Source organism: Mycena indigotica, assembly GCF_014461135.1.
Source record: "Mycena indigotica strain 171206Taipei chromosome Unknown Mind.scaff0006, whole genome shotgun sequence".
NCBI lineage: Eukaryota > Fungi > Basidiomycota > Agaricomycetes > Agaricales > Mycenaceae > Mycena > Mycena indigotica.
In genome coordinates, this window is record NW_023503005.1 from 1,356,484 (window position 1) to 2,340,878 (window position 984,395).

Below are 984,395 nucleotides of genomic sequence, written 5' to 3' on the forward strand. Positions count from 1 at the left end.
TTGGACTCGATGCCTGGGAAGACGACGGTTGGCCCCATCTTCTACTCAGACCGGCAGTTGCGACAGCAGGACCCAAAGGTGCCCTCACAAACAGGTGATGTTTCTACGGAAACCATTGACGACAACGTGTCTGCTGGTGACATGGAGAAGGTGTCAATACCGCCAAAGTATGTTCCAAACTTGAGCGTTTCACAAGACTGATCAGTAGTGTCAGGAAAGGCAGTGCCCGTATCAAAGGAAAGGGTAAAGCTGTCAGCTTGCCTGGGTATGTAGCCTAGACAATTGTATTGGTGCGATGTATCTCATTCAAGACATCAGGGCCATGAGTTCAAAGCACTCCGAGTACGTTGGAAACTTGCGTGTTTTATTCAACACTAATGATCTTCAGGAAAAGTCAGATTACAAAGGGAAATAAGAAATCCCGCAACGCTTCTGAGTAAGTGACTTGTACATATAACAATTTATCTCCATTCACGCTGTGTTCATCCCTTGCACAGAATCGATGAGAATATCAATGTCGCAGGACCAAGTGCTAAAGTTGCCCAGTGAGTGTCTTTGCCTTCGAAATAGATCTTATGCTAGAGCTTCCTAGACCGGTTGGAGGGCCTGACAATGACTCGGAGTCAGTTCCTAAAATCAAGCGGAACGAAAGGGCAGCATGGAGGTATTGAGAAGTTGTATGATCACAGTGTCCAAGTGAAAAACTGTCGAAATTTGTACCAAAACAGGCATTTGTGAAGAACAAAATGAAACAGTCGACGTTTGAGCTCTGGTACACTACACTACAACATAGGTACAATCACCGGGGACGCACCGAGCTCTGGTGTAGAATGGTCCTAGTTCGGAAGTGATGTGCACGAGCAGTATCACATTGGTTTGGCCACCCCATTGGTTTGGCTACCTATCTCTTCCGTATTTGGACTTGCGCCAAGCTGTCCGGCAAGCAAGCAGATGCCATATAATGATTCTTCGGCCGTGGTCCGTTGTCGACAAATCGGACATCATAGTTGAGCACGAGATGTGCCAACATTGCTTTAAGCTCGACTGCTGCGAAGAACCGCCCCGGACAAGCATGTCTTCCGTGTCCAAAGGGCAGGTAGTCCAAGCTCGTTGTGATGACTTGGTATTTGGAGGTTCCGGGTTCTTCCGTCGCTTGACGCATCTTAGAGAATCGGAAGCCATCGAAGACGCTTGGGTCAGGGTATATTTCTGCGATAACCCGACGTTGGCGGAGTAGGGCAAACGAAAAGTATCCACTCACCAGGATCATGGTGGATGCTCCACATCGGGGAGTGAATGTAGGTCCCATAGGGAAGAGTGGTGCCATTCGAGAAGGTGAAGCCGTCCTTTTTGACCACCTTACGACCCATAGAAACTAGTCGCATGTCAACAAACAAGTGTAGCATCCCAGATAAAATTGACATACGGGTTCCGATCCCATGGAATCGCTGAGATTCGGCCAGGAAGCTGTCCACCTTGTACATTTTGTTGAGCGCAGCGCGTGTCCACCCCTCATTGGTGACGATGCTGCTGATCTCCTGGCGCAACGGTTCGACGTGTTCTGGGTGGGCTGCGATATCATATACCATATGCGTAAACGTCTGAGAAAAGAGTTAACCCGGACCCACAACAGGCACACTGTAGCCCTACATCGGTAGAGGTTCTTATCGCGGCGAAGTTGACGAACAGAACGCGCTGAACCAGCGCAGGCACAGTCCGCTCGTCTCCCCGAGCCTCGTCCATGAGCCAGGTGATGAGGTCATTCTGCACAGAATAAGAAAGAGGATCGTTGAGCTGATGAGTACGTACGGGTCGGTCGGGATACTTTTCACCCAGTTCCTCCGTCTTCCTGAATCGCTCCTCGACAACGGGTGTCAAGTGTTTACTTGCCCGTTTCAGTATGCGGTTCCGAGGTGACAAGAAGGGTGCAATGTATCTGCGAAAACGTGAGTCCGGTTGAAACCGCTGAAATGCATACTGACGGTCGGAGGAAAGCGCTGGCTAGATATTAGTTCACAAGCTGACTCGCGAAAGGAGACTACATACGGGAGAACATTGATGAATTGGCCAGCAATGATAACGTCCATCGCATATTCCACGTTGAGCTTGGTAAAGTCGGGGTCTCTGCCTGCTTTTCATGAGCTCGTTCTCAGGCGTAAAAGACGAATGACAGACATAACGGCAGCCCAACAAAGAGACGATTGCTTGTTCTACAAACGATCTGCATCATTGTGTCGAACGCGGGAATAGTGAGCCATTCTATTCAGATTCACAGTCTGGTTTTCTCAGCAAGATTGGCGCACCTTTCCCTTGAAAAGGAAGCACGTCGTCGAAGGCGGTCACGATCTCGTCGCGGACTTCAGGGAATAGGACGCTGAGATTGCGCGTAACTGATGTTCGAACAACGCCAGCATGGTACGTGTCCTTGACTATTCCCCAGCCACACGTATAGCCCGTTTGCAAAAACTAAGGCTTTGTCAGATAAAACCTTGTCACCATAAGTATGAGCTCACCTCGTTGATAGACTCGTAAAAAGACAGTTCATTCTCCGGCGCGGTAGCGATCTCCTCCATAAGATCGTGTCCAGTGATCATAACGTTCCAGCGGTCGATAGCAGGGATCTTGAACATGCCGCGAGGGTATTTCTTGTACCCTTCTGTGCACAACCTAGTCACCGCTATTGTCAACGCATATAAAACGAATGGCGAACACACTCTTTCGCTCCGAACAAGTACCGGAAGACCTCTCGGAAGGACAGGATGGCATTGGTCGACCCCAAAGCAGGTATTGCGCTGAGCTAGACCAAGTTGAGTGATGTTGAAGCAGAGGTAGAGTGAGAGAGCGAACGAACATCAGGCCCCGAAAAGGCCTTCAAGAGGGCATAAATACCGACAGCGCCAGCAAAACCGTAGACGATGGCCTTTGGGTCGTCCATAACGGAGACGAGTAAACATTATTGCGGGCCAACTGGTTGATTTAAGGAGTGCAAAGGTGGGGGGTGATTGATGTGCTTGGCGTTGCCGTTGTGTATAGAGAGAGTGCCTGATCTTGCAATCGGCCAACAGTGGAAAGCATATTTCAAATCCACCAGCGAACTTTCCATGCGATGCAAACTGTTCATCAAGCCCACAAGGACCTACAACCGACAGCAGTCACCACCAGGAAGCAATCGGCATTATACATAACAGGTAACCGGTAAGCACTAACGAATAATAATAACGACTAATACACGTCCATTGACCTCTTAAACTGCCGTTTCCTGAACATCACTTGTGCCGTCCGGTTGGGTATACAAATCGCCCCAAACCATGTATGCGGCGGCCTTCCAACCTCCTCATGCTCAAGCTTCACATCATAATTCAGGAGAACGTGTGCCAGCATTGCCTTCAGTTCGGTCGCCGCGAAGAAGCGCCCCGGGCAGGCATGTCGACCATGGCCCCACGAAAGGTAGTCCAAGTTAGTCGCAGAGTATTGGTGCTTCAGAGACCCTTCATCATCCGCCAATCGCCATCTATAGAAGCGGAAGGGATCAAATGATTCGGGATTGGCGTAAACAGCTGCATATGGGTTACAACTAAACCAACTCAAGAGGTGTGTTTGCACTCACCAGGATTATGATGGGTCGGGCCAGTCGCTACATTGACGAAACATCCTGCCGGGACAGTAGTACCATCAGAGAATGTGAAACCTTCGGGCTTGACGACTTTCCGTCCCATCGAGGCTATCAAAAGAGGTCAGTTGCATATCGAGAAAAAGTGTTAGCAACATACTAATGCTATTTCCGTTGTAGCGCTGTGATTCACGGAGGAAACTGTCGATCTTGTGCATCTTTCCGACGGACTCTTTTGACCACCCCTCTTTTGCGATGATCATTTCAGCCTCTTCACGCATCTCCTCGACAGACTCGGGGAACGCAGCCAAGTCAAGTAGTGCATGGCTGAACGTCTGTTCATCATTCAGCGCAGTATTGAAGCAGGCAAAAGAGAATCAGACATTGGCCGAGGTGTGGATGGCTCCAAAATTGATGACGAGAATGCGTTGAACGAGGAAAGGGACAGTTCGTTCTTCGCCTTCGGCAACGTCGAGGAGCCAGCTGATCAAGTCGTTCTACCAATATGATCAGAGTCGAAAAGGCAAGACATACTTTGACGCACAGGCCTACCAGGATAGTCGTTTCCATTTTCAAGCTCCATTTCAACGCGTTCCGTTACGAGTTTCGTCAAGTGCTTCTCGGTGCGCCGGATATAGCGTTTCAGGGGAGACAGGAAAGGACCAAGGATTCTTGTGGACGTCAGTTCGTTCATAAAGACGCGATTTCGCTGCACTAACGGACGAAGGAAGCCAGGCATCATGTTGATCATATGTGCAGCCATAACCACACTGATAGTGAACTCGAAATTAATGTTCAAGTATTCCGGATTACGACCTTGGAATAAGTTGAAGTGGGCAGGCTGGGCGGAGGAACGGAACGCACACAATGGGAGTCCAACGAAGAGTCTGTTGCTGGTTCGGCAGATGACTTGCATTACCGTAGCTTGAACGGGGACGGATTTCCACTCTGCAGACTGATTTAGCTAGAGATCGAGCTCGAATCGCCAATAGTCACCATTGCCTTCCAGCTTCAGATGATCTTCAAAGGTGGTTCGAATTTCATCGCGAACCTCGGCGAATCGCGCATCGAGATTCTTCGTCATACCAACACGAGTGACCGAAATATGGTAAGGGTTGCCGAGGATGTTTGGGCCCATGGTCATGTTGGTTTGTAGGATCTCGCGCAATTATAAGCCAGGGAAGTGTGGTAAAAGAAACGAGATACTTCATTGAATGCCTCTCTAATTGAGAGGTCTTCTTCTTTGGACGCTCGCAACTCCTCAACAAGGTCACTCCCGCAGATGATAACGTCCCAGCGATGCATGAGGGGCACACGAAACACACGATATTTCGAGCAACCTTCCTCAATCATCGCCTTTGCGTTGACGAGGTACCTATACGCGCCAACGTAGGACGAGAACGTTCCGGAGGGCCCAATTGCCGGTATCGAATCAAGCTGTGAGGGTGCAGATCAGAGGTAATTAGTGAGTAGGTTGGTGTCGACATACGTTCGGGGCAAATAGCATCTTCTTCAGAATGTAAGCGCCCATGAGCGTCGCCGAGCCATAGGTAGCCAGACGAAGGTAGTCAACGTCCATGGTGGCTGGGGATTCACCATCGTGCCTGGTTATTTATTTTGACGCTTCATATAATGATGCGCAATTTCCAATCTCGAAAGTTTCAATTGCAGATCCTCATCTCATGGCGAAAGATGCGGGGGAGAGCAAGGAGCGTCAACTAGCGTCAACAACTTACCTGATACCATCTCGAACGCGATCGGCTGGCTCGGGTGAACGTAAAAAGGGAAATCCGGAATCAAATCGCAACTCTCCAAACCCGCGCAATGGGCAACCTCGTTGAGTCGTCGTGTACTTCAGTAAGAGCTTAAAATGAAGGTGGCGGTGGCTGTCCACAAGTCAGTGTCACGTTCCTGTTGCCAACTCTGCTGAGAAACATAAAGCCCTGAAAATCCAAAATCTCTTCGGTTTACACGGCAACGAGAGTCAAGACGTTGTAGACTGCATGCGGGCTCAGCTCACATGAACATTCAATGTTCAATATCCAAACGCGCGAGCGGAAGCTTTTCCAGTGACAATCAAACATGGCGTAGCCGAGGCCACGGCAAGGAAATCGTGCTGACTGAGCCGTTTCACACCACACACAACTTGCCATGTCCCCCACAGACGACTGGTCGCCCGACCCAGAAGTCGTCGACTCACTTGACTCGGACCCGCTTGTGTCCATATTTCCTTCTCGCTCGCGTTCAGTCGCAAATAGAACCGAAGCTCCTGCTCTAGATGAAACTGTCCCCCTTCTCGGTCATCCCAATCCGGTCCGCCACAGGAAACCTTTCTATCGGCCGCGACCATTATGGTGAGGAACGATAGAGCCAGAAGAGTTACCCAGGTGAATACATGGATTAGGCTTGTCCCTTTCGCGATGACGGCCGCTCTGGTGGTAGGTTGCTTAGCTAACCGTGTCTGTCTCGCGGGCTAAACTAGTTCAGCGGGGAATGACCCTCGCTTCACGCGTTGAAATCTTTACTCAAGCCGCTTGTTCCCAAATCCACCACCAAAACACGCTCCTTGACCCGTACTATGTCGATCCCTCCTCAAGCTTTTATGGAAATGATACTCGTCTACCTTCAAACCCCCGGTTGTGCACATCAGATCCAAGAGTCACCGCAGGAGCAGGTATTTGCTTATCGCTAAGCTACTACTAGGCATCTTACACGGTCCGCAGCGAAGATCCAGTTGACATATGCAATCACGATGGGTATTTTAAGCGCCCTTACTACTGGCTGGTACTCCTTCCGCTCTATTCTTAACTTCACTCTGATTTGATAGGTGGGGTCAATTTGGCGACCGATATGGGAGAACCAAGGTGCTCGCAATTTCGACTTTTGGATGGCTGCTCAGGTTTGCCGGTTATAAAACTTGTGGGGCTCGACCAGGACTCGACTCACACGTTCATCAGTGATACATCTTTCATCCTCGCGTCTACCCCTGGTTCACCTCTAATTTCTCATGCACATAAACTCGTTCTTCTTGCTCCCGTTTTCGAAGGATTTTTTGGTGGCTGGTCGACGATCCAATCAAGCACTTCTGCGTATATCTCTGATTGCACGTCCAGCGGCAGTCGTGCCTCTGTCTTCTCGCGATTCACCGGTGTCGAGTTCCTTGGATTCAGTGTGTGTACCAACACTGTCAGTTTGTTCTATCTGGAATGACAGCTTACAGTGCGGTCCCATCCTCGGTGCTTGGCTGATTAGACACCCACTGCCTATCTTCCCTATGGACATTGGGAGTCAAAGTGTCACCACGGTTTTTTGGGCAGCTGCCTTTGGTTCTTTGCTGAACTTTTGTTTCGCTGCCTTCCTGTTACCGGAATCAGTGCCGCGAGACAAACGTGAACGTATAACAAGTCCCCAAGTCGTCCAGATCGTGACTGTTCCTACATCCGGTAAAGACGATGGCATTTTTACTGTTCCTTCGTCCGTCAAGCGCTACTTCAGTCCGTTGCGCGCCTTCTTGCCAGTCATGATACCCATTCCTGGTACAACGACGATGCGGAGGGACTGGAGCTTGACACTGCTCATGTTTGCGATGTTCGGGTATATGCTCTCAGCGGTCAGGCTATCCCGTCGGCCTTACTTGGTCTCACATTTATCAGGGTCTTTATCAAATCAAGTACCTTTATGGGTCTCATGTCTACTCCTGGACACCAGAACAATTGTCCTACTACATATCTTTCATGGGTGGAGGTCGTGCCCTCTTCCTCCTCTTTGCTTTTCCCCGTATGCCTCTTCGCATATTGTGCGTGTGTTAAACATTGAGACTTCCCTAGTCATCATTTCGACCTTCAAGCCCAAGTCGGCTCCCAGCCAAACAACCGTGAACGGCGTCAAAATCAAGCCCAAACCCACGCAAGAGCATCTTGCAAGAGAGATCAAATTCGACCTCCGCCTTGCGAGGCTCTCCCTTTGCGTCGACATCTTTGCCAATGCAGCCATCGTCTTGGCGCCTGCACCGTCGAACACGATGCATATTGACACTAGCTCCAATTCTGATTCCCAGTTCCGCAACTCACAGGCGCTTTTTGTTGCTGCGAGCTGGACGGGCTCGTGGGGTGCTGGGATGATCCCCGCTATTCGCAGCCTGGTCATGAGTATCATGCAAAGCCGAGCATTGCTTACTGCAGGTGACGATGTTGAACCTCAGGGAGTCGACACAGGCAAGCTGTTTGGCTCGGTGGCCATTCTGCAGGCCATCGGACAAATGATTCTGGGGGTAAGCTTAGCCTGTATTCTATTACCTAACTGACATGTATTAGCCACTACTGTTTGGCCTGATATACAGCAGCACAGTTGCGACCTTTCCGAAAGCGGTGTTCTGCACTGCGATGGGCATCGTGTTTACCGCCCTTATTGCGACTCTATTAACGCGCAGCCCGCTCTCCCAAGTCAAAGGCAAGGGAAAAGCACCAGAAGCTCCACGTAGACGACGACGGATGCCGGTACCCGTAGAACAAGAAGAAGAGCGCGGCAGGTCGAGAGTGAGCAAGGACCTTCGACGGCAATCGTCTGGCTATGACAGCGTCATCGCAAGCGGATCTGAAGCCGGGCCTTCTTCATTAGGCTCCAACTAAGGCCAGTGGCAGAAGGCCCGTATAGATTTTCTGTATTTTTAGCGACATATATCTTACCGTAGACTATTTGGGCTAATACTTAAATTTCCTGCTGACAAATCGAGACCAATCCTCCGACCTCCTATTATGATTCAGAATGCCTGCAGCAGCATCTCTTCCCTGTTGATTCATGTCTTCTTCTTTGGGTGCCCCTCATGATTCCCCACTCGCAGGAGACCTCGGTTCTTATGCCAGTGGGTCGTCATTGATCTCCTCTAAGAAATCCAACGAAACCCACAGATTCCTATGATGCTTGCGACTTTTTGCTTGCACTGCGTCCTCAAATGAAAGTAGCAAGCAACTTGCCGTTCAAACAATGGGAACCTCGGAAGAAAACCGAGTACACCGACGAAGCAACATTGGCGTTTCTGGAAGCCCTCCAACTCTACCAACAACCATACATAGGAAGCCTTCATATGATCCTTCACAACTTGGGCGGGTTCCAGGACGATGAAGTCCTCCATAAACGTCTTGTGAACATCTTCAGCCCAATGAACAAGTAAGCAATAGGTGAATTTCCATTCTGACAGGAACTAACTTTTTATATCACAGGTTCCTCGTTAATGCCTCTGGAACTGGGAAAACTCGTCTATGCTACGAAGGACTTTGTGCCAACTGGGGTTTTTATTTTACCTTTTCGGTTGATTCGGGGCGGCTTGGGTCACTCGACCTTGAGCAATTGGAGCACCCTTATCATGACGACAACGGCAATGGCCGCACACCACGCGGACTATCTATACTATTCAGAGCGATTCTTTTGGCCCGCCTTCTTCTCTTCGAGCTGTTCCTCCAAACGAAAGACGTCGTAGTTGCAGAAGAACACAAAAAGCATTGGTTAACCCTTCAACTTCAACCTCAACTAATCAAGAACGAAACTGAAGGCTACGATGATCCGTTTGAAGCACTATCCAAGATCTTACGCAGACAGCATCCCGACGATCTTTCGCAAAGCATAGCGACAACTCTACGCTCCATCCGCACGTTTATCGGTGACCAACCATTGTTCCTCGTGCTCGATGAAGCAAGTGATGCGGTCAAAATGCTCCCCCTCATCGATCTTGGCGGGGCATCCGTTCTCCAAATTGCACTCCAAACGTGGATGGACGTGACAGCCAACAGTTGTCCAATCATCTGCGCAGGAATTGCTATTCCGCCTGAACGATTCATCCATGGGCCAGGCAGCGACTTTTTCTGGACTTCCGATACCGGTGGTTTCGATGACCCCAATAGACAAGAGGAATATATGGCTCAGTTCATGCCACCAACCCTGCGTGACTCCCCACAGGGCAAATTTCTGATAGCAAGAGCATGGCGATGGTTACGCGGAAGGTCAAGCATTTTCCTCTGTCATAGAAGTGGCGACTGTCATCTAAAATGCTGCAGACACCGAGTCACAGCTACTTTTATTGAAACGCTCCTCAGACACGGTCTCGACCAACCTCATAGCCTTTTGGATGCATTCGTCTATAAAGCACTTGGTGTTGAACCAGTCGATGCTCTCGAATATATTGCCGCAGAGCCGAAACTTGAAGGGAGGTACAATTTGGACTTCGTTTCTCTAAGATTCCAAAAGCTGCCTGACGGTATGTTATTTAGTTGGTCAGTATTTTGTGGAACTGAATCATAGTTTGAGACGAGTACCAACTTTTCCTCAAAATACTGTTCTGCTACATGGCTACACATAACTCGTCGTTCTTGGCTTCACAGATAGGTCTTATGTATCGCGGGTTTGCTCGTTTCTCAGACCAAGGTTTGTCGAGAATCTCTTGCCTTACCCAGCAAGCCCATATCCTGGACTGCCCCACGAAACTCCAGCAACCTTCATCCACTGTCTCCGTCTCAATGCACCTCAAACTACTGAAGCCCTTTCCCATTGTCTCGTCTTCTATCTCACTGAAGCCCTTGCGATGGACCTCCCGCTAGCACGTATCTTCACCTTTCGCCATCCAACGCCAATATGGGCCCAGCAAACTTCCGAGCTGGTCCGCTTTCATCATCTTGAATCGGGAGAAGTCGTCTGGACGTCGGTGGCTGCCCATGACTTTGAATCCTTCCGACCTCTTGCGCATCATGCCACTTCCGTCGAAGAAACGCTATTGTGGATGGAGCATTGGATCGGAACCGCATTTTGTCTGCCCTGCCTGCCAAATGTCGACCTCATGTTTATCATTCGCCTGGCTGATGGCACCTTTATTTGGGTGGCCCTCAAAGCAATAGCGACTGAAGAAGCAATGCTAATCCCCCAGCTGCGATCAGCATTCTCAGCATTAGAGGTCGTCGACGTTGTGGGGGTATGTGAATTTATTTAGACCTGGATATTTTTTCTTACTTTTTCCTTTGACGCTGGATCCTGAGATGCAATCACGATTCGCCCACGCCTTGGAGTCGCTTCCGAATCCCGGAAGCTGCAAATTCCTGAAGACAATTTCGACGTTCCCTGGTGATTCCACTCTGCTCGAAGATTATGTACCCAAAGAGACCGATGATTTCGCGCTGGTCAATATTTCTGCCTTACGACACAAGTCATACCAAGTCATGCAACTAGATTTCTTTGACGCCATAGTTGCAGGTGTTCTTGCTGGTCATGCGCGCAAGTCGAGATGGGAATCCAAAGAAGGGACGTTGTATACAAGCCATTTAAGGCTCCCATGGAGTGATTGGCCAGAAGCCTGTTGGGATGAGCAGGTCGAAATTGAGTACGATTCGGAGTGTGACTTAGAAGTTGAGAACGATTCGGATTGCGACTCGGAAGTTGAGAACGAAGGATGTTGAAGACACATATATAACACTCTAGTAATTGCGCTCCTATAGACTATTACTAGCCAGCCTCTATGAGAAATTGTAGCGAACCAGCCGCAACGTTATTAATAGACCAATATGACTAAGTAGCATTACGGAATCACACATCAACTTGGCTTTGAACATGTCCCTCAGCAAGAAAAAGGCAAAGTCGCGGGGCTCGACGCCTGTGTCTTCTCTATTCACTGCTCTGTCGCAGCAATCAGAACGAAACAGCCATGAATTTGCCCCCACCACTACCCCTGCTCTCTCCCTGTCATCCTCCATGACCTCCTCTTCTGAAGACACCGTCCTTCACGAGGACGACGACGACGGACTGGCCATTCCTCCCCGCCCACCCAAGTCTGCAGACAACTTCTCCACGGTTCACACCGAATTCGGACATTGCTCAAATTCGGAATACAGATATGTCTCAAAACACGCTGAGAATGCGAGTATTCTACCCCACGTAGACCAGGTCCGTCATTACTCCACGCAACCCGTCAATTTCTCACAGCATTAGGCAGCGCCATACTACATTCTGTTCTCGACTTACTTCAGTTACCTCATCTTGATCGTCCTTGGCCACATACGCGACTTTCTGGGAAAGAGATTCCACCCAGCGTCATACAGGCATCTCATGCCCAGTAATAATGTGCGCCATACTGGCATTTGGTCGCGTTTCTTCACTGAAAACCCCCCCTAGTATGCGCCATTGAATTCAGATTTCGACTCTTTTTACACACGACGACTGAAAACCAGAATGGACGAATGCTTCTCCCAGCCTGTGACCGGAGTCGCTGGACGCACCATTCAGCTTCTGGACAGGTACTCTTCAGACTACAATCATACCCAAATCTTAACTGGCGGCCAAACTCGGGCACTCAACATCTCGAGTTACAACTATCTTGGATTTGCTCAAGCCTCCGGCGGCTGTGCTGACGCAGTGGAGACCGCAATCCGTGAGCATGGCGTGTCTTCTTGTGGCTCGCGACTAGAGGGTGGCTCGACGGATTTGCATGTCATCGCGGAGTCTCTTGTCGCACGTTTTGTTGGGATGGAGGACGCTTTAATTAGCTCCATGGGTTTTGCAACCAACTCGGCATATATTCCAGCCCTGGTGGGAAAGGGCTGCCTGGTCATCTCCGACGAGCTGAATCATGCTTCCATTCGTTTCGGGGTTCGATTGAGTGGTGCTCACGTGCGTATGTTCAAGCACAACAGCATGAAGAGCCTTGAGAAGTTGCTCCGCGAAGTGGTGTCGCAGGGGCAACCGAAAACGCATCGCCCGTGGAGGAAGATTTTGGTTATCGTGGAAGGCTTATATTCCATGGAGGGGACATTGGTCGATCTCCCGCGCTTGATCCAGCTGAAGAAACGCTACAAGGTGGGCCTCTTTACTAGATCGAATGAGGAACCTTGTTGAAATTCTATATTCAGTTCTCCCTTTGGGTGGATGAAGCTCATAGTATTGTTCGTCTTTGTCCAATTCTGTTGTTCGACGACTTACTTGACTTCCAGGGAGCATTAGGACCTCATGGACGTGGCGTGGCAGACTATTTTGGAGTACCTCCGAAATCAATTGACATTCTTATGGGCACGTTCACCAAGTCTTTTGGTGCAGCTGGAGGTTACATCGCTGGAAACAAAGAATTAATCGATAGGCTACGCATCCGTGGTCATGCTGGTCCTTACGCGGAATCAATGACCCCTCCTGTTCTTACACAAGTCGTAGCCAGCATGGCCAGTATCATGGGAATCTCGTCACCTGTCTTGACGAGCTCCAACAGCACATCCTCGACAAACACAGTGCAAGAGGCCGTGGCTTACGACTATCCCTCGCGTGCTCCGGCTTCTGCACTACCAACCTGGCTAAAACTTCCTCCCGCACTCGCCGACGGTAGCGAGGGCGAAACTCGGTTACGAAGGCTGGCCTTCAACTCTCGATACCTCCACCAAGGTCTCATCAAACTCGGTTTCATTACCTACGGCCATCCAGCATCACCCATTGTGCCGCTGTTATTATTCAACCCCGGGAAGATGAACATGTTCCATCGCCTTATGAAGGATCGAAAGACGCCCATTGTCGTTGTGGTTGTGGCATATCCAGCGACCACGCTTGTCACCAGTCGGGTCAGATTCTGTGTAAGCGCCGCCCATACCAAAGAGGACATCGACACCGTGTTGCAGGCTTGTGATGAAGTGGGGGATGTGCTTGATCTAAAGCATGGCATACCGCGCAGGGAGCGGTGGGCTATAGAGAATATTTGTAAGAACGCGGTAGAGCTGGCTAATTCCTAAAAGTATCATATTGTCGAGTAATTAGAGCGACTTATTTGGCCATGAAAAAGATTTTAACTGCAGTCAATGATCATTACGTAAATACTACACGTCGACTTTCCTCCAAACTTTCTTGGTCTCTCCTTCGTCACGGTTTATTATCGACTAGGATGCGTTTGAATCTCATCCTTACCTCGGCTCTTTCACTGGCTGGCCTAGCGCTCTCAACTCAGGGTCCGTTCTGGTGCCCAACTGGTGTTTACTTCTCTAACTAACATGCTTGCAGTGGTCCTCGACCAGAATGCCCAGACTGAAGCGAAAGCTGCTCCTGAGACTGCCATTCCTACGGACCCGGTTCTGGTGACTGCCTCCTTTCCGGAGACCAACGCCTTCGGCCGTGCGTCATACTTGCTGGCCACCTGCGCACTTTCTAACTTCCCGCCTCAGACATCGTCAACGGCGAGAAGAACACAATCAATCTTGCTGTAGAGAACAAGTCGGGCAAGAATGTGACCCTACTCAGTGTCGGCGGTGCCTTCCTCAACGCACAGACCGAGACGCTTGTCAAAAATGTTGGCATAGTTTTTGGTCTCTGTGGCAGTCAACACTGATACTGTAACAGCTCACGGCTATGACCTTCAAGGTCCCGTTGATAGACTCGGTCCGGCTGCAGGTTCCCTACGTTTTTTACAGCGAGTGCGTCAATGTACCATGATTGTTGATTCAAAGCTAACATAGCTTTCTCTAGGTTCAAGGTGTGTGGATAACGGGTTACGACATCTCTTCTTACGCGCCTTTAGCCTGGCGATATCCGTCTTACCATCTGGCTGGACCACACCCTCGGTGTGCGTATTGCCACGTATTTTAGCCTGATGCTAATTCACGAAACCAGAACGAGACCATCCGGGTGGACGCGTTTGACTCGATTGTCACCGTGGTCGAGCCTGACGTCTCTCTCTTTGATTTCAAAATGTACGCTATCCGCCGCGCAATACGGGTCGATGTCTAACTCTCTCAACAGGATTACCACCTATCTTATGACTGCGGCACTTCTCGGTGGCTTGGGCTACGTTGCCTATCTCTCCTTCGGCCCCAAACCTACCCGCAAGAGCAAGAAACGGAGTGTTCCTGAAGTCAGCGCTCCGGTTGGCACCGTCACGGCTACTGGCGCTGGCGGCTACCAAGAGGAATGGATTCCCGAGCATCACAAGCGCAAGCCCAAAACTGCTCGCAGCAAAAGTGGCACGTTGACCAGCGGCGACGAGTTTTCGGAACTGAGCGCTGGTGAGCTGAGCGAGTCTGCAAAGAAGGTCAAGGGCAAGGGCAGGAAGTAAGTAATATAGGACGGAGGTTACTCGCAAAATATCTACGTGTTATTTCACTGGATAATGATCGTGTACACAAAATGTTAGCTTCTCCGGCGCTGCTTCAGTCCTCCCCAAGCAGTCATCACGTAAGCTCTTTCTTCGCATGTGAGAAAGAGGTCGGCACAGTCACGAAGTACAGCCGTTTGCATAATTACTTGATATAGACCAGGAATTTTGGGCAGGCAAGGCTGGCAAGACCATCACAACTAAAGATGATATTGATATGATTGAGGGTCTAGTAAAGAAACTAAGAGGGAGAAAAAGAGTTGCAGAGGAAGAAGCAGGTCAAAGCAAGGCCAAGATTCTACTGTAACGTACTGGTACTTGAGCTGTATTTCCTAATGTTGATCCAACTGTCCAGAGGCATATTGACCCTGCACACAGTCTAAGTAAGCCTTAGCTGTCCTGTGCTGCAGTCAGTACATATGGTGCAAATGGCATCGCGTCGCCGTCACGGCTCAGGAAAAGAACCAGTGAGGCGGTGCGACGGATCAAACTTCTACTTCTGCGACTGACGTCGCCGTGGACCACGGATCGACAAGGCATATATCTCCCTTCGGGTCTGGTACAGTTGAGTCACATCATTTCATTTGTCTGAAGTCACTACGGCGCCATACGGCGCCGTACTGCCGTAGCACGGTGTGGCCAGCCTTGATTTGTCCAACAAAGAGCTGTATGACCCTTGAGCATCAATGACCTGCTTGGGCCGTACGCGTTATCTGTGTCGCGAGTGAGCCGCGAGCGGCGAGATTTCTTGTCACAAATATCAGTCAATCACCTCGCGTGGTTTTAGACCTTGACCTCGCTTTCTCGCAACTTTTCGCGCCCGCCTGGCCGAGCCATACATTATGATAACTAATACCAGTGACGTTATGGCACTAACTTTTTTTTTTTTTTTTGTGGCACGTTAGGTAGTAGTAGACAATCGCTTTCGCTCCCCAGTAGCCTGCCGTAGTTCTCTCGCGAGATTCCGTCAAGCATCCTAGGCCGACATCTGTCGGTCATCCACCACCCGTGAGTTGTGAGGCGGGGACTTGAAACCCCGCCAGCCGGATCAAAACCACTCGAGGAAATGCGCTGTCGCACTGGGCCCTTAGGCATCTGGTGTGGGGCTGCAGTTTCGACAAGTTCAGGGCGTGCAGGAGGGAATTGGCCCTCCCGATCACCACCCGTCATCACCCATCTCAACCGACACCCACTAAAACCCCGACCTCCCTTGACGTTGGCCAGTCATCTGGGAGTGATTCTTCGTCTTTCAGTGTTCCGTTCCAAGTTTTGTGGACTAATGCCTTGGGAATGGCCTTCTTCCCATATTTGCTTTCATTTGACATCTCTCTGTCAATTTGTAGTCTGTTGTTGATTGTCCAACACCATTTGCGCTTTATCTCGTTCTCTGAGGCGGGGTCTTTCTCGTTGATCACTCTCTCATTTCGGAGTTTCCAAATCAGGTGCGCCGACTCCGAAATCACTATGCGGAACAGTCTCGTTGCGCCGATGTCGGCCTTGTCAATCATTCCACACGCCATGATCTGGCCAGTCGTGGGCTGTGGCAATTCATTCTTCGTTTTCATCTTCCACAGCTCGCTAGCGAGTTCCCAGACCTCTTGCTGGCCTGGCGCCTCGCATTGCGTTAAGATATGCTTCATTGTTTCGTCTACGTCCCCACATCTGGGCTCCTTGCACTTTCCTTTCCACTCGTGTTCTGGTATGTGTTCCCAGTGCTTACCAACCTTATACCCATCGTGTATTAACATCCAGAGGAAGAATCTGATGTTTTTGGAGATGTCCTTGTGCCTTATTGACTTCCATATCTTCTTGTCAGACACTTCTTCCGCGCCCTCATCTGTGGCCGCTCCGCGAACTAGCGGTAGATTCCTCAGGGTTCCAGCACGCGCGAGTTTTTCCTGGTATTTAGGTGCGTTCATCTTGAGCGTTCGGATTATTTTCATCGCTGATGACTGGGTTAGTGTGTTCAGTCTAGCGCCGCTCAACCTCAGGTCCTCAACGTCGTTATCTCTAATTTCGTCTGGTTCGCTCTTCATTGCGCCCTCGCTTGCTAGGAGGTCGGCTGCCTCGTTTCCGTCGACCCCGCTGTGTCCTTTCACCCACTGGAACAGGGTTGGCGCCCTGCGCTGTCGCAGCCTCATCAGGGTTAATTTCGCTAGATCGCCGTTGGCTACCATGATGAATCCATTGTCTTCCCACCTCCGTGAGTTGACCGTCATGCCATCGATTGCATATTTTGAGTCGCTCATAATTTTTAGAGGCTGGTCCAGCGGGCACATCTCAGCTGCTTCTTTTATTGCTGCCAACTCGCCAACTTGGTTGGACGGCTTCCATTTTATTGGTATCCGTAGTGCCCGGTTTCTTGGGTCATCTGTGCCGAAGTAGATTCCAGCCCCAGCTCTCGCCTCCGCTGTTCCATTCCCAATGGCGGATCCATCAGTATACACAACTTGAAGGTCTTCGATTCCGGCTTCGTGTATCGGCTGCCTGTTCGGCGCTCTCGTGGACATGTTCCTCGTTCCGCTTTCGAAGATTCGGAACACATCCGACTTTGTTCCTTGCGTTGTTACACCGGCATCGAATACAACAACGCTTTCGTCGTCGAGGTCAATCTCGTCATTCATCTCTTCCCACACCTGGGGTTGGGCCATGCGGGGGTCCCATTTGTCTTCAAGCTCGTTCATCAAGTCCCTCGCTTTGGCGTAGCATTTGTGCGGGTGGGGGCACTTAACTATTGCCCTGGTTATCTGACATGATGCGCATCTGCAGTCTCTTCTCGCGGTGTGTCTCGCGGTTTGCATTTTCTTAGCAAGCTCTTCCGCGTCGCCTACCGTCCGGATTCTATGTCGGTTTTTTAAGCAGTTGACCACCGTCTTAGGTTTGTTGTATACTTTGACATTCCCCTGCGCGTGTTTATGGTACCATATAGGCATCGCCCTCTGTATCTCGTTCGACACAGCTATAGCTTCTATCCTTACTCCGTATTTCTTTCCTACCTGCACCATCTGGTGTAGGTCAGCACCGATTGACCTCTCTGATGATTTTGGCTCCCAGTCTTGTAGGTACGGGTTCGCCAGCACATCCATTCTGTACTTCTGATTTTTGCGCTTAGCTGCAAATATTTCATCGACCAGGTAGCACCATGTCGGTCTCGACGCGTCGATGTTTAGGTAATGCTTCAACCACATTATCGATATGGCTTCGTTTCGGGCGTATATGTCTAGGAGCTTCCTGCCTCCGACTTCGAATGGGGCGTACACAGTTTCCTGGTTGACGGTGACCCGTTCCTTCTCAGCCCATATGTAGTTCCTTACTCTCTTCTCTAGTCTCTTCTCTACATCTCGTGGCATTCCTTGGACAGTCGTGAGATACTGAGACATTCCGCCAACGATCATGGATATTATTAGGCGTCGGCCCTCCATTGTCGGGTTGCTTTTCTCCCAGAGAGCAAGGGATGTGTCGATCTTCTCAAGTGTCCTCGACCATATTGTGGCCTGTGCGACTCCGTTACCTACCCAGGCACCAAGGGTGCGTATTGGTTCTCCTTGTGCCGCAATTTTAATGTGGTCTGGGATTCTAGTTCCGTCCTCTCCGTTTATTGCGCGGTTCGCTATTACCTTGTCTCGGTATTCCCGTTTACCGATTGGGATCATTTCGGTTTTAGTGACATTGAATTTTGCGCCCGCCGCGATGCACCATTCATCAAGGACTGTCATTAGATCCTCCCAGTCGTCAGTCTTGTCCAAGTATACCATTGTGTCGTCTGCAAAGAGGGACGTTATAATTTTATCTATTTTCCCCTTTGTCTTGAATCCTTTGAGGTTGGATTTCCTTAGTGCTTCTGCAAGGGGTTCTATTGCTAGGTCAAAAAGCAGACAGGAGAGTGGGTCGCCTTGTCTGACGCCCCGTGTCACTTTGAAGGGTTTCTCGCTACGTTCACCGTTCACCATTACATATGTTTGTGCGTCGCGGTACAGCGCTTTGACAGTACTGATAAAGTTGTTTGGTATATTGAATGCTTCTAGTGTTCTCCACAAGTAGTCGTGTTCGACTTTGTCATACGCTTTTTCCTGGTCCAGTGCTACGATAACCCCATCGTGTTCGGTGGCTTCGGCCCATTCGATTATTCGTTTCGTGAGCCACACTTGGTCTCGGATCTGTCTCCCCGGGACAAAGCCGGCTTGGTCTGGGTGTATTAGGGCAGGCGCGACTTGTGCAAGTTTGATGGCCAGGGCTTTTGTCATCACCTTATAATCGGTGTTTAGGAGAGATATTGGCCTATAGTTGGCAATATCTGCCTTGTCGTTCTTCTTATACAGCGGGCACATCCAGCTCTCGGAGAACCCAGAGTTACTGACCATTCCATTCTTCTCGATGTCGTTGAACACAGTTTGCATGGCCCCGACTACGTCAAACGTCGGTTTGTTGTTCTTGGTTAATGTCTTGTGACGTTCATTCAAAGATTTCCATACCTCGTAGGGTATGCCGTCTAGCCCTGGTGCCTTGTAGTTGGCGGATACCTTGAGGGCATATTCAACCTCTTCGCGTGTCATCGGTCCCTCGAGGGTCGGTGCCAGCCCCTCCTCGAGCCTTCTGTCCAGTCTTGAAAGTACATTTTCAATCGCCGCCTCCCGGACGTCAGCAGGAGTATCTGCTCGGTCCGCTTGGAGCTTGTTGTGGTAGTTCCTGGCCATCGTTGCCATCTTGCTGGAGTTGGTCTCGTACCTCGGGTTCTCGTGGTCGCCTCCATTCGTTCGTAGCCTGCGAATGAGGTCTCTCGGTTTCGCTGGCTTGTTCAGCTTTGACCAGTATCGCCCAATGATTTCTCCTTCTAGTCTGTGGCGTACTTTGACGGTCAGTCTCGAGCTCTTATACCTCTTCTTCTGGAGTTCTACCAATTTTGCAGTGATGACGGCTCCCGCTAACATTCTCTCTTCTTCATCCATGGACGAGTCATTGATGATGTTGTCCAACCTGGCCTCCATGTCCATGATCTCCTTCGTCATCCTAGGTATGAGGATTTTTGCTCTCTCTCGCGCTTTGGCGCCGACTTCCTTTTTCAGGTCACGCCAAAGTGTCTGGGCGTTCTCGTTTGGGTTCCATTCGTCTTCGCTGAGTTGTTCTACTTTAGCAAGGAAATATCTGCCCCGTTCTGTAATGAAGTTGAGGAGGATGCGATCCTTGAGTATGTGTGCTGGCCACACCCATCTCCCATGTCCAATGGTGGGTGCTTCCGCTGTTGTCAGTTTCACAGATACCATGTCATGGTCTGTTTCTATTCCTACTGACTCAATTTTCCACTCATAGGTATCTTCAAGCATTTCTCTCTGGACGTATATTCGGTCCAGTCTTGACCTTGCACCGCCTTGCGCGGCGGTCTGCGAGTACGTGTACGCTATTGTTGTCGGGAAGGTGTCCCGCCACCCATCTATTAGTCCTAGGTATGACTTCAGGTCGTCTAGGGCGTCGACAGCATCCGGTTCATCTTCGCGTGCGGGCAGTCTATCAACAGCTGATTCGACAATGTTCATGTCGCCTCCCATTATGTCTGGTCTGCGGATCTCTGGGTGGTCTTCGTAGAATCTCTTGATTGTCTTCCAGAACTCCTCGTTCTCTCGGTCGTCTGTTGGCGCATACACGCCCAGGACGGAGAGGGGTGTGCCATCACCATTCTTCAATTCTAGGATGAGGGCTCTCCCCGGTACTATTTCCCGCCTGGTAATGTTCTCAGTTTCTACAAGAAATTTATTCAAAACTATTGCCACGCCTTGGGCATTTGCTGTTTCAGTGTTCTTCGAAAACTCGAGTCTAATTGACCGACCAAACAGAGCGTCGACTCTTTCTTTCCTTTCGTCATCCATGTGGGCTTCGCCCACAATCAGTACCCCGGTTTTCTTCTCGCGCATTAGCTGCCATATCTCGGGCCACTTGTTCTTCTCATTTCTGACGTTTGCGTGTCCAAACCCTTTCACATTCAGGGCTGACACCTTGATCGCCGACTTAACGTTTTTCTTCCCGGTCCCGCCTGCTTGCGCCGGTCCGGGGTAGAATCTGTCGTTTGCATTATTTTCTATTCGGCCCTGTCTATAACAGTGGTTCTGCTCGTCTTGCTCTCCAGACGGCGTCCCGTTTCCATTTCGGGTTCCGTTTATCACGGTTTCCCCATGATCTGGGGTTGGGCTCCTTCGTTCGGGCCCTTGCACGTACTGTGCATTGTCAACGTTTGCATTAACGTTGCCCGGAGTCTGTATCGCATCCGGGTTGGCGTCCGGCCAGCCATCATCGAAATCCTGTGGGGTTATGTTCCAAGGGAGCAGACCCGTCCAGAATTCCTCCAGCTGGTCATCTGCCCATTCCCCTCCATCGGATTCGCTGTCACTGGAGCTCTGCTGATCGGTGGCGGAACCAGCGTCTCCTCGAGCGTCACCGTCGTTGTCCCAAGCCGTAAGTTCGTCTCCATATGAATCTGCAAAGCAGTTAATAAAGGTGGTTTGAGGTTGAGTAGCAAGATAAGGCCCGCCGGGATTCCCGCTAAGAATGCCGACGGATGTGCCTACCGTTTGGGGTTGGCGGGGTATCGCTTCGTGTCTGCCCGAGCAGACAAAAGCCCTACCCTGCCATGCCAGGACTGCTGGCCGGCGGACCCCGACCTAAAAAGGTCCCGCCGTTGCGGCGCCACTGACCTGGATTCGGCAGAGTTTGAGGCTCTGCTCGTCACCAGGTCAATGACGCGTAACCCTCCCCCGTTTCCTGTCCCGTCTCTACAGATGGTCAGTAAATGTGGCGGGTTCGGGCCGCGTGTGCCTATAGCACACGACTTCTTCCAGTCTCGGGCTTGGGGTTGTTCAAAAGCAGTACTATCGCGTCGAAGAACATGTGTGTGTAGGTAGCATTAGATAGCTCGGGTCAGGTATCGGAACGGGCCTCCACTAGTAGGACGTAGTTAGCTGTCGCGTCATCTATGCCTTTCAAGAGCCTCTCCGCGCTCCATGCTCTGCGCCGGAGTACTCCAACGGCTCCTTGGTTCGATGTCTCTTCGTTGGATATTTGTGGAGGTGGTTGGCCCTCGTTCTGAATTTTGGGGGGTCGGAATCGTGGTTCCATATTCGCAAATGCTTGCGCCGTTGACGACGGCACGTATGGGGTCGGGATCTCCGGTGTGGGGGCGCTACTGGGTGGTCGCGGGTTCGGTTCGTCATTCATCCCTGCTTCCGAGGAATTCTTGTCGGTTTTCTTCGACATCCGCGAGTTTCCTCTGGGGTAGAGTCACTCATCCCTTAGTTCCGGCATTTTCGGGAGGCAGCAGGTAGTGCGCTGAGGGCAATTCGATGGGGGGCTGTCACAGCTAGCCAGCTTGCAGGCCACGTGATAGGAAGTTTTTTTTGGGTGTGAGGGACGGTCCAGCGTCGGAGCCCGGTGTCGGGATGCTTGGCCATCGGTGCTCCGCAAGTGTTGGTCAGGTTTCCACTGGGTCCATTATGACACGTTGGGGGGGAGCTGGCTCTTCTGGGCCGTAGAATTCAGGAAGGGTTCTGTGGTTTGTCGACCTCCCGCGGTGGTCAACGGGGTGGCTCCTCGGGCAGAGCTCGTTGTTCTTAAGGTACACGGTGAAGGTTTACGGGGAGAGGAATCGTATTTTGTCGTGTCGCGCGTCAGGATTGTACGGCAGGAAGGGTAAGATGCCCAATGAATGTGCCCTTCGTTCGGCAAGTTTGGTTTTCGACCCTACAGGCCGCCCCGTCTGTGCAGGGTCCACGACGTGTGGCCAGAGCGCGTATATGCCTCCACACCGCGCACTGCGGTGGGGGGTTCTGTGCGGACTCGTCCCATCACCAAAGAGATGGTGGTGGTTCGTGATCAACACAGCCCCCTATGGCACTAACTTCAAGTGCAGGTGTTCGCAGTTTCCCCCAATTGCGGGCTTTTGAATTGGCGCAGCAAACTATGATCAACAGATATAAAAACCTCAGTCTCCCCATCTTCAACTGTGGGGATCGACCGTTTTTCTTGTTATCTCCCTTCGTGTTATGGCTGCATGGGTCGTCTTTTCGCTATGCGCCGCTTCCCTCTCGCTTGCATTGACGCAAACTTCCTTTCAAGTCCCTCTTCAACCTGAGCAAATCCATCAGAACGACTCCGATTACCACCAGTTCAAGTGGCCCATCCGCAAAGTCGCTGTCATTGGCGCTGGTGTAAGGTTCGGGTTGCAATTTCGTGTCCTGAACTTCGCTTCCAACTGCCTTATAGCGGGCTTGTTGCATACCGCGAACTGGTCGATGCAGGCCTGGACGTCAAAATCTTCGAAAGGGACGAAGTGCCAGGCGGTGTATGGCATTATTCAGATGAAACCCAGGGTCAGCCGCCAATCCCGAATGTGGACCCTCAGGTGGCCGACTTTGTGCCCTCGCTGCCACCTCCAAACGCACCCCTGCCGCATGTGGTCTATCACAATGACCGCAATGACAACACAGGGGTGACTAGCGCCGAACGCTGGAGGGATCATCGCGCCCCACATGGAGTCTGGGCGTCACTGACTTCAAATGTACCTGCTGTGAGCCATCATTGACTTTGGTTTTCCGACACTAACTGATCCTCTAGCCTCTGATGAAGGTAGATTTGTGATGACTCGTATAAAGTTAATGTCATACGCCTTTTACAGTTCAACAGGCACGAGTGGCCCCCAGGGAGTCCTTGGAGTCAGACTCTTCTCCATCGCACTCGTTCTCATCACTAAGCAATCAACAGATATTCCTCACCTTAACCTCCAGCGTTACCTCCGCTCTGTCTATTCCTTCTATGGGATCAATGCCAACGATCGCAGTCCCCACATCTCGTACAATACTCGCGTCGAATTAGTCGAAAAGCGACATGATTCTTTCGGGAATGAACATGGATGGAAGTTGACCGTTAAGAAATTGGAGCGGTTGAGTCCTTCATCGTGCAAAGAAAAATGGTGGACCGAGGTTGGCTCTTTTACTATTCGTGTCTTGTACTAACTGGCGTAGGATTTCGATGCCGTGGTGGTTGCAACGGGCACTTTCAACGGACCAAATATGCCGAACATTCCGGGACTCATTGAATGGCACCGCAGATACCCGGAGTCCATTCTCCACTCCCGCGAATATAGGCGCCCTGAAATGTTTGCCAACCACTCCGTTCTGATTGTTGGAGCCGGGGTACTTACTTATAGCCTTCCATTTTATTCTCGCTCATCTGGTGTTGTAGCCCAGTGCCACAGGCATTGCTGCAGATCTCAACCCGCTCGTGAAGCGTAACGTGCTTTCCTGGAGGCAAAGTGAACGTACGCCGACTTGAATGTTTCCGAAGGAATATATCTAACGCTTCTTCAGGATCAAATACGCCTGTTGTCTTCCTGAATCTACTGCCTCAAGGCATTGAAGTTGTGGTCGGCATCCACCAATTCCATCCAGAGAATCGCACGATTGAACTGTCGGATGGGACAGTAGGCACCATGACAATTTTCTGCGCAGCTTGAATCAATCCCCCGTAGTTTCTTTCTGACATCGACGAAATTATATTATCCACTGGATACCGATACACATTCCCCTTTCTACCTCAATATCACAACTCTTCCATCAAAGGCAACGAAGAAGGGCCGCAAGACCAACCACAGCCGATAGTGACTGACGGCACCCACTTCCGTTCGCTCTGGCGGGACCTATTCTACATCGATGAGCCCACGCTGGCGTTCATCAACCAGGCATGCTATTCTAGGCCATCCTCATTCCTCGCTGACAGAGAGCGAACCAGAACCTCAACGTTGTGACTTTTACCTGGGGCGAAAATTTCGCGATTGCCTTAGCCAAGGTATGGACAGGCACTGCGCGGCTTCCAAGTCGCCAGACGATGTGGAAAGAATATCGGGACTGGGTTGCATCGCAGGGCGGCTATGGCAAGTGGCTGCTGTTCATAAAATGGCAGAAACAAGAAGGTGTGTAACGAAAGTTGACCTTGACTTCGACTCTCAAATGTGATCACATAGAAATCGTGTCGTTCTTTTCGAGCTGGTTGAACACCGCGGCCTACCAATTCGGCGGCAAACAGGCAAGCCGTCCACTACATCTTTCGAATAATATGCTGATTGGCCACAGGCTACTCCCTCGGATCCAAAGTGAGTTCAAGCTGACCATTCTTTTCCTTTCAGAAGTTGATCACGTTCTTGTGTAGCGAGAGGGAGCTCCTGAATGTCTGGGGTCGCGCATTCTTTGCAAATAGCAATCCAGTCAAGTTACCATCAACCGAGCGCAAACAACAGTTCGGTGGGCACCAGCAACAAGTAGATAGTTTAGAATACGCGCACAGTTTACTGGCGTACTTTACCAGTGGATACTAGGGGGAGACGAGACGAGACGGTACATAAAGATGAAGAAGGGCGTTGATAATACACAGACCGACTTTCTTCGTCCCACAGTGTTGCTAGCATAAAAACCAAGCCGTGGTCTCCGTAAACGCGAAAAAAAGAGTGTTCAATTCTAGATATATAATGAGCAAACCCCAAAGGCCAGATGGAAAGCAAAGCTTGCCTCTGGAATCCTCACTATTGTGATTTCCTGAAAGGGCATGATTAGCACTGTGTAAGGCTAGAGAAGGACGCCGACCTGTTGTTTGAAATACCGGCGATTCTCTTCGTCAATGAGGACGAGGTTGAGGTAATACCGCGTGCTGAACTTCTTATTAATATCGCGGAAAGTCGGTGTCAGGTCGAAGCCGCCGAGGAAAAGTCGAATGGGAATAGTCTCGCCGCGGACTGGAGCGCCGTCCATTATCTCAAACTTGGTTATGGTTTCGCTTTCGTTATATTGGTTGGGTGGAGAGCCTGTGGTTTCCCGCCGGATGATAGAGAGCTCCATGTGCTTGATCTTGATTCGGACAAGCAAGAAATAAATCTTGCCGACAATGACGTCCTTGAGGTGGTATCTATATGGTGTATAGGAAAAGAGGCAAAATGAAGCAAGGCTATTGACTCACTTGGATTTGTTGTACTCAAACTCGATATGCAAGCAGTCCTCGATACCGACCTCCATCTTTATGGTGGCGTTCGTGTCTGCTGGGGGACGGAAGGAGTGCACCCAAATGTCGCGCTCTTTGGTGACGTCCGCCATCCGCCGTGATATGCCGACTCGAATAAAGTATCTGTAAACGGAGTTGACGACGCAGAGCCATCTACTGAGAAACCGTACCTTAGCTTGACGTTGATGCCCTGGTAGCTCTCGTATTGCTTCTCCACATTCTTGAAATTGAATTCGAATGTCTGTGCTTGCCGCATCTCACCCGGGGCGGCGAGTTCCTGTGAAAGTGACAAGAATTCATGGTGGTGGCCCCGGTCATAGAATAATTCTGGAAATGTGAGATTGGTACATGCCTCGACGATGATGAACACACCTATACTCCCCACAAACTCGACTTTGATTCCGTCATGCTGCAGTTTCTTCCCGTCTCGGACTCGTATCGCAACCTGGGTTGGCACGTTTAACACAGAGAGCAGTCCAGGAAACCCTCAGCACGAACTTGGCCGCTGACAGAGTCTCCGTCGAAATACACAGGACAAGAGACCGTCTTCTCCTTGTCGGTTTTGGCCTCGACCTGTTTGCGCTGCTCCTCTGAGTCAAGTTTGATGTCGACGTCGATGGGGGACGCAAAGAAGTAAGCAGCCATGATTCAGTGCCACTCAAGACGGTGGAGAAGTAAAGTGGTTGCGCAGTGCAAGTCTGTAATAATCGCTCACGTGTCGAGGCACTTTCCGCTTTACCGTCTAACTTGCGTCTAACATTCGAGTTTGGGCTTTGGAAGCTTTTGCAACGCGCGCAACAACAACGACTAAAAACGCGGCTAGAAAATACCCTGACAGTCCCTAGCACCACTCCATCTATAGTTCCCTTCAACCATGTAATTTGGCGTTCTGATGGGTTTTGGAATGGCCCTACTATGCACCAGTGCATATGTTTTCAACGCAAGGGCTAGATGACCTGAGAGACGCCGGGTTGAAGGCAAGACGTAGAGAAAGAACAAAAAAACCCACCTTCGGTGCCAAACTAGCAATCTTTCCCCACCCTTTCATCCGCAGGTCTGCACTGACAACACCAGCAATACGGGTCCCGAGCATCTCGCGCTTGTTGTTGAGCAAGACGGCAGCGTTGTCGTCGAAGCGGATGAGTCGGCCGTCAGGTCTTCGCACGGCTTTCCGTGTCCTGACAATAACTGCCCTCCGAACGTCCCCTCTTCGCACTTTGACCGCTGTGACAGAGGCTGCAGCTGCAGCAGACACAGGCCGTGCCCGTTGAACAACAACCACAATCTCATCCCCCACCGAACCCCACCCGTTATTGACTTTTTGCTTCAATACGTTGACGCACTCGGCGACCAGGGCGCCGGAATTGTCTATTATCTATTGGCGGGTGAGTAATGTCAATTTGAACGTTGTGGCAGACCGACATTAAGTGTGCCCTTCAGCCCAATCATCGCGTCGAAAGCAAAATATGAGTGTGGTCACGTGATGGAACTTGAGGAAAAGGTGTATGAACGCCTGCGCAGCTCATCGTCGAACTTGTACATGATCTCAACGGTAGGCGTATATTCCAGAAAACCAAGATGACAAAGATTCGATTCACACAAAAGAAGAAAGTTGATTAATCACCAGTCCCCTCCACCATCGTCTCCCCCACCATCGTCTCCGCCCCATCCTCCTCCTATACGACGAATTTAAAACCACTCAAAGCAAAAAATTTCACGACATACCGTCATCGCCTCCGCCATCATCGCCTCCGTCAAACGCTGAAGCAAGCAAAGCACCACCAAGAAGTCCACCGGCACCGAGAGCAAGAGCGCCGCCCATTCCCATACCACTCTTCTTAGGCTGTTCTTGGACATACACCGTCTGAACGGGAGGCGGCTGTTGCTGATGATTCCCGAACATCCCACCGAAAAGACCTGATTTGGCAATCTCAGTCAAATCAGTGGAGATCGGGTAACGATAACACACCTTTGCCACCTTGGTCTTGAGGGGGAGGTCCTTGGTAGCCCTGATTGTAAGGTTGATATTGACCGGGAGGGGGAGATTGCTGGTAGCCTCCGTTGTAACCTCCGTTGTAGCCACCGCCTTGTTGTGGCGGGTAAGGACTCTGCCCGCCATATTGTCCAGGATAAGGACTACTGCTCTGAGAAGGGTAATATCCACTGTTGTTGTTGTTGTTGGGAGGAGGAGGCCCCGATGGCGCTGCATAGCCTTGAGGTTGTGGGGGGCGGCGGTGGGGCACCAAGGGGATGAGTCCAGGTTGTTATAGGCGGAGAAGCAAGCGTATTGACGTAGAACCTTGGGAGAGGAGTTCAGTGGAGTACAATCCAACCAGATTAAGGAAAAGCTAACCAGGCATTATAACTGTGATATTTGTAAGGAATCATTAAGGGGCATGAGTTAATGGACAGACTTGGGGTCGAACTGGGTAATCCATCCACTCGGTAAAGGACGGGCGTCTGGGTTGGTCCGTGGAGGGCCGCCTCCGTAAGGAGGTGGTTGGGACATGGAGATTGAGGAGAAGGACAAAGGTCTTAATAAGCTGAACAGCTTTGCGCGTGACAAGTCCACAACATTCGGACTGGCCGAGAAACAAGTGGCAATAACTGCGCATGATTCAGTCGTCGTAGATGCGGTGCCTGTTATGCTCGGAGAGATTCAACTCATTCATAGTTTGAGTCGGAGACTTCTATGAGTTCTTGACCATCGGGCGAGGAGATGGGTGAACAAACGGCAAATGCGCGCAGAGCACTTCCAAGGCTCTTTGGATCGAATTATTGAGTCTTTTTCGAGAGCGCCTCTGCATCGTGGTTGTTGAAACAATTGAAACTCAAGTTCACGTCCCGTCACACATGACAGTCACACTCTGCTGAACTTGTCGCGCGCCATGACTGAGGACTTGCACGACCCGACTTGCACCCAATCGCAATGTCTTAAAAGCCAAACAGTCGACCGCGGATAGATGCGCTGGCACATGAACAATGCCGAGTGCTTGGCTTCTATAGACTATCGGTACCAACTGCCTCAACTCCAACTCGAAGTTGAAGCTCAACACCACGTTTACACTCCATCTTCTAACCTGAACGCCAGAACAGCGAGAACGTGTCTGATGGTATCCCGTGTTGTTATTCTCCGACAAACCCCAGCCGATTAGGGACCGCAATGGACGTTGAGTTCTCCATCGAGGCACGTCATGACTCGAGTCCTACCCAAGCCCGGCGACGATTCTAAATAGCCCAAACTGTCAAAACGACGCTACTCTGGGAATTTACGGCCAAAACTCCCCACTTCAAGGGCTATTTTTAAACCTAGCCGCCCTTGCCCCGTACCCAGAATGAGGCGCCGCCAACCCGGCCATGCGGATGAAGGCGAGAACCAGTCCAAGGTAAAAAAAATGCTCATGAAAAGAGGCAAAAATACGCTTTCAATGCAAGCACTCGCGATCTCGACGGAGGAATGCCTAAAAATCGGCAATGAGGGATCATCGAAATGTCACCGCTACAGCTCCGGGCATGATTTCTGTCGTTTGTTGAATAACGCCAACATAGTTAGCTCGGCTTAAATACCGGTGGGGCAGCCGCGGCCAATGTAGGTGGCCTTCCTGCCTGTCCGCCCAATGTCACCCTCAGCCTCACTCGTCATCTCCCTCTTGTCTGCCTCAGCAGTCTTCGCCCATTCGTCTCTGGTCTACCCATTGCTATCTCCTCAATCAACGCTGACACTTCATAGAAATACCGCGCAACACCGCAGGTGTATGGTATGTCGGCGCATCTTTTCACAGCGGTGAGCTTGAATGTACTTCAGATGCGTGTATCAAGGCTAATGATGTCGCGTTAACCTTTGTGGGTACTTTTTCATTGCTTTGCGTCTTGGAGCTCATCGAAAGTTTCAGGATGATGGTGCATATACTCGACTTTTCGAGACTTGCTAGCTCAAATGATGCTACAGGACCATATATCTACCTTCGCAGTATCTCGGACCATTTCACAGCTGCTGGTGCGAAGGTGAGCACTTGGAGTCAAACGGTACTGATGCTTTGTTGACTTCAGGCAGGCGACATTTTTCATGAATGGTTAGTGGATCAATTACATCTTGACGTGCCATGGGGTGACAAAAAATATAGGAAATAACTGGGACTGCATCTACAACCCGGACCGAATCTCCGATGTAAAATACGCATACGCCGCTGGCCACATGATCGGGTCGCACACCTGGAGCCATGCCGATTTGCCCACCCTTTCGACGGCTCAAATTCAAGATGGGATGTTCAGAATGGAGGAAGCCTTTTCGAGGTTCGATCTCAAAACTTGGCTTTCTCGGCTCACACTTATGCTCTCCGCCAGAATTCTCGGAATCAAGCCTGCCTTCATGCGTCCTCCCTTCGGCGACTACAACTCGAACATTCAAAGTATTGCCGCTGCACGTGGCCAAAGTCTCGCGTTGTGGGACTGGGACACGGGTGACGCAGATGGCAATACGACCGCACAATCCGAGGCACTATATCAAGATGTCATCAACGCGAAGGTCACCAACGCGTTGATTTTGGAACATGAGACAGAAGGTACATGGTAGTACGTTGTTCGAGTGCGAATGTTGCTCAACACGCTTCTCAGAAACAACATCGACCACTCTCGTTCCGTTCGCCATCAACCTTTTCCAAAGTCATGGTTACAATGTGAGTGGGCCACACCGCGACTTTCTTTCTGTGAGACTGATTATATAATAGCTCGTGACCATGGCTGAATGTCTTGGCGTTGACCCATACCAGGCCATTGGCGTCCCTCAAACTCAGAGCGTGAGCCTTATGGTTATTATTTGGAACTGAGAGCTTAATTTACAGTCATCATGGACTTGCGATGGTACCCCTGATCCTGGAGCAGCATGTGGAGGCTCGATTGCTTGTGAAACGGGCACCCCAGTATTCTCTTCCACTACAACGAGTGGTTCTACAGGCCCGACACCGACACCGACCCCAAATCAGTACTTCCATCCTAGTGCAAGCGCGTCCAAATGCCTGACTGCTGCCTCCAATGCCGACGGTGCTGCGGTCGAAATTGAGGATTGTGTGTCGGGCGGGTCGACGTCACAGAGCTGGACAATCTCCGGCAACTTGTTGCAGATCTTTGGGACGCGTTGTTTGACGGTTCCCCCTGGCTCTTCGGCTGATGGAACTAAGCTCCAGGTGCGAACATGTTTTGTGGGATGGTCGACAGACTTAGCTTGAATCAAGATTTCAACCTGCACAAATGGCAACACGAACCAGCAATGGATTATATCTGGAAACACTCTGCAATGGAGCGGACACAGCTCTTGCTTGGACCTCACCAACGGTGTAGCGACCAATGACAACCCGGCAAGTCTTAAATTTTCAGTGTTTACCCTCCATCTAACGACCAACTGCTAGATGCAAATTTGGACCTGCACTGGCGGTCCTAACCAGGCTTGGACTCATACCACTGGCCCTGGTACATCCGGCGGCGGCGGACAAACCATCCGACCAGGTGCTAGCAGTAACACATGTCTCAGCGCCCCCAGTGCCGCAAACGGTGGCCCAGTCGTCGTCCAACCTTGCAGCTCTGGTTCAGCCAGCCAACAATGGAGCCATGTCGGCAATACACTTGTTGTCTATAACAGCTTCTGCATGGACATAACTGGGGGATCGACAACGGCTGGTACCAAAATCCAGATTTGGTCATGTACCCCAGGGCAGACAGGCGATGCGAACCAACAGTTCACTGTGACTTCTTCCAAAATGATCCAGTGGGTCGGGCAAAACGATTGCATTGACTTAACGAATGGGAACTTGACAGCGGGCAATCAGGTACTCACTCCGTTCATTCCCAACGTTATATTTTAATGTATCTCAAGGTTCAATCCTGGACTTGTACCGCAAACAACTCCAATCAGATTTGGAATTTCGTGTGAATTATCGTTTTAATGAGACAATTTGGACAATCACTGCTGTAATTACAGTCCCAATCTATCTGTTTCTTCTTGCACACGTTTTTCCAATTTTGGCTGCGAGCGTTTATGCTGATGTAATCACATGCAATCTCATTCATTCTGGCTCGTATTACTCGGCAGTCTGAGAGAGCTACGAGGCTGTGAACTGGTTGCTATGCATGGTCCAAAAAGTCTCGACGCCAGCGAATGGCGATTGAGGTTTCGGATGATAGGTTCTGAAGCGTCCAGACGGCATTTCATTTCATCAACCAAGATCAAACCAGAATCCTCGTCGTCGTCGAGCGAGATTTCCAAGCCTTCGTAAACAGGCAACTGGGCGGGGAAACATCCGCTTGCGCTGAGCCATAAGAAGTGAAGAACTAGCGTAGTTCGTGTGCTGCTGTCGATAACACTCATACCACTCCACGGCTTTCAAGGCGAAGTCAGCTAAGAAGCCATAAGTAAAGGTACCGTTGAACACAAAATGCAACGAACGAGGATCGGTAGGCGTTTTGGTGAATCCGAGATGGAGACTGAGACTACGTAACTCTTCGCATCCAAAAGTGTTGCGGGGGAGTAAGCAACCGATAGGAAGAACAGGGACTTTGCGCTTGCAGCAATGTTCTACGGCATCCGAGAAGCCAGCGATGAAACAACGTGCATTGCCATTTAGGCGAGCGTTTTCTGTCAAGTGGGGGTCCTCTATGTCCAACAGAATCTGTTGCAAATGCCACGAGTCAAAGGAGTCCGATTTAACAAGCTTGAAGCCCATATCATGGAATGCTTCAAAGGTACGACCAACGAGTGCGCTTCACAAGTGTCAGCTGACGAGGAGGAAAAGACTGCTTATCCCATACCGGTTTTGCAGAGTGTTATATTTCGTTCGCATTAGACTTTTCCATGAAATTCCGCACCACTGTGTGAGACTGAAGATAACATTGCCTGCCCAGTCTTCAGTCTTCATCAGCCAGAGACCAAAATGAATCGGAGTCAAAACACCAGCAGATGAACTAAGGTCCTGAGAGGAAAACTTAGCATCCTGGAGCAGGCGGCTGTATATTTGATAGTTGTTGGATTCCGGGTCTCGGATTGCCTGCGACGCGTTGAAAATGAAGCGAAGGCAAAAGCGGGTGCCGTCGACAGCAATCCCTTTGGCGTAGTAAATAGTTGCCATATCTTCGAGTCCCCAGATCGGAGCATTGGAAAGGAAAGCACGTTTACGTTCCCCATCTCCTGGCCCATTGGCGTAGAATGCTTTGGCGGGTACGCGCAGAATTTGTGCCACTTCAGGAAGAGCGGAAAAGCGTACACGCTCCGAGTCGCCGGCTATACGGAGTCTTTGAGCGGTGAATGAGGTTGAAGTTTCGTCGAATTTGACTTGGATTGTAAGTCCCATGGAAAGGAGTCGAAGTCACGTGCAAAACGTTGGAGAGCGACTATGTTGATCATATTTCCGACAACACCTTACGTATCATGGATACAACTATTCCGTTCTCATCCTCTGTCCCCACTGTAATCCGGACGCAGCCTGTGCATCCTGGTTCGTTGCCACGAAAACGCACAACGACGCCGTTTTCCTCCGCGAGAAGCTTATAGAGGCGCTGAGCGCGTATGTTGTCCGGGTTTCCGCTGCCATCTTTGTCGAGAATGGGTACCAAAACAAAGTTCGCATCATTACTGCCGAGGGGGGCGCCAACTTCGGAGATAGTTGAGAGGCTTTGAAGTAGTGCTGCTCTAGAGCCAATCAAGGTTGTCATTTTAGACCGCATAAAATTGATGGAAGTCGTAGAAAGTGCGGCGAGAGCGATATGAGACGTAGGCGTAGAGATATTGTACGGCGCTTTGGTGTTGGATAGTACTTGGATGAGTGGCGGCTGGGCGATGGCAACACCTAGCCTGTGGAAGAGTCAGAACTAATTGTGGGGGTAAACGGACTAGGCATACCGCACGCCAGCAAGACCAAAGCTTTTACTCAAAGTTTGCATCACACAGATGTTGCCGTAATCTTTGACCAACGAGACGGCAGACGCTTCTGGTGTCGCAAAATCGATGTAGGCCTCGTCAACGACCACGATGCCTTTGAAGTTGGGGTAGTCGAGCAGCTCTTTGATAACATGAATGGGAATCAAGGTTCCCGTGGGGTTACCAGGAGAGCACAGGAAAACAAGTTTTATCAACGGGTCCGCGTCAATGGCTGCTTTGACCTGCAGGACGATAGAGCAGGAGACATGGTCGCATAAACAGGACCGCGAACCTCCTTCAGCTTGACACTGAACCTGCCGTTCTCCCCGCCCTCTCCATTTGTGCCCGAAAGCTCCAGTGGACATCGTACAACGCCAATATCGTTGATTTGAGCTGAGACAGCATACATTCCATAGGTCGGAGGAGTAGTGAGAATCTTTTCTCTGCCTGGTGTGACGCAAACACGCATCAATAGATCGACCACCTCGTCTGAGCCTACACCGAGGAATATATGGTCGATAGCGCTTTCAGGAAACCCTCGCAGGGCAGCAATGCGTGCCTTTATTTCAGGCTGTGCTGGATCTGGGTAACGGTGAAGGTGGAGGGATGTCAGAGAGTCAGAAGTTGAGTCTATGGAATGGCCCAAAGCATTTTCATTCGCGTCAACCAGGATTCCAGAGGAATAGTCGTCGCGAGCAGCCCGATAAGGGTGAAGTTGTAAGATATTTGGTCGTATCACATTGAGGAGATCAAAGTGAAGAGGCTTCCCAGAGGTCGGTGTCGACTGTGGCAAGCCATGAATCGCCATTCGAGTCAAGAGACGAGAAGGACTTGATTTTGACAGAATGTCACGTGCCCACCACGGCGCTTCCGCCGCCATCCACCTCTCGACGAGGACCAACCCCCGATATTCAAATGGACGACCTTCTCAACCTTGAGTTCTTGTCGCTTGTGAACAAAATCGTGCAGGAGATTGACAACCACACCGGTATCAACGACAAGACACTTGCCGAATTCATCATCTCCATTCATGACCAGTCCAACAAGAGCCTCCCCGCATTCAAGGCAAAGCTCAAGGAGGCTGGTGCTGACTTCCCCGACTCTTTTGTCGAGAATGTAGACCGACTCATTCTCAGCATGCATCCGAAGCACAAGAAAAAGGCCAAGAAAAATGGCAAAGCAAAAGCCGTGCCAGAGGGCGAGCTTTCTGAGCAGGAGAGGAAGAAGCGCATTCTACCTGGTCTTTCAATGAAAAATACGGAGCCTGTTTCCGACGATGTTTTCCTGAAGGAATTGGGGGATCTGGTCGCAGGAAAGAGGCATATGCCAGTCAGCGAAGAGAGGTCGCCGAAACGGCAACGGATGCGGTCGCCATCACCCAGACGTCGCAGTCCAAGTCCCCCTCGTTATGGTCGGAACGGAGGACGACCTACTACAGATGATCGACCTGTGCTGTTCAAAATCTACAATGGGAGGGTGTCAGGTTTGAAGGATTTCGGGGCATTCGTCACACTGGAAGGAGTTGCTGGAAAGGCAGAAGGTGCGTCTCAAACAAGTCAATGCTTTGAAAGGTTATACCAACACTTGGCAGGAATGGTGCACGTTTCCAATATCCAGATAGGCCGTGTCAACTCAGCTTCCGACCTACTCAGCCGTGGGCAGCCTGTCAAAGTCAAGGTCATGAGTGTAGCCGGGAGTAGAATTGGCCTTTCTATGAAGGACGTCGACCAAGTGACAGGTCGCGACCTTTCTCCTCACCTTCGTATTCAATCAGAGGCTGAGATGTTGGAGCAGCGAAATCGGCCGTCGTTTGCGTCGTCTGGCGCCAATGCCGTCCCACTCAGAGGAAGGGACACATCCATGGTCAACAATGCTCCAGTCCGTTCTGCCAAACGCCTGACCTCACCAGAGCGCTGGGAGATCAAACAACTCATCTCGTCAGGCGCTTTGGATGCTTCGGAATATCCTGACCTCGACGAAGATTTCCACAACCCCGTGGCTCGTGCCGAGGTAGAGGAGGACCTGGACATAGAAATCCGAGAAGACGAGCCACCCTTCCTCGCTGGACAGACAAAACGAACTCTTGAATTGAGTCCCGTAAAGATTGTCAAGGCACCAGATGGCTCCTTGAATCGTGCGGCACTAAGTGGAGCATCGCTTGCCAAGGAACGACGAGAGCTGAGGCAACAGGAAGCTAATGACCAGGCTGATTCGCAAACTCGCGACTTCGCACAACCGTGGTTGGACCCCATGTCATCAGACACCGACAAAGTCTTTGCACAGGATATGCGAGGAAACTTCAAAGGACAACAAGCCAGCGAGACGGGCAGGTGGAAAGATGCCAAGGCTGTGTCTTTTGGTCAAGTTACGACTCTCAGTATTCAAGACCAAAGAAAGAGTCTGCCCATATACAAACTTCGCGATCCTCTACTTCAAGCTATCGCGGAACATCAAGTGCTGATTGTCATTGGAGATACTGGTTCTGGTAAAACAACGCAAATGGTCCAATATCTCGCGGAGGCTGGCTATGCGGAAAAGGGTCGTATTGGTTGCACACAACCACGTCGCGTTGCTGCGATGTCTGTTGCCAAACGTGTCTCTGAAGAGGTTGGGTGTCGGTTAGGTCAAGAGGTCGGCTATACGATTCGTTTCGAGGACTGCACAAGTCCAGAAACACGGATTAAATACATGACCGACGGTATGCTTCAGCGGGAGTGTTTAATCGACCCGCTATGCAGCTCGTACTCTGTCATCATGCTTGACGAGGCGCATGAACGGACAATTGCCACCGATGTTCTTTTTGGGTTACTTAAAAGTAAGTCTGCGTTTTCATCATCGCAAACGCAATAACGCCGTTTTCAGAGACTATCAAACGCCGTCCAGACATGAAACTCATCGTGACTTCTGCGACACTGGATGCCGAAAAGTTCTCTAAATACTTCTTTGGATGTCCCATTTTCACCATTCCCGGTCGCACATTCCCCGTTGAAATCTTGTACACCAAGGACCCAGAAACCGACTATCTCGACGCTTCTCTAATCACAGTGATGCAAATTCATCTTTCCGAACCGCCTGGAGACGTTCTTTTATTCCTGACGGGACAAGAAGAGATCGACACAGCTTGTGAAATCTTATTCGAGCGAATGAAGGCGCTGGGACCAAAAGTACCGGAGCTCATCATCCTTCCTATCTACTCCGCCCTCCCCTCCGAAGTCCAATCACGGGTGTTCGAACCTACTCCACCTGGCGCTCGTAAAGTCGTCATCGCCACCAATGTCGCAGAGACTAGTTTGACTATTCCTGGAATCTACTACGTCGTAGACCCTGGCTTCGTCAAGCAGAGCGCATACGACCCAAAGTTGGGCATGGACTCGCTGGTGGTCATGCCCATATCTCAAGCTCAAGCTCGTCAACGGGCCGGGCGTGCCGGACGGACCGGTCCTGGTAAATGCTACCGGTTGTACACCGAGGCTGCCTACCGAAACGAGATGCTTCCCAACTCCATCCCCGAAATACAGCGGACCAACTTGTCGTCCACCATCCTGCAATTGAAGGCCATGGGCATTAACGACCTGCTCAGTTTCGACTTCATGGACCCGCCACCGCCAGAGACAATGTTGACGGCGCTCGAAGCGCTGTATGCTTTGTCCGCGCTGGATGACGAGGGTTTACTCACGCGCCTGGGTCGCAAAATGGCAGACTTCCCTATGGACCCATCTCAAGCGAAGATGTTGATCGCATCAGTCGACCTCGGGTGTTCCGAAGAGATCCTTTCGATTGTAGCCATGCTGTCAGTGCAAACAGTGTTCTATCGGCCCAAAGAGAAGCAGGGACAAGCGGACCAGAAGAAGGCCAAGTTCCATCAGCCAGAGGGCGATCACCTGACGCTGCTGACTGTCTACAACGGCTGGAAGGCCGCAAACTTCTCCAATCCGTGGTGCTACGAGAATTTTATCCAGGCGCGGAGTATGCGGCGCGCGCAAGACGTACGGAAGCAACTGCTCGGTATTATGGACCGGTACAAGCACGAAATTCTCTCTGCTGGACGCGACTACAACATTATTCGGCGGGCAATCTGCTCTGGCTTCTTCCGCAACGCAGCGAAAAAAGACCCTCAAGAAGGATACAAGACTCTTGTGGAGGGCACTCCAGTCTATATCCACCCGTCGTCCGCCTTATTTAATCGGAACCCGGAGTGGGTGGTGTACCACGAACTCGTATTGACGACACGTGAGTACTGCCACAACGTGACCGCTATCGAGCCGAAGTGGCTCGTTGAGGTCGCGCCCCAGTTCTTCAAGGTTGCGGATGCCAATAAGATCAGCAAGCGGAAGAAACAGGAGAAGATCGAGCCGCTGTACAACAAATATGAGAAGCCGGACGAGTGGCGGCTGTCCAAGGCCAGGAGTAGTGCGAGGTCGAGTCAAACGTTTGGATAGAGTGATGTAGGATAATGAACTGTGCCTAATAAGCTGATTTTGTGCATTTAAAACAAAAAGACAGAGCATATGTTTCCTCAACAGCATCTTACGCCTTACGCTTGTTCCAGATAGCGATGAACGTGACAAAATGTAACAGCGTTTGCTGGTTTGTCTGGAGCCTGTCCTTGGAATTCTTCAATTCGAGCACCACCGGATACACCTCTCTTCAAACCGTACCCGTCACATAAGCATAGCATATTTATAGGTTTCTGACTAACTGCTCCTATGCCGCTACCAATTTTCGTCCCTGTGCTGGAGCTCCCCACTGACTTTCTCCAACTACGCGTTCCCTCTTCTTCTGTTCGTCTCTACTCGCCCTATACCCCCAACGAGGATGATGCAACTAACCCCGCAACGAAGCCTCCAGCCGGCGAGTCCATCTGTTTGTTGCATGGGCGGTTGGATGACTTCCTCCATTACGCTCGAGGCGAAGCCTCGGACTGGCTACTGCAGCGAGCCCATGACATCTGCGATCCCTCCCTCAAGCGAGGCTCCCTTGTCGTCTGGAAGCGCCATGAGCAGATTTGGGCCCCGGTTTCGCAGTCAGAGCAGTTGATCGCTTCAACATACGTGTATACCTGGCCGGCGGAAATGCCGACCACGTTGACGAAGATCAGCCACCGCGAGAACAGGTCCGTGACATCCAGAGGCGGGGACGGGCCCGCGATGCGAAATAGTGTCGCAACGCGTGATGGGGGCCGTTGCTGGATTTCGAAAGTCTCCCCCAGTGACAATCGCCACATATGCCCCAAACGCATGGGCGACCATCTCGCGCGGCAGATCTACGAGGATTTCACCGGGCAGACCCCTCCTCCAACTCTCCGCGTAACCGACAGTGCTTTCGGACTGAGTCTATCCCCCGTCCTGGGCCCCTATTTTGACAACTATGAGCTTGGTTTGCATTCCATCGGCAACGTGGGTTTTTTCTGCTCGTCTTGTATATATATATTCATGCTGCTTAGAATCAATACGAGGCTCACAGCTTCACGACCGTGGATGAGCAGTGGGTCAAGACTGTTTATGGCACCTTGCCCAAAGGTCAGGTACAGAACGAGCCGCTTCTCCACGGTCATTTTGTGGTCCCTCAGAATACCAATGCCACGGGCCTCCCCCCTCCCGGCCTCTTCCGCTGGCATTACCTGCAGTGTGTCATCAAGAAGTTCGGCCACGACGACTACAAAAAGATGACCAACATCGCGTACCCTGAACTGCCGATCAAGATAGTCAACGAGGACGACTCTGATGACGAGGAGACCGACAGTGACCTGGAGTGGCCGTCAAAGTGTTGGGATGTTCACAGATTAAAGGCGGCCGAGCAGACTGAAGCTGCAGAGCGCCATCGTGGAATTGCGCAATGGGCTGACTCGGCAGCTGGTTAGGCCTAGGTGTATGTCTTCGCTCGAGTCGCGCATTATTAGGCACAATGCACGCTACTACGTTCGACTCATTAGTACTCTCCATGGTGGGCCTTATTGTTCGTTGCTGCACACCCTCCGTATGTGCAGTTTCCGTTACCAAGATGAGGACGTGCTTGGATTGATTCAAGAACATGTGAAACAGACTCAATTACTATGCTCTTCACTCGAACTACCATTCCCGCCCAAGCTACTTTCATCGGAGTCCGACTTCTTCATTGCTATCGCTGCTGGGCTTGCCGCCATGTATTGCCCCCACAATTTGTACGCGAGATCCTCGCGGGTACAGGCGATCTGGAAATTTTCAGGGTGTATCTTGCCTTGACCGCCATCCCACAAAAGAAGCTCAGAGGTGACGTCATCACGCCTGACTCCACCAACTTCAAGGCCCGGATAAAGAGGGAAGGAGTTGGGAAAGAGCGCGGCGCGTTGCGCAACCAGGGTTGCGGCATTCGTATACTTGGGGTGGGCTTCTCTATAAGCATTGTACCACTGGAGGGCTTCATCAACAGGGGTCTCTAGGCTTTTTATGAGATTGGATGGGGGCTGAGGTAGTCTGAGCGTACCTGGAGGATCGGAAGACTTGAGCGGCTGGAAACCCAACAAGAGGCTCACGTTGACGAGCTCGTGACAGCCAAAAAACTCGAAGGGCCGCCATCTGACGAGGTATTCGCCGAATGGAATCACGGGCAGCCTGCGAGCGCATTCGTGTGTGCTTGCCTCAGAGAAATCGGCGATGTAGCAGCGTGCATGGCCGGCTTGTTGTCGCTTTAGCGTGACTCGCGGGTCGTCGACGTCCAACAGAACGTGGCACAAGTCGACATCGCTGCCCATTCTGCCGTTGACGTTGATGCCCACATCGTGAAGCAGCTCGAATGTGCGAGCAATGAGCAGTCTGTTGGACCAGTAAGTAGCATAGACGTAGCATGAAGGGTAGTACTTGTTAGCCCGCGTATTGACTTTTGTTCTCACTAGCGATTTCCACGGCGTTCCACACCACTGTGTCAGGCTAAACAACACTGTCCCCGCCCAGCCCCCTGTCTTCATCGTCCACATGCCATAATGATGCGGCACAAGCACTCCCGCAACAGCTTGCAGATGCTCGGTGTAGAAGTTGGCATCCGAAACGAGCGCTGATATGAAACGACGATTCGGGTGGCCATGGCGGACGACGCGGTCTGCATTGAAAATGAACCGCAGACAGAAACGTTGTCCGTCTTCTGCAGTCGCTCGCGCAAAAATTGTGCGCGTTTCTTCTCCCAGTCCCCATTTCTTGGCTCTGCTGAAAGGCAGCTGGGCACGGCGATCGTCCAGGTCATTGATGAAGACTGCGTCCGGCGCAACAGTGAGGATGTTTGCAGTGGGTCGAAGGGCAGTGAAGAGGTCCTTTCGGTTTCCGGGAATTGCCCACGGACGCGCAGTGAAGCTCTCGGAGGGGGTGGCTGTGAATCGGACCTCAATGGTTGAGGATAGCATTGTTGGTTGTGACAATATCATGTGCCGTGACCGAACGTGAGTCCCTCAGGTAAAAAAAGCGATTAATAACGATACAGCACTTAAGATAATACAGGAATCATAGCAATACAGATAGATAGATGGCCGTTATTTCCGTTTTCCGCGTGGCTTTGGTGCAGGCTTTGCTTTCTTGACAGCTACCTCTTCATCGTCAGTGGCCTTGCGCTTCGTGCCCTGATTGAACGACGAGTCCCCACTGTCCTCAGAGATGTTAGTCAGCCGACTAGGGCCAGGGCTGGCTCTAGAGCCATGTGACCCATGAGTCGACGCGCGCGAAATGGCAGACGAAGCAGGCGAGGCCCGCCTTCTGTCAAACGGTATGTCACCGCCTCTCAGCCGCGCTCCAATGCCCCCAAGACCACCATCCACCAGACTGGCTGCATCTGGCTCCATCCGCGTTTCACTCCAGTCTCTCTTCAGCACCGATTCCGTCGACAGTCCGTCTTGGAAACTCCGCATGTTGTTCATATGCCGGGTATCCCCGTCAGCATGCTGGAGGATGACATCACCCGTCAGTCGCGCCGCAAACAGCTCCAGCGATACCGACCCCGAGTTCCTGACCGACTGCGGTTTGTCGTCGCCCACAGGATTCGGCTCGCCCAGGTTCTCAATCCACTCCCACGGCCGATTGTGAACAGGCGAATGGGTAAAACCACCGCTCGAGTCCCGCAGCGAAGTTGCGAGTTGCGAAACGAGAGCAGGAGGCGGCAAGTGACGAAGCAGTGCCTGGACCTGATTTCGGTATTCGCGGGGAAAGTCGGCAGGTATATCTGACGGGAGCACATGGGGCGCATGAGCGAATGGGTCGAAAGTTGCAGACGTTCGTGAATTATGCACGAGCTCTTCGGAGCATTGTCAGTCAAATCACGTGCAACATACTCATAACGGCTCACCGTCCAACAGATAGTAAAGAGTATCAATGAGCAAGGAATATGCTCCAAGGTCCAGCATTGTACCGCTACCATGCATCTACACAAATTATTAGTCCAGCCCAAAAACAAAACACAGCCACCCACTATCACTAAACCCAAGATTGTCGACAAAAGACTCGAACTTGACTCCTTGATGCGCGCTGTCCACGAAAAAGGGAAGCCAAGATGGAACTGGAGCAGTCGCGACAGAGAAATGGCTGTGTGTGTCAATTTCTCTTGCAGAATATCATCCGAGGGATGCTCTTTCAATGCCTGGTCGACTTGCACGAATTTTTCGCTCAAGATGCTGAAGAATTCGTCCTGGATGACACTGTCGAGCGATGGGAGTAGTGATCCGGAAGTCCGAAGCGGTTCCGCGACATAAGCAATCACCCTCAACAGTTCCTCTGTGCGTTCAAAGCCATCACCGAGACTCTTCGAGGACGTCATGTCGACACCATGTAGAATCTCGGTCACACGCTTGAGTCCGTTGTTGATAAACTATGAGGCAGGTCAGAGTTGGAGCTTTGTGTTATATATTGTTACCTTTGCTGCAACGACACCCTCAGTTCCTCGTGCCATCTGCGCAACGAAATAAGCCTGTTCTGACGTCATCGAGTGGTGGAAGATCATTAAGATCAGTTTGTCCAGGCTGACTTGAGCGGCGGCGGTGTGGGCACCCTCACAAGACAAGGCGCGACCCATGTGACGAAGAAGGAATTGCAACTCGATGGCCGTGGCCGTCAACTTCCAAGGGCTCAAGAGTGATGTAACGTCGGGCCATGTCGACAGCTCGATGGCAGCATCTGTGAACAAGTTGGATTAGAGGTCAGAATAAGATTATGTCACTCACCTTCTGATGATTCAGAAAGCAGTTCTCGCAACGCGGCGACCATGACCTTGGCCCGATTATCGTCGAGCTCATCTTCGGCGAGAGACTGATTGAAGGTTTCCCGAATTGCATCCAGATTCCCGAACGCTGCTTGACGAAAATTATGGTGCGAAGACAAGGTGAGCCGAAGCGAGGTAAAGGCAGCGCGAATATCTTGTGAAAGGTATCCGTTGCTTTCCAAAGAGACGAGTAATGGGATAGTTGTGATGAGGAGTGAGAAGTGAGGGTCCTCGTAGACAGCCTGGCGCCGCGTTTGCATACGCTGCGATTCGAGTAACGTCATGGTTTCGTTTCCAACATCGTGCTGGAATAGGAGTTGTTCGAATAGACTGTTGATGGCGTGGAGCAAGACTTGACGGGACTGGCCTTCTTGTGAAGAAGAGACGGTTGCACCGAGTTGCCAGGTAGGATAGATGAGCCCTTCAAGAATAGTCGTCGCCTGGAGGGCTCCATTGATAGCCAAATGAAGCAATACGGTGGTGAGCACAGTCCACGCATCTGCCCCCAACCCACCAACTTCATTCTTCCCAGAGCCGAGGAACCATTTCAACACTTGATCGTCTAGGCCTCTAGGTAGATGCTCATTGATGTGCCACAAGAAAACGCCATAGCGAACAGCGCGAGCACGCTGACCATCGGGTTCTGTGTGCATATATGGAATTTGACGAACGCCTGCAACAACATTGTCCCAGACTTTGAGAGCCCAATCAGGCGAGACTCGATATCGGATCCACAAACCACTGGCAAGGTTTGAGGGAGCCTCGTCACGAGGATCTTCAAGAAGTAGCAGAATCTCTGGGAGTACATCAGGTATAGTAGGCTCAGGAAGATTCGGCTGGGGTTGGAGAGCCTGTTTGTCCTTTTAGTGCAATGACTATAGGTCACGTTCATCACTTACAAGAGTGAATGACGTGATATCGGCATCAACCTGGGCTCGAGATATTTCGTCGAGAAATCGGCCGCCATCAAAATCGACGAGGGCATTCAGCAGTGCACGAAACTCGCCCCCTCGTGTCTTCTTCCATCGTTTATGAGCGGCGAAAAGGGCATTGGCAATGGTCCCCATAACATTCATGCAATTCCAGATGCATCCAAAGCGGTAGAGTGTGTCAATGACAGCCGTAAGCAACTCGACCGTCGTGGAACGTTGAAGCGCACAGAGACTCAGCTTCACAACAAAGGTGAGATCCAACAATTGAAGAAGAATGCAAGACTTGCCTCGAGCACAGAATGGAAACATTTAGTATGAACCATGAGCTCCGTGCAGACAGCAAAACAGTTCACCAACTGTGGTGTCGATTCAACCTGCTCTTGATTGGGACTGGAAGCGACCAGATGAGGATAACTTCAAGAAATAGATTGTCTTGCTCACTGCGAGAAATATTTGCGCAACACAGGCATCAGCCAATGACGGAAAATTCTGACTTGTTCGAAACGGGAGGCGGAAGTCAGACTGGGGCACTTGCTAGCGACATCGGGGCTAGGTTTATCAATGGTGCCGTTGAGTTCTTATAGCCATTAGACCCGCAGGAATGTTGAAGTAGACTCCTCACCGTGACTGGAGAGCTGAGGAAGCAATGCACGAATTTCTCCTCGAATCTCGCGTTCATGAAGATCCTCGACTGTTTCCCGAGCACGAATGCCATGTAAAGTCACTTTGCGTTGCGTTGTAAGAGCTGCCGTTGTGTTCCACAATGGTATAGATCGCAGAAAATCACGATGTCGCGAAGTCGAAGTCTGAACATTAAAAACCGTCAGTGGGTTTGTTTACCAGAGAAGAACAGAACAGACATCGGAAAAATGTAATCCTTCCTCACCACGAGCAATGAGGTGCTGAATGTAGCCAGCGTATGAAAAGAGCTCCGCTTTGACCAACTTTCCGTAGAGGATGGAGACAGCACGTAAGTTGTGGGAATCCTCAGCGATCTCCGATGTGTCAAGCCATTCGAATAATTGCTCTTGCAAAAATTCATCTGGACTACAAAAGTCGCGTCGGGTAGCTCGTTCACCTATTTTATCCCTCCAGTTTTGAATCAACGTCACAGCCGCAGCAGGACGATGGTCTCCAAATTGAAGTGGGGTTACAGTCCAAGTCAATAGCATTTGCAGTTTGTCCTTGAAGACGGAAATGTCATCGAACTGAGTGGAGAAGAACGCCACGCTTCCAAGGTCCGTTTTGCTTGAGATGGAGTTGAGCGACTAATGACATGATCAGAATTGGAGTAGTTTGGAGAGAAGAGCTCACTTGAACATCAGATACCACTGTGCGTAGCTTGGCAGAAACATGGGCAGGTAGATTTGTGAATAACATAGCCTCGTTTCTGCGTTTGATGTCTGAAAATGAATCCAACAGGAGCTGCTGAATGTCCTGAGAATTCTGGGCGATATGCGCTTCCATCGAATCATGGGCAAGGCTCTCGTTGAGGGCTTCGCTGACGAGTGCAGCATGTGTTGACCACATTCTAGGGCTGACAAAAGCGTCTGGAAGGGCCAAGCAAACTCTCTAAAAGATTGGTTAGTCATTTAGAAGCAGGGGTGGGAGTTAAGGACCTGAAGTAAAACTCTAAGTACTGTTTGTGTGCTCATCATGAATTCTTGGGTGGGGGTGGAACTGATCTGGCCCAGATGATTTAGCGAAAACTGACCGAAGGGAGACTCGTACCTCCGCAAGCTTGGACAAGCAGGCATCGATGAATGGACGGGCCAAAGAGCGATTTTTCATGATTCCATCGACGTATTCTTCGGCTAAGCGAACAAGGAAACCAACTTGCGCTAGAGTAGAAGACCCCATTTGTTGGACAAGCCAAACCAGAAATGTGCGGCTATCGACTAAACCCTCCGAGTAACAGGGTCGAAGGAGCTCCAGACTATTGCACGTTAGACCATACATATGACAAAAATGAGTGGTTCACATACCTGTAAGAAAAACGCGATATCCACCGCTCGCGAGTGTCGGTATCAGCGAGGACTCCTTTGAAAGTTTGCTTGATGTTGAGGCCTAAACGAGGAGCGCTCGGCAGAGCAATATCGGCCAATTGCTTTTTTAGGTAGTTGGTAACTACATTTGCCCAGTCGACACTATACTGAGTGGGATTGTACGACGGTTTGTTACGCAGACCGGCCTGAAAAGAAATTACACATTTCCCAATATTTATAACTAGAAGTTCACCGTCTCATTTGCGCCGAGGACACGCAAGAACCAGACGGCACGAGGAATCGCGACTTGGTTCGAATGTAAGAGATCGAGGAGGTCATGGCCTTTCGCTCCATGCGGTACACTTTTACCAAGCTTGGCCAACGGAACCTCAGGATTGGCCAAATCCGCAAACCAGGCCTGTCGTTTGGAGTCGTTGAGTGTCACCCGGGTCGGCATGCGAAATGTCGAGGTCCTTTCCTCAGCGTCAGTTGGCAGGCATTCAGTAGTATAATATTGCCACGCACGGAATAAGTGCAACATTGTCTGTACGGCGCGCAAATACATCTTGCACCAGTTTTTCGAGGTTGTGCAAGGCATCCTTGGAACGTATAAGGGCAGAAACTTCCTCTTGGGCACTGAAACGCTCTGCCTGAGAGCTTACTATAAGGGCTGAGAGGACAAAGAAGGAGATGAACGCACTGGAACGACCTGGGGCGGACTAAACCCCTTCCTGATATTGTCTGTGGTCAAAACGTCTTCATCTTGACCGGGACGAGGCGGGTGAAATCCGATGTAGCCAATATCGGCTGAGGAGTGGGTCCGTGGCACCCAAACTGGCGGCCGAGAGTCGTACAGTGGGAGAGGCATCTCATTCATGCGACCTTCATAGTCGTAAGCTGACAGTGTTCGTTGTGACAACTTCATATTCCTCGCTACCCATGTCGCGTCAATCAGTTGCTCCAGGACGTGCTTCCTACGCTGCAGGCTCAAATACAGCCAACTCTGCGGCAGCGATGGCCAAATTTCTCGAGAAGAAGAAGGAATTTGACGCGGTTTCCGCCTTACACAAAGCCTCTACTCTCTATCTTCAACGCATCGAAGGTCTTGCTGAGGACTGTGAAACAATGGCCGATTCAGGCCAAAGTCGGTGCTTATTGCTATCCTCATTGACCCCCACTGATCTCAGCTACCGCAGTCCATGGGGAAGTACTTGAACAATGGCCGAGGATGTTTCAAATTCTCAATCTGTTCTGTTCGCTTTTTTGTCTTCACATCTTCGACGCCAGCTCATCCTATCAGTGGCAGGCAAGGGAGATCCTTCTGAGGACACTGCAGAGTCCCTAGCCAACTCAGATCCCAGCCAACAACGCTTAGTTCGCATCTTCACGGATTCGCTTCTCGCGACCAGTGAGGAAGACCGTGCCACTCGTGCGTATCACACAATGCTCCGACAATGATCCAGCTTGACAAACTTTTAGTCTGACTACCGCGCGCCTTTACTTTGGTGGCGACCCACCGAGTGTTGGTGAGCATGAGAATCCAATTTCATCCTTTTCCGAGGTTATAACTGGGGCTCCGAGCCAATTCGACAAAGAAATAATATCGAATCGCCGACATGCAGACGGTTACTCAGCAGTATGCTGAACTGGAACCGGATTTGGAGTTGTGTGCGGATGTGGTTTGCGAAGGCAAAACGGTTGATGCGAATACTTAGTATGAACTAGGCAGAACTGACTGAAAACAACCATGAGCATGATAATTACCTCCACCGAATAGACATGTACTAGAATCTTACACTGAGAACGACCTTATATGGTAGCGGCCCGGGCGATGGATAGCACTGCAGCTATCAGCCCTTGAACATCGTTGGAATCGGTATACTTGAACACCACTTCGCTGACATCTACGCCCCGCTCTTCGAGTCCAGACACTTGAACGTTGGCTAATTGTCGGGTATTTGGATGATATGTGAGTAGAATGGAGATGGGTTGTTGTTCAACAATGTAGTTCAATTGCAGTTCGTTTTCGGCGCCATGTTCCCAGTCGTGAAGCCCAACAATTGATTTCTGCAGCTTGAGGGACTCGAGATGACTGCAGGGAGCCGTTAGGTTAGAAAAATATGTTGTAGCGTACTGACCTGTGGTATAGTGGCATTAGTTGTGCATCGTCCTCATCTACTCTGGAGGCTTTGACAGCTTTTTCTGTTTCTGCACGATCGACTCTTAACTTTTCCACCTCTTGTGTCGTGTTCTTCAGCGTTCTTTTCATTCCGGCCACTTCTCGCTCTGCGTCCGACTTCTCCTCCTCCAGCACCTGCATCTCCTCGACTTGGTCAGTTAACCTCTGTTCCGCGCCAGCGATAGTAAGGTGTGGTTTTGGATGAGCCTGACGTAGGCGTGCAAGAGCTAGCCGGGCATCGATTATCTTCTGCGTCAAATCAGCGGCTTTCATTGCAGCGTCCTTGAGCCGTTTGTGTTCTGAGGGTGGATGAGGCGCTGCTCCGTCTAAAGAAAGATGGACCCAACCTGCCTCGACTCGGGGAGCTAGTTCGCAGTATTCTTTCCTTCCCTCCGCTAGTTCTTTCTTTGCGAGGCTGAGGTCCTGCTTCTTCTTCGCAGCGAGCGCATCGAGTGCTTTGTTGTCCTCCTCCGTTACGAAGGCAGCGTCGTCGATGTCTGTTACAATGTTCCGGATATACTTTGCCTTGGCGTTCTGTTCCAGTTGTTGGAACTTGAGTTTGCGAAGGTGGGCCTAAGAAGGTCAGTCTGCGAGCCTTCAGGGACACGATCCAAGCTACCGTTTGAGCATTCAGATCTTGGAGGACTACTGCAGGGTCCTTCACATCCAGTTTCTCCAGATTTACTTCCACAGCATTGAATTGTGCGACTCTGCCAGGAAGATCCAGCTGGGCCTGTTGCAAAGCGGTTTGGAGGGTTTCTGACAGTGACATCGTTGTTGGTTGAGTAGTGTGACGAGCATGTGACTGTGACCCAGCGCGTTTATGCTTGACGCCCTCAATCCCGCTCAACGAGCGGCTGTTCTCCACCCGCCAACCACAGCACTGCAAATTCTTGCGGGCCCCGGGAGTGGCAAGACCAAAGTACTCACTTCCCGAATCGCCCATCTTGTTCTTACCCATGGACTTGTCCCATCCACGATTTGCGCCGTCACATTTACGAACAAGGCTGCAAATGAGATGCGTTCGCGGCTCTCTGCCCTGATAGGCAAGCAGAAAACCTCCGAAGTCAGGATGGGCACCTTTCATGCTCTGTGTGCGCTATTTCTGCGGAGATTTGCGCACAAGGTTGGGCTGGATGTCAATTTCACGATCTGTGATGCCGATGAGAGGTGAGCGTGCCATTTCCGAGGCCAACCAACAACTCGCATTATTCGTATAGCAAGAAAATCATTTTGCACCTACTCAAACCACACAAAGATGTCATTGTTGCTAAAGATCTCATGCTCAAGGAGGGAACAGTTCTTTCGCACATATCTCGGGCAAAGGCAAAAGGACTCTCCCCGAAGGAGTACGCCAAGCAAACACCAGAACAATCTTACGAGGCCGAAGTCCACAAAATTGTCGCCGCAGTCTACGTGGAGTATGAAAAACTCCTCAGACGCAACAACAGTCTCGACTTTGACGACCTTCTCCTTTATGGTGTCAAACTATTCACAGAGAATCCGACAACAGCAAACTGGTGCAGGCATGTTCTCGTTGACGAATTGTTTGTGCTTTTCTGTTGGTTCCACCAAGTCCTGACGAGATGACAGTCAGGATACCAACACAACGCAATATGAATTGATGAGCGTGCTTGGCGCAGCCGCTGGTGGATGTGTAACTGTGGTGGGTGACCCTGATCAGTCAATATATGGGCGAGTTTGTCTATTGTTATCGAGGTTCTCGCTGAATCATGAATGCTCCTAGATGGCGTTCTGCCGAAGTGACTAACCTTTCTCGAATGAAAAACGGTGGATTACTTGAGTTATAGTCTAGTTGTGTTTCTAACATCCCCAGACTTTCGTGGAACCACGCAAATTCTCCTAGAAGAAAATTATCGCTCCACTGCTTCGATCCTCAATGCAAGCCTGGCTATTGTGTCGCAAGACAAATCCCGCATCAACAAACGTCTCCTCACTACCCATCCCCGCGGGTGTACTCCCGTACTACGAACACTTTCCACTGAACATGCTGAAGCTGATTTCATTGCCATCGAAATCAAGCGCCTGATTGCATCCATGGGAGGCATTCTGCGTTATGGCGATTTTGCCATTCTCTGTAAGTCGCTGCCAAGGAATCAACTCGTTACGCACGCTCATTTCACTCCTCACAGTGCGCTACAGTGCTCTTTCTCGTGCAATTGAGAGTGCGTTGCAGAAGGAAGCCATCCCAAACGTCCTCCTCGGCGGACACAAATTTTTCGAACGACAAGAGATTAAAGACATCTTATCATACCTTCAACTGGTAGACAACCCTTCTTTTGCACCAGCTGTGACCCGTGCAATTAATGTGCCGAGCCGTCAGATTGGTGAAAAGGTTCTCTCGTTTATCTTATCTTATCGGTTATCTTATCATTGCAGTCAATTGCAGAACTTGCCTCTCGTGCTGCCAAAAGGAATTCGTCCATTATGGATACTGTGGAAAGCATACACGACGCTAAATGTCCTGACATTAAGCCCGCGATTAAACAGAAAACCGCGTCGTTCGTCAAGACGATCAGAATTCTAAGGAAACTTGCGAGTGAGGTGCGCATTGGCACAACTGTTCCAATCTGGGCTCACAAAGTGCAGGGAGCAACACCTTCAGATCTCATCCGACGATTGTTGGATCTTATCAAGTACGAAGGTCACTTGAAGAAAACACAGCCGGATTGGGAGTCGCGTTGGGAGAATGTTCAAGAGCTTATTACCTTCGCTAGCGAGGTACAAACTGAAGCGGAAGATGAACTGGTGGACATTGACTTCGATGAGGAGCCTCAACCTACACAAACCCGGTAGATTTCGTTTGCTGTTAGCTTAACCTTCTCATCCTCGACTTAGCGATACGCCACTTCGTTTGTTCTTGCAAGCATCTATGTTGTCTTCAGAGGGAGATAACCAGAGTGAAGAGGACAGCAAAGAGGTGAGTATCTCATATCTACACGAGTAATTTACCTGATCCTTGTGATAGAAAGTCACCATATCAACATGCCATGCCGCCAAAGGTCTTGAGTGGCCAGTGGTCATCATTCCTGCCGTTGAGAAGGGCACTTTCCCCTTTTATCGGTCAGAGGATGTGTGCGAGGAGAGGTATGGTATCTTGGTTTCTTCTAATTAAAGCTCAACGCGGTATGTTCAAGGCGTCTGCTTTATGTCGCATGCACCAGAGCTCAGAGCATACTCTACCTCACTCATACGTCCAAGCGGAAGATTGGTGGAGTGACTAAACCGAAGGAACTATCTCAGTTCATCGCTTCAGTGGCAAAAACCGAGAAAGCACGTCTTTCGAACAATGTTCTCTCGTATTTGTTGACCCATAATCTAGGATCTTTTCACAAATCAGAGGCCTTCGCTCGAAACGGATGCTTCCGAACGCGATGTCATCTCCCGCGTCTTGGGAAGACCGCTGGCTGCCCAAATTGAAGTGACTCGTCGGATGGAAGATTTGTGCGTCTCCATTTTGGACGATGCTTCCGTCACTAACTAGCTGTCCCTCAGTCGGAGAACAACCCCTTATCTTGAAGAATACGATGCGTTGCCACAACCACAAGCTGCATGGCATCCGGGGCTGGTTACACCGGCCTCGGTGTCCTTTGCTTCCCCGCGAGTCGCGTTTGGCGCGAACTTCTCAACGAACCTGGCTACAAATCCATCCATCAGGCTTTCAGAAGGCACAGCAATCCTCCATCCACTACTGTCAAACCCAGCAATAGTAACAGTGTCGCATCCTAGCTCGCCGGTGAATTCCTCGTCTGGTAAACGCGCTACTGTCAGAGCCGTGCAACCACCTTCGTCCGATCCTGCCCTGGCTCCACCGACATCGGCATACGTCTCTTCCCCGCGAATCGCGTTTGGCCCAAATTTCTCGATGAACGTGGCCATAAAACCATCGATAAGACCCCCAATTCTTAAGGAAGGCATCCCTCATCCGCCATTGTCGAAATCCACAACAGTCTCGCATTCTGATTCGCCGACAGCCCCTTCGCTCCATGCAAGCAATATGCTTGCTGCTACTGCTGTGATCCCACTACCTTTGTCCAACCCTGTCGCCGGCGTCAAGAGACGGCTTGGTATGGGAAGAGGTGGAACGACGGGGTTCCCTAATAAGAAGTTTAAGGTTCCAACGCTGATGCAGCCACCATAATTTCACGTGCTATATTATATAGCTTCACTCTTGCACGGTTCTTACTGTATGATAATAATTGACGAGATTCGCAAAATTTGGGTTTGAATCAGTTTCTAGTCTACAGGAAGATGTTCCAACTCCAATCCAGCTGTTGGCAAAAATCCTAGGCCACATTAAAATTTCCTCTCTTGGAGCATCGGACAGAATTCAACCCAAATAAAGCAGTTTGCAGTGCCAATGCTCCACTGTTGCTCCAGTTAAGCGACCCTCCGAGCTCAGAGCGTGTGTGACGTCAGACGAGTAGAAATTTTGGAGTGGCCTAGGATTTTGCCAACAGCTGTCAAGAACGCGAAGTTCAGCTGTCCTTCAAGCTCGAGCTCCAAGCTCCAACTTATCATGGTTCACTTCGTTGGAAAATACTACGCGATCACGTGTGCTTTGAGCCATCACCCAACTGCGGATACCCGTTCAACGGAAAGGAAACGCTGATACTTATGGGGCCGGACACAGTTCAAGAACTTGTCGGGCACGACGGTCATTGCTGCGGCGCTTTATACATTCAACTTGGTGAGTCCAGCGGTAGGTCCAAACATTTTCGAAACAAGTCTGACGCTTTCCTGATATCTTCGAGTATCAGATTCATTGCAAATATAAGTACATACCTTGTGCTTGCCCTTGCTTGCCTGGACTACACAGGTTAACCGGATCGTCGCTCGGTTGAGCCAAGGTCACGGTGTTCATTGACGGATTCAATTTATGGTTCCTGAGAGAGCTGATTTTGTTCAACTTGAACTTTCAGGTATTTTTTGGCAGCGGTAGTGCCGGTAGTCGGGATCACAAGACCGCATAAGCGGAAGATCGGAAGATGTGCCTGGTATTATCACTTTGATGCACGTCAATCTTCAATAGCTTATGTAAGGTGGGACCTTCCGCACAATACCTCATCCTCAGTCTGCATCATTCCGGCGCTCCAGTGTTCAATGAACAACTATGGAACAGACTTTAACCAGCTGTCTACGTCTAGCATATACTTAGAGGAATGGAGACAGAAGCTGCGGCGGCTATCGGAGAAGCATGACGAGGCTAATTTGTTGGGCTCAGTAACCACGGCCGCCAGAGATCTCCGATATTGCGAAAATTCCCAGCCAAAATTCCGCATCCTGCGACTCTAGAACAACAAAAATAAATTTGCAACGCGTAACACCGCTCATGAAAAGTCTTGTGAAGTTCATACACGACAGGCGTCAACAGCAACTGGCTGTGGGTATTGGGCATGTGCTCGCAACCTACTCGATCAGTCGTCAGCCAGGGTGAAACGGAGATTGCAAACGGGGGCCCGTCCGAAGGTCCAAGCTCAACAACTTGAACCTGAAAGACAAGGAAGAAAAGGGCTCCCGTCTTCTACCCCGCCCCCGGAATCCGCCCCACATTTTTACATTCAACTTCTCCAAGCCGGGTGAGGAGGACTATACCGGAAGATAATCACAAGCAAGGGACCTTCCTGGTTTAGCCAATTAGTGCGAATCTCTTCACCCAGGTGTCATGACAGTGTGTGGAGTTTGATCTACCCCACATATCGGCAATCAGGTGATGACCTGGTCCACATGGTTCGCAACCTCCAAAGAGGAATGAGATTTTTCGGATGATGCAACCTCAAGCCATCTCTTGCTCCCGACCACCATGAGCGGTTACGAGCCTCGCTTTGCTGCTTCGGCGGCCAGCGTTGGGTCAAACACTGGGCTTCGAGGTGCGCCTTGTCATTCTACTCTTGCCTTCGTCTCTTGACGCGTTGTTGCTAGGCCACGCTCAAGCTCCAGCTGGCTCTCATTTTTCCGAAGGTCCTGCTAGCACTGGCAATGCCTCGCCAACACAAGGCGCGTCTGCACCCCCTGCTCAGCCTAAACAACCGTTCTACAAGGTATGTCCACAATCGTATTGCCGATACCTCTGAAGAACTAACGACACACAGACGAGGCGTTTTATAATTTCTCAACTAATTATTGTGCATCCTCTCTCTGTCTCTCTTTCGGACTAATGTCCTCGGTCAGATACCTCTTGGGATCGTGATTCTTTTCGTTCTACTTTTCCCCGTGGTCAAGGCTGTCGCTCAGCTCGTCGTAAATCGGGCTACTCTAGATATTCAGGTAGCAGCAATCACGGCTCCCACCAACAATTCGTGCGTGGAACACGCACTGTTTAGAGGTCATTGCGCTGAACATCTTGATAGTTTTATGCTGGCTATGCAAGGCAATGTCGCCCACACTGGCTTCATACCGGCGTCGATCAATTTCCAAGAGCCAGTCGACGTTACGTGGATCAGAGATGATGGCTCTCAAATTCCAATGGGACAACTTTCGCTCGATTCTCTTCACGCACGCAATAAACGCGCGAATATAAACCAAACAGCGACGCCGTTCACGATAGTCAACGAGACGGCGTTCAGTCTTTTCTCGGCCCATTTAATTACTGATCAAAACTTTACCTGGCGACTGGAGAGTTCCAACCTTCGCGTTCAGGCTGCGAAGTTCCCTGTCTCGAAGGGTTTGTTGGCCCACACAAGACAATGCTCATGCTTACCAAAACTTCAGGCATCAAATTCAAGAAGGACATTACGATGAAAGGTTCCGGTTTCCCGCAGTCCTGGGATCATTCTCACCAGCTTCTCTCGCAGGTTTCAACAGCTTCTCTGGAAACGTCGCCATCCAGGAATTCCAACTTCCCAGCGACAACCCTGCGGGTGGTATCGATTTTGTGGCAGTCACTGCGTTGAGCAATCCGAGGCGAGTGTCGCATTCATTAAATGCTATTCCCTGACTTCGCACACAGTGCATTCAACCTCAACCTTGGCACAACTATTTTTGCGTTGAGCTATAAAAATGTTTCTCTCGGTCTGGGCACAAGCACTAATACCGTAATCGTGCGTCAGACCTGACCCTCTTCTCTGGATCATGGAACGATGATTCTCTGTAGGCTCCTGGGAACAACACGATCACGCTGAGGGGTGTGCTCGAAAAACACACTGACCCAAATGAGATAGCAGTTATCTCGGAGTTGTTCACCAATTACCTCAATAGCAAAGTGACACCTGTCCTTGCAACTGGCGTCTCCACGTTACAAGCAGATGGATCCGCCATCTCGTGGCTCAGTGCGGGTCTCAAAGCACTCAACTTGAATGTCCCTCTCGTCCCGCCAACTCCGATCAACCCCATCAACGCCATCTCGATCGGTAATTTCGACCTTGCCTTCTCCCAAGACAAGCCATGGAGTCCTTCGGCCACGAGCAACACCGTGACCGCTGCGTTGGGTTTGTTATCGTCTAGCATGTTACGATGAAATGGCTTATTCGTTGAATAGGATTGCCCTTCGGTTTCAGCGTTTCGATTGGGCAAATCCAGAATACGTTCGACATCAAGATGATGGATGACCGCACTGTGGCTGGTTTATCTACACCGCTGGGAGCGTCGACCTCGAAGATCGCTGTTTACGGGCCAACCAACATCACTGGCCAGGTCGACATCAGCATCAACAACACAAATTTGAACTCCGCAGACGTCGACCACCCCACGTTCGCGGCTTTCAACAAAGACTTGACGAACAAGGATGTTGCGCCTTTCCGTCTCGTTGGCCATTCCCGTGCCGTTGCTACGCTGGCCCTTGGGACTATCACTTTGGATCCTATCAACGTGAATGTGACAACTTCCCTGAAAGGTCTTCAAGGCCTCAAAGGGATGGTGACCATTGGATCAGTCGACGTACAAGGCGGAACTACTGATGGAATAACCCTTGGAATCCAAGGTTTTTATCTGTCGAATTTATTGATGGGTTTCTTCTTATTCTCTCCTACAGTATCTATCAACAATCCGTCCAACTTAAAGCTCGCCATTGGCGATCTGAGTGCGTCTGCTTATGGTATCTAAACTATTTACTGATTAAAATAGCCCTGAACCTTTTGCGGGACGGTGCCAACATTGGTACAGCTGTTATTCCCAACTTGACTTTGAATATGGGAGTGAACAACGTTACTTCGAAATCAACATTCAAGGTTTGCACCACAACCTGATTGCCCATCCTCCTGTGTAACGAGTTCTAGGCCAATGCGAGCCCCCAAGGCCTTCAAACGCTCAACGATTTCGTCGGCGGCAAGGATGTGCAACTTAGCATTGCCGGATTCGACCAATCCACCAAGGTTGCTTCGTTGGCGGATGCGTTAGGATCAATCGACGTATCTGCTAACCTTCCAGCTCTCAAGACGAAACTGTTGGATACCGCGGCCCTGGAAATTTTGACGAGCACCGGACGCTCGAGTAACATCAGCCATGTTACTGTCTCCCTTGCCAACCCATTCACGACCCCGTTGCAAATTACAAGCATCAAGTCAACCGTCTCTGCATTTGGAATCAACCTCGGCACAATCGATTCCAAAACTGGCTTTGCCAGCCCGGGCAAAGCGACGACAAAATCGCCGCCCTTGGAGCTCAATATGAACGTCGAGCCTTCCACATTGTTCTCGCTCACTCGGCGTCTTGCTCTCGAAGCGGGTTTAAATGTCGACCCTCTGGATCAGATTGTCCAAATTGGCGGTATCTCGTACCTTCCCGCTGCCGCCACAGGCTCGTCCCCAATCCGCCGTCATTTCAGTCGTGACACCAACGTCTTTACGTATGTTCCTTATTACGACCGTTGATTGTTGTTGATATCGTTCAGTGGCTTCAATCTGCCTAATTTCGTCCAAGCGGCCTTCAAGAAACTTCAATCGGATGTTGAGCTGACTGCGGGTGTTAACATTGGAGACTATGCTACCTCGTTGACTTACAGTCAAACGGGACTCCCGACCAACACAGATGATACCCTCAACCTTATCCTTCCGGTTCTCGCGCAGCCTATCGTACAGAAGCTAGTCGGAGGTTCTAAACTTGGGTGAGTAATGACGCAGTTGAAGCGTCTCCTCCTCACCTCTTATCAGTCTCGACACAATCTTGATCAAAAATCCTGCTCAAGAAGCGTTCAGTATGGATCCTACCACTCTTGTGGGTCCCATTGACTAATGTTCTGGTAGCTGCCCAGTTGAAAGGAGCAATCACGAACGCTGGTCCTTGTGCGCGACCCGGTTCATGCATTGACATGGGCTAAATTGTTTTCTAGTTGACGCTTCGATTGCTTTCGCAGGGCAAGGCCTGACCGTCAATTGGAATGGTGGTGCGATTGGTCACATCAAGATGGACCCTCTCAAAGTTGTGGCTGACGCTGGCGCGACCTTGGATACCTCGTCGACCTTCTCTGTCGCAGATGCCGGTCGTCTCACGGACTTCACCAAGGCTTTATTGACACAGGAGAGCTTCGACTGGCAAATTAGTGGTGATAACCTCACAGGTACAACTCACCTCTTCATGCGGTGACATAATATCTCATTTTCATCAGTTTCAGCCCTCGGCATCGACGTGACATCCATTTCTGCTGCCTACAGCGTGTCACTCAAAGGTTCTTTCTTCTCAACGTTGACGATATGCATTCTGAAGTTAGATAGGCTTCAACGGTTTGAAGGGTGGCGTAGTCATCAAGACCTTCGACCTGCCGTCAGACGATCCAGCGGGCGGAATTCATCTTACCCTTGATGCAACTGCAGCCAACCCATCTCAAGTTGGCATAGAGCTCTCCTCTCTCAGCTTCGACACATTCGCCAGCGATACAAAGATTGCCTCTGTCTCGACTGGGTCTGTTACGCTTGCACCGGGAGCTACCTCGCAACTGGCTCTCACTGGTCGCCTCCTCCCACAATCATCTGCCGAAGGACTCGCAGTGGTCTCCGATGTGTTCAACAGATTTGTTCAAGGGCAAAATAGTGATGTCGTTGTTCACGGTGTTGGTGCTGGGTCGAGCAGTGTGAGTGATGTTGAAAGGTTGTCCATTTTTGTTGTCTTATGTTTGCCAGGTCACGTGGCTAAATGACGGTATCAAAGCTCTTCAGGTCGCCACCGTTCTCCCGAACCAAGGCAAATTGACCGTCATCAAGTCGATCTCGCTCAACCAGCTAACGCTCGCCTTCACCGAGAGCACCGCTTACGGACCATTGGCATCAACATCGAATACTGAGGCTGCATTCACGCTTCCCTTCGCCTTCCCAATCGATATCACATCGTTACAACAAACTATTCACGTTGGGTACCAGGGTAACGATATAGCACAGCTGGCTATTCCTCAAGCCCCTGCGAAGACGGATGTGGGTTCCCGAATCATTCACCTCACCTTCGAAGAGTACGTATAACAATCACCTGGCCTCAACTCTACCTAAATTTTCATAGTGTTGCTTTCGCCGCAGCTGATGGGATGCACTCGCAATTTGATGGCTTCGTTGCGGATACCACTGTCGGAAATCAGGTTACCCTCAAGCTGTCTGGCTCTGCTGCCGCAGACGCAAGGACTGCTGTCGGTGTCCTTGCTCTGAAAGGCATCGACTTTTCTGTGGATTCAACAATCGCTGGCCTTCAAGGTCTCAACGCGAGACCCATCACTGTTGCCAATCTTGATGTCAAACACGGCTTCTCAGACTATCTGCTCATTACGGTTGATTCTGCGCTGTTCAACCCTAGGTTCGTTGTTGCTCTTGGTGACCTTCGATCTAATTATTTCTAAGCAACTTAACGATTGGCACTGGCGACGTTTCTTTCAATCTTCAGTTCCAGGATCAAACCATTGGCAGCGCTGACCTTGTCAGTCCTTGCTTCCGGTGCCGCGTTCTCAGCTGATGGTTCTTTGCAGGCCAAACTCGTGATTACACCTGGAAACCGCAGCTACCCTATCGAAGTGCACTACGCTCCCCAAGGGTCGAGCGCTTTGACTGCTGGAAAGGCTCTGCTTCAGAACTATATCCAAGGTGTCAACTCTGATACTGCCATTGGGGGCTCAACCAGCTCGACGCCTATCCAATCACTAAAACAAGCGTTGTCCAAAATCCATCTCTCACCCGTCACCATTCCTGCGCTTCACCAAAACTTGATTCGGTCCGCTTCGATCAAGTTCCCGACTAATATCGTCCAAACCGGCATTGCCCAAGCTACATTCATTTTGGATAATCCATTCACTGCCAGCATTAACTTGCTCAAGGTCAACACCGTAGCAACTTTCCACGGTGTGCCCTTGGGAACTATCGACGCAGATGTGTCCGCCAACCCGATTCATGCGGACGGACACGGGTCTGTGACATCGTCCCCATTACCGCTGAAATTCAACCTAAACCCACTCGCTATCATTGGGTTGCTTACCACGCTTGCGCAAGAAAACAACGTCAATCTCGGACCACTGATCCCTCTCTTCCAATACGTTGTCAGCAACCCTGATATCAAGACAACTGTCACAACAGCCGTCGACCTCACTCCGTCGACCTGCGTCAGCGGACAACAGTTCGATTTCGCTGCGGCCATTCTGACCGACCTGAAGAACTTGAAAGCGGATCTCGCCGTCCAGTCTGGGTTGAAGCTCGACGATTATGCCACCGACCTCTCCTTCTCGCAGAAAACCGTCCCTATCCAGGTTCGTTTCAGCTGGTTTTGAATGAGATTGACGGTGATCAACTAACTCTCTCTTAGACTGACATGACTGCTCTGTTCCTCATCGGTGCGGTAGCTGCCCCAGTCGCCCAGCATTTGGTCGATGGTGCCAATTTGGCGTTCTCACAAGCTAACATCACGTAAGCAATCATGTGCTTTATTTTGAGCATAAATAAACACAACTTTAGCAATATCTCGGACGAAGGGTTCGATTTGTCGCTTCAAGGTTCCATCACCAACATCGGCCCTCTTGACGCCACTATTACCTTTGTGGATCCCTTAACGTGTGTTGCTTTCTGATATCCATTTAGCGATGTTGACCTGTTTGCAGCGTTACTTGGGAAGGTCAAAACATCGCTCAGATCGCCTTACCCCCTGGTATGCTCACATCCGTCTCGATTCAATATTTATTCATCAAATTGTAGTGTGTGTGGCTGCCAACACTGGTCTCCCCAACTATTCCACTAAGGCGCGATTGACTATTACGAACTCCGGTGCATTCACCGAGTTCGCAACCAAGATTCTGCACGATGCAGAATTCACGTGGACGGTCACGACTCCTAAACTCCGTCTTCAGGCTTTGGGAACCATCTTTGATAATGTGCAACTCACCAAAGATCTGAAGTTCAAAGCTTTCAACAACCTTCCTGGCGTTACGATCAGCAACTTCCAGCTGCCTTCTGATGACCCCGCCGGCGGAATCCATATCGAAACTGACTCTTTGATTCCTTCGACAGCTCGTAAGTTCCTTCCATATCCGCCGTTCCACTTGCTGACCGACAACAAAGAACTTGGTCTGGATCTTGGCACCGTCACTTTCTCCAGCTCGTTCCAAGGAGTCGAAATCGGCCGTAAGTCAACAAGGCTTAAAGTGACACAAGTCCTTAACATCTCTGTAGCTCTCGCCGCCAGCAATCTATTCCTTGCCCCCACTGCGACCACCAAGACTCATCTCACTGGCCGTATCACGCCGAAGAGCGGCTCTGACTTGGACACGATTGGCGTTTTATTCAGCAACTACCTTGCTGGCAAGAATCAAACGTTGGCAGTCAGTGGCCAGTCGGTGCAGCCGGTATGAATACTAGTTCTATCGCGTTCGTGTTACTCACAGGATGGGTATAGAGTGGATCCTCTGGCCCCGTAGCATGGTTGAGCGCTGCCTTCAAGACTCTCACTCTCGATGTTACTCTTCCCGGGCAGACCTTCACAGTTATCAACGCTATCACAATCAACCAGATTGCGTTAACTATGGTCAACCAGGACCAGGCCTCCGCAGCATTGTCTTCTTCGGACAATACGTTGGCCAAGTACAAGAATCCATTCGGCTTCTCATTGCAGGTTGTCGAAGCTGGTGAAGAACTTCTCCTGAGTGAACTTGGTCTCGACATCGCGAGGGTAGGCCCACATTGGTTCGACTCTTGCAAGACCTATTGATATATTTGATCTTTAGTTGTCACTCCCCATGGCCCCCGTGGACGCTGGTGTCTCTACTGGCAACGAGGCGGACCTTCACATCACTTTCAAGGACCAACCGTTGACTGCCGCGACCGACAGTGGATACCAACTCCTTTTGGCGGTCGCGCTTTTGACGCCTTCGACGCAATTCGTGATTTCAGGCAATGCAAACGTGTTTGCAAAGACAACAATAGGAAATGTCCCCATTTCGGGCATCCCCTTCAATGTTGATTCCACGATTGTGGGCATCAACTCGTTCAATAACAAAGCAACTTTGGCGGATGTCGCTATTACTGGCAGCGGTGGCGCAGGAGGCTCAGAATTCATTGTCGTGCCTCTCACTACTACACTCCAGAATCCCTCGAACATTTCTCTGAAGACCGTGGACATCTCATTGCCTGTCATTTACCAGGGCGTTAGCATCGGGCGAGCAGCGATAAAGGTAAGAACTTTTGTTTACCTGAGCTACTCACTCACTCTGTCCTCCAGGAGTTGGACCTTGTTCCAGGTGAAAATAAGGTGGCGACCGAGTTCCACTACGGCCCTGCAGATGCCAACAACACTGTCGCGCAAGCCTTCGTTACCAACTTCATCCAGGGCAATGCTGTGATTCCGTTGGCAATCCAAGGTGATCTGCAAAGTACTCCATTCGCGTCGCTTGCGCCAGCGTTATCAAGTTTGGCGCTGTCTACTGGCGTGCCAGGTCTCGGTCAGGCGATCCTCATCACACATATCAATGTGTACATTACCCTGGAGTCGCTGGTGACCAACATCGTCAGCATTGACTTCGATGTGCGTGTTTTCCTTCAGCGATAACCAAGCCTGACCAGCCCGTTAGTTCCAAAATCCTCTCGATACTGAAATAACCATCAAACACATCCAAGTCGACAGTGGTCTGAACGGCATCATCTACGCGTTCGTCACGACCGACATGGACTTCACCATTCCCGCCCATGGCACTGCCAACTCTGGCAACATCGGCAATGTGTTGTTGACGCAAGGAGCGATTGCCTCGCTGGCCATCATTCCCGAGCAGAAGTTGGACCTCTTCGCGGCATCCACGGTTCAAGTTGGTAAGGGCGGTTACACGCTTCCTTGGCTCAAGATTACGGAGTCGAGCGTGCCGACTGCTTACTCCCTCCAACTTGGCTTGGCCGCGATGCAGAAGGCTGCAACAACGATAGCCGCCAGCTCGTCAGCGGCGCTCGCCAGCTCTGCAGCGGTAGTTGTGTCAAGTGCAGTCGAAGTCAAATCTCAAGATAACACTAATACCCAACCAACAAAGGCCCCTGAGGCACAGGAGCCGGCGGAGTCCAAGCCCGCGGTGGTGGCCGCATCCAATCCGGCACCCGTCTCGTCTGCTGCTTCGTAGTTGTTGTCGGCGTCGTCGCGCTCTGTGTTGTACTTTGTTGGACCATTGCACCTTTTCCCCCCACCCTGTATACCTGGCATGCATTAAAGATTACAAGTCACGTCTGTACGACTGGTTAATACGAACAAATAAACGTTCTCAAAATCAAGTTCTTTCGCAGCTACCTATATACCATCACCTCAAACATCAACAGTTGGTAGACCTTGACCTCCAGAAGGCTCGTTCCATGTCCAAGTTCGTCCCAGTTGGCCAACGTTAACAGTGGCATAAATGAAGCTGGCGAGTGTCTTAGCATGAGCGAAGAAGACAAGGGTGATAATATAATCCTTGCGACCACATTTCGGGTCCTCACTTAATAAGCAGTCCTCAGCCACGCCCGCTTTGAAGACAAGTCAGTAAGCGGCGCAATAGACGGGTGGGAACACACTGAGGTATAGGACATAGAGCAGACCCAACAGGAGCGGGCGGTATCGTCGATCTGCGGCAGTCGATGGGAATTTGGCTATAAAAAAGCGCTCTTCCCTGCAGCCGCCCAGGAGACAACCAAGGTGGGGAAAGCAGCCAGGCCAAACAGTAGGATCCAATGTGCGATGATGGCCAGCTTTGAAAGCATTGCTGGTTCATGTCTAACCTCGGAAGTAAGTGTAGACATAGCAATTGTAGACAGGAGCTATGAACAGAGCAGCAAGTATCAAGTCTGATGATGAGGCTTAGAACCTAGGTATTGGGGCATAGTATGAAGCACATGCGTGAATAAATGAGTCTGCGACTAGTCGAACGTGATTTTCTTGCCTTCGGGAGCAGCGATTGCGCCAGTGCGAGCACCGCCACCTCTCCCTCTCCCACGATCACCACCCCTTCCCCTTCCGCCGCCTCGACCGCCCCTGTCAAATCCACCCCGACCCCGTCCACCACCACGATCGCCTCCAAATCCTCCACGGCCACCGCCACGCCCGCCAAATCCACCACGCCCGCCTCTACCACCACGGTCACCGCCAAACCCACCACCGCCAAATCCACCCCGACCACCTCTGCCGCCACCACCATTCGCATCACGTGGTTGCGAATAGTCAAGTCTGATAGGCCGCCCATCGAGCTCCTGCCCACTAGCAGACTCGTACGCCTTCTTAGCGCTCTCCAGGTCCTCGAACTCGACATAGCCAAAGCCTTTTGGCTTGCCCGAGTCACGGTCGGTCGGTAACCGCACGCTCTTGACATTTCCACCGTGTTCGCTGAAGAAGCTCCAGACCATGTCCTCGTCAGCATTGAAGCTAAGGCTGCCAACAAACAAAGTCGTGCTCGGCTCGCTCGCGGTATCGTTGAACGCCTTGGCTCGGTTTTCCCGAGCCTGGGTTTTGTCAGCCGGGCGACCGTAATCGATGTTGACTGGCCGCCCATCGATCTCCGTACCATTCATCTCTATCGCTTTGGCCACAGCTTCGGTGGTCGTGAAGTGCACGTGACCGAATCCACGAGATTTGCCCGTGTTGCGGTCCATCGCAACAACAGCAGAGACGACTTCACCGCAAGAAGCGAATTCTTGGGCCAGGCGGTCGTTGTCGACGTTCCATGATAGTCTGCCAACGAAAATGGATTTTATCTCTTCTTCGCCATCACCGCCAGTGGGAGCGGCAGTCCCATTCGCCAGCTTGACTTTTTTGGTGGGGGCAGCATCACCATCTGGGGCTTTGCGTTTGCCTAGAACAAGTTAGATACGCGTTCTGCAGTGTAGTGAGTACACATACCATTTGTCGTGACGGGAGCAGCGGCCGCGTCAGGCATTTCCTCGTCCGAATCAGAATCATCCGAATCGTCAGAGTCCGAGTCGGAGTCCGACTCTTTTTTGGCCGCAGCCTTGCCATTCGGGGCGGCCTTGCCATTCACTGCGGCAGTTGCCTTTTTAGCCGGGGCCTCGTCTTCTGAATCTGAATCGGAGTCGTCAGAGGAGTCGGCAGCGGCTTTGGGCTTGGAAGCGTCCGCCATTTTGACATCGTCACCGTCATCATCACTCGAGTCGTCTTCAGAGGAAGAGGTATCTGGCTTTGGGGGTGCGGCTTTTGGAGTGGATTTTGTGGGAGCAGATTTTGTTGCAGCAGATTTCGTGGGGGCAGACTTGGTGGGGGCAGATTTTGTCGGTGCAGGTTTAGAGTCACTGTCAGATTCATCTGAAGACTCGGAAGAGTCGGACGAATCGTCTTTTGGTGGAGCGACGACTTTTTTTAGGCGAAGGGGCAGCTTTCTTGGGTGCCTCTTCTTCGCTGTCGCTGTCTGACGAGTCGGAGTCAGCGGCAGCCTTGGCCTTGGTGGCCTTCTTGATTTGGGCAGCCTTGGGCTTTTCCTCCTCGTCAGAGGATTCGTCAGAGGACGACTCTGGCTACGTTTCTTTCAGTTCGTTTCACACATAAAAGTTGCTCGATGAACACAAACCTCCTTCGGTGCGGGCTTCTTGGGCTTCTCCTTCTAGTGACCGGTTGAGATTCCTGGTAGAAAAAAAAAAGCTGAACATACAGGTTTCGCCACAGGCTTGGGTGGGCTCGCAGCAGGCTTTTCAGCCTTCTTTGCCGGCTTGGCAGCCTTCTTGTCCACCTTCTTGTCGGCCTTCTTATCGGCCTTCTTGGACGCCTTGTCGACCTTGGGCGCTGACTTGTCCTTCGCCATGAGTTGAGAGAGCAGAAGAAAAAAATTGCCGAGGGATGTCACAGCCGTGACTATCAAACATTACCCACGCTGATTATGAACGGCGATGAAGGGGTCTTCGATATCGTCGTGGTCGGCACCGGGCTGACCGAGTCTATTACTGCTGCGTGAGCGACGCCAGTGTCCCCGGCAATCGTCTAAACAAAAGCCTCAGCGCACTTGCCAAGGCCGGCTTCAAGGTAGCACATCTTGACGAAAACCCCCATTACGGGGCATCCGAAGCCAGCCTCTCATTTGACGAGCTCGTCACCTGGCAGTCCGCCCCCCGCCCTGGCTTCTCGCACTTCTCGCGCTCTAGCGATACCATACCGCAACCGCGCGCTTATTCCTTGTCGTTGTCGCCGAGCTTGATCCCATCTACTGGCCCACTCATCGACGCCCTTGTCGCATCAGGGGTCTCTAGATATGGCGGGTTTAGACTATTAGAGCGTGTTTGTCTCTACCACCCGTCTGGCATCGCCAAGCCTGTTCCGGGAAGCAAGGAAGATGTCTTCAAGAGCAAAGAGATTTCGCTTGTCGAAAAGCGCCGTCTGATGCGCTTTCTGCAATTCGCGGCGGGAGAATTCGAGGACAAGAAGGATCTGGAGGGACATAAGGACACCCCGTTCCCGGAATATTTGCGCTCGGTGTTTTCGCTCAACGAGGAGATCACGACAGCTATCGTGTATGCTTTGGCCTATTGTCTTACCCCCAAAGGTGCCCACTACTTTCTGAAGTCATCCCTCTCTCCCTAATACTGCTTAGATGCTACGCTTCCTGCTCTTCATCGACTACGGAGATATTTACGCTCATCCGGACGTTATGGCGCCTCCCCATTCCTCATCGGGCACTACGGCAGCTCGGGTGAAATCGCACAAGGCTTCTGTCGCACTGCTGCTGTTAGCGGCGGAGTCTATATTCTCGGTCGACGCATCGAAACTATTGACTCGTCCGACCAAGAAAAACATATCATCCGCCTGGAAGAGTTTCCAGAACCAATTTCCTGTTCGCTCCTCATATCACGATCCGCTCCAGGCATTTCTCCGGTGCCTCCTTCATCCGAACCTTCATCGCCCTTCTCGGTCTCTTCACCAAGTCTTACTGTTGCAAGATGTATCGCAATCGTCGACGCGCCTATTCTGTTCAACCCGCCTGTAGAACAGTCAGAGGATACTGATTCACCTCCCCCGCCTACCCCAAGCGATACTGGCGTAATCGTGTTTCCGCCATCATCCTTGCCCGCCGGAGGGTCCGCAACCGCATCAGCGAATGCATTAATCGTCGGTGAAGGAACAATGTCTTGTCCTCGAGGAAAATGTACCCCGTTCCTTCTCTCTCTGCATCTTCTGTGCTCAAACGTTGTCAGGGCTCATTCACCTCTCTCTACCCCTCGTCGAAGACATCGACGACGCCGACCCCAGAACGTTATTGGAGCCCTACCTCAATGCAACACTAGGCTTGGCTGCGGCCCCGCTAGTGCCGTTATTCGCGACGTACTACCTGCAACATCCAACACCAAGCTCGGAGACAAACAAGACCGAAGGCATGAAACTGGCGCCAACGCCGCTTCCGCCAATCCTGCCTCTGCCGGATGCCGGGGATGCGGCTGCAGTCCATGCGCAGGACCTCTTCTGGGCTGCTGTGAAGGCAATGGGGCAGGAGAGCGAGGTTGCTGCGTTCTGGCCGCCTTCAGAAGGACAAGATGATGGAAATGACGGGGACTAGTAGGTTGCCATTGCCAGATGTATTTGTAATGTCTTGCATGAGGAGTAAATTTCGAGCTCTGATTGCCAAAAAGCGCGTCAGAAAATCGCATTCTTTCCTTTCGGATCAGACAAGGTGCGCGTTTCCGAGAAATGTCACTCTGACTTACGACTGCAGAACTCGCTTATTTCCAAATCAAGGTGAACCGGATAACTTGGGCGCCACCTATCCGCCCAAATAACGACATCTGAGCAAGAAAAGAGACAGACCCCATCCAATAAATTCTGCAGCTGGGCACAGAGAATGACAACCCACAGTTTATCGGTCCATGGCCCCCATCGATGATTCCCAACCCTCTCCCGACCCACCTCCGGCTTACATTCACGACCTGGGGTCCTCTAGCACGACTTCTAGTGACGGAAAAATCATACTGAGCCCGCCCACCGACCCCGAGGCCGCGCAGTCTTCTTCTTCGTATATCCCGCCCTCGGAAACCGATTCGCAGTCTGAAGTAGACTGGCAAGCCAAACTCGACACGCTCGAAAAGCGGATTGAGAAATACAACAAGAAACGGCGGAGGAGCGACGAGAAGGCCATTCTTGCGGCGATGCACGATCTTGCCAGCAGTCACCCCGACCCGCAGGTGAAGGAGTACTGGGCGCGGCGGGCGGACGAGTTTGAGCGGGCACCAGAGGCAGACAAGATGGCGGTGATGAAGGACGTTGCCCGGGCGATTGGCATTCTGGTTGCGGCGCCATTTTCTATTGCAGGAGTGATCCTCGTCGGGACGGGAAGGCTCCTTGAGGTTTCCGGGGAGTGGATCAGCCGTGGAGGGATCCCCAAGAGAAAAGCGAAAGCCACATTTTCGTTTTGACACGAGTTACTCTATTGTACCAGCACGCTTGAAGTCATGACGCACCCCCATTCCGGATGCTTCCAGCCACTCTCAACCATTAGCGACTGCTGAGCGGCCAAACACCTAACGCAGAAGAACTGGGAAGACTACGGTAGGCGAGATCGATTTGGTTCGTTTTCAATTTTGAATTTTGAATTCCGAAGGCAGGGAATGACAGATGGATGGCGGATGTTCAAACCTGAGAGCGGCCACTTATTTAATATTATTTCTCTCAAGTCTTATATGTTAGGAAGTACTAGATTTGTGTGTCTACGGGTTGAGGTGCAAGGGAAATACATGCCAAGTGATACTTTTACTCCATTTCTGGCCACATATCTGGTCCTAGTCTCTCAATCTCTAATGACATCTGTGAGAATACGTCCCAGCTACTTGCTAAGGTGAGGTCGGGCCTCCCAAGTGACTCGTACACCGTTTGTGCAAACTGCTCAAACTCAGGTGACACCCAGCGCAAGTGTTGCTCTCGTGGTCCAACCTCATCTGATAATGCAGCGCGAAGGTCTTCTACTGTTGCGACCGGTACCTTGATGAAGCAATTGATACCTCCAAACAGCTGAGGGTGTTCTGCAGCATCTGAAGGAACGTGGCCTGAAGGCATGATTTTGTCTGCCTGGTAGCGAATCTTGTGTGAATTCCAATAGCTACGAAAGTCATCAAGTTCGGCTTGAACCAGAGAAGGGAAGATCCAGTTAAAGAGATGGCTGTGGAATTCTTAGCCAAAATCATAATGGAAGGAATGAGCGGAACAGACCGATGGTAAACAGTTATCTCGCTGAAGATATGTTCTACCTTACCACGTAGAATATGTTCACGGATGGTAAGTCCTCGCTTTACCTTTAGCCATCGCCAGAACGCTTCAATGACAGTATTGTGGACGCTCTTGACACAAATGTGTGCAGGATAGACGTCAGGATCAATGTTCGGTGCAAAGATCTCACTGGCGACGAATTTTAGCTTAGCTACAAGTCAAATGATGATGATAAATGAACTCACCGTAGACAATCCTGCATTGCTAGCATCCATCCTATCTCTGAACCTTTATCAACGGTCATCTGTAAGCCAGTTCCTAGTGTGTTTATCTGAGTATCTCCATTCAATACAAAGAAAAAATGAAGACATACCACTGGTCTCGGCCACAAAATCAAGATATAGGTGACCAATGGCTGCATTCGTACGGTCATTTGGGACAACATTGATTTTGAGCAGCTTTGCTGTCCACTTGTCCTTGAACGCATAGATTGGTAAGCCTATACCGCCCATCTGTAATGCTTGTGCTCCCAGTTTCTCGTGCCCGTCAGAACAAATCTCATGGAAGGGGCCCAGTGCTGACAACGGTGTTCGATGTATTTGAGTTTTTTTTGCGGCCAGGATAGCGCTGTTCAGCTCCAAGCGGTTGCTCCCGCCGAACAATTGCCCTGATCTCATCGCTGTTGCGACCATTAGAAATGATATGTAAACCCGTTACACACTCTTTTACCTCTCTATGTCACAGTAGTTACTTCTTCCTCCTGTACCCTCAGCATCTCCAGAATATAGCATAGTCTCATTGACTTGGCTGCTGGTCCCCTCAGTGTTTCCCAATTGGCCATTGGGTTTCCATGATATCCCACGAGGAACATGCACGTACCGCGGGACCAATATCAACTTGTTCTGCAACTGCATCTTGACATAGTTTGGTCCATTGTTTTGCGCAAGATCTTTCTCGAGCTCATCTATCACAGCTTGTGCAGCCACTTCTGCTGCTACTCGCCGAGATCCTTTGACAGAAGGAATTCCTAGTCTTCGTTCAAGTTTATTGAGGACGGCAATACTATACCAGACAAGCAAACACATCAGACAACCACTTTTTATTCCAGGCTCCAGGTTCAGCATACCTGATCTTGAGTTGGTGGTCTTCAATCAACCGCTCAAGTTTTTGCTGCTGGGTATGACCCCGCTTCACGTACTTCAGCAGTGTCTCCCGCAACTGGTCGTCTGGTGGATCTAAAGAGTGCTAATGAGGTACAGTATTCCAATGGACATAATAAAAACTCACAAACTTTCACACTTGAGCCATTCACTCCTTTTGGATTCGGCATGAGGGTCAAGTTGAATGTGACAAACGCACATGTCACTATACTAATTCTCGTTCCACTCTCTCTCATGGCGGAGAATAATACAACAGAGTGTGAGGACTGTGGAGTTGTGTTTCTGAACCGTGAAGGTACTGGCAACTGCGCCAAATGCACAAAGCTCGAGGGCCTTGACCGTGACTCCGACAAGTATAAGGATATCTCGGTAATGTTGCCAAGGTAGTGCTTCAAGCTTTTCCAAGAATCACCAGTATTCGAGGGCAGAAAGCCAGCAGGAGCGACATAGTTTGTTGATGGTGGAAGAACATTGCAACTCTTGGGAAGAGGAGACTTGTTTTCTATAGGCACCTTGCCAGATTTGGCCTTACGAGACCCAATATTAGCTTCGTCTTGGGTCCGTTTGCGTTTATTCTATTTTAGCGTTGAATTCACCCCAAATAATAAGTTATAAAATCACCTTAGGCATGGAATCTTTCTATCTGTGTACAGCAAATAGATTTAGAGGACAGACTGGACCAAAAAATTAGCTGGACCATAATTTTTGTACTTGAATAAGGCTTACCGGAGGCCAAAACCAATGTTATTCCTTATTAAAGGAGAAGAAAGACACCTCAGACCAACGGTAACACCCGCTATGTGGTCTGATTCAACCCTAACACGGGCGCCAGTCAGGATTGACTGGAGGGTGGGGGGGGAGGCAAGGAAAATTTTGCGTCATGTCATTACATCAATCATAACATCAATCATCAATTTCCCATCACCAATCCGCCATCCATCTGTCATTCCCTGTCCTCGGCGAATTCAGAATTCAAAATTCCAAATTGAAAACGAACCAAATCGATCTCGCCTACCGTAGGAAGACGGTTTTCTTTTTGAATTGCTGAAGCGGTTGTAGCATAATAGATGATAAGTCGAGGCTTGGGATGAGGACAAAATGCTTTTTTGGGGGTGAAAGTGTACAGGAGAGACGACGGAGAATGTTGTACACGATTTTGATACTGTAAAAATGTCTATGGCTGGCAAGAACACCGACTCGTTGGTCGACCATTTAATTGGGTCTGGAAAGCTCTCCCCACTGCCCTCTGAATCAGGCTCAAATCCTCGAGCTCCGTCAACGACAACAGTAGGCCCCGGGAAGCTCCACCAAAGGGTGGTCCGAAAATTTGGGTATTTGAGGCCCCAAAATGACGATTTCCTTGTCCAAAATATGGGTATTTGAGACCCAAAGTCCGCCAGCCTTGTCCGAAATTTGGGTATTTGTGGGCTTGGAAGGCAACAGTTGCCGCCAAGTTGCCGTTAATTATTGGATTGTGTGTCACTGTCAAGTCACCATTGGCCTTGCTGTGTTTTTTACTGCGAAACTGCCATTGATGACGTTGTTTATGCTCGCTCAAAACGGTCAAACTTGCCTTTTTTGGAACAGTCACGTCCATCAAAATATGTGACATGTCACGACCCTTGTCCAAAACTGGGTATTTTAGGCCGAAGAAAATGGGTATTTGAGGCCCAAATCTAGAATTTTTTCGGACCACCCTTTGGTGAAGCTTCCCGGGGCCTACAACAGTGGCATAACAGTAGCTGACGAGTGTCATATGATGAACGAAGATGACGCTCGTGATGACTTCAAGATAATGCTCCTGGCACCATCCCGGACCCTCTCGCGAGCAGTCCTCGGCAATACCCACTTTGAAGACAATCAATGAGCAGTGAAACTTGGAGAGACGGGGGAGAACTCACCAAGATACAGAACATATAGCAGGATGAGTAAGAGTGGGGAGAACCGTCGACGTCCGTCTGCAGTGATTGACGGAAGTATGGCCAGGTAGAGGAGCACAGCGCTCTTCCCCACAGTTGCCCAAGAGAGGACAAAGTTCGGAAAAGCAGCTAGGCCAAGAAGCAAGAAAAGATGTGCGAGAATGACTTGTCCCAAATTTAATATTCCCTAGATCTACCTGGATCTATGTAGATCTAGCTTGATCAGGCAATCAGCCTGATAGGTTACTTACATTTGACGGAAAGGTCTAATCAGACTCTGACCAGCGACTGATCAGGACCATCAGCCTGATGGACCTGACAAGGCTAGATGGCCTTATTGGGCCTGACCAGGGTCGGCTGAAGAAATATTTAAAACATTATCCTCTTTCTACCTACCCTCTTATAGTGCCATTATACTATGACTTGGAAGTTACTTCAGTATTATCACCCCAAGGGATTGAACAGGCAATTCCAGAAGTCCAAGTCCGAGGTCATCCGGCTGAGCCAAGCATGCATATAATATCAGGGAGTTCAATCGGACTATAGGCCACCTTGCAACTTTTTTTCCCTCAACACCTAGAGGTATGATTCTTTTTATTATGAGGAGTACTACTGCTAGCTTATCTATTGCACCCAAAATTATGTTATTTGTGCATGTCCTCATGATACAATTAACTCTGCATTTTCTATTACTTTAGTATAATTACATAACTTGAGTAATATCAGGAATAGCACTATAGTGTGCAGAAATAATATACACCCCCTCACTGTCCAGTATCTTATGCTTATATATGACTTGAAATATATTATACTTTTCTAGCAGGATCAGGCCTATCAAGCTGCTGCTGCTGGATCAGGCTCTGATCAGTTGCAGATCAGGCTGCAGATCATGCACTGATCTGAGCCTGACTGGTCTTGACCCTGCCTAACATACCTGATATACTACTGATCAGATACTGATCAGGCCCAATCAAGCAGTCAGGCCTGATCAAGAAAAAAATAAATTTGTGACACTGGCTTTGAATGTGGTAATTTAAACATTGTCGGTTCACCGTCCAAGAATTCAAGCGCTTTATAAGACCGGGTCCAGATAGGAGTGGCGATCCATTTTAGGATGCCAGAGAAACGTTTGACGGCCGATCGGAGGTTCTGTCCGAGACTCCGAGGTTGTTGATCACCGTTCTCCTTCAGCGCAAGCTTCAGCCCTCAGTGTTTTCGACCAAGTGCAGATCGTACACTGAACCTGCCGCACGCTCTTACTCATGGGCCACGATATTTACTTCAGACTATGGGAAGAATTTTGGCCCAAACCGGTCCCCAGCCAAGTACAAGAAGGCGAACCCCTTTCAACACAGACGACCCATCCTGAGCCTCCTGCCCTCGCTCGATACATCAAAAGTATGACCCCCGAAGACTGGCTCTTGAAATTTACGAAAATCCATGCGGCTGCCAGTGACGAGAGTAAGAGCGATGAAGGAGCAGTCGGCGAAACGCAGCCCAACACTCCCCAACATGAAGAACTAGACGAGATCGCGGAGAAGAGCATTCGTTATCTTGACCTCACCCCAAACCTTCAATCCATCCTCAAGCCGCTGGACGCTTCACTTTATAGCTTGAAACCGGATGGCCCAGACGCAATTCACCCGGCTTTTATCATCCGTGAAGACTATATACGGTTCTACCAGCATGCGCTCCGGTGCATAGAGAGGCAAGGCCGCGGAACCTTCGTCCTCACCGGCCAGCCAGGCATCGGCAAAACCTACAGCTCCCACTATCTCGTCCTTCTCTTACTCGCCCTCCGCGAACCCTTCTTCCTCATCAGAGACCACAACAACTTCCACTACTTCTCAGACGCCGGTGTCCAGCGATGCAGCATCGACGATATGGATGACCACTTTGAGACATTGACATCCAGTTGGGTCATCATCGATGTGGACGACGCATGGGCGTCAAGGTGGACTCCGCCACCCATATTTGCGCATCATCAGTGTCTTGTATGGACCTCGTCGCCCCGACAATACCGCCAGACCTTCATGCAAAACCAATTTAGAGCTGAACTCTGGTTCATGAGACCGTGGAGTACTTTGGAAATTGTTGCCGCAACGTGGGTCATCCCTTTTGCTGATAAAACTGCAAGTAACAATCCAAGTCATCTTCGCAAAATGGACCCCGCCGCTGTCGCAGCAAGATACGAGTTCGTAGGGCCTATCGCAGGACAGCTATTCCAAGACCGAGAACCCACTCCGCCCCCGCTCGACGCTGCCATTGCCAGCTTTCTGAACGGAGATTTTTTTCCTTCCGAGTTGTTCGACGGAAGTATTCAGCCCAGCCATCCCTTATTCATGATCGCTCCGCAACGGATTTACAATGCGGAGGGCAAGTTCGAACTCGACCGGCGGCATTGTCGAGTGGAGATTCTATGTGCTGATGTTGCGAGGCGTCTCGTAAACGAGGTTCACGACAGCCTCGACTCGGAGAAACTACAACACATGCTAGTGATCACGTTCAATCATTCCCAGATGCGCTCTTTAGTCGCAAATCTGTTCAAAGACCTTCTCCGTCATGCATTAGCACAGGATCGCTAGAGCTTCCCGATGTCTTTGGTGGGGGCGCTATTGCCTCGTTGGGATCGATGCCCGGGTGGTCAGAAGGCTGGTAGGCAAGGCTGTCGACTGTTTGACCAGACTGTGGCGCAAAGCTCCGTATGAAGGGCATTCCAACACAACGTTGAGCCATAAATAAACGACAGCCCTGCGGCGCAGTTTGGCGCAGTATACTTAAAACCTGACGCCGATACTACCCACAACACAACTCCCATGGCCATTGTTGAAGAGAAAGCTCCGTCCGGCCCGCCAAAATACGAATCTGAATCCCCGCCGCCAAGGGTATCTGACGACAAAGTCTCCAGGGATAAAACCCCACCAGTCGTGGTGGTGCCAGCGGAGTCTTCTTCTGCACCCTCTGAAGCAGAATGGCAGGCCAAGCTCGATGTTTTGGAGAAGAGAATCGAGAAGTACAACAAGAAGCGGCGGCGAAGCGACGAGGCAGCCATTCTTGCAGCTATGCACGATCTCGCAGCTGTCCACCCTGATCCGAAAGTCAAGGACTATTGGACACGGCGCGCTGACGAGTTTGAGAAAGCACCAGAAGTGGACAAGTTGGTAATCTTGAAGGACATCATACGGGCAATGCGTCTTCTACTTGCGGCGCCACTAGCCACTGACCATTGCTGCGCTGCTGCTTATTGGAACGGGGACGTTGGTCAAGGTTTCTGGAGAGTGGATCAGTGGCCGTCGCTCTCTATCGAAGAAAAAGTCCAAACCAGGTAAGCACATCCAGACGGTTGGTCGAACATTGGCTTACTTTTATGTGTAGACATATAGTTTCCCCTTCTAATCACAACACTCGATGTCGGTTGAACTATAGACAACTTGTGGGCGAACTCTCTGACCTTGTAGCATCTGTCCTTCTTGTAGCCTTTGTTGATAAAATTGTCATTTCAAACCATACTGGTCCCAATAACTCTTCATTGCTTCCAACTCTTCTGTCATCCCACTTGTCTCCAGCCACGCAATAAGATCGCGCATCTTGAGTATCGATTTGACGCGACCCTTGCCCACCAAGCCCTCGATTTCGGCGACAGTGCTGCTAACGCCATCCTGACCGACTTCTTCGCGGTCAAGACATTGAACTACGCCAATCACCTCGCCTCCGTGTTTGACGACTATGTCGATGGCCCCGCGACAAGCTTTTCCAGAGGTCATCACGTCGTCGAGGATAACCACCTTTTTACCCGCAACGGGGACGCCGACCATCATCCCGCCTTCACCGTGGTCCTTGGCCTCTTTACGGTCATATGCAAGACCGACCCCAAGGTTGTGTTGGGTGTGGAGCACGAGCGCAGTGGTAGCAGCGAAGGGAATGCCTTTATAGGCTGGCCCAAATAAGATATCGAAGGTAGGAAGCGGAGACTCGGCCGAGTTTAGCGCGTCGACGATCGTGCCCGCGTAAGCGGACGAAAGAACAGCAAGGATGGGCCCAGAGCTGAGCAAGCTGGCGTTGAAGAAGTAGGGCGAAATTCTTGACCTCGTTCAAGCGACAAGGTGGCACAAAGATCGCCTGGGCTCACCGACCAGATTTGAGGGTGAAGGAGCCGAATTTGAGGGCGCCGATCTCCATCGCGTGCTGCATTAGTGTGGACTGGTAATCGGCAAGCGCCGCCATGGCGGGAAGAAGAAAGAAGCAACACAATCCATCACCCCCAAAAATTACAACGTCGAATTCACACCGTCTACACACATCTCAGTCTTGGAGTTGCGATATAATTGGAGAGCAGCCCTCAAGTCATGGGGACGCGGGGATTCTTCCTGCCCTGAACCTTTCCTACCGACATCGTTGTGGTAGTTTTCCCTTCCTACTTCCAATCTAATTTTTTCGTGGCACGCAACAATGGTTCGATCTAACCCTCCTTCGCTAAGTACCAGACTGACTTGTGAGGAATATCTGCTATGCTATCATGCAGCTAAACAGAGTGAATTTGTGACGAAGTATTGCACTCAACTTTAACGACTACCTCAGCACAAAAGTGAAGAGTCTCTGTGACTCTTTCACGCTCCATATTGACTTTGGATGTCATTTGTGGTTTCTTTATTGACTTGTCGCGCTGAACTCGGCCTTCACCAAACACGGTCGCATTCACCAGACACGATCGCATTCACCAGACACGGTCGCATTTGTTTTACCAATTCACCGAGCTCGCGACTGAACAAACATCTTCACGGCCTGGGGTCGGTCGGATCAGAAGACGCAGAGCGATTATTGCGACTTTAGAGCCTTTTGAACCATGCTCAAAGACTGTTTGTCCCAAAGCGCCTTCTCCGCTAATGCTGTTCTTGCAGAGTTGATGGAGGGGCCCACGATAGGCCAAGTGGACACCAGCCACTAGACACTCAGACGCGATTTGTATGTAACTTTTCTCTGGTTGAGCCATGTCCACTGAACTTGACAAATCAGATCACTCAACTGCTGAGAGCGCAGACGTAAGCTGGTGTTCACCAAACGGACCCCCATCCCGACTCATTTATACTTCCCGGCGGGCCCGGAGAGCACGAGATTATCCTGATCGACTTTGCATTCGTTCTGCAGCGCTTGGGAGATGAGCGCATCGATGAGCGGCGGATTGGTATTGGTGCTGGTTTTCCACTTGACGATATGGGGAAGCTATAGAGCGCGTTGACAGGCTTTCCGGATGAGGTCTTGGCGGTTGAAAGATGTTTATGAGTATTAATGCAACTTTACTGAGTCAAACGGGTTGAAGTCCAAACCCAAATTTCCAAGCAATAGTTTCCAGTACCGAGCGCCAACGATGTCGAAGTTATGGATTCGATACCAGTACAAGCTGAGAGATCTAAAATACAAGACTGCGGAGTGTTTACCGACCGTACCTAATTTCGAGTTGAGTTCAAGTCAAACCAATCGGGACGATAAACTCACTTTTGCAACTCCCACTCGCGATTGTCAAGCGGACAAACATTCCTAGTCTTGAGCCAGCGGGAAATGCAATGGAAATGGAAGGCGTGCTAAATGCAACTGAGATGGAGGACGACAAAGAGGGAAATATGCCGACATTACAGATTCCCCAAGCGGCATTGCATTCCTCCGAAGTCGCGGACACTTGGTTTGCCTGGCAATCGATGCCTGAGACGATAAGAGTTAGGTTAGGCTGGACTGTAGCGAAGATCTCACAGAGATCCATGATGTGGTTTCTACAGATGGCACAGTTGTCGACGACGATATCTGGCCGACATCAGTACCACTGAATACTCGCGTCGAATTAATCACCCCAAGCCCATAGAGAGACCGCGTTCCACTAGGCATCACGTCAGAATTCGTTCTCCTCAGCGAGCACAAAGGGTACACACACCTTCTTGACCTCAAAGCGAACTTTGCCCTCTTTCTGCTTGCCGTCCTTCTTCACCTCTGGAGTATCAACGTCCATGTCTGCCATCGTAGCGGTTCGTTTGACTTGAGTGGATGAGAGTCAGTGGAAGGCGCGTAACGTGCCGAGTCACGTCACACCACAGCTTTCTGAGCTGGCTGTTTGTTCTTACACGACGTTCGGACGTACAAAGGATGGTCTGACCGCGGTAGAGACGCGGATTTGTTTCTACCCCGTCGTCTTCCATGACATTACGACAAACAACATTTCCAGTTGTCTGCTCACGTCGACCATCATCGAAGCCCTATCCTCAATGAATACTTGATGAAACCCGACGTCTTCATGAGAGGTGATGCAAACTTTCAAGCCAAGCTTGGACCTTTGTTGGTGGAGTCCGACCCCGTTGTTGCCCGCGGCTGCTTTTCTGGTAGGATGAAGCAACTACTGCCTAGCTCCAACCTACTCCAGCCCTTTGGCCAACGACTCGACGCGTCAAATCCATTGTGGACGCACTCAATCATTGACCCTTTTCACTGCCACCCAAGATAGAGACCGAATACACATCTCCGGCAGATGATATCATTCGATCAAGCGCCGCGCCGACTCGTTGACAAGCTAACAAGCTTTGCTTCTTCCCTCCATCTACTTACAAGTACAAGCTCGCACTGGCAGCGAATTTTCTTCAAGCGCCGGCCGCAGCTCTCTTCATTTTCTTTCCTTTTCGTTCGCTCCGATGGTTCTGCGTGCGTTATCCAACATCCCGCTTTTGTGTTCTAACGCGAGTCACGAAATCAGCGCACTCAGGCACCAATATCATCGTCCCCCTCGTCAATGTTTTCCTCACACTGCAGCTCATTGGTGCTTGCGGACTAGTCGCCATCCTGCTTACTGCCATCATATCGAAACGCGTCAAAAGAAATGCGACCTGGTACAACTTTATCGCCACCTGGATCCTCTCCTGTCTCTCGTACACTTTCGTCTTCATCATTGGACAACAGTACACCCCAAATTTTGGACCGTGTCTAGTCCAGGCGGGAGCAATCTATGGAGCACCCGTTGTGTAAGTCTGCGGAAGGGGTCCGTCTCCATGATAACTGACACATTCTTCTTACTTAGGACGAGTTGCGCAACGCTTGCATTCGCTGTTGATGTATGGCGATCAGAAATTTGCCTGTTATAGCAACTGACGAGCCCGCCAAGATGTTCCTTGGAGTGCGCGCGACAGCGATCCAGAAGCCCAGCCAGCGTCGACGTTACCTCACGATATCGGTCCGTTGCTACGTTCAATCTGTTTGCCCCGGCCACAAGCTCACCCATATGCAGCTGGTCGTTCTGCCGTTTGCAATTTGGCTGGGCTTTGTCCTGCCGTTGTGGGTGGTAAGTCCGCCGAATTCTCTTGGTCCAAGTCTGAAAGAGACAACAGTTTGGTGCACAAAACCCCACTGAAGTCCGCATAGGTCGGTCATACATCTGGTAGCCAAGCTCTACTTATATAAGCCTCCAGGCCCGAATGGAACATATTGTGATTTCGAGTCCAATATTCCGTACGTCTGCTCTCTTGCCAATGTCTGATTCCCCCCGCCAACAAGAAGCCTCAGGTCGAAAGTCAGCAGCGCCATTTCTGTTGTGTCGACTTTCTCCCTTCTCCTCATCGAGGGTGTGTTCCACAGACGCGTAACCAGAGACGATCCTGATCCGACCTGCAGGCTACATTGCTACCCGGCTGATCAAAAACCGCAATCTTCTGAAGGACAGACAATTAGTCCGCATGGCCGTGCGGGTTATCCTGTTCAGTCTTCTTGGTGCTTTGAGTCTTGGGTTGGCCTCTTTCCCTCCTTCGGATCACGTTTTCTAATCACCTGATATCAGAATTGGTGTCGCCTATGTCCTGTACTCAATCCCAGGCTCCAGCTTCGACGTGATCATGTCGACCCTTCCCGTCGGTGGCTGCCTTATATTCGGGACGCAGGCCGACCTTCTTCGCGTGTGGATGTTTTGGCGCCATCCTGCAGCGACACCCGCCATCCCGAAGGGCACGGAAAGCACCCAGTCAATGGTCTCCAAACAGTATGGGTCCTGATCGACTGGTGGTTTCTTCTCGTTGTACTTGTCCGCCGTTTCAATATGTATTCGTATTTTATTTTGTCAAGTCCATGTTGACTCAGCCGCTCCGTAGCAGTAGTGCAGGATATGCTATTTCACGACTGCATTTCAGTTGGTCTCGATGTTCTTTGACGCGCAGTGCCACTCGTACGCGTGCCGGCCCTTTATGCTTTGGAGCTTCGACCTTTCCGTTTGTGGCAAATCCCTTGTCGCCTTTGTTGGTGTCAAAAGGCATACTCCATTATAAAAGTCGAACACTCAAGTGCCTCTCTTTCTCTTTCGCCTCGCAAACGGGTTCTCCCCTTGCCACCTACACACCTCCTCCATACGGCTAAACATGGCGCGCTGTCCCTGCGGCAAAAAAGGTGTGGATATTTGGACTTGATCACTGCGAGCTTCTAGTTGAACTCAATCAGCTTCGCGGCAATTCAAGTGCGATGACTGCACGCGACAATCGTACTGCAGCACCGAATGCCGAAGCAAGGTATATTCCGACAGTTTGTCTCAAATCTATTTCGCAACTCACAGTCATCGAGGACTGGCCGGCCCACCACCTCCAATGCTCCAAGTCCAAATCGCCCAAGAAGGGCCCTATAACCTCAGATAATGACGACGACGACACAGAGAATCAGGAAGACACCACGACCGGCGCCAAACGAGCGCGAGGAAGAGCCACACAATCGGAGCCGAAGCTGAAGCGCGTCAGGACCGCTCCAAACACGCCTGAACATCAGCGATTGGCCGATGAGGTGGGTGGCACAGCCACCCAACCGCTAAGCCTGCCCAACACGCCGATCGCAAGCCGGCTTCGCACTCTGTCGCTTGTCAACAGGGTCAACATCACGAGCGTCAGCGGGCTCGCAGAGCCACTCTCCAGATCGCCGCGCGGGTTTTTCGCTCCGGTGTTGGGCTACACCGACGACGGGGGCGGCCACAAACGGGCCTACGGCGACCTTGTTGATGCATTCCGCCTGCTGCGCAACGGGTGGCATGGACTGGAGTCCGCAAAGATTGAGGAGAAAGCGCGAGAAATGGAGTTCCAGGACTGGATTGCGCGGGCGGAAATGGCTGGTATTTTGCCATACTGGTGGACTGACGAGCATCAGGCAACATTGGAGCGGTATACTGAAGAGGATAGGTGGGGGCGCCTAGATCGGCCAGTGACAAGGGAAGACATACAACATCACTTGCCAAACGGAAACCAAGGCAGGATTTTGACATTGGAGCGAATGGTGGCAAAAGTTGTTAGGACTAATAAGCCAACTGTATGAACGAGAAAACATCTGTGCTACCCACGACAACGTGACCGCGAATGGCTGGGAAAATATATGTCAAGGCCCGATCCAAATTGCAAGGAATAGTCAACGCACATCATAGCTTACTGCTCTCTTCGACCACTGGCTTATCGCTCAAGTCCGCTATGAATTCCGCGACTGCCGTCCAATATCCTGGTTGAACACAAGTATCGTCTGTCGTGTTAATAAGCATAGAGTAGAAGCAAAATGCAAATGCTCACTATGTGAACCATGCTCGAATTCCATGAACTTTGCCCGCTCCAATCCGTGCTTGAATTCTACCCCACCTGGTGTCTTTATTTCCCCTCTCCTTGCGACAATCTCGAAAAGAGCGCGCATATGTTCTTTCGGTACTACCTCATCGAGCAGACCGCTCATCATCAATATTGGAGTTGAAGCGGGGATTCGGGGGACTTTGGACGCGGAATCCCATTTCTGGTGGCATAGGAACGAGAAGGGGCCGAGGAGAGGGAGAACTTGGGGTACGAGATTTGGTAGGGAGGTGAACGTGTTTTCAAGAACAAGAGCAGCGATCTGGGTATCGTGTGAATGACAAAAAGTTGAAGGGAGCGAACGGACCTTTGAAGGGTTCCGACTGGCCAAGTCAATCGAGACGGCTCCCCCAATTGACTGCCCATAGAGAATCTGCATACCAACTGAACATTGAGATACTCGAGACGAATAGACGCGTACAATCGGGGTTTGAGAGAGACACGGGTCTGAAAGCACATAGTCTAAACACGTTTGGGCGTCTATTACGATTCCTGTCCGAGTTAAGCTGACGAATGCCTCTTGCAGTGGACGTAACACACCTTTTTCGGATGGCGAGCCCTCAGATAGTCCATACCTGGAACGACAATGAGTAGAGGTCGACAGGTAGAGGGAAATGATTACCCTCTATATGAGACCATCAGCACATTACAGCGCATCTTGAGGTAGAAGACCTTCGCAAGAGGGATGCGGTGGCCATGGTTGCCTCCATTTCCGTGGAACATCATCACTGTAGGGCGACTCGCAATGAACTGTACCCAGTCATTCGTTTATCCGAAATGGAAAAGACAAGTACGCACCTCGTCATCAGACATATCCTCCCCAGGCACATCCGTCGCAGCACTGTTCTTCTCTGACAGTCGGCGGCTCTGTAACAGCAAATAACACCTCAGGGTCACTCCATCCGATGTCTTGAGCTCCAAGTCCTCGTAAGCAAGCCCAAACTGCGAGGGGACGGCAACATCTTCTGTGAAAGTCAGCCTTCTGCTTTGCTTAATCGAAGGGGTTGACCAGGTGGAAGTTGCTAACCCGTTCTAGAGCCTGGGGGGTATGCGGACGGGTAGATGAGATAGTTCTGTCCATAGTAAAGCAGTGATATGCCTGCACGAGTTTGAGTTTGGGGCCAACGTTTAGGTTTGGCGTACTCACCGACGGTGGAGAGTGTAGCGGCAGTTGCGAGCGTGCCCTAAAGCATATTGTTAGTGCGCGCGACACTGGTAGGCAGTTCAAAGCTCACTTTCGCGAAGGTTTCTAGCGATGGAATGAACCTAGACATGGTGGATGTGGAAATGGAAATGGATTTTGATTGCCTATGTTGGTTGATCCGTCGAGCTTCACAGCCACCATTTACCCGCCTTCAACAGTCGACTGACGAAAAAGCAGCATAACCCTGGCTCCCTCAATGCCCTCCTAAAGAACTACGCGGCTTCTGGCTACGGTCTGTGATTCTTACCTCGTCTTGTGTGTGTTAACTCTCTGGCGTTTCACACCACCTCATAACCTCAGGGGCCAACTTCTTTCTGTTTGCAATGCTTTTGGCTGTTCGTCGTTTCACGAAGACTTGTCCAAATTCACCAATGAGACCGAGAGCAGCTCCTCTTCACCAATCAAAGCCAACATTCTCTCTGGATCGGTATGTGGCAATCGGTCTCACTGCGATATGCTAATGAACGACTCAAAGCATGTTTCTTGTCAACTATCCCTCTCTTCAACGTTCGTCCGCGTGCCTTTGGGAAGTTCGCAATGAATACAACGCTCAGATCTTAGAACTTTCATTGGCTGAATTGAGCAACGATTGGGATTAACATCTCTGACGCCAGCTCCAGTACGTCGTCAGTTCACGCCCTCCAGCTCCTCCTCCTCAAATCCTTTTCCAGGGAACCATGTAAGAAACTGTCTTTCTCCTACGGAGTTTATTACACACCCCTTTTAGTTTCGAGCAGCTAATCGCGGTTTGACCTGGTCCTCGATGTCAGCCAACAAGCGATTGATTTCACCTTAGTGCCATGTTCCACCACCAGATGAACGAAGTTCCGGATATGGGGGGGGGCTATCTATCCAAACAGGATACCCATGGACAATAGTTGCCGGTTCCATTTTCTACGCTTTCAGTGCATTGTCTATCCACTGCACTCAGTTTCAACCTCACAAGAAGACGAGTTCTCATGAGTGGCTTGAACATCATCATCTTTAACGGCCATCTCACATGGCCTTCCTTCGGTAAACGGTCCGTGCTCTCTAGCGCTCAATCTTATCGGTCGTTTAGATCGCGTTCCAGTGCCATATGTACTATACTCGGCGTCGCTGTAGTCTTTCCAACTGACAACAGTAATCGTATCTTAGCCAATTATAACTACTCGACAACTTACTTTTCGTTGACTTTTTGTTATGTCTCAGCACTCTCCCAGAGTCTCCCTATGGATTTTGGGATTCCTGTTGTACATTTGCTGCTCTAAGGTCATAAGAAACTCAATTGGGCCACTGAACTGTAAACATTAATGTCTATTTACTTGTGGTCCCTTTTGCCGTTCGTGCACGTCCCTCGAACCTTCCAGCTGTTGGCAAAATCCTAGGCCACATTAAATTTTCCTCTCTTGGAGCGTCGGACAGACTTCAACCCAAATGAAGCAATTTGCAGTGCCAATGCTCCACTGTTGCTCCAGTTAAGCGACCCTCCGAGCACCTCAGAGTGTGCCAGTGGGTGACATCAGACTAGTAGAAAATTTGGAGTGGCCTAGGATTTTGCCAACAGCTGTCACACTTCGTTATTCGGCAAAATCATCGATGTGTGACGCAATCATGTGCGGGCCGTCCTACGGATGTGGTGCCAATACTTCCATCCAAGGCACTAGGTGTGACATGGGAGTGACATGTCACATCTCAATTCCGCTGTCGAAATATCACGATGAGCGAGACTTCACAGCCGGAGCCTCCCATGCAGCCAGAGCCTCCAGAGGGTCCTACAAGCACTAGCTCGACTTCACGGCCCGCTTCTCCACTGATGCCGGCGCTGACAGGTCATCAACTTCTCTTGGCTCTTGGCGTTCCCACTCATTCAGCCCAATCGCAGACAATTTAGACACAATTTCGGTTCAAAGAAGCCACATCATCTGGGTGTTTCTCATCGTCCAGGGCTTGCTTGTGGTATGTTCGTCCCTCCTTCAGCCAAGAAACTCAAGTACCTGTCCTCAGACGCTCGTGGTTACAAGTGCCAATTCTACCTCGCCGGTCATCCTTTTCATCAGTAACGTCTTCTTTGATCTTCAGACTGACACCTCATGGATAACAGCAACGTTGATCACCCTATGGGTTGGCGAGGCAGGTTTTGATTTCACCATCCACGAAGTAAATCGGAAATTTCACACTCCTGCTTCCTGGAATTCCGTCCAGCATGCCGTCATATTCTCACTGTGAGTCCTCCGCAACGGTTGTTCACGCATTATTCATCAGCTTCAAGATGTGAGATTGGATCTCAGGCAATATCTCACTCACCCTTTGACTCCCGTTGTCACTCATTAGAGAACAGGTCGCAAGTCTGCACCAAAAAGAGGTGGCTGTGATGAACTCTGCCAGTAAGTTTCAACTAGCTCACTTGACATACAACTAATATCGTTGTAGCCATCGGAGGTCTAATGGCGAGCCTAAGTTCTGCAGTATTTCCTGCTTAGGTGCATATTCTAAGACCCCTTAGGCTTGGTGTTACCACCCTTGCTGCTATGGTCGTCGAGTGGCGTTTGCGAGCACCTAAGAATGCATCCAATGGCTGGCTTTTCGGGTGGGTTTATGGTTGTTCAATTTGGTACACCAACTGACTGCTTATCCTCCAGGAATGACATTTCTGCATTTATTTCATGGGACGGTTACCCTTTTAATCATTGCAATCATACCTGCACATTTCATCATCTTCCGACTCTATGGCCTGGTGCGCACTATTTTCTCTATGTTTTTATATAGGTTTTCATCTCACTTTGTAGTTTTTGCTGGCAGTACCGTTGAGTGAGCATCCATCTGTTTCTCTCTCTCTCCTCTCAGATGACTCATTTGCTTCAGTATGGATGGCTGCTCAAGCAAAACAGCTTAAAGAAATTGCTCTGGCAGTAGTTCGGTCTCCATTTGACCTAGGCAACATCCTCCGTGTTTTGACGTACACTGTGATCACCTGTTCGAAAGCAGGAGTATGTATTTCCATCTTGACTCGATGAAAGCAGAAGTGAGCTGAATTGCACAGGTTACAACTCTTGTCTCCAGCTATGTCGTTGGGGCCATTCGGGACATTGCTAAGAACAAGATTGCTGAGCTAGAAACGATCACGCTCTTGGCTCCAGCACTACTTCGCTGTCTCGGTATGTTCAACTCGGAAGGTACCACAGTGGATTCTCAATGACAATAGCCCTCCATCTTATACGCCTTCCCTGGCTCTGGAACAAAGACCCGGAAGCAGGGATAGCTATGTTCTACACAGTTTTCAAAACTATTGAGGTCAGTCTGCACCACTTTACTTTTGTTTGGTTAGTCAAATAGTTCAGTGCACAATGATCGTTCTTCCGTCGTAAGTGCAGATCAACCTGAAATGAGACTTGCACGAGCTTGCTCACTAGTCTCGCAGGACAGCGTTCTTGGGAGGACTTTTCTCACACCAGTCGCACATGATGGTCTTCAAAGTGAACATTTGTTTGATTCTTTTTCTCGCAATCGCTCTCTTGGTTATCATTTGTCTTTCGCCCCATCGCCATATCAACCAAGCCGCGGCCGTGTTGTTGTGCAGTATTCCCTTTTTTGTCGACTTCCAAGCTGCAGCTCATTCCCATTTAGTGTTGTATTTTTTTTTCGTCCGAGTTGTGAGAGAGGGATCCGCATGACAGGGAGTAGAATTGTTGTAGAATTGCATTCAGAGGAATCGAATTAAATAAATTGTACCATTATATTCGCTGCTCGAGGATAGGATGTGACCGTGACTGGTGTATCGTTTCGTTTCTCAAGTCCATGGCGCAAACACCAAAAGACACAGATGTATCTCCCAGCGGACCACCTGGATTCAGATCATCCTGCAGGATCATACTAGGGTCGTCTTGTACGTTTATTCAACCTAGTTTCGGCCACATCTCATAGCTACAGGGGCCAATATATTGTTGCTTTCAATCCCTCTCCCCGTTCGTCGCTTTACTATCATCTCGTGGGTCTATTAACGGAGGGAAGTACTTGGTCACCCCGTTTAGCCCGCTCTGGTCGTGTATTGGTCTGTCCTTTTTTCCCGAAGGTGTCCAAGAGTTGAGTCTATCGAAAGCATGTTTCCTCTCGGCTATTCCTCTCCTCAAGGTTAGCGTGTCGCACTCATCATGAACTACAAGCTCAATACTGCGTCCAGATCTTCGATTTGTCGATGGCCAATATCAGCAGCGAATGGAGCCTGACGTCTGTTGGACTATCTTCTGTAAGCTTTCAACCACTAGTACCCCTCGCTCTCTGAATCTCTCCAGGGATCTATGTACGTTAATGTTTCTCTCGCACAACCTTTTGCGTATCATGATGTTGTCGCAGCTTTGAACAATTGATTGCGGTGGGATTTGTGATAATCCTATTCGGAAAGCAACTAATGCCACCCAGTTTCATGCCATCTATTATCGCCAACCAGATGTAGCTCTGCCACTAGGTTCGAAATCTCCTAGTTTCTGCACAAAGTCCTGATCTACAATAGCTCTCGGTTCCTTTCACTGTGGCATTCGTGCGTCACCCACACCACACGACCAAAGTCTCATTTGATAATCTCTCTCTCAAGTCCTGATGACTGGCGTCTATATCTTGGTCTTCGGCAAATACCTCGCGTTGTCCTCGTGTAAACCTGGTACCAATCGCTTTCTTTGCTCTTATTTGTCATGTAGATAAATCTCCGGTGGTTTATCACAACCTCGGCGTCTGCGCCCTCAGCCTAGTGCTCTCAATGTGGACCTATTGGCAAGGCGATTACTTCCAATCGTCTGCGGCCCCTAGCCTTGTGGTGTGTTGTTGGTGTTCCGTTCTCAAGCTTCACTAATACTGTCTAGCTGGCTACATTTGTTCTCCTAGGTGAGTGGCAGAACACTCTCCGACCGCAAACTTTCTGTCTATACAGGCTCCTTATACATCTACGCCGTCCAACTCCATCAGCAAACGAGTGGACCAAGCCCCAGCCATAGTATCCATCCAAAACGACTCGTGGTGGACCCGTCGACAAATATCATCGTGGAATTCAAACCCGAAGGGAAAACTGTCAATTCATGGTCTGCTACGCTGTCGCTGGTCCTATCCTTCGGGGTATGTTCTTCACAAGTCTCAACTCCTGTCGTCATTCTCAAATTTGCCAGATGATGATTCCTATCGCTTCACACCTTTTGGGCAGTACAATGGCTTTAATGCATGATCATATCCCTTTCCATTTCACCAGCACGGTGTTCATCCCACTCGTAATTCGGCTGGCTGGTAAGTTGCAACAGGAAAGCAAATAACAGCATGACAAATGACGACAGTCCTCCTCCCTTCCATACACTCAGTCGTCCTGACCGAGGCTGCATTGCTCAACGAGATCAGACGTGGCATGGTAACACCCTCCCTCCAGTTTTTTGTGTACCCGTGACGAAACTTGTGCAGGATTCCATGACAGTGCATTTCCCGTATGTCTTCCCACCTTCCAGTCCTATACCAACTTACGATTTCGGCCCCAGCATCAGCGTCTTGGCAGCAGCTACGTTCGGCAATCCGGTTTCCGTTCACATGCATCCGGTATCCAGCTGTTTCTTCCTGTTTTCAAGTGAGTCGATATGCTCTTGTTCTATCTCGCACCTGAGCGCGCCCAGTCTTTGCATTTTGGATTCTGCATGCTCAACGAGAAGAACGGATGACGGGGCTCCCTCTCTTGGGTGCGTTCGTTGACACTATCCTATATTTGTTGATCAGATGAACACAGTTTTCTATGTCACGTTTGCGCTCGCGGCGGCGACAGGGGTGCCAGTCTAATATGTTTGGCTCTAAGTATTATCATTATAAGCTTTGTAATATTATATCTACTTCCTCATTCACAGCCACCATCTACCTGGCAATCATGCTTCTAGGTGAACTTATATTTACGGAAAAAACCCCAATGCCTCCCAAAGAACTTCATGGCTTCGGGTTGTCTTGCACTCTGACTCTCTTGTGTTTCACACTACCTTATAATCTCAGGTTAAAGTTATTGTAGCAGCAGTATTGTATAACAATTGGACAACTGTACCCAAACATCAACCTGGCGCCCCTGCTGCGGCCGTGACCGTAAACATAGCATAGAGGGCTGGGTAAATCAGGTGTCCACAGAGTAAGATACAAGTCAATCAACGCACCGATTGGAGGAAAGCCAAACACCCGTTCTTCCTGTTGAGCGTGTTGTTGAGCGTGTAGGATCCAAAATAATAATACTGAGAGGCTGCGTTGAGATACCAAAAATAAAAGAACAAGAGCACTGACTTGCAAATAGCAAGAAAAGGCTGGATGCTGCATGCATAACAACAGCAATTGGATTGCCAAACATGGCTGCAGCCAAGAAGCTGATGCTAGAGACAGTTGGTGGAGAACTCCTCAAAGGCAGAAAGACACACGGGAAATGCACTATCATGGAATTCTGTGAGAGTTTCGTCAGATGGTATATATGTAGAAGGAAACCACAAAAATATTACCATGCCACGCCTGATCTCAGTAAGCAATGCACTCTCGGTCAGAGCAGCAGAGTGTATGGAGGGGAGAAGAACTGTCGCCTCTTGTTATACGGATTCTTTATAGTACATTGCGCTTACCAGCAAATCGAATTACGAGTGGGAGGAACACAGTGATCGCGAAACAGAAAGGAACATGCCCGTGAAGTAATGCCACGGTGCTGTCCAAAAGCCCCGCCGCAGTGGGAATCATCATCTAGTTCGACTAAGAAAAAAAAGCTAACAGATGCAGAACAACATACCCCGAAACATAGCATCAGCGACAGTATAGTCGACGATGAGTTTATCATGCTTTCACGTTTGAATTCCGCCAGGATATCTACCCCCTTTGGATGAATACCATGGTCAAGGCTGGATTGAGTGCTTTGGCGATGAAGCTGAACACCATAGATATAAACGGAGCCTGGGTCACCGGTAAGGTTTTTTATCGGACCATAGACTTGGTTTTTCTGTCCCACTTACCCAGGAGTACCGACGTAGCTAGCTAGATCAACATGAGTAAAGAAATGTGTAAACAAAAGGGCATTACCGTAAGGCTGATAACCAGACTAAGGCCACTGGGAGTTGCAACACGGTCGTCTTGCCAGTAGGTCCACAGTGAGACCATTATGCCGAGGACACCGATGCCGAGGTTGTAATACACCACAGGAGCACGATCTATCTGGCAATCAGAACAGAGTAAAAGTGATTGTCAATTAGCTTACACGAGGACTCGGATGCAAGGTACTTGTTGAAGATTAAAATATAGAAGCCGGTCATTACGACTGGTGAGATTGAGAGCGACTTGACATGTTGGCGGTTTACGCACGAATACCACATAGAGAGGAACCCAGAGCTATTGTGGATTGGATTTTGTGCAAAGACTGTGAGGAATCGAACCTAGTGGCAGGGCTACCTCTGGTTGGTGACGATAGATGGCATGAAACTTGGTTCACATCAGTCGCTTCCCGAGTAAAAGATCCTGGCAAATCCCACCGCAATGAGTTGTTCGAAGCTGCGGCAAAACACATAAAACGTTGCATGGAAGAAGATTCACGAGCGCTTACATAGCTCCCTGGAGACGCTGAGATGAAAGAGGGCCGATACTTGATATGGCTCACCGAAGATAGCCCAACGAACGTCAAGTTCCCGCCACAACTCAAATTCGCCATCGAAAAATCCAGAATCTGAACACGACATTAAACTTGTGGGAGAAGAATGTGCAGGCTGACCTTGAGAAGGGGAATAGTCGAGAGGAAGCATCCTTTCCATCACTTGTGTAGAACACGCTTGAAGAAAAGCAAGTAACACACCTATCCACCACCAGAGAGGATCTGAACCGGTGATCAAGTACTACCCTCTGTCAGTGACGCAATATGGGAGAAAAGCTACAAACGGGCACGGGCATTGCGAGTAAAAAGATGTTGACCCCTGTGGTTATGAGATGTGGCACAAAAACGAAGTCCAATGAGCGCACAAGACGAGGACAGTATCATACGACAGGACGATAGGAATCCATGTGGCCCACCGTCGTCGTCTTTCGATGTCGGGGCCATGGAATTGATTTGAGAAACGATGTTGGGGCTGTTACTAAGGCACGAACTGCGACAGGGGTGCCAATCGAACGTTTGGCTCTAAGTATTATCATTATAAGCTTTGTAATAGTATGTCTACTTCCTTAACACATCCTTCAACGCCGCTGCAACAATCTTGACCGCCTTCTTGACCTCATCGGCCGTCAACTCGCTCGTCAACGCCAATCTGATGCTTGGCCGGGCCTCGACCATTTCCTGGCCTCGCAGTCTCTTGGCCTTGGTGAGCATAACACCCTTCTTGAGTGCTTCATCGACCACAGCTTGCAAGGCCCTTTCCTCGGCATCGGTGTCCCAGTCCCATGTTGCCGCATCACGCGGTAGCACGGAAGCGGGGTTTGACGGCTTGCTCGAGGCGTGGACAGCAACAGCCGAAGATGGGTGGAGCCCATTTGCCGTCGGTTTGGTCCGGGCTTGGATGTGGATGATGGGGGAGGCAGGGTGAGAGGGGATAGAAATGTAGTCGAGGTCGTCCAGGATTGCACGAGCGACGCGAACATTTTGTTGAAGTTTAGTAAGAATAGACGGTGTCGAGCGGAGGATTTCGATGCCTTCGGAAGCGCTGACAGCTAGCAATGCGGGCATGGACGCTGAGAACACAAATGAAGGGCCATTGATGCGCTACAATGGTGTTATTCAACGGAAGAGGCAAGAAGAAATTACGATACCTGATGGTCGACGACATTTCGTGAGCCTGCACAAAAACCACCAGCAGCACACAGTCCGGTTGCCATAGATCCAATAATCATGTCGACTTTCTCAGCGGGTACGTTGTACAACTCGGTGAGCCCACGACCAGTCCGTCCAACGGTACCAAACGAGACACTCTCGTCAAGAATGAGGCGGTATTTGCGCTTGAACTTGATGTCGATGAGCTTGGGCAGGTCTGTCATAGCACCGTCCTTTTCGAAGATGCCCTCAGTAACGATAAACCGGCGAGTAAGTGGGCCACGGCGTTTCTTGCGCTCTTTGTCGATACTGTCAAGCACATCCTCGAGACTCTTGAGGTCGTTGTGGTCATACCAACGCACGGTCGACCGCGAAATTTGCAAGCCTTTCTGGATGGCGAAGTTGACACCGCGATCAGCGACAATGATGTCGCCACGCTTGCAAAAGGCGGGGATGACAGAGGAAATAGTCGAGAACCCTTGCGAGTAAATTATCGCTGCTTCAGCACCAAGGAAGTCCGCGATATCCCGCTCCAGTGTCATGTGCACGTCTGCAGAAAGTCAACAAAATTATGGGAGTAAACGGAGAACAGACCGAGAGTTCCGTAGAAGCCCGGTGGTCCACAACTGCCTAAACCATATTTGCGCAGGGTCTCAATGGCACGCTCCTTGATGACCTCCTTGCCGGCGAGACCCGTGAAGTTGTAGCTGGCAAGGTTGGCGATGATTTTGGTGTTGGGGAGTTGCATGACGGTTGGTTTGGGGCCATTGTGTCCGACGACAATGGGGACTTTTGCTAGGTCTGCTGCCTCATTGGCATCCAAAGGAGCCGCAAGGGGTTCAGGTGTCCACTCGTCGACAAGCTCATCTATTTCCTGGAGGATTGTTGGTGGTTTTGTCAGGAGAAAAGCCAACAAAACGAACCTTGTCCGAGAACTGGATGAAATGTTTCCTATTGCGCTCTGCACGCGTCCGCGATTGAAGGAGGGTGTAAATGGCGAATGCGGCGAGGATTAACTCGAGCACAGTCCTCCCTGGGTCGTTTCGGTGGGAGCTCTTGACGTATCGTACCAATACGGCTGAGCCAGGAATCTTGTTGAAGGCGGTCTGGACATTATGAAGGGCATACAAGAGGAATGCAGAGACGGCGTCGACGTTGGCCGACATGGTGGTTCCAGAACAAACCCAGCCCTTGAAATGATATTCTGGGAAAATGATTGGATGATGGTGACTGTGACACGTGTCACGCGAATATACCTCCAGCCCGTCTCTTTCCGCCCCCCGCTCGTTATGCAGTCGACGTCCCGTATTGCTCTCCGCCCGCTGCTACGCGCTCGTCGCACCCTTGCAACAGCCACTGCTGGTCACGCACCTACTTCCACGCACTCAGAGCCGGCCAAGCATGCTGCTGCCATTCCGCTATCCAACATCGAAGCGCAGTGGGCCCTCCTCTCGCCAGACGAGAAGTCCTCTGTTGCTGAGCAGCTAGAGGTGATCCAGAAACGTGACTGGAAGCTCTTGTCTCAGGACGAGAAGAAAGCTGGTCAGCCAGACATTTATCTCCAAGCCAACGTTTTCGCTAACTCCACATGCAGCGTACTATGTTGCCTTTGGTCCCCATGGCCGACGCAAGCCCATCCACGAAAAGGGCGACGGCTTCAAGATCTTCCTCTCCGTCTCGGCTGCCGTTGCTGTGTCTGGCGTTCTCTTCTACACCATCCGGAGTATTTGTCAGTTTGCCTGTTGTCTTTTTTCTCTGGTCTCCTTCTCATTTGCACTACTACAGCCCCGCCGTTACCCAAGACCATGTCGAAGGAATGGCAAGAGGCCATGAACGAGCGTGCCCTCGAACAAAAAAATGAACCCCATCACCGGTCCGTTATCAGCCTACATTTCCCATCCGATGTTTATTCTCCTCAGGTATCGCTTCCGAAGGATACAAGGGTCCGGGCTTTGTGCAATCCAAATAGAGTACTCCATACCGGATCTTTTTTAATTAAATCGTTCCTCGACGGCTCAACAACAATAATGGCGACATTATTCCTTGTCGGCTCAAAAGTTGCCTTTCTCTCCGCCGAGTGCTTTCTTTAAGACGGAAAACTCTCTGGAATGCCGAATTCAACTGCTTTCGACTAAACTTTGTTATTCTGTCTACTTGGTACGTTTGTAAATTTTCTCCAAAAAGCTTGTGAACACGGCTCTCTTGAGGGTTCCGGGTTGCGGACCCTCTGGAATACCCGCAATTAACGCGTTCAGCTTGCCGTAAACCTCCGCCTCGTATTTCGCATACCGCCCTCGCAAGTCAACAGCTTCAAACACATCTTTGACGCGTTGTTCCGCTGCGGGCTCGTTCTTCTTGCCGTAGTTGGCATCGAGAACAGCGCGTTGCTCTGGCGTGACGACCGCCAAGGCCGTATTGATGCACCAGGAGCACTTGTTGTCGACGATGTCTGTCCCTATTTTGCCTAGGATCTCTGGCGGCGCAGAGAAGTCGAGGAAGTCGTCTTGGATCTGGAAATACTCGCCCAGAGGAATAAGAATGTCCATCGCCACCTTATATGGCTCAATCTTCTTTCCATCAAGCTCGTAGCTGGCGGGAACACGCGACATGTACATCGCTAATGCGACGGGGAGGTAAAAGGAGTAGTAGGCGGTCTTGTAGATGACGATGAGCCTGTGCTTGTCGAGCGAGAACTTGTTCAGGTCGACACTGTCTTCTGGGGCGGTGATGAGGTCGATCAGCTGGCCCAACTCTGTCTGGAATGTGGTTTCATGGAAGATCTCGAGCAGGTCGACGTAGTAGGGTTCGGAGCGGAAGTGTTTCTTGATCAGGTAGTAGATGGCAGATTCGAGCATGAAACCGTCGTTTATCGCAATCATACCAATTCCAGGAGCGCGGTACCAACAGGGTTGGCCTCGACGCGTAATGGAGCTGTCCATGATGTCGTCGGAGACGAGGAAGAATGCTTGTAGCTACACTATACTGAATATCCGCGAGGAAAGTGAAGCAATAGACACACCAACTCGACACCCCAGCCCAGGATCGCGGCCTTGTAATACTCGTCATCGTCGAGTTTCGCGCCTTTGATAATCTCTGCGGTGTCGACAACAGACATTCCCCTGTTGAGTTTACCGCCAGGAACATTGTAATCTAAGCTCTGCAGCAAAAGCGTTAGTAGCAGTCGACTAGTCCAGTTCTGACCTAACCTTGGTGTACCACTCAACTGCCTCCTTGGGCATACCCTCGCCGGCTGCATACCCAACCAGCTCGTCCCGAATGCGCGTCCACGCGTGCTCGAATTTGGCTCGTTTTGCTGCCTTGTCGGACATGGTACGAAAACAAGAAAGAAAGAGGCCGATCGTTCCACTTTTACACCTGTTTCAAATTTATTATACTTAGCGAGCTATCTGATCGCTTTGCTTATTGGTGGAATTGTAGCGGCCGTCGTTTGTCTCACGAATCGATTGCGGAACCTGGGTTAGGGAGGATAGGTCATGTCGCAAGGCGCGATCTGGCTAAGCGGTGACACTATCAAACGTGGTCGCAACCCACTGGTCTATGATGCCAAAATTGTACACACAACATACTGTACAAATGCGTCTCTTTTACCAACTTTTCACAGACGATCTACAGACGGATCAGCCAGTTATAATGAGACAACACCCAAAACAACTCACCAACATTGCCCAAATCTGCACAGGCTTCCTTGACGCGCTCCACAAGAGTCTTTTCTCCTTCTCGCACCCAGACACGCGGGTCGTAGTACTGCAGCACTATAAGCACAGATCAAGTTGACAAAGGAAAAAGGAATACCTTCTTATTGGGCTTGTCTGCGCCTTCAGGATTGCCAACTTGGGTCTGGAGGTAGTCCTTCTTCTTGGTAACAAAGTCCTGACCATCGATTAGCTCGCAAAATATCCGTCAAAGGAGTGCAACTAACCCTGATGCCAACAAGATAGGCAAATTGCGTGTCTGTGTCGACGTTCATCTTAACAACGCCATTTCCGACGGCGGTCTTAATTTCCTCCTTGGTTGAACCGGATCCACCATGGAAAACGAGGTAGCTATCGACGAATTATTAGTTCCTAATCAGATAAAAAGACAGGGAATGGCCGACAGAGGTTGGGCAACCTTCCCACCGAGCTTCTCGCTTCCATACGCCTGATGCTTTCCCAGCAGTTCAGGGTGGAGACGGACATTACCGGGCTTGTAGACGCCATGCACGTTTCCGAACGCAGCGGCGATACTGAAGTTAGGGCCGATCTTGCTGAGAGCCTCGTGGACCTCCCAGACATCCTCTGCCTGCGTGTAGAGGCTTGAATTGTCGACCCCGGTATTGTCGACACCATCCTCCTCGCCGCCAGTAATGCCAATCTCCATCTCGAGCCAAAGGCCTATCGGAGCCATACGCTTGAAGTACTTGGCACAGATCTCGATGTTCTCTTCCTTGGGGTCTTCAGAAAGGTCGAGCATGTGTGACGAGAAAAGCGGCTCTTGGTGTTCTTTGAAGTAAGCCTCGTCCGCTTCAAGCATGCCGTCAAACCAAGGCAGCAGTTTCTTTGCGCAATGATCACTGTGTAGGATGACCGGACTATAAAGTTTGGGGTTAGCGGAATTGGGGAATGAACGGGTAAGACGACTAACACCCCATAGGCTTTGGCGACGGTACGGACATGGTGGGCAGCGGCAATGGCACCAGCGATGGAAGCCTGTTGTTTGTCGTTTGCCAGACCCTTACCCGCAAAGTATGCGCTGCCTCCTTGTGAGCATTGGATGATAATAGGAGCCTTGATGTCGCTGGATCATCGTTTAAAGACTGACGAGACGGGGTGCCATGAAGTTACCGAGCTGCCTCGAGGACTGCGTTGGCCGTGGATGAAGAGGTTACATTCTGTTGAATGAGCAAGGGTGTTTTGGGCGGAAATGAAGGGACCTACTATGGCCTGCCATCGATAATCAAACGCGATCTAGAGGAAAGAGAAACGACATACGGGGATGGCAAACTACTGGGGGTCAACACGATGAGGGAGGGAAGAGGAAACGCGCCACGGACCTTGTTTTCTTTCGCGTAGTCGAAGAGTTTGCGGACGTTATCGCCAGTGAGAACTCCGGCCTACAGATTTAGGGTGAGTAGACACGCTTGGTTAGCTTGTCCAGAGACGTACAGGAACTATATCGAGGACACCCATGGTGGTTGAAGCAGAAGAAAGTTTGCCTTCGGGTCAAATCGATAGTTCGGCTAATAAGTGTGATGTCATGAACGGCCTTCCGTCTTCGAATGACAGGTGTTTTTCTTCCATTTCCCCGCCAATTCAACACTCAAGAATTCTCTTTCCCTCTCCAACTCGGCACTCTCAAGACCAGCTCGACTTTATTGGGTCACATCCGCTAATTGTCATCAAGTCTAAAGTCAGCCTCATCCACCACCTTCCTCGATATTAGAAATCCTGGACATACCCAACGCAGTATTCATCGACTGGCGAACCTTTCTTCAATACCGATTAATGATTAGATTTCTTATGAAAATGCAAGTCGTTTTAATGCCAATCCAACTATTCGCAGCATTACCGACACCAAATGAGGACGATTAGATTATGATAACACTTCTCTCGTCGCCTGCACAATAATCTCCCACTCCACCGAATGCAACCGTGCTGCAAAATCGTCCAGCGACTCTCCCTTTTCGATCGGCACGTTCTTCACCACCAGCGGCTCTCCGCGATCAACATCTTTGACCACCCGATGTACCATAGCACCAGAATGCTCGATTTCACCTCGCTGAAACGCGTCGTAGGCCCGTTCAATAGCGTTAGTGCCATCAAACGCGCCCGGCAACGCTGGATGGAGGTTGATGACGGGTATAGTGCCCATGAGTGAGAGAAAACCGTCGCCAAAGACATGCATCCAGCCCGCGAGAACAACCACGTTCGGGTCGGCTTCCAACACTTGTTTGGCAACTTTTGCGTCGTAATCATCGCGCGTTTTGCCTGGGTTGGCTTTTAAATAAGGCTGCAGTGCCAGATAGCCTGTTGGTATTTGCGCTTGTGATGCCCTTGTAAGACCATACGCGGCTTTGCGATTGGAGAAGACGAGGACTATCTGAGCATTTGGGAGGGCAGGGGTGTTTTGGGCATCGATTAGCGCCTGGAGGTTTGTGCCTGATTTCGCATCACTGAAACTGGTCGACAATCGCTGCAGGTAAGGGTACCTGAGCCTGAGATGAGAACCACGACGCGCTTGTGGACCATAAAGTTGATAACGATGGGAGAGAGATGCTGATTAATTGCCGTGACAATGTGACAGGCCCGAGAACCACGCGACTCAATCTTGATCTGCAAGTCGGACTTGACCTGAACCCGGCCGCTAAATTCTGGGTGCCAATGGTGGTCAAGATTTCTCTGGCTCTGCACTCTTTCCACCATGATCTCGTGGCTGAGTCGGCATCGCCCTCGACGCCGCAAAGAGAGCGCGCCTAAACCCGAGCCGGCTGTGTCAACAACCCATTCACCAGCTGTCTTTCGTAGAAATCCACGAAGGAAAGACACGGATGCGACTCTGGTGGATGATGACTCGTCGGAATGTTCATCTCCCCGCTCGTCGCGGTCCTTTTTCGACAAGCGCTCTGCAAGCCCCACGCTTTTCGACAGTCCGCCACCCAGCCCGTTGAACGATCCCAAAGAGCTCCCCCATTCCGATGACCCTACCACATGGAAGAAACTGGAGCAGCAATCGCGTTTCTTTGGGCCTGTCACTATTGGCAATGAGCCACAAACACCAACTCCCCGTTCCCGACTTGGTAAACTAGCTTCAGCAACAGCCCACTCCATCGGCGCCGTTCTCCAGGCCTCTGTCGTGATTGGAGAAGCATCGAACCTCCCGTACCTCAAGGGTCTGGCCGGAATCATCTTACTCGTCTCCAACACCGTTCAGGTGTGTGTGAAATCCCTCTTCCTTCTTTCCCTTGACGGCTGATCCGTCTCTTCAGGCGACAGAAGACAACAAGGAGGACTGCATCCGACTGTCCAAGATGGTGCTCGACATCGCAACCATCGCAGCTCGCGGACTGGATGCTGAGCAGTACAACCAGGGTCTCCAAAGCGTCGACAGGTGTGTTTCTTTATCACAAAAGTTGTGTTGCTGAGAACGTTTGTCTCAGAGCTTGCGACCGAATACGACAGGCTCTCGATAGGAGCAGCAAGCGATCCTACGCGCGACGATTTCTCGAGTCAATCAACGAGCGTGAACTGCTAGTACAGTGCGAGAAGGAGCTCCAGCACTGTCTCGATGTATTCCAGGTCCGCTTCCACATATCTGCGGCCGCGGCTGTGTCGAGGCGAGAGACGCTCGACGAGAAGTTTCTTAATGATGTCGAAGAAGTTGTTAGGCCAGTCAAGGACGTGCTCAACGAGCAATCGGTGTGGGTAGACGAACCGGAAAGCATCGCAACTGAGGTATAATTAAACAATCACTCTATAAACTCGCTAATGCCATCTAGTTCGCTCACGATAGCGCAGACCACATCCCACCTGCATCTCAAATTTTCTACGGCCGTGATGCGGAATTGGCTACTCTTCTCGACCTCTTCGCGCCGTCTTCCAATAACCCGTTCAAGGCGCCGTCTCTCTCGGCCACAAACGCGTTGCTTGGGCAGCCCGGGTCAGGAAAAACGGCGCTGGCGCTCCAGCTTGTTCATCACCCGCGAATAGTCGAGCGGTTTGCGCAACGACGGGCTTGGGTCGGATGCGAAGGCGCTGCATGTGCCGAGGACATCGTCAAACGTCTGGCAAATCATCTCGGAATCGACTCTCCTTCGAGAACTGCCGTTTTGAATAGCCTGGGCCAGGGCGAGCGACCGTGGCTGGTGGTTTTCGACGATCTCGATGATGCATGGGACACAGATTCTCCAGAACTGAAGCTCTCCGTCGAAGGGCTTATCACGGATATCTCTACATTGCCGCAAGTTTCGGTCGTCTTGACGCTATGCGGGACACAACGGCCACTAGGGCCTGTCTACAGCAAGCCTCCAATACCGCCGCTAGGCTCCATTGACGCTTGTTCGGGCAGGGAGCTATTCTACGAAATATCGGGACTCGACGGCGAGCCCCAAACTGACGAGTTGCTGGCGCTAGTCGGCTGCCATCCATTTGCGACGACATTTCTTGCGCAGCAGGCGCAATTTGAGCCAGTCGACTTCCTACTAGAGCGCTTCCGAGAGACGCCAATTGTCGACGCCCTCGACACCCGCATCCGAAAAACGCTCACCTCATCACGCATTGGAGAGTGTCCAGCAGCTCTGGAAGTGCTCCGATTGCTTGTGCGAACCCAGCTCCAAACGGGGCCCGTGAAAAAAGCTGAGCTCGGAAAAGTTGTCGTTGCCGCCGGCCTGAACTTGCCCACCGCAATGGTCAACAAGTGCCTGAGCGCCTTGCACAAGACGTGTTTGGTCGTCCTCGTCGATGAGAGCACGGTGAAGGTGCCCGAGATTGTGTGCAACCATCTGGAATGGTCTGCGTCCTGAAGAATGACTCTAAAAAGTATGTATTAATGAGCTATGCCACAATTACCTTCATACCGCCATTAATTATTCTTATTATCTGCCCTGGAGGCTTACATGCATCTATGTATATGACAAACCAAAACTCAAGCAAAACAAGAAGTTTTCAAGGATTTTTTTCATGATTCCACCAGAAGGTCGGCAAGAAAATGGCCACCGAGAAAGTCGTACTCGTTTGCCTTCGCAACAGTCCAAAAAGGTGTCGCGTATAGCTTGCGCAGGAGCAAGGAGTTCATTGCTAACCATAGTCCACACAAACTGGGAGCTATCTGCGGAAACTCGGGGGTTTGAACTCCGTATACGTAGGAAACATTCAAGGCTGGTCAGCTCCACATACCAATACCATCCGAGCCAGCTGCCGTTATCGCCCAAGTTGGGCGCCTTCCCCACTGCTACATATAGAACATCCCCCCATTCTAAAAAAAAGTCAACACACGCGATCTATTGACGCCCACAGTTACCCAAACGAGCACCGACGATCTCCGCCGACAAGCGACCACCCGCATCGCCATGGGCCGCGCCAATGTCCCCCCGCTCTGTCCAACTATTTTGGCTATGAACGCGTTACACGAGCACGGGCGTTGTGGCAGACAAGCAGTGGTCTCTGCCACGCGATGCATAGCGAAATAGTGTAGACAGAGAAGGGCTCATGGAAGCACAGATGCCACCGTTGCAGCAGTGGGGCTCGCGGGAGAGAGTGGGAGCAGAAAGAGAAGGAGACAGAGAGAACACAAAACTGAGTTGCCGATGGTGCAGCTTTTAAGCATCTGGGGAATATCGACAAGCAAGATCAAATAAGAAGTCAAGCATTGTTTCTCGACCGATGGGCGACTCGGAATTCGAGTGAAAGACAAGGAGAGGACGCCGGAATATAACGGCCAACGCGCTGTTTTCGTGGCAAAAAAGGGTCCGACCTCCATTAGTAGTTGCCCATCGCTCAACGCTCCAGCTGCCCAAAGGCGTCAAATCGGGGACCAACATCGGTGCACAAAGGAAACTGATTAGATCTCACAACAAATACAACACAGAAACAGATACTACTCGTCCCCGATCTTCGGCGCAAGGTAATACCTCACAAAGCCTTGGCCGAAATCGTAGTTCACCTAGAGAGCAGTCAACTGAGCCCGGTGAATGATCCATCTCGGAACATACCAGCAAGGGAACTTCGTTGCTCATCAACAGCTCGACGGTACTTGTCAACGAGGAGGACTTTGCAAAGTTGACAAGGTACTTGAGGGAGAAGGTGAGGGAAACATGCGAGTTCATCGAGAAGCTGAACGGTCGCTCTTCTTCCTTCTCTTTTTTGCTGGTCTTGGCCTTTTTGGCAGGCTTCGAGGAGCCATTCGTCTAGTCAAAAACGATAAGACAGCGCTCTGGAGAAGATTATAAATCGCTTGCCTTCTTTTTACGCTTTTTGGTCTTCTCCTCCTCTTCATCTTCCTCCTGATCATCATCTTCTTTGTCTGACTCTGCTTTGAATTCCTGGCCCTCGTCGTCGTCCATATCCACATCGTCGTCGTCCTTCTTCTCTTTCTTGACCTTCTTTTCTTGTTTGACACCCTTCTCTTTCTTCACTTTCGGCTCTCCGTCACCTTCTTCATCTTCATCGTCTGACTCTACTGGCAGTCCTTTCGCACGTGCTCTATCGGCCTTGCGCTCTTTGTCAGTGCGAACGCGTCCTGGGTCAGTGCTCGACTTGAGCAAAACACTCCCATTCGCACTTTCGCCGTCACTCGCGAAGCGCACTCCCTCCTTGCTGACCTCGATACGGACGCTCTCGCCAAGTTGGCTGAGGTCGCGCACTATACGCGCAAATTCGGTAGAGGACATGACAACCTCAGCATCGTAGTCTGTATCGGGAATGCCAAGCGTGTCCGAGTCGATATCCATGAGCTTCATGTCATACTCCGCTATTCTGTCTGAGTCTGTAGTTTTTTCTCAGTCTGTGGCTGTGATGCAGGAGGCAGACTAAACGCACTCTTCGCTTCATAGACTAAGTTGAGCACGTCTGCCTCGTCAGCGGCCTTTATCGTGCACTCGTCATCGTCTTTTGCGCATTTTAGCACCTTGGTCAGGCTCGCGAGGTTGACACCCAGCGGCATCGGTCGGTCGCATCGGTAACTCTTGAAGCCGGATTCTTCAAGGTGGACCGCGACGAGCGCGACGTGTGAGTTGTCCATCGCCTGCAGGTTAAGACCTTCTTCGTTGCATTCGAAGTTGGCGTCAGTGACGAGCTCTTTGATCGCTGAAAGGGAAAAACGCGTCAAACCAGGGAGAGAGCAAGTCAAAAGACAAATCCTACCATCGAGCAGCTTTTTCAGAGCCCCGGCTTCTTCAAGCTTGGCTTCGAGCATGGTGTCTTATGGGAACCTCTCCAGGCGTTAAGGTGGGCAAAGAGAAAAGCGTGTCGCTCACCAGTAAGAATGTCTGCTCAACGATGAGAATGAAGCGTATTAGAGAGCAAGAAGACAGACCAAGGAGGCAGTCGAAAGATTTGGGTCCAATGGAGTGGATAGATGGTGGGAGGAGTAAACCAAAAGCGTGTCGTCCTTTCGCGTCGTGTCACAGTGACAGTCACGCGTTTTGATGGGCGCACGGACCACCAAGCACAAAACTTGCGACAACTGCAATCTATTCTACTAGAGATACAATTTAGATTTACTTATGCTATATGTTAACAGGCCCCTTCAAATAAGAGTTTGCGAGGTTTGCTGATATGCGGTGCGATAGAGAACAACGCTGGCATGGATGTCCCACAATTCGCTGCTGGATTGCCCATGATGATGCTTTCTGACACCCCAGCGATACTGTCGTTTTTGCCATAGGCCGAAGCGTCGAAAAGGTGGTCCGTTGTCTTCTCAAAGGAAGCCAGCATCAACACACTGTCCTTCATTTTCGCCACTCCAAATCGGGTGATTCCCAAAACTTCGCCTTTGTAGCTCATGACGTCCCCAAGAAGCATCACGTGTCGGGGGTCGATTATCATGTCGTGCGACTTCATGGTGTACTGAATTTCGTTGATAATAGTTCGGCGAGCTGCCTCGATTCCAAGGACTTTCGCCACTTCGATGACATGGTTTGATGTTGTGTGCTCTCCGACGACACCTATCAACACCATCAACTGGAAAGCAAATTGACAATGTCCAGAAAACAACCTTCTGTTATCATGCACTTCTGCAAACCATAACCTTCCACGAGTAATTCCTTGTCTCCTTTCTTGCCTTTAGAGTCGTCTTTGTCTTTGATGTTGATGACTGCTCGTTGGATGGAGGTGACGCCCTAAATCCTTCCTTTAGTGAAGGTCTCAGATGCAAAAGGTCACAAACTTTCACAACAACATCTGGTAACCCTCGCTTCAGTTCACGCAGTCTGTAATACTTGTCCTGGCCATCGACATATATCCGGAGCCGATCCTTGCGGGGAATCACCGTAATGGCCTAAGGCAATTTAGTTTGGCACTTCAAAGTGCAGTCAGAACTAACCTCTTGCTTGATTTTTAACTTCTTGTGAGCGACAATCGCCCACTTGACATCGTCCAATGTCAGTTCAAGCTGTCAACGACGGTGAGTTGCCTTTCGTTCTTCAGATGTGATCGTCTTACCTGTAGCTTTTGGATAGCATCGGTGTCTAGAATGATCCCAATATATGTGTATTCTGGTGCCCATGCTTCCTCCAAAACACTCGCAATCTATACGGCATCAGCCTCCAAATAGTCTACTCTCAACAACAACACATACGTCACCCAACATGGTTTTTTCGAGCCTTCCTTTGACAATGCGAGCAGACGCTTCACTGTTATTGGTGACCAGTTTGCAGCTGATGATAGGCGTGCTGATGTTTTTGGACGCATTGATGATTTCCTTAATACGAGGGACACCGAGAGTGACGTTCATGGATGCAACACCAGCAAAATGGAAAGTCTTCAGGGTCATTTGCGTTCCTGGTTCTCCGATCGATTGAGCTCCAACAGCTCCGACAGTAGAGCCTACAATTAGAAGTTGAGAAAATGGATGAATGGATGACCATGTTCGAACCTGGCTCAATCCGAGCCTTGACATATTTAACCCAGCAGATGTCCAGAAAGGCCATCAATTGTGCTTCGGTGACCTTGGATTTGTTGTCTACGATGGCCTTCTGCGCCTCTGGTCCGATCATATGAGCAATGTTAAGAAAAAGCAAAGGAAGAGAAATTTACTGTCGGCTCCCAAAGACAAGTCTGTGTACTCATCCCAGCTTGCGTCTTTCTCGAGCGCGTCGTACATCCCCCAGTGTTTACGTATCTCGGCTTGTCGTTGGGCAATTCGATCAGCCGTATAGCCACGGACAGTCGCTAGATATGCAGGCGTGCATTCGTTGGTGAACTTCTTTGTTGCCAATTGACGATCAACAATTTCCGAGATTTCGTAGGGTAAAAGTCCTCGCCCAGCACGCGAGGCCAGAGCCTAATTTTTCTTAAAAAATGAACTGATAACTATCAGTGAATAATGCTCACCGTAGCATGACTCCAAGCGCGATCAAACTCGATAGGCTGAGCATCGCCCTCTAGACAGGCGGGGTCAAGACCGTCATCTCCATAACGGAACTGGACGACGCCTCCAGTGGAATTTCGGACAGATAAGTCGTACTGCGTCGTAAGATCCTCCAAAGCTTTCATTAATCGACGCTGCATGTACCCAGTCTCAGCAGTCTTAACTGCCGTATCAACCAGACCTTCACGACCGGAGATGGCGTGGAACAAAAACTCTGTGGCTCGAAGCCCGGAAAAGAAACTGTTTCGGACAAAACCTTTTGATGGTGGCTCCTTAGACTTTTTGGGGAAGTGGGGTAGAGAACGATCTTGGAAACCATCCGGGACACGATGGCCTGCAATAATTTGCTGACCTACACAGGCCACCATCTGCGAGACGTTGATGACGGAACCTGGGTTGCAAGGTAAATCGAGTTATACTTTTGAAATAAGTTATCCCACCTTTTGATCCACAGGTAGCCATGATCAACGGGGCATTCTGACGACTAAGTTCCTTCATGCAAATTTGTCCGACCTTCTCTCGAACGTCGGACAAGAGTCGAGAGATATGGGCTTCGAGTGTCTGCTCTTGATTACAACCGGGCTTGTTCTCCAGCTTGCCTTTCTTGGCTAACTCGATGGCATCTTGACAATCGTCGTAGGCCTTTTCAACGAGGATGTCCTTCTTCTGAGAAAGTTCAGGACCGGGTATAACGTCGTTGATCCCCAACGAAAACCCATAATTCGCTGGGACACGTGAGTAATACTATGAGGCAAGATGCAAGTAACGCACCCAAGTATCTCGCGCAGAGTTTGGCAAGCCGATTCATCGCAGCAGCAGCCTCGTGAGGACCATAGTCCCGCATAATGACACCAAATATCGACTTCTTCTTCCCGCTTCCGACTGTCGCTTTGTCCATTACTCCACACATAATCTCGCTATTCACAACAACCAGCCACCCATCGTTGGGAGAAAGATCATTGGCGGGCTTGGTGGCCATAAAAGGATAGCTCTCGGCTTTAGCTTCCTCCCACTTATGGCACTTGGACTCGACGTTTACTCGGATTGGTGATGATTTATTTGGACGCATAAGAACGTTGAATATTTGTTTGCCTGTCCACAGACGAACGGGCTTCCAAATGGTCGGAGGAGGGAGGTCGATGTGAAGGTTTGCATCAGCCAAGTAGCAGCAGATTTGAGTAAATTGGCGTCGGTCGAAGAAGGTGTCTTTTCGTGAGAGGAGGAAAGATGCAGTGATGAAATCCTGAATGGCAGCGATGACGGGTTCGCCATTGCGGGGTGTTACCAGGTTGTTCTTCACACTCATCAACTCTAACGCTTCGGTCCTAGCTTCTTCCGTCTGAGGCACATCTAGTCAATTTTATTAGGACAATGTTGGGTCGAGGGAAAAAATTAACTGACGCAGATTCATCTCATCGCCGTCAAAATCCGCGTTATATGGTCCACAAACACATTCATTCAACCTGAACGAGCGCCATGGTCGCACCTTAGCCCGATGGCACATGATGGAGAGCTAAGATTGGTTTGAAAACGAATGCAAAGACGATGAACCGCCCACCTTGTGCAAGCTGGGCTGACGATTAAACAACACGACATCACCATCGATGACATGCCTCTCCACGACGTCCCCAATCGCTAACCCGTCTGCAATCGAGGCCCGGTTACCAAACTTCAAGAATTTCTTGTTTTCCCCACGTGCTACGAAATTGGCCCCGGGATGAACATCCGGCCCATTGCGGACGGCCGTTTTGAGAAGCTCGATGTTATGAGATGTTACGCGCTCAGGGTAGGTTAATACTTTGGCGACGCGCTCAGGCACAGCGACTTCGTCAATGCGAAGATTAGGATCGGGAGAAATGACAGTGCGGCCAGAGAAGTCTACACGCTTTCCGGAGAGATTGCCACGAAAGCGTCCCTGCTTCCCCTTCAGTCGTTGGACGAACCCTCGGATAGGCTTTTGTCCGGGCTGGTTTTGAATTCCGGGAACTTCCGAGTTAATGTAAAGCGCAACACAAAGTTGTAGAAAGTCCCATTGTTCCATGAACTGGGGTGTCGGTGAGCCCTTTTCGATACCTTGCTTAATAATGGCGTTCGTAAAGACAATTTCAGTCAGTTTGACAGTCAGATCGTCTTCGTTCGATGCACCGTCTTGAGCGACCGAAGGACGAATGCAAACAGGCGGGACAGATATATATTGCCAGATAAACTCTTCTGGGCGGCCATATGCTGGACGAAGGCCAAGGAGTTCGCAGTCCTGGCGTGTTAAGTTAACCTGGTGAAGACGGAAAAATTACATTCGCTGACCTCATCAGAAATCCGACGGAAAAGATCCAAGACCTTGAGAGGATGAAGATCCTCGTGTACGGGCTTATTGACATACATACTGAGCTCCTTTTGGAACTCGATGGCGGACTGAAAAGTCTTCCTGAACGCCTCTAACTCTGGTGCCGCCTTTTTTGCGCGATATTTATCGTGGATGATCTTGAGTGGGCCAGCCTTCTTCACAGTGCCATTAATCGAGGCGCAGTAGGGACAGTGGACAATTTTGCGCGCCATCGTGTTGACCGCCTTCGTGATTGATTGTCGCTGCATGTTTTCGAGGTTAGGACGGCGGAATCGCTTGATGAAGACACGTCGATCAGGCTCCTCGAGTAAAACCCGAGCACAAGTCTAATGACGATTAGTGAGTGTGGCAAAGTGAGCTATAAACACGCACTTTACAGATGCATTGGAGGATCGCAATAGTATGCTTGAAAAACCCGATGTGGAAGACCGGCAGATTGAGCTTTATATATGCATAGTGGCCAACACAGTTGACGGAGGATTGCCCGCAGGTCTCACAGAAAGCATTCTTCTCAGATGTCCCCTGGCCAAAGCGATTGTTAATATTAGACAACGAGTAGTCGTGTTTACACACCAAACGACGGTCCAGAACACCGTGCTTCACGGGCAAACGGTCTGGAGAAGTGTAAAGCGCTCTGTCTGTGACCTGGAATTCCGAGATCTTGACCGTCTCTTGAGCATTGAACAAGCTGAACTGCAGTTGCTTGCTATAACAGATTCAGCCATGGCATTGGGATGAATAAGCCAGCTACATGACTTTGGGAGCCTGGTGCGAGACTGGCTCCTTCATCGCAGCCTTACGCGACGAGGCCGGGTCGCGAACTTGTCGAGGTTCAAGTCAAGCCAGATTTGTGACTAGACTTTTCTGTTCAACACCCTGATGTTCGGAAAACGCGCTCTTCAAGCCTGTCGAAGGCCTCAAACAATCTTGCCTCGGCAGATACTATGCAGAAGGACACATAGACCGTATTCGACAAATTCTCAGAGCGCTGTCGGCGTCAGTCATCACCACCCTGCTCAGTTCACCTCAGCAGTGTTAATACTCTTCAGGTCTTCACCCCCAAATCTGCAGCTCTGTTTATAGTTACAGGACTGGGTCTGTTATGGTACTTCCGCCACGAGAAGGCAAAACTCATTGAACAGCAGGGTGCGCATCAAGCTACTTGCAACACGCCCCATTCATTCAACAACTTTAGAGCAGGAACGCGCTAGCAAATCTTATGGGCGGCCAGCTGTCGGTGGTCCATTTTCCCTCAAAACTCATGATGGGAAGACATACACTGAAAAAGATTTGTTGGGCAAATGGTCGTTGGTCTACTTTGGATTCACCAATTGTCCCGACATTTGCCCTGCTGAACTCGATAAGATGGGATTGTTTCTGGATGCTGCAGGTACGCGACTTCATACCAATCACTAAGGAGCTCAACTTGTGGTAGAAAAGGAACACGGGAAAGTGTTCAATCCGGTATTCGTCTCTGTCGATCCAGCAAGAGACAGCCCAGCGCGGATATCAGTCTATTTGAAAGATTTCCGCCCGGGATTCACTGGTTTGGTTGGTTCGTATCAGGAGATCAAGGCTATGTGCAAAGCATATCGCGTCTACTTTTCAACGCCACCAAATACCACTGCGAATGACGACTATTTGGTGGACCACTCGATATTTGTGTACTTGATGGACCCTCAGGGACAGTTTGTCGAGGCATTTGGCCAGACGGTGACTGTGGAGGATATGCTGGTTAAGGTGCGAGAAGCGATGGGTGTTGGGAAGTAAATTAAGATTCAAGCCCATCAAATGTATGATCGAGTTGCTCTTGCCGTTTGACCACAACCATTTGTGACTGCGTCACTTCTGCTCCCTTGTTTCCTCCACTCATAAGCGGCAGTGAAAAGCACACAGATAACCGAAGCAATGGCAGATCAGCAGTCGAAACCCCAGCCAAATAGGCTCCCCTCCCTCGGTCAACTCGCAGCTCGCATAAATAACGCTCATACCAATGGGGCCGCTACACCTCCCGCTCCAGCGAATGCAGCAGCCCGACCACGACTTTCCGCATTCACTCTTCGGACCAACTCGACGACGTCGGTCGCCTCCACCAACGATTCGATTGCAGTCAATGCACCTTCAACTCGATCCGTTTCACCCTCTGCACTCAGCTCTTCCTCCAGATCTGGCACACCCTCAAATGAGACGGCAGTCCCTGGTGGAGATGCTGATTTGACGTCAGAAAAGCTTGAGAAGCTGAACCTAGAAACGGCGCCTGTAGAGAAGAAAGGAACACCACGAGTCGGCTACAAAAATATTCCTAGTCTGGACGCCATCACAGCTCGTCTTGCAAAGACCCGTGCTCTTAGCATCGACGGCACCGCAAAGCCACCCGAACCAGAGATGATAGAGGATCCGAAAACGCCGGGATTTCCGATGAAGGCCCCAGAACATCCTCTCGAGTATCCTTGGTGAGTGGTTTGGCCGTTCGACGAGTGTCGCTTACCCTGTCAAGGACCATCTACCACGACACCAAGGCCAAGGTCCCATTTACCCCTGCCACTGCCCAACCCACCCCCAATCCGACCTCGTCGCCTTCCGCTGGTCAGGAAACTTTCCCCTCGGCACACACAGAGTCGAACGACTATGAAGCAGGGCTGACGGTGGTCGGAGAGTTCTCAACTGTAGAAGAGTTCTGCCGTTACTTCAACTGGCTCAAGCCACCATCACACCTTGAGCGCAATTCAAACTACCATCTTTTCAAGTCAGGCATTAAGCCGATGTGGGAAGACGAGGCCAATGCTAACGGTGGCAAATGGGTTTTGACGATGAAAAACAATCCGCAACTGCTCGATAGATGTTGGAACTGGCTAGCCATGGCGTTGGTCGGAGAAGAACTGGAAGAGGGTCAAGACTTGATTTGTGGCGCTGTTGTTAGCCTGCGTAGCAAGGTGGACCGGATTCAGGTCTGGACAAGAATCAAGGACGATGTAGAGCGCCTGAACGCCATCGGCAAGAAGCTTGTTAAGCTTCTTGACGTCTCTGAAGCAGACGGTATTGGACTGGAGTTCCAGGTGAGCTGCTGAAATTTCCGTCTTATTTTGTTAATGCTTATCTTACCCAGTTCAACACTGACGATCGCCCGCTGCCCAACAAGTTCCTCTCCATCCAATCGATGCCGATGACGTCTTATCGACCCACATTCCAACCGGGGACAGGGCGTATGGGTGGACATGGTCGCACAGAGTCAGTCGGCGCCAATGGCTCGCCATATACCCCCATTGAACCCAGTGTACCTGCGAGCGCTGGCCCTGGTGGCGCTTTTGGCAGCTTTGGTATTGGCATCGGAGGAAACGCAGCCTGGAGGGCAAAGGCACGACAAGGCGCATGAAAAAGCGAATCCAAATGTACCAACAACGAAGAGTGTTTGTGTTTCCTCAATGTAATTTATGCTGGGTAGTCATAAGCAGCTGGGAATTCGTGACTTCGAAGCCGTGGCTAAATTTAGCTTCCCACTCTTCCCAGAGCACTTCGCAAATATGTAGGGTCGTATTGCCGACGCCAAAGCCGTCTGAGCTCATGAGTCTCGCAGGGCAGTTGAGGGCAAGGGATGATTGGTACCTGCCTATCACTACCCACGATCCCGGTCCCGGTGAAAAAAAAGGCTTTCCTTCCCGCTTCATAACATAGGAAATCCAAAAATGACAAAGGAACATCATGGCACTTGAACCCCAACCTCCACCATATCCCAAACGGCCCAAGTTGAATCATTCCAACGACTTGTCGTTTGAGAATCTCGTTTCTCTTGCCATCCACCGCGACAGGCTTGGAGATGCCCGCAAAGTTCTCTGGCGCGACAAGGGGGAGCCTATCATTTATCTCTCAACTCTGCGCCAGTGTCTGGACCATGCTGTAGCCGGTACCGCTCGTATGTTGCGTCTTGTTCTGGCGGGTGGTCTGGTAACTTTTGACGGCTAGGGTCGGCGACATTAGGCTTTACCATTCGAGCCTCTTTCAACCTTCTTCTGGCCCTAATCAAGGCCCGAAGGATCCCCAAGTCCTTATTCGTCGCCTTCATTGTCTTCCAGTCTGATCCACCTTTTAGATCCCAATGGTTTGCGCTCGTTCGACACGCCATATTTGGTCAAGATACCTTCCGGTTCGCAGCGATGCTAGGTGCGTAGCTGCTATAGCCCAATCATGGGATTTAATCGTGTCTAGGAACATTTGCTGGACTCTACAAACTACTAGTCAACTCATTTCCCATCATCTTTCCACCCTCTCCTCGGGACTTGGATTCACCGCTCTCCCCAGAGTCCGGTCTGGCCACGCCTGGTCTTACGCGTCGTGCCCCTCGTCTTTCTCTTAGCACTCAAGCGCGATTGATACTGAGGCAACAACATGGTCGACGTTGGCATGCAGCTGTCGCGGGGGCGATCGCTGGTGGTCTCGCTCTAATGTGGGAGAAACGGAGTAGACGAGTCATGTTTGCTCAACAGCTCTTTGTCCGGTCTGTTGCACTCGGCCTGGTCGGTTAATACTGACTGGTCGACAGCGGACTGCAGGGTATTTACAACGACTACTCTGAGCACTGGGGCATCAGCATCCCCCATGGCGCTTCGATCGTCTTTGCGTTGGCTTGCGGCCAGATTATGTATGCCTTCTTCTTGCGCCCAGACACTCTTCCGCGGTCATATGTGAACTGGTGAGTTTCCCGCGATCCTCTATTGACTGAGTAAATGTGAAGGTAGGATCCAGGAAGCAAGCAAAGCGTCACCAGACTCGTTCAGTTACAACCGGCAAGTCGTCCAAGAAAGCATCTTCGATGTCAACGCGCTGGAAAAAGTTATGGCTCGGGCAGATGTAACTCCGTCCAACCTTGTCACACTCCAGTCCCTCCGCCAGCAGATTCTTTCAGGAGACCACTCGAGCATTCCACGATACCTTCCGTGTGCAGGACTCCATCCCATGTCCGACAGCTGTCTTGCAGTTGGCCTCACGCGCTTTCTCGAAGTCGCGCAATGGATGCTGCCAATATACGCTGCCTTACATTTCGTGCCCACTCTGGCATTGCGATGGAAGTTGTTTCGCAATAACCCTTCCAAGGTGCTTTCTCACGCGACCGTGGGCAGTCTCCGGAGTTCCGCGTTTTTAGGCGCGTTTGTCACGATCTGCCAAGGTCAGCGTTGTTTTCCGTGATAGTTCGCAGTGTTTGACGACGCCCACAGCCGTTTGGTGCATTAAACACAGGCTATATGAACGCATCATGGCTTCCCCTGCACTGCGACGAGTTGTACCGCAGAAGGTTACTGATGCGTTGATCTCGCGGTATACTTGGTGGATCTCGGGTCTATCGTGTGGGCTGGCGCTTTTCTTTGAGGACGAGCGTCGTCGCGGCGAGCTGGCGATGTATACGCTTCCCAAGGGGCTGGAAAGTCTGTGGATTGTTGCTCGAGGAAGGGGGCTCGTCGGTCGAACGGGCAACTGGGGAGAAAGCCTGTTGGCAGCCGTTGGAGCAGGCATGGTGATGGTATGTGTTGATTTCATTCCTTGAGGAGTGAGATTCAATTTCTCGCAGACTATATACCAGAACGATCCAGAGGTGAGTTTTTGTTACAACCGCGTAGCATCAGCTGAGGCGCTTTATGTAGCATCTCTCTGGCCTAGTTCGTAGAATATTATACCAGTTTATTGGACCAAACTAAGTTATGGAATTTCACCATTGTTAAACTTGGTCTGTTAACAACTTATTTACGCAAGTTGCTTGTCAAATGAACTCTATAAAATTGACAATTACTTGTACCCACGGGCCACACGGTCGTATTGAGCTTGTGACTTGTCAAGGTGTATTTGGTGAAACAAAGCTCGTTGAGTACAGGAATTATGATGAGGGCACACATGAGCGTGCAATACAGCGTATTGATCCATAAAATTTTTGTTTGTTGCAACCCCAAGGTTGTAGAAGGTTGTATTCGGCGTGGAATATGGAGCACGAGCGCAGTGGTTGCAGCGAAGGGAATGCCTTTGTAGGCTGGCCAAATAAGATGTCAATAACATAAAAAAAGGTCGGAAGCGGCGACTCGGCCGAGTTTAGCGCGTCGACGATCGTGCCCGCGTAAGCGGACGAAAGAACAGTAAGGATGGGCCCAGAGCTGAGCAAGCTGGCGTTGAAGAAGTAGGGCGAAATCCTTGACTCGTTCATGCGACAAGGTGGCACAAAGATCGCCTGTGCTCACCCTTGCTCACTGACTAGATTTGAGGGTGAAGGAGCCGAGTTTGAGTGCGCCGATCTCCATTGCGTGCTGGATTAGTGTGGACTGGTAATCGGCAAGCGCCGCTATGGCGGGCAGAAGAGAAGGGATCAAAAAAGCAACCTTGTTCTCACAGTCCATCACCACCGGAAAAAAATTATAACGTCGATCTTGGGGGGGCGCCCTCGACACGCATCGATGGGCTTGAGACAGTATGGGGATTGGATTCTGTCTGGGACGAGCAGCCTCGGAGCAACCCTAAAGCTACACGGACGATACGAGTCCCACTTTCGTTACAGTGGCAAGAGCTCATTGTGGTAGTCTTCCCTTTCTTCAGTCGATCCAATCTTTTGTTGGGCACAGACATACAGCTCTGTGGCAAAGGCTAATTTGAGAGGAATAACTCCTCTGCCACGCAAGTGTGTGACAGGGTATTCCATGGCCACTCAACCAAAACCACTTGTTCAGCACGAGAGTGAAGATTCTCCGCGTCCGAGTCTCCCTCATCCTGAATACTTCCTTTGTATGTCGACTTGTGTTTTCCTTGTCGATAGGCCGCGCTAAACTTACCTTCAGGGGCTCCTGTTGCATTCATACCATTGACCGTTTGTCGAAATCTGCCTGTTGCCAGCAGATGATGACTTTTTTCTAGTATCTCTTTTCTAGCAAGCATCCAAATGTCTTCTCCTCCGGTATTCTTGCCACTCCCTCGAGCTGCAGCTGTTGATTACGCATTCACCAGCATGCATTCTCTCATTGGTGCCCCTTTTGAAGGTATTGACTTAAAGGTTGTAGCATACAAGCATAATTTGTCTCCAGATTGTGGATCTTTGCCTTCGGGACATAGCCCGCTCTCACCCGAGACTTGTTGCAGTCTTCTCTGCGGTAAGTTGTTATTGTCTGTTCTATGCTTATGCACTCAACTCAAGGCAGGGCAATATGTGAGATCCAATACCTTCTCTATCCCCCTTTGCTGAACTTGTCTAGACTCCAACAGATGGTTGCGGTGTGTGCTTTGATCTTCAAGCCTGAGTTCAGTCTCTGAAATGTTTTCACACAGATTCATGCCCTGCATCAGTGCCAACTCCAGTTGATACCAATGCTGGGTCAGTGATATCTGCTCTATTTTCTCTTGTCTCAATTCCCTATCCCAGTCGTAGGGTGGATACTGTGTAGTAACCGTGCGTCACAGACACATTTGTACGGCGTGCGTACTTAACTGATGCTTTATAGTTCTATGTTACGGCGGGTACCTCCTAGCCACAGGGAAACCAATCACCCAAGGCCGGCCGTTAGGTGTGAATACCCTCCATCCAGTCCCCGCGCTCTGATGCTGGACAGTTGTTCACCAACTGAGGATTATACTCATGTGGTCTTTCTCTTGCCACTTTATCATTTCACTCTCGACATACCGCCTTTCGGAAGACACCATTTCGCCGCGTCTGAGGACCGATCCCTTGGGGACGAGCAGAGCTGTAAGTTTGTATTGCCAACCCAAGCACTTCGTGTTGACTCTTCGTGATAAGCTCGCTTTGCTCTGTTTAGGTGAGGCGATAAATCAGATTCAAGTCTTGCGGATGACCGATTCAACTAGTATTGGGCCTTTATGTCTGCTTCCGCCCACCAGCAAACGCCAACCCCGACGGAGCTGACCATGACCAGAATTCTAGTGTTGGTTACCCTGCCGAATTGCTTGTGACACACAATGTTTTTCCTGCCTACATTGGGTTTACGTATTCAGCGACATCGGTGGTGCTGGCTGTGGCACTTATTGTGAGTCTATCATTACCGATGCAACCTCATTCGACACTTTTAGGCTATGTATCATGCTTCGCGCCATCTTTTTTCGGCGTCGCTGCATCTTCTATCGTTGAACATGCGCATGGAGGTCATCGGTGGCCTTATTCTGCCACTGACTATGACATGCCTTGGTAAGCCATTTCCACCATGTTCCGCAATCCCTTGACAATTTTCAGTGACACTCGCAAATACCCCAAATTTGACTGTCAACTGGCTGGCTGAGAGTGAACGTGGCGCGGTAGGTCACATATACCCAAATTTTAATCTTCGATGTCTGAACGTCTATAGAGTACATTTCTTTTCCTATTCCCGTTGGTCGCTCTTGCTGTCGTCTGAGCTGGGTCTAATTTTCTCAGGATGATCGTCCTCTTGGGTGTCACCAGCATGAACAAACCTCTGCCAATGATCCTCGAACCCACCTCCAGTTTTGTCTTGTTTTTGGGCGGTTAGTGCTTCCTTGAATGACCGCTTATCTCTCTTCTTATGTTAACAGGCTTTGTTTTCACATCGATCGAGTACCAGGAACCACTGAGATTCGCTCGTCTCTCGGGATGTGCTGTCATTGGTGTGTCCCCCCTTGCTTCCAAATATGTCACCTGATCTGGTTACAGTGGTTTATTGTGGCCTTTTGGCATATCTGTTTCAGGCCGATCCAACTCCTGAAATTCCTGTGTTATCCCTTCCTTGTGTATGAATGTTATATATACTGCATTTTGGCAGACTTCACACTTTAGCTAAGTTCAAATATGCGCGGTGACGAGGCGGCCATTTTTGCGGCTATGTACGATCTGAGCTTCAGGTGGAGACTCGGAATGCGGTCTCATTCTTGCCACGACGAGTCCATGACCAGTCAAGAGTCAAGACATTGTGCCGCTTTCCGCCTGATCATCCAGCGTGAAACAAGTGACCGTCACGATTGCTCCTTCGCTCCGACTTTGCTCTCAAACCAGCCCACCTGCCTAAAACACATCACAATGTTGTCTACATCCTTCGATTTCACCATGGCTTCAAGCCTCCAGATACTGAAATCTAATGCACCGCTGGCGGCCCTTAACTTGCAAGAGCTTAGTCTTCAGTGTCTAAAGCCAAATAACCTGTATGCTTCCGCCGTCCAACCCAACAAACGAACCTGCGATCGCAAAGAAATCAACGAGCGGCCTACCAAGCGCACTAAGCTCACCCGTCCACTGTCTTCTAAGCAAAAGAAATCTAGAATCGTCAAATCGACCTTCCCACCAGCCCCCCTAATCATCAACCTGCCTCAGACAGCAGCATCCTTCATGCGTCCGTGGCCTTGGGTCCTTCCAATCGATCATCACGTGCCATATACAACTACCATAATCGAGATGGCGCCAGAGCCCACCTCCGCCGCAGATGCTACACACCTGTGGAATCTTCATATTGCGTTACAAACCATGAACGAACTCAACGACCTAGACATGGAGCCTCATTGGCTTCGCGAGGATGGCGAAATGGATGCGGAATTCACTGGCCGACCACTGGAGTACATCTGGACTCCACCTGTCCAAGCCGCACAAGGCAAGTGTGAACACTATCTGTTTTTTCCCGTCTAACTTTCCTGTAGCTTCTCCATCTGCTATCACGCATTTCCCATATAATGAACCTGCCCTCCCACATAATGAACGCCAGCACATGCCCTCTCACCAATGCCTAGAAGCGACACCCCCCAATAGCCGACAAGGGGAATGCGGTGTAGCTGCCAGCGCCTCGCCGACCGAGGAAATGGAACTAGAGCATGCCCAAGTCATTCCGCCCCCCGCTCCCAATTCGGTCGTCAGTGTCAGTCTTGAGAATGACATTTGCACCGTCATCACTCCTCCTCCCAACCCGGGTGTCGCCACCGAATCAAATCCCGAAAAACCTGCTGTCGTAGACCGCACAAAGAAGCAAGAAAGTTCGATTCATACAAAAATCGAACAATCAAGCCAGCAAGCCAACCGTGAAAGCGGAAGTGACTACACCAGTTCCAGTAACAAACGAACAGGCTAAAAAGTCAAACGACGACGACCTCGACGACCTCAAGGCGCTCATCGACGAATTCTCTCGTGGAAAACGGGCTAAACAGCCGGCTGCTTCAGTCATTCCAGTGCAGCCCAAAAAGGCAGCTGTAACAGACACTTCTGACCAAGACTTCGACCTCGAGGCTTATATGATGGCCCAAATCGAGGAAGTTACCGGCGTAAAGAACCCAACGGAATCCGACCAAAAAGTAAATAAGTCCGACTCGGCGAAGGTGATTGCTGGCGACAACAAGCGTCCGAAGAGCGCTCTCACTGCACCAAGTCCCGTTGCTGACGGAAAGAAGAAGAATGTGATGTCAAAAGTCGCAACGCCGATCAGCGAACAGATCCCCGATTTCGAGTCGCTCTGGGCCGATGCCGATATCGCCCGCGTTGCTGTTTAATCGTTGGACTGCGGTGTGTGTTTGCGTGGAAAGCCTTAATTCCCTGCTTATCCAGCGCTTTCAGGGACAAAAACATTTCTTTTCCTTTTATCTCCCCAGCAAATACTGATTTCATAGATTTTAAACTCAAGCAGCAAACAAAATCAAGACGATTAGTGGTTTGGAACTTCATCTTTTCTGTTTCTCTCCGCAGGCCGTCTCATGTGTGCAGTTGCCGCCACTTTCCTTCCAAGCACGCTCATTTTACAAGCCCTCTCCCGAGTCTCCCCTCTTTCTTGGCTCTGTGCATAACGGCGAACTTCATGCCATTCATTTGACTGCCTTTCCTTCAATCACACTCGCTCAATTCCTTCTCTTTTTTGCTTGTCTGGTGCCCGGGCTTAAGCCTACAACTGATCATATTTCCAGGTTTTTGCCGTCACAAGTTTTGTTCAAGCCATCTTCTGCCATCTTCTCTGCTCAGTTCCCGCCACGCTCCTTCATACCACGGTCATTTCGGAAGACTCGCTCTTTTACAGGGAACCGAGCGCGCTGCAAGCGGTGTCCAACACGCTCGTTCAACACACTCATTTGCAAACACACTCGTTTCCCGTTCCATTGATTGTAACTGATTGGTAACTGACCACCTGTAGTCAACATCGTACTTGGAGAAATCGACCTGCGGAGCCTCCAAAGCAATACGTTTGAATTTCCTTCTTCTTCTCCTTTGAGGACGCGCCACATTCTTTTGGACTGCCATGATTCCTCGCGCTAGCGAAATCAGCACGCTCTTTTAACCGCCACTCGTTCAACGCTCGCTGTTTTACCATTCGATTATTTTCTGCTTACTCTGTCGAATAGTTGGCTGACGATGTTCACAGAATCATTTAGGTCTACCGACACTCATCAGCCCATACGTTTCACGCACACACTCTCTAGATCTGTTTCGCTCCTTTGACGTCGACCCGCGCGCATCTTGCTGCCCTCACACCCGTTTTGACCACAATCATTCCAAGCAACAGCTGTTTGTCTTTCACTTTGGCAGTCAATTTGCGAGCGAGCGGCCTCGATACTCTCATTTTACAAGTCATTCTCTTGAATTGCCGTTCTTTACTCGTTTCGGACCCCTCTTCTTCGTTTACATACTGATCGAGTTCACAGGTTGTCTACTAGTATTCTGGGCCATTTTATTGAAGTATCACGGTTGGCTTTCTGGTTTCTCTCTTCCGTTTGAGTTTTCCCCTACGTTCAGCGTCGGCCACATTCTTGGTCATTTCCTAAGCCAATGCTTATGTAATCCAATCCTTTTCGACGCTGGACGCACAAGCAACCTCCATACACTCTTTCAACTGACACTCGTTTGACACGCACTCTTTGGCATTTTTTCCTTGTATTATCTTCTGCATTAAGCCCTTGCTGACTACATTTCCAGGTTGCTCATCTGTAGTCTCGTCTCGATTTCCCCGTCGTGTCTTGATGCCGCCACATTCCTTTCAGCGACAGTCATTACTGCAACTCACACTCTTTTCTGGCGCCTACGAATGACCTTAATCCCACTCTCTTTCCTTGTCGCTCATTTGACCGTCCACTCGTTTACACAAGTATCTTCTTTGGCAGACTGACACATTCACAGAAGCGATCCATTTTACACCATGTTGCTTTTGGCGACACCACTTTCGTTTGCAGTTGTGTTGATTGACCGAACCAAACTTGGATAGGTATGTAGCGCATCTTCATCGCGGCGAGAAACTGGCTGATTAAATGCTTCAGCATTGTTGGCTGCGCTGCGTGGAATGAGTGCTGGTCGCTTATAGCCATTGATCCACGTAGTTGATTGGCTACTCGAAAGCACTCCGAGCTTCGTACCGCTGGTTGAGCTCGGAGGATGTTCGAGTTTTGTAGTTACCTGTACTTCGTGTTGGTTGTGTGACATGGTCATAAATTATCCTTCGTCTCTCTCCACCATGCCTACCCAGTCTGTACCTTCCTCGCCTATACCTACCTTCATCGATGTCCACGCCAAAGACCGCCGCCATATCCTAGGAATACTGTCGCGCAAAGTGCTGCAAAATACCATTGCCACCGTCGCCCACTCTCCCAAACTCGTCGCCCAGGCTATCTTCCCCGGCACCGACGAAAACTCGCAAGATGCTGTGTTGAAGGAGAATATTATGCGTCGCATTGTTCGCAAGAGTCGTAACCATTACGCCGCAAAACCACCCAAGGCGAGCTCGATTCCCCCAATTCCCCCGCCAATGCAACGTGTTTTGCGCTCGATTCCTATTGGCGCTGAAGGCTTTGTCGAACCGATCCATGTCCCAGCTATCCCCAAGAATTCCACTCTCAAACCCAGACGCGATGACTACTTCAACCTCCCCCCGCCCCTGACCCCGAGCGAAAACCGTGCGATCATGTGCTTGTCTGCATCCCAGCCCAACAACAGCGACGCTCAAAGCAACGCAATGCTTGTTCTCTCTGACGAGCGCCAGACTTCGCGGCTTCAGATCGACGCGCTGTCCTCCCAAATCACGGCCCTCCGTCGCAACGAGCCGGCTCCCGATTCTGCACTGGCAAGTCAGCAGCAACTCACGGTCGCCAACAGCAGCAGCACCCTTGCGACGCTGAAGCCCAATGCTTCCCAGACCAGCCTTGCTCCGCCTATGCTGACTCATGCCCGCTCCTCAGGCTCCCAGCGCGAAACCTTTCATGTCGTCCGTGAGCTCGGTCCGGACACGGCCGATGAAGCGATTCTCCGAGTTTTCCGTCGCAAGAGCTATCAGGAGCCGTCCACCCAGTTCGAGCATGGCAGCGACCCGACACCGTTGTGGTAGCTTTTCGTCCTTGCCATTCGATCCACTCTTTTTGTCCGGTATATGTCACTGGCTATATGGGCAATGGTTAACGTCTCTCGGGCTGCTGTTATTCGTAAAGTAGAGGAGATTGAACAAGTTTGTGACCCAAACCGCTTGCTCAACACAAGAGGGAAGCTCATCATCCCTTTCTTTCTGAGTGCTTCGCTTTGGTCGACAAGATGGAGCTCTATTTCGAAGTAAAATGGGGACTTCATGATGATATCAAATCACAAATTATATCCATAAATACCGCCCAACAAAAGATAAGTAGTTAACTGAGATCATTCAGACTAGAGCGCAGCGTCCGTGCTCGCTCTTCTAAGGAGTCGAGACTCGCCTGCAAAGCACCTATTTCTTGCTTGATGCTCTCCGTGGTGACAGCACCCGAAATGGGGGGCGACACTGGCGGCCTGTTGTTATTGTCGGTGCGTTTGAGCTCATCTCTCATCGCGGCGACAACGCCAGCAACCCATTCATCCTTGTCTTTGCCCCCCGCCCTAGCCAGCTCGCGTTCCGTCTTCCTACCCTTGTCGACGGCGGAGCCCATTTTCATGTAAGTCCACAAGTTGCTGGCCACAAGCACAACAATGAGCGCGTAGAGAATCGAGCTCGATGTCGAATTCTCCCAAGCATCGTGTATAAGCTCCAATGCGCCCTTTGTGCTCTGCTTCGCAACGGAATAAGCACCGTCGAATGTGTCCCACGCCCATTGGAGACCCCGCTGGCTCCTCTCTTTCTCCCGCTTCTTGTTATCCGTCTCAGTCGCTGTGACTGCGCTGGGCGTGGATGGCGTCGGTTCAACAGGCGGAGCAACAGCCGCTGGGTCAACCCCCGCAGGCATAAACTCGGCCTGATGCTCTTGGATATAAGTCCGCATGGCTTTTTCGAGGTCGGCGTGATAGACTCGCTGTCCGTCGATTGCGGATTTCTCGATAATGCCCTTGATAAAACTCCGGCCAGTCCACTCGACAGTGGTGCTGACGACAACCTTCGTCGAGAATGCCCCAGCCCACATGATACAAGTGCGTGTCTTCACCGAAAAGACACCGCCGCTAGGCACATCGGGGTTGCGGGTGGTGGTCAAGGTTGTGATGTAGTCGTCAAAGTCGACATGGACCGACTCGTCGCGAATTTCGCACTTGGTCTGTTTAGGCCCCAGCGATGCGTTGAGTGGTTTGATGTACGACATATTCCGCGCCAGTAGCTTCGAGCCAGGGCTTATGGGTGTCCAGTCGGAAACTTGGATGTCTGGTTATCGTTTTTTAGTTGTGCCACGTGATGCAAAATGACAACAAATACCCAATAGCTTCTGGTTGACCGACATGAAGTCCTTCATGAACCCACTCGCAAACATCAGGTTGTAAATCCTGTCAGGAGTCCCCGGGAAGACCGTGTTCAACGGCACTTCTGCGAAATGGGAGCCATCTTTCCCACAAGCACATGTAGTCGCCTTTCGCTGGGGCCCAACTGCCGCTCCCCCGCCAGCTGCCCCAATAATCGTGCCTTCTGCGATGGTAAGGTTGCCTGCCTCTGCACCTGCTTCCAACGACCCAGAGCCAATCGAAGCGGCATCACTGGGTCGAACCAGCCTCCAGATGTTATGGATGACGTCAAAGGTCGTGTCGCGCGAGAGGAATGACGCAAAAGTATAGTCGAGTCGTCCCGTCCCCACGCGAATAGCGTTCGGAATAACGAACGCGGTCATTTTCTTCTCCAAAGTCGTAATTTCGTAAATAGGTATCAATAACTGCAAATGGTCAGGCTAGTCGGCGAAATGTTGAACGTTGTTGACATACGTCAGTAACCCAGCCAAAGATATTCGCGTGGAAGCATAAGTGGTTTTCTGACACATAAAGTCGTCCCTGTATGAGAATTTCTCGTTGTAAAGCACATCCATAGTCTTGGGGAAAAATTAGTACCCCAAATCAGGCAATGAAGAGACACACACACCCTCGATAAGATAATCCCCCTCCGGAATCCCTGGGAAAAGTTCGTGGAAGTCAGCGTTGCGTTTATTGCTCGCTACGGCGAATCCTGTAACTGGAATGTCGTCTTCGCCTAGATCCAAGTCCTCCAGCCCGCTACCACCCTCATCGCTCGAGTCGTCCCCACTTCCCTCGTCAGAGCTGTCTAGTCCAGAATAATACCCCCCTTGCTCATCGGGCGAATGCGCCTCCCCATCCCCATGGCTCATTGCTGAACCCGTTGTACGCCGTCGCTGATGGTCTGTCATCTGCCGACCTCCCCTCCCGTTACTCGTCCCGCCACCAGAATGGATCCTGCGATGGTTTGACTCGGGACTCGCTGTGAGCCTCCTCGTTGCCATGGGGTTTTGCATAGGAGATGTTACGAGTGACGAACCGCTGTTCTCGTTGTTGGTGTTCATCACCTGCGGACTGAGTGTGCTTTGCTGTGGAGCTGTCAGAGCGGGGTTGGCCATTGCCAGTCCAGATGCAGCAATAGCGCCAGCAAGCCCCATCGGCTTCTTTGTTGCGCTCCGTTTCCAGGGTCTGCCGGTACCTTTTTTCTGGCCTTGGGAGGTGACAGAGAAGACATCCGTGTCACGCCTCTTGGCTGGGGAGATGGACGAAGGTGGACTGCCGCTCACTCGAGGGAAGATGTCGGTCGGTCGCAGTGCAGTCGGTGATTCGGAAAGAGGGATTGGTTCTGAAGAATCGCCGTCGCCATTCATGAGTGTAGACGGAGGAGATGTGGCTGCTCGCATGTGGGAAATGGGAATGGGCACTGGGAGCGGTTCGGCCCCTTTGGATTTCAGCGACTTGTTGGACGATTGGGGTCGTAGTGAAGGCGGTGCAGGGAGATTGGCTGTCTCAATTTTGGGTGACGATTTGGGAGTGCGCTGCTTCTCCTTGCTCTTGGGGGTTGGTGGTCGGGGAACGGGTTTGGTTGGTATGGGTGGGCGGTCGGTAGGGGGAAGGACGTTATCTGTCGGCTTGTATGTCGGCAAATCTGGAACAGGTTCTTGACTGACAACTGGGGAGGGAGGAATAACTGTGACGCTTGGGTTGGCCGATTTGGAGTAGAGGCTGTTAGAGCGACTCGGTCCGGAGCCGTTACTGCCCACTGTGCGAGAAGAAACCGAGTTGGCAGCAGTTGCATGATCAGCAGAGGAAGACCCCCTGCTATGCGACTCTGAAGGTGGGGAAGGGGAACTCAATGAACGATCCCGACCAGCACTGTTGGCATTGGGTTGTTTGACCAGTTTAGACAGGAAATTGGGGGCCATGTCCACAACAAGTGGTGAGTCCTGTGTGAAACTGTTTGCATTCGAGCATCAGAGAAAAACAGACGATCACTTGCCGACAATTATGGAGGCAAATTCACTGCCAGCGTGGTCAGGTAAACTTCCTCGGAACGAGCAGTTTAGGACGATAAGATCGCTCAGAGCGTGGGCCAGATGTCCGCAGGGGAAGGAGTGGAACGAAGAAACGACTGCACTGGTCGAAAACCCTATCCAAACCAACGAAGGAGAAGGCGGAGGTCAAAAACAACCAATTGACGTCGACTGATCCGTACCAGCTCCCCCGTCTCAGAATCAAACCAAGGTCCAAAAATCCGAACGCTAGTTCATACTAAAACAATCTAGTTTTGCCTGCATGTCATGCCCTGTAAAATGGCGCGAATCCAAGCATGGGATCCTAAATCTATCCTAGTATCCTATCCATGATGACTAGGTGCCGGCTGATCGCCGTCTTCGACCTTGCTTTGATAGTTTTTCAACTTTCTTTCCTCCCTTGAGGTGTGAGTTGTGAGACATGTTGCATAACATAACTTGAACTTTTCACTCAACCACTTAGACTCCAAATGGGAATGCCGGCACTGTGTAAAATTTGGGTATTGTACTATTTTAATCAAGTGTCTGTGTTATATGTTACATTGACTGAAAAACTCATTGTTAAAATCACCTTAAATCAGAAGAAAAATGTTTAGATCCAAAAATTCAAAACACTTGATCAAAATAGTATAATAGTAGGTGTGTTTGATCTGCAAGTCATAGTACACCTTGCAACTATCCAGATCACATCCTAATAGCAAGCCTTGTCTAATTGATCAAAAGCCCATTTTTTTGACATATCTCCTTGATTTTGGCCTTATAAACTATACATTGATAAGAGCTACATACCTATATAAAAATTTTCATCCAAATTCACCTAGGGGCGTTGGAAATCAGCTATTAAGATACCATGCAAAATGGGTTTTTGAGACCCAATTTTGAATATCTTTTTTAAAAAAAAAGTTGGGCATATTTGGGGAACTACTGCAGATTGAGAGACTGTGTTTGTTGGAGGTCTTAAAGGACCCTCTTGCTAGGGATGCTGCCTATTACCATAACGGCAATAGTCATTGACTTTGATGGATTTGTGAAATCCATGCAGAAGCACTAACACAGAATCCAACTCAGCCAAAAGACCACTATAACCAGATGCTGGCTATATGCACTGCTACTATATATCTATATAGCTGGTACACACACATTTTGCATACATGTACCAGGATTTTCTATGGCCACAGCTGTCAGAATCACAGCTGTTGAAAGCTTGCAGGACCAATGGCATAGCAATAGTAACAGGCCTATATTATTCTCGGTCACGTGCTTCCCACATGTGCATTCCTCCTAGGGCACCTGTTCCCCATCGTCACATGCTGCATGTTGTGGACCCTTGGTGGCCCGACACCAGTGCTGGAGCAGACAGGCTGTGTCTTATCCATAACAGTTGTCACACTGTTGTTAAGTGAAAACCTCACAATTGTTAAATTGGACTCTGCTGTTGTTTGGTTATTTTAAGAGTCATTCCCAAAACGGCCATTTGCTGTCAATGACAGTCAGATCAAAACACCTCCCCACAGATATCTCCCTAACTGGCCATTCAGGACTCATGCTAGTTCTTAGATATGCACTGTACCTATGAAACAAACAAAAAATGGTGGTTTTCTATATATGTGTTCCAAAATGCGGCTTATCACTGGGACATTGGGTAAGGAACTAATGAATTATAACTTACTATTAGACCCTGCAGGTTAACCCTGAAAGGGTCCGGGTTTGGCAAGATTTGGAAATTGTTGGACCCTGACCTTGACCCTGATAGACCCTACCCTGAAATGCTGCAAGTCAACCCTGACCCTTGCTCTACCCTAGATTGACAATCACATGGTCAAGTAATCAGCAGATGAGATACCATAAGTATGAGACCAAGTTTAAGTACAGATAGAGGTGGCTTGAGAGTGCTATTATGTAATGAATAGACTTATAATTTTTTTTCCAAGTTTCAAGGGCTGAATGTGGGGTTTGGGATGCTAAGAGTCACAAATCAGTGGCCAGATATAATGGTAATCTACTGATAAGAAGGCTGAGTATCAAACCCTGGGTTCAAGAAATCTTTTTCTTTGCCTTTTAAACCTTTTATTTTGGCCCTGGTTGACAAGGCAAGACAAGAAGGAGATAAGATGGACAATAAGATGGTGATTGGATCATCAGATGTCGATGCAGATGTTGATTGACAGTGTGGAGTTAGACATGAGGCAGACAGCACATGAAGGCATGGCTAAAGTATGATGTTATTGCCTCTCATATTAGGCATGGTAAACACATGGTAGTAGTGTATATAAGTAAAGTAGATTTTGTCTTGTACCCCAGTCTTCGAATTCCATCATCTTTACAATATCTTTTCATAGTGCTTCTTGCTAGCCTTCACTGGCCAACTGGCATCCTTTGATTTGGTGTTGTTTGTGACACTGAGACTGTAAGTACAGTTTTATACATAACTGTCAGGGGAACCTCCCTTTCGGCCCCCCGAAGATGTCTCCGATTCTGGTCCGATTCCAGTTCCGACTCCAGTCCGACCCTCCATCTCGCCTGCACAATTACCGATCCGTCAACGCCCTCCCAACGGTCGCCCTGGGACCTTGCCTGCGACGCCGCCCAAGCCTTCTGTGCCCGACAGCGGCAGCTACAGACAAGCAGTATATAGTCAGCTACCTAGCAGGCGGACCCTTAGAGTTTCTTCTCTTTGGATCCTCCCCTGCTAGGTCAGCTCCATTTGTATTCGCTTACCAATGTTCACACTTTGGATCCTCCCCTGCTAGGACCTTGATCTCAGGCCTCCGGGTTTGCCCTTACAATACTGTAGCATTTTATTCAATTCGGCGGTCACGCGTCACACTGGCCTGAAAATGCCGAATTTTTTTCGGTGGTCACACTCGACAGCCCAGATGCTGAATTCCCTCAGCTGATTTACTATTTTTGGGTGGCGCGGCCCTGCGGGCCGCGCCGTAATCTGCCCAAAATTTTCGGCGGTCACACTTGGAGCCGCCGGACGCCGAAAATTTCATTTCGGCGCCGATGTCACACCAATTTCGAGCGCCGAATTGAATAAAATGCTACAGTAACATTGTAAATGATCATGTGATGTGACAGTCGTGACCAATCACCAGTCAGTGACTGGTCTGTGCACATAGCACTGTACTTGAGTAGTTGGCCATGGGGCTGTTTCCCTGGCTTTGTGAGGGGAAGAGGGTCCAAGTGCCAAGTTGATACCAGGGGAACAGTCCCAGGGCCAACTACTTAAGTACAGGGCTATCTGCACATGGACCAGTCATGTGATCAGTCACAGCTGGCACATCACATGATCCCCTTACAGGCTTTAGTGCACCTAGACCCTCTTCCCCTGGCAGGCTGGTGCTAAGGACTTAAGACAAAAACTAGTCCAGATTCTCAGACCAAAGGCTTTGGTTTATCTTGATATCTGAAGCATATTAGACTAAATATATAAGCTAAACATTCACATTTATGTAAACATACATAATCACACTTAATTTGAAATTTAGAAGATGAATTCTAATTGCCAAACCCTGGGTTTAAGAAACCTATTTTTTTTACCTTTTAAACATTTTATTCTGGCCCTGGTTAATAAGCTAAGACAAGGAGAACATGAGATAGACAATAAGATCATGATTGGATCATCAGATGTCAATGCTAATGATGATTGACAGCATGGAGTTGGACATATAAGGCAAACAGCATATTTGCAATCTGCCACAAAAAAGTCCAGCTTTAGGCTGCTTTTTTTTTTCACCAAAACCCCAATGTGACTGCAGTTTGCCTGGAAATAAGACATAATTTAGATATTTAATAATCCATTAGTCTAAATTAGTTTCTGTATATTAAGATTGAAGGCCATTAAAGAGTAATATGTGGGGATTATTTCATGCTATACCAGCTTTCTAGAATTGTGTCCTACAGTTGGGGACAGTCAAAGGCAGCAAATGCCATTTCTGGCCCAGATACTGTATAGAATGCTTTGAAAATGTGAAATTCAGAATCAGCGACCCCAAAAACCCCTATATAGCATGCTTATGTAATATTCTAACGATAAATTGGGTTTGGCCAAATTTTTGGGAGATTCGATTTATATTATGACTATCTTGGGAGAGTTCAAAAAGTTTAAGATGATGTTGCTACTTGATCTAAGGCAGCTGCAGCTGTTTGTGAGACCCCCCGATGCTGCTTTTGCTTCCACACAGCTCATTCTCACTGGTCGCAATGTCAACGGCGGCCAGCAGATGACAGTCTGATTGACACCCTGTCCGACAGTCTGTACGGCAGACCCAATGGCGGTTCGAACGGGAGCCAGGGGTTTCTTTGTGAGGCTCTTTGTGTGAAATTTTCATTTGGAGTCAATGATATAATAGTGCTGACTTGATTCATCCACCATCTAAGCACGACTGGCACCACACGGTGCATTTGCAGCCACCCTACTAGTGACACGGATCGGTCATGCGAGTGTGTTTCCCACGCTTTCTACCTTGCTTCCCAACCACCACCTCGGATAATGGGCGCACATAGAAGGCGGGAATGTAGGGAGGGATGTTGAGGAGGGTGTAGGAGAGGGCTGGGGAGGGACGGTGAGTGGTGAGAACTACCGAGCTTCAGCCAGCTCACGAAATTTCAGTCAGCTCACTAAATATTGCCCCCACTCTCCTGTGGCTACTTCCTCGCTGTTCCCTTTCATCTTTCGAGGACCATCCGGGACGCCCCTCCCCTTCTCACATCTCGACGACCGAGCCCGTTGAGCGCGCCGCCGTTGCCGCTCGTCGGCTGACACAATTTCTGGAGTGGGGCCAAAATTGCCTTTGCCACCCCAGGGCGCGTATTCCGCTGAATCCAGCCAAACTGCGGCGCTCTACTTGACCATCCGGACGCTTCCATTACCGAGAGAACGGCGGTCATCGGCCCACGCATGCCTGCCCACCGCCATAGGCCATTTCCGACTGCCCCCGCTTCCCCTGCGCCCAATCCTTTGCCGTTCGGCGTCAAACTGCAGCGTTTGGCCTGGCCAAGTCCTTTCTCCAAACGCTGAAACTTTCAGCACGAACGGCGGAGCAGTTATTCCCCCGCCGCTCGCCCGCACCTCCCCCTCTTGCCTTCCTTCCTCATTCTCTCCCCCCTCCCCCTTTATCACCACCCTTATCGTCGAGCTGCGCAATCAGCGCGCAAATGCGCGCACACGGAACGATCTCCACGTCCCTCGCTTCCGCGGGAGATCTGACCAGCTCGATCAGGGCCAGCGCAGAGCCCAGTTTGGTCCAATCTTGGCTGCTTTGGCCCCGGTACGCGTCGGCGATGACTCATGAGACGTACACCATCCGTTTCGGCGCGTCTCGGCGCGCTATGTCGGCCGTCATCGGTGGTCGCCGTTGACCGCGTTGTCCGCGAAATCGGTAAGGACTGGACCTAATTCTTGATCCTTCCGGCTGAAACCTTGGGCGCAGATAGCGCCAATGTGGCGCTTCGAGCTCCTCCCACTCTCGAGGCAAACGGGCCATTGGTTATCCCTATGCTCGCCGACTTCCATTGCGCGAAACTTGAGGCCGACGGGCCAAGTTCTTGCCTGTTCCGCCCGACACTCTCACACCCGTCGGCGCCGTATTTGATGATGGTGACGCTCGAGTCTCGATGTGGAGTGATGCTGCTGGTTTTCTAGTTTTGCTCATGCCGCCTCCGATCTGGACGTGCCAGCGTTGTGTACTGTGTGCTGCCGTCTTTTGCGGCATCCTCGGTGACATGTATACCCTCCGGTGAGGAACGAGGCAAGCGACGCCAAGGCTGTTCGCAATCATGTGGTGAATCGCGATCCAACCGTGAACTTGAAGTTGGCAGTGGGCCTAATCTTGTTGCTCCCGGGTTGCATATGTTCGGCGTGACAGTATTCCTCACGTGGCTTTGTAAATACTTGTCGTAGCGGCATTTGAGTTGTATCTATAATAATATAAGGATTCTGTACATGTTCACATACTTTTGGCATATATGAAATCTTTGTTGTTGATATTTTTGAACAAAGAGTTTAAACAAAGAAACCCTGGCTGCCATTGGAACCCCCGTTGGGTCCGCCATGTGGTCTGCCACATGGGCTGTCAATCAGACTCCCATCTCCAAACCGCCATTGCCATTGCGCCCGGTGTCTGCAGCTGCTCCTATCAGGCCGGCTCAATATGCATCTATCCAGTGAAGAGATCATAAGCACTTTATGGCTGATCCCCTCGATGAATTTCAAATGTCTCTTCGGATTCGGATTCTCCTCGTCAATCCGATTCGAATGGTATATATTACATAATCATTCTATAGGTTTTGGGGGTTGGCCAATGTAATTGATGATCATCATCAATGATCAGATCATTGTGAGCCAACCACTCGTTGGATTAATCTGAAAATATTACAGGGGATTCCTATGGACTATAGCTAGCTTTCCACAAATTCTTATGAAAATCCATAACCCCCACCTTACTTTGCTGCCTTTGAGTGTCCCCAACTGTATACCTTCACAAATACTTATCTGCTTGCAGTACTGTACTATTTCATTCAATTCTGCGGGCCTGTGACCTGTGACACATGTGGCAGAAATGTGCAATTCAGCCAAGGGCTGAATTTGGTGTGACCTCCTGCTATATATGGAAGTTCTGCGCGCCATAGGCGCGGAACCTTTTGGAAATTACCATTTTGGGACGGTTTGGGACCAAAGAAATTCACTGTGACCTGTGACAGGCAGAAAATTTTCGGCCAAAAAAGTCAATGTGACCATGACAGGACTAATTGATTGAAATAGTACAGTATTCTGTGTACTTGAACTAGTACTGTGCTCCACTGCTACTCTCATATTTGCATTGTGCATCAGATATAACTTTGATGTTTTAAGTTCCTTTTAGATTACAATAATACTACTATTTTTTTTGTACTATATACTATTAAATTATTAGGAGAGGATATGCATATACAGACTATGTAGAATAACTGATACATCTATATACATTACCACTGAGTTGCAAAGTTCTCTGACCTGGCTGCAAGTATCCAGGTAAATATTTGTTTACACAACAGATACATATAGTAATTGTAAATCTAGTATAAATTAATGCATATTCAACTTGGCATGTCTACTTATAGGAAAGTAGCTACAGTATATACAGAAGGTTTCTTAACCTAATTCATCTCTCTCTAGTCATAATTACTGTAATGTAAAGATAAGAAGTCTAAGTATGTAAGTTTATCATATTTTCAAGTTTCTGTAAACAGGCATATAAAATCTCTAATAAGTTTGCCAAATATTATCATTAGGGTCCAATGAATCCTTTCTATCCAAACTTGCATTTTTATGAAGACAATACAGCTCTTGCAATGTAATTTTTCGATATAATTCTGATATAACCAGGTAAGGACATAATGGAAAATTTCCAAACTTGGGATATTTAGAGATATCATGAAAATATATCTACACACCAATTTTCATTTGAATCTACCATCATCTTATTGCACAGTAGCAGAATAAAGATTTTATATCATAGTGAAGTTGCAGATCACGAGTGGCTTTAGGTCAAAATTTGGGTCCGAATTTTTGCCAAGGTTCCTGACTCTGATGGCTTACGAGCAGCTAAATTTTACGAACTAATCATTACGTTCCATGACACAACTAGCTGACAAAGTACAGAGAGGCGGTGTATGTTGCTCCGAGGTTTCTACGAAGGTTTTTGGTCAGTGCCTTCGTGTTAGTTTGTCTTTGTTTGTCTGATCTACATTACATCATCATGTACAGTAGTCACCGGGCAGGGACCTTGCCAAAGCAAGGTTATGATGTAATCAAACCAAGTTCATCTACTGTAAGACTCATCTTGCGCTCTCTCAGCCTATGCAACAGCAACAAGTGCAAGACAACGCAGCATGACGTCTCTCTAGCATAGAAACCCTCGGCGGTAGGATCCGATGTATGTCCCTCCTCTGTCGAGTAAGGCAATCCTGCGCGCGTTGAAGTCGCCGAGGAAGTTTGAAGAGAGTTTGTTCAAGTTATCACTAAGTTCCTCATCCGAGTCCGACTGGAAGGCAACGGACATGACCTCTGTAGACCTTTCACAGGTTCCGATTCTCTTTGCGGTCAGTCTGCAAGATTATGTTGCCCTCAAGCTCTCCCAGACTCGGAATATTGGGATTGAACGAGACACCTGGAACCATGCTCATACTTTTTTATCTTTGTTTTTCGATGCTGACTAGTATTAGAAACCGATGGTCCATCAACTCTTGGAATAGAAGGATGGCTTTCCTCTGTGCTCAGGCTTGCTCTGTGCTCATAAAATTTATCTCTGTCCATCGTCTTTATTCTTCTGTCAATCACCTTGCCGGCCACCTCTATGCTATGCGAGCCCTACGAAACTGAAAGGAGGACGTTACGAGTGCCGCCTCCAGCTCTCCAAAGAAAACACTCCTCGTTTCCTGAAAGTCAGACTCTTTCTGTTATATCGCCTTCAAGTTTGCTAATCATTCCATTCTGCCGCATCTCAACACAAGAAATTTCAGCAAATGCAAGCCATGATATTAATAGAGCTGGAGCCAAAATCCATGGCATCGGACCCGGATGGTTCGGAAATTGGAAACCCAGGACCAGAAGAAAGATTTGTTGAGCGGTGAAACATCGTTGGCTTTCCTGGGCTTTGCTCTCCGCCTTACAGTCGGAGTTATGTAGCTGCCCACGATGACTGTAGTACCTATGCAAATTGAAATATAACTTTAAATGTTGGTCGACCAAGCAGATATCTGTGTGACAACGCAACCGTGACATGTTTCTTCAGCCATGTCTGTCGCAGTCATGAGCTCACCCGAGCTCGCAGTCCACAAAAGAAAACGGTATTTGGTCGCAGTGTCTCCCTAGTCAATGACTTACCGTGTGTAGGTCCAACTCACCTGACGACGACCTCCCGCCAGCTAGTCGTAGACGCTCCAAATCACCTCGTTTACTCCCGAAAGTCATTGATATTGACCCTGTACGACGGGCGGAGCGGGAAAGACAGCTGGCGGTAAAGATGGCCGCAGCAGAGCTGGACAAGGGCAAGGAAAAGCCGAATGAGAGGGAGAAGGAGCTGGATGCCCAAGCCGAGTTTGCTAAATTGGTTGGGTCGCGGTCCGGTGGTGTCTATATGCCTCCCGCTCGTCTTCGCGCCCTCCAGGAGGCCGCCGCGTCAGACAAGTCCAGCAAGGAATATCAGCGCTTGTCATGGGACGCTTTGCGCAAGAGCATAACTGGTATTGTCAATCGAGTCAACATCGTCAACATCAAGGCGGTGGTACCAGAACTCTTCGCTGAAAACCTCATTCGTGGGCGCGGCTTGTTTGCTCGGAGCATTATGAAGGCCCAGGCAGCAAGTTTGCCCTTCACCCCCGTTTTCGCGGCTCTCGTGGCTATCATCAACACCAAACTTCCCCAGGTTGGCGAGCTGGTATTGTCGAGGTTAATCAGCCAGTTCAGGAAAGCCTTCAAGCGGAATGACAAGGTTATTTGACTTGATTTATCACTAACAGACGCACACTGACGATGCACAGATCGTATGCCACTCCACGACCACCTTCATTGCCCACCTTGTCAACCAAGCCGTCGCCCATGAACTTGTTGCGCTCCAAATCATCATGCTTCTCATCGAACGCCCCACCGACGACTCCATTGAGATTGCCGTTGGCTTCATGCGTGAAGTCGGCGCATTTCTCGCCGAAAACTCTCCAGTAGCCAATACAATCGTCTTTGAACGCTTCCGTGCCGTCCTTAACGAGAGCGCCATCAGTCAACGAGTGCAGTACATGATCGAGGTGCTGATGCAAGTTCGAAAGGATAAGTACAAGGACAACCCGATTCTGGGAGAGGGCCTTGATTTGGTCGAAGAAGATGAACAAATTACGCACGAGATCGAGCTGGAAGCGGAGCTGCAGGTACAAGAGGGATTGAGTATGGATTATTTTGGCCCTTTATTGAATCAACTGACGCACTAATTGCAGATATATTCAAGTTTGATCCCAATTACCTCGAAAACGAAGAAAAGTACAAGCAGATCAAAAGCGAAATTCTAGGCGACTCTGACGAGGAGTCTGGCTCAGAGGAAGAGTCGAGTGATGACGACGAAGATGGGGGAGGTATGTGCTCAGCCTAAAGTGCCAGCAATCAACTTATTGTCTGCTAGTCGTGGAAAATAAAGAGGGAATCGAGGATCGGACGGAAACAAACCTCGTCAACCTCCGTCGGACGATTTACTTGTCCATTATGAACGCGCTTAATTACGAAGAGGCGGTCCACAAGTTGCTCAAGGTCCAACTACAGGAGGGCCAAGAAATCGAGCTTGTCAACATGATCATCGAGTGTTGCTCGCAGGAACGGTCCTACTCGACTTTCTTTGGCCTTATTGGGGAACGCTTCAGCAAACTCAATCGCGTCTGGACAGAATGTTTTGAGCAGGCGTTCAACACCTACTATACGACCATTCATCGCTACGAGACCAACCGCCTGCGTAACATCGCGCGTCTCTTCGGCCATCTTTTGTCCAGCGATGCGATTTCGTGGCTTGTCTTGGAATGCGTCAAGATCAACGAAGACGACACGACAAGCAGCAGTCGTATTTTCGTGAAAATCATGATGACAGAGCTGATGGAGAGTATGGGGCTCAAAACTGTTGTTGAGCGCTTCAAGGACCCTGAAATCAAACACGCCTGCGCTGGGATGTTCCCTCTCGACGTCCCGAAAAACACTCGATTCGCCATCAATTATTTCACCAGCATCAATCTGGGTGCGCTGACCGAGGAGATGCGCGAGTACCTGAAGAATGCGCCGAAGATGATTATGGAGCAGCGGAGGGCCATGTTGGAGGCAGAGTCATCTTCGTCTTCAGATTCGGATTCAAGTTCCGACTCGGACTCAGATAGCGATTCTGATTCGAGTTCGAGTTCTTCGGCGGCGAGTAGGAGAAATGCACGTGACCGAGACCCTCCTCCAAGAAGAGGTCGGGACGACACCCCTCCCCGGAGCAGAGCGCCGCCTCCAGCTGGCCGAAATATGGATGCATCGCCACCACGTGATAGTTACGGGCGGAGGGAGAGACCTTCTCCTCCGCGTCACCATGCTCGTTCCCGCTCCTACGAAAAATCGCCTCCTCGCCATCGGGATTCGCGCTCTCCGCCCCCGCCAAGGAGGCGATACGACTCGCGGTCGCCACCACCGAGAGAACGTGACCGTGATCGCGGCTACGGCCATGGCTATCGCAGGAGTGTCTCTCCTCCAAGACGGCGCGAGCGGTCACCTGACTCCCCACCAAGACGCAGACAGGACTCACGCGAGAGGGGTTACCCGAGGGACGGCTACGAGCGGCGTCGATGATGATAATTGCCCTGCAGATGGCCTGTATCATTTGTGTTCCTGTTGGGAAAAAAGCCATATCATAGTCCTGCAACAAGAACGAGATTTGAGAAAATTTGTAGCTGATTCAACCAGAAGATTTGTCGCTCGGCGCTTTCTCTGGATTAACCTCGATTATGTGGTACTTGTACTTAGATTGGAATAGTAGTCCTAGTTTAGGGCACGTTCGTGCTCAAAATTCAAGGTAAAAGGACAGAGTGCTCTTCGATGACCACATGGATTGATGGTCATGAACCCCTCATTCCGTCGCATAGCTAATCACGCTGAACACGGAAGGGAGTTCACAGGGAGCTCGGGGGTCCGGTCGGCCAGTATCAGATATACTGCAAGCGCGCAATAGACGGCTGTAACCCAGATGGGCATACTCGACCGTTTAGCAAAACGACGGGACGCACCAATGACAGCACAGCCCCAGAGACGAGGCAATTTAACTTCATTTTGCCACTCGATGGACGAGAAAAGAAGACCTGGCGACGGCGCATTAGGGACGAGGAAATGATGATCCAAGAGAACAACCGACCGCCGACATACAAAATAAAGGCGGAGGCGTGGTCGAGAATCATGGTCAGAGACTTGTTCAGGTAGGCACCGAGGAGGACGGTCATCCTGAAAAAAGTGAAACCCAGTTCAGAGGGCAACGAGGGCAACCAACGGGAACAAGAAACAAAGTGTGCTCTGCGAAAGGTTAGACATCGAGTGAGATTTGCGTATGTGGCCTACCGCGCCGCGCTCACTCTCCGCAAGCCAGTTTGCAGTCAAATGTGGAGCATTTACCAACGTAACTTGAGGACCAAAGGTCAGAAAAAAGAGGAGTAGTTGGAGAATGGCGCACCAAAGAGAGTCATAGTCAATGGCAAGATAAGGCCGCCGATAACCTCTGTACGGAGGCCCAACAGTCGAAGATGCAATGAAGCCGCCAACAGATGATACGAAACATAATTCATGGCCTACGTGTTGTTAGCTGGTGATTACTTGATAGCACACGTACGAAAAGTGTCGCTGCGAGCACAAAAACTGTGGTTGAATGCCCAAAATAGACAGGAAAGACATCTTGTGTAACGTGCAGGTCGACATGATAGCCCGGACTAGATTTCTCAGTTGTGTCGGTGCTTGTTGACAGGCGGAAGCAGATATAAAGGCCCAACACTGAGTAGTGATCAATCGTCGTCTGGTTCGTCTAATAGCAGTCTACTCACCCACACAAAATAAAGCAAGCTGAGGACGAGTCATCAGCACAAGCGCTCGGGGGAAAGGCATCAGCTTACAGCTCTGCTCGTCCCCAGAGGGTCTTTCCTCCAAATAAGGCTAGGATCCATCGACATGTGGGATGGTCGGACCGATATGCGAGAGAGAACAAGAATGAGCGCAGAAAGCAGGCCCCTCAGGAGGTACACAGCTGCCCAGCATCAGAGCCACGGTCGAGTTCGTTCGAACACGCTCGTACCAAAGGGCCGCTGCTCGGTGATTGATCTCCCTGCAACCACAAGGTATCCGCCGTAAGTCAGAACTACAAAGAATCAGCCATGAATACCAGCTCCGGATGGCGCGGCGCACGATTGTTGCACATGATCCACCCCACAACTGAGAAGCCAAGTTCAGAGAGCAAGACAAATAAAAGGGAAACAACTGGGACCGAGTGACTGAATCAGCTGTGGTTCGCACTAACGCAGAGCATGGACCTGAGACCTTTCAGAGGACAGAATCGGGTGCATGGATCGGAGTACATACCGCGATGAGCTGTTGGAGTCTAAACGAGCTTAGCAGGGATAGTTAGAGGAGGTGAGAGACGCCACATGTTTCCCTGCCCTCAGTTTAGTTCGTCGGCAGACGACAATCGGGGCACTCACTGCGGAGAAGATGGCAACAAGCGTCGGTTGAGAGCGGGCGATGTCCCGAAGGCAAAGGTCTACAAGCTGCAGACAAATCAGGCCTGAATTATACCTGAAACCTCGGTATCCTACCTTCAGGAGCGGCACCAACGACAGAATGCATGCTAGTCAGGACATGACGAAACAGCTATAATCGGGAAGTAGCAGGAATACCGCAGGAAAAGACGTTAGGATATTCGCCGGAAAACAAGTACTGTCAAAGAAGTCTGCGTCTGGCGGCGACAAGTGCATTTTTTGACGAACGGCCAATGGTACAAATGCGATAGGAGCCCCTGAAGGTAAGTTCAGCGCGGCCTATCAGCAAGGAAAACACAAGTCGACATCCAAAGGAAGTATTCAGAACGAGAGAGATGCGGAGAAGCTTTACTCTCGTGCTGAACAAGTGATTTCGATTGAGTGGCCATGGAATACCTCAGGCTGTCACAAACTTGCGTGGCATAGGAGTTAATTCCACAGAGCTGTATGTCCGTGCCCAACAAAAGATTGGATCGACTGTAGGCAGGGAAAACCACCACAATGAGCTCCTGTAACGAAAGTGGGACTCGTATCGTCTGTGTAGCTTTTTGCTCCGAGGCTGCTCGTATGAGGGTTCGTTTGTACAAAAAATAATTTGCGCGCGCGCACATGATTTCCGCGCGCACACAGAAATTTGGTCAAAATTTAGTAAGTTACACAAGTACATAACTGCCAGCTAGCTACGGCGAGGCACGAGCCATAGCTAGCGATAGATAAGGTAGCGGAGTGACGCGTGTAGAGTGGGCGAAGTGTTGTTTATTATACCACCTTTATATCATCGTGACTTTCGCGTCACGCTCAGGCTTCGCGCTCTCGACGCGCCAAATTCGACGCGTCTCGCTTCTCCACTCAGCCCGCGTTTCGAGCACACCAGCCATGGTCCAATATTACGCGAACGGCGACCAGCTTCCTAACGCGGGTGTCGTGGCACCATACCAACCGGATTTCGACTTCAGCCAATTCCTAGTGCTGCCCATACCGCGCGAGAACTACAACCTCCCGCTCGAGGCCCGCAACATCCAAAATATCAACATCGAGGCACACAACACGGCATCCTGCAATGCGACCCAGGAGGCTGAGGATGACAAGCAAGGGACACGAGATGTTGGCCCACCGCTGAAGTCCCTCTTCGCCTACACGACCGACGAAATACGCGAATATGCTGAAGACGAAGCCCTCTACAAGACGCTCAAAGAACAGGGCCCTGTTCCACTGATTTTCGCGCGGCTCGTTGCGAATTTCAAACGACACAACTGTCGAACGCAAAAGCTGCAACACCTTCTCTCGAAGGATCTTTTGTCGGCAAGGCAGACGGGCTCCGGACGAAACATGGGACCATTATTCCAGAGTCTATCATTGTGGCTGCGTCCCTTGGCTCCCCACCTCCACTCTTCGCATTGACTCAGCGCTGCCTCGACGAGTTTAGCAAAGCACCCTCTTCCGTCCCAGTTCGTAACGTGCACCACCCAAAACTTGGCAACCGCCTCACCCAAGCTTTTGACTCGGAGACCTTCATGAAGAATATCGGACCGCATACCACCTTCACAACCGTCGAGGCTTTTCCTCTTGGTTTCGGCGACTTATTGGAATGCTTCGAAACATTGAAGATCATCGCAACCTACTTGGCTGGAAAGAACCCCCCACCCACATCCATTGCAACACACGTCCGCGACCACATCGACTGGATCCAAACTGAACTGCCCAACTACGGCGCCCACATCGACAAGTGGCTGCCCTGGTCTTGGTCCAGATTGATGGAGATGTTTTCAGCTAACTACAAACACCAGGAGATAGAATACAACGTATTCCGCGAGCTCTACAAAAACATGATCGCAAACGAGTATTCCCCAGCAGTGCCGCAAACCAAACACCACGCCCCATACCGTGTTTATCCTGAAGAAAGAAGATAACTTTCGACTTTGCATCGCAAGCGGCAGAACCGGTGAGTGTAAAACCATTCCTCCTTCTCCATTCTCCCTTTCCCCTCTCCCTTCTCCCTTTTCTTCTTGACGGGTATCCGGACACAAATGTCGGCTTAGCGCTTAGCGCACGAAGACATCAGCCTAGCTTTTGAGCACGAAGTCGCCGACCTAGCCTTCGAGCACGAAATAATATGTCATTTCGCGTTACACGCACGAAGACAAAAGATTCACACAGAGCTACGGCACGAAGCACCATAGCGTTTATCGCACGAAAACTCACACCTACAACGCTATTAAAACCACGAAGCCAAAATTTCTTACCAGCCCATTACAGCTCGCAAATCTGCCTCCCGGTTCCCGCGCCTACTTGACATTGAGGTTCATTGTACCATTCCTGTTCACCCGCACAAACCTTACCTTACTACATCAACTATGTTAGTGAATGTTCCTCCACATGTTTCTTCATCTACGGGCGGCAGCTGGAGACGGCCATACCGGTGGCGTTATGCCGAGCCTGGGCAGCCAGCCAGTCAGCATTCGCCCAGCCATAACCTCCCAGCAGAGCGTGACAGATGTAGTATAAGCAACTCATTACATCTCTCTCTTTTTTCTTTCTTCCGTTCCGCATTGCTCCGGTAGGGTGACCGACCAGCGTCGTCGGCCGCGCTACTCGCTTTGGAGCAATGCTCCTCTCGGGTGGTCCGACTCCTGCTATGCGATCACCCAGAGTTGCGTCGAGTGGGGCCACCGCTCCTGATCCGGACTTCGGCCCGGGTCCTCCAGTGCATCCCTCGGGCTTCGTCAGCCAAGCACCCGGAGCGGCTCTCGGCCTCACCCAGACACAGTCAATCCGGCGGGTCTCCCGTTCTCACTCAAAGACTCGGACCTGCTTTTCCCGCGGCCACTCTACACGCACAAGCTACCTTATTGCCAGCTAGCTACGGCGAGGCACGAGCCATAGTGTGACAGGTATATGCATAGTACACGGCCAAATGCCATACATCAGTCGATAGATCACTCTGTGACAGTAGCATAGTAACTTGATCTTGTCTTTCATCTCTGTTTGCATCCTCTTCCTCTCCTCGTACCCCTACGACTGCCTGAGTACGCCTTAACTGCTTCCTCCGTCGTAGGCTACGATTACTCTTTGCCTGAGGGATGTCTGGACTCCAGCATCCAGTCTGAGCATACTGCATCTGCTCACCTCCTGCCCCCGTAGGTTAAAACGGGGTTCCTACCGGTTCCATTTCACCACCCAGAGGCCCTCCGGACCCGCGATGCACCGAGGCATCACAATGGAGCCCACCGCGAGGGGCTTCAAGGGTGGTAAAGTGGATATGCTCTATGCATTTTCCGAGAGCTGGTTTGGGGGGCAGCGGAATTCCAGTTGCTTCCCGAACCATCTCTTAGGACCACTACAACCCTCCTCTTCCCTCAGACCAAGCTGAAGAGCGAGGAGTCGGCGCCAGTGAGCCCGACACGATGATGATGTGGCACCATCAATTGCTGCTTGTAGCTGGATTCCAGCTGCAGCAACAAGTCAGCTTGGTCTGGACTCCCCCTCTTTCTCTTACCCTTCTCCAGAGGGGACAGACTGAGGCAATAGGTCCAAGGGGCAGTACTGTCCACTTGGACCATTCCCCCAGCTCTGTTTCTAATTCTTAACTCTTCATTGCTACTTCACTTCTATCGACACATGTGGCTACGCATACCTCACCATCACCTCCTCCATTTCCCCCAGTCAATTCCGAGTCAACGGCAATGAACGGCAATGCCTCCACCTCCACCAGTGACGTGACATGGCCACTTTCCCTTTCGACTACGACAATCCATTCCTCTCAAGCTCAACACGCAGGCACTGCAGCGCTCCCCCATTCCCATTCCGTTTACCCTCTTCCCTTCGATATTGTCTCTCGCCTCATCTGGGAAGCCCTTTAAACAGGAAGGACTTGACAGGCTTGTCAAAGGTGGGGGCAGGAGATAGCCTTTGTACTAGTGTGCAAGCAAGTTGTTGGCAGTGGAGTTCTAGACTGCTGGATTCCCGCAGTGCTACAGCTTCACTGCCTGAACATGCAAGTACTGTCTCCGCCTTCCCAGCCAGCACCCCATTTCTTTTCCCTCTGCTCGCCGTCCTTCATTCCGGAGCTTTCGTCAATTCTATCGATGGTTGTGTGAAGCTCCAGCGCAGTTCCAAAACGCCTACAACGTGTCCTATGACCCCAGGCTAACGACGGAGGCCTCAAATTGCTACTGTCGCTCCCCGCATTCGTCAGCCTGCTATTCGCACAGCGAAAAACAACGGGCAAGGCCGTTTGCTGTGGCCGACACGACGGCGGAGGCAACGCAGTCGATCAAACGGACGAAGCTGAAGCTAGTGCTTTGGCGAGCGGAATGCTAGAGCCTGGCTGGATTCCAGTCGCGCCGACCACAACCCTCGTGTCGTTGGCTATCGATTCCCATCTTCTGCTTCCAACAACTCTACGCCAATCGCTAGCGATGAGCTTTCAAGAAGGACAGGCGACGAGTTGCGCCTTCTTTGGATTCGTAGTTGTGCTGGCAAATTCGCGAATAAGTTGTCGGCGGCGGAGTTTGGCTGGTGTTCGTTTGGATATCGCTTCCTCGAGGACGACTCTCGAAAGCAGTGTTCCGGGTCTTGTCGGTCTACTACGCAATCCTGCTCGCCGGCAAACGGCCAGCAATGAAGACACTCAATTGCAGTCCTCGACACTCTTTGCCCGGGATCTCGAAAAGGAGGTTGCGATGAGCTCGGAGGTTGCGGATAGGCTGCAAGTTGGCGGAAGGAATTGGGACATGGACTTGATTGGCCATACAAGCCAAAATCTCTTCCTTTGCACGTCCTCGACTCGTTTGAGTTCTCCCCGTTCTCCCCCTTTTTCGAGCCATCGCCAATTTCGCTCTTGACAGCACATGTGTCGTGTCTGGCTATTCCGCAACAGCGACGGCGCAAGTCCTTTCTGCTGCTCTTGTGACGCGGCTCTCTTTTTTCTACAATGACGACGCTATAGGGAGGAAGTGTTTCGGGGTTAAGTGAGATGCTGCAGCCGGGCTGGATTCCAGCTGGGCTGGCTTTGGTCATGGAAACAAGGACGACACTCTCATCTTCAATTCATGGGTGTCTGTTCATGCCAACTGCGACGCTCGCGCTGGGGGGCTGAGCACACAGCTTATTACGAATGTCTGTGTGGATACAATGGCTGGATACCAGTTATTATCTGTTAGCACGCTGTCATAACCATAATTCGATGATCAGAGTGAACGAGCAGAGTAGTACACAGTTGGATTCCAGCTGTGTTCTGGGTCCATTTGACCGTCCACCCCATCCAGCCTGCAGGCACGGTCAGCTCGAAGCGGCAGAAGGACTTACGCCGTCGGCACCTACAGTCTCGCCGTGATTGTACTCGACAACTCATCTCATTCCGCTGGTTGGCCTTCCTTTCGAGTCATCGTCAATTTCCGTCGATGACGCTTAACGTGGCTGTCTTCAAAATTTCCGCGACAACGATATCTACTTCAACTTCGGCTGGATCATCGCCCTTGAACCTCCCCTTCGCGCATTCAAACCCACACTCCATTCATCCCCTCTGCCTCGTCTGCTTCGACTCCACAGTTGACGTGTCCCCTTTCGTGGCCCGCAAGCGAATCTGCTGAAGACAGAGGTTGTATCTCTTGCAAGGGGGAGCCAGCTGGGTTGTTCAGGGGAAACGGTGACGAAGTGGAGTATCAGGTTCGACGTTCGAAGTTAGCGATCAGGACACGTTTGGATTCCAGCGGTGTCTGGTCCCCGTTGACCGACAACATGATCCATGACCTCCAATCGCCAGATTCTTCTGATTTGAAACTCTACCTCAGCGACGCGACCATGAAACGGAGCTTACGGAGAAGAGAAGAACTGTTTGTCGAGGGAATGGACTGGCGGAAGGAGGGAAAAGAGATGAGGCTGAACCTGGCTGAATTGTCGCCGGCGACCTCGTTGCGACATCCTCGAAGTAACAACAAGCCGGTTATGGGCCGGGTTATCCCCCATGTTCCGCCACCCCGGAAGCTCTGGTTCTCCAAACCTTGCCGCCGTTGCCGGAAACTGCGGCCTTAACAAAGGTCCAGGGACTGCAACGCTCGCGCTGGGGGGCTGAGCACACGGTATATCCAGCAGTATATTCGAGGAGCGCTCCCCTCGCAGTCATTCGGACGTCCGTTTGGAAGAAGCCTATATATTAATGCAATGACTGGATTCCAGTTATTAGCTATTAGCTCACCGTCATAACCGTAGTTCAATGATCAGAGAGCGGAAGGACTGCAATACGATGAATAATCGATGGATGTTGTTCGAGCGAAAGCGCGAACAGTGGAAACGAGACCGTCCGGAGTAGAGTCGAGGTCGGCAACCAGTACCCAGTTGGACTCCAGCTGTGTTCTGGGTTCAGTGGACCGTCCACACAATCCAGCCTGCCGGCGCGGTTAGCTCGAAGCCAAGCAGTAAAAGGGCTTACCAGGTCGACCTTGAACATTGTGCCAAATCTTGGGTCCCGAACGGGGTTGAGGTCTACGACCAGAACGGAGTCGTGTCCTTGACTTTGTGGGTTGCTTAATCGAATTATGCAAACCTCCACTACTGGGTCGCAGCGCTTGTGAAGCCTGACGTCAGTCCCTGAAAGTTGGATGGGAGAAGAGGATGGCACACAAAGAATCGCGAATCCTCGCGTCGATGTCGAGGGCTTTGCGGACTGCAACCATTCCACGCCCTGTCCAACCGGGTTGATACCGCTCCTGTCTCGATAATGTTCTGGGGTCACGATATTCCCTGTCTCGATAATGTTCTGGGGTCACGATATTCTTCCGCTTCACTGTCTGAATCGTGAATAGTCCCCCTGCATCCTTCCACCCCTGCTCCGTCAACATCAACCGGATACCTTCGCCGGGCTCTTCTACTCCCTTCGAAAAGTCCATTGTCGACAAGTTTCGTCGTTGACTGGGGGCGATCGACAGCTGTCGTAATAAGTACTTGACGATTCTGAGTCGGCTGTCCAGCATTTCGATGTTGTGGCTGCTTTCCTAACCTACGACGATGACGGCTATAAAATGTCGCGAGCTGGGCCAAGGTTTAGAACCAGAACGCTCATTCCTCTCGCGTCGTCCACCGATATCTTCTTTGCTGGCGGCAGAATTTGGCTCGAGGACGGCTCCCGAATTGCGACTCTGTAGAGGAGAAGGAAGTCCCGTGGAATAGCGCAGGTTTCAGGGAATGTGGAAGGGAGAATTTTGTGATTGTCGAATGCCGTGATTCCCGAGCTTGGGTTGAGGTCTCCGGACAGGACAGAGTCGTGCCTTGGGTTGTGTCCCGAGCTTCACTTGCCGCATAATCCAGGTTGATGCTGTTGGATCCCAGCAGCGTCTACTGTCGCCTAATTATGGCCAGCGGCACTCACCGCTAGAAGCCAATGAAGGGAATTCTGACGAGTCGTTCGGTTTGCGCGAGTATCGTGGAAGAAAGTGGAACTTTGGCATGGTTGCCTTTGGGCCAGCCATTCTCGTGAGCCTGCGGAAAGATGGGTGTCGAATATCGAAGTCCCTAAGCGGAGCCGAGGTCTACGATCAGGGAAGGAGTTGTATCTCGGGTTTCGTGAGCCCCCGTAATCCAGCTAGGCGGACCTCAGCCTATGGATCGCGATGTTGACAAAGCCAGATGACGAGCGAGAGCGGAACTGAGTCATATTTGCTGCAACTCAAGCTGGCTAGGAGGACACTCACCAGCCACTATCGTCTCGAGAAGACTCCGTCCTTCCCGTCCGCCATCCTTCAGCATCCACATTCCGAGCCCTCGCCAGTCCTCAGTAGCTCCCTCTGGTCGTATTGTAATTGCTTCGCTGCTTGATCTACAGCAGTTAACTGGGGGGCGAGCGACCGTCGTATAAAGCTTGTTGATTCGGAATGCCAAGTATCTCGGGTCACGTGCATACGACCTGGCCTTCTCTCCCGCATCAATCTTCCCTTCCCTTCCTTTCCTCGGTCTAGACGATCTCGACAACTCACAAGGACTCGAACGAAGGATCAGCAGTGCCGTGAATGCTGGGATGAATGAGCAGAGGCCCCGTTAACTCGCGCTACAAGAGCAGCTTGCGAGCGGGCCATTGGCAGTAGAGCTTTGCATCGTTGGATTCCAGCGGTGGTTCAGCTCTACTGCCTAAATGCTCGTGCCATTCTCCGCTTTCTCTGGGCTCGGAGGCATCCACCGAATGAATATCTGAGACGGAGCGAACGACGCAAAGACTGCCGGTGAGTATTGACAATTGGCCTGTCCCTTCGCATTCCCGTTCACAAGGCCACACGCGAGCATGCCAATACCACATTCTCTTCCCGCTTCCGCTCTCCAAACTCCTTCCCGAACCCCAACTTCTCCATAACGACCACGATATCACTCCTTCTGAATTCTGGCCACGATCTCTCCAACGCAATCCTTATTGCAATGCTAATCGATGCCCCTATCTGAGCTCATTGTCGAGAGCAACAGGGACGAATTAACTTGTTCTGAAGCCGCCAAACTGGAGAGAGCAAAAGCAAGGGTTTGCTAACCCAGCCCTTCTACATTCCCCGCTCACAACATGACGACCACGCCAGCCCCGCGTCCTCCATCTCATTCTTCGTTCCCGGCCATCAAACCCCTTCCTGAACCGCAAGATATCGCGACAAGGCCACAACTAGCTCCAAATCCGACCTCGAATGCTTACGTCGCTGGATTCCGACGACGGTTCGCAATGCCTGTTTCGGGTCTCAGAAGCACCGGGCACGACAGGCTGGGAGCCAGGCGACAACCGCGATGAACTTGGCGGCTGGAGTTCGAGTTAAACTGGGATGAGCTGTGGTTTTGCGATGGGTGTTCACCTTTTATCTCAAGGTGTTTCGCCCTGTTCGTGGCCTCGCTTTCGACTACCTCGACGATTGGCAAAAACTCGAGCACATGCTGCAGGACCTTGCGACATTGATGATGGGACAACGGACTGCCGCATACGTCCGATTGGCCCCAACTCCTTCGGGAACGGGCGCCAACGTGGGGTCAGCAGATTGGAAACCTGTTTAGCAAGTTGGATTTTGCCTCTGACATCACTGAGCAACGCGCGAGCCACCGTTCTCCCGCCGGACCCTCCACAAACCACGAATCCTGGCTAACACGAATGGGTTTCAAGGTCTCTGCAGAGCTGCAACGCTCACGCTGGGGGGCTGGGTATCGGTTTGAGAATATACACGGAGCGCTCCCCTTGTGACTGGACGGGGGACGTTTTGAATCAGGTTTATTTGGAGGTGGACGGATAATAAGCATTATGCTGTGACTGCTGGATTCCAGAAGTTATGTCATAAAAGTGGTACAAGCGGACTGGCTTTATTGGTAATAGGTGAATCACAAGTACGGATTCCGTCTTGTGCTCTGTCGCATCTGCAAGCTGGCTGGAAGAACATCAGTTGCTGGTGGTTGCGACTAGTAGCCTTCTATGCGACTGAAGTCGTGATTCACGAAGCGGCGCCCACACTTCGTCAGCCTTGATATCAAAGAACGAAGGTGTTCCAATGCTGGATGACTTGTTTGTTCACTATGAGGCTGCCTCTTTCTGAGTCATTGTCAATTCTGTCGAGAGCGATATGCACAAGTCAACCTGTGGCTATTCTTCTATTCCGCTCACCCTGACTTGTGCCAACTCGTGTCGATCACAAGCTGCGAACCACGAGTCAGCCTGAAAATTGGAGATAAGGCGGTCCGGAGCGTAGCCGAGGTTGGCTGCCAGAGCATGTTCGGATCCCAGGCATGCTCTGGGTCTTTTCCTACCACTTCAATCACGCGCCACTATCGTCACTCCCCTCTGAGTCCGCTTTCACTCCCTCTAGGCCAATCGGATGTCTTCACCTTCTATACCCTTCCTTCGACAAGTTGTAAGCTTGCCCTCTGCCTTCTTTGGGTTGCATCGCATTACTGCCACCATACCTCTCTCATCTCTCCCTTGTCACCTGCCACTGCCTTTTCTGGTCCATCAGTTAGCTGCCACCATCCCCACTGATTTCCTTATCGAAATTCGATATCTCAGCTCCTCCTTATCACCAACGTCAATGGTGTTGAGCCTTGTAGCCATAATTTTTTTTCCATGACTGGTCAGTCGTCTGGTCAGGGTTGATTGGGTTGTCTGCAGTATAATTTTTCCCCGCACAGTTCCACAGTATATCAGATCCTGTGGTCTGTACGGAGAAAAACTGGGGGGCTATAGGGGGGTATATAGGGAGGAAGCTGTATAAGCAGGAGAACCTTTGGATGCCAGAGGTTCAACTCACACAGTAGACTCTCCCCCCCTCTTGGATGGGCAATAGGGAGGAAGCTGTATAAGCAGGAGAACCTTTGGATGCCAGAGGTTCGACTCACACAGTAGACTCTCCCCCCCTCTTGGATGGGCAAGCTGGGCAGGAGCTAGCCACCATGGAGAAAGCGAAGTGGACAGGAGAACCTTTGGAGGCTAGAGGTTCGATGGAGACTAAGGATTTCCCCTCAAGCTGGGCTAGCTACCCCATGACGATATCCTGGACCAAGGACAGCATATGGGTAGAGGATTATGGATACCCAAGGTCCCTCTGTAGTTGTGCTGCTACAGGGAGTACCCTGAGATCCGACGCAGCCAATATCCAGGGCCGAGGAAGCCAGAGGCCTCTACTATGCTCATGCTGCTACTAGGGGATGCCAACCTGGGGATGTCAAGCCACCACCAGGGTCATGCCAGCACCCTTAAGGTTGGCCCAATTAGAGGGAATTTGGCATATCAAATTTTTTTTCCCGGTCTCTCTCTTGGTGGAGGTTGCTGCGAAGGATTGGGGGGCCATTGTGATGCGTTTTACCCGGGATGTCCGACATTGCCCGTGTGGGGGGGCTCTGTGACAGGTATATGCATAGTACACGGCCAAATGCCATACATCAGTCGATAGATCACTCTGTGACAGTAGCATAGTAACTTGATCTTGTCTTTCATCTCTGTTTGCATCCTCTTCCTCTCCTCGTACCCCTACGACTGCCTGAGTACGCCTTAACTGCTTCCTCCGTCGTAGGCTACGATTACTCTTTGCCTGAGGGATGTCTGGACTCCAGCATCCAGTCTGAGCATACTGCATCTGCTCACCTCCTGCCCCCGTAGGTTAAAACGGGGTTCCTACCGGTTCCATTTCACCACCCAGAGGCCCTCCCGGACCCGCGATGCACCGAGGCATCACACATAGCTAGCGATAGATAAGGTAGCGAGTGACGCGTGTAGAGTGGGCGAAGTGTTGTTTATTATACCACCTTTATATCATCGTGACTTTCGCGTCACGCTCACTTCGCGCTCTCGACGCGCCAAATTCGACGCGTCTCGCTTCTCCACTCAGCCGCGTTTTGACCCACCCGCCTTCCCCTTTCACGCGGCTTTGGGTGGTCCGACTCCTGCTATGCGGTCACCCAGAGTTGCGTCGAGTGGGGCCACCGCTCCTGATCCGGACTTCGGCCCGGGTCCTCCAGTGCGTCCCTCGGGCTTCGTCAGCCAAGCACCCGGAGCGGCTCTCGGCCTCACCCAGACACAGTCAATCCGGCGGGTCTCCCGTTCTCACTCAAAGACTCGGACCTGCTTTTCCCGCGGCCACTCTACATGCACAAGCTACCTTATTCTATAATAAGACTGCCCAGTCCACTGCTGTCCACTGGGAGGCAGCGCAAGAGGGAGGGAGGTGGGTGCCAGTGGTCTAGGATCGGGTGTAAGGTCGTGGTCGTCATGGCTCGTGGCCGTTAGGGCCCAAGCAAACGGCCTCAGCTGCAGCTGCAGGCAGCGTCCGCCGTCGAGTGTGATGTGGCCGGAGGAGAAGGGAGGACCCCTGATTATGCCCCAAGAGGTAGGATACCAAAATCCGGACAGATTTTGGAAAATTTCAACCTAGGTTTGACCAGAATCCGGACAAAAATCAGGTTGGAGCTAAAAAAGTTAGAACCAAAGTCCGGAGGAAATGCTAACCGACCAGCACCATCCGGAGGCGCGCATTCGATCCTCCCAGTGTGTTCCATTTTCCAACTTGTTCCTCAAGTCTGGAAGTCTTGGGGTCTTGGCATCACTGATAGTCCTTCCCACACCATCGTTGCCGTCCTGAGGCTTTTTCGCAAGTGCTTGGTCTCACAGGTCCTCCTGATGGTAAGACTGTGTCATTCTATAGACTCCTGGCCGCCCCTCGTCATAAAGCCTGTGCCAGGGCGGAGCGAACTCTTCTTCCGTCGCTGAGTGATGTACGCATCAACAGCATTGACGCACGACATGCCTTCCTACTCCCAGGCTGTCGGAGACTTGGTGCGTGAAGACCACTGAAGAGGGTCTGGGGGAGTCTTTGCCCCAGCTACTCAGGAGTGCCAGAAACAACTCAAATACGCCTTAGATATTTAATGGCATTTTTACGATTTTTTGTTTGTATTTATCTGTGAAAACACAGTGAATAATACTTGTTTGAGCGAGGCTCGAACGCGCGCCTCCGGATGGTGCTGGTCGGTTAGCATTTCCTAAAGTCCGGACAAGAGATTTTACCCTTAGACAGGTCGCAAGTCCGGACAAATTTTCCTCAGTTGGGTAACTTGGGTCAGTTTGGTGGGCAATTCACATTGAAATAGACCACATTTAAGAAAAAATCAGGTGGCACATAACGGCTATCAGAGCCTGAAAAACTGTTCTTTAGCTATAATTCCACCTTTTCTCGGCTAACTTTCGCTAATTTAGCGCTTTTTGTCAAGGTCAGATGCGAATCCGGACAAATTTTGCACCTTCGGGGTAGGTCGGATCAAAATCCGGACAAAATAATATGTGTTTGGCGTCCAAAAAACGTGGACAAATTTTTCATTTCACCGATTTCAGAATCCTACCTCTTGGGGGATAATCAGGGGTCCTGAGAAGGGCCGATGCTAATGTCACACCCCCCATTAAATATTGATAAATTTAAATGAGACTGCAGATGAGGTTAGCGCTGAGCAGAGAAATATAGACATACTTACTCAGTTCTCTTGCCATCTTTGGAAGCCTAAATCACTTTCTTGTCTGACAGCTAACAACAAAATTGTAGGCCGACCCAAAAAATTCAGACGTTGGAGCAAAAGGCTTATGCGAGACAGCGCCGAGGGACGGCAGAGCCGACTACGCCCACAGCTCCACCCTCAATGCGCTCCAACAGCCACTTGGAGCCACTTGGATGGCATAGACAAGATATCCCGATTTTCTTGGGTCGGCCTACAATTTTGTCGTTAGCTGGAAGGTGGTCCTTTTGCTGAGCGCACTTGAAAGTCGGATCAATTTGGCCCGGCCGATGACGTAGCCGGAGGACTGTCCGACATAGCCGATGGCCGTGCACCATCCATTAAAACTTGGGGGCAAGCTTGGAAACAGCACTAAAACTGCATGCTATGGCCAAAGTAGAGCCCTTTCAACGAGTTAATGGTCAGTTTGGGCTGGTTTTCCAATTGTAGTGCAAAATGGGACAAAAGATGATGTGCACGCGCGGAAATCATGTGCGCGCGCGCAAATTATTTTTTGTACAAGCGAACCCTCATAGCTCGTTCCAGACAGAATCCAATTCCCATACTGTCTCAAGCCCATCGATGCGTGTCGAGGGCGCAATTTTTTTTGGTAGTGATGGAGTGAGAACAAGGTTTCTTCTTTGATCCCTTTGCTTCTATGAGGGTTCGTTTGTACAAAAAATAAATTTGCGCGCACACACATGATTTCCCCGGCGCGCACACAAATTTATTACATAAAGTGCATAAAACAAGTATATAATATCAGATAGTGAGAAACACTGTCGAGTCCACTAGGCAGCGGGCAAGTCCGGTGTGGTCGTGGCCGTTACGGCCCACGCGAAAGGGAACGACCTCTCAGGCAAGCCTCAGGCGGCGACGATCGACATGGCCGGAGGGAAAGGGCCGACGTGACAAGCAAAAAAAAATGTCACAGATGTTGTTGATATTGATGTTTGATCGATTTGATCACTGTAGGAACTTCAAAGGAGGAGGCTAAGCTCTCACTTAGCCCTAAGCGGAGAATAAACATCCTCAATCCCGTAGCATTTGGAAACCCGAACTAGCGCTTGACATTCTCTGAAGGAGGTCTCTTGACAGGAACTCTCTTCGACCCTCGCTAACCCTACTCGAAATCGGATCAATTTGGCCATTGACAAACTGATGACGTATGTCATGGCTTACACTGTAACCGTCGATGGGACTTGTCGGGACCAGAACTTTGCATGTTTGTCCGAGTCGAGTGAACGGCTCAAGATTCAAGAACGGCTGTTTACATGTAATGACAATAAGGTGCAGGCCTGAGGTATCAATGTCTTATGGAGCAAGGACATACAACCTTACCTTACTGGTGGCTGCCTCGGCAGTGCTGCCCATTACTATAATACTATTACCCAGGAGAGGCTGGGACCGCGTGTTTCAGCTAAAAGTAGAGTCCTTTTTGACCTTTTAATGGCTGTTTTGGAATTACAGTAAAAAGTGAAATGGGACCAAAGATGATGTGCGCGCGGGGAAATCATGTGTGCGCGCGCAAATTTATTTTTTGTACAAACGAACCCGCCATGGCGGCGCTTGCCGATTACCAGTCCACGCTAATCCAGCACGCAATGGAGATCGGCGCGCTCAAATTCGGCGCCTTCACGCTCAAATCCGGTCGGTGAGCCCAGGCGATCTTTGTGCCCCCTTGTCGCTTGAACGAGGCCAAGAATTTCGCCCTACTTCTTCAACGCCAGCGTGCTCAGCTCCGGGCCCATCCTTGCTGTTCTTTCGTCCGCTTACGCGGGCACGATCGTCGACGCGCTAAACTCAGCCGAGTCTCCGCTTCCGACCTTCGATATTTTATTTGGGCCAGCCTACAAAGGCATTCCCTTCGCTGCTACCACTGCGCTCGTGCTCCACACCCAACACAACCTTGGGGTCGGGCTTGCATATGACCGTAAGGAGGCAAAGGACCACGGTGAAGGCGGGATGATGGTTGGCGTCCCCGTTGCGGGCAAAAAGGTGGTTATCCTCGACGACGTGATGACCTCTGGAAAAGCTTGTCGCGGGGCCATCGACATAGTCGTCAAACACGGAGGCGAGGTGATTGGCGTAGTTCAATGTCTTGACCGCGAAGAAGTCGGTCAGGATGGCGTCAGCAGCACTGTCGCCGAAATTGAGGGCTTGGTGGGCAAGGGTCGCGTCAAATCGATACTCAAGATGCGCGATCTGATTGCGTGGCTGGAGACAAGTGGGATGACAGGAGAGTTGGAAGCGATGAAAAGCTATTGGGACCAGTATGGTTTGAAATGACAATTTTTATCAACAAAGGCTACAAGAAGACAGATGCTACAAGGTCAGAGAGTTCGCCCACAAGTTGTCTATAGTTCAACCGACATCGAGCTCCGTAGAAGATGAAGTTGTGATTAGAAGGGGAGAAACTATACGTCTACACATAACGAAAAGTAAGCCAATGTTCGACCAACCGTCTGGATGTGCTTACCTGGTTTGGATTTTTTCTTTGATAGAGAGCGACGGCCACTGATCCACTCTCCAGAAACCTTGACCAACGTCCCCGTTCCAATAAGCAGCAACGCGGCAATGGTCAGTGGCGCCGCAAGTAGAAGACGCATTGCCCGTATGATGTCCTTCAAGATCACCAACTTGTCCGCTTCTGGTGCTTTCTCAAACTCGTCAGCGCGCCGTGTCCAATAGTCCTTGACTTTCGGATCAGGGTGGACAGCTGCGAGATCGTGCATAGCTGCAAGAATGGCTGCCTCGTCGCTTCGCCGCCGCTTCTTGTTGTACTTCTCGATTCTCTTCTCCAATACATCGAGCTTGGCCTGCCATTCTGCTTCAGAGGGTGCAGAAGAAGACTCCGCTGGCACCACCACGACTGGTGGGGTTTTGTCCCCGGAGACTTTGTCGTCAGAGACCCTTGGCGGCGCGGATTCACATTCATATTGTGGCGGGTCGGAGGGAGCTTTCTCTTCAATGATGGCCATGAGATTCCAGCAGTGGGAGTTGTGGGTAGTCAGCGTCAGGTTTTAAATGACGGAAACATTTAAATTCCCATACAAATACTGCGCCATACTGCGCCGCAGGGCTGTCATTTATTTATGGCTCAACGTTGTGTTGGAAACATGTTAGTAAAAATCAACGAGGCTCAAATCAGAATTTCGGACCTTTGTTTTAGCTGCGCATTTGAACCATACGAAGGAGGAAACTTGAACAAATTGTGGGGACTTTCCCAGGGTATTTCTGAATCTCGGCTGTGGTGGTCGCGAGCATTGAGAAGTGTTTGTAACCCACAGCTGGCTAACGACTCGCTTTAGTTACAGAGGCACAACTGTGCATTGATACATACGTCATACAAATTCGTGAATATCTACTGTACGACTCGAGCATCACCAAGCTCCAACTCGAAGGAAGAAGCTTAGACTGCTCGAGTAGCCATTCACTCCGTGGATTACTTGATGAGCGACTAGCACTCATTCCACGCAGCCTGGCCGCGATTCAGCGCATTGCACTATGTTCTATGAGAGCTGAATCAGCAAAAGCTCCTCCCGCGATGGAGATGGCCCATACCTCTGAATGAACGAGTGTGTCGTCAAATGAGTGGCGTTGACCTGTGCTTCTCAAACGAAGGTAGCGTGTCATCGGCGGGGGCATCTATGTCCTAGAAAGAGTGTTGCATCAGTCTGCCAAAGACAAGGTGCAAAAGTGGGAAAGAGCAGAATGAAGTCGCTTGTTGATGTAGTGCCGAACACGAATGGGAGGAGCGGAAAGGGTCGTGGACAAAATGACTTTCAAGTCAAGACAAGACTACAAACGAGGGTCAGCAAAAGTTCGGTGCAGAAGATAGGAGGAAGCAGAAAAAAGGGACGAAAGAGCGCGTGTCAAATGAATGTCGTCTGGATGAGTGTAGGGAGGTTTGCGTGTGCAGCGTCGAGAAGGATGTGGCGAAGTGTTAGCTCGCGAAAGACTGTGGTCAAAAGGACGGTGATCGAGTAAGCGAAGCATCGTGAAGGAGCAAAAATTCCATAATCAACCTATCAATTGAGTATCAGCGAGCGAACAAACAACAGGGAAACAAATCGGGAGAATTTATTGTTCCTTCTTGGCTGTCCTGGATTAATATCAGTCGCTGAACCACCGTGCATCGAAAACACTATACCAGATCTCGTGGCCATTGATCTCGTCCCAATTGCGGAATCGCCGCGTCCCTTCCGCAAAGGCGAAAATCTAGTCACTCGTAGGAACCCAGAGAATCAAAACAGTCGAATAACATACTTTAAGCAGGAAGTGATCCACTTCATTGGGAAGTTGCGTGCCATCAAGGTCACCGACCAAGGCCAGCTTGTCGACTTCCGGATGCTAGAGCCAGATCAGATTGAGCATGGTCAATGAAGAAAACTCTTACAGCGCCAGAGAGGAGCCATCGAATAACAATGCCCATCGGGTAGAGGTCTGCGCCATAAGAATATGGTTTTCCAGCAGCAACATCAGGGCTCATATATTGAGGAGACCCAGCAACGACGGAGATGCCCCGATTGCGAGCGGGCCAGAAGGATCGCCCACGGCGCATATCGATCGGATGGACAAAGTTCTGGGCGAGCCCAAAGTCTACCACCATTAAGCGGTCATTGCTGATGAGGATGTTGTCGGGCTTGATGTCACGGTGAACAATGCCCTTCTCATGCATGGTTTGCACTGCTGTAGCCTAAAAAGCTATAAGACAACGAGAACCAGAGGCATGAGTGACATACCAGCTGACGAGCAAACCCAATGCGCTCTTCAAAAGTATATTCCTCGAGAGGAAGGTCGTTTAAGGTCAAGTCACCGAAATCCTGAAAAGGGCTCAGTAATCCATATTCAGACCAAGAAGGGACAGACCATGACAATATAAAAGTTGCGGTTGTCTTTAAACACACCATGAACCGTCGCGAACCCAGGCAGGCCCTGCACCGTTTGCATGCAGATGACCTCCTTTCTTACCATCCGCCTTACCTCACGCGACTTTGCACGCCGCGGGATCATCTTGACCGCGAAATACTCACCAGTAAACGGGCAGTATGCCTTGACAACGCAGCCGAAGCCTCCCTGGCCGAGAGGCCGAGGGTGGAACCAGAGCATATTGGGGTCGATGGAAGGAATTGCCCATCTCGTGGCTCGCCAGATATGCTTGTTGAGCGCTTCTGGGTGGTCGAGATACTCTTCATGTCCTCGATGCATGATGCGCCACACAAGACATTTGAAAGGGGAGCGCGACAAGGGTTGTACGCGATATAAAGCGGTGAGAATTGGTCGGTAGCAGCTCGAAAGCCACTGAATTCCACCTTCGACGACTTCATCCATTTGCCGTGGACCTTCCATCGTGAGAAACACGTCCGCGACCATCTTGGCAATTATCTTGATAGTGTAGCTGAGTTTCTGTGGGTTATTACGGAAGTGGCGGTAGACAAGGTATAGCTGGAAGTCGCAATAATAAGTTACCGATGATTAGAGGGAAAGTAGCACGCACCCAATGTCCCAAAGGCAGGCAGAATCCATTCAATATTGCGACTTTGAACTCGTTAATGGCATTGGTTAACACGGTCCAGTCAGCAAAGACAAGACCAGCAACTACAAGTACCATCAATGTGAAAGCACCTAGGAAACGCGCACCTTGGAGGGCGTCATGACGCGTCAAATGCGTGGATGTCTCTGCGGTAGGCTTATCTGCCCAATCCATAAACGCACAGACAACCAACACAAGGACGACAGTCAGGACGAGAGCATAAACAGGACTGTGTGTGAACTGGAAGCAACCCAGGAGAATCACCACCATGCATAAACCACAGAGTGGCTCAGTGGCGGCGGTGAACTCGAGTGCCTCGGCCACGACGACCTTGATGTCGCCAACGACCTCTAAGATAGTAAGCCATTGCTGGCAGAAGGTTTGAACCACAATTGTGGCGAACATTTGGATGGAAACAATGAATGCTGAGAGCATGGTGGACGTAGCAGAACAACAAGTTGTTGTCACACTGTAACGAACGCGAAGTGAACATCACGTGTGGAGAGTGGAGGCTGGCTACTGTGGGCGGGGCAGCGCATCGTCGTCGGTGCTGTTGTCGGGGAGAGAGCAAAAAGCCTGTGGGAATATGCCCGTCATGGATGGCGGCAATCAATTGCAAGGCCTTGTAACTCCGGCGTCTAGATAGGCGCCTTCGAGATTACATCTTAAACTTCTGCCAAGATTTACAAGTATGAAATCGTCGTTCCTCCCCTTGAAATAGTTTGTACAACCACAGATTCTACAGGTGCGCAATACCATTTAATCGACACAAAACCAAAAACCCGAAAATAAGAATTTACAATACCAGTTTCAAGCTTTTCGGCGCGATAAGTACGCCAAACACGGCTTTTGAGTCCATATATAGCTCAAACCAGCGAAAATTTTCGCGATGTGATACAAAATAGTATATAATTGTCCATATATGAAGCATCAAATTTACGCCAAAGCTCCCATCGGATCGTATGGAGGCAGCACAACAGGGTTACCGTTGTCGTATACCCGCAAGAGGTCCTTCGGCGCGTACCCACGCGGCACAACCACCTGATACACAAACCTAAAACCCACATATTAGTGACCCTGGGCAACACTGGAGGGGAGACGCTCACTCGTCAAACCAAGCCGAACTCATGACAAAGTATCCTTTGTCGCCAACATCGGGACCCCAAGAGTTCTCGACCTTGAACCGGACAGGGCTGCCGTTCGAGTCAAGATGAACTCCGGAAATAACCATTGCATGGGTCATGGCTGGCGAAAAGAGTCAAATAGGATCCACTGAGTGGGACGACACCAACCCGACTCGTTGATTTGAAGGCGCTCGGCTTTTGTCAACCCAAGTGTGATATCGAATGTGCTCTGATAAAGCAATGAGTGGGAGAGGAGACTGGCAAAATGACACAACCTCGTAGTTGTAAACAGTAGGGTCCATGACACCGTCGACACGAGAGGAGAATTTGCCTGCAAAAAAATGTTAGGCAGACGACAACAAAACGATGGAAAGTACTCGCCAACATCACAACCGAAGAACACGGGCACTCCAGCTTTGACCATCTTGACCACGACGGATTTCATGTTCTCCACCTCAGTGTTAACATCTATGGTCCATCTCAGTTCCCAAGTGCGACAACAAGGCATGAAACAGACACAAAACCGGGCGACCGCCAAATACATTGCCGAGTCGGTCCACCGTGAACAGAGTCGAGTAGGCATTGCGTGGATCATTAATCAGGGAGAAGGAGTCGGCCTGGGGCGAAACAAAGGTCTTGTAGAATTGCAATGGAGTGCCCTCCCAACGCCCGACTTTGCCTTGACTCTGGTATTCCCAAACAAATTTGTCATTTGGCCCGGGAGGAACACCAAGGGTGGCGGTCATAATGTTATAGACGTCCTTCATAAGCTAGAAAGGGTTATTTACCGCACAACCGAGCATGACAACACATACTTCTTCTTTCTTCACGCGCAAAGCAGCGATAACAGTCCCTTTGGACAAACCCTGGGTCTGCATAGAAGCATATGCGCGGCGGAGAATGAGCGCATGTTCACGAAGCTTGGTTTTCAACAAGCTGTTGATAGGGCTCGACAGGCTCGAGTGGGTGCTTTCAGGAAAAACCTGCGGATTCGTCAGCAGGTTAAACGAGGTAGGCTGCAGGAAGACACACGGTTTGTGGAACAAGACCGTAATTCTCCACGAGGTTCACAACCATGTCCCACTGGCCCCCGTCACTGATGAGGTCGCTCGACAGGAAGCTCACAACCCGGTCGTCAATCTATCAAGGCGTTTAATTGGGAAGTTGGAAGCGAATAAGGGACGCACAGGCTGGTCGGCCAGCTCAATCATATTCTCGAGGTAGTAGTTCGCCTTGTTCAGCTTGTCATAGAAGAACAGATATGACTGCGTAGGTATTGAGCACCCTCAAGGTCATTGGGGTAATAGGATTACTTGGGACAACTGGAAGTCGTCCAGCTTGAGCTTCCGGGTAATCTCGTACCGCATAACATTGGTGGACGCAAAAAGCCAACACCGTCCAGAGCTCTTCTGGTTGGTGATGGGGCTCGTCTTGGTGTCGAGCTCGACGTTGAAGAGGTGTGAGTTGGAAATTAGTGCAGGGCGGGAGAGCAGCGCGCTTGAAATGTCGGAATGAACGAGAATGCTTCGAGACAGCTTGGTCTTGGAGCTGGACACCGCCCGCTCCCATGACTCGATGTTCTGTGAAGAAAGAGAGCCGTTGGCCGAGACTGGGCTCGTGCTGGCAGTAACCTCGAGGCCAGCGAAGCTCTGCGCTAGTTTCTCGGAAGTTTCGGGCTCAACGGTCGAGTTCGCTGGCTTCGAGGGAGTGGTGCCCATGGTGGTAAAAGGCAGACCTTATCATCGTTGCATGCTGCGATACCTAAATTAGAGAGCTTCGGCATGACCGGGCCGGAGTCGCCGGACCACCCAAGGAAAAAATAGAGCAAGTACATTAGTGCGACTTTACATTAGTACAATGTCCTCGTTTCCTCGGGACCACATCTACTTCAGGCCGCCTTCGTTAAACGTTCAATTTCTTGTATGCCTTCATCGTGCTCCCAAAATCCATTAACCACTTCCTCAGTGCGATCAACTTTTTCGGTGTCATTGGAATCATTTTCCAGACTCGCAAGGTAGACTTCCCTCGCTTTCGTCACGCTGGTCTCGCGAGTTTGGACCTCTGCCCGCTCGCTCCAGAGCAGTTTCTCCAGCACATGTCTGACCACCGCCCGGACAGCGATGTATCCGTGGGAGGCCAGCAGTGCAATGAGCAATGCGTTAAACAGTAGTTCTCTGGCTGCTGCTGAACCATCTGGGGTTGGCGAATCCTTGGACATGGACATAATATGTCGATGTACCCGGTCAATCGGCGATTCGACCGTCGTTTTGCCCGCTGAGTTACACGTATTCCGGGGGCAGAATAGGTAGACGAGTGCCGAGTTGGTTAACGCGCCAAGCCAAGTGAGGAACCCCAAGGTATCAAGCCATGGCCCGATAGTATCAGTTCGGACAGGGAGTGGGCGACGGACGTGAACAGTTAACTTGAATGCGTCAGAGCGGAGTTCGAAGAAGTTGTTAATTAGTGCCATCACTGCGCAAGAAAATGTCAATTCGACCAGCAAGAAAACGATCAAGACTAACCAGGAGCCAATGGCCAGATTGTCGACCACAAAACCACATACCCAAACTGTGTCACCATCTCGTTGTAATCCACAAACTCTTCGTAAACCGGGAGAGCGACCTCCTTCCGAACTTCCTCTAAAAATTCGCGCTCTGCAACACCGCCACGCTCCTGTTCGTCTTCAAACACCACTCGTTTCTTCAAGGTTGGAGGAGTCGAGGCACCGTTGCTTGAAGAAGAGGATGACGAATTGGACGACGTATCATTCTTGTTTCCATTCATCTTAGGGCCTTTCGCCTGTTTCTTGAGGAACTTTGCTTGTAATGTGGCGACCTTGCGAAGAACGAAGGGCAGTCCGATCTCAACGAATGTGTTGACGACCTGGTTCGTCACCGTATAGGCAAACATCTGGTCCCGTAAACGGCCAGCATTGAGCTTCTGGCCTGCGATGGATGTGTCCACGTTCCACAGACTACTAGTCGCATTGAGAGTCTTTTCAGAGGCTGCATTGATTGTCGAGTTTGTCTCGGCAACGGCTGCAGCTGAGGAGGCATGTCGCTGGAAGAGCCAGACTTGGACAGTCTGCATGATGCCTTCCCCAAACGGAACGTAAACGAATGCACTCAGCGCCAATCCCAAGTAAGCCACCAGCGCGCTTAGCGCAAATGTCTTGATGGTAAGGGATGCCGCATGTGAAGACTGATGAGCATGGTTCTCCCATGAGGTGATGCGTCGTGCAATAGCTTGATACAGTGCTAGGAGTTGGGGAACCAAAGCCACGAACAGAACGGTGGGGGAGAATGACTGGAAGATATTGGGTGAGGCAATGACTTCGAAAAGGACGAGGACGTACAATATACTTATGGCCTGGCCCAGTGTAGAGTTGTGTGAGGAACGCCTCGAAAACGAAGATGCTCGTCAAAATCGTGATCAGGATTGCTCCAAAGAGGAGAATGACAGGAAAGCCCACAACCATCCGCAACTCCCGCTTCCACCAAGGAAAGCCCTCCGTATATTGTGCTCGGCGACGTTCCACGCGGAAGGACCCACGTGTTCCCAATCGCAAGGCAAGAACTCTTTCTCCAACGCGCCACCATTCGACGTAGATGATTGACCACAACACCAATAGAATGGAGTATACTGGCGAGTATGGAGTGCCAAAGAAAAAGAAGAAGAGTCCAAGGACAGCCGGAAAAACGAGCCCATGGGTGTAAGAGTGCAGGAAGAAGAAATAGAGTGCGATGCTGTCACCAAAATGTTCTCGCACTCGTTCTTGACGAACAGATAAGATTCCACTGTGTGTCCAGGCGTGGATCCATTGCTTATTGAACTCCTTGTCATGCAGAGCCAATATAGACTCGACTCGGTCCCAAGACGGGGAGTCGGGAGATATACCAAGACCACCGTCAGCAGGGGTGGAGGAAACGAACGCATGGACAAGTCGAAGGCGGTCTGCTGGTGCGAGAGTGGGTGTTTCGTTGCCAACAGACAAGCCTGAGATGAAATCTGAGTGGCTAGAGAGGCATGAAGACGATGATGAGGTCATTGACTGTTAACGCACCGCTCACGACGAGCTAACGTTTGCAGCAGTGTTGGCGGACATGATACAAAGACGAGGATATGCCCCAATGATTCTCCCCTTCGCCCAACAGCCCGCAATCCAGCCGACGTCAGTGTTTGCAGCAATCGCGTGTACTGGTCTTCTGCCTTCTTTGCCTCCTCAAGAACATGGCGTTTCACTACGCTCCGTGCTGCACGAAAGCAGATAAGGAGGTCCACATCTGGCACCATGGCGGGAGAAAGCAAGAAGAGGTCAATGTCGTAGCTATGATGTAGCGCTCGCTTATAGTAGCTTCCAAAAACGTCCTTGCCCCCTGTTCCTCAGAGCCTCTTTCACCTAGTGATGTAGTTTAGGCTAATTACCTCCGCGCGCTACTTTCCCCACAACAAACTCCTGCCGAGAGACCTAACAAGAAATAGTCGCTCCTTCCTCATACTCCTCGTCATCGGCGTCATTGTAATAGCGCTCTCGACCACCTCGCTCTTCATCACTACAAGAAGCACTTTCCAATACCTCAACTACGACCAAACGACCATTCTCCGCCCATTTCTGCTTGTGTTCCAGAAACCAAGGGTATTGGGCGACCTGCGCATTGATTCCGCGAAGAATAAACGTTCTCAAAGATGCACCCCCAGCGTCTGTCATGACCACTGTGTTCCAACGCTTGACAAGCTCGTCGATCGAAGGCAAGAGCGCTCGCAAGCTTTCGTGCTGCTCTAGACTCGGGATTGCGTTTGGGCCCACGTCTGTAGCATTTGCTAAGTGGTCTGGAAGATGCTCCACATGCTCGTAAATGATGGTCTGAAGGCGAATGAAGACGTTTCTGAGTCCAGCGTGTGGTGGACCCGACAAATACAACAGATGTTGTAGCAAAGTCGGACGGAATGGGAGTTTGAGATCAAAGATTTCGAGCTGTCGTAAGCCAGAAAGGCTTTCGAGGAGGAGCCCGATCTTAGAATGGGCTACGTCTCCAATGCAATGCAATGAAAGTGTGGTGATGCTGGTGTAGCGCTCTGAGAGGAGCGGTCCGATGCGGTCCGCCAGAGCGGGATGGACATAAAATCGGAAATATATGCTAAAATGCTCGAGGGAGGGTGGCATCAGATTCGCAAACAGGAATTCCCAGTTCATATCGTTACCATTGACCCTCAAGGACTTGAGCCCAGGCTGGGTGACTGGCGCGTGTTCCCACCGTGGGGAGGTCAAGAAGTCGGTTCGGGTAAGTTTGACTAGCTCGACAACCTCGATACCGCTGGCGCCTGTGGCCGTCAAGTAGCGAAGCAAAACTTCACTTGTGTTGCACGCGAGAAAGCGCACTCGGCTCCAGGCGATATTGTCCCGCATTGATTGAATCGAGTAGGGATTTGCAAGGCGGACGTGGTGTAACGGCGCATTCTGGAGTGCAGCCAGGAACTTGGCATCGTTGGTGAAGGAGCTGCCGACATGGTCGGAGCAGAGGGAGAACAATTCTAAACGGCAAAGGTCGGTAATGCTATTCGTGTACCACGTATTGTCGATATTCATGAGCTCCAGCGAGGTAAAGCGTGAAGCATGCCGGAAAAGGACGCGAAGTAGCTTGCCAAATGGGTTGGGATCAGCGGAATCATGGGCCCAAACAGAGACGTGGAGTGGGTAGCCTTTGGAGAGGCGGAGATGGCGAGGTATGACGATTTGCGCGGTATCTGGTGTCATATACTCGCGTCCCTTGTCCATGTAAAGGGAAATTGTCGTCCAGAGGGCGGCCCTTGATAGAACGATGTCATTCCACGCGCGACAGACTTCTCTCAGGTCATAGTGCGCCGTCATGCTACGTTTGAATAGAGAGCATCGGTCTAAAACATTCAGGTTCCAACTGGTCGATGAACCCGGGCCAGTAGAATATATTTGACACCGCTGAAAGTGGATTTCAAAGATGTCAGCCCAGATTTCAAAGGGAAGGTCCACAGCGGGGCGAGGCTTCGAAGTATCGTTTGCTGCTTCCAGTGTCGGACGCGACATAAGTTGTGGGTAGACGAAACATTTGGTGGGTGCTTACTCGAGATCTGTAACACGACATCTCTTCTGACTTCCTTCACCAACACCTACGAGTTGTCTCAATTTCAGTCACCCTCTTCCCTGTGTGGTTCTCACAGATGTGTTCCTGGTTAGGTGCTGCAAATAAGTAGCATTTTTATCCACTGGGGGTATGTACTATAACATTACGGGCTCAATGCCTTCGTGATTTTATCGTGAATGGTATCGTAGGGCCACACTCGTCATCTTTATGGTTTCGGTTGTGGTTGGGAAATGATCTTGGAGGTGGGCTGGCTCGTTGTAGGGGAAGATGTCTGTTGCTGAGATCAGCCAAAGACTATTCCGTCGATGCAATTCGTTCCGCACCGGACTCTCAAGGAATCGACTGGACGAACGGGATGACGGGGCAGAGGACATATCCTGCATTGGTACGTCGCGATAAACTTCGGACTTGGTTTCGTCCACCATCGGTGTGTTGAGGAGCATGTGGATAGTTTTAGAGAGTGAATTTCGTGCCATGTTAAATTCGTGGAGGGAGTTCGTAGTGTTTATTGGGCAATTTCCCTGTGAATACCGCGTCTTTATAGTTTTCTGTGGAGTCGGCCCCTATTTTGGGAGGAGCACGTCATGATCGATGATATAATCCACTTCTCCTCAGCTAAGACTCAAATGCCGAGCGCGATTATTACTGGGGCCTCTTCAGGCTGGCTAAACCTCTTCTCCCAGACGATTTCCGGCTTGATGCTTTTGAAGGAATCGGCCGCGAGAGCGCAATCGCGCTGGCCAAAGCAGGCTGGCATGTCGCCCTCACTGCACGTCGCAAGGATGCGTTAGAAGAAACCAAACAACTGTGTGGATCGGACGAAGGACGGACTCTCGTTCTCGCTGGCGACGTGACCGACGAGGAGTTTGTCCGTGCATTATTTGAGGAGACAGTGAAGCGATTCGGTGAGCGCTCTTGTTGTATTGAATCGCCAAAAGATAACAACCCCAAGGTCGTTTGGATCTCCTGTTCAACGTGCCTATCACCGTCCGTGCCTTTCTGCCCCTCATTTGTGTCAGAATGCCGGTGTCGGCGCCCCAGCCATCCCGCTCGAAGAGCTATCCTTGGGTATGGAACAAACCTTTTGTTTGCGCAAAAAACCTAAATTTTGAGACAAGAAACCTTTCAACGCGTTATCTCTGTAAATCTTGTGGGGCCATTCCTTTGTGCACGTGAGGCCGTCCGTGTCTTCAAAGCGCAGAAGCCGATGGGTGGTAACTCGGGACCATCTGCTTCCCTTTTCGCATTTCACCTACACTCCAGGTCGGATTGTCAACAATGGTTCGATTTCGGCCCACACCCCTCGCCCATTTTCAGCACCATATACCGCTTCAAAGCATGGCATCACAGGACTGTCCAAATGCATTTCTCTGGATGGACGAGCATTCGACATCACCTGCACGACCCTTGATATTGGTACAGCACTTTCCTCATGTCCTTACTTACTGGTTGACGTTGTCCCTCGCCAGGAAATGCTGCCACGAAGATGACGAAACGTATGGACGACGGTGTACTCCAACCTGATGGCCGCATTATGCCAGAAGCGACTTTCGATGTGGCTCAAGTTGGTGCTGCGCTGGTTTACCTCGGCAGTCTCCCGCCAGACGTAAACGTGCCCCATTTCACTATCATGTGCGAACTCCTTCTTTCACCGTCTTCTTCCGCTGAGATGGAGCAGGGCTAACAAGATGCCATTTGCGGGAAGGGGGTAAGTAATAGTTTACAGCTATAAGCTACATCTACTGGACGTCTACATTCCGCCTATCGAGTTGAAATAGGCATACCAATCGTTTGCGCTGCCCAGTCTCGTTAGCTCAAGCAGAGAACTAAGACAAGTGACATACTCGAGACTGCTGCTGGGTGCCGCCGCCCACATCTCGAACATCTGGCTCACATTGTCCGCATTCGCCCCACTTCCAAAATTGGTGATTGGGTCTGAGTTGTACCACGACGTAGCCGGATCCAAGTGGTGATCGAGGAGGCAATCGAGGGAATTATGGCTGCCACCATCGTGTTCACAATGATGGATCCGTTCAGGTGCTTTCATTCCATCTGAGTCAGCGAAAGTCGAGGTGGAATTGATCGGTCCTGCTGGAATGGGGTCCTGCTGCCCTCTTGTGTCTGACGCGTAGACAGCAGTGCTTGCGGCTGAGGAAGGATCACGGCGAGACCGCTTTTTCGAGTTTGCATGTGAGCCAAAACCTGAACTGGTGGGCACCGTGGGCTGTTGCTGCATTGGCAAATCGCCTATAGAGCCCAGCTCAAATAGGACATCCCTAAAATAGATTAGCTCTGAACTGCTTTAAGAATGCTGCGGTACCAGAATATCCCCGCTGCTAGCCAGCTTACCCAACGTTCAGAAAGCAACGGCCAAAAATCGAACCTGACGCACCGCTTGTCGTGTCCTTTGATGAACTCCATACACATCCTCACTTCATTCATAGAGCTGTTCATATGTGGTGGGAGGCCCGTCCGCTTGCCGTTCCATACATTCAGGACGAAAAACAAGCCAGATAAGAAAGTCGGATACTACGAGACGTGGTTAGTTTTCGCAGTTGGGCAGAGCAAAAGCGCACCAGCACCCTGGGAAATGTCATTCCCTTGTAATGCCGTTCGTTCAGTTTGTTGACGATGTGGGCGCAAGACCGGGCAGCATTGGTGCAGACAGAGAGAGATGGAAGGGTCTTTTTGACAGATCAGAATAACTCAAGATGACGAAAATCTTACGGTCAACAAGTTTTTCGTGAGTTGGGGTACGAATTGTCGGTGAACCATGATTTGGATAAGATGGAAATGGCAGTGAAGTTCTGCGGATTGTTTGAAAAACAGCTCGTTGCGATCAGAGTCGGGTGCTTGCTTGAAGCGGTCCCAACGGACTGAGAAATGAGCTACGAGCCATATAAAGATAGAGGAATGCTCACGATGTTCAGGGACATCTTGAAGCCATTCGTTCAACGCGGAATCGAGCTCTGCAACAATCTGCGCCTCCCAATCGGTGTTGTTGAATGCTAACGGGCGCTTGACTTTCTGGAGCGGATACTATAACGACGTTGGCGTCAACGACCTTTGCAACGTAGTTGGGTTACTCGCCAACAACTCTACAGCAAAGCCTAGGATGATGTCAAGCTTTAGCCGCGTATTGAAATACGCTAGAGACGATATTTCGCCAGGCGGTTGGACAAAGCCGTCTTCCCAATGGACATCGTCGACTTCCAACGGAAGATCAACGTCGAAATCACGCCAAAGAATCATGCTTGGCCGCCCAATGGCTATGCATAGTTGCCGGTCGAGCGTAAAGCAAGCCCAAAAAGCGCGCTTCCATAATTCAGATTCAACCTGCATCGCGTCAGTGAGCTTGAATGGGGTAGGATATATGTTTCACAGAAGTTGGGATAGGTTTTCGTGGCCGCCGATGTGCGCCAACGTCTTGAACCATGCGAATCGCGGCTCCGAGCACAGTCCAACATGACGAGTGGTTGGACTGGTCACAAAAGATGACAATGAGCTTTTGGACGTTAACACAAAGCCGCTAAACATTCGTAACCTTACACAATAAAGCTGAACATGGTGGATTTCTGGGCGGCCAAAGACGTGATCGATGTCAATGGTGACCTGATCGAGGAACTCGTATCCTTGAAGTAACTCGTCACCTCCCGGCACACCGAGCCTTGGGTCGTCTGAGTAACGAGATCCCAAAGCACAAACAAGTTGCACGATACCCCCAAACGTTTTGTCTCGGATGTGGAGACCGTCTGAAAGATGGCGCTCGAATGTCGGTCGATGTAGGAGTGGAATGTAGGCATTATGGTGTTCAAAGTAGAGGTCAACAAGAGAGGCAAGAAGGTCCGGGGGTGTAAAAACATAAGGACCGGTATGCTTGATGCGCCTCGTAGGCTGGGCCCGTTGGATTAGATAAAATTACAGATGATAAGGCAAAGGCACCGGAAAGAACGCCCAATATCGTTCGCGTCTCGCGCTCCAACGAAGCTGCTTCTTTTCATAGTCTTCGCGCAAGTCGATAGCCTTCTTGACGACTATAAGGCTGCTCACTTCACCATGGAAGTGATCGTCGTGGCTGGATGAGAGCATGGACATAGTATGCATACTCTTGATAAGGGCGAGGTTCTCGACGTCATCAGCCAAGGGGGCGGGAACGTTCATTGATCGGATAGACAACGCAGCAAGTTGTACTCCAGGACCACTTTGACCAATCCCGCCACTAGACAGGACGTTTGGAGTTTCAAGGATCGCAGGACCTAACTGAGAATCTGATTAGATAGGATCACGGAAGCCGAAAATACCAACATCTTCTAGCTTTTTCTCTACGTCTTTGACGCGTTCCTCGAGTGCTTCAACATAACTGAGGTTTTTAGATGTTTAAATAAGGCCAGAAAGAGAGACATACGTTCGACGTTTGGCAACTAGTCCCGTGAACTTGCACTCTAACTGCATCTCGGTGCAAAGAGTGCAAGACTTGGGAGGGGTTCTTGACCCATCGCCTGAGCAAATGATAAGCGTACAATCGAGCAAGACAGCACTCATGATCATACATGCTCCTGGACACTATATCAGTTTGGTTTTGCTTCCGAAAGGTGAATCCTCACTCCTGCGTCGTCGACATAGGTCGCAGGCTCGTTGCTCACGCCTCACGCGGTTCGTGTTCAGTTCTGGCCCGTCCGACATTGAGGTTGCTGTCGAACGCGCATGACGGCAAAAGCCAGGTAAGCAGCGGCAACGTTGATGGCAATGTTGCGATCAATTCTCTCGTCCACTTTGTTTCTCTCATCTTGGTTAAGTACTTTCTGTGGTCTACGCTCACTCGCATACAAGACTTCGACCATTGCGCCCGTTGCTCCCCCTTTTCAGGCTTTCTCTCGCCACCCCTGTGTTTGCCATCTTATCCTCACCCATCCACAAGCTTGTGGAGTCCATCTCCACTACTCCAGCTTGCAAATAACTTCAGGAACCGAATAGAACTCAACGGCTGCTGTTTTCAATAAACTCCAGCTACATCATTGGCGTCATCGCCCCCAAATTTTGTCGTCGATATCGCTCCTTGACTCCAACTATGAGCATGCCCAGCGCAAATTGCAACTCCAATGCCTGCTTTCAATGGGGTGACATCACCGTTTTTACAGTACTTAAATAGTCGACAGGGCCATCTGCAATCCCAACATCCTCAGCGACTCATCCCGACTCCAATTTAACATCCACATCTATTATGGATTCCTACGGAAGCAACACCTCTGGCAACCGCCGCGAATTCACCGACCGCACTGACCTTGGTAACAGTATGTGTTTTGTGGGTCAAGTCCAATGTCTAAATGCTTGCTTCAGATCAATTCGACTCTACCACTGGCCGTAGTGGTTACGGCCAAGGCCAAGACCAATTCAGCTCTGGTACCACTGCAGGCGGCTTCGAAAGTGGCCGCCGTGATCGCTTTGACGACACAACCACTGGAATGGGCAACAACTCCTCGCTTGGCTCCAGCGGCAACACTGGCCGCATGGGCATGGGCGACTCCACGACTTATGGCTCTGATTCCCGCACCACTGGTACCCTCGGCAACTCAGGCTACAGCGACCGCTCTGAATTCGACAATGGTATGGGCGGAAAGCCTACTATGGGCGACAAACTCAAGGGTATGTTACTAGTATTTTTGTCTTACAGCATATGAGCTTACTGGTTTCAGGCGGCGTTGAACAGATCGCTGGAAAGGTTATGAACAAGCCTGCCATGGAGACCCGAGGCCAAGAGCGCAAGATGGGAGAGTTTGAGCGCAGCGAGTTCTAGTTGCCGCGCGCACTATATATCCAAAGGACTTCAACATAATGTACCTGTAACTGTAATCCAAACCTGCTCTGGTTTCCTACACTCTGATTAAGGGTATTTGGTATGGTCTACATCGTTTACAATTCCCACCATCCTCGTATTGATCCCCATCTTTGGGAATACCATTTCTGCATCGCCGAGTCCAGCTCGTCTAGGGCAGTCGGATTATAAAGGTCGTCATTGACAGCGAAAAATGTTGTCTTGCTCTTCAGGTCGGGGAATTTTCTGATATCGCCGACACGTCGTATAGCAAGAAATTCCATGGAAGAAGAGCCTGAACAAGCATCAGATAGTCCTTCCGTAGAGGTAATGAGGTCGCTTACCCACAACATAGGAGTATCGCTGGCTGAAAAAGTGGTTGTTTACATCCCAGATAACCTTGTCACAGAACAATAACTCACATTGCGTTCACAGCCCATTCCCGACTCGCCGTACTCGGAAACGCGACGTCTTGCCATCGCGCCGCGAGATCAAAGGTTTGGTTAACCTGCTTAGACGGCCGCTCTCGACTGGGGAGAAAAGCTAGAAGCCCATCACGTCCGCTTTGTCCAATCAGATGCGCGATAAGACAATCACCACACTCCGGCCGTTCAAACGATATGCGATGGTACATTTCCAGTGACGCAACCGGATTGCCCTGACGCGCCACACCGAAGCAACGTGGACCATCAATCCGACACTGGGTGGCTGCGGCTTTGCCCGTGGTTTCTTTGGTCGTCTGAATCAACGGGTACCCATCAGAGGACAGCCAGGTGTACTCTGTCTCCTTGGGCTCCTCGATGCCAGCAGTTCTAAAATTGTGTGCTACGTAATGCGGCGACCCGTTTTCGCGCATGGTGATCGGGACTTGGCCAGAGGCGAGGTCAAGGCCAGCAACGAGGGTTTGTCGCTCATCGGGAGAAATTAGCCCGTCAGCATTTGCATCGACGCGGAGCATTATGAACGAATATAGTCTAAGAATGCAAGTTAGTGTTGATATCGATTATCCAATGGGGGAAACTGATGGGGCATGCACATACAGCAATTCTCGGTGTTTTTCAATGGTATACCACGTTGTTAAGTAGAGTAGGTTAACTTGAGGACCGTGGCCGCGGAAACGTGCCTCTGCAGTCTACCAGACGATGAGCACGAGGCAGGTTATGAGTTCAAAATGTGTACCCGGGCTATTTCATCAGCCCAAACCGCGCCAACTTCTTGCATGATTGGACTGGAAACGACTTTTGCGACATGGTGAAGATAGCGGCGTGGTCGTTTACCAAACCTTTGATCTATTGGTGGATTCAGCGAATGAACAAAAAAGAACAAAAGGCGGAATTTTCACCCAGAAGCCAATTAGCTGCGATTGGGCATATTAGACCAAATTAGGACAAGCTATTGTACCGCTCACTATACTGAAGCCCTGGCCATTCCCCCTCTTTGTCCACACCCATAGGAGGGCTGTCTGGCGGTCGACTCGGGACCTTGAGATCAAACTGAATCCGGAAAACGGGGCCATACAAAGGCGTCTCAAAGTCGGCCATGGAGAGCGGCCGCATGAGAAAACAGTCATCATTCGAGTCTGATTGGCCGGGTCAGTAAATGGCAGTGATTGTGTTGTCCTGAACTAAGCTTGCGCACAGAATATAGTGGGGGCTACATCTTGCAGGTGAACTAGCTGGCTCTCAATCGCAAGACTGTTGAACGAAGGAACATTTCGGTCTCTCCACTTTCGCCCCTGTGGGTCGCTGGCAGGCAGCAGGGACTTGGGAACACGGTAAATGTCTGAGTGATGGACAAGTTGGACGTCGGAAGATAGATTCAGCCAGGTAGGAACTGAACCGAATCGGAGCTCTTCAGTATCGTCTGCAGGAACGTCCCCAGTGACAAGGATATACTATGAACGATATTAGAGGTTTGAGCTGAGCAACGGCCGAAACATACTTTGCGAACCAGTTTAGGCGGAAGGGTTTGGAAAACCGAGCGCATGGAGTTAATCATCTCATCGTGCGTTCTGAAGTGGGTCTTCCGGGAGCCAAGGAAAGCTGGCTGGAAACCAGGTAGCTTCTCCCGGGCCTCTTTAGCAAGTGCAACCTCTTTCTCGCGCGTAGCAGACAGAATCGGTTCGGAACCATTGACCCAAGTCCAAACTGCATCGAGTTGAAGGGGGATGTGGGAGGCAGTACAAGGTCTCCCGTAAGTGATCCATTGCTCAATACAAGGAAATTGTTGTGAGAGTGTGGGCGCCACGGGTTTGAGGGTTGTCGCCAAGAAGTTCTCGGCGGGTTTAAACAAACGCCAGCCTGCTGGCCATGGTATTGACTCGTTTTTTGCGTATTTGGGAGGCACCAGAATGTGAGTTGGGTCGATTTTCTCAGGCGTGTGTTTGTAAACAGAAGCACGGGGTGGAGGGTAACGCTCGGACCGACGTTCTGGCGGAGGCAGGGTCCAATAGAGAAAGCAGAAAACAAGAGCCACGAGGAGCCAGATTGCTGCTGTTCGTTTGCGAATCGTCATGGTTACCGAGAAATGCCTTGCAGTTGCCTTACCCCTCGACCTTCAGGCTACCTCATTGCCAAATGTGCTTGACGCCGGGTTGAAGGAGAGCGTTGGCAGGCCTGTCGATCATTGATGAAACGTGACGCGCGGCGTGGAGTGACCGCATATCAAAGTGACAATTTGCAGGCCCTAAAACTCCTTGTCTCCCTCCACTACCACGACATAGGTCTTTCCTTTCTCCCCCTTCCCTTCATCCGTTTCCACGAGAACCACACCTATCCACACTCTTTGAACTCACCCCCCACCGTTCAACAATGCTTACCCAAGCTGTTGCCATCATCTCTGCGCTCGCCGCCACCACTAGCGTGCTTGCCAACGGCTCTGTAAACCATGCAGCGATTGCCCGCCGCATGTCCGACTCGAGCTTGGAAAAACGCGAATCTTTCTCTGGTCGCACAACATTCGTGAGTTGGGTTGTCCTTGGGTCATTATACTTTCTGATCGCATCATTTAGTATGGACTGGACACTGTGAGCAACGGTTTTTGCCGTTTCTCCTCAGTTCTAACTCCTTGTCTGTAGGGTGCCGATGCATGCACCGGTAGGAACCACGGATATAACGATTGGGTGTTCGCCATGAACATGCCCCAGTTTGGCTCTTGCTGTGGCAAGAAAATCAAGATCCAGTACAAGGGCAAGACTGCTGTCGCTTCCTGTGTTGACGCCTGTGCTTCATGCTACAACACCGGTGAAATCGACTTGACTCCTGGTATGTGGAACACAGTCAAACTTTGTTCAACGCTCAATGTCATTGTGTCATCTAGGTCTATTCTCGTACCTGACCGGTATGTCTTTTTATGACGCTTGATGCTTCTTTTTGACACTGCGTTGAACAGACGGCAACCTGGATCTCGGTCAATTTACCTCCACTTGGTGGTTCGTCGATGGCGATGGCGATGACAACAAGCCCCCTCCCCCACCTCCCCCACCAACCAAGAAGCCCGACCCACCCAAGACCACTAAGCCTGCTCCCCCACCCCCACCGCCAACTGAGAAGCCCAAGCCGGCGACCACAAAGAAGGAAGAGCCGAAGCAGACGGAGAAGAAAGTTGTCTCTAGCTCTGCCAAGCCTTCTTCTGCCAAGCCCTCTTCTTCCGCTTCATCCCGCAAGGCATCATCGTCATCGGCCCCCAAGCCCTCATCTGCCGCACCGGCTCCCAGCACAGCCCCCGGCCCTGTCAACCCTGATCCCGGTGTTGCCAACGTCGGTGGACAAGCAGCTGGTGCTCCAGCGGGAGGCTCGGAAAGCTCCGAAAACACCAAAGGTATTTCTGGCGCTCTTTCCGGCACTTCCGGTGCCACATCTGTCCTGGCCAAGCCCAACACCGTCATCGTTGGCGCTGCCCTCGCACTTTTGGCCTTCCAGGCCCTCTAGACATGATTCACGACTTCACCCCGCCACCCTCCATACCAGTGGTCGTGCATCGATAGCTTACCGGCATTTTTTTATTCATTCAGTATTTGTCAATTCTTATATACTGGTCGTTGGTAGCTGCCACTGGTAGGCATATACCAACAACCGCGGGCTATATACTTGTGTTTCCAGTCGTACTGATCGTACTTAACATTGTCTTTGGCGTTGGGCTAGACCCCTTCACAATATACTCAAGTCAATTGCATTTTCCAGTGATTCACTTGGCTTACTTTTGACCTGAGCATTTGAGCTAGCAGGATATGTTAGTAGGATGATTGGCCGATGAATTGAAGGAAGGTCGAGGATATACTTGTAATCTTGGTAAGGTCAAGATGCAATCTCGAAGGCGCCTATCTAGACGCCGGAGTTACAAGGCCTTGCAATTGATTGCCGCCATCCATGACGGGCATATTCCCACAGGCTTTTTGCTCTCTCCCCGACAACAGCACCGACGACGATGCGCTGCCCCGCCCACAGTAGCCAGCCTCCACTCTCCACACGTGATGTTCACTTCGCGTTCGTTACAGTGTGACAACAACTTGTTGTTCTGCTACGTCCACCATGCTCTCAGCATTCATTGTTTCCATCCAAATGTTCGCCACAATTGTGGTTCAAACCTTCTGCCAGCAATGGCTTACTATCTTAGAGGTCGTTGGCGACATCAAGGTCGTCGTGGCCGAGGCACTCGAGTTCACCGCCGCCACTGAGCCACTCTGTGGTTTATGCATGGTGGTGATTCTCCTGGGTTGCTTCCAGTTCACACACAGTCCTGTTTATGCTCTCGTCCTGACTGTCGTCCTTGTGTTGGTTGTCTGCGCGTTTATGGATTGGGCAGATAAGCCTACCGCAGAGACATCCACGCATTTGACGCGTCATGACGCCCTCCAAGGTGCGCGTTTCTTCGGTGCTTTCACATTGATGGTACTTGTAGTTGCTGGTCTTGTCTTTGCTGACTGGACCGTGTTCACCAACGCCATTAACGAGTTCAAAGTCGCGATATTGAATGGATTCTTCCTGCCTCTGGGACATTGGGTGCGTGCTACTTTCCCTCCAATCATCGGTAACTTATTATTGCGACTTCCAGCTATACCTTGTCTACTGCCACTTCCGTAATAACCCACAGAAACTCAGCTACACTATCAAGATAATTGCCAAGATGGTCGCGGACGTGTTTCTCGCGATGGAAGGACCACGGCAAATGGATGAAGTCGTCGAAGGTGGAATTCAGTGGCTTTCGAGCTGCTACCGACCAATTCTCACCGCTTTATATCGCGTACAACCCTTGTCGCGCTCCCCTTTCAAATGTCTCGTGTGGCGCATGATGCATCGAGGACATGAAGAGTATCTCGACCACCCAGAAGCGCTCAACAAGCATATCTGGCGAGCCACGAGATGGGCAATTCCTTCCATCGACCCCAATATGCTCTGGTTCCACCCTCGGCCTCTCGGCCAGGGAGGCTTCGGCTGCGTTGTCAAGGCATACTGCCCCTTTACTGGTGAGTATTTCGCGGTCAAGATGATCCCGCGGCGTGCAAAGTCGCGTGAGGTAAGGCGGATGGTAAGAAAGGAGGTCATCTGCATGCAAACGGTGCAGGGCCTGCCTGGGTTCGCGACGGTTCATGGTGTGTTTAAAGACAACCGCAACTTTTATATTGTCATGGTCTGTCCCTTCTTGGTCTGAATATGGATTACTGAGCCCTTTTCAGGATTTCGGTGACTTGACCTTAAACGACCTTCCTCTTGAGGAATATACTTTTGAAGAGCGCATTGGGTTTACTCGTCAGCTGGTATGTCACTCATGTCTCTGGTTCTCGTTGTCTTATAGCTTTTCAGGCTACAGCAGTGCAAACCATGCATGAGAAGGGCATTGTTCACCGTGACATCAAGCCCGACAACATCCTCATCAGCAATGACCGCTTAATGGTGGTCGACTTTGGGCTGGCCCAGAACTTTGTCCATCCGATCGATATGCGCCGTGGGCGATCCTTCTGGCCCGCTCGCAATCGGGGCATCTCTGTCGTTGCTGGGTCTCCTCAATATATGAGCCCTGATGTTGCTGCTGGAAAACCATATTCTTATGGCGCAGACCTCTACCCAATGGGCATTGTTATTCGATGGCTCCTCTCTGGCGCTGTAAGAGTTTTGTTTATTGACCCTGCTCAATCTGATCTGGCTCCAGCATCCGGAAGTCGACAAGCTGGCTTTAGTCAGTGACCTTGACGGCACGCAACTTCCCGACGAAGTCGATCACTTCCTCCTCAAAGTACGTCGTTCGACTGTTTTTGATCTCTGGGGTTCTTACGAGTGTCTAGATTTTCGCCTTTGCGGAGGGGACGCGGCGATTCCGCAATTGGGACGAGATCAATGCGCACGGGCTCTGGTATAGTGTTTTCGATGCACGGTGGTTCAGCGACTGATATTAATCCAGGACAGCCAAGAAGGAACAATAAATTCTCCCGATTTGTTTCCCTGTTGTTTGTTCGCTCGCTGATACTCAATTGATAGGTTGATTGCTTATGCGTATGGAATTCCTGCTCCTACACGATGCTTTGCTTCCTTCCATACCTTGACCAAACTTTTCACTGAGTCTCCTTTTGACCACAGTCTTTTCGCGAGCATACAAACTTTCTCGACGCTGCACTTCACTATACTCATTCAGCCGACATTCATTTGAGACGCGCTCTTTCGTCCTTTTTTTATTCTTCTTCCTACTATCTTCTGCACCAAACATTTGCTGACCCTCGTTTGTGGTCCTGTCTTGACTCAAAAAAAGTCATTTGGTCGTGTCTGGTTCTGGTCACATTCCGCTCCACCACAATTTTTTCCGCTCCTCACATTCGTTTCTTGCACCAGATCCACGAGCGACTTTGTTCCGCTCTTGCTTACTGTTGTCGGGCCATCCACTGTTTTACACCTTGTCTTCGGCCGACTGATGCGACATTCATTCTAGGACATAGATGCCCCCGCCCATGGCACGCTACCTTCGTTTGAGCAACACAGGTCAGTGCCACTCATTTAGCGACACACTAGTTCATGTAGAGGCGTAGAGGTATGGAGAATCTCCATCGCGGGAGGAAAGTTTGCTGATTCCGCTCTGATAGAACGTCTCACAATACGCTGAATTGCGGCCAGGCTACGTGGAATGAGTGCTAGTTGCTCATCAAGTAATCCACGTAGTGAATGGCTACTCGAGCAGTCCGAGCTTCTTCCTTCGAGTTGGAGCTTGGTGATGCTCGAGTCGTACAGTAGAGATTCACGAACTTGTATCACGTACTAATGCACAGTTGTACCTTCGTAACTAAAGCGAGTCGTCAGCCAGCTGTAGGTTACAAATACTTGTCGCGACAACCACGATGAGTCAGTCTCCTCCACGCGTATTGCATAGGTACTACGGCAGCTGCTACATGACTCCGATCGTAAGGCGGAGAGCAAATTCAGGAAAGCTAACGATGTTTCACCGCTCAACAAAACTTTCGTCTGGTCCTGGGTTTCCGATTTTCGAGTCATAAGTACTGGCTCGATGCGCTGTATTTTAGCTAGAGCTCTATTGATATCACGACTTCCATTTGCTGACATTTCTTGTGCAGCAGAATCCGAAAAGGGAATGGTTAGCAAACTTGAAGGCGATATAAGTATGTACCATCTCCTCTCCTCCTAGTATCCACTGGTAAAGTACGCCAATAGACTGCGAGCGTATTCTAAACTATCTACTTGTTGCTGGTGCCCACCGAACTGTTGTTTGCGCTCGGTTGGCGGTAACTTGACTGGATTGCTATTTGCAAAGAATGCGCGACTCCAGACCTTCAGAAGCTCCCGCTCGCTACACAAGAACGTGATCAGTTTCCGAAAGAAAGAAAAAGAATGGTGGCTGAGCTTCAAGCCTTCAACTCACTTCGGATCCGAAGGAGTGGCCTGCGGTCAATCAGCATATTATTCGAAAGATGTAGTGGACGGCTTGCCTGTTTGCCGCCGAATTGGTAGGCCGCGCTGTTCAGCCAGCTCGATAAGAACGACATGATTTCTATGGGATCACGTTTGAGAGCCAAGACCAACTTTCGTCACACACACACCTTCTTGTTTCTGCCATTCTATGAGCCACAACCACCTGCCATAGCCGCCCTGCGATGCAACCCAGTCCCGATATTCTTTCCACATCGTCTGGCGACTTGGAAGCCGCGCAGTGCCTGTCCATACCTTGGCTAAAGCAATCGCGAAATTTTCGCCCCAGGTAAAAGTCACAACGTTGGGGTCCTGGTTCGCTCTCTGTCAGCGAGGAATGATGATTGCCTTGAATAGCATGCCTGGTTGATGAACGCCAGTGTGGGATCATCGATGTAGAATAGGTCCCGCCAGAGCGAACGGAAGTGGGTGCCGTCAGTTACTATCGGCTGTGGTTGGTCTTGCGGCCCTTCTTCGTTGCCTTTGATGGAGGAGTTGTGATATTGAGGTAGAAAGGGGAATGTGTATTGGTATCCAGTGGAGAAGATAATTTCGTCGATGTCAGAAAGAAACTACGGGGAATTAATTCAAGCTGGGCAGAAAATTCGAGTCATGCTGCATACCGTCCCATCCAACAGTTCAATCGTGTGATTCTCTGGATGGAATTGCTGGATGCCGACCACAACTTCAACGCCTTGAGGCAGTAGATTCAACAAGACAACAGGCGTATTTGATCCTGAAGAAGTGTTAAATATTCCTTCGGAAACATTCAAGTCGGCGTACGTTCACTTTGCCTCCAGGAAAGCACATTACGCTTCACAAGCGGGTTGAGATCTGCAGCAATGCCTGTGGCACTGGACTAATGTTGAAGTGGAGGATGGCGAACGCGAGCCATCGCCGAGGCGATGACGTCAGCGCCGATGCCGCCATCACCGACGCGCGACGCGTCGGGAATATTCTACCAGTTTCCCTTGACTCATTTCCCCAGAATCTACTAGAAGATTCAGAAACACTATAAATACTGTCTTGTATTCCATAGACTACATTGAATTTGTTTCTATTCTTTCAACAGGTTATGGGCCCCGCTAAGGTAGACGCCATACACGATCCACGGACCCCACGTGATGTGATGGCCGCAGCCGAATATAGTCATTACCTCCAAAATACATCGTTTCTACAGCTTTCAGTGTGAATTGGGCAAATCGGCTGCATGAATTGATGGCTATTGGTCCCCTACTACCATAAATGTACAAAAAATCCGGAATAATAAGAATTGTGATGTAGTTCAGAAATTGCATTCTTTTTGACCTGAATCCTGGCCGCGCAGCAAAGTTTGTCTGGCATGGCTATAGAGTCGCTTTTTCACCAATGCCTCGACAAAAGGCCCACATACAAGCCAGAACAGCAAATCTTCCGAAAGCAAATGCACTTCCCAGTACTCCAAAAAGAAACGGCCTCAGTCTGTTCTTACCCTGCAGACAAGGTCACGTCACTCGAAGAAGACACGCGTCGAACGCGTCGAACGCGTCGAACGCGTCGAGAATGACGAGAATCTGGCCGAGGTGAGTGGCTCTACCTGCCAATGTCAACTTCTCAAAGAATACACTGGCAGGCCAACGAAACGCACTCGGATGATCCTTTCATCTCTAACATGGGAAAATTCAAATGTGCGGGCTTCACACGCGAGCTGCTTACTCGCGCTCCCGAATCGTTTCTGTATAGCGACGAGCCAATCTTCGATGTGGACAGCCTAATGGACAATGAGTGGGAGCCTCATGACGATGAAGAAACAGAACAGACCGAATATGTCCATCCAGAGTTTGATGAACTTCTCGCATCTCCAGCTGGAACATTTCCCTACGATGGTTATCCACGTCCTGCACCCTCAGCAGAATATGTTGCAAAAATGAAAGAGGCTGGTCGACGCCGTGTTGTGTTTTCAGCGCCGGATATCACTTCTGCGCATGATGCTCTTGTCGACTTGCTGTTGCTGATGAAGGGTGAAATCCGAGGACCAAACAGCAAAGGATACAAGAAAACAACTTTTGATACTCATGTCCGTGCTCGACTGGAAGGCATGCGAACTCTTCTCTCGATGTATACAACCCCACGTTCAATGACTTATGAAAACTGGTCGGAGTCGGCTCTCCAGGCGGCGATTGCTGTGGGAAGGGGAAAGAACTGTGCAAGAGTGTTTGCTGAGCTTGCGCGTGCTTTCATCGAGGATCGCCGAGTGCTCCCAATCAATCCATATGGCAAATCTAATGCACCAGTGTTGAACAACGAGGACCTCGATGTAAAAGTTCGTGTGGAGTTACTCGGAAAAGAAATTACGGCGGAAAAAGTGCAAGCAATCGTGAACCGACAAGATATTAGAGAGGAGTTTGGCCTCGGCTCGCCTATCAGCCTCCGTACAGCACAGCGATATCTCAGCAAACTGGGTTTTGTGTGCGTGGTTCCAAAATGACAACATTGCAAGTCAAAGCTCATTGCGTACAGATTTGGATATGCGAAAAAAGGCCAGTACTCTGACGGACATGAGCGGGAGGATGTTGTTGTTTATCGAGAAGAAACATACCTTCCAACTCTCAAAGATTTTGAAGACCGTTCCTATGTCTACCACTCTGATGGAACTATCGACATCCCTCGTTTACCGCCAGGTGTCCGTCCTACGTGCATTTGGTACCACGATGAATCCATCTTCTATGGACATGACAGACGGCGAAAGCTTTGGCAGGATACAGCCGCTGGAGCGAAGCCATATCAGAAGGGCGAGGGAGGGTCATTTATGGTGGCTGACTACTTTTCGGCCAATTTTGGGTGGCTGCGAGGAGTGAATGGCGAGACAGCTCGACGGACTATGCGTCCTGGAAAGAATCGGGATGGTTACTTCAGTGCCGCAGACATTGAAGAGCAAGCGAGTACTGCATGTTCCATCGTTATGGCCCGCTGGCCCGAGTTCGATCATGTTTTCATTTACGACAACGCGACCACTCACTGTGCTCGTACGGCTGGCTCGCTGACAGCCATAGGGATGCCCAAGTTCACTTCTGGGTCAAGAGCTGGAGGGGCAGACGATGAAGGTGGTGGCGAGGGTGAGAAGAGACCGAAGAGGCAAGCTAAAAAGCCGTCAAAGAAGAAGCCGCCTGAAGTCGAGAATGAGACCCGAAAGAAGAAGCGGAAGAAAGCAAAGCCTACCAAAGACCCCAAAGACGCCAACTTTCTCGTTCAAATCAACAAGCTGAATCCCGACCAGACCCCGATGTACGACAAGCATGGTGAACGAGTAAAAGAAGAGATCCAAATGACTGGTGCAATGTTTGCCGACGGAACACCTCAATCACTCTATTTCCCTGCCAATGCTGACAAGTATGCTGGCAAATTCAAGGGTATGGCGGTCATCTTAGAGGAGCGTCGATTGCGTGGGGACCTGGGGTCAGAGATGAAGAAGGAAGAGCTGGCAGGAAAGGTCAGTCAATGCAAAAACTTCAAATGTCCCAAAATTGCCCCAGATAAGCAAGCAACATGCTGCATGCGTCGCATGCTATTCACTCAACCCGATTTCACGAATGTCAAATCATGTCTTGAAGCTGCATGTGGCCCCTTTGATGTCAAAATCCTTTTTCTACCCAAATTCCATCCGGAACTCAACCCGATAGAAATGGTATGGGGATATGCTAAACGTGTCTATCGTCAGTTCCCGGAATCCTCTGGCGAGGAGGCCTTGGAGCGTAACACTCTTGCTGCACTTGATGCAGTGCCTCTAGATTCCATGCGACGGTTTGTTTTGCGCGCACATCGATTTGCAGATGCATACCGAAAGGGATTGGATGGTTCCCAGGCTGCCTGGGCTGTGAAGCGGTATAAGGGACATCGCATGCTGCCTTCAGAGTTCCGTGAAGAGCTTGAAAAGGCAGAGCTGGAAGCAAAAGAGAAGGCCGAGAAGGCACATCGTTGAGTTGATAGTATAATCTAATCTACATCGTCAATTCTTATTATTCCGCGATTTTTTGTACATTTATGGTAGTAGGGGACCAATAGCCATCAATTCATGCAGCCGATTTGCCCAATTCACACTGAAAGCTGTAGAAACGATGTATTTTGGAGGTAATGACTATATTCGGCTGCGGCCATCACATCACGTGGGGTCCGTGGATCGTGTATGGCGTCTACCTTAGCCATAACTAAAGACCACGACATCAACACTCTCCTTGCTGCACCTCCCACATTCCCACTTGACACATCATGTCAGACTCTACGACCTCGACTTCTCGCAACGTCATCAAGGCCCTTGAAGGCCAGGCCGGCTACGCGACTTGGCGCGTGAAGATCCTCGATTTGGCGAATGAGCACGACTTGGATGAGTACCTCATCGGCGATGAGATGGAGCCGCCGAAGGTAGTCAAGGCAGGGGAGCCGACGGAGGCGGAACAGAAAGCAACGGCCATATGGGTGAAGAAGCAGCGGAAGGTCTTGTCACTCCTCCGGCAGCGCGTCAGCGACGGCCCAATGGCTTATATAAACACCATGACCCTCGGCATTGCGGCCTGGAGGAAACTGGAGTCCATTTACCAGCCAAAGGGCGCCATCAGCATCATTCGGCTTCGACGCGTGCTGTATCACACCTCGTGCGCCGAGGGGGAGGATGTGGAAGAACATATCAGAAATTTATCGACTTACCGGACACAGCTTGCGGCATCCGGCAGCTCCATCGACGAGGCTGAGTTTGCCATCATCGTTTTGACCTCGCTACCGACTTCGTGGGACCATTGGGTAAATGGGATTGATTTGACGAAGATCACGGACTCCGAGGATGTTATCGGGAGGGTATTGCAGCAGGCCGGACGACCTCACGCCAAGCCGGACGCCGACACGGACATGACCACGGCGATGCCAGCGCGACGCGGAGAGGGGCAGGGCAACAGGAACGGACAAGGGAATGGGAACGGGTCGGGCCCAGGGAATGGGAACGGGAGCGGGAGCCGCGGAAACCAGAGCTGCTGGAATTGCGGGCGGCCCGGACACCGGAAGCAATGGTGCCCCGACGCCGAGAAAGGAATCACGTACACTGATCAAGAGAAGGACGAGAACTATGCTCGTGCTATGCGATACCAGGCCCAGAATGGCGGGCAGAATGGCCGGCAGGCGGCACATATGGCCCGAGAAGACGAAGAAGACCTTGTGTTCATGGCTTTCGGCCGGGAACGGCTCACGCGGAACTCGTGGCTACTGGACAGCGGTGCCAGCACACACATCACGAACGACAAATCCCTATTTCACACGTACACGGCACTCGACAATCATCGAATCTTTGGCATTGGAGAACTCAGGGCACCGGGAGAGGGAACTGTAAAGCTACAGTTCAAGATGGGTACACAAACCAAGATAGTGACACTACTATGTGTACTGTATGTGCCCGACTCACCCCACAACATCATCTCGATGGGACGAATCCACCGCGCCGGCTACAACATCGATTTCGCGTCATCAGGCGACGTCAAAATCACCAATCAGACGACTGGGCAACGGCTAGCTCATTGTTGCAACGTTGGCAACGTCTTTGCCTTCGGGAATGTCACCCCGGTCTATCCACCCAATGCGGACGACGACGACGGCTATTGGACTGCGCCGAGACTGCAGAGCAAGGGGGAGCAACGGACCGATGAACCGCATCCGGAGATTAAGCCCGGATCGCCGACCCCGCTTACCCCACCGCTTATCGCGCCAAGACCGCCCGTCTCCGCCGCACCGAGCACACTCACGCCCATGTCCTCGCGCCACCCCAGTCCAACACGCGCCTCTCCGCCCCGCATTGCGCCAAAAGCAATTAACTTGGATATCACAACGGACAACATTGTGATTGGCCCGCGAACACGCCGCTACACCAAACCCGGATCAAGTCTCATCGCTCTCGAACGGTCCGAAGCGCTCGGCTCGACTCGGTTCGAGGGGGAGTGTTGAAGTGGAGGATGGCGAACGCGAGCCATCGCCGAGGCGATGACGTCAGCGCCGATGCCGCCATCACCGACGCGCGACGCGTCGGGAATATTCTACCAGTTTCCCTTGACTCATTTCCCCAGAATCTACTAGAAGATTCAGAAACACTATAAATACTGTCTTGTATTCCATAGACTACATTGAATTTGTTTCTATTCTTTCAACAACTAAAACACCAAATGAGCGAGAATAGAATGGAAGACAGGCTATAATGATGTACCCCGGCTCCAACAATCAGAACAGAGTGGTTGGCAAACATTTCAGGCCGCCTATATTCGCGGGAGTGGAGAATGGACTCCGGGTATCTGCGGTGCCATTCAATGAGTCCCGGAATGTTCGGTATATTTGGTCCGTTGAAAGTGCCCGTTGCAACCACCACGGCATCGAAATCCTACGCCAGTTAGTACAAGACACGAATAGTAGAAGAGCCAACCTCGGTCCACCATGTTTCTTTGCACGATGAAGGACCCAACCGCTCCAATTTCTTGACGGTTAACTTCCATCCATGTTCATTCCCGAATGAATCGTGTCGCTTTTCGACTAGTTCGACGCGAGTATTGTACGAGATGTGGGGACTGCGATCGTTGGCATTGATCCCATAGAATGAATAGACAGAGCGGAGGTAACGCTGGAGGCTAAGGTGAGGAATATCTGTTGACAGCTTAGTGATAAGAACGAGTGTGATGAAGAACAGTCTAACTCCAAGGACTCCCCGGGGGCCAGTCATGCCTGTTGAACTGTAAAGGCGTATGACATTGACTTTATACCGGGTCATCAGAAATTTACCTTCATCAGAGGCTGGAGGATCACTCAGTGTCGGAAAACCAAAGTCAAGTATGGCTCACAGCAGGTACATTGGAAGTCAGTGACGCCCAGACTCCATGTGGGGCGCGATGCTCCCTCCAGCGTTCGGCGCTAGTCATCCCTGTTTTGTCATCGCGGTCACTGTGATAGACCACATGCGGCAGTGGTGCGTTTGGAGGTGGCAGCGAGGGCACAAAGTCGGCCACCTGAGGGTCCACATTCGGGATTGGCGGTTGACCCTGGGTCTCATCCGAATAATGCCATACACCGCCTGGCACTTCGTCCCTTTCGAAGATTCTGACCTCCAAGCCTGCATCGACCAGTTCGCGGTATGCAATAAGCCCGCTGTAAGGCAGTTGAAAGTGAAATTCAGGGCACGAAATTACGACTCGAACCTTACACCAGCGCCAATGACAGCGACTTTGCGGATGGGCCACTTGAACTGGTGGTAATCGGAGTCGTTCCGATGCATTTGCTCAGGTTGTAGAGGGACTTGAAAGAAAGTTTGCGTCAATGCGAGCGAGAGGGAAGCGGCGCATAGCAAAAAGACGACCCATGCAGCCATAACACGGAGGGAGATACTCAACAACAATCCCCACAGTTGAAGATGTGGAGACTGAGGTTTTTATATCTGCCAGTGACAATGGCCCAGTGTTGATCATAGTTTGCTGCGCCAATTCAAAAGCCCGCAATTGGGGGAAACTGCGAACACCTGCACTTGGAGTTAGTGCTGATAAGTAACGTCACTGGCTGGGCCAGGCTGGCGAGAGAGTGAGGTCAAAGTCGGGTTTGAGTAATTGAGATTTGTGACAACAAACAGCCATCGATGCGCATGCTCAAGGGTCAGCTCATCAATAAGCACAGGGCTCGGCGCCGTTTGGGCGCCATACCGTGGTACGCGCCGTACCGGCCATCGGTTTGATTGCCGTAGCCGGAGCGCCGGATCCGGCCGTCCTACCCCCTATGCAGTCAGTAAAAACGAAAACATAATCTTGTTACTTACAAAGAGACTGACCGCTCGGAAGAGAATCAAAATCTGTATTTAGTGACACCTTCTTCAAGCTTCCTGAATCCTCGGTGACATTTATAGACGCGACATATTGTTTTTTAAATGCTTACTACTCTTGCCTTCAACTCGCCTTTCCTGACACTACCTTTGTTGAACCAAACCAATCACATGATTCACATCCGTGCCAATATTACTTCTACTCATTCGACACCACAATCCTTCACATCGCAGAGGCGTAGATCTTGAAGTATATCTCCACTGGCAACGTTTAGCTGATTCGACTCTCATATCAAGACGCTGGATTATGGCCGGACTACGTGGACTGAGTGCTCGTCGCTTTTTCAATCCACGTGGTGGCTAGCCACTCCGAGTCGTACCACAGAAAGCAGCCAGATGAATTTCCCAATTCCTCTATGAATCCCAATCTTCTTCCATCACCGGCTGCATTATCCACTCTTCGACATCTTCATCAGGGTCTTCCTCGGCCCACACCAAATCCTCATCCTCCGTGACCACACCATGAAGTTGCCCATGTCGTGGTTTTGTCACAACCACGGTGTCGACATCGACCTCTTGCTCTTCCTCCTTCATCTTCCTCCTGATCATGTCTGCTTCGTCCTCCTGTTGCAATAAATGAGCAATAAACACATGAATTGGCAGGCTTTGTTACGATATCAAACTCGTCCTCGCGCTCTTGGTACTCGACGTTCTCGTCCAGCTCTTCAAACCCGCCCGCAAAGGCACCCCAGCGTTCGGGGTGAGGTCGATGCCAGATCAGTATGTTGCCGTGGTTCGTGGTTGAAGCGATTGCCGACTTGGAAGGATGCCACTGGACAGGTTAGAAGGTGGACACTGATAACAGACAAATCACTCACATGGAGATGCATCAGCGGCTCTCGCCCACCATCCAGCGCGCTAGCAAACTGCCCGTCATTGGAGAGGTCCCAGATATATATTTTGTGATTCGCAGTATCAGCCGCACCCATTGGAATCGTCAAAAAAACAGCAAAATGATTCAGTTGGTTTACCTCCAGCAAGCCATTCGCCATCTGGACTATAGGACATTGCGTGCCAGGCGGTCTTGTTGATCGGGTCGTTGAACCGATGCATCGGCTCGAGCTCCTGGTCGATAAACTGGCTGTCCGGAGCGGGTATTGGGTGGACCGGCACGGTGAATTGCCGCAAAGTGCGGTCTGCGGAGTTGGAGACCAGATAGCGTCCGTTCTGGGTGAACTCTAGGCCTTTGAGGGCACCTGCTCCGGTGATTTTGTACCGCGCAACCATCTGAGAGGATTAGAGCGGAAGGGGGACAACAGCATGATGCTGCTCACCGTCTTGGTACGCGTGTTGAATACTAGTATCTGGCCATTGGTCGTTCCCATATAGACATGTTTCCCCGAAGGATCGAAGCGAGCGATAGTTATGGCTGAACTTGTGTGCCGTTAGTGGGGAAATGGATTGGTTCTGGGGCATACCGAACCCGGGCAGAAGATCCGCCGGCCTCTTCATCACTCTCATCCAGCATTTCGCAGAGTTCGACTCGGGAGCGATGAGCTTTGCGTTGGTCAACGATGAAAGCCTCCCCCGTTGTAAGGAGGGCAAGGATGATTTGGCTAGACACTGTCATTGATGAGCATACTCTCCGTCAATGCATACCTGTTTCGTGGATGAAACGACGCAGACACGACTGGCGCGTCGAACCGGAGCGTGGAATGGCGTTGAGCGGGAATACAGCGATTGGCTAAATCCCAAATGATCACATTCCAGTCTTTTGATGTGGTGAGCACGAATCGCGAGTGTCTTGACCAACTGTGGGGCTCAGGACGCGTCGAATTAGGTAAGCATTGCTTACTCAAGGCTAGAGACTGCTTTAACGTGCCCGTCAAGTATTCGGATGGCTGAGCGCGTTTCGAGGTCCCATATCGCAGCACTCCCGTCGATACGGCCTGTGGCGACATATCGGCCGGAAGGGTCGAAGCGTGCGAAAGAAGCCAGCGCAACCAATGAAGTTTGCACTGTAGTGGGGTGTCCAATGTTGAAGAAAAATGCCGCGTTCATGGAAGTTCCTGCGTGTGACGTCGAAGCGTGACACCCGAGCTTCATTATGGACGACGATCCTTCAGCAGCTCAACTCCCAACGACCACTCCTGGCGAGGTAGAGCACGAGCCAGAGTCTAATGTGGTCCCCCAAATCCCCCAAACTACGCTCACCTTTCTCCTTGTCTCTGGTAGACGACGGAATATGTCATTTGACCCCGAGACGACTGTGGGGCGCGTCAAAGAGCTCGTATGGAATGCTTGGCCCAGCGGTATGTCTCACATTAGCTGGGTTTATCTACCTACCTTCTTTGTGGAAACCAGAATGGCAAGATGAAAGACCTCCTGCACCGTCATTCCTGCGTATTCTTTACCTAGGGAAGATTCTGCAAGATGAAGATACGCTCTCTAGTATGTCGTTGTTGGCTACTTCATCGAGCTATGCACACAACTCGCAGAACTTAACTTGCCGTCCCATACGCCATCCTTAACAGACGAAACCCCGCCTCCTCCTCCCACGATTGTGCATCTAGCAATCAGAATGCATGCCCCTACCGCTGATGATGTGCCCAAGAAGAAGAAATCATCAAGGCGTCGACCAGCGACTACCGGTGAAGGTGCAGATAGTTCAGCAAGTCCTGAGGAAACCGAGCAAGATGGCGGCGGATGTTGTTGTGTCGTGTGCTGATGTTTTTACTTCACATCTCGCACGGCCTTCGTCATTCGCCCAAAATAGCTTTTACCCGGTAGGGATTCTGCTGTCTAGAATTCGTGGCCGGGACTGCTCTCTCTCTCCACCGACTCCGGCTCCACCATCTACCACTCCCTACTTCGTGACGCCGAGACGTATTTCCCACCCAAGCTCAACTTGGAGGCCCAGACACCCGCATGACTAGTTTCGCTCCTTCGCATTCCATTCCTCCTCCATCCTGCATCTTGACGATCCCACGTTGTATTCCTATTCCTACCTCATACCCATTACAGTCTCTTCGGCTTCTTTGCATATAATTGTCCCGCCCTAACTTCAAAATTAGTGCCCTATTCTTAATTTGCGCTGTCCAGTCATTCTTCACTTACGACCCCTTCACGCTTGCTACCTACCATCCTTGCGCGCAGTTTATGGATTACTCACTTGCCACACGCTACAAGAGACAAAAATTCGGACCAATTTCTGGAATCAATGGTGTACATTCCCTTAACCAGGCGGACTGGATTCTTGCTTATTCGTAGAAGCTGCTTCAGTGTCAGGAAGCCTGATCTCATGCCTGTCGCATCCAGAAGTGTTCGATTGCGTGGTTGGACGGGATTCGTCCACGGGTCAAACATGTCTTCTCTTGCTTCCCGTCCAGTACATACTTATTAGTCTGGAGTTGCACAAGGCTCTCAACCTGATGTCTTCTTTGAATGTCGATTGCCTATGCCCGGATCGAAGAGTCAAGACACAGAGGAATGAACGACGCTGGTGGAATACTGAGAACTTGCGAGCTAAACGATACAACTTGAAATGTCAGAGTGTTATCTCCAGTAGGTGCAAACTTGAATACGCCAATAAGTTAGATCCTTGCAAGTGCGTCTGACCATCGGCTATCCAGCAGCTTGGACCTGCCTTTCCCTCGCCCTCGCCGTTCTCAAGGCCGAACGCTTAGTCGGTTGGGGTGCACCTATTCTTCTCCACTTGCGAGTATCTTGAGGTCGGTTGTCGTAGTTCCTATTGATTTTGTTGCTGCCGCGAGTCAACTGAACAAACGTTGCGAATAGTAGCGGGTGAGTTTTTCGATGTGAGTTGTGGTAAGGAGTCCGTGGAGGGGTTCGACATCGTATTGGAAAGATGCCTCTGTGGGGATGACCGATTATGCTCGAGAAGGTCTTCCATGTCCGAGTCGTGCACATGACCTTGTCAGTGAGGTGTTGATTCTCGAGTGCCTGCAAAAGAAATTGCAAGACCACTGTTGCGAGCATCGGCGAAGAGTGAATGGCCGTCGGCACCAGAAAACAGAGGGTATGGTTCCATCCGGGAAAAAGTTGCTGTACGGCGACAAGCGTCTCATTCTTATCTGAACGTAGACATCGCCCCAAGCGAGTCCAAAGAGCGAGTCATGTTTGGTGGTTTGTCCAAAGCGCGGTCCTGTGACCCGTCACATCCCGTCACAAAGTTGGATTTATGCCGCAACGACGGCGTCGACCCACGACCCCACCCTCACCCTGCTCCAATGTCTTCAATCCATTTCCACTTTCAACTTGACGAACAAGAGCGACGCTCTTTTACGGCTTATCGGCTCAGGCTTCCCGAAAATGATGTACCGTTCGAGCGCCTCCCTGTTGCCGTCGACAGTATCTCCCTTTCTTGCAAAGATGGATTCTTCAAGAACCGTTTCGGAGACGGCCGTCGCTTCCGCTCTAATCTGGGGAGCTTCAAAGAATGGGGTCTTGAGGAGGATGAAGTGGAACCGCTCTATGCCAAAGCGTGTGGTCCGGATGGCAGTCGTTTCTACGTGCGACTGATGCCCCATGCACAACATGCCACCCAGGTTTGCTGCTCGTCACTTCCATCTCTTCGATGCTACTGCTTATTTACTTCTCCAGGACGATTCGCTCCAAACCTTTCAGATGTACAAGAAAATCCTTCGTGACGCGCGTTTTCATTCGAACCATCTGCTTGGTGCGGCCGGCCGAATTGTACCGCATCACTATGGCCTTTGGTATATGGAAACGGGAGATTTTGCTGGGACGGTTTTCTTCAGCCTTGCTCAGTGGTGTGGGATCCCCTTCGCAAACATCACCTTCCGAAAACTTGATACCGAAGCACTGAGGCAAGTCTTTTTTCTCCCCATTACATGAAGGCTGTGGACCAATTTATTCTTGCAGAATACTCGTAGGCCGCACATTTGAAGCACTACACGACTACGGCGTCATACATTCTGGCCAGGCTCTAGATTGCCACCTTTTTGACAAGGCGATGATCGACACCGACGATCCAACACTTAGGGGAAACGCGCTCCGTAGTCCCGACCTGCGGTGTTACATCATCGATTTTTCTGAAGCCACACCGAACCACAAATGTGCTCGGAAAGTTCCTGTCCTGCCTTTAGGGTCGCGCATCCGCGCACGCGATACTGGCTGCCTCGAGATAGGCTACATTCTCGTTCTTTTAGGCTTCACGAAGCCGTCCAACGACGTAAACCATGGTATACCCGCCCGTCGTTCCTCGTCAATCTGCATTCTTACTTTGCTATCATCAGAGCCGTCGTTGCAGTCCGCAGTTGAATGGCATACCCGTTATCATAAACGACATCCTGGAGTTGAAAATTCACTCGCGATGATAGCCCAAAGAGAAAAGCTCTATGCCAATTGGCCCAAGCTTTACCCCAGTCGAAGCTATCATGTCATCAATCCAGACGATCAGTATCCCAAGGTTGAACTTGTGGAGCAACCTAGACCTCGAGCGAAGGTGCAAGTGGCGAAAAGGCCAGCAAGGAGACGTCTACGTTCCAGTTCTGAAAATACAAGTGAATAGTCAACGACTTGATTGTAACATATTATGTGCTAAATGGATCATCGATGGCGCTCCAACCACGCAAAGTAGGCATTGAGCTTTCCTTGGGGCGTTGGAGTTTTAGGGAAGAGGGCTGGGTACCCGTTTATGAACGCGTCAAGTTGGGCAGCACGCTCCTCCGCGACCACCTTTCTCCTCGCTTCATGGTCGTCTTCGGTTGCGTTGGTGCGGACCTGTTCCATAAGCTCGAGCTCCCCAATCTCATGGAAGAACTCCCTTTCTCGGAAGCCCTGTGGCGGTCTTTCGAGGACACCGCAAGCCGCAGAAAAGTCGCCAGATTTGGTCTCCACGGCTTGGTCAATGGCGACAGTGAGTTGCTCTAGCGGGAGGGTTGTCGGCGCTGGAAAGAGATCCAGAGGTAGAGGGCTCGATAGCCGCCGCGTTGTCAAGTCACACATGACCTCGAGATGCTCGTGAATGGCGTCTATGGTGACATTTCTTTCGCCGAGCACACGCTGGATTTCGCGTTCAACGGCTTGGGGCCCTTCAACTTCAAGAAATTGAGACGCTACTCGGTCCCCACCCACACGCACTTTGGCCTCCCATGACGAGCGAGGGGAGGAGGCGCCAGCATCAAGGACAGTGCGTCTACGAACCCAAAGCCCGCCCAGAGTAAGGCGTGAATCGTTGCCGTCGTAGTAGACGTCGCGAATAAACTGTATAGTCGCCGGTTTAGTTTGTCGCTTGAGGGCATCCAGGAAAGCTCGTGTCGGGATGAATTTCCTTTCGATCTCAATCTTAGAGAGAAGGACAGACGCAAGTCGCTGAGCGGTCAACATGGTTAAGATCAGCTGAGTGATGCCATCAACGCAACATCTCAAAACAACTCTCATGTTCGACTACTTACTACTCAGTCCATATGCGTGGTATTAAAAAGCCTATGGCCTGTGTCCGTTGTACCCTTCCCAGTGTACTTGTTCTGCGAAATCCGCAACGCCACAACACCAACCTTCCCATCGCTTGCCAGAATATCCCCCATAACACCAGTAGAAAGTGATTCTACTTGGACTACACCCGCAATGACGACAACCCGGACAAGGGGGCTCACAGCGCGAATATGCCGCATGAACTCGTCGATTGACTTTCCGGTGTTGACGACCGAGTCAACGAGCAGCACGGTCTCTCGTCCGTCCAAGTGTTCGCGCTTGATGTCCTCAGGGTTCTTCGCGTGGACACTTAGAATGGTGAGCAGACTTGCAATCAAAGCGAATTCAAACTCACAACATCGCCAGAGGGAGGGCGTTGAAAACTCCAGCCGCCATTGGTTCCCCACCACGCATGAGCGCGACGATGACGATTTTGTCGGCTTTGAAGATACGATGGCCCGTGGTCGGTTTCCCTTGCACGTGTCGGATGGACGTCTCCTCCAAACCAAGTAACTTGGGCAATAAAATCGTCGCTAGATTCTGTCCAACGGCTCGATGCGCCTTTTGCAGCGCTGGACCAGCAACATCGGCATCGCGCATGGGGGTCATGAGCAGCTTTGCCCATTGCTCTTCGGTTGCATGCAATACGCGGCGGAAACTCAGCTCTCGGAGGACCGCGTCGAGGAAGTCGGGTCTGGTTATATCGACAACGGGCAACAAGTTGGTGTCCAAACGAGGACGAACGGTGCCCGGGAGCAAACACTGATGTGCTTGCAGGTCAAAGTTGACTATTGCGTCGCGCAGCCTGGACTCCATTGATTTACTTCGCGTCTTCTCGTCACCAACGACAACTATGGCCGTTGCAGCTTCGCTCATCATCGGGACATCGAGAACGCTATCGCCGAATGCGCAAACAGCCAACCGATGGAAATTTTGGAGTCGAGCGATGATTTTGCGCTTGACTAGAGGCGTCACGATGACTTTGCGCTCGTCTTGGATGCGACCACTTCCAATCACCTTGACCAGGTTGGACAGACCCACCGCTTCGATGATCTTTTCCCAGACGAGGCGTAGTCCGCAAGTGACGACGATCGCCCCAATACCACGCTTAGCTGCCTGGTTCAACAAGGACTGCATTTCTTCGCGAATCCTCGTCTTCGATGCCACCTTCTCGCACACATCACCAAACACCTTTTCGTCGATTCCGCCGTACAAAATGGCTGCTTGAACAAAAGCCTGATGCGAATAGCCCATTGGGCTGCTGAACAACGCCTTCAAGGGGTCAGATCCTGACCCCATCTCCCAGAACTCGGCGCACGAATCGCCTGCGATGAGGGTTTTGTCGCCATCCAACACCAAAATGGCGCTGTTATTGGTATTGGCTCCCTTGAACCCAGCAACAATTTCGTGGAGTAGCCCCTCTGCGTGCGCGAGGTTTTGCGCTTTTGCGGTCTGTCGTATGCCTTGAACGAGAGCACCGACTTGGTTCTCAGAAGCGACAGCGAAGACGATTTGGTTCTGGCGACAAATAGGACGGAGCTGCTCGATTTCAGCTTGTTGCCACTTCTGGATGTGGGTTTCGGAAACGGTGGTACGATTCCGGGAACTGTCGTTTGCTCGGCGCTGCACAACTTGGACAGGAGAGACGTTGAAGTAGATGATATGGGTATAAACAGACGCGTCGCCGTCCGTCCATACGTTTTGTCCAGCAGCATCCCCTTCGTTGTCCCAGAACATCAAGTGTCCAGCAACAACACCAATCTTCCCGCTCGATGTGCACTCGCTTGCTATCTGTGCTATAGCATCCTGGCGACAAATGACTTTTTCGCCATTCGGCAAGCGTTTGAAGGCTTCGAGCCCGCCAGGTACCAGCTTGTCGAGGATGATAGAACCCTCGTAGAAGCCGAAATTTTGGTCCAGCTCGGCCTTGAGTTCGCGCAGCAAATGGGTTTTGCCGCAGCCGGGAACACCGTATATGCCGATGATGGTCGGCCGGGACTGCTCCGTTCTCGCAGACTCAGAGCGAATGGAGGATAAGAACATGGAGGAATTCATAGTAGTAGGTTTTCAACTTTGTCCTTTGCAAGGTGGTAGCAGCTTGGAAAGGGCGGGGGGAGTCATAAAGCTAGTGGCCCTGATGTCTTATAGCGACGATGCCGTGGAATGTGGGCGTCTAATCAAATATAATTAAGACGCCGCTCGAAAGCCGGTCTCGGCATGAGGTACAACAACCCTCGACGACGTTCGAGAAAGCTCTGCAAGACGATCCATAGCGCCGGTTTGCTCGAAAGCGGTGTCGCATTGTGCGTAGCTTCCTCTTGTGTGGCTTAACCTTTCCTAAACGGGCCACTTCTTAGCGCCCACCGAGCGTTCGAGGCTGGTTCGCGAGGGAGTGCAGAGGTGCCAGAAGCTTGTTTTTCACGACCGCGTCTTGGTTAAACACCGTCAGAACCACTCTATCGCAGCTCGTCGAACAAAGAACCAGGTTAATTCGCCAGGCACAAATTGCACGTGATCGTGCCTCCGCCACATCAACTCAATCGTCATCCCCTGGGCCCGTTAAAAAAACTATGTGAATCCAATACGAAAAGGGAGATCCCATTGTCAGCTTTGGCTCGGAGTGTCAAGTACTACAGTTACTCCACAAACCACTCCCGCTCTCGCACAAATTTACAGCTTGGGCTGTGAGCCCAAGTTGAGGGTGATCTTTGCGCTATATGCCGCCGTTGAGCGCTGGTTTCTGGACCGCAAGAGCTGCATTGCACAGTAAACATAAGTGCTAAGTAGACTGATGAGAAGGAGAGGTCCCCAGAGGAAAAAGTGGATCCATTTTCAACGAAGACAGTATTCGGAAGACTGACGCCAGTGCCAGTTAGCGAAGCGTTAGGAGGAGAGCTATGAGTTGAATACAGTATATGATAGTTTGGGCGTGCTCGAGAGGCTTGTTCCAGTGTTGTGCAGCGAGTCCGAGTTCAAGATCAAGCATCTGATGGATGAGTCATTCCACGTGATATCCGCTACCATGGTCGGGCCAACAACTCCAGACAAACGACTCCTCTGGCATCCACAACAGCGAAACAAGTTTGTCGTTGGTGGCGGCTCTCAGATTACGCTCTATGAATGGGCAGCGGAGAGCCAAGAGATTCGACATGTTACTTCCCAGCACGACCTACAGTTTATGAAGGTACCAAACTCCCGCTCCCGACGCGTTTTCTGACGAGCCGAGACTTTTGCCTGGTCTCCCGATCCGGCATTCGATGATTTGGTCGCTGTGGGGCTGAGTACCGGGCGAATTGACCTGCTCAGATTGGAGGCATCTCGGCACACACGCAAGACTTTGGCTGGAAGCAGTGTGTTGTCGGGTGGGCCTATTGTTTCGCTTATGCCGCGAAGCTCAAGAGCATGCAACTCCCTCGACTTCTGCCGTGTTGATCCCAACTTCCTTGCGGTCGGTTTGGATAAGGTTCGCGGAGATTCGAGCTTGGTACGTGTTGTAACTCTGCCGCTTGAGGTTATGGACTCAACATTTGTATGGAGGTGATATACGACATCATAAGCGCCCGCAGCAAACTATCGCTGTCTCTTTCACTTGATGATGACTCCAGTAGCCTTGTTCCGCCAGCCAGACCTGGCCCCACCATTCCCCGATTTGAAATCACTCCTCGAGCAGACCAGCGGACAGTGCAGCATCATGCCCCAACAGAAGTTGTCACCGCCGTCTCTTATGCCTCCAACACAAACCACCTTGTGCTCGCTGGAATGTCGCATCGCTGGCTGCGACTTCTCGACATCAGGACGGCGACTCCAACGGTCACGAGTGTAGCGGCCAGGGTGCAAGGTATTACAAGTGACCCATTCGACACACATCGCATTGCAACGTTTGGAGACGGGATGGTTAGCGTGTGGGATGTTCGCAAGTTGACTGGCGGCCCTTTGCTCGCGTTTACAGACAAAGACGCAAGCGCAGATGGATTTGGACTTCAGCGATCGCCGTTGATGGTATATTCTGGCATTGAATTCAGTCCAACGAGGAGAGGAACGATAGCCACTCTCCATCAAAACTCGTCTTATGTCCGGTTCTGGGATACTCTCGCGACAAATGCGCGCTCCAACTCGAGTGAGGGCGGTGGCGGGGCGTCCGGCTCATCAGATGGGGGTGTAGGAGAGAGTTCTTCGTTATCGAGTCGGCTGACGCGAAAATCATGGACGGGACTGCCCTGGACTGCTGCTGCGCCAACTACACCTATGGGTGGAAGTCAGGCATCAGCTCGAGAATCAACGCCATTGGTCCTCAGTGATACGCGACGCAGTACGTTTATTTCCAGACCTGACCGATTCTCATACTGTGATAGCAAAGCTCTTTCCTAAAAGTTTATCATCGTTCGCCCTTGTTCCCTCTGACCGCGCGTCGTTGACCTCAAATATCATGGTCGTCAATAAAGATGGCGATCTGGAGCTTTATGCATTACACGACACGCCCAAGCAAGCTGTTTGGAGCGGGCGGGGGGACTTTGTAATCAGTGCTGGGAAGACATGCCGTATTTTCTCCGGTGTTATGGAGGGCGAAGCAGAGTTAGAGCAGGAGTTCCTTCAACAACGCGATCAACATTCACAAGCGCAGCAGCCGCAACAACTGGACAGCAACGAGCGTGAACGGTCACGGTCAATGGCAACTGAAACGACAGAATCGGTCCACAGCATGAGTTTCTCGAGAGGGAGGTCGGTCACATCGCCTTTCGGAATGCCACCCCCCTTATTTGGCAGGGGCGACGAAGATGGTTTTCCTGCGTTGGGGACTGTTTTTCCTCCAACCAGGAGTGCAAGAGAATCGCCGGTTTTCAGAACTGGTATATCGGCCACGCGTCCAAATTCTGCTTCAAGGGCTCGGACATACAGCCCTGCTTCAATGCGACGATATCCAATCGAATCAGCAACAACGCTGAAAACAAAGTCAAAATCGCGGTCCAGATCAGGCGCCAGGCTAGCGGGTTTGACCTCCACAACGCAAACAGCAACAGATGAAGCAAAACCGCCAGCGGCACTAGCACCTCCTGCAAGAGCGCGGAAACTGAGTCGCGGCGCTGGGAGAAGCGACAGCAGAAATAGGGATATTGCGCACATTGTCGAGGATGACATTTCGATGGTCATGCGACGGAGGTGTTTGCGTGGGTATGGGATTGGCACAGTAAGTGTTGTTGTTGCTTCTATTCCACCATTTACTTATTTGCTCTATAGCCTTACCACAATGTTGCTGTTACCAGAGACGACGACGCGCCTGTGCCGCGAATGCTCTCTGATTTGTGGCGCTGGATGAATCGTAAACCACCCATTGATGCTTTTGTTTTGCTACGAATCTCAACATACTCTAGATGCACAGGACTTCCTATGCGTACCAACTCCACGGTTACACGGATATGACTTCGCCTACAGCGGAGTCATCGGCATTTGGGAAGGCCTTCTTCCGGTCGGAGAAAATACCACTAGCTCAAGTTTCTCGTTATCTGCGACCAACACACCCACCATAGAGCCCCTATCTTTGCTTTCCGACATCCGGGATCGCAGCCGCTCAAGGCCGCGTCGCAGCCATTCCTTAACAGCAACAGGACGAAATTACTCCCCCGCAGACGACCTTCACGGAAACTTTCACGCTGCGTTGACAGCACTAGCGATGCGATTTGGGGATGGTAATAGTGGCGTAAATAATTTTTCTGGGTTGAGTAGCACTGGGAGGTCTACTGGAATCGCGACAAGTCGACCGCTACAGAGGCAGGTGGCGCTTCATTTATGTGGCTGGAGTTTGAAAGAGGAGGATCTATGGACAAATGTGAAGCGGTGGGTTTATTCATAACATCGAAAAACAGTTAATCACGATTACTAGATGGGAGAAGGAGGGAAGCCATTCAAGAGCAGCTTGTTGGCTTGTTTTTGCTCAACATTACTCCAAGGCATTCGAGGTTCTCATGCGCAGCAATGGTCCGTTTCCGTTGAATCTATTTTCTTCTCGGCTTGATTACTGTCTAGATGAGTCTCATCATATGATGTCTGGCGTTCTTGCTGCTCTGACAGCAAATTCGTCTTCGCGCAATGCAGATCTGCGTGAACACTATGAGCGGCTGATAATTCGTCTTCAAGACCCTTACTTCCGTGTTATGCTGACACATCTTTCCTCTGGAGACTGGTCTGAAGTTCTTGACGAAGAAGTCATCCCGTTCCGCGAACGGCTTGCTATCGCATTCCAATTCCTCGACGACAATACTCTCACATCGTACCTCCGCCGATGTATACGCGATTCAGCGCAACGGGGTGACATAGACGGACTTATGGTCACAGGTCTCACGAAAGCTGGACTGGACATTTTGCAGAGTTACGTCAACCGTAGCGGCGACGTTCAAACAGCAGCAATACTCGCATCCTACGTTTGCCCCCCTAAATTCCGTGACCCGCGGGCAGATCGCTGGATTGAGGCATATCGAGATTTGCTGGATGGGTTCAAACTCCACCATCACCGTGTTTGGTTCGATGTTGAGCGAGGAGGACTGCTTGGTGAAGCTGGGACACCAGTTGCAGTGGATTGGGCTCCGCGGCAGATTGTAATGCGATGCAATTATTGCAACAAGCCAGTGGTCAATCCGAATGCTAGTCCTCGGTCTGTGCCCAAGCATAAGGTTTGTGCCTCTACACTACATTTGATGGTATCATTGATTCATTGATGCTTACAGCCGACTGTCTGTGCGAACTGTAATCGTGCGCTCCCGCGTTGTTCTGTTTGTCTCATGACGCTGAGCATCGTTCCTGATGTCGTTCGTGATGCTGAACTAGTATATTCTCCTGGAAAAGGTGTTGAAATCAGTATTTCGGATGCTCTGATGCTGAGACTTTTTCTAGATACCATCGAAGAGGCGATTCTAATTTGTCAGACTTGCCGACATGGCGGCCACGCATCGCACATCACGGAATGGTTCTTTGGGGAGGGCGGAGAAAGATCGCGGGGTTTGTGTCCAGTCGCTGGGTGTGACTGTCGGTGTACGGATGAATTCTAACTGTATAACTTGAACGACTTACAAAATGCATCTAATCAGAGTCTAGTCCATTGAACTTCCGACTCCCTACATGAACGTGGACACCGTCACGTCGCAAACTCCTGAAGTCTCGCAAATCCTCTGAGTCCAGCGAGTCCAAGAAATTGTCTCGTGACTCCGATACCAACGTAAGCACCTTGATCGCGCAATGTCCCAGCTCTGGAATCCGTCTACTGCGCCAATTCCGTCGGAGAATCGCATCGCCAGCACGTGTGACGGCTTTCCTCAGCAGACGTCCGGCCAGCAGCCAATGGACCTCAAGGCGGGTCAGTTTGGGCAAGAATCCGGCATCGTCCATCTTTAACGAATCAAACAGCTCGGCCACAAAGTCGTATCGCACCTGCCGGACTTCCAGTCGGGTTATTGATAGCTGTGCGATAGGAATCATGTCATGGCCATGCCAAGGCCCATCTAAGACTAGTGTCTGCAGGTTGGCTCCAGAATGACGGAGGAAGTGGGAGAGTTTTTCGGGAGCGATGAGTGCAGAGTCGCTGTCTTCGGTGGTCACGACACTGAGATGGTGGAGGGCAGGAAACTCGAAGAACTCGAGGACGTGTGCTTGGTCTTCACGCCATTCATGTACTTCAAGCTCCTCCAAGCGGGAGTGAACTACACGGTTGAAGGGGCCCGGGCGGAGCACCGGAACCAGTTCGAAATGGGCTTTTCGCAAGTTGGGAGTGAGTGCTAGTGCATCTACGCATTCCTCAAGAGTGTATTCAAGCCCAGTGAACTCGGTCAATCGGTCCCAGTACAGCTTGAACCCCAGTGCTTTCGTTCCATCGAATGTAACGGCGCGCAGGTTTGGCGCCAACGTAAATAACGAGTACGGCGGACTGATGGTGCGCGAGTGACCAGCAAGGTGAGTCGATATTTCTTGTAATTTGGAGAAATAAATTTCGTTTGCAGCTTTGTCAAGTAGAAGTGCCTCCCGAATATCTAGATCAACCGAGAAAGAACAGACCCTTGACGCATGACGGCGCAAAGCAGCAATGAGAGGAGGAAAGTCGATATGTGGAGGTTTGTTGGACCAGAGCTGCGGCGCAGAACATCCAACGGCGATCCGGAGAGGCAAAACTCCCGCTCTTGCGGCACACAAGTCTAGTCTCTTCGCTGCCACTCCGGCTCGCGTGCGCCAATCAGGTTCGCCACATTGATCGATGATGCAGAGGGCAATGTCTGTCCACAATCTGGGAAAGTTCAACGCAAGCTCGCGCCAACGCCGACAGATGGATGATAAGAGCAGTGGAACGGGTATGTCGCGATGAATATTTGCAACTGTGATATACTTTGGAAGGCAGCTGACGAAGATCTCTGCTAAAACTTCTGGTGGGAGAGCCTGAACAGGAAAGATGGCAGTTTCTTCCAGCTCTTGTTCAAGGAGTCGAAGTCGTTTCTTCGCGGCGTCAAGGTCGACAGTTTGTCGTACAATGAGGTCCTGGAGCTTTGAGATTTCACTTCGCAAGCTGGCGGTCGTCATGGTCGAAGGTAAAGACATGACTGCCATCAATATCAGTTCGACTCATTGATGCGAAAGTCTCGCCAGCCACAAGTTGCGCTCAAATGAGTCAAATCGCCCCAGTTATTCAGATGCCCAGATGGTCAGCAACATGAAATCGTAGAGGGATGACGCGTTGGTCCCTATTTCATGCGGCACATATTAAGGGCTGTGGGAATACGAAGCTGAAAATAGTTCGTCATTGCCGCTTAGGGATTCTGAAAGAAAACGAGGAAAGCCATGACCTCAGAGCTTTAGCTGAGCACTGAGATCGGAATGCTTGTTATCTGTTTAAGAGAGAGAGACTGGTAGGATGAAAGGTTTTCAATCATGGGTTCATGACAGACAACGGAATGATGTCTGCATTAGCGGGAATGATGCCTGACTTGCTAGACAGGCACGACAATTATAAGCTTCAGCATGGAAAGAGATAAGTGGTCGCACCTCTAAATCAAGGACCACGAGCCCCAATCCGCCAAGCTTTCTCTCTACCACTTTGCACACGCGTTATACCGACCCAAACAGCTTATATCATATTCTCCCTAGTCGTACTCCTTGATCAGGACTGCATCGCGCGAACAGGCAAAGAGATTTCGAAGAGGATGGAGGCAAAAGACGAAAGGGAAGCAATGTGACGATCTGTGACATGACGTCCTAAATCGAGGAAACACTGAGAACACAGTCAAAGAGACAATCGTCCGAAGACCGCCGGTCATCTCTGCTTTCGCCCTACGCACCTTATAAGCCTGTGCGAATCCTTCTTCTCCACGCGAATTTTTGAATGGTCTGCCTCGCTTTCGTTGGTTCTTCTCGGTCATCTAAAGTATAAAGAGCGGTGGGCCGAGTCTCCGTGGATTGTAAAGGTCAAGTACCAGACTTCTGGGGCATTGGTACAACCTTTTAAAGCCGCGATTGGAAGCATTACCCGATATCACCGACTTCCCGTTACTTTCGGTTCAGTTGCTTTCGAGGTGGGGGCGGACCGGAAGCCAGGGCCGATGAATCTGGGCTGACAGGGTCTGTTTAGGTTCCCTCGAGACGGATTAGACACGTTGAGGGAAAGAGCAGCAAGCAGATGATTTGAAGGGGCTGATTCCAAGCTGATTCAGGGCGGTGGATTGTGTTGATATAAGTAGCACCACGCTCCGAAGTTTCTGTCAGGCGAAAAAGAGAGCGTCCGATCAAGATTGGCAGCCCGTGCGGGCCCAGAGATATCGAGTGCCTTACTTATAAGCCGTTGAGAGTTCTTGTTGCAATCCTTGCCGTGCCCCACCATGTTGGTCTGTTTACGCTTGTTTACCAACGTCCTCCCACCTTCCTCGACCATTGACCATTCCTCCCACCGCTCGTCTCTCCCTCTCTCTGCCCTTTCCATACAGCAGAGACATTACGACTCAACTTTACATTTGGTTTTGGATTGAAGGGAAAACCAGCGGCAGTTGTTAAACGCGAGTTCATCAGTCCACCCAACGACGAGACAAGAACATAACATCTTATCTTACCGACCAGTCCTTTGCCCGTTGTCCATGAGTATATGGCTGCAATGAAGAAAGATTCAAAGAAAAACGCCACGACCAAGAAACAAGCCGACGCGTCTCCCCATGAAGACCGTTCCTCCTCCCTATCACCCGCACCCACTCCCGCCTCACGCCAGTCCACACCACTCAGCGAACTTTCCCCACCACCAGACGACGATGAAGAGGAGGAGCCAAAGACCGAGCCGGTGGAGAAGGAAAAGCCGCAAGACACGACATCGTCCCCTGATCAACATCAACCCAAACCATCCACTTCCCCGATTGCCAACACCACAGCCGAAAGGCCATCACCTACACCGGACCAAAAAGTGGGCAATGCGAAGGTCAAGGTTGTGTTGGAGCTCAACGACGAGCTAATAAAGTGCGTGCATCACATTCGCCAACACCCGTCGATTTTGATGGTTTCTTGTCCCTCCCCAGAGCAGTCCTTGAGCTGCAGACTCGTCGGATTCCGGTCACGGATCGACTTCACCAGGAGTGAGCCTTCTTGTGCCTTGTCAGGCCGACTATAATAACCTTCAACCCAGGTATATCACTCGGTTGGAGTCCAATTTGAACTGGGCTGCTCGTGCGAGCGAAAACAAGCCTTCTATCTTGCCCATCATGGACCCTCCGACAGCAATTGAACTGTACGCTGCCGACCGGATTGAGCGAATACGAGAGCTCTACGCTGAACTTCCGACTGCCTTTGCGAAAGACATTGCTCGCCGGGTCTCCGCTTCGTCGCCGCTTAAGCGCGAGCGGACAGAGGAGCTACCGCTGGATATGGGCATGAACAAGCGGAGAGATACGGGTGAGAACAAAATGATGATGCAGCCTCCTACGGAGAGTGGTCTTGGACTCACAAACGGTTTGGGGGTGCCGTCTTTGCCTGACACGATGGACCCGCAACTTCGTTCAAGGCAGCAGGCCATGATGCAGCAACAACAAGCAATGCGTGCTCAACACCAAGCCAGCCTTAACCCCAGCCGACAAATGTCCCCACCATCGTCAATGATGCCGCAACCTGGCGGTCCAATGCCGATGACCCCAAGCAATAACAATAACGCTGTTGCGGGGCCGTCTGGTATACCTAGTAATCCCACGATGGCCAAGATGTATGAGTTGTTGTCGGGTCCCAATCCGCAACGACACGCGCTGGTGCAATTTGCCCTGAAGCAGAACCCGAACTTCCTATCGATGCCGATAAACTCGCAGCTTCAGTTTATTGCTAAACTTTACGTTCGTTTCCTACCTCTACAGTCCACAACAAAAAAAGTTGACCGTCCTCTAGCAGGCACAACAAATGCAAATGCAGCAGCAGCAGCAACAACAACAGCAGCAGCAGCAACAGCAGCAACAGCAGCAGCAGCAAGCCATGAATCACTCTCCGACACAAATGAGTCCCATGTCGCCGATGGGCCAGGCAACATCCCCACAAAACCTGATGTTCTCTGGTGGGAGCAACAACCACCCGGGGATGGATTTACGGGCGATGAGCTCGACACCTGTCCCGCCTGGTATGGGTCAAGGGCCAGGACCGATGACGCCGCAAGCGCAAAGACAGTTGATGTTGATGGCGCAACAGCGGGCGATGGGAGGTGGTTCTGGCTCAGGGATGGGTAATATGGGCTCGGGTGGTGGTGGTATGCCAGGTGGTGGTATGAGTATGGGTGGGGGTGGAATGGGAGTTGGGCCGGGAATGTCTAGTATGGGCTCGATGGGAGGTAATCCAGGCTTCGGAGGCATGGGCATGGGTGGCGGTATGAACGGAATGGGCGGTGGCGGTGGTGGCCATCAAGACCCACGGATGATGGCTTTCATGCGACAACAGGAAGAACGACGTTTACTCGCCCGCAACGCTGGTTCGTCGTCTGGGATGGGAATGCCTGGCTCGCCAATGATGGGTGGTGGCGGTCAGCCTGATTTGGCCGCATTGCGATCAAATTCGGGTGCGATGCCCGGTATTGCCCGAATAGCAAGATCACCGTCTGATGGCGGCAACGTGCCTCCGGGAATGGGCACGCCTCGAATGGGGGCTACGAGGATGCCGGATGAGTATGGTCAGCAGCGCGGCATGATGGGTATGGGCCAAGGAGGCGGCATGTCGCAAGGAAGCATCAATCCTGCAATGATGACAATGGGAGGTGGTGGCTCGCAAGGTGGTTGGAGTCAGCAGGGTATGATGGGAATGGGCATGGGCATGGGCATGGGTGGTGGTAGTGGGATGCCGAGACCGAACAGTGCTTATGGCGGAGAGCCCTCACCGTCCCCTGGCACTGGCGGTGCGCAAAACTGGGGTGTTGGCGGTGGCGGCGGGCATGCATTTGGACTCGATCCAATGGGTCGTCAAATGGCCGGCACCCCAAATCCTGGAACCATGTTGCCGCAACACAGCGAAGCCGAGTTCGACGCGTTCAATTGGGGATGACACTTGCCTTTTTCTTCCGTATTTTTGTACACCTACCTTATTGTCTGTTCATTCATGCTAACTATACCTGCTCACTCTGTATCTCTTACCGCCGTAGCTACTCGTTTGTCGATATCAAAGCAACTCATGACACTTGTCTGGTGTTTCAACGAAAAGCTGACTATTAAATCAGACGTCCCCAGACGGATCCGTTGCCCTAGCCACCGCGCCTTAGTAGCTAGTGTACTTGTTGCGATATAAATGCAGGTTCTAAAAAAATCAAATCAGACAAAGCTTTTTTTGTTCAATTGTTCCAATCAGCACAAGTTGACATGGGCGCGGCTGAAGGAAAACAAGGACGTCATACCAAGTATTAGTATGAGTATGAAAGGCTTTCATGAAACGAGCGCATCAGGTATAGCCCGCAAACGGGCTCTACTAGTATTCAACTAAGTAATTATGAAGTGTGATTATGTAATCGAGATTAGTTGTGTCATAAGATAACCTATTGCACGGCACACGAGCCACCAGCGACCAAGTAGGCGAGAGATTGGACCTTCTTTACCCGCGATTCAAACTTGGCATTCGTCTTCATGCCCTGCTCGTACAGCCCATTGGTCAAGAAGTTGCCCTTGGGGATGTTCTTGCAGAGAATGTCCTGGTGGCGCTTAGCGAGCTTGAGGTTGTTGGTCGCAGCGGCTTGATTGACGACGGCGTACTGCTGGAAGCTGTCGGTCAGATCGAAATCTACGTGGCTGGTTCAGACAAAGGCCGAAAGCTGTAGGGACTTGAATACGCACCGACGGGGCCGTTCAGAGGACCGGAGATCATCACGTTCTGGTAGATCTGCTGAGCTTTGGCGAAGAAGGGGTGCTTCTTGTTAATTTCGATGCGCGGGTGGTTGTTGTAGTCCTGGAACTGCAAACACCGTGAGTTCGATGCGGTTCAGGGGCTGGAGTCACTGACGTCTTTCCAATCCTGAGTCTCGCCAGGGAAGTTGAACACCTTCTGACGCGTGCCATCCCAGGCGTACTCTTAGTCGATCTGTTAGCCACTACGCAGCGCCAAAAGCAAAGTGGAGTAACACACCAACCACATCGACTTTCGTGGGCTTTGGGCCGGGTCCGGGCTTGCCATAGCAGGCAAATTGCGCTAAGGCATGTCAGAATTTCGAAGGTTTCTGGCGAAGGAAAACTCACCCGCAGCCATAAGACTGTCGCTCAAGTAGAACCCGCCAGGAACCTCGGGCTATGGGGAATTCGGCATCAGATAAAAGCAACTGAGTATCACTAAGTTAGACTCACCCTGTGGTTGAAGTCCCCAAGGGCAACTGTCTTGCTGAGATCAACGCCAGACCTGGCCAGCACCGCGCCGTTGGCCGTAGTGGTCCCATGGAATAGAGTGACTTTTCCTGCCGCATTGAGATGGGTGACCGGACGTTGAGGCGGTGGAGGAGACGGAGCACGCTCTTCGAGTTCGAGTTCGCGGGCTTCGAGTTGCGCAGGAGTGCACGGGGTTGGTTTCGCACCGGCAGCAGCCTGCAGTTGGTGTTAAGCACCGATAATCGACGATCATGAGAGAGAAAATATATAGACCTTGACGGGAGCGGCTTTGACGGGGGCCTAGCGGGATGGAATTCAAGCACGATACGTGGATATGAGTGTCGCAACAAACCTTGGCAGGAGGTGCACGAGCGTCGAGCTAAGACCCAATCAGACGGATACGAAGTAACACTACAGCAAACTCACCACATCAACGACACCGCCCGCCTGAGGAAGGGGAGCTGCAAAGGCACCAGAAAGCATGCTGGCGGCAAGCACCATAGAGTAAAGGACCGAGAAAGATTGGAATTTCATGACGAGCGAGAGTGCGATGACGGAGGTCGGGTACTAGTAGGTTCAACCAACAAACAAAGAATAGCCCAAGACAGAGAAGAGGTGGAAGAAAGAGGGAGCACTGGAAGGGCCGCTGGCCGGAAGGAATGAGCGTAAACTATCCAAGAGATGGCCTTTTATACGGGCAGGGCGAATGAAATTCGAGCGGCCTAGTCCTGAAACCAACGATACGAAGAGAAAAGCAGTACCTGCCGCAGAGCGGAGATCTGAGGCCCAGGGGCGCGTCCATAGGAACTGAGGTTACCCAGTCATTCTTGCGGCTCTTTACTTACATTCAGGGATCCCTCTGTTTTCCGAAGATGGACCAAGATACCAGAACGCAAGCAGAGCGAGTTGGTTCCCTTAAAAATAGTACTTCTTGACTCTTTTCAGCTTCCCGCGTCGCTGCTTAGTAGGCGTCCCGGCTGGATGAACAAAGCCAAGTTTGCAGAGGAGCCCAATGTTTCTCAGTTTCTTCGAATGCCAATTCTCTTCAAAAGCTGATTCTCCGAAAGCCCTGTTCAACAGGGCTTTCGTTCAACAGCCTGTTGAACCTGAACTATCAGGTATCAGAATCTCGATCCGTTGATTGGCGGCGTTCCGCTAATTCTTGTCCGGGAGCTGCGTTGATGCTTTGTGATGGCAAATGAGAGGAATACGGATGCCATTCAGTAGAATGTCATCGATCGATCGACTTGACTAGATATAGCAATCGTAGTTTGCCCAGATAGGCTTGAAATAGCGACCAAGGTTCGCTGTTTGTTTGTATTGAGAAAGAGGGAACGAAAGATTATAACCCAACACACATCAACAACCACGCGTCAGACGACAGCGACCAGCAATTAATATGTTTACGTCCACTGAGGTCAGAGCCAGAACGAACGAGTTAATGGTCACAACGAGATTGCAACTTGCGTCCGTTTATCCAGTCGGGATCAGTCCAATCCATATCTGTTTCAATGTTTGGTCTCTCAGCATGCTTGACGTGAATGAGGATGGCCGCACATGAAACCAAGATGAGTAGATGATCAGCGGGTGAGCGTCCGGGCGCCTCTCAGGGACCATTTTTTCGGCCTCGTCGGCCTGATTTTTCGTCTGCCCAGGATTCTTACCGTCTCCCGGCAGTAGATAAGTTGCACCTAGCTCATAGAGTATAGCGTTCGCCAAGTTGGATCACTAGCCGAGGCCAATTTGAGGGGAATAGGTCCCAATATCGAGTAGCTGGCTGTGGGTGGCAGTGAGGCCCCGGGAAGCTCCTGCCAAGGGTTGTCCGAGAAAGTGTCTTTTTGAGGGCAAAAAATCGCAAAATCCTTGTCCTAGAAGTGTCTTTTTGAGGCCAAATTTCGAAAATCCTTGTCCGAAAAGTGTCTTTTTCAGGTGGTTTGGCGCTCTTGGTTGCTGGACAAGTGCCGGATGTGGACTGGGCAACTCGACATCCCCTTCGGCAGCCAATGGTAATGACTGGATGAGCTTCTGCGTATATTAGCCTGCAGAGTGCTCCATTCAGCAACAAGACATACCATATACAAGAAAAAATTTGGAGAAAATCGACGTCAAAAATTGCCTTTTTAGGTAATATCACGTGCTAAGCCCTGTCCGGAAGTGTCTTTTTGAGGCCCAAAAAAGTGTCTTTTTCAGGGCCAAAAACTGGAAATCCTGGGACAACCCTTGGCAGGAGCTTCCCGGGGCCTTGGCAGTGGCACCAGCTGAAGCACGAAGGCTCACTCGACCATAGATCTGAACGCCGATAGACAGTTGCGTTACTGAGCTAGACGACGCTTGAGACCTTGGAAGGGTTAAACTGCAACAAGTACGAGTTGAGTACGAGCTACCTTCGTCGGCCGTGTCACGTGTCAGGTCGGCGTGTCACGACACTCACATTTCTCTACCATGGTCCGCCTAGCGTCGATGCTGGGAGCCCTTCGAGAGCTACCTATTACCCTTGTCATCACTTCTCTTGCCCTCGCTTCCAATGCTCTGCCGGCCCAGAGTCAATCACCCATGTCGCTTCCTCCGCCGCTCACTCCGGACAACTTCCAGTCTACAATTGCAAAGGGCTTGTGGTTTATCGAGCACTTCTCACCCTGGTGTGGGCACTGTCGCGCCTTCGCACCGACCTGGGAGAAGCTCGTCGAGATGAATAAAGATTCGGAAAGCATACAGTTAGCACAAGTTGACTGCTCGGTCCATGGAGGTGCGTGGCATGGCAATCATCGCTAGCTGACTGAGCGACGTCTCATACTTGCTTAGACCTCTGCACCGCCAATGGCGTCGGGGGATACCCACAGATGAACATTTATCGCGATGGACAGTTCGTCGAGAAGTTCAAAGGCAGCCGCGATCTCGACCTCCTCAACGAATTTTTAAACAAACACAAACCTCGTTCGCCCCCACCACCACCACCACCAACCGTGACCCTTAATAAGAACGGCGAAGTAGCTGTCTTGACTCCAGACTCATTTCAAGGGATGGTAGAACAAGGTCCCGCTTTCATCAAATTCTACGCACCATGGTGTGGTCACTGCAAAAAACTGGCTCCAATATGGAAACAGTTAGGGAAAATTATGCAGTCGAAGGTCACGATTGGGGAGGTGGATTGTGAGGCCAATGAGAAGTTTTGCAAGGCGCAAGGCATCAGCGGTTACCCAACACTCGTTTACTACCCTCCTTCTGGCGAGAAATCCGAGTACTCCGGCGGAAGGAAACTCGAACAGCTAAAGGCTTTTGTGGAGAAAGCAAGCGCATCGTGTGTCGTTTTTTTTTCATTCCTTGCTTACCTTATTTTGACCACCCGAAAGCGCCACTCAACCCATCCAACCTGAAGAAATCGAGGCTTATGTTTCGGATAACGCTGTCATGTATCTCCTCCTACATCCCGAGAACGACAGTTATCTCTTGGTATTTACTCCTTCTACTTTTGTCTGACTTTTCATTCCTTATATGCTTCAGAAAACTATTACTCGATTGGCAGCACCACTACTAGGCTCCCCCATAATTTTCACGTCAGCTTCTCCGTCTCTGTTTGAGCGATATGCTGTCCCAAAAACTGCACCTTGGGCCATCATTGCGTTGAAAGACCACGACCCTCATACCGCTGCAGCCATGTACCTTGGTTCTGCTACTGTTGACAGTGCCTCGTCTGATCTGCCGACCTGGTTACTTGCGAACCGTCTGCCTACGTCGATGGAACTTATGCAAGATACCTTCCAGAGCATCATGAATGCCCCACATGCCCCCCTCGTCGTTATTGCGGCTGTGACCAAAGACACTCGAGACAAAGTTTCAGAGCGCTTCCGAGACATTGCGCTCAAATGGCGTGTCCATACTGCTGGAACAGGAGTATACGGTGGTCGCTCTGTCGTGTTCACGTGGATGGATGCAGACAGATGGGCGGACTGGTTAAAGAGCATGTATGGACTCAAGAAGGGCGGCGGAGAGCTAGAAGATGTCGGCGTTGTTATCGCGGACCACAAGGCTTTGCAATACTACGACACCGAGCAGTCTGGCGGGATCATTAAAATGACTTCGCCCAGTATTTTCTCGGCCCTCGAAGGTGCAGCCAGCGGCTCTATCGCTCCCAAAAACTCTGAAAACTTCGTCGAGAGAATGGCGCGGGTGAGTTTTGAATCCACTATTGTTTGAAATTGTTCTCATTTCTGGTAGTCCATGAACAAGAAGATGCTCGCCTTCGAGCATTTCATCGTTGACCAGCCGCTCTATGCCATATTCCTGATGGGACTGGTGCTCGTCGTGATCTACCTTGCTCTGCGCCGCTGCGTTGGAGATGACCAAGTGAGCGATCGGGATTACGTGTACTCGAGCAAGTCGGGTCGCTTGGATTGATTTATAGAGGGACAGTTCTTGTACTAATATGTAGTCTGCTTTGTGTATTTATCGCTGACACCAAAGAGTTTGGTGGCGGCATCGATGGCAAGTAATGCCGTCACATAGTCTACTCCATGGAAAGCTCAAGCTGAGGAGAGTAGTTGAAATAGAGCGCCTTTGGTGAAAGAAAACTGCCTGGCTGGGAGCCCGGTCGTGATCGGAAATGCCAGAATATGAAAGGCGGTAAACTTTGGTTCCATTTTTGTAGTTAGAGAAAGAGTAGGAAAGAGTTGTACTACTTGTGACCTGCTGTGACCACGATGCCTGCAAGGCTGCCCAACTTCTCTCAGGCAGACTGCTATGTCTGAATATCGATTGCCCACAGCTATCCGACCTACGGCGTATCATCTTACGATATGGACCGACCTAAACACAGCAAGTTTCGGCGGATCCGTCAAAATCATGCGAGTCTATTCTCGATGAATTGACCTTTGTTTCACACCACGCAGATTAGATGTCGTCCAAGACTCCTCTGTAATTGTCCTCAATTGCGCGAGCGACCTTCAGGTGTCGAAGGCGTGGGTGTCGACGAATCTGAACATGTTTTAATTTGTTGACACTTCTATAGCTCCGTCGCAATCATTGGCTCTGGTGCTTCAGCTTCTGAGGCATCCAACTGCACGATCTCCGACAAGAGCCCCGACCGCCTGACTCTCAGCGTGCCTTCCCTGCTCAATGCGGGTTCTAAAGCTGAGGTCACCATCGCGTTCCACGCTCCCCTGCGTGATAGCATGAACGGCTACTACAAATCGGCCTGGAAGAGAGACGGAAAGACGGAGTATTACGCGTTGACCCAGTTCCAGGTCCGTTTCTTGACTGTAGCCAAAAATCTAGTTCCAAACCTGATCATTTCCAGCCTACCGATGCTCGTGCAGCTTTCCCCTGTTGGGACGAGCCGGCGCTGAAAGCCAAGTTTACCGTCACCATGATATCCCGTGCCGACACGGTGAATCTCAGTAACATGCCTGTCGCTTCAGAAACCAGCTATAATCCGAATTCTGGCGACTTTCAGCTGCCTGAAGGCCTGTGGAAAGTGACCACGTTCGACGAAACACCGCCAATGTCCACCTATATTGTAGCCTTTGCCAACGGGCCATTCGAATTCATGGAAGATAAAGTGAAGATGCCTCTGAGCGGACGGACGATTCCTATCAGGATTTACGGTGGGATTCCAGGCTACTACAACAAGTGTCCTTCCTGATTACGTTTATCCAGCCACTCCGGATCTCGTCAGTCAAGCGGGGTTCTGCTTGGAAGTTACTGCAAAAGTCCTCCCAATCTATGAACAAATGTTCGACATAGAGTTTCCTCTTCCGAAGCTGGATACCCTAGCCGTAAGTGTGTTTGCTCTGTCTTGAATTTTCCCTCAACAGCGCACAGGCAAACGATTTCGATATGGGCGCGTGAGCCGCGCTATAACTGCGCTCCGCCTTTTGGTTGATACGACCATTTCTAGCATGGAGAATTGGGGTTTGATCACTGGCCGGACCCGCGCATTCCTAACAGACCCGACAAGAAACGACATCGGAGGGCGCAAAATCATTGCACAGATAACCGCGCATGAACTTGCTCATATGTGGTTTGGCAATATAGCAACCATGGAGGTGTGTAGAGATGTCTCCGTCTACAGTGGTGGATTCTGATAACCACGATCAGTGGTGGGACTGTCTATACCTCAACGAAGGTCAGAAAAATGGCTTGACATTTGGGATTTTTTTCTAATTGTCTATACACAGGTTTCGCTAGTCTGGTAACTCTTCCATGACATCATGGACGGCGTTGACCCACTTGTCTTTACAAAGATGGGAGAAGCAATCGCACTTGGTGCGTCCCTTGACACCACCCACTGCTTAACCAATTTTGCTCCAGATAAAGTTTTCCCCGAATGGGAGGTCAAATCTGCGTTTTTGACGCGCCATACAAGTAGTGCTTTGGCGGTGGACGCCAAACGTTCCAGTCACGCGATTGAAGTTCCCTGTCCTGATGTCGCTTTCCTCAACCAGGTATGCGGTTTGGCTTCCAGAAATCGAATCCACAACCAATTCTTCCTCGTTCAGATTTTCGATGGTCTATCCTACTCTAAAGCCGCTAGCGGTGCGTTGCCCAATTTTTCCCCTGGAGCCTAGGTTATCAACTATCGCATATTAGTCCTCCGTATGCTCTCAAATTTTGTCGGCGAGGACAAGTTCTTGAAGGGAACGTCGATCTACCTCAAAGAACATCTTTATGGCAATACCGTCAGTCGCGACCTATGGGACGGCATATCCGCTGCGACGGGTGAGTCCAATCAGATCGTCGAATGTGAAATGAAATCGGGCTAGGTCATGACATCGTGGCCATGATGGACAATTGGGTTAAACAGGCGCGTGGAAATACCTGTCTCCGACATTGGTCTCGAACAATCTCCAGATGGGATACCCCTTACTTCGAGTAACAGAAACCGCAGAAGGCATCACAGTTCGTCAAGACCGGTTTTTCGACAACGGGCTGCCAACGGAGGAGGAGAACACTACAATATGGTTCGTTGTGCCATAGTTTCAGCCTCTCGAACTGATGGCGTTCAATTACTTAGGACCATTCCACTGTCAATCCGCTTCTTAGACGAAGCTGGCCAAGTCAAGACAGACACTTCTCTCGTCTTGAACCAACGCGAGATGACATTCCCTATCAACACAAGCAAGCCGTTCAAGCTGAACAGCGATGCGATCGGAGTTTACCGTGTTCTCTACTCTCCTGAGAGATTTTCGAAGATCGCCGCAGAAGCCGCCAAATCAGACTCGATATTCACACTTGACGATAGAATGGGTCTGATTTATGACCTTGCGGCGCTATCGAGTGCTGGACTGGTCGGTATCAGCAGTCTTTTGGATGTGCTCGACAAGTGGAGAAACGAAACGACCTGTAAGTTACTACACATTTGATTGAGACTATACCTAACTGAATGATTGAGACATGGTCTGGTCAAGCGCCTGGACGAGTTTGAACAACATTATGCAGACCTTCTGGGAGTACCCCGCGATTATCACGGGGATGAAAACACTTCTCCAAGTCAGTATGCTATTTTGATTTTGTCCAATCCTGAAAGTTCCAGTAGACTCTGTTCGCGCCAATCCTTGACCGTTTGGGCTATGACTTTCCTGATGGCGAATCTGTTCAGTCAATCGAACTACGCAGAATTGCAATTGCAGCATGCGCGAAGGCCGAGACACCCAGGTATCTGCGTCTTTAACTTGCGTTTTCTTTCGGCTATCTGAACACCTTGCCACCAGCGTGATCCAAGAACTCCACCACCGGGTCATCAAATACCTCGAGGGTGACGAGTTGTCCGTCCCACCAGGAATTCAACAAACAGCTTTCGGAGTAGTTCGTCCATTCCCGTCCCATACAACCTGTATGACTAATAGTGAATCTTTAGGCTGCTCAAGTCGGTGGTCGCCTTGAATTTGACGGGTTGCTCAAACTCTGCGAAAATGCGGTCAAACCTGCCGTCAAGACCAACGCAATGTGAGTACATAGCCAACATGCCTTACACCATACGCTGATACAGAAGCAGATTGGGCATTGGAAAGACACAGGACCCCGCATTGCTTGAGGAGCTCTTTGACTACATCGCGACCAAGGCACGGGACCAAGATGTCGCATCGTTCTGTCGTGGCCTTCAAGTCAACCCTGCCGCGCGCCGAATGTTGGCCAAATTTGCGCGGGACAAATACGAAATTGTAGATCGCTCCCCGTGCACGCCAGGCGCCAGAGGCTGACCGTTTGTAGTTTAGCGACCGATTCGGAACTAACTCCATGCTGAAATATTTTGTCGAGGTATGGTGGTTGATTCTTCAAGGTTTGTTGCTCACGCAAACAAGGAATGTTTCTGTACTTTGACTACTCAGCAAGATTACGATGGCATCGAGGCGTTCTTCAAGGTATGTGTTGACCTCGAGTGCACCCGGGTTATGCTAAGCTCTCACAGGATAAGGACACAAGCCGTTATAATATGGCGCTGGCTCAAGTCTTGGAGACCATCCAGTCGCAAATTGTTGCGATTAAGGCAATACCAATCTTGATTGCTCTGATTCGTTGACTGATTCGTCACTAGCGCTCCGAGGGGGAATTATCCGCGTGGTTGACGAAATGGCAGCAGTCCTAGCGAGATTCTGTCTTGTAATCTTCACCTTGTCTCCTTCGTTGTTCGACCTTGAACGCTTTCTCCAAGCCTTGCATAGCTTCCAACCTTTCCCCCTCTAAATCAACGCTGTTTTCGCGTGCCAACCCCTTCCCACCATCTCGCAACTTGAAGTTCATTCTCTGTTTCATCATGCCAACATACCCCACTTCCCCAACACCACGCAGGACCCTATCTCTATGTTTCTGCTTTGGGGTCATTCGCGAAAAGATATGGCCAGGCGGCCGTCCCCGCTGCCTCTCAAGAGTTATCGGCAAGACCTCTCCGGCCCGCTCACGCGCTCTTTCCCGTGTTTTGTTGGCGATTTTTTCGCGCCGAGCAGCCAGGAGTGTTGCTTCTAGTTCAGGCGAGACGGGGGTTTCTGAGCGTCGTATGTCGCGCCGATTGAGAGTGTTCAGCTGGTCTAGGGATTTCTTGATGGGAGCTTGCCATTGGGTGTCGAAGACAGACTCGAAGTTTTCGCCCATGCCGAGCAGACCCTGCTCGAATCGTTGTTCTTCGAAAATGAGGTTGGAGTGGTCGATGAGTTGCTCCCTCAGAGCCCACCGTCGGTCTCGAACGCGCTTCCGGGCCATGATGATTTTTGATATTTGCATGGGCTGAGGTTTCATTCGGGGAAGCGGGGGGTTAAAGTATGTTGCTTTCATCAGCCCCCCGGTAAGTATGGGACGCGATTTGAGACGCTCCTGCCAGGCTACTTCGGCGCGGACAAGGCCCTTCCAATAGTGTTTCTCTGCTTTCGCCGCAAGGAGCCGAGAATACCGCGATAGGATTAGCTGTTGTTTTTCGTCGCCTTCATGGGCTCGTTTGAATGCTGCGAGAAACTGGGAGTGAAATTAGAAAGGAAATAGTACTGAGCTCGAGACACGCACCTTGTATCCTTTCTCCAGCTGCCGTTTGGTCTTCTCTGTCCCAGTTAAATGCTGATTCTTGCGAAAGAGAAATCGCATTCGAGTTTGAATCTGCGCACTACATAAGTTCACGCTATATCTTCAAGCCCAGACTTACATGGTTGTCGGGAGCATAGCGAAGCAGGTTGCGATACAAGGCAAGTGTGGGGAGACGGTGGATGGTCAGTTGGAAGAACGGCACACGTGGACGGACGCGTCGGAGAGGAGATATTAGTTTTGCAAGGTTGGCCCGGAAGGCTAGAGAAGAGGCCGGGATTATAGACGGGCTAGCTGCCATTCGCCATCGAAAGAGTGAAGAAGAAATGTCACCGTGACTCCTTGCTCAATGCCGCCACGAACTTGCGCTCTTTGCTCAACGAGCAGGGCGATGCTGAAGCGCCCAAAGACCGGGCAGCAGATATGCAAAGAGTGCTTCTTTACTGTGTTCGAAACCGAGGTCCACAACACGATCACCCGCGCGAAACTGTTCAAGCCTGGAGACAGAGTAGCAATCGGGGCCTCGGGAGGCAAAGGTGTGCAGAAACAACTGCGGAAGCCATCGCTGGATACTAAGGAATGCAGACTCGACAGTGCTGGCCTACGTGATGAAGACTTTGAACGAGCGATACGATTATGGATTGGAACTCTTCCTTCTGTCGATAGACGAGGGGATAACGGGCTACCGGGACGACTCTCTTGAGGTCTTAACCGTGGCTTGCTGTGTCGCTGAGACTCACACCAAGACAGACCGTCAAACGGAATCAGCAGCAATACTCTATGCCGCTGAAGATCCTCTCCTATGACGAGCTCTATGGCTGGACGATGGACGGAATTGTTGCCCAAGTCGGCAGAAAGAACAACTGCACATTTTGTGGCGTATTCAGACGACAAGCACTCGATCGCGGCGCTTCAATGCTTAGCGTTGACCATATCGTCACAGGCCACAACGCAGACGACATTGCGGAGACTGTTTTGATGAATAGTGGGTATCTAGCCCGAGTTTACACCCGACTCTGACTTGGTCAGTCATGCGGGGAGACATCGCGAGATTGGGACGGTGTACTGCCATCTGCACGCAAGGCGAAGACACAATAAAGCGGTCCAAGCCATTTAAATACGCCTACGAGAAGGAGATCGTAATGTAGGTGCTTCTTTTTTGCAGAGACAAGCTCTAAAGCACCCTATAGGTATGCTTACTTCAAGAAACTCGACTATTTCTCCACCGAATGCATCTACTCGCCTGACGCTTACCGTGGACACGCGCGAGTCTTTCTAAAAGACCTAGAAGCCGCACGACCCAGTGCGATAATCGACATCATCCATTCCGGCGAAGCGTTCGAGGTGAGGGAGGAGGTCAAAGCTACCCAGAAAGCTCAACGTCAGTGAATGAGTGAATCTTTGTTTCAAGTCTGACGATAGGTTAGAAACATGCAAACGTTGCGGGTATATATCCTCCAATGACCTCTGCAAAGCGTGCGTCCTATTAGAGGGGCTTGAGCGAGGAATGGCGACTGCAGGCATCGTATGTGCTCCTTCAACTGTCTTCTCGCTGCTTTAACATTTTAGACTGACCGAGGGCGAAAGAAGTTGGATGCTGAAGGTCCAGCACCAGACAACCTAAGGACTATTCCTTTCTATACCGCTGGCGCCGCTCCTGCTGTGAGTGTCGGCCCTGATTGAACGTATTTCCACCAGTCTGTAGCGCTAGAACATGTAGCCAATGTGAAGAGTATGTAGTTAGTTGCTAAAGTACAGTCGGTCAGTCTATTTTATTCTAATCAGTCTAGCTGCTCTATTACGGCCACCGTAGGCCTTCTTGCTTCGCATCACAAGGTTCCGCGCACCCACAGGGCTTATTACACCAGCTCTTCAACTTCCTCTCCTCTTCCGCCCAGTCATCGTCTACTATTGCGGCCAATCGACCCTCGATGGAGGGTAGTGTCATTCGTTCCGGAACGAATGATTGTATAGGGTTGGCCAGCGCTGCTTTGACAGCGTTGATTAATTCTTCCTTGTCTCTCCGATGTACCTGGGCAAAATCAAAAAAGAGTCGAAGAGAGCGGGAGACAGACATTATATATGTATGGTGGATCGAGGAGACCCGCGATTGAGTGTTGTGTTCTCCATCCAGATCGGTCCTTCGGGTCGCGGGTATCCCAGTGGGTTATGACGTTGATGAAAGGGACGCCTAAGCACAAGGCATTCCATGGCGTAGGAGAACTGTAGAGTAAGATAAGATTGGCGTTTGAAAAAAAGAGAGACCGTGCATTAGAGGGTTGCCGATGCCAAGGAGAACCCTGCTCTGGGCCAGTTCCTTCATAAACACTTCCTGTTTTAACCTTACGTGGTTGACGTAGTGTGTCGGTTCAGGAAGAAATAGCGGTGAGCGCTGTTTGTCCTCTTCCGACATGGCCTGGTCAGACGAATCGTCGGGAAAGCGAACAGCCATGCCGAATTTCACACCCGTTTGGTCTGCGACCGCGTCCATGATCTCCTTCGACCACGCAAAGTCCTTCTTCGGGTCGGAGAAGTAGTTCATTAGCTTAGCGAGGACCCAGGCTTGCGGTGGGTTTGACGGGCGTTCCTTGTTAAACATAAACCTGGTACTGCGACAGGTTTTCTCGATTGAGTATCCGAGGTAAGTGTTGTTGGATTGAATCTCGGCGCGGGTATGCATTGCGAAAGGCTCCGGGGATATGATCCACCGGGGGCCAAGTGGGTGTCGAGGAAATGGCTACAGAGCAATGATTAGCAAGACGAAGTGACTTAGGTACTTTTTTCGGTACCCAGAAATAGAAGGAGATGATCTAGCAAAGTTTTAGAGCTAGCTTAGCACTGGATGATACACCCACTTTGTACCCTGGAATGCCCCAAGGGTTCCGTTCGCTCCTCAAGCATCCCTGTTTATCTTTCCAGCAGTCAAATGTCGTCCAGTCGTTCATGATAACAATTTTGACGAGGTCAGGAAAGTATTGGTAGATCTTAACGAGGTCTTTCGTTGTTTCCGCGTGCAAGACAGTGTAACCCAGATTAGCCATGGCCTCCATCTGACGAGTGTGTTGGTTTGATCGTCAGACGACAGTAAGATGAAGAACGCACTGTGGAAGTGGCCCTGGAAGCAAGATTAGTTGCAATCCAAGACGATGAAGCAGGCAGCGCACCATATCTCTTCCCCTCCAACATCTCCGCGCAAAGCGTTGCGAAAATACATGTTTTGGACCAGTATCACTGCATGAATGTTAGTGTGCGTTGATTTGAAACGCTTCTCCACGAGCCTTTCGCCTGGTTTGGAGTGCAAGAGTTCCTGTCGAGGCAACGCCGCAAACGGACCCAATCCGCCTCGCTTGGGTCCATCCAGTGGCGTTGCTGCCAGTCCCCGACCCCTGGAGGGTACAGGGAGTCCGGAATTCTCGCAAAGGGAGCGACGAGGACCTCGGCATCGTGCTGGGGCTGGCTAGCAGTGGAGTAGTGGGAGGGAAAGTAAGGTAGTTGGGCCAAAACGCGTCGGGTCTCTTCTCTGAACTGGAAGAGGCTAACGACGACAAGGGCAGTGAGGGAGCCAAAGATGATTGCGCGAGTGGTAAAAGAGCGACTTGTGGTCATGGAAGGAGGGAGGGAAAGAAAAGGAGATGTCGAGGAGACGAGAAGAGGAGTGAAGCGAATTACTCCAAAATCACAGCGCCGAGGCACTGGGCGGCAAAGCAACAACTCCACAAAAGACTGATAACTGTTTGTTTCGATATATACCCCCACTCGACGCGTTATTTTACAGTAATTTTACATACGACGCCGGGAACAAGCCAGTCTTCCCTTGGAATTCACCCGTCCACCTACAATTGAAGATCAGTTTAGAACTCTAGGCGGAGGAAAGGGCCTCTGTTTACCAGTCATCTGAAGTCCGTTCTGTAACCCACACATTCTGCTTCGCGCGGATTTGGAGGTCGCCTGGGTCCTGGGCGAGGATGAGCTAATCGTTGGGCAGCCTCAATTACGCACCGTGGAATCATAATCGTACAAAGCCTCGGCCCATTCTCCCTGTGCGATTTCTTCTTCCTCTTCTTCTGGCTCTGGTTCAGGTTGGGGTGGGGTTGGCACTGATGACCTTCCAGGTGGCGGTCCCCATTTATTTTTAGGAGGCGGGAATGCGGCGGGGACTATTGGTGGAGGTGGCGCTGGCGTCTTTCCAGCATGTCTTATCGAGTTGTACATGTTCTTGGTCGATGTTGTGTCAACATCTGACCCAAATTTCTATAATGCCCTCATGGTTAATGTCAAGATCGATAGAGCAGAAGGGGGGACGCACACGGACAGACTTGAGGCTATTAGTAGTTGAGGGAATTGGAGGGGCTTGTGTTTGAGATGATTCAGATGGTGTCCGTCTCGGTAAGACTGGTGGTGTCGGTGAGTTAGAACTCGTTGCCGCGCGTAGATTTGCAGCAAGCGCGCGTTGAGCAGCAGCAACAGAGGACGGAGTCGGAGCTGATATCACAGGCGAATTAGACTCGGGCTCAGAGGATTCGTGTTGTGAGTTGCCAAAGATCTCTGGACGCGATGCGAAGTATCTAGTAAGAGGGTAAAATGGAAAATACCATCTGTAAGGCTAGTCTCACTCGTCGAGCAAAGAGAACAAGGCAGATTTCTCGTGAGTTCCAAGGTTGGCGAAAACCATGGTGGTGTGAGATGAGAACTTGCAATCGAACGTGACTGAACGCGTCTTGCTTTCCTTCAAGTTTACAGTTCTCCGTCGAGCGCTCACTAGGTCTGCGATGGATTCAAGGATGAAGAAAGTGCTTGTGAGCCTCACGACCCATCGCCAATGACTGCCCATGATTAGTCTTCCGAACGAAGCTTGCACTCGTTGCACGCCATGCATTGCAAAGCCAGCTTGAAAGTCGTAAACATGATCCTACTTCCGGCCCTAACCCTCACAGAATATTAGAACTGAAGATTTCTCTCCCACGACATCCTTTATGGATGTCGATTCAGTGCACCGGCGTCAGATCTTATTGCTTTCTCATTAAAAACAGGGGCTTCTGGAGGTTACCAACAACAGCAACATATATAAATTCCGCTTTCTTGGAACTCTGTCAGTGACAACTCAGCGTTGGCTTTTGCGAGGCCTTTTTCGTGGTTGCGTCAATAGTCGATGTGCCAGAATACTGGGAACCACTACGATAGAATACGCACCAGAATGTCAATGTGCATTCGCTGGACAAGGACAATGTGGTGAGTCATTGTTCAATGGTTATTCGTCGACACCGTCGCCGAGTTGAAATCAGAAGAAACGTGGGAACAAAACGGTGATCATTCATTTTTGAATCCAAACCCTCATGTGCCTGATACCAAGGCCTCTTTGCTTCGACCTTCATGTCCGGTCCACAACCCAGCCAACCTGACGAAGTAAATCTCTACCAAACGCCTACACGTTGGGCGCGCTACCCGCTCACTGCATTCGATGGCTCTTTCGAACGGTCAACATTCCTCACTGGCTGGCTCGTCAAAGGTGTAATTGACACCAAGACACTTTCGCATGCGCTCCGTCGATTGACTGAAAAATGGCGCGTACTTGCAGGTCGCCTCGAGTCGGTGGAAGGGACCAAGAACTGGCAAATTGCAGTCCCGCTCAGTGTTCTTCCTGAACGCTACCGCACATTCGTGTTGACGGAAACGACCTCGGATGTCCCGCTCTCAAATTACATCAGCCTCCCGCTCCCGGCAGTCTCTGATTCTCTCCCGCAGTCTCTGTTTCTTCATGCTTCGACTCCGCGGCAAAACTTAGACTGGGTAACACGCGACAATCCGCTCACTTGCTGGCACGTTACCCATTTCCCTTCCCGGAGTGCATCCGAGCCAGCCTATTCCTGTGTAGGCTTTGCCCGTTCTCATGGTGTATTTGACGGTATCGGAGCTGCAACGGTAATGAAGGCCCTTGTCGCGGAGATGCGAGGCAATGAATGGAAAGTCCCGCTGTTACCGCCAGAAGGACACAATCCAAACCCTATCATCGAACTCTTGAACAGAGCCGCTCCGTCAATCGAGGGCGTTGAAGTACCGTATTCGCCGCTTGGGTTGAAGGGCTCATTATGGCTTGTTGGCTGGCATCTCCGAGAGCGTTACTGGCGCGGTGCTACCCATCAGATTTTTGTGATGCCCCAAGAATGCATTTCCCTGGTTGTTGAACCAGTCAAAGGAGATATACGAACCATCAGTCCTGACCTCGTCGTCACGACAGGCGATGTTCTTGTTGCTTGGTTTTTAAAGGTCAGTCACAAGTCAGTCTATTATACGTCAGCTAACTCCTCTGTAGGTCCTATACGCAAGCGGAACAGCCGCAGAAACTGTAGTTCACTGCTCCAACTTTGCCAACTTTCGGGATCTTATTCAACAAGCCGGTGGCAAATCACTGGATGATTACCCACATAACGCATTCCTCCCACTACCCTACCCGACATTGACAGTGCAAACGATCAACTCGACACCCCTTCCAGAGCTGACGCAACAACTTTGTGCGAGTCGTCATTCGCTCTCGCTCAGTCACGTCGCTGCTGCCCATCACATTATGACGACAAGCAAATTGACGATGCCTGTCCACCAAGCGGCACAAGACACGCTTGTCATCTCCAACGTGTCCGCGTCGCGAATATTCGAGACAGACTGGAGCCCCGTCAGCTCTGAGGGGACGATCTGCAGCTACCGCTTTTCGGCAACCCCGAATAACCTTGTGTTTGGGAATGGCGTGTATATTTCCGGTCGATTGTCTGATGGAAGCACCGTGCTCGATGTGAATCTGAACGCAGTCAGGATGGAGAACCTCGCAAGGGCAATTGGAGAGCTTAAGTCGCGGCTGTGGGTTGAAAGTGTTTAGATGAAAATGTACTTGAACCCAGTTTGAGTATGTATTGACGTGAACGTTAGCTTGAGCCCTGATCATAAAGGCTCTCAAATCCCAAGAGTTGGGGGTTAACTGGCCATAATTAGCTTCGCATTGGGAGTCGTCCACTTGACATAGATCGAAGATCTGAAGTGGGTATTTCGTCCTTGACCGTTGGGGAACTGGCAAGAATGTGCTTGTATGGGAGGGAGGCTCGTTCAACAACAGGTCAGTAAGTAAGTACTTAGATGCTGGATGATCCTGCGAATCCTCAGGGCGCCTATCTGCTAATCTAGACGCCGGAGTGTCAAGGCCATGATTGCCGCCCTCAATGACGGGCATATTCCCACAGGCTTTTTGCTCTCTCCCCGACAACAGCACCGACGCCGATGCGCTGCCCCGCCCACAGTAGCCAGCCTCCACTCTCCACACGTGATGTTTACTTCGCGTTCGTTACAGTGTGACAACAACTTGTTGTTCTGCTACGTCCACCATGCTCTCAGCATTCACAGTTTCCATCCAAATGTTCGCCACAATTGTGGTCCAAACCTTCTGCCAGCAATGGCTTATTATCTTAGAGGCCATTGGCGACATCAAGGTCGTCGTGGCCGCGGCACTCGAGTTCACCGCCGCCACTGAGCCACTCTGTGGTTTATGCATGGCGGTGATTCTCCTGGGTTGCTTCCAGTTCACACACAGTCCTGTTTATGCTCTCGTCCTGACTGTCATCCTTGTGTTGGTTGTCTGCGCGTTTATGGATTGGGCAGATAAGCCTACCGCAGAGACATCCACACATTTGACGCGTCATGACGCCCTCCAAGGTGCGCGTTTTCTCGGTGCTTTCACATTGATGGTACTTGTAGTTGCTGGTCTTGTCTTTGCTGACTGGACCGTGTTAACCAACGCCATTAACGAGTTCAAAGTCGCAATATTGAATGGATTCTGCCTGCCTTTGGGACATTGGGTGCGTGCTACTTTCCCTCCAATCATCGGTAACTTATTATTGCGACTTCCAGCTATACCTTGTCTACTGCCACTTCCGTAATAACCCACAGAAACTCAGCTGCACTATCAAGACAATTGCCAAGATGGTCGCGGATGTGTTTCTCGCGATGGAAGGTCCACGGCAAATGGATGAAGTCGTCGAAGGTGGAATTCAGTGGCTTTCGAGCTGCTACCGACCAATTCTCACCGCTTTATATCGCGTACAACCCTTGTCGCGCTCCCCTTTCAAATGTCTCGTGTGGCGCATCATGCATCGAGGACATGAAGAGTATCTCGACCACCCAGAAGCGCTCAACAAGCATATCTGGCGGGCCACAAGATGGGCAATTCCTTCCATCGACCCCAATATGCTCTGGTTCCACCCTCGTCCGCTCGGCCAGGGAGGCTTCGGCTGCGTTGTCAAGGCATATTCCCCATTGACTGGCGAGTATTTTGCGGTCAAGTTGATCCCGCGGCGCGCAAAGTCGCGTGAGGTAAGGCGAATGGTAAGAAATGAGGTCATCTGCATGCAAATGGTCCAAGGTATGCCTGGGTTTGCGACGGTTCATGGCGTGTTCAAAGATGATCGCAACTTTTACATCGTCATGGTCCGTGCCTTCTTAGCCCGAACGACGATTATTGAGCCTTTTTCAGGATTTTGGTGACTTGACCTTGAACGACCTTCCTCTTGAGGAATATACTTTTGAAGAGCGCATTGGGCTTGCTCGTCAGCTGGTATGTCACTCATGTATCTGGTTATCATTGTCTTATATGTGCTTCTTAGGCTACAGCGGTGCAAAACATGCACGAAAGGGGCGTCATTCACCGCGACATCAAACCCGATAACATCCTCATCAACGGCAACCGCCTCATGGTAGTCGACTTCGGTTTAGCTCACCGTATGAAGAAGCCTACGCGCCGCGTGCGATCTTTCTGGCCCGCTCCCAATCGGGGCATCTCCGTCGTTGCTGGGTCTCCTCAATATATGAGCCCTGATGTTGCTGCTGGAAATCCATATTCTTATGGCGCAGACCTCTACCCAATGGGTATCGTTATTCGATGGCTCCTCTCTGGCGTTGTAAGAGTTTTCTTCATTGACCATGCTCAGTCTGATCTAGCTCTAGCATCCGGAAGTCGACAAGCTGGCCTTGGTCGGTGACCTTGACGGCACGCAACTTCCCGAAGAAGTCGACCACTTCCTCCTCAAAGTATATTTTTCCGTTGCTTTCCTCGCCATGGCTTACGGATCTGTAGGTATTCAGTTTTGTTGAGGGCACGCGCCGATTTCACAACTGGGAGGAGATCAACGCTCATGGTATCTGGTAGAGTGCTCGCTTTGCTTCATGGTCTAGCGACTCACATTAATCCAGGACAGCTACGAAAGAACAGTAGATGATACTCTTCCTGATAGTCGATTAATAGGTCAACTGTTCGGTGCTCCTGAAATCCCGGGCCTTCCTGCTATTCGGCGCCTTGTCTCCCTTTATCTCGTACAAAGCCTTGACTGACAATATCTGCAGCAACGCCTTGGTCCACTTTCCTGCCTTCTCGACTGCGCGAAACGCTGCTGACGACATTCCTCAGATCTCCAGCGTCCAGCAAGTATATCATGAAACGGAACAACGTGGTCAAATATTTCCCTTTCCCTGCTTCAATTTTACTCGTGAACTTCTTCTGCCCGCTGAGTCTATTCTTTTGGACCACAATCATTCACTCTTTCGATGCTGCCTGACAAGGCGGACTCGGCACACTTGCTCAATAAACAATAAGCACTTCAAGTTACAACCGCCTCGTGATTTTCTTTTTGCGTTTAGTATCCATGAACTGATTTCGTTTACAGGTCTACTGAAATGACATTTCTGCCGCCTCACCCCAACAAGTTTGTTTGCTGACATACTTCTAGATTGGATGTCTACATTTCCAAGTCGTGTTCGTGTCTGGTTGCCTTTTGGCATCATTGCTGCTATTCACCCTGGGCCGACACATATATGGGTGGGGCACTCTTTTCGCAATCTATACGCTCTCGCGTTTTGGGACACCGATAGGACCTTCGTCCGGCAAACCCAGACTACATACGTTCCTGTCGACTTCACTCGTTCATCGTAGAGGTCTGCATCTTGATTATGGCCCGAAACATAACTGATCAACGTTCAGAGGAGACGACAGATCATATCCGCCTGACTACGTGGAATGAGTGCTAGTCGCTTTTCGATCCACGTAGGGAATGGCCGCCCGAGCATTCTAAGCGTCTTACTTATGGTTTGAGCTTGGTAATGCTTGAGTTGTAGAGTACTTGTACTATGTACTGACACAAATGTACGATTGTTTTTTGTCAACTAAGCTCGATTTCTTATCGGCGGAAAGACTGGCACGGCGATATGAACAGGGCATGTTGTTGTTAGACGCAATGTCGACGGTGTCCTCTGCCCCATCTGTTACGACGAAATATTCCATCCAATTTTGCTAGGTTGCGACCACAACTCCCAATTAAACAAGTCGGACCTATGTGTACTAGCAATGAGTTCGACCCAGTGTAAGATGATATTTCTGGAGTTCGGCAGTACAGGCTTCAAGCTTCAAGTCCGAGGACGTGCAAGGGACGATGAGAGGAAGCATCCGACCTGGGATGGCCACTTCATCGCAAGGGGAGCATCACATAACTGAATTCTGCAAGTTGAAACAAGGTTCAATCTTCGGCGTGGGACAGCGGCGTCAGTTTGCAACCAGGGTCGTTCCGTTCTCAGCGTTAAGAGGCAAGGATGGGAAAAGGATGCAGAGTAGCCGAAGTCTTGGAGGCAGATGGGAATGCTGAGCGATCATATCCACGACGACGGTAAGTGCGATGCGAGCAAGTGCCGGAGGAAACACACGAATGGGATGATAAACGCTAAAGAAGCATCTCTAAAGCCCCACGAACAAAAAAGCCTGAGGATGAGAAACAAAAATAGAGTAAGAGACTTGTTGCAGGTTACTTGGATCACCTCCTACTAAGCAGACGAACGCGGCGAAAAACAGATAATTTTGATGTGCTTTGGAGACAAGTTCAAGTTTCGATATCAAAAGAGACCATCCATTACTATGCTGACTCGACGTTGACATTCACCAATCTCAGGCCCCTCGTGTAAGTGTGGGGCAAAAGAATGAAAAAGGGAATGCTAGGATGTCCGGGGTGTGAACGCAAGTGAGAAGAACGGAAAATAGCTTGCGCCAAGCCCAGAGCCTGTGTAGGTTCACAGACTGCGGCGGCGTGTAAAAAATTTGTTCACTTCACATGTCGAGGAAAAGTCCAAAATGGTCAGTGTAGCGTTTCCAAGCGGGTGTTCACGTCGACGGTTGGTCATCTTCTGAGGCGTTTTCTGTCCCACCATCGACAGTTCCCTTGTATTCAGGGCAGCGCAGTTAGTGGGTGGGACAACAGCCACTGATGTCTGCAGCGAGAGTAAAATCCGAAGAGTTGTGATTTTGAAGGACTGTCAGTGTTAGTACCTGCGGCATTTGTCCTGGACTCGGAGGATAGCATACCACGCTCCAATTTTGTCTCGAATCGCTTGGAACCGGTGTCGATCGGCGGCAATTGGTGCAGACTTGAAGCAAAATTGGCCACGGCGACATCTTGAGGTTGAACAACATTCCATAAGCGTGGCGAAGTTGTACAATGGATCGAAGAAAGAAGACGGAGAAGCTTGCATGACAGGATTCCCAGCAAGCTTTCTTCGATCAGTTCACATAGGCATAGTCTCTTTTACCGGGCACTTACCGGTCCATCTAACACAAGATTTCGCCATCCGGCCATGGGAGTAATGCAATGGAGCTTTGAAATCTCCCAAGAAGTGAGCAAGCGTATAAAACGGGAGAGGATGGTCCTCAAACTTCACTGGCAAACGCTCAGCTCAACCACCAGACTCAGACATGCGCTTCTTCCCTACCTTGCTCCTTTTCTTTGTCACCGCCGTTTTCGCTCGACATGGTGGAGACGATGGCCCGAACGATAACGGCCACCATGGGAATGATGACGCCACTCGCACCGTTACGGTGACCCAGACAGTCGCGGCGCGCAGCGCCAAGTTCACCAACGTCGCTGTAAGATGATTTGGTCTTTGCTAAACGAGTCTTGCGCTGAAAAATAGCTCGCAGCGCAAACACGGTGGAGATGACGGACCCAATGACAATGGCCATCACGCAAAGCGCCGCCATGGTGGCGACGATGGCCCCAATGACAACGGCCACCACGGAAACGACGACGTAACCCGCACCGTGACAGTTACAGCGGCGGGCTCGATTGTTACTGCTGTAAGCTTTGTTCCATGAGAAGCAGGAGATTTAAGTTGAATGTTTAGCGCCGCCACGGAGGGGATGACGGTCCAAACGACAATGGGCACCATGGAGGTGATGATGCAACTCGCACTGTAACCGTTACAGTGGCAAACCCAATCGTGACCGCTGTAAGTCCTTTGGCGAAATAGAGAAACACATCGTGCTGAATATTGCACTCTAGCGCCGACATGGCGGAGACGATGGGCCAAACGACAATGGGCACCATGGAAGTGATGATGCCACTCGCACTGTAACCGTTACAGTGGCGAACCCAATCGTGACCGCCGTAAGTCCTTTGGCAGAATCGAGCAACACATCGTGCTGAATATTGCACTTTAGCGCCGACATGGCGGAGACGATGGGCCAAACGACAATGGCCACCACGGGGGTGATGATGCTACTCGCACAGTCACTGTTACTGCCCGGAGTCCATTGTTGACCCCGGCACCTGTCAAGGTACAGTTCAGCCACAACTTGAGGAGCTTGATTCTGAACCAAGACAATATAGCGCAAGCACGGCGGCGACGACAACGGCCGTCACGGAAACGACGACCACGGCACCCACACCGTCACCGTCACCGTGACTGCTTGAAGCAGTGGCACGAATTCAAGTAAGAGCATTGAGTTGAAAGGTTCGCTCATCTGAACAAGACACAGAAGAGCTTCCCCTCAAGTTGCCCACGGGTCTTCCGAATTGCACGCGCGTCTGCCTCTCTCGCGAACAGGTATTGATAGAGTCGAAGAAATTTGTACTTGTTTAAACTTGATGAAAAGCCAAGTTGCCACATTCTTTGCGAGAGTTAGAGGAGCTTCTGCTGAATTCGAGGAGTCCTGTCCTCATGAGTCATGAGCAGCAACCAAAGAGCCTGGAAGAGCCTCCAGTGGATTGCTGAAGGCAGGTCAAATTGCCATTGACAATGACGAGTAGATTTTGAAGACAGAGTGGTACTACATACTTATGTCGCTGACCACCGGCAATTATCGGGTGCAGATTTGATGCCCAAGGTCGGTGCAGCGCGACTGAGGTGAAATGGCTGCTGAGTGCTAGCGCTAATGGCTGCTGACCGCTGAAATGAGTAAACGTGACCGTCACAGTACCCACGCCACCCCGGCCTAGCGGTCCGGACTTGCAAATTGGACTCTGGACCTTGTCGGTTGGTCCCCGCTCCGCCAGGAGAAGATAAAATGCGTGGGCCATGACAGCGACACCCCTACACCTTCCTGACACTAAACATGCGGACCGCCGTCTTTTTTACTGTTTCTCGTCGGCCTTGCGACTGCGAACTTGAGAGTCGGAGTCGAGACGCCACAGCTTCTCAGAGGATAGCAAAAATGCAGCAAAATATATATTCCTCACCACACTCGATATTTCGACGTGGTTGAATATGACTGGCGGAGTCTTGTTAACCAAGCTAAAGACTGACACGGCGATATGAACAGCGCATGCCGTTGTTTTACCGTGCTGCCCGTGGATCGCCGTCCTCGTGTCGTATAAGTACTTACTTTGCCCTCTTAACCAGTCCTCTACACACATTCGCCTGTCGAAGAGGTGAGTATTCCATTCTCAGACGGCGGCTCTAGTCTGATATCCGAATCGCTGTTTCGTCAACGATGCATTTCGCTGTTTCCACCAAAGCCCTGTTGCTTGTTGTCATCAGCATGGCCAGCACATACGCGCTTGCCGCCCCCATCACGGATCGTCAGGCAAGCCCTCAAGGAAGTTGCTGGGAGAGTGGATGCGGCAGGTCAGGTGGAGCCTGATTGACTCGACGCTCGAGTTCTATCACGACAAATCTTCTTAAAGTACATCCACTGGATAACGCGAACGAGTGTGATTTAAATGAGCGACGATGTGCGAAGTACAGCTATTTAGAGTAGGAAGTCAAGCAAGTCCGAGATATAAATTATGGGGTCACACAGCGAAGGTCATCGCGAGGCCGACGAATGCAAGGATGGTAGCAGGAAGCTGTAAACGAACCGTAACAGCACCGCTATGGTTGTTCGCTTTGGTCGAGTTCGAGTTATCGAGCTTGACACCCGAGGCAGAAGGTGCAGGTGGGCTTCCGCTTGCGCTCTTCGGTGACGAGCTAGCGGAGCCGGACGGCGCGGGCGGGCCGCCATGGGCCGCGGCAACTAAAACAACTTGAGTAAACTATGTAATCAAGGACCAAAGACGCACATTGTGCAAACGACGGCTGTGTGACGCTAGTCTCGGCATACGGGTTCGTCTTGTTGTACGCAACGCCAACAGGGACGATGTACTAGAATTGTCAGCTGAAAACCCGAGAAGAACGCAAAAAAATAGACACACATCGAACGCCTCGACCAGCTTGGGGTAGTTGTCGACTGCTGTTTGCATTGTGTAGTTGCTCAGCTCGTGCGTGAGGAGGATGGCGCCCCTGGAGTTTAGGACCCCGCTTTTTGCGTCATTAATGAGTTTGTTGTAGTTGTTCTGCACGTCAGCCGGGGTGACGCCGTTGGTGCCTTGCTCCCAGTCGAACGAGTCGTATTTCCACATGATCGTGTCGAGTCCGAGCGATTGAGCGATGAACCGCACCCGGTCATCAGCGTCTCCGCGAGGTGGCTGGATCGACTCAGTTAATTAAGGGTCTTTCCAGAAACGACAACTTACCCTCCAGCAAGTGGGAGTGACGCCAGTAACGAGCTTGATAGCTTTGATGGTGTACCAAAGCTCGCCGAAAACTTGCTCGTTCGTGAGCGCGGTCATCGAAGGGTGAGCCCAGGTGTCTGCATCGGGTAAGCTGTCGCAAATATAACATTGGCTCCACTTTACGCACGGACACAAAGCTCATGACCATCCTTAACGGCGCGCTGCGCCTGTAGCGGGCCATCTACCACATTCGAGCCGATGTAGAACATGGCTTCATCGAGTCAGCATACTCAAAATGCAAGAGAAGAAAAAACCCACTAGCTTTCTGTCCCTTGGATGTTAAGAAGTTGTAGAACTCGTTATGCCCACAATATGGCCCGTCATCGAACCCGTACCCCAGTGTCTTGGGCTCTGGGACGTCCGCAATATCAGCCTTGACGCCATCATGCTTGGGAGTCACACATTGCGTGTTTGTCCACCAGCAGTCGGGATCTTTCGCGGCATCATATGCAAGATTTGGTGTTGGGACACCATTGACGCCCTGCCGATGATAAGCTGACCGAGACCTGGATTACAAACACGATAAACCTTCGGCGCGATGTTCGGCACACTGCCGTTAATCGACAAGAATTTTTGGTAGCCCTCTGTGTCGTTCGACACGCCCGCGACGGGCACCCAGATCGGCGGAAACTCGTTCTTCGCAAAGGCGTCGGTGACTGGCTGGTAGCCATACGCTACACACTCGGCCTTGTCGCCTGTCGAAGGACTTTCAGGACACGCAAAGCGCGAAAAGTGGACGAGAAATTTGGACATACCGAGATTTGCGGCCATTTGTTCCTCCGTTGTTGGCTCATCGGCACGTACGGTGGCCCCAAGAATGAGGAGTAAGAGAGTGGTGGCGGTACCAGAAATACCCAGCATGCTCAGCGGAGGGTATGTGTGGTGGTGGAGGAGAGGAGAAGGAAAGATGGCTGACAACCGAGACCATGCAACCTATCTATTAGGCAGAAGCCAACACCGTCGTTTCGATGATGACGAGGGCTATAGCCGTACAGTTCCATGCATCCGTGATCCCCAGAGCACGCGTTGGTCTCCGAACAAAGCAGGTGGCTTGGCAACGAGCGGAAAAATAGCACTGCAAACTGTCCATCGGCGAGATCTTCGAGATCAGGAAGCTATTATTAGTCGCGTTCGTGTCGCCGAATTCATTCCTTTGGAACGGCTTGATAACGGCCAGTCTTGAGTTACGGGATTTGCGGACAGCAATGGCCGTGTTTCGGGCTCATCTCTAGACCGAGAAATTCAACACGCCAGACGAGGTAAGGTAGACGCCATACACGATCCACGGACCCCACGTGATGTGATGGCCGCAGCCGAATATAGTCATTACCTCCAAAATACATCGTTTCTACAGCTTTCAGTGTGAATTGGGCAAATCGGCTGCATGAATTGATGGCTATTGGTCCCCTACTACCATAAATGTACAAAAAATCGCGGAATAATAAGAATTGACGATGTAGTTCAGAAATTGCATTCTTTTTGACCTGAATCCTGGCCGCGCAGCAAAGTTTGTCTGGCATGGCTATAGAGTCGCTTTTTCACCAATGCCTCGACAAAAGGCCCACATACAAGCCAGAACAGCAAATCTTCCGAAAGCAAATGCACTTCCCAGTACTCCAAAAAAGAAACGGCCTCAGTCTGTTCTTACCCCGCAGACAAGGTCACGTCACTCGAAGAAGACACGCGTCGAACGCGTCGAACGCGTCGAACGCGTCGAGAATGACGAGAATCTGGCCGAGGTGAGTGGCTCTACCTGCCAATGTCAACTTCTCAAAGAATACACTGGCAGGCCAACGAAACGCACTCGGATGATCCTTTCATCTCTAACATGGGAAAATTCAAATGTGCGGGCTTCACACGCGAGCTGCTTACTCGCGCTCCCGAATCGTTTCTGTATAGCGACGAGCCAATCTTCGATGTGGACAGCCTAATGGACAATGAGTGGGAGCCTCATGACGATGAAGAAACAGAACAGACCGAATATGTCCATCCAGAGTTTGATGAACTTCTCGCATCTCCAGCTGGAACATTTCCCTACGATGGTTATCCACGTCCTGCACCCTCAGCAGAATATGTTGCAAAAATGAAAGAGGCTGGTCGACGTGTTGTGTTTTCAGCGCCGGATATCACTTCTGCGCATGATGCTCTTGTCGACTTGCTGTTGCTGATGAAGGGTGAAATCCGAGGACCAAACAGCAAAGGATACAAGAAAACAACTTTTGATACTCATGTCCGTGCTCGACTGGAAGGCATGCGAACTCTTCTCTCGATGTATACAACCCCACGCTCAATGACTTATGAAAACTGGTCGGAGTCGGCTCTCCAGGCGGCGATTGCTGTGGGAAGGGGAAAGAACTGTGCAAGAGTGTTTGCTGAGCTTGCGCGTGCTTTCATCGAGGATCGCCGAGTGCTCCCAATCAATCCATATGGCAAATCTAATGCACCAGTGTTGAACAACGAGGACCTCGATGTAAAAGTTCGTGTGGAGTTACTCGGAAAAGAAATTACGGCGGAAAAAGTGCAAGCAATCGTGAACCGACAAGATATTAGAGAGGAGTTTGGCCTCGGCTCGCCTATCAGCCTCCGTACAGCACAGCGATATCTCAGCAAACTGGGTTTTTGTGTGCGTGGTTCCAAAATGACAACATTGCAAGTCAAAGCTCATTGCGTACAGATTTGGATATGCGAAAAAAGGCCAGTACTCTGACGGACATGAGCGGGAGGATGTTGTTGTTTATCGAGAAGAAACATACCTTCCAACTCTCAAAGATTTTGAAGACCGTTCCTATGTCTACCACTCTGATGGAACTATCGACATCCCTCGTTTACCGCCAGGTGTCCGTCCTACGTGCATTTGGTACCATGATGAATCCATCTTCTATGGACATGACAGACGGCGAAAGCTTTGGCAGGATACAGCCGCTGGAGCGAAGCCATATCAGAAGGGCGAGGGAGGGTCATTTATGGTGGCTGACTACTTTTCGGCCAATTTTGGGTGGCTGCGAGGAGTGAATGGCGAGACAGCTCGACGGACTATGCGTCCTGGAAAGAATCGGGATGGTTACTTCAGTGCCGCAGACATTGAAGAGCAAGCGAGTACTGCATGTTCCATCGTTATGGCCCGCTGGCCCGAGTTCGATCATGTTTTCATTTACGACAACGCCGACCACTCACTGTGCTCGTACGGCTGGCTCGCTGACAGCCATAGGGATGCCCAAGTTCACTTCTGGGTCAAGAGCTGGAGGGGCAGACGATGAAGGTGGTGGCGAGGGTGAGAAGAGACCGAAGAGGCAAGCTAAAAAGCCGTCAAAGAAGAAGCCGCCTGAAGTCGAGAATGAGACCCGAAAGAAGAAGCGGAAGAAAGCAAAGCCTACCAAAGACCCCAAAGACGCCAACTTTCTCGTTCAAATCAACAAGCTGAATCCCGACCAGACCCCGATGTACGACAAGCATGGTGAACGAGTAAAAGAAGAGATCCAAATGACTGGTGCAATGTTTGCCGACAGAACACCTCAATCACTCTATTTCCCTGCCAATGCTGACAAGTATGCTGGCAAATTCAAGGGTATGGCGGTCATCTTAGAGGAGCGTCGATTGCGTGGGGACCTGGGGTCAGAGATGAAGAAGGAAGAGCTGGCAGGAAAGGTCAGTCAATGCAAAAACTTCAAATGTCCCAAAATTGCCCCAGATAAGCAAGCAACATGCTGCATGTCGTCGCATGCTATTCACTCAACCCGATTTCACGAATGTCAAATCATGTCTTGAAGCTGCATGTGGCCCCTTTGATGTCAAAATCCTTTTTCTACCCAAATTCCATCCGGAACTCAACCCGATAGAAATGGTATGGGGATATGCTAAACGTGTCTATCGTCAGTTCCCGGAATCCTCTGGCGAGGAGGCCTTGGAGCGTAACACTCTTGCTGCACTTGATGCAGTGCCTCTAGATTCCATGCGACGGTTTGTTTTTTTGCGCACATCGATTTGCAGATGCATACCGAAAGGGATTGGATGGTTCCCAGGCTGCCTGGGCTGTGAAGCGGTATAAGGGACATCGCATGCTGCCTTCAGAGTTCCGTGAAGAGCTTGAAAAGGCAGAGCTGGAAGCAAAAGAGAAGGCCGAGAAGGCACATCGTTGAGTTGATAGTATAATCTAATCTACATCGTCAATTCTTATTATTCGCGATTTTTGTACATTTATGGTAGTAGGGGACCAATAGCCATCAATTCATGCAGCCGATTTGCCCAATTCACACTGAAAGCTGTAGAAACGATGTATTTTGGAGGTAATGACTATATTCGGCTGCGGCCATCACATCACGTGGGGTCCGTGGATCGTGTATGGCGTCTACCTTACGAGCTGGGGCTCCACTTGAACTTGCAATCAATCGTCGCTGCGAAGGTTGTTGTCGGGGACAAAGGCGTATCAGCTTGTAAGCGGGCTTGGCACTGTAGTCGACCCGGAAGCATTGACATCCATGAGTTGTCCACGAGAGAAATACTAAGTATTCGCAGTGAAGCGTTGATCAGTCCACTCTGAGGCTTGGATTTTCACATAGGCCTTTGCAGAGTTATTGTTGCTCAAAAGGTTTTGCAGGCATTATCTATGAAGGCATTTATCGCTGTTTAATCAAATGTTGGGATCAAAGTTGGAAGTCGGAAGTCTGAACTTTTGTGTGACATGCAGGGCAGGTGTAGTTGGTACTCAGAAGTTGAAGGCCATACAAATAGAAGTCTAACTATGATTCATTTTTGTGCTTATATCCAGTTTTGACCATATTTGGACTGATGTCTGGAATTTTGATTATTTTAATTATGTTGGCCGGTGTTATTTGACTCTGAGCTGTATAAGTATCAGTTTAATCAAATGGTTCACATTATACTTGCACCTTAAAAGCCTACTTAACATTGAATAAAGATCACTAAGACCATTTTCAGCAAGAAAATAGTCTTCTCAGCTGTAAAAAAATTCCAACAGTCAATATTTAATGCAAAATATGACTTTTGTTAATTTATAGTCCTGTACTATTTTGTTCAATTTGGCCAGATCACTGGTTTTGATAAACTCAAAAATTGCCAAAAATCCGAGAAATCAAGCAAAAAATATTATCAGTGTTTCCAAAAATTTATCTTAACTGTGACATGTCAAATTGATCAAATAGTACACTATTGCCAAATGAGAAGCTATTAGAGTCTAAGACAAAATAAAAATAAAAATATTATAGAATCCTGTGTCAGAGGAACCTCCCTTTCGGCCCCCCAGACATGATTCCAATTCCAATTCCAGTCCGATTCTGATTCCAGTCCAACCCCCCACTGAATCCCACACCATCATGAATCCGTCACCACCCTCCTGATGGTCACCCTGGGACCTAGCCTGCGACACTGCCCAAGCCTTCTGTGCCCAACAGCGGCAGCTACGGATAAGCAGTATATAGTCAGCTACCTAGCAGGCAGACCCTTATGTCAGGGGAACCCCTGCTTCGGCCTCCTTTGGACCGTCCGAGCGCATCTGAGGCACATCCAACCGGCGCCCCCTCGGATGCTCCGACCCACCCTGACCATCATCCACGGCCTCCTTCGCCCGCACAATCACCGATCCGTCAAGACCCTCCCAACGATCACCTTGGGACAGAGCCTGCAATGCCGCTCAGGCCTTCTGCGCTCTACGTTGGCAGTTATGGACGGCCAGTATATAGTTGGCGCCCTAGCAGGCGGACCCTTAGAGTTTCTTCTCTTTGGATCCTCTCCTGCTAGGACCCTGATTTCGGGCCTCTGGGTTTGCCCTTACACAAATCAGTGCTGCGGATCCGCAAGCCTGTGATATTGTAATTACCAAATAAGGTAATTTTGACATCACGTGCTCCACAATTAGGGCCTTTGATTTATCCGAAATCTAGGCCATTGATTTGGATCCTGATCTCTGCTAAAAAAGTCCAGCTTTGGGTGGCCACTTTGTGCAGCACAAAACCCCGATATGAGTATTAACAGTAGCATATACTCCATAGCCTGTGTCAGGGGAACCCCCGCTTCAGCCTCCTTCGGACCGTCCGAGCACATCTGAGGCACATCCGACCGGTGCCCCTCGGACGCCTCTGACCTACCCCAACCCTTGTCCTCGGCCTTCTTCGCCCACACGATCACCGATCCATCAAGACCCTCCCAATGATCACCTTGGGACAGAGCCTGCGACGCCGCTCAGGCCTTCTGCGCTCTACGTCGGCAGCTACAGACAATGAGTATATAGTTGGCGCCCTAGCAGGCGGACCCTTAGAGTTTCTTCTCTTTGGATCCTCCCCTGCTAGGTCGGTCCCTCCGTGTATTTCCATAGCTCTTATTCATGCTTTGGATCCTCCCCTGCTAGGCTTTCGTCAGAGTCTCCAGGGTTGCCCTTACAAACAAAAATAAAAATAAAAATAACAATAACAATAAAAAATCATGGAATCCTACTTACAGGCACTTGTGACTTAGGTTCAGAGGCTTAATATTTATAATTTTATAGAAAATTCTCAAGACTCTTATACCTGTATATAAGCTATCACAAGATTTAATAAGGAAAGAGGATATTTATCAAGCAACCAGGGCTAGAGCTTATCCTTACTTAATATGACTCAGATTCACGCCAAAAACATATTAGATAATCAGTAGACACATGATCAGTAGTCACATGGTATGTAACAGTAGACGTGACTAAGTCATGTAGCAGCATCTTAACTCTTTACTCCTCTCTCGTCATTCTGTCTCTTCTTGTGGCCCTGTCCCAACTGCCTAAGTATATACACTACTTCTCTCTCCCCACCATAGGCTACAGGTCATTAGTCAGATGAGGCACTGGCCGGCCTTTGAGTACAGATACGGTGTACGGTGCAGTCCGAGATATGGTGGGTAGATCGGTCACATATCACAGCCTTGGGAATGCTAAGCATGCATTTTCGGCCGGATTGACTGTTTCCAGGTGGACACCAGCCACCAATTGCAAATCCATGGCACAGGGAGCTGGAACAGCGGCCCGGTGATCCCATCACCACATCAACCAGCACTTACGGATAAAATACGGACCATATAGTCAAATGTCGGAGCTCCACAGCATGGAGCTTTTGTTCATCCATACATCTGTATGCCATATGGCTATGGATATGGTGCCGAGCCCTATATAGATCCAGAATTTGTAAAGTGTTGTTTGAATGTCTGTGTAAGGATAATCCTGTAGGCCTGAGATCAATATGCTAGCATAGAGGAATCTAAAGAAGTGAATAATAGTTAGGGCAACCCTGGAGGCCTGACATCAAGGTCCTAGCAGGGGAGGATCCAAAGAAAAGGAACTTCAAAGGTTATCAGAGTAGTGGAGAATAGTATTACAGTTCATTGACTTACTGATAATCCAAGTATAATTGATTCTATCTTATGTTTATTTTATTTTATTTTCTCTCTCTATTTTCTTCTGTCAAGGCCTAAATATGTCACAAATGTCAAATTATTTATTGTTTAAATCAGTTTTTGATCAAATGGCCATTTTATAGGTGGCCTATAAGTCAGTACCTACATATCTTTACAATAGCTAATTTATCAAGTTCAGAGTTCAGAGTTCAGAGTTCAGACTTTCCTCATATGGTCACGTGACTGGATTCACACGTCAGAAGTTCACACTTTGGTCCAACTACCGACTTGCCACTTCAGACTTGCCTCCAACTTCTGACTTCGGAGTTTGATGTTACATAAATGATGTGACTTTGACCTTTTGCATTAATTAAACAGCGAAAATACACCTCATAATTATCGTCGCTCAGATGGAGATAGAAGTCGAGTGGGTTACATACAGGTAAGTTGGAAGCTTCCCCTAGCTACTAATAAGCAGTCCCTAAGGCAGTAGCGAGGGTCGACAGAGTAGATTGTGTATGGTTGCCCGAGCGTGGTCGTTCTCAAGTTCAAATTTTGGTGTTGGCAGCAGAAATCAACGTGTTGGTTTCCCAGGCTCGGTCACGAGCATCCATCACGATGTGACGTGATCTAATCCGATCTGGCACGTGTGACTACTCAGCTGTCAAGTCCCGTGACACTCTACTTTTCCCTCAAGCCACTTTCTCAGTGCGTCGTCGTTGTCGTGCCCATTTATCGCTCTGACCAGCTCGTTCTCTAGCTATGGGTCGTGTCATCCGTGCCCAGCGTCGGGCCCACCCCATCTTCAACGCCCATACGCACCACAACAAAAACCCCGCCCGCCTGCGGAATCTCGACTACGCTGAGCGCAACGGCTACATCCGGGGAATCGTGAAGGAGATCATCCATGACGCTGGCCGTGGAGCACCCCTTGCGCGCGTCGTTTTCCGGGACCCCTACCGCTACAAGCTTCGCAAGGAAACCTTTATCGCAACCGAGGGTCTCCACACTGGGGCTTTCGTCTACTGCGGAAAGAAGGCCACCCTCGCTGTTGGAAACACACTCCCCGTTGGCCTCTGCCCTGAGGGTACCATCGTCTGCAACGTCGAGGAGAAGGTCGGTGACCGTGGTGCGCTTGCTCGCACTTCTGGCAACTACGCAACTGTCATTGGCCACACCCCCGACGACAACAAGACCCGAATCCGTCTCCCGAGTGGTGCGAAGAAGACTGTCTCTGGCTCGGCTCGTGCAACCATTGGAATCGTTGCTGGCGGTGGCCGCATCGACAAGCCGTTGCTCAAGGCTGGTCGGGCATACTACAAATTCAAGGCCAAGCGCTACAAGTGCGTATATCTAGTAATAATTTATTTGTACTGATAAACCACGCAGCTGGCCTCGTACTCGTGGTGTGGCGATGAACCCCGTTGACCATCCTCACGGTGGTGGTAACCACCAACATATCGGCAAAGCCTCGACCATTGCGCGCTCGGCTGTTCCCGGTCAGAAAGTCGGTCTCATTGCTGCCCGGCGGACGGGTCTGCTGCGTGGTACAGTCAACGTCAAGGAGGTGTAGGCTATTGTTTGTCGTCCTTATTCCCGCACAAAATCATGTATGCCTCATACGCGATATGCCATGCATTCTCTCAAGCGATTCGATCGACTTCCTAAGAGCCATTGGCGCTTTTAAGAGACAAACTTCACAAAGAGATTTGTTCAGTCTGCCCTTCACGTGACCAAAAAAACCTGGTCCATTTTGGAATGGTTGTTAAGATTCGGTTTTGCGCAGACTGCTTGAAGTGGGCACCAAGCTTGCGAACCAAGAGCACATCACACAAATTTGCACCTTTCTCCGTATCTAAAATCGCTGACACACATTCGACAAACCTCCAATACAAAACGAGCATATATCATCACTCTAGTCCCCCATGGCTACCACTCGCCTAGCCCGAACCAATCTCCTGCGCAGTGGGCGGTGTATCCATTTCACCAGAGGCCCCATAAACACCGCGCTTGCGCTTCTTGTCAGCATCGTTGTTGAATTTGACAGTATGGGTAACGTAGGACTTCAAGATGTTTTGGTCGACGATACGGAGGCCCTCAGGTCGCGTAGGCTTGCTCTTCGAGTCAAGGCGAGAGGCCAAAGTGCGGACCACTCTCTCGAACTCGTCCGTCGTTGCTACCGATTGCAGTTCCGCAAGAACTCGATCTAGATTCGCTTTGCGTTCTGAAAGACGAGCTGGATACTGAGAGATGACGAGCCGAGACCGCAGACTGCTTTCCCGAGCGATGGAGTACGAGCGAGCTTTGGCGTCGTGGAAAGAATCGAGCTTGTCGAATAACGATTTGCGTTCAAAGGCAGCAGCGTCGAGACGAGGTTGAAGCTTCTCTCCTTGCTTGAGGATGGAGTTGACTTCGCGCTGCATATTGCGGGTGTCGTTTCTAGGTGCGCCGAAGAACATATCGAAATAAACAAGGCTATGGGAGAAGGTCAGGCGGTACAGAGCGAGAAATAGGATGGGAGCGCACCTCAGGGAGGAATAGACTGGGCGAGTTGGTAATCGGGTATCGCCAAGCGTTGTGGTGGTGGTGGTTCACAGCAAAGAGCAACAGTGCCTCTTCCCCTGTCTTTTGAGGACTTGATTTCGGTATTAATTTCCTTATTTGGAAGTACCCTCCACTGCAGCTGTATACGAACGGCTTTTCTGTTGCTGGTAGATCAGTTCTCACCCAGCTCTATTCATAATCAAGCTTGGACGCAGAAAACTTGGATTTCTTAAGTATCATCCGCCATGTGTTGTGACGTCGTGACCACTCGCGAGTGTGACATGCCCAAGATCTTTCTTTCTTCCTGCGAAGCGGAAAACTGTCCTTCTTGTCCTTCCTTGACCGTTCTTTCCTTGAATCATGCATCGTCTCATTGCAATGCCCCGACGCGACGTAGAGCCATCAGGTACCCATGGACCTCACCAATCCGCCCGTCCTGTCCGCAACGTTCCTGGCCCAGGATCAAGCCTATTCAGGTTCACTGAGTTGCCTCCTGAGATGTGTCTATTGGTGAATCCTTACTCTGTCAGTATGATTTGCCTTTAAAATCGACGAGATCATCGAAAACTGCAGTCCATACGACCTTGTTCAACTCAACGCGACCTCCAAGGTCATCCGCAGCTTCATAGGCTCTCATCAGTATCTATGGGAGCGCTCCCTGCTAAACCTTAAACGTGGAAACTGTGACGCGGTACCCTCCCCTCCCCGTATTCAAGCAACAGGCAACTACTCAGTCACGGCATACATCGCTTGGATCTTTGGAGGTGGCTCGTGTTCGATTCGCGTATGCCTCCTCCGATAGAACTTGTTTGCATTCGAAATTCATGACAGAACTGTTCTCGTGCTACTCATAATCTGCCTTGGTCCTTCATATTGGGACTGAGAGCGTGCTCGGTGGGTTGATCACTCGTCATAAATTGCATTCTCAGTCAATCTTCTAGAGAAGTTGTCAGGAGATGTTGATGTCGTGGGTTTTGTTTATCTGCTTAAGTCGCGCCCAGGTGGTTAATGCTTCACAGCAAGGACTATATCTTTTTTGATGTCGCCCACATATACGACGACAGTCTGCTGAGTCGCTGGCTGCCTCATCTCGTCATCGAAACCCCCCAAACCCCAATTCCCATTCATGCCTATCTTAGAAAATTACTCACTGCTGCCCGCCACGAACTCCATTGTGCTGAGCGCGTCAACCCAAAACCAAAGAGAAAGAGCTCGGAGAAGCATAACCCTTTTGCTTTGCGTGACCTGTATGAGGTTGGTGTTGACGCCCTACTTGATGAAGCATCGCGTCATTGTTGTCAGGACTATCCCAAGCGACAAGATGCTCGTCTGTTGCTAGAAGAGGTTTTGTAACTTATCTCATTTTATTTCCTTTGTTTAATCCATCTCGAAGAATGCTCGAAGACTCACCGAATGGGTTGGGAACTATCTGAAGGAGAAGGTCATGGTCATCAAGGCCAACACAGACTTGTAAGCCTTGCTCTCGTCACAATAGGTGCCATTTTCATAATTCAGTAGTCTTCGAGCAACTGTTTCTGGGAGCCAAACAGAGCTGAACTTGAACCGCGTCCTTCAAACGCCGACCCTGGGACGGCTGCTCCATGCCTTCAACAGAGACCTTGAGATCCTAACACCAAGTGGTCAGTAATAATTGCATACTACGCGTATTCTGCATTCATCACCGCAAACGCAGTGTGGGAACAGAACCGAGACGCGATAATGACCGAATTGGCGACTACCCCCCACATCAAAGATCTTCATTGCTCAAGCTCAAAGCTCTCTGATTGCACAAGCTCTCATCCGTCCGACCAAGGCAAACGCCGCTGTCCTGATTGCCCGAGATCCTCCCGTCTATACTCTACACACGCTTTGCGCGACCATCGTTCTGCAAAGTAAGTGAAGCACTTCATGTCGCGCCCATTCTGATCTTGTGAAGGCATGCATCGGCGGCCAAGTGTTAGCCAGAAGACGGCAAGTTATCGAGGTGTGTTCATTGTATTTCAGTTCTAGAACAGACTAGCCCGTAGTAATCACCCAAATCGCTGGGCATTTGTACACCACTATTCCTACAATTCTCATGTTTCATTCGAGGAATCCTAGTACTTAGGATCGACGCGTGAGAGTGCCCGTGTCGCGATCACATGTCATTTAGCATCAGTATATCTCGCCACTTGAACTTGAGGTCTTCATATGATCAATGAGCTTTGCTTTTCAAGTTATCATGGTCTCAAAGTAGCTGGATCGGGATACATGCTTGTTCACCCCCTGCTGTAGGCGATTTAATCCACTGATGTATCACGTGGGTCATCTGCCTTCCTTTCCCGAAACACCATGTACGACGAGTGGAACAAAACCAACGAGAAACTCGCGGAGCGATCCCGACAGGTTCTCCAGATGGCGCGCCAGAGCGAGGACATGGAGGCGCAGGCCACCAAGCTCGACAAAGAGGCAGCAGACAAGACGGCCACCTTGACCCAGTATGACGCGGATGTTGGCATGGTGTCTGGTGCGTTCCTGGACCAGTTGCTGCTTGATTCAAGCCCTCAACCATTCCAGCGTATATAAGACAGCTTCGGATGAAGAATGGTGCGGCGAGCGAGAGCAAGCCAGGCAGTGATGGCGAGACCGAAATCGACACGGAGGACGACGTCGATGATTGTGATTCTACATATACGGACGACAGCAAAATGACGTTCGAGTTACAAGGTATGTCATTGGCTATTGCTCGTAAGCTTCAGGTCCCTACCTTGTTTTCCAACAGACGACGAGGACGAACGTCCATCCAAACGTGTTAGAACTGACTCGGATTCGAAAGAGAACCACCCATAAAGCCCAGCATCAACAACGGATATGAGTTTCGTCACGGAGTTCAACTTGAAGGCCTATTTGGTACCTCAGTAATGCATATGTATCCACAGTTTTATTATAATCTTATAACTTACGACTCGACTTGTTCGACTGGAGTTCCGGGTCGCAGCCTCATCGCACTTCAGGACGTTTTGAATCCAAGGCAATACCGGCAAACCGGCCCGGGCCCACTCCAGCGACAATAAGTATCGTCCAAGTTCCAGCTTGATTGGCGTAGCCAAGCATCCGAGTCATTGGACTGGTAGAGATTACATTCATGCCAATCAAGGGCAGGAGACGAACAGAGCACAGGCATCTTGCAACAGGGCAGGATGTTCCTCTTGACAACTAGAAGAAGTGGGTGGGATAAGGTGTGGAGGATGTGTTGATCAGTTAGTGGGCAACATTGGCTTTCGGGTACTTAGAACTAAGAAGACGGGGATAGACGAACCAGACGGCAAGGTGCCATTGGTCATTCGTCACAAGCCACGCCACGCTTCAAGTTCGTCCGTCACTGCTTTGGAAAGATTCGCAAACTATTAGCAAGGGAAAGTCTTGTGATATTGACAAGTGCGGGGAGTATAGAGGTGTATAAGGAGGAGAAGCATGAGAGTTGGCAAGAAAGCTTGTTCTTTGATCATGATGATGAGATCAATTGATCTGGTACAGTACTCGCAAGAATGACGTTTGAATAACATCGAGGGTGCGCATCCCTCAAAGCCCTCCTCACAACACGAATTCTCCCCAGCACCTCTAATCCAACCCTAGATTTCCATCGTTTGGCGGCTAAGGGAAGACGATTAGTTGTGAGCCACAAGCCAAGCGACGACAAATACCGGTAAGTTCAGCAAACAAACTTCTGAATCAGACATGGCCCATCCCCGTCCTACTAGGCTCTGCGCAAGACCCATCTCAACATCTATTCCCTACCAGTTGGGCGGCCGGCCCGGGAGCCTGGGCCTGTGGGAGGTTTTTCGACGCTTGACGCACGGCCGTTCTGCCAGTGATCTCACAACAACCAGCGCGCTCATCCTATGTAGCATCACCATGTGGAAGCAAGCCACTGGCAGGAGCTACGGCCGCCGAAGCTCTCCCAGTTCTGGTGGATTCGAAAGGAAGCGTGCAGACGTGTTCGGTGGGGGGTGCCCGGGGATGCCCAGTCGTCATCATGGTCGAGAGTAGTGACCATGGGGGGTATTTAAGGATTTTGCAGAGACAGTGGCGGTGGAAAATCGTGTTTCGCGAAGCGCGGATGTAGCTCATACCCGCGATCCGCACAGTCGTGTGGGTTTCGGCAGGTTTCGGTGGTGCGGAGCGAGTAAGACCCATTGAAAACCAAGGAGATGGTATCAGCAAAGCGTCAATCACTATATTAGGCAATTTTGTGGCGGTTTACGGAAACGGTTTACGATCCAATGGTTTACGATCCAAGACAGCCAAAATAAGGTGTCCAAAACGATAATTGGACTGAAATCTGATAAAACGAACATATAATTCTCAGTCCACCCGCTACCTTCAACGTGTAGAGCAGCTTCAATGTCCCCGCATGCCCACTAGCTAGAGCCAATATCTTGCGTTCATAGACCTAGAAGCGCTAAGGATGTTCCGCTTCAAGTTGCGTTTCTTCGCGACCTCCTCGTTGGCTGATGAGGATGCTTGCGTGATGAGTCAGATGACGATAAGGTTGGCTGCGTATTAGGTCGCACGTGAGTTCGAGAGGTACTGGCGCACTTGTCGTACTCGAGCTTGGGACGAGTTGCTTTGTGGCTTTCTGTGGTGGAGAAGACAAGAGTGGAAGACATGGACGGGGCCTGTCACGTGATGTGATTGATGGGTTGCGTTCGCCAAGACTTCCGGACGTGAAATTGCACAAGTCGGAAATAGGACCGCAGTGAGATTCGAACGGACGCGTTAGCTGGGCTCACGTGTTTCCGGATGGTCGGTTTGTTTTCTTCCTTCTCGAACACAACCCGGATTGCACAAACCATGACGACAATCTCATCACCAGTCATGATTCTGCAGCGGGTGAATGCGACTTCGCTTCTCCTCAAGTTCGTTGCCATCCACCAGTACCGTTTCTCGCCGGGCGATTCCCTGGGGGGTTTCTGTTCTTGGGGCGTTGACGTTGTGTGAGATTCGACTCTTATGTGTGGTACCTCCATTCTCAGTAGGGCTATGTAGCTCAACCAACCTGCTCCTCTCACCCCCGACACGTTCTTTCCATCCATGTTTGACCTAGGAAATGCGTCAACTGTTTGGACTCTTTCCGCAGAATTCGGAGCTCTCAAATTGTCAAACGACAAGTCCATGATTTCTTTGGTTTTAGTGTGTAAGTTTGTCTTGACTCTATCAACTTTCGTTTACTCTCCCGACGATGTCAAGTACCAGCAGACCGTCCCCTATCTTTAAGTTTCGAGCATGAACCCAGTACATTACCCTCGAGAGATGAAATCCTCCGCCACCTCGAGTCGTCAGCATCATCTGCCAGTCTGTTTTCCTCTTCCTTGGAATTGCAACGCACACAACAGCGCGGCCAACCTCTGGCCATCTACAGCTTTCGCCCCCTGGAGCTCTCTCCCCGCCCCGTCGTCATTTATAATCAAGCTCTTGCTGTTTTCCGGCAGCAGCTCGCGGCTCCGCACGAATCTCTACCACTCACCGCAGACAACTTAGAAGCAGCCCCAAATATCATCAGGGTCTCCCTCGATTCCTACGGCGAAGAACATAAGGCGTTGGCAGCCATCCAACCATTCATGAAAGGCGACGAGGAAAGTGCACGGCCGATTCTAACACGCATCAATGACAATCCGGGCGCCGCAGGTCTTCAAGCTGGAAAAGATTTCCAAAAAACTAATGCTCACTCGTCCCGTCTGTGGAATCGCTTGTCAACCAAATCGCTACTGACTTGAGACAGTATGTTCAATATCGTCGAGTTTCTCCGTGTCCGACCGTTCTCGTGGGTTTGGATGGGCCACAACTTCGTTGTGTCTGTCGCTGTTTTTGTGGACCAATTTCTAGTGGAGCAGCTTGCTCTCGTGCATCTTGGTCCCCAAACCCCTCGAGATGCCAACAGCCGGCTGACGGACATGGAGGAAGGCATCCGGCAAGTGGCCAAAGTTCTTTGGGCACTCAATAGCGTTGCACTGGCGTTGAAAGAGTTCTACGAGCAACTCCCTTCCCCACACTGACTGATACCGACAAGCTTGGTGCTGGACACTTCCCATATCGCACGTCATTCGACAACGCAGCTGGGGAAATCATGTCGCTCCGCTACACAGGTTTGATGATGCCGAACCATGTACAGAAGGCGATATTTTTGGCTGAAATGCAAAGCCCGTCGGAATCAAAGCCTGTGGTGGTCAAGTTTCGCGAAGCGTTACGGTTCAGCTGGGCACAGCATGCTTGCTGCCATGGGGCTCGCGCCACAGCTGCACCACTGTGAATTTGACCCGGACCTGAGGATGTTCATGGTGGTTATGGACCATGTCAAAGGATCTCATTGGCATCGTGACAATGTTTCTGCAAGTCTCGGGAATCAACTGCGGCAGGCGGTGGAGGCCCTGCATCAGGCGGGTCTTGTGTATGGCGATCTGCGTGAGCCGAATGTCATGGTCGATGAATCCGGTCGAGTTCAATTTGTCGATTTCGACTGGTGTGGGCTGGAGGGTGAAGCAACGTATCCCCTGGACATCAGCATGGGCGCGATCGACTGGGCGGCTGATGTCGGCCCGGGGTCGTTGATCACGGCGGCGGCATGACGCATATCGGCTAAGCGGAATGGGACTCTCTGATGCGCAACAGCTTTGATTTTCTCGATGCTGCCCTCTTCGATAAGCACGCGGAATCACGTTAAAAGGTCGAGGACTCAGGCTTTCGTTGATTCTTCTGTTTTTTTTCCCGTTGGCAACTAGAGGTAAGAAGACAGAGCGGTTGTCGAGTCTCACATGTGGACTGGACTGATGAAAAGCAAACAAAGTCCTTTTCTCGGCTGGCAATACATAATTCAAGGGTAAAGTACTTTAAGTAGGTATTAGTATACTGTAAGTACATGTAATGTTGATTCAGTTTTGCGCTCGTAGTATTACTTCTCGGCATCGTCAATCTTCGTCCTGTCCTCCTTCAGCGCGTAGGTGTCGTCAACAGTTGTGTCCATCGCGATTTCCTTCATCAACAGGGAAGAAAGCAGTCCCAGTCCCGCAATCCCCCGTCATGACCTGCCAAATGGTCGCCATGCTCAACGCAAACGCCGCCTGGACCTCCTGCTTCAATGGCTCTTGGAGCTGGCGGATCACAGGTATCGCGATGTAGGCGATCTCGAACCCGGGCGGGAAGCGTGAAACAAACTCGGCTGGAAGTTTTTCGTACGAGTTGGTTCTGGGTTGGTCAGAAAAATGGGAAGGAGAGAGAACTCGCGACATACCTGCAAGACTGTACTTGCGATGGTGATGCCCCATGCCTGGAAGAAGGCACGCGTGAAAGTGAAGAGGGCCAGCGCCGACGCCGGAGCGGTTGTTTGGCAGCGGGGCGAGAATGGGGAAAACTGGCGCAGAGAACTAGGGCAAAAAATGAGTATATTCGTCTGGAAATATATCACTTGAACAAACCAGCATCCCCATCCCAACACCTAGGATGATCTGATAGCCAACCCATTTTCCCGTCGACGAGTTTTCTCGCAGCGTAGAAAGCACGCCGAGGCCAACGATGATGATGGCCCATGAGAGGTAGTTGGTAGGCCGGTACTTCTTTGATATCGTGATGGCCGCACTAGCGGACGAAGGCCATTGGGGCGGTGATGAGTGCAGCGGGGAGGAAATCCACAGCTGAACGGATCGGAGAAGCGCCAAAGCAGGCTTGGAAATAGACTGGCAGGTAGTAGATGACTGCGATGCTGGTGATAGCATGGACCGCAGTTGCCAAAAGACCGGAGAGCGATGTTCGGTTCCCAATCACGTCGAGGGGGATGGTGGGGTGGCCAGGGAACTTGGCTTCGTAGACGCCAAAAACGACCAACAAGCAAAGACCAATGATTAGCGGCGCCAAGACTTGAGCGGATTCCCAAGGATAGCGAATACCACCCCAGGTTAATCCAATTATGGCGAGTGCAGAGCCAACTATGACGAGTGCGTTCCCACTAAAAAAACGTGCTCAGAAAAAAAGGAAGTGATTCAAAAATGAACTCACATCCAATCAACCTGCGCCAGTTTGCTGCGAATAGTGCCTTCCGGTCGTTTGACGGAGAGATAGCATGTAACAAGTAAGAAAGCCAAGCCAGCAAGGGGTAGATTCAGATCTGAAGACATGATAAGAACAACATATTGATGCAGAAAAGCAACATACAGAAAAGCCAGCCGTCATGCGCTGTTGCTTGCGTTGGCCAGAGCACCTCCCTATGAATGGTCATTGATTTGTCATGCAATTGAAGGCAGAACATACGATCAGGGGGCCAATACTCTAAAGCAAAAATTGAGCGATTAGTCCAGTCAAAAAGTATAACGGCACATACCGAAGCGAATGACCAGACAAGGCCCACTAAACCTTGGTATATTCCTCGTTCGGCAAGTGGAACGAGGTCTGCGACAAGAATTTCGGAGAGCGCGAGAATTCCACCACCGCCAATGCCCTGGACGGCCCGCGCTGCAATTATCATATCCTTTGACCAACAGTCAGTAAATTAGAGAATGCGTGGCAGGTTCACTTGCCATATTCTGAGAGGCCCCTGCTAATGCGCTTCCAACAGCGAAAAAGGCAATGCTGATCAGAAGAATTGGTCTTCGTCCGAAAGCATCTGCTAAGCTTCCACTGAGAGGGATGAACGCTGTACTCAACAGCGCATATGCCGACCCAACCCATGTAAAATCACCCTTGGTGTCGTTCAATGCATCCGCAATTGTCGGTAGCGCCGTCCCAACCGCCGTCAAGTCAAGTGCAGAGAGAAAAGTCGTCACGCAGATCGCGAGAAAGCTCATGTAGAATGCACGACTTTTGCCTTTGGAAGGCGTTGGCGGCAGGTACATTGGATCTTCTTGTGCAAGTGTCGCAACTGAATTTCTCTGTGATTGCTCTTTGTCGCTCGTCATTGTCGGATAAAGGAGGGGGTTGAACTGGAACGGTGTAGAATCCATCGATCGTCTTTGGTCTTTAAGACTCTCAATTTGCAGCCAGGACGCGTCAACCTTCGAGGCAACGCAGTGCATTTGTCACCCGATTCACGCGATTATAGGGCGGCAAAATGCTATCTGCCGACGAATGAAGATATCAAAGACAGATTGCAGGGAGGTTCGGTGCCTGATAAGTAGCTTAGTAAGCACGGAAACACGCAAAAACGGGCAAACCCACTGCACGGGTTACCGCGTCCGCAGCGGTCCGCTTGTCCCCAGTTGTTGCCGCCCGCTTCATTTAGTCAATTCGCGACTATGATCGGGATATACCACAGCAGCGACAGGCGAGACGTGCATGAAAACGAGGTCATACTTCGTTCCCAGGATTGTGTCTGCGTATTTAAACTGCTGCCAAGGCTGGAAAAGCTGAATCCATCTGTTGTCTGAAGCGCAAGGCAGCCATTTTTTCCACCAATGGAGTGTTTTTGTTTAACTCGAAAAGACGTAGACGTTGGCCGAGCTCATATGTGGTCTTCAGAGCAACATGACCCCATGCTAACTCAGAGCCGCAGAATGCTTGATTGTATGCGAGTAGAATTGAATTGCAGTGGAAACAGAATCGAGGGGAATATCCTTCAGCGTATAAGAAAAGGGTGATACTACTGCAGACACTGCTGACCTTCACGCTCCTCCTGGAACTGAACACCACTATCATTTAGGGGAAAGGACTTGAAGTTGCGAATGGGGGAATCGGTGCAGAAAGAGTAGCTTGTGGGTTGGGTTCGTCAACGTTGGCGCCAAATTTCTGATGCACACGTGACAATTTCCCCCTCTTGCTCTTCGATTCCGACAACGACCACAAACACAGTGACTGAGATATGGCCAACAATATAACTTGCTCTATCAGATAATCAAGCCTGGTGCTCTCAAGTCGAAGCTCGTCCAGGCATGAAACATTTGACCGCCCACCATCTCAGCATCGCCAACTATTTGCTAGTACGACTGCGACGAATTCATATGACCTGCTAGCAGGACCATTTCTGAGCATGTACAATCCGCGTATTGGGCACACGTCTGGGGACAGCAAGGCGGTAGTCGGTTCGTCAACCATTCGACCAGAAAAGCAGTAGCAGTGGTCTGACCCGTTTCGTGGCCTTTCAGCCAGTTTTTAATAATGCAATGGACAGATATTCGCCATCCTTAAAATCTTGAGGGGCATCCACAGTGTAAATGAGTGTGGGTAGCGTTGTGCTTTTTAAAAAGTTGTTGACAACTCAGCGACCAGTGTAGACCGTGACCGTCGACATTGTGGAGACGATTCGACTCTACGTGTTGCTTGCGCTCAATGCAGGCGAGTGGGACATAGTTGGCTTATGGTCGTCGTAAAGTGAAGGCTCAAGACGCAAACTTGAATTTCATCTGTTTGGGAAATCTACAATGAGTGCTATCGGCTCGTTCAACTCTACTGTCACCGTGACTGTAATGAGTTGGAAGAAATATCCTACGTGTCGTCTTGGTCGGTGCAGGTGTTACTCATTCAATCCACGACATGATTCGTCAGACCGTGGACGAACTTTGCCCACAGTTGGCCGCATTGAAGGATAACGCAATGGGATTTCCCCTCTTGAAATCAAAGGCATGCACTCAGCGCAACGATCTACACGCACAACCAGGAAATGCTGAAAACTTTGTTCAACTGATTTCCAAGAAAGTATAAAAGGTGAGAATCCCTGTCCGTCACGATCTCCCTGACAGAAGCTGTCTTGGTCTTGGTTGCACTTGCGGATCACGGGTTGGGAGCCACATCCGTGTTAATAGCAGGCCGCTTCCGAAACATACTCCAACTCTTCGCCCTTCTGCGAAGGCGTTAAATACTAGATTACTACGATGTTTTTTTTGCTGTGTTCTCTCAACTTGCTCCTTCCCACTTGATGCCGCATCGTCAACACCACCATCACCACTAGTTGCCACAACTGGACACCGCGGTGACGACTGGCCTGCTGACCTTATCCTCCGCCGCGAATATGTGAACAGGGGGGCCGCGGCACCCTTGCAAGTTTGGAGCATTGTCATCTGGCGTCCGGGCAACTGTCTCTCTACTCACGTGTGTTGCTCGGGAGATGAGCAAGGTGACCAGCTTTGATCCTTCACCAGTCGACTGTCAAAACTCAAGACTAAAGGTAAACGGCAAACGTAGGATTAGCGGTGACGACGGCTTGCCTGCTCATCTTCCGAAGCTTAAAATGCGCGAATTGGGCGGAGCTCCGGCACCGTTTAAAAAATGAGCCTTGCCGTCTGGTTGCCCCAGGTAGCCGGGCAAGCGCCATTGTTCACGTATCACGCTCGGGAGATGAACCAGGTGGCCAGCTTTAATCCCTCGCCAGTTGAAGTCGACTCCTTACTTATGTGTTTCTAGCCCATGTTGCGACGTTTCCTATGCGTGAACTGTGTGAAGCACTGGTCGCCCGTCCAAGTGGAGGCCTGGTCGTCTGGCTGCATGTAGCCGGACTAGCGCCGATACTCACGGGTGAGCCAGGTGATCCCTCACCGATTTACTGGGTTGGATAGAGGTGCTGGGGAGCAGTTGTGTTGTGAAGAGGATTTATTTGTCGTGAAGGTCCTGGTGGAGGATGCGCCCCCTTGACGTGGGCACCAGGCTTGAGAACTAAGCGCGCATCTTGTAGTCACTGTCTCATTGTGGTCATGTAGAAGAACGGCTGTAGGCGTCGGAGAGCAGAACACGATTGATCAGGATTGATCACGCGTGAACTGCCATCACATCACTGTCATCACAGAACTGTCAGGAAACAAAACCGAAATGTGCATGTACTTGCACCTCAGTTGCATGTCACCCTCCAATCGCCCTCTCTAATGCTCTCACTTGACCACCCTCCACAAAAAAATCTGTCCACTATGCCTCAACAATGTTGTCCGGGCTCTTTCACCCACATATCCAAAGCCTCAGTTAAAGCTGGATACTCTTTGACCTCAGCATAGCGGCGACAGAATTTTTTCGCCTTTTCTTGCCTGCATGTGGAAGGCCGATTCACGATCAGCGTTAATGGATCTTTCGAGGTTCCGTCATGGATTTTCAGACATACTTTTAGTGACTGAGGGTAGAGCGCACACGTTTGGCAGTCATGCATTTGCTTTTGAAAGAAATGACGTCCAATCTAGGACAAGAATTCAATGCATACACCTAATGTCACGACGTGACCCTTCGCGACACCCTTTTCCTCCTTCCTCGATGTCGATGTCCAGATTCACTACAGCGTGGTCGGTTTTCGGTCTTTGACTCATGTCTTAACCTCGCTCTTACTTATTTCAAGGATCCCGACTCATGGACAACATGTCTTAGCCTCTTTTTTTATTATTCGTGACATCCTTCTCTTCGTGCGTGGACTCGAACTGCCTCCTGCTTACATCTCTAATACCTATGCCAGATATTCGAACATTGCAGTCCATATGATCTCGTGCAGCTTAACGCGACTTGCCGAACCTTTCGTAGCTTAATTCGCGACCAACCGCACCTCTGGGACTACTCTTTCCATAATATGGCGCGAGGAGCCTCTCCTGCTTTGCCTCCGTGTCCTCTCATTCAATCTGCTGGCTACTCGATCCCTGCGTATATCACTTGGATTTTCGGTGGCGGCCCGTGTTCAGTTCAGGTGAGGCAATTCAGCAAACCATATGCGCATTGACACTGACACCGATTTCAGGAATGTGAGAAATTTTCCAAGGCCCTGCCATTTGACTTTGTATGGGGATTTCGTGCTTGTTCGGTGCGTTTCATATCTTAACGAAGCCGACCTTAACTCACTCATTCAGCCGGATTGCGAAGTCAAATTGACGTCGTATGCTTTCATTCGCCTTTGCATGTTCCAGACTGAGCAGCCATCCAGTGAAGAATATCTTCACTATGACTGGAACTGCCAATTTCGCACTCTCGGAATGTTTCGTCATCTGCCTCATGTGAAAGTCGTTTCTCATGGGATGGACGTCGACCTCTATCCGAAGCAAGCCATCGTGACGTCTGGTATGACTCTCACAGGAAATATTCAGATAATGCCACTACAAACCGTAAGACATTACCTCGTTGGGTTTCATTTCTTTGAAGGTGACTTTACATAGCCAATTACTACTCAAGACCGCCAACTACTTGACGATGTATGAATATGCTTCCCGTTCCAGGTGTCAACTGACTATCTCAGAATGCGTCGGAGTTGAAGAGCTGGAAAACGAATTACTTAGTTGAGACAAAGGCGGTGACACGAGCAAATATGGAATTGTACGCTTTGCGATCTATCTGTCGAGCTGGGGTTCAAACTCATATCGTCTTAGTATTCTCAAACGCGCAAATGAAGACCTCGAGAAAGCCAAAAAGCTTCTTCAGTACAAGGCTGTCAGAGCAGCCGTGGCTGTCTTCTCCCGTGATCTTCAGCTTTTGACCGAGTGTGGTTTGTGACCGTCGGTTTCCCTTGAGATGCAATGACAAGTTTCAGTTTGGACGCGGCTAGACATCCCAACTGAGTTGAAGGCTCATTGTCCCATTGGTACGCATGTTATGTTGTATGTACATGAACCCTGAAGCGAGGTCTCATCAGATATCTTAGCGGCACAACCAGACAAGCAGTGTTGTGGTGACTGCCCGAACTCGAAGCGTCTGTTTACTCCGCAATCCCTCGAAAGCCATCAGTTGGCTAAGTGTGTTGAATCATTATTAAACAGCTCAAGCACCGATGACTAACTTGCAGACATCCCCACCTTGTGGTGAAACAGCCTTGTCCTGAGGAGTTTGCGCCGTATGCGTTCAAAGCTCATCGCTTATCTCGGTGCGTCTCTCGTCAATTAAGAGTCTGAGCACCGGCTGACTGAGTTCAGACATCCAGCAATGGCGCAACCATTAGCAAACTTGAAGCGTTGCGTTGACTGTCCGGCCTTGAATCGCCTCTTTACTGAGGATTCCCTTGAACACCACCAGCAAGCCAAGTTTGTCTATCTTCATTCGAGAGTTCGAGCACTCGATGACTGGTTTGCAGACATCCGGACCGTATAGTGATGCAATGTTGTGGTGACTGCCCACAATCTGCTCAGATGTTCACCATGAGCAGACTTCGAGCCCATCGCCTGGCCAAGTATGCCTACTGCCGTTTGAAAACCTGACCACTCGCTAACTCAGTTGCAGGCATCCAGCTTGAGTAAGCCTTCCCTTTGCCAATTCTCCCACGATTACCATACAGTCTACCATATAAACCGAACGCACTTAACTACACTACACTACACTACGATTACGGAACCAAATATCTTCACAGTCGACGAGTAAGACTGAAGGTAGAATAGATCAGCAATGAAATTCGTAGCTTATTTAAAGGCCCGAGAACGAGACCATAAACATGAACAATATGGTTAAGACGATGAGGAGGAGGACCAGACAAGTCGTCCCGGCTCTTTCCACGCAAATGCCGAGTGCGGAGACGCGTCTTCGTAGTTCCCCTCGAGCTTGGCCTCTGTTTCCTCCATCGCCCGCTTGTCTTTCTCGAGCAACTCAGCAAAGTAGACTGAGTTGCGCTTCAGCTGCTCGGCCATCACTGCCGTTTAGTGCAGGCGGAGTGGTCGACGCAACAATCTGCTGATCTAGCAAAGAGTGAGATGGCTTGTTCACTGTCGGTGCGAGAAGCAAATCCTTGTTCTATCATGTGTTTAGCATAAGACCATCTAAACAAGTCAACTTATCGTACAGGACTACGTCCAACTGACGCGCCCCGAAACGAAACTGAGGCGAAAATGCTCGTCCCACGTCAAGCATCGAGATCATTCGGTAGCGAACCGTTGTTAATTTTTTCCAGCTGTGTTTGCGTATAAAAATCGCGCATGGTCTTGCTCAACTCTAGACTGCCCGAGTCACTTAATACCAGGGTGCGTCTTGGAAGGGGATGAACACGAAGGAGTGTCCGCGTGAGTTGTCTGATCAGCTGCAAGGGACCAAAAGAATGTCGTTGGCCTGGCCGGCGTAGCTGCCATTCGCTCAATCCGCTGCACAATTCGTCAAATCGTCGACGAACTTCGCCTATGGTTGGCCGCATTGAAGGATCAGGTAACGTCATTTCCTTGACGAGTGGTTCAAGGAATCGGAGGGATGGACGAATGGAGTGCTACACTTGATTAAGCGCTAACGCTCGATACTCGTAAAACAGGGAAACGTGCCTTTTTCGAATCCTCCGGGGGATAAAGGAAATCTTCCTTCAAGAGATTTCCGAGAAAGTATATGTCGGTGGGGAAAGGGTTGCATGCGAAAAGGGTTTTGTGTTCTGGTGGTGATTTGTCCCCTGCAAGGATTATATCTTCTAAAGGCGGCCCATCGGCCGGGTCATATTTTTTAGAAAGGCCAAAGTCTATCAGATAATAACGCGGCCAGCATTCGGTGCGAGTGATGTGATTTGCACGGTTGCGAGCTTCAGGGTCTTGCCAGGTGTGGATTGGATGGTACCCAACAGGAAACAGCAGGGTTGGGTCTTGGACGATATTGAAATAACAGCAGTCACTGAACAGACGTCATGATCATGGGTTGGCGACAAGGCAAACGACTTACCGGTGAGCAACGAAGTTTTCATGCATAAATTCAATACCCTTGGTTGCATGAGACAGTCACATAGACCAGGGCCAACAGGCGCACCTCGAAGATTTGTCTGAAGCAATCGACCACTTCGCCCACAGTGTCGAACTTGGGAACGGAGAACTCAATGAATCGAGGCATGACAAGGATTTGTTTTTGAGCGTCCTCCGGGTCTTGGAGGACATCTAGAATAGGAATGCAATGGTTCCTTGGGTTTGCAGCCAATGGAGGGGAGGAGAACATGAGGGCAATTTCCACTTCGTCAGGATGGACGCTGCTTCGTACGGTCTTGAACATGACTGGCTTGTTGTCAACAATACGATGCGCGTCCATGATGCTGGACTTCTGCACGGTTATTAGCGGGGCAGTATTGTGGACGAGCCACCAACAAAGTGAACGGCCTCATATTCGCGCAACGCCCACCATCCAGCGTTGGGAATGTACTCTGGATTGAACTTGGGACGGAGACGATAGCCAGCTGTCTCAAGAAAAGCCCGACGCTCGAACCAATATAGTTCGTGTGTCTGGCGATGCAGCGCAAACGCCGACATTGCAGGGATGAAGCCTGCGGGTAAAGTCGTGGCAAGAAGTCGTGAGGCATAGATTCTTTGATCACCGTGGGAATTTGATTCGAGAGGTAACTTTTGACAGAGAACGTTGAACTTCGTCTTACGATTGGCCATCCAAGTTACTGTACTTTTATTAACCTTTGTATGCACACCTCATGGTGCTACATACTTAAGCTTGACAATGACCGTGGGGTCAAGGTGACCTACATCTTACTTCCTCCATGTCCGTCTTCTACCCACCTGCGACAACAGCCAAAAAAACACTGAAAACAATGGACAAAAGTCTCGACGAGCTTGAGCAAACCGGGAAATACTGGACGAAAGAAGACGATCTCCCGGAAGTTGTATCAACTTACTCAAAGGACGTGACTCGGACAATCTCATCGCAGTTCTCATGCTAACAAGTAATCTAGGCAAGCGACTCGACGCGATAAGCTATGTGCCAAGATTAACGAGTTACCTCTTCGTGGTACTTTCAGTGTTGAAACTCGCAAAACCGCGGCGACATTGCATCATGACGCGCAAGTGCTCAAGGATAAGATCGTAGTATGCAGTTTCCATCTCCGCTTTGGATCTTCTCTGACACTCGATGGAAGAAAACATCCAACGAGAAACGGAAACACTTGCCCTCGAGCTCGACTGCCGCTCAGGTCGGAAACCAATATACAGAACCCGAGAGCTCTGAAGTCGATATCGTTATCCCTGAAAGGTTCATCGCTCTTGTCCCCATCAGAATCCAGCTCACATTATTCGGAGGCCACCAAAGAGAGTTGACCCATTGATGTTTGTCCAGTGTTATTGCCACTAATACAAGCCACTGAATCCAGTATCAGTGAGAAATTGGATCTCGTGGTGCGTTGTCTGCCATCGCAATTGCAATCATGTTGCTGTGAACGTGTTCCATTTTGTTAGAAGCAGAAAGAGCATCGTGTGCTCTCACTGGTGAAGCCCCCGGACACAGCAGTCCGTCCATTCTATATGAATGAGACGACTAAGGTGGGTTCCTACCTTCGTGTCTCCGCCTTTATGATTGAACGACCACAAAGAGAAATAATGTTCCGCGCAGAGGTCAACTGAGGGTCCAAAACCCTGATCCCCCAGCTCGGCACCATCAGCGGTAAGCCATGCATATATTCGACACCGGCTTCCTTCACTTTCGCAAAGTCTCAGCCAGGCCACCCACAACGCCGATGAGGGTTCCACAGCCGCTGGTTCTGTACATGAGACGGAGCCGAGTGAAGACGACAACCACACAGACGCTAGTCACTGCGCTGATGACGCCTCTCAGAGAAACATGGACGATGTTGACGATGTTGCGGCGGACATTCTCAGCAGCGCGATGCACTTGTGCCGGCCTGCCGCGCGACGTTGAGAGTTGAATAGTGCATTTGTATAGACTAGGGGGTAGTTAGATTATTGGTACATCTTCGGGTTCCAGCAAGATAACTGAATGCTAGCGCAAGTCCTACTCAGGACTTCATAAAAACAAGCACACTCTCATAAACTGCCCAGCCAATAGCTAAAGAAACCTGTTCTCAGCGATGCGAAGGGGCACGCAAGATAAATACCTGAGCTGAAGATTTTGCGTGATAGGCGTAGCGAGGCTCCATCAAAGAAGCCTAAAATTCCACGTTGCTAAGCATACAAGATTTGAGCCACTATAGCTGCGATCTGTTCACGTCGGCGCACCTGCCATATCGTTCTTGTTGTCCGAAAGAAGCCATCATATCGGTTCTCGTTTCGTACTTGCACTTTGGTCTATCCTCGAGTAAGACCGAGTTCGACGACGTCTAGGTGGGAATCACCTTGATCACATCGAAAGGGTGTGTTGCCATTGTTGCGATGGCTCCAGCTGAGGCGCCGCTTATGGTATGTATAAAGGCAGATTGAGTCTCTGAGTGTGAGGGAAATGCAGAAGCTGTTTTGAAATCAACCCAATGATAACTAGCCCATAGCTGGTCCTCACCAGATTGTTTTTTGATGCCTTCGTAAACAACTACGAAAATTCCTGCGTAGGGCGCGTCTCTTAGCGAAGATGCCAGGAATCCACGAAAGAGTTCAGAGGGGCCCGAACGCGCTATTGAAGCCAGTGCGCTGGACAGACTTGTATATGAGTACATGTTACTCTGATGAACAGTGAGCACGACCGTGGGTATTCACTGAATGACACATACCTCGTATCTCGCTTTCAGCACAGAAAATGGATTGAGTAGGAAGCCAACGGCAACCCTGGCAGTTGCTCCAGCAATGAGGTTCCCCTGGCTGCTGAGTTTCGGGAGAACAGACGTGCTTTGGGTTTCAGACCGTCCAGAGACCGAAAAATAGGCCGAGTTGGCCATGACGGTGCGCAGTTGAGTTAAACTCGTCATATACAGAGATACCCCAGGGACATTTCGCACGAGACTTGCGCCAGTGCCCCGCCATAATCCGGCAATACCTTGTGAAGCGACAATTTGTCGGCTGGTTTGAAGGAGAGACAAAGGATTCCGCACTGTCTGCGCGCCGTCGCCTTGTTGCAGTCGCGTTTTCAGAAGATCAACTTTTGAGTTCGGGGAGTTAGGAGGGGATATTCAGCGGTATTGAACGTTCTGACACGGTTGGAGAAAGATCGTCGACGCGAAACCAGAGAGCGCGCCTGGAGGGACGAGTGTGGGACAAAATAGAAACAAAAAGAAGACGCATTCTGCTGACCGGAGCCCATTTGCTGTTTGATATTGCTCATTCCTCAACAAACGATACGCTTTTCAGAAAAGTTTGCCTCGAAGCAGGATGGAGGAAAGCGGGTCGTGGTGTGACCAGTCGTGACACACAACTTGGCTTAAACGACAATGGAGGGCAGGGCGCCAATTCCAACCGCAACCAAAGGTGCCCGGCAATTGAGAGCATGTCTTCTCTGCTCTATCGTACTTCAGCCTATCGACTTTCGAAGGCAAGGCTGCCCGAACTGCGAGGAGATCCTGCAGGTAACTTCTTCGTTCGTTTTTGCTCAGTTGCTGACTCAAAGTCCAGATGAAAAACTCTGGAGACCGAATCGCATCGTGTACTACGACTTACTTTGACGGAGTTATTGCCGTCATTGATCCAGAGAATAGCTGGGTCGCCAAATGGCAGCGGACTTGTTTGTTTCCAGTTCCATACCGTTCGTTGTTCATTGGCTCAACCTACCACCCTAGCGAAATATGTCATTGGAATGTATGCTGCTCGCGTCAAGGGACGTATTCCCGAAGATGTTGAAGCCGAACTCGAAAGCCGTGGCATCAAATACCGTCCCAGAGACCAAACTGAGATGGACTGACTCGTTTGAAAGGAAAGTGGATTTGTCATGTGTGTCCTATACGTTGTGAGTGCTTTACAATATTGCTCTAATTACAATTATTCTACATTTACCCAAATAGATGTACAGCAAGTTAACTCCGCCCAGAAGGATTTCACAGTAACGAATGCAGGGCTTGGTCGTATTGGTGGGGCATATGAGCGCTGTAGAGAAGGGATCAGAACCGCGACAAGGCTATGCAAGGCATTTGGGTACCTTAGCATGTCGCGAGCAAACACTATCTGCGAAAACACTTTCTCCGGCTCAAGCACCTCAAATAAACGCAATTTGTCTGGTGCACTGTCTGAATTCGATGTCTGTCGATGAGCTGGAGCAAAGTCGTTGTCCCGCATCGCCCATAACACTCGCCCAGGCGGCACCATATTCGCCCAATGCATGTTGGCCTCCAACGTTTTGCGAACGGAAATAAACTGTGGCTTGTCAAGCTCTCTGATCAGACCAAGTCAAGGTTACTTACCCAATGAGGATCATCTTCGGTGCCTGTCCCTGCCCTCCACCGCTTCGCTCGTGAAGTCACCGCAGAATACCCAGCTGCGCTATTTGGCGATATTGTGCTGGCAGGTTCTTCACCATCGCATAGCCACATCGCAGCATTCCCCAGGTCTCGAATTGCGCCCAGATTGAGACGAGAGACGACGTCATGTGAGTAGACAAAAGACGTTATCAGTCGTTCGGAAACTTTGCCCAAAGCAGGGTCAACCAGGGACGGTGGGGCAAAACAGTAGACGGAAACTCGTCGGCCAACTGGTAATCCGCTAGCTGGAATTGTGAGACAGGTCTTTGGATCGGCCCACATCATCCCTAGAAGACCAGCGACTCCAGCCCCAAGACTGTGACCACACAAAACAAGGTCTGACAAATATAAGATAAGATAACAACATCCCGACCAGACACTTACCGTAATCGGGGTTATGATGAAGGGCCTCATGGACAGCCAATTGTACTGGTTTGCCCACCCCACCCATTACTCGAGCCATTCGCAGCATCCCTCCGTGAACATGATATTGTGAAGACGCAGTTGGGGCATGAGCCTCGGCTTGTGGTCTGGGGAATATAAAACGGCCAGGTACACGATGAAGATCATCCTCAGTCATCGCAGGAGTTGTCGCCGGCTCGAACTCATCTTCTTCACAAGTCAGATCTGCCGCTATTTCGTTGAGACTCATTGTTCCTGCTTTAGTTGAGTACAAGCGATAAGCAAGAGAGACCTTGCACCTCGTAAAACTAATACTATTTGGCCTCTGGTGTTTTGTGAGATGGAAAAAGAACGAAATAAGGCTGACTAACCTTGAATGATCCGTTAAAACCCAATAACGAGGCATAAGGTGCTCCGCCCCAATTTTGGCAGTGGATCGCATCTTCTCCTGAACATCTGCGTCCGCCTTATCAACCGAAGTGTTGGCATACCGTTCGAAAATCTCATGATCATGCTTTCCTAACAAAACGTCCCACCACGAATATTGTGCATCGCCTGGTCCAGAAGGGGCGCTGAACTCTGAGAAATCACCTGCGGCTTGAGCTTCAGACGCATCGATCGCATGCGCTAAATTGGCTTCCTCCGCTGCCTTTTGTGATGCAGAATTTGCAGACGCGGGACCATGAGGGGTAGTCAATGATACTCCAAAGAATAACAAACTCGCGCCACCGTAACCTGCAAGTACAAGTTTAGATAGGCGTCGGAGAGTAGTCTTGAGTTGAGCGTTAGTAAGCCTTCGGGGCTCTGGTACGACAGTGGGCCGTTTAGATATAGGTGCAGATGGTTTGCCGCTCATAGTAAAAAAGGATTGGGCTCGGATTGGATTTGCTTCGCCGATGTCGGCAACAATAAGTTGACCACTATGGTTTGGAAATATTATATCAGACGTCACGCGAACCCTTGAGTTTCTGCAGCATGCCCTCAGCATGAAAATTGGCACGAAAGACCAATCTACCCACCGTCTTGCGCGCATAATTGACTCAAAACTCTTCGGCACATCTTTCACTGGTATCTCCCGCATATGTTTGAGCCATCGCGTCTCATCCCATTCCTGAGTTACACCCTGCAGTGCAACCCAAGCAACAATGGCCCTTGCTAGTTGGGTGATGCCAAATTGTCGCTCAGGAAGACTGGCCCCCGCGGGAGGATGTTTCAGCTCGCGTTTGACAAGTGTGATGAACGACGTCAGCGAAAATGCTGCCTCGCTGCTACTGCTGCCAGTAATTGCAGAAAGCAGGTTTATAGAGCTATGGGCCGCTAGAAGACTTGTCGATGTAATATACTCGCTGGCAAAGATGGGCTTTGCCAAATGAGCCGATTGTGGACCAAGCACAAGCACTCACCGCCATAGCAATCGCCTCTGCCACTGATAGAACGGTCGAGACTGCTCCGCTAACTATGGGTCGTGCAACATAGATTCCACCAAATAGTGTGTGGTCGACAACGGAAGCAGTAATTCCAACAGCAGTCGAGGTGACGCCCCGGGTTACAGCGAACCCGAGCCGGGTGGTGGTCTTGACTGCATGAAACCCCCAGCTAGATAGATTCGAAGCTGCGTCGATAGTTGTGCGAGTGTAGGTATCCCAAGTCATGGTAGTTCGGAGCAAAGAATCATTATTGCATCGCGACGCATGTGAAATCACGTTGACTGCCAGTCTTCCAGATTTGGCAATTTGTGAGCAGCTATCGCGCGATGTTTTTTTTGGTGGAGTACAAGTACAAGAGACGGACTACTAGCTAGATAAATATAACACAGCGTCTCCACTAATGAAATCCATGTAGATAGCGTAAGGCAGTAAGATACAATCTAGAGAGCAACACCACGGACAGAAAAGCACAACAAGAGAGAGGAGCCAACACACACCACCATCATGAGCCACCGCCCGTAGCTCGCCGTCGCCGCATAGATCGTTTGGAGGACTGCTCAGTCGCTGGCGCGGGTGGTTCTTTGCGTTTGAGTGATGCAGCAGGAAGTGATGGTGTGCCACCACTGGTACTGGCGGTGGGAGTTGATGCGGAAGCAACTGAGCCTTTCGCGGGGATAGTCTTCAGTTGTTTTTGCGGTGAATTAGCGGCTGATGGCGGCTGATTTTGGGGAGAGCTCATAGAGGAGGTCGGTTGGGGAGGGGGTGGATTCGTGACAGAAGGCGGAGCACTTGAATACAGTGTACCAGGTAGCGAAGAACTACCCTGGAAAAACGAGTTTGGAGGAGCACCGTTCATGATGGCCTGCTGTGGATGTTCTTCTCGCAGTTTGTCCGTAAAAGATTTGAGAGCAGCTAAAAACCATTAGGTGAGGAAACAGATACGAAGCTCAAGACACACAAAGTGGTCCCATATCATGCTCTTTCGCAAAAGTTATCAACTCCTGCATCTGCCCGACGCTTTCCGCAAGCTGAGACATATGAGATCCAAACTGAAGAGAATGATGCGATTGACGTACCTCCAGACACCGCATTGTAGCTTGAGGGATCCCAAAAGCGTTCACAGGTTCTCCAGGTATCGAAGCGTTCTCTAAAACAGCACGTGGCTCCTCCCACTGTTTGTCCTCCTCGACCATCCCATTGGCCGAAGCCGCAGGTGACTCCTCCTCCCTTCTGGTCCCAGCTATCGAATCGAGTGCAATATATTTGTCGTGAGAGTGAGCGTCGAACTCAAAATCGTCGAATTTGATAACGAATTGAGGATTTGTACCAGAAGCAGTCGATCCAGGAGCAGGAGCGCAGAGAACAAGATGTACAATTAACGGACCGCGTAAGGTCACGACATGGCCGTTGTTATATCGGCAAGTCCAAACAGCAGCGACGCATTCGATGATTGCATGTCCTGGGGCATATAACCGCTCGCGCGCGCCGTCAAGTGAGAAAGACATCGATTTGACGCCAGATTGAGTGGTCACAAGAAAAAACCGCGGAAGTATAGGCACACCAATTTCTATGAGAAATGAGGTGGTGAAACCCAGAAGATGGCAAATCGCGTACCAAATGGTTTTGCTTCATTTTTCATGCTATCCCGCCACAAAGTGAGCTTCATGATGGCTTTGGGCGTGAAATACTCCTGAATCATGTTGTGCCAGAATGAAAGGTTTAGTTTTTGTCGCTGAGCTTGTCGTTAGGGATACAAACAAAAGGGTAATACAATAATACCACTCACGAGAATTTGTGGCGTGTCAGAACCTAAGACTCCACTAAACTGCATGACGCGGAAGAGTCCTTGGCCGTGACCCAGCGAAAGAGCCGTCATGTCCGCCGCTGGTGGTCTGGGCACTGTCTGGGTGAGAACAGCATTGGCATCTGGAGGGGAAGCAGAGGCAGATAAAAGGGTGCCATCTGATGCGGGAGGAGGAGGTCCTTGGGTCGGAGGACGTGGGGCAATGGGCTGTGGATGAGAAGAAGAGCCGGAGCTTTCTGGTCGCTGGTTTGATGGCGGTAGAGGTTGTGGCGGTTGAGGAGGCATGCGCACATTCCCTGCAGGGCGAGGTGGTTGAGATGGGCCAGCAGCGCTCGATAGCGGCCTGCCTGGTGGTTGCTGAGGCTGCTGTGGCTGTGATTGTGGACGGGGCATAGGCTCAGGGTGATGTTGTTGTTGGGAAAGTGGGCGAGAGGGGATGAAGAAATTATTATCGTGCGGGTGCTGCATCGACAATTGGGTCGGGGTGGGAAAGCCTCCAGCATTCCGCGGAGCCCCCGGAGGAAACTGCTCTGGTGGTACGGGCGAGCCACCGAAAGGAAATGAGGCCCGAGGCGGGAATTGGTTTTGTGGTGGGAAATCGTTGAACATGGTGTCTGGGTGGACGCGTTGAGGCATGCCTCCTCCCATTACAGGTGTATGAGAACGCGGCGAAGGCGGTGGTGGATTCGCAAAGGCCTGGTTTGGCTGACCCAAACTATTCATAAGTTGTTGGCCAGGTGGCCGTGTAGGCGTTCCAACGAGTCCTCGCATCATTTCAGCTTGGCGAACTTGTTGTTGCTGCATCATCATCCGCTGCATATTCTTGTTGAATAATGCTCGTAAAACTCGAGGAGGAAAAAAAGCAGATACTACGCACCTGTTGTTGCTGCTGCTGTATATGCTGAGGGTTGCCTGTCATGAGACCAGGGTTTGAAGCAACTCTACGGGTACCAACTGGCCCAGGCATCATATTTGGCGGAAAGCCCATTCCTGGATTCATTGCTGGTGGCATTCCTGACATGGCAGGGTTCATCGGCCGACCAGGCCCACCTCTCATCGGCAGTGAACGAGGGTCCATATTGGGAGGAAAACGCCCGCCTTGAAGCATTGCCATGGGAGGATTACCTGGCTGCTGGAAGGCGGGGTTGTTCAGAGCAAAACTCTGGGGGCCCTGGCGCAAAATCGGGTTGTAGTCGTCGTGGAAGGTAGCCATTCATGCGCCCCGACTGTGACGGGGAAGTGTGACATTTAGCGATGGTCAGAAAACTCAAGTACCACGAACAAAAACTCCTCAAGAAAGTCGATTTCTTGAATGTATGCCTTCGTTTGACGCTCTAAGGCTTCTCAGGCATGTTATAGTGGAAACAAGATGCAAATCTACGCGAAATAAAAGTCATGCGGAGGTACCATATCCAAAACCGCGAAGACTACACAAAGTAAACAGTGGCAACTCTTTGCGTACCGCTCTAAGGCCACTCAGATACAACAAGCTATGTGGTTCGCTGCGATCCTTCGCCCACCGAATATCCTTGCTCCCCGCCCAAGATCCATTTCGCGCAAGAATGGAGGCCCAACTTCTCTCCAAACTATACGATATGGGCGTTCTGAACACCATGGCAAAACTCAGCGACGTTGACAACAAGCTTACCGTGTCTGCTTTCTGTCGTCGTCGACTGGCCGTATATATGTGTATGTCCAAAATGGCAGAAACCGTCAGCGCTGTGAGTTTTCCCCTTTCCCTTTCAATATGGTTCAGCTCGCCTTCGATTTTGGTCTGATAACGCGCACTTTGCCGACCACTCCGGGCGAAAGCTGTTGAGTGTTGACCACGATTGTTGTGGGTCTGCATGTATCGCGAAGAGAACCAGAACGAGTCATCTTTTATCAAAACTACCTTCGACGGTTACGATCCTCCGAAAATTCGAATGCTAGCTTACACTTGTCTCAGGCTGCCAAATTCATCGAGCAAGGCCACGTCCGTGTCGGACCCGACACAATAACCGATCCTGCATTCCTAGTAACAAGGTTCGTCCTCTCTTTTACTGCTTCGGGAGATTTGCAGCTTTCATTACACCAGACACATGGAGGACTTTGTTACTTGGGTCGATACGTCCAAACTGAAACGCACAATAATGACCTACAATGATGAGGTGGGTGTCCTACTTAACCCTCGTTTCCCTCACTAAATGTTATCAGCTTGATGATTTCGACTTGCTATAGCATTTGGGTTAAAACGCTTGCCGCGTCTGGTCTATGGGCTTTGTAGCTAGTAGCATTTCTACTAGACATTCGCTGGGCTTGAGCATCTGTGTAATAATCACAAGTCATCCACGCGTCAGAGCGCGCTTGCAATTGATCAGAACATTGTTGTCAAGCAAAGGCTTTCTTTTCTGTTGACCACGACCCTAACTAATTTCTTGGTTTTCTCTCTGGCTCTTCCTCGTAAACACGCTCTCTCTGGACCATGGCGGAGTCGGGCGATGGCAACATCAAGGTCGTAGTTCGATGTCGACCCTTGAACTCGCGTGGTGCGCCCCACTTCTACTGTCTCTCCAAACCGCAAGCAAGCTAAACAGATCATTCGTAGAGCTCGCCCGCGGAGCAAAGCCTTTGATTCGGATGGAGGGCAACCAGACCATGATTGACCCTCCAGAGGTTGGCTCAGCCCAAGATTCAAAACGGGCCACGGAGCGAAAGACGCTGTCGTTTTCGTTCGACAAATCGTACTGGTCGGCGGGCGACCGCGATGAGCCGCGCTATTGCTCGCAGCAGACCCTATATGATGACCTGGGCGTGGAACTACTGGATCATAGTTTCAATGGTTTCAATGCGTGTATTCTCGCTTGTGAGTTGTCTTTTCCCTGACTTGAATGCACTCTAAGCTTATATATAGACGGCCAAACCGGTGAGTTTCGCGCTATGGGGAGAGGGGGGATGCTGATGAATGAAAGGGTCGGGGAAGTCTTACAGTATGATGGGATGTGAGTGTTCCCTTATCTCACTGGGTGGCACTTAACTCGGTCTAGATGGGGCGGACAAGGGAATTATCCCACTCACTTGTTCGGAGTTGTTTGTGCGTGTAGAGGATAAGAAGGCGAAGGATCCTAATGTCAATTTCACGGTCGAGGTTTCCTATATTGAGGTGCGCCAGTCCTCCTCCTTCCTTGCGAAGAATATAATTATTCGTTTTAGATTTACAACGAAAAAGTACGGGATCTACTTAACCCCAAAAACACGGGCAATCTGCGTGTCCGAGAACATCCAAGTCTTGGCCCTTATGTCGAAGATCTCTCGCGTTTGGCTGTAAACAGCTATACTGAAATGATGACGCTCATGGACGAGGGAAACAAAGCACGAACTGTTGCCGCGACTAACATGAACGAGACTTCTTCGCGGTCCCATGCTGTGTTCACCCTCCTCCTGACCATGAAACGACACGATGTAGAAACAAATATGGATACCGAGAAGGTATCTCGGATTAGGTTGGTACCTCTATCTTAGTCTGGGTCGATGCTGATGGCCTGTTTAGTTTGGTCGATTTGGCCGGGTCCGAACGCGCAAATTCCACTGGTGCGACTGGGCAGCGACTTAAAGAAGGTGCCAACATCAACAAGTCGCTCACCACGCTCGGCAAAGTCATATCATCACTCGCTTTAGCCAGCCAGAGTGACGGAAAGAAGGGGAAGAAAGGGAAGGCAGAGGATTTCGTTCCATACCGCGACTCGGTATGTATCATCACCCACCAGTTGCAACTTCCCTTGTGACTCGGCTCAGGTTCTTACTTGGCTGCTAAAAGACAGTCTTGGAGGCAACTCGAAGACAGCAATGATCGCCGCTATCTCGCCTGCAGACTACGAAGAAACACTGAGTACTCTGCGCTACGCCGATCAAGCAAAGAAGATTAAGAATAAGGCGGTCGTCAACGAAGACCCCAATGCGAAGCTGGTGCGAGAACTGAAGGAGGAACTGGAGATGCTTAGAGGCAAGTTTCGACTTGTGGGGTTTGGACACTGAACTGACTAATCTGGTCAGCTCGTGTGTCTGGGTCTGGTGGAGAGGAAGTGTTCGATCCAAAGATTCCACCCGAGCAACAGAAGGTCACCTACCAAGCCAAGGACGGTACAATCAAGACAGTCACGAAGGCTGAGTTGCAAGATCAAATGGAGTCGAGCGAAAAGCTCATGCAGACTCTGAACGAAACGTGGGAGCAGAAGATGCAGAGAACACAAGAGGTTCAGAAAGAGCGGGAGAAGGCGCTCGAGGAGCTCGGGATTACCGTGGAGAAGAATCTTGTCGGTGTACACACGCCAAAACGGGTGAGCCAACTCTTCGCAACCGCAATTATCCTAGGATTCACGAATATTAGATGCCTCACTTGGTCAATCTAGTAAGTCGGCAAATCGGCTTGTTTTCGCCTCTGATCGCATGTAATTGGTACTCTAGAACGAAGGTATGCTTCTTTACCCCGCCTTGTAGTCTAAACATTTTTTTCACAGACCCGTTGATGAGCGAATGCTTAATTTACCAAATTAAACCTGGGAAAACAATGGTATATCCCTCTTGATTCGTTATTGAATTGTAACCCAAGCTCTCGGTCAGGTCGGTCGAATGGACAGCGAGAAGCCCGCTGCGATTCGCCTCAGCGGCGATAACATCCTGGAGGAGCATTGCTACTTTGAGAACATCGATGGCAAGGTTGTGATCCATGCCATGCCTGACAGTGTCACGGTGCGCGCATACTTGTGACCTGCGGACACTCTTGAATCTCATTGCTTCTTTAGTTTCTCAACGGCAAACAAATCACCCCGGGGCAGGTACTGTCTTTGCCATTGATAACATCTTCCTGAGAGTGCTGACCTGCTTCGTTTGATAGCCTCACAAGTTGCGATCGGGCTTTCGTATCATTCTTGGTATGTTTGTCTTCTCTTCCTACCGACCGGCATTCTAAAGGAGAAATTAAAGGCGAGAATCACGTGTTTCGCTTCAACGACCCGGAAGCCGTTCGTAAACAACGGGACCGTGCTACTCTCAGGTCCAACCTTCAACTCAGTGTAACTGCGGCTGATCTCGAGGCTGGAGAAGCATCGACTAGGCCGGACTCTCCAGCTTCTTCTGCTGAAGGGGCGGACGTTGATTGGACATTTGCGAAACGAGAGGCAGCTTTTGCCCGGTTGGGACTCGATCCCACCCTCGACAACCTCCCAGACGATGACCTCAACAAACTCTTCGAAAAAATCACGAAGGTCAAGACGATGCGTGACCATAACATGAAGCCTCCGCGTCCGGAGAGTAGCATGAGCATGAGTCAGAGTCAGACTGACGATGTTTGGAGCGAAACTGGTCGGCCATTTTCGAGCGACGCGACGGATGACACCAGTGTTGATGTTGCCCCTAGCCCTGAGGTGGATGGACCACTCAGAGATGCACAGAACCAGCTCGAGAATCGACTTCAGGCCATTACCGAGTCTTCACCAGAAGCGGAGGATCTGAAAGAGGAGAAAGAGCATATGGAGCACCAATTGCGAATGGTCAGACAACAGATGCGGCGACTCATCGATGCACGGGCACGTGGAGAAACTGATGTTGCGGTGGAGTTTGAGCCCGTCATTTACACCGCAAAACAACTCAGGCTAATACGGAAGGTTCTGGATAGATGGAGGGCACATAGAGCCTTCTCTATGGCAGAGGTTGTTCTTTCGAACGCGGTCATAGTGAAGGAAGCCAATATTATAAGGCAAGTAGATCTTGTCGTTTTTTCGTTTGAGGCAATACTCAAGCGCAATTGAACAGCAAAGAGCTCGGAAAGGAAGTCTCATATAATTTTACTATCTCGGCTGGCGGCTCGCTTGCGGCGCCTGTCTCCGCTGTTGACACGATCGCGGGGTTAGACGAGTTCGGTGACGTGGCTGATCCCGTGCTCGCGTCTTCCACTCAGCCTTGTGTCGCCGTGAAAGTTCTGGACAAGCGTCACAATGCGATCTATACTTGGTCGTTGGACCGAATGCAGCAACAACTCGCCCGCATGCGCAATCTGACCACCTACATCGACCGACCTTCTTACACCCAGCATTTCTCGTCTGACGAATCATTTTATGACACCACCCCATCAGAATATTCATTTATTGGCAATGCCCTCATCTCCCTTGCTCCCCTCTCCCGTCGCCTGTCTTCGACATCTACTGTGCCTATTTTTTGCCGCTATACCGCTGAGGCTATCGGCTCTTGTCGCGTTGACATAAAAATTGTCAATGTGCAGTTAACAGGGAAGCACGCCAATGGTTCTTCAACTTCGACGCGGGCTTCTTCACCAAGTCCAGGAACCGTACCCCCAGGAAGCAAGATTGGCTTCTATCTAACTGTTGACTCGGTCAAAGGACTTTCGTCGCATGACTTTTCTGCAGTCCACCTCCAAGTTAGACTCTCTTCCTTTGTTGGCCCCGCGTTGGCCTCCGAAGAGGTCCTTCCATCGGCAGCCATTGACATTGATGCTTCGACTCTCTCGGAACTTCGCTTCCGTAGACATTTCTCCATTGTGGCGTCATCGAAAGCGTTGGCCCACATGAAGGAGGGTTATGTGCCGATAGAATTCTTTGCGACTGTCCGGCCAATGTATCTCGAGCGATTAGAACGCTGGGATGAAATGCGGGAAGCTCGAGTACGACCCCCTCCGCCAAGGTCTTCTCCGGTGTCGGAAAATGCGCCCACTCTTCCACCCATGCGTCGCTCAGAAACTGATTTTGTGGTTCAACAAACACATGACGTCGTCGCGTGGCTGCAAATATGCGAACTTGCTCCTGATGGTCAATACGCACCCGTGCCCGTCGTCTCCCGAGGCAACTTAGACGCTGGCTGCTTCACGCTACACCAAGGTCTTCAACGCCGCTTGAACATAAGCTTATCTTCAGACTCAGGCCAGCAACTTCCATGGATGGAATTTACTCGAGTTCGCATTGGTAATGTGCGTCTACTAGACACCAATGGCCGGATACACGAATCTACCTCGAAGGCTCTGGTGACCCTTCCGCTATTGAAGGAGCAATTGTTGGAGTTCAGGCCCGATGGCACTGGACATCTAGCTGCGGAAGCGCTATGGGACACCAGTGTTCACGACTCACTGCTGCTCAACAGAGTTACGGAAGGAAACCAGCGTGTCATTCTACAACTTAGTTGGGCAGTTGCCGTCGACTCTTGCAGCGATCCGGTGCAGTTTAGCATGGATATTGGAATCACTATTAGAACCCGCGATGCTCGGGCGCCCTCAAAGCTAATGGCTTTTCTAGGCTCAACCAAAATCCTCTCCAAGACCAGCTCGTTATTCTCCGTCAAACTGTCACCGCCTTTGACTCGCTCGCCCCGAGACCTTTGGAGGTTAGACACATCGGAGAAATATGTACGAGGGGAAGAAGTTCTCGGTACCTGGAAGCCTAGGGGAGTCAGTGTGGTCCAAGACTACGAGCGACTGATATCGACTGAACGACGGGCTGCTGATGTTCAAGCAATACGGGTACTTCTCGCTACAACGCAACCTCGGCCGGTTAACGCCGAGACCTTGGCGTGGAAAGCGGATAGTTTGCTGCAGCGGTCGGTGGAACTCTGGCAAAAGCAGTTTGGCCATCGCGGAGAGGTGGGCTTTGGGCTACTATTTCCTCCGGCGGCGTCGCTAACCCATGCTCAGATCATTCTGAGCCAAGATCCTATTGAATCCGACGAATCGAAGCCGGCAAAGAAGAAAAACGGCCTCGTCCCTGAAGAAACTCTCAAGCTGATCTCCGAGACGAAATTGATTCCGCGAAGGTGATTTTTGACTGTCGATCTATGATTCAATGACGTTTGATGGCTGACGCAATCTCAGTGATGCTAATGGGTCAACGAAGAAGGGCCATTTGCTCATCCTGACTGACGCCAGTCAAAACGTCTGGGAAAAGCGCTGGTTTGTCCTACGAAGGTGAGAGCTACCTGTCGGCACGCGTGCTGTCCGGTAGCTAATGATAATCTTGCAGGCCATATTTGTACATCTACTCTCACTCCAACGAGCTGGAGGAGGTTGGCGTTGTCAGTCTTGATGGCGTCAACGTGGAAAGTGACCCACAAAAAGAAGTGCTTCTTGGAGTAGGTGCTATTTCATTGGAAAGAACTGTTCCTAATGTCTGTCACAGAAGCCGTTCTCGTTCACGCTTTTCACATCCTCCAACTCCCACGCATTGGCCGCTCCCAGTCTGAAGGAGCTCCAGTCTTGGTGCACCAAACTCGATCCGACACGACTCCCCTCATGATCTTTTCCGGCGGTTACATATCTGTTTAGTCTAATCTTCCTAATGCTTTCGACATCCGTACCACCACCACCACCAATCTTTTTTACGACCTCTAGAATGCTCTCTTTCCCTAAATTGAAACACTGGCATGTACTAGGACACACTGTTTGGGTTGTTATTATGCATATTTGCTCTCGGCCACGGTAAAAAGGCTGTTGTATTACCTATAACAACCGCGGCCCCGACTGTTAAGAGTCAAAGGGTAAGGTAAGATGTCGATGCCGGGGTTTGAGCTTTGGTCGAAGCTTTTGGACTTGGATTGTGGGGCAGGGATTGATGGATCGGCAAAACAAAGCTAGACTACAAGGGGTTGCGGCGTCTCAACTACAATCTCCTGATATAGAATATGCGGGAGGCTTCGAGTTGGTCGGGACAACATGAGAGTAACATTGGCTTATCTAAACTCCTAGTTGATTCAATTTGTGTTTTTAAAACAGTACATCTAAGTCGTCATAATGTCCGTAACAGCTAATTCTACGTGCTCTAATGATGTGAGTATTCCTGGAGAGATGATGGGATATAAAGATAGCCATAGAGATACAAGGAGCTGGGGCTACAAGACCAGGGTTGGTATATGACATCAGTCGCATGCTTCCGGTGTGTCGTTCTGATCAAAACCCTTAGCCAAAGGAATACGGAGAGAGAAAAGGGGACAAACTTGGCGGATAAACGTGAGCATGTGGCATGTAATGTAGCCTTTTGCGAACCCAGCGCCGGCGTAGGCGAAAAGGTATTGCCACTTCCGCTTGAAGGCGTCGTAGTCCGAACGGTCTCGCAATGCAGGGTAGTCGCGCGAAACCAGGTCTTGTGTGAGGTTGGCTTCTAACCGGCGGCCCCATTCCCGAAGCGTTCGGGGGTAGTCTGGAAGGGGAGGCCAGGTCAGAAGAGACAACGAGAAGATGGTCAAAAAACGAACGAGCTGCGTGATTCTCGACGCCCTCTAGCGTAAATCGACCCTGCGATCCAGTTTGTGCTGCCGTTATTAGTGCGGTCGCACTCGGCAAGCATGAATTGGGCCACATATACTTCCGCATGAAGTCTTCGGCTCTGTCAACAGATGAGTGGGATGTTGGAGTATGATGTCGAGGCACCCACTGGTAGCCGGTGTATCGCGATTCAGGGAAGGTGGAGGCGCTGATGACGACAGTTCCTCGTGATGATTTTAGGGCAAAGTCCACGAGTTTGAAATAGAGAGAGTAGTATTTAGAGCCAACGTGCTAGCAAAGAGGGTCAGCGATAAGATAAGGGGGAGAGAGGCACTGAAATACCTCGAGCATTTCAATGCTAACGAATGCGTCGAAGGACTTTTCGAACTCGGCGGGGATTTCCCGATAGTCGAGTAAATGAACACGAATGCGGCTCTCAAGACCAGCTTCCTTGATGCGCTCTTCGGCCAGCTTTTTTTGCTCAATCGATAGGGTGAGAGTGTCGACCTCGCAGCCAAAAGAACGCGCAGCCTGAACAATCGATGCAGTCAGTTATTTGTGGAGATTCGGGATAGGCTGTGAGAATAGACACCAACCTCGATAGCAAGCCCTCCCCACCCGCTCCCAAACTCCAAGATGCGATCACCAGGTCTGACGCGAGCTTTTCGAAGCACATGGTGAATTTTGCGTAGTTGGGCCGACTCGAGATCGCCCGGAGTAGGCCCAGACTCGAGATCGCCTCGAACGCCACCCTCTGGCGAGTCCCAAAGGGCACATGAATACATCATCTCCTTGCTCAGGAACGCCTGACCACCAATATCAGTTGAGATGCGTCCCGACGCGAAAATCAACACAAACCTTGAACAATTCGTTGGATTGGTCATAGCTGGCGATAACATTTAGCCGGGCCTGAGACTGGGTTTGGCCGAGGATGCCATTATATAGTCCTGAGACGGCAGAGGAGATTTTGGATACGATGGAGGACAGGGTTGCTTCCATCCCGTTTTGATTTTCGAGCCAGAGCTAAGAACGTAACATTCAATTGGCGTGGAACGGCAATAGACGACAGACATACGTTCATCGCGCCTCTCAGGTCCGCAACTTCGACGTCACCAATCATATAGGCTTCGCTGACTGAGACGATGTTAGTTGGGGGTGGTATGTTGGGGAGATGTTCTCACATCCAAGATCGCCCGATCTACAAAGAAGACACGATAAGCATGAAAGGAGAAGGTAAATCTCGGAGGCAGCCGTACAGCATAATGCGAAGCCAAAAGTTGTCGTTGACGACTTTAAAGTGAACGTTGTTGCCGCCCTTGGAGTACTGGCCATAGTGGTGGGTGCCGTCGTTGTCAGAAATAGTAAGGTGGCCGATGGTGATAGCTTCGTCGAGAACAGTCAGGATGGAGCTGCGGGCTAGACCGAACGCAAGTTGAGAACAACTATGACGCAAGAGACGCGACGCGACGCGTACCAAAGGCACATAGCCAAGCATGGGGTCTGAACGTAAGAGAAAGCAGTGAGGAGGAGGTCGACTGGAGAGCCTTAGACGAAGGCGCGTATTGTGGTGGGACGCAAGACTGGGTAGACATGTCGGGAGGGGGGTCGGTTGAGGAAGCATTGAGAGGCGGGGCCTTTTATGTCTCCGTCGAGGTGTGTGCCAAAATTTGGCGGTATATCGAGATTTGGATCGCGTTGAGAAATTCTTGTAGATGGGTCAGTCATCTCAATCAGGTACTTCGCCTGGCTTCATTTCTAAAAGGTAAATGAATCCCCACTTATTCAGTCAGTCGCGCACCTCCAGGTAAGAAGGGCTTCTTTCACGTGTGCTTCCCCATCCAGATAGGATTTTGGAATCCTAAGATTCTTAGTTGTGGGAAATCACAACCCATTGGGATTTTCGAAGATCCTTAGCGCCACGGCCATCGTCGAGTCATTGACGCGCCGTCGGACAGAGTTGACGCCATGGCGCAAGAAATACCGAGCATTTCGCGCCTTTCGGAAATTTCGGAGAAAAAGGTTCTGGTCAAGGGCAAAGCGCCGACTGTCACACCATCATATCGGTGTCACGTACACCCATCTCACCGCCATGCGCACGATCAAACGTCGGGTGCGGCGCTCTCGTCCAGAGTATCAAAAAAAGATATTTTTTCCCCGAATGCAAGGTCTCCGCTTGCCACATCTGAATTCTGGATTATTTTTACTAGTTCGGCCCTCTCACGCTGTTTGGCTTGTTTCTTTGCTCGACGGGCTTAATCCCGCCGCCGTTTGGCAGAAATACCCTCCTCCGCCCTTTCCGAACTGTCACGGCCATTCCTTCCAAGTACGCGAAAAAGATACGAGTTCCAATGTCGCTTCTACTTCGTCCCAGTGGGTTGATTAGGCTTCAAGTTTATGGTTACAGTTCTTGCTCGATCGAGTTGTGGCACCAACAGACTCGTCGATCTAAAGGATACCCCAATACTTTGTCCTGTCAAAAGAGTATACGCCGCCCTCGTCAATGTGCTGCCAATATCAAACGGAAAACCACCCGAATCTCGCGCTCTGCCGTCGTTGACTGAATTGAATATTTCCATGCAGAAGTAGCAAAGAGAAATATTGCGTCCGAACTGGAGCAACGCTGTAAAAGCAACGGGAACTGGTTATGTAACCTGGCGACACACACACACAGTCAAGTCTGTTTTCTTTTTTTCAATAGAACATCGCTATCAACCACCCTCGTTTGCGGCTGTTCCTCGGCAGTTAAACACAGGTTCTGTTGCTGTTATTGTCGGCGGTATAAACAGAAATCAAGAATTCAAGCATGTCGTTGTAGTCTGCCTGGTCGTGCGTGGGACCGAGAGATTTTCACCAACGAAAGCTGCCAACAAGGGAGTTTCTGTTTTTGATGCGTCAACTGTGCGCATGAAGCTATGGGTATGACATCCTCAAGTGGGCCCTAGGCCTTCTCGACTCGATAGCGAGATCGGGTGATGCTGGACAAAAAGTTCATAATGGCATAGTAAAATTCGACCAACCGATTACATAAGTCCGAAAAATCCAACGGCGCAATGTAGGTATTGCGGTTGTCACTTGTGGCCCCACTAGTTCATCCCTTCTTCATATGCACACGAAATGGGTGAGTATTCGGTGATAGCAGGGGTGGGTCGAGCCTGGGGAGTCGAAATGAACACCAATCGTCCCTCGATTTGATGCACTCTCTTAGCGAACCATGTTTTAATCAAACCACCGCAGGAACAGGCTGAGGAGCTGATGCTATAGCGGAGTAATATAGTCTGCCTGCAACATCTCCAACCACCCAATCAAGTCCTGGGGCCATTTTGATCAGAACTTGGACAGGTAAAGCAAGGGTAGCATGGATCCGACCTTGAACAAGGTTTTCGCCTGTTACAGCGCTACAAGACCAGATTTTACAATGATGAGACTTGATGGACGGGAGGTCGAGCGCCTGGGGAAATCCGTGGCAGCGAACAGAAAACGGGGGGAAGAACCGACCTCACGGATTTCGTTATCTGACATGGCGCCTGGAAGATCTTGCTTGTTGGCAAATACCAAGAGGGATGCTCCTGCCAGTCGCTGTAACATGTCATCAGTCGTGAGCCATACTGGCACTGGCGATAAACTGACATCTTCGAGTAGCAAGCTGTGAAGTTCATGTTTACAGTCTTGCATACGCATGCGGTCTCCGGAATCAACCACCCAAACGAGTGCGTCTGTCTGCTCGAAATAGTTGCGCCAATACGGTCTGAGCGTGCGTTGGCCGCCAACGTCCCCTGTAAGATTGTTTGGCCTAATCAAAGTGACATCTATGAGAGATACCGACAGATATTGAGCGTAAAGCTTAAAACATATGTTGACTGGGCAATGTCAGAGAAAAGTGCGTACTCGCCGTGCCGGAAAGTCTTGATATTGAATCCCAAGGTAGGGCTCACGCTCATGATGTCTTCGTCGTTGAGCTTCTTAAGAATAGTTGTCTTGCCTGCGTTGTCCAGTCCACTGCGGGCAACACCTAGTTGCACAAATACATTTCCAGAGAATCCAAGCTCACACACAGGAACAACAGGCGCATTTCCTTTTCTTTTTGCCGGTTTTTGCGAATGATTGTCAAAAGTCCCATGTTTTATTGGGTGGGGGGGCGAGATAACAGTAAGAAGTATGAGGTCAAGTCCAAGGGAGCTGACATCATTTCGGTGATAATCATCTCTGTACCTTCCTCGAGGACCGCCTGGACAGTGGAAGGAGTTACTTAGAAACAACTTTACGACGAGATGTCGACGCTGGTAGTTGGCACGACTACATACTCCTATCCTAATCGTCAGTCTATGACGTTGACCATTGTCTTGCTCACTGCTGGAGTCGCATTATAGCAACGACACTCGTAACTTTCATCTTCCCTCAGATATATTGGACGACGCGCTCCTGGATTTGGGTCGCCCTGGCCACAATGGAGACTTCTGGGAGTTGGACAGGCCTCTAGCGGATGGCAAATATCAACCACCCAAGATCGGCCACGGTCAACGGTGGATCTACTTCTGGTCAAAATACGCAGCTCCCTTCTTGGCTTCACATGGCCATAACTACTATGTTTATGATGTGGTGCAACCAGTCAACCTCTCTTGCCCAATATTGCGACGTAGCAGGAAAGCTACCCCCCTCAACCGGCGGTTCGTTAAGACATTTGAGAGAGAGATGAACAAGACGGCAAAGTGTTCATAGCGGTTGCTGGTTTAACGCATCCCTGATCCTTTGTCCCAAGCTGGCCGTGTCTGGTATGCGCAAGACGACCAAGGTCGATCAAGTGAGTCGATCCAATACCTTCCAATGTTGGCTCATTCCTCTAGCAGATTTGTTCTGAAATGTAGACGTCGGGAAGAGTTGGATGTATTGGCTTTGAACTCTGTCCACTAGGAGCCTTACAACTTTTCCGTCCCTGTCATCGACTATTTGTGGCTTGGAAATGCTTTTCATGTCTTGCAAAGGTATACAAATGGTTATTTCCTGTTCTTTTTCTCGTTGACCTACTCAACAGGTGGGGTAGTGCAATAATTCCAGATTTTGGGATCGTCGCCGATTTTGTGCATCTTGACCGTGATGCGCTCGAGGTATATCATGCTTCACACCAACTCGAGACCAACCTCATCAGCCTTGAATTGCAACAGGCATCGGCGCTCTTCCACCAACATGGCATCAAGCATACGGATATGTGGGATGGCAACCTTTTGTGTGGTCGTGCCCCACCCAATCAAAGTGGCTGGTCGGATATGCGCTCAGGACTTATCGATTCCGAGACCGCTTGCGTTGATGTGATTGGAGAGGAAGGCGAACAACGCCGTCGATAAGATGTCGCCCGGGCCGATCTGGGTGGTACGCTTGCGACGTATTTGCGGGTGTGTTTCCACACTTTCGACTTCCAATTAATTGCGACCCACTTATTTGCAGTGTTTATGCGTGGAAGTACTTGTTCCCGATCTCAATGGCCTGTTGAACGCAATATACGCGACGAGACCAAGCAAATCAAGCATAGTGCAGCGGCAGGTCTCGAGCGGTACAACGAAATATGTTCTGCATTATCCGAAAGTGATATGCAGACACCAACTTCAGCTGAGCGCTGAGTTTTGGTTCAAAAGTGGGTCTCTTTGATCTGATGTCCGGTGCCGCCTGTTGACGGTGTACGTAGGTAGGCTCAGCGCTCAGCATTGACTCCCAAAAAAGTGAATTTGCGTTACACCAAGATAACTTAGTAGTGAGTTGATGAGGTTTTTGTGTTGGGCCCTGCATTCGTCCGCGTAAAATCCCTATATCGCTTCAGACTATCTAGTGTAAACGGACAGTCATAAGTAGTCAGGCCGGTTCCGGCGTCCGAAGTGCATCATCATTATCATTATCTCCGATTCCGCTTCACCTAACACCACCACCATGCCACCGAAAAACAAGGGCAAGAAGGGGAAGAAACAGGACGACGACGAGTACTGGTTGGTGGTTGGTCCGACTAGGAGTTTTCTAGCGCGTTCAAACTCGGTATAACCTACAGGGACAAGGCGGGCGAATCTGTCGCGGCTCCCGCTTCAACACTTGAAAATGATTCGGCACCGTCGAATTCCAGGTCTGCCTTTGGCGGATTCGCGGCCCTCGACATGACTGCGGAAGATTCGGGTATGCCAGAAGAGGAGGAAGATTATGGCGGGCTCATGGTGCGCAAGCCCGTTCATGCTATCACAACCCGATCTAAGTGTTTCTAGTCCGCAATCAAAGCTTCCTCCAGCAAGGGCAAGAAAGACAAGAAGAAGAAGAAAGGGACGGATCTCGGCGCTCTAGATGATATTCCTGCTGCTGAGGAGGATGGGCCATCTAAGCAAGCTGTGGAAATGACTGCCGAGGAACTCGCGGACGAGGAGTGGGGGGCTGTCAAGGAGAAGAAGAAGGGTAAAAAAGGCAAAGGAAAGAAGGGCAAGGCTCTCGATGAAGATGAAGACAACGATGGGCGTAAGCCAGAAACTCCAAAGCGCAGCTTACGTCGAGATCTGACCATAGACAGCGGAAACGCAACCTGGAGACGAGTCCAAACAACCTCAGGAGGCGGTGGCCGACGAGGAATGGGGTCCAGTCAAGGATAAGAAGAAAGGCAAAAAGAGTAAAGGAACAACGGCTAATGAGGTTGAAGGTGCGAGCAACTCAGACATTTTTTTCCGTTCACTAAAGATCGCAGACGAGGAACCAATAGACACACTCCCAACTGTGCCCCCTGCAGCCGAAGCCGAAAAAGACGATGGCGATGACGGGGGCGAAGATGCTGGACCCAAAGTCTTGTCTAAGAAAGAGAAAGAGAAACTCAAAAAGGAACGCGAAAAGGTCTGTCTGATCCTTTCATATTCACTGCTTAAGTTACAAATAACGGCTAGGCCAAGAAAAAGGCTCAAGCAGCCGCCAAAAAGGCGGCTGCGCCTGAAGATGCGCCGACTGAAGCTCAGCCCGCTGCAGTAGAACCCCCAAAGGCTGCAGACAACGACGATGAAGGGGACGAAGTAGGTACAGCTGCGGCTAAGAAAAAGAAAAAGAAGAAAGGGAAGAAAGAGGACGAACCAGCACCAGCGCCAGCAGCAACAGCACCAGCGAAAAAGGGTGGACGTTTAAATGCTATCCAGCAAATGGTCCAAGAGCGAAAGAGACTTGAAGAAGAGGCAAAACGAAGAGAGGAGGAGGAGAGAAAACGAATAGAAGAGGAGGAGGCTCGTCTGGCAGAAGAAGAAAGGCTGAAAGAGGAAGAAAAACAACGGAAAAAAGATAAAGAGAAAGTCAGCGCAACTCGCAGGCTTCATTATTAGGTGCTAACTATCTGATTACAGGCGAAACGCGAATTGGCCAAGAAGGAGGGCAGATTGCTTACCAAGAAACAACGCGAAGAAAAAGCCATGGCCGAAATAAGAAAGCAGGCTTTACTCTCATCTGGTGTCCAAATCGAAGGTTTACAACAGGCGTCGGGTAGCGGCAGAAGAGTCAATTACGGTGCCCGCAAGAAAAAGCCAACCGTCGCCAAAGATGCATCTCCTGCTCCAGAATCACGACCAAGATCCCCGGAACCCCAGCCGGAGGCGAAAGTAGAAACTTCAACTGCTCCAGTTGATGACTGGGATGCTAGCAGTGCTGACGAGGAGGAAACAAAACCGGCTGCTTCTGGTGTTAAAGACTCATGGGACGCATCCAGTGACGAAGAAGAGGAGGAGCAACCGCCAAAACCCAGCCCTGCCCCGGCGCAAAAACCAGTAGCGTCAAAACCAGCAGCTGCACAACCTCCTAAATCAGCCACCAAGTCCGCGCCTCCTCCAAAAGGTTTGTGATCCGTTATCGAACATCAGTCTCGATGCTAAGATTATCAGCACAAACCAACAGCAAACCAGTACCAACGAAAGCCGCCCCTGCAAAAGGCAAAGCTCCTGTCAAAGAGGAATCTTCCGAGTCAGAGGACGATTCAGACGACTCCGACGACTCTGACGATTCTGAAGAGGACTCAGATGACGACTCTGATTCGGATGACTCGTCTTCTGATGAGGAACTTACTGTCGCTCAGAAAATGGCTGCACAACGTAAAGCCGAAGCCGCTGCCCGACGAGCCAAAGCCCATGAGGAGGCGCTTGCGGCACGGAGCAAAGACGATCTACGGAGTCCTATCTGTTGTATTCTCGGACATGTCGATACTGGGAAAACCAAACTTCTCGACAAGGTTTGTGTCAACGCCAATTATGTTTTCACTTTCATTCACCTCCTTCGCCAGATTCGCCAAACCAATGTGCAAGAAGGCGAAGCTGGTGGTATCACTCAACAAATTGGAGCGACCTACTTCCCAGTGGATGCGATAAAGACCAAGACGGCGGTCATGAACAAGGTTGGTTCACACTGTCCTCCCGTTATTGTTTGGCGCTAACCTAGCTCCAAGGACGGGAAACAAGAATACAAGATCCCAGGGCTGCTCATCATTGATACTCCCGGACACGAGTCTTTCACCAACCTGCGATCGCGTGGAAGTTCCCTTTGCAACATTGCTATTTTGGTGGTTGATATCATGGTGAGCGGACCTGGCTCCCCGAATTGGAACCGAGCTCAGTGCCTTGTAGCACGGACTAGAACCGCAGACATTAGAGTCGCTTCGGCTGCTGAGGGACAGGAAAACACCGTTCATCATCGCTCTCAACAAGGTTAGTCACCTTTGTGAATCCCGGAGAATCCTAGTTTTATCTTATCTTTAGATTGATCGTATGTATGGTTGGGTTGCAACTCCAGATGGCGCTTTCCAGGAATCGCTCGCGAAACAGCCACGATCAGTTCAACGCGAGTTTGAGGACCGGTATAACAAAATCGTCGTCGAAATCGCGGAACAAGGGCTCAACGCTGTCCTGTACTACGAGAACAAGAGCTTTGCGAGGAACGTGTCCGTTGTACCGACAAGTGCAATCACTGGGGAGGGAGTGCCTGATATGATCATGCTACTAGTCAACCTCACACAGCAGCGCATGAGCGACAGGCTCATGTACATTTCTGAACTCGAATGCACCGTTCTCGAGGTCAAGGTCATTGAAGGCTTGGGGACCACAATCGACGTAGTTCTTTCCAACGGCTATCTCCGTGAAGGCGACAAGATTGTGGTCTGTGGTTTGAATGGGCCTATTGTAACTCAGGTCCGAGCGCTCCTAACACCGCAGCCTTTGCGCGAACTGCGTGTCAAGGTACGGGAGGTTTCCCGAACAAAAAGTTTTAGCTGATTCCTTGCTTATCTTATCAGTCCAACTACGTGCACCACAAGGAAGTCAAGGCAGCGTTGGGAGTCAAGATAGTGGCGCCAGATCTCGAGAAAGCTATTGCTGGCTCGCGGCTTTTGGTTTGCGGACCCGACGACGATGAGGATGACCTGCGGGATGAGGTCATGTCTGACCTGACGTCGCTGCTCAACAACATCGACAAATCAGGACGCGGTGTTTGTGTTCAGGCATCAACGCTCGGCTCGCTCGAAGCGTTGCTAGACTTTTTGAAGTCGAGCAAGATTCCAGTGTCCGGTATCAACATTGGGCCTGTCCATAAGAAGGATGTAATGCGGGCGGGCACTATGTTAGAGAAGGCCAAAGAGCTTGCGTGTATCCTTTGCTTCGATGTGCCAGTCGACAAAGACGCAGAAAAGTTGGCAGAGGATATGGGCATCCGGCTATTCAAAGGCAAGTAATTGTTTGTTTCCTAGCCAGGACAATGACATTGACAGTTTATTAGCGGATATTATATACCACCTTTTCGATGCCTTCACTGCATATAACCAGGAAATCGTAGAGGCCAAGCGACGAGACGCTGCCCCACAAGCCGTCTGGCCTTGCCGACTCAAGATTATTGCTGCGTTTTGCAAGCGCGACCCAATCATTCTTGGTGTCGACATTCTCGATGGCACTTTGCGAATCGGCACGCCCATCGCGGTCGTTAAAACGGATCCTGCGACAGGCAAAAAGGATATAATAGAGCTTGGCAAAATGTTACTCTTCAGTTATCTATTTTATCGGCGACAACAACTGATTTTTTTTTTCACAGAACCTCGCTTGAGATTAATCACAAGTCCCAGGAGCTAGTAAAAAAGTCCCAAGCTGGAGGCGGCGTTGCAGTCAAGATTGAACATGCAGTGTACCAATCAGCAAAGATGTTTGGCCGGCATTTTGACGATAAGGACGAACTTTTAAGCCGTATCACGCGTCAAAGTATCGATGTGCTGAAATCGTCTTTCCGCGACGACGTAACCCCGGAGGAGTGGATGCTAATTAAAGGGTTGAAACCGGTAAGTCGTTCTGTGGTTCTTGATAATGGTTCTGATCAGGCACTGCAGCGATTCAATATCTAGTCTGCTTGCTGTATACTATCCGTCCCAATGTCCCCATTTAGCATGCTGTTTGCCGTGTTGTCTATGAAAGCGCGCTGACAACATATTCGACGAGCTTCATCATAACTTGACCCTTCGCTTTGCCGATTTCTAAAACTTCCTCATGGGACACTACCTGTGCTGGAGGGAGCTCAACAGGTTTCCCTGCCAGCTAAGTTGATCGTAAGTCGGCGGAGCGAAGACATTTGCAGACTTACTTCAGTAGCTACTTCTGCTCTAATGTCACGATATGTTTCAGGAATGACCACTGCGTTTGTGACCAGACTCAGGGCCATGACATTCAATCCTTCTTGGCGGGCGGCAAGGACTTCTGGAACGGTGCTCATGCCCACAACGTCTGCTCCAACCAGCCGGAGGAAGCGACCCTCTGCAGGGGATTCATATGTTGGCCCACTAACCCACGCATAAGTGCCTTCAGTCACCTCGTCAGCCGATAACCCAAGATGGTGGGCGCCAAGAAACAGCAGACGTCGGAGAGCAGGTGAGTAAGCGTCGGAAAGAGGGACAAAGCGGGCATGAGACGATGAAGTAAGAGGGCCAAGTAAAGCATTCATGCCAGTCATGTTGGGGAGAGCCAGATGATCGTGTAGTGCCACGACTGTCTATGAGTGCGGAGAATTGAGGGGCGGAAAGAGACCTACTGGTTCCAACTGCCAAGTTGGGATTGAGACCTCCGGCAGCATTGGTTACTGTATGTGCAAGTTGGCTGCCTTTGTTTTCTCAGCGAGAGTAGAACGCACAGATAAGGTTGGTGATTCCGAGACGGGCCATGACTCGAATCGGGTAGACCACAACGCGGAGATCATGCCCTTCATAGGGATGGAACTGCTCTTAAGGTTAGTTTTACGAATGAGCCAGGAGGCAAAACGCACACGACCAAGCATGGCGACGACAGGGACACCCTCCCCGGAACCCATAAGTCCGAAAGCAAGAGAGCTTTTGTGGCCAGGCACTTGGAATCATAGTTAGCTTTATCCAGAAAAATTATTTGCGAAGCACCTGTGCTCTCTGCAAAACCAGGGATCGTGTTGTAAGGGACGAGATGGAGGTCACGAATCGAGTCGACGAGGCCGCTGAGTCCGGAGCCACAAACGATTCCTACACGGGGGGATTGCAGATGAGAAGGGACTGTGGCTTTGATAGCCTCAATTGCTGCATCGAAAGGAAGATCCGGAAAGTCGTGCATGTCCAAAGGCCAAGAACAAGAGTCGAGGCGCCATTTTGAAGAGACGTCGCATCAAAGAGAGTCACATAGATGTCACATGCTTTTTATCTTATCTTCATGACCAACAAAAACTAGAAAATACTTGATAAAACGCTGCTCAGTTGAGCCTCATCCTCGATAGCACTTCTTTTTTTCCTCGAAGGATTGTCTTCGTCTCCCCCTCGTTTCCGTTTTGGTCTTTGTTCCTTCAACTCCATAACCTCTCCTTTCTCCCGCTTCTTCTCCGCCCGCTTCTCTAACACACGCGCTAGCTCGACATTATGCATATACTCGCGTTGCTCAGAACGAGATTGAGAGAGTTCCACGCGGAGTTTGGCGGTATGGACGGCGGCTTCGTGAGCTACTCTGGGATGAGACCATAAAGTGGAATACGCTAAACTTGTACGCACCGATCTGCTCAGTGAGCATGCTCCACTTGAATTTGGGAAGATACTTCATGGTCCAAACATCGTCTCTCCATCGTGTCCCCTTCTTGCCTCCAATCGGTTGTGCATTGAGCATTTCTGCTACGGTTCGCGCAACTTTCTTGTCCTTGAACTCGACCCAGCCTTCCGTGAAATGCGCCTTCTTCGTTGAGGTATACTTCCGACGGAGATACGCACGTTTGGCGTCTTGAATATTCCAATTTAGTCCTCCACAGTGATGGGGAAAAAAAATAACACAGACCTTCTTGCTGCAGATAGACCCTTCCCACCTCACCATGAACACTCATGAGATGCCTCACTTTCGTAGGGCGCATTCCAGGTGGGATTCGTGATATGTAGATCACCCCTGCACGCTTTTGTGCGGCTTGAAAGGCGGCTAAGGCCTCGGGACTTAACGGTTTGATGACTTTGGGGCCGGAAAAGCCCTCTGGATCCATTCCTTCAGGAACATCGACTTGTTCGTCGTCAGAAACAACATCTTCTCGGAGTTGAGTCGAGCTCTCAGCATCGCTGCTCATGGTATAGAGTAAAATATGTCACGCCGCGTTATATTTGGGGCACACCGTGACCGGCGCTTCTCATCGCAAGCCACAACGAGCGAAGCCGCTTTTCCGCCAGCGTCACGCGCATTGTGTCTGCGATCCCAAGAGGTCTGTTATGCTCGACCTCAGTTGCAACTCCAGGCCCTAACCAGCCTTTCTCTTCTTCTGTTCTCGCTCTCTTTTTCCTTTCTTTCTGGCAGACATGTCCTGGAATCAGTATCCACCACCTCAACGTCGGTCAAGGTCACGCTCTCCCGGCAGAGCGCCCTATCCGTCTTATGGTGACCAATACCGCGACTGGGACAATCATTGGAATCCATATGACCGACCGTACGACTATAGACGCGGTCGAAGCAGAAGCCCTTCAGAACGTGCGTTAACAACAATGTCTTGCTCTCTTAGAAAGCGCCCTTAATTTGGTTTAGTTGGACGCAAAAGGCAGCGCTCAACCTCTCCATACGACCGTGACAACCGCTATGACCCACGTCCACGATACGACGACTATGGTTTGACTCTTTTTTCCTTGTATTTTTCACTGACGACTCGTGTCTGCTATGTTTAGATGGGCGCTACGGCTCCCCTCCTCGTCGCGGAATGGCCTCGTCTTCCTCTCGGCGCGGTCCACCAGATCCACACAAATTCGATTACCCCGCGTCATTGAAGCAGTTTGCTGATTGGTTCAGATTCTACTTTCCTCAAGAGTCGGCCGACGAAGATAATGCCGACAAGGTTGCCGAACAGGAAGCAGGCGACGGTTCCAAACCTCGCAATGGTATCAAAACACGCTGGGAGAAATATAAGAAGGACTTTGCCGAAAAACAGGTTCGCTCAGTTGCGCAACTACGTCTCGTCATGGCGCTTAAATTGCGTTTAACAGCTTCAGACTATGTTTGAGCACCACAAAAGGTCGCCCTGGTTTAATGAAAAGTATAATCCCTCCGAAGAGCACCAGAGCCTACGCAAGCGCGTGAGGAAGGAAGGCTGGGATGGCCGTCTCCAAACGTTTTTGTTCGAACTGGAAGAGGGCAAATTCGATCCTGACTCGACCGAGTTAGTTTCCGAATCGAAGGAGAACGGCGCTGCTGGAGATGAACATGCTGAGACGGCGACCGCGAATGGTTTGGGTACCGCTCCATCCATTACGGAAGACGTCAAGGCGGGTATTGGTATTCTGGGCGATGACGATGAAATGCAATTCAATATGGCTATCGAAGAGGACCCGATAGACCCAGACTCAAACCGGGGCGACAGCGGTAAGGGAAAGCGTGGTATAACATCGTCTGATCGCGGGGAGGAGCTTGCGGTCATGCCTGAGGCTAACCAGGTCATGATACGCACCATTCCCCCAGATATCGGTCGTGTTAAGCTCGAGGAGGTACTGTCAAGTCTTCTTAATGGTTTCAACCCACATTTAAATGTTTCATAGGCGTGTTCGAATATTCCTGGTTTTATCTACCTTGCGTTAGGAGATCCATTGCAGAAGCGGAATTATTACCGTGCAGGCTGGCTCAAATTCCGCGAGGATGCCGATATGGGTGCAGCACTCGCTGAGTTGGGAGAGAAAAAGGTTGGTGTTATATGTGGTTCATAGCATTCTTATGTTCATGCTCGCTTCCGTAGATCGAGGGTTTCAAGTTACATGTAACCCATATGGTCAAGCCTTTCGTCAACCGCGTGCGCTATGCACCGGATGTTGCTAGTCGACCAGAACGAATGGAGAAAGATCTGGCTCAAGCAAAACAACTAGCTGCTAGACTCGAAAGTGAGGCGGCAGAGTTGAGAAAACTCAAGTTCGAGAAGAAAAACGCGTCAGACGGAGATACTTCTATGGATGTAGTGTCAACAGAGGCCCAGGACGGTGAAAATAATCCACCACCTGAGCGTGGCTCCGAAGCAGTGGAGGCGAGGATTGAGAAGGTCATGCGTGAGCAGACTGTGGTTGCCGCGAGCGATGATAAGGCCTTTGAGCAATACAAGGCACGTGGTTTGCTCTTCTCTATGTTTGCGAATGCGTATTTATCATTAGCAGACGATGGTGTCGCTTGACCTGTACCTCGCATATCTTCGCGCTGCTTTCCACGCTTGCTATTATTGCGCTGTTGTCACTGATCATCTGGAGGAGCTCCAGCGGAAATGTATTCGTCACGATCGCCGGCCGTTGACGAAAGCTGTCCCTCAAACCGATGAACCAACTGTGGAGGGCGATGAAAAGGTGAAGACCGAGGGCGCTGAAGATGTAACCATGGACGACAAGGAGAAGGAAAAGGAGAAGGAGACTAAGAATAGCAAAGATGGGAGACGAACTGGTGGGTTGATACATCCCCTCTCATTACGCGTTTACTTATGAAGTCTGCCTCTTTTCAAGACGACCGCTGGCTTGATTGGCTCGATAACAAATTGATGCTGCTACTTGATCGCGAGAAGGTTGACCCACGTCTATATAGCGGAAAGGACTACGACCAGTATGTTAGCACGTATTGTGTGCTACAAATTGCTTATGTCCTTGTTCAGAGAGCTCGCCAAGGCTGTGGAACCATTTGTGAAGCAGGAAGATGAGGGCAAGTTCCGCTGCAAAACATGTCAGAAACTCTTCAAAGCAACCTCGTTTGTGGAGAAGCATGTCGCAAATAAACATCCAGAACATGTTCGAGTCCTTGACGAGGTTTGTTGATACGACTATCCCCAAGTCTAATTTCACTAACAGAGAATTTAGTTGCCATTCTTCAACAACTTTGCACTTGATCCACATCGTATTCAACCTTTCGCCCATCCGCCGACCAATTCTGGAAATGGGCAGGCCGCACCGCCACAAGCATTTGGGGTACCACCGCCACAACATGGCGAATACCGACCTTATGGGCCTCCCTTGTCTTACCCACCTCAGAGTTGGGATGGAGGAGGTCGCGATTCTCATTCTTCCAATGGTCGACGTTTAAGTGATAGACTGGGAGGGTTCGCTGAGCTGCCTGCCAAGCCTGCTGGACTTGATACGGCATTATCTAGTGGAAGTGGGAGAGAGCATCACCGAGAGCGAAGAAATCGAGGTAGAGACGGTGGGCCCCCACCCCCACCGCCACCTGATGCAAAAGAAGACCCTCGCGCAGCATCTGGAAGAAGGGTTAGCTACCACGATATGGATTTGGTTGCGGAGGGCGATGTCGAATTAACGTACTAAACTTCTTGTATCAAGTCACGTGTTAAGCACAGACTCGAATGGCGACTGTCGAGGACCGCATAAAGGACCCGTCGTCTTCATTTTCCTTCAAGCGGACGGGGACTGGCAGGCCTGGTACCCCTCCTCCAGCTGAGGAAGTTGAGTCAGACACGATGTCTGAGGCTGAAGACAGAAACGACACGCCTACAAACCGTACCCATCCCCGTTTCTCCCGCGCATTTTCCGTGCCACAGCTAAATCGCTTGACGAACCCACATCGCCCACTAGGCCCCCACAAGGTCAATTCAGACCCAGGCACCTTCAGCGCGGCAACAGCGGACCAACTCTATGAGCTTTCGCTCGAGCTCGCGGACATGGTCCAAATGGCGATCCAAACGCTTCTCCAAATATCGCCCCCTCAAATACTAGAGCCGACAAAGGAGCAATTCTCAGCTTGCACGCTGTCGGTACCAACCCCATCCATGTCAGCCTTGTTTACCGCGATGCGCAACTTAAATTATTTCTCGGCCCATATGTCAGAGTTTGGCAAGGAGCCTAGCGAAGACATGACGCTACCGTCGATGTTCGAGCGCTATACCGAGTTCGACCTGGGGGAGCTGCTGCAAAGTGTTGGTGATGTTATGGGTGGAGCAGCGGCAGAAGCTGGTGTCGACTTGGTGCTTTATCATGGCGACCTCAGTCTTAAATACGCGTGGGTCAGTGGTTCAGAGAGTGGCTTGACTGTTTCCCTTTCGCATGTGCGTGCTCGTTTTCTGTTTCTCTGAGCTCAGACTGACACTATTGCCTAGGTTCTCCGCCAAATAATAGCTGTCGCCCATCCAGGGGATTCCATCGAAGTCGGGCTCTTCATTGGATTTGCTACCACCCATGGCCAGGACATCACCGTACTTCCAGACACCATTGACGCGATTACATCGTCACCGACATCAGAAGACGGTCCGATAGAGTGCACCATCCAAATTGCTCATAAATTTGGCAACGGGGAGTCGCGGCCAAACCCTCATTTCTCCAGCCTCGTCCTGCGCCGCTTACTTCGACAAATCGGTGGCTCGCTCAAGAGCGATCTCCCATCCTCAACAAGTGCTCGAACTTGCGAATTGACACTGACTCTAGATCGCGCCCCGGCAGATGCAGTCAGCCCAACAACTTCCACCGACTTTGCAGAACCTACGACAGAAGAGCTTTCTCTTTTTGCTGATAAACTGAAAGGCGCCAAAGTTGCTTTGTATGCCTCTTCGAAAAGCTCATTTGCGCAACATGTAACGCGGTACCTTGCCGATTGGGGCATGGATGTTAGCCACATGTCCGGAGATGGGGAGGTTGACGAACAGCCACCCGCAGCTCCAGAAGAGCCCCCAGATCCAATTATTCCAGCTATCACATCCGAAGTCCCAACCGCACCCCCTTCTCCCGTCGCAGACCTCAAACCAAACCGGTTGTCCTTCATTTTCATTGACGACGATGTGACAGTCCTTAGAGAGCGCCTCAATGCTCTACGAGTTGACCCGCCATACTCTCTAACCCTCGCTCCGAAACGCCCACCTCTACCCCACCATTCACGCAGGTCAACTAACCAAATTCCCCGTGTTACCTCCCTTGCGCCACAGCCTTCGGTCGTAATTGTTCATTTCACGAGTCTCGCCAGCTTCAAGATCGTTAAAGACGTATTGCAATCAGACCTTTCTTCTTACATCAACTCTACTCTCCCAATGCCCGAGGTCATGATTATTCCAAAACCTGCCGGCCCGCGACGCGTGCTGACCCAGCTTCATATGGCTGTTACCCGAGCGCCTGTAGACCCATCTTTCTCCCCTATTGCAACCTCGCCCGGAACGCCGTCGTCTTCTTCATTTTATGGTTATTCTAACTTTGGTATCGGACGTTCATCGGCTGGCAGCAATCGCCCTTCCAGTGCCAGAAGCAACTCTGATCGCTCGAATCGTTCGGGGACCAAAGATTTTCTCGATAGACCCGCTGCTCCACCGTCACCTCTGAGCATGGCAAATGGTACAGAGTATTTCTCTGATGATGCGGTTCAGCTTGGATCAACGCCGTCCTCTGGCCTGCTAATATCAAGTCCCCCTGGTCAACCCGCTGGAATTTTCTTTAGTCCTCGTGCCAGCAGGACAACAGGCAAAAAGCCCGTGATACCACCAATGGAGAGAGATACAGGGCAACTTCTTCCACCAGGAAGTCGGCGGGCGTCAATCTCAAGGACTGGTTCTGACAACCCAACATTCTCGACGCTTCATGAAATTTCCGGGCGACCACCTTCGCGTACCGTTGCGACACCATTATCCAGTTCCGAACCCTCCTCTTTACCTACCCTCGCAAGTATCAAGACAGATGCACTTCCCACTACCGAAGCTCCTCCCATCCCGCAGTCACCCAGTCCAGGGTCCTCTTCGCCGCAAGTAAATAGTCCATTAAGAAGACCTTTCCGGAGACGAACAGCAACGCCGGACCCAAAAACGCTGGAGAAGCCAGCGGCGACACCCGATATCGACATCGTCCCTCCGATCAGCGTGTTGATTGTGGAAGGTACGGATGGCCTTAAGCACATTCTTTTTTTTTAGTGCTCTAACGCATGTAAAGACAATGTCGTCAACCAAATGCAACTCCGTGGGTTCATGCGGAAGAAGAAAATCAAGTGTCAGGTCGCAAATAACGGAGTTGAGGCGATCGAAAAGTGGAAAACGGGCAACTTTGATCTCATCCTGGTGAGTGGCCATTGTGCGTGTGTTTCTCGGTGGCTTTGTTCTGAGGTTAGTCTAAAGATGGACATACAAATGCCTGTTATGGATGGCATCGAGGCTACGAAGGAGATCAGAAGGCTCGAGAAGGCAAAAGCTACCGAGGGTTATATTTCAAGTGGGGACGGCCTCGATGCCGGTGCCACGAGCAGCTCTTCGCCATACCGCTCATCTGTCATCATCGTCGCACAAACTGCGTCTTCGCTCAACACCGATAGGGTGAAAGCCCTCGCCGCTGGGTGTAACGATTTCCTTACGAAACCAGTCAACCACCATTGGCTCAACAACAAAGTCACTGAATGGGGGTCGATTAAGGCGCTTCAGATGTGGGCCGATGCTCCTCCGCCTAATCGTCAAGTGGCGGAACGACTACACGTACCAGACGCCAGCGGGAAACAGCCTTCTACACCCGCGACCTTTTGGGGTGGAGAAAGTAAACCGGCGGTTGCCGAAGAGCCGACTTCAGCGGGAGGTTAGTCGCTCTTTGTGACGCTCTGAATCGACTGACGGGCGACGGCTTTCATTTCTCAGCACCGGCAGACTCCGAGTCCCACGAAACCACGCGTATGTGGATTTCGATTTTACCTTTGTTACGGTGAACTAAGTTAAGATACAGCCGATGGGATAAGGCCGTGACGGTATTGGGCGACTCTTGGAGGCATTGTGGGATGGTTGGGACGAATAGCAGGAGTGCTGCCATTCCCATCTCTAAGACTCGCCGGGTTACCATTAGTGCGACGATTTATTGGGGCATCTGCTTGAGTACATAAGGTAGAACTACTTAGCATTACGGATGTGGCTTTCATTTAGGGCTCAAACACGCGGACGGCGACGGTCTTGATGGCGGAGTTTTGACGTGGGCGGCCGGATAAGGCCTGGACTGTTTCCACGCTCTGGCTATACCTTGATCACGGAAGCATTTATATTGAAACTTGTCTTTCCTCAACTACCACCACCACCATCCTGTTCAAATGGAACGACGGCCTCGTAGAGAGGGTAGTGTTTCGTCACTACACCACATCCTCAACGACACAACCGATGCCCCCTACCCACCACCTCCACAACGAACAATCCTTCCCCCAATCCAAACCCTTGATTCACCCTCTCCACGTCTTATGCCACCAGCTTCTGCATCGACCTATACTGTGTCTCCCTTTGCCCAGCCCCATAGTCCGTCAATGACCCCACTCGCTCAAGCTAGACGTCACGGCACGTCCAATTCTCTGACAAGAGCCATACTTAATAATTTGTATCACAGACTCCCATGACTGTTCGTAAAGCTGCAGCAAGACATTGCCAGCGCTAATAATTGCGTTCCATAGATGGATCACCTCCCGAGCCTATTCCATACCGACGGCGAGACTCCCCTCAGTTGCCACATGCCCGCAAGTCATCATCTTATCGATTTATTGGCCAACTAAACATGCTACCCTCTTAGAGCTGCAGCTAGGGTCGCGTGCCTCTGTCCGCAACGTGCAGCGCCAAACTGCTTCTCCCGGCCCCTACTTGGGTAACGAAATCCATGACTTGGTCCTCCATCTCACACTCATTCCCGCCTTCAGAGGATCAGCTCACACCAATTAGCATGCCACACAAGCGCCCTGCCGCCGATTTAGAACACGCAGATGAACCTCCTCGGTCGCGACAGAAAACCGGGGAGGAGAAGACCTCTTCAGGTATATATATCACATTTACTTCAATTTCGCTTTCGGTAATCTGATAATGTCAGCTTCAGGCAGGCGGACTGGATATACGGCCAAGAAGCGCGGCGATGCAAACATGGCTTTGCTGGGTGGTGAGGACGCCTTTCCTGACTCGCAGCATGTGAATTTCTGAGCCTTTTACAACAGCGGAAACAATGCCGAGGAATATGTATAGAATGGTTGCTCGTGCCAAAAGCGGCCACAGCGAAGGTACTGACGGAGAGCGCGATTAATTTGATGGAACTGATGACTTCCTTTTTCCAGCTCCGTTCGACATTATTGAAGTTCCCACCACGTCAAATCTTCGACGTGAGATGCAGACAAGCAGGTGTATGTCCACACGCTTCAAGAACAAAGACATTCCTCGTTGCATCTCTTGCACTCGCCGTTGGGCAGGAGACACATGTCGCTTTCAACACGTGCGATCAATATTTTGGGACGATCATGGTCGTGTTCAAGGTTTTGCCTTTACTGAGCAACTTAGTCGCAAGCCAGCTATGGTATTTCCTGAACGCTGGAACAAGCCGCTTGAGATGTCGCATCTCAAAGAAGCCAAGGTATGTTCAAGGTTCCGCTCCCCCCCCCTCAACCTCAGCCGGTTTAGATCACAGCTGCGCAAGGGCTTCTACCCACTCTTCGTGAAGAAATGGTGCATATTAGCCATCCTGGTATCATCTACCGAGTTCGTGAAAGCGAAGTGAGGGCTACTTGCGGTAAGAAATCTAGTAGCCTTTTTTTAATTTTCTGACTTGCCTTAAAGACACATGCTTGACATCTATATTCTCAGGGTCGTGGATGTGTCGGAGCTGTGGCCGCGAAGCTTGCTCTGACTGCTTTACACAAGTCAAGCGCCTGACTAGTGATCAGCCACACGACAAAAAGGAGGCCGATGATATAGACTACCTACATCAACAAAAACAGCATGCCTCACCGTGGTTCCTCAGCTGTGCGGCAAAGTCTGACCATGGGGCGAGAAACTTTTCGCCGGTCACCCGATTCCTGAAGAGCGAGCTCGAAGAAGCAATCCAGCAAATGGAAGACATCCTCCCTTCTGTTACTTGCGAACCCAAGTGGGCCGGAAAGGCTCCGTTGCCCAAAACTTACAACGACGTGCCGCGCCATGGCGGTTATTGTCGTGGCGCCCCTTCACCAACGTCAAACGACTCGGAAGCGACGCTCGTCCCGAATACGGAGCCGATTCCTTCCTATGAAATCCAACGCTTCACCAGCGCCGAGCTCACCGAAGAGCAGTTCCGTAATCTGTGGACTCTGGGGGAGCCCTTACTCGTCAAAGATGTAGGCAAGAACCTGAAACACCCGTGGACGCCCGAGTTTTTGAAGGCCCACTTCGGTTCCCAGCCTTGCGTGACGATCGAATGTCAGACAGAGAAAACACGCAACACGACCGTCGGCGCGTTCTTCGATGGATTTGGGAAATACGATGACAGGCAGGAGGAATGTTGGAAAATCAAGGACTGGCCACCGACAAGCGAGTTCAAGGCTACCTGCCCAGACCTTTACGAAGACTTCTCGCAGGCGGTCCCAATACCGAACTACGTTCGACGAGATGGCGTTCGGAATCTGGGCTCGCATTTCCCGCTCAACACTATCGCACCTGATCTTGGCCCCAAGATGTACAACGCCAATGCGAATCTGGACGACTCTGACGCTGTCAAAGGCTCCACGAGGCTGCACATGGACATGGCGGATGCGCTGAATATAATGACCTATGCATCACGTGATCCTGATGGGAAAGAGGGATGTGCCGCTTGGGATCTTTTCCGGGCTGAGGATAGCGACAAGCTGCGAGAGTTTTTGGGGGCGTCGCTGGGGAAGATCGACCATCTCGGGCCGGACCCGATCCACGGACAGCAGATATATCTCACTGACAGCATGCGACGCAAGTTGCACCAAGACTTTGGGGTCCAGAGTTACCGTGTTTACCAGCGGGCGGGAGAGGCCATATTCATTCCGGCTGGCTGCGCCCACCAAGTTCGCAACTTGAGCGACTGCATCAAGATTGCGATTGACTTTGTTTCGCCGGAGAACATTGCGCGCTGTGAGAAGCTGACGCGGGAGTTCCGGCAGGTCAATACTGCCAAGTGCTGGAAGGAGGATGTGTTGCAACTGCGCACGATGATGTGGTTCGCGTGGTTGTCGTGTAAAAACCAAGAGTCGATGCGGAGGGTTTGAGTTCACTCGTCTTGTATTATTATCAAAAAATTTGTACAATATAGTGAAAGTGGAAGCTTAGAATCTTCACTGCTGACCACTCGCTGACCAGATTTGAGCTCCGCACAAGCCAAGTACCGTGAATAAGTATCCACATTTCCTTCGCGAACAAATACGCATCCGGTGCTCGGGCCGGTGATCCGGATTCTATTGGCTATTTCTGCGGCCTCAACTATGAGATTTCTTCCTAGTAAATGCACCATTCGACCAAGTTACAGCGCTACGACGCATTTATCTGCTCAGGTAAATACTTGGGCTCGCGTGCAAAAACATCAAATTTCCGACCAGATTTGTGCTGTTATCCGCCACACCCCTCATCTGGCCCTGTGAGAAGTCAGCCTATACTCAACTCTAAATCCGAACGACTCACGATTTACGAATGAAAGTCCACTCTACCTGCCTGTCCCCTGGAAAAACCTGACTCCTTCTCCATCCGCCACCGCGATCAGCTGCGCACGCCCCGTCTTCGCTAGAATGCCGATAGTCTTCTTCAACAGGCTTATGGGGATGTTGGATAGAGGGGAGGGGACCGGCGGGTCTGTGATCTCGTAGAATGTCATAATCGTGTTAAGTTGACCCGTGGAGATGGCCTGGCGAGCACTTAGTTGAATAATGCTAGATAAATACGCGTAGCGCACCCAAGTGTGTAAAACTTCAGCCCACTCGTCGGGTAGTCGCCAGTGGAGCACAACAGAGCGTGTTTGCCCCGCGGGCTCAAAGACAGCGAGGTTCTTCGCCACCATCGCGGCGAGGAGCGTGGTAAGATATGACGGGAGGATCTTTCCTGTGCCGGAGTGAGCAGCCAGACGATTTTGTGAGAGAATTGGCCCACGATTTATCCTCTCGTTCCGCAGTACCTCGGCCCAGTCACCGTCGGCAGTCTCAGCGTCTTCCACACGCAGAAGGAATAGCTTGCGATATCTGGCATAGGCAAGTATCAGCGTCGACCATTGCTCTGTCGCTGTCGCATTGGTGCCCGGGTGAGGTTGTTGTCTATTACAATTCAGGACGCGTCTCGAGTTTAAGCGTGAAGCTGACGTGAAAAACGGCGGCGCGGAGTGGATGGACGGGAGCAGGAATCCTGGGTTTGCATTACGGGCGCGATACAAGCGGCAGGGCAAGCTTGCCTGTTGGTGTGGTGAAAGTAGAGAAGGAAGACATTGAATCAATCAGCTTATCGACATCACAACCGCCAAGAACAAACCGATGAAATAGAGCTTATTAGCAGCCTCAGATTTAACAAAAAATAGCATGTAGATCTCAAGGAAATCCAAGTGTTTCATCGCTCCACTAGGAAAATTTGGAAAGAAATTGTGCCGGAGAGTGGCAGGCCGTAGAGCGGTAACGTGATGTTCACAGAGGCCAATGCTCTCCGGTTAATTCCCTCATGCCTCCCATCCGACAGAGTCTCCTATGCCATATGCTTCTGGGGGCAACACATGCTGCTGGGGAGAGACGAAAGCTGTCGAGTGATTCAGCAGCATCACCGGCGTCAGCGCCGGTCCCCCCATATTCGGATGACAGGAGCGGGCCGAGCGGCTGATAGCAGAACTCTCAAGAAAATCCGCTCCACCCCTGAAATTTTTGAAAGGAAAATAGAAGGGAAATAGAAAGGAAAAAAACGTGTTTTTTCCAGCAGCTAATAAGCTCTAATGCCGTGTCATCTTCTTTTTCAACTCTACCACCACCTTGAGGCTTGCACCAAAAGTCTGTCGAACATACCCTGCTTTGAAAATAATGTCCCTCCTGAGCGCATCGGGAGAAACTGGAGTGAATCGTATCACTATCTGAGGCAAGCTCCTCTGCTCTTCCATCCAACTTCCATCCTTTGAACCGCACCCATCAGTCCCAAAGACCAGACCATATATTCAAACTCTTCTTTAGTCGCTATCAACTCCAACACGGCCAGGGGTCGCTTTCACCTCTTTATCGAGAGTCCACTAACGGCGAAGGGTCACGTCGACGAAGGGTCACGTCGTGACCCTTCGCGACACCCTCTCTCTTTCCTTCCTTGATGTCCAGGCTTACTGCGGCGTGGTCAGTTCTCGGTTTTTGGCCCAGCTTCGACTCATCCATTAACCTCGCTCTTACTTATTCCAAGGATTCCAGCTCGTGGACAACATATCTTGGCCTCTGTTTGTATGCTTCCTGACATCTTTCTCTTCGTACGTGGACTCGAACTGTCTCCTGCTTACATCTCTAATACCTATGCCAGATACTTGAGCATTGTAGTCCATATGATCTCGTGCAGCTCAACGCGACTTGCCGAACGTTTCGAGGCTTGATTCGCGACCAACCGCACCTCTGGGACCGTGCTTTTTATAATATGGCGCGAGGAGACTCTCCTGCATTGCCTCCGTGTCCTGTCATTCGATCTGCCGGCTACTCTATCCCTGCCTACATTTCTTGGATCTTCGGTGGCGGCCCGTGTTCAGTTCGGGTGAGGCAATTGAACCAGCCATATACACACGAGCACTGACGCCGATTTCAGGAATGTGAAAATTTCTCCAACTCCCTACCATTTGACTTCGTATGGGGATTTCGTGCTTGTTCTGTACGTTTCATAGTTTAACGAAGCCGACCTCAACTCACTCGCTCAGCCGGATTGCAGAGACAAATTGACATCGTGCGCTTTCATTCGCCTTTACATGTCCCAAGCTGATAAGTCATCCAGAGAAGAATACGTTTACTACGACTGGAATTGCAACTTTCGCTCTCTCGGAATGTTTGCCCACCTACCCCGAATCACGGTCTCTTATGGCGGAAGGTCCATCGACCTCTATCTAAAGAAAGCTATCATGACTTCTGGTGTGACTCCCGCTCACGGCGCTTGGGCGTCGCGAAGACCACCGCAAACGGTAAGGCATTACCTTGTTGGGGGTTTATTTTCATGGATTGACTTGAGTTTGCGTAGCCAGTTACTGGTCAAGATCGTCAGCTACTGGGCCAAGTACGAATATGCTTCCTGCTTCAGATGTCGACTGACTATTCAAGAATGCGTTGGAACTGGAGAACTGGACGGCGAAGTATCTGGTCGAGAAGAAGGCGGTGATGCAAACAAATTTGGACTTGTAAGCTCTGCGATCTATCTGCCCCGCTGAAGGTCAAGTTAACACCGTATTAGTATTCTTAAACAAGCAAAGAGCAACACAGAGAAAGCCAAAGAAATCTGTCGGTGCGAGACTGTCAGAGAAGCCTTGGTCGTTTTCTCTCGGGATCTTCAACTTTTCACTATCTCTGGTTTGTGGCTTGCCCTTGAGATCGCATAATGCCAATTTTCAGTTTGGAGTCTGTTATTGAACGACATTCCGGTCGGGTTAAAGGAATTTATTGGTACGCATGTTGTACTTTCACCTCAAGCGAGCTCTGATTAGATATCTCAGCGGCACGAACAGTCAGGCAGCGTTGTGTTGACTGTCCAGACTTGGAGCACCTGTTTTCTCCAGAAGCACTTGAACGTCATCAGTCAATCATGTGGGTCTAGCTTCCTTTGAGAGCTTAAGCACTCAATGCCTGACTTGCAGACATCCCCATCGTTTAGTGAGACAGCCTTGTGAGGACTGCCCAGATATTTCTCGCGTGTACACCCCGAGGACACTCCAAGTACACCGCTCAAACAAGTACACCGACTATCGTTAACTAAAAACTTGACCGCTCCCTGACTGCATTACAGGCATCCTGACCTCATAGCGATACTGCCTTGTGATGACTGTCCAAGCCCTTCTTCCCTGTTCACTCCGAATGAACTTGAGGCACATCAGTTGCACAAGTGTGTCTATCTTCATTTCACAGTCACTCGATAACCGACTTGCAGACATCCCCACCGTGTCGTGATGCAGCCTTGCGATGACTGCCCAGTGTCCTCTTTTATGTTCACCCCGAGCCAACTTCGAAAACATCGCTTAGCCAAGTAATGCCTATAAGTATCATCATTTGGAAAACTAAGCACTAATTTGCAGGCATCCGGCGTCACTTGGCTCAGGCAAGCAGCGTTGTGCTTATTGTTCCCCAAAAATTCCTCGCGAGTTCACCAAGGAAGGACTTCGAATGCATCAGTTAGCCAGGTATTTATGTTGTCAATTTAGAAGCCCGACTACTCGCTGACTCGGTTACTTACAGGCATCCCCAAAGACTGCATGTGGCTTGAGTGAGCCTGTCCCAAACCGATTCTTCCACACATCTACCATACAGCCAACCCATAGAGACCGAACCACATGTCCCACTAGCACTACTATTACGATTATCATGAGGACCGCGCGCATGTCAATTCTTGTGGATCTAAGCGCCCTTATCTGTTCTTTGATGGTCATCACACCGAAGTCCTTAAGTTCGCCGTTACAACAAGTAAATAGTACAGTTATTCAAGATTCGTAGCCAGGCGGGGCATCTGCAGGCGTCGTGACACTTCCTCCTCCAGATGAAACCGAGCTGCCCTCTGACGGGGAAGTGTACACCGCTACGAGGAATTGTAGTCAGCGAATATCCATTCAGTTGTCCAGACAAAAGCTTACGCAGCCCCTCCTCATTCTCCGCAGCCTGACGCTTCATGTAGATTGCCCTTTCTCTGGTCTTGTCCAGCACGGCGGCAAAAGAGAACATGGGTGTGTTCTTGAAGCGCACTTCAGCGGTTGTACCCTCCGTAAGACCACCGTCTGTGGATGGCTTGATCCCTAGAGAAAGATAGTTGGCGCCAAACGTCGGCTGCTCGAACTTGGACGAAAGGATCGAAGGAAGCGGGACTAGCGGGTGTTATCAGCCGCGGAGAGAGGGCAGCTTGGCACACACTAGAAAGAGACTCGAAGGTGGTGTTGGGGGTAGCACTCGTGAATATGAACTGCAGAGTCGGGTGAGATAATCTAGGCGAGCTGATGACCATACTTACTCTCATGTCTGTGACGGACGCCTTGCCAACCGCCTTGAGTGTGCGCAGACCACCTGATCCGCCAGCAGGCGGGGCGTCGGGAATGTTGAGGGTGACTTCGACCCCGGAGTCGACGCTGGTTATTGTCATCTCGTTCGGCAGCGGGACCGGGGCCCGGGTTTCGGGGGACAGCATTGCCCAGTTGAGAGCCATGGTAGTTGAGCCAAAATTGAGCCCAGAGAAGCGAAGCAGTGGGAGGAGTGGAAGTGGATGATGTGTGTGTCCGTCACTGTGACCCCCCTTCACTCTTAACCGCCATGCCGATCGCCAGCCACGACGAGATCAACCTCAAGCGTCTCGTTCGCAGGCTGGAAAAGTCAGCAGTCGACTCACAATGGCCTCCCACCGCTGGAGACACGACATACATCAAAGTCCAGAGCTCACTGCAGGTAAATTTCGGTCATTCTGTAGCCATTCCTTATGTTGGCCAGAAAGTCAAGTACGCGCGAAAACTATTGGCCAACGTTGAGTCGGAGCGTCCCTTGTGAGTATGGCGCTGTCTCATTTCCTGGCTAACACGTTTCCAATATAGGACGGAGTTGAAAGCAATTCTCGACCGCGTCGATTCATTCCTCACTGCCCTAGCGAGCGTTCGTATCATTTCTTCCAGCCCTGAATCTCCTCAACGCCCCCCACAGAAAACAATACCCGAGTCAACTCGACCCGTGCCAATCCTCCCAACACTCCCGCTTCCGCTTCTGCCCCCAGAACCCGAGCCAGAGCCAGAACCGGTCACAATTGCCGTCTCCCCACCACCAGAATACGAGGCAACACCCGTCTCCCTCCCGCCCGACACCCTCATTCCGCTGACTACAACCCTGCTCCCATCCGAGAAGCCCACCAAATCTACAGCAGTCCAGCAAAACCCCACCCTTCAACACGCGACGCTCCGCCAGCGCGAAATGGCCGACCAGATGGCAGTGATGGCCGAGCAGCTCAAGCGCAACTCGGTCTACTTTGCTGAGCTGCTCGAGAAAGACAAGCGAGCGATGGAGGAGACAGAGGCAAAGCTCGAGGGAAACTACGGTTTCATGCAAAAAACGCGGCTCCGCACTCGGGATTTGCGCGGAAAGACGGGTGGGACGACTTGTCTAGTCCTCCTCATTATCGTCTTCGTAACCGTATTGTTCATGTTTATGGTCTCCCTCATTCGGTTCTCGGGCCGTTAATTAAGCCACGAATTTCATTGCCGATCTCCTCGAGTATTCTACTTTGGATCTTGCTATACGGGTATGCGAAACAATATGAGCTGACAAGAGCGATTAAGGATTGACGAAATCTACTTCAGAGCTCTCGGGTTCTGTGTATTGGTTCCCAATCTGAACGACGACAGTTGAGCTCGAGGGCAAGTGTTGCCGTTAACTGTCGGATGTTCTCTTCCATCGAGATCCGTTTTGAAAAGATACCACGATCTTATCAGCTTTGAGTGTTATCTCAAATCAAATTCCCACGGTGGTCAAAGAACCTATGCCTCACCGCGACTTGCGACTGCCACCACAGGTTTCGTCCTCGCAATGTCGGGGTTTAGACTACATCGTCGGACACACGAAATCTACTGGTTCGAACGTCGGACTTTCCTTGAGGCGGCTGGCTATCGTCTAAGGCCCAAATTCGATCCAGAGTACATTCCCAACGCTGGATGGTGGGCAATGCGTGAATATTCCGCCATTCACTTTGTTGGTGCCTCGTTCGCAATGCTGCCCCGCTAATAACCTTGCAGAAATCCAGCATCATGGACGCGCATCGTATTGTTGACAACAAGCCAGTCATGTTCAAGACTGTGCGAAGCAGCGTCCATCCTGACGAAGTGGAAATTGCCCTCATGTTCTCCTCCCCTCCATTGGCTGCAAACCCAAGGAACCATTGCATTCCTATTCTAGATGTCCTCCAAGACCCGGAGGACGCTCAAAAACAAATCCTTGTCATGCCTCGATTCATTGAGTTCTCCGTTCCCAAGTTCGACACTGTGGGTGAAGTGGTCGATTGCTTCAGACAAATCTTCGAGGTGCGCCTGTTGGCCTTGGTCTATGTGTCTGTCTCATGCAACCAAGGGTATTGGATTTATGCATGAAAACTTCGTTGCTCACCGGTAAGTCGTTTGCCTTGTCGCCAACCCATGATCATGACGTCTGGTCAGTGACTGCTGTTATTTCAACATCGTCCAAGACCCAACCTTACTATTTCCTGCTGGCTACCACCCAATCCACACCTGGCAGGACCCTGAGGCTCGCAACCGTGCAAATCACATCACTCGCACCGAATGCTGGCCGCGTTATTATCTGATAGACTTTGGCCTTTCTAAAAAATATAACCCGGCCGACGGGCCGCCTTTAGAAGATATCATTCTTGCAGGGGACAAATCACCGCCAGAACACAAAACCCATTTTGCATGCAACCCTTTCCCCACCGACATATACTTTCTCGGAAATCTCTTGAAAGAAGATTTCCTTTTCCCCCCGGAGGAGTCGAAAAAGGCATGTTTCCCTAATTTACGAGTATCGAGCGTTAGCGCTCAATCAAGTGTAGCACTCCATTCGTCCATCCCTCCGATTCCTTGAACCACTCGTCAAGGAAATGACGTTACCTGATCCTTCAATGCGGCCAACCATAGGCGAAGTTCGTCGACGATTTGACGAATTATGCAGCGAATTGAGTGAATGGCAGCTGCGCCGGCCAGGCCAACGACATTCTTTTGGACCCTTGCAGCTGATCAGACAACTCACGCGGACACTCCTTCGTGTTCATCCCCTTCCAAGACGCACCCCGGCATTAAGTGACTCGGGCAGTCTAGAGTTGAGCAAGACCATGCGCGATTTTTATACGCAAACACAGCTGGAAAAAATCAACAACGGTTAGCTACCGCATGATCTCGATGCTTGATGTGGGGCGAGCATTTTCGCCTCAGTTTCGCGGCGCGTCGGTTGGACGTAGTCCTGTACGATAAGTTGACTTATTTAGATGGTCTTATGCTAAACACATGATAGAACAAGGATTTGCTTCTCTCGCACCGCCAGTGAACAAGCCATCTCGCTCTTTGCTAGACCAGCAGATTGTCACTCCGCCTGCACCAAACGGCTGATAAGATGGCAGTGATGGCCCAGCAGCTCAAGCGTAACTCGGTCTACTTTGCTGAGCTGTTCGAGAAAGACAAGCGGGCGATGGAGGAGACCAAGGCCAAGCTCGAGGAAAACTACGAAGACGCGCTCGGGATTTGCGTGGAAAGACGGGCGGGACGACTTGTCTGGTCCTCCTCCTCATCGTCTTCATAACCGTGTTATTCATGTTTATGGTCTCCCTCATTTGGTTCTCGGGCCGTTAAGTATTAAGCTATGAATTTCATTGATGATTTCCTCGAGTATCCTACTTTGGATCTTGCTATAGTGTAATAGTTATGTGTGCTTTCGGTTTATATGGGTAGGCTGTATGGTAGTTGTGTGGAAGAATCGGTTGGGGAAAGGCTCAATCAAGCGGGATGCCTGGAAATGAGTGAGCGAGTAGTCAGAGACTTTCAAATGGAAATGGGCTGACTTGGCTTCGCGATGAAGTCGAAGTGCAGACTGGGTGAACCTGCGAGAACTTGCTGGACAGTCATTGCAAAGCTGCTTCACTGCGGGGTGGAAATGTCTGCAAGTCATTTATCGAGTGCTCCGACTCTCGAATGAAGATAGACACACTTGATGGCCTGATGAGCTTCGAGGGCCTCCGGAGTGAACAGGCGCTGGCGATAGGAGGGGCAATCACCACAACGCTGCAGATTTTGGGCCGGCAATTCAAGTTTATTGCCCAAGTAATGTGTTCCGAGTGCAATCGGGGTGAACGTGTAAGAACTTGAAGTACTTGGACAGTCAACACAAGGCTGTTGCACTATACGATGGGGATGTCTGCAAGTCAGGCATTAAGTGCTCAGACTTCTGAATAAATGAAGATAGACCCACCTGCGCAGCTGATGACTTTCAAGTGCTTCCGGAGTAAACAGGCGATCCAAGTCTGGGCAGTCACCACACCGTTGTTTGCTTGGTAGTACCGCTAAGATATATGATTAGAGCTAGCTTGAGAGTTCAGGTGCAATATACGGACCGATGGGACCGGGAGAAGCCTTCAACTCAGCTGGGATGCCTAGCAACGTCCAAACTGCAACTTGTCATTGCGCACATCTCAAAGGAAACCGACGATCACAAACCACATTCGGTCAAGAGCTGAAGATCACGAGAGAAGACGGCCACGGCTGCCCTGACAGCCTTGTACTGAAGCAGCTCTTTCGCTTTCTCGAGGTTTTCATCTGCTTGTTTGAGAATACTGATATGACATTAGTTTGAACTCCAGCTCGGCAGATAGATTGCAAAGCGTACAACTTCATATTTGCTTGCGTCACCGCCTCCTTCTCAACCAAATACTTGACTTTCCAGTTCTTCAGCCCAGACGCATTCTGAAATAGTCAATGAACACCTGAAGCAGCAAGTATATTCATGCCTTGTCAAGTCGCTGACGGTCTTGACCAGTAACTGGCTGTTACAGGGCATAGAATCAGGTTAATAGATTGGAATTAAACTCATCAAGCTTACGGTTTGCAGTGGTCTTCGCGTCGGCCGAGTGCCTCGAGCGAGACTTACACCAGAAGTTATGATAGCTTTCTTCGGATAGAGGTCGATTGTCATCCCATCATAGAAGACCATGGTTCGAGGCAGGTGGGCAAACATTCCGAGAGAGCGAAAGTTGCAATTCCAGTCGTAGTAAAGGTATTCTTCGCTGGATGGCTTCTCAGTCTGGGACATGTTAATGCGAATGAAAGCGCACGATGTCAATTTGTCTCTGCAATCCGGCTGAGCGAGTGAGTTGAGGTCGGCTTCATTAAACTATGAAACGCACCGAACAAGCACGAAATCCCCATACGAAGTCAAATGGTAGGGAGTTGGAGAACTTTTCACATTCCTGAAATCGGCGTCAGTGCTAGTGCGTATATGGCTGGTTCAATTGCCTCACCCGAACTGAACACGGGCCGCCACCGAAGATCCAAGAAATGTAGGCAGGGATAGAGTAGCCGGCAGATCGAATGACAGGACACGGAGGCAATGCAGGAGAGTCTCCTCGCGCCATATTATAAAAAGCACGGTCCCAGAGGTGCGGTTGGTCGCGAATCAAGCCTCGGAACGTTCGGCAAGACGCGTTGAGCTGCACGAGATCATATGGACTACAGTGCTCGAATATCTGACATAGGTATTAGAGATGTAAGCAGGAGGCAGTTGGAGTCCACGCACGAAGAGAAGAATGTCACGAAGCATAAAAAACGAGCCAAAAAGATGTTGTCCACGAGCCGGAATCCTTGAAATAAGTAAGAGCGAGGTTAAGACATGAGTCAAAAGCTGAAAACCGACCGCGCTGCATTGAGTCTTGACATCGTCATCGAGGAAGGAGGAAGAGGGTGTCGCGAAGGGTCACACTGTGACCCTTCGCGTGTGTGGTCTAGATTGAACGTCATTCTTTCCATAAGCGCAAACCACCACCACAAACTTATCCATAACTATCAAACGTGCACGCTCTTGGCCCTCCTTGACCCCAATCGACAACCACACAATGTCTGCGAAACCCATGTCGAAACCTGACGCGGTCCAAGGAGATGTATTCCACTCATTTAGTTTCGAACTTCAAGTTGAATCAGCTTCCCAATGCGCCCCTGCTTGTCTTGGCGAGAAAGTTGTTGAGGCCGAAGAATACTATCATCGCGAACTCCGTCGATTTGCTGAGGTCAAAGAGGAGAAACTTCGAGCTCAAGTCATCCAAAAGAGGTATCCAGTCCTGATTTCGGCTCTAGATATGAAGGTGAAAGAGGCCCTGGTGGTGTTGGAGCTGGTGGCAACCAAAGAAGAGTTTGAAGATGTGGTCTGCTCATTGGGACTGATGGGTGTGGTTCAACGGATGAAAGAGAAGACGAGGCCCATTCGCTGTAGCCGCGGCGATGGTGATGCAATTTACTTTGCTGAAGACGACGCCCTCAAGACAGTAAACGGAGGCACAAGTCGGCGTATATTTGGACAGACGTAGAGTTGGATGGAGGACGACATCAGCGTGGCGGTTTTTGTTTTCCGTTTATTTTCTGAAATTGAGCAGTCACTCTTGGGTTACCTACACAAGTACAGTGGAAGATTTGATGGGTATTACCAAAAAAGGCAAGACATTTGATCTTGCCGCCACTGTAAGCATAATAATACAATGTCCATAGATGCGCGCTTAGTTCTCAAGCCTGGTGCCCACGTCAAGGGGGCGCACCGTCCACCAGGAACTTCACCACAAAAAGCCCTCTTCACAACATAATTTCTCCCCAGCACCTCTATCCAGCCCAGTGATTGGTGAGGGATCACCCGGCTCATCTTCCGTGAAACCCATGTGTGAGTGTTGGTTATGCCCGGCTACCTGCAGCCAAACGACGATGCCTCCACTTGGACGGGCGACTAGCGCCGCAACCAGTTCACACATGGGAAACGTCGCAACATGAGGTGGAACCCGTCGTTTAATCGTGATGCTTGTCTTTGAGAGTACTAGTCTTGACGATGAGCGATGAGAGTCTTGACGATGAAAGTCTTGACAATAAGAGTCTTGACGATAAGAGTCTTGACGATATGGTGATGAAAGAGGATCGGAAGAGCGCAGAAAGCAATAAATATTCTATCAAGGCTGGCGAAGGGTCCAACTTGGTCCCGCATTGCTCATCTCCCGCTACAACACCCGCAATGCTAGTTCCTCTAGCTAATCCGGGCTAGCCAGACTGCATAGACTCACTACCACACGGACGCCCGGAGGCTGCCTCTCAAAATGATTTGAGAGGGCGATACACGCATCGGCGCCGGAAGATCACAGCGTAGGCAAGTCGCAGCGAGACGTCGACCTACGCTGCACCACGACTTGCCCGCGCCGTTGGGTAAGCTCGACGGTGTCCAGTTATCGCCACTAGTGGTGTTGACGATGTTGAATTAAGGAGGGAGAAGTTGAGAGAGCACAGCTAACCATCGTAGCAACTAAGTATTTAAGGCTTTCAAAGAGGGGCGGAGACCCAGGAATTGTTTCGGAAGCGGCCCGCTCCACAGACAAGCCATGATCCGCCAGTGCAACCAAGACCAAGACGCTTCCGAGGAGATAATCGGCCCAACGGACATTGAGAGTTGTTCTCTCGTGTGGGACAACTGAAACTCACCGCCAGAACAAAGCCCTTTAGGGTAGCTTGCAATCCTTTTCGGTGTATACTCTCTCTCGGTAATCAGTTGAACGAAGTTCTCAGAATCGTCAGGAAAGGCGCGTTTGATCAAGCCTCGAAACGTTCGGCAAGATGTGTTGAGCTGGACGAGATCATACAGTCATCTACCCAACATCTACCGGCCAATGGTACACCCCCCCGTTTTGGTACACCTGATTGATGTGCAGCTTTTTGACCCTCAATCACAATCCTGCAGCCCCCAAAAAAATATTTATTATTGGGTAGCATCCTATGAATACACACATGAGTTTTTGTGTCAATATGTGCACTGTGTCCCATGCTAGAAATTAATCTTTTTGACATTGTCCTACCCCGACAAAATCCCCACCCTCCTCTGTGGGCATATTCAGATTCTTTTGGTGTTCAATTGTAAGGGTTGTCAGTATATGCCTAAAACATGCTTTGAACCATACCTAGATGCTGAAACACGCCCAAAAACACGCTTTGCAAGAACATGTCACAAAACAGCAAGTCCACGAGTGGCGTGACAGACCGCGTTTTCTCGCATCAATGGTCGGCCGCGCTGAGTCTCAGTCAAAGAAGGCTTGCCGACAGCGCGAGGAGCACGACCGTTGGATGACACTTGCTGTTCGGCGCTATCATGCGGAGCAGGCCCGTGTCGACATCCCTGAGCACGAAAAAAAGGGCTACCGCAAAATTTGCCAGCAGCTTGAGGCGGAATACGCGCTCAGATACAAGAACAAGATCACAAAAAAGAAGAAGCAAGTCCTCAAACTTGCCTTCAATACTCTGCGCCGCTGGGTGAACGACGGGACTCCGAAATCCAAGTCTAATGCCAGCCGCGGCTGGCTGACAGAGGAGGAGGTCGAAATTATCATCCACTATCTCCTCGAATGCGCCCGTCGTGGATTTCCCTTGACACATGGACGTCTTAAAGAGATTGTTGACCTCACCTGCCGGGCACGACTCGGAGATGCATTTCCTGCAACTGGAGTTGGCAAGAACTGGACGCAGCGCTTCCTTGAGAAGTACTCCGACCGGCTCAAGACCCACTGGGCCATGGACCGCGAAGACAAGCGCAACCGGGCAGTGAACCCAGCAACGCACAAGCTATGGTCGGAGCTATTAGACGACACACTTTCGGGCCGGCGCGACTACGAGTTTGACTTGCCTGTCATAAAACCAGCAGCAAGCACAGACGATGTTGAAGCGGAGGGCTTTTCGGATGACGATGAGGATGACGAGCCTCAGGCGGACATTGAGATGGATGCGGACAGGCTAGAAGAGGAAGGAGATGAAGACAACGAGATGGATCTTGTTATACCAGACGCAGACAGCAACGAAGAGGCCAATGATGATTCACAGATGCCAGGATTGACAGAGGGCGATGAAGAGGATGAGGAGGATGAGGTGGAGAGTGATACAGAGGATGAAGATGATGAAGTTACGGGTGGACCGCCGCAGCAGTCGACAGAGACGCCATCCGACCCCATCCCAATTCTCGCTGAAAACCTGTATGGCGCAGACGAGAGTGGCTTTATGCCTGCCGGTAACACCGCGCAACGTGTTATTGGAGCGGCGAGGACCAAGAGCCAGCACCAGCACAGTGACGGCGGAAGGGAGAACACAACAGTTATCTTGACGATTTCGGCCGATGGACGGTGCAACAAACCTGTCGTGATCTTCAAAGGCAAGGAATTCCGGACAGAGTGGAAGCAAGACGATCCACTCTCGTGCAAGTCAGTGTTTATTGACGATTATTTACTCAGTCTGCTAACGGTGCTGGTTAGCATTACTTATCAGACAAAGGGATGGACAGACACAGAAATCGGACTAGCCTTTATCAAGGACTTTCACGAGCAAACGAAAGAACGCGCCGCAGGACGCGTGCGGGTGCTTCTCGTTGATGGACACAACTCCCATTACGGGCTTGATTTCTTGCTCTTCGCCCGCCAACACCGCATCCACATCTTGTGCTATCCCGCACATTCAACCCATGTCTACCAAGGTCTTGACGTCGTAATATTTGGGCCGCTGAAAGGCTATTGGACGGAGGAAAAGACACGCTTCCGCGCGCAAACTGGGCAAACGATCAAAAAGAGCAATTTCCTCCGCGTCTATGCATGCGCGCATCGACGAGCACTCACCGAGGCAAATATCAAGACAGCATTCCGGAAGACCGGTGTCTGGCCATTTGATCCCTCCGTCATAACCGCAGACATGATGGCACCCAGCATCGAGACGTCCATCCAAGGACATCTTCCCGTTGCGCCGTCTACTCCGATACGCGCTGTTACGACGTACATTGGCAACGTCCATCGGAGCAACAAACGCCGGCGACTTGAAGAAGATTCAGAGCAGGGGTATGAAGCGGGAGGCTCAGCAACACATCCGGCGTACCTTTCGGATATGCTTACAACAATCAGCAACAGCTCGTCCGCATTCCTTGTCTCATCCTCACCCATCCCATCATCTGCCACCCCACCCCGCTTCAATCCAACACTTATATCCCCAAGCAAATCGCGCAAACGACGCTACGCGTCATTGCTTGCAGCCCCACCCGCCACCGAGCGTGAAGAGCAGATGCAAGATGCAATTCAAGAGCTTCTCGGCCAGTTGCGGGAAAGGAAGTCACAGCTTGTGTCGATGCAGTCGAGCCTGGTCCTGAACGGCGTGTATTTGGATCGTCTCCGAATGCAGCTGGCAGCGCAGGAGGAGGCTCGGACGATGGCACAGAGGAAGAAGGGACGCCTCGTGGGTGATGGGCTTCCTCGATTGTTGACATCTGTCGAGTTTGTCAGGCGTGTCCAAGACTTCCACGATGCAGCAAAGCAGAAGGAGGCCGAGGCAGCAGTACGCAAGGCCACGAAGGGGGAGCTGAAGAAGCTGATGGATGAGTGGAAGATGCTGGAGGCAGACCGGAAAGAGCAGAATCGCAAGATCAGAGAACTTGTCAAGGCAGAGCTTGCAGAGTGGAAAGCGGAGAAGAAGCAGCTGGGAAGGGGTAAGAATCCTGATTGGCCGAAGCCCTCAACGAAGGGTCGCCTTCTCGATCCGATCCCGAAACCTCAACTTGACTCCACTGAAAACACAGGCTCCGATAGTGAGGAGGACAGTGAAGAGGGGTCAGAGATTGAGTAGAAGGTCTGTAAGCCATCGTTAGAGCCATTTAATTACTATTCCGGGCTGCAATACACAAACTCTGTGTGATTTGCTGTCAGGGGTGTGTTTCCCAAAACGGAAATTTTGCTCGTTGCTCAACAGACACCTTCCAATGCTTCAAATATTATAAAATTCAAGATATAAGATCTTATTAGGTGTATTACTGCCCATACAAATTTGAACAACGATCCGAGACATAGCAGGCAAGCCATCACAGCTGCTGTACCACTGTACCATTGGCCGGTAGATGACTGTATGGACTATTACAATGCTCGAATATCTGGCATATGTATTAGAGATGTAAGTAGGAGACAGTTCGAGTCTACGGACGAAGAAAAGGATGTCACGAAGAAGAACAAATAAGGCAAAATTTTAAAAGATGTTCTCCACGAGCCGGAATCCTTGAAATAAGTATGAGCAAGGTAAAGATATGAGCCAGAAACTGAAAACTGACCACGCTGCATTGAGTCTTGACATCGACATCGAGGAAGGAGGAGGACTGAGGAAGAGGTGTCGCGAAGGGTCACACTGAACATCTAAGCTCAGCTCACACGAGACCAACACGTGAGTAATGGCGCTAGCCCGACTAACTAGGGTAGCCAGACGACTAGGCCACTATCTTGGACAAATGCCAGCCGCGCCGCCGAACCAAGCATGGGGAAATTTCGCAACCTGAGCTGGCACCAGTCGTCACAAGCGAGAAGTTGAATAAACGGGTGAAGGATTAAACCTGGCCACCTGGCTCATCTTCTGCGATCCCACACTTGTATAATGGTGTAGGTCTGGCCACCTAGGCCACTACTTGGACGGTTGAAACTTGGCGCTCTGCCCAGTTCACGCATTCGAAACGTCGTGGCATGAACCGATATCAATTGTCACCGTTAACCGGTTTCTGGGGACTTTGGTACATTACATCTTGAAGTTTGCTTGATGGTCTTGAGTCTTAGAGTCTTGACGATGGTGCGGCAGACATAGCGGAGAAGTCTGAGGACTCTGAGTGAAATCAAACTGGTGAAGATTTGAACCTGGCCCACCTTGCTTGTTTTCTGCAACGACACGCGAGCAGCCGCAGTTGTGCGAACGTTCGCCTTGAATCTTGAGGTTCACTTGATAATCCGTTGTCACCGAGCATTTAAGACGTTCGTGGAGTCACAAGTTATGTTTCGGAAGAGGCCCGCCCCAGTAACTCCAACCCGTGATCCGCACGAACAACTAAGACCAAGAACCCTCACCGCGCAAGGACACCGATGACCACCAACATCCCCCATTCCACCCACATCACTGGCGCACCCAATGCGACTCCGGAGGAAATGCAAAGACGTATCGACCAACTCGTGACTGCAGGCCAGCACCTTTCAGCAATGGCCGAAGAGGAGGAGGTCGGGTTGCCGCATTTGCTGGACGATGTTGAGACCCTGGATGACGAGAGGCGCCGGAAAGAGTGGCAGCTCGCCTCGCTATTGGGTGTGTACCGGTACCATCGACAGTACATTACGCCTATCTCACTCTCTACCAGAGTGTATCGAAGAGGTGAAGAAGCGGACGAAGGGAGACTTGCAGGTCGGCGGTAAATGTCATTCCAAGTGTTGGCCTGCTCCGCGTTGACTGCCCTGAAAAGAACGATCAAGCGAAACGGCGAGCCAAATGGAAGATTATGATAGCGTCAACGACTCGGAGCGGTTGATCGTCGTCTTCAACGGCGACGGGGAACGACCAGATAGCGCTAGCGAGCTTTATAAAGGATTCAAGATGCACTTGACTAGCGGGAGGGGCCAAGACGAATGGGATCAGGAAAATTATAGTACGCAAATAGATGTACCAATGGAATTCTAGAGGCGAATGTCAGATTAAATTCAAGGAACCAGGAGTCTGGGGCGCATTGCCTGAGTTGTTGACATCAGATTGGACATCGAGAGCTTTGGAATTCAGCGGTGCCAGTGCAGCTCGTCATGCTGACCGCCCGTTGGTCGTTTTGCACAATTGATCTGGACATCGTGAGGTACGAAGCGATAGAAAATCTACTAGAACAGCGTCACTGCTTTTGCAAGGTCAGCAACGAGCAAGGAAACGAAATAGGCATCCAACTCACAGTTCTCAGACACTGTTCACATCCACCGAGGAAAACTAGATACATCTTCAGCTGGTCGTCTATCAGTCCGTTAAGATGTGGAATCGTATTGTTGGAATGGAAGGAAGGCACGGCCAAACAAGCCAAGGTAACTGTAGACCGTTTGTCGGCGCTGGGCAACTCAAACAACTCTAGGCTAGAGTCCACGTAATGACTGAGCAGACGAGACATAGAGCAGCTAACAGAGGCAGAATGAACGGCGGAGCATTTCTTGACACTAAGCAATGGGGTGAACGGGGGAAAAGCTGCATTAGAGAAAAAAGTCGAAAGGAAGATGCTGTGGCCCACGTGATTGATTTGATTCGATCCATTTCTTCCCAGTGTGGCTTTTGGCGCAAGTAATCTCTTTCATTCGCGAAGCTCTCAGGATGGGTTCAACAAATGACTGTAGTTTCTTCCTAGTAGGACCCATCTTACTTGCTACTTGCGTCCAGCTACAACGTAACAACGATGCATCGGCGAATCCCACCAATTCACTTACTACTTATTGACCTGAACAAATTGGATTGTCGCGAGAAAGGATTAATATTGAAGATGCAGACCATTTAATCATCTAAAACCCGTTAAACTCACGAGCTATCGCCCACGACACGGCTTCTTCCACATCCTGCACTTCATGGGTCGGCTGGTGTGAGGGCGTCGTGCCCGCTGCGAAGACACCCGTTCGCACGAGAACGGACTCCCATTTGGCCGCATTGGCACCAGCAATGTCTGCAAAAACAGACTTGGTACTCGGTGGGAAGGAAACAAAGACCACGCTTACCAGAGTCGGGATTATCTCCGATCATATAGCTGTAGTCCAAGGTCAATTAAGGAGCGAGAGGTCGGGAAGACAGTCGTACATGCGCCCCGCATGTCCGTTCATCTTGTGGAGTCGTTCCTGTAACACGTGGGCTGCGAAATCGTAGGTGGCTTTTGTGGGTTTCCCGAACTGGGTGCAACTATGCTGCTCGTCTCAGTCTGAGAAGAGACGGAGGTGGCTTTCTGACTGACGGGTATTGCGAGCCAGTTAGACCCTGCAAGCTGTATTAGTGATGGTAGGAACAGTAGATAGATCACACACCTCGAACACGCCCTGGAAAGCGGCTTTGAACGCTCCTTGCCTGCCCACTATCAGGAACCACACACACAGAAACGAGCCCTCGTTCACCCTAAACGGTTGACCGGAAAGTCCGACTTCCACAAAAGATCAGGGTTGCAAAAGACGAGTTCGACGGGGTTTTTCTGTTGGTGCAAGGGCACATGAGGTCCGCCAATGTATCCAGCGGATTGGATGACGTCGCAGATAATTTGAACTGCGCAACGGATTCAATGGAAAGGCATCAGGCCGATTTTTTTTACTTACTGTCTAAAGCCCAATTACGCGGGTCATGGAAGACGAATATCGCGGGTATTCGGGTTTGAGAGAAGTCAATTGGCTTATGGGGCCGTGAGCAATGGGTGCAAAATCTCGATGGCGCCTACCAGTGTTGAGGCCTGCTCGGACGGGTTTAGCTGGTGGAATGGCCAAACACTGTGTGGGTGAAATTTCAGAGAGAGAGGTCGCGTCTCGGGTTACCTGGGATTCCAGGAAAGCACGTCTAACGGCGTCAGAGCCTTCTGAAAGCCGTAACTAGATGTGTTTTTCAACAATGGGCCCAAGGAAAGAAAGCAACTCACTCAATCGCTACCTGGCGCACCTGATCAAGTTTCCCTCCCAAAACCAGCACCGGGGAGTCGTGATACTTGTGCGACAGGGTCTTGAGGACAGTATGAGCTTGGATGTACTGTTCTGGTTCAATCTAGCCCTCGTCAATAATGCTGAAGACCAATGAAAAAGCCAAAACCAACCTTGAAGCCCAGCTGCCGCGTCAACTTCTCGCTTCGATATCGTTCACTGACACCACCGCCATTCGTGAGCTAGGGGTATGGGTGGTGGGCAGCCAAACACCAAAAGGCGCTCACAAGGATATACGGCAACTTGCTGATCAGCGCGTTCAAGAGCAAGAAAAGGCCTTGATCGAAATGGCCTACACTTTGAATGGATTATCTCCCTCCAAGATGGCGAGCGCGCGTTTTGCGGCAGGAAGCACGCTGGGTCCCCGGATTAAAACGCCATCCTAAAAGCACTTCAATAGCTTGAAGGAGAACTGCTGGACACAAACAATATCAAACACGAAAGCCGGGGGTGGGCGGGCGACTGCTGGTTCAGCAAGTCAGTGGGCACTGAGGTCGCCGCTCCGAATATATTTCGACACACCTTGCAAGCATCGGCGCAAAGATGGACGCATCAGCGGCGTCACGTGTGACTTTTCACAATGAACACACACCATGGCTCGCCATCTGTGCAGATAGAAAAGGGCGCGTTCAGGCTCCGCGCGCACTCGACACCGCCTCCCCGGTTCACTCTTTTACAGGGGTCAAATATGCGGACTCCTCGTGGAGTGCCCTCTAATCTGGCGATTGCGTCTGTGTTGCTGTTGGCGTTGGCATCCATCGCAAGCTTTTCTTTCGCATACTACTTGTTCGCAACAAGGTTGGAATGGCTCTCCCGCTCTAGCTTATTGCTTACGAGTGTCGTCAAGCCGCGTTTGAGTCTCAACGTCGATTCTTTTCCTTGTTGCTGTGGAAATGGCAAGCATTGGAAGCGATAGCTTCGTGTGAGCTCTTCTTACTCCTTGTGAACTACGGCCATATGTTGACCCACTCTTAGCTTTTGAATGTGACTGAGCTTCACACAAACGCAGTTGAAGTTTCGCGTCTGGGTGATGCTTCTGCATGCGTCAAAGAAGATGCAAAGACCAGTCACGGCCGGTACTCTTACCACTATTAGTACTATGCGAGCAGAGGCCTTCAACTCAATATATTGCTTCTTCGTACTTATCTGTCCTAAACGGTCCATTCTGGTCGAAGTCGTAGATGCAGTACAATTACACACACACTTGGATTACAACAACATCTCTAAAATTTTACATATCGACCACATGGCCGCGCCGAATGTCCTTTCTAGCCCTCAACTTAGCCAAACTCAGCGCCCTCGCGCGCATCCATATATCCTCCCACGTACTATGTGACCCCTCTTGTGTTGTTGAGCTTGTCCGCCGATGATGATGATGCCGGCCAAAAGGCAAGTGACCAGACTCAGACGCCGACCCAAGCGACCTTCTTGGAAACGCAACACGTCCCTCGTCATCCGCTTCGTCTCCAGAAAGTAGCCCATCTTCCGTCGACAACTTCCGATCAGCCAGCGACGTATGCCCAGACGAACTCGTATAGCGAGACTGACTCGCCACCGAACCAGACAAGACAGACGAGACGAATGACTCGGACGAATCGCCAGCACCAGCGCAGAATGACGATATTGTCGAGCGCCCAGCCGAAGACCCACACCTGCTATAGGATATTATTGGCTGTGTCATCTCGTCCTCCTGAATGCCTTCCAAGATAGCACCAACGCGTTCAGTTATCGAAGTTCCCCCATGACGGCCCAAGTAGCCCATATTAACTGGTGTCGAAGCAGATATGGGAATCGCTGGTCGTTGAGCTGGCGGAAAAACGGGTTTAGAGTCGGACTGGGAGAGTTTTGATGCCGGCAGTCTTCCTCCTCGCGGTCCCGCAAAGCGATGGAAGAATCCGTTTCCAGAGCCTGCCCGCCAAAATGCAGACTGGGTTGATTCTGACGCGACAAGAGAAGACTGCGACGTCGGTATCCGACTGGGAAACGCTCCAGCGACCGACGCAGAACGTGGTATGATCGGTGCAGTAATAGTCGAGGCTGAAGTTGATTGTGGGATGACTGTCGTTGAAGCCGAACGAGACATCATCGATAAAGGGCTTTTCTTCGCGGGCTCAGGAGACGGAACATGAACTCCAGCGGCAGCAAGGACACGTTCGACTGAAGCATGCCCACGGGGATGCTGCATCCGATGTGCGTATACACAGCGAATACTCCCATTCGCACTAAGGTTTGGCATCAATTCGCGATCACGGGACCAGGCACGAGAATGACAAACCTCAGCTCGAACACGAATTCTCCTCCAAGCAGCCTAATATCGCCACCCTTCGCCCAAACCGGCAGACCAGAGCGAATGGCGCGCATCAGAACCGACCCAATGCCAGAAAACGACCCATGAGTGATGTATGTTTCTGGCGCAGCCTCTGGATCAATGGAATCACCATGGCCAACGCTGTTCTCAAGTGTGTCGTGGCCGCAGCATGTCGAAGAAGAAGAGCTGTCCAATGATGCTGCCAAAGGAGGTGCCCCATCCCAACCCATTCCCAACGCAGCATAAACGCCTTCGGCAGGCATCGGATCCACAAATATACGCACACTAGCAATACCACACGACCCAGAAAACTGGAATGAGTCAAGGTATTTCCCAGCAAGCGTATGGGAGCCTGGAGCAATGACGAGGAGATGAGTTTCGTTGTCTCCGACTTGTTTTGTGGACTCGATTAGCCTTTCGAGAAGGTTTTCTGCAGGACAATTTGCCGAGTATTTATTACAGGTTGCAGCACGGACACCCCCAGCGAGTGCAACCATATAGTCCTGACAAAGAGGGCACCAAAAATGTCGCAAGAAGATGACGACAGTGCGACGAAGCTCTGTGCCCGGCCTGGGTCCCACTCCAACAACACCCAGGTCAAGAGATTCGCGAGACATCCCAAGGAGTTGACCGAATTGCACACGGACTCCATTGGGAGACACGAGAGGCAGACGGACTGCGCGCTCAATAGCATTTTGTGTTGGTGGAGTAAGAGGAAGAAGCGGGCCAGAGCGCTTCGAATTCAAAGAACGGTTACTCGAGGGCGATTTTCTGAGGACAGAAGGGGGTTTTCGTGGGCTCGAATGTCCGTCGAGCGAGGCTGAAGTATATTCAGATGGCGATGCCGAGAGTTTCCCGGAAGAACGGGCTCCAGAAAGCGAAACTGAGTGACCATCGACCGACCTCGAGCGGCCCATAAACTGTTTACGCAAGAAAAGAGTCGCTGTGAATAAGAAACGCTTGAGCATAAGAATACAAAAAGCCAAAAAGCAACGGACTGAAAGAAGGGGCGTCTTCTCCTGGAGATGTCGGAGGGGTGGTCAGATCGGTCTCGCCGGAGGACTGTGAGTTTGTTGAGTACGAAAACTGGGTCGATACTGGCGAGGCGGGAGTTGGGATAATGGGAAGGTCGACCAACACCATTGGACGTGTCGCAGCCTTGTAACGAGCCAGTTCCACGGGCAGCAAGTCTGGTGGAAAATTGACTGGGGTGGGGCCTGAGATGGTAGGTTTTCGTGGAGAGGGAGATGGAGCAGAGTGTAAAAGACGGGCGAGGCGAGTTCGCGTGCTGCTCGATGTGGGTAACGACGGCGAGGCAGAGGACTGTGTTCGACGACGAGAATAGTGTGAGTGGATGTCGCTGTCTGGCGTTATTGGCGGTGGAGTGGAGAGTGGCAAGGAGACAGGTAGCGCAAACGAATGGCGAGTAGGGAGAGAACTGGAGTGGTCATCGTCGATGGTGGCGTTATAGACTGGAGGGGGTTTGCGACGGACTGCGGATGGCATCTGGAATAGATAGTGGTGGTGGTCGCAAGCAAGCTGAGACAAGAGATTGTGTCCAATTTGAAGGCAACGCGGGACCCGCTCGGCTTCCTCAAGGCAAACCAAAAACGTGTTTGGGACTTCTTCGCTTTACCCAACTACGGTCCTATTCGCCGCAATTTACTGTAAAGTGTATTCCTGGACCTCTGCAGCGGGTATCCATTGCACGGCGGCTATTTGACATCATGGCTTTGGCTCGGAGATTATTTGTGATTGTTTGCGTGACTTGTTTCCAAGTTCTTTCTTTCGCCAAAACAGCCTGCATCTTGCCCTTGATTTGCTTAGTTCAACGCCGCTGTCCCTGCTCTACACTTGCGACCCGTCGTCTCCGAAGAAGCGCAATCCGCAAAGCTCCCACTTTATGCAACCTTCATCTAACCGCTTCCGTGTGGTATCTATTTCATTCCCCCAACAACAGCTAGTCTTTTGCACTGTCTCTCCTGTTACGGTGCTTTTGTAATCGCGTCTTCAAGTCTACGAGATCAAATTACCCAAAGATAGAGCCCGAAGGGTGAACGTATGTAAAAGCAACGATCAAACTCGTCGAATCAACGAAGTATTTCAGCGCTCTAGGCCAGTCATGACAACATTTGGCACAATCTTGGTCTTATAGTATCCTTTCAGAAAATTTAATCCCAATCTATTCATCAATGAGCGAGAAAGATACTTGAACTAGAGGCGTACCGGGACTCACTGAATGTTGTAGTCGTTGCTATCATCCCAAGCTGTGAGTGGATAGAGAACAGCCACTATATTATGCTTATGAGAGCTGCCTTGATAGCGGAGCTGCTTTTCTCCAACGGTGCTCTCCCATTGTAAATACCCTGCATGTGCTGAGACCACTGGAAGTCGCTCTTCCAGAGGTCAAAGTCAAAGTATGTGTCCTCGTATTTCTTTTCGAGCTCTTGTTCTTCTTGTTTCTTGTTGGCGTCGCTTGTGAACACTGACACACATGTCAACAGAGGTTATCAAGCTTAGACGCACTCATCGTAATGCGCATAATATCCGCCATGGAGCTCAAGGGCCCTTCGCGCAGCACTTACTACATAAATCCAACGCGACGCAGCACTGAGGTCCGCGATGTCGCGCGGCTCTAGCTAAGTATTGATCAGTGTTGTTGATAAGCTGAGTGAAGCTGAGATCGTACGCAAAAAAATCTGCAAGCGATCTTCTCTGGGTCACCAGCGACTCGTCGGTAGGAAATTTTCAGCGGCGGTGGCTGGGGATTCCAATCATCCTACATCCATTGTGGGGTCACTGTAACCACCGCGACTTGCCGAGGTGGTACATCTATGTATAGGTGGAACACCGCTATTTGGGTTCGCAGATGGGTTGAGTTGAGGTGACATGTCGAAAGAGACTTGGAGAAATCGGCCTTTTTCTTTGACAAGTTCAGAGAGTGCTTCGTGAGAGTACATCTTCATAGGTTGCATATGCTCGTGTTGGTCAATGTTATTGGAGGCCCGACTCTCATAGGGCAATGTCGCTAGCTTGTCCCTTGTCAAACGATAGTGTTTGACTGCATTCGCAGTCTAAAGGCGTGTCCAGGTCAGCGTCAATTACTTCGAAACCACTGCATGACGTTGTCAGGATGATTCGGCGACTGCTCTCAACTGCTGATCGAAATGCTCTTTGCGTTAGGTTCAACTTTAAATCGGAAGACGTAATGGAACTTGTCAGCAGAACCATTGGACATTGCACACTGGAAGAACTCGCAAGTTAAAGTTATTAATATCGTACAACTAGCCACCTTCTTTCGATTCGGGGTCAGCAAATTCCCTCCAACCATCTTGGAGAGTGTTAGCCTCGGGATGCTCAAATCGCTGCAATTAATTATGAGTCCCACTGCCGTTGGCTTGAAAATCTTCTGGTCGAGATTGGAATTGGAATATATTGGATCAAAAGGCAAGACGTGAGCGATGGCCACTCCCTTTCAAGTTCAGATTCAGAATTCGTCCCAGCCTTTAGACTCGTGAATAAGAGGGAAATGGATTACAACGCGACTCACCAGGTGCCCATTGCCAATCACTCGTGAAATCGCCGCCATCGAAATCCACCTGGTAGAGTGGATAGAGGACCGCAACTACATTGCGACTATTGCGACTGGGACCGCTGTAATAGCCGCTGTAGTAGAAGTCGTCGTCTTGCTTCTCCATCCATCTCGAGTATTGTTGCATATGCGTTGACCACTGGAAGTGACTCTTCCATTCTCCATGATCATAAGGAAATCTAGCCTTATATTCGGCTTCGAGTTCCTTCTCCTCACGTTCGCGGCATTGACGGACACTACAAACCGTTTTTTTTATCATTGAATTGTCGAGTTCCACCGCGTACTGGTCATAATGAGCATGAAATCCGCCATGCAGCGTGACGGCCCTTCGTGCGACTGTCTCGACATCAATCCACTGCGACGCAGCTGCAAGATCGTTGATGACGTGTGGTTCAATCTAGGCGGTTTCTCAGTTTTGTCTGACAGATAAAGGTTCAAGCCATACACAATAAAGCCGACAAGCATCCCCAACCGAGACCACATTAGTCACATGGGATGGCTTCCAGCAAATCCTCTCTGGGTCCGGTTTCTCTCCGCTCGTGACCCGCTCATACGTTGGTATCTTGAGAGGTGGCGGCTGCGGGTCCTTCTCGATCCTCAACCACCTCGGCAAGTCGGACAGCTTCACCCGGAGAATCGTCACTGTAGGACGGCCTTCCGCCGCCGGCCCGGGGTCGCCGACATACTCCTCGATACCAATGATAAGAGGAGTACCGATGAACAAGCTTTTCTCCCGCGCAAGGTCGAAGAGAGCTTCGTGAGAGTACAGCTTCATAGGCCGCATAAACTGGTGTTGCTTGATGTTCTTGGAGTCACGACTCTCGTAGGGCAATGTTGCTAGCTCGTCCCTCGTCAGATGATAGTGTTTCACTGCGTTCGTGGCGGTAACGGTCTACAAAGTCGTTTCAGTGGTATGTAGTGTATTGAACACTCCAAGACGTACGCATGTATAAGCAGCATGCTTAAAGGTGCCGTCGATCCTCCGAGGGCCACGACATGCGATGAGCTCTTTCCACTCTTTCTTCCGTTTGTTGATACCAGTATTCTTCGTCTTCTTGTTCTTCGACTCTGGTTTTTGTGGTGAGGCAGAGCTCGGCGACGCGCGCTTTCGTGTCTGGCCTTGTCGTTCTGGGGGCATGACGAGTGGGAATGAAATGCAGGAATCGGAGTTTGAAATTCATCGGAAGCGTATAAGTGATGCCTCAAGACTGACTCCCGCAGTCAGCGAAATGCCTTTCTCCCATTCCTCGTAGTGGTGGACGAGAAAGGCATCTTTTAATGTCGTCGCGGAATGATACGGACCTCTGGAAGCCGTCACTGTCAATCAAAACACATCAAACTTCCGAAAAAAATAAATGTCCTTTCAACGTTGACGACTGAACTGAACTCCCAAATACTTGAAGAAAACAGGCGCCAGCTTCTAACCAAACTCATCTTCGCATTGTCAAGATCAAGCGTATAGTAGTTGCCTCGATATAGGAAGCAGCAACTTGTCCGCACAAGTTTTTCGCTGTCCCCTCGATTGGATCCAATTTCGCCTCGGAGTCCATTGAACATTGACCATGAAAGTTCTGTATAACATGCCATCCTCCTTTACCCCTTATCTCAGTAAATTCCTTCCAACAACGCAACAACGTCCTCGAGAGTGTTTAGCTCGGGCTGCAGCGCACGCTGCGCAACTTTGGGCAAATCCTCCCTTGGCACATTATATTGGCCCAGCGTGCTCTTCAACCCGAGCCTGTCAACCAACCTGAAGTAACATCGAACTTGAGCAACATAGATGTAAGACGGAAAAGCAACCAACCCGGTGATCAGTTCAGATAGCTTCAGAACATCACCTTCGACAGATCCGGTAGTGGGCTCTTCGAGATAAAAGAGGCATCGAGCGAGGGCCTGCTTGTCTGCTGCTGAAGCAGTGCGCGCCTGGAGTGCGACAACGGGAGCGAGGGTGAGGCAAGAGGTGATTCCATGCGGAATGCTATAGGCTGCTCCAAGTTTGTGGCCAAGGGCATGCGAAAGGCCGAGTGCGCTAACATCGTTTAGTCGGCCCAAAGTCAAACCAAAAAACTTCAAACCTGTATCTTTCCCACCTGTTTGCGATTCGACTCAGATTATCGACCGAAAGAGGAGACAACGCACTTGGTCGGCCAGAGACTCATCCATGTCGCCAGTTGAAGTTTGTGCCGAGCCTCAATGTTGGTAGGGTCCGCCTGCGATATAGGAAGGTACTCGAACAAGTCTCGTAAAGCTGCATAGCACAGAATTTTCGCTGGCGGTGAAACGAATGGTCGGTATAAGCTCTCTAATCCACCAATTATTGAGAAGAGAAACGAATACAAATTTGTTGACACCTACCGACGCAGTGATCGACGGCCCGGATTCCGGTGGAAATCCTTACTCTCGGTTAGATAACCACTGGGCGGAGTTGCGAGACTGCATACCAAAGACGTCTGGGCGTCGGGAGGGTCAACTCCGCGTCGAGAATGATCCCTGCAGGCGCAAGTTCTTGGTGAGAAACAGCGACCTTCAACCCATTCTCGTCTGTATAGCCAGCGCCGATCTGTTGTGGATGATTAGTAATTTCTCAATAAATATGCAGATCGCCAAGCTGACCGAGTATTCGGCGGCGCTGAGAGTGGTAGGTATGGCTATCTGAGGAATGGGACTCGTGGCCCCGGTTTTTTCCATGAACCGGTACCGGATTGCTTTCGCACCGTCGACCGGGGAGCCTCCACCCACGGCAACGATGAAGTCCGCTTTGCTTTCTTCTAGGACCTTGATGCAGGCGTTAATTCCAGCGACAGGTGTATGTTCGCCTATATCTGTGAAAGAGCCGGCAAAGGCATCGAGGCTAGTGAGAAGTGCTTCGATCTTGCTGACTACATCAGTCTGGAAAAATGTAAGACTTGGTAGAGTCGCTGGTGCAGAGGACCTTGGTGTAAAGACTGCGCCCAGTAACGATTAAGCCTTTCTTGACATTGAGACGTTGTATGAGCTTTGGTAGAGCGGTAGCAGTCACTCCAGGTCCATAGTGAATACTCTTCAGTGTGTCTGTCCAGCCATACGAGCCCTAAAGAGTTCGGGAGGTCGAATGCTTGCTATTGAGGAGCAAACCTGCAGATGTTCGTAGGAAGCCGACATGGTGGTAGAACTTGAAGATCTAACGCGTGACGTCATGCGTCAGCCTTTTCGATGCGGACACACTGGGTTCTCAAACTCGGAGTCAAAGAGTATAACCCGCTATAACCCGACGCGTGAGTTGGCGTGCCAATGTCCAAGGAGTAGCTTTTCAAGTTGTCCTGTTGTTTGATAACACAATGAATCACTCACAAGACCGTACCGTTCGGGAATAACACTGACCGGCCGTTTGATTCATAGCATGTTCGAGAAGCAACCGAGCTCCGAATGGTCCGAGGCAATTGCTTCATGATGCTGTGGCGTTGCACCTGGGTTTGAAGGGTTGAACTTGTTTCGTGGGTGGCAGAAGATATGAGAGTAGTCCGAGAGTAGTCTTGTACTTACTCTGGACATCACTACCTTTTCATTATGCAGTGGAGCGGAGACAATAACCGACATTAGAAGGAAAGAATTCAAAGATGTGCCTGTCCGAGTCGGCGGAAGTTGTTTGCCCGCACCAAAAGGGGTAATTCGTGGCGATCATCCTTGTTTGCAGCCAACCACCATCTCGCTATGGCTTCAGACGACACTTCTTGGATCCCGCAGGGGACTCACAACGTGGTCATTGGTCCTTCACTCCATAAACACCTCAAAGCTCGGCGAGGAGTACCTGCCCAACCACCAAAACGAGTGGGCCCTCCAGAACGGGACTTTTTCACGTTTCGATGTTGGTTCTACGACTTTCCCCGGGCTTCGCTTACCCTCTTTAGACAACTTTAAGCCAACCTCCGTCGATATAACTAAACCAGGCACCATAGAAGTCAATCGCAACGGCAAGGCAGATGGTGGGTCGGTGAGAGTAGAGCATCCCTCCGCTCAGGTGCGTCGTTCGCGGTCTCGTCAATATAACACGCGTCTGAAAGCACTCATATAGCCTGGGGAGAGCAATGTCTATCTTGGCACCGAAATTCCGTCCAAAGAATTTGACTGCGTCCTGATATACGACGAAGAAACCGGGGTACTGCGGAATGTCTTCCCTTGCTGTTTCGGCTCATTCGCCTTAGGACTACAAGCTTGAGAAACTGGAAGCGTGCATGAACTTGTCCTTCGACAAACGACGACAAACTGAATGTGTGTTTCATTGCCACGGGACTAGATCGGTCTATTAATGCATTCACAATAGCACTACCGGCCTCGTCTGCCTCGACGCCTGCCCCACCTATTTTAGACAATGAACACCCCATGGAACTAGATGCTATAGGCGAGCTAGACGACGACATATCCCAATACCACGCGCTACGCCAAGAAGAAGAGGAAGATGAAGAAGGCGAACTATTACCCATACCACCGGTCCCCGTGCCACCCAAACCGGCAGCACCTAAACCACCACGCAAGATTGCCAAGAAGCCTCCCCCGCCCCCACCGCCATTACCCGCCGAACTAGACGGCGATGCGTATGAAGAAGATTTACAATTTGGCAAACCGACTGTCAAGCGACGCCGAAAAACACCGCCCCCTCCTCCCCCTCCCGTTCCCGTTCCAGTTGTACCTGACTTATCATTACCTGGGTCTTCCTCTGGATGGACCGCTCCGCCCCCTCCAATCGCGGTACCGTCAGACTCAGAAGATCCCGAATCTGATTGGGAGGAAGCCGTGCCGACTGGCGTGGTTGTGCCTATATCAACAGTTGATATCGACATGAACGATCTTGAGGCAGAACTCGAGGCAGAATTATTCGATGCTGGTGATGGTGAAGACGGGTCAGACGACGACTTTCTCGCGAACGCCATGCCGAACACGTTCAACTCGGACCCGCCAATACCGAAAGGCGTGCCCTTGTCGCTTCAACAGTTCGCTGCTTCCCAGGAGGGGAGGTGGTTATAGCGAGGACGAGTATTCTTCGAGCGAGGAGAGCGACGATGATTGACGACACATTTTCACTGGAATTTTGGCGGCACCATTTTTTGCCTTTGCATCGGACGGACTATGACTTGAGTTAAGCTGTTTGATTGCGGCCATTGCTGGATACGTATCATCGCACGGGATTTATTTATGTACCCATAGGCAACCACCGCTGCCTTTTTTAATTGCAATGAGGATCAGGCAACAGCTAGGAGGTATCAGTCGTGTTTCGTTGGAGACACCAGAGTTAAGGCGCCCATTAATGTCTGTCATTTGCCGACTGACAGTTCGCCCTCACACACACACACACGAAATCATTTGTCCCAGCTCGTGGATATCAGTCATTAAACAGTCAGGAAGGCAAAGCAAAATTATGCAGTAGTAGCTCTGGGTGGGGAGGAAAATGCGATATAACTCATCTAGAAAACCTGCCTACAAAAATCATGAATATATGGTATCTGCATTGTCCGGTTTCAAAGCACGGTGAAATGTCCGATGAAATGGTGGTGCGTAAAACTATGCGTTTTCGCAGAAAAGCGCAAGTCTATCACGACGAGGAAGACGGGGCAGCGGCGCTGCCGGTTGCGGAGGCAGCCGGACGCGGGACCTGAGAGAGACCGAGTACGTTGGTGTTGCCGTCAGGTGATTTACCGGTAAAGTCTTTCGGGAGTGGTTGTGAGGCAGCACCATTGGATCCATCGCTGGGCTTGTTGTCTCCGCCGGAAGACGAGCCGGATGACGACGATGAAGAGCCAGATGACGATGAGTCAGACGAGCCAGACGACTTGTTGTTGGACGACGAGTCAGTGGGTTTGCTTGCATTGGCACCAGCAATGATCGACGCAGCCTCATCAGGCGTGATGGTGGTCGTAGTGGTCGTGGTTCCGCCGGTGTTGGTGCCGGATCCACCACGGACGAGCTGGCCAAGGGTCTCTGGCTGGGCGTCGATGAAGGCAATGGCGGGGCCAGCGACCTGCTTGATAGTGTCACGGTCGATAACGTTGTTGGCGAGCGGGTTATCGTCAGAGGTGATCCAGATGGAGACGGGGCCATTGACACCTGGGGGGACGATGCACTTCTCGATGGGGAGGTTGATCGAGAATGGCATGCCTCCAATCATCATGTTGCAGAATTGGCCAGTGCTCTGAACGCCATCACCCTCGAACGTCAGAAGTGTGCCAGCAGAGGGCGTGCCTTTGTTGGTGATCTTGAGCGTCTTGGTGGGTGTGATACCAGTGTTGCAGTCGCCAGTGATGAAGCCAACAGCAAGCGACAAGACCTCCTGAGGAGTGAAAGGGACATCAAATGCTTGGGGAATGGCAGAACCAGTGCCCGAGAGCAAGTTGAGAAGGGTCTGGTGACGAGCCTCGACCGTCAAAATGGAGGCAGCGGCATCGAGGAAAATTGGGTCGTCAATCAAGGTAGCACCACCGAGATATGCCGAGACACCGAGATATTCCACAACACGAGCAGTCGCAGCCATCGTGGCGACATCCGTCAACACACTGTCAAAGTTGAAGCTGCATTTCAACGGCTCGGCACCGTTGTCTTTGAGCGCTTGTTGGATGAATGTCGTGTGCGCTGCCTCGTCCCCTTGGATTGTCGTCAAAGACTGGGTAACAATCGAAGCGGAGGAGAAGCCGGCATTGGAAAAGTCAGATTCGCTGAACTTTTTGATGCCCTGGGCGTAGAACTCGGTCTCCAATTGCTCAAGGACGTTGGCGAACTCTATTAGATGAGTCAGGGTCCGACAAATTATATGTATGACAACGGGACGCACGGAAAACGAGAGCATCATTCGCTGAAGCGGCCCGCGACTTGACTGGGCGAGCAGATACCAAAAGAGGGGAGGCGGCCAGGACGGCGAGGAAAGAAGTTGAATAACGCATTTTTCAGGGAGCTACCGGGAAGAGCCTGCTTAAGGAATGTGGGAAGATATCGCAAGCGATGAGGTGCAACCGGGCAGCCAGGAACACCTGTTTGGACAGTCAGTAAGCAAATCTGAACGGAGAACTAGCAGGACGGACGAGGGGGCACGGGCAAAAAAAGAAAAGGGAGGGAGGAGGGGAAACGAAAGGGTGAAAGATGTGATGGGAGTTAGTCGGTTTTGTACAGCCAGGCGATCCGACACTTTGGATTGCGAGATCATGATTCGGTGACACCGGTAGCCGCACTGGTGACTGGTCACTATGGAAATATGCTCGCACCCAATTGGACCTTTCCGTTGGCTTGAAGTTGAGAGGGTGCGTAGAATAATATCCAGGTCAACGGAAACCAAAGAGAGAGAGAAAACCAAGCTCATTTGGAGAGTTCGACCCTAGCATCTCTTGGCAATATGGACTGACAGACAGCCGGCAGTGGGCGGCAAGTGGGGTGATTTGCAACATCCAGAAATAGACGAGTCTAGGCTCCGCCAAATGAAGGGGGCCAATGAACGCGAGAGATGGCCATAAACGATTCAGTTCCGATCCAAAAACCATCAATCCATCTGATCGGGCCATTCGGCCATGAAGCTAACCATAGATTGCAACATGAAAGAAAGGCGATGTATCGGCGACGAGACACGATAACCAAGTAGCGACGCGTTGTTTCAACGTTGTAACCTACCGATTGACCGCCCGCACGGAATGCATTTTTCAATAAAAACACTCCAGATTTCGGCGGGCGATATCGATAAGGGAATAGTAAAAAGACTGAAGATGTAGATTCAGGGTGTTTTGCTTCTGACCGAGCACCTTGCACTGGCTAGAGTGTTTGTGGTTCCCCAAAAGAATTAAATTCTCCCTAAAAGGGAAGGGAATTGTGAGATTTTGAATTTATTTGGGTTTAATTGAACTGAGAGTCATTCAATAAGAGTATTCTCACTGCTGGAGATTGGCAAGGAATAAATCATGGGTAGCTCATTAGATTTAAGCTCTATAGGTCCAAGTTTGCAACAATTTCTTTCGCAACTTGACCATCGGCGTGACATGTTACATGCGTTGTGACTCGGACAATCGTTCTCATTCTTGACGGTCATTCGCACAAACTCAGATCAGTTTGTGAACTTGACCAACCAGTACTCGGCGCGTCATGGACGAGGCACAAAGCCTTGACGCGCTCAGCGCTGTCCTGACAGGCCTGGAGTCCCAACCATTCGACTCGGGCCTACACGCGAAGCACATCAAGCTTACGCAGTCTCTCCAGCAAGACCCTCAATCCGCTATTGAACTCATGACGTCTTGCATTGCTGCACCGGAGGAAGTTTGGCTTGCACGAATTCGACCCGCCGAAGCCGCTGTGGACGTCGCCTCAGCAGAGAGTGTAGAGGAAGTGCTGTCGTTGTACAAGCTTGCAGAGGATGACTATATGTGTGAGTTTTACTTCTTTTCTGTGTGCAGAACAGCTCACGTCAACTACAGCTCTTACCATACTTAAGAAACACGCGGAATTCGTCGTAGCCTGCTACAACCAGTACAAGGAGACTGAAAAGCCAGCAGAATTCGACGAACAGTTTTCTGCCGCGTGGACGCGAGAGGCGTTGACCGAGATTGTCGACAAAACCTTGCGCCACCCATCTGTGCGTGTCCTGTGATTGAGATTGGGTTGACCAACATCGTCATTCTAGAATAATGAGGTGTGGAACGTGCTTCGCGAATGGGAGCTTGACGAACTAGATGCGGTCCCAGAAGCCGACAAGTGAGTTGACATCGGAAAGTGCTGAATCTTACAACTTACATCCCTCAGATTGGAAGCAGTCACCCGCGTCGAAAAGTTTATCTTGGCTCGTCTAGCGCTGCCACATCCTCGTATGTCTATGCACAAGTTCCTTGCTCCATTTGACTCTCTCGTCAGATTTGGAAGAGGTTGCGCAGGGTTATTCGTCTTTCACCACCAAGCACAAACCAACAGATGCATACGAGTCGTTGCTCGTAGCAGCATCGAAGATTCGTGGCAAGGCAACGAAGGCATACCAAAAGCGTGAGTCTTGGGAGACAACTTTGGTATGACCTTCTCGCTCAGCTTTCGTGATTTCTCATGCAGTTACAAGTCTCAAACACCGACACTCGAAAACTTTGCGCTCCGCATTACTTCTGAACGTCGAGCTAAGAATCCTGACTGGTCCCTGGTGAAAACCTTGTTTGAGCGTGCTATCGCAGAGGCAGCCAAGCGCATGTTTAACGGAGAAGAAGGGGTAGAATCGATACTGAAGACGTTTTGGAATGGGTATTCAGATGCGGCAGTAAGTCTAGCGCGGCTCACTCTGACTTGTGACTAAGCTTCAAACAGCGCATCCTTGGGGTTGGAACAGAGGATGAGCTTGGGATATTTTTGAGGGCTGTGCGAAGTGTTCCTGGATCTGGTGAGACCTGGGCGAGGTATCTGCGCTGTTTGGCAAGTCCATTGCTGCTGGTAGTTCACGATGAGGCTCATTTCTATCAACAGGAACGAGCGGGAGAAGCATCAGTTGCAGGTAAGAGAGGGTATTTTTTATTGAGGATTCGTATCTCAACAATTGACCAGACATATATGATAAGGCATTGAGCTCCAACCTACTGCAATCCAACGTCGAAGAGCTTGTGCCTCTCATTCTCGCACGTGGTTCATACGAGAAACGTTTGTTTGAATCCAGCGAAGGAGGTGTGTGGAGTGTCTGTACAAATCATCTGTTTTCGAACGACACTATTTTCACAGACGAAGACCGCTTCGTTACACTGGTCGCGACCCTCGAGGCAGGCGTGGATCTTGTGCGAAAAGGTAGCAATATTACTTCACCGCAGATTCACCCATTGATCAGATGCATTGTAGCTTCCACCACTGGAGACGCTCGTCTTCGCGTTGAAAAGTTCCTCGTTTCGGTGGTAAGCACTCTTGCTGGGAATATGGCTTAACATCATTGTTTCCTCCAGTATGATGCGGCGAACATGGAAGACAGCGGACTTGAGATTCTGCATGCATCGGCAAAGCACAATAAGACGAGTTATAACGCTTGGATCACATATACAGATGCACTGATGTATGTCCCTATCTTCGCTTGCGCAAATTCGGCTGAAATCTCATGTCAGACGACATGGGCGCCATGACCAGGCACGGAAGACTTTTGTGGATCTACATGCGAAGAATCTTGACTGGCCTGAAGCGCTTTGGGAAGCATGGCTCGCATTTGAGCACCTTCATGGCTCCGTTCAGGAACTTGAAACCTGTGGGGACAAGATTGAGAAGGCACAATATGTCGTGAACACACGCAGAGCCAAGGTCGGATTCCTTATTCTCTTGAATTTCAATTTTTTGACAAACTATAGGATGCAGAGAGGCAAGCTGCTCAGTATGCAGCTCAACAAATGGCTTCTGTGCCCGTCGAACAGGCTCCGGTTCCTCAACTCGACTCCGTAGATGCTGTGCCGATGGAGGTTGATTCGACAGCGCCTGGCCCGCGCGGCAAGAAGCGAGCGGCTGAAGATCCTTCGTTGGACGAAGGAAACAAGAAGCCGAAACTAGGTATGTTTCCATCTTACTCCTCAATAATCGGGTCTTGAACAAAATGAGCAGCTAAAACAGCTCCACTCAAACGGTATGTTGCGTATTTCATTGGTGGATAGTACTCAACATAGTACAGGGATCGTGAGAACTGTACCGTCTTTGTGGCTGACTTGCCCTCCGACGTCACTGAGGACGATTTAGTAGCCTTATTCAAAGATGTGAGTTTGGGTCTGTTATCGTGGGCTCTAATAATATACCTCCCTAGTGCGGGGATGTACGGGAAGTTAAGATTAGACCACTTGCAGGGGCGGTAGTTGCGACTGTTGAGATGGCAGATCGGGTACGATTGCTAGCTCGCGACTGAATCTTTGACTGATTGTGCCATTCAGGAAAACATTCCGGCCGCATTGACGAAAGACAAGAAACGCGTCCGCGGCAAAGAAATTGCTGTCCATCTCGCATGGAAATCGACACTATATGTTGCCAACTACCCCGAAAGCGCCGATGATGCAACCCTGCGGGAATTGTTTGGAAAGGTACTCGATGTGATCCCCCTTTTGACTAAACTAATACCCCCCGTAGTATGGCACCTTGTTTGATGTTCGTTGGCCCAGCAAGAAATTCAAGGAAACGCGTCGCTTTTCTTACGTGCAGTTCACGTCTCCCGTGCGTGATCGCGTCTGATGATGATTGGCACGATGGCCTGACATTGATTAGATGGACGCTGAAAAAGCTCTGGAGTTGCATGGTCGCGAGCTGGAGCCTGGTCTTCCCTTAACGGTCTTGATCTCGAATCCGGAACGCAAGAAAGCAAGAACTGACCAGGACGCCAATGATCGAGAGTTATATGTTGCTGGGCTTAGCAAACATACCTCAAAACAAGATCTGCAAAATCTCTTTAAAGCCGTGAGTATTCATTCGAGATTTGTTTGGTCCTCAATTGAGAATACTGTAGTATGGCATTATCAAAGAGGTTCGTTTGGCAACGGACAATCATAACCAGTGCAAAGGGTTCGCATTTGTCGAGTTTGAAGAACAAGTATATCGCTTTCTGAGTCCCGTTATCCATCCATCTGACTATCTTCACAGTCGTCTGCGCAAGATGCTCTCGAAGCCAACAATCAAGAGCTCAAAGGCCGCCGCATTGCTGTTACACTGGCAGACTCGCGAGCACGGAAAAGTCGGGGCAATGAACCCGATAACGGCCTTGGCAAAAAGGCGGATACTCGTAGTCGCTCTGTCCGTGTACGAAACTTACCGGCGGGCACGCAAGAAGGCTTACTCCAGCAAGTCCTCGAAAAAATTGCGCAAGTCAAGCGGGTGGAAGTGTTCGCCGACACCAACGAGGCAGTCGTGGAATTGGGAAACGCTGCAGAAGCGGGCAAATTATTGCTGCGGACCGAGCCTATCGAGTTTGAGGGCCAAGTGTTGACTCTCTCGGAAGAGAGCAGTGATCAGAAGGCGGCGAAGAAGGAAGGTGTGTTTGTGCCTCGGGCAGCAAAACCAAGGGCAGGTTTGGGGCATAAAAAGACCGGCGCTCCTCGGATATCAGCTCAGATGGCGCCTCCTGCCGATGTACCGCGGCCTGCCAAAGGCACAGACGCAAAAGGGAGAGGTCAAGACGATTTTAGGAAGCTGCTTGGTTGATTATCTCAGCAATCACGATACACCTCGTCAGTGCAGCTTCAGTGTTCGTCAGTGCAATCTGTAAGCTTTGTGGGTGCATGTGACTAAGTTGTCGTCATCGGCTGACTTGAAGCTGGGTGACGAGCACGAGTCGACATTAAAAATTAGCTTTCTTCGCGACACACGCCAAATGGAAATTTCTCATTAAGCTGACTAAGCATCGACTGGTGACATATAAATAAGGCTGAAGCTTTGGTAGGCTCTCCATGCCTCGGGCCGTTAGTACAGCAAAACAAGAGTGGATTGATCTCATCCACAGCCGTAGGCTGTCGGGGATTGAGACTCTCTGCAAGCATTCTCCTCTTACTGTGGTGGGTCACCCAATATATCTGAACGACAGGAACTTAGCTGAAACTATTTCATAGACTGTAGATTCAACGGATGCAAGGAAGACATACCATCTGACGACAGACGAATTGGCGACGCTCCCTTATGAGAGCCGGCCCTCTGCTAATATAGGCCGACATGCGTTTATGCAGCCCATGAAGCTATACAACGCAAAGGCGCTCTACAACCTTGCGCGGGAGAAAAGCAGAGTTCTCAATATCCCTCTTCGTGTTCGTAACCCAGGTTCGACCGCGATGGCCACCACTATATCGCCGAGTATATCGCTGCCGTCCAACTTTCCCAAGTGGCTTAATGACGAGAGGAATGCACAACCGCGACCGTTGCGAATTTCAGCATATCAACGGGTTGCCGATGACCCTGAGATGGAGAAGATTCGATGGAGAGGCTCACTCGTCCCTCATTTGGTGTCTTTGGAGGATGCTTGCTGGCTTTATTGTGTGCGGGGTCCGACACGGTTCATTTTTCCTCCACTGAAAACGCTCTTTAGATCAAGCCGAAGGACATCGCTGACCTGAGGGCTATCTCTCCTTGGCTCGATGCTCAGACTGTTGCACAAAGAGCTGTTACCCTTCATGGCGGGTTCTACGCACATCATGACTAGTGAGTATAATTCTACAATTCCTTGCCATGACCTAACGGTTTGAAGCGTCCACCGACGACGACAGGAAGAGGAAGCAAGTCTCGACGAGAAATATAGGGGTTTGCACATCGTTCAGGATTGGCGCAGCGACTTCACTTGGTCCGCCCATGTCAGCGATTATCTGGACTGGGTCCGAGTCCAAAACAACAGTATAGACGACAGTTCGCGTCTGTACTGGGACCGCCGCACCGGGGAAGAGGAGTACACAGTGGCCGTGCTCTACCCACTGGAATATGGGTGCGACAACGACTATGGCTGTGGATGGCAATGGTACCCTGGTGGGCCCGCCCTTGTTTCATCCGTTATCTTGCCTTATGATTGGATTAGAGTGGGACAGCTTTTGAACTTTTCAAAAAACGGCAACGCACACTTGACTCAGACGGCTCAGGTTGTTTTACTGAAACTAGTAAAATAATCAGGTAGCCTGATAATAAAACTTACCCTTGCTCATTACTGCAATCACGCCAGTTGTTAATTGACTCGTTCACCAGCCCTGCACCAATTATTCACTCAAAGAAAGAAAATGTGATGGTCAACAAATGGTCAAGTAGCTGGGATGAGCCAACTTGAAAGGCCTCAATAAACAAGATTACGTGGTTAGGTACGATACGGTATACTTTATTTAGACACCTGAGTATTCAAGTTATTGCCTCTTTTCAACATCCTCGCTCTTCTTCGCATCGTCGTCCTTCAGCGCATAGGTCTCGTCCACGGTTGTGTCCATCGGGATCTCCTGCATCAACAGGCACGAGAGGAGCCCCAGCCCAGCAATCCCCGTCATAACTTGCCAGATCGTCGACATGCTCAGCGCGAATGCGGTCCGGACTTCCTGCTTCAGCGGTTCCGGGAGCTGGCGGATCACGGGTATGGCTATATAGGCGATCTCGAAGCCGGGCGGGAAGCGTGCGACGAACTCGGCGGGGAGTTTTCGTCTGAGTTCATTCTGTTGTTTTTTGTTCAGACTTGAAAAGCGAGGAAAGGAAGGAGGAATTTAGTTACCTGCAAGACTGTGCTCGAAATCGTGATGCCCCACGCTTGGAAGAAAGCACGGGTGAATGTGAAAAGCGCCAACGCGGAAGCAGAGCGATTGTTGGGAAGCGGGGCAAGGATCGGGAATATTGGCGCAGCGAACTAAAAGGTGAGTCAACTAACAAATACTGCAAAATGCACAACGAGGCTGACCAGCATGCCAATCCCGGCACCAAGCAGGATTTGATAGCCCACCCATTTGGCCGTCGAGGTGTCCGCGCGAAGCATGGTGATGATACCAAGGCTGGCAATCAAGATTGCCCATGAGAGATAGTTGGTCAGTCGGTACTTTTTGAGTACTGTTATGGCGGCACCAGCGACCAACGCCATTGGGGCCGTGACCAGCGCGCCAGGAAGGACATCGACAGCCGAGCGGATTGGCGACGCGCCAAAGCAAGCTTGGAAGTAGACTATGCCCAGTAAGTTATAGTGTCGTAGCAAAGGAAAATGGTCTACCTGGCATGTAGTAGATGACAGAGATACTTGTGATGGCGTGTACTGCAGTTGCGAGAAGACCAGAGAGCGATGTGCGATTCCCAATCACATCAAGAGGAATCGTCGGATGTGTGGGAACCTTGGCTTCATAAACAGCAAAAGCAACCAGCATGCTGAGACCGATGACGAGCGGCGCCAGCGTCTGGACAGAATCCCAGGGGTAGCGAATGCCTCCCCAGGCGAGCCCGATAATCGCCAGTCCGGAACCGGTTATGACCATCGCATTCCCCCTACAAAAGGTCAGAACAACGAATGCACGCTGAAACTGCGCCTACATCCAGTCTACTTGAGCCAATCGGGTTCGAGTAGAACCTTCTGGTCGTCTGACATTGAGATAGACGACAACGAGGATGAAAGCAAAGCCGGACACGGGAAGATTGAGATCTGCGTGTATGTTAGAAAATACGATTCAGACCGAGACGTAAACGCACAGAAGAGCCACCGCCATGCTTTGTGGTCAACGCTGGCTAGAGCACCCCCCTATGTGCCGTTAGCGAAACGCAAGATCATGCCCAGAAGAGCTGCATACAATCGGAGGGCCGATACTCTAAGGCAGATATTTAGTCCGCGGTGAATTTGAAGAACAGGTGCACCTACTGAAGCAAACGACCAAACAAGGCCGACCATCCCTTGATAAATTCCTCGCTCCGCAAGGGGAACCAGATCTGCGACGAGGATTTCTGAGAGTGCGAGAATTCCACCGCCGCCGACGCCCTGGACAGCGCGCGCCGCAATCAGCATTTGCTTGTGAACAAGTCAACGACGAGGATAACGATCGGATAGCTCAACATACCATATTCTGAGCTGCTCCCGCTATGGCACTCCCAACAGCGAAGAACGCGATACTAATGAGGGTGATTGGTCGTCTGGGGTCCAATGAATTATTCGTTCAGACCAAAGACAAAATAACACGACTCACCGTCCGAAAGCATCTGCCAGGCTCCCGCTCAAAGGAATAAATGCGGTACTTGACAACGCGTACGCCGACCCGACCCATGTAAATTCGCCCTGCGTATCGTGCAAGGCATCCGCAATCGTGGGGAGCGCCGTCCCGACTGCGGTCAAGTCCAATGCGGAGAGAAATGTGGTGACGCAGATAGCCAGAAAGCTCATGTAAAATGCGCGACTCTTGCCTTTAGATGCGATTGCGGTGGGCTCCACATGTTCTTCTTCTTGTGTGAGTGTCGGGACAGAGTGAACCTCGGTCTCGTTGTTGGCCATGGCTCAGGGCGGGCAGAGGAGCAGGAGTATGGCCCGAAAGACAGCCCAAGTCCGTGATCTTCCTTCGTTTTAAAATACCGAGCATTCGGCAGGAACGCGTAGGCCATTCCCGCAACCCACCGTGGATTTTGACAGGTTCCAAGCCGAGTTGAACAACTTGTGGGGGCTTTGTCAGCACGGAAAGACGCAAATTGGCACGGGTCCACGCAAAGACGAGGGGGACGATCGATGCAAGCGTGTTAATCTGGTTGATTCGCCGGGATGTTGCGCGTGACAGAAGCGGCATTTCCGTCGCTGTCCGACGGAACGATTTTGCCTCCACTGGATCAATTTGTGTTCCAACGCCAGAGTATAAAGTAGAAGGTCGTGTCGGCCTTACAGTATCATCCGCGTACGTCGAACGCAAAGAAAAAGAAGCATTGGGACAGTTGAGTTGCTGATGAGGCAGGTTGAAAGCTCGACAGTCTCATTAATCATGATGTGACACAGAATACTGTGCAATTTTAATTTTTTTCGTCAGTCACGCATCACACCCAAATTTCGTCATGTCACAAGGTTCCGACGGGATTGATGATGGGATCATGGGCCGGACGGCCCCCACACGCTCCGCACGAAATCCTCAATTCGTCATCAATGTCACTGGAATATGAGAAAAGTACTCGATGTCTCGTAGAGTCGTAGTACTCCTACTGCGATGAAGCACCAACTACTACTAAAAAGTAAACTGTAACTAATTATATACCGAAATAAAAATAAAATCATGATCATCAATGTGGCTCCTGACCGGCCTGACCGCCGACTTGGCTTGAACTCGAATCATGTCGCTGCGACTTGACACTCTTCCTCCCGAACTCCTTCTGAGGCTGCCTTACTTTGTCCACTCGATCGAGGACATTCTGTCGCTTTCCTCCACATGTCGGGTGCTCTATCATACCTGCGCGAATCCCAGTCCCCATGTCATCTCGAAACTGGTGGCTGAATCTGGACGCATCTTCTTTCGCCCTCATCCGCACATGCTCATCGCTGCGACCGCGCGACAGCTTGCGGACTGGGCCATCCAGCATGATGAGCGCCGGTTCCGGCTTGAAGAAGCTATTCGTGGTGGCGTCGACAAACTTCTCGAGTTGGCCATTGATGTAGTTGGGCTGACTATGGACGATATCCGGCGACTGCTGCGATTCAAATATGCGGTACTCAACCCCCTCGACAAGCAACTTGACCTGTCCTCTGGTCCAGGGTCTGGGTATGGAATGACGATATGCAACGACCCGGAAACAACGCTGTTAACATGGGTAATTTATGGCGAACTCTTCCACCATTCAATGGAGCTGGGCTATTTGTCCAGTGATCAGCTTCGCCACCAACCACTTAGCAGCGTAACTCGGTACAAATGGCTCGCATACTGCGTGCCCGACGTTAACTCGTTCAATTACCTCAATTTCAAAAACCAACCAAACTTCTTCAAGGACTATAAACAAGAGGAGAACGATCGTTTCCAACAGCTGAGCCTCCAGACAGCCATGGATTTTCTGTGCCCGCAGCTTTGGGAGGACGCGCTGCAGCCAACAGTCCTTTGGAAGACGATAGATCCAGTAATACGGGAAACTTATGTCAGCTGCGCAATGAATCTGGGCTTCTCTAGCTTGGAGTTACTCGTGCCTGGAGGACCAGAGAGATTGACTGCGCAACTGGAGCTCATCGCTGCCAGTCTATCCAATGCACTCAATGTCGGCCCGGGACTGCAGACGGCTGGACGCCTGATTCAAGCGCGAAACGCAGAGCTCCGTGAACTGATCGAAGACCCCTGGTGGCTCACTGGATTCCCGGACCTCGATGTCGACCTTAGCCTCACTTTGTGGGGGAATTGGTCTGGCGAGAACGGACGCGTGTTGATGAAGGCGATAAGAACACCAGCAGTCACAGTAAATACGGCTTGAACTAATGGTCTACCTAAACAATGAATGTTTTGCTTGTCGATGACAGTCAGCGCACACTTCACGAGCACAGTACATCATAAGCTATCACCGGACCAGTGTCTTGGACACGGGAGACTCGCAAGGATCGAGTCAGTCGCTTCATAAGTATATACCGTAACTTACTTGAGTAGAATTCTTACTGCAGCTTGTGCTCTCCAAGTACCATGCACATCGCTATCATGACTGCGATGGTAGGTAGCTGATGTGTGCCATTTCTTCAGGGCAGAAGCGCTTGAGCGGCTGTGATATACACTCGGCCACGTGCACGTGATCGCTGACATCTGCCATCAGAATTGATGCGTTCGGTCTCTTTGCCTTGCCCCCCATGTCGTCCAAGGGTGCAGTCGACGACCTCTACGGTGGTCAGTCATCAAATGTCTACATACCACTCTTTCTTGACTCTTCATGCAGACATTTACGGAGACGAAGAGTTGGAAATTCTCGACTCCGAAGCCCAGCTCGTCGATGCTCCTGAAGTCGCCCCCATCGCGTCAGTGTCCACGAAGCCTGAGCCCCACCATGCCCTCCCCCCCAAACCTGTTTCTCAAGCTGCAAGTTCCCCAGCGACTTCCAACTCAAATTCCCTGTCGTACTCTGCACAAATAGCCCAGCAGTTCTCCGCCTACAAACAAACCCCAAGCCAGGAACGACAACAAAGACCACCAGAAGCAGCGACCTCTACGCCTATTCCAACGTTCGAAAACCTCGAAACTTCCCCCATACCGACCCACGCCACGCAAACCTATGTCTCGGGTGATACCGTGTTTGGCAAAAAGCCGTCCGAGATGCACGATTCTGGGTGAGCCAATTGTTTATCACTGCCCGCTGACTATGTTGTTGCTTGCATACCCTGCTATGCTAGCTACTCATACCGCACGTCGTGTATCGGACCTCGATATCCGTTACGTTACCTTCTTTTTTTACTTGTCCTTCCTTTTTTCCCCTTGCGCACAATTTAGCCGATACTAATTATTTCGATCTTTTAACCCAACCTACCTTCTGGCCCACCTCCACGATACCTTGTACCTGTTTTCGACGATCTCTGCTTGCTCTCTACGCTCTACCGCTCTACAGCAAAATGTTTATCGGTGGCCTTAACTGGGAAACTACAGATGGTACTTGCTCCTCTCATGCCTCCGTCAACGTCCATAGCTAATCGCACCGTCTTTTCCTCCTCTCCACGTAGAAGGTCTAAGAAACTATTTTTCGCAGTTTGGCAAGGTACCCCGAAAGTTACCATCTTCCTCTTTGACTAATCCCCCTCGAATAAGGTCGACGCATGCACCATCATGCGCGATCCGTCTGGGACATCTCGCGGGTTTGCATTCATGACCTTTGAGGACGCAGCCTCCGTCTCGTTGGTCCTCGGAAAGGAACATGTACTGGATGGCAAAGCGGTATGGGGCTTGCAATGCGTTTACCATGAATGTGACTCGAAACTAGATTGATCCAAAACGCGCGATACCGCGTGAGGAGCACCTCCGCAATACGCGTTACTTTGTGGGTGGGCTGTCCCCAAACACGACATCGGAGTCCATGAAGGCTTTCTTTAGCTCCTGTGCGCTGCTGCTATTCATAGTATTTGTTGTTGACTTTATTCAGATGGCAAGGTGGTCGACGCCACAGTGATGGTCGATCGTGAAACAGGCCGTGGTAAAGGTTTTGGATTCGTCACTTTTGAAGACGCGACGAATGCCGACCAGCTCGTTGGTAAGCTTGGGCTGCAAATCGACGATAAGGAGGTGCGAATGTTTGCTGTTTCTGCAGCGCGATTTATGCTTCGTAGATTGAGGTTAAGATGGCTCAGCCACGAAGCCAACGCGATCGGGAGCGAACTGGCCCTAACAACTCCTCCCAGCAGCAAGTCAGCGCCATTCCGACGTTTAGCAGTCAGACACAACAGCAACCACAGCAGCAGCAGCAACAGCAGGTGCCGATGCCAATACCGATGATGTTTGCGCGTCCGGGGATGATGAATGGCATGGCTGGGATGAACGCGATGGGTATGGGTGGAATGGGAAACATGATGGGGGTCAACCCGATGATGATGGGTATGAACCCAATGAGCATGATGGGAATGGGTATGATGAACGGAATGGGTGCGATGAATAATATGGCGATGAACAACATGGCCCAAATGGGAATGGGTGGGCCGATGCGGATGGGAATGGGTGGACCGATGGCGGCAATGGGCGGGGCGGGGGCGATGGGAATGGGAAACATGACCATGCCTACACTTCGTGGTGGAATGGGCATCAACTTTGGCAGGACACCCGCCATGACGAATGGCTCGGGCGGCCCAGCACGGATAAGCACTCGGGGCCAACACAGCTTCCACCCATATTCCAGGTAGCACAACTAAATCTTCGTTTGCTTTCTTGTTCGCGGGCTTTTCGACTAATTTACTTAACTACTGCTGCCCAAAACTGTTGTAATATTATATCCACGATGACCAGATAGCTCTTTATTTTGCTTGTGGCTCTCGATTACATCCGCTCTCATCTGAGACACCACCTATAAGTGGCTATGGTGGCGCTGCTGCACTGCTCTGTGCTTCTTCCCTCTTCCCCCCATCCGACGCGACATTTGCGAGAGAGTGGCCCCGTCCATTCTCGGTGATGACTGGACGGACTCATGATTGAAGGCTTACCGCTGCTGCAACTCGTTGGCCACTGACCTGGGAGAGCACCGGCAGCCTGTCGCGTAGTGGATCGCTCCCTCTGGCCGTCTTTCGAGATGGCTTTGGGACGTGACCTCACTAAGCAGCAGCGCTGAGCGGCGGCCTCTGACAACCTCCTACGACGTGGCCAACGAGTGATAATGAAGAGGCATAAAAAACGATAACGGGCACGGTAGCGGCAGCCAACGATCCGAGTCTGTCCATGATCTGACCCATCGACAACTACTCCTGGGCTGGATAGAGGTGTTGGGGAGCGGCCGTGCTGGAGACGAGGTCATGCTGGCTGGTGAACGATGCACCAGCCCTAGCGTGGACATCAGGCTTGAGCATTACCAAGTGCGTATCGTATGCTCTTATATTATATGCGGCTCATAGTCATTGTCATGTCTTCATAACCAATGATCCACCTGGCAGTGGGAGGAGTTGGCCGCAGTGGCGCTGGAGGTGTTTGTTAATTGACACGTGATGTCCAGTGTCTCGCACGTGATCGTGACCGACTCGTCCTCTACTTATGTAGCCTTACATTTCTTTCCCAAGTTCGACGAAGTAGAAAACTGCTTTGTACAATTAAATTATTATTTGTGGTTCCAAGTAACTTAGGCTAATGAATGTGTGCGTAAGAATACAGTGGCAGCTACAGCAAGATGCGAAAGGGACTATATGCGATATGGTTCCTCCAAAATGATACGGTAAGATTTGGGAGACGGGAAAAGAGCCATGCGACAAATGGAGATGCAAAGTGGTCCATACCAGCTTAAAATGCAGGTTGGGCTTTTGGGGAGGTGCACGAAATCGAATTGAATGGGAACGAATGTGGGTTGACGAATGACGAAGGGTGCGTAGTGAAAAGAAAATGCGAACTGGAGGTGTGTTAGCTTGTCCCGGAGCTGTAATTAGTGCTTACCTCTACCTCAGCTTCAGCTCGACATCGAGCCACTGATATATGCGCGTGATTTTAGCCCCGGGGTCGCAACTCCGTTTTCCATCCGGGGAGAAGAAGCGAGCACTTGAGCAATGGAAGGCGGTCTGCCGCGTTTCAAGTTGGCGGTATAAGCAGCAGAGGCGGACGAGACAGAGGACACCGATATTCGGTTACTAGTCGACTTACGTCTCTCCTCTTGGGTTCGGCGGGTTTCAGCAGCAAGGATAGCTGCTGCCACAACTGGGTCTTGAACCCGGACTGAAACAGGTGGGGGCGGGAGTTCTATGCGAGAGAGCGGCAAGGTTGTCTCGGGAATAGCTCCCAAAGACGCGACGGTGGTTGCTGGTGTACCCGTGATTGCGGCATTGAGTGAAAGGGAGGAAGTAGACGACGAAGGGGAGTTGGTAGTGCCCATTGACGATGTCGACGAGCGTGGTGATAAATGCGGGATGGCCGTATCTGATGTCGTTGACGAACGCTGTAAGGTGGACATCGGAATATGGTTGCGCTTGACCTTCCGACCAGTGGTGGACGAGGACTCCGCACCAGACGTACCAGAGTCTCTATATGAGTCAGAAGTCGTTTGATGAGACTCTGTTCCAGAATCTTCGCTTGCGAAATGGGTTGCAGGGTCCCGGTTATTGGTGAGTAGCCATTTGAGTCCTTGCAGCTCTTTGTCTCGTCTTGTCGCATCCATCTCTAACCCATCGATCTTCTTTTGCAGGGACCGTTTCTCAGCTACGTGGGAGTCTGTTATGGTCAGTAGATAGCTCGCCAGCTCGTCGTACTGTTGCTGCCGTAGCGAGAGGGCTTTCTGGGTTTCTTCAAGCTGGTGAGTTCGGAGTTTTAATTCCTGCCGCAACTGATCCGGCGAAGCGGTTTCGCTGTCGAAGTTCTCCTTCTCAGACGGCACGTCCGGTAATTTTTTGCTCTCTACGGAGGATTGTGAAGATACCGAATTTGCCGACGACATAGTCGATAATGTCTGGGCTCGTTGACGACGAGGGGGGCTGTCATTCTTTAGAGCGAGCGCGGGCAATGGAATAAGGGGCAACGCAGAGGATGGGGGATTAGACGGTGGTGGAGGTAACGGAAACGCTGGCGGCCTATCCGGCGGTGTTTTCATAATTGACCTCGGTGAAGATTTTTCACTGTACTTGTACGGCATTGTCGTTGCGAGCGTTCTCCGTTTCTCCGCAGTCGGAGTGAGCATAGACACGGACGATTTGGGGGCATCTGACATGACAGCCTCCGAGTCCTCTGAATCGAGAGTCGTGTTCACATGTTTTCGAGAGATCCGAGATGTTGTCGTAGATCGTGCAATACGGCGTTTCATCGTGGGAATATGCGGCACTGAAGAATCAGACGAAGTAGACGGCCTTGGGAATCGCACTGATTCGTTGGTGGGTGTCCGTTGCCCATCCTCGACTTTGGGGAGCGTAAACAGATCCTTGTAGTCTTCGAGACTGTCAGGCGGCACGGACACGGTGATAGTGGGTTGATTTGGTCTGGGGGTCAGAGAGCGGGTGCTCTCTGACACTGTAGAATCGATAGACGGCTCGCGAGAAGGAGGAGTGGGCGGTGACAGGGTGTGAGACGGAGACTGTTCAGTCGTAGACTTTGTTCGTGGTCGGGGTGATATGCTAAGTAGTTTCTGTCGTGAAGGAACGAAATGAGCCAGCTTAGAGCTCAGGGAGGTGGAGGGGAGCTTTGAGGGGGATGATTGTTGTGAGCGTTCGGCGTCAGAAACGAATGGAACATCTGGTCTAGAACATGCTTAGAGGAGGAGAGTAAAATGCTTGCTTGACCACGTACATTACGTCCACTAACTTGGAAGCGCTGCTGTTACGAGCCTCAGCTTCGGATTGGCGACTAGTTGGGCTCGGTGAGGATGTTGACGCGTCTGAATGCGTTGATTTTTTCCTCTGTCTTCCTAGAAAAGGGATTCGGCTGCTACGCTTCCTGACAGGGGACTCTGGTTCAGAAAGGAAGGTAGGAGACGAGGAACCAGGCTCATCAGCGTCGGCAGAACGCGTCTTGCCGGTTTTGAAAAAATCAGAGATGTCCGATGTTTTAGTACGGAGACGAATGCCTGGAGAAGGGGTGGTCATGGCCGGAAAGGGCGTACGACAGCAAAGGCGACGCGTTAGCCAGCGATAGAGAGCGTGGTCGTGGTGGTGGGAGGAGGAGGAAATTTGAGAATATTCTGGACTGCCGTAAAGTAGTGGTTCATGAGAAGCCTATCTAACGTCACAGCTTGTGATTCCCCCAAATTTCCTTTTCCAAAATCTTTCAACCTGCCTCAGCAACTCAACTGTCCCTTCGCCTCCTCTGCGTCTTTCTCCAGGGAACTCGGGATGCCGAATGGCTTGGTTCACCGAGAATTGGCTTCTCATGGCACGGGTAAAGTAAGGCTGCTTCGGAGGCATGGGAGATTTTTTCATTTGCCCAAGGGCTCCTGCTGCGACCGTGTACACCCGCGACTTCCTTTGGCGCCCTGTTATTCTTCTCTTCGATCCACATGCTCTTGAACCTACACCACTAGCTTACTTTTTGCGTCCTCTAGCCGCCAGTTTCATTCTTATCAACCTGTTTCCTGATCTCGAGGTGTTTCGGCTGCGTCACTTCCCCGTCCAATTGATACGCTCGGGAAAAAAAGTTGTGAGCCTTTGTGGGTTCATGCCGACCTCATGCTCACTTGTTTTGCTTGTTTGATCGACACCCTCTCCGTGAATCCGACCCATCCATTCATGCGACCATCGCACCCTACCTAGCTGCACACTTTTTTTTTGTCTCAACTAGGTGGGGTAGGATGGCATTCGTCCTTATTGTTGGGGAACCCATAATGAAACTCACACGTCAGTGAAGTTGATTGTAACCTGGCTGACAGACGTGTGAGGCAGACAACCTCTTCATATCCTCCACATTCCACTGTCCATAGGTCTCGTGCATTCGACTTCGATTCCGCTTGTTGTGCTGCACCCGTTCCAATCTTCATAATCGCTGTTCAGTAGAGCAGGATCTCCGCGTCCAGGTATCGCATCGCTCAACAAGCAGACGATCGCGACCATACGACCCGTACGTATTGTCCTGATTCTTATAGTTTATTTCGTTAATAATGACCGACTTCCCGCCGGCTTAGCTGCCTTAGCACACAACACCATACCATTAATCTTGTCAGCGAGTGCTAGCCAGCCCCCTCGAACCCACTGGAACTCAATGCGCCACAGAAGGGAAAAATTGAAGTATTGTACACATGTAATTGACTTGAACTAATAAGTCTTCATATTTCTCACCAGGGTTAGGGTTAGGGTTAATATCCCAAAAGACAGAAGTCACACAGACCGCCAGCATCTATGTACAGTACCTCGGCATCAAGTCTTCATGTAGCTCCGTCTGCAAAGGTCTATAACCCGGTCAAGTCGAAGTAAGGATCAGCGCTGTTTTCATGTTGCCGAGCCGACCCTGAAGGAACCAAAGTACTGGGTTCAAAGCCCACTCAGCTTCAATGATAGTTTTATCCTATCCCAAGCCTGAGTGGGCTCCTCTAAATTGAATCATCAGAGAAGGTATTTATATATATCTAGGCTTCATGTCAGTTTTCAGCAGTTTTCCCTGTGGTCTTGAGAATTGGCTGCATGGATGCATCAGACGCGACTCGTCACAACATAGGGGCTGTTATGTCACGCAAAATCAGACATGACACTTTGCCTTCTCCCAACTTGAAGAGATAGCTTCACAGGTGCGTAACATCGTCTCAAACTCTCAACGTCCATGCGATCTCATCTTACCGCCTAATCAGAAATGGAGCCTCACGATGCTCAATATCCATCAACAACGCAGCCCGAGACTCCCCACCCAACCTCGATATTTTCACAATTGCGTCAGTTTAATCCGCTCAGCTCCTTCTTCGCTTCATCCACCAGCCCCACGACCCCGCTTTCCTTCCCTTCGACCGCAATGGCTGGAGACTCCTTCTTTATTGGCGAGCAGTTACCCACTCCAACGCCAACACGCCCCTCTACTCCACGACCAGGCCGATTTCCCGTTGTCAAGAGCATTATCACTGGCCTTTCTTCTCGTAGTACCCGCCAACAACCTGTACGCATTGCCGTCGTTCAGACCCAAGTCCAGCGCGAAGAGGAGATGCAGAGCGAGACAACATTGACACCGACCATTGTTTCGGAGTGTACGGCGTTGCATTTTGCCGACGATCTTTCAATCCAGCCCGGATTCTACGAGTCTTCAGATGATACGCCACCACTCACTCCTGAATCGAGCGAGTCAACTGGATCGCTCTCGCCATTGCTGTCGCAGGATGGTTTGCAATTGTTGGACGAGCTGGAGTATTATGAAGACAGCTACTCTGAAGACGATTCTTTCACGCGTCCCTACTCTCAAGAAATCAAGGAAGGCAAGCGGCCGGCCCCTCCCATCGTCAGTTGTTTGCTACTGCTTCCTGACGATGACCTCATACTATTCTGCAGGATTGTGATGACACTCTACTTGACGATATTTCATCTGAGGCTGAAGAAGCGAAAGTTGTTGCACCAGAAGATTCAGAGGAATGGTATGGCTTGGAGTACACTTTGGAATTAAGCACTCGTCAGCGTCGTGCATCCGAGACACCTGAAATATCGACAGGAGAGCATTCAAAGGTGTGTGTTGGCCATGTCTTTCGTTGATCTGCTCATCAAGTATGCAGTCTCGCGAGTCTTGGCTCGCTTTGCATCAAGGATTCGTTCATCCGTATTATCAAGACCAACAGTTCTCTTTGTGGAAAGACTGGCATCGTTACCTTGACCGTCAGGACGAAAGACGGCGCCATCGTCGAAGTCGGGCATTCAGAGCGCATGCAAAGGAGCTCGCTTGGCTCTACGTGGACGAGATGAAAACGCGAGACTACATTTTCTGGCAGGCGGACGAGTATGGGCAAATCGACAAGGAGCTTTTGGAGCGTCTCGAGCTTATTGAAGCCCATCGAGCTGTGTGTTCAAGTTATCTCTCCCTCTTCCTTCCACTCAAAAAACCGTCACAGGACTCATACTATCCGCCCCAAAAGCATAATCGAGCATGGCATCTAAAGCGCTCTCGCTCCGTCGCCACGTTGAATGAGTTGTGTCCGCCTACCTTCCAGATTTTTTCCGGTCCTGTAAGCTACGAAGTGTAGAATGTACTAGTTTAGATATTGTAGATAGAGCCTTCGTGTAGCATTTTGGAACTTGTAAATCAGTATTCATTGTACTTGGCAAAAGTGGCTTGGAGGATACAAGATCATCAATTCTGACTCATCGATCAACCGCGATCACGCGGCTCTCACTCAACCAACCTCAAACTCTCTTCCTCGTTCGGCCCCGCTATGACGGGCAAAAAACGCAAATCTGACGGCGCCATTACCTCAAAACGACCTGCCAAACAACCTCGCCGCACTCTAGACTCATATTTTTCCCCCCAAGTGCTCGCCCCTGCCAGTTCCGTCGACGATGACGACCGCAAGATGGTTTCGCTGAACTATGAGCAGACTGCCATCTTGAGACAGGTGGTAGACGACGGAGAGAATGTCTTTTTCACGGGAAGTGCGGGTACGTGCCACTGCCGGAATGTGTTGGTCCTGTTTGACAAGGGTATTCGTAGGGACGGGGAAATCACTCCTACTACGCGCCATTATCAAAGCCCTCAAGAACAAACATGGAAAGTCAGACGTGGTATCTGTGACCGCGAGCACAGGCATGGCTGCCTCGAATATTGGAGGTGTGCTATCTGTCTCGTTGCATCTTCTGAGCGCTGATGTTGTTCAGGAATGACCATTCATGCATGGGGAGCGGTGGCACCCACTCAAACAGAATTTGAATTCCAAGTCAGCTGCATACGCAAGTGCAGGCCTGCGCTGCAGAGATGGCAGAAGACCAAGGTACTCGTTATTGACGAAGGTGCGTGTGTGTTCGTTCATCGTTTGGAACGCAATGGATGACCCGCGGCAGTGTCTATGGTGGATGGCCCACTCTTTTCTCGTATTTGTCAACTTGCTCAGCATCTACGGAAGAACAATTCGCCTTTTGGGGGCATCCAACTGGTAGTAACCGGCGATTTCTTCCAGTTGCCACCAGTGGCAAAACAAGGCGAAGCGGTATTTGCATTTGAATCTGCGGAGTGGAAACGCTGCATACGGCATACGATATTACTGTCCGAAGTATTCAGGCAAAAAGACAACGGTATGTGGTGAACCGACGCGACTGCATTGGATTTATACTGCGGTCAGAATTTGCTGCTCTTCTCAACGAACTTCGTCTGGGAAATATCCCTCCCACCGCTGTTTCTGTATTTCAGTCTCTAGCACGTCCCCTTCCACCAGATCCGAGTGGTATTTTGCCCACTGAACTATTCCCCATGCGGTATGAGGTCGACAAATCCAACTCGACACGCCTCGCGAAGCTTACAACGCCTGCCCAAACATTCACATCGCGCGACAGCGGCAAGGCTCAACCGGACAAACGCGTCAAGCTACTGGAAACGATGTCGGCACTTCGAGAACTGACGCTCAAAGTCGGTGCCCAAGTCATGCTGATCAAGAATCTAGACGAGCGCTTGGTAAATGGGTCAGTGGGGAAAGTCCTTGGGTTCTATCGCATTGCCGACGTGAGAGGAGGCCCGGGCAATGGTGCTGGTGCAAAGAACGGCACAGCGCCAGTTCGAAATGTTGTTATGGTGGATGGGCGACCAGCGCCCAAGTTGGAGAAACCACCGCTCTCAAGTAGCAATAAGGTCAATGTCTCTTCGGAGGTCAAGCAAGAAGCCAAACCCAAATCCACCAACGACACCAAACCCAAAACAAACACGGTTTCGAAAGATCAGCTGCTGTATCCCTTAGTCGAATTTCCAGCGCTCGATGGCTCAGAAACGGAGGTCGTTTTGTTGGTCCGAGACGAATTCCGTATCGAAGACTCGCAAGGCGAGGTGCTAGCAAAGCGAATGCAGATTCCGTTGATTCTCGCATGGGCTATTTCGATCCACAAAAGCCAGGGGCAAACTATTCATCGAGTCAAGATTGACCTGGGTAAAGTTTTCGAGAAGGGTGCGTTTTTCTTCCCTCTTCTTTCCTATCATGCTCAATGCGGTTGATGGTTTAGGCCAATCTTATGTTGCGCTGTCTCGAGCTGCTTCGATGACTGGGCTTCAAGTCCTGAACTTTAACGCTCACAAGGTAATAACTCAATTCGCCGTTGCAGCCCGGGCTCACATCGCGATAGGTTCAAGCACACCCTAAGGTGGTTGAATGGAGCAAGACATTGCAAACCTATCAACCGTCATGAGGCCTCAACACAACCTAATCATTGCTCCATTTCACAGATCTTAATTGCTCCATTCCCTAAATCTATTTGGCATCTCTTTAGCATCTTTCAGTAGTCAATTGGCATAGGTCAGGCTCATAAGGAGTCGTTTATTGGAGGAGGGAGGGTTAGAATACAGATACAACACGACGAAATAAACAAATCAAACATCCTAGTTGTCCCCATGACATTATGTCAATCTTTAGCCTCTAAAAATGCGTCCAATTCAGCATCCAAATCTTCTCTGGTGACTGTTGGCCGCTCGTTCCGACTGTGACGCTCCCTTTCGCTACCACGGCCATTCCGACGAGTTCCATCTCGCCTAGAGCTACCTCCATTGCGACTGCGAGTACCATTCCTGCGCGAATCGGAGCGTTGTGCGTCCACTTCTTGTCGGAGTCGACCCGAATCATCATCACCGGTTCTGTGGCCTCTATCCTCCAGAGCATCAGCATACATCGTCCCTCTCACTCTACGAGGCAGAGGTGCGGTAAGGCGTGATTCGAGCGAATTCGGTTGGAGGCGAAGGACCGAAGTGCGCTGAAGTAAGGTTCGGCCGTCTGATGCGATAAAATCCGACCGCATTTTTGACACTGGCTCTTGTTCCGGCTCTGGCTCTGGCTCTGGCTCGTCGTCCGCACGAATAAACTCATCAAGTTCGGCGTCTAGAGCGGCTCGTACTTGCTCGCGATCAATCTCGACACTGCTACCACGTCTTCTCCGCTTGGAGGCGGGGTATTCCAAGTTGGTTGGGTCCTGATTAGACTCCTTCCCAGCTCCCCAACCATGTTTCTTGTAGAATTGACTCTGTTGCCGTGCGCCACGCTTCTTGACATCTTCGGGGAGGGCCCAGCGCATGCGTATCACACCCTTCAGTCCTTCTCCCTTGCCGAGACTACGATTTATGCGGTCCTCGGGTGGCCAGATAGCGACAGGAATGGGTTTAGCAGTGACGAACCCATCCGTATCGGGTTCCTCCGTAATGTGCTTTTGCAGAAGTCGGTAAGCAGCCCGAGCAGCGGCTTTCGAGTCGAATACGAAAACGCAATGCTCGTCGTCAACCTGAGTGCATTCAGTGGCCATATTTCCTGGAAGTGGGATACGTACCCATTCCAAGCCTAATGGATGAGAGTCAAAGTGTGTCGCATAGGCGAACAAACCAGCCGTCGGGAGGCTGGCAATGGGCGAGCCACCAAGGAGCAGCGCGTTCCCGCGAGATGTTGTGTCTAATGGAGGTTAACTGATACTCCACCTCAGCAAAAAATAACCGTAATATGCACCTTCTTCCATGTCGACCTCGTCGTCCATAGCAGAATCCTCTTCGTGTTTGCGCTTACCATTGATAGAATTATTAGGGCCCCTCGACGCAGACCTTCGGCGACGAGCGCACCTTGCTGCCCGCCCTCGCAACGCTTTCAGAGAGAAGGTAGACTTTGGTCTGGCCAATCCGTTTCGCCAGCGAGGCCTGTTCTTCAGCGGTAGGAAGTTGCTCCTCATATGCGGTGTCATTGTCGTACGACAGCGCTGCTGGATATAGGTCGTCGGGGGAGGTGTCCATTGCAAGAGAATATAATGAGGGCAGAGAAGAAAGAGAGGTATTGTCCGTGACAGCTGTGACACCCTTTCGAAATGAGCGGCGATGAAGGTGCTGTTGTGAACAAGAACAAGATACATCGGAAGGACAAGCGTTGGTTACAGCCTGCTGTTTCTGGTGCGAATAGCTGACTTTGCATACAGCCTGGGACACGGATGATATTGACCAGTGTGTTTTGCTCTAAAAATGTTTGTCTTGTCAACTAAAACCGACTGGCAGTGTACGCCCGAAGATGCTCGCCTTCGTACAGAGCCTGACGTATCTTAGTGGAAAATCGACGCATTTGCGCGCGAAGATTATATTGCAGCAAAACCTTTCTCCGAAGAGTCCTCGTTTGCGACTCTGTTCCCAAAATACCGTGAAAAATATCTTCGCGAGGTTTGGAGTGCTGTAACCCAGGCACTGGACGCTCATGTGAGTTTTCTCTCCACTCTCAAATACCAGATTTGACGTAAATTCAGCATCTCGCATGCACTCTCGATTTGGTCAGCGGTTCTATGTCTGTACGAACGACACGAAAAACATTCGATCCCTACATCATATTGAAAGGGCGGGATTTACTCAAATTACTTGCTCGAGGCGTCCCTGTTACTCAAGCGGTCAGAATTCTGGAGGATTCTGTTGCCTGCGACATCATTAAAATTGGCAGCCTTGTGCGGAATAAAGAGCGATTTGTGAAGCGAAGACAGCGTATAATTGGGCCAGATGGGAGTACTTTGAAGGTACGAGCATGAAACTTTGCGCGTTCGGAGGTGCTCATGGGTTGCAGGCCATTGAACTGTTGACCCAATGCTATGTCCTCGTCCAAGGCAACACAGTCAGTGCCATGGGTCCGTATAAGTCGCTCAAAGAGGTGCGAAGGATCGTTTTGGATTGCATGAAGAACATTCATCCAATATACCGGATAAAAGTGTGACGTCTTTGCTTCACTATCTAATTGCTCATTTCAAACCAGGAACTTATGATAAAACGGGAGCTTGCGAAGGACCCCAAACTTGCAAACGAGTCCTGGGATCGTTTCTTACCTAAGTTCCGCAAGCGGCATCTCAAAACCTCAGAAAAGACAGCGAAGAAGAACGAGGCATTGGAGGCCAAAAAAGAGGCGCGTGCGGCTGCAGGTTTACCGGAGGCGGGACCTTCCAAGCCAGCCAAGAAGGTATACACACCGTTCCCGCCTGCACAGCTCCCTCGAAAGGTACCTATACGTCTCTCTTCCGATCGAAACCGTCTCAATATTTCGTCCAGATCGACTTGCAACTCGAATCAGGAGAGTATTTCCTCAAATCGCACGAGAAAGAAGCAAAGGAGATCGAACGTCGCAAACAAAAGGTCAGGCACCTGTCTTTCATGCCATTCATTGACTCAATATCATAGCAAACGGAAACAACTGCCAAGAGGCGAGCCGAACGAGCAGAAGCATTTGTGGCGCCTGTAGAGGAGGCGGCGCCAACAGTAGAGGAAAAGCGACATCGAAAACGGAAAGCAGAGACAACTGAAGCAGCAGTGGAATTGGAAGAGGGTGTCGAGCGGATCAAGAAGAAGAAAAAGAAAAAGGCTGTCGAGGACAACGACTACTAGTTGGTAGTAGGCGAATTTCGGCGGAGTTACGTAATCGCTGATATGAATTTTCCAAGATCAGCGCCATGGGCGGAACTATTTCTGTCCGTCAATGCATGTCGCGCCCACAAGAAACCTCTCTTGGCTACCATGTCCACTCCTCCTACAATCCTCTTCAATGCCTCGCCATTACCCTCTCCACGCTTTTCGACATTTGACACCCAGCTCGACAATGATTTCAGGCCTTCACATTCTATTGAGGGTATTTACGACCCATACTCCCCTCGCGAACCTCTAATTCCCAACCGAATATCTCGCACACATATTCCACAACAGCTATCCCTCACCGGGTCGAGATACCATGACTTCGACCCATACCCCACACAGAAGCAGGAACATCTTACGCCGAGTACGAGTTCAGAAACAGACTTTCTGAAAACCCCTTCTTCCGCACTCTTTCCCATGGGCCATCCTAAGCCGCCTAGAAGACATCCTTTTGCAACTGGGTTTGAAGCGCCTGAATGGTGGTCCATTTTGATTCACATTGCTCTGTGTGCACTGGCGTATCCAGTTCTCTACGCATTCGTCGTCATTGCTACCAATCGACCCATTTTCTGGAGTCGTCTTCTTGTTGGTGCTGGTTGTGGGGCGGTTGGTGTGTCCCTAGGTTGGAGCTTGACGCGTCTGGGGCAACGATTCCTTGAAGCGGCTAGTGCGTTGATCATCGCTGATGTTTCCTTGTACTAAAGCCCAACATTGCAGCATGGGCAACACTGATAAACCAATCTCGTGCCTCTCAAGACCCTGGAATCAGCTTGCGAAGCTTCGCCAAAAGCGCAGAATCTTCAACAAGTATCATGTCTGGCGTCCGACTACTTTTTGGCCGTTGCTACAAAAGGCAGAAGTCAGATCAGCAAAGCGCCAGATCGCAGAATGAGTGGGTCTCCTATTGAAACACCACTGACCCTGAAACCTACCCAGTTCTCGCTCGTGGTCGGCATATGTGGTTGTGTTTCTTGTGATTCTTGCCATCGCATCATCGTTACCATTCATCCTTGGACGCGTCGTTGACATACAAGCATCAATCGAGGTATTTTCTCCGGAAATTTTGTGGGTCACTTGCGGAACGCCCTAACGCTTGGACAGCATCAGCACGTTAATTACTTCGAAGTTGCCATTGCGGCAGACTTGAGCGACGAAGATATTAGCCGGGCGGCTGCATTGAACACCAATGCATTCAATGTGACCTCGTGTTTGGAATTGAGGAACAACGCTAATCTCTTACAAGAACTACGCCCTTACTTGGACAATCGCCCCATTCTCGACCCACGGCACCCTCCCCTCCCCTGTCTCCTTCACATGGGAAAACGACACAGTCTACTTCTCCGAAACGATCCTTTCACAGGTTCTTCCTGGTGGGACGGGTTTCGGCACTTTTGATGCCAACACAACAGCCGCTTCAATTGATCTGACCAGCACCAACCAACCAGCGCCGCCAGCTGCCAACAGTATCAACCCCGGTTGGACATTGCGGTCCGTATATCTTAATTTGGTTTTCATCGGGCTGAACCAACCGATAGGTATCCTCGTTGGGGCTTGCGCATCCACTGCGTCAAATCTTCTGACCCCAACACGATGTAAGAGACTCATGCCAACAATTGAAGGGTTTTGACATCATATTTAGCGTTCCCAAGGCTGCCTCCGGTCTCTCCTATGTCTACACTCCTCGAGAAACTCTCCGGTCGCTATTTTCTTCGTTTGGAAAGGAGTTGCCCGCCAATTTAGAGACACCGCTCAACATCACGAAGTTAATGATGGGGAACGATACATTTCCTGCCTCACTCAAGGCTGAGGATATCGCACTCGGAGGTTCGCTCAAATGTTTTGTCGTGTTCAATGCTAAGAGTTAGCCGTTTTCTGGGATAATGGCGTCGCGCATAGCTTTAAGAGTACACCAATCTCCGAAGGTTTGTTTCGTCTTCATTCCACTCATTTCTGACGGGTAGTTAGGCGAAGATGGAGCTGGATTCGCCTCAATCGAAACCTTATTGGTCTGATTTGAAAGTCACCTTGAGTGAGGCTGATTGGTAAATCTAGGTTCGATTGAACACGACCTACGCTCCTCAAGGCACTTTCTTGACCCATAGCGAAGTAGCAGTCCCGGATGTGCATGGTATGATGCTAGAGACTGGCTTGACATATGCTAATTATTTTGTAGGAGCAAACACCTTCATTGGATATGACTCTGCCGTCTGTTTGGAGCTCTACGAGCCCTACGTGCTGGATACCTATAACAGCACGGCAGGCTTTCCTGCGTCTATGCGCATCGTAAACAAGGGCAACGCTGTCGTCGACGTAATTAACAGGGAGAAGAACACCCAACAACCTCTGAGGGACCCGACATTGAAGAGGGAGTTGCTTTCGTCGAATCTCCGCCCAGTGTATGAGGTCGCTCACGAAAACTCGGCAAATCAGATTCTCAAGGTAAGGGCGAAACATGTTTTCGTGCTCTTGACTAATGGTTTTAGGACAATGGTCGAGACGCCTACTATGTTTTATCGCCGACGCTGTTGTCGTTTACCGGTGGGGACGGCCCTCGCGGGTACTTGGAGCTATCAGCGCCGTTCTTCGCTCAGGCGCGGGCACTCGCCGACGCGTCCAACGTGCTCACCTACCTCGTTGGCTCTGGCCAAACCGTCGCACGGTGCTACCCTGACCGCATCACGACCACCGTGAGAATCGCCACCCGGGACGCTGTTGTTGTGTTGGCCACCGTGTTGGTGTTGGGGCTGCTGGCTGGGCTGTTCGTTCCGCGTCTGCCATTCGCGATCCCCCGTCGCGGATTCGGGCTTTATTCGTGGCTCGCGGGCTTCTACAGCAACGAGTTGGTGCTGGGCCGCACTGAAGCACGTCCATCGGAGGGTATTCCGAAGCATTTGGAGTTGGAAGAGATCAAGCGGCATATGGGTGATTTGAAGTTCCGATATGTTGTCTAGACGGAGTTCTTCATCGGACTAGTACTTAGCATGGACGTTTGGACACTGGCATTATCATTATTTGTGGATTTATTCTCGTAGACAGTCACGATGACAAGACAGTATTTATTGGTGAGACTATCACGGGATGTAAGACCGTCTTGCTTCTCGACCCTCTCCATTGCGCGATCACGTGCGAGACACGGCATCACGTGAAAATCAACAAGCTCTCCGACTCCCAAGAGGTGGATGGAAACATGATAATAAGCACCCGCATATGATAGAAGAGCATACGATACGCACTTGGAGCCCAAGCCGGGCGCCCACTTCGAAGAACTTGAAGTGGCACAACTGATCACAACATGACATCGTCTCCAATACGGCCGCTCCCCAACACCTCTATCCAGCCCAGGAGTAGTTGTCGATGGGTCAGATCATGGACACAGACTGAGATCGTTGGCTGCCGCTACTGTGCCCGTTATCGTTTTTTATGCCTCTTCATCTTCACTCGTTGGCCACGTCGTGGGAGGTTGTCAGAGGCCGCCGCTCAGCGCTGCTGCTTAGTGAGGTCACGTCCCAAAGCTATCTCGGAAGACGGCCAGAGGGAGCGATCCACTACGCGACAGGCTGCCGGTGCTCTCCCAGGTCAGTGGCCAACGAGTTGCAGCAGCGGTAAGCCTTCAATCGTGAGTCCGTCCAGTCATCACCGAGAATGGACGGGGCCACTCTCTCGCAAATGTCGCGTCGGATGGGGGGAAGAGGGAAGAAGCACAGAGCAGTGTAGCAGCGCCACCAAGCAACTTATAGGTGGTGTCTCAGATCTCGGAGTCAGAGGAGAGCGGATGTAATCGAGGGCCGCCAATTGTGAACAACTGTCGTCAACGTTGTCCTTGTCGTCGGAAGAGGCACTACACGTATGAAATCAGTAGGTAACGTGCGTCATTGGTTTGCGCGTAGACTTCAGCAAACGAACATCGAGAGCTAAACAGCCGCCTTTTCTCATTCTGTCGGCGCACAAAAATCACATTTCACTTTTGAACTACTTGTCAGGTATATGCAACAACCGCTGAACTTCAGAATGAAGTTGACCTACCGCCTCAACGCTGCTCAGCAGCGGACGTGACGACGGGTCTTTCTCGAATCGTAGTCGGACGTGCGAGGGATCAAAACCCTCTGACGCTGGCAGTCTTGCAAACGCGTTTATTGCGTGCATAATGTTTAAGAAGACCACGGTGGCGCTGATTCATCCATCAATTGGAGGCTGATTTTTGCAGAGAGCAGTCTTACCTAGATCCCGTGGTCGATACCCGTTCAACGGGACCGAAACGCGAGCAATGGCGTGTGAGGTCCGCTGGTTCATGGCCGGGGCCGGTGTAGTGGAAGGTGATACAACGCGATGCTCCGTTTTTAATGCTCTCCGCCAAGTTGGGTGAGAAAGGGTGCGAGTCCGGTTCAAATTGGGGATGTAGTCGCCGACCGTGGAGGTATATGCCACGATATAAAGCGTCCTCAAAGAACGCCAGTGCCGACGCGTGGAGAGTGAAGTGGATATACTGATCAAATCAGATCACGGCTACCGCAGAAAGAGGCAAAAAAACGCACTGCGACGTTGTCTAGTGGTTTATAGCTTATGTTATGCAACGCACCACCGCGAATGCAGTCCGCGAGCTCGATGACTGTCGTGTTTCGCGGGACTCCGCGGAGTGCAACCTTGCAAGAACGATTCTTGAGTGCTTCAGTCCTTGCTAGTGCAGCAGTGACACAGCGATCTCGAACGCGCGATACTTGCGCGCCCAGTTGGCGGAGGTCCTTGAAAGCCTGCGCAGCAATAAGCCAAAAGCGGAAGGGGAATAGAAAACTGTCCACCCAAGAGGCAACCCGAGCGCTCAGAAAACTAATGAACGCTTTGCTTGGATTACCTTTGACAAAGTTGAAGCGGTCGATAGCTCCGAAGGGCGTGAGCTGTTGGGCCAAAGCGTTTTCAGTCATATGAACATTGGCAAATGTAGCTCGAATAGTACGACTGGAGGTCGGATGAAACGGAGCCGGCTTTTGCCCCATTACAGGCGAGAATTCGAGACGCTGGCCGTACAAAAGGACGGGATGGTTGCTGACTTGCTCTAGTAGCTCAGAAGCAGCTGTCGAGTCGTAAAACGTTATACGAACGTTGCGGCTCGGTTGTAGGATGTCTTCGACGTTATATATTGGACCAGCGAGCACTACATCAAGAGTTTCTCCGATAAGAGCATGGGGGGGAACGTTCTGGATGCTGATTGTATGCTGGCCTTTCGCTAATTGTGAAATCGAGCGCTGCAGAGATGGTTTGTTTCGAAGACGCGTCAAGTTTTTCGTGATCATAGTTGAGAGCAGGTCGTGTCAGTTCACAGTCACACAACGGCTATTCTACGTACAAGAAAATTATCTAGTCTCAGCACGGGGGTAAGTAAAGTACAAGCATCGGCTATAAGCTATCCATTGTAGACCAAGGACAAAGTGGATCACTTAGTCTTCATCGTCCTCGTCATCCGAAGCGGCCTTCTTTGCCTTTTTCTTCGCCGGGGCCTTTGCCTTTGCTTTGGACGCAGGTTTCTAAACGACAGTGAGCAAAAGAGACCTCGAGACAGAATAAGGAAGCTATTACTTTGCGCTTTTTACCCGCGTCTTCATCATCATCTGCGTCCTCTGGTTCGTCATCGTCGTCGTCGTCGGCCTGTTGGGAGCATGTAAATATTTTTAAAAAAATTGGACCTATAGATGACCGCACCTTCTTCTTTGTCGCCCGTTTCTTGGGGGCGGCCTTCTTTGCCGGTGCTCTCTTCTTTTTGGGCTTTTCTTCTTCTGGCTCATCGTCAGAGCCACCTTCGACACCCTCCATTTCCTTCGAAAAATCTTCTCCCTCACTGTCGTCGTCCTTCTTCTTCTTCTTGGGTGCTGCACGTTTTTTAGGTGCGGCCTTTTTCGGCTTTGGCTCGTCCTCGTCGTCACTTGCAGCTTTCTGTTGAGCAATAAGAAATAAAAACTTGGTTAAGCAGCCCTCTATACCTTTTTGCGACTACTTTTCTTCTTCGCGGGAGCTGCATCATCACTCCCTTCGCCCTCTGAATCATCTCCACCTTTGCGAGCTGACTCAGGGATGTCTTCCTCTACCACAAACACGGTCAGGAATACTGTTCGCAGAATATCTTGGAAGAGAAACATACTGTTGACATGACCGTTCTCGTACGCGTCCCTCACGCGTTGCTGGTCCTCTTCATTCAGCTCCTCAAAGCCGTCGACGTCCTCGGCTTCGTCATGCTTGCTTTTCATGTTCTGGAGAACCTACAGAGCGTCATCTTATTTGCAGGACTGAGATAAGTACAAACAACATACTTTAGGTGTGACACAGCCCCAATGGCGCCACGAACTGGCAATAACAGTCGGTCATCAGGGATCCAAGCAAGCCGACACGCAAAGGTGGAACATACAAGCTCGTGTTACCACCCATGTCGACTAGGGTCCCAAAACGAAGCTCTCCCTTCTGAATTGCGGTCCCTGAAAGGCAGAAAAGAAGCTTCAGCGGCCAGGCAGGGGGGGGAGCAGTGATATCAACCTTTGCAAGGTTTTCCTCCTGCGTGACCAGTCAGTCTCTGGATATTGGGAGATATACATAAAGAAACCTTTGCATTTTGCACGACCCGACACCGCGTACTCGAGTCGATAGCCTGTCTTTTTTTCAGACATCGTGGTGGGTTGGTTGAATAAACGACGAAACTGTGACTGGTCACCGTAACGGCTTGACGGTGCCTGTGCCCAAACCTCCCACCACCACGCTTCTTGTTTTACCAAGACAACACCTTGAATGCGCGCCAATGGTTTGCTCTTCGTCATCAATGTGCTCGCCAACTTTCAAGTTACCGTTCTGGCGCTGTCTCTTGGAAAGCGGAATCAAGCAAACATGGACGCCGCTTGCCCAGAACTGACGAATCGTTGTGCACCCAAGACAAGCTTGTTGGTATGGCTCGAACAACTGCAGGCGTAAACAAGCCTGCCGCTCAAGATTCGGCACAACAAGCAACAGAGTTGTCAACAAGTCCAGTCCACCCAGTGCTTCAAGTTGCGTCATTGGCAATCAGGCAAATGCGACAGGGTGGATTTCCGGGAAATACACGAGTCCATAGCATTCATTAAAGTTCAGAAAACAGACCCTCTATTCTTTGGTCTGCTCCGAAATCGGGAATGTATTACTTTTGTGAGGCGCGTCTGATCGTGATATAAAAATTGAATAGACTGGAGCGAGCGCGTTGACGCGACCCGAGCGTGACCGCGTCTTTTCTTGTCGACCACGATGATGAAACGGCGGAAGCCCGGACCCACAAATGCTTCTTCCTCGGTGCAAACTTACTCCGTTAAGGATTTTCGTTGACCCCTGCCAAAAGGCTCCACTGCCATTATGTGACGAAATAACTACTTTTCTTCATGCCTCCGCGACGCCCTCCAGGATTGCTCGATATTGGGCCGTCTAACCATCAACGCTTCCAGAGCGAGGCACAGCAGCATGCAACAGGATCGGCTTCCCAAGATGGGCAACTGGCAGTTGTTGTCTCTGCTCCACTTCAATCGACAGACGACTTGCCGTTGCTCTCACCACCATACAAGGTCCGCGTGTTTCTGCGCATGCTAAGCCCTTGCTCATTGCCATAATCTGACAACTCAACACTCCTCAGAGCCACGCCAGCCGAACCAACTTGCTCTCTGGCCGCGACCGCACTCCGTCCCCGAGCCCTAGCTATAGAACGTCATACATGCCATCGCCGTCCGGCGACTCTACTGACGAGAAGGGCAAAGCCAAAGCTACTGTCCATTACCCAGATGACATAGCTGTTCCGCCCCAAATTCACGACCCTGAGGACCACCACTCTCTATTGTCTTCAGCTGCAGGGACTGATGATGAGGATGACGACGATTACAACTGGTCGGATGAGGAGGACCTGGTTGACGAGGAGGCCAAGTTCGAGAATAAGATTGGGACGAAGAAGAAGACAGGCTGGGGACCCAAACGGTGCGTGGGCTTGCCTTTTCATTGACTGTGTCGTAACGCGACTAGGATTATCACACTGTTATTCTCCTCCCTCCTCGGCTCGACATTCCTAGCCGGGGTCCTCGTCGCTCCCGCCCTCATACTGCATTTTTACTGGTATCGTCCACACAAAGATGCATTCCGCCACAAGGTCACCGTCAATGTCGAAGCGTGGCTGTTTTGGGCCGCCGCTAACCTCCTCATATCATGGTATCTGGCCTTCATCATCGACGTCGTCCCCACCTTCATTCGCTTCCTTATCTCGGTCTCATGGGGTCACGTCTCCGAAACAATCAAGTCGCGCATTGAGATGTACAACGCGGTCAAAAACACATTTAAGCCAGTATTCTACGCCGCCAGCTGCTGGGTTTCCTGGGTCATCATTTTTGACCACATCTTCCACATGGTTGGTGAGGGCAGCGCGAACCACCAGCGTTACACGTCCACTGTCCACCGGGTCATTGAATTCTTCTTCTTTCTGACCCTCGTACTCTGCGCTCAGAGGCTGCTTTCTCACCTTATCGCGTTCGCTTTCCACCGAACAGCGTTCAAAGACCGTATCGAAGCCGTTGCAGAAACCTTGGCGGTTGTCGAGAAACTGCGAGATTACCGCCCTAAATCGAAACGTTCTTCCGGGCTTCGGACTCCGCTTTTCGGTCTTGGAACACCGACGCTCGAGAAAGACCACTTCAGCTTTCTTTCAAGTAAACTCAAGTACCACAAGAAGCATCCAGAGCATCGGGACTGGCAAGGCGACGAAGGCAAACATCACGGTAAACATGCGGAGACTCCGGTCAGCGAGGACAGCCCGCACCAGTACCCGCCTTCTCGAGATCATCGTGACAGAGATGCAACGCTGGTTGGAACAGCGGCGAAAATGGTCAAAGACGCGGTGCTGCATGATGCCCGGAATATCAAGGGTGAAGATGCCGCTGGAAATCTTGAGTGGAATGTCAGTTCGTCCTCTGAAGCAAAGGTAAATTCTACGCATCCCGTGTCTTTTAACTCAACTCCTTCTATAGCGGCTTGCTCGTTCGATCTACATGCGTCTGAAATCCCCAACACGCCATTACCTCCTCCCAATCGACTTTCGTCCTCCGTTTGCGGACCAAGAGGCTGCAGATGCCGCTTTCCGTGTCTTTGATAAGGACAACAACGGCGACCTTTCGCGGGCGGAAATAAAAACGACTCTGGTTAAGGTGTACAAGGAGCGTCGCTTCCTTGCCCGCTCCATGCGGGACGTCAATGCCGCACTAAAAACTCTGGACTACATCCTCATCTTCTTCGCCCTCGGCGTCCAATTCTTCATCTCTCTCAGTGTGTTTGGGGTCAACATCACGAGCAGCTTGACCAGTGTTTATTCCCTCATCGTTGCCGCCAGTTTCATCTTCAAGTCTGCTGCGAGCAGCGCATTTGACTCCATTATGTTTCTTTTTGTGACACACCCGTTTGACACTGGTGACCGGTGTTTTATCGACGATGAGGTTATGGTCGTAAAAAAGATGGAGCTCTTTGCGGCATGTCTATCCTTCTTGTGAGAGCACTCGCTAACATTCAGATCTAGACGACATTTACTCGTTGGGACGGGACTGAGTCCTATTATTTCAACAGTCAACTATGCAACAAATTCATGTTTGTCGTCATTTACTATCTCTCTGCTCAAATTAACCGGGAATGCGTAGAATCAACGTCCGAAGAAGCGGAGTAAGGGTTTACACCCAATACTTTCCACCAAATACTGACGTTTGTACCTTAGAAAATGTACGAAAACCTAACAATGCAGGTCGCATGGCGAACCCCACTAGAAAAATTAGACGCACTAGAAGCTGCCATCAACAAATGGCTGTCGACAGAGGAGAACCGGTGGTTTGTGCCGAGCACGGGAATCACTTTCCAACGGATCGAGTTTCAGCGATATTTAGAGTTTACCATGGCCATCGGGCATAATGGGTCAGTTGGCAATCTACTTTTGCGCCATATAATCTAACCCGCGTTTTACTTAGAACCTGGCAAGATTGGAGTTTGGTGAGTTGTAATCAATTCACGTGCGACAACTCCCAAATAATCTTTTCTGTAGCGAAGTGCCCGCAAAACTGCATTCCACGCTGCCGTCCAGTACTATTGCCGCGAACTAGGAATTGAATGCTACAACTCCCCACAACCTATCATCTGGACGGACGCGACTGCTGGCCTCCCACCATACAACAGTCCCAATCCTAGCGGGGTTGACCTTTCTCCAGAAGGGGGCTCGAACGACGACCGCGTGATTGCGCCGATCCGCCGGACGATGGCGACTTCATTGGGCTTCACGCCGCATGCAGAATCGACCCTGTTGCGGGCCCGTACTCATGGGCGGAAGGCTGCGATGCGGGCAGCGGGCGGGGGCGACATGTAGAATCTAGATGGATGAATAGAGAGAATAGAGACAACTGGCTTGCGCCAGCTAAATGTATATAGATTAACTCGTGAGGCTATTCCCTTATTTTTCGAGACTGCAAACTGATAGCCTTGCAAGCAGATGTAGGAAGAGCAAGATCTCTAGTCCTCGACAAGTTTTCTGTAAATGCTTATTGCCAAACAGTCAATGCATATCGTTTATACTATAGGTGCCTCTCTCTTGCTGAAATTCTTAGCATCAAGCGTTCTTGGTGGTCAAAAGTTCCGATGACGTCATGCTCACAAACTACACCACCTTCCGCAAGAGGACATCTACTCCAAGGTCTCCAGCTGCAAGTCTCCATCGCTTAGCGCCCGCTACGTAGCCCCTGACGAATCATGACGTGCGCCCTTCAGAGGCGTATTTAACGGCGCTTCTGGCGCGCCACCTCCCACAGAAAACCCACACACAAACACAAATCATCCCTCACGAACATAACCCTCACGAAATAATGCCTCTTTTTGGATCCACCACGACCCGCACCACCTCAGTCCCCACGCGCAGACGGGGCCTGTTCCAGCGTACCAAGCCTAGTCGTACCACCCGCATCAGTGAGTGTTGTCTGGTTCCTCAAGCGTTGATTGACCACCTATTGCAGAGAATGCGATTGACCCCACGGTGACCACGACTACCCACACCACTCGCGTCCCCTTCATGACCAGAGTCAAGCGGACGCTCGGTATCAGAAGCAAGCCAAAGCGCCGCGGCACTTTTTCACGCTTCCAGCCTCGCACTCGTCGCACCCGCCAAACTACCTTGATCTAATATGTAGTATTGCCGTCTCGCGCACTGCGCCCGGACATCCACTCTTTATACTGTACTTACTATTATACCTGGATGGCGGGAAAGAAAGCTAATAATCGGACGATGTATTTTGTATCAACAATTCTTATTTGCCCACTATTTTGGGTAGATATGTCTCCTCCTATACAGCCCCCCTCGCCTCCTTGATCTCGTTCAACTTAGCCTCCCTTGCTGCTTCATGAATCCTTTGACCTTCCATTAGCTGCTCCGCATGCGTCTTCTTCTTCTCCAACTCCGCATGTAGCTTCACGTCTTGTTGTTGTTTGAGCTATGACCAGGTAAATTGGCTTGATTCATCCCGAGCGGTAAGACAACCAACCTTCACATCTCGCTCCGACGTCTCCAGTTCGTTGACCGCGCGATTATGTTCGTGTGTCGCTTTATTTAGGGCATCCGCCGCGCTGGCTTCGTTACGACCGAGTTTCTCGTTTTGTTTCTCAGCCTTGTTAAATGCCTGGTCGTTGGGATCAGCTAACAGCGGGGAGGCACGAGCAACTGGATCGACCTTCTCCGCTTTGGATGCGGTCTTCTCCGCGTGTGAAACGTCGTGGAGGATGTGCTTCACCTGTTTCGCCTCGTCTTTGGACTCTTTTCGAAGGCTCTTCTCGAGATGTTTGAGCTCGGCCTCGGAACTAGGGATGGTTGGGTTCGACATGTTGAAAGATGCGGTTTCTGGTTGGTGGTAGCCTTGCGCTGTCCTATTTATGTCAGTCAAGCGGCGCATTGATGTCATAGCGGAGCGATTTGAGCCCCTCGACCTCGACATTGAGAATGGATCGAAAAGATACAATACCTAGAATGACCGAAGGAATGACGCCAGCAATAAGACAGGAGACGAGCAGTGCTTGAGACACGAGGCTTGAAGCTTTGGCTGGAGGTTTGACGGAAAAATAATTACATTGTTACTAGTCTATCCCTTGAAGTTACAGAACGAGTGGATGGTGGTCTGGAGGAAGTTATGCAGAGGAATCTTCGGAAAGTCGCGAGTCAGGCGTTGCGGAGCCAGATGCTTTAGGAATGAGACCAGCTTCTTCACGGAGTTCACGAATCTTGGTGTTGCGATCTTCCTGTTTACGGTTGAGCACACTGATTCTAGTCGAAGAGGGAATGAAAGGCGTACGTTATTGGCCAACTGTGCTTTCAGCGCCTCTGCCACACGTGCCTTCTTATTCTCGAGATCCAGAGAGATTCGTTTGTCTTCCTCGCGCTTGAGCTATACAGTTGGTTGGGCAAAGTTAATGAAAGCCGCGACAAGATACCTCAGCATCTCGTTCGGCGTGGCGCAGCTGCGATGACGCTTCTTCGTGTTTGAGAGTAGCTGTGTTGAGAGCTTTGAGCGACGCGGTCTCGATTTTTGCAGCCTTCTCGATAGTCTCTTCCGCCTTGTTGGATGCCTGCGAGAAGCTTCAGAGCTGGCGAGACCGCGATTCCGACCTGCTGAACCTTCTGAACTTTGGACTTGAGTTTTTCGATCGCTATGACTGCTTTCATCGCCTCCTTGAGGTCTGCACTCTCGCGCTTGGCTTCCTTGTTGAACTGCTTCTCGAGCTTTTTGATGGCAGCAGGCGAGTTGGGGGTGCTAGTCGGCATCGTCGTCGCGAAGAAGGATGAAGTGCTGTGACCGGAATGTGACGGGATTATCTAATCAATCCTTCGCGCTTTTGCCTTGCTCAGGCTTACCATGCTCAGCAATGTCGATGCGACTCTGACCTATGCTGCTGCGTAGCATCTACTTGGATCCAAACCATGGTTCCAGAATATTTAGAGCTTGGTCTCCAATGGCAGATAGAGGTGAAACATGTTCGTGTGCTCAATGCTGAAGTCTACGCGCAAACCAATGGCGCAACTTGGTTACTTACTGATTTCATGCAGGTAGAACTCTGGGTGCCTCTTACGACGACAAGGACAACGTCGACGACAGTTGTTCACAATTGGCGGCTCTCGATTACATCCGCTCTTCTCTGACTCCGAGATCTGAGACCCCACCTATAAGTTGCTTGGTGGCGCTGCTACACTGCTCTGTGCTTCTTCCCTCTTCCCTCCATCCGACGCGATATTTGCGAGAGAGAGTGGCACCGTCCATTCTCGGTGATGACTGGACGGACTCACGATTGAAGGCTTACCGCTGCTGCAACTCGTTGGCCACTGACCTGGGAGAGCACCGGCAGCCTGTCGCGTAGTGGATCGCTCCCTCTGGCCGTCTTCCGAGATGGCTTTGGGACGTGACCTCACTAAGCAACAGCGCTGAGCGGCAGCCTCTGACAACCTCCCACGACGTGGCCAACGAGTGAAGATGAAGAGGCATAAAAAACGATAACGGGCACAGTAGCGGCAGCCAACGATCTCGGTCTGTGTCCATGATCTGATCCATCGACAACTACTCCTGGGCTGGATAGAGGTGTTGGGGAGCGGCCGTGCTGGAGACGAGGTCATGCTGGCTGGTGATGTACCAGCCCCAGCGTGGGCACCAAGCCCAAGTTTCAAGTGCGTATACCATGCCATTTCTATACGGGACGCTAACTACCAGCATGATGCTTCGAATTTCTTCGACCTCGTCTCGGGATACTCGGGGGGCTGGGAAGTTGTTGATGTCCACGTGATGTCAGGCCTTGCACGTGATCGCGAAGAGGTGACATAGTTTATGGAGCTTATGCCATATAAAGTTATGCACGCTCGAACGGTTGACACATACACATACAAATTATTCAACATTGCCTTCTTTACCACCTAACGGTCCCATGATGAGTAGGAAGTCGGAGATGCAACGCGTCGGCCACCCTCTGCCAAATCGGGTTACCAGCCCAAGCTTGACTCCACATTTGGGCAACGGATGAAGACAGTAGCCAGCGCTGAACCTCTATTCAGCGAAGCAGAGAGTATAAAAGTGTACCTCATCCAAAGACGGAAATGGTTGCGGCAGATGTACATAGTAGTATGATAGTACTAGTAGTAGGAGAAGACCAATGCGACGACGCCCCCAGAAGTGTAGTAACACTGTAGTTGTAAGGAGAGGTCATTGGGATACATAGTCACGATGTCCCCGCAGAAGGCAGGGATGTTCGCATAGCGCCAGATGCCTAGCGGTCAATGCTTGCCCAAACAGGTGTTGTATCGGCGAAAACGGGGGTAGAAGGACAAATAAACCCATTCGGCGCATCCAGAGTACAAATTCCAGGTATGTTGGAGAGCATCCAATTGTTGACAACCCTTACAACGAAGCAGGTAACCACGACAGCAACGATTTGGACAGCGAACATCGTTCTTGCCAGTGGGGATTTTCATGCATTGACCGAGTTTGACTAGGTCACGGTTTGAGGTCATTTGAGAACGACACTGCTTGCTGGGTCCCTGCTGAAGAAATTGATTCGAAGATTATGCGGACCACTGGTCTTTCGGGCATGATATAAACTCTTCCACGGCAGTTTAACAAGTTGATGGGTCTTGGCTTGAAGGAAAGAGAGCCGGGGGGGGCTAGATAACAACGCCGAGCAGAGCCGCCCAAACGGGAAGACCTCCACGGCCAATAAAGATCCATAGAACTGCAGCCCCGTTGATAACAGTAAACCACCACCGGGGATGGATAGACTTGCATCAGCGTTGAGTGAATATCGCGTTCTGCCTTGAGGAATGTTCCGAGAATATCGCGACCGTACCAAACTACAGAGTTCAACGATTGTACCAAGCGGAGCAGAAGCACATACGACAAGTGTGTGTAAACAAGGCGCCGAAGAATGCGAATGCCACGAAGGACCCAACGCACATAGAGTTCGTCAGGCATACCGGCGAATATCCCGCATAAGCGGTGGAGTTGAAGACACCGTCGACAATCATAGCGCTGACATAGTATGGCGCACCAGTGTTGTCAAAGACAGCGGTAAATACGCTAGGAAGAATGTGTTGGTATCTGGGGCCGATCAGTCTCGCCAACCAGCCAAAAATGTCGAGCTAACAGTAGATCGCGGGAGGGATCAGCCAAAACCAGACGAAGAAGGCAGCGATGACATTCATAGAAAACCACCACTGAGCATAGTTAGAAAGACGGACCACGATGGAAATGGATGAACTTGCGGGAGTAGTTAGAGGACTGCCGATCATATTGACCATTGCCCAATCAAACGTGACAATGCCCATTCTAAGCCGGAAAAGCCGAACATGGCATTGGCGGCCACACTCTGAAACGAGCCAACAACACCATGTAAACATGAAAAGACCAGTAAAAAGGCAGTCCGGAATCCAGTATCCCCCGAAACTAATTATCAAGTGAATCATACGAAAAGGCATGCTGTGACTATTTGGACTAACCTTATGCAAAACAATCGCTTGCGCCTCAAGTATCCTCCGTCGTGTTGGCCATTCGTAGAATGGAGAGTTTTGAACCAGGTCGAGTTGACCAATGCATTAGGACCATGAAGATGGCTATACAACATATTGACGCAAGAATCTGGCCAACGAATTTTTTTTTTTAGTTCCAAGTATCAACAGGATTTGGTGGGCCTGGTGGAAGAATTTGCGCTGAGTGGCAACAATGCTTGTAGCGATGGTATCGTTCAAGCTATCAACACAGACGTGCCCCTGAAAAGACTTAGGCAATGAGCGCGGCCCGTAAATCAAGGCAGACCTTGATGTCACAGCAGCCATTCCAGGAATTTCCCTGCGGCAAACGACAACAGCTGTCCTATAATTCCAGCGATCAATATCGATGGTGCTGTTCGCAGGGCATCAGCAAAGCAGTTAAATCCCGATAAACAAAGATTTGATTGATTCCGCAAGGTATAAGCGTGAAGGCCAGGCTAAGAAACCACCTTTGTTCAAGTGAATTGGGATGCTATGGGTAACGAGCACGTAGACGGACATGCGGAAGGTGTTGACAGACACATTTGGATCGTCCATCGTTGAAACTGCCATTCGCATCTCTGGGCATGGAGACTCACTAAAAGAATATCAGATCGTAATTATTATCAAAGGGTAAGATGGATGAATTTACTTGTTGTCATTGAGATACTTGAGTAAAAAATTTGTCGTCAAGCACGGCAGAACATTTCGGGCGTGGCTGAAAAAGTTGGTTGGGTCAGCGTAAGAGCGCTGGAACTGAAACCGGGGTATTTCATGTAGGACTCCATATTGGATAGAGGGAGAGTACTGGACGCCTGAATCCCATGAGCTTCATTAATACTCAACGTAGAGAAACAATGCGAAGGTTGCAGGTGCTTTCAATTTTGCCCATCGAGGTGTTCATAAAAAAGTGATGTCGGCGAAACACGTGCTGTGCCTATCACAATCTGCTTCACCTCTTCCTCTCTTCCACCATGCCGGTCCTTGGGCGTTAGCGGCTTGGACTTTGTGTTCAAGCCGCTTGCCTTCCTAGAGCTCCTGATAGACTTTTAGACGACATAGACCTTCATAGAAATTTCCTTTATGGCCCCAATTACGCCTTCTTCGCTTCCTCCGCTCCGATCTCTGGCCAAATTCTCCCCGGAAGAGATCTCGCGAGAGATTCAAAAAATATGCGAACTATACTGGCCTTCGACTCCCCCTCTTCTAACCGGCCTCTCAATCACCAAACGAAAACCGCACCGCCCACCATTTGGCGAGTTCACGATTCCCGACTCGGGTTATGCCTCCGCAGTGGTTTCCGACGACGAAAGCGATGAGGAGGACGGTCACTCGGAGTCGTCGGACGTTATAGATGGGCTTCGCGCTGACCCCTTTGAACGCACGTTTGCTGTCCAGTGGTTGACGGGTTTCATCCGGCGCATCGACGATCTTTTTTTGGATGAAGATCCACGTGAGCATTTGCTTGACCAGGCGTCTGCTCTCCTTGCACGGTTCACCCATCAAGATGATGCCGAGGAGCCAGATATTACTCGAGTATTCACCTTTCCTGTCGCCAACGGATCGTCACTCCAAATCGAGCTCAATGACGCAGCGCTTTCGAGCTCAGATCACACTTCAGTAGGCCTCCAAAGCTGGGGTAGTGCAATCGTATTTGCGGAGCGACTATGTGCGGATCCTACCTCATTCGGGCTAATCGACACTGAGCTACGGGTGCTTGAACTCGGTGCGGGTACTGGTTTGCTGAGCATTGCTGCTGCAAAGCTACTTCCTCGAGCACTGGTTGTAGCAACCGACTACCATCCTGCAATCCTTGCCAACCTTGCCAGCAATGTCCGTACCAACTCGGAGCGGATTCGTGTGGCTGCTTTGGACTGGTCAAAACCATCGTATGACCCACCCCTCGACCAAGTCTTCGATGTCATCCTTGCAGCCGACGTCGTCTATCACCCAGATCATGCTCGCTGGCTTCGCGCTTGTGTGACGCGTTTGCTCAGTCCTCAAGGCAGATTCCATCTCATCGTCCCTGTGCGAACTTCTGGGCGACATGAAGGCGTGGATCGCACAATCGATGAAGTTTTTGGAAATAGTCGCGTGCCGGTTGATGTCATCGAATCAGGACATCGACTGGCCATACTGGAGGCGACGGAGGTGGGTAGACAAGGTGGTGGCGTTGGTCGAGCAGACGAATCTGGGTATAGATTGTTCAATATTGGATGGGTCCCTTGTTCGATTTAATAGGCTCTAATAATAACGATTCAAGCTTCCTGTTGCGAGGGCAGTTTCGAGAATTCTGGCAAATCGTTGATCTTGATCACAGACAGAAGATACGATACTACTGTCGATTACCACGAGTCTATCAATCTGGATTATTTATTTACAACAACTTCCACCCTTCGAATTCCGGTCCGACCAAATGAATTTAAACTGCGGCCGCCCGTGGAGAACTATAAAGAGGAACACCCGAGCCACGAGTGGGGAAAAGGAACGAAGGCTCGAGGGAACACCCGTGTGAGCAAGTCCCCAACTCCGTTTGGCAAGTATACGTCCTAGCGCTTGAAGTTGATGAGAGGGAGGAAAAACAAGCCACGGTCGTGCAAGTCGATGGCAGATGGCCTGCTGCGTGCTCGGGGTCCGGGACGACTGACCCGTATTATAACCACCCGGAGTTAAGACTGGACGTCACGAGTTGAATATACTTACTCAACAATCAGTCCCTCTGGCCAAAATCCCGCATAGAAACTGAGAATCAAATACGATAGCGACAAACCTGGGGGGCAGGCAGAGGAGGTTTAAGAAAGAGATCTCAGTAGCATTTGACCCTCCATAGTCAGATGAGGACGTAAGATCGAGGAGAAGGTCGAACTTGGAATCCTACTATTTTCGGCGATGTTACACTGTGACGTGTGATGTCTTGGTGGCTAATTCGGGATGCACCTTAAAGCGTGCTGTGACCCGCGTCGACACCTTTCACCCCCACCACCACCTTGCTGCTCTATGATCACCCGTATACCAAGCTGCTTGTAATGGACGTTGTCCAATAACCCCGGCTTGCTTCGTGCTGGTCGGGTGTGCTCGTCAGCGCACCCCTTCAATAACAATGGTGAGTAACCCACATTTCTCCCTCCGTCTTCGTCGCTCAAGGCATCGCAGGTTCTAATTAGCGACAAGAAATATGCCTGTGAAACATGTATCAAAGGCCACCGCTCGTCGGCCTGCAAACACACCGACCGACCACTCTTCGAAATCAAGAAAAAGGGTCGTCCGGTCACCCAATGCGAGCACTGCAGAGAATTACGAAAAACAAAACAAGTCCACGTCAAATGCATATGTGAAGTGAAAGAACCGCCCTCCCCCACCTCCCTCCCCGGAAAGCCAAAGAAAAAAGGTTTGTTTCTTGTTCGTGGAGCCATGACTCTTATTGACCTGCTTAGGCACTCCCGTTATCCCTGCCGAGGCCGCCTTCCCTCATGGCGTGCCACAAGAACTAGCGTCAGACTCTGAACAAGGGGGTATGCTTATTGCAGCCTGACCTCGTTTGAGTGTGATCGCTAAACATCCCCACAGGCTCAGCGCCCTCTTTATCGGGTTGTAGCTGTAATGCTGGCACTGGAGAGTGTCACTGCTGTACTCCTCGTACTCGCCCCAGCCAACGCAAGCCATCAGCACCCACGAGTACCATTCCCAGTCCCACTCAACCCTCTTCCCCCAACCCCGATTCGCCCAGCAAAGACCATCGCACCCCATCCCATCATATTCTCGCTCGAATTGCGGAACTTCGGCCCGTTCTCCCACGAATGTCCGCTCGTGATGCTGCCCTCCAAGCCCAGACAGGTGGTCAACATGATCTCTTCCACGGCTCAGGCCATCATCATGCCGACCATTTCTCTCCATACGGACGAGCCTATGCCCACGAAGGCGGATTTTATCAACAAGATGCCCGCAGTGTGGAGTCACTTGTCAGCGTCAACTCGATATCTTCCCATCTCAGCAGTCGTAGCCAAGGGAAGAACGTTAAAGCAGGCTCCAAAGGCCAAGCCGAACACGCCCATGGCCCACGTAGCGCGTCCTTTGATGGTCAACCGGGGACATTCTCGGGCTTCTTCGGCGTTAACCAAGTACCACAAGCACAAGCGGAATGGCGTTTACCACCGAGTCTAACACGAGCCTCCGGCGAACCAGCCCCATACCCCCGTTCAGAACCCTCATTCCCCCTTACCGAAGACGTCTCTGGGTTTGAAGGTAATGCCTATCCACGGTCTGAGGGTGGAGCTCAGCAAGAGCGGGTTACTCAAGATATGACCAACATGCGAATGTGCGGTTGCGGAGAGACTTGCGCTTGTCCTGGTTGTGCTTTGCACAATCCAACGAACAGGAGTACGAGCTCAAGCCCTCGCGGTTGTGTCGATGCTGCTTGTGGTGATGCATGTCTTGACTGCACCATGTTGGAGTTATCCGGCTTTACTAGCTTTGGCGATGCCCCGACCAAGAAGGAAGATGATATGTCATCCCCATTCGAGCCCTTCGAGAACGAAATACCGACACAACCACCTGAAGCCCAAGTACGACTGGAAAGCTATGACATCGACGCCGAACGATTTGATATTGATCTTGAACTCGAAAATTACGATCCTGGGGTCCCATATGGGCCGGTCAACGCATTTGAGCAAATCGATGAGTGGATCCAAGCACTACCGCCTCCACCACCTTCGGGAACGGTCCAGTCCCCATTCGAATTCCCCGAAGGAGAACTCGCCTTAGAACATTCACCTGGCGGTTTTGACTTGCAGGGCGCAGCTCCACCGACCTGGGGATCGATTCAAATGTTCGACGTTGACGCTGAACAAATGTCTCTTGCGGGTGGTCCCTCGACTCATCAGCGAAGCGCGAGTAGCGAAAGTCGATTGACTGGACTAAGTGGTACTTCTCCGGACTTGCCCGGTTTGGCATTTTCCCATTCACGCGGGAGTAGTGGCGCATTCCTTACCGTGCCCGGTCCAGACGACCACCGCAGGAGTCGAAGCTCGAGTTCCGCTTCATCCGATGTCTCTTCGGGTATCTTTGGTGGGGCCGCCGCCGCCTTCAGTCCCGGAAGTACACCACTCGAGCACGGGCAACTCCCAGCGACCAAACAATTGCAGCAGCCGCCGCCGATGGAGTTGTCGATGATGGTGATGCAGCACCCAGTCCTGACGATCTTCCCGCCTCCGCCTGTGTCTGGAATTGCGGTCAGCGAGTTTATGGATGACGAACAGATGTCTTTCTACTAGACGTTTTCCCGGGTAGGTTTTTTTTCTCAACTACGCACATATGCAACACCCCCTTAACGCCCGGACACGCGTACATAATCAGCATACCTACCAAGTCCTCGTTTCTTGTTCTTCTTTTTTCTTCTGTTTTTCCTTTTGAACTAATATTCTCTGCCTTTGCTACGAGTCTCTCTTGTTTGTTTGTTTCTTGGCCATGGCATCTGCATCGCATCTCTTGTCGCATTGACCATTCCCCCCTTGTATTTTGTATAAGTACTAGTGAATAGAGTGAAAGAATGTTAGCTTGTATCTATCCTAGACCTTGTTTGTAGCTCTGTATACTAGCTGCACGAATGCCGCTACCACAACAGGGCCTACTTATTTCCGAATGCAACGTGTCACGTCTCATCATCTCAACCACACCAAAGCGCATTGTTGCGGTCTCCGAAATATTTCTGGTGCCGGTGCTATGGATTCCGGATGCGACTAGTTCTCAGGCTTGTAAGCGTTGCACAGCACCAGCATGAATTATCGTCGGTGTCCAACTCCCAACGAGATTCCACGAGTATGGATAGTGCCCAATTCAGCGGCCGGGAAAGTAGGTGATTGAGAGTTCTAAGCCATGATAGGTTTCCTGTCGGCTCCGCCGTTGAAAGCGGAATCCACTGCTAGTATCATTCTCTCTGGCGCCTGCTCGGAAGAAATTGACGGCAGCATACAACAGCAGCGCCGAGGCACCATCTTCCCGCCCATAACTCAATCCTGCTGTTCCGTTCCGCGATCGTCGTGCCGCGCTCTGAGCTCGTATTAATAGCGGACGATTTTCGCTCGTTGTCCTCCAAGCGACTTTTTTTCGCGCTCTCCAGGATGAAGTGGTCCATGATCCTCCTCCTTGCGTATGGTTAGTATGCCACCACAATCGAGCTGAATTTAACGGACTGCAGAGGCCGCTGCCCTTCCCGCGTTCGTCACGGTCTTTGCAGGCCCATTTGCGGACGCGTACGGCGGCACCACACCGACCGCCACAATCCTCGGTGTCGACGACGCAGGGCACACGACCTACGCACTCGACATCGCAGGAACTCTTTTTGTGCCAACGGGCAGCGACTCCCCGGCCTCGCCCGGGCCCTCTCGGGCCGTGGCGACCCTACCTGGTCCGTCTCGTGCCCTATAAGAATGGCAAGTAGCGCTTATTTACCTCGCGAACTACAGGCACGCTGGTTGCGGGTGCGGACTACGTCTCCAGGGCGCTGTCTGGCGTTGTTTCCGTCACAGGCTGGGCGGGCCCGGGCGTTGTTTACGTGAACGGCGGCGGGGCGTGCACGCGCAGTCACGGTGCAGATAACATCATTTGCGACGTCCCGGGCCTACGAGGACTGGCAGATACAACGACGGTGACGATCGCGGCCAGTGCATATCCGCAGGTGTCACAAGTATTGGATGTCGTCGGCGGGAAAAGTAATGCGGCGGCGGCGAAGGCAGGCGTGAGCGCTGTGGCCGTCGGCGCTGTGGTGGTCCTTTTGTCAGCGATACTGTGTTGATAAGATAAGATAATCCACCTCCAGTGTCCTCCACCATTCTTTCAACAACTTCCGATGCGGGAGGAAAATGATCAGCCTTCTTAGCAGCGAGAATGTGAGCTCGAGATGATCCCCAGTCTTTTGCGGTGGTTTCGCAACCAGAACAAAAAATAGATTTTGAAAAAGTACCTAGCTCCTTCCATGTCGTGTCCTGAGAAATGACAAGTCATCGCAACGAGAAGCTGGTGGATGAAAGAGGACGCGGGCAGATGCGTCAAGCTGCGTAAGGCCGCGTCACATCAAACTAGAGTGAATTCCCACTTGCGCGACGATCTTTAAATGCCGTCCTCCGCGACGACCAGCACGGGTGCCGAGCAGTAACCCCCGCTTCGCAACTTGGCCAGTAATTCTGGTGGAGGATAAAAGGCCGGCGCAGGAGTATGTGCCCTCAGTTTCTCCCTCGTTCTTTCTTTCAAGCCTCTTTATTCTTCTCCAGACAATGATGTCGTTGTCCTTCACCCTTCTCCTCTCCGTTCTGGCCTGCAGCCGTGCGCGCTTCTCTCTTCCAGCTTGCTCATATCGCTCACCCGCTGCAGAGGTCTTCGCCGCCCCGATGCCGGCGCTGGTCACCGTCATCGCCCCAATCCCGGGTGCCGGCCAGACCGGGACCGCCACCATCCTCGGCGTGGACCAGGCGGGCCACACGACATTCGCGATCGCAGAACCGGTGGTCGACGGCTCCAGCACGCTTACCGTCCTGACTGGTAAGCCATCTTTCTTTTTCTGCTCGAGGTTTTAAACAAGCGGACGCAGCGACCCTCGTGGCGGGCGCCAACTTCGCCTCGGAGACATTCTCTGCCTCGTTCTCCCAGCCCGGCTTTGCGTTCGACGCCGTCCTGGGCGGAGAGTGCACCATCACCGGGGACATCGCTGTCTGCAACGACGGCACGGAGACGGTGACGACCGACGCGGCGTTCGTCACTGCCAGCCTGACACAGGTTCTGGACGTCGCGGAGCCCACGCCGCTTTGAGTAGTAGCAGCAGGATTAGATTCAGCAGAAATATACTGGGTATACCGAGTCGGAATCTACAGCCGGGCGTTGCTCGGCATCTTCTTCAGTGCCTGCCGCACGCCCAAGTCCGCCATGACATCCTCTGCACCGGCCAGGACTTTATTTGATCAGTGGACGGTCTAGACGGGACGAGGGTCTACTCACTTGCGTCGAACGGAGTCGTTCTCCTGAAGTTCTCGATTACTTTGCCCATCCCCGTGACCGTAATAGCGCGGCCGCCGAATATCTGGGCCGCATCGTTGCCGATTTCGGTGCCGCATCGTCCGACAAATCTAGTAGCGGTAAGCGACAAGAGAAGGCCAATGGTGAGCGACACACTGTTTGCATAGGGCGATCGGGCCCGCAAGGAGCTCCGAGGTCTGCGCATAGGTCATCTGCAACCGCAGGTCAGTATTTCGTGGCTGACAGGTAAGCCCTACGTTGTTCATGTTATGCGTCACACTCTCCAGCCAGTTCTGGCCCGCCTCGACACGCGAGATCATCCCCGCAAGCTTCGCGCGGATGACCGGCTGGGCATGGAGGGGCTTGCCGAAGACGACCCGCTGCGACGCCCACTTGAGGCATTCCTCGACGACGACGCGCTGCGCGGCGAGCGCGGTGCAGGTGACCATCCACCGCTCGTGGTTGAAGTTAGAGCTGGATTGTTTTGATAAGATTGATAAGATAAGATAAGATCACGCACAGGATGACCTTCATCCCGTTCCCGACTTGGCCCAGGGTGTTGCCGACGGGCACGCGCGCGCGGTTGAATGTCACGAAAGCCGTGCCTGCGGTGGGGGAGTAGGAGGTCTTGATGGCTTTGGTGTTGACGCTGTCGGAGCGCTCGACGAGGATTACGGTGAAGCCGGTCTACAAGCAGTTAGAAAAGCAGACAGACACAATGAAACGCACATCGGTCTTGCAAAGTGTCGTGAAGTAGTCCGCAAAATGGCCGTTGGTGATCCACCTAAAATGGAGGTTAGCTTTTAGCAGCAAACAAAACACACTTTTACTTTTTCGTGCCGGTTATGACCCAGTAATCGCCTTCTCGGACCGCGACGGTCTGGATCCCACTCACATCCGACCCCGCAAATGCCTCGGTGATGGCGAGCGCGATGTATTTTTTGCCGCCAAACACCTCCGGCACGATACGCGCCTTCAGCTCTGGCGAGCCGAAGTTCAGGACTGGCGGCAGGCCGATGACTGCGCCGGCGAGGATGCCGTCGATGAAACCGCGTGTCCCGAAACGCGCCAGTTCGGTGTTGATGATGAGCTGCAGAACAGGTAAGCTGACTGTTGTTTTTTGGAAGAATGAATGGGGGGACCTCGTGGAAGTAGTCGAACTCTTCGGGCTCCACTAGACCGTTCAGAAGTTTTCTCCCTTGAAGGTGCTTCCCTGGTCCCAGCCGCATTGCGATGATGTTGACCTCTCTGTTTTATAATGAGATTGTGCAGAAGTGAGATGAAGAAACGTACGCCATCTTGTCGACCACCTCTTGCGGAATTTTCTTGCCAGAGTCCTCGGATTCAATCTACAACCCATTGACTTTTGCTGGCAGTATTGCAATATACGCACGGCAGCAGGCTTAACGACCTCCTCGAAGAACGTCCTTCACGGACATCAGGTTGTGAAAAGTCTATTTCTGGGCAACTTACCTCACACCCGCTTGGAACTTCCTATGCCTCTCGGTGAAATACGGGCTACGGAAGCCTGGGACGAGCCACGACGCCTCTGCGTAGGGTACGCTTGAAATAGCGCCAGGAGGGGGCGGTTTTATCAGCGACTTTTGACCATGGAGGGTGCCGATGACGAGCCGCTTGTATTGTGGCCGTTCGAGGACTTCGAGTCGGTGCAGCCCGAAGAAGGCCTGTAGTGTAAGGTGAGTGTTATGAGCAATGTTATTTTTTGCCACGCTACCTGGGTCGCATCCTTGCCCGCTATTTATGGTGAGCATTGGGTCTGTCGAGCAGGTATTAATATGACGCACCTATTGTGTCAACGAAGAGGACATTCGGACCGCCCGGGTGCATGTCGGCGAAGCGCGACAGGTCATAGACCTTCGAGTCGACGACGATCCACTACCAACATTGCTCAGCGCGGAATGCGGGGTAAATTGAGAGCATACAAGGTCGCCTGGTTGGTTGTGCTTTTCCAAGCGTCAGTTTGGGCGCGCTCGAGCTCGATGCGAGCCGTACCTTGGCCACTTCCTCCTCAGTGAACTGCTTCGACATGGTTGTTACAAACCGAACTGGAAAACGCGGACCGGAGAATCGGACATTTTGGTGAGCAGCGAATTCACATGGGGGCGATCTCATTGGTCGCCCATTGGCTTTCTCACGCAGTCTTCAGATGCCTAAAAATTCGAAAAGCCGAAGTCGTCACCACCACTGTCAAGTAGGCAATAAGTCGTCAGGCTAACAAGTCCTGAGTCTGCACGACGAAGGCTTGAAATAACTGCGACAAAATACATAATTTACATGGTGATAATAGATTATAATAGCCTCCAGTGGATTGGAACCAGCCGACCGGCTTCTATAATTACTTTGGCAGCGACTGAAGATACGTAGCAGCTGGCAAACAGCTACTTCTTGACCGCTCCAAGGCCACTCGTATGTTGCCAGCAAGTGTTTGGGTGATCGACTTTGCGAGGGGCTGTTTTCGTTTTATTCAGGAGTACGGGAAGGCGGGGTAAGTAAGCAATCGTTGCCGATAGAATTAGAGTGTGTGCTTGGAAAGCAAGAGCATCCTTCTCATCCTTGGCAACAGCTGGATTGATAGGTATGTGGAGCTCCTTGATGGTTGCTCAGCGTGGGTGCATTTTCGAGGACTGAGAGGGTGAAAACTTGGTGAAAACGCAGCAAAAAGAGTCGAGTACGACGCCAGCGCGACAAGACCCAGGTTAAGAATACTTCGAGACAGATATAGAGCTAGCACGACTGCGTTGTTATGTTGTCGGGAGGTCGGCTGATGAGGTGGTTTTTGGCAAGATTTGTTCGCACATGTTGTGCATATCAAACTTCAGGCTACCAGTTCTTGTCTTCCTCCTTCACCTCCGATGCAGCGAGTCTGGTCGACGTACCTCGAAAACTCAAACTCCCGGCGGGGTCGGACGGACAGCCCTCATAAACTGGTGCGTAAATCGTTTTGGGGCCACCCCGGCATGACGAAAGGATCTAACAAGGGCCATGTCATATAGAATTCATCGTCAGTTCCATCTCGGTCGCGACTCTCCGTTGACTTACCACCCTTTTTTTGTTTCTCTTTACCAGCAGGGAGTCCTCCATTGCCCCCTCCGTTATTTCGCAGGCGCCGTTGGTCCCCAACGCTCAGATGCCCTCACGACTCGACCCGTCCCATCTTGCTGCTGGCTCCAGCTCCCCCAATCCTTTCGACGGCGGCAGCACGGTCTCACTCACCGTCAACTATCTCCCTTCCAAACTTCCCGTACCCGGCTCTCTCAAACGGAGGAGTGGGAAAGGTGTGGATGGCCTGTTCAGGAAACCAGGCGGCGGTGTCGACGCTTTCCGCAGTGGCGAGGCGCGAATGCCTGACGCCCACGATGAAGACTATGACGGGGTGAATGGGACGATATTTGGTGGTCGTCGCAAGCGGTGGAACAAGTTCAAGTGGATATTGTTTATCGCCAACACCCTCCTCATCTGCTACTCCCTCCTCGCCCTCGTTTTCTGTCTCCTCACATGGTTCAACGTCTGGCAACACGCCGACATCATACGGGTGGCCAACCGCAGCGAGCTCGTGTTATCAACACTGGCTGCATCAGTCGCAATATTCACCTCGTTACTGGGCTTTGCCGGCATCCTCCTCAACAACCGCGGTTTCCTTGCCGTCTACACCTTCTTGCTATGGATATGCTTCGCCCTCATGGTCATTCCTGGTTACTTGACCTACAAGCACAGGCACCTCAACATCGAAGGCAAGGTCAACAACCAATGGTCCCGCGATCTCGGCGCCCTAGGCCGCTTACGCATTCAAAACGAGCTCTCATGTTGTGGCTACTTCTCCCCATACGTGGAGGCTACCGTCAGCAGCACATGTTACTCTCGTAGCATTCTCCCTGGGTGCAAGAAGCCCTACCTCAATTTCGAGAAACTCGTTCTCGAAAGGTGGTACATCGCCGCTTTCGGGCTTGTTCCCGTCCACATTGGCGTCATCTTATCCGGCCTGCTCTGTTCCAATCATGTAACATATCGTTTCGGCAAAGGGATGACCCCCAAGGCATACCGCCTCAGCGCCAAGAGCATGGCGTTGATCATGGACAACTACGCCAAGTGTGTACAGCTATATTTGTCCCCCCTCACAGCTGACATTCTCCACAGCCAATTAGCTGAGCAATATGGCCCAGAGGCCGCCCACGAGATGCTAGCCCGCTCCCGGTCAAACCTCAATCTCTCTGACGACTACTCAAGGCGATAGCCTTCCCGACTGACTGTTGTAAATATCATAACTAACCCCCCTCCACGCCCGCCCGCTCGTTCGATACCCACCCCCACACGCCCACAGGCACGCAACTTACCGTTTACGCCCACCCTCCACAGTGCAAAAACTTTTATAATCGACGATACCTGGCCTGTACTCACCCACTTGTTGCCCTTTTTGGAGTACCTCCGTTTTTTATTACCTTTTGTATTATGGACGCTATGGCGCACCCCTGGCTTGTCAGCCCCACCGGAATACATTCGTTAGATGGAGTGTAATCATGCGTGGTGTGGACTTGGAACAACAGATAAGTACTTGGTTCCGGCGCGTCTATGTGCCTCCTGTTCTTTGATCTCTCACTAACTCACTTTTATCTTGCTGACTCTTGCGGTTATACACGCTAGTTAACACGGTTCAAGATCAATGCGGGGGGCATACCAAATTTCTGCATCAATCGACCTGATGCTACTTCGTATCGATGAAACAAGTCTTGATCCTCTAACTATTACCAGCACTTACTGAAAAGGCAGGTTGTACCGCTCAGTCATTTGTTCCCACATTTTCTGCGAATTTCGACAAGTCAGCCTGAGGGCTCTCCGCGAAAACCATGGGCTCTCACTGCTCAGACCATCACGCAAACGACTCATATCGTTGAGTTGATCAAGGTTCAGGCGGCCGATTGGAGTCGACGATGGTTGAGTCTAACGCAATTATAACGTCTTCGATAGAAAGCAGAGCGATATCACGTAGTTTGTGGACCATGATATGGTGTTATATTATTCGTTGACCCACGTTCAAACTTCCAAGTTGAAAGGTTGGAGCCCACAGGGTTGAATCCGGTTGATCCAGAACACACACCGAGAATTCTGAACGACAAAATAGTATCGACAGCCTCGAGTACCATCAGTCATCCAGAATGAGCGTAGAATGTGCATTGTGCTTCCAGGTTCATATTGCGTGCGCGAAGAAAGTCCAGGATCATCCCCATTTGAAGGCTTTCGGTCCATCGGAGAGTGTCTTGTTGGAAGAGGTCGGCGTTGGTGAAGACTCGGACAGAGCGACCTGTGAGAGTCGTCCTGACGAGGGAGAACTTGAAGCGCTTCAACTGCCAGTGTGGCGGATGGTCAAAGTATCGATTTCCCTCGGGGTTGTTTCTAGAGAGAAGCAGTACTTAAATCAGAGAGATAAGTAACGCTACATGCAAGACTGGCCGCCGGGTGCCAAGGGAGGGATGGTGGTGAAATTCGTGAATGAAGACACACTGGAAAACTCGAACATGAGCGCGGAAAGGCGGTGCCAAGCCCTTGACTCGCATGCATTCCCGTCCAGGTGCCAAAGCTTCGCGGGGTAGTAAGCATCATTGACCACTGTGGAACTTGTGCGTCTGCTTCCAAAGACGCGGACAAACTCCTCCTGTTTCCAACCGGAAGTGGCTCCGATATCTGGACGACCGTGAATTCAAGTTGTGAGGTATCAGCATTGGGGCTCCCGGGATTGGGACGGTTGTGGCCTGTGGGCGACGACGCTAGCCCTGCCAGTGTGTTGCCGATTGAAGATCCGTGGACTGCGTGTTGAATGCGGTTGGGAGCCGGCTACGGGCGACAGCAGCGTCAAGACTTGACTCGCCGGACCTCGAAACAGCTGTCGAAGCAAGTTTTGCAGCCCAGGGCCAGTGGGCCATAGCCCGAACGAACACACACTCCATTATATGAGGTGGCGGTCGAGTCAAAGAGTCGGCAGCCGTGCCACGCAGGACAGCTGCTCAACGTTCAATATGCAGGGTTTAGTCCGAGGTCAAGTTAAGTGAGTTGACGGCATCAACATCATGATCAACACGCATGACGTAGGTATCAAAAACATTTAAACATACACACTGCACTACCACATCCACACCCCAAACAGAACAACACCCACCAGCCCGACCCCCGCCGGCGCCCGGCCCCGGCCCGCCGCGCTCTTCTTGCTCGCGGCCGGCCCCGGCGCCGCGCCCGCGACGTCGAGGACCTGCGTGAACGCGGCGGCGGGCGCGCCCTCGAGGAACAGCACCCCGTCGCCGTCCGCGCAGTCGAGCAGCCCCGCGCTGGCCGTGCACGCCGCGCCGAGCGCCGTCGCGATGCGCACGCCGTCCGCGAACGTGCGCGTCGCGCCGAGCGTCATCGACGCGAAGTCCGCGCCCGCCACGAGCGTCGCTGCGTGTCATCAGCATCATTGATTATTAAGTAAGAAAAGGAAGGGGGGCACCGGTGGCGGTGGCCTCGACGCGGGAGGTGACGGGGCGGCCGAGGGCGTCGGTCGCGAAGATGGGCTCGGCGACGGCGTAGGTGGTGTGCCCCGCCGCGGCGTCGACGCCGAGCACGGCCGCGCTGAGCGGGAGCGGGTTCGGCAGCGGGGCGAGCACGGTGACGAGCGCCGGCGCCGGCGCCGCGGAGATGCATATGGCTGGTGTGTGGGTGAGCTGGGGGAGAGAGGAAGGGAAGGGGCGTACAGTGGAGGCAGAGGGCCAGGGAGAGGACGCGGAGGGAGCGCGACAACGACATCGTTGTGAATGAAGAAAAGAGTTGGGTTTGAAGAGAACTGAGAAAGGAAGGCGGAAAGTGAAAGCGAAGGTGAAGTGCTGAAATCCAGCGCGCACGCGTCCTTTTATACGCTGCCCACCACTCTCACTCCCACCCCATCGTTGCGCGTATCGTGATCGCCAATCCCACGAGTGGTGACTCACCCAGCACGATCGTCGTGCACGCCCACCTCATCTCTCGTCAGAGAAGCCCCGCGTCCATCACCGTGACACGGCTCCAGAGTCCAGACGCGCACAGCGAGAAACGGTCTGCAGCTGGGCCCACGTACACGTACACGTCCGAGTCCGGCGAACCCGGCCCTTGGCGCGCCAGCAGACACCAGACCATTGCACGCCCCAGCCGCACTGGGCCACTGGCAGAGCCGGAATCCCCAGTCCTCTCGCAGACACCCCGGCCGGGCCGGGCCGCCGGCATCACGAACAGCAGAAGCAGATCGGGAGCAGCAGCAGCCCACGCCGCTCGGTTGTCGTCAACGGCGCCGGCGCTGACGCCGGCGCTGACAGTCCCAGTGATGCAGCAGCCAGCGTACGCGTGCCCGCCTGAGTAAGTCCAGCGAGCTGCGGTGTCGCCGTGAGTCGCCCTGGCGCCCGGCCAGGCGCCGGCGGGCGTAGCAACAGCCGCCGCCACCCAGAGCTTGTCACGAGGTGCTGGTATACCCCAGCCAGGGAGGCGTGAAGAAAGCCCCGGGCCGCAGGGTGGTGGTCGTTCGATCCGGCCAGACGAGGAGAACAGGATGGGAAAAAAAAAGAAAACGAACGGTCACGGTCACGCCCATCACTTCTTCTTCTCCGCTACAACTCGTCAACATGCGGCGCGTCCGCTGGGACCCCCGATGTTGCGCGTTCGGTCTGAGAGAACAGGAAGGATCGGAGCGGGCTGGTCGGTCACAGCGGTCACCCACTGGCATCCGCGCGGGTGCAACCGCCACGGATATTATGCGCTCACTGCGCCAGCGAGTTGTCGCCGTCTCGGGGGCGAATTCAGCTTCGAATGCGGACAGCACAACTTGAAGATGTTATTAGGACAAGTACCGTACCCGGGCGGGTGCCAGTGACATGCTGCGGCCTCTACATGAAATAACGTGACGGAACCAAACATCTGCCAGCGCGGCAGTGGTGCCGCCAACACAGCGCTCTCTACACCACCACCAACGACAACAACGCCAGCAACACGCCCGCGGCAGCGCCGGCGACACCGCCCACGCCGCTCGGGGCCGCGGCCGCGCGTTCTTCTTGCTGGGCCCGAGCCCGGGGAAGCCGGCGGGCCCGGGCCCGGGGGCGGGCGGCTGAGTCGGGGCGGGCCGCTGATGTCGAGCACCTGCGACAGGTCGCCGGGCGCGAGCGTCGAGATGTCCACCGTGACCGTCCCGCCGTCGCCGCCGCGCCCGCGCCCGCCGCCGCCGCGGCCACGCTGCACGCGCCGCCGAACACGAACGTGAACCCGGGCTCCGCGCCCGACACCGTCGCGGACGCGTAGTCCGAGCCCGCCACCAGCGTCGCTGCGCCCATCAGCCATCAGTAGCGCTAAGGGGGAGGGAAGACGCACCGGTGAACGTCGCGACCGCGCTGGCGTCCGCGCCGTCGCCGTCGAACACGGGCGCCGCGATCGCGAACGTGGTGTGCCCCGCGCCGTCCGTGCCGCCGACGCGCGCGGTCGGCGGCGTGATCCCGTCGCCGATCGGGTAGAACGGCGCGAACACCGTCGTCAGCTTCGGGGCCGGCGCCGGGGCGGCGGCGGCCCGGCGTGCAAGGAGGGGGAGGAGGAGGTACAGCTTGCAGGAGATCATCGTGGATGGATGTGGATGGAGGGCCCGGTGGGGGCCCTTATGAGGGCTGGCGGAGGCGCCGGCGCGTCGCGGTCGTGGCAGCGGCCCAGGACATGATCATGACGCGGGGCGTCCGGCGCTGTTCGTTCCCGTACCGACCGACGCGTTGTTGGACTGTTAAATGAGAAAAGACGATGCTTTCGCGGGATTCTGCGGCGCCGGGCCGGGGACCGCTGCGCAACCACGGAAATGATGCATGCTCTCGATCCAAGTGGGCGACGTGCGCAGCAGCAGATGCGTGGGGTGCAGGCAGCCACATCTAAGTATAGTGCGCTGGATACTTGTGCGCGCTATCTCGATCTCCACGGCACACGACGTGCATCACACCGTGACTCAACACCGCTTGCCACACTGCGGGTGCGTCGCTGCGCAACTGCGACGGCGTGTCCGACAAGGACGACCGTGAAACACCAGTGGGCAGATGACTTGGAAAGCTATAAATGCTATCCGCGCCGGCGCCGGCGCCAGCCCCGCCCGGGCCGCGCCGCGCCGCTCTTCTTTGCGCCGGGCGTCGGGCGTCGGGCCGCATCTGCAGGCTGCGCTGAGCCCTCATACCCCCCCTGAGCCGGCCAGGACACGAGTCACGGTATTCGCGCAAGCAAGCAAGCCAATTGGACATGTAGCCCTCCGCGTTACCGATGGGAGTCCCGCAACAGCGTATACCTTTCCGCGCCGGGCCGGCGAGTGGGGGCGCAGCGAGGAGGGGACTGATAGTGCTGTACTAGTAGTATCCGCGCCGAGCCATGCACTACTCCAGTCGAGTCACAATCGCGCGAGCCTGAGCCTGAGTCAAAAAAAAAAAAAAAGACATCCGGCCCTGGGGCCCGGGAACGCCCGCGAGCGCGAACAGACAGAAGAAGGATCGGGCGCTGGCAGCTGGTAGCATTAGCCCCACGGTTGTCGGCAGCAGCCCACGGTTGTCGGCGACGGGCCGGCGCTGCTACTAGTAGGGACAGCGATGCGTTGCCAGCGGGCACTGGCACTGGCACTGGCACTGGCAGCTGCGACGGCGCCGTGGGTCGTCTGCGCCAGTACCGGGGGGTGGGGGTGTGGCAACGCGACTGAAGTCTGACCACCCCACTGGCAGAGGGTGGGCTTGCGCGTGCCCCGGCCCCCAGTTGTCGGCACGCCGGCGGTCGCAGGGAGGGAAAGAAGCGTGGTCGGTGGGTTGGTCACAGCGGCTGCACGGCCCGGCGCGCGGCATCGGCGGTTGCTGTTGGGGCTGCTCCAACTCAAGTTGCGAACAGTCGTGCAGCGTGCATCGTGCATCCTGTCGCCTGTCTGTCGCTGTTGACGAGTCGCGGGACGCCGCGGGACGGCGTCATTCCCTGCCACTGCCAGTGCCAGCGCGGGGCCTAAGCAACGAGTGCGGGCCATCAGCAACGCGCAACGAGCAACGCCTAGTGCGCGCGGCCTTATAAGGGCCCGGGGAGGGGCTCCCATAGCATCGACCGTACTTATTCACACTTGGACGTCCAGCTGCGCTGCGATCCTGCCCTTGTTTCTCCCGATGTTGTCCCTCGGCATCCTGCTTCTTCTCCCTGTGCTCCGGGCCGCCCCGGCCCCGGCCCCGGCCCCGGCCCCGGCCCCGGCGCTGACGACCGTGCTCGCGCCGCTCCCGCTCGGCGACAGCGGCGCCCCGCCGCCGACCGCGACGGTGCTCGGCGTCGACGGCGCGGGGCACACGACCTTCGCGTTCGCCGCGCCCGTCGTCGCGGGCGCTGCGGCCGCCGGCGTGGCGCGCACGACCGGCCGGTTCACCGGTGGGCCCTCCATCAAATATATACATATTGGGTGTTGATTTTGTTTGGCAGCGACGCTGGTGGCGGGCGCGGGGTACGCGTCCGAGACGGTGGCGGCGCCCGGCTTTGTGTTCGGCGTCGCGTGCAGCCTCTCGGGGCGGCGCACGGGCACGGGCACGGGCACGCACACGGGCACGCACACGGTGGCGGTGTGCGACGACGGCGACGGGAGCACGACGACGGTGGACATCGCGACGATCCCGCCCGCGGGCCTGTCCCAGGTGCTCGACGTCGTCGGCCCGACGCTGGTGCCGGCGCAGTCTCCGTCTCCGTCCCCATCCCCGTCCCCGTCCCCGTCCCCGTCGCCAACCCTGTCTGCATCCCCGTCGGGCTCGGCCGGCGCGGGGAAGAAGAGCGCGGGCGTGCGCGCAAGGGTGCGCGGCGGGGTGTTTGGTGTTGCCGCGGTCGCGGTGGCGGGGGTGCTGTCGGCGCTGGTGCTGTGATTACTCGACGGATGTGGGATGGCGTTCAAGTTGTTGGTGTATGTAGAGGACATTAATATTCGGTCGGCATAGATGTTTGTGATCCCCGGTTCCTGGACCTGCACCGCCGGCGGCCTCTGAGCTGCCAACGCGAGCGTAAGCACACGGACGGACCGGTGACCGCGGGCGCTAGTCAGCGATGTGACAGCAACGGACGCCGAGTGACCGTGGAGTCTGGACGCGGTTTCTGCCAGCAGTGGTGAACCGCCGGTGCCGTGACTAGTAACTACCAAAGTACTCAACAGAGGGAAGGGGAGGGGCAGATATATTTCGCCGCCCTCCGCCGCCCACCAGCCGCCCACCGCCGCGTCACCTAGCCCTATCGCCGCCCACCTGTGTCACGCTGCCGCGGCAGTCACACCAGTGGGTGGGCGGCGGGTGGGCGGCGAAGTACATGATTACGTCAGATCATGTACTTCGCCGCCCACCGTCATCGAGCAACGTCATGAGGACTCTGAAAGTTGGCGGTGGGTGCCATGGTTAGGTGCTGGATAATATATCTGTGTAAGAAACACTCACACTGAGGGCCAAGGGGGGTTCAAGATCCTTATCAGGCACATGGGGTAGGGGGGAGGGGGGGTGCCCGGGGGGTACAAAAAACTTTTCATATATAAAAGATTTGGGCCTTATATAGGTGTAAAGGCACTGAAAATATAGTGTATACACTCTCATTTCTATAGTTCACAACCCCCATACTTATATCTATATACTTTCAGGCCCATGAGCCTGGATAGTACACCCTATCACAAGCCCATCATCAGGTAATGGATGAGAGGTCAACATATTGAACAGTGATATGGCCTGCCATGTGTATTTAAGGGTTCCAGGTATATAGATACCTACACACATACATGTACAAATATATAATTTTTTTTGAAAAAAAAAGTTTCACAAAGATTAAATTTTTTATGCCAATTTTGATCGCATCAGTGGTCACATGATGCTAATCGTGGGAACATATTACCCTATATGGCAGGAGGGGGGGAGGGGGGGGTCCCCGGAGGGTCGGAAAAAAACTTTCCGACCCTATATCCGTGATTCGGATCTTGAACCCCCCTTGCTGAGGGCTGGCGTCGTCTCCGTTGGCTTCAGGGCCACGGCGGCCATGTCACCGCGCCGCCCAGGGGTGGGCGGCAAAGTACTCAATTTTAAGGTTTTGGGATTTTTGTTGGATTACATAGTCTTGTGTGTTCTATACACTATAGTGAAGACCTCAATGGATAATTTGCAGTTGTTGTGCTGCTATTTACATTCTAAGTAATGATAAATCTTTAGGGATTGTTGAATTCACATGTTACACCATGTTGTAAGGGCAACCCTGGAGACTCCGACGAAAGCCTAGCAGGGGAGGATCCAAAGCGTGAATAAGACTACAGGAAATACACGGAGGGACCGACCTAGCAGGGGAGGATCCAAAGAGAAGAAACTCTAAGGGTCCGCCTGCTAGGGCGCCAACTATATACTGGTCGTCCGTAACTGCCGACGTAGAGCGCAGAAGGCCTGAGCGGCGTCGCAGGCTCTGTCCCAAGGTGATCGTTGGGAGGGTCTTGACGGATTGGTGATTGTGCGGGCGAAGGAGGCCGTGGACGATGGTCGGGGTGGGTCGGAGCGTCCGAGGGGGCGCCGGTCGGATGCGCCTCGGATGCGTTCGGAGGGTCCGAAGGAGGCCGAAGCGGGGGTTCCCCTGACACATGTGGAAAACCCCTCATCTTGTAGAATTGGAGTGTCCAACAACTAGATAGGGCTCCTGGGGGCATGGGACTTGGACATCTAGTAGTTTACAAGCTACTTATGGTATTTAGAAGCCGTCCCCCTCGCATGGCCACCGTAGTGTTGCCCACTGCGCTTTTGTTCCTCACCGGCACGCTTTGAGGAAGAATGTGCAGATGCCAAAGACCTACATCCCCACATCGTCGACCTATCCAACACCTCCAACGGTCAGTCCATGTCACGGATCAGACCCGGCCCGTCCGCTCCGGCGCTGGTGTCGGGCCATTGCGGGCCCGCAACACGCAGCACGTGACGACGGGGAACATGCGCCCCAGTAGGAGGAACGCACACGTGGGAAGCATGTGACCGAGAACGACGCGTCGAGCCGTCGCCGAGCCCAACTCGACACAAGGGGACTGGGGAGGAGTGCTAGGAGGTCAGGAGTAGCGCCTGGCCCGCAAGGGATGTGCGATCGTCCCCTCTGCGGCCAGGAACGGGAGCGAGGAGGAGGAGGAGAGGCCAGGGTGTCCGATCACCCCCTTTGCGGGCCCGCGTATATAAGGCGCGATAGTGTACCCTGTACTCTATCGCTTAGATCGTCTGAAGAACTACCTTACTCCGTGCGAGGAGACGCTATCGACTCGACGATGACGAGCATCTTGAAGACGGCGACCGCATCTTCTACACCTCCTTTCGCCCAGTCGAGGAGATCCGCGCTGGCAGTACAGTGTCCCAGCGCCTTGCAGAGGCCTTCGCCCGTAACTCGGCCCCTCCGTCTTCGGAGATCCCGGACTGGGCCAAGGAGTTCCAAGACGTCTTCGACAAGGAGTCCTTTGACACGTTACCAGAACGAAGGGCTTGGGACCACGCTATCGAACTCGTCCCCGACGCGAAGCCCGCTAACTGCAAGGTGTATCCGATCTCTCCCCTCGAACAGCGCGAACTTGACGAGTTCATCGAGGAAGGACTTGCCACAGGCCGTATTCGCCCTTCGAAATCTCCGATGGCCTCCCCCGTCTTCTTCGTTAAGAAAAAGGACGGAGGGCTTCGGTTTGTCCAGGACTACCGCGCCCTCAACGCAATGACGATTAAGAACCAGTACCCCCTTCCGTTGATTAACGACCTTATCAACAGGCTCAAGGGCGCCCGTTACTTCACCAAACTCGACGTTCGCTGGGGTTTTAATAACGTCCGGATTAAAGAAGGAGACGAGTGAAAGGCGGCCTTTCGGACTAACCGAGGGTTGTTCGAACCTTTGGTGATGTATTTCGGCCTGACAAACTCCCCCGCGACGTTCCAAACGATGATGAATGACATTTTCCAGGATCTCATTCTTTCAGGCGACGTTATGATCTACCTCGATGACATCCTTATCGCACATTCGGACCTCCGCAAGCACCGCGAGATCGTCCGCGAGGTCCTTCGGCGGCTCCGAATACACAAGTTGTACCTTCGCAAGGAAAAGTGCGACTTCGAGAAATCGTCAATCCAGTACTTGGGGGTCATTATCTCGCACAACCACGTCGAAATGGACCCCGTTAAGGTCGCCGGAGTCTCCGCATGGCCTCCGCCCGAAAACAAGAAGGACGTTCAGCAGTTCCTGGGGTTTGCTAATTTGTACCGCAGGTTGATTCGGGATTTCTCGGCCCTAGCGCAACCTCTCTTTGTGCTCACCAAGAAAGACCAGAAATGGACCTGGGGAGACGCCGAAGCCGCCGCCTTTCAAGCCATCAAGGACGCGGTCGTATCAGAACCCGTCTTAGCGATCCCGGACGACTCTTGGCCTTTCCGACTTGAAGCAGACAGCTCAGATTATGCGACGGGGGCGGTTCTTTCACAACAATCCGCCCCGGACGGGAAGTGGCACCCTGTAGCGTTCTATTCCAAAAGCTTAAATGATGTCCAGCGCAACTACGAGATTCACGACAAGGAGATGCTCGCGATCATCCGCGCACTCGAGGAGTATCGGCATTTCCTCGAGGGCGCCGCGCATCCGGTCGAGATCTGGACTGACCATAAGAACTTGGAATACTTCCGAAAGGCGCAACACCTTAATCGTCGGCAAGCCCGATGGTCGTTGTACCTTTCCAGGTTTGACTTTACACTGCACCACGTCCCGGGTCGCCAGATGGGCCGTCCCGATGCTCGCTCCCGCCGGCCTGACCACGGCATCTCCGAAGACAACTCGGATGTCACCCTCTTACGCCCCGAACTGTTCCACGTTCGCGCGCTTGAGGCCGTCACTGTCTCTGGGCCTGGCTCCGAACTTGTCCGCGACATCAAGGAAGCGCTATCCGGTGAGCCTGACCTAGAGGAACCCGTCGCACTTGCGGCTCGGCAACTCTTGAAGGTCCGAGGTCAAGCTCGGGGCCCCCGCTCATCGCGTTCGGACGAGTGGGCCGTCTCAGGCGACCTCCTGTACTTCCGCGGCAAGGTTGTAGTCCCCAAAGACAAAGACCTAAGGAGACGCATTATAGAGCTCTGCCACGACACGCGTGTCGCCGGACATGCCGGGCGGTTCAAGACCCTGGAGTTGGTTTCGCGCAACTACTGGTGGCCACAGATGTCCCGCTATATCGGACGCTACGTCGCGACCTGCGACTTATGCTGTCGTACGAAGGCCCTCCGAAGGCTTCCGCACGGGGAGCTACATCCGACCGAAGTCCCCCCGGAGCGCTGGCATACCGTCACTATGGACTTCATCGTCGAGCTCCCCGAGGCCCATGGGTATGATGCGGTTATGGTAGTGGTTGACGCCCTCGGGAAACGCGCTCACTTCACCGAGTGCCATACGACAATAGATGCGGTCGGAGCTGCCCGCTTGTACTATCGGAACGTCTGGAGGCACCACGGAACCCCCGAGAAGTACATTTCGGACCGCGGTTTGCAGTTCATCGCTGACTTTACGCGCGAACTCTGGCGCTTAATTGGCGTCAAGCCGGCTACCTCTACGGCTTACCACCCGCAGACCGACGGACAAACCGAACGCGTTAACCAGGAGCTCGAGCAGTACATCCGAATCTTCACCAACTACCAACAAGACGACTGGGACGAGCTTATCCCTGCCGCTGAGTTTGCCTATAACAACCTACCTGTTTAGCCCACAAAACACTGTGAGTTATCAGTGGTAACCCGCCGGGGTGCCATTGACAAGGCTCAGTATTTTCAGAACATCCCCTGAGGTGAATAATTGCTGGGGAGAGGGGTGAATAAAGTTGAGCTCTAAGGCAAAATTCGTACTAAGTCCAGTATGTAAGGGGTGAATAAAGGTGAATAATACAATATAGGTCATCCAGACCAAGTCTTCCGGAGTATCACACCCTGTTGATTCCTACCACATACCTATCCTTTTTGATCCGATCATCGCCCTGATGACATCCCCGCTTGTCACTGTTCCTGTCAAATGTCTATGTCCTGTTGCATAGCCTTACTCTGACAGTAGTATGACAAGTGCCATGGTGAAACAGCTACTTACAGTCTAGTTTAGTCTGACACCTGTTGCACTAGTATGTGACGTCACAGGTGCAGACGGTATATAAGTAGCCTGCTAGATCTCCTGTACCCTAGTCCTTTTATTCTCATTGATTACACCAAACACACCTACCTGTTTGGGAGTCTGTCACACTAGTAACAAACTCCTACCATCTTACGAATCCTCCCTTTACTTTGTTCTACGGAGCCATCACTTGATCACTCATTCAGTTGACCCACCATTTGATCAAGCTCTGTTTGTGACACGGAGTCACACTATGTGACAGGTGACATGGCGTCCCAAAAAGGAACTTTAGTCAATAGAGATTGGAGTTGGTAGTTTTAGTGACTATGTCATATGGTTATATACTATAATATAGAGTGATACATATGAGAAATTTCCAAAAAAGGAAATTTCCACAATCATTGCAGAATGTCACAAATTGTCACAAAATGACAGTTCTCTATTTTGACTATACAAACAACTTTCATTATGTGATGTATAGTGGCAGCTGAATAGTAGTATCAGAACTGTCCAATCACTAGATGATGTTCAACTGATGGGCTTCTATTTCTATAACTACTTGATATAAATACATGATTTCAGTACTACCAGGAAGGCCTTTCAGAGTATCATTACTTAAACATGGCATTTAATCACCATCATATGATATAATCACTCTACTGACCATTTATTCACATGAAAGAGGATATGTGGGTGCTTAAAGTGATAAGACTGCTGACTTGAACCTTCAGATACCCTAAGCCAATGTTTGACTATGTCTACTTCCAATCCAAACTGAATTGGGCGCTGAAAATGCAAGGCATTCTCTCATCAGTGGCATTTGATTTCTATCAACTTTGGAAGATAGGCTTAGATCTCCAGCTGGCCTCAGTGGATAAAGCTGGAGAAGAGCTCATTTGAAAGGTATATTATCCTACTCCTATTTAGCCTAATGTTCCATATTATCTGTGACCTATTACCTTGATCTATTTAGTGCCAAGCATGTGTAAACACTAAGTTAAGGAGTATTTTGCTGATATCTTGGGACCCTATGCATGGAATCTCATGATCTAAAGTGATATGATATCACAGGATAGTCCATTATAATTCCACCCATTAGTGATGCTGTAGCATGTGTTAGGGTGAGTCAATTGCTGGAGACCTTAGGTGCCACATAACCCAGGATGGAGATATGCCAAAGAGGCAGGGGCACCACTTTATGGGAGGTGGATCATACCCCTACCATTGAATATACTGAAATTCCTCAGACTTCCACAGGCCATACTATGGTGAACCCATCATTTTGGGAATAGATAACACTAATAATGCTACTGTGAGAGATCCATCATAGCTATGAGGTTGATTCAAGTACTGGACAGGTTCATTTGAAGGTGTATACCATCCTACAATCAAGTCTTGGATCATACTTGAAATTATTTTCTGACTAGTTGTAATAGCGAAGACACTCTCTTCTGCTCTATAGGTACCTACCCTCTCTTTAGCTACCTTCTGTAACACATGCCATAACCCCAACCAATTTCAGTACAGGGTCCTAGTAGATATCCCAATACCCCAATACATGCATCTCAATATCCAATACTCAGTCTATAGACCCCACTATTCATGTAAACTAGTTTTGCATCTAACCTGCAGTTGATTGTCTGCCTCATTTCACCATTCAGGCATGTACAATCATCAGTCAGAGTAGGTAGGTATGTGTATATACCTCATTGACTGAACTTGACTTATTTTGATCCACAATCAACTAGCAGATCATGGCTGTATTGTTAATATCTTGTGACAGAGCAGTAATATATAGAATGGAGAATAACAAGAGATTTCAAGAATAAAACATCATGGGAGGCATAACATCTCTCAGGGCAACCCCTCCTCTACTTCCTACCTTTATCTCATTGGAGATTCCTTACCTCTGAGTGAGTTATTGGGAGATTGAACTAATAGGATATGAGCCATATAGACAGGTATATAGGGTGCCTAAAAATATAAGTGGCTTGTAGGGCTATCAGGGATGTCCATCTAACCATAGCAAAACTGACCCCATGGTTATCCATGCATTTCTCACCCAGATATCAGGTCATCATTATACCTGGTCAAATTTGAGGTAGAAAAACTACAGAAAAGTGATATAACAGTATATTCTAAAGGCATGGGACTATGGTCATATTAGATTATATTAAGACAATATTACCACCTACCTACTAGTGAAATAATAATGTGAATCCATAGAGAACTGCCAGAGATATAGCCAGATCAAAATGTCTGATCGATAATCATGAGGCAGTATGGGTATGCTGATGACATGGTATTGATGGGGATATTGACCCTCCCATTCAAGTATCCTTAGTAATACTTCAATTAGCTTTGTAGCTACTCTAGTTATTGAGATATCATTTCATCAGTTGTAGATCAGCTAGTGATTGGCTTGTGCTGGCACAACTATTCAGCTGCTACTATACATCACTTAATGAAGGTTGTTTGTATAGATAGAGAACTATCATTTTGTGACAATTCTCTGACGATTGGACTATTAAATGGTGAAATTTTCCTTTTTTGGAAATCTAACATACTTGTCACTCTATACGACTGTGAAAAGGCATTGTGCAGCCACTGAAACATCAGTTCCAATGCCTATCAATAAAATTTCCTTCTGGGACCATGTGTCACACATGTCACATAACAGGACTTCTGGGGACTTGGTCATTGTATTATTCACCTTTATTCACCCCTTACATACTGGACTTAGTACGAATTTTGCCTTAGAGCTCAACTTTATTCACCCCTCTCCCCAGCAATTATTCACCTCAGGGGATGTTCTGAAAATACTGAGCCTTGTCAATGGCACCCCGGCGGGTTACCACTGATAACTCACAGTGTTCTGTGGGCTAAACAGGTGTAACAACCACGTTCACTCCTCCACTCAACAGGTACCCTTTATGACGGACACCGGTCGGCTCCCCCGAATGGGTTTTGAGCCGGGCATCCGCTCAGAGTTGGAGTCAGTGAACGAGTTTCACGATCGGATAGCGAACGGCGTCTCCGAGGCGAAGGCCGCGCTCGTCAAAGCCAAAGACGAGTATAAACGGTACTACGATCGGAGACGTTCGGACACTCCGAATATTCAAGTTGGTGATAAGGTTTGGTTAGATGCCTCTGACATCAGAACGACTCAGCCCTCCGAGAAGTTCTCCCACAAGCGCCTCGGACCGTTCAAGGTGCTCGCAGAGGTTAGCAAAGGTGCCTACAAGCTCGACCTCCCCCCGCGTTACTCCAAGCTCCACCCCGTCTTCCCCGTTGTTAAGCTCGAGCTCGCTCAGGACGACCCCTTCAATGGACGACCCGGCTACGACGAACCGCCCCCCCGAACTAGAGGACGGAGTCCCCGAATGGGAAGTTGAGGAAATCTTGGATGCCAGGATAAGGTATAAGCGTCTTAACTACTTCGTCAGGTGGAAAGGCTACGATGCTTTGCACGACTCGTGGGTTCGGTTCGACCGTGTCTTCGCGCCAGACAAAATTGCGGACTTCTATCGGAGGTACCCAGGTAAACCACGGCACATCGCCTCAGCGACCTTCGACTCCTTGCCCTTCCGAACTATGCGTCGGGACGCCGCATTCAAAGGGGGGGGGTGATGTCAGGGGAACCCCCGCTTCGGCCTCCTTCGGACCCTCCGAACGCATCCGAGGCGCATCCGACCGGCGCCCCCTCGGACGCTCTGACCCACCCCGACCATCGTCCACGGCCTCCTTCGCCCGCACAATCACTGATCCGTCAAGACCCTCCCAACGATCACCTTGGGACAGAGCCTGCGACGCCGCTCAAGCCTTCTGCGCTCTACGTCGGCAGTTACGGACGACCAGTATATAGTTGGCGCCCTAGCAGGCGGACCCTTAGAGTTTCTTCTCTTTGGATCCTCCCCTGCTAGGTCGGTCCCTCCGTGTATTTCCTGTAGTCTTATTCACGCTTTGGATCCTCCCCTGTTAGGCTTTCGTCGGAGTCTCCAGGGTTGCCCTTACATCGACCACGAAGCTAGGGTGCAGTTTTTTGATCTGGTTTACAAACCGGTTTATAAACCAGTGTTTATAAACACCAGTTTGGAAATATTTCACTGGGTCCCTGGTTTATAAACCGGACTAGTCATGTGACTTGAGTGATCCGATTACTGCCAGCTGATCCACATTATCAATCCTAAGTCCCATACATTATATATATAGTAAATTATGTCCTGTACCACCCCCAACTGAGAAAAAAGAGCTATGAAAGTAACCCTTTTAGCCATAGTTTAGGGCTAAAAAAATTTATATCATGACATCAAAATGTCACGTGTTTGGTTACCTGGTTTACAAACCAGTTTATAAACACCAGTTTGGGATGCTGAAAATTATAAACTGTTTTTTAATACTCAAATCTTTAAAAACTGCACCCTACACGAAGCCACCGTTCGAGCCGCTCAGTGGCGCGTTCGAAAGGGCTCGTCGGGGGCTATCGAACGCCGGAAGAATGTTGTCATTATGTGAAGTACTTACAAAGATATTGTCTACAGAACTTTCGTGGAGCCGCCCACCAGCCGCCTCCGAGCCGCCCACCCCCAGAAGCGGCGAAATATCTTTGCCCGAAGGGGAGGAAGGGGGTGCAAGTACACAGCGGCGAACGTGCTGTGCTGCTGCGCGAGAGAGCCTCGTGGTTGAACCTTCAAGTTGTTGGGGGGGGGTAGCATGTTCACAAACTGATTTAAGTTTGTGCTCATACACACCAAATCTTACACTGATTGTCACGACCTCCGCATCAACCCATGCCGTGTCACGATTTCCCATGTCAAACGGTGTATTCGGACCGACCCTCTTGATGTAAAAAAAATTACTTTCTGTAGGAAAATATGTTGCAGATTTGGAGATAAAATATCTTATCCATGTCAAAAATTTGAGGTTTTATTTCCGCTGGATTGACCAGCATGTATTTAGGTAAATATACAAAACAGGTATTTATGAGTCTAATCAGTTTGTGCTACGCCGCTGGTCGGCCTACCTTGAATCATTGACGGAGGAAGTCAAGTTGAAGAAGTATCGTGGCGGTGGCGCTGACGTCACAGCTGTGACCTCTCCACGAACCTTTTGTGCACGCGTGGCGGTCAATGCGGCGGGCGTAGGCGCTGTCGGTGCGGTGTTCTTCTTCGTCTGGACCATGTAGATTTTTCGATATGTTAGTTGTAGTGTGTTTAGGCTGATCACGCTGAGGCTGCACTTACTTATTTCGTGGTGTGAGAGAAGGGTGACGCGTGGCGGTGCTGGCGTGACGTGTGCGAATTGACACCACCATGAACGAACGTTTTTGGTTGCGTGCAATATGACACGCGCGCTCCCGGTCTCCGGGTCCTGGACTATAACTAACTGCACCGCATCTGATGCGCTGGAGGCTCGGAGTCGCTGACGCGGGGACGCATCTCGAATCCACTAGACAACTCAAGACTCGGAGTCGTTGTCATGATTGATTTTAACAGATACTACTTCTGGACCCTGGTCGGGACATACACAGCGGTACCTGGTGCCTGTGCGAATCCCCCGCCGTTGACGACGGCCGAACAGCTTCAAGGTGTAAGGTAAGCGCCTCCTGCTGTGCTGTACCGTTCTATCTATGGGCCTGTGGCAAGCGGCTATTTCTGGCACTTAACACGGCTTATTATAGCTGGACTGTTGTATGCGGTCTCCACCCCTCGGGAATACGCGAGAAGGCTTAAACGTCGCGGTCGGGATGGAGCACCTGGACTCGTTTGGCACCAGGTATAGAACGGCTTTAGCGGCAACCGCATTTGCTGGCGCTCGCCGCGTACTGCAAGCTACCTCGACCATGGGCCGACCTAGGTCTTGATATGCCTCATCTTCATTTTGCATGACAGATACCGGCCACACACAGGAAAACTGGACGCGTTCACATCATGATCAAGCCTCAATCAAATTGAAGCTATACTCCTGATAGGGAAGGTGAGGCATGCATTTCTTCCACAGCCTGAGGAGCGAGGACGCTTAGTGCAATTCACGATTCAACACACAACGAAAAATGCTAGGGATGACTCCGAGTCTCCAATGATGCCGGGCCGCTTCCGGGAGAGTGTGCGAGCGTGTGGCGCGCAGGGTACAAAAGCCAGCAGACCAGGGTGTTTGACGATATTCCTCACTTTTGTTTTCCAGCTTTTGCCCGGCGCACTACTAGTTTCATTTTCCTTGAGTCCTTCCTCAAGCTGCTGCTCCTTTATTTGGTTGCTCTATCAAGATGAAGTCGTTATTCTTCCTGGTCTCTTGTGCTAGTTGTGAGTTCGAGCTGCAATTCTTCTCTCTGCCCCTGGGGCGCAACTTGGGCGCTGACACAGGATGCTAGATGTAGCGGCCGCGCCCGCGCTGGTCACGGTACTCAAGCCTATCCCCAACACAGCTATCGACACTGTCACCGGGAGGCGTGCTCGGCTTCGACAATGGGGGGAACACCGTGTACGGGTTCGAAGACCCTCTCATAAAAACAGATGCGAACGGGCGCTGTAGCGACCGTGGGCTTTGAAGCAGGTGTGTGTCCGAGTCTCTCCGTCCTCCCGTGGGCCATCACGTGCACTCGAGCGCTGACCTGCACCGGCAGCAACACTCGTCGTGGGCGCAGACTTCGCGTCCTTCACGGAGCCCGCGGAGCCTGACTTCGGCGTGTTGGCCTTCGGGCGCGTCGTGCACCGTGCAGGCGGACACGTGGGTGTGCGAGGACAGCAACGAGAACACCTTCCGGAACGACCTGAGCGCGACCACTTCGTTTCGCCTCGCCATCGACCTCGGCGACGCCCGGCCCGACGCCGACGCCGGATCAAGGCGCAAGCCCGACACCGAGCCCGGCAGATCAGAAATCGGTCGCACCACCATCTGCTGCGGCGCCGGCCGCGTCATCCAGCTCATCTTCTGCCGCGCCACCCCAGACCACCGCGCCCGCAACAAGCCAAAGCACCGCGGCCCCGGCCCCGGCGCCGAGCAAGGCCGCCGCCGCGCGCGCCGTGGCGGTGAACGCAGCGGGCGTCGGCGCTGTGGGTGCAGCGTTGTTTTTCATTTGGTCGGCGTAAACTTTTATGCTCTTCACTATGATAATGCGTTCAGGCCCTGCCAGTGCAGAGTTCTGCATGGTGAATGTGGCAAACTTAGAATGCAACATTCATCCTGTAAGTTGTTGTCGCGTGAACGATGCGATGCAACTGCTAGTTGATAGGTCCGATAAATGCATCAAGTCGTAAGTGCTGTATGTATCAGGATACTGCTTGATAGGGAGGTGGAGCAGACTCCAAGCAGTGCGATGATGGTCAGGGCTTGGGCCCGGGAGCGTGAGATGACCAGTTAAAGATGTCCTGCCTCAATAACTTCAAGTCGATTTACTTGCAGCGCCTCTGATCTGCACGTTCATTGAAGTTGTGGCCCCGTCGGTTAGCAACTCCCGCGTGTTTATAAACAGCTGCGACCACACTAAGGCTCCAACACTTTCCGTTTGACAAACTTTATAAACGGTTTTAACCCTTTTTTATTTCCGTTTTATTTCAAGTTGTGGGGTTGAGCAAATGGTAAATAAAAGAAAACAAAAGGTTTAAACGGTTACTCAATATTAAATAATAATCATAATAATATGATTAGAAAATATCCAATGTATATGTATAGATATCCTGTGTTTCCTCTTGAATTGTCCCATTTGCTAGTTGTATGCAATAAGTACATACATTAGACTATAACAAAAGTTAATGACTTAGTCATTAGCAATTTACCTGCTCTCTGAATTCAAGAAACTATTCTTAGTTTCAGTAATGATTCACCTGAATATGGTTTCTGGAATAGAGATATCAATGGCACTAGTCAGCATGTCTGACTTAATACTGATGATTGTCTGTTATAAGGAATTTCACAGTGATTTCATGTCTCTAGACCACAGAAATACTATCCTAGAATAATTTATCATCCTGCAGCCATAACAACATAATAATTATATCATATTTCCGTCATTTTCTACATATAAGGAAGACAAAAATATATTAATGATTTTTAAACTGTATTAAAACTATTTAAAATGTTTTAAAACGTTTGTTGAACCCTTTCTGTTTGATTTGTCTCAACCCACAAACGGAAACAAAAAGGTTGGAGCCCTAGACCACACGCTGCATTGACTCAATCCACCTTCGACCCAGCCCTCTTTTCCCAGTATTTCAAACTCTCGAGACCATGATGTCGTTGTCCCTTCCTCTTTTTCTCTTCTCTGCACTCGTCTTCCGGGCCGCCGCCGCCCCAGCCCCCGCGCTGACCACGGTGATCGCGCTGTTCCCGCTTCGGCGAGGGCAGCACACCGCCCACCGCGACGATCCTCGGCGTCGACGCCGCGGGGCACACCACCTTCGTGCTCGCCGAGCCCATAAGCCGCATGGACGGCGCGATCCGCACCATCACCGGTCCGTCCCCCGCGACCGGTCCCCGGATCACCCGCTGATCGCGCATCACTGACCCGCTCCGCAGAGACGCTCGTGGCCGGCGCGGCCTACGCGCGTCGGCGACGCTGGACGTCGGCGTCGGCGTCGGGGACGTGAGCACGTTCGGCGGGGCGTGCACGTTCGGCGCGCTGGGCGGCGGGGCCGTGTGCGTCGGCGCGGGCGGGACGGCGACCTTGGTGGCGGGGCTCTCGCAGGTGTTCAACGTCGCCAGCCCGTCGCCCGCGCCGGGGAAGAAGAATGCGGGGCGGGGGCGCGCGGTCCGGGCCGGCGCGGTGGGGTGTCGGCGTCGTCGGCGCGGCGTGGTTTTTGCTCTGGGCCATGTAGGGCCGGTGACCGCATGATAACATGTTCAAGCCCGAAGTCACCCATCACGTATCTATTTTATTTAAATATTTGCCCCCCGGGCCGAATTGGACAATCTTCTGTGCCTAATCGGGCAATTTGATCATGATGTGGCAGTGGCGGTGTCATCTGTCACCTGTGTTGGGACACAACCACCATGAGCCTTTTCTTTTCATTCAAGTTGCTTACACTCTCCTGCGCACGGTCCCTGGTGAATCTGTGCTGCTGACTCCTGACCTGGACGCGCACTCCACTTCTCCCGCCGCGAGTGGCAAGCACAAGGGGGGCCCAACATTCAAATTATGTACATAGGGCCAAATGTTTTTTTTCTGGGCCTTCAGACCCCCCTCCCCCCCCCTCCTGCCTTATATAGTAATGATCTCCCATGAAAACGTGACTGATGCGATCAAAATCGCATCAAAATGATCGATAGAGGTCTTGAAAATGGAAAATGTGATTAAATTAAATTGTAACTAGGCTATTATAATGTTCCTATGCCTTTAAATGAACTTTCATATAAAGTTGTATTGCTTCTTGCATCATGATGATATGTTGATGCTATCAAAGACTGTGACAAGTTTAGTCACTTCACCAAAAAAACTGGGTTTCACTGCATTCAAAGGTATAAAATGGCATTTAACATGGAAGATCTACATATGAAAGGCCTCCTAAGGCCTCCTAAGTACCTCTTGAAGCATCCCTACACCAAACACAAAAGTTTTTTTTCTAGGCTCTGGACCCCCCCTAGAACAGCGCCGATGACCAACGTGTATAGGATGACTAAGCGCACGTGGGGGCGGGTTGCCACGGGCGACATCGCTTCCTGCGTGCATCATTTCTTGGCCCGCCAGCGCTGTGAGGGATCAGCAACGCCCGCGCGCCACTGTCCCTGACGCGTTGCTCATAAGGGCCATGGCGCACACTGACCCCCATTCTCCTTCTTCTACCCACCCACCCAATTTTCTCTGTTTTCTTTTCACTTCCAGACAATGATGTCGTTGTCCCTTCCTCTTTTTCTCTTTTCTGCACTGGTACTCCGGGCCGCCGCCGCCCCGGCCCCAGCCCCAGCCCCCGCGCTGACGACTGTACTGGCGCCGTTCCCGCTGGACGACAACGGCGCGCCGCTGATGGCGAGCATCCTCGGCGTCGACGGCGCGGGACACACCACGTTCGCGATCGCGGAGCCCGTGCTGCAGGGCAAGTCCAGCACCGTCGGCGTCCTCACCGGTGCGCCCCTTCCACCCTCCATATGATTATATATTCAATATGGGTTATGTAAAATGACAGCAACTCTGGTCGCGGGCTCGGACTACGCCTCCGCGACGCTCCCGGTCGGCGCGCCCGGGTTCGACCTGCAGTTCGGCGGCGCGTGCAGCTTCGGCCCGGGCGGAAAGGCCGCGTGCGACGATGGGAACGGCGGGACGACGACGCTCGACGTGGCCGCGGTGCAGTCGGCAATCGGGAGCCTGTCGCAGGTGCTCGACGTCGTCGGCCCGACGCCGGCGCCGTCGGGCCCGGCCGGGGCGGGAAAGAAGAGCGCGGGCATGCGCGTAAGGAGCGGCGGTGTGTTTGGTGTTGCGGCGGCGATTGGGGTGTTGTCGGCGATGGTGCTGTAAGATGTAAATGTCGTACCATGTAGCAGAGTTGGACGCCGTCACGCATTCGGTGTTTCATTTTTGTAAAAAATTATTTTAACACGCAGCCAAGCCGGCGCCGGCGCGCCTTCCTGGCCGCATGTACGTCATTCGGTCGCCATCGCCGGTACATACCCTCCTGGCCCAACAGTCTTGCCAACAGTCATGCATCATTGACAGTGCATCTCGTGTGCATCCTTTTACAACCCGCTCGCTGTCGCTGCCGCTGTTTGAACGTGAACAGCGCGGGACGCCGCGGGACTGCGTCATTGAGCCTGCCAGTGCGCCACCTTATAAGGGCCCGGGGCCCCCACATCGACCACATCCAGCTGCCAGTGCGCGATCTATCCTGCCAAATAACGATGTCGTTGTCCCTTCCACTTTTTCTCCTCTCTCCACTCCTACTCCGGGCCGCCGCTGCCGCCGCCGCCCCGGCCCCGGCCCCGGCCCCCGCACTGACGACGGTGCCGGCGCCATTCCCGCTGGGCGTCAAGGGCGCCCCCACGCCCACCGCGAGCATCCTCGGCGTGGACGCAGCGGGGCACACCACCTTCGCGATCGCCGAGCCCCTGGTCGAGGGCGACGCCAACGGCGTGTCGAGCACCGTCGGCATGTTCACCGGTGTGTCTCCCGTTGAAATATTACTTAGATAATACTCAATCATTTGTCAGCGACGCTCGTCGCCGGGGCGGACTACGCGTCCGAGACGTTCGCGGCCTCGGCGGACGGGATCGAGCTTGCGTTTGGCATCGCGTGCAGCTTTGCGGGGCGCACGGCGGCGGCGTGTGATGATGGAAGCGGCCCGACGACGGTGGATATATCGACGGTCGCGCCGGGCAACTTCTCCCAGGTGCTTGACGTCGTCGGCCCGACGCCGGCGCGGTCTCCATCTCCATCTCTGTCTCCAGCCCCGGCTCTGTCTCCGCCCCCATCGGGCCCGGCCGGGGCGGGGAAGAAGAGCGCGGGCATGCGCGTAAGGAGCGGCGGTGTGTTTGGTGTTGCGGCGGCGATTGGGGTGTTGTCGGCGATGGTGCTGTAAACGCAAATGTCGTACCAGACCCCGTCACGCGTTGAACATTCGGTGTTCATTTTCATCGTACCTAAGCTTGTCAGTGCTCTCTGTGTACATAAGTACGCAATTCGGAGTGAGGCGACGCGGGCCAATGCAAAGGGCGTGTCCTCTCATCCTGGGCCGGCGCGGGGCGGACATGCATTCTGTGGGTACCAACGACTCCTTTTGACAACGAGGCCACCGTGAACATGCGATACAGAGCTGTAGCGCCTACAACGTGAGGTACAAGCAGTGCCGTGCCAGTGGTTGAATTCAGGTCAATTATGTATACTAGTCGCCGGGAAATGTATGTACCAATAATCACAGCGACCAGATAAAGAAGAAAGCTGCCCCAACAGCGCCGACACCTGCGGCGTTCACCGCCACTCGTGCGCCGCCCGCCTTGCTCGGCGCCGGGGCGGGGGCCGCGCTGGTCGGTGGTGCAGGCGGCGACGACGTCTGCGCCGATGACGTGGCGCTGGTGCTCGCTGAGTCTGACTTTTGATCCAGCGGCGCTGCTGCTTGCCGCGGCCGATTTCTGATCCGGCGTCGGCGCGGGACCGGCGACGTCGAGGACCTGCATGAGTGCGGTGGTGGCTGCGTCATCTGTGGCGTCCGTGCTCCCGGGAGCGCTGCATATCAAGCTGCCGCGGGACACGGTGCATGCCAGGCCGAGGGTCTCGGCGAGCACGACGCCGTCGGCGAACGTCGTGGGCGTCGGGGCCAGGGTGAAGGACGCAAAGTCGGTGCCCGCGACGAGCGTGGCTAGGAAAGAAGGAAAGCAGTCAGTCGCCGGTGGGGCTTGCTTGCTTGCTGTCAGGACAAGAAGGGCGGCACACCGGGAACAGTTGCCTCGATGCCCAGGGGGTTACCAGCGACGATCGGCGCCCCTATGGCATAGGTCGTATGCCCCGCGCTGTCGACGCCGAGCACAGAAGCGCTTAGTGTCTCGGGGACAGGGAGAGGCGCGAAGACAGTGGTCAGAAAAGGCGCCGCGGAAACGTCTGACGGCCTGTCAGTGCACTATTTAGAGAGCAGTATGCGGACGTACGGCCGAGATAACAGGACAGAACAAAGAGCACAAACGGGGACTGCATTTTCGGAACGAAGGGAGAATAAAAGCGGAGAACTTAAAGAGAAGAGGCAGGAAAGTGTACGCCGGGCACTGGCAGAAGCTGAAGAACTGAACTGAGCAAAGTCGGGAACAGGGCGTTGGGCATTTGTACCATGTGCGCCACAAGCGCACAGACTCTCCCGGATGGATACGCTCCCCACCGGCCCGGCATCATTGGATCCCTAGCATTTGTTTGTTTGGTGTTCAAGTTGCCAATGAATGCGCGGACTGTAGCGTCCTCAGGCTCAGGCTGCGGAAGAAAAATACACACCTCACCGTCCCTATCAGGAGTACAGCCGAGCTGCGCTGCGATTCCAGGGCCGCGAGCCAGGAATATCCGTTGCCATAGATAGAACACTAAGAACAGCGCAGCAAACAATCGCACCTTGAAGCTGTTCGGCCGTCGTCAACGCATCGGCACTACCCAGCGCTGTGTATGTCCCATCTCGAAATATCTGCCATCGCACCAGTGAACAGCGCGGCGGATGCGGCAAGAAGGAGTATCCTCTATTTCCTGGAGACCGGGGGGTGGCCCGGGGGCACGTAAAGAAAAAAAATGCATGGTGGTTGAATCCCAGTGAAAACTCAGCAGGATTGAGAGGCATAAACTGCTATAAACTGAGAGTTCCCCATGTAATAGCACCCATTCTCCTGTGATAGCAAAAATTGTCTCAGATTACCGTTAATATTAGACATAATGTGCTATGAATGTGCTCGGATAATTATATGATCTCAAACAATCTCACCGAGTTTCACCGAAGCTTTTTGCAAACTCTAGTATCATATGAGTTCATATGAGATGAGATGTAACCAGGATCCAAACAATAGCACTCACTGGAATGATGCGAAGAGGTCATTCGGAAACAAATGCAATTAAATTTTCAGCTACGAGAATCTCTACTACGTTGCGCTACCAAACAATTGTCTAAGAGAGTCCAAATCAGAGTGTTGCACCACTCGCATCTGCTGCCTGGAGAAGGGCCCCCACACTTTTAACGTTGAATTCAGGTGAGTCACGTCCGTGACCGTGACGTCACTCTCTCACACACCAACCACGATGCTGCGCGCCCGGACCCGGTACACCGCGCTGCCCACCTCTGCCCCGGAAGATGACGACGACGCAGACGCGCAGTACCGCGCTGCAGTGGCGGAGTACGTGCGGTTCTCGCAGTCGCGGCTGCACAACCTGGACGCGGGGCGGCCCAGCGCCGGCCCGACGTTCTTCGCGGACGAGGACGAGGAGGGGATGCTCACGCGCGCGCGCCCGCCGGACCACCCGCCCGACCCCCGCTTCCACCAGCCCGCCCCCCCCGCGTGGCAGCGTGCGGGGCTGATCCTGGCGATTGTGGGGTCTATTTGGTTCACGGTGTGGCTGCAGAGCGGGCATTGGCATATGGGCGTGGTGGTGTAGTGCGGTGAGTGGCTGGCTGGCTTGCATGGGTAGGGAGAGAGGCTGAGAGTTGCAGGAAACAGCGATGACGGCGACCGCCCTTTCTCCGCCAAACAGCAGCCGACAGGAGAGCGGAGAACGGCACATGTGTACAAGCAGGGATGTATATGGATTGGTTATACTCGGCATATGTAGGCCCACTAGAAACATGTCTCTTGCGCGAGCGGAGTGCTTCTACTACCGTTCCCCTCTGCCCTCGCCGCTGAGCTTGGCCAGGGCGTGCATGTCGGCCGCCAGGCTGTGCACGTCGGCCGCGAGGCTGTGCACGTCGTCCGCCAGGCTGTGCACGTCGTCCGCCAAGTTGCGCACGTCGTCCGCCAGCACGCGCATCGCGGCCCGCACCTCGTCGTATACAACCGCCCGCACCTCGTCGTACACAATCGCCCGCAGCGCAGCTCGCAGCGCCTCGATGCTATCACACACCGTGAGCTCGCTGTCACACAGGGGAGAAGGGGGAAAGACGGACTCAAAGCCGGCGCCGGCGGGGTTGGGCGCGGGGGCGGGGGGCGGGGGCTGGGGCTGGGGCAGCGGGGGCAGGTGCGATGGTGAGCGTGGTCTGTGAGAAGCCCATTGTCTGACGGACGACGACGACGAGGAGAAAAAAGCCGAAGCGGCTTACGTATACTCCTCGACGATCCGAAAGCGGCGAACAAGCGGACGCCGGGCGGTGCACGTTGAGGGCCAACCAGGATCGCGTTGCCTCCAGCATCCTATTAGTAACAAGGAAAGAAAACTTGAACGGAGGCTGCCTCCCAGCCCGGGACACAAGATAAGCGGCCCGCGTATAACGTCAACCAACGCATAGATATCGAACTATGTTATGAAACATTACATAATTTCAAGCTTATGTGCTATCGGATTGCTATGCCCGCGCCCTACAGGGGCGCCGTATCCGCGTCCAAAACGACCATCCGAGGCCCACAAAAATAGCGAGCGTCGTCGTCGCCAACGCCAATAAGCGGCCGACTGCCGCCCCTGCGTGTGCTGGTGCTGGTGCTGGTTCAATGGACCGCGCCGGTGCTTGTTCGGCGGAACGCTCCGCGGCCGGCGGGCGGGCCCCGCCGGCGAGGCGGGCGGTGGCGCGGATCTCCGCGCCGAGGGCCGCGGTGCTCGCCGTCAGGCGGTCCACTTTCGCGGTGAGGCGCGCGAGGGCGGCCGCAATCTGCTGGAGGTGCTGTGCATCGCTGCAGTGGGATGTCAGCGGACAGCCACGGCCCGGAGTGGGACGAGTAGGACGCACAGGTCGTCGTGGGTGGAGGAACTGTAGTGGGCGCCTCCCATGGTAGGTTGTTGTTGTTACACGGTAATAAAGTAGGTCGGTAGGTAGGAGGTATGCTGCGAGATAGCGACAGTGACGCTGTGACGACTCCTGAAGTAGAGGCAGGGACAATTTGCTTAGCACACCCATGTATTTAATATTACATACCCCATCTCGAGCCCCATGGCAACTTTGCAGCATATAAACGCACGAGTCCTATCAAGCAGCACCGATACGATAAGATACAAACCGCCATCCCACTCCAAAATAACATCCAGCCACCCCGGGGCCGTACTCCTTACACCTCACGCTCAGCCGATCAGCCCCAGAAACAGCGCCGTCAAGAACCCGCGCGCCACGAACCGGCGCCCGTGGCCCGCGAGCAGCTTGTATCCCGCGTTCGTCGACGGGGCCGGGACGCCCGGGCCGCTGCCGGAGCCGGAGCCCGACGCGGCGGACGAGGGAGAGGGTGCCTGCGAAGCGCTCGATTCAGCGCTCGTGCTCGTACTCGCGGCCGTCGACGACGCCGACGGTGGCAGTGACCGTGACACGGAGCGTGACGCCGACGCCGACGTCGGCGGGCTGCGCGGAGGAGTAGAACTGGGGCCACGTACAGAGTCAGAGCTCGCGCCATTGCCAAAGACGGGCACCGCGGACGCGTCGGCCGGGAGCGCCGTCGCGAGGGTGCGGTTCGGGTCCTGCCCCGGGAGCGTGATCACGGGCAGCGGGAAGCCCTCCGAGGCGCAGGCGGTGTTTGCTCAAAGGGACTGCCATACTTTTCTACTGCGTGATCCGCGCGCAGACCGACACACATTGAAACATTACATAATTTCTTAGGATCGGAAGCGATGTTGCTCGAGCCCTACTAGCCCTACAGGGGAGACCAGCCCTGTGTCTGCGTCCAAAATGAACACCTCAGGCCTACAAAAATGGCGGGCGTCGCCACTGGCAGGCTGCCCGCGAACAGGCGGCCGACTGCAGCCCCTGCTTGTGCTTGTGCGGCGGAACGCTCCGGCTGTCGGGCCAGGCGGGCGGCGGCGCGGATCTCCGCGCCGAGAACCGCTATGCTCGCCGCCAGGCGGTCCACTTTCGCGGTGAGGCGCGCGATGGCGGCCGCCAGCTGCTGGATGTGCTGCGGATCGCTGTCAATGTGATATCAGTGTCGCTGCTGGCGCCGATAACACGGCCATCATGATGACCCGGAAGACGCACAGGTCGTCTTGCGAATCGCGGCAGAAACTGCGGTGGGCACCTCCCATGATACTGTATGATGCGAAGAGAGCGACACCGTGACAGTTACGGGTAGGGTAGCGGTCCGTGACAGCTGTCTTTGCTGCAAATTTCGGGACGTCAGTGAGCGGATGACAAACAAACAGAACTTCATGCATGATTAAAGAGCGTTTTAAATATATCTATCTATCGACGTATCACCTGAACCAATGACTCGAAGAACGATGATTCAGGTTAGGTTATAACAATGACTCAAAGAACGGCGATGGAATTTTGTTGCAATTTGAAAAAAGAGTACACTGGAAGGGCACGGTTCAACTGAGGCTTTAGGAGTCGAGCTCCGAGTTCGACTCTTCGGGGGGGCGGGAGCCGGAATCCTCGCTGGACTCAGCGGAATGGAAATGGGTCGAGGTGGGGGACGAGTTCTGGCTCCAGAAGGAGCGCATAAGGCCGATGGAGATTGCGGGAAACGCGGAAGCCCGGCCACCCAGAGCGAGCGCGACAGTGCGATATATACCCCCTATCTGGACCGCGATCTCTTTCAACTCCTCGGTGATGTCCTTGTGCTGGGTTTGCATCGAGCGTATAGTGCTGTTGACCTTCTTCGTGTCGTCCTGACCCTTCTCGATATCCGCTTGCACCATCTTCATCTCAGCCCTGAGGATCTCGACGGCTGCTTGGAGGTTGTCCACTTTATTTGTAAGGGTGGCAAGGCTGGACGCAATGGTCTCCAAGGAAATGTTACGGTTGCGCTGCGGTGCCCTGTAATCGATGCAAATTAGTAAGTTTTGAGCAGGGACCAGTCATGACAACGCACTTCGACTGGAACATAGTGTTTAGTCAATGACTTTCGGACGGTGGTGGTGGTGGTGGTATAAAGGAAGCCCTCGTTGCAGACGTTCTGTTCTGCGGCTCCCATTAGCACAAGATGCGAAGAGAAGGCAGGCGGTGACACAATTTACATAGCACACCCGACATCATTATGTATTACCCGCTCCCAGGCACGCAGCCAAAGCTGTCTCAAGCCCCACTCGCCAAGTACTGTTTCCGCTTGCGCCGACAGATAGTAGACTGCAGAGTGAGCGACTTTGCACCTTGAATGCACTATCGCCTATCGCAATGATTCGCAAGTGCAGGAGGGTCGCCGTTCAAGTTGGGCTAAGTACGCCGCGGCGAGTCGCCGGCGACGAGCAGTTGGATGCGCTGTCCATAGCTGTAGAGTCAAAGTGTCCTATTAAGCATCACCGATAAGATAAGATGCAAACCGTCCTCCGCCATCCACTTCAGACAAACGGCAAGCAAGCATTTTCATACCATTCCAAAATACTTAACATCCAGACAGCCAGGTTACGCCCGCCGCACTCCTTACGCGCGAGTCCATGCCGCATTGCAATCAGCTTATCAACCCCAGAAACAGCGCCGTCAAGAACCCGCGCGCGACGAACCGGCGCCCGTGGCCCGCGAGCAGCTTGTACCCCGCGTTCGTCGACGGGGCTGGGACTCCCGGGCCGCTGCCGGAGCCGGAGCCCGACGCGGCGGACGAGGGAGAAGGTGCCTGCGAAGCGCTCGATTCAGCGCTCGTTGTACTCGCGGCCGTCGACGCCGACGCCGACGCCGACGACGCCGACGGTGGCAGTGATCGTGACACGGAGCGTGACGACGACGATGACGACATCGGTGTGGACATCGGCCGACTGCGCGGAGTAGTAGAAGGGCCACGTACAGAGTCAGAGCTCGCGCCGAAGACGGGCACCGCGGACGCGTCGGCCGGGAGCGCCGTCGCGAGGGTGCGGTTCGGGTCCTGCCCCGGGAGCGTGATCACCGGGAGCGGGAAGCCCTCCGAGGCGCAGGCGGTGTTCACCACTGAGGCCGAGACTATCAGACAAAGAAAAGGAAAGAAAGGAAGACGGGTGACACATACCGTCGACGTATACCTGGGCCCGCGAAAAGTCCGTCGTGTTCTCGGCGGCGCCGACGCACTGGAAGCAGCTGGCGTACGCGGTCTCGAAGACCTGCGAGCAGCATTCCGTCGCGGGGCATGTCTGCGCGGGTATTAGTAAGCTTCCTGGCTAAACAAGGGCCGCTCACCGCGCCCTGGAGGAACGGCGCAAACGGCGCGCAGACGGTGGCGCAGCCCGTGGGGATCGGCGTCAGCCCGCGGGGAATTCGGAGCCGGGCATTCGATCTGAAGTCGATGCGTGCGGCGATCACGGTGGTGGCGAGGGTACAGAGCGCAAGCGTAAGGGCGGCCATTGCTTGCTTTCGACGGTCACGGTGGGAGGACGGGCCAAGGACTCACGTCCCATACAGATAGCACGGGCGACAGCATCTGGATGGCAGCGGGCCTGGGAGCAGCGCGGAGCTACAGCGGCGGAGAAGCGAAAGAAGGGCCAACCAGAGATGGAGTTGATAGACGCTGGGAAAGGGAAGGCAAGTCGGTCACGCTGACTCACGCACGATATTAGTATCTGGTCTCCCCAATTGGCGTTCTTGAGTCCCAAGCGAGGGTGGAATCGACGAAAAAGTGGGGCGTTGGATTGTCATTGTGGTGGAGATGATCCAAGACACGTGTCACACTGCAAGCTTAAGCAAGACGATGCGCGCTGGAATCCAATCTCTTTGCAGTTCGCTAGCTGCAGTTCACCTCCGTCTGTCCTGGCTTGCAATCCTCCGAGCGCCCAAACCTCTGTTCAATCGCGATGCGTGTCATAGTGCGGGTAACCCGTCCCCGCTGAAGGCACGTCTATAAAAAGCGGACGGGTCCTGCCCGTGCCCGCATTCCAAGTTCCTTCGCCCGCCAGCCGATGAGGTCGTCGTCCTGGCCCCTTTTCCTTTCCCTTTCCCTTGCACTTTCCCTTCTCACCCTCTCCCACGCGGCCCCGGCCCCGGCCCCGGCCCCGGCCCCGCCCCGGCCCGGATCACCGTGCTCGCCCCGCTCCCCGGCGACCCCGCGAGCGCGACGATCCTCGGCGTCGACAGCGCCGGGCACACGACCTACGCCGTCGCGAAGCCCCTCCTCGAGGCGCCCTTCGGCAGCAGCGTCTCCCGCACCGTCGCCGTCTTCACCGGTCCGTTCCCTTTCCTTCTTTTCAAGTTCTTGGGGAAAAAAGCGATGACTAACGCTCCACGGCCACGCTCGTCGCGGGGTCCGACTACGCGAGCCAGACGCTGTCCGCGTCGCTGCCGGACGGGCTCGACGTCGTCCGCGGGCGCGAGTGCACGCTGCTCGGCAGCGGCGGCGGGAGGGCGCTCTGTGGCGATGCCTTCGGAACGGCGACCGCTGATCCGGCGCGCCTGGTGCAGGTGCTCGACGTCGCCGGCCCGGCGCCGACGCGGACGGGGCAGAAGAGCGCGGCGCGGCGGCCCGGGGTCGGCGCAGCTGGGGCAGGCGCGTTGCTGGTGTTGGCGTTGTGGACGGTGTTGGCTGTTGCTTGATTTGGACTGAAGCCTACAACCAGATGCACCAATCGAGTACTGCACCAGCATAGTCAAGTCGGCAACTGAGTGGGTAGCAGCTCTGTAGTCGTAGATGGTCCCCTTGTAACTCAACTACTCGCGACTTCGACTTCTCTAGCTCTTCTTACTCCTTCCTTGCCTTTTTTGTTCATACACCCATTCCTCCCTCCTGGACCTCCGCGCTTCTGGGCTGTCCGTGCCCTTGCGATGCACATTCTTCTCCCACGCACCAGTCGCACCTCTGTCTATGGCCCTCTGCGATGTGGTCGGTCGTAACTCATATTTTTGGGAAGAGTGCTTAGTGCACAACGGAGTCTTCTTTCTTCAAGCGTCACGACTTGAAATTTATTATTTCGCCGGTCACACACACACTAATAGGAGTCATCGACTCATCCTCATGCCACCACGACGACGCCGACCTCCGCGTTCTCGATCCGTGGTCCTTATGTTCAAAGTCCAAGACGTGTGGACGGAACTTCTTTCAATCCCGCTCGCAAAGCTGGAAACGTTCTGCACCCGCCCCGCTGCGCTGGCTGCTGTTCGTCGCGTGCCTTGTGTGGGGCACGAACATCGACGGGGCGCTTTCCCGCGATCCGGACGGTCCAGCAGAGGATATCGACACGACGGACCTCCCCCGGGCCGGCGCCGGACCCATCGTGTTCTTCTTCAGGCCGGCCACCCCCAGTGCGCGCCGGGTAATTGTCTCCTAAGCGCATAGCATCCTGACGCGAGTCCCAGAACCCCTGCGTTTCCCGGATCTGGAGGCGCTGGAGAGAGACTCGGAGGGCGATGTGACCGAGACCGAAAGCGACAGCGTCGACAGCCGCGACTGGGAGCCCACCTTTCGCGCGAGGATACGGGCCCGCGACGTCGATTGTGTGCTGTCCCCGCTGCCAGTGGAGGGGGATGACAAGGATGAAGAAGACATTGGCGAGGATGAAGATGGATACGAAGATGAAGACGAAAACGAAGACGAAATTGACGAAGATGAAGACATTGGCACGGCTGGTAAAGTTTGTGTTGAAGGGATTGACGCTTGCCACGGCATACCATATGCCAAAGGGACCCGAGTGCGTGTACTTCTAAGTTGCCGCCAACTCAGATGGGCTAACCTACGATCTTAGTATCTTCGGGCCCTCAACGCTTACAGGATGGTGCCAGAGGACGAAGCCGTGGACCACATCGAGGACCCCCGCAACGGCCTCTTTCTGTCAAGAGTTATGCATATCGTCTGGTCGCATCTGCGTTTTGGGCTCCTTTCGGTGTGTTTTTGGCTACTAGTTACCGCTGGTTGCCCATCTCCGATTACAGCTCCCCAACCGCTGGCTCTCCTCCGAACACATCCCCCCTTCGTCCTTCTCCTACGTTCCGACGCCTGCACCCGGTGTGAAGCACCTGGTGTTCCAACAGTTCGGCCCGCTCTCCCGTGTTGCCCTGATGCAGGCCCAGAACAACTCCATCGCGCGCTACGAGCAGCCCGACGGCATGGCCCCGTACCTCCTGGACTACCTGTACATCTGCGCGGTGCTCACCGCATACGGCGTCAAGCAGAACTTCCCCCCGATCGCCGCCGACTTCCCGCCGATCCCCGAGCGCAGATGCTCGGACCGCAGCTCGACCGACGGCCCGCGAGCCGACCCCGCGTCGATCCGGGCGAAAATGCAGCAACGGTTGTTGGAATCGAAGGACACCGAAGAAGTTGAAGTGGTTCAACCGTCCACTTACGAGCTTTTCTATGCATGGGGTGTACAAAGGGACCCACGCCTGCGTGCTTGGCGAAAGGATGTTGCTAAGGCATTGCGTAGTTGAGCAAATTGTATAATCACTTATCCACTAATCTATGGCGAAGAACAATGTCATACAAAGCTTCCTATGCCGCCCTTTCGCGGACTGCAATGAACTATAGCGTGTGTTGCTGAGGTGTCATGACCAATTTTGTTCCGCTGACCTCGCCCCTGCGATGCATCTCGAACGCCTTCTCCCACGCACCCAGCCCGCCCCCCAACAGCGTCACGCGGTTGAACCTAATGGCCCCGCTCGCAAGGTGTCCCTCCGCGGCGGCCCACAGCGGCTCGTTCGCGTACCAGCCCTCCAGGCCCATCCCCCACAGAAGCTCGATCTTCTTGGCATCAATCGCCGGCCGGAGCGCGGGATCGGGCGCGAGCATCAGGTTCAGCCTGCCGGCCTCCGCGAGCACCTGCGTCGCGAGGAGCTGCGTCGCCGGCACGCTGATCGCGTCGATGACAAGTCCGAGCGGCCCGCCCGCGCCGGCGAGGATCTGCGCGGCCGCGTCCGGCGCGGAGCGGTCGATCGCAGAAGCGGCGCCGAGGGACGTGACGTAGTCGAAATGGGCCGGCGAGCAGGTCGTGAGGACGGTGAAGCCCGAGAGCACGGCGTACTGGATAGCTGTTGAAGGGGTGATTATCATGATAATTGTATGTTAAGTTGACTCACCGTATGCGCCAACGGACGAGCTGCCGCCCAAAACGAGGAGCTTTTCGCCTTTGTAAGCGCCTTCACCTCCGGGAAGCCAGGGCTCTTTCAGCGCAAAGTGCTTGTAGAGTGAGCCAGCGGCAGTAGTGCTCGCCGCAGACCAAGACGCCGCAGAGGCATAATCAGCCCCCGCCGGTATCTCCGAATAGACTGAGCTCAATGTTAGATAGAATTACTACTGCCGCTCACCTTGACTGCATACCGCTGGTCGGCCAACACGTACTGCTGAAACGCCCCGCGCGCAGTGTGACTTTTGCCGCCATCGTGGGTGGAGCTGGGGAAGCACATAAACGCGATGCGGTCGCCGACCTTGAACCGGGTCACGTTCTCGCCGATCTTGGTCACCTCGCCCGCCGCGTCCCAGCCGAGCACCGCCGGATAGCCCTGCACGAATCCACCCCGGTCGTCGTCGAACATCATCACGTCAGCGGGGTTCACAGCGGCGGCCTCCACCCGCACTTGCATCAACCCCGCGGACGGCTCGTGGATGGGGACCTCCTTGAGCACATGTTGACCGCGCGCTCGAGTAAAGGTCAGAGTCGTGCTGCCATCGATTGGCAGACTGAATACCTTCAAGGACGAGTGCTACTTGGGACATTGAGGAACCGCTGTCCTATTGCGCGCCTTTTATTTTCGAAACTGCTGCTGCGGTTCACTGGGAATGGGCCGCCCAATCGGTAGGGCTTCCGAGTCTTGTCATCCGCATGACCGTGTGCATAGCTGCGGCGGTGTAGAAGCGAAGACAGGCCAACTCTGTGTTGTTTGAATTGTAGATGAACGTTGAGAAAAAAGCAGGTTGATTGCGTGACCGTGACTCAATAGTACTTCGGCCGACACCGACGCCAGCTTATCTTATCAGTCACCTCATCATACCGTCATCAGGAGTATAGGGGCAACCGCTTTCTTCCGCCCTCTTCCACAATGGGCGTCCCGCAGCCAACGTTCAACGACGACGCCGATCTCGAAAATATGTGTGTCAATGGCTTTTCCCTCAGTGCATATGATATGATGCTCATGAATTTCTGGCAGCCACGCTGCCTTGACAGCCTTATTGCACTCGATGACGGCCGAAATAACCGCAATCCAGGAGTCGCTCGCCCAGCAGTCAGGCGAGCTTGGGGAGGTGAAGCGCGAGGTTCAGGGGATGTGGCGGGCCATCTCGGCGCCCGGCAACGCATCCATTCTGGTACTCCTCGCCGTGGACCTCATTCGGGCCTTCTTGTGTCGCATTCTATACGCCTTGGTCTGAAAGAAGGTGCCATAGAACAGATTCAAGCTACTTATGGTGTACCGTTAGTCCGAAAGGTGTATAGCAAAAGACCCCCTTCAATTTTCGTTTCTCGCAACTCTTTTTTTGTTGCTACGACCATTCACCAGTCATTTCCGGTTCAAGCCAACTGACTAATGGCACCACCGACTCACAACATTAACAGCTGAAGCACTCAAACACAACTTACTTATCCACTAATCTATGACGAAGAACGATATTGCATACAAAGCCTCCTTGTCACCTGACTCGTCCACCAACGCTCTTAACTTGCCCCTCGGGTTCTTCAACAGTTCTCTTGGAGCGTCGAATTCGACCTGCCACACAAATCAGCGAAAAGATTCACGACTTTTAGAAGGACTAACAATTCGGCCCTCATCAAGAACCATCTGAAAATAGTTAGCATCGCGATTTCACAATAATAAGGCATCTTACGATTTTATCTGAATCCAGGATGGTCTGCAGTCGGTGCGCGACCGTGATGCACGTAACTCCGGGCTTGAGTTCGTTCCGCAGCGACGCCTGGATGATGGTGTCGGTCTGGTAGTCGATTGCGGAAGTCGCCTCGTCAAGAATGAGAATCTTGCTTTCGCGGACCATCGCGCGAGCTGTAGTGTGTAAGCTTGAAACCCGTGCAAAAAAAGAAAATCTTACCTAACGCCAAGATTTGGCGTTGACCAACGGAGAGGTTGCCGCCTCCGCTGTCTACTGCTGTCCACCTCAACGCTGCATCTCACCCATCAAAGGCTCGCAGCTCGCTAAGGCTCGGGGGGTCTAGTTATATACTTTTTTTGCAGGGTTACGCTATTTACATACAAGATTCTAGTACCCGTCGCGTCCACCTCCCCGATCACCGCGCGTCCCCCTCCCGCTTGCACCGGCTGACCATCGGCTGACCATCCCCGTATGTCCCCCCACTCCCACTCCCTCCTCCAACAAAAATGGCCAAAATCCATCCAGAATTGGCTGAGAACGCCATTGGGAGGAGCAGCGTGGCGGGAGAGAGGCAACAAATCTGTCAAGGATAAGTAAATGAATCAATGGTACTTAAAGGACGCACCAGAATAAGCCATAGCGCCGTCTCGGATTGCCATAGCACGAGACTGAGAAAAAAAGGCAGCGCAACCCGGGACAGGAAGGTAACGACGCGGGTGTCATGTTTGAGTAGAGCTAGTGTTCAACTGGACAGAGATTGGCAACGACGACAGAGCATTGCCGAAAGGTCGATGGGCCACGCGACATGTATCGTTGAGCCAGCGAGCGTGTCACGAGGAGACAGTTGGTGCAGGCGCCGTCTTGGTTCGCGACAGCACAAAACTGAGAAAAAGAACGACACGGTGTTCTTGGGGCAACGGAAATGGGGATGTAGAGTGGTGGGCATGGTTGGGCGGGCAGCGGCGAGGGAACAATTACGGCGGGAAGAGAGCCGTGCTGAGCATCAAGCAATGCTGCTCGCAAACAGGGTCTGAAGAGGATAATCAGTACAAGAATTAAAATCAGGACATTCCAGCTCACCTGCTTGCACCAGGCTTCAAGTTAACATGTTGTGAAATGGAATAACAAGCAAAGAGCCCTGTTGGTTGCCCCTACGATTTGGGAGACGGCAAGGGTCGGTCGGGGCCCGGCGGCCGTTGTCAAATGGTAGCGAGCAACACTTGTCGGCAGCCATCTCCCTCCTCCTCCCGTACCCAAACGGGACGCGAGTCAACCGCGGGAAGGTCGATGACGATCATTGTCAACGCAGGCAATAGTTTAGCAGCGAGGACAAGACGGCGACAGCACGCGCGCACGTAGATTCCAGCGGAGCATAGTGGCAGGAAAGTTGCTGACATGATCACGCTGGCCCAGTTGACTCCGAGTCTGAGCTTCGCTCATGAGGTCAGATAATAGATCATTAATGAAGGCAGACACACACCTGGACCGGCAGCAAATAGCTGCCAACACCAACTTTGAAGCCCAGCCGTTACACAGGCCTCCGGCGGCAAAACCCCGCGAAAAATAAGCCGATTTAACGCGAATTTTGACGCCAAAAGAGCGTCCGGAAAGGATCGGATGATGGCTATCAGTGATCGGATCACGGCCGGCAGCCCGGCATCGGGGCCCGAGTGACGGACCAGCCACGGCATGGCATCTACAAAAGGCAGGTTAGCTTGCTATGGCCAGCAGAAGAGGACATACGCGGTGCCTTGCTGCACACAGCAGCAGCTGAAACTTTGAGCCCAGGCGGCTATTTATCGCCTCCGGCGGCAAAAAGTCTGGAAAAAAAGTGAGTTATTTGCGCACAGAAACACACAAAATGTGCTTACGTAATATCAAATTTGTCGCCAAATTCAGCCTTGGAATTCGCAGATATGCCTTGTAGGGCACTGATAATTACATTTAACAACGGTCCATGCAACGGGAGGATGTTACGCACACAGTGATATCACGTCCATGCGCTGCAGAAATTATGCCAGCGACTGTGTCGAGAGCGGCGCCAATGGTGGCGCATTCGGAAACCGAAAGGATGGGCCAGCGGGCAGTACTTCGGCAGTAACACGCTGCATTAGGTTGAGATTTTAGGCAGAGAGGGAAATAACATGAAACTCACTGAAAAGGTGTCGGAACGGGGTCGAGGACTCGAGGTGAACGACAGGAAGGTCTTTGACACCGAGCAGCAGGAGCAGACCCGTCTTGGTTTTGAGGCGCTAGGCAGGAATAAGCAACAATTATAAGGCAAAACGGCACATAGCTTACCAAACAGCAAGGCCAGTAGAGCGCGCTGCCATGAAAACTCCGTCGAATGGCGCTGGGAGCAGACCACGGCATGTCAACTGTACTGATACTCTGGGCGACATTGAGCAATATGTGGATGGAAAACAGCGGACAACTCACCAAAAGAGCTGGCGCCGCATGAGGACGGCAGCAGGCCTTGGCGACGCATGGCCATACATTGCGCTGCTGCAACTTGAGGTTGCGGGGACGGAGGGTGGTGCCGACTCCCTGCAAAAACATCAGCCAAGTCAGTCAATAGAAAGAATAGAATCAACATACCCATGGGCGCGCGACAAACGCCAAGGCCCCAATCATGCCTGGCGACATTTTGTAAGTAACAAATGAGTGAAAACAAAACTAGACTCACTGAGAAGTTGACGCAAGGTGAAAGAGGGCTGACGTGGTTGAGGCAGTCGCGCGGTGAGTCTTGAAGCCAGTTAGCAACGCGTAAACTTGGGAAAAACATGAGAGCAACATACCAGCAAGATTGAAGCAGGTTGGTGTGAGCGCAGCTGCGGCTCCAATTCTGTGTGAAAGTGAGCGGGAAGTGTATAAAAGCAATGCCAAACTCACCGAAAGGCGCCCCCTGCATGGCTGAGGCAGTCGGGAAGAGAACTAGAGCCAGTCAGCAACGCGCAGGAAGGAGAAGAGCAGCATACTGGTGGGATTCGCAACTTGCAACGCGTCGAGGAAAAGGGTTGTTGACGGTACAGAGGAAGAAGAGTCACTGACCGTGACATTGCCGTGCCGTTGTGATTTCGGTGGAGAAATTACAGCAGAACCTTGGCAGAACCCGACGCCATCGGCCGTGATGTGATATCGACGGAGGGTGACGCCGGCGGTCACTCGCCGACCTGATGACAGCAGTAATTCATTGATTCAGCGTCGGCGGAGGCATAGGCGAGCGGTGGACGGGCGGAGAATGGAGAATTGTATACGCGGAGAAGCGAGGAAGCCCTGGAAACGTTATGTGCTGATGGCCGCTCAGGGTCCAGGCGGGGCAGGGAGCTCGTCTGAGCCTGCCTGGCCAGCCTTCTAAATGTTTCTTAGCTCAGGTTGGTCAGCCTATTGCCTGTTTGCCATTTTGGCCGTTCGACTAGTTTTTGCAACTTATGGTACTTGTCGTTTTTGCTGCCAAAAGCCCTGCAACCACTCATCTATGGTCAAATCCCCTCCCCTGATTTCTGCTCTCTTTTCTCTTGCATACTCTTTTTGCGCGTCCCAACGCGTCGCTGATTCAGCTGACGGCTACTACCGATAAGGCAGGTCTGCGTTTTGTCCCCAAATACCGGCGCGATCAGGTGGGGAGATGCGTGGGAAATAATGTTCGAAGCGATTAAACGTTATCCCGCGCTTCATCGCCCGCGAATTTGTCTTCCAATGGACACAATCCAGAACACGGTCATTTCTACTGATAATGCAACATTAGCACATCGAGTGCAACGATAGGTTTTAAATTTCTCGTGTGACATGTGACATCTTATTCCAAGCCTCCCCCGTGTAAAAATCCATCCACCCAGCATCTCCTAGAGCACTATAGGCGTCATATCTGAAAACACACCAACTCGGTTTTCAACCCTTGAACGCAGCGGAGCTGCCCAAAATTCCGCGTTCGCCTACTCTGACAGGCGCAACTCAACGTGGGAAGTGTTTCATCGGAGCTCGGAAGAGCGCGATGGGTCTGCATCCCTCAAGGTTTGTCTTTGCCATTTTGTGTATTCAACTGAAGGCTGGGTCTATCTGGGCCAGATACAGTGCGACCTACACTCAGAGTACTGAGAAGGTTCAACTCCAACCACCCGATTGCATCACCGACGGCCTCCGGGTTCAATATTCAGAATGTCGCAACCTTAAGCGAAAGTCAGCGAAAGTCAGCTTTCGCCCATTTGTCACCATGGCCTGAATGCCGTTACGCGGCGCGTATAAAAGGCTGGACTTGCTCAACTAAAATCCCATCCCCCTTTCCCTCTTACTCTCACCACAACTCAAGTCCCTCTGCTCGTCGTCGGTATCAACTTGCTCGAATTTCTTGTTACTGACAACGTGTATCTAGCTCTGCCTCCCGCTCACTCCCAACGAGTTTGACGTTGACGACATCGTCGTTGAGGCCGTTGCTGCCGGTGCCGGTGTGTGCTCCATGTTGAGAGGCCTTGCTGATTTGCTTTCCAGTTTTGCTGCATGTCTCCCGACATCGCTCCTCCGAATCGTTGCGCGGACATTGCTGGGTTTGGTATGGACGCGGCAATTAGGACTTGTTGGCTGGGGTGAGTGTCGCATTTCCTGTGTTTGACCCCGACGACTGACCTTACAAAAGACCCTTCCCGACTCGCTTGACATGATGCGCATCTTGCAGTTGCGGGGACATATCAGTGTTTGGTGTTTTGGTGTCTTGGAGGCTGTTGCAGCCATTGTCGGTGTGTGGTCGACATTGGTAGTGGTGGTTTTGACTGACTTGTCTTCCAGTTCCGCGTTGTTGACTCCGCCTGCTCTCCCGACTTGTTGGGCGTTGCTGATGAAGTTGCGCCCGAGGTCTTGCGCGAAACCTTGGGTGTAGCGTTGTCGTTGGCGTCTACAACGAGCGAGGTCAGTTTGGAATTGGTCTCAATGTCCGGCTCGACTTTCCGGCTTTACAGCGCATTCCTTGCTCTTTGCAGCATGTCTCTGCCGAACCGGACTGGTTTGGGAGTCATGGGATCGCCCGACTCGTTTGTCATGTTGTGGTGTCTTGCGCGATACTGGGGAGATGATTGCGTTGTCAGTGGCTGCTATGATGCCAAGGTCAGTTTGTATCCCTTTCAACGTCTGAATCCACTTACAGACCATTCAGGCATGTTCTCGGAGGGTTTGCCTTGGCTGTCGCAAGCTGTCTTGGCTGAACGGGACGAGGAGCGGTAAGCGTGCAGCCGTCTCGTTGCTGGTTCCCACTGACTTGCCGCAGACGGCATTGCCAGGCTCTTTTTCATGGCGCGGCACAAGGGAATGGGCGGGCCGGAGTCGTTGCTGGCCGTTTTGGTACTTCGCTGGTTGTGTTTGCCCGCGTTGGGGTTCGTGCCGGCTGGCTGGCAAGGTATAAGTGTGGGATTGATCTCAATTTCCAGCTCAGCTTACCCGTTACCCCAATAGTGTTCACAAGCGGACTTGCTCTTTGCGGCCTCTGTGACGCCAAAGTCAGTTTCTTTTGTGTCCATTTCAATGTCTGAGTTTACTTACCCAGGGTCGGACGATTTAAGCATATCCTCGCCGTTCTTTGCCTTAGTTGTCGGAATCCGTTCTTGGCCGAACCGGACGGGAGGGGCATACTCGGCATCTTGTCGATGGTGCCCGCTAACTTGCCGCAGACGACATTGCCGGGCTACCCAGAAAGCGGCGTGATCGACACGAGGACGTTGTTCCCCGAGCTGAGGGCGACGGCGTTGGTGCCGGCCTTGGTGCTGTCGTTGTCGAATTCGTTTTTTGTTGCAGAGCCGAGTCGTTGAGCTAAGACAGAGTAAGCCACATGCAGATCGCGGGAATGGTGCTTACTGTGTTGATAGTCAAGCAGGGCAGCGAGCGGAGTCCCCCGCCATTGTGGTTGTTTGCGACAAGAAGCCAAACGGAGGCCGGCCCATCAGGAAACTTTGTTTTGCTTGGAGGCGAGGGGCGCCGCAGAAAGCTAGCGCGGGTCGCGCTGTTGTAGCCAGCTTAGTTTGTCGTTGTTATACGAGCAGCGGCCGTCATCGTGGCCGTTTTTGACAACAAGTCGGTGTGGCTGTGTACCGGCCAACGGCCCATGACGAAACTTCTTTTTTTCTTGAGCAACTCCCATGTCGGGGGTTGGATGTGAGGGACGCGGGGCGCGGACGCTTTTCGTGCGAGAATACGAGTCCGCAACGTCGATTGTGTGCTGATGCATGACGACTCGGAGGACGCAGACGAAGATGATGGCGAAGGCGAAGGCGAAGGCGAAGGCGAAGACGCCCTCCGCGGCCGCCGGGGAGCCAGGGCTCCTTCAGCGCAAAGTGCTTGTAGAGTGAGCCAGCGGCAGTAGTGCTCGCCGCAGACCAAGACGCCGCAGAGGCATAATCAGCCCCCGCCGGTATCTCCGAATAGACTGAGCTCAATGTTCGATAGAATTACTACTGCCGCTCACCTTGACTGCATACCGCTGGTCGGCCAACACGTACTGCTGGAACGCCCGCGCGCCGTGTGACTTTTTTGCCGCCATCGTGGGTGGAACTGGGGAAGCACATAAACGCGATCCGGTCGCCGACCTTGAACCGGGTCACGTTCGCGCCGATCTTGGTCACCTCGCCCGCCGCATCCCAGCCGAGCACTGCCGGATAGCCCTGCACGAATCCCCCCCCCGGTCGTTGTCAAACATCATCACGTCAGCGGGGTTCACAGCGGCGGCCTCCACCCGCACTTGCATCAACCCAGCGGACGGCTCGTGGATGGGGACCTCCTTGAGCACATGTTGACCGCGCGCGCTCGAGTAAAGGTCAGAGTCGTGCTGCCATCGATTGGCAGACTGAATACCTTCAAGGACGAGTGCTACTTGGGACATTGAGGAACCGCTGTCCTATTGCGCGCCTTTTATTTTCGAAACTGCTGCTGCGGTTCACTGGGAATGGGCCGCCCAATCGGTAGGGCTTCCGAGTCTTGTCATCCGCATGACCGTGTGCATGGCTGCGGCGGCGCTGGGCGTGGCTAAATACTGGTGCTGTGGGCAAATACTGCCAGTAATACTGACGGTGTGACGCTGACATCACCAAGTATCCGTTTTGGGACGGGTTTTGATCCTCCGTGATTCTCGGACGCCCGCGTTCAAGTGCGCCGTTGCCCAATACTTTTGTAGACAATAATTGATTCAAATGGTGCTTTGTGCTGGACTTAGCTTACATACTATAGATGTACTATGTACCTTGTCTTGCTCCATGATTTATTTACTGCTGGAACTGCTGCTGGAACAACACAAAGGATGAAATAGACACAATAATATATGTTTAGGAGCAAATAATTTAATATCTGGTCTAGAGAGTAGGGAGTCTGTTACATCTACACTGTTGGACCATGCTCCCAACCACTTACCATCTCCTTAGGCGCGCAGAGCTGCCCGCTGTTATTTGATGGGCTGTGTCACATGACGTGACGGGCCGGACCGTGAAACAGCCGGCCGGAAAAAAACCCGATTTGGATTCAGTATTTGCCATCAACAGGTGCCGCGCGGCAAAAATATTCGAAAACGGAAATTTTTGACAGTATTCTGTGATGCCTCACACGAGATGTGTCACACACCAAACTGCCCGCCGCAGGCGCCGCTCAGAGAAATTTACACTTGAGGAAGGCTCATTTTGCATGTATAAACAGTAGGAATAAAGTACAGAGATCTATTCAAATCCCTCTCTTTTCTTTTCCTTCCTCCTTCCTTTTTGGGAATTTTTATTTTTCTTCTTTCGGCTGCCCACAACACCAGTATTTTGCCCTGGGCGTAGAAGCGAAGACAGGTCAACTCTAGATGAACGTTGAGAAAAAGCAGGTTGATCCGTGACCGTGACTCTTCGGCCGAACACCGACGCCGGCTTATCTTATCAGTCACCTCATCAGGAGTATAGGGGCAACCGCTTTCTTCCGCCCTCTTCCACAATGGGCGTCCCGCAGCCAACGTTCAACGACGACGCCGATCTCGAAAATATGTGTGTCAATGACTTTTCCCTCAGTGCATACTATATGATATGATGCTCATGAATTTCTGGCAGCCACGCTGCCTTGACAGCCTTATTGCACTCGATGACGGCCGAAATAACCGCAATCCAGGAGTCGCTCGCCCAGCAGTCAGGCGAGCTTGGGGAGGTGAAGCGCGAGGTTCAGGGGATGCGGCGGGCCATCTCGGCGCACGGCAACGCATCCATTCTGGTACTCCTCGCCGTGGACCTCATTCGGGCCTTCTTGTGTCGCATTCTATACGCCTTGGTGTGAAAGAGGGTGCCATAGAACAGATTCAAGCTACTTATGGTGTACCGTTAGTCCTAAAGGTGTATAGCAAAAGACCCCCTTTTTCGTTTCTCGCAACTCTTTTTTTGTTGCTACGACCATTCACCAGTCATTTCCGGTTCAAGCCAACTGACTAATGGCACCACCGACTCACAACATTAACAGCTGAAGCACTCAAACACAACTTACTTATCCACTAATCTATGACGAAGAACGATATTGCATACAAAGCCTCCTTGTCACCTGACTCGTCCACCAACGCTCTTAACTTGCCCCTCGGGTTCTTCAACAGTTCTCTTGGAGCGTCGAATTCGACCTGCCACACAAATCAGCGAAAAGATTCACGACTTTTAGAAGGACCAACAATTCGGCCCTCATCAAGAACCATCTGAAAATAGTTAGCATCGCGATTTCGCGTTAATAAGGCGTCTTACGATTTTATCTGAATCCAGGATGGTCTGCAGTCGGTGCGCGACCGTGATGCACGTAACTCCGGGCTTGAGTTCGTTCCGCAGCGACGCCTGGATGATGGTGTCGGTCTGGTAGTCGATTGCGGAAGTCGCCTCGTCAAGAATGAGAATCTTGCTTTCGCGGACCATCGCGCGAGCTGTAGTGTGTAAGCTTGAAACCCGTGCAAAAATAGAAAATCTTACCTAACGCCAAGATTTGGCGTTGACCAACGGAGAGGTTGCCGCCTCCGCTGTCTACTGCTGTCCACCTCAACGCTGCATCTCACCCATCGCAAAGGCTCGCAGCTCGCTAAGGCTCGCGCGGGGGGGTCTAGTTATATACTTTTTTTGCAGGGTTACGCTATTTACATACAAGATTCTAGTACCCGTCGCGTCCACCTCCCCCGATCACCGCGCGTCCCCCTCCCGCTTGCACCGGCTGACCATCGGCTGACCATCCCCGTATGTCCCCCCACTCCCACTCCCTCCTCCAACAAAAATGGCCAAAATCCATCCAGAATTGGCTGAGAACGCCATTGGGAGGAGCAGCGTGGCGGGAGAGAGGCAACAAATCTGTCAAGGATAAGTAAATGAATCAATGGTACTTAAAGGACGCACCAGAATAAGCCATAGCGCCGTCTCGGATTGCCATAGCACGAGACTGAGAAAAAAAGGCAGCGCAACCCGGGACAGGAAGGTAACGACGGGTGTCATGTTTGAGTAGAGCTAGTGTTCAACTGGACAGAGATTGGCAACGACGACAGAGCATTGCCGAAAGGTCGATGGGCCACGCGACATGTATCGTTGAGCCAGCGAGCGTGTCACGAGGAGACAGTTGGTGCAGGCGCCGTCTTGGTTCGCGACAGCACAAAACTGAGAAAAAAGAACGACACGGTGTTCTTGGGGCAACGGAAATGGGGATGTAGAGTGGTGGGCATGGTTGGGCGGGCAGCGGCGAGGGAACAATTACGGCGGGAAGAGAGCCGTGCTGAGCATCAAGCAATGCTGCTCGCAAACAGGGTCTGAAGAGGATAATCAGTACAAGAATTAAAATCAGGACATTCCAGCTCACCTGCTTGCACCAGGCTTCAAGTTAACATGTTGTGAAATGGAATAACAAGCAAAGAGCCCTGTTGGTTGCCCCTACGATTTGGGAGACGGCAAGGGTCGGTCGGGGCCCGGCGGCCGTTGTCAAATGGTAGCGAGCAACACTTGTCGGCAGCCATCTCCCTCCTCCTCCCGTACCCCAAACGGGGACGCGAGTCAACCGCGGGAAGGTCGATGACGATCATTGTCAACGCAGGCAATAGTTTAGCAGCGAGGACAAGACGGCGACAGCACGCGCGCACGTAGATTCCAGCGGAGCATAGTGGCAGGAAAGTTGCTGACATGATCACGCTGGCCCAGTTGACTCGAGTCTGAGCTTCGCTCATGAGGTCAGATAATAGATCATTAATGAAGGCAGACACACACCTGGACCGGCAGCAAATAGCTGCCAACACCAACTTTGAAGCCCAGCCGTTACACAGGCCTCCGGCGGCAAAACCCCCGAAAAATAAGCCGATTTAACGCGAATTTTGCGCCAAAAGAGCGTCCGGAAAGGATCGGATGATGGCTATCAGTGATCGGATCACGGCCGGCAGCCCGGCATCGGGGCCCGAGTGACGGACCAGCCACGGCATGGCATCTACAAAAGGCAGGTTAGCTTGCTATGGCCAGCAGAAGAGGACATACGCGGTGCCTTGCTGCACACAGCAGCAGCTGAAACTTTGAGCCCAGGCCAGCTATTTATCGCCTCCCTGGCAAAAAGTCTGGAAAAAAAGTGAGTTATTTGTGCACAGAAACACACAAAATGTGCTTACGTAATATCAAATTTGTCGCCAAATTCAGCCTTGGAATTCGCAGATATGCCTTGTAGGGCACTGATAATTACATTTAACAACGGTCCATGCAACGGGAGGATGTTACGCACACAGTGATATCACGTCCATGCGCTGCAGAAATTATGCCAGCGACTGTGTCGAGAGCGAGCGCCAATGGTGGCGCATTCGGAAACCGAAAGGATGGGCCAGCGGGCAGTACTTCGGCAGTAACACGCTGCATTAGGTTGAGATTTTAGGCAGAGAGGGAAATAACATGAAACTCACTGAAAAGGTGTCGGAACGGGGTCGAGGACTCGAGGTGAACGACAGGAAGGTCTTTGACACCGAGCAGCAGGAGCAGACCCGTCTTGGTTTTGAGGCGCTAGGCAGGAATAAGCAACAATTATAAGGCAAAACGGCACATAGCTTACCAAACAGCAAGGCCAGTGGAGCGCGCTGCCATGAAAACTCCGTCGAATGGCGCTGGGAGCAGACCACGGCATGTCAACTGTACTGATACTCTGGGCGACATTGAGCAATATGTGGATGGAAAACAGCGGACAACTCACCAAAAGAGCTGGCGCCGCATGAGGACGGCAGCAGGCCTTGGCGACGCATGGCCATACATTGCGCTGCTGCAACTTGAGGTTGCGGGGACGGAGGGTGGTGCCGACTCCCTGCAAAAACATCAGCCAAGTCAGTCAATAGAAAGAATAGAATCAACATACCCATGGGCGCGCGACAAACGCCAAGGCCCCAATCATGCCTGGCGACATTTTGTAAGTAACAAATGAGTGAAAACAAAACTAGACTCACTGAGAAGTTGACGCAAGGTGAAAGAGGGCTGACGTGGTTGAGGCAGTCGCGCGGTGAGTCTTGAAGCCAGTTAGCAACGCGTAAACTTGGGAAAAAAAATGAGAGCAACATACCAGCAAGATTGAAGGATGGCCGCAAGTTTGTGTGAGCGTGTAAGGGCAACCCTGGAGACTCCGACGAAAGCCTAGCAGGGGAGGATCCAAAGCGTGAATAAAAGCTACGGGAAATACACGGAGGGACCGACCTAGCAGGGGAGGATCCAAAGAGAAGAAACTCTAAGGGTCCACCTGCTAGGGCGCCAACTATATACTGGTCGTCCGTAACTGCCGACGTAGAGCGCAGAAGGCCTGAGCGGCGTCGCAGGCTCTGTCCCAAGGTGATCGTTGGGAGGGTCTTGACGGATCGGTGATTGTGCGGGCGAAGGAGGCCGTGGACGGTGGTCGGGGTGGGTCGGAGCGTCCGAGGGGGCGCCGGTCGGATGCGCCTCGGATGCGTTCGGAGGGTCCGAAGGAGGCCGAAGCGGGGGTTCCCCTGACAGAGCGCAGCTGCAGCTCCAATTCTGTGTGAAAGTGAGCGGGAAGTGCATAGAAGCAATGCCAAACTCACCGAAAGGCGCCCCCCTGCATGGCTGAGGCAGTCGTGGAGAGGACTAGAGCCAGTCAGCAATGCGCAGGAAGGAGAAGAGCAGCGGCATACTGGTGGGATTCGCAACTTGAACGACGTCCGCAACGCGTCGAGGACGCGTGTTGCAATGGGTTGTTGACGGTACAGAGGAAGAAGAGTCACTGACCGTGACATTGCCGTGCCGTTGTGATTTCGGTGGAGAAATTACAGCAGAACCCGACGCCATCGGCCGTGATGTGATATCAACGGAGGGTGACGCGCGGCGGTCACTCGCCGACCTGATGACAGCAGGAATTCATTGATTCAGCGTCGGCGGAGGCATAGGCGAGCGGCGGACGGGCGGAGAATGGAGAATTGTATGCGCGGAGAAGCGAGGAAGCCCTGGAAACGTTATGTGCTGATGGCCGCTCAGGGTTCAGGCGGGGTAGCGAGTTTGTGTGGTCCTGCCTGAAAAGCATTTCAAACGATTCTTGGCTTAGGTTGGTCAGCTTCTTGCCTGTTTGCCATTTTGGCTGTTCGACTAGTTTTTGCAACTGATGATCTCTGTGGTTTTTGCTGCTCAAAACTCTGTAACGACTCGTCTATGGCCAGATACCCTCCTTAAAATTTCTGCCAATTTTATTCCTCTCCTGTTCTGCACTCATTTTGCGCGTCCCAACGCGTCGCTGATTCAGCTGACGGCCACTACCGATAAGGCAGGTCAAGGTTGTGTCCCCAAATACCGCCGCGATCTAGTGGGGAGATGCGTGGGAAATAATGTTCGAAGCGAGTAGACGTTATCCCGCGCGTCATCGCCCGCGAATTTGTCTTCCAATGGACACAATCCAGAACACGGTCATTTCTACTGATAATGCAACATTAGCACATCGAGTGCAACGATAGGTTTTAAATTTCTCGTGTGACATGTGACATCTTATTCCAAGCCTCCCCCCGTGTAAAAATCCATCCACCCAGCATCTCCTAGAGCACTATAGGCGTCATATCTGAAAACACACCAACTCGGTTTTCAACCCTTGAACGCGGCGGAGCTGCCCAAAATTCCGCGTTCGCCTACTCTGACAGGCGCAACTCAACGTGGGAAGTGTTTCATCGGAGCTCGGAAGAGCGCGATGGGTCTGCATCCCTCAAGGTTTGTCTTTGCCATTTTGTGTATTCAACTGAAGGCTGGGTCTATCTGGGCCAGATACAGTGCGACCTACACTCAGAGTACTGAGAAGGTTCAACTCCAACCACCCGATTGCATCACCGACGGCCTCCGGGTTCAATATTCAGAATGTCGCAACCTTAAGCGAAAGTCAGCGAAAGTCAGCTTTCGCCCATTTGTCACCATGGCCTGAATGCCGTTACGGCGCGTATAAAAGGCTGGACTTGCTCAACTAAAATCCCATCCCCCTTTCCCTCTTACTCTCACCACAACTCAAGTCCCTCTGCTCGTCGTCGGTATCAACTTGCTCGAATTTCTTGTTACTGACAACGTGTATCTAGCTCTGCCTCCCGCTCACTCCCAACGAGTTTGACGTTGACGACATCGTCGTTGAGGCCGTTGCTGCCGGTGCCGGTGTGTGCTCCATGTTGAGAGGCCTTGCTGATTTGCTTTCCAGTTTTGCTGCATGTCTCCCGACATCGCTCCTCCGAATCGTTGCGCCGGACATTGCTGGGTTTGGTATGGACGCGGCAATTAGGACTTGTTGGCTGGGGTGAGTGTCGCATTTCCTGTGTTTGACCCCGACGACTGACCTTACAAAAGACCCTTCCCGACTCGCTTGACATGATGCGCATCTTGCAGTTGCGGGGACATATCAGTGTTTGGTGTTTTGGTGTCTTGGAGGCTGTTGCAGCCATTGTCGGTGTGTGGTCGACATTGGTAGTGGTGGTTTTGACTGACTTGTCTTCCAGTTCCGCGTTGTTGACTCCGCCTGCTCTCCCGACTTGTTGGGCGTTGCTGATGAAGTTGCGCCCGAGGTCTTGCGCGAAACCTTGGGTGTAGCGTTGTCGTTGGCGTCTACAACGAGCGAGGTCAGTTTGGAATTGGTCTCAATGTCCGGCTCGACTTTCCGGCTTTACAGCGCATTCCTTGCTCTTTGCAGCATGTCTCTGCCGAACCGGACTGGTTTGGGAGTCATGGGATCGCCCGACTCGTTTGTCATGTTGTGGTGTCTTGCGCGATACTGGGGAGATGATTGCGTTGTCAGTGGCTGCTATGATGCCAAGGTCAGTTTGTATCCCTTTCAACGTCTGAATCCACTTACGGACCATTCAGGCATGTTCTCGGAGGGTTTGCCTTGGCTGTCGCAAGCTGTCTTGGCTGAACGGGACGAGGAGCGGTAAGCGTGCAGCCGTCTCGTTGCTGGTTCCCACTGACTTGCCGCAGACGGCATTGCCAGGCTCTTTTTCATGGCGCGGCACAAGGGAATGGGCGGGCCGGAGTCGTTGCTGGCCGTTTTGGTACTTCGCTGGTTGTGTTTGCCCGCGTTGGGGTTCGTGCCGGCTGGCTGGCAAGGTATAAGTGTGGGATTGATCTCAATTTCCAGCTCAGCTTACCCGTTACCCCAATAGTGTTCACAAGCGGACTTGCTCTTTGCGGCCTCTGTGACGCCAAAGTCAGTTTCTTTTGTGTCCATTTCAATGTCTGAGTTTACTTACCCGGGGTCGGACGATTTAGGCATATCCTCGCCGTTCTTTGCCTTAGTTGTCGGAATCCGTTCTTGGCCGAACCGGACGGGAGGGGCATACTCGGCGTCTTGTCGATGGTGCCCGCTAACTTGCCGCAGACGACATTGCCGGGCTGGTGGCATGGCGCGGCACAATGAACTTGGAGGGCCGGAGTTGTTGCTAGCCGTTTCGGGGAGGGGGTGTTGACGCGTGTTTGGGTTCGTGCTGGCTGGAGAAAGTCAGCTTTGCTTTCGGCTGCTGAAATTGCTGCTCGCAAGCTTGTCCCGGGCAGGTGACAAGAACGCGGCTCGCAGGTCCTCATTGTCGGGACGCTGTCCTCGTTTTCATTGTGCGGCATTTGAGACGGCGAGTTTGCCGTTTGGTTTGGTGATCGCTGACTTGGGCTCGGGCCGGGGCGGTTTGGGGGGAGACGGCTTGGGCGTCGAGAAAGATGGGGTTGTCGTTAGTACACTGACAGCTTGTTATTGTTGGTGTTGTCATATAATGTGAGAATATAAGTGCTGTACTTACCGTTCCCGTTTTGTTCCCCTTGATTCTCTCAGACCAGGTCTCTGCCGAACTGAGATAATTCCCATGTGCGACGGACAACCTGCTCGTTGGACCCGACTTCTTACAGCTTGTTGCTGGTGTTACTGAGATCGAGAGAGGTTGTCAGTTTCCCATCGCTTTCAACATTTGAGTCACTTACTCGGTGAGTTTGTAGTCGTGTTGTCGCTGGTGGCCAGTGACTTGCTTCCGACAGCATTGCGGGGCTCGTTTTCATGGCACGGCGCTTGTCCCAGCAGCTACCCAGAAAGCGGCGTGATCGACACGAGGACGTTGTTCCCCGAGCTGAGGGCGACGGCGTTGGTGCCGGCCTTGGTGCTGTCGTTGTCGAATTCGTTTTTTGTTGCAGAGCCGAGTCGTTGAGCTAAGACAGAGTAAGCCACATGCAGATCGCGGGAATGGTGCTTACTGTGTTGATAGTCAAGCAGGGCAGCGAGCGGAGTCCCCCGCCATTGTGGTTGTTTGCGACAAGAAGCCAAACGGAGGCCGGCCCATCAGGAAACTTTGTTTTGCTTGGAGGCGAGGGGCGCCGCAGAAAGCTAGCGCGGGTCGCGCTGTTGTAGCCAGCTTAGTTTGTCGTTGTTATACGAGCAGGCGGCCGTCATCGTGGCCGTTTTTGACAACAAGTCGGTGTGGCTGTGTACCGGCCAACGGCCCATGACGAAACTTCTTTTTTTCTTGAGCAACTCCCATGTCGGGGTTGGATGTGAGGGACGCGGGCGCGGACGCTTTCGTGCGAGAATACGAGTCCGCAACGTCGATTGTGTGCTGATGCATGACGACTCGGAGGACGCAGACGAAGATGATGATGGCGAAGGCGGAAGGCGAAGGCGAAGGCGAAGACCCTCCCTGGCCGCCGGGAAGCCAGGGCTCCTTCAGCGCAAAGTGCTTGTAGAGTGAGCCAGCGGCAGTAGTGCTCGCCGCAGACCAAGACGCCGCAGAGGCATAATCAGCCCCCGCCGGTATCTCCGAATAGACTGAGCTCAATGTTCGATAGAATTACTACTGCCGCTCACCTTGACTGCATACCGCTGGTCGGCCAACACGTACTGCTGGAACGCCCCGCGCGCCGTGTGACTTTTGCCGCCATCGTGGGTGGAACTGGGGAAGCACATAAACGCGATCCGGTCGCCGACCTTGAACCGGGTCACGTTCGCGCCGATCTTGGTCACCTCGCCCGCCGCATCCCAGCCGAGCACTGCCGGATAGCCCTGCACGAATCCCCCCCCCGGTCGTTGTCAAACATCATCACGTCAGCGGGGTTCACAGCGGCGGCCTCCACCCGCACTTGCATCAACCCAGCGGACGGCTCGTGGATGGGGACCTCCTTGAGCACATGTTGACCGCGCGCTCAAGTAAAGGTCAGAGTCGTGCTGCCATCGATTGGCAGACTGAATACCTTCAAGGACGAGTGCTACTTGGGACATTGAGGAACCGCTGTCCTATTGCGCGCCTTTTATTTTCGAAACTGCTGCTGCGGTTCACTGGGAATGGGCCGCCCAATCGGTAGGGCTTCCGAGTCTTGTCATCCGCATGACCGTGTGCATAGCTGCGGCGGTGTAGAAGCGAAGACAGGCCAACTCTGTGTTGTTTGAATTGTAGATGAACGTTGAGAAAAAGCAGGTTGATTGCGTGACCGTGACTCAATAGTACTTCGACGCCAGCTTATCTTATCAGTCACCTCATCATACCGTCATCAGGAGTATAGGGGCAACCGCTTTCTTCCGCCCTCTTCCATAATGGGCGTCCCGCAGCCAACGTTCAACGACGACGCCGATCTCGAAAATATGTGTGTCAATGGCTTTTCCCTCAGTGCATATGATATGATGCTCATGAATTTCTGGCAGCCACGCTGCCTTGACAGCCTTATTGCACTCGATGACGGCCGAAATAACCGCAATCCAGGAGTCGCTCGCCCAGCAGTCAGGCGAGCTTGGGGAGGTGAAGCGCGAGGTTCAGGGGATGCGGCGGGCCATCTCGGCGCACGGCAACGCATCCATTCTGGTACTCCTCGCCGTGGACCTCATTCGGGCCTTCTTGTGTCGCATTCTATACGCCTTGGTGTGAAAGAAGGTGCCATAGAACAGATTCAAGCTACTTATGGTGTACCGTTAGTCCGAAAGGTGTATAGCAAAAGACCCCCTTCAATTTTCGTTTCTCGCAACTCTTTTTTTGTTGCTACGACCATTCACCAGTCATTTCCGGTTCAAGCCAACTGACTAATGGCACCACCGACTCACAACATTAACAGCTGAAGCACTCAAACACAACTTACTTATCCACTAATCTATGACGAAGAACGATGACGGCCCTCCGCCATTGCATACAAAGCCTCCTTGTCACCTGACTCGTCCACCAACGCTCTTAACTTGCCCCTCGGGTTCTTCAACAGTTCTCTTGGAGCGTCGAATTCGACCTGCCACACAAATCAGCGAAAAGATTCACGACTTTTAGAAGGACCAACAATTCGGCCCTCATCAAGAACCATCTGAAAATAGTTAGCATCGCGATTTCGCGTTAATAAGGTGTCTTACGATTTTATCTGAATCCAGGATGGTCTGCAGTCGGTGCGCGACCGTGATGCACGTAACTCCGGGCTTGAGTTCGTTGCGCAGCGACGCCTGGATGATGGTGTCGGTCTGGTAGTCGATTGCGGAAGTCGCCTCGTCAAGAATGAGAATCTTGCTTTCGCGGACCATCGCGCGAGCTGTAGTGTGTAAGCTTGAAACCCGTGCAAAAAAGAAAATCTTACCTAACGCCAAGATTTGGCGTTGACCAACGGAGAGGTTGCCGCCTCCGCTGTCTACTGCTGTCCACCTCAACGCTGCATCTCACCCATCGCAAAGGCTCGCAGCTCGCTAAGGCTCGCGCGGGGGGGTCTAGTTATATACTTTTTTTGCAGGGTTACGCTATTTACATACATGATTCTAGTACCTGTCGCGTCCACCTCCCCGATCACTTCCTCTCCTCCGCGACGTCCCCCTACCGGCTGACCCTCCCCGTATGCCCCTCCAACAAGAAGGCCAAAATCTGTCGACATTTGGCTGAGAACGCCATTTGATAGGGGGTGGAGCAGCGCGGCGGGAGATAGGCAACAAAGCTGTAAAGGATAAGTAAATGAATCAATGGTACTTGAAGGACGCACCAACATAAGTCATAGCGCCGTCTCGGATTGCCATAGCACGAGAGTGAGAAAAAAAGGCACCACAACCCAGGCTCCGTGTCCGAGTAGAGCTGGCGTCCGACTGGACAGAAATTGGCTCTGTCGTCATTGTCAGAGCGTTGCTGAAAGATCGATGGGCCACGCGACATGTATCGTTGAGCCAGCGAGCGTGTCGTTGAAGCACGGGCATCACGAGGAGAAAGTGAGTTGAGCGCAGGCGCCATCTCGGATCGCGACAGCACGAAACTGAGAAAAAAACGACACGGTGTTCTTGGGGCAACGGAAATGGAGAGCGGGCACGAGTCGGTTGGTCCTGTCGCTGCAAACATCCGAAGGGCGAGGAAGGCTGGCGCATGGCCAAGGAGGGTGATGTCAAAAGCGCCCTTGACCAACATGAGCAGGTCGTCGAGTACAATCACTAGCAGAACAGCTGCTAGTGCTGGCCGTGACTTCACTCCCGCCCAGCGTAGCGACAGGCAATGGAGCGCGAGTGTGGTTTGAAGCGGGTGATGATGATGGTCAAGCGGCGGTGTCAGGTAAACGCAAGACTGAGAAGTTCTCGGATCGAAACAACGCAAGACCCCTCCGGCTGGACAGAAGTTGGCCTCGTTGGAGCACGTGCATGACCAGAGCGCGGATTGGAGTTAGGTGAATGGCCTGCAGAGATTGGCCGAGTGAATGAGTGTGTCGTTGTGCCCGTGCTCCTTTTTGAGTCGATGGCGGGGTCTCAACAAGCCGGAAGGGGGAGGTCAACGGCCTGTTCGGTGAGCGCCGAGTGTGTTGCTCGAGGGTGATGGTAATGCTAGTGCCAGAAGGTACTGCGGACAGACTGCGACAATATAGCGCCCGGCGGCGCGCCAAGGCCGCGTTCGCGAAAGATGGCGATGGTGGTGATGGGTTAAAGAGATTCTGGAAAAATAGTCAGTCCGTGAAGTCAGACACAATGTAGCTGAGTGCTTGCCTTGGGTAGAACCCACCACAATAAGCAACGAGCACTGGTGGTCGCTGAAGAGCCCAACAGCACGTTGGATGTGTGCCGAGCATGGCGATGGTAGGAGAGGTTGTGTTGGTGGAAGTAGGCGCCGTCTCGGATCGCGACCCAGGGCAATTTGACCTGGTTTGACATCGTCCCGGCCAACCCAGTCGCCGTCTCGGCACGAGTAACAACGCCGCGAAAGTCGGGTTCGGGTGTTCTCGGGGCTGTTGTCGTGAGAGTGTTGCCGATGGGCAACGTGACATTCATGCAGAAGGACGAATTGGGGGCAGCAGTTTGCGCAGAAGCAAAACAGCAGACTCCTACGCGGGCGAGGGAGGTGACCATGTTGCCAAGGATGGTGATGTCGGGAGCGTGAACAGCACTGGCTTGAATGGCCATCCTGTGGACACAGTGAGTCGATGACGCGCTTGCTCACAGAATGAGCAAGAACTAAAATGGCAAGTGCCTTCAAAATGCTCTAACAGCACTGGGGCTCAACACTTAACAGGCAAGCTCTTAAGAACTCAGAGAACTTGAGGCTTCAGAGAGAGAGAGAGAGAGAGAACAGAGAGGCAGGCAACAGAGGGAGATCAACAGGATGATGATTTGAAACTACTAAAACAGAGGCTTATATAGACTAAAGAACTAGGAGCTAGGAGCTCATATTAAGGAACAAGTCAAGGGAGAAACAGAAAGGAGCAGGAACAGACAAGGGAAATGAAAAACTAAGAGAACTAAGGCGGCTACCGGATATGGCTGCTGACTAAGCGGAGCGGTCACATGACAGGCGTGACGAGCAAGGCTCGTCACCTCCTCCCAACTGAAAAAATGACCGTCCGCGGTCATCAGAGTGGATATGATGGATGGTGGGAAAGTAAAAGTAGTGTGGGAAAGTGGAGGAAGTCGGAATTAATCCGAGTCGGAGTCCAAGTCAAGTTCGATAGGCCACTCGGGGATGTCACCAGCGGACATGTTGTCCCAGTCCAGAGAACGTGGGACATATGTTGGAGAGTTCGCACTAAAGAAGGGTTGGCAGGGTTCGTTGGCGTGGTAAGCACCTGGGCAGAATATGCAGGTGTCCAAAGTTGTATCGCCATCAGCTGGCAAGAGGTCCGGAAGCGAAGCCGTGGATAGTGCAGGGGAAGGAGACCCGTGGGTAGCTGTGATGGAAGCCCGGTTGATGTCCGCTCTGATCGCGAAGTCATCAATGAAGGTGTCGCCAGCAGGAGGCGTTGTGGCACGAGAACGCAAAGCAAGCTTTGCCTTGTGAGCTGCCACAATAGCTGCGGCTTCGTCGGGGTGGGCGTCGTAATACTGGACCATGCGGCTTTGAATAGTGGGGCCGCGGATGTGTTTGGGAAGTAGCGGCCACCCGGGAGCTTGTAGCGGCCGTTGGCATCAAGCTCGACATAGCCGATGTCAAGCTGGACTCGACTGGTGCGGCATTCAGGCTTGCCGTGGCCAGGAAGACCACAGTAGGGGCAGGTCAGAGTTCGGGGCTGTCGGCCGGTGCCAGGTGGTGCGGAATCAGGCACAACTTCGGGCCGGGAGGCGGGCTTGGCGTATCGACTGAAGGCGTTCAAGTTCGGCAGCCACTTGTGCGCACAGGTTCGGGTCTTCCGCAAGCTGTTGCGCAATGGAGCGGCAATCGCGGGAGCGCTGGCGGAAGCGGGCGGTGATGGCAGAAGGTCGTGGGGAATAGAAGCGGGGCATCGTGGCAGCAGCGTGAGTTCGTGTCAGCGTCGTGGCAGCGTCGTGGGTCAGCGTCGTGGGTCGGCAGCAGCAGCAGCAGCGTGGGGATCAGCAGCGTGGGGGTCGTAAAACTGTGTATTACTTTCAGGGTCAGAGTATTTATTGCAACAAGGTATTGGATTATCTGCTGAGGGGTGGTGTCCATCCTATCTTGAGGAACCAGGGCAGGGATCGAGTTCTGGCAGCGGGGGCATCGAGGCTCCTCCCAACTTGCCAATGACATCATCCTGGTTCCACCAGCGCAGGTGGAACTCGCCATCAGGCAGTTGTGGGAAGTCGTGCTAAATTGTGCAAATTTCAAAGGTCTTCATCAGGATCACTCATTGCAGAGTCCTCCAGCTCTCTCAAGCGAGCCGTGGAGATATCCAGGAAGTCCTCAAGGGGTGGAAGAGGGATGGCTGATCTAGGGAAATAAGGAATCACGCGGAAGGCGGCAGTCGGCCTATCAAATACAGCTCCATCCAATTCGGCAAGGATGTAAGCGCCGCCCCGATTACGCGAAATCACGAGCAGCGGGCCCATGTAACGATCACGCATCTTTAGTCCAATCGATTTGTCAATTGCTGAATTTTTCATTAAAACCAGTGAGCCGGGCTTAAAGTCGTAGTTGTGTATTGTGGCAGCGTGATCACGCTCAAATCGTCGCGCATCCTCCAGTCTAGCTTCAAACACGCGGGAGTGCAACTCGGCTAGCTGTTCTCGGCGCTTCTGTAGCGTGATTGCACGCCTTGCGATCAGGGCAGTGGTGGAGAGGGTCGATGTAGGGGGAGGAACAAGGTATGACGCTTCTGTGATGTCGAGGGGCAGTAGGGGATGGGTGCCAGTAACAGCGAAGTACGGTGAGCAACCCATGCGGCGTCGCACTGTGCATCGTTCAGCCCAGAAGACGCTGTAGGCAGACATTGCCCAGCGCTTCTCATCACCATCGGCGGCTTTGAACAGTGCTTCGCGGACATCGAAATGAGCACGTTCAACCAAGCCGTTGGCGCGTGAGTTGTAGCCGGAGATTCGGATGTGTCGTATGTGGTATTTGCTTTCTAGATGTGTCAACGCTTTGACGAAAGGGGTGCCATTATCGGTCACTATCTCTAGGAGCGTGCCCCAGCGGCACAAGATATCTTGAAAAATCCAATCGGCGATCGCAGCAGCTGATTCGCGCCGCAACATGCGGAACTCGGGATAGTTCGTCAGCGCACAGCGCGCCTGAACGATGTAAGCGAAGCCGTTGCTTCGCGGCATGTGCATAGTGTCGATGTGAATGCGGGAGAAGATGGGTGGAGGCGCGGAGACCGTTGGAGGGATAAGAAGTCGCTGTGTTTTGCGGATTTGGCACAAGTGGCATGTCTTTACATACCAATTAATGTCGTTAGCCATATGTGGCCACCAGAAACGCTCGGAGACGAGCGCGCGAGTAGCGTGGAAACCTTTGTGTCCAATGTCGTCGTGTGCGGATCGTAATATATAGAGGCGGCGTTCAGTCGCAACCACCTGCTTGTGGTTTCCGTGACTATCTTTGCGCCACAGGTAGTCGTTTGTGCACAAAGAACTCGACACAGTACTTCATGAAGGTGTTGTATTGGTCGTCGGTGATGTCGCGTGGTCGTTTGAGGGCCTTGTGCCACCAGCGCACCCATTCGAGGCGCGCATCGGCGACACGGGCCGAATCAGAGCGTGGAATTTGGTCGTAGGCCAGCGCAGGCGGCGGATCAGCAGGGTTTGGTACCGCTTCCGCAGCAAACGTTGCAACCAGCTGTTGTGGGCGTTGAGCGTACGGTGAGTCGTTTACCATGTGCATGAAGCCATAAACTTGATCTACCCAGTCGTCGAAGTCGTCTGGGGGTTCCGGTTCGTCGTGGGGCTGCGCGGGGCGTCGGGAGAGGCCATCTGGGCCGTGGTGGTCGCCGGGGACGTGTACGAGGGTGAAATGGAAGGCAAGGATCGAGATGATCCACCGGTTAATGCTTGCGGTTGGTTCCAAGTCGGGGTTCGCAAGCATGCCCTTTATATAGCGGGCGTCGACTTCAACAACAAGATTTCTGAGGCCTACCAGGTATAATTTGCAGGCCCGGAGTGTTCGAAACAAACCATATATCTCCAACTTAGCTTGGGAAAATCGCGCCTCCCGCTCGTTCAGCGTAATCGAGCCGAAGCGCGAGTAAAATCGTCGAGCCAGATTGTCGGGGTCGCACTGAGACAGCAAGAAGCCGATTGCGATGTAGGAACTGTCGACTGAGAGTATGATGGGCGGCGCATCTGGGGGAGTAGTCAAGGGGGGCGGAGAGCAGGGGAGTGAATGAGCGCAAGCTTGAGGTCGTCCTGTGCAGCAAGCTGTGCCGGGCCAAAGGTGAATGGGACGCCCTTTCGAGTCAGTTCAACCAGAGCGTGCGCGCGTTGACTGAAATTCTTGATGAACATTCGGCATACACCTACCGTTCCCAGGAAAGCGCGCACATCCGAGAGATTCTTACAGGGGCCCCAATTCACAATTTTCTCAACACGAGACTTATCGGGAATTCGACCGCGGGGCGTGCAAACGTGGCCAACAACAGTAAATTCTTCGGCGCAAAGTACTAACTTTTTACCAGAGAATGTCCCGCCGGAGTACTTCATTCGTTGCACAATTCGATTGAGGTTGTTCATGTGCTCCCAGACGAAGCGGCGGATGTTGGGGTTACCAGCAATCGTCTCGAAGGAGCCGTCTGCGAGGCGGTACTGGCTGGCTGGGCCGCGAACGGGCACATCGTCGATGAACGGTTGCGTAAAGTCAGGTATTTCGTCTTGGAGGATGTAGGTTACATCGTCGTGGAATATGGGGACAGAGTTAGTCCATCCCATGGGCAGAGTAACGAGGCGGAGGGCGCCGAAAGGCGTTTGGAAAGTCGTGTAGTCGCGGGAAGATGTCGCCAAGAGTCGCTCGTCATAGCCAACATACAGGTCCAGTGTTGCGCCGCATGCACGGCCAGCGAAGCTCTCCGCGAGCTGATCAGTAAACGGCGGGACTCCGGAATGTTGAATCGTGACTGCGTTAAGCGGCTCGAGGGAGTGGACAAGTCGGAGGCTGCTGCCGTCCTTCTTGACCACACAAAACCAGCGGGAGCGGTAGGCAGAATTCGAGGGCTCGTAGACGCCCGCAGCGAGCTTAGTCTTGATGACATCGCAAACCTTCTGGTAGATGCCAGGTGGGATTGGGATATTGCGCTGCACCCAGGGCGTGTGCGGCATCACAGGCATGTCGACGGGCGGGAAGAAGTCGGTGCGGAAGCTGCCGCGTTCCGAATCTTCCCAAGCGAAAGCGCCGTTCTGCAAGCACATGAAGTGGTGCAGCAGGTCCCGTTCAGTCGGCCAAAGGAAGTTGCCTTGGTGCGCGGCGTCGAGCGCGTCGCGTCGTTCGCGGGTATAGCGGCCAGTGGGTTCAAAGGGCGGTGGATGCGGGTCCAGTACCGGCATGTCGGCGAGCGGGTCACCAAGAATGTTCCTCACAATGCGGAATTTATCAGGCAGAGCGTCGAGTACGGGCCGTATTTTCTTTGAGACAGGTTTATATTTTCGATTAGCGAATACATTAGCGAGTGGAGAAAAGGGGGAAGAGAAGCCGGGCCGTCGTGGATCGGTAGCGCGCGACGGCGGCGGGTATCGTGAGTGAGAGGACATAGAGAAAATGGGCCTTAAGCCATCGTCGGAAGCGGCGGCGGGAAGGGAAGCAGGGTATGGCGGCGGCGGGGCGTCGTTCATGATTAGGGTAAAGGCAGGTTGCGCTACATAGTGCGCGCAATGTACAGTGTCGTGGTCGTCGCCTAGGTTCTCGCACGCGGCGAGGTAAGCGAGTTGAACGTGTTCGCGGGTGTCCGATTCGAGTGTCTTGTGTGCCGATATTTGAAACGTGTCCGAGCGAGCGTCATGGTCAATAACCAGCGCTATACTGTCTGCGGAGCTCAGTGCTTCATACGTGAAGACTTGAGCTTGAGAAAACCCTCCTTTGTCACTCGAGATGAGCCACGCGGGATGGTCGGGACAGTCGCGGTTCGGCCGGTGTTGGGGTCGCGGATCGTGATGGTCTGGTCGTTGTTGCTGTAGTTGTGGACCACAGACTGCGTGAGAACATCAAAAGGACGCCCGAGCAGGACGTCGTAGGCCGGGTTTCGGACAATATGGACCTGGAGGTATAACACGATGTCGCGCAAGGTGAACGCGACGTTCCGAGCGACACCAAGCGACGGGGTAATCGCTCCGTTGGCCGACTGCATCTGTAGCACAATCGTTGGGTCGTATTGGAGGGCGAGGCGGTGGCAGAGAGCTTCCGACATCGCACAGATTTGCGAGCCGGGGTCCACGATGGACTCCACATATTCTTGGTTGTCGACTATAGGCAGAATGCAGCGGATGGCGGTGGTTTCGGCGGAAGTGATAAGGCCTTCAGGCAGGCGGCCTTGGTCATACAGTGCCACGAACGGCGTCCGGCACAAAGATGCCATTCGCGGTGTTGTTCGCGGCCGCAGCAGTGACTGTATCGGGTAGCGAGAGTCAAGGATCGCGGCTGCTCGGGCCGCGGCGCGGTCGTCGTCGTGCAGGCCAGAGTCGAGGGTAGCAAAGGCAGGGAGCGGGTCTTCACCGTTGACGAGTTGCTCTCTGCGGGTTTGTCGGCCGGTCGGCGCGGGCGTAAACGATTGGCGGGCCAGAGCCGAGACTTCCGGGCTGGCCAGTAGCTTGCGTGCCTTGACGGTTACGTCGGCGTCTAGTACCGCGTTGAACACGTCTTGCGCGTTCCGCGGGTCGTGAATCGGAGGGCGGACGGGTGGCTTGGGAGCAGCACCAACATTGCGCTCTTTTGGCGGCGCGTAAGCAGCATCACGAGCGGCGGCGTACGGGTGCTCGGGGAAGGGACCAGGAGGTGGTGTGAGGTCAGCGGCGGTTGGCGCGTCCGCGGTCGCGTGGTCGTGTGTCGTGGCAGGGGCTTCGCGAGAGGGGGAGGTGGGAGGAGGAGAATCCGCCTTTGACGTGGCAGCGGAGGCAGATCGCTGATCGGCCTTCGGGCGGTGATCGCTGATCTCCGCCCGAGTCAGGCGTTTCTTTTGCTTCTGCCCCCATCTTCCTCGCCTCAGCCTCCTTCCTCGCCGCCATTCGCGTTCGCAGCATCTGCTGCTCGACGGCGATCGCTTCGAGCCGTTGCTCGTCGCTCAAGACGAAGGAGTCGACTGCGGGAATGGGTTGGGGGGTAGCGGGCTTCTTCAAGTTAATGACATCGACGATGAGCTGGGGTGTCAGTTTCTGGCCGGGGTTCTGCTCGTGCCACGCGAGAATGCGTTCTCGGAGGCACTGGCCGGCAAGAGCACGGGAGGGATACCTTCCATCAGGTAAGACTAGTTTGTTCTCCTCATTTCGTCGAACTAATCCAGCTTTAATATCGTCGATCAACTTCTGGCACTCGCGCATGAAGTGGGTGAGGTCGAGGCAATAGCTGCAGCCGGGGTGGCGCTGTCCGGAGGGGCGGCCGGGGTTCGCGGAGGGGTTGGCGTTGCTGGGTGTCTGGGGTAATTGGCTGGGGGCAGCATTGGTGCGTGCTTGACTGGCGAGCACGGCAACAAGCTGACTTATAGAGGTAAGCACCGCCTTCAGCTCTGGGTCCGTTTTAACCACAGGTTCAGCGGGGCTCGGGGTTGGTGCCGCGTTCAACAGCAGGGACGGCGAGCCGGCAAGGCAGAACTTGGCGGCATCGTACAGGTCGGCGAGCGCATACGGGTCGTCCGCGTGGACGTTCGGGCGGATAATCTGGAGTCGTTGCTTCACCGCCGCTTGGAGCGAGGCGGGCTGGAGAGCACGCAAGAATGCGTGGCTCTGTTCAGTCTCGGAAAGCCGTTTCTTCGAAATGAGAAATTTGGCGATGCGAACAAAGGTTCGGAAGAACGCAGCGAGCTCGTTCTCGGAGTGGATGCCGACGGCGGGCGGTGCTACCGAGGTGAGCATCCCAGTCTTTCAGCGTATACAGATGCTCTTCATCGTTTCCTGCGTAGTGCGAGAGCGCGGCTTTCTTAAACTCATCGTATGTCTTCGTCGCGTCATGGAACTCATCAAGACCTTCAACGAGCTCCTGATCTTGGACCGAAAGGTAACGTGAGCATGCTTTCTTCTTATCCTCAGTCGTAGTGATATTTGCTAGCCCCATCAAGTACTCGACGTCAGCAAAGTAACGACGGAGCTCTTCCGGCTTGGTGGAGTCAAACTTGGGCGCAGTATGGGCGCCGCGAGCGGGCATTGGGATTGGTGTGGGAGGCATATTAACTGGATTGGCGTTGTTGGGTGGGACTATTGAGGCTGGGCGGGAGCGGCTGGGTGTGGGAGAGTCGAGCGGGGTCTGGTCGTCTGAGGTATCTGTTTGTTCGTCGATAGGCGTTGGGGGGTTATCGAATAACCAGGCTAGTGTCGGATCACCGGGGCGATGAGGGGGTAAGGGTGTTGTGTGTTGCGAAGGTGTCAGGAACAACGTGTAGGAGGTCGTCCGGGTCACCGGGAAGGTAAGGAGTTGATGTGTAGGGGTCGTGGATGGCAGCAAGAACTTCTTCGCGCAGTTCGCGATGGGAAGTGCGGGCGGAGTTAGGCCGTAAGCCGTAAGAGCTGTCAGAAGCAATTTTGAAAAGCCCTCGCGGTGGGCTCCAAAATGACGCGCTTGCTCACAGAATGAGCAAGAACTAAAATGGCAAGTGCCTTCAAAATGCTCTAACAGCACTGGGGCTCAACACTTAACAGGCAAGCTCTTAAGAACTCAGAGAACTTGAGGCTTCAGAGAGAGAGAGAGAGAGAGAGAACAGAGAGGCAGGCAACAGAGGGAGATCAACAGGATGATGATTTGAAACTACTAAAACAGAGGCTTATATAGACTAAAGAACTAGGAGCTAGGAGCTCATATTAAGGAACAAGTCAAGGGAGAAACAGAAAGGAGCAGGAACAGACAAGGGAAATGAAAAACTAAGAGAACTAAGGCGGCTACCGGATATGGCTGCTGACTAAGCGGAGCGGTCACATGACAGGCGTGACGAGCAAGGCTCGTCATCGAGAAGGAGAAAGCAATGACAAACACATACAAGGAGGGAAACGGCAGCAAATGGCTGCCAACGTCAACTTTGAAGCCCAGCCGTTACACCAGGCCTCCGGCGGCAAAATCCCGCGAAAAATGAGCCAATTTAACGCGAATTTTGACGCCAAAAGAGTGCCTGGAAAGTATCGGATGATGGCTATCAGTGATCGGATCACGGCCGGCAGCCCGGCATCTGGGGCCCGAGCGACGGACCAGGCCACGGCATGGCATGGCATCTATAAAAGGCAGGTTAGCTTGCGATGGTTAGCGGAAGAGGACATACGCGGTGCTTGCTGCACACAGCAGCAGCCGAAACTTTGAGCCCAGGCGGCTATTTATCGCCTCCGGCGGCAAAAAGTCTGGAAAAAAGTGAGTTATTTGCGCACAGAAAACACACAGAAATGTGCTTACGTAATATCAAATTTGTCGCCAAATTCAGCCTTGGAATTCGCAGATATGCCTTGTAGGGCACTGATAATGACATTCAACAACGGTCCATGCAACGGGAGGATGTTACGCACACAAACATGTCACGTTGATTCCATGCGCTACAGGAATTATGCCAGCGACTGTGTCGAGAGCGAGCGCCGGTGTTGGCGCATTCGGAAGTCGAAAGGATGGGCCAGCGGGCAGTACTTCGGCAGTAACACGCTGCATTAGGTTGAGATTCTAGGCAGAAGTGAGGGAAATAACATGAAACTCACCGAAAAGGTGTCGGAACGAGCTCGAGGTGAACGACAGGAAGGTCTTTGACACCGAGCAGCAGGAGCAGACCCGTGTTGGTTTTGAGGCACTAGGCAAGAATAAGCAACAATTTCAAGGCAAAACGGCACATAGCTTACCAAACAGCAAGGTCAGCACGCTGCCATGAAAGCTCCGTCGAACGTGAAGAAGACTGCGGTAACGACATGATGCCGCGCTGAGCGGACCACAGCATATAGCGGAGTAAACGTGTCGATACTGTGGGCGACATTGAGCAATATGTGGAGGGAAAACAGCGTACAACTCACCAAAAGAGCCGGCGCCGCGTGAGGACAGCAGCAGGCCTGGGCGACGCATAGCCACGCATCGCGCTGCTGCAACTTGAGGTTGCGGGGACGGAGGGTGGTGCCGACTCCCTGCAAAAACATCAGCCAAGTCAGTCAATAGAAAGAATAGAATCAACATACCCATGAGCGCGCGACAAACGCCAAGGCCCCAAACATAGGGCTGACGTGGTTGAGGCAGTCGCGCGGTGAGTCTTGAAGCCAGTTGGCAACGCGTAAACTTGGGGGAAAAAATGAGAGCAACATACCAGCAAGATTGAAGGACGGCCGCAAGTTTGTGTGAAGCGCAGCTGCGGCTCCAATTCTGTGTGAAAGTGAGCGGGAAGTGTATAAAAGCAATGCCAAACTCACCGAAAGGCGCCCCCCTGCATGGCTGAGGCAGTCGGGAAGAGAACTAGAGCCAGTCAGCAACGCGCAGGAAGGAGAAGAGCAGCATACTGGTGGGATTCGCAACTTGCAACGCGTCGAGGACGCGTGTTGCAAAGGGTTGTTGACGGTACAGAGGAAGAAGAGTCACTGACCGTGACATTGCCGTGCCGTTGTGATTTCGGTGGAGAAATTACAGCAGAACCTTGGCAGAACCCGACGCCATCGGCCGTGATGTGATATCGACGGAGGGTGACGCCGGCGGTCACTCGCCGACCTGATGACAGCAGTAATTCATTGATTCAGTGTCGGCGGAGGCATAGGCGAGGCGGTGGACGGGCGGAGAATGGAGAATTGTATGCGCGGAGAAGCGAGGAAGCCCTGGAAACGTTATGTGCTGATGGCCGCTCAGGGTCCAGGCGGGGCAGGGAGCTCGTCTGAGCCTGCCTGGCCAGCCTTCTAAATGTTTCTTAGCTCAGGTTGGTCAGCCTATTGCTTGTTTGCCATTTTTGGCCGTTCGACTAGTTTTTGCAACTTATGGTACTTGTCGTTTTTGCTGCCAAAAGCCCTGCAACCACTCATCTATGGTCAAATCCCTCCCCTGATTTCTGCTCTCTTTTCTCTTGCATACTCTTTTTGCGCGTCCCAACGCGTCGCTGATTCAGCTGACGGCTACTACCGATAAGGCAGGTCTGCGTTTTGTCCCCAAATACCGGCGCGATCAGGTGGGGAGATGCGTGGGAAATAATGTTCGAAGCGATTAAACGTTATCCGCTTCATCGCCCGCGAATTTGTCTTCCAATGGACACAATCCAGAACACGGTCATTTCTACTGATAATGCAACATTAGCACATCGAGTGCAACGATAGGTTTTAAATTTCTCGTGTGACATGTGACATCTTATTCCAAGCCTCCCCCGTGTAAAAATCCATCCACCCAGCATCTCCTAGAGCACTATAGGCGTCATATCTGAAAACACACCAACTCGGTTTTCAACCCTTGAACGCAGCGGAGCTGCCCAAAATTCCGCGTTCGCCTACTCTGACAGGCGCAACTCAACGTGGGAAGTGTTTCATCGGAGCTCGGAAGAGCGCGATGGGTCTGCATCCCTCAAGGTTTGTCTTTGCCATTTTGTGTATTCAACTGAAGGCTGGGTCTATCTGGGCCAGATACAGTGCGACCTACACTCAGAGTACTGAGAAGGTTCAACTCCAACCACCCGATTGCATCACCGACGGCCTCCGGGTTCAATATTCAGAATGTCGCAACCTTAAGCGAAAGTCAGCGAAAGTCAGCTTTCGCCCATTTGTCACCATGGCCTGAATGCCGTTACGGCGGCGCGTATAAAAGGCTGGACTTGCTCAACTAAAATCCCATCCCCCTTTCCCTCTTACTCTCACCACAACTCAAGTCCCTCTGCTCGTCGTCGGTATCAACTTGCTCGAATTTCTTGTTACTGACAACGTGTATCTAGCTCTGCCTCCCGCTCACTCCCAACGAGTTTGACGTTGACGACATCGTCGTTGAGGCCGTTGCTGCCGGTGCCGGTGTGTGCTCCATGTTGAGAGGCCTTGCTGATTTGCTTTCCAGTTTTGCTGCATGTCTCCCGACATCGCTCCTCCGAATCGTTGCGCGGACATTGCTGGGTTTGGTATGGACGCGGCAATTAGGACTTGTTGGCTGGGGTGAGTGTCGCATTTCCTGTGTTTGACCCCGACGACTGACCTTACAAAAGACCCTTCCCGACTCGCTTGACATGATGCGCATCTTGCAGTTGGGGACATATCAGTGTTTGGTGTTTTGGTGTCTTGGAGGCTGTTGCAGCCATTGTCGGTGTGTGGTCGACATTGGTAGTGGTGGTTTTGACTGACTTGTCTTCCAGTTCCGCGTTGTTGACTCCGCCTGCTCTCCCGACTTGTTGGGCGTTGCTGATGAAGTTGCGCCCGAGGTCTTGCGAAACCTTGGGTGTAGCGTTGTCGTTGGCGTCTACAACGAGCGAGGTCAGTTTGGAATTGGTCTCAATGTCCGGCTCGACTTTCCGGCTTTACAGCGCATTCCTTGCTCTTTGCAGCATGTCTCTGCCGAACCGGACTGGTTTGGGAGTCATGGGATCGCCCGACTCGTTTGTCATGTTGTGGTGTCTTGCGCGATACTGGGGAGATGATTGCGTTGTCAGTGGCTGCTATGATGCCAAGGTCAGTTTGTATCCCTTTCAACGTCTGAATCCACTTACGGACCATTCAGGCATGTTCTCGGAGGGTTTGCCTTGGCTGTCGCAAGCTGTCTTGGCTGAACGGGACGAGGAGCGGTAAGCGTGCAGCCGTCTCGTTGCTGGTTCCCACTGACTTGCCGCAGACGGCATTGCCAGGCTCTTTTTCATGGCGCGGCACAAGGGAATGGGCGGGCCGGAGTCGTTGCTGGCCGTTTTGGTACTTCGCTGGTTGTGTTTGCCCGCGTTGGGGTTCGTGCCGGCTGGCTGGCAAGGTATAAGTGTGGGATTGATCTCAATTTCCAGCTCAGCTTACCCGTTACCCCAATAGTGTTCACAAGCGGACTTGCTCTTTGCGGCCTCTGTGACGCCAAAGTCAGTTTCTTTTGTGTCCATTTCAATGTCTGAGTTTACTTACCCAGGGTCGGACGATTTAAGCATATCCTCGCCGTTCTTTGCCTTAGTTGTCGGAATCCGTTCTTGGCCGAACCGGACGGGAGGGGCATACTCGGCATCTTGTCGATGGTGCCCGCTAACTTGCCGCAGACGACATTGCCGGGCTGGTGGCATGGCGCGGCACAATGAACTTGGAGGGCCGGAGTTGTTGCTAGCCGTTTCGGGGAGGGGGTGTTGACGCGTGTTTGGGTTCGTGCTGGCTGGAGAAAGTCAGCTTTGCTTTCGGCTGCTGAAATTGCTGCTCGCAAGCTTGTCCCGGGCAGGTGACAAGAACGCGGCTCGCAGGTCCTCATTGTCGGGACGCTGTCCTCGTTTTCATTGTGCGGCATTTGAGACGGCGAGTTTGCCGTTTGGTTTGGTGATCGCTGACTTGGGCTCGGGCCGGGCGGTTTTGGGGGAGACGGCTTGGGCGTCGAGAAAGATGGGGTTGTCGTTAGTACACTGACAGCTTGTTATTGTTGGTGTTGTCATATAATGTGAGAATATAAGTGCTGTACTTACCGTTCCCGTTTTGTTCCCCTTGATTCTCTCAGACCAGGTCTCTGCCGAACTGAGATAATTCCCATGTGCGACGGACAACCTGCTCGTTGGACCCGACTTCTTACAGCTTGTTGCTGGTGTTACTGAGATCGAGAGAGGTTGTCAGTTTCCCATCGCTTTCAACATTGGAGTCACTTACTCGGTGAGTTTGTAGTCGTGTTGTCGCTGGTGGCCAGTGACTTGCTTCCGACAGCATTGCGGGGCTCGTTTTCATGGCACGGCGCTTGTCCCAGCAGCTACCCAGAAAGCGGCGCGATCGACACGAGGACGTTGTTCCCCGAGCTGAGGGCGACGGCGTTGGTGCCCGGCCTTGGTGCTGTCGTTGTCGGTCGCTTTTTGTTGCAGAGCCGAGTCGTTGAGCTAAGACAGAGTAAGCCACATGCAGATCGCGGGAATGGTGCTTACTGTGTTGATAGTCAAGCAGGGCAGCGAGCGGAGTCCCCCGCCATTGTGGTTGTTTGCGACAAGAAGCCAAACGGAGGCCGGCCCATCAGGAAACTTTGTTTTGCTTGGAGGCGAGGGGCGCCGCAGAAAGCTAGCGCGGGTCGCGCTGTTGTAGCCAGCTTAGTTTGTCGTTGTTATACGAGCAGCGGCCGTCATCGTGGCCGTTTTTGACAACAAGTCGGTGTGGCTGTGTACCGGCCAACGGCCCATGACGAAACTTCTTTTTTTCTTGAGCAACTCCCATGTCGGGGGTTGGATGTGAGGGACGCGGGGGCGCGGACGCTTTTCGTGCGAGAATACGAGTCCGCAACGTCGATTGTGTGCTGATGCATGACGACTCGGAGGACGCAGACGAAGATGATGGCGAAGGCGAAGGCGAAGGCGAAGACGCCCTCCGCGGCCGCCGGGGAGCCAGGGCTCCTTCAGCGCAAAGTGCTTGTAGAGTGAGCCAGCGGCAGTAGTGCTCGCCGCAGACCAAGACGCCGCAGAGGCATAATCAGCCCCCGCCGGTATCTCCGAATAGACTGAGCTCAATGTTCGATAGAATTACTACTGCCGCTCACCTTGACTGCATACCGCTGGTCGGCCAACACGTACTGCTGGAACGCCCCGCGCGCCGTGTGACTTTTGCCGCCATCGTGGGTGGAACTGGGGAAGCACATAAACGCGATCCGGTCGCCGACCTTGAACCGGGTCACGTTCGCGCCGATCTTGGTCACCTCGCCCGCCGCATCCCAGCCGAGCACTGCCGGATAGCCCTGCACGAATCCCCCCCGGTCGTTGTCAAACATCATCACGTCAGCGGGGTTCACAGCGGCGGCCTCCACCCGCACTTGCATCAACCCAGCGGACGGCTCGTGGATGGGGACCTCCTTGAGCACATGTTGACCGCGCGCTCGAGTAAAGGTCAGAGTCGTGCTGCCATCGATTGGCAGACTGAATACCTTCAAGGACGAGTGCTACTTGGGACATTGAGGAACCGCTGTCCTATTCGCGCGCTTTTATTTTCGAAACTGCTGCTGCGGTTCACTGGGAATGGGCCGCCCAATCGGTAGGGCTTCCGAGTCTTGTCATCCGCATGACCGTGTGCATGGCTGCGGCGGCGCTGGGCGTGGCTAAATACTGGTGCTGTGGGCAAATACTGCCAGTAATACTGACGGTGTGACGCTGACATCACCAAGTATCCGTTTTGGGACGGGTTTTGATCCTCCGTGATTCTCGGACGCCCGCGTTCAAGTGCGCCGTTGCCCAATACTTTTGTAGACAATAATTGATTCAAATGGTGCTTTGTGCTGGACTTAGCTTACATACTATAGATGTACTATGTACCTTGTCTTGCTCCATGATTTATTTACTGCTGGAACTGCTGCTGGAACAACACAAAGGATGAAATAGACACAATAATATATGTTTAGGAGCAAATAATTTAATATCTGGTCTAGAGAGTAGGGAGTCTGTTACATCTACACTGTTGGACCATGCTCCCAACCACTTACCATCTCCTTAGGCGCGCAGAGCTGCCCGCTGTTATTTGATGGGCTGTGTCACATGACGTGACGGGCCGGACCGTGAAACAGCCGGCCGGAAAAAACCCGATTTGGATTCAGTATTTGCCATCAACAGGTGCCCGCGGCAAAAATATTCAAACGGAAATTTTTGACAGTATTCTGTGATGCCTCACACGAGATGTGTCACACACCAAACTGCCCGCCGCAGGCGCCGCTCAGAGAAATTTACACTTGAGGAAGGCTCATTTTGCATGTATAAACAGTAGGAATAAAGTACAGAGATCTATTCAAATCCCTCTCTTTTCTTTTCCTTCCTCCTTCCTTTTTGGGAATTTTTATTTTTCTTCTTTCGGCTGCCCACAACACCAGTATTTTGCCCTGGGCGTAGAAGCGAAGACAGGTCAACTCTAGATGAACGTTGAGAAAAAGCAGGTTGATCGCGTGACCGTGACTCTTCGGCCGAACACCGACGCCGGCTTATCTTATCAGTCACCTCATCAGGAGTATAGGGGCAACCGCTTTCTTCCGCCCTCTTCCACAATGGGCGTCCCGCAGCCAACGTTCAACGACGACGCCGATCTCGAAAATATGTGTGTCAATGACTTTTCCCTCAGTGCATACTATATGATATGATGCTCATGAATTTCTGGCAGCCACGCTGCCTTGACAGCCTTATTGCACTCGATGACGGCCGAAATAACCGCAATCCAGGAGTCGCTCGCCCAGCAGTCAGGCGAGCTTGGGGAGGTGAAGCGCGAGGTTCAGGGGATGCGGCGGGCCATCTCGGCGCACGGCAACGCATCCATTCTGGTACTCCTCGCCGTGGACCTCATTCGGGCCTTCTTGTGTCGCATTCTATACGCCTTGGTGTGAAAGAGGGTGCCATAGAACAGATTCAAGCTACTTATGGTGTACCGTTAGTCCTAAAGGTGTATAGCAAAAGACCCCCTTTTTCGTTTCTCGCAACTCTTTTTTTGTTGCTACGACCATTCACCAGTCATTTCCGGTTCAAGCCAACTGACTAATGGCACCACCGACTCACAACATTAACAGCTGAAGCACTCAAACACAACTTACTGATCCACTAATCTATGACGAAGAACGATGGCGGCCCTCCGCCATTGCATACAAAGCCTCCTTGTCACCTGACTCGTCCACCAACGCTCTTAACTTGCCCCTCGGGTTCTTCAACAGTTCTCTTGGAGCGTCGAATTCGACCTGCCACACAAATCAGCGAAAAGATTCACGGCTTTTAGAAGGACTAACAATTCGGCCCTCATCAAGAACCATCTGGAAATAGTTAGCATCGCGATTTCGCGTTAATAAGGCGTCTTACGATTTTATCTGAATCCAGGATGGTCTGCAGTCGATGCGCGACCGTGATGCACGTAACTCCGGGCTTGAGTTCGTTCCGCAGCGACGCCTGGATGATGGTGTCGGTCTGGTAGTCGATTGCGGAAGTCGCCTCGTCAAGAATGAGAATCTTGCTTTCGCGGACCATCGCGCGAGCTGTAGTGTGTAAGCTTGAAACCCGTGCAAGAAAGAAAATCTTACCTAACGCCAAGATTTGGCGTTGACCAACGGAGAGGTTGCCGCCTCCGCTGGAGATAACGCTGTCTAGTGTTAACCTCCCTTCCTCCATATCCTCCTGCAAGGCGAACAAGCCCGCTGCGCGTAGGGCGTTGTTCAAGTCTGCATCGTCGTACTGCTCAAAGGGGTCGAGATTGTGCCTCAACGTGCCCGACAGGAGTTCAGGCTACCCGAACATGAAGCTGCGAGAAACAGTTGTTATAAAAAAGAAACGCACCATTTGCGGAATAATTGTGATATTTGAGCGGAGGACATCAAGGTTGAGGGAAGATGTAGGGACACCATCGTAATAACAAGTCCCTTCTGTGTAAATAGCACGCAAGAGTGCCAGAGTAAGAGATGACTAGCGTAAGGGATCAGTTCACTCAGAAGGTTTTAAAAAAAACACCGACTTTGCCAGAACCGGTTCTGCCCACTTGCAAAAAGTTGTCAGTTCATGAGTTCTGCCAAACATGAAAGACCTACCAATTCCTACACGCTCGCCAGCATTTATCCTGAAAGAGATGTCCTTGAGCACCTTGGGACCGCCCGGCGAATATGACGCGGTAAGCTTTTCCACCACCAGGTTGCCAGAAGTTGGCCAAGCAGCAGCAGGCTTCCCAGCCTCGGAAGGCTTGGGCTCTTGCTCGATGTGGATGTATTGCAGAATACGCTCCAAACTGTTGCCTGAAGCCCGGTCAAGAAATCATAAAACTTCGTTCGACGGATTCCTACCTTGAATTTGGACATCGTTCCAAATACGAACCCAGAAGAGAATCCTCATGGAGAATCCAGCTATGAAGTCACGATTGAGAGATGGTTTGATGCTCAGCAAAACCACATACCCGCCATGTTCAAACTGAAACCGACATTATTGGCTCGAGTCTGTGGTGCTGAATCAACAACGCGGTCTCGGGATCGGGGGATGAAATTCACCTGCTGGACGTAGACAAGATAGAAGGCTAGCAGAGCAGCGAGGCCATTGCCAACCACTGCAAGTCTCACAGCAACCCATCGGTCCAGATTGTTGAGCGTCCTTGCAGCACGAGTGTATTTGTTGATTCGAACAATGGACTCGTTGATGAAAGGATTTTGCGCGCCGTAAGCGCGAATGGATGCTAAGAGGAAGTAGTTAGCGTTAAATAGTTTGTACTTTAGATTTGGCGTACTGAGACCAGCAATTGCTGCACCAAAATGCGCCAACACGGGTGCTTTCGCATTCGAACTCTCGCGCTTGACCGATAATTGAGCCTTGATGAACAACTGGCCGACAACGCCGCCAATAACAGCCGCCAACACTCCAGGGAGGATGAAGAGAGGTGTAAGCAAACAAACGGCACCAAAGGACACGATCATGGACATCGTTACGTAGACAAAGCCGGCGAATACGTTCAGAATCTAGCAAATGTTGAATGCAGGATCAACTGAGTAAGAAATACGGACCGGGCCATCAACTGGAAAATCATGTTCAGTTGGAATCTTAGAGCCACTCAGGAGACATACCAGCAGTGATATCGGCTGTGAACCTAGCAATGACACGAGACGCAGGCGTAACATCGAGCCATCTAAGAGTGGTGCCCAGGATGCTCTTGATCAGGTCCAGGTGAATCGTGCGAGACGCTCGGAGGCAGGCATATGCGAAGACGACGTCCGCAACCGAATGGGTGCATACTTCAAGAACAGCTTGAGCAGAATAGACACCAATATGACTGAACAGTTTGTTTATTTAGCTCCTCTTGCAGAAGGGACGACGCTTACTGGCTAACAGAGACGGAACCGCGCGGGCTCGTCTCGTATAAGGCAGCCCACCACCCAATATAGTATGTTTGATAGACTTGGATCATTTGTGCGACGGTCAGGAAACCCAGGAAGGTGAAGTAGAACCAGAAACCTCCCAAGCCACGGAGATACAGAGCAACCGCGTTCCATTCCACACGTCCAATTTGAAGCTCCTCTTCAAGAATAAGCTTGCCATCTTTGCTGTCGTCTTTCTTGATTTCGGTTGGAAGGGGTTCCGGATCAACAACTTGTTCGAGGACCTCTGCTTCAGCAACCACTTCCTTCGCAAAGGTTGAGTCATGGCGAAGTGCTTCAGCAACAGATCCTTGTGTCTTGATACGACCGTTAGTTCCGAGAGTGACAACGAAGTCGGCAATTGGGGCTGCAAGGGCTACATTATGTGTCTATAACAATGAGCTATCAATAACAATGTGCAAAAGATATACATACGACCAATATGATGGTACGATCTTTGACGAGATCGCCTTTGAAGCAGTGTTCGACAATATGCTTAGAGGTATGGACACTAAATAGTAAAGTTGGTCAATTTGAGTCGGTTGCAGATCAAGATGAGAACGAACTCGAGAGCCGCAAGCACATCATCGAGCAGAATAATCTCAGCTTTGGAGTAAATAGCCCGTGCAAGCGTGCAACGAGCCTTTTGACCACCCGACAATGTTAAGCCTTTCTCTCCTACTTCGCTGCGGTCACCAGCATCAAACAGTTCTAGATCACGCTCAAGAGCACATTGGAAAAGGACCTTGATGATAAAAGGTTAGCTATTTTATTCAATGAAGTGCTAGATGCAAACCTTCTTATACCGTTCTTCATCATATTCAGCACCAAAGAGGATGTTGTCCCGGATGGTCTCGTTAAGGACCCAAGACTCTTGCGCCGCATATGCGACACCATGCACACGTGGAAGATTAAACCATGAACGAGGAGACACAGGAACAAAGTGCATTTCTCCCAACAATGCCATCAAAAGTCTGACGTCATATGAGTCAGCAGATAAGATAAGACGTGGAAGAGCAGACGATGTTTTGCCTGAGCCAGTTGGGCCCAGAACGAGGTTTATTCCTCCACGTTTGAAGAAAAGGTCCTCCGTGATCCGGAGAGTGAACCTCTGCCTTGAGGGTGTGACCGTTCCATCTTGAACCTCATTTGACCAGGTGAATGTCGCGTCACGGAAGCCGATGTCGGTAGGTTGTGCAGATTCGACAGCCAAGAAGTCGGCTGTCTCGTCTTTCTCCGTAAAAGCATCCAGAAGCTCAGTCTGCGGCAAATAAATCGGAGGCACAGGTCAGATTGGAAACAGATTATACGTACGTTGTGTAAGAAGTCATTGATACGGTCGATGGAGACTTTGGCATCGATGAACTGGATGATTCGGTAGTTGGCCATATGTAGTTGGTTGCGAAGCATGTCGAAGACGGGCATAGTGCTTGGAAAACATGAGCGATTGAAGGATTATGATCCACTTTCTCACCTGAACACGATGGAGGGACGTAATTCACGCTTCATAATCACTGTCTTGGGGGAGCTTAGATGACAATTCATATAGAAAAGCACGCGACAAACACTATTCATTCGTCAGTGCATATTTCAATGTGGGAGAAAAAGACGAACAAGGTGACATAGGTGACCAGCATCGTGACTATGGGGATGCAGTTGCTATTTCGCGTAAAAAGTGTCCATGAAACAGCAATCAACTTACTTGACAGTGTTCGCCACCCATTCAAAGATTTCCCGCCGCCAAATCCAGACTAATTCTTCCTCACGTTTGCTATTGACGCGTCCGAGCATTTTCTCTTCCCATCCAAAGAGCTGAGTCTCCGTTCAGCTCTGGCGCAGCTAAAGCGGATGCTACATACCTTGATCATCCGCATAACCCCCATAGTTTCGCTGATGGTTTTTATGCGTGCATCAGCAGCCTTGATACGACCGCGTTGAATTTTCTGCAGGATATTTGCTGCGAAACCCGAGATGGGGAACAGTATTATCATGGCCACCATTCCGACGAACGAACTACAAAGCATCAGCCTATGTATCATTATAATGACACACATATTCACCTCCAGCCCAGGACAGCGTATAGGAACACAACACAGAACACGACGGTGACCGGCATGTAGAATAGCAGTTGAAGGAAATCAGACATATTGGTAACATTCTGGACCGACTCAGTCTCCACATATTTAAATGGAAGCCAAGAAACAAACCCGAAGATCTGTGGTAACCAAATTGCTGATTTTACCAACATCGACGCTGCTGCTCCCTGCGTTCGAAGGAGACTTTGGATCTTTTGAGGTAGTGCTTGGTGCACCATGGGCAGTCTCGCTGCTTGCATCAGACTGAGAGTCAGGATTTAGAGTTTCGTCATCAGAAGCCGTGTCCTTTGTTTCGGAGCTTTCAGTGTCGGCCTTGACTCGCACACGTAGTGCATGTTCGAAGATGAGTTCAGTTATCATTCCTTCCACTTGAACCAGGATTCGCATCTAAGACAGTGAGTTCAAGTCACAAGAGAGTTTCAATACTAACGGAGAGACGATAATACACTTGGATAGCAACTGTGCCGATTAGCGGGCCCAGCGCAAGCCACAGAATCCAGACGAATGGTTTGATTTCCGTTTCTTCAGTGCTATCTTCGAGGTAACTACTCACAGTTAGCCAGCTTGAACAGAGCAATAACGAAACACAAACGCCAGAACGCGCTGTATACCAATAGGCGACGCGAAAGAGCAGGCAACATATATGAGGAGCATCAATACAATCGTGAAGAATTCGTTGCTGTGGAGAAGAGTTAAATGACAATTGCACTTTAGAAAAGTCTCGGTACCTGAAGGTTCTCAGAATTCCGAAGAAAATATGGCGACGCGGGTTAGCGCCGGAAAACGTATCGATGTTCTGGGTCCAAGTTAGAGCCATGAAATTGAGTAAAACTGGCAAGACCTTGAATCCGCGCTTTTTCAGGTAAGCCGCATCGTCAGCGTCAGCGAGAGGCGGAAGTTGGTCGTATGGGAGATGCGGAAGCTTGTGAGCGAGATGGACCACTGGATCGAGGAAGGAGAACGATAATAGCGAGAAGAGCGATGCCGTTTGCTCTGAATTAGGTGTTGGCATTGGATTCTATGGATTATGTGAGCGGGACTGGGTAGAATGAAAAACTGCGAACTCGCCTGGGGATCAACAGGAATATAAGGCTGGGGAGTAAGTAACGGTGAAGCAACCCCTGCGACGAACAACGCTATTAGCTTAATTTTCAACAGTGGACCCTCCACGGCATCTTCCACTGGCCATGTAAAGGTAGCCAATGGGAAGATATCGCGGTAGAAAAAGACTGCGACCGCAACAGCGAGTATCGTGTTCAGATGGGTTTCTGCTCTTGAGCCGTGTTTCTCGAAGACATCGAAGGCAATTGCAGCAAGGACCGAGGAATAGAGCTTGTCAAGAATGAGAAAGAAGCGAAGGCGACAACAAAAACACACACATAAAAGACACAGAGCCCTATTCCAACGGCAAAACCATCTCGGGACTGTTCGACCTTGGCCCCCAACAGGAAGAGCGACGCAACCGACGTCCCAAGGAGGGTCAAGCATGCCAACAGCCTTAGCATATTGAAGCTGAGTATCGCTACGCCCCCATATTTCGCCACATCCTTCCAGCTTTTCTGGGTTGTGTTTGTGTTTGAGCGCTGGTTTCGCCATTGGAGAAGACTTTGAACGGAGAAGACGAGTGCGGAAAGTAAAGCAGCGTAGACAGGGAAGACGAGGGTCTCGGTCCATAATCTGCCATGGATGTTCAGAACAAGTCAGGCAATCAGTCAGGTCACAGACGATTTTTCTAGCGTCGGGAAACGCGCCGCATTGAGCACGACTTGAATGTCGGGCAAAAACAACGGAACCGCGTCCATTACGCGTCTCTCAAGTCAAGGGCAAACTTAAATATAGTTTCAACGATCCCAGCTAAGTGACTCAGCTGATGAGAAGCATGCGGTTGCGCGTTGCTGTAAGATATGAATTCAAAGATTATTTGCCTTTAATTTCAAACATGTATAGCCTAGACTCAGACAAATTGTGTAAATTGTGTCGTTTTTTCGCCTAAACAGTGACTTTTTTGTCGCAACTGTTATCTGGTCAGCTCCCGTTCGTGCCGGACTCCCGGCTGCGCGCAAAATCCACTCAACTGACAAGCGGCTCATTCAATATCGGTGTATTTTGAGCAGTTACAAGGCTAGTTTGTGTATTATATACGTGCGGGTATATGCTCCAAGTAACACAGGTCCAGAAAAGAAGCAGTCGATGCACTGGATAGTAATGTGGGTAGTAGAAGTGTTGTGCGAAGGTAAGCAAGATCAAGAGTGGGTATAACGTCTTCAAACCTGCAACGACGGATCGGCCAAGAGACTACCCCGGCCAGCGCCGGTCAAAGTCGACCGTGAATGACCCGATACCAATCTGCGGAAAGCGCTCTGGCCGTGATAAACGGGGAGCCCATCGGACCGGGATTCACTCAAACCAGCAAACTTGTCTCCCTTTGCAGCACCCCACATACGGCTAAAAAAGCCACTCGTAGGCCCAGAACGATTGACACTCGGCATCGTCGCGCTCACAGAGAGGGAAGACATCTGCTTGTTTAGAGGCAACACAGGTTGAGTGGTCGTTGACTTGCGGCGGAAATTCGACGGCTCGGGAGATGTGCCCGTAACAGTGGCAATCGAAGAAGTGTCAGATGGCTTGCGAGAGCGATTCTGAGTAGGCTTGTAGGCATTGGCTGGACGGAGAATGAAGAGGCGTTTGGATGTTGAATGCATATGGTCGGGAGAGACGAAGGTAGAGTCATTCGGAGCAGGGTTACTCTCTTGACCGTAAATCAGCGCATCAGTCTCGGATTCTGAATCAGAGTCGCTGCTGAGCCATCCAGACGATGATGAGGAAGAGCCAGTATCGTCTGTAAGCGATCCAGCGTCGGAAGAATCGTAGCTATTGAATGGAACATTATGCGGGCGACTGGGCCGAGAAGAAGACAGATGGGTCTGGGATAGGCGCTTCGCAAGTACTCTGACGGTGGATACAAGAGTCGAAGAGTTGCTTGATGATGTTGACAGGTTACTTGTAGACGTGGTCTCCGGCAAGGCTACAGATGCAGCGGCTCTAGGCCTGGGTTGGGAAGCGAATCGCGTTTTGCGACTTCTGACGATTTCGAGAGCTGGGAGCGGTCTCGGGACTCTAACAGTCAGAAGGAATGGGGCGAATGTAGTGCAGGCAGCTTCTTCGTTAAAACGCAGATCGTAGTCCATCAGAAAGAGCAGTTGTGCCTCCATAAGATTGACCTCGCCGACTTGGAAGATGCCGAAAGCGTGTTGCGTCCAATGAACATTCTTTGGCGACGAATCGTTGAGGTATTTTGCAGCGACAATCAGTGTGGCGAGAAAGATACGGTGCCGCGTGCAAGGGAGGCCTTGGCGTTTTGAGACAGTTGAACGTGGATATAGCGAGATGAAAAAGCATACCTGTCGCAACTGGAGGAAGCTTGTCCCGAAGTCGCTCAAGATAAACCAGGGTCGTAAGAAGAGTAGACACTTGCACGTTGCCTGCTTTGACGATACCGTAAATGAACTGCTCGAGTGACATCTGTTGGGACGGTGTGGTCGAATACGAGTCATACGGCTGTTCGTGGAGCTTGAGAAGGATTGCTGCTTGGCGGGCAATGTAAAGTATCATGTCGACCGAAACTGGTTGGGATACAAGGTGGATGAGGGCGGGGTTGTGGGCAGCAACAGGCAAAAGCGAAGCTGGATGGCGAGCTGCTCGCAGGCTTAAACCACGGTGAGACATTATGGAAAGAGAACGGGGTAATAGAGAGAAGTGTAAAAAACGATGCAAAGATGGTGGAAAGGACAAGAGGGAACCGGTGTGACGTTAGCTGAGGTCACATATATATTACTCAACTAAGTATTTACTCTTGCCCAGTTGCAACGTTCCATGTCTTTTTCAACAGCTCAACACTTGGATCCGTCGAGCCCTCGAGCTTTGCAAACGATACAGTCTGGAGTGTCGTTGAGTAGCTGCGAAGATAAGGCGCATACTTGAATGAGGTTAACCATAAGCACCCAGAGAGAGACAGACCAACTTACCAGACGACAAAAATGCCGATACCAGTTCCAGGTCTCCCAGGTATTCCACTCCTCCTTGTCCCACCTTCCGCGATCATTCCAGCCCTCCTCTGTAATGGCCCTTCTTTGGGCTTCTGAGGAAGCAGGTGTTAAGTAGGAAACGAAACCGTCAAGAGTTTTCGATAATGCAGCCTTTTGTTCCCGCGTTAAGCTGGCAAATGCTTTTAGTGCAGTAGTAAGAGCGGGATTTTCTGCTGCAGGGGCTTCTTCTATCGTCGAGAATCAGTCTGGAGAACGAACGATACTTTATACCCACAAACCTGTTTTAATGTCCGCATCAACATCCATTGCCACCCCGTCAGCCAAAGCTCGGGCACGAATATCATCATCCTCTTTTCTGAGAGCCACCACTCTTCTGCGCGCAGTTGTTACTCGTCCGTTTGCCTTATCCAAGGCAGCCTTGATAATCTCCCATTCAAAGGTTCGCAAACTGTTGATGCCCGTCGCAGAGTTGAGCTCTGGAAGCTCAGCCCTACGCACGAATACCCATTGCACGACGTCCGTTGGGTCGACAATTTGGTATTGCATCAGTTTGTCAAACACGATTACCACCATATGTCGATTGTTTTTCCAAAACGTAGCTGCGATGCTTAGGATGTCCGCCTTCGCCTCCGTTATACCAGTACCAACCGCTATGGAGGTTCCGCCACTCGCGATGTTGCGCAACAAGGGCAAATATCGTTCGATAGCGTTCAGCAAATGAGAGAAGGAGCGAGCTCCAACATGAAGCAGCGATTGTACGGTGATGGAGCGAATCAGCGCATCAGTATTGACCACCTCATCAGAGGTTTCTAATGCTGCTTTCAGTCCTTCGATGCGAGAAACAACGTCTTCGGCCTTTGCTCTACCGCGAAACAGGTTGAGAATTGTTTGTGCCACATCGTGATGAGGTTTCGCTGCAATTGCAGGTCAAATTTTAGTGCTAGAATAGCAGAAGCTATCAAACCTGGATCATCGTAGTCAAAATCGGGACCAGGAGCATTTTCGCTGATAGTCTCGCTATCTGGCGCTTGCATTTCGGGGGGAAGAGTTTTGAGTATCCGGTCATGGTAAGAAAGCCGGATTTCTAGTTCGATTGCGCGTTGTATGAAGGCGCGTTTGGGATGGTAGACGGTGAGTGAAAGGTCCGGTATCCTGTGAGATTTATAAGCAATTGAAAAGAATGCGAAAAGCATGGCATACCACTCCTTCCACACCCAACCGAAGTTAAAGTTGCTCATGTGGACGGAAAACCATTCAGAAAAACGTTTTGCGATTTCAACGTCGAAGCCTTCACCAAGCTGGCTATATAATTTCCGGAAGGATTTGCCGACCGCGGGACCACCAGTTGAGGGCGACAACTTGCACAACTCCGTAATCAGAGACATATAGTACACGGATTTGTGTTGGGATTCTGGCAATAAAAACAGCATCCCAAGAATGATCTGCACAACCATTGAACCACAAATTTAGACCAAGGGAAGAAATCAAAAAAACCTCGACGATGGTGCTCTCCAGTTGCCAGTCCTTTCCGGGCACCGGCTCGGGTGCTGGAAGAGGGTTGGCATCGAGAGATGGTTTCGGTTTGAACGTCCCAGGCGGTACCCATCGCGGAAAATCTAATAAGAGACGCGCACAGTCTTTCCGGTTTACTTCGAATATTTGGAGTATGTCCGCGAGGCCAGAACGCACAGCATAACCAGCAGGTGTTTTGGGGTCGGGGGTAACCTGTATACGGTCGATAGCTGCACCAATGGAAATGATAGGCGCACCTCGTTGTCAAACAGTGAGATGTAATACTCTGGCCACTCTTCCTTCTTTATTTGCGTATCCTCACCGGCATCCGTCGAGAGGCTGTCAAGCTCAATGACTTCTGGGGGAACGAGGACGGAGGGCAAGTTGAAAGGAGTGAATGTCAGGGGATCAAGGTCTTCACAAGTTGAATATGGTTGTAAAAACACTGAAGACGTCTCTGCGAAGTCGGCTTCGTCAAAAACACGCAGAGCATGCAGTACAATGTCCAGTTGCTGTCAAATATTAGATAACGAGTCTTTGAGAAGTGCTAACACACACCTCATCGGCAAGCGGGAATTGAGTCGAATCCGTATATACGCGGTTGAGAGGACCAACGATCCATTTCGCGCTTGCAGTCGTGTCGTTGTAAGCCTGAATTGCGCTGATGATTTCTTGGACTTGAATGGGGGAGTCCACTTTGAGAATAGGTCCACCCTGAGCAGATTGAGATAAATTTAAAGGGAAAAAGCTGCCAACCCACGATCATGAGTCCCTCCGCCGCACAAACTGCCGCCTGCTTCGCTCGGCCAAGCGAGACGCCAAACTCCTCAAGAACAGCGGTGAAGGATTGGAGCAGTGTTAGCATGGAGTCTGTTGATATTAATTTAGCGACAGTGAGATGCGCGAAGAATTGAATCTTAAATATGGTTGATTGGTCGTTGAAACGAGACAGTATAACGCGACACGCACGCAAAGTCGCGTCTCCCTCCATGAATGCTGGTCGAGATAAGACTGGAAGCCCTTCCAAAAGTCCTCTAGGATCTGCTGGCCAATAGTTGGATCTTCCGAGGGGCCATTGTCACTGGGGTTGTGCAAATGCCTCAACAAAAGCGCGTAGTACGGAATTTTGAAAGGTTGCTCGGTGACGCTGGATTCAGTTGAGGTCAGACTTTTGGAGATTTGTATAGCAACATACGCTATGCGCAAAGACTCGGAGACAACCGAGACGGGGTGGTTGGTGGCATCGCGGATGAACTTTTCAAGTCGAGGAAGTTCCTCCAATGCATCCTAGGGCGAAAACAGGTCGGAAACGCGAAAAAACACAGAGTAGACCACTAACAACGTCGCCAAACTTGATAATGGTAGCTTTAAATTTGTCGAGGGGAGACTCGTAGGACTCGCGTCGGCGGTCATCATAGTCGTCTGCAGAGATGTTCTAGAACCAGATTCCACCAAAAATTGGCACAGTCGCACCTCTATAACGTCGTCTATACCCTCCGCCACGATGTGGTCGGTCGTAACTCATATTTTTGGAAAAAGTGCTTAGTGCACAACAGAGTCTCGTTCAACACGAAATTTTGCCGGTCACACATCTTGCCAACAACAGCCATCAACCTTGGCTCGACCCGCGCAGGTCCTAGGTAGTATTTCGCGTGGCAGTTCACTCAGAGCAATTAAAACATTTACAGGGTTCATGCTGGCTACATGCTATGGCCAGCACTAGCTAGTCGCGCCTTGTTTCGTCCCTTCCACAACGTCAGAACTTCTGCTGCTCTCCATGCCATTGCCTCCGCTGCTCTCCCTATCGAAAAAGCCATCGATACCGTCGCCGAGTCATCTACAACTCTTTCTGCCCCATTGATCCGTCCCTCCAAAGCCTCATTTGCGGCAGCACAGGCAATTCGAATGTGCATTGCAAATGGTGGATTTTCCGATGGGTTTTTTGTTTTGAACTCAATCCGCTTTGCTTCCTATCGTCAAAAGGTCTCGAATATACCATTCAAGGCACCTGGAATTGCAGAGTCGCAGAGCGAATTCGAAGCAGCTGCCTTGAGCTTTGGACCTGATGTTCCGACGCGTTTATCTGCCCACACCCTTCTCCACTGTCTTGTGCGCCACAATATTGCACAGCCGGCCTTCGAACTCTCCAAACTTATGATGCAGGAGGGAGTCAATCTTCGCAGCGCGACTTTGGAGGCCATCATGAAATCCCTCGTTCCCCCGCCCACCAATCGCACTCTGCTCGACAGAATTATTCCTCGCCAAATGCGCACTATTCCTCTGCAAACTCCATCCGATGCTTTGCTCCTCCATCCTTCCCGTATGTCAGACCCTAGGACGCGTTTTGCATTGGAGTTATTATTCCTTGCAAGGCGACATCGTCAAAGACGAACAGATCACATGTTCAAGCTCATTATGGCCGCTTCTCTGCTTAAGGGCGAGCTGATCATATTCTCGCTGCTTTTTGGCTGGACCTGTCGCGAATGGCAAACGGGCTATTCACTTTCTAGCAACATTGCAGCTCTTCCTGAGGACGACGAACTTCAGTCGTCTCCTCAGGTTGCTTCAGCTAAATTGCGCCTAGAACATCTGCGGAAAGAGGCCATTTTTCCAGATCGAACTTCGTTAGAAAATGCCTTGCAAATAATCAAGGCGATTCTCGCGAGAGACGGTGACGCAACTTACCCGACTCAAGATCGACTTGTCGCTCTTCAGTCATTAGCAAATATTGCTGGTCTCCTAGAGCGGCACCAAATTCCGTTTCCTAAACTATCCGTCCTTATCAGCACCTTATACAAATGTCCTCGCGTCGACGATGAAGTTTGGATAGTCGGGTTGGGGGGATGCCCTGAACGGATAAAGGCCTACGACTATTTTCATCAAGTTCTTTTAAAATTATTACAAACCCTTCCGACCCAACAAATTCTTCTCCAACAACCTATGGTACCTCGAGACGCTATTGTCAAAAGTCGTCGTTATCCCCTGTTGCCACCCTTGGATGTAAGCAGTTGTAACAGTCTTCTGCACTACGCACTTCGTCAACGACTCTCGATCGAATACGCACAGAAAATCCTTTCACATATGGCCTCAAGACCGGACTGTCGCAATTCCCCAGACATAGTGACGGCGAATATATTACTGCGCTCCGGGTCCCTTTTGCGAAGGAACGACATCGTTTCAGGCACCGTCCAGTCAATGGGCCCGCACTTCAGCTACACTCCCGATGTACCTGTCATGCGGTCTGATGGCTCATTCAAGCCAAAAGTTAGCATCTCGACAACTCCAGCCATCTCTAGCCTTGGGCAGGAACAGTTTGGATTTGTGCAGGATGCTCTGGATACCGGAGCCCGGCTTGGGGCTATAGAGTACGGGAATCTGACCATACCCGCGCTTCCATCTGCTGGAGATATACGCACCCTCACATCGTATATCTCCCACCTCACTGCAATCGGCAAACCGGGCGAAGTCACCACTATTCTCTTCACTGTGCTCCCTGAGCTGCAAAGCATCCTCTTTCCGACAAATTCTGAGCGCAAAGAAGATCAGAGTCTCGGTCATGCGGCGTTGTTAGCCTCTCTTCGTCGAGCGATAACCCTTGGTCCTATCTTCTTTGGCGCCGTCCTCGACTCGCTCTCCAAATCTGGTCAATTCGCGCTCGCTGACCGTGTCTGGCAACTGGCCAAGAAGGCTGAATGGTGCAGTTGGACACGGGCTCATGTCCCACAATGCGAGCCTTGGATTTTTGGACCCCATGTTTATACGATCATGATGCGCTGCTATGGCACTCTGGCGCGAAGACGAGAACTGTGGCAGATGAAATTGCATCCCGCCAAACGCATCTCCAAACGAACCTCCAAGCACTCTGTGTGGGCGTCTTTTCTCTACGAGTGCCAACAACTACCTCATCCAATGCCGCCACATCAAGTCTTTTTTCTTCTTCGGCGGGTCATGGCGCATGCGACCTTCGACGTTTTCCAGCGATTTATGAGTATTGCAACTCTGTACCGACGTCTCCCTACCAAATTGCGTTGGCTCAAAGAATCGGAACTGCCGCGCCCGGATGCCCGTTTCTTTAATGCTGCCTTAGATGTCTTCAGACCTCGTGCGAATGGTCCTGGAGCTGGCCCGTGGATCCATGCCCTCAAAGAGGCGCAACAAGCTTTGGCCGAAACTCATCGCATCCCGTCAAACGAGGATTGGAATGTACCTCTTGAAGCTGTGGTAAAAGCGATGGTTAAAGCGGGTTTCCCGTTGCCTGTCAGCCTGCAATCGATCTCTGTTGGCCGGTTGGATGCGGTCATGCAGAAGAAGAAAGGCCACAAGCCAGCTTCTAATTTGGACGTGCCATTCGTATATGCAGACACGAAGCCCGATGGCGGTGTTGTTCGACCGCTTCATCTACCAACACCAAAGCACAAGGCTTTGCCAACTTCCCCTGCATATAACCATTACCGTCGGCTTCGGATGCGACGATGGATTCAGCGACAACAGCGACGCCAGCCTGCTAAATGGCAACGAAGGCTTGCGGGCGATTTATTCCAGAATACCAGTTAATAGAGCATTCAATAATGTAACATTAGACAAGATATACATTTGGTCTAGGGACGGCCGCCTTTAGGGTACTTTTTTTCAGCGCGTTTGGCCGCCATCGGATTCATGGTCGGTGGTTTCTGGTAGCCCCATTTGGAGAGATCTTGGAAATTTCGCGGTCTAATAGGGACGTGGCGGTTGGTAGGGGGCGCAACGACTGGTTCGGCAGTGGTTGAGTCAGTTTCTGGTGGAGGGTCCAGGTCCAATGAAGTTGGCGTTGGTTGGGACACAAGTTTAGAGCCACGCAGAGATATAATCGCCAAATTCTTCCGCCATTCGACCGGTCTCCACTGTGTTGATACTTCCGCCAACCGCTCAATAACATCTGCGACCTTTTGCTGCTGGATTTTGACTGGGGGAGCCACCGTCTTTGGTTTGGTAGAGAACACAACGTCCATGCGTGCTCCGGTCTCGAGGTGTTGTCGCAACCGATTGAGTTTATGCTCCATGTCGCTCTCCTCTGATGTCCAAGTCAACTGGAGCTCTTTCGCCTGGTCCTTCTTGTTTGCTACCCGCTGCTTCTCCTTCACCCGCTTCACCCTCAACATGTCCTGTTTGATATTCACGACCACGACAATGGGCGAGGGCTTCTCGGCAACGAGCTCTATGCGCTCCTGGGTCAGGTCGATTTCTTTGAGGAGCGCCTGCATGGTCGTTGGCGCCAAATTGCCCTCCTTGTCCTTTCTCAATACCGCGTTGTACTTGATTTCGTGGTTTCGTAAACGTCCGAGAGGCTTGGCGGACTTGTGGCGGACGTGTAGAAGTATGTAGGATGGACGAAGAACCGCATTTGCAGCGAAACGGAAGGACGAAAAAGTGTTCATCGCCGATGAGCGCGTTTGTGACCGTGACGTCGGCATGTGACGCGGAACTCAAAGCCACCTCGACTATCGCGTCGACCTCGACTTTCTCGATCCAGCCCCGCTGGAATGGAACAGCAACCGCACTTCTTCCGTAATCCCGCTTATGTTCGCTCAGCTCTTTTCGTTTTACACAACGACTCATTGGTTCGGTTCAGGACCATGCTGTCGCTGGAATTGGTGCAGGCACCGTCGCTGTACTATGTATGAACCCTTTAGACCTGCTCAAAGTCAAGTATCAAGTTGCTACTACAAACCCCACGGGTGGAATTGGCCAGCAAATCTGGCATTCATTACGCGACATTAAGCACCAAGAAGGATGGAGAGGCCTGTACCGTGGCGTCGGCGCCAATATTGCCGGGAATGCATCTAGTTGGGGGCTATACTTCCTCTTGTATGTCCTCCTAATCTCTCATTTTCACTTTTTACAACTTTACCAGCTACAACATCCTAAAAAAGAGGGCAGCGGAGGATAACCCATCGGCACCTCTTTCGTCAGGAAGCATATTGTTATGTTCTGCCCAAGCAAGTCCGTCCTCGGTCCTACAATATGCTTTTTCTGCTCTGACGCGGCCATATTAGGTGCGGTGACTGCAATCATGACGAATCCAATCTGGGTGGTCAAAGTCCGAATGTTCACCACCCCGCGCGGACGCGCCAAACGCTTATCGCAACGTTCTACGTGCGTTCCATGCTCTATTTCCAACACTGTTATGACGCGTTTCGAAGATGGGCTATCGTCGATAATTCAAACAGAAGGGGTGTCTGGTTTATTTCGGGGGACGACGCTAGCTCTCGTTGGAGTGAGCAATGGGGCGATTCAGTTCATGGTCTATGAGCGCATGAAGCGGTGGGGCTTTGATATAAAGAAGAAGCAATTCGCCGTCGCGGGCAAAGCGTGGACGCCAGAGGTGGACAAACTGGTATGTGTCTCTCTCACCATCCCCGCATTTTTGTCAACCACCCCCGAGTCAAACACGGCCTACTCCCTCATGTCAGGCGGAAGCAAGATCGCCGCCCTCGCGTTGACGTATCCATACCAGGTTGTCCGATCTCGTCTCCAGGTGCGCTACAAGTTATCATGTCAAAAATGTTCTGACAAGACAATGCAGAATAATGCTACAACACATATATACCCGGACATTCCTGCGACGATTCGCCGCACATGGGCTGGAGAGGGCCTTCGAGGCTTTTATCGCGGTCTAGGTACTAACCTCGTCCGTGTCCTACCAGGAACTTGTGTCACCTTTGTCGTCTACGAGAACATCACCTGGTTGTTGAAGACAACCGCAGCAAGACGAGATCGGAGGAGAGAGCAAGAAAACGACTTGTTGGACTGATAAACAAAAAACTAGAATTAATTAGCTTCGTATATTGCAGTATAATTCCCCGTCACTAGATATTTCGCGACTAGAAGGATGCCAATGCTTGTCCTCGCCGAGAAATGAAAACCCTCGATCTGCTAAAAGTGCCGCCTCGAACCCCGGTCAAGTTGACCGGCCCGCCGTCTTCCGTGTCGGGGCGATGCCAGCCAGACGTCGGACAAATCTTTCGAAAACAGAACCGAGAAGACAAAGAAAAGGAACAAAACCCCAGGATTCCTGCACATTGTCTGGGATTCCTGTCAATCACAACCAGGATCCCAAGATTCTAGAGATTTTTCCAGAGTTACGGCGGCAGCGACAACGACGTGATGGTGAGATTTCATGAACGACGGCATTTCGAAGTTGTGTGTTCACCCCCATCCCGATCTATAGTTTTCCCCAGGCTGTTCAACTTGTTCTGTTTTGCTTCCGGAACCCGAAGTTTGATGCGCTGTTTTATCGTGGGTCCCGCACCTTGTGATTCCGTGCCCACCAAACATGGTTAGTCTCTTTTTTCCACATTGTGCCCGCTGTTGTATCCCATTGAACATGTCATCCAGCTCGAGGGCCGTGAGGCCGCTGGGAGTCCTCGAAGCGCTGCCACCCGCCAACTGAGTTGAATGCGAGTCGACATCGCCCGAAAATTCCAGCGCGAAATTCCTCCCGAAAATAACAACGCCAGGGCTGCTATTTCTCCCGAAAGCAAGTACAGCAAAAGCCTTCGCCATCTTCGAAGGCCATAAGCACAGTTGCTACTCCACCGTCCCGCTCCCGTGTTGCGATACGGAATCATTTCGCAGACTTGTCGCGTTCTTCAGCCCGCCCAGCCACTTCGCAAATGCTTGGTTTTTCGATACTTGTCCTAGGCGTGATTGACCCCCTCGGTGGATCGACTGAGGAAGTGCTTCTTCCGTGCGCCACCGACGTAGTTAATCGACGGGCTTTCGTCGTCGGTAATTGCGAATTTCCCGCGGCGGTATTTCCACATTTACAGAGGACTGAATTCAGAACTTGATCAACGAATCGCGCGCAGGCCCTCAGGTTATCTTTTTTTCTCGTAGACACGTTCAACGGACCAACCAAAGCTAGGGTCTGCTTTACGAAAGCAGTTCCCCTCATCGTCGAAGCACGACGTGGTTATCGTCCGCCAGTTTAAGCAAATGGTCGGCATGTGGGAGTAACATGATCATCGGCCGCCATATGTTTGGCAGATAACTAGTACTTGTCGGCTTGTCGGCACACCCCACCTAACGGTGATGAGATGCGCAGTGAAATTCTCGACCAAGTCCGTCGGCGGTGTAACAAGGTCTTACTTTCGCGCTGAATTGATAATCGGGGCAGATGACGAGGAGGAGTTGGAAGCACGAGTACAACAAGACCAGAAACGGGTATCGGTTCTGGCGAAGGAGAAGACAGATAGCGGGGATGTCCTCCTCATGGCGGTGATATTTCTGTTTTTAACACACGATTTGCCTTTGACTTGGGTACGGGAGCTGCAGTCGTAAGTTGGGTCCGTTGAATAGAGAGGAAGCTCACCATGCGAGTTCTCCGTAATATAAAACCTGCGGAGAATCATAATTGCTTCCTCACGCATGTAGCCGCCAAATGCTGGATAAGATGGATGGACTGGGTGCGGGACGCTGTAAAAGCAAACAGCATCAGTAATCAGCTGGAGGGAAAGGAATCAACAAATAAACCTGGCATTGACGCTCAGCACGCCGTCGCAGCCGCCAAATCGGTCGTTTGCACAGCCATAGAAGACTTGCTGGATGCCCATCTGGCGCAAAGCGGAAGCACACATAATACATGGCTCGACAGTGACATAGAGCGTTGTCGTCGAAAGTGGGTGCATGTCTTTCGTTGGAGTAAGCTCCGGGTTGGCAAGGATCTCGTCGATAGCTTCGAGCTCAGCGTGACGGGTAGCCTGGTTCCACAGGTCAGCAAAGGGGATGGAGAATGGCTAACAACCAACATTTCGCAGCTCGTTTGTCCGGTTTCGCGCACGTGCAATAACTCGACCTTCACGGACGAAAATACACCCAACAGGTACTTCGCCAGCACCAAAAGCCTCTTCGGCCATTACGAGGGCCTGGGCCATGAACGTATTGTGTTGAACATCCATGATCGAAGTCAGAGTTCAACCAGCAACGCGGTCATTCCTTGAGTTTATTTACGTACGCGACTCACTTGAACCCCAACCACCACCTAGAATGCTTTTTCCCCTTGTTCAGGCTTCTCTTGGTCTTTGTGAGTGCATGCTGACCAAACTCAGACCAGATGCACACGTGCTTGGCCCATTTCATCGACTTGCTTATATATTGCTCGTCCCTGTCGTCATCAATTTCGGTCCTCCTTCCGTTTTTCCACCATGTCTCGCGACACTTCTCACCAGAGCGACATTTCCAAGATGAAGAGTGAGAAAGACGGGACCTTCAATCGTCTCGCATCAGTATTCCGCGATTTCATCGAGCCAGGAGGCAAATTTGCACCAGAGAAAGGTACCTTCGGCTTCACCGGGCAATTCCAACTGACTTTGTCGCAGGTCGATACCACCTCTATGTATCATACGCATGCCGTAGGTTCATTTGGGACATACTGCTCTGATTTATCTAATCCGATCTTCAGCCTGGGCGACCCGGACTTTGATTGTGCGTAAGCTCAAGGGTTTGGAGGATTTCATTCGTGGGTTATCATTGGCTCTCTTTAAAACTCGATTAAGTGTATGCAGCTGTTACTGTTGTCAGTCCTCGCATGGGCAACGATGGCTGGCCTTTTGCAACTGCCGACGCGTACCCTGGCGCTGATGCTGACCCACTCTTCAAATCCGCCCATGTCCGAGACCTTTATCTCCGCGCCGACCCCAACTACGAGCGTCGCTTCACCGTGCCACTCATCTGGGACACCGTCCACAACACGATCGTGAATAACGAGTCGTCCGAGATAATTCGCATGTTCAACACCGCGTTCAACGAGCTGTTGCCGGAAGACAAAGCCAAAATTGACTTGTACCCAGAGGCGAATAAGGCTGAAATCGACGCGGTGAACGAGTGGGTCTACCCAGAGATAAACAGTGCGTTTTGCCTACCCTGAGGGGAAATGTCATCATTTTCGATTCAGATGGCGTATATCGTGCTGGCTTCGCCACTACTCAAGAGGCGTATGAGACAGCCGTGAAAATTGTCTTCGGAGCTCTCGATAAAGCGGAGAAGTTGCTTACTGGGAAAGATTACCTCGTCGGCGGGCAGCTCAGCGAGGCTGACGTGCGTCTATGGGTCACAATTGTACGTTTTCCTCGGCGTTGTTGTGCCATCTCATGCGTTTGTTAGATCCGCTTCGACCCTGTCTACGTTGGCCATTTCAAGTGCAACTTCACCACTATTCGGGACGGCTACCCAGAGATTAACAGGTAGTTTTATCGTCCCCCTTTAAATTCTTTGCTAAAACAAGAACAGATGGATGAAAGCTTTGTACTGGAAGAACTCTGCGTTCAAGGATTCGACGGACTTTGACCACATCAAGACCCACTATTATTGGTCGCATCCCCAGGTGAGTCTCAGAAATGTTTCTTGACATATAGCTTATTGCGTTAGATCAATGGCACTCGCATCGTGCCTTATGGCCCCATTCCGAACATCCAGCCACTGTAGATATCGTGTATTCAAATGAAATAAGTGAACAATGTTAACACAAGCAACCACCCAACATCTTTCTTGACCGCTGCATTTGGTGTTGTGGTGGGTAGAGTCGGACTCTGCGCTGACGGTAGCCCAACACTGGATGGGATATTCGAGATGGTCACTTGTGAGCGTGTTGTGCTGGCGATTGTGCTTGGGAGGACTGACACCGTCAACTGTGACTTGGAATTGGTTGACGATCCGATCGAGGCAGTCGGTATGATGCGACTTGAGTTTTGGCCCGGAAGCGTCAGATCGGGCAGAGGAAAACCGAGGCGGGAGCAAGCGACGACGAGGTCTGGAAAGCAAAGTTACTTTCCATCTCTACTAAGTATCGAGTGACGCACTATCAACCAGGCTTTGCGCCTGTGCAAAATCGGAACTGGTCGCATTATCTGCCTTGCCAACGCAAAGCAAACAGCTGAAGTACCCGCTTTCGAAGAGTGGAGAGCAGCATGTTGTCGGGGGACAGGTCTGGAATCAACGCATCTTTCAGTTCCTCAACGCATTCACGCTCGAAGTACCTACGCCGGTCTCGAGAATCAGGTTGATTGGGTTACAAACAGTGGCGCATTGGGGCGGAACGTCTGGAACGCCACCATTTTGCCGCTCGGAGAGTGCGAGTGCGAGCTCGTTGTTCTGATTCGCGGATAATTTGAGCCTGTCAATCGCCGAGCCGGTTACTGCCGGTAATATGAAGGCAGCCAGTTTCAGGACGCCGATTACGCGTGGGCCCGAAAGACGAAGAGGAGCCATGGAGCTCGTCGCAGTGTGTAGCTTGGAGCAGCCGTGTGGTATTAGGAAGGGCCTTAGGCGGCTATCTGCTGTCTTCCAGGTCCACAATCATGATAGAAGTGAGTGAGCTGTGTGGGAGAGCGAGGTGTCATCGGGGCGTCTATATGCAGATTCGGCATAAGTGTTGAGTAAGAGAGAGCGTGGGAATCCCACACCTTAGTCAGCTGATGGGATCAGCGCTGATGCGCCCCTTATAACACGGAAAGTTCGATGGCCTGCGCGGAGCCGTGGCTGTACGAACTCTTGTCGGCGGGCTGGAACGCGGTTTCTTTTCAGTATTTTTGGGTACCAACTCTAGGAAGGATGGTGCTGGTCGGTTTGTTCTTCCTCCCGCGACACGCTGAGTCGCTGACCAAATTTAAACAGCTACGCCCAAGCCAAGGCCACCTGTGCTGCCGCGCAGGCCGCCCACCCAAGACGGGGCTGATGCAGACGCGTTCAACAGCGTCTTTGGGATCCAGACGGCAGGTCGTTGTTTTCTCTAGTATTGGTTTCTCACAGTTGGTCTGAATCCAGAACTTCCGACCGCAGTATTCCGGCTGTGGATGACCAGGGGAGGGCCATCGCTGGGTCTGCGAATTAGATTGAGGACTGAGGCGGCTATAGTATTTATGTGTCAAAGAAACTGATAAGTATGGGCTACCAAGTACTTACTCAGGCTGTAAGGTCTTTAATCCGGATTCCGTGTGTTGCAATTGCTCTTCCGCTATATTAAGTCTATATGATGACTACTCGTACAATTGTCCGTGTATATATTCAATGCATAACTTATCCAAGTCCTCAGCCCGCAATCTTGACAACAACACTCCCTCCCCTTCGCACACCTACATGCCCGTCAAACACTTCCACTGCCCGCTCAAAAGGGAGCGGCAGCGGGTCCTCAACATGGGGGCGGATTGAATCTGCTTCCATAGCCAGCTGAACGAGCGCAGCCAGCCCATCGCGGATGTCTCCGCCCTCCCAGTCAACATCCTGCGCCGCGTTGGCCCAGGCGTATCCCACCACACACTCCCTCTTGTTTTTCTTTTTCGGACTCTTGCCTTCTCCGCGCATCGACCGCAATCCAGCACGGAAGTTGTCCTTGGCAGTCGGGATCGGCCGGCCCGGCACATCTCCCACCGTCGTCGCGAACATTTTCCTCCTCCCATCACCCCTCTTCAGCAGCCGCTCCCCGGCCTCCCATATCGACTGCCCGCCAAGCGTGTCCACAACCGCATCAAACTCGTCACCGTCCTCGATCAGCCGGTCCACAGCCCGCACCGTCGCAGCCCGGCCCCAGCTTGAGTCACACGGCTCATCCCCAATGGCCCCGCCGTCGTCAAACACGACCTCCTCAACACCCCACCCGCGCGCACGTGTCTGGATCGCGGTCATGTGCTCCCGGTCGCGCTCCTCGTCATCGACGTCAAACTCCGCAAGCGTCCCCGGCGCATGAATGCACACCCGCCACCCTCGGGCGACCAGCAGCCGTGCCGCGAGAGCCCCAGTGCCAGCATGGCCGTTGATAACCAATGCGCGGAGTTTGTGTCGGCTCCTAGAATTCGGGCTGTGCTCTTGTACCTCCAGTTCTCCATCAGGACGGACTGTTTCCGCGCGAGCTAAGTAGGCAGCGCCTTCCAGACCGATTAGGGTCCTTATTGCGCGGTATGCAGCGAGTCCTAACGGGAGCAGTGCTAGTTCTTCAAGTGTCGGGCCAGGAGGTGGTTGTGCAGATGGTGCAGGCGCACTTCTTGTTTTGCGATGTTGTCGCGAAGAAGGCCTTGACGGCGGTGGAGATTCTCCCAGCGCAAACGCAACTGATGAGGGACGGGACGGATAAAGCGAGTCTTGGCCGTCGTGAGAAGAGCGTGAAGAGGACGGCGGTGTGATGCTGCCAGGTTGTGGTACCCGATGAAGTCGATGCCGGTCGACAACGATATATTCCGCAAGCGCTCCGCTCTGTATCTTGTTAATTACGTAAGCTGGAAATAAAGCTTACTACCTTGCGAACATCGAGCGAACCAATCACCCATTCCCCCCTTCTCGCAATTTCATCCCTGACCTCCCAGCCACATTCCATCACCCGCCCAACGAAACTGCGACCGGGGATGAAGCCGACCTGGGCAACGGCCTGCAAACCCTCTTTTGCATCCTTCTCGAAAACCGAGCCCGTTTCGGACAACGTCCGCCGGGATAAATTGATTGACCTCCCGACAAATCGGCCAATGCTCTGGGTCCTCGGGCGGGGTAGTAGCGCTACAGACCTGGGCGCTGTTGATGTGTTTCCCAGAAGCCGGATGTCCACGGCATCGAGGCCCACCGCCCATACTTGGACGAGTATGCCAGACTGTGACACGCCCGGTGGAGTCCGGTAATGCGTGAATCCCAGCCTTGGCGGTTGCTCGAGACTCTTGGCTTTCGCTGATGCAAGGCCAGCGACAACCTCAATAGAAGCCATAGTCCCTTGAGCCAGTCGGGATCGTGAAAGGTCGGCGGTATCGCGTCGAAACGACGCTTTGATGCGTTGAGAGATGGAAGTTGACCGCGTTAATGGCTGTGAGGGGAGCGGGGCTGGAGGAACAACGAGAGAGGTGTACGCTGGGGTGCCATAAGACGGGAGCTCTGGCGGGCCAGACGGTAAAGATGGGGGAGTGTAGTAGACAGACGAGGACGAAGTTGTTGAGCGTGTTCGACGATGGGAAGGCGTGGAAGAGCGCGAATGGGTCAGCGGAGGCGTGCTGCTATCCAGCAAAACGCTGCTTGACGGAGTTGAGAACACTTTTGGGGGCTGCTCAAGCTCGTCTTCTTCCATTAACGCAGTCATGCTCATCATGATGCTGGGGGTCGGCGTCCTCGACTTTCGCGTGGGCACAAGCGGTATTGGCACAATGCGTTTCGGCTTGTTGACGAGGAATTGGAGCTCTTTTGTCCAGTCCTCATCGGTGTACAGCGCGCGAGTGGGGGTGGTTGTTATCGTCATTGACATATCGTCGGCGCCGTTGTCGTCAAAGACAACAGAGGAGCGTGGCGTGTAAAAGACCTCGGTGTCGTCCTCTTGGTTCTGCTTCAAAGTGGGCTTGGTGGGTTGATATGAACCGGTCCAATGACGTACCTCTTCGCATGTGGGTGGAGGCAAAATATGTCTTGGGGCATCATCGATGACTGCCGCGAGAGCTAACAGCCCCGGTTTCGCCGAATAGTAGTTCCGAGGTGAAGGAGGGCTATATTTCTGTGAAGGCTGGTTGAGGACCCGCTGCAAGAGCGTTGGTGGCATCCAAGCCTCATTGTCACTACGTCACAGTTTGGTATCTACTCAAGTCCGAGATAACCGGCTCGTGGAGCGAGCCACATTCGACGTAAGCAGAACTTTCGATGCCCTCGATGCTATAAGCACAAGTATGTAATCGTATTTCTCCCTCCAAGACACCGCTTGTGTGCACTATTGCGCCGAACATTGTAGACGGGGAGCAGGTCACCCACAGTCAGGTATCAGGTTCGGTAGCTCTCGGATGAGGCAGTATTACCGTATTACAAACAAACAAACAAACCAAGACCACCGTCAGGATTGTACCTACGCTATGGTTGTCATCTCTCTAGTGTCCTTTGATATTAATGCTCCAAAATAGGGAACCATTAACTAGAGCAATCCCTTGCAAGGTCAAAAGAGATGAGTATAACACATCTCTGGTAATTGCCTTTGAGATACTACCGTAGGCGATTTCTTAGTTTCAAATACCCATACTCCAGATATGGACGGACGAATCACAGCTCGTCGTGTTCAGAGTCAGAGGCCGTTGTTGTGCTTGAAGGGTCTGAAATAATTGAAGACAGAGTTTCGGAAATGGTTGCAGCTTGGGGTTCACTGAGGCTGCTCGTCGGCTCAGAAAGCGCCGATGACTGCGTTATTGACGTCGAGCTGACCAATGCCGCTATACTTGATGATGCGACAATCGTCTCCGCGACCCCCTTCTCAGCCCTCAGCAATGCCTCGTCCCCGCGGAAGTCTGGTAAAAAGCGCGTCCACCAAAACGCTAGCCGCATACTCCGGTCAAAGATCCGCTGCTTCAGGATGAACAGCACGACAAGCAGGAAAAAAGACAGTGCAGCAAATATCAGGATTCGATCGAGCCAGTCAGCCTTCTCGAGGGCAGTTATGAGTTGCTTGGAGGTATCCATGACGGATGTGAGAGTGTCATGCGTCGAAGATGTAGATTTGAGTGTTGCAGTTGAACTTGCTGCACAAAAGAATTAGCTTGCAGTGAAGCTGGTGAATCCGACCCACAAAGCATTTGAGATGAGAGAACTGAGCGCTCCAGCTCTGCCTGCAACAAGTCCATAGTCCTCTGCATTGCGCCAGTGACTTTGTCCTGCGCCGCCATAACTGCATCTCCATTCTTCTCGTTCTCATCGACGACGCGTTTTTCACCAAGCAATTCGTTCCGCCGGGCCTTTTCGTCTAAGCTATCCATAGCACGCTTCGCTGCCAGCAGTGCGTCACGAGCCTCACGCCGCAGTCTATCATCCTCTGTTGAAAAATCCGCAACAACACAGGTTGCTTAACGCACCGAAGCAGAGTATCATTCAACTCAGCCACCACACCCTCCAGCTCCTCCTGGTCCCGCTTTCGCGTCAGATCACCAACGAGGCCGTCGAGTTCCTCCACTATGCCCTTCACGGTATTGAAATCCCCACGTAGCTCTTCGTCCAGCGCGTCAAGGGTGGACCGAGGCCCACTGCATGCCCGCAATCTGGGTAGTTGATGGGAAGAGATGTCATGTATTCTCCGTTGAGCAGAGGCGATTAAAGAAGAGGCAGAATCTGGGAGAGTGGAGGGTAATGGCGGCATGAGGAAGGGGTGAGGGTGATTTTGATGTGACGTGTTCCAACTTCTTCAACTTTCGAGATTCAGTCAACGATAAGTTCTCCACAGGTCCAGATTAAATGTCTTTCATCTTTCATGTGTGTCTATTATATCTTCTCGCCTCAATTCATCTAAATCGTAGCGTTGTGCGCAGGATGTTGACTGGGAGGGCCATTTTGACACAGAAATAAATACTACAGCCGCCTCAATCTAATTCGCAGATCCAGCAATGACCCTCCCCTGGTCATCCACAGCCTGAACACTGCGGAAGTTCTGGACCAGCAGTGAGAAACTAATACTAGAGAAAACAACGACTTGCCGTCTGGATCCCAAAGACGCTGTTGAACGCGTCTGCATCAGCCCCGGTCTTGGGCGGGGCTGCATTTGCGGCGGCCTGGGCGGCAGCACAGGTGGCCTTGGCCTTGGCGTCTGCCCCACAGCTATTTGTCAGCGTGTCGCAGATGAACTGCGTGATGATCCCGATGGCCTGCGCGGAGCCGTGGTTGTACGAGCTCTTATCTACAGGCTGGAACGATGTTTCCTTCCGCCCGTCGAGGCCCGCGGCAAATTCGATCTGCGGCACACTGCACTTGCCTGCCAAATCGATTAGCCAAGCGAATTTTATCATAATTTAGGAAAATGTACCAAAACTGCCGATTGCGCTGGCGGGTGGGGCCGGAGGGGGGCCCTGGGCCTGCGCTGGAGCGGCGGCAGCGGGCGGGGCCGGAGGTGGAGGCGGAGCGGCAACCGCAACGCCGGCCACAGCAGCTTTGATTTCGTCAGGTGTTGCATCTGTCCCCATCATATAAGCACGAAATTCAAGGCATCAGCAGCATTATTATTATTGACCGTTTACAATGAGCTTCTGGGTGAAAATGCATCCCACCGCGTCGTTCGCATCGTCGCAGGTGTTGCCTTTACCGGTAGAGTCGCCGGCTTTCCCCGGCGCGAACGTGCCGGACTTGAGCGCATCAAGCGGGTTGCCGCCCACCGCGGCAATCTGCTTGGCAAGCGCAAGCGCGATGGCCTTGTTGGTGGCGGCCGCATTCGGCGAGGCGGGGTCCTGGTGCTGGCTGATGGCGGCGATCTCGGGGTTAACAGCTTTGAGACTCTTGCACGCGTTGGACGGCGCGCCGACAGAGCCCGAGTTGCGCTCCAAAGCACGGAAGATGAGCGCATCAACCTGGCCCTGGACGTCGCCCGCCGCTTTGGCATTGGTGAACGCCTGGTCGGCCGTCGCTTGCTGCAGGCAGTCGGGGTCCGTCAGCTTGCCCAGCCCTTTTGCAGCAGCGGCGTTCCCCAGCAGCCCAAAGACGGGGTCCACAATGCCGTTGGGGTTGTTTTTCGCGAGGCTTGCGGTGACAGACGTCAGGATCTGCTGGTGGGAGTGCTCCTGGGGCACTTCGCGTCGGATTGGAAGCGCGAGCGCAGAAGAGACGAGGAAGCCGAAAAGGACAGTCTTGAAGGGCATAATGAAAGAGAAAAAAAAACCTAGGCAAACGGCGATGAACATGAAGCATCAACTGGTCATTATGAGCGAACAAACCACAAGAGCCGGTCTTGGAAGCGAAGAGGAATGGTTAGTTGACAGTATTATGCGTCCCATTTATACTTTTCGCAGTCTTTGGCGCCAACACTACACCACCATGTGCCCCCATCTCTGAGAAAGACTAAGAGAAGTAGATTGCGTCTTCCGGATGCTGCCGATTGTTGCTCTCGCATCAACATACAAAAAAGCGGCCCATCTGATGACCGAGGCTGCCCGGTCTGCGACACCAAGTTGTAGTTGCAGGAAGCGCCAAAGAAGTGGTTGAATTACAGGTAACCGTCAACGTGGGATTTTAGATCCTCCCGCGTTGAGCAACAACCAGAGCCGCAAGGGCGGTGCGTGGCAGAAGAGTAAATCTCTTTGAATTCCCCTCGCAAAGATCTCGTTCTCGAGAAGAGCGAATCTATTGTGTCCTGCAGATGGGCGAGTATATTCATTCCAAGTACTTACTCGTGGAGCACATCCAACTTGAAGTTTGATGGTGGCCCACAAATCAACAGCGAGGAAGTCAAGTGTTGGTTGCTATTGTGTGCCGAGCTAGCGTCCGTGCTCTAGGGAGTAAGTAAGTCGCTTGTAGGCCACATTGTGGGTGAGGGTAAATGTGTGCACGTGACTCAGGGTTATAGCGCAGATGCAAACTAAGTAGTAGATTCATGTAACAGCCACATTCCGGTTACAGTACAAATTCAACGTCATACCCAAAGACACTACACTGTGGACTGGTTCCCCATCTTGGAACGTTCCCAGAACCAGCGCTCCCGCCACCTCTTCACACAAGACGGACGCGCCGCGGCCTCTGCGGCACTCGCTATGCCCTCATCGACCCTCCTCTGAAGCAGCACAAACAACCATTCCCAGTCTATAACACTCGTCTGCCAATCGTTGAAGATGCACCACAGGATAAGGGAAGCAATGGCTGCGAACAGCACCGCGACCAGGCTCCGCGTTTTGAGGTCGGAAGCGTCGAAGCACATGAATGAGAACGCCGCCAGGAACGATACCATTCTGTGGGTTGAAGCAACTTTTTTAAAGACGGGTTACAGCTGGACTTACGACCAAATGAGCAATGCGTACGGCAATGAGTGGAGGATGGCGAGAATTTCAAGACCGAGAGTAGGATGTGTTTGGTTGAACATATAGAACGACTACAGGTTGTTAGTAGTTATATTCAACAAAGCAGGCTGGCTTACAGCGTCAGGTGCGGTTCCGCGATCACGATTCCGATTTTGTTTCAGCAACAGAAGGCCGATGATAATCGCCCCAATGCTGGTCAACATGGACATGTAACTAGAAATCTGGGTAGGGGAGCGGTGCAAAGTGACTTGGTCGTTTGTGTCCACACTCTGGATAGATAAAAAGGCCACATTGGCGTTGAGCACGACCGTAGCCTAGATAATCTGTTCGTTGGACCCGAAACTAAGAGCAAAGGATGTGGCACACATACGTAGAGAATGAATTCCTGCCATTCGCTAGTGAGACGCGTGACGAATTCGGACCACCCGCGATGCCGGACAACCCCGTCGGTATAAATTTTGCGCAACCCTTCCAGATGAAAGTCTGGTGCGTAGAAAAGTATCGGAGTGAGAATTTTGATGAGGAGTGTTCGATGAGACTGGATATCGTAGACGGAATCGTCCACGTTTAGTCGGGCCTCTGGCTCCCCATAAAAATTGCAAACCCGGGCGTGAGCTGTGAGTGCGTGAGTACAGCATGAGGGTTGACACAGCTGTGTAACCGACCAAAATCGAGCATCAACCGTCCTTGAAAATTTTGATTGAGCTAGACAGCGGAAATCCAATATAATACATACCAATGATGAAGCTGATGCCAGCATGATCCTCTTCACCTTTCCCAACGTTTTCTAAAGACTTTGAGTAAAGACCGAATTCTATGGCCAGTTGAAACTCACTCGCCAGACTATTGATAACCTTGATCATCTGGTTGAGTTCGTCCATCTTCCTGTTGACCGTCGATGTTGCAGAAGTGATCAGGTCCGTGATGGAGTGCAGCACCAGCACCCTTAGCTCGTCCACAATTGCGTGTGTCGGATCTAATGAGTGCGGAAAGAGCGCGCAGTGATACCTAGCCTGGTAAGAATGACCTCACGGAACTCAAGCAATGGCGCACCAGTATTGCTCCTCCAGCACATATCCTTAATACCATAAGTCGCACAGAAAACAGAATAATTCGTCCACATACGAATGTGGGATTGCGATTGTATGCCATTTGGTAGCAGCTCCGACTCTGGGGACTGTGTCAGCATTCTCTCTCACTGGCAAGGTTAAGTCCCACCCTCAAATAGCTCCGAGTCCACAGGATCGACCCAGAAAATGCAGCGCGCTTCATGGTTAACGAAGTAGTACTGACAGCCGCTGGTTCCGTCGTCGTAAATCTCCTCGTCCAGAACGAGGTCGGTACCATCATCCAAGAGCACGCTCTGAGCACGAAGAAAGTCGAATATGTCGCTCATTTGTTTGTTTATGAACGCAAGGACAGATTGGTCGAAGAGATTCGCATCTGTGAATGTGCGCTGTGCCTTGTTGGTCACATGAAACTGAAAATTCAGACGAGCTCACATTATTGGCGTGGAAGAAGTACGGGGTGCCTTCTGGATGCAGACAGAGCTGCCAGTCTTGTGAAGGGTTTTTCCTGGGCATGGAATGAGCAAACGCGGTTCTTTTTTGGCAGACTCATTTACGCACGATCTTCCGTCAATAGTCAAAGGTTCAACTCTGAAATAAGTCCTGTTGTTTGAGCTGAACGAAAATAAGCACCAAGTGATTAGGTGAATGCTATAGACCGACACATGTTTCTGGCGCGAGTATCGGCTGAACTTGTCGGGCGCTGCTGGAGCAATCCGTTTGTTGTTCAGCCACTTCGACACCGGCCCAGCGGTATCCCCTGCGGCCAGCAACTGAGGCGCCACGTCTATGCTTGCCCGAGTATGCGAGTCTGAAGCAGTGGAATGGGCGCTAGCATCCGAATAGCGCGACGAAGAGCTCGGTGGTCGCGAAGTTGCGCCATCCTCAATGGTGATCGTGATTTCCGGGCTGGTATGCACCGATAACGAGCGCAGGGAGTACGAGTCCTGGTTGATTGCCGTGGTTGTCGTCGAAACGTCCCGTGAGGAGCTGGGTCCTGCATGCAAATACGGACCAAGTGCGGCTGCTGACGACGGGAGGTAGCTTGCCGCTATTTCGGTGGAGAGAGAGGGTTTCTCAGCGACTTCGTGGCTCTCTGAGGCCGTCGTTGTGGGCAGATGGTCTTGCTTTGGGCCATAGCGGATGGTGATGATGGTTCGGGACAAGAGGCTCAACAGAGAAATGATACCGCTCAGGAATTTTGTTTTCAACAAGCGTCGTAGGAGAGGCAATACACGCCCCAGTATCGCCTCCATGGTGTGGCAGACCCGAAACGATGAGCGACTAAGAGGACTTTCGCCTGCAGTACAGCTCGTCCAAATCAGGCGCTATCTAATCTCAGACGGCTTGCTTCTTTGCTTCTGTTCGGCGCGAGGACAGCCAAGTTACATTATTCTAGTGCAAGAGCAGCTTACAACAAATAAGTAAGTAGAACATTGTGCTATCGATACAGTTGGCGGGTGGCTAGAAATACACCAAAAGTGAGCGTTTATCATACCGCAGTCTCGTCTGAATCGAGAGAGCTTTTCCGACCCGGTATTGAAATAGATGGCCATCGCCATCGCCATGTTCTTGACTTAGATCGAGACGCGACGGATGCGGTCTCCTTCTTTACTTCATCAGTGCTCTTTTCGTCGTCATCATCTTCCTCCGCTTCAGGTTCCTCGTCTTTCGTGCCAAATAGTCGAGAGAGAAATGGCCACTCCCAGTCACCCATGCCTTTCTCCCAGCCGTTTACAGCACACCAAAGAATTAGAGCAGCAACTGCGCCCCATATGACCGCTGAAAGGGCTCGTGTCTTCAGATCAGCATGCAGGAAGCATAGGAAGGAGAAGGCCGCGAGGAATGAAACCATCCTTTCAGACCGTAAGTTTGGAATGGGGCAAAAAATCCAATCAACTCACGACCAGATGAGCATTGCATAAGGTAAAGAATAAAGAATGGCCAGTGTCTCGAGCCCAAGCGTAGGATGCGTTCGATTGGACATATAAGAGGCCTATTACAACGGGGTGAATACAATTTCGAAGAAATGAGAGTTGGCCTACTGCTTCGGGTGCCGGTACGCGATCCCGATTGCGGTTCTGCTTGAGCAAAAGCAACCCAACGATGATGGCGCCAATGCTGGTCAGCATGGACATGTAGCTCGCAATTTGGGTGGGCGTCCTATGGGGCGTTGACTGCCCATCTGTATCAACACTCTGGATGGACAAAAATGCAACATTCGCATTCAAAACCACGGTTGCCTACAAAAGAAATATAAGCAGACACACTCAGCGAATGTCAGATGGCGCATACATAAAGCGTGAATTCCTGCCATTCACCCGTTAAGCGGCTCACAAATTCAGACCATCCACGATGGCGCACGAGCCCATCAGTAAAGATGGTATGCAGACCGTCGAGGTGGAAGTCGGGTGCATAGAATAGAAGCGGGCTGAGAAGTTTGATGAGGAGCGTCCGTCGTCGGGCGACGTCATAGACAGATTGGTCCACATTCAACCTCGCGCCAGGTTCGCCATGGAAGTTGTAGACACGCGCACGCACTGATAAGCGTAAGACGATGCAAGCTCATGAGAAGGAGACCTACCGAACTCCTGCATTAGTCGACCTAAGTAATGGGATTGGAACATGATTAACATTCAATCTTTGCCAGCACTCACCGACCAGACAGCTAGTTCCGCTCAACTTTTTGCCGTGACTTTTCCCAACATTTTCTAACACAATCGGTCAAGCTACCTCAGAAAAAAAAAGACAGTGCTCACTGGTCAAGCCGTCAACTAAACGGCTCATGTCATTTAGTTGATCAATCTTCCAGCTCACAGTGGACGTAGAAGAGGTGATGAGGTCTCCGATTGAGTGTAGCACAATATCACGAAGTTCATCGACAATTGCAGGGGTCACGTTCAGAGACAGTGGGAACAAGTCGCAGTGGTACCTGCCGATATTGGAGTTCAACAAACAAAAGCATCTGGAAGTAAACAAACCAATATTGGGCTTCAAGAATATGCCCTAGTGCAGATGTGAGCCTCAAGAAAGACGCGGCGTTACAACATACGGATATGCGATGCAGAGCTAATGCCGTTGACTTCCTTCGCCACTATTATCCCGTTATTAAGTACCTTTCGGAAAGGAGGTTCATATGCTACCTTCAAACAGTTCCGAATTCACCGAATCCATCCAGAAAATGCACCGAGAGCTGTGATTGACGAAATAGTATTGACAGCCTCTACTGTCGTCTGAATAGAAATATTCATCGAGAACGAGGTCCACATGCTCTTCGGGCGTGATATTGCGTGCACGAAGGAAGTCGAGGATAGTTTTCATCTGACGGTTGATCCATTCGAGAGCCTCTGGGTCAAAGAGGTCTGCATCAGTGAAGACACGCTGGGAAAGCATGGGGGGGAGGAGAACATCGTTTAAGTCGGAGCCTACGTTTTTAGAGTGATGGAAATACGGAGCGCCTTCGGGATGCGAGCAAGTCTGCCACTCTTCGGAGGGATTGTTCCTAAATGAAACGGATGAGCGACTGATGAGAATCCCGAGCTCGTTGACTGACGCCTTGCCGCCAACCGTTAGTGGTGGGATATTAAAATTAGTTTCTTCGTTGCCACTGTCCACAAGTGAGAATCTAACAGTCCCCGACGAAAGCAAACATAACTCACACATATCTCCGCCTAGAGTATCGACTGAAGCTCTCCGGTGTCCCAGGGAAAATTCGCGGGTACGCCTGGTTCAGCCACTCCGCAACGGGCTCCACCGCATCGCCCGTTTCCAAATGCACGAAAGACGGGTTTCGCGACTGTGCGGGCGACTCTGTTTCGACCTGAATCTGAACGTCGAGGCTGGACCGTGCGCTCCCAACAGGTGACGGCGCCAAGTAGCTTGCTGGCCGTGAAGTTGTGGCGTCCTGAACGTTCAATGTCACGGTTCCAGCGAGATTGTGGACCGAAGCCGACAAAGAGTGCAGGGAATAAGAGTCCTGGTTAATGGGAACCGTTGAAATGTCTTGCGATGAACGGGAAGCATTGGGTCCGGGATGCAGATATGGATGGAGAGTTGTGGGGAGGTGGCTTGCAGCTATGTAGTTCGGTGGGGAAGGGTATTCGGGCCTTCGGTGGTATATAATGGCGTCTGAGGTCGTAGTTGTGGGGTGGTGGTCATGCTGGTTTGTTGGTCGCCTTTTCGTTGCTCGTGACAGAAAGGAGAAGAGGGAAAAGATGCCGCGGAGAAATTTTGTCTGAAACAGGCGTCGCAGTAGTGCTACAACCCGTCCAAGTATGGCCTCCATAGATGTAGAGACGCTCTGCGAAAATGGACGTCGAGCGTGAGGTACGGAATAATCAAGCATACAGCTTTCGGTCTGATTTACATAGCTATGTCATTGATTCTCGGTCAAGATCCAGCTCCGATTCTGGAGATGCAATGGCGTGGATAAGTATAAGTAAGTACTGCAAATAAAACAGAAAAGCTATGACAGTGGAGTCCTCTTTCGCAAGAAATGACCGTAGAGCTCGTCACACTGGGAGACTAACGACTCCGCAAGTTTTTGATTTTGCTCCCAGCCCAACACAGGCGTCAGCCCAACTTGAGCCTCTCCCAACCGAGTTGTCTCTGCACCAAAGCGAACAGGCTCGAACTCAGGTTTCTCATTAGGTTTTTGTTGCGAGAACGTGATGAAGGAGAGTGCGACGAGGGACAGGTGGACTGTCGCAATAGCAGCATTGATTGGGGCAATGGAGTGGTGACGCGTATTGAAGAGACGTGCCTGTCAAGGAGTTGAACGCAAATGAGTATATACTACTGAGCACACACCAGATAAAAGAGGACGAGCTTCAACCCATCGATGAAGCCGCCATAGGCTACAAGATTTGTGGAAATCTTGGTATGGGCAACGCCCGGTTGAGAGACAAAATGTCGAACGCGTTTGAGGACTATTTTATTCTGCAATGACTGCAAATCCAAGATAGTCCCCGTCAGGTCGATCTGGTACTTGGTGCTCTCGTATGGGTGATGGTTCTTGATGTGCTGCCAGTCCGCTTGGTCGTAAAACTTTGGGGAAGCTTCTAAAGAGGAGCACCAAATCACGCGCGAGTCCGCAGAGTAGGCAGTATTCTTCAAAAGTGGCTCTAATGTCCTGAACTGTGGAGGATTTACAACAGGAAGTTGTATCCAGGAAGGACGCACCAAAACATAATGCCCGAAGAAGTTACATTGGAAGGTATGGCCCAGACCGTCGCTGGTGAGTTCGCCAAACGTTTGAGCATAGAATACGGGTTTAGTGACAGTCTCGAGAAAGTTGGTGCAGAGTTGGCGGATCGCGGCCGGCCAGATTATATGAGAGAATGGCGCATATCCGGCGTTACAAATGAGATGCGACACATATGGATGTCTATAGACAGTCAAGAAACTGCATTGACAAAGAAAGACCGGAAAGTGCAAACCTTTGAGAAACCCGGGAAGAAAAGTCGAAAACAGTGTCTAGCCTGGCCAAATCGAGATATTCGACTTCTATCGTCAGGTTGTGCCTGAATTCGTCGGCATAGCCGTCATATTCGGGATGTTTTCGCAGTTTTTTTATATGGGCATCGAGTGAATGGTAAAGCTCATCTCTCGCTTCCTCCGCCCGCTTCACGCTTCGGCAAGCCAGAATAAGGACGAGGCCGTTTCCCGTGGGCGGCTCAAGTGCCAGAGCGTTGGCCCTGGTGGCCCAAGGTTGGGGCCAAGAGTCGGGTGGATTGGAACTGCAAAGCTGGTAGAGAAGTCGTTGGCAAACCCCAAACCCGACACCACTAAGGGGCATTTAAGCACATTCATAGCATATGCACCACGAGAACATACGCATTCGCACCGGTAACCACGATGACGGGAAAGCTGGCCATATCGTACGACAGGGGAGAGAAGAAAATGCTTACTCACGTGCCATCCGTCGGCTTGAGGTCGCGACAAGCGCAGTGACTCTAAATCGCTGCCTTTAGCAGACTATCGAGGATGGCCATGACTGCCCATCCTGGGCATTTTTAGCAAGTTCTGGAGCTGATGACATCTCCGTTTCGCCCTCACGTGGCTGTTGGCGCCGCGAACATCCACGCGTTTTTTGTTGGTTTCCCCTCCAGCCAGCATCATAGCCGCTGAGCGCTGGTCTTCGTCGCACACCGCGTCCATCCATTGCCTAGCTCCCGAGGAATCCAATATGGGAACCCACAAATCAAACAGTCAGAATAAAATTTAATTTTTCACAGTGTGACTGTTTGCTTTCGTTCCAGCCAACACCCCAATGGCCCACTTTTTCGTCGAAACCGCCGCTCGTAACAATCTGAATCTGCATGTCTAAGCTCTACACTTCAAGCTCTGCGATGCGGCGCCGATGCCTCGTTAGAATGTCAATGGCGGTGGAGATCTTCAAGGAATCAACTTGAAGTTGACCTCTTGAGATGGGATTGACAGAATTCGAGCCTCCAGCACTGACTTCTTGCATAGATCGGACGCCGGCTTTTCCAAACAACGTGCTAATTCTCAAACGAGGAAAACAAAAAGCATATGGGAAAGGTGGGGATGAAAACAGAAATCAACCAAAAGAACTTTAGAAGAGTTAAAGTGTCAATGAACTTGAATGCAAATTTTTCGGCTGTTTGCTCGTTTTTAGTGCTCTAAAAGTCGTTGTTCTTTCGAGGTCGGGTGTGAAACTCTCAATCCGGCAGAGTCTGCATGTTATGTGCGCGCACGGACCAAGCAAAGTCGCGTAAACGGGGTCACGAACCTCCCTGTGACACGAGCGTGACGCGACGCGGACGCGTTTGTTGGGTTGTTGATGTGACCATTCAGGGCTATAAAAAGGCAGGTTTCGTTTTTGATCGCCCAACCACTCAACTCTTCCACCAACCACCACATCCACCACAAGACAAACACCAAATGGCCCGCACCAAGCAAACCGCTCGTAAGGTCCGCCACCACCTTCTCTTCTCCACTCTCCTCGTTGCTGACGGTCGTTTGTTTATAGTCCACCGGAGGCAAGGCTCCCCGCAAGCAGGCACGTCGTCACTGATCTCGCCCACTATGCCACCCTTTCCTGACCACTCTTCAGCTTGCCTCGAAGAGCTCCGCCGCTCGCAAGACTGCCACTGCCGCCGCTGGTGGTGTCAAGAAGCCCCATCGTTTCCGGCCGGGTACCGTCGCCCTTCGTGAAATTCGTCGCTACCAAAAGTCGACCGAGCTCCTCATCCGCAAGCTCCCCTTCCAGCGTCTGGTTCGTGAAATCGCCCAGGACTTTAAGGTGCGTAACGAGAATCCATTGTCCTTTGCCTGCCACTGACGGGACTGTAGACTGATCTCCGCTTCCAATCGTCCGCCGTCATGGCCCTCCAGGAGGCTGCTGAGGCTTACCTTGTTTCCCTCTTCGAAGACACCAACTTGGCTGCTATCCACGCTAAGCGGGTCACCATCCAGCCCAAGGATTTGGCCCTTGCTCGTCGTCTCCGTGGTGAACGCTCGTGAGCTGGTTATCGTCACCGAGTAGCTCGTAGGGGCACTCGTATTGCACAGCCTATATTGTATAATTCTCTTCGTTCATGTATCTTAGTCCGACGACTGTAAACAAGCTCACGTGCCGAATAAACGCGTTGTGTTTCTGGCAGAATCCTTTGAATGCGGAAGGTGTTTGGACTTGTTTGGATACCGACCAGACTTGACAGAAAGAAGAAATGAGAGAAATAGTATGTGCGATTAACCAGGAAAATGAACAAGCTATGCCTCCGACTTTTTCTTTTTCTTCTTTTTCGGTGAGTCTGACTCCCCCCCCTGCCGCCGCCGCTGCCTTCTTCTCTGCTTTCTTGGCAGCTTTCCTCGCCTTTCGTTCCTCCTCTGTCTCTTCCTGCGAGAAATCCATTAATATCTTTGTAATCTGGAAAAAAAAGGATTTACCGTCTTCATCTCGACTTCTGGTGCCGCCTCGCTTTCTCTCCGTTTCCGTTTCTTCTCTTTCTTTGACTCGCCGTCTACTTCCATAGCGTCGTCATCATCATCGTCGTCGTCCTCTTGGTTTGCTTTCTCCTTCTCCGCCCGTTTCTTCGCCTTCCGCTCCTCCTTGGCCCGTTTCTTCTCCTCCTTGACATCCAAAACTGCCTGCACCGCAATCGCCATCGGGTCCTCTCGCTGAGTCGACACCAGCTCAACAGCATCAGCCTTCGTGTTGTATGTCTTCGTCTCCCCGCCCATCGAGAACCCTGCAGTCTGCTTCCTGCCCGCATCACCAAATCGGCGGACGCCTGACTGGTCGTCTTCATACTCGAGCTTGCGCAGCCGCGACTCGAGTTTGGCCCGGTTTTCCGTCCCTATTGAGGGCGCTGACGGCTCGGATTTGCCGTCGGAGTCGGTCAGTGCATCGACACGTATTGAAAGCGCGGCTTTCGTGGCAACCATACGGGCCATCTACTCAGAATTGAGCTTGATGTGGTATGCACAGATGAGAAATAGTTTAGTCGTCGTACCTTGCCTTTTAATTTTGGTGGCGCTTGGCCAATAAGCGATGCATGGTATATCAGCCCATACTTGGGCGTATCATGTTTGGTCTTCAAGGCGCGGAAAAGAGCCTTCTCCGCACCAAGAATTTGTACCGTGCTCGCTGGGTGTTTCGCCAAGCTGAGCAAGCTGCCCGCATGACTGATGAGTCGTGCGCCTACCAGCTCTCCTACAAGAGCGGTAAGGTTGGGGGCAATGGCCACCATCCGATTTCGCAGATATTCTGCGAGTTGCGCCCGGTATGCTGATATTGAAATGACTTGGTCACAAAGGGAGTGAATGTGGGCAATATCCGAATCAGATATTTCAGTCCCCATCGAAATTTCGGCAGCAGCTTTGATGACTGCCTCGAGGTCCTCTGGAAGGATCGCGGCAAACGACGTTGATGAAGCGTTGGTCCGGAAACCCATTAATCGCACGACTTTGGCGTACGCGAGGTTGTCCACGATGATCTTGGCCATCTCGGGGAAATGCCAGCCATACCATTCCTACACCGATGAGAAAATTATAAGGGGCCGAAAAAGTAAATCTGACCTTCACTCGCATGGCATAGATGTTGATTTCCTTGTCCAGGTCATCGAGCAGAGCGATGGCCTGAACAACCATCGTGTCCACCTTGTCCGGCGAAAATTTGAGCTTGAATCTAAACGCGTGATTGAGTCGTCGCCAGAAGGCCAGAGAAAAGTAAACCCACCGAGAAAGCGAGTGACTCAGACCCAAGCTCATCGTCGCCAAGTCTTTCGGATCCACACCGTTCAGCAGCGCTGTCAGTTGAGACCGTATACCGCGCCATAGGTCATCATTCTTTCCCTCCACTGCGCTGACCTTGATGCTTAGTTTTTTTGCGATAGATTGTGCTGGGTATGTATGAGAAATGGCTATTTCCGGGGTGAACCTTGAACTCACAGAGATGAGGATCTATGACAAGGAGCGACTCCTTATTCTTGCCCTTATTCACAACTTCCTCCGTTAGAAACTCCTTCAACCCTTTCCCCAGCTTGCCCTTTTGCAGCGCGGTCACGTCCTCGACGGCGGTTGCTGTCGAGTGGAACCGATGGATTGCTTTTAGCTTCAGGCTGTGGAGAAGCTATCAGTCTGCCAGGAGAAAAAAACGAAAAGCACGAGTGCGCACAGTTTGCTCGCCTTCTCCGGACTCTCAAACTCCTTCCACAGGTCGTCGCTCTCCAACTTGGCAGCATCTCCCACTTTGAACAGGCAGTAGCCCATCGCCGTCTCGTATAGCACCAACATGGTGGTCGACGCAGATTTTTTCAGAGCACGTGACGTGACAGTGTTACATTATGCGAATAACGTAAGTAGATTAAGCGATTAGATAGATATGGGCTTCTACGATAAACAGGCTGCTTCAACGAGGTCGATCTAGTGTTTATGAGAGGGAGCATTGACTGATAGTAAGATCTGCGGACCTCTTTCGGTGCGACCGAAGAAATGATCTCAGGAACGTCTTTCCCTACTGCAACCTGGTCCTAAAACGGATCAGTTAGAGCGAGATAGCAAAGCTCACAGCTCGCAACTTACTTCGATGCGGATGCCGATATTGTGAAAATGTTTAGGAAACTGGGCGGTCGGGGGGACGTAAATGCCGGGCTCCACAGTGATCACCATCCCACGACGCAGGCTGCGTGCACAAGTCAGATTACCGAAAGGACAAGGAAAATAATCTAGCACCTAGCAAGACGATCGAAGTAAGTCGATTCGTGCAAGTCTAGGCCGATGGGATGCGAGACGTAATGTGGAAAGAGCAGATCGAGGTCGTTGCCAACAACGTCGATACCCACTTGCTTGAGTTCTTGCCGCAAGAGTGTGCAAGTTTTCATATGCAACTGATGCATTCCAATTCCGGAGTCCTCGGTGCATAGTTGTATCAGGTTTTTCTGGGCAGAAAGGACTGCCGCATAGAGATCACGTTGTGCTTCTGTAAACCGACCAGACGCCGGGAATGTCCGCGCTTAAATGAGTCAACGTAAATGACGACTCGCGAGTAGAATATGTACTGATATCAGACGCGTAGCCACTGAGGGTTTCTGTCAAGGCTGGATAGAAATCGCGGAATATTGACCGGGACTTACTGGAGCTCACAACCCGCATCAATCAGAACAAGCTCGTTTTCTTGCACCAAATGATTGTTGGAAGTGTAGTGGATAATGAGGGCATTAGCGCTGGGGTAAGGAAATGAGCCACATTCATCTTTCAGTGATTCAAGATATACCCAGAGGCTACGACTGGAACATAGGCCGGCCGTTGGGATCCACCAAGGGCACATATGTATTCGAAGTGAGCGGCGAGAGCAGCTTCGGACAGTCCCGGCTTCGTGAAACCCATTGTCTGGGAGAGAATTGAGATTATTTGGCCTAGAGCGAAGAGCATAATTACAGCAGCATGCGCACGTCCGCTTATCTGGGCTGCCTTGCGCATTACGTCCAACTCGGCGTCACTTTTTATGGTTCGCAGACGTGCTATCTTGGGGGCCAAAGGTTTGCGTCGAGAACTGGACAGTGCATCGAGGACAGCGTCATTGTCATTCCGCAAGGGAGTAGACGAGAGAAACTGGAAGAGTGATTTAGAACCAGACTTCCTGCGAGGAGTACCAGGAGGAAGGTCGACAAAGACGTTGGAATAACTCGATAATAGAGATCGAAGATGAGGGGCAAATTGATCTATTGACCTTGCATCGTCGGCCTTGAACAGAGAGCGAGCTTCAGGAAAGCCAGTTCTGTCACGACAATGAAGGTTGAGTGTAAGGTTGAAATCGACGAGAAACACACCGTGCACCATCCCACTTCTCTTTCGCAGAGTCTCTGCCGGCGGAAAATAGGGACATCCGGTAGCCGCGGGAGCTTGAATTTTTCTCTGGCCGCATTCATTACATACAACACGATGAAAGCGCGTAGATCTCACCAAGTATAACCGCAGAATCAGGTTCGTCGAAACCAGTTAGATACCAGAAGTCTGATGCTTGGCGGAACTTGTAGCTGTGCAAGGGCGGCGAAACTTAGTAAGGAAATATTCCCGTGAAGAACGCGACGCACAAAATTTGACCGCTCATATACTTGATGGTGCCTGCAGTCGAAACGACAATACTCGAGTCCGGAAGCGACTCCATTAGACGTCTCCTTCGTGTTTCATATTCTTCGGAGCTGAACCCAGGAGTGAGTTCTGTGTTTGCGACTAGCGGGTGTGATTATGAGGAATGTCATCCTGAACTTGACGCCCTACCGAGGTGGGGGTGAGACTGAAACAACGGTTGTCCGTACGACGAGGGTTTCGAAACTGCTGCAGTCGCGTATCCACGGTAACTTGAGCATCGTCTGGGCCATACGCGCCAAAGGACTGTCGACAGGGACATCGTAGTATCTGACAAGGAAATTTTATGTGTGATCAACCGGCATTCTGTTCCGCATCAACCCGTGAAAAACGTGGTAATACCACCAAGCGGATCAGCAGTTCATTGATGCCATTCAGTGGCGGATTTTTGGTGAAGGCACCGGCGTTTATGTATCCCCTCCGCCGACGTACCCCTGGAGTCGCTGTTGATATCTATCTCGTTTGTCTCCCGGTATCAGGGCTGGTTGTCTGATATGTACAACCCCCTAGGCCTTCTTGACACTAGACAGGTGCAGGTCACGGTTCAGACACATTCCATCGACAAATAGGCTTGAGGCGGGAATATTGCTTACTCTCAACATCTGAACCTTGTCAGCGAAAATCTCTGGTGGACGGCTAGATTGTGAGCAGTATTCACAAACGATTTCCTAGCCGAAGCCTCGGGAATTGGCCTCAACATGTGTAAATTCAATCATCGTTGATTTTTCTCCGTTTACCCTCGCGAGGTGCGGGAAGCAAAGTCATAAGCTATTGTTTGTCGGTGTTCGTGGCTCTCTCCGCCGATAATTGACGGTTTTTGCTTGGTCTGGACTAGTTTCATCGTGTTCCGTATCTATCTCAACAGTAAGATTTCAATTATCCAGGGCGCGAGAGACGCCCAAAAGCACCACACACGTGACCCCTTAGTAACTGGGTTTGTACACGGCTGGAGCCATAAGCAACCCCACGCTCCTGACCGGCCTGACCTGGAATCTGTTTCCGCCCACGGTTGAAGCCTTTCAACCAAAAATGGGTTCCATCAATCTCGGCAATCACTCGTTGAATCGAGCTTGACAAGCTTGAACTCGATCGGCCACCATAAACACCTGTGACTGGAAACTCTTTCGTCCAATCCAGATTACTACTGTATTTTTGGTGGTTGCATAAAAAGGGCCCGTCAAAATGCATCTACTACCACCTTCGGACCCCCGTACTCGCTCAGCATGCCTTTTATCCTCCCAAAGACCACTTTCCGCGACCGTCAGGCAGCCAACCCCAACTGGACTGAAAGTGAGTCGACCCTGGCTCTGGAAGTCGGTGCAGATGCTCAACTTGGATGCTACAGCCGAGTTGCTCAACTCGGGCAATGCTCACAGCGAGCCCGCTGCCGAAAACGATGTAACCATCGTCGGTGGTGGTATCCACGGTCTTATGTACGCGATTCACGCGCGAAAAGTCCATCCGGAGGCGAAGTTGAACATCTCGCTCTTCGAAAAAGCTGCTAGGCCCCAATGGAAGGTTAGTTGTTCCCCTTCGCAGTTGATAGCACGTTCAACAATTATAGATCGGCGAATCCACACTTCCTCATTTCGCACAATGGACAAAGTCAGCCGGTATGGCGGCAGATGTAAGTTGATGTTCCTCTCGTTTGATTTGATCCAGTTCTAACTCTGTTATCAGTACCTTCTCCGTTTCTTCGGTTTGCATAGTGGACTGGAATTCTTCTTCTTGGACCGCAACGATCCCGATGCGTATACTGCCTGGTGCAACAATGGGCCTCCACCAGTGCGTAGACCTGCATGTTACTAATGCTAGGGAACTGACGATTCGCACAAGTTCTTGGCCCCGGGCTATCAACTCCAGCGCTCCATGTCAGAGCTTGTCTTCACTGTCTTCGCTCAACGCCTGGGTGTCAATGTCTGGCATGGACACGCAGCGGACATCCAGAACACCGTTCTTTCTCAGGAAGGCGACACTGTACCAATCATTCGTCAATCTGACAAGACCCAAACTGTTGTTGCAAAATCTCCCCTCGTGGTCGATGGCACAGGCCGCTTCCGTCAATACGCAAGCAAGGCAGCCCGTCTCCGCCGGTTCGAGAACTTCAACACGGATGCATTCTTCGCTTACTGGGAGGGCACGAACGAAAATGAAGTTCCTAAGGTTTGCTATAACTCACCCAGTCCATTTGTAGTCTGACTCTGTCTTGTAGGAACTTGAAGGCTTTGAGGGTGGCCATACCAGCCACATTTGCTTCCCTGAGGGATGGATGTACCTAATCCGCATGCTGTCCTGGCACGATTCGCCTATGGCTGGTCTCCTTGACATGATCAACTATATGCTGGATCATGCCGAGCTGGGTACCCCACACGACGAGCTTCCCTCCGTAAGATGGTTTCTACTTCTGTTCGGCATATCTCTGATCGTGGGAATTTCCATAGAGCGCCGAGTTGTGTGAAATGTTTGGCTGCAAGATGAAGTGGATTTGGAGCATCGGTTACGCCTGCCGAGACGATACCGCCTATCCCGCAGACCTGGCCAGCTACGGAAGCGTCGATGCTGAACGGCGATTCAACTTCATCACCAAAAAGTACAAGAAATTGGGAGACGTTATGCGCCACTTTACGCTGCTCCCGGATTACCACGGTATGTTCTTTTGATTTAATTGTGTACGACTTCTCAATCTCACGCCAAAAGGTCCCGGAACGACATGGTACATTCGTAAGCAGCTCACCTACCAGTCTCAGGTCGTTTCGGGCCCGGGTTGGGTAACGATCGGAGATGGAATCGGCTTCACGAACCCGCTCCTCAGCCCTGGCATCAATGCGGGCATGGCCTCTACAACCTTTGCCGCTGAATTGACCGCCGCGGCGCTCAAGACCAAGACAGAAGAAGAGCGCATTGCTGTATGGAAGCAGTACGATGATTACTGTGCGGCTGCTGTTCCATCTCTTAACCAAATGAACCAAGTACGTGGTTTTTCCCTAACCATACCCGGACAAACCTCTTACTCAGCGCCCAGTTCCTTTACCTCACGTTCATGCACCCGTTGCTGGGTCCGCGCATCGGCTTTTTGTGGACCATCATGCTGGGTAAGAGTCTCTGTTTCCACTCTCTCTATTGATACTCAACTCAATCCAGGTCACGCGCTCCCCCGATATGGTCTTCCTCGTACGGCGTTCACCGTCGATCTCAAGAACTTCGCTAGTTACGCGACCAAATGGCTCTGGGGTTCGCAGGTCCGCGGCTATCAAAGATATTGCAAGTTAGCCATCTAATCAATGATAATCTAGGTCCCGGACTGGGTCAAAGTCGCAGAATACTGCACTGCCAAACTTATGCCCCTGGACCTCAACAAGACTGTGCCGCAAGAGGTTGTCGACGACCTGATCGCATTCTCTGAGAAGGTCAAGGACGAGGCTTTGGCTGCTGGGCCAGGGTACATCCTCGGCTTCCCCTTCCGATATGAGGGCGAATACCGTGGCTTCGGGCCGATGCTGGTTAGTCTCCGATTCTCTCGCTCTTGGCACTCTTTTGATCTCCGATGCAGGAATGGGACCCCGTCAAGTATAAGGCTCAGGACCGCTACCAATCTCAATGCCATGCCTGCCTGACCTGGCTCCCCTGCCGAGGCGACTGGCGCAAGTGCAGCGCCTGCGGAGTCATGCGGCCCCTGGAGGACTGCGAGGTTCGTTCCACTGCTTCCTGTCCTTTCTCTTCTGTTTGCTTAACAACACGCAGATCCTCTGGAACGGGCGACCAAGCGACTTTGAACTGAGCAAGTTCGCCATGATCGCGCCGAACTACAAGTCTGTTGGCCAAGTCCTTGTTGACTATGTCAAGGACCGCGAAATGAGCTGCATGTGCGAGAAACCGATGGACGACATGATGGAAAAGCCGATGATGAACGGGAACGGCAAAATGCATATGGAAAATGGGATGATGTAAATTGACGAACCTTGTATTGACTTTGAATGTGCAAAATGATAATTTATTACTGCATGATTTGTGGGCGTCTGGAGCACACGTGACGAAGAGGATCATAGAAATACATACCAACTACAAATACATTTTAAACCTGAATGAGTTCACTTAATCCGAATCCGAGTCGTCGAAATCTGAATGGCTAATGCCCAATTTGTCCAAAATCATCTCCATCACTCGCGGTTCCGCATTTTCTTGCACCGTCCAGTCCCACTCTTCGTCGCTCTCGTCCTCCCGCAGCTGGGCATTGCCAAAATCGATCACGACCGCCTGTGACGGCCGCTCGGCTGATGAGAGGAGGACATTTTCTGGACGCAGATCGTCGTGGATGACACCATGGACCCCGAACGCGCGGATCGTGTCGATGAGCCCCCGGCCAACGTGGGAGGCGACGCGGGCCGCCTGGATGCAGCGGAGATTCGGTCCCGTGATATAGGAGAGAAGGAGGACTGGGGGAGCGACAAGGCGCTGGGAACGCGCAGAATTTACAAGTGTGCCATGGGCATAGCAGATCGGGATGGCCCGTCCCTGCAGCGGCAGCAGGCGGTCGTACGCCTCGAGTTCGTTGCGGAACATTGCCTGCAGGTTGTGGTAGTAGTATTCCTCCCAGCCAGCCGCATCGTTGTCGTCTGGCCACCAGGTCGGGAGGAAAGTGTGTGTCTCAGCGCCGAATTGTCGACGGCGGGCAGCGGTCGTTTCGGCCGCGAGTGTCCACGGATGGGGGGCACTGTTCTTTGTGCCACTTCTATGTTGCACGAAACGGGGATCGAACACCTTAAGGATAAAGCTAGCAGTCGCAGCGGGCAGTATGTCTGGTATCGGCGGGTTCACGTCGACCACAAGGACTTGACTCATTGTAAAGGGTGTCAGGGCCTTCGCCACTGTGACTTCAACATTGTATTCGATTTTGTCGTCGATGCACGACCGGAGGTTGACAGTGAGCTGGGAGCCGGGCTGGTAGTACGGGTGGAGGTACAGCATGGCGTTTGGTTTACCTTTGCGGGAGCAAGGAATTTATAAATCACAGAAAGTCTAAGACTTTTGAAGCGGAAAAGGCGCGGCTGATTGTCATCCGGCTCTTTGTAATTGAGACGTGGTTCTACATTGAGGCTAGAAAATTATTCAGAGGGCGATGGCCGGAAGTTAGATGGTATTCGAAGGAAAGCAGAGAACCGTGACTGCGTCACAAAGTGACATCGATTGACATCCTGCATTCACTAAAAAATCGTTCGTAGTTGGATCTAACGACTACAACCCCACACGAAACCCATGCTTTATGCCTATGCCAAGTACAGATACAGCAAAACGCGTCCCATTCATTGCTCCGACAAATCATGGCTATAATCGCAATGATCGCCATATCGGCATCTAAAAAAGGCAATACACTTTGATCAGCTTCATTTTTTAGCTCATTTGGGCAAATATGCTCGCCTTCCTGCTGCAAAGAAATTGCAAAGTTTTCTTTTGTTGTCACGGTTAGAGTGTCTAAAGTCCTCAGGGCCGCCGCCGCCGCCCATGCCGCCCCGTCCCCGCCCCCGACCCCGGCCACGAGCACCGCCACGACCAGATGGCCACCCGTTACGGTCTCCACCATCGTCGTGGAATGTCTGGCCTTGCGCGTAATCTGCGGTAAACTGGTTAAGCGCCGACCAATCGCCATATGGTGGAGCCAGCGCTGGCGGGGGCGCAGTCTGCATTCCCGACGACAGTTGTGCAAGCAGATGCTGGATCTGCTCTTGTGGGATCACGGCAGCAGCATCGGTCATCAAACCCGCCGCGACCTGATTGAGGTCGTTGCTGTTGCTGGTGCTGGCCAGCTGCCCAACCAGGTCCGCCACCGACGAGGTCACGTCCAGCATCGGTATTGGAGGCGAACTCCAGAACACCTGGTCAACATCCGGCCCCGTTGTCATTTCACGCACGTCCTTGTCGATTTCCTCGTCCGCCAACACGTGTGCAGGCTCCGCGGGTGAGTCCGGGATAGACGCAGTAGACATGTACAACGAGATCAGTGCAGTCTGCTCTCGCAACTCCTGCGTCGCCTTCTCCTGGCTTCCCGACCCCCGTTCCAGATCAGGTAAGGCTGATAGTTCAAGTGCTGTAGGGTGTTATTCGTCAACTGAGATCGCAATTTTGGTCACGTACGTATTGGTTCAGTCCAGTCCAAAACCTCCTCAAACAGGTGCATGTGCATAGTAGAACCCTCCATGCGATCAAGGTCACGAAGACTCGCGTGAAGCATTCCCCCCTAATAACGCAAAAAGAAAGGACATCAAAAACAGTATAGTACGGAAAACGAATGACGCTGACTTCATGATCATTCTCGTCGCCGTATATCGCTCGTTCAATGAGCCGGATCGACTCCAGCTTACCATCAGGCGCCCACGTGACCGTCTTTTTCCGCTTTCCAAGTTTGGTAAACCCTGGTAACGGTGTTGAAGAGGTGCTCGGTTCCGAGCTCGCGGGTGACTGTGCCGATACAGCATTAGGTAGTGGTGATCCCTTCCGCGTCTTCATCGACTTCAGCGCTTCTTGGAATGGATCGATTGCGCTCGGCTGGGCAATGTTGGTGTCGTCTTTCTTAACACTGGGTGGCGGCGCTGGTGGTGCTTTCTTGAAGCTCGGAAGTTTCGGCTTTGGCTTAGGCGCAGAGAAGAACGACGAGTCGGACTTCGCATCCTTTGAAGACGCAGACTTGCTGGAGGATGAAGCAACAAGCTCTTTTTTGACCGCAGGTTTGACATTGCCCACCGCCGTCTTCTTCAGCGGCGGAGCACTACGCGCAGGCAAATCACTAAGCTTCCTCTTTTTCGATTTAGGGTCTAAGGAGGGGAATGAGACACAAGATTAACGAGATCGGCTTGACGATATTACCGTCCGCAGGTGCTTCTGACCCTTGCTCGGTCACAAGCTGTCGCCATCGTCGTTCCACGTTGGATGCCATATCCTTGATGGCTGGTTGACCAAATTCGTTTTTATCGCATTCGTTTTTTTGTTTCGTTTCGCATCGTTTATGGAGGGGAGGGTGGGGAGAGAACATGCAAAAAGACAGTTAGATACATGCGATCCCGACTTTATTACGACTCTCAAGGTGAAGTAAGAGACTAGCAAATCTCGAAACGCGACGACAGGTGTAAGCGGCGACTGAAAGTCAGTCCACGCAATGTCGAAGCAGTATACGCGAGTTGACGGGGGGGAAATGGGGGAAAACTCACCGGGACTAGGGGGGTCCTTGACGAGCCGGACAACCAGTTTACCAAGCTTGGATGACTGCAGAGAGGTCACAGTCATTGGAAGCCGATCGATGATCTACTCCAGTTGAGTGTGGCGCAACCACTGAAAGTCAATTCCACGCACATGTAGGAGAGGCATGATAGTCTCCACCAGTGCCTCATCACCACCCTCCTCTCGGCTTGCCGTGAAAGCCGCCTTGAGCCATTCACGTGTAATGTCGATTGCCGTTTGGTTGTCTACCCAGGCCCGAAAGTAATGGTTGCCCGCATGGTCTCGTATCTTGGTCAGTATCTCCATCCTCGTGGCTGCGTCTACTTCGGCAACACCGTATTCGGCAATCCGGGCAGACAGCGTGGCTACAGCGGGGGCACCGCTGAAGGCTTTAGGCAAGAGGAAGGGACGTATGGCATTTAACAAAGCCGCCTTACGTTCCTGGGGAGAGGAACCTGTTTGTGAAGGCGGTTGCGAAGGCGGTATGAGGGAGTGTGAAACAACAGGAGATGGTTGCAATAATCTGGGTCCTGAGGCTTGCGGTTGGAAGAAGTTTGAGAAATGAGCGGTAGAGGAAGGGGCATGAAGGGCATGAGGAGACAGTGTGCCTTGTTGTTGAGATTGCTGTTGCTGTTGTTGCTGCTGCTGTTGCTGTTGTTGATGATGCTGGTTAAGGTAATAACTGAGAGTTGGAGTAGGGTAATACATTCGTTGCTGAGGATTGGAAGGTGCTTGTGTTGTGTAACTTGCTGGAGGGTAGCTGCCATTAGACCCAGCGGCCGCGGAGCCATTCATAGTTGTCAGGACCGGACTAGATACCAGTCAGAGTTATGCTGCCGACGAAACCGACAACCACTCACTCAATCATCATCGTGCCATTCTGCGGCGGTGCGCTAGATGGAACCGTGCTTGTCGTCGTTGCGCCATTTAGAGTGGAATAACTCGACAGCGGAATGGAATCCGAGGGTTGTGGTGGTTGGGAGGACGGCCACGTTGAGTAGAATGAACCCTGGCTGTGAAACGAGTTCGGATAAAAGCCGTATCCGGATTGGGCCGACGATGGTGATGTGAATGACGGGGTCGATGGGGAAGTACCTGAAAAGACGCGGTTCAGTACGCATCCAAACCAATCTACCGGGCAAAGGCGACTCACTGGCCAAGTCAAAGTCGACAGGCAAGTCGAGAGCGGTACCGTGATGGGGGGTCTGACTGGGGCCTGCTGTTGGAGCAGTTTGCGGTTTCGGCCACTCCTGTGTCGGCGGCGAGCGATGAACGGATTGAGGAAGGTCGTGGGCCAGCCAAGGGCTGTATATGCTCGACTCCATTAATGAGGGCTCTCGACTGCTTTTTTTTCTTATGTAGAGTACGCTCCTGGTGGTAGCAAGCGGGATGCTGGCTAAACAACCTCGATGCACACAGGGAAACGAGCTCGCGGTCAACCGAGAGGACGCTGGCGACAAGCCCTTCTCGCTGTGAGGTTTCAAAGCAACACAATGAGCTTGACTTTGCGTCACGCGTGACCCTTCATCATCAACTTGTCTCAATTTTCGATGAGCGATTCACAACGGGCCCAGGTGCGTCCCTTTATTTCTCAGATATTTCGGTGTTTAATGCTTGCTAGATGGCCAAAGGACTACATAATGCCGCTGCCACTTTCAAGGCTTCACACGATAGTTTTGCTGCTGCCGCGGCTGCAATGCTCGAATGTGCCAAGTATGCTGAACAGTTTGCTGATTTGGTGGGTGGACACGAGGCTGGGACTGTGAAACGGAAATCTGGTGCTGTTGAAGAGGTGGGGGAAGCTACGAATGGCAAGCGCAAAAGGGCAACGAAGAAAAAGGACCCGAACGCCCCAAAGCGACCAGCGTCGTCATATCTCCTCTTCCAAAACGAGATACGCAAGCCGTTGAAGGAAAAGTATCCAGAGCTGAACAATACGGATCTGCTCAATATGATCAAAACGCAATGGTCGGACATGTCAGAGGAAAAAAAGGCGGTTTGTTGACTCCAAACTTTACTTGTTTCGCGTTTGACGCGTGACCAGGTATACACTGTTAAGATGCAGCAGCTTAAAGAAAAGTACCAACAAGAGAAAAACGCGTACGACGCGCGTTCGCCTGAAGAAGTCGCTCGTGCCGATGCCCAAGTGGCTGCGGCGCTTGCCGTACGTGTTTCATTCTAACAGCTTTTTGTTCTTATAGTCCTTTTAGGAAAAGAAGACTCGGCGTCGAAAATCCAAAGTTGACAAGGCAGCAGCACCGGTTTCTGCCCCTGTCATTGAGTCATCAGAGGAAGAGGAAGATGAAGACGAAGACGAAGACGATCATCCTGTTGCAGCACTGGTAACAGCTACAACAGATTCGTCATCATCATCCGAGGAGGAGGAGGAAGAAGAAGAAGAAGACGACGACGAAGAGGAAGAGTCCCCTCCGCCACCTCCAGCCAAAAAACCAAAGGTCGAGAAGGTGGAAAAGATCGTCGAAAAGGACAAGAAAAAGAAGAAATCAGGCAAAGCATGAATAGCTAAGTTATCTTATATAACTACTGTTGCTTTAGTTTACTTTCCTTTCCTTGCCTCTGTACCATCTTGGGCTAATTCCCTGAATTGTATTGTCTTATCCGTTGTCAGATCTCATAGTCTGATTCTATCCCGCCTTGGTTACACTTGAATAAGCGCCTAAACTTGTTATTTAAACTTTCACCATGATGACCCCCATTTTCCCACCAATATGAAGCTTGCTGCCTTCGTAATATCACTTTCTCTAGGACTTGCCAACAGCGAACCATTATCAACCAGCAATTGTCGCGTCCAAGCATGGGTGCGAGCAGAAGATCTTGCCCCTGAGACGACTTCCCATGGTACATAGGTTGAACTCAAGTGTAGTTCATGAACAATCTGAACATGGCTAGGGGAGTTGCGTATCAAGGTCGCTCCTGCGAACTGCGCCAGCAAAGTTGCTTCCGTTGCGCTCCGTCTCAGCCTCGATGAGTTCGCCGAGGTCAAGCATCTCCGTCGTGGCGCACAACTGCCGCAAATCGTCAAAGCTGACAACCAGACGCGACCGGACTCCGCAGACCCCTGGATGTTCCAAACCCGCTCTCAAGACAAGGAGACTGTCTATAACTACACCGCGTATGACCACACAATGAGCGACCCTGCATTCTGGATCGTCAAGGCCGAACAGCGCAAAACATGGACCACTGAGAGGACTTTGTTCGGAGACGATCAAGGTGAGTAGTAAGGAATCATTCAATCGTCAATTTGACCTCATTGCTCTGCAGACTTCACCAAGCCACAAGTCACTCCGTTCGTAGTTGTCTCTCCAGCAGTCAATTTTCCTCCTGCTGTCCCCAATCGTAGGGGTGGGTCAAGCGGTGGGCCGATAAGAGGACATGCAGACTCCGATCTGGGTTATCACTACGTGGCAGTAAGCAATTCTCTAATCAATCGCAAACCGTTGACAACTTCCAGATCGTGACATTTGCAGACGGGAGCATCGTTGAAAAACATGCTGGGCACACAAACTTTGTCCCAAGGTTTGCGAAGTTGAAGCCAACCAAGGAGGCTCGACCGTTCGTCGCTACAGAGCACTTCATAGATAAAACCAACACCCTGCATCAAGAGCTTCCCGCTGTGCAAAAAGATATGGAACGCAGGGAAAGGTGTTTTCCCGCGGCCGAAAGGTCTGTTTATGTTGCGAGCATCAAATTAGACCATGGAAACGTTGTGCAGAAAGGTTTATTTGCTTTCTGTGTGCCTTCAAGTTCGCCGGTTAACGCTAATGCAGGGCAAAAGCTGAAAGGCAGGGTGTTCGTCAGAGGCACAGCAGGTTCTACGACGATGTCGCGCATCTCTGTGCAGCTCCACACCATACGGACCACGGACTGGGCCCAGAGGGAAGCGTTTTCAGGCGGCGACAGGGAATTTGTTGACCCTAACCAACTTTTCCCTTCTGATCAGCGCACAATTTCCGCTGCAAGTGGAGAATATCTCTTCCACGACCACGGCGCAGACGACCCGTACCGCGTCTTCCGGTCAACATTCAAGGTTGTCGACAGTGGGGTGATCAACAACAATAAGCCCTACTTCGACTTTTCCCTCGACATACCAGACGATATCATGCCCACATTCACAACTTACTATGGATCCACCGCTGCCAACCTGACCGTCGCTCTCTCAGCAGTCTATTCACGCGAGATTGCCCGCTGCCTGCGAGATACCATCCCCTCCAACGAAGATAACCTTCTTGACTTGGATGATGCCTCGCGCTGCCTCAAAAGGCGATGATGATGATGCAGCCCGAACTCAAGAGGCCCTCTGGGACACGCATACCAAAGTCGGAAAACCACTTGAGACTTCTTGGGACCAAATCCAGCACCTCCATGCGCATTTCCCAATAACCATCATTGGCGCCGTGACACAAAAACCCCTTCAACATTACCTCTCTCCTGGACTGACCTCACCGGTTCTCCTTGCCTCCATTGCCGACGTTGTATTTCCTGCGATGGAACCCACTGTCGTGGAAGAGCCAGTTAAAAACACCACGAAGAGACTAATGCCAACCGATAGGTCGTCCGATCCATTCAAGTCGAGACAAGCCTTCTTTACTCATGTTTGGTCGCACTACGAGGTGCCTGCAGATCCAGCTATGTACTACAACTCGGGCAATTACGTTGGACTCCTTTGGAAGAAGAAGATGGTCGCAATTGACCGCGGAATTTCGATGTCCGATGGGGTTCAACATCAATTTTCGGTACCTCGATGAATTGACACTACTATACATTTGTGCCTTACGATGCAGCAACAAAAGCGTTGAAGTTATACGACGGAGGATCAGTCCTAAAAGTGAAACCAGACGGCGCGAAGTTGATAAAGACAGAATTGCTGCGGGCGAGAGTGACGACAACATTGCAAGTGCTGACGAGTGGAAGCTGGAACTTGGATAAACCAGCGGGTAAGGTAGTCGACAACCTAGATGAACCGCAAGTAGCCGTGAGCTGCGCTGGAGCAGTCAACATCGCCACACCCCAGAGTATATCCTTCGTCCATTGCCAGTTGTCCGGACGACCGACACGATCCTGCGCGTTTGCGTTTGCGGGGTACAGCCTTGCCCAGAGGAAAACACGATCGCGGGTTATCGGTGGATATTGACCAGTTTTGAACGCGGTGATATAGTAGGTTTGGAGATCAAGCCAGCCTTGGTGGTCGAAGCCATTGACCCATGCTTGTGAATTAGGTTGTGCACCATGAATCGGTCCAACGTAATGCGATTCGCCGTAGTCGTTCCAGCTAATGACTTGTGCGATTGCAGTCAAATTTCGGTTTTGTACTATGAGCTCCCAACGTTGCGCAAAGTGAAAGTCGTCGCATCGATAGATCCAGTTCTTATTCCAACTGTCTGTCCCATAATGCTTTCAAGACAAATTAGACGGAGAACATTAACGAATACACGAGCCAACCGTGAAGAACCAGGGCGACACTGCTGCCATGTAAGTCCGTCCGTTTAGCTGAGATATGTATTGAGTGTCTGGAGTCCAGCTGGTATTATAGTTTCCCATTGGCCAAGCGGCGTTCCACTTCGTTCATTTCTCTCCATCAGCGAGGCATATCAACGAGGATAGATGACTGACATTGAAAGCGCCATCAAGAAACGACATACCCCGAAAGTTTGCAGGATCGACGAAGAACGAGGCAACGAAATGGACAGGAAGGGCTCCATTACTTTTGAGCACATAGTTCCAGGCGTCATTGAGGTTTCCCATGCCGAACCTACACCATTCCCCGGAGAAAGTTGATAACAGCGGTCGCCCATTATAGTTCAGCTGATTGGGATGGTTGCGAAATGGTTCATAGAAGTTGCGCAGTTGGTTTGCATGGTTTGTGGTTGCGCAAGGAATCGATGTCATGTCGAGCGAGATAAAGAGCTTGAAGTTGATGGATGGAGCGAATCTCTTTGCCGCATCGTAGGCCGCAGCCAGCCTCGCAGGTTGCCACGGGTCGCCTCCCACCTACACTGTTTAGCGAGATTTGAACTGGCATAGAATGTTGGGTATTCACATTGAGGGCAAATCCATCTATCCCTCTTGATGCGGCAGCAGCGATGTCTTGAACCCAGTCCGATGTCGTATATGGGTAAGTGTTGCCGACCATGAAGTGTGCGACCACGTATTTGCTGGGTTGCGAACTCGATTGGGGTTGCGGTTGACTGGATTGAGATGGCAATTGATTTGACTGGGATGGCGATTGACTGGACTGAGATTGCAATTGACTGGAGCGAGATGGCGATTGACTGGACTGAAATGCCGGTTGACTGGACTGGGATGGCGACTGACTGGACTGAGATGGCGCTGGTTGGCTCGATCGTGATTGCGATTGATTCGGCGGGGAGTTGCCTAAGAAAGGAGCCTGCTGGGCCCCGACGATGGCAAGGAAAGGGCCGAGAAGGAGAAAGAGCAAGAGGCATTTCATGGTGAAGGTTGAAGCCGAAGGTAAAGCGGTCACCACGGTCACGCGGGCGCTCCAAAGCTCAGTTCTTGGCTCAGTTCTACCCATTGTACTGTTTCGCTGCCATAACGGTTTTGGTGTGTTCGACTCGCCGCACCTCAAAACGATAATTGACGCGTCAGGATGTCACTTTCTGCTGTTTACTCATAACGGCCACTGGCAATGAACTCCATGCTCTCGACACGTTAGACACACCAAATTTCCTGGCCGGAGACCCGGTTCCCGGTGGTATGGTCATCGTAATCGCGCCCTAGTCTGCTCTTCATCGTTGCGTTGCGTGAAGACCTCAACATCCCGGCACATTTGGTTCCTCCAACCCCGACAACTCTAACAAGCGATTCAATTTGCATTACTCAGAGGAGGAAATTGCTGGCAATTTGCTGCATGGATGCAATCATGCCATTGAAAGTAGCCTTCTATATGATTGTGCAAAAACCTGTGGCATTTCCCCAAACGATTCTAACCGCAGGCACCAAGTCGAGTTCTACACGAAGTCAATGAAACTTCGTCCAACGCTTTTACTAGAATCGTTGCATGACAACTGGAGAGCTGTGAATTGACCTAGTTCTCCTCGTCGCTGCGGTCATCTGAAGCCACCTCCCCAGTCGAAAGTACCCGCCACGTTATGCGGCATATCGTCTGGAACCAGAGAAGTTGAATTATCTGCAGAAAGCAACAGTCAATGAAATGTGAAAAATGCTCCGCTCCCGGGGGACACACCTGTAAGGCAGTGAGGCAAATGAGGAATACCCAATGGTATTCTCGGCTCAAAAAATGTCCATTTGCTGGGTCCCATTGCAGCGTTATCAAGTGTGGTGCCTCTGACCAGAGAGACCAGATGACGAGCATGAACAAGACGTGTCGAGTGAAGAACCATGACACAACAAAAATACCAAAGAGACTGTCACAGATGATTTGACGAGCCTCCATATAACGTGCCATCTTCGCAATCTGAGGAGGCTCAGTAAGTCGTTCTTCTAAGGCACCAGTATACTTACCGGTAAGAATACATCGCAAGTGTCCATCAAGACCATTATGAAGGAGCCAACGCGGGTAAAGTTGAAATAGTAGCTGGCGCCCATTAGGAAGACGGTAATGATATGGTGAGCCATCATTTGGTAATGGTCCTTGCGAGGCGCCTCTGCGTTCAAAATTAGGATCTGGTGCGTGTAGAACGCGGTCTGAGTGAGGTAGTAGAACTTGAGCGGTGCGGCAATAGCTGTATGAGGGTAGCCGGCCCACAATGGCGCATATGTAAGGAGTTGGTTGGGGAGATTATAGTTCACATACTGGAGCAGTGGTTAGCAAAATTCGCAGTAAGGAAAAAGAAACATGGCGCACAAGTCCAAAAATGAATTGAATAGGATAATACACAGCCGACCAGCCTTGCTCTGCGAACCGAAGGACACTTCTATGAATGTGCTGCAGGTCTTTCTTCGAAGGACTGTTGTTGTGGCCATTGGTTTTGACAGACTTGCCAGCAGCCAGTCGTTTTTCGTTCAGGTTCTTCATGAGACGCCATTCGGCAAATGGTTCGAAGACGTAGAGGCGAAGGACGTCGCGGATAATGGCCATGAATGCAATACACGTTATAATGAACCATATGTCATGGGGGCCCGTTGTGTAGTATGGCCAGTCGTGAAAAGAGTCGGGACTAGCAGGTGGGTCGATGCGATATGACAGCGTAAAGAACGGAGCCAGGTACGGGGGAGGCCCTTCTCCAATGAGGGTCAGCATAATTGCTGGCAGAGAAAGAGGCTGTGGAAAATGGAGGTGGTAGCTCAAGACAGAGCTGCTGGGCTGGCGGGGAAAAATGAGCTGATTGCGACGCACGTGCTCTGTAATTTCTGTCTCATGTCGACAAGCACACCAGCCAGTCAACCGAACCCCACACTTTATATCAACAATCTAAATGACCAAGTCAACAAGGACGAGCTGAAAACCCAGCTATACGCGCTCTTCACGACCTACGGCAAAATAATCGATGTAGTAGCGTCCAAAAGCAAGCGAATGCGCGGCCAGGCTTTCCTTGTCTTTGCCGACCTTGCTGGCGCGACTACCGCAATGCGTGCTTGTGATGGGATGTTGTTTTACGACAAACCTCTGGTCTGTTTCATTTTGTATCGCGTCAGGATCGTTGCTGACTCTGGTCTTCAGCATATTGCCTATGCAAAATCCAAGTCATATGCGACTTCACGAAAAGAAGACCCATCATTTGTTCCCCCAACCTCTGTGAACGCGAGTGCATTCTTACGCGACAAGAAGCGGCAACGAGAGGAGGCGGCAGAGGAGGAGCGGAATGCTAAACGTGACAAGGCTGATAACGACGATGACGAAGAGATGGAGATCGAGGACGATGAGGATCAACAACAACAAAATGCTGCTGCCTGTATGTCCTCTACCGTCTTTATTTCAGTCGTGTTTCATGGTATCCAGCGGGTGAAGTTCCTGTACCATACCCAACAGCGCGTCTATTATGCACCAACCTTCCGCAAGAAGTCTCAGATGGAGTGCTTTCTGTGCTATTCCAGCAATATCATGGTTTCAAGTCCACAAAAGTCGTGCCTACCGAGGTACCGAATGGTATGACGCCTCTTATCCGGTTATTATTTCTTTTTACCCCGTTCTAGTCAAAAAGGCGCAAGTCTTTTTCGACAGCCCACAACTCGCAGCAGTGGCCAAGGAGGGCTTACACGGCTTTACGTTGAAGAAAGACTGGTTAATGGCCGTTCAATACATCTGAATCCATACCTTTTTCTTGCGAGTCATTAACTGGGGTGAGCAATAGTTTCTACGCATCCTGCTTCAGGCTGAGTCGCCCCAAAGTACGTGTGTCAGTTCATTTCACTATTATCCATGCCTTCTCTTCGAACAAAATTCACTTGGATAGAGCCTCCAGGATCTTCTCGCCAACACCTGCCGCGCTAGCAGGATTCTGCCCAGTAATAAGATTGCCATCGACGACGACTTTGGCCTACGCAGCTTATTCAGCACGGAAACTCCGAAACAGAAAACAGACCCACCCCCCATGGCTCGGCTGCTTTCTCATATTTCCCACCAAGCTCTGTAATCCGCTGTTCAAGCAAGAAGGGTACATCCTATGTCCACTTTTTCAGTGAACTTCCATTCGAATAAACTGGTTCCTGACTTTGACTTTGTCCACCTGCAAACCATCATCATTCCTGTTCCTTTCGACTTGCTTGGGCCCTTACCTGGATCTCTTCTGCGTCGGAAAAGCCAGTCGCCGCTTTTCCTGCGAAGATCGAGTTGCCTTGTGTGTCAGTAACGCCTACTAATGCAGCGGGGCCATGGCAGACAGCACTGGTTATTTTTCCGCTTTGGTAGAACTGGCTAAGGATGAAGCTCCCATCAAAGAATCCCGCGAAACAAGCTCACCTGGGACGCTAGAGCGATATTGACGGGGTCAGAGGCGAGGTCAATGACTGGTCCGTGGCCGCCCACGTAGAAAATGGCGTCGTAGTCCTTCGCGTTTACGTCGGAAAGCTTCTTTGCGGATGCGAGTTTGCTCTTGACCGTCTCGTCCCCCAGGAATTTAGTGCTTTCTGCATCAGACGCAAACATCTATCGGGTGTGACTATGGATTGTCGCTCAATATACCGACTGACCTGGACACTGCCTTCGTCGATGGGAGGATTTGGCCCTGCAGGGCTTGCAAAATCGATGGACGCATGGGGACTGAGGACGTAATACGGGTGGCTCGCCTAAATCAGAGACTTGATGTTGAGATGCGATAAGATGGCCAATAATGCAAGTGTCATGCCTCGGGAAGATACCACCCTGTGGCGGCCCCGGTGAGGGTCTTGTTGCAGGAAGTGAATACGAATAGGACAGAGGGCATGGTTGTGGGAGGCAAGCGCTTGCGAGACTGAGAATGGTCGTCGATGATGCTGTCATTTACTTTCCTTTTTCGGGCGTATTATCTCTTCCCCAGATGTCATCGTTCTTTGGCCTGTAAGCCCTCAAGGGCGTCCAACCTGCCACAACTAACTGAAATATCGTTTAGCGGGAAGACGCGGACGTTCAAGCCACGTAGAGATGTGCCCGAGGGAACGAAACAATACCAGCTTCGCAAATATGCCGAAGCTACGCTGGTTTGTTGACCCACCCACCCAATATTAAACCTGGTGATTTACTTGGACTAGGGCTCGGGCAACTTACGACTGGCGGTCCAGCTCCCCGATGGCGAGGATCTCAACGAATGGCTAGCGGTTCACGGTGTGTTAAGTTCACAACCTGACAACCTCCAATGAACATACTTTTCCCTCCCCAGCGGTGGATTTCTTCAACCACCTCAACATGCTCTATGGAACTATCACAGAGTTCTGCACGAGAGAAGAGGTGCCGTTTCCACCCTCCCCGTTCCCCTGAGCAGCAACTTACGGCCACGGACAGTGCGCGATGATGTCTGCTGGGCCACGGTAAGTCAATCGCGACCAGCTGGATGGCCCAACTCAGTATCCAAGATACGAATACCTCTGGGAAGACGGTGTCAAGTACAAACGGCCGACGAAACTCGCTGCCCCCGACTACGTTGACGCGCTGATGAACTGGGCCCAATCGCTGCTCGACGACGAGGCCGTGTTCCCCAACAGAATCGGTGTCCCCTTCCCCAAGAATTTCAAAGACACAGTCCGCACCATCGTCCGCCGCTTGTTCCGCGTATACGCCCACATCTACAGCAACCACTTTGACCACATCTGTGCCTTGGGTATCGAAGGCATGTCATAACACCCTATCTTGAGCGTTCTCGCTAAAACACTCTCCTATAGCTCACCTCAACACGAGCTACAGACATTTCTTCTTATTCATCAACGAGGTTTGTCCTGGTGTGGCTTTACTGCAAGTCATTGAAGCCTTTGCAGTTTGATCTGGTGGACAAGAAGGAACTGGCACCATTGGACGAGTTGAACGATGCGATCCTCGCCGAAGAAAAGACACGATGACGATGCCTTATTCTTTTCTTTTTCTTTTGCAAGGCAGTACATTCATTGTCTTAATCGTGTATATAGTAAGACAAGACAACGCTACAAGGTTGGATGCCGCCCATCGTGTTTGTGGCGGCCAAACTCAAACTATGCCATGATATGATAGGTGGTGGTGGTGGTAGTACAACAAGGCTGATGCAGAATTCGTGTGTGGTTCAATGCGGGTGGTGTTACAGCATGAAAGCGGACCGACAAGAAATCAGACGTGACAGAAAGCGAATGGGGGCTCCGGTTATATCGTTCGCTAGACACTCAAGATAAGCAGGTCTTATTGACAAAGGAGCCAACGACGCGAACCTTGACTATTGACCATTGCAATATCGTGGATTTAATGCGGTCGTTGAGGGCGGTTTTACAGAGGTCACATATCAGGTGTTCGCTCAGTGGCCTGAGAGCAGACTCCAACGTTTGCGTAGACATGTCTAGTAAGATCAGACACGGGTGCAAATTCAAAACTACCAGTGGCTCACCTGGCCGTACATCCCAGACGAGATACGCAACAGCGAGCGCCCAAGCCCTCCCTAGCCCCTTCTGAGCCGGAAAGTCACATGTATTGGTGGGTGGATGGGGGTGGGGCGGTGTTCCCAAAACGCGCTTGAGCGCTTCGTTGCGTCCGTAGTGCAAGAAGAATAGACTGATACCAGCGGGTTAATGGATAGTGAAGAGGGGGAGTGATATGGAACAGACCGTTTGAGATATTTTGCACCTATTCGCTCCACATCTTGGTCGGTCAAGCGAGATAACGGAAATGCAAGAAGGTGGGCAGAGGTCGGGACAGCTAGGTCCTCGAGTTCATAATGCGCAGCAAGAGAGTAAAGCTGGAGTGGGAAGAGTGGTGCGTGTGATAAGAGCAGGGAAAAGAGCGGCGTCGACGGATGAATCTGAGCCGCAAGGTCAGCCGAAAAACGAGTCTGTGGCGGTCCACACACCTTGGAACCTGGATTCATTCCATAGGTGATCATCGCATCCACCGCCGTCGCCAATGTTTCTAGCAAAAGATATTGCTTCGTGATGACGGGTATCGGTCGAGTTACTCACCAAATGGCGGCTGATAATGAGCAGACGAAATTTCGTAGGCTGCATGGAGGATGACATTAAGGACTACCGAGGGTTCTGGTACGTTTATAATTGGTGGCTCGTCGTCATCTGAAGTTACGACGGCGGGGAGCATTGCTCGAAAATTGTTTTCGCTTGCTTCTGCCAGAATGTCTGAGTGGACATAGAAGTAAACGGCGTCTTTGGATAGCAGAATCAGGTCGGGCGGATGTGGTCGATGTTGTGCAGTAGGAAAGAAGGTGGTAGAGACGCTGACGAGTGTGCTTGGAGCCTCTGGTGTGGGTGAATTGTCATGAGAATGCTGTCGGTCATCATGTTACCGAAGTTGATGGAGCAAAAGCCAGACGTACCGGAGGGGTTGGGAGGTGGTCATAGCTGCCGGTGTCAAAGTCGGTATAATGAGCCACCGCGTTCCAATCTTGCACCTCGTAGTCGTTCATGAATGGCTTCGAAAGTGGGTGTGATGTGACAGGTCGATTTCCGATCACTGACAACGTGCCATCAATAAATCAAAGGTAAACGAGCGATGACGTCATAGTCCTCAGTGCTATGCAAGTATGTACTCTCAGAGTTCTCGCTTCCTTTTCGCCGCGTGAATTGCCTCTCTCTCTCCAAACTTCGAGTCATGTAGCTCCTACGGCGGGTGAGGACGGAACAAACGCGGAAAAGAAATCCTACCATATTGGCCAATCGTTTAGCCGTTGCGACTGCATTCATTTTTTCCAAGACCCGTGCCTCCGGGAGGGTCATCTCTTCAAGCTTGATGCCTATAGATGATCAATGCGAGACTCTACGGAATGGCTTTGTCTCACGGATTCGGTCTTCAATTTTCAGCACCCGCTCTTCATCGCGCTCGGTCACGAAGCTGATGGCCACACCGCCACGCCCAGCACGCGCTGTTCTACCCACCCGATGCGTATACTCTTCTGGTTCGTTGGGGAGGTCCCAATTGATGACGATAGCCACGTCCTCGATATCCAATCCACGAGCAGCGACGTCAGTACAGATCAAGACAGGCACCACAAAAGACCGAAATAGCGACAGCGAATTCAGTCGCTCTCGTTGTGTCAGCCGAGAATGAAGCGCTGTGCTGCGGATAGACAGGGTTTTGAGGAAATTCGTCAAAAAGGCGGCCGTTCTCGCCCGCGCACAAAATATGATCGTTGGTGGCGGTTGCTCTGGTGTCTCATCTTCGTCAGCAGTCGATTTCTTCTTGTCTTTTCTTGTCGACTTTGGTTCAGGTGGTGCTCGTCGTAGATGCAAAGTCGAATCAGGCGGATTGCAAAGTAAATGGAACAAATACATCTCTCGTACGTGTGATGGGACGAGAATATAGAGCTGTTGCAAGGTCTCCACGGTTTCAACTCTGTTAGAAGGTTAAGAGCGGTCCCAAACCTCATTAAGACTACCTACGCATGCGTCATCCGATGTACGAACGGGCGATCTTTGCCTGGTCGAGGTGGAGCTGCTGCAAGTTCCTCGATAGCGGGAGTAAGCGTGGCAGTAAATAGACAGGTCTGTCTATCTTTAGGAAGAGCTCCAAAGATAACGCCAAGTTCCGGAGCGAAGGTAGGATTTAGAAGGCGGTCTGCTTCGTCTAGCACCTTTGTAGATGATTGAAACGATATCAGAGTAAGAATAACACAACGCACTAGAAATTTAACTCTGGCCAAATTCCATTCACCGTTGCTACTTTTTAGATGGTCCACAAGACGGCCTGGTGTAGCCACAACAATATGCGGCCGATTCCCAAGCTCGAGGGCTTGGGTCATCATGTCCATACCACCAACAATAACGGCTGTTCGTGCATTGAGAGGTCCACCCACAACAGCGAGTTGCTCAGCAATCTGAAATGCGAGTTCTCTGTGAGAGTTGAGACGCTGATATTGTAGTAGCAACGATCCAGACCTTGTCGGTGTGAGGATAAGGGCGAATATACCAAAAGGGTCCAGAGAAAGCTTTTGGAGGATCGGAAGAGCGAAAGCTATTGTCTTCCCCGAGCCTGTTTTAGCGTTCCCGATGCAATCTCGCCCTGAAAGCCAGTTAGTTGAGCCTTTTCGATGTACAGTCCGTCCACACACCTCGCAATAACGGGGGAATGCAAGCAGCTTGAACTTCTGTGGGCGTCTTTATAGACATGGCGGATAGTGCAGACTGTAACGAGGGAGATATCCCAAGGGTAGCAAAGGATGTCGGTTTGTGACCAGGAACTTCGTGGTCAGTTCGAGAACGAGGCTTGTGGTTGACGAGACGTGAAAGGTTGGTTTGGAAAGGGACAGGAGTATCGTCTGAGGAGTCATCATCTCCAGAAACAGATTTGGCGCGTTTCGATGGCCGTTCATAGTCCGTGCTCGGAGACCGACGTTTGAGCATCTGGGAAGGCAAAATTTCGTGACAGTGTGACATCCACGTAAACATTTGTAATCTTATCTTTGCTTTTAAACGTTCTCGATGCCATCACAACCCAAATGCACAAGTTTACCTCCTCCCATAACCTCCAACTCATTACTTTCTCAACGGCTCTGTCTTATGAAGAGGTTAGGTCGCGTCTCGACGTAGAAATCGGCAAAGGGTCCCCGAATCTCCACTGGCACCGTGCAGGGTCATTGTCGACTGGCGAATTCGAGGATCGCGTCCGCAGTACGCTGGGACCGAGTGGCTTTAGGTCGATCAGTTCGTTGTCTATTGCGTTTTCTCTCATATCGCTTGATAGACTCTTCAATGAATTTGATCATGGCGAATGGTTTCGAGTCTACTCTCCATCAGGGACCTCCAGCGGGGCTTGTCTTTATGTCATTGGCAACCCACTCATCGCTCGTACTGTTTTGCCCTACGACATGCGGGCCGGCCTCAACGTTCCCGTGCGCCTGCTGGTATTAGCCAATGACAAGACGAAAGGCACCGATGTCATCTACCATCTTCCATCCTCCCTCATTGCACTCAACGACAACCCCAAGCTCACTGCGGCAGCACGGATACTGGACGACAAGCTGGAAAGCCTTGTGAAGCGAATAACACAGGCTTCTGCGCGACTTTGAAAGCGAAGTTGAGATATAGTGCTACAGAATTGATGATTATAGAATACAGTAGTAAAAGAGACAAATCTGGTCCCGGCCTCCTTCTTCTAACCAGGAACCCACGTAGTGGCGCCGCTCTTGTTGGTAATGACGTGAGGGTCAATAAATTGCTGGTCCGGTAGGCCGGGCAGCTTATTGAGATCCCCGAGGTCGAACTCGTCATAGAAAGGAGGGTTTACAAGACTGTCCACCTCGTCATCTAAAGTCAAGCGGATACCAGGGGTGGTTGGCATCGATATTGACCCAAAGCTCTACAGCAAAGAATCAGTTCATGCTCGGCAAGAAGAAGAGACGAACGAATGGTACATCGCGGACAAAACCAGCTGCAGAGGCAGGCCGCTCGAAGCCGATTGAAGTATTAAAGGAAGCGGCTTGCTCATATCGGTTGATGAAGCCAAGTGAAGTGGATGGTCTGCGCGGGGCCTCGATTCGCTGTGCTTCAAGACAAGGAGGGTCGGCCTGTGGAGGTCCAAAGTGTTGGTAGGTGTGTTGTGGAAAGAAGGACGGTAGTGGTGCACTAATGTCATGGTGATCGTAAGATGCAACCACTGGAGGTGGCCCGTCATAGCTGGGTTGTGTCGGCGGGAATGAGGAATAGTAAGAGCCATCTAGCGGTGAGATGGCGGGAGTCGATAAGGGACTTTCATTGGGAGCAAGCTGCGCGGTCGCCCAAGTATAGCATTGCATGTCAACTGTTGGCATGAACGTCGAGGGAGCTGGGGTGGCAGGATCGGTTGGCCCTTGTCGGGTTGGTGCTTCCTTCCCTTTGCGTGAAGGACGTATTGAAGGTCCTTTGAACTGATCTCCAAAGTGAGCTTCACGGAGACTGCGAATATAATCTTCGCTGTTTTCCATGGGGACCCGAGACTTGGCCTTTCGCGAACGCCGAGCGGGCTTGAAAGAGTAGTACGGATATTGCTGACGATGAAGTTCACTTTGTTTCTTTGCTCGGTCTTTCCACTCCTGTTTCTGGTCAGGCGGCAGAAGATTCCACATCTCGCCAGCTAGACGACTGAGAGTTTGCTGGTGGGGAGGACACTTCTTCGTCGCCTCTTTCTTTAGCAGGTCGGAGCGAAATAGAATGAACGCATTCGGAGGACGGGGAATTCTTTGAGACTGTGACAGTTCTCCAAACTGAGGGCAGTCTTGCTTGATATGCTCAAGTCGACCGCGACTGGACCAGCCTTGGATCGTTGGAGGAAGGGTCATTTTCTCTGTATGAACTCAGATGAAAGAAGAGCTGCGACAATGAAACACAGACCGGTTGCATCCATGGCGGGAAGTTTCGAAAGCAGGGCTCGTGCGACACTGTTCAGAGATGACTTAAGTACATTTTCGACGCGTTTTGTCAAAGAATCTTAGCACAGTTTGGAGGCTGAACGAGGCATTTGCATAAAGGGACAAGTTGTGACCAAGAAACTGTTGCCTTTGAGTCTGGGAGCACGAGGCAAAGCGGTGATAAAAGTTGCACAAAGGTATCATATCGTATCAGGCAGTGTTAGGATCGTATGTCCGAGGGAGCTCCACCCCAACACGACGGCCAGTTGCTCTGGAACGAGTCAGTCAGAGGGCACGCAAATATTCTGAGAGACGTTTACTTTATTCGTTCGTCCTCAGTATAGTTGATAGTTGGATTATATCGTTCGAGTAACTCCTGAGACTGCATTAGAGAGAGAGTTGAACGGAAGACCTTTAAACCAACGTTGTAGATGCGTTGAGACCGCATAAAAATGAGCGCGTTTTCGATGTCTACCTCTGCTGCGATGAGGGAGCGGAAACTGGCAATGATAGAGGGGTTCAGCCCTCCGGGACGCAGGGCCTGAAATGTTTTTGATTGGTAGCTCCAACATATGATTAGTAAACTTACTCCTGCCCTGAGCTCACGAAGAACAGTGCGATATCGGAGTGCAAGTGACATTGTGGTCACAGCGTGACGCTCTTTCGCCAACACCCACCGCCAGCGCGCAGTGCATGGAGTAGGCTTGTCTGCCCACTTCCTGTACTACGAACCGACGATGGCCCGTGCCGGTGTTCTCAACGCCAACTCCATTCCCTTTTTCCCTGGTGGACTCCGGTCTGTGGACGATGACGGATTTGCACCCGACTTTCGTTCCCTCAAATCCTCCTCCCCTAGTCCTCCCCAACCTCCATTCGATCGCCCTTCGCCGATTCCCCGTCAAAGCAGCACCCGGCTAGACCCACTCGAGGAGACAGATGACCACAATGAACTCCCTCCAACTTTCTTTCCGCCACCACCCACAAACGGGACCTCTTTCAATCCTCCCGGCGGTCTCACATCGTCCTCTCCCGTGTCCTCACTAGACTCTGGAAGCCAGTTTCTCGTTAGCGATCAAGCCGCTCGTGTTTTCGAGGCACAACTGAGAGCCTCCCCGCTGATTAATGACATTCTCGACCGCGTCACTCGTTGCGAATTCTCTGTCCGAGATATGCAACGCGAGGTAGCCGATGTTCAGCGTAAAGTTGGCGTTCTGGTTGACCGTAGCCTCGGAATGAACGCCCAACCCGAGTTCAAAGACCCATTTGCGAATGGCCAGAGCTTTTCCTCTCCCCCACTCAGTGCCCCCAGACCTTCCATCGGCAATATTGCCCCCAATCAATCCAATCCTGCGCCAGATGACCTTTCTTCTGTCGCTCAGCGCTTGGATTTGTTGACAGCGTCGGTCGGTCAGCTTGCTGCTGCTTCGCACCAGATTCATGCATCAATTGCTGGCAACCCACAAATGGACGTCGCTCCTAACCAGATGATGTCTGGCTCGGGCTTGTCCAACGCTGGTATGCTCGGTCATGGCTTGCCAAACCGACCTGATCTCCGGCCTTCTCCGAGGGCGACAAATACTCCAATGCGCACTTGGTCTGCTGGAACCCTTGATCTCCCAATACGACCTGCCGATCCAGGAAGGCAAGACGCAATGATTCGAGACAAACGTCGCTCTGTCTCTGGTCTCATGCGCCGTGACTCTGCTGGGGTATGTCATAGCTATTCCTTGACCTCGCACTCATCTCGTTCGTAGCTTCTCGACGATAACTGGAATGGTGGCTCTCGTGATAATGGCCCGATGATATCTAAGTGGGAGCAACTCAGTCTTGCACCGGATTTGCTGCGCTCCTTGAGTAAATTTGGGTAGGTTTTTTTTTCTTGCTCGCAATGGTTCTAAAATGCCCTCTTCAGTGTGGGACCTCCAAACAAGATTCAGCAGCGGGCACTCCCATTCCTGCTACGTGGTGCTGACATTATCGCCCAAGCTCCGCCCACCCAGGAAAGGATCGCTGCTTATGTGATCCCAGCCATCCAAACGGCAGTGACCAACATGTCTCGCGCCAGTCGAGGTCCTGTTGTCATCATGGTTTCGACTACCGTCGATCAAGCAACCCAGGCTCAACGCATGATACGTGATCTGGGTGGACCTATTGGCATCAAGTCTGCTTTGGGTGTTGGTGCCGCAATAAACGATATCAGTCAAGAACTTCGCGTTCTTCAACAGAGCATGCCTCACATCATCTGTGGCACTCCACAAAAATTGCATGCCCTATTCACTGCATCAGGTGGGCTTTCAGGATCGGAAGTCCGGTTCCTTGTTCTCGATGAGGTGGACCAGTTGATCGCTCGCAATCTCCATGAGTTTGTTTTCAACATTGTCAAACTTTTACCACCGCCCCGATCGCGCCCATTAGGCACCAACACTCCCAGTGCGACCCCTGGCTCTTTGTCACAGTCGTCATTCACTTCTCCCTTCGACTCTCCCTCAACAGGACGCCGATTCTCTACTACTGGCCTGGCTCCGTCTCCGCCAGCACCGGAAAATTCCAGCCCTGCCCCGATTGAACGTCAAACTGCGCTTTTCTCGAACACAGTTCCGCAAGACGTCTTGAATCTTGCGACTGCCATCCAGCTTCGAGAGCCTGTCCGCGTCCTTGTGCGACGTGACGGAAACGTCACTCACTCAGACACGACCCAAACTTCGCGCGGCTTACGCCAATTCTATCTGTATCTCGCATTCACCGCAGGTGGACGCTCTGATGCGCTCCCCTCCGCTCCAGGTGGTGGACTGGGGATAATTGGCTCCGGTCGCGGCGCCTCAAATGCCGAAAGTGCTCAAGCTCGCGAGTGGAAACTTGATGCACTTGCTGACCTTTTCGATGATGTCGAGGTCGGGCAGGCGATCGTGCATGTCGGTGGGATGACAGCTCTCGACTCGGTCGTATATAAACTGGCTAGTCGAGGATTGGAGGCCGTTCCTCTCGTAAGTTTCCCTAGTAATATCCACCACCCGAGCTCATTTTCCCTCTCTCTTAGCATGGTGATATGAGTGCTGGCACTAAACTTGCGGCTCTCAACAAGTTCAGAGGAGCCACATCCGTCATCATGCGACAACCATCTGCCAAAGTCCTTGTCGTCTACGATGTTCAAGTCAAGTCGCCTGAAGTGACACACGTACCACTCGTAATCAATTATGGTATGCTTTCTTCACGAGTGAGAAGTTGTAGCTCAAATCCTTCAGATCTACCCAAGGCTGTTGAGGAATATGCCCACCGGTAGCTTTCAGAAGTATTCTACAATTTTAGGCTAATGCCGTTTTCAGGGTTGCTCCTGCTATTGCCTCTAGCTATGCCCGCGCCGGCGTTGTCGTCAACTTTGTGACCGCCACGGGAGGCGATGTGGAGATGCTACGATCTATAGAATGTTTCTACAAGTATGTGGTCCAGTCTTGTGTGTCAGATCACAAACATTAACCTGGCTTTTTGTAGAATCAAATGCGTTCGTTTTTTTTCCCCCAGTTTTTCTTATTTGGGCTAATTCTTTCCCCATAGCCCGAAGTTCCCATGACTCTCCGCGATATTGTCTAACCTTAACGACCGAATTGTTCTTGTATCCCTACGCGCACGTCCTTTGCTGTTGCCTCTCCCCGCATTCCTTCATGTTGGATACCCTTATAGTGCACCATGTCTAAATCTGTCTCGTTATCACCGAGCCTGGGTCCTACGCTCAGTCCTCCCCCACTGTATAGCAGAATTTCCGTCTCTCTCCCACACTTCATTCATACTTATGTGGATGGCGTTCAGACATACTTTATAGCGATTTGAACAATCATCAATGTACCATCTTCACTACAACTGGCTAGTTCCATTTCTTCAGAATTGCGTGGTCGCCAACTTAGTCGGTGAATAGCGGCAACATGGCCGGAACTGGTGGGCATTACTGGCGAAAGAACGTCAATTTTCTGACTTACTTGGAGCAATGGAGACTCCATTGCTTGTCTTGCTGCACATAGACCAAAAGCGCGCCATTTTCAAGACCGATAGCAAGATAGCGTCTGACGAAAAATGTCAGTCAGTCTCGGTTGAAATAGATAGCTCCATACCGATTATTGGCGTCCAACGGCGAGAAATCCACGGCTGTAGCAGCTTCATTCAGCTTCAGCGTTTCCACCGCGATCCATCTGGCTTGCTCGTCTTCAGATTGCTGCCAGATTTTGACCTAGGGGGGTATCATTAACCAAGCTTCTCTCCGTATGATTGGTGTGTACCGTTTTATCTCGAGAAGCAGTTGCAAAGATGTTTTCTTCCTGTGCCCACGCACAATCCCATATTATGCGACCATGGGATTTGTCGGCCGCAACAGGGGTGTAACCTGCTTGCCAAGTCAGTTCAGAGTGGAGTTTATCGGGAAGCAAGTCGGTGACCGTTATCTACATTGCCTTCGAAGAGTCTCCAGGACCGATCTCGAGAGACGGAGAGTATGAAGCGGTCATCTGGACTGAAGGCGATGCGGGTGACTGTCAGGGTGTGGCCTCTCAGAGGCTCGCCAACAGGCTGCCATCTTTCTGTGTCATAGACGCGAACGACAGCATGCTCGGCTGTGGAGGCCTTGCACGCAGTTGCTATCAGCTTTCGGGAGTTGGAAACAGCGAGGCTCATTGACTGGAATGTGGTGAATACAAAAAAGGCAGATGAAAAGGATGATAGAACCTCGTATCCGTGTCCGAAGACCTTCTCAATTTCTGGCCACAGAGTAGTAGCGGCTAGTTCTCCTTCAAACGGCGCTCTAGATATGTTGCTGCTTCCCGAAGCCGGAGTTACAACTGCACGACGTTGAGCAACATTTCTGCGAAGGTAAACGAATTTACCATCGGAAACCGCCTTGTTTGACAATCCTAGTGGTGGGACGCTTGCTGCAACTGGACGGGTCTATGCAGCAGTTAGAGACCGAAGTAGTATTTTGAGCGAAGCTGACCTGTTTCGAGAAACTTGCTATTCCAAGGTTTTCGATGAGGTCCACAAACACTCCAGGGGCTTCAAAGACGCGAGCAACTTTTTCATCCGCGATGCTCACAAATTTGAGAGCATCAAGGAATACCACCCCCAACAGGTCATACCCATGAACCTGAGGACGGGAAAGTTCGTGCCACGAAGTTCTTCCATCGACGCCACGGACAGGTCCGTGGATCCTGGTTGTTTGATCCAATCTGGCAAAGCGTTGAGCTATTGCCTGGTCCCACTTTACAAGACCCACCCAGTAGAAATCAGATATTCACCATTCGGGCTCCAATCAAGAGATTTGATGGGACCCCTGTGTCCCGTGATGGCGCTGATTTCACTCCATGATTCTTCAGTACGACGCCAGCGTCGCCATCCACCGGACCATCCCCATGCTAGCGCCTCACTCCCGCCTTGAACCCACAAGCCACCGACGAATCCACCCAGCCGCTGTCCACCGACATCGCCGAATCGTTGTTGGCTGACCCAAATTGTGGTTTCAGCCGCCTGGATTGTTGAGGGAGACCACAAGATTAATGAGGAATCGGTTGATGTTGAAAGGAGGGTAGACTCCTTTGAGATTGTGCGCCATGATAATGATGTTACCCCGGCTTCATGGCCAATCAAGAGAGCATCGAAAGTTATCGAATACTGGGACGAGTTCGATTCGTCTTGTTTGACAGTGACAATATGGCGCTTGAGGGATATTTGGCGACCACCTTCTTCTGCATCGGCGAGATCACCTAAAGATGCTTCAAATGCGTCCAAGAGCTCATCGGCGAGGGGGTCCGACGACTGTGACTCTTGTCGTTTGGCCATGGGTTCGATTTTCCAAAGCCGGATTGTTGCGTCTTGAGATCCAGAAGCAAGAACGAGCGTTTGTTCGCCGTCTTCGACAAAAGCAAGGCATTTGACCCAGTCTTCGTGCCCTTGCAAAACTGCAGAAGGCACAAACTGCGGGATAGATTAGTTTTAACGGCATAAGATGGGTGAAAACTGAATACGCAGTCGGATGAGCGTGTCCAGATATGTATGTTGCGGTCGGTGGTGCCGATGGCGAGTATTTCCACTGCGAAAATCAGATGGGTTCAATATTCCAACACAACACTACCATTAGAGTGAGGTAGCTTGGCTAGGGCCAAGGACAATGCGTATTTTCCGCTGAGCGAAAACGCTTGTACCTTCCTAAGTTCCGCTACGACCCTGATTACCCAAGCGTCTAGGGTTATGAATAAACATACCAGCATCGGAGGAGATTTCCCATAGCTGCACGGTCCCGTCCGACGACGTCGTGACTATTGAGCTTCCTAGTGATGACAGAGAGGCAATAGCATGCGAATGTGCTTGGGTTTTGGCCGCTTCTGTCCACTAACAAGTCAGAATCAGGGTAAGACTGCGCTAGCAGAAGGATTGCATACCTCTGACGCTGATTTCCTCCAACACCTGACGACGCCTTTCTCGTCTGCAGTTACGAGGACGTCATGCGAGATGAATCGGACACAAGTAACAGTTTCTTCATGGCCAACAAGTTTTGCAAACACCCCGCGATCGCTAGTGGGATCCCAGAATGCGATGAGATTAGAGGAGCCAAAGGCGACGATGGACGCGTCCGATATGTCTGCAGCGCGTGGAAATCGGTTCGTTGCAGCGGAAATGTACGCAGTCGTCATGATTCAAGAAATAAAAGGCAGCACGTGATGTGAAGACCGAGTTACGTCACGTCAGCCTTCAAGCCGTTTTCGGACATGCCAAGGTTGATTGCCATCCCATCCGCTATTGTTCAGTCAATGTCCACTCACAACAAAAAAGACAATGGCCATCCCTCTATAAAAGCCGCAGATGCTTGGTCGCCAAGTCCCACCTCTTTCTACCCACATTCCTTCCTGTCTTTGCTCCCAGCGAGCCTCTTACGAGCCACTACGACTCACGCCTTTCATTTTGACGAACATCATTCACGACTGGAGTCAATACCTTTAACCCACCATACAACATGCAACTTCTTGCCTTGCTTGCCTGTGCCCTTTTGGTACCATCACTGCATGGGCACCCCATCCGCCCTCGCGCCCAACGAAACAGCGGTCTTTTGACCCTCCCTGTCCGCCGCGTCGAAAGGAATACTGATTTACACGTCGACTTGGTGCGTAGAAATTTCTAAACTTGTCGGCGATGATATTGATATGCGTTCTAGCGTCATCAGCAAAACATTAACCGCGCTCAGCGTCTTGTTGCTCGTGCTGCTGGCCTTCCTGGCCCTTCCGATGTCGAGTTGCTACAGAACTTGCATCGTCGGGCGGAATTTATTCCGGAGCTGGAACGACGCTTCAATATCCCTCAAGCTAACGCTGGTCTCCCCACTATTGAGACGAGCGGTATTGCCAAGTTAGCTGTTGAAAATGACGACGACACCAGGTAAGCGAGTGCTAAAAATGTCCACCCTCAAATCCTGATTATCTTGACTAGCGACAACGCCCCACCCAAACTTGCCAATTTTTCATCCGTGATCGAGATTGAGTATGTTCAAGTGCAAGAGATGTGTCCCATCTAACACATCCTTTTAAGCGGCGCAGATACCTCCTACGTAATCACCGTCCAAATTGGCACTCCTGCCCGTGATTTTAACCTCATCCTCGACTCCGGCTCTGGTGACCTGTGGGTCAGCTCAGACCAGTGCACTTCTGAGAATGGCTCTGGCTGTGTACGGGGTTATTTGCTTGGTTTTCCGTGGTTACTTACGATTCATAGGGCAACCACACTTTCCTTGGCAGCGATGTGTCCTCGTCGTTCGTCAACAGGTTAGTCCCTGAAACTTGCTTTCTACTTGCTCTAATCTAAATGTCCAGTCGCAAGAAATGGTCGATTACATATGGGTCGGGCTTCGCGAATGGCGAAATCGTCAACGACACTATTGTCATTGCAGGGATGGTCATGAATGACCACACATTTGGTGTCGCGCACTCAATCAGTTCGAGCTTTTCGGGTGATACCATTGCTGACGGTTTAATGGGACTTTCCAAAAGTGTACGTCTCATAGCTTTTGTTGCCCTTCTTTAGCTAACGCCTCCTTCAGGGCCTTTCCACTCAAGGAGTACCGACGCCAGTAGAGGCTCTTCGTAACCTCGGATTCTTCAAGTCCGCAATTACTTCATATCGTCTCCCTCGGCTCATCGACAACGAGAACAACGGCGAGGTCACATTTGGCGGACTGGACGAGACGAAATTCGACCCCAGCACACGTGTCGATATCAACGCGTCCAACTCCTCGTTCTGGATCATCCCTCTCGAGGGTGTTTCAGTCGATGGCCAGAGTGTTGCCGTTAACAGCACCGAAGCACTGATGGACAACGGCACGACTCTGCTCGTTGTGCCCACCGCAGACGCCGTTGCGTTGCATTCGCAGATCCCCGGTGCTAAACAGCAAGGGTCTGGGCAGTTTTCGATTCCATGCGACACCACCACCAATGTCTCACTCCGTTTTGGCGGCCGCGACTTCGCGATTGATCCCAAGGACCTCGTTTTCGCCTCTCGGGGTCGCAAGACAGGAGACTGTACCTCGGGCATTGGCTCATTCGACGACGACAAGTGGCTCGTCGGTGACACGTTCCTCAAGGCAGTCTATTTCTCAACCAACGTTGACGCGAACACGGTGACGCTGGCCAAGGCCATCTAATGATTTTTTTTTCATTTTGCATGGGACTCTGGATCTCATAACGGACCTTTTTTAGTTGTATTTTAGATGGTATAATGCCTTGCTGTATCGTTTTAGCTTTTAGTATTAGTCGGTGTAGCTACCTGTTTAGGACTCTTGGAATGATTTCACTGCTAATTCTGACTTAAGAGGCCTTCATCCGTTGAGTCTCCATGCCATACATAGGATCAAACGAAGATGCTGACTAAGCTGCGTGACTCGATCGTGGTTCATCAGGGTTCATCCAGGTTCATTCTCCGCATCGCCGATCGCGAGACGAGTTCGAGACGTCATAGGCATCGTCAACGATTACGCGCCAATGGGCTCGCTATTGGTATAAAAGCCTGGCTGGCGGTCCACTGTCCTCACCACCAACCATCACCTTCAACCAACCACCCAACTCCCTTACACAGTCAGTGCTCTTGCCGTTCCCTTTGGCGTTCGCGCACTCATCTCTTGCCCTCAGAATAAACAAACATGTCTGACACTGGTCGCCAATCGTTCACCGACAAGGCTGGCGCTGCTTTGAAGGTTTGCCTTTTTCATCGAGGGCGTCGTTTCCACGCACTCACGTGCTGTACTAGCCCGATAGCCAGAAGACCACGACCGAGCAGCTTGGCGATACCGTCAAAGGCACGGCCGACTCGCTCGCCTCTACCTTGCAGCCGAACTCGGAGAAGAGCACTTCCCAGCAGGCCGGCGACGCGCTTTCGTCCAACCAGAACCACAACGACGAGAGCCTCCTCCAGAAGGCCAAGAACGCGGTCGGCATGGGCGACAACACTCACTAGAGGGTTTCAACGGGCTGAATGCATAGCAATACTGTACTTGTACGACTTTTCTTCTTGTGAATGGCACGCGTAACTGTAACCTGCTTGACTCTGCGACATCCCAAACGTCTTCAACTTGTAAAACGACAACGATTCGTCTAGTCTACTAGAAATCCTCAACATCAAACAGCAACACATTTGCGAATTAAAAACCCACCTAACAGGTCGCAACACAAGCGCGACCAAGGACAAGGCCTTCGGCGTCACGGCGGCAGGTGTCGCCTGAGCAGGTGCATCCGCGGGGGCAGGTGTGGCCCCGCGCAACAAGGACGCCCGCTATAACCAGCCGTCAGCATTTTTGGCCACCCATAAACCAAGAAGTGTGCCATACCTGGAGTAGCGGCGACCATCGGTGTGAGCAAGCCCATGACGAGGCTAACGGCGAGGAAGAGGGTTTTGAACTGCATACTAGTATTAGGCTGCTGGATGTGTGACTGGGATATTCACTGAGTTGTTCCTCTGAACGAAGAGCATTTTATAGGTTATAAAAGAGGCTAGACGCCTCTCGGGGGTTTCAAGGTCAAGTTGAGAAAGACTGGGCGCCTCACCACACGACGCACGAGTAGCGAACTGATTGTCGAGTGAGCTTGAGGCCGGAGGAGACCGTGCTCATTGCTTATCCAGCCCCCGACCAAAATTCCCGAATACGGTTAACACAAGCAAGTTTCATTGATCAAGATAACATACACATTCACAAGGCGACTAATAGCTGGCGCTGGATGATAAAAGTAATAGCAAAACAAAAGGACACGGGCTACACGGTGGAGTTCTGGATCGGCGAAAAGAGCGTTTCCAACAACTGCCAGGCACACATTAAGGATTAATCTAGGGGAGGCACGTGTGGACTCACCCAGCGGTCGAGGTCGTATTGGTTGTCCTTGAACTTGGAGAGGTTATCGTCGAGTTTATCTGGAAGATATGATGAGATCAACGGAATCATGATGGCATCAGAGGAGCTTTACCTGCAGTAACGAATACCATGTCTTTGATGTCGTCGTTGTTCCCCACAGATTGCAAGAAGGTAGTAGCTGCTCTAGCCGTACCAATTTGTCCAATCATGAATTTGACGGCTGGATAAAACGGTTGAGTGAGATATTCAGAACTTAGATAAGGCGCTCACACTGTCGAGGATAGCCAGCTTGGTCTAGTTTGACCCCGCACTCCTTGATAGCGTCAACGAAAGCATTATCGTCCTCCTGCGAAGGCATCCCGTCCGTAATCACCGAGATGAGCAACGGTCTGCCCAACGTCTTTGGCTCCAACTTGTCGTATACCATAGGCTGCAGAATCTTCGACTTCAGGTTCGTTCCAATGGGCGTGTCTCCTCCAGGCTTCCAGCTCATGCTATTAATTGTGTTGCCGATCTGGTCGAGAGTGAGCTTCTCCGAGTTGTCCGTGTCTTGGTTGATAAAGCGCAAAGCGACACCGTCGCCCTCTGGCAATACGCGAGTGGTAATTTCCGCGATCTTCTTGACGAGACGGGCTTGTGCATCCCACCGTCCATCCCGCTTCATAGAAGAACTATCGTCTTTCAGGGAAGTCAGTCAGCGTTCAACAAATCGACGCCAAACAAACGGACCGCAGTAAATGACCTGTTGGTGAAGGGTAACCTTGATCGTCTTTGGAAGTAGATCGCCTTGCCCAATTGGCGTGTTTGAATCTTCCTTAAGCGCCGTTGCCTTCGCCGCCAGCTCTTGAATGTAGTTCGGTTTGTCCTTGAAGAATTGTGCGAGATACTTGTTCTTCGGGTCATTAATATATTCATCGACGTTGTCGAGAAACTGAATCTTGTTTGGCGTCTCGCCGTCATTCACTTGCTATATGACTGTCAATGCAAATGGGCATGCGCAGTTGCTGCTCACTTCGTCGATTGTCGTGTTGAGTGTGGGATTGAGCCCAAATAGCTTGTTCATGACTCCTTTGGCCGTCTTGTTGACCCACGCCACAATGTAGAGCAAGAACGAGCCAACGAGGTTCGTCAGCTGAGAAAATGCGGACTGCTCCTTGTCGGGGTCGAGTGCGAGTGCGTAGCCAGAGCTGGGGGCCATCGCTGCCGCCGTAAGGCCATCATCGTCGACGGCATTTTTGTCGGCACCCGCCTTGACAAGCAGCCGAAGAGACTCGCGGTCCTTGTTGAGCATCGAGTACATCAAGGGCGTCTTGTTTCGGTCGCCTGTGGTCGTGGCATCGATGGCGCTTGGTGACATTTTGCCGACGAGAAGCTGGACAATCCTCGCTCGGTTGGCGCTCCCATCTCGGGTGGTGAGAAGCAATGCTGTCTCTCCGTCGCGGGAAAGGGCATCCGCTTTGGCACCTCGCTTGAGCAAGAGCTCGACAATGTCGGGAAAGCCTGCCACTGCAGCGAGAGCGAGAGGGGAGCGACCCGAAGAAGGTTCGAGTGCATTGATGAGGTTGGGGTCGCTTGCGATATACTTTGCAAGCTGGCTCGAGTCGAGCGTGCCCTGGACTGCGTCGTCGTGTATGCCCATGGCCGTTACTGAGAAAGGCGCACGACACTGATGAGGTATTTAAGGGCGCTGCCACATTTAAACTGCATGCTCCAAAAGCACTTACAGCGTGAATGGTTCTGTCAACCCGGATAGACGCCGAAAAACCGTCATCCGGAGTCGGCGTTTGGCTCGTCTAAAATGAATGCGGCATCTTCCTTGGTGAAGCACAGTACGCGGCCTATGAGTCAACGAAGCGTTGCTTCTGGTTCTCTTTGCTCGGCAGACGTCGTCAAAGTCTAGAGCGAGAAATCATGTGTCACGTGTGAAGCAAAAATAGCCTTTCGCCATTCTGAATCCGTTCTCGACGTCCAACATGGCACTTTGCACGTTCTTCCATATAGATTCACAGCACCGATTAGGCGCCTATCCTCTTATCCCAACACCATGAGTGGCAGCGCATTCAAAGCAGGAGGACGCGACTTGCTTGTGTGGGAAAAAGGCGAGGAAGAATACGAGCGCTCTGTAGCGACACCCAACCTGCTCTATCGTTTCGCCCGTCCAGACTGTGTCCTGCAGCCCAAAACAATCGAACAGGTCCAAAGCATCGTGCGCATCGCCCGCGACAAGAAGATCAAGCTTACGATCAAATGTGGAGGCCATTCGTATGCTGGCCACTCGACTGCTGCCAGCGGCGTCTCGCTCGATCTCCGCTGGCTAAGCAAGACAAAGCTCGATATGAGCACCAAAACGATCACGTTTGGCGGTGGCTGTCAGTGGGGCCAGGTCTACAAGACGCTGATCAACGGCCCACACAACGGTTTCGTCATCAATGGAGGCCGCTGTCCCTTTGTCGGGGTCGGAGGCTTCCTCCTGGGTGGTGGATTGGGCCCGTTCTCTCGCAGCATCGGCATGGGCAGCGACACGGTTAAGGAAATCAAAATCGTAACTGCCGACAGCAAATTAGTCACCGTCAAAGACACCGATAGACGCGATTCAAAGGAGGGGCGTCTGTTCTGGGCTCTTCGTGGAGCTGGTGGTGGCAACTTTGGGGTTGTTGTCGAAATGAAGCTGGCAGTTGCCCAATTGCAGTCTCGTGACGGCTCAGTCGTCGCTGGACGCTACCAGTGGTTCGCAAAGAAGGAGGAGCCCGACTTGTTCGACCAGCCCGGCTTTATGGACCTCATGAACAAATTCTACACCACTGACTGGCCCGAAAACATTACGATCGACAGTACTTGGATCTGCGATCTCCGCCAAAGCTCAGGAAACGGTGTTCGATTCCTCACATACTTCGACGGCCCAAAGAAAGGCGCAACTGGCTTCGACGCCATCATCGATAAATATATCGCTCATCCCGAACTCGCAAAGCAGCTTAAGCGCCGATCACTCTCGGAAAAGTCCACTCGATTCCTGCACGAAACACTGGTCGCCCAATGGTCTGAAGAGACCATCAAGGCTTTCCCAACTAACAAGAGCTACAGCATCTTCAGCTCGTTCGTGTTCAAAAACGACAGAGCGACCATCGAGAAGGTCACCGCGATCGTCCGCAAAAAGGCACTCGAGTTCCGTGCATCCTTCCCCGGCGAGCGAGTCGAGTTTCTCGCCACGTTTATCCACTCGGGCGGAAAGATGGGCGCGCCACGGCCCGACTCGTCCGCGTTTTTCTGGCGAGAAGCGGTCTACCACATGTATCTCACCGTCGAATGGGACGACAAATGGATGGAGCTCGATATGCGTGGCTTCCTCGGCAAAGCCAAAGAGGACATCCGACCGTATTCTCTCCAAGGCCAGGCTGCATTCGTCAATTTCCCTGACGGCGCCTTCCCGTCTGAATACCACGAGCGAGCTTATTGGGGGAAGAATCGCGAGGAGTTGCGACAGGTGAAGCAGATCTGGGACAAAGACAACTTCTTCAACTCGCCACAAGGCATCAAAGGTGGGGCGAAAGGTCCTGAAAAGGAGGAAGAGGGACCGGTTGATCAGGGCAACGATGAAGATTTGACGGACGGACTTGCAACTGACCAATGGGAGCGCTGGACAGTCAACGAAACTAAGGACCTTTCAGGAGACTTGCAAAACCTGGCAGATCTGGGGTTGGAGCTCGACTTGTAAAATAAGTAAAAAGAGTGAATGTATTGTTGTACTACTACAAATTTGCCAAGATTGTGTTGATGAATGCGTATTGACATAGGATAGTTTGTTGCAAGGATGTTATACGGCTGGACTGAATGATTGGAGGTTCCAGCTCTAGACTATTTTTATGCGCTTCACCTGGCGAATATCGTCTTCATCGTCGGATTCTTCACGTTCTGATGAAAGCCGAGCTCGTTCAAACGACACACACAGTCTGTAAACGGTCAGCTCTCCTCAATGCGGTGAGAAATGCAACTCGCTTGTTATACTCCTCAGCAGAGATACGCACGACATGGTGGAAATTGGAGTGGAACCATTCTTGGATCTCGTCGTGACTGGCCGAAGGGACCCACATTCCGATGATCGACTCAAACGCGTTTGCAGAGGCCTTCGTCATGTCGTCTTGACAGGTGTTCTTCGCAAGCCACATAATTCGATGCAGGATCTCGTTTTCGCAAATCAACTCGAGGAGCAGCTGCTAGGGCCTCAAAACCAAGTTAACAAAGCATGGACTGCACCGACCTCTCGGATGTCCGGCGTAAAACCTTCATCGCGGAGGACATTGACCTCAACGTAGAGATACTCTCGGAGATATGCATCGCCAAGAATTTCGCAGTTCTTGCGGAGGAGCGCGTCTTCTCGGAGTTGCTGGGATTTCTTTGGGGTCAACGGCGGCAGACAGAGCTGACGAGATACAAAGACAGGGTTCAGACGTGATAGTATGGCGGTGCGCAAGATGGCTCGCAGTTTTGCGGTTGAAAGGGTACTCGGTGGTTGGAGCATTGAGGCAAGGGTGTCACATCCGTTACCATCAAATATTGCATCAACAGTTCAACATTTTCTTCGAGCTGGCTACAAGTTCATTGTTCAACAACTAGAAGACCATCCCATGTCGTTTCAAATTCGCAAACTGAATCTACGCTTAGAATCGGGCTCTGTGTCCAACTACCATACCCTCAGTCTCTTAGAAGTGATTTGCAAGCATTTCAGAAAGTTGACTTGTCAATGCTATGGATGTGCCAATGCTGAATTGCGACACACCGTGTTTTCGAGCTACTGGCATGCGTCTGATTCTTGCAGGAAACTTGTCTCGGATAACCAGTCGAACGACCCCTGAAACCGACCAACATGTGTCTTTCCCCATCCATCTCGCCGTACCACACGGAGGCCTATTTCACACTAGCCAGGAATGCTATCTACTCCGGGGAGGTCCCTCGAGGAATCAAGACAGTGCTCATAGCCAGCAACAAAGACACGCTACAGGAATTCACCTACCGTGGCCGCATTTGGACTTCGACGTTCCAGATCGTGGGTCTCCGCGCCACTCTGGGCAAATTTTTCGACTCGTTTACCGCGACGGTACTTATGTGCTGCCGCTGCCCAAGCACCTGAACCGATTGAGCGTCATGTAGATCATAAGAAATTTCTGGAACGACGAGTCTTTCCTCACCACTCTTTCGACTTCGATATGGGGCGAGGACCCTCTTCCGCATACTCAACCCGCTGATACCTTCTATACTGTCCTCGGCGTCATGCGACCGCTCGAACGCGCTCGCTGGGGCACCTCCGTGTTCTATCCCGCCTTCCTCGCCTTCCACGCCCAAACCACCCGAGTCACGTGGGTATCGTCGCTTTGCTTAGCAGATGTCTGAAATCGATCCAGCATGCCGCAACTCTTTGCTAACTATACCACGTGGACCTTTCTGATGTCGCACGCACGCAGCGCAGCGAGAAGGATTGATGCTTCCAAGGAATTCGACGCGCGCCGCGGGTACAGGGATGATATAAAGACCCTTCGGACGTTGGAGATTTGCCTTAGGAAGATACCGTTCGTCTGCACTCTTCTGACAATGCCGCTCTTCTGACGTGTGCCAGCTCCCCGCTCCAAGAGGAAAAGCAATCGGTCTTGACTTCGGAACTATCGATCCGACTGTTACAAGGCATAGCTCTCGGTGAAATTGTGGGTCCAAGCTGACCGTTCTCAGGCCAAACGTCGTGGACGCGTCAGACCACCTCAGCGTCTGTTCTGGAGGAAGGAGAGCTTCTCGAAGAAAGGGTCCTCGCCACCGACACCACGCTTGTAATACCGCCACTCCAAGACGACAAGCCGCTCGTTTTGACGGCGGACTTGTTCCTCCATCTTTTACTAGGTAAATCAATCGGAGACGTGGCCCAAAAATCCAGGCTGATCGTGTTGAAGAGGAGCATTTCCGTCGTCAGACGACACCAGTCGAGGGCGAGGAGTTGTCTGAAGTTATTGCTGCTCTGGATGATAGCACGCCAGCGGGTCCAACTTGCGATTCGATCTCTGAGGAGCTACCACTAACTGTCGTCACCAACACAAGCACCGTGACTGCACGCATGTCGCCAACCAAAGAATCTACACGCAGTCGTTCATCGCACAAGGAGAATGTCCCGATGGTCATCGCAGAGCAGTAGAGTCCAAGGGCCAAACTTTACCCACTATACCGTCACGTATACCATTCTAGTTATTAGGAAGAGACCAATTTGCATTTGATAAACAAGAAAAAAACAGATCTACAAATACAGAAGCAAAAGTACGAATAGTACCAGTGTAGCATACGATAGAGCGAGGAGGTAGGGTACACTAAAAGCAAGAATATGGTATAACAAGCCAGTCAGCCTGTCGCTGAAAAACTCGTGTTCAGTTGTTTTTTCAAGCGTCAACTTCCATCTCTTTCGCGGTTTTCGCTTTCGCAGCAGCAGCAGACAGAAGGTGGACTTGATGGACAATCGCGTCGATCTGGGCGACCAGTTTCGACCGAATCATCGTCTGCTTTGGGTCATCGCGGACCTCCTCCCACAGCACCGAGATGTTGTTCTCCACCTTCTGCGCAAGCAAAACCATCGCCGAGTTGAGCGTGACGCCGACCGACGAGGCACAGTCGTCCAGCTGCTCCAGAATTGAGTCAGCCCCATCTTCGAACAGGGTGTCTTTGCAGTTGGAGATGTAGTTCCGGAATACCGCCTTTTGGCGTGCGACAGACCCCGTCCCACGCTCTTCCATCGCGAGCTCGTAGCCGTCCAACAACTGGTCCTTGACATAGGGAGCAACGGACCGCGACACCGTTTTTTGTTCGTCGATGAGAGTTGCCTTCACGGAGGCCACAGTCTGCGTCAGCGCCACTCGCGCCGACTCGCGACATGTTTCGCCCTGCGACTTGGCGTAGTCCTTCAGACCCGAGGCAGCAGACTTCTCAACGTCCTTCACCAGGTTCGAAACGCGCTCTAAGATGCTGTTGAGCAGCGGGGTGAATACATCCGCTTCGAAGACTTGTTGCCAGGCCTGGGCAATGTTGCGTGTAAAAGGATTGACAAGCTCGACATTCAGGTCGCGGCGGTATTCTCCATGGCGTCGAAGGGTAGCACGGTACCTGAAAGACATCGTCAGATATATGAGAAAGCAGGTGGATGAAAACTAACGAGGCCCAGTGCATTGACGAGGCGAAGTCATCCGACGTGATGACAGCAGCTTCAGCAGCCTAAAGCAGAACTCAGTCTCAGCGTAATAGGATATCAATAGTACCCACATTCGAGGCACCAACGCGGCATCGCTCCTCTAATCCATCTCTCAGGTGGTCCTTCAGCGAGATGACACTATTCTCCACAACCTTGCTGAACTCTTTAATGAGACGAGGCGTAATCCCAATCGGCTGGCCGAAGCGGTCTACTTTGGGCAGTAGCTCGGGCATAGTGTGCAGTTTGGGCCCAGTGTAACCCCCAAGGACAGCTGCGAACGGATCGTCCTCTTCATCTTGGTCGTCAAGGTCAGGTTGCTCTTGCATTCCTGACTCCCATTTGTTGCGGAGAGCATCACGATCCGCAGGCGTTACAGAAACGTTTTCATCCGCGAATGAACGGACGTCTTTGGCGAATGTTTCGAGTTGCGTTAAAAAGTTGCGTGCGGCTTGTTCACGAGACGACACGGTCAGAGATGTTACCCAGCTCTGGACTGCGGGGATTCCTGTGTCATCGGCGTTGGTGAAGCAGGTAGGGTCGCCGTCGCCCCGAACTTGCTCTATCTCAAGCTTAGCTAAGATGACCAGTAGAACAATGCCACATACTCTTGATGCGGACATAGTCCCGAGCAGAAACGCAAAAGACGGGCAAATCTATCGCATCGTAGTCGCGCAAAGATTTACTGGGATCAAAGTTGTCAGGATCCCGCTCTTCGGCAGCAGCGTCTAACGACAAGTGTTTTAGCAGCATCGTGTTAGGATTTAAGCAGACATACCGTCTAAGTCCTTCAGTCCGGAACGGAAATCCTCCTTCAAGACGTCTTTGGAAAATTCTGAACGTTTCTTGGCGCAGAAGCCATTCTTTTCCTACGAACTGATCAGCCATCCTCCTCGAGCCCTTTGCAGAATCCAACCTTCTGAACGCTAGACACTTTCTCCTTGAGGGACGAGATCAAATCGACGGCTTCCTTGCGCTCTTTACGAGCCTCGTTGTGGCTGGCTCTCAAATCAGCGATTTTCTTCTTGCCATCCGCAATGGCTTTCTCCAATGATTCCTCGGTGACCTCTTCCTCCATCAACTCATCTTGGTCGTCATCATCATCCTCGTCACTCTTCTCCGCATCGGAGTCCTCTTCGTCAGAGTCCGAATTATCTTCGTCGTCGGAATCCTTCTTTGACTTTTTACTCTTCTTCCCCTTCTTGCTTTTCTTGGGAGCATCATCGTCTGAGTCAACATCACTGATGGTATCATCCGAATCAGATGCTGAGTCATAATCTGATTCCTCTTCTGACTCGTCGTCCGAGACACTATGATGGCGTTTTGGGGAGCCGGGTTTGCCGCCACGAGTGTTTTTGCGCTTTTTACTCCCCTTTGACTTGTCGGCATTAGTCTTCTTTGCCTGCTTGCTCGTCAATATGGGCTCGAATGTTTCCCCGTCTCGCAAGGCTGTCAGGTGTGCTTGATGTTCCTTGGCAATTGCACGACACTGTGAAAGTTCCTCGTTCAAGGCTGCGATGACTTAATATACTGCTTCCCGACACGAAGGCAATAACAGACCTTTCACGCGAGTGTCAGCCGCAGTCCGCTTTTTCTTGGTGTCTGACATCTCCGAAGTGAGTTTATGGATACGCTCCTGAATATCCTCGAGCTCCGGGTCATCGTCGAGGTGAAGGTTGGAGATGACCTCAGAGCAGGAGATATCGTCACCTGGAATTTGCATCAGCACAAAAGAATTTAGAAGTGATATCCAATACGAACATTTAGTGGCAATGAAGGTTATCGTATGGGCGTCGTACCCTCCATCCATCATTAACTGGGTCCGGAAGGCTTCACCCAACAAGTCTTTCGCGACTTTGGAGTCAACGGCACTGATTTTGGACAGTCAGCAGGTGTGGGCGAACACTGGTAGCATCGCTCACCGATGGATTGGGGCAAGAATCCATATGCAGTTTGCTTTCTTCATGTATTGGCGCGCTATACCGTCTACAAAGATAATGAGCTGGATTCTCGGTTTTCTGATGGTGACCCTTACTTCGTGCGGCATTTGCATCACCAGTTCCTACCTCAGTATGAGAAGGTGTCGTTAAAAAAATCGTAAAAACATACCAGGCAAGTCTACGAGAATAGCTCCTGTGGCAAGCGCCGCAGATGGGGCACGGACATTGACTTGACGAATCAAAGGCCAAAATGCGGGAGCGTTGGGGTCGCGATCCTTGTCCTTGTTTTTCTTGTCTTTGTCTTTGCCTCGCTTTTGGTCCTTCGAGTCGATGTATTTACCAATCTCGATCCCAAATTTCTTGGAGCTAGTGGCAGAGATGTTCTTGGTGGCACCACTGTCAGGCCTTGTGAGATGATCCTAGAAGTAGCTGGGGCACCTACAGGATCCTCTCGATTTTGGCATTGCTGGAGATGATTTGGTCGGGGGTCATCTTGACGAGCCTTTCGGCGTCAATGGTGGGGTAGACAGCGTGGACTTTCTGCCATGCGACACCTGCGTCACTCTTCAGGTCGTTGGTGCGTTTAAGGGTACCATCCTCTTCTGTCAAATCATCGACGAGTATCTGAAGTTCAGACTGCCGAAGAAAGTCAGTTTCGGCCAAAAAGCATGACCAGAGCCCGTCACCTTCCACTCCTCCCTCGACAGGAAGGAGATGTCCGCATCGATGGAGTTCTTAGCGTTGTACGCGATTTCGGTAACCACGGCAGTGCAAGCTAACGCGATTTGTTTGAGATGAATATTATTTCATTTTTAAGGGTGTAGAAAGCTTACCTCGCATCCCACTGGTGGGTACAATGTTGTCTATAACTCCGTAAATCACATAACGCAGAGAAAACAGTCGACTCACCGTCGAGGATAGCATTCAGGATGGAGGATTTGCCAGCACCCGTGCCTTCGCGTAAATCTAAGTAGTGAACTTGGACAAAAGCTCTTACACGCACCGCCACAGATGGCAATAAGGGTCTTGGGTACTCCGCTCGAGCGCAAACTGGACAAGGAATCAGTGTACATTGACACAGCAACGTTAATGACGAACTTGGCAGTATCATGCCCCCATACTTCTTTGCGACGCGGTCCAATGTCGAGCACTTGCATCCCCTTCAAAATTGTCAGTGGCATGTTTCATGGCATTATCAGTCCAAATACCATTTCCATATCCGCCACCATCTTGAGGCCCTGCTGGAGGGCTAGTTCCGGGGTGTATTCGATATCATTGACGGATTCGAATTTGACATAGCTGGCTGGGTTCTCCTCTGCCTCCGGTGTGTCTGGTTTGGCCTCTGGGATATCATCCATAGGCGCATCATCGTGGGTGCCAAAATCGACGGAGAACTCGTTTTTGAGTGGTTCCCGTTTGAGGGTCAGTGGGACAGACTAAGAGTGAAGATGAGGGACGCGTAAGGGTAGGAGAAGAGAAAAAGGTTACTTGTTCGACAGGCTCTGGCTTCACATTGAAAGAGCTGGATTTTTTAAGGGCGGCTGGGATGCGGGACTCAGAGGGCTCCAGTTTGACTGGCTGAGACTGAAGACGCGTCAGAAGGGCTCAATAAGCAAGGATGCTACTCACAGAGTTATTGCCCATTTTCAAGTTTTCCTTCGATGAGGATGATGACATGGAGAAGGCTCAGCAATGCCGCCAGTTGCAGGGGTGCAAAGAGGGCAGGCAAGGTGACAGTCAAAAGTACGAGGAAAAGGCAAAGGAAAAGGAGTTGATGAGTGACGAATGTGACGCGACGCGTTAAAATACACGATCAAAGTATCAACAAAATCAAGCTCTACTCTCTAAAGTCGTTGTCTTCGCCAGTGTCCCTTCAGCTCGCGCGCTACATCCAGCTCTGCTCCTCCTGATCCTCCAGCTCCGGCCCGAGCGAGTCCCATCAGCAACGCACGTCCTTCCGTGAACTGTATTGTGTTGCTGTAACTTGTCATGCCATCGTCCAAGTCACTTTGTTGATGAATCTCTTCCTGCTCGCTCTCGACAGAAATGCCGTCCTCCGAAATTGTCTCCATTTCGTCATACATCACCCCGTAGGCTTCACATTGTGGGTCGGCCCAATCAGCCTCGGAGAACCCAAAATCCCCTCCCATATCTTGGTGATCGAGAAATTCCATATCATCTTCGAAGAAGTCGGCATCTTCGCCCGGCGTAGATTCAAGTTCGGAGATTGCGGCCGAGTCTTGAATCATTTCTAGCGAGTGATCATCCGAGAACTGCTCTTCCCAATCTTGCGCAAGTTCGTCCATTTCGTGGTCGGACTCGGGCTGCCGAGGTTGACAGGAAAATTGTTTGGCGAACTCTCTTTTGCGAGCTGGTATTCGAAACCGAAGTGGGGATCGATGTGGGCTTGATGGGAAAGGTTCTGGCATATCAAGGTCAAGCGGAGAGGGAGAACGACCGCGCTCTACAATGGGAGAAGGCGAGGATTGAGATTCCACTGGTTCAAGGACCGGCAGAGGTTTTGCATCGACGAAGCGTGAAACAGGCACAATAGGACGAGAACGATGATTCGAAATTTGAGGGCTGTGGTCTACAACGGGAGAAGGTGAGGATTGAGATTCTACCTCTTCAAGAACCGGCAGAGTTTTTTCATCGAAGAAGAAGCGTGAAATAGGCACAATAGGACGAGGAGGATGGTTCGCAATTTGAGATGCAGATTCTGATGGTCGTAAAGACGGACTGGAGGAGAGCACAGGGGCGTCGTCGACAGTAGAAATAGCCCAGCCCGGACGTTTAGCATCAACAATGACAGTCCCTTGACCTTCATCTTCTTTTTCCTCTTCCTCCTCGATAGGGCTCAGCGGTTGATTGTTGATAGCAATGGATTCGATATCCCAGACCTCAGACTCGGCCAAGCCCTTGACTTTAGATGGCTCCGAGCTAGACGACGACGACGACGAGATGTTGGAGGCAATGGCTTGCTTTGTACCACTGAGGAACTGAGTTTCTGAAAACGGTTTACTTGATTCTGCACAACAAACTTCAGAATGGGTCCTAAGGAAAATGGGAAGCAGTCACGTTTCGACTTAGACTTGGTCTTGAGGGAAGCTTTGCCTTTCTTGAATACTCCGATAGCAGAAGGCGGTTTTAGCTATCATAGTGAGCATGCATGCATCAATGGATGCGTCAACGACTTACTGTAAGACGATTCTTCCCAACATTTGCAGCAGAGAAGCCATGCATTAAAGCAAAGGCGTTGCTAGATTTCTTGTCCTTCTTCTGTCTCTTGTTATCAGTCTTGCTCTTGTTCTGATTGTTTTCGGGGTCGTTGGCGGGTTTTACAATTGCGCGTTTGGCTCTCTTGCGTTCCCTGCGTTCTTCAAGACCTATTTCAAAGTCAATCAATGCCAAAAATTCTACGAGTTGGTACTCACGGACAGCTTGCTCTTCCTCCTCGTCATCGGAGTTGTGTTGCTTGCGTTTGGAATGTTGCTTAACCACCTTAGATTTTTCTTTCACTTTCTCCTTCTTGGCTAGGTTTTCGTTTCGCTCAACGGGTTGGGAGGTAGCGCGGCGTTTGCGGGCGGCGAGGATGGGTGTAGTAAAACCAATGTTGTTGGAAGCGCCTGGTCGCTGTGGGCTGATTACGTAGGAAGAAAGGTGAATTCGTTGGTTCTCGACATATGTTTGGATGTATTCGTTCTTGTCGAATTTCGGTAGCTGGTTGAGAGATTCGAAGGACGGAAGATCGTCGACGGTCATGGAGGAAGGGGGCATGACTGATGATTAATCGATAAGAATCACGAGTTTTGTGACAGCTCGTGATGGTATCTTTGTTCCGCAACATACGCAATGCTGCTGAGTTGAACACGATCGTGTCAGCGCCCCCGGAAACCCGCGACTGTTGTTGGCTCTTGCCTTCATGGCTGACTCCAAAGCCCCGTCCACGCCATGGTATCGTCGCCTGGCCGACCTCCGAATAGAAGACCTTTTCTCTCGCAAGAAGGTCGGTGGGCCTCCCCGGACGGTCTATGTGAACCAAAATCTTCCATCCGACTATCTCGATGCGAAAGGAAAAGTAAAAGCAGCCCATGTCTATCCTTCAAACCAGGTGCGACCAGGACGTCATTTTACGCGTTCCCTGACTAACCTTGGTTCAGGTCATCACAAGGTTCGTTTCCGCAATTTACCTCTCAGGCTCTAGTCAACATAAAAAATAGCAAGTATACCATCATCACCTTCCTCCCCCGTAATCTACTTGAACAATTCCGCCGCATCGCGAACATGTGAGTATATGCTTGTTCAAGGGACTTCATGATCTTAACGGACCCAGTTTCTTCCTGGCCCTCGCTATTCTCCAATTCTTCCCGAAATTCGCCACCGTCTCCGTTGGCGTGGTCATATTGCCTCTCATTATCGTTCTTGCGTTCTCCGCCATTAAAGATGGCTGGGAAGACATCATCCGTCATCGGGCAGATAGGAAGATGAACAATAGCCAAACTCTTGTTCTTCGGGCCGACAACTGGAACAACCCAAACGCCATGGAGGCAAAGAGCAAGACCTTCGTACGCGCTATTGTCCCCCAACGGAAACCTCGCCCACCAGTCATCACTGCTGACGATGCAGTGGTAGCTGACTGGGAGATCACCTCCTGGGAGGATGTTCGCGTCGGAGATTTTGTCAAGGTTCGCGACAATGAGCCTATTCCCGCCGACATCTTCATTTGCGCAACCTCTGAGGAGGAAAACGTTGCCTTCATCGAGACTAAAAATCTTGACGGCGAAACCAATCTCAAATCACGGCATGCCGTTGCGGGCCTCACCCACCTCAACACCGCTGCCGACTGCGCCAATTCGCTCAACGCCTTCTCTGTCAGGGCCGACCGCCCAGATACGAACATGTACAAGCTCAATGCCACAATAACGAAGGACAAGGAAACCCTGCCAGTCGACTTGACGATGACACTTTTACGTGGCACTGTGCTCCGTAACACCGAGTGGGTGATCGGGGTGGTACTCTATACTGGTATAGACACGAAGATCATTATGAATTCTGGCGGCGCTCCAAGTAAGCGGAGCAAGGTCGAAAGGCAAATGAATCCTCAAGTGTAGGTCCACATTACTGTGTTCTTCTCGGGACTAACTGACGAGCATCATAGACTGATCAACCTGTTCATACTATTCCTAATGACGGTAGCTTGCGCTATCGGCGATTCGGTTTTAGAGCACTATTACCAACACCGCAGTGCCCCTTGGTTGTATGGTGACGATACATCGGGCGACAATCCGTCTATCAATGGCCTTGTTACATGGGCGTTTGCTTTTTTAACGTGAGAAGCTTTCAAAGAACATTTCTCCAAGTCTCAACCTCCTGCAGATTCCAAGACATCGTGCCAATATCATTGTACATCTCTATCGAGATTGTTCGGACCTTCCAGGCGGCTTTCATTTTCTTTGACAAAGATATGTGGTATGCGAAAACGGACCAAGCGACACTTGCGAAAAGCTGGAACCTGTCTGACGATTTGGGTCAAATTCAGTACATATTCTCTGACAAGACTGGCACTCTTACCCAGGTATGGTTGAATAAATATCTCGATAAGATTAATAATCATACGCGCAGAATCTGATGGTCTTTCGTCAATGTTCAGTTGGAGGTCGCTCCTACATGGGGGATCTAGAGGAAGAATCATTGGGCGAACTAAAGGAAGCAGCCGGAAATGATGTCTCTTCCACCTCCAGTGCAGAGAGGAATGGGGGAATACCTCATTTCAAGGACGTTCATCTTACTGCCGACTTGGAAGCTGCAGTGAATGCAGATCCTAACTCAGGCAATGCTGCTCATGCGCGGTCGCTCAACGGCTTTTTCAAGGTTCTCGGGCTCTGTCATACCGTTCTGACCGGAGAAGATCCGGATACGGGAGCTCTGGAGTACAAGGCACAGTCTCCGGACGAAGCTGCTCTGGTTCAAGCTGCGGCTGATGTCGGCTTCGTGTTCCTTGGCCGCGATCGCGACTTTTTGACCCTCCGCACCCCGTTTGCCGCCGAACCGGAACGGTACCAATTGCTCAACATTCTTGAGTTTACGAGTGCGCGGAAACGGATGAGCGTTGTGGTCAAACAACTCGACGGCGCTGATGAACGGTTGTTTTTGCTCACCAAGGGTGCAGACAACGTCATTTTTGAGCGTCTGAAAGAGGGCGGAGACGAGTTGAAGGCGACGACTGAGAGTCATTTGAGCGAGTTTGCTAATGGTGGTCTGCGAACATTAACGTTGGCTTATAAAGTCATCCAAGGTCAGTTTTGCCTGTTGTTGTGTCACAACGCGCGCTGAAGAAAGCGATTAGAGAGCGAGTATGTCGCTTGGAATGAGCGATATCACGAGGCAACCATTGCGCTCGAAGGTCGCGAGGAGAAGATTGAGGAAATTTCGGATGAACTAGAACGAGATCTGCGGCTTCTCGGTGCGACCGCTATCGAGGACAAACTGCAAGACGGAGTGCCCGAGACCATTGCCGACCTGAAGCGTGCTGGAATCAAAATCTGGGTTGCCACTGGTGACAAGCTCGAGACCGCCATTGGTTCGACTTTCGTCCAGCGGCAGATATAATGCTGACTTTTTTTTTAAAAAAAATTTAGCAATCGGTAAAAGCACGAATCTCGTCACCCCAGACTCGAATATTATCATCATACGTGGCGGAAATGACCGTGGCCGGACGATCGCACAACAGATGCAGTTCGCCATCGATACCTACTTCTCGGACTCTGACGGCCCCCAACATTCACGCCGGTCAACCTCGACGCGTGATGGCGAGCCTGTCATCCCTCTCCAGCGCGTCGATACAGGTGTCACGTCTATCGTAGGGGAGCACAACGGTGAACGTCCAGGTGGATTCATCCTCGTCATTGATGGGACAGCCCTGCTTCATGTACGTTGCAGTTGCAGTCAACCCTCTTGGACGCTTGCTCATCATTGGTTGTAGGCTTTCGATGGTGATGCCAACAGAGCACTGCTGCTTCATCTTGGCACGAAATGCGACGGCGTGATCTGCTGTCGTGTCTCGCCGTTGCAGAAGGCGTTGGTCGTCAAGCTTGTCAAGGACGGGCTGGGTGCTATGACTTTGGCCATTGGCGACGGCGCCAATGATGTAAGCATGATCCAAGCTGCCGATGTTGGTGTCGGTATCTCTGGCGAAGAAGGACTACAAGCAGCCAACTCGTCTGATTATGCGATCGCTCAATTCCGATTCCTCAAGAAGCTGCTTTTGGTCCACGGCCATTGGTCTTACGCTCGAAACGGAACGATGTAAGTTTAGTCTGTTTGTTGAAGAAGCAGCTTGATATCATTCAGGATCTTGAACTTCTTTTACAAGAACATTGGTATGGAATCATTTTTTTTTGAGTTAAAGACTAAACTAAACTACCTTGTAGTCCCCACTGTTGTTTTGTTTTGGTTCCAGATCTACAACGGTTGGAGTGCAACCTAGTGCGTGCTTCTGGCCAACTTTTTCTCAGGCATTCACATCCAACTCTTAGTGCCTTTGCATACGTTTACGTCCTTTTCTGGAACTCGTTGTGGACGGTTCTTCCAGTTGTGGCCATCGGAGTGTTCGACAGATTTTTAGGTCAGGAAAATGTTTTGGTGTTCGACCAGAGCTGATAGATTTCGCAGACTCTGACGCCCTCATGGCGGTCCCCGAACTCTATCATTTTGGTCGCGAGGGCCATTGGTTCAACCTCCGCTCATTCTTCATCTATGTGCTGGACGGTACATATCAGGCAAGTGCTTGCCTACATTTATTTCTGTGCTAATCGCAGTGTTAGTCGGTCATAATCTACTTCTTCCTCCACTTTACCTACTTGGTGCCCACAACACGTTCGGACGGCTACGACACCTACATCAATGAGGGGTCCACGACGATGGCCCTTGCTGCTGTTATGGTGGCCAACATGTATACGGGGCTGATGGTCCATGCCTGGACCTTCTGGGTTTTCTTCGCCCTTGCGTTTGGCATCTGCGTGGTTTGGGGTTTCACGGTGAGCGTTAATAGGATCTACGACAATGTTTGTTGTCTCACATATGCCCAGGCCATATACTCCCTCATCTCACCGGGCTACGCCGTGACTGCGCTCTATGGAAATGACCACTACGTCCTGCGGTCGGCATATTTCTGGTTTGGCATGCTGTTCACCTTCGTGCTTGCCTTCACGCCCCGGTATCTCATCAAGGCATGGCAATTTGGATACCGCCCGAACGACATCGACATGGTGCGGTGGATGAGTCTTACCGACTCGAAGCGCGATTTGAGCAAGCTGAATGTCCGGGGTCTGGCAGCAATGAAACCACGCCCAGCCTCTATCGCAGCCTCCCGCGCCTCCCGGAGAACATCAAGAACGGGGAGTGTCATGACCCTTGAACGACCACACATTGACATCCGCTCCGCAAGCACCACCGACATGGCAACGGGGCTGCGGTCCGTGGATCGGGGTTTCGACTTTGCCACCGAGGAAGGCGGGGTGGCGCTGCGCAGGATGCAGACAAATCTGTCGGAAAAGCATGCCAGCACACGCAACCTGGCGTTGCCTGCAAAGGGCAAATTGTCGATCAAGCGGGGGCTGCGGTCATTAACGCGCAAGTCACGGGATGGTAATTTATGATGATGATCTACATTTTTTTACCCTTATTTATATAAGACTTCGTCGTGTATCGAGCATATCAGTATGTATCCCTACCACCTTTCACGTACCAAATAATTCATACTATTTTCACGAGAAACGGACACCACGTGATAGTTTTACAGACCATATGGTTGGTACGAGTGCAGATTGATCACACAACTTTCAAGTTCTTGCGCGCTTGAACCAGTTCGTCACATGTACTGCCCGCGCATTCATGATCAACCACTGCGCGCTCGAAGTCGATCAGGTACCATTCCCCTCCTCGAAGCACGACATTTCTGGGGGCAAAAGAACCATGGCAGATGCCATGATCATGGAGGCCACAAAGTAATGCATACAACGAATGTCTGGTGGCTTCGAATTAATGAGGGAGAGAAAACACACATGACAAACAAACCGGTGTGAAGGCTCCAAGTCGTCCCACGGTGGGCACTGATAGTCACCCAAGTCCTCCAAAATGAGACCGATCCAACCGTTAGCGATCGTGTTAGGTCGGAAGGTACCAAAACATTTGGGAACCCAAGACACAGAAGCAAGCTTCTTGTAACTCAAAGACTCTCTTGCCAATGAGGAGAGTCGGTGAAGGGGATATGTCTTGAAGATGACGGTGACGGCAGAACGTTGCATGTTCAAGGTTCCGCGGAAGACATTTCGCTTTATCAAAGTGGAGGAGAGTAGAAGGTCACCATGGGCTGCATGAAGTATGGAGGGGCTATCCGGTCCAGGAGATGTCCATGTTGTCGTCCAGGTGCCAGAAGTGGGACTGTCTGGCTCCGAATGGCTATCACTATCATCAGCAGTGGCAGTCACCGGTCGAGACTTGGACTGTGAGTAGTCTAATGTAACTGGTCGAAGATAAGTTAGATAACGGGGTGTCGCATTCACGTTGTTCAGAGCTTGCAGACGCTGTACATATAACAGTCAGCAAAACAACACCGTTGCTTCGCAACTCACGATACAAGCCAGGGAGGTCGGATCTTGAATATTGGACATTGAGGAGTGTGTCGCTGAACATGTTCCGTACTCGACTGTTTGTTCACCCTTAAGTTGATGTAGAAATTGACTGGTCGTGCCTTCATGGATCAGGCTGGCCAGATTGACCATATGAGGGAAGGGAACACCGCGCGTGACGCTGCCATCTGGGTGTACAATATCGTGCTGGGGTATCGACATAGCAAACCATAATGCGACGATAGGCCCGGCCCAAGGAGCCAAGCGATCGACAGATGAAACCAACAAGGCCGACTCGGAGGTGGTATTTTCATTCTTCGTCTCCAGAACAGCTGCAGAAATGTTGAATATGTTCGACTCGAGATACAGTGGACCAAACCTTGTTCCACGAAACAGACCGATGGGGAAGAAAGAATCAACCCGAAACGAATTTCCATATCTGGCGGAAATGTCGCGGTTGGAGCTTCATCGGATGTCTGAAGTTGTGCAAGCCTCCGATAGTGTTCCAGTTGCCGTCCAACCTGGGTAACGTTGGTCTGGAAAGCCGACATTCATGATGCACAACATACCTGTTTCATCACAGCAGGCCCTCCTTGACATCCTCCACCAGGAACGACACTCGGAGATGCGAGTAGTTCATGTTCGTATGTCTCGAGAGTATGTTCATCGTACCATTGAGCAACTGCACCAGAATGAACAAGAGTCGAGTTTCGGACAGGATCCCAAGTGCCCAGGTGGAAGCCGAAACCATCATCAGGCATTGTAAAGCCGCTGAATACCATAGTAGGATGGAGCTCTGTCCACAGCGCTTCTGTGAAGGAATCAAGGCAGGTTGCGAACATAGAAGCTCCGAAAGCATCCATGTCACTTCGTCCTCTGCGTAGCTGATACTGCCGGACGAGATATTTGAAGGCGATTTCTACTTGCGGTGAGAAGGTGGTCAAGTTGTTGACCGCAATAAATGTCCTCAATCTGTCCAGCAAACGTTCGGTCAAGGACTTGTCATGGACGAAGCAAGTTATAGGGGCTAAATTGGGGGAAGAGTCGACGAACACGGGATGTTTGACGGGGTCGTAGACATTACTCAACGTGCTTGCTTTGAGTCCTTGGGACGGCAAGTGCAAAGGTCGTTCCAAGTCTTCATCTGAATCATGTTAGTCGGAAACAAACACAGAGTGTCACGTTTGATTAGATCGTCACAATGTCACGCCATCCCTGGTTTCAAAGACGCCCACAATGCCGCCAACGCTACCACCCGTGAACCCGAACCAGACTGCTGCGGGCATCGCGGTCGATCCACAGACCCTCGAGCGCGTCATCCCCGAATCTAAACGTCCCGATGGCTCGTGCGTCTCGTTTTCCAGATGCCTGATGCTCTGCCATTTTGCTGATCTACTTATAAGAGTCCGCAAACAAATCAAGATACGGCCGGGGTTCACGCCGCAGGAAGACGTACGCCGCTTTCGGGGTCAGTTTTGGTTCGTTTGCTGTGGAACGGCGTTAAGAATGCGATGCTCTAGGCACAAAACAAACGCAACACGACGCGAACCAGTTGCCTAAGGGTCATATCATTGGCTGGGCCCCGCCACCCTCATCAGACAAAGCGGGCTCGGATAGCGCAAAGCCGATGAGCAAGAGTGCAAAGAAAAACGCGAAACGGAGGGAAAACAAGAAGAAAGACGCGGAGGTGGCGGATAATTGGGACGATGATGATGATGATACCCCGGATGCGACATCCAAAGCTTCAACAGCGAAATCGAATTCTAGTCCCGGTGTTGCTCATACCCCAGAGAAACCGAATTGGGCCGCCGCGCCAGAGCCGGACGAGTTGAGCGCTGAGATCGACAAGCTCAAAGTCAAGTAGGTGGTAAATTATAAGGAAGATAACTTGTACGTGTGTAGTATATCCAACTGTTTACGTTGCCCACCCCTCTATCGACCCTTCCTCCGGTTGCTTCACGTTCTTTGCGCTCGGTTGCACCATGTCTGATAATGACACATTCGATGGAGGGCTGCTGCTGGGCTTCGCTTTGGGCTTGGGTTGCAGTTCCATCGTCACGATTATGAGGGCCAGGAAGCCAAACAGCGTCACTGGGGAGTTGAGAAAGAATAGCCATGATCTGGTTAATGAACGCACCAACTGCCCTCCGCGTGTTATCCCACTTGACCTCCTCGACGTCGCTCCGCAGATCGCTGATACTTACAATCGCCTTATTCAGCAGTTCCTGCACAACATTGAGCTAAGGTACATAGTATTGATATGAAGAAACTCACCTCAATGACAATATCTTGTTGCTTGAGCTCAGACTTGGCCTCGTTTTTCCTGCTGTCGAGTTCCATCTGAACCCTTCCCAGAAATCAACTGGAGTTGGAACCGCCGACCGTAACAACGACGCACTCATGTTTCAATGTGGCCACATCCTCCTTCATCTTGATGTCCAATTTGTCAACCTCTTTCCTTAGTGCTGTAGTCGCAGTCCGCATAGATGCGGAGTCATTGCTCGTGTCCATCGTGAACTCCGCGCGTAGCTCGGCGAGAGCGGCGCGGAACAAGTATGCTTGCTTCCGAGAGTTAGCTGGATTTCAGGCAAAGGGACAGGGCATACGTTGTCCAAGTCTTTGACGGTGAGCCCCTCCCGCTTTACTCGCCCCAGTCTGTCCACGAGTAGAGCACGTGTCGCTCGCATGAGACTACGCGCCGTTGGGGTCGGAAACGTCTTTTCCAGCGCGGAGAAGAAAGCATGCGTGTCAAAAGGGGGGTTCGTGGACGAGAGCGAAGACGGTGGGGATATGCGGGTTGAGGGAATGTTTGTGCTGGTGGAAGCAGTTGATGAGGCGTCAGGTAATGACGAAGGTGGGTCTAATGAGATCGGCTCTTCGGTGGTCGAGTTGGGGTTCAGCGGTGTAGCAATGGAAATGAACCGCGTATCTGAGTGTGCATAACGCGCAATTATGCCTGCTGGCCGAAACCGCCGCGCACTTTGCCTGATAATCATGAACGGAATTGCAGGAAATCGGTGGATGCGTGACAGCTCACGTGCGGATGTGATTATCTAATCACTTTCTCTTCTTCTTCCACCCCCAAAAAAACAGAAATGCGCTACGCAGTCCTGGTTACTGGCCCGGCCGGCGCAGGCAAGACAACGTTTACGAAGTCATTCCTTACCCATCTTGCTGCGTCGCGGCGGTCAGCCCATCTGGTGAACCTTGACCCAGCTGCCGCACCTGAAGGCTACGAACACGCGCCTGTAATCGACATCAAGGACCTCGTCAGCCTGGAGGACGTAATGGGTGAACTTGGCTATGGGCCCAATGGCGGGCTGGTATACTGTTTCGAGTAAGCTGGCATCTATCAAATCTAAACGAAAAGGCGAATATCTTGAGTTGAGGTACCTTCTGCAGAACATGGACTGGCTGGAGGAAGAACTAGGTGGATATGAGGATGATTATCTCATCTTCGACTGTCCTGGCCAGATCGAGCTTTATACCCACCATCCCTTTCTGCCAACACTCGTCCAGAACTTGACCAAGATGGGGATTCGGACTAGCGCAGTCTATCTGATAGAGTCGCAGTTCATGGAAGACAAGTACAAGTTTTTCAGGTCTGTGTTGACCATTTGCTCGTACTTACTCTGACTAATGCATGTAGTGGGGTCTTATCGGCAATGTCTGCGATGGTAAACCTTGAGATTCCATGGATCAACATTATGTCCAAGATGGACCTAGTCACCGCCAATCCTGACGACCCTGCACGTGCATCTGGAGGCAGAAACGGGCTAAGGGGCAGGCGTAACATTGCCAGGTTTGTTGTTGCGTATAAGCTTATCTATGATTTCACCCATCGCGTTATAGATACCTCGATCCAGACCCACTTCTCCTCGTCTCTGCGCGGGGCCAAGAGGGCGACACGGCAAATCCGCGGTTTCACGCCCTCAATCAGGCCATAGTCCAACTCGTAAGTGGTTTAGTTTGTGGGGGCTGTTGAATTTATTGACGCGAAAATAGATTGAAGACCACCCACTGGTCTCCTTCCTGCCACTAGACCTAACATCGCCCGACTCGCTCGAGACAGTCATTAGCCACATTGATTATACGATGCAGTACGGGGAAGACGAGGAGCCGAAAGAGGTGTGTTTTTCTATATCCGTTACGAGAAACCGGATGCTGAAACGACTTTAAGCCCCATGATCTAGACGAGGGAGATTTCCAAGACTTGGAGTAGATGGTAAACTTGAACCCGGGTGGCATGTATAGCTTTCTGCGGTGGTTAACATTCCGTTCAACGGTCCAGGCGTCTACAGAGACGACAGTGAAATGGATTAGACACGGAACTGTGCAAATGGCTTAAGTGGCAAAGTGGCGATAGATGTTACTCAGAGCTGTGTGGTTAGCGCATTGTGGTTGATATGACATCAACGGAGCCACATTATAAAAAGATTCCCGAACAATACCTTGTCTTCTCTCCACCACCCCCTTCATTAACGACCCCACCACTCGAACGACCGCCACGATAAAAAGCTTTACATCACAACAATGAGCTACTCTTACGCCGGGGCTCCCGTTACCTATACCTCCTCCCACCACAACGGAGGAGGCGTTTACCCGCAATATGGGTACTCCGACCCCATGCAACAGCCCGGGGTAGTCTACACGACTTCCTCGCGACGAAGCAGACATCACAGACACCACGGTCATCACGACCAATACGCCCAGCCAACCGTCGTTACTGGGACAGTAGTCGTGCGTCGCCATGCTTGCTCTTGCCACCCACATTAAAACCCTTTGTAGTCTTCTGGTGGACATCACCACCGCTCTCGCCGCCACCACCATTCGAGCGGGGGTGGAGGATATTCCTATTCCGGATTGACACTCGGCGAACGGATTCGCCGTTTCTTTGGCTTCCGGCCCCGAAACTACCGCCACAAATCCTCCAATAGCTCATGGGGCTTCCTTGGACGGTCTCGGCCGCGACGATATATCGATGCCCGCACTGGCGGGGAGGTCGACAGGAAAGGAAGGCCAGTCTACAGGGTTTAAGAATGACGATTAATTATAAGGATCACTTGTTACCCTGGTGGTGGTTTTTATGCACAGACTCATGACCTTGGAGGATGGAAAAATGTTGTTATTCTGTATTCTGTCTCTGTACAATTTACAACTCGTTTCACGGCAAAACTGGAACGTTGAGGCCTGCCTGGTACCCAGGTCGATCAAGAAGCCGTTGAAGCCATGCCTATAGCGCGTTGTAAGCTCGCTTGACAGCTGGCTTGAATGCCTACCTTCACTCTTGGGAACTCTTCGATGTCTACAAACGCCTTCTTATAGACTCTCACCCAGGGCGACACATTGATGTCTGCGATGGAGATTTTGCCACGCCCCGGTCCGGCAAGCCAATCACGCCCACCGTTTTGTGCGAGACGCAACTCGAGTACACCGTAGAGCCGCTTGGTTTCCTCTGTGTAGCGTTTCTTGCCATAGGGAATGTCGGTGGGGGCAGCATGGTGGAAGTGATGGGCTGCAGCGATGAGCTGGAGAATAAGAGACTTAAAAATCGCTCACCTTGACCCTGCATCGGCCCAATTCCGCCGTGCGCAAAGAACACCCACTGCAGCATCTCGCTATAGTCATCCGCCTCATTCGTCACATCGAACCAGAACTTCTTCTCGACGTCATAGTGTTGTGCAAGGTAGAGAAGTATCGCAGCGGTTTCGAAGACGACGAAGTTGTTCCGCTGACGGTCGATGAGGACAGGAATACGTCCATTTGGGTTAAGTTCGAGGAACCATGGCTCTTTCTGGCGGTTGGTCGAGATGTTGATAGACTCGTAGGCGTAGGAGAGGTTGGTAGAAGGGTAGGCCAGTTGGAGCTCGGCTAGAAAGACGGTCACTTTATAGCCCTGTGGATCGATTAGAATTAGATTATATCAAGAGAAAGAGATCGCGAGCATTTGGTGTGGGTCCGGTGTAGAGGAAGAATGGCCGGTCAGTGGCAGTCGTTGGGGTTGTAGTCGTAATTGGTTCTGGGGAAGACATTGTCCGTACCCGCTTTCTTCCCAATCCCCTCTATTTTAAATTGCTGCCTTCCTCTCACTTACTAATTATCGCAAGACCAGCTGACAAAGTGGTCCACCACGCTGACCATGGGGTTCGTAACGACTCCAATGAGCAAAGAAAGACGTGATGATTTGCATTCAACTCGTGTCTGAATCCACAGAAGCAGTAGTTGACCTGTCCACCGGCACATAGCGAAATTGCGCGCCAGGGTTTCCGCGAAATCTGTTCCGCATATCTAGCTTGAATGTCATCAGTGGCTGCAGAGAAATATGGGAGACCACTCACCATTCCGCGTTTACAGTCAAATGTCGCTTTCCTCAGCATCCTACACTCTTCCGGCAGCTCGTCGGTATGGTCGCGTAGACACTCCGTTGGCTTGTGGCCTTGTTTAGTTACACACTCCGACGCGAGGAGACAGTCGCGGAGCGCGGCAAGGAGGGACTGGCACGATGAAGACATTTTGGTCGAAAGTTGTGTTTGCTTAGTCATTCCGTACATGCTACTTCCTCCGCTCATCTCGAAGGCCCCAACGATAGCCCGAGTCCCCCGGCGCGCGATACTCTCTATAACGGGCTCACAGGCATCTCAGTTTCTCAATGGCATAGTTTCTGCCTCTGTTCCACTTCCTCCACGCCCATTTTACTCTGCTTTCCTGCATGCTCAAGGAAAGGTTTTGCACGACGCGTTTTTTTACACGCAAACAACGCCAGACGACCGGCAGGGCTTTCTAGTCGACACGGAGCAAACTGAGGATGGGAGCCTGCTGCAGCTGTTGAAGCGATATGTGTTGCGGTCGAAGGTCAAAGTCCGGGATGTGTCTCACGAGTTCGAAGTCTGGGCAAGCTGGGGAACCTCCCAGCTACCGGAAAAGAGCTGGAAGTGGGCGGAACACAGTGGCGTGGCGGAGCCAGTTTGGAATGATACCTCGCATTGGCCATGGGGAGCTAAAGACTTGGAGATTCAAGACGCGCGTGCGCCAGAGATGGGGAAAAGGTTTTTATTACCAAATGACCACCTTCGTACGTTGGAAGTCACCCTTTCGGTTTATCTAACTATTTTACCACAGCAAATGAAGTAGATTCAGACGAATACACCCTTCATCGCATCTTGAACGGTGTGCCAGAAGGAGCGGTAGATATCCCCGCTTTTCCGATGGAGTCCAATCTCGATTTTATGGGTGCCGGTGAGTCAACAGGTGTGCTACAAAGCAGAGTTTATAAGGCTACTGTAGTGGACTTCCGCAAAGGATGCTACGTCGGGCAAGAGCTGACCGTGCGTACTTACCACACGGGTGTAATTCGAAAACGCGTCTTTCCTGTTGTGATACACCCATTCGATTCTCCGTAAGTGCCCTCCTCTTTGTGCTCAGTTCGCTCTCAACTGCTTGTTAGACCAACAGGCCATGCGATGCCAAACAATCAAATTCCTTCCTTTCCTTCCAACCTCGACATTCGACCAGTGCTTTCTGAAGCCAATAGCACACGTTCACGAGGAACAGGCAAGTTGCTGACCTCGAGGCGGGGTGTCGGGCTGGCGATGCTGAGACTTGAGCATGTGCAGGCAGCAGAGCAGGGTAAACTAGTTTTTATGCTGGAGACAGAGACTGGAAGGTGGGGTGTCACGCACTGGCGGCCAGAGTGGTGGCCACAGAGAGATTCGGAATGAAAATATCAATGTACGACATGTAAAACATAATGCACACACACACCTCATTCATTCTCAACGAGTACGGACGCGAAGACATATTCCCCGTCATGGCTGACAGAAACGTGAATCCGCCCGGCCCATTCCTTCAACTCCAGCTTCGGCTTCGGGCCGTCCTTCCGTAAGGTCAAGTCTTTCCAGCTTGGTCTCAGATGTGGATAAAACGCTTTGTACGCGGCCTCTTTGACGGCCCAGCTAAAAATGAGTCTATCGTGTGAGTGTAAAAACTTGTAGCACCCACCGAACTGCAATGAATCGCAAACGCGATTCGTGGTTTCCGGGCAAATCGAGTAATTCTTGCGCACTAAGAATTCTAGAGTGGAGACGAGACGGATAGCGTTTGATGAGATTGAAGATACGAGGGAGATGTAGGACGTCGACACCAATGCCGAGGATGGACATAGAGGACAAGAAAGCGCGTGACCGTGACAATTTTCAGATCTCATCAATTGGTAATCATGATATTGCGAAGCCCGATAAGATAAAAGTGCAACGACAACCTGACTTACTCATTTGGCAACTCGATGGACTTCGTCGAGTAGCCACGCAATCAAATGGTTAAAAGACGATATAATATTGCACGTGCAACAACTAGCTCGTCCGTAAACAATGCTTTAAATTTCCTTGTCCATCTCTGAAAGTCAAATCAGCCGAAACTGCACCAGAAGTAAATTGTACCACAGACCTGACTCGGAAGTTTGATGAAAAAGTTGAACTCAAGGGCAATGCGCAACACAAGCACGAGCAACGATAAGTCCCTCAGCATCACGACGACAGGTGTCGCCCTGGCATGTACATCCTCCAGGGCAAGTGTGACCGCGCGCGACAAGCAGGCCCGCTAAACAATCATCAACGTTCATCAACAGGGAGCTGCAAGCATACACGGAGTCGCGCTAACGAGAGGAGAGAGGAAGCCGATGAAGACGCTGATGGTAAGGAGAAGGGCTTTGAACTGCATCTTGGGGTGTATGGAACTGGTTTCAACCCTCTCTCCATGTAGCGCCTTTATAGCAGTTGACTATATTGACCGGGGGTTTCACGGTCGAGTTGAGAAAGTAGGCTGCACAAGGCCTCGAAAGCTAAGGCGGCTTGAAGGACACGGACAGCACGGTCGAATTTTGAATACTCGACGGCAATGAGCGGGAATTCCAGATATTAAAGTCGCTCTGGATTGATTTGCTTTTCATCAGTATTGACTTTGAGGGAACCTTTGGGACGACCAAGATATGCATGCATGATAGCGTTTAATTTGAGAAGCTAGGATGAATGCTTGAGCCTGAAGGTCTTGTATTTGCGGCTTGAGCGCGTTGGAGGTCGGATCGAGTCCACAGACAACGTGAAAGTGTGACCAGAGTGTCACACTACATTGACTCGAGGTGCATCGCGACTCCCATTACGCCGCTACTTCATATCCATCCCAGCCATGCATTCACCAGATCCCGACTCCGGCTCATCGTCGCCTGTCTCAGATACTCCACCCGATGAACACTTCCCGGCTCCACCATCCGGCTCGATGTTCCTCACCAATCTGACGAGCCACTTCACTTCCTCCTTCACTGCCAGCGCTGCTAAGCGTCGTCTGCCAACTGGAGGGTCCTTCGCTGCCTCCTCCTCCCGCGATGTAAAGACCAGAAGACGCGAGGATCCAAGACGGGGTGGTGGATGGGAGGGCAAAGAAGGCGGCGCAGGTGGAAAGAGGGACAAAGAGGAGCTCATAGACGGGCATATCGTTGAAGGACTCAGAAAAGGTATGTCTGCACACTTGCGCCTTGATCGTCGTTGATTGATGTGCGGCAGAAATTGGTGACCCATTCAATGAGGCGGCATTGAAAGCTGCTAGTTGAAGTGTCTAGTTTCGCCGTCAGTACCTAGTTTCGGCTCGCAAATTCCTTTGCTAATGCGCTTTACAGCTGTGTAAATTGTTCCCGGTCTTGTATTATAATGTTCAACGTCACAATTCTGCGCCTCTTTGGACCATTTCGCCACTAGGTTTCTTGGATTCTTTCTCGTGCGTTCATACTGCTGCCAAGATTAGCAAATAGATGTGAGGAGTGCACAAGTCCGAGTCGAAACTTCCTTATCTGGGATTTTCTGCCAATTCCCTTGGTTTGACAGTCGCACAAATTTAAACGCGTGGGAATCAAAGCACACTGAACGCACAAGGACCAAACAAGCGATCCGTTCTCTAAATCAATACATACAAGACCAATGTTTATATAGCGCCGACCAAGTCCCAATTATTCCACAAGAAGCCAAGCCTTCTAATCTAGATGGAGGTGTAGGCGGTTCCGCCAGCTTTTGCGTCAAGCTCGATCGCGTTCCGAAGGCCCATCACTTCGAAGAACTCGCGTGGGCCCATGCCCTGGGCGGCGACGAAGTCGGTGCCGGTGTTTTTGAGGCTTTGGAAAGCAGAGCGAAGAGCATGGACCATAGGAACGCAAGAGGCAAGGGAGAAGACTATTTTTTCTGTCAGACAATTCGAAGACGAAGATGCACGCAACCCACTGATGATCTTGGCCCCCATAGCCTCGGCGTCTTGGGAGGTGAACGAGGGGGTCAGGCCACCAGATATGACGTTGACGAGGACCTGAAAACTGTCAGAATGCCGCTCGCAGGCAGATGGGATCCACTGACCGGTTTGGGTGCGAGTGTCGAGACAGTCTCCTCAAGCAGCTCCTTGGTCTTGACGCCCTATCCAACGTCGAGCACAAGGCAATCAAGTAAAGAATTTAACAGCCTACCTCGATGAAGAGCACGTCGGCGCCAACTTGGCTCGCCAACTTCAAACGCAACAGAGCCTCTTCCCAGCCGAGGCATTGAGCTGAGTCAGTGCGGGCAATGACAACCTGTAAAAATCGTCAGTGGCAGCTCGGCCATCGATGGAAAAAAAGACTAACAAAGTTGGATCCAGGGATGGCATCGCGAGCCTGGACGGCGGCGCGGATTCGAGTGATGTACTCTTCCCGGGAAACGACCTGTTTGCCGAGGAGATGACCGCAGCGCTTGGTCTGGACCTGGTCCTCGATGTGGAGGCCAGCAACACCAGCACGGGCGTATTTTGTCACAGTGCGGGCAACCATGTTAGCGCCGCCAAAACCAGTGTCGGCGTCCGCGATGACTAAAGGAAGTCTTAGACTGTGCTCTAGGAGAAGAAGAAAGCGGGTTTAATCACCGGGTACCGTCGGGTTCAAGCTGCATACCATCTCCGCCGCCTGGTCTTCGTCAGGACATGCAATAAACTGATGGATTGAGAAACTCACTCCAACAAAGTCGTTCAAAGTAGCAATAGCCAGGTCAGGTTGGCCAAGCCTTTGGGTAACTTTTAGTCGATTGACACACACAGGTGACGATAGAAACTGACCTCGAAGCTGTGGTTGCGGCACCACTGTCATGCGTGTTAGCCTCGAGCTAAAGAGAATACTGATAGAACTCAGACCTTTGGTAAAGGCAGTCGAATCCGGCTTCGACTGCGCATCGAGCGGATATACCGTCGCAGATTCCTGGCGCGACGACGATACCAGGTCGGGCAAGCATTTGACGAAGACGGGTAGCGGGGTCAGCAGAGAGAGGGCCTTCGAGGAAGTTTCGGGGGTCTAAGCGCGCATTGTAGTATGGCGCGGTGGTGGTGGGGGTCGTGGTGGCCGTCGCTTGTGCTGCCGCCTTGAGAGCAGTCGGTGAGGGGGGAAGGGTCCAGGTGGTCTCGGTGGTGAGGGCAGGAGACATGTTGTAGTGGAGGAGAAGTGGTTTCTAGAGGTCGAAGAGGTAGAAGTGGAAGTGGGTTGGTACAAAACCATCGAAACAGTTGCAGCTTTTAAAGGTTTTTGGACAGCGCAGGAGAGCTTGGGAACGAACAAATGGTGCTATCGCGTAGCCAGATTAGTTGCATGGTTCCCCGAGGTTCACTTGTGCTCGAATCGAAATTCTTGGCTTCACGTCAAATCAGTCGCCAGATTTCCATATCCGCGTGAGACCCAAGTGGATTCGCCGGGTTTGGGACTGTGGCAGAGGTATTCGCAGGCACGGACTCTCCACTGAGCGCAGATGACCAAAAACATGGCATGTGGTACTGCTTGGAGAGGTCGTTAGTTTGAGTACCCTTCTAGTTCCAGTCCTAGCTGAGGCCTGAGATACCAACCGCAAGGAAACCTGCAGAGGATAAAAATAGACAGTTTGCAAAAAAAAAAAAGATGTTCGTGAGGAAATTTCCCTCGGTTTGCGTATGATTTTTGGATCGCCGTATCGTGGACACGGCCAGTGCATTATTTGCTGGTAGTAAGTCGAGGACGGCCTTTACCCGCGGTTGTCGTGAGAAGTTTACAACTACACTCGAGTGCGCGGCGATAAGGCCAACATTGAAGATTTCTTGGCTGTCGGGACGAGGGCCAACTTCCCCCATTATGGGTCGTCAGGTCGACCCGTCTAAGCACAGACAGTTACAATGACGCTGGCACGTCGGTGAATTCTCTTGACGAGGAAATGCTCTTGGGGTTCTCAATGGGCTTGGCACCGTGGAGGCTGACGGAGAAGCAACAAAGCCGGAGAAAACGTTAAACTTGAACTTCTACGCTGTACGTGCAGCACTGGAGTGCATTTGGTGTGAATAATTGCTTGGCAATCAAGAGAACGAGGCCACGCCTCGATGGTGATGTGAACCGGAGTAGGAAATAGCATACCGTATTTTTACGCTTGACGAGAGAGGTGGTACGGGAAACGACAGACCCGACGAGGATGTGTTCTTGGCACATCGGAGATGGCAGGAAGAGACGGAAAAAACTCCCACGTTCTCTCCGACTTGCCTTTTCCCAACACTTTGTCGTCGAAGCCCATTCTCAGCGATTGGCGTGAGACCCTCAATCGAAGAAAGCCGTGGTATCTGGCGCAACAGAACCCTTATTCCACGGCGGAGTCTATCGTGCTCAATGTAGCTGAAGCCACTGTCAACTTCTAACGCCGCTACGCACAACTTGCAACATCAGCTCAGAGACCTTCACATGGCAACTTCCATGAAGAACAGATACAAGAGGGCTTGAAGAAGTTAGAAGATGTTTTGTTGCTCCACCTCAACGTAGACCACTCGCGTGTTGCCAAGTCCCAGTCACCCATCTGGGTGAGCATAACAAAGACTGTTTCCAGTGAGAGCAATTGACGCTGAGATAACTGCTATCTTATCGAATAGGTATAACTCCTGCTTCCCACGTCGTTCTTTCTCGGACGCATTGAGTACCGGTATGCTTCTCTTAGCTTCTGAGTCGTTTGCTAAAAGATTTTCTTGTATCCTTAGTCTGAATCTGAATCCCTGCTCCGGCCTCCACAATGCTTCGATTACCGAGCCTTTGCCGCAATCTCGATGCCTCGTAAATAGACGGCAACTCTTGGCATACCCCAAGTCCCGATGACTACTGAACTGCCTTCCCGAAGAAACTTGCTCCTGACAGTTTCCCTTTGACTACGCCCGTCGCCCGAATACACCGCCTTTGGTTGGATTCTAGCCACCTATAAACTTGACTCGGAGCATCCCAGGACAAAATCCATATACGGTCACGTGCTGCACTTGAAAGAAGGCAAATACTAGAAACATCAGAGCGGCGCCTCCAGTTTCCGGCATGTTTGTGCTTTTTGAGTCATAGCTCGGCTCGGTTCATTTTGGTCTAACGATCTTGAGGCAACGTCGCCGAGAACAGATGCGTAGTAGTCGAGTTTTGTTACCTCGAAGAACCCTCTATGAAAGCCCACATTCATCACGTTCATATTAACCACCGGTCTCGAGGGTGCACCGATCAAAATTACAAAGACTAGCCGACGAGCTACCTTAGCGAATGGAATGAGAGTAACAACCCTTGGTTAGACAATGCGACGGGCCTCCGTTTTCTTCTATCTCCACCCCCCAACGATTACTCCGAGCCCCATTCCTTTCGGAAAACTGTCTATCGTCCGCCATTGGTATCAGCTCAGTTCACGTCTTCTGATTCATTAACCAAGGGCACGAACCAACAAGGATGCCTGATATCGATTCTGTAGTCTTGCTATCAGTCATCTTCCATGCTACATGTTCATCACATCATATCCGTGCCTTTGTCTCGTCTTGTCGGCAATGACGTCGAAAAATGAAGAAAGCCTTGGAAGTACTTGGCTCAGTTATCCTGCCCTTTCATCCGGATAGACAACATCCTGTTGCCCGCGACCTGTTCGCAGCTATCAGGGTAGACTGACTCTCGTTATCGCAACTTGCGCGGAGACTTTCGTTCTTGCTTCAATGCACCGTCAACAGTTCAATACGTCCTCACCACCTCCATCTGACTACAGCACACAAGTCTACCACAGATTCATGCCGTATATACGAAATACAAGTTCCTGGAAGGTGTCGGTCATGTTTTCTTCGTTGCTGCTGAACTCACTGTTTGTCCGTCAGGTCCGAAAAGGCGTGCTTCTCTCGCTCGCGCTGAATGTCCGAGTCCGTCCAGCCACGCTCTTGCTTCACTCGCTCTAAATGGGCCCGCTTTTTGCGATTCAGACGCAGGTTGATGAAGCGCAATAGGAACGACACGAAAAGCTGGATGATCAGCAAGCACATTATGGCAATCTTGCCAGGGATGTAGTCAGGTGCGTCCTTGGGCTGGAATATTTGTGTGCCAATGATGTTTCCGACGGCGAAACTAACGAGCGTCATGGCGTTGATAGTGCTCTTCTTCGTGTGGCCACTGGTGTTGCTGGAGACGGTATTTTTTCAACTCCACGTGAAATGCTGATCTTACCTTGCGTTATAGGCGTATATTGTGGAGAGCGCACTGCCGAATGTGCCGATAAGGTAAACAGCAAACAGCAGGACGCCTTTCATCCCTGAATGATTGAGGCCAATGAGGATGGCTGTAAATCAAGCGTCAAGACTGAACTAACAGCGAGACCGTTAGGGTTCACCTGAACCCACAATGGTGGGGACAAGCGCAATGATAATCGGCAGCTGACGCTCTCCTTTCTTGTCCGAGAACCACCCACAGAAAAGCGTCATCAAGGCGGCAACGATGCCAGCAGGTGTGGATAGAATCAGAGTCTGTTTAGACCTGCAACGCGAAAAGTCCGGCAAGACGAAAATCGGTTGCTTGGAACGTACGTGTATCCGAAGCTTTTAATAATGATGTTGCTGTCTGTGTCGCGTCGTCAGTAATATTTATTAGGATTAAAACTACATTACAGTTGCTGAGAGCCCCGTTGGGAATACTCGCTGTCCAGATTTATCAGCAAGCGCTCATCTCCAGTGAAGCAGGAACGCACTGAGTAGGGTGGACAGCACGATGAGCCACGTTCTGAGGTCAGTGACTGCCTCGATCACCTGATCTTTCTTGATCCTCTTGTTCTCAGTTCCGCCTTGGTCATCGCGGACTCGCTCAAGTGCAGCAATGCGCTCCTCCTTCGTGAGGAATTTGGCGTGTACCGGAGAATCGGGCAGCCAGATGAGGACGCAAATACCGACCACGATGGCAAGTCCACCAAGAAGAATGTAGATGATCTTGTATGGCGCTAGTCGGTTTCCAGCGTAGAAGGAGATGCCCTGGTGTGAAGTTTAGCCTGATACTCGTCGACAGCGATGGAGAGTCGTGCATATGCAACAAAACCACCAAATATTTGAGTGAGCCCGTTCTTTACGTAATCAGGTTTGATCTTCAGAAATAGTCAGGTCATACCATCACATAGAACCACGAGATACGAGACGCTTGTTCATTCTTCTTGTAGAACTAGGGAGATGTTCAGAGTTGTGGGAATCAAAGGTAATGGGCCGGAGGCACCATCGATATGATGAGGATGAGAATCGGCGCAACGCAACATTCACACATGCCTTCACAAACAACCGTTAGCCACGGAAAACTTTCGACGGCACTCACCAAGCAGAAAGCGCAATGCGAAAAAAGCACCAAACGAGGTGCCCACCGCGTGGAGCATGAGAACGGCCCCCCATATGCATATGTTTACGCCTGGAAACCATTCTCAGAAGGACCACGATAAGGAATGGTGGACCCACCCAGATATTTGGCGATTCGCAGTTTCTGGGCGATGTAAACGGTCGGGAACTCGAAAACCAGGAAACCTAGTCAACATAAATTCTACTGTGTGTCGGTGAGAAAGAAAATGCGACCAAAATAGAATGCCGCCGAGACAAGGTTGTAATTCTGGTCAAGATCAGTAACGGCTAATCGGCCGGGTTCGACATCTCACCTGGCCGGTGATCGGCAGGCCCATAATACTGATTGCCGTTTTGTGAGTTGACATCACTGCACCCGATGAGAGTAAAAACTAGCCTTGCGTAGTTCAATGATGTCTTGTCTCTGGATCAATGTGAGCTGCCAAGCCCAGGACCCTCACCAAAAAGACTTACAGGAACTGCGTGAAGTAGACGGCAGCGCAAAGTGGTGGAATCAATTTGTCCTATATTTTGCCGTCAAGTGGCGCGATGAATTTTTGAAGGATGGGTACCAGTTTCCTCCGTAGCTTCAGGTTGTACTCCTCCGTAAACTCGGCCGTTTTGACTAGGCCAACCAGCCTCAAAGCTTCGTCCCCATCTGCGGAGTCGATCGTCACGCTGTCAAATTTGTCCTCGCTGCGGTCGCGTTCGATGGAGGCCTTGCTGCTCTCTTTCTCGGACATCTTGGTGGGGTCGGAGAGAATGACAGACGGGTGGCGCGCTGTTATACGAGAACTCTTATCGGACGCGTCGGCTGACTAGGTTAAATGTAGAAGCATCGTGGGTGCAAACAACTTTTTCGGGCGTGATCTTCTCATGTTTTGGATTCTTTTATTATCGACTACAGTTTTTGAATAATGAGAGCAGAGGCTGCGCCGCCCTGGACAAGGAGTTAGTTCATGAAGATACTGGTAGCAACTGACTTACACCATTGCAAACACCAGCAGCGCCATACTCACCCGACTTGAGGGCGTGAACTAAGGAAACGACTATCCGCGCTCCTGAGCTCCCTATCGCATGGCCAAGGGCAACAGCTCCACTGTAAACGGGTTGTGAGATACAAAGAGACGGAATAGGGTAAGGCACAAAACGCACCCATTGACGTTGATTTTGGCGGGATCGATAGTGAGAACTTGTTCGGCAATTCGGACCACAACAGAGAAAGCCTCGTTGATCTCGAAGAGGGAGATATCGTTCACGGAGAGGTTGGCTTTCTTGAGAGCTTGGGGGATAGCGACGGTGGGTGCGATGGGGAAATCGATGGGTTCAACACCGGCATCGGCGTAGGAGACAATCTTGGCCAAAGGCTTCAAGCCGAGTTCCTTTGCCTTCTCTGCCGACATGAGAATGAGCGCCGAGGCACCATCACTCAAAGGCGAAGAGTTGGCGGCAGTGATGCTTCCACCCTGCTTGAATGCTGACCTCAGACTGGGGACCTTCTCGTAGATGACACGCTTGTACTCTTCATCCTCTTTGACAATGGTGTCACCCTTCTTTCCCTTGACCGTCAGCGGAACAATTTCAGCCTCGAAAGCACCCGATGCCCATGCCCGTTCCGCGCGTTTGTAAGATTCAACAGCATGAGCGTCTTGGGCTTCACGAGAAATGTTGAGTTTAACGGCAGCAGATTCCCCACAGTTGCCCATCGCCTGGTTGTTGTAGACATCCCACAGACCGTCATTCTCGAGGGAGTCGATGGCAGTGAATTTCCCAAAGCCAGGGTTAGTTCGGGGAATAAGGAAGCTAGCGGTGGAATGAGTGCGAAACAAGATCCGCGAGAAAAAGAGACGTACGGGGCATTACTCATGCTCTCCATACCTCCGGCAGCAACGACCGAGCGGTCACCGAGTTGGATGCTTTGGGCAGCGAGGATAATCGATTTCATACCACTGGCGCAAACTTTGTTGACGGTGGTAGCATCGGAAGCAGTGCTCAAACCGGCGCTGAGAGCGACCTGGCGAGCAGGAGACTGGCCAACACCAGCCTGGACAACATTGCCAAAGTAGAGCTCCTCAACGATGCTCGGATCGATTTGCTTTGAAGCGAGTGCGTGTTTCAGAGCAGCAGTCCCAAGCTGGGGGGCGGTAAACGACTTGAGGGTGCCGTTTAGGGAGCCGGTAGGGGTGCGGGAGGCTGCAACGATGACTGCTTCATGGACCATGGTGGAGGAAGAAAGGTGAACGTGTCTGAAACGAGGCCTGGCCGTTTTAAGAAGACAACGGCCGCTAGACAACATGCGATATGTGTGTCGTACGATCAATGGAAAAAAACGGTGAAATGGCAAGACAAGAGAAAAACAAAGCCGAAGTCTGACTACATCACATGCAAAACTGTCCCGACCACTACCAACCACGATCTCAGCCATTGTTCATCGTCGCCTTTTGCGCCCAGTTCCTCCACAATTTCGTCGACAGCGGCCGCAGACTCGCAAGGGTGTAAAAACCAACAAGGAGTGCCTAATGCGGGATGTTCGCCTTGCGACAACAACGGGAATGTGGCTCCAGGTAAAGTGGCCGCGAACGTCGTCAGTTCGGTACCATCCAGGGCAAATCGATGGAAGAGAGTTGTAGTGACAATATCATTCAAAGATAGTGGACTTCCAGCTGCCAAGCGATAAGATTAATCAGGTTGAAATCAAGCACAACACAAACTCGAATCGTGAAGCGTGAAATAGAACGTTGGAACGCGAAATGTGGGCGAATAGACAATAAACTGCCTGCAAGTCAAGGTTTCTGTTGAGATCGAGGCCGTTGCAGGGTCTTCTTCGCTATCGTTGTCGAGAGTATGCGACCGTTTGGAATGAGACACAGTGCGTTCAAGAAAGCCAATGAAAGGCTAGGCAACTGTGAACGATATCGAACCGTACATTATCCACACATACGGGATGGTCGCGCCATGTCCAGTCGCGTGCAGCAAGTGATCTGGCAGCAGAAGCGAAGGCTGAAGGTTGCATGTGACAGCATGTGACTGGCCAGTGTTACGATCGCGTTACGCCTTCCATCACTCGTTCCCTTCCTCCTCAAGACTCTTATGGCTGTCGGTAAAGTATGGACAACCCCTGGCTATCGCTTCATCCACTCATCGTCTGCAGAACAAGCGCCTATCCAAGGGCAAGAAGGGTATCAAGAAAAAGGTCGTTGACCCCTTCTCCCGAAAGGGTACGCGTTTTTCTTGCACTGTTGTGCTCTTGCTAACCCTTCGTAGAGTGGTACGACATCAAAGCCCCGTCCATCTTCGAGGTTCGCAATGTCGGCAAGACCCTTGTGAATCGCTCACAGGGCTTGAGTGCGTTGTTATCTTGTGCCTCCATTACCCGGATTAATTTTTCCACCTGTACAGAAAACGCCAACGATTCGCTTAAGGGCCGTATCGTTGAGGTGTCGCTGGCAGACCTCAACAAGGACGAAGAGCAGTCATTCCGCAAAATCAAACTACGTGTCGATGAAGTGCAGGGCAAGAACTGCCTGACCAACTTCCACGGCATGGACTTCACTTCCGACAAACTCCGTTCGCTTGTCCGTAAATGGCAAACCCTCATCGAGGCCCACGTCGACGTAAAGACGACCGATGGTTACCTCCTCCGTCTCTTTGCCATTGGCTTCACGAAACGCCGTCAATCACAAGTGCGAAAGACGACGTACGCTCAGTCATCGCAAATCCGAGAAATCCGGAAGAAAATGTTCGAGATCATGACCCGCGAGGCTACTTCGTGCGACCTGAAGGAATTGGTTCAGAAGTTTGTGCCAGAGGCTATTGGCCGTGAGATCGAGAAGGCTGCACGGAGTATCTACCCCCTCCAAAACGTCTACGTTCGCAAGGCAAAGATCCTCAAAGCCCCCAAATTCGATGTCTCGAAACTTATGGAGCTGCATGGGGAGACAACGGACGTGAGTGGTCATGTTACTTTTTTTTCTCCAAAATAATACTTCCTTGCAGGAGACGGGTACACGTGTGGCCAAGGACTTCAAGGAGCCGGAGGTTCTTGCGTCGGTATAAACCATGTCGTAGCTTATACTGCCCCATTTTTTTTATGCTACACACATCCAATCTATGAGCATGCTCCAACTTTGTTTTGATCTTTTCACTTTTCTTCTTCTCTACTTCCATGGCCGATATAGAATACCTCAAAAGCCAACTGGGCGTCCATCCTGACTTCCCCAAGAAGGTTCAACGAGCCTCCACCGTCAACGATGGACTTATCGAAAGCAGGGCATCGTCTTTCTTGATATCTTCCCACTTTTGCGCAATCCGGTCGCGTTCGAAACACTGATAACCAACCTTATTCACCACCTTACATCGCACACCATCCCCGCCTCCCCCTCCAAGAAAATCGATGTTGTCGTGGGCCTCGATGCGCGCGGTTTCCTCCTGGGCCCCATCATCGCAATGAGACTGGGTGCAGCATTTGTTCCCGTCCGCAAGAAGGGCAAGCTCCCTGGCCAGTGTGTCTCGGCGACATACGTGAAAGAGTACGGCGAAGTAAGTCGCGTTTTCTTTTCTCCCTACGCATGGGTCTCAATCCGGCAGGACTCATTCGAGATGCAAAGTGATGCCATAAAGCCGGGACAGACAGTGGTCGTTATCGACGATCTCATTGCCACCGGTTCGTCCTTTCTTCGGTCCCGAAATCCGCTAACTTTTGCTTTAGGCGGCTCTGCCAAAGCTGCAGGCGAACTGATCTCTGTCCAAGGCGGCAAAACCCTCGAATACCTCTTCATAATCGAGCTTACGTTCCTCAAGGGCGGCTCCAAGCTCGACGCGCCAGTCTATTCCATTGTACAATCCGACGATTAAATTATGCGCTATATTATTATCCGTGTGTTCAGCAGTGGATGCCCGTTCAGATATAGAATCTTGTTTTCAACTGGTTTTGGCTTCTCCTGCTCCCGTGAAATCTCTACTGGCGGTACGAGCACTCCTTCCGGGTCGAGCTGCACCATCACTTGGCCGCCTCGCTCTTCTGTGCTGTCCAGCATCTCATGTACCAGCTGACCCACTTGTGGAGTCAACACTACCAAGGCCACATCCTTGATGTCCCCAGCCGCCTATCCAACTCATTAGCCAAGTACTAATGCTAGCAATTCACTCACCTCCAACTCTGCCGCATCTGCTGTTGGATTTAGTGCGATATTTTCGTTGCTGATGACCAACACGCCCGCAGCCCCAGCGTCCCTTGCTCGAATCAGTTTTTGCAAAAACGTGCATTCTCCCCGTTGAGCCACGAGCACAACGTCCTGAAATCGTTCGTGATATTCTTCACACCCGTTGGCGTTTGTTGGTTCCCTATAGACTGGAACACCGTCGACTTTCTCTATCCGCAGAGCATTAGGTTCCGAAGAGACCCCCAGTTCTGGTCCAAACAACGCCGTGTAACCCGTTGTGGCGAACTCCATCATGTTAAGAAGGTCCGGCAAGCCAGTCTGAGCTTCCGACAAGGGATCAGAGCCCGTGGTGAAGAAGCGTAGTGGGATGTCCAGTGGTCGCAAGTCATCATTACCTTCGAAAGTGTCGGGAGAAGCAAACAGGTTGTGGTCCGCAATGTAAACTGTATTTCCTGAACGCACATCGTAGTGGCCCACTGATACCAAGATCAACCAAGAAAGGTTACAAATCGAGCTTACTCACATTTTCGCACATCGTAGCCCTTGCCATCCAGCCGTTGAACGATATTTATGCGTATGCCAGTGACATTGTGGAGAATGAACCCATCGTCCACCTTATCTAGTTTTAATCGCGAGGGACTGATATCTTCGGCCACAAGTTTTCCGCCAGCAGATAGAATGAAGTCGTAGGCCTACAAAACTGCGCATCAGCTGTAGAAGCAATGAAATAGACGACCATACGAATAAATCAGTGTTAGGACGCTCGCACCAGCCATTCGGAGACCAGGCGCTCTCATCGAGGTCACTCGGACTCTGGTCAAGAAGAGCGCGAGCGTAATCGACATCGCCGCGAGATCGTATGCCCATTGACAAGCTAGACCCATTGCGATGATGTGGCCGGTAAGCAGGACATTGGTGCGTCTCCACTTTGCGCATCTTGCGACGAGCACTGGATGGCTTTTGCAGGTCGTTACCCAAAGTTAGCAGATGGCCTTCTGTGGTGAAGACGTAGTTCGAGTCGTCGCGGTGTAACGGATTTTCTTCATCAAATAGCAAATAAAGATACTGAGAAGGGTCAACTATGCGGGCCAAAACGTGTACAACTTACTTTTAACGTTTCTGACAGAGCAAATGACTCCATTCTGTCGTCACGCGCATTTGTTCGAAGATCTTTGATTCCTGAGAGAAGATGAGTGACTGAGTTTTACTTGAGATCCAGGCAGATGCACCTGTAAGTCCACACGGAACCTTGGCTCGTGTGGTTATATCGAATAGGACTCGCTCCCCAACATCCAAATAGAAGGAATCTTTGGTAGCCTAGATTTGTCAGCGAAAAAAATTCGAGAAAAGTAGTTTGCCAACCCTGTAGAGATACCAGCTAGATTCTATGAATTCTGGACGCAAGGGGTACTGATGCGCGGTCGCAACTTTGTAGTTGGTGTCGTATACTTCGGGGAGACCCGAATGCTTTCGCCATAGATTATAATCTGACCACTATGAGCGACACATAAAGACGTCCAAGGAGATTTTACACAACAGATGAAGTTTGATCGCATTTTGCACGTCTCCAGCTAAAACTGGCCAAGGATTCAGAAGACGGAACGCTAATTCGTGTAACACAAACCTTGAAGACCCGGCCAAAATGCAGAGAGCGAATCTACAGTCCAATATGCGGTATCTCCACTGACCATGTTAACTGGTCGATACTGGGGCACCGCTTCAGCTAACTCAGCGATGATATGGAACAAGCCTGACCCAAAATCCGTCTGGTGCGCGGGACCAGCGCATAATGGCTGCGTATGAGTCATCCCATACGTCCAAAAACTCAACATCGCCTAAACTCAAATCAGTAAAAGATTGTAGCAGCATATTAGAAGTGACCTACCGCTGCAGGGAATTCAGTTAAAAAAAACCAAACAAAGAGCTCGAACCTTAAGATATACCATTTGAGGGCGTATTCATGGAATGAATCGATCCCTGCACCAATACCGCTGACCTCAGGTTTTGTCCAAGTCTGATAGCCGGTCAGTTAGAGTACGCCGAACAAAAAGAAGAATAAAATACTCCAGTGCGGATATTGATGGTATTGCCGACGAGACCCGCATCCGACCTGCGGTTCCAAACAGCAAAGAACGCCTTGTACGCGGCCTTCTCAAAGCGATCGTCACCCGTTAGTCGGCTGAGAGTCGCAAATTCCAGCATTAAGGAACCTGCGCCAGCACTACCTTGGTCAGACATCAGTATTTGCCTGTCAGCCAAAGAATTGCGCCTACATGTTTCGATACCCTCGCCTTTCAGCACGCCATGTCGCAGGTTTATCTGCAAATTTTGAGCTAGTCTTCAACTAGACATCAGGTGGGAGCCCACCCTCGCATAAGGCAGTCCAGTAGGTGTTGAAAATGCGGGAAGTAATCGTTCGCCAAGATCGTGGGCAAGTTGGAGCAGCTCGCCTTTGTACCACGGTAAAAAGAACGTCTGGTTTGTTTGACTGGCAAAAATATGGCCAGATAGCAGTCCTCCTAGAACTCGTATTGTCGTTTCAAACACTTGTGGGCGAGTGTTTACCTATTGGAACATTAGATGCACTACCTGTGGGTGATGCGATGCTTACATCGAATGAGACCGATTCAATAACATCCTTTACTGCCTTCTCGAATCCCGGTCGATCTCCAAGGACAACAAGTGAGTCGAGGACGTCAATTAAGGTCAAGGAGTAGTTTCCCCGAACATCATTTGAGGCGTAGTTCTCTCTGAAAGTGGGATATGACTGACTGCAACATAAATTCGGGTGAAACTCACGCACGGATGATCCCAGTCAGGGCCTTGACCAGAGCAAGACAGTGGGGTGAGCTAAGGGATTTGTAAAGCGAATGTGACTGGATTGGAAGTGCCCACTTCATCCATAGGAAACGCTAGATGCACAACGCGTGTGAGTATTTTGGGATACTAAGAGTCGTAGCGCGAACCGAACGTCATGTAGTTGTTAAACCCATGATACCACAAGTCGCGCACTTTGTTCCTTTGATCTCTCAATGAAAACTGTTGAAGAGGGATCGCCAGCATTGCATACCTGACGGCGAGTTTCCGCTCAGGTGTCCAACCAGCGCTTCGAACTGCAGCGGCATTTGTCGTGCTCCATCTTGTGCCCTGTAGAACAAGTAGAAGTAAGGCGACAAAGTACTCGGGCCAGTACTGTCGCCACTTCATTCGGGGTATGCGATGGGTACAAGCAAGTCCAAGTGCCACGATCGCGTTGCGTAATCAGGTCACGCGCCCGAGATTTTTCCTCTTTCGCGATTACGCGCCGCGACATCCATGTCCTCTCTCGATGTGTCGAGTGTTTTGGGCGAATACATGCTGAAAGGTGCGCAATCGGACGCTTCAAGTATGAAGCCTAACAATATAGCCAGGATGGGTTCTAACAGACCGAACTTGTCCCTCCGCTGGTTGCAGTGTGCCGCTAATGCGTTCACCGAGTGCACGGTCCCCTGTTGTCTTCTTTTGCGCCAGCTGTGATGGCCCTCCAGAAGGATCTTCTTCTTCGTCGTCCAAAACAGCCCGACCGCAACCAGAACCCTCCAGTGCATCATCCAGTTCCCATCTCTCTCGATCATCCACTCCTCCAACTGAAGTTTCGGAGGCCTCGGAGTTTGTATTGCCACCGGAAAGTGAACAAAGCCGGCGTCGCAGAGAGCAGTCCGATCTGGCCAGTTCTGCCATCGGTGAAAGGTTGCTGAAAGGTTGGGCTATGCTTGCAGAAGAGTGTCCCTCCCCAACGTGTTTTGGTGTACCACTTGTCCGTCCTCCCAAGGCCGGTGGCGACAAAGATCATCGCAAAGTACGTGTTGCTCTTGATCTGGCTACAAAAGGCTTATTATTGCCGAGGAATGCGTCGTTTGCAGGACAGTTTACATCACAGAAGTGGATTCTGTGGGCCGCGATATTCTCGTGCCCGAAAGGCCAGCGCCAGCGTCTATTGTTGAACCACCTCCAGCCATCGCATCGGTTCTGGTCCAACCACCCACAGTGACCAATCAGTTTTTGATTGTTCGTTATCGCTGACCGTTATCCAGGTCCCTTCTACCCCTGCATATCCGCTTTTGACTGCCACATCGTCTGCTAGTAAGCCCCAGTCTCTCAAGACTGCCTTGGAACAATCTGCTGTTGCTTTGGAGGACAGCCTTCGCGTTCTGAACAGTAGATTGATGACATCAACGACCGATTCTCTTTCCATTGGTAACACTGCGGATGCCATCTCAAAAGTAGCGCACGCTCTCGCGGAAGTCAAAAAACTACAAGGGACAATGTAGAAATTAACTTTCTGACACTTTAATATGACGCCCTTGTTGCACATCTATGGCGTGTGCAACGCGTGTTCTTCACGTTCCTCTCTAAATACTCCGGATTGCCAGTCCACCGCCGCTACTGCTACCCATCCACCAACATGATGCGCATTAAAGACATTTTCCGCGCCTTCAGCTCCTCTTCGCAAGAAGCCCAAACCAGTGATGTCCCCGCTGGCAATCCCATAGCCGATCCGGCTACAAGTCCAGGTCGTCGGTCAAGAAGGCTTAAACGTCGCCCAGCCAAACGAGCAACGATGGAAGTTGAGGCTTCTTCTAGATATATGACCTGACAAATTAAATGTCTCTGGTAGTTGGACAATACAGTGAGGGGCCGGGTTGCACGGAGTTTTCGATATGATTACTGACTTGAACTAGCCCATAGTCTCTCAAAATAGTCCTGCGGCGTCTCACAGTACCCCAAATCTACTAAGCGACTCCTCCAGACACTCCCATTCGCCGAGTGCACGAAGTTGGAGTTCTAGTGCCCATCAACCGAGGCAAATTTCCGCACACGATTCTTGGGGGTCATACCACGGAAGCATATTTCAGGCTCCAGCAAATGTTCTTCAAACGCAGGCCCAGCAAGATGTGGTTTCAAGAGGTGACACTGAATCAGTGCTACCTTCCAGTGCATACGGTCCGAGGATGGAAGGGCTCTTCAGCCACCAGCACGACTTGGAGAGGGAGAGTCCGCTCACAGAGGTAAACCACCTGGTTGGTGTATGACATCCCTCCATCTGAATGCGGCTAGTTGGCATCGAGCCTGAGAAGCTCCCAAAGACGAGCATCTCGGCCACTACCAGAGGTGAGACACTATATTGCATGGAAAATAAAACTCACAGGATCGCCAGCCACCGACGCACTCTTCTCGCCCCACAGCCCATGACTGGGCCGAAAATTCTAAACGGAATCCTGCCGTACGACACTTCTGGCCTGATGTGCCTCGACTGACTCTTCGCAGAGCACTCCAATCCTAAATCGTGAGGCGCGAGCACCCTCGCCTGAAGTTGAACACCAGCGTTCATCTGGCTCAAGGGTAGGAATGCAAGGTTTCGCGTCAAGATGGACTAACAAACACCAGGGAAATCGATCCAGAAGTCCAGGGACATATTACATCGTACCATCGGGAGTCAATGTGATTTTCGAAAATGAAGCCGGCAAAGAGATAACAAGGTGAAGACAATGAATATGGCGTCGAAAGTGGCATTCAACCCGTTCTACATAGAGTCGGTGACTTCGGTCCCGAAGAAGGAAGACCATCTCCGGTCGAGAATCGGTTCGTCATTTTGACTGGATTGAATGCAGAAATCCTTCAATTGTAGTAAGAAACGAACGGCGACACAGATCGGGTCGACACAAGCATCATCGCGAGCGGGAGGATAGACATGGCCGTGGACGACGCTCTCATTCGTGAGGCTGTTATCGTATCCATACCAGGGTCTGACGGTTTTTCAGGTCAGATTCAGAGAAGAGTTATGGTGCCAGTGAAGCGCCGACCATAATCTTAATCGACAAATATGGCCGCCAGATTCCAATGTAGGTCTTGCGAAAATTGGCGAAACAGGTTGACCAGATTCCCATTAGCATGCCATATGGTCACCGATAAAGCTTGAATTCTACCGCCGTTTGCGGCCACCTTTGTTTCCTCCCTGACTGAACGCGCCATTTTGAACTCGACTGATGTCGTCTTTGCCGAGCTTGAGCATTCCCCCACTGAACCTTCCAACTCCCATCCCCATTCCCCTTTCTCGACGTTTCGTTGTACTCTTCGTATCTTCGAATAACTTTTTGATTGTGGGATGGTAGTTGCCCATATTTTTGGCCTGAGCAGAGTGAGCTAAAATTGTGGATAATCGACAAGCACAGACCTCTTCAAGGTGTTTGGCTTGACGTTCCTTCTGTTTCCTCACTAGGCCCTCCCTTACATGTTTCGAGGCTTTATTCCTTTCACCTTCTCTGACCCGTTTTTCTCCCTTGCCTAGCCTTGCGCCTCCTGCCAGTTCCATAACGCGACCGGCAAGCGCTTTTTTCCGTTGCGCAGAGGTTAAATCCAGTTCTTCATTCAATGAGCCAGAAAGCAATTTTGTGTGGACGAGGCGGTGAAGAAGAGCGTCGTTCTGGGCATTCGTCCTGGCGAACGATCAGATTTCGCGACCGGTGAAGAATATCAAGGGTATTACCGCTCTTCTTCATCATCAACTTGGGTAGAAGTTCGCCCTGGCTGAGAAGAGAAGTCGCTGAGCTTGGATACTTTTGACGACTGCGTGTCGTTTTGGGCCACGATTAAGCAGGATGCACTCGTCGACTCACTAAAAAAGCCTTTTTCTGCGCAGCGGAGAAACTCTGGTTTGATTTAGTGGTACTTGGACCCGCGAAATGGACCACATTTTGCGGCAGGTCGGAAGTGAATTCATCGTCATCCTGTTCGAAGTCGTCTGCAGCTTGGATGCCGCCCCATTCCTCTTCATCCGAGTCAGAGTCTGAAGGTGATTCGAGCTTTGCAAGCTTTTGGGGGGCGTGGGGAGAGCTCTGGACCCTTTCGCTTCACGCTTGCATTGCTGAGCGGGAGGCCGAATGACTTGAGAAACTCTTGCCCGTGTGCATCCAGAATCTCAAGCAGATGATCCTCGTTTGCTGTTGACATAGTTTTTCGGTGGTCACAACATGTTTGACATGACATCGGACCGACCCGCGCTCTCTGGGGTTGTTGGCGCAGAAAGCCTCAGCAGTTATGGCCCGAACGGCAATCATCCCGTCCATATAGGCGACCAATTCTCGCATGGACGATACACTGTGGTCCACAAGCTTGGTTATGGTCGAACTTCGACAACATGGCTCGTACTCGATGAACAAACTCAATCATACGCTTCTCTCAAAATAGTCATGGCAGGGCGCACTGTCACGGAAGTGGAAGTTCTGCGACATCTCCAGGCGACGTACGATGCAACAGAGGAGGGAAGCGAACATGTGGGGCGAATGTTTGACTCCTTCATCCACGAGGGGCCAAACGGAAAACACCAATGCATTGTTGGTGAGGTATTCGGAGCAAATTTGGCATCCGATGTGTACTGGGGCTCGTTCTGGGAGAACGAATCTCTGCCAATAGAAATGGTTCGTCGACTTTCGGGACAACTTGCCCTAGGCCTTCGCTACCTTCACCGACGCGGCGTTGCTCACGGGGACCTCCACCCAGGAAACATGCTCCTATGTCTTCCAAATGCTTTAACCAGCCCTGAGGACGTTAAGCGCTATATGGGCATGCCACACAAATGCTTTGTCCGCAACGAAACAGGCTACTCGCCTCCCCACATACCAGAATACCTTGTCCCAGGACTGACTATAAATACCACCAACCTACATCTTTGCTTCACCAAATCCAACGTCAAGATTTGCGACTTCAGCGAGTCCTACATGGCTAGCTTGTCTACCATTCCTCAGTTGGCCACTCCATTAGCCTTGCGTCCCCCTGACGCAGTTCTCGACACTATGCCCCATGCGACAACCGAGCTCGACATATGGGCACTCGGCGTTACCTTCCATATGCTGTTAGTCGGCGGGCTCGAGCCGTTCATCTGTCCAGGAGGTTTTTTGGGTGGTAAACGAGACTGGAATCGCATGTTGAAGGAAATGGTGTTGAGAATGGGCAAGTTTCCGGAGCCCTTGTGGTCGCAATGGAACCGGCGAAATGACGATTTTGACGACGATGGCCAACCGTTGGATTCGAACACCAAGATTCCCTCTCGCCTAGTGAGCAAATATTGCGATTTACATGGAGAAGAATTGGTGGTTTATGAGGCACTTTTGCGTTCCATATTCCAATATCAGCCACATGAACGTATCACTGCAGAGCAGTTGGTTTCGAGTACCTGGATATGCGACTACTGCCGTCCCGAAATGGAGGAGGGCAGAGTGTTTGACGTCCCGGACTTCTCTTGATACTAGTAGACCTCGTTTTCTGTGTCATAAGTATTGCCTGATCTTATGGACATTGAATAGTAATGTGAAAGCCATGGCTGTACATTTTTAGCTGAGCTGCTGGCCATGAATTGCTGGCCATGAATTCTTGACGATCAATCAGATCTCATCGCGTTTTTGGCGATTATCCATGACGGGTAACGGAAAAACTTTCTCGTCCCACGGGCAAATCAACCAGCGCCGTTCATTCCTGAAGAACAGCAACGGAGGCTCATATATCAGTCTGGGATCCTCAAGAAGGGAAGGATCACCCGCAAGCACTAGAAGGTTACACTGCAGCGCTCTGGAGCGTCTGGAGCCTGCCAGTGTGCGCAGAAATATTCAATACATCCCTCTTCCGTCTGCCCTGCTGGTGTTTAAATCTCTCCTCAAAGTGCGCGTGTAGCAGCTTAACATAAGTAAGTACTAGTACACGACTAGTAGTACATACCATCAATGTGCCAGTGAGTGAACTCACTGAGGCTTCAAGTTGAAGACCGTTCTACTGATAAATTACCTAGTACGAAACCATTTGTTCGATGCTCTATTCTTTGCGCCCTTTTCAGTCCCTTCTCTCTCTTCATCTTCTACTTTGTGCTTACTGCAACCACCACCGACCAGCAATTTGGGATGTGGTGTGATCTGTCACGTGATATCGTGACGCCGTGATTCGTTGTCTCCGACCTGATTGTCGAGACATGGCAGTAACAGTGAAACCCGACCTTCCTGGAGTTGTTGGGGCAGAAAGCTTTGGAAGTTATGGCCCGAACGGCAATCACCCTGTTCACATCAGCGATCAATTCTCGAACGGCCGATACACTGTGGTCCACAAGCTTGGTTATGGTCGAACTTCGACAACATGGCTCGTAATCGATGAACAAACTCAATCATACGCTTCTCTCAAAATAGTCATGGCAGGGCGCACTGTCACAGAAGTGGAAGTTCTGCGACATCTCCAGGCGACGTACGATGCAACAGAGGAGGGAAGCGAACATGTAGGACGAATGTTTGACTCATTCATCCACGAGGGGCCAAACGGAAAACACCAATGCATTGTTGGTGAGGTATTCGGAGCAAACTTGGCATCCGATGTGTACTGGGGCTCGTTCTGGGAGAATGACTCTCTGCCGATAGAAATAGTTCGTCGACTGTCAGGACAAATCGCGCTTGGCCTTCGCTACCTCCACCGACGCGGCGTTGCTCATGGGGACCTCCACCCAGGAAATCTGCTTCTTTGTCTTCCAAATGCTTTAACCAGCCCTGAAGATGTTCAACGCTATATGGGTGTGCCATACAAATGCTTTCGCCACAGCGAAACCAACTCGTCCCCCCACGTTCCAGAATACGTCGTTCCAGGACTGACTATAAATACCACTATCCTGCGTCTTTGCTTCACCAAATCCAATGTCAAGATCTGCGATTTCAGCGAGTCCTACATGGCTGGCTTGTCTACAACGCCTCAGTTGGCTACTCCATTAGCCTTGCGCCCCCCTGAAGCACTTCTTGACACTATACCCCATGCGACAACTGAGCTCGACATCTGGGCGCTCGGCGCTGCCTTTCATATGCTGTTAGTTTGCGGCATCGATCCATTCCTCGCCCCAATCGCATTCTTCGCTAAACAGGAACCGAACCGTATGTTGAAGGAAATGGTATTGAGATTGGGCAAGTTTCCGGCACCCACGTGGTCAAAATGGAAGAGGCGAACCAAGATTTTCGATGACGATGGCCAACCCTTGGATCCGACCACCAAGATTCCCTCTCATCTGGTCAACGATCACTGTAATCTGCGTGGAGAAGAATTGGTGGTTTATGAAGCACTTTTGCGTTCTGTATTCCGATATCAGCCACATGAACGTATCACTGCAGAGCAATTGGTTGCAACGTCCTGGATACACGACTATTGCCGTCCGGAGATGGGAGAGGGTAGAGTATTTGACGTTCCGGCTCACCCTAGGCCTTGATTTCTTCTTCTTTTCCTTGCCCAAGTTGCCTTGTATCTCATTGCAGCGCACCTCCTTAAACTAAGTAACCTATGGAACTTATTACTGATCGACTCGAGTTACTGCTACCTGGGCCATCCCATTAATCAGCTCGTTGCTAACAATCTAATAATTTATTCTACGCACTTCGTATTAGAGTGTAACGAATTCGAGATTTAAGCATCCATTATCAGATCTAATCGCGCTTATCAGTCAAGTCACAGTCTGACACATCGTTGCGCCGTCACGCACACCATGCCTAAACGGAAAACTTCCTCGTCGCCACAGGCAAATGCGCCAGCAGCGCCGCTTATCTCTGAAGAAGAGCAATGGAGGCTCATAAATCAGTCTGGGATCCTCAAGAAGGTCAACTTGCAAGCACCGGAAGCGGAAATGAGTCTCGGCGAGGGTAACCGTGACGCGTCTTGGTGGCCTCCTCTGATTCCAGCGCAGAAATATTCAATACGTCCCTTATAGTTATACCTGTCTGCTCTCTACTCGTGCTGATGGACATGTTCGTTTAAAGCTCTCCCCCAAGTGATCTTGACGCGTTCGCAGTTTAACATACCATCAATATGGGCAAGGAGTGAACTTGAAGACTGTCCTGGACAGATTAATCCAAGGAATACCTAGTCCGAAACCATCTCTTCCACGCTCCATTACTCATGGTCTTTTCAGTCCTCTCTCTCTTCATTTTCTACTGCAAGTGGCCATCTACCACCGACTTCCAGCCTTAATATCTTCTAGCGAATCGACACAAGCGGGACTTCAGAATGCAGCTTCTCCTGTTCATCCTTGGAACTGCCTCCGGCTCTCGAATGCTCTATATTCTCAAGCGCAGCTCGTATCTGGTCAACATGAAACAAGTTCGTGCATCTGACTTTCTTTGCTAACAACCGCTCATTGTTCAGACACCACCCTTGATCACTCTGTGGATCTACACTGTCGTGCAACTCGATTTGGGCTTTGCAGTCTCGAATCTATTAGCAGTTGCAGGGTTTTGTTGGTGGAAAGGGCTAGATGTATTTGGAAGCTAATCATGAATACGTTTGGGCAGTTGGCAAGTAAAGGCAACTCGGGAATGTGCGCCTGATGATACGCCAACAACCGGTTGTGATCTCGGACCAGCTGGGCACCTTGTACGAGCGAAAAAGAAAAGAAAAAACAACATTGATCTGCGCTCGATAATACGCCAGCAACTGGTTGCAATTTTGGACCAGCTGGGCACCTTTTACGAGCGAAAGGCAGCTTAAGGATAAACTGGATACAATGATTGGCGTTAGTACAATGAACATGAAAAGGGAAAATTGCATCGTCTTAAACACCCTCGCCCTGGTCAAGCTCGCCTGCTAGGGACTCAACTTTACTCTGTCGATACAGTATTAGACGGAATGAAGGGGGCATAGAATGGACAAACCCGATAAGTTGTTGTTCTTCCTTCCAACACAGTTCTCAATACCCGACTCTGCCACTTCCATCGCTTGCTCAGCTTCGCCTGTATAGCCGCCTTATGCAGGTCGAGGCGCTCAACGAAGGCTTTGTAAACACGGTCATCTCGCGCGAAATAATAGGTCTAAGAGTAGGTTCAGTTAAGTACGTTTCGATTCTCTGTTGTCTCACCGGAATCTGGTCGACTCCCAGTATTTCTGAGGCAATTGACCACGCCCCCAACATTCTAAACGATGCGTTAAAAGGAGACTTCCATATGTCATTTGGTGAGCATTTACAGCAGGTCTGCGGTTGCATTTGCTATACTGAAAAGTAGTTGGTCGATCAGTGCAGAAAAGAATGAGGCATCACTAACTAGTCAGCGAGAGTTGCGATTAAATCCGCTTTGCCAAGTTCTCGTGTCGCGAATTTGCGGACGGCGGCATCTGCTGTTGCCACAGGTTGACCCTCGGTGCCAGCTCTAGGATAGCATGAACAATTTCGTGCAGATTCTGGCGATGAGCAAACCTTAGAGCAAGTGCAACATTTGAAGCCTGCCCAAGAACCCAAACTTCGCCTTGGCTCATGATCAAGCTGAAACGTTGAGAATTAAAGATTCGCGAGAAGTGGCACATTACGTTTGGAGAAATGAAGCCGTGAGGTCGCTGGCATGACTTGTTAACCCATAATCGATACCAAGACGCAGGTTGGTGCGAAGTGCCTTGAGAATTACTTTGGTTTTTGGATTTTCCATCTGGTCATCCTCAAGGTGATTAACCCATCGTGAAAATGCCCTGCACTTGGTTGGAGAACTATATCGGCTTGACCAGAGAGACTTGCCCTAATAACACAACGGCAACTTCACGGTGACTGGGTCCTAGGCGCATCGCATGCAGCAATGGTGTAATCCCGCCACTCATACGAACTAAAAGTTGAAAAGCTCTATCTCTGACCTCCATGAGATAGGTTATGTCCTTGCGCTCGACGGCGCGGAGAACTGAGGACCAATTTCATTTCTAAAACTTGATACCGGTGAAAGCGCACCTTCAAATGGCTACTGAAATCAGCGAGAGGCAAGAAGTAGGCAGTAGTCATACCTGCGGGTCTCTCCACGACGACTGAGATTTCGGTTGCTTGAAAATCGAACCGAAAGATCGGACAGACGAAGTTGAAGACGCCATAGAGTTCAAGCTTGGTCTCCGGTGGTGGCTACTTCTATCTTCTTCTTCTTCGGCCTCTTCAGATGTTGGCGACTGTGGCGGAGACGGAGACGGACTCCTTCGTAGCTGACGGAGAATGGCTCGCGGTGCGTCATGTTCAGCTTCTCGTTGCAAGATAGAGCTAGTGGGTAGTCGTTCTGGAAGGCATGGGTCTGAAGTAACACGTCTTCTAGAACTTGGTCGTCGAGCGCGACCTTCTCCAAGCGAAGACAGGAGTGCCGAATGGTTCATGGGGGCGGCCGCCACCAATCTTCGGTGCCGTGGAAGTTTAAGTACATTTAGTGACGAGGGCCGTCACAGCCTTCAACAGCCTTCCACAATACTGTGAGCAAGCAACACAAGAACAACACTGAACAACGTCTACTTGTTGTCGGGTATGCGTCGCGTTGTGAAGCAGAAAGGGAATGAGACTGGTCACGAATTTCTGACTGTATCTGGGACAACCGCGTCGACTGGTCCAGTTGCACCCAGTGATTCCCAACCTCCATCCTATTCTCTCAAACGCAGCACTACCTCCGATTTGGCGCCTCCTTCGAAAAGAATCAAAGTTGGCCATGATGAAGACCGCCAGTCGCTGAGGGAAATTGTCATTCAATACGATGGGAGTGACGTCCACTCCAAGTTATCACAGCGACTCCAGGCTCTCGATCCATCGCATCCAGCCCTCAAACAAGCCCAGTACATAGATGAACACGTCGGAACTTGTGCTGCAGACTTTTTCTGGTGTAACTACTCGAAGAATGGACCCACAACAGAACAAGATGCTAAACTGGTCCAGATTATCAAGAACTGGAACTATACTGTGCCAAATCTGGATCCGACGTCTCCAGGATTCAATGTTTCTCCCAAATTTCTTCGACTATTCCAAATTGTTAAAGCGTTCGAGCCTTATGGAAAGGACTTTCGGGGAATTATTTTTGGTCCGTGGGGATTTAGCCTCTTTCCTTTTATTCATTGCCCATTCAGTAAAATGTCGGATAACGGCTACTGTCATCGCGCAACTCTTTTCGATGCTTTCAGAACTCCTTCCGTCCATCAAAACCTTCGCTTTCACTTATGACGATGACCAAAAGGTCCTCGCCATAGTCAATATTGTATTCCCATGCTCAGCGCGCTAAACTCCCTTCATAGTAGGAAATGTATCAAAAATTCGAATCAGGCAACCTGAACCTTGCAATTGCGACCAAGTCTCTTGAGGATCTGGATTTTCCAGACGTCACTGTTGTTATACGGTCAACTAGTGCCTCGCCCGGTTCCAGTTTGTTGACATTATATTAGATTCGACCTATCTGAAGAACTACTCTCGTATGCCTACCACCGAAGCTTCCTCGCCGCCGAGAAAGAGACGTTCCTTGTTCATATGGTTAACAACGGCCATCAACCTCCTCACCTTTTGCGAACCAATAACGCTACGGAACCTGATCTGCTTCGATGGATCAAAATTGTTGGTGAAGACCCAGCTGGTGCTGTTCCGCCCATCGTGCTGCAGCTAGAGCCGTTTGATGAAGGACAAGAGGACGCAGAACAAGACAGAATCATCGAGCCAACTACCGGAGGAGTTATAACTCTACTCACCGCCACCGCAGTTTTGTATCGACTTGCCTCACGTGCAAACGACATCAACTTCCCGTCGCCTCTATTTGACTTTCATAAGGAGGGAAATCTCTATACGTGTACTCTCTTGTGGCAACATATACTACCGCGCCGTATCTCTGGTCGCACCTACCCCTCCAAAGCTCATGCGAGGCGTTCTGCGTGTTACAACTTCTGTGATGCGCTTTGGCGAGCAGGCGTACTTGAACCAGACGCCTTTCTCAGCCCTCTGAAGTCGATTGCGTGGCATTCATCCGAGTTAGCGTCAAGAGATACGAGTCTCGGAGTGCAAGTCTACCCACGGAAAAGCCCTAATTTTTGGTCCCACTCGCCTCTGCAAGAACTGTACCTGTTTCCCACCGTCATCATCATCCCCGCCTTGAAGGATAAATACGCACCACTACTGCTCCTCACGCGCCAACCGTTACCGACCTGTCCTGCGTTCAATCTTTTTTTGGACGATGTGACAGTAAATATTGAGATAGTCAAATACTCGCCTTTCACCGTTGAGCCCAAGCAACTAGTTCTTCTGCACTCCTACACGCTACGTCTCTGTCGATCTGTTGCTAACAAAGCGTTTACCTGTCCTATCGAAGCTATGCCCTACTTTCTTGCGCCACTCCAACGGCCTTGGGAGAGGAAAAGCCCCCATAGTATCATTCACGACGATATTCCCTGGCAACTTGTTGCAGAAGCGGCAGAGTCTTGGTGCAAACCGCTGGCTTATGGCCCTGCCCATATTGTCGCAGCCGATGTAAATGACGCAGTGCTGCTTGATAGAGCGACTGAGCTTACAAGACGATATGAAGCCCTTTGCGTCCGACCTGACTTGAGTCCTCTGAGTCATCCTGAAGATAGTCCAGTATGTGTGATCTTTTGGATAATTCAAGACTTGAAATGCATCTTCACCAGCGCGAAGCATCTTATGCAAACCTCCTTGAATATTGCAAAGCTGTGCGGAAGAACTTTGAAAGGCTAAAAGACGAGAACCAGGCACTTGTCGAAATTGCCTCAGTCATGACTTCTACATCGCATCTTGATCCTGCAAAACCTCAGCAAGTCAGTGGTCCCCCACCTCCGAAGTGTTCGTTACAGACCAATACTATCTCGATGATGCGCTGATAAAATCACTTAGATCTTATACCAGAATTGTGTTTGAAATTCACAGTTCCTGCAAGGTGCGTTAAACAGCGCCCTGCGTGTTTTATACTCAAGCTGCGCGCTGACAGCACGTTTCGGACTGCATTGCTGTTTCCGTCAATATCCCGTCGTCTTGACAGTTTTTTGCTTGTCAAGGAACTGAACGCCAGATTCTTCAATCATCAAATCGCGGAGGACTTGCTTAATATGGCAATTACTACAACCTCCAGCCGAATGGAGTTTGATTATGAGCGGTTGGAGCTTCTGGGTGCGTAGTTGATGTGGGCGCCTGTCAATCCTGATCCCGCATATCAGGTGATTCATTCTTGAAATACCTGGCGTCCATCTATGTCTTTGTCAATGAGCCGTCCAACCGGGAAGGTGCCTTACATCGTGCGAGACAGCAAATCGTCAACAATCAGTGCCTGTTTCGCAGTGTGGATTGTGTTGGTTTGCCTGCCTACATTCAGTCTAAAGCATTCAGTGTCAAGGCATGGCAACCACCCAATTTTCAAGTAACCGAGAATGCCGGCGTGAAGACGGAGGTGATGGAGAAAAAGCTGCAAAAGGAGCGAGAACAAAGACTGGGGGATAAGGTGTTTTGGGCCTTTTAGACTTGCTTTGCCATCTCACCTTGACCCAAAGGTGGTTGCCGATATTGCCGAAGCTATTCTTGGCGCTGCATATCTCAGCGGGGGGAGAGATGTCGCTCTGTTGGCTGCCAAATCGCTGAACCTGCCCTTCCCAAACGTAGACACGTGGGCGGACTTGCGTCGGAAATTACTTGTTCCTCCAGCGAAAATCTCGGCGAAGCTCGCATCTGGGACTATCGAGGCTGTCCACGAATTGATTGGGTGTAAACTTACCAGCAAACACCTCATTGCCCAAGCTCTGGTAAGTGTTCACAAGGCCCAACGTCTCAACGGCTCATAGGCTCAGACTCATGCGTCAATATCGGTCTACGACCGTGTGTCGTATGAAAGACTCGAGTTTATCGGTGACGCTATCCTAGAGCTCCGTAGGTTACCTCGTTCCCCAAGAAAGATGCTCACCACAACTGATAAGTTATCGTCGACCACATTTATGCACGCAATTCGAGCTTGACGGCTGGGGACCTGACAGTTTTCAAGGTTTGGTTTACTTGATTAGTGAGGCACCAGAGTATTTTAATGTTCCAGGGCTCCATGGGATCGAACCAGACGTTGGCCGCGATTTGTGTCGACTCCGGCTTGTATCAGCATGTGCTTCTTTCCGACAACCTACGCCCAATAGTCGAGGACTATGTGCAACACCTCAAGGCGGTGAAATATGAGGCAACGAATATGGCGGCTATAGAAGGGCGTTCTGTTGGTCAATACTGGCAGGAACTCAATGCTCCCAAGGCGAGTTGAGGTGTATCGCAGAACAACAACTTTGACCTGGCGTCTGAAGGTCCTCTCTGACGTTGTCGAGTCCATACTGGGTGCCTCATATCTATCTGACGACATGGTTGGAGCAGAATCTGTCTTCGACACGCTTCTGCAGCCGTTTTTCAATCGCTACTTCATGGAAGACACCGTCTCTCAGCATCCAACGAAGACTCTGCTGGAACGCCTCCAAGCTAATAAATGCCTAGACTTCAGGGTCGTTAAAGAAAAACTCGGGCTCCAGGCGCGATGCTCCAGTGAGTGGTACCGTGTGCTCTTCTGCTCCTTGTCAATTCTGTGCAGTTGTCGTTCATGGTGTGATTTTGGCGATGGGGGAAGGCTCTTCAACGAGTTTGGCGACTCGACAAGCTTCCTGGTGCGCATTGGATGCTCTTGACGGAGACCCGAGCTTCCTTGAAGTTTGTAACTGTGCCAAAGAAGGTCGAGAGCGGAAAGCTATTGTGTTCGAAGATGTCTTGTCTAGTTTGGATGACTAGGTGGGGTTACAATAGTCTAGCGTAGCCGGCATCTACGTCTATGTCTAGATCTACACGAGGAATTAAGCGCCACGCTTCAGTCTGGAGATATGTGAGCAATGTCCGGATAGTAAGGAGAGGAGGGACTCACTGCGTCAACTTGACGGCAACAAATGGTACGGCGAAGCCGAAGGAGAGGAATGCAATCATTTTCAGGCCTTTTATGGATGAGGAATGCGCGTCGGGTGAAGGAGGGGCCTACCAAATGGAGTTGCAGCCGCGCCTTGGAATGGGACCTTGAAGGGCAGATGCTGCATAGAACAAAGTGAGAAAGGACGATGGCCCATGAACAAAGCAGTACGTTATAGTCTCCGTGGCCAGAGCGAAGTCTAGCCGTCGTATGGAGCTGACGAATGGCGGGGCGAGCGACGACTCGGGCGAGCATGATGATGAGGGGAGGAAAGAAAGATTTTTTATCTCCGCGTTGATCCGTACCTAGTGATCCTACTTCCACTCCGTCAACTAAAGATTTCGAAACAGCTTGGGCGGTGATTTATCTCGGTGTATCGGTGCGGTCAATGGCCGATTTGTACACTGTCAAGGCTGTTCTGACTTTGGGCAGCACGTGGGGGGAGGTAGAGCGTGCGAGTTACAGTGGCGAATCACTCCGCATCTCGGGTTCCGATGAAGCCTTCTTTCCTTCATCGTATCATGGCTCAATTTGCAACTGTTCGTGGTGGCAAGGCTCACCCCGAAATCAAGGTATTTCGTCTACTGTCGATGAAGGAAAGCACCGATTGTGTGGACTCGTAGGTCCAAACCGGACTCTTCATCAACAACGAGTTTGTCAGCTCTGCGGACTCGCAAGAAGTCATTGAGTGGGCGTCTGCAATGTCCGCGACAGTCGGCTGAGATAATGGCAGCGCGGTCAATCCTTTTACCGAACAAGTCCTGTGCTCAGTGGTAGCCGGTCAGTATTCTGGATTGACTCACATCACTCGACTGACTGCTTTGCATTACAGCCTCTCCCAAAGAGTACGCCTCCCAAAGCAGCTCAGACAGATCTCACACAATCCTTTCAGCATCGATCTTGCTGTCACCGCAGCTCGAAACGCGTTCAACACTACTTGGGGGAAGAATGTCACCGGTTGGGAGCGTGCGCGTCTTATCAATAAGTTGGCCGACTTGATTGAGGCCAATGCCGAGGCAGGAAACAAATCAATTTCTTTGTTCTCCATCACTCAAGTTATGGCCAGGAACTGGCAGAGCTTGAGACGCTCAATAATGGCAAGCCTTTCAAGATCGCGCGGGACTTCGATATAGGTGACTCTGTCCAATGCCTGCGGTAGGTGCATGGCTCTCTCGATGCCTGATTGCTAAAACCTCCAAAGCTACTTCGCTGGTTGGGCAGACAAATTGGCTGGAGAGGTAGCAGCCTGGGCTTTTCATCATGACGTCGAACTTGACCCTCTCTAGACCCTGGAGGTAGACAACAAGACTAAATTCGCTTTTACCAAACGCGAGCCCATCGGTGAGTGCTGGTTGAACGTATTCTGGTTGAGATCCTCACAAACTGTCACCAGGCGTTTGTGGCCAGATTATTCCCTGGAACTATCCAATCGTTTCGTTTTTTTGACCGTCTGATGCCCGTGTTCCAACTATTTTCAGAACATGTGGGCTTGGAAAGTGGGACCGGCGTTGGCAGCTGGATGCACAATCGTCATGAAGCCCTCTGAACTTACGCCTCTAACTGCACTGGTCTGCCGATGTTTATACTTTGAACCCGATTTAACTTTCGATTTTAGAAACTTTCGGAGTATGTCAAGGAAGCAGGGTAAGCCTCTAGCTCATTTCCAGCAAGTCCTGAGTCAGTGGATTAGGTTTCCTCCTGGAGTTCTGAATACCGTACCGTCACTGGGTCCTGTTGGTGGTGCTGCATTGTCGTCGCATCTCGATGTCGACAAGGTTGCTTTCACTGGATCTACTCTGACTGGTCGCAAGATCATGGAGGCAGCAGCGCAAAGTAATCTCAAGAAAGTATCCCTTGAACTGGGCGGCAAGAGTCCGCATCTCATTTTCGAATCGTGTGACGTTGATCAGGGTAATTCAAAATCATGCTTTCATCCAACATTTCTTCTTATCTTGATCCACAGCGGCGAGTTGGGCCGCTCTGGGGATTTGTTATAATTCTGGTCAGGATTGCACTGCTGGCTCGCGCGTCTACGTGCAAGAAAGGTGCGGCTTATCGGTCCTTTTTCTCGGTACAAGATTGTCGCCGACCCGGAATCACTGGCAGCATTAAAGACAAGTTCATTGAAACGCTTGTTTCTAAGGTGAAAGCGCTCTCCGTTGGTGATGGTTTAGACCAAAAATCCTCTGCCGGCCCATTGGTATATTTACACTCAGACAGCCTTCGTTAGAATTCATTTTTTCCTAGGTGTCCAAGGGTCAGTATGATCGCGTATGGGGCTACATCGAATCCGGAAAGTCGGAAGGTGCCAAAGTGATTTTGGGAGGGGACAAACGTTTGGCCACAATTTTTCCGAGATTCCCTTGATCCTGACTGACTCAGGTTCGGGCAAAGGCTTCTTTGTCGATCCAACTCGTATGCTTTCCTCGGTCTGGGCTGGCGATCATGTAATTTTGTCGTGGCAGTCTTCACGGACATCCAACCCAACATGAAGATCGTTCAAGAAGAAGTGCAGATCGGTGTCCTTGTTAGTATGCGCACTCAATTTTTAAACCTAGATTTTCGGACCGGTTTTGTGTATCGGAACTTTTGCGACCGAAGAGGAGGCGATCAAGCTTGCCAATGCTACAACTTTTGGGCTAGGTGCCGGTTTACATTCCAGTCAGTCATCTCCAGTCGGACCATACCAGGAACGTTGATATAATAATAAAGACGATGCGAACCAATGCATGAGAGTGTCTTCTGCCCTTGAGGCGGGCACTGTAAGTCTCCCTTTGACAGATCAGCTTTCACCGGGACGCTTCTCCCGCTAGGTTTGGGTAAGCCATGATCTTCTTCGTTGTCGGCGCTACTGAATCAGAAGCACAGGTCAACGCGTACAACATTCTCAGCAATAACACGCCGTCAGTGCATTGCATTTTGCGTGAAGTCTGGTCGCTAATCCGGCTTAATTTACAGATTCGGCGGCAAGAAGCAATCCGTAAGTCCGCCCTACCCCGCAGCATCTTTCTTTGAGCGATTCTCATGGCACGTCGACAGGGTTTCGGTGGGTGTCCGTTGTTGTTTGTACTAGGCAGTTGCTTGATTCCGTCTTCAGGTCGCGAGTTGGGTAGTCTTGCCCTGGAGGAATGTACGTCGTCTTCAAGTTCCCGACAATCTCTCGCTCATTTTACATAATAGACACAAGTACCAAGGCCGTCCACTGGAATTTTGGCGAGAAATTGGATTGGCCAGCTTTCTAAGATGATTGTGAATCTGAATCGGGAATCGTCGTGAATGTATCAGTATGTCCTACGGTGAGAATGTACAACCAGGATCTTTTGTCGCAGCCAGAAGGGTGTAGAAACCATCAGCCAGAAAAGAAACCCAACGGACGGCAACAATTGAGATCCATCGGAATGCGTTAATTGACCTGGCAGACTGCGCCAGGGCATAATAATAATAAATAACTACATTAGTCTGGCTACAGGTACTAGGGTATATTTTTTTGGTGCGGGAAGTCCGGCGCAGTAGGTGAGATATAGTCCAAGATCCGAAAGAGAAATTATACGTTGGTATTTTGGTAGAGCGTAGGGTTGGGGAGGAGCGGACGAATAGTACGGGCTCGGGCCTATGAGCGCCGGGCTCCACAATAACATGGACTGCTGCGACACGAACATCTACGTTGGAGTGAGCATCGGTGAGGTTTGGGGGCCGAGTAGCACTGTCGGGCTTACCTTGTCGGCACAGGCTGGTACAAGCCTTGGGCGTAGGGGTCTTGCGGAATGTGGTTATAGTACTGGTTGGTGAAAAGGGACTGAGTCGGGTAGGCTGGCTCGCCATAGCTGGGGTAGCTCGGGCTCTGGATGCCATACGCAGGGGAGTAGTCTCCATAACCGTTGTTCGGGGCGTAATAGCCAGGGAGTGTTCCATACTCGCCAACAGGAGAAGGTGGAGGCAACATAGACGACTGCTTCAAGTGTTCTGGTGTCGGTGTCTTGGAGTCTGTCTGTGGCTCCTCGTCCACAGGCACATATTGGCAGGTAAGACCGCGTTTGGTGCAACGTTGGCAAGGGCGTCGTGGAGGCTCTTCAGTGGTAACACACTAGCCGTTATTTTAGTACCGCCCGAGAGAAGTAAACGGACTAGCAACCTTGATTTTTCTGTGCCTGCAGTTGGTGCACGCGATGAGACCGCGTCGACGGCGGCTGCTAAGGACAGAGGCAGAGGTAAGTTGTTCCGACATGGGTCGTGTTGGTAAGGTTGGCCTGAGTCAGTATCACCTTTTTATACTAGCTGTAGCGCTGAAAATGGCAATGAAGTGCTGTGCAAGCAAGCAAAGTTGCTTTACGCAGACGGAACACAGTAAGGTTTCCCAGGACCAGAGGGGATCTATCACTGGCATGTAGAGACCTAGAATGGCAAGATGTATTGGTTCTGAATCGGAGAGCCTGGGGAGGACATGGAGCTGTTTAATTGATGGTTTCGTGTGGTTGGATGCATAGTAAGTTGCTAAAAAAACTTGGGACACGTTGATGGATGCCAAAGGAATTGGATGACGCGGGGTTTAAACTTTTCTGATTTTGTCGTTCGTCCAGTGACGCAGACGCGGGGTTTACAGCTTTGCGAGACACGAGGCAGTTGAAAGAGTGAACGAAACCACAACGTGGAAACCCAAATCGAGATCTTTGAAAGGCCATTACACCGCCTCCAGGATGAGAAGAGTCAACGGAGAAAAGCGCCGGAGTGCTATGTCTTCTAAAGTAGACATCAGAGTGGAAGGATCAGAGGTGTCATAACAGCGTCCGTACAAAAAAAGGCAACTCTACAATGCGAGATAATCCCTAACCTCCTCCTCGGTCAGCTTACGAAATGTAGGCTTTGGTCGTCCTGTTTCGATTCCAATCTTGGCCTCCTCCTGCTCCGCCGGTGTTGGTACGGTGATTACGCCAATTTCTATCGTCTTCTCCGTCATTTGTCCCTCGAAACCCTCCTTCAATGTCAACAACGCAGTATGAATAGCGTCTTCCAAGCTAATATCGTCGTTGTATCTTGTTACATCATCATTATCAGCTCAGTGACTACGAATAAACAAAGGGCATACCGTTTTTCAAGGAAGGTCTTTGCGTTGACCATATTCTTGCCGATTGCGCTAGCTTTCCACGCCCAGAAAGAACCAGAGGGATCGACTTGGTAGAGCGTCGGTCCGCGTGAACTATCCCAGCCAGCGACAAGAAGTGAAACGCCATAGGGACGAACACCACTGGGAAGAGATGAGATGCGAGCCAGGCCGGAAATACATAGCAGACTTGCCCTGATTGAGTTGCCTGTTGCATAACATTCGCGACCTCCTGGGTCAATACCCTTGTTGGAGGGTATTCTCCGTACATTTTCCAATAGGCTTGTGCACTCTTGCGCGCCTTGGCCACCAGGACTCGGAAGTCAGGACCCATGCCCGAATAGACAATCCCGATGTTAGGGCAAATGACCGCGACTTTGTCGATCATCGAGTCGTCAATAAGGATGGAGGATGATTTCTTCTCGGTCGCAATCACAATGCCATTGGAGGCTATTGGCTATGAGGAGAGGTTATGTCTCTGTGGTGAAGAGACGTGCCTTTGATCCCGAGACTTGTTGTACCTCCAGCGACTGCAGCAAGAGCATGCTCGATCTGTACGAGTTTGCCGCTTGGCGAGAAAACGGTAAGAGAGTAGCTAATCGTTTGAGGTCAGCATCGAGTCCAGTTATCTGCTCAAACACTGACCTATAAGCACCACCGTCGGCACTGGCCATACTAGTTTGGATGAGGACGCGTCACTATCTGACGCGGCCCGTCACGCGTGACTTTGAAACAGAAAAATACACTCATTTCTACTGCTACACAATACATAAAAAGACCGGCGTTTGAGTAAACTCAGAAACTAATAGTAAGCAACAGCATGCAGGAGACTGTGCGGATGCGTTTCCTATAAGAAATTAGGCTGGTGTGGGTTATTGTGCTGATGTCTGAATCGTACCTGTTGTGTCTGTAAAATTTGGTCTATCTCTTCGTCGATGTCGGTAGCTTTCTCAATCTAAGACTGAATGAGGGGAGAGATGCGTCTGGTAAGAGTGTTACACACCGCCGTCGCCAGAGCAAGAATAGCTTGACCACCAATTGACGCCTCTTCGTGATTGTCCTTGATCTCGACGTTGATAACATGCACTGGTCTGTTAAATTCGCCTCCTCGGGCTAATAGATCTACGCTGTGCGTTTGTTCGATGTTTGGCAGAAGGAATGGCCGCTACTGACCGTCGCAGACAGCGTCAAAACACCGTTCTTCACACGTGATCACGATGTCCGCGACAGTTTTCGTCTCTTGCCACCGTTCGGGTGCAAGCTTGAGTTGCCGATTTCGGTCTATCATGGCGAGAACCCCATTGGCTGTGTACCTAGAACGGTGAGCCAGAGGTGAGACCGCCTGGAAAGATATTTACAGTCGGCGGTCTTTGGCCTCCAGGTCTTGGTAAATTGTGTTATACGGCGTTCCGAATGCGTATGTGTTGGGCTTGTCGATTGAAGACCCTGGCAAACGCACAGCTGAGCCCGTGCCAGAAGAAATGACGCGAAACCCGGCTCGCCTGAGAAAGAGATAGTGAGCCAACTTGGAATCCGCATGGAGGAAGGACAAACGCTAGTGTAAGATGGCCCTCCATAGAACGGTTTTGGTTGCTAGCACATACAACACAGAACAAGGGGCGCTGTTTGAATGTCGGGGGTCTAATTGTTTGCCCGTTATTTTCCGGTGGAGGAGGAGTCGGGACAGGAGCTGGGTTTTCCTGCTGTGCGCGTTGTAGACGGGGATCCGCCCGGGCGGCCAAACGAGGGTCTCGAGCTCTTCGTGGGTCCATACGCTGGTGAAGTAGCAATGAGTATTGAAGCACGAACTTGCGAGAGTAAGGTGGGAGAAAAAAAGCTTCAGCAGTATCTAGAACATTCATGGTCTTCAGTGCGACCCCAAAACATTGAATCATGCTGGGTCGGTCGAGAATCCACTCTGAATCATCACTAGCAGGCAAGAAACAAGAATGCACCTTGGTGGTCAAAGACAAGTTATATGTAGATCACATCTTATGGCAAACAGCGGTAGTAAGTAAACGCCATTCACCTCAAACTAGGACCGTCATCTCTCTACCCCATGCTCAAAATCCCGCTCCCAAGAGAAACGTGGAGGGCGACGTGTTCATGAGCGTCGGAATCAAAAATTATTATGTGACATCAAAGTGACCCCAAACCTCTGAACAAATCCATGCCTGCCTCCGACCGCACTCAAGACTTCAGGCAGTCTTTAGACAGCCACCCGCCGTCTCCTAAACGACGCAAGACTACCGCTGAAGCCGAACGCGACCCCCAAATCATCTCGGGTAAAGACTTTCTTAAGGAAGCTTATGTCGTTGTGAGTGTTGGGGACGATCCTCGTTGCTTTGAAACTCAATGACCAGTCTAGCTAAACCATATCACCACCCTTACGCGCATGCTTGCCAACATTAAGCGGCCATATCTCAACGTCGACTCCCGAAGTGGTTCCGCCCAGCACCACCAATCCCGAACACTTGACTTTGAGGCTTCAGACTCATCATGGGCCTCCATCCGCCATCTGACCAATCAAGAACGCGACCAAATCGACCTGCAAGCGAAAACAATTCTTACACGATGCGCAGACCGCGTCAAAGAGCTAGAAGCTCTCGAAAAGCGTGCGGTATTCATCATCCACGCGACTGGAATTATCTGTTCAACCGAGATTATTCAGGACGGATCGAGCTCGTGGCAAGCAAAACCAACCCACTCACCCGTTTCCTTCCGGCACGTCTTAGAGAAGATGCGGCCACTCGTTCTGCAGATTTTGTTGCAGCACACAGAGCGAGTATCACTTGGTACCTCAACCGACGACTGACAGAGACGAGCCAAAGCCAGAAGGAAATGCAGGAGGAGCGCGTGAAACGTGAACTTGAGCGTTCAAAGACACTCGGGTCAGGAGCTGCAAGAGAGATGATTTACGCGGACCCTATATTCGATTCAGAGCCCCGACAAACGTCTGGGGGTGGCTGGGGGTCGAGTATAATTGCTGCAACATTGGGTGCCCCAATGCCCTCCGACTCTTCGCGTTCGCCTGCCAAGACCTATGACATTCGACCTCCTTCTGACGATGACGAGGATGAGGACGACATCGAGCTTTCAGCATCCCAAATCATGCAGTTTGAACAGGAGAATGCGAATATCCTCCGAAGCGTTCATGATACACTGGAGTCCGTTCAACAGGCAGAGTCAAGGCTCATGGACATTAGCGCTCTGCAAATGGAGCTTGTAACGCATTTGACGAGGCAAACGGAGTTGACAGACCAGTTATACGAGGACGCCATTGCAACGACATCGACAGTAGAAAAGGGCAACGTCCAGTTGAAAGAAGCCAAGAGGCGATCCAGCGACAGTCGGCTGTTCATTCTTGTTTTCCTCATCGGAGCCAGTTTTGCACTGTTATTCCTGCATTTCTACTAGATTAAGTACACACTGTACATGGGTTATAAGAGCATCTAACTAAATCTCAAACGGAAGTTAGCAACGGGGCTTCCTCTGAATCCTCAATGGCCTCGGCAGCCAATTCGTCTATCTCGGGAGGAATTCCAGGCAGGCTGCGAATGTGGGCTTGAATTGAGGTATATATGAACCTGGAAGAAGATATGGTGAACTGTAACAAAAAGAGTAAACCAATGCGTTACCAGCTAGCCACAATTGTAATAAAAATGCTTCCTCCGATGAGGACACCATTGAGAACCTTAAGCTCTGCATCGAGAGTTCACATGTTGTAAAACGTGGGCATTAGATGCTCACGGGTGTCCATATGCTTCCTCTGCTCGCCGTCAGAGAGGGCAGCCAATAACGATCTGGTAATGTCATGTTAGATGAAACAATCGGGAGTCGCTGGGAGTGACTGACCCGATGTAAACGTGGAGGAATAGCTTCGGAAACACAAACAGAGTCGCGACAACGAATTGCCAAAGGGCAACAGATCCAATCGAGGCAAACAAGACGTTTGAATAAACCCAACTGAGAGTATTTTTCAGAATATCGACTGTGGGCAAAGGGTTATGTTACGGTGGGAAGGGAGACATCCGGATGAGAATAATAAGACTGAGGCCTTTCGCTGACTGTATCGAAATTTGGATTGAGTAAGGCCGGAGCATCGAGAAGAAACATACAATAACAGACTCCAGCGCTTGCCACTTCTCATTAGTCTTGGAGAAATTGTGTAGCCGCTTGCGGAAGCTAAGCCTTAGAGTGGTGAATGCAAAGGCAGCACCAATCAAACTCGCAGGGGCGGCGATATAGAATCCCGTGGGAACTCCCCACGCGTATCCACAGAGTCCAGTGAGTGTGGTATGGCCGGCCAATGGAGGGAACGATATGCAGGCAATGAGCAAACCGATGATTAGCCAGCCAAATTGACTTTGGGCCAATTTCTCTGCATTATCGTATAGGCTAGGTCCGATAAGACGCGCTGTTTGGCTGAATTGGCGCAAACCTACAATTGTGCGACACGGCTAGGGCCAATAAGAGCAATGACAGTCACTTGGCCGCATGAGAAGATTCGTTTGCATTAGTTAGGGAAGGCCAAGTACCCAGGAAAATCTCGAAGAGAATCCACAGCCAGAGAATAGTCTTCGCATATCTGGGCATCGAAATATACCATTTGAGAATTCGTCGGGGGAGGGCTTTGAGGAAAGGGATGAGCTGCGCAAACATGGCTGCCGGAGGCAACCCACGTCTGACACACGCGTGCTGACGCGTCAAGTCGATCACGCCGTCACTCACGTCACGGTCACCTGAACGCCAACGCAACGCGACCACTGGGAGATGGAAAAATACTCTGCTTTCAGAGATCCTGGCACGGGTGTGCAGGCTAGTACACCCACTTCCATTCTAAGCGCTGCTCATCTCTACACAGCCCTTTCTCCCACTCGTACCGCCGTCGCCAAGCCTGCTCTCTAATGTGTCCACCCCACTCTCCTGGGTTGTCGGACTCTTACGCATTGCCCTCTTGTTCGTGGTTCTCAGCCTCCATCTGACGTTGAGCGCTGTCGGAGCCATCCTTGTGAGGATCAACTTGACTGCACGCATGCTATAGTGAACAACTTCTCAAAGAAACCCATCCCTTTTCTCGGCTCCGCATTCTCTCATCTATTCACCGCCGTCACCGCCCGAACCGCGCTTGCTATTCTCGCTCTGTGGGTGTCGGTAGATAACGTTACCAGAAAACGGGGGTAAGTACCTTCCTACGCTTCATGTCCTCAAAGACTGATTTCGAATCAAGGAGAGGCGCCAAAGACATAGAAAGATGGTCTCCACGCGCGGGCGACTTAATTGTCTCTAACTGGGTCTCCTGGGTCGAGGTTTTGTGGCTCGGATTCCGGTATGTTCGCGATATGGTGAAGGCAAATTTGACTTTGCTAGGTTCAATCCCATCTTCGTGCTTCCTATCACAGCAGCCAATCCTTCTCCCGCTACAGCACGCCCCGCCGAGGCGATTAGCCATACTCCAGGAAGACGGACTGGCACTGGGTCAGCCAACATACAGAGTGCGACTCGCGCTGCCACCATTCGTATGCCCATCATAGGATTCCGTCAAGTGTCGTTGCTTTCGATGTTATCTGCAACCGGGCGGACCCCATTCGCTCAAACGACCAGCTATGAGAGTCTGGAAGACATCCGCCAACGTTCACGTCGTCCCGTTGTCGTATTTCCCGAATGCACCACCAGCAACGGCAGAGCACTTCTCCGCTTTGCTGAAGTGTTCAAACAAAGGGTTCCGGTGCAAGGCTACAATGTCTTTGTGATGTGTGTCCGGTAAGGCCATTGAGTCCATTGATCCGTTCTACCCGTGGCACTGATTATCGGTGCTAGATATGACCCACCAACAAGATTTGCGGCCACCCTCGCACACTGTGTCCCAACCTCTTTCAATCCTATTCCGCATATATGGAGCATAGCAACATCGCTTGTGCCCCAAGCGGTTTCAATACGGCTGCTCGCTCCCTCCGAGTCCCCGAGCTCCCAATTATTCGTCACAAGCGAATTTCTCTCGGGCCCCGACGATGCAGACCCATTAGCTGAGGTTTGTGGTGCCCTCATTGCCCAGATTGGGAAAATGAAGAGGACTGGGATGGGCTGGGAAGATAAGAGCTTATTTCTCGACTTTTTCCATAGCAAAGAAAAGCGATAGAATAACTACAATACACGAGTTCAAACTAGAGCGACAACAGCGGGTTACAGGCGATGCGATGCTTTGAGTATAAAAAATGCGGTAATTCCTGGAGCAATCTATGATATGGATGCAGTCGTTGGTCGAGAACACAGCAAGGAAGCTGGACAATGTTAGAAAGCTAGATCGATGCAACCGGGGACCCACGTACTCTAATAGCACTGATGGAGTTTTTGGTCGTATTGGGCGTAAAGATAGTATGGATCGCAGTTGTAGTCGCGATCCCAGATCGACTCTGTTTGGTTTGTCGTTTCTACAGAATCATGATATGCCATAGCTCGGGAAAGCAAGGGAAACACGGGAGTTGCAGCGTTGTTGTTGTTGTCACTGGCAGATGCCGATGACTGGCTGTCAGAAGACGGACGACGGTGGAGGGGAGAATAACGAGATGTCATGGCACGGTCACGAGGGCGGCGTGGTGAGCGAGATCTGCTTGAGCGACGCGACCTGAAAGAGGGTGCAGACAATCGAACGGAGCGGCCACCAAGCTTTCTCCCGTCAAGCAGTCTCAACGCAGTCTCTGCGTCTTTGGAGGTGTGGTACTCGATAAACCCACGGCCAGTGTTACCACGTTCTACATCACAATATGCCACGAGGCCGTTTTCCAGGCGCGCAAAGTCCTTCAATTCCTACCAAAAAGACGCGTCAAAGCACGCGAAAACGCGTCGAAAACACGTACCTGCCAGCGGATATGCGGGGCCAAGTTTTCGACTATGACTGGAAAACGCTCGAGAACTCTCCCTCGTCGACTGGGGGTACTATATGCAAGGCGCTCTTCAGTTTTCATGTCTTTGCGTAGTGGACGAGCAGGCTCGATGGTGGTGTCTGTGAGGAGAGCTGATTCAGAAACTGTCACTTGCTTGAAGAAACTTGAAACGCACGGTGACCCAAGAAAAGACGCCCTCTAAACGTCTCGAGCACACAGTTGGCATCGTCTACCGACTCAAACTGCGCGAAGCCATAGCTGAACGATCGGTTCGCAATGATTTTGAGTTCCACGATGGTTCCAAAACGTTGAAGATAGTCATAGACATCGTCGCGCTTGATGTCGACAGGAAGGTCTAGGATGAAGTCAGTACCGCAGACGCGCTCCAAGCCTGTGAAAACGCGCTTTGGAGGAAGAGGCGGCTCATGGTCGCAGGAAGTAAGAAGAGTCACGAGTTTTTATGTAAAATCGATGCCATTTTCTCCTTTCCTCTAAGTAGGACGTCTGCTACTTATGTACATGTTCGCAATCAGAGCTTCGAGTTCTTGTGGAATATGAGGCCCAGATAACCAATGAAAGATGTCGCGTACATTAACAAGATGCTTGAGTGCTTGACGAATGTCGGCCTGAAGGTCAGCAACATCCTCTACGCCTGAAAAGTCTAAGCAAGCCAGCTTAAGTCTAGAAAGGCTCGCTTGCCTATGCTCAGTCGGACTGCCTTGGGGTCCGAGGTTGGATCCCAAGAAAATCGGTACTCGGCCAATGATTCCACGCCGCCGAGACTGGTTGCAGGTGTGAAATATTTGAGAGAGTGAGGAAACCAGGCAGCATATTCCGGTCTAGATAACTATGGCCGATCAGGGGGGTCAAGCAGCATGAGCATCGCCAAGTTGCTTACCTGGATGGAGAAGGTCGCATTCCATCCTCCCGTCATCTGCGACTTTGGATCGAAACCGCGCATATCTTTCTTTTGAATGGATGAGTGCCAGACTTGCAGAATAACCCCGCCTGGAACTCCGTCGAAGCTTTCTCCTTTGGGTGTTGCCGCGATCTTGCAGAGCCATTCAACCAGCGCAGTCGCGTTTTCAGACTGTCGCGCGAGGCGCAAATGGTAGGTGCGGAGAGAGCGTAAGAGGAGCCAGCTCTCGAGTGAGCCTATTACAATGAGCGTCGTCCGAGCAGAGGAGGAGAGAGCCACCGATCATATTCCCTAGATATGTTCTGTCGCTCTGGAGCTAAATGGGGTCTTTCAGTTCATCATGGTATCGTGGCGGAGAACTGCATCATACGACATCCCATTCATCCTTCTTGCGGACAACAAGGACCCCAGCGAGCAAGTCACTATGACCACCAAAGTACTTAGTCCCTAGAAAAAATAAGACGATGTTTGACATGGTAAAAAGACGGGAGAAGAGATACCTGAGTGCATGACACTGAAAGGGCATCAGACATTTACTCGATTCCGCTGCGGGATTAAAGAGAACACACCAGTCGGCCCCGAAGTTAAAGGGATATTGCAGCGGCGGTGGAGCAAAGGTCGAATCAACCAGGAGTTTTGCGCCAACCTTGTGGGCCTAGATAGCGGGTTAGCATATACGAGTTTTCGACTTTTGAACAAGCAGACCTTGTCTGCATAGTAACGAATATCACTGTGGACAGTTCTGTTGAGTGTCTGGCGCCAGAACAGGAAACTAACGCAGTCTCTCCAGTGGGATTGAGCGGGGTTTCCAGCCAAACCAAATCGCCGGCTTGGAATTCTTCGTCAAGTTTGATGACTTTCAGGTCGGGGACAATTTTCAGGTACAACTAGCAGTCTACCAGTTAGCAAGCGTAGTACCATTTGCACGGATAAAACAGACCTGTAAGAGACTTTTGGTACCAGTATAACCATCCGTGAATGCAATTCGTTTCGGCCGGAAAAACACCAATGCCTAGGGTGAAGGAGAATTGAGGCCAGAAATAATGGGAGCAAATAACGACCGACAGCAAACCCTGCGGCCAGGCCAGACGAGTAGACAATGGCAAAGCCGTCCTAGATCCGCTTTTGAGCACATATCCACCACAAACGTAAATCACAGCAAACGTTGATTTCGCTCAAGACACGCTCGACTCGACCAGAGTTTTGTGTGGTGTATCGACTGTAGACATGGCGTGAGGGGTTCTTATGCACCTATTCAGAGTTCGTCGAAAAGGAGCGGACTGTAACTGACCCGATAGTCCTTGATGCCTTCCTCATCAGGCCGCGGAGAGATGAAGGTTGTTGAAAGGCCGATGGTTGGCGCCACATCCCCAGTGTTCCTCAAATTGTCGTCGGCATGAATGAGGGATGTCGCCAGCTTGCGCGCCATGGTCAAGTTCGAATTTATGACTCATCGACACGGCTGGGAATCCGAAAGCCTTGAGGCTGGCGAAAATCGCCAAATGGCGTTTACTTGAGCCAAGCGCACACTTTGATGGCCGATGATTGAAACACAAACTTGAGCCGGAAAGGAAATTTTGCGTATAGACTACAGGTATGCATGATAAGATTACAGTGCAGATCAATAGTTAGCGTGTTGTGTTGGTTGAACATCCATGTGTTCATCGAGCAGGCCCGAGAAAGACTTCTTCATAAAACTTTTCCATTGCTCATCTATACCCGAGTCTCCGCTGAGCAACAGTCCCAAGTCAGACATATCTTTCGGAGCGGGTTCCACATTAGGGAAATATGGTGCTGACTGGGTAGCCGGTATGCCCATTGCCGTGCCATAGTATGTTTGGTCGTATCCATAAAACTCGAATGTCGCTGGGTCTACTTGAGCTTCATTAGAAGCATAGACTGGAGGTGGCAACATTGGAGGAAGAGGTAATTCTGGTTGTGCGAGATTTGGAAGCTCTGTGGGTTGTTGGGAGGGAGGGAAAAGCGAAAGATAATCCACAAGCGAAGGGTGGACATCTGGCATCGAGTCGCTTGCCGATGAGCCTGAGCTGCCTGGAGAGGAGGCATTGCTGTTGGTCCCGCTTATCGAGGGTGTCGTAGGCTGATCATCCTTCTTATGTCGCTTCGAGATCAGCCTACTAACGAGCACTCGCGTCTGGCCACCAAAGAGCGCCAGCTCGTCCTCCCCATAATCATGAAGACCACGGCCAAAACCATTTGGCGGAGGAGTAGGATTTCCGCTGCGGAATTGCGAATACACTTGGTAAGCCTTTTCGCGAAGTTTACACAAGATGGCCTTTTAAATGTCAGCGAACCTCCTCACAATGATGAATCAACATACCAATCCGCTGCGAGCTCGACGTGATTGCTTTGCACCTTTCTCGAAAAGGTCGCAGGCTAAACCGAGTTCGATAAATGCGGTTGGAGCCATGCTTGAAGACGGAGAGCGGGTAACAATACAGCCCACAATGATCTGCTCCAACTGAGTAAAATAAGACCAATGAAGATCGCGGTGCTTACCGCTGCAGAGAAGACTGGTCGACTATCGTCAGCGGTGAAATTGGTTCATGAGATAATGCGCACGATGTGTCCAAACGAGCCACCACCGACAACAAAGCTCGGGGAATCTGGGCATTTGTTACTTGGAGGACAGTGAATCCCCGAGATCACTCGCCGTTCAAAGTGATTTAAGTTGGCCTTGATCATGCCTGAGGCGCATCTATATGCAGCAAGGAACGATGGCGCATACGGGCTCCTAAGAGGGTTGACAGGATGGTCGAGCATTGCTTGAGCAAAGAATGTCCTGTGGATGTAGAGCAAAGCTAATCAAGTTTACGATCAAGCTTGAGTGGACGCGATAGAGCACAAACCGACAGAACGGAACTGGCCCAAGAGGCATCCTCGCATGTAAGTGGAGGGCGTGCAGTTTTGATCGTCACGTGTAAGAAAGACATTCAGGTATGGGGGGAGAGTTTTGGCCCTAACGAGTCTATCCAGTTCGAGGACAGTTTCATAAGATGGCGTCTCAGCGGTCAGAGTGCGCTCCGTGATCAAGGCAAATACGTCTCTCGTAAATGAATACTTCCACTCATAATCTCAATGACGTTTCAGTTTCACTGATTATCAGATGTTGGACTCACAATCTACTTGAGGGTTGCCATTTTCATCCAATGTGGTCTCTGGCGCAGGAAATTCGCAATCGACATACGAAAGTCGGATGGATGGTGGTCGGCCGAGAGCAATGCTCTGTTAAGGGTATGAGTGTGTTTACAGGAGGAACGAGTATCCTGGACCTGGAACTGTTCTGAACTGAAGGTTTCCCAAAACAATGCTATAGATGTCGAGGTCAAGTTATCAAATCAGCGGGTAACGATGTTGCTTACATCGTCGACGGTTGACTATTTTTGGGTCCATATTCCAGCGTGCACTATCTCGATCTAGAAGCAGTGAGGGAAGGTCGGACAGTGACAGGTTCACATACGAAGACCCAACTAAAGGGCGAATGAGATCAATATGCAGTTCTAGAGGGAAGGAACATACGCTCTGGGCAAGCTGAGAGCCATGAGCATAGCTAGACACATGAAATGTTGATGAACACACCTTGGAACCAAGACACATTAATGACCACTATAAAGCGTTGGCACATGGTGACAGAGTGCGATAGGACTGACCGAGCTTTCCATGGTATATCTTCGTCCACCCATGTTGTGATAAGATGCCATGAGGAGGACCGCCTGTACTGTTGCCATTTCGGGGGAATCAAATATTGAACGCAGAGCCAGCGCCGCTCGACTGGCGTGGTAAAATTGATCCGACTCGATATTGTCTAGTCATTAATGAGGATTTAGGGATCCACTTTCCAGACGAAGGACTCACGAGGTTCCAAAGTAAGATCAACGAGGGCTCCCAGAGCGAATGTTAGAAACAATACCGCTAAGCGATGCGGGGAAATTGCATGAGGAAACTCAGTCTCGCTTTGCCAATTTTTTCGGTCTCGCGCGGACTTGTAGATGGGAGTCAAGAAGTCGTCGATCATTTCTTCTCGAGATATCGGCCGAAATTGCCAGGCGCACTGCTCCATATAGGTCTCACAAAGAGTCCATGCACGGGGCTGGTCGGGCAGGTAGTCGAATAATAGGTCTAACGCTCTCCCAGGAGGGCCACCGGCGCTGAAGGGGAAGGAATTGGACAAGCGGGCAATTTCAAGGCTGAGTGGAGGGAAATCGTCATCCTCTGTGTTGGATGCCATTTCGAGTTGTGCTCCGGCCTGACAACAATAAGTTAAGTCTCCAGTTAATGCTTCAGTCTTTACCAGAAAGAGAGTCTGAAAATAGATCAGCTTCATGCTAGCGGAGTACCGAACTGAATTTTACCTCTGAGCCGGCCGAGGGCCCGAAATATCTGCCTTCTCCATCGTCACCAATTGTTAAAGTCCCCAAAGCATCGATGGGTTCGGTGGTTGCAGTTTCTCTAGGTTTGGGCTGCTTGTCGGTCGCGGTTCCCTTTTCAGGCCCAAACTTGATGGATAGCAGCTCGTCGCGGAGCAGTGGGTGTGTCCTGAAAACGAATTAGAACAACTTCGGTTTCATAACTCGGCCTCATACTCATTCGACCCAGTTGAAGATTGGAAAATCGCCAGTGCATCTTCTAGTTGTCGAATGCGCTGACCCATTTCACCTATTTTGGTGTGTAGGTGGTCCGTGGATGCTTGGCAGAGAGATGAGCACAATTTAAACACTGGAGTCATGGACGCACCTAAGACAAATCTCGTTCCTTTAACCCAGAGTTCAATTCCAACTATTCACACAATAATTCTCGTGCTTGCCTTGAGATGAAAGGCTTCCTGGAAACCAGATAAGTTATTGTATAGCTTCCGATTACTCCTCTGTCGCACCATTTGGACATATTGAAGGGCAGCCTCGACGAACTGAACCGAGCAGTTTGAGGAGGAGACGATGAAAAAGTCATAATGCTTACTACAAGAGCTACATGGCAGCTTCTTGTCGCATTTCAGTTTGAGTCTTGTATAAGTTTAAGGTCTGTAGCTTTAGTTGGGCGAACGGCTCACCTCCGGCATTCGGCGCATGAGAGCTGTAGTTGTTAGCCAAGATGAACAAAGCGAGAGGTAGTGTCTCTAACCTCCCCCCTAGCCCTCCGAACGTCTGTTTCATCGTCGTTGTTGAGCTTTCGAGAAGAGCGACGAGAGCTATCGACAGGCATTACCAAGGTTGTAACAACATTGTCACGCTACGGCAACTTGACCAAAAGACCTCAACATCCTTCGCGTCGCTCGCCAGATCATTGCGCGCCGTCCGTCTTCTAATCATGTATCGTCTCGCCCTTCTCGCTGTTGTCCTTTTTTGCCTTGCCTCAACCCTTGTTGCCACTGCTGTCCCTGCCGTCAACAGTACGCGTGAAGTCACAAAACGCAAATACACCACCGCGCACTCTCTTGGCGAAGCCTACACTTTTGATCCTCGCGACGGCTGGCAATCCATTAACGCAACCGATCTCCAGTCGAAGTATCGTCGCTCAACGCCAGCTCCCAAGAATGGCATCTCTGCACTCCTAGACAAATTTCGTGGTCTTGCTGGCATTGGAACAGCGAACAAGGCGATCGTGACTTGGTGTGTCGATTAGTAGCCTGTTTTCCCAATCTTATCTAAAGCTAGGTACACTGGTCATGATCTTGACAACCCGAGTTGCTGGTCCAACACCAAGTGGCATCCGACGGTAGCGAGCCTTCACATACATAATTTCAATTCAACAACTTCAGGACGAATCCTTTGTTTGCGCAACAACCTTATTGGGGTGGACGACAAACAAACCTAAATGTTTCGACTTCGTTGAGCGTAGGTGAACTCCTGAATGACTGTGATGGGTCTCATGATCAAGCTTAGTCTGCAATGGCCCTTCCAAATGCACATTCACTCGAGTGGTCGATACCTGCGCTGGCTGCAAAACTGGGACACATCACCTCGATCTTACTCGTGCTGCTTTCAGCCACCTGGGAAATTTCGATCAAGGCGTGCTCAATGTTCAAGTCCGTCCTGCCTCGCATCCGGCTGATTGGTATGATTTCCATGTGGCATCTTTCAGGTTCGATAATCCAAGAATCAGGTTTGAGGACCTGTGGGGCCCTAAAGTTTGAAGTTGCTGGTCAACAATACCCTGGATTTGTATACCGCATAGACATGTAGCTACTATCACTGTACCACAGACTTTAAGCCTGAAGTGTAACTCTTTTTCTCTTCTTACCCTCCGCGATCTTAGCTCGAACTGTTCCCTCGTCCAATTCTTCCTCGAAAAATTGAGCAACCCTGTCGGACTCGTTGCGGCGGCGAATGTGTTGTAATGCGGCCATGTTGTACCCCATGATACCTTTCTGATGCTGGAGAGCATTGCGAAGATGTTTTCTCAGTGGTAGTAAGGACGTTCGCATGATCCGGTTGGCGACAATTTGATGGTGGTGGGTCTTGAGGAGGAAGAACAGGACCCGAGATACGAGGGTTATGTTCCAGTCCTGCAGAAACCGAGCGTGAGCTCGTTTGATGCCAAGTACCAAAAGTTGAATTACCCGTTGTGCCCAAATATTCAAGTAAGACATGAGGGAAACGACTTTTCCAAAGGGAAGCACCAAGAGGGCATCTTGCAGAGCCGTGCTTTGAATGCGCTCAACGACACGTAAAACCCATGCCTCTGGCTCCAATTCGTAGGCAGCCAATACGGGATTGCGAGGTGGAGGAGCGAGGCGCATGGCCCCTGGTGGCAGGCGCGACATGGCATCCTCATACTCTTGGAATATTGCCCTCTCACTGTCGGCCAAATCAAGAGCCTCGATAATACGTTCGCCAGCCATCAGCGTTTCTGTTGTCTGCTTAGAGACTCCAGTGGCCTCAATTGTCTGACCAGCCTCGTCGGATGCATCTTTCCCAGTGTTCTCCTGATTAAACGCATCCGCAACGCCGCTTTCGTAGATCTTCTCAATTTCCCGCTCACGTTCTTCCTCTAAAAACAGCTAACAAAGTTAGCTTAGAAAATGCTGCTTGATGATGGATCGTCAACGTACAGGTTCGTCGAGCTTCTCCCATACACGAATCGACTTGTCATGCGATCCAGTCACAACAAAGTCGCCTCGATTACTTACGGCGAGGGCCCAAATCTCGCTGTGATGCCCATCGAGCTTTTGTATGTTCTCAAACTACACACCAATCAGCCTCGCCCGGAACGTATATTAGCGACGCACCTTGTCCCCGTCCCAATATTTTAACAACTTGTCCTTGCCAACTGTCCAGAAGTAGTGTGAATCTTGTTCGAAAGCTACTTGCATGACACTCTCGTCGTGCGCAAATATGGATTTATGGCAGTCACCGAAATCCAGCCCCCAAATCTTGACATTTTTATCTGCTGAACATGTCACTATTAGTTTCGAGTCATGAGATATGTCCATAGACAGCACGGGCAGCTAATCATGGTTCAGTGATAACAGTAGGAATACCGACTTTGAAGTACCTTGTGCCCGTATAACGAAAGGAAGAATTTCAGGGTGTCTTGGTAGAAGACTTTGACTGTCGAGTCCAATAGAGACACGGCGAGAAGTTTGCCATTGGGGCTATACTTGACAGCAAGAACTTCGTCTGACATTTTCAGCGTACGAATATGAACGAGGGTTAAATGACGCAGATTCTACACAGGTTCAGTGGGAGCATGTAGAAAAGATTGGAAGTGTACGGTTTCGCCGGAGGCTGTTTTTTGGCTTTCAAATTCCCAGAACTTGACGTCCTTATCGGCGCTACCACTGACCAGCGTCTGGTCATCAGCACGTACGTGTAGAGACCAAACAGTGCTGGTATGAGCTTGGATCGTTTCGATCAACGAGGATGAGGCCAAATCGAATATTAGAATTTCCCCCGTTTTGGTACCAACGGCAACCTGACGAGACATTTGAATACGGAAAAGCAATGGAAACCTGGGGCGAACCTGCCGATCGCCAGGAAGGAAAGTACTGCAGATCGCATATCCACAAGGGATCGTGCGAAGACATGCAGTTGTTTTAACATTCCAAATTTTTAAAGAGCCATTTGACGCTGACGCTAAAAGTCGGTCGTCTGAGCTGAGACATAACGAGCGAACATCAGTTCGGTGGCCAGGAAGATCGACGGAATAGAGTCGGGTAGCTTCTGGAGGCGCTTCTTTGGATTTTAGGGGGGGTGGTATGGTGTAAACTTCTAATGCGTTAGAAGTGAGGGCAACAAAAAGCTATGGCTGTTTAGCACGAATGAACACGATAAACTAAACGAACCTGAAGCGAGCCCTTGGATCCAGTATCATCTGGTCCAAATGCAAAAGAGCGTACTTTTCCACTAGCACGCACAACGAGGTGGGGCGTAAAGAGATCGACCAGTTGGATGTCGTCCCCTTCCATGTCTTCGTCGTCTTCTTCGATACCCTTTTCTTTCTTTTTTTCCTTCGCACGTTTTCGCCGCCGCGCCTTTTTCTTTTGGACCTCCTCTTCAGTGCGAATGCGGAAAATCTCGACTGATCGGTCATGGGATTGGACAGCGAGATACGGTGAGGTTGGATGGAATGTAACTTGTGAGACGCGATGATTTGAAGACAAAGGTAACGTTGCCAGAGGATGAATCATTTTAGCAATCTATTTGGCGTTGGTGTGAGTTTATAACCAGCCAAAGACGTACCTCTCCAGTTTCTGTTTCCTTCAAACCTCCCGCGAAAGCCTCTTGATCGAACTTCCATGCTTTCAGCTCTCCCTCGCTACTCCCAGTAAAGAGCAAGTTCTGTTGAGGATGAATATCTATTGTCCATATCTCGGCGCGATGTGCGACCACGGTTTGGAGGCAATGTTGTGTTGACAAATCCCAGAGTTTCAAGAATGTGTCTTTGGCGGCGCTGAGAAGAAGACCTGAGGCGGGAGCAGTTGAAGTTGAGGGCGAGTTATCATTAGGTACGGTCAGAAACCGAAGAGCTGTGATTTGGTCTCGATGCCCTCGAAGCCTGGATTCGATGATGTGAGAATGTCATTCTGTAAACCAGCAACACACCTGAATAGACCAGCCTCACCCACCACGTCCCAAACAATGAGGTCCGTGTCTTGTGAACCCGATGCTAGACGCGTACCCCGGTCATCGAAGGCTAGAGCTGTAACCGCTTTCTTATGCCCGTTGAAAGTAGTGAGAACAGAGTTGGTGGATGCACTCCAGAGACAAATAGAGCCGTCTGCGTAGCCGACAGCAAATGTGTCTTGTTGTGGCGAGCGCAAAACAACAGTCACTTCAGCGCGATGACCAGTTTCATGCCACATTGCTAGCATCTGACCCTTCTTCACATCCCAAACAAGAATATCTTCGAGGGCAGGGACATAAGCGCATTTCCCATCGTAAAGAGAGTTTGCAGATGAGCTGCAGACTATACCAAAGGCCTAAGATCTTGAGTCAACACGTAAAGAAAGCAATGAACGCGAACCTGTGTCGGCCCATGGCGCAAGTACGACTGAACCATCCCAAAAAATTGTGACAGCTGGCTGTCACGTCTTCGATTTCCGGACCCACGAGGATGCGCATGATGTCGTCTGCCATACAGGGAGGGCCAGAAGCAGCTCTACGACTACTAGGACTACTCAACGCATCCCCAACACCATTCCACGCGGTGCAAAACGCTGCTGACCGCTTAGAACAAGCTGGATTTTCCAAAATTTTGGAGAAAGATGCGTGGAATCTGAAGCCTGGGGGTAGATATTACTTTACCCGTAACCAGGTGGCCCACAAAGGCTTTATATTGAATGTGTTCTAACTGATTTCAGGCCGCATTGATTGCTTTCCAGCTTCCATCGAGCTGGCAACCTGGTGCAGGCGTCAGCATTGTCGCTACTCATGTCGATTCGCCAAATCTTCGTGTCCGACCCGTCTCAAAAAGAACCAAGGAGGGTTATCTGCAAGTCGGCGTGGAGCTCTATGGAGGGGGTATCTGGCATTCATGGCTTGACCGTGATTTGTCGATTGCTGGAAGAGTCGTTACGTCCACCCCGAACGGGTTCAAATCGAGGTTTGTGATACTGAAATCGTCCTTAAGCATCGTTTGAGATGTTTCCAGGCTCGTTAGAATTGACCGACCACTCCTTCGTATCCCAACTCTGGCAATTCACTGTGTGTCCCGCGTTATCTAAGCGGCTTATCTCATCCTTGGCAGTGGACCGCAATGTCAACGACTCGTTCAAGTTCAACCAGGAGACCGAATTTGTTCCTATCCTCGGCCAAATAAATGCACAACTTAACGAAACCAAGTCAGCGTCCGAGAAGAAGGCGTCTAGTGTGCAAGAGAACCACCATCCCGCTCTAATTTCTCTGTTAGCCGACGAGTTATCTGTCGCACCAGAAGATATTCTCGACTTCGAACTGTAAGTTGGGTGTACAACTCAGATTTAACACTAACAAGTGACACAGCTCACTCTTTGATACCCAACCCTCTGTGCTTGGAGGGCTCAACAATGAGTTTATATTTAGCCCTCGGCTGGACAATCAATTTTCTTCGTATGTTGGATTTGATTTTCATTCACCGAACTGACATGCGAATCAGTTTCTGTGCGGTGGAAGCTTTAGCTCAGAGTGTCTCTGCACCGAATGCTGGTAGCTTCAAGGGCAATGTCAACTGCATTGGTACTTGAACCCATTTGGCCGTCTACATCTCTATTCATCGCTTGGACAGCGCTTTTCAACCACGAAGAGATCGGGAGCGTGTCGACTTCTGGCGCCGAATCGAATCTCATTCCCTCTTTGATTCAACGACTGTCGCCTAAAAGCGAAGACTATGCCCAAAGCCTTCATCGGTCCTTCCTGGTCAGCGCTGATATGGGGCATGCACTACATCCCAACTACACCTCAAAGCATGAAGATAACCACAAACCCACTATCAATGGGGGTGTTGTTATCAAAACCAACGCAAAACAACGCTATGCGTCTGACGCGGTCTCGACTTTCATAGTCAAACAGCTCATTGAGCGGAAAGGAGGGAAAGTACAGGAATATGAAGTCCGGAATGATATGTGGGTGAAAAAACTCCCCCGAAACATAATTCTAATACAGCGTTAGGGCTTGTGGATCCACGGTAGGGCCGATGCTCTCGAAATTGGGTCTTCGAACATGTGACGTTGGATGTGCTCAGTGGAGCATGCATTCAGCACGGGAGACAGCTGGGTCGCATGACGTGCAAAACTACATCGACCTTTTCCGCTCGCTTTTCGAAAACTATGCTGAGATTGAGCAGAGCCTAAGTGTAGATTGAGGCCACGTGGAATTGAATGCTGTTTATCGTTTTGCTCGTTTCCTACTGTCCGGCTCTGCAGCACTTGAACCCGGTATTGACAATAATGTCCGTTTTTTCGATGTGCGTGCGTAATGGGCAAGGACCCATTCCCTCTCAGCCTCCGATTGCTCGAAGGTACCTTGTCGGATCTCGTAGGCTGTTGAAATTCGATGAGAACAGACGATAAAATGGAGTGGTAAAACGCACGTTTCATGTCAAACCGGGGGCCTACTTCAGCTAATTGCACTTGTCGTGGAGGGGTTTTCACAAAGACATGATGTCTAAGACACAACTTCAGCCAATGGCTAGAGGAAACTATATACCATACCGGAAAGCGATGAAGTCATCTTCGTTCGAGAATGTCATCACTCGTTTGCTGTCCTCTTTTGGCACAGGGAAGAGGTACTTCAGAACATCCCTAACACGTTCGCCTAACTGTGAGCTGAAGTTTTCGAATATAAGGTGGGGGTACTGTTCTGAAACAGTCGACGACTTGTAGGTCCCGATGTCATGTCGCAGAGAGACATTGCTCAGAGTGAAGTACACTGTTGGGCCATGAGGAAAATGGGAAACGATCATAGCATCTGCACGAAAGTGAGTGCTCATATAATCGGAGCGCAAATGTACCCACCTGGGACTCCGCGATGTTCGTGCAAAACTATCAGGTCCGTGACATCGTTCGCTCTACAAGCGTCGGCCAACTCTTTTACCACATAGTTGCCCCGGTTTATTCGATGCGAGTTGGGAAAGACAAGGCGAATTTCCTAGCTTGCTGGTAAGCGCCGAGATTTCCACACGAGAGAAATTCCACCTTGGCAAATTGCAGCAGCTTGGAACTTGGATCGCGGGATGTAGTTATGATAATTTTTGGGTCCTGGATGCCTGCGCGAGAGTATTCATTGTCCACGTGAGTTGTGGGGTCTTCCTGAGCCCCGTCGAAGGCAAGGTCCCGTCCGAGACGTTTTGCATCATGTTTGAGCTCGGTAGGAAGTGCTTTGCCAGTTGCGAGCGCGTCCTTGAGTTGTTGTTTGCGGTTATATGTCTGCCGCTCTTGTGCCTCGAGCGATTTGGCGTAGACATATTGTCGCCGCTCCCGAGCTTGTCTTCGTAACATGGACGATTTTGGAAAAAATGTGCGTGACAGGTCACGGTGACATACGCGTTTCACTTTGTCTTTGTTGGCCTTCAAATGGGCCAGAGACACCAGATATTTCTTGTTGCTCGCGTCGTGGCCCACGGGGATGACGCTGCACGCTATCGTTGTGTTGGCGCATACCACCATCAGTGGTACGTCGCAAATATTTTCGTTGCGAATACTCATTGTGATGTAGGTGCTACGGGAGGTTCGCTCTTATCAGTGGCTCTATCTCATCCACCTACCGCATACCACCAGACTTCCCCTCAGCTCTACCCGTCGCTTTCTGACCCTGCTCAAGCATTCAGACAACGCCAAAATCGTCAAAGCTGAAATTGATGCTCTTCAAGGCCAATACGGCAAAGAAACCTCAGCCAAGAACGCAAATTATGTCCCCTGTCCTTACTCTTTGTTTCTTGTTGCATCAGCATTTTGCGTCGACTTGGAAGTGCGGCCCTTGCTCGCTTCGTTTATCTCCTCTCCTCAAACTGTCACAGAACGGCTACATGAGTGGGGATAACTTTGCTCACGGTATTCTGGATGCGATGATGGGCAGTAGTCAAGGAGGTTAGCTTCTGCTTACTTCCGCGATCCACACGAGAATGAATGAAAATAGACAACAACGATGGAATCACCGTTTTCGATATCACGAACCCTGCCGATCCAGCTTATTGTCATGTCTCAATATATGGCCTTGAGGCTGCCCGCGACAATGTTGAGAGCCGGGTGAATTAATTGTTTTCGCTCTGTTCGTAACAAACCTCTTCGATGTAGGTGCCACTTTCTGCAGAGCGATATGTCCGGGCATACTATCCCGAGACCGCGACAAAGGACATGGAGGTATGAGTATCGTTTCCTTACACCAATACTGCTGATTGACATCCACAGAACCCCGATTTAGATGAACTCGATGTCAGGGCCAAGTTCGACGCGCTTCGTGGCGAGCGCCTGATGACCATAGATGTTCTTGCAGAGGCATGGCCAGAAGAATATAACGAGGGAGATTCGAAGCCGGCGGTTAAACAGAAAAAGCCTCGTCAACACCTTCCGACGCTCGTTGAATTGACCCTGGGGCCGGCCGTCGAGCATGGCCTCAAAACAGGCGACCTCGAAGTAATCGAAGACATGGTCTGGCATCCAGGAAAAGCTGCTGCGATGTGGCCCGCCCTTCGACGACAGAATCCATTCCCTGAAGTAGGCATGTCTCTTCTCATCAAAGTCGTTCAACAGCAGGTACCGACGACTGCGACAAGCCTTGACTTATCCGGATTCTCGCTCTCTAACCAGCAAATTTTGACCGTCTTAGAACAGTGCAACATTGATAACCTACAACACCTTGATCTTTCACACAACCCCAATATTTCTGTCGATGTCATTCGTCTTGTTCTTGGCCAATATCCTAACCTTCAACGCCTTATTCTTCTTGGTACCTCTATCGCCAACCACGATTTGAACCAGATGTTGTCTGCTGAACCGTCGCTGTTTCGGTGCCTCGCGGAACTTGTTCACCCTTTGATGTGTCCCCCCCAGCAACTCCATAGCCCCAAGCGCATTTTCATTCCTCGGGATTCTCGATATGAACACTGTAGCCATGACGTCGCTTCCTATCTTTTCGCCTCTTGCACTGATCCAAAGCATGACCGATATTCTGTTTCCACTAGTCGACCCCACGTATCGATATGCTAACATGGCGGAATGGATCACTCATGCGGCATTCGGATCGAGTTATCGGCTCCCAGGACTAGCATGGGGCGAACGCCGTGTTTTCTGCATTCCATCACCCAATGTTTTGCATCATCCCAAGGTTCGAACGTGGATATTCGCTCTACAGTGGTTTAGGTATAGGAGGGACAATTTCTATGCTTTTCTGTCTCGCGATGGACCTGATGGCGACCTATTGGTGTATGATCTCCGAGGGTTCCTCAAAGCAATGGAGGAAGAAGGCCGTCCACCAGTGCCCGAAGCCGATGTCCAGAAGCTGGAAAATGTTCTGGCGCGTCTGAAGGACACTGTCCACTTGACCGACCGCACAAAAGTAGCCGATGTTGGTCAGATAATGGCGCATCACAATCGTCACTTGATGGAGTCAGATTAAATCTGTAAATCTGTATGGTCTGGAAACTGCAATCTTCGTAGCTTACTCATTGTTAAACATTGAAGCTTGAATGTACACTACTATAACTCGTTCGGAATCGTATTGAACTTTTTTTCAGGGATTTCCTTCTTTCAGTCAACGTAGAGCGAAAAAAGGAGGTGGCGGGAAAGGGGACACTGGTTCAGGTGATAGCGTGACTTGAGTCAGAACCAACCAAGCAAGACTTTGTTGTAAATGGGTCAGAGACACCAAATCTTTCTCATCGCGCGGGTTATACCAGACGGCGAAGATACTGCCAGTTATCGCTGTGTCGGCGCGCATATCACCATCAATGGTGTGTCATTTTGATGATGCCTCTTGTCTTGTTGTTGTTGTACTGAACATTCTCATAGGTGCTTTGGGAGGTTTGCCTTCCACTTTCGCGTCCAACTCCATTATAATATCTTCTAATTAGTTCCGTCGTCTTAGCGACGCGTAACTTCCTTACGCTACTAAAGCAAACAAACAATGCTCGAGTTGTCGAATCAGAACTTGCTGCACTTCAAGGCCAGTACAGAGAGGACACAGCTAATGGCTATGTACCGTGTCCTTATGCTCTATTTCTAGTAGCATCCGCGTTCTGCGTCGACCTGGAGGTATGGAATATCCTTTTCCCACTCCTTGTCCTCACCCAACAACCAGGATAACCATGCTAGCGGAGGGTCGTTTTCCAATGGCATATTAGATGCACTAATGGGAAGTGGAGATGGCGGTAAGCTTCTGTTGAGGCTAACCCAATCTCATCAGAGTAGACAACAACGACGGAATAACTGTCTTCGACATCTCAAAACCAACAGATCCAGCATACTGTCACGTCGCTGTGTATGGTCTTGAGGCTGCCGAGGCTGGCGGAGAGGTGGAGAACTATGTGAGTTGTCGAACTATACTTTTTCGTCCATATTCATCTGGCAAGATTCCCCTTTCTGCAGAGCAGTACGTCCGTGCTTATGTTCCCCTTAAAGAGGATGCTTCTGTAAGACTAAATTCTCCTCGATGCAGCTAAATATAGCTTTCAGATGTCTGACGAGGAGGAGACTTATGTTCGTGCCATGATCGACGCACTCAGTGCCGAACGCTTGATCACAATCGATACGCTTGCAGAGGCTCGGCCATGGGAATACAATCCTTCAGAGTCTATCACTGACTCGGAAGTCAGTCCGTCTCGCCAACGACAGCATCTTCCTACGTTGGTTGATCTGACACTTGGACTTGGTGTTGAATATGGGCTGAAAACTGGCGAACTTCAAGTGATAGAAGACTTGGTCTGGCATCCCGGGAAAGCTGCCACCATCTGGCCCGTGTTGCAGCGGCAAAACCCATTTCCTGACGTGGGGATGTCTCTCCTGATCAAAGTCGTTCAGCAGCAAGTGCCAGCGACTGCAACGAGCCTTGATTTGTCGGGTTTCTCTCTTTCTTACGAGCAGACTCTTGCCGTTGTGGAACAATGCCAAATTGAGCATCTAAGAATGCTTGATCTCTCTCGAAACTCTTACCTTTCTGCCCAAGTCATTCGTCTTGTCCTTGAACGACGTCCTGACATCCAGCGCCTTGTTCTTCTCCGGACATCGATCTCGAACGAAGAGTTGAGCACGCTGTTGTCTGCTGATTCGTCACTGTTTCGCTCCAATGTTGGAGAACTCGTTCACCCTCTCCTCCTTTCTATCGAGAAGCCCACGTTCCCCAGTGCATTCGTATATGCTGGAAACCACGGAAATCATTCATGCATTGTCTCACTTCCAATATTCTCTCCCTCTGCAATCATCCAAGGCATTACCGATATACTGTAGTATCAACACTTGCCGCCACAGAACACCCGTTCTATATGAGAGACCTGGTTCCGCAAACGGTTTTTAGCTCCAGCTACCGCCCAGAAGGGTTGTCATGGGGTGAACGCAGTGTCTGGTGTGTTCCCGGAACAGATATGTTCCGCAATGCGCACTTTCGTACATGGGTTTTTGCTCTCGAATGGCCCTTTTTTGGAAAACGCAGTTATTCGTTCCTATCGCGTGATGGCGCCAACGGAAATTCATCGGTATATGATCTCGAGGGGTTTCTCAAAGCAATGCAAGAAGAAGGCCGACCTCCGGTAAAGGAAGACTTGGTGAACAAATTGCAAACTGTCCTTCTCGTCCTCGACAAACGTGCAGAGAGGTTAAAAGGAGAAGATGCAGTCACATTTTTGAACCAAGTCCTAGCATCGAGCAGACCGGGTCGATAAGTAGCAGCAATCCTTTCTTTTTTTCTCAATCAACCGAGTTCCATACTTATTCTGGCTATGATGGTGATAAGCTTCGACAGTTGGCTCGAAGATTCCGCCCTGGGCCTGTTGCCTCTTTGCTGTGTGAGTCGACCTGACTCACGGATCATCTCTTAATTATGTTTGCCTTCGGAGCGGTGGTTAAAGGGTACAACTCTTTTGGATGGCCTCGGTCTTGGGATCATGCGTCCTTGCACGCTCAGAAGTCGGTTATAGCATCTATACGTGCAGCTGCCATAGTTCTGTCCAAAGGTTCCAGGTTGCGACATCCATTGACATGTCTCTTGCCAGTCGGTTGGTTGGGTGCGTTGCGCCTCCGCCACCTCGCTTAGAGTTTTTAGCGTTGACAATCGAGAGGGCATCGCTTTGTTATCAAGTTGCATTCTAGGAGAAAAGCAAGATCGCAGCTGATTTAGGATTACCCACTGCAGCACCCCTTATAGCCACTTTCCCTTCGCCTGTCGCAACACTTGTCCACCAGGAACTCATCAAGAATCATTCATCCATGAGCCTGTTCGCATATAGATACAGAGGATAGTTGTCCACTCTGCGCTTCCGCCATGCACCAGCCCTCTTTCTTGCGGACTTGGAGGAAACGCGTCAATGGTCGCCCGCAAACTGCCCCTGAGGGAGCACTCCCTGAAATGCACTCCAACAACGCGACTTCTGCTCCCTCTAGTTTGCTAACTGTGTCGAAAGGAAACAAATCAGCTTCGACTCCAAATTTTGTCACGGTGGAGGACAAGTACACATCGCGACGTTCACCAACTACAGCCCCTTTGCCCCACTCCCCGTCCCTATCCGAACGACCTTTACCCCCAATGCCTCCACAACGTCCTCCCCGACCTCCACCGCTCGATTTAGATGGTTTGGATTCCTCCAGTTCGCACTCGCCCATTTCAAGTCGACGGCGCCGCCGCCCACCCCAACTCGAAAATACTTGGGCAAGCTTCCTAGTGGAAGACGATCATCTTGCACCGCGTGCTAACTTTACGCGTTACTCTAATGCATCGAATCCTACCTTGTCCGCATCGAAATCACCCTCGCATGCTTCTGATTACTCCGACTCGGATGGCTCTGCCGATGGTACTCATAGTATTACGAGCAGCGACTTTCCATTGTCCTTATTTCCCAAACCACCTCCGCTACGGACACATCGGCCACCGCCGCTTACTCTTCGGCCCACTCCAACTATAGCGCCACTTCCACCATCACCAGCATTCATTAATTCCAACGATTCGACACCAGTAGCCACGCCTACCACCCCAGTGCCGAGACAAAGACAGCTAACTTCTCCGATCATCATGCTGAAAAAGCCTTCAGGTCGTCGTGCTTTACCAATCAGTCCCCCATCTAGTCCCCCAACATCTCCCCTCCCTCCTTCTCCCAATGTTGTAAAATCACCTATTGGCCCTCGATTGCGTTCGGCGCAGTCTGTGCCTCATTTGCAGCCAATCGCCAGCACCCATCGGAACACTTCAAGTGACAGTATCACCCAAAGACAACCGCGACCTCCCCTACCAGTTAGTCTGATTCCGTTTCTTTTCGTTTGGTCTGACATTCAACTATTAGTTGGATCGGGAGGTGCGGCAGTGGGGCTATGCAATCTAATCTGAACTCGTTGAAACGAGCTGGTATATTATAATTATTCGGGTATTCATGGAGTCTAAAATCAATACGTGCATAATTCATTGGGTCTTTTTGGTTTCTGTCGAGGGCGCTGTTGTCCGTTGATCATCCAAAATAGAGGTGATTATGTAAGCGACTAGAACGATGTTTGCAGCAACAACCGCCGTTAATGCTGCATAGGTTGAATTGCCTGAAGTCTAATGAAGTTATAAACGCAAGGAGCATGATGACTCACCATCCCACACATATTTGAGTGACCCAAAGTAGGACGAAAGCGGAGCGATGCCGAGAGCGAGGCTGAACAAAATGAGTTTCGCGAGTTGTGCTCTATGCGAGATGTCGGACAGTCCTTGTGAGGATAAGTTAAGCTTACCCCGAAGCAGCGTCTTGGGTAAGTTTGGCCGGCGCGGCTTGGTTCATGGAAGAGAAAGCTGCGTGACCGTTACTGACGTGTAATGGAGAAGACCGCGACAGCGCCGCCGCCGAAACCGAAAGGCAAATCTTGGTTCAGCTGGGGCTTGGAGAGCTCGGAATATGACCTCTTGATTCTTTCGACATCCCTCAAGCTGCTCTTGTTCCCTTCTTAGTACGCGCTCCCCGTCTACGCGTTGTCAATGCATTCAGAAGGCAGTCGTTCAACAGACTTTGAGGTGCACAGAAATTGGCTGGCAATAACACACTCCCTTCCCATATCGCAGTGGTACCACGATGTGCGTTACTTATCCACGCGTGCGCATTACTCTGATGGAATTCATAGACAACGTCCGAATGGAGTGTGTTGCTCGCTGTCCGCTTCCCTTAGGTTGCTCAAATCTGGATAGCTCTCGACTACCCTCCGTTTTTCGCATACTTCGAGAAGCTCCTTTCCATCCCGGCCTACTTCATCGACCCGAAAATCGTAGACCTCAACAATCTGAACTATGACGCTTGGTCCGTTGTTGCCTACCAGCGCACGACGGTTATTCTGTCTGAGCTTGTCCTCGGTGCAGTCCTACTAAGGTGTCTACTCCAATCATTGGCCGACTTCCTCTTACTTCGAATAGGTTCATACGAGGCTCTGTGGATCCAGCAACCCAGCGCATCATCTCAGCTTCACTCTTCCTTCATCCTGGCTTCCTCATCATCGACCACATCCACTTCCAATATAACGGCTTCATGTTCGGCATACTGCTATGGTCCATACTAATGGCTCGAAATGTGACGCTCTTTATTCCCTAATTTCTCAAGCTGACACAGCAAAGGGGAAAAAACTGGCCAGCGGGATCCTGTTTGCAGTTTTGCTCAATTTCAAGCATATCTACATGTACCTTGCAGTGAGCTTGATCCTTCTTCGCTCGTGTCTCGAACTGATAATCTCAGCCGGCATATTTCATCTACCTGCTGCGCTCATTCTGCTTCTCCCCTTCAGGCAAATTAGAGATCAAAAATTTCCTCTCATTGGCCAACTCTGTCATCGCCGTGTTCATCCTCTCGTTTGGTCCTTTTATTGTGATGGGGCAAATCCCTCAAGTCTTTTCGCGATTGTTCCCATTCACGAGAGGTCTCAACCATGCGTATTGGGCTCCAAACGCCTGGGCATTAGTCACTGCTGCCGACAGAGTGTTGTTACGATGTAAAGCTGCCCTATTTGACCCTTCGCCTGCCTAATCACTCCCAGATGTTACTCGCACTGGAGCAGATGTAGCTATCAATGCTTCTGGCGTTGCCTCTACCTCTCGAGGGCTCGTCGGAGATACTGTCTTCGCAGTAATACCCAACATCAAACCTATGCACACTTTTACGATCACGGTCGCTTTTCAATCCGTGCTCGAACTCTTATCGTTTTTTATCCTTGGACTGACAACAATGCAGATTGCGCTCGTTAAGCTCTGGTTTACCCCGACATACAAGTCATTCTTGACTTCCCTGACACTTTGTGGATACGCATCATACCTTTTCGGTTGGCATGTGCATGAAAAGGCCATCCTTCTTGTCCTAGTACCCTTGAGGTGATTCCATGTCCCTACTGCATGAACTCGCTCAAATATGTCCCAGTCTTTTGGCGGCGGAGCGACACGCATATTTCAGAACATTCATCCTCGCTAGCGTTGCTGGCGTTTTCTCGCTCTTCCCTCTCATATTTACGCCTGGAGGTAAATTAATCAATTACTTGTTAATCAGATATAACTCGTTCCTGCCCAGAGTCCATGGTGAAAGTGGTCTACTCCGTACTGTGGATCATCTTTGTCTACGTGCCTTTGACGAGGAGGGTTTACGAGTACGTAATAATACTCTCAATCTTTCGAACCGATTGACGAATCATTCAAAATCAGGTACCCAAACTCGTTGTCATTCGTCATTATCGACACACTGGAGAAGGTATATCTTGCTGGGTTCCCCCTTCTCCAGCTCTTTGTCACCTTATTCCCCGTTTACATGGCACGAAGGGCAACATCTGATGTATCAGGGACTTGTGTCTCGTCAGCAGAGTTCACTTGCCCAGAACCAGAGCCTCAAACGCCTCAAACGAAGGCTATGGAATTTTTGCCTCTCATGTTAACAAGTGTCTACTGCAGTGTAGGGCTTGTTTGGGGATTCTGTCGGTTGACGTACATATACCTAAACGAGCAGACCTATCTAGGCCCGCTGGATCGGATATAATAAACCCGTCTCAGCTCATTTCTTCGAAATGTGGACAACTGCGAAAAAGTGAGCCTAAGAGGACCACATAAGCAGGAGGCTTACCGTCTTCATCATCCAACATATGCTCAAGACCAACTTTTTGACCTCGAGCGTGTTTGGCACTGGCTCCCCAGACAATCGCACTACAATATTTGTCAATGCAGACCAAAAAGCAGAAGGGGACAGACTATTTCATTTGTTTGGCGATCTCTTTATGGATGGCGTTGCAGAAGTCCTCGATTGAACATTTGCCCCGGCGTAGGACGACAGGAGCAGAGTAATCTAGGTGGTTTAAAAGGGTTGTCTGGCCGTAATGTGAGTTGTACCTGGTGCTAATCCTCGTGGCTTCGTATAAACTCGGACAAGGTCGAGTGCTTCCCACATCTTTGCGATCAGCTCATCGACGTTCAGCCACTCTTTGGAAGAGATTGGGACAGACATCGGGATTTTGTAGCTAGAGTGTCTCGTATAAGGCACAAACATATGCAGAGAAGAGAGAGAACCAACAGCAAGTCGAGTTCTTCGATGGAGATTGCGTCGATCTGGAGGCGTGAGCTAGATCATGAGATGGCGGCGACTTGTAAGACCTTGTTGAGAACCTATATATGGAAATTAAAATTGTCAAAGTCTGGTGGTGGGAGGTAACGGACATAGATTGCTGGAATGTAAACCCTGCAAAGGTATTAAGTGAGGGAGTGGAGAAGTGAATAAGCCTAACCGGTTGCCTTCAATGACATCTACGAGGTCGTCTGCTGTGGCGTTTGGTTCTCTAATGGCGACATCACAGTTGCTCAGTTTGAATTCGTTCAAAATTCCCTTGATATCGTCGTGGTCAATGTTCGTTAGTGGCACTGCCGGAGATTAGGCGCCCACAGCGAAGTGCTACAAAACCTACCTGTGTGGGTTATAGCAATGCCGCCTTTTTCTTTCTTGCGGACGGTGATATTTGGTGGTCGCTTGTTTAACCGGATACCGAAGCCTTCCAACTCGCTCTCGATTATTTTCTTGTCGCCCAAAGGTTTCAAGACGTCAAGAACAATGAATATCAAATTTACTAGAAGTCTTTTTGAGATTCATCGGGGCAAATTCATCTCACAAACCTGTCCGAGCTACCGCAATGACCTGTCGACCTCTTCCTCGACCATCAGCAGCACCTTCAATGATACCAGGTAGATCAAGGATTTGTATTGGTGCACCGTGTACTTTTACTGTGCCAGGGACGGTAGTGAGTGTTGTGAAATCAATCGCGGAGACTTCGGAATGTGTGCCAGTGAGTTTGGACATTAGTGTTGACTATTGCTTGGATCAGAAGGGTAGAAATAACTGCAATCCGTTGGCAAACCTTTCCGACAGAGGGGAAGCCTACAAACCCGACACTCGCAACGCCGGTACGCGCAACATCGAAGCCCACTCCCCCGCCTCCCCCGCCAGAGCCTCCGCTTGGGCTGATAAGTTCTCGGCGGAGTTTTGCGAGTTTTGCCTTGAGTTGACCCAGATGATAAGACGTAGCCTTATTCTTCTGCGCTAAAATGTTGCCATGAAGCACAAACGCGTCGCAACATAACAAGCCACGAACTCTTGGCCATTTCATCTTCGATTTCCTATCGTACGTTAATAATTCTGGTCATTCCTAGCACAAATCTATAGAAAATACTTTTATCTTCTGTACCGTCGTCATTTTCGGCGGCTGGAGTACGAAACAGACACAATGTCGGGTGATGGTCACACGTGACATCCTTGCCTTCACGGTAACCACTACCTCGCATCGCCGTCGCTCGCTCGCTACTGCACTTGCATGCGACTGGATCGCACTTGTGCAACCCCAGAACATATCTAACGCTCGTTTACAATGTGTGGTGGTCCAAAGTGGAAACGTGAGGTCGTTCAAGACCACAAGGTACCCTTGCTATCTACTCTTTGACCTCGCAACTCATCACCTCTAGTTCGACTTCATCTCCGTCGCCGACTTCCGTGACAATGGCTTCAAAATGCGCTTCAAATACTTCTTCCTCTTCTTGATCTTCTTCAAGTCGTTCGCGGTCTATATGTCCGACATATTCACCGCTGTGACCATGTTGACGACCAAGAGTTGGTCCAACCAGATCTTCACCGAGTGCACCGCTCAAACAAAAAACGGTTGTGTCTTCATCCCTTTCGACACTGGGAAGTGGCTGTTTGTCGGTTGCATTATATTCTCCTTCCTCCTCGTCAGTACTCTCCTTGCTCTGCAATCCATGCCTAACACCTATATCAGCTCGGATATGAGGCTCGCAAAGCAAAACTCATCGTTGCCAGCCATGATATATCATACGCATTCACCAACGTGTTGGCCAATAATTACTACTCGCTGCGTGCGTCTTGCGAATTCCCCCTCTCATACTCTTACCCACTTGCAGGTTCCTATGACCACTTTTGTTTCTTCGATCATATCAGCAACTCTACGAAAACCAGTGACGACTTTGCTTTCTTCGTCTTCTTCGTCTTCAAGAGTATGTGTCAAGATCCAATTTTTGCTCTACGCTTAAACTTGGATAGGTTGGAAGCGAGTTCTCCTGGCTGATGGTCCTCGCCAGACGATCAATGCCCTCACACTATATGCGGTCTGGTTGGCCAAGCATGACAAGGCTGGTTGGGACATCCGCGGATATTTCACTGGCAATACGATGTCCACTTCGCTCCTCACAGTCACAACGTTATTCACAGTCGTCGTTTTCCTCGGCTCTCTTCTCCTTCTTTTGGTGGCTGGCATCTGTTACATCCCCCTGTTGTGCTATATCCGAGGCAATCTGAAGGAGTACTGCTGCCATAAGGTTGACAAGGTACATCTTCCAGTTTGGATTGTTGTTCGGTGCTGATCATTTCTGCAGCGCATTGAGAGTGTCATCAAGAAGCACCAGAAGAAGCGATTGGACGAGAACAAGAAACAAGCTATGAAGGAGGCTCGTGGTGACTACTCCCATCTCAAGAACAAGAAGGGTGAATACACCTCCAAGCCCCTTCCTCAACCGACTTTGCCCAATTTGTCTGTGGACGACGACTTTGATGACAAATCATCGATGCACACTCGAGTTGCGGCGCCGAGTACCTACACCCAAGACTCGTATTACTATTACAACGAGTCGAAGAACAACTTCAATCCGCCTCCAATGCCTGCATATAACCCTTACTCTGCTCATCAACCCCAGGATGGTTATGCGACATTTAATCCATCGCAACCCACATTCCAAGGCGACGAATATCCAGCTCCATATGAGGACGACAGCAATGTGCAATTGACATCTGGCGCAGCGCCATTCGGCCATCAATATCCCGACCGTCCTGGAACTGCTAACCCGCACTATCCAGACCGTCCTGGAACCGCCAACCCACACTATGCGGACAGCTACAATAACGCGCCGTATTCCCAGCAACAATACCCAATAGACAGACCTGGTTCTGCTGCTCCTTATGCAGCTTCGAACTACGATCCCCACGATGTTTATTCAGGACGGGCAGTGCCCACTCCCCAACCACGTGCTTCTCCAGCTCCACCTCCTCCAGATAATGTTGGCCTGGCGTATGATGAAGGGGACGCCTACGGAGGCTACTCTTCGTCTTCCCAGCAACTGCATCAACATCAACCCCGGCAACAATGGCATAATCAACCTTACGATGTGGAGAGAGGCGGAAATGCGTTTTAAATAGGGTTCTCTCAGGACTATCTATTTTTTTCTTCTATTTTTTTTCTTCTTGTCGCCCAATTGTACGTGTATAGTCATACAATCCATTAATCCGGGCGAAGAACAGAATCATAGAATAGCGGTATAAGAGTAAAGTGTCCGACTTATCAGGCCAACTTCTCGTAGAGGATGATGCCAATAAGGAGAATGAGAACAAGGATGATGGCCCCAGTCACAATGCGCTGTTGGTACATCCTAAAAGAAACTTGAGAGGGTCGTATCAAAGTGAAGATATAGCGCCATTACCTTCTTATCATGCCCTTCAGAGTGCCTGACGCTCGTTCAATGGAGGTGTTGGCCGTTTGAAGCTAAGCATGGTTAGGCAGGACATAGTTGGAGGATGACGAGTGCAAACCGTATCGCGAGAGTTGATGATTTGCTCTCGTTGTTGGCGAAGGTTCATCAGAATGTCGGCGCCTTGATTCTCCGTCTCAAGGGCAATTCGGTGCGAGTCTTGCAGCCGCTTTGAGCCGTCTTCAAGTACAGCTGTGCCGGCAAGAAGCCTGGTCCGATCACTTGCTGCGCCATACGGCTCGTCAGAGGTGAAGTTGGTGTGGTTGGACGACGAAGAGAGCAAAGCACTGCGAGCAAGTTGGGCATGAACGTCCTTGTATTGCTTCTTGTAGCGCGACAAGTCCGCTTTGGCGGTCCGCAGTCGGGTCTGATACTGTGGTCGTATTGACTGGGGAATCCCTTGGATCTCGATTTCCATTTGGGAGACCTAGTTACTTTGTGGGTTCCTGGATAGGCAGCCAACGAGTAGCCATACCATCTCGTCAGCCTCATCCAGCTCCATTTCCGCTCGCCTCAATGAAGCCTTGCGCTGCTCGCCGCTTTCCTCACTCCCCTCCCCATCGAGCTTCTGTCGGATAGTTTCGATGAATGCCTTGAAATCGCCTTCGTATGAGTCAAATAGAGACGTCGCGGACGTGTCCATGGTCGTCGTTTGGGAGTAAAGTAGTCCGGTCACACCTGTGACGTAGGCTTGATACCAATTCTCGACCACTATGGCAGGCCCAGCGTACGTTCCCCAGCACGTAGAAAATAACTGGCTCAGTAAAGACACACAGCTCATTATATCTGGACCCGCAAATCCGCGACTGGGTCCTATTTCCGATTACTTTGGTCATGGTCTGTCGCTGTCTCTCTCGGTGATCTTGAACCAACACCAGAATTTCAGATTCTTGTTGGTATTCTAAGGCACTACGTGGTAATACTCCTCCAAAGCCCGCCGAAAAAGCTTCCTCGGGAAGCCGTACGTGAACAGTATGGCTTGTTCTTCAAACGGCGCATCGCTGGCGGACTGAAATCGCATCTAGACGGGCACTGACGCGCTCGCAAGTGCTGAGAGCGACGTCGGCCAACTCCCCCATTCCCCCGACCTACTACAAGTCTATTTCAAGGCACCTGTATGATGCGTTTGAAGCTGGCACATATCTAAAAGACGGTCCCCCGCGCGAAGGAGAAGCGCCAAAGGGCCCACCCAACCCAATGACCGACCCAGCCGCAATGGACGGTATGATGGCTGGGATGAAGACACAAATGGGTGAAAGCTGTTTTCTTATATGCTTGTCCCCATTTGCTGACGCGTCGCCCAAGTCATGATGGTCCCACAAATGGTCATTATGGGGTGGATTAATTTCTTCTTCCAAGGCTTTGTACTCAGTACGTGCTGTGCTATCCAGGCTGTTAGGTGCTGAGGAAGCCAAGTCAAACTGCCATTCCCACTCACACTGGGTTTCAAATCGATGCTGCAACGTGGAATCGAGACGACTGACATGGATGTCCGTTGGGTATCTTCTTTGTCTTGGTATTTTCTCAACTTCTTTGGTCTGAACGGTCTCTATCGCCTTATTCTTGGGGGCGACAACTGTAGGCCAGCTGATCTTCCTTTCGAGGGTGTTTGACGTATTTTTTACAGCTGCTGATTCGTCTCGGGATATGAATGCCAACGCGTTCGCCGCGCCCCAGGCTGCTGGCCCGCAAGACTTTGGAAAGCTGTTCAAAGCCGAAAAGGACAACCTGGAGTTTGCAGAGGGGTCATATACGTGGGTAGGCGATGGGGTTGAAGATCGCGTGTTGCAAAGATATGGCAAGGCTTAGTTAGGGTATACAACATAATTCGTTTATCATTACTGCTACATTCGAGGAACTACTAGTGAGAACAACGAAAGGGGGATTTGGTTCCGCCAACACGTCAGCAAGCTGACGCGTTTGCCGATCTATACCAAACCATCATAAAGCGATAATGCCTGAAACGCGTCAGTGGGGTCCACCAAGCCCCCATTCTCCCACTCACTTTAACGATTGTCGGATCTTGTTTGCTGCCTTCAACGAATTCGTCGTAGGTAAGTTTGGCGTCCTTGTCGCGGTCCATATTGCGGAATATCTTGTCGACTCGCTGGTGGGCCTAAGTTAGAACAACAACACATGGGTCATCATCAGAAAAGTCAACCAGCCTTTTCGGGCGTGTCCTCGTCAGCCGGTAGCTTGACCATCTCACCGGTCATCTTATATATTGACTGGACGATCTGGAGCATTTCGTCGTAGGTGATTGTGCCGTCCTTGTCGATGTCGTACAATTGGAAGGCCCCTGCAAAAGTCATGACCACGCGTTGGCGACGAGGCAAGTCAACAGGAACGACCTACACTTGAGCTTCTCATCAAGATGACCCCGACTTGTGACGCTCAGTGCGCAGATGAATTCCTTGAAGTCGATAGTCCCATTCCCGTTAGCGTCAAACACGTTGAAGACGTAGTCTGCAAATTCGCCAGGGTCACCGAAGGGGAAGAATTGCTTGTATATCCTGCCAAACTCGGCTTTGTCGAGTTGGCCAGACGGGCAGTCTTTTCGGAAGCCCTTATACCATTGCTGGAGCTCTTTCTTGTCGACTAGTAGTAGATAATGATTAGATTGCGGGCGGATGTTACGGAATAGGGGAGTTACAGTAGGTATTCTTCTGGAGGTCTGCGAGCTGCTCTGGTGATAACTTTGACTGGCTTTTCCCCATGACTGGTGGTTGTACAGCAGTAAGCCGGATTTGGGCGTGACAAACTCCGAGTGACCGTAGCTAAGCGCGATTGCGATGTGTATCTCGGACTTGCGCGCTGGGGCCGGAAACGAGTTGAACTGTGGGGGCAGTAGAGGGTAAACAGAAGCCAAAGCGGGGTTACGGGGGCTCTGGGAGAAGACCGATCGAGGAACTACACGTTACTGGATTGAAATGATTCCTTTATCGAGATTGGTTGCGTACGCGCGGTCTGTTGAGATTGCCTCGTGGTAATGGCCTGTAGCCAACGCCCACTACTGCTGTTCTGGTCGTCGTCGCCCACAGTGACGAAGCCCTGCGGTTGATGATAAAACAAATGCCGACCAGATGTCGACCTTCTCTCTCTCCCATCTCCCACCACGACCCCACATGTGCTTTATTGTCGGTTCAATAGACCAGGTCACCAAGGTCTGCCCTCTTTGCCAGGTATTCCCACATCCAAGGTACTCTCCCCTATCCTACCACTTATATTCATTGTCTTACCCTTTGCTAGATGCCCGCACGTCCGCGATGTCTGTCGAAACCGCGCAAACCACCCTAACTTGACAATCTCCTTCCTGAAGAATGCTGAAGGTATTACCCTCTACTGGCGTATATAACGCGCTTAGACGAGATCAAGTCGAGTCATTCAACGGCTGTGGCTATTGCAAGGTGCTGGTGGTCACTCTCCAACTCATGTCGCGTTTCTCATTCTAATCACAGTGGGCCCGGGCCAGCACCAAGACGAATAACGGCTGGCCGGGCTGTTGCCGTGCGCCTACGACGAGTGAACACAAGTTTATCCAGCTTGCCGACTGGAAGGCTATCAGTATCATCCACCATGTCCCAACCCCCCCAGAGATCAAGTCCGTCCTCGATTCCGCAACTTCCCAGACTCGCACCAAGCCGGCCAAATCGCCAGCCATGCCTATTCCGATGAAGAGTCGTGTTGGCGGCAGCCCGCAAATGACCCCGTCCTCCATTGCCGGTACAAGTTCTCGATCACTCCCTTCGGCTTCCCACATTGAGAGACCCCGGCATTCCCTCGACTCAACACCTGCGTCGTCTAATTCCTCTCCAAACAGGAAACATGTAGACCTGGACCCAGTCTCCCCGCGAAGAAATTCAGGGGCTCGACCGCCAACTAGTACGACAAAGCCTAAACCCATCACCAAGACATCGCCTCCAGCCACAACCAAGGTGCTTGCAAAGCCTGTTGAGCTTCCCAGGCCATCCAGAAAGCTGGATATCGAAACATCCAGCACCTCAAGCAGTGGCAGCGACAGCATCAGTTCAGGGTCCTACACTGAAAGCACTGTCACCTCAGATGGAGGGTTTACTGATTACCTTTCTTCCGAGTCCGAGGAGGAGCTTCAGAGGCAGGCAGAGGCCAAGGCCGCAGTTGTTGTCCAGAACGAGGCCGAGGAGAACGAGTTTAGGATGGCCAGACAGATGTTGGCCAATATTACCACTCGTCCTCCTCGTAGTTGGCTTCCGGATAGCGAGAGAGCACGAGTCGCGTCGACGCGAGGCTGATTACATCCCATCTTATGCACTTTTTGTATACTATTTGGTCTTATCGAGCAATAATGGCAACGGGTGGGTGTGACCGTCCGAAAGCAGGTCTGTCTGCACCATGACCTTGTGTTCCCTTTGTAACTATTAGGTGAGCCTCGCGTTTCAACCCAACAGCATATATAAAGCCAACCTTCCCAAAGCTAGAGCAATGAACTTGGCTCGACAATCAATCTCCTCCACACGACCCGTGAATATCTACCATGTTGGCCTAGACCCAGACTGCACCATCTTCACTGTTGTTGCACCTGCGGGTTTTGCAGTTTACCGCACCTGCCCACTGGCCCTCGTTCGCAAGCGCGGTATTGCCCTCGTTGGCATTTAATCCTGTAATCTGACGCGTTTACTCAGAGTTGACTGGTGGTACTCTCGCCGCCGCTGTCCCTCTACACGCTTCCTCGCTAGTCTTTCTCCTCGGTGGTGGCCGCAGCCCAATCTACCCGCCCAACAAAGTAGTATTCTGGGATGACGTACTCGGCGCGGAAGTAGCTGAGCTCGAGTTTCGTGAACGAGTCAGAGGACTCGCGTGCCGACGAGGCTGGTTGGCAGTCGCCCTTAGACGGCGTGTGGTTGTCTTTGAGATCGGAGAGCAAATCGTTAGAGCCGGGGAGTGGGATACTTGGGACAATCCAAGAGGTGAGATTGTCAGTCATAACGATTCCAAGCTACATTCGTCGCTGCAGGGCTCCTAGCAATCGCTACCGGCACTTACGCGACGTTATTAGCAATACCCGGCAAGCAAGTAGGCCATGTCCAACTAATACATCTCCCTCCCTGCGTTCCCCCCTACGCCTTTGGGTCCACCTTCCTCTTCCCCACCGAGTAAACCGCCCCCAGCCCCCACAAAGCACCCAGTATCTATAATCGCCGCCCACACCACCGCCCTCACAACTCTTTCCGTACCCCCATCAGGTCGTTTACTCGCCACGACTTCCTCTCGAGGCACCCTTGTCCGCGTTTGGGATGCGGTCTCAGGCAAGCTAGTCCGGGAATTCCGGCGCGGCACGGACAAGGCCGATATTTTTGGCGTCGCTTTCCGCCCCGATGAACACGAGCTTTGCGTTTGGAGCGATAAAGGCACGGTTCATATCTTCAACCTCGTTGTCTCGTCAGTCAATTTCGGGTGCATATGTGGTCACGATCTGATTACCTCCTACAGCAATCGCCAGTCCACACTCTCGTCCCTGACGCCCTACATCCCGTTACCCAAGTACTTTGAGTCGGAATGGTCGTATGCGCAATACCGCATCCCCTCCCAATCAGCGCATATTTCGCTGTCTGCGACGTCAATACGCTCTCCAGTCTCTGAAGTCGATGAGGAGCGGTGTGTAGTGGGTTGGATCGAGGCACCGGGGCAAGAATCGGGACCAATTCAATATCAACTTTTGGCGCTGACATATGCTGGTGGGTGGTATAGACTGTCGCTACCCAAGGCAGCAGCCAATAACCACGGCTCCCCTTCCAAACCGGGGCATCAACGAACATCAAGTGGCTCGTCATCTGTGAAAGGCAAGGGCAAGGAGAAGAAGGACGGGTCCCAGAAACAGAGTCACAAGTGCGTCTTAGAGGAGTTCCGTCGCTTTGGACGTTGGGATGGCTGGGGCTAGTCCGCTGTATTAATTGTGTAGCATTTATTCGACATCACGATACCACCATGCATTACGTAAATTGATGGTCTTCAACCAGTGAGTTGGCTTGGAGTTCGGAATGTCCGAATGACCTATTTTACACTCGACTCGGTCACAACAAAGCATTGTTAATACAACAAGAACAAGTACAAGTACAGTCACGATAACATTCGACAAGCAAAAGCAAGAGAGGGTCAAGGGTCAAGAAAGAGATCACGGATACCCATACGAGCGGGTCGATGCAAGACCCTTGCTGACAAAGGCCACTGAAGCTTCATCCATCAAGTGTTTCGCACGGTCTTTGAGACGAACGAAGATTTCCTCCAGCTTTTTGACACTAGCTTCAGCAACACGTGCCCGGCCTTCCTGTTCCATCGCTGCGAGGAACCCTCTGAGGTCGTATGGCGTCAAGGGACCGTCTGCTCCGTCACGCGACAAAAAAGCGTATTTGGCTTCCTGATATAGAGACCACTGCAGCGCGAAAATCCATGTTCGGACTTTGGGATCTTGAGGCAACTTCGAGTGGAATGAAGGCAAACAGGAGATGCGACGCTCGCCCCACGGGAGTCCTTCTTGGCGATAACTAGACGAAAATGCTGCCTGTGCAACCCACCCGTTCATTTGGAAATAGAAAGAGTCGCTGTCTGCAAGTACGGACATCATGTCGGTGATGTTTTGGACGACAGCGGAGGGCGAGAAAATCGGTAACGACGCCTTCACTAAATTGTGGTCGTGAAGGCCGACATAGACAAACGCGCTTGGATAATTGGATTCGCCGTCTATAGCAAACAGCAGAGGATGCACAAGCTCTTGGAGGCTCGAACGAAACAGCGCCGGCTCAGCAGACAACATCTGACTCAAATCGTGGTTGGCGATAGAGGTACCAAGAAGAATAAGGCGTCGAAGGTTAGGATATTGACCAAGAACAAGACGGATAACATCGACAGAAATATTGGGGTTGTGTGAAAGATCAAGGAGTTGAAGGTCATCAATTTTGCTCTGCTCTAAGACGGTCAAAATTTGCTGGTTGGATAGGGAGAATCCGGACAAGTCAAGCTCTGTCGCAGTCGTTGGTACCTGCTGTTGAACGACTTCGATTAGAAGGGGCATGCCCACTTCAGGGAATGGATTTTGTTGCTGGAGAACGGGCCACATAGCGCCAGCCTTCCCCGGATGCCAGACCATGTCTTGTAGCATTTCAAGCTCGCCAGTCTTGAGACCATGCTCGACGGCCGGCCCCAGGGTCAGTTCAACAAGCGTCGGAAGGGGTTGACGAGGTTTCTGCTCTTCGTCCATAGGCTGTGCATTTTCAGCCTGATATTCTTCTGGCCATGCCTCTGCGAGGACATTGATCGTCATCAGGCGTTCACCGCGTAGAGCATCGATCTTGGCCCGCACATCGAGTTCTTCTGCAAGGGCTTGGGGATTCTGTGAACAGCGTTATTTCACCTGCAAGAAGGACGACTTATATGGCTATACTTGGGGGAGCTCAGTGTGTTGGCTGTAGTATGCTCGCACGTATTCCTCTCCAGAAAGTGGGCCCTACAAATAAATGAAGAATCGGCGACGAGAAAGCTAAGTAGCTCACCTTGCGCCTACTCCTCACATGACAATACGCTGGGTTAGTTGGATCGGTAATATCAAAAACGGTTATGCCATCGTTATTGTCTGGCAAAGAATTAGTGTTGTACAAAGGCCAGAATTGAGTAAGAACCTCCATCGAAACTGCCCATTCTCGCATCCAAAATGGCATGCTGGAAGGTGACACCACTAGCATAGTTGTTCTGTAGTAATACTATGAGAAGACGTAGTAAGAACAGACTTGTTCAAGTACCTCCAAGTCAATGCAGAAAGCTGACGAAACAAGAAACAAGGAATAAGGGCAGGGAACGTAGTCCACGTTTCTCGGCAAGTTTTCTTTACCATATTGACCCTGGATCGCGTCGATTTCTGCTTTGACGATTTTGGCATTGTCTTTTTGTTTGAGCAGAGTGATGAAGCGACGTGCTCCCATAAGAGGAAGCCTTGTGTGCCGTTAGTTAACACAAAAACGTCGTTGGGTAGAGCGACGAACCTTCCATAACACCTGAATGAAATAGATAAACGGAAAACTCGAAGCAAAGAGGAGGGAAAAAATCAACAGCCACGCACCACTGATGATGGTATGCACCGACGCATCGATAGCGCGCGGCGTTCTCTCCGTGCGCAACTACACGGGCAACAAGAAATATTTGGTGCCTCTGCCCCATGAACGTCAACAAACAAAGTCAAGCACGTTTGTCACAGTGACATGTCACGCTACCCAAAACAGCCCAAAACAAGGTAAGTAACGCTTTTTGCCAACTCCATGTTCCCCATTTAACGGTGGGCATTATTGATACATCAGGATCAAGTCCAGCCTACAGTCATACTCCAAAAGTCCGACGATGACACAAAAAAAGATCACCACCATGCGCTCTCACTCTTGGAGGACAAGGCGTCGTATACGAAGGCGAATAAAGCCTTACCCCTCAACTTTATTGCGTGCTCTTGGAGAAGACTCTCTAGCCCTTTGACAACGTCTTCAGCGACAGGTGGACGACCTTCCTTCTCCATTGCTTTGAGGAATCCCCTGAGATCATATCGCAGTAACTCTCCGTTCGGTCCATCACGCGACAGAAAAGCATAGGCGGGTTTCGATGGGTAAGACCATCTAAGCGCAAAAACCCATGTTCGAACGTTGGGGTCTTGGACGAGGTCGAACTTAGGCAAACAGAAAACACGGCGTTCTCCCCATGAACGTCCTTCTTTGAGGTAGCTGGATGAAAATGTCGCCTGCGCGGCCCACCCGTTCATATAGAAGATCCCAGCATTATTCGTCACCATTATTGTCATGATGTCTGTGATGTTCTGGATGATCGCAGCAGGGGAGAAAAGGGGAAGCGAGGTCTTCATAAAAACATTGTGGTCGATTCCTACGAAGGTGAACGCACTTGGAAGCTTGGTTTCGGTTTTTATCGTAAGTAGCAAAGGATGCACAAGTTCCTCCAGGGTTCGAAACAGCGACGGCTTAGTGGACAAAAGTTGACTCAGGTCATGGTTGGAGATTGAGGTACCAAGAAGAACGAGTCGTTGAAGGTTGGGACGTTGGCCAAGAACAAGACGGATAGCATCGGCGGAGATATTAGAGTTATATGAAAGGTCAAGGAGTTGCATGTCATCAATTTTGCACCGCTCTAAAACGGTCAAGATTTGCTGGTCGGAGAGCGAGAATCCGGACAAATCAAGGCTCGTCGCAGTAGTTGGTATCTGCCGAATGATCTTGATGAGAAGAGGCATGCCCACTTGAGGAAATGGGTTTTGTCGTTGGAGGACGGACCAAATATCAGCAGATTTTTTCGGATGAGATACCATGTCTTCGATTACTTCGAGCTGACCAGTCTTGAGACCATGTTCGACAACGGATTCGAAGTTTGAGTCGACAAGGGCCGGAAAGGGTTGACGAGGTTTTGCCTGCTCATCTGTCGTCTCTATCGGCAGAGTTTGCACGCGGTATTCTTTAGGCCATGCCTCTGCCAGAACGTCTATAGTCATCAGGCGTTCACCACGCAGAGCATCGATCTTGGCTTGAACATCCCGCTCTAGCGCCTCGAGGTTCTACGCTGATGTTATTTCAGTGAAAGGAAAGCTCAGTTCATACCTCAGTGTTTCGTCTACGGGCACCAGCAGGATAGTATGCTCGCACGTATTGTTCTGCAGAAAGTGGCACCTACGAAAAACTTTCAATGCTGACAGACACAGACCGAATGTGCTTTACCCAGCTCTCGATACTAGCCCCCTCGCCATAGCTAGCCTCAAGGCCACCAACCGAGACATGACAATAAGCTGGATCAGCTGAGCTGGTGATATCAAAAACAGTAATGCCATCGTTGGTGCCTATATGACTCGTCAGTATGGCAGACCGCGACAATCAAGAGGCAGACCTCCGACAGAGCTCCCCATTCTCGCATCTAGAATAGCATGATTGAAGGTAAGCCCACTCGTATACGGATACCGGTTCTGCAATGACATGAAGGATGCCAAATAAAGCAAAAAAGAGCCCACCTTCAAGTCGACACAGAAAGCTGACGCGGCAAGAAACAAGGAGTAAGGGCAGGGAATGTATTTTGCACGTCTGGGCAGCTTGAGGGTGTCTTTGCCATATTGGCCTTGAATTGCGTCTATTTCCGCTTGGACGATTTTGGCATTGTCTTTTTGTTTGAGAAGATCGAGGAAGCTTCGTGCCCCCATGAGAGGAAGTCTTTTGAATGATGAGTGGACGTAAAAAGTATCCTCAAGTTGGTGAGAGCGAACCTGCCATAACACCTGGGGTCCAAAAATAAATATGCGGAAAGCTCGAATGAGAAAAAAAGACCACGCACCACTGATGATGGTAAGCACCAACGCAGCGATAGCGTGCCGCATTTGCGCCATGAGCGACTACGCGAGCAACAAGAAATATCTGATGGCTCTGACCCATTTGAAGCAAGGAACAAGGAACGAAGTGAAGTTGCGTGACCACAGGAGCAGTCACGCACAATTTTCTTTGCCTTTTCGAGTGATTCGATTATCCCGTGTCAATACCCAACGCTACAATATAAGTAATCACTCGCCAAGTCCAATACGTAGCGGTCCATCGGTCCATAAATAAGTAAACGAAAGCAAAACTAAGGGAGTGTATGCGTAAGAGGGAGCGTGAGAGGCGTAAGGCAGCAGTGTGCGTAGCTAATAACGCGGTTGTTGTGGGTAACCGCCCCCTGTACGCGGATCGAATGAGGAGTATGACGCATTGGGGTAGTGAGTTTGTACATGTGGTTGTGTGGGAGGCATGTCGGGGTCGACATCACGGTAAGCCTGGAAGCCAGGATTGCTACGATTAGCATCCCATACTTGACTGTCGTTTTGGCTGTGGCTCCAAGCGTCGCTTGGCCTGTTTTGGTGGTTCAAGTATATTTGCGACTCGTTACCGCCAGACATGTTTGATGATGGTCTTTGGAATTGCTGGTAAGGGGAGGAGGCGGGGTATTTTTGGGCTTGCGCAACCTTTCCAGCTTGGATGCTGGCACGGATGCGGGCTCGTCGCCTTCTTGCGATGCAGATACCAAGACCAAGAGCAAGGAGAGCGACAGCGGCCGCACCACCGGCAATACCGGCGATCAAACCAATGTTAGAAGTTGACTTGTCCGCGTTGCCGCTGGCTCCACCTCCTCCAGTGCTAGAGCCAGAAGCTGATCCGCTAGCGGAACTGGACAGCACGCTTGCCGGAAGAACAGCGGCTGCTGAGAGCGGCTGGGCTTCGATGTTTCCTGTGCCGATGATGACAAAAGTGCCGTTGGAGGGAATGCCGTTCACAACAACGAAAACGAGGGCAGGTCCTGGTTGGAAAATGTTGGCATTGGGCGGCATTTGCGCAACGTGTAAAATGATGGTGCCGTCCTAAATATTATTCAGCTTCCTCAGCACCCGCATGAGCGGATACGCACATCTTGGACCGTATAGGTGTTGTTCAGTTGCAGGAACCTTTGACCCATGTTCATTCCGCTGAGGCCGCGATCAGATCATTCGAGGAACGGGAAAAAGACTTACTGAGTGGTCCAGCCCCCACGAATAACGTTGACAGCAGAGTTAGCTGCGGCAGTGTTTGATGAGCCGGAGTATGACTTAGCAGGAATAGTGATATCGAAGGGTTTCCCGCCATAAGAGAGAGTGGACGGAACACCAGACGGAGCGGGGCGAACGGAAGCAGAGAAGTACGGGGGATAAAACTTCTCAGCGGTGTATGTCGTGGGGAATTTGACGGCCGAGCTAATATTCACATCCAGATTGGGGTTCGAGCCAGCAATAAGAACGGCGCCGTCGGGAAGCAGAATGGCGGAGGAATGATAAAGCCGTGCGATGCTGGATGTGGCGAACCCAGTGGTTGTCCATCGCTTGCCGGGGTCTGCATTCGGGTCATAGAGAGCTGGTTGCCCGACTGGTTCAGCGGCAAACGACTGCTGGAAAGGCATCTCGCTCTCCGGCGTAATCGAGTTATTACGACCATAGCCAGCTGTCCCCTTGGCACCACCTGCGACACGCATTACAAACTAGTGATGAGAAGGCAAAGGTAAATACCGTTAACCACAAGCATTTTGCCATCAGGGAGAATAATGAATTGTCCCATCGTCCGACCAACCGGCATATTATCGTCTTGCACGTACGACGCAGGACCGTTAGTAGGTTCGGGCGTAATCTATCAAGGATAAGCAGGCCAGTATTATGTACCGACGGACACTAACGCGTTGGCAATCATTTGAGGAAGGACGCTCCCAGGTGTTGACGAAGGGGAAAGCAAAGTTTCCCCACTCAGGTTCGGTCTGTCCGAGTATTTATTTAGATAGCGGAAAGAAAGCAAGGAATTACAAGGTTGGATCCACCACAAAAGATAACTGTTTGTTGGTAATTGTTAGCCGGCGTCATGGGCAACATCGCGGTTGCGCCGCTGGCGGGGTACACCCTGATGACGCCATTGGGCATGTCAGGAAGTCGAGTTTCAGTATTTGAGGTGTAGTCCCAAAGCGCTAAAATGGTTGTTTGTCTCGGAATGGCCAATTCATCGATAACTCACTGGTGGACAGGTTAGCTTGCAGGAACATTTTACCAGAGGCCATGAGGAAAGCATGGGGGTAAGAGTTGAGACCGGATGTCTTGAAAAACAGATCTATCAATGGTTGATACGTGACGACGAGGGAATTCCTACATCAACCAAGAATTTGAGTTCCTGAGGTGCTTGTCCGTTGGAAGGGAAAAATTCATAGGAAAGAGACGCTCCGTCGTGAGGATTTCTGTTAGGGACGTTTCGGAGGATATCTGGAACGCGTGATTGAGCCAAAGAGGGAGAAACAGGATAACACTCACAGCCTAGAGCAGGTTGAGACAAAATGATATGTAGGTCAAGAGCACATACCTCCTCCAGTAAAACCTCCCATCATGACGATAGTGCCGTCTGCCAAGGCCTCAGCGGTTGAATACCTAGCCACGGTTAGTGCGACTTCGGTAGGTTAAGGGTCAGCTACCATCGTTCCGCTTGCATCATCATCTTGGGATCGTTGATATTTTCATACCTGTGCCGCACTGTCAAATGTCGTTTGAAGAGTAAACAATTTTACTCGCCATTGGCAGTTACCAGCATTGATGTCGTCAGACGCGGAACAAGGGCTGAGAATTCGGATGGCCTTTGAGCCATCGAAATCTTGGAGGAGCGAGTCCCAGTTGGCGCCATCCGGGTTGCCGCCGCCTACTGCTACGGCATGGTTGCCACCGAAGACGGCAAAAGATCTCGAGAGGTTTGAGTAAAAAAAGAAAGCGGCGATACAAGACCGCAACACACCCGTTGGGAAGGTGCATGCCGGAGCTGCCTGCGAGTTCATGAGTCGGGTGTCAAATCAGTGAAATGAAGGAACGTACAGAAAGTATTGGTTTGAACGTCCATCAAAGTGACTTCATGAGTCGCAGTATTACTGGTCAATGAGTTAGACGGGCGCGACAGGAGACGACAGCGACGCACTAAGTAGAACCCCAAGCAGAATGTCCTTTGATTTGTTCTGCGTTCGATGCTCAAGACACCGCCGATAAAAGAAGAGAGGGAAACAAACCCGCATTGCCTGAACAACAATTAGCCGATTACTTTCAATTAACGTCAAGAAACTTGCCTTGAGCTTTGTCCAGGATGTAAACCTGAGGAGAGTCGTTAGAATAACTGTGGGATCTACTTGGCGGCGTACTCTGTCCGTGTTTCCCAAAAACATCTGTTGGGAAGTTAATGCTGGAGATTGAACAAGCGAGTAAGAAATTTCTAACCATCATCGCGCTGACTCTTGTGCTCCCAACATCTTCGAACTTGCCCGCGTTGCCAGCGAGGACAATGGGTAGGACGGAAAGGGCGGCCAAAGGAGAAGGCCTCATTGTGAAGGAAGGTGGAAAGAGGAAAGAGGGTTGCGTGGGAGAGTCCGTAAATGTCGAATTGACAAGTTGCACTGCTCCGAGTTGTAGCCTTGTTCTAGATGTTGGGCGAGACCACCCGAGTGTTCAGCTCACACGGACGATAATTCCAGCCCTCAGCCGACGCTTTTGAGGAGGACACTGGACAGAAGACAGAAAGGGTCGGCTGGATTTTGCGCAGCAAAAGTACAAAGTCCTATATATCCAAAATTAGCCAAGTGTTTGCCGAAGTTTGCCGTTCTTAGTTTATCTCTTGCCACTACGATACCTTGCGATACCCACAAATGCTTACTCTGGTGTCACCAGCTGGACCCAGTAACTCCACATGTGGCTACTGCTCGCCTCCCGGGGTTAGATCAGCCGAAAAGACTTTCGCCCAGAAATGTGGGCTTGTCGGGCTTCAAATGAGCGTTACCGTGTACAAGCAACTCATTGACCGCGGTTTTCGTCGCTCTGGAAAGTTTAGACGTTGTAAAAAGTCTAGTTGTATTCAATCCTTGACGCAGGCACTTGGTGCTACCTCCCCAACCTTCCAAAGTCTTGTTGCCCGCTCTACACGATCAGACTCGATGTTTCCGAATTCAAACTATCAAAGAGCAAGCGGAAGCTGGTAAATCGGTGAGGATCATAGTGTAGTAGTCAGCGTCCTGCAGTGACCCATTGACACACAGGTGGAACAAGTTCATCTTGGGCGGCAAACAACCTACCGAAAAAGAGTTTGTCCTAACAACCACAATCCATGCCGCAGAAAATGATTCACAGTCGTCTGATCACAAATTCGAGGTAAATGCGAACTCGAATAACCGTCTTGCTGAGTAAACATTAGGTCATTCTTGAACCGGCCTCTTATAGCGACGACAAATTCAAGCTTTTCTGCAAGTATCAAGAAATCATTCACCATGATCCCAAGAACACTCCCTCATCTTTCCGTCGCTTTCTCGTAGAGACTCCACTCCGGGTAGGGCTTCAGTTACCTGAAGGAGTCTATTGACGTGTCAATAGCCAAGCCCAATTCCATACACGACTACACAAACGTCTCACCTTCCGGAGAAATACGGGTGTGGTGCTTGCTTGTGTGCTGCCCGAATGAGTTATCTAATCTAAACTCAAGATCGTACCACCAATTGTACAAATGTGATGGCGTTCTCATCGCCGTTGCCGTCCTTGACATTCTCCCTGGATGTGTTTCTTCCGTATATTTCTTCTATGATCCCGTGCGTGCATATTAACACTGTCGCGAGCTCTAACGAGCTTCCACAGGACTGGGACAAACATTCGCTTGGCAAAGTTAGTCTTTTCGTCTTTAATCGATCACCTGAGCTTACCCTCTGCAGCTAAGTGCACTGCGAGAGGCCGCATTAGCAGCCGAAATACACGCGGCCGGAGCGCCTGAACAGCCGTACCTCTACATGGGCTACTACGTCCACTCTTGTGTCAAAATGCGGTACAAAGCCGACTACCTGCCTTCATACCTCGCGGATCCGGTTAGTACGCTTCCAATTGTTTTGTTTCTCGACTAATTGCAGGGCATCAGGATACGTTCGAGTGGTTTCCTATCGACTCCGTATGCATTCCTCTGCTCGAAAAGTATCGATATGCGTGTTTCTCGGACCCGGCGAAGTCGACGAACGAAGATCCTCGACAGGTTGCAGCGGAAGAACGCCAGATCCCCCCAGAATTGTTGTCAGAGGTCAACGCAGTCACTAGCATTGAAAAGGGTGTGGTGCGAGTTGTCCCGGTCACTGTAAGTGCATCACTTTCTCAACTAACATGGATTGACATTGCCAGAAACATCCGATTTGGGAGGAAGAGGAAGATCGGTTGGCACTTACTGCGTGTATTGCCGGAATGGGTAACGAATTAGCGAAAGAGGTCATCCTTTATCTTGAGTAACTGATCACAAACGGAGTCGAGACTGCCCGTCAGTTATGATTAGGATTGCGAAAAGTTTCAATTCACCCATTTTGACATAAGGTACCATCTACCTAGACTTAACCAGTGATTGTGTCCCTTCCACCGCTGCTGAGAGTTCAAGCACAAATCCTCCGCCAACTCAATAAACTGTCATCTATTAGTTAGGAACTAAGCGAAGTGTCGAGCACTCAAGTCAAAAGAAAGAATGGACAAACCTGAGCATGTTTTTTCCCAAACGCGCGCTTAGTCACCCACAAGTGGGCTACAAGCCTGGGGCCCACGTCAAGGGAGCGCGAGGGTTGCAAGCCCTTCCCCAGGACGAGCACCAGAACAGCAAACGGCCTGCACCCGCTGTGTTCCGCCTCGCCTCTAACTGCCCAATTTCCTACGACCGGCTCCGGAGGCATCCTAGGACCTAGCCCACCTCAAGTCAGCTCCGGGACGTCTCCTGCTGCTGCCCTGAGTAAGTCTGTGGATAATCCCCCCGAGCATGACCGCTACGCCAGCAGGGAAGGCCGCAACTGAGAGCGTGACCGAGCCAGCGCTAGAATGTCTCCCGTCGCTGCCCCCACAGATCCAGCTGCGACCCCCACCGCAAGCGTGGCGACCATAACGACCGCAGTAGTGTGCCAAATAGCCGCGGCAACGGGGCAACCGGATTACTGCAGCCCCGGCCGCGCACCGCCGCCGTCAGCATTTAGCGGAAATGTTGCGGCCTAGGTAATCCATATCAGTACAGCAGAATCAAATAGGTCAACAGAGAGCGCACCATCGTAAACAACGGCCACGTTATGGTTGGACCTCTGCACCTCCCCACCACTCCCGGTGTGGTCATGGCAGATCATCGGGGAACGCCGTTGATTGAAGCTGGGGTGGTAAACCGGCTGTCAATTGGCGGAGGTCGCAAAAGCTAAGGAGTCAAGGGACAGACAGGGGTACTGGGGGTCAACACAAGTTAATAATCAGAAAGAGAAGAGAAGAAAAGTTCGGCGCACCATCTCGCTGCCCAAGAACCAAAAACCAAACAAGTGCATTTTTAACGCGCGCTTAGTCGCCCACTTGGCAGATGGACTACAAGCCTGGGGCCCACGGCAAGGGAGCGCGAGGGTTGCTAGCCCTTCCCCAGGACAGGCACCAGAACACAGCAGCGAGTCTTGAGCATGCCATGTCCCGCCCCGCTTGAACTGGCTACTGCTGCGACGATTGATGCTTTGGCCGCTCCCCGGTCCGGCCCGGTCCAGCCGTGGGATGTCTCCCATTGCTGTCCCGAACCAGTCCTTCCACGACGTGAAGAGCAAGAACCGTCCCAACAGCGCCGAGTTCGCCCGCAAGGCCGCACCCTAACTTGCTCAAGTCGGCGGCAAGACATCTCCCGTCGCTGACCCGAACCAGTCCGGCTGCGACCCTGTGAGCATAGGTCCCAGAATACTCGTCGGACTTTGAAGCGGAATTTTGCGTTCTTCTCGACAGTTGAGTGCGCAGCGACAATCAGCCCTAGCCACTCCCCGGACCGGCCCGAGTCATCGCTGGACGTCTCGCATTGGTGCCTCGGGCAGATCCTTCCATGACGTGTGAAGCATGAAAGTCGCGGCGGCACTCGACGCGAAAATCTTGCGTGGAAGAGTAGAGCTTGACGCGAACCGAAAACAACTTTTGCGTGCCTTTACAGTGTCGAAAGAGCCCACGAAATTTGAAGCAAATCTTGCGTTACATGAGGCTGCGGTCTTCAGCTTTTAGCCACTCCCCGGACAGGCCCGAAGTCAGCGATGGGACGTCTCCGGTTGGTGGCCCCGAGCGAGTCCTTCCATGACGCATCAAGCATGAGGACCCCAGTCTCGAAAAACGCGATTTGAAGGGAATCTTGCCGAGTGACGGGTCAACTGCAACGATCAGCATTGGCCACTCCCCGGAGCGGTCCGAGTGGTGGCCCAAACCGTCCTTCCGTGACGCTGCGAGCAAGGAGGCCCGCCACTCGACGCGATTCGAGCTCTGGCGTCAGTTGACAGCGCTTGAGGTTGTTTAGAGCGCTACAAGAAGTTACGAGGGAGCCGGGTTGCCAAAGGTTGCCAGACGAACGAGCCCTATTAGAAAATGCCCAAGTTCTGAGTGATCAGGTCAGAACCTGGGCCACACGCGTCAGTCTGGAAGGACCGAATCGCGCGCCGCTGCCATCGAAGATAGACAACGTAAAAAAAAGATGTATACAGAGTTAGCTTGCGTCCAGCGTAAAGACGTAGAGAAACTCGACGATAGCTACAGTCTGAGCAAGTTGTGTTAGTGTCGTAAGGACGGTTGAGCAAGTCCTCTTACCAACGTTCAACCAAGGCCCCGATACTGTCCGCCGCTACCCGAGCCGTGTCAGTTCGCGATAATGGTCATCTGCCCGACACTCACCGGCAAACAACCTGGTCGATTTTTGCGTCCACTAAACTCGTTTGTAATGACTTAAGACATTAATTAAGCCCATAGCCGGCCCGGCACGAATGCTTAGGACCAGCCGAATGCCCTGCGATCGAAGGTGGACAATGTCGACGAGCAAGACATCCTAGAAAAGTTGGGTGAGTGACTAGTACCAGACGGTAAGCGACGAAGCTTACAACAGTGCTCTCCGATCCTGATTATTTAAATGTCGGTCCAAGCCAGCCCGGAGCCCGCATCACTATGTGTGCGAGTTGCCTTCCCAGGTTGCGAGACAACACATAATCTTCGCATGTTGCCTTGCTGTTGGCTGTTTTCGATTTTACTGGCCAGCGGCGACGAGATGTGAAGCAGAGAAGAGAACTGGGCAACGGTGATGAGCAGCGAAGAAATGAACGGAACAACGACATACCGTCCGAGTTGAAACGTGGTGAGGGTGCCAGTGTTGAGTTCGTCGTGCCGTGGCCCTCATACGGCACGAGCAGAAGGCATCTGCGTAGAACGACACTGCTGAACGGAGAAGAGAGGGAGAGTGGAGGACCGGTGTTATTCCTTGTACCTTGCTGCAGGGTATTTAAACCAAAAACTGAGGTCGGATGTAAACCGATCCGCAAATGCAACCACGCGGGTCTCAGGCTCCCGCTCCACCGGCGTGTCTGTGGTGTTAAAGCGCTCAAGTCTTAGACAATGTCTGGGGAGGGAAAAAAAGTTTGGATAGCTATGTTATCCTGATTTCAAAAAGTCGTTGTCCATGGAACCATATGGCTGCGACGTACTATGTATATAATACTCCAGACTCATTGCGATGGTGGGAAGTACTGAAGAAGAAGAATGACTTTACGTAAGCGGCCATGACACGATGGTCAGAACTGATCCTCTATGTCGACCGCGCCAAGCCTCCAGGGCTCGTTACGCAGCATTCTGAGATTCCTAGTGTCATTCCACTGGCGCCCTCGTTCTCGCACGCTCCAAAAGCTTTGCGAGAGACTTCCACACGCAATCCAAGCAACGAGATGTCCACAAGACTTATCTCGCGCTCGTCCGAGCAGGGAGACAGTCTAGGCCCCGGGACACTCCACCAAAGGGTTGTCGGAATATTTTGCCATTTTTGGCCTCAAAAATCCATCCGGACAAGCCCTCCAGGGCCTCAAAAATCCATAATCTGTCAAGGGTTGTCACGTGGAGCCGATTTTTCGCTCGCCTGCGGCGCCGAGTGCTACTACAAGCTGTAGGTAGTAAACACCTGTGTAACTACGTGTCTGAGCGAAATGTGTTTCTTATTCCATCTACAGACTCTAACAGGCCTTTTGTACGTGTCGTTGGAGTAGGCGCGAGCGGCTGAAGCGTCACAGCAGGTAACACCCGCCACTCAAGCGCAAACCATCACCTCAAAAATCCATATTTCCGACAAGATCCGTGCCATTTTAGGCTCAAAAATCCATGTTTCCGACAAGGATTTTTCGACTTTTCGCCCTCAAAAATCCATATTTTCCGACAACCCTTTGGTGGAGTGTCCCGGTCCAGGGGCCTGAGACAGTCGTTTGAACAGACTTCTGGTACAATACGCGTGCCAATAGTCTACAAAGACGGACACGCCACAGCGACGCAAAAACTTCTTCCCGGCGCTGACAACGAGGCACGGGAAGCGTTAACGGGTTGGGAGCTGGTTGCCTCGCAGGTGAGTATTAGTGTTATTAATGGAGGACGGCAGCCTCACCTGCCGCTTTCTCTGCTGCGACTGAAACTGATCACTGGCAACAAGCACCAACTGCGTGTTCATCTTGCATACATTCTCAAAAGTACGAATCATGTTTTTCTTTCTAGCAATGCTTAGCCATGAATGTAGCGCCAATCTTAAGCGACACAGTTCACTCACTGAAGCCTTCGCTGGAAAGTATCCAAAGGGCCCTTCTGCGCCTCCGCCCGCCGCCAGGAAGCGACAGGATGTTCCTGCACGCTGCCCAAGTGTCGTTTTACGTAGGTTGCCTTAAATTCAAATTTCAGAGTCTTGACTAACATTACACAGCGATATAAACCTGCGGGGTCCCACAGACGGTTTCGCTTGAGGATCGGCGCACCGCTCCCCGATGACTTCCACCAACTTTGCAAGGAGGCGCGGATTCCGCTGAGCGACGAGGATGTGAAGGGCGGGCTTGCTGTCTTGACCGACGGTGAATACCAGCAGGTGCCAAATGGTCGGATTGGGAGCGTTGATGGGCAGTGGATGCAACGATTCATGGATTCCAAAGACGGGTGGCCCATACAAGCCACGGGTAAACTAGCACTACAAGAGAATAAACAATCATAGTGATTGCTGCCTGTTTCAAAGTCCTACGAATATAATTTACGTGGTTTGTACGTGTGAGTACTACTGTGCTTTCTGCGCGAGATTTGGGATCGTCGATGGCCCGGGACAGTGTCACTACGGGAGCATTGTCATGTTGTAAGTATGGCCCTAAGTAACGTGACCGTGCTTGCGTTGATCTGGGATCACCATGTCGCGTTTTTCAAGTGCTCGCAAGGTCCTATACTGGTCGCCTCTACCGTTATTTTTCACCAACTTCTACACCATCAAACAAATCTCTGGACGTAGCATGCAGGTTCGCAGAAGTTGCTCCTTGTAGAAGATGTCTCCCTACCTCGTTCAGAAAAGCCAACACTGAACCCTGACTCGTCGCTGCTATGGAAAGACCTCGGGGTGTTTGACAGGGTTTTCCTGCTTTCCAATCCCATTCGGAGAGGCGACATCGTCTCGCTGACCTCACCATACAACCCTCGGGGTGAGTCTCGTCGAATTCCGTTCTGAGCAGTGGGTGAATGGATGGTAGTGGAGCTTATTAAGCGAGTCATTGCTGTCGAGGGAGATACGGTGAGGACGTCACTTGGCGAGCAAGTCGTGATCCCCAAGGGTCGAATATGGGTCGAAGGTGGGTTCTGTTTCCCAACCTCTAATCTTGTATACTCAGCAGGGTGATCTAGGCGACGGCTTCCATAGTCAAGACAGCAACGCATTCGGTCCTGTAAACTTTCCATTCTCCGTTTGGCTTTGGCTCACAGGAATATACAGGTGCCAACGGGCCTGGTCGACGCTCGCCTGATGTTTTTACTGTGGCCCATTTGGAGATTTGGGTACCAGAAAGATTTTACACGGAGCACATTGGACGCTCGAGTATCACCCGCCGGATATAACGTTGTCGTGGATGGTTCTGTGTTGCGGACATGACAAAAAGTATCCTGTTCTTCTTCAATAAACCCCTTATCGACGGTTGCGTCAAAGACTGCTACTCCTGCAGTCCTACTCTTTATGCTTAAAGTCGACTAATCAACTCTCGGAAGTCGCGCTGCGGATACTTTTATGCTTCTCACTGGCGCAACAGCAATAACATTGTTGTTTAAAAAGCCAGCAAGGCACCTTCACGTCGGAGGCGTTCAGGCCCCAGTTCCCGGACCTAACAATGAAGTTGTCCACGGAAACGCAAGAAGGAATGCATGCGAGGCTGAGGGAATGTTGGTGCTGATGGCTGCACTTTGGAGACAAGTAGAACCGTCGACGTTATCGTGCACAAGACTTTTGTTATGAGCATTTCACTTTTCTTGGACAAGAATATCTTTGAGAGCAAGAATATTCCCATTTTTTCCCGTCATGGAGAGAGGCTGCGCAGGAGCTGCAAGATACTAGTAGATAGATCTGTCTTGTTGTGGCCAGAACGAAAAGTAGTCACGCACCGTGTTTCGTTCTTGACCATGAGCTTCTTCAATAACAACACGAACAACACCACCAACCCCCCATTATTCGGGACGTCCGCCCCAGGTTGTCGTTATCTACGCGTCAAACGCGCGAAGTTGACTTGTTTTTTCTTTTTCTTTTAGCAAAACCAGCGGGGACAAGCGTGTTTGGATCGTCAAGTCCATTTGGAGCCCCAGCAGCGGCCACGACGACGGCTGCCCCGGCTGCTGGTGGGCTTTTTGGGAACAACACGGCAACAACACCGACAACGGCCCCTGCTTCTGGTGGTCTGTTCGGGGCACCAAAACCAGCAACGACAGGTTTATTTGGGAATCCTGCCACCACAACTCCGACAACACAACCCCCATCGTTATTTGGAGCGCCTGCAGCGCCGACTGCCTCTGGATCGTTATTTGGGGCCCCCAAACCAGACGATGCACCCAAACCGTCGCGCAAGTCATCTCAATGTTTGTTTGCGATGTAGCCTCATGTTCGACAGTATTTGGACAACCAAGCACTACCCCCGCTGCTACTACAACTGCTGCCCGTGAGTGATCAGTCCAAAGTAGCACCACGGTTGTTGATAATATCTTTGAAGCCGCTGCTACTGCGTTCACACTTCCCCCAAAACCAGCAGACGCCCCTGCAACGACATCGCTGTTTGGAAAGCCAGCAGAGGCGCCAGCGGCAACACCATCATTGTTTGGAAAACCCGCAACACCTGCCCCAGCTGCAACAACTGCCTCTTCTTCCCCGTTTACGTTAGGCGGCACAACAACCGCGGGCAAGTGGTTGATTTTTCAAAGTCGTACGTTTCTTCTGACTCGATTTGAAGCTCCTGCGGCTGGCGGTCTTTTTGGGAAACCAGCAACGACACCAGCGGCTACTACCCCAACATCAACAACGCCAGCACCCCTAGCAGGTGGTCTATTCGGAAAACCAGCCGCGACTACTAGTACGGCAACTGCTTCGCCTTTCTCTCTTGGGGGAGCTGCAAAAGATGGGGCAGCAACTACGACTCGTAGGTGTTTCTCTGAATATCTATATACCTCATTCTCAAGTCCATAGCCTCTTTATTTGGATCCACAGCGAAGCCAGAAGAGAAAAAAGATGGGTTGGCTCCTGCGGCGACAACATGTTAGTTATTTTTAGATCTCTTTTCCCGGCTTCTCATTTTTCTGTAGTGTTACCTACTTTCGGTCTCGGGGGTGCTAGCAAAACAGGTAAATTTCACGATCGCCTTTGAAACAAGCCAATAACTTTCTCTAGCCAGCACCTCTACCACTCCCGCTCCCGTCGTCGCTGTCGCCCCTCCCTCGATGCTGCGCGGGAAAACGATTGAAGAAATCGTCAACAAATGGTCCACCGAGCTCGAAACACAAGTCAAGGAGTTTACCAAATTCGCCGGCGAGGTTGCCGTCTGGGACAAGGCTTTGCTCGAAAATGCCGACAACTTCGCCGCCCTCTACAGCCACGTGCTCGCCGCAGAACGCGAGCAAAACGACATTGATCAGTCCTTGGAGCACATTGAGCAGCAACAAAGAGACCTCAGTGCGTCACTAGACGCGTACGAAAAAGCCACGCAGGAGGTGTTTGGCACGAACGGGGGCAATCTACGTGCAATGGATACTGGGCCTGCTGATACTGAACGGGATAAGAAGTGAAGTAATTCGACTATCGCGAAACCATAACTGATTTGTTACTATTAGCTATATGCTCGCGACAGAGCTGCATACACAACTGGATGACATTTCTGGGTCGCTTACCCAAATGATCGACTCCGTCAACGCGCTCTCCCTGTCACCAAACCCGGAAGCGTCGACCGACAACCCGATGACGCAGATTTCCCAGATTCTGGGCAGCCACCTTGAGAGTCTGCAATGGATTGACGGAGCGGTCCGGGAAGTGGAGACAAAAGTGGTCGAAGTTGAGCGGAGGATGAAGGACTCTGGCTACGGCGCATCCGCTAATAGTAATGGTTTCAAGCGTTCAAATTACGGCTTATAATGAGGTACATGTGTACAATGGGAGAGGTTCATGACAAGCTTGCAACTAGACTGCTTGAATACTTCTATAAATAAGAAGACCAACATTCAATAAAAAAAGTATAATAGAAGAAAACAATCAGGCTTGTGAGTTGCTGTCCCAATCGTTGAACCGCTCCTCAGCATCGACCAACAAACGCTCATCGAGCTGCTCGAAATAGTAGTTCCAACTTAATTGTGGTGTGTCATCAATGTTGGCCATAGGAAAGACTGTGCGGAAGAGGCGAACGAAGTCCTGCTCGAACTGATGCTGATTGGAGGGAAGAAAGAGATTGTCCTAAGGTATAGAAATCTAAGTTGAGACCAATGTAGTGTGGCTTGAATACGCACATATGCAGTCTCAACAACAGTACCTTGGCCGTCCCGTAAGAAGATCTTTCCATAGACTTGGTTGATATCGCCAAAGTTGTGGCCTTGGCAGACCACGGGCTTGAACCTCTCCCGCTGGTCTACAACCCATTCAACGGAAGTCGGGGCAATAGAGGGGGATGAATAGCGTCGGGTAGGATCAATCAGAAAGCAGACTACCCCAATTATCTCGGGTTTCGTCATATACGGCTTTCCGGTCGACATCTACAGCTGATTGTGTCCACCCGTATTCAAAGATAATGAAGCGGCGGGCTCGCGTGTTATTGCCACCAGAATGGTAAGAGAGATCGGGAATAATGTTGGTATTGTTGTTGATTTTGAAGTGGGTGTTTGTCTCATATTCACCCTTCCCTGTAGTGGCGAGAAATGTGTTGAAAGGTCTAAAAAGCAGGTGAGTCGTTTCGTGGACTTCACTAGCAACGTCGATAAAGAGAAGCCCGTCAATATGTTGGGTTCTGGCATGCATGTCAGCAACTCAATCATAGAACAAGTATGCATACCGTTTATGTATGTCACCGCCGCATAGTACAAGGCCTTGGAAGACCTGGGGCAACACAGCAGTCTTATGCAGGGACATTACATCTTGAGAGCCCACTGACACGGCTTTGAGAACAGCCTATAACAAATAAATAATGAGTAAAGCAGTGAGAACCGAGAAACTGGATCATGACCTGAACGAGCATTAGCATGTCTTGAGCACGAGCAAGTTGTTCTTCCTCCGATGGTGTCTAGGTTATGTGTAGGGAATAGAATTTCAAGGTTGGTGAAAGTACAGACTGACCTCGGTATCTACCAGAGGTAGGGCTGGATACTGTGTTTCGGACTGAGAATCACTCACAAACAGAATTGTCATTAACGTACTTGAATACCATCAAAGAATGGTGTCGAGGAAATTTGCTGAAGCCATAGGTAAGTGCGCTGAGCCTCGGTCGTGCCAATGAGGTGTTGTACGCGCTGCAAGTCGGGTCAGGATCAGACACTACCAAGGGGTGCTAGATACACATACTGTCAATATGGTTATCAACGGTTGGAGGCTAAGACGGGGCGCCATGCTTTGAATCTGGAAACGAGTCAGGACACAAGTGTAGAGGTTGTGATAGCACGAACGTCGAGAATATCCTTTTTAACGTCATCTGAGTGTGAGGGCGTCGTGGGCTCCGGAGGGGTGTCTAACATGGATGTCGGCGACGTAGTTGGGTAGTCGGTCTGGGGTGCTTCAGTTTGGATCTCAGGCTGGCCAAGAATTAGCATCAAAGGTGCAATAGACCATGAACACAAACAGTTAACATCTCCTGGGAATCGGTTGGCGTTGGAATCTGATGAGACATGCTGGTCGTCGAAACCAAAGTGACTTGTGCATAGGGGTTTACTCTCTCGATTAAGAAGCGGAACGTGTTTCGCGTATTGTCACGTGTGGCTCAAAGCCGGGTATGTCATCGTCTGGATTGATAACCATGAATAGAAAGTACAACGTAGGATAAACGAGTCTGACGCAAGATTCACTTCACAAGACGCTGTATCTGCCTGACGTCGCAGTTGGATTGCGAGCTTCCGCTTGGATAGCAGCCGCAGAAGCTTCGATGAGCAGCCGCTTGATTTCTCTCACGGCTTGTTCCACACGGTACTCCTCGTTGGATTCGACAAGCAGATGGAGTTTGGGAGGCCCATCCATCGGGGGCTCTTTGCCAGGGTCATAGTAGATTCCCTTGTTAGTGACCGAGGCTCCAGTCATGTCAATAAGCTGTGGGGAAATGTGAATACGCAGAATAAAAGGAGACAAATAGATAGCCTACCTGTACCATCGTCTCCTTATTAGTAACACGCCATCTGGCTTTCTGAGGGTAGTCGTTGATTGGAATGATAGCATGGAAGTCGCTGGCGTCCGGGTTGCCCTTCCGGCCACTAATGTCGTCCGACTGGAGAGCAGTCTGTAATTGCAGCTTGGAGGCACGCATTTGGGCATTGAGCTTAGCAAGCACGCTGAGTGCCTGTTTATGGGCAGGAGTATCTTTCCCAGCACGTGCGGCTGCTTCCTCGGCGACTTTGAGTTGAGCTTGTAGACGCTCTTCCTCCTTGGCTTGAATAAGGCGGCGAGCAGCAGCAATAGCGGACGAAACGCCGGCCAAATTCTTGGACGAGTCTGGCGCGGGGCCGCGCTTGATTTCCACCTTGAATGTGCCAAATGTCATATCGTCCGCACTGGAGGCGGTAGCCTTGGCTGTTGACTCCTCCGCTGCCGACACCTTTTCTTCTGGCACCGTTGCCTCCTCTCCATATGCTTTACGCTCCGCTCTTGCCTTGTTGTCTCGCTCCTGGTCCAACCGATCCAATCCTTTACCACCAAAACCAGACCCCGAAGCTTGCACTTTGCCCGTCTTGAGCTTCTCGAGGAAAGCTGAAAAGGGGAAAAATTGTTAAAAATACATCCCAAGGAATAATCAACGTACTGTTCGCCATTTCCTCGAGCTCCTTGGGCACAGGAGCATTGCTGGCTTTGAGAGCACGGTAAATGTCGACGGAATAGCGATCTTGGTCTGGCGTAACAAACGTGACACACGTTCCTTTATTGCCCGCTCGACCCGTCCGACCAGCACGATGAACGTAGTCTTCCATGTGGTTCGGCGCATCGTAGTTGATGACTAATCTCAATTGCTTGACGTCCAATCCTCGCGCAGCAACCGAGGTTGCAATGACGATGGGCACTACCCCTGACTTGAAGTCCGCAATGGTGGAATCACGGTCGACCTGGTCCTTGCCACCATGGAGAGACATGCAGAGGTAGCCTTTACGCATCAAGTCACGGAGAAGGTTATCGGCAGCTTCTTGTCGGTCAACGAAGACGAGAGTGCGGCATTCGGGGTCCTCGTTATACATCTGACCAAGAATTTCAAGAAGGCGATTGAATTTAGACTCGTCGTCGCGAATTTCAACGATTTGCTCGATTTCGGCTGCCACCACCGACCTTCCACCGACGGTGATTTCAAGCGGCTTCTGCAGAATCTTGCGAGCGAGGGCATCCATCTGTTTTGGGAAAGTAGCTGAGAACAAGACAGTTTGGCGATCTGGACGGATGTTGTTGATGATTTTCATGACCTGGGGCTCAAAACCCATATCGAACATTCGGTCAGCTTCGTCCAGAACGACATAGGTCACACGCTTGAGATTGGTGACGCGTCCCGAATTGGCGGTGAGCAAGTCAATCATCCGACCAGGAGTGCAAACGACGATTTCGGCTCCTTTTTTCAGTTCAGCAATCTGGTCCTTGATTGGAGACCCCCCATAAGCACAGACAGCCTACTGAAATTTGAGCTTGGAGTGTTCGCAAAGAAAAGGAGAAATCTCACCCGCAAGTTCAAGACCTTCAAAAACGGTTTGCATTCTCGATGGATTTGCACAGCAAGTTCGCGAGTAGGCGTCATCACGATGGCCATAGGTCCCTCCATTTGCTCCAATGGGCGCTGATCCTTGATATGGCGGAAAAGAGGTAGCAAGAAAGCGATAGTTTTCCCCGACCCAGTCTTGGCCACGCCAATGACATCTCTGCCAGACATAATTGCGGGAACAGCCTGCGCCTGAATTGAGGTTGGAGCTGCGTAATTGAGCCTCTTAATGACATCAAGACTAATTATGGTGTAAGCTTAAAATAAACAGGTCAAAATAGGAAAACACACCAGCTGGCCGGCAGCCCATAATGACTCCATTTCGTGACTGGTCGTGGACAGTCAATCCCACGGATTTTAATGCTATCCAACTCCAGTCGAAGAAGGTCTGCCTCTTCGTCGGTCATGGCTGCGACGTCAGGAGGCGGAACATAGAACTCCTTGCGGAAAGCTTCGTATTTGACGCGAGAATGATCGACAGTGGCAATTTCCTTTTTTTTGGCCTTTTTTGCAGCTAAAGCAAGGATGTCCTCTGGATTGAGCTCTGTGGTGTCCAATTCATCAGGCACAATTTCCATATTTACTGCATCATCCTCCGCCATTCTGTCGTCCAGTCTAATTTTCGAGCGTCCCTGGGTGCCAGGTGCTTTTTGCATGTCCTCGAGATCAACCTGCTTGACTGCGGCCTTGACGCCGCTCATAAAAGCATCCAACGGGTCGAGTTCGTCTTCCTCGTCAACGTCCATAGCTTCTTTAGCCTTTGCCTTCGATGCTTGGTCCATCCTATTGGCCTCCTCGTCATCGTCGTCATTCTCCAAATCGCCAACACTAGCTTCACCTTCGGCCATAGTCATGTCAATTGCAGGCATATCACCGAGCATTTCGAGTTTCCGCTTGGTCTCAACCGAGTCGTCCATGGAGGCGCTGACTTTTAACTTGGCCTTGACTTCTGGTTTGAGCGGCAGTCCTTTCAGCCCCAGACCATTCAAAGCGGCCCTGTTGAGTTGACCGGTGGGTTGTGCAGAAGCGACGTCTGTGAAAATGGATCAAGTGTTGTGAAACCCCGTCTAGAAGCAAGAAAAGAGGTGGAAACTCACCTGGCGGTGCGGATTTCCCAGCCAACGCCATAGCTTTTGCTTTCGCTTTTGCCTCGTCCAAAGCCTTCTTCGACTCTCGTTCCTTTTTCCATGCCTCTAGCTTCTCACGTCTAGCTCTGATCTTGTCGTCCTCTGGAGGTGGTGCGGGGGTGGGAGTGGAAGTTGTAGTTGTAGTTGTCGTTTGTCGAGGGGGAGGAGATGGTCTGCGTTCTCTTGACCTATCTCTTGACCTGTCCCTCCTGTCACGAGAGCGAGAACGTCGGCGGTCATCTCTTCTATCGTAGTCCCTGTGGTCACGGCGGCGGTCGTCTCTATATCGGTCATTGTAGCGGTCTCTTGCTCTATCGTCTTCGTAGCGAGATCGTCCAGCTGGCTGCCTCTGGCTGTTGCGCCTCGTTGGCGACGGGGAGCGCGAGCGAGAGCGATGCCTTACCCTCTTGTTGCTGGAGTCTGGTGAAAGAGAACGGTCTCGTCGAGCCATGGCGGTTCAGCGAAAAGCCGAGTCACGGTCACGTCCGACTCGGAGTCACAAGATTCAAAAGTCCATTGACATGACGCGTTCTTCGTGCTCTTGCGATTGACTTCCATGTCTGACATTCTTGACCCTGCGGCCCTCATCGCACACTTACCTCTGCTCGTTCCATCAGAGACAACTCTGTCCTCTCCACAAGATGGACTTGCGGCACTACTTCATACGGCAATGAATGCACTTGCTTTCCGTCTGATAGCTGTTGACGATGAAACGACTTCAACTTCTGCCTTGACCGTCCTCCCGGAAACGTGGAACAAATCAGGACCAGGGCACTACATGTTCAAGTATAAACACGACCAAAGCAGTCTCGTATTTGTCCTGACGGTGTCAAAACTTGGTGGTCGGACGGTGATCAATGCTATCGCTCTTGAGGTATGTCTGCTCGTGTTGAGGATCATCATATACTCACCGCTGCAAAGAGCGACAAAGCATCTTCTCTGGATATTGCGACTGCTGACTTTACATCGCCTTCGTTTTATCCCCATCGCCTTAACACGGACCCTTTGATCAACGGCTTCATCTCTTCGAACCGTGTTACAGATCTCATGTCCCAATTCAAGCTGAAAATCATCTCAAAACTCATTCCGGGTTTGCGCAAAGACGGCTATACCGAGACCGCGACGACTTCCACCACCAATGCACCCTCGACTTCCACCCAACCCCAGGCTGTGCCCCGCTTCCAGCCTCCCCCCCGTGTTTCCCGACGACAACTCCTTCCAGTTACCGCCAAGGACCGGCCCGCGTAACCCACTTGAGATAGGAAGACGGGATTTGGACCCATTCCCCGCCAATCCATTCTCTCCTCCTCCCCTGTTTCCAGACAATGGTGGTGATGGGATGTTTGTGGGTCCTGGCCATCCTCTTTTTGCAGGGCGTCGGGGAGGGCCAGGTCCATGGGGCGGTGATGGGTTTTTACCACCAATGGGAGCGCCACCAGGTGCCAGATTTGATCCAGTTGGCCCGGCTTTTCCCAGAGGAGGCTTTGGTGGTCCTGGCAGAGCTCCCCGTCGAGGGTTTGGCAGCCCCGACAACGATGAATTCATGCCTCCCGGGAATGTGAGTCATTGCTACAAATCAGACCCAACTTTGGCTGAATCAACTCGTGTAGGACGATATGTACATGTGAGAGAAAGTGTTTTGTACGATAGTTGTACTCGTGTAAGACCCAGTCTTTCCAAAAATGGAAATGCTCGGGGTATATAAGGGCTGGGCAAATCTGAGGCTGAACATCAAATGTATTCCCCAACCTCACTCTCCCCTGCATCGTCGCCCACCCGTACAGGGCCATTACGTACCCCGCATAAGACGGCAATACCCCATGGCTTCCGCCCTGCGCCAAAGCCGAAACGACCGCCCATCAGCGAAATGTCCGTCCGTGAATTAGAGGATCTACAAGCCTCCAACGCGCGCCTTCTCTCCTCGAGGGCAGCATCAAGCTCGAAAGACCCATGGGTGAAGAGAGTCAACGTAGAACAGACAGCCGTCACGCTGCGGCTGAACGAAATCCGAGATATGAACACCATTAACACCGGCCTGCGTAACACTGTTATCATCGGCGAAGACGACATGAGTGTAGAGCCACCCCCAGAGCCGTATACCAATCCGATGCTTGAGGCCAAGCGTAAAGCATTGTCCCGTTTTGTGCGTCCCTACTTCTGCTTAGTTGGATGATCGGTTCTTACGAATAACTAACAGGCGCCAGCAAACGAAGGCAATGGCATTGGGTCCCTAAACATGCAAGAGGCGATTGAGTTGGAGCAGGCAGCTCACAGGTATCTATCTAGCAATTACTCAGGTACTCGGACTTAACCGCACTAGGGCTGACAAGGAACGACAAGAGCGGATGCTCGAGAAGCGGCAACGAAGAGGAATGCCTCTTCCAGGAGAGGAACTGACTCGACAAGAGAGGGAGGCTCGAATATGGGCATTCATGTGCGTTCTTGCTCTTGAATTGCACCCGAAACTGACTCTTTTGCAGGAACCATAAACCAACTGAATCAGACTTGGAAGACGACAGCGAAGACGAGTACGACGACGACCCAGCCAACTGGTTCTCAGACGAGGAAGATGACGGTCGCAAGGGCCAGCTAATTGTTGAGCCAGACGAAGAAGATATGCTTAGTTCGGTCATTCGAGTCGACGAGAGCAAAATTCCCAGCCATTACAGCGTGTTCTACGAGCCCCGCGACAACTAGTTGTCAAATCGAATCGAATCCTAAATGTATTACTATTCAGCGGGCATGGATGGGGCAGCTCTTGCCGCGTTGTAACCAAGACGTTAAACATGCTACTATCGGTTCAGCATCGAATTCAAAAAAGAGCGGTTTCGGACTGACTGTTGTGGAACGAGCAAAGGCAACTTAGTCGCGCGACCGATGAACCTAGTGCGATTCGGTAAGCTAGTGCAGGGTGTGGCATAATAATTTACGCTGACCTTGGACGAATTCTTCCAAACAGATGACGCCTGTTTAGGACAGTTAGCTCGAAAGCTTGGTTGGAAATTGAGTGTTTACATTCTACTCCAATCAACGTGCTCTCTGCTGGAAGTCGGTAGACGAGGTATTTTGGTGCGTGTGAAGCTGGCCCCGAGCCACCTTCCAGACAAGATCTGACGTGCGACTCTTGCGCAGCGGCATCTCCCACTTGTTCCAAGTTTCGATTGCAAACAGGACATCTAACGGATCAATGAGAACAATGGTGAAAAAGGACGACGAATCATACTCGGCCAGGTCGCTTAATTGTGAGCTGGACTGGCGACGAGAAAGGTTGCGACCGGGGATGGATAATCTTTCTTGATCCACTTCTATACGTTCCATTGATGTGGCCCGTAGCCCATAAAGTCTGCTCGGCACGCTGGCGTTCACTTCATCATGGCATGATGAGCAAACTCGTTGTGAACTGGCCGAGGCGCCGGTTTCTGGGAAGGCAGGGTCCTGAACAATGTCGCTGGGATCAAGTAGTGCCCGATACATCGAGCAGCGGTCACAGAATATACGCCCACATTTCCGACAGTGCTATCAAGCATTAGTCGACCATTACGTGTGATGTAAGAACATACGTGCTGCGGGACTGAATCAGCAAATATCAACACTAAGAAAAAGAGGCGGACGAACTCGGCGAAGAAGGAAAGAAAATCGACGTTGACAGTCTCGACATTGCTGTGCCGCATCATCACGTTCCCAAGTCGGGTGCATCTGATGAGGCGACCAGCCAGGAGTGAGTACCTTTTGTGGCGCTTCATGTGTAGGCACACGAAAGTCTGGTGCTTGAGAAAGCTGCGGCGTCAAGTCAGTGGGTGCTCTTGACATTGCTGGCCGACTAAAATGATCCGTGACTAAGCTGGATGTTCTTGAACCTGGTCGGACTGTCTCCGTCGCGCCAGGATAATGAAACTCGTCATCGGAACCACTCTCGTCGTCATCGAGTTCAATGTCAGCTATAGGAACATTAAATTGTTGTTGGAAAATGAAGAAAATAGGTTCTAACCTGTCTCAGATAGCACCAACCCTCGGGCGGTCGCAGCTACTCGGCGACGCTCAAGGTCTCGACTGTATGCATTCAGCAGAACCTCCGCTTGTAGTTTTCTTTCTGCATCTTGATCACCTGACAAAATAAAATATCAACTAATGAATGGTAGAGTTGCAGAAGACGTACTTAGCATGCCCGTTCTCAGTTCAGTTGTGGCCCGCTCAAGTTTTGCGATCGCACGTCTTGCCTCGATGCTTGAATCAGGGTTTGGGTCGGGTTGGGTACCGACGAGATACCTGGCGCGGGCAACATAATCTTGGGTTGGCGTGAACATACGTATGGCCCGAACCGAGTCCATTTCCCGACCATCACCGTCACTGAATGCATCATCAACAAAAGGAATCAAGGACCCTTCCTCGTCCAGATGATACATTGCGCCGTCAGGTTCAAGAAATGGTAATGGTGGAATGTCAAGTCTTCGACGCAGCACTCGGACCCATCGACGACGACGCACCCATGTCAAAGGCGCCCGAGCGTGAGAAGAAGAAGAAGAGCCAGCACTCCGCCTGGAGGATGACCCTCCAAGGCCTGATGCTACAACACCAGTTCCCGCCAGAGCACGTTCGAGCTGCGGAGGCTTGCTTGCTGTCCATTGGTCGTCTGCATCACTGAACTGATGAGCATATTGCCATCCTTCCTCTGCATCAACACCGGGCGGCGTTACATCCAGAGTCCAGTCAGATCTGCGTCAAACATTGAGACAGAGAGTGCATCGGACTATAGATGAAACTCACAACCAGAAATGACTCCTCTCGATAGTATCCGCTGACTGACGATCGCTGGGACCAGGTTTGGGGAGATTCCATGGGTCATTTCGTGTGGGTAGTTGTACATCACTACGCCACGCTGCGATTTCCCGGACACCGGTGTCCTCATCAGGTTTCGGAAGTTTGAGTTGAAATGGTGCGGGTCGTCCCTGTCGACCTAACCCTGATGCAGAAAACTTGGGTCGACCACCAGAAACGGCAAGTGTCTTGAGCCGATGGTCAAGGCGTTGGTGTTCGTAGAGGATAAGGGGGACAGTAGTGTGAACTGAAAGTGGGTTGTAGGATCCAGTGGTTCCACGCCAGCGTTCAGCTTCAGCCTTTTGAAGCACCTAGACGGTTGATGTAGATTAAGCGCTGATGCCGACAGCAAGAAAAATGAACCCACTTCACATATCCAAACCTCGAAGACAGCGGCGGCAGCGTCAAATGCTGTTTCGCCCCAATTGTTCCGCACGAGTGGGTTTGCGGCTTGTTTGTTCAAAAGATATAGAACCACTGGTAGATGCCCTTTGGAGGCTGCATTCACTGTAACACTTTTAAGCATAAGAAGTAGAAGAAACGAGGGGAATCTCACTCAGAGGTGTCCATCCTCCTTTACTCCGCACATCGACACCTCGGACGCCATGATGTTCAGACGAAGCACCTCCATTTTCACAAAGCCACCGAACAATGTCAAGATAGCCCTTTCGGAAAAGATTAGTAGAGCCGATTGGTTGGGGGAAACACGCACCTTGGAGCATGCATTGTGAAGCGCGGTCCAGCCATCCGCGTCCCGCGCCCTGACATCGGCTCTGTCAGGGAGAAGATATTTGATGATGTGCAGGTGGCCATTGAGGGCTGCTTTGTGTAGGGCAGTCTGTCCCACAGTTTTAAATACGAAAAACATGAAAAATGACTGCTTACCTCGCCCTCCTTATCTTCCAGGTCAGGCATTGCACCACAATCATTGACCACTATGTGAATATGAGGCTTGTCAACAAAAAAAGACGTTACGAAGCCACATACACCAAGTCACTATGTCGAGATACCCACGACTCGAGGCGGCATGGAGCGCAGTGAGACCTGTACGCGTCGAAGCGTCATTTGAGAGACTAAACGACTCTACATTGCCACCGTCAAGAGCATTACGGAAAAGACGTTTCAGAAGTACGAGGTCTCCTGAGGAAGCCGCAGCGTAGAGAGATTCGAGTTGGGCAGGGGAAGGATGTTGGGTGGGAGGAGCTGCTGGAAGTGTGTGGGTGTGGTCCTCTGCTGGATAAACGAATTCTTCTTGGTTCTCGTTGTCGTCTGTTGGATAAACAAACTCTTCTTGGTCGTCTTCGTCGGTAGGAGGCGCTGGAGATGGATTGGACGACATATACGCGTCAGAAAGGGCGGACTCGTCGATCGTGGCTAAAGTCGCCATAAAGCATGTGCACGTGATGCATTTCCTTTCACGTGTTCCCGGTCTACCTTTCTTGGAGCAAGCCCATGACGCCAAAAAAGATATCAACCCTTTTAAATAGCTTTTCTGCCAATTATACACATTGTCCGCATAAACCTGTCTTCAGTAACATTTTTATCGTGCCTAAATGATAATGACATTCCACGCGGGACACGCAGGTGCAAAATGCCGACGAGGTGCTAAATACCAAGTTGAAGCTACCTCCTGGACGGTTCGTCGTCCCCCTTTGTCGCACGAGAAACAGGCTTATTTCTTTGCCTGCTAACTTTGCGTCCTGTCCAGAGGCTGGAGTCCCGTGTGCCCTGGCTGCGGTTTACACCTTTGTTCACCAAACGTCGTTCCAAATTGATGTTTGAATCGTTTCTCTCGAATTGTTCTTCAATTTCAATAGGCCCGTCCCAACAAGCTTCTGGCCACGTCTGAGGGTGAGGTTGGCGCATGTGACTTGTATGCAGGGTTGAATCATCCAACTCCCTATCAGACTTGCGAGGATGACCAGCGAGAACACCCGAAACTATCGCGTCGAAGAAATCCATCTGCATAATTTGACCGGATCTGAGCCGCAGAGCCGCAATATCAAGTACCGTGCCATTGATATTTTGTGCCATATCGTCATCAACTCGAAAGTGAGCACCATCAGGAAATGAAGAAACTGCCGGCAGGAAATTGCATTGGAAGCCGGTAGGATTCGGCAGCGAGTCAAGGGCAAATTTCAGTCGTAATTGCATGGCATCGTTCAAGTTCTAGTCAAAGAGTTACCCAGCAAAATAAGCGACTGCAACACCCAAAACACACCATCGATAAATTATCGACCTGCATCGCAGAAAAGATTGCTTGTAGTCGAGAAAAGTCGAAAGGTTCTTCTGTCACTATTGCCTTGAGTGCGACTAAGATGAACGTGCCGTCCACCAGTCGTACAACAAACATAAGGTCCACATTGGGCAAACATGTCAAACAAAACGCGGTTCCTACCCTATGCTCCATCCACGAAAGAGTTTCTTCCGTCGACGTGGCTCGATATGCAAGAGGTCTGAACTGCTCAAACTCATTGGCGGTCACTGGTGACCACGAGACTTCCCCCGATTCAAGACGATGAAAGCGAACCAGCTCAGCGGTTTGCCGAGCCCATTGAAGAACATGGCGAGGAAAGGTGAAGATGTGCCTCAACGGCCGGCCCTGTGCAAGACCTTGGGTAATATAGAAGACAAGACACTGAGAGAGTGCCTCTGATGTTTGGGGCGTATTCATGTGGAGACACTTAATAAACGTTGCGGGATTGCGATGGGGTACTCCATAAATGGGGACTGTAGGGTAAGGAAACAGATTTCTTGCGACCATGAGGAGAATGTGGGGCTCATCCAGAGCTATTCTTGACAGGTGTTTGTCTGAGAAACGAGCAAAACCACGGTATATCAGAGACACGTGCTCCGATCCCAAGGGTGGCGATGCAGCATGTGTCGCCATGTAACGGTACAGGACTTGGAGGAAATGCTGGTGGTATTCTATATCATCCACTTAGTTTCAGTTCCATGACTCTTTGAATCTCGCACCTGCGGGGAGCAGTGTGAATGGTAGTGGATCGAAGTTCAACTGGACTTTCTCTTTGATAGGCTCGGCCCGCGTATATGTGAGAGCATCCACCGGTTGGAAACCAAGTAATCGATGAATGAAGCGGTCGAGGTGGCGGTGAGGTTCATCAAGAAAGTGCTCAATCAGAGTCTCGACGAAGGTGGCGGTTACTCGGTGTCTAGAGTCAACTGAGTGCGATAGCCTACAGTGATGGAGACGACTAGCCGTCCGCGTAACCACCGCCATGCTCTAGCTATCAGAAAGCGGCCTTCCGGCGAGTTACGCAAAGTCGGGGGCAAAAACCGGGCCACATATTCCCCTTGACGAATAGGATCATCAAAGGCGCCGGTGTCGGAAGTCCATTGGAAATCACTGCCTGCGCCATGAACGAATTTTTCGGGTGGGATAGCGATTCCAGCGCAAATTATCGGACAGGTATTGTTTGTCACGGCCATCCAAGTTTGGAGCGCTATCTGCAGCGCTGAAGTATCACCCAGATTACAGCCTGAGAACAGATCGATTGCATCGCTTGCTTCGTCAAGGACAAGGAAGAGAGGTTCGTGGCCAATGATGACTTGGATTTTGGCGAGAGTGTTTTCTATTTCGCGCGGAAGACTACCCGAATCATGCTTCAGCAGTATTCTTGAGAGATCTTCAAACGGATCGGCGTCACCAAAGGGGTCGCCTTCAATTCGTTGCGGTTCAAGTTGCAATGTTAACCAGTGCTTTTTGGCTTGTTCAGACAATGCGCCACCCTGAGCTTCAAGGAATAGCAAGAATAAAAGAAGGCGAGCTAAGAAAATTGCATTGAAGTAAGTCGAGGCCCGTTCAACTCTTTTACGCGGCTCTTTAGACTCGAAGGCGCCGGAGATGAATTCGCTACTGCACGCCATCAGCAGAAAAAACAACTCCGTGGATCCGAGCTGTTTAGCGAAGAGAGAGAACGTGAAATAAAACCCCCAATTGCTGCAGAGTCCTTCGTAGCATAGACGTGTTTTGCCAGTTGCAGAGGCATTGACCAGAAACCTGATTAATAATAATGATATTTCCAAACTCGGATGGCGTTCAGGACTGACTTGTTTGTCGCATTGAAAATGCTTGAAACACGTTCTCGTAGAAGTGCGTCGTTCTGGAATCCCCCCAAGTCGTGGAGGATGACACGATTGCTTCCTCCTCGGTCGCACTGACGTAGTTGGAGAGATTCTAGGAATGCTAATGTCGCTTCGTCCTGATACTGTGTCTGTTCACGAGGTTCCCATGGAACCAACACCTTTGCCACCCCTATTTTGTCACGAAACTTATCTAGGAAAGATTGAGCAGCGGAAGATAAGCCTATGGGTTGACTATCTGTAAGAAGAAAAGTCGGTGAGGGGCCTAAGAGTGCCCACTGGAATTGGTTATAGACGCAAGTTTCAATTGCTGGGGGCTCGACGTCGACATGAAAGTCAATCGGAGTCACGTGAACCAGAGATAGACAGCTTTCTCAAAAAGTTGTTCGATGATGCGATATCGATGCTACTTCGCCGTCTTGCTTTTGCTTCTCATCCCCGCTTAGCTGTACGTCGTTTCATGGCTGCCCCATCATATCTCGTCAAGACTGGCCCCCGCGACGCACTTGTCCCATTCTCTTCCCGTCTCAAGGAGGGTCGAGCATTAGCCGAAGACGTCTGGTCCATTTACAAGTTTGTGACTCATCTCTGTTGTCAACCTCGTTCTAATCTGCTCTTCTCAGTGCTGCTAACCTTCCGGCCGACTGCATTAACCTTGGCCAGGGTTATATGAACTTCGCTCCGCCACAATGGGTGACTGAAGCTGCCAACACTGCGCTCCAAGGTGTTACCGAGAACCACTATTCCCACCCAAAGGGTCGCATGCGGCTTCGCCAAGCGCTCAAAAATCAATACAGTCCTCTATTCAATCGCGAATTGGATGTAGAGACCGAGATACTTGTGACCAGCGGGGCCAATGAAGGTAATAGCCGTCCCGAATCACGCAGGCGCGCGCTCATCGTCTATCTAGGTCAATACTCGGTCTTCGTTGCTTTCCTTGAGACTGGTGATGAAGTTATCATGTTCGAGCCCTTCTTTGACCAGTACCTGCCCTCCATCACGTTCAACGGCGGCAAACCTGTCTACGTTCCTCTCCATCCACCCAAGAGTGACTTGAAGAAGCCCACCAGCAATGACTGGACCATAGATCTTGCCGAACTGAGGTGCGTATCACGCAACTTGAGCAATTCAATATCCTAATTTCTGGATGCAGAGCTGCCATCACCCCTCGAACGAAGATGATCATCGTCAACACCCCACACAATCCAGTTGGAAAGGTGTTCACGCGCGAAGAACTCGAAGGAATTGCTGCTCTAGCCGAAGAGTTTAATCTTATCGTCATGTCTGATGAGGTCTACGACTGCTTGACTTTCGACGGTCAAGAGCATGTCCGTATCGCTACCCTCCCCGGCATGTGGGATCGCACAGTCACTGTTGGCTCTGCTGGCAGTAAGTTGACAGCTACGACGCAGTCAGTGTCTAATTATGTTCTGTAGAGGCGTTCGCGGCTACTGGATGGCGAGTGGGTTGGCTCATCGGACCCGCTTCGATCATTCGGCCGACACTCGCCGCAACCACTCGAATCGTGTTCTGCACAAATTCTCCGTTACAAGAGGCTGCTGCGGCTGGTCTGGAGCAAGCAGACAAACGCGGCTATTTTGCTACCCAACGAGCAGAATACACTGAGCGTCGCAAAATCCTCACTGACGCATTCGATGCTTTGGGGCTTACTTACAGTCTCCCCCTCGGCAGCTATTTCATCCTCCTCGTTAGTCCAGGCATATAGTCGGGAATAACGCGCTCACACGACCACAGGACATCTCCAAGGTGAAATTCCCCGACAACTATCCTTTCCCACAAAGTGTGTTGGGTAGAGGCCGTGATTTCAAGTAGGGCCTTTTCGGTTCTGATCAACAACTTCTGACGTATTTTTAGAGCATGCTGGTTCATTGCTCTCGAGATTGGAGTTTCTTCGATTCCCGTCAGCGAAGTGCGTATTTGGCTTTTCTTTTTCTTCTGATTCGCCTGATATGGTTCTGGTAGTTCTACTGCGAAGAACATGCTTCCATCGGAGAGGTCTTCGCAAGATTCGCTTTCTGCAAGGACACGGACACTCTTAACAGGGCTGCTGAGCGTCTACAGAAACTCAAAAATTACATCTAATAGGAATGTAAGTAGAACTCTATAGACCTGTACAATGTCATGGCCCAGAAGATGTGGCGCTGTAAACTAGATCATCCACCAGTCGTGAAAGGTTCTCGTCCCTGGAAGAGCCAACACAGTCGTAGTATGTCGGGTTGCTGACAATCCGGTGAGCGAGGAATGTAAACGACAGTGCGTCAACAATCTGCTGCTTATCCAGATGCGCACGCGACTGATACCAAGAGAACAGTTCAGGCGAGCCAATGAGCGAAGACTCGAGTGGGAGCCCATCGGAGAGGAACCGCATAAATGTGTCCTTGGCCTCGGCCTGACAAAACAAGTGGAAATGGCCACTCCCAGCATGCCGAACAGCACGACTCTGCATCCGTACCATCTCTTCGAGCTCATAGTCACGCAATTGACGGTCGCCACCTTCGGCCGACATATGGATGTATTGAGTTCCCATCACCACCACAACTCCGGCCCGGACCGGCAATGTCCAGCAAGAATCTCGCGGAACGACGAGGACGCGGATGATGCCTTCAGCATAGAGCTCGAGCATGAGATTGCGGTCAGAGCGCTGAATGCCCTCGTGGAAGAAGCCTATCCCACGAGAAACGACATCGATCAGCCTGGAGTCCCGGAAACGAGCAAGATAATCCTCAAGACGCTCTGGAGAAACAGTCTCAGGCAAGAAACCTTTGTCTGTCTCGCGGTCCAGGGCGCATTGCGTGATGAGGTCGTATGCTATTGGTTGACATTGCGCACGTGAGGGAACAAACACAATAGAGGATTCGCCAGCGGCAACCGCAGTATATGCCGGTTTGGCCATAGCCTTGAACAGCGCTGCCGAGTGTGGAACCGTGAAGGTTAGAGTCGAGACCCCTAGTGATTGGTCACGGTCTGCGGGCATAAAGCTGAACAGTGCTGGTGAATCAACCTTCAACCATGTCGCCATGTCGGTTGGATCGCGAAGAGAGTTGGAAATCCCGATAAATCTAGTCGGGCAGACCTGCACGGCATGTCGCAGGAGTGATATACCGAGTTCATATGCGGGATTAAGCTGCTCTAGGCTTTCGCACAAAACGAGGTTCAGTCCGCGTAAAGGAAGCTTTGGATCACGTTGAGAAATGGCCCGAAGCAAGTCTCCAGCGGTGATGAGGTGGATGGCCTTTCCTTGGGGCCTGGTGAGCGAAGTCGTGGAGGCTACGACAACACCGCTGAGGCTAGCCACACGGAACTCCGAGAGAAGTTCAACGACTGCGCTTTTAGTTGGAGCAATAACAAGAACCCATGCCTCAGGGGATTTTGAGACCTCTAGCCTAAAGTCTTCTATGAGCTCTGGAGTGCTGATGAATGAAGATGAGCAGATACCATGCTACGATCCGCATCATTGTCGACTTGCCGCTGCTTCCTGGGGCACACAGCAGTGAGTTCCATGATGTGTTGGCGAGCGTCCAAAAGGCTTGGGTTTGAATCGAGTTGAAGTTGTGAATACGGCCACGCAGGATTGATTGTTCTACGGCCTGGTTCCGCACAACTGATGTTGCCAAAAAGGGCAAATCTAATCGCCCAGTGTGGCTGTGCGATACCGATGGCATCACGATACCATCAAGAGAAACCAATGTCTCATTCTCGGCCCCCATCCAATGGTCAGAGACCCATCTAATCGTAAGGGCAGGTGATTTCTGCCCGTCTTGTATAGAGATGACGAAATCGACCGCGATGTCCTTGGTGTCGGACCGGAAAACAAGATGATGGAGTTGCAGAATGTTCACGCCTTCGTGATCTTCCACCCACAGCCAGAATGGTTCGCTATTACCATGAACCTTAGACCATGTGAAGGTAGGTGTGATGGTCACGGCGATTTTCAGGACATCATGCCCAAGTGGGCGCAACTTGTAAGAGACACGAGTCGAGGGAAATTGTTTCGCAGCATTCAACAGGGCTTTACCGTGACCTTCGTTCAGATGAATGAGCTTCCCAAGCTCCGCAGCGCTAACATCGGCAAGCTCTGCAGGAGACCATTCGTCAGCCCACCGCTCAAGATTGTAGAATATGTCGCCTTTAAGGTCGAATTGTTTGAGAGGTTGATCATACGGCCACAGCCGCTTTTCAATGGCCTTGCTCAAGCCCATGAGAGCGGCGGATACACTGGCCCACTTCCGACTGATGGCAATCTCGAGCAGAGCTCTGATAATGCGGCCGCCATTTTGGGCGGCATAGGCCATATCAGAGACCAAAGCAAAATCTTCGACGGGTAGGCGCGAGATAAAGCCTTGAAGGAGTATATTGACTTTTCCATCACTGGTAGTCGCCCCGCCCTAATATCCTTCAGAGAAGAAACTTGTCATTGCTCGGTTATATACCTTGACATCACAGGGAATGATATCCTCCAATCTTTCGAGTTCAGTGGCTTCTGACTCTCGAACTTGGATTTGTTCAAACTAGGGTGCAGTTTTAGTCTGATAACTCAAGGAAGCCTTGCTCACCTCAGTGCTTAGACTAAGCATGGCTAGGACGTCCGCTTCGGTCATCTTTGGCCGAAAGTTTTTGTTGAAGATTTCGATCGAGGAGTGTCGAATGTAGTACTTGGATGCGATTCGGCCAAGGTCCGTCGCTTTGAGTTGATGGGTTGTGCGATCGAATTCTATCATTTTCACGTCCGCTAATTTTTTGGCTGCAATCTCCACCAACTCGGTCTTTTGAAGGGCCAGTTGTGGATCGTCGTCATGGGGCACAACACCTTGACTTTGCTGAGCAGAAGTAACGCAAGAAGATCAAGAACAAACCATATACGAGCGGATTTTTGCGCATTCTGACAAAGAGGTAGGTATACCCCAGCCACTTGACGGCATCCGAGATATTCGCGACTGTTCCAAGCGATATTTCAGCGTTCATAGAGTCTACCATTCCGCCTCGGAATCTAAAACCCATTTGTCATTGTCCAGTAAGGGTTAAGTGGACCTACTTGGACTCAATAGGATTCTAATACCGTTAAGCAAGAGTTGCTGCTATTGGATCGAAATTTACCTGAGATGTAACAGCTTCGAGATAATGATTGAGTTTGTCCTCTGTAGTACAAATGTAGCCTTCGCCACTGGATTCGAGTCCTGGACGGCCTGCGCGTCCGAAAACTTGCAACACATCCAGGACGGAAAGGTCGACGAAAGCGCCTGCCAACATTGTTTGATATAACACACGAATGTAACACAGGACTAAACCTTTGGCACTGTCGTAGACTTGTGTTCCTTTGATCACGACTGGAACATCGTGAGTGAGAACCCTCAGAGTGTTTCTTGAATACCTGCGTGCGCGGGCAAATTGACACCCCACGCAAGCGTGGCTGTACAACACAGGACCTAAAATAATCAATGCTTGTAATGGCCTCCTCGTTGGCGCGTACTTTGATTGCGCGGGCTTCAAACATCCTTTCCATCATGTTTCGATCTGAACGCAACATCCCAGCGTGATGAATTCCAAACCCATGGTCAAAAAGCTCCTTCATTTCTCTGTTCCGCGACTCCCCTATGCTTTTACGGAACTGGCTCCATTGCGGATGGTCCTCACAACTGAAGTCATCGGAGATGCCCTTCAAAAGTGCAGCCTCCCGCAGTGCCTGAGCTGATTTGACGGTCTCTTTCCTTGCGTGGACGAACACCATGACTTGATGTCCTTGCTGAACGAGTTCGGACACTTTGTCGAATGTAACGGTTTCCAGGTTTTTCTTCGATTGAGAACTGCCTGCTTTTCCCTTGATACCAATGAAATGTTGCTCCAGAGGTACGGGCCGGAAGGAAGAGTCGAAATAGAAGAGGCCTTTGTATCGGGAAACACTGACAACATTTGAGACGCGCAGTCCATCGACAGGTTCTGAAAATACCTCAGAAACTCGGCAACGTCCATGTAGTTCGGAAGTGTAGCACTCAAGCCAACGATCCGGATAACAGATTGGCTAGTCTCCACCTGCAAAAACATATTAGTGATCAAGGCAAAGAGAAATAGCGTGCCTGGCGAAGAGTTCTGGCTACGATAGTTTCGATAACAGCTCCACGTTCCTCGTTCAACAAATGGACTTCGTCTATGATTAGTAACCTCAAAGCGCTTGCAAGCTCTCCTTCTCCCGTTGGTTTTCTTGTGACCACATCCCACTTTTCGGGAGTTGTGACGATGACTTGTGTTTCAGCTATCTCAGCCTTGGTCAGTTGCATGTCGCCGGTGAGCTCTTTAACTTGGATCGAGAGCCATTTGAGGCGTTTGCTGAATTTTCGAACGATTTCCGATGCGAGAGCCTTCATCGGAGCACTAGTTTCGTTATTATATCAGCCCCCCCCCGGATTGACAATGGAGCGGAGGAGACAGACACGTAGATGATTTTGAACGAATTCCTGTTGATCGTTGAAGCAATAGACACGGACCCAGAAGACGGTGTTCGGTGTTGGTCTAACACCCGCAGGATAGTCAACATGGCAACATCTGTTTTGCCCTGTGTCAAACAATTGAGATAATGTGTGCTCGAGACAGGCGAAACACAAACCGCGCCAGTTGGTGCTGAGGCTTGTTGAGCATCATCCGGAAAGGTAAAATACCACTAACCACAGACGAGCATGTTTTCGTTGGATCCGTAGGCAGTGGGATAAACCTAAGACATGGTCATTAGATAGTCAGTACTTTTTGGTCTAGGTTCGTACGATCGATTGGATGCGGTTCAACGCAGAGTAGCCCTGCAAATTTAGTGTTAGTGCGTGTGATATCCATGAAAAAGCGGCCTACGGTAAAAGAGCCTTGTGCCAAAGGGTCTAGCTCGGTCACGGGAATCAGTCGCTCAGTGGCTCGAGGAGGAACCGGCCTAGCGGGAGGTATAACAACTTCCTCGTATACCTAGACAAATTCAGGCGTTGGTGTATTAACCATGACTGTCGCACGTCATGAGTTTCTCGAGTTGTTCCCATAGGTAGCAGATATCGAGTGCCAAACTGCGAAAGCACGTTCCCTTGTACCATTGAAGAGGACGTATATATATGAGGGAGGACTTCGGGCGCAGCTTCCTAACATCGATATGAGCACAATGCATGGAAGGCGAGTCGAATTCGACGGACTGCAACACCCGAAAACAAAGGTCGAGCGGCGTTTTTGCGGAAGCTTTCTTCCATTCGCCGACGTGCATCCTCTTCAGAGAGGCTCGAATCTGAGGGAGAATGATTTTTTTTTTTGCGGACCAACACAAGGCAGACCAACAATCGACAGAATGATTCGTGGATTTGGCACGCGATTTTTTAAGATCGTCAAGCTATGCAATTGAGTGCGAGACAGAAGTATTTCACAGACACTAACCTGTTTTCCTACTCCTTCCCGCGACTCCAGAATCTCCAGGACAAGGTCCATATCATCATAACCGATTATTTCTGCGACTTCTCCGGATATGTCTTGCCCGTGTGGTTGCAGTAGTAGAGTTGGAAGTGTGTCCAAAAGTTGCTCTGCGTCCGGGCGACTAAATCGCGTCAAACATCAACCCGCTCATGGATTTGAATCCAACCCACGTCAAGATTCGGTCGATGACCAGATTCTTCCCTTCTGGAATTGGCTCATAAACATCCAACACCGACTCCCATCCTTGCTCTCCATCAGAAATGGACTCGTTGTCAAGTACTACGAGGGTTAGTCTCGTTGTTGAGCTATCTATGAAGCATACCGGAGCCAGTTTGCGGAAAACTGCACAACCGTGTCAAGTTTAGCAAGGTCCGCGAAGAGCAGGTGGATATTGTGTGCACCTCGTCCACGCATTGATGACTTGTGAATCATGCGGGGAAGGATCCTGTGGTGCCGGACCCAGGAGTAAATCGAAATGCGAGAACATGGTGGTGGCGGAAGGAAAGATCAACTCGGCACCGGTCCAGAGTCAGAAACAAAATAATTGATCAACAAACACTCTACATACGCCAGGCCAGAAACCTTTTGATGGATATGAATGTCTCCGTCCTGTTCTCGCATCACTGCCATTGGTCAACTTGTGCCTTTGGAAGGATTATTGATATACCTCCCGACCGAATGGTCAACGGCATAGGTAGACTCGAGACCAGTCGTTATTGAATGTGACTTCAATAACGGAAAGGTGCGGCAAATTGGAGGTAAAATCCACTTCCGGATGAGTTGCCACATCTCTTGATGCTGCAGATGGATTCATGCACCCTTGAACGTCAATCTCTACGCCAGTCACTGTGATCTATGCAGTATATGCCATGAAAAGACATTTGAGGTGGTTGAAGCTAGCATGGGTTCTCATTATGTACAAAACGACACTACAATGGGCGTGGTTCTACGGAAACAAACAAAGCGTGAGGGCATTGACATACATGCAAAATAAAAATAGCAGGGGGGTCATTAAGCAGGCGTGTGGTACCCGCGGCTGGTCGTGCGCATCTTCATCCAGCCCGAGAACGCGGTTATGCATATCGTCCACGTGAAGGAGAGGCACGTGATCGCGACTGCAGCCACGGCAAACATCATAATGTCGTCGCGGCCCCTGCGCATGGCGGCGATGGTGAGCTCCTCGGTGGAGAACACGAAGCTGACGCCGCCAGCGGCGAGGAAGAAGCTTGCGAGGGCCTCGGTGGGCGGGCGGGAGGGCAGTGTTGAACGGGGAGGGGAGACCCAGAGGAAAAAGTAGGTGATGCAGCGCATTACAGCGAAGGCAAGGAGGAGGTTTCCCCAAAGGGCATGGATTTGGACCTGGAATACATAAGTCTGGAAATGCGCAGCCATCACAGAGCCCGTGACCCCGATCACGAGGGCGGGGAATGGGTTGAAGCTGGATGTGTAGGTCGCTGGCGTCTCAACATTTTCAGATGTGTCCACGGCCAAAGCAGAAAGCCATCTGCGGAGGGTTTTCGACTCCACCGCCATACCGATCAGGCCTGCAAACCAGAACATGACGGCAATACCAATGTGCTGAATTTGCTTGGTGGTGAATGGGTCACCCGGGTTGGCGCCGAAGCGCTCCAGCCAAGTGTTGGTTGCGCCGTACAAAAAGATAACAGTGGACTCGACGAATTCAGCAGTCGGATGACCGGATGTCGGCGCGCGATTCCACGACCAGCCAAGGTGGGAGCACCAGCCCAGGAACCGGGCAAACGTTACAAGACCGTAGACATAGAAGATGCCTCCTTCTGTTGTCAAGTTAGCAAACAAAACACCCACACGGCAAAAACTACCCACTGATCAAGTGTGCGAGACATCCGTTGATGTAGTTCTGTCGGCAGCCACCTACGCCATGCGATCAACTTTCACCGCTTTCAGGAGCCTTGACAATGACACAAACCTGTGTAGACGACGATCCCCGTGAGAGTTAGTCCAAATGCGGCGATGACGAGGGTGCGTTCAGCGGTTGAGAAAATGGCTCTACCAATGCGGGTGATCGTCGATATCTGCGGGGCCGCCAAATGCCAGTCATGGGGAGTCTTGTCTGAACGCGGCGAATGGGGCCCAAACAAGGTTCCCTCCGACATCGTAGAATGACGGCGGACATGGTTGGCCCAATGCTCGGTGTCACCATGCTCAAACGAGACTTCCTCGAAGTTGTCATCCTTACTCGGCTCTGGCATGAGCCCTATATACTCCACGTTGTTCTCGCTGTCGACTGGAGCACGGTCTAAAACCGCATTCACTAGACCTCCAATCGAGCACTGTTTAGCTGTCCAGAGGAAATCGACTAAACGGCGGAGCGTGCCAAGAAGATCGATGGTGGTAAGCAGGAGCGAGGCGAAGAGGAGGTAATAGCCGTGGCGCGAGTGGGATTGCCCAGGATACCTATTTTTTTGTTCGTTGAAGGGTTTGATTAGATAGAAAGATGGCGGCTTACATATCAGGTGTCATTTTCCGATAGATTGAGCTGGCTGCACAAGCGATGAAGAATGATGCGTAGAACGCGACGACTGCCAGGGAATGCAAATGGTGTTTGACGGAGCGAAGGGTGATGCCTACAGCACTGATTTTTAGACTCGTGTTTTTTTGGTTAAAAAGAACACGAGGCGCACCAACGGGGAGGCAGACGAAGAACGCTAGCGCCATGAAAAGGATATGGGTGATAAGCCAGCCCGGATGGCGACCTGGTGCTACTGGATCGTCCCAGTCGATGGTGTAGTAGGAAGGTCCGATAGGTTGATGCCACATTGTTACTTCCGTCTCGTTCAGCTCTTGAAGTGGTTGTCCAGCATGATGGTGGCCATGTTCTCCATCACGTCTTAGTAGCGGTTCTGCGAGGGCAGCAGAGGCAACCAAGAGGGCAAGCCCGAGTGAGCGAATCATTGTGAGCAAGATTCATTGATTTTGGGGAGCAGGCGGTTTATAAGAGAGCCGCCTGTTTGAATGATATGTAATCTGAAATCGGGCGTGACTCCGACCGCAAGTTCTGGAACAAGATATTCACGAATGCATGACTGCGTAATCGCAGCCAACTCCCGTCGCTTCCGAAGGATTGAATCGCGCTTTTGCCCACGCTCCAGGCCGTCTTTTCGGTATTGATCTCCTGGTAGACATTTAACACGTTAAGGCCGTCTAGTGGTTAACGTGAGCAAGCGACGAGATGAGAGAAAGAGTAGAAATGAGCTGCGGCGTTGTCCGTCTCAAGTCCGTGATGACGCCAGCTTACTCTAGCAGTCTGACACACGCATTGACAGGCCAAATCCATTGTGCCAAGTGCCGTCGATCTCGGCACCCCACGAAGCCACCGTCGAATAGAGATTATCCATCTTCTCATGAAAAACGGGACAAGCCCAGCCTTTTTTCTTCCAACGGAGATCATGCTAATATTCATTCTGCTTTTCTCGAAGAAAACAAACAAACAATTACAAGGTGAAGTGTCCGCGGGGCACTCGCCTGTAGCGCCTTGGAGATCCGCGAATCGATTTGAAATCTCGTGCTTAGTGAGGTTACTCGTTCACCACCTAACGCGGTTTCAGTTTAGTCACCTTGCTTTGCTTGGCATCTATTCTCACCTTCAGTGTTCTGGCCCAGAACGCAGTTTCCTCAGCGCTCCGTCTTCGCGCATCGTCGTTGCTGGAGCCAAATTCTGCCGGTAAAGGCGCCGGTTGTGGTGGAACAGTAGCACGTGGTATATTGGTTTGTTGTTGGGGAGGAGGTGGAGCAACAGCTTGCTGTTGCTGTTGAGACGAGGCGGGTTGTTGTTGACCCCAAGAATTGCCGACATCCGCCATAGGCGGCACGTAGCCATAGTTAGGTTGCCGGGCCCCACCGTAATAGTCGGCCTGAGGTTGTTGACCGTAATAATCGGCGTGTTGTGCTTGCCCATAATAATCAACTTGCTGGCCACCACGACCATAGTAGTCGCTGTGTGGCTGCTGATGCTGTGATGCGGCATATGTGCTATAGCCGCCATGGTTTGTCGTGCCCAGACTTGGATTGTTTGAGTGACCCTTCTCAGAACTGTCCACACGATCTGTCTTTCCCAACAAAGATGGGTCAAACGTTAACGCATCGTCCAGCAAACGACTTCGTCTTCTTCGACGTAGGAAAAACGTCGCAACGACAATGATCAGAACAAGTGCGACAAGGCCTACAAGCCCAAACACTGTTCCAGACAGAGGCTTGTTCTGTAGGAAGGTCTTCTGATGCAATGGTGGAGTCTCGACAGAGCCACTTTGTGCAGGCGCATTTCCAACAATGACGAGACTGGTCGAAGTTGCTGGTGGGGGTAGGCTTTGCGGGCTGGGCGTCGTCTCAGGAGGAAGAGTCGAGGACGGTGGGGGAGCAGCTGACGACTCAGACACAGGGGCAGACGAACTGAACAATCATCAGCGCTTCGTAGATAATGAAATGTTATCGTGACGCACGAAACCGGCAGGGAAGACGATAGCGGCAGGGAAGAGCTTGGAGACGGTATCGTCGGAGGGCCAGTTCTGGATTAGGGACTTGTGATCAGCTTGTGGCAAATCGTTTCGAGACAACGCACGGAAGCCCAGGCAAGGACAGGGTCGGGAAGGTGATGCCTGGCAATGAGAAAATAGGACCGGGAGGTGGTGGTGTTTTTGGTGGAGGAGGGTCACTGTAAGAACATGCGTCAACGCGTTCACAATCGTGTTCGAGGTGCGTACAATAAACCAGACAAAACTAGCCTCGATTTTAGCGAGCCGAAACTTGAGAAGGAAAGTGGGTTGCAGCTTACTGCCACCGATGAGGGCCATTATGGAGAACTTAAAAGAGAGTGGGGGGTCGAAGATGAGCTTATACGAGGACTGCAAGATTATAATCGTTTGGGGGGCTGCAGGCCACGGTTTGGAGGAGGTAGAGGGGAAATAAGGTGGTGAGAAAAGAGAAGCGAAGAGAGGCACGCGTCTTTATTATGACCGGGTGGGGCGACATGATATTCGGTAGCAACGAGAAAATGATTGTGGAGCCAAACAAACACATGATGAAACCAAGAAAACAGAACAAAGCTAGAGCTACACTGCTAATTTTTAAATGGTACTTAGTCTTTCGCAGCCAGACTTTAAATACAAAACCAGCCTCCAAGAGGCCTTGTTGGTGGGCCGTTGGTAAGATCAGCCGCCTTATTGTGTTGATGCCCCTTCCGCCACAGTTCAACGAGTTACCCGCCCATACCGCTCGCCAGCCTTGCGCTCCATGATCTCTCGTAACGGTCCCAACAATCGAGTGAATGCTGGAGCATCCAGTGCAGCAACTTTTAGTTTCGGAAGCCGACTGTCTTCTTCTCTAATCACCGCGCTGACCGTCGCAGCGCGAGGAGCAAGACGAAGTAGAGAGAGTTCTGCAAGGAGTCAGTATAGATCAAGAAAGAAAGAAAGCAACAGTATTTGCCTCCGAAGTAATCTCCCTTTTTGAGATGCCCCACTTGGATCTCGCGTATGTCTCCATTGTCGTCAGATTGTGTCTTTGTTGCGATGGCCTCTCCCTCCTCAACAAAGAAGAACGTGTCGCCCATTTCTCCCTGCCTAACAACCGCCTCTCCATCCGCATAAACGCGGCTAACCAATGCATCAGCGATCTTGCTCCGCTCTGAGCCATCCAGCGAAGACAACAGTGTGACCGTGGACAAGAACTGCTCGTACATCGTCCTCCTCCGATGCGCGGCCTTGAGGATGATGGTTCTGAACGTGATCCGATCCAGCGCCCACAATGTTGACGGCTCGATGGACATGACTGTCGCGGCTCGTGGGTGGCCATACATCAACGCAAGTTCTCCGAATGATGTCCCAGGCGTACACTCTGCGACTTGCTTACCAAACTCTGGGTGGTAGCCAGGTTGGATGAACATCTCCTCGGGTGCCAGGGTCTGCGAAGCTCTCGCCCAGGTTGGCGGTAGTGGCTCGGGTCGAATGTAGCAATGTAACAATCCCGATTCGACCACATAAAAGTATTCTCCCTCGTCTCCTTGTCGTATTACCACCTCATCCTTGTTCGTGGTTTTTTCCTGCATCGCATTGAGTACCCCAGTCTCTTGTTCCTCGTCCAGATCCCGGAAGATTAGGTTGGTTGCGATAGACGCCTTTATTCGACGAAGCTGGTCGTCAGATTTGGAGAAGACAGGCAGTGGCTCGCCGTTGTCTTCAGTCACGGCAATTGATTCCGCAGAGACAGATGTTCGTCGAGCGAGAATTGCAGAGTTGGGTGGATGGAGATAGTCGCCTGGTGGGTGCAAAGCATTGCCATCGAAGCTGGCAAACGGCGAAGTTGGGGCGACGTGGTGGTCACTGATCTGGAAAACGGGTGGGCCATCGGAGAGAAGGGCATTGCCTGGGACGTTGAGAGTGCCAAACGGACTGGCTGAGGTGCTGTTGCGCAGCGATGAGCGGTGGACTGGGGGCGCGTGAGAGAAGGGGGAGACTGGGGGTGGACCATTGCCGAGTGGCTGGTCGACATAAAGGTCGCTGGCCACATCTCTTATCGGTCGTTGTGAGAGTAAATCGCGTGTCCTAGCACGTTGTTCTTCCAGCCTCGACTGAAACCAATTCGCACAAAATTGGAGCGTGTCTTTTGGCTGTGCACGCGTAACATCTCTAGTGAGGTCGCCAACAAGTGCCTCGAAGGTCGACATTTTGGGGGGAGGGAGACAATGGTAGTAGGAGAAGAAGAAGGAAGAACAAGTGGCACGTCACAAATATACTTTATCTCTACTGTACATCGTTAGTTCCTGAATTAATCGGCTTCGTCAACCCAGCCTCCGTCTACAACCCTCCCAATATACTCTCTCAGCCATCGAGGGCGTTGTTCATGTTGAGCATTAAGCTCCTGTTGTCTTTCGATGCGAGCCCGAGCCTCTGGGTCTTCAGTGTTGGCATCCAACTCTGCTGCACGCGCATTTGCGTCAACTCGAATCTGGGTTTCCCTCTGTCTTAATACCGCCCGCCTCCGATTCCATACCGCTGGATGCAACGTTGAAACGAACAACGAAACAAACGTGACCACTTTGCTGCCTAATCCTGGCTCGGGCGCATTTCGTCGAAAGACATCTTGCTCGTTCTCGATATTAATATTCGCCAGGCCATCGAAAATAGCATCGACCTGCTGATCCAGCTCGTTGGCAGCATTTCCTCCAGCGCGGGCTCCAACAGGACGATTAAATATTTGGCCGCCACGATTGACACCTCCAGCCGCAGCATCTGCTTGTGGCTGCTGTTGAGGTTGTTGCTGAGCTTGAGGTTGCAGGTGGTCAGGCGCTTGGTTTTGCCTGGCACCGTCTGGCGCACCACGATTCCACCCTCTTGCAAGGCCTTGTCGAATGGGCCGCCAAACTTCATACAACATCCACAAGACAATCATGATGCCAAATACGGGTTTCCTCGCAGGCGCGAAGAAGTAGAGCAGAACAGCGGTTCGGAGTATCAGGAAAAGTAGCGGCACAAGAAGTGGACGCAAAGGAATTTCTAAAGCGGCTGGGGCGGGTGGAGGCATTGGATTCATATTGGCCGCATTACGCGCAACTGGAACGCCGATTTGTTGGAAGAGTGCATTGACATCAGGGACTGCATGGGAGACAGTGGCAGTCTGAGTCGGTGTTGGTGTAGGGATGGGTATCGCTAATATGGGGAAGGTCATAGCTAGAACCTTGAATGCGTGGCGTTGGATCGCGGTGGGTTGCTCATCAACAACCAGACGTAGATAGGTCTTGCCGCTAGAATAGAATGGTCAGTATGAGTGCTAGCTCGTGGCGAACGGAAACGCACTCTATCACAGCCTGTTCGTATTTGGCGCCACCGGGTTCCCGAAGAGGGAATTCTTGGTCAAGAATGGCAGGCCATTGCCATCCATGGTTCTCAACGATCTGGATAGCGGCAGACCGTTGTACAAGTGTCTCTGCTTCCAGAGGAATAACTGGTCTTTGCTCTAGTGCACTAACGGCCTGTTCGTGACGCGCAGAAGCGTATGCAAGTGCGGTTGGGCGGTTTGGAGAAGGAACGGATGGAGTCGGCGCGAGTGGAGGGGTAGCGAACGAAGGAATAGATGTAGTTGAAAGAGTGGGACCAGATGTTGGCGGAATGTCTGGCGGGGTAGAAGCCCATGCTGATGGATGCACGGCTAAATGAACAATTCGTGGTTCTTCAGGAGACTGAGACGAATAGGTATGAGCTGGATGGGTAGCTAAGGTATAGAGAGCTTACCTTCCAAAGTTCCTGTATTCTCTCGCTGTTGACAAGCGGGCGACCTCTCCATATAACTCGTTGTCCGTCAACACGCGGAGAGCCAATACAGACCCGCGAAATTTCCTCCTTCACCTCAAGAATAGTTGCAGAGTCAGGAACCTGGACATTGATAGTCCGGGAGAAGGCAGGGAGCTCGACACGTATGTCGACGAGCGTCATAGTCGTGGTCCACAGTCAAGGGCTGACGATGGTGATCATGACACGTTGCCAATGACGCGATCATCTTTCTGTACAAACATTTCAACTCTACACGGCCGGTACGAGTACAGTTTTCCCCTCTTTCGCACTGCGATAAGCCAATTCGATTAACTCCATAACGGTAGCAGCTTCCTCCCACTTGATTTCAAGTTCCGCACCATCCCTGATTGCAGAGGCGAGGTTCTTGAATAGGTTCACATAAGAACCTTTCTCGGAAGGCCATCTAGAAATAGTATCAGCACAAATTTCGACTTGAAGTGAGAACAAATAATCGCACAACGACTTGTTCATCGTGACATCATCCGCCTCGAGACACTCAAGGGTGCCCCACAAGTTCTCTGGCTCGACACCGAAGTCATCAGTATGTATGGCCTTTGGAGAGGAAATTGCCTTGAGTTGGTCCTCTTGGACATCAACCCCATATTTGATATACGAGCCCTTCGTCCCCATTATATAATACCGCGGCTGAGGAGATCGCACAGACAGGAAGTGTGCTCTTGCAATCGCGGTCACAGGACGAGTAAGTCTTCCTCCAGCGGCATAGTGTAACAAGATAGTGAACTAGGAGTAGTCAGTATTACTATTCCAGACCGAAGCGACTTACACTATCATCAACATCTGGATGCCCAACCCCGCGACTATTGGCAATGAACGCGGTCAACTTCTGAGGTCGTCCAAAAAGATCCAGGCATTGGTCAATGAGATGTGTCCCAAGGTCATAGGTGTGGCCAATACCCGGAGCCGGTTCAGCTTTCCACGAGTTGTTGATCCCTCGACGGAAACGGTCGAAGCTAAGAGTCCGTATTAGCACAAGTTGCCGAGGAGGGGCTGCGTACTGTGTTTCAAATTCAACCACCTCGCCGATGTGTTGAGGCGACGACGGAGGAAGGGTCAGCAGTTTCTTCACTGCCAGAAAATCGGAGTCGTGACGACGGTTATGGAACGGGTAGAGAACAAGTCCCTTTGATTTGGCAAGCACATCGAGCTCTCTAGCTTCTGTTGCGGTTGGCGCGATCGGCTTATCGACGAGGACTGGAGAAATCGCCGTCAACTGTTATTTTTCAGATGACCTAAGAAACATACCGTGCTTTCCCGCCTCAAGCGCCGCCTTTGCATAGCTGTAGTGCGTCGAATTTGGCGTGCCTGAGTTGGCTTCAGCTAGAAACTCAATCCAATGTCGATATCAGACCGACGATGACCAGTTCGATGTCAGAATCCTGCAGAACTTGCTCGATGGTATTGTGGATCTTGACAGTTACTCCAAAGCGTTCATGCAGTTTTCCGCCTTCGGAGTGTGGGTTTCTTTCAAGGATTGCGACCAGAGTGAAGAGTTCTGGTAATGCAAGAATAAACGGAGCATGGAAAGTCAGCCCAGCAAGTCCAACTCCGAGAACACATGTCTTGATTGGAGCCATGGTGTGCCCGCGGTAGCAGATGTTGTCTCAATGAACGAGGCGTGGGTGTCGCGGGCAAACGCCAAGTTCACCAAACATCGCGATGATCATCATGGCCAAAATTGACCGTGACTCCTACGTCACCCGGATTACCTATGCCGCCATTCATCGCCTTGCTTTCCAACTCCAATGTACTCCATCTGGCGCCTTTGCGCATTCATTGTACCAACACTCGCTCAACTTTCTCTTCCCAATCCTCCGTGGCTGCCGCCTGATGCGTCTGCTGGTGCGCGAGTCACAGCCAACCCATCTTCTCCAAACCCGCAATGGTCAACGCTGCTTGGGAATCTTTTGTACTTCTATGACGCTCAGAGGAGCGGAAATCTTTCCAGTTCGAATCGGGTCCCGTGGCGGAACTCTAGCGCTATGGCCGATGGAAAGGATGTAGGCATCGACTTGACTGGTGGATACTATGACGCTGGGGATTATATCAAGGCCACCTATCCTTTGGTATGTTTACGGGCCTATGAAATCGTCCCGCTTTGAACCCAGCTCTAGTCTTTCACTCTGATGTCAATTTGTTGGGGAGCTCTTGACTATGGGCAAGGTATTTAAAAAAATACCACTACACTTTTGGGCCGATGCTCAAGGCTCAATAGGCTACGACCAGGCAAAGTCGACATCGGCAACACCATATCTGGATTCCATGCTACGCTGGGGTCTCGACTGGCTCGTGAAGGTAAACGGCTGCTTCCTGCGTCACAATTCGGTCCCTTAACTTATCCAGGCCCATCCGGCACCAAGCACATTGTATGTGCTTGTGGGGAATAGTGAGTTATGATGTCGCACCTTTCTTGTCATATTCTGACCCAAAACCTCAACAGCCGACGTCGACAATGCCTACTGGGGTGGAGACGAAAACCTGCCCTCGTTCCGCCCCTCATATGCCATTAATGACACCAATCCTGGCACCGACGCAGCTGCTGGGGCATCAGCCGCCTTTTCTGCATGTTCTGCACTCTATTCTGGCAAGGGGTTCAACGGAGCTTACTCAAAGCCGGCATCACTACAAGACAACGCGTACTCCGCTACGCTACTGACACATGCGCAGCAACTGTACAGCTTCGCGGTCAACGCTACTGGGGGCCAGAAGCAATACCAGAAGACGGTCCCTGCTATCGCCGAGGCTTATTCTTCGTCCTCTTTCGGGGATGACCTCGCTATTGCCGCTCTTTTTCTGGGTTGGGCGAGCAACAACACTGGTTATTATCAAGAAGCAGAAAATTACTTCAACCAGAGCAAACTCAGTGGGCAAAACAGTATCTTTAATTGGGATTCCAAAACCCCTGGGCTTTATGTGCTCTTTGCCCAGATCGCACAGTCCGGCTCAGATCTGAGCAGCAAATTGTCCGCTTGGCAAGCAGAATGCGAGAGGTATTTCGATGCCATTGTCAATGGCAACAGTGGAGCCTCCTTAACGAACGGTCAGTCATACCCGTTATCTAAACTATGCTAATTAACTCTCCACTAGATGGATTGCTCTACTACAAGGGCGACTCTGATGATGCCTCTCTGAATCCCGCACTCAACGCTGCGATGCTCATGACACGCTATGCTGCCATAGCTACGACTTCTGACCGCAAGAACTCATATTCAGTATGCCGCTTTTAGGACCGTCGGACGAGGACTAACTCAGCACTAGAAATTCGCTCAAAGTCAAGTAGATTACGTGCTGGGGAAAAACTCGATGTCTAGTACGACCCCCCATTTGGCAGTACAAGAATTCCATTGACCATCGCGACAGTGCCCTACATTGTTGGCTCGAATCCCAACTCACCTCAAAACCCCCACTCGGCAATGGCGAGCGGTGGAAACGACATCAATAACATCAACACTTCTCCGCCACAAGAGTTGCATGTGCTATACGGTGCTGTTGTCGGTGGCCCAGATCGTCGTGGTAGATTCTTCGACATTCGCAGCGACTGGCCGGAAACGGAAGTCGCATTGGACTACAACGCACCAATGCTCACTCTGGCTGCGATGCACGTGATGAACGACCCCAATGATCCCTTTTTCACGACTTTGCAAGCAGGAGCTTATGACAAAGTGCGGCCCTCCGGCCAACCCTGTGATGCCGCCATTTCAGATGGATGTGAGAAATCTGGGCTGTCCAAAGGCGCGACCATCGCGCTGGCGGTTGTCTTGACTGTTGTGGGTATATTGATTATTGGCTTGGTTGTCTGGTATATTCGCGTAGGCCGTTTACGTCGCCGGAAATACTAGGTAGTCAGAACATGGATTCTATGGTGGAGATATAACCTGGACTTCGCAGCTACATGTAGGATAGATGACTAATACACTTCGAGAACGTAGCGTTCCTCCTCCTTCAACCCTTCTAAATAGTCTCCAGCCCCTTGTTCTGACATGCCTTGGTATTTGACCAGTGCGCCAACCAGCGCCTCGTAGACGTCTGGTACGGGCCATGTGGGCCCACAGAGGTAAAACACCCCATTGTCCTGGAGTAACATTTGTGCTAACGACTCGGCATCTTCTAGCATCTTATGCTGGATGTAGACCTTCTTAGGCCCATCACGTGAGAAGGCCAGTCCAGCGCGAGTAATGACAGCGTCCTCAATGAACGCCTCGATCTCCTCGCCATAGAGGTACTCCTGCGATTGGTAGCGGGAGCCGAAGTAGTAGTAGACCGGGCCAACGGACTCGCCCTGCTGAACGAGCATTGCCCTATGCTGGAGGAAGGCGCGGAATGGTGCTGCACCAGTCCCGAGACCGGCCATGATCAGTGGCTGAAGGTTGTCTGGTGGTAACTGGAAGACACGTAAGTAAAACGCAATATGTAGTGAGAAAGTCTACCTTCATGACGCTAGGTTTGATGGACACAGTAACTTTCTGTCCAATCTTCAAGCCAGCAAGGTAGCGAGTGCATTGGCCGAATCGCGGCGAGCCTATGTGTTAGTTAGGCAACAGTATTGTTGATTATAGAGGACAACACTTACCACTTGGGTTCATCCACTCGACGGTGACGACCAGCAAGTCGACACGGTCGCCAACCACACTCTGTGCGCTCGCAATGCTGTAATGACGCGGCTTGATGTCCCCCACCATTTCACACAAAACTTCGATGCCCGGCCGGGCAGACGGATACATTTGCAGTACATCTGCAAACGTGACCGTGTCTTTCTCCGCCATTTTCTTGAACGTCGCTGATCCTTCAGGCGAGCCAATGAATAGCAGCGCATGGCGGTCGAGGGAGCCTGTCGCGTATGCCGCCAAATCAGTGTAGAAGGACTTGGGTGGTTGGCCAAACAAGTCAATTTGTTGCTGCAGCGCTTGGAACACAGTCCTTGTGTGCATCCTTCCCTCGCTGGAAGGGACGGGAATCGTGACCAGACGCGTCGGTTCGACACCATACCATCCACAGAATTTCATCACCTCTTGGTCGTCGTTCCAACCATGGACACCGAGGGCTTCGCCAATGGCATACTTGAGACCAGTTCCGCGAGTGTCGAACTCGAGATGGAAGACATTGCGATCATATTCCTTGGCCGTCAGTCGACGGTTGACTGTGCAGGTAACTAGGAAAGTTCGGTCGGGTACTTCGGGCCGCAGCGCCGGGTTTTGCGCAAAAGTGTCCCTAGGATCGAAATTGGGCTCTGGATTGAAGGCTGCTGGGAACAACAGATGCTTTGCCGCATCATGCCATGACCCTAGACGCGCGCCATTTACAACATCGTTGTCGAATGTCTGAACCGCAATTGCGTTGAATTCAACATACTTGAGAGATTTGGGAGTGCTTTCTGGTGCTGTTTGAGGAGATATGTCGACCTCAAACAGCGTAGACCAGACTGTCGCATTGATTTCAGACAGCCCGACATCATCTACAACCTCGTTGAACAACGACCGCGCAATTCGAAGGACAACTGATTCTTGGGCAGCTTTGCCAAGATATAGTCGCAGGAAGGCTAATTGAACCACAAGATTTTGGATGGCAGCGTTCAAGGGTCCGGTGCGACCAGCGGCGACAGACTGGGGATCAATGACAAACAAACGAATTTGGCGCGTACGTAGCGCGGCAGTAACGTCGACCGGAAGGTTTGACAAGACTTCTTGTGGAGTCCAATTTGATGCAAGGAGAACGACCGAGCCTGCTTTTGCGTGTTGTAGCAATGAATGCGAGGTAAGAATTGTGGGATCAAGTACAGCAAGGAAATCGGCTTCTCCGCCCTCTGAATGGCCCAAAGGAATCGCCAATTGGAGCGGCACGTCTGAGTCAACTCCCTTCGGTCCCACAAATACTCGGCTGACACTGACGCCTCCCTTTCGAGAGAAGACATCGTGATCAGTAAGGAAACGTGTGGTAACGGCTTCGCTCGATAGGAACGTATCGGCCACGAAATGTGCTGCAGACGAAAGGGCTGTTTGTGGGGTGCTATACACAACAAGCCTTTTGGTCAGCGATGAGACGGGAGGCGAGGGCGGAGGAGACGAGGGGAGGAAAGAAGCTAAAAAGCTACTGAGCTTTCCTTGTGTTGACAGGTAAGACAACGTTTCCGAGGGCACAATTCGATGGGAATGGACGGAGATGGTGCTGCTTGCGGTCAGAAGGGTACCGAAAATGTCGACATACAAGCTTCCTTGCGTGGATGCGTTGGGAACATCGTCGAAAACGTGCAAAGAACGAACAGTTGGGGGAAGAGAGTCGCGAAGAGCTTGTTCGTCCCATGGGCGGAGAACATTGACTATAAGAAGACCTAAGCCAGGAGAGTCCTGGAGCAGAGCCTTAACAGCCAGAGCAAGAGGGCCGTTCAACAAGGCAATGACAGTATGGGCAGCCGGATCACCGGCGTAGCTGAAGAACGAATATCCGTTCTCAGTGAACAGGTCTGCCAATGAGGCGGGCCCAGTATCACCCTTGGGAGGTGCCAGTGATGTCCCGGTCTCGCGACCAGCACTATAATGGTCGAACAGATGGACGACATGCGATGTTTTCAGTCGATAAGAAAAGTTGGCAAAATCAACTGCTTCTTGGGGAGTGGCTGAAAGAAGCACGACCAAGTCCCGGGGTAGAGTCGGAGCAATGGCAGAGAGCGAGGATAGCGAAGGGGAAAGCGCAAGGGACTCTCCAACCGACACGACTGTGGGGACCTGGATGACCAACCGACTGGTTGGTGTTGCGGTGGGGAGATGAGAAAGTGAGGGAGCCATGAATGCAAGGCCCGCAGGTGTCGTATACGCGGTGATGACTGAGCCTTTGCCAGCGTCGCGGCTGGTCCCCTGCGAAAGTCGCCCGACGATTGTTAAGCCGGCACCGGCCCGGGTTTGGAGCTCAACAACGGGGGAGGCATTCTGAGTCTTTGCCCACTCCTTTGTGAGTGCCCCAAAGCCAACCTGGTCGGCGAGGTCGTATACATATATGGCTGAACTCGTTTCTGGACGAGAAGCCAGAAATTCAACGGCAGCAGAAGCAGAAACTCTTGGACTGCCGTAGATGTGTTGTAAGGGCTTAGCCGCGGTGAGTGTTGGAGACGACACGAGCGTTGGGGGCGTCGATGCGCCAGAGGACGACATGGTCTGGGCCTAAGATTAGAATTTTCAAGTTCGCCATCGTTGCGTGCTCGAGAAAGTTTCACGATCAAAATTTTACATAACACACTTCTTACGCAAACGTATTGAACAAACGGTCGCCAGCATCCCCCAGACCCGGATTAATGAGACCCTCACTGGTCAAGTTGGAGTCTATTCCTGCCACCCAAATCTACGCGAATAATTGAATGCGGGGAATGAAGAGAAAAGCAACAACTCACTTCGAGCGACGGATATGCAGCACGGACATTGTTGATTCCATCTTGTGAAGCAAGAATGCAAAGCAGCTTCACGTTGCTGATGTCCATACCCCAGTCGGCGATCATCGCAAGTGCGGCGCAGGCAGTCCCTCCTGTTGCGATCAATGGGTCAAGCAGCTGTAAGCACATGAGCAAGACAACATGGACTACACGAGGCAAACAGACATAAACGAGGTCGACGGGTGGGGAAGAAGGTAACTTGGAGTAGTCTAAAGCGTGGTGAGCATTCAACAGTCGCGATGCTATGGCGGCCTACATTCAACTGGTTGCAGTGTTACCTTCTCGCGGAAGATACCCAGGTGGTAGATCGGAGCATCGGGAAATAAGGAAAGCTATTGCGAATTCAAGAGCTGCTGTAGGTCGTAGATTTGCACCTACCAATGCATCAGTCATGCCCAATCCAGCGCGGAGAATGGGTGTAAGCCCAACTCGTGGTTTTATAGCGGTTCCGGTGAATGGGGCGACTGGTGATTGCTAGAAGAGCATCAACGACGTAGAGCGTCGAATTGCCACACATACCCCTTCAAATGTCGCCACTAAAAAGCATTATGAACGCGTTACAGAGTGTGGATGGAGCAGACCTTCCAACTCTCGGCTCGCTTCGAGACCCAAAATAAGGCTGAGCGCACTCACTCCCTGACGAAACTGAGCTGGGGTTATGTCTGCACGACGGAGCTTGGAAAGCTCGGCGTTAGCGATGGGATGGGACACGACGTGAATGTTAGCATGCGACATGGTTGCGGTAGAGTGTAAAGTGCAATCTCGTTTATCTCCTTTTATATTCGCACGGTTTCAGCACTCCTCCTCGTCGTAGAACATCACTCCATTCCTTCTCTCTCTTGCCTGCACGTTCAATCTTCTTGAACTCGAACAACGTGAAGTGGGTATTGGCTTCATTCTGTCGGGTGGTCAGACTCCGACAGGAAATGAATGAATGCAGGTTACTACCTTTGATTTCAACTTGAAGCCAACGGAAGAAACGACTCCAATGAAGTCCTCTATATCCGTGAAACGGCTGGCGACCTCCGCAATCTTGAGTTCCCCACTGAAGAATGATGTCAGCAAGGTGCATGTCTTCGCCATGAACCTACTCGGGTCTTAATATCCGCCAAGCTTCCCGAACACACCCAGTCCAATTAGTCCCCATCAAGCTTAACGCGCAGACAACAACATCCACAACCTGACCGTCCCCTGAAGTCTTCTCCCCCAAAGGCGGCTCGCTTCCTGGCAGTGGTATTCTTGAGCAAATGTCTGCCTCCACAACGTACGTTCCATCTGACACAAGGTCAAAAGAAAGTACATTGAGACCCTGGGGAGTGAGGGCACGGGCCATCGCAGCATCACCGCATCCTAAGTCTGCGATCGTGGTTTTGGAAGGATATTGGGACAAGACGGAAATGTAATGTTCAACGGGGTTTGTTGGCCACGATTCCACTTGGTGTCTGAATCCACGATGGTACTGCCCTGCTGTCAGTATAGTCTGAAAATTCCCAGAGTAGTACTCACTTCTTCAAACACCTTGGGATCGTTCTGCATCATGTCATAGGCCTCTTTGCTCTCCGATTTGTATAGTGTTTCGTTTATAATGCTATTGAGGTCAGAGAAAGACTTTTTTGCGACGGCGTTGCGCACCGAAACTTTGCTCCGTCGAGACTTTTCCTCATATCTTGCTGTAATGTTGTTAACCGAGGGCTCTCCTCGGGAATGCTGGGCAAAGCTTTCTCGTTGGGCTCTTCATCATGAGCTCGCTTTGGGCGTTTCGTTGGCCGTGTATTGGTAGCAGTCGAGCTAGAGGATGGTGGACGCGATTTCTGGCCTTTCTCGGTGGGCATCAAAGCTTTGGGTCGAGAGATCGTCTTTTTCTTGGCTTCAAGTTTTTCCGCTTGCTTTTGACGCTTGCGCTCTATGGTATTTTTCACCAGTGACTTTCCGAGTGCTTTGACACGAGAGGTGGTCGACGCGTTGTCTGCATCGACATGCTGTTGGACGAATTTCTGGATGTCAATTGACTCGGTTGACTCGTTGGTTGGCCGTTTTCGCTTCTTCGAGTTGGAGGGGCCCGGGCCGCCCATTGGTGAGCTGGGGACGCTCCAGCCAGGGACTTCGAACGCAAGTGGCATCGTGGAAGAATGAAAGATTTGTTGATTTAGTAAACAAGCCAACTCTTTCCAGTCTCACTCTCCAATGCAACATCCCAGTCCTCATTGCGCTCCCAAATGACTGAACTTTCAACATCCGTAGCCTTCATCGACCGCCCGTAGATATGCGGGAATATATCATCGCCTCCAACCTCTCCAGGCCCTAAAACTAATTCAAAACAACAGAGTAAGGAAGGGAAGTTATACCGGTACCCTTGCTGTCCTCCCATTTGACCTCCCTTTCGACTTTGCTGTAGTCAATCCGGACGATTGTAACTCGCGGGTCGGTAGAGAAGAATCGCTTTAAAGTACGGGGGACTTGTTTGGCGGTCGAGAAGTGCATAAATCCATCCGCAGCATCAAGATCGCTCAGTGGTAACTCATCCGGAAGCGGGTCTGGGAGAGGTGAAGTATGGGAAATGATTTTGTAGATGTAGGTGGGGCGATTGGCCATCGCAGGATGATCCAAGGGCGAGTTTGATCTTATCAGCACAAATTCTAATCGGACAACATGTTTTGGTAGGTTGCGCAACCAAGGCATAAGTATAAGCAATCATTGGACGAGCATGGAGCAAATGTACGCATCTACGTATAAATGAAGCAAATCGAGTAAATAAATGAAGCAGCCTTTGAGGACTTAGTCCTGCAACTCAAGCTCCCGACGAATAATTTCCCGCACTTCACGCAAGCCACCGGCCTCGTTCTTTACTTTGCGTGGGCTTCGGGTGACCAACAACTGCCCGTTTCCGGGACTTGCCGGTCCTGACTTCTTTGAGGGGCTGGCATCTAAACTCGTCGACGAAGCTGGCATTTCGAGCCACGCTTCGCCGGCGACAGCAAATTGTTTCAGGAAGAACGGACAAAGCTTTACAAGCATGGCCACAGAGTCGACCGCTTCCGCAGAGGAAATAGGAACGGGCGACGATTTTATAACCGCAGCAGTGACCTCAGTCAATGGCAAGGCCCGACGCTTGCGGGGCGTGGCGGTTGTACTAGCGCTGGCTGTCGGTGCAGAGAAGAGCATCCAGATGCCCTCAGCGACACCCCCCAAGACGACCAAGCAAACAACGCTTGCGTAGGCCGTCTTGCCCCAGCTTGAGCATCTGGTCCCGGGTTAATGTCCCACCGTTCAGTTCTACGGCTGCCCCTTTGGTTGGCGAAGCACTTATCGATCGTTGTCTGAGGCGTTCATAGAGAGCTTGTCGCCTCGAGGATGTAGGTGTAGCTGGTACTGTTGTTGCGTTTGCGCCACGTTGATGAACTGGAGTAGAAGGAACTGTAACGGTTTTCGAAGGAGAAACCAGAGAAGTTTTGGGGGTACGTGGCGCAAAAAACTCGTCATCTGTAGAACGCGCTGTGCGTGAGGATGGTGTTTGGGGGAAAGCAAGTGAGTTTTTCGTCGGCGAACCGGCGATACGAGGGAAAGGAATAGGCACGGATTGTGCTGCAAGTTTCGATTTGACGGGAGAACGAGATGGGGAGGTAGGTGTCGCAGGGAGTTTGAAAGTCGGAGCAGCAGACTTGGGGGAAAGTGAAGCAAGAGTTCGAGTAAGAGAAGAAGATTTGCTGGAGGCAGCCAAGCGAGGGAGATCTGCAAGAGGGAGTGCAGGTAGTGATGGAACGTCTTGGTGAAGCTGCAAAATTAATTAACAATGATAAAAGAATAGTAGGAGGTGGCTCACCTTAACCCATGCCTGTAGCTTATCCCGGAATGCATTGCAACGATTAGCGTTTTCGGCAGTCCAACGCGCAACGGCAGCCATGCCAGGGGTCATATCCTTGTCGATGTCCATTTCGACCTCAATACCCAAGCCATAAGCTGGGACTCGTTTCCCTTCGATACGAAGATGATGAGAGGCGGCACTAATAACAACACCCATTCCTCCACGGGTCCAGTCCTTCTGAACCGGCTTCTCGTCCAAAAATGGATTTTCTTCTTCTGAGACCGACGAAGATCGTGTCTTGCCATCCCATTCCAGCACCCAGCAAAGTCTGCGAAGGTCTTCGACGTCAAAACTGGTCGTAATACCCGTGTAAGTGCTCAATGATATGTGATTGAGAACGTTTCGAACGATGCCAGTATCAGATGTTGGTGAGACGGCGCAGGTGGCCAAAGCGTGTGAGAGAGCACTCTGAAGTTCGGTGTAGATGGTGCATAGCCTAGAGAGGCTTTGGGGGAGTTCAGTTGGCTTTGATTTGCGTGAGGGGAACGGGCGGTGACTGGGGGCCCTGCAATAATGGGTGAGGTACAAACAGAGACAATGCACAACAACGTACGTCATTCTGAGCTTCTTGGGGCTCACAGTATCATCGTCGCGCTCTGGGGGGCATCTCTTCTTGCGTGGGGAGACATTAAGGGAGGTGTAAAGGTCGGACATGGAGAAAACGCGTAAGGAAAGATGGTGGGTGTCGCAAAGGACGCGTTTGTCACGTGGTGTGTCACGCTCCTGATTTTTCGTGCCTCACAGGCTCGGAATTACTGCGGCCGTGCTGGTCTTCACCCTCATTTGCTTTTACCTCAAGTATTATTCGAATCACATCGTGCTTGTGCTAGTAATGGAATTGGCATGCTTCGTCCTGCAGGCGGCTTTTTAAATCCGCCCTCTCATCCAGCTTGTTCAACCTGAAGCTTTCCTTCCCCCCAATGGATGTTGTTGCAGAAACGCTTAAAGCTCGAATGTCAGCCAGCTCCCCTCTCTCTGCTGCTACTCAGGACTCAATGCCACCCTTCTAGCGATGCTGGAGCGGACCAGTTAAAACGCAAGTTGATCGTTTCGCAATTAGAACATTGGCTCAGTTCCTCCCACAGTTGATCTGTGTGAATTTTTCGAAAGAGCTGCAGTATCTCAGGCTAAAGTCAAACAACTCGAAGAACAAGTTGCTTTGTATAAGCTTGCGCTGGAAGGCCGTAATGAAAAGTGTGCTGAATTGCAGAGACAAGTAGATTTGCGCCCAGAAACCAAAGCCTCGTCAGTGAAAGTATGACGATTCACTTTTTCACGAAGCGTAGACCTAGCTCAGTCAACCCAGCAGGGATTTCGTATTGTTGCTCTCATTGATGGCGATGGTACAATCTTCACGGACGACCTCATTTCGGACGGTCGACCTGGGGGAGCGAAAGCCGCCCAAATGCTCTCAAATACCATCATCAAGTTCTTGAAAGATGAATATGGATCGAACCCATACCAACTCTCAGTATATGTGTTTTACAACAAAAGCGGCCTGCTCGATGCGCTGGGTTTTACTAACAAGTCTCTTGAGGAGTTTGTTGTGGGCTTTAATCAGGCCACTCGGCGCTTTCTTATGGTGGATGTGGGAGATGGCAAGGAAGCGGCAGACGCTAAAATGAAAGGTACCAACGGATGATTCGAGGAGAAGCAGCTGAACGACGATGTTGACAGCGCAGTTGGAGGACAATATTCCCCTCCCACAAACCTTCAAGATCATCTTCGGTGGTGTGTTTGTGTCCTCGGACCCATTTAATTTAATTTTTTTCAACTCCGACAATCAGGCTGCCACGATAATGGATACGCCTCTGACCTTCGTTCTCATATCACCGCCGGGTTTCGTGACAAAGTCGTCCTCCTCAAAGGCTATGCTGAGATGGCAAGGGAGATCGCTGCTCTCGCGCTTCCCCATATCGACAATGCAGAGCTTTTCCGTGCAGAAAAAATCAGCGAAGCGCGATCTCGAGCCCGATCTGATAGCGGCCATTCGAGTCATGCAACCAGTGCCATCAAGAGCTACTCGAGTGCAGTGCAAAGTGTGTCGATGGCGGGAAAAAAGTTGAGCGAACGAAGGAGAAGTGTTTCACCCGAGGCGACTTCAAGTTCGTACCGAGGGACTGGGTCGCGCCACATCAACCCCATTCTCGTTGAGTTGTCCGTTGTGTCTGCTGTTATTTGTCTGATTTGCTGGGTTAGCGTCTATCGAAGCGTAGGTCTTCCTGGCCTCGTTGCCCATTTTAATCTGACAGTTGCGAAGAGGACCCGGCACCTTGCACTCTATTCTATCTCTCCAACTGCAAAATGGGGGCTAAATGTAAGTACGGACACGACTATTTGTTAAACGAGGAGCACTTCGAAGAGTTACGACGGAATGCTCGGCTGGCGCCGTGTCCCATGATCAATCGCGGTTTGGCAGCTTATTTCCGAGGGAAATCGGCGTCTCATGCACTGCAGGAGAGCAATGTACTTGGGGTGATGTGTGCTGCTATGGCCATATCTGCCCCCACGGAGCTGACTGCCCATTTCTTCGGGCAAACAAGTGTAAATTTAAAGGCCGTAGGTTTTGCTCTGTCCTCCGCCGATTGGTGCGCTAAAACGGCGTTTTGTAGGCGATATGCACTAGGACCCTGCAGGCCCGTGACTTCTATGTTATGACAGCTGCCTAATATATCCACCTAATCAATTCTGGTTTTGGTTGTGTATCCCAACGGGATGAATTATACTCCATTTCTCCATCATCTCGGCATGCTTCTGTTCGAACAAATAAAAGCAGAGGTGGGCCACTAGCGCGGATTTGTTCACCTTTTGGCTCTTTGTATCTCTCCCTCATCACCTCCTTGTCTTTATTGTCCATGCCCACGATAGTGGAGGACCCAACGTATTGGCAGACCCAGCCCCTCCTCAGTGGTTCGGACAGTTTCAGGTCCCAACAGAGCATTGGGAATGACGACGTCCTTGTTAAGCTCTTAGGTGTGTGTTCGATTACGTGTTATTCCTGTTGTTTATCGCTGGTCCAGACGGGTCGCGCAAGATTCAAGCGCGCAACGTTCAACTGGAAGAGCAAGTTGCTCTGTTAACGGCGCAACTCAGGGAGGCCCAGCTGCGGCACAACAGTGAGATGGAGAGGTTCGTGACTTGTGCCATTGTTGTCATGTACTGACTCGAGACCACAGCGTTAAGCAACGCGAAGCCATCTTCCAGCAACACCTTCAGTCTCTTGGCCAGCAACTCGCAGGCACGGAGTTGTTTAAAATCTCGGTGCGCGTCAACATTGGGTTCATGCCTGAGCTGACCTAGGCACAGCCGCCGTTGATCTTCACTGTGATCAACGGCGACGAGTTTTTATTCGCCCATCTAAGTCGCGCCTTCGACGGCGGTGTTTCGGCTGCCAATGTTTTGACGGCAAACATTGTTGCTTATCTGGAACACGACGCTGTTCAAGCATACGCTAGACAACATGGCTCAGTTTCTTACTTCATGACTGTTTTTTATAATCGCAGGCAACTCCTAGAACGACTGCAAGCCGCAAATGCCTGCACTGTTCAACAGTTCGACCAGTTTTTAACGGTGTGTGCCCCTTGAGCCGATGCTCATCCTGAGCTCACTTGGCAACCTTAGGGATTCAGTATTCCACACGAAGGCTTTTATTTCGTCGACGTTAGTGGTCTGAATCATACTGAAACCAAGATCAAAGGTGTGTATCCCTTGATCTGGACGACGCGTCAATGAACGACCAGCCTATATCAACACATTCATTCGACTCCCTCAAACTCTTCGTGTTTTTTTCGCCGGCCGTATGTGCTTCCCTATCTGGTACCTTCAGCTGAAGTTGGACAGGCCGCTACGGTCCTTTGTATCGCTCGCTGTTGAAAACCCTCAGCAAGAGGGGAATTCTCGGCAAGCTTGTCATGATTGGTGTACAACTGGATATGGCGGCAGAGGTGCCCCTGCTTGTCATCGACGATGTCTTTGCGGTCTCGAATGTTCAATCTCGGGTCGTTCAACTTGAGCCGCGTTCCAACACATCGAGCCCCCAAAGCATCACGACGGTGGTTTCGCTGTTGTCATCTTCGTCTGGTCAGAGCAGGCGATCCATCGACCCTTCGCTCGTGAGTTGCCTGTTACCATCCTCACCTAAACTCTTCTGATGCCCTTGTAGCCCCTTCACAAGCGTACGTTTATTATAATCCCGGGGAAATGGACCGCTGACTCTCTTCACAGAAAATCCTCCGCCCTGCAACGAATTCTACCTCATGAAATGCACCAAAGAGGTTTGCCGCTAACGTATCTCTGTTGGAATGCCACTGCTCAAGTCAAATTTTCAGCCCTCGCAATGCAAATACTCGCACGAGTACGACCTCACCAAGGAGCAACTTGCCACATTGTCAACTTGCGCGAAGAAGGCACCGTGCAACTGGCTGAAATCAGGCAAGTTGGAAGGAAATCGGAGAATATAGGAACTGACCCGACCCGCTCTCTAGGCCGACAATGCCCCCACGGAACCAAATGCTGCTGGGGCCATGTCTGCCCAAATGGCCCGCAATGCGTGCGTAATAATGATTGTTCGCCACCAAATTCAAGTTGACCCTCCGGCTTCATAGTATCACTACATCAAAGGCAAATGCTGGTTCAAAGGTGGTACGTCCTAAGGCACTTCAATTGCTTAACTGTTTTTGACTCTGAGTACGTCTAGACGGTATGCATGGTGTGGAGTTGTCGGGTGACGCTGCTTGAAAAAAATTGGATCTATGCACATTCACATTCCTTTACGTTCTGCCCTGAAACTGCTCTGTAAAACACTAGTGGATGCTCCCGGATTCGTGAGCCTGGATTAAAAAGTATTTTCTGTTGCGACTGCTGTGTGATCAAACTGTTCCGTGTTAGTGTTGCTTGACCACCGACCACCACCACCCCTCGATCTTGCACAAAACTAGACTGCCCTTTTTCATATACCATGGCAGACCATCATGACGACCACGAAGACTTCAAACCCTCAGGCACTCCAGGTTTGCCATCCCATTGCTTCCCGCCGACTGAAATCACAACTGACATTGTCCATCCAGGTCTTTAATCCGTAGCAATCGCTGTCGACCACGCTCACCACGTTGTCAAAGGGTACAAGCCTGCAGGGCCCGCCAAGAGCGCCGATGAGTACGCCAATCTCGATGCTGAAGACGAGTCGCTCGCGCGTTGGAAAGCCAGCTTGGGTAAATTCGCTCAAATTATTCGAATTTCCACTTCTATATCGTTTATTAGGTATCGTTCCGGGTGCTACTGGCGGGGATACCTCTGGTCCAAAGGTGTGTTGGAGAAAAGATTCATTTGGTGAACGCAGTTTATAAATGGAATAGGTCACCGTGTTGACCATAGAGGTCCGTTGTTGCTCTCTGTTTTGCCCGACTACTAAGAATTGAGGCAGCTTGACTCCCCTACGCTTCCCCCAGGCAAGACGATCTCTTTCAATCTCAGCGATACCGCGCGCTTGGCCGATACCAAGAAGCACCCTATCGTCATCAAAGAGGATGTCGAGTACAAGTGTGTCTGCCCCACCCACTCACTTGAGCTTGGTAGCTAAATACTTTGGCAGCGTCCGAATCACTTTCAAGGTCAACCACTCCATAATTTCTGGTGTTCGATATATTCAGGTCGTCAAACGAGCCGGTGTGAAAGGTGTGACCCCTGTTTGCCTGTGCCTTCTCCTCGACTCAACCAATGGCTAGTGGACAAACTTGAACAGATGCTTGGATCGTATGGCCCTCACCCTCAGGGCCAGGCATACGTCAAGAACTTCGATACTGACCACTCGCCCAGCGGTGAGAATCGGGTCTAGCTATACGCAATTTCGCATTGATCCCTTGGTCAGGCATGCTTGCGCGATCGGGAACTTACAACGTCAAGAGTCGCGTTGTGGACGACGATGGCGGTATTTACGCTGGTGCGATTGTTTTCTTTAGAACTTTTGGGCTCTATTGACGATGGTTTAGACTTTGAATGGCATTTCAAGCTTGCGAAGGAATGGGAGTAAACTGGGAACCGCTTATGTCTGCTCTTTGAAATGTATTTTTTTTTGGCCAGAAACGAATGAACGATGTTGTACAAGACAAGTGCTGACGTAAACGAAATGCTCTTGCCGAGAACTACTTGGTTGCTTCGACACCGGCCGCGGCAGTTCCCTCGCCTCCAATACTCGACGCGTCTTTCGTCATCTACCTTAGTCCCAGTAACGAGAACATGGGTCGACAGGCTTCCTCACAAAATGCAGCCATACGTCTACCTTACACGCGTCGATAAACCGATTGGAACTTTGCTTCTGTTCTATCCGTGTGGTGCGTTTTTGAACTCACCCTCTTTAGAACATACTAAGTTTTTCTGAAGCTTGGTCAATAACTATGGCGTCCTACGCCCTTCATGCGCCAATAACAACGCCCTTGACCTACATTGGCTTGTTCGGCGCGGGTGCTGTAGTGATGCGGGGGGCTGGCTGCACAATAAACGACATGTGGGACAAAAACCTTGATAAAGCCGTCGGTATGGACCTCTTCCTGCTCCGGTTTTTTCGTGGCTCAGCTGGCTAGCTAGAACGAGAGAACGTCCGCTCGCGCGAGGTGATATAACGCGTCGACAGGCTTTGGCATTTCTCGCGGGCCAGCTCTCTATCGGCCTCGCTGTTCTCCTCCAGCTTAATTGGTACAGGTGAGTAAAGCCTCTAATCTGACGCGTCCTTTTTGAACAACAAGTGCAGTATCCTACTCGGCGCTAGCTCGCTCTCGGTTGTGATCATCTACCCGCTCATGAAGCGGATCACCTACTGGCCTCAAGCGGTTCTGGGCGTCGCATATAACTGGGGTGCCCTCCTGGGCTGGTCAGCAGTTAGCGGGATCGCAAACTGGACTGTCTGCCTTCCTCTATACGCAGGAGGAATCGCGTGGACTCTTGTTTATGATAGCATATACGCTCATCAAGACAAACGTGATGATGTTAGCGCTGGCATTCGTTCAACAGCACTGCTCTTTGGCGAAAATACAAAGCCGATTCTTGGTGCCCTGTCGGCGACATCTGTGTCTTTCCTTGCGCTTGCTGGGTACCTCAATGCCCAGAGCCTGCCGTTTTACGTTGGCGTATCGCTTGCTGCCATCCAACTTGGTCGCATTGTCTACCGGACAGATTACGAGTCAAGAGAGAGCTGTTGGAAGGGGTTTGTAGACTGTGGGTGGGCTGGGTTCACAGTTTGGATGGGTACTCTCGCGGACTACGCGTTTCTCATGCTTTCATGAAATGGTGCATGGACTTGCAGACGGTGCTGTGAACGATTTGACAGACCAATCCAATGGTGGAGCGCACTGCGAAGATGTAAGAGGCGCCAAGTCCCAGCCAGCCATAGAAATGAGTTAACTAGTTTGATGATCGCTTTTCAATGCATCTCCTTCACTTGTACAATTACCCTATATACCCATGCTAGTTAGGCTCGAACCAGCCTTACTTCCGGAATACCTACGGGCACCACATCTGTCCTCCCTCGTGCTCGTTGGGCTGGTTCGAGCCTACATGCTAGTCCATACAACTAATGACTTGTTCCGTTCATGGTCGGGGCAGCTACGGTCGATGCTATAGCTGCCCGAACTTTCTCTCTGATTGTCCGTTCAAATTCTGTACAATCAACCACCCTACCTTCTCTTCGACTTAATTCGGCTGCAAACACTGTAATATGGCTCTTGACGATCTCTTCAAGGGTCGTTCCCAGAGCATCTTGCCTCCCAGTTCGTACTGCTTGCACAAAAGCCCGAATGAGCCCCAAGTCACCGCCACCATGTCCGCCACCCTCGTTCAGAGGAGTGAATGACTTGCGCATCCCGGTGCGGAAATCATGGACGGTAAAACTCGTCATGTCTCCGACAATCTCGCCGTTGGTGAAGTGGAGACGGACTTGGCGGTCGCAGATAAGCGATGTGTAAGCGACCATGGTGAACGAGGCGGTAGAGCCATCTGAAAACTCGAGATTAACGACCTGGTGATCGCACACATCGTTTGGGCTTTCATAGACGCATTGCCCGTAAGGCCCATTGGTAAGTGCTTCCGTGACATTCTCGATGTCCGGTAGACCATCCACAATTGGCGATACGGGCCAACCGGTATTGCCTCGGGTTACAGCATCCAAGTAAACTGAGGGTAAAGAGGTAATTAGGACGGATAAAGCAGTTCGCTATCTCTTACTCTTCTTCGCACTGTAAGCACAGTCTTTCTCGATGGGACATTCGAGGCAACGAGTCGCAGAGCCAGCTTCTCGAGGTTTAGCTGATTTCCTAAAGTGTTGGAGTGACCCAAACGATGACACTCGTGCGGGAGTCGACGGCGTCATCCAGAAACAAATCAAGTCTATGTCGCTACATCCTCATGAGGCTAGGTGTGCGAACGAAACAAATACTTACTGGCAGCATTTGGTCATGAGCGAAAAAGAACTTGATTTTTCGGTTGCCCAATTTCCGCGAACATACGAGTGAGCGAAATGGAAGTAGCCAACTGGCTCGACTTGTACTATGTTGACTAGTTTACCCAGCGTCCCCGATTGAACGTAGTCAGTTATCTGGCGGCTGTATGGTGAATATCGCATGACTAGGACGGATGATTAGACTTGTGAAGTGTGGCGTCTGTGGTATTACCGTGGCCCATTCCAAATAGGATTCCAGCACGAGCAACAGCTTCCTCCATTTCGATTAGATCTTCAAGGTCGGTGGCCATCGGTTTCTCGCACAGAATATGGTAGCCTTGGGCGGCAAACGCAAGAACCACCTCCTTGTGCATTTGGTCTTGAACTGCAACAACGACAGCATCTGCCAATCGAGACCCGATTGTCTTTTGAGTTTCTTCAGATGCAGCATGGAGCTCTTGCCAGGTGTTGAATACGAGAGTGTTGTCTACATCGTAGGTTTGCTGGAAGCGACTGCGCGTTTTCGGACGTGGCTCTGCGATAGCTACAACCTTACAAAACTCTGGAGCTTGGAGGGCATAGTCTGCGTAGGCTCTCCCACGTTGCCCACATCCAATGACCGCGATTGTCACCGGAGAAGGTGGTGGGACAGACATGGCGGCTTTGCTTGACTTTCTGTGGAGGATATTCTTGGTGGTCGAAAGCAAGTAGGACATTATTACATCATGCCTCGCTTTCTTCCCCGACTTGCCAAGTTACCGCTGACCGGGAAGCTCATTATCCCTCCAAAGAAGCAACAACCCCCTTCGTTTGAACCGGTTTCACGCCCACCGCCCGTCGACCCCAGTCGCTCCCTCCTCCTCACACCAGGAAATGTAATAACCAACTCACGCGACTATGAACGACACAAAACGCGAGCTCCAGTTTTTCGCCTCCGCCGAACTAAAACCACACCTTCCGACCTACGAGAAATGACTTCGGAAGAGCGTCTTTTATGGTCCAATCCATATTGTATGCACCGACGTACTTTGACGCGTTGCTGATTTTTTTAGTGCGAATGCTGGGTAGTCCACTCCGACTTTGCACGCTCTCCAAGCGTGTCTTGCCGACAGGTAAACCAAATTTACCCACCCTGGAGGCGTTTAACACCTGCTAGACCTTATGATACGGATGGCAATAATGCGAGCCCCTCAGACTTTGCGCACTGTGAAGAAAAAGAGTAGTCGTATGCTCGTCCCGGATGGTGTCCTACACCCTGCATTCAAAAGCAAGAGATCTACGACGGCAAGCTATATGCTTTGCTCCCGTTCTGCATTTTCTGCGCTCCATCTACCAAGTATGTCTTTCCCCTGACGCGTCTCTTTCCTCATTATCAGTCAGGATGGGCCTTTCTATACGACGCCGTTGTGTCTCCGCGGCTACCAGAACAAATCTCACATCATCTCCGCCTGCGTGTTCTACAAGAGGTCGTTCTCCTCATTAAATCTTTGAGAGAATGCTCTGGCTCGCCCCTTCCAATACTTCGAAGGCTACGACGCAGTGAATGGGTACAACTCAAGGAAACTGGGATTCTACCCTTTCCAGGTGCTCTCGCTGTAGTGGTTCTACCACCCGTCAACCGCGATCCCGAGACCAAACAACGACAAAATAGTGAAGCGGCGATGAGTGCATCGCCTCTGGAGGAACTTCCTCGTGCAGACCCGAAACGCGAGCCGCTACCATTGAGTGTGCTTTATCCGACCTCTGCTCCCGTTCCATTGGGCGAATGGCCTACGTTTTTCCCTAGCACTTCCCCAGCCAATACAATGCCGCCGCCCCTGGCCGTCGAACAAGTACCGCTCTTCAACAGCGTTGCATTATTTCCCGGTCGCACTCATCGCGCCAAGTTGTACGAGTTGTTCACCGAGATTCTAGGACTTCAAGGCAAAAGCAGATCATCTGCGAAAATGACAACCAACAAGGGTGACAACAAAGCGAGCCACGCATTTCTGCTTTGCAGCTCAGATGAAGTGGACGTGGGGGCACTCGGAATTGCGCTGTGGCGAATTCGGATGTGGGAAACAAATTGATTTTGTTGGAGTCTACTCTACAGCCATCGGAACAACTTGTGGGTCGATGACCTTGCCTTTCGGTTGGGATAGTACTTCTGTGCCTGTCCAAAACTTGGGCAGTTCGTTGCCCGGCACAAACAAGCGCTCAACGCCATCCTCTGTTATAACACACATCCGGATTACGCCTCCAGATGAGCCATCACGGGCCATGGCCAATGCGAGTGCTTTGGTTGCCGTTAGAATGGAGTATTCGCGTGTTGATAGAGAACATACTGTTTTTGACGAATTCTACTGTTTCGTCGCGTCCCCAGCCTTCTCGGTATGTCGCGTCGCAATATCCATACACATATGTCGAGCCAGAGCCTCGTGAAGGGTGAGTTTTTTGAGATGTTTGGATCACTTGAAGCCTACCACCGATTGCCCATGGCTGACGGAACAGACCACCACCAAGAGGAATGTTGTAGACGCTAGGGCCAACTTCCTTGTCCCAACCCGCAACGATGATTCCAGCTGATAAATTGTCCTTGTTTTCGTAGCATAATTTCTGGAATAAGGAAGCAGCAGTATGGACGGGTGGGGGAGCGCCTGATGTTTGGCTGAATCAAGATCGTGAGCAACACGCTCGCAGGAAGAATATAGAGGCTACCTGTAGAGTTGCAGGTAGTAATGGACAATGTCAGCGACAGCTTGGGTGTCGGCAGCAGACCCCGAGCGACAGCAGTAAACACGATCGTGAACATGGGTAAGCTTGTCGGTTACCCTGTTGGCAATATAGCTGCCCGTTGTTGTTCGACTGTCTGCGCCAATAACTACGCCGTCTTTGAACTGAACCGCCATGATCGAGGTCTATTACCAGTGTCAGATATTCAGCTCGAAGGTGGGCTGTTTACTAACACCCAGGTTAACCTCGCCCGACTTGAGCTGCTGCATGTCGATTCGTTCCATGATTGAGGACAGAAGAGAGGCGCGAGCGATTACGCGTCGGTCACACAGGTCACGCAAGAACGCATGTCTCTCAAATCCCAATACACGGACCTCAAAGCTGCTTTTGCTGCTCAGGACCTTCCCAAGACCGGCAAGCTGCTCACGCAGCTAAAGGTGCTTGAATTTGGGTGATGCAATCTGGTGGCTGACGCGTCTCCAGCTTGGGCTGATCCAAGCTGGTCTTTTGCTTCCTCAAGGCGACCTCAATCCCTCTGACCTCTCTGTCGCACGTATGATAACCCTCGCAACTCAACTTGTACAAGGCGCTTAATCTTATTCCTCAGGCGATATCCTCGAAACCGGCGCTTTCTGGAGTATTCGCAGTCAAGATGTACCCTCATTCGACCGCTACTTCTCCCAACTCCAAACATTCTACACCGACTACTCGTAAATATCATGCGACTCCTTCAGAAGCTTCCTTTGACACGCTGCAGAAATCTCCCCCGCTCCAAAAACGAATTTGCCATTCGGGGCCTCCATCTCATCCGCCTGTTGACCCAAAATCGGATCGCGGACTTCCATACTGCATTGGAGAGTCTACCAGCGGACGCACTGGAGAGCCCATTTATTGCGCATCCGGTAAATCTTGAGCGATGGCTAATGGAAGGTAGCTACGCCAAAGTCTGGGGTGCTCGAGCGGAGGCGCCAGCTGCTGAATACGGCTATTTCGTGGACAGCTTAATGGGCACAATCCGGTCTGTGTCGCGGGAAACTGCGTCTCTTGGTCCTAATCTTTGTCTAGGAATGAAATTGCAAGCTGCGAAGAGGCCGCTTACGACAGCTTGCCTCTGAAAGACGCTTCCACCCTTCTTTTCTTCACCAACCAAAGTGAATTGCTTGTCTTTGCGCAAAAGGTTTTGTCTCGTGTTCATCGATACCTGCTGCTCTTGTACTAACGCGGCTACAGCGCGGGTGGCTAGTGGATCTATCGTCATCGACCATCACATTCGACAAGAAGGGCGAAGAGTCGACAGAAATTCCGAAAGAGAAACTCATTGCGGCTTCATTGATGTACGCTCGTGAATTAGAGCAGATTGTATAGAGGAAGAATCACACTGGTTTCTTGAACGAAGAGGCAATTTTATATTGGACTACTACTCGAAACCCGACGCGAGCTCTTCTTTTGCCTTGGTCTCGGCCTCATCAAAGAGGTCTTGAGGCACAGCAAGATGGAGACCATCCGTCTCCGGGCTTATCCATGACATTTCCAGCTCAAACTCCTTCTCTTTTGCATCCTCATGAACCAGATAAATGCTAATGGGGATTAATGGTAACGAAGCCTAATTGAAAAACGCGTACATTCGCGCGGCCTCGATGACTGCTTCACGTGCAGTGAGCTCAGAGAGTTTCAGTTTCTCGAGCTCGGTCTTGGCCAGCTGACGACCCTTTCCAACGGCAGCACCATGGTATCCCTGAATGGTTGTAAGGGTATAATTTCTGACAGAAGAGAAGGTATGCGCACATAAAATACCCCACTCGGTTCAATCACATAGAGCGATGGCCCATCCTTGTCGACTGCCCCAAGAATGGTGCTGGTTCCAAATGGCCGAACCGACGAATAAAGCGTGTAAACTTGAACGAACTGGCCTAACCGATCGGCAAGAGCCTAAGACCAGGTAAGGGCCATGGTTGCGATTTGACCAACACCCACTTTCAATGTTGGTGGCGAGCGATATGTCTCCCTGAAGTTGGCGGCTTCGTCACGCGCGCGGTTAGCAACAGTCCTTCCATCTGCTGGTAGCCCAGCTGCGGCCTGAACGATCTTCGTTAGCAAGGAATATAATCAGGTCAACCGATTATACCAGGCCAATGTGTCTGTCTATCGTTTGGATGCGCCGATTCGCGCCAGGAACTAGCAGCTTAGAGTGCACAAGTTTCTCGACAGCCAGAACAATGCCGTCCTTGACTTTGAGACCAATAGCAGTCCTGGAGATTACTTAGCAGCTAGTGAGGCATGATGGCTTGCACACCAACCCCGAGTTTTCGACAGCCTTGTTGGCGTATTCGACCTGAAATATGCGCCCGTCCGGAGAGTATGTGCTGGCAGAGAGATCGTAGCCCGTTCCGATGGAGGTCATGGCGAAGCGGAAAGAGGACGCGTACACGCGTAACGTGTGCGTCACAGCCAACCTCATCAGCCTCAGCTATGGCTGAATGGACAACACTTCTTGCCAACCATCCCATTTTTCGTCCCCCACCAAACTTTCCCTCCAATGAGCTCTCAGCTTCCACAAGCGCGAATCCCACTGGGCAACGGCAACTCATGGTCCTCAAAGACGCCGACCTCGTCGTTGCAGTTGGCGAAGAACTTCGTATTGCTTCTCTCGGCGCATCTGGCTCCAAAGGGTACAAGGTATATTTAACAAAAAAACATATTTTTCATCGCTAAACTAATCACCAGACTCTCCACACACCAAACCTGCAATTCGAGATTCGCCAACTCGCGCTCAATCCCAGCGGGAAGCTTCTGGCGGTAGCAGGGGAATGCCAAATAGGTGTTGTGGTGCTCCCGCGATCCGGCTACGCGCGTTTAGTCCCAGAAACCATCGACTGCAAGTAGGTGCAATAAACAATTCTCCATTTAGTCGCGCCTAATTCACCCATAGATCACTGCAAATAGGTCAATTCTATCATGCAGCCAAGGGCTCTCCCCCGATAGCCAAAATCCAGTGGCATCCATGGGGCGAAGCTGGGTCTACTCTGATGGTGATGACTGAGGATGGAAAACTGAGGTGCGTGAATGCCACATGGCTTTTGATTTATCGAGCTCAACAATTCGCCAGGGAATACGATATCTCAACAGACGCCGACGAGCCACAACAGGTCCTCTCATTCGTCCCAGAACGGAAAGGAAAGGCCTTTGTGGCAGAGGACGCGTCTGAACGTGAAGTCGCGTCTTTTTCCTTGGGCCAGGGGCAAGCAGACTGGGGTCCTCTCACCGTATATGCGGTCATGAAATCAGGGGACATATACGCTATGTGCCCTTATATGCCTAAAAACGCGTTAAGTCGTTTCGTGACTATTGGTTGTGTGATAGGCTAATGCAGTCTCAGCGCAATTCCATCGTCCTACGTCCACTCTTTGGAGTGCTTCATATCTGCAAAGCAGGAATTCCTCGCTCAATCAGAGGAACATGGGTCAACTTCTTCACGAAATCTCTCTGTCTTATACGACTACCAACGGAAATATATCTCCGCCCTCATCAAGCAACTACCCCCTGGAACGGTTTTCCCCGCCACATCTCGTTCCGTCTCAATGCACCCACCGACCACATTGAAAGCGAAAGTTGCACGACAGGGCCCTTTCCTCCTCCAGCCTGCTCCTCGAAGCATAGCCGGCAGCGAAGGTGGCGATGCAACAGACATGATATATCTTGCCTTCGGATCGAACGAGCAACCTGAAGCAGACAGCGAAGGTGGTGAAACTGGGCATCTTGGTGTCGTTCTTGTTGCCTACCAGGACGGCAAGGTCGACTTGTGCCTCGATGTAGAGAAGGTTGAAGCCCGTTGGGACACCGGCAGCGCGAAACGTGACGCGGGACTCCCAATGCTTGCTGTTTATGAAACCATAGACCTCGACCTGGTGACTATGCTTGCCGGGAAATTAAACCTCCTACAAGGCAATCGAGCAGTATTTCTGGCAGACCCTCTCCACGACGACACAATATACGTTTATCATGCATTTGGGGTGCATTCGCTTCATCTGGATCAGCTATTGCAGACCTTGAGGCTCGCTCTCAAAGCCGACGACGAAGCTCAATCGTTGACATCCGCATTACAAGAAGCTGTAGGATCGTCGGTGACGCCCATCGTGTCGACGTTTTCTGTTGAGCGAAGGTATCATTCAGTCAACTCGTAAAGGGCGTGCTGACAAATTCCAGTTGTTCCAATCCGGTGGTTGCCGTTCTGGTGCCAAACGACATCTTTGTCACCTACAGCATTCTCGTCCTCACATCTGCAATGCGCATTGTATCAATACCTCTCGACCTTCGATCTGCGCCGCCCGCCCCCAAAGCGCCGGTGATGCAGACCCCAGCATCACCCAGTCCGCAAAAACCGACGAGCAAATGGTTAATACCACGCGATGGGCCTCCCTCTTATATTTCGCTCTTGGGGAATACGCCGTATACTCCGCCAGAATGCTTAACACGAACCAATTCGGGGCTCCCCCTTAGCCCGCGACTGTCCTTGCCGCCTTCGCCCACCAAGGGAGCGAAAGATTTCATGTTGACCCCCGAAGTCCTTCGCTACCTGGGAAAAACGGTTGCGGACCTCACCGGCCAGATGCAGGAAGTCCAGCTCGCATTCCGCGCGGCAGACTCCCGTGTGTTGCTTCAACAAAATGAGCAAACGCGGCTGGCGCAAAAGTGCGAAGAGCTGAGCTCGATCATAGCTAGGTTGAAAGGCCCACAGCGTCAGAGAACGGAGGAGCGGCTTGCGCGGGTGCAAGAAGAGCAAAAGTCGCTGCATAGTCGTTTGGAGCGCTTATTGCGAGGTCTGATGGACCGGGCATCTCCAGAATTGAGCGAATATGAGACCAAGTGGTTCGCGGAACTCAAGAGGTTACAAGGGGAAGTGGTGGGAGCGAGCAAATATGACGAGACTTCATTGCTATCGAGGATGCAGGTGGTGCGTTTTTTATACTCTGGTGGTTGCGATGGACATGCTGATGTTTTGAACAGCTGGAGCGCGAGTACGAACGGTTGATGCCTGGCCTCAAAGCGCTGGTGGAGAAGGAAAGAATACGAAAAACACCACCACCGGCTTTAGGCGTCTCCCAAGCCTTCGAATTCGGCGCGCGTTCAAATATCGAGTATGTGGTATTGACTGGTATTTTATGGCACTCAATGTACACACCCTTGCAGGCACGCAAGAATATCGAAAATGGAGGACGAGTTAGTTCGGTTGGCAGGACAACTGAATCTGTCCTTGTCTCATCCACCGGAACGGGAATCATAGGTCATTCGATTTTTTTTTTGCATTATCGTTGTCTGTACATGATCGCTTCCGAATTTTGCAGCATAAGAGCTAATAAACGTATCGGACTATCGGAAGGCTGCATAAGCACGAACTCAGTCGCGTGAAGTGGGTCACTCACAATCCCGGTTCTCCCAGTCGGTAAGGTCATCAAAGCTAGTTGGATGATCAGATATTTCCTCAAGACGACAAGACATACGCACGCTTGTCTGTGTGAAATATGCTCGTTTGCTAGTTCACCATTTGCTTTGGACGGCTCAAGCGCCTGCTCGCGTCGCTTGAGAACGTTCAGGCGCATGAGGCGGAGTCTTAACACGACAATGGTGGCAAGCTGGAGGCCGTACATGACCAGATGAGCGATGAAGGCGCGGATATACCGGGGCTTGTCGTTGTCGCGGAACACTTGAGGCCCTCTGTTTTGGTGATGAGAAATATATCACGCCAAGCATTGGACTACCGACATCGCATTTCCTGTGGCCCACGCACTTGTTTGTGGATCAATGACTGAGAGAGAAGAGTTGGGGTTGCTCACATGAAAACCAGGCTCGAAGCAATGACCTGTTTACTCCGCTGAAATATAGTTAATCTAACGAGCACGAAAATCTTGAAGCCATACGCCGCCAATCTGCACAAGATAAGTTTCGATTAGATAAGATAAGATCGCTCACATTGTTTGACATGACCGCCAAGTTTAACACCGCGACTGCGCCGAAACCCTGCATGCAGCTTTTGTGCATGAGAATCCAAGTAATTGAAGCAGCAATCGACCTACTAGAACGCTAAAAGCAGGCCCACTTTCGTGTGAGCGGTGGTTTTGACGCAAATGAACACAATGGTGCCCGCGATGTTGGGCAGCGTGTATATCTAAAGCGATTCAGCTCTCCCACAAGGCCAGTGTACGACGCATACGAAGGCAAGGATGAGCTTCTGGTTGTAAACTTTGGCCAGGTATGTTGAACTAAACAGGAAGAGCATTATGATCGACCCTTGCGCAATAGCAAGCAGATAGGTCTGCAGCGTTGTGAAGCCCTGTCGATATTGGTTAGGATAAGCCCCACCCCCAAGAGGGTACGTACGAAGGCAACTAAAATCAGGTTAGAGAAAGCACCCAGTCCGCCGGTAGGCAAAGCATTTGTGAACGAAATCAGCGTCACGAGCCAGACGGTCGGGTCACGGAATGCCTCCCCTGCATAACAAAGGTTCAACGATATCAGAGGTACATATACCAGACGACGCACAAGCTTGATGGAGTTTGAAAATGCGGTTCTGAATTCCGGTTTCATTCTTTCGGACACGTTCAGCGATTAGAAGACGATCCTCAGCTATAACAGCGCTTATCAGATAGGCGCTCAGTTCGAGATCCGCCAGTGTTGCTTACGCGACCAGCAAGTAGCCCGCATAGGACTATCCGGGAGCCACCACAGAACGAATAGTCCCCATGCGAAGGTCAAGCATCCAAGAAGCTGAAAAAAATCAGGATTGGTATCAACTGCTCGCCGTAAACGCACTGTGAACAGAATCTGCCAGTTTTTCAGGCTTTGGTGCTGAATCTGCGAAATTCCGTAACCAATCAAGCCGCCAACACACTGTTGGAATCCGTTCATAGAGTAAAAGGAGCCGATGACGAGTGCTTGCTCAGCACGCGTGTAGTACATCGTGGAGCTGGATAGGGCAAAATCAGCCCTAGTCCACTCGACCGAAAGGTGGGACCCACAGGTACACAAATGCTGGTTGACAGACACACTCGAGCATGCCTAGTAAGGTTCGCACAATTACTAGACCGGTGAAGTTCTTGCAAATAGCGGTCATCGCGAGAACTAGGCCCCAACTGCTGATACAGAAGCCAAGATATTTGGCAATTGGCAGTCGCTGAATCAAGCGATTTGTGGGGAACTCCCAGAGGAGGCTGTTTTATTCGTCAGATGAAGTTGGCGCCTTGACGAGAAGAGTTTACATAGCAATATAAACTAAGTGTTACTAAGTCAAAGCTATTACGAAGCGGCTCGAAAGAATAACTCACCACAAGTCGTAAGCCAAGCATATTGTTGGCCATGGAGGTGGGTGTCCGGAATAATTCCTGTTGGGAGATTAAGGAGTGAATTGTTTGGAATTTAGTTACTTGCCCATGATACTGGCGAAGTTAAGAGTGCTGAGACCGATTCAGAGCTTATTTTCGGATTTTCTTTTGATAACCCACCCTTTGTCCAGTGTCTGGGCGACTTAAAGTTGTCAGTGGATCATGCAAAGCTGCGTCCAACATGCGACCAACAATATGTAATGACCATGACAGTCTTGAATTCCTTAGTCAAAATAGGATTCAACACAACCAAGATACTCACCAAGACTCGTTTGTGGACCATCCAGCGCAGGCGTATGTTAGTGGCTTCATCAATTACAACAGGCTCATCCCGTTGTGTCTGGGCGAAAAATTGCACTACTTCCGCATCGATACCGCCAGCGGGGACTTTGGACGGAAATTAAGTAGAGTGGAAAGCTTATAAAGGCACAACTAGCCTTGCGCTTCTCCACTACCGATGGAATACACCTCCTTTGCGTCCTCGATGCGGTCTTCATGGTTGGCTGGCTTGGACATGGTTGCAGAAGCGACTGGACGGAGCGCGTTGGCGCGCTACATTTTATACCGTTATCGAAGTATTCGGTCTGCTGACTTCCTCCGGTTTAATTGCAATCATTTGGTCTTTCCGAGTCGCCGTGGGGCCAGGAACGCAGGAAGTCGTGGCTGCTTACCAGGGTCGATTTTTTGCGAGTTTTAGAGGGAAGGACTGAGTGCATGAAAAGAAGCATTCAGACCCCAGGAAGAGGGCATGATTTATGGGACTGTAGGGAGACTGGAAGCCCACTCCATGCTTCTTCTTCAGTTCGCATGATGGCGGGAGTGAACAAGAGGCCCGTCCGGCCCGCGGTCCGGACTTTGATCTTCTACTTAAACCAGACAACAAGGTTCTCTCTATTCAATGTCGTCCACTCGCGAAAGCACGCTCAAGCTCATTCATAGTCTCATCCAATGTCTTGTTACCATCGAGGACAAAACCGGCGAATTTTTGCTCGAGCTTGAGGATGGTCGTGTTATTGATACCAAAGGATGGAATAACCCCAAGTATTCGTCATGGGAGTGGTCGCATGGTGTCGGCCTATACGGTCTCCTCAAACTTCACCAAATAACCGATGAAGCGGAGCCAATTCGAATAGCTGTCGAGTGGTTCCGCATCCAAGTCTTGGGGCTGGGTACCACGAAAAATATCAACACGATGGCGCCGTTTTTAGTTGGGGCTTATTTGCACGAAGCCAAACACGCCAACTACTTGGTTCATCTCGACTCATGGGCCGAATGGGTCATGCATGATCTCCCTCGCACAAACGAGGGCGGTTTTCAGCACATCACCTATAGTCACGCCAACTACCAGCAACTCTGGGACGACACTCTCATGATGACCGTCCTACCTCTCACTAAGACCGGCCTTGTTTTAAAACGTCCGCATTATATCGAAGAAGCTAAGCGACAATTCATGCTCCAGTTAGTACTCGTCGTCAATGTTCAACCAGGGTTCAAGTTGCTCACCATGAAACAGCATCAAATACCTCCAAGATCTCAAAACTGGGTTGTGGTTCCACGGCTGGACGTTCGATGGAAATCACCACTTCGCCTCGGCTCGTTGGGGTCGGGGCAACTGTTGGGTCACGATCGCAATTCCCGACTTCATCGAGCTCTTGGATCTCCCTGAAACAGACGGCCTGAGATCGTTTCTCGTAACGAGCCTTGTTCGCCAGATAGATGCTCTAGTTACCTGCCAAGATCCCTCTTCTGGTCTTTGGCACACGATCCTCGACGATCCCAGTACTTATTTGGAAGCCTCAGCCACTGCCGGCTTCGCCTATGGCATTCTGAAGTCCCTGCGTATGCGGCTAATACCACGCGAGGAGAGGTACACCAAGGCAGCTGCTAGAGCTATCCAAGGTGTTATCGACAACATCACACCTGATGGTGAGCTGCTGCAGACGTCGTTTGGGACACCCGTATTTGATAACATCGGGGACTATAACAAGGTGAAACTGACCAGCATGCCTTACGGACAGAGTTTGGCGTTGCTGGCCCTGACAGAGCATCTAAGAACTCTCCTATAGCAAATGAACGTATGAGTAGGATTAATACACAATTATATATGGGTGAATAGCAAGCAGCCTAGCGTTGCTGCTCCGGTGAACTCGACACGCTTCCGTTGGTAGAGCTCCAAGGATTGAAACTTGGGTTGGCGACACTGTATCGCGCATTTCGGATGAGACTGTGACTCCGCCCATTCTGGGAACGGCTGTCTTCGCCAATATAACTGATGGCACGCCGTCGCTGCGAGCCTACCAGCGATCCAGTATGTGGGTCCCGCTCGATGTCTCTTAGTCTGTCGGGAATTTCCCGAGGTGGTGTATGGACCATAAGCAGAGGCTGATTCACAAGTTAACCGAATGACCGGAATAATAATTTTTGAAGAGAATAAACGAACCCTTGCAGGTGATAGAGCCATAATGCTGACCGCACTTGGCTTATGGAGCAGTTCGTGCTCCTCAAGGAAGCCATTTGGTAGGATGAGGGCTGGGCGCTTCTTCCTACTTGGAGTCCCTGGATGTGGCGACTCATCCTCGGACTCCGAAACATCCGTATCTTGGTCTTCGCCCTCGGTAGAAACCACTTCTTGCCGAGCTGGTTCGCGTTGAGGCTCCCAGGCGATGATGAAAACACCGGTAAAAGTCGCAGCACACCCGTAAAGGAATGTTACTAGCTGATGGAAGGTGGCCTTCTCGAAGTCTCCATAGAGAACCGCAGAGCCCACAATAGCAGAGATCGTAAAGAGGACGAACTGAATTGGGATGACGACCTGAGGGAGAGACGATTAAAATAAAATTATTGATCAAAAAGCAAGTACCTTGCCGTCAAATCTCATCAACGCTCTGTTGAGATAACGGATCTGGCCAACGCCAGTGAGGATAAGGACCTGGAAATGAATGAACAGTTAGAGTAGAGCTTCGAGGCTTGCATACTGCAATGGTTGGATATGTTATCCATTTGGTGAACATTTCCAGCCATTCCATGGTCAACAATGTCGACACGGCTTTGGTCGAAAGCACCGTAAAGCCACCTATTAGATCGGTAAGCCTAGTGTAAACCACCAACGATCACGAGCTCACCAAACAAGGCGCACAAACCTACATCCACAAATACCGACTGCTTTCCAACCTTGCTTTCTGAGAGAATCGAGAGGACGAATATACCGATGATATATGCACCAGTGTAGATGAGGAACGAGAGGCGCGACAAAGCCGCCAACAGCGCGTCAGGATCGAGACGAGTGTCTGATGCGTTCGAGGCGAGCACAACAGTCACAGCTCCGACTACCGCAATGAAGATGCCGAGAATATCACGTTTGCGGAATCGCTCATGGAGCATGAGTGGCGCAAAGACGCAATTGGCCATCAACGCAAACTATACTACGCGTGAGATAGTGCATTAGACTGAAAGAAGAACAGACCGTTCCAAGGGGTGCAACCACAGAGGCTGGCGCCCACGCATAAGATATAAAGTTTCCTGCCAATGATGAATGGACGGGGTTAAGAAAAAAGAAGAGACGTACCCATCTCGCCAACGTTCATAAGAGTAAAACCTAACCACCACAGTTTGGATTTCAGATAATCGCTTTCATTTCCAGTTTCAAGGTCATCTTCATCGTCCTCTGGTTTGCGATGATGAGTGGACTGGTTCACAATCTCCTCTTCGGGTATGACATCGACAGGTAGCAAGGTTGTCCGTTCAGAAGTTGGATGCTGGCGCTTTGACGGGAATAGACGAGAGACAAGAGTTTTCTTGGGTGTCGAAAGATGACTTGTGGATCCGTAATTCTGTTGAACGACAAGCACAGCTGGTGGTAATTCTGTCTGCTGCTCTGATTCACCATTACTTGGAGACGCCCTTTGAGAGGCCTCCGCTCGGACTTGCTCTCTGAGTTTGACACGCTCTGCTTCCCCTCGTTTGTGTGCCAACTTCTGGAGGTTGAGTGCAAGAGAGATTAGAACATTGCCGGTGATAGCCACTGTAATCCCTATTACAGTTCCGCTGGTCAGCTCTGGGAGTTTACTGCCAAGGTCTGGGGCGGTAAAGGCGAGAATTGGGTAGCAGGCCGCAATGGGCCCAGGGGCCATGTCGTTGGAGGCTTGCAAGCAGCAAGACGACAGCGATCAGATGTCTGACCAAAAACACTTGCTTCCGCACAATTATGCGTCCACAACACACACCTCATTCACTGGACACATTCCCTATATATTCCTCTGGCTTTCTGTCACCAACTCATTTCGTACTTGGTGGCGGTGGAGGCTCGTCAAGAACGGGTATCCTGAACAAATTGGTGAGACACCGTTGCTTGTAGCTGCGACCGTGAATTGACGCGGCAAAGCGAGTCTATAGCGTCGCAGATGATAGGTCTATTACTCTTGTCAACGAACTCGAGCTTGAGCGTGGCGAGGACGCCCCAATGAGCATTGCCACGAGCCCCGAGGTAAACGACTACGTGTTTACTATTCCACCTCAAACAAAGGTTGAATTAGACGGGAACTCTGGCTTGCGGCGTCAATAGTGCGCCAGAACAGCTTGCTAAAGGCGAAAATCAGAACTGTCGCGCGTACGCTTTCAAGGAAGAAAAGTCCGTGTCTGTGAAACCCATATGTTTTGACTTAAAACTTGAATCACAGGCTCGCGCTATTGGGTACCCATGGAACTCTTACATCTGGTGACTTGGACGACTACCAGGTGCGCATTTTATCCTATTTCCCAACAATAGAAGTGATATTGGTTCTAGAGGGTTACTGTCCTCTCACCCGACGGAAAAATGCTTGCTATTGGGGGTACAACCTCGGTATGCCGCCCAAACTATATCCAATCTCTCGCTCTTATGAATGGGCAGCTTCAAGTTGTTTCATATCCTTCCCTCACACCGTTGGCTCCCGCCATCAAGTCAGAAGCGGAAATCTATGATACTGCATTCTCCCAAAATACGGTATAAAGCATCAAGTTGAGCTGCCTCGGTGCTAAATTTCCTCGAAAAAGCTTGTCGTTACAACCACCCGTAATCTCTTGGTTTACGCGCTTCCTTCAGTGGACGGCACAGGCTCCCCTTCCAAGACCAAGAAGAAAGGAAAGCAAAAGGCCGGCGGTCCGGTCGAGCTAGAACTACTCCAAACGATCGAGGCTCCGGAAGCTATATCCAAGGTCTCTGCAAGTGACTTCCGTGCGGCAAGGTTTGCTTCAAACCAAACCAAACCGTTCTTCCACTCATCCCACCAGGTTCCACCCAGAAAATTCACAGATTCTCTACAGCATCAGCAACACCATTCCCGGACGTTCACGAAATCGCAAGCCTGCTCCTCGACAAGCTTATATATGCACATGGAATACGTCAACCTGGAAAACGGAGAAGGTTAAAAGGTTGGGCGATAAAAGTGTCACTTGTTTCATCGCAAGGTCTGTCTTGAATGCGTTGTTGGCCTATCCTGAATCTTCTCCAGTCCCAACGGAAAGTATCTCGCATTTGCTGACTCCGGCTGTCGGATTGGTTTACTCGATGCGACTTCTCTCGCTGTGGGTCTCTCCTCCCGTGTTCCTAATATCTATTGACCTGAACTTTGAAGCCTTTGGCCACGATCCTAACTGCTCACGAGTTCCCAGCGACCACTCTTGCATTTAATCCAACTTCGACGCTGCTCGTGTCTGGAAGCCCTGACAAGGTTGTACGTGTCATCAACATCCCATCTTCCGTCGGAAAGTCCTGTGAGTTGACGACTCCGTCCAAGTTGAACCAACCTCTCATCCACACTGCAGCCTGGACGATTGTCCTTATAATTCTCTTAACCCTTTTAATAGTGCTGCTGGCAATTGCAGCACAACAGCTTTTGTAAACCTCGCACATATACCGTATATAAACGCATTAATCGTAATCGTCGTCTTCCTCCAATTTTCGTTTGACCCCATTTGCTTGACCAAGTGAAGTCTGCACTTCTTCCATTGCGTCACTGTCATCGTCGTCCTCGCCACCTCCAAATAGTCCATCGTCCTCCTCTTCTGCATCGCTGCCTTGGTCGGGGGCAGGAGCCTGTGAACCGATTTGCGGACCAACAGAAGTGTTAATCGCGCTGATTGGAAACGGCGTCTCGTCAGCAATGGGCTCAGATGGTACGGGAGCGGGCGGAGGTTGTGTTTGTTGAGGTATTGGTGCTGGTTCCATCTCGTCGTCAGATTCAGACTCAGACTCAGATTCCTCTACTTCTTCGTATAATTTGACACCAGGAGGTGGTCGATTCGGGATGAGGTCAAAGTCGATAGACGTTAGACAGTCTGCAGCTGGAGGCATCCGTACACCAAACACTTCGGGGACAGCAGGAAGCGGTTGCGCGTTTACTTCAGTCGCGAGTGAAAGGATCGTCTGTGTTGCGAGGCTTTAACCTGAAGATCAAGCAAGCAGAGGGAGAAAGACCTCTTTCGGAACCCTCCCGCCGAATTCCCAGCCAACACGGGCTTGCACGGCCAGAATCACGTCGTCCATTTCTATTTTTCCAGTTCTTCCAGCGTATTCAGCATATACGTTGGCATCGGTGAGCACGTGAGCTGTATAGCGATGCGCAAAGTCGAGGAGTTGATGGAGAACTGCGGGCTGGACATCTTGTACTGAGGGAGTGGAAGAGAGAAGAAGGGCGATCGCGTTCGCGGTTGGGGGAAGGGAACTCATTGATGGGCACGTGCCGCGGGTGTCAATGGGGTGATGACGCGAGCAGCCGGCCGACCTCTTTTGCCTTTCTCCCACATGTTGCGCTCAGCCCTCTTCCGTTCAGTGGCCCGCCCTACTCTGCAGCGACCAGTCCTGGCACGCGCGTATCACGAGAAAGTCATTTCACATTATGAGCAGCCTAGAAATGTATGGACCTTTTTTCGGTGGTCTGGACCCCCCGACCCAGAAAAAACTAATCTGATTACCAGGTCGGCTCTCTCCCCAAAACCGACATCGATGTTGGCACCGGCCTCGTTGGTGCCCCTGCCTGTGGCGATGTCATGAAGCTCCAAATCCGGGTCGACGAGAATGGCATCATCTCGGACGTCAAATTCAAGACCTTTGGTTGCGGCAGCGCCATTGCCTCCAGCTCGTACCTCACAGAACGTGTCAAGGGTCTGTCTCTCGAGGAGGCAGGCCAAATAAAGAACACGGAGATTGCGAAAGAGCTTTGTCTGCCTCCCGTCAAACTCCACTGCTCTAGTATGGTGTCCTTGTGATGTCATGACCTCAAGTCTCATTCTCTTCATAGTGCTCGCTGAAGATGCCATCCGCTCTGCCATTCGTGACTACCGTTCCAAGCGAAGCTCATTAACACCAAAGCAACCCACTTTCATGGGTGTGTCGGCCTCAGAGGCTGCCGCTCCAACTCCCGCATGAATGAATACCACTTGACCCCTCCGCCGCATTACCTTACCAAAAATCGTCACAGCGTTAGTGTACAGTTTGTATATTAGGATTTTTTGTATGCCTAAATGGTCCCAAAAGTAGAGTCTAAGAGAAAGACGAGAAGGTTCCTGAGGCAAACCACCGCTCATTGGCTTCCTTAACCCGTTGAGCAGCGGCAGTCCTGTTGGTAAGCTCGAAGCCTGGGAACAATTTGGTCAGGCAGATTCAACTTCAAGGGAAAATGCGTACCCTGCGCTGGCGTTACACTCAATGATGTCGCTGTTCCCGATAAAGCCGATGATGATGACGGTTGAGTACCTCCCAAGAGTGCCGCACGATTAAGAGCAGCGGTTCGTAGCTTGTTGGCCTTGGACATTTTGGCTGTTGTCAATTGGTTGAGCCATGAACACAAGGAAATTTGGCAAGAGAAGCGGACCTCGGCTTTTAGAATCTCCCATACCCGCACGAACACTCCCAGACGATACACCTATCATACCCATGCCCTTGGTTTCATCAAACGAGCCGACTTCTTCCTCCGCTTCACCGAAGGCCATCCGGTTTTGCAGTTTGCGCAATTCTGTTTGGGCATACGCTTCTTTCGCCTTTCGAGCTCTGTAGGTAAAATTTACATTGACAAAATGAATTCAAACGGTGGACGGACCTTTTACCGCCACGACGTTTCTTGGGGCCATCACCTGGGATGGGCAAAGCCTTGACGACTTTGGAGGGGGGAGGAGCCGCAAGTCGGTCTATGTGCTTCTCAATCTTATCGCGAAGGCTCTCCCCGTAAGAACCTGACCAAAATTAGCCCTCGAAGAGAAGCACATCCAATAGATGGACTGACCGTCACGCCGTTGTCGCTCTAAATCCATACGTGCAGCCAATACAGCTTTGGCACCAATAGTGCGTTGAACTTTGAGCTGATACTCTGGCGGCGTTTGCGTCACTAGCTCTGACTGAAAGATGAATCCAGTATGTCGCTTTTGTGTGGCGGTTGAGAAGCCCGCGGTTATTTTACGTTGTGCACCGAGCAGCTGCCAAGTCCGAGTCAGTGCTTCTAAACCTTCAGATAGAAAGAGTTATGGACGGACGTGGACATTGCAGGCCGGCATCTTTGCGAGCGCACCGAGACCGCCGGCCACACCGAGAAGCTTGGCTGCTGTCGTGGTTCCGACAATGGCTGACAGATTGGGAGCGAGTACATTCATCCTTGAGCTGACGTACATGAATATCTGGATCAAAGTCAATCAGAGACACAAAACAAAGGACATGAACACACTTTCTTCCGCGCTTCCTCTAGGCGGTCAGCAAGGTCACATGCTCGCTGAACCGCTGTCCATTCGGCGTCGGATAACTGTTTGCCAGAAGAGGTTGTAGCTGTAACAACCACACTCATAATGATCGCAGGCGGTAACACGCTGGAAAGATCTACTTTTGTAGGATCCTGGTATCTTGTCAGCGAATATAAGAGTGAGAGCTGCGACTAATAACCTCTTCGTTCGCAAGTGTCCGTACTGAACGAATGTACATAGCAGGGTCGACAACAAGTTGTTCCAACTCCGGGAACTTGGTAGCATAATGGTCTCGAATGAACTAATTGATGTTAGCGGAGAAAAGAAGTCTCGTATCGCAATACAAACCTTATGGACAACCATGATTTCATTGTCGACGTCGACTGAAAGATTGTTGGCCTGTACAATGAGCGTGTATTCCGGATTAAGATGGGCAGGAAGGGCCATCGTGGCAGCTGTCGCAGGGTTCTCTTGATATTTTTGGATTTCCTATTCACAGGTTAACGTTGTGTTTTTGGGAGGGGTAAGTAGGCAACGCACCTGTAAAATGTCGGACATGCGTTTGCTTCCGTCAAGTTTCGCTATCGTGGAAATGTCTTGAACTGCGCCAAGTTCCATTTGCTGAACGTCATCTGCATCCAGCTCATCTGCCGGCTTTACACCACCAGGGAGGACAAGTCCTCCAATTTCTTGTTGGTCGTCGCCTTCTCCAGTTCCCTCCATTTCATCGTCAGAAGGATCACCTTCCGCTTTGCGTTTCAGGGTATTCGTGGAATGATTTCCGTTTTCTTCTTGCTGCTCGTATTCGTCTCCGTCGTCAGAGCCATCGAGATCTGCAAGGAGTTCGTCTGCTAAGCTCATTGCTGTGTTCGGAAAGTCGCGACTGTCACAGTCACGCCGAGACCTCACAGTCAGCAAAATTCATGACGTCAATGCAAACACCACTTCTGACCTCAACCACCACTACGTAGTTCGTCAGGCCACGGCTTGAACCCGCTCGCAACACCACGCATTCTCTTGAAATGCCAACTGCCGGTGTACTCGACTCATTTAAGAGTCGGTTGTCTCATATATATCGGCTACTCTCGTCTAATCCAACCAGATCTCCTCCGACACGGCAAACACCACAACCACGCAGCGCCTAAACAAGAAGCAGCCCCACCTCCCGCAACAACCCCAATCGAAGAGAAAATGGCCCGCGAAGCAGCAGAGCAAATCGTCAAGCAGGAGCGTGAACAGAAGAGCCAATTGCCATCATACAAGGGTCTCGAAAACTTTCAGATTGTCGAGAAGATGGGCGAGTAAGTCCATCCATTAACTTGCTTATTGTGTGTCTCAATCCCTCGCAGTGGCGCATTTTCCAACGTCTATCATGCCCTCGACCTCACCACCAACAAGAAAGTTGCAGGTTTGTGAACGGCATCAGCCACACTACTAAGCCGCTCAATCGCTCTCAGTCAAGGTCGTACGAAAGTATGAACTCAACTCATCCCAGGTCAGTACTGCCATGTCTTCCGTCCATTTCTCTAGACCATCTGATTTGCGCGCGGCAGGATGGAGACAAACATTTGAACCCTAAGTTCAAAAAGAAGCCGCGCGTAACAGAGGTGCTTTGGCTCTTCCTTTCTCTAATTGCTCGCTGTTCATATTCTGACGTCGCTCGTTCAGCGCGCCAATATTCTCAAGGGTGCGTCATCATCTGCTGAGCCGCTTGGTATTTGTTGCCCAGATTAACACTATCTTTCAGAGGTGCAAATTATGCGCGGAACTAACCATCCTTCCGTGGTCAAGTTAATATCCTTTTCTGAATCGGAGGAACACTATTTCCTCGTATTAGAACGTATGTTTGATATTGTTCTCAATTTAACTACTGATTTTCTGTCCAGTCATGGAAGGAGGAGAGCTATTCCACCAAATCGTCAAGCTCACCTACTTCAGCGAGAATTTGTCTCGGCACGTCATTCTACAAGTTGCTCACGGTATCCGCTATCTACACGAAGAACGAGGGGTGGTTCATCGGGACATCAAACCTGAGAACCTTCTTTTCCAAAGGATACCGATTGTGCCTTCCAAAGTTCCTGTGCATCGACCTTACGATGAAGAGAAGGAAGACGAAGGAGAATTCATCCCCGGAGTCGGTGGCGGTGGGATCGGCCGCGTCAAGATCGCTGATTTTGGGTTAAGCAAAGTGGTCTGGAACGAAGAAACAATGACGCCATGCGGAACAGTTGGTTATACGGCCCCTGAAATAGTGAAGGACGAACGGTACAGCAAGAGTGTCGATATGTGGGCGCTTGGCTGCGTGTTATATACGCTCCTTTGCGGTTTCCCGCCATTTTACGACGAAAGCATCAACGTTCTCACGGAAAAGGTAGCGCGAGGTTATTACACGTTCCTCAGCCCTTGGTGGGACGATATAAACCCTTCAGGTGAGGGTTCAGCTCTCTGATTCACTTATCTGACTCTCCACAGCCAAAGACTTGATTACCCATCTATTGTGTGTTGATCCAGCTCAACGTTACACTATCGACGAGTTTCTTGCCCACCCTTGGTGTAACGCTGCACCTGCTCCCCCACCACCCCCGACGCCTTATACTGGACACCCTATCGACTCTCCTCTTCTGTCTGCAGCTAAAGGCCGAATGGAAGGACGGAGTCCTGGAATTGCTACATTGAAAGAGGCATTCGATGTGACGTATGCTGTGCACCGAATGGAAGAGGAGGGAGCCCGGCGACGCAAATATAAGGGACGAGGAGGAGCGGGTGTTCGGGGTTTCCTCGGTGGACTAAACGAAGACGATGAAGAAGACTTTGATGAGCAACAAACGACCAAGAACCAGGCTGGTTATGCTGGCGGACGTGCCGGGCCGCGTGACCGTGGCCAGAATGCCACCAAATCAGCGGGTACTAAAGGGTTCGAACTCGATTTGGATGGTGCCACGCTGCTTGGTAGAAGGCATCGCGGCAAAGGAGCGGGTGGTACGGGTATCGGAACGCGTAGTCCGCTGGCGGATAACGTGACCTCAATGCAAGGCCTTCGATTGGACAACGACCTCGGTAGCCCAATGCAAATCGGTTGAGACTGGAACTTTATATTGCTTTGACTCTTCTGTATCGGTTGTAACATCCATTCATACTTATAGCTTAACGCCCAATACACGTATTGTAGTCCCCTCGATTACAACCTCCGCCGTCGATCGCGACCGTGGGAGGTTTTATTGGCACACTGTTGAGTCGGCCGATACCGCTCTGACTAGCCATATTATCTGGGCAGGAATTGACGCCCGAGGTGAAGAAAGCTCTGAAGGGATCTAGCTATCCGAGCTGGACCCATGTTTCCTCGGTTCATGCTAAGAAATCAGAGTTTCCGCAAAACTGAACCAGTCTGATGAGCTGGCTCATGTGCAGTTGACAGCCTCCGAGATGGATTTTCGATCAGAGGAAAAGACTGATTGACGTTTAGCATCAGCTGTAGCACACGCATGCGGGTTGGGTGTTGAAGATGAGCGTGCTGTGTCAGCAAGAGGAATCAAATGGGCTCGAGATGTATTCAGTTTGTCTATTGGGCGTGACGACGATGTGTGTGGGTCCGGCAAATGTCTGTTTTTTGATATTAGAATTCCTCGACAGTGGCACATCGGATGCTCGGCGATAACAGCTTTCAAACCGGGGTGCAATCTAATAACAACTGATTCAGATGCCCTCACCACGGAACTATACTTACTTACTTGCCTCTTTTTGTCACCATCTCCGCCTGCATCATCGGTAAGGACCTTTGGACTAGCGAGGAAGACTTGTTTCGACGGAGACGTCGTCGAAGACCGTAGAAGAGGAAGCATAGATATTTTGTGGCTATACGACTTCTGCGTGTCGTTCACTCACGGGACGGAGGCGGAGACGGTCCTCCCTTTTGTTGCTCAACATTGACATCGGAATTCTGTTGGAGCAAAAAGGTGTGGGTATAAGTGGCGTTTACCCTGATTACATTGTCCGAATGGCAAACGCTACACAAATACATATCAGAGAGTCCTGATAGAAAGTCAGTCCAGTCAGACCGACTCAGTCAGATGAGCTCACTTGCATTCGAGAACATCTCTTGAACCACAATGTCTGAATCTTCCCAGTGGCATACCATATCTGCCCTATAGTGATCGTTCATTTCATTCCAGTCCCCAACCAACGCCAGTTCCGCCTTACCGTCCGCCTTGCCCCAGATTCTCGTTGATCTGCGTCATGACGATGTACTTGCTACGCCGATAGATGTCGATTAAGCACATGAATAAGCTGCAACCAACTCACAACCCAGTCGGTCTTATTTCCAGCATTCGTGTCTTTACCCGCTCTCCAATCTCTTTCATCCACCCCTTGACCTTGTCTCTGTCCTTCGCATCCGGCCAGGCAGCCGTCTGAAGTGTCGTAGAAAGAAGAGCCTTTGTGTAGTTTTTGAGGAGGTCAGCATCAAATGAAGGTCGTGGTATTGGAGAGGCAGCTGCTGAGCGTGATGGAGAGCGGAGCGAAGCCATTCAGTTTTGGCCTGAACGCGACGCTGTGACAAACGTGACACCGCACTGCTGTGCCCGTATGTCGACTCTTGACTTTCCATCTCAGCATTCTGAAGCCCACAATGGCTTTTACAATGCCTATGACGCGAGCTCGTCCTTTCAAATGAACCCTCTTTCCTCTCATCCACCTCGAATATCCTCGACGGCTCCGATTTACCATGAGGCGAAACCAGAGGAAATTCCAGAAGAACCAGAGCTGGAACTGGAAGAGGCTACGCTGCAACGAGTGGAATCACACGTTAGGAAGGAGGAGGTCTGGCGTGAGATGTTTGTAACCAGCAATGGACGCGACAAAGCTTTTGTGTGTTTATCTGCTGTTCCTAACCCATTTTTGATGCTTATTATTCGCGTTGCTCAGAAAATTATCCAGTATTCGCTCAAGGTCTATCTGCTGTTCCATCTCTCGGTTGCCTCGAGTCGACTCTGGCGAAGAGCCACCCGCCCACCATGGGAGAAGGAGCTCGTTCGGCGGCTCAACTCAACAATAGACGGCTTCTCGTTTACACGGTGGGTCCAACGCCAACACGCGTCAAGCACGTGTTGACCTCGCATGCTTTCCAGAAAATGCCTTTTACTCTTCAATTGGCTCGCTCCATTGACAGCTATAATGGCGCAGGAATCAGTGCCATTCTCGACCGAAAAGTCAAGGTCTAAACAGACGCCATCGAAGCCTTTTCTACATACGGTCATGCACGCGCCACCCCCAGTCTTACTCGAACTAGTTCATGCCGCATCTGATGATGTCTTTACCTTTTCAAAATTAGGCCTTCTCAGCAGGAGGACAGGTGACCGAGCTGGACGATTTTCTGACTGGTGCTGGCTCCTAGCGACCCTCGTCGGTCTTGTCGAGAATGGGGTGGAAAGGCAAATGATAGGCAACCTCCAGAGTGAAGGTTAGCTGCTGCTGCTGTCCATTACGGTTTGCCATCTGACTCTAATGGTACCTCTAGTCGAGTCGCGGTTATACACTGACTCGATGGCTACCGCGTCCATAAAGTCAAAATCGGCCGGGTCGAAGCACGATGAGAAGGAATTGGGCCGACTTCAGAAGCAAGACTACTGGTTGCAAATAACGAGATGGAAGCTGCTTATGGATTTGGTTTTCGTGTGTATGTGCTCAAGGCTACTGGCTTGCCTCGTTTATAGGCTAATTGCTCCCAACTCAGCCTACGACGTCTTCAAGATCAAACGCGCTCGTGAATCCATCAAGACTTTCACTGGTTTGGTTGCTGCCCTTCTCAGGTACGAACCCCTTCATCTGCCTTTTGGTTCGGACCAACAGTCGTTTTCTCGCTAGCGCCGCGAAACTTTATGATCGCCATAAAGCAACGCTTCTCAAAGCTGCCAGCATGTCAATTTAGGTGTCGATGCTTAGACTTGTCTCTATCTCTCTCTCTCTACGTTAATGTGCAGTCTAGTTTGCTCAAGGGTACTAATTTTTACTGGCATTCTTTGCGAGCATGTCGACCTCGGCTTCAAGTTGTTTGAGACGCGCTGCTTGCTCTTCCATCGTCTTTTCATGGGACAATGAAAGCTGGGCAAAGAGGAGGCCCTGGTGGGAATGAGACTGGAAGTAAACAATGATGCATTTCCTCGCACAGTATATACGGCAGACGCTAAGAGAGCAATTGGAAACATTGACGGAAGTATGGTGGAATACCTGGAGTTATGTTTTCAGTTTCTCCACAGAACTATTCAGATAACACAGCCCTACCAATTACCCATAGGTGATTTGGGGTTAGACGCGTATTGACGGACCGCGCTTTGGAGGTCAGCAGACGGTGGAGTATCGCCGAGAAAACTTACCTTGCTCTCTTCAGGCCCACATTGTAGCTTTTTGCCCACAACCTCCTCCTTGCCATACTAGTCGCACCAGCCCACAAACCCTGCATTTTGTGGTCGACCCTGACGTTCGCGTCTAAAAGAGCGAGGTCACGCGAGGTCACGCATCGTCCTGTCACACACCTTTCTCTCTCTCCCATATTTCTCTTTCGATTTCCCTTTTGACCATTTGGCCTGGCATGGACCATCAGCGCCGCTCTCGTCCAGATCTCCTCACACTCTCTTCTCCTGCTCGACCTGTCTCCACAACACCCACACCGGCTGACTACCGACGACAGTCTCAATCGCCTTTCCGTTACGTTCAGTTTACTGAACTCTCAGAAAAGGCCTCCTCCTCTCATGTCGAGTTACCTCTCCACCGCGTCCCCTCATCTTCCTCTTCACGACAACATCCTTATTCAAGACCCGACACGCCAATCTCATTGACACCCTCATCGACGGTCACGCGCTCACGGCGTATCCGAGACCGTTTAAGGCCCTGGCTGCCCATTATCTTATATGTGCTCAGCAGCCTCATCTTTGTCGTCGCGATTGCTTTCTACAAGACAGAGGTCTTCACTTGTAAGCGGACTTCCAAGTTTGGTTAAGCCCGCTAACACAGCCCATGCTAGTCCTCGACAACCTTTCCGTCTGGTTACGCGCCGACGAGTATTTTGGGTATGCGGTACTATTCGCACTCATCTTTATCACCACTTTCCGTGAGTCAGCTTGCGACTCTCCATGCACCTGTGGCTGATCGGGTCTTACTTGCAGCGCCAGTACCAATGTATTCGACTTTAATTATATTGGCTGGCTACACATTCGGGTATCGCGCTCTTTCCCTAACTTCTGCCAAGACTCCCGCTCTAACACACATTCAGACCCTGGCTGGGAGCCGTAATATCATATCTAGCTGCCCTTTCCGGCGCAGTTGTAGTCTTCGCAATTTCGCGAACACTACTCCGCGACTGCATAACCCGATGGCTTAACTCAGCCTGCACTATCAAACGCGTCGTCCGCGCTGTAGAGAAGCGACCCAAGCTTCTCTTTCTAGTTCGTCTTGCGCCATATCCTTACAATGTCCGTTGGCTTCGATCGTGTTTTGCCTCCGTGGCTGATAATAACATCTCCAGGTCATGAACTGCCTCCTTGCGGCATCTCCTACTCTGACATTCAAGACCTATACGGTCTGCACTGCTGCCTCACTTCCCAAAGTGATCATACACACCAGCCTCGGCGCCTCGATCCACTCGTTTAAGGACTACCATTCTGGCGCTGACGGTGTTGCCGAAGACGACAGCGCCAACACAGTTGCGCGGTTATCCACAATCGGGGGTCTGATCCTCTGTGTGGCCATCTTCATCTACCTCTCTATCGTCGCCCGTAGGGCTGTTGATGAAGAGTTGGGTGACGACGAGAATGCGGACTCTGAGGAAACAGCTGGTTTCCTGGCCAATATGGACGCGGAGTCTGGTGCCCGTCCCATGGTCCAACTGAGGCGATAACCGTCACGGCAATCCTCCGCAGCAGCATATGCTTGGCCCTCCCTTGATCTGCCATATTTTTTCACGACCTTCATTTTTTTTTGCCTTGCTTCCCTTCTCCAGCTTTCTTCGTACGTTGACGCAGACGGACTGTTTTTCTTGCCTTGTACTCGCTTATTAATCCTCTATCGTATGTATTCTGGGGGTGGAATCGAAAGAAAGTTGAATTGGTGCATGTGGACCCAATATCAAGCGTCACAACGGAGCGAACATCTCATCAGACAATCGTATGACCGAGTCATGTTGACAGTTGTTTGGTTTGCAAGGGATACAGGGTGATGGTGACATGAATGGTATACGTGTTGTACAGCAGAGATAGCAAGAGAGAGTTATAAGGTCCAGAGCAACAGCAGCAGCGAAAACAATTCCAAGATGTGGTTGGCTGATCGTGAACAAAAAAAAATTGAGGGGGTCGTGTCGTCTTCCTTTCCAAGCAAGCAGTGTGGACAAAACGGAAAAAGCAACTCCCCACATCCATATGACACCCAAAAGATACTCCATCCGTCCTATTTTTTTCTTCTCTAGATCCGGTTCAGTCCTGCGACATTCCGCTGGGCGATTTGGCGTAATGCTGGTGCGACGGGAGGTGCTCGTTCATGGCGACATACCCAAAGTCCGGTGAGACTGGGGGAGAGTTTCGTTCAGTAAACCTGGTTTTCGAGGGACACTGCACGCGAGCAAGCATGCCACAATGAACAAAAGGACAGGACTGGTTGAACGCGGGGCTAACACTCACATCGATTGATATCCGTCTCTCCGTGGAAACCCTCTTGGACAGGAGGCGTGTTGGCCTGCGACGACGAGGTATGTGACGCGGCCGAAATAGACGAGGCAGCAGTGGACGGTCTGTTGTTATTGGGGCGCCAACTGTTGTTGCTATCGTCGTTGTTGCCAACCGGGCCGGAGACAGCAGAGTAGGCAAACTCTGCTTGACCACCGTTGTAATTGTTGTACGGATCAACAGCAGGGAGCTGTATCATGCTCCTTACCCTTGGTAGGTTGCTGTGATTGTCGTCGATCGGTTGCGGGGAAGAGGAGGGTCGTTGGTCTGGTGAGTGCTCATATGGACTTGGATAAGGACTCATGACCTGGCTGTGGCGACGAGGGCGACGGACGATCCCGAGTTGGCTGCTTGGATACGAGCCTTTCGAAGATGGCGGGCGCGATGGAGATAGGGGTCGGTGGTGGGACGAACTGGGGCGGGAGTAGTCGTCCTGATAAGCGGAAGAAACAGAGGACATCGAGTAGCCAGTTGTTGGACGACTGTCTGGTGACATTGAAGACGCACTGTGTTCCATGGGCATGGAAGAGAATGGGGAAGGGTAGGAAGTGTTGATGGTCGGTGCTGGCCGCGAATAACCGCCATTGCTGGGGTTCAAAAGAGAGGACAAGCTGCCGTTGTGGCTCGAGTAGTTGCCGTTATGTGATGGCCACTGGCCTTGCTCAGACGGATATGGGTACTGTGACGAGCCTGAGTAAGGCGGCATCGAGTTGAACGCGGGCGATGTCGGTGACTCGTCGCTTGGAGTGAGTGGATGGAGTGAATGTGTGGAATGGTGGTACATATTGCCGCTTCCATGGGCCATATGCGGAGATTCAGAGGGGACAGTCAAAGGAGGAAGAGCTGATCGCGCGTAACCACCCCCGTTCCACCCACTTGCACCAGAGCCTTGAATTATTGGTGGGAAGGCCCCAGGAGCAGAAAATCCCCGCGCACGTCCAATGTGGCCAGGTTTGTGAACAGAAGGACCAACAGTCGAAGGGACTGTCAGTGGCACTGGCCCCATTCCGATAGCAGAACGAGGCGGGGGAATCGACGAAGGGGAGTGCTCTGCATCACGTTTCCGTGGTTTTGGCAGTCGAGGAGGTACTCGACGCTTGAAATTGGCAACGACTTCGGGAGGCGAATGCCGATTCAGGGTTGGATGCGCTTAATCAGTAATGTCAGCGATCGAGGAAAAAACTGTTATAAAAAATAGAGCGTACACCACGTGCTAGCGTCGGGGTCGTCGATGGCGGGATCGACGTTGCGGAGGTTCACCTTTCGCATAAAACCATAGATCTGACAAGAAGTTTGTCAAAATTCGAAAGAAGCCTTCACACATACATTGAGTTGCCGGGAGAAGCTTGCGAAGCGGGACTGGCGATAAACATGGGGGAGAACATGCAAAGCAAGTTGCTCAGGTCGCTCTACAACGATATGTTCGCCTTGGGGGTCCCACCGAATCATGTGATGGTTTTCGGTGCGCTCAAGTAGCCTGGAAGGGGACAGAAAACGATAAACACTGGAGAAAGCGCGTAGAGACAGAGTGCTCACGCGTAGAGTTTTGTCAGAAATGTTGCTTGAGGCTTTGCTTCTGACTTTTGGGACTGCTCTGCTGATTTGCCAGCGCCTTCGTCTGTGTCGTGTACATCATCAGCAGACGAGTCGGAATGGTGATGTGGGTAGGAAGGAGGGTATTGGTCACGGGAGGGATAGGAAGGGTAAGGTCGAGAGGATTGGTCGACTCGCGGTGGAAAGAGGTCCATAATGGTTGGGTACAAGTTGGGCCGCGATGATGCTTTTGAGCAGACCCAAGATGTGTCACGTCGAGGTAACGCCGGCGGACTTCCTGGTCTGATCAAGCCAGATGCAATCGGCGTTGGCGCGTGGTTCGGGTGTCCGAGGACCGATTCGGATATTTACCCAACTTTGACTGGCTCGTGAGCTGGCTCGGCTCAACACTTTTTTTCCCACAGAAAACAAATCATTTTTTTCCCTGGGACGTAAAATGCCCCCATCCATCCACTCAGCTCTCAATTAACCGTGTAACACTGTTGAATGCAGAAAATGCTCCATCGTCCACCCCTCGACTCCGCCAGTTTCCATCGTCTCCATCTAGTTGTAGCGAATGGGACTCCTTCATATGTCGAAAGTTGACCGCATCTTGGCCGTTTGACGCGGTTGGAATGATCTGCAAAAAACACCACATGAGTCCTCTCTTGAGCTGCCGTCAGCGAAACCCAAACACACCGGCGGTCGGGTATTGCGTAGCAGTCCCCAGTTGATTTTCGCAAACCACTTGTGCTGCTTGACCTCGCTCGCACCACTCTTACTCCCTAACCGCGTCTTTTCCCGTTTGTCCAATAACCTTGTGATGCAATCCTTGCCAGCTCTAGTGATTTCTCGGTCTACCGTACGACAAAAAATAGTTAAACACACTCACGGTGAGACTTTGGGCGACTCCCTGAACTGGACCGCATTATCACGGATATTAGCAAACGTGTCATTACGCTCTGAGCCCTTGAATGGCGTCGTAGCGTACTTAAGAGTAACGTCAACAAATGCTCAAAAAGTCGATAGGCAAGACGTACTATCATCTCATAAATAAGGATGCCGAGGGTCCACCAGTCAACAGCCGCCGTGTGGCCTTGAGCAGCAATGACTTCCGGTGCAATATATTCTAGTCCGCGGTGGTCAACAACGTCAGTTTGACCCGACAACCCGCCACTAACCTTCCGTTCCAACGAATGAGTTTGTCCGAAAGTTGGCTGTACATGACATGGTATCCACGAGTGGGACCTGCAGGCAAAAACGAATCGTTAGCAATTCCGCCGTTAACGCACCTAAACGCCACACACACTCACCCCATTGGTCTCTGACTGTATCATCACAGGCATGCTACCAGGATCGTTCGACTGTTTCGCCAGATCAAAGTCGGACAGCATAATGTGGCCCGACTCGTGTAACAGGATGTCTACAAAACCTGATCAGTCCCCAACGAAAAATGAAAGGAAAAGAAAAAATCTCAGACTTTCTGGTTTGAGGTCCCGGTATATAAAACCCATGAGATGCAAATATTCCAATGCCGCTACGACCTCGGCCGCGTAAAACCGGGAAGCGTCCTCGGGCAAACATTTGCCGGGCCGTGTTTGAAGTGCGCGGAAGAACTCGCCTCCCATGCAATATTCCATGCAGAAAAACAGGTAGCCCTCGGACTGGAAAGAATGGTATAGCGTCACGATAAACGGATGATTTGTCGTCGCGAGAATCTCTTGTTCCGTCAATGCTCGCTTGATCTTCTTGCGCTCGATCATTTCCTTTTTCGAGAGCACTGTGGACCCATTTCAACACGCTCTGTCGACGGAACGGACGAGACGTACCTTTCATTGCGAAGAGTTTGTCTGTCTTCTTTTCTCTCACGAGATATACTTTGCCGACATCGCCCTTTCCAAGCATCTTAATCTTAACAAAGCTCGACGGCCCCACCTCGACCTGGACGAAGAGAATGAGATGCTGAAAGAATGCTGAGTCAGAGGAATCCGCCACACGTACCTGCCGGACTTTTATTGAGTTACTAGAATAAGTCCTCCGAAAAGCAACTTTGCCCGGACCCTCCAACATCCCATTGCTAACTCGCGGTGCGACAAGGTGATTCGGTCGACTTTGGCCGCGTGAGGAGCCAGAGGAGATTGTTTCGAGCGAATCGGTACCGTGTTCAAGAGAGCCGACATGGGGAACTGGGGGAACTATGTCGGCAGGTGCCAACATTCCGTTCTTGGTATTTGAACGGTGCCCAGAGAAGAGACCCTTGGCATTAGGAGCGGAGGCAACGCGACGTATGAAACGGGAGGCTGAAGCACCCATGGCCTTGGGGGAAAGAGGAGTGGCTCGGTTATTGGAAGGTGTAACGGTCCGTTTGTCGGGTTTTGACCGCTGTTTACCCAAAGCATCGACGGACTTTTGGTGGCGTGGTGGTCTTGGTCTGTCTGAGGAAGTAGAGTCGGATGAGGTTTCGTAGAAAGAGGCTGGGGTTGTTGTCGATGTTGTTGCTGAGGTAAGTGAAGGAGCAGGGGCAAGAGAGTGAGTATCTAGCGATAGTGTGGGCCCGCTGGGTTTACGAGGTATTCGGAATACGCTCTTCCAGGCTGGGGCTGAGTGAATTCGTGAAGAAGGGACATCGAGGGTGGACATGATTGGGAGTGGAAGGGATTGGTCACGCATCGGTTTCGCACGTCGGTCAAGACGGCGACCAGGAAAGACAGAAAGTTGCAGATTCAAGTTCAGTTTAAAGTGGCGCTGAAGAAGAATCCAAGCTGACACTGTCGATCTCGAGCTACGGCCAGTAGCGAGTTTCACTCCGTTCACACAGGGAACCCTGCTTTCCCTTTTCAAACATATAAAAAATCTCTCTCCCGCTATCAACGGAGCATTATAGGAATCGCGTCTATGCCTCTGTCACAGCACTCGTGCATTTCGCGACACCGCGCGTAATAAAAGCCGGTCCCGTTCGTTTCAAGAGAACGGCCATGTCTTCAGAAAACGACCCCCTATGCAAACCTTCTCCAGTCTCTTATAATGCCCTTGACGATTCCCCCCCTCCGTCTCCAGTCGTAGATCTTCCATCCCACCCCACAACAGACAAACTTTGGATTCTCGCTGGTCTTTATAGCGCCGTATTTTTGGGAGCGTTGGGTAACTTCACGGTCACGTCCTGTTAACCTTGATCTAACTATCTACAGACGGTAAGAAAAAAGGCATTCATGCGCGCTGGCAGACCACCAACATGCAACCAGGCACGATTGTGGCGACCCTTTTAACAGCGATTGGTTCTGACTTCAACAAATCGAACGAGGCCTCATATATCGGCACATCATACCTGCTATCTCTATGTTGCTTTACTCCTCTATACGGTCAGCCATTCTCTCTATCATGGGCTCATTTCAACGCATTGTAGGTCGTCTGGCCGATATTCTTGGCCGTAAGGGTGCGATGCTGCTTGCGCTATTCTTTTTCGGTAAGTATTATCATGGCCTTGTTGTGTAAACCCCTTAGGCCAAAACTATTAGGTTCCGGGACCATCTTTTGTGGCTTAGCCCCATCGATGGAAACGCTCATTCTGGCACGAGCAGTGGCCGGTATGGGCGGGGGTGGGTTAGTGTTTCCATCCTCCCTACTCTCGATTTTGACCATCTATTCAGTGTTATGACGGGTACGGTCGACTCATACTTGCGGCTGATAATCCTCATCGCCCTCCTTCTAGTGTCGACAATAGTAACTACCGACTTAATTCCTCTGTAAGTTTCCCTGACGATTTCTTCCTCCGACCTAACAGAGTCTTGTTAGCAAGCAACGTGGGCTATACCAAGGCCTCGCAAATATGTAAAAAAGCAGCCCCCCTCCAACCACCGTCTGCTCATCTCACTACGCAGATTGTTTGGTCTTGGTGCTGGGGTAGGCGGTCCTCTCGGAGGATGGGTTAATGACACATTTGGTTGGTCAGTCACCCCGTTTTGTTCTTGTCAGTCGGCTATCTCAACACATGTCCCAGGAGGTCGGCCTTCTACTTTCAGGTCGGTAAAGCTCTCCTTGTTCGGCGGACTCGACTAATGGGTTTTGCCACTAGGCCCCCCTGATGATTTTCAGCGCTACTTTGGTCGCCTGGAAGGTCAACATACAGCTGCCATCGGAAATCCAGGACCAACCACTTCATGAAAAACTGCGTCGTATCGACGTGCTGGGCTCCCTGACGCTCGTTGGCTTTGTCGGTTGCCTCCTCCTCGGTTTCAGCCTCAAATCAACCGAAGAACTCCCTTGGTCACATCCGCTCATTTATGGTCTATTTGCTTCCAGTGGTTCCTGCGGGGTCTTGTTCTTCCTAGTCGAAAAATATTGGGCATTTGCTCCGGTCATGCCGTTGCACCTCATAACGCAACGGACACCATTTGCCGTTTCTCTTTCCAATCTCTTTGCCAGTATGGCGGCGTTTTCGATGGCATGTCACTGACTCTTAATCTATGAACATTTGTTGACCGATGTTGCAGCTTTACAATGTTCCGCTGGTAATTATCATTTTGTCGTGTTGGCCCCTCGACTTATGCTTCTCAGTATCTTTCTGCAGTTAAATTGTACTCTTCAACCAGTGCCGGTGCGAGGTTCCGCTGTTTGGCAAACGTCTTGCTGAACTTTACTTGATGAGGCGCACACCTGATCCCACATTCGGTAAGCAACTCCTTCATTTCCCCAAGAGAGAATCGCTGAATGGAGTTTGCTAGATAGCTATACCTTGCGGGAGCGTGGCAGCCGGGTGGTCTGTCCATCTCCTTGCCGCGAAATAAAGATCAGCTCTCTCAAATGACTTCACAGGTTGATGCGGAGAACAGGGAAATTATATACGTTGACCATCGCGGCTGCTTCCTCCAGTCTCTTCGCCAACATCCTCGTGGTTTTCTGGAACGACCATACCGCGCCATGGCATCTGTGGGGAGATCTCGTGCCCCAAGCGCTGGGAATGGCTGCCTTCATAACCAGCACTCTTATCGTGCGCGCTCTTCTGCTTCTTTCTTCTCCTTCAAAAGTCCTGACCCTGTTTAGGCAATGATTGCTGGGGTAAATAGGGAGTAAGGACTCCCACCATCGTCTTTTTGCTTTCTTGATCTGATATGAATGCAGGGACATGCCTGTCGCGACTGGTATCACGTACCTCTTCAGAACAACTGGCCAAGCGCTAGGTGTTTCACTTTCAGGTACTCTTATGCAAACAGTGCTTTTGGAGAAACTCCGAGCAAGAATCCACGACGCCCACTCCGCCGAGGTCGGTTTTCCTGCCAATCAAAAAAAAAACACATCTGAACGTCATTCCTTCTCAGATTATCTATGAGATCCGGTAAGTACCTTCTTCAAGTCGAAACAGAGTTCAGAGCAATGACGGGTCGCTCTAACAGACATTCAGCCGCCAGCATACCAAATTTACCTCCCCAGTGGAGGCAAATCGCTGTAGACTCATATGGGGACGCCCTGCGGGTAGTCTTCATTTTCCAGGCGGCATTAGCACTGCTATGCCTGCTTGCTTGTATGCCCATCGAAGAAAATCCTTTGCCGTAAGGCCACAACTGGATTTTAAACGCAACGCTGACACATGCCGCAGCGGTTCCCCTCCGGCGTTACGGCCTTCCGAGAGTAGGACTAGTCTTGACGAACAGCCATAGCGTTTGAGCAGTAAACCGGATGTATTTGTATTGGGACAATGCGAAGATTTCCAAAACTCGATATCTATTCTTCCTGTTGATCATTTTGGTTGGGGCCGGACCTCCTCGATCCACCGCCTCGAAGGGTGTTTTGCGACCGTGATTTGAGCGGGAGCCAAACTGGCTGGTTTCTCAGGGTCATCGTCGTCTTCGGCGTGGCGGCCCTTGAGCGGCCGTGCAGGACACGGTAGAATGTTTGACGCGGACACGGTAAGCACGGCAGCAACAAAAGTCACGCCAAAAAGAGACGACACGAATTGGCGCTGTTGGGTAAATCGCAGAGCTCGGTACATTTATAGTAGCGGTGGTGGTGGTTTCTGTCAAGTGTTGGTTATCGACGGACAGAAACGCAAACCAGACGCAAACCCACCATGAGCGGAGGAAGAGAAGGAGCGTGACCGCCGTCGTCACACATCATCCCGACTTGACCCAAAATGTCGATGGCCAACGCGAACAAGGCTATGCGCAATGTGCGCATTATGCGAGACGTGAAAGCTCGCAAGGGCGTCCTCAACAACGAAGTCGCTCGGCGAGCTTATCTATATGTCGCTCGCAATACTACTCTCCCGCCACAAGTTCGCCACCAGGCGCAACTCCAACTGAATACTTTCGACAAGTACTCCCGTCCCACCACCGTCAAAAACCGCTGTTCAGAAACGGGTCGAGGGAGGGGTATCATCAGCGAATTCGCGTTATGTCGTGTGCGTTGTCCACTTTTCATCCTAAATTCAGGCTCACAAGACTCTAGTTCCAATTCCGATTACGAGCGTTACATGGTGAACTGAATGGTGTCCGCAAAGCTTGCTGTGTGTCTTTTTATCAATTGTCCAATAATACCGTCTCACAATTACCAGGGTAAACTAGACGCTCTTTTGTACAGACCAAGAGATACATTATGTGCCCCTCAAGTAGCTGCAGGAGTATTCTCCGCACTCGTAAGATCAGCAAGACGAAGCTCAAGCTCGGCCCGCTCTCTTCGCCAACGGTTGACAACGTTGAGTGTTGCAGGATCGACCAAGAATCTACCAACCGTCAGAACTGTAGGCACCCTGGGAAGCAAGACATCATACGCATATTGCCGAAGCCACTTCTCGCTGATTTCCCAGTTGGTGTGTGCAAGCACATCGTCTCCATGAATCGTGACAGCATTGCGGTAGTCCAGCAAGCAGTCGACAAGGTCGAAACGACCTATGGGACATAAGAATGACCTCAAATCGAACTGCTATGACATACCTCTGAGAAGAATCATGCGATCTCTGAGCTCAGGATGGAGAATTCGGTCAATCACACTTTCTAAGTTCACGATAAGAACGCAAAAAGCGACACTAAGCCATTCCGTACCATGCGGGACAGTACGTTGTACCAATGTCGGTCGCAACGAAGATGGTAAACAGTAATTGGTGTTGCGCTTGTAGTTATCCAGGTGATAACTGCCATATCATTCAGCAAGGCCATAGTAGAGACGACAAACACGCACTGAATGAGCTTATATGCCTCGCTCTTATTCGGATCGTCATCGTCTTCAACCTGTTCCGCCGACAACTGACTTGGGGTTGCTTGAGGCGGCGGCGGCTGAATAGGAGTTTGGGTTGTGGAGGTGGAGGAGAAATTCATGGGAGGGAGGTTCGTGTCAACGCCCATAGCGGGGAGGTACGATGACGGATAACCGGACTGAACTGGAGGCGCAAATGCTCCTGGTTGGTTGGAGGTTGGCGAGGGATTGCTGAATATGGGCGACCCATTCGAGCCGTTGCGCATCAGGTCAGTAAAGAGGTTGGGATTGTCAGCGCGACCATACATGGTGTTGGGGAGTGGGGTGTTCATAAGGTAACCATTTGGATCCGGGTCTTCTGGACGGGTCTTCTTGCGCGACGATGAACTTGGCTCGTCATCGGCTGTGCGCTTCTGTCCAATAGAGACAGGGTCGCTGACCTTTTTGCGACGCTGATAACCTTGCCAGGCGGTGTCTGTTTCTGACCTATTAATAAAATTGTTGAAGTCCTGAAGATCCCAGCCAAGTTTGGGGAGGAGGCCTCCAGCGCCCTCGCCAATGAATGCCCCAAGACTACGAAGCAGAGTGCGAAGCGTCTGGTTTTCTTCCATCAAGTCTTTGAGCATATTGCGCATTTCAGTTACAGCTTTGTCGGCGCCGCCTGAAAGAATTTCGACACGGGTCTCCAGATCGCGAATCTACGGTGGCCAGTCAGCAGGGGTCAAGGGAAAAGTGAGGCTACCTTTTGCTGCTTTCTCAGACGGAACTCGCGCTGTGCGATGCGGTTTTGGTCCCGCCTGGCTGCCTGGGAGCTGGACAGCGTAAGCATGGTTGACCTTGCGGTGACGAGGTGGGGATGACTCACTTTGGGTTCTTCTTGCGTCCTGGCTTTCCTGGCGCATTGACATCATCCATATCGCTGTCCTAGCCGATTTTAGTCCATTTACTGACGCCATACGGGAGGAGCGAGCCCACATTGTCGATGGAGAGGCTTCGCTCGGTCATGGCGATTGGTAAGACAGTTTAGGTCACTAACTGTGACGCAGATCATTGATCATCACGGGTCTGAGAAGTATTGATTATCTAAGGTTTTTCGGCGGTGAGGCAGCAACTTTACCAGGAGGAAGAGCTTGGGAAGGGCTATCTTAAGACGAGGACAGAAGTTGAGTTGGTGTCTCGAAGAAGCCGACACTCAGGAATTTCCTTCTTTGGGTTCTTGGCGAACTGAACCTGGAGCCAATCGATAGGATACAATCTTATCTACACGTGCGACAGAAATGCCCGGCTCATGCCGATGGTCATCTTATTTAGTTTATTGCCCCCAGAGTAGCGTGCCCAACATATCCTTGCCCATGAACACCACCGTCAGCCTCCATTTCCACTTCTACAAGCCTGACGAAATTCGTACTCTGCGCATTTCGAGACGTCTGATTGATGGCACAAGTGTCGAGATGTATGAGGTAACCCTCCGTCGTCTGGCTGTAATTAGAAATCTGAGTTGACAAGTTTTATCACTCGGATTTGGGCTATGGGACAGGGGGGACCACTTTCCAACGTAAAAACCTCGTTACGGACGTTTGGGAACCTGCAGGGGAGATATCTTGGACAGCACGCACCAACTGTAGGGTGTCACTTTTGACATTGTTGCCACGACTCATTTGAGCGATGAGCTAGGTATCGTCCAGTTTGGTATCGACGAGGCAAGAGTGGGTAGCTTGAAACGCCAGCTGATTGGTTACAGGTGCACATTCGAGATCTTAGAAAAGCCAAGAAATCAAGCAGCAAGTTGCGCGCTGCCAAAACGTTCAGGATCCCTTGCTGAAGCTTTGAACGTTGAACAGGTCAAGACGATTCAAGGTCGGTGGATCAGAGTACAAGTGGAAAATAGCAGCATCACAAGAGAGGGACCTGTTTGTGAGTTTACACCCTACATCTGTCGACGGGTTATTGAGGAGATGTGAGTGTGTTGACTCGCGGAGAAGGACGGTGGCAACATGGACGCATGATGAAACAACCTTACGCGTGGGCGCAGCCGTGGAAGAGATCCTCGATCGAGTAGTGGTGACATGTCTCCTGAATCTGTTTATCAGACAGCAAGGAATGTGGTGATACGAATTGGAAACAAATGTTTATGAGTCAACGAGCTTCAAATTGCACCACTGTTCAAGGTAAAAGTAAACAGCCAGCGAGACAAGATGATGGAGACCAACTTCGCTTAGTCCTTTTCTTGTACATGATACGATGACCACACTCGCGACAACGGATGGGTTCGCGCGATTTGATTTCGTTTGTTGCCCCACAGTCTAAAATCCCGTCAAAGATCAGCAACGACAAGTCAACAAACGACGGGGTGAGTAAACACCGGCGCAGTTGTACTCCATTTGTTCCTTCGGTGGAGCAAAAGTCCCCGTTGTGTAGTTACTGCTTTGTCCATGTGTTGCATTCTGCTGTTGTTGGCCGCTCATGGTCCCAGGTCAACGTTCAAGTTGTTGTGACATGATGGATGCGGTTTCGAAACAGGACCAAACTGTTGGCTGTGCTTAATGCTTGCTTGGTCCCCCACCACCCAATATTCTGGCTTTGTTATCGTCTCTAGGATTCAACGCGTCGTTATCTCTCAGTTTGGCTATTAGACCCTTGCCGAGATCTGTTTCCAGTCAATAATAACCGGAGTCTTTTTCTTTTCAAGGCACAAGAGAAATCAAAGGATTGCCTTGTCAACGCAACCGTGAGGCCCGTAACCATCTTGAGCCTTTATATATCTCGTAGACAGCTCAAGGGTCTTTCAAGGTCCGCTTCCTTCTCGATACCCTTTCAAGTCGTAGACATGGCTAACACCACTACACTTCCTTCCTTCGTCGAGCTCATGGCTTCCCTCGGTTTGGATCAGGCCCAGGACCGCTCCCCTTCATCGTCCCCTTCATCTTCACCTCGTGCTACACCACCTTCACCTTCAAAGTCTCGCTCAAATCCTTCTCTCCGCGACTCAGCTGCATCTCGTAACCGCCTTGCCCGCTATAACCCGTACTCCCCGGTATTTCATTTTTCTCAGTCTTATTTTGATCCACCTAACCGGATAACAGAAGCTGTCTGAACGCCGAGGCAGTCTGTCCTCATTATCCTCGTCTTCTTCATCTGACTACGAGCGCCCTATCGTACGGGTGCGTTGGATTAACCAATCAGTTGAAACTTTCCAAACCAATTTGTTTCCAGGCATATTCGACTTCACCACACCCACCTTCCTCTCCCCGTGCCCGCAGACGGCATGGCAACAAGCTCACTGTGAACGTTTTCGGCTCCAATTCAGACTTGGCTGCCAACACCCCCATCTCAAGTTATGTGCGCCGAAAGACCCCTGGCGCATCACCAACTTCGCCCACCTTCCCTCGGGAAGCGCTTGATTACTCTCCTTCATCGTCACCCATGCCTTTCAGCATACCCACTCTACCGACCCTTTTCCCTAGATCGGCGAGCTCAGAGTCCTTCCCACTCACTCCAAATTCGGACATCTCTTCGACCAACAACTCCCCGAACCCTGTCACCAAACCTCTTCCTGATGAAGAGCGGTTATATTTCCATCGCACCTACCATACCGGCGTACGAATCTCGTCGCCACCCATGTCAGAGGGTCGCTTTCCACGCGCCCAGTCATGATTGCACTACGGTGCAATCGGACTTGTACTTTTAGCCTACCCTTGTAAAACACCCACAATCCATTCGGACTACCACATTCGTTTATTCGCTTTCGCACTTAGGTTATTATTTTCCTGGTCGGGTCGTCCTTCCTTATAGTTGACTGCTGTATACCTCAAAGCCATCGTAAAAGCTGGCGTTCAGAATGGTACAAAAAGCGTTCTGATTCGAGAGCACAAAAATAAAGTCCCTAAACGAGGGTCCTAATCGTGGGCATCTTCACTCTCCCCAGGACATTGATTCCCTAGATCTTCTGCGTTCTCGTACCGGGTGCCGCACCAGAAGCAATAATAATAGTTATCTCGGAGGTAAGACAGAACCATCTCCAGCCTGTCGCTAGCCTAGACGGCGTCAACACATCAGGTTTAATATTAATGCGACGACGACTGACCTGGAGACGTAGAAAATGGGAGGTTTCTTCCAAGACTTCCGATGGAAACTCTTGTTCAATAGCTAGAGTAGGAGCTGAGTTGCCGTCGTCAGTCAGTTCCCCGAGCGGTTGAAGGGCATCAGCAGCCATCTGTCGTCGGAGTCTCGCCGCATCGATACGGTCAGTCTTGTTGCTGTCGGAGCCTTGTTTAGTTTCTGATGAGACTTCAAATGTCGTCGTGTATAAACTCAAGGCTTCAAATAGACCGGGCGGGAATGTGTCTGGCTCGCGCGGATTGACCCAGAGTGCATTAAACTGTCGGGATTATGTAACTTGACAATCAGTTGGAGGGGACAAACTCACGACTTTACCTGCCTTCTCATCAAGACTCACGCATGTACGTTGCGCAGGCACTAAAGGCGCGGGAGCGGTCAATGACATAAGCAGGACAGCAACAAAGGATATAATTTACCCAGTCGCCCTTCAGCGCGTCGCTCCTCATATTCTTGTCTAGCCCGATCTCGGAAGTCGCGATTTCGGGTGTCATCGGCCATTTTGGCCATTTTAGCGACGCGCTCTGCAAAAGAAGGAGATCTCGCGCGTTTCACTCCCAGTCCAATACCCCGCTTGCCTACAGACATATATTAGACCCTTTATGGATATTTCGAGGCTTATTCACCAGCCCATTCGTTTATTGGCAGTGGATCTGCTTTATTATGCCTCGTTTCCGTGTCGGGTTGATCAACGGGACTAGCTGGTCGCTCGGGTTGCGCGTCTGTTTGGTTGTCGTCCGGATTGCCCAGTGTTTGCCCAGGTTTGAAGCCCATCTTCATCATAATGGACAACGCTTTGTTACCCGAACTGAGACCAGCATCCTCGTCCTCTTTTGCACGCGTGAATAGACTCTTGTTGAGCCCCTCTTCACGCGATTCAGCCTCGCGTTGTCGCCGGCCCTTGACCCGATTCTGTTCATTCTTTGCTCTTGACTTTTTCTCTGCTTCTTTGCGGAGCTGCGAGTAGGATTTGGGCCCAGAGGAAGTGCTCGGTTCAACAAGAAATTTGTCAAGGTTTGCAAGGTAATCGTCTTCGTCGTCTGACATCAGTGCAATAAACCAAGAGCACGATCACGCGTCACAACTAATCCGTAAAAAAATTGTATCGTGATTGGTACCGAACAGCAACACGTTAACATACTTAAAGAAGCGTAAACAGGACGAAACGCATCAGTGTTTGCGATTTAGCGACAAGCACCGTCGAAATGAGAGCGAGAGGTATTGTGGGAGAATCATCAACATCATTAAGCGGTGGCGGGGGCAGTAGGCTTCTCCTCATCGTCGTCGTCGCGGGGAGTGTTGACTGCAATCTTGACGGCAATTGCGCGACCACCGACATCTTTTCCAGTAAGTGCCTCAATAGCCTTCTTCTGTTCCTCCTCGCCTCCGACATCGACAAAGCCATAACCTTTGCTCTTGCGAGGCTGGCCCCAGCGACGGCGGACAATACGGGCAGAAACAACTTTGATGCCGGCATCGGTGAAGAGGGCAGAAAGGCCGGCATCATCGATGTTGAATCCAAGGTTAGCAACGAAGAGCATGCTCTTAGATTGCTCGCCAACCGGGTCTTCACCAGCTGGACGGGGAACACGAGGAGTCTTGGGCTTGCGAGGACGGGGAGTCTTCTTGGCTTCAGTGGTGGCAGAAGCCTCACCCTCCGTTGGGGCGGCAGCAGCAGCAGCTTCAGTCTTGGGCTTTTTCTGAGTAGAAACAATGTTAGCGAAATGAAAGGAGTAAACAAATAACAACATACAGCGGCCTTCTTCTTCTTTTTCTTGGGCTTGGCCGCCTCGTCGGTCCCAGCAGCAGCTTCGGCCTTGGTTGCGTCGCCGTTTGCTTCTGCTTCTGAAACTTCGCCGGGGACAGCTTTGCTGCCTCGCCTGCCGGGCTTTCTCTTTGCCTTCTTCTCTTTCTTCTCCTTTTCTTTCTGTTCAGATGGCTTTGCGACCTCGACGATTACTTGACGACCGTCGAGCTCCTTCTTGTCCAAAGCCTCGACAGCCTTTTGAGCGGCCTCGGCAGTGGAGAGCGCGACAAAGCCGTAGCCTGCAGAACGAGGAGGGACGTTCTCCCGTCCACTGTTGCGGATGATGACTTGGACGGAGAGACTGGGGGGTCGTGTTAGCAAAAAAAAGATGGGATAGGCTGTGTATTTGATGCCACGTACATGTCGCTCTGAACTGGCGCAAAGAACGTCTTCAGCCCCTCTTCCGTAGTAGAGTACGCGAGGTTTCCAGCGAAGACCTAACAAGTGAGTTTTGAGTCATCCAAGTCGCCACACACACACAAAACGTGGTTGTCATGTCATGCCTACCTTGAAACCAGGGACTTCCTGCTTTTCCTGCGTGACGGGAGTAGCGCCGTTCTCGGTGACTGGGGCGGCGGAGGGGGCTTCCGACATATTAGGGGGGATGAACTGGGTTTGTTTGGGTGAGCTGAGGGAACCGGTTTTTTTGTCGTCAAACTTGGAGGTTAAGAAGAGACCCTGCCGAGTGATGGATGCCCTTTATAATGACGTGCCGTTTCCATGACAGGATCTCAGGCCGCCCTTGTTTTGCTTTCCCTGCTCGCGTGCAAGACGCTTTTCATCTCTTTGCGGTACCCACTTGCTCTTCCGCATTGGTTCATCCATTTTTTGTGTGGGGTTTAAACGCAAAGTTTATCTGGTTGCCAAGCTTCGACAAAAGCTTGGCTCGACATTTTGATGAGCAACTGTCACGTCATGTCACACTCACACCTTTCTGCCTCCAACCGCCATCCCTGGCCCGACACTCTTTTCTCATCCTCAATCCGACCTCTCAATGGCTCCCTCTAGCCTCCTTAGCATTGTTTCTGTGACCCTCCTCGCTGTTCTCAGCTCCACGGTCCCTTCATCAGTTAACGCTGTTTCGCTGCAATCCGGTAATGTCGTCAGGAGCCACCACGACATCGCTGTTGCCCGCTCTGTCCGCAAACGGGCTAGCAATGCCAAACGCTGCAAGCCCCGTGCAGCCTCGTCTGCATTAGAGAGCAAGCCTTCCACAGCGCCCAAGAAGGACGAGCCTGCCAAGCAACCCGCTCAGCAACCCTCCAACGACAACAAGAATAACAACAACAACAACGGCGGCAACAAGGGCAATAACAACAACAACAATAACAACAACAACAACAAACCCCCCAGCGGCGGCAGCAGCACGGGCCCCGTCACTGTCGGAAACGGTGTTCAGCTCCGCGGCAAGGCTTGCCTCGCATGGCCCAACTACAACTACAACAAGCTGTCTTCGTGGCAGGGTAAGAACGTTGGCCTGTGAGTAATTTTTTTCGACCATCAACCTGACATCGCCCTGAAACCCGATTTCCAGCATCTACAGTTGGGATGCAAGCAAAATCCCCGGCGCTGATGAGCTTGGCTTCACGTATGCACCCAGTACGGCCAACTTTCCCCTTTGATTCCGATCAGTCCTGATGCGCAGCAGTGTTGTGGGGCTGGAAGAATGCCGAAGACTTCAAGGCCAAGACTGTTCCCGGCTACGCGAAGATTGCTCTTGGCCCTAACGAACCTAACGAAGTCGGCCAGAGCAACATGGATGCCTGGAGTGGTATCCAGATCTGGAGGCAGTACATGCTCCCCCTTGCCTCCAAGGGCTACACCCTCCTCTCTCCTGCCATGTCGTCCCGCCCCAACGGCAAAGACTGGATGAAGACTTTCATGAACAACGTCCGTAGTATTTCCTTTTTCAGTGACTCCAGCTCATCGTTTCTAGTGCGGAAATGACTGTGCTGTCAGCGGTATCGCCACCCATTACTACGGCACCGACCTTCAGGAATTCAAGGCTGGTCACTCGTTTTTGCCATTGCTCTACATTTCAACGGTTATAGAACTACATTACTTACTGGCACGACACCTACAACCTCCCCGTCTACATTACCGAATACGCTGATCAGGTATGAAACTGTACCATCATCACTTCCGTTTACTCACTCGACCGAAGAACTTCAACGGTGGCAGACAAGCTACCATGGATGAGATCTGGGCATTCATGGTCGGGGCTACCGAGTTCGTCAACTCGAAGGATTGGATCAAAGCCCACTGCTGGTTCGGTATGTGTTGTGCCTACCTAGGCAGGCCTTTACTCATTCACGGGACATAGGCGCCATGGTGGGAATGGACAATGTCAACCCCCTCAACAAACTGATGAACAGTGCGGGCAATGGCCCTAACGACCTCGGTATGAACATTTCAACCATCTTGGCATAGTTACCGAGTCTTTTTGCAGGCTCTTACTTCATCAACAACTAAGTGGCCGTTCACTCGACGCTTGTGCATATGTTTGTTGTTCTTTTTCTCAAAAATTAGCTATCGTTGACCTTATCCACATCAGCCACTCTAACCGCATATCCTAATGGCCCTACCATCTATACCGAGCAATTGTTCTTACCTTTTCTTTCGCAACCAACGCTTGAGACCCGCGTTTTTCCTGGCCACGCCAGCTGTGGCCGTTTGTTCTCTGCCGTAGCAGGCTTATGGCTATCTACTCTCGAATGTACCCACCCGTAGAGTCTGGCAATCACATACTACTGTAGTTTTGTGTTTGGAACAAATGTTGACTGATGTCACTTCTTTACTTGGAACCATCATGGTCAAACATCTGCCGCCGACCATCAAACATCTGTTGACTCTGCGCAATCCGAATTCACTACCTCCACCATCGGCTTCCAAGCTACAAAGTGTATTGACGAGCTCCTACCGAAGCGCTCTAGATCGCAACGCCACTACAGCATGGCTCGTTCTGACGGTAGACCTTGACCCGCCATAATTTCGGTCCGAATCCCACTCGGTGTTGCAGGCATGTACTCTGACAACGGTAAATCGTCCGTCAACTATGGCCCAATTATACCGCTTCATTCGCCCAAGCGATGCTGCTTCGCGAAGCACTGGGGCCAGCTCGAGTCTGGGCGAGGCAATTAATAAAGCAGCTCTTGTCCGCGAAGCCGTCCTCAAGAGTGTCATTTTTGTTGGAGTCCCGCGCGTGAGGCAGATGCATATACTTCACAGAAAACTGCGGTCCTAATAGGAAGATACTAGGTCATTCTGTCGTTCGCCGCGTTCAATGAGGCTCTGGATGCCGATGTGAGAGCGGCCTTGCGGACAACTTCTCGCCGGTGAGAGTTTGTTTTACTCAGGCTGATTTCTGTCTTAGTTTGTTTGGTTTGGTCAGCGATGGCACTTCGAGGAATATCGACACGACCGTTGAACGCGGCAAGGCCTTATGGCGCTCCATTTACACGCCCCATGCAGAGAAATTGCACGACAAGCTAGGGTCTTATCACCCCGACTTTATCTGTGCGTGACCGATTTCTTTGTCAATCTGGCCTTCTAACACGAGGCCCCAGCTTTCATTATCCAGAGTTACGGCACAGTGCTTTCGCCTTTGCCAGGCGAGACGAGATCCGCAACAGATTTGAGTGGCCGCGACGATCCCGACCAAGGCAATCTTAGCCGTACAATGGGGTCGGTTGTCGGAATAGCCTGTCTCCGCGCCGAAGAGCGAGTTGTCCCCCAGCTTACGAGTCACGTTTTTGGGCTGCTCAAGGCACGCGAAATAGAAGGAAAGAGCGAGGAGGATAGCTGGTTAGCGAGCGACGAAGGCACCGAGTGGGTCATCCGCACGGTCGATGAGATCGTCGAAGTCGTCAAGTCAGAAGACAGTCTTGCCCAGGTGAAATTGTGACGAGTTTTTTTGCATCGTGTTGGCGGAAATTTCATTGTAATCTGATGTCTCGATCGCGATGGCCATTAGGTTGATAAGTACATGTGCTAAAAGTACAGAGAGTCGGGCATAAAATATATTCCTCCTACAGGCCCCAGGCAGAGCAGAAACGGTAGAGCATCGCGGTCACGGTCACCATGTCCATTATGGGAGGGTGCATCTAGGTAGAACTGGAGTTGGAACGCGTCAAACGCGAAAAAAAGCCAAGGCACGCACGACCGTTCCAGTTCCTGCTGAGCGGATAAAGTGTAGTTCTCCGTAAACATCGCCGATCTGGTATCTTGTTTGGCGTGTGGGGCGGAAGAATGCGACGATAGCGCCGTTAGCATCTTGCAACTGATCATACCCAATGAGTACTCAAAGAGAAGGGGAAAATTGCGTTGGTATGCTTACTACAATGTCGGTGTTGTTTGAGCTTGGCCTCCATCGATATTGGAGACCATCAGGTCCGATGAAGACACGAGAAGCCTATGGAACTGTGAATCCACAACACGAGTTGACTTGATTCAGGGCACTAACATGGATGCGTGGGTCTGCTCGGACTAGGTCCGCCATGGGCAACGTGTTCTGCTACACTCAGCGGGGGGCTTAGTTTGCCGCCAAACTGACCAACCTTTCCGATGATAACGCGTCCCAAGCCCCCATTCGCAGCCCACTCCAGTTTAGCCACACGATCTTCTTTGTTGGGTCGAATAACGCGGTATAATGTGGTGACGCTCTGTCCACTGGTTGTGACTGCAGTCTAATCGCGCGTCAGAACGCGTTTAGTCGCGTCGAAACAGAACATGGAACGGACCTGGAAGCGATAGACGATTCCCCAGTTATTGAAGAGAACGCTTTCGCGTGGGTCCTGGTTGGTCCAGTAGAGGATGTCGTTGTTCACGGGAGTGGCCATTGGGTAGAGGTAGACGAGTACAAGTTGCTGAGGATTATCCGCAATGGCGTCAGTTGCTCTTATAGGGGAGCTCGGCAAGAGAAATCGTACATCAGCATGTTTTGCGCGGTCTATATCGATCGAAAACGTGGAGATAAAGATGAATGTACGGGCAGGAAACGTGTGGACGAAGAAGAAAGCTTCACGTTGCGGCGTTGGCCAGTGGACCAAATTCAAGCAGACAGTCAACAGCTCAAGGTCAGGTAGGATCAAAGGAGCTGAACACGCGTTTGGTGAGAAGCCATTGCGATTCTCCTTTGCGACGTTTCGTTCATTCGAAAGGAAGGTCGGTTGACGCCGTGGCCACACAAAATTTCTGGCCGTCAAAGATTTTGACATTCTGCAAAACATAGAGTTTGATTTGTTGCAGCCACGAGGCAGTCTGAAAAAGGCATTTGCGTGGCGAAACATTGGCACCTCGATTTGGAAGACCGACGTGTACGCATAAGAGGTTCCGTAGGTTGGGCTGAGTCCACGCCTCCTCACTCCATCTTCTCGATCTGGGTGAGATGTTTCCGGACCTTGGGTAAATTCACAGAGGCGCCAGCTAACCCGACTGACATTACCCAGCTGGATAACAGACGGATTAGGCATGTCGCGTCCAGTTCACCAAATAGGAAGGAGGGGCGTCGAGGAGTGGCAAAGTTTATAACTTCGATTATCAGAACCGAGAAAATGATTTCATTATACTGAACTCTACGTTGTCTCGGTTCACCGGGCCATGATCCACTGTCAAGAACGGACCCACCCGTTCAGTGGATTCCAGCTTCTCCAGACGGTGATTGGGCCGAAAAAAACCTGAATGCTGTGTCAGTGTTGACTTGGGAGTCAACGGGAAGATAACACACGTCGAAAATCAGGGCACGACTTGTAACCCAAGCGATCTAGCGCTCCCCACAACCATCCTGGCGATGGACTCCATCGAGATGTGCCGCATATGCTCGTCGGTGGCCTTAATTTTCGCAATTTCGTACACGTGTTTCAAGCTGATGGTCCCAGTCGTCTCGTGCCCAGGTTTTGCGGCGCCTTTTTCAAGGCCTGCAGCTTGTTTCAAGAAATAGGTTGTTGGCGGAGTCTTCGTGATGAAGGTGAATGAGCGATCGGGTTGTACCGTGATCATAGTTGGTATTGGTACTCCAGGCTCAATATGAGCAGTTCTAGCGTTGAATTCCTTGCAAAAATCCATAGACTTGACACCACGAGCTCCCAAGGCAGGTCCAACGGGAGGGGTTGGGGCGGCTTTCCCCGCCGGCACAACAAGTCGCTGTCGAAAGTCAGATGTAGGAATTTAGTTGAAGCGAAACCTAATAGCATACCACCAACTGTGCTGCTGCCTTTGCGCTGGCTTTGGACATGAAGCGGATCAACGTTCGTCACGTCGGTGTGACGATTACGTGCCTCAGCCCTGCAAGCACAAGGTGGTTACGCGTTGCTTGCTCTCTACCATGAAGTACCTTGTTGGACTCGTCGCCCTAGCCTGTGTGGCTGCCAGTCCTCTGTCAGACCAAATTCCGCTGTTTAACACCCAGCTGGAATCCTCCCATCCTGATTTCCCCGACTTCGATCTCAATGCTCTCCGTCTCGTTCAAGTGAGTGCTCGGTTACCAAAACGCTACTGACTCCAATACCGCCCGCCAGTTGGAGGGTCAGACTACCCCAATCTACATGACTGAGTTGGAGAAGGAAGGTCTTCGTTGTTCGCCGAATCCAAGCCCTTCCTCATCGAGCGCTATAGATTCAAGCCAAGGCACGCGGCGTGATGTTCTTCGACGTCACAGACACCCCAGAGCTCGGAACCTCATCTCGCCTGCGAATTCAGTGTAAATCTTGATAACTTTGCTGCATGTCCAACTTACATGAGGCCGTCTTCAGCTTCTTTCCCGACACCAAACGCCACAGAGAAGGTAGGCAGGCATTCGTCGGACAATTCACGCTTTTCATACCGGCTACTGAACAGGTGATCCCAATTATCAAGACTCTTTCCACCAAGGGTCCCGAGGCAAACCTTAGGAAGTTTACCAGCTTCCGCACCAGACGTGAGGCACTCTGTTTATATTGCCGCCTATATTTTCATCTCTCTTCTATTTCAGACTATCGCAGTGACGTACGTTGATTTCTTTGCATCGTGTCCACGGCTCAAATAGCGTTAGACTGGAGCAAAGAGCCAGGCTTGGCTGAAGAGCAAGATACAGGAGGTACAGTCGCTCATGTTCCAGTGAAACCTCTCTGACTTGGATGTCAGATTACTTCAGAATGGGGCTCCAAATCACTTCAAGCAAAGATTTCTATTTCCGAGTTCACCCACTCTTGGGGCCAGAACTCTCTCGTGAGTACTCGTGTTATCTTTTTCGAGTGTGGCTCTTGACACCTCCAGATTGCTAGAATCAATGGTTCCTCGACCACCGACGATGGTGTTGTCATTATTGGTGCTCATCAGGACAGCACGCAAGTTTATCTCTCTGTTTTCGTCCCCCTCCCGAAGTGACTTTCTATTTTCTAGCAACATGTGGCCTTTCCTACCCGCTCCTGGTGCCGATGGTTAGTGCTTCCGTCTGCTCTCACGCCCAATCTGACATGGACATATTCAGACGATGGATCTGGGACAGTCACTATCTTGGAAAGTTATCGCGCTTTGCTTGCAGCTGACTTCCACCCTGAACGAGCCATTGGTACGACATATATTGGTGTTGGTCTTACATTACTGAGGCGGTCATAGAATTCCATTGGTATTCTGCCGAAGTCAGTGCTTGACAACCTCAACAGCTTTATTGACAATTTTTACAGGAGGGTGGCTTGCTTGGCTCTCAAGCTGTAGCTTCTGCATATGAAGCCAAGAATGTGAACGTCATTGCCATGAGTCAGGTGTGGAAGCTATCCTCTCAAACAATTCTTCTTGACCACATCATAGTTCGATATGACTGCGTGGGTCAAGGTGCGATAGTGCTCTTTTTTGGCAACAGCGGAATACTGAACGCGATTCAGCGCGGTACTAGGGAAGAAGTTGGCCTGATCAGTGACTTCGTTGACTCGCCGTACGTGTTTCGCACTGATTTAATCCGCAATCATCTCAATATTCTCAGTCTCACCGAGTTCAACAAAGCGCTCGTTGAGAAGTACCTGGATATTCCATGGGTTTCGGTGAGTCATTACTCATCGCAATTGTTTTCCTTTCCTAAGTCTTTTAGACCAAGGTGAGCCTTACCACGATCTACGATAACGCACGCATTAAAACAAAAACAGTGTGGCTACGCATGCTCGGACCAGTACGGAAATGTCTCTTAAATCCAAGACTAGTGTGCTTATCACTAATAACTAGCGCATCGTGGATGAAGGCAGGCTATCCTAGCTCATTCACCATCGGCAAGTTGATTTGTTCTTTTTTGTAACTGCTCGTTGACTTGTGTCAGAGAGCACATTTGAGAACTCCAACAAGAACATCCACTCGGCCAACGAGTAAGTTCTCAGCTTGAAGATGTGGTTTTACCTCACACTTTCTAGCCGAATCGATGTCTCTGATGAATTCAGTTTCTCTCATATGTTAGAGTTCTCCAAACTCGCAGTCGCTTTCGCAGTAGAGTTGGCTGGCTCCAAGTAATCTTATGAATACCATGTCACGCAATAGTCACATTTTACATAATTACCCCATTCTCAAACAGTCCCAAACTGGTGTTTGATGCCTGCTGAAGATGCACAACCAAACGAGCATCGTTCATTTCGCTCTAGGCTAAATGCCCCAATACCTCGCATTGCTCCGCCTCGCTATAACCCAACGAAGAAACGCCCTGCGCACAATTCGTTTGCTGGCAACCGTTCACCAGCTAAACGTCGACGCTTAGACCATGAGTTCCGTCAGGATATCATTCGCGAGCTTCCGGCCCACTGCCAGAACACATCCCATTTCCCAGGGGCACACAATCGACGCCAGGCTTTCGTAGCGCGTGAGATTGCAAACATTCAAGCCTCCCCTCTTGGTCTTCGTGTTGTCCACTACAACATTAATCCCACCAACGTCTCGTTTATCTGCGTCCAAACAGATATCACCAAGGTTTCACTTGCCCCCAAGTCGACTCTTGAAGCCAAAGTAGTCGAATCACTGCGTGTACGTTGGTCGTGGTTACGCGTCGCGTCTTTTTGTTGAATCTCATCAGCAACAGCCTGAGGCATTGAAGCCTCCAGTCGCAAGTTCCACTCCTTCTCCTGACTTGGCTTCTTTACCCACTGGCCCTGTTCGATCCTTCAGGTCCGGAAGATTATGCTTCCAAGTACCCACAAAGCTAGACTCGGGCACAAACCTTGTTCCAACTATGGACGACAACCGCGTTGCCGGTCTTTTATCTGTGGACAAGGCAGCACAACAGTCGCGGGAACCGTCTTTGCATGCTAAAGAATCTTCACCGGCAGTCTCCGCTGACCTCCCCACCCCAAGATCTCCCTCTCCGCGACCATCGCCGTCTATTCCTAGCTTAGACGAGCTTTCAGAACTATTACCCACAGTCATTCGCCGCTCCTTATCCCCATTGCCCTTTCGGCAGCTTGAATTCGTGCTTGATGGTGAACAACTCTGTTTTCCGATTCGACATCAACACGACAAGTTACGCCGGCTACTATTGGACCCTTTCGACCCATCCTCGTCCTTCACTCTATCTATGCACGGGTATCTACAGGATGTAGACATTGAATCACGCCGGTGCGGGTCAAGACCATGCTTCGTGTCTCTTGTTAACCTTTCGAAGACATTGGTCCGTTGACCCGGCCACTTCTCGGAGGGAATTCGTCGAAGACGCCTGTCTTCTGGTTAACGGTGATTGCTCGGTCACGATCGTCGGCCACGGGCGTGATGCACAACAGCTTTCGCTCATCCAGAACCGCCGAACAAAGGCGGCCGGGGTGCGTGTCTGTTTTACGAATAACAATCATCCATTCTCAATGCCAGTAGACTGTTACGTTCACTGACCTTGAAAGGCCATGGAATTCGCTCAAGAAGGGTGGAGTGAGTTGTGTAGCGCCCATCAAACAGCCTTCTTTGTTTGCCAGCGGAGGGTATGACCACAACATCCACCTATGGAAGCTGGACGATGATCTATCGACCGTTTCCTCACGCCACTCCCTGATGATCAGACACAACTCGCTTGTGCAATCTATTCTCGGAGTATCCGATACTAGCCACAAGCTTGCTTCAGCAGGAGCGGACTGTTGGTAAGTAATGGTGCTTGTTTTCTTGTTCTAAATCACCTCATACTGCGATCAGTGTCAATTTTTACGACCTTTCTTCACAAAGAGTTGTTAATACCCTTCGCACGTCCAACTCGGTATACCACCTGCATCCGACCACCTCAAGCTTTTGCACCCTGTTTGAGGTAATTATTCAGCCGATTTATCCCTTTGTTTCTCATCAACACGCAAGCTCGCGCATCGTGATTTCCAATTCGAAGTACACGATCATCGACTGGTGCCCTCTATACCCACGCTACGATTTGGCTATGCGAATCCTCAGGTCCATGGGAGATACTCAAAAGGCGCTTCGTTTTCGGATTACTTCGCATCTGGTGACAAAGAAGGCATCATTCGAGTGTGGGATCTCCGCAACTCCAACAAACCCTGCTGTCAGGTAAAGCTGCAACACACACTTAGGTTTTGGAAAGTATTCTCACTCAGCCTCAGATCGAATGCACGAAAGGACAACGGATTGCGCATATTGTATCAGAGTCGTCCCGACTATTAGTTTGTTCGGAAAACAACCAGATTAGCATAATTCACCGGAATAGCGATGTGTAAATTATAATTGCCTTTTATGGACACCTGGCGTTGACTTGTTTGTCGCTGTTTGGCCGCTATGACATCTCGTTCTCGGCTACGACAGGACGTCGATATAGCGCATGACATACAAACGACCTCTGGGATTCAAGTCGGTCGCAGAGCTAGAGACCTGACTTCGGGGCACTTATAACCACTTAGGGTGCTCTGCACGGCGCAGCAATCGGGTTAGGTTCAACAATAATTTTACACTACAGTTGGCCGTTTTTCAGGTCTGATACCGTGAATTGCTCCCTTCTAACTTTGACCCTTGCCATAGGCGCCAGACTTTTCCGTTCAAGGGCTTTATAGTCTGCACTTGTAAGCATGTCCCTGTTTTTTCGTCTTCCACACGTCTTACGTCATCGGGAGGTTCCGTATTCGGTCTGGTGTTAAGCGCTGAACGAGCACTCCAAGAATACGAAGCGTTCAGGCGCCTTGAAGAGAACTCAATCCGCAAAGAGGCGCGATATGAGCTGGCCCAGCAAGGGGTCATTCCCACAGAGACTGCTATAACTCAGTGGCGGAAAAGCAACAATAAAGACAAGTAGGTAGCGCGCTATATATTGATTTCGTGAAGACATTTTTGTGCTGGTCTAATATGTATGGATGTGTATGTGTGTGTGTGTGGTCATGACTTGGCGGTGCAAAGTTCGTTTCAAAGCAAGAGACAGAAAGAAAAATGGTCGTTCAGTTCCAGCTTTGGACTGAATATGAATGTTGAGGGGGAGGGGGAGGTGGCTGGTTCATCCATGCAGATCCATCAAGCTGACCAGGAGGCCGGGGTGGAGGTCCGGGGTAGTACGGTTGGCTTTGGTTGATGGCTGATGGAATGGGTGGCGGAGGAGGTACTGAGTAATCAATCGGAGGTGGCGGTGGGGGCGGTAATGGGTTTACATAAGTCGGCTGCTGGTGGTGGGTTGGTGGAGTTGGAAGACTGGACTGTCTTCGCGGAGAAACTCCGTTTGGCGGGGGAGGCGGTAAACCCGGTGAATGATATGGCACACTATGTTCGTATGGCTGGGGCGGGGGAGGCACATAGCTTTCATGGAATGCAGAGCTAGTTGGATGAGATGGACTGTACGACTCGTGGAAAGCCGATGGGCTCGGATGTGATGGACTATAAGACCCAGGAGGTTGCGAGTTGACAACACTTGGCTGGCTTGCGGGAGGAGAGAAGTATTGAGCGGGCGGAGGGGGAGGCAGGCTCTGGCTATGAACTGGTTGCTGAGGTAGTGGACGTGATCCAGGTCCAGTGCTCGATGAAAGGGAAGTGCTATGTGTCAACGGAGGATGGGTGGGAGAGGGTGGGTGAGTATAATTCTGTTGAGGCTGTGGAGGTGGAGGCGTGTTATACTGAACAGGTGGTGGCTGATATTGAGGATACCCATATGGTTGGCCAGGTGGGAGACCTTGGAAAGTGGATGGGGCAGGAGGGTATCCTGGTGCAGGCGTTTGACTTGGTGCAGGAGTATAAGAAGTGATGCCATTGATATGAGAAGGTGAATAATTCATCGGGGGAGCTGGAGTCGGTGGAAGAGTCGGTGCAAACCCAGTCGGCTCAGGTGTCAGTGGGGCAAAGCCAGATGATGTAGAACTGGACAGAGGCATGAAACCTGACGAAGTTGCCGGCATACTGTAGCGAGGACCCCTTGAGGGTGGCGTATTGTATGGGCCTGATCCAGAATCATAGGCCGGACGATATGGGGCAGCGGGAGGAGGAGCATAGTTGCCATAGGGAGGAGTAATCGGCCTCTCATAAGAATAACCCGGACCTGACTCTGGAACAGACGGTTCATATCCATGGAATCCTGATTGGGAATACGTTCCAAGAATGGTCGACTGGGGAGGCTGGAATGTAGCATTAGTCACGAGCACATCAAAGCCAAGGACAACATACGGGGAAGCTCTCTCTTCTCCGAGGATTGTCTCCGACACTCAAGTCTCCAAAATCATTCGTCAATGTGCTAAATGATGCGACCCTGCCTCTCGTATTTTGTGGTTGCTGCGGTTGATCATACGGTGGTTGATAATACTCGATTTGAGAGTTTGAATGAGATGCACGGATAGTCCCTGGTGGTGTAGAGTCCGATGGGCGCCGGGGATGGGCATAGCTGCTACTCGTCGATGCTATTCGAGTCGGCGGAAAGTTTGCGCCAGAGGGACCAGAGGGAAACTCTTCTGAAGCCGTGAAAGAACCAGGTCCGCTATATTCCCTATTATTTTGAGGCACAGCCGGTCGTGGCTTCGGTGCGGGTGGCTCCTCCTATGAGACCATTAGAATCGCGATGGACGATATAAATACAGCCACAAACGTTGGAGAAAAAGGTCAACTCGAGATATACTTTGCCAGCGAATTTGTCCTTGTTCATCAGCGTAAACCATTCTGAAGAAACGTTGAGAATGAGCAGAGAACTATGGGAGTACTCACCATCCGTCTCGCCCTTTGTGAGAACTTCTGTTAAATCTACATCTGCCTGCCCGATGAGGCCAGGTTCACGAGGATCGTCCGCAAAACACGACAACTTCATTATTGTGCCACCTTGAATTTTCCGTTTGCCGTCCTTGGGCGGAGGCGGTGGGGGTGTACCATTGGGACCAGTCGACTCGTCCTCCTCATACATGGTAAACCGCAGTTCTTCATCCCACTCTGGATGTTGACCACCACGCTTGATGACCTTTGTGCGTTGTTTGGTGCCGTTGAGTGACACAAGACAGTAGGGGTCCTGCTTGCCGATGTGGCTACAGACGATGGGTTGGTGAACATGCTTAACGGGTTGTTTCGTGTTTACCGTTTATTGGGAAGGTGATTCTAGCCACGATGAGCGCACCGTAGAGACAAGAAATGGTGGGCACGAACTGCTTTGAGTATCACGACTATTAGCGTGCCAATTGCTGTTGGCATTGTTGAAGATGACAGAAGAGGAAAAGGTGTCGCGATCATGAAACGTCTGCTCACGACCGTCATTGTACTTGTTCTCGGCGTTTTCCTCTTCCATTTGCGCAGTCCAAGTCCAACTTCTTCCGACGTAACTGCTGTGGTTTTAAACTGGGTCCGACTCCCAAATGTCGTGCAAATCGTCTCCTCACTATGCAGAGAACCAGTAATCCAGCAGATCATTGTTTGGAACAACTACAACCTCCGCCCCCTTACCCCAGAAGTGCCAATTCCCCAGCAAGAATATTCAAGTCTCACTCTTCCGAGCAGGACTTTACTGAGAGCCACTGCCCCAAACTAAGAATCTACAATTCCCCCAATAACGCGTATTTCCAGGCGCGTTTTCTTGCGTGTGCTAATGCGTCAACACCGTATTGCTTCATCCAGGTTCGTTCATGCCACAGAATATGCCATCCTAACTGGACAGTAGGATGACGACTATCTTGTTCAGCCTGAAGTTATTCGCAGTTTGCGAGCACGGGTTACCTCGCATGATATATTTCTTGCCCCACCAGACGAGTGGTTGGCCAGTCGACTACTTTCCATTGAATCGGCCAAGATCACGTTTGGCTTTGCGTGGCTCGGATATGGCAGTATGATCCTCAGAAACAACGCCCGCGACTTCCTGTCTTTATTAGGGAGGCTCGGACTTTCAGCAGAGCAATTGGAAATGGCAGACAACTATTATTCCATCCTTCGTAATCAATTCCCGGAAGTCTGGATAGCTCGTCCCCATGCTCTATATGGTGATGGCGCCTTTACAGTTGGAACTGAGGGACTTGAACGCAACCGTCGTCACATTGTAAGAGTTTGCTCTTGTAACGTTCTCCAGTGCTGATATATCTAGAGGCTCATGCCGTTACGTACTTGGATTCTAACGTCGGAAATGCTAGTCTTCCTTATCTCTCTCAAGCCGGGACAAGTTCGCGGCAAAACATCGAGTTGACTCCTTGCTTACAAAATGCTTGCGTTCTGGAGACCGCCGTCAGGTTGATGCCAGAGGTGTCTAGTAGTAAAAACTACAAAGCAGCACAGGACATCTTTGCTCACGAACAACTCTTTGTCTCTGCGCTGTCAAACGAGTTCACAACCAACACAATGGAGTTTTCGATATTCCATGCCGTAGACGGAAATTTGACGACAGCGTTTCGGAGTCCTTTCAGTAAGCTTCTCTTCATAGCAATGCTTTTAATGTTTCAACTGTCTAAAGTTGCTATTGCCGGCGACACATTCATGCTAGATATGCTTGCGGATGTTCGAATTAAAGCACCGATTTATTGGACCTGGCTTGTAGATTTGGGAACCGTCGAACTTCTCAAATCATCCTCGCTCTTCTACTCATCCGATAAGGCTGTCTGGGTATGCCCCACAAACTGTCGAATATTTAGTTGACCAGTCCACAGAAACAATTAGAAGAGCCACTGGTTTGTTCCGATTCCGAGACAGGGAAGTGTAGGGTTAGATTAAACCATTCTGCGAGATATTTGAAGCTGCGCTTGGATGCGTCTCGTCCAGAGCATTGGGTGGTCTTCGACACGCGAGTGGAATAGATTACGTCAGAGACCACGAATATACCGCGTGACCGTGACATGGATTCACTTGCTATCGACTTGCATGTTGCCTATATCCAAAATTTGGGCAAGGTACACTCCAGTAACAGTTTCCACGCTTTCGTGTAAACTTGGGTCCAGAGCACCGATGATCTGATGTACCACCTCACCGCCCACCTCCGGCTAAATGCGATTTACTGGGGCTTAACTGCGCTGTGTGTGATGGGCCACCCTGACGCGCTCGACAAGGACGATGTCATCAAGTTTGTTATGAGCTGTTGGGATGACGAGGTCGGCGGCTTTGGAGCGCATCCAGGTCATGATGCCCACATCCATCCTACTCTCAGCGCAATCCAAATTCTGGTCATCTACGACTCTTTGCACATCGTCGACGCTCCTCGCGTTACTGAATGTTAGTCAATGCACTTTTTTCTCTTGCCCTACTAAAGGTTATAGTCATATTATCCCTCCAGCAGCCCTCTGGAGTATTCGCTGGGGACTCATTTGGTGAAATAGACACGCGCTTCTCTTACATTGCGGTAAACGCTCTGTCCCTCCTCGGCGCTCTGGACCAACTTGACAAAGACAAGACGGTCGAGTATATAGTGCAATGCAAGAACTTCGATGGTGGGTTTGGCAACACCATCGGCGCAGAAAGCCATTCTGGACAGGGTTTGTGATCATTTGTGTGTCTACATCTACTGATGCCCTTTTCAACAGCCTTTGTCTGCTGCGCAGCGCTTGCTATACTTGACCGTCTCGACGTTATCGACAGCGAGACCCTGGGCTGGTGGTTGGCTGAACGTCAAGTCCCAGGCGGTGGCTTAAACGGGCGCCCAGAAAAGCTTCCCGATGTACATTTGTCTCCCACCTTGAAGCTGCCAGCTTAAATACCCCAGGTCTGCTATAGCTTCTGGGTACTTTTCCGCCCTGTCGATCCTGAACAAAGTATCATGGATCGACTGCGACCAATTAACTAATTTCATTCTATCTGCACAAGTGAGCGTCTCGTATGTCCGTGACCTCGTTGCTGACTCGTAGCTACCAGGATCTGGAGAAAGGCGGCATCGCAGACCGGCCTGATAATGTTACAGATGTCTTTCATACTCAATTCGGTGTAGCAGGTTAGTAGTATCGTGTTAAATGTCTACATGACGCTCGATCTTTCCAGGCCTCTCGATTCTAGGATACCCCGGATTGGTCGATCTTGACCCAGTTTACTGCCTGCCTGCCCCCATCATCGAAGCAAAGGGACTTCGAGTAGGCTGGAAGTCTTTGGAACGCCGGAAAGCCGCCTAATGGCTAATGTACCTGCTATCAACTTGAATGTCAATCCTTACTGAACCTGCGTGTGGAATAACTCGATAAGTGGACAAATCAGCGGGCATCCTTTTGTTCGACGCATGCTGACCTCTCGCATTTGAGAAGTAGTGTCACCGGTTTTGTAAAAGTTGGTGTGGAGACGACGCAGCTGCCGCTTCAAGTTATGCGGGAGAACACACAAAAAATCCGACGCGCCAAGTGTAATGAAAGCAAATCGCAGCGACCTTGGAATCAGGCATATCGTCGGCCAATCAGCCACTTTGGATAATTGCCGTGGAACCAAAAGGCCTGTCTAAAGCCAGGTTGTAGATACGTACTGCCCTCCACCACCGTACTGAACCTCGTTTCAGCCTGATCCAAGTTCCAAATCAGTATCTGCTCGACTAGAGAGCAAACTCAGGAACCAAGCACCATGTTATGGAGCAGTATAAAATCTCGAGACGCACCGTTATTCCCGGGGCTTCCTTTTCTGAAAATGCTTTGGCAAACGCTCTTTTTATCGCTGGCTGTTGCCGTCTCTGCGAAGCACATCTACAACGCGCATCCTGCCTGTGTGTACTTTGGTTGTCGACTGGAATCAGACCGAATCTAACCGCCATAGTCGTGAACACGGAGCGCATCCAACCTTGTATTTCAGTCAAGGAAAATGTGGATGGTGCACTTGCGACTATCACAGATTGCACTGAAGACGCCAACCAACCCAGGCCAGTGTACGACTGGGAGGTTGCTTTCTTCTTCGACGCCCCCGTTGGGACTACCTCGCAGCAAATCCAGCTCCGGGGGACAGACAAGACTGACGCAGCAAGACGGTGTTTGGAGGTTAAGGACGGTGTGGACGCCAGCGGAAACTGGGTCCAGATTCGGACTTGCAACAAGAACAACGCCGACCCAAACCAGCAGTGGACTTCGAACACCGACTCCACGCTACGCTGGGGTGTCAATGCTAACCAGTGCCTCGATCTGCATGACGGCAAGATCGTGAATGGCGCGCCACTTGTCGTGAGGAGTATTCTTGCCAATCCTAGAGTCGTCGTAATTCAAATTATTGTTGCAGATCAGGCCATGCAACACTCTGGTCGAAGCTAACTCTACGCAAGCATGGAACACTCGTGCCGTCACCCGCATAGTCGAGGATGCCCGCCTGATCATCGGTAACCGCCCGCTCAACGAGGCCAACTGCATGACTGCGTCTTCCAATAGCGTCAACGCGCGTATCGGCCTGGGTGTCTCATATTCCAAAATGTCTACCCACAAGGCAGCAACGTCTGGCGTCTCCCCTCCGTCGGCTTCACTGGTGTCATTTCTGTATTTGCTGACAAATGCATCACGGTTCCTCGCGGCGAACGGGCACGTGGTGTCCAGCTTGCACTCGAGCCGTGCCTCGCCATCCCGGCCAACCAGCGCTTCAGCGCGCTCCTCACCGGGCAGCTCCAGCTGGAGGGCACCGGCTTCTGCATAGAGGTGCTCAGCGATGAGCCGGGCGGCAGTAACTTTGTGCGCTCACCTCTCCCTTCTCTTTGTGGATGCTTTGCTCACTGTGATATGTAGATCCAACTCACAGAATGCATCAATATATCTAGCCAGAAGTGGTGGCGCACGGATCCTATGTAACGTGGGCCTTGAAGCCAATGCGTATTCCAGAAACTCATATATCAGTCCTGGTTGCTGCTTGTTGGCGGCACCTTGACTCCAACTTTGTAAAGTGAGTTAGGGAATATTTGAAGAGTTGCAATTCCTGTGCAGCATTGTGGAAGCAACAAGGACTTCGACATGGACAAACCATATGAAAAGGTGGTCCTCCCAGCAACGAAGTGAGAAGCTAGGCCTTAGTGGTTCATGAGTTGTCTGCTCTTCACCCTGATACAACAAACGGAAAAATCGACTACAAAGTTGTCTGTCCTTACTACTAGTCCCTATCCCATTCTTAACACTGTTTCAGAATGGCAGAGAATGGCTCACGGTGAAAGTCAACGTTCATGCTTGATTTCGCAGCTCCTGGATTAGCCGATCCTGACCGCGTCTATCGCATCCCCGAACCAACAAACTATCGGGAAGCCGCGACCTGAATGGCGAATGCCCTACGCTTATTAATGGCCTAAGTTATAAGATCAGCAGAAGACACTTTTTCTCTCTCATCAAATCATGCTCTCGCTAACCTTCCGCTTTGGCGCGCCAGCAGACGCCCCTTTCCTCGCCGACCTCGTCCGTAGGGCATACCGCGGAGAAGAGGGGTGGACGACCGAGGCTGCGATGCTCAACGACGAGCGAATTGACACCAAAACTGTGCTCGCAAAAATGCAAGATCCGATGACGCGAGTGTTGGTGGCGACAGACGAGCAAGGAAAAATTGTTGGCTGCTGCGAGATCATGCACAAGCCAGAGAATAACATCGCCTATTTTGGGATGTTTGCGGTCGAGCCAAAGCTACAAGCGGGCAGGGTTGGGCGCCAGTTGCTGAGCCACGCTGAAAAAATGGTGGTCGAGGTGTGGAATATCCATCTGATGGAGATGGTCGTGATCGCGCAACGGGAGGAACTGATTGGGTGGTACATCAGACGGGGGTATACCGACACGAAAGAACAACGGCCATTCCCCTTCGACAAACTGATAAACGGAGTGGCTCTCCGGGACGACTTGTATTTTACGGTGCTGGTGAAAACAGTTTAGCGTATTTACAGAGAATGTGCCAATATGATAAGTAGGAAAGCAGTCAAGTTACGAACGAATAGTCAGAATTCAGGGAAATGGCGAAGGGCGTTCACCGGGAGTTGCGTCTTCATTATCAGACAACAGATCGTCAGAGCTGCCAGGCAGGGGAATGCGTAATGGGTCAGAGGTGAATTTCGGAGTTGGCTGGGCGGGCTCGTCGATTGGTGACGTAGTAACAATGTCGCTTCGGTCGTCCCCTTCGTCAGATTTCTCGTACATGTAGTTCTCTCCACTGAGCCCTCCAGTGCGGATACTATTGGAGGTCCACAGACTACGCCCATCACGAGCGAGAGAAGGAGTGCCAGCCCCACCTTGTTGGACACGCGCACTCCATCTGCTAGCTTCGCTTTCCCAACTTCCACGCCTCGAACTGCGGGGCCTTAGAGCCCGGACACTGGCATCAACATCGTCGTCGCCAAGTAGGTAATGACTCGTGCTTTCTGCATCCGCGTACGTTATGCTGCCACCAAAATGAGACAGCGAGTCACCCAAGGCAGATGGCGGAGCTGAGCTCCAACCAGGCGTGTTGACGCCAGCACGAGTTGGCATCCCAAAGGCAGAAGACGCGAGAGTCAGAACAGAGGCATTGTCGAGGGGTGGGGAAGAGGGTCGCGGGTTATTTCGTGGATGGTGAGTTGTGTGAAGAGGAGCTTGGATAGGTGGGACGGGATGTGATTGAGTTGGTTGTTGTGTCTGACTTGTTGCTGTTGTTGTTGCTGCTGCGGGAACAGCGTTGAAAATACGAAGTGCAGTTTCAGTGTTTGTGATAGGTGAAGGAGGTAAGGCTGAAAATGAGACGCCAGCGCCGGTGGCTGTGGACGAGGAGCGAACATGCAAACGAGCAGCGGGTGCTTGAGCGATATGTGCCATGCCATTCCCATTCAGATCAATACTGAGAAGGGTCGTTGGCTTGGTGCTTGCCGCAGTACTCCTGAAGGTTCGTGGGTCTGAAACATATGAAGCAGAAGAAGGGGATGGTGAGGGAGGGGCGCTGGGTGGCAGTGGTCGCATTGAAGCATCTTCATCCGCTTCTGTAGGGGCCCACGAGTTGCGTTCAGAGGCAAGGTCGTTGGCATATAACTCTCCGTCATCCTCCTCATTCAGCGAAATCGTTTTCCGACGGGCAGCTTCTGACTTTTGTGGGCCTTTGTTGACCACCGGCGCTGAAGTAACGCGGTTGGTTGGCCGTAATGGAATCGATGTTGGTCGTCCTGGGCCCGGCAGTTGTTGGGTTTCCGCACGTTTGGGCTTCACAAGAGAGCTCCCACCAGCTAGTTTGCGCTGGAACCAGTTGATGATAGGTTTACCAGCCCGGTGCGAGGCCTTCTTTGGCTCGACTGTCTTGGAAACTGGCGCAGCACGTTTGGCTGGGACGACCGCCTTCACATTGGGTGTAGATTTCTCCATGATTTTGGCAGGAGCAGTTACAGTGGCGGAAGGAGGCATCGTGGTCAAGAGCAAGGTGGTGGTGGCATTCACGATCAAGCTCAGTTATTACCTAACAACTTTGTTGACTGGCTTCAGTTCTATTTCCTCCCCGGACGTACACACACTCGAGTACTAATATACTCGTACATTGAGTAGAACTCAATGGTTAAAGCTACCTGTCGTACAGAAATGGCAAAGTATGCCCCACACTGGCAGACCGCGCTTCTTCCAAGCTTTTAGCTGGGTCAATGGTCATCATCGAGATAAAAGCTACCCAATTCAGAGCTTGTCCGAAGTTACTTGTTAAATGCACTCACAAGACGTCCACTATGGTTCCTCTGCGGCCTTCTTGGTACGTACAACATGACCAGGTGCTACTTCCACTGAGCGGAAATTGGCGATCTTTGACCATCGTTTGGGGTCAATGCGAACTCTGTCGCGGTTTTCTTGCACTTCTGTAGCAAGATATATGTCCTGTTTACCTGCAACTCTACGGCCTAGACGCTGCTTTATGCGGTGGGTCGTCCGCGTCAGCATTTGCTCAACGTGATCGCGTAATTGGCTGAGCTCGCGAATATCTCGTTCCAAGATGCTGATGTGAAGGTCCAGGTCTAATTTTTTCGGAGCAGGAGGCAGCGGGAGTGGTGTCTCGCTGTTGATGTCGATGTCAAAAACATTGCCAATGTAGTCTGGCGCTCTCCATCTATCGCCGATCGCCAGAGGGGAGGCTGGTTCTGTTGGCGCTCTACGCAGAGTGGTGGTGTCTTTAACTTCAGAGCCATCATATGGCCAAAGTCCCCGCTGTTGACGAAGCGCACGGTATTTGAGGAAACCATCTAGATTCCCCTGTTTCCTCTTAATGACTGAAGGCATCTTTGAGAAAAGCCATCGCATTAATCCGGCATTTTTGTCGCGATTGCTTTCACCATAAACCGACAAGAAAGTACCTCGGTTGATGGAAAAGTGCGGCGAAAGCACATGCTGTAGCTGGCGACGACGATTCCCTAATTGCTTCCAAAGAAGATGTGACGTTTCTCGCTCTAACTTGATGGCCTGAATGAGATAGTGACGAGCAAGTGTAGCATGGCCTGCTTGCGAAAGATGTCGGATTAAGATGTTGTAGCTAGTTGTATTAGGCGAAGCAGAGGGAGTGGGCAATGGCAAAGAGGGTTGGTGGCGAATGCCAAAATCGTCCTCCTCCTCGTCATTGGCGGATGATGGGCGTTTGGGTAACGGGGTTGTGAGAACTTCGAACGCTTGAACTAGACGAGATATGTCTCTCAGACGTCCCAAGGTTTCGAGTGTCATATTCAACGCATCTGTTGAAAATGGCTGGGGAGGCGACGGATTCTTGCCTTCCAGATATTCGACAGGTGTACAGTCTGGATTTGCCAGGTCGATTCCATAAGCCCACTTCATAAGAAGCTCAAAGCCATCCATGTCGGTACTTTCTCGAAGTATCCTCATCGACAGGTCAAGGTTAGCGGATGTGAATGGGATGTTATGGGTCTTCATGGCGGTGATGAGGTCGGAAATCATGCGACGTGTTGTCTCGGTCCTCTCTCTCTTCTTCGCAGGATTGACGGGTAGGGTGAGACGATGGGCTATGGCTTGAAGACAGAGACCGAATGTTCTTGATCGCGGAACCACACCCAGAGATGTCAGTTCGCGGTAGACGTGCATAACACCGAAATGGTGGCCTACAGCTGCGAATTGCTCCAGTATGAAGTTGTAGTCTTCAAGGGTAGGGACATATCCAGCAGCACGCATATTCCGAATCACGGCAATGAAACGACCTTCGTAGACGTGTGGACTTTGGGGGACATTGCCGACCAATATTCGGCGAGTCGCGGAGGCTCTGAGTGTGCTGCTGGGAGGGGTGCATTTACGGAGGACTTGTTGGTGGACATGGAAAGGTAGTGGCTCTGAGCCTAGAAAGGAAACGAGATTCGTGTAATTAGCCCACACACGGGAGGGATTACCCTCCAACTCCAGAGACTCGCGGAGTAGGTCGAAATTTGTTTGGCGGACACGGTCTATCGGGGGAGCGGTGGAAACATTGGCGACTTGCAAGAGACGGAACAGAGGTCGTAGCCCCGTCAACCTTGCGGTCATCCACAACTTTTTTGAATCGGAGGACACGCGTGACAGCGTGACGGATCTCGCTTTACCATGTTCGCCACCCTGGGGATGTTCATCGTGGACGAGTTTGCTTTTGCGGACAAGAGCGGGAATCCCATAAGCAAGAATGTCCCGCCACAAGTATGAAAATGCAGTCCTTCTTGCTATCGCACCAAACATTTCCCCAGATTGGCGGTGGAGGTACATATGCTGCCATCGGAGCGCGTATTTGGCTTCCTCCAACACGCGTTGGTATGATAATTGACCGCGGAACCGACTTTCCGCAATCCATTCAGGCGACGTTGGACGAATTCGGCTCAGATATGTGGCATTATCGAGATCATCCTGGCAAAACAACTCGTGCTCTGAACTCTTATCGTGGCGACTTCAGAGAGTCTGGCATTTGCCTCCTTAATGCTCCTGAAGCTAACTGGGGACAGTTTCGAATATTTGACACCCCGAATTCGCCTCACCCCGCGCGATCTACAAGGAACGAGATTAGAACGCCCGAATTATCTTCATTTTATCTGCTCCCCTACACGTGCGTTTACCATCATGGACGAAGTACAGCAAGTGAGCGACTGGAACCCGACTGTGATATATGAGCCAATACCAGTAGGCACATCTCTCCCGACTTGTTGCTTATTGGAATGTACTTATTAGGACAGATGTGTCCCGGAAGAACTTGATGCTCTAGTCCAAGTCCTCCCGCGTATAAACATATTGAGGTGAGATTTCACAGGGTATCTCTCTCTCGACATGTTATTTAACCGCAACTCTCAAGTCCCAATGCCGATGAAGCATTTGGTCTCTTGTCGATGCCTTTGCCCGTCTCTCGTTCAGGCATAGAGGCTGCATGCCAACGCTTCCTTGCGTTCTCCCATCCACCTGCCGCTGTAATAATCAGAAGTGGAGCAATGGGTGCATGTGTTGCAGTTGTTGGTCAACCTATACGATGGGTGGACGCCTTCTGGTCCGAGTCGCATCCAGATAAGATTGTGGACGTGACAGGTGCATTTTTTTGGTGAATTGTGTGTTTTTGTTCATTGACCAAATGCGCAGGTGCCGGAAATAGTTTTCTTGGTGGTCTTGCTGCAGGTTTGTTACTGGAGAATGGCAATATTCTTCGAGGTGAGCTCTTGTCGAATAAGGGACAAGTGTTGCTGACCACAAACAGCTACGTACTATGCATCGGTTTCCGCCTCCTTTGTGATAGAACAACAAGGTTTACCAAAGCTCTCGGAGGCAGGGGATTGGAACGGCGACTCGCCGCAGCGAAGGTTAGAACAGCTGAATACAAGCAAAGTAGTAGTATAAAATTACAGTCGAGTTGTTACAAATGTGTTCGGTTATGTCGGTGCGGTTGTGTTTGACTGGAATTTTGCCCTGCTCGCAGCAAATAACTCCTCCTGCTTGGCTTGCAGCTCCTCCGGCGACAATCCGGACTGTTCCAGTTTGGATACTTTCTTCTCCCGATCCTATAGACCAACTTTTATGAACAGTCAAAGAGAAATGGACAGCTAACGCACCTTCTGTTGTTGTTTATGCTCTTTCAGAACGTCCTCTACCTCCCGAGTGAAGGAGTCAAAGCCCAAACGCTAGCAATGCGTCAGTTCGCAGTGAGAAGGGAGTCAGACGAAAGAACCTTGAGGGCAGAAATGATGTGCTCTGGGGCGATTGTCTTCTTGGACTCTTGCTCGCAGATTTCATTGGCTTCGGAGGATATCAAGTGGATAAATTCTTGCAAACGGTCTTTTGGTTGGTGCCTTTGATGAAACGAAGCTGCGATTTACCTACGCAGCATTCTATGACCAGGTCCCTCGTCTCTTTGGCGCATGTTACGTCGTTTGGAAGCAACTCTGAGAGATGAGTGCCGAATGAATGAGTCAAACCGAACATACCCGAAATCATCTTTGCAACGGTGGCTTTGGGGAGCGACAGGTCATCGTCGTTTGCGCCGCCACTTGGGCCTTCACGGTCTGACATTAGAACAGAAGTAGAGTTGAGTCGCGCTAACGTGACGACGGCCGTTACATACGGTCTTCTCAACTACCATGGCCAATGCAAGTTCATCATTGCAGTCTCTTTCGTTTGGGCTAATAAGACTATAGGTGAACCCCGTCAACCCGAAGCCATTCTTGCAAGAGCTCACGGGCAAGCCTGTGTTTGTTCGTTTAAAGTGGGGACTGGAATACAAAGGCTTCCTCGTCAGCACTGACGGGTTTATGAACCTCCAAGTCGTCAGGTTTCTGTTGCCTGAGAATCCACTGATGAATCTCTTAGCTTGCGAATACGGAAGGAATTCCAAGATGGCCAATCGAATGGGACTCTTGGAGAGGTCTTCATACGGTACGTGTGTTCTTTCTTTCTTTGGCGACTCTTATCGGTGTCTAGATGTAACAACGTGCTCTACATAATAAGTTCTCTTCTCCGATGCAGCGATCCCCGCCTAACCGTCGATTACAGGGAAGCACCTCCCGAATAAAATTGCGAACGCAAACTTGCTCTGCTTATCATGTTGTGTTGCCGTTTGTACATGTCTTAAATCGATATCAGTGCTATTTTCGTTGTTATTCCACTGCAAAGCTATGCGTTGCAGCCGGAGTGCGAGTCACCGACTCTTCAGGAATGTGTGTGACCGACTTTTTCGTGTGACATTCTCTCTTGACTCGCAACCACCACCACCCTTTGCCCATCCATACCCATGGCCAAATCACTCAGGAGCAAAGTCAAGCGCTCATTCCGAGCAAACAAACGCCAAGACAGTGTCTATGCCGCCACAGCAGCTGCACGTCTTGATCGCCTACATGCAAAACTCAGTGCCGTTGTTAACGCCGATGTGGAGAGAGATACGGAGGACAATATGGAACAAGATGGGGAAGAAGATGAAGCACCAGGTTGGTCCTGGTTTACAACTCTGGGTCTTTTAGACCCGCAAGACATCACCCCCGACCGCTTGTGGTCTATTGCGGATACTACACCCGATTCATTCAGGACCCCCAGATGGCTAACCCCATCATCGCATGGGAAACGTAGCCGCAAGGAGAATCTTGCTTCATGATTCATAATGGGTCATTGACGATATTTTCTTGTAGCTGCAGATGCCGACGACCAAACACTGGTCAACGGTTCGTTCTCACTTTTCTTTGTTATTCGTGTGTTGATTGAGTCGAATTCAGACACTATGCAAATTGACTCGAAAAGAGTATCGACTCACGGCCCTCGTGGTTCACGACGGGAAGAATGGCGTCTATCAAAAGGACTACCAGCGCGGCCGACTTCAAAAGGCATGAATCGTCAAGGTGGAATAGCAGCCAAACGGAAAGCAGGCCGATCGAAGCGTAGGCGGTAGATATATTCCGTGTCTTGCTTTCAAAATCATGTACTTTCGTTGCTCCCGTTTGTATCATTGCTGTTACAGCGTACCAATTTTCCAGTCAGTCCCACCATAATCGCCGCGTTCACAACGCTGGGTGAGTCTCCCTAGATTGAAATCCTATTTATAGGCTGATGGGATTATGTCAGCTAAGCTCTTTCTTCCTTGACCCCACTCCAGCGATGCCCAAACGAATCCCTACCCCCGAACCCGGTGACGACGAGCCGAAGTACTACACGGTCGTCCAACCATACCCGCTTAATGCCAACTGGGAGCTTCCCCATGATTACATAACCTGTGGGCGTTGGGTCGCGTCGTGCCTTGGCAGCCCTCAACCATTTTTTGCCTTGTTCTACAAACCGAGCGTCAGTATACATCTCACGCGTATATCCTAATGTCACTGCGCCTTCAGGCTCGTGGTCAAATCTTGCTCGAAATCAATCGCGACTATGCGTGCCCCGAAAAGCTCCTTGGCGAGCATCGCTGGAGCGAGTTTCTGCGTGGACCAACAGAGGAAGAAGCTGGTCGTGTCACTCAGATATTCTACTCGACGTATAGCCATGGGCGAGCTGCACAAAAGGATGGTCAGTGTTTTATTATTGGACAACGAAATGGGCTATAACTATTGTCAGGATGGAAGCGCATCAACGTCGCTGACTCGTGGTTCAAAAACTGGTCTTCCGAGAATCCGTTTGCTGCTCCCATAAACTCTTTCTTCTGGTACTGATTTTGCACGTCAGCGTTATGGCCTACCCTTATCCACCAACAAAATGGTGTCCACTTCCGCCAGAAGACAAGACCAACAAACCAATGTGCCGTCCGCTACCAGTCTCTCTCAAGCCTCCCCCACAGGCTTCAGCTCCTCCTCCTCCTCCCATCGGCACGTTACTCGCACTTTCTCTCCGTTCTACCATTGACAATTAACTCCAGTTCCCGGTTCCGCTGCTTGGCATGACAAGAAGACTGCCCCAACACCCAATTCACCTGCTATTCTTCGTGGCGCATGGGCAGCTAAGCAGATCGCGATCCAAAAAACCGCAAAGAACATCCCGAGCACTTCAACTGCTCCGTGTATGTTCTATCAGCTTCAAGTTCTTTTGCTTACATCGACTGCAGGGCATAAACCGACCGCACCCAAAGCAATCGACGTTGTTGCGCAACCTCCCGGCCTCGAAATGCCAACTCTTTCTAGTAGCAGCACAAGTACCGCCAGCTCGCATTCAAGTGAAAATCAGTATGATGTCGTGGTCACGGAGATGGCCACTATTTCTATGTCGCCCAGCCAGGAAGCACGCCTCTACAACGAAGCAAGTCCTGTGGTCGTTGAAGCCCACGAATATATTGCCGAATGGGAAAAGACGGCGCTCGTTACAACTTGGACGAGCAAGGCCACGCCGCTTGTTGCAACCCCAGAAGAAGAAGAAAATTTGTGGGGTGAGGAGGACGATATTGAGCAGAAGAAGAAGCAAACACAGGAGATTCTGTGCACTGTCCATGGGATCATATGCAAGAAGGGTATCTGCCAGGAGTATTCGCGCTTGTTGAAACAGAAGGAAAGAGAAGAAAGAAGCAAGAAGGGTGGGTGTTTGATTTGCACTTGGATCGCCAATTGACCGGTTACCAGCGAGCAGCAACAATAGAACCAACAACAACAACAAGGGTAGCTGGAAGAAGCATGCGTGGGACGACGACTCGGCATCGACTGGGAGCGAGAGTCAGTCCCGTTCGACAAGCAACGATGGATGGTCGACTGTTCGCAGTCGTCGTTAACTTTTTCCTCCTGGATCAGCAAAACTTTCTTGGTTTCTCGCAGCAACCTGTCCTTCTCAACGATAATTTCTTGTAGCCATTTTGTAGACCACCCACACCAACTTTCCTCCACGTGTAAATAGAGTTGTAGCGTTACAGACCCCAAACTGAGATTGTATCACCATTTCAAGGCACTTGGTTTCTGCCGCCACTTACTAGCGAGTAGAATTCACTCCAACGCCAACGCCACACCACGATGAGAAGACTGCTGCTATTTATGGCTTTGCCGCATGCCAAACTTGTTCTCGAGCCTGTTTAGCAGCTTTTCTTTCCCTTCTTTCACCTGACCACCACAACCTCGTCATCTCAGTCAACACCTTCTCAATCTGATGCCTAAACGTATACCAACACCTGAACCCGGGCCAGACGAGCCCAAATACTATACCGTCGTCCATCCTTATCCGCCACATCTCGACTGGCAGTTGGATGAAGATTGTCGCGAGTTTGGGCGGTGGATTGCGTGTTGCTTGGGTGGCGAGGGCAACGAGGCGTACTTCTTTGCGTTGTTTTGGAAGCCGAGTGTATGTTTCGCTACACCTTTTGCTGCCTGTAAAGCTGACTGGGACATCGGCAGGCGCGCGGGCAAGTGATCATTGAGATCGCACGCGACTTTGAATTCCCGGAACGGCTGCTGGGGGAGCACAGATGGGCTGGGTTCCTCAAGAAGCCAATGGGAGAAGAACATACCGGAAAGTCGGCGATATTCTATTCGACGTATAACTCTGGTCGGGCGGTACAGAAAGATGGTAACTTGCTGTCTTATCGGTTACGACTGGCTGACTAAATCGGATGGACAGGCTGGAGGAAAGTGGAAGTGAAGGATTCGTGGTTCCGCGCGTGGCGGCCTCAGAGCTGGTACGCTCTTTTATCGTGTTTCATGGCGCTCTTGCCCAACTCGACAGCAACATGGTCTTTCCTTACCCACTTCCTGTTTGGTGTCAGGTGCCCCCCGAAGACCGCACCACCAAGCCAATGTGTAGACCGCTGCCAGGAAGTGTTGTCACCCCGCCACTGCCTGTTGTCGTTCCCCCACCAGCACGAGCAGGTGGGTGTCCTTTACATAACCTGGATAACCTTGTACTAAAGATGAATCTAGTTCCAGGCTCTTCTGCTTGGCTGACACAAAGGGATACGCCTTCTGCAGGTGGACGCGGGCGAGGACGTAGCAATGGCGGCGCTCCACCACTTCAACAACGCAAAACGGAGAGGAATATTCCTGCTTCGTCAACAGCACCTTGTACGCCATTTCCTCTCAGCTGCAAATCCACTTTAATCAACGTATAGGGCACCACACAAACACCCCAACAACCCGTTCTATCCTTCCCAAAATTTCCCCGAGCGACGCCAGCATTCCGGCAGCGGTGCGTCACGTGTTGAGCCCACGTGAGTCGGACAATGCGTACATCGACGAGTTGTATAACCACGAAGACGAAAATGACCCCGATCTTTACGTCCCTGACTGGGAGCGCGCCACGTCGAGTAACCCGCTCCTGCCGGCCAACTCATCGCGACAACGGACCCCCAACTTGGACAATGATCCGCTGACTGCGATGTGTCCAGTCACTGGCCACGGGCGCACGTGCAAGAAGGGCATATGCACAGAGCGCGCCAAGATGGTCAGGAGGGTCCAGCACAGAGACGCCGAAGAGAAGCGGGCCAAGGAGCGGAAGGAGAAAGAGCACCGTTCGTCTTGGATTCAGCTTTTCTTCCCGATCTGATTAGATTGATCTAGAAAAACGAAGAGATAAGATACGCGCCGAATCGCAGGCTGCGGAAAGCAAGCTGCAAGAGGACCTGGATTACCAGCGATGGGATGAGAACACCGGGATTTCTGAGGAGCAAGCGAAATGGGAAAATGGAGATTGGGACGGAAATGGGTGGGGTGGGGACGACTCAAGTTGGCAACCAAAAGAGGCGGCTGACGGGCAGCAAGAGGAGACGGCCACTCCTAGCATTGATGAGGTGAAAGACGAGCCTGTGCCGCCTGCAGAAGAGCAGCCGGAACAGAAGGAGGAGACCACGAAAGTATGGTCGACCAAACGCAAATCTCGCAAGGCGAAAGTTACACCTGATAAGGGCACCGCTTCTCAGGCAGAAACTCCGAGCGAGACCATCCGCGAGCCAGAGACGATATCATCAGGCCCGGAAACTAACAAGCTGGATTGGGCGGATGATGTCGAGGCGATGTATACTCCAGAGACCAAGACGGACCAACCGAGCAATGCCACTGAACCAGCAACTAATGGAGAGGCTTCGAACAAGAAGAAAGGGAAGGGCGGATGGACGAGGCAGCGGGCGAGGAAGACTGCTGTCGTAAATGCGTGAAGGTCACGTTTGTTTTTTTGTCTTAGTGCTTAATAGTATTGGCTGACTATGGCGATGTTATCTACCAAGTCGGCACAAACATTTCTTGACTAGTCGCTCTTGATATAATGACAAGGTAGCGCCTGTTGCATGCTAGCAGAACTGTCATTCTAAGGACATCAATACGGCTACATATATGTACATTTTTTCTCCTCCCCAAGAAGCAATCCTACCTGCACGACTCAAATGTGCCATCTGGCGAGCTCGCATCGCGGCGGCTTAGACCGTGCTGATCCTCGCCCTCGACTTCGTATCGTTCAACGCTATGCTTATTAAGCGTCGGCAGGGGTGGTCTACGCCATTTGAAAAAAAAAGCACTGGAGGGTCAACACGCACTGGAATTCAAGTTCTGTCATGGTGATTTGTTGTCTCGTGACGAGCACACCTTCGGGTCGACTGCCACTGAGCGTGAACCGCGAGATTGGGCGGGAGGACAGGGAAAACGGCCCGCCGCTGTGGCGCGGGTTGCTTGTCGGGAGTGCGCCGAGTGAGTGGACATAGACATCAGAGTTGAAGTCGAGCAGGCGCATCACGGCCCGACAGGCTGCGATTGTTCTGTGGTTACTTGGGTTGAGCGCCGAGGAGGTCAATATTATTCGGGGAAAACATACGATACTGTTGCAGCAGGGATCTGGCGAATATCAACTAAAGGCAATAGTCAGGAGGAATGAACCCACAGTCCCGATACTAAAGGCCGTTCAAGACGTTTGTCGGATTCGAATATCGGTCACTCACACATTCATTGTCGCTGGTCGATTTGTATTTGTCAGAAAGGCGCGTAGATAAGACTGATAACAACTGCATACCGTTAAGGTTGATCAGGTTGAGAACCTGGGTCGCCTTGCATCAATGATCTCGAGGGCAGGTGTGACGCACTGCTGGAATACTGTTCATACTGAAGGTCAAGACGAAGTATACCAGGCCCTATCTAAATTAAGTTCATGGTTTATTCTTGAGGGTCGACACACACATCAGTGAAAAGCAACCTCCAAAGATCAGTTCTTTCCGAATGCCGTGACATGAGCGAGACCGCTGTTGTGCAGGTAATGACTGCGATCCCGACAGCAATTAATGCATCATATTCGTACAAGGGAACCGCCTCACCGAAATCAAATCCCATGGCTCAAAAAAGCTCAGTCACGGTTCAATTTGGACTCTGACAAAGCAACGCACTGTAGAAGAAAGTACACTTGAGGAGCGTGGGGTTTGTCGAAGCGACGATCTAGCCAGGAAATTAAGCTCGATCCCCAGGCGAGTTTGGAGCTTACACATGCAGAACCGTCCCAGACGGCATGGATGACGAACATAGTGCGATACAAGAGCCCCCAGTGCACCAAAGACAGCAAGCCGATCGGGACAACCACGGAGCGCTTTCGCTCCCACAAAGCGAAACTTGGGTGTTTTGCGAGTCAGCCGAGAAGTGGAAGCGGCGAGCCGCGGGATGGCTTACGTTCGGAGCATTAGCGACGTAGAGCAGCCCAGAATTGCCATGTTTCCTGTCCACTGCAGCGGGAGCGGGAAGATGAGTACTATGACGACACAAAAAATGATCGACGACGCATACGGAGTTGAAGGTAAACAGCGCCTGAAACGGGATTAGATTGTTAGTGGCCGCCTAAGGAAAATGTAGCTCACCCCGCAATTGATCTGCCGAGCGAATGGTAAGAAACCAGATATAGAGAGAGAGAACGAATAACGGACCGGATGGCGGACGGATAGCGAGATGATGAGTCCGATGAAGGAGAAGAGCATGCAGTATCTCGACAGAAAAAAGAATGCTGGAGGACATCGGTAGTTAGCGAGAAATTGAAGACATTGATTGGATGCACCCTGACAAACATGAGTGACAGCGGAAGGGTTACTGGCTGACTACCCACCAAGGGCCAACGAAATCGCCGTCGACCCGTCAGTAGTGATATTTCAAAGCTCAAAGTCGTGCCAATCTCCCAGATGTAGCAACCAAAACATGTGAAGATCAGTTTCTCAAAGGCATCTGTTGTGAAATGAGACCACGAACGAGCCCAACAAGCAGTACGCACAAGTATCCTTGGCGATTTCTGCAGAGGACAGCCAGGCCACCATGGCTAGTTGCTGGCAGGAGTGGGAGGGCGGCGCAAGCGATCGCGGTCAATGGGAGGAGCTATTTCAACGAAAATACTTCCGCCGCTCTGTGGCGTACAAATGCAAAACGCACTTCGCTTCCAGAAAAACTACGCCGTTCTAGACCAATTGAGGCTTTATGGTTGTGCACGTCTTCGTGACGCGTTCAAACCCTGGCGGGATGGCAGCAGCTGCCGGAGCTTAAGTGACCAGAATGAGAATCTGAACAAAGCCAGTTGTTATATTTCCACTGAGATTGCTGGGTAAGATGCGAGCGGGTAAACTAGAGAAAAGGATCAAGTCGTAGAATCGCGTGGAGGAGCCGCCTTATAGTGATGTTCCTGGTCGCGCGTTTCATGATAGGAAGTAAGTGCAAAAAGAACTCGGAATTTCCCGGACGTAGAATGAAAACCTGATACGGTCTCGGAAACAGAAGCCACGCGTGAAGACGCCGCTAGGGTCACTTAAAAATTAAGCGTCAAAAAGGCAAAAACTTGAGGAAAGATGATGTAATTATCGTTACGACACATTGCCTTGAAATCAACTGCACCAGACACTGGTAGCGCCATCAGCGCCTGCGCTGACGAGCCAAGGGTGACGAGAGCACCACTTGACATCGAGGACCCCAAGGCCATCTTTGATGGTGTGTCCCCGTAGAATTTTGAGTGGAACGATAAGAGGGTCCGTCATCAGGTCGTTGTAAACTCGTGAATGGAACACCTGAATCGCGCCGTCATCCGACGAGGACGCAAAAAGTGGGTACGTCGGATGGAATGCGAGTGAGCGAATCGCACGCGTGTGATACCTGCATCAAATTGGCTTTTGTCTGGGACATGCCTAGGTGAAAAGCTTACCTCAACACTTTATACGGTTTGGCACTCAGCTCCAGATCGAACCAGCAGAGCTTTCGGTCGTAGCCTCCAACAATGAGATGGTCACCGGAAGGGTGAATGTCCATTGATGAGATCCACTTGATTCCAGGCATCAATGTCTTCAACAACTTTTGCTCTGCTAGATTGTACAACCGGATATATTGCTGAGTCTAGAGCTCAAGTGTCAGTTAAGGATGACTGTACGGCGAATTGATTCTGACCGCGACAAAGAAATGAGGCTTTGAAGGGTGGAAGAGCACTAATTGCACCACGCCCCTGATCTTCTTGAACGGTGCTTGGGAGTGTCGGCGGGTAATTTGGTGCATCCAAACACCGCCGTGCACACCGCTGCCCGCTATACGAAATTATCAATGCAAAAAAAAAAAAAAAGAAGCAACTGCGCGCACAAACAGTGGCCATGTAATCGCCGCGACGATGCCATGAGATTTGCTTGGGTAGACCAGATGTCGGAGGCAGATGCACGCTCAGAGTCGGGTCATCGGGCGAGGATGTTGAAGAGACCCACTTGACAAGTGATGGGGTTTCTGGCAGTGGAGGGAGGGTAGGAGGAGCAAGAAGTGTCTTCGTGGCTTGGAATATTGATGTCGAAATATTTGGTGGTATGATGAAGTGCAAAGTCTCTTCGCTGAAAGGAAAATAAGAGAATGAACAAGTCAACGGTGAAAAACTTACATGGCAACCACAAAATAGTTGACATCAGACCGGGGACACCATCCCAAAGCACCAATTTTGCCCGAGAACTGCCATCGCTTGACCTCTTTTCCAACCATCACTTCCCACAGACTCACAACACCACTCTCATCGCCGCTTACGACCCATGAGCCATCTGGACTGATTGCCAAACATCGTGCTCGACCAGAGTGAGTGAAGTGAAGAGATTTGTAGTTGGGGAACGGTTTGAGACTCTGTGGACTGGGCAATTTGGGAATCAACGTGCTTGGGTCGATGTTGAGTTTAACCCTTTGTATTCGAGGAGCAAGATACAGGTCCAGTTGTCGGTTGAATCTCTCCTTGACAAATTGATCATATGCAGGGACGAGGCGTAAAGATGAGTATTTTTGGGGCAGATACTCGCGTTCTCTGTCTTCAGGGTCTTGCTTTTCCCATTCTTCTCGTTCAGCTCCGGTAGGGAGATATTCTTCTGGGGGATTGTAAGACTCGGAGTTGGTAGGAAGTCGCGGTTTTGGTGCAGGAAGAGGAGGCGGATGGGAGGAGGAGGGTTCGGACCAAATGGAATAAAAGTCGAGTTTTGCGGCGGTTTTTGGTTTTGATGGGAGAATGCGGCCCTGGCGAATGGCACGCACAATTTTCATGACCTAGAGAGCGTTCAAGTCGATTCCATCAACAGCTCATTTCCAAACCTTTTGCTTTTCCCATTTACTGGGAACCCAACGGCGTTTGGGTTCTGGAGCAGCGGACAATGGCATCACTTCCTCCTTGCCCTTGCCAGTGAACCACTCAGTCATGGGTTCATATGGGTCGTAACCCGCATCGGGGTTTTCGCTTGCATATAGTCTTCGGATAATGTCTAATTCTTCTGCTGATAGCGGTTTGTCGGACTGGGCAGTTTTGTCGAAAGCGGATGTCCTATAAAAAGACAATTGTAGCCTTGTTAAAACGGAAGGAGCGAATGTAAATACCAGGAATTTGGGTCCTCCACAGTCTCCAAAAATTTATCCAGTTCGTCTCCCCGTGCAGGACGTAGAACGCGTTTTCCGTCGATATCATAGCCGATATGCGGAAGATCGTCATACCAATGCATTGGAACGTCTCCCACACGGTTTTGAGTCTTGTAATTGTTTATTGGCATTAGTAAGAGAGAGCCAGAATAGGCACTCACATCCTCCGTAGAAGAATCAGAGTCATAGTCTGGCTCTATTTCAGGGTAAACGCGTTTTGGTTGGCCTGTAATGTCAGATATGATTGTTTTTGGCTTCGGAAAGATGTCTCTGTCCAATGAATCTTCTGAACCGTCGCTCTCCTCGAAGTAGTCCTCTTCTGTTTCCTCCGAGTCCTCCTCCTCGTCGCTTTCTTGGTCTATTTCAGGGAATTCGTCAACTTGGCCGTCGTCGGAGAGTGTTTCGTCGGCGTTCTCCTCATCGCTGAGCATTTCAAGGGTCTCTTCAGGCAGCGAGACCGGCGGCGGCGCATCTTCGATGTGCTTCCTCTTTGCCATGAACTTTTGATGCAAGGATTTTTCAGCGCGTGACGATCGCGTTACACCTTCTCTTCATCGCGTCCAAAATGGTCAACTATGGTGGAGGCGCGTCGATAACTGTTTCTTCGCGATGTTTGCTCATATACTCAACAACTAGACGAGGTCTCGGCTCTCGCGGTTGATATTGGCTCTTCCTCTGTTCGCGTTGGTTATGCTGGCGATGACACACCCAGAGCTGTAATCCCCTCCAGCTACGGCTACCATCAAACTCTTCCCGACACGGACACTACGATGCAAGACCCTGCTGAGGCCGCTAACACGTTCCAAAGGAAAGCAGCCAAAATGTATCTTGGGCAATTTGGACCTTCAGTCTGGCGGGAGGGCATGCAGGTTGGAAACCCAATCCAAGGCGGACTAAGTGCGATTTCCTTTACCCTTATCATCACTGAAACCTAACTTGGCGATAGTCTCCGACTTCGAACCAGTAACGGCTCTCATTCGACACGCGATTGAGGACGTTATGCGCTGCAATGCGACTGAGCATCCCATATTAGTCACTGAACCGGCATGGAACACCCCACAGAACAGGGAAAGAATGGCAGAGATCATGTTTGAAGAGTTCCAAGTCCCTGCCTTCTATATCGCCAACACTGGTGTCCTCAACGCGTCTGTAACTTGCTTGAATCCCTTAGTTCCTTGTTGATTCTGTTTATAGCTTTGCAGCTGGCAAGGGTTCTGCCCTGGTCATAGATATCGGCCAAAAGATGGCAAGCGTTACCCCCGTAGTGGATGGATTCGTCCTTCGTAAAGGTGAGAGCCGATTTACGTCCGTGTTACAATTTTCGTTGACGGGGCAATTTTAGGACTTGCGTACTCTGCGTTGCCCGAGCTAGTGCATTCTAATGCACATAGTCTTCTGAAGTCGCCGACCCAGCATCGTCCAGGGATCGACCTGTTTCCTCACCAACTCATAGCGGCCAAATCTGTATGCTGCTAATCACTGCCTATCTAAATGTACACTGACCTTGCTCAGTCTGTGGAGCCTGGTGCTGCCCCGATTTTCGCCCTGCGGGAAGATCGAGTTCGGGGGACCACTGACTCATGGCGAGCCTGGTACGAGGCGCGGGAGGTGGATGAATGGATTCAAAGCGTTGCAGGGGTTCTGGAGCAAGGTTGGAATGACCAGTAAGTTTTGTTCTTGCTCTCGCTTTGCCTACCAGCATCCCCTTTAGTCAAGTTTCTGCCCGGCCGCCAAAACAGTACGAATTCCCAACAGGGTACACTGGATGGTTCTCTGGGGAGCGGTATATTGTTGGGGAGCAATTCTTCCATCACTCGGCCAACATGGCGGTCTGTAAATTATCTGTCTTCAAGTCTTCACTTTTTAATTGGACTATTCAGGAAGCATGGGCACGGCAGATGAACGCTCCACCTCCCAAAACTATGCCAGCACTCATCTCAGATTCTCTGAGAGCATGCGACCCCGAACTTCGCCAGGTTCTTGCGGGTAATGTCGTTTTAACAGGCGGGGGTAGTTTATTCTCTGGCTTTGGGGAACGTTTATATACGGAGCTTCATCGCTCTTTTCCTCACGTAAGTCGGCAAATAACAGAAAGACAACGCTTACGTTTACCCCACCAGCTTAAAATCCACGCACCAGGAAATCCAGTCGAGCGTCGTTATGGAGCATGGCTTGGAGCGAGTGTCCTTGGTAGCTTGGGCACATTCCACCAACTGTGGATCAGCCAGGAAGAGTGGAAAGAGCACGGTCGCGCGATTGTTGGCCAAAGATGTAAATGAGAATTGCTTGTGTCGTCCACTTTGTCACGCAAAGCGGTTCATTTCGGATACAACAACAGCATGCGCGACTATGAGGAGTACAGTTACAGGAGGAATAAGAGTACACCAGAGCGCCATCTGACAGCCACCCTTCAGACATAAAAGACGGAAAAGAACGTATAGTGGTTTTTTTTTGCAAATCGTGGCAAATAATAACCTTGGGACTAATAAGCCTCGACCAACTCCACCTCGCGTCTTTCACGCGAGTTCATCAGCATTCCGAGCCCACCAATTGCCTTGCGACGGATACGAGTGGCAAAATTCTTGGGACCGAGTTCGTCTGCTCCAGATGGAGGGCCACGCGGCTGGCGAACAGGCTGACTCGCAGCCCGGGCCGGGACAACCGGTGGCTCTGCAACGACAGGACGACCGATGCCTAAGCCTTCATACAGCTTCTTCGAGGCCTCTTCGCGCGGCGAAAGGGGGACTCCATTGGTAGAAGGCGTGGTCGGGTCCGAGTTAGAGCCTGATTTCTCCGAGCTCGACGTCTCATGATCGTCATCTTCATTTTCTCCCTCGGTTATAGCGACGGCAGGCAGCACGGTGGCGGGAGCCGCGATGTTGAAACTGAGTGGCTGCGGGCGAGATTTGCTCAAGGCAACGGGACTTTCGCCGGGCGGGGGTGTGACTTTTACGCTTGGGGATCTGTTGTTGCCACTGAGCACCGAATTGTTGTTTCCTCCACGACGCCAATTGGACGAGTCAGATTTGGAAGGAGTGGTGTTGTTGACCAAAGCAGGACTACCCAGAGAGGTGCCACCGCTGATTACGGTGGTGGAGTTGGGAGAGTCATTGAATGAAATGCGACTGCCGAATTTGCCATCGAGACTGGCAGTCATTGGGACCACTTGTTCGTCCTGAAGAGGGACAGAATGACGCATTTGAGCGCTCATAGTCGCAGAACGTAAATCGAAAGATGTGTTGAGCGGGCCAGCGGTGGCTGGAGGGTTATAACTGGCGCGTCTGGGGGTCTGCATTTGTTGTTGCTGTTGCTGAATCTGGGCTTGGGCAATCATCTGAGCCTGGTATTGCTGTTGGGCCTGCATTTTCAACAGTTCGAGTTGCATCATCTGCATCTGGAAAGCCTGGGAGGCCTGAGCAGGTTGCTGAGCCATGAAGGGTGTGAATGGCGCGCTATTTGGATTCATGCCACGCCGCTGTTGTTGCTGTTGCTGCTGATGCATGAAGCCTGGGCCATCGACAGCAGCAGTCATGGGCATTCGAGGAGCGGAATGGGTGGCAAAGACAGATTCTTCTTCGTCTTCTTCAGGAAAAATGGATGAGTGGAGACCAGACGAAATTCTGGGTATGTTGAACGAGCCACCAGGGGCAGCAGTTTGGGGGACTGCAGCTGACCGAACTCCGCCAGTTCGGAGCCCAGAGAGAAGCGAGGCGCGGGGATTGGCGGCCGGGTTAGACATAGATTATTATGGACAAGATGTAAGTGGATGCTGGAAAAGAGGAGTTTCAGTGAAGCTTTTGGAGAGAGTGGCAAGGCGCACAAAGGAAAAACGAGAGGAAGAGAAGTGAAAAAGGGCTCCCAAGGTGAGAGTGCTTTGGAAAGCCGCAGCCCAGGCCATCAAACAGGGCAGATGTTCCGATGACTCTCCTCCTTCGAACATGTTTTACGCGACACACTCGCACCCCACTCCGTCTCCAATCTTACTCTAGGCGGGCTTACAACTCCCATCGCCGCCCGTTGTTCAGTTTTCTTGATGATATCCCTCAAAAGGCTGTCTTTTGGACCATTATTGGCCTGAATGGCGCCGTGTTTGGTCTCTCTTGGTGGGCGCGTCAAAAATTGCAGGTCGAGCGAGACCCGCGTTTGATGCTCTGGCTTCAAAAGAACTTTTATTTGAGCTGGAAAAATTTGGAGGCTGGTCGAGTGTTGGTCGATCATCTTGTTGCTCGTTCATGCTCTCAACCTGCGATGCAGATGGACACTAGTCACCAGCATGTTCACCCACAGCATGACAGACATAAGCCATATACTTTTCAACGGTTTCACGTCCGTACAATTCCTTCTCTTCGAGGATCATACCTAACCCCAGTCAAGTTTCTATTTCATGGCACCAATGACTATGAGCATCTTGGTAATTAAGACATAGCTCTCACACTTTTCTGAACGTCTTCAAGGGCAACAGACAATTTCTTCTGTTATATATTGGCGGTACAGTTTCCATCTAGTCATTGCAACATCAAGTCACCTCGTTTTAGGCGGCATTGCCGCAGATCTATGGGCCATGGCGTACAAGAAACTCTTCCAAAACGGCCGGGACCCATATACCGTCGGTGCTAGCGGTTAGAAGCTCGTCCAAGCTGCTAGGTCGCCGCTAACAGATGCACCCAATTAGCCGCTATATACTCGATGATGTCTTTCCTGGCGTGTGCAGCACCAAGAATGACCATCCTCGTCTATGGGATCATTCCCGTCCCGATTTGGCTTGCGGTAACTGGACTGTTCACCTACGAAAGCTCTAGGACTGCTTCAGACAAGGTTTGTCAATCCAAACTTCGTATATTCCGGAATCACCTTTTTCCAGGGCGGCACCACAGATACGCTCGGCCACATTGGCGGGATGCTTGCAGGGGCTGGCTATTTTCTAGCTAGACGCTTCCGAGTTCTATAGATAGTTTTCAGTTTCCTTGATCTGATTGTAACTCGCGTAATAAGGAAGCTGTAAACCTTCGTTCTTCTCTACTACTGCATCACAGCCTTTCAACAGCCATGTTACACGCCAGTCCATCTCGTCCTCTACCCTCAAAAGCGACGGAAACCTCGTACTCGTAACCTCTCTGCTGGGCCATGTCGCGAAATCTATTTCGTCAATCGACTTCCCATGTCGTCCTGTCCCTTGGGAGAACGGCACTTCAGATAACCGCTCAGTTCGCGCCCGTGCCAGCCATGGCACCGCTAGCGGAGGTCATCTGTGGTCTCATGGTGCTTTGTCAGAATGTGTCTCAAAATCGGCGCGTCGTTTTCAATGTTGTTTGCTGCACGAAGACTAAAAGATTGTGGCCAGGCATGCGGCACATCAGCTCCAAGAACGTTGTCATCGTCTGGCTCTTGCTGTATTTGACAGAGCAGTCGCCAACGACAACGTTGCGGCCGCTATCGCTGGAGTGCTACAGTCCGTCATATCGGGCCCCATCGACCGATAACTCATAAGTCTAGATGTCTCCAAGGGATCCAGCTAAGAATGCAGCAATGGACGTCATACGGAAACTTCAAAGCATTCGTCCGTCAAGATGAAATCGCCAAGGATATAGCGAATTGTCATGACCAACTATCGGACTGCTTTACAGCATTCCAGGTGGGTTGTTCTGCCTTGCCCAGATTTTGACTTATCCCAGACGACGATGTAGCTTGCCTCGCAGCTTGAAATCCACAACTGGCAAGCTCAATTCCAACAAGACAAGCAACGGGACTACAACGAGCTTCTTGGACATCTGACTAATCTCGAAAACTCACAAAGCCTCATTCACGAGGCCATGCAGGTCAAAAGTCTGCAGTGAATTGCGATCATGGCTGACTGCTCCAATAGGCGCAGCGCGAAGACACGCGGCAGCTCATGTCCATGATGCAGACTGTGCGTTGGAACATACATCTCGCTTTCCTACTCGCACAAATGACATTTTCCACAGCTCATGGGTCAAAACATCACGACTGCGGAGCACCAACACAGTGGACTCCCCAGCAATCTATTCGACTTGCAGACTCATAGCCAAGAACTTCTTCCCGACTTTCATCTTCGAAGAGGCGAAGTTATCCGTTTGGGACAGTTCCCAGTTAGCGGAACACCGGCGATGGATATATACGAGGGGCTCTATCTCCGGCGCCAAAAGGTCGCGATTAAGGTCGTCCGCGCTGTAAACTCAGACGAGCGAAGCTTACGTGTAAGTTGGCCCGACGATCTTGCGCTCATCTTTATTCAAGTTTTGTTCTAGCGCTTTAAACGCGAAGTTGAAATATGGAAGGAGCTGTGGAAGCGAGACCAAGGCAAACACGTCCTGCCCTTCTTTGGCTTTTGCCAGGAGGACGGACCATTTCCTTATATGGTCTCGCCGTGGATGGTACAGTATGTTTTTGGAGACTGTTTTTGTTAGTTAAAAGCTTTTCGTTTGCATAGCACAACGGGAATGCTTTGACTTATGTCAAGCAGCAAGACACGTCCATTGACTACGTTAAACTAGTGCAAGGAATTGCACAAGGCATCCATGTGCTCCATTCTATGTCTCCGGCGCCCGTTGTTCATGGCGACATCAAAGCGGTTTGTTACCATTCTCAGTTCGAAACCTTGATTGTTAATGGTCTTTCCCGCAGAACAACGTCATGGTAGATGGTCTAGGCAATCCATTGATTGCAGACTTTGGACTATCCAAGGTATAGCGATGTACGAAGGGTGCACACTCATCTCACCCGTGTTTCAGATAGTCGAGGATGTAACTGGGATTCCTTTTAGCCAAAGTCGTGGTGTGAGCGACTCGTATCGCTGGTTTGCGCCAGAGGTGTGCATTGGCCAAGGGGTATTGTCGCTTGGCTCAGATGTCTATGCGTATGGCATGACGGTTCTGGAGGTACGAGGAAATCAAGGCCAGCTGCTATATCTGATCATTGCTAGTTGTTTACACACGCCCAACCCTTCAGCGAGATCAAGCACACTACAGAGGTTTCTAGGCCTTCAGTTCCTTCGAGTCCTCTCATGCTCTCCACAGGTTGTGATTCGCACCTCTCAAGGCGTGCAGCCAACCAGGCCGCGTGAGCAAGCCGTGATCAATCGCGGTCTGAATGATGCTCTGTGGAATCTGCTCTGTCACTGTTGGGCCAAGGACCCGTTGCGGAGACCCCGTATTGATGAGATACTAGCCATGTTTTGAGTCAGGTTGGCTGGAAAGGAAATACTGATGCTGAGACTAAGCAGTCCAAAAACAAATAGTATCCAAACTTCCATACGGGATACTGGTTTCGCAAATGTCCAACTCGTCCTTGGCGGTCAACCAACAGTTCAAGGTGCAGGTAACGAGGAAAGTTTTCTGGTCCCAACACAAGTCCTGCGTAAATATGTGGGAAGGAGACTCGAGTTTGAACTTATTGAACAACAACCACTCGTAGAGACAATGGATTCCTTTCGGAGATGGTCGAACAACGACGTCGTTCAACACTCTGGTGTGACTAGCAGCAACGGAATAGAAAATAGATTTGAGCAATAGCGACGGTGTAACAAGAGAGTCCAATTAAATATTAATCCGATGTGGAAATGACTGAGCCTTCGTTCGCATGTTGGGCACCGAAGGGTCATGGGAGCCATTGGGAGGGTGTCTTGGAGTAAAAGCAGCTTCAAATGTCAACTCCTTCCTACAAAGCCTCGTTTGACTAGGATGAAGAGCCTTGACAGTTAGAGATGGAGGTCACGAGGTCTAACTTGATCGAGGCGTTAAGTTTAGGTTGGTAATTATTGCTGCTTGCTACCGCGAAATCACATTGGACTAGATTGGACTTGAACTTTGAGGCGTTTCAAGTGGGCAGAACTGCCACTGGAAGAGGCGCAAAATGATCAAATAATATTAAGAATAATGATAAAGCTAGGAAGAGTTCAAACGAGGTTATTCAGCCTTGAGACGCTCATTATTAGAGTGCTTTGCCTGCTCCTGCTGGGCACGAACTAGGACAATTAGCAAATGAGAGGTATGGAACAGTAGGTCCTACGATGAAGCTCCACGCACTAATGCCCGAAATATTTTGGGAACTTGAAAGGAATAACGGACAGCGTTGTATATGGTCTTGTATTTCTCTATTTCTTCCATCAACTTCGCCTTTTCTTCTGGAGAGGCTGACTGCATGCGGTCCTCGGCCTGTTGCCAACGTTCACGAATATCTATGCCATATAGTCTGATGCCTTCTGGATCGATGACGCTGAGAGAGAGAGGTGACTGCTCTTCAATGGCATTGGACATCCGGGTCGCGAATTGACTCAGGTGGTATTCCGCAGAACGCAAGTAGTATTCCAGGTGAGGGGGCCTCTCATCATTATAGATGGTACGATACGCCCAGGTTCCAATTTTGACGAGGTGGTCATTCACAGAACGCAAAAACCAACCCATGTGTGTGGGTTGAGAGTCGACTCAGGGGTTGAGGTTATGTAAGGAAGTAACTGACCTTGATTGAATATTTACACGAAAGTCAACCAAAAAAGGCTCGAATGTACGTTTGCAACACGTGATCTTCAGCTGAGATGCGAAATGCATCCATTTGCGTCGTACATTCTTCGCAGTTACTACAAAGCCACTGGCTGGAACGAAGATAACCTCTATGCCAACATCACACGCTCCTCGAATGGTTTGCCGCGTCGCTATTTCGAGATTTTGTTTTCCCTTATCCATCTTCACTAGCAATTCTGGACTTCACTGTCCCGAGAGGGCTTCACCTTTCCGTGTCGAAATCGCCCAACTCGCTGTTCAAGACGACCTACTCGATGAACGCCATGCCGTCGCTGAACGGCTCGATTGGGTACATCTTCACATCCTGTGAGCTAGACATCAAATCGTCAGGCAACGCCCGCTTCAAGGACATGCTGGAGCGATTTCGAGTCTACGACCAGCCCCGAAGACCGGAGCCGAAGGAAGAGGAGTTCTTTAACGGAGAGCGCGTCGACAAGCGCGGTATGCCTACGAAAACTCTTAACCTCGTTATTGACCCCACTTGTCCCTCAGATTACCTGCTCTATGGGCGGTTCTACCTCCCCACGGGCAGGTTAGACGCGCTGTACTCGACTCGTTTGTCCCCAACACTACAAGCTCTAGTCGCTGCGATATCATACCCCCCCTTCAAATATTCCACCAGAGGTCGCAGTGCGAGGTGGTAACGCGAGCAATCTAATATTCAACCTCCAGCACGATGTTGGGAAGTGGTGCACTGAGTACACTTGGAGTGCAGATGACGGTATGTGGGGAATACGGGTCCTTCACAATTTTGGGAAAATAGGTGTGCCGGCAGTTGACGCGTCGTCTGCCGAGCAAGAAAAAGTTCGCAGTCCTGGGATGAAGCGCGTTGACGAAGAAGACCCCATTGAAGGCGGCTTGAAAGGACGCGTATCAGCTGGCGCAGAAGTATATTTCAGTGCGAAAGAGCGAAGTGCAGGCAGTAAGTTTTTACTAATGGCCAGTAGATTTTATCTGAATCATCCTACAGTATCGACTGGTTTTCGATTCACTACCTTCCCTGACGCTACTCCGCCTTCCTTCCAGGCACCAGGCTCAGCCTCGTCTCCACTCGGCGCTAAAGGGCCACCCTCCCAACCCCCCACAACTATCACGGCTCTCTTCAACCCGATGTTGGGACACATTTCCAGCGCCTACTCAGCCCGCGTGTCCCGTGATCTGTCCATGTCCTCTCGTTTCGACTTCAATGTCTACAGCTATGAGAGCGAATGGACGCTGGGAACGGAGTGGTGGATGCGGTCTTCCGACGAAAGTGAGGATCCCTCAGCCAACCCCCGGGCCTCTTCTCCAAAGGGAGAAATACGAGGGGTTGTAAAGGCCCGCGCTTCCACGAAAAATGTGCGGGTCTCTTGCTCCAACTATTTCTTTCTCTAAAGTCAATTTTCAAGGACGTGTCATTGATGTGGGAGGGTCGAATTCGCAACATGCTTGTCAGCTTGGGCGTCGTCTCAGACTTTTCCAGTCGGACTAAACCTATCAAGGCAATAGGTCTCGAACTCTCCTACTTTAGTTCGGACCAATAACTATGCCTTGCTTGTCAAAATGCCTTTCCAGCCAAAAGCAAATAAACAAAAACAAAAATGTCCTTGATTTAATTGCCTACTAAGAATCTGCAGTAACCAAAACTAATATAATTGGTTCCACATATCGTAAAGACCCTTATACCGCAGCGCGCGACCATTTCTGGGACGGTCTGTCGCCGATGCATTCCCAGAGTTGGATCTGTAGGTATACTTGAGCAAAACAAGCAAAAATGGGAGGACGGAACGGACCAGTGCGCCATTCGTGATTTGAAGATCAGCCACGTCGACGCAAAAACGCGTGCCTTCTAACTGGAGCTGCCCGGTTGCCAAAGCAATGAAGCGCTGACTGGTCGGGGGGCCCGTGCCTCTGACGCAGGGGCCAATGGCGAGTTTGACGCCGTTTTCTTTCTTGTCTCCGGGAACGGTGAGACATTTGGGCTGCTCGAGACGGCTGGAGATGCGGTTGGTGAAGCCAAGGGAGGGGATGTACCACGCGTTGCTGCCCTTGGGGTAGACATCCTTGAAGCTGTTGCATTTGGCGAGTCCGATCGGCGCGTTGACATCCTCAGACGAAGCGGTTATGCAGTAGGAGTCCTCCGCCGAGTTCCCCCCCGTGTAGAGGCGGCCTTCGTCTAGTTTGCGGGTGATCGGGTAGCTGGCCCAGGTTTGAGTCGGAAGCCAAGAGGCAAGGGAGCATGGCTGAACCTGCAACAAGTGTCTAATACAATTGTGATTTGCGCAGCTGCGACTTACCACGAGAGGCGTCCCATTGACGGTCTTTCCATCGCGGAGGTCGAGGCATTGGTTGGGCTTACCACCCCAACGGAAAGTAGAGTCGCTGCTTGACGTCCATTGCTGGTTGGGGTTTGCGTTGCTCCCATCGCAAACACCAATTTGGACAGAGCTGCCATCTTTAACCTCGAGGCACTATATCATCGCGTCAAACTATTGACTGCATTAAACCGATACGCAAATCGCACCTTGTCGCCAAAGACTTTGATTTGCTGCAGAGTGGTCTGCGCGGAGGAGTCGGAAAAAAACGACAGATCCCACTCGTAAACCGCTTGGTCGCCGTTTGCACCGCAATTCTGGAGAGTCACGGCTGCCCCATCGACGTTATCCTTCACCGCGACACATGCCTGGATGTGGTCGTTGTTGACGACTATAATTCCAGTGGGCAATTAGTAATTTCAGCACCATATACGCACAGCCGGGATGTGCGTTATGGATCTGCCGTGCAGAAACGGCGACGACAAGGGCCAACAAGAGCGCTTGGGGAAGCATTCGGAATATAGGCGCTCCTCAAGGTTTTATAACGGCGCAAGTACTCCAAAGCGTTTCATGCAACGGCTCCTTGTTTCCTATGCACTACGCCTGAGTTTGCGGTTCAGTTTGCCCGATGACAGTCACGATATGCCTTTGAATTTTTCTTGACTTTGCCTAAGTTTCGCTCATGGTTGAGCGGTAGGCGTTGTGTTCGTGGCGGGAAGATCGGCCAATCCGAGCCGTAATGGGGCTTGAGTCAGGCTAAAACAAGGTTCGGCACGTCCAAGAGTGGGCACTTGGACGGTAATCTGCAACTTTGCAGGTATTTCAACTGCAGTGCTCTGTTTCGGTGGAGTCTATTATAAGTTAGCTATAGGCGTGAGTTTAAGCACAGCCGTCATGTTCATTGTCGTCGTTGCATGCAATTGGCTTGAGTGTTTTGGTGACTTTCACTGAGCATTGTGGCAGGTTTCAACAGCATCGGTGGCTGTGCAACAATTAGCCACTAGCACTTCGTTTGTGTACTTGAATGCTGACGGTACTACTTATACTAACGATAGTAGATTCAGACTACTCACTCTCCGTTAATTCACGACCCAGTGCGGCTCCATTTCTGGCTCGCTCTGTCGCCAGCGCATTCCCACAGTTGAATCTACAATGAATATCTTGAGCAGGACAACGACGAGGAAAAGGAATAATGAACGAGTGCTCCGTCTGCAAGCTTGGACCCGGCCACGTCGACGCAGAGGCCGGTGCCCTCTAGCTGCAGCTGCCCAGTCGCCAGAGCGGTAAAACGGGGACTGATCAGTTTGCCAGCGCGGGTGGAGCAGGGTCCAATCGCAAGCGTTACGCCGTTCTCCTTCATATCCCCGGAAACAACGAGACACTTTCCAGTAGTAGACTCTTTGACGCGGCTGGCGGAGATGCGATTGGTCAAGCCAAGCGCGGGCATATACCACCCGATGTTTCCCCAAGGGTAGATGTCCATGAAGCTGCTGCATTTTGCAAGGCCGATCGGCGCATTGATAGCTTCAGACGACGCAGTCATGCAGTATGAGTCCTCCACCGAGCTCCCTCCCGTGTAGAGGCGGCCTTCTTCGAGTTTGTGGGTGACGGGGCGACTGGCCCAGGTTTGCTTGGGATACCACTCGGGAGGAGCGCATGTTTGAACCTGCAACAGTTGTCTAGTGTAACTCCGCGCAGCTGCGACTTACCACAAGAGGCGTCCCATTGGCGGGCCAGGTCTGGCGATCACGGAGGCCGAGACATTGGTTCGGTTTACCACCCCAACGGAAAGTCGAATCGGTCTTTGACGTCCATTGCTGGTTGGGGTCCCTGTTATTTATGTCGCAGATCCCAATTTGCACCGAGCTGCCATCTTTGACCTCAAGACACTATATTGTCTCGTCAGACCACACACTCGACGAACCCCGCAAACCGCACTTTGTCGCCAAAGACCTTGATTTGCTGCGGGCCAGCGGGGTTGCGCGAGGGAGTCGGAAAAGAACGAGACATCCCAGTCGCAAACTACTTGGTCGCCCTTCAAACCACAGTTCTGGATGGTCACGGGGGCACCATCGACGTTCTCCTTCACCGAAACGCATGTTTGAATGTTGTTGTTAGCGACTATAAATTTGGGACGGTAATTAGATTTGTTATGAACCCGACCTGTAAACTAGATACGCACTACCAGGAGATACGTTGTGGATCTGTGTTGCGGAAGCGCCGAGAGCCAGCGACAAGAAGAGCGTTTGACAAAGCATTCTAAAGGAAGCCTAGGGGGGCGCTGATTTATAAATGATAACAACTCGAGTGTCCCAAATCATTTCAAGACTTTCGTATAGTGGTGTACTGGTACCTCCAAAACGTTTCGTGCCTCTCGTACAGTTGTGTGCTGAATTTCCGAGTCTGGTTTTCAGCGAGAAGGTCTGTGAGGTCAACCGAGGCCAACTGTGCCAATTCTGGGACGTGAATCTGGCAAAAATGAGGCTTAACACAAAGTTCGAGAGTACTCTGATGTTTGTACTCGCACTCCTCCAAAATGGTTCACGATTTGTCCTTGTTGCAAATCAGAATCGTTGTAGTGAGGTGAGAGACGGACAGGGTACCCACCTGCAACACCTAACCAAGGGCGGAAGACATCCCAGCCGGTCTGCAATACCGCGTCTCGCTTACAATATGAGCGATCTAGGGCTCAAACCATCACCGCAGCATAAATAAAAGCCAATTTGAGAAGCAGGGTAGAGGTACGCTGGCATTGGAAACCCCTAGAGTTGCTGACTAACGCGACGGTTTGGTGCAAAGCACAACCCGGGTCGGAATGTTTTTATGCGCCAACCCTCAAAATTGCGCAGTCGTCGTTCGACTATTTATCTTGGCTCTGTCCAGTTGCTTGTTTGTTGGTAATTTGATACGGTGAACGCAGGCGCCATACCAAGTTCCGATTCTTGAAAGTGCGTTGACGACGCGCAAAGGATTGCCATCCTAAGAATACTGGCCCCTCGGGTTGAACTTCAAAGCCGCCTGCCTCTTCATTCGGCGACCTACGACAAGCTTAACAACGTCCTCCTGGGGCGAGCGCGAGTCTTGAAGCCATCCATTAACAGAGCCCAGTCAACGTTGGAGCCCAGCCGACTTAGACTCAAGCCGAGTGATGAGGTGCATGTAGCAATTGGAATTGCTGACTTTGGCCATTGTTAACGTTGTCGCTGGAGGCAAGTTTGGAGGAGCTTGATGGTGGTCTGGATTCAAAAATTTGATCACTGGTCGTCTTACACTTGAAGTTCACTCGGTCGGCGTAAAACCATAGGCTATTGCATTTGACCATGACTATCCTACATATCCAGCATTATTTCTTCACAAACAGGGAGAACGAAATAGAAAAAAGACTACGAAGGTACACTAATAGAAAACAATGTGCAGAAAAACAAAGAAAAAATTTTTAGATAGCGCAGAGGGTATGTTGTCCGTTTGTCCGATTTTGGCAGTTGAGGTTAGTTAGTTGTTGGTAGTCGAAATGGGCTGGGCACGTGGCGGCGAGGGAGCTGCGATCGTGCGTGCGAGACGGGAAATGGCGTCTCCAGTTATGACAGGACGAGAGTGAGGCGTGCGATGGTTGCCCGCATTCGAAATTGGAGGGGAGGAGTGGGTTCTGGCATGTTGATTCCGTGGTGCATAACCACCTCTCGGCGTCGAGCTGCCTGACCGAGGGAATCGATTATTGAAGCCGCCAGGAGCCGAATGAGGGAAAGCACGGCCCACGGTTTGCGTTCGTTGGTGAGAAGGGCTGAATTCAGGAACATGTGGAGACAGCTTGCTTGACGAACTCGCTGGTTGATCAGCGTGCATAGACGCTGCGAGACCCACTTTTGGGTTTTGTGGGCTGGACGGTTCGGCTGCGGGTGATGTATTTTCAGTCGGAGCTTCAACAGCAGAGACTGGCTTGGGAGGTAGTGATGGATGGAGGGGGACAGCGACAGGTTTCTCCGTCTCTTTCGAAGCAAAAGGGGTTGTTTCTGGCTTTGCCTCTTCCGGCGGAGTCGGTGGTTTGACAACTGGGTCAGGCAATGGCGTTAGGCCATCGACAATGATTGGCGAGATCAACTCGTCCTGCTGCTTTTGAATATCAGCACTAGGCTTTACACCCCAGTCGTCGAGGTCAGGCAGACTCTCGTCGTCATCCCCGGCCCAATCAATATGACTAGCGCTTCCAGGAGTCACTGGTCGGTTTTCCATGGCCACAGCGCGAACCCGTTCAACTAAAGCATTGATATCACTCCTCATATCAAATTGGCCAGCAAGATGTGGGGGAGTGTCTTTGGAGGGTGGAGGGGCACTCTTCGGAACCGCTAGATGGCTGCCTTGCGGTGATCGCAGCGAGTTATTATCTAGTGGAGGGACATCAACTTTGAGATTGGCAACGTTAGGATTGGCTTTGGTAAGCTGCTGAGACCTCCTGCGTCTGTTACTTGGTCTGGGGGAGTTAGGATTCGCATTGCTGCTACCGCTGTTGTTGGCTGTTTCGGCCGAAGGTCCAGCAGGTTCCACAACAACGGCGGGTGTTTGACGAGGTGGTCGTCTACCCTTTGAACGACCAGACTTTTCCTTTGTCTCAGACGAGCCTGAAACAGAAGAAGGTGGGGGAGGCGGGTTAGGTTTTGACGGAGGCACGGGTGGTTGAACGGAGGGAGGCGCTTGCTTTGGAGGGTCTTGTTTTGTGCTGTTATCCGAGCGAGTGGAAATGTTGTTGGCATTGTTGCTGTTATTTCCCCTTCCCCTTGCGCCCCGTCCCCTGCCTCTCCCACCTCTGCCTCGAGCCGGAAACGGTGAGCTTGAACTTTCTGCACGCCAGCTTTCTCGTGGTCGGGAAGCAGCAGGAGGTAGTGGAGGTGCAGCAGTAGCCATTAATTAGCCACTGGGTGGTGCGTTTAAAGATATGAGAAGCTTGAGACAAGCTCGGTCGTGGCAGGAGGTAGAATACAGAAGGAAGACCCAAGCGATCAAAATCCAGTCACACTTCCGCTTCTTCGCATTCAACCACCATGTCCAAAGCAAGTCAGCCCGAACTAAAGAAGGTATTTCCTTGCTTTGCTTCATTTACCTTGAGAGCACGCGTGTTAACCCAGCCCTAGTTTATGGACAAAAAACTTTTCGTCCATCTGCAAGGCGGGCGGAAGGTTAGCGGAACTCTCCGCGGCTACGACCTTTTCCTCAATCTCGTCATCGACGATGCCGTCGAGGAAACAACCCCAGCACAAAAGCACCAGATTGGCACCGTCGTTCGTTGCAATGTCTTCTACCCGAGATTAACCTTCTGATGTCTTTCTTTTCATAGGTCATCCGTGGTAACAGTGTAACATCGATGGAGACGTTAGAATCGGTACGATAGTGTTTTAGTGAGGTACGTCTTGCCTGTAACGCGAGTGTAATTATCCTTTGTGAAACTTTGGCGTAGTGTGCTCGCAGTCATTCCCAATCAACTCGCGCACGGACCACCCTTCTGATCGCGCTCACGCTCACGCGTCTACTGTTGTCGTTGTAAAAAAAATCTTTGGCTTGTACACATGCAATCACTACCACTCCATCTTCTTACCGCTCTTTACCTTCGCTGGCGAGACTGGGATTCGGGCACCCTTGAATCCAAATCCATCTAGCCACGACCACGTCTCGCTCCTTCGTTTCTCAAACGCGCTGATTGCTTCCCCACGCTGCATTGTCAGTGCGATATCATCCAATCCATTGATCAGACAATGCCGCCTGAAAGGGTCCACTGTGAACGGAATTGATGGCTGGCCATTGGGTCGTCGGATCTCCTGCGCTTCGAGATCGACCTCCAATTCCAGTCCAGCTTCAGCATCAGCCGCCAGACTGCGACACTCTTCGACAGACAGCGCGACAGGCAGCATCCCATTCTGCATCGAGTTGTTCTTGAAAATGTCGGCGAAACTTGGTGCAATGATACAACGGATCCCAAAGTCATTCCTGAAAACTGTAAACAAAAATTGAACCCAAAAAAATTGCCCAATTGACTCACAAACTCCATGGTGCATGTTCACGGGAACTGCCGCAGCCAAAGTTCTTGCCCGTACAGAGGAGAATCTTGGCGCGATTATACGGCTCACGGTTGAGGACGAAGTCGGTATCCTTGCCCGTGTGAGGGTCCTTTCGGAGAGTGAAGAAGAGGGCATCGGCAAGGCCGGTGCGCTTCAAGGTTTTGAGGAATTGTTTGGGAATGATCATATCGGTGTCAACGTTTTCGATATGCAACGGCGCAGTGATGCCTTTTAAAACGGTGAATTTCTGAACGGTTGAGGGAGCATCTGAGGAAGGGAGGGTGGTGGGCACGGCTGGGGAGATGGCTAGTGGTTCTGGGGCAGGGAGAACAGGATCATCCAAAAAGTCGAAAGCACTCGCAACCTTCAGTTTCGGTGCGGCAGCAATATTGGCTTCAGCGACTGCTCCCATAAATTTGCGGACATCAGTGAGCTTGCCTGTCATCGCGGCGGCGGCTGCCATTGCTGGACTGAGCAGATGAGTTCGACCACCTGAACCTTGTCGACCCTCGAAGTTGCGGTTGCTGGTACTCGCGCAACGTTGACCAGGCAAAAGCTGATCAGGGTTCATACCCAGACACATCGAACAACCAGCCTCTCTCCAGTCGAAACCAGCGCGTTTAAAGAGCGAATCAAGTCCCTCTGCCTCGGCTTGCTTCTTGATCAGACCAGAGCCAGGGACAACCATAGCATCCACTCCAGAAGCAACCTGAGCATTGGGACCCGCAGCAAGGACGATTTTTGCGGCAGATCGCAAGTCTTCGATTCGGCTATTGGTACACGACCCAATGAAAACTTTGTCGACTTTGATATCCTCCATTCGAGTGTTGGGAGTGAGACCCATATACGTCAACGAACGCTCTGCCGAAGCCCGTTTGACAGAGTCCGCAATAGTTGCTGGATCAGGGACGGAGCCAGTAATGGGGACGGTGTCTTGAGGGGAGGTGCCCCAAGTCACAGTGGGAATAATGTCGGAGGCAGGGATGTTGACTTCGATGTCGAATTTCGCGCCATCGTCGGTTTTGAGAGAGCGCCAATAGGTTTCTGCGTGGTCCCAGGCTTCACCCTTTGGCGCCAATGGACGACTTCGGAGGTAATCAAAGGTGATTTCGTCTGGGGCGACCATGCCAGCGCGAGCACCAGCCTCTATACTCATGTTACAGACGCTCATGCGTGCCTCCATGGAGAATCCACGAAACACAGACCCAGCATACTCAATAACGCAGCCAGTTCCACCCGCAGTGCCGATCACCCCAATAATGTGGAGAATGACGTCTTTGGAGGTAACACCTTCAAGCAAGTCGCCGTCGACAGTAATGCGCATGTTTTTGGCTTTCTTTTGCAGGAGGGTCTGGGTAGCAAGCACATGTTCGACTTCCGATGTTCCAATACCAAATGCCAGAGAGCCGAAAGCGCCATGAGCTGCAGTAAAATTAGCTATAACTCGGAAGAGGAGTCGCGTGACGAACTGGATGTATGGGAGTCCCCGCATACACAGGTTATACCAGGCAGCGTGAAGCCCTGCTCGGGACCGATGACATGGACGATGCCTAGAAAAGGAATGAGAATTGCCTTACGTGAACGATAGACGTGCTTACCTTGTCGCTTATCCGTCATACCAAAATATGTGAGCCCGAACTCCTTCACGTTGTCCTCCAGGGCGGCACACTGGGCGCGTGACTCTGGCTCGTCAATGAAGGACTTTACGTCTTTGAAAGATTTCCGGTCGACAGTGGGAATGTTATGGTCGACGGTCGCAAGAGTGCAATCCGGGCGGCGCACAGGCCGGCCAGCATTTCTCAGCCCCTCGAATGCCTGTGGACTCGTGACTTCATGAACAAGGTGGCGGTCGATGTAGATTAGCGCGAGTCCATCGTCTTGGATGTCTCTGTGGAGCGTCAAAACCGTGCCAAAACTAGAGTCACAACAACTTACACGACATGGTCGTCCCAGATCTTGTCGTATAGCGTGCGGGGCGAGGCAGCGACGGGCATTTATAATTGCGCACCCGAGATACAAGTTGGAGGTTTAAGTAGAGAAAACTGTTCGGCCGATCGCTTTTGGCGAGCGGCTTTATCGGCGCTTCGGCGTTTCGGGATCGCTCGGCCAATCAGCTGGGGACAATTACTTCCAGCGAATACCTCCTATAAAATTGCCTAGAGAGCCGCAATCTCGTTGGAAAAGGTGTACAGCGGCAACTCGCAATAAATTGTACGGTGGAAGTCGGCTCTCGAATTTTTTTCTCTCATTTTTTCTTTCCATCCAAAGTGTGACGGATGTGACAGTCGTGACTGACTGACCAGCTCGTCTTGATCACAACTCCCATTAATCTCTATGGCCAAGTCAAAGAAGTGGGTCGACGGCCTCTCTCGTAGTGCTATCCTCTGACGATGTCCGCAGTCATACCAACCACAACCAAGTTCGTTCGGGATGATTCCGGCTCATTAAGTCCCGCTGAAATCGCTGCAGAACAAAAAGGCTCACCGTAACGGGATTAAGAGGCCATCGGCTGGCCGCACACGGTCTCTGAAGGGTGTACGTTGGAAAATGCCCACCATAAACGATGGCTAAGAGCAGCACAGGTAGACCCCAAATTCCGTCGCAACGCCAGACACGCACTTGCCGGCTCAGTGCGTCACATGTTCTCCCGATTTCCAAGGCTAACGAGCCTCCTCTCCAGAACGCTGCCCGTCGTGAAGCAAAAATGGCAGCCTAGAGTGCCATGGGCTATTTTGTATGGTGTCAGTCGCTATGTGTATGCTATCAACGAGAACAAAAAACAAGAAACTTTGGCAAAACACTCTAATCGGTACAAATATCTGCGCAAGTCAAGATCCAGAGACACTCCCACCTTTTTCATGACTCCTTTTCTTGAGGCTCCTTTGCTTGGGCTCGGTTTTGCTGCCGATTCTTGTCGAGCACTGCTTGCAAGCGTAATGCCTGGAGGAAATCAGTGATGCGCGTTATAATATAAGGGCGGGTGAATACCGCCGCGTCCTCGGGCCGTAGCGCGCCTTTCGCCATGTTGTGTTTGCCAAGTCTGAGACGGACAGTTCGTAGACTAGACAAGTCTTTAGCGTTTTTGGCCGACATCTTTTCTGTCGTGTTCAAGAGTTGTTGGCAGTCCTCGTCTGAGGCAACTAAGCCATCGAGTAGCGAAAAGAATTTGTGCCGCAGCACAATCTTGATGCGTTCCAGTGCTCTGTTAGAATACCACCCATCGCGTTCCTGTTGATTAAGCTAAGCATGGAAACCCGTCGACAAGTCTTCCTCACATCGCACTCTTCTCGCAAGTCCTCCTCGTCGTCAATCATCTCCTTGAGCATAGGGTCGATGATGTCGCATAGCTGGAATGCCGCTGTTTCTTTGGTCAACGTTTGACCATCGAAAATATGGGACTTTCTACGTGCATGTGTCATACTGAGGGCAACCGGGAAAATAAGAATGGAAACCAACCTCCGCTCCAGATCTCGTTCCGAACCATTTTCAATCGCTATCGCCCAATTGTCCATATTCGCAGCTGACCTGTCTTGCCGTCTCGACGTAACAGACGGCTTGACTATAGGATGATTCGCATTGCGAAAGTACAAGCGTTGGTAACTGATTGTCAATCGACTGCATCAACAGGGATTCGAGACGCGACTCACAAACGAGCAGAAGGGTCTGTGCGAGGATCGTAACCAAATTTGACGAGGGTGTCTCGCCATGGGCCATCGTTGAACACGTAGGATACGAACGCGAGTGGCAATTTTGAACTTGAAAACGGTCAGACTAACGCAGGAACACATATGGCTAACTTACTTCAGAGCATCCCGAGCTTCAACCGCTGTAATCTGACTGAAGAGCGCCGCACGTGTCCAGATCGGTCGCTCTTCGAAGAGCTAACAGCCATAGTCAGACAGCACGAGATGACGGCGGCAAGAAATAAGAACTTGCTGCGAGTAATTTTTGGTGAAACGCCTCACTAATCTGGTTTCGAGCATCTTGGACAAGCTTCAAGGGCTTTTCTGGAACCTGGAGGTGAGTTAGTCTCCCCCTCCAAAACTAGGTAGGAAAGCTGACAGTGCGATCCGAGAAGGAGATGGCTGCGGGGCCATATCCTTTCCATCGCATTCTGTTTATGAGTCGCTTTCTCTCTTCCCCTGTTTCTTCGTTTATGATGGAAGTCTCAATCGATGCAGGGTTGGCTTTAAAGCTACGATTACTTGAGTATAATGCGTTCAATGTTAATCAGTCAACTCAACTTGTAACTTTGAGGATAGCCTTGACGGCTGAAGAGGGGAGGTGGGAAAAGGCGCAGGTTACTTCGCATTGGTTGACTGTCCGGAGGCGCGGAATTTGGTGCTCCTGTCAAGGCTGGGTCGATGTTGACATCTATGCTCGTGGGCTCTGATATGGGAACCGTGTAGTCTGCCTTTTCTGGCGGCACTACATATGACCGGATAGCATCGACTGTTTAGAGCCAATTAGCTGGATAGTACTACAGACATATTGGAGTATTACCATCCAAATTGTCCATTGCGACTCGCAGTTTGCTCACGGGGTCGTTCATATCCGGTTGGTATTGAAAATCGGCCATGCCTGGATGATTTAGGGAGTAAAACACAAACACGAACCTTGGCACATACTGCGGAATCGGACGGTCTTAGAGGTTGTACCAATCACCTCCGCAGTGTACTCTCCAAGCTGCTCTCCATCGACCTGCATACGATTTTTGCGTTTGCGTTTCACCACTTTCAGGACGAGATTAGTGGTCGGCACTACTTCTCCCATAATGGGATGCGAGAATGGATTTCCAGGACGCAGATTCAGTTCAAGGATCGTCTGTGCTTCAGCTTTCGATGCTGTCCTTTTGAACGCGGTATCAAGCGCTGCTTGGCCACCCAGATTCTTGATGGCGATGGGGACAGACGACGACTGGACATAGCCTGGGTACTCGACAGAATAATACGGTGTCGTTGGGAGAGGTTTCTCTGGGGCAGGAATGGCCATCAAGGTAGACTTCAAGCAAGAAACGATCACGTTTGCACATGTAAGCAGCGAAACCTAGAATTTTGATCCAGTATCGAAGTACACAGGATATACGAAAGAGAAACAAAAGTGGGTTTGTACATATGGGCTACAGAGTTCGACTTACTTTTACAGCAATTAACGATACAGAAAGTTGGAATATCGAGCAGGATCTCACGGGTCGTAGGCAAACATGGCAGTCCAGGTGTTGGATCCCTCTGAGGAAGCCAAACCAGTAAAATAGTAGTTGCGTGGGCCAAAGCCTACAAGGTCAAGCACTTGCATGCCTTGCTTGCCGCCGCCAAAATTCCGGCGAGCATTATACGAGTCCATAGCGTGACGACGCCTGGCATCTCCCATGTCTTGTACTTGGTGACGGGAAATGGGAGTATGGAGATACTTATGGATGGCACACAAAACTTGCCAGATGGACGGGTTTGGTGCGTCGATGACGAGGTGTTCAGACTTGTGGGTGGTGAATCGAATCTTGATGCAGGTCTGGACGGGCGCAAACGCGGACTCGTCGAGTTTATAGTTGGCAAGTGTTTGAGGCACACTGATCATCTCGCGCCTAAATTCAGAAGAAGAAACAAGTGCTTTGATATTGTCTGGGCGAAGCAAAGGATGCGCAAATGCGACGAGGATAGGATCGAAAGAGGATGCAGAGGAGGCGGGGGGAAGCGGGAAGGGGGACTGGACCAATTTGGGGAGCGCCGGGGTAGTATAAAACGTTACGACCTTGAACGAGTTCCCCTGCACGGTGTTAGGACTGGTATGGTTGAGCTTAGTTGACCAACGAGGGAGGGGGTAATCAGGCGTTGGAACGTAAGGGCTGTCCCAGGTCACAGATTTCTTCTGGGGGGTACTGAAGTTAGATGGATACATGATTGGGGTTGGATTGGGGAGGGGTCGGATGGGCGGGCCATTATTTATACTCCCGACAAAGTCAACAACTTTTTGATGTCAGGTGCTGATGGCGGGCTGATTGATGGCGGGATGTCGGCGCGCACAATTCCTTGGCTTTGTTCCCGCTCGAACAATGACGTATCACTTGAGGTACAATGAAAAGGAGGCTCAATGGTTCGGACTGTTGAATGAGGTTGCATTATTATTTCTGATAGTTCTTGTAGAGTGATGTAGCGACATCCATGAATTCCTAGTAGGTGCAGTCAACATTATAGCCTGAGAACAGAAGGTTCGCGACGCACTTTCGACTTGACATCGATTCCAGCCTTCCCTAGCTCACTCTCAACCTCCCGGTACGCCTCGTGAAACTTGGGATTTTTTGCTAGCTTGAGCAACTGCATTGGACCAGGCATTTTCCCCGCCGTAACCGCGACTCCTACTTGTCATTAGGCCCACGTCGCGGGCGTTGGATGAACATACCTGATTCCTCCATGACTTTGGCAAACTTGACAATAGCCTCTACAGCTTCAGGCTTGTCCGCAAAAAGTTGTTGCGCTTGACGAGCAGTGTCTTCGAAGCGGGGACCTAATTGAGGTGTTGGAGGTTCAGGCTTCTCCCCGATTCCGAACAATGTCCGACGGTGAATGTGCAGCCGTGTTCGTGGTGCTGCGACTCGACGGAGTATAGTGGGCAAAATCATCGTGGCGGGGTCACAAGCGTGACCGACGTTGCGGCTTATGGAGGACGATTACTTTTCAATCGACGCGATTTTGGCTGAGAATCAGGTGTGCCCATTGTTTTTCGGTCCAATGCAGCCTCCTAATGGTCCAGAGAGTTGGATGTCGATTCAAAGTCGACATCCCGGACATGGGTCATCTTGGTGGTGGCGCTGACCGCGATGTTTGTGGCCTTGAACGCGTTTTCAGCCAACTAACGCGACCAAGATCAAGAAGGGCACCAATTTACAGCTGCCCATCTGGTTGATCTACACAGTAATATTATCGCATGCGTATTCCCTTGTTCTTTTCGTCTTTTCATGAGCTTTCAATCAGGGACTGGGCAGACATGATTATGCCACCAGCGTTTGGGGCCAAAGTGAGGAATGCACTCAACGCTGAACCCTGCAGCGTGCGTCTCTCTGGTCTTGTCGGTGCAGGAGGGTTGTGGTATGGCTTTGGAAAGACCATCATGGAATTGTGCGAACTGCGTCCAACCTTTGCTGAGCTACTCACAATCACATTCAGACTCGATAACAAGGCAGACATGTCGCAGTTGATGACGAATGTAGGTCTCAATGGCGTGGAATTGTCTAGCTGACGGTACAATAGACGTTTCGGCAACGGCTGATACAAGTAATTGACCAGGCTCAACATTTCAGCACGCTCGCCCAGACTGCAGGAGATGGCGCTCAGTCGTTCCGCGAAGGACTAGACGGCACGGAACGCGAATGTGAGTATAATCAAGAAGTTAAGGATACGACACACTGACTATTTCAAAGTGTTTGCAGCGGCACAAGAGGGTGCCAAACGAATGAAGCGATGGTATGAGGAAACCCGACGTTAAGACTCTTTCTTGGCCGTTTGTTTGAGCTCGTAGACAAACCTATTGTACTTTTAGCGTGTTGTACCGAGGGAGCTTTGATAGATGCATCGTGTACCATTTCACGGAAGCCCACAGCCCGAGTTCGATTGCAATGAGGACAAAGATGTGTAGGTTTCCTGACGTAAGGAACACGAGTGCAAAGAGGATGACAAGCAGGGTGGCAAATGCGCCATCAAGAACGGCAAGGAATTGCGGCTGAAGAGCAGAGCCTGGCTTGAGAATATTCGCAAAAAAGCCCTCGTCTTCGTTGTCGGCCATTGGAAGGAACCGCGATCAGATCAAACCCGGTCACGCTCAACACGTGCCACATTGGCGTTTGGTTGACCGAGCAACACTCTTCCTCAAACCACCATTTTCTAGGCGTCAGGCCATGATACCACAGCAAGCACAACATCCACCAACCTCCCGGCGCCACCCACTTGCGCCAGCCGATACCAATGCCCCGGCAGCCCCAGCATCCCCACCACTCCCTCGTCAAAACAGCAAGACAACGCCACCTTCTCCCCCAAAGATCATTGCAGACAAGTCAGGTAGACAAAAGTACCAGAGGGTTGGCTTTCTCGGAGAAGGTGGCTTTGCCCGTGTCTACGAGATAATGGACAGCTCAACCAAACGGCTTGCCTGCAAAGTCGTCACTATGAGTTCCCTCAAGACGAAGAAGGCCAAAACCAAGGTCCGTTCCCGCTTGAACTGCTTTCCTTCCACTACTCACTCTCAACCTCTAGCTCTATGCGGAAATTAAAATCCACCGTTCCCTTTCTCACCCCAACATCGTCAAGTTCATCGACTGTTTCGAGGGTGACGACAACGTCTACATCACGCTCGAGTTATGTACTTCTGGCTCACTCATGGACCTTCTCCGTCGCCGCAAACGCTTCACCGAACCCGAGGCCCGCTTTTTCATGGTGCAACTCATTGGCGCATGTCAGTATATGCACAACCAGTCGGTTATCCACCGCGACCTTAAACTCGGCAATCTTTTCCTCGATGGTCACATGAACGTCAAAGTTGGTGATTTCGGTCTCGCGGCTCTGATAGAGAGTCCTGGAGAGCGAAAGAAAACGATTTGCGGCACGCCCAACTATATCGCCCCCGAGGTGCTTTTCGACACAGCGAGCGGCCATAGCTTCGAGGTAGATACCTGGAGCATTGGTGTAATACTTTACACCCTCGTCGTAGGACGTCCCCCATTCCAAACCAAGGATGTCAAAGCTATCTATCAGTAAGCGTTGATTGTTTATTCGCCACAAAAGGATCACTGACTTGCCTTCCAGGAAAATTCGTAACAATGACTACAGTTTTCCTGCGGAACCCCCTGCAAGCCCGTCGATGCCTTCGCGTAAGCTTATTGGCGACATTCTCACTCAAGACCCTGCTCAGCGACCCACATTACAAGCAATTGTTTCCCATCAATGGTTCGCCATGGGCCCCGTTCCTCCTTACATCCCAACCAGTGCACACGACAGTCCCCCAGACTGGAGCCATATTACACGGGAACGCAGCGACTATAATTTTACCAAGCTCAAACGTCAGGTTGGGTTGGATGGTCACGAGGAAGTCGTTGCCCAGAGCAATGTTGACACCAAGAATACTGCGGCGACCGTGGCGCGTCAAGAGTATGAATTCCAGAAGGCAGTTCAACCAGGCTCTCCCATTTCAGCGCTATTGAGCTCGGCTAGACAGCCGCTCGTTAGAGGAGTTGGTGGAAGTCCGTTGGGTCAATCTCAAGGCCGTCCGCCAATTCCGGGTTATTCCAATCCTCCTGCGCAGAAGGAAGGCGGGCTGTATCGCAAACTCCAAGCAGCCAACGTCAAGTCGCCTTTGCGCAATTCTACGGCCGCTCATCGTGCATTGGATAACATTGTCGAGGAAGATGGTGGTCAGAACAAGCCTGTCAAGGATCGACGCAAAGCTAAGAACGAGACTGAACTCGAGAGCCAGAAAGCGCGGATTGTCGTCCAGATGGCGCCGACGGAGGAGAAGGTCGAGCATCGCGCCAAGGTCGAAGAACGCGTCAAGGTCCAGGATCGCGTCAAGCCAGTTGACACCCTCAAATCCACGTATAACCGCGTTCCTTTGAAAGAGCAACAAGAGAACCTCCCGCCTATTGGTGCTTTGCGCAAACCGAAACCTTTAATCAAAGAGGGTGAGTTGCTTCAGTTGTTCATTTGTGACCTTACTGATGGGTTGTAGTCCCAGTTGCCAAAATGCAGCGTCAGTCGCAAAGCTTTTGTCATACTCCTCTGTCTGATCCATCCATAGCACAATCCCCCTTCCTCGCCACCTACGAAACGTTGAACAATGCTTTCATAGCCTATTCTCGGGGTCAATTACCAGCCGCCCCTGAACATCAATTGCGAGATGAACGCGTGTTCATCGTATCCTGGGTCGATTACTGCAACAAGTATGGCATGGGCTACGCCTTGACTGACCGAAGCGTCGGCGTTTATTTCAACGACAGCACCACGTTGGTGTTGAGCGCGGACAAAGTGTATGTGTTGGAGTTGCCGAGACTGATCAACTTTAATGCTTTTTTCAGTCATTTTGAATACCTCACTCCGACTTCGAGCTCTGCAAATGCTTCTCCTTTGGCTGCTCCCAGCTCCCGCAGCGAATCCTACACTGTCGACCATTACCCTGCGGAGCTCGAGTCCAAGGTATATCTGCTCAAACACTTTGAGCGGTATATCATGGACCGGCTCTACGCGGACTACAACTATACTTATGAAGACACGGAGCGCACAAAGGGAATGGACTGGGTCGTCAAATACCTCCGCATGAAGCATGTCATGGTTTTCCTGATGAGCCATGGCGCACTGCAGGTACTTTCAATTTTCAACAGTCATCATGCTAGCGTCTAAGTTTGTTCTAGTACAACTTCTTTGATCATTCCAAGGTGATCATCTCGTCGAATGGCCACGCTATCACGCATATCGACAAGTACTACAACGTCACCAAGTGGTCGCTTCGTCAGCTGCTCAGAGCTGCGTTGACAGGGATGGCGGGAGTCGACAAAGAGGAGGCGAAACTAATCAATAGACTGGTTAGCCAACTGAAGTACTGCAAAGAGGTACTGTTAAGCATTCAGGTTGCTGGGGCAAAGGTGCAGGACGCTGGAATGCAGGGGGTAGAAGATGTGGCCGACTTCCAAGCGGACCTGATGCGCAAAGCTTCAAAGGGAGGTCTGCGTGTCTAAACCCGACGATGTCAGGTCGTCCTCAGCTATATTTAATTGGTCGCAGAAGGCGACCCCAACCAACATTTCAACCATTATTCATCATCGCATACTGTAGTACCATCATGTCCTCTTCGCATCTGGGCATTTTTCAATGTAAATTTGTGTTGGGAAGGTTTACTTTTTTTTTTCGGAAGCAAGAATGGTAATCATACAGTGAATGAGGTCATGGTACATATAAGGAAACTGTCATGTCTGAGGTCGTGCCGGCGTATTCGTTCTAATGTCTAGTCTCCGCATCTCCTTCTCCAGCCGGGATGCCCCCGTAGAGTTTCCCTCTGCACGTGCGCCGTGCTTCGAGAAGAGATATGTCAGCAAGTTCTTCTGACTGTCCTCCAGCCCGTCCAGTAACGTGAACAAATGCGTCTCGTCCCTCAGTGCTAGTTGAGCAGCAATGATAACAGTCGCGGCAGACTCTCGAGTGACGAGGGACGACTGGTTATTGAGTGCCTATTGTCATTCGTTTCAGTTCACTGCCCACAAATTCTGACCCCGAGTAGAATTCACCGAAATAAGAGTTGGCTTCAGCCGAGGCAGTTCCTCTTCAGCAACCTCTGCAGGGAGACGCAGAATAAACTTGCCGAGAGCGATGAGCCCGAATGCGTAGGTAGCAGTCTTGACCTCTTCTGCGATACCTGGAGGGCAAGCCTCGGCATGGAACGCCCGTAGACTCGCATGAATCGTCGTCAGACCATACACTGGCTCGATTCGCGTCACAAGCATGTCGCGAACTGTGTTTGTTGCCTCCAGAACCTGGATAGGGGGGTATAAACAGCCAGTTCAGTCAGGATCAAGATGTGAAAACCCACATTATGGTGGGTGCAGTAACGCATGCGGAGTAATAGCGAGAAAACCTCGCCTTCGCGACCCTCCACGTAGGTGGCTTGGTTCTCGAGTAATTCCCAAAGAGCAATCAGCCCATACTCGAGCTCTTCTTCGCTCTGCTAACAAGATGAGTAAAAATATAGGAAAGCTAGATGTCATTTGACCTTTTCAGGCTGCAAAAAGGCTAAGAGAGCATTGAACAGTCGATCGAAGTTTTTGTTCTTGGACCACATATCCGTGTGTAGTGAAGGCAGAGAATGTGATGCGTTGACGAACGGTGAAGGACTGGTGGGCAATGCGAACTCGGGACTTAGCGGTGAAGCTGCTGCATCGCTGACGGGGTTCTCGACTGCAAGAAGAGCGATCTTTTGGAGAGTATGGACATCGCCTGAATTCTCCAGCGCTTGAATGTAGCCTTGAAGCTCTTGGCTTCGGTCGCCTTCACCAATGGGTCTAAAGGGAGTGCTTTGAGTGATCACTATGTCATACTAGTTAGTGTGGTAGAGAAAAAAAAACCAAAACATGCATTTCTTCCGCTTCAACCACCAACCCGTCTGGTGATGTTGCTCTTCCAACACGTCCATCAGAGAGGTCGAGTTTTGCGCGCCGGCTGGGCTATTTTGGAATAGAGCCGCTTGCTTCATCACCGCCGCTGTTCTATTCAGCGGTGTAGCAGGCGCTTTGGCCTGGATTTGCTTGACAGGAAGCGGCGTCGGTTTTGACTTGGGCTTGGCGGCTGAAGTACCCACAAGGAGTGAGCTGGGAATCGTCGAATGATTCATGTTCTCGTCGTCGGAATCGACCAATTCCAGTAGTCTTTCCGCAGCGCTTTCGGCCTGCTCAGCACGTGCCCTCAATGCATCCTCTACGACAGGTTGTCCAGCGTTTGTGTCCATGGAGCCAGAGGACAACGCATTAGAAATTTCAGGCGATTTCTGTGATGCACTTTGTCGAGCTGGGGGAGAGCCGAATTTCTCAAACGCTGCGGAGAAAGATAGCAGATTCTGGTCCATACTCTCTGAATCGCTATCGCTGTGTGGGATTGGCACAGTCTGAGCCAGAAGCAAAGACTCATCGTCCAGGGAGGGTTGTGCAAACAGAGTAGAATGTCTGACGTTTACCGGGACAGCCGAATTCCGCGCAACACCGTTTCTGGGTGTCGAGGAAGTTGCATCAACGGGTGAGCCAGGTGATGTACCCCGTATTGCTTTACGAATGGTCGAAGCTCGTGCCGAAGCACCGACACCAGACGCCAAAGGAGACGAAGTCCTTCGACGGAAATTGCTGTCTGATGGAGAAGGAGGGGATGGAGGGCCAGATGTGGAACCGACAACAGCCTCCGCACTGATCGAACGCGAAATTCCGTTTGATACGATTCTGGATCGTTGCGGGGGAGGAGGGGAAGTACGAGGTGGCGAAGATGGTGATGACGTTGAAGTAGTTGACATTCGCAGGGGAGATGATGGACGCGCAACCATTGAATTTCTTGGTGAAACATTGGGAGAAACCGGCCTTCGAACAGGTCCAGTATGGGAAGTCGAAGTAGCCTGATGGCGGAGGGTTGGTGGTGCCGTTGCAATAGCCTTTGCCTTTGCACGACTCGCAGCGATAGCAGCTGCAACACTGCTCTTCTTTGCGGGTTTGGGAGTTGTTGGCGGAAGAACTTGTGCGGCAACATCGGGATTGGGGCAAGCCTTCTCCAGTTGTTTCCTTGCTGATGCATCCAGACTGCCTAGAATTAAAAGGCCACGATCCCGCCATATACCGTCGAAAACCCAAAAGCACAACCGCGCGGACTCTTTGACGCCGGGGTTGGCGTCACCCAGAGTCTTTTTCAGTGATTTCTCCAGAATGTCCAACCCACCCGAACTTTCAATGCCATGTTTCGACCGTTGGCCATGAAGTTCAAGATACTGTTTGAGATGTATGATGGCATATGACCTTGTCTGAACGGTTTTATCCTGAATGCATGTCCAAATGAGAGGCAAAAGGATGCGAGGCGGAGTTGATGTTTGTTCAATAAGAGAAGTAACCGCTGCTTGTGAATGCTGGGCAGTAAGTTTCTTCGTGTAGCCTGCCATCTTGAGCAGATTTGTGAACAGAAGATCGGAGAACGGATCGAGAGCAGAACCCAGGGCAGCAACGAGCTCCACGTACAGAGAGCAAGTGCTAACTGCCACTGTGGTGCGCAAACTGACCAACTGTAAGAGGCTGTCAGTGAGGCGTTCATTACTTGAACAGGATGGGATACCGTTTTCAGGGACATGGGCATGAACTCCTTCAAACCGGCCATAAATGCGTCGGCGAAGCGGACATGGACTTCGCCCTTAACCATACCTCGGACTCGTAAGACAGCGCGGTCTCGATCTGCCCAATTATGCTCCGTTTCTTTACCCTGCGAACGTATTGAGAATCCAAAATTGAGTAACAGAAATGATGAAAGAAGCGCACATCAAAAGGTTTGTGCATGGCGGCGAATTCATTTTCCAAGTCTCGGCTTGAGGCGATCTGCGAATGATTCAACATCATGAAAACTTGAGGGAGAAACCACGCACATAAACCGGTCTCACAGCCTCACTACCATCTGTTGTTGGCGTGGCAGCTCCGCTTGGGGACTCAACTGCGGCAGCGCGACTTGGAGGGCGAGAAATATTTGTTGAGTGGGTGCTGGCAGTCCGCGACGGCCCACTGACTGAATTGGCATTCGTCGGTCGCCGACCGGCCAAGGCCATACTGGGAGGAACGTATTCTTTGGGTTTCATTGTTGTATCGCCGTTTTCAGAGCCCTCTCGACTTTGTGGATTGCTTCCACTCACACTGCCGCCGAGACCCATGAGTTTGGAGAGCACACCGTCGACAATGGTTTTGCGGACGTTCTTTTTGGTCATTTCTTTCTTGAGATCGGCACGCGCTGCATCAGACACGCTAGGTCCCGAAAAAAGCTCAATAACAGATTGACGCGCACAATCACGGACGTGAGCATCAGTGTCTTCAAGCGTATCGACGAGTTGGGAGAGATAGACTCGAATGGGGAATTGAGGGTGAGCTCGTCGGATATGAACGAGAGTAAGCAGACACTGGATAGTATTGGGAAACGTGAAAAAAAGACGACGCAATAGCAACTCACTTGTTCACGGACCTTCCACACCTTACTCGCAAAGCCCAGTTCCCGTATGTGTCTCTCAAACATCATGAGTGGCGTTTCTGGCCCTTTGCTCCCCTTCGATTGGTTTGACGCGATTGAACTAGATGCTCCGGAGCGAAAGGCAAACCCTCCCAGAATAATCAGTGCCTCGCGTGCCTTTACTTGGGCTCGTTCCTTGTCTCCCAGCCGCTCAATCAGACCACCAGCAGGCAAAAACGCGACCAACACCTGACGAAGGGTGAATGAATCCACGACGGAGGCGGGCTGGCTGGAAGACGTGGAGAGTTGCGCATCTGCCAATGCTGGTGCAATGAGAATAGGCAGCAAAGGAGGAAGTGTCGCCAAAGTCGCGGTTGTGAGATGTTGGTTAGAGGTGCGTAGACAGGCTTTGAGTACTTGAACGAGACCGTCAGGGTCATTTATCTAGACTGGGTTAGCAAACAGACGCGTCAGAAGGGAGGGGAAAAGGACCTCAATGCCTGACTCGAGTTCTGCTTGGAGTTTAGTGAGAGCATCAACTTTGACATCCACGTCTGGTTATGGTGAGACGCGACGAGCTAAACTGGAGACAGCAGACCATTGCTTCGACACTGGTTGATGAGTGTTTCCAATCGGGAGTCGTCTGAGGCCATGGTGGGCAACAGCGACCACCTTGGTCAACGCGTGATGGCTCGGAAAGAAGTGATGCTACAAGATATAATTACAATTATGCACCCAAAATTTAATCGTCTACATCCATGCCTTCCAAAAAAGACTCCCCGCCCAACGTTTGTGCTCTCTGGTAGAGCTCCTCCCTTTTCGTTTCATCTTTTGTTAGGTTGGCCAAAGTTAGCAACGCTTCAGCCAGAAAAGCATGCATTTGCTGTTGTTCGTCTGGCATATCCTCCACTTCATCTCCAAACTCCCCTTTGGCACTACCCGCCGCCCGTTCAAAATATTCGATTGCGCGGTTTAGCCCTTCTCGAGCTTCTTCGGCATCTTCACTGTCCAAAACCTCTTCATCCCAACCACGATCCTCGGCTATGGCTTCGATGTCCTCCATTCTTGCAGTCCCGACAACTAACCAACACTCTCCCCTTGCCCTTGTTACTGGACCACGCCATTGCTCCCGATTTGTGTCACCCTCCATATCCATTTGTTGCAGGATGCCGTCCGCCCAAGTAGCCCAACGTAATCGCTCAGAGGCCGTAGGTAGTCGCTCTGCTAGTGCAAGGACTTCCCTAGCAATAGTGAACAGCTCGGTAGCACGGGAAAATGGTCGTGAAGTTTCAACGGGTGCTTCTTCAGAAGCATGGGCTGGATGTGGCATGTGGAAGATACCCCGGGTGAATTGGTCCATAGCAAGGAGGAGCAAGTCGTGAGGGGATGCACTCAAGGTTATGCGTCGACAAGCAGGTGGTCGCCGCAGAGCAATTGCTGCAAAGGGAGAGGCAGCAGGACTCGGCCATTTTGGTTCTGGGGGAGGTGGTGCGGTTTTACGGCCTTGTGATAAAGACAAAGCCTCGTCAGCAACGGCAAGCAGAGTCCTTCCCCAAACAATGGCCATTCTCCAGTCTTCAGGAGCGACACAGCCACGCCCACTCGTTCGACTGGGAAGGTTTTCGCCAGTTTCGAATACATCAAGTGCGGCTAACCAATAGGTCGCAGGATGAGTGGGCTCGTCATCTACGGCTAAAGAAGAGTCTTGAGAGATTAAGTTGCCGAACAAGAACAGCGCCGTTCCCAAAAGTGCGTGAAAGGCAGTCGGCGATTCAGCGCAAGTACTTGATTCAGCATCAGTCCAACAATTCAGTCGTTACGCTTCATACCCACCATTTCTTTGCTGGTTTTGCCGAAGGAGATATTGAGATGGGCTCTGGAGACGGTGTCCTCCGAGGTAGTCCGTTGTACAGACAACTGGGGTCGGTATATAATAGGAGCAACCGATGGCACTCATGGATAACACCGCGTAACAACGGCAAAGCCTCGCTTATATCGTCGTCTGTGAGAGTCGATAAGACTGCAAAAGCAATGAAGGAAGGGAGAGAAACGCACTATCATACATTTGAGTTGCTCGGAAAAAGAGCTCCTTCAAATCGTTCCACTCCTCTACCTTTTCGCTGTCTGGCGCAACCACCGGCTCGTTTTCCATTTCTGGCTCGTCTTCTGGCTCTGGAGAGCACTCTACAACGTAGAACACTTCTTCAGTGTCGCCGTCCTCAGTTGTTTCCTCGGAATCAAAACGGTGGCGTTTGGCTGGGCGATGGTTCGAAGCAAGGTTTGAACCACGTTGCTTATTGGCCCGACCCTTCCACAACCCTCGGGGGACGCGCAATTTCGAGTGTGGTTCCATAGGCAGAGGTGAGGGCGCTCGAAGAGAGGCGTGTGCGGGCCATGTTTTCGACAAGGCCCAGAGGGAGGTTCTGGACCGTACCCAATCACCGGTCTGATGAGATTTCGCTATGATTTGTTTTCAAAGTCTCCGAAAAACAATGCTAAATCTTTACATCTAAGCACATCCATGGCTCCAGAAAATGCGAGGAGTGTGGGGGGACTTACTGCGCATTATTCTAGGATAATTCCAGAGGTAGAAATGCTCAGGTTGGTTAATAGCAATGTAAATTGCTGTGGACCAATCAGGTCTAGAATCGTTGGTTAAACAAGCGAGGATACGCGAACCTCCATTGGCTCCCTACCATTGGCTCCTCCAAGGGCCTCGGCCTTTTGATGGAAGAGGCTCTCCGCATCAATTTGATCGGCGGTGAGGACACGACACGTCACAGTCGCAGTCACACCAACCACTCTTGACGCGAAGCTGTTCATGACGGGATTAGACGTCGCCATGTCCTCAGATGAACCCATACTTCCAACGGTTCACAGTGCGACTTGTTCACTAAGGTTTTTACGCGTCTTATCATTCGTACAGTCGAAGTTCGCCTCCAACCTCGTGCGACCGCCCGTTTTGAAACAATCCGCACTCGAATCCACGACTGGGTTCACACTTTCGATCGAATAAATCTCGAAGCTACATTAGACGGCTGGCAAGACATTCCAGAGCTCTCTGCCTCTGTTGAACGCGTGTTTGTGTGCGAGACCGGCAGTGTCCACACTTCCCTTCGGATTTCAGAGATTGCTCTGCAAATCCACGTATATCAGCCTGCGGATTCAGACTCATTCGAAGAATTTGCCAATGGATCTGGTGCAAAGGAAGACGACGGAGACATGGCAGCCAGTGTTTGCGAACTGCCCAATCGTTCGTGGGAGGGTCTATGGGACTCTCTTGTCTACGCTGAAGACATCAAAATGAAACTTCTGGACTACATCCATGCCACCCTTGTTCTCTCAGATGCCAACGTAGACTGTGGGTGGCACCGGAACCTCAGTTCATCTACTCATTTCCCTATAGTCAATCTCGTCTCTTGGAATCGCGTCGTACTGCTTCATGGCCCTCCTGGTACTGGCAAAACTTCTCTTTGCCGTGCTCTCGCCCAAAAGCTTTCCATACGATTATCACATAGGTGCAAGATCTTCAGCAATACCCATACCTAAGCTTAACTGTCATCATAGATACTCTCAAGCCCGCCTTTTAGAAATAAACTCGCATTCGCTCTTCTCAAAATGGTTTTCTGAATCAGGAAAACTTGTTCAGCGTCTCTTCACTAGCATCACAGAACTCGTAGACGAAGAAGATACGTTCCTCGTTGTGTTAATCGGTGTGTCGCTTCTTTCAACAATATTGCCTGGATTAAAAAAGATTAGATGAAGTGGAGTCCTTGACTGCCGCCCGAGCCGGTGCCATGGCCGGTACTGAACCTTCTGACGGTCTTAGAGTATGTGTTGTGTGCCTTTTCATTGGAAAACTCATCAGTACAGGTTGTCAACGCGCTCCTCACCCAATTAGACAAGCTCAAACATCGCAAAAACGTTTTAATCATGTCAACTAGTAACCTTGTCAAGGCCATAGGTCTGCCATCCTTTTTGTACTCGTCGCACTGCGCTCAGCAAAAACAGACAGCGCTTTCGTAGATCGCGCAGACATTATTCAATACGTAGACTTGCCCCCGCGTGAGGCAATCTACGAGATCTTGCGGACGTGTCTCTGCGAAATGATCGCCAGAGGCATCGTTTCCACTATGGCAAATCAACCGTCTTCTCTCTCTTGTTCCTTTGCTAACTTGGAACTTAGAACGTTCCCAGCCTCAAACAAGCACAAATGTACGAGCTGTCGGCAATGCACACTCCAGAAAGCGCGTTGGGAAGTCTATCGCTCACCGACCCACGAGAAAAATCCAAAAATCTCGCCCTGCGTCTGTTGTCCCTTGCGAGCCAATGCAGAGTATGATTTCTCTGTTCGTCGTGCCCTGCAGTATTCCTGATTGTCATCAGGCACAGGCCATGTCAGGTCGTGCCCTCCGACGACTTCCGGTCCTTGCTCTTGCGCGTTATATTGGCGTTGGCTATCTTTCGCTCCCAACGAAGAATTCTGGAACCCGTCAACAAACTGGAGCCGATGTTGATCTATGGCTCAGTGGAATGGAGAAAGTACTCAAAGACCAAGCCTCGGAAAAAGATAGACTCAAATAATTGCTGTGTCTTATGCTCTGAAACCACATTGTACAATAGCTTCATCAACGCTGTACTCGTAACTTGCTGCATCAATTAGAGAATGTCGATATTCTTTTCGATGATCAGGGTGATAAGCCGGCGTCGTGCTCTGGCCAGCGTGTCTAATCGGTTTGCAACCTCCCGTAGCTCCTCGGCATCCGCCTCTTCATCTATTGCCCGTTGCTCTAGCAAGCTTATGAACTCTTCCTCCAAGACACTAGGCGTATGATTTGTCGCTGGGGTAGACGAGCGAGACATGGCCGACGGGTCCTCGAATACTGAGTTGGTGGAACGTGACTCGAATGTGAAGGTGGGTTTCTTGATATGGTCGACACCCTTCATCTCGTCAATGACGCGTTGAAAGTGACGAACGGCAGCTGGAGAAACGAGATGGTTTGCCGCGGCGAGACGAGTGTTGGAGAAGTTGGCGGCTTTCCGTACTGAATCGGTTATGTCTTGCAGATGTCCAACATCTACCAGATCTGTGGGGGGAAGTAACTCTGAGAATGGGACACGAGTAGTTGGCGGAGGGGTCAAAGGGAGAGAAGAATCACTGATAGGCAAAACTACACTGCAAGACTCGTCCGACTGGTTTGGCGAAGACATGAGTAGATCGCTCGGCGGGATGCTTTCAGCGCTGTCATCGAAATCACGAACAGAGGGCGACCGTAGGAGGCCACGAAGGGTTGAAGGACTCAGCCTTGAGAAATATTTGGTACGCAAGGGTGTTGAGAGGAAGCTTGCAGAGTACAACTCGTCCATGTCATTGGCGTGGTCACAGCAGGAGAGTTCGTCAAGTGCGGTGGGCAAAGGGACGCAAGGCTCTTCATACAAGTCAAGATCGAATGGCTTGAAGAGCAGAGTTTGGGCGAGTTCTTCTGCTTCATCAACCGCAAGATTCAGGTCGTACAACAGCGTCGCCCGGCTTCTGATGAGGTCTTCAGCCCGCATTGTTGTGGTTTGTGTTGAGTTCGTCATACTGTTACCGTCACATCATGATGTTCCAGGTCGACGCTATCGTCTATGAGCCTGCACAGTTTCCTGACGAGGTATACCTTCAAAGAAGATAAATTCATCTCTTCCGATGTGCCCGCAGCTCTATCAGCAAGCTCTGAGCCTCCTTGATCTTGAGAGCTCTACCAGAATCAAGAAATTCTACAGACGCGAGGACGCTTGTCGTATGCTTTCTGGTTATTTTCATTCTCCGTTAGACCTCTGAGACTACGCTTCAGGAACTCTGATCGGTCGATTCTTGCCTCGAATGCTGCTTCATGCCCGCGGAGTCTCTCTGGGAGCCATGGAATTCTCGTCTACTGAAACGGGCAAGCCATTTATTGCTAGTCGACGCGGCATATGCCGTCCTACGCTCAACTGACGTGTCATCCCTTGCAGACAACACAGGGTATCGACCCTCCCATCGCCTTCAATGTGTCTCACGATAACGGTTTGGTGGTCATGGCTTCTTCCACCAATAGCAACATCGGCATCGATGTCATGAAGGTTAGTTTACCTGGCAGAGATACGTTTATCTCGTTCGTGGAAGCAATGGGGGACCAGGTCTGTGAGATTGTCCTACGTATTCGCCGCGGCTAACGTTAACTTGCAAGTTGACGGCACACGAACGCCAGCTGGTAGCTTCCGCCCTTAACCAAGCCCAAGCGCTGGAGCACTTCTTCTGGATGTGGACAGCGAAGGAGGCGTATACTAAAGCCCTGGGTATCGGCCTTGGCTTTAATTTTCGACGAGTCGAATTTGACCCAGTAAATAATATCTTACTGGTCGATGGGATGGTGCCGAAGGGGTGGAGATTCTCCAAATTTGTGGTCATTCAAGGTGACGAAAGATACCAAGGAGTGGTCGCGGAATCAGTCGGGGGAGAAGAAACGAGTATTTTGCCTGAAACTGGTCCACATGAATGGCTGGTGGTTCAAAAGGCCTCCAACTTCATCCGCGATGCTGTGCAGAAATTCGAGTGTTGAATTTATGGTTCTGGATCGAATGTTATAGTGCCTGCTACTAACCAGTCCCCATAGTATACGCATTCGCTCGCATTGACTGGAGCCCCCTCTTTACAGAAGTCAAAAGACGCGCATTGACTGCAGGGAGCTTCCGCCCAACCCATGTTTAGCTTTTCCTGTCGGACTGCCCTGTAGACAGACGCGCCACCATAGTCAAATGGCGAAGGAGAGCGTTTGACGGACTTTTTTCGACGACGGGAATTGTCATCGTCAGAGTCGCTCTCATACTTGACCTTTTTCTTCTTCTTCTTTTTACTGCTTTCCTCCTCGCTATCAGAGTCCGAATCGTCCAGTTTTTTGCCCTTTTTCTTTTTCTTCTTCTTGCTATCTCTCTCACTGTCGTCCTCATCGTCCGAATCAGCTGCTTTCGCCCTTCTTTTTCTTCTTTGGGGCATCCGAGTCGGAACCTGATGTACTGTCGTCGTGCTTTTTGCGCTTTAATTTTGATTTTTTACGAGAACGGCGGTCATCATCGCTATCAGTTTCGGTGTCACTGTCTGCCCGTTGTTTCTTCTTGTGCTTCCTCCTAGACGGGGCATCGTCAGAGTCAGATGAAGCCGCCCGCCGCCGCTTCTTTTTCTTGCGTGATTCTCGATCCTCCTCCTCTGAATCACCGTCGCTCACAGCATTAGAATCCCACAACGACGCGCCAAATGCAGGAAGCTGTAGTTCTATCAACAAACGAGTCAGACGGAGAAATATATCCAGCATACCTTCTCAATTTCCCCGTCGAGAACCAATACCTCCAGAAGGATTTCAATGTGTTCAACTGTCAGGTCCGTCTGCGTCAAGCGAGCCTGCTGCAGAGTCTTGTGAATTTGAGAGGCGGAGGGGTATTGGGGTGCATTCGATATAGAGTATATGGCGCCTTCTTGCGTTTTATTCCTGGGATAACTCTTTCAAATGCTCAAGTTCAACGATTTGAATGGTCAACAAAAATACGCACAATATCGCGGATGCATTTCAAGCAGGCCTGGCTGATGCTGGCTATGAAGTCTGTGTCGAGCTCATTCTCCGTGTACCATGGTCCACCGGTCAACGCAACAGAAGGCTCAACACCTTCAAGCATGTAGATCTTACGCGTTGGGTGCTTCAAAGTGGGTGAGCAACAAACTAGCGAGGGAAAGGCCACGGACTTGAACAGAGGCGACTTGTTTTATCAGCCTCTTTTGCACCAAGCTTTTCACGCATTTCTCTATAACAGTCTGGTGAAGATTGGTTTTGGCCTTGAGGTGCTTGATCCATATTCCTAGACGATTGAGATTCACATGAGAAGACAGTCGGCTGGACACACCTTCGTTTGTCGACGCTTTAATTGGGGCAAGAACCATGACTTCATCGCCAGTGAGATCTTTCGTTCTGTAGGTAACTGTTGAGCGGATAGAACTGCAAGCGAAACTGCCACATACTGGTCGTGCTCAACCTTGGTTACAGCACGGAACAGAGCATTATTTTTCGAGTCCTTCAGCGCCTTGAAGTACCCAACACCGAGCAGGAAGTTGAGGGCATTTTGCCGTGCTTTGGAATCAGGTATGAGTTTCTCAGCATCTTTCGGAGTGAGCTCCTAAGAAAGAGTCAAGCTTGACCGCGGAATGATGTTCTGTAAGCACTTGTCTAGGAGCAGCGAGTGCTGCTTGATGTAATTTTGTCTCGAGGGAATTCAAGGACCGACTCATGGTAAAAGGTAAGATGCGCGGTCACACTTTTTGACTCATTGATCAAGGGGATCCAGACGCGCGATTAGGATTAGTTACAGGAGTAAGAGTATGCTACACTTGGATTAACGCGATAAATCACCACAGGAAACCGAATTCGTCCATATCCTCTGGAGCGTCAAGCTCCTCGGCATGCAATGGCTGTGACTGCCAAACGCGTTTTTGCTCTTGCTGGTATACTTGGGACGGCCAATATATGCCTGACAACTCGAATGATTCGAGAATGGGAAATAGTGCGAGGGCATCCGCCACTTGCTCGTAAAATATCTGCACGCGAGGGTTAAGAAAACGGTGGTCCACATGGCCGCAATCAGAAACATACGGTCGTGGGAGGAGTAGCCAAGTCGCGAGTAGAATTTATTTGGAGATACCTTAACTGGGGCAGATGCCGGCCGAGACCGCCCAGAAGGGAGACAGGGAGGGAGTTGGTGGTTGTACTGAGGACGGAGAGTTGACTTGTTGATCTGGCCAAGACCGGGACAAGGTCCTCTGAAAGATCGCCAGAAGTGATGAAAACGCTCTCGATGGGTCTTCCTGGTACAATCGCAACAGCCGCTTTTGCAGATCCCGTAAACGTGGCAAGGCGCGGAAAAACACACGCGTCAACACAAAAGTCTACGGGTTCGGAAGCAAAATGGACCGTTTCTAGCGAAGGGGCCCCCGCGCAAAAGCCAGCAACATGAGGGTCGAATGGGATGGAGGTGCCAAGGTGTTCGAGTTGTGGTGACATGAGGCCGGTTGAGAAGATCCAACTCTCAACACCCTCAACCCAGATGTCAAGGGAAACGAGGGTAGCCGCCATGTTAGTCAGAGCAGCGGCAAGTTCGTGGGGGCATAAAGAGACATCGGCGACTGAAAATTTGCGCACGAAAGCGGCAATGTCGCGACGGTGGGCGAGAGTATGGACAATGGACTGAGTAGACGCGTCTGAGATGGTGATTTGGCGGTAAAGAGATCGCAGAGCAATTGGGTAGAGAGTAATGGAGCAGCGAGCAACCAGAGCTAAATCGCGCGTGGCGACAAAGCCACAAACGTAGTCAAGAAGCTCGGGCGGTAAGGACATGGGGTAAAGCAAGCATTCATGGCGGTGTTTGACTGAAAGGCTTATATGTGGTGTGACAGCCCACGGCTGCTTTGAAAGTTGCGGTCAACTCGCATGCGTATCCCTCGGCCACATTGTGGTAAATCAATTTTTTTTTTTTGTTTTTCATCTCCTTTTTCAGCTTCCCCCCACTAACCCTACACCCAAGGCCCCTTCCCTAAGCGAACCCACTCTTGTGGAGGACTCTCTGCTGCCGACATTGGATCCCGCGTCGTCCTAACTGGATGGCTCCTGCCTGAGCGGTGATTTATCATACCCCATCACAACTGGACACCAACTTAAACGCCGTTCAAGCAAGGGCGGAAAAAACTTGTCCTTTTTTCCACTTCGAGATTCGCTCGGCACAACCCAGTTGGTTGTGAATAATCAGCCCTCTTTCTCCGATGTCCCTATCGAATCCACGGTGCTCGTTCAAGGGACTGTAGTGGCTCGGCCAATGAATGCCAAACGACCTGTGAGTATCACTACTTGGTGGCACACTTCTCCTGACCACACTAGGGGCCTACCGGTGAAATAGATGTTGTCGTTGATAATTATATCCTGTTGAATCCCGCGGACGCCAATCTACCGTTTTATCCTTCCACCGCCCGAACTCTGGTTAGTGTGCTCCCACCAAAGCCTAATCGTTTGTTCTCACCTTCCCACCTCTAGGCTAACGAAGATCTTAGAGCTCGTTTTCGATTTCTCGACCTACGCCGCCCATCACTTGCTGCTAATTTGAGAACGCGTAGTCGTGTGGCGCATCTAGTCCGACAGATTCTCCACAAACGAGGTCCGGCTAACAAACCACCGTGTTATTTCCTGTTCTTCAATTCCCCTTCCCAGACTTCACCGAGGTAGAGACACCTGTTCTCTTACGATCCTCTCCAGAAGGCGCTCGCGAGTTCCTTGTCCCCACCCGCTCAGACGGACTCCCACGGTTTTATGCTCTTCCTCAATCTCCGCAACAGCCTAAGCAACTCCTGATCTGCTCTGGTGGTGTCGACAAGTACTTTCAGATCGCGAAATGCTTCCGAGACGAGGATGGGAGGAAGGACAGACAGCCAGAATTCACCCAAATAGACCTCGAAATGGCATTCGTGTCCTGGGGTGACCAACACGAATCTTCATGGAGGATAGGCGGCAGCGAAGTCCGCGATGTGACCGAGTCGCTTATTCGTGCCATCTGGAAGGATGTCCTCAATGTCGAGTTGCCAGCCCAGTTCAAGGTGATGACATATAATGAGGCCATGAAACTGGTGAGTCTGTGCCTTGCAGTGATGTCTGCCCGAAATCACCATTCGCGTAGTATGGCTCTGATAAGCCCGACACTCGATTCGATCTGAAGGTATTCTCGTTGGCTTCTGGGCACGACGCGCAACACTAATGGTATTCAAGATCAAGGACATAACACATCTTCTCCCCGAAAAGCAACGACTGACATTTGAACACCGCGGCGAAGTCCTGGAATGCATTCCCGTTCGCAAGCGACAAGAGTCTTCATTCATTGAGGTAGCTCGTGGATGCGAGTTCGATATGCTCGTCGTAAGTTGTCCTCCTCGGGATCAATTCCAGCTGAAACGATTATTTGGTGCAGGAACGCGTAGTCTTGTCCGAACAGAATCTATCCAACTGGCTCTCACAATGTGGCGTTGCAGCAAGCGAAGAACATCTCGACAATATCAACGCGCATCTTGATCTCAAGCCTGGTGATGTCCTCTGGCTTTCTCGAAGCCCCCGTCTCCCGCGAGTATGGCAAGAAGCCCCGCTTCGTGTCGTGTATGACTAATGGCTTGTCAGGGCGGTTCCTCGCCACTAGGCCAGCTGCGACTTCACTTGTCCAATTTGGCTCAAGCCGCAGGTCGGTGGCGCTGTTCCATTCGGATGTACCCACTAACGCTTTCCCGACTAGGAAAACTTACTCTTCCTACTGACCCCCATTTCCTATGGGTTACTGAATTCCCGTTGTTTACGCGCTCTGATGCGGACAAGGACTTTCTGGCCCATGGACGATGGAGCAGCACCCATCACCCTTTTACTGCTCCCATGTGGCAAGACATCGAAGCGCTGTACAGCGGTCAAGTCGAGACGGTTCGGCCGAATTCACTCTCGGAAGCCATGACTTACTTATTATTAGGTTCGCGGGCAACACTATGATCTCGTGCTCAATGGAGTAGAAATCGGGGGTGGTTCAGTGCGAATTCACGATGCGGACATGCAGGACCACATCTTCAGCAGTATCCTTCAGGTGCGTTGGTCTGGCAATCACCGAGCAAGAGATTGATTGGGTTATAGTTGGATGAAACGGAGAAGGCACCGTTTGCCCAACTACTGCAGGCTCTCCGGAGCGGGGCACCCCCTCACGGAGGCATAGCCTTAGGTAGCGCATTTATCTCCTTTGAAGGCATGCATTCTGATGACAAGCTTAGGCTTTGACCGACTTATGGCCATACTCGTCGACGCAACCTCCATTCGTGATGTCATCGCATTCCCCAAGACCAGTGTCGGGACCGACCTGTTGTTCAAAAGTCCGGCCGAGGTGGACGTCAAAATCCTTGAACAATATGGCATCCAGCCTAGATGGCCACCAAGTTCATGACAAAAGGGCAGGTAGACACAAAGCCTAGACGACAACGAAGTCCGTGAAAAAAAAACTACAAGTTTACATGCGGCACATAGCTGAGATAATAATATAGAAATCTGGGGGGGTTACACTAAGTAGCAATGGGGACCTTCATACTATCTCGTTCTCCAATGGAATCTGGTGGCGTTGTCACGCGAAATGTAGAGTGTGTTGGCGTCTTTGCGTCGTGCTCGTTCGACTCTTCGCTTGGGGAGGGCGGAGAACTGTAGCCAAATGACCACGGCTGGGCGTCTACCGGTGGTGGAGGACTAAATGCGCTCATTATCGAGGTTGGCCGAGCATCAGGGCTCTTCTGACGGGAATGGGCCTCGTCAATGGGTGACAGTGCATTGCGGAGTTTCGAGTCTGACTTTCGGGGGTGTCGATTTGAGGGACCGATGACATGCTTGCGGCCATTGGGAGGTGAAGTAGATCGCGGCGCCGTTTCGCGAGTAGGCGACCGTTCCCCGTCCCAAGTCGGTGAGGTTGAGGGAAATGTTACTGAGGAAGAGGAGGTCCATGAATGGTCACTCGGTAATCCGTCTATCGGGTCAAGTTCGGAGTGTGGTGTAGGCATAGGACTGGCCCGCGAGGGGGTTGAGGGCATGATGGAAAGAGGCGCAAGAATGCTGAAAATCTGGTCTTCCGATTGTGGAGGGCCGTAAGAGTCAAAGGGATCCGGTATTGACTGGAGCATAGGTTCAATAACGGGGTCTGAACTGCCAGAATGGTAAACGAGCGTTAGATAGGCCATAGAGTCACGCACGCTTTTGCTGTGAATTTGTCGAACACGTCCATCGTCGAGCGCACTGCGATGCAAATCTCGAAAGTATTGGAAGCTGGAAGAGTGGAAGAAACAGGTTACTACACACCTTTCCCTGTACCACGTCCCAAACCTCTTCTTCGTGGTCAACAATTTCTTGATAGTGTGCAACTTTGAGGTCATCCAGGTCATCTACCTGCCGTTGTAACACTGCAAGAGCTTCTCTGAAGCTTTGCAGATCTGAGGCCGTGAGAGGCGAGTAAGTAATTCGGAGTAGCAACTTACTGCGCTCTTTTCGGTTCATGCTCTGCATTTCCGTCGTCCGAATTACTTGACTCTTCTCCCTCAAAGCCCTCTCATAAGACGCAGACCTATCCGCCACCACACTCTTGTATGTCTCTAGATGCGACCGTAATGGTCGTTCGAATTTCTTGTCGAGAGTTTCGGCCTAACATCATGATAATTAGTGCCAATCGTCAGTGGACGACAACATACGCACTAGTACATGCCATTGATTGCCAACAAGGTGGTGAAGCCCAGAGGCGGCTATGAGCAAGATTTTGAGTTGAGGCTATCGTCTGATGGGATATGCGAACCTTGTAAGCGTGTAGCAGCTTCGTAAGAAGGACCTTCAGGTAACGGATATGAGACGGGGTTCGAAAGCAAGGAGAGGGAAGAGACCTTTCAAACTAGAGGAAACTTCAGGTCAGCGAATTGCTCAGCAATGACTGGTAAACATACGCGCTGGCTGTCTGCATGGCATTTGCGAAGGCGGCGGTGACGTTAGACAGGTTCAACAGTGCGGAACGATACATGGCGCTCGTGTTCATAAGCTAGACCGCTGCTCAGCATTGAAAAAGACAGAAGTGGGAGGCATTGCTGACGTCTTCATAGGCCTGGACGCTGGCTTTCAAATGAGCCCTCGTTATAATCTTTTCTGGGCCGTTCGCTAAATTCATCGCTGACGCATTCGTAGTGTCTGAGAAGGTTGGTGAGGGGCTTCGGGTCCGCGCCGAGTCCCGCCGGGATCGAAAGAAAGATCGAGCGGGCATGGCTGGTCGGAGGAAGAGCAAAGTGCCAACTGTTGGAGTCCATTTTCGGCTTTCCACGACGACTAAATTCATATCAATGTCACTTTCTCTCGCAGAACCACAACAACTATGGGTTCTAAAACTCCATCCACCGCCATAACCATGGCCAAATTTGACTTTTACCAAGTCGCGACGACCTCTACTTTGTTTGTGGAAAAGACCAGGCCAGAAGTCCAAGAGATGTGGAACCTACTGTATCAGCCAGCTCGATGGATTACTCCCCGGCCTCTCGATCATGCTGAATCTTAGTGTTGTAAGTAAGGCTGGCGTGACTTGAAAGCAGAAACTGGTCGTTGTTGCGCACAAGTCGATCATATTGCAAGCACTACCTTGGTAAACCCACACCCTCGAGAGACTGACTTTCAGCCACACTCGAGAGACTGACTTTCAGTCACAGTCGCCGCGCTCGCGTCACGCTTGACTTCTTGCTGGAACTCAATGAATCTGGAAAGCGAACACCAAACACTCTGGGACAACTTCTGGTCAAACGGACCCGAATACAGCTCTAATCATTCCGAGCCCCTGCACCTCGTCCAACATATCAAAACCATCGAAGTGAACGACAGTTGGCTTGCTCCAGCGTCGGCCATCAAAGTGCCTCCTGTGATGCAAGGCGATAAAAATGAAAGGCTAGAGAGCGAAGTTCTTGAGCAGCAAGACAAAATTCCAACGCAGCTCCGTTGTCTCGAACTTTCTCAGAAAATCCGGGACGCTCTTATCTCCCTTAATGCGAATTCGGTAACGAAGACCAATCCTGCGTTGATCATTCGGAAGGAATACATTGAGTTCTTCCAGTGTGCCCTGGACGGCATTGAAGCGGGGAAAAGGAATCGTTTTTTCGTGACAGGTCAGCCGGGCATTGGCAAGTGGTTATATTTTGAGCTAGATTTTGTGCTGAATCATTGTAGGCAAGACCTTCCTCTCCTATTACATCGTGTTACGACTTCTCGCATCAGGGACTCCATTCTTTCTCGTGAATGAAGCTTCCTCCGCTTACCACTTCTCAACGGATGGTGTCCAACGTTACAGCCTCATCGACCGCACAAGATCTTTGCACGAGAAACTAGTGACGAGCTGGGTCATTATTGACATTGACGCGGAATGGACCATACCCCCTCTGTTCATGAACCCGTTGTGTTTGGTTTGGACGTCATCGCCCGTCCATTCCCGCATGAAGCGTATGCGCAATCACTTTTCTGCGACCATTTGGTACATGCTCCCATGGGATACCACAGAAATTGTCGCGGCCACGTAAGCCGTCCACTTGATTCAAGCGCTTCCTCGATTTTGACAGTCTCCAAGGGAATTGCTTGGGTTAGAACCAAAGGTAATAACGAAAATGTACGCTATGTATGGTCCAGTCGCCCGAGATCTCTTCGACACAGCAGTAACAACGGAGAGAGAACGAATCGAGGCTGCTCAAATGCAGATCAATGAGATGATCACGGATGCCAGGCACTTTCTTTTGACGGAGGAGAACCTATCGGGTGTCCAGCCCAGTCATCAAATCTTCTTGATCCGACCTCGGCGAATGTTTGATGACGGACGACATTACTGGAGCAGAAGTCAATACGACGCTGAGTTTCGTTCAGAATTCATGGCACAGAAGTTCGCCGAGTGTGCACAACAGCACTTGGACTTATTGCAATTCAACATTGCAACGGCGTTCAACATGAGTTCGACGCGGGGTTTGGCTGGGAAGATGTTCGAAACACTCATTCACCGCGCCATCGTTTTCAACCAGACCCTTCTGCCCGACGTGTTCGGTCGTGTTTCCGCTCCAAGCATAAGCATCACAGGCTCTACAACAAAGTTTTCCCTTGCTTTCGATCCAGCAAGACAAGCGCTGCAGTTGCCTTTGTACCTGCATCCAACAGCTCATAATTTCGGGGCTGTTGACGCAATTATCGTCACCAATGCTTCGATTGGCTTGTTGCAAATTTCACTCAGCGCAACCTTCTATCGACGAGATTTTGGTGCGATGCTGGACATTCTCGACTGGATGAAAACTGGTGCGGTCTGTGATCAACCGATTTACTATTGTCTTGTTGGATTCAACATAGACAACATCCGACGTCTGATGTCCCAAGCATCCAAGTCGCTGGAAGAGGCGAAGGAGATGGATGCGGAAGAGCTCAGCAAGGCGTTTCCCACCCGAGATCAAGTTGTAGCTCACAAGCACCTGGCTAACTTCCAAGTTGTTGGGTATATTTTTAACAGACGGGAAGGATTCATCAGGGTATGAGCCATGGGAAGGTGTACTAGAACAAGAGCATAAGCAGTTGGGCTAAATCAGACTGCATTGGCTCGGAGCAGGAAAAGGAACATTGCAATGCGATGGACGCGAAAGTTGGCAGTTTCCTCTTCATGCCCGCTCGATCCTTCTTTCGATAAGTCCCTCACCAACCTTCTCAGACACCACGAACGCGTCAGCGATGAATTTAGTAACGATTCAAAAACCTTGCACGCTGACCGCCCACTGGGAAATAAGTATGCCTCCATACTGGTGCACGTTATCGGCATTCACATATAGTCTAACTGTGTATTACTGCAATGACGGTTGAGAAATGAAGCAGGTTCAATTCGGCGGCTCACTTTCACTGGAGTTTGATATTCCCCGCCAATGCACTCATCTTGTCTGGCGCGTCGCGCAGATAGTACAGCTTTGCTCTCCTCATCCGGCCCTTGGGTGGTCGTTGTAAGACCTTGATCTCCTTCAAATGTGGGGAGTTGGCGAAGAACTGCATTTCCACCCCTGTTCTCTGGACTATATTCCGAACAACAAAAGATGTGTCGACTCCTCGTCTTCGGATGGCCAATAGAACACCAGTGAAGGTTGTTGGCGCGTGGTCGAGGGTGACAGTGATGATTGAGCCAGGTTGTAGCTGACTACGAGACCGCCTCGAGAAGAAATGGCGTAGCAATTGTTGTTTTTCGGGTGTCGGGAGTGAAGTGGAAAGGTATGGCATCAGGCCTTTGCCTAACTTGAGTGCGGCAGACGGGGCTTCTGCAGGGTCGGGGAGAACCAAGGCGGTTTTCGAGAATGGGTAGGCCGCAGTGGACATCGACCTGCAAGCCCCGCGAAACAACGCGAACATGATGGCAAGAGTAAAAAGGTGCGCGTCACGGTGATTTGGATGTATTCAGTGTACACTACAAGAAAATAAAGCTACGTTTTGGCGGACGCAGGAAAAACATCAGTAGCCACGCCCTCTTCCTCTACCACGCCCTCCACGATATGGACTATAGCCGTTGAAGCCTGGCAAAAGTTCAAACTAAGTTGAAAAAAAAAACAAGACGACACACCGCCTCGGAAACCTCCACGATATCCACCACGGTAACCTCCTCTGCCTCGACCACGATTGAAGCCAGGAATGTTGGTCCGCTTCGCCGTTACCTAAAAAACTGTATGAGACTGAGAGAAAAAAGGGAATAAAAAGAATACCTTGATTAGGCGACCACGGAACAGCGAATTGTCCATAGTCAACGCTGTCTCTATATGTTCTGGCTCAGCAAATTCAACGTACGCAAACCTTGAATGGTATTAATGACTCGAACGGATTAGAGTGTGGGTACAGATACCCTTTTGGATGTCCAGTGAACTTGTCGCAGAGAATAGTAACCCTATTGATCGTGCCGCAAGCCTGGAAGTGGACCTGAATTTCCTCTGGCGTTGCCCCGTAGTCAACCTAAAGGCAGAGATGACTAGAACAAGACGCCGAAAAGAGTCGACTGACATTTCCAACATAGATACTTCGTCCATCTGCCAGGTTCTTGTCGTCCTCGGTTTCCATACGATTGTCTTCATCTCCGGTAGTGTCCATCGATGCAGCAGCCTGCAGTTCCCGCAGTTTTTTCGCCTCCTGCTCCATTTCGGCAACCCGTTGCTTCATTAACAAAATTTCCTAAATGAAAAGTAGGTTCAACGTGGAGAAAGGGTCGCGAAATATGATACAAACCTTGGAGTCTTCTTCGGCATCGTCGATGCCTTGGACAGCAGGATCGGTAGTCGCGGCAGCTTCAGAGCTCATGGTTGAGAGGCAAGATCGTCACGGTCACGCATTCACTTCACCAATAACTTGGACGACCGAAGATCGCGACCTGTGTGCTGTGCCTTGCTTGCGACGTCGAGCAACAATAAATGGTGGATTTATTTCTATGAGCGGCAATCCAACATGCTGTCCCTCTCTGTCGATGTCTAGTTTGAATCCCGTTGTTGTCTCCATTCCTGCTACATGCTGGCTGGCCACGTTCCCGCTAAAGTGGAGATTGAAACCATTTCCGACTGACCGACCCTACCCGTTGATTGGGAAGGGCGATGGCGGCGGTAAGTGGCAAAGCTTATGAGGCAGACGAATGCCCGAATGTGGGATGAATGCGGGTCAGGTGGGCGTCAGGTTTCGTGTGCAAATACAAATGAATCATAGAGTTGCCTTGTTTTGGCTCTTGTGTGAGAATGCGGTCCGACAGTCCTAAGCCCTCACGTGTGCTTCTTGTCTTCTTCCTCGATTTCGAATGGCCAACGGCCAGCCCAAGAAACGCACTGATAGTGACGCCGATACTCCAGACTCTAAACCCCTCCAACTGCAGCGCAGACGAGTCTGGCGGGCTTGTGAGAGTTGTCGTCGCAAAAAGGTCGATTTTTGTACCAAAATCTACGCGTAGTGTGCTAACACTAACCCCCCCAGATAAAATGCGATGGGGTCGAGCCTGAATGTAGTGGGTGTAAGGCATCTGGATCGCAATGTACTTGGTTACAGACCAAGGATAGGGCCGCATTGAGTCGCCAGTGTGTCCTGTCCTCTTCACCTACACTGAGCCCCTCTTACCCATCGACAGCTATGTTCAAGAGCTGGAAGCCAGATTGTTGCATATGGAGTCGCTTTTCACCCAGATTGCTCCCGTTCTTGAGAAGATTGGGCCGCTACCTGACGGCACCTCCATCGCCGACCTTACTTCAGCCGCTTCCTCTTCATCTACACTGCCTCCCCGTCCTGTTTCACAGAAAGAACGTTCAGCGGCGGTGCCAATAAAGGCCGAAGAAGACGACGTCAGCGAATCTTTTGGGCAGCTTGCTCTTGACGAGTATGGCCACATGCGTTGGATAGGCGGCTCCTCAACTATGTCGCTCATCCAGTCGTTTAAAGCTCTTACTTCGTCTCCTCTTCAACGCAGAATCTCCCCAATGGAGGAAGACCCGCTTGCCCCAGGCCCGAGCGTGAATAAGCTTTACTTGTGCGTCGACCACTTTTATTTCTGCTCTGCCTTCGAGCCTCTTTCCAGTCCTGCTTCAGTCTTTTTCGGAAAAGTGCGTGCTCTGCCTGGACCAGAAGAGGTAGAGTGGCCACCGAGAGATTTGGCCGATAAGCTGGTTTGTTCACCTTGCGTCATTCACTCGTCTCGCTCTGATCTCTAATGAAGGTCAACGCTTACTTTGCACGATATCACTTCCTCAATCCTGTTATTGACAAGCCGTCCTTCTTGCGCAGATATAACGAAATCATCATCAATCCCAGTGACCCCTCGGTCATTCAAGCAGAGACACCGTTCGTTGCTCTCATTTTTGCTGTCTTCGCCTGCGCGGCTGGGCTTGTTGAAGACAGCAGATTGTCAGCCAACGGCGCTGCTGATGCCGGCGGAATGGGAATGGTCTACTACGAACGGTTCGTAATCATCATTGCTGAACAATTTCGAGCGCAAACGTTGTTTGATTTAGTGCCCTTATCTTACAGTACATCAGCCACGCAAGCACTCAAGTCACCCATGTTCAATGCTTCCTCCTTCTCTCCTCATACCTGTGCTCTGTAAACTGTCTCCCACAAGCCTGGATTCTTGTGGGCCAAGCGGTTCGAATTGGCCAGGACTTGGGACTTCATGTGAATACGGCTGTTATTCGACTGTCTATTTTTCGCTCATTTCTGATAGCGGTCACCGAGACGCCTGACTGTCACTCCGATCGAGAAGGAAACTCGCCGCAAGATTTGGTGGGGCGTATATTGCATGGACCGCATGCTTGCTCTTGCCCTTGGCCGTCCCCTTGGCATCCTCGATGCAGATTGTGATGTTGAACTGCCAGTTCAAATCGACGACGAATTTTTGAACGACTACTTCAACGGCGCACCTTTACCGCAACGCCAGCCATCGTTGATGGCTGGCTCAGTCGCACTCGCCAGCTTATACAAGATCGCTGGCCGTGTTATGCGGGAAGTCTACGCCCTCGAAATATGCAAAGACAATCTAGAGCCCGAGATCAAAGCGGGTTTGCAGAACACCGTAGAAACTTTGGATGCCGAGCTCACCGAATGGTGCGACAATTTACCGCCCGTCTTCAAGAACGAGTCGGAAACAGAAGAGCAGGTATCGATGGGGGCGGTCCTTTGCAGCCATTATTACTCCGTGCTGACAACCCTACATCGGAACCTGCTTCCCGTCAAGCGGGACCAACCTGGCATGGCCAAGTCGACGGTGAAAGCAGTTTCTTCCGCTCGGTCTTGCATTCGCCTCGCGCCTTCTATGAAACATGTTGTGCCACCATCGCATCATCTGGCCTTCTTCATCCAGCAACTCTTCAGCTCCGCTGTGATCCTATTGTTGTACGCCATGCACTCCACCGAACGAAAGGCCGCATCGGCAGCGATGGAGGAAGCAACGAGTACACTTGGCGCCTTGGAGTCCTGGGAAGGAAGTTGGCCTGGCGCTCGCAAATGCAAAGAGCTACTTATGGAGCTTACGTCAACCGCGGCTGATGCAGTTGCACAGGCTGCTCATGAGCCTCCACCACAAAGTGTTTCCCCTCGAGAACAGGAACGAGAGAGAAGGAAATCGGTGACCATTGCCACTGGTTCAGGCTCGGGACGTGTCACGAAAAATCGGACGCGTCGGAATCAGTCTCGTGATCCAGGTACATCTTCGTCGCGGCGTTTGGCTGCGGTATCCCCATATCGAGTGGATAGTGAGTGATCTCTGACTTGATCAGAACCCGATCTGATGTGTTGTTTGTCAGGTGCTACCAGGGCACGGTCTTCTTCTCGCAGACGGGGCCTTGATGACGGAGAAGGGAATGACCGGGGATCCAAGGCGATCGGCGGCTACTATCAAAGTTTCGCCAGCCCAACCTCGACAAGTCCGCATAGTTCACCTGCCTCGGTGAATGTTCCCTCTCCCGTGCCAATACTGGACAAGAACTCGCCTCAACCTAGCCCCACTCTTGCATCTAGCTCAGCATACGGGTACCCACCATTGTCACCTACAACAGCCACCAATGGCCAGTTTGAATTTGATTACACCCTGCCCCCAAATCCGCTGCACAATGGACAACAGCATCAGCCACAGTGGAATGGATCTGGCGAGCAGCAGGGGATCGACCTCTACCCGACTGGCCTGTCGTACTCGTATAGCGGCTTCGATGGCCCCGACTACTCCTATGAAATGAACCCCGAGCTCTCCCAGTTTGCTGCCCAAGGCCTGCCCTTCCGTGGCCTCGAGTTCATTCGCAATTACGGGGCCACAACTGGGAACGGCGCAAATTACGAGATGGGAGAGCAGGACCTGTGGCACAGCTATGACCCTGGCGCGTTCCAGCTCAATCCAGACTTGCCTTTTACGCTGGGAGATGTTTTGTCGGAGGAGCACCAGCAGCAACACCGTAGATGATGAGACTAGCTTGGGTTTTATTTCTGCGAGAGACAGTATCTTACGGGGCGGTATATTTTCTGTGAGTTGTTGAAGAACAGTGTTGTACTTACATGAAGTGTATCATTAACTCTAATGACAATGTATGATTACACAAGCTGGCCCTTCTGCTGACATAATGTCAGTTAGTTTCGGAGTCTAGAGCGTGATGCCGGCATCCGGTGTTTGTGTCCCCGGAATTGCCGACGCTTTATAACTTACCACATAACCTGCAAGCGAATTAGCACCCATAATGTCCGTCCCGCACCCCATCGTCCAATACACGTCCTCCGCCTCATGGGCCATGGTTTGTGCTCCTAAAGCATTCTGTCTTCCGTAGACTGACGAAAATGCAGGTGGAGGACAAGTTTTCTCCTTTCGCAAAGGAGACGCTGGCCAACCTGGTTGACTTTTTCGAGAATGAGATCGCCCCCGCGCGCAAGCTTGCCCATGTCCAGCTCCCCACGGACCCTATCAAGCGCTGGCAGACGGTTGTGCCCGTTATCGAGGAGCTGAAGGTCAAGGCGAAAAAGCGGGGGCTGTGGAACTTGTTCTTGAGCAAGGCACACTATCCTGAGTACGGCGTGCCGCTGACCAATCTCGAGGTATGTTTTATCGAGTGAGGCTGGTGTGGTGTTAAACTCTCTGCAGTATGCGGTTATGGCTGAGCTGCTTGGCCGAGGGGGACATATTGCGTCACAGGTTGTCAACTGCTCTGCGCCAGACACGGGCAACATGGGCAAGTTCTGTAGCCGCCTTCCCGCCATCAATTAATACGTCTTGCAGAGGTCTTGGCCAAGTATGGCACGCCAGAACAGCAGAAGAAGTGGCTTATCCCGCTCCTTAACGGCGAGATACGGTCGGCCTTTTCGATGACAGAAAAGGGCGGTGCGTGTCATGGGTTTCGTAAATTCTCTGGGTTGACTGGTGCTTGCAGTTGCGTCTTCTGACGCGACCAATATCCGCACTTCGATTCGCCGGGAGGGCAACGAGATTGTGATTAACGGGCACAAATGGTGGGGAATGTCTGTCTCGAGCAACTCTCACTGAATTTCTTTACAGGTATATTAGCGGTGCTGGTGACCCCCGTACTAAGCTGCATATTGTCATGGGCAAGAGTGACCCCGGCAACAAAAGCGCCTACAACCAGCAAAGTGTTGTGCTCGTCCCGGCTGACGCGCCTGGCATAACAGTTGTGAGGCCCATGACTGTCATGGGCTACGACGACGCTCCAGAAGGCCACTGTGAGGTCATATACGACAATGTCCGTGTGCCACTCGGCAACTTGGTTCTCGGCTGGGGCAAGGGCTTTGAGGTGGGTCAATAGTTTGCCCCTCTTTCGCCAACTTAGTATTCGCAGATTATCCAAGGACGTCTGGGGTATGTTTGCTCGTGTTTTATGGACCCACAAAGTAATGTTGTTACAACAGCCCTGGTCGCATTCACCACTGCATGCGGAGTATTGGTGTTGCCTCAGAGGCGCTTGATACGATGCTCCGTCGTGTGACCGACCCGTCGCGCAAGACATTCGGCAAATACCTCTACGAGCATGGTCTGTTTTGGCCTTGCACGAATAGACCAGTCGCTGAAACAATTTCTAGGATCGGTCATCGCCGAAATTGCCCAGTCACGGGCAGAAATCGAGTCGGCTCGGATGCTCGTGCTCAGCGCCGCGCTCCAAATCGACACGTACCAGGCTAAAGGCGCGCTGAAGGAAATCGGGATCGCCAAAGTAAGTCTTGTTGTGTTCGGCCGATCTATTCTGACTTTTTCCAAGTTTGTTGTCCCGTCATTGGCGCTGGCCGTTGTTGACCGTGCGATGCAGGCGTTTGGCGCGGAGGGCCTTTCACAGGACCAGCACCTCGCAGAGATGTGGTCCAACTTGCGCACGCTCAGGATTGCGGATGTGAGTAGTGTTTTTTTCCCTTTTGCTGAAAGGCTCATTTTTGCAGGGCCCGGATGCAGTCCATCTCCAACAAGTCGGACAACGGGAGCTCAAACGGGCCCCAGAACTCCACAAACAGGCGGCGACACGTGCTAAGATGGAGGACGCGTTATTTACCAAAGCAGGAATTAAAAAGGCACATTTGTAGTTGAACTATGTAACTCTTCTATCATTCACTTGCTTGACCGCATAACCGTGACATTTCGTGACTGATCGCATCAATATGTTTTCAAGAACACTCTTCCGGGCAGTTGCAGCGGGACGAGCTGCCGCTGCACGACGCTCGCTGACGTCGACCGCGCTGCCGCCAGATAAAATGCGCGCGCTCATATCGATATACCACCAGTCCCAAACATTCGTCACGAAGGAAAACTTGGACGCGAAAATCGACGAGGCGTTTTTGGGCATTGGGTCGTTTGAGGAGCCGTTGAGTTATGAGGACCTTGAGATGATGCTTGAAGCACGGAAGGAGGAGTCGCCGGTGACAGAGTGGTACCCACAAGAGCGGCCCACTGCGCCAGAGGATGGCTGGAGTAACAGGGCGGCAGCAAGGGATGTCAAAGTTGTGGAGGCGTTATATGGCATAGATGCATTCAGGGCGACGGAGGCGGTTTTGGCTTATCCTGGCCTGGAGTCACTGGAGGACGAAAAAGTGGAAGAGAAGGAAGAGAGTACTCGGGGGTACCCCAAGGGTGATTTCTGACGACTGAAAGCGAGTATAATTATACCCATCTTGACCGTCCATCACGGCTGATGCATTGGTTTTTGTAGCTGGTCCCATCTAGAACGCGATGCGTATAACGGGTTATTAACCAACGCGGTGGTAGATTCCGTGGGCGTGGGAACTTTTGATGCGTGTATCTTATAAGATAATTTTTCCCTTTTCCCCACCACCACCCACTCCATGCCTTCCCCGCTATGAGTCTTAGAAGACTAAGGGCCCTCGTTTTGGGCGAGTCTGAACTTGAACCGCACAACATTCATACCTCCCTCTCCGCCTCAGGCATCCCAATAACCACCGTCGACTGTCGCAGCTGTTCAAATCCTTGTGAAGAAGGTGTGTTGTTTTACCCCCTTCCTCGCCTTGGCTGCATCTGTTTTCTCTTAGGCCACTCCGAGTACCCAAGGCGGTTCACCATCGACTACGACTCCACACTGCTCGGGTCAATGAAACCATTCCGACGTCAGGTACGCCAACACAAGCATCTCGCTTTACATTATTTCTGATTCCTCTCCAGATCGTTATATCCACCGGCAAGTCGGACTGGGACTTCAATATCACTGACACGCCCGACTCGCTCGCCGCGTCGATTGCCCTTTCCCAGCCACCCACACCCGCGCCGGAGCCTATTTCCATCGAGCTGGACGAAAAAGCGGCGGGCCAGTGCATACCCGGAGTTTTCACATCGTCAGATTCCACACGGCTGTCTATTCTGAATGGGAGCCACAAAACGCTTTCCGTCGAAGAAGAAGAGCACACAGTCTTAGTGCTGCCCGACTACACAATGGTCGTTGGCGTCCGCCCCGCCGACGCGCCCGAGCTCTGGCGGACTGTTTTAGACGCGTCATTACCGCGCCACGGAATGACGACCGAAAGAAGCGCTTTCTCGAGCTACGTGCTTCCTTTTGCTTGCGTAATCCTGCTGTGTGGGTTCTTCTTTACTCCCATCTTATCAGACAAGTGCCGAGCAATTCACAGGCTCCCACAAGCGCAGGGACAACCGCTGTGCGATTTCGGCGCCGAAACTCGAAAACGCATTCATTCGGTCGCTGGAAGGCAAAGGGTGGACAGCACATACCCAGCTAGAACACATCGTCGACCCCCCGCTAGAAAAATTCTCGGGGTCAGCGGAGGCGAAGGAGCGTCACATCGCAGACGAATTGCGCGCACTCCCGGCCACGCGAAAAGCACTAATTCTGAGGAATTCGCACATCGGCGGTCACAAGGTGCGTTTGAAAGCTTTGGGGAGCCTCTTCTGACAGCGGACCAACAGTTTTCGGGCAATTGCGTACTCTATCTCCCATCAGGGTCCTGCATCTGGTATGGGCGCGTGTCAACGCATGAAGTCGAATCGATCGTCGAAAACACCATCCTGGGTGGTTTGGTAGTGCTGCACCCTTGTTCCGGTTCCTTTTCTCACTAACCTTCTTTTTAGGTACTCCCCACTTTACTTAGAGGCGGGATGAATATCTCGCGGCCTGGATGCCCCACTTTGCATGACTGGTAGTGTAGCAGAACCTCTAATCACACAAAAAGTCTACATCTTTCAAGATATTACTACACTATTCTCTACGTTATGTGGTTAATTCCAGGTTTCGTGAAGCAACACACTATGGTACAGGCAAGCGATGTCCGTGGTGGTACAAATGGCGAGATATTAAAAAAAAGTCTCAAAATTCATCTTCGAGGCCAGTAAACCCCAGTCCTTGCCAACAAGTCAGATTTTTACCCAGCTAGAAAAAAAAGACACGGCACCTTTCCTACGCTTATGGGCATAGCGTCCAGCGGGCTTCGATGGGTCCTCAAACTCGTCCTCAGTATTATTTGTGCTGTCCTCGCCCGAGTCAGGTGTCTTGGTCGCTGCCCGCATGGCAAGAATACCCCCAGGCGCAGTCACGCTCTCCCCTCCTGAATACGTAAACCCACGGAAATTCTCCTGCACACTGTTGGTAAGCGGGCTCCCCGCCGCCTCCACCTTCTTCTTCTTGGGCTTGATGTCGATCCCCGCCGCCTTGGGCCGCGGCCCAGTTCCGTTCCCATTTCTATTCGTCGAACTCTGCCGCGATAGCGACGCTCCGTTTTGTCCCGGTGTCGGACTGGCAGACGCGGAATGTCCCTCCCGTTCGCTCCCGAGGGGCCCGTTTGGCTGATGGTGTTGGCTTAGCGACCCAGCGAGTACCCAGTCTTCAGAAGGGTCGTTCTCATCGATATCCATACCGTCAATGCCAACTTCGTGAAGATCAGCAGAGGTGAACGCTTCGTCAAAGTTGGCAGTCGATTCGTCTGACTCGACAATTGGCTTGAACGGGGGCGTGACCTGCTTCCGGGCAAGCGCGTCCCAGTCTAGAGAGGCAAAGAAAGGATGCTCTTTCAGTTCTTCGGCGTCACGCTGGGCACCTAAACGGAGCTTTGGATTACGGTTCAGAAGCTATGACAAAGCATGAGGAACCATGATTAAGCGATAACGGAGGAGACATACGCATTTCACGAACTGCTTCCCGTCCTCGTTAATCGCACCCTTCGGGAACCGGATCTTGCCGAAGCAGATGTTCTTGTACATCTGCTGCGTATCCTCAGCGTAGAATGGGCTCCAGCCACAACACATTTCGAATAGCAGCACACCCAGTGACCAGAAGTCGACGAGCTTGGAGTAGCCAAGCTCGTCGAGGAGCATTTCTGGAGCCAGATACTCTGTTGTGCCACAGAAAGTAGTCGTGAGTTGGTCGGACCGGAGATCGGCCTTAGATAAACCGAAATCACAGAGTGCAACATGACCCGTGGCGTCGAGGAGGATGTTTTCTGGTTTAAGATCGCTGTTAAAAATAAAAGAAGGAAGGTCAGCAGATTTAACAGCAGTCGGCTGTCACCGGGGCTTACCGATACACAATGTCATACTTGTGGAGATGCTCAAGGGCCAGAATGAGCTCAGCAATGTAGAACCGCGCACGCTCTTCCGTGAACCTCGTTTCCCGTTGCAAATGCCAGAACAACTCGCCTCCACTCTTAAAGTCGGTGATGAGGTACAAGTCTGTGTCCGTCTGGAAGCTAAATTTCAGCCCGACGAGGAAGGGTGATTCGAGGGACTTTTGTAGAATTTTGCGTTCGCCGATTGTGTGTGCAACCTCCTTTTTGGCGACAATTTCCTTCTTGGAAAGGACCTTCATGGCGTATATTCGTTTGGTATCGCGTTTCCTCACTTGGAAGACTTTCCCGAATGTTCCGCGGCCAATAAGCTTGAGGAATTCGAAATCCCGTGGGGTCAACGCTCGCTTGGTCTATAACCGACGGTCGTGAGTACATTGCGACAAGAAGCCAGCGCGTCGGATCACGCACTCGATTTTGCTCATATGTTATCTGGACACGCATCTCACCGCTTACAACCTCGTTTTCGAATGGGAGGAGCCTCCGCGAAAGTCAGGATCTCGGGCCGGAAAAAAATAGTTGGGGTGACGCACTTGTACCATTGGTCAACCGTGTGGTCGTGTATCAGAACAGGTTTGATTTGGACAGTCCCCAAGAAACCGTGCTCAAGGGCAGAGCGGTCGTAGACGTTGAAAGTGATTACAGATGCTTCGGAGGTAACATCGCTGTGGAGCAGTTAGCGCCACGTTGAATTGAGAGGGTAGATGGGTGCCCGCACAATGATACTTCATGCTTCCAGACTGGGTTGGTAGCAGAGATGGAGCCAAATAGGCCATTGGATAAGGTAGAGGTTGGTTTTACAGAAGATGCGGGCGAGGAGTTGTTACTTTTCGCACTGCCCCGACTTCCTCGCCTGTTAGCCTCGGCAGCAGCAGCCTTGGTCCCGATGTCGTTGAGAGCAGTCATGGCGGACGATGTGTTGAGGGAAGTAGGAGTGCCTTTGATCTCCTTGTCCGATTCTCCAGTCGGGTCGCGGCTGACAAACTCATTTTGCTCGAATTGGACAACGACATAGGGTTTGGCTGTCGAACGGACGTTGAGAGCCCGGGCCTGTATTAACTTGACGTGAATCTGGCCCTTGGATGACGAGCCAGAAGGGGAGGATGAAGTTGCGGAAGAAGAGGGAGCAACAGAGCGTTTGGCGGGTGGTGCTTTGGGCATTGAAAATATGGGGGCAGAGAGTGTAACGGAAGTGGTGGGCAGGGCCGAAACGAACCCGCTGTGCCTATATTAGATCTACAAAGTAAAGCAAAGAACATTGCCACTAACGTCGACGGAGATGCTATCGGTGTTTCTGCTCCTCCAGTGGGAGTCTTCAAAAGATGATGGTAGGCAGTAGGAGACCGAGGCGGGTGGTTAGGCATCACGTCAAACGGGTTTGTTTCTTGCGCTGACGCTCTAGGCGTCAGCTGGTCTAGCGGAGTGGAGGGCCAGAATTGTAGCATTCTGGGGAGGGCAGAACGAAGTGGACAACGATGACGATGGGAGGATAAGACAAGGAAAGTTCTGTCCATTGGGGCTCCACTCGTCTTGATCAGCTTTGGTCAGCAGCTATATACCGTATCGCATCCAAGAAACCCCCTCCCGCTAATCCTAACGCGATGCTCGACCTAACACCAGCTCCATCTAATCCGGACTTTAGTCAAACAGCAAAATTCACGCTTTTGCACTCACAAAGACCGCAAACAATACCGGCTGTGCCTACTCCGGCCCCAGTCATTGCAATTCTGCCCCAGCCCACTCTTTCCAGGCCCTCTTCAATAGTCACCCACCCCAGCGAGACCAGGCCAAGATACCCTCCGTCTCTCCCCGCGCCACGTAGAGCCCCTAGTATGACCCGATAATTTTTTGTTTTATGGTAGTAGTACCATCCTTTTTGCGTCGTTGGAGTTCGGTGTGCATTCTCCGCCAGGAACCTAAGCGAAGCCAGCTTGGCTCCTCGGTTTAATCCAATTATTGCCCCAACCGCAACAGCGCCCAATGGCACCGTATACCACCGCGACGATACCGACAGTCTGATGCTTTTCTTGTCCACCGCGGCGGTCATGTCAGAAGTAAGAAGTGTGATGCAGCAAGTAGCCTAAAATAAAATAACAAGTTGTGTGCGACTAAACACCACCACTACTCTGAGGCGTGCGTGGTGACTTTGGTGACCCCGGGATTCTCGATAACCTTCTCGACGCCCGCTTCCCTTGCATAGCGCCAAACACACTTAATCTACGGTCCGTCGGACTTCCCATTGCATCATACCCAGCCTCCCCGACCATTACGATCTTGTTCGTATAAGGGTCTATCCTGAATTTCTTATCCGCCAATGCTTGTCGGATTCCTTCGGGGTCTCGTTGTTGCGCGAGTAACTGGCCCATTCCAGTCTCAGCTCCAACAGCTACTGCGGACGCGATTGTTCCAGGTTGATGAACCAGATTGAGATCTGTCAAGTTTTAGTTGACTGTCCCGCGGCCGAGTAGACTCCAAGCTGACCTTGTCGTTCCCAACGGTGGAATACATGAATCACAGCGGCTACGATCGCGAGCAGGAAAAATAGTGCAGCCAGGGCATGCACTGCAAATTCGCTAAGGATTGTTCCAGCCTCAATAGTTCTTATCAAGCTGATAACACACCTCATCCATAGACGAAGCTCGAACGTCTTAATCTGGACCGAAACAGGTTCTCGATTATCCAAAAAGTAGACGGCTTTGGCAACAAGTGTGAGGTATTTTGACTATAACCGAGTCAGATAAGAAAGATCAGCATGGGTACACACCCACATAGACTGCATTGGACCATAGGACAAAGTTATCAGAGGCAAAGGTGCCCTGGACACCTTGCGAACTTTGAACGGCCGCCTGATAGACGGCTGCAGGCATCGTCAGTGCGATAGCGTTCATCCTCGCTAGAACCATTTTTAGTGAATGAATTTGAAAGCGGAAATCGGTACCTGTAACAAACTTGTCTGGATTATTGAGAGTGAAATTGATGCCATTATACGCCCGTCCGTTGAGTGGGTCGCCAGTGAGATTCCCAGCCAAAGAGCCGAATTTGGAGGTAGCCGCATTGAAAGGTCGCAACTCACGAACATTGGTAACATTTCCACTGCGAAGATCAAGAGTGACTAGCGCGTCAACTAATGAGATAGTTGGTGTGCAATATGTCGCCGATGATTTGGGAGATGGGACGTAAGAGAAGAACCAGAAGATCGTAGGAAGAAATTGTGGTGGCGTAGAACCCCCGCAATTAGCAGTGCTTGTTCCAAAAAGATCCTGTGCACTATGGTCGACAACGAAGGAAAAAGAGCAACCGCCCTGCGACAAGGTATTCGTCCAACCACTTCCGTCCGTGTGGTTGGTCATGGTCACGGGTACCGATACACAATTGGTGTTAGTTTTGACGACAGTGACATTGGCGAGTAAGGTGCCATTATTCGCAACGTTGTAAGGAATTTCGAAGGGGGTAACAGTATAATCCTCCCAGACAAACGGCGGTTCAGGAAGGTTATAACCAACACTGGCTGATGCATAGCCAGCAGCAGTAAGGAAAACTAACTGTAATATGAACAACAATAAATGACCCCGGACGGTTTACGCACTTGTCAGATCCTGAAACTCGGAACTCTGGTTCAAACCAACAGTCGCAACAGTGTTGACATTGAAAGGTTCAAGAGTGAACCAAGTATTCTTGACATTGAGTAAAGCTGAAGCAAGAGGCTGGAAAGCCAACGTCACAAGAACCATGACAGAGGCAGCCGTGACCTAAAAAATCCTCGACTGAGCATTGAGAACTGTTCCGGGAAAGCGATACGCACAACCCAATGCCTGTTGTACAGCGCGTGCGACCATACGAAGAAATTGCTGTGTCGCGTGTAATCCAAAAGAAGACTTTTTTTGGGGAGGGGCATCTCCGCGCGCCAGATCGACGTAGGGCTGCCGTAGTTGGAGAATGAAGCCATTGGTCAGGAAAGCGCCACATACCTGCATCTTCTTGATCTCAACATCGGTCCAAGTCCAGAGAGCCACGATCTATGTTTGGGTCAGTCTTTCCCAGTAACAATGATGTGGGAGACAGACCACAGCGGCAACGATCACAGGAGGAAGTGTCTATGGCCAATGTTAGCGAGAGGCGATTTGGCGAGGACTAGGCGTACATAGACATAATGCATCGGGCCAGTCACGTTGGTCGCATCCCCGCGTGTCTTCCAGCCGTTGTTCTTGTTAGTGAAGTGGAAGGCAATTTCCAAGGCAATGGCAAGGCAGACGAGGAGAACAATCAGTGCGATAGCATACCAGCCTCGCAACGGCGCTGGGGTCCAACCAGGCGGTAAATCGTCTCCCACCAGCGGTCTTGTTTTCTCGTCCGGGGTCGCTGGATAGCTGGCGAATTGAACATGGCCTGCCTCTGAATCGAGAAGTCGCTGAGAGGGAGTAGCAGGAGGACTGGGAGCCTGAGACGAATTCTGCATCATCAATATTCAGCAGACATAACTGGCAAGGAGAAAATAGGCATACGGCTGGTCGTTTCGGAGTGGGAGAAACTGGGGAGGATAGAGAGAGAGAAGGGATTGTTGAAGCCATGGCGCCTTTGGGTAGAGGAGGAGGGGAAGCGGTGGTGGTATTAGTACCGTCAGACATGTCGCATAAGAAGGATAGGAAGCAAATCCGTGAAAGTCAGGAGAGCCTCAGCGCCGTGAAAGAAGAAAGGGAGGAAACAAAGGGCGAAGGGTGCGTGTATGTCTCAGCTCATGGACATCATCAAGGGCGGGATGATCGCGGCGCCGGCAAATTCGGCGCATTTGGTTTTGGCTTGCTCGGGTTGCCTTACCCTTCATTTCGACAAGATTCACTTGGAGGAAGCCTGTTTACCTTGTCCTGGTATCACAGCAAATCTTCCCGCTACCTTGCTGAAGTTCATGATCATCTGCAGTACCTGCCAATGTTTGGGAGCTTGACTGTTGACAAAGTCCCCACCAAAGTCCGCACAAACGTGCCACTTGCTCCCACCCAACCTGTCTCTTATGACCATGTAGCTCTCTATCTATCTGCCAACTTCAGGCGCCATCTTTTGACATCCATCTTTCTTCTCGACTTTCCTTGTGAAGCCTATTGGCCGCCGAACTCGAAAACACAGCCATCGTATTCTCTACAAAGACTCGGCTAAACACGACCACCGTGGACGAGCAACTTTTTTCACTCCCCCATAACATTGGGCACTATGTCTGCCGCCCTTTTAAAAGCCGAAAACGATGCGGTTATCCAGCTCTACGCGACAAGCTTGGTGTGTTGCTCTCCTGCTCCCTCGCTCTCACGCGTCCCTAAAAGTTTCTGAAGATCGGGTTTGCGGTCGCGACGACGTAAGTTTACATTGTCCCTTTGTGGAGATTCGCTTAATCGTCAATCACTACTAGCATCTACGGAATCTCCGTGTTGCAAGGTCCGTCAGACACGCTCCCGCCCGTGCCTAGACTAACTTCTATTCGAAGTCTATCTCTACTATCGGGCGTACCCGAAGGACAGACTTGCTCTCAAGCTGACTGTAAGTCGCTCTATCGTCTTGCTCCAGCTCCTTCACCGGTTATCAGGTCGCATTGCTCTTGTAAATATCAAAATTGGAAAGCTTTCCCAACACTGATTATTCTAGTGCGGTTGATACCTGCGGCACCATGTTTGTTTGGTGTGTGCACTAAGCAGTAGCCATATCTCCTCACTGACGCTCTTTAGCCATTCGCTTTACACGTAGGAAACTGCATCAGCTTTCATATTATCCACTCATGCCCAAACAAGCTACCATGTCTTCAACTACTACACCCCATTGAAAAGTCTCGAAGTATGCGTCATTTTTTAAAACACAACGAGTACTTGCTTATCCTTGGCTAGATTCCATGGTGAGTATATCGAAACTTGGTTTTAAAAGTGCTTACCGCGCATTCAAGGAGTTTCGCGGTTCGTTGAACTAAAAAGCTCTTAGTATCAGTAGCCAATGTCTGCAACAGGTGGAAAAATTCTTGGTGACTTTTACGACCTTTGTGGCGCAATGCTTCTATGCCCACACCATCTACAAAGGTGTGTCGGTTGCAGCTAAATCCTCTCGTTCTCACAAGATTGCCAGCCACCTCTCACAGACTCACCTCCGCATTCATTGTACGTGGTTGATCATCTTTAACACACGACCTAAGACTACGTTTATAGATGGCTTTGGCTCTTGCTGCTCTCGCGCTTGGCTGTTGGACAACTGAACAGATTTTCGACAAACCTCTGGCTGTTGTCAGCACGCACAAATTCGCCGTCATCAGCGCCTGTGTGCAGAGTTTTGCCGCCCTCGACGATGTTGTCATCACCGCCAGTCTCTGTTATTACCTGCGACGCCGACGTGGGGATCTTCCTAGCACCAATGGCTTACTCGACACTCTCATGGTTTATGCTGTCAGTCGAGGGGCCCTCACCGCGTCCGTTATTGTCTTTGCCTTCTTGACGATCCTCTAACTCTTGAGCAGCATTGCCCAAATTCTTTTCTTGATTACAAATGTCGGGTTCCCCGGCCGGACTTATTGGCAACCGTTCCACCAGGTGGTCGGCAAACGTGGGTAATCTGTCTCCAGTTCGTTCATCTGCTCAACTGAACGCTCGCAGTCTATGTCAACTCCGTCCTTGCGACGTCAGGCCTCATTTAGCTTGACAATATTCTGGCTGATGGTTCACAGGCTCAATGTCCGAAGCACATTCGCAGTTCGCTCAGAGGTTCAACTTAACACCCTCAAGCTGACTGTTCCTGGGGGATCAGCTGCCATCGAGTCCCGAGCTGAAGACGGTCGCTTGAAGCCAATAACCTTCAAACATCCAATCACGTCAGCAACGACAGACTCCAGCACCGCTGGTGACGCGTCGGATAAAGCCGAGACGAGCTTCCCTTGATTTGCTTATGTTTATCTTGTGACTTGTAATTGTATGTCGATAGCAAAAGTTTGTACACCAGCAAAAACGCAGAATCATCTCTTGACAGTCTGAGCACGAACCCGCGGGTCGCCACGTTCATTCCTTTTGCGCAGCTTCTCCTGTCGTTTGCTAGTTGATTCCTGTGGAGTCGATTCTTCTGGTGGGGCCGAGGACCTTCCAAAGACCATAGGGGAGATGAATGATGTCCATAGCTTGAAGATAGCGTATAGTGGTATCTGAAATAGGAGGCATTCAACACATACCACCCACCCCCAAAATAGACAACCATACCACCATGTAGAACCACCAGAACCATTCGCCAAACGCGCCAGATCCAATTTGGCAAAGCCCTGCAGGAGAGAAGTCAGTAAATTTGAATACCACGCAGCACTTGACTTGCAGGTAATGTAGAGGACATCAAAGCACCATTCGATAACGCCAGGCTGGCTGAGATCTTCACCAAAAGATATTAATGTGCCTGTTGTGGGGTCCCGTCTTGTTGTGCCAATTTTGATGAGATAGTTAGATAGGAAGAAGGCAGGAAAGAATGTAGCCGTGTAGAGGAAGAGCGAGCCTTTGGAAGGCGGCAGAGACGATCTGCGAAAGAGGAAACGCAGAATGAGGGACAGAATAGTTGGCAAAAGCATCCCCAGTTTCAGGGTCTTTACAGTAGCCTCATTTTGGCTTGCTGAAAAAAGTGAGAACGCGTCGCGCGGCACAAGCAGAGCGGTCTGACCGATTTTTTTGGCCGCTGCGTTGGCCATTTTGGAGAAAGGAGGGAGTCACGGTCACGCCCCCGACATATGTCCGCGAAAGACCTTGCTGTCAACGCCCTCCATGCGAACCAACGACATCAGTATAATCTCGCGGCCCAGGCGAAACGTCTAGAGGATGAACTAGCTGAATTAGACAAACTTCTGGTGTGTTTTACCCCCACGTTTCGATTGGATCTGACCGACAGCAGCCTCAAATCGACATTCAAGAAGACGAAGAGAACCTGGATTGTGACTTCTACATCGCCGATTCCGCACCTCCAACCTGGCCCGTCAAAAACTTTCTTCATCCCGTAATTCTCCCAAGAACTATATGCTACCCCTCTAACTCACAGCAAGGACTCTCCGTTTCACGACGATGCAGCCAAACGAACGCGCTATCTGAATTTTACGACGCGACATCCTAGTACACAACGCAACTACATGTCTTTCCAGCTTTCTAACGAGGTCATTTAGTATCATCTGCCAAAGAGGTCGATGCATTGAGGACGGCGGTCGGCGTAGAGTGGAAACGAGTCGAACGGCTCGGAAAGTAAGTCCAAATGAAGAAACCTCTCCACTGCTCATGCGTAAGCTTAGCTCTTCGGGGACCTCTACGGTAGATAGCCTCAACTGGGCAGCTATCGCGGAAAAGGTAACTGCCCGCCCAACCAAATCTCTTCTGTAAATCAAACTTCGCAGGTTTCAGACTTATCCAGTACAACTCGAACAGCAATCGAATGTAAAATCAAGTGGATTGGCGAGTTTAGTCCCGAAGTTAGGCGTGAGCAGTGGAGCAGCTTTGAAGTCGCAGCCTTGGAAGGCATCCTGAAGAAAATACCAGGGAATGCAAAAATCGATTGGGTGCAAGTAGCAAAAGATCTTGGGGTTGGGCTTTATCTTCTTTCTGATGACTGCTTATCAAGTGTCAGACAAACCGTCTGCCGATAGACTGTCTTCGTCAGGGACTGCAACGTCCGCCCTTTTCCTGGACGGACGAAATGAACCAGAGAATGATTGACGCAGTCGGTCGCTATGGCCAATGCTGGGCGCTTGGTAAATTTTTAGAGAATTAGTACGAGCTTTCCAACTGACTGGCCTGTAGTCGCCAAACATGTTTCGCCAGCCGTAATGGCTTCACAGTGCTCTAGTCATTGGTATCGCGCTCTTGACCCTGCTTTGCACTCGGGAACATGGTCACCAGAAGAGGACAAGCGATTAAAAGCAGCCGTCCTTGGGTTCGGTAAATCGTGGGTTCAAGTCGCGACTGCAGTACCAGGAAGGAATAATGAACAATGCCGAGAACGTTGGATGAATGCATTCGAGAAAGGTTCAAAAGATACAGAGTGGTCAGAAGAAGACGATCAGAAACTGCTCGAGGCTATAGGGTTGCTGGGTAAGAAGTGGAAAGATATCGGTGTACAACTTGGGCGCCCGGCCAAACACGTCAGTCACTCGTCTTTTTTACTGTGAGGTTTGCTTAATATTTTTCAAGTGTCAACTTCGTGCCAAAGAGCTGCATAGCTCAGGTATTGGCCCTCAACAATCTCCTTCGCTTTCTGCCAATTCGAACGATGTCGTACAGCAAGCGCAGGACCCGGAACTCGAAGAAAGACCAACTGTTCCACTACCTCGTCGGGGGAGGAAAAACGTTATCACTACTGTTCAATCAGACGAGCAGGTGCCCAACCCTCCACCACCTAAAAAACCACGGGGTCGTTCCAAGAAAACGACAACAACGGATACCGCTTCTGTTGAAAACCCACCGGCATCGCGTCCTAAGCCTAAGCCTCTACGAAGAGGGACGAAAAGGGCAGCGCCCCCCGAATTCGAGTCTCAACCTGAACGGACAAGACCAGAGAGTGAACTCAGTGAAGTCGATCACGAGACCGCACTATTACCAGATTCTTCAAATGTGCCAGGACCTTCATAACGACGATCCAGGCATTTTGATAAGTAGTACACAATATATGATACAAAGAGCCCAAACGCGTCAACTAGCGATAGAAGTGCGAGGTCTGTTTCGAGACTTGCGGGAGGAAGATTGAGTCAACTTCCACCTCTTGCGCGGATGAATGGCCGTCTCTGAATTGACGATATGTCCAAGCAATTCTCCTTCTTCCTGGCCTTTCGCATCTGCCGTGGCCACCATTAGGTTTTTTAAAGAAGTTTGTACCAGGCCGGCCGTCTCCAACTTCTTTTCGAGGGTAGGTATGGCGGCTCGTTTTGGAGGTGAGGCCTGTTAGAAGTCTGTTGGCTTCGCAAAAGAATGTAACAAATTCATCACGCACCGGCGTTCGTAAGTAGGTGTGTTTGGGCGGAATCTTGGGGGTAGAGTGTGGCAATCCACGAAGGGTTACAGGTATTATCGGTGCGACTTCGTCATCTGAAGGCAGCCGTGTTGGAGAGGGGGATCGAGAGCGAGCTGGAAGCAGACTGGGGACGGCAGGTACTTCTGTTGTGAACATTAGCAGCTATGGTCAGGCTCACAATGACGCACCTTTGCTCTTCTTCTTGCGCTTCATTTTGGACCGCATCGGTCTGAGCTTCTCTGGGACGATGTCCAGCTCTTCACAGGCGAGTATCATGTCTGTCGCAATTGCCCCAGACCGGTTGGAGAGGTTTGCGTATTGGTGTGCCCGCTCGTATAGCCGTTGGATGACTAGAACGGGTTAAGTTATATGTCTTAACTAGAAAAGAACGCGGATTTACACGCAACAACATCGCGTTCCAGGCGGTCTAAGGCTTGCGCGTCTGATGAAGAGAAACCCGCATCGCTCAATTCCGAGACGAGCACTCGTCGGATTGTTTCTTTAGCGACCGCCGGAGTGATCGATGTCAAGTCTGGAGGCGCTGGTAGCTGGTCTTGCGGAGGAGGGGTGGGTGGTTTTGTGGGTTGGAGATTGTAAGCTGGAAAGTAGCTTTGTGGGTAACCGGGAATTTGTGGTGAATACGGTGGTTGAGGAGTATACTGTGCCGGTTGGGGCGTGTATGGAGCAAAAGAATTGTAAGGGACGGCTGCTGGAATGGGTGGTTGGTATGCATAGAAATTGGCCATGGTGGCCTGGAGTCAACACCACGAATCCAAAATAGGCAGGTCTCCCTCGGACCAAAAATAATCGGTCCGGTCGGAGAGGATGATTCAGCATTACCTTCACTTCCGCGTCCGTCGTTTCCAATGAGCACCGCCCAGGAAATTGCCCAGCTTCCTCAACGACCAGAGGCTCCTCAACAGACCAGTCAATTTCGACTTTCCAGGCCTCAGATCGTTGGGCCAGATGCTCCCGAATCACCATTCCCGATTCTGTTATCGGGACCCGTGCAAAAAGGTTTTGGGCGAGGTAGCAAAGATCTCGGTTGTCCCACTGGTAAGCGTGAGCTGTTGAAATCTAATAGCTCAATTTCTTCAAGCCAATCTACCCGACGAGTCATTCACCCCCATGAGTTCTGTAACCAAGACAGGCATCTACTATGGATATGCACAAGTCCTGCCTCAAACAGAGAGCAAGCTTAGTGCGGAAGACATAAAAGTACACCCAATGGTCATGAGTCTAGGCTGGAATCCTCATTACAACAACGAGAAACTCACGGCGGTGAGTCATAGCAATGTTAGCTGCGCCAACTCAAGCAATCATAGGAAATCCACATCATGCATGACTTTGCCTCGGATTTTTATGGCTATGAGATGAAGGCGGTTGTTCTCGGGTACATTCGACCCGAGTTACGCTACACATCGCGCGGTATGTCTCATTGCGGTCACAGTGTGGTTGGTGACATTGCTTCTCCAGAGGCGTTGATAGACGACATTGAAGTCGACAAACAGGTCGCGTTGAATTCGTTGGATAGACCCGGGTATAGTAAATTTAGTGAGGATGCGCATTTCAATTAGACATGGGTGGGTTTAGACTAGATTCTTGGAGAGATGAGACTAGGTCAACAGAGAGTAGAATGGCAGCATACCTATCTCCGCTTCATCTTTCTAGAACGCGTACCACCAATTTTAATGGGCGTTCGGTCGGTAATGGAAGTGATATAACGTCGAACATCGTCGCCTTGGGCAGTCGCAAGCGATTTGAGCAGCGCCTCGCGTCCTTGACCGAAGCCCTTCACAAACAGATCGACCCTGAAGTCTTTTTCTTTCGCTGCGTGGGTTTTTATTTTTTCGAACATGCGAATAGCACACTGGTAGCCAGCTTCGTATGTCGAGCGGTTGCGCTTTTTGAATCCGCAAGACCCACCAGAGAACCAAGCGATGATAGCACCATTGGCGTCAGTGAAGGTGTTTATGGTATTGGTTCGGGTTGAATGGCAGTGAAGTCGGTGGGCGGGAGCGGTGACTAGAGTTTCATGCGCGCCATACCTCCACTTTCCCAAAGCTCCCTCCCTATCTTCTTCTTCTCTTCCTTCATCCTCAGACTCCGACTCTGACTCCTCTAACATGTCCTCAACGACGGGTCCCATCATGTCCTGCAACGTCTCTGGTTGTTCCCATGAGTGACTTTGAATAGGGGAATTTTCAGGCGACCAGTTTGAGTATCTAGCACCCAAGATACGTTTCGACGTTAGCCGGGGACGTACCCTCCGCAACGAAGAGCGGAGTGCAGCAAACATAGAAAGAGAAGCGTTACAGCCGTGACACATCTTTCCACCCAACGCCATGTCGGTACGAAGTTCGAGTTCCCGTGTCTTTCCGATGGATAGCTCACAAGCGTACAGTTCTCGACTACCCTTTATAATACTTTCTTCCGGCGCAACAGTGCGTCTTAGAAGAGAACGCACCTCAGACTGATAATAAAACTAGGCGTGTTTGTAACCACTGTCTTTGCTGGAGCTGTCGTATTCGGCATTGGCTTTGACACAGGCGTCACCGCCTTTTACGACCGCTGGAATCGAGGCGTATGTTATCTTGCCGCTACTACCGGGGTTCTCGTAGCTTCATCTATCATTCGCAGAAACAATGGAAAGACATTCGCCATAAATACGTTCAAGCAGAGGAGGAGGAATAGACGGGTGCTGCCTAGATTCTGGCTCGAAAGTACTGTACACACCGTAATTAAGCAGCCACAAAAAGAAACTTGGTGGAACTGCATTCTGAGCGTGACTTGAGAAAAGCCTTTTCGTTCTGACCACCATGTCCACGCGCGGCAGATCCCTGTCGCCAGCCATGGATGTCGACAAAGCCGGCGCCAGAGTCGTCGTGGTCACCAATCTCACCCGAAACGTTGCTGAGACCCACCTTAAAACCATTTTTGGGTTCTATGGCGATATTGTCCAAATCGACCTGCCAACATTCGGGAAATGTGCGTTATCCAACAATGTCATTTGAACACACTCTCTGACGCGGATGTAGCCGGCCAAAATCGAGGCAAAGCTGCCTTGGAGTACAATGACTCTACTGCTGCAACAAAAGCGACCTCACATATGAACGGCGGGCAAATTGACGGTGCAGTCATAAAAGTCGAGCTTTCCGACCTCCCCGTTCGGCCTACTCGGAGGGTCAGATCGCCTTCGCGCTCTCGTTCTCGCTCTCGTTCTCCGGGCTTTCGCCGCCAGCCACCACCCCGGACTCGTGACTCGTATCGCGGACGACCATATCGTCGCGGTGGACCTCCTCCACGTGACACATATCGCCGTTCTCGCTCCCGGTCTCCAATTCGTCGTGGAGCACAAGACAGAGTTGGCCCTCGCAGACGCTCTCCAAGCTACTCTCGGGGAGGATATAACCGTCGTCGCTCTCCTTCTCGCAGTCGGTCACTGCGTTCAAGCAGGTCACGTTCTCGCTCCAGATCACGGTCCCGTTCTCGCTCTTATTCGTCTTATTCGCGGTACACAAGGAGCAGAAGTAGGAGTCGTAGCCGGAGTCGCTCTCGCTCAGTCAGTCGAGGGAGACGGAGTATGAGCGATATTAGAGACAGCAGGTCAAGATCAAGGTCGCGTGGCAAAGACTAAGTAAAGGCAGACACTGCAAATTTGTCTCTCGTCTTGTGATTATGGTATCGAGTTAGTAGTGTACATGTTTAGTCACTCGCTATTGAATCATCGTCAGCGAGGAAGGGACTAAACACCGTGTCAGTACTAGTGTAAGCAATTGAAGACACAGAATCTTACGCATATTCATAGTCGTTTCGAATAGCATTTGACATCCACTCTTCATCAGCCTCCTGCTGAGGGAATCCGGGCCCACCAGCTAAGCTTAAGACCACGGGTAGCAGAACCTTGAGAAGCGCTTAGTCGAATGGCTTGGTAGGAGGCTAAAAACGAACCAATCCATGCAGAGCACCCGATATAATCAGCGTCAGCCACATGCGGAAATAGTAGATCTGAATGGATGTCAACAAGCACGGCAATGGACGTGTATAGTGCACACCTCTAGCAGTCGAGATCGAGTTAATGCTAAGACTGACATCCCAATCAACTTCGTAAACGTGATTCCGGAAAGCACCTAGTTTAAAAGCATCAGAGAACAACAACAAGAGGGATAAATGTCCACGCACAGAAGGTCCAACATCTACCAACGCTGTCCACATCCGTTCATCGCGTTCTCGTTGACCCGCGGGGTGATCCATAGGCAACCCAGACCCAGCACTCATGAATGCACGAGCTATATGTGCACAGAACTCGACGGCGATGCCGAGGGAGATTACCAAGTTCACCAGACTTATGGCGTTGAGACTAATGCCCCATAAAGCCATTACTCCCATGACCGAGACTACTGTAAGCCCAACAACGGTAGTCACAATCGTTCCCGTCCGCCATGAGCCCAAGAAGATGGAGGTCACTAATAGCACAGCTCCAAGTCCAAGTCCAAGTACTTCTTGTGTTATGGCCACTATATGAGCGTACTGGTCGAAAAAGACATAGAAAATGGAGTATGGGAAGACGGAGGCACCGGTCCGTTCCGAAATATCATCGGCGATGCGATGAGCAGCAGCGAACGCGTTGATGAAATCAGACTGAGTCTTGAGTGGAGAGTGCATAGTCCGGAAGTGCGACGCAACGACTTGAGTTTTATCGTCATTTATGGTAACAGCAGTTCCAAACGATGCTTTGCCTCCAGCGGGACAAGCCTCGCTGGTCGGTGAAATTAACCACTGTTGTAGGTACCGCATAAATTCCGAATTTTCAGGGAATCCGTCCATAGTGATATTCCAAGGCGGCTGTCGATCCTCATAGCAAGGACGACATCGACTGTCAGGGTCGCGTTCGCCGCAAAACACGCTTTCGTTGGTTTTGCGGACGCGACAACACTTGTCCGCGTTGGGGTCTAGCCACGCAAAGAAATTGTCGATCCACGACGCAGTTGGCTCTGCGATGAAGGAGGACTGGGCTCGTTTCCGCTCCGCTTCTAACGTGTTTGCGATGGAAAGTTCGTCACAGGTTGTGTATCGACCACAAAGTGCTTGCTGCCCCAGTCTTTCCGTTACATCTATGTCACGTGACACAAAATAAACGGGAGGTCCAACGTCTAGATAGCGGTCCAGGTGATTGAAGTATGAGACAAGGTAGGATTCTGAAGGAAGGGCAAGCCTTTCATCTGTTGAAGTATTGAGCGCTGGTGGTGTGAGGGCCCAAGTACCTACCTAAGCCAAGCTCTATATGTTGCATTGAGATAATGGAGGCGACAAAAATTCCGCTGAAAAAGAGTAGCGTAACTCCTTTTACTATCGGCTTGAGTAAGAATGGCGCGTAATAGCGTCGGATAAACCGAGCAATGCGACCAAGCCCTCCTGCATAAACTGGGGCATCAAGGAGTTGAATTCGAGGCGGAAGCCTTATGAATGGGAAACAATCAACCCGACTGGCCTGAAAACTCGTAAGGAAAAGTTGAATCGTAATGTGATATTGATTACCTCGACCCGACGCAGATCCAGCAGTAATGCGCTGACGAAAACCGTCACTTGCAAGACGGCGTTTAGGAAAACACTGCCAGCGGCGTATAGGGCAAAATTGCGAACCGCGGGCATAGGTACAAGGGCACCCAGTCCAAAAGCAACAGTTTCGGTGATTGTACTCAGCAAGATTGAGGGTCCCATCTTGGCCAATGTCCTCGCAACCCTCTCTTCTGCAGACAGATAGAGCGGCATTGAGGCGGCGTCAACATCGACATCATCTTGAGTGGAATCGAAGGGGGACCTGTGTGAGTTGGAAGTAGGGGAGATTGGTGTCGCAAAACCAGGTCCATGCGTAGTGGGTGCTGCATTTGGGCCATGCAATAAGTTTTGACGATCAAGTTCGTGCACCAAGATGAAGACATTGTCGACACCGACAGCCAGAACAAGGAAAGGTATCACCTCTGCGATGATCAACGTGACCTTGACCCCCATAAAAGAGAAAAACCCAACGGATGAGGAGACTGACAAAATGACGAGCGCTATTCCGAAGAGTCCAAGCATGAACTTGGAGTCAATGAAAAGAGCGCGAGGTAGACGAGGAAAGAAACGAGGGATTGCGCGCGAGTCCATAGACACAGACGAAGATACCCCGCCTGCGCCTTTGAAAAGTCGAGGGAAGTTGTGTGCCCAATGGACAATGGATGCCACAAGCCCTTCGTCGTCTTTCCCTGCGGAACCACTTCCGAGGGTCACCGAGACATAGAAGAACATGGCAAGATATGATAGAACCACAATTCGAACGTCCATGTTGGCGCTCTTGTTAATCTCCTCCTCTAGCGATACTCCGGTGGAAAAGGCTATGCTAAGTTGTGCATCGGCAGCGGTCCGCTCACTGAGCTCTTGGAGATAATGACGAAGTGTCACCTCCCATTCCATTGCTTTGGCTTGAATACTTGGATCCAACGAATCGCTGACAACATATGTCACTACCATGGCTTTGGATTCCAGATACTTTTCAGTGTCGCCATCTTGGGGGACACCACCAAGAACGTATTGAGGAGCGAGGGGTTGATCATAATCAGGTCGACATTCTACCGGTTGTTTGGCGCACCCTTCGAGCCTGTCTTTCCACGTGGTTTCATTATAATCGCTCAGGTCATTGCCAAACCAAGCACCAACAGATTGAATGACGCATGCTCCTCGAGGACCGGCAGGTTTAAAGCAGACGTCCGTCAAACGATAGCCATTTGGAGATCGAAGAGCCCGAATTTCCTCTTCGATGTTGAACCAATAATGTAGACGATCATAGGAAAGCACTGGTTCTTCGTTCTCGGCCCCAGTTTCATCAACAGCGGTGATGAAAATCTGCTCTGCTCGGTAGAAGGGACCGAAGTGTTCGTCGAAATACTCTTTCTGAAGACGACTTTCGGAAGATGGCGCAACCCAAAGACGTACGGGATCCTTTTCTATGTCGAAATATTTCCACCCAACGTTAAGCAAGCCCATGACAAGGAAAACGATGGCAAATGTCAGCCAAGGTGAAGACGCAGTAGCCAAGCCGAGACGATAGAATCCTCGGCGGAGAAAGTTGTTGAGAGGATATTGTCGTGGTTGAACTGTCTCGATGGGGTCAACGAGAGATGCACCGCGGCCTAAATGGCGGGATTCGAACTGGGTAGCAGCAGAGTCGTCGTCAATATATTGAGCAAGGGATGCTGCACCAACTAGACCGCGAGTTGGTGATCGAGGAGAAGTTATGGAGGCAGTGTCGGCAGAGAGAGCCATGCGTTCGTATGTGAGCTCTCGTCGACGCCGAATAGTTGTTTGGATGAAATAACCAGCAAAAAAGCTAGCGACAGCAAGAGAGTAGGCGAGAATGAGGATGAATGAGAGACATGTTATAGCTCCGACATGACAGATTGGCTCTGAGCCAGGTGGGGGTAAATCTGGGAGAGCAGGACAAATAGAGGGACAGTCGATGCAAGGACACCTGCTGCTCAAGTCGCTGTCATAACAATTTCGCGCAATGGGATTAAGTGCGTCAATTTCGGGAGGACTGCCCATAGGGAAGTTCATTTGGAATGGGCTGCCAACGAGAGGTTTCTCGTCACCCATGAACTTGAGAAATGAGCTATAATTTTTGGCTCCGCCGCCAATGAGGTCCATCGCGTACGAGTTCGCAGCATCAAATTGAACGTTCTTGCAGCTATCAAAGAAACCTTCTCCATACTGCTGGCCGACAAAAAAGTCGAGGGATTTAACTGCGCTTTTTCCAGGCGTCGTTTGTTGGGTTCTGGTTACATTGACAAAGGTTGCTTGGTTTGGAGAGCAGGTAAATGAGCAAAAGAATGACCGGAAATTATTCCGACATGCAGGACAGGAGGAAATGACTCCTTCAACGAGTTTGAAGTTGTCTTCCAGGGCTTGGAGCTGGTCAGACGTGCAACAAACATTGCCTTCCGCAAATTCGGCGCCGCAAACATCAACAAGAAGCTCTCGGGCCTCAGCATCCTCTGGCTGCGTCTCTATGAGATATTGATTCCTCTAATTCGACTGATATACGCACCTCAAATGCTGGGCCGTCATAGACACAAGGAAGGGGTTTGAATCCGTTGCGACCACAAGAGGAGCGCATAGCGCAGTGACCCTGGCGAGAATCCGCCATGGCTGTCGGGTGAGAGCCGCGCAAGCTGGCACGTAAACTTGACGGGCACGCGTTTGAGAGAGAGCTAAACGCGCTCAGCTGTGACGGACAGTGACATCATGGCTTCATCTGACCCTCCAAATGCCGCCAAACCTCGGAGACGATATGTCGGCACAAAATCAGCGACACCGTCTCGTCCAGGCGTTCACACAATGACCAACCAGATACCACAAGAGTTGCTACAAGATGCTGACCTCAATGCGGCCATCACACAACTTCCAAGCAACTATTCACTGGAGATCCACAAAACGATATTCCAGATCCGAAAGAACAACGCAACCATGGTCGCTTTACAGATGCCAGAGGGTCTTCAAATGTTTGCCTGCACAATTGCTGATATAATCGAAAAGTTGGTGGTCGTCGCATTTCTGGTTCTGACCCCACCCGCGCTTCAGGTTCACTCCAGCGCTGACAGTCATTATGGGTGATGTCACCTATGGCGCTTGTTGCGTCGATGACTACACTGCAGTCGCTCTCGGATGCGATATGCTTATTCATTACGGACATAGTTGCCTGGGTGCGTAGCTTTTCGTCAATTACTTCGTGTCTCAACGGTCTTTTAGTGCCCATGGATCAGACGTCGATTAAAACACTCTATATCTTCGTCGAAATAGCTATAGACTCTGACCACCTTATTCAATCCATCCGTCTCAACTTCCCCGATGACCGGAACCGATTTTTCGAAGGTCTTGTGGCTGGGGAGGAAGAAAGAAGTCAACTCCCCGCTGGGAGCCAGATATCACCAGGCTCATATCTGCAAATTGAGGGACCATCCTCATCAGGTAGCGCAACTGAACCCGAGCCAACAAGACTGGCCTTAGTTTCTACCATCCAATTCGCCGCTGCCCTGCAACGTCTGAAGGACGACCTGTCATCGGAATACGATGGATCCACTTCCAATCTGTGGAAAGGGAAATACGCTGCAACTATTCCACGATCCAAGCCTCTTTCTCCAGGAGAAATTCTCGGCTGTACAGCACCACGTCTTGGCGATGTCGATGCGTTGGTGTACGAATTACTACATCTCAGTTATCATCATCTCTTAGCCTCCTTGCAGTTATCTTGGGGACGGTCGTTTCCACCTCGAGTCGATAATGATTGCAAATCCTTCTGTCCCTGCATTCCGCTACGACCCATACTCCAAAAAGCTGACTCGGGAGCGATACGACCATCAAGAGATGTACGGAATTCGCTCAAAAGCTGTTGAAACGGCTCGAAAGAGTATCAATCAGTTTGCTACCCACGACCCAATAATCGATGCTCCTCTCTGGGGCGTCATTCTTGGGACGCTTGGGCGACAAGGCAGCTTCAGGCAACTCCAGGCAAATCTTGTTATCTTCTCGGTTTTAGGCTTACTCATGTCTTCCTCAGGCCATTACTAGGCAATTGTCCGAATCCAAAACCAGTATTCCATTCATGCCGATTTTACTTTCGGAGTTGTCGCCCGCAAAACTGGCTCTCTTCAACCCACATATATCGACATTTGTTCAAACATCTTGTCCTCGACTCTCAATCGATTGGGGATACGCCTTTTCGCGGCCGTTGTTGAGTCCGTACGAAACGGCCGTCGCTGTAGGACAACCCGCGGGTTGGTTGGAGGGGAAGGGTGGCAGCTATCCTATGGACTTCTACGAAGCAGGCACTCCCTGGGCAATCTCTCGTCGTACTGCTGTATTCCCACCAAATAATATACCTGAGTGATGATCTGTGACAATGCGTGACATGTGACTTTATCGTTTTCTCTCCTGATCACCCATTCGATGGATCCTGCTTCCGTTTGTCGCGTTTTTACGCGTCATTATATTTCACTGATGTACAGTTTGCTTCTTCCCTGCTCGAGGGGCCGTGTTTTGGCGACATGCCCTCCTCGCAATCATCAACTGCTTCATCTCCCACTCAAGTCGCTGCAGTAACCAAGGCTATCGACCAGCAAGATATAGTGCGCACACTCTGGATACGCGTAGCCTTGCTCATACTATTCAGGCAGCCTCGACTCCAGAATTGTCATCGCTCTCAGTTCAACTTGCAATATTGCCTCAAGTTGTCCAAATTCTCCCTCCAGATTCTGAGAAACAGACAAATGTCGCTACGATGCCGCAGACACAATTTTTAGAAAACGTTGCTACCGAACCGGAACAATGCCAACCAGAACCTGCTCACAATGTAAAGTCCAACTTGAACCCGACGTAATGTCAAGCACGTCGAGACTTATCCTTCGCAGCTTGAATCTGAATTATTCATCCAGCAAGATAAAACATGCTTTGACACCGAAAACGCGCCTTCCTCGCCCTCTTATCCTTCGTTCGCTTTTACCCCAACTCACAGTCTCCAAGAGACACAACTCAATGACTCCTCATTCAACGCTGAACCTATCTTTCCGATCGAATCACAAACAATGCCCCCTTCTCGATCTATTAGCGAATCGACGTGCTCGCCTCCAGACTCCGCGCTGTGCGAAGAAACTGACGAATCACAGTCCAGAGGCGACTACACTTCCGCTCATGCTCCGAGTCGCACTTTAAATTTTCGACCAACCCAACTCGACGATGATTCGTTGTACAACCCTGAATATATTCTCTCAACCGAAACGCAAGCAATGCCTACTTCCAAGACTGCCAATGAATTGACATGCTCGTCACTGTGCGAAGAAACGGACGATCCTCAGTCCAGAGGCGACAACCCGTTGACATCATCGCCTCCAAGTTCTAGTCCCCCTGCACTATTTTCATCTTCGCCTCTCCAGATGTCTGATTCTTCAGTTTTTGAAGTTCCCGAAGAATGTGTTAATAGTCAAACATTTTCCCTTGAAGATGTTCGCTCGGATGAAGTATTGGATCTCAACTCTGAAGACCACTTGCAAGATTTACACGATGACGACGAGGGGACAACCACTCAAGTATGTGTTCGCATGCTTTTCCGAGTCTTTATGCATTGCGCTATAGAATGAATTTATTGATTTGCCGCCAAGCTCTAGTCCTTTCAGAAGTTCTAGTCCAGTCGCAGGCGTAGAGACTGACGATGATTTGAGTTTATCAACAGAAGCTAATGATTTGCCTTCAAAACTAGAGGCCCTTCTGCATAACCACCCAATGGAGGTAGGACTTTTCGAGTGGCAATTTCACTTGATCTTGATCGAAACAGGAAATACTCACTCAAGAAGAAAAACCTGAAGCTGCTGAGTTGAAAACTTCATCTGAATCAATTGCACCAACAGTGAGTTCGCGCCGGTTGCAACACATACAGATTGAAGCAAGATTCCAGCCTCCGCATACCAAGCGTCTCTCAGCAACATCACAAAAGTCACAGCGCAAGCTGTTAACTAAACCCTTCCGCCCGCTCACGATCATCAAGAAACCAAAAGTCTCCGAGCTGCCGCCGACTGTGCCACCAGCCAAACAAGAGCCTGTGCCTCAAGTGATGCCTGCTCAAGTGATGCCTGGAATGGACATGAAGAAACATCGAACCCAGAGAGCGTCTGCTCAGTTCAAATCGCCTCTCCCCTCATCTGTATCATCGTCATTGTCTTCGTCTGTTCGGCAAACACCGACAATTCAGCTTCTTGAGCGGCGATTGCAGGTATTGCGGCGTGCTGTGAAATTGCAACAAGACGGAGAAGAAGATATTTTGCAAGGTTTGGCTGCCAAGTGGACTGAGGCTGGGCGGGAAATCGCATGGGAGGTCTGGGGACTTGTGAAAGACAACGAAGCATCATCGTCGGAGAGCGGGAAGCGGAAGCTAGATGATTCGTGGGGTTGGGGTGATGACAATAACAGCAAGAAAGTCAAAGTCGAGGAACGAGAACGCAACTGGGGTTGGAGTACAACTCCTACTGAAGAGGAGCATCCCCCCGAATCCACCGAAATGGCCGACGCAGATGAGGATATTCAGCCAAAGGAAACGATGGGAAGTATGCTTTTGCGGATGGGAATTGCGCTGGAAACGCTCGGTTGGAATGAAGAAGAAGGTGAATTCGTAGACGATGACTAGATGTACAAGATTTGTCTTTCAACTGTTGCGTTTTGACCCCTTTAGCGCAAGTCTGCGCGGTATTGACTCGTGTAGTTCGTATGCAAGTCGGTATTTAGGCCGCAACTTCTGGACAGGTGGGTAAGGCGGTCTGTTGAGGTCCCCGTCAGCTTCTTGCGCTGTTTGTTGTAGTTGCTCCACTGGAATCATTCGACCAACAGGATAAGAAGTATTTCAAGGCACACACATGTTTTTATTCCAAATGTTGCGAGTTTCTTGTGCTCTTCTTCTGTCAAGACGTCCCATAAAGGCGAGGTGCTTTCTGTTGACAGCTTAATAGCGTTCAGACTGCGAAGAATGTTGCGTACTGTCCAAAGGCTTCGTTGGTGCGGTAGCTGACTCTTTAGGCATTTTTATAATCACATTTGAGCCAGAGGCTTGTCGAGCCTCTTCTTCCTTGGCTAGACGCGCTTTTGCCTGGTCGTACTGTGCCTGCAGTTGCTGAAGTAAAGTATCCTCGTCTTCTTGGGACATTGGGCGTGCCGCGCCACCGCGTGTACGAGCAGATCGCGTCTGCGCCAGGACGCGCGACCAGCGAGAGAAGTTCAGCATTGATTTGGTTTGGGATTCAAAGTTATGTAACGCGTCACATCCGAGAATCTCGGAAATCCCATAAACGGGCGACGGCGTTTGTTTGCGCTTGTTGCTGTCTTTTCCCACGCTTCATGACCGACAACCAAAAGACGGTCGCAGCCTTTGCGCTGCACAAGCTGCTCACCTCTGGCGCGGTATCCGCGCCAATTACCGCTACACAACTGCTGGTGAAGGTTATCACGACACCAATTCCTGAGGGCCTGTTGGCGAACACTTCCAGTCCACCACGGTTCCGTCTTACGGACCTGGCACTATTCGAGTCGATCCTCGAATCCTTTTCGCCCACTTGGGAGCATGGGACTCTTTCGCTCGCACGTGAGCATGGTACATTGACAGTCATGGATGTAACGCTCCAAGGAGCAACGCAAACCGCTCTCGGCGAAAGTCTGAATCCACGGAAACGGAAACGGGTTATCGACGACGAAGCGGACTCTGCTGCAGGAGATTCTGAGCCAGAAAATTCGTCATTCGATGCCCAGCTTCCCACTACGCTGGGAAGTTTGAGCAAAGAGTTGCAGGAGGTGTATGCCTTGATGCAAAAGGGGACGGCCAAGAGCCGTTTGTTATCAGAGCAGGTGCGCACAACAACAAATATCCGCTATTTGTGTTAACGCTATGATAGTTTAGGTCGCCCGACGAGTCGACCTTCGAGCCTATCTGCCCCCGGGTGACCAAAGACGAATGTGCCAAAGCGCGAATGCTTGAAACAGGAAACGCAACTATCTGCAATATGATCCATTTCCGACCTCTCATCCGCGCCCATACTGACCCAACTCTGGGGCATTGTTCTTATCTAAATACCTGCTACTCAGAACCGACGTACGCGCAATCTCCTTCAATACCTCCCTTTCCAGGCACCTCTCACAGCCATGGTCATGCCCCACCCAACTCTCGTGGCCCGCTTTCCTTGCCTTCTGGACTGGGTGCAGGAGGACGAGGAAAGGACAAGGCTCCCTGTCGATATTTACACTATGAGGTGGACTGGGACCCCAGTGATGGCGAGCGGACGCGCAGTACGAATGGGACAGAGAAGAAGAAGCACTCTCACAGGCTCGCGATCGGAATGGGTCCTACCGGCAAATTCACCCAACCGCTTCCGCCTCAGTGGATTAATTGCGATGTTCGCAGATTCGACTACTCTGTTCTTGGTAAATTCCATGTCATTATGGCGGATCCGCCATGGGACATCCATATGAGCGTAAGTGCTTGCCCGTCAAGGATACTTTCTCTGACGTTGAATAAGCTGCCCTACGGGACTATGACGGACGATGAAATGCGAGCAATGCCAATTCCGACACTGCAAGATGAAGGACTACTATTCTTATGGGTGACAGGGCGGGCTATGGAAGTTGGGCGCGAATGCTTGAAGTTCTGGGGCTACACGCGAGTGGACGAAGTGATCTGGGTCAAAACTAACCAAGTACGAGGAAAAAACAATCTCGTTTCAATTCTGCTGACCCACATTTCAGCTTCAACGAGTTATTCGCACCGGTCGCACAGGCCATTGGCTGAACCACACCAAGGAGCACATGCTGGTTGGCGTCAAGACGGTCGTTGACGCGGAAGGCAAACTCGTGATGCCTGCATGGGCCAATCGTGGCGTTGACACAGATGTCATTGTTTCTGAGGTCCGCGAAACCAGTCGCAAGCCTGACGAGGTGTACAACCTGATCGAACGCATGTGTCCTGGTGGTCGCAAAATTGAGATCTTTGGACGGAAGCACAATACGCGACCGGGTTGGATCACGCTGGGAAACCAGTTGGGAGCTGACCAGATTTACGAGGAAGATTTGGCAGCAAGAATCAAAGCCAAGTATCCTGAACGGCTTATTAACACTCCAACTACTGTCTGAATTCCTGTGGCATTAACTGTACTGTGCTCTATCTAATAAATGTACATTCCCTGATATAAAAAAAATAAACGAGTGAAGACGCCTCTATTATGGCCTGCGGTTGAGCTCCTTAAGCAGAAGACTGTTGACTGCTTTAGGGTTGTCTAGATATACGTGGTGACCAGCATCGCTGACGATGTATGACCGCGCATTGCCGTTGCCAGCCTTGCGAAGGTTTTCGACAGATTTCTCCCCGCCTTCTGGGTCCATCCAATCGTGATCGCCATCTGGAAGTAGATGAGGTTTGATCATGTGAAAGAACTGAGGAGATGACTTACAAACAAAGGTTATTGGCATTTTCAGTGCGGAAACGCGGTCTACCATCGGTCGGCGGGCATGGGCTCCGGGAGCCAGAAGATGGGATATGGAGTATTCGCCTGAGCCTTTGGCGAGGGTTATGTGGAGAATGTAGTCGTGCATGGCTCGGGTTTCTTCGTCAGTCAAGCCCGTGAATCGTCGTGATGAATACTAGCCATTTCGTCAGCAGAACTCAAAATATTCAAAGAACACACACCTTTCCAACGAGCATCGGCGCCCAGAAGTAGGTATTCCGAACAACTTGGAACGGACTCCAACCCTCATCCCACAAATACCGGAACAGACGCATGCCTCGTGAATATCGCGGTTTGTGGGCGGCTTGTTCAGCATGGATTTCCTGAACCTTTGCTTCGTTGGATAACTCTACTGAAGAATTTGACCCATGCGGGGCTGACTCGAGCTCACGCTCTGGAGCGGACGTCTCGTCGGGATCACGTGGGATGCCTGCAGGTGAGAGCAGGATGAGTTTGTTCACCCTGTCAGGGTATCTGAGGGCGTATGCGAGGCTGAGGTAGCCCCCAAGACTGTGGCCAACGAGGGTCATCTTCTCGATGCGTTGTTTTGCGCGCCATGACTCGAGTGAATCGATGAAGAATGATTCAGCCTCGGTTACACGGCCAGCAATGTCTTTGCGGTCTGACCGTATCCTAAATGGAACACGTGCAGAGCGGCCCATGCCCAGCCAGTCCACAGCGTAGAGTGAGGAACCGCGGTGGCCAGCCCACTAATTCATGGTGAATAAACGCCGGAGAAAGGTAGAGGACGAAACACGGACCTCGGCAACCACAGGGATGTTCTTCAAATAAAACCCAATCCCAGCTCCGTAGCCAGGCAACATCACGACTGGGGAGGGAGCATCGGGTTGGGGGTTGGTTGAGTGGATTGCGAGGGTGTTCAGGTACTGCTTTGGCTTATCGAGGGTTACGAGCGAGCTGGAGGCGACATAGGTCGGGTTTGGCTGTGGAGGTTGCAATATTGACTGGAAGAGCCTACTCTCTGCGACGGAAGATGTCTTGTCGTTTGTGGCCCACCAACTGCGTAGACTGGCCGAAAACGTTGTGGGGATTTCGCGGGCTTGAGGAAGGGTGGGGTTGGCGACAGCGGCCATAGCTCGGAGTGGCAGGCGGAAAGCAGACAGTCTGGAGGTGGTTTGAGAAAGATGAAGAGCACAGCTGCACCTGATGATTTTATGTATGAACGGGTTGCCGATGACGACTTTCAGCCGTCGGATCCGGCACGGCGGGCGCCTGGGGTGACCGTCGCTGACGTGACACTTTGTCATCACGATTGCGTCACCCAACCTCAACACTCATGTACAACGGAATCGGTCTGACCACTCCTCGTGGAAGCGGCACGAATGGCTATGTTGTCCGCAATCTCTCTACCTTGCGATCTCATCAGCCGGCCCAAGACCGTGCCAACGCCTGGGATGTCGCACCGCCAAAGCACAGGGAGCCTGATGAGGGCATTCTGGAGCACGAACGCAAGCGCAAAGTAGAGGTGAAGTGTTTGGAATTGCAGCTGCAGCTTGAGGATGAAGGGTGTGCAGTCATGATTATTGTTATATGGTTGGCGAGCTCATCATGACCGTAGGTTGGACGAAGAAAAAATCGAGGAGCAGGTTAGCGCGTTGCGCACTAAACTTCTTGCGAATCTTGAACGTGGGCCTGGTGGCCGCTACCGACCAACAGAAACTCACGCTATTGCTGCCGCAAAAAAGACAGAGTTGGCAAAGATGGCGAGTGCATTGGGGACAAGGGCAAACTATGTTGAAGGGGATGCATTCAACCGCGAAAAGCAGGAAGAGTTGAGACAACAGAGACTTATTGAACGAGAGGAAAGGGACAAACGGAGGGATGCTGAGAGAGCCAAAATGGAAGAGCAAAAGGCGAAATGGGAGTCGGAAAAGAGGGAACGGGACAGACTTAGAAGGCGAGAAGAAGACAGAGAACGACGACAGGATCGACGAGACATGCCTCCACCACCAAATAGTCGAGCAAGACCAATTTCGCGGTCTCCTTCACCGGTTGCTCGTTCTCGCCGTCGTTTCTATTCTCGTTCTCCTGGCAGACGTTCTCTCTCACCTCCTCGCCATAGACAACGGTCTAGGTCGCCCATAGCAAGGCGGTCAAGGAGTCCCCCAGCCAGACGATCCAGGTCACCGCTGGCTAGACGATCCAGATCACCACCCCCCGCTCGAAAAGAGTCTCCACCACGCAGAGCCCGTTCAGCATCAACTGGCTCTTCAATGTCGGTTAGCAGTCGCGGCAGTTCTTAGTTTCTTTGTCTTTGCGCAGCTTTTGCGGTGTATACGCTACTCGTATGATAAAATAGGTAGTGCTGTAGTAGCACTCATTGTCACTTCCCTCCTGCCTCCATGCATCGTGCTCCTCGTTTGGCGACTCGTCTGCGAAATGGCTCCAGAGCCATGGCCACTGCACCGAAAACACCACAACTACTGGGCCTGTCGTCAAAATATCTGCTACCAGTCTATGCGCGACCAGACTTTGTGCTTTCTCATGGAGAAGGGTCTTATGTCTACGATACTGAGGTAAATTCGACAACCAAGCAACTTGTAGAATTTATTTGTCTGGTAGGGTAGGCGCTACCTCGACTTCAGTGCAGGTATTGCTGTGAATGCGTTGGGACATGCTGATCCAGGCGTGGTTCAGGTAAAAAAAAAGATGACTCATCACTGGAATCCCGTATCTTATCTTCGGCCAACAGACAATCGCAGAGCAGGCGGGGAAACTACTGCACACCAGCAACGTCTACCACAACAAGTGGGCCCCAAGATTAGCAGAGCTTCTAGTCACACTCACCCAACGTGATGGCGGGCTTGGGTTTTCTCCAGGCACGTCCGGGGCCACTGCCAAAGTGTTTTTCTCAAACTCGGGAACGGAAGCCAATGAAGGCGCGTTGATTTCTTGCTTTTTTGTCTTGCAAATAACTTGGTGCACAGGCGCGCTGAAGATAGCGCGTAAGGTCGGCAAAGATCGTGGGACAGACAAGTCGCGGATTGTCTGCTTCGAGAATGGCTTCCATGGCCGGAGTATGGGGTCGTTGAGCGTGACAACCAACCCGAAATATCAGGCGCCGTTTCAGCCCTTGGTACCTGGCGTAGATGTTGGAGTGGTGAACGACATAAAAGCGCTGGATAGCCTCGTTACAGATGCTACATGCGCAGTCATCATTGAGCCCATTCAGGGCGAAGGGGGAGTCAATGCTGCCAACACTGAATGGCTGGTTGCATTGAGACGGCGATGCGACGAGGTCGGCGCGGTATTGATATTTGACGAGATCCAGGTAAGTTTTGTTTTGGTTGAAATGCAGGTCGCTGACAGACATGCAGTGTGGCTTATATCGAACTGGCCAACTGTGGGCGCACTCCAGCCTGCCTGTCGAGTGTCATCCTGATGTGGTCACGATGGCAAAGCCGCTCGCAAACGGCTATCCCATCGGTGCAGTGTTAATGCGGGACTCAATTGCGGAAACGATGACTGCCGGTGAGCAGACTGAGATTACTAAAAGCCTTTCACTCATTATCGTTAGGAAGTCACGGAACCACTTTCGGAGGCTCGCCGTTGGCATGTGCAGTGGGCCACCATGTCCTATCGCGGCTCTCAGACCCGCAAATGATGGCCCAAATTAATGCGACGAGCGTGTACCTCGAAGAACGGTTGACAGAGTTGCCGAAGAAATTCCCCGGGATCATTGAAGCCAAAATTCGTGGGCGTGGGCTCATCCGGGGCCTTGGGTTTCTGGACAGCACACAACCGGGCTCGGTTGTTGAGAAAGCTCGCTCCCGAGGAGTATTTCTCCTCACCGCTGGGAAAAATGCAGTCCGACTTGTTCCCAGTCTCAATGTCGGACGGGTAGAGGTTGATACGGTGATTGAAACACTGTCTGAGAGTATAGAGGAACTTTAGATAGGCATTGGCTGCGATCTATAAGTATACCGGTCTCGGGCTGGACACGGACAAGAATCACGTCAATGTGATATTTGCGGGCTCTTATTGGTTGTGAGACCGACCATCAATGGATCACGATCGGTCTACTTATAAAAGTTAACGACCTGATTTCTACTTGCTCCCCCTCACTCCCTCTCTTTCTCCCCCAAAACGATGGACAAATTGTCTACGTTGACCCGCTTCAAGGCGCACTGCCCGTTCCTGAAGACCACGCAAACTTCAGCCCTCCGCACTCTTTGCACCAGTGCCTCTCCTCGCTTCCCTTCCATCTCTGCCCTGACTGAGCGGGCAACCAAATGCCCGGTCATGGGCCCCGCTCTCAATGTCCGTGGACAAGAACTCGTAGCAGGCTACGCTAGTGTTGCTGGAGCTGGTGATGTTGCCCAAATCCACAAGGAAAAGGGTATTACAGTCCCAGCTGGCGCGACTGTCGAAATGTGCCCCCACGCTTCGGCGGCACGTGCTGCTGCTCGCACTGCTAGCGACCTGGCCGCGGCTGCTGTCAACAAGGCGGAGGCCAAAGGGTGCCCTTTCCACACTGCCGGAGCCCAGATGCCAGCAGACCACCCTAAAGTCCCCCAAGCTGCAGCCAAGCCGGCCCGTGTCGGTTTCAACTACGAGTCATTCTACGAGAACGAGTTGGACAAGAAGCACCAGGACAACTCGTACCGCTACTTCAACAACATCAACCGTTTGGCGGCAAAGTTCCCCGTCGCACATACCGGAAATGTGAAGGAAGAGGTACAGGTCTGGTGCTCCAACGACTATCTGGGCATGGGCAACAACCCAGTTGTCCTCGAGACAATGCAGTACGTTTCATTTTTACAGCCAATGTTACGCATCTCATCTAGTCTTATTTTAGTCGCACCCTGGACAAATATGGCCATGGCGCTGGAGGAACTCGCAATATAGCAGGAAATGGGGCCATGCATCTTGGTCTAGAGCAAGAACTGGCTTCGCTCCACCGCAAACAAGCAGCGCTCGTCTTCTCGTCGTGCTACGTGGCCAACGATGCGACCCTGTCCACTCTTGGCTCGAAACTGCCAGGCTGCATTCTCTTTTCGGATGCGATGAACCACGCCTCCATGATCCAAGGAATGCGCCACTCCGGGGCCAAACGGGTCATCTTCAAGCACAACGACCTTGCTGACCTCGAGAGCAAACTCGCGCAATACCCCAAAGAGACGCCCAAAATCATCGCCTTTGAGAGTGTCTACTCTATGTGTGGAAGTATCGGCCCGATTAAGGAAATTTGCGACTTGGCTGAACAGTATGGTGCTCTGACTTTCTTGGACGAGGTGAATTTGTTGTTCCATCTTCCCTTCATGCAGCCTTTCTCATCAAACCTAGGTACATGCTGTCGGTCTATACGGACCTCGGGGCGCCGGTGTCGCCGAGCATCTCGACTACGACGCACACAAGGCGGCTGGCAACTCACCTGAACCCATTCCTGGCTCCGTGATGGATCGCATTGATATCATCACCGGCACACTCGGCAAGGCATACGGCGCTGTTGGCGGCTACATCGCTGGCTCAGACGACCTCGTTGACATGATTCGTTCCTACGCACCCGGTTTTATCTTCACAACGTCTCTGCCCCCCGCAACGGTTGCTGGTGCCCGCGCCAGTGTTGTCTACCAGAAGGAGTATGTTGGCGACCGTCAACTGAAACAAGTCAACGTCCGTGAAGCCAAGCGCCGTTTTGCGGAGCTCGATATTCCTGTTGTACCCGGCCCCTCTCACATCGTCCCCGTCCTCGTTGGTGATGCTGCTCTTGCCAAAGCTGCCTCAGACAAGCTGCTTACGGACCACAACATCTACGTGCAGTCAATCAACTACCCAACTGTCGCCCGTGGCGAAGAACGACTGCGCATAACCGTAACACCACGTCACACGGTTGAGCAAATGGACAAACTCATCGCGGCCGTCGACCAGGTGTTCACTGACCTGAGCATCAACCGCTTACCAGATTGGGTCCGTGAGGGTGGCAGGGCTGGTGTTGGCATAGGCGCACCAGAACCAGAACCAATATGGAACGACAGTCAGCTTAGTTTGGGTACACCAACGGCACCTCAGACGTTGCACGATGGACAACGACCCGTGGTTGACACAAAAGCTGTCAATGCTGCTCGAAACCGGTTCAACATACTTCTCGGCCCCGTCAACAACAACAACACAGTCAACTCCACCCCCACCGCTAGCAAGGGCATCGATGGACCGGCACTTGCGAACATCAAGGTTCGCACCGGAGTTCCTCTTATCAAAGAGAAACTCGACATCCCTGTGCCCCCTCCCCCTTCTGCGGCTCTGGCTTAGAGGCTTTCGTTCGTTTTGTTCCACTGTCTGTACTCTGTTGTCGTTTATATGTTGGCAATATGAGAGTGTTGTGCAAATACTTTTTTTATTGGATGCGTTTGATATCGTGGACGAAGACAGTTTTCGTAGACTCGCCATGCCACCCCCGATTGCTGCTCGCGCTGACCAGAAAGCGGGCCGCAGGGTCGACCACTGACAAATCAATGAGTCAAAGGATTCTGAGGGAAGATTACTCACGCATTTGCGAGATATACCCTCCATGGTGGCCTGGGATGATCTTGAACTGGACACCACTGCTCTTGTGTTTGCCAAAGCCATCCATTTCAGCAGCTTCAGCCACGTTCCACAGTCGCAGATTGTCGATTGATGCGCTGATGGGGCAAGTGATCAGTCGAACAAACTGGATTGAAGGAAAACGCATACGTCGCGATATGCTTCCTGTCCGGAAACGCAACCACGCAAGACACCACACCGGAGCTTTGTGGGTTCCTGATGCTTTTCAGCAGCCTGGGCACGCTTCCAGGTCCAGCAACGCCCAGCTGCCTTGTGTCCCACACGTCAACTGTGCCATTTCTCCGTCCAGCGTAAATTTGCCCGCCATCCGCTGACCAGCAAGCCTAAGTAGTGTGAGTGTTTGTCGTGGGCGAAACGAAGCAGAATAATGTGCATACGGAGAGACACCATGGCGGCGTCTTATCGCTCATCCACAGTCTGCCCACACCAGTGCCGATTGTCTGAACACGGCGGTCCCAAAGCATGACCTGTCCGTCTATGGCTGCTGTGAGCAGGATGTCAGGTGACAATGTCGCATTGATCGAAGAGTCCAATAAAGGCGGCGCATTATGTGCTATCGCGCGGGCCGTGGGGAGTGCAGGAAGACTGGGCTTGACGGCCGCTTCTGCGGGTGTTTCGGGCTCATCGTCAAACAACGGGTCGAAAGACGCGTCGGATTTGGCGTCAGCGTCCATCGTTTGGCTTGCGGGGTTGGAGCTGTCGATGAGGGTAGTGTTGTTTGAGTCTTGCGAGGACCCAGTTACTGGTGCGAAAGAAGTACTAATTGGGCGAACAGCGACTGAGGTTAGTTGCGCGCCATGAGCTGTGAAGTTTCGGACCGCATATCCAGTGTTGAGGTCCCATTGCTGGAACATGCCTTCTTAGCCACGAAATATGGGAACAAAAGAGAACACAAACGATCGCATCGCCATCCCACCCAGCGCTGTAGTATCCTTTCTCCTCGTGATCCAAAGCTAGCGAAGAAACTGGCTGTTCTCGGTGGCCGGCCATAACATGGATACACCTCCCAGGTTCATGGCGCGTTGTAAATAGGTTGATTCTCCCCGTATTCGATCCAGCTAGTGTCCAAAGCGCATCTGAGTGCATCGCGAGACTGTACACAGGTAATGGTGTTGCTGCTTCTTCTGGCAGTACAGTCGGGTTCAGCTTGTGTGGATTGGGGTTCTCCCACCAAAAGCGTAGCTGCCCGGCTTTCATGATGCCCTCTACAACACCTGCGTGATGTCGCTGCGGCGCACTGAGAAAGTTCTTGCCATTGACTGCACCGAAAATGTCATAGTCGCGAATGTAACCGTCATCAGAGCCAGTTATCATGTGAGTCATACATGCTGAAGCGGCAAGAGCGTGAGTAGGTACTGGATGAGGTAAAGCACAGATGGCCTCGACAGTGTAAGACCGTGGCGAGGGGATTTGCGGAATAAGTGCGCGTTTTCGTATGCGAGCAGGCGATGGTGAACGTGACCGTTTTCGCGGCGGTGGGATAGTTGGCGGTGGTGTGGGTACTTGAAAGAGTCAGAAGAATTCGTATGGAACGCGTGTTGTTACCCTTCTGAGGTACAGCTGGTTGAGATGTTGTTGGCTGCGACGAGGTGTCGCTTGCGCTCGCTGGTGGCTCCAACTCATCCATAAGGGTCTCCCCAGGCTCAGAGGAGTCGTCTCCCTCATCTTCTGAGCCATCCTCGCTCTCATCACTTGAGTCCTGGGTAAATCCTTCAAAACACAACGCGTCAACAAACAAGTTGAAATTACATCATCCTGGTCCTCCGTGACATCGTCGGGTACGCCATCAGGCTCGTCGTCATCCTGCTCGTATTCTTCAGGGTCTTCCTCAACGTCTAGAGCATCGTCTTCTGGTTCAGAATCACTCGCCATGATGGTTGAGAGAAGAATGCAATCAGTACACGTAAGCGAGATAAGATAAGCCCGTGTCGATCCTTCGCAAAAGCTGGTTGTGACAAGGTGGGTGACCATTTCTTAGTGGCAGCTAGCCGGGGCGAGGAACGAGCCGCGGTTAGCGAGAGATAAGCTAGCTGGAGAGCACTCGGCGGCGGCCATCAGCTGATATGTCACACAGGTCACTCCCATTCATCCTTAGCTCGGCACCACCATCTAGCCTCGCCTTCAAGACTTTTCGCACGTTCTCTGGTTCTCTACCCTCTGTCTAGGTTACATCTCCCTCTCCTGAGTCCTTGTGACTCCTTTCTCTTTCTCTCTGTCCTTGAGACATGTCCTTGTGACATTTTATTTCCTTCTTTATATTGCTTCTGTTCCTTCTTCATTTCTTGGTCCTTGAGACCAGTCCTTGTGACATTTTAACATTTTCCTTCTCCTTTGTCCTTGTGACACTTCCCCTCTCTTGTCCTTGAGACACCTCCCCTTCTTTGTCCTTGAGACACCTCCCTTTCCTTTGTCCTTGTGACACATCCCCTTCTTTGTCCTTGTGACACCTTCCCCTCCTTGTCCTTGAGACATTTCCTTTTCTTGCTTACTGGCAGCACTATCTGGTCTTGCATCAAGCTCACCAACTCTTGGGTCTCTGTCACCTCAAGCACTGCTGGAGCCTCCTCTTAGGCTGAAGACAGCTGTCCCTGGGTTTTCCTAGGGTTGTGGTGCGCTTCTATCATCCTGTTCTTCCTTTCCTTTCTCTTCTCCCACTTCCCCCTTTCCTTTGTCGCAGCACTCCGGGTGGGGTGCCTGCTGCTGCCTTGCGTTTGCCGGCCGCGCTTCGCTTTGGAGCGCTGCTCCTTTGGGGGGCCGGCTGCTCGCTTCTGGCGTCGGTTCCCACCCAGTCGTGCGTCGTGCTGGCCGCAGGCTGCCTCGAGTTTGGTCTCCCGCCCAGAGCTGCCTTGTTGCGCTCTTGTGGCTGGGAGCGCCTCAGGTGAGCGTCGCCCATTCCCTGGAGTCGCCTCAGCGCACTCAGGGCTGGGGGCGCTTCATGTAGCCTGTGGCCGAGCCAGGCACATTTCCATCTATGTATAATGCGCCTATGCATTCATACATGAATTTTTGTCTTCCCCAGTCTCTTCGGAGATATTACTTATCATATTCCTTCTACCTACATCCTATATACTACCTACGTGATGCTAGCCGAGTGTGACCAGCTAGCTTATTCGTGACCACCGCTTCACTTCAAGTTCTAACGAGCCATATGAACGATCCATACGATTATGGAGTGATTGGGGTATGTCGTCGTAGTATCCAACTCAGCCGTGCTATAACACCATCGACAGGCTGACTGGGGCACACCATATGCAAAAGCTTTCACCGATGAAGTCAAAGCCCTCAATATCCATGGCACCCCGTACATATGTGTCCTTTGGGCCAACCTCGCAACCGCGCAATCGGGCTATTGGAACTTTCATCTTGCTCTTGCAACTGCACCACTGGAGCCCCTATCGTTGGATGCCCTCCAGGAAAAGAACATACACCTCCTCCAGAAGGGACCGCGCAGATGGTTCCGCGAAAAAGGAGATTGGGGTGTGTTTTCCTCTTTGCAGTGCTGCGAACAATACTTGATTCATATAAGGGTCGACGAAAACTTTATTTGCCGCTCCTGGCCATCGCATTGCTCTTGATATTGGCGGTTGCAGACACGAGGCTGGAGCATTTCCTGAAGCGCCTCAGGTAGACTATGGTTTAGAAAAGTTGAGTGAAGCATGGAGTGTCCTAGTCTAGAATATGCTGAATTATGATCTTTTTGGTTACTGAACCGAGTCAAAACAATCCATCACTTCAAGTTGTTCTGACACGCATAACTAGTACTGATTCAAGGCACACCCTTGAGCCATCCAAGGCGCGACCATTTCTGGGTTGTGGGCGTTGGTTGGCATTCCCAGAGTTGAACCTTGGGCGTTACTGAGTAAGATTTACAATAAAGGAGGGAGAGGAAACGCACAAGGTTGCCGCTCTTGGCCTCGGCGTTGGTCGGGTCACGATCAACACAAAAGTTCGTCCCCTCCAACTGAAGTTGTCCGCCCGGGAGAGAAGTGAAGCGCTGGTGCTGATTACTGGTGCTCCACTGTTTAGGGCAATCCTCGAGGACGAGTTTGACGCCATTTTCCTTCTTGTTGCCTGGAACCGTGAGACATTTGTTGTTCAAGACCCAGAGTTGATCGGTGAAGCCAATGGGGGGGACCAGCCACTTGATGCTTCCTTCTGGGTAGGTCTCCTTGAAGTCGGCGTCACGGTTGACACATTTGGCAAGGCCAACCTGCGCGCCGACGCGGTTAGACGACCCAGTCATGCAAAAAGTCCCGCCATTCGCCTCAAGGTAAAGGTGTTCAATTCGGTGATCGATAGCGCGATTAGACCAAACTTGCGTATCGGACCAAGAATTGGTACAAGGTCGAATCTATCATCATGTTATGCATGGCAATGACTTCCGTTTGGGCAAACGCGACTCACGACGAGAGGCGCTCCAACCGCGAGCTTGCCGTCACGGGTGTCGAGGCACTGCTTGAGGTCACCACCCCAGCGGAAACTGGAATCAGTATGCGAAGTCCATTGCTGGTTGGGACTGGCGTTGCAAGTGGAAATTTGAACTGGGGCTCCATTCGCGTTGTTGACTTCAAGACACTACGTTGTCTCTTTTAACCCACCAGGTAAACAAATATACCATAAAATAAATCGCACCTTGTCGCCGAACACCTTGATTTGCTGAGGCACAGGGGCCTTGAGGGACTCGAAGAAGAAGGTGAGATCCCACTTGAAATTTGCGTTGTCGCCATTCTTTGAGCAGTCCTCAATGGTCACAGGTGCACCATTCGCGTTTTCCTTCGCTGAGACACATGCTTGAGCGCGGTGGTCCTTGTTAACTGTAAAACATGACGGGGATTATTTTCTGATTAAAAGTTGAAAATCAGAACCATGCTCACAGCTGGGGTTTGCATTGTGAATCTGCGAGGCCGCAGAGGCGGCGACAACCAGTGATAAGAGACTGACGAGCCTCCGGGAAAGCATTATGAGAGAGCTTCAAGTCATAGTATCGCTTTATAAGGACCAATGAAACGTCTTGTTTGCGCCGATGACAGGAAATACTCCAAGCCGCGTGGAGCAATTAGTTGCTCAATTTTGATTTGCCCTAGTCGGAATTCATCATAAGTAGTTGCTTGAATTTTGCTCGTGACTGAATGGTGAACTTGAATGGCAGTAGCACGGCGCGCTGCTGGGAGTTACGAGAATCTCGAATCTCAGCTGGAGCTCGAGCTCTTTTTCGAGCTAGGAATGCAATAGGAATGTGACTGCACTGAGCTAAGTTAGGCCCCGGATTCCGGAAAGCTCCAGGCCCGAAGTTGTCGTAACTTGTTTTTGTCGATGGCCTCAACATAGGCTTTTGATGAGCCTTTGGCACAGTCCCACTGAAGTTTCGCGGGGGGTCTACTGTTCGGATCAAAGGGATAGTCCCTTTTCCACCAGGTAAAGGTTTGACCTTGCTTCTTGCCCCTTCCCGAAGTACCACCGTCGGCACCTTCATAGTCGTAGTTCGGGAAAAAGTAGTACACGTAAGCAAGATAACATAATACAACGAAAAAGCTATCCGACCAGCTTTCAGCCTTCGATTCTCCGAATCACTCGTCTGTCCCTCTCCCCGATGACCTTTACCAAGCCTTCGTTCTCCAATGTTGAGATAACAATAGCAAATTCTGATGAGTCGATCCTGACGCTGCTTTGCTCGCCCAATGCCTTGACCGCATCGCCCCATTTTATGCCCCGTTCCTTCGCTCCAGCAGTTGTGTCGAGCATGCTCAATATTCCACGTCGCATATCTTCTCTCAGACGCCGTTGGCCAGTCGCAGTCCCGGTGTTCAGCAGGCCCATATCGATCTTGCCTGTTCGTGGGTCCATTGCGCTAGTTCGAATTGCTTCTCGCATCAACCGACCAGCCTCCAGTACGTCTTCCAACTCGACAAATTCGCTCAGCCGCATCCGAGCGTGTGCCTCTGAGAGACGGATAAGGCTTTCCAGCTGACGCGTCGTCGCTGTTATCCGCTTTTCCGAAGCCCCCACGTCGGTACCCATGTTGCGCATCTCGACATAGGCTCGCACCAACTCGTCACTTGCGGCCTCCGTGATCACCGGATTGACACGGGCACGTGCATACGAAATATAGGCAGAAACCTCCGTCAAAGGCTGCAAATCGAAGATGATGAGTGAGGGACAAACCCAGGCAGAACGACATACCAAGTAATCTGTGACACCAGGCCGGTCAGGCGTGTCCTCAAGATACAATCCAACAAGATGCTGCGCTAATCGTCGGTCCAGACTCTCGTCAACCTGATCCAGCACCAGATAGAGCAAATCGAAACGCGAGATTAAAGTTGGGGGGAGGTCAATGTTTTTGGTGATGGGTTGATCGACGTCGTATTTTGAGCCCACGGGATTGGCACCAGCGAGAATAGATGTCCGAGCGTTGAGAGTAGTGATAATTCCCGCTTTCGCTATGGACACAGTTTGCTGCTCCTAAACAATTTTTAGAGCGTTGTCCCATTGCAAAACACGAAATTCGTACCATCACTTCATGCAAAACACTGCGAGTAGCATCGGACATTTTGTCGAACTCGTCGATGCAGCAGACTCCGCCGTCACTTAGCACCAATGCACCACTAGGAAAAGATGAATGTAAGAGGATTTCCAATCCACAGCTAATAAACACACCTTTCAAGCACAAGCTGCTTTGAGTCTGGGTCCCGAGTGACATATGCAGTCAGACCAACAGCAGACGAGCCCTTGCCAGACGTGTAGACACCTCGAGGTGCTATTTTATGGACATACTACGAAATGTAAGCTTGGACAAAGGATAAGAATCAAGCCACTCACGCCCAACATCTGGGATTTTGCTGTTCCAGGATCCCCGACCAACAACACATTTATATCACCACGATACCGGGGTCCACCTGCCCCGCCTCCACGCTCGATGCTCTTGTTTGTGCCACCGAATAACTGAAGCAAAATACCCTTCTTTACATCCTCCATTTGCCATATACTCGGAGCGAGTGAGCGAGATAATAGGTCGTAGATGTCTTCGCGACCACTAAGCTGGCGAATCTTATCCTCAAGTTCGAGGTTGCGGACCCTTTCGCCATCGCTGTCGAGTTCGCCGATTCCACTTTCCGTATCACCAACACCACCGATACCAGGGACCCGGTCGCCTGTTGTGCGCGTGGTCCGATCAAAGGCGAGGACACCGTCCTTGCCCCCCGCTCCCGCCGATAAGTCGGATATGGACAACATCGAGATATGTTTTGAAAAGACTTTTCAGAGTGCGTTGCCGCGGATTGACCCTAACAGCCACACTTCGGAAGATCCCGGTGACGACCAGGCGATCACCAGGCTTTGCAACATCGACCAGCTCATCGTAGACACTCAAGCTAACGGTATGAGGAGTTTGGCCATCGGGGACAGCATCCGGTGTTTCTTGGAGACGGATCACTTGACGGTCCGCGAAAGTGCAGCGGTTGTGAATGAGCGACATATTGCCTGGTGCGGCGCAAACATCACGAGGACAGACAGTTGGTTCGGCGATTTTGCCTCGATCTAGCTCGACCTGAGTGGTGTGGAGACACGTGAGGCAGCGGAAGAAAGCGTTCTTCATGTCAGGAATAATGGGCGTGGTCCTGATGACAAGCCCGTTAATAGCGACAAGTTTGTCAGTATCTGCACGTTGTCATTGTCAACGAAAAACTCAACAAGGTGAAGAATGCTTGCCTGTGGGATTAAGCTCTCGCATATTGACAGAAGGAAGTCCGAAAGGTCGAATTTTGTATATCTTGTTCATGATTTCTGATATTTCTTCCATCCCTTGCGCACCTTCCATCCCATCGACCCCAGCCCTTCGATCCTCTTCGGCAAGATCAAGCATGACATTTTTCAAAACCTGGTCCATAACGGGAACAATTTCTTGCGGATACTTGATCAGCTGGTTGTGAAGTTTTTTGGCTTGAGGATATGCCAGTAAGTTGACAACGTCTAAATTGAGATTCGTCTCGCCCGTTTGTCGCATTTGACGAAGATATGTTTCATATAGCAGAGCCTCCCCATCTGCAGGGTTGGCGAAGGGTTTTGTGGGAAGGTTCAAGGACCGAGCATATGCATGGCGATACTTTGGTTTGAATCCAATGAGAAAGTCACGAAAAAGCTTCATGGTCTCTGATAGATTGACTGTGGTACCCCATACGGCACGAATTTCGTCTGGCCCATCGGAGGTCACATTTGGTGCAGAAAGTGGTAGACCAGATCCAGGAGCTCCGATGGCTGAGGAGGGGGGACGACTTGCGGGCCCATCTGGGTTTGGACGTTGCCGCCGGTTGGCAGATGTTGGGGTGACAGAGAAAGATGAATGAATATCGCCACGACGATTCCTGGGAGTGACAGGTTTTGTAGGGCTCCTATTAGGGTTAGATGGAGAATGGACAGAAGGAGGGTTAATGACGAACGAAGGAAAATCAAGAGGATCGGAATCGAACGGCGCATCTGAACTGAAATTCGCCTTTCCACGTGCATTCTTGTTAGGAGAGGAGCTGGGAAACGCCAGTGGTGATGAGCTGCCGGCTGGCCAACGCGTCAAACGGTTGTCCTTTTTAATAATGAGAGGACTCGCCATTGAACAATGGTGTTCGTTTGGGTGTGTTCATTCCAAGCGCTCGTCTAGCAACTAGGCCTTGCGTTGGAGTTCCATCCGATCCACGTGGACGTGCTGGTGTACCCGCCACTGAGGGAGTGCCAGGGAAGAAGAGAGGACTTCTGGCAGGGGCATCGGGGAATGTCTCTCCGTCTTGGATCGAATCTTCATCTTGCATATCAACATCAGACGTGGGGAAGTCTACGCGTGGTGGACTCGACATCTTTTACGCGGCAAGGGGGACAAGATGAGTAGGAGCGAGAGTGGTGGTGGGAGAAAAGCGCGACGCGTAGTGTCACATAGTCACACTACCTACGATAAGGAGATGAAACATTCATTTTCAAGTTTGTGTATCGCTACTACTAGCTAGGAGAGCATCGAGGAGAGCTTGCGCACGAGGAAGCGATTGGCTTTCAGTACTCTCGTTAATTTTCTTTCGACATTCTTCCAGTAATTTCTGAAAGTAAAAAGTCAGTGATTGCTTGCGTGAAAAAGGAATTACGAACCTCTCTCACTCCCCCTTGCACATGAGACAAATATTGTACAGTAAGGGCACTGTGGTTATCGGGTATCTTTGCTGCGTAAGCCTCGATAAACAGGTATTCTGATGCTCACTGCACTCTCAGACCAATAATTGCGAATTAACCAATTCTGACGAGCCTTGGAGAACTTCCATTTCTTGGGTTTCCGGGCTTGCAAGAATGCATAGGACAATGCTAGGTAGATTTATCGCGTCGACTCTCGTAGGTTATACTCGAGAGGAGATCTACCTTTGCAAGCACCTTCAGACAAGGCAGCGTCCTCTGACGGATCGGGAAAGCCAGTTTTATTTCTCTTTTTCTTTTTCTGTCTTGTTTCGTCGGCTGGAGGACTGGCTGCATTTGTCGGTTCTGCGGTTGCTCCAGACTTTTTGCGTTTCTTTTTTCGTGGTTCGTTGGTTGATTCAATGTTTGTGTTTAATGTTTCTTCCCTGCGTCGCTTTCGCTTCGACTTGTCTGGAACAGATGATGTTTCTATCTGGGCCGTTGAGTCTTCCACTGTTGCCTTCGCCATTGACTCTGAGCTCGAGAAAGTGCAGTCACCCAATGTCACAAGTTTCTGTCTTGATCCCGACGACCACCAGCAGTTGACTTAGACTATTCTGGTCCTCAAGGACATAATATTCGCTCAACATGGCGTCCAAACCGAACAAATTGGCGTTCCTTTCAATGCCAGCACCGGCTTCCTATGTCGCTGGTCTCGGACGAGGGTGCGTTTGGTCACCTTTATGAATAAGGCGTCAACTAAGTATCTCTAGTGCTTCGGGATTTACGACCCGATCTGATATTGGTCCTGCGAGGGAGGGTCCTTCTGCGGAAGTGATTGCGTAAGTGCATCTGCTCAATATCCAAGGTGTAGCCTTTAATCTAACTTTAGCGAAGCCCAAGCTCGACGCGGTGAAGAGGCTGAGGTGGACCCAGAACAATTCCAGGATCCCGACAATGAATACGGTCTCTTTGCTGGGACAACGTACGAGCAAGATGACGAGGAGGCAGACAAGATATATCAGCAGGTTGACGATGCTATGGATGCAAGGCGAAAGGTCCGGCGGTGCGTTTTCGGTTAGTCCTCGCTTTTCATTGAATTACTCATTTCACACTTAACAGGGAGGCCCGTGAGGCAATCGAACTCGCACAACATCGAGCAGAGCGTCCCAAAATTCAACAACAGTTTGCGGATTTGAAACGAGGTCTCAGTGCTGTGACAGATGAAGAGTGGGAAAGCTTGCCAGAGGTCGGAAATTTGACTCGCAAGAAACGCCGAAAGCAAGAAAGGACTTTTGCGGTACCCGATAGCGTTTTGGTTGGCGACCGGGCCAAGGGAGAATTCGAAAATTCCCTTGACAGCAGGCAACAAGAGGTGAGTCATGCCAATATTGCTTCGCACGGCGCTCATTTCTTCCAGTATGGTGGTTTTGAGACACCAGCTGACTCCGGCACCATGACCAACTTCGTGGAAATCGGTCAAGCGCGAGACAAGATTCTCTCCCTCAAACTTGACCAGGTTTGTACAATGCATTGCTTCCGTTATATTTCTCACAGTACTCAGATTTCTGGCACTGCGACCTCTGGAACGAGTACCTCGGTGGACCCGAAAGGCTACCTGACGTCTTTGAACAGCGTCGTGCTGAAATCGGATGCTGAAATTGGCGACATCAAGCGAGCCAGGATGTTGTTCGACTCCTTGGTTAAATCAAATCCTAAGCACGCTCCGGGTTGGATTGCAGCCGCGTGCCTGGAAGAACATGCCGGTCGAATGGTCGCTGCTCGTAAATTGATCAATGCTGGTTGTGAGCAATGTCCCAAGAGCGAAGATGTGTGGCTAGAAGCTGCGAGGCTACATGTTAGTGTCATAAGTTTTTTTCTGGTGCCAGCAACTCACAAATCTGTAGAACAATTCCGATGCCAAAGTTATCCTGGCAAATGCGGTCCAACATGTTGCCCAGAGTGTAAAAATCTGGCTAGCCGCCGCAGATCTCGAACAGGACACAAAGGCCAAGAAACGAGTCTTGCGCAAAGGTAAGGGGTCCAATGCTTTTGTGAAGCCTTCTGATTCAACTCAATCTAGCTCTTGAACACATTCCCAACTCTGTTCGGTTATGGAAGGAAACTGTCAACCTTGAATCGTCCGCTGCTGATGCCCGGATCCTTCTATCTCGCGCAGTCGAAGTCATACCATCGTCTGTCGAACTCTGGCTTGCGCTTGCACGACTGGAAACCCCTGAAAACGTGAAGGGTGTCCTAAATAAAGCTCGCAAATCAATTCCAACGTCCCATGAAATTTGGATAGCTGCTGCGCGCCTCTTGGAACAAGAAGCTCAAACTAAAGCTGGCGCGGCTCGTGAGGAAAATATGGTTTTGGTAGACAAGACGATTCTTGGCGCGGTCAAGGAGCTTCGGAAGCACCAAGTCATGCTTACGCGTGAGCAATGGCTCAAAGAAGCTGAGCGTTGTGAGACGGACGGGTCCTTGAGAACCTGCGAGGCTATTGTAAAGGCCACTATTGGTATGGAGGTCGAAGAAGAAGATCGACTGGACACATGGGTCGGGGACGCGGAGGCTGCAGAAGCTAAAGGCATGGTGGGAACAGCTCGTGCAATATTGGCTGAAGCACTCCGTGTATTTCCTGGCCGGAAGTCGTTATGGATTCGTGCCGCCGAACTTGAAAAGGCTCATGGTAACAGGTGAGTGAGCATTTCGATCAAAATAGCTGTCGCTCATTGTTGTCCTAGTGAGAGTTTGAACGCCATCTTGGGTCGGGCCGTCGAGCATTGTCCGCAAGCTGAAGTTCTTTGGTTGATGGCCGCCAAAGAAAAGTGGATTGGCGGGGATGTCCCAGCTGCTCGCGATATTCTTGAACGAGCATTCGGCGCTAACAAGGAGAGCGAGGCCATATGGCTGGCTGCAGTTAAGCTTGAGGCAGAAAACAACGAATTGACGGTTGCAAGACAGCTCCTTGTCCGCGCGAGGGATGTGGCTGACACAGAACGAGTGATTTTTCTCCTCGATATTTGACGCCACGTTAACTGACTAATTTGTCAGATTTGGATGAAATCTGCTGTCTTCGAACGCCAACAGGGTCAACTTGATGCAGCTTTGGAAACTCTTGCGACTGCATTGAAAAAATTCCCCAAATTTGCCAAGCTTTATATGATCCAGGGCCAAATATTGCAATCACAAGGCAATTTTGTTGCCGCACGGGCTGCGTTCGCTGCTGGTGTCAAAGCATGTCCGAAGGAGCCAACGCTCTGGATTCTGGCTAGTCGATTGGAGGAAGTCGATAATAAGAGTATCAAGGCTCGCGCCGTTCTGGAGAAGGCGCGACAGGTGAATCCCGCCACCGACACTCTTTGGGCAGAAGCTGTTGGCGTGGAGGAAAGGTCCGGTGGTACTGCCCAAGCAAAAGCCATGCTTTCTCGCAGCTTGCAAGACTGCCCTACCTCGGGACTGCTTTGGTCAATGGCGATTTGGGCCGAACCAAGACCAACACGGAAGAGTCGCTCGGTCGATGCTTTGAAGAAGAGCGCAGACAATCCTCTCATCATCTGCACTGTTGCCCGTCTATTCTGGGCGGAACGTAAAATCGAAAAGGCCCGGCAATGGTTTGGACGAGCTGTTGCAACTGACCCCGATCTCGGTGATTCATGGGCTTGGTGGCTCAAGTTTGAACGACAGCATGGAACTGAGGTATGCTCGTATCTTATCATCCAATTCTCCCTCCACTCAAGCATCAACAGGAACATCGGGAGGAAGTCCGCAAGAAATGCGTGGCTGCCGAGCCGCACCATTCACCCAGGTGGCAATCGATAGCCAAAGACCTTGCTAACACGGGGAAAACTACGGCGCAGATTTTGGAACTAGTAGCTGATTCCCTCACTGAATGAGCTGGTGGTATATACTACTCTAATCATATGCTCGCAGCGGTACAGCAGTGCCGTCGGTATATAAAATAGCACAACCGCGTTTGTAAATGCGTGCTAGTAGCGGGGAGGCTGAGTGGCGGCGGACAAAGCTTTTTGTCGCGTCATGGAGATAGAGACGCGGGAAAGCCGGCCCAGAAAATAGGTCAAACTGAGTTGAACTAAAGTGTTGTTTAGTTGTGGCGCGAGGAAACCCCGACAGTACCTACACAACATGTTTCGGAGGGAACCACTCATCGGTGTTGATCTTCAGGCGAATTCGCCGTATCGATGGGTGCTGGCATGCTGAGAGTTCGGGGGCGCCCAGATGGTAGACTAGTTCTTCTAGGGCTGGGCACCTTGTAGCAGTTAAGTCACGAAGCTGCTTGCTTAATTTACACATTACCTCGAAAATATGCGTTGTAGTTGATCGGAAGAATAGATAATCTGAGGGGCAAAGGTAAACTCTAGCACACATAGATGCTGCCCGACAGTTGAAAGAAACGAGAGGGCCGCGCTTGGTAGACTGGCTTGTAGAATCAAGTGGGTCAAATTGGGCAGATGCGGGCGGGTGGTTGCAGCCTCTTTCATTTGACGGGAGGCATAGTGGGAACGGTTCAAGCGCAGCGTGCGGAGAGATGGCGTAGGAGAAATATTCGGAATCAGGTCCGCGCAAAGGGAGAGGTATTCGAGGTTTGGAGAGCGAAGTAATATTTCGGATAACCGCTGACCACTAGTTTCCCCGTGAATTCGGAAATCCAGGTCGCTTTCGCTAAGGGGGAGGTGGTCAAGATACTCGTAGGATAACCTATGTAGTTATGAATACGGACCTCCATTCCAGCCGCCTCAAATTTGAGTATATGGTTGGCTTTTTGTGAAGCGGCTCATGGATGAGCTCTCCCCAAAGTTGGCCGTCCCCTGCGTCAAGGCGTAATGGAGGTCGGACGAGAATTTGGACGCGCCAACAAAGCTGCAACAATTCTGCTAGCGAGGTAGCGATTTGCTGTAATGGATAAGCGGGCCGTGTTCTGAAATAGGCGTCCGGAAGTTCGAGCCGCCAGACGAAGCGACCAATGCCTCCCAGCCCATCTTGATCAGCAGAGCGTCGAAGTCCGCTGACAAAATTATGCAAAGCAGACGCGTTGTTGCTGAGCCTGACGTGATGGTAAAGGAACTCTTCGCCAATCGTTTTCCATGATCTACAGACGCGAATGAGAGCCAAACATATATTGAGTCGGCTTGATTCTTCCTAGACAATCATTAGAAGTTATGGCAATGGAAGAAAATGCACTGACCTCTAGGTAGCCTGATGTTTCCTCGTATTCTCTGCCACGTTGGAATGGCACATACTCGAGCACGAAGTGACTTTCAGGCGGAAGAGTGGCGAAGGAAAATATGACGCGCCAGATTTCTGGTGGAATCCAAATTGGACGGTGGGATGCCATAGACTCGTATCCTGCGAAAGCAACCTTTTAATAAACGAGTAGTGCCCCATGCGTTGCGGAAAGGGTGTAGCAGCTGACTAACAAATAGATACAGGTGTACTTGTGTGATGGAAGCTTGAGCCCTAGAATGCATTCTCAGACTTTCAGGGCCGGTTAAACTGAGACGGGAGGACGGCAATTAAGGGGTGAATAAATGGGATACCGACGAACAGAAACTACTTTTTTTGGATGGCGTTTACCAGCCTAGATGTCAATGGTCAGTTCCAAACAGTCAAAACGGTAAGTGAGAGAAACACCAATCTAATCCCTCCTCCAGTCCCTCCCCTTTTGTCGCACAGCTGCCTCGCACGCTCCACGGTCGTGTCTTCTCTCCACCCGCCAGTCCCAGCTGTTCACTTATTTCCTCCGGCTTTAGTGCACCCTCAACATCTTGCTTGTTGCAGAACACAAGCAAAGGCACGCCCTTGAGCTCCTCTTCCGATAACATTGTAAGCAGCTCCGTTCTTGACGTTGTTAGTCGTGAGTGGTCGGACGAGTCGATGACGTATATGATGGAAGAGGTGTTGGGGAAATAACACCGCCAGTATGGTCTTGGGAATGGGACGTTGAGTCGTGGGCTGGGGGGTGGAGAAAACACATACCGGATGCTCGATTGCCCGCCCAAGTCCCATACTTGAAATTTGATGTTCTTGTACTGTTCCAGGTGAGCAAGGTGAGATATGAGGAGAGCGACAAAGACTGACTTCGACCGTTTCTACATTGAACCCAATTGCTGGTGGAGGTTTAGCAAGACCAAGGTTAGTTGTGGAGCGCACTTGGAATAGTGGAAACGACTTCGCCAATCTATCAGTTGGAAATGAGTTCAGCAATAAACCTTTGGACACGAGGCTAACCTGTAATCTATACAGAATAGTAGTCTTTGGAGAGCAGTTGGTGAGGAGTTGCGAAGTATTGTGACCACAAACCAACCTTTCCGGCAGAGTCGAGCCCAAGCATTAGAATACGGACTTCCTGGTCCTTGCTCCAGCGGACCAGCGACGACAGAGACGAGAAGAGACTCGATATTGAGAGACCCATTATTATGAAGGAGGCAAGGAACAAATGATGTGATTAGTCAGGTCAAGTTACTCTATCTCGTCATTGACCCTTGGCCTCCACACACGAACGACCCCATCGTCCCAGGCTGTTGCGAGCATTCCATCTGCCCAATCAACTCCTCCACACTCTCCAGTGTACCCTTTGAGCTCGACACCAGGTTCAGCGATCTGTCCTCGTGTGGCATTGCTGACATCGAACATGAAGCCACTTCCGGGTATTCCGGCTCCTCCGCTGGCAAGCCACCGGCCACAAGGAGACGTAGAGAGTCCCACATAAAAGTTGGTTCTCAGATTCGTGTGGGTATACGTGTGTCCATATGCTGTCAATGAATCGCGGTCGAAAGTGTAGATACGAGCATCGGCCGCTAATGCGAAGATTAAACCGACCGATGGCCCGCAACCTTGAGCAAGACTGATGATTCCTCTCGGTCGTCGAGATGATGTCGTTTGAAGTGTGGCATCTTGCGGTGAAAAGAGAACACAAGCTGGCTCCTTCACTTTCTTCGTGGTTCGGAGATCCCAACAACGGAGAATTCTGTGTCACGGATCAAGCATCGGAAGAGAATCGGAAGGCAACACACCCATCTGCTGAACCACTGGTAATCAAGTGGAATTCATTCATGTCAGAATACGAGAGGCCCGTCACTGTCCTAGGCGCATTGGCATGTTTGCCCTTGGGTTCTTTGCGTTTCCCCGTCGGTCCGATATCTTCATGAGCAGCCAAAATAGTTTGTACCGCCAACAAAGCCGCGTCGCTCGATCGGGATTCGCCAGCACGAATGTCCCAAACACATATCATGCCTTCTCTGCCTCCGCTGCTGACGAGATTTGGATTTCGAGGGTTCCAAGACACGCATTTGAGAGTGCTAAAATGACCGCCAAGGGTGTGAATTGGGGTCGAGGTTTCTACATCGCAGACGCGTCCTGTTCTGTCCCCAGAGGCGGTGGCCAGAAGATTGTCTGTCGCATTCCACTTAACATCGAAGATGCCATTGTTATGAGGCTGGAGTGTCGTGTGCACAGGTTCTACAACCTCGTAAGCCAAATGACAGAATGGAGAGTAAATAGTCGCACCAGGATCCCAAGCCTTCCGCGCTTGCGTGTTGACGGTGTGGACTGTGCCTTGTTCCGTTGCGATAGCCAAGATTGGACTCCCGCCCGAACGGGCTCCTGTGCTCATTCAGGTCAAAACGGAAGTTGCCTTTCAGCAAGCAATATCACTTGCCGTGGGTGTATGAGCAAGCATACGGTGGAGCGAAGAAAGGCTCGTCCAAGACCGAGTGACAGCGAAAGACATCTGAATGCACTGATGACGCAAAAGAACGGAGGATAGGAAGTGTCGATACTATGCATCCTCAGTTTATGGAATCAAAGGGCTGGAGCAAGACGAACGAAATGGACGCGCCGCAATGGAGGCGACACGTGTAAATCTTCTTTGCTGGCATGGTTGAGCGTTATCGTCGTCGTCGCTGTCCCACTCAGACTCGGAAGAAGGGGGCGAGGCATCCAGTTTGACGCGCTTTCGAGACGGGGGTGTCAGCTAGTGTCGAGCTTGCAGGGCGTTTGAGCCACGATGTGAGCGTGGTTGGAGTGGCAAGTTTGAGGTTTGTACGCTCGGTCAGCGCGGTTTTCGGAGAGGTGGTCGCCATTGTTGGAGGGAATTGAGATTGGGTGGAATCACGGTCACGCTCGATCAACAAATTCACGTGGAGCGTGTCGTGTTGTCGGCCGATCAAATTCTCGGCCGTCAGTTTCTTTTCTACCTGCTCTCATGATGTTGCGAAAAGCTGCTGTGCGGTCTCTGTCGACTGCAAGAAACTCTTTGACTGTGGGGCTCATTCCTGCGGACGGTATTGGCAGGGAGGTCATCCCAGCCGCTCGTGACGCAATCGTTGCTGTCCAACAAGAGTTACCTCCCCTCAAATTCATCGACCTTCTGGCGGGCTGGGATACATTCACGCGGACAGGCACTGCGTTACCGTCGGAGACTGTTCGGTTCTGACTTTTTTTTCATCCTTACCCAGCTTATTGATCTGCGAAACAGCGCATTGAAGGATGAATGCGATTGCGCGTTATTTGGATCTGTGAGGTACGAGCCATACTCTCTATATATGCCATGTGTTTCATGAACTGCTAGCTCGCCTTCGCGTAAGGTCGCAGGCTACTCGTCTCCAATCGTGGCTTTGCGAAAGGAACTTGACCTTTACGCCAATATTCGTCCTGTTCGCTCGGTTTGTCGAGTCGTAGCGCCTCTCCATCAGACAAATCTAACTTCCACACAGGTATCAGCGGATGCGAGCACGCCTCCCACCACTGACCTCATCGTTGTCAGAGAAAACACAGAATGTCTGGTAGGCTATATTGCTTCTAATCGTGTTTCTGAGCGTTCATCGTCATTTTACAGTATGTCAAGGACGAAAAGCTTGTCAACACAGACAACGGAAAAGAAGCCCGCGCAATCCGTTTGATCACAGAACGCGCTTCAACACGGATAGGCAAGATTGCGTTCGAGCTTGCGAAAGCACGTCCGCGCAAGGCAGGTACTGGTTCCAATTGTTGTTACTTTTCTGACTTGCTGCAGCTTGTCACGATTATTCACAAGTCCAATGTGTTGTCTGTCACGGATGGGCTTTTCCGCGAGAGTGTCCGCGCGGTGCCCGTCGCAGCGAATGGCAAATTTGATGATGTCACGATTGAGGAACAATTGGTCGACAGTGCTGTCTACCGGCTGTTCCGCGAACCACAGTGGGTACCATTCTCTAGATTATCTTGCTTAGCTTCTGACTACGGGACAGAATTTACGATGTTATGGTTGCCCCTAACCTCTACGGCGACATCATTTCGTTCGTTGCCCGTATGTCTTGGGATCTAATCCGTTGACTGAACTGCAGAGATGCTGCCGCTGCTCTTGTTGGCTCTCTTGGTGTCATTCCATCGATCAACGCGGGCGATAATTTCGTTATGGGAGAACCGTGAGTAAACCTTCTCTCTGGTAGCTAATAATCGCAATAAAATTTCTTTAGGGTTCATGGCTCAGCTCCAGACATTGCTGGCAAAGGAATAGCAAACCCCGTCGCCTCGATAAGATCTGCAGCACTCATGCTGCGACATCTGGGTTACTCTTCACCAGCTGACAAAATTGACAAAGCAGTGAACGACACACTCGCCCCCGGAAAAGTCTTGACCGCGGATTTGGGTGGTTCAAGCTCAACATCAGAGGTTACGAAACATATCATGGGGCTTATAGAAGCACAATATCAGTAGAAAACATCGTAGTCAACCACAAAAAGCGTTGGAAAGGACGATAGCATGGAGAAAGTAACACTACTACACACCAAAGACATATTCAACTTCGTCCACGCCTCCTGCCCGCGTCTCCCGACCGACCGGCACCCCCTCACCTTCTGCATCATCGTCCTCTAGTGCATCCAATTCCACTGACACTGCATCGTCCAACCCAAATGGTAGTACAGGCCGCAACCCACCGCCATGACTTGATCGTCGCCCACCAGCTGGGGACTTTGGCAGCGCTGCCATTGTCTTCGGACTCATGTGCTCCCAATTATTTAAATTCTCGTCTTCCGTCGCTGCTCCATCCCGTGCTGCCTCCACATCCAGCCGCGCATCATCCCCAAGCTCCCCGATCGACACGATACTTTCGCTGTCGCTGATCCCATCAGGGATCTCTGATGGCAGTCGATGCCAGGCCGAAGTAGGGAGCGCGTCGCCCTCTCCACCCTGCTCACTGCCCCAATCCGACAGAAACTCCTCGTACTCCTCTTCAAATGCGCTGTCTTCCGTGATGTAGGGCAAAAAGATTGCTGGGTCTGGTGCACGTGCCCGCGTTGGTGGGAAAACGTCTGCCGCGTCAGTATTTGGTGTCCCCAGCGGTCGCAGCGCGCCAAGTTCTGCGCCTGCACCAGGGTACAGACTCTCGATGTGATGGGACATGCTGCCTGACCGCCGGTGTACCGGGCCGGCCTGTCCCGCCGCAGTACTCGGCCCGTACCGCCGGTTGTTGTAAAACTTGACCAAATGCCGCAGGGCGTGTTCCTGTGCCTGTGCATCGCTCGCATCGTCCACCTCATTCCCCGTCAGCCACTCATCGCGGAGGTCTGGTCGGCAGTTGAGGTAGATTGAGGTTATCACCTTCATGTTTGCTGAGAATTATAAGTATTAGTCTAATCAAGTGGTGAAGAAGGCCCACTCTGCCGCCATTTCCGCCCGCAAAACGGGACTTGACTCTTAATGAGCTTGAGCACGTGGAGCTGAAACACCGGGTGTTGCACTTTAAGCGCCCTTTTCAGCACAGGCGAGCTCTTGTATTGAATGAGCATCCAGATGCGGTGTGCGCGGCCCTTGCTCAGTTTCTGCATGATCTTAGCAAAGTTGATCGTCGCAAAAAAGTTGCGCCACGAGAACTCGGTAACCATGTCCACCTCCTCCTCGAGCCGCTCCCCGTTGGGCAGTACTCGTGACTTAGTCACGGTATGTCTAGGAGGCCGTTGTTGGCTGTCCGCGGGCAACATCGGCTGTGGGTTCTTCGCGAAGCGGAGCATACAGTATCGGAAGAAGCTGCAACACAGTCAGAATGATAAAAAATAGAAACTTGTTCGCACTTGTTTTCGGGCGAGTCCGCTTTGGACACGACGATGATGGAGAGATCCTGGAGGGAGAACATCTTGAGGATCAGTAGCAGACAGTTGGTATCGAGTAGGTGTTGGCCGAGGTGGTGGAACTTCATTACATCTGATTATTCTCCTTAACATTGTCCGATAAGTAGCACAATAGACACCCACGCGAGACTTTGAACCACTTGAGCACCAACAGCAGGATAGCGGAGACGGCCTTGGAAGTGATCTCGCGGTGGCGGGTTACATCAATCTCATCGGATGTCATGGGCGGTGGCGATGGCTGCTCTTGGGAGGGCACGCCTGGGGGAAAGACATTGGATGCAGACTGCGGGGGCTGCATATTTGTGCTTGCTGACACAGTGGCAAGCAGAAGCTTAAGCAGCACGAGGACCCAGTTGGAAAGCGCGGGGAGCACCGCGCTCTAGGTGAAGGTTAACGTAGTTTCTTTTTTTCTATAAAAAACTTGCATAAATATGTTCAACGCGCTTGAGGCGCATCAGGTCTTCTTTCCGTTCTTTCGCTTTGCGCTTTTCCGCGGGACTGTTACCTTGCTCCATGATCCTGGTCGCCTCCGCAATCTTGGCGTCCAAGAGTGCAATGTCAGGCAAGGGCTCGGTGACGTCAGGATCCTGCTTATGTAAGTATCAAGGATAGAGTTTGACCAGGGACAAACCTTTGGCGGGATGAACGTAGATGACTCTGCAGGCCCTTGGGAGCCGGGAATATGGTCGAGCCCGCTCTCTGCCTTCATGCAGTCCTCGCGTGTGCGCCACATTTGCCACAAAGCAACACTGACATACATATGCCGGTTGTACAATCGATCCGCCTCGTCAACCGCAAAGGGAACTAGGCGCGCATCTTTGTCGTAGCGGTTATTACGTGAAAAGGGAAACAGGAATGGTCGGCCCTGGTCAGTCTGGTATTGTTGTTTTTTCGGCTTGGGCGAGGGTGGAGGTGGGGTTGGCGCAGGCGTCGCAGGCTGGGGCGGTTGCTGTTGGGGTCGCACTCCGGGTTGCTGCGGCTGGAATTGTAGCGGCTGAGCGGAAGAGTCTTCATGGTGGTAATGATGTCGGATCGGGATTGGTGAATACGCCTGTGCCAATCGAGAGGTCGTCACAGGCACTGGCTTTGGCGCAACAATTTCAAGTGGCGGTTCAGTGAAAGTGGGGTACTTGACTGCGGTTTCTTGACGGAACATCTCGATGTCCAGAGGCGTGGACTTGACATAAGGCTCGCCTGCAATCAGTCAGCTTGGCTGCCCAAGAGACTAAAAGAGACTAAAAACCTCCGTCTACAACTGGCTGGAGTCCTGCGAGTTCTCGTGAAAGCTTTTTGACACGAGCGTAGTCACGGATACCACCACAACATGACAATAACGATTTCCACAAGACCAACAAGAGCTGGTCAACATGTCAACAGAAGAATGTCCCGGGTAGATATGTGGGTACCTTCTTGATTGGATAGCCTCTGGCACTCTTGTCCCGCAGTCCAGACACGACGTTGAATAGATAGACAGGTAACGGAGGATCGAAACTCACTGGTTCCGTGTCAGCGCCCGATTGCTAGTCAAACAACAACTTACTCAGTTCGTCCGCAAAGTCATCATGACCCTTGAATATCTCAACTAAATGGTAGAGCATTCCGAGATAGACCGAGATCTCAGTTGTGACTTCCTCAATAAAGTCGGTCTTTTCGGCGGCTGATATGTGGTATTGCTCAGCATCGGCATCGGAAAGTCCACTGTAGGCTGTTTGGTGAACATCACAATTCTTATTAATTGAACACACCATAAGAGGTCGTGTTTGGAGCTTGCAATCTTCATCGCTTCAATAATGGTGCTAACGCCATTTGCAGAGCGGACGATCTTGCAGTTTTCGAATATCCAGTGTAGCTGATGTTCGGGAGAAACGGTCTCCGCGAATGTCCCTGTTTCCGCTTTATTAAATGGCGATGCAGAAGGTAAAATGAAAAGCATACCCTGGAGGATATAGAATAACCGGCGCGCGTTTGTGAATCGAATCTCGGCATTCTTGTGCTCAAGGCTCTCCAGCAACACCTCAACGTGGGCTTTACGCGTCGCCAACGGGGCTTTTGTCCATTCTTAGCCAGAGTCAGCAAGGGGGTTTGGCAGGAACGCGGCAAACAACCGACCACCAGGAAAGGAGCCTTCCCAGGCTCGCAGATTCTCTGCTACCTGGGGCATCTCTACGTAGGAGTAGAATTCTTCGATCTCGTTCATGACTGTGTCTTCGTCGTCATACTTGTAGTCGTACCACCATTGCTACACACACACAAGTGAACTTGTAGTAAGGGCCAAACAATAAAACCAACTCTGTCTTTGGGCATGCTGGCTACGAGCTGCTTGAGCTGTCCCAACGAAATCGAATCTATCCCATTCTGTGTGGTGTTGTTGTTCTGGTTTTCTTGAGGCTGAGCTAGGAAGGCGGAAAACGCAGACATGTGGTGTTTCTGTTCGATCAACGGACCAACGTGTGAAAATCGCAAAAATCAAGCGACTCCTTTAGGCTCTCTTTTCTTCCTGCCACCACCCCCCAGCGTTGACTGAAGAGAGCTCGCCGCTGTCCCCGTCTACCTTAGACCAAAAGGCTCCGCCGCCTTTACTGGCCGTGCGTTTTGCCATCGCGGCTCCCGCTCTTTCTGCTTTCACGACTACATTTTACGACCCTCCTCGCTCAACAGAGCCTATTTCCCGGCCCCAAAGGCTAATGCCAGTCCCTGTCACCCGACTTGCAAAGCAGCCCGCCCACCCTGTCAAGAAAAAGAGCTTGACTTGCACCACCCTCCCCATCTGCCCACCAGGGCCCCCGCCATCATTTGGAACCCGTGAAGAGTGGATCAACTCCCTACCGACCTGGCGCCGCACTAAGCCTCGTCAAATCTGGGCAGAAGAGCCCCAGCAGGGTTTTTACAGTGGGTTGGCCGGTGCGCAAACAAGCGCCCCAGCCATTAAAGGGAACCGCGCTGAAGCGTGCCTCCCGCCCGTGTACTCCCTCTTTGACGGTGACGCTGACGACGAGATGAGCTCTGATTACTCGGCTTTGGACCGAGTTTCGGGCGACAACGATAGTCAATGGAGCAACAGTTCGCTCGAGATGGACATCGATTACCAGTCTCAATTGGACACTTCACCCACATCTGACCTTGTTCTACCTGACGACTACGAGCGTGGTGCATTCACCCCCCTCTTTGAGGACCAGTCACCCGGCGTTTACAGTGGCCCTGACGTAGGTTCAAGCCCTGTCGGACCTGTCACCCCTTTCGGCGAATTCGTTGACCGCGCTGTTGCCAGCGGAGAAGTCAAATCTCAAGATTACGGCCACTTGGTTCCGTACGATCAACACAAGCCGGCTCCGGTTCCGGAAGTTGTGACTCCCACTGCAACCCAGGGATACAGGAAACTCGCTGAGCCGTTGGCTGAATGGGTAGCCAACTACGTATGGAAGGCTTGCACGACAGGCTTCAGTCTGCCTGAAGTTTTCTCTCGTCCAAAGTACGTCTCGCACGTTTGCTCCCTTGATTTGCTAACACTTATCACTAGCAGTAACGTGGCAAAGCGTCGCTCTAGTTCCCCACCTAGCTATCTGCCAAGTGCCGTCCATTCTCTCTTGCTATCGACCCTTTTGCAGCCTTCTGCGGTATTCTTGGCCATTTGGTACATCGCCCGTTTGCCGGTCTATTATGACGCGATCACTCTCACCACTCAATACGCCAATGAGCTTCGTTTCCGTGCTGCATTACTAGGTAGCCCTGATCAAGAGGCAACCGAAGCAAGTGCACCTTTCCGGCTGATTGTCCTCGGATGCATGCTTGCCAACAAGTGGCTTGATGACCACACCTTCTCTAACAAAACTTGGTAAGGTTCCAACCCACAACCCTCGTGATTCATCACTGATCTTGTCAACAGGCATACCATCTCCAATGTGCCCATCCACACGCTGAACAAGCTGGAGTCCCTTGCGCTCGAGATCTTTACCTACGACCTATCTGTCTCGTCATTGGACTGGTCGCAATGGCTGGCACATTTGGTGTCTTACCATCAAATTGCTTCTTCTCCGCCTTCTCATCCACAGCCGATCTCACGACCATCGACTAATCCCCACGCGATTGTTCGCAAGGCGCTTGATGAGATTATCCAGGCACCAGCTGCAGCCAACTTCGATCCCAGTAGCCCGCAGCCGGTTTTCATGGGAGTCGAAGAACGTAAACGTGAACGCATGGAGAGAGAACAAGCTCGTTCCATTGACCTTTCGGAAATCGATCTTGACGAGGACGGTCCTCTTCGTGAAGAGTATCTGCCCAGGCGTCGCATCAGTGGGACCGAAGAGAACGCTCATTGGCTTGAGCGTAAGGTTGTTGTTGAGAAGGAGTTGCCCCCGCCTGCGAGATGGAGTCCTGCAGGCGATGAGCCTATTCTTCGAGAGAGAAACCGGGGCAGTGGTCATTATGTTGCTGTGCAGCCTCCGGCCATGATTCCCTACTCGATGGCGCCAGCAGCATATCCTGAGCTGGGTTACGCCAACCAGAACTGGCCTCCCGTCGGTGCATACTTGGCCATCAAGCCGCCTCCCGTGTTGGGCTATGTGTTTGACGCTCCGCCACTGCATGTTTCCCACTCGTCATATACCGGCTATCCCTTGGTCGCACTGTCTCACTCGCGCTCGCACTCCCTTTCTTATGATCCAGATAATTCGCACTCGCGTAATCGATTACGCTCATGTTCACAGTCGTTTGAGTACCACCACCAAGAAGCTCAGCCTGTGGTACCACCACCAGTCCAATATGGCTACGCGCCTCCAGCGTTTACTTGCCACGGATGGCTCAGAACTTGACTGTCCTCCCAACATAGATCGCATCGTCATTGACATATAATACTCCGGTCAACGCCATCACGTCTCTCTCTGGCCGCCTTGTACTATTGCTTCTTTCTGTGAATACTCTCGACTGCCTGTCTCTTCTCTCTCGTCTCTCTCGCCGGGGCTCCCGAAATACGACCTATCCATCCTGTCAATCGGGACAAAACGCCCCTTGATGAAGCCTTATCACCCATTTACCTCGTTGTATGTGCCTCGCTTGCTCGTCGACTCTGACGACCCGTTGGCCTCGTCGCTATGCATTTGGACTCTCCCGAGTATTGCTTCATCCCCCCGCCTCTCGCGCCTTCAAATTCGTCCCCCTTTGCTACCATTTCTTTTTGTGTCTGGTATTTATGACCCCACACATCCACACACTTATTCCCCTTTCTTTTTTCTTGCGTTTTTTTCATGCCCGGGCGTTGCCCACAAAAAAAAGCGCAAACAAATTTTAAAACCCACAAAAAACATTTTTTTCTTCTTCCTTGACCAGCGTTCTGTTGTTCCCCACCCTTACTGTACCTTCTCAGCCGCACTCCCACACACACACACACAATTCCTCCTACCCGCTTTTTAGCTATAGGTAAGTAGCTATGCATTGCACGTATAGTTAGTTGGTTGATGTTGTCGGGCACAAATGTCAAGAATACATTTTTGTTGCCCAATAAAAGCTCTGTTCTGGTAATACATCCGTTATGTTTTCTACGTGGGTACAGTTCAGATTTTCACAAGGATATAAGGGACCTAGAAGGCACAGTCAACGAAAAAGAAGGCTTTAGAGAGAACAACCAACCTCAACATCTTCGCCATCTTCGTCCGAGACCATCACCTCGGTGATGAGGTTCTTGGTGTGCGGGGGAATCGGCTTCTTGCTAACGGTCTCAACAAGCTTGCTGAATTTCAGCGGCAGCCGCTCTTTGCTCTGCAAAAATCCGTCAATTCGCCGCGTAAAAACGATTTCATGAGAAATACCGACCTTCTTCGGGTTGACAAAGGAGCTCCAGAGCATGCTGACGCCCTGGCTGACCATCGTGACATCGAGCTTGTGCGTCGTCTTGAACCAGTCGACGATTTCCTGGAGAGTAGGGTCGTTTTCAAACTCGAAGCGGTCCCACAAAGTCCATTCCGTGTCGTTGTACTTGTGCTTGGCAGCAGCGATCGGCTCTGAGAAGCCAAAGAAGGGGAGCGCGATGTTCACGAAGCCGTTCTTGTAGTCCTCAAGCTTGGTCTTGCCATCGATGATCTATAAAATGCTTGAACACACTGCGTTGGTTCTCTTTCTTCCTTTGGAAATACCTTGTACAATTCTAGGCATGACAAGCCCGTGACGAGAGCAGTCGTCGTTGCAATGGCAGGGATGATTTTCCCTGCGATTTGCTTCGTTGAGTGGCGATCGGCAACGGGAATATTGTAGTTGGTCGCGCGCAAGTTGGAAGCTGCGGTGATAAAGTCGATATGGTGGTTGGTGTCATCGTCTTTCTCAAAGTCGACGGGGTTCAGTCGGTAGCCCGCTAATGAGGCCGGTGAAGGAAGTTTGGCGAGCAGGTCAGGCAGTATGTCATCTGGAGTGAGGTGAACACATCGCATCAAGACTAATCAAGCGACTGACCTCCGCCCGCAGGAGCATCCTGCTGTACTGGCTCATTTTCGTTGACCTGGATCTTCACACTTGCGCTGGGCGTGAATTCAGGCACAATCACGGAGTCTGCGACTTTGCGGAAAACAGCGGGATCAGTCTCTCCTTTCAAACCGTAGTTGAATGCACGGAGATTGGCGGCAGCGATGATATACCCAAGATGGAGAGGCTAGATCACGGTTAATCTGGCTCATCGAGTGATTCGAATGAACTCACGTCGTTTGAGTTGAACACCAAGGCATCTGGAGCCCGCTTCGGTGCGCTCCAAAACGGCTGACCGCTGGTAGTTACTGCGTCCTTGGGGAAACTGAACAGTAACTGTTTGATCTCGTTGGCGTATTTCTCCTCAAACCGCAAGCGCGCCCAAACAATGCACTCTTCAAACGTAAGAGGTTTGTTGGTCACAAGGTACGACAAAATTTGGTTGGTCTGCTCGACTTGTTGACCGGAGTATTTGAGGTTAGTCTCCAGATAATTCGGTTCTGACAGGTAAGCGTTGACTGCCTGGACCGGCTTGACGAAAAAGTCGTCGAAGTTTTCACGGCTCCACTGGAAGAATCAATTAATATGGTAGGATTGCTTTGGTTGATCGGGCTTTTACCTCAATCGTATGGTGAATAGTATGAGGGAAGTTCTTGACTGTGCAAGAGGGGGCTTGCTTCTCAGGTGGGTCTTGCGACGAGCCGTAGGATTCCGTAATGTTTGGAATTACCACCTGCACGTTTCCCTTAGTACCGAGCGTGCCAGAGTCGGTCAAAGGCTTCTTGTAAAAGACGCATCGTTGATCAACGTAGAGACCTTAACACCATTTTAACCAGATAAACTACAAGGTTGGGAAAAGAGGCTTACGGGCTTTCACATTGTCAAGAGCATTGGTGACACCGTCCAAACCAGCAAAGAAAGCCTCGTTGTAGATCTCTGAACCACCGTAGAGTCAAATTGTGATAGATCAAGTAATATTGCTCTACCTTCTGTCTCAGCTGCGACGATGTCTTGCCTTGAGTGAATTTTGCCCTTGAGATCCGGGTTCATTTCAGCGACGGCAGTTGCAGCCACCTCTGCTTTGAATTTGCCGAGGTCCTTAGCGCGGAAAAGGAATTGACGGTTTAAATTGCTCTTCTCAATGGTGTCAAGGTCTGCGACCTGAATGTCTCCCTTTGGTCCTGAGGACAAGCCCATCATACTCCAGTTCTTGAGCATCTCACAGCCAATGGCGCCTGACCCGACCAAGAACTGCCGGTGACTGGCAATCTTGTCTTGGAATTTCTTGCCAAATACGGCGATCTGCCCATCGTAGCGGCTGCCCGTAGGTTGGCAATCTGCTTCAGTTGGTACCTCGGAAGGAAGCGCTTCAAGTGCGTCGAAGTACATGTGTTGGACCATCGGGTGGAACTTGGAGCTGCAAGCTTTCAATACCTCCTGCGCTACAAAGCCGCCCAACACTGCCACCATGGGGGCAAGGTCTCCTCGCGCTTGATAGGCCAGCTCCGTCACGATCTTCTCATCAGCCTCCGCATCGAGTTTTTTGGCCAATGCGACAACGGCCGCTGCATCCTCGGCATTTCGTGGACGAGGAAGTCGTTTATGCTGTGCTTGGAATTCCGATAGCGCTTGGAAACCAGCGTGGAGGGCAGCAGGACAATCAAATTTGGCAAAGTCTGTTATGAAAAACTCGGGTGATGACAGCGACTCCTTGAGTGATTTCTAGAGAAAAATCTCAGTCAATGGACTAGAGAGAGGAGCACACGACTTACGAATTCGAGCGTTTTGGGCATCTTGACTTGAGTAAAAATACCTCCCCTCTTGTAGGACTGGAGGTTGGTCGTGTCGCCAATCGTGAACGTATATGGTCCCTTGACGGAGATTTTGCGGGGCTCGCAACCATTTAGCTCTTCCATGCCTTGAACTTCATTGAATGTGACGAAATCGCCATCCTCCAGACCATGCCTGGCCTCGTCCAAACAAGTGACTAGTCCATCGGCTGACTGCGATTTGGCTTAGGATGCTAGGAACGCGAATCGAAATCACGCATACCTGCTCAACGGACACAATCACACCTGAGAGCGCCTGCTCTCCAGTGGGGTCGACACACAGGAATTTGGGACCGAAGTCGTTGAAGACGGATCTGGATTATGGGCATGAACAAGTCGAAATTGTGATACGGTGAGACTGACCCAAAAAGGCCGCGAGTTTCAGCAGCGATGAAGAATACGCCATTCTCATGGGTCCATGTGTTGATCTCGACTTGCTTGCTCCATGAAGCATGACACAGAACAACAGCCTGTTATTTTGAGATCAGGGAAGAAAGACGCGTTATTTGACGCGCACCTGGAAGCCCTTGATCAAATCTACAGTGATCTCCTGTCCTGGAGAGCCTCCCAAATTGCGAACAGGTACATAGGCATTCAACTCGGCCAGACGAGCAACGGTGGCTTCTGCTCGAGTTTTGCCGATGTCTTCCTGTCGTAGGAAGAACTACTTGGATCTTAGTCACGTTCGGCAAGATTGGTGATTCTGACTGACCTGCGTGCTAAGGTCGTCGAGGGTGACCGGTGTCGTATCATATATGGTAACCGACTTGACGCCAGCCAGAACGATGTTCTTCGCTGTGAGCTGGGTTAGTTCGCGAGTCGGCGATGTCAGTGCAAATAGACGCGCCGATTTCAACACCCAAACCCTGCAGACCAACGATGAGGACATTGGATGCAGCCATCTTCTTCATGGCTACGAGAATATTGAGTCTCGAGATTGCTTGTCCGTGGCTCGAGCCCACCTTCATGGCCAAGCACATATCTGGTAATCAAGTCAGTCCCATTGCACCAAGGCTCTATAGCTTTCTTCCTCACAATTGACGCGAATACAAACCCTCGTCGATTGAGGGCTCATCAACATCCATCTTCACGTCAGCAGCGGCCATAATGTGTGTTAGAGTAAAGGTTGAGGTGGTGGAAGGAGGAAAAGTCGTAAGTAATCAGGCCGGTCACGCATCGGCGACCTTCGATGACATTCTATACTGGAGTGGCTATGGTGCTCAGAATGACTCTACGTGAATACGGACGAGATTACAAAGTAAACAACGCGCTATGAAAACGCGTCCATCACAACTACTTGCGATAGAACTGGCATCAAGTCAGCATCAAACTTGGGCGACATGAAGGAACTCTTACATTGCGTCTAAAACTGAACCAGAGCGAAAGACAGCCTCGGTCAAAGCTGCTCCTGAATCCTCTGTGAAGATAGTTAGTCGCGGACTCGTGGCGACTGTCTGCTGCCTTACCTCTTATGGGAAAACTCCCATTCGCGGTTCACGATTCTGAAAGCGATGTCCTCATATGGCGGGCCTGCGCTGAAATAAAGTAGCACAGTGTCCTCATTGCCGTCTTCCTTGACGATTTTATAGGTTGGCGCTTTCGATTTATCGATGAGATCCGGGTAGAATATGTTGAACTAGAAACATTGGCTCGACGATACTCAGGACACGTGATAACGCACTTTATATCCTTGGACAACCTTGGGAGGAGGGTTGTCGGTGCTGCAAAAAAAATGAGCAACAAGAATATTCGATCAGGGCCAACTTACTCGTAATGGGTCTGGTTATATTTGTTCCATTCGTAGCCAGTGTGGACCCTGTTGAAATAGCGGGGCTTTCTGGGCCGATATTTGTCTTCCCAGTTGTACGATGTCGGATTTGTGATGTTCTCTTCCATATTGAAAAGCTCCTCTTCTTCATCCAGGTCTTTTTCGGCTTCGGCTCGATATAGCGCCTCAGAGGCAAGGTCGGCATTGCTCGAGGGCTCTTCATAGATCGGTTCCACAACCTGCTGAACCGGTTTAGGAACGAATCGAGAGGCTGAAACAGCTCGTCGCTGGGCAATCTATTATAATGGCTGATGAGATTGGGACCATGTGGCCAAGCGATTAATGCATACCAAGGCTCGAAGGTGTTCTTTTGCCGTCAAGATATCCAGGCTTCGCTCTTCGGATGTTAGCTTGCCAAACTCAAGTGGAGGCGGGCTCATAGCGCGATGGTATTCAATCAGTTCTTCAGGCGTCAACTCTTCTTGTTGCTGCTCTGTTATCTGGACTGCAGGTTCTGTACGCTGCGAAGCTGATTTAGCAACGCCAGCTAACAGCTCCTCTTGAGCTTGAATTGCTTCGTCACGTTGCCGTCTGCGTAGTTGTTCAAGACGATTACGCACGACGACTTCATGCACGCTTTTCAATTTGGCCTATGCATTGTTTAGAAAACGTGAAACTAAAACGCTGAATGCTAGCCTTGGACTTCCACACAAGCAATTTCTTGAGCAAATTCTCCCAATAATCAACATCCACGGGTTCTCCGCTTGTGAGCTTGTCCTGGATCTGTCTTTGTAGAGCGACAAGTTGATCATAGGACTTTGTAGATAAGAGCGCTGAAATGTCGGACTCCACCGCAGCAGCGGCTTCTACGCCCATTCGTTGACTTAGTTGGATCCTTTCCAGACGATCTTTGCATATAACCATCATATTCTGGTAGATTGAGTGTGAGTCACAAATGTTTGGGCTAGAGGTACCTACCGTCCAGAAGTCCAAGTTGGTTTTCGACTGCTCCAGAGTAAGATAGCGTTGAATATCATCATGTAGTTCTTCAACTTGGGCTGAGGTCAAATTCTAGGATATCAAGGTCAGCATCCAACAAAAAGAAAAAAGGAATATTGGACCAACATCGAAGATATTGTAGGGCTCGTCAAGGTCGATTTCCAGTCCGGCATCCTCCTCCTCTTGGTCTTCATCGGCTGGTGGATTGACATATTTGAGGTTGAGCGCAAGAAAGTCAATCGCTTTCGCGCGTTTTTCCTTGATTCGAATGGCAGCTCGGCGGCGCTCCTGTTCAAGTTGGAAATCGCCTTCTTTGGCCAACCATTCGGACATTTGGGCTGACTCTTGCAGCCTTGCCATCCGAAGCTCCTCCTCCTCACGTAGACGTTGATCAACTTCTCTTTCCGCCCGACGCTTGTTCAACCTATCCAGCTCCTCCTTGGCTTCCGCTCTCCGAATGGCGTCCTTCCTCTGAGCATCCGCCAATGATATACCCTGTTTTCTTTCCTTTTCGTTCTTCTTGTGCCAGCGAAATTGTTGTCCCAAATTCGCATCGTGGAACGGGTTATCCGTCGCGCTATACACACTGAGTTCTGCAACTTGGCGAGCCTCCTCTTCTTCTTTGGCGCGTTTCTTCTCAGCTTTGCGGGCCTTTCTCTCTTCAGACTTGTCGCGTTTCCGCCTGTGAGTTGTTGCTGAGTTTCTGAAAGGTTTAAAATGGGGTAAAATGTGTACTTTTTGTCCCGTCGGTCGCCCTCTCTGCTTCGACTTCTTTCGCGTTTCCGTCTTTCGCGACTACGACTACGTCTGCGCTGGTCGTCTAGACCACGAGATAAGTCTCTCTCATCGTCGCGATACCTTCCATTGTCTCGATCATCGTACCTTCGGCGTGGCGAAGGCGAGCGGCCGCCCATAGTAGTGGTTGGTGCTAAGAGTGTGACCGCGGTGTCACATAACCAAAATCGGTCTTGTCCCGACAAGATGCTATTACCTCGCCGGGGGCTTGCACTCCGCCCTCCTCGATTTAGTCGGGGACTACGGGCACAAGCTCAACACTCGAATGGTCCAGAGGGCCCGCATGAACGCGCTTTTCCTCGGCAAACAGGACTGCATTCACCTCCCCTGGCTATGGCTACCCCGAGGCAACTTTCCCAGTACCTCGATCAGTTCGTTGTAGGTCAAGACTATGCAAAGAAAGTCCTCAGCGTTGCGTGAGTGTCACTTAGCAATCATGTCATTTGGAAAACCGACATAATCAGGGTGTTTAACCACTACCAACGAATTCACACTCATATGGCGGCACTAGAAGCCAATGCATATCTTGAAGAGCGGCGCAACTTCCCGCAGCCCCCTTATCCTTCGACCGATCCGGCTGCGTCAGTTTCGACAGCTCACATACGACCACTTCGCAAGCCACAAACACTACCTCCCTTGCCCACACAACTTTTCGATAAGAGCAATGTGTTAATAATGTGCGTTATCAAATTCAAACTCTTTTACCCCGCTAATATGTATTCTCCCAAGTGGTCCAACAGGATCTGGTCTTCGTTCCGTTGCACATCAGAATCATTTCTAATCAGCCTGCAGGTAAAACTTTACTTGTTAGGACATTAGCCAAAATTTTGGATGTTCCGTTCTCTGTCAGCGATGCAACTTCCTTTACGCAGGTACTTTGGGCTCTTCACTGGACAATGAACCTCGGAACTCACTATCTCGTAGGCCGGTTATGTTGGAGACGACGTCGATGTTTGCATCCAACGGCTTGTGAGTAAACACCCACTTTTATCAAGTTGTGTTGATACCTTTCAAGGTCACTTCTGCCAATGGAGACCCAGTTCGAGCAAGGTGGGTCAAATGTTCGACGCCCTTTCCGTCAATTCACCTCTGACCAGCATGGGCATCGTTTACATTGACGAAGTCGACAAGATTGCCAAGAAATCTGGAACGGATGGAACTCGGGACGTAGGAGGTGAAGGAGTGCAACAGTCCCTTCTTCGGATGATGGAGGGCTCTACCGTTACTGTCGCTGGTAAAGGCGGGGATGCGCTGGGCGGAAAGTCTGATTCGCAGTATCATGTTGATACGACGAATGTGCTCTTCGTCCTCAGTGGGGCATTTGTCGGCTTGGACAACGTGGTCAAGACCCGACTAACAGAGAATCGCGGAGCAGTAAGTTGATGCACCCATGTTTACCGACCCGGACTAATCCGGGGCAGATGGGATTCTCATCTGGCAACTTCTTCACTTCCACAAAAGTTCTGGACTACAGCATAGATCCCAGTGGTGTGTCCATAAAACAATGTCTTCGTCTATTCACCCATCGATTTGCAGACCTCGTCAAATACGGGTAAGATGGTGTGATATCGTGTTTTTTCCTCTAACCGCAAGCAGGTTTATTCCCGAGTTTATCTCTCGCGTGCCTTCTATAGCGACGCTTTCGCCACTCACAATTGCCGACATGCGACGAATACTCACCGAAGTCAAAGGATCACTGATATCTCAATATCAAGCCCAGTTCGGGAGCATTGGGGTCGAGATCAAGTTTACCAGTGCCGCTCTTGATGAGGTCTGTAGGAAAGCTCTTGAGCGGGGTGGCGGTGCTCGAGCTTTACGCGGTATCCTGGTCCGTTCCATCTAGACGCGGGATTGTCAGCTTACTTTCTTCTAGGAGCGGGTATTATTAGAACCAATGCACGATGTGCCGTGAGTTTTCAAGCATTTTCTCTCTCTCTGTTCGCGCTCATTTTTTCTCAGTGGATCGGTAAGTGGCTGGCTGGCTACAGAAGAAACTTTGACCAACCGACGTGGGTAGCATATTCGTCATGTCCTGATCACAGACCGGACGATCCGTGGTGAGGGACCTGCGCAATGCTGGCCTCAAGGTGATGCCACACTTTCATTCTGGGAGGCATGGGCGGCTGAGGAGAGGGAGTATCGGGAGCAGGAGGACCACAAGGACTAAGCTAGACACACACACACATTGACATTGGCATTTTCTGGTTGTTGTACTCATCACATATAATCGCATTCATTCGTACAAAGTTAATGGTGTGGTCTCCTGTATGTACTATAGAGAAAGGAAAAGGTATGCGTTGGTTGGTTACTCTCCGCCAGCGTCAGCAGCAGCAGCAGCAGAGGCGTCAGCGCCAGAATCAGCGGCAGGGGCGTCTCCATCTTTGGCATCGGCACTTTTGGCCTCGTCACCCTTGGCATCGGGGGCAACAGTAGTAGCCTCAGCGGGGTGGGATGTTGCTTCTTCTGCTGGGCCAGGAGCAGTGCTCGTCAGACTCGCGTTTTTCTTTTGTCCGTCCTCAAAAGCAGTCTTGAACTGACCCGCATCTGAAAGATTAAACGCGTCAAGCCACAAAGAAAATTCACAGGTAGCGCACTCACTGTCCGAGTTGGCGAATCGGATAGCAAGCGTCTCAGCGGTGGGGGGATTCTCTGAGTAATCGGCAGCGACCTTCCACACCCAGGAGCGATCAGAACCGATGTTGGGCTGAAGGCGCATATCGGACGTGACTGTAGTCGGGGGGGTTGAGCACCATTTTTTTTTTCATAAAACGGGGTTTATACTCACTAACATGGTTGGCGCAGACTTTGAGAGTCTTATCCCGCCGCATCACCAGCCTGACCTTGTGGGTCTCCTTGTGCTCGAGGAGACGGACATCTCCAGTGCCACGCTCTTTCCATTCAGCAGCATCACTGTCGAATCGGAACAATTTGGCGCGCCTACAAAAGTCAGAGGAGCCGAGATCGCGTAAAAGTAGACGGACATCTTGAAAAGCACATCCTCATCCTCCTCGTGGGTTTTGGTATCGACTTGTTCTGTGAGTTTGATCACAGGCTCGAATTGTGGGTCATGTTCCTCCTCCTGCCAAGACAATCAACGCCAGATAAACAGTGGCCCAATCGACTGGCGTACCCGGGGAGCGAGTGCGTTGTCTGCATCGGCCATGGCTATTTGTTGGAGATGGGTTGCAGAAGAAACAAGAAAGATCACGAAGAACTAAAAGCTGGTCACACGCTTCCTCATGCTTTCGATGACACTCCGACTGGCCGCAAGCTGGCTCGCGCTTTTCCTTCTTCTGCCCGCCCTCCTCCACGCCCACATTATAGATGTCGAGGCCGGCAAAAAAGACTGCTTCTTTGAGGACCTCCACAAGCACGACAAAGTCAGTTACCGCCACGTTGATGCTTCCCCCTACAACTCAGAAATGTTCTTTCCAGATGACTGTAACGTACCAAGTCGGCGGGGGCGGCCACCTCGACATAGACTTCTGGGTTCGCCACCTCGTCAACGCTTTCTTGTCTCCCGTTCACCAAATCCCACAGCTCTCTGATCCTGATGCGCGTCTGCTGGGCAAGCAAATACGACAGTCAACCGGCACGCTGGCCATAACCGCCGAGAAAGACGGCCGACACGAATACTGCTTCTCCAACCAGATGAGCGCCATCGCGGACAAAATTGTCAGCTTCAACGTCCACGGAGTAATTTATGTCGGGGACGACTGTATGTCCCATGAAGTTTTTCTTTTGGAGACTTTGTCTGACTTGCTCGCAGCTGACATTGTTGCGCCTATTGAACGTGAAATCAGGACTTTCTCTAATGGTCTGCAGTCGGTCAAGGACGAGCAGGAGTACATTGTTGTGAGGGAACGGACGCATCGAAACACAGCCGAGTCGACGAATTCGCGAGTGAAATGGTGGTCTGTGCTACAAGCCATTGTGCTGTTTTCTGTCGTCGCCTGGCAAGTCTACTATCTTAAGGTGAGCAGGGTTCCTTCCGTCCTAAAACTTGCGTTGACCAACCTGTCAAAGTCTTTCTTCGAAGTGAAGCGTGTAATATAGCGGAAATGGATCCTCTTTCTGCTGGGTATATCTAGTACAAAGCTGGCTGCATATGGTAATACCGAATGTGGCATGAGCGTGATAATCGTGAATGGGATGCTAATACATATTACAAGGACACACAAGAACAAAAAAAAATAATCAAGTTCAGCGCCATGTTGGTTTAGATTGGGCAGCGCCCTTATTCATGCTCAAATCAGCGCTGATATTATTGGGATCTGGCGCAAGTGCAGCGAGGTTGGCCATCAGAGACGTTCTGCCTGTCGAAAGCTTGGGCATCTTGGTCAGCGACACCCGCTTCGTTCGTTTGGCCGGGCTCGCCAGCAAAACCCGTTTGAGCTTCGGTTCACCGTTCGAGGGCGAAAGCTGCGGAATCAGGCTCGACCTTCTCCGCCCTTTCTCGTTGCGCGAAGTACCAATGGCTGAACGTCTTCTGCCACCCGTACTCCTCCCCAACGGATTCCCGTTTTTGGCTTGTGTATGCCTCTTCGAAGGGCTTGCGAGTTCGGGATTGTCTAATTGGTTCATAACGTCGGAAAGTATCCGCTGGGGCTTCTCGGGGCTGCTGCTAGATTCGTCGTCTTCCGCAAGGCTACCCAAAGCTGTTCGCTTGGTCTTCGATTTGAGGAAACCTGGGTCAAGTCGACTGGGCCTGGAGCGTTTAGCGCCTGCTACGCCAAGGGAGCCATATGACCGTGCTGGTGGTGCAGAAGCCGAATTCAGACTGTCGTCTGTTTTTTCGTCTTCCCATTCACTTTCTGAGCCACCCAAAGACGTACTGCGTTGCGGCAAAGAGCTGTCGTCCATGGACCATGATGAGGATGTATCTGCCGGAATGAACGAAATGGCATTCAAGTCGCCCTGTCCGGCCTCGTCCCTCCATTGCACACTCTTTTTCTCCTTGTCAGCGACACGTCGGTAGGGCTGAGCACTTGATCGCAGCGACTTGCGAGGTGCTCGATATGTCCTTCTCGGTGAGCCTGCAGATGTATTGGAAACGGAGGTATTGGCGGTCGAGGGGCGAGAGCCATAAGATGATGAGCGTCTAGAGCTAACCACAGCAGTTGTCGTCGAGGTTTGTTGCAACGCAGCAGGACCAGAGCTAATCCGACGGGTATATCCAGCATCGGCATATCCCGTGAAATCATCAGTCAAACCAGCGCTGTTGTTGTAAGAAGCAGTAGAGTGGCCAACCAATTTGGTGAAGGCTTCATCGTTCTTTTCGCGCATTGTACCCAAGATTGCTGCTACCCTGGGGACATCATCAGGCCCACCAGAACTGCCCAGCGACGTTGCCGCATCACCCAGCAACACGGTACAGCGACTCAGCATCCCAACCAAGTGGACCAAGGTTTGCGACATATCTTGGACAGCCTCCTTCAACGAGTCGCGCTCTCCTTCTGCTTTGAGCTTCTCCATCTCCGCTTTGCTGCATCTAGCTTCGAGTTTGACATTCTCCCCACTCACATCATCCAACCTTTCTGACCGTCTTTCTGAGACTGCGCGCATAGTGGCATCAAACATAGCGCTCGAGTTGGACGATCTCTTCAGACGAGCGGTAAGGGGCGAGTCGGATTGAGTGGTTTGCTCTTCTGGACCAGCCAGAGCTTGCAAGAGAGCCTTCTCAGCCTCCAGATCGGGCGACAGCGGACCTGAGGCATTGATTTGCCTCAGGCGAGCGTTTATCGCGTCTAGTTTGCTCTTGGCGACAGAGAGTTTACCAGTGCAAATAGCACCATCGACAATCGAGGCAGTAGTTTGCTCGAATTTGAGCCGGACATCCTTGCGAGAGCGCTCTACTTCGGCCGCTGCCTCCGCCTTCTTTCTTCGCTGGATGTCGTTTTCTGCTTGATTCTTTCCCGCGAGTTTCGCTTTAAGCTCCTCCACCTCTACATTGAGACGGTTAATGGCCTCGACGTATCTTCCCACGTGCCGGTCCACATTGAGAATGTTGCGGGTAACGACCTTGGTTTTAATCTTGGTTGCACGGTCGGCGTAGACAAGTGTGTTATGGGTGTCATCGAAGTGGTTGGAGGTAGGTGCGATGCAAACAATCATGACGGTTTTGCAATTGCCGCCCAAGGAGAATTTGAGGAGACGGGTAAGCTTGCTGTTCCGGTAAGGGACATGACGAACTGCCCCACCACTCTCGCACAATGCATTGATGCAGTTCCCCAACGCGAGAAGTGATTTGTTGATGTTGGCGCCCTCTACCATCCGTTGGCCCATATTCGTTGTCGCAGCAGCGCGTTCGCTACCCGCCAGATCGATGATGGACAGCGTTGCCATCGTGCGTTCTTCAGAAAGAGACGCCGTTCTGGGACTTTGGGTGATATGGACTTGGAGAACAGCATGTGACCGCGAACTCGTGGCATTGGCCAGTGTTGGGCTCTGTGTCCGACGCGTATTTCCAAGAAGGACAATCTCTTTGACCTCCTCTGCCGAGTTTGGCCTTAGTTCAACCAGTCCTGAGACCTTCACAGTCTTGTCTTCTCGAATGCAAAGTCCACCACGAGGTGATGGCGTGCTGGGGTCGGCGAGTAGATCGCGAATTTCCTCGTTGTAAATTTCGAGGAACGTGACCATGACCTCCACCGTCCACTCGTCACGTCTGTCATCGATGCGCTGGAAAAGGTCCGCCATGGTCAGGTAGATGATACCAGGGTCTGTCTCGGTGCCACTGATAGTATGGGTTTTGCCACAACCCGTTGCCTGTTGCCAGGATTAGCGAGCACATTTTTTAGTCAAACTGAGCACGCACCCCATAAGCAAACACGGTCGCATTGTAGCCATCGAGGACTCCTTGGAGCAGCGGTTGCGCTGTGGCTTGATAGACGTCTTGTTGCTGGGCTTCGTCGTTGAAGACCCGGTCAAACATGAACCGCTTGTCTTTGTACCGCTTCGTTCCTGGTGGGAGAAATCCGCGCTCTAGGAAAGCCTTTGACGGGTCCGTCTCGGCGGGATCGAAGGTAAGGATGCGGTCGTCGATGATTTGGACCACTTCGCGAAGGGAGGAAGTATTGGCAGTCGTTGTCCGTGGAGTAGAAAGGGCACCCTCGCCTCGAATTGTAGTATCGTAGCATGGCTCTGGTAGCCTGGCAGCCTCCCAGGAGTTGGGCGGGCGAACACGCACTACTTGGATTGAGAATGCAGAAACGAGTTGCAAAAGACAACTGACCTGCGACCGTGATTGACCCGGCGCTAGCGACCATCTTCGAAAGGTCGTTTAGAGTAGTTGGCGTGGATTTGGATCGGGAGGGGGACGCAAGAGTGGATGCGGGGTTGTCGTCCAAGTTTGTTGAAAGTGAACCGCGAAAGAGTGGTAGCCACGTGATCGTCTTCGGACTTAGTCTTTGCAGATGACGAACACGATAAGAGTACCTGCGCCAGCCGACTTCCATGTCCACCTCCGCCAGGAGGAAATGGCGCGTCTGGTTGTGCCCCATGTCCGGAAAGGCGGCTTCTCTCTCGCCTATGTCATGGTGCATAGCGCGCTCGACCTTGCTTTTTGTATTCAATCTCTATCCAGCCCAACTTGAAGCCCCCGATTACCACTGCCGCTCTTGCTCTGGAATATAAGGCACAACTTCAAGCCATCGACCCATCCGTAGAATATCTCATGACGCTATACTTGTCGCCCGATCTTACCCCGGACGACATTATAAAAGCAAAAGAAGCTGGGATAGTGGGAGTAAAGTCATACCCTCGTGGGGTCACCACAAACTCCGATGGCGGGATAGAGTCCTACGAGATCTACTATCCTGTCTTCGAAGCTATGCAACGCGTCGATATGGTGCTTAATCTTCACGGCGAAATACCCTCTGACCCTCTCACTGTGAGCATTCATGTTTTCGTTATTCTCTCGTTGAGTCCCATCCAGAATACTTGTGTTTTAAACGCCGAGCCGCATTTTCTACCACATCTTCACTCTCTCCACAAAGCTTTCCCCCGCTTACGAATCGTTTTGGAACACGCAACTACGCGTGCCGCTGTCGAAGCAGTCAAGGCTTGTGGGCCTACCGTCGCTTGCACTATCACAGCGCACCATCTGGATTTAACTGTAGACGACTGGGCCGGCCAGTCATTTCATTTCTGCAAACCTGTGGCCAAGTATCCAGACGATCGTCAAGCCTTGCGAGAAGTTATCCTAGAAGGTTCATACTTCGTCTCTTTCTTCCGTTACTAATACTCCCCAGGTCACCCTCGCTTCTTCTTGGGCTCAGATTCGGCCCCACACCCCATCGATTCGAAAGCTATAAGCACTGCAAGCCATGGTTGTGCTGCTGGAGTTTATACCGCGCCGATACTCCTGCCTCTATTAGCCCATCTCTTAGAATCTTTTGGAGCATTGGACAGACTCGAAGGCTTTGTCAGCACATTCGGAAGACGTTTTTATCAACGCGAACTAGATGCAACCGATCCTGAGGTTATCATTCTGCAACGAGCTGACGCGTTTGTTGTCGAGGACAAGTACGAAGCTGAACAAGTAGACGTGATCCCATTCTGGGCAGGCAAACGCCTCGGTTGGCAGATATCATCCCAGTGATTACATTAAGGCTAGGCTACAAAGTGGTTGTACAACATTAGAGATTAAACAGTAGATCTAAGCATCACCCTTAGTTGGAAACATTGACATCTCCTAGACTGGAAACCACGGCCAGCGGAGCATGGAGTCGATCCCAATTGTACCAGAAGAAGACACCGTTGAGTGTGAACCAGACTAGTAAAACGATTGTGGTGTTGCGGGCGAGGTTTGGCCATTCGCCCTGCTTGTATAGTCGACTTTGGAGTTTTTCTTCAGAGAGTTCCCGAGTGACTCTCTGAAATTCGGCCAGCGCTTCTGTGGCGGTCGGTCTGTCTGTCGGATTATCTTGTCGTAGTCGTGATATCCATGGCTCAATGAATTCGAGCCCTCGATAGAGCCCGACGTAGTCTCGGGTTAACATTTCGCCAATTTGTCTATGAGGATTAGCTGAGGCGAGGGGCAACAACGTGGCACAAACCTAATGTCCAGGGGGAAAGGATCGTAAGCAACCTCCTCGGAAAGTTCCGGAATATTTTTATGCTGGCCACAGATCCCCTTGACCAAGCCACGTTCCTCAAATGTTGGATAGGAGCAGGCCAACCCGAAATCAATGAACCAATACTTCCGTTGTGTCTTGGGCTTGTCTTTGAAGAGACGTGAAACAAGCGAAGGTTTCGGTCCGGGGCGGTTGTCGTCAGGAATGATATCAGGTCGGTCGTCCCATACGATGTTTGTTCGTGCCACATCGCTGTTGATTTCGGTTAGCATGGATCCAAAGGCAGGAACAACACCTCACGTATGGGCCACATTGTAACGATGCATGAAGCAGACGCCCTTCTAGATGTGAACAAGCGACCACTTGGAGGAATAGATGACAGACCTCAAGAACTTGAGTGATGAAATCCACCAGGTCTTTGAAGGTGTCCAAATGGGAATAGCGACAGTCGGTTAGTCGGGGAGTGACGATGATGCACCACTGGAATTCAGAGTCCGGTTCCTCGGGGAAGGTAATAAGGTCGTAAAACGGAATCGTGTGGTTGTCGGGGTCAGGAATTGAAGCGAGATGTTCTGATATTGCGGCTTCCCAGAGGTCCGTTCGAGATAGTTTAAGCATTACAGGTCGTTTGTCCCATACCCGGAGACCTTCCAGCAAATGTGGGTACTGTAACAAGTCAAAATGAGCAAGAAAAAGCGAAAGGCAACGGCAACGACGAACGAGTGGATCGGGAGGTGGACTTCTCGGTCGCACTTTCCAGTCGTCTATGCGGTCTGGGTGCATTTCTTTAGGTATCCGATAGCCACGAGCCTCAACAAGGGGCTGCAGCCGGCACCACCGCCGCTTGTGGCTTAGAAGGCGGTCCCATTCCTCGTCGCTGAGTTTTATTTCGGCGTCGTCGAACCCAAAGCCATCCGAGTTGTTCATCGACTCGCGCACGAAGTCGGGCGGGCCTGCGGCGAGGAGGGGTGGAGGTCGGAGGTCAACGTTTCAACCGTTGAGGCAAATCTCTGTTCCGTTTTAAAAAGACATTGACTAGGTAAGCAACATTGACAGATCCTTTCAAGCTGACATCATAACTTCCAGACATCTCTTGAAGTGTAGCCCAGCTCTTTCAGCACACCACCAACCTCTCCCTGGGAGAAATTCCTTCCGTGAGGGCCAGCGAGAGCCGCTATCATCCTAAATAATCTCGTTGAAACCAGTTTCTCGAAACGGAAATGCACTGACGGCTCAGGCCCACAGACCAAAAACAAAGTCCTTTCCAACGGAGGTTTGCGGAACCAGAACCAGTTGCTGATACCGAGACAATTCTGAATATCTTTCTTTCCTATACGTCCCAGTCGCAACCCAGTATGGGCTGCTCTATCCCCACCATCCACAAATAGATGCAGGGCAAAGTTATCTGGATGAGAGGCTGCATATTTGCCCAAAGGCTCCAGTATTTCTGGCGGCGGTAGCTCTTCAGGTGTTCGTGATGAATGCAGCAATGTGAATCGCTTGTTTGTCGACGTAGCAGTAAACGCGGAGTGCAACAGTTGAAAAAACGGTGTTATTCCAGTCCCACCAGAGATCTAGGTAGTCTCTTTTACCAATGAATACGAAGACAACACACTACATACCATCACAATGTGGTCCCAGTCGTCTTCTTTCCAAGCCCAAGTAGTTAGTGGACCACGAAACTCTACTTGTTCGCCGACAGTTTTCGAATTGAGCCAACGCCCGACCTCTCCTTTCGGGTACTGCTTAACCCAGAATAACATTCTGCCGTCGTCGTCGATGCCTTGTAGAGGCGTGTATGGCCTCTCGACTTGAATGTCATCGTCTTTTATGAATACCGACCAGATCGGCGCAAGATGACCTGGCCTCTGTTGCTTAGAGAAGCCGGGGACAGTAAGCACTAGGAGTTTTGTGTCTGGGCCGCTTGTTTTGCTGGAAGTCAGGACTGAACGGGTGAAATGAGAAGGCGACAATGACGCGTCGTTTACAGTCGGAGCTGAGCGTGATTTGTCTGGAATCAGCAAGTATGCTGCTGTCGCTGTTGCAAAGGCGCCAGCAAGAGTAGAAGCGACCAGAACACGCCGCGGTAATGGCATGAAAGGGGCAAAAATCACGCTCACGTGGGCCACCAGAGCCGGACTTTTCGGACGACGTCGCAGGTAGATCGGTTCATGTCCAAAAGAAAGATGGCGCGTAGTACAAGGGTTCATTTTCTTTATTGTAGTTTCCCACCACAAACATCACAAGTAATCTACCTTCAACTACGTGCACACCACCTTGCTGAACCCTGCCTTCGGGTTGAAGACATATCCGGCAACAGAGAAGTTCGCCAGACGGCGGACTTATTTTCGATCCCGTCAATTGCCCAGCGTCCAACTCTTTCAAAGCCCTCGATGCCTGCTCAACTAAACGTCAAACATCTTCATTTTTCATTCCAATGAGACAACAAATGATTCTGCGATTGCCCACATGAATTCTTGCACCGTATCTCATTTTGGCCAGAATGCGTAGCATGGTCTGGGGTGCAAGTAAAACGGAAGCTTGCATGAAGTCTTATCCGAATCAAAATTGAAAAAGAGTGTCGTCGCCTGGCCAATAATGTTGAGGGCAGTCGGTGGGGTATTACCAAAATATCGGGGAGGCGCATCCGATTCAACAGATACTGCTGTGGATTATGGTCTCGAATAGCTTGCCAGCTATCAATCGACTCGCAGACGTGTTGTAAACGGCGGCGAAGTTCTCCTCCCAATGGTTTTGCGCTTCCTCAGCAAACAACTGCGCGATACGGTCGGAACGGAATTCTGCCTCGTAGTTGCTTCTTTCCCAAAAACACTTCTTGTCCTTCAATAGCTGCTGGGGTTGAATGAGAAAGAGTTCATGACTGTCCTCCGTTATCGCGAAACGATTGCGTTGAGCTATGATATTTCGAATTTGATTCTTGATGGCTCTGATCTGTACTTCTTCTGGTTGTTTATCCACTTCTTCGATCCGAAGCAGGTCGCGAGCGACTGGACCATAGAGTTCGTATGCCTCGAAAACGGCAGCGTGATTCAACCCACGCAACGTGCTTTAAGATCACAACTTTTGAGCTTCTTATCAAAAGGACCTACGTATACGTACGTAGCAGCTGCAATTTCTGGTGTGCTCCATGCTCTCATGTACCAGACATCTGCGGCGAATTTTTTCTCCATATAGTCCATTCGACTTTTGCGGGGCGGAGAAGTCCAAATGAGACAACGGGGGTTGCTCAGCACTTCAGGCAATGTCCATTCAGGTTCGAAATCGACGACTACCCAACTGGATTCCAGCAAGTCTTCTATTGATGCGTCCAGGTCAACAAGGCTGTACTTTTTGACGCCCTCTGACGAGAAGTAATACGCAAAGGGCGGCTCTTTGATGAGGAAGACAGAGATGCCGGTTGCGACCACCCGACAAATGGTGTAGTAGGAAAAGTAGGTTTTCCCTACTGCGATAAGACGAAATCCAAGTCAAGAAGGTTACCACTGACCTATGCCAGGCTGTCCAGTCACGAAATAACGCCTCCTTTTCCCAGCTTTGGCAGATTTGAGTGCGTGCTCGAAAAACTCGACATATTCTTCCCGCACGATGAACGCAGGTTTCGTTTCGGGCGTTGTCAGATCCATACTCAAATGACGAAAAGCGGTCTGGATGGTATTGGAGAGGTCGATATAGCGAATTTTATGTGTGCTCGCAGGTGCTTCGTCTTCATCTCCATCGGCCGCTGCCGCTGCCGCATCCTCGCCGGGCAATAGGGGCAAAGGCGATGGAGTGTTTGACTCAAGCCCAGTCAGCCAACTATCGTTCACTTCGATGGTTTTGATGTGCTTGGCTAGATTGGAGGGTTCGGGGTTGATAGAATCGTATTGAGGTTCGTCGGACCAGAAGGTCTTCCACAGTTGGGCGTATCGAACTTCTCCAGTCATCGTCATGGCTGTACAAACGAACGAACGAACAAACCCCCTTTATAGTTCACACTGGCAAACAGAAGCAAACAGTTTAAGAGCTGACTCATCAGTCTCGTGATCTTCAAGTTCCTTTTTTGATACAGTCAGAATTAAGATAAATACAGCTCTAATAAACTAAGTGTCAATTTAGTGTATACAACAGCAAAGCAGACGCTATGGGCGCCATATCGAAGTGCGGTTAGCAGCAGCAGGCGTAGTAGAGATAGTTCGTGACCGCGCATGTGACTTTGAAGGACTAGGAGTTGGCAATGGCAGAGTCTCCGGCTCTGCTCTCCGCATAAACTGAAGCGGGGTCAAAGGCGAGCCGCCTTTTGTCGAGGGTGAGGATTTGAGCGAATGCGGACTATGACCGCTGGGAGTCATCAAGGAAAAAGTCGGTAGAATCTGTGGTTCAGGAGTTCGTGGCGATTGTGGAGGAGTTTCATGTTCTGCAGCTTCAATAAGAGTGGCTGAGCTAATCCATTTGGGCTCCGCCCCACCAGGCCGAGGAGGAGATTCTTCGAATAAACGGAAACTGTCAGCAAAATGACCCTGGATAAATCTGTGAAGCCAACTTCAGTTTTGTGTTGGGTAAAATTCAGAGTACGCCTTACCTTGATAATTCTTGCCAACCACCACCGACTCGGACCATGACTGTTTGGGAACGGAGGATACGGCAGAAACAAAGTTTTGGGTCTTGGTCGCCGATCCAATACTTCCCACTTTGATCCTTCCAGCTATCAGAAACTCCTTCGATGCTGATACCGACAGGTAGTTTGTTTACAACCTCTCCAACAGCGACATCTAGTTTGCTTTTCGGGTTGGGAATATATTTCTTTCGGGGAGGAGGTGCAGCTTTACGCTGCGGCGTAGCATTTTTAGGCAAACTTGGCAACGAATATCTTGGTGTTCGCGACCACGTTGATGTCGACGTTGATGATGCCCTTGAGGGACTTAAGACCGATCGGGAGTATGAGGAAGCTTCAGATGTTGTCGGAGAAGCCGTGCGGTGGATATGGGAAGTGCCCGAAACACGGCGAGGAGGCTCTTGCTTTCCCCGAGTCAAACTAGTTGTCCGCTGGCGTGACGCAAAAGTTGTGCCATGCATGATGGGTCCAGAGGTTGAGCGACTTGAAGACACATTAGACAGTTGGCTTGGTGGTCGACTCCGTTCGGTGCCATAAGTTGATCGACGTGAGCCATTTGCAGGTTGGGGAGGAACCAGACGACTTCTGGTCCGTTGCGATGAAGATGCAGTCGGAGATCCAACGGAGAGGGCAGAGTATGAAGAGGACTTGGTAGGTGATTTCCTGAGGGACGCACTACTGTTTCTTCCAGAACTGCTGACGCTTGGTGGCCGCGACCGTCTGCCATGAATACGGTCCTTCGCCATTTCCTCGAGCTCAACCCATGTTTGTTGGATACGATCGTGCTCTCCGATGGCCCGTTGGTCATGTTGCACCGCGCCAAACGCAGCCGTTACCAGAGCGATGGAAGAAGTAGTGAACTCAAGCCGTGCTTTGAGTTGATCTTCAGCAGAGAGATGCACAGGATTTTGAAAGCTGCTTGAAGAGGTGAGAGGAGGGCTGGGATATGTGTCTACGTGCTCCAGAAGGTCACTGAGAGCAGCATCACAGGCTTTGAGTTCTGCCATAAACTTGACCAGGTTTTGTAGATGCCCAACAAGCTGTGACGCTTTTGCAACTTCCGCCCTTAGGGAAGCAAGCTCCATCTCGACAGAAGGGTCCTCCGCATTTTGAGGAAGAGAAGAGATTTCATCGTTGAGCAGCAGGAAGCTGTTTATGACCTGGGAGGTTTCGTCCCCAGATGGGAGGTACGAAGTCGAGGTGGCGAATCCTTCAATGCTGAGCGCACGAAGACGTTTTCGTAAGGCAAATATGCGGTTCTGCAATTCGTTCATTTCAGCTGATTGGAATTGAGTTCCATTGGACGACACAGCGCGCAACGTTAACCCAAAGACATCTAACAGAGCAGTCAGACCAACGAATAACACTGTCCGAAAACAAAAGCTTACCATGATCCATAGGCTCAGCCCTTGCCTTGCCCTTTTTCTTCGCCTCGCGATCAACTTCTGCGGCGAGCTCGGTATTAAGAGCGCGCTCTGTTGCAAGCTGCTCCTCAATGGACTTGAGTTTGACTTCCATCTCATGACGCTGTCGCGATTCGCGCTCTAATTCCTCTTTTTCCAGAGCTGCTTGTCGATCCCTCTCCTCTTGAAGCCTCTTTTCTTGCTCCAGTCGTTCCCTTTCCGCTGCCTCCCTCACTTGTTGATCATGCAGCTCCTTTTCGGCCTGCAGTCTTCTCTCCTCCGCAAGTTGCTCTTGCGCAAGCTTCAGCTTGATCTCCATATCTAGCCTCTCCCGCTCTAACCGGGCGCGTTCAGCCTCTTCGGCAGCCAATCGCTCCTGTTCAGCTTGTAGTCGTCGCTCTTCCTCCAGTCTGAGTAACTCGGCCTTCCGACGCTCTTCCTCCTCAGCCTCTTGTTGTGCAATCAACGCCTTTTCGGCCTCCTCCACTGCAATTCTCGCACGCTCAGCCTCTTGTCGTCGCTGTTCAGCTAATTGCTCTTCTCTGATTCGTTCAGCTTCCTCTTTCTCCAACCGTTCACGTTCCAAACGAGCCCGTTCAGCCTCTTCAGTGGCAAGGCGTAGACGCTCAGCTTCAAGACGCTGTTCTTCAGCACGTCTGGCTTCCTCGATCTGGGTCGACAGAGCTGTCATATTTTCGAGCCATCCTTGGAATCGCAGTTCAACATCGTTTAGTGAATGCAAACGAGCTAGATATAAGCTTTCGTGCACAGACGGATCATTGACCCCCGGAGAAGCCTCCATATCTTTCAATAGCTCGCGGATGGGTGAGAGAGCGCGGCTAATGGTAATGCGATATTCCGAAGTCACGTGCTCGGCGCGGGTGGAGAGATCTGAGAGAGGTTGGGAGATGTCAGACTGGGATTGAATGGTGTGAAGTGAGTTTTTGAGAGCAGCGAGTTGGGAAACGGCTTTATTGGTGTTACTAATAACTCCAGCAAGAGCCATATCCACCTCTTTCGTTTTAATAGCAAGACGGAAGTGATTTGCTTGCTGATCTAATACGTCCAAATCACCCCCAAGCTTCATCACATAAGAGTTCGAGTCCGTGCGAACTGCATCGTCGAGATTGTGGAGATCAAAGGGAAGTTCGACTGTGGATGAATTGTCGAACGCGACTAGTTTGAGGTCGGTTGACGAAAAACGACGTTTTACGAAAGACGTTGTGCGCGTGCGTGTTCCAATTGATACCAAAGGGACTCGCTGGGATAGCCCGTTCTGGAAGGCCTTGATATCGGAATGAGCGACTTTAATGTCCGTGCCGAGCTGCAGATCAAAATCTTTCAGTTGCGGGTCGACAAGTTGTGAAGCCAGAACGTCCTGGATCCCGGCATCGACACGAGCCTTGAGTTCATCAAGTCTGGTTTGCAGTCCATGGTAATCGTCGCGAACAACACCCATGACGGTGGCTTGATTCTTTACCGATTCAAGCAAGCCGGCCATCTGTCGAACTTGTTGGAGGAATTGCTTTAACCCAGAGGAGCCACGCAAAAGTCGTTCATTCAAAGGAGCTTCCAACGTCTTGGCTAGGCTGGCCAGGGGGGCATCGACTTCCTGAACAAGTTTCCCGTCCAACTCATCTAGGCGCTTGACTGATTCTGCTGGTGGGTTATCAGAAGGGAGCGGCGCGGAGAAACTTTCTGGTGTCGGTGGGAAACTGTTGGTATTAAGGTCTTGCTGCCAGCGATGACGCTCCATAGCTTCTCCAAGCTCTCGTCGGATAACCTCGAGTTCACTGAGATTGTCCTCCATAATATTCCAGATGCGTCTTGCCTCGCGAAGACGACCAACTCGCGCAACTACATCGTCGCGGGTCCATTGAGCCTGCCCACGCAGCCCAGACAGCTTTTGGAATTCAGCGGCTGCGCTACTTTTGAATGCAGGATCTATGCCCGGGCGATCAAGACTAAGAAGAGCCCCTCGAGAGTTGCGTAACACTTGGACTGCCGTTTCCGTGGTGGTCTCGGACTCTTTAATGATAGACGGCAAGAGCGCAAGAAAAGCAGCATGGCGCGTTGGCTCCAGACAGGCGTCTGACATGAGATTCGGAGGCGTCCCATCTCCATCGGTAGTCGAAACACCTTTTTCAAGTCGTTCGATTATGGAGGTAAAGGTGCTGGATGCAGCAGCAGCGGTTTCCACCAAAGTTTCAACACGGTGGACAGCTTCGTAATTGAGACGATACTCCTTTGCGCTGGTCTCTGCTTTGCGCACAAGTTCAAGCGCAGTCGCAATTTCGGACGAAAGTGTTTGAACCACGTCCTCGTTTGCAGACGCGTATTCCGGGAAAAGAACATGTGCTGGGCGGGGAAATGCACTCGAGGGAGAAGCCGGATCACCGCGAAGAACGAGTCGTTTCAACAAGGCCTCGGCACGGGTAGCGAAGGACGCGCTTTGTCGAGCCGTGGGGTGTTGGAATTTTGCCGCCTCGATCTCATCCCACAATGCCTGCGCGGCAACCTGGTCTTTCATGGACTCGACGTAGATTTCATCAGCCCTGGCAGCAATTGTTGAGATGCTAGTCGCAACAGAAGAACACACGTCGACTTACTTTCTCCATTGCATCACCGCACTCATAACAAATTTACCCACATTTTCGAGGTCGGAAATTCCCTTTTCTTCGAGACGATCCTGTTCGTCTAATATTTCCTCGGGCACGGGTTTTCTGCTGGAGTCTATTAACTTATCAAGGACCTTGCCTGCAGAAGCGATTTTGTTGTGTCTGAGGGACGTTATTCGGGCAGAGAATTGCGCTGCATCTCGAGAAAGCACTTCTGCTAACTTGAAACGCGCACTTCGCGAGAAGCCATTGGAGGATAATGAAGACTCGGAAGCGACTGAGGAAGCGAGGGAGGTAAGAGAGCCGCGTCGGTTGGAGGTTGAAGGGGGTGGTGATGTGGGTGTTGCTTCTTCATAAACGGAAGGTGTCCAATGTGCGCGTATGTCCAAAAATGTTTTGAGGTCAGAAATAATGGTACGCCGGTCAACCCAGGCCGCTGAGCGGAACTCTTCCCATCTCAGACGCTGGTTGAGAAGCTCAAAGTTCTCTGAACGGTCGCGCAGTAAATGTAGCAGTTTGTCGAGGTCGTAAATAGTCGTCAGCGTCAGTTCAATCAGGTCAGTGTCTGCGGGGGATAGATTTCTTTGCGTCGCGGCTTGGGTACAGTCAGTGGTTAAGCTGAAGGAGGAATTGAAACATACCTTTCGTGAATTTCCTGATAGTCTGCAATTCCCCCTTGTCGAAAACCTCCGTCTCCTTCTCGATTGCGTCATGCTCGACAAGCCATTGTTCGAGTTGTTGGCGCGTAGGTAGTCCAGGCACGACTTCGGCAGACTCCTTTATAGCGTCCATGCCGACGAAAACCTCAACCGGGGGCATTTGTTCCAGTAACTAGAGACGTAAAAGTTGATTAGGCAAGGTATAGAGTAGCAAGTTAAACAACTACCACTTGCCTTAATCTTGTCTTCAATCCAATTCTTCCGCTCGCTAAAAGCCTTGAGCTCGATGACTTTGCTCCATTCGAGCGCCTCGTCTTCGCCGTTGGCTGGAGGTGGCGGGGTTGGTATGTCTGAGGACGCCGTGCCGGCCGACGAATTCTCTGGGGTTGCTGACATTTATTTGCGGAAAAATATAGAAGGCGGTGGGCGGTGCGTGAAGGGAGAAGGAGTGCAGCCGACCCCAGACATGCAGGTCGACAACGAGGTGAAGGGAAAACAGGGAACTATCGCACACGTGCCACATATTTACCGCGTTGCAACGGGAGACTTGTTCGGCTACAATTTGGGTCTTACAACAGTTAGAGTACATATTTACTTCTACATTCAGTGACTACTTCTGCTCCTCTTGCATCCGAAGAGCGAGTATTCGTAGTCTTTCGACAGGGTCATATGCGGTTCGCTCATGGCCCAGCTCAATCTCGACTCTTTGTAACAAGGCAGCCACATCTCCAAGCGAGGATCCGATCGAGGCAAAGTGCCCGCTGTGCAGGTGTCAAACAAGTGTGTCCACCCATTGACAAATGCAATCTTACCGAGCAACACGGGCCTCCTCTAGCAATCGGTGAAGTTCAGCGTTCTTCACCGCCTGGGGGCCCGACTGCAACGTCCGCATCTCGTCAGACAGCTTGAACAGTTGGCTCTGCAAGGATTCCTGCTGTCCCTCCACCTGTCGCAGTGCCTCGTTGACCCTGTTCACCTCCACTGCGCTAAACTGCTCCCGAAGTGAATGCAGTTCGCCTCTCATATCTCCCAGTTCGTCGTTGATAGTAGATAACAACTTGGAACGGTCAGACTTGCTGAGCTCCAATTGATGGTGCAGCCTGGCCAGCTCTGACCGGGGAATCGCGGCGTTCTTGTGGTGTGCCTGTAGTAATGTAGTTTCGGCACCGAGCTCGTCGACTTGCCGTCGCAAACGTAAAAGCTGCCTCCGAGTAATTATGTAGGGTATAAAGGCAATCGGGGTCAGGAGTAGCGAGAGAAGAGCAACATGACCAAGGACTGATCCACGCTTTCGAGTCGCAACAGGCTCGACGACAGTCGAATTAGAGTCTAAGGAAGGTGGGCTGAGTTCAGAGGTATCAGAGTTCATCGTCGTCGTAGTCAGAGATCGGTAATGAACCCAAAATGGAAATGCTCCAGATAAGCCTCCTGGAAACAAACAAGGGCCTCCGGCGCTAGCGCCCGAGTCTGAGACCTTGCTTTAGTCAGCCTCGCTGACGTCATGCTCTTCACATTCCACCAATTTACGTGCCTCTCATCAGCAACTACGACATTTTTCATCTTCAGTGCTCTTTGTACCATACTCCCAAATCTACCGTCTCTTTCACAGGTGTTGCGAAACCGTCTAACGATGTCCGACACCGGCAATGTTGTTGACTGGCCACAGTTGAACGCGATGACCTTGTTGAATACACTGCGATACGCATGCAAAATATGCCAAAGCCTTGATAGAGGATCAGCAAAGCGCAGAGAAAGACAGGCACTGTTGAGAGACCTCTGGGAAGTAGCGTTGTCCAGGCGCCACGGCAAAAGCCAAGGGATTCTCCACAGCACCAAACACGGGGTGGTTGAGTCGGGCTCAGGCAGCTCGTCTGCGGTCAAAGGGAACACCTCCAGCACCGGAACGGTTAGCTGCAAATCGAGAGCGTTGGCACGCAATATCGCGTCTGCTTGCAAAAAAAAAGTGTAAGGCAGGATCAAAGGTAAGCAAACGACTGGAGTGTCGCCCTGCAGGAACTCTGCCCAAGTTGTCGTTGCAATCAAGTGCCGCAATGGGGTGCTGTTGCGCAAAGGAGGAAATAGAGGACTGAACGCGTATCGCCTTGTGTTTTCCCAAGTGCTACGGATTCGAGTTAGCTTGCGCACATCTAACCGTTTGAAAGTCGGGGTCGCGAGAAGCGGTACACTCATAATCTAGGTATGTTGAGCAGATTCCTGTGAACATCGTTAATGAGGTTGCCACCTACACCGTTAGTGTGGTATAAAGGTGCGCAAATTCTATCTTTGTTAGTGTCTTCCACATAGAAGGTAAGAAGTCTCACCGAATCTGGCGTTCCAACGCCCACGTTATGAACACAACATGTCGAAGGAAAGTGGACCATGACTCCAAATACGCGGTGGGCAGGTAACCAAATTGGGCCGACTCAACCCAAGCGGGAGCTCCGAGCTCAAATTGCCGAACAGAGCCGTACTTTTGCAAAATGCTGGTTATATATCGCTTTTGTTCAGCCATTTCATGCCGCAACTTTGCTCGATAGACCGAAGCCAATTGCGATTCCCGGCCATAGGTCATAGCCAGGTCACTGTCTGTCAAATGAATTCCGAAACCCTAAAGACGTTAACCGAGCGAAACGCCCACCAGGGAAATCTTACTTGGAATGACAAGGATATAAGCCTGAGAGTCGTTAGCACATGCCTTAATACATCGAGTTTAAGTGAGACCAATACTTACTCCAGCCTCGGGTCTTTCCCCACAGAAAGATTGTCGATTTCTCAAAATAGTTTGTCCGCGTATTCTGTTTTTGGAGGCTATTCCACGAGTTAAAATATAACATAAGCCTACCGTTAGAAGTAGCGCATTACCTTCGATTGCTCGCAGAGCTACGGGACTAGCTAGTACCTGAGTACCGTCCCATACAACACCCAGGACATCAATGGACTCCTCCAAAAGCCATTGAGCTGGCAGCGTGTACTCCCTCTGTATAATGTCGATCCGTGGGCCGTAGTCGCTAACGATGGATAAAGACGAAGCCCCGCGCCAAAGCCATACCTCATGAGAGATGTTAGCAGTGAAGCACTGAAAAATACGCTGTAGTCGATCCTCGATCGAAAGGGTGCAGTCTTGGTGTAAGATAAGCGTTATGGGTCCATGGCGCCAATCCTCAATCCAAAATGGGCCTATCTCGCAAGGGTTCAGCATACTAAACAATACACACTCCCCCACAGCTGCAATTCCAGACCACGATAAGTTGCGCAGTGCATTCTTAGTTAGTTCTTGGAAGCGTTCCTCGAACTTGGCGTCACTTGTTGTTACGCAGCGCCACTTGGGTTTAAAGGCATCGAGAAGGTCGTAACCGGCGGAGGAGTCACTTGTCTCGAACGTGAGTGTATCGGCACAGGCTTCTGTAGCGACGAAACATTGATTTAAGTCAGATAGTCGAAGCATAAATCGGTGCGAGGCGGCCAACGGCATATTTTTCAGTTCATGCATGTGACGGTCCATCCTGTGGGGGACAGTCAGCGCCGACTGCACTTCCACGACTTGCCAGTGGGTTTGGCGTCGTGATTTACCATTGATCTAAGGGGGCACCGACTCCAGTCAGTCGGCGTGCAAGCGGGTACCGCAAGAGCGGATGGAGATGGTCAGGAACGTCGATGAGATCCTCTGCTGCAAGGTCTGAGGGCAATGCGGCAATAGCCAGATGCAGCAGAGTTGGTAGTGTTCTTATTGCGTTGCGGGGTTCGACGTCAATGTTCGAAGTTGCGTGGAGTAGGTCCCAGGCTTGAATGCGCGGTCAGCAAGGTTGTTGTGTTCTGATGAAATCAGTACGTATGTGCGTCCAGGCAGGGTTATTTAGGGAGGCGTGGCTGAAGCGTGACGCCGAAGACATGGAGGAGAAGGAGAGGCAGGTCAACCACCTTAGATATAGGCGCACCAAATGCTTTTATACCTAGTAGGTAGCTTCAATACTGCCTAGGAGTCAAGCAGCCATGGAAATCAAGTCAATGACTCGCTCTCGCTGACAAGTACGCAATTGGGCGCTTCCGAGCACTAGTTCCCACGCTGTCCCTCTCAGCTTGGGAAAAGCGTCTTATAGGTCTCTTCTCAAGATTGTCTTCCTTATCTGCGCCGGCTGCGGAGTATGAATCGGTTTTTGGTAGTACATGCTCAGCAGACTCTGTACTCCATCGTTTTCTCCGCCGATGGGAAAGGGACGGCTTCATATTAACCCAGCTACGTATCACAGGCTGTCTGAGCTGAGAAGTTAACAATTACTACAGAAAGCGAACCGGTTCAACACTGGTCTTTGCCATATTGGAGGGTCAAGCTGTGAACCACTTTAAGAACCAGGGAGATTTCCAGTCTCTGCACGACCATGGATCCAGCCCTATCATTTGGGATTCCCCTTCCACCTCTGTCGTCGGGGTCTTACCCGGAGCTTGCCCTGGACCACTCGTCCGTTACTCGCACTGGAGTATCCGAAGTCCGCTACGCCGTGGACGTTGGCGCCAATATCACCGAACCCTTTCTGCTCAGCGCGATAGGCACCGTTGTCTATATGGGGCAAGAAACCTGCGGGCGAAAATCCAAGGGTGCAATGCGTGCCCCAATAAATGCTGATAACTGAGTTCCATAGGTGCTAATGTTAGCACGCCCTCCTGGCGTATTCAGTGAAACATTTGAGTGCACCGTGCACGCAATCGATGACCTGATCGAGGCGCCGGAGTCCGCAGTACATGTAAGTGGCTCGTAAACTGCAAATGAGAAAACTGACAACTGTACCCAGACTGCGAAATGTATCCATCTATGCGCTCTTCCTAGTTTAGACGAAGAGAGTGGATATCTGTTTGTCGTTTATGCTGACGATGAGGTTCTTAAGGTTAGAAAAGACAGCACTACTGATGAAAACCATGCTCACAGAGAACCAGACCAAAGTAGACTATAATTCGTCGAAATTTATCCCAGTGGCGAAGACAGAATGCCCTCATCTCGAAGTAGGCGCGCTGGTCCATTTCGAAGGTTTGGTGCTGCGTGAAGACCGGGCGGTGTTGGGTGGAGCTGCATGGGAAACCGTAAGAAATAGTCAGCCATACGAGTCATCTTTAGCAGCTCACCTTAGCATTGGACCATACGCGCCAAGCTACTCAGCAGACTTTTCTGCTCCAAGCCGTATCCACTGTGATAAAATGCGCAGTGAAGTATTTCGTTGATTGTCTGTCATATGTCATGTCACCCGTAGGAAAGTAATCGCAGAAAGCGTGCGAGGTTGATTGTGTGAGGGGGATGCTCTGCTCTACATAAAGCGTGAAAGGGATCCTACGAGGCTTGAGTTCCATGGCGACATTCCTCAGCGATAACGAACCTGGTACGTTCCGCGCGAGGAATCTCTTGATGTTCAGCGACGCAGTGTTGGCGCCCGGACTCGGACCACGAGTTGCGAAGAGTGCTCGAAGGGGGCGGAAGACCACAAACTTTTGTCCTCACTTTTTTCGCGAACGTAGTGGAGGTGTTTGTCAGGGGAACCTCCCTTTCGGCCCCTCGGAGACGCCTCCGATTCCGGTCCGACTCCGGTTCCGTCTCCGGTCCGGCCCTCCATCTCGCCCGCACAATCACCGATCCGTCAACGCCCTCCCGACGGTCGCCCTGGGACCTCGCCTGCGACGCCGCCCAAGCCTTCTGTGCCCGACAGCGGCAGCTACGGACAAGCAGTATATAGTCAGCTACCTAGCAGGCGGACCCTTAGAGTTTCTTCTCTTTGGATCCTCTCCCCTGCTAGGTCAGCTTCATTTGTATTCGCTTACCAATGTTCACGCTTTGGATCCTCCCCTGCTAGGACCTTGATCTCAGGCCTCCGGGGTTGCCCTTACAGCAGAAGAAACTCTCTACGGGATCAACCGGACAAGATTGCCAGGTTCGGCGCTGACTCAGGCTCGAGTACGAGTCCGTTCCGCCCTCGTCACCGCCCCTGCCACTTGTCCCCTCCTCCTCTACTCCTGTGGTCCCCGCACCCGTCATGCCGTCCGGAGTCACTCCTACCGCAGACGCCCGGCTGGACTCACTCGAGGCGAAAATCGATAGCCTAACTGAGGCCCTTGCTTTACTCACCAACCAGGCTTCCGCTGCCGCTGCCGCCGCTAATAATGCTGGCGGACCCCAAACACCATCGCCGGAGACGTCGATTCCGACTCCGACTCCGGTCCAGGGCGACTCGAAGCCCTTTTTGGCGACATCAACCTCGCCTCAAAATTGGTCTTGCGACCAAACCCCCCGTTCACCTTCAACGGCGACCGGAAACGCGGCCGCGCGTTCCTCTACGCGGGTCGCACCTCGCCCGCCTTGCCCCTGAGGCCTTCGTGGTCAACGGAGAGGCGGCGAGAAAAGGCTGTCCGCTATGCCATGTCGTTTATGGCAGAAGGACCCGCTCAGCAATGGGCGGAGCGCCATGGAAGCAAAGCCCCGTTTCCGTTTCCGTCCTGGGGCTCGTTCGTTTCCGAGTTTCGACTCCGGTTCGTCGAGGAGAATGAGCAAGATCACGCTCTCTCCAAGCTGGAGACTTCCGCCTATCACATGGGTACAAAGGATGTCTACCAGTACACCGACGACTTCGAGGACCTGATGGACCTCGCCGGATTCGAAGACGCGCTGGTCAAGGTGACCAAGTTCCGCCACGGACTTGACCCCCTGATCAATAACGGAATCACGTCCTCGAACGACCCCCCGGACCTCCGGGATTACCTTAGCTGGCGCACCCGGGCCTTCCGTCAATACGAGGCCCTGGTCCGGGCCAAGCTGATCAAGTCAGCCGCCCCCAAGACGCCTGGCGGTTTGATTCGGACTCCGTTTCCGGTCAACCGCATCCCGGCTCCGGCCCCTTTCCGCCCGGTGGCTCCGGTCGTGCCACCCCGCGGCCCGCGCCCCGCTCCGGCGCCTCCAGCTCCCGTCCCTATGGAGTTGGATCGCACCCGGGCTCGGGGTGCCCCTCGTCGCGCCTGCTTCAGGTGCGGCGACCCAAACCATCTCGCCGAGATTGCCCCCTCCCCGCGGATGTCCGCTCAATGGACATCCTCGACGAGGTGATCCAACAACTCGGTGACGAGATGTTAGCGGAGTTGATCGCCCGTTACACGGACACAGCTGCCCTGCCGGAGACGGCAGCGGAGTCGATGGCCAGAGAGGATTTTGTCCCCGCGACGAGTGACTGGTGTGCCCTCGTTCGCGTCTATAAATCGTTTTGCCTCTTTGTATGATGAATGCAGTTCCTTGCCCTACAATGAGCCCGAAACGAAAGACACACCCTCTCTTGCCCCCGTCTCGACTCCGTCTCCGACTCCGCCCGCGACTCCGGTCATCGTCCTCCGCCGCCTCACTGCCTGGGAAAAGAAACTGCCCAAGCAGTACACCGTTGCCGCTGCCCCTGGGGCGAACTCCCTCCACCTCCCGTTAGAGCTCGAGTCCACCACCAGGCGCTGAAGCTCTCACTCTCTGGGCTTGTCGACTGTGGTGCCACCTCCGACTTCATTGACACGAACTATGTTGCTCGGAATGGCATTCCGGTCCGCCCCTCGATCAGCCGATTCCGGTTTTCAATGTCGATGGCACCCCCAATGACGCTGGGTCCATCAAACAGATCGCGGACTTGGTCCTGCGCTACAAGGGCCATGCCGAACGAGTTCAGCTGGCCGTCACCCATCTTGGCAAGCAAGACCTCATCCTGGGGTATTCCTGGTTGCGGAAACATAACCCAGAGATCAATTGGGAAACCAAGGAGGTCAAGATGACACGGTGCCCCCGCAATTGCTCGACCTGCCGTGAGGAAGAGCGGGTCGAACGGACTGAGTTGCGGCGACTCCGGTCGCTTCAGAAGCGTCTCCGCTCCGGCCCGTTGATAAGCCGCATTCTGGAACACACATAGGAAACCACTATTTTTGTTCGTTTCATGGTTACAGCGCACGTCTAGGAACTGGCATGAGTCCCGAATGGCCAGTTAGGGAGATATCTGCGAAGAGGCGTTTCGATTCGACCGTTGTTGATAGCAACTGGCCGTTCAGAACGACTCTTACAACAACCAAAAACAACAGCAGAGCCCAACCAACATAGAGGATCCATCCAATCCTTTATATATACCAAAAGGGAGTGTAAACCAAAAGGCATATTCGGTCGACACGCTGGGACTCGAACTCAGAACGCTCCGACGAAGGTTCAACCAGGCTTCGAACGGATCAGTCCCTGACAGCATTGGAACGCGGTTTCGGAACTTACGCAAGGATAAGGACATGTGGAGGTGCGGTTAAACGGGAGGCATGACTCAGTGGAAACGAGGGCTTGGCTGCAGATCGCGGCGACCTTAACCCGCAACCGTCCAACCGAACAACTTCGACAACAGATTGCGATTATCTCGTTAAGAGATTTGCCTAACGGTGTCTGGCGGTTAACCTCAAGTCATGGATATCGATGGAAAGCTAGGAAGTGGAGCAACACGACGATAACAACAACGGTTAGCGGACCGTTCACAAAAACGCATAGACGGTCGCAATAAAGGAGGATTTACAAAGGTCATTGACACCAAACACACGCTACCGGTCATCTAGACCTGGATTTTCGACTCTGGGCCTTATGGCGAAACGATACCTTACAAATTATGCACATGGACCATCATTCTGTTGTGGCGATTTACCTGATCTTATCATTTTCTGTTTTAGTATTTATATCTCTGTCCTGTATTTGAGCGATTCACGGATTGCCCAGCGTTACTAGGTGCATCTGGGGATCTAGCTTGTCAATATCATCCTGCTAGCTCTTTCATTCAAGTAAAAAGGCGTTGTGATCAAAGAGTAGAGGGTCCGGTTGCCGTATAAGAGAGTTTCGGTTGGCGTACACTTGGTTTCGGTTGGCGGTTGAGAGTTTAAGGCAGTTAGTTCCTGACTTGAGACGACTCCTTGGGTTTAAGGCAGTTAGTTCCTGATCCAAACGAGTATAAACGGTTCTGGGCATCGTATTGGCGCTTTCCTATTGCTGGATTTCGTCGATAGTACGCTTAAGGACAACCACAAAACAAATCTTTAACAAGATTTCATTCGATCTACCCTACAACCTTGCACACCCGTGTACAGGCTCTGTTCCCAGGGTTCTGCACTCGTATTAGGAGACGGTTATTGGTGGTTGTTGGACGTTTGGAACGGTGTTATACGGTTATCGCTCAGACAGAACGACTATTTGTTGTTTTGTTGTTGAGTTTTAGTTGTGTAGTGTCGGTCTCATCTCCGGTCTCCCCACCCGTCATCCACCCTCATCATCTGGAGCCCACCGCGAGGGGTGATCGAGTGTTATATTGCAAAGAACTCTGTTTAGTGCAAAAACAGCTGTGACAAGAAAGAAGACAAGCAAGCGCCCACACGCTTGGATCAAAGTACAAAATTCCACCAAAAGGGAAACAGAAAGATCTCACTGATTCCCAACCAAACGACTTCCCTGGATTGTTAAGAGGCGTTGGAGAACTGCGACCAACACCACTTTTCGTTCCCAAATTAACGAAGAAACCAACACCGAGAACCACGCTCAACTCACAAGGAGCTCGGAACAGAGAAGCACCACAAAAATCGACGAAACCTCAAGCATCTTCGTCAGGAAACCGATTCAAGCATCGAGCAAAAAGCGCTTACCAACAAAACCAGCTACAAAGCGCAAAACAACCGAAAGGAACACTACAGTCGAAGAAGAACAGCAATCGTCGACACCATCTTCGCCTTTAACGGACCTATCTGAAGGTGAACACAACACAAATCGGATTAACGAACAACCGATTGAACAAAACAACAACATGGGGGATAACGGAAACGTAAATAATGGAGGTCTGGGAGGAGCGGCTGCGTTTTAAAGTACCGGAAACCTGGGATTGGGTCGTCCGAGTTTCGATGGGAAGACTCCTGGCAAGTTGGAGAAATTCCTAGACGAATGCGATCGCATTATCGACCAGGCAAGTATTACTGAAGCGGCGGAAAAGAAGGAGACGGTGTTGCGGTATTTGGATACTCGATATGTGAAGGAAGCGTGGAAGAACTTGACGCCATATGGAGGAGGAACGTTCGAAGAGTGGAAAACGGCGATAAAGTCGATGTATCCAGAGTTGGATGAGGTGAACGAAGGGTCGAGGAGGCGTTTGAGAGAGATTTGCGCGGAAGCCAAGGGGCGAGTCGAGAGGATTTGGGGTTGGTTCTCGTTTTTGTGCGTTCTTCGTACCAGAAGCAGAGAAACTACTCCTGCCTCCCTCGTTGGTCACGAACAAAGAGTTGGTGTCCTTGATCTTGAATACGTTGCGTAGCGATTTCGCGTCAGCAGTCGAAGCGGCGCTGAACCAGCCAAATATCGCGAATATTCTAGGGCCAAACGCAAATGCAAATCAGAACGCAGCAAACACTCGTAGAGGGGATCGTTGGAGCTACAAGGAGGTTCTCAAGGTGGTGGCATGGCTTGCGAACAACTGGTCGGGCAGAGAAGCGGATGCGGTATCGAGGGATGATGCTAAACCATCGATCTCGATGTCGAATCTCAGTGGAGGACCGTTAACCTCGGATACGAGGGTCAAGTCGGAGTTTAGAGACCAAATGGAGAGTTTTGCGCTGGAAATAAATGCGTTAAAGGACGTCATGGCCGTGCGGGATAAGCAGTTGATTGAGACTATGAAGCAGATGCATGTAGCAACTGAATCTAGATCGAAGGAAACAGCGACTCACCAGCACCAAGGGCAGCCTCAACGAGAATATCGCCAGGGTGGAGAGCGAAACTATGGTGGAATGCAAGGAAATGAACAGTGTCATTTCTGCGAAGAGACTGGGCATATGGTGCGGGATTGTCCGAAAAAGAGGGCGTTATTGGACCAAGGAAAGATCGTTATGGAGAATGGGGGTTTGCGATTACCTGGTGGATATTATATCCCCAAGTATCCTGAGAACGTGTCACGTTATCAACGAGTGTTGGATTGGTATAGCAAGGGAGGAGGAGCTGGAACGACTGGGAACGCAAGTGAACTATCAATCGTCGTTCTTCAACGAGTATACTCCGAACGAGCAATACAATCTCTTGTATGACACAAGCGAAGACGAAATCCGTTCGTTACGGGCCCAGATGGCGGCTATGGCGAAGCAAGTGCAAGCCAATAGCATGTCGACTGGTGGCCAACAGCAGCGTTTTCAAGTCCTCAAGCACCAGTGCAGACCTATCCACAGATCCTTCAACGGGAACCCATGGTGCAAAACGGAAGTGGTGGAAGAACGCAGCAGCGAATGGGGGGAGAGTGGAGTTGGGAACGAAGCTTATCCTTCCTTCATTCAAGCGCCCGTTCAACCGGGCTTGCCGGCAGGGGATTCGAACTTTCAACAGTTCTTGACGATATATAACATGGTTCAGGCAATGCAGAATTCGCCGGGGTCGGGTTCGCAATCGGGAGGACAGTCGATGGAGTCGCAGTACGCGAACACACGTTCGCAGAAAGACAACTCGGCTGGCGGAAACCAAAATTTTTAGATAGTTCGAGGATGGAGACCGGAAGCAAACGAAAGAAGGCTTCCGAGGCAACGAAGTCTCTTGAGAACCGATCTAAAGTTGCGAAGGAAACGTCAAAACGGAGGCAGGACCGAAGAGAACTGGAGGAGGAGTCGAATTCGGATAGTGGAGAAGAAACAGAACCCGAAGTGTTGGAAAAAGAGGATGTGCCGAAGAAGAGACGAAAGGCGCGTTTCAGAGGAGAAGACTCGGAAGATGAGAAATTGGAATACGCAGCGAGGATGGCTCCTCATTCCGGAATCTCCAGGGCGAGAAACGGGGAAACGCAAGAACGGCGAGGAACGGGCGTATAAATTGGCTACCAAGTTCGATGACCCAAAATATTATTAAGCGTATTGTTGAGAAAACGGAGAGTACAGTCGTACGATATTACCGTGGGCGATTTGATCTCGCTTTCGCCAGAATATGCCAAAGCTATGAGGAAGTCAACGAATCGAACGAGGCAACCGATAAAGCCAGTGTTACTTAACGGAAAACTTGACGAAGGATCGGAATATCCATTCATGGAGGACGAGGGTGTCGGCTCGACTCCAAAATGATGCTGTGGATATAGATGAACTACCAATGGTTGATTCGTTCTATATCTCGACTGAGGAAGATCGTCAATACGGGATAAAGGAAGGGTGTTATGTTAGCACCGACCCTTATCTGCAGTATGTCGCCGTTATCCCCAGGAGAACCGCCTAAACAAGTGTTTTCGGGAAAGGACTCTGCGTCGTTTACGAGTTGTATGGCCGTTAATCGCAGCAAGGGAACATGTGGAATGCGTTATAGACAGTGGCTCTCAGATAGTCTCGATGGCGTTATCGGTAGCTGAGCGGTTGGGAATCCCTTGGGATCCAGATCTGCAAATCTACATGCAGAGCGCGAACGGGCAACTGAAGAAGTCGGCTGGATTAGCGCGGAACGTTTGTTTCTTGTTTGGGGACATACCCGTGTATCTGCAAGTCCACGTTATCGACCAAGTAGCGTATGAGGTGTTGTTGGGACGACCGTTCGACATCGTTACCGAGTCAAAATTGGAAAACCTTGGAAATGGGAATCAAATGCTCACCATTCGCGACCCTAACAAGGAGCGACGATGTGTCATTCCAACCCAAGCGCGGGGAACGTTTTCATCGACAACCAATTCGAAGAGGATTGAGAATGCGCAGAAAGAATCGCCAGGGCCAAAAGGAGAACCGAGACCATCGAGTTAAAGTCGAAGCGGAGTCGGATTTTCAGAGCTCGTCCAGGAACTAGTGGAGGACTGGGGAGGCGAGGAACTGTGTATTAGGGTAGGAGTGGACGAGTCTGGAGAGTTGAGAGTGGAAGGATATATGGAACCTGAGGATGGGCGTTGTTTCTCGGATGATGAATTACGAATGGCGTACTTAACAGCAAGTATGGACTCCAAAGCGTGCGGAAGGACCAGAAAGCAAAGGAGCTGTTGCAGGATTTCGTTAGAGAAAGGTCTTCAGATTCAAAAACGGAGAAATATGTGGTGGAAACCCGAGTTGTAGCAGAGGAAAATAGGGAAGACGAAGGTCAAGACGAAGAGCGTAGAGCGGAAATAGAAGCATCTTATCTGGGACATGTCCACAGACACGATCCGTTGATACCGTGTCTTAGATGTGCGGATATGGCTTTCGATAAGGAGAAGAACGGGACTGCAGTGGAACCAGGAGTCGAAATCTTTGAGACATTCGCAGGCAAGAAGTATAAGCCAGTAGCCTTAAAAACGAGACCGGTTTATGGCGAATTGCCAGAGCGTTATCGTATCAAACGTGAGATAATCGGTGATCCACTCGCAGAACTACCCTCGTTATCAGCTAAGCCAGTGGACTTCGTTCCAACCGAACGATACACGCAGGAGAGGATGGAATTCATTGACAAGGTTCATAATACTGGATTCTTGTGGGACGAGGAGTTGAAAGTTATTCATAATTTTATGATGCTTCAATGGCCTGCGTTCGCCTGGAACGATGAAGAACGGGGGACCTTGCGACATGATTTCTTTCCGCCTGTTGAGATTCCGACCGTGGAGCATAAGGTGTGGATTGAGAAGAGCATTCCGATTCCAAGGGGACAACTGGAAGAGTTCTGTAAAGTTATCAAGAAGAAATTGGACAGGGAGTGTACGAACCATCGAACGCATCCTATCGCTCCAAGTTCTTCGGAGTCCTCAAGAAAGATGGGAAGAGTATTCGCTTGGTGCACGCTTTGGAACCATTGAACGCGGTAACGATCGCACATTCGGGTATACCCCCAGCAACGGAGGAACTTGCAGACCATTTTTCGGGAAGAGCCTGTGGAGGAGTGTTGGATCTCTATTCTGGATACGATCATAGGGACTTAGCGGAAACCTCAAGGGATTATACTACGTTCCAATCGCCCTTCGGAGCGTTGCGACTGGTAAAACTGCCTCAGGGATGGACGAACTTCGGTTCCGATCTTTCATGACGACGTGAATTACGTCCTGAGGGAAGAAGTACCGCACGTTTCGATGCCATACATCGACGACGTACCTATTCGTGGACCTGCAACCCGATATGAAGATGAGAAGGGAGTGGCGGAAACGATTCCAGAGAACAAGGGGATCAGGAGATTCTTCTGGGAACACATGCAGAACGTAAACCGAGTCGTTCAGCGATTGAAGTACTCTGGTTTAACGGTTTCTGGGATGAAGGCGGTGTTGTGTGCGGACGAGTTCGTAGTTGTTGGGCATACCTGTTCGTATGAAGGCAGAAGGCCATCGACGGATCGAGTAGGGGTCATTACCAGATGGCCTCCTCTCAAGAATGTGTCGGAGATTCGACAGTTCCTAGGAGTCCTCACCTATATCAAGCATTTCATTCAAGACTTTCACATAATGAGCAAACCGCTCACGGATCTGCTGAAGAAAGGAGTGGAATTCGAATGGGGAGAATTGCAAGAGGCATCCATGGCGATTATAAAGAAGGCTGTCAGGAATGTCCTGCGATCCGTCCTTTGAACTATTCAGAGGATTGGACGACAGTCATTCAGATCGACAGTTCCTACAAAGGAATCGGCATTGTAATCTATCAATATCAAGAAGGGAACTCGAAGAAACGATACTATTCGCGGTTTTCGTCCATTCCGTTGGATGAGCGACAGGCAAGGTTTTCGCAGGCGAAGAAGAGAGTTGTTTGGAATCAAGAGGGGGCTTGAGCATATGCAATATTGGATACTGGGATGTCGAAATTTGGTTCTGGAAACGGATGCGTCGTACATAAAGGGAATGCTAGATACCCTGGCATGGGCCCGAATGCTACGATTAACCGTTGGATAGAACAGATCTTGATGTTTCATTTCGAATTGAAGCATGTTGTGGGCAAGACCTTCACGCCAGACGGACTGTCTCGACGAGACAAGGTTCCAGGAGACGAGGAATACGACTATGTTGACGACGGACCGGAGATAAACAAGCCTGGGGTTCATGAAGACTGGGATTACTCGATCCCTCAGCCAAGGGAGTTCGATGATTTCAAGTCTGAAATCGATACTCGGGGTGGATATTATTTCGGAGCGCTGGATCTTGACGATGATGACGAGATGGAAAGCGAAACGTGGAGAAAACATGGCCAGCTGTGTCTCGACACTTACATGGAGTCTATCGACGAAGCGGAGGTCATTCGAAACGCTTATCAACGAGAAGGAACGGAGTTGCCTCAGTATATTTCGAGTTTTGTTCGGGAACCTGAGAAGTTGCTGCCTAATTCGGCTTTCAAATGGGACGCACGCAAGCGCGAACCATACCCCTGAAGAGCATCGAAACGTAGAAGCGATCCGGGCTGATGAAAAACTGGAGTTGGTGGAGAAATGGTTGAGGGATCCAAAGAAGAGACCGAGTGGTTTTACGGATAGGGCGTTCGACGCGTTAATGCAGTACGCGCGGAAGTTCTTTCTGAGTGAAAAGGGTCGACTCTTCAGGAGGGATAACAATGGAATGCACAAAGTAGTGGTTAAGAAGGAACATCGGATGTATGCAATGCGTTCAGCACATGACAGTCTGGGACATCGGGGCGCTTATGCTACGAAATCCTTGATAGAAGTCAGGCTGTGGTGGCCCCAAATGGATCGGGACGTGTCGTGGTACGTTAAAACGTGCCACATGTGTCAGGTTCGGCAGAGTACACTGTTGCGCATACCTCCTATTCCAACGAAAACACCAAGTTTATTCCAGAAAATCCACACGGACGTTATGGTGATGGGGGCTGCTTCGAACGGACACAAGCTCGTTATCGCAGCAAGGGATTCGTTGAGCAGATGGCTGGAAGCGAAGGGACTTAGGTCTGATACAGCAGCCGCGGTGGCATGTTTTTGTTGGAAAACGTTATCTGTCGTTGGGGATGTCCTGCGGAAATCGTTACAGATAACGCTCCTCAGTTCATCGCAGCGTTGGATTGGTTGGAAAACAAGTATGGAATCAAAGGCATTCGGATATCGCCCTATAACTCTAAAGCAAACGGACCAGTAGAGAGTGGACACCGGGATGTGAGGCAGTCTATAGTGAAAGCCTGTGCAGGGAACCCTAACAAGTGGTTTTACTTCTTACCGCAAGTTGTTTGGTCAGATAGGATAACGATCCGACGGGGATTAGGCTGTTCTCCGTATTATGCGGCGACAGGCTGTCATCCGATCTTACCGTTTGACATTGTGGAAGCGACTTGGCTAGTGGAATACCCGGGGCAGATCATTAGTACCGCGGAATTGATCGGTTATCGAGCACGTGCCTTGGTGAAACATAGGAACCACATAAAGGAGATGCGGGAACGAGTAACTAAGGAGAAGTTGGAAGCTGTTAGGAGATACGAGCGGATACACGCGGCAACGATAAAGGATTACGATTTCAAGCCGGGGGACATAGTCCTCGTTCGGAACACCAGGATTGAGAAGAGTCTCGATAAGAAAGCGAAACTGAGGTACCTAGGCCCAATGGTCGTCGTTAGACGAACAACTGGTGGATCGTACCTCGTTTGCGAACTGAACGGAGCAATGGTTCCGGGAAAAGTGGGCGCTTTCAGGGTTATTCCTTATGAAGCAAGGAAACGTGTTTCGTTCTCGAAAGACATTGAGAAACTCATTGATATGTCAAAAGAAGAACTGGATTCGTTGGCCTTGAGTCGAGAGGATGACGAAGGGACAGACTTGCAGTTTGGGAATCTGGATCTGGATGACGAAGAAACGTCCGATAACGAGGGATCGTCCGACGAGGACTGAAGAGTTCTTAGGAAACGAACCGAGTTAAAGAGGAATCGCGGCATCAAGATACAAACGCCTTGAGGCGCGAGTACACAATACAATCCGAGTAACGACAGTAACGGCTAGGGAAAGTGGCCTTGTAAACGAGCGTGGGGGTATATAGTATTGTGGGAGAAGGGGAAAACGCTGGAAAGTGTTTCCCTGCGGTTGTGGGACGGACCATTGGGAGTTGCGAGTCGAGCGTTTCCTCGAATAACGGCCAGATACTGCGATGGATCACTGGGGAGCCTTCAGCACTAGACACGATGACGAGACGGAAGGGTTACGGACGGAAGTTTGCTTTCAACCTTCATTCCGCGGTCCTTTGCAAGGTCGAAGAGTGTTTGGTACCGACGAGCAACAACCTCGTAGGTGTCGGGGAGTACGCCATTCGTTGCACGGCGAGAAGGACTTGTTGTTGAGCGAGTTCGAGACAAGCGAAAATTTGCTTGTTCGTAACGCGGACTTCACCACCTTGTGCGAGTGGTCGAGGAGCTCTTGAACGGTCTTAAACTCAAGATCGGCGGGTGCGGAATCATCGACAGTGTAGGGATTAGTCAGAATCTGCAAACGGGTTAACGATTTAACGGAAGTCGATTTTGAAATGAACGCAGACGATGCCAGCGACAGCAGACGGGAATCTTGAGTAGAGATGGTCAGATCGAGTTTTGAGCTAACGAGGAACGCTGACCACGGGAACGTCTTTGGAATCCTTCTTCTTGGAAAACGAAGGATACGCTGCGGATTTGGCACGAGTTTCATCTATCAACTCGGGGAAGTCGCTTTAGTGCGCTTCTTTTTGGAAGGACTCTTATCAGTGTCGCCCAAGTGACCTGTGAACGAGGCGAGACAGGAAGATTAACGATGGGAACGGGGTCCTCTGAATCGTAAAACAAACGACGGACCTCTTCTTCTTCGTCTTCTGGATCGGTCGAACGCTGGCGCTGCAGTCGATAAACGCGGGGATTGTGTGGATCGAGAGCTTACCTTGTTGGATTGCGCTGCGCTGGTCGAACGAGTGTTCTGAAACGAGCTTGAGTTGCGAAGGAAACTATCAATAGTAACAAGAGGAACCGGGGTGGACTTGGAGGAGGTGGCCTGTCATTGATAAGATAAGCGTTTCAAACGGGAATTGTTCTTGCCTTTTTGGTCTCAGGGGCCTTTTTCTTCGCTTCTTGGCGGCCTTGCGTTGTGCTGCGTACGCACGAGCGGATGCATCGATATGATTGAAGTGGGCAATACAAGCGTTCGTGTCGCGAAGATGCTGGTCCTGTTTGGCAGCCCAGGTTGATTCGTTGCGAATGTTGTTCTGGATAGCGTGGAGCTTTTGAAGGCAGTGAGGAATGTCCTTGTAAATGAGCCGGGCTGGCCGCGAGGCGTTCGCGAACAGCTTCGTCTTTGAGTTGGGGCAACTGTAAACGGTCTCAGATGGTTGTGAAACGGTCGATGGCCGCAGGCACGGACCAGATAACGGTACAGCTGGTGGATCTTGCGAACGTTTTCATCGTTGGTCCGAATACGCAGGTCCTGGATGGTTGTAATGAACTCGTGAACGTCGGTTTCGAGCTCTTCTGAGACTCCCTCAGAGGGTTCTCGAGGCGCGTGTTCGGAGTCAGCCATGGATTCGTCACTGGAGGACGACTGGAAGCTCGTTAACGCAAGTATTCGGGTCGCTAGATCGATGGACCGTACTTTTGGGAAAAGATATGGAGCGAATGTTCTGGGGTAGAGAGCGGAGAGGAACTGGAATGGGTTGTCTAACCACGGCATCCTAAATAGGTGGGCTACATTGCTGGGACAGCAAGATGTTAAAAATGGGGGAGATGGGCACAACGTGGTCCGGATGGAGCGCAGCGTGGCCGTTTGACGAGGAAAGCATGGTTGTGGGTCGCAATTGAATTAATCGCACCAACGGCGATGCTCTTAAAACGACTAACATCATGTTTTCACCCTCAAAACGCCTTACTACCGGTGAAGGGACCAACTATGGTGTGAAATAACGTGGAGAACGATATATCCGGAGCTCGACCGTATGCTCTATCGCTGAAAGGAGTTTCGATCGTAATATCCGGAAACCAAGATCTTCAAAAAGTACCTTATCAACGAGATTTTGTTGGGCCAGAACAAAGGAAATCAAGGCACAACGCATCCTTGGCATTTCAAAACGCTACTGTAACGACAGGAATGCTTGTTTTTGACGGTAACGACAGACTACGAGTTGGACTAGGGAGAGCTTCGTGGAGGATGATCAAGGGAGACGTTCGGTAGGGCAGGAACCGAAGGAGTGTGAGCTACCTGGAGCGCAGGAGACGCAGGGGGCATCGGTGGCACCCATAGGAACCTTACGGATAACGGTCTGGTGAATGACAGGGGATACCGCCTCGAGGTCAGGAAGACTGGTGAGCGACGAACTGCTGGAAGACGCGATATCGGCGATGTTCATGATCGTTGTGTGTCCGTACTCTGTGAGGAAGTCGTTATCTTGTACGAAACCATGAAGGGAAGCCTGGAAAACGGAATGAGAACCGAAAGAAAACAGAGACATCGGGAGGAATAACCTGAGAATGAGCAGAATCGAGCCGAGCGAGCAACTCGCAGGCAGCGTAATACTCCGTTTTCAGAGATTGGATCTTCTTGCGGATCTGGTCACGACGGATCTCAGCTTTGTCTTCGAGGAGAATGCGAGAATAGTGGGCGAGTTTGGAGAGTCGCTGGGTGCTGGGGCTCCCTTCGAGACAGGACTCAAGGCCTTGGAGAGAATCGTTATCGAGAGTGCCGAAAATGCTTTGGATGCCGCATTCGAGCGTTTTCTGGACCTTGACGCGCATAGAGTCCAGAAATGTTTCGAGATGCTCACTGGAACGAAGCTCATCCCAGTTGCGGAGTAGAGCGACGGTTTTAGCAATCTTCTCCTCGTCGTTTTTGGTATCGTCGTGATCTGAAAAACGGTCAACCGAAACAAGAAAACGGGAGTTAGAACGAACCAAGGAACGCCAAATGCGATTCACGGTTGAAGGAGTAGAGAACGGAGAAGCCTTCAAGGGTGGAATAGTCGCAGGAATCATTGCGCGACAGACCGCAAGGGAGACATGGAATTCCTGCCATGATGTGAACGCAATCACGGTTGAGAACTTTGCAAGAACTGCAAGGATCGAGAATCTGTGTTCTATATCAGGGAAACGCTCGAAAAACGGAGTAAAACGATAGGACGTACATCGAGGCTTGCACACATTTTGAAGATAGCAGGATAGGGTTCTTTCGAGAAGAGACCAGTATAGAGGATTGGAACCATAGGCTCGTTGACATACTTGGGGATGCCGTTGTCAGTCATGTCGAACGACTAGGGAACGCTGGATAATAGAGGATGGAATGACTTATATTCGTTTTTGGGAGTTACAAATTCGTTGTGGAAACATCAGAACGAGAGTGTGTGGGCGACCGATCACGAATATTGTCAAGATGATGGAATGTCGAATGAAGGGCTGATGGAGTAAGGTGGAACAGGGAATCCTCATCACAGATTGATGAGATGTCGCATTAACGGAACAAAGAACGAAGAGTCGGACAAACGAACGATAACGTCTGCGTTTTCTGGACTTTTCTCGATTGTTTAGATCTGTTATTTTCAGACTTAATCACGCGAGAAAGGAAAGGCAAATGATTACTATTGATTATTTTGTCGACGCAGTAGTACAAGCAAAATACTACTACGCCGACCGACGCATTGTTCGATATACAAAATTTTAAGGTCCGTAGACCGTGGACACCCCGCGCAAGCCACCGGAACGAGTTGAAGAGCGTGGCGTACTCCAGACCAGAGTGGAACCTCACTTGGAGGGACCAGCACCGTTGGAGTCGACGTCGGGAACGATAGAACGGTGACCAGTACCCAGATCGTTGGGAGGGACCGTTTCCTTTTCATCCTCGTCCTTCCTCTTCTTGATGTTCTCGTCGGCATCGTCATCCGTCGCCCATTCGGAGTCTGGAGGTTGTGAAAACGAAGTAAAAGGAAGGAACAAGAAAACGAACCGTTGTTGCTAGCGAACCTAGCAGAGGCCGAAGTCAAGAGATGGTTGAGGATCGAGGTGGCAGATGGGTCGAGAGGGTCGAGCCGGAAGCGCTGCTCGAGACCTTCGGTTCCGCTGACTTCGACAACACGTTGAAGGTGTTTCTGGAAACTGCGCAAGGAACGACGAGCTCCGCGCATGGCAAGACGGTGAGCTTCGCCAGTACTGTTGGCTAGCTCCATCGTGTACTTCATCCGTAGAATGGCCGTTTGGGTGTCGCGGGCGGACGACTCGACGAGTGGGAGAAGGTGATCGATGACCCTGTACACCTCCGTTGTGAACGCTCGTGATCGCACAAGCTACCCTTGGTTGGATCGTCGTGGCAGCCGTTGCAAGGGATTCCGTAGCCGGCAGGGACGCATTCGCGCTGGTAAAGCATACAGAGAAAGCACGGCCATTCGGGCATCGGTGCTTCCTCTGCAATGACTTGCTTCACGTAGCGGATCGGAATGGGAGCGTTGGGCTCGTAGTAGGACTCGAAAACGGGAGTTTTGGTCTTCGACCTGGGAGTTTGGGTTGGAACTCGTCAGCGAGGGCCGTGAGGTTCGGGGAGAACGTTTTGGAAACGTCGGTGAGGACGATCTGAACGCGGTTGTTTGGGGCCAAAGTAACGACGTCGCGCATGTTGCCAGTCGTGCCCTGCATCAACTTGATTAAGCTGCGATTGAGGCGATGTGTGCGCGGGGACCCCAGCGTTGAACGCAACCTTGTCGTTGGGAGCGCGATAGTGGAAATAACATGGCGTCAGGAATGAGCTCGGGATCCATTCCACCCAAGGCGGCAACAGTCAGGACGGACTGTTCGTCGTCGTCATCCTCGTCGTCGTTGGTCTCGGCCTTAATCTTGGGTTTCTTGGGGGCAGGTTTGCCTGGAAGAAAACGATTAGGAAAAAGGGTGAAAGAGAGGTGAAAACAAGGAGCATACCTTTGCCCTTGCGATCCTTCCGGTCCTCTTCGGACTCGGGCTCTTCTGCCTCCAACTCGTCGTTTTCGTCGGAATCATCAGAGGGAGGGCCGCGTTTGCCTTGAGAGCTGCGCAAACGACCTTTCTCCTTCTTTGGGGTTATGGAGGTGGAACCAAAATCGATTTCACTGAGTTCACCGTCGTCAGATGGAGCCTGGTGAATGTCTGACAACGAGGGTTTTTCGAGGAGTCTAGAGGTAGAACCGTGCAAAGAAGGGTTGTGGTGGGAGACTTGTTTCTGGTTCTTGAAAATGCTCGTTGGGAAACCCCGAACGATTTTCAAGAAAGAAGGGGCCAAATCCTAACGAAACAAAGAAAACAGCGTTAGTGAGTGGAAGGAAAAGCAGAACGGGGGTGTACGAACCTTGATAGCTGCGTGCTCGAGTGTCATGTTCGGCCAGTCATAGTGAAGACGAGTGGGAGGAAACGAATCCCGGACTTGGATGGCTAATTCGACGAGCAAAACGATGTCCTTCGTGGCGTAGGTGGGCTCGCTTTTGGACAAGCAGGCGGTGCGAGAGAAAATATAGCGCTGGGGAACGGATAAGTGGAATGGTCAATGAAGGAGAGAGACCAGCGCACGAAGTGGAAGAGGGTTTTGTCGAAGGCATTGGCCATATCTTCGGCCGGAATTACGCTGCACGGAAAACGGGGTCGTCACTAGTAGCGTGTCGAAGATAACGCAGAAAAGAGCGCCGGGGTCGGCGAAAGCCCCCACAAGGGGTTGTTGGAGTCCGGATATACCAAGTCAGGGCCGGAGGAGGAAGGGCCAGGGGTCGAAGCCTCAGTCTTCTTGGGAGCGGTGGTGAGTTTACGAGGGGGAGGGCGACGAGCAGCCATGGAGGAAAGAGGAGAGGAAGAAAGAAAATTAAAGGAGCAGAAAAACCACGGGCCGTCTTATATGGTCGACGACGCAGTTGAAGAAAAAGAACGCTGAGGAAGAAAACGTGACTGTAATGAAGCTTCTGAAGCTTAATTTTGAATGCCGAACCGGACTTGGGGAAAATTAGCTCAAGGACACTGCCGCGGAAAAACACGAGCTCTATTCAGTCGTGTCGACGTTGTTTGGAAAAGACGATTGGAAAATGATGGTTCCCCGGACACGCAGGGTCGAGCCACTGTGAGACTAAACGGAAGCAATTCATTGTTCGAGCGAGGATCAAGGATCTGCGGAAACGCCTTTGCTTGGCAGGCATGAGGTTGTGACGTGAGAAGCGAAATTTGGTTCCGTGACGAGAACGAAAGAGTTCCCGTTCCGAACAACAGAACAGAGGAGAGTGATGGGCTAGAAGGAACCAGCGATGTAGCCGAACGCGAGTATTGCCAAAGCGACTGGGGACAGTCGGGATTTAAAAATGGGGGAGATGATAAGCCGCATTCTGGAACACACATAGGAAACCACTATTTTTGTTCGTTTCATGGTTACAGCGCACGTCTAGGAACTGGCATGAGTCCCGAATGGCCAGTTAGGGAGATATCTGCGAAGAGGCGTTTCGATTCGACCGTTGTTGATAGCAACTGGCCGTTCAGAACGACTCTTACAACAACCAAAAACAACAGCAGAGCCCAACCAACATAGAGGATCCATCCAATCCTTTATATATACCAAAAGGGAGTGTAAACCAAAAGGCATATTCGGTCTGGCACCGCTGGGACTCGAACTCAGAACGCTCCGACGAAGGTTCAACCAGGCTTCGAACGGATCAGTCCCTGACAGCATTGGAAGCGGTTTCGGAACTTACGCAAGGATAAGGACATGTGGAGGTGCGGTTAAACGGGAGGTATGACTCAGTGGAAACGAGGGCTTGGCTGCAGATCGCGGCGACCTTAACCCGCAACCGTCCAACCGAACAACTCGACAACAGATTGCGATTATCTCGTTAAGAGATTTGCCTAACGGTGTCTGGCGGTTAACCTCAAGTCATGGATATCGATGGAAAGCTAGGAAGTGGAGCAACACGACGATAACAACAACGGTTAGCGGACCGTTCACAAAAACGCATAGACGGTCGCAATAAAGGAGGATTTACAAAGGTCATTGACACCAAACACGCTACCGGTCATCTAGACCTGGATTTTCGACTCTGGGCCTTATGGCGAAACGATACCTTACAAATTATGCACATGGACCATCATTCTGTTGTGGCGATTTACCTGATCTTATCATTTTCTGTTTTAGTATTTATATCTCTGTCCTGTATTTGAGCGATTCACGGATTGCCCCGCGTTACTAGGTGCATCTGGGGATCTAGCTTGTCAATATCATCCTGCTAGCTCTTTCATTCAAGTAAAAAGGCGTTGTGATCAAAGAGTAGAGGGTTCCGGTTGCCGTATAAGAGAGTTTCGGTTGGCGTACACTTGGTTTCGGTTGGCGGTTGAGAGTTTAAGGCAGTTAGTTCCTGACTTGAGACGACTCCTTGGGTTTAAGGCAGTTAGTTCCTGATCCAAACGAGTATAAACGGTTCTGGGCATCGTATTGGCGCTTTCCTATTGCTGGATTTCGTCGATAGTACGCTTAAGGACAACCACAAAACAAATCTTTAACAAGATTTCATTCGATCTACCCTACAACCTTGCACACCCGTGTACAGGCTCTGTTCCCAGGGTTCTGCACTCGTATTAGGAGACGGTTATTGGTGGTTGTTGGACGTTTGGAACGGTGTTATACGGTTATCGCTCAGACAGAACGACTATTTGTTGTTTTGTTGTTGAGTTTTAGTTGTGTAGTGTCGGTCTCATCTCCGGTCTCCCCACCCGTCATCCACCCTCATCACCGTTCCCCTCGGTCTGCGCCATGGACCTTTCTGGGTCTGATGACGGAGACGATTCCGTCTCCGGTGACGACTCCGGCCTGCCTGATCTGACGCCGGACTCCGACGACGACGATGACGATGGTCAGCTTGAAGATGGTGACCGCATCTTCTACACCTCGTTCCGCCCCTCGGAGGAGATACGCGCTGGCAGTACTGTCTCGCAACGCCTGGCCGAAGCCTTCGCCAGGAACTCCGCCCCTCCGCCCTCCGAGATCCCGGACTGGGCTAAGGAGTTCCAGGACGTCTTCAACAAGGAGTCCTTCGACACGCTACCGGAGCGGAGAGCCTGGGACCACGCCATTGAACTCGTCCCCGACGCTAAGCCCACCAACTGCAAGGTGTACCCCATCTCGCCCCTCGAGCAACGCGAGCTCGACGCGTTCATCGAGGAAGGGCTTTCGACGGGCCGGATTCGCCCCTCCAAGTCTCCGATGGCGTCTCCGGTCTTCTTCGTCAAGAAGAAGGACGGCGGACTCCGCTTCGTCCAGGACTACCGTGCTCTCAATGCGATGACTGTCAAAAACCGGTACCCCCTTCCGCTGATCAACGACCTCATCAACCGGCTCAAAGGCGCTCGTTACTTCACCAAACTTCGATGTCCGTTGGGGCTTTAACAACGTCCGGATCAAGGAAGGTGACGAGTGGAAAGCGGCTTTCCGGACTAACCGAGGCCTGTTCGAGCCCTTGGTGATGTATTTCGGCCTGACAAACTCTCCCGCGACGTTCCAAACGATGATGAATGACATTTTCCAGGACCTCATCCTCTCCGGAGACGTCATGATCTACCTTGACGACATCTTGATCGCCCATTCCGACCTCCGGAAACACCGGCAGATTGTCCAGGAGGTCTTACGGCGACTCCGGGAGCACAAGTTGTACCTTCGAGCGGAGAAGTGCGACTTTGAAAAATCGTCAATCGAGTACCGGAGTCATCATCTCCCACAACCACGTCGAAATGGACCCCGTCAAGGTCGCAGGCGTCTCCGCTTGGCCGACTCCGGAAAACAAGAAGGACATTCAGCAGTTCCTTGGGTTCGCTAACTTCTACCGCAGGTTCATTCGGGACTTCTCGACCCTTGCGCGCCCTCTCTTCGTGCTCACCAAGAAGGACCAGCAATGGACTTGGGGCGACGCGGAGGCCTCCGCGTTCCAAGCGATCAAGGACGCGGTCACCTCGGAACCGGTCCTGGCGATTCCGGACGACACACGGCCTTTCCGACTCGAGGCGGACAGCTCTGATTATGCGACGGGGCGGTTCTTTCACAATCCGCCCCGGACGGGAAGTGGCACCCTGTAGCATTCTATTCCAAAAGCTTAAATGATGTCCAGCGCAACTACGAAATCCACGACAAGGAGATGCTCACGATCATCCGCGCACTCGAGGAGTATAGACACTTCCGAGGGCGCCGCGCACCCTGTCGAGATTTGGACTGACCATAAGAATTTGGAGTACTTCAGGAAGACGCAACACCTCAACCGGAGACAGGCCCGGTGGTCTCTGTACCTCTCCCGGTTCGACTTCACGCTGCACCACAAGCCTGGCCGCGATATGGGTCGGCCTGACGCCCTCTCCCGGAGACCCGACCACGGAGTCGATTCCGACAACTCCGACGTCGTCCTTCTGCGGCCTGAACTCTTCCATGTGTCCGCACTCGAGGGCGTTTCCGTTTCCGGTCCCGGCTCTGAACTCCTCCGTGACATCCGTGATGCCCTCTCCGGTGAGCCTGACCTGGAGGAGCCCGTCGCACTAGCGGCCCGGCAACTTCTTAAGGTTCAAGGTCAAGCTCGAGGCCCCCCGCTCCTCACGTTCTGACGAGTGGGCTGTCTCCGGCGGTCTTCTCCATTTCCGAGGAAAGATCGTCGTACCAAAAGACAAGGACCTCCGGAGACGCATCATCGAGCTCTGCCATGACACCCGAGTCGCCGGACACGCAGGTCGTTTCAAGACCTTGGAGTTGGTCTCCCGGAACTACTGGTGGCCTCAGATGTCTCGCCATATCGGCCGGTATGTTGCGACCTGTGACTTGTGCTGTCGCACCAAGGCACTCCGGAGACTGCCCCACGGAGAGCTGCACCCCACGGAAACGCCCCGGAACGCTGGCATACCGTCTCCGTCGACTTCATCGTAGAGCTTCCCGAAGCCCATGGGTACGACGCGATCATGGTCGTCGTTGACACCCTCGGAAAGCGCGCCCACTTCTCAGAGTGTCATACGACGGTCGATGCAGTAGGGGCAGCCCGCCTCTACTACCGGAATGTCTGGCGGCACCATGGGACTCCGGAGAAGTACGTCTCCGACCGCGGCTCGCAGTTCATCGCGGACTTCACCCGAGAACTTTGGCGTCTAATCGGCATCAAGCCCGCCACGTCCACCGCGTACCACCCGCAGACAGACGGTCAGACAGAGCGCGTCAACCAGGAGCTGGAGCAGTACTTGCGGATCTTCACCAACTACCAGCAGGACGACTGGGATGAGCTGATTCCGGCCGCGGAGTTCGCCTACAACAACCACGTTCACTCCTCCACGCAGCAGGTCCCCTTCATGACGGACACGGGACGGCTCCCGCGCATGGGCTTCGAACCCGGAGTCCGTTCCGCCATGGAGTCAGTGAACGAGTTCCGCGACCGGATCGCCACTGGTGTTGCTGAAGCCAAGGCCGCTCACTAAGGCCAAAGAGGAGTACAAGCGCTACTACGACCGGAGACGGACTCCGTCTCCGGAGTTTAAGGTTGGCGACCGTGTTTGGCTGGATGCCTCTGACATCCGGACAACTCGCCCCTCGGAAAAGTTCTCCCATCGCCGCCTTGGACCGTTCAAGATAGTCGGAGATCAGCAAAGGTGCCTACAAGCTCGACCTCCCTCCGCGCTACTCGAAACTCCACCCGGTCTTCCCCGTCGTCAAGCTCGAGCTCGCTCAGGACGACCCCCTTCGACGGACGCCCGGCTACGACCAGCCCCCTCCGGACCTCGAGGACGGAGTCCCGGAGTGGGAAGTAGAGGAAATCCTGGACGCAAGGGTGAGGTATAAGCGGCTGAACTACTGCGTCAGATGGAAAGGCTACGACGCATCGCACGACCAATGGGTCCGCTTCGACCGCGTCTTCGCCCGGAGAAAATTGCGGAGTTCTATCGTAAGTACCCTGGCAAGCCACGCACACATCGCCTCCGCGACCTTCGACTCGATTCCGTTCCGGTCTATGCGTCGGGACGCCGCATTCAAAGGGGGGTGATGTCAGGGGAACCTCCCTTTCGGCCCCTCGGAGACGCCTCCGATTCCGGTCCGACTCGGTTCCGTCTCCGGTCCGGCCCTCCATCTCGCCCGCACAATCACCGATCCGTCAACGCCCTCCCGACGGTCGCCCTGGGACCTCGCCGCCTGCGACGCCGCCCAAGCCTTCTGTGCCCGACAGCGGCAGCTACGGACAAGCAGTATATAGTCAGCTACCTAGCAGGCGGACCCTTAGAGTTTCTTCTCTTTGGATCCTCCCCTGCTAGGTCAGCTTCATTTGTATTCGCTTACCAATGTTCACGCTTTGGATCCTCCCCTGCTAGGACCTTGATCTCAGGCCTCCGGGGTTGCCCTTACAGTGTTTCACAGAGGTGAAAGACGTCACGTAGGTTATCAGAATCCTTTAAAGCTGTCCTTGAGGCCTTCAATGCAGGTGTTGTTACTTTCTGCCCCCAGCGGATATTTCGCCGAACAATTCAAGAGGACTGCCGCCTTTCTGCATGACATGCAAAAAGAGTGGCACAGCAGCGTACATGTAAGAAACTGTGACGGACCTTTCAGGCTCTCATCAGCAGCAGCTTCCCTTCCAAGTTTTTTCCTGCGTGCAGTATGATCAGACAATCAACGGCAACAACAACCTGATTTTGGTTCACCTTGACCGACAAACAATCACTGTACGACCCTCCTCCGTCACTCATTGCTTCCTAATCTTGTTAGGGTTGCGGTCCGTGGATATCCTCCCGGGGCACCGTTGGAGGCGACGACAGCGGTGCCATTCGCTGCACAGCCTCTTGATGCCATGCAACCTGGCGCTTTCGTTAGATGTGATGTCTCCATTTTCAGGGAAGACACACGGGATATGCGCGGGCGAGTTTGGAATGCCGTGAGTCTGTGTTATTCCTGGGCACTTCTCTGACTGCACAGTAGTCGTGGATTTTGGGAGCCGATAGGGTGTTCAGGTATTTCAGGTTGAGAGGGCCGGGTGAAGTAGTGCAACGGCGGCCCCATCCACGTCGTCGACGTCTTCGAGTCAAACCCTCTATCGCGAATAACCTCAAGAGTTCGAAAAAAACAGAGAGTGCGGAAGAATGTCAAGCAACAGGGTCACAAATCATGACGAGTGTTGATGCGTAACAAATCAATGTTGTACGTAATGTAGGGTTGATCCTTTTTTGGCTTATAACTTCATCGTCCTCTTCACTGGTCCGATTGTACTGTTATCACCTCATTCTCGGCAAGCGACGGACAAGCGCTAGAATGTCTCTCAACCTCCAATACTCTACGTGCGACAGTTGTCGACGTTCACACAGACCTTGCGACGGCGTCAGCCCATGTGAACGTTGTCTCGCGCGGGGGGAGTCTGACCAGTGCAAGTTTGAGATAGTCAAGTCAAGGGGACCACGAGTAAGTCACGGTTGGGCGTGAAAGAAAATACTCGCAGTGCTCAACTGCGTTGTCAGCGGCGGCGCACATTTGCACGGACTCAACGTAAACAAGTTCAAACCAGTTGCGAGGAAACCAAAGGTCAGAAGACCATGAAACCAACAGTCTATCGGCGGCAGTACTATAGCTAACTGCGAGAACAGAAGTTATAACTTCGGACGCGGAGCTGAAAGTCGCTCGTCCTCACCGACCACGGAACGCCTTCATCCTCTTCAGGTGTCTTTTTCTTTCGTTGACACGTGTTCGACCCCGCGTTTCTCACGGGAGCTCACCCACAGATCCGAATGTTTAACGCATATTGAAGGGCTACATGACTATTCTCAATGCCATAAATCTCAAGTCATCGGAAAGCTCTGGAGAGCCCTCAGTCGAGACCAACAAGAAGTGTACTTCGAGCAAGCAAGGGGAAGTCAAGCGGATCCATTTGGAAATGTACCCCGAATACAAGTACTCGCCACGAAGACGAGGAACGAACGGCATCAGTCGACGCGGGTCGAAACCCACGGTTTGAGCACGCAACCTTCGTGAGAGCGGACAAGGCTACGAGCATAGAAGGCTATGTGCTTAGTACCTCACGCGATGGGGTAGCTGGACATGGTTAGTGATGGAGCCAAAATTTTCAAAAACTCAAGACGTCACTAGCTGCGTACACATCCAGTGCAAACGATTGTAGTAAGCAATCTGAGAGCCAAGTCATGGGGACTCAGGCGGTGAGTTCCTTATGACCTCGCGCTGATATTCTTGACTTCATTGCAGACGTGGTGTACCTTCGGCTTTGGGTGCGAGGTCGCATGACTGGGTCACTACACCTGACGGTTCTACGCAACAGAGCGGATCTTCCCAGCTATTAAGGGCGTTCGCCAACAGCTTGGTGCGGTGGCTATTGAACGTTTTGTCGTTTACGTCGGCGCGCCGGACAAATCTTTCTTAAAGACTGTTCTTATTTAGACTAGGTAATACGTATTAGACAATTGCCTGTGACCTAAGTTGTGCCACTCCACCCTAAAAGGGTAGAGTAAGGAGAGGGAACATAGGTCGAGTTCGTGGCTTCATCCGTGTACACGGAACCCACGGAAAACTCAGTGTCAGTGGCGTCCAGCCAAGACCAATTGGAGACGTCGGTGTCACCTTGATTGGAATTCTGCTGCATGTGGTGCTCGGGAGGGTCTTGTATCTGGCCCCCATAATTCATGAAAGGTTGAAAATAGTCAAAGCCTCCTGATGACGCCTGGGCTTCGTCCGGCGTGAGACGTGCTGCATCAGGGAGCCACTGAGTCACCGGTGAATACTGTACCCTTCCATTTGATCCGACGACTCACCTCAATGCTGCTGGGTGGCTCGAATGACACGCTGGAGGCGTTGAAATCATAATGTATCGATGTTGCCCCGCTGAAATCAACAGATTTTCCCTTGAGAGAACTATTGAGGCCATCCTCTTCATCGGTGGTTCCGCAAGTAAGCATTGTGCTGTCGCGGCTGTGGGCCCAAAATTGTGTAGTTGTCCTTCTCGCAACTGCATCCTGTATTGCTTTGAGCTCGCCGAGGCCCGAGGGGCGGCATTAAAAGACATACATTTGGGTATAAACCCTCAGGCATCGAAGGGAGATATTTGCTGCGGTCGTCTGTGTTGCGAGGGAAGTGGTACGTAACTACACCGCGTACGGCGGTGCTTGGAGGTCCGAGGATCCCAGCAACCTAAGTTTGTACTGTACGGTCTAATCTGTTTTACTCAGCACAAATTTCTACAACGTGAAATGGACATCTTACCCGTAAATCGGTCGACTAACTGATCACGGAATCGCTTGGGAAGGGTGGGTGCATTGTAGCGCCAGTAGCGGGCACCATCGGGACCAACAGTGGAGCCTTCGGCGTGCATATTCACGCCTGATATGACAAGCTCCATTCTGCCCGGCAAGTCACTCCTCGCGATATACAACCCCCACACTTCGACGCGATAGGGAGAGAGTATCTTCAAGCTACGCCGGAAGGGATCTCTCTCGGTCGTCTGCGAGGAAACAGAGCAAGGCGACAGCACCAGAACATCTGGCGTGCTGCTGTTGGCCCACAGGCGTGTTACCGTCAAGTCGAAAAGAAGCGTGTGATATTGCAGCTGTGCGGGCAAGGAGCAAGGCACCATGCCATTCAGATATGGCCTCTTGAACTTCAGAAGCCACGATGGGATGCCAGCATTTGAGCCACTCCAGTTGGATGTCACTGTTCGATCGACCAGGGCTCTCACTGAGAGTAGTTAGCAGGCTTCGCATCATCACTGTCGTTGACGCACTCCACGGTGTAGTAGCGGAAGCCTCCAGCTTGGTGATGGCGGCGGCCACCGAACTGGAGCTACGTGACTCGTTGAGCCCGCTTTGCAAGTAACTTGCCACGAAGATATGGCGCGTCATATAGCGCTGACGAGTTTGTGACTCCCAGAGAGTTGAAGCCTCTTTGTGGGAGATAAGCCCTAGCGTTCATTTCTAATTCAGCTCAGTAAAAGTAAAAGCCGCATTGACTACCTTGGACTAGCGCTATACACCTAAGAACCACGTTATTGAGAGCTTGAGTATAGGGCCTAACACGTACGAAAGCAAGGACCAAGGTGAAGAAGAGTTAACGCCAGTTGTCAGCAGTCTCATGGCGGTCGATCCGAAGGCCTCTTGAAATTCCCGTGTCTGTGCCCTGTCAGCCACTCGCCAAACGTGAGGAAAAACACATACCTGTTTCTTGGTGTACAAGTCCGAAAGTACCACTGGGCTATGACCGTTGTCAGGCGGCGCGACGACACTTTCGAGGCCGGAGTGAGCCATGCTCTATGGGGGATCGGAGCAGAAAGCAGGCGATACACACCACCAAACAAATAACACAGCCAGAAGACGTCGAAAGTGTGATCAGCTCATTCATAACTTCGCTTCCCAACACCATCTCAGACTGAGGAAGTCAAAACACAAAATATCTTATCCTTCCCTGCGTCAAGTGAGAGAAGGCGAGGATGCGAGACAAACAGTGTTCCCACGGCACTTCGATAACCATTGAAAAGCTTTGTGCCCATCAAAATTTTGCTGCCACAAGGGAGCAATGAAGCCACCTATTTATAAGTGGAAAGCATCGCCCCAAACACGGCTTACCGTCATGTATGAGGTACATACAGTGTTGCACGCTATTTGTTAACATCCTCTGTAGTTGCGCAGCTGCATTGTTTTGTGAGCGAGCTGTGGACATGTGAGGAGGTAAGTATTGTACGCAACCTGCTTTCAACTTGCGCAGCGACTTTCTAAACTGCAGGTGAACGTGACAGGGCGGTATCCTGAACCGCAACCCACCTATATACGAGAGTAACACAGTAGATGTAGGTCGGAGCCTTATGCTTTGTGAAGGACATGTTACGACGGTCAAGGAAGTTCCTACCTTTCAAAAAAAAAATCGTTGTTAGAATGCTTACCAATGGACTAAGAAATCTTCCCATCCTTGAGGGCGCCATAACAAGAGATAACACGGCATTGGGCATAGGAACAGATGGATGTCGTTACGTCACACATGTCAATCAAACATGGCCAGAAAATCAAACGCAGATTGTGCTACCGAGTACGTGCTTTGGTACTAGTAACATCGTTAGGGCATTAAACTATAATTTCTTCTGCCCCTCCAATAATTTCAAAGCCCCCGTTGTCGAAACCATGAGAGTCTTGATCAACAACACCCTCAAGAGCACCCGGATAGCATCCTTCCGCATCCAAACCTTGAACGGGCGAGTCTTGTGGAGCGTTCACCTTCACACGTTTCACTAACTCTAAGTTCAGTGTACGTATAATGCCCCTCATGTCACTCACTAGGGGGTTCACCAGAAGCCAAAGCGGTGGGGGCTCCCGGAGTTCCGTCTTCTTTGGGAACTTCACTATCCACGCTACCAGGTGCCGCACCACCGCGCACAGTAGATGCCTTGAGTGTCATTAGAATTTCAGCGGCGTCCGTGTCCTCCTTCGTCATCTCGCGCATGTCACCCGCAGTTACAAAGTCGCAGAGTTCCTCGGCAGTACCCCTTTGCAGGAGAGTGATGGATACAACCGTCGCTGGCACAGCAAGTTAGAAACGAGACACTAGCATCATCGTACTTACAACTAAAACAGTCGTAAGTTTGCACCGGCGACGATTGGGGAATCTTCAAAGAGTAATGCTTGAGCACAAAATTGACTTCTACCAGGCTGCCCACGATCGCATCGCGGACGTCGTCACCAGCGATAGGGGCATTATTCTCGTCAAAAACCTGCATAGGGCGGATGTGGTAGTGCTTGCAGGCAGCTTCGAACGCGTCCTCGCAGACCTCAGGAACCGTCCAGTAGCGAGGGTTCACGAGAACTAGTTGGCCATTGAATATTGAAAAAAACTCGGCATTGATCCTACCTGGTTCGCCCTCGCGTTTCTTCTCGAAAATGGGCTTTGTAAACCGAAGGAGAGTGCCCGAAGGATCCTCCAGAAGGAAGTGGCGAGACTTCGTATTATCGCAGATACTCGACTGGATGCGATTGACGCTATCCAGCTGACGGTCCCAGTCCTTCGCATAATTGGTCCCTTCTAAGTTAACATGGTCAGCGATCAATCTTGATGCGGGCGGAGGTCGCACCAGCTCTTTCGAGAAGGAAAGAGAATTTAGATTTCTCGATGGAATCGTTGAAAGCTGGGCGCCACCACCCGCCTACGCCGTCAACATTGGCCTGAGAATCGGAAACTCTGCCAACAGCGGACAACACCGCGACCTTTCCGCGCTTGCCCTCTTCAATAACACACACGATGTGGCCGTTGTCTTTGCGTCTCCATGCGTACTGCAGGTTCTTGGATGCGAGGTACAATGGAGAGTCGAGCATGCGTTTCTGCAGTTCAGCCAAAGCTGCATCGATTGAGCGCTGTGGTGACAGTAAACTGGGTTTAAGGCTCACTAGACATCGTCGCAAAGCTTCAAGGAAAGGCAACAGACAATTCCCTACTGCAGGGCTGACATGGTGATGGCTTTTATATGGGGAGAGGATGGGACGAGGATGTGGGAGGAGGAAAGACGACGTGAGAAAAAGAAACTATATTTGCAGTCTCCTTTGACTAATAGCTGACAAACATTTCATGACTCATGAACGACTACTCCACAGCCTTCTCTCCCGCCCCCTCTTTCTTAAATAACTTGGAGATTTTCTTCGCCTTGATGATCCACTTCTATGACGCATGGAAATCAGAACAGCAGCAAATTTACGCAGTTTTCTTACCACACGCCAGCTATGGCAACCAAAAGAGTACTTTTCTTCAAGCGCCTCGACGCGCATGAGTTCTGCTACAACAGCGAAGACACTTAGAGGTTTCAAATATAGGTCTTCTTTATGGAGTACAGGAATCTCCTCCTTGTGTGCCAGGTGCTGATGCAGTTCAGTGTGAGAATCCCAATCGACCATGTTCTGCGAGCTCATCATACATCGACAGAAGCACAAGAGGAAAACACACCCAAAGAGTATCTTTATCGCACTGCACCATGATGATGCCAGCGTTAAAACTAGTCGACAAGTTGCACCATTTCTCGGACGTCATATAGAGCTAGCTAGTCAGTGAATAAACAACGAAGGTACTAATGTGAAAGGCACACACCACGTCAGGGCCGAACTCCCATTTAGCGATGAAACCAAGCGTGTTCAAGGTGGTTTCAAAAATCTCGCGCAGCACAGGTGCGTCCACCCCAGGGTTACTTAGGATAAGAGTCTGCTCATAGATGAGTGTAAGACCGGCTTTCAAACAAAACCCTACGTAGTTTCCCTTGTCGTCGGACTTGAAGTCGGCGAGGCGGCCGGGAAAGACGACACGGAGCGTGGAGTCATCCCCCATAGACAAATAGTGGCGGGTGAATGAAGGCCCTTCTCCCGCAACCGGGGGACCGAGGTAGAAATCTTCGTGGAGGGTCAATTGAGGGAGGTAATAGGACATGTTGGTCTGCGTGACTGCCAGTGAAGCAATGGCTGACACTATTTAAGCGATAGAACTATCACTATTGGCAGAGCAGCGCAGCAGGCGTGCGACCCGCGCAGTTAACGTGGGTGTGTCAGTTTCCGCGGCGTGACAAGGCTAGCTTCGCAACGACTCGCTTGTCCGCTAAAGAAAGCCCTTGCATACAGGAGTAACGGCTCAGGGAGAGAAGCGCTGAAGCCGGGTAAAAGTTATTGTTCACATGATGGCAACTCCAAAAAACCACTTCTTCGTTGGGTGTAACGATCCATTGGAAATCAGCACAGTTTATTTTTGTCAGGTACAGTACTGAAAGCGGCCAAAAGAAGCACCAGAAGATATTTCATTTGTCATCCATCAATTTACCACGTCACAACAGTAGGTTGCGTTTCACCACTCGACCAGACGAAGTGGCCCACCAGCTAAGCGTGAGTAAAGCATCAGCGTCATGTAAGTTTTTCACAATGCAGACTCGCCTTTTCAGGAAGATCGCAAAGTCCTCAATATTGTCAACTACTGCGGAAGGGTCCACGAAGTAGCCTGAGCGCTGACAAACGACAAGGACATCGCCAGTAATGACGGGTTGGATAGAAGGGTCCCGAATGAACCGGGCCTTATCCATCAGCAACAAGTTTCTCGTGTCGCCCTGGTCGGTGGAGTTGAAAAAGAGGCCGACCACCACATCAGGGAACTTTGCGAGTGGTTGGGGGAAAGGGGAGCGCAACAGAACGAACTTGTCGTATGTCACGGACCCGAGGTAAGCAAACCTTGAGCCGTGAAGGGTCGTGGAGTTGTGCTGCTCCCCCCCTGCTCGCCGGTCAAGCCACATGTCGGGCATCAAGTCTTCAAAGTTCCTCGAACGAGCCAAAGGACCATTCACAGGGACGCGCACTGCGTGCGGTCGGACGCATTGAGTTGCGAACAACACCCCTACTACAAAACGCTGATGGAATACCTAGCGTAAGTCATTCAAAAAAAGAGGCAACTCTCGCAAGGGAGACAAAAACCTTGGCAATGAGGTAGTCAACGTTCCGCGCGATGGCCGTAATTTTGCGTCTCTCGTAAGTTCGATGACGACCACAAGTGACTATGGCTAAGATTAGCCATTCTACGGATCAGCACTTTATTTAGGCAGTTCCGACGATCGCACAAGTCAAAAGTGCTGCGAATAGCAAACACACCGTCGGGACAACCCAACTCAAACTGGCCCCCGAGTGCATCTGGTTCTTCAGACAAGCAGGAGAACCCAACAACAAGACGGAAGCGGTCGAACTGCAAGTTTCGGAACTGCAGCGGGCAATATTCAGGTCGGCAGTCAAGAGGGGGTTGGTGCGGTGGACGGTGACTGCTGACAAGAACTCTAGATCCCCGCCTGATCATCTCTTCCCTGAAGTTTCGGAGGTCGAATGCACCAGAAGTCATGGTGGCGCCGTCCCGAACTCGGGTGACACCATCGCGGATATCTTTAGGATACTGAATGACGATGGTGGAAGGGGTCACCAATATCGCCTGGCCGGTATGTAGCGCCGTTCCCAACCAGAGCTCCATAGGAACTTCTTGGTTACTCTCGCTGACCGTGTACCCAAACGAAGCGGGGGGTTGACTGTAATCAACTTCTTCGGCAGCGAAAGAGCTGAGCTCCTCAGTGTCGACAGAGCTGTTGTCATCCTCTGCCACAGTGGGTGGCTCAGGCGCAGCCGTCGTCTCCTTCTCCCCTGGCACGCTCTGTTCGGCCGCAGCCACACTGACCCCGGATTCCTCGAAGTAGACCAGGTCGAAGTTTCAGAATAAGCGGGCAAGAACATGTTGGAATACGTAGCGTGAAGGTACGGGGTCCAAGCCGTCAACTCCTTGGGTTTACAGCCCAGTTTAGAGAGCGCGGCCGAGAGCGGTTCCATCCCTCCCCTCCCAATGACAAGGTTCAAGTCTCGGGGATACCACTGATTGTCAGCGTCCATCACCTCTTCATCCATCAAACGCATCCCTACGGAACCCACAACGCCTCCATTATAGGTGGCCAGGGCGTCCAACACGGGTATCAGTTGGTCGCCCAGGTAAGATCTCAACGTGTAGAAAACGCGGTCGCGAGTGTACTTTTTTGCACTTGGACGCGCAGCACGGAGTTGCACTGAGACAAGTTGAGGAGGTCGAAAAATTTCAGATGACGATGGATCATGCGCCAGATTTCGGGAGGAAGTCCTATATCCAACGAGGACGGGAGGCCGCTCGACGTTTCGCGCTTCAAAGGAGCGCGCCCGTTCAGCACGAGCGAAGCGATCGTCTGCCAAAAGTAAACAGCTAAGTAACCGAATTCAACTGTGGAGTAGCGGCGACTTACACTGGGAAGGGGACCACTCTTCATGTTCTACTACAAAATTCGACTCAGCGGTGACAGCAAGGATAAACGGCGATCCCACCTGCGTTAAAAGGGGGAGACAGTGAGGTGTCCGACTCCGCTTCAACGGGCACCGCGAAACGGTGATGGTTGTCGCGAATCAAGACAAATAGCCTCTCAGTCACTTCGTCGAAGATCAGTTCTTCTTCGTCCTCGCTGTCGAAAGAGGAGTACGTCCAGGTCGGGGATGGAGGGGCGATGGTCGATAGATGGGTGACGGGAGGGTGCGCAATGGGGGGGGCTATTGGAAGGAATAGGTAGCAACGTGAGCAAACTACTACTGGACGATCAAGAGCAAGACCTACTTAACTCCGTTTCATCTAGATCTGGATTGTATTCGACTGTAGCAAGCAACACGACAATTAGCACAAGTGCCTCGGTTTACAATATATTACAAACCCAACCGCGCGGCTCCTTCATCGGCGGCTTCAATCAACTCGGACAACAACATAGCACTCTCCAATATGCCGTCTCCTTCACCTTTGTCTTTTTGAAGTGGATCGATAGCGTCGCTCATAGCAAGGAAGGGAAAGCGGTGGAAAGTCGAGCTTGAGCGAAGATGCAACGATAGGCGACGTGCTCGGTAGAGGGATCCACAAGGTAGGCACAAAGCTCGTCAAGTTCTACAAGCGGTGGTCTGTTTTATGCCGCAACGAACGAGACGTCAGGTGGCTCACCTTGTTCCCAGCTCAAACCCAACATGACAGCCGTCTCATCGCTCACATACGCTTGCATGACGAAAAAGGGAACCCAGAGACTGCCCGTCCACGGACCAACTCGAATGGCTGCGTGAGACTCGCGGGAATCGCTGAAACTTCGTTGGCTGAACTGCGCTTTCGTCCAAAGCGGGAGTCACGGCGTCGATGTCGGCGTGGCCAATGGTCGCAAACAGATTGTGAACTGAACGAGCGCACTGGCTCGCGATAGCGTCGCATGAGTCGCATTGAATGGTCTGACAAGCCCGCGCAACTTCCACCGAAGCCAACCCCTCCACTCTGTCCCATGCTCTCTTTCTCGAAGGTGGAATCCATTCTAATCTCTTGAGAACGACGGTCGGGCTTTTTGAACTTTCTTCTGAAGGAACTGCTGCGGCCCAGGGTAGCGGCTTTCAAGGGTGGGGGGAAGGGCAGAAATGATTGTGGGTGCGGTGTTGGAGTGCAACAACGATTCCCACAAATGACAGGCGTGGGGCCGAGGCTCTCGCAGCATTCTGGGCATATCCATCACACGTCATGTTCTTAATATGGTAACAAACGTAAGATTCGCGCTTCCCATGCAGGGTCTCGACAAAGCAAGAAGTTAATTTCAGAGTTTCCGCAGCTACATGGTACTATCTGCGCACGATTCCACCGCGATAAGGGCACTTCTCGTTCTCGCACACCCCTGAGAGTAGCCAGTCGAACTCAGTATCTTGCTCAAGAACACGAGTCGCTGCATCCGCCTGGAACTCTATTTTATAGACACCGCGCAAAGAACCCCAAGTCCGAATCAGACGCGGACATTCCTGACCACATGAGCAGCCGAGTGCATGAGAACTGGGCAAGATTTTGATCCACGGGAACAAAGGCCCAACGTGGTGCGCCACGTACTCCAGGTACCAGAGCCAGGAAGCGACGGGAGCCCAGCCAGGCATTGCACGACGCTCTTTGGTGAGACGCGGGTACGGACATACGAGGTAGAAGCCCGCCAAAAAATTCATTTGTGAGGTGAAGCGGCAGGAGAGGATCAGAGGGAGAACCAAAATGCCAGGCGCAATGAGTAGGTAGGTGATGTTGTTCTGAGCGCCAGTCAGATGAGAGACGGGCAGCGTATACGGTCTCTTACATGATTAGGATGAGCAAACGCGTAGCACTCTTGTGCTCTGCCGTCATATTCATCCCGATGTATCCCATTGACATGACTGAGTGCAGTGTAAGCGAGGATGGTGGCGGAAAAAAAAACGTACCGAGTAAAACCCAAGATGTTCTCGAAGAAGTGGCACCAGGTGTCGACAGCAGATTGGACGCACACCAACTCCATGCAACTGATGTTGGCGTCTACATCTTCTTCCGCCGAGAAAGTCATCAATGCCAACGGTATACTCGACACGACTGCTGACTCTGTTTTGTTCAAGAGGTGCAGGAAATAGTCAACAAGTGCCTTGCGGGGAAATGACTTGCTGAGCGCCAGGTCCACCACGGCGTCCGCCCTGGAGGAAGGGGGCGACACGGTGCTCAACGCGTTCAAGTAGGAGTTCGCGTGAGACATTTCTTGCAAGGACGTTACACTGAGCGAGCGCGCAGAATGTTGGCCATGGGGCCCACCGCAGGACGGCAGAAGTGCACTCGGTGGACGCAAAAACTTGGGAGGAGAAGGAAGTCATGCAATTGAAACTCAACAACTGAAGGAGCACTATTTAAGTACATTACGTCGCCAAAATGTCGTGACCAATCAAATTCTCTCGAATCAACGTGGAAAGATTTCAGCGAACTAGATGGCGTCTGCGAACGAGAGGGGCTAACATTTTCACAATGGCCCTTGCAGTCATTACATCCATGTTAGTCATATCTCCCACACCGTCTTGGTGGGGGTGCGTCCCATCGTTGGTCAGAGTGCGCACCACCAACACGTTCCCAAACCAAGGGAAGGGAGAGCGAGGAAGCAACGCCTCCACCATCTGGTTGGCTGGCTGGTCTTGATCTGGATTAATGAGTGGGTCTGCCGGTTGTGGCAAGCAGAAGACGGCGTAGGCGTAACCCAAGGGGTCGGGATCATCCAAAGGCCAATGACGGATGACCGCCATGGAAGAGGGAACGTCCACAACAGTTGCGTTTTGCTCATAAGTGGGAGGAATCCACCAAACTACATCGAGGTCGCGTGGTTGATGAGGAGTTGGAATGCTGATTTTTGTAGGGACATGCACCAAGAAAGGACGTGTGTAGCCCGTAGGGAACAGGAGAGCTACTGCTGTCCCGGACCCTGGTCCTCTCTGGCAGGAGAGCAGTCAATGGAACAGAAGGAAAGGACGATGTCGATTACACACTGGTGCGATGCGCTGGATAGTGCGCTGTCGTTCGGCAACAACTCCCTTAGTATAAAGTGGAATGGAGTTGGGCATTTGTGTAAGGGCAACCCCGGAGGCCTGAGATCAAGGTCCTAGCAGGGGAGGATCCAAAGAGTGAATAGAAGTAAGCAAATACAAGTGAGGCTGACCTAGCAGGGGAGGATCCAAAGAGAAGAAACTCTAAGGGTCCGCCTGCTAGGTAGCGGAACTATATACTGCGCTCTTGACGCGCCAAGGTTGATCGTTGCTCCGTGCAGTATGCCTGCGCCATGTCGCAGGCCAGGTCCCAGGGGGATCGCCAGGCGGGGGGCGGCGTCGCCTGACGGAGGCGGTGATGCGATCACCGGAGTCGGAACCGAGTCGGACCGGAATCGGGATCGTCTCCGAGGGGCCGAAAGGGGGTTCCCCTGACATCACCCCCCCTTTGAATGCGGCGTCCCGACGCATAGACCGGAACGGAATCGAGTCGAAGGTTGCGGAGGCGATGTGCCGTGGTTTGCCAGGGTACTTACGGTAGAACTCCGCGATTTTGTCCGGGGCGAAGACGCGGTCGAAGCGGACCCACTGGTCGTGCGCGACGCGTCGTAGCCTTTCCATCTGACGGTAATTCAGCCGTTTATACCTCACCCTTGCGTCCAAGATCTCCTCTACTTCCCCACTCCGGGACTCCGTCCTCGAGGTCCGGAGGGGGCTGGTCGTAGCCGGGGCGTCCGTCGAAGGGGGTCGTCTTGGGCGAGCTCAAGCTTGACGACGGGGAAGACCGGGTGGAGCTTCGAGTAGCGCGGAGGGAGGTCGAGCTTGTAGGCACCTTTGCTGATCTCCGTGACTATCTTGAACGGACCGAGGCGGCGGTGGGAGAACTTCTCCGAGGGGCGAGTCGTCCTGATGTCAGAGGCATCCAGCCAAACACGGTCGCCAACCTTGAACTCCGGAGACGGAGTGCGTCTCCGGTCGTAGTAGCGCTTATACTCTTCCTTGGCCTTAGTGAGCGGCCTTGGCCCGGCAACCCCAGTGGCAATTCGGTCGCGGAACTCGTTCACAGACTCCATAGCGGAACGGGCTCCGGGTTCAAAGCCCATGCGCGGAAGCCGTCCCGTGTCCGTCATGAAGGGGACTTGCTGCGTGGATGAGTGGACGTGGTTGTTGTTATGCGAACTCCGCGGCCGGAATCAGCTCATCCCAGTCGTCCTGCTGATAGTTGGTGAAGATCCGCAGGTACTGCTCCAACTCCTGGTTGACGCGCTCTGTCTGACCGTCCGTTTGCGGATGATACGCGGTGGACGTGGCTGGCTTGATGCCGATTAGACGCCAGAGTTCTCGGGTGAAGTCCGCGATGAACTGTGAGCCACGGTCGGAGACGTACTTCTCCGGAGTCCCGTGATGGCGCCAGACATTCCGGTAGTAGAGGCGGGCTGCTCCTACTGCGTCGACCGTGGTATGGCACTCGGAGAAGTGGGCTCGCTTCCCAAGGGTGTCCACGACGACCATGATCGTCGTACCCATGGGCCTCGGGGAGCTCGACAATGAAGTCGACGGAGACGGTATGCCAGCGCTCCGGGGGTGTTTCCGTCGGGTGTAGCTCTCCGTGGGGCAGTCTCCGGAGCGCCTTGGTGCGACAGCACAAGTCGCAGGTCGCGACGCACCGGCCGATATGGCGAGACATCTGAGGCCACCAGTAGTTCCGGGAGACCAACTCCAAGGTCTTGAAACGACCTGCGTGTCCGGCGACTCGGGTGTCATGGCAGAGCTCGATGATGCGTCTCCGGAGGTCCTTGTCTTTTTTGGTACGACGATCTTTCCTCGGAAATGGAGAAGACCGCCGGAGACAGCCCACTCGTCAGAACGTGAGGAGGGGGGCCTCGAGCTTGACCTTGAACCTTAAGAAGTTGCCGGGCCGCTAGTGCGACGGGCTCCTCCAGGTCAGGCTCACCGGAGAGGGCATCACGGATGTCACGGAGGAGTTCAGAGCCGGGACCGGAAACGGAAACGCCCTCGAGTGCGCGGACATGGAAGAGTTCAGGCCGCAGAAGGACGACGCCGGAGTTGTCGGAATCGACTCCGTGGTCGGGTCTCCGGGGAGAGGCGTCAGGCCGACCCATATCGCGGCCAGGCTTGTGGTGCAGCGTGAAGTCGAACCGGGAGAGGTACAGAGACCACCGGGCCTGTCTCCGGTTGAGGTGTTGCGTCTTCCTGAAGTACTCCAAATTCTTATGGTCAGTCCAAATCTCGACAGGGTGCGGCGCCCTCGAGGAAGTGTCTATACTCCTCGAGTGCGCGGATGATCGCGAGCATCTCCTTGTCGTGGATTTCGTGAGTTGCGCTGGACATCATTTAAGCTTTTGGAATAGAATGCTACAGGGTGCCACTTCCCGTCCGGGGCGGATTGTGAAAGAACCGCCCCGTCGCATAATCAGAGCTGTCCGCCTCGAGTCGGAAAGGCCGTGTGTCGTCCGGAATCGCCAGGACCGGTTCCGAGGTGACCGCGTCCTTGATCGCTTGGAACGCGGAGGCCTCCCGTCGCCCCAAGTCCATTGCTGGTCCTTCTTGGTGAGCACGAAGAGAGGGCGCGCAAGGGTCGAGAAGTCCCGAATGAACCTGCGGTAGAAGTTAGCGAACCCAAGGAACTGCTGAATGTCCTTCTTGTTTTCCGGAGTCGGCCAAGCGGAGACGCCTGCGACCTTGACGGGGTCCATTTCGACGTGGTTGTGGGAGATGATGACTCCGAGGTATTCGATTGACGATTTTTCAAGTCGCACTTCTCCGCTCGGAGGTACAACTTATGCTCTCGGAGTCGGGCGCAAGACCTCCTGGACGATCTGTCGGTGTTCCGGAGGTCGGAATGGGCGATCAGGATGTCGTCCAGGTAGATCATGACGTCTCCGGAAAGGATGAGGTCCTGGAAAATGTCATTCATCATCGTTTGGAACGTCGCGGGAGAGTTTGTCAGGCCGAAGTACATCACCAAGGGCTCGACAGGCCTCGGTTAGTCCGGAAAGCTGCCTTCCACTCATCACCTTCTTTGATCCGGACGTTGTTGAAGCCCCAACGAACGCCGAGTTTGGTGAAGTAACGAGCGCCTTTGAGCCGGTTGATGAGGTCGTTGATCAGCGGAAGGGGGTACCGGTTTTTGACGGTCATCAGCGTTGAGGGCCCGATAGTCCTGGACAAAGCGGAGTCCGCCGTCCTTCTTCTTGACGAAGAAGACCGGAGACGCCATCGGAGACTTGGAGGGGCAAATCCGGCCCGTCGACAGCCCTTCCTCGATGAACGCGTCGAGCTCGCGTTGCTCAAGGGGCGAGATGGGGTACACCTTGCAGTTGGCCGGCTTAGCGTCGGGGACGAGTTCGATGGCGTGGTCCCAGGTTCTCCGTCCGGGAGCGTGTCGAAAGACTCCTTGTTGAAGACGTCCTGGAACTCTTTAGCCCAGTCCGGGATCTCGGAGGGCGGGGGGAGCGGAGTTCCTGGCGAAGGCTTCAGCCAGGCGCTGCGAGACAGTACTGCCAGCCGTATCTCCTCCGAGGGACGGAACGAGGTGTAGAAGATGCGGTCACCATCTTCAAGCTGACCATCGTCTCATCGTCGTCGTCAGAGTCCGGCGTCAGATCAGGCAGGCCGGAGTCGTCGCCGGAGACGGAATCGTCTCCGTCATCAGACCCAGAAAGGTCCATGGCGCAGACCGAGGGGAACGGGCCGGAGCGGAGTCGCTTCTGGAGCAGCCGGAGTCGCCGTAGCTCAGTCCGTTCAACGCGTTCTTCCTCGCGGCAAGTGGAGCAGCCAGGGGGCACCGCGTCATCTTGACCTCCTTGGTTTCCCAATCGATCTCTGGGTTATGCTTCCGCAGCCAAGAGTACCCCAGGATGAGGTCTTGTTTACCGAGATGGGTGACGGCGAGTTGAACGCGCTCGGAATGGCCTTTGTAGCGTAGGACCAAGTCTGCGATCTGGTTGATGGAGCCAGCATCATTCGGAGTGCCATCGACGTTGAAGACCGGAATCGGCTGTGCCAGGGTGCGGACCGGAATGCCATTCCGGCGACGTAGTTCGTGTCGATGAAGTCGGAGGTGGCACCACAGTCAACAAGCCCAGAAAGGGAGAGCTTCAACGCACTGGTGGTGGACTCTAGCTCCAACGGGAGGTGGAGGGAGTTTACTCCAGGGGAGGCAGCGACAGTGTACTGCTTGGGCAATTTCTTTTCCCAGGCAGTGAGGCGGCGAAGGACGACAACCGGAGTCGCGGGCGGAGTCGGAGACGGAGTCGAAATGGGGACAGGGGAGGGTATGTCTTTCGTTTCAGGCTCGTTGTAGGGCAAAGGAATTGATTCGTCATACAAACAAGCGAAACGATTTATGGACGCGAACGAGGGCACACCAGTCACTCGTCGGGGGACAAAATCCTCTCCGGCCATCGACTCCGCAGCCGTCTCCGGCAGCGCAGCTGTGTCCGAGTAGCGGGCGATCAACTCCGCTAACATCTCGTCACCGAGTTGTTGGATCACCTCGTCGAGGATGTCCATTGAGCGGACGTCCGCGGGGAGGGGGCAATCCCGGGCGAGATGGTTTGGGTCGCCGCACCTGAAGCAGGCGCGACGAGGGGCACCCCGAGCCCTAGTGCGATCCAACTCCATGGGGACGGGAGCTGGAGGCGCCGGAGCGGGGCGCGGGCCGCGGGTGGCACGACCGGAGCCACCGGGCGGAAAGGGGCCGGAGCCGGGATGCGGTTGACCGGAAACGGAGTCCGAATCAAACCGCCAGGCGTCTTGGGGGCGGCTGACTTGATCAGCTTGGCCCGGACCAGGGCCTCGTATTGACGGAAGGCCCGGGTGCGCCAGCTAAGGTAGTCCCGGAGGTCCGGGGGTCGTTCGAGGACGTGATTCCGTTGTTGATCAAGGGGTCAAGTCCGTGGCGGAACTTGGTCACCTTGACCAACGCGTCTTCGAATCCGGCGAGGTCCATCAGGTCCTCGAAGTCGTCGGTGTACTGGTAGACATCCTTTGTGCCCATGTGATAGGCGGAAGTCTCCAGTTTGGAGAGAGCATGATCTTGCTCGTTCTCCTCGACGAACCGGAGTCGAAACTCGGAAACGAACGAGCCCCAGGACGGAAACGGAAACGGGGCTTTGCTTCCGTGGCGCTCCGCCCATTGCTGAGCGGGTCCTTCTGCCATAAACGACATGGCATAGCGGACGGCCTTTTCCTCACTCGCCTCTCCGTTGACCACAAAGGCCTCAGGGGCAAGGCGGGCGTAGGTGCGGACCGCGTAAAGGGAACGCGGCCGCGTTTCCGATCGCCGTTGAAGGTGAACGGAGGGTTTGGTCGCAAGACCAATTTTGAGGCGAGGTTGATGTCGCCAAAGAGGGCTTCGGAATCGCCCTGAACCGGAGTCGGAGTCGGAATCGACGTCTCCGGGGGTGGTGTTGTTTGGTATCCGCCAGCAGTATTAGCGGCGGCAGCGGCAGCGGAAGCCTGGGTGGTGAGAAGAGTAAGGGCCTCAGTTAGGCGGTCGATTTTTCGCCTCGAGTGCATCCAGCCGAGTGTCAGCGTCAGGAGTAGCTCCGGAAGGCATGACAGGTGCGGGGACGACAGGAGTGACAGAGGAGGAGGGGACAAGTGGTAGGGGTGGTGACGAGGGCGGAACGGACTCGTATTCCGAGCCTGAGTCAGCGCCGAACCTAGCAATCTTGTCCGGTTGATCCCGTAGAGAGTTTCTTCTGCTGTAAGGGCACCCGGAGGCCTGAGATCAAGGTCCTAGCAGGGGAGGATCCAAAGAGTGAATAGAAGTAAGCAAATACAAGTGAGGCTGACCTAGCAGGGGAGGATCCAAAGAGAAGAAACTCTAAGGGTCCGCCTGCTAGGTAGCGGAACTATATACTGCGCTCTTGACGCGCCAAGGTTGATCGTTGCTCCGTGCAGTATGCCTGCGCCATGTCGCAGGCCAGGTCCCAGGGGGATCGCCAGGCGGGGGCGGCGATGCGCCTGACGGAGGCGGTGATGCGATCACCGGAGTCGGAACCGGAGTCGGACCGGAATCGGGATCGTCTCCGAGGGGCCGAAAGGGGGGTTCCCCTGACAATTTGGACATCCATGACGCAAGAAAGCAGTGAGAAGAATGCTTTTATACCGTTTGCTGCCTACTGAAGAAGGAAAGGAAAACATGGCGGTGACTGATGAAAGCGTGAGTATACGTGACCGCAGTCGTCACGAGGCCACACGACTTGTTTATCTCCTTCTCCTAAAGCGCTCATTATAGACTGAACTCTGGCAGAGTGTCCACTAGCGGCAGGGAATCCCACACAACTATCAATAGACCACAGCAGTAATGAAAGTACAACACGAGAACAAACTTGTGCTACACATCACCCGCCAGTTCGTCAACTTCCCCCGAATCTGAGCTGCTGGATGACGCTGGCTCCAAACCCGGCGTGCTTCCACGGGAGGAGCTGACCAACGAGCTGACAGTCATGAAATCATCATCGTCAAAGTTCGTCTTGTCTGCCTGTCGTGCATTAAACGATACGGTGGTCATCCTAGAAAACAAACTCACCGAAGAGGAGTCTCGAACACGGGGCCGAACAAACTTGATGGTCTTTGCTCGTACCTTGTACGTCTGACCCAAAACGTCAGTATTCCACTCGCAATTGAAAGGTAGCTGAACGTACCAACTCAGTTTCAACGCCAGCTGCTATCACATGCATGTCAGTCCGGCGCGACAATTCACATTCGAGCACGACAGTATCGCCCGAGGTGAGGGGAAATTTAGCTGGTCCTTCCCGCGCACGATAAAGCTCATAGGCCCAGTCATTGACAGGGACCAGAATACGGGGAAAAGCATCTCCAGCTTCCGCATGGATTATGATTCTATCCTCCGCACACCAGCTTCTAGAGTTCAACACCTGCAGGTTTCGATTGTCAGTTTCATCAATCCAATGACGAGAGTACTCACGTTGGAGCTCAACTGAAGGGCACGGCGATCGGTCGATACGACCTCACGCAACGTATGCAATTGCGAGTCCCATGACTCAGCAAAAGAGAATATGCCCCAGCCAGCTGCACTCCAATCCGGTAAGGCAAGAGCGAAGCACATGCCCTGGTCGCGACGTATGGAAGAAGGCAAATCGACCAGTTCTCCCATGAGTACGCAGGAGAAGCTATCCGTCACGAGTGTGCCATCTCGCGTCATCACGAAACTGTTGTTGTTGCTATTATTTGGAGTCGGAGGGTGAAAATCCAAGTGGTAGCGGGAGTTGGCGATGTATCGTTCGCCGTGCCCATTCAAAGAGGAAATGAGATGGATTGGTTTCAAAGTGCAATCGGGGGTGAGGACTTGTGACACAGGGTCAGCGCTGCGGCGAGTAGTCGCCATCCATCACAACGGCAAGGGCGAGGGCAGGGTCAGCGAAATCGAGCATGTCGCGGCACGAAAGCGCAGCGGTTGGCTAGCAGCATTTATAGGGCCAACGACGCCTGAAGATAACCACTTACCCAGCTCGCACCGCAACTCCTTTGGGAGAGCAGTGACTGACCGGACGGATCCATGGAACAAGCGCTGAGCACGCATACGCTACCTTCTGCTTTCCAACTTCTCAGCCAATTTTGCCAAGTATCCGGACGCGCGAAGGTGTCGTGGAAAGCTTTATTGGAATACCTCCAAACCCTTGAACCAACGCTTCAACACGAGATCATTGAAGCGGCAAAAAGCAACCCCGGTTCAAAAAGGAAGCGTGGACCAGCAGTTATCCGAAAGGCGCAGCCCAACAAGCGTGCGAGGACGGAGGAAAGCAGCAGAGTAGAAGTGGCTACTGAACCTTCTGTTGAGTTTCTGAAGGTGCCCGACGAATCCGTTATCCGCGATTGCATTGCCAGGTGACCCATGTGCGATGACTTCGCTCCAACTTCACTGATGATACCCAGGTTCATAGACCGTACCGGAAACACTGCGCTGAAGAAGAAGACGTGCATTGTATGCGCTCGAACTCTCTTTGCTTCTGGCATGCAACGACTTACTATGTCACAAATACCCAATAAGTATCTTCTCGTACCGACACACCCACATCCCGCCCAGGGTCTCATCGATGGAGCTCTTTTCCACACCACCACTGAAGCAACGGCGCCTAACGACGTGTGTGATAGCTGCATACGATCCCTCGTCAATGCAGAACGACCCCGATTGTCTTTATCCAACAATCTGTGGTTGGGCGAAGTGCCATTTCAGCTTCAGGTGCTGACGCTGCCAGAGCAGCTCCTTGTATCACTGTACTTTGCCACCGCATACATCGTAAAAGTGTATCCCAAAAACATCAAAGGTGGCATAGGTCCTCACGGTGGCGAATCTATTCCAATAACAAACAACAAGTTGAGAGGGAATGTGTCAACCTTTCGTTTACCAACCTCAGAAATCGCCGACATGGTAACGGGAAACATTCTCCCTCGACCTTCGATCTTGTTAGCAGCTACCATTGGCGTAACTTTTATTGGTGTTGGAAGGAAGGCCGTATCGTGTATGACTGGGTTGTTTCGAGTCCGAAGACAGCGAGTTCTCGATGCTCTCATATGGCTGAAGGCCAACAACCGACTCTACCACGATGTTGTTATTTCCCAACAGCGCTTGGATATGCTACCTGAAGATGAAGTCTCCACGGAGATAACTCAGTCAGTCCGATTTTCCAACGACATCGATTCTGTAGGCCGGGAACACGCCGGCTACGCGCCACAAGATCAAGGAGAAGAGGACAGCTATGAACATGAGAATGCGAACGCGGACTCTTTGAGCATGGCTGCGGAAACGGATGAACCAGCTCAAAGAGAAGACATCTGGCCAGCCAACGACGAAGTGGAATACGTGGACAATTTGGATGTGCCAGAGATGGTGCATGAACTAGAAGGTAAGCCATTCTGTGGGGACTTGCGACGTGCTAACGATAAGAAGATCCTCTAGATTCTTACGACGAGACAGACAACAATAGAGGGTCTGTAGACGGAAGGGGAGCCGAGCGCTCTGCTCAGAACGGTAAGACGACCTCACTCCGTTCATTTGCCACTTGCTTGAAAAAATGGGCTTCCCTTGGTCAACCAGCTCGCCTGCGAACCTGGCAACAACTCTGTCGTTTCAAGGCTAACTGTCAGGGGAAACCCTGATGCCGTCACTTGATCCCATCAAGCGCCGCGTCTCCGCTCGCGTCTCCACGTCTCCGCTCGTGTTTCCGTGTCTCCACACCCTGACGCTCTCCCTCCACTGCCCGCACCACATCCCACATCCAGTAATCCCTAGTCTTCGACTTCCCTGGCCACCCCTTTCCGGGAGCCTCTCCGGAGTCACCATCAGGGATCACTAATGCCATCGGAGACCTCTCCGGATGTGGATGCACCACTTCCCTCTAGACCTTGAGCCTATGGCCTGCCAGCCTCTCTGGGCTGTCACTTATCAAGGTCTCCCTACTGTCACGGATAAGACCCGGCCCGTCCGCTCCGGCGCTGGTGTCGGGCCATTGCGGGCCCGTAACACGCAGCACGTGACGACGGGGAACATGCGCCCCAGTAGGAGGAACGCACACGTGGGAAGCACGTGACCGAGAACGACGCGTCGAGCCGTCGCCGAGCCCAACTTCGACACCAGGGGAATGGGGAGGAGTGCTAGGAGGTCAGGAGTAGCGCCTGGCCCGCAAGGGATGTGCGATCGTCCCCTCTGCGGCCAGGAACGGGAGCGAGGAGGAGGAGGAGAGGCCAGGGTGTCCGATCACCCCCTTTGCGGGGCCCGCGGATATAATGCGCGATAGTGTACCCTGTACTCTATCGCTTAGATCGTCTGAAGAACTACCTTACTCCGTGCGAGGAGACGCTATCGACTCATCGGGCCCGACACGACCCGATTCGAACCTTCGACCACCGACTACGGCAGGGGACCGAGTTCACGGGCCCTTTCGGTTTCGATCTACCCCGCCCGCCGACTTGCGGGCCCGACTATCCGTCTGTTCTGTTCCCGGGCGCGTTCTTAGGAGAAGTCCTTGCACGGCCCGACCCGCAGTCTGACAGAATCTAAGCGATCCCCCTACACACCCGCAACAGAATGGACACTACCACCGTCATCGCACTCCCGGCGTGGGCCACGATAGTGGCTATCGTCATCGCCTCCCTTGCCTACCTATACGGACGCACCCTCGAAGCCCAGCCCGTGGTCTTCAACCGCGTCCTCTACGGGAGAAAGGAGCCCGCCCTGAAGTGGGGCACCCCTAGGCGGGTCTCCTTGGACGAACACCATCGGCACATGGAACACGCTTGCCCGGCCCATGGCGCCGGGCCCGCCGCAAAGCGCCGACGCCTCAACAACTCCCCGCTCCTCCCCGCGTACGGCCGAACCCCGATCCGAATCGTCTCGGACCGCCCCGGGCCACCGGCACACTCTGCCTGACGAAATGGGACACACCTCCCTCCGCACGAAGGCCCTGGGGGCCCGTTCTTATCTCTCTCGTAATCTGCTCTACTTAATCTGCGGCGGGGCCTCTGCCCCTAATAATAAATCTCTTTCTTCAACCCATCACACAACGGACGAGCGCAAGACGAATTGATCGATTACAAAACAGCCAAAATACAAAAAAAGGGGGAAAACACGCAGACAAAAAACACGATACGGTCCGAACCATCACGGGGGCGCCCTACGGGGAGCCATAGCTGTAATATATATCAAACATGACCCGGCAGCTGTCAGGCCATTCAATTACAAAGCTTCTGCGAGCAGCCAGGCTCTGGCAGCTGCCAAATAGGTGATATATCACTCCGTCACCAGCGCAATCACACGGACCACGGGTGCCAGTCAGGCGATCACAGTTAATCAAATTGTGTTTGTTGGTCCCAATCTCTTACCCTTTAGGTCACTTCTGATGTTACAAACAATAGTCGAGCATGCCCAACGACTGCCATGATCATTCTTATTCTTCGTCTAAAAAATTGACTACCTTTGATTTGAATCGCGAATTCGACAGAGCAGAAACAATTTAAATCAGTCCCAGTAAAACATGACGAATTCTTTCAAAACAAACAAACTCGACATTCTTACTATTTACACACAACTACAGTTTACGACAGAGCAGAAACAATTTAAATCAGTCCCAGTAAAAAAAACAAGTTTGACGAATTCTTTCACAACTTGACTCGACATTCTCACTATTTACACAACCCGCGACTACACTACAGTTTACGTTTTCCCTTCTTGCCTTGTCCATTAGCTTCCTGCTGCTGCCAGTCAGCACGGAGTCGGATAATCTCTGTTGGAGCATCTTTGACAAGATTTTCCAGCACCCAGGTCACCTCCGCAGTTGCCTCCTCCCACAACCTCGACAAGGGCAGCTTAGCTAAACTAAGCTCATGTCCCCACCACCCAAGGGTTGCAACGATGACTGACATTCCGCTCTTGCCTGGCAACGCAAGATCTCCCCAACTTCGACCATCCGATGCCACCCGCAAAAGTTCTCCGGCGGGTCCCTTGCGCCAGGTGGGCTGGCGTCGAGTCCACCACGCTCGCCATTGGGTCGCAAAAGCAGCCACATCCTTAATACGAATGTCATCGTTGGCCGCCGTCCACTTCCGAGCTCGTTTGAACCAAGCCGCAACCTGGCTAGGTCGATCAACATTAGACAGTGATGCTTGTTTGTCTATCCAGCCATAGGCCCTTTCTAGTTGCCCCAGCAGTCGCAACATGTGGTGATATTGCGGGCCCGCTTCCATCCTAATCAACTCGTTGTGTAGATCGTGGAACCATGCCGGCGCATCAGTTGGGGGAAGAGGTTGATTTCCAACGGGAGGATGCGGTTGCGAGCCGACAGGAGGAATTGGAGGCGGCGGAGGAACAACAACGGGAGGAATTGGGGGCGGTTGCGAGCCGACAGGAGGAATTGGAGGCGGCGGTTGCATGCCAATAGGAGGAGGAACAACAACGGGAGGAATTGGGGGCGGTTGCGAGCCGACAGGAGGACTTGGAGGCGGCGGTTGCATGCCAATAGGAGGAGGAACAACAACGGGAGGAATTGGAGGCGGTTGCGAGCCGACAGGAGGAATTGGAGGCGGCGGTTGCATGCCAATAGGAGGAGGAACAACAACGGGAGGAATTGGGGGCGGTTGCGAGCCGACAGGAGGACTTGGAGGCGGCGGTTGCATGCCAATAGGAGGAGGAACAACAACGGGAGGAATTGGAGGCGGTTGCGAATCCGGCATCATAGATTTCCCCTTTTTCTTCTCCCTCCGAGCTCTATTAGCAGCCAACGATTGCGACGACTCGATGTCTGAACCTTCAGAGGTCTCGATATCACTACCTGACTGCTGTCGTTTCCTTTTCTTGGAAGTAGTGGCTGATTTGACCTGGGCCTCGCCCAGCGATGCCGCGCTTTTGTTGGCTTTCTTGACAGTTGGCGCCTTCCTCGAGGTTGAAGCTTTGGCTTTTGTCGAGGGTGTTGGCTTCTCTTGAGCCTTCTCCTTTGCCTTCTCCTTTGCCTTCTCCTTCCCCTTCCCCTCCTTTGCCTTCTCCTTCCCCTTCCCCTTCTCCTTTGCCTTGACATCGAGCTTTTTACGAAGGCTGGACGTGACTTCGTCATCACCACTGTCAACGCTGCCCTCATCATCGCTGCTGCTACCGTCGCTGTCGCTGTCGGACCCGTCCAAGTCCGACTCGGTAACTTGGAGGAAGTCGACATGCTGGGTTTCGTCATTCATAGAGATCAACCCATCTAATCCGTCTGTCTTCTTCGGCAGAGCGGCATCGGCCTTTTGCTCTTCAGCTGCATTACAATTTTAACACTAACTCAACCACGATGAAGCCAAACTCACTGAAGGCTGTCTCCAGATACTCCATCCAAAAGTCGATCATTTTTTGGAATCGCTCCTTGTCCCAAGCAGGCCACGGCACTGGGGAAGGTGCCTGGTTCGCACCGAAGTAGGTCCTGGTATAATCAGTCATAATTTTATCAGACCGATCACACAACTCACGACTTCGTCCATATACGGCCCCCGAGCGAGGGCCTGGGTCCACCGATCATGCAAAAGACATGACATCCGGTGAACTCGGCAAGTCGCATAGCAATCCCCCAAAAGAAGTTTTTGGAATTCCTCAATACACCTGTCCTTCATTAGAACTAATAGACTCGCACGTATGAAAGGCTCACCGCTCGCGGAACTCGGGCGTCGTGGGCACTCCGTCCTTCTTAAACTTGGCGAATTCTTTTTTCTTCTCTGCGACGTCTGCCTGGGCTCGATCCTTCAATGCTTGTATTGCTTCTTCAACCATTTCGGCAAGAATGGGTTTCACCACTTTCGCTCGAAACGGGCGCGTCGATGGTCACCTTACGGCCAGTTGCCGCCTCTTCTTTGGCTTTCTCTTCTTCATATTTGGGCCGCAACTCTTCTTTGTTTTCGTGCATGTATTGCTGAGCAGCTGAGCGCGCTTTCGCTGGTTTCGGGGCGCAGTCCATCTTGTAAAAGAGCCGGGTATAAGGGCTATCAATGTCGGGATGTGAGTATTTGCCATGGAGATTCCTCGCGTGGTATTTTAGATACCGCGAGATACGCTATACAACAGCATCAACTAGACTGGACAAGCTGATAGAACGACGCGGCAAACCTTGTTGTCAGATTTAATCTTCTCCTGCATTAACTGGGTGTCTTCGGTTGACAATTTCTCGACAGGATGTGGAGCAAGAGGATTGAAAGGCGGTAAGGGATCCGGAAGGTCAGGCTCTTCGTGGTCCTCCAGCCGCCAGTGGATGCGGGCGTGATACTCGTTGCAGACTTGCTGAATGAAGTCGCGATTTTTCCTCCAGTCTAGTGACAGTGCCAGCGCATAGCGCTGAACGTGAGGTTGTAGAATACGCTCGGACGGCCTCCGCCCAAAATTTCTTGTTTTTGCGGTCTTTCTTGTTCATGCGCTTAAACTTATTATTCGTCTTTGTGACGGTCATCTAACAAGCAGGTTAGGATACTCTCGTGAGCAAGTTGTTGGCATACCGCTCGCAGACAAGGACTGGAAGAAGCAAGCAAGGTTGTTGTTTTTTGCAAGATGCCGATTTCTGGCACCTGCCACTAGCAAACATCAACAAACATCTGCAAATAATGCAATCGTCGTCAAGATGACCAACTGGCTGCCGCTTGTTGTGAAAAGCGAATCAATCCTTGAGCCCTACGACTACTTCTCGGTATGTATTTGCGCAGTAGCTAGGGACGGTCGCCAGGAAAGCACGTCGTAAAGAATAAGAGCAAACGTTGATCAAGAACCTCGCCACGGCTGCCGGTAGAACGGCTGACCGAAACAGACGCGAACTAACAGTCAGAACACAAAGTAGTTGCGAAGTAACCAACGACCAACTAGGGACGGTCGCCGGTAAACCTCGCCAAAGCTGCCGGTAGAACGGCTGGCCACCGCTCGGTATCTATTTGCGACCACCGTCTAGCTGAGTCAACCTCGCCAGAGTCAACCTCGCTACGGCTGCCGGTACAACGGCTAGCCACTCATTGTGTAACGAATGCAAGAGGTGGTAACAGAATCGAATCGAAAGATCGAATCTGTGACCATGTTACAGTGTGACCATGTACCTCTGAGCAACCTTAAGTCGCTTTTGGGCCGTGGCAGCACCCACTGTCTGGCAGCTCCCACACCGTCCACCAAGTCAGCTGTTGCAACAGTGAAAACCCTGACAGCACCCACTGTATGGCAGCTCCCACACCGTCCAAGTCAGCTGTTGCAACAGCGACCGGCTAACCGTGGACGGCACCCATAGCAGCTCCAACCTGACAGCACCCACAGTCTGGCAGCTCCCACGGCCTTGACAAAGTCAGCTGTAGCAACGGCGACAACCGTGAAAGCCCTGACAGCACCCACGGTCTGGCAGCTCCCACAGCCTTGACAAAGTCAGCTGTTGCAACAGTAGCGACAACCGTGGAAGTCCTGGCAGCCAATCAGCTGGAGGTGACAGCAGCCAGTCTCTGGCTCTGGTCATTGCACCAACGAACCAACGACGTTGCTCGTCTCTGTGATCCACAGCTATGACAGCGATCAAACATACGCTGACTCATGCCCTCCAAAACTTCCATCCCGCGTCCTCTTTCGACGATTCTGGCTCGCCGTCGAGCTAGCGCCAGGTACAGAACCAGGTGCGTAGGGCAACAAACATCTCCGCTTCAACTTAATGTCGAAAAGGAATCCTGAACTTGTTCGGCAGAGGACACGGGAGAGGATGGCTCGGTGGGTTCCTATCTCTAACCTTTTCGTGCACTCAGCATATGCAGTCGACGATCAGAGCGCACTGCTAGCGAACGCGTAGCAGACCGCGAAAGGGCCAAGCTCACTGGCCAAAATTACCGAGCCTTGTCCGTCTGACTCCGTCAAAAGCATCCAAGCGTGCAAATTCCTAACTATTCTAGACACCGAGAGAATATCACTAAAAAGCAGCGGGCTGCCAGGCTAAGGTGAACAACGAATCACAGATTGCTCCACACCAATACCTCTTCAGACGAGACGAGGCCAGATGCGGAGCGACATCGTGGAAACCGAGCTGCGACTGAGACGGAGAATATCGCTTACAAGCAACAGACTGCAACTCTTCTTCAGACAACTCAGATAATGTATTTGTTTCTATCGATAGACTCTTTTTATAGGAACATATATTTGTATCGTATAATTGGCTAAACTCAATAGCTACTCTGCCAATGCCTCGATGGCCATGCTCAAAAACATCAACTCGAAGCCCTTCATTCCGTTGTCCCCGCCCAACAACCGCTTCAATGCATTATCGAGGCGCTTTGCGTCCTTCCAGCCCGCCATAACTCGGAAACCTTCCATGTTAGTGAGTCCCACCGCCCGGAGAAGCGGAATATGGTGGGTGAGATCGTAACCAACAATGTCAGCGACGAAGGATCGGACTTGAGCATCGACAGTGTCGGAACCGGATGTAGTATCGTTGCCTCGTGAAGCTGCCGGGGTTTGGGATGATGCAGACGGTGGCGAAACATGATTCGCTAATGGGTTGAACCGCTGAATGACATTCGGGAAATTCTGTTGACGTCTGACGTCTCTTTGCGTGTTGTCAGAACTGGTAGTATCGTTGCCTTGTGAAGCTGCCGGGGTTTGGGATGATGCAGACGGTGGCGAAACATGATTCGCTAATGGGTGGAACCGCTCAATGACATTCGGGAAATTCTGTTGATCTCTTTGCGTGTTGTCGGAACTGGTGGTCGCGAGAGCTTTCTCAGTGGTGACAACGTTGGCATCTCCGCGACTCTGCAGATCCCCCTGAGAGTTTTTCTGTTGGAATGGTTTGTTCTATTCTTTCAATTTCCTATGGCACTTACTGTTGGCGGAAATGCTGCCCTCCATGCGTCGCTGTTGTCCAAGCATCCATAATCTTCGTTCAGGTCATCAGCCGGCTTGTACTGATTCCTAACCGCCATGAGAATCTGAATGGGGTTCACACCCATGATGCGCGCAAGTCTGCGGTAAGGGTATGACCCGCGATCGCTGCCGTGAGACGATGCGGACGATTGCGCGGTTTTGGCGATCCAGCCATGGTAAGCTTTTAAGGACTTCAACGGGTTTTTTGTGTAGGCCCTCACTACTCACATCTTGCCGGTTTCACTTTTGCCATTTGGTCTGAGTAGCTTGCCCGTTTTGCGGGTTTGAACGTGGTTGACTGTCGGATGCCAGTCTGCTGGTGCCAATTTATTTTCTGGAATCTTCTGGCGGTGTGATTCCCTTTCCCGCCCGTTCTCGCGTAGACTTTCCCCTCCCAGTCCCCTTGTCTTCGGCGTTGTCGTCCTTTCCTTCGTGCTTCACCTTAGCGGACTTATTCATCTGACGAATGGCGAACTCGATGAACTGTGCATACACGTGACTTTCGCAAAGAATTATACTCGTCGTATTTATACTTCAATATACATATTAAGCAAACTACGCACAATGATTTTCTTTCGCAAAAGAATGACACGACAGATGTTTATTGCGATGCATTTTGGTCTATTGGGCTGGTCGGGGTCCAGTTGTCCTCGTAATTGGCCCATTCGTCAATGTCGTTCGGCTGTGTCTCGCAATGAACGGTCTTGGCATCGGAATTCGCCCACTCCGCGGCCGATGCTCCGATTTGGGCTGGGAGAACTGGTGCAGCATCTTCAAGTTTTACAGGGGTATGGCACGTTGTCTCGGTGTCAGAATGGTCGTGAATGAGGTCAACGACAGCCTGCGTCGTTGGAGATTCGACAGTTTGGCCTTCCTGTTGCGGCTCGAGTGATAATTCTCGTGTGAGGTCAATGATCGGCGAAGATTGCACAGGACCATCGGGAATCAGAATGGCGGACGAGGAACTAGTGCCCGGCGCTGGCTAAAAAACGTTGAGAATCCGGAACTACCTGTCCACAGAAATTGACCTTGCAGACTTGACAGAACCAGCGGAGGACATGATGACGATCTGACCGTTGTGCTTTTTTATCCCAAGCCCTTAATAATTCACGGAATTCCGCCGGTGTAACAGCTGGAACCGCACATACTAAGGCAGTCAATAAGTATTAAGTCGCGGAGAAGACGATGAACTTACGAGCATGACAGCGTCTAATGCAACCGTTGCATTGGAAAAGGAAATTGGTCATGAGAAAGTTGCTGCTCCCACAAACGTAGCACGACATGGTGCGAATGAGAAAGAAATGTCACGCCGTGACCGTTTGACCGTCGATCAATTCTGGCAACGACCTGGAGGCTCAAATAAGACTCCGAAGAGGAACTATTGCGGCCGTGTGGGCGCGCTGAAAACTCTTATGATTATTTTGTAGTCTATGTAAACGAAGAAACAAAAAAAAGACATCACGTGTCCCTTCTACCTCGTCAACATGCAGCCACTGTCAAGGAACGTCTGCCACCCACATTTCTTTGCTCCTCAAGAGCTCCAGCATCTCACGCGTAATCGCCAGACCTCTGTCCAATTCTGGGTAGTTTTGGATGGACAATGGTCTGGCGATACGCCTCTCGGTATGTGAGCATCCTTGGATGGGTCCACTCTAACCCATTGCTTCCAGTGCACTTGTCAGCGACCGACACGAAGGACAGCCAATATTCTACCATCAGTTAACTGCAGGAGATAGGACTTTCCGCCTACCCCACGAGTGAGTCAACTTGCATCAAAGGTATTCGAGCTCACTCGACTTCAGAACACCTATTGCTTTGGGAATGACAACGCCGTATATCCCCTGCTACGAAATAGTCAGCTGGCAGGAGGTCCTGCGCCTATGGGCTGCCAATTACGTCTTTCACCACGAACATCGAGACAACAATCAGCACTGGGCCGACAGTTTCATGCAGATAACGATTCGCAAACCAATTCCACACCCATTGCATGCAGCGGAAGACTGTCCGGGCTGCAATACACCCTCTAGTCCAATGGAAGGCGATTATGGGCCATCGATTGAGCGATTCTACCATTCCCTACCTCCAAAATCGTCTTCTAATCAACCACCATCCCCGTGTAACTCAGAAACTGCATCCTTTGAAGCACTGTCCCACACCACATTCTCTCCGTTACCATCTCCCTTACCCTCTCTGCGCTCGCCACCAATATGGGAGGACTTGTCACCTATCGTTCAGATGGACAGAACGACGACAGCAGGGGCAACTACTTCGTCGTCTCACGCCTTTCCTAACGCTTCAACGACGTTTATTGATGGGCCGAGAGCAATGGATTCACCGTGCAATACGCCTGAAGAGACTGTGTACGAAGTGAAAACACGCCAGATGTTGGGTACATGGTATGTCTCCCAGTTCTATTTGATTTGATATTGAAGGAAGCACCAGGGGCCGTTGTAGAATATCTCGGCGCGATGAGAAGAACTTGGCCCAGGAAATAACTCTACGAAAGATTGTAGTAGATGAACGATGAATGCTCGTCTAAAGTGAAATTTCCTAAGTATGCCAAGCGCTGCAGGAAAACTCGCGCTTTAACAACACCGACTGATATCTTCGCCTCGAATACGACAATCAGGATGAACAATTCTGCCCTCAAGACATGCAGAATCTGAGAACGGCAAGGGCTTGGAGGGCACAACACCAGACGGAGCAATAAAATTTTCGAGACGCCGGTGAAACGGCTGCCTGCGACATCCAGAGCCTAAAACGCTTTGGGCACGGCGACGCTCGCTGGTTCCTGTTGAGGCATTGACTTCGAGCTCGAAGGGGGAAAACTATGTCAGGCAGGTGCTTCAACGAAGAGGAATCACCGATTTAATTAGCTGAATTCAGGGAGCTGGGAGACCGAGAAGCGGCTGGCTGGCCTAGCTTTTGCTGTTGCGTCGACTTCAGGCGCTGGTGTAACGGCTGGCTGAATTCAGGGAGCTGGGAGACCGAGAAGCGGCTGGCCTGGCTTTTGCTGTTGCGTCGACTTCAGGCGCTGGTGTAACGGCTGCCTTCTCATAAGAGTCAAGGTTCCTGTGGAGGCATTGACTTTGAGCGGGCAAAAACTATGTCAGGCAGGTGGTACTTTGCTTCAACAAAAGGAATCACCGATTCAATTAGCTGAATTCAGAAAGCTGGCTTTTGCTGTTGCGTCGAATTCAGGCGCTGGTGTGACGGCTACCTGCTAATAAGAGTCAAGGACATCTTTTTGGGACGAACTTCAAGAGAAGGAGCACAAATGATGTGTGACGTCGACGAGTGACTGGCTGTTGCTGCAGACTGTTCATCGAACCGGCCATAAAGCTTGTATTTTTTCCCTCACATACACACCAAAGTAAAAAAAACGTGCAAATCGCACTTTCTAAGTTTTTTGTAGACTACTCTGACTCAGTCATAGGGTATAATACATCATGTCTCCAATTTTCGATGACTTTGATCTTGACTTCGCTGAGATACTTTCCAGACAGTATGGGATGTCTATTCCATCGCTCCATGTCGCGAGTCGTTGGCGGTGTCCCTGTAATCCATACATTGTTCAATACCCAGACCCGCATTTGACCATATTGTACTGGAGAAACTGAAAGTTCTCCGAGCTTTGCCCACTGCTGCTGCTGCTGTGTCGTGAGTGGTGCAACACCCGGGGGAAATCGGCTGAACGCTCTCATTAGGTCGTCCATAACGTTCGGGGTAAAGAATTTAGCCCAGTGAGCTCGGGATGAGGCTTTGAAGTTACGCCAGCGACGCCGCGCCACCCTATAGCTGCACAGGTCGTCAGTAAGCATACAACCAGCGACAAGAACCATCCTACTCTTCTGCGATGACAGTTCTGTGCACAGGAACAATATCCAAGCCAACCCCGTCTCCGCAGCAACGACCATACTCCACACGCATCCCCAGCCCACCAAAAGACTCAATCGTCGTTGCCGATTGATTCGACTCGGACGCGGAGTCTGTCTTTGAGTGTTTCCTATTCGACTTGAAGATAGTAACATCATCATAACATTCAGAATCGGCAAAGGGCACGACCTCCTGGTAACTGAAAATCGAAACAGTGCGATATCCCAGTCTGCAAAACATTAGTACACGTCCAGCAGGATCATCAGGTCTTGGTACCGCGGCTTGCTAGTGGGATTTTGACTCGGATGGTCCACTGAAGGTAGAAGTTGAACTGGTTGCGACTCGGAGTCTGAGATACTAGTAGGAGTCGATTGAGGTGCATTGTATGCTACAGATTTTCGTGCAGCCAGTGGTAATGTGTGAGAGGCACTCGCCGGGGCTTCCGATATCGGAGGTAATGGGTCTAGCAAATCAGACATGTTGTCCGCTAGTTGTGAGGGATCGAAGTTGTTTGCAGCTTTTAGACTCGGAGCAACAGGAAGTTGAACTTGAAGTTCAAAATGCGGGGCACTGGGATTATGCAACTTGAACGCGTCCTGAGCTACTAGTCGGCCACGATCGGCCTCCGATGTAGTAGGTTCAACCGATGAGTCTGGCAGGTCAGAGATTGGCGAGTCGGGAAGCAACTCGCTAGGCCATGTCGCTGCCAGTGGGACGGTCTCCGTCGAAGTCGTAGTTTGAAGAATTTGTGGCGGGCATTGACTCGGACGTCGGCCCAGCGGAAGTTTGCGCTCGTTACGCAGTGCCTTTGCCTTGCCGCGCTGATGGGAGTGAGTGAACAGTGGTCGCTTTATTTCCAAGCAATATTACCGGGCATTTGCCTTGCGAATTCTATCCCGTTCACGAATCGCATCCCCGTGACTAGAGGCCGTCGTTAGTTGTCAGGTTTGCAGCGTTAGTTGGATCCGTACCGCAAATGATAGTTTTTGTGTTTACTACTAGGACTACTTGTCTTCACTGGTGGTGGTTCCCACTCCAAATCGTCAGACGCTAATAAAGTCAAGTGGTTGGAGGCATAACATGGAAGCCCACCGTCACGCTGTTTAGCTCGTTTCTTCAAGTTCCTGCCAGTGGCCAATGGGTGTGACATGGAAGTCAAAACGAACGTTGGTTCAGTCATCATGATCAGTAGTATGCTTGTTCGAGTCAGCAATAAGGAAACGCAGTAATTAACACGGTTCTGTTGCGCTTGGAAATCACAGTCTGTCGTCGTGTTCCCGGAGGCTTGTGAAGCTGTTAGACGATCCGGGTGAGGAATTCATTTTGTCCGCGACCCACAGAACCGTCCTCCCTACCGCTTTTTAAACAATTGTTATTTACCCAAGGGCATGCTGCGCTTGGAAATCCAAACCTGTCTTCGTGTTCCCGGCGGCTTGTGAAGCTGTTAGACGATCCGAGTAAGGAATTTGTTTTGTCCGCGACCCACGAGATCGTCCTCCCTACCGCCTTTTGAACAGTTGTTATTTACCCAAGGGCATGTCGGTACCCAGTAAATGTCCCCCCGGTATTCTCTCTGGTAGGGACGCCCCGACCCTCTAAAGTTAGTACACCCAGATAGGCAATTTCTCATTAGTGCCTTCGCGCCATTTTGGTTATCGTCGTAAAATTTGACTACACATCCACACACTAGTCTTTATTAGACGAAGGCCGTATGCCGCCGAGATCCTTAAAGACGAAATTCGGTTTCTGCAGCCTTAGTAGATAAGTAACAACCTTCAAATTTGCATAGATATTCAAGGTCATCGCTGGTGAATGAACAGCTGGTGACCCATGCTAGCTACAGAGAGTTCGTGCAGGTTTTGATATAATGATATTCGAGGTCATCGCCGGTGAACAGCCTGAGCTGGTGACCACATGCTAGCTAGACAGAATGGCCTTCGGGTATAGTAGGTTTCGATATTTGAGGTCATCGCTGGTGAACAGCTGGTGAAATAGCTTTCAGGTAGGTTTCGATATTCATCGCTGGTGAACAGCTGGTGAAATAGCCTTTGGGTAGGTTTAGATATGACAAAGTGAGTCATCGCTGTAATCACACGAAAGTAATGTGACTGTCACGGCCGTCCCTTTCATCTGTCCAACATGCCGGATCCTCAAGGGAAAAGAGTGCAAAGGTAAGCTGTTTTTGCCTATTCCAACATCGCTCACAGCTGCTAGTGGCATTGAGCCTGAGGCGTTATTGGACCCAACGGACATCTACGCGCTGATATCCTTTCGCCAGCTACAGCACCAAGGCGACGAAGCAACACGGACTCGCTCTACAGTGGCAATCGTGGACCAATGTAAACCGTATTCCCCATGTTCCCGAAATAGAATCGCTCACAGCAAGTAGCATCAGTAAACCGTCCAGTCGTAGCGAGAGTCCAACCAAGGCCCAGAGGCTCATGCACAACCTGGAACCGAGCACTAGTGGGGGGCAAAAGAGGTCCCGTTCTCAGAGTACTGACTCTATGCCTCCTCCCGCAGTTCCCCAGATCGCGACTAGCGGCAGGTGCGCGAGGTTTTTTTCCCCTTCCTCAGCCATTGACTCCATTTACAAGTGCAACGGGGAGTAGTACGGTTGCGGCTAATAGTCCTTGGACCTCAATGACGACCGTCGTGTCGGACACAACCAGTGCACCTCCACATAAACGTCAAAAGGTCGTACCCCAAGTCCCTCAGGTGCACACAAGCAATGCTCCAGGAACGCCATGGTCAGTCGGTGGGCCTGCCGAAGATTCTAAGTCGCAACCTGTCGGCGAATCCCGCGCACCAGAAAACACAGGACACCCTTTCAAGCGTGCAGCCTGGAAGGTCCCCAATTATACCCACTCTCCGGCTTCTCCATCTCCATCTGCGGAATCCGGGCAAATCAATTTTGCAGTATCAGCAACTGACCCTTCCGAAGCCGATCGAGTCTCACCCAGCAACCACCAATCGGCATCGAGTCAATGCGCTGATAATCTCGCCGCGGCTCGGGATGTGCTTTCGGCTCCCGGGGTCTGCAATCTCTGCATGGGCCCTGCTCATCATAGAGTTGCCAATCCGTCTGGACAAATGGCCCATTGTCTTCCTGCCGCTGCCAAGGTCGCATACAAACTTCGAAGCCGTGCTGTCAGCGATCGTCTTATTGAGAGTGATAGCGAACTGTGCATAAAGGATGCCACGAAGAACGGCATGTGGCGTAGGTTTCACTTACTTAGGACGAATTCAATGTTGCTGAACTCAATCTTACAGTTTGTGGCACCTGTCATAACTCCTTCGACCAAGGCGATATGTCGCTCATACCCCGGAGCCGGTTCTTTGGCTTTTATATCAATATTGGGACCCGGAAACAGACACAGCGAAGGAGTTCATGGAGAGGGTCTTTGTCACCTCCCCTTTCCTCCGACACCTGTACCAACTCATTCACATTGGTCCAAAGCCCATCTCCCTTTCTGTCCGTGCCGGACGTGTTGTGAAAGTGGACCATTCAATTTTAACCTTCCCCGCTTGTCGATACATCGTGCACAGTTACCGCGATCGTATTTGTGCACTTCCAACCTCGGAGCATACAAAGGACGTTCCAGCTGTGGAGATAATGGCCAAGCAGGATCGGATGGTGACCGACTACAATTTGAAACCGCCTTTCACACGAGCACAATCCAGGTCCTCCATTTTCAAGGGACTGAATCCAACCTGCAGAAGCACGCCTGGTACTTAGACTATGTGCAGCCCATCAATGCGCTCACTTATGCTCTCTATTCTACCGACTTCGACCGCACGGTCGGCGATTTCTCCTACGAGATGTTGTTCCTCCTTCAGGGCATTCGCCAGAAGATCGTGTGCTCCTCGCAATTTGCTCGCGAAGCAGTATTTCGACGAGATATATAGCGATGGGCTGGCCCAAAAAAAGTCGCACGCGATTATACGTATCCGATGGAACGGCTGGTTTGGCAGAAAGAAGAAGATGAGAGGGCAAGGGCAAAGCAGTCTCGTTAGTGGCATCATCCGTTCAAATGTACAATTTACATACTAGTTGATATGCAGACTTTTTCGTCGACGAATGACTCTCTGGACTGCGACAGCGAAATGCGACAAAGAATCCACCAGTGGCGGGCAGACATTGTCTGAATTACGAATAACGGCATTTTTTTATTTGGGACATTTACAATTAGGTAAAATTAACGCAACTCTTAAGAGTTGAAAACAAGTCGTGGTCACAATAAATATTTCTTGGAATTTTATGACAACTTTTTGGGCGACAATCTGCTGACTAAGTACTGCGATGATGGTCTACACTACACTGCGCGTCGCGCGTATGTCACCGGGCCATCCAACGTTTGTACAACAATTCGATTATGAGCGTTGATCCTAGTGTTGGCTTTGTCCAACGTGTGTGCCAATCGACCCTCGTGGATGTATCGCGTACCCTCGTCGTCGACCAGAGTGTACAACTCCTCAAAAACCGAGCGACGAAGTAGGGATGAGGCATTTTGTGATCCGAGGTAATAATACTCGAGATGGGCCAGAGAAGGGTTCGAGGGCATGTTGAGAGTCCGCAGTTGGCGACGGCCGCGAGATGCAGGGCTTGAAGCCCATGCTGTCTCGATAGCTTCCCCTTCGACAAGGCGTTGACGCTCGGATTGCATGTGAGGCACGAGTTCAGCCGGTACATTCGGGACAAAACGATCCACGTTGAAACGAGGAGGGCCACTGCGAGTAGGGGAAATGGCTGGCGGGCCGTGGCGAGGGAGACGGCCAGCAGCCCGAGCCCGTTGCTCGGCGAGCTCAACCTCGACGTCTACTGCAATAAGTTGTCGCATAATGTCGGAATCGCGAAGGGCGTAGTAAGCACCGCCAGCTTTGAAACGATTTAGCCAGCTTCGAGGGACAAAACGAGGCCTTACACTGGTGGGCATTGTCCTCAGACGCACGGCTTGAATCGTCTTCAGACGCACCGCTTGAATCGTCTTCAAGTTCATCGTCCATACAGTCGTCTGTGCCTCAATTTAGTCAATTTAAGGACTTGAAGTAGTAGGAGATAGACCTGAATCGAAACTTATGGGAGAAGAGGAGGATGGCGGGGCGTTGGAGGTGTGGAGGAACGTGTTAGTCTCGAAGGAGAGACGAGAATCGTCCAAGTTTTCAGCAGGGGGATCCGAGTCCATGGTGGTGGAACGAAATTTTTTTTTGCGTGACTGGGAAAGTTACGGGCCCAATTCTCATTTGGAATAGCGCGCGGGGGTTTGGATCTATCAGCGTAGCCGGTGTCGGTCGCGTCAGCATCAAATGTTATGCTTCACTCATTTCAAGTCCGTCTTTTTTTCACTTCCTCAACCTATTTCTTCCATGCGAGAGCAGTCCTACGACGCCCCCTCGTGGAGAAGATGAGGGACATATAACCGTTCCTTCGACTCCTCGCAAGATATCCTCACACTTCCAGCCTCCATCAAAACCGCAAAAGCCTCCGTCGTCTGGTCGTAAGGACATCCAGCAGTCGTCTTAAAAGTCTTGGTCGTTGACTTGTCTAGGCTTCGCTTCTCCAGCAATCATTCAAGTAAAAAAACCTACGCACGGCCAAGTCCCAGACCTTTGACTGGTCAAGGTACGCTCTGCTTGACGTCGACGCATCTCTGACTCTCTTTCAGACAAAGCGGAGATTCGCCAAAGGCAGCGAGAGCGACGAGAACGATTGAATACTCGACGCAAAGCACTTCAAACCCTTATTAGCCAGATACAAGCCTTAGCTGGAGATTTTGACCTCGTCAAACAGAAACGAGATTTGAGTGGTCAATATCATGGCATGGTTATTCGAGCCAACCAAAGCGTGGCGGACTGGTGCGAAGAAGTCGGGCATCATGTGAAGGCGAATCAACACCATCGAAATCGCGTACCACCTAGCTCGAGCTAAGATGGCCAAGAAGGAGGAGAAGGATGCGTTCAATGCATACTGGGCCTTGTTTCACGTTGAAGTTCGCATGCGCCGTGAAAGCGACATTCTCAAAGACGAAATTGAGTCCTTGTTGCCTTGGTAGATAGTATATATTGCCATGAATGATGAGCACAATCGACGAGACCTATTCAAGATCATCGCTGGTGAACAGCTGGTGATATTCATGAAAGAGCAAGAGTAGGAAACGAGGTCATCGCTGGCGAGCAGCTGGTGACAGTGCATCAGACAAGTCATCGTTGTGACACTCATGACTTGTCACATTGTTGGCTGCGCGAGGCACGAGCGCGGTCAGTAGGAAATAAGTCGGCGACCGAGTGGGTAGCACTGGCAGCTCTGTAGTACTGCATTACACATTTCTGCTTTCGATGTATTAATTACTGAATAAGGCGTTGTCCATCAATATCTGAATCGAAATCGGAACCAAATTCGCCAGCTGCAGCTATCTTTGCTTCTAGTTGCGGATTGCACCAGAGCCAATCATGCACGACTTCCAGCATATCGTCCAAGTCCCCTGCTTCGCCCCAGCCGTAGTGTACGCTCCATTGAGACTCCGCCAACCCGACCGCACGGAGGTGTCCCCATCCCTCGTTAACAGCCCTGCTTCGGGCATGAGATTGTGAGATCATCGCATTCCAGCATGCTTTCTCCCATGGCAGGCTATCCCGATCTTCGGAAGGATTAAACCAGGACGGGGAGGATTTTTGCGCAATCTGCTTCGCTTTTCTCATTGATATTTTCTTGTCGGATATAGTCCTACCCATTATTCGAATCCGCTGTTGGTCCGCCGGAGAAAACTTGCTCGGCTTTTACTATCGCATTGCGAGCAAAGTGCTCGTCGATCCCATAATTAGTCGGCTCGAACCACATCAGCGTATGCGGAGGAGGAGGGTGCGAGGACAATTCCTCTATCGCGACTGCCATAGATTCGCTGGCAACCACCAAATTCTGCAAACGGCCATAGACGATATGATGGAAGAGCGATCGGATGTTTTCAGGCTCTGAGCAGCAGCATAAGAGGAACAGTGTGTCGAGAGCGGGCAAATGAACCTGGGTGGCTTCAAGGTCGGATTGACTGCGGCACACAGCCCATTTCAGGTGCCGAAGGTTTGGTAGAAAATTCAACATCGCGACAAGGTCGGCCTCAAGCTCGTTGGGACGATGAGTATCGTTGATGCACAGCACCGTAAGATTGGAAGGAGCCAGTGTTGGTTGATGAGCGAAAAAACAGGAGTGAGTCAGTTGGCTGGGCGAAGTCGAGATTAAGGACGCCTTCCCCCAGAACAGTCAACTCCTTCAACCTTGGGGCGGGTCCGTCGAATCGAGAGAGCAGCTCGGCAGGCAATTCCAAGCAGAGAGATTTCCATCGCATTCGGATGGCGCAAATTGCGTTTATTGCATCGATGAAGTGGTCGTGAATTGGAACGAGAGGCCGAGGGCGGATAACGTATGTGAGGAGTTGTTGGCCAGAACGGTCGGCCCAAAGCCTAACTAGCTGAGGTAAACCTGGGTTATCCACCCGCTGGAAGCGCAAGGAGGCCCATAGCCGAGAGTTGTGGAGGACAATTTCCCTCCAACGTCTACAGACCGACGCTAAGAGCGTAGGTGTTCCTTCTCCTTCGAAACCCGCAGGGTTGGTAACGTAGTGCTCAAAAATGATATTGAGAACTTCCACGGGAGCAGAGTTTGTGTCGAATACGATACCACCCAATCGGTCGCTGACTCCTTTGTTGGTCGCAACCTGGAATTGCAGTAGACGTCTCCATTTATTGGCGTGGGCTTCAATTGCTTGCAACTTGGAGCGGATTATGGCTTCGGTAGCTTGCCCACTGGAGAGCTCAGCGCGCAGGGCCTGGTTTTGCGATGGAGGCGTGCATCAAGAGTCAAATACATAAGCGCTTATTCTCTTCCTTTGTGACCAATGTTGCTTTTTTGTTTTCTTTACTTGTAATCAATGACTGTGGCTTGTGGGAGAATGTCGACATATGAGAGACAAACGGTAGCTAGCTGGGCATCGATCTTGGAAGAAACAGAGAAGAAACAAAGGACAAAAAAATATATTAAGATGAATTGCTGCCGTTGAATACAGCGGACACTAGCCAGGACAACGAATAGGCAAGGGCGCCCATCACTACTGCCGGTGAATACGGCGGGCAGTCGCAAACCAGCTGGCAGACTCTCGTTCGTGACTCACAACCAATCTGGAAGCGGGTCAGAGCAGGACAACGATTACTGAGATAAGACTGACCCATCGTCCCTGACAAGTCGTTTTACGGCCATTCGGGAAGCGGGTCAGAACCGGCAGGACAAGGCATAGGACAAGGCGCCCATCGCTGCTGCCGGTGAATACGGCGGACAGTCGCAAACCAGCTGGCACAGACTCTCACAACCAATCTGGAAGCGGGTCAGAGCAGGACAACGATTACTGAAATAAGACTGACCCATCGTCCCTGTCGTTTTACGGCCATTCGGGAAGCGGGTCAGAACCGGCAGGACAAGGCGCCCATTGCTGCTGCCGGTGAATATGGCGGACAGTCGCAAACCAAAGCTGGCAAGTCATCAAGTCCCATCGACCACTGCTGCCGGTGAACACGGCGGACAGTCGCAAACCAAAGCTGGCAAGTCATCAAGTCCCATCGACCACTGCTGCCGGTGAACACGGCGGACAGTCGCAAACCAAAGCCCGCAACGCTCGCAGAAGCGCGTGGTCATTGGTTGAAAGGAGGATGAGAGTGACGTGACCCGTGACATCAGAATCATCAGCATCATCAGAATAACGCTGTTTGAATGATTGGAAGAATTCTTAAGATTTATAAGCCTGTACATACAAAGCAGTGGTTTACAATCGAGATGAAAGGTATTCTTGGCATAACAGATCCTGATGTTCGTAAATGTGGTGGGCCTTCTGAAAGTATTTAATATTTCGTCGCCATTTTGTGTGAGTCCACATCCGGCCACCACCCGACTCCATCTCATTCAATATCTTCCGGAAGAAGTGCTCGCAATTAGGCGTCCACCATCCAACATTAAGACCTGATTTGAAGAATGCTGCGGGCTGAGGCCACCATGATAATCTGGCTGTGGATGTTTGCTGACCGCCCACTCGGACGTGACGACTATGTTCCAGGTGGTCTAATAACATACTGAATGGATGATAGTCATGGAAATAATCTGGATACACCCACTTATTTCGACCAAGTACACACCACAAATGAGGTCCTCTTCCTGCGGGGTGAGGCGATGGTAATAGTACGCGTGGTCGGCGAACTTTGGATCCACAATCTCCGCGTCAGCCCGCAAGATGTCGACTGAGTTCCAACGTATTCTGTGTAGAGGATCATCGAGAACATGACGTGCGATACGGCTGATGATGCCACCGGAATATAGCGCAAGCACACCTCGTGGAGAGTGAAGGAATCGGTCTCGGTGGGCCACATAGGACAAGAAATCGAGTCGAGATGGCCGATAACCCTCTTGACGAACCCCAAGACCAACCCATCTCATGTATCTAGGAGCATATGGGATTCTGGAATTCGCCAGTATGATATGGAATGGGCAACCAAGATGAACAAGTTCCGACAATAGATCTTCCCAGTCTTGAAATCTCAGTCGAATGAGGTGCAAAACAGTGGTCGCACTGAAAAGCAGAATCTTTTCGCCATGGTCGCTGTTCCTTCCCAGGGGGTTATCACGAAAACGCGGCTCTCGTGGACCGGAGCGTCTTGTTGTCGGAAATAAACAACGTTAATCCCCCGATCTTTCCAGAGGTGCGTCTCTTCTTCCGCCTGGGCCAAATCAAGCAACACTGCTGGGATTTCGGCTAGGGGTTTTGCATTTGCAATCTCCTGGAATAGAACTCGAGTCGAATTTGACACTAGGTACGATGAACGGAGGTCTCCGAGCACATTTAAACAGTTCTCGGATGAGATAACCTCAGGTCCTGGAGCGTCGAAGGATTGATTTTCTATATGACCAAAGCATTCTGCTAAGACGACACCGCAATCATCCCAATTTGTCAGAGACTCCAGTTGCGTTGTCTCAAAGTCCATTCTTTCAGACTCGTAGAAAGCGACGACATTGGCGGAGGCTCCACCTCCATCGTTCAGCAACAACGACATGTTATCCGGAAGATTTACGGGAAGATTTGGGAAGGCAGGTCGACCACTGGCATCCACAGTCGTCGGCAACATCACTGACACTGGCTATCCCAACCGTGTTCGACTCGAAGTCGCTCACTTGAGACTCGATGTCGTCAGGCTCCAGCTTGTCGTCAGGCTCCAGCTTGTCGTCAGGCTCCAGCTTGTCGTCAGGCTCCAGCTGAACATCATCCCCGACACCATTCGCTACAGACTCGCTGTCGAAAGTCACCGGATGGGATTCAAGTTGAGAGTTTGGAATTTCCAGCTGGCCCGAATTAGACTCGGAGTCATCGGACTGATCATCAGAACTTTGACCCGATTCGAGAGTTTTTG

General features: G+C 51.2%; 347 protein-coding genes across 347 annotated transcripts; 165 read left to right on the top strand and 182 right to left on the bottom strand.

Annotated features, from left to right (window-relative positions):
• Positions 1–901: 901 nt before the first annotated feature.
• MIND_00680600 (Cytochrome P450) lies at positions 902–2,935 on the bottom strand (the record flags this gene model as incomplete). Its single annotated transcript, XM_037363517.1, has 12 exons — positions 902–1,209; positions 1,262–1,375; positions 1,427–1,601; positions 1,651–1,764; positions 1,810–1,936; positions 1,983–1,997; positions 2,047–2,128; positions 2,176–2,259; positions 2,304–2,466; positions 2,514–2,667; positions 2,715–2,797; positions 2,852–2,935. 12 exons carry the CDS (start codon positions 2,933–2,935, stop codon positions 902–904), a joined length of 1,503 nt encoding a protein of 500 aa, XP_037219161.1.
• A 287-nt stretch (positions 2,936–3,222) lies between these two features.
• MIND_00680700 (Cytochrome P450) lies at positions 3,223–5,189 on the bottom strand (the record flags this gene model as incomplete). Its single annotated transcript, XM_037363518.1, has 10 exons — positions 3,223–3,557; positions 3,608–3,721; positions 3,771–3,945; positions 3,994–4,107; positions 4,155–4,281; positions 4,330–4,426; positions 4,475–4,558; positions 4,607–4,769; positions 4,817–5,047; positions 5,100–5,189. The coding sequence occupies 10 exons, from the start codon at positions 5,187–5,189 to the stop codon at positions 3,223–3,225; spliced, it is 1,530 nt and encodes a 509-aa protein (XP_037219162.1).
• A 572-nt stretch (positions 5,190–5,761) lies between these two features.
• Positions 5,762–8,238, top strand: MIND_00680800 (uncharacterized protein; the record flags this gene model as incomplete). Its single annotated transcript, XM_037363519.1, has 10 exons — positions 5,762–5,964; positions 6,015–6,048; positions 6,098–6,284; positions 6,334–6,394; positions 6,438–6,509; positions 6,568–6,781; positions 6,831–7,220; positions 7,264–7,387; positions 7,438–7,880; positions 7,924–8,238. 10 exons carry the CDS (start codon positions 5,762–5,764, stop codon positions 8,236–8,238), a joined length of 2,043 nt encoding a protein of 680 aa, XP_037219163.1.
• Positions 8,239–8,407: 169 nt separating this feature from the next.
• Positions 8,408–11,049, top strand: MIND_00680900 (uncharacterized protein; the record flags this gene model as incomplete). Its single annotated transcript, XM_037363520.1, has 7 exons — positions 8,408–8,471; positions 8,518–8,776; positions 8,830–9,606; positions 9,661–9,860; positions 9,911–10,027; positions 10,093–10,568; positions 10,633–11,049. 7 exons carry the CDS (start codon positions 8,408–8,410, stop codon positions 11,047–11,049), a joined length of 2,310 nt encoding a protein of 769 aa, XP_037219164.1.
• Positions 11,050–11,200: 151 nt separating this feature from the next.
• MIND_00681000 (Serine palmitoyltransferase 2) lies at positions 11,201–13,356 on the top strand (the record flags this gene model as incomplete). The annotated part of the gene is made up of 5 exons (XM_037363521.1): positions 11,201–11,533; positions 11,579–11,710; positions 11,762–12,442; positions 12,496–12,528; positions 12,577–13,356. 5 exons carry the CDS (start codon positions 11,201–11,203, stop codon positions 13,354–13,356), a joined length of 1,959 nt encoding a protein of 652 aa, XP_037219165.1.
• A 95-nt stretch (positions 13,357–13,451) lies between these two features.
• On the top strand, positions 13,452–14,669 carry MIND_00681100 (uncharacterized protein; the record flags this gene model as incomplete). Its single annotated transcript, XM_037363522.1, has 8 exons — positions 13,452–13,569; positions 13,622–13,732; positions 13,783–13,907; positions 13,958–14,031; positions 14,084–14,090; positions 14,136–14,180; positions 14,228–14,307; positions 14,357–14,669. Exons 1-8 carry the CDS (start codon positions 13,506–13,508, stop codon positions 14,667–14,669), a joined length of 819 nt encoding a protein of 272 aa, XP_037219166.1. The 5' UTR covers positions 13,452–13,505.
• Positions 14,670–22,735: 8,066 nt separating this feature from the next.
• Positions 22,736–25,062, top strand: MIND_00681200 (Dimethylaniline monooxygenase; the record flags this gene model as incomplete). Its single annotated transcript, XM_037363523.1, has 13 exons — positions 22,736–22,905; positions 22,956–23,259; positions 23,307–23,318; positions 23,368–23,404; positions 23,454–23,671; positions 23,714–23,884; positions 23,934–24,009; positions 24,059–24,171; positions 24,220–24,429; positions 24,480–24,660; positions 24,712–24,773; positions 24,821–24,840; positions 24,897–25,062. 13 exons carry the CDS (start codon positions 22,736–22,738, stop codon positions 25,060–25,062), a joined length of 1,740 nt encoding a protein of 579 aa, XP_037219167.1.
• Positions 25,063–25,195: 133 nt separating this feature from the next.
• Positions 25,196–26,384, bottom strand: MIND_00681300 (uncharacterized protein; the record flags this gene model as incomplete). The annotated part of the gene is made up of 7 exons (XM_037363524.1): positions 25,196–25,201; positions 25,253–25,279; positions 25,328–25,646; positions 25,698–25,862; positions 25,910–26,066; positions 26,112–26,184; positions 26,238–26,384. 7 exons carry the CDS (start codon positions 26,382–26,384, stop codon positions 25,196–25,198), a joined length of 894 nt encoding a protein of 297 aa, XP_037219168.1.
• Positions 26,385–26,686: 302 nt separating this feature from the next.
• Positions 26,687–27,188, bottom strand: MIND_00681400 (uncharacterized protein; the record flags this gene model as incomplete). The annotated part of the gene is made up of 3 exons (XM_037363525.1): positions 26,687–26,695; positions 26,749–27,114; positions 27,162–27,188. The coding sequence occupies 3 exons, from the start codon at positions 27,186–27,188 to the stop codon at positions 26,687–26,689; spliced, it is 402 nt and encodes a 133-aa protein (XP_037219169.1).
• A 171-nt stretch (positions 27,189–27,359) lies between these two features.
• On the bottom strand, positions 27,360–28,407 carry MIND_00681500 (WW domain-containing protein; the record flags this gene model as incomplete). Its single annotated transcript, XM_037363526.1, has 7 exons — positions 27,360–27,415; positions 27,465–27,669; positions 27,709–27,847; positions 27,904–28,038; positions 28,093–28,104; positions 28,154–28,346; positions 28,404–28,407. The coding sequence occupies 7 exons, from the start codon at positions 28,405–28,407 to the stop codon at positions 27,360–27,362; spliced, it is 744 nt and encodes a 247-aa protein (XP_037219170.1).
• A 949-nt stretch (positions 28,408–29,356) lies between these two features.
• On the top strand, positions 29,357–31,665 carry MIND_00681600 (uncharacterized protein; the record flags this gene model as incomplete). Its single annotated transcript, XM_037363527.1, has 14 exons — positions 29,357–29,425; positions 29,470–29,497; positions 29,545–29,582; positions 29,633–29,639; positions 29,689–29,744; positions 29,794–29,812; positions 29,864–30,032; positions 30,084–30,301; positions 30,354–30,415; positions 30,467–30,535; positions 30,581–30,922; positions 30,971–31,111; positions 31,145–31,561; positions 31,609–31,665. The coding sequence occupies 14 exons, from the start codon at positions 29,357–29,359 to the stop codon at positions 31,663–31,665; spliced, it is 1,692 nt and encodes a 563-aa protein (XP_037219171.1).
• A 283-nt stretch (positions 31,666–31,948) lies between these two features.
• Positions 31,949–33,079, bottom strand: MIND_00681700 (uncharacterized protein; the record flags this gene model as incomplete). The annotated part of the gene is made up of 3 exons (XM_037363528.1): positions 31,949–32,130; positions 32,179–32,492; positions 32,541–33,079. The coding sequence occupies 3 exons, from the start codon at positions 33,077–33,079 to the stop codon at positions 31,949–31,951; spliced, it is 1,035 nt and encodes a 344-aa protein (XP_037219172.1).
• A 49-nt stretch (positions 33,080–33,128) lies between these two features.
• Positions 33,129–34,465, bottom strand: MIND_00681800 (Aminotran-1-2 domain-containing protein; the record flags this gene model as incomplete). Its single annotated transcript, XM_037363529.1, has 3 exons — positions 33,938–34,465; positions 33,628–33,887; positions 33,129–33,579 (listed from the first exon to the last, which is right to left on the bottom strand). The coding sequence occupies exons 1-3, from the start codon at positions 34,451–34,453 to the stop codon at positions 33,129–33,131; spliced, it is 1,227 nt and encodes a 408-aa protein (XP_037219173.1). The 5' UTR covers positions 34,454–34,465.
• Positions 34,466–34,509: 44 nt separating this feature from the next.
• MIND_00681900 (uncharacterized protein) lies at positions 34,510–38,084 on the top strand (the record flags this gene model as incomplete). The annotated part of the gene is made up of 3 exons (XM_037363530.1): positions 34,510–35,185; positions 35,237–36,460; positions 36,508–38,084. The coding sequence occupies exons 1-3, from the start codon at positions 34,561–34,563 to the stop codon at positions 38,082–38,084; spliced, it is 3,426 nt and encodes a 1,141-aa protein (XP_037219174.1). The 5' UTR covers positions 34,510–34,560.
• A 255-nt stretch (positions 38,085–38,339) lies between these two features.
• Positions 38,340–39,505, top strand: MIND_00682000 (uncharacterized protein; the record flags this gene model as incomplete). Its single annotated transcript, XM_037363531.1, has 2 exons — positions 38,340–39,041; positions 39,089–39,505. The coding sequence occupies exons 1-2, from the start codon at positions 38,352–38,354 to the stop codon at positions 39,503–39,505; spliced, it is 1,107 nt and encodes a 368-aa protein (XP_037219175.1). The 5' UTR covers positions 38,340–38,351.
• Positions 39,506–39,688: 183 nt separating this feature from the next.
• On the bottom strand, positions 39,689–41,017 carry MIND_00682100 (uncharacterized protein; the record flags this gene model as incomplete). The annotated part of the gene is made up of 3 exons (XM_037363532.1): positions 39,689–40,059; positions 40,108–40,436; positions 40,482–41,017. 3 exons carry the CDS (start codon positions 41,015–41,017, stop codon positions 39,689–39,691), a joined length of 1,236 nt encoding a protein of 411 aa, XP_037219176.1.
• Positions 41,018–41,143: 126 nt separating this feature from the next.
• On the bottom strand, positions 41,144–46,676 carry MIND_00682200 (Med12 domain-containing protein; the record flags this gene model as incomplete). The annotated part of the gene is made up of 17 exons (XM_037363533.1): positions 46,476–46,676; positions 46,301–46,425; positions 46,029–46,248; positions 45,776–45,981; positions 45,522–45,726; positions 45,410–45,475; positions 45,105–45,362; positions 44,651–45,058; positions 44,413–44,596; positions 44,232–44,367; positions 44,078–44,180; positions 43,758–44,027; positions 42,821–43,709; positions 42,514–42,773; positions 42,073–42,468; positions 41,950–42,025; positions 41,144–41,898 (listed from the first exon to the last, which is right to left on the bottom strand). The coding sequence occupies exons 1-17, from the start codon at positions 46,650–46,652 to the stop codon at positions 41,144–41,146; spliced, it is 4,734 nt and encodes a 1,577-aa protein (XP_037219177.1). The 5' UTR covers positions 46,653–46,676.
• A 20-nt stretch (positions 46,677–46,696) lies between these two features.
• On the top strand, positions 46,697–47,259 carry MIND_00682300 (uncharacterized protein; the record flags this gene model as incomplete). The annotated part of the gene is made up of 4 exons (XM_037363534.1): positions 46,697–46,919; positions 46,972–47,028; positions 47,076–47,204; positions 47,255–47,259. Exons 1-4 carry the CDS (start codon positions 46,715–46,717, stop codon positions 47,257–47,259), a joined length of 396 nt encoding a protein of 131 aa, XP_037219178.1. The 5' UTR covers positions 46,697–46,714.
• A 325-nt stretch (positions 47,260–47,584) lies between these two features.
• MIND_00682400 (uncharacterized protein) lies at positions 47,585–48,915 on the bottom strand (the record flags this gene model as incomplete). Its single annotated transcript, XM_037363535.1, has 3 exons — positions 47,585–47,867; positions 47,914–48,527; positions 48,574–48,915. The coding sequence occupies 3 exons, from the start codon at positions 48,913–48,915 to the stop codon at positions 47,585–47,587; spliced, it is 1,239 nt and encodes a 412-aa protein (XP_037219179.1).
• MIND_00682500 (ATP-depentend DNA) lies at positions 48,778–52,116 on the top strand (the record flags this gene model as incomplete). Its single annotated transcript, XM_037363536.1, has 13 exons — positions 48,778–49,124; positions 49,175–49,501; positions 49,548–49,664; positions 49,702–49,745; positions 49,792–50,052; positions 50,108–50,310; positions 50,355–50,519; positions 50,565–50,767; positions 50,814–50,895; positions 50,944–51,062; positions 51,113–51,266; positions 51,298–51,419; positions 51,471–52,116. 13 exons carry the CDS (start codon positions 48,778–48,780, stop codon positions 52,114–52,116), a joined length of 2,790 nt encoding a protein of 929 aa, XP_037219180.1.
• A 1,662-nt stretch (positions 52,117–53,778) lies between these two features.
• Positions 53,779–62,469, top strand: MIND_00682600 (uncharacterized protein; the record flags this gene model as incomplete). The annotated part of the gene is made up of 33 exons (XM_037363537.1): positions 53,779–53,845; positions 53,898–54,016; positions 54,068–54,100; positions 54,147–54,274; positions 54,326–54,639; positions 54,687–54,719; positions 54,770–54,884; positions 54,925–55,015; positions 55,069–55,402; positions 55,453–55,893; positions 55,945–55,992; positions 56,037–56,140; positions 56,189–56,757; positions 56,803–57,015; positions 57,062–57,105; positions 57,155–57,193; positions 57,241–57,468; positions 57,517–57,576; positions 57,623–57,978; positions 58,028–58,350; positions 58,398–58,685; positions 58,730–58,805; positions 58,855–59,625; positions 59,682–59,782; positions 59,831–59,926; positions 59,974–60,020; positions 60,068–60,382; positions 60,431–60,493; positions 60,542–60,714; positions 60,765–61,037; positions 61,093–61,539; positions 61,587–61,889; positions 61,936–62,469. The coding sequence occupies 33 exons, from the start codon at positions 53,779–53,781 to the stop codon at positions 62,467–62,469; spliced, it is 7,146 nt and encodes a 2,381-aa protein (XP_037219181.1).
• Positions 62,470–63,238: 769 nt separating this feature from the next.
• MIND_00682700 (Nuclear localization sequence-binding protein) lies at positions 63,239–65,165 on the bottom strand (the record flags this gene model as incomplete). The annotated part of the gene is made up of 5 exons (XM_037363538.1): positions 64,978–65,165; positions 64,897–64,929; positions 64,684–64,843; positions 64,215–64,634; positions 63,239–64,167 (listed from the first exon to the last, which is right to left on the bottom strand). Exons 1-5 carry the CDS (start codon positions 65,125–65,127, stop codon positions 63,239–63,241), a joined length of 1,692 nt encoding a protein of 563 aa, XP_037219182.1. The 5' UTR covers positions 65,128–65,165.
• A 31-nt stretch (positions 65,166–65,196) lies between these two features.
• On the top strand, positions 65,197–66,870 carry MIND_00682800 (uncharacterized protein; the record flags this gene model as incomplete). The annotated part of the gene is made up of 4 exons (XM_037363539.1): positions 65,197–65,273; positions 65,321–65,862; positions 65,911–66,462; positions 66,512–66,870. The coding sequence occupies exons 1-4, from the start codon at positions 65,203–65,205 to the stop codon at positions 66,868–66,870; spliced, it is 1,524 nt and encodes a 507-aa protein (XP_037219183.1). The 5' UTR covers positions 65,197–65,202.
• A 1,187-nt stretch (positions 66,871–68,057) lies between these two features.
• MIND_00682900 (uncharacterized protein) lies at positions 68,058–69,840 on the bottom strand (the record flags this gene model as incomplete). The annotated part of the gene is made up of 8 exons (XM_037363540.1): positions 68,058–68,463; positions 68,514–68,551; positions 68,597–68,699; positions 68,756–68,828; positions 68,884–69,137; positions 69,390–69,572; positions 69,637–69,745; positions 69,798–69,840. 8 exons carry the CDS (start codon positions 69,838–69,840, stop codon positions 68,058–68,060), a joined length of 1,209 nt encoding a protein of 402 aa, XP_037219184.1.
• A 5,243-nt stretch (positions 69,841–75,083) lies between these two features.
• Positions 75,084–75,813, bottom strand: MIND_00683000 (Pribosyltran domain-containing protein; the record flags this gene model as incomplete). Its single annotated transcript, XM_037363541.1, has 2 exons — positions 75,084–75,669; positions 75,719–75,813. The coding sequence occupies 2 exons, from the start codon at positions 75,811–75,813 to the stop codon at positions 75,084–75,086; spliced, it is 681 nt and encodes a 226-aa protein (XP_037219185.1).
• Positions 75,814–77,020: 1,207 nt separating this feature from the next.
• MIND_00683100 (RING-box protein 1) lies at positions 77,021–77,596 on the bottom strand (the record flags this gene model as incomplete). Its single annotated transcript, XM_037363542.1, has 6 exons — positions 77,021–77,033; positions 77,083–77,168; positions 77,216–77,286; positions 77,335–77,385; positions 77,431–77,458; positions 77,513–77,596. The coding sequence occupies 6 exons, from the start codon at positions 77,594–77,596 to the stop codon at positions 77,021–77,023; spliced, it is 333 nt and encodes a 110-aa protein (XP_037219186.1).
• A 664-nt stretch (positions 77,597–78,260) lies between these two features.
• Positions 78,261–79,607, top strand: MIND_00683200 (uncharacterized protein; the record flags this gene model as incomplete). The annotated part of the gene is made up of 10 exons (XM_037363543.1): positions 78,261–78,270; positions 78,323–78,587; positions 78,644–78,677; positions 78,728–78,796; positions 78,851–78,904; positions 78,951–78,984; positions 79,032–79,071; positions 79,126–79,184; positions 79,234–79,345; positions 79,397–79,607. The coding sequence occupies 10 exons, from the start codon at positions 78,261–78,263 to the stop codon at positions 79,605–79,607; spliced, it is 888 nt and encodes a 295-aa protein (XP_037219187.1).
• A 1,394-nt stretch (positions 79,608–81,001) lies between these two features.
• MIND_00683300 (Protein bem46) lies at positions 81,002–82,477 on the bottom strand (the record flags this gene model as incomplete). Its single annotated transcript, XM_037363544.1, has 10 exons — positions 82,433–82,477; positions 82,345–82,381; positions 82,225–82,296; positions 81,996–82,162; positions 81,820–81,947; positions 81,738–81,772; positions 81,619–81,689; positions 81,505–81,570; positions 81,147–81,459; positions 81,002–81,099 (listed from the first exon to the last, which is right to left on the bottom strand). Exons 1-10 carry the CDS (start codon positions 82,469–82,471, stop codon positions 81,002–81,004), a joined length of 1,026 nt encoding a protein of 341 aa, XP_037219188.1. The 5' UTR covers positions 82,472–82,477.
• Positions 82,478–84,100: 1,623 nt separating this feature from the next.
• Positions 84,101–86,054, top strand: MIND_00683400 (uncharacterized protein; the record flags this gene model as incomplete). The annotated part of the gene is made up of 16 exons (XM_037363545.1): positions 84,101–84,212; positions 84,266–84,339; positions 84,388–84,439; positions 84,485–84,605; positions 84,653–84,671; positions 84,722–84,767; positions 84,814–84,840; positions 84,887–84,970; positions 85,023–85,117; positions 85,170–85,191; positions 85,246–85,370; positions 85,424–85,538; positions 85,586–85,674; positions 85,722–85,744; positions 85,802–85,959; positions 86,008–86,054. 16 exons carry the CDS (start codon positions 84,101–84,103, stop codon positions 86,052–86,054), a joined length of 1,209 nt encoding a protein of 402 aa, XP_037219189.1.
• A 124-nt stretch (positions 86,055–86,178) lies between these two features.
• Positions 86,179–88,185, top strand: MIND_00683500 (uncharacterized protein; the record flags this gene model as incomplete). Its single annotated transcript, XM_037363546.1, has 19 exons — positions 86,179–86,266; positions 86,311–86,345; positions 86,392–86,431; positions 86,480–86,511; positions 86,561–86,626; positions 86,673–86,680; positions 86,734–86,752; positions 86,800–86,845; positions 86,891–86,917; positions 86,972–87,028; positions 87,075–87,190; positions 87,237–87,258; positions 87,305–87,486; positions 87,537–87,651; positions 87,699–87,769; positions 87,820–87,842; positions 87,894–87,979; positions 88,026–88,088; positions 88,136–88,185. 19 exons carry the CDS (start codon positions 86,179–86,181, stop codon positions 88,183–88,185), a joined length of 1,146 nt encoding a protein of 381 aa, XP_037219190.1.
• Positions 88,186–92,442: 4,257 nt separating this feature from the next.
• MIND_00683700 (uncharacterized protein) lies at positions 92,443–93,148 on the top strand (the record flags this gene model as incomplete). Its single annotated transcript, XM_037363547.1, has 4 exons — positions 92,443–92,695; positions 92,748–92,882; positions 92,939–93,026; positions 93,073–93,148. 4 exons carry the CDS (start codon positions 92,443–92,445, stop codon positions 93,146–93,148), a joined length of 552 nt encoding a protein of 183 aa, XP_037219191.1.
• Positions 93,149–93,303: 155 nt separating this feature from the next.
• MIND_00683800 (Fructose-bisphosphate aldolase) lies at positions 93,304–94,482 on the bottom strand (the record flags this gene model as incomplete). Its single annotated transcript, XM_037363548.1, has 3 exons — positions 93,304–94,125; positions 94,173–94,310; positions 94,360–94,482. 3 exons carry the CDS (start codon positions 94,480–94,482, stop codon positions 93,304–93,306), a joined length of 1,083 nt encoding a protein of 360 aa, XP_037219192.1.
• Positions 94,483–94,769: 287 nt separating this feature from the next.
• MIND_00683900 (Fructose-bisphosphate aldolase) lies at positions 94,770–96,342 on the bottom strand (the record flags this gene model as incomplete). Its single annotated transcript, XM_037363549.1, has 11 exons — positions 94,770–94,780; positions 94,831–94,918; positions 94,967–95,044; positions 95,094–95,217; positions 95,271–95,744; positions 95,798–95,950; positions 95,998–96,044; positions 96,091–96,096; positions 96,145–96,156; positions 96,207–96,266; positions 96,319–96,342. The coding sequence occupies 11 exons, from the start codon at positions 96,340–96,342 to the stop codon at positions 94,770–94,772; spliced, it is 1,077 nt and encodes a 358-aa protein (XP_037219193.1).
• A 199-nt stretch (positions 96,343–96,541) lies between these two features.
• Positions 96,542–97,425, bottom strand: MIND_00684000 (Phosphoribosylglycinamide formyltransferase; the record flags this gene model as incomplete). Its single annotated transcript, XM_037363550.1, has 3 exons — positions 97,362–97,425; positions 96,758–97,311; positions 96,542–96,580 (listed from the first exon to the last, which is right to left on the bottom strand). The coding sequence occupies exons 1-3, from the start codon at positions 97,399–97,401 to the stop codon at positions 96,542–96,544; spliced, it is 633 nt and encodes a 210-aa protein (XP_037219194.1). The 5' UTR covers positions 97,402–97,425.
• A 148-nt stretch (positions 97,426–97,573) lies between these two features.
• Positions 97,574–99,671, top strand: MIND_00684100 (uncharacterized protein; the record flags this gene model as incomplete). The annotated part of the gene is made up of 4 exons (XM_037363551.1): positions 97,574–98,083; positions 98,139–98,260; positions 98,310–98,604; positions 98,649–99,671. 4 exons carry the CDS (start codon positions 97,574–97,576, stop codon positions 99,669–99,671), a joined length of 1,950 nt encoding a protein of 649 aa, XP_037219195.1.
• A 1,073-nt stretch (positions 99,672–100,744) lies between these two features.
• MIND_00684200 (Multifunctional fusion protein) lies at positions 100,745–107,369 on the bottom strand (the record flags this gene model as incomplete). Its single annotated transcript, XM_037363552.1, has 18 exons — positions 100,745–102,256; positions 102,465–102,812; positions 102,863–102,986; positions 103,034–103,144; positions 103,190–103,258; positions 103,309–103,395; positions 103,445–103,692; positions 103,742–103,849; positions 103,903–104,149; positions 104,200–104,627; positions 104,677–104,961; positions 105,008–105,586; positions 105,638–105,749; positions 105,795–106,490; positions 106,541–106,906; positions 106,953–107,102; positions 107,154–107,286; positions 107,332–107,369. Coding segments are annotated over 18 exons (4,131 nt in total). The 3' UTR covers positions 100,745–102,254.
• A 1,119-nt stretch (positions 107,370–108,488) lies between these two features.
• On the top strand, positions 108,489–109,953 carry MIND_00684400 (uncharacterized protein; the record flags this gene model as incomplete). Its single annotated transcript, XM_037363553.1, has 3 exons — positions 108,489–109,033; positions 109,078–109,636; positions 109,687–109,953. The coding sequence occupies 3 exons, from the start codon at positions 108,489–108,491 to the stop codon at positions 109,951–109,953; spliced, it is 1,371 nt and encodes a 456-aa protein (XP_037219197.1).
• A 326-nt stretch (positions 109,954–110,279) lies between these two features.
• MIND_00684500 (uncharacterized protein) lies at positions 110,280–112,267 on the top strand (the record flags this gene model as incomplete). Its single annotated transcript, XM_037363554.1, has 8 exons — positions 110,280–110,490; positions 110,541–110,738; positions 110,784–111,072; positions 111,118–111,267; positions 111,314–111,741; positions 111,791–112,092; positions 112,141–112,164; positions 112,214–112,267. 8 exons carry the CDS (start codon positions 110,280–110,282, stop codon positions 112,265–112,267), a joined length of 1,656 nt encoding a protein of 551 aa, XP_037219198.1.
• Positions 112,268–112,938: 671 nt separating this feature from the next.
• Positions 112,939–115,307, top strand: MIND_00684600 (uncharacterized protein; the record flags this gene model as incomplete). The annotated part of the gene is made up of 19 exons (XM_037363555.1): positions 112,939–113,336; positions 113,390–113,418; positions 113,466–113,505; positions 113,556–113,587; positions 113,633–113,698; positions 113,747–113,754; positions 113,801–113,819; positions 113,874–113,919; positions 113,968–113,994; positions 114,047–114,109; positions 114,155–114,288; positions 114,340–114,358; positions 114,408–114,586; positions 114,630–114,744; positions 114,790–114,851; positions 114,902–114,924; positions 114,970–115,058; positions 115,107–115,178; positions 115,225–115,307. The coding sequence occupies exons 1-19, from the start codon at positions 113,252–113,254 to the stop codon at positions 115,305–115,307; spliced, it is 1,191 nt and encodes a 396-aa protein (XP_037219199.1). The 5' UTR covers positions 112,939–113,251.
• A 3,641-nt stretch (positions 115,308–118,948) lies between these two features.
• Positions 118,949–119,848, top strand: MIND_00684700 (uncharacterized protein; the record flags this gene model as incomplete). The annotated part of the gene is made up of 1 exon (XM_037363556.1): positions 118,949–119,848. One exon carries the CDS (start codon positions 118,949–118,951, stop codon positions 119,846–119,848), a length of 900 nt encoding a protein of 299 aa, XP_037219200.1.
• A 292-nt stretch (positions 119,849–120,140) lies between these two features.
• Positions 120,141–123,116, bottom strand: MIND_00684800 (VASt domain-containing protein; the record flags this gene model as incomplete). Its single annotated transcript, XM_037363557.1, has 4 exons — positions 120,141–121,117; positions 121,169–121,616; positions 121,666–121,769; positions 121,820–123,116. 4 exons carry the CDS (start codon positions 123,114–123,116, stop codon positions 120,141–120,143), a joined length of 2,826 nt encoding a protein of 941 aa, XP_037219201.1.
• Positions 123,117–131,988: 8,872 nt separating this feature from the next.
• MIND_00684900 (Pre-mRNA splicing factor) lies at positions 131,989–134,565 on the top strand (the record flags this gene model as incomplete). The annotated part of the gene is made up of 5 exons (XM_037363558.1): positions 131,989–132,056; positions 132,103–132,700; positions 132,750–133,146; positions 133,197–133,331; positions 133,379–134,565. Exons 1-5 carry the CDS (start codon positions 132,004–132,006, stop codon positions 134,563–134,565), a joined length of 2,370 nt encoding a protein of 789 aa, XP_037219202.1. The 5' UTR covers positions 131,989–132,003.
• Positions 134,566–134,862: 297 nt separating this feature from the next.
• MIND_00685000 (uncharacterized protein) lies at positions 134,863–136,171 on the bottom strand (the record flags this gene model as incomplete). Its single annotated transcript, XM_037363559.1, has 11 exons — positions 134,863–134,948; positions 135,000–135,071; positions 135,125–135,210; positions 135,257–135,279; positions 135,325–135,386; positions 135,437–135,551; positions 135,593–135,750; positions 135,801–135,819; positions 135,870–136,000; positions 136,049–136,111; positions 136,159–136,171. The coding sequence occupies 11 exons, from the start codon at positions 136,169–136,171 to the stop codon at positions 134,863–134,865; spliced, it is 828 nt and encodes a 275-aa protein (XP_037219203.1).
• Positions 136,172–151,042: 14,871 nt separating this feature from the next.
• On the top strand, positions 151,043–151,781 carry MIND_00685100 (Pribosyltran domain-containing protein; the record flags this gene model as incomplete). Its single annotated transcript, XM_037363560.1, has 2 exons — positions 151,043–151,146; positions 151,196–151,781. Exons 1-2 carry the CDS (start codon positions 151,052–151,054, stop codon positions 151,779–151,781), a joined length of 681 nt encoding a protein of 226 aa, XP_037219204.1. The 5' UTR covers positions 151,043–151,051.
• A 128-nt stretch (positions 151,782–151,909) lies between these two features.
• On the bottom strand, positions 151,910–152,473 carry MIND_00685200 (6PF2K domain-containing protein; the record flags this gene model as incomplete). Its single annotated transcript, XM_037363561.1, has 2 exons — positions 151,910–151,917; positions 151,972–152,473. The coding sequence occupies 2 exons, from the start codon at positions 152,471–152,473 to the stop codon at positions 151,910–151,912; spliced, it is 510 nt and encodes a 169-aa protein (XP_037219205.1).
• A 1,102-nt stretch (positions 152,474–153,575) lies between these two features.
• On the bottom strand, positions 153,576–155,463 carry MIND_00685300 (putative Calcium-dependent protein kinase; the record flags this gene model as incomplete). The annotated part of the gene is made up of 8 exons (XM_037363562.1): positions 153,576–153,597; positions 153,646–153,713; positions 153,762–153,845; positions 153,892–154,191; positions 154,238–154,318; positions 154,365–154,940; positions 154,993–155,093; positions 155,136–155,463. 8 exons carry the CDS (start codon positions 155,461–155,463, stop codon positions 153,576–153,578), a joined length of 1,560 nt encoding a protein of 519 aa, XP_037219206.1.
• A 501-nt stretch (positions 155,464–155,964) lies between these two features.
• MIND_00685400 (Cysteine proteinase 1, mitochondrial) lies at positions 155,965–157,885 on the bottom strand (the record flags this gene model as incomplete). The annotated part of the gene is made up of 10 exons (XM_037363563.1): positions 157,466–157,885; positions 157,340–157,417; positions 157,185–157,292; positions 156,968–157,135; positions 156,670–156,922; positions 156,530–156,620; positions 156,423–156,483; positions 156,321–156,381; positions 156,135–156,273; positions 155,965–156,082 (listed from the first exon to the last, which is right to left on the bottom strand). Exons 1-10 carry the CDS (start codon positions 157,868–157,870, stop codon positions 155,965–155,967), a joined length of 1,482 nt encoding a protein of 493 aa, XP_037219207.1. The 5' UTR covers positions 157,871–157,885.
• Positions 157,886–158,040: 155 nt separating this feature from the next.
• Positions 158,041–160,445, bottom strand: MIND_00685500 (uncharacterized protein; the record flags this gene model as incomplete). Its single annotated transcript, XM_037363564.1, has 4 exons — positions 158,041–158,624; positions 158,675–159,458; positions 159,508–160,168; positions 160,216–160,445. The coding sequence occupies 4 exons, from the start codon at positions 160,443–160,445 to the stop codon at positions 158,041–158,043; spliced, it is 2,259 nt and encodes a 752-aa protein (XP_037219208.1).
• Positions 160,446–162,855: 2,410 nt separating this feature from the next.
• MIND_00685600 (uncharacterized protein) lies at positions 162,856–163,983 on the top strand (the record flags this gene model as incomplete). Its single annotated transcript, XM_037363565.1, has 8 exons — positions 162,856–162,931; positions 162,982–163,176; positions 163,224–163,246; positions 163,291–163,339; positions 163,390–163,485; positions 163,535–163,687; positions 163,741–163,903; positions 163,950–163,983. The coding sequence occupies 8 exons, from the start codon at positions 162,856–162,858 to the stop codon at positions 163,981–163,983; spliced, it is 789 nt and encodes a 262-aa protein (XP_037219209.1).
• Positions 163,984–164,021: 38 nt separating this feature from the next.
• MIND_00685700 (Fungal-trans domain-containing protein) lies at positions 164,022–166,954 on the bottom strand (the record flags this gene model as incomplete). Its single annotated transcript, XM_037363566.1, has 15 exons — positions 164,022–164,067; positions 164,116–164,547; positions 164,592–164,615; positions 164,664–164,800; positions 164,848–164,955; positions 164,999–165,147; positions 165,193–165,310; positions 165,362–165,607; positions 165,654–165,776; positions 165,821–166,165; positions 166,214–166,531; positions 166,577–166,631; positions 166,677–166,770; positions 166,822–166,827; positions 166,876–166,954. The coding sequence occupies 15 exons, from the start codon at positions 166,952–166,954 to the stop codon at positions 164,022–164,024; spliced, it is 2,280 nt and encodes a 759-aa protein (XP_037219210.1).
• Positions 166,955–167,492: 538 nt separating this feature from the next.
• On the top strand, positions 167,493–168,065 carry MIND_00685800 (Carbohydrate esterase family 4 protein; the record flags this gene model as incomplete). Its single annotated transcript, XM_037363567.1, has 3 exons — positions 167,493–167,562; positions 167,609–167,914; positions 167,965–168,065. 3 exons carry the CDS (start codon positions 167,493–167,495, stop codon positions 168,063–168,065), a joined length of 477 nt encoding a protein of 158 aa, XP_037219211.1.
• Positions 168,066–170,770: 2,705 nt separating this feature from the next.
• Positions 170,771–172,012, top strand: MIND_00686000 (uncharacterized protein; the record flags this gene model as incomplete). Its single annotated transcript, XM_037363568.1, has 5 exons — positions 170,771–171,043; positions 171,094–171,108; positions 171,160–171,346; positions 171,402–171,422; positions 171,474–172,012. Exons 1-5 carry the CDS (start codon positions 170,894–170,896, stop codon positions 172,010–172,012), a joined length of 912 nt encoding a protein of 303 aa, XP_037219212.1. The 5' UTR covers positions 170,771–170,893.
• Positions 172,013–172,612: 600 nt separating this feature from the next.
• Positions 172,613–174,501, top strand: MIND_00686100 (putative Calcium-dependent protein kinase; the record flags this gene model as incomplete). Its single annotated transcript, XM_037363569.1, has 8 exons — positions 172,613–172,940; positions 172,983–173,083; positions 173,136–173,711; positions 173,758–173,838; positions 173,885–174,184; positions 174,231–174,314; positions 174,364–174,431; positions 174,480–174,501. 8 exons carry the CDS (start codon positions 172,613–172,615, stop codon positions 174,499–174,501), a joined length of 1,560 nt encoding a protein of 519 aa, XP_037219213.1.
• A 1,785-nt stretch (positions 174,502–176,286) lies between these two features.
• Positions 176,287–177,334, bottom strand: MIND_00686200 (Dimethylaniline monooxygenase; the record flags this gene model as incomplete). The annotated part of the gene is made up of 4 exons (XM_037363570.1): positions 176,287–176,562; positions 176,614–176,726; positions 176,774–176,849; positions 177,299–177,334. 4 exons carry the CDS (start codon positions 177,332–177,334, stop codon positions 176,287–176,289), a joined length of 501 nt encoding a protein of 166 aa, XP_037219214.1.
• Positions 177,335–182,139: 4,805 nt separating this feature from the next.
• On the bottom strand, positions 182,140–183,356 carry MIND_00686300 (Dimethylaniline monooxygenase; the record flags this gene model as incomplete). Its single annotated transcript, XM_037363571.1, has 7 exons — positions 182,140–182,154; positions 182,208–182,378; positions 182,421–182,638; positions 182,688–182,724; positions 182,774–182,785; positions 182,833–183,136; positions 183,187–183,356. The coding sequence occupies 7 exons, from the start codon at positions 183,354–183,356 to the stop codon at positions 182,140–182,142; spliced, it is 927 nt and encodes a 308-aa protein (XP_037219215.1).
• An 855-nt stretch (positions 183,357–184,211) lies between these two features.
• On the bottom strand, positions 184,212–185,858 carry MIND_00686400 (WD-REPEATS-REGION domain-containing protein; the record flags this gene model as incomplete). Its single annotated transcript, XM_037363572.1, has 8 exons — positions 184,212–184,421; positions 184,471–184,629; positions 184,676–184,715; positions 184,783–185,084; positions 185,132–185,231; positions 185,276–185,413; positions 185,457–185,609; positions 185,653–185,858. The coding sequence occupies 8 exons, from the start codon at positions 185,856–185,858 to the stop codon at positions 184,212–184,214; spliced, it is 1,308 nt and encodes a 435-aa protein (XP_037219216.1).
• Positions 185,859–185,898: 40 nt separating this feature from the next.
• MIND_00686500 (Ubiquitin-like domain-containing protein) lies at positions 185,899–186,525 on the top strand (the record flags this gene model as incomplete). The annotated part of the gene is made up of 3 exons (XM_037363573.1): positions 185,899–186,109; positions 186,162–186,248; positions 186,296–186,525. The coding sequence occupies exons 1-3, from the start codon at positions 185,905–185,907 to the stop codon at positions 186,523–186,525; spliced, it is 522 nt and encodes a 173-aa protein (XP_037219217.1). The 5' UTR covers positions 185,899–185,904.
• A 2,864-nt stretch (positions 186,526–189,389) lies between these two features.
• On the bottom strand, positions 189,390–190,169 carry MIND_00686600 (CYTH domain-containing protein; the record flags this gene model as incomplete). Its single annotated transcript, XM_037363574.1, has 1 exon — positions 189,390–190,169. The coding sequence occupies one exon, from the start codon at positions 190,167–190,169 to the stop codon at positions 189,390–189,392; it is 780 nt and encodes a 259-aa protein (XP_037219218.1).
• Positions 190,170–193,269: 3,100 nt separating this feature from the next.
• MIND_00686700 (zinc-ribbon-16 domain-containing protein) lies at positions 193,270–197,296 on the top strand (the record flags this gene model as incomplete). The annotated part of the gene is made up of 10 exons (XM_037363575.1): positions 193,270–193,440; positions 193,483–193,740; positions 193,794–194,565; positions 194,609–195,441; positions 195,492–195,573; positions 195,626–196,088; positions 196,135–196,229; positions 196,278–196,921; positions 196,976–197,093; positions 197,142–197,296. Exons 1-10 carry the CDS (start codon positions 193,279–193,281, stop codon positions 197,294–197,296), a joined length of 3,582 nt encoding a protein of 1,193 aa, XP_037219219.1. The 5' UTR covers positions 193,270–193,278.
• A 3,068-nt stretch (positions 197,297–200,364) lies between these two features.
• Positions 200,365–202,775, top strand: MIND_00686800 (uncharacterized protein; the record flags this gene model as incomplete). The annotated part of the gene is made up of 4 exons (XM_037363576.1): positions 200,365–200,726; positions 200,786–200,842; positions 200,893–201,586; positions 201,639–202,775. The coding sequence occupies 4 exons, from the start codon at positions 200,365–200,367 to the stop codon at positions 202,773–202,775; spliced, it is 2,250 nt and encodes a 749-aa protein (XP_037219220.1).
• A 3,743-nt stretch (positions 202,776–206,518) lies between these two features.
• MIND_00686900 (Leucyl aminopeptidase) lies at positions 206,519–212,591 on the top strand (the record flags this gene model as incomplete). Its single annotated transcript, XM_037363577.1, has 27 exons — positions 206,519–206,822; positions 206,879–207,374; positions 207,427–207,526; positions 207,578–208,243; positions 208,292–208,420; positions 209,021–209,031; positions 209,082–209,316; positions 209,370–209,676; positions 209,729–209,847; positions 209,894–209,916; positions 209,970–210,117; positions 210,170–210,197; positions 210,250–210,263; positions 210,316–210,337; positions 210,383–210,516; positions 210,571–210,607; positions 210,662–210,790; positions 210,876–211,032; positions 211,086–211,414; positions 211,464–211,561; positions 211,608–211,726; positions 211,783–211,876; positions 211,929–212,017; positions 212,067–212,232; positions 212,282–212,329; positions 212,374–212,433; positions 212,481–212,591. 27 exons carry the CDS (start codon positions 206,519–206,521, stop codon positions 212,589–212,591), a joined length of 4,173 nt encoding a protein of 1,390 aa, XP_037219221.1.
• Positions 212,592–212,653: 62 nt separating this feature from the next.
• MIND_00687000 (uncharacterized protein) lies at positions 212,654–213,896 on the bottom strand (the record flags this gene model as incomplete). Its single annotated transcript, XM_037363578.1, has 3 exons — positions 213,702–213,896; positions 213,566–213,655; positions 212,654–213,517 (listed from the first exon to the last, which is right to left on the bottom strand). Exons 1-3 carry the CDS (start codon positions 213,879–213,881, stop codon positions 212,654–212,656), a joined length of 1,134 nt encoding a protein of 377 aa, XP_037219222.1. The 5' UTR covers positions 213,882–213,896.
• A 33-nt stretch (positions 213,897–213,929) lies between these two features.
• MIND_00687100 (Cytoplasmic tRNA 2-thiolation protein 1) lies at positions 213,930–215,263 on the top strand (the record flags this gene model as incomplete). The annotated part of the gene is made up of 7 exons (XM_037363579.1): positions 213,930–214,116; positions 214,166–214,284; positions 214,331–214,565; positions 214,610–214,724; positions 214,771–214,961; positions 215,008–215,105; positions 215,150–215,263. The coding sequence occupies 7 exons, from the start codon at positions 213,930–213,932 to the stop codon at positions 215,261–215,263; spliced, it is 1,059 nt and encodes a 352-aa protein (XP_037219223.1).
• Positions 215,264–215,771: 508 nt separating this feature from the next.
• MIND_00687200 (uncharacterized protein) lies at positions 215,772–218,264 on the bottom strand (the record flags this gene model as incomplete). The annotated part of the gene is made up of 12 exons (XM_037363580.1): positions 218,194–218,264; positions 217,887–218,145; positions 217,580–217,831; positions 217,468–217,535; positions 217,369–217,413; positions 216,910–217,310; positions 216,745–216,865; positions 216,683–216,695; positions 216,436–216,630; positions 216,370–216,390; positions 215,846–216,317; positions 215,772–215,803 (listed from the first exon to the last, which is right to left on the bottom strand). Exons 1-12 carry the CDS (start codon positions 218,250–218,252, stop codon positions 215,772–215,774), a joined length of 1,938 nt encoding a protein of 645 aa, XP_037219224.1. The 5' UTR covers positions 218,253–218,264.
• Positions 218,265–218,950: 686 nt separating this feature from the next.
• Positions 218,951–220,448, top strand: MIND_00687300 (uncharacterized protein; the record flags this gene model as incomplete). Its single annotated transcript, XM_037363581.1, has 2 exons — positions 218,951–219,844; positions 219,891–220,448. 2 exons carry the CDS (start codon positions 218,951–218,953, stop codon positions 220,446–220,448), a joined length of 1,452 nt encoding a protein of 483 aa, XP_037219225.1.
• Positions 220,449–224,668: 4,220 nt separating this feature from the next.
• Positions 224,669–225,632, bottom strand: MIND_00687400 (uncharacterized protein; the record flags this gene model as incomplete). The annotated part of the gene is made up of 4 exons (XM_037363582.1): positions 224,838–224,908; positions 224,961–225,149; positions 225,196–225,312; positions 225,365–225,632. The coding sequence occupies 4 exons, from the start codon at positions 225,630–225,632 to the stop codon at positions 224,838–224,840; spliced, it is 645 nt and encodes a 214-aa protein (XP_037219226.1).
• Positions 225,633–227,664: 2,032 nt separating this feature from the next.
• On the bottom strand, positions 227,665–229,284 carry MIND_00687500 (NodB-like proteiny domain-containing protein; the record flags this gene model as incomplete). The annotated part of the gene is made up of 7 exons (XM_037363583.1): positions 227,665–227,885; positions 227,932–228,013; positions 228,064–228,336; positions 228,385–228,500; positions 228,551–228,634; positions 228,682–228,904; positions 228,952–229,284. The coding sequence occupies 7 exons, from the start codon at positions 229,282–229,284 to the stop codon at positions 227,665–227,667; spliced, it is 1,332 nt and encodes a 443-aa protein (XP_037219227.1).
• A 683-nt stretch (positions 229,285–229,967) lies between these two features.
• MIND_00687600 (uncharacterized protein) lies at positions 229,968–232,559 on the top strand (the record flags this gene model as incomplete). Its single annotated transcript, XM_037363584.1, has 5 exons — positions 229,968–230,162; positions 230,213–231,046; positions 231,084–231,604; positions 231,660–232,068; positions 232,443–232,559. 5 exons carry the CDS (start codon positions 229,968–229,970, stop codon positions 232,557–232,559), a joined length of 2,076 nt encoding a protein of 691 aa, XP_037219228.1.
• Positions 232,560–236,559: 4,000 nt separating this feature from the next.
• Positions 236,560–237,370, top strand: MIND_00687700 (60S ribosomal protein; the record flags this gene model as incomplete). Its single annotated transcript, XM_037363585.1, has 2 exons — positions 236,560–237,140; positions 237,187–237,370. 2 exons carry the CDS (start codon positions 236,560–236,562, stop codon positions 237,368–237,370), a joined length of 765 nt encoding a protein of 254 aa, XP_037219229.1.
• A 1,331-nt stretch (positions 237,371–238,701) lies between these two features.
• Positions 238,702–240,302, top strand: MIND_00687800 (uncharacterized protein; the record flags this gene model as incomplete). Its single annotated transcript, XM_037363586.1, has 10 exons — positions 238,702–238,851; positions 238,898–239,125; positions 239,173–239,235; positions 239,283–239,308; positions 239,361–239,595; positions 239,644–239,685; positions 239,735–239,811; positions 239,860–239,981; positions 240,035–240,233; positions 240,278–240,302. 10 exons carry the CDS (start codon positions 238,702–238,704, stop codon positions 240,300–240,302), a joined length of 1,167 nt encoding a protein of 388 aa, XP_037219230.1.
• Positions 240,303–244,598: 4,296 nt separating this feature from the next.
• Positions 244,599–244,946, top strand: MIND_00687900 (uncharacterized protein; the record flags this gene model as incomplete). Its single annotated transcript, XM_037363587.1, has 1 exon — positions 244,599–244,946. The coding sequence occupies one exon, from the start codon at positions 244,599–244,601 to the stop codon at positions 244,944–244,946; it is 348 nt and encodes a 115-aa protein (XP_037219231.1).
• A 323-nt stretch (positions 244,947–245,269) lies between these two features.
• Positions 245,270–247,310, bottom strand: MIND_00688000 (MFS domain-containing protein; the record flags this gene model as incomplete). Its single annotated transcript, XM_037363588.1, has 9 exons — positions 245,270–245,350; positions 245,403–245,741; positions 245,793–246,008; positions 246,052–246,319; positions 246,370–246,478; positions 246,526–246,571; positions 246,622–246,639; positions 246,692–246,822; positions 246,884–247,310. 9 exons carry the CDS (start codon positions 247,308–247,310, stop codon positions 245,270–245,272), a joined length of 1,635 nt encoding a protein of 544 aa, XP_037219232.1.
• Positions 247,311–250,317: 3,007 nt separating this feature from the next.
• On the top strand, positions 250,318–252,484 carry MIND_00688100 (uncharacterized protein; the record flags this gene model as incomplete). Its single annotated transcript, XM_037363589.1, has 16 exons — positions 250,318–250,361; positions 250,407–250,562; positions 250,616–250,679; positions 250,730–250,954; positions 251,006–251,068; positions 251,115–251,140; positions 251,189–251,366; positions 251,418–251,453; positions 251,498–251,574; positions 251,628–251,743; positions 251,789–251,839; positions 251,891–251,990; positions 252,041–252,118; positions 252,168–252,275; positions 252,326–252,421; positions 252,472–252,484. The coding sequence occupies 16 exons, from the start codon at positions 250,318–250,320 to the stop codon at positions 252,482–252,484; spliced, it is 1,431 nt and encodes a 476-aa protein (XP_037219233.1).
• Positions 252,485–253,084: 600 nt separating this feature from the next.
• On the bottom strand, positions 253,085–254,495 carry MIND_00688200 (Protein kinase domain-containing protein; the record flags this gene model as incomplete). The annotated part of the gene is made up of 5 exons (XM_037363590.1): positions 254,289–254,495; positions 253,960–254,244; positions 253,876–253,913; positions 253,479–253,827; positions 253,085–253,438 (listed from the first exon to the last, which is right to left on the bottom strand). Exons 1-5 carry the CDS (start codon positions 254,448–254,450, stop codon positions 253,085–253,087), a joined length of 1,188 nt encoding a protein of 395 aa, XP_037219234.1. The 5' UTR covers positions 254,451–254,495.
• Positions 254,496–254,740: 245 nt separating this feature from the next.
• On the top strand, positions 254,741–255,840 carry MIND_00688300 (uncharacterized protein; the record flags this gene model as incomplete). Its single annotated transcript, XM_037363591.1, has 8 exons — positions 254,741–254,829; positions 254,882–255,014; positions 255,065–255,177; positions 255,225–255,251; positions 255,302–255,320; positions 255,381–255,464; positions 255,515–255,585; positions 255,633–255,840. The coding sequence occupies 8 exons, from the start codon at positions 254,741–254,743 to the stop codon at positions 255,838–255,840; spliced, it is 744 nt and encodes a 247-aa protein (XP_037219235.1).
• Positions 255,841–255,937: 97 nt separating this feature from the next.
• On the bottom strand, positions 255,938–256,837 carry MIND_00688400 (Mitochondrial glycine transporter; the record flags this gene model as incomplete). Its single annotated transcript, XM_037363592.1, has 6 exons — positions 255,938–255,987; positions 256,037–256,103; positions 256,158–256,226; positions 256,274–256,386; positions 256,435–256,594; positions 256,643–256,837. 6 exons carry the CDS (start codon positions 256,835–256,837, stop codon positions 255,938–255,940), a joined length of 654 nt encoding a protein of 217 aa, XP_037219236.1.
• Positions 256,838–257,296: 459 nt separating this feature from the next.
• MIND_00688500 (Transcription elongation factor SPT4) lies at positions 257,297–257,879 on the top strand (the record flags this gene model as incomplete). The annotated part of the gene is made up of 5 exons (XM_037363593.1): positions 257,297–257,431; positions 257,478–257,586; positions 257,642–257,683; positions 257,742–257,808; positions 257,864–257,879. 5 exons carry the CDS (start codon positions 257,297–257,299, stop codon positions 257,877–257,879), a joined length of 369 nt encoding a protein of 122 aa, XP_037219237.1.
• A 17-nt stretch (positions 257,880–257,896) lies between these two features.
• On the bottom strand, positions 257,897–260,370 carry MIND_00688600 (Lipase class 3; the record flags this gene model as incomplete). The annotated part of the gene is made up of 8 exons (XM_037363594.1): positions 257,897–257,945; positions 257,998–258,212; positions 258,260–258,654; positions 258,701–258,973; positions 259,018–259,043; positions 259,090–259,686; positions 259,738–260,078; positions 260,122–260,370. 8 exons carry the CDS (start codon positions 260,368–260,370, stop codon positions 257,897–257,899), a joined length of 2,145 nt encoding a protein of 714 aa, XP_037219238.1.
• A 277-nt stretch (positions 260,371–260,647) lies between these two features.
• On the bottom strand, positions 260,648–263,162 carry MIND_00688700 (uncharacterized protein; the record flags this gene model as incomplete). Its single annotated transcript, XM_037363595.1, has 6 exons — positions 260,648–261,057; positions 261,104–261,173; positions 261,222–261,712; positions 261,760–261,877; positions 261,932–262,771; positions 262,827–263,162. The coding sequence occupies 6 exons, from the start codon at positions 263,160–263,162 to the stop codon at positions 260,648–260,650; spliced, it is 2,265 nt and encodes a 754-aa protein (XP_037219239.1).
• Positions 263,163–263,203: 41 nt separating this feature from the next.
• Positions 263,204–264,169, top strand: MIND_00688800 (S4 RNA-binding domain-containing protein; the record flags this gene model as incomplete). The annotated part of the gene is made up of 6 exons (XM_037363596.1): positions 263,204–263,263; positions 263,309–263,385; positions 263,430–263,670; positions 263,898–263,974; positions 264,027–264,099; positions 264,146–264,169. The coding sequence occupies 6 exons, from the start codon at positions 263,204–263,206 to the stop codon at positions 264,167–264,169; spliced, it is 552 nt and encodes a 183-aa protein (XP_037219240.1).
• A 244-nt stretch (positions 264,170–264,413) lies between these two features.
• Positions 264,414–270,222, top strand: MIND_00688900 (Kinesin-like protein; the record flags this gene model as incomplete). The annotated part of the gene is made up of 20 exons (XM_037363597.1): positions 264,414–264,477; positions 264,537–264,794; positions 264,843–264,854; positions 264,901–264,930; positions 264,976–265,091; positions 265,142–265,431; positions 265,479–265,674; positions 265,724–265,935; positions 265,982–265,994; positions 266,044–266,265; positions 266,316–266,498; positions 266,549–266,677; positions 266,731–266,763; positions 266,823–266,859; positions 266,912–267,707; positions 267,740–269,573; positions 269,625–269,743; positions 269,802–269,894; positions 269,950–270,058; positions 270,106–270,222. 20 exons carry the CDS (start codon positions 264,414–264,416, stop codon positions 270,220–270,222), a joined length of 4,863 nt encoding a protein of 1,620 aa, XP_037219241.1.
• Positions 270,223–270,841: 619 nt separating this feature from the next.
• MIND_00689000 (Cyclopropane-fatty-acyl-phospholipid synthase) lies at positions 270,842–272,779 on the bottom strand (the record flags this gene model as incomplete). The annotated part of the gene is made up of 11 exons (XM_037363598.1): positions 270,842–270,868; positions 270,920–271,122; positions 271,178–271,308; positions 271,357–271,478; positions 271,530–271,718; positions 271,784–271,993; positions 272,046–272,210; positions 272,263–272,321; positions 272,369–272,385; positions 272,444–272,603; positions 272,662–272,779. 11 exons carry the CDS (start codon positions 272,777–272,779, stop codon positions 270,842–270,844), a joined length of 1,401 nt encoding a protein of 466 aa, XP_037219242.1.
• A 1,628-nt stretch (positions 272,780–274,407) lies between these two features.
• Positions 274,408–275,304, bottom strand: MIND_00689100 (GTP-binding protein; the record flags this gene model as incomplete). Its single annotated transcript, XM_037363599.1, has 5 exons — positions 274,408–274,635; positions 274,683–274,763; positions 274,815–274,960; positions 275,011–275,183; positions 275,240–275,304. 5 exons carry the CDS (start codon positions 275,302–275,304, stop codon positions 274,408–274,410), a joined length of 693 nt encoding a protein of 230 aa, XP_037219243.1.
• A 1,799-nt stretch (positions 275,305–277,103) lies between these two features.
• Positions 277,104–281,553, top strand: MIND_00689200 (Tr-type G domain-containing protein; the record flags this gene model as incomplete). Its single annotated transcript, XM_037363600.1, has 16 exons — positions 277,104–277,159; positions 277,219–277,378; positions 277,427–277,670; positions 277,723–277,848; positions 277,894–278,036; positions 278,087–278,479; positions 278,531–279,014; positions 279,062–279,405; positions 279,457–279,567; positions 279,619–279,747; positions 279,797–279,877; positions 279,929–280,405; positions 280,462–280,892; positions 280,933–281,193; positions 281,250–281,490; positions 281,539–281,553. 16 exons carry the CDS (start codon positions 277,104–277,106, stop codon positions 281,551–281,553), a joined length of 3,696 nt encoding a protein of 1,231 aa, XP_037219244.1.
• A 61-nt stretch (positions 281,554–281,614) lies between these two features.
• MIND_00689300 (Purine nucleoside phosphorylase) lies at positions 281,615–282,778 on the bottom strand (the record flags this gene model as incomplete). The annotated part of the gene is made up of 6 exons (XM_037363601.1): positions 281,615–281,743; positions 281,790–282,190; positions 282,234–282,281; positions 282,333–282,417; positions 282,465–282,544; positions 282,592–282,778. The coding sequence occupies 6 exons, from the start codon at positions 282,776–282,778 to the stop codon at positions 281,615–281,617; spliced, it is 930 nt and encodes a 309-aa protein (XP_037219245.1).
• Positions 282,779–282,888: 110 nt separating this feature from the next.
• On the bottom strand, positions 282,889–283,760 carry MIND_00689400 (Pre-rRNA-processing protein ESF2; the record flags this gene model as incomplete). Its single annotated transcript, XM_037363602.1, has 3 exons — positions 282,889–283,157; positions 283,207–283,428; positions 283,484–283,760. 3 exons carry the CDS (start codon positions 283,758–283,760, stop codon positions 282,889–282,891), a joined length of 768 nt encoding a protein of 255 aa, XP_037219246.1.
• Positions 283,761–283,813: 53 nt separating this feature from the next.
• Positions 283,814–286,959, top strand: MIND_00689500 (uncharacterized protein; the record flags this gene model as incomplete). Its single annotated transcript, XM_037363603.1, has 10 exons — positions 283,814–284,155; positions 284,210–284,290; positions 284,347–284,606; positions 284,662–285,159; positions 285,211–285,351; positions 285,405–285,761; positions 285,814–286,090; positions 286,150–286,246; positions 286,296–286,446; positions 286,498–286,959. Exons 1-10 carry the CDS (start codon positions 283,987–283,989, stop codon positions 286,957–286,959), a joined length of 2,493 nt encoding a protein of 830 aa, XP_037219247.1. The 5' UTR covers positions 283,814–283,986.
• A 38-nt stretch (positions 286,960–286,997) lies between these two features.
• MIND_00689600 (uncharacterized protein) lies at positions 286,998–290,348 on the top strand (the record flags this gene model as incomplete). The annotated part of the gene is made up of 6 exons (XM_037363604.1): positions 286,998–287,696; positions 287,748–289,500; positions 289,555–289,679; positions 289,737–290,184; positions 290,244–290,276; positions 290,329–290,348. The coding sequence occupies 6 exons, from the start codon at positions 286,998–287,000 to the stop codon at positions 290,346–290,348; spliced, it is 3,078 nt and encodes a 1,025-aa protein (XP_037219248.1).
• A 335-nt stretch (positions 290,349–290,683) lies between these two features.
• On the top strand, positions 290,684–293,608 carry MIND_00689700 (Clavaminate synthase-like protein; the record flags this gene model as incomplete). Its single annotated transcript, XM_037363605.1, has 10 exons — positions 290,684–290,921; positions 290,971–290,982; positions 291,035–291,097; positions 291,151–291,222; positions 291,275–291,388; positions 291,442–291,507; positions 291,563–291,625; positions 291,680–291,972; positions 292,020–292,128; positions 292,176–293,608. 10 exons carry the CDS (start codon positions 290,684–290,686, stop codon positions 293,606–293,608), a joined length of 2,463 nt encoding a protein of 820 aa, XP_037219249.1.
• Positions 293,609–294,039: 431 nt separating this feature from the next.
• MIND_00689800 (uncharacterized protein) lies at positions 294,040–294,930 on the bottom strand (the record flags this gene model as incomplete). The annotated part of the gene is made up of 5 exons (XM_037363606.1): positions 294,040–294,237; positions 294,286–294,431; positions 294,480–294,640; positions 294,686–294,728; positions 294,852–294,930. 5 exons carry the CDS (start codon positions 294,928–294,930, stop codon positions 294,040–294,042), a joined length of 627 nt encoding a protein of 208 aa, XP_037219250.1.
• A 731-nt stretch (positions 294,931–295,661) lies between these two features.
• On the top strand, positions 295,662–297,794 carry MIND_00689900 (uncharacterized protein; the record flags this gene model as incomplete). The annotated part of the gene is made up of 16 exons (XM_037363607.1): positions 295,662–295,684; positions 295,749–295,812; positions 295,863–296,087; positions 296,139–296,201; positions 296,248–296,273; positions 296,322–296,505; positions 296,562–296,597; positions 296,642–296,718; positions 296,772–296,887; positions 296,930–296,980; positions 297,031–297,121; positions 297,172–297,267; positions 297,321–297,416; positions 297,462–297,557; positions 297,607–297,711; positions 297,767–297,794. 16 exons carry the CDS (start codon positions 295,662–295,664, stop codon positions 297,792–297,794), a joined length of 1,377 nt encoding a protein of 458 aa, XP_037219251.1.
• Positions 297,795–298,008: 214 nt separating this feature from the next.
• MIND_00690000 (uncharacterized protein) lies at positions 298,009–298,721 on the bottom strand (the record flags this gene model as incomplete). The annotated part of the gene is made up of 4 exons (XM_037363608.1): positions 298,009–298,103; positions 298,159–298,386; positions 298,433–298,481; positions 298,530–298,721. 4 exons carry the CDS (start codon positions 298,719–298,721, stop codon positions 298,009–298,011), a joined length of 564 nt encoding a protein of 187 aa, XP_037219252.1.
• An 86-nt stretch (positions 298,722–298,807) lies between these two features.
• Positions 298,808–299,737, top strand: MIND_00690100 (uncharacterized protein; the record flags this gene model as incomplete). Its single annotated transcript, XM_037363609.1, has 4 exons — positions 298,808–298,957; positions 299,000–299,052; positions 299,101–299,158; positions 299,207–299,737. Exons 1-4 carry the CDS (start codon positions 298,826–298,828, stop codon positions 299,735–299,737), a joined length of 774 nt encoding a protein of 257 aa, XP_037219253.1. The 5' UTR covers positions 298,808–298,825.
• Positions 299,738–300,040: 303 nt separating this feature from the next.
• MIND_00690200 (Protein kinase domain-containing protein) lies at positions 300,041–301,424 on the top strand (the record flags this gene model as incomplete). Its single annotated transcript, XM_037363610.1, has 5 exons — positions 300,041–300,244; positions 300,289–300,573; positions 300,620–300,657; positions 300,706–301,063; positions 301,095–301,424. The coding sequence occupies exons 1-5, from the start codon at positions 300,083–300,085 to the stop codon at positions 301,422–301,424; spliced, it is 1,173 nt and encodes a 390-aa protein (XP_037219254.1). The 5' UTR covers positions 300,041–300,082.
• Positions 301,425–302,031: 607 nt separating this feature from the next.
• Positions 302,032–303,969, bottom strand: MIND_00690300 (uncharacterized protein; the record flags this gene model as incomplete). Its single annotated transcript, XM_037363611.1, has 14 exons — positions 302,032–302,044; positions 302,097–302,192; positions 302,243–302,449; positions 302,504–302,594; positions 302,646–302,699; positions 302,749–302,864; positions 302,918–302,994; positions 303,039–303,074; positions 303,131–303,314; positions 303,363–303,388; positions 303,435–303,497; positions 303,549–303,773; positions 303,824–303,887; positions 303,941–303,969. 14 exons carry the CDS (start codon positions 303,967–303,969, stop codon positions 302,032–302,034), a joined length of 1,281 nt encoding a protein of 426 aa, XP_037219255.1.
• Positions 303,970–304,139: 170 nt separating this feature from the next.
• Positions 304,140–304,607, top strand: MIND_00690400 (uncharacterized protein; the record flags this gene model as incomplete). Its single annotated transcript, XM_037363612.1, has 1 exon — positions 304,140–304,607. One exon carries the CDS (start codon positions 304,140–304,142, stop codon positions 304,605–304,607), a length of 468 nt encoding a protein of 155 aa, XP_037219256.1.
• A 7,011-nt stretch (positions 304,608–311,618) lies between these two features.
• On the bottom strand, positions 311,619–313,335 carry MIND_00690500 (uncharacterized protein; the record flags this gene model as incomplete). The annotated part of the gene is made up of 15 exons (XM_037363613.1): positions 311,619–311,776; positions 311,829–311,857; positions 311,908–312,006; positions 312,059–312,081; positions 312,129–312,168; positions 312,216–312,360; positions 312,411–312,483; positions 312,530–312,578; positions 312,624–312,677; positions 312,725–312,846; positions 312,896–312,964; positions 313,010–313,028; positions 313,079–313,164; positions 313,210–313,247; positions 313,305–313,335. 15 exons carry the CDS (start codon positions 313,333–313,335, stop codon positions 311,619–311,621), a joined length of 1,035 nt encoding a protein of 344 aa, XP_037219257.1.
• Positions 313,336–314,284: 949 nt separating this feature from the next.
• MIND_00690600 (uncharacterized protein) lies at positions 314,285–316,596 on the bottom strand (the record flags this gene model as incomplete). Its single annotated transcript, XM_037363614.1, has 4 exons — positions 314,285–314,437; positions 314,500–315,004; positions 315,058–316,033; positions 316,089–316,596. The coding sequence occupies 4 exons, from the start codon at positions 316,594–316,596 to the stop codon at positions 314,285–314,287; spliced, it is 2,142 nt and encodes a 713-aa protein (XP_037219258.1).
• Positions 316,597–318,577: 1,981 nt separating this feature from the next.
• Positions 318,578–319,820, bottom strand: MIND_00690700 (uncharacterized protein; the record flags this gene model as incomplete). The annotated part of the gene is made up of 5 exons (XM_037363615.1): positions 318,578–318,594; positions 318,641–318,918; positions 318,967–319,079; positions 319,128–319,574; positions 319,626–319,820. 5 exons carry the CDS (start codon positions 319,818–319,820, stop codon positions 318,578–318,580), a joined length of 1,050 nt encoding a protein of 349 aa, XP_037219259.1.
• Positions 319,821–320,287: 467 nt separating this feature from the next.
• On the bottom strand, positions 320,288–321,859 carry MIND_00690800 (ATP-dependent DNA helicase PIF1; the record flags this gene model as incomplete). The annotated part of the gene is made up of 9 exons (XM_037363616.1): positions 320,288–320,432; positions 320,487–320,711; positions 320,758–320,772; positions 320,822–320,984; positions 321,038–321,075; positions 321,124–321,242; positions 321,296–321,571; positions 321,615–321,752; positions 321,797–321,859. 9 exons carry the CDS (start codon positions 321,857–321,859, stop codon positions 320,288–320,290), a joined length of 1,182 nt encoding a protein of 393 aa, XP_037219260.1.
• A 513-nt stretch (positions 321,860–322,372) lies between these two features.
• MIND_00690900 (EAF domain-containing protein) lies at positions 322,373–323,683 on the top strand (the record flags this gene model as incomplete). Its single annotated transcript, XM_037363617.1, has 5 exons — positions 322,373–322,526; positions 322,570–322,679; positions 322,734–322,817; positions 322,864–322,930; positions 322,983–323,683. 5 exons carry the CDS (start codon positions 322,373–322,375, stop codon positions 323,681–323,683), a joined length of 1,116 nt encoding a protein of 371 aa, XP_037219261.1.
• A 565-nt stretch (positions 323,684–324,248) lies between these two features.
• MIND_00691000 (uncharacterized protein) lies at positions 324,249–325,590 on the bottom strand (the record flags this gene model as incomplete). Its single annotated transcript, XM_037363618.1, has 2 exons — positions 324,249–325,429; positions 325,482–325,590. The coding sequence occupies 2 exons, from the start codon at positions 325,588–325,590 to the stop codon at positions 324,249–324,251; spliced, it is 1,290 nt and encodes a 429-aa protein (XP_037219262.1).
• A 1,183-nt stretch (positions 325,591–326,773) lies between these two features.
• On the top strand, positions 326,774–332,179 carry MIND_00691100 (ATP-dependent DNA helicase PIF1; the record flags this gene model as incomplete). Its single annotated transcript, XM_037363619.1, has 28 exons — positions 326,774–327,053; positions 327,103–327,260; positions 327,309–327,379; positions 327,428–327,489; positions 327,536–327,684; positions 327,732–327,923; positions 327,971–328,075; positions 328,127–328,154; positions 328,205–328,321; positions 328,376–328,438; positions 328,490–328,542; positions 328,591–328,697; positions 328,747–328,936; positions 328,984–329,179; positions 329,231–329,252; positions 329,298–329,379; positions 329,427–329,501; positions 329,551–329,697; positions 329,744–329,827; positions 329,879–330,067; positions 330,117–330,200; positions 330,251–330,638; positions 331,047–331,065; positions 331,113–331,158; positions 331,213–331,632; positions 331,683–331,795; positions 331,842–332,113; positions 332,163–332,179. The coding sequence occupies 28 exons, from the start codon at positions 326,774–326,776 to the stop codon at positions 332,177–332,179; spliced, it is 3,729 nt and encodes a 1,242-aa protein (XP_037219263.1).
• Positions 332,180–332,478: 299 nt separating this feature from the next.
• On the bottom strand, positions 332,479–334,580 carry MIND_00691200 (MFS domain-containing protein; the record flags this gene model as incomplete). The annotated part of the gene is made up of 10 exons (XM_037363620.1): positions 332,479–332,778; positions 332,835–332,966; positions 333,018–333,274; positions 333,321–333,589; positions 333,635–333,743; positions 333,791–333,839; positions 333,889–333,906; positions 333,957–334,103; positions 334,153–334,225; positions 334,279–334,580. The coding sequence occupies 10 exons, from the start codon at positions 334,578–334,580 to the stop codon at positions 332,479–332,481; spliced, it is 1,656 nt and encodes a 551-aa protein (XP_037219264.1).
• Positions 334,581–335,398: 818 nt separating this feature from the next.
• On the top strand, positions 335,399–336,517 carry MIND_00691300 (uncharacterized protein; the record flags this gene model as incomplete). Its single annotated transcript, XM_037363621.1, has 1 exon — positions 335,399–336,517. The coding sequence occupies one exon, from the start codon at positions 335,399–335,401 to the stop codon at positions 336,515–336,517; it is 1,119 nt and encodes a 372-aa protein (XP_037219265.1).
• Positions 336,518–336,863: 346 nt separating this feature from the next.
• Positions 336,864–338,909, top strand: MIND_00691400 (HnRNP A1-gamma isoform; the record flags this gene model as incomplete). Its single annotated transcript, XM_037363622.1, has 8 exons — positions 336,864–336,918; positions 336,968–337,355; positions 337,631–337,671; positions 337,743–337,777; positions 337,828–337,953; positions 338,000–338,114; positions 338,159–338,298; positions 338,343–338,909. Exons 1-8 carry the CDS (start codon positions 336,882–336,884, stop codon positions 338,907–338,909), a joined length of 1,449 nt encoding a protein of 482 aa, XP_037219266.1. The 5' UTR covers positions 336,864–336,881.
• A 3,535-nt stretch (positions 338,910–342,444) lies between these two features.
• MIND_00691500 (uncharacterized protein) lies at positions 342,445–342,873 on the top strand (the record flags this gene model as incomplete). The annotated part of the gene is made up of 2 exons (XM_037363623.1): positions 342,445–342,566; positions 342,612–342,873. The coding sequence occupies exons 1-2, from the start codon at positions 342,523–342,525 to the stop codon at positions 342,871–342,873; spliced, it is 306 nt and encodes a 101-aa protein (XP_037219267.1). The 5' UTR covers positions 342,445–342,522.
• Positions 342,874–343,962: 1,089 nt separating this feature from the next.
• Positions 343,963–345,328, top strand: MIND_00691600 (MFS domain-containing protein; the record flags this gene model as incomplete). Its single annotated transcript, XM_037363624.1, has 4 exons — positions 343,963–344,595; positions 344,646–344,816; positions 344,864–345,145; positions 345,197–345,328. 4 exons carry the CDS (start codon positions 343,963–343,965, stop codon positions 345,326–345,328), a joined length of 1,218 nt encoding a protein of 405 aa, XP_037219268.1.
• Positions 345,329–345,487: 159 nt separating this feature from the next.
• On the top strand, positions 345,488–347,468 carry MIND_00691700 (ATP-dependent DNA helicase PIF1; the record flags this gene model as incomplete). Its single annotated transcript, XM_037363625.1, has 8 exons — positions 345,488–345,740; positions 345,793–345,909; positions 345,957–346,088; positions 346,140–346,370; positions 346,418–346,519; positions 347,219–347,230; positions 347,286–347,359; positions 347,406–347,468. Exons 1-8 carry the CDS (start codon positions 345,518–345,520, stop codon positions 347,466–347,468), a joined length of 954 nt encoding a protein of 317 aa, XP_037219269.1. The 5' UTR covers positions 345,488–345,517.
• Positions 347,469–347,681: 213 nt separating this feature from the next.
• MIND_00691800 (uncharacterized protein) lies at positions 347,682–349,044 on the bottom strand (the record flags this gene model as incomplete). The annotated part of the gene is made up of 4 exons (XM_037363626.1): positions 347,682–348,548; positions 348,594–348,712; positions 348,767–348,818; positions 348,877–349,044. 4 exons carry the CDS (start codon positions 349,042–349,044, stop codon positions 347,682–347,684), a joined length of 1,206 nt encoding a protein of 401 aa, XP_037219270.1.
• A 191-nt stretch (positions 349,045–349,235) lies between these two features.
• Positions 349,236–350,658, top strand: MIND_00691900 (90S preribosome/SSU processome component KRR1; the record flags this gene model as incomplete). Its single annotated transcript, XM_037363627.1, has 7 exons — positions 349,236–349,268; positions 349,348–349,494; positions 349,542–349,802; positions 349,850–349,990; positions 350,036–350,275; positions 350,326–350,409; positions 350,455–350,658. The coding sequence occupies 7 exons, from the start codon at positions 349,236–349,238 to the stop codon at positions 350,656–350,658; spliced, it is 1,110 nt and encodes a 369-aa protein (XP_037219271.1).
• A 129-nt stretch (positions 350,659–350,787) lies between these two features.
• Positions 350,788–353,633, top strand: MIND_00692000 (uncharacterized protein; the record flags this gene model as incomplete). The annotated part of the gene is made up of 12 exons (XM_037363628.1): positions 350,788–351,349; positions 351,400–351,574; positions 351,619–351,727; positions 351,784–351,879; positions 351,926–352,170; positions 352,218–352,274; positions 352,322–352,506; positions 352,548–352,604; positions 352,648–352,688; positions 352,735–352,810; positions 352,856–353,121; positions 353,166–353,633. 12 exons carry the CDS (start codon positions 350,788–350,790, stop codon positions 353,631–353,633), a joined length of 2,337 nt encoding a protein of 778 aa, XP_037219272.1.
• A 1,018-nt stretch (positions 353,634–354,651) lies between these two features.
• On the bottom strand, positions 354,652–355,979 carry MIND_00692100 (RRM domain-containing protein; the record flags this gene model as incomplete). The annotated part of the gene is made up of 4 exons (XM_037363629.1): positions 355,479–355,979; positions 355,215–355,430; positions 354,900–355,165; positions 354,652–354,850 (listed from the first exon to the last, which is right to left on the bottom strand). The coding sequence occupies exons 1-4, from the start codon at positions 355,968–355,970 to the stop codon at positions 354,652–354,654; spliced, it is 1,173 nt and encodes a 390-aa protein (XP_037219273.1). The 5' UTR covers positions 355,971–355,979.
• A 135-nt stretch (positions 355,980–356,114) lies between these two features.
• Positions 356,115–357,350, bottom strand: MIND_00692200 (Zf-PARP-domain-containing protein; the record flags this gene model as incomplete). Its single annotated transcript, XM_037363630.1, has 9 exons — positions 357,269–357,350; positions 357,202–357,219; positions 357,077–357,143; positions 356,982–357,015; positions 356,813–356,930; positions 356,655–356,755; positions 356,377–356,607; positions 356,254–356,322; positions 356,115–356,201 (listed from the first exon to the last, which is right to left on the bottom strand). Exons 1-9 carry the CDS (start codon positions 357,330–357,332, stop codon positions 356,115–356,117), a joined length of 789 nt encoding a protein of 262 aa, XP_037219274.1. The 5' UTR covers positions 357,333–357,350.
• Positions 357,351–358,067: 717 nt separating this feature from the next.
• MIND_00692300 (EF-hand domain-containing protein) lies at positions 358,068–361,063 on the top strand (the record flags this gene model as incomplete). Its single annotated transcript, XM_037363631.1, has 9 exons — positions 358,068–358,247; positions 358,316–358,650; positions 358,696–359,644; positions 359,691–360,202; positions 360,233–360,307; positions 360,351–360,372; positions 360,425–360,618; positions 360,672–360,693; positions 360,746–361,063. 9 exons carry the CDS (start codon positions 358,068–358,070, stop codon positions 361,061–361,063), a joined length of 2,607 nt encoding a protein of 868 aa, XP_037219275.1.
• A 451-nt stretch (positions 361,064–361,514) lies between these two features.
• On the top strand, positions 361,515–361,870 carry MIND_00692400 (uncharacterized protein; the record flags this gene model as incomplete). Its single annotated transcript, XM_037363632.1, has 2 exons — positions 361,515–361,656; positions 361,704–361,870. Exons 1-2 carry the CDS (start codon positions 361,557–361,559, stop codon positions 361,868–361,870), a joined length of 267 nt encoding a protein of 88 aa, XP_037219276.1. The 5' UTR covers positions 361,515–361,556.
• A 160-nt stretch (positions 361,871–362,030) lies between these two features.
• On the bottom strand, positions 362,031–362,564 carry MIND_00692500 (uncharacterized protein; the record flags this gene model as incomplete). The annotated part of the gene is made up of 2 exons (XM_037363633.1): positions 362,031–362,177; positions 362,229–362,564. The coding sequence occupies 2 exons, from the start codon at positions 362,562–362,564 to the stop codon at positions 362,031–362,033; spliced, it is 483 nt and encodes a 160-aa protein (XP_037219277.1).
• A 2,662-nt stretch (positions 362,565–365,226) lies between these two features.
• MIND_00692600 (uncharacterized protein) lies at positions 365,227–365,687 on the bottom strand (the record flags this gene model as incomplete). Its single annotated transcript, XM_037363634.1, has 2 exons — positions 365,227–365,566; positions 365,611–365,687. The coding sequence occupies 2 exons, from the start codon at positions 365,685–365,687 to the stop codon at positions 365,227–365,229; spliced, it is 417 nt and encodes a 138-aa protein (XP_037219278.1).
• Positions 365,688–367,324: 1,637 nt separating this feature from the next.
• On the top strand, positions 367,325–368,479 carry MIND_00692800 (uncharacterized protein; the record flags this gene model as incomplete). Its single annotated transcript, XM_037363635.1, has 1 exon — positions 367,325–368,479. One exon carries the CDS (start codon positions 367,325–367,327, stop codon positions 368,477–368,479), a length of 1,155 nt encoding a protein of 384 aa, XP_037219279.1.
• An 862-nt stretch (positions 368,480–369,341) lies between these two features.
• Positions 369,342–371,511, top strand: MIND_00692900 (ACE1 transcriptional factor; the record flags this gene model as incomplete). The annotated part of the gene is made up of 4 exons (XM_037363636.1): positions 369,342–369,344; positions 369,395–369,629; positions 369,676–369,753; positions 369,809–371,511. The coding sequence occupies 4 exons, from the start codon at positions 369,342–369,344 to the stop codon at positions 371,509–371,511; spliced, it is 2,019 nt and encodes a 672-aa protein (XP_037219280.1).
• An 846-nt stretch (positions 371,512–372,357) lies between these two features.
• MIND_00693000 (uncharacterized protein) lies at positions 372,358–373,031 on the top strand (the record flags this gene model as incomplete). Its single annotated transcript, XM_037363637.1, has 3 exons — positions 372,358–372,391; positions 372,435–372,644; positions 372,703–373,031. 3 exons carry the CDS (start codon positions 372,358–372,360, stop codon positions 373,029–373,031), a joined length of 573 nt encoding a protein of 190 aa, XP_037219281.1.
• Positions 373,032–373,509: 478 nt separating this feature from the next.
• Positions 373,510–374,041, top strand: MIND_00693100 (uncharacterized protein; the record flags this gene model as incomplete). Its single annotated transcript, XM_037363638.1, has 3 exons — positions 373,510–373,558; positions 373,607–373,774; positions 373,824–374,041. The coding sequence occupies 3 exons, from the start codon at positions 373,510–373,512 to the stop codon at positions 374,039–374,041; spliced, it is 435 nt and encodes a 144-aa protein (XP_037219282.1).
• A 56-nt stretch (positions 374,042–374,097) lies between these two features.
• On the bottom strand, positions 374,098–376,294 carry MIND_00693200 (Cytochrome b5 heme-binding domain-containing protein; the record flags this gene model as incomplete). Its single annotated transcript, XM_037363639.1, has 15 exons — positions 374,098–374,180; positions 374,228–374,355; positions 374,402–374,457; positions 374,503–374,719; positions 374,766–374,932; positions 374,975–375,029; positions 375,076–375,335; positions 375,388–375,493; positions 375,539–375,594; positions 375,639–375,672; positions 375,719–375,930; positions 375,981–376,000; positions 376,051–376,141; positions 376,189–376,209; positions 376,259–376,294. The coding sequence occupies 15 exons, from the start codon at positions 376,292–376,294 to the stop codon at positions 374,098–374,100; spliced, it is 1,542 nt and encodes a 513-aa protein (XP_037219283.1).
• An 824-nt stretch (positions 376,295–377,118) lies between these two features.
• MIND_00693300 (uncharacterized protein) lies at positions 377,119–378,497 on the top strand (the record flags this gene model as incomplete). The annotated part of the gene is made up of 4 exons (XM_037363640.1): positions 377,119–377,193; positions 377,260–377,267; positions 377,333–378,352; positions 378,401–378,497. The coding sequence occupies 4 exons, from the start codon at positions 377,119–377,121 to the stop codon at positions 378,495–378,497; spliced, it is 1,200 nt and encodes a 399-aa protein (XP_037219284.1).
• Positions 378,498–400,211: 21,714 nt separating this feature from the next.
• On the top strand, positions 400,212–400,838 carry MIND_00693400 (uncharacterized protein; the record flags this gene model as incomplete). The annotated part of the gene is made up of 2 exons (XM_037363641.1): positions 400,212–400,449; positions 400,510–400,838. 2 exons carry the CDS (start codon positions 400,212–400,214, stop codon positions 400,836–400,838), a joined length of 567 nt encoding a protein of 188 aa, XP_037219285.1.
• Positions 400,839–401,218: 380 nt separating this feature from the next.
• MIND_00693500 (uncharacterized protein) lies at positions 401,219–401,895 on the top strand (the record flags this gene model as incomplete). Its single annotated transcript, XM_037363642.1, has 2 exons — positions 401,219–401,477; positions 401,528–401,895. The coding sequence occupies 2 exons, from the start codon at positions 401,219–401,221 to the stop codon at positions 401,893–401,895; spliced, it is 627 nt and encodes a 208-aa protein (XP_037219286.1).
• Positions 401,896–404,078: 2,183 nt separating this feature from the next.
• Positions 404,079–404,432, top strand: MIND_00693600 (uncharacterized protein; the record flags this gene model as incomplete). The annotated part of the gene is made up of 1 exon (XM_037363643.1): positions 404,079–404,432. One exon carries the CDS (start codon positions 404,079–404,081, stop codon positions 404,430–404,432), a length of 354 nt encoding a protein of 117 aa, XP_037219287.1.
• A 2,853-nt stretch (positions 404,433–407,285) lies between these two features.
• On the bottom strand, positions 407,286–407,790 carry MIND_00693700 (uncharacterized protein; the record flags this gene model as incomplete). The annotated part of the gene is made up of 2 exons (XM_037363644.1): positions 407,286–407,721; positions 407,777–407,790. 2 exons carry the CDS (start codon positions 407,788–407,790, stop codon positions 407,286–407,288), a joined length of 450 nt encoding a protein of 149 aa, XP_037219288.1.
• Positions 407,791–412,315: 4,525 nt separating this feature from the next.
• MIND_00693900 (GroES-like protein) lies at positions 412,316–413,506 on the bottom strand (the record flags this gene model as incomplete). The annotated part of the gene is made up of 4 exons (XM_037363645.1): positions 412,316–412,821; positions 412,870–413,047; positions 413,098–413,429; positions 413,479–413,506. The coding sequence occupies 4 exons, from the start codon at positions 413,504–413,506 to the stop codon at positions 412,316–412,318; spliced, it is 1,044 nt and encodes a 347-aa protein (XP_037219289.1).
• Positions 413,507–439,692: 26,186 nt separating this feature from the next.
• MIND_00694000 (uncharacterized protein) lies at positions 439,693–442,010 on the bottom strand (the record flags this gene model as incomplete). The annotated part of the gene is made up of 3 exons (XM_037363646.1): positions 439,693–440,835; positions 440,906–441,616; positions 441,663–442,010. The coding sequence occupies 3 exons, from the start codon at positions 442,008–442,010 to the stop codon at positions 439,693–439,695; spliced, it is 2,202 nt and encodes a 733-aa protein (XP_037219290.1).
• An 8,478-nt stretch (positions 442,011–450,488) lies between these two features.
• On the bottom strand, positions 450,489–456,672 carry MIND_00694100 (ATP-binding cassette transporter; the record flags this gene model as incomplete). Its single annotated transcript, XM_037363647.1, has 31 exons — positions 456,584–456,672; positions 456,238–456,535; positions 455,939–456,190; positions 455,700–455,876; positions 455,587–455,654; positions 455,451–455,537; positions 455,289–455,403; positions 454,970–455,245; positions 454,823–454,920; positions 454,622–454,775; positions 454,465–454,574; positions 454,377–454,421; positions 454,237–454,329; positions 454,077–454,191; positions 453,559–454,023; positions 453,329–453,507; positions 453,198–453,273; positions 452,727–453,151; positions 452,472–452,677; positions 452,412–452,422; positions 452,138–452,366; positions 451,905–452,086; positions 451,814–451,853; positions 451,704–451,763; positions 451,455–451,655; positions 451,382–451,404; positions 451,207–451,332; positions 450,954–451,155; positions 450,736–450,908; positions 450,666–450,689; positions 450,489–450,617 (listed from the first exon to the last, which is right to left on the bottom strand). Exons 1-31 carry the CDS (start codon positions 456,658–456,660, stop codon positions 450,489–450,491), a joined length of 4,716 nt encoding a protein of 1,571 aa, XP_037219291.1. The 5' UTR covers positions 456,661–456,672.
• A 450-nt stretch (positions 456,673–457,122) lies between these two features.
• On the bottom strand, positions 457,123–458,584 carry MIND_00694200 (uncharacterized protein; the record flags this gene model as incomplete). Its single annotated transcript, XM_037363648.1, has 2 exons — positions 457,123–458,207; positions 458,260–458,584. The coding sequence occupies 2 exons, from the start codon at positions 458,582–458,584 to the stop codon at positions 457,123–457,125; spliced, it is 1,410 nt and encodes a 469-aa protein (XP_037219292.1).
• A 121-nt stretch (positions 458,585–458,705) lies between these two features.
• On the bottom strand, positions 458,706–461,980 carry MIND_00694300 (uncharacterized protein; the record flags this gene model as incomplete). The annotated part of the gene is made up of 13 exons (XM_037363649.1): positions 461,890–461,980; positions 461,756–461,838; positions 461,612–461,703; positions 461,386–461,563; positions 461,177–461,332; positions 460,975–461,130; positions 460,674–460,928; positions 460,399–460,629; positions 460,105–460,346; positions 459,869–460,056; positions 459,183–459,818; positions 458,884–459,131; positions 458,706–458,834 (listed from the first exon to the last, which is right to left on the bottom strand). Exons 1-13 carry the CDS (start codon positions 461,939–461,941, stop codon positions 458,706–458,708), a joined length of 2,646 nt encoding a protein of 881 aa, XP_037219293.1. The 5' UTR covers positions 461,942–461,980.
• Positions 461,981–462,009: 29 nt separating this feature from the next.
• On the top strand, positions 462,010–464,970 carry MIND_00694400 (uncharacterized protein; the record flags this gene model as incomplete). Its single annotated transcript, XM_037363650.1, has 1 exon — positions 462,010–464,970. Exon 1 carries the CDS (start codon positions 462,121–462,123, stop codon positions 464,968–464,970), a length of 2,850 nt encoding a protein of 949 aa, XP_037219294.1. The 5' UTR covers positions 462,010–462,120.
• A 44-nt stretch (positions 464,971–465,014) lies between these two features.
• On the bottom strand, positions 465,015–465,866 carry MIND_00694500 (uncharacterized protein; the record flags this gene model as incomplete). The annotated part of the gene is made up of 1 exon (XM_037363651.1): positions 465,015–465,866. The coding sequence occupies one exon, from the start codon at positions 465,864–465,866 to the stop codon at positions 465,015–465,017; it is 852 nt and encodes a 283-aa protein (XP_037219295.1).
• Positions 465,867–465,935: 69 nt separating this feature from the next.
• Positions 465,936–467,206, top strand: MIND_00694600 (uncharacterized protein; the record flags this gene model as incomplete). The annotated part of the gene is made up of 5 exons (XM_037363652.1): positions 465,936–465,974; positions 466,025–466,260; positions 466,307–466,395; positions 466,449–466,930; positions 466,979–467,206. 5 exons carry the CDS (start codon positions 465,936–465,938, stop codon positions 467,204–467,206), a joined length of 1,074 nt encoding a protein of 357 aa, XP_037219296.1.
• Positions 467,207–468,664: 1,458 nt separating this feature from the next.
• On the bottom strand, positions 468,665–469,352 carry MIND_00694700 (Cytidine deaminase-like protein; the record flags this gene model as incomplete). Its single annotated transcript, XM_037363653.1, has 4 exons — positions 468,665–468,723; positions 468,767–468,870; positions 468,928–469,154; positions 469,203–469,352. 4 exons carry the CDS (start codon positions 469,350–469,352, stop codon positions 468,665–468,667), a joined length of 540 nt encoding a protein of 179 aa, XP_037219297.1.
• MIND_00694800 (Glutathione S-transferase) lies at positions 469,351–470,877 on the top strand (the record flags this gene model as incomplete). Its single annotated transcript, XM_037363654.1, has 9 exons — positions 469,351–469,455; positions 469,503–469,728; positions 469,773–469,805; positions 469,856–469,912; positions 469,959–470,300; positions 470,348–470,511; positions 470,557–470,636; positions 470,683–470,776; positions 470,821–470,877. The coding sequence occupies 9 exons, from the start codon at positions 469,351–469,353 to the stop codon at positions 470,875–470,877; spliced, it is 1,158 nt and encodes a 385-aa protein (XP_037219298.1).
• An 11-nt stretch (positions 470,878–470,888) lies between these two features.
• MIND_00694900 (uncharacterized protein) lies at positions 470,889–471,660 on the bottom strand (the record flags this gene model as incomplete). The annotated part of the gene is made up of 3 exons (XM_037363655.1): positions 470,889–471,202; positions 471,252–471,378; positions 471,433–471,660. 3 exons carry the CDS (start codon positions 471,658–471,660, stop codon positions 470,889–470,891), a joined length of 669 nt encoding a protein of 222 aa, XP_037219299.1.
• An 819-nt stretch (positions 471,661–472,479) lies between these two features.
• Positions 472,480–474,952, bottom strand: MIND_00695000 (uncharacterized protein; the record flags this gene model as incomplete). Its single annotated transcript, XM_037363656.1, has 3 exons — positions 472,480–473,637; positions 473,681–474,742; positions 474,791–474,952. The coding sequence occupies 3 exons, from the start codon at positions 474,950–474,952 to the stop codon at positions 472,480–472,482; spliced, it is 2,382 nt and encodes a 793-aa protein (XP_037219300.1).
• A 488-nt stretch (positions 474,953–475,440) lies between these two features.
• Positions 475,441–476,533, bottom strand: MIND_00695100 (uncharacterized protein; the record flags this gene model as incomplete). The annotated part of the gene is made up of 3 exons (XM_037363657.1): positions 476,244–476,533; positions 475,961–476,193; positions 475,441–475,913 (listed from the first exon to the last, which is right to left on the bottom strand). Exons 1-3 carry the CDS (start codon positions 476,522–476,524, stop codon positions 475,441–475,443), a joined length of 987 nt encoding a protein of 328 aa, XP_037219301.1. The 5' UTR covers positions 476,525–476,533.
• Positions 476,534–476,837: 304 nt separating this feature from the next.
• MIND_00695200 (uncharacterized protein) lies at positions 476,838–478,052 on the bottom strand (the record flags this gene model as incomplete). The annotated part of the gene is made up of 3 exons (XM_037363658.1): positions 476,838–477,133; positions 477,185–477,331; positions 477,389–478,052. The coding sequence occupies 3 exons, from the start codon at positions 478,050–478,052 to the stop codon at positions 476,838–476,840; spliced, it is 1,107 nt and encodes a 368-aa protein (XP_037219302.1).
• Positions 478,053–478,795: 743 nt separating this feature from the next.
• On the bottom strand, positions 478,796–481,485 carry MIND_00695300 (uncharacterized protein; the record flags this gene model as incomplete). The annotated part of the gene is made up of 13 exons (XM_037363659.1): positions 478,796–479,093; positions 479,142–479,233; positions 479,279–479,476; positions 479,533–479,777; positions 479,828–479,848; positions 479,899–479,949; positions 479,998–480,170; positions 480,216–480,240; positions 480,288–480,332; positions 480,381–480,618; positions 480,665–480,737; positions 480,791–480,844; positions 480,893–481,485. The coding sequence occupies 13 exons, from the start codon at positions 481,483–481,485 to the stop codon at positions 478,796–478,798; spliced, it is 2,106 nt and encodes a 701-aa protein (XP_037219303.1).
• A 236-nt stretch (positions 481,486–481,721) lies between these two features.
• On the bottom strand, positions 481,722–486,105 carry MIND_00695400 (uncharacterized protein; the record flags this gene model as incomplete). Its single annotated transcript, XM_037363660.1, has 17 exons — positions 481,722–482,085; positions 482,134–482,225; positions 482,275–482,472; positions 482,525–482,769; positions 482,814–482,834; positions 482,887–482,940; positions 482,989–483,161; positions 483,211–483,235; positions 483,282–483,323; positions 483,373–483,731; positions 483,783–483,836; positions 483,889–484,335; positions 484,759–484,991; positions 485,039–485,365; positions 485,411–485,615; positions 485,668–486,015; positions 486,065–486,105. The coding sequence occupies 17 exons, from the start codon at positions 486,103–486,105 to the stop codon at positions 481,722–481,724; spliced, it is 3,228 nt and encodes a 1,075-aa protein (XP_037219304.1).
• A 1,030-nt stretch (positions 486,106–487,135) lies between these two features.
• MIND_00695500 (histone H3) lies at positions 487,136–487,717 on the top strand (the record flags this gene model as incomplete). The annotated part of the gene is made up of 4 exons (XM_037363661.1): positions 487,136–487,165; positions 487,224–487,253; positions 487,308–487,496; positions 487,547–487,717. 4 exons carry the CDS (start codon positions 487,136–487,138, stop codon positions 487,715–487,717), a joined length of 420 nt encoding a protein of 139 aa, XP_037219305.1.
• Positions 487,718–490,087: 2,370 nt separating this feature from the next.
• Positions 490,088–492,107, bottom strand: MIND_00695700 (Methionine aminopeptidase; the record flags this gene model as incomplete). Its single annotated transcript, XM_037363662.1, has 12 exons — positions 490,088–490,120; positions 490,168–490,227; positions 490,280–490,379; positions 490,430–490,709; positions 490,756–490,775; positions 490,831–490,920; positions 490,971–491,086; positions 491,135–491,474; positions 491,527–491,611; positions 491,660–491,733; positions 491,791–491,929; positions 491,978–492,107. 12 exons carry the CDS (start codon positions 492,105–492,107, stop codon positions 490,088–490,090), a joined length of 1,467 nt encoding a protein of 488 aa, XP_037219306.1.
• A 961-nt stretch (positions 492,108–493,068) lies between these two features.
• MIND_00695800 (uncharacterized protein) lies at positions 493,069–495,793 on the top strand (the record flags this gene model as incomplete). Its single annotated transcript, XM_037363663.1, has 13 exons — positions 493,069–493,135; positions 493,191–493,363; positions 493,410–493,472; positions 493,526–493,630; positions 493,682–494,008; positions 494,058–494,231; positions 494,287–494,491; positions 494,543–494,814; positions 494,868–494,937; positions 494,987–495,084; positions 495,139–495,345; positions 495,396–495,533; positions 495,587–495,793. 13 exons carry the CDS (start codon positions 493,069–493,071, stop codon positions 495,791–495,793), a joined length of 2,106 nt encoding a protein of 701 aa, XP_037219307.1.
• Positions 495,794–497,145: 1,352 nt separating this feature from the next.
• Positions 497,146–500,541, bottom strand: MIND_00695900 (uncharacterized protein; the record flags this gene model as incomplete). Its single annotated transcript, XM_037363664.1, has 9 exons — positions 500,208–500,541; positions 499,915–500,149; positions 499,187–499,865; positions 499,045–499,138; positions 498,704–498,784; positions 498,140–498,651; positions 497,975–498,077; positions 497,261–497,927; positions 497,146–497,197 (listed from the first exon to the last, which is right to left on the bottom strand). The coding sequence occupies exons 1-9, from the start codon at positions 500,377–500,379 to the stop codon at positions 497,146–497,148; spliced, it is 2,595 nt and encodes an 864-aa protein (XP_037219308.1). The 5' UTR covers positions 500,380–500,541.
• A 63-nt stretch (positions 500,542–500,604) lies between these two features.
• On the top strand, positions 500,605–501,573 carry MIND_00696000 (HMG box domain-containing protein; the record flags this gene model as incomplete). The annotated part of the gene is made up of 4 exons (XM_037363665.1): positions 500,605–500,628; positions 500,676–501,050; positions 501,099–501,218; positions 501,265–501,573. 4 exons carry the CDS (start codon positions 500,605–500,607, stop codon positions 501,571–501,573), a joined length of 828 nt encoding a protein of 275 aa, XP_037219309.1.
• A 210-nt stretch (positions 501,574–501,783) lies between these two features.
• Positions 501,784–503,342, top strand: MIND_00696100 (uncharacterized protein; the record flags this gene model as incomplete). Its single annotated transcript, XM_037363666.1, has 5 exons — positions 501,784–501,913; positions 501,965–502,285; positions 502,337–502,482; positions 502,527–502,791; positions 502,843–503,342. The coding sequence occupies 5 exons, from the start codon at positions 501,784–501,786 to the stop codon at positions 503,340–503,342; spliced, it is 1,362 nt and encodes a 453-aa protein (XP_037219310.1).
• Positions 503,343–503,845: 503 nt separating this feature from the next.
• MIND_00696200 (uncharacterized protein) lies at positions 503,846–505,523 on the bottom strand (the record flags this gene model as incomplete). The annotated part of the gene is made up of 4 exons (XM_037363667.1): positions 503,846–504,466; positions 504,515–504,562; positions 504,686–505,063; positions 505,113–505,523. The coding sequence occupies 4 exons, from the start codon at positions 505,521–505,523 to the stop codon at positions 503,846–503,848; spliced, it is 1,458 nt and encodes a 485-aa protein (XP_037219311.1).
• A 597-nt stretch (positions 505,524–506,120) lies between these two features.
• MIND_00696300 (Longevity-assurance protein) lies at positions 506,121–507,296 on the bottom strand (the record flags this gene model as incomplete). Its single annotated transcript, XM_037363668.1, has 4 exons — positions 506,121–506,222; positions 506,280–506,510; positions 506,558–506,848; positions 506,901–507,296. 4 exons carry the CDS (start codon positions 507,294–507,296, stop codon positions 506,121–506,123), a joined length of 1,020 nt encoding a protein of 339 aa, XP_037219312.1.
• A 117-nt stretch (positions 507,297–507,413) lies between these two features.
• MIND_00696400 (Spliceosomal protein) lies at positions 507,414–508,302 on the top strand (the record flags this gene model as incomplete). The annotated part of the gene is made up of 4 exons (XM_037363669.1): positions 507,414–507,665; positions 507,717–507,948; positions 507,996–508,142; positions 508,190–508,302. The coding sequence occupies 4 exons, from the start codon at positions 507,414–507,416 to the stop codon at positions 508,300–508,302; spliced, it is 744 nt and encodes a 247-aa protein (XP_037219313.1).
• Positions 508,303–508,437: 135 nt separating this feature from the next.
• MIND_00696500 (DJ-1 protein-PfpI domain-containing protein) lies at positions 508,438–509,474 on the bottom strand (the record flags this gene model as incomplete). Its single annotated transcript, XM_037363670.1, has 6 exons — positions 508,438–508,533; positions 508,583–508,657; positions 508,708–508,722; positions 508,772–508,906; positions 508,956–509,141; positions 509,178–509,474. The coding sequence occupies 6 exons, from the start codon at positions 509,472–509,474 to the stop codon at positions 508,438–508,440; spliced, it is 804 nt and encodes a 267-aa protein (XP_037219314.1).
• A 25-nt stretch (positions 509,475–509,499) lies between these two features.
• On the top strand, positions 509,500–510,523 carry MIND_00696600 (uncharacterized protein; the record flags this gene model as incomplete). Its single annotated transcript, XM_037363671.1, has 8 exons — positions 509,500–509,531; positions 509,584–509,671; positions 509,723–509,795; positions 509,851–509,918; positions 509,973–509,998; positions 510,044–510,297; positions 510,350–510,396; positions 510,443–510,523. The coding sequence occupies exons 1-8, from the start codon at positions 509,512–509,514 to the stop codon at positions 510,521–510,523; spliced, it is 657 nt and encodes a 218-aa protein (XP_037219315.1). The 5' UTR covers positions 509,500–509,511.
• Positions 510,524–510,797: 274 nt separating this feature from the next.
• Positions 510,798–512,070, bottom strand: MIND_00696700 (uncharacterized protein; the record flags this gene model as incomplete). The annotated part of the gene is made up of 7 exons (XM_037363672.1): positions 511,972–512,070; positions 511,604–511,922; positions 511,495–511,553; positions 511,253–511,446; positions 511,036–511,199; positions 510,863–510,987; positions 510,798–510,809 (listed from the first exon to the last, which is right to left on the bottom strand). Exons 1-7 carry the CDS (start codon positions 512,059–512,061, stop codon positions 510,798–510,800), a joined length of 963 nt encoding a protein of 320 aa, XP_037219316.1. The 5' UTR covers positions 512,062–512,070.
• A 116-nt stretch (positions 512,071–512,186) lies between these two features.
• Positions 512,187–514,039, bottom strand: MIND_00696800 (uncharacterized protein; the record flags this gene model as incomplete). The annotated part of the gene is made up of 7 exons (XM_037363673.1): positions 512,187–512,255; positions 512,300–512,388; positions 512,434–512,987; positions 513,035–513,225; positions 513,274–513,484; positions 513,530–513,653; positions 513,703–514,039. The coding sequence occupies 7 exons, from the start codon at positions 514,037–514,039 to the stop codon at positions 512,187–512,189; spliced, it is 1,575 nt and encodes a 524-aa protein (XP_037219317.1).
• A 706-nt stretch (positions 514,040–514,745) lies between these two features.
• Positions 514,746–516,180, bottom strand: MIND_00696900 (HMG box domain-containing protein; the record flags this gene model as incomplete). Its single annotated transcript, XM_037363674.1, has 5 exons — positions 514,746–514,949; positions 514,996–515,912; positions 515,960–516,006; positions 516,064–516,117; positions 516,170–516,180. 5 exons carry the CDS (start codon positions 516,178–516,180, stop codon positions 514,746–514,748), a joined length of 1,233 nt encoding a protein of 410 aa, XP_037219318.1.
• A 533-nt stretch (positions 516,181–516,713) lies between these two features.
• Positions 516,714–519,564, top strand: MIND_00697000 (Translation initiation factor; the record flags this gene model as incomplete). Its single annotated transcript, XM_037363675.1, has 8 exons — positions 516,714–517,685; positions 517,731–517,840; positions 517,889–518,960; positions 519,014–519,173; positions 519,219–519,252; positions 519,300–519,410; positions 519,466–519,475; positions 519,529–519,564. 8 exons carry the CDS (start codon positions 516,714–516,716, stop codon positions 519,562–519,564), a joined length of 2,505 nt encoding a protein of 834 aa, XP_037219319.1.
• Positions 519,565–519,776: 212 nt separating this feature from the next.
• On the bottom strand, positions 519,777–522,644 carry MIND_00697100 (uncharacterized protein; the record flags this gene model as incomplete). The annotated part of the gene is made up of 12 exons (XM_037363676.1): positions 519,777–519,903; positions 519,948–520,031; positions 520,080–520,195; positions 520,245–520,348; positions 520,401–520,799; positions 520,845–520,905; positions 520,952–521,183; positions 521,231–521,928; positions 521,979–522,043; positions 522,086–522,169; positions 522,216–522,342; positions 522,393–522,644. 12 exons carry the CDS (start codon positions 522,642–522,644, stop codon positions 519,777–519,779), a joined length of 2,349 nt encoding a protein of 782 aa, XP_037219320.1.
• Positions 522,645–522,964: 320 nt separating this feature from the next.
• Positions 522,965–524,641, top strand: MIND_00697200 (Acid protease; the record flags this gene model as incomplete). Its single annotated transcript, XM_037363677.1, has 7 exons — positions 522,965–523,111; positions 523,163–523,383; positions 523,435–523,485; positions 523,534–523,669; positions 523,717–523,766; positions 523,815–523,992; positions 524,042–524,641. 7 exons carry the CDS (start codon positions 522,965–522,967, stop codon positions 524,639–524,641), a joined length of 1,383 nt encoding a protein of 460 aa, XP_037219321.1.
• A 495-nt stretch (positions 524,642–525,136) lies between these two features.
• Positions 525,137–525,450, top strand: MIND_00697300 (uncharacterized protein; the record flags this gene model as incomplete). Its single annotated transcript, XM_037363678.1, has 2 exons — positions 525,137–525,190; positions 525,244–525,450. The coding sequence occupies 2 exons, from the start codon at positions 525,137–525,139 to the stop codon at positions 525,448–525,450; spliced, it is 261 nt and encodes an 86-aa protein (XP_037219322.1).
• A 793-nt stretch (positions 525,451–526,243) lies between these two features.
• MIND_00697400 (ANK-REP-REGION domain-containing protein) lies at positions 526,244–527,978 on the bottom strand (the record flags this gene model as incomplete). The annotated part of the gene is made up of 6 exons (XM_037363679.1): positions 526,244–526,288; positions 526,340–526,398; positions 526,452–526,559; positions 526,610–527,017; positions 527,069–527,306; positions 527,352–527,978. 6 exons carry the CDS (start codon positions 527,976–527,978, stop codon positions 526,244–526,246), a joined length of 1,485 nt encoding a protein of 494 aa, XP_037219323.1.
• A 405-nt stretch (positions 527,979–528,383) lies between these two features.
• MIND_00697500 (FAD-binding domain-containing protein) lies at positions 528,384–530,051 on the top strand (the record flags this gene model as incomplete). Its single annotated transcript, XM_037363680.1, has 1 exon — positions 528,384–530,051. One exon carries the CDS (start codon positions 528,384–528,386, stop codon positions 530,049–530,051), a length of 1,668 nt encoding a protein of 555 aa, XP_037219324.1.
• A 2,698-nt stretch (positions 530,052–532,749) lies between these two features.
• Positions 532,750–537,166, bottom strand: MIND_00697600 (uncharacterized protein; the record flags this gene model as incomplete). The annotated part of the gene is made up of 20 exons (XM_037363681.1): positions 532,750–533,467; positions 533,517–533,575; positions 533,624–534,111; positions 534,158–534,277; positions 534,328–534,418; positions 534,466–535,061; positions 535,110–535,259; positions 535,311–535,420; positions 535,472–535,535; positions 535,585–535,611; positions 535,659–535,885; positions 535,932–536,125; positions 536,176–536,264; positions 536,323–536,352; positions 536,399–536,455; positions 536,493–536,539; positions 536,588–536,649; positions 536,698–536,925; positions 536,978–537,073; positions 537,119–537,166. 20 exons carry the CDS (start codon positions 537,164–537,166, stop codon positions 532,750–532,752), a joined length of 3,501 nt encoding a protein of 1,166 aa, XP_037219325.1.
• A 167-nt stretch (positions 537,167–537,333) lies between these two features.
• MIND_00697700 (uncharacterized protein) lies at positions 537,334–539,251 on the bottom strand (the record flags this gene model as incomplete). Its single annotated transcript, XM_037363682.1, has 4 exons — positions 537,334–538,517; positions 538,568–538,640; positions 538,688–538,875; positions 538,924–539,251. 4 exons carry the CDS (start codon positions 539,249–539,251, stop codon positions 537,334–537,336), a joined length of 1,773 nt encoding a protein of 590 aa, XP_037219326.1.
• Positions 539,252–539,411: 160 nt separating this feature from the next.
• On the top strand, positions 539,412–544,146 carry MIND_00697800 (Phospholipid-transporting ATPase; the record flags this gene model as incomplete). The annotated part of the gene is made up of 16 exons (XM_037363683.1): positions 539,412–539,600; positions 539,650–539,660; positions 539,710–539,775; positions 539,823–540,596; positions 540,648–540,818; positions 540,866–541,064; positions 541,112–541,784; positions 541,836–542,069; positions 542,128–542,417; positions 542,472–542,794; positions 542,840–542,868; positions 542,920–542,974; positions 543,025–543,124; positions 543,161–543,271; positions 543,313–543,525; positions 543,577–544,146. 16 exons carry the CDS (start codon positions 539,412–539,414, stop codon positions 544,144–544,146), a joined length of 4,008 nt encoding a protein of 1,335 aa, XP_037219327.1.
• A 172-nt stretch (positions 544,147–544,318) lies between these two features.
• Positions 544,319–545,960, bottom strand: MIND_00697900 (uncharacterized protein; the record flags this gene model as incomplete). The annotated part of the gene is made up of 5 exons (XM_037363684.1): positions 544,319–544,514; positions 544,565–545,073; positions 545,122–545,450; positions 545,498–545,654; positions 545,688–545,960. The coding sequence occupies 5 exons, from the start codon at positions 545,958–545,960 to the stop codon at positions 544,319–544,321; spliced, it is 1,464 nt and encodes a 487-aa protein (XP_037219328.1).
• A 385-nt stretch (positions 545,961–546,345) lies between these two features.
• Positions 546,346–546,982, top strand: MIND_00698000 (RNA binding protein; the record flags this gene model as incomplete). The annotated part of the gene is made up of 3 exons (XM_037363685.1): positions 546,346–546,464; positions 546,522–546,586; positions 546,639–546,982. Exons 1-3 carry the CDS (start codon positions 546,355–546,357, stop codon positions 546,980–546,982), a joined length of 519 nt encoding a protein of 172 aa, XP_037219329.1. The 5' UTR covers positions 546,346–546,354.
• A 51-nt stretch (positions 546,983–547,033) lies between these two features.
• Positions 547,034–548,114, bottom strand: MIND_00698100 (uncharacterized protein; the record flags this gene model as incomplete). The annotated part of the gene is made up of 6 exons (XM_037363686.1): positions 547,034–547,209; positions 547,256–547,343; positions 547,393–547,465; positions 547,517–547,680; positions 547,725–548,047; positions 548,099–548,114. 6 exons carry the CDS (start codon positions 548,112–548,114, stop codon positions 547,034–547,036), a joined length of 840 nt encoding a protein of 279 aa, XP_037219330.1.
• Positions 548,115–548,177: 63 nt separating this feature from the next.
• On the top strand, positions 548,178–549,340 carry MIND_00698200 (GPN-loop GTPase 3; the record flags this gene model as incomplete). The annotated part of the gene is made up of 6 exons (XM_037363687.1): positions 548,178–548,455; positions 548,508–548,720; positions 548,768–548,920; positions 548,971–549,073; positions 549,124–549,246; positions 549,299–549,340. The coding sequence occupies exons 1-6, from the start codon at positions 548,214–548,216 to the stop codon at positions 549,338–549,340; spliced, it is 876 nt and encodes a 291-aa protein (XP_037219331.1). The 5' UTR covers positions 548,178–548,213.
• A 942-nt stretch (positions 549,341–550,282) lies between these two features.
• On the bottom strand, positions 550,283–551,630 carry MIND_00698300 (uncharacterized protein; the record flags this gene model as incomplete). The annotated part of the gene is made up of 5 exons (XM_037363688.1): positions 550,283–550,351; positions 550,398–550,633; positions 550,678–551,014; positions 551,257–551,406; positions 551,457–551,630. 5 exons carry the CDS (start codon positions 551,628–551,630, stop codon positions 550,283–550,285), a joined length of 966 nt encoding a protein of 321 aa, XP_037219332.1.
• A 1,250-nt stretch (positions 551,631–552,880) lies between these two features.
• On the bottom strand, positions 552,881–553,277 carry MIND_00698500 (4'-phosphopantetheinyl transferase; the record flags this gene model as incomplete). Its single annotated transcript, XM_037363689.1, has 2 exons — positions 552,881–553,070; positions 553,117–553,277. 2 exons carry the CDS (start codon positions 553,275–553,277, stop codon positions 552,881–552,883), a joined length of 351 nt encoding a protein of 116 aa, XP_037219333.1.
• A 1,021-nt stretch (positions 553,278–554,298) lies between these two features.
• On the top strand, positions 554,299–554,719 carry MIND_00698600 (uncharacterized protein; the record flags this gene model as incomplete). Its single annotated transcript, XM_037363690.1, has 2 exons — positions 554,299–554,623; positions 554,673–554,719. 2 exons carry the CDS (start codon positions 554,299–554,301, stop codon positions 554,717–554,719), a joined length of 372 nt encoding a protein of 123 aa, XP_037219334.1.
• Positions 554,720–555,141: 422 nt separating this feature from the next.
• On the bottom strand, positions 555,142–556,598 carry MIND_00698700 (uncharacterized protein; the record flags this gene model as incomplete). The annotated part of the gene is made up of 9 exons (XM_037363691.1): positions 555,142–555,332; positions 555,381–555,462; positions 555,510–555,566; positions 555,617–555,721; positions 555,773–555,993; positions 556,048–556,087; positions 556,136–556,184; positions 556,237–556,260; positions 556,312–556,598. 9 exons carry the CDS (start codon positions 556,596–556,598, stop codon positions 555,142–555,144), a joined length of 1,056 nt encoding a protein of 351 aa, XP_037219335.1.
• Positions 556,599–559,266: 2,668 nt separating this feature from the next.
• MIND_00698800 (MFS general substrate transporter) lies at positions 559,267–563,194 on the bottom strand (the record flags this gene model as incomplete). The annotated part of the gene is made up of 19 exons (XM_037363692.1): positions 559,267–559,582; positions 559,628–559,739; positions 559,791–559,933; positions 559,984–560,017; positions 560,065–560,094; positions 560,145–560,421; positions 560,454–560,510; positions 560,555–560,605; positions 560,657–560,706; positions 560,753–560,842; positions 560,890–560,955; positions 561,004–561,057; positions 561,084–561,193; positions 561,244–561,293; positions 561,342–561,564; positions 561,622–561,709; positions 561,753–561,868; positions 561,925–562,572; positions 562,623–563,194. The coding sequence occupies 19 exons, from the start codon at positions 563,192–563,194 to the stop codon at positions 559,267–559,269; spliced, it is 3,087 nt and encodes a 1,028-aa protein (XP_037219336.1).
• Positions 563,195–563,859: 665 nt separating this feature from the next.
• On the top strand, positions 563,860–564,825 carry MIND_00698900 (40S ribosomal protein S1; the record flags this gene model as incomplete). Its single annotated transcript, XM_037363693.1, has 5 exons — positions 563,860–563,874; positions 563,921–563,987; positions 564,034–564,114; positions 564,169–564,716; positions 564,766–564,825. 5 exons carry the CDS (start codon positions 563,860–563,862, stop codon positions 564,823–564,825), a joined length of 771 nt encoding a protein of 256 aa, XP_037219337.1.
• Positions 564,826–564,934: 109 nt separating this feature from the next.
• On the top strand, positions 564,935–565,623 carry MIND_00699000 (Adenine phosphoribosyltransferase; the record flags this gene model as incomplete). The annotated part of the gene is made up of 4 exons (XM_037363694.1): positions 564,935–564,994; positions 565,039–565,308; positions 565,357–565,432; positions 565,478–565,623. The coding sequence occupies 4 exons, from the start codon at positions 564,935–564,937 to the stop codon at positions 565,621–565,623; spliced, it is 552 nt and encodes a 183-aa protein (XP_037219338.1).
• Positions 565,624–565,631: 8 nt separating this feature from the next.
• On the bottom strand, positions 565,632–569,159 carry MIND_00699100 (alpha-1,2-Mannosidase; the record flags this gene model as incomplete). The annotated part of the gene is made up of 18 exons (XM_037363695.1): positions 569,002–569,159; positions 568,898–568,950; positions 568,827–568,843; positions 568,735–568,781; positions 568,543–568,681; positions 568,299–568,496; positions 568,205–568,250; positions 567,996–568,156; positions 567,817–567,945; positions 567,556–567,766; positions 567,464–567,508; positions 567,294–567,418; positions 567,161–567,248; positions 567,040–567,110; positions 566,673–566,996; positions 566,455–566,623; positions 565,920–566,407; positions 565,632–565,874 (listed from the first exon to the last, which is right to left on the bottom strand). Exons 1-18 carry the CDS (start codon positions 569,136–569,138, stop codon positions 565,632–565,634), a joined length of 2,691 nt encoding a protein of 896 aa, XP_037219339.1. The 5' UTR covers positions 569,139–569,159.
• An 87-nt stretch (positions 569,160–569,246) lies between these two features.
• On the top strand, positions 569,247–570,241 carry MIND_00699200 (uncharacterized protein; the record flags this gene model as incomplete). The annotated part of the gene is made up of 4 exons (XM_037363696.1): positions 569,247–569,295; positions 569,342–569,769; positions 569,817–569,957; positions 570,005–570,241. The coding sequence occupies 4 exons, from the start codon at positions 569,247–569,249 to the stop codon at positions 570,239–570,241; spliced, it is 855 nt and encodes a 284-aa protein (XP_037219340.1).
• A 134-nt stretch (positions 570,242–570,375) lies between these two features.
• Positions 570,376–571,883, top strand: MIND_00699300 (uncharacterized protein; the record flags this gene model as incomplete). Its single annotated transcript, XM_037363697.1, has 11 exons — positions 570,376–570,537; positions 570,589–570,600; positions 570,653–570,979; positions 571,029–571,082; positions 571,129–571,194; positions 571,239–571,313; positions 571,359–571,450; positions 571,503–571,553; positions 571,604–571,687; positions 571,733–571,813; positions 571,862–571,883. 11 exons carry the CDS (start codon positions 570,376–570,378, stop codon positions 571,881–571,883), a joined length of 1,026 nt encoding a protein of 341 aa, XP_037219341.1.
• Positions 571,884–571,893: 10 nt separating this feature from the next.
• On the bottom strand, positions 571,894–572,921 carry MIND_00699400 (uncharacterized protein; the record flags this gene model as incomplete). The annotated part of the gene is made up of 5 exons (XM_037363698.1): positions 571,894–572,100; positions 572,146–572,407; positions 572,458–572,537; positions 572,588–572,813; positions 572,857–572,921. The coding sequence occupies 5 exons, from the start codon at positions 572,919–572,921 to the stop codon at positions 571,894–571,896; spliced, it is 840 nt and encodes a 279-aa protein (XP_037219342.1).
• A 23-nt stretch (positions 572,922–572,944) lies between these two features.
• Positions 572,945–574,213, top strand: MIND_00699500 (Protein kinase; the record flags this gene model as incomplete). Its single annotated transcript, XM_037363699.1, has 1 exon — positions 572,945–574,213. Exon 1 carries the CDS (start codon positions 572,951–572,953, stop codon positions 574,211–574,213), a length of 1,263 nt encoding a protein of 420 aa, XP_037219343.1. The 5' UTR covers positions 572,945–572,950.
• A 2,255-nt stretch (positions 574,214–576,468) lies between these two features.
• Positions 576,469–577,250, top strand: MIND_00699600 (uncharacterized protein; the record flags this gene model as incomplete). The annotated part of the gene is made up of 6 exons (XM_037363700.1): positions 576,469–576,622; positions 576,667–576,727; positions 576,772–576,845; positions 576,892–576,915; positions 576,961–577,079; positions 577,125–577,250. 6 exons carry the CDS (start codon positions 576,469–576,471, stop codon positions 577,248–577,250), a joined length of 558 nt encoding a protein of 185 aa, XP_037219344.1.
• A 280-nt stretch (positions 577,251–577,530) lies between these two features.
• On the bottom strand, positions 577,531–579,092 carry MIND_00699700 (uncharacterized protein; the record flags this gene model as incomplete). Its single annotated transcript, XM_037363701.1, has 10 exons — positions 577,531–577,581; positions 577,631–577,786; positions 577,834–577,888; positions 577,941–577,967; positions 578,018–578,122; positions 578,170–578,235; positions 578,280–578,482; positions 578,595–578,638; positions 578,686–578,695; positions 578,739–579,092. The coding sequence occupies 10 exons, from the start codon at positions 579,090–579,092 to the stop codon at positions 577,531–577,533; spliced, it is 1,071 nt and encodes a 356-aa protein (XP_037219345.1).
• Positions 579,093–579,237: 145 nt separating this feature from the next.
• MIND_00699800 (uncharacterized protein) lies at positions 579,238–583,497 on the top strand (the record flags this gene model as incomplete). The annotated part of the gene is made up of 14 exons (XM_037363702.1): positions 579,238–579,781; positions 579,828–579,934; positions 579,996–580,093; positions 580,140–581,316; positions 581,367–581,538; positions 581,590–581,632; positions 581,684–581,862; positions 581,910–582,190; positions 582,240–582,488; positions 582,534–582,612; positions 582,660–582,724; positions 582,773–582,976; positions 583,026–583,257; positions 583,304–583,497. The coding sequence occupies 14 exons, from the start codon at positions 579,238–579,240 to the stop codon at positions 583,495–583,497; spliced, it is 3,624 nt and encodes a 1,207-aa protein (XP_037219346.1).
• Positions 583,498–583,559: 62 nt separating this feature from the next.
• Positions 583,560–584,002, bottom strand: MIND_00699900 (uncharacterized protein; the record flags this gene model as incomplete). The annotated part of the gene is made up of 4 exons (XM_037363703.1): positions 583,838–584,002; positions 583,739–583,787; positions 583,628–583,694; positions 583,560–583,578 (listed from the first exon to the last, which is right to left on the bottom strand). The coding sequence occupies exons 1-4, from the start codon at positions 583,919–583,921 to the stop codon at positions 583,560–583,562; spliced, it is 219 nt and encodes a 72-aa protein (XP_037219347.1). The 5' UTR covers positions 583,922–584,002.
• Positions 584,003–584,160: 158 nt separating this feature from the next.
• On the top strand, positions 584,161–586,908 carry MIND_00700000 (NAD-aldehyde dehydrogenase; the record flags this gene model as incomplete). The annotated part of the gene is made up of 25 exons (XM_037363704.1): positions 584,161–584,238; positions 584,290–584,354; positions 584,400–584,446; positions 584,499–584,511; positions 584,559–584,632; positions 584,683–584,821; positions 584,868–584,904; positions 584,953–585,007; positions 585,060–585,097; positions 585,145–585,234; positions 585,282–585,310; positions 585,357–585,577; positions 585,630–585,711; positions 585,773–585,866; positions 585,914–586,001; positions 586,049–586,081; positions 586,132–586,193; positions 586,225–586,327; positions 586,379–586,428; positions 586,480–586,485; positions 586,535–586,569; positions 586,625–586,646; positions 586,706–586,712; positions 586,764–586,796; positions 586,847–586,908. The coding sequence occupies 25 exons, from the start codon at positions 584,161–584,163 to the stop codon at positions 586,906–586,908; spliced, it is 1,563 nt and encodes a 520-aa protein (XP_037219348.1).
• Positions 586,909–587,276: 368 nt separating this feature from the next.
• Positions 587,277–587,891, bottom strand: MIND_00700100 (C6 finger domain; the record flags this gene model as incomplete). Its single annotated transcript, XM_037363705.1, has 3 exons — positions 587,277–587,325; positions 587,383–587,750; positions 587,799–587,891. The coding sequence occupies 3 exons, from the start codon at positions 587,889–587,891 to the stop codon at positions 587,277–587,279; spliced, it is 510 nt and encodes a 169-aa protein (XP_037219349.1).
• Positions 587,892–588,470: 579 nt separating this feature from the next.
• Positions 588,471–589,438, bottom strand: MIND_00700200 (Proteasome subunit alpha type; the record flags this gene model as incomplete). The annotated part of the gene is made up of 5 exons (XM_037363706.1): positions 588,471–588,696; positions 588,750–588,908; positions 588,959–589,214; positions 589,262–589,359; positions 589,410–589,438. The coding sequence occupies 5 exons, from the start codon at positions 589,436–589,438 to the stop codon at positions 588,471–588,473; spliced, it is 768 nt and encodes a 255-aa protein (XP_037219350.1).
• Positions 589,439–589,566: 128 nt separating this feature from the next.
• MIND_00700300 (Phosphoprotein phosphatase) lies at positions 589,567–590,626 on the bottom strand (the record flags this gene model as incomplete). Its single annotated transcript, XM_037363707.1, has 6 exons — positions 589,567–589,611; positions 589,663–589,719; positions 589,768–589,886; positions 589,938–590,077; positions 590,123–590,266; positions 590,319–590,626. The coding sequence occupies 6 exons, from the start codon at positions 590,624–590,626 to the stop codon at positions 589,567–589,569; spliced, it is 813 nt and encodes a 270-aa protein (XP_037219351.1).
• A 308-nt stretch (positions 590,627–590,934) lies between these two features.
• MIND_00700400 (SNARE protein syntaxin 18/UFE1) lies at positions 590,935–592,181 on the top strand (the record flags this gene model as incomplete). Its single annotated transcript, XM_037363708.1, has 3 exons — positions 590,935–591,081; positions 591,133–591,379; positions 591,436–592,181. 3 exons carry the CDS (start codon positions 590,935–590,937, stop codon positions 592,179–592,181), a joined length of 1,140 nt encoding a protein of 379 aa, XP_037219352.1.
• Positions 592,182–592,227: 46 nt separating this feature from the next.
• MIND_00700500 (uncharacterized protein) lies at positions 592,228–593,441 on the bottom strand (the record flags this gene model as incomplete). Its single annotated transcript, XM_037363709.1, has 8 exons — positions 593,303–593,441; positions 593,210–593,252; positions 592,883–593,162; positions 592,779–592,831; positions 592,620–592,730; positions 592,515–592,567; positions 592,403–592,466; positions 592,228–592,351 (listed from the first exon to the last, which is right to left on the bottom strand). Exons 1-8 carry the CDS (start codon positions 593,424–593,426, stop codon positions 592,228–592,230), a joined length of 852 nt encoding a protein of 283 aa, XP_037219353.1. The 5' UTR covers positions 593,427–593,441.
• Positions 593,442–593,537: 96 nt separating this feature from the next.
• On the top strand, positions 593,538–594,903 carry MIND_00700600 (uncharacterized protein; the record flags this gene model as incomplete). Its single annotated transcript, XM_037363710.1, has 6 exons — positions 593,538–593,582; positions 593,629–593,775; positions 593,826–593,944; positions 593,995–594,093; positions 594,135–594,527; positions 594,585–594,903. The coding sequence occupies 6 exons, from the start codon at positions 593,538–593,540 to the stop codon at positions 594,901–594,903; spliced, it is 1,122 nt and encodes a 373-aa protein (XP_037219354.1).
• A 191-nt stretch (positions 594,904–595,094) lies between these two features.
• Positions 595,095–596,075, bottom strand: MIND_00700700 (uncharacterized protein; the record flags this gene model as incomplete). Its single annotated transcript, XM_037363711.1, has 4 exons — positions 595,095–595,571; positions 595,622–595,779; positions 595,824–595,983; positions 596,022–596,075. The coding sequence occupies 4 exons, from the start codon at positions 596,073–596,075 to the stop codon at positions 595,095–595,097; spliced, it is 849 nt and encodes a 282-aa protein (XP_037219355.1).
• Positions 596,076–596,177: 102 nt separating this feature from the next.
• Positions 596,178–597,996, bottom strand: MIND_00700800 (uncharacterized protein; the record flags this gene model as incomplete). The annotated part of the gene is made up of 14 exons (XM_037363712.1): positions 596,178–596,192; positions 596,239–596,300; positions 596,348–596,495; positions 596,547–596,803; positions 596,847–596,883; positions 596,938–597,014; positions 597,068–597,081; positions 597,137–597,222; positions 597,273–597,297; positions 597,345–597,454; positions 597,508–597,579; positions 597,633–597,680; positions 597,732–597,809; positions 597,859–597,996. The coding sequence occupies 14 exons, from the start codon at positions 597,994–597,996 to the stop codon at positions 596,178–596,180; spliced, it is 1,167 nt and encodes a 388-aa protein (XP_037219356.1).
• A 192-nt stretch (positions 597,997–598,188) lies between these two features.
• Positions 598,189–601,787, bottom strand: MIND_00700900 (Zn(2)-C6 fungal-type domain-containing protein; the record flags this gene model as incomplete). The annotated part of the gene is made up of 17 exons (XM_037363713.1): positions 598,189–598,863; positions 598,909–599,109; positions 599,151–599,389; positions 599,438–599,662; positions 599,708–599,813; positions 599,861–599,898; positions 599,951–600,119; positions 600,168–600,194; positions 600,239–600,393; positions 600,444–600,834; positions 600,880–600,891; positions 600,941–601,124; positions 601,172–601,322; positions 601,375–601,410; positions 601,449–601,588; positions 601,636–601,658; positions 601,707–601,787. 17 exons carry the CDS (start codon positions 601,785–601,787, stop codon positions 598,189–598,191), a joined length of 2,853 nt encoding a protein of 950 aa, XP_037219357.1.
• A 45-nt stretch (positions 601,788–601,832) lies between these two features.
• On the top strand, positions 601,833–602,718 carry MIND_00701000 (DPBB-1 domain-containing protein; the record flags this gene model as incomplete). The annotated part of the gene is made up of 5 exons (XM_037363714.1): positions 601,833–602,194; positions 602,240–602,300; positions 602,344–602,419; positions 602,468–602,639; positions 602,688–602,718. Exons 1-5 carry the CDS (start codon positions 601,893–601,895, stop codon positions 602,716–602,718), a joined length of 642 nt encoding a protein of 213 aa, XP_037219358.1. The 5' UTR covers positions 601,833–601,892.
• Positions 602,607–606,086, bottom strand: MIND_00701100 (WD-REPEATS-REGION domain-containing protein; the record flags this gene model as incomplete). The annotated part of the gene is made up of 12 exons (XM_037363715.1): positions 602,607–602,776; positions 602,826–603,090; positions 603,145–603,585; positions 603,637–603,768; positions 603,814–604,032; positions 604,080–604,253; positions 604,299–604,499; positions 604,548–604,826; positions 604,870–605,223; positions 605,267–605,582; positions 605,630–606,006; positions 606,051–606,086. 12 exons carry the CDS (start codon positions 606,084–606,086, stop codon positions 602,607–602,609), a joined length of 2,964 nt encoding a protein of 987 aa, XP_037219359.1.
• Positions 606,087–606,113: 27 nt separating this feature from the next.
• On the top strand, positions 606,114–607,865 carry MIND_00701200 (uncharacterized protein; the record flags this gene model as incomplete). The annotated part of the gene is made up of 8 exons (XM_037363716.1): positions 606,114–606,341; positions 606,388–606,629; positions 606,678–606,730; positions 606,774–606,981; positions 607,028–607,114; positions 607,161–607,240; positions 607,290–607,626; positions 607,673–607,865. Exons 1-8 carry the CDS (start codon positions 606,141–606,143, stop codon positions 607,863–607,865), a joined length of 1,401 nt encoding a protein of 466 aa, XP_037219360.1. The 5' UTR covers positions 606,114–606,140.
• A 23-nt stretch (positions 607,866–607,888) lies between these two features.
• Positions 607,889–609,000, bottom strand: MIND_00701300 (Brix domain-containing protein; the record flags this gene model as incomplete). Its single annotated transcript, XM_037363717.1, has 5 exons — positions 607,889–608,043; positions 608,094–608,167; positions 608,215–608,470; positions 608,518–608,650; positions 608,698–609,000. The coding sequence occupies 5 exons, from the start codon at positions 608,998–609,000 to the stop codon at positions 607,889–607,891; spliced, it is 921 nt and encodes a 306-aa protein (XP_037219361.1).
• A 75-nt stretch (positions 609,001–609,075) lies between these two features.
• Positions 609,076–612,942, top strand: MIND_00701400 (uncharacterized protein; the record flags this gene model as incomplete). The annotated part of the gene is made up of 15 exons (XM_037363718.1): positions 609,076–609,173; positions 609,218–609,229; positions 609,280–609,469; positions 609,519–609,588; positions 609,638–609,747; positions 609,796–609,861; positions 609,910–610,508; positions 610,552–611,065; positions 611,360–611,450; positions 611,509–611,520; positions 611,585–611,751; positions 611,798–611,867; positions 611,908–612,023; positions 612,069–612,128; positions 612,172–612,942. The coding sequence occupies 15 exons, from the start codon at positions 609,076–609,078 to the stop codon at positions 612,940–612,942; spliced, it is 2,946 nt and encodes a 981-aa protein (XP_037219362.1).
• Positions 612,943–613,972: 1,030 nt separating this feature from the next.
• MIND_00701500 (uncharacterized protein) lies at positions 613,973–615,023 on the top strand (the record flags this gene model as incomplete). The annotated part of the gene is made up of 2 exons (XM_037363719.1): positions 613,973–614,935; positions 614,985–615,023. 2 exons carry the CDS (start codon positions 613,973–613,975, stop codon positions 615,021–615,023), a joined length of 1,002 nt encoding a protein of 333 aa, XP_037219363.1.
• A 77-nt stretch (positions 615,024–615,100) lies between these two features.
• On the bottom strand, positions 615,101–615,461 carry MIND_00701600 (uncharacterized protein; the record flags this gene model as incomplete). The annotated part of the gene is made up of 3 exons (XM_037363720.1): positions 615,101–615,231; positions 615,277–615,368; positions 615,415–615,461. The coding sequence occupies 3 exons, from the start codon at positions 615,459–615,461 to the stop codon at positions 615,101–615,103; spliced, it is 270 nt and encodes an 89-aa protein (XP_037219364.1).
• A 35-nt stretch (positions 615,462–615,496) lies between these two features.
• Positions 615,497–617,681, top strand: MIND_00701700 (Alpha-1,3-glucosyltransferase; the record flags this gene model as incomplete). Its single annotated transcript, XM_037363721.1, has 11 exons — positions 615,497–615,627; positions 615,673–615,751; positions 615,799–615,814; positions 615,863–616,040; positions 616,085–616,238; positions 616,283–616,354; positions 616,401–616,653; positions 616,699–617,029; positions 617,076–617,173; positions 617,223–617,298; positions 617,354–617,681. The coding sequence occupies 11 exons, from the start codon at positions 615,497–615,499 to the stop codon at positions 617,679–617,681; spliced, it is 1,716 nt and encodes a 571-aa protein (XP_037219365.1).
• A 15-nt stretch (positions 617,682–617,696) lies between these two features.
• MIND_00701800 (OBG-type G domain-containing protein) lies at positions 617,697–619,407 on the bottom strand (the record flags this gene model as incomplete). The annotated part of the gene is made up of 13 exons (XM_037363722.1): positions 619,357–619,407; positions 619,279–619,303; positions 619,045–619,226; positions 618,803–618,995; positions 618,598–618,756; positions 618,421–618,553; positions 618,353–618,374; positions 618,290–618,301; positions 618,210–618,244; positions 618,029–618,156; positions 617,891–617,984; positions 617,766–617,845; positions 617,697–617,719 (listed from the first exon to the last, which is right to left on the bottom strand). The coding sequence occupies exons 1-13, from the start codon at positions 619,378–619,380 to the stop codon at positions 617,697–617,699; spliced, it is 1,110 nt and encodes a 369-aa protein (XP_037219366.1). The 5' UTR covers positions 619,381–619,407.
• Positions 619,408–619,551: 144 nt separating this feature from the next.
• On the top strand, positions 619,552–621,382 carry MIND_00701900 (uncharacterized protein; the record flags this gene model as incomplete). The annotated part of the gene is made up of 6 exons (XM_037363723.1): positions 619,552–619,599; positions 619,646–619,909; positions 619,957–620,053; positions 620,099–620,191; positions 620,238–620,521; positions 620,570–621,382. The coding sequence occupies 6 exons, from the start codon at positions 619,552–619,554 to the stop codon at positions 621,380–621,382; spliced, it is 1,599 nt and encodes a 532-aa protein (XP_037219367.1).
• Positions 621,383–621,528: 146 nt separating this feature from the next.
• Positions 621,529–622,358, bottom strand: MIND_00702000 (t-SNARE coiled-coil-like proteiny domain-containing protein; the record flags this gene model as incomplete). Its single annotated transcript, XM_037363724.1, has 4 exons — positions 621,529–621,616; positions 621,668–621,729; positions 621,777–622,142; positions 622,191–622,358. The coding sequence occupies 4 exons, from the start codon at positions 622,356–622,358 to the stop codon at positions 621,529–621,531; spliced, it is 684 nt and encodes a 227-aa protein (XP_037219368.1).
• Positions 622,359–622,410: 52 nt separating this feature from the next.
• Positions 622,411–623,524, top strand: MIND_00702100 (ER membrane protein complex subunit 3; the record flags this gene model as incomplete). Its single annotated transcript, XM_037363725.1, has 7 exons — positions 622,411–622,442; positions 622,492–622,552; positions 622,602–622,687; positions 622,741–622,967; positions 623,021–623,086; positions 623,132–623,293; positions 623,343–623,524. The coding sequence occupies exons 1-7, from the start codon at positions 622,429–622,431 to the stop codon at positions 623,522–623,524; spliced, it is 798 nt and encodes a 265-aa protein (XP_037219369.1). The 5' UTR covers positions 622,411–622,428.
• Positions 623,525–623,643: 119 nt separating this feature from the next.
• MIND_00702200 (uncharacterized protein) lies at positions 623,644–624,432 on the bottom strand (the record flags this gene model as incomplete). Its single annotated transcript, XM_037363726.1, has 5 exons — positions 623,644–623,673; positions 623,721–623,822; positions 623,881–624,014; positions 624,071–624,313; positions 624,369–624,432. The coding sequence occupies 5 exons, from the start codon at positions 624,430–624,432 to the stop codon at positions 623,644–623,646; spliced, it is 573 nt and encodes a 190-aa protein (XP_037219370.1).
• A 366-nt stretch (positions 624,433–624,798) lies between these two features.
• On the top strand, positions 624,799–625,986 carry MIND_00702300 (WD-REPEATS-REGION domain-containing protein; the record flags this gene model as incomplete). Its single annotated transcript, XM_037363727.1, has 4 exons — positions 624,799–624,914; positions 624,965–625,044; positions 625,091–625,122; positions 625,174–625,986. The coding sequence occupies 4 exons, from the start codon at positions 624,799–624,801 to the stop codon at positions 625,984–625,986; spliced, it is 1,041 nt and encodes a 346-aa protein (XP_037219371.1).
• Positions 625,987–626,176: 190 nt separating this feature from the next.
• MIND_00702400 (WD-REPEATS-REGION domain-containing protein) lies at positions 626,177–627,632 on the top strand (the record flags this gene model as incomplete). Its single annotated transcript, XM_037363728.1, has 5 exons — positions 626,177–626,327; positions 626,377–626,661; positions 626,709–626,767; positions 626,874–627,133; positions 627,185–627,632. 5 exons carry the CDS (start codon positions 626,177–626,179, stop codon positions 627,630–627,632), a joined length of 1,203 nt encoding a protein of 400 aa, XP_037219372.1.
• Positions 627,633–627,866: 234 nt separating this feature from the next.
• MIND_00702500 (uncharacterized protein) lies at positions 627,867–629,902 on the bottom strand (the record flags this gene model as incomplete). The annotated part of the gene is made up of 7 exons (XM_037363729.1): positions 627,867–629,081; positions 629,133–629,195; positions 629,242–629,321; positions 629,368–629,437; positions 629,488–629,677; positions 629,728–629,739; positions 629,805–629,902. The coding sequence occupies 7 exons, from the start codon at positions 629,900–629,902 to the stop codon at positions 627,867–627,869; spliced, it is 1,728 nt and encodes a 575-aa protein (XP_037219373.1).
• A 193-nt stretch (positions 629,903–630,095) lies between these two features.
• On the bottom strand, positions 630,096–632,151 carry MIND_00702600 (uncharacterized protein; the record flags this gene model as incomplete). Its single annotated transcript, XM_037363730.1, has 6 exons — positions 630,096–631,289; positions 631,333–631,345; positions 631,406–631,568; positions 631,616–631,691; positions 631,737–631,997; positions 632,047–632,151. 6 exons carry the CDS (start codon positions 632,149–632,151, stop codon positions 630,096–630,098), a joined length of 1,812 nt encoding a protein of 603 aa, XP_037219374.1.
• Positions 632,152–632,396: 245 nt separating this feature from the next.
• Positions 632,397–635,615, bottom strand: MIND_00702700 (uncharacterized protein; the record flags this gene model as incomplete). The annotated part of the gene is made up of 17 exons (XM_037363731.1): positions 632,397–633,107; positions 633,155–633,212; positions 633,258–633,738; positions 633,786–633,903; positions 633,950–634,027; positions 634,074–634,231; positions 634,279–634,357; positions 634,411–634,571; positions 634,618–634,682; positions 634,727–634,774; positions 634,812–634,988; positions 635,041–635,068; positions 635,118–635,170; positions 635,218–635,254; positions 635,306–635,314; positions 635,359–635,458; positions 635,511–635,615. The coding sequence occupies 17 exons, from the start codon at positions 635,613–635,615 to the stop codon at positions 632,397–632,399; spliced, it is 2,466 nt and encodes an 821-aa protein (XP_037219375.1).
• Positions 635,616–635,935: 320 nt separating this feature from the next.
• MIND_00702800 (Arginyl-tRNA--protein transferase 1) lies at positions 635,936–637,544 on the top strand (the record flags this gene model as incomplete). The annotated part of the gene is made up of 10 exons (XM_037363732.1): positions 635,936–636,119; positions 636,158–636,269; positions 636,323–636,434; positions 636,478–636,609; positions 636,654–636,709; positions 636,763–636,865; positions 636,912–636,938; positions 636,986–637,135; positions 637,186–637,395; positions 637,440–637,544. 10 exons carry the CDS (start codon positions 635,936–635,938, stop codon positions 637,542–637,544), a joined length of 1,191 nt encoding a protein of 396 aa, XP_037219376.1.
• A 4,275-nt stretch (positions 637,545–641,819) lies between these two features.
• MIND_00702900 (uncharacterized protein) lies at positions 641,820–643,206 on the top strand (the record flags this gene model as incomplete). The annotated part of the gene is made up of 6 exons (XM_037363733.1): positions 641,820–641,960; positions 642,010–642,256; positions 642,608–642,763; positions 642,812–642,910; positions 642,963–642,998; positions 643,051–643,206. The coding sequence occupies 6 exons, from the start codon at positions 641,820–641,822 to the stop codon at positions 643,170–643,172; spliced, it is 801 nt and encodes a 266-aa protein (XP_037219377.1). The 3' UTR covers positions 643,173–643,206.
• Positions 643,207–643,718: 512 nt separating this feature from the next.
• MIND_00703000 (Nsp1-C domain-containing protein) lies at positions 643,719–645,717 on the top strand (the record flags this gene model as incomplete). Its single annotated transcript, XM_037363734.1, has 9 exons — positions 643,719–643,794; positions 643,854–644,162; positions 644,210–644,257; positions 644,309–644,494; positions 644,546–644,731; positions 644,779–644,847; positions 644,895–644,933; positions 644,980–645,370; positions 645,420–645,717. Exons 1-9 carry the CDS (start codon positions 643,728–643,730, stop codon positions 645,715–645,717), a joined length of 1,593 nt encoding a protein of 530 aa, XP_037219378.1. The 5' UTR covers positions 643,719–643,727.
• Positions 645,718–647,628: 1,911 nt separating this feature from the next.
• Positions 647,629–651,198, bottom strand: MIND_00703100 (uncharacterized protein; the record flags this gene model as incomplete). Its single annotated transcript, XM_037363735.1, has 7 exons — positions 647,629–647,865; positions 647,918–648,519; positions 648,572–649,418; positions 649,469–649,745; positions 649,796–650,537; positions 650,602–650,984; positions 651,035–651,198. The coding sequence occupies 7 exons, from the start codon at positions 651,196–651,198 to the stop codon at positions 647,629–647,631; spliced, it is 3,252 nt and encodes a 1,083-aa protein (XP_037219379.1).
• On the top strand, positions 651,188–651,879 carry MIND_00703200 (uncharacterized protein; the record flags this gene model as incomplete). The annotated part of the gene is made up of 2 exons (XM_037363736.1): positions 651,188–651,505; positions 651,553–651,879. 2 exons carry the CDS (start codon positions 651,188–651,190, stop codon positions 651,877–651,879), a joined length of 645 nt encoding a protein of 214 aa, XP_037219380.1.
• A 487-nt stretch (positions 651,880–652,366) lies between these two features.
• MIND_00703300 (uncharacterized protein) lies at positions 652,367–653,328 on the top strand (the record flags this gene model as incomplete). The annotated part of the gene is made up of 4 exons (XM_037363737.1): positions 652,367–652,774; positions 652,829–652,905; positions 652,952–653,065; positions 653,112–653,328. 4 exons carry the CDS (start codon positions 652,367–652,369, stop codon positions 653,326–653,328), a joined length of 816 nt encoding a protein of 271 aa, XP_037219381.1.
• Positions 653,329–653,364: 36 nt separating this feature from the next.
• MIND_00703400 (Ankyrin unc44) lies at positions 653,365–656,833 on the bottom strand (the record flags this gene model as incomplete). Its single annotated transcript, XM_037363738.1, has 15 exons — positions 653,365–653,420; positions 653,470–653,514; positions 653,568–653,597; positions 653,647–653,807; positions 653,855–654,147; positions 654,192–654,202; positions 654,243–654,569; positions 654,620–654,736; positions 654,788–655,344; positions 655,396–655,757; positions 655,814–655,953; positions 656,003–656,111; positions 656,159–656,284; positions 656,332–656,381; positions 656,434–656,833. The coding sequence occupies 15 exons, from the start codon at positions 656,831–656,833 to the stop codon at positions 653,365–653,367; spliced, it is 2,784 nt and encodes a 927-aa protein (XP_037219382.1).
• A 236-nt stretch (positions 656,834–657,069) lies between these two features.
• On the bottom strand, positions 657,070–659,869 carry MIND_00703500 (uncharacterized protein; the record flags this gene model as incomplete). The annotated part of the gene is made up of 4 exons (XM_037363739.1): positions 658,667–659,869; positions 658,423–658,619; positions 657,668–658,374; positions 657,070–657,615 (listed from the first exon to the last, which is right to left on the bottom strand). Exons 1-4 carry the CDS (start codon positions 659,332–659,334, stop codon positions 657,070–657,072), a joined length of 2,118 nt encoding a protein of 705 aa, XP_037219383.1. The 5' UTR covers positions 659,335–659,869.
• Positions 659,870–659,932: 63 nt separating this feature from the next.
• Positions 659,933–661,653, top strand: MIND_00703600 (Aminotran-1-2 domain-containing protein; the record flags this gene model as incomplete). The annotated part of the gene is made up of 8 exons (XM_037363740.1): positions 659,933–660,123; positions 660,174–660,412; positions 660,461–660,653; positions 660,704–660,939; positions 660,987–661,258; positions 661,306–661,379; positions 661,426–661,480; positions 661,534–661,653. Exons 1-8 carry the CDS (start codon positions 659,954–659,956, stop codon positions 661,651–661,653), a joined length of 1,359 nt encoding a protein of 452 aa, XP_037219384.1. The 5' UTR covers positions 659,933–659,953.
• Positions 661,654–661,690: 37 nt separating this feature from the next.
• Positions 661,691–667,489, bottom strand: MIND_00703700 (uncharacterized protein; the record flags this gene model as incomplete). The annotated part of the gene is made up of 23 exons (XM_037363741.1): positions 661,691–662,954; positions 663,007–663,956; positions 664,002–664,079; positions 664,125–664,378; positions 664,425–664,558; positions 664,604–664,620; positions 664,666–664,895; positions 664,940–664,994; positions 665,039–665,468; positions 665,516–665,659; positions 665,728–665,937; positions 665,997–666,118; positions 666,170–666,183; positions 666,229–666,274; positions 666,324–666,356; positions 666,406–666,513; positions 666,558–666,680; positions 666,732–666,820; positions 666,871–666,922; positions 666,967–667,123; positions 667,173–667,281; positions 667,325–667,344; positions 667,404–667,489. 23 exons carry the CDS (start codon positions 667,487–667,489, stop codon positions 661,691–661,693), a joined length of 4,725 nt encoding a protein of 1,574 aa, XP_037219385.1.
• Positions 667,490–668,013: 524 nt separating this feature from the next.
• MIND_00703800 (uncharacterized protein) lies at positions 668,014–669,936 on the bottom strand (the record flags this gene model as incomplete). Its single annotated transcript, XM_037363742.1, has 5 exons — positions 668,014–668,798; positions 668,848–668,895; positions 668,951–669,438; positions 669,491–669,608; positions 669,666–669,936. 5 exons carry the CDS (start codon positions 669,934–669,936, stop codon positions 668,014–668,016), a joined length of 1,710 nt encoding a protein of 569 aa, XP_037219386.1.
• Positions 669,937–670,559: 623 nt separating this feature from the next.
• Positions 670,560–671,831, bottom strand: MIND_00703900 (uncharacterized protein; the record flags this gene model as incomplete). Its single annotated transcript, XM_037363743.1, has 6 exons — positions 670,560–670,574; positions 670,626–671,430; positions 671,481–671,546; positions 671,600–671,692; positions 671,742–671,757; positions 671,813–671,831. The coding sequence occupies 6 exons, from the start codon at positions 671,829–671,831 to the stop codon at positions 670,560–670,562; spliced, it is 1,014 nt and encodes a 337-aa protein (XP_037219387.1).
• Positions 671,832–672,227: 396 nt separating this feature from the next.
• Positions 672,228–673,702, bottom strand: MIND_00704000 (uncharacterized protein; the record flags this gene model as incomplete). The annotated part of the gene is made up of 2 exons (XM_037363744.1): positions 672,228–672,415; positions 672,466–673,702. 2 exons carry the CDS (start codon positions 673,700–673,702, stop codon positions 672,228–672,230), a joined length of 1,425 nt encoding a protein of 474 aa, XP_037219388.1.
• A 101-nt stretch (positions 673,703–673,803) lies between these two features.
• Positions 673,804–675,467, bottom strand: MIND_00704100 (NAD binding rossmann fold; the record flags this gene model as incomplete). Its single annotated transcript, XM_037363745.1, has 3 exons — positions 673,804–674,779; positions 674,832–675,214; positions 675,267–675,467. The coding sequence occupies 3 exons, from the start codon at positions 675,465–675,467 to the stop codon at positions 673,804–673,806; spliced, it is 1,560 nt and encodes a 519-aa protein (XP_037219389.1).
• An 87-nt stretch (positions 675,468–675,554) lies between these two features.
• Positions 675,555–677,011, bottom strand: MIND_00704200 (NAD binding rossmann fold; the record flags this gene model as incomplete). The annotated part of the gene is made up of 7 exons (XM_037363746.1): positions 675,555–675,729; positions 675,784–676,067; positions 676,111–676,297; positions 676,343–676,538; positions 676,590–676,649; positions 676,696–676,947; positions 676,993–677,011. 7 exons carry the CDS (start codon positions 677,009–677,011, stop codon positions 675,555–675,557), a joined length of 1,173 nt encoding a protein of 390 aa, XP_037219390.1.
• A 78-nt stretch (positions 677,012–677,089) lies between these two features.
• MIND_00704300 (Endoglucanase) lies at positions 677,090–679,183 on the top strand (the record flags this gene model as incomplete). The annotated part of the gene is made up of 8 exons (XM_037363747.1): positions 677,090–677,410; positions 677,459–677,507; positions 677,560–677,639; positions 677,688–677,730; positions 677,785–678,384; positions 678,432–678,556; positions 678,603–678,654; positions 678,705–679,183. The coding sequence occupies 8 exons, from the start codon at positions 677,090–677,092 to the stop codon at positions 679,181–679,183; spliced, it is 1,749 nt and encodes a 582-aa protein (XP_037219391.1).
• A 68-nt stretch (positions 679,184–679,251) lies between these two features.
• On the bottom strand, positions 679,252–682,486 carry MIND_00704400 (Assimilatory sulfite reductase; the record flags this gene model as incomplete). The annotated part of the gene is made up of 3 exons (XM_037363748.1): positions 679,252–679,725; positions 679,772–679,863; positions 679,915–682,486. 3 exons carry the CDS (start codon positions 682,484–682,486, stop codon positions 679,252–679,254), a joined length of 3,138 nt encoding a protein of 1,045 aa, XP_037219392.1.
• Positions 682,487–682,574: 88 nt separating this feature from the next.
• On the bottom strand, positions 682,575–683,496 carry MIND_00704500 (Uracil phosphoribosyltransferase; the record flags this gene model as incomplete). Its single annotated transcript, XM_037363749.1, has 7 exons — positions 682,575–682,673; positions 682,723–682,878; positions 682,927–682,970; positions 683,018–683,093; positions 683,140–683,235; positions 683,281–683,297; positions 683,343–683,496. 7 exons carry the CDS (start codon positions 683,494–683,496, stop codon positions 682,575–682,577), a joined length of 642 nt encoding a protein of 213 aa, XP_037219393.1.
• A 31-nt stretch (positions 683,497–683,527) lies between these two features.
• Positions 683,528–684,881, bottom strand: MIND_00704600 (Uracil phosphoribosyltransferase; the record flags this gene model as incomplete). Its single annotated transcript, XM_037363750.1, has 5 exons — positions 683,528–683,659; positions 683,710–683,806; positions 683,853–684,220; positions 684,268–684,349; positions 684,394–684,881. The coding sequence occupies 5 exons, from the start codon at positions 684,879–684,881 to the stop codon at positions 683,528–683,530; spliced, it is 1,167 nt and encodes a 388-aa protein (XP_037219394.1).
• A 26-nt stretch (positions 684,882–684,907) lies between these two features.
• Positions 684,908–685,440, bottom strand: MIND_00704700 (Uracil phosphoribosyltransferase; the record flags this gene model as incomplete). The annotated part of the gene is made up of 2 exons (XM_037363751.1): positions 684,908–685,062; positions 685,107–685,440. 2 exons carry the CDS (start codon positions 685,438–685,440, stop codon positions 684,908–684,910), a joined length of 489 nt encoding a protein of 162 aa, XP_037219395.1.
• A 96-nt stretch (positions 685,441–685,536) lies between these two features.
• MIND_00704800 (CDT1-C domain-containing protein) lies at positions 685,537–687,277 on the bottom strand (the record flags this gene model as incomplete). The annotated part of the gene is made up of 4 exons (XM_037363752.1): positions 685,537–685,983; positions 686,039–686,533; positions 686,582–687,128; positions 687,177–687,277. The coding sequence occupies 4 exons, from the start codon at positions 687,275–687,277 to the stop codon at positions 685,537–685,539; spliced, it is 1,590 nt and encodes a 529-aa protein (XP_037219396.1).
• Positions 687,278–687,543: 266 nt separating this feature from the next.
• MIND_00704900 (uncharacterized protein) lies at positions 687,544–691,083 on the top strand (the record flags this gene model as incomplete). The annotated part of the gene is made up of 17 exons (XM_037363753.1): positions 687,544–687,578; positions 687,634–687,659; positions 687,709–687,878; positions 687,930–688,251; positions 688,301–688,354; positions 688,411–688,780; positions 688,823–688,940; positions 689,515–689,596; positions 689,644–689,752; positions 689,800–689,884; positions 689,930–690,193; positions 690,245–690,320; positions 690,364–690,420; positions 690,464–690,735; positions 690,786–690,798; positions 690,848–690,897; positions 690,952–691,083. The coding sequence occupies 17 exons, from the start codon at positions 687,544–687,546 to the stop codon at positions 691,081–691,083; spliced, it is 2,235 nt and encodes a 744-aa protein (XP_037219397.1).
• Positions 691,084–691,580: 497 nt separating this feature from the next.
• On the top strand, positions 691,581–692,651 carry MIND_00705000 (uncharacterized protein; the record flags this gene model as incomplete). The annotated part of the gene is made up of 9 exons (XM_037363754.1): positions 691,581–691,689; positions 691,741–691,833; positions 691,883–691,926; positions 691,978–691,998; positions 692,046–692,161; positions 692,214–692,296; positions 692,347–692,439; positions 692,490–692,561; positions 692,611–692,651. The coding sequence occupies 9 exons, from the start codon at positions 691,581–691,583 to the stop codon at positions 692,649–692,651; spliced, it is 672 nt and encodes a 223-aa protein (XP_037219398.1).
• A 96-nt stretch (positions 692,652–692,747) lies between these two features.
• MIND_00705100 (4-hydroxybenzoate polyprenyltransferase, mitochondrial) lies at positions 692,748–693,900 on the top strand (the record flags this gene model as incomplete). Its single annotated transcript, XM_037363755.1, has 4 exons — positions 692,748–692,952; positions 693,002–693,154; positions 693,202–693,319; positions 693,369–693,900. 4 exons carry the CDS (start codon positions 692,748–692,750, stop codon positions 693,898–693,900), a joined length of 1,008 nt encoding a protein of 335 aa, XP_037219399.1.
• A 287-nt stretch (positions 693,901–694,187) lies between these two features.
• Positions 694,188–695,767, bottom strand: MIND_00705200 (GFO-IDH-MocA domain-containing protein; the record flags this gene model as incomplete). The annotated part of the gene is made up of 4 exons (XM_037363756.1): positions 694,188–694,786; positions 694,838–695,007; positions 695,053–695,236; positions 695,284–695,767. The coding sequence occupies 4 exons, from the start codon at positions 695,765–695,767 to the stop codon at positions 694,188–694,190; spliced, it is 1,437 nt and encodes a 478-aa protein (XP_037219400.1).
• A 9-nt stretch (positions 695,768–695,776) lies between these two features.
• Positions 695,777–697,120, top strand: MIND_00705300 (uncharacterized protein; the record flags this gene model as incomplete). Its single annotated transcript, XM_037363757.1, has 4 exons — positions 695,777–696,062; positions 696,104–696,163; positions 696,208–696,387; positions 696,432–697,120. 4 exons carry the CDS (start codon positions 695,777–695,779, stop codon positions 697,118–697,120), a joined length of 1,215 nt encoding a protein of 404 aa, XP_037219401.1.
• Positions 697,121–697,132: 12 nt separating this feature from the next.
• MIND_00705400 (Proteasome subunit beta) lies at positions 697,133–698,047 on the bottom strand (the record flags this gene model as incomplete). Its single annotated transcript, XM_037363758.1, has 5 exons — positions 697,133–697,326; positions 697,376–697,465; positions 697,514–697,698; positions 697,749–697,948; positions 697,997–698,047. The coding sequence occupies 5 exons, from the start codon at positions 698,045–698,047 to the stop codon at positions 697,133–697,135; spliced, it is 720 nt and encodes a 239-aa protein (XP_037219402.1).
• A 63-nt stretch (positions 698,048–698,110) lies between these two features.
• MIND_00705500 (PCI domain-containing protein) lies at positions 698,111–699,128 on the top strand (the record flags this gene model as incomplete). Its single annotated transcript, XM_037363759.1, has 6 exons — positions 698,111–698,200; positions 698,247–698,316; positions 698,371–698,473; positions 698,521–698,781; positions 698,829–698,940; positions 698,994–699,128. The coding sequence occupies 6 exons, from the start codon at positions 698,111–698,113 to the stop codon at positions 699,126–699,128; spliced, it is 771 nt and encodes a 256-aa protein (XP_037219403.1).
• Positions 699,129–699,180: 52 nt separating this feature from the next.
• On the bottom strand, positions 699,181–700,164 carry MIND_00705600 (Proteasome subunit alpha type; the record flags this gene model as incomplete). Its single annotated transcript, XM_037363760.1, has 6 exons — positions 699,181–699,340; positions 699,386–699,498; positions 699,549–699,692; positions 699,738–699,839; positions 699,889–700,012; positions 700,061–700,164. The coding sequence occupies 6 exons, from the start codon at positions 700,162–700,164 to the stop codon at positions 699,181–699,183; spliced, it is 747 nt and encodes a 248-aa protein (XP_037219404.1).
• Positions 700,165–700,214: 50 nt separating this feature from the next.
• Positions 700,215–703,044, top strand: MIND_00705700 (uncharacterized protein; the record flags this gene model as incomplete). Its single annotated transcript, XM_037363761.1, has 8 exons — positions 700,215–700,439; positions 700,488–700,642; positions 700,693–700,818; positions 700,870–701,088; positions 701,140–701,922; positions 701,967–702,714; positions 702,768–702,898; positions 702,951–703,044. The coding sequence occupies exons 1-8, from the start codon at positions 700,233–700,235 to the stop codon at positions 703,042–703,044; spliced, it is 2,463 nt and encodes an 820-aa protein (XP_037219405.1). The 5' UTR covers positions 700,215–700,232.
• Positions 703,045–703,113: 69 nt separating this feature from the next.
• MIND_00705800 (MFS general substrate transporter) lies at positions 703,114–705,755 on the bottom strand (the record flags this gene model as incomplete). The annotated part of the gene is made up of 22 exons (XM_037363762.1): positions 703,114–703,130; positions 703,184–703,218; positions 703,266–703,475; positions 703,524–703,547; positions 703,595–703,632; positions 703,679–703,687; positions 703,731–703,788; positions 703,835–703,926; positions 703,972–704,091; positions 704,139–704,248; positions 704,301–704,384; positions 704,441–704,525; positions 704,571–704,724; positions 704,777–704,968; positions 705,017–705,029; positions 705,083–705,139; positions 705,182–705,211; positions 705,260–705,281; positions 705,321–705,353; positions 705,402–705,526; positions 705,570–705,669; positions 705,732–705,755. The coding sequence occupies 22 exons, from the start codon at positions 705,753–705,755 to the stop codon at positions 703,114–703,116; spliced, it is 1,632 nt and encodes a 543-aa protein (XP_037219406.1).
• Positions 705,756–707,263: 1,508 nt separating this feature from the next.
• On the bottom strand, positions 707,264–709,281 carry MIND_00706000 (DUF803 domain membrane protein; the record flags this gene model as incomplete). The annotated part of the gene is made up of 7 exons (XM_037363763.1): positions 708,705–709,281; positions 708,603–708,658; positions 708,262–708,556; positions 708,115–708,212; positions 708,000–708,068; positions 707,580–707,951; positions 707,264–707,521 (listed from the first exon to the last, which is right to left on the bottom strand). The coding sequence occupies exons 1-7, from the start codon at positions 709,267–709,269 to the stop codon at positions 707,264–707,266; spliced, it is 1,713 nt and encodes a 570-aa protein (XP_037219407.1). The 5' UTR covers positions 709,270–709,281.
• On the top strand, positions 709,275–711,018 carry MIND_00706100 (WD-REPEATS-REGION domain-containing protein; the record flags this gene model as incomplete). The annotated part of the gene is made up of 11 exons (XM_037363764.1): positions 709,275–709,472; positions 709,521–709,622; positions 709,672–709,766; positions 709,816–709,873; positions 709,923–709,979; positions 710,028–710,120; positions 710,171–710,361; positions 710,408–710,584; positions 710,629–710,701; positions 710,752–710,890; positions 710,942–711,018. Exons 1-11 carry the CDS (start codon positions 709,344–709,346, stop codon positions 711,016–711,018), a joined length of 1,191 nt encoding a protein of 396 aa, XP_037219408.1. The 5' UTR covers positions 709,275–709,343.
• A 29-nt stretch (positions 711,019–711,047) lies between these two features.
• MIND_00706200 (uncharacterized protein) lies at positions 711,048–712,119 on the bottom strand (the record flags this gene model as incomplete). Its single annotated transcript, XM_037363765.1, has 3 exons — positions 711,048–711,542; positions 711,594–711,840; positions 712,091–712,119. 3 exons carry the CDS (start codon positions 712,117–712,119, stop codon positions 711,048–711,050), a joined length of 771 nt encoding a protein of 256 aa, XP_037219409.1.
• On the top strand, positions 711,903–712,544 carry MIND_00706300 (Iron-sulfur cluster assembly protein; the record flags this gene model as incomplete). Its single annotated transcript, XM_037363766.1, has 3 exons — positions 711,903–712,031; positions 712,094–712,367; positions 712,417–712,544. Exons 1-3 carry the CDS (start codon positions 711,921–711,923, stop codon positions 712,542–712,544), a joined length of 513 nt encoding a protein of 170 aa, XP_037219410.1. The 5' UTR covers positions 711,903–711,920.
• Positions 712,545–712,658: 114 nt separating this feature from the next.
• Positions 712,659–714,721, bottom strand: MIND_00706400 (Nop domain-containing protein; the record flags this gene model as incomplete). The annotated part of the gene is made up of 10 exons (XM_037363767.1): positions 714,386–714,721; positions 714,194–714,334; positions 714,045–714,146; positions 713,833–713,997; positions 713,645–713,785; positions 713,398–713,587; positions 713,215–713,347; positions 712,990–713,165; positions 712,803–712,934; positions 712,659–712,753 (listed from the first exon to the last, which is right to left on the bottom strand). Exons 1-10 carry the CDS (start codon positions 714,704–714,706, stop codon positions 712,659–712,661), a joined length of 1,596 nt encoding a protein of 531 aa, XP_037219411.1. The 5' UTR covers positions 714,707–714,721.
• Positions 714,722–714,867: 146 nt separating this feature from the next.
• Positions 714,868–716,925, top strand: MIND_00706500 (Protein kinase domain-containing protein; the record flags this gene model as incomplete). The annotated part of the gene is made up of 9 exons (XM_037363768.1): positions 714,868–714,901; positions 714,948–715,146; positions 715,195–715,253; positions 715,303–715,340; positions 715,399–715,452; positions 715,514–715,532; positions 715,593–715,685; positions 715,732–716,274; positions 716,318–716,925. 9 exons carry the CDS (start codon positions 714,868–714,870, stop codon positions 716,923–716,925), a joined length of 1,647 nt encoding a protein of 548 aa, XP_037219412.1.
• Positions 716,926–717,826: 901 nt separating this feature from the next.
• On the bottom strand, positions 717,827–718,368 carry MIND_00706600 (uncharacterized protein; the record flags this gene model as incomplete). The annotated part of the gene is made up of 4 exons (XM_037363769.1): positions 717,827–717,874; positions 717,927–717,987; positions 718,043–718,093; positions 718,145–718,368. 4 exons carry the CDS (start codon positions 718,366–718,368, stop codon positions 717,827–717,829), a joined length of 384 nt encoding a protein of 127 aa, XP_037219413.1.
• Positions 718,369–718,411: 43 nt separating this feature from the next.
• On the top strand, positions 718,412–719,768 carry MIND_00706700 (uncharacterized protein; the record flags this gene model as incomplete). The annotated part of the gene is made up of 6 exons (XM_037363770.1): positions 718,412–718,708; positions 718,766–718,914; positions 718,969–719,300; positions 719,358–719,516; positions 719,574–719,649; positions 719,705–719,768. Exons 1-6 carry the CDS (start codon positions 718,427–718,429, stop codon positions 719,766–719,768), a joined length of 1,062 nt encoding a protein of 353 aa, XP_037219414.1. The 5' UTR covers positions 718,412–718,426.
• Positions 719,769–719,839: 71 nt separating this feature from the next.
• Positions 719,840–720,437, bottom strand: MIND_00706800 (uncharacterized protein; the record flags this gene model as incomplete). The annotated part of the gene is made up of 4 exons (XM_037363771.1): positions 719,840–719,959; positions 720,007–720,067; positions 720,122–720,169; positions 720,214–720,437. 4 exons carry the CDS (start codon positions 720,435–720,437, stop codon positions 719,840–719,842), a joined length of 453 nt encoding a protein of 150 aa, XP_037219415.1.
• On the top strand, positions 720,369–721,733 carry MIND_00706900 (uncharacterized protein; the record flags this gene model as incomplete). The annotated part of the gene is made up of 5 exons (XM_037363772.1): positions 720,369–720,810; positions 720,861–720,947; positions 721,003–721,054; positions 721,110–721,308; positions 721,362–721,733. Exons 1-5 carry the CDS (start codon positions 720,429–720,431, stop codon positions 721,731–721,733), a joined length of 1,092 nt encoding a protein of 363 aa, XP_037219416.1. The 5' UTR covers positions 720,369–720,428.
• Positions 721,734–722,304: 571 nt separating this feature from the next.
• MIND_00707000 (AGC/RSK protein kinase) lies at positions 722,305–724,301 on the bottom strand (the record flags this gene model as incomplete). Its single annotated transcript, XM_037363773.1, has 5 exons — positions 722,305–722,396; positions 722,509–723,702; positions 723,759–723,834; positions 723,880–724,030; positions 724,090–724,301. 5 exons carry the CDS (start codon positions 724,299–724,301, stop codon positions 722,305–722,307), a joined length of 1,725 nt encoding a protein of 574 aa, XP_037219417.1.
• Positions 724,302–724,561: 260 nt separating this feature from the next.
• Positions 724,562–726,726, bottom strand: MIND_00707100 (AGC/RSK protein kinase; the record flags this gene model as incomplete). The annotated part of the gene is made up of 9 exons (XM_037363774.1): positions 724,562–724,726; positions 724,786–724,927; positions 724,979–725,076; positions 725,127–725,215; positions 725,268–725,334; positions 725,400–725,509; positions 725,567–725,866; positions 725,916–726,048; positions 726,088–726,726. The coding sequence occupies 9 exons, from the start codon at positions 726,724–726,726 to the stop codon at positions 724,562–724,564; spliced, it is 1,743 nt and encodes a 580-aa protein (XP_037219418.1).
• A 335-nt stretch (positions 726,727–727,061) lies between these two features.
• MIND_00707200 (uncharacterized protein) lies at positions 727,062–729,740 on the top strand (the record flags this gene model as incomplete). The annotated part of the gene is made up of 19 exons (XM_037363775.1): positions 727,062–727,227; positions 727,275–727,445; positions 727,490–727,549; positions 727,602–727,686; positions 727,734–727,829; positions 727,879–727,914; positions 727,965–728,030; positions 728,084–728,105; positions 728,159–728,527; positions 728,577–728,594; positions 728,641–728,680; positions 728,732–728,754; positions 728,808–728,842; positions 728,899–729,073; positions 729,127–729,152; positions 729,205–729,346; positions 729,402–729,418; positions 729,477–729,632; positions 729,680–729,740. The coding sequence occupies 19 exons, from the start codon at positions 727,062–727,064 to the stop codon at positions 729,738–729,740; spliced, it is 1,764 nt and encodes a 587-aa protein (XP_037219419.1).
• A 473-nt stretch (positions 729,741–730,213) lies between these two features.
• Positions 730,214–730,638, top strand: MIND_00707300 (Mitochondrial 40S ribosomal protein; the record flags this gene model as incomplete). Its single annotated transcript, XM_037363776.1, has 3 exons — positions 730,214–730,480; positions 730,528–730,585; positions 730,634–730,638. 3 exons carry the CDS (start codon positions 730,214–730,216, stop codon positions 730,636–730,638), a joined length of 330 nt encoding a protein of 109 aa, XP_037219420.1.
• A 45-nt stretch (positions 730,639–730,683) lies between these two features.
• Positions 730,684–732,276, bottom strand: MIND_00707400 (uncharacterized protein; the record flags this gene model as incomplete). Its single annotated transcript, XM_037363777.1, has 8 exons — positions 730,684–730,801; positions 730,850–730,967; positions 731,013–731,072; positions 731,121–731,209; positions 731,257–731,969; positions 732,014–732,083; positions 732,137–732,195; positions 732,247–732,276. The coding sequence occupies 8 exons, from the start codon at positions 732,274–732,276 to the stop codon at positions 730,684–730,686; spliced, it is 1,257 nt and encodes a 418-aa protein (XP_037219421.1).
• A 1,131-nt stretch (positions 732,277–733,407) lies between these two features.
• On the bottom strand, positions 733,408–733,736 carry MIND_00707500 (DNA-directed RNA polymerase I; the record flags this gene model as incomplete). Its single annotated transcript, XM_037363778.1, has 3 exons — positions 733,408–733,430; positions 733,482–733,574; positions 733,634–733,736. 3 exons carry the CDS (start codon positions 733,734–733,736, stop codon positions 733,408–733,410), a joined length of 219 nt encoding a protein of 72 aa, XP_037219422.1.
• Positions 733,737–734,098: 362 nt separating this feature from the next.
• On the top strand, positions 734,099–734,925 carry MIND_00707600 (uncharacterized protein; the record flags this gene model as incomplete). Its single annotated transcript, XM_037363779.1, has 3 exons — positions 734,099–734,305; positions 734,355–734,432; positions 734,485–734,925. The coding sequence occupies 3 exons, from the start codon at positions 734,099–734,101 to the stop codon at positions 734,923–734,925; spliced, it is 726 nt and encodes a 241-aa protein (XP_037219423.1).
• A 242-nt stretch (positions 734,926–735,167) lies between these two features.
• MIND_00707700 (G-patch domain-containing protein) lies at positions 735,168–736,434 on the bottom strand (the record flags this gene model as incomplete). The annotated part of the gene is made up of 5 exons (XM_037363780.1): positions 735,168–735,305; positions 735,356–735,649; positions 735,698–735,747; positions 735,807–735,965; positions 736,014–736,434. The coding sequence occupies 5 exons, from the start codon at positions 736,432–736,434 to the stop codon at positions 735,168–735,170; spliced, it is 1,062 nt and encodes a 353-aa protein (XP_037219424.1).
• A 197-nt stretch (positions 736,435–736,631) lies between these two features.
• MIND_00707800 (RNA-binding domain-containing protein) lies at positions 736,632–737,788 on the bottom strand (the record flags this gene model as incomplete). The annotated part of the gene is made up of 4 exons (XM_037363781.1): positions 736,632–737,087; positions 737,141–737,495; positions 737,555–737,631; positions 737,702–737,788. The coding sequence occupies 4 exons, from the start codon at positions 737,786–737,788 to the stop codon at positions 736,632–736,634; spliced, it is 975 nt and encodes a 324-aa protein (XP_037219425.1).
• A 400-nt stretch (positions 737,789–738,188) lies between these two features.
• On the top strand, positions 738,189–741,098 carry MIND_00707900 (uncharacterized protein; the record flags this gene model as incomplete). Its single annotated transcript, XM_037363782.1, has 16 exons — positions 738,189–738,673; positions 738,729–738,793; positions 738,843–739,084; positions 739,131–739,199; positions 739,246–739,311; positions 739,359–739,423; positions 739,453–739,467; positions 739,518–739,525; positions 739,570–739,595; positions 739,644–739,695; positions 739,749–739,910; positions 739,951–740,162; positions 740,214–740,396; positions 740,453–740,529; positions 740,586–740,710; positions 740,761–741,098. The coding sequence occupies 16 exons, from the start codon at positions 738,189–738,191 to the stop codon at positions 741,096–741,098; spliced, it is 2,190 nt and encodes a 729-aa protein (XP_037219426.1).
• A 124-nt stretch (positions 741,099–741,222) lies between these two features.
• On the bottom strand, positions 741,223–742,665 carry MIND_00708000 (uncharacterized protein; the record flags this gene model as incomplete). The annotated part of the gene is made up of 6 exons (XM_037363783.1): positions 741,223–741,297; positions 741,354–741,473; positions 741,531–741,605; positions 741,657–741,704; positions 741,751–741,879; positions 741,934–742,665. The coding sequence occupies 6 exons, from the start codon at positions 742,663–742,665 to the stop codon at positions 741,223–741,225; spliced, it is 1,179 nt and encodes a 392-aa protein (XP_037219427.1).
• Positions 742,666–742,927: 262 nt separating this feature from the next.
• Positions 742,928–743,444, bottom strand: MIND_00708100 (54S ribosomal protein L19, mitochondrial; the record flags this gene model as incomplete). The annotated part of the gene is made up of 2 exons (XM_037363784.1): positions 743,388–743,444; positions 742,928–743,335 (listed from the first exon to the last, which is right to left on the bottom strand). The coding sequence occupies exons 1-2, from the start codon at positions 743,424–743,426 to the stop codon at positions 742,928–742,930; spliced, it is 447 nt and encodes a 148-aa protein (XP_037219428.1). The 5' UTR covers positions 743,427–743,444.
• Positions 743,445–743,516: 72 nt separating this feature from the next.
• Positions 743,517–748,415, top strand: MIND_00708200 (WD-REPEATS-REGION domain-containing protein; the record flags this gene model as incomplete). The annotated part of the gene is made up of 32 exons (XM_037363785.1): positions 743,517–743,660; positions 743,710–743,758; positions 743,814–743,891; positions 743,944–743,975; positions 744,029–744,107; positions 744,162–744,175; positions 744,222–744,266; positions 744,314–744,397; positions 744,446–744,516; positions 744,572–744,609; positions 744,660–744,740; positions 744,788–744,810; positions 744,856–744,933; positions 744,980–745,003; positions 745,054–745,103; positions 745,152–745,209; positions 745,257–745,262; positions 745,312–745,334; positions 745,388–745,435; positions 745,483–745,524; positions 745,570–745,647; positions 745,795–746,170; positions 746,220–746,758; positions 746,805–746,958; positions 747,008–747,267; positions 747,320–747,428; positions 747,476–747,679; positions 747,733–747,792; positions 747,932–747,976; positions 748,027–748,097; positions 748,145–748,185; positions 748,237–748,415. 32 exons carry the CDS (start codon positions 743,517–743,519, stop codon positions 748,413–748,415), a joined length of 3,183 nt encoding a protein of 1,060 aa, XP_037219429.1.
• Positions 748,416–748,554: 139 nt separating this feature from the next.
• MIND_00708300 (Calcineurin temperature suppressor Cts1) lies at positions 748,555–750,808 on the bottom strand (the record flags this gene model as incomplete). Its single annotated transcript, XM_037363786.1, has 6 exons — positions 748,555–749,715; positions 749,765–750,130; positions 750,180–750,250; positions 750,296–750,606; positions 750,657–750,676; positions 750,725–750,808. 6 exons carry the CDS (start codon positions 750,806–750,808, stop codon positions 748,555–748,557), a joined length of 2,013 nt encoding a protein of 670 aa, XP_037219430.1.
• On the top strand, positions 750,807–753,651 carry MIND_00708400 (Rab geranylgeranyltransferase; the record flags this gene model as incomplete). The annotated part of the gene is made up of 13 exons (XM_037363787.1): positions 750,807–751,025; positions 751,073–751,189; positions 751,233–751,604; positions 751,652–751,964; positions 752,013–752,161; positions 752,206–752,226; positions 752,353–752,445; positions 752,494–752,764; positions 752,809–753,024; positions 753,073–753,214; positions 753,252–753,351; positions 753,401–753,476; positions 753,524–753,651. The coding sequence occupies 13 exons, from the start codon at positions 750,807–750,809 to the stop codon at positions 753,649–753,651; spliced, it is 2,217 nt and encodes a 738-aa protein (XP_037219431.1).
• Positions 753,652–754,087: 436 nt separating this feature from the next.
• Positions 754,088–755,134, top strand: MIND_00708500 (uncharacterized protein; the record flags this gene model as incomplete). Its single annotated transcript, XM_037363788.1, has 3 exons — positions 754,088–754,226; positions 754,277–754,674; positions 754,730–755,134. The coding sequence occupies 3 exons, from the start codon at positions 754,088–754,090 to the stop codon at positions 755,132–755,134; spliced, it is 942 nt and encodes a 313-aa protein (XP_037219432.1).
• Positions 755,135–755,817: 683 nt separating this feature from the next.
• MIND_00708600 (Acetyltransferase protein) lies at positions 755,818–756,342 on the top strand (the record flags this gene model as incomplete). Its single annotated transcript, XM_037363789.1, has 1 exon — positions 755,818–756,342. One exon carries the CDS (start codon positions 755,818–755,820, stop codon positions 756,340–756,342), a length of 525 nt encoding a protein of 174 aa, XP_037219433.1.
• A 69-nt stretch (positions 756,343–756,411) lies between these two features.
• MIND_00708700 (uncharacterized protein) lies at positions 756,412–757,833 on the bottom strand (the record flags this gene model as incomplete). Its single annotated transcript, XM_037363790.1, has 1 exon — positions 756,412–757,833. Exon 1 carries the CDS (start codon positions 757,828–757,830, stop codon positions 756,412–756,414), a length of 1,419 nt encoding a protein of 472 aa, XP_037219434.1. The 5' UTR covers positions 757,831–757,833.
• A 306-nt stretch (positions 757,834–758,139) lies between these two features.
• Positions 758,140–759,942, bottom strand: MIND_00708800 (uncharacterized protein; the record flags this gene model as incomplete). Its single annotated transcript, XM_037363791.1, has 1 exon — positions 758,140–759,942. Exon 1 carries the CDS (start codon positions 759,925–759,927, stop codon positions 758,140–758,142), a length of 1,788 nt encoding a protein of 595 aa, XP_037219435.1. The 5' UTR covers positions 759,928–759,942.
• A 36-nt stretch (positions 759,943–759,978) lies between these two features.
• On the top strand, positions 759,979–761,250 carry MIND_00708900 (PfkB domain-containing protein; the record flags this gene model as incomplete). The annotated part of the gene is made up of 7 exons (XM_037363792.1): positions 759,979–760,074; positions 760,122–760,327; positions 760,374–760,548; positions 760,597–760,661; positions 760,718–760,944; positions 760,996–761,064; positions 761,111–761,250. Exons 1-7 carry the CDS (start codon positions 759,985–759,987, stop codon positions 761,248–761,250), a joined length of 972 nt encoding a protein of 323 aa, XP_037219436.1. The 5' UTR covers positions 759,979–759,984.
• A 32-nt stretch (positions 761,251–761,282) lies between these two features.
• Positions 761,283–761,919, bottom strand: MIND_00709000 (Negative cofactor 2 complex subunit beta; the record flags this gene model as incomplete). Its single annotated transcript, XM_037363793.1, has 4 exons — positions 761,283–761,411; positions 761,463–761,531; positions 761,579–761,685; positions 761,727–761,919. The coding sequence occupies 4 exons, from the start codon at positions 761,917–761,919 to the stop codon at positions 761,283–761,285; spliced, it is 498 nt and encodes a 165-aa protein (XP_037219437.1).
• A 68-nt stretch (positions 761,920–761,987) lies between these two features.
• Positions 761,988–762,333, top strand: MIND_00709100 (Sm domain-containing protein; the record flags this gene model as incomplete). Its single annotated transcript, XM_037363794.1, has 4 exons — positions 761,988–761,996; positions 762,045–762,170; positions 762,217–762,282; positions 762,328–762,333. The coding sequence occupies 4 exons, from the start codon at positions 761,988–761,990 to the stop codon at positions 762,331–762,333; spliced, it is 207 nt and encodes a 68-aa protein (XP_037219438.1).
• Positions 762,334–762,637: 304 nt separating this feature from the next.
• On the top strand, positions 762,638–763,285 carry MIND_00709200 (uncharacterized protein; the record flags this gene model as incomplete). Its single annotated transcript, XM_037363795.1, has 2 exons — positions 762,638–762,965; positions 763,029–763,285. 2 exons carry the CDS (start codon positions 762,638–762,640, stop codon positions 763,283–763,285), a joined length of 585 nt encoding a protein of 194 aa, XP_037219439.1.
• Positions 763,286–763,491: 206 nt separating this feature from the next.
• MIND_00709300 (uncharacterized protein) lies at positions 763,492–765,079 on the top strand (the record flags this gene model as incomplete). Its single annotated transcript, XM_037363796.1, has 7 exons — positions 763,492–763,674; positions 763,722–763,893; positions 763,942–763,999; positions 764,050–764,213; positions 764,240–764,380; positions 764,426–764,887; positions 764,934–765,079. The coding sequence occupies 7 exons, from the start codon at positions 763,492–763,494 to the stop codon at positions 765,077–765,079; spliced, it is 1,326 nt and encodes a 441-aa protein (XP_037219440.1).
• A 368-nt stretch (positions 765,080–765,447) lies between these two features.
• Positions 765,448–767,443, top strand: MIND_00709400 (uncharacterized protein; the record flags this gene model as incomplete). The annotated part of the gene is made up of 7 exons (XM_037363797.1): positions 765,448–765,639; positions 765,693–765,864; positions 765,916–765,973; positions 766,021–766,163; positions 766,215–766,355; positions 766,403–766,801; positions 766,851–767,443. The coding sequence occupies 7 exons, from the start codon at positions 765,448–765,450 to the stop codon at positions 767,441–767,443; spliced, it is 1,698 nt and encodes a 565-aa protein (XP_037219441.1).
• A 208-nt stretch (positions 767,444–767,651) lies between these two features.
• On the bottom strand, positions 767,652–769,564 carry MIND_00709500 (uncharacterized protein; the record flags this gene model as incomplete). Its single annotated transcript, XM_037363798.1, has 16 exons — positions 767,652–767,775; positions 767,819–768,037; positions 768,094–768,113; positions 768,160–768,169; positions 768,218–768,230; positions 768,289–768,313; positions 768,359–768,406; positions 768,453–768,604; positions 768,656–768,704; positions 768,751–768,874; positions 768,933–768,985; positions 769,047–769,067; positions 769,118–769,129; positions 769,184–769,312; positions 769,360–769,475; positions 769,522–769,564. The coding sequence occupies 16 exons, from the start codon at positions 769,562–769,564 to the stop codon at positions 767,652–767,654; spliced, it is 1,158 nt and encodes a 385-aa protein (XP_037219442.1).
• A 558-nt stretch (positions 769,565–770,122) lies between these two features.
• On the bottom strand, positions 770,123–772,660 carry MIND_00709600 (Ribosome biogenesis protein ERB1; the record flags this gene model as incomplete). The annotated part of the gene is made up of 8 exons (XM_037363799.1): positions 772,316–772,660; positions 772,116–772,264; positions 771,837–772,062; positions 771,148–771,791; positions 770,862–771,100; positions 770,676–770,809; positions 770,437–770,624; positions 770,123–770,387 (listed from the first exon to the last, which is right to left on the bottom strand). The coding sequence occupies exons 1-8, from the start codon at positions 772,649–772,651 to the stop codon at positions 770,123–770,125; spliced, it is 2,181 nt and encodes a 726-aa protein (XP_037219443.1). The 5' UTR covers positions 772,652–772,660.
• Positions 772,661–772,719: 59 nt separating this feature from the next.
• Positions 772,720–774,433, top strand: MIND_00709700 (uncharacterized protein; the record flags this gene model as incomplete). The annotated part of the gene is made up of 9 exons (XM_037363800.1): positions 772,720–772,738; positions 772,791–773,051; positions 773,101–773,299; positions 773,349–773,443; positions 773,497–773,618; positions 773,667–773,818; positions 773,866–773,983; positions 774,035–774,226; positions 774,275–774,433. 9 exons carry the CDS (start codon positions 772,720–772,722, stop codon positions 774,431–774,433), a joined length of 1,317 nt encoding a protein of 438 aa, XP_037219444.1.
• A 203-nt stretch (positions 774,434–774,636) lies between these two features.
• Positions 774,637–775,893, bottom strand: MIND_00709800 (uncharacterized protein; the record flags this gene model as incomplete). The annotated part of the gene is made up of 1 exon (XM_037363801.1): positions 774,637–775,893. One exon carries the CDS (start codon positions 775,891–775,893, stop codon positions 774,637–774,639), a length of 1,257 nt encoding a protein of 418 aa, XP_037219445.1.
• A 170-nt stretch (positions 775,894–776,063) lies between these two features.
• On the top strand, positions 776,064–777,102 carry MIND_00709900 (TKL/TKL-ccin protein kinase; the record flags this gene model as incomplete). Its single annotated transcript, XM_037363802.1, has 7 exons — positions 776,064–776,359; positions 776,409–776,480; positions 776,529–776,565; positions 776,609–776,642; positions 776,690–776,773; positions 776,827–776,969; positions 777,016–777,102. Exons 1-7 carry the CDS (start codon positions 776,073–776,075, stop codon positions 777,100–777,102), a joined length of 744 nt encoding a protein of 247 aa, XP_037219446.1. The 5' UTR covers positions 776,064–776,072.
• Positions 777,103–777,278: 176 nt separating this feature from the next.
• Positions 777,279–779,350, top strand: MIND_00710000 (TKL/TKL-ccin protein kinase; the record flags this gene model as incomplete). Its single annotated transcript, XM_037363803.1, has 12 exons — positions 777,279–777,442; positions 777,496–777,603; positions 777,648–777,786; positions 777,839–777,970; positions 778,018–778,062; positions 778,118–778,369; positions 778,421–778,546; positions 778,603–778,743; positions 778,797–778,856; positions 778,904–779,050; positions 779,095–779,142; positions 779,189–779,350. 12 exons carry the CDS (start codon positions 777,279–777,281, stop codon positions 779,348–779,350), a joined length of 1,524 nt encoding a protein of 507 aa, XP_037219447.1.
• Positions 779,351–780,712: 1,362 nt separating this feature from the next.
• Positions 780,713–782,214, top strand: MIND_00710100 (Mitochondrial distribution and morphology protein 10; the record flags this gene model as incomplete). Its single annotated transcript, XM_037363804.1, has 7 exons — positions 780,713–780,809; positions 780,863–781,132; positions 781,184–781,246; positions 781,314–781,412; positions 781,455–781,613; positions 781,662–782,029; positions 782,080–782,214. The coding sequence occupies 7 exons, from the start codon at positions 780,713–780,715 to the stop codon at positions 782,212–782,214; spliced, it is 1,191 nt and encodes a 396-aa protein (XP_037219448.1).
• Positions 782,215–782,350: 136 nt separating this feature from the next.
• On the bottom strand, positions 782,351–783,498 carry MIND_00710200 (Ricin B-like lectin; the record flags this gene model as incomplete). Its single annotated transcript, XM_037363805.1, has 5 exons — positions 782,351–782,413; positions 782,464–782,919; positions 782,968–783,141; positions 783,195–783,376; positions 783,423–783,498. 5 exons carry the CDS (start codon positions 783,496–783,498, stop codon positions 782,351–782,353), a joined length of 951 nt encoding a protein of 316 aa, XP_037219449.1.
• Positions 783,499–786,477: 2,979 nt separating this feature from the next.
• Positions 786,478–787,884, bottom strand: MIND_00710300 (uncharacterized protein; the record flags this gene model as incomplete). The annotated part of the gene is made up of 1 exon (XM_037363806.1): positions 786,478–787,884. One exon carries the CDS (start codon positions 787,882–787,884, stop codon positions 786,478–786,480), a length of 1,407 nt encoding a protein of 468 aa, XP_037219450.1.
• Positions 787,885–788,021: 137 nt separating this feature from the next.
• On the top strand, positions 788,022–788,368 carry MIND_00710400 (Sm ribonucleoprotein-like protein; the record flags this gene model as incomplete). The annotated part of the gene is made up of 3 exons (XM_037363807.1): positions 788,022–788,054; positions 788,112–788,258; positions 788,315–788,368. The coding sequence occupies 3 exons, from the start codon at positions 788,022–788,024 to the stop codon at positions 788,366–788,368; spliced, it is 234 nt and encodes a 77-aa protein (XP_037219451.1).
• A 184-nt stretch (positions 788,369–788,552) lies between these two features.
• Positions 788,553–791,026, bottom strand: MIND_00710500 (3-isopropylmalate dehydratase; the record flags this gene model as incomplete). Its single annotated transcript, XM_037363808.1, has 5 exons — positions 788,553–788,961; positions 789,014–790,454; positions 790,502–790,582; positions 790,631–790,920; positions 790,968–791,026. 5 exons carry the CDS (start codon positions 791,024–791,026, stop codon positions 788,553–788,555), a joined length of 2,280 nt encoding a protein of 759 aa, XP_037219452.1.
• An 862-nt stretch (positions 791,027–791,888) lies between these two features.
• On the bottom strand, positions 791,889–794,024 carry MIND_00710600 (uncharacterized protein; the record flags this gene model as incomplete). The annotated part of the gene is made up of 11 exons (XM_037363809.1): positions 791,889–791,972; positions 792,021–792,260; positions 792,308–792,434; positions 792,489–792,632; positions 792,680–792,787; positions 792,834–792,913; positions 792,969–793,046; positions 793,095–793,227; positions 793,277–793,484; positions 793,536–793,613; positions 793,661–794,024. The coding sequence occupies 11 exons, from the start codon at positions 794,022–794,024 to the stop codon at positions 791,889–791,891; spliced, it is 1,644 nt and encodes a 547-aa protein (XP_037219453.1).
• A 1,126-nt stretch (positions 794,025–795,150) lies between these two features.
• On the bottom strand, positions 795,151–795,648 carry MIND_00710700 (uncharacterized protein; the record flags this gene model as incomplete). Its single annotated transcript, XM_037363810.1, has 3 exons — positions 795,151–795,198; positions 795,251–795,384; positions 795,429–795,648. 3 exons carry the CDS (start codon positions 795,646–795,648, stop codon positions 795,151–795,153), a joined length of 402 nt encoding a protein of 133 aa, XP_037219454.1.
• Positions 795,649–795,685: 37 nt separating this feature from the next.
• Positions 795,686–796,435, top strand: MIND_00710800 (Dna replication complex gins protein psf3; the record flags this gene model as incomplete). The annotated part of the gene is made up of 6 exons (XM_037363811.1): positions 795,686–795,733; positions 795,780–795,848; positions 795,893–795,951; positions 796,001–796,144; positions 796,193–796,232; positions 796,277–796,435. The coding sequence occupies 6 exons, from the start codon at positions 795,686–795,688 to the stop codon at positions 796,433–796,435; spliced, it is 519 nt and encodes a 172-aa protein (XP_037219455.1).
• Positions 796,436–796,550: 115 nt separating this feature from the next.
• Positions 796,551–796,808, bottom strand: MIND_00710900 (uncharacterized protein; the record flags this gene model as incomplete). Its single annotated transcript, XM_037363812.1, has 1 exon — positions 796,551–796,808. One exon carries the CDS (start codon positions 796,806–796,808, stop codon positions 796,551–796,553), a length of 258 nt encoding a protein of 85 aa, XP_037219456.1.
• Positions 796,809–796,920: 112 nt separating this feature from the next.
• MIND_00711000 (Serine/threonine-protein kinase) lies at positions 796,921–799,746 on the top strand (the record flags this gene model as incomplete). The annotated part of the gene is made up of 7 exons (XM_037363813.1): positions 796,921–797,223; positions 797,276–797,772; positions 797,825–798,696; positions 798,744–798,764; positions 798,813–799,041; positions 799,090–799,372; positions 799,423–799,746. The coding sequence occupies 7 exons, from the start codon at positions 796,921–796,923 to the stop codon at positions 799,744–799,746; spliced, it is 2,529 nt and encodes an 842-aa protein (XP_037219457.1).
• Positions 799,747–799,974: 228 nt separating this feature from the next.
• Positions 799,975–804,387, bottom strand: MIND_00711100 (uncharacterized protein; the record flags this gene model as incomplete). Its single annotated transcript, XM_037363814.1, has 11 exons — positions 799,975–800,235; positions 800,293–800,538; positions 800,595–800,726; positions 800,775–801,088; positions 801,137–802,811; positions 802,862–803,005; positions 803,062–803,118; positions 803,166–803,687; positions 803,738–804,178; positions 804,227–804,288; positions 804,333–804,387. The coding sequence occupies 11 exons, from the start codon at positions 804,385–804,387 to the stop codon at positions 799,975–799,977; spliced, it is 3,909 nt and encodes a 1,302-aa protein (XP_037219458.1).
• An 89-nt stretch (positions 804,388–804,476) lies between these two features.
• MIND_00711200 (uncharacterized protein) lies at positions 804,477–806,087 on the bottom strand (the record flags this gene model as incomplete). Its single annotated transcript, XM_037363815.1, has 3 exons — positions 804,477–805,518; positions 805,568–805,736; positions 805,790–806,087. The coding sequence occupies 3 exons, from the start codon at positions 806,085–806,087 to the stop codon at positions 804,477–804,479; spliced, it is 1,509 nt and encodes a 502-aa protein (XP_037219459.1).
• Positions 806,088–809,340: 3,253 nt separating this feature from the next.
• Positions 809,341–810,318, top strand: MIND_00711400 (Ebony activating protein; the record flags this gene model as incomplete). The annotated part of the gene is made up of 3 exons (XM_037363816.1): positions 809,341–809,675; positions 809,732–809,896; positions 809,947–810,318. Exons 1-3 carry the CDS (start codon positions 809,601–809,603, stop codon positions 810,316–810,318), a joined length of 612 nt encoding a protein of 203 aa, XP_037219460.1. The 5' UTR covers positions 809,341–809,600.
• A 2-nt stretch (positions 810,319–810,320) lies between these two features.
• Positions 810,321–812,033, bottom strand: MIND_00711500 (RNA polymerase III subunit RPC34; the record flags this gene model as incomplete). The annotated part of the gene is made up of 8 exons (XM_037363817.1): positions 810,321–810,718; positions 810,765–811,020; positions 811,071–811,253; positions 811,304–811,447; positions 811,494–811,606; positions 811,652–811,716; positions 811,767–811,921; positions 811,968–812,033. 8 exons carry the CDS (start codon positions 812,031–812,033, stop codon positions 810,321–810,323), a joined length of 1,380 nt encoding a protein of 459 aa, XP_037219461.1.
• A 117-nt stretch (positions 812,034–812,150) lies between these two features.
• Positions 812,151–813,135, bottom strand: MIND_00711600 (F-box domain-containing protein; the record flags this gene model as incomplete). The annotated part of the gene is made up of 2 exons (XM_037363818.1): positions 812,151–812,339; positions 812,395–813,135. 2 exons carry the CDS (start codon positions 813,133–813,135, stop codon positions 812,151–812,153), a joined length of 930 nt encoding a protein of 309 aa, XP_037219462.1.
• Positions 813,136–813,213: 78 nt separating this feature from the next.
• Positions 813,214–815,752, top strand: MIND_00711700 (uncharacterized protein; the record flags this gene model as incomplete). Its single annotated transcript, XM_037363819.1, has 14 exons — positions 813,214–813,253; positions 813,323–813,416; positions 813,469–813,628; positions 813,673–813,771; positions 813,826–813,946; positions 814,000–814,412; positions 814,463–814,501; positions 814,552–814,698; positions 814,751–814,903; positions 814,954–815,014; positions 815,066–815,244; positions 815,291–815,401; positions 815,449–815,533; positions 815,583–815,752. The coding sequence occupies 14 exons, from the start codon at positions 813,214–813,216 to the stop codon at positions 815,750–815,752; spliced, it is 1,872 nt and encodes a 623-aa protein (XP_037219463.1).
• Positions 815,753–815,867: 115 nt separating this feature from the next.
• MIND_00711800 (RRM domain-containing protein) lies at positions 815,868–817,663 on the bottom strand (the record flags this gene model as incomplete). Its single annotated transcript, XM_037363820.1, has 9 exons — positions 815,868–816,495; positions 816,543–816,598; positions 816,649–816,779; positions 816,825–816,987; positions 817,039–817,085; positions 817,136–817,168; positions 817,221–817,228; positions 817,281–817,372; positions 817,424–817,663. 9 exons carry the CDS (start codon positions 817,661–817,663, stop codon positions 815,868–815,870), a joined length of 1,398 nt encoding a protein of 465 aa, XP_037219464.1.
• Positions 817,664–818,068: 405 nt separating this feature from the next.
• MIND_00711900 (uncharacterized protein) lies at positions 818,069–819,875 on the top strand (the record flags this gene model as incomplete). Its single annotated transcript, XM_037363821.1, has 3 exons — positions 818,069–818,477; positions 818,539–818,881; positions 818,933–819,875. The coding sequence occupies 3 exons, from the start codon at positions 818,069–818,071 to the stop codon at positions 819,873–819,875; spliced, it is 1,695 nt and encodes a 564-aa protein (XP_037219465.1).
• A 352-nt stretch (positions 819,876–820,227) lies between these two features.
• MIND_00712000 (Mitochondrial ribosomal) lies at positions 820,228–820,743 on the bottom strand (the record flags this gene model as incomplete). The annotated part of the gene is made up of 1 exon (XM_037363822.1): positions 820,228–820,743. The coding sequence occupies exon 1, from the start codon at positions 820,726–820,728 to the stop codon at positions 820,228–820,230; it is 501 nt and encodes a 166-aa protein (XP_037219466.1). The 5' UTR covers positions 820,729–820,743.
• Positions 820,744–820,827: 84 nt separating this feature from the next.
• Positions 820,828–821,673, bottom strand: MIND_00712100 (RRM domain-containing protein; the record flags this gene model as incomplete). Its single annotated transcript, XM_037363823.1, has 6 exons — positions 821,590–821,673; positions 821,368–821,535; positions 821,213–821,319; positions 821,076–821,163; positions 820,937–821,027; positions 820,828–820,889 (listed from the first exon to the last, which is right to left on the bottom strand). The coding sequence occupies exons 1-6, from the start codon at positions 821,659–821,661 to the stop codon at positions 820,828–820,830; spliced, it is 588 nt and encodes a 195-aa protein (XP_037219467.1). The 5' UTR covers positions 821,662–821,673.
• A 445-nt stretch (positions 821,674–822,118) lies between these two features.
• On the top strand, positions 822,119–825,283 carry MIND_00712200 (Zn(2)-C6 fungal-type domain-containing protein; the record flags this gene model as incomplete). Its single annotated transcript, XM_037363824.1, has 8 exons — positions 822,119–822,265; positions 822,319–822,419; positions 822,470–822,865; positions 822,914–823,001; positions 823,052–823,293; positions 823,347–823,506; positions 823,556–824,582; positions 824,634–825,283. Exons 1-8 carry the CDS (start codon positions 822,146–822,148, stop codon positions 825,281–825,283), a joined length of 2,784 nt encoding a protein of 927 aa, XP_037219468.1. The 5' UTR covers positions 822,119–822,145.
• Positions 825,284–825,554: 271 nt separating this feature from the next.
• On the top strand, positions 825,555–827,394 carry MIND_00712300 (uncharacterized protein; the record flags this gene model as incomplete). The annotated part of the gene is made up of 11 exons (XM_037363825.1): positions 825,555–825,608; positions 825,658–825,920; positions 825,953–826,044; positions 826,088–826,189; positions 826,239–826,317; positions 826,364–826,616; positions 826,662–826,681; positions 826,732–826,853; positions 826,903–827,033; positions 827,079–827,207; positions 827,254–827,394. The coding sequence occupies 11 exons, from the start codon at positions 825,555–825,557 to the stop codon at positions 827,392–827,394; spliced, it is 1,386 nt and encodes a 461-aa protein (XP_037219469.1).
• A 770-nt stretch (positions 827,395–828,164) lies between these two features.
• Positions 828,165–829,474, top strand: MIND_00712400 (uncharacterized protein; the record flags this gene model as incomplete). The annotated part of the gene is made up of 6 exons (XM_037363826.1): positions 828,165–828,303; positions 828,355–828,434; positions 828,485–828,893; positions 828,946–829,193; positions 829,241–829,351; positions 829,403–829,474. 6 exons carry the CDS (start codon positions 828,165–828,167, stop codon positions 829,472–829,474), a joined length of 1,059 nt encoding a protein of 352 aa, XP_037219470.1.
• A 163-nt stretch (positions 829,475–829,637) lies between these two features.
• On the bottom strand, positions 829,638–832,936 carry MIND_00712500 (Non-specific serine/threonine protein kinase; the record flags this gene model as incomplete). Its single annotated transcript, XM_037363827.1, has 10 exons — positions 829,638–829,672; positions 829,723–830,395; positions 830,447–830,780; positions 830,845–831,242; positions 831,301–831,370; positions 831,423–831,554; positions 831,608–832,108; positions 832,159–832,395; positions 832,449–832,515; positions 832,564–832,936. 10 exons carry the CDS (start codon positions 832,934–832,936, stop codon positions 829,638–829,640), a joined length of 2,820 nt encoding a protein of 939 aa, XP_037219471.1.
• Positions 832,937–833,010: 74 nt separating this feature from the next.
• MIND_00712600 (Non-specific serine/threonine protein kinase) lies at positions 833,011–835,514 on the bottom strand (the record flags this gene model as incomplete). Its single annotated transcript, XM_037363828.1, has 12 exons — positions 833,011–833,080; positions 833,140–833,320; positions 833,371–833,462; positions 833,511–833,611; positions 833,658–833,782; positions 833,828–834,427; positions 834,476–834,580; positions 834,692–834,809; positions 834,858–834,905; positions 834,954–834,983; positions 835,031–835,339; positions 835,392–835,514. 12 exons carry the CDS (start codon positions 835,512–835,514, stop codon positions 833,011–833,013), a joined length of 1,902 nt encoding a protein of 633 aa, XP_037219472.1.
• A 580-nt stretch (positions 835,515–836,094) lies between these two features.
• On the top strand, positions 836,095–837,791 carry MIND_00712700 (uncharacterized protein; the record flags this gene model as incomplete). The annotated part of the gene is made up of 16 exons (XM_037363829.1): positions 836,095–836,157; positions 836,211–836,233; positions 836,288–836,313; positions 836,363–836,415; positions 836,462–836,475; positions 836,521–836,553; positions 836,601–836,615; positions 836,664–836,706; positions 836,757–836,764; positions 836,813–836,822; positions 836,873–836,942; positions 836,989–837,020; positions 837,069–837,325; positions 837,374–837,459; positions 837,510–837,534; positions 837,581–837,791. The coding sequence occupies 16 exons, from the start codon at positions 836,095–836,097 to the stop codon at positions 837,789–837,791; spliced, it is 969 nt and encodes a 322-aa protein (XP_037219473.1).
• A 74-nt stretch (positions 837,792–837,865) lies between these two features.
• MIND_00712800 (uncharacterized protein) lies at positions 837,866–838,576 on the bottom strand (the record flags this gene model as incomplete). Its single annotated transcript, XM_037363830.1, has 4 exons — positions 837,866–838,048; positions 838,104–838,162; positions 838,204–838,500; positions 838,549–838,576. 4 exons carry the CDS (start codon positions 838,574–838,576, stop codon positions 837,866–837,868), a joined length of 567 nt encoding a protein of 188 aa, XP_037219474.1.
• A 39-nt stretch (positions 838,577–838,615) lies between these two features.
• MIND_00712900 (Myb domain protein 4r1) lies at positions 838,616–840,497 on the top strand (the record flags this gene model as incomplete). Its single annotated transcript, XM_037363831.1, has 9 exons — positions 838,616–838,732; positions 838,777–838,878; positions 838,925–838,991; positions 839,042–839,117; positions 839,165–839,219; positions 839,267–839,452; positions 839,497–839,620; positions 839,670–840,010; positions 840,060–840,497. 9 exons carry the CDS (start codon positions 838,616–838,618, stop codon positions 840,495–840,497), a joined length of 1,506 nt encoding a protein of 501 aa, XP_037219475.1.
• Positions 840,498–840,557: 60 nt separating this feature from the next.
• Positions 840,558–841,634, bottom strand: MIND_00713000 (uncharacterized protein; the record flags this gene model as incomplete). The annotated part of the gene is made up of 4 exons (XM_037363832.1): positions 841,277–841,634; positions 841,065–841,226; positions 840,856–841,019; positions 840,558–840,803 (listed from the first exon to the last, which is right to left on the bottom strand). Exons 1-4 carry the CDS (start codon positions 841,620–841,622, stop codon positions 840,558–840,560), a joined length of 918 nt encoding a protein of 305 aa, XP_037219476.1. The 5' UTR covers positions 841,623–841,634.
• Positions 841,635–841,700: 66 nt separating this feature from the next.
• On the top strand, positions 841,701–842,453 carry MIND_00713100 (Flavokinase domain-containing protein; the record flags this gene model as incomplete). Its single annotated transcript, XM_037363833.1, has 4 exons — positions 841,701–841,932; positions 841,976–842,157; positions 842,202–842,304; positions 842,353–842,453. Exons 1-4 carry the CDS (start codon positions 841,743–841,745, stop codon positions 842,451–842,453), a joined length of 576 nt encoding a protein of 191 aa, XP_037219477.1. The 5' UTR covers positions 841,701–841,742.
• Positions 842,454–842,524: 71 nt separating this feature from the next.
• On the bottom strand, positions 842,525–843,175 carry MIND_00713200 (putative 37S ribosomal protein S18, mitochondrial; the record flags this gene model as incomplete). Its single annotated transcript, XM_037363834.1, has 1 exon — positions 842,525–843,175. The coding sequence occupies one exon, from the start codon at positions 843,173–843,175 to the stop codon at positions 842,525–842,527; it is 651 nt and encodes a 216-aa protein (XP_037219478.1).
• Positions 843,176–843,695: 520 nt separating this feature from the next.
• On the top strand, positions 843,696–844,463 carry MIND_00713300 (RNA-binding domain-containing protein; the record flags this gene model as incomplete). The annotated part of the gene is made up of 3 exons (XM_037363835.1): positions 843,696–843,864; positions 843,915–844,007; positions 844,066–844,463. 3 exons carry the CDS (start codon positions 843,696–843,698, stop codon positions 844,461–844,463), a joined length of 660 nt encoding a protein of 219 aa, XP_037219479.1.
• A 118-nt stretch (positions 844,464–844,581) lies between these two features.
• MIND_00713400 (SSD domain-containing protein) lies at positions 844,582–849,061 on the bottom strand (the record flags this gene model as incomplete). The annotated part of the gene is made up of 8 exons (XM_037363836.1): positions 844,582–844,621; positions 844,673–844,779; positions 844,828–844,884; positions 844,932–845,006; positions 845,059–846,098; positions 846,145–846,367; positions 846,415–848,913; positions 848,963–849,061. 8 exons carry the CDS (start codon positions 849,059–849,061, stop codon positions 844,582–844,584), a joined length of 4,140 nt encoding a protein of 1,379 aa, XP_037219480.1.
• A 98-nt stretch (positions 849,062–849,159) lies between these two features.
• On the top strand, positions 849,160–850,801 carry MIND_00713500 (Diphthamide synthesis protein; the record flags this gene model as incomplete). The annotated part of the gene is made up of 5 exons (XM_037363837.1): positions 849,160–849,449; positions 849,496–849,617; positions 849,664–850,108; positions 850,158–850,431; positions 850,472–850,801. 5 exons carry the CDS (start codon positions 849,160–849,162, stop codon positions 850,799–850,801), a joined length of 1,461 nt encoding a protein of 486 aa, XP_037219481.1.
• A 2,304-nt stretch (positions 850,802–853,105) lies between these two features.
• Positions 853,106–853,678, bottom strand: MIND_00713600 (uncharacterized protein; the record flags this gene model as incomplete). Its single annotated transcript, XM_037363838.1, has 3 exons — positions 853,106–853,266; positions 853,314–853,388; positions 853,435–853,678. The coding sequence occupies 3 exons, from the start codon at positions 853,676–853,678 to the stop codon at positions 853,106–853,108; spliced, it is 480 nt and encodes a 159-aa protein (XP_037219482.1).
• Positions 853,679–853,791: 113 nt separating this feature from the next.
• Positions 853,792–855,573, top strand: MIND_00713700 (MT-A70-domain-containing protein; the record flags this gene model as incomplete). The annotated part of the gene is made up of 4 exons (XM_037363839.1): positions 853,792–854,295; positions 854,343–854,918; positions 854,964–855,140; positions 855,190–855,573. The coding sequence occupies 4 exons, from the start codon at positions 853,792–853,794 to the stop codon at positions 855,571–855,573; spliced, it is 1,641 nt and encodes a 546-aa protein (XP_037219483.1).
• An 87-nt stretch (positions 855,574–855,660) lies between these two features.
• MIND_00713800 (AB hydrolase-1 domain-containing protein) lies at positions 855,661–857,038 on the bottom strand (the record flags this gene model as incomplete). The annotated part of the gene is made up of 4 exons (XM_037363840.1): positions 855,661–855,839; positions 855,891–856,080; positions 856,127–856,654; positions 856,706–857,038. 4 exons carry the CDS (start codon positions 857,036–857,038, stop codon positions 855,661–855,663), a joined length of 1,230 nt encoding a protein of 409 aa, XP_037219484.1.
• A 203-nt stretch (positions 857,039–857,241) lies between these two features.
• On the top strand, positions 857,242–858,208 carry MIND_00713900 (5-aminolevulinate synthase; the record flags this gene model as incomplete). The annotated part of the gene is made up of 2 exons (XM_037363841.1): positions 857,242–857,471; positions 857,524–858,208. 2 exons carry the CDS (start codon positions 857,242–857,244, stop codon positions 858,206–858,208), a joined length of 915 nt encoding a protein of 304 aa, XP_037219485.1.
• A 99-nt stretch (positions 858,209–858,307) lies between these two features.
• Positions 858,308–859,859, top strand: MIND_00714000 (5-aminolevulinate synthase; the record flags this gene model as incomplete). Its single annotated transcript, XM_037363842.1, has 5 exons — positions 858,308–858,481; positions 858,528–858,602; positions 858,658–859,236; positions 859,283–859,436; positions 859,483–859,859. 5 exons carry the CDS (start codon positions 858,308–858,310, stop codon positions 859,857–859,859), a joined length of 1,359 nt encoding a protein of 452 aa, XP_037219486.1.
• Positions 859,860–860,054: 195 nt separating this feature from the next.
• On the top strand, positions 860,055–862,217 carry MIND_00714100 (5-aminolevulinate synthase; the record flags this gene model as incomplete). Its single annotated transcript, XM_037363843.1, has 3 exons — positions 860,055–860,710; positions 860,764–861,199; positions 861,252–862,217. The coding sequence occupies 3 exons, from the start codon at positions 860,055–860,057 to the stop codon at positions 862,215–862,217; spliced, it is 2,058 nt and encodes a 685-aa protein (XP_037219487.1).
• An 85-nt stretch (positions 862,218–862,302) lies between these two features.
• On the bottom strand, positions 862,303–864,392 carry MIND_00714200 (MT-A70-domain-containing protein; the record flags this gene model as incomplete). Its single annotated transcript, XM_037363844.1, has 7 exons — positions 864,261–864,392; positions 864,057–864,210; positions 863,409–864,013; positions 862,889–863,356; positions 862,641–862,834; positions 862,455–862,588; positions 862,303–862,409 (listed from the first exon to the last, which is right to left on the bottom strand). The coding sequence occupies exons 1-7, from the start codon at positions 864,381–864,383 to the stop codon at positions 862,303–862,305; spliced, it is 1,785 nt and encodes a 594-aa protein (XP_037219488.1). The 5' UTR covers positions 864,384–864,392.
• A 1,267-nt stretch (positions 864,393–865,659) lies between these two features.
• On the top strand, positions 865,660–866,186 carry MIND_00714300 (uncharacterized protein; the record flags this gene model as incomplete). The annotated part of the gene is made up of 3 exons (XM_037363845.1): positions 865,660–865,692; positions 865,742–865,988; positions 866,038–866,186. 3 exons carry the CDS (start codon positions 865,660–865,662, stop codon positions 866,184–866,186), a joined length of 429 nt encoding a protein of 142 aa, XP_037219489.1.
• A 1,872-nt stretch (positions 866,187–868,058) lies between these two features.
• Positions 868,059–872,181, bottom strand: MIND_00714400 (DNA helicase; the record flags this gene model as incomplete). The annotated part of the gene is made up of 11 exons (XM_037363846.1): positions 868,059–868,640; positions 868,692–868,970; positions 869,020–869,113; positions 869,166–869,281; positions 869,328–869,761; positions 869,805–870,164; positions 870,198–871,058; positions 871,525–871,585; positions 871,635–871,700; positions 871,744–871,844; positions 871,899–872,181. 11 exons carry the CDS (start codon positions 872,179–872,181, stop codon positions 868,059–868,061), a joined length of 3,237 nt encoding a protein of 1,078 aa, XP_037219490.1.
• A 119-nt stretch (positions 872,182–872,300) lies between these two features.
• MIND_00714500 (TPR-REGION domain-containing protein) lies at positions 872,301–875,551 on the top strand (the record flags this gene model as incomplete). Its single annotated transcript, XM_037363847.1, has 11 exons — positions 872,301–872,377; positions 872,426–872,494; positions 872,545–872,718; positions 872,775–873,027; positions 873,073–873,171; positions 873,217–873,510; positions 873,560–873,686; positions 873,736–874,351; positions 874,400–874,658; positions 874,710–875,354; positions 875,405–875,551. The coding sequence occupies 11 exons, from the start codon at positions 872,301–872,303 to the stop codon at positions 875,549–875,551; spliced, it is 2,760 nt and encodes a 919-aa protein (XP_037219491.1).
• A 19-nt stretch (positions 875,552–875,570) lies between these two features.
• Positions 875,571–877,011, bottom strand: MIND_00714600 (uncharacterized protein; the record flags this gene model as incomplete). Its single annotated transcript, XM_037363848.1, has 5 exons — positions 875,571–875,748; positions 875,797–875,925; positions 875,973–876,338; positions 876,397–876,815; positions 876,862–877,011. The coding sequence occupies 5 exons, from the start codon at positions 877,009–877,011 to the stop codon at positions 875,571–875,573; spliced, it is 1,242 nt and encodes a 413-aa protein (XP_037219492.1).
• A 215-nt stretch (positions 877,012–877,226) lies between these two features.
• Positions 877,227–878,088, bottom strand: MIND_00714700 (Small monomeric GTPase; the record flags this gene model as incomplete). The annotated part of the gene is made up of 6 exons (XM_037363849.1): positions 877,227–877,254; positions 877,308–877,705; positions 877,755–877,783; positions 877,827–877,854; positions 877,905–877,928; positions 877,981–878,088. The coding sequence occupies 6 exons, from the start codon at positions 878,086–878,088 to the stop codon at positions 877,227–877,229; spliced, it is 615 nt and encodes a 204-aa protein (XP_037219493.1).
• A 47-nt stretch (positions 878,089–878,135) lies between these two features.
• On the bottom strand, positions 878,136–879,757 carry MIND_00714800 (Small monomeric GTPase; the record flags this gene model as incomplete). Its single annotated transcript, XM_037363850.1, has 6 exons — positions 878,136–878,643; positions 878,690–879,134; positions 879,183–879,278; positions 879,330–879,453; positions 879,501–879,577; positions 879,625–879,757. 6 exons carry the CDS (start codon positions 879,755–879,757, stop codon positions 878,136–878,138), a joined length of 1,383 nt encoding a protein of 460 aa, XP_037219494.1.
• Positions 879,758–879,867: 110 nt separating this feature from the next.
• MIND_00714900 (Iso-dh domain-containing protein) lies at positions 879,868–881,372 on the top strand (the record flags this gene model as incomplete). The annotated part of the gene is made up of 8 exons (XM_037363851.1): positions 879,868–880,103; positions 880,153–880,197; positions 880,246–880,339; positions 880,391–880,459; positions 880,513–880,853; positions 880,904–880,951; positions 881,000–881,080; positions 881,132–881,372. Exons 1-8 carry the CDS (start codon positions 879,880–879,882, stop codon positions 881,370–881,372), a joined length of 1,143 nt encoding a protein of 380 aa, XP_037219495.1. The 5' UTR covers positions 879,868–879,879.
• Positions 881,373–881,435: 63 nt separating this feature from the next.
• MIND_00715000 (uncharacterized protein) lies at positions 881,436–885,214 on the bottom strand (the record flags this gene model as incomplete). The annotated part of the gene is made up of 13 exons (XM_037363852.1): positions 885,074–885,214; positions 884,894–885,023; positions 884,720–884,842; positions 884,530–884,668; positions 884,325–884,482; positions 884,191–884,279; positions 884,028–884,142; positions 883,416–883,978; positions 883,210–883,371; positions 882,908–883,163; positions 882,728–882,857; positions 882,316–882,683; positions 881,436–882,268 (listed from the first exon to the last, which is right to left on the bottom strand). The coding sequence occupies exons 1-13, from the start codon at positions 885,200–885,202 to the stop codon at positions 881,436–881,438; spliced, it is 3,195 nt and encodes a 1,064-aa protein (XP_037219496.1). The 5' UTR covers positions 885,203–885,214.
• Positions 885,215–885,363: 149 nt separating this feature from the next.
• On the top strand, positions 885,364–887,592 carry MIND_00715100 (uncharacterized protein; the record flags this gene model as incomplete). Its single annotated transcript, XM_037363853.1, has 3 exons — positions 885,364–886,253; positions 886,302–886,616; positions 886,668–887,592. The coding sequence occupies exons 1-3, from the start codon at positions 885,469–885,471 to the stop codon at positions 887,590–887,592; spliced, it is 2,025 nt and encodes a 674-aa protein (XP_037219497.1). The 5' UTR covers positions 885,364–885,468.
• A 738-nt stretch (positions 887,593–888,330) lies between these two features.
• MIND_00715200 (UBA-e1-C domain-containing protein) lies at positions 888,331–892,166 on the bottom strand (the record flags this gene model as incomplete). Its single annotated transcript, XM_037363854.1, has 17 exons — positions 888,331–888,357; positions 888,407–888,535; positions 888,590–888,856; positions 888,910–889,175; positions 889,223–889,418; positions 889,466–889,798; positions 889,851–890,047; positions 890,099–890,167; positions 890,218–890,953; positions 891,004–891,234; positions 891,284–891,374; positions 891,424–891,530; positions 891,578–891,724; positions 891,773–891,926; positions 891,978–891,990; positions 892,023–892,042; positions 892,096–892,166. The coding sequence occupies 17 exons, from the start codon at positions 892,164–892,166 to the stop codon at positions 888,331–888,333; spliced, it is 3,054 nt and encodes a 1,017-aa protein (XP_037219498.1).
• Positions 892,167–892,353: 187 nt separating this feature from the next.
• MIND_00715300 (NY-REN-24 antigen) lies at positions 892,354–894,762 on the bottom strand (the record flags this gene model as incomplete). The annotated part of the gene is made up of 10 exons (XM_037363855.1): positions 894,563–894,762; positions 893,954–894,509; positions 893,807–893,899; positions 893,525–893,758; positions 893,179–893,478; positions 892,829–893,124; positions 892,742–892,781; positions 892,527–892,696; positions 892,417–892,477; positions 892,354–892,368 (listed from the first exon to the last, which is right to left on the bottom strand). The coding sequence occupies exons 1-10, from the start codon at positions 894,739–894,741 to the stop codon at positions 892,354–892,356; spliced, it is 1,944 nt and encodes a 647-aa protein (XP_037219499.1). The 5' UTR covers positions 894,742–894,762.
• Positions 894,763–894,808: 46 nt separating this feature from the next.
• Positions 894,809–896,789, top strand: MIND_00715400 (uncharacterized protein; the record flags this gene model as incomplete). Its single annotated transcript, XM_037363856.1, has 13 exons — positions 894,809–895,038; positions 895,087–895,299; positions 895,352–895,368; positions 895,415–895,494; positions 895,547–895,591; positions 895,638–895,672; positions 895,720–895,996; positions 896,044–896,110; positions 896,159–896,174; positions 896,219–896,450; positions 896,496–896,530; positions 896,582–896,588; positions 896,640–896,789. The coding sequence occupies 13 exons, from the start codon at positions 894,809–894,811 to the stop codon at positions 896,787–896,789; spliced, it is 1,404 nt and encodes a 467-aa protein (XP_037219500.1).
• A 138-nt stretch (positions 896,790–896,927) lies between these two features.
• Positions 896,928–897,785, bottom strand: MIND_00715500 (RanBD1 domain-containing protein; the record flags this gene model as incomplete). Its single annotated transcript, XM_037363857.1, has 5 exons — positions 896,928–897,166; positions 897,221–897,349; positions 897,408–897,559; positions 897,604–897,701; positions 897,753–897,785. The coding sequence occupies 5 exons, from the start codon at positions 897,783–897,785 to the stop codon at positions 896,928–896,930; spliced, it is 651 nt and encodes a 216-aa protein (XP_037219501.1).
• A 70-nt stretch (positions 897,786–897,855) lies between these two features.
• On the top strand, positions 897,856–898,678 carry MIND_00715600 (Supernatant protein factor; the record flags this gene model as incomplete). Its single annotated transcript, XM_037363858.1, has 4 exons — positions 897,856–898,002; positions 898,058–898,340; positions 898,392–898,597; positions 898,649–898,678. Exons 1-4 carry the CDS (start codon positions 897,862–897,864, stop codon positions 898,676–898,678), a joined length of 660 nt encoding a protein of 219 aa, XP_037219502.1. The 5' UTR covers positions 897,856–897,861.
• A 147-nt stretch (positions 898,679–898,825) lies between these two features.
• On the bottom strand, positions 898,826–901,998 carry MIND_00715700 (Kinesin-like protein 6; the record flags this gene model as incomplete). Its single annotated transcript, XM_037363859.1, has 3 exons — positions 901,857–901,998; positions 901,440–901,810; positions 898,826–901,390 (listed from the first exon to the last, which is right to left on the bottom strand). The coding sequence occupies exons 1-3, from the start codon at positions 901,888–901,890 to the stop codon at positions 898,826–898,828; spliced, it is 2,970 nt and encodes a 989-aa protein (XP_037219503.1). The 5' UTR covers positions 901,891–901,998.
• Positions 901,999–902,037: 39 nt separating this feature from the next.
• On the top strand, positions 902,038–903,224 carry MIND_00715800 (uncharacterized protein; the record flags this gene model as incomplete). Its single annotated transcript, XM_037363860.1, has 3 exons — positions 902,038–902,160; positions 902,208–902,832; positions 902,875–903,224. The coding sequence occupies 3 exons, from the start codon at positions 902,038–902,040 to the stop codon at positions 903,222–903,224; spliced, it is 1,098 nt and encodes a 365-aa protein (XP_037219504.1).
• Positions 903,225–903,294: 70 nt separating this feature from the next.
• Positions 903,295–905,801, bottom strand: MIND_00715900 (NADH-cytochrome B5 reductase; the record flags this gene model as incomplete). The annotated part of the gene is made up of 8 exons (XM_037363861.1): positions 905,322–905,801; positions 904,947–905,273; positions 904,830–904,881; positions 904,420–904,652; positions 904,084–904,365; positions 904,000–904,040; positions 903,682–903,951; positions 903,295–903,637 (listed from the first exon to the last, which is right to left on the bottom strand). The coding sequence occupies exons 1-8, from the start codon at positions 905,793–905,795 to the stop codon at positions 903,295–903,297; spliced, it is 2,022 nt and encodes a 673-aa protein (XP_037219505.1). The 5' UTR covers positions 905,796–905,801.
• Positions 905,802–906,351: 550 nt separating this feature from the next.
• On the bottom strand, positions 906,352–907,649 carry MIND_00716000 (Crinkler (CRN) family protein; the record flags this gene model as incomplete). Its single annotated transcript, XM_037363862.1, has 3 exons — positions 906,352–906,766; positions 906,820–907,162; positions 907,208–907,649. 3 exons carry the CDS (start codon positions 907,647–907,649, stop codon positions 906,352–906,354), a joined length of 1,200 nt encoding a protein of 399 aa, XP_037219506.1.
• A 189-nt stretch (positions 907,650–907,838) lies between these two features.
• On the bottom strand, positions 907,839–913,387 carry MIND_00716100 (Growth arrest-specific 2-like; the record flags this gene model as incomplete). The annotated part of the gene is made up of 6 exons (XM_037363863.1): positions 907,839–908,226; positions 908,279–909,647; positions 909,700–912,269; positions 912,324–912,927; positions 912,974–913,163; positions 913,226–913,387. 6 exons carry the CDS (start codon positions 913,385–913,387, stop codon positions 907,839–907,841), a joined length of 5,283 nt encoding a protein of 1,760 aa, XP_037219507.1.
• Between the last annotated feature and the right edge of the window lie 71,008 nt (positions 913,388–984,395).